This window comes from Schistocerca gregaria, chromosome 1 (assembly GCF_023897955.1).
Source record: "Schistocerca gregaria isolate iqSchGreg1 chromosome 1, iqSchGreg1.2, whole genome shotgun sequence".
NCBI lineage: Eukaryota > Metazoa > Arthropoda > Insecta > Orthoptera > Acrididae > Schistocerca > Schistocerca gregaria.
Genome location: NC_064920.1, coordinates 931,365,138 through 932,518,570, shown reverse-complemented (window position 1 = coordinate 932,518,570; position 1,153,433 = coordinate 931,365,138). Strand labels below are relative to the sequence as shown.

Below are 1,153,433 nucleotides of genomic sequence, written 5' to 3'. Positions count from 1 at the left end.
TGGCATCATCCAAGAGAGTGCACCCAATCTTCCATAAAAATAGACATGTGAATAAAATGTTAGATTCAATACAATAATTGATGTGAGAATGAAATATCATAATATGAGAAATTAAAAGTTTGTAACGCCTGAACATACCAAACACAAATATATTATATAATAAACATATGACACTAAATGTGAAATACAGTTACGATTTTACAATTATTATAGAGGACTTGTATCCCTTATTTGATAGGAAACATCGGTGTAAAAACCTTCTGCGGACATGGATAAGTAAATGAGAACAACAATAAAATGAAGTTAAATATATAATCGGATTTTGATGATGAGGCGCAAAATTAAGATTCCGCGACACTAAGCGTAGTGCCACCATTTCGTCCGACATGACAGTGCGGTAAAAGGCACATACAATACCTCGGAATGTCTGACCATCAGTTTCTCAGTAACGGCCGAGTATCTACTGATAAGCTTATTTTGGCTCCTCTTCCACTGAAAGAAGTTCCTGGGAAATCGGCACTTGCCGCGTTCTCCTCATCCTCGTAGGTGTTGACTGTTGAGCGTAAGGGTAGCTATCGTTTTCTATTGCCAAAATGAACGACCGTTGTTACAAAAAGTCACGACCGTCTTGCAATCTGATTCCGAGGGAGCTCTCCATATCTTCTACACTCTTCGCATCCCCGTTTCTAACGGTCACCACTCTCTTAGTAATCATCAATAATTAGAAGCAGAAGCGTTGTCAGAAACCACACGAAACGGCTAAAATGTTCAAAAACTTAGTTTCAGCCTGTAACCTAGCCTGTGCGGTGGGAAACGGGCAAGAATATCGTTAAAAGGCGTCCATGCACACGAATGCGTACCTATTCTTTGCATGTAAGAGCGGATAGAGCCGTAAAGCACATACATATTTTATCCTGTTTGTTACATAACGGGTGATATAATTCTGAGTAGTTATAACGATTGCGCAAGTCCTAGAGACGAGGACCATATTTGTTTTTTCGGCATCCATCGTATTCCATTCCTACTCCTTAATGTGGCTGATAAAAATAAACGAACAGACGTTGTACAAGCTTAGCCGGCATCAATGTTTTCAAATATGGTCCCTTAATGCAGAACACTATAAAATATAACGTTTCAAACTTTTAGTCTTCATTCGCTCCTGTCATTTTAGTTTATTCAATAAGATCATCATTTACTTCTGGTATTTTTCTATCCCTTTCAAAAATGCGGGAAACAGGAGTGATCTGATTCTTCCCTGTGACATATCGCTCACCTTCGCTACAAATCACTATTACCAGTGTTCCTCATTACCTTCAAACACTGTGGTCCGTCCAAGGGCAGTGACACTGTCAGTATCTTTAATATGCCCCATACTAAACTGAAATCCTGATACACACGTTCATGGATTAGACATATGAGCCACCTATGAGGCCCTAAACCCAACTGTACGTTTGATTATTGCTCTCCAATAGCACCAGCCTATACTCATTGTAAAATCTAAAATTTTTGTAGCAAACAGAACCGATCATGCCTCCAATTCAATACCGAAAACTGGTAGCCGCAGAGCGAATGTCTTAGAGAAACACAAGACCTCCATGCTGCAACACTGTATCGACAACTGCTATGATTGCATCAGTGTGCCCAATATTTTCCCGATCATAATAAGGGATGCCTGTATTTGGTGTCAGAACAAGAGACCCTCTTTAAGTCCTGCAAAGACTAACTGCATAGGTCGTATAATGATATTGCCTGATGAGTTGAGTCAAACCTTCACCTCAGCCATTTCAACAGTTGTCGAAGATGTGCAGGCATCGTCCAAGTAGTAACTGAAAACTACTGGTTATTCAGATAATAACACATATATTGCAACTTGATGTCACACAAAATGAAGTAGAATAACTGAGAACAGTCACTCCGACAGTCTCCCTGAATAGCATCCTATGAAACTGGTATCCGATTGAACTCAAACACGTTCAAGCCAGTTATGAAAGCTGTAAGAGATTTCAATTCTACCATGATCAGAATATGGCAATATGCTAAGTTCATATCCAAAGGACTGAAAATGTGTGCATCACCAAAAATTTTGGCCTCAGAAATGTAGTGCCAATACTTATTATACAGGTAGGAATTTGACCAACTTGCTTAGAGGAAATCCTCCAGTGAATCTTTCAATATTAAAATTGGTCACCACTATAAGAAGGAAATTTATTTGTGTTCGGATTCAACAAAGCTGGTTATTTGTATTTTGGTTCACAAAATATTTCTGCTTTGGAATACACCAAAGCAATGAAATAAGAACTTGCCCCCTGCCTTGACCATAGTCCCACATATCTTTCCTTATTACAAAACTTCCCTAAACTTCTGTGTAGCACAAGAACAACTTACCCAGATCAAAATTTCTACACACATCGTTCACAAAAGATAAATAATTCCTTTTACCAAGGCAACAGAGAGATATAACTGTGATTCATAGTTCTTGTAATTTCATTTACACAATAAATGCACTTACGAAGATTGATTTACATTTGTTTTTACATAAAAAATGGATAAGTTAAAAGATTACTTTTACATGATCACAGTGGTCAAAGTATTGCTAATGTATCTAACTGATCAATTTCCTCTTAAAAGGAACGATCTCCATCACCAAGCAAGAAAAAAGTAATGGATTATGAGGACAATAATTACAAATACTCTTATGCAAATGTATGAAGTACAGACACGGTCTTTTTAAGACATGAGGAATAAAATGAAAGAATGTTGAACCCTCTGTATTAAACTTAGAGGAAATATGATTCATCATGCAGTATTTTAATCTTAAATAGTATACTGCTTCAGTCAGAAGGCCACAGCATCTTAAAATGTTTGAAACAAAGCTGTCTCCCAAATCGACACATATCTGTCCTACTGTGTTAAATCTGACCTTCCTTCAACACTGTAAAGCAAGCTTACATATAACGTGTTGGCATCCATATTTTTCAAACATAGTATCTGTAGTTTAGAAGTAAATTTAGTTGAGATTTCAGTGCAACCATATTGAGCTAGTTGCCTTTGAAGACAGCTAGATAGTGAATTTCTATGGTCTTCAGGATCATCCGAAAAGCTAATTTCGAGTATTTGTTGATAAGGAATTCCTTGGTTAAGGTGTAGATTTCTTATAAACAATATGCAACTCTGGACACAGAACTTAGGGACATAATATATTGAAAGCAGTCTGGTCTTAGTACATTTTTGTTTTCACACAGTTTCAAGACACAGTCAACACACATCCACATAAATTTAGCATTCATACATAATCTCTAAAGGTTTCATTACATGTAGTGTGGTAGATTCATTTTTGTACCTGAAACTGAAATTCTTGAGATTTGTTTCCATTATGTTCAGATTAACTTCGTTAAACATTGATTTACTGCAGCCTTAATCGAGGGCATGGTGGTTCTTTTGACTTGGACATGTTTTTGCTCTCCTTTGGATTTCTCGTGACAGTATTCCCAAATCATGATGTCTAACATCGAGTGACAGCATAGTGTATATATACTCTTTATACACTCCTGGAAATTGAAATAAGAACACCGTGAATTCATTGTCCCAGGAAGGGGAAACTTTATTGACACATTCCTGGGGTCAGATACACCACATGATCACACTGACAGAACCACAGGCACATAGACACAGGCAACAGAGCATGCACAATGTTGGCACTAGTACAGTGTATATCCACCTTTCGCAGCAATGCAGGCTGCTATTCTCCCATGGAGACGATCGTAGAGATGCTGGATGTAGTCCTGTGGAACGGCTTGCCATGCCATTTCCACCTGGCGCCTCAGTTGGACCAGCGTTCGTGCTGGACGTGCAGACCACGTGAGACGACACTTCATCCAGTCCCAAACATGCTGATTTGGGGGACAGATCGGGAGATCTTGCTGGCCAGGGTAGTTGACTTACACCTTCTAGAGCACGTTGGGTGGCACGGGATACATGCGGACGTGCATTGTCCTGTTGGAACAGCAAGTTCCCTTGCCGGTCTAGGAATGGTAGAACGATGGGTTCGATGACGGTTTGGATGTACCGTGCACTATTCAGTGTCCCCTCGACGATCACCAGAGGTGTACGGCCAGTGTAGGAGATGGCTCCACACACCATGATGCCGGGTGTTGGCCCTGTGTGCCTCGGTCGTATGTAGTCCTGATTGTGGCGCTCATCTGCACGGCGCCAAACACGCATACGACCATCATTGGTACCAAGGCAGAAGCGACTCTCATGGCTGAAGACGACACGTCTCCATTCGTCCCTCCATTCACACGTGTCGCGACACCACTTGAGGCGGGCTGCACGATGTTGGGGCGTGAGCGGAAGATGGCCCAACGGTGTGCGGGACTGTAGCCCAGCTTCATGGAGACGGTTGCGAATGGTCCTCGCCGATACCCCAGGAGCAACAGTGTCCCTAATTTGCTGGGAAGTGGCGGTGCGGTCCCCTACGGCACTGCGTAGGATCCTACAGTCTTGGCCTGCATCTGTGCGTCACTGCAGTCCAGTCCCAGGTCGACGGGCACGTGCACCTTCCGCGGACCACTGGCGACAACATCGATGTACTGTGGAGACCTCACGCCCCACGTGTTCAGCATTTCGGCGGTACGTCCACCCGGCTTCCCGTATGCCCACTATACTCCCTCGCTCAAAGTCCGTTAACTGCACATACGGTTCACGTCCACGCTGTCGCGGCCTGCTACCAGTGTTAAAGACTGCGATGGAGCTCCGTATGCCACGGCAAACTGGCTGACACTGACGGCGGCGGTGCACAAATGCTGCGCAGCTAGCGCCATTCGACGGCCAACACCGCGGTTCCTGGTGTGTCCGCTGTGCCGTGCGTGTGATCATTGTTGTACAGCCCTCTTGCAGTGTCCGGAGCAAGTATGGTGGGTCTGATACACGGGTGTCAATGTGTTCTTTTTTCCATTTCCTGGAGTGTATTATTTTAATTCCCTTCAGTTATCTTATTATATATTTACTAACATCTAATTACGAATTGGTATTAAAATTTATGTTATTGTTTTCTATTGCAATGTACATTACAATATTCCTGTGTGTATTGTCTATATATTTGTTGAGGCTTAGAACTAGCAGAAAATGTAATGATATATGTGTAAAAGTTTCATGAATGCAACAGAGACAGTTGAAGGTAGCAATTTTCCCCAACAAGGTAGTCTCATTAGCTTGTATCAAAAAACAAATTCTCAATGTATCACATATAATTTTCAAATGTAGTAAATTTTATTCTTTATAGGTAAGAACCATCAAAACTCGTTAGACTATATCAAAAACTGCATATTACATTTCTTACTTAAAATATTCATTTCTAATAAATTTATTCTTTATAAATAAAAACCCTAAAATCTCATTTGCCTGTATCAAAAAAACTAACTCTCATTTCCTCATTGAAAAATTTTCAAATCAAAGAAATTTTATTCTTTATAAATAAGAATCATGAAAGCTAAAATCTCAAAAGTTAAATTTAACCGAAGACGATCAACCAAACATAAAAAATCAAATTCCATTCTGTATAAATACAATGAAAACAAAAATGATTGACAAACTCGAACTCTTTAAGAATATAGAATATTAATAAAAGTGAAGTATGGATTCAGTTTTAAAGATTTATAAATAATCAAGTTATTCAATTGTAACTAGAGAAGATCTGATGGAATTTATTGATTACTTTATTTGGAAAGAAATGAATATAGAAATAAGGAAGGTAGAACTAAAATATAAGAATATAGAAAATATAGTAAAGTGAAGTATGGATTGAGTTTTAAAGATTTAGAAAATAAAATAAAATTGTTATTCGATTGCAACTAGAGGAGATCTGCTGGAATTTATTTCTGACTATCAGGAAAGAATGAATAAAGAAATAAGGAAGGTTGAACTAAAATATAAAACTTTCAAGGAATCTTGATTAACTGTTACAACAGAAAATTTAAAGATTTATTCCAAATTTTGTAGAAATATTAATCAGTCTTATTGTAAACCCTGTTGACAGTATTATTAACAATTATACAGATAATGAATTGAATAAAAAGTCTTAAAAGACCTTCATGATCTGTAAAACTAAAAAAAGCAGTTATTCATAACTTAGAGTCTGTTCACTGAGAGTATTAAAAAAACTTCATTAAAATTAATCAATCTTATCAGTAGATCTGAGAACAAAATTAATAATAATGATAAAGAGAAAAATATTAATAATAACAATAATGAGAATAATATTAATAATAACAATAATGAGGATTATTTTCAAAAACTTCTAGTAGATGAGTATCAAGAAATTAAGCAAAATAAATATCAGAAAAATTGCCAGGTTCAGTTTTCTTTATGGTGAAGATTTTTCAAGTCATAAACGCTTTCAAATAATGAATAACATTTTATAGCATTAATAATAAAGATAATATTGTTGAACTGTTAAAAATATTAAACAAATTTAAACATTAACAACCACTAAATTAAGGAATATTTCAATTCAAAGAAGAACAATTAACTCTAACATGTACTTTTAATGTAATTTTAAAAATCAAGATGAGATAGAGGAATGTTATTTTGCAACAATGTAACAAGTTTTATTTAGAATGACTGATTCAGAAGAGCGTTATCAAAAATTAATGAATAAACTTTTAACTGAAATGTTAGAAAAGCAGATATGTATTTTTTATTGGTTTGTTCAGCTCTGCTCCCTCTTCCACTGATCTTCTTGGGAAATGAAATCGTTGTACTTTTACATTTTCAGGCCAGAATTCTGGCTGTTGTGTCATTTGTAGACCTTCAGATGGCTGCCTACTTAGAAAATTCTTTTGTAGCCCTGCATGCACAGTTCTGCCCATTCTAGTTGTCCAAGTATTCCATTCTTGTTGATGATTTTTACTACTGTATCACTTTTTGTGGTTCTCTTTAAGTTATTGATATATAGCCAAACTGTTTTTCTCCTGCCTGTATTTCTTCACCTTTTTTATGTCTGGTATGGTTATATTATTACTCTGGTTTCTTCTCCTGTAGCAGCTCCTCCTTACCACAGTACTCCAAGATGGTCCCTCTAGTTCATGAACCTCACTTCAGGTTTCATAATGTTACTCATGTGCTTTGATTTGGACTGCTGATTGATTGTGTTGCTGGAACAGAGGATTACTGTATATTGTCATTACCCTGATTCAAATTTTTTCTTATACTTAGTTTGTTTATTGTTTCCATCAGTTCTTGTTTTCTCTGGTTCTAAGTGAGTTCCCTTTTCGAACGCTTCCTTTATTTGCTGCTGTATTAATATCCGTAGTTGGTTCATCAGGAAATCGGCTATCTCCTCTATTTTGATGTCTCAATTGAGCATTTTCGTTTTATTTTCGTCTTCTTTTACTTGTTACAGCGAGCTACCTACTAGCAAGACATCTCTATTGAAAATCTTCTCAGTTCCTGTAGGTGTATCTTCCATCAGCCTCTGTCCGCTATACATTGTTTACTGCACTTCTCCAAAAGCTATCGATAGTTGTCCAGCAGTCCAATTTCTTCTATGTGCTCCATCTTCCATTTATCTGACAGATATCACTAGTTGTGTGGTAATGAAGCTGTCTTCCATCAATTAATGTTTATGCACATGAAAACAACGAAGGAAAAAAATTGTTTATCCTATTTATCATACACAAAATAAACAAGAAAACATGTCAAACTCATTTCAATTCAAAATGAAAATAATTCGAATTGTTGGTGGGTGAAAGGTCATTCTAGATCAATCAGTTCATAATTAAGCAAATTTATATTTGTGATGGATGCCTAAGACATTTCGATTCACAAGAAAAATTTGACATTCATAAAACGATTATAAAGATCATAAAGAAGTAAAAATATATATGGCTTTCAAAACTCGAAACTCTGAATTAAAAATTATAATAATTCATTATGAGTTCCTTTTGCAATGTATACAGATGTCGAATGTCTATTAAAAGATATTTACTCTTGTCAAATAAATCCTGAAAAATCTGGTATTAAGAAATATAAAAAAAACATTTATCAATTACTGCATCGGATATTCTAATGGTCATTACAAAAATTCAATAGACTATAATGGTAAAGATGCGCAAAAAAAATTGTGATGTTAAAAGAAGAATCAAGGGAAATCGCAAAATAATTGAAAGAAATTTTAAATAAAAGTCACTGAATAACATGTAAACACTTACAAAAATTCAGATTCTTTTCATATTTGTAAAATATAATTCACTTTTGGTGAGATAAAAGTAAGAGATCATGCCATGTAACAGGACAATATTCAGGTGTTGCATATGAAGGCTGAAATCTCTATTATAAAAATTCTACTTTTGTTCCAGTTTATATTCAAAACCCAACAGATCACAATGTTTATTTGTTTCTTAAGCAATTATCAATTAATAATAAGGATACTGATGAAATTCTAAAAATGAACAAAAATATTTTTCTTTTGGTAAAGTTGCTGAAAATAGATTAATTTTAATATTTTAACATAGATTTACATTTATGGATATAAGTATTAAGAAATTATCATCTAATTTTTTAAGACAACAGATAAGAGAGACAGCAATGTATTTTGAAGGTGAACAATTAGGCATAATAATTAAAAAGTATTTTATCTGTTCAAATTGATGGAGTTTGAAGAAAATTATGAGAAACTAAATTACAGAAAACCGGACTTGATAAAGATAATATTTCTGATGAAGATTATGAAACAGCAGAAACAGTTTTGAAAAAATACAAAATTTAAAAAAATTAGATAAATATACAAAAGTGCATACTAAATCAGAACTTTCATTTTAGTATGTATTTTCCAAAATATTAGACATACATATAGTAAATCTAATAAACTTTATGGATGTTAGTAGTTTTCACTTCGAAGATTATCTTGGAATTCAATGTTCAAAATCACTTGAAATTCAATTAGATTTATTACGTAATTAAGATATGATTCTAGTTCTTGGAAAAATGAAATTTAAAGGCAAATAATTGAATGCCTGGCCAATGACTCAATTTTTATTACCTAAAAAAGTCAGTTGGGTTGACTGAAAATGTTTTAATCCTGAAAAAGTATATAATATACCAGATTATTATAAATATGTTTTTAGATTAGAAGTTGGTTTAGAATATTTAAGAAAATTACACTATTTGCATAAAGATTTATCTTCGAAGACAAAATAAATTTTGAACAATTGTAAATAAAAAATTTTATTTATATTATACAAATCTTAAGTGACATTTAAGTCACGGATTAAAATTAAAACATTTTCATAGAATGTTTTCAATTGAACAATTACATTAATGAATGTGAAAAATATTTCTACAAGTTATTGAATAATTCAGTGTTAGGACAGACAATTGGATATATTACAAATGAAAAAACATTAAAAGAGGAACAGATTTTAAAAAATAAGAACTACGTTTCAAAGAGAAATTGTTAACATATTACTGTATCTTCAGAAAATGTGCAGTACATAAGTAATAAAAATAAAGTTCAATAAACATTTTTATATTGGAATGAGTATCCTAGGTACTTAAAAAATATGTATGTTTTCCATTGTAATGTAATCAGACTGTAATATGGTGAAAATATTGATTCATGTTATAAGGCTGCTCATCCTTAGATGTATCATATTAGAACTGAATATTTCTATTAAGACATGAAACCAATGATACAGAAATCTGATACAAGTGATTATGCAACAGATAATATTTATGTAACACGAGATATAAATAAGAAAGTTCAAGGAAAAATTAACAAGGAAAATTGTGAAAAAATTATGTTATGACTCATTAATTTACGACTGAAAATAAATGCTTATATGTTCATGCATTCTTCACTTACAAAATGTTTTTAATTGATCTACCCTTTTTAGTTTCAGTAATTGAACAAATACCTACAATTGTTTGTATTCCATTTTTAATTGTTATTCTATAAGGATGAAGGGTGTCAATAAATTTTTTTCACTTCAAACAGTAAATGTGAATATTGTTCTTCATTTACATAGAATAAAAAATAGTTAAATTATTTCACCAAATACACTTCTCTTTACATCAACTGGAACAGTTTTAATAGAATATTTTAATGTAACATTTGTGAATTTGGATATATGAAATAGTTTTATTTCTTAGATTTCAAATGTTATTTTGTAAAGTTTGAGAGCAACACTCGGCAAAGCATAAAAAACCTCAAATATTAAGTATTTGTTCCTATTTTCACCAACAATATGAACTTGTTTAAGAATATCATAATAGCTGGCTTATACATTCTTTGTTCACGTACATCCGTAAAATAAATTCAATCATATTGTTATCATATACATTATAATTAATTTTTTAAATTTATTTAAATAAGGAGGTAAGTATGGAACAAGGAGATACTCAATTTAAGAGTGGTAATAGAATGCCTTCTATGAAGTGGTGTGGCAGACAGGAAGTGTGAATGTTGACTACATGTAACACCATGGAAATGTTTGACACCAGAAATATTTATAGGAATATTGGAGAGAAAATAAATAAATCACAAAGCATTGTAGCTTATGACATGAGTATCTGAGGACTTAACCGTCCTGATATGCTGCTTAGCCTTGTACTGCATTGTGAGAATGATCTGCACTTCGCTTTCTCCTATAAGCAACGTAATATTACATTCTAAACAACAAAAACAATGTACAGTTATCTGTAACTTATTGCATATTTTATTTGAATTAAAACAGTGAGGAACCCATAGACTAGTGCAAATGTCACTTTCAGCATAAGCTGCAGAAACCACATAAGACGTCACAATGAAGATGTAATTCTTAGTAACATAAAATAGTATTAACGATTCAGTTTGATTCTATAGCAGTTCATCTGCATAGAAACTATGTAGTGGGAATAGTTATTCTATGCCAGCTGTGACAGAGCACAGTACTTTGTCTGAAGTCATAGTCACTCAAGACATATTCAGCACAGGGCAGCACGGGTGGCGCAGGCTGATTCCATCCCAGCAGCAGCTCGAGGAATGTGCACTTAGTACAAGTAGCTGGATTGTTCTGCAGGCCGCAGTGCCTCAGCACGCTAAGCAAACAGCACACCTGACAAAGGCATGGGGTTGATTGTTCATTATTCAGTTTAAGTTTAATTTACTTTGATTTAGTTTTGCCATTTAGTAACAAAGTCCGATCGACTGAAAAATTATTCAGTGATATAGATTAAAAAATAATAAGGAATTTTTATGTACCACATCCATTTTCACCAACATCTAAACTCATTCCTAATATCGTTTCCCATACATAATACCTCTCATAGGAGTTGCAGCAACTTATTCTCCTAATGAAGAATCACTTGAATGTATTCTTTCTTTTGCAAATTATAGAAGTTCTTTTATCATCTTCAGAACTTTTTTCTAATTCTTTCTTATCTCTATAAAGAAATATCATGTTATATAATTGCTTCATTTAATGAAGTGATTCCTTGATCTCTTTCTTCTAATTAGGTTCCTGGGAAACAAGATCGATAACCTGGAAGATGTATCTCAAATGGTAATATATAATCAAAGTGTTAACCAATCCTCTTTCATAATTTTCATTTTTCCGTATAGGTTGTGGTAAATTATTCAAAAGCCTAATAAAATGTGGAAGTCATATTGGACCATTAATAATAAAATCACTGAATTTATTTCTTAACATTTGTACTATTCCAACTGATTCAGTATAATAATTATTATTATTTTGACTAATTCTTCACCATGATTTGCTGTTAATCTGTGAATTAAATCTCTAACAACATTAATGAAAATATATTCGATTGATTATGCTGAATATTCCTTTTAAACCTTCACCAACCTTTTTAAATGAATCACTCATATTTCTGTGTGAATAACTGGGAAATTATTGTTGAGTAACTCTTTTTATCTATTTATTATATTTATTTCCTCTAATTGGTATTTTTTCATTTGAATTACTTTTGTTATATGTAGCACTTGAATTGAATTAAATTCTTGCTTTATTTTATAAGTCAAGAGAATCAAATTCTGTTCCTAAATCACAGATAGTTATTCATCTTCTACTTAAAAGTTTCATTAAGTTATCTCTTCCTTCATATTCCTTTTCAGCAAATTTATAACCATCGAATTCTACAGTTAATCCAAAAACTAAATAAACTGGCCAACAAGTCATATTACTCTATGATAAAATTCTTCTTATTAAAAAGACCAGAACAGTCATACAATGGGTAAGAAAATTAACTTGGAATTACAAAGATATTGGCTCTATATCCTCATTATATTTCAACGTGAGTCACAAAATCAATTTAACAACATACTGAGAGATTTGTACTAATACGCATTTGGTGCCCTAAAGAATGAGACTCATGGAAGTGTACCTGTCGCCTGTCTCACACCAACTAGATGCCAGACAGCCAGATACAAGGGATCGAAAAGGTTTCACTAACTATTAGTTTGGTTAGCAACTACTAATGACTGCCCACTGTGTTTCACAGAGGCAGTATGTGTAACAGGGTTGGCAGTTATCTCTTTTGCATGGTGACACTAAGCTTTGCTGTGCCCCTTTAGTTTATTATAGAGGAATATCGTATGTACTTGCACATAATTTCACCTTCTCCCTTTCCTTTTACCATTATTAACGTGACCAGGTCGTTGTGCTTCACACATACTTCTCATAGTCACTGACCTAAATGTCCTTGTCATCCTACCTGAAGTAGAGGAAATGATGTAGAACTGAGAAAGATATGATGGACATGAAAAGTAAAGTAATGTACCGCAAGGAGGTAAAATCTAATGGTTACATTAGCGAAATGTATTTCTTATGCACTTTGTAGTTTGAGTACATGGTGTGTAGAGTGTGGTATGGCAGACAGGAGAGGGTGGGGGCATGCATGCAAATTCTGTTGTTTTATGTCGTTAACCATCAAAAACAGAGCTATTACACGTGTCAAGATGCTAGTACCAAATTTGAAACAAATAAATTATTTTTCACTTGTGGTGAACAGATGTAAGAGTAAACAGATTAATTAACAATTTAAAATACAAGATATTCTCATGTATTATCTCTCGTAATTTATCACCATTTGAATTCAAAATTCTATCAGCAATTACATTTACAGTTAAACTTATGAATATTCAGGTTCATTAATTGCACCATAACAATTATTTCATTTTTAGTACCCTAACATATTTGCAAACTTTTGAGCCATGTATCCAGATATGTGTGCAATTTTATGCAAATATGTGAAAAGCTTAAACAATGATTATTGGAACTAATATTGAGGGGACATGCTGGGGAAAATAATGAAAAATTTGAAAAAAAAGTTTTGGTGTACAGAAAAGAACATTTAATCCTGATTTCATAAATGTATAATTAATGGGCATCGTCATTTTCCGTTTACTCTAAAATTGAGGTTGAATGTAGTGATGCTATGGAGCCAAACCCATCTGTCAATCTCAAGTGCATCGAAATACGTGATGCATTATTTTGTTATTCCATTCTTTCCATCGTTAGTTATGGATAGTTAAGAAAGGTGTATTCTAAAAGGCACTGGCTCCCAGAACCAAAGTACAATCATATCTAGAAGGCTGTAGTTCGATTGTAAACAAAGATCTGAGAACATATGATTTCAGAATTTCATATGAGTGTGGTTTTGTAGCTATTGTGTGATTTATTGTTTCATTTTATGTGTTTCCTGTGCCAAAAAATTCCGAGAGTATAAAAATTTAGGCCCAAACAAAAGTTACATAGTAACCAATTCCAATCACAACCGAATAATATACATCAGCTGCTTCAAAATTTCCCACTGAAACTGTGTCTACAGGCACTGCTTTAAGACGTAAACTTTCGCTTTCTGAATGTAATAAGAACAATACTAGTAGTATTGTGAGTAACAATAACGACAGAAATGTTACTATGCACCTGCATTTGCTGTCAAGACTTCTGAAGAGTGCTGTGAAATGTTGTTGTTGTTGTTGTTGTTGTCTTCAGTCCTGAGACTGGTTTGATGCAGCTCTCCATGCTACTCTACCCTGTGCAAGCTTCTTCATCTCCCAGTACCTACTGCAACCTACATCCTTCTGAATCTGCTTAGTGTATTCATCTGTTGGTCTCGCTCTACGATTTTTACCCTCCACACTGCCCTCCAATGCTAAATTTGTGATCCCTTGATGCCTCAAAACATGTCCTACCAACCGATCCCTTCTTCTAGTCAAGTTGTGCCACAAACTTCTCTTCTCCCCAATCCTATTCAATACCTCCTCATTAGTTACGTGATTTACCCATCTAATCTTCAGCATTCTTCTGTAGCACCACATTTCGAAAGCTTCTATTCTCTTCTTGTCCAAACTAGTTATCGTCCATGTTTCACTTCCATACATGGCTACACTCCAAACAAATACTTTCATAAACGACTTCCTGATACATAAATCTATATTCGATGTTAACAAATTTCTCTTCTTGAGAAACACTTTCCTTGCCATTGACAGTCTACATTTTTTATCCTCTCTACTTCGGCCATCATCAGTTATTTTACTTCCTAAATAGCAAAACTCCTTTACTACTTTAAGTGTCTCATTTCCTAATGTAATTCCCTCAGCATCACCCGGTTTAATTTGACTACATTCCATTATCCTCGTTTTGCTTTTGTTGATGTTCATCTTATATCCTCTTTTCAAGACACTTTCCATTCCGTTCAACTGCTCTTCCAAGTCCTTTGCCGTCTCTGACAGAATTACAATGTCATCAGCGAACCTGAAAGTTTTTACTTCTTCTTCATGAATTTTAATACCTACTCCAAATTTTTCTTTTGTTTCCTTTACTGCTTGCTCAATATACAGATTGAATAACATCGGGGAGAGGCTACAACCCTGTCTCACTCCTTTCCAAACCACTGCTTCCCTTTCATGCCCCTCGACTCTTATAACTGCCATCTGGTTTCTGTACAAATTGTAAATAGCCTTTCGCTCCCTGTATTTTACCCCTGCCACCTTTAGAATTGGAAAGAGAGTATTCCAGTCAACATTGTCAAAGTTTTCTCTAAGTCTACAAATGCTAGAAATGTAGGTATGCCTTTTCTCAATCTTTCTTCTAAGATAAGTCGTAAGGTCAGTATTGCCTCACGTGTTCCAACATTTCTACGGAATCCAAACTGATCCTCCCCGAGGTCCGCATCTACCAGTTTTTCCATTCGTCTGTAAAGAATTCGCGTTAGTATTTTGCAGCTGTGACTTATTAAACTGATAGTTCGGTAATTTTCACATCTGTCAGCGCCTGCTTTCTTTGGGATTGAAATTATTATATTCTTCTTGAAGTCTGAGGGTGTTTCACCTGTCTCATACATCTTGCTCACCAACTGGTAGAGTTTTGTCATGACTGGCTCTCCCAAGGCCGTCAGTAGTTCTAATGGAATGTTGTCTACTCTGGGGGCCTTGTTTCGATTCAGGTCTTTCAGTGCTCTGTCAAACTCTTCACGCAGTATCTTACCTCCCATTTCGTCTTCATCTACATCCTCTTCCATTTCCATAATATTGTCCTCAAGTACATCGCCCTTGTATAAACCTTCTATATACTCCTTCCACCTTTCTGCCTTCCCTTCTTTGCTTAGAACTGGGTTGCCATCTGAGCACTTGATATTCATACACGTGGTCCTCTTCTCTCCAAAGGTCTCTTTAATTTTCCTGTAGGCAGTATCTATCGTACTCCTAGTGAGATAAGCTTCTACATCCTTACATTTGTCCTCTAGCCATCCCTACTTAGCCATTTTGCACTTCCTGTCGATCTCATTTTTGTTACCCAAGGATTTCTAGCCGCCCTCGTCTTTTTACGTACTTTATCCTCTGCTGCTTTCACTACTTCATCCCTCAGAGCTACCCATTCTTCTTCTACTGTATTTCTTTCCCCCATTGCTGTCAATTGTTCCCTTATGTGAAATGTAAATACTGTGATTGTGAAGATAGTATTGACGTTTCTGATAACATTTCTGTAAGGAAGAGTGAAGTTGGTTACTGATTTCCTGTAACTCATGTAAGATGCACAGTGATACTATTACATCGTCAGTAACTGATAGTCGCAATTACAGTGTAAATATTATGTTTGCTTATGAAATGCAATGTACTGGAAAGGGAAGGAAAGCTCCCCAGACTTTTTGTGCAGTGATGGTTTTGCCTCCACGTTCACTGAGGTTTGACAGATAAATAAAGTAATACATAATGCTTTATGTGGTGTAAGTGAACAGTCAATTAAAAGAGCAGCAGAAGAAGAAGCAGACTTGTCTGAGAATACAGACATTGTAACATCATTTGGTGGATCTTGGTAGAAGAGAAGTCATACTTCACTGAATGAAAGTGTTGAGATACTAAATTATGAGTGTCTGACAAAGCGCTACCATGGTTGTTCAAGTACATTTATTGACACACAAGTTTGTGTAAAGAACTTTGATGGCCCAACTGGAAACATGTACATGGAACGAGTTCTAAACATTTTTAGAAGATAAAAGGTGAGTTGTGGTGTAAAGTATGCGAGCTACCTTGGAGACCATAAAGGACACACTACTGTTGTTTATGACCAGACATTCTGATCGAAAAGCTTGAATGTGTTGGACATGTACAAAAAAGAATCGGAGCTCGGCTGGGAAAATTATGTGAATACTTTTGTAGAAAAAATCTCTGAGATGGAAAACACATAGGTGGTCCAAGTCGTCTTGCATAAAGTGAAATTCATTCTTTACACAATATTATGGACTAGCTGTAAGGAGACATGGAGGAGATTTGGAGAACATGAGACGAGCTGTTTGGGCAATATGGTTTCACAGTGTCAACAGATGAAACTCCACAGCATGGTTTGTGTCCAATAGGGGAAGATTCTTGGGGCAAGTACTGGTTGAGCAATGCTACAGGCATACAATATACCCAAAAGCAATCTTTAGTACTAGCTGTAATGGAAGAAATTAGGCATGTACGTAGGGATCCGGCAAAAAAAGTCTACTTAGGAAACGTATGCATGGTCTACCTCAGAATACAAATGAAAGTTTCAACTAAGGCCTCAAGGATAAAGAAAAGAGTGAAGAGAATGAGTATGGAGGATAAGGAAACAGGAGGGCAATGGGAGTATGCAGCTGGAATGTTCTAAACGTGCTAAGTTAATAAATCTGTAAATCTTCCTTTGAGATTTACTGAAAACTTGAATTTTCGACATTTAGGTACACTTTTGTCCTAAATGACTGAAGTGAAACTGACAAAAATTGGTACAGATATTCATAATGAGCTCCTCTACCTCTCTTGACTATATTTTTACTGAAATAAATACAACATAATGATGTTGTCAGTGATATTTGACCTATATTTTTAAATATTTTGCTGCAGTAAAATAAATTACTGGTCTTTTTCACAGATCAGCATTAGGGAAGGAAACTGGAGGCATAAAACACTTGAAAGTTGTCTGTAGTCTGACTCTTTTTATAAGCTGTACAGTCAGTGGCTCCAAAGAAAATGGTACTGCAATGAAATAGTCTTCCGTTTTTATACTATTATAAATATTGTTACATAATAAATATCTCAATTATTTTTTATGATGACCATAATTGTGTGTAAGAATTTTGAGCTGTCTCTCTCATTTATAGATCAGTTGCACTGTGATGGTGAATATAATGCTAGAAATGCATACTGTTCAGGGGCGTGTCCCCTTAAGCATAAAATATTTAATGTATATTGCGACACTGTCGATTTCCCTAATACGTTACGTACTGTAGGGTCCTTTTCACATGATTAAATATCTTGTCATCTGCAGAGATATGATGTTATTGTGACGTCGGCTGGTATGTTGCAAAACACATGAAAACAAGTCACATGTTTTCAATGAACCACACTTCCAAGTTAAGACTTTGAATTTTATAAAACGCAACCTACATGTTATTGCTGTGTGCTTCGACCCTGTCGAAGTTCAATTGTTTTCATCCTCCGTCTTACGTCATTTGAGCTCTGTCCACTCTGTGTCTGTCACATGCCTGGTGTGTCTATCAAGGCGCGGGAGCGTGTGTGTGTGTGTGTGTGTGTGTGTGTGTGTGTGTGTGTGTATGTGTGTGTGTGTGTGTGTGTGTGTCTGTGTGTGCGTGTGTGTCTGTGTGAGCGTACCTGCTTTTTAAATATATCTGTCTATGTCGTGTTTCTGTATCGCTCCTTCAATGTGTCTAATAGTGTGCCTTTGCATATTACAGTGTAGTTGTTTATAAACTGTTTCCCTTCTGCTGTTGAGGTGGAAGTTGTATTCTAAGCTTTTTTTTAGTACGCCATATCAAGATTTTGGTATCTGCAAATCGGTGTCTAATTTTGGTGGATGGTGATCGAGTGATATGTGTTCAGCAAATGTGCTGTGCATGCTACAGAGATGTATTGCTCTGAGGTTTCCATAATCAATTGTTCTAAAATTTCTGTATGCCTGACTTATATGTCTATATATATCTGCTGACATGCGTTAAATATAAGTTCATATAAGCTAATTTGCTGAGTTTGCTGGTTTCTTGTCATATGTTCTATTCAGAACGGTGTCTGAAATTTATGTTTCTTTAAAATATTGCCTAATAAGATGAATATTTTATTATCATTAGCGGGTGTTTGCCATTTTCTTTTTTTCTGTCATATGTGGATTGCTGTTCAGTCCTGTGTCCTGTTCTGTCCTTGTGTGGTGAGAGGGGAATTCTGTTTTGACTGGAGGCTGTGCAAGCATGGACCCTTAACCAACTCTGATTTTATAGAGAGTTACAGTCACGCAGATTCCAGAGAGCAAGCGTAACATAAAACAACCCATAAGTTATGCCTTAGCTTTTAAACCTCAGAGCCCCTGACATAATAACATAAAAATACAGAAGAAACTTAAGCTCTTACTCCAAAATGATAATTATTGCCTTAAGGGAACACAAATGAATAAACAAACGAAAAATCGTAACCTAATCTACATAAAACATCTAATATAAATACATCGCCCAACTGAGATTCACTTTACTGAAGGAGCTCTGAGTGAAGTCTACAACCATACACACGAGTGAAGATGGCACCTCAGGGGCGCTCCTCAACGATCAACGCCTTAAACAAATACGGGCAGATAAAATAAACAATTTACATTAACGAATAACGAAACGAGAATGAATTATCATCGTATATATAAAGGTATCTCGAATCACTAAAATTCAGTTCCTCAATTAATTCACAACCTCGTAATATTTTTGCCCAACGGGGCCTAACCATTTTTCACCAAAATACATTACACTTACACAAGACACTGCTCATCATACTACAGGCACAATAGTAGCCCGCTGTATTTCGAGAACTCAGAAACTTCACAATGCACTAAACAGAGGCACAGACTTGAAAACATAGTAGGAGGTGAACGTGGCGTGGACAAGAATCATTACATGTGGTACTGCTTGTGACATATGGTTGTGTAATTACGGCCAGCGCTTTATTGATGACATGAATGCTGCCCACCAGAGAGCTACTTGCAAGCGGCGCCACCAAACTGTGCGTGATACGTGGTACTTACTGAAATTAAGGAAAACGTGGAAGGGAGGACCCACCAACATAACTTTATTTTCACACCACCTGTTTATTTAACAATACATAAACAGCGTTTTACAGATAATCGAAGCATTTAATCATAATATTTTCTGTAACAAAATGAACAAATTTGAAAATTCTTTTGACCTTAATCCTTTAGCTGCATAAGCTTTGAATCTTTGCAGAAGAAATCTGAAGTGCTGTATTGCATGACAGCAAACTATATGACAATGATTACAAGACGGCCAGACGTGCAGCCCGCCCGTTACCGGGTGAAACAGCGCTGTTTTCTACAGCGCTTGACACAGTCTGTTTTATTAAATGCCCTTCTGCAATATGTTGTTGTTGTTGTTGTTGTTGTTGTTGTTGTTTTGGTCTTCAGTCCTGAGACTGGTTTGATGCAGCTCTCCATGCTACTCTATCCTGGGCAAGCTTCTTCGTCTCCCAGTACCTACTGCAACCTACATCCTTCTGAATCTGCTTAGTGTATTCATCCCTTGATCTCCCTCTACGATTTTTACCCTCCACGCTGTCCTCCAATACTAAATTGGTGACCCCATGATGCCTCAGAACATGTCCGACCTAGTCAAGTTGTGCAACAAACGTCTCCTCTCCCCAATTCTGTTCAATACTTCTTCATTAGTTATGTGATCCACCCATCTAATCTTCAGCATTCTTCTGTAGCACCACATTTCGAAAGCTTCTATTCTCTTCTGGTCCAAACTATTTATTATCCATGTTTCACTTCCATACATGGCTACACTCCATACAAATACTTTCAGAAATGACTTCCTGACACTTAAATCTATACTCGATGTTAACAAATTTATCTTCTTCAGAAAAACTTTCCTGGCCATTGCCAGTCTACATTTTATATCCTCTCTACTTTGACGATCATTAGTTATTTTGCTCCCCAAATAGCAAAATTCCTTTACTACTTCAAGTGTCTCATTTCCTAATCTAATTCCCTCAGCATCACCCGACTTAATTCGACTACATTCCATTATCCTCGATTTGCTTTTGTTGATGTTCATCTTATATCCTCCTTTCAAGACACTGTCTATTCCATTCTACTGCTCTTCCAAGTCCTTTGCTGTCTCTGACAGAATTAATATGTCATCTGCGAACCTCAAAGTTTTTATTTCTTCTCCATGGATTTTAATACCTACTCCGATATTTCATTTGTTTCCTTTACGTTATGCAACATATGAAAACTATATAACCACCATTGATGACTACAGGATTCAATTACTGAAAACAGATGACTTAACTTTAAATTTAAAGCTGTAGGTCGAGAAGTTTCTGAGTTAAGATGAGCACCTGTGATTGATGGTTAAATAGATTAACAAATAATATGACAATGATAAGGCTTACGACAAAGGAAGCAACCTCTTAATTTCAATCGGCAGGTGCGATCAGAACCCAAATTGTCCCTTCAGACAATTTTATTTTGACTTAATCCCAGGTGACAGCTGGCTGTTAATATTTTTAAAATTAAATTGACGGTCAGTTATTAAGACCGCTCTCAAGGAACGTCTTAAAATATTACTTGTGAACATTTATTACATGAGAACTCACTTGGTGGAACCACTAGATCCAGCTAAAATACACCAAGTATGACCCAGTCTTTAAAACACACCAACGAACAGCTTAGTACAATAGGTTGTTCAGATTATAACTAATGACTGAGAAATGCAATTACAATCAACGAACTGAACACTTAACAGCTAAAAGTAACCACAAGGTCTCTCTTTTGTTTGACGGCAACTAGTACAAATGTTCCAGTTGTATTTACGACCAAGAGCTGATTAATTGGAACATTAATAATCGGGTACAAAACAGCAAAGAAAGGCAATATAGTAGAGGGACAAATTTTCAAACGAAAACTAGTGTCTTAGTACAATACAATGGGACGGACCGGTTCCGGCGGCGGGCTCTTTGTGACCCACGCGAACGCGCAGTCGCTAACGGCTCACTTCGACGAGTGACCTGTTCTGCCAATCGCTGTTCCACATTATCCTCGTCTCTGAAACTTGGTTGAAACCAAACATTTCTTCCGACGCTATCCGAATCGCTGCTTACTCTCTCCTAAGGGCAGATCGTGAAACACGACGCGGGGGTGGTGTGGGTGCCTATGTTCGCTCTGATCTGACACCTACTGTGCTATGCACATCGGATGCAAAGGCGAAGGAGAAGCAGAGTTCTTGTTTTTCGAAATAAATACATCAAATCAGAAACTGCTCATTGGAGTAATCTATAAACCTCCAAACGTCGGTGCCATGTCCTCCTTTCAGTCTGCCCTGTCCTCACTCGTGACACAGTATGAACACATAATCATTATGGGCGACACAAACATCGACTTACAGTTAAAATCTCCCTCTGCCGAAAAACTAAGGCGACTGTTCCACTCCAATGATATGAGTTTAACACCGCTGGACCCAACTCATCACACGCCACACAGCCACACAATCATAGATATAATAGCAACAAAGCGACCAGATAAAATAATCCGCGCCAATCAGACATCCGCTCCGGGACTCTCTGCTCATGACGTGATATTTTTAAATTACTCAATGCATACTACCAAAGAAAAATCTCACCTGGTAACCTACAGAAACTTAAAAAATGTTAACCATGACGCTCTTCAAAAGGATTTCTCAGACATCCCTTGGTATGATATAAGCGATGAACCGACTTTAGACGAAAAAATTCGGCAATTATGTCGCAAAATTATTGCACTGTATGATAAACATGCTCCTCAACGCACTGTTAAGGTAAAGAGAGCTCCCGCTCCGTGGCTCACCACTGCATTACGTCAGTTAATGAAAAAACGTGATGCTGCACATAGGGCCTTCAAGCGTAACCCAACTCCCGAGGCGTACGAAGCTTATAGGAAACTCCGAAACAGAACCAAGCAAAGCGTGAGGAATGCCAAAATCAGACATGCCCGCTCTGTCGTATGCGGCATATCAAAACCTGCTGCACTGTGGAAAAAGGTGCGCAGTTTCGGTATAGGGAAGCGAAGATCTGACGCTGTTTATCAAGCGTCTGCAGAAGAATTAAGCGATTTCTTCTCAACAGCTGCAAACTGCCACGCAGCGACAAATTACCAGCCCCAAGATATCAATCTCTCGAGAGACAAGTTTTTCCTAAAACATGTCACTACCGGCACAGTACACAAGGCAATTATGAGAATCTCTTCCGAGGCAGTAGGAAATGATGGAGTGAGCATTGGCATGATTAAGAACGTCGTAGACACTATTATTGCAGTTATCACAGACATCTTCAACCTGTCTCTTGTAAGTAGTACATATCCTACTGAGTGGAAGCAAAGTTTAATTAAGCCTATACCCAAGACTGACAACCCTAAGTCGCCAGGTGACTACAGGCCGATCAGCATACTACCTGCAATTTCTAAAGCCCTAGAGCACATCGTCCATGAACAACTGACGGATTATCTCAAAACTCATAACATCCATGACGAATATCAGTCAGGCTTTCGAAAGCACCATAGTACAGCAACCGCATTAATCAAAGTAACTGATGACATTAAACATGCTATGGACAGACGTGAAGCTACTATCCTAACACTGCTTGACTTTAGCAAGGCTTTTGACACAGTTGACTTCGATATATTACTAATTAAAATGAAACAGCTGAATTTCTCAAACAGCGCAATACAATGGTTCGACAGCTACCTCAAAAACAGAAGTCAACAAGTCATTTGTGGGTCGGAAAAGTCATCATGGAAAAGCGTGCGCTCTGGAGTTCCCCAAGGCTCCGTCCTTGGTCCACTACTCTTCTCACTGTACATTAATGATATTTCTTCAGTGATTCACTCCTGCAACTACCATCTTTATGCTGACGACATCCAACTGTACATAAGTGCAAGCCCCAAGAACATTGCTAGCGCAGTAGCGAGTATGAACGCAGATCTTTGCTCTGTTTCTCGATGGGCACAGGACCTAGGTCTGAAACTAAACCCCAAGAAATCCCAGGTCATACTTATATCTCATCCAAAGTTAATCAGCCGGTACTTTCGCCAAACAGTCCCTAAAATACTCCTCAATGGTACCCAACTACCATACCAAAAAACAGTAAAAGACCTTGGAATAATCTTGGATGAACACCTAAACTGGGAAGAAGAAACAGTCACAGCTTGCCGGAAATCGCTCTCCTCCCTACATGCAATTCAAAAATTTAGAAAAATATTTCCAACCCATGTTAAACAAAAATTAGTCCAAACACTAGTCTTGCCTAATCTTTACTACTGCGATGTAGTTCAACACGGCACAAATAGTGAAAATTCTAGATGCCTTGAGCTAGTGATGAATGCTTGCGTTAGATACGTGTGCAATATTCGGTTGTATGATCATATCAGTCCTTCATACTCCCAGCTAGGTTGGATACGCCCACATACGGCACGCGATCTCCACACGATGTGCTTACTTCATCGATTTCTTAGCCACTGGTACCCCCAATACTTATCTTCTCACATTAAACACCTATCATCATTCCACAATCGCAACACCAGATCGGATACGTCTATCATCTTGGCTGTACCTTTACATAACACAAAATCTTTCTCGGTGTCATTCTCCATCTCAGCCATACGACTATGGAACGTGCTCCCCTGTGATCTGCGTCTTATCCAGAACTACTCAACATTCAAGAGGGAGCTCAAAACATACATATTAGGGATGGTATAGCCACCATTCTTGTGCCCCTCCCATCTCTTTCTTTCTCCTCTCCATCACAGCTTCGAATTTTACCGTTCTATTTCTCTTCCTCTAACCTATCTACCTCTTATATATCTCTTTCACCCCATTCTATCTTCTTATGTCTCTGCTCGATGAGAATAACTCACAAGCTGCAAGAACATAACGAGAAAATTCCCAACTAACAATGTGACTGACATTCAGAAAAGAAAAGTATGTTTACTTTCATATACACAGTCATTATTATTATTATTATTATTAATATTACTATTACTATTATTATTATTATTACTACTATTATTGATTTGTTATAATTATTTTTTATTGTTATAATTATCATTGTACTACTGTTATAATATCTATTTTTTTCTTTAACATCAATACTGCATAATAGGCTAGTCCTTAATGTTAAGTAGAAACTGTAACTCGTTCAATCTGAGTATGCCTGGTTAGGTGTAAGAGAGGGCCTGAAGGCCCTAATCTTGCCAGGTAAAATAAATGCATAAATAAATAAATAAATAAATAAATAATACTACTGCCTATATTTACTTCCAAAGAGCCGACCGAGTAAAACTCGAAGGGTCGGGTACAAACCAGAATATAAGGAGGACAGGTAGACAATGACACCTATCACCACAAGTATTACAGAATGTTACTCCCCTTAATAGCAACCAGTTCCATGGATCCACGGTGCGTCACAGGTTTAGTGAGTGGTGCCGACGATAGCCAGGTAGAAGATGGCAGGCAGGCGACGAGCGGTCGTCCTACACGAATGTTACCAACCAACCGACGGGATGACGACCTGCTGCTTATACTCGACGCTGATCCCATTGAAGTACTCCGGTATCTTGGCTCTGTGCAGGCACTCCTTGCGCAGCTCGTGGGTTCGGCCGCTCGGACCGCGTGACCGTCTCTGGTCGTGGCGCTACCGCCAATCCCCAAACTTTGTGCCTCTCTCATGGGACAGCGAACCCCGTTTATATATCGGCAAGCAAATATCTTCGAAGGACGAAACCCACAGATACCAACTCTTCCTCATAAGTATTGGCAATGGGATAGTAGATACTGCACCTGAGGCAGTGGCGCTAGACAGAACAGTGTACTAACTCAGTGGCGCCACGGCTCACTGCTTGTTCACTCCGGCATATGACCTCTTCACATATGGCATCAAGGTCAGGTTTCGGAGATGCAGCAGCATGTAGATGATTCTCTCTGATTACAGACCGAAGGCGCATGTTCACCCTTGCAGACAAGGAAAGTATCGCTAATGGTCCAGTACGCTACCGGAATTGTCAGCACGATACTTAAGAATTTCACTAGTCCCAGTAGTAGGTCAAACAGATGTTTTTCCTTTGTATTATTGCAGATTCACTACTTTGGATAATTTCATGGAACGTGCTTTGGTGAAGAAGTAAGGATTCCCTTGTCTACATCTGATTCGCAGAAAGATAAATATAATCAGAATATTTGTTTTGATCAGAGAGAAACTGTTCGATTCGGTTTACTAACATAAATAACTGAGTGTCGAAGAGTGATGTCAAGAAACTAAAGGACTAATCCATAGTTTCTTAATAAAATGTTCTATATTTATCACACACTCAGGGATTGTATCTACAGCAAGTAGATGGAGTCATCGTGTTTCTTAGGGATTCTTTTTTTACAGGGTGATTTTCGGTAATCAACATCCACGAATTCACATTTTGATGTCTTTTCAGCCCAGATCGATTCAAAACTGTTTCTGATAAATTTGGTCGATGTTATACGGGTGAAAATCATGGTTTTGGTTTCATCTAAGTATAGGAACGTCTTCTGTAGTGCCATGTTTACCACATCAATATAATCAAAGGGTTTTACCAAAATTAATAATATGAAGAAGGAATCAAAGGCCTGCCTATTAAGAAAACATTCCCTTTCGCACCAGTATCTGAACTAGCACTTTTTGAAATTAGTAGGAAAGGTGCTTAAGTTCTGTATCGTTGGATAAAACTGAAGACATTGCCATGTGCCTTATGATCCACCTTGTAGGACAGAGTGGGTTTCGAATTTGTAGAGATAGTTGCCTTTAAGTGAACAAAAATATCTAAGCTTTCAGGTGAATCTCTAATGAAATATATTACATCCTTTTGTAACATTCAATGCATTTCGATATTCCTGGATGGCTTTCACAGGTTTTTAGGTTTAAAGAGTACTCAAGGCAGTGCATAACTGCAGTCTCCAAGCTCAGTTTCCGCAAGTTTTACATTGACACCGTTACATAATCCGCCATGGAAGCTGAACGTTGAAAGCACTGGCATGCAAGCAAACAAAACGTCTCAACATATCTGTAAAAGCATCAGAACATTATTTGGGGTTATCTGTGTAGCGTAAAACCCTAAACGTCATTCCGCTATCTCTCATAAAACATCAACAGGTCTTATAGATACTAAATTGCATATTGGTGGATATATATCTGTTGTTAATCTAGTATGATTGCAAAATATTCTGTTTTTATATTATCTAACAATTTACTAATAAGTATGTGACTTAGAGCAATAAATATTTTATTTTGGTCATCAGGTGATGCCCATTTACAAGTTTCTCGCAGCAGCCACTACAAAAGTTACTTGTTATACTCACATCGAAGGCATAATGAACTGCCAAAATTACTTGTTTCGTCAGTAATCCCTCTTATTGCAAGCTCCTGCGTTACTAAGTAATGAAGGAAATATATGATGTTTCTTAAATAAGCTCGATTTTACTTCATTTGTATCTGTTTTGCTTCTGAAATCTGACTAGATACATTGAAATTCAGTTTTCAAGGATTTGAATTTTAGTACAGGTTTCTGTGGCAGCCTGATGGCTCACACACTTTCAACTTTTCTGTCCTGTTTGGAAAACCCTTTTGCATGTAAAAGAATTTCATTAAATGAGGAAACTGAAAACTAATTTCTTCATATTGTTCTTAGCTAATTTTACTAAATATGACATCTTTTGGCTTACTATAATTGATCCATGCAAATTTCTGGATGCAAGACGGCTGATAACGGCGAAGTTTATTGCTGGAACAGTGTTTCTTATAACCGCCACACTTTCATCAATACATTTGTCTTTCGCACACGACATCACTAGCACTAGGTCTAGGGTCACTGTAATTAACACCTGTCACAGTACCACTTTCGTTGATAATTATAAACCTATACCATTTTGATAATAAAAAGGAAAACAATTCCTAATGTCCTAGAAAATTGTGTTTAGCATATTTATATATAGTCGAATTTCGTGTTCTCAGCACCGATAAGTCAAAATCTGGTTCGAGACCGAATAAATATAATTTTGCAGACCGTTAGAATGTGTTTTCCTTTTGGATGTTATTATGGTGTTCTGCCAAGTATCGATGGAAAATTCGGTTAAATGACCAACTTAAGTTGGCCAGTAAGGAAGGAAATATTGATTAATGATTAGATCGAGTCACAGTATGACCAACTGACGACTGGCACTGTCTACTGTGGGCGTATTAGTGCAGTGCCACATCAGTGCACACGCCTCAGACGATAACAGTTTTAATCATGCTAATCACATACTTTTATACTTGACTCCTCTCCAAGCAGTGAAAGTCGACTGATTCCTGGCCCCACCAGAGTGCTTACGGTCACTGTTAACATTTCCTACGTAAAAGTAGGGCGTCTATGCGCCATAGCAATAAGTGGCCATTGTGTGAATACTGTTGATACATGTACAGTGTTGTGCGTAGCCATTGCTAGTTTTATTCACAAAAGTGAGTGAAGAGGCTTTACCGTTACCCGGACCTGCTAGTTCCCAGACATCAACTTTCGTGTAAATGCTACACATTAGGCTTTCACATATATGTTTCCTTTAGAAGCTGTAAGTCGGCTGCTGTGAGAGAAGAAGGCGAGGCTAGTCCGACCAGCCAATGCGCTAATATCCGATCCTAAGCTTCAGCTCCCAGCACGCGCTCGTACAGGAGCCGAATGAAAGTGTGTGATTTAGTACAGATAGAAGGAAACCCTGTAAAGGCAGCTCTTCACGTGCAGAGGTTAGAGCAATAGCTCTTCACATCGGTACTTTTCTCGTACTTAATCATAACATAGGTACTCTTATGTAACAATGTACACTCAAGTTACACAGATTTCTCATAACAGGGGGAGCGATGAGAAAGGCATGTTTGTACACTGCGGAAGGGGGAAGTGGAGTGGAGGAGGGGGCCAGGCCTCTATTTCTACATATTGGGTTGCACTAAATAAGCCGGCCGCTGTGGCCGTGCGGTCCTAGGCGCTGCAGTTCGGAACCGCAGGACTGCTACGGTCGCAGGTTCGAATCCTGCCTCGGGCATGGATGTGGGTGGTGACCTTAGGTTAGTTAGGTTTAAGTAGTTCTAAGTTGTAGGGGACTGATACCCTAAGATGTCAAGTCCCATAGTGCTCAGAGCCATTTTTTTGCACTAAATACCCTGCACACCCTAAGTGAGCGCCTCTGATGCTAATGTCACCACAGACTCAAAGGTCAATACATCAAAATTGCAAATCATTCTTATGTCCTTATGCACAGACTTCCAGTAGTTGTTTTGGAATGTTTCTGTTGTGGACTCGGAGCGTCCACTTCCATGAAAATAGTACTGACAGTGAAAAAGACTAATAAAGGTATCCTCCAGGACGAATGCCTGGGTTCTAAGGCACCATACACACAATGAAAGTAACTCAGAATAGTGAACAGGAAAATATATTACTCAACGTGGGTCACTCTCGTTACAGCTATTGTAGAATACAGGTCCATCCTATCTGTCCCGCGTTGACTACAGCTCCCCGACTACAAAAAAATTATGTTCTCTGAACTAAAGTCGGAAGCAAACTAATCTTCTGCCTCGACGTAGTATTCGAAGAACAGTACTCGACGACTTGAACACTTGGAGACACGACGAACGTTCTGCAGCAACTCCCTAACAAGACTCGAACTGACTTGAAACTTTCAACTGACAACTTCTGATCGTGCACCGTTTCTTTAGCGCGCTCTCTTTTCCTGATGGCACTGCGGCTGCAGTGGGCGTCATTCTCGCGGGTAGCGTGATTGGTTAGCGCGCGACGATGTTCCTGCTCCAGACAGATGTCCACGTTACTTCTGGTACTAACTGCCACAAACTACTCTTCTGTGGTATCGCAGAACGCTACAGATTTCTTCCGTAATTGCTTCCTCGCTCACAGCTGTCATATATTGTGGACGTACGGAGGCAGACACGATCCGATGCTCCCGCCAAACGAAGCCTTTCGTTATCAGCCGGCCATACCCTTTGTTGAGCGTTTTTAACCCAACAGTTCTGGCTGCCTGCAATCTATAAACCACGACTACAGGCGGCACTGCTGACCTTCCTCAAGGATGTGGCCGCTTTTGGCAGCTGATTCCAACTACTGCCCGACTTCTTCACTTATAACGGAAAGCATTGCCACACCATCTCAGTGCCAGTGAAAAACGGATTTGGCTTGGTACGCCAAGCATGGCCCAACATGCCACACGGAAACCTTGTCAGCTGCTGTCCATGCTCTTGCGCGAACTCCCTTTTCAAGTCACCGCTCCGGTTTCGTACTTCGGACTGCCCATACTGCAACGCCAACTTGAGCATGGAGCTGCAGAAGGTGAATGGCTGTTGGGACGTAGCCCTTACCTATGATTCATACTGTTGCTGCTATTTGCACAAGAACTGCAGGACGGGAGAATCCTGTTTTTATCTGTAGTTTTGTTGTTCATGGGGTTGTAGTATTGCTGCCGTCGCTGCTGCTACAGTGAAAGTTGCAATCGTCAAAGTAGGAAATTTAGGCCCATGGCAGTGGCACTGCAAGTAGATGAGTTGCAGTTGGCACACCAGGAGAGGCTTTCACTTCCACTTCTCTGCCTAATTCCGATGCCGACGTGTGCACTTTAAACACAGCTAGAGTCGTCGTAAGCTGCATATTGAACATACTTGTATCCTATTAGCGAAAGCAAACATTCCCAAACTCAACCGGATTTATTGTACGTGTATCAATATGATGAGGTACTGAGTGCTTCACGCTGCCCAGAACAAGTGATTATTCGCTGCCCAGCTTGCCTATATCTGCACAAAAGGCATGACCCATGTGACATGCCCCTTTCGTCAGCATATTGTGGCCAGAGGCAGTGGCTGCCACTGTAGAAAGGTGCAGTGTCTCTGGAACACTATCAATACCCGTCGTAGGAGAGGATACTAGAACTGTGATTCCTGAAGACGATGTTAGTGTGTTTTTTTTAGAGCAGACGATGATGATAATGATGGCACATATGCTAATGAATTTGGTTCTCAGCCTGAAGGCATTATCACACACACACACACACACACACACGCACACACACACACACACACAGACACACACACACACACAAACACACACACACAGGCAACAACACAGCTGTTCCAGGTAATAGTTTACTTGGAACAATCGACGGAAGTAATGCTGGCGGAACGACTGCATGATAGTGCAGCACTTAAGTGAGGTGATATTTGCAGTGTTGCATAATGAGGAAAACGAGGTATAAGTTATTAGCTGGATACGAAACATGTCTTCTGGCCCTACCGGAAGAAAGAGAACACTGAGAATGGCTCCATCTTGCTACAAAAGTATCATGATGACAATGTACCTGCCGACAAAACGACAGTAGAAGTACCCTTACGTGATGGCTCAGATGGCTCTGTGGTCATCAGTCCCCAAGATCTTGGAACTAATTAGACCTAACTAACCTAAGGGCATCACACACATACACGCCCGAGGCAGGATTCGAACCTGCGACCATAGCGGTCACGCGGTTCCAGAGTGAAGCGCCTAGAACCGCACGGTCACACCGGCCGGCCCTAACGTGATGCATTATCATACGGAACATTGAGCATATTCGCCAATGCACGCAAGATATTTTTGACAATCATAGTTATTGTGGAGGAATCTTTCTTTGACTGACGTAAGCCGGCCGATGTGGCCGAGATGTTCTAGGCTCTTCAGTCTGGCACCATGCTACAGCTAAGGTCGCAGGTTCGAATCTTGCCTCGGGCTTGGATTTGTGTGATGTCCTTAGGTTACTTAGGTTTAAGTAGTTCTACGTTCTAGGAGACTGATGACCCAAGATGTTAAGTCCCATAGTGCTCAGGGCCATTTGAACCATTTGATTACCTTAAAGTGCTGTGTTTCTTGTTTATCCGTTCACGCTAGCTACAAATACTTGTGACATGCGTGTACTTCACTTTGGTTTTCATGATAAGGATGAAAGTACCTCATCAAATTATCCATTTGCATAGTCCCTGAACTTCTTAGCTATGTGACTGTCTATGAAGTGCTTCGTATCTGATGACAAGTCTGTTGGAACAACATTGCTCATTGATCGATAAATGATAAACCGCAAAGAGCTGTAGATGTAAGAGAGCATTCCACGTTGTTCTTACAAACCCATAAACAATAGAACTAGAGACACTAACCTTGAGCCGTGCTGACATCGCCTTATGCGTTGCCTTAAAACTTGGCTGTTACTCTTCGTCTGGTTTCCGGCCGTTATTGCGGTTATTCCGCGGTTCTTCCTCTTTCTACGTGGGCAGAGTGGTGTGTTTCGATATTTGCACCGTATACCATCTTCAGTATGGCATTTATGTTTCCGGCTTGGCAGTTAGCAGCCAGTCGGTCGGTTGGAGCGGATCAGCAAGCAATTATCCGTGCGGCTCATTCTGCCGGGCCTGTTGGCAGTCTCTATTCAGTGTCGGGGAGTGCGGGAGCTGTTCCAAGTGCTACGGGGTTCGTGGATTACCGACCCTGGACGTGAAAGTTGAGTGGTGATATAATTACCAAAGCAACGTCTGTTCACGTTGCGCTGTTGGTTGATGGTTGATTGTTAGCGGTTTTTCTGGGAGCAACAGCGAGTGTCCAAGATGGTGAAGTCTAGCCGCCATGCGGTGGAATTAACTGTATTTGTCGGTATGAAATTCAAGTGCACCAGAGCAATTTCTGGCTTGTGGTTTTTAGTGTTCCGGTTACCGGCCCTGGTCACTGACGTAAATTCAAGCAGTGTCTTTTCCTCACCTGTTGTCGCATTCCAGACAGCCTAATGTTCTTTTGGTTGACGGTGGCTATGTCTGTAACTTTCTGGCTTTGGAATTCTCGTATACTGGTCGCTGGTTAGCAAGTCGTCGTCTCAGTGGGTCCCTGAATGTCTTTTGGTTGTGTTGTTGGTGGATCGTGAACGTTTAGATTTCAAGGGCAGACCGAGCCCCCTGGAAACTTCTGAGTGTCATTGCCTATACCTCCTTTCTTGTTGGCGTTTAATTGTGTATTTTTAATGGCTCATGGCCGATGGTTGGAATTTGTATGCTTGTAATTGTGTTTTTAAAATCAAAAGCCTTCAGCCGTTTTAAAAATAAGTTTTTCTAAATCGGACTAATATCGTCTGAAGATAAAGCTTGGGTCTTCTGCCTGTTGAAAATTTATTGTATTGTTTTAAAGCATCAGCCATCAGCCGCTTTAAGTTTCAAGGATATTACTTATCAAGTATTACCTTTTCGAAGATAAAGCTGTGGCTTTCTGCCTGTCGAGAATTTATTGTAGTTGTATTTTTTTAAAGGTTCTTACGTATCAAGTATTACATTCTTTCAAGATAAATCTGTGGGCATTCCGCCCATTGAAAATTCATCGTAGATGTATTGTTCTTAAAATAATGGGCCTTCAGCTGCTTTAAAATTTTCGATACTTACTTATCAAGTCTTACATCACCTGGGCTTATATACTATTTAAGGTTAAAAACTTAGGGCCTTCTGCCTTGGAAAATTGGTTCCAGTTTTTTTTTAAAAAAAACAAAGGCCTCCAGCCGTTTTGGAGTAAGGTTTCTTGTTGGTCATAAAGCCTTGGCCTTCTGCCTATTCAAAGGTTATTTTTGTTGTTGCTTTAAATTTATCGGCCTTCAGCGTCTTTTAAAAAACTTAATCTAACTAGTCAAGTTTTACATCACTTGGCCTTAACTACTGTTTAAGTTTAAGGCCTAGAGCCTTCTGTGGCAAAAAGAAAAAAAAATAGCAATTGTAGTTAATTGATGGGCCTTCAGCCGTTTTAGAATTCATGACGCTTCCTGTCGATAGTCAAGCTTAGAAGTTGCGCTGAATGTTTGGACTACTAAATAACGTGTTATGTTTGGTGTGTAACTGACAGTCGCTCAGTCTGGCCCCATTCCACAATTCCTACTACTTGTCCTGTCCTCCAGGTTTAGCAGGGCGTTTCAAATCTGTCCAAGATTAGTGCCTCATTTCAATTAAAAGTGCAAAGAGCTTTAGAAATGTCATATCCGTATCATCCTGGCATTACCCAGTTTTGTAACAATTTTCTTCTGAGGTGTATAGGGTGCTTCACCTGAAACATGCACAGCAAATATTGCGGAAATAGGAAGTACTATTGCTGTGCGGTTCTCACAGAGTGGATTAGTAGTCAGGGGCTCGTATTGATTACCAGTAATCATAATGAAATAATACTTAGAAAGCGTACTTCTTGTGAAAACGTGCACTTTTACAAACGGAGTAATTCCTATTGATATTACTAAACTAAAAGCAGGGTAAAGTAGGACGTCAGTGGCGTTTGTTCCGGGATTCTAGTACTACTTGTTTACGAGCTGTCGAATTTTGAAAAGTTTCTACTCTTGTTTCTGACGTTCGAATTGTGCAGTTGATACGTACGATGTTAATAGGTTCCCTTACAGTGTACTTGTTTGTTCCTAGATTGCATTGCTACTTACTAGTCAGTGTGTACAGTCCAAGCAGTAGGTCGTCAGTTGAAGACAAGATCTGCAAATGCAGAAAAAGCTGACATGCTCATGCTGTGTGGAGAGTGTACGAAGAACGCAGTTCGTTCTTGTATGGTGCATGCGGGAAGATATTCTAATAGACTACAACCGACCCGGCAATTATTTATCAACGCCTTCAACGAGATACGTGAGAAAGATAGTGTAACGCATAGAAAACGTAACATAGGGAAAAGCTGACAACAAACGAGTGAGAAATGAATATTCTCGCAGCTCTTGTAGATGGTCCGCAAGTTGGCTCCCGTATAAACGCACGAATAAGTGGCATGTGTCAGGAAAGTGTCCTACACATTCTTCATCGACACAGGTTCCATCCCTATCACATCTCTCTCTCAAGATGTACATTGAAACAATTATGAGGATCGTGATAACTTTTGTAAAAAGGCACTCCGACGGGATGCTCCAGATCCATCATTTACCATGTTTAGTGATGCAGCCACATTTACCAATTATGGACAAATAAAAGATCGGAAGATGTACCATAGTTTTGTTCACAATCCCCGTTGGCTTCGTCAGGTGGAACGTCAGCGTCCATTGTGCATAAATGTGTGTTTTGAGATGTGAATCATCAAGTTACAGACCCGTTTCTCGCAGACGGGATACTGAGGGTGCGCAAGTATGGAAGCCGCGTAACAGACCATTTTCACGGATGTCATAAGACTTCCCTCTGCTCACTAGAAGTGTCTAGTGGAACCAACAAGATGGCTGTCCAGCCTATAGTTCACGAAATACTACAACATGTCTTCAGTAATTGTTTCCAAATCGTGGGATTGAATGCACTGGACGTCTTCCTTCGCCGCCGCGTTCCGTGGATTTAACACCTGTGGACTCTTTTCTGTGGAGAAAGGTGGAAGATGCTGTCTACGAGGACATACCAACTACAATCGATTATATGCAACGATGAATTACTGCAACCAGCTCGGACATCTCCGCTGAAATGCTAGCACACGTGCAGCAGTCCTCCCATACCAGACGACGCTGCCACTGCTGATTTTGAGCACAACCTCTATTGCTCAATTGTCTCTTTACTGGTCGGAATCTACGCAACTCGTGAATGCACATGTGTTGCTCTTTAGTGTGTGATACCAAAGGTATTTTACAAATGTCGGAGTGGGAACTTTTCAAAATAGATATCTCGTAAACGATTCGTACTAGAATCCTGCAACAAACACCACTGACATTCTAATTTACCCTACCTTTGGTTTGTTAATCTAAATAGGCATTCTTCCATTTCAAAAATGTATGTTTGAACAAAAATACACTTTGTTAGTATCATTACAATCTGTTGATCGGCTAACAACAAGAGCCCCTGGCTATCAGTCCATTCTATGGAAACCGTACACCAATAGCACTGCCAGCCGGAGTGGCCGAACGGTTCTAGGCGCTATAGTCGGGAACCGCGCGACCGCAACGGTTGCATGTTGGAATCATGCCTTGGGCATGGACGTGTGTGATGTCCTTAGGTTGGTTAGGTTTAAGTAGTTCTAAGTTCACTGAGGAATGAAATAAATAGGAAGTGCAGGGAAGCTAAGACGAAATGGCTGCAGGAAAAATATGAAGACATCGAAAAAGATATGATTGTCAGAAGGACAGACTCAGCATACAGGACAGTCAAAGCAACCTTTGGTGACATTAAAAGCAACGGTGGTAACATTAAGAGTACAACGGGAATTCCTCTGTTAAATGCAGAGGAGAGAGCAGATAGGTCGAGAGAGTACATTGAAAGCCTCTATAAGGGTGAAGATTTGTCTGATGTGATAGAAGAACAAACAGGAGTCGATTTTGAAGAGATAGCAGAACCAGTATTAGGATCGGAATTTAAAAGAGCTTTCGAGGACTTACGGCCAAATAAGGCAGAAGGGGTAGATAACATTACATCAGAATTTCTAAAATCAATAGGGGAAGTGGCAACAAAACGACTATTCACATAGGTGTGTAGAATATATGAGTCTGGCGACATACCATCTGACTTTCGGAAAAGCATCATCCACACAATACCGAAGACGGCAAGAGCAGACAAGTGCGAGAATTATCGCACAATCAGCTTAACAGCTCATGCATCGAAGCTGCTTACAAGAATAATATACAGAAGAATGGAAAAGAAAATTGAGAATGCGCTAGGTGACGATCAGTTTGGCTTTAGGTAAAGTAAAGGCACGAGAGACGCAATTCTGACATTACGGCAAATAATGGAGCAAGGCTAAAGAAAAATCAAGACACGTTAATAGGATTTGTCGACCTGGAAAAAGCGTTCGACAATATAACATGGTGCAAGCTGTTCGAGATACTGAAAAAAGTAGAGGTAAGCTATAGGGAGAGACGGGTCATATACAATATGTACAACAACCATGAGGTAATAATAAGAGTGGACGATCAAGAACGAAGTTCTCTTATTAAGAAGGGAGTAAGAAAAGGCTGTAGCCTTTCGCCCCGACTCTTCAATCTGTACATCGAGGAAGCAATGATGGAAATAAAAGAAAGGTTCAGGATTGGAATTAAAATACAAGGTGAAACGATATCAATGATACGATTCGTTGATGACATTGCTATCACGAGTGAATGTGAAGAAGAATTAAATGATCTGCTCTACGGAATGAACAGTCAAATGAGTACACAGTATGGTTTGAGAGTAAATCGGAGAAAGACGAAGGTAATGAGAAGTAGCAGAAATGAGAACAGCGAGAAACTTAACATCAGGATTGACGGTCACGAAGTCAATGAAGTTAAGGAATTCTGCTACCTAGGCAGTAAAATAACCAATGACGGACGGAGCAAGGAGGACATCAAAAGCAGACTCGCTATGGGAAAAAAGGCATTTCTGGACAAGAGAAGTCTACTAATATCAAATACCGGCTTTAATTTGAGGAAGAAATTTCTGAGGATGTACGTCTGGAGTACAGCATTGTATGGTAGTGAAACATGGACTGTGGGAAAACCAGAACAGAAGAGAATCGAAGCATTTGAGATGTGGTGCTATAGACGAATGTTGAAAGTTAGGTGGACTGATAAGGTAAGGAATGAGGAGGTTCTACGCAGAATCGCAGAGGAAAGGAATATGTGGAAAACACTGATAAGGAGAAGGGGCAGGATGATAGGACATCTGCTAAGACATGAGGGAATGACTTCCATGGTACTAGAGGGAACTGTAGAGGGCAAAAGCTGTAGAGGAAGACAGAGATTGGAATACGTCAAGCAAATAATTGAGGACGTAGGTTGCAAGTGCTACTCTGAGATGAAGAGGTTAGCAAAGGAAAGGAATTCGTGGCGGGCCGCATCAAACCAGTCAGTAGACTGATGACCCAAAAACAAAAAGTTCTAGGGGACTGATGACCTCAGAAGTTAAGTCCCATAGTGCTCAGAGCCATTTGAACCATTAGCACTTGCTTTTTCCACAGTATTTGCGGTGCATGTTTTAGGTAGTTCACCCTGTATACACTACTGTATGAAGACCTCTCGTAATTTCATTTTATTACCCTAAATTTAGAAATGTTCTTGACAGATTTACTTCAGATTTTTACATGATATTCCAATAAACGCTTGGGCTGACATAAGCAACAAATGGTTCAAATGGCTCTGAGTACTAAAGGACTTAACTGCTAAGGTCATCAGTCCCCTAGAACTTAGAATTACTTTAACCTAACTAACCTAAGGACCTCACACATATCCATGCCCGCGGCAGGATTCTAACCTGCGTCCGTAGCGGTCGCGCGGACATAAGCCGATGGGTTTTTAAATGTACGTGGTGTATAAATAAGCAATGTTGTTCATGAAAATCTTTAAAAATTCTTCAGTGATTTACTCCAAATTATGGAAAATACCCAAATAGACGTTCAGACGGAGATATGACTCATTATTCGGATACTCATGGTATTTAAAAGTATAAATACACTCCTGGAAGTGGAAAAAAGAACACATTGACACCGGTGTGTCAGACCCACCATACTTGCTCCGGACACTGCGAGAGGGCTGTACAAGCAATGATCACACGCACGGCACAGCGGACACACCAGGAACCGCGGTGTTGGCCGTCGAATGGCACTAGCTGCGCAGCGTTTGTGCACCGCCGCCGTCAGTGTCAGCCAGTTTGCCGTGGCATACGGAGCTCCATCGCAGTCTTACGCCGAATTGCTCAACACGTGGGGCGTGAGGTCTCCACAGTACATCGATGTTGTCGCCAGTGGTCGGCGGAAGGTGCACGTGCCCGTCGACCTGGGACCGGACCGCAGCGACGCACGGATGCACGCCAAGACCGTAGGATCCTATGCAGTGCCGTAGGGGACCGCACCGCCACTTCCCAGCAAATTAGGGACACTGTTGCTCCTGGGGTATCGGCGAGGACCATTCGCAACCGTCTCCATGAAGCTGTGCTACGGTCCCGCACACCGTTAGGCCCTCTTCCGCTCACGCCCCAATATCGTGCAGCCCACCTCCAGTGGTGTCGCGACAGGCGGGAATGGAGGGACGAATGGAGACGTGTCGTCTTCAGCGATGAGAGTCGCTTCTGCCTTGGTGCCAATGATGGTCGTATGCGTGTTTGGCGCCGTGGAGGTGAGCGCCACAATCAGGACTGCATACGACCGAGGCACACAGGGCCAACACCCGGCATCATGGTGTGGGGAGCGACCTCCTACACTGGACGTACACCTCTGGTGATCGTCGAGGGGACACTGAATAGTGCACGGTACATCCAAACCGTCATCGAACCCATCGTTCTACCATTCCTAGCCCAGCAAGGGAACTTGCTGTTCCAACAGGACAATGCACGTCCGCATGTATCCCGTGCCACCCAACGTGCTCCAGAACGTGTAAGTCAACTACCCTGCCAGCAAGATCTCCGGATCTGTCCTCCATTGAGCATGTTTGGGACTGGATGAAGCGTCGTCTCACGCCGTCTACACGTCCAGCACGAACGCTGGTCCAACTGAGGCGCCAGGTGGAAATGGCATGGCAAGCCATTCCACAGGACTACATCCAGCATCTCTACGATCGTCTCCATGGGAGAATAGCAGCCTGCATTGCTGCGAAAGGTGGATATACACTGTACTAGTGCCGACATTGTGCATGCTCTGTTGCCTGGGTGTATGTGCCTGTGGTTCTGTCAGTGTGATCATGTGATGCATCTGACCCCAGGAATGTGTCAATAAAGTTTCCCCTTCCTGGGATAATGAATTCACGGTGTTCTTATTTCAATTTCCAGGAGTGTACATTATATAAAAGAGTAACGTTGTTGGCAAAAATCTCCAAAATTCTTTAGCGATTGTCTGCAAATTTTTACGCAGTACACCAAAAATGTGCGCACAGACATAGTCTAAATATCTTTAAGAAAACGTTGCTTAACCCATTTACTTCAGATTTTCACATAACAGTCCGACAAACATTTTGATGCATATGGCTATGTCTTTTCCAAGATATTTAATATATAAATACATGTATCACTTAACAAAGGAACGTTCTTAGCAAAAATCTCGAAATGTTCTTCACTGAATTATTTCAGATTCTTACGTAATGCTCTAATAAACGTTTGGTCAGACATAGAATACATATTTTTAAATACATGTATTATATAAATATTTTTATAAAATAAATTAGGAGGAAAAAATGCTACCAAACATCTTGTAAGGTTGTTGACCGATGTACTCCAGATTTTTACTTAAACATTTGGTGGGGCATAGGCTCTACATCTTTCGTTTATGTTGTTATATCTGTAGTATATAAGGACAAAGTGTTATTTGATTTTCTTAAGAAAACTATGAACGATTTACTTCGAATTTTTATACCATGGTTTAGTAAACATATGGACATACAGATGATACATATTTTAAAGACATATTTTAAATTAATATATATATAATGTACAAAGAGAAACGTTGTTAGAAAAGTCTCAGTAGTTCTTTACCTATTTACTTCAAGTTTTCGCTCTATGGTCTTTTGATATTTTGATCGCTATATTTATGTAGTTTTAAATATATGTCGTGCATAAATACATATAAGACACATTAACAAATAATCATAACACAAAGATACACGTTTTCATTCAAAACCAATTTTGAGAAGGGAAATGGTGTTCTGTGCTGTGAAAAACAGTGGTTCAGTTTTCTTTCTTACACTCAATTTTAACTACGATATCAGCATAACTAAACCATTACAGGAATTATTTCATCAATATCCAACTTCTTTTTATTCGTCTCAGTCGGTTTTAACAGAAAACACGAATGTTGTATTTGTGGATTGTAGGCTTGTGATTAGAATTGTACTAAGGAATCTCAGTCGTCTGAAACTATGTAGCTCTACCCGTTCACAGATCGTACATCCAGTTCCCAAACATATTCAGCAACTGCGAAATATTTCTTTGTTCCCAAATATATACATAGTGGGACAGTGTTTTATACTCATAAAACAATGCGCCAGTTTTATACATTTCCAGGTTTATGGTCGTGAATGAAAATGTTTGTACCACAATTTTTTTTTTTTTTTTTTTTGTCAGCAGTCTACTGACTGGTTTGATGGGGCCCGCCACGAATTCCTTTCCTTTGCTAACCTCTTCATCTCAGAGTAGCACTTGCAACCTACGTCCTCAATTATTTGCTTGACGTATTCCAGTCTCTGTCTTCCTCTGCAGTTTTTGCCCTCTACAGTTCCCTCTAGTACCATGGAAGTCATTCCCTCATGTCTTAGTAGATGTCCTATCATCCGTCCCTTCTCCTTATCAGTGTTTTCCACATATTCCTTTCCTCTGCGCTTCTGCGTAGAACCTCCTCATTCCTTACCTTATCAGTCCACCTAACTTTCAACATTCGTCTATAGCACCACATCTCAAATGCTTCTATTCTCTTCTGTTCTGGTTTAACCACAACCCATGTTTCACAACCATACAATGCTGTACTCCAGACGTACATCCTCAGAAATTTCTTCCTCAAATTAAAGCCGGTATTTGATATTAGTAGACTTCTCTTGGCCAGAAATGCCTTTTTTCCCATAGCGAGTCTGCTTTTGTTCTCCTCCTTGCTCCGTCCGTCATTGGTTATTTTACTGCCTAGGTAGCATAATTCCTTAACTTTATTGACTTCGTGACCATCAATCCTGATGTTACGTTTCTCGCTGTTCTCATTTCTACTACTTCTCATTACCTTCGTCTTTCTCCGATTTGCTCTCAAACCATACTGTGCACTCATTAGACTGTTCATTCCGTTCAGAAGATCATTTAATTCTTCTTCACCTTCACTCAGAATAGCAATGTCATCAACGATTCGTATCATTGATATCCTTTCACCTTGTATGTTCCACTCCTCAACCTTCCTTTTATTTCCATCATTCCTTCCTCGATGTACAGATTGAAGAGTAGGGGCGAAAGGCTACAGCCTTGTCTTACACCCTTCTTAACACGAGCACTTCGTTCCTGATCGTCCACTCTTATTATTCCCTCTTGGTTGTTGTACATATTGTATACGACCCGTCTCTCCCTATAGCTTACACATACTTTTTTCAGTATATCGAACAGCTTGCACCATGTTATATTGTCGAAAGCTTTTTCCAGGTCGACAAATCCTATTAACGTGTCTTGATTTTTCTTTAGCCTTGTTTCCATTATTAGCCGTAACGACAGAATTGCGTCTCTCGTGTCTTTACTTTTCGTCAAGCCAAACTGAACGTCTCCTAGCGCATTCTCAATTTTCTTTTCCGTTCTTCTGTATATTATTCTTGTAAGCAGCTTCGATGCATGAGCTGTTAAGCTGATTGTGCGATAATTCTCGCACTTGCCAGCTCTTGCCGTCTTCGGAATTGTGTGGATGATGCTTTTCCGAAAGTCAGATGGTATGTCGCCTGACTCATATATTCTATATACCAACGTGAATAGTCGTTTTGTTGCCACTTCCCCTAAAGATTTTAGAAATTCTGATGGAATGTTATCTATCCCTTCTGCCTTATTTGGCCGTATGTCCTCGAAAGCTCTTTTAAATTCCGATCCTAATACTGGTTCTGCTATCTCTTCAAAATCGACTCCTGTTTGTTCTTCTATCACATCAGACAAATCTTCACCCTTATAGAGGCTTTCAATGTACTCTCTCGACCTATCTGCTCTCTCCTCTGCATTTAACAGAGGAATTCCCGTTGTACTCTTAATGTTACCACCGTTGCTTTTAATGTCACCAAAGGTTGCTTTGACTGTCCTGTATGCTGAGTCTGTCCTTCCGACAATCATATCTTTTTCGATGTTTTCACATTTTTCCTGCAGCCATTTCATCTTAGCTTCCCTGCACTTCCGATTTATTTCATTCCTCAGCGACTTGTATTTCTGTATTCATGATTTTCCCGGAACATGTTTGTACATCCTCCTTTCATCAATCAACTGAAGTATTTCTTCTGTTACCGATGGTTTCTTCGCAGCTACCTTCTTTGTACCTACGTTTTCCTTCCCAACATTTATGATGGCCCTTTTTAGAGATGTCCATACCTCTTCAACTGTACTGCCTACTGCGCTATTCCTTATTGCCGTATCTATATCGTTAGAGAACTTCAAACGTATCACGTAATTCCTTAGAACTTCCGTATCCCACTTCTTTGCGTATTGATTTTTCCTCACTAATGTCTTGAACGTCAGCCTCCTCTTCATCACTACTATATTGCGATCTGAGTCTATATCTGCTCCTGGGTACGCCTTACAATCAAGTATCTGATTTCGGAATCTCTGTCTGACCATGATGTAATCGAATAGAAATCTTCCCGTATCTCCCGGCCTTTTCCAAGTATACCTCCTCCTCTTGTGATTCTTGAACAGCATATTCGCTATTAATAGCTGAAACTTGTTACAGAACTCAATTAGTCTTTCTCCTCTTTCATTCCTTGTCCCAAGCCCATATTCTCCTGTAACCTTTTCTTCTACTCCTTCCCCTACAACTGCATTCCAGTCGCCCATGACTTTTAGATTTTTGTCCCCCTTTACATACTGCATTACCCTTTCAATATCCTATACACTTTCTCTATCTGTTCATCTTCAGCCTGCGACATCGGCATGTATACCTGAACTATCGTTGTCGGTGTTGGTCTGCTGTCGATTCTGATTAGAACAACCCGGTCGCTGAACTGTTCACAGTAACACACCCTCTGCCCTACCCTCCTATTCGTAACGAATCCTACACCTGTTATACCATTTTCTGCTGCTGTTGATATTAACCGATACTCATCTGACCAGAAATCCTTGTCTTCCTTCCACTTCACTTCACTGACCCCTACTATATCTAGATTGAGCCTTTGCATTTCCCTTTTCAGATATTCTAGTTTCCCTACCACGCTCAAGCTTCTGTCATTCCACGTCCCGACTAGTAGAACATCCTTTCGTTGATTATTCAATCTTTTTCTCATGGTAACCTCCCCCTTGGCAGTCCTCTCCCGGAGATCCCAATGGGGGACTATTCTGGAATCTTTTGCCAATGGAGAGATCATCATGACACCTCTTCAACTACAGGCCACATGTCCTGCGAATACACGTTACGTGTCCTTAATGCAGTGGTTTCCATTGCCTTCTGCATCCTCATGTCGTTGCTCATTGCTGATTCTTCCCCCTTTAGGGGCAATTTCCCACCCCTAGGACAAGAGAGTACCCTGAACCTCTATCCGCTACTCCGCTCTCTTTGACAAGGCCGTTGGCAGAATGAGGCTGACTTCTTATGTCGAAAGTCTTCGGCCGCCAATGCTGATTATTTATCAAATTTAGGCAGTGGCGGGGATCGAACCCGGGACCGAAGACGTTTCGATTATGAGTCAAAGACGCTACCCCCCTTTTTTTTTGACCTCATTTTGTTCGATATTGTTCGTTGAATTTGTTCGATGACAACCATTCAGGTTCTTCGTTGATCAATTCACTCAGTTTTTTTGTTACAGAGGGTAACTAACCCTCTGACCGTTCCACGCTGAGCTACCGTGCCGGGAACCCTTAGACCGCGGGTATCACTACAACCTTAAAATGAATAAATACGTCACATACTTTGACAAAGCCTGAAAGGACAGAATGAAGAAAAATGTTGTAGAGCAATAGTCAGGCTTCAAAGAAGAGAATTCTCTTGATTTGCTTGGAGATCTTGAGAAAGTGTTTTCATAATCACATTATTCATTTAAATTATCTCTCGTCTTCTGTCTCTCGTTTTACAGTGAACAGGGAAGTAATGGAGTTTATTCTTCTTAATTTTTTATTTTGTGGATGAAGGTTCCCTGTTTTCATTTTCGGCTGCGTTCCGTGCCCCGGAAGTCACGTAGTTCTCCTTCGTAAGCCAGGGGGCTAAGCCGCGGAGTATATCCTCCTTACTCCCGGGAATCTCGCTAGACCTGGCTGCTCGAGAGAGCGCCTGGTGGGGGCGCAGCACGGCATCGCAGGAGCACGCGGGATGCGGGACCGCATATTGCAGCACGAGACGAGGCAAAACAGCCGCCGGCCATAAAGGTAATGCCGGCGTTGTTTCGCCGAAAAGAAACTAATTTGCATGCTGCTCCATATTCATGGGGGACAAGCACAAGTGCCGGAATTAGTCATGGAGGCGGCATGCTGCAGACCTGGCTGGCTGGGAGCGGAAGAAGGTCGGGCGCAGACGGATGGGCGACGGTGCGCGCCCGCGCCGCCGTGCGCACAGGTGGCAGCTGCACAGTGGCCGTCTGCTACATTCACTGAACCAGCCGGGGTCGGAGAGCCGGACGCTCTGCCTCTCTTTCTGGGTGTGGGACGAGCTCTGCGTCGTTGACCCACCTACACACTGGTAACAGAATTCCCTCCTCTACTTCATCGAGCAAGGATTCCGAAAACATCGATTATGCGAAACCCAACTAGTGCTTTTCCCACGTGATCTGCTTCCGTAGATGTACCTAGAACAGCGGTCGTCAAACTGTGGCTTGAGGGCCGCACGTGACCCAAACGAGGTATTTGGTGCTGCCCGCAATTCCCAGCCCTATCCATACAAATGATAAAAACGAATGTAATCTACTTATGTATGTATGTACGTATGCAAGTATATCCACATCTCCTCTCAAGCCACTGCTCTGATCTCAACCAAATTTAGTATACGTGTTGAATACTGAGTGGAATTAAACACTGTAGGGACAAGTGAAGTATTGGTTGAAGCATATCCTGGAACATTTTTGATGTCAAATTGAAACGCTAATTAACTAACCAGTTAAACCATTCCTCCCCCTCAACCATACTTTTACCTATTGTTTTACTAAATGGTTTCTTATGTAAACCCTACACTTCCTCGCCCTAGGTGTCGCTTAACCTATTGTTCTGCCAAGTGGTTCCTCCCCACCAAACACTCCGTTCTCCCCTTCTTCTCCCCAACCCTCTGAGAAAAGGGACTTTTGTTCAGTTCTGAGACAGTTATTCTCCTCCTGGGAAATCCTCTGGCACTCCCCACCCTTCCGCCCCTTGCCCCCTCCGCACGGTATCTATGAACTGTCGGTAAAAAGACTCAATCTATGCTGAGTTACTGGAGAAGAAGAATCTCACGCAACAAAATTCAAGTCACTGTCAGTAGCTTTTTATTTTGTTGCATATACTTTATGCAATCAGTCTCTAAGGGACAGAGTTCCTCTTCAACCTCTCCCCCACTTGCGAATGGGTGGGAAAAAGTGTTGAGAGGAAGACGCTGTCTCCATTTTTGGCTGGAAATGTACTCTATTGACGATATCTTGGACATAGAAGAGTTCAATATGTGTATTACGTGTAACCATACCACTGAGGACTGCATCCATATTCTCCTTCCTGAAGAACGGAAGTAGGTGATAATGGGTGAATACTTATTAGCAAATAGTGGTGATGCAGTGGAATGGGTTGAATATGCGTAGAGTCTAATGTCTTTGCCAGAGCTTTTTCTGTTTCTTGAAACAGCCTTTCAGTCTACAGTGGAGGAGACAATGTTGCCTTGTTCCACTGCTCTAGACAGAATGAATCAGAGGGGCTTTATGGATCTCACTTGTGAACCGCTAATATTGTGGAAACGGAAAGTGCTATTGATGTCTGGTTATGAGAGAATGGACTGGTAGTAAGGGCCTAGTACTGTAAGCCAATCAACAGAATATAATAATACTTACAATGTGTATTTTGTGCAAACACACATTTTTTGATGGAAGAATGTCTATTGACAAACTGAAGATGGCTAAATTAGAATGTAAGTGCCGTTCGTTGCGGGATTCCAGTGCGAGTTGTTTACAAGATATCGTATTTTCGAAAGTTCCCACACCGACAATTGTGCAATACCTGTGGTAGCACACCTAACGAACAACAGTTACGTGGATTCCGACCAGTAACGAGAGAAATGGGCATCACAAGTTGTGTTCAAAACCACCACAGGCAGCATCCCCTGGTATGGAAGAACTGCTGCACATTTGCTAGCATTTCAGCGGAGATGTCCGATCTGGCTGCAATAATACGTCGTTCTATATCATAGAACTTAGGTGGTATGTTCGTGTAGACATTATCTTTCAGCTTTCTCCACAGAAAAATGTCTATAGGCGGTAAACGGAGAGCGCCGGCCAAGTAACACATCCTCTGCAACCAATCCAACGATTTGGAAACAATTCTTGATGATATGCAGCAGTATTTCGTGCACTGGGGTGAACAACCATCTGGGTGGTACCACAAGATTCCCTACTGAGCAGAAGAAAGTCTTATAGCATCAGTGAAAATGGTGTGTTAGGAGGCTGCTATACATGCGCGCGTTCAGTATTCCGTCTGTGGGAATCGGGCCTATGACCTAATGATTCAAATCCCACACCACTCGTTGATACTCCACGGACGCTGCCGTTCCACCTGACCAAGCCAACGGGGATTGTCGAATGAGAAAATGGTGCGTGCTTCGACGGTTTACCAGCCCATGATTGGTAAATGAAGACCTTCAGAGAGAGAGAGATGTGATAGCGGTGGAACCTACATCGATGGAGAATGTGCAGGACTCTTACCTGACACATGTCACCTCTTCGTGCGTTTGGGTGGTAGCTAACGTGTGGATCAAATGCAAGAGAAGCACGAATATTCATTTCTCCCTCTTCTGTTGTCAGCTTTTTCCTTTTGTTACGTTGTGTAGGTGTTACACTACCATTTTCACGTAACAAGCTGAAGAGGTTGATAAATAATTGCCAAGATGGTAGACGTCTATTGGGATATCTTGCCACATGAACCGTACAAGAACGAACTGCGTCCTTCCTACGCTCCCCATACACCAGGAGCATGTCGGCTTTCTCTGCAATTGTAAATTCTACCGTAAACTCAGGACCTACTTCTTGGACCGCACACACTAAGTAACTGGCAAGCCACAATGCACTCCGGGAACACGAAAATACACTGTAAGAAAAATTATCAACATCGTACCTCGTAACTACTCAGGTAGAATGTCACAAACAACTATCGATGTGGCAAACGTTTCAAAATACGACTTCTCGTAAACGAATCGCACTACAATCCCGCAAGAAACGTCACTGATAATCTAATTTGTCCTGCTTTTAGTTTGTTAATGTCAATAGGAATTATTCCACATAAAAATTGATATACACGAAGCAGTAGCAAGTTAATGGCGATTGAAGAAAGATTCCTGCACAATAATTACGATTGTCAAAATATATCATCTTCAGATTTGTGAATATTCACAGTGTTCGATGTAGTAAAGCATCACGTACGGGTATTTTCACTGTCGTTTTGTCGGTATGTACATGGTCATTATGATACCTCTTTAGCTAGTTGGAGCCTTTCTCAATGTTCTCTTTCTTCACGTTGGTACAGAAGACATGTTTGGTATTCTTCAAATAACTTCGTTTTCCCCACTACGCAGCACTGTAAATATCGCGTCAGTTAAGCGCTGCGTTGTCATGCAGGCGTTTCACCAAGATTACTCCCATCGGGTGTTCCAAGTAAACTATTATATGGAACACCTATTCGGTTGCTTTTGTGCGCTTGTGTGTGTGTGTGTGTGTGTGTGTGTGTGTGTATGCGTGCGTGAATGTGTAATGACGTCTTCAGGCAGCGAACCAAATTCATTAGCAAATGTGCGATCACTATCACCATTTCTGCTCACAAACAAAACGATGCTAAATCGTCATCAGAAATCACACTTTTAGAATCCTCGCCTATGGCGGGTACCGATAGTGTTTCAGAGGCGCTGCACCTTGCTACAGTGGGCAGCCGCTGCCTCTGGCCACAAGAGGAGATGGAAGAGGCATGTCACATGGGCCACGCCTCTTGCGCAAATATAGGCCGGCTAGGCAGAGAAAAATTACTTGTTCTGAGCAGCGCGAAGCCCTCGGTGCCTCATCATATTGATAAACTTACAACGAATCCGCTTTTGTTTGGGAATGTCTGATTTCGTTATTAGGATATGTTCATATTCGGCTTACGATGACTCTAGCTGTGTTTAAAGTGCACACATCGGCATCGGAAATGGACAGCGAAGTTGAAGTGAGAGCTTCCCCTAGTGTGCTAACTGCAACTCTTCTGCATACAATGCCACTATCATGAACCCAAATATTCAACTTGGACGACTACAACTGTCACTGTAGCAGCAGTGACAGCAACAACACCAAGAACAACAAAACTGCAGGTAAGAACAGCATTTGCTGTCCTGTTGTTCTTGTCCCAATAATAGCAACAATATCAGTCAGAGGTCATGGCTACGTCTCCACCGCCTGTCACCTTCTTTAATACGGCTTCAGAGAGCTCGAACCATTTTTTTAATAATTTTTTATGTCATCAGTATTCTTACTGATTTGTTGTGGCACGCCACGAATATCTGTCCTACACTAACCTTTTCATCTTTGAGTTTCCATTAAAAACAACGGCCTCACTTATTCGTTGAATGTATTCCAGTCACTGTCTTTCCCAACATTTCTTACCCTCTATTGCTCTCTCTAAAACTATGGAAGTTGTAACCTGATGTCTTAACACATTGCCTGTCATTTTGTCCGTTCTTCTTCTCAGTGTTTTCCACATATTCCTTTCCTCACAGACCGATTCTACGGAGACCCGCCTGCTGGAGTGGACGAGCGGTTCTAGGCACTACAGTCTGGAACCGCGCGACCGCTACTGTCGCAGGTTCGAATCCTGCCTCGGGCATGGATGTGTGTGATGTCCTTAGATTAGTTAGGTTTAAGTAGTTCTAAGTTCTCGGGGACTGATGACCTCAGAAGTTAAGTCCCATAGTGCTCAGAGCCATTTGCCCCATTTTACGTGACCCTCCTCATTCCTCACCTCATCAACCCACCTAGTTTTCAACGTTATTCTGTAGCACCAAATCTCACATACCTCGATTCCCTTCGGTTCCGGTTTTCCCACAGTCCTTGTTCCACTACCATACAATGCTATGCTCCAAACGAACCTTCTCAAAAACTTGTTCCTCTAATTAAAGGCTGTTCTTGAATCTAGGAGACTTCTGTTGGCCACGAATGCCCTTCTGCCTGTACAGTCTGCTTTTTATGTCATCCTCTCTCCGTCAATCATGAGTTACTCGTATTATGCTGAGAAGGAAGCAGAACTCTTTAACTTCACCTACTCCGTGATGGCCGTATTTGAGATTAAAGTTTTTCGTTGTTCTCATTTCCCCTACTTCTCATTACTTTCATCTTTCTTCAATTAACTGTCAATCTGCTTTCTGTAATCTTTAGGTCGTTCCTGCCATTCAACAGCTCTTGTAACTCTTCTTTGCTTTCACTGAGGATAGCAATGTCATCAGTGAATCATATTACTGATTTCTTTCGTCCTGCATTTTAAGGCTACTCTTCAGCCTTTATTTCCGTCACTTCTCCTCCAACATATAAAGTGAACAGCAAGAGCAAAGACTTCATTCCCGTCTTACGCCATTTTCATAAGAGCAATTCGTTCTTACTCTTCCAGTATTATTATTCCTTCTTGGTTCTTGTACACATTGTATGTTTGAATGTAACTTACCCATATTTTTCTGAAAATTACAACTATCTTGCACCACAGTCTAACGCCTTTTCCAAGCCGACAAATCCTACTACCTTGTCTTGAAGTTTCTTCAGCTTTCCTTCCATTATCAGCCGCAACGACAAAACTGCCCCACTGTGCCTTACCTTCCAACAGTCAAACAGATCGTCATCTAACACATCCTCAGGTTTCTTTTCCATTTTTATGTGTATTATTCTTGTCAGCAACTTGGATGCATGATTTGTTAATCAGACTGTGCGATGATTCTCGCATTTGTTATCTCTTGCAGTATTAGTAATTGTGTAAACATTTTTCAGAATGTCAGATGAAATGTCGAAAGGCTTACTCATTCTGCACAACAACGTGTATAGTCGATTTCAGAACGTCTGATGAAAGATTTTCTAGCTGCTCTGCCTTATTTCATGTCAAGTCTTTAAAGGTCTTTCAAATTCTGATTTTAATACTGAATTCCCTATCTCATCCCAATATACTCCTGTTTCTTCTTCAATCACGTCATCAGACAAGCCCTTTCCCTCACAGAGGCTTTCGTTGTACTCTCTCCGTCTTTCCACTCTGTCCTCCTGCGTTTAACAGCAGAATTCCCATTGCATTCTTAATGTTGGCGCACATACTTTTAGTTCCACCTATGATCAATTTAGGTTTTCTGCAAACTTCAGTTTTTCCGACAACTGTTTCTTTTCCGATTTCTTCACAGTTTTCTTGTAGCCGTTTCGTATTAATTTCCCACCACTTCCTCTATATTTCATTCCTAAATGACTTGTACTGCTTTGTTCCTGAATTTACCCGAACAATTTTGTACGTACGTCTTTCGTCGATCAGCTGAAGTATTTCTTCCGTTATCCATGACTGCGCAGTTGCCTTCCTAGTACTTGTGTTTGTCCTCCCAAATTCTCTGACTCCCGATTTTAGATAAGTCCATTCCCTTTCAGCTGTACTGCTACTTAGTTATTCCTTATCTGAATATCGATAGCCTAAGACTACATCAAATCTATCTCTCCATTCCTTAGTACTTCAGTATCCTACTTCATTGCGCATTTGTTCTCCCTAACTACTCTTCATCACTACTAAACTGTGTATGAGTATATATATCTGCTATTGAGTACGCTTTACCATCGAGCATCTGGTTTCGGAATCCCTGCCTGACCAGGGTGTAATCTAACTGGAATCTTACCGCATATCCTGGTCTTTTCCACGTACACCTCCTCCTTTTGTGTGTCTCGATAAGAGTATTCGGTATTACTGACTAATAATTAATGCAAAACTCAATCAGTCTTTCACTTCTCTCATTGTTATGATGTACTCCATATACACTTTCCTCTACTCCCTTCCATGAAATCGCATTCCAATCCCCAAAGGATACTAGATTTTCACCTCCTCTTACGTCTTCTGTTCAATATCCTTATATATTTTACCTCTTCAATCTGTGCTCACTACGTCGGCATGTATACCTGAACAACTGTTGTCGACGTTGGTTCACACTAATTCACTCTCTGTCCTATCATCCTATTCATAATTAACCCTACTCACTTTACATCATTTACTGCTGCTGTTTATACTCGTCTGACCAGAAATCCTTGTCTTCTGTCCATTTCACTTCAGTGAACTCCAATAGGTAGCCCCTTCATTTCCTTTTTCACAAATTGCAGTTCCCCTATCATGTTCCAACTTTTGACATTCCACGTCCCGACTCGGAGAATGTCACCCTTGAATGGTTATTCCGACCATCTGTCATGTTCACCATCCCCTCCTGAATACCCGAACGAGGGACTAGTCTCGTACCCTCTGTCAAGGAAGAGATCATCATAAAACTTTTAAATTGCAGGCCACTTGTCGTATGAATACATGCTGTGTGTCGTTAGTGGAGTGGTTTCCGTTGCCTTCTGCATCCTCATGCTGTCGATAACTGCTGATTCTTGATTAGTGGTCGTGTCCCATTTACTGGGCAAGCGAGAGCCCTGAATCTCCATCGTTTCCTCCGCCCTCTTTGACGAGGCTGCCGGCAGGACGAGGGTGGCATCTTATGGCATAAGTCTCCAACCGTCATTACTGATAGTTTTGATTCAAAATTTAATCAGTGGCAAGGTTTGTTCCCGGGAACGAAGGTATTTCGATTATTCGTGAAACACGCAACCTCTAGACCATGGCTGAACATGTAGAAATTATACCCAGGAGTTTTTGACTGAATTCCCTAACTTAAATCATTTTTGATAAACCACGGACTTCTTTACTCTTGTCTTCTCGTATTCCTTTGTACGAAGTGGTGGAAAAACAGCGACCCTTTTAGAACATAAGTGTGTTATCTTCCAATGAACTCCTGTGTTCTGTTAACCAAGTGGTGGAAAAAGAGGGACCCTTTTAGAACATAAGTGTGTTATCTTCCAAAGAACTCCTGTGTTCTGTTAACCGAATACTGCAGTCATCAGAAAAAAAAATTGCTGGACGTCTATAATGGCAAATTTTATTTGGTGACGATAGGTTAATGTAACATATCTTTGTGATTTCTCTCTCCACCGACATTATTTCAGGAACATTAGAACCCTATTTAACACTGAATGAATTTCTCAGAACACGTTTTACCCTCGACGTTACAACATTCACGACACAAGCCAAGGGAACTCCGTCATTACCTGAGTGCGGCAGGCGTCATTCAAGAAGCTGTTGTCCGCACTGTGCCGAGCACTGCTTGAGTGTCTCACCCAGCTCTGAGTGACTGCAACTGACGAGACGGTTCCACCAGCACTGCAGAAGCTGAGGTTGGCTCTTACTATTTCCGGCCAGTCCTGGAGTTCCAACTGGACGCTAACCCTCCCGTACCACTAATCAGTGAAACGAATCATCAGCTCAGCTCACCTCGCTGCAAAGGGCTCTTCTCAAAAACTGACTCTTACAGCCAGGCACAAAACTACAGAGCATCTATTAAGATTTCTAGTGGTAATGTCGCCTAACGCTGTTAATATTTTCAGGTTGGATGCCTTTACAGCATTTTGTTTCAAAGTAGTAGACAATGTAAATTTAACGTTAAAAAATTGCCGTTTTCTGGCCTTCACAAGATTATTTATATGTTTATGAGACACTAATCAGATACGAAACTTTTAGGGCTACCACGCTGTAGTTTGCTGTTCAGGCAGAGCACGTATCGTATCAGGAACTAGACACTTGCCATCTGTCTCAACCAACAAGTGAACCAAGATTTTGTGCGTCCATCCGTTTGGCAGGATGTCTCTGGGACGACGGCTGTTTACTATTGCTAGAAAATAAAACATCTACAGACGTCCTTATAATTTTATTTATTTTGTTGCAACCAGTTTCGGCTCTTCATTGCTCCACCTTCAGGGTGTAGTTGATGTGAAAGGTAATGATAGGATTCCTATATATCAGTGGCCAGCATAACTAGATGCGCAGGTTATTTGAAAATTTTGGTGTCACATCTCTAACCGTCAGCTGTCGAACAGTTGACAGAAGTTAGAGTGCGTACACTTAAGTTTTGAGATAATCTGCGTATACAATCATGCTGACCACTGATGCGATATATATAGCGATCGTGTCATTAGCTTCCGCATCAACGACAGCCTGAATATGGCGTATTGAAGCGCCACAAGAAAAGAAATAAAATCATCAACACAGCTTTAGGTCTTTTTATCTTCTCACAACAAATGAATCAGTGGGCGACGCCTATGGTCAGCATTGTTAACTTAACGGGCCTTTACACTTTTGTAGTGATTTCAAGGCAGCAGTCAACGCTCAGTCTTACATTAATCTCCATTCTTTTCCTGAAACAGGTGATTTGTTAACGACGCTAACCGGATCCCAGTATATCTTAAAATGAAGCAAACTGAGCTTGCACACAACTTCCACTTCATAGTGAATCAAAACTGTTCGTTAAACTTCCCGGCACATTACAACTGTATGCAGGACCGAGACACGAACTCCGGAACTTTGCCCTCGACAAGTTCTCATCTTTTGAGGTACACAAGCAAAACTCACCACCTGTCCCCAGTGCTAGTACGGCAAGTTTCGCAAGAGAGCTTCGGCAGTCTGTAAAGTAGGAGACGAGGTACTGACTGAAGTAAAGCTGTAATGACGGCTCATCAGTCGTGCGTGCATGTATCTCGAAGTAGAACATTTTTTCCACCAAAAGCAAACGTCCCAAGTTCGAGTCTCGTTCATGCATAAAGTTTTAATCTGCCAATAGGTTTCATATCAGCGCACACTCCTTCGCAGAATAAAAATTCCATTCTGAAAACAGGTATTAAACAAGCCATATGTCTTTTATCAGTATAATTATTTATCGTTTGTGGTTACAGTGACTCTGACGTATTCCAAAAATACTTAGAGCAGTTGGTTCAGGGTATTGGACACTGCATTAACTGTTCAAATGACACAAAGGTGACGAGAGTGACGACCGCGAAAGGCGGGAGGAACCTGGAATCCTCTTTTCAAGTTGTTCTTGGTAAGCGGCTAACTTTGTCAGACTTATAGAGATTATTCGCACATGTATCTTCATTCATGAAGCAAACCCTCAGTAGCATAGGTATGACGCCCTTACGTAACCTGTTGGACTACAGTGTCTTCATGGCGAGATCACTTTGGAAATTTTGTTCCCCAAGAAGCACAGATCGCTCTCAGACTCAATCAGTTGCATAAAAGTGTATCAGCTCAGAGTGTCTGACGTTATCGTCCAAGTGCTTTTCATTGTCTAAATGCCTAGTGCCATATGCACCGCTCGTGCGTTTGACACTCGCGATGAATTAGGACGGTTTTGTCTCATAAATTTTTGGACTGCTTTGAAATATCAATCGCCTAGGCATAACTCGAAAAGGAGGCTGTAGCTATGATATATAACATCAAATTCCAACTGTTAATCGACCGCAAAACTTTAATATCGCTATTTATGCACTGGACTATGCTCTCAGTGGCTCCTGCAGTGGGAGTTGTTTTTAAGTGGGTATAATTACGAAATCCATAATCGTGATACCGTCGAACATGACAACACGGAAGCCCTGTCCCACCTTCCCGTTGTTTCTGATGCTGAATTGAGCTCCAAAAATAAAGCGTTTGTCTTGCACTCGGTCTGCATCTGCAACAAACCATAGACAAATTGCTAATGACAGCACTAGAGGTAGCAACGATCTTTGCCAGCGACCCAGTTTTAGACAAAGATTTGTCACTGGTACAGCCGAGTAGCCGGAAACTTTCCAAAGCAAGCCGGCCGCGGTGGTATCGCGGTTCTAGGCGCTCAGTCCGGAGCTGCGCGACTGCTGGTGTCACAAGTTCGAATCTTGCCTCGGGGATGGATGTGTGTGATGTCCTTAGGTTAGTTAGGTTTAAGTAGTTCTAAGTTCTAGGGAACTGATGACCACAGATATTAAGTCCCATAGTGCTCAGAGCTATTTGAACCATTTTTCCAAAGCAAGTAAACTCAGTATTTGTGCCCACCCAGTTAGCCGTGCGGTCTAACGCCCTGCTTTCCGCAAAGGAAGGCGTGCCAGTCCCCGCCACGAATTCTCACGGCGGGTTAGTGTCGAGGTCCGATGTTTCGCCCAGTCTGTGGATTGCTTCTAAGGCGGTTTTCCATCTGCCTCGGCAAATGCGCGCTGATGCCCCTTATTCCGCCTCAAATACATTATGTCGGGGATTGCTGCGTAAACACGTTTGCCACATACGCGTACACCAAATTACTCTACTACGTAAACATTGGGATTACAGTCGTCTGGTGTGAGACGTTCCCAGTGGGTCCACTGGGTGTCGAACCGCCTATTAGCTCTAGGTTCGGTTTGGGTCGGCGGTGGGATGAGTAGACAGCTGTAGCATGATGTGGGCTTGTGTATTACTGAGGGTTACGGCGGGGATGGAGCCTCTCCGTCGTTTCTAGGTTCCAGGTACCATGCAATACAATACAAACTCGGCATTTAGTAGTTATTTTCTGGTGCGATAAAGACTTAGCGCCACCAACGTCGTTTTCTACGTTCACCGTTGACGAGTTGGAATACAGGGACGTAATTCCATCCTCTCCAGCCCCTCATTCTCCAGCACCTTCATGCCTTGCGTTGAGGAATGACGTGAAAACCGCGAGCTCAGAGCAAGATTCGCCTGGTATTGACACCGAAATTGTACGTGCTTGCTGCTTCTATCGAGCCTGCTACCTGAACCCGGTGACCCGGGCACAACGAACATATCACCCAAGGGGAAAAGTATACACTGATTTTGCGGGGCCATTTCTGGGAGCCATGTGGTTTCTCGTGGTCGATGCTCTCTCTCCAACTTTCAATTATGGTCACCCTCAATGCTACCACCAATGCCCTCTCTGCAAATTTTGTGATAAAGTAAGTGCCACATACACTAGTGTCTGACAAAGATTCTCAATTCAGATCTTTGCATTTAAAGACCTTCTGCACTGCTACAGTATCGGGCATCGGAGCACAGCTCCCTCCCACCCAGTCTGCAACGCAGAAGTGGGGGATTTCTTCAGAACGTTTACAGTTCAAATCCGTAAAGGTTTGATATCGACGTCGACTGAGCTTCCTTCACGTGGAAGTCCCTTCTTGTCAACGTGACTATACCTACACAATTCTTGCACATCCGTCGAGCCCTGCTAGTCATCATGCGCACCATGCAGCGACAAACAGATTCTCCTAAACTTAGTAAGGTTGTGCCTGAACGCCAACATTTGGCTTTTGTCCAGGGTGGACTTCAGGCATAGTCCTAGGTCACAGGCAGGGGGAGGGACAAATGTTTCACACTATAGCTGGTCACGGGCTCATGTGTCGCTGCCACCAAAACGAGCTCTGACAGCGGCTCCATCTGCAGTCTCCGACCCGGCTGCCTAGAACCTCACCGACTATCCACCACACCAGTGGCCATTAACCCACGTCACCTACGCACCAACGTTACCTGCGTACTAATCACCTAATTTGAAAGCGTGGAGTCGAGTGGAGCTCTCTGTGGAAGCCTATGGATGCAAAATCCCTACCACCACCCAAGCTTCTTCTAGCAATGTTGCATTAAATTTCGGTTGTACAGCAGCATAAATTCAACCTCCTCTTCTAATAGTACAGCTGTATATCATTGAGCCATCTTCAGAGTGAGCCAAATGGTTGACACTCCAGCATTTGCTCCGTCCTTTCAAACTCGTGGACCGCACCAACGCGAATGCGACCACAGATACACGCAGACATTGATCGGCGGAAAGGAAGTACAACATGGATGAATTATGTCTGTAGCTGCACAGTCGATGTAACATGTCTGTGCTGCACAGTCACTCCACTCTGAGATGTCGATGTATGACGCTGATTTGCACAGTCGGCACGTCTTTCACAATTTATTACAGAAAGTGTCTGCTTCCATGACATCTCTGTCAAATAAATTCGTCGCCAATCGAATTTCTATTGCTTCTTTCACCATCGAGTCCCTGAAAGATGGTTTAGTCGCTAAAATTTCGACGTTTTCATCGACATAGAGTCATAAATATCAATAGAGTGTTCTGTCACATCCAATTTAGTGGGCTGTAAGAGGCCGGTGTATCTGAAGTGTTCCGTACGTTTTTCGTCGACTACACGAATCGTCTCTCTGATGTACGAGAGGCCACATCCAGGGGGGGTCTTGTAAACCCCAGCAACCGATCCAAGACTGCCGCTGCCTTCGGTGGCGGACAAAAAATCACTTTTACTTCGTGATTGCTGAAGATCCGTCCTTTTTTGACAGTAGGCTTCCCACAAGTGGCAGGAAAGCCATGGATTCAAATCTCTGTTTCTTATTCTGCATTGCTTATGGCCACTTTCGGTTTCATCTGTAGCTCCTTACGTACCCGTTGGCTTGAAATCTCTCTTTTAGTTTAGGAGCTCGTTCTTCAGATTTCTCTCGTAAGCACTGATGTGTGTTCTGTGAATTGAAGCTCTGAGAACACTCACCGACTGCGAAGGGTGATCGCAGTTATCTGCCCCATATATAAATGTGAAATCGTCAGTTTCTGATATACTGTTGTCCTAAAGTGCCAACCGAGACTCCCAAGAATGGAAGGTATCCCTCGTTTTCAGTTTCCGTTGTAAACTGGTTATGTGCATGGATGGAATTCATATGGTTCAACAATTTTTGAAATCTATCTTCCCCGAGGCGCCACCCTTCAAATGCGTCGTCAACATACTTGAAACATTTTGTGTGCTGTAAGATAGTAAACTCCTGCACAGTGTCCTCGAAATCCTGCATGAATAAATTGACGACCAAGGGCAGCAAGGGACTACCCATGTCGACATCATCAGTCTCTTCAAAATATTCATTATTAAATAAAGTATGTCGAGATCATTGCAGGTTTGAACAAAGCTGAACTATTTATAACAAAATTTCTTTCTATAAGAGTTAAGTATTCTGAAAACGGAACGTTTGTGAATAAAGACAGCCGGCCGCGGTGGTCTCGCGGTTCTAGGCGCTCAGTCCGGAACCGCGTGACTGCTACGGTCGCAGGTTCGAATCCTGCCTTGGGCATGGATGTGTGTAAAGTCCTTAGGTTAGTTAGGTTTAAGCAGTTCTAAGTTCTAGGGGACTGATGACCACAGATGTTAAATCCCATAGTGATCAGAGCCATTTGAACCATTTGAAGAAAGACACCCAATAGATCAAAACTGTTCAGTAACAGTGACTTTAGCCTACCAATGAAGTCCGCAGACGTGCGTATGTGATGATCACATTTTCTATCAAGAGGCCTTAATAATAACACCAAGTGTTTAGCACAATCATAGTCTGGACACCCAATGTTAATATTGGACTTACGAGAACATCTTTCTTCGGATCTTTGGAAGTCTATAAAGCCTCGAAGGAACCACATCACTTAGTTCTAATATTTGCACAACTTTTGGTGGAAAAGGAGAGGCGTTCAGAAGCGAAACAGTCTTCCTTTGCAACTCTCCACTAATAGATCAAGAAAAGTGAGGCTGCAGCCGGACATGGATTACTTGAATAATGATGACGAAACCAGCAGCTGTATTGTAATCCATCGTCGTTAGAAAGAATAAACGACGTTGAATTCCAATACAACTGTCGATTTTGTTATCATTACTCAAATCCTTACCACCTGGTCAGCGAGGTCCTTACTGATCTTCCAGAGCAAGTGTTTTGTGGGATCCTCACTGATTCTCCACTATGTGCTAGCAGTAAGGTATACCTTTCATCATGATAGTCGTCACGAGACGTTAAAAAAGTGCCATTAGAAAATTGAAAGAACGACAGTCTGAGCAGCGCAGCCCTCTGCCACAGGTATAGTATTACTCCTTTGCGGGCCTTCACGTGAGCTTGTCGAATGTTAAGTCTTAGTCCATCAGCTGAATCCACGGAGAGTGGTCGAACAGCTTCTTCAACGGCTTTGAGGAACTCATGTATTGGCAAAACTTAAGGAGTGGGTGCAAAGTTTAATTCTTTACCTAAAACCATCACAGTAGATCTCTATCGATCATATCGATCATATTAATGACGGAGTGTTTTCTAGCCATTGCTGTGCCTCCGATACACTACCACATACAGTGTCCTCTTAGTATCAATGCGTGGTCGGTCAGTCCAGACGATACCATGCCAGTCGAACTTTTGGTGGGGAGTGCGGCCGTGGCTGCCAGCCTTCTACGCCGACAGTGGCACGAACCTGGCACATTTTTGGTCGTACCTGGAGATTTCAAGTCGTAGGACTTTGCTATCTCTCACCCCTCCTCCACCTCTCCCCCCTTCTCTCCCCCTCCCGTATAGAGGATACCGACAGCGACTAGGATAAGATGCACTTCGTTACTACAACAGCCGCTGCCTGCGGCGGCAACAGGCAGAACTCTCATAACAGGTGGGCCGCGACTCTGGCTGGGATATAGCTGGTCGAATGACCAGTAATCACTTGTTTCAGTGTCTCGTCATTTCACTTCGCGTGCACTAACACTGTTTTGTTTCCTGTTGTCTGGATTTCACTATTTGAATATATACAGTGCGCATCTTGCAACGACTCTTGATTCTGTTTACAGTTCACGTGTTTACATCACAGCCAGTCTTTTACATCACTGACATCTACGTTTGCGTCTTCGGAAACTATTGCAAGGGCTTCAACTAAGTCCGAAATTGCAACGTGAGAACTGTGTCAGTGGCGTCGTAAGGTGACACCCGTAGTTTTTTCCAGTCGGACATCGTTAAGGTTTCATCAAATTCATTATCTCTACAACTGTCATTCATACATTTTATAGAGGGATCTAACAATTTGCTAGCTGGAGCTACTATCTCCTTTGTCTTTGATGTCACTTTACTCTCTCAGCAAGCCACTCCGGCCGGCGCAACCGGAGAAATATAGTACTCGAATGGTAGGTCGCGGTAGAGACTCCAGTGAGATTATATGGGAGTATCTTTTAGGGATTTAATCTTATTTACATTTATTTTCACATTTTAGACGCATCTATGTATTTGAAGTGAGTCACGCAACGGTATAATCTCTATTACTACGCTCCAATGCTTGTCTGATAGTTAAAGTATTCCGGTACTCTTATTTTAGGCTCGGTTAACTGCAAATTTTGAAATTTAAGAAAAGATTTTCTTTGAAATTAGAAACAGCGAGTAGCGAAAAGAAAGTATAATATCTGAAAAAATGGTTTTGAAATTGAAGAACAAGATGCGAAAGGGTGGGAGCTATTCAGTTAATGTGCGTCTAAATCCTCGGAAGACTACTTGACGTCAATTACCAGCAGATAGGTAATTAACTGGAGTGGAGAGCGATGGCATCCAATTAAGCTCAGCCGGCATCAGCGCCGCGCGACGGACGGATTGGTGGTATCCGTGGCACCTGACGCACGGTGCTCAGCCAGTGCGACAGCACTCCGTGGGGTCACCGTGGGAGACGGAGTCGAAACCTGGGGAAAGGGTGGCCAGGGTCGCACCACGTAAAATAAGCACTTTACTTTGCAGGAGAGACAGACTGAGAGATGTGTGGCGAAGAAAATGAATGTTTGATAGCCTACAGAGACCTACGCCTGAGATGTATTCTACCTTGACTACACAAGGGATCTGCGAACTATCGATGCACTATGAAGTGCAATGGTTATTACTTATAGCATTATCACACCTCCCAAATTTACGGAAAGGTAACTTAAATCTAGTAATCCTGAGTTTCTACAATACTGAGGAAACTAGCTTATAGTTACATACTAACGTAAAGTGAAACAGAGGTTGTATTAACTATTCAAAGAAGGAATTTGTTATTAAGCAGTAATGCAGAACTTGGAATCACAATTACCGTATTCATAACAATCCGTTAGTTGACCACATTCACTTCTGACGAGAGAAAAATCTTAATATATATGATTGAACAGTTTACTGTGGTGTGGACAGTTAAGATTGTATGTAGAATGTCTGCTTTCAGATGGTTTGATCACTGCAATTGATATATAACACATCCGTTCATAATAAGCTAAACGTGAAGTTTTACCTACACTGAGGCGACGAATGATATGGGACGCATCCCAATATCGTGTCGAATCTCCCACTGCCGGATGTAATGCAAAAGTCGTTGGAAGACCCCTGGATAAATGTTAAGCCATACTGCTCTAAAGCCGTATATAACTGTGAAAGTGTTGACGCTGCTGGATTTCACGCACGAACTGACCTGACACTTATGTCCAAAAATGTTCGACTGGATTCATGTCGGGCGATTTAAGTGGCCAAATAATTCGCTCGGATCGTCCATAATGTTTCCAGGATGCTACTGCAGGCGGGTGTTAAATAACTGTGAGCAACGGAAAATAATAAACGCTAATATGAAGATTTGGCCTTGTTTGACTTACGATCTCTTAATGCTCTTTAACATATAAATTCCAACCTAAACAGAAAGGGAACTAATTATACTAAATGATAAGTGTTGTTGCTGCTTGTACATTTATTGTGTATTAAAAACAATCTTTATTACAAATGTTTATATTTATTAACTAAAATTACTGATCCATTGAACAACTGTGCTCATGTATTATGACTGCGCGATGTAATATAAATAACGTGAAATGACTGACATCATCTAAGTACCAAACACAAGAAGACACTATTTTTAAAGATTATCTACAATAGAGTGCAACGTCCGTGGAAATAAATCCTACGTGATGACAGCTGCTTGCGCTTTCAGCCCCTAATTAGCCAAAGCAATTAGCCATATCACCATATGTATTGCGTCCGGTGCATCGGAGCTATGGTTCTCGTACACGTCTGCGACGATGGAAGAACTCCAGCCACAAAATAAACCCTTTCTAAGAGTAGGACGGCTGAAGGCGGTCCTCCGACTGCTATACTCTAATATTGTCTTCTACTTTCTGTATTCTACAGACGAGATACGCCAACTCCCAGCCACAAGGACGGAGTTCAGATAATGTCTCAACGTAAGTATAGGCAGAAGAAGTGCTCTCAATCGCTGACTGCTGCGTATTCAATGACGACTGCCAACCCGGAGGCGAAGTACAGAATCGTATAAATTCACAACAGTACAGTGCCTAACCGTTCTAACTATAAAATCTCGTGAGAGCAAAGACACCGTGTGTGACGGTCGCTCAAAATGGAAGACCACGTCTCCTCACTGCTGTCTTCCCAGCGTGGCTCTGCTTCCCACCATCGTAATTCCGTAAACCAATCATATTCCCGAAGCCACGGAATATTCTCCCGCTCTACAGATTCTTCCGAACGCCGAACAACCATATTTTAGTCTTTTGTCGTCCAGCGCAGAAAGTTTGCGAGGAAAAACCTATACTCGTACAATGGTATGCTTCTGAGTAAAAATCCTTGGAAATAATGCATCCTGCGTGGTTTCCGAGATGCCGCTTCTTCGTTCCTCTCACGTGCGTCCAAGATTTTCGTAGTTTCCGAAGTATAATCCTTCGGGTTCAGCTAAGAACTGGCCGATCGCGACTCTATTGTGCTCCAGCGCTTACGTGCTACGACGTCCGTCTAGCTATTTGCTGTGTTTAAGCAGGACCAACAAACCTGTGTGGGCCTTCCACCCAGGGCTTGAGTTCAGTCTGCCATTTCAATTTCCACTGTCGTTCCAACCTCTACTAGTATGATAATAAAGACACACCGTCACCTTTCATGAAATAAGCATTAACAGTTATTTTCAAGGTGTATGTGACAATGTCAGTCTCCTTTAAATATTCATATATACGATGTACGACTTACCAAGCATACCTAATGTGGTTGTAGGTCACGGCAAAGTATGTAGATGAGTGCTTGTAAGGTGTGAAATAACAGCCACCTTACATGTTCTTCAAATTAATCGCGACAATTGTGGCCCAGTGACATGACGCGTTGTCATCCATAGAAATTCCAACGTTGTTTGAGAACATAAAGTCGATGAATGGCTGCAAAACATATCTAAGTAGCTGAACGTGGCCATACCCAGTCACTGATAGTACATTTAATGTAACACAGCCGTTGCCATTATGGAGACACACTAGCTTGCACAGTGCCTTGTTGACAACCTGTGTTCATGGCCCACGCCACATTCTAACCAAACCATTAGCTTTCACCAACTGTAATCTGACTACTGCACCGGGTAGCCACGAGGTCTTAGGCACCTCCTGTAGGAGGTTCGCGTCCTCCCGCAGGCATGTGTGTGTGTGTTGTCTTTAGCATAGGTTATGTTAGATTAAGTAGTGTGTAAGCCTAAGGACCGATGACCCCAGCGATTTGGTCCCATAGGACTTACCACAAATTTTTGTAACCTGACCGCGGTTTTCCAGTCATCGAAGCCAAGGGTCTCCAAACTAAGACCCCTGGGCCAACGCCGGCCCACGAACACCACCAATCCGGACCGCGTCACAATACCCCGCATGCCGTAATCTCTTTCATTGCAGTCAAACCTTGGTTACCGGGCACCTCCCATAACGAGCGATTCGTACAAAGAGTAGAAGAAAATGTAAGAAAATGACTGCCCTAAGGAACGATGTTTCGCATAAGGAGACTGTTTAGTGTAATTTTTTTCGCCGGCCGCGGTGGTCTCGCGGTTAAGGCGCTCAGTCCGGAACCGCGTGACTGCTACGGTCGCAGGTTCGAATCCTGCCTCGGGCATGGATGTGTGTGATGTCCTTAGGTTAGTTAGGTTTAAGTAGTTCTAAGTTCTAGGGGACTGATGACCTCAGATGTTAAGTCCCATAGTGCTCAGAGCCATTTTTTTTGTAATTTTTTTCAATATTGAATAAGCATTTCGAAAAACACTTTCTGGCCTGGATCGGACGCTTTCACCACCACAAATGAATACTGAATCACTTGTTGTCCTATAAATTGCTGCTCCGTAAAGTAGAAGCTCCTACAATTTTTTTATTCGATATACTGATCGCAATGGGCCTCGCGCCGCAGTTATTGTCACTCGACCTACGGCTAGGGCTTCCGCGACGATGTTGCAAATCCCATGCAACCAGTTGCACGATCTTTCCTTCGCCACTGCGTCTGTTCATGAAATTCAAATCTGATTTGCCGTGGTTAACTAACAGTAATTTATTAAAAGTACCCATAAAGCAGTAACTGAGCACGATACGTATACAATTAACGACAATACTAGGTCTTGTTTTAGACAAATTTTGAAGCAGAGGTATAAATATGTAATTTTAAGTGTTCCGTATTATAAATACAAAATTACAGTACTGTATTATGAGTCTGCTAGAGTGCTTGCTTTTTCGGAAATGAACGGATCGACCTATTCTCCATGGATTTCTACAGAGAAAAAGCGTTTCACTTAACAAGTGTTAATTACCACTAAGATCCAGTAGTGAATCATGCTCATTAAGTGAAGTGGCTCTGTACGGTGTAAAATTCACAGTGTAAATATATCATCTGAAATATGTACAGCTACCAGTTAATTTTATTTTATGACCAATTAAGATGCAAATAAACTGAGGCATATAATGCAATTGAATATTTTAACAGTAATTTACCGTGTGAGATTTACTAAAAATTTACCTATCGAAATAATATACATAAGTAATTCACATAACGAAATTAAGTGTTGTATATATGATTAATGACATTTATGTAGATGTAACGTTCCATGTACAATTGTTTACAGTTGTGGTTCAAGTTTACTTGCGGAAAATCATCGAGAGCGACTTTAAATGCTCATGAATAGTTTAAGTCTGTAAACAAAAGGGAACGTTATTTCTCAGAAATTTGTAGTCACGACAGTGCAACAAAATCCGCAATCTGACTTATGCAACTGACCTAACCGTGTGATTCGAAGACTCATAAAATTCCAGCAATGGTGAAATTCAATATATATGTGTATCTATAAAAATCTCTGCATATCAAGTCAATCGTTTCCATCTGAAGTTCTGTGCCAAGAGTTTATGTATCGGCATTAAAAAGATTTAGAAAAATGTTGACGTCGTTTGCAATAGCATGAAATCTGGCAACAAACTTTCAAAATTTATTTTTAAAACACTCAAAATTTTAATTGTGAAATCACCGCTAAAGGAGTATCTGATTTCTGCCTGAACGTTGGGCTTGTATGAAAATAGGTGAAACATTTTCTGTTCAGTTGAGACTGAAAAAAAAAAAAACATTATGGGGAAAGGATTTAATATTGAAGTACAAATACGGCAGTAGCTGGTTTTCTCCTCTTAATTTCAAATTAAGATTCTTCATATATTTAGTTGAAACCGTATAAAATGCTAATTTGCATAACCACTCAGTTTTTTGAGACAACCAGAGAACGATTTCCTTCATTCGAGAACATTTCTTACTGTTGTTTGGAGCTCAAAACTGGTGTCAAAGCTAAGCCAGCATATTGTTATATAATACGCTAAGTGATGTTCTTCAATCTCTTCAATGAACTCTATGAATTGACGATGACTGAGAACAAGAAGTCCTATCTAATTGACGGCTGACATGACCACCTTTAAAACTACTGACATATCCTGTACAGTTAATGATTTTGATCCACCGTCGTTTTCTACCGCTTTTGGCAGTAAGCCAATGACATCTTCATTTTTCCCATACGTGTTTTTGCTACCATCAGTAGCTATACACCTCAAGTTTTTCATTGAAGATTGTTTTCCTGAACATATTTTCTACTCATTTAAAAATTTCTCCTCCGTTGGCAGTGCCATGAATGCTATGAACTGAAAGAAGCTCTTCATAATTTTTGTTAAATTCTCGACTAACAATTAGCACCAGCGCTGTATCTGAACGATTTCTTGACTCATCCGGAGCCAAGTCTTCTCAGACAGTGAAGTCAACGTGTTTTCAGCAATATCATTTACTCCCCGAGCCATAGTCAAAGCTGACAAACTGACGTTTTTAAATAAATTACGTTTTATGGCTACATTTATTCAACAACAATCATCTGTTATTTTTCGGCAGCTAAACGGTTATCCAGGTTTTGCTGTTGAGTGAGCCACGCAGAAACTAGCAAGAGTTGTAGCTACTTGTTCAATCTTAACTTGTTTAAACAACGTTTGCTGAGTTTCCAAACTACGTTTGAAAGACGCATACATATATAAACTTTGGCTTCCGCTATATTTGGATTAACTGTGTCGATGTATAATGTCATATTAAAGATTTATATAGTATTCTTTGAGAACTGGTGTTGTTTCATTGCCTTATTGCGTAACTCCATCACGAAATAATTATGTCTCCATTGCTCTTTAAAATTTCGGCTCTCACTGTATTAGATCCGCTTGTTTTCCATACGTAAGTAATAATACGTAAAGCGTAGCACGCACATCGGCTACAAAAGTGGCAGTAAAGTGACATGGACACTTGCCAGTAAAGGCTAACAGATATTGCGGAATAGAGTCCATCCCCGCTTCCTTTGCAATTTACACTGAAGTGCGAGAGAAACTTGTATAGGCATGCATATTCAAACACAGAGATATGTAAACAAGTAGAATACGGCACTGAGGTCGGTAACGTCTATATAAGACGACAAGTATGTGACCCAGTTGTAAGATCGGTTATTTCTGCTAAAATGGCAGATTGTAAAGATTTAAATGGTGTTATAGATGGCACACGAGCGATGGGCCACAGCTCTCTGAGGTGGCGATGAAATGGGGATTTTCCCTACGATCATTTCACGAGTGTACCGTGAATATCAGGAATCTGGTAAAACATCAAATCTCCGTCATTGCTGCGGTCGGAAACAAATCCTGCAAGACGGAGATCAACGATGACTGAAGAGAATCGTTCAGTCTGAGACAAGTGCAACCCTTCCGCCACTCGCTGCAGATTTCAGTGCTGTACCATCAAAAATTGTCATTGTGTGAACCATTCAACGACACATCATCGATACGGGCATTCGGAGCCGAAGGCCCACTCGTGTACCCTTGACGACTGCACGACACGAAGTTTTACGCCTAGCCTGAGCCCGTCAGTACCAACATTACACTGTTGATGGCTGGTAGGACAAGTCTCTTTTCAAATTGTATCAAGAGGATTGACGTGTAAGGGTATGGAGACAACCTCATGAATCCATGGACCCTGCATGTCAGTAGCGAACTGTTGAAATTGCTGAAGGCTACGTAACGGTGTGGGGCGTCTGCAGTTGGAGTGATATCGGACCCCTCATACGTCTAAATACGACTCTGAGAGATGACACATACGTAAGCATACTGTCTGATTACGTGAATCCATTTATGTCCATTGTGCATCGCGACGGACTTGGGAAATTCCAGCAGGACATTGCGACACCCCATTTTCCTTTTTTTTTTTTTTTTGTCATCAGTCTTCTGACTGGTTTAACGCCGCCCGACATGAATCCCTCTCCTGTGCTGACCTCTACATCTCAGAGTAGCACTTGCAACCTACGTCCTCCATTATTTGCTGGATGTATTCCAATCTCTACCTTCTTCTACAGTTTCTGCCCTCTACAGCTCCCTCCATGACCATGGCAGTCAATCCATCATGTGTTAACAGATATCCTATCATCATGTCCCTTTTAACTACATCCTTTTCTTAAGCCCTTTTTAGTACGAGCACACTCTAATTATTGTACACACTGTACATCACCCATCTCTTCCAATAGTTTACCCCTACTTTTCTCCGAATTCCGAATATCTTGTACCATTTTACATTATCGAACGCTTTTTCCAGGTCTACAAATCCTATGAACGTTTCTTGATTTTTCTTTAATCTTGCTTACATTATCAACCGCAAAATCAGAATTGCCTCTCTCGTGCCTTTACCTTCCCTAAAGCCAGACTGATCGTCATCTAGCTCATCCTCTGTTATCTTTCCCATTTTTCTGTATATTATTCTTGTCGGTAACTTGGATGCATGACATGAGCAGTAAAGCTGATTATGAGGTAATGCTCGACCTTTTCAGGCCTAAAAGTCTTCGGAATTTTGTGGATGATGCTTTTTCCAAAAGGCATAGGGTGCGTCACTACACTAAGACATTCTACACACCAACATGAATAGTCGTTTTGCTGCCACTTCCCACAATGATTTTAGAAATTCTGATGGAATGTTATCTATCCCTTCAGCCTTACTTGATCTTAAGTCCTGTAAAGTTCTTTTATATTCTAATTCTAATACTGGGTATCCTATCCCTTCTAAGTCGAGTTCTGTTTCTTCTTCTATCACATTAGACAAATCTTCTCCACTCATAGAGGCTTTCAGTGTATTTTTTCCACCTATCCATACACTCAACATTTAATATGGAATTCCCATTGCACTCTTAATGTTGCCACCCTTGCTTCTAAGGTCACCGAAGGTTGTTTTGACTTTCCTGTATGCTGAGTCAGTCCCAGCGACCATCATTTCTTTTTCGATTTCTGCACATTTTTCATCCAGCCACTTCGTCATAGCTTCGCTGCACTTCCTACTTATTTCACTCCTCAGCGACTTGTATTTCTCTATTCGTGAGTTTCCTGGAACATTTTTGTACTTCCTCCTTTCATCGATCAGTTGAAGTATTTATTCTGTTACCCATGGTTTCTTCACGGTTTCCATCTTAGTACCTATGTTTTCCTTCCCAACTTCTGTGATGGCCCTTTTTAGAGATGTACATTCCTCTTTAACTGTACTCCCTACTGAGCCATTCCTTATTGTTGTATCTATAGCCTTAGCGAACTTCAGCCGTATCTCGTCATTCTCTAGTACTTCTGTGTCCCTCTTCTTTACATATTGATTCCTCCTGACTAATGTCTTCAACCTACTCTTCATCACTACTATAATGTCATCTGAGCGACACCCCATACTTCCAAAATTGCTACAGAGTGGCTCCAGGGACTCGCTTCTGAGCTTAAACACTTCTACTGGGAATGGTTTCAGTTCCCTCGACCACTACTTCAGACATTAGTCGAGTTTATGGCATCATGCTGCAGCACTTCAATGTGCTCGTGGGCACCCTGTACGAAATTAGGCAGGTATACCAGTCTTTTTGGCTCTTCAATGTATATCTCAATTACTGGCTAGTCCTGAAACGAGAATATACGCGTAATTCAACACTACCGAATATTGGTGTGATGAATCATAGTGTGTCCAACATTTACTGAGCCATGGCAGTGTTGATCTTACGGAACGAAGAGTTAGCCAGTATTGCAGCCGCATAAGGAGGAATGTTGCAGTGGGAAGATATCTCGCGCTACGTTGTGACCACTTGCTGCGATGTTAATGACGCACGGGAGTAACAAGGTTTCGTGAAAGATGGTTACAACGGCCTTCACGAGTGACATTTATTCTTAGCAATGTACATGAAATGAAATTAAGACCAGAAATCTAGTTCACAGGATAAGCAGTTCACTGTAGCACACCACGGTTTCAGCTCGTATAGACTGGCAGAATGGTAAGTGTCACAGATACTTCTGATTTATACCGAGGTGTTCCGAGCGGTACTGGTTATGAGGCCTCAGCAAAGAGACACGCTATAGCTAGGTCTAGGCCTTGGGTCGTAGTGGAAGAGTTAATGTGGCCCTTTAGTTAAAATGATTGGGGGCACCTGTCTAGGATCCAACCGATATTGACTCGAGCCCAGGAGAGGCTCTGCAGGCTTTTAGTAAAGGCACTCATGTCGGTCGTCGGCTGCCATAGCCCATTAATGCCAAATTTTGCCGCACTGAGTTAACGGATACGTTCGTCATAAATCCCACATTGATTTCTGCGGTTATTTAACGCAAATTGCTTGTCTGTTAGCACCAACAATTTTAGACAAACGCTGCTGCTCTCGCTCATTAAGTGATGGCCGTCGGGCATATCGTTGTCCTTGGTGAGAGGTAGTGCCTGAAGTTACGTATTGTCGTCATACTCTCGTCACTGTGGATCTCGGAAAAATGAATTCCCTAACGATTTCCAAAACAGAATGCCCCATGTGTCTTGTTGCAGCTACCATTCCACGTTCAAAGTCTGTTAATTCCCGTCGTCCGGTCATAAGTAGCAGCGGAATCCTTTTCACATGTATCACCTGAGTTGAAATGACAGCTCCTCCAATGAACTGCCCTTTCATACCTCGTGTACGCAATACTACAGCCATCTGTATACGTACATTTCGCTATCCTTTTGTCGCCTCAATGTTTTAAGCTAAAGCATGTAATTCATTGAACAGCTGCTTACCATAACGCTCCGTATAGTACACGCAACGACGAAAACATTATGATGAATGCCCACTGCGTGTTTGAATGGGGCCTGGTGGCAGTGTGTACGCGTGACGAAGTAACTGAAGTATATATGCGGGGCAGAAACGAACACTGAAACAATCTAGCGAAGATACGCGCTGCAAGTGATGTAAGCGCATTTCACAATGAGCACTTTGTTATGACACGGCGCCGGGAACGATCATCCTGGCAAGGTCGAAGTTGACTGGCTGTTCGTGTGCTGCCATCGTGAGCGTCTTCGACAAATCGTTGAAGAACGGTGAAACTACGAGTAGGTGGAAAGGTGGACGTCAGAGGCTTACCGCTCTGTGAGACGGCTTGTGACGAATCTGACGTCAGAGTACAGTGTTGGTGTTTGGCGGGATTATCACGTTTCTCGTTACTGCAGATCATGGTACAGCTGGGGAATAGCTACAAGAACCACTCACCACCTCACGGACGTAAGCTCATGGGGGCAGTATTATATTTTTTGGGGCATTCACCTGATCTTTCATGGGACCAGAGACAGTAATCAAAGGCATCATGAAAACTGTAGAACACATAAACATACAGGGTGACAGTTATGGAACTATATGGAAGAAACGTATATTAGTTACAAACTGCGGCGTGTACACTCTTTATTCAACATGTAAACGTCGCTACAGATATTCGGATTTAGATTATGACGCGTTCAGTATGTCTTCTATCATTGGCGATGATTTGGCGCAGACGAATTGCGAAATTCTGCATTACCCGCTTAAGTGTCGAAACATCGATGATGTCGATGACCATCTGTATGGCTGTTTTCAGCTCAGCAATGATTTTAGGTTTATTGCTATACACCTAGTCTTTAATGTAGCACCACAAGAAGGAAACGCATGAGTTCAGATTCGGAGAATATGTTGGCCAATTGAGGTTCGTGCCAGTGGACTCTGAGTACCCCAGAGCCAGAAAGCGGTCCCCAAAGTGCTCCCCCAGGACATCAATCTCCTTTGACAGGGGGAGCTCCGTCTTGCATGAACCACATCCTGTCCAAATGAGGTCCTTTCTTCGAAAACCTTCACCTATCGTTCGGTAGTAACAATGCCATGGAGGAATATCGTACCGTTCATTCCGTGACTGGACATTCCACACCACACAATCACTCGTTGAGGACGAAGAGACTTCTCAGTCGCGAAATGCGGATTCTCAATCCCCCACATACGGCAATTTTCCTTATTGACGAACCCGACCAAATGAAAGTAGACATCGTCGCTAAATCAGACCACACAGCGCATACTATTTCTCCTAATTCCTCGCTGCCAACCGTGCAGTTTGGACTTCCAAACGCCAAAAATTCAGAATTTATCACGATTTTACTTCATATAGCTCAGTAATTGTCACCATGTATTGACGGTTTCATCCGTTCATATCTTGCTCGAAGGTGATGGAAATCGGAGCAGGACAGCTTGTCGTATCCTAAGGCCAGAATTTGGCTGCAGTAGTATGAGTAGCATCACAGTGAGCTCGCATTTATGTCTTGACCATAAAATTCGCCCGATCTCGAGGCAGACGCTATCGGGCGAGAGCTCCGCTTCCACAAACTCATGGTACGCAATTAACTGGTACTGCGTATTTCTGCGGAGACATCTAGTGCCACTTACATTCGGATACCGAACAAGGACTCTTCGAATCCACACCGCTCAGAATGGCTAATAAATTGCGTTCAAAATGTGGACCAACCCGCTGTTAAGTAAGTGATCATGATGTTTTGTTTCTGAGTGAATGTCCTACAAAACTGTTGTTTTTCCAATAAAATTCTTGCTGAAGGAAACTGATAAAACCAAATAAAGTTATTCCTATGGTTAGAATGGTTAAATTAGTGCGTCTATCATGAATTTAATTGACTTGGGCTTTATTTAATGCATCGAGATGCGACCAGTACGTGGTTATGAATTTCAACTTGAAAGAGGATTCCGTTATGAAACAGATGAAATTTACAGTTCATACAGAAACAGCGCAAATGGTCAGTGACAAATTATGGATCCAGTATTACGTAAAGCGCAGCGTACTGCATCAAAAGATTAGAGTTCCTTATACACTGACCAATATAAAATAGCAGCACCAAAAGGAATTTTGCGACATAAACGATAGTTGGTAGTGGTGTTCCTACATCTGGAAGATGATGCCTGAGCCGTGGCGGCTCCAATTCATTTCATCTTTATGTTTTCGGTGCCTTATTTCATTGGCGCCCCGATAAACGACACGAATTTAGCTTGTAGTTTTATGGCTGTAGGCTACACCAAGAGTAACATTAAAAATGGTTCAAATGGCTCTGAGCACTATGGGACACAACTGCTGTGGTCATTAGTCCCCTAGAACTTAGAACTACTTAAACCTAACTAACCTAAGGACACCACACACATCCATGCCCGAGGCAGGATTCGAACCTGCGACCGTAGCAGTCCCACGGTTCCGGAATGCGCGTCTAGAACCGCGAGACCACCGCGGCCGGCAGAGTAACATTAGCAGAACTTAACCGGATAAATTATTGCATACGATTCCATCCATCAGATTCGATCTGTGACGTCATACCGGACCCAAAAATGCAACACACATAAGATTTCAAAATTGTGACCAACACCCATAAACATTTCCATGACACCGAACTGAAATCGTTAATAACAGAATATTTGGATTTTAAAATAATAAATAAAGGGACAACGGCAGGAATACGGGATTCTGGGTGGGGAGAAACTAACATGTAATGTAAGAGCTTGACTTGAGAATCACGACAATAGTAGGAATCGACAGTTGAATTGACCTACACACTGTGATTTCGTGATGATGGTGCAAATTTTCAGTGAAGCTGGAGAAGGATATACGTACCAATTTGAAGTAGGATACTCTTGTTCGGAAACGAAAGAGTCGAAAGTCTTAAAAAAAGTCATTCAGATACATCTGATCTACCCGAAGCTCTTTGCTTTCCAATTTTTGGGAGGAAGTAGTAATGGTCAGATGAAGGGAAAAATGTTCAGTAAACATGGGCACAGATAAGATCATTAAAGAGGGGGAAGACCTCTGGACCAGACGGCATTATATCGGAAGTGGTGCAGTACCTCGCTCCTCAACTAGTAACACCTCTAACAAGGATATGCAACGAAGCATTGCGCCTCGGGACATTTCCCTCCATTTGGAAGCAGGCGAATGTCGTGATTATTAAGAAATGCCAAGAAAAAGACCCTAAGGAAGTAAAGTCCTACAGACCAATCTGTCTGTTGGACTTGTTGGGCAAACTGCTAGGGCGGTTTCTGGCTGACGCACTGACGGCACCCCGAGTGCTGTTGTGGATGAGCTGCAGGCAATTCGGTTTCCGGCAGGGGCGGTCAGCGTCTGACGCAGCTGCCCTGGCGGCCGAGGTCTACGGGTCGTCCCCACACAAGTACATAGTTGGCATCGTAGTTGACATTAACGGCGCCTTTGACAACCTGTGGTGGTCAGCGCCCTTCTCCTGCTTGCGGGAGGAGGAGTGTCCAGGACCGCTATATGGCTGTCTGAGTAACTATTGTATGGATAGAGAGGTGTGGCTATCGTCCCATAGCGGGTGAATTGGCAAAAATATCACAAAAGGGTGTCCACAGGGCTCTTCCCTGGTGTCACTATTTTGGGAGAGTAGTGAAGGTGATAGCCTAGGAGGACGACTTCCTCCTGCTGGTGGGTGGCCGTAGCCACAAAGATCTTGATCATAAGACTTAAAGGGCTACAACAATACTAGCACAATGGTGTCGAAGGACTAATATGAAAATTGTTCCAAACAAATCACTGTACTTGTTACTAAAGGGCCAATTGGCCAGAAATCCGGCTGTGAGGATTGAGGGCTCACCAGTCATTCGGCGTCGTCAGGCCCGGTATCTGGGTGTTATCATACACGAGAAATGAAGCTTCGCTCAACATACGGAAGCGGTAACCCAGAGGTCGTTAGAGGCCCTGAATAACCTTATCATGACTGGGCACAGGATATTTCATCTCCACCCGATCTGATTAGACTTTATCACAACACCATTCTCGCCTCCATCGTGGGTTACGGGTCCAGGGTCTGGGCACACAGGCTCGCGGGGGCGTGCCTGCCGTGGCTATGAGGAGGGTGCAGCACAATTTGCTTTTAACCTCGATCGTGGTTTACAGAACATGTCCTGGGGGAGCACTATTAATTAACATGCGATTATGTGCCTTGGACCTGAAAAAATCGAACACATTCTGGGGGTGCTGGTGGGGGACAAACTCGCAATTAAAAGGAGGCTGGAAGAAGTGTGGCAGGAATTTTGGGACAGAGAAGAGACAGGAAGAAGGACATACCAGCTGCTGCCAAATATTAGGGAACGACTTCAACTCTCGCACTTCAAACGCAGCAAGGGTTGCTGCACTTCCTTACAGGTCGTGGGTCGTACCCTGCATATCTTTGCCGGTTCGGAAAGAGGGCTACTCCCTCCTGTGACTGTGGTGCTGAAATTGGCACTCCGGATCACGTGATATACGAGTGTACCATTTTCGACGACGGAGCTACCGATTTAAGACACCAATTACCCAATAATGACACATACTTTCTGATTAGTGGCCCAACCATATTCAGGATCATCGATGGCCTAGCCAGCGAATCAGCAAAGGTCCTGCCAGGATATCGTAGGGATCATTTATAAATCGTGATCAAAATACGACACACCCGTACCTATTCCATTCCTCCTGGGCGTGGACTGGCCGATCGCCGTGACGGTCAGAATCCGCCACGTCTTGGACTAGGGGGAAGACGCGAAAAATCCCGGATTTGACTTACGTACACCGATAATGAGTCATAGTAGGCAGGTAGTTTTTTAAGTAGACTCAAGATTTCGGACACCCATTAACAGTACCTACACCTATTTAAAGGTTAAGGCCAGCCCAATGCCAGGGGCACGCCCACTGGGGTTAGCTCTCGGTGGGCCAGGCCACAAGATGTAAGTTTATAGATCATCTATCACATAGTGCGAGACGAGTGGGACGAGCTGACGGGACAAGGCTGTAAGCTCTTGCTGTGAGCACCCGGGGGCCACGGCTGTGGTTCCCAGTCACTACTTGGTGGGAGCGGCAACGGATGTCTTTAAATTTTATGTCTGGAGGAGGGAATGATGGACTAGTAACTCGTCTAACCTGAGGAGTGGCATTTCGCCGCCGTGGGTGCAGAGAAGGCGAGGGCTCCGGTGACAGAGCGTGTGGCTGCGTGAGTGTGCCCCGTTGGGTACGCTGGCGATGTGTACACGGTCGGGTGTGAGGAAACTTTGCATCGGAGTTCACCTGCTATTTCTCTGAAAAACCGCAAGTTAAGATGGTTAATGGTTTAGATGTTAATTGAAGAATTTTGGTTTGTGCAACCAGCGTCTTTTCTGCCTTGTGGCCCCGTGCGTTCGGGTTTCCTATCCCTGTCGCCGGTGTATTTATAGACAGTGCTCTTTTCCGCTTCTTATTAGTAGTGTCCGGTAGGAAGTGTATTTTTGAGCATTGATTATTGTTTTAGACTACATTTTTTTTCGCCTTGTGGCCTCCTGCGTTCGTATTTCCTGTCCTTGTCGCCGGTGTAATTATAGACAGTGTTCTTTTGGCCTCTTGTTAATTTAATATCTTGTTGTGCAAAAGTTTAAAAGAAGTTGGCTTCCTACATGTTCGGTAGCGAAATTGTATGCAAATTGGTGGTTTTTCTTTTGATTCATTACTTGGAAAGCTTTTATTTTTTTATTAAATGCTTTATCAAAGTCTGTTTTAAGTAAAATGGCTTGGCTATTAATGGTAAAATAAAGTTTTTTTTTTAATTTCGTTACTTGCAAAAATTTTGATTTGTTATCAAATATTTTGTCAAAGTCGGTTTGAAGTAAACTGGCTTGGCCGTTAACTGTAAAGTAAATTGTTTTGAAAACGCACTCATGCCTACTAGCTTTTTGGATCTGTTCCTAGTCAAGTGATAAAGATATGACTTTTAATGGTTGAAGTAATCAATAAAGAAATTGTAAATTGTAACTGGACAGTAACCAACTGGTTTTGGCCCCGTTTCCCAACTGGGGGTTTTCCTTGATTAATCGTAACACCCGTCTAAGATATAAGAACTCATTTAGAAACAAAGGAGGTATAACTATCTAAAGAAGTGACATGGATGAAAAGAGAAAAGCTACTGAAGGTTGGCTTTCTCTCCGGTGATACAGTGGTGCCACCTGCTGCAGCGCCCATGGCTGCGGCGGACGTGTTCCCGCCTCATGCAGAGCTCCACTTGCAGTCGCACGTTCAGGTTGGCGCTACACGCGGCTCCTAATAGGCTGTTTGCGCCCGCGGCCGTCACGGGTGCTCGCGCACAATGGCGGCTGGCAGGCACGCCGCGGGCTGCCGCTGACAACGAAGCGGGGATCCGACGCCGTAACGAGCCATTAAATCACACGCGGCCCCCGCCACGCCACTCGGCACCTATTCACATGCAGCGCGGCGGCGGCCCTCGCGTCCCGCCGGCGTGCGCTGCCGACGTGCTCGCAGCACCGGAGGCGTGCGGAATGTCAGCAGCGAGGGAGGGACCGAGAGCGCTGACTGACGCCGGCCTGCTGCTGCTGCTGACACCGTCGCTCTCCGACGTGACGAGTGGACCAGGAGTTGACATACTTAACCTGCCGGTAACATAAAGTGGATTCCTTTGTGCGATAAGCGGTAGAAGGACCTTGTACTTTATATTGCCGAGTCACATCAGTGCGAGCACCTGCTATAGCCCACAGTAAAATAACTTTGCAACATTAGTACAAATACACGGGCTAGTCACATTAATGTAACCACCGCCTATGTTAGATATCAAAGTACAATGAACAGCCACAGACGGCAGGTGGCTGCACTAGCATACGAGGGTATACAGGGTGGAAAGTATTTAAACCGACAAACTCTGGGAGGTTGTAGGGGTCATAAAAACAAATATGTTCCCCTCATTTTTTCCTATGGGGATTATATTACGCTCTTCAGTTGTTAGAGGGCGTATTACGCTGTTCAGTTGTAAACAACTACTGTCCACCAGTGTAGTAGCGCATTGTCTCTGTTTACTAATGGAGGGATACAACTGGAGTACGAGGTGCATTCAAGTTCTAAGGCCTTTGATTTTTTTTTTTTTATAATTAACTACTCACCCGAAATCGATGAAACTGGCGTTACTTCTCGACGTAATCGCCCTGCAGACGTACACATTTTTCACAACGCTGACGACATGATTCCATGGCAGCGGCGAAGGCTTCTTTAGGAGTTGGTTTTGACCACTGGAAAATCGCTGAGGCAATAGCAGCACGGCTGGTGAATGTGCTGCCACGGAGAGGGTCTTTCATTGTTGGAGAAAGCCAAAAGTCACTAGGAGCCAGGTCAGGTGAGTAGGGAGCATGCGGAATCACTTCAAAGTGGTTATCACGAAGAAACTGTTGCGTAACGTTAGCTCGATGTGTGGGTGCGTTGTCTTGGTAGAAACAGCACACGTCCAGCCCTTCCCGGATGTTTTTGTTGCAGTGCAGGAAGGAATTTGTTCTTAATAACATTTTCGTAGGATGCACCTGTTACCGTAGTGCCCTTTGGAACGAAATGGGTAAGGATTACGCCATAGCTGTCCCACGACATGGACACCATCATTTTTACAGCACTGGTGGTTACCCGAAATTTTTTTGGTGGCCGTGAATCTGTGTGCTTTCATTGAGCTGACTGGCGCTTTGTCTCTGGATTGAAAAATGGCATCCACGTCTCATCCGTTGTCACAACCGACGAAAAGAAAGTACCATTCATGCTGTCGCTACGCGTCAACATTGCTTGGCAACATGCCACACGGGCAGCCATGTGGTCGTCCGTCAGCATTCGTGGCACCCACCTGGATGACACTTTTCGCATTTTCAGGTCGTCATGCAGGATTGTGCGCACAGAACTCACAGAAATGCCAACTATGGAGGCGACCTGTTCAACAGTCATTCGGCGATGCCCCAAAACAATTCTCTCCACTTTGTCGATCATGTCGTCAGACCGTCTTGTGCGAGCCCGAGGTTGTTTCGGTTTGTTGTCACACGATGTTCTGCCTTCATTAAACTGTCGCACCCACGAACGCACTTTCGACACATCCATAACTCCATCACCACATGTCTCCTTCAACTGTCGATGAATTCCAATTGGTTTCACACTACGCAAAATCAGAAAACGAATGATTGCTCGCTGTTCAAGTAAGGAAAACGTCGCTTTTTTAAGTATTTAAAACAGTTCTCATTGTCGCTGCTGGCGGTAAAATTCCATCTGCCGTACGGTGCTGCCATCTCTGAGACGTATTGACAATGAACGCGGCCTCATTTTAAAACAATGCGCGTGTTTCTATCTCTTTCCAGCCCGGAGAAAAAAAATCGGAGGCCTTAGAACTTGAATGCACCTCGTAAGTACACCGATATGGGTGGACAGGGACGCCGTTGCACGGTAAGAACGCTGCAACTTGAGGAAGCTGTCTTGCAGCATTTGGAGCGGGATCCTCCAATCAGCACTCGTGTCATTACACGTAACATGGGGACGAATCAGACGAATGTAAGAACAGTCCTTCCAGAGCCATTGTTACGTCCATTTCACTTACAGCGTGTCCACAACCTGGAACCAGTTGATTATCCACCCAGAGCACAGTTTTCGCAGTGGTAGTTGGAACAGTGTGAAATGCATCCTACATTTCCAGTCTCTGTGTTGTTTACCGATGAAGCGACGTTCGGGCGTGCTGGAGTCTTCAACATACACAATTCGCATGTTTGGAGTGAGGATGACCCACGTGCAGTTATTCGTTAATGTGTGGGTCGGTGTTGTTGGGGACCGTTTAATTGGGCCGCATCTGCTACCTAGGCCATTAAATGGCAAGCACTATTACAATTTCCTCGCCAGAGCATTGCCAGAAATGCTGGAAGACGTCCCACTCCCTACAAGACAAGGCATGTGGTTCCAACATGACGGGGCGCCGGCACATTTCAGCCGTCGTGTGCGTCGATTCCTGGCCCGACGGTTCCCAGAAACGTCGATTGGCAGAGGTAGTCATGTACCATTGCTGCTCGATCCCCAGATATGTCCCCTCTGAACTTGTTTGTGTGGGGAGACATGCGCAACCTTGTTTACGCAACTCCCGTTGCATTAGAAGAGGATCTGGTTGCCCGGAGTAGCAGAACAATACAGGATAGTCCTGGGGGTTTCGCCCGCGTCATACAGAGCATGATCCGACGGAGTAACCTCTGTTTAAGTGGCAATGGAGACGTTTTTGAAAAGCTACTCTAACTGAAATTGGGTTGTGTTAATGTGTTGTCTCTTGCATAAAAAATGGAAAAGTGTTTGTTGGTTTAATCAATTTGCGGCCAGAGAAATCTTCCTCTACCGGTTTAACACTCCACATAGGAAAGAATGACATTAGGAAAAAAAAAATTGTTTTGGTGTCCCCTACAACCTCCCAGAGTTTGTCGGTTTAAATACTTTTCACCCTGTATAAAGTAATGTGATTTATCTGAATTCCAAAAATTTGCGTGGTCACTGGCTGTCGAGTCAGGGATGGAAGCATTTCAGAAACGGCTACGTTTGTAAAATGTTCGCCCGCCGCCGTGGTAAAAGTACACTTAGCATGGGAAAATGACGCTATCCAAAACCGTCGCCGAAGCATCTGTGGTGCACCAGAGGCCATGGATGAAAGGGGTGAAAGATGGCTGTGGAGACGAGGACGGGCGAAGAAACGTGCAACAGCTGACCAACTGACCACCCAAATGAATAATGGGACTACGAATAGTGTGGCCTGAAAGAACGTTCAGCGACCTTTGCTCCGTATGAGCCTTCGTGACAGGAGCATGGTTCATGTACCCATTCTGCTGGAATTAGCACACTAGTACCGCAGCCGGACGTGTATTGAGAAGCGCCAGGTGGCCTTTTGAGATGGATCACGTTGTATGCACCTTGGAGTAGATGGTAGTTGCCGTGTGCGGCGTGAAACGTCTGGAAACAAACACCCTTGCAACCAGTAGGCAGCGTTTTGCTCTGAGTTGTATTTTCGTGATAAGCCTCGGTGATGTCGTGATTGTGGAAGGGAGGAGGTCAACACAATTAGAATATCATAGCAACCTAAGTTACATGGACTGTTAGCACTGCAACAGATTTGTGTTTCCTTTAGTCGTATCTTGACAGTATTACACATGTACCCAAATAAAGATTGTAAAAAAATTCATATTCTGTTTTTTCGACAGATGTTACTCTAATTTCTGCTACAAAGGTAGGTGTTTGGCCGTACGTGGGCAACCAATTCTTAAATGTTTTATATTTTGACATGCACTTTCTGCAAGGCGGCCACGAATATATGTGGCGCTGTTTGAATGTGCATCGAAACGTTTACGGCACCTGGCGTGACCGAGTATTCCTCCCAGCAAACCCGGTTACGCTGGTCGTTGCTCATATGAAACTTCAACAGTTATGATCGAACTGTACAATTAATTAGTGAGGATGTCAAATTAAACACTTTTCAGCCGTCCAGTTTCCAACATTATATTATTTGGTGCCCAGTTTTAGTGTTTTACTACGCAATCTTCAGGCTCCTGACAGACGTGTAGGGAGAATCAAGACAGTGTCAGCAGGTGATGGCTGAAGTGATCCCTATAGCAAAAATGTACTAACACCAGTATTGCGGGCCCCTGTTTTGATCACAATCGAGGTAGATTGTGCACGTAGGTCAGGTCCTGAAGATGGCAAAACCGGAAACTTGTTGCCTAAAGAAATAAGGTGGAAAAGTTGACGGCTGAATGGTATTAAATTTGATATCCTCTATCGAACAGCCGAGTCCCGCAACCATCTCTAAAAAGATGGACATACTGAACCTTGTACAATTAATGGCTGTACCTGTTTTTCTATATTTTGCTAATGACAGTTGTTGACGTCTACTTCAAACTTTTTTTGTATTTAATGGTACGTATTCCTTTTTGTTCTTAAATATTGTTCGTTTGCAAATGACTTTTGTAAGACTTCTGCGATACTGAAAAAAAATTTAGCTTACCATATGTTACTTTGTTTATTTGTAATAGGTTATCAGACGATGGATTAAACCTGAAATCCCATATGACTGTAAACAACCAAACAAACAAATTCAGAGAAACTGTCTTTTTCGGATGTCACCGGAGGTATGGTATTGAACTGCAATTTATTGCTGTCAGCCATGGTCGACATTCGGTGTCTGTATTCCCCAGCGTCATTTATTCCGAGTGGCTACACACACAGGTATTCCTCTGAGTCGCATGACAACTGTTGAATATTAAGTTTCCTTTTTTTGTCATCTCAAATGCGTAATTCATTTAATATAATTATTGTTTGTTCAAAGAAAAACTGTGGGTTGTAAATCTGTCATTTCTGTCTGTGTCCGTTATAGGAAAAGAAATATAACTGCCTATAATGGAATCTGGTGCAATACAGCAATGTTGCCTTTAACCCACAAGAACTGAGGAATTAGATTTCCCGTTGAAAACTATCACCCCATCTCGTAGTACTCTTTAGGTGCCACGTCCCTGCGGGCGATTACTGTGAGAATCGAATTATGTCCCTTAACGTCAATGAGGTTTGCGCTCTTCAGACTCAAGCAGTGTACGAAGGTGAAGCAGTCAAGCTGGTTTTAAATGTTGTAAATACACACGGGAAGCATTCGAAACGATGATGACGGCTCAGAGCGTTTACAGTTCGCCCCAGCAGTAACATATGGCTAATGAAACGGCTTGTTGTAGATACCCAAATACACAGCTCACGTAGGCTACTTCACCGAATAACGCGTTCAAGCAAGTGTTGAATGTACACGACTGTTTCATACAGTACCTAAATTCCACACGTTAAATAATACTGGAGAAATTCATATCAGCAAGAATGTGGTTTATGTCCTTTGCGTAATGAATCGACAGCTTAACACGACATTTCTAGAACGTTTCATTACTCAAGAATAAACTTAAATGCAGACCAATACGTATGGAAAATTAATTAAAATGGAATACGTTAATCCAAGTACCTTGACGATCAACTCCATAATTAGCACAACCGTTTCACAAGTATCCAACGAGTGGAAGACCCCCTCCCCCCCCCCCCCCCCCAAAAAAAAAAAACAGCGAGCAAACGAGAGCTGCAAACTTAATGTCGCGGACTATAACCACCGTGTTTCATCGACTGCGACGACATTATACAAGGGGAATCTGCATCTGAGAAGCAGATGTTAGTGGGAAGTTCTGCAAAGACTTGACGTTTCATTTCATTTAAGCAGTTATGTGTGAAAAGATCGTTATCTGATACAATGATAGTACCTAAATTACACTGTAAGAAATACTGCAACCAGCCAGAAGTTTTCTTAATATGCTTTTATATACCATTAGTAGGTTCGAGCCTGAGCCAATCGTGAGATGGTAGCATAAACTTCTTTTACCTTTATGTCCTGCAATATAATATTTCCTACAGTGTATTTAATGAAAACATCTGCGGTGTTCTCCAATAAAACGGATAAAGTAATAGTACTACTAACACTGAAAAGACACGACCGACGATCTGAAGTGTCCCCTAAGAGAAACCTTCTATAATACACTTCAGGGATTTCGTTAACGACTAAGAACGAGGAGATTATGTTTAAACTGGAATGATGAAGTATGTTCGTTGACCGCTGTGGATTCTTTATTTACTTATAACGTGAATCTTCTGGAACGATTACACTTCCAATTATTATGATTATCTAACGACTTCAGCTTAAAAATAGTAATCAAATAAAGGAAATGTGGAACCACCAACAAAGGATGCCACTGGCAATGTTACCTGCAAGAACTGTTCAGTGCTACCAGTGCTGAAGAGCAAAACTTAGCACATGTGGGAATTAAATATTCAGGCATACTTCCATTCAATAAAATCTTTTCTGGGTTTGTGACCGCATTGTCAATATATATAAGACTGCCGGCGTTTTAGTCCCTGTTGCAAGCGACTTTATTCAGGATCTTTTCGCTTACTGCTGAACGAGTTCTTTTTTCTTTATTGTATTTTAATGCCCCATATAGAGTGGGCTGTCAAGAGTTTAGGAACCACTCTTCAGCGGAGAGACAGACTGTAAGTACAGAACATGGAGACATTTAAAACAACATAAAGAAGGAAATACAGGGAAAGAGACATATGCCAGAAGAAACATAAGAGAAGATGGTGTAAGAAAGAGGGTGATTCTAAAAATGGTGATAAGAATCTAAAAAATGTACACAAAAAACCACACATTGTGATGATTAAAAGATACACAAGACGGCGTAGCACATAACAATCACTGACAGCAACACTATGTACAAGTCCAGCATACAATTAAAATCACAGCTCTTCACAGCATAGGACAACAGCACCAAACACAACACCAACGACGATGAACAAACTGAGAAAGCCAGCCGTTGTGGACGAGCGGTTCTAGGCCCTTCAGTCTGGATCTGAGCGACTGCTACGGTCGCAGGTTCAAATCCTGTCTCGTCCACGGATATGTGTGATGTCCTTAGATTAGTTAGGTTTGTGTAGTTCTTATTTCTAGGGGACTGATGACCTCAGACGTTGTCTCATAGCGTTTAGAGCCATTTGAACCAATTTTTGAACAAACTGAGAGGATCTGGCAATGGGATGGAGGCGAGGGAGAAGGGAAGAAAGAGGAGAGTGGTCGCGCTGGCGGGGGGGAGAGGGTGAGGGACGGGGGGGGGCATGCCAAAGGAGGGCAGGAATGGAAGGACATGGGAGGGAAACAGTCGAGGAGGAGGTGCAGAGACTCAGGGGGTGGGGGGAAGGAGGAAAACCCATTCTGAGAGAAGGGAGGGAGAAGAAAAGTGGCGGATTTGTCCAGCAGGGGGGGGGGGGGGGGGGAACAAGGCCAGGATACAGCTGGTAGGATGGGCAGATGTCACAGCAAAGTTCACCATCTAGGAGAGGGAGGTAGTGGAAATTGTCCTGATGAAGGAGGTGGAGGGTGTGGAGGTGGAGAGAGGGAGGGATACAGGGGTAGAGGCACAGCAATGGGCGCAGCGTAAAGAGGAAGGAGGACACCAAGAGTTGAGGGGGGAGGGGGATCAAGCCTACAGACAGCTGTTGGAAAAAGAGGACGTGGGGGAAGGGGATAGGGTCATACAGGAGTCATGTGGGAGAAGGAAGGTGGATACGGAAAGCAAGGTGGGGTGTGTTTTGTTCTAGGATTTGGAGGGCCTTATAAAAGTGGGAAGGGGGAGCGGGAGTGTGGAAATCCAGAGCCAATGCTGGAAAAACAGAGGATACGATGGATGAGGGATTTGTAAATGTGGACATTGGTGGAAGGGTGCAATCCCAATGTCTGGCCAGAAAGGAGTTTCAGGAGCTGAAGGGGGGAATGGGCTTTCTTCTGGAAAGTCAGGAGATGAGGGGTCTAGGTGAGGTGACTATCGAGGGTGGGGCCAAGGTATCTCAGGGTGGGGGTCAGCTGGATGGGACGACCATAAATGGTTAAGTAGAAATCATGGAGACAGAAGGAGTGGGCTGAAGAGTTGTTTTTCCTTTATTAAATTTTGATTCCCCCCGAGGGGGCAGGCTGGCAGCAGCTTAGTACGCTGCTCTTCAGCCTAGAGAATTTTTAAAACACAATAAGATGAGAAACAATAAAAGAAGGTGATAAAACGGCAAAAGGGTGGGCGATGCTAATAAAATACAAAGGAAGCAGACAGATAAAATAGTAGACCGACAATTAAAACACATGGTGACAGTCTAGTTCCTGTTCACGATTGATATAAAAATCACACCCAGCGAGAGTACAATGTCCGTTAGCAACAGTTTGATAAAGACACACAACACTTAACAAGCACTGGAAGCACTGCACTAAAATGTCAGCGCGAAGATGAGACATCACAGCCATGGGCAAGTTGGGAGGGGGACGGGACCTGGACAGATGAGGGACAAGAAGAGGGTAGGAGAGGAAAGGCAGAGAAAGGAAATGCAAAAGGAGTTTGGAGAGAGAAGGGATGCAGAGACAGGGTGGGCAGGGAAGAAACAGGATGGAATGGGGGGAAAGGAAGCACAGAAAAATGACAGAGGAAGGGAGGGAGAGGTGAGGATAAGAGTTGTTAGGAGGGAGAGAGGTCATCATCTGGGAGGGGGAGTTGATGGAAGCCACCTTGGGAAAGGAGATGAAGGGTGTTGAGATAGAGGGTAGGGGGGACACAACACTGAAGGCGCAGCAGAGGGTAGCGGTTGGAGAGGTGAGGAGCAACCAGGAGATGAGGGGGATCAAGGCGGTGGGAGGTGTACAGTATGCATATAAGTTTGAGGAATACGAGCAGATGGGGGAAAGGAATCAGGTCATAGAGGATCTGCGTGGGGGCAGCAGACATATATGGAAAGTGATTTGGAGTGCATGGCACTCAAGGAACAGTAGGGACTTGTAGAATTTGGGGGGGGGGGGAGAGGATATACAGGCAGGACTGGCATAACAGAGGATGGGATAGATTAAGGATTTGTAGGTGTGGAGGATGATAGAGGGTTTCAACCACCATGTCTGGCTGGAGATGAGTTTTAGGAGTTGGAGGCAGTTGTGGGCCTTGGATTGGATAGAGCAGAGATGAGGGATCCAGGTGAGGTGACGGTCAATGGTTAGGCCAAGGTAGGTGAGGGTGGGGGAGAGGTGGACAGGACTGGTACAGATGGTAAGGAAGAAATTAAGTAGCCGGGAGGAGCAAGTGGTATTACCTATAATGATTGCCTGGGTCTTGGAAGGATTGATTTTGAGGAGCCACTAGTTACACCATGTGGCGTTTGGACCGTTGGAGGGTAGGGGTGAGGGCAGCGATTGTGGTGTCATTGACATACTGCAGTAGGTGTGATGGAGGGGGTGGGGCTTGGGGCATATCTGTCATGTACAGGAGGTAAAGGAGATGGGAGAGGACAGAGCCCTGGGGCACACCTTCAGAGGGGTCGATGGTGTGGGAATTGGCGTTATGGATGGTAACATAGGAGGTTTGGCGGGAGAGAAAGGAGGCAATCAGATGGATGTAGTTGACAGGAAGGGTGAGGTCTAAACAGGAGACCAGGATGCCAGACACAGTCATAGGCCTTATCGAGGCCGAGGGAGGCAAAAATGGTGGAGTGACAGGAGTTAAGCTGGAGGGAGAGGAGATGAGTGAGGTGGGAGTTGGTGATTGGCAGAGAAGGAAGGTCAAAAGCCACATTGGGTGTTGGGTAGGAGGTGGTGTCGGTGGATATGGTGATGGTTGCGCTGGGTTAGGATGGATTCCATGAGCTTGCTGAATACCGAGGTGAGACATGTAGTGTATTAGGAAGAGACATCAGATGGAGGCTTTTTGGGATTGGAGAACATCAGGACATGGAAGGTTTTCCACAGGTCGGAGTAGAGGCTGGTGGCATGGATTACTTTGTAGAGGATGACAAAGACTGCAAGGAAGGAGGGAGAGCAGTGTTTGAGGTAGTGGTAGGTAACGCGATCGTGGCCGGGAGCAGTGTTGCGTGTAGTGCAGAGTGTGAGGCTGATGTCCTGTGTAGTGACGGCAGTGTTAAGTTCATATGGTGGTGTGTGGCCCAAGTACTGGAAGCTAGGAGCAAGAGGAGGAACAGTGGTATCTTTACGGTCAATGACGTCAGGGAAGAGGGTAATCAAATTGGGGATCATCCCAGATGGAAAAAAAAAGGTCAGATGAGAGGCAAAGTTGTTGCCCTTTGTTTCTTATGTACCTGCAGACATGGCTGTTATCAAATTCTGATAGGCTGTTAGGATGAAGGCGAGGGATGGTGGAAGTGTTTATTACTGTTTGTATTACTAGTTTTCATTGGTGGAATCAAGACGTTTTGATTGGTGTTTGTATTACTGCTTGTGATTGGTGAAATCGGCGAATGGAAAACCAGGTGGCAGCTGTGACGTGGCGTTGTTTTCCTGCTTTCTAGCGCCGGCCGAGGCGCGCCAATACTCCATGTGCTTGCGGCCGCTGCAGTCCTGAGTGCTCCTGTATGTGTTGCTTCACGTGAGATATAGTCCCGTAGCGCTGTTATTGCCGACAGACAAAATGTCGGAAGTCGGTAGCCATCTTCTCTGCTCATGTTGGCCGGTCGCTTCGCTATTTCTGCTGCCCCTCTAATCTTCCTCCTGAAAGTAAGAGGCTATTTCGCCATTACGCGAGCTTCCCCAAAATCAATTTGTTTGCCGCAATCATGCTGGTGTTCTGCCACCGCTGACTTTGTGTGCTGCCTCAGTGGGATATATCTTTTGTGTTCTGTTATCCGTCTGCTGTTTGGTCGCCCCGTCTCGCCTACATACACTACTCCACATTCGCAGCAGATTTCGTAAACTCCAGCGACATATAATTTGTCATTGTATCTTTCCTTGTGCAAAAACATCTTTTGTACTGTTGCTGCTCGGCGAAGAATTTTGCCCACCCGTTCAGTGACACCGTGAACATAGGGCTACAGAGATAGTTTTTTTGCTTCTATTTGCTCTCCTCTATTTCCTTCATTCTTTGTCACCATAGTTTTATCTATTACTTTCATTCGATAACCATTGGCACAAAAAATTGACTTGAGGTTTTGTACTTCACCGTTTAGATGTTCCTCATCACTTATCCTGTGAGCCCTCTTGGTTGGAGTGCACAGGGCAGATCTCTTCTACATAAGGTGACTGATGGGAGGGGGCATACAGGTACCCGTCAGTACGAGTTGGCTTCCTATATACTCTACGGCCAAGTTTGACATCAGGCTTTCTGTAAATTTCCACGTCGAGGAATGGCAGAACCCCATTCTATTATCGGCGTAGTGAATTGGGTTTTACCGTGCTGCTAGTTGGCCGGCCTGGGTGGCCGAGCGGTTCTAGGCGCTACAGTCTGGTCGCAGGTTCGAATCATGCCTCGGGCATGGATGTGTGTGATGTCCTTAGTTAGGTTTAAGAAATTCTAAGTTCTAGGTGACTGATGACCTCAGAAGTTAAGTCCCGTAGTGCTCAGATCCATTTGAACCATTTTTTGTGCTGCTATTGAGGTGTCGGTGGAAATTTCGTAGCTCTTCTCTCCATGTGGCCAGATAACGAAAGTATCGTCAACATATTGGAGCCCACATTCTGGACGTAATGATACGGACTGGAGAGCTGTTTCGTTAAAAGCTTCCGTGAAAATGTCTGCTGCAATAGGTGAGAGAGGGGAACTCATAGCTACACCATCTGTCTGTTCATACAATTCCTCTTTCCACCTGAAATAGGTGGTCGTTAAACAGCGGTGCAGTAGATCGCAGATATCGGGTGCCATGCGTTCCTCTAAGATGTGTCTTGTACCAGTACATTCGAGAATAAAGACTTCACATGGAAGCTAACCATCATGTCTGTGGCCGAGATACACTTTTAAAAGTTCCACGAATTTGTGTGGCCCACCAAATGTCGGAGCTTTGAGGCGCCATTTCCTTTGCTAGACTGTCCATCGGTGTATTAATAGTACTCACAATTGGTCGCAAAGGAAAAGCCTATTTATGGACCTTCGGTACACCATATGTTCTTGGTACCTGTGGAAGTTAAAGGATGAGTTTGTCATTCAGCAGTAAGCAACAACACCCTAAAGAAGGCCGTCTGCAACACACATATCAAATGAAGTACTGGAGAAAACCGAGATAATGACCTAAAATATGAGCTTTTATCTGACTGACAGTGTCGTTAAAATGGGGAGAGTGGCATGCCACCACTCAGTAAGTCCGACAGGGACTTATAGTGGTGATGCCCTACTGTAGCCTCAAACCAGTGTCTTCAGCTGGCAGGTCCATGTGGCTACCTCGTCCATCTCGGCTCTATCGTCCTTTAGAGCTGCGAGGCAGAATAATTTCGTTACAAGATGTCCAGCAGCAGCAGTCATCAGTGACGTGCTTGTGCGTAAGTGCCAATGCCAGTTCACGCATTCTAAAACATAACTGCCGCTGCCAGTGTCTTAAACTGCCTTGCCCCTTGCTGCATGAGTTTTTGTAGTACCGCTGAGTTTGCTCTTTCAGCAAGCTAACCTGCGTCGGCCCTGTTGGATATTACGGTAATGACATCCTGCTCTCGCCTGCCGTCCGCGCCACTGTTATACACTGCAAAGGCTCACACTATTACTCCCAAGTACGGTCGGTACGATACAGTTTGAATAATGTCTTTGAATGGCTGTTTTGTTTCTTCTTATAGCATATGAAACCAAATATTTCAGTATTAATTCGTATAAGACAACTAACATTTAGTGGGATTTAACGCTGTTTCTTCTAATCCCTCTGGAGGCCTATAGAGCCACTGCAGAGAGAACAAGGGGTATCGTGGTGGGCCTAAATACGGCACCATTCTGTGTCAGCTTTTAACACATATAAATAGGCTTTAAGTTACGCTTTGCCGTGTGCCGTAACACCGGGTATTAGTAACGTCATACCATCGGAAAATACCTAGACGTAACTCAGTGCTCTGACAGCACAAGGCAGAGGAACGTGCAGCAGTTTTCCGTTTTCCCCCAGTGGGACTCTCAACTCGGCCGCGCTGGGCGGCTGCTGGGAATGTGCGTTTTACGAGCGCCCAATTGCCGCTCGTAACGGTTACGACGCGGTGACTGCAGCAAAATTGGACGCCGTGGCGATGTTTTGCCGCTGTTTATCTTTCTGCTCCCGTGGCGAGGCTTAATTAACGTAATAAACCGAAAACAGGCTCCGTCTGTTCACGCATTTGTTAAGATCGTAGTCTCTGTCGTGTCGCAAACTCATTTAAAGGTACTGTTTTTTAGGTTACTTTGAAGTTAATTGCCTATTGCGAATGTTGCAGTAACCGGTCACACACACACACACACATACACACACACACACACACTGTTCATCGATACACTCTCGGAAAGATTTTTGACGCAATTTCGATCACAGAGGTAATACCGTGAACATCACATCTGGTACTCTCACTGGGGTGGTGGACATTTGTTGTGGTGAGCTGTTACACAACTGACGACTGGTCGGTTACGCTTCTTAGTTGTCTCAGATGCTCTCGTGGCGTTTCGAAGTTATTGCCATTAGAAGGGCCAGTTGCGAATGGGAACTCCACTGTGGCTTTCTCTATTCATCTGCTGCTTTGAGAAAGGTTTTTTATTGTGATGTAGAATCTAGTGATTATTTTAAACTAACGTGTCATGACGGTATATTAACGTGCAAGTTACTTCCTGTGCTGTATTTTTCTTCTTGTTTAACTAACAGGGTGTCCCCGTAAGAACGTGCGAAAATTGAACAGGACGTAATGGATGCTCCACTGAACAATCTGAGATAGGGAACCTGTGGTCGAAGAAGCCAGCTTAAGGGTCTAGTAGGATTAAATTCACATTCCTTTTTAATTTGTTATTTGCGTTACATACCGTTAACTTAAAATACCATCACTAACACAGTGGACGTAGGATTTGTACTGCATCTTGCAAAATGTGCTGATGCATCATGACAAATATCCCTTGTGTGTTTCAAACCATATAAATAGCAGCTACAATTCTGACAGCTAATTCCATCTCTGTACGTACTGGGGTCTCATACACAAGTGATTTTAGATCTGCCAATACGAAATAATCAGAGTAATTCAGGTCAAGTGGCCTCGCAGGCCGTGGAATATTACCTCCCCTACCAATCCAGCAACAAGGAAATACTTTACTGATACTGCTCAGTTGTATTGTACTCTACGTCTCTGAATAGCATTGACTCATAGCACCTTCTGTATTGGACAGTGTAAATACGGTACAGCAGAACCACCTTTATAGACAAGAAAAGTAAACAAAATCTGCATCATGACTTCCTGGTAATTGGGGTCGTCCTTGTTTCCTTGCAGGAAATAAGGAATGTACGTGTGAATAATCAGCACAGTACGTGTAAGCTTAAACGCATATTAGCGGCAAATAAGGCGCCAAACAGTAATGCTAGACAAAGTGGTAGGTATCTCCGTAAGCTGTCTTCTGCAACTCCATGTTGCCTACCTCAAACTGTTCAGTGGAGTATTCTCTGTTTCCAGTTACATTTTTAAACCTTCTTACGGAAACACCCTGTATATGTGCGTTTCTGATTCGTGTTGTTGTACCAAGCGTTGATGTGTCATCTACAGTCAATATCTGTCTCTTTTTCCGTCTCTTGCTAACGTCATTTCTTCAGCATTATTTCTGTTCTTTAGATATTTATTTTGATACAATCGTCTCAGTTGGACAATATTTCGCAATGTCAGTGTTAAGATAGTGTTGTAGGCTATCGTGACCGTTGTCATAGATGGCAAAAAACTTCTTGGTTATTATGTGACGTTACTTTTCTCTTCCCCATTCATTCTTCGAAATTCAGTGTTTCAGCTGCTGTCTTCTTTAAGAGTCTTCTGTGTCCACAGTTGCCTAAACACTGTCGAAAACAAGGTTTTTCTTTCTTTTCCTTATCGTTTTCCAATCTATCAATGTGGGTCGAGTTGGCGACTATATAACCGCTCTCCAGCCAAAGATTTGTGTTTCACAATCTTTCACAATGTTGGTCGAGTTGGCAGATATATAACCGCTCTCCAGCCAAAGATTTGTGTTTCACAATCTTTTCTAACTACATAAAATGCAGGATGTATTCGCACGATTCTCTCAACGAATTTGAGTTATTGTGAAAAATAATTCATGCTACTAAAAAAAATGGCTCTGAGCACTATGGGACTTAACATCTATGGTAATCAGTCCCCTAGAACTTAGAACTACTTAAACCTAACTAACCTAAGGACAAAACACAACACCCAGCTATCACGAGGCAGAGAAAATTCCTGACGCCACGGGAATCGAACCCGGGAAACTGGGCGCGGAAAGCGAGAACGCTACCGCACGACCACGAGATGCGGGCAATTCATGCTACTATTTGTGGATCACCGTCATTGGATAGATAGTGATAACAGTTAGTGAAAGATACGGGATATGTTTACCACGGTATTAATGTTGTGCTGCTGAGAGAAAGGGGTGGCGGGAGCTTCCTGATAGCCGCCTGCATTCCTCGCACAACGTGGTTGGGGCTATTGCTGTCATCTCCACTAAAACTGCTTTTACTCTTACAGATCTCAATTTACTCTCACACTTCCGACAGTAAATATTGCATTTTTTTCTAACACTCATACTTTATCACATCTACATCCTAGCTTCTGCCCTTCTGGTTGCGGGCGTTCAAATAAAACTGTGGTGGCCCTCAACTACTTACCCTCAAACTCAGAGTTGAAAGATTAAAGGTTTTGGCTGGTTTCGTTGTCTAGGGGCTGAGATACGAAGTTGCCGTATTACAAGCAAAATACTGCTGATGCTGCAGAATACAATATGAATATACACATGAATCGAATCGTCGAAGGCTTCTGTCACTCGGCAATTGGGAATTTTGAATGTAACATAGAAATTCATAAATGGGTGATTGCAATTAAATAAAATCTTCAGGTACTATTTTAACGACTTTAAATGATGTGAATGACAGAAGAAGTATCTTTAAAAATACCCTTTACTGCTGCAAAACACTTACTGGTGTCGAAGGACCCGCAATGAAATCATATATAAGTTGAATAACAGGGAAACAATAGATTCTTCCTTCACATAATTAATTACGAACAACAGCATAGTTCGCGCAATATTCACTTCTCAACGCATAGTACGTCTTCAATGCAGAAGCCACGAAGTCTCACAAGTGCACAGGTCGGCACTAAGAAATATTTCTATCTACCGCGACCACGCGCAAACTGCTCCTCTCTCCACGCAGTTCCTGTGACTCACCATCGCGCCTTCCCTTCCAGCTCGCCTCAGTGTCCTGCGCGACCCGATGCTCCTCCCCCTCTCCCATACAGTCTCTCCACTCTTCGGTAGTCGCCTACCATAGTAACGAGCGCTGTGATTGGCTAACGAGAGCTGTGATTGGCTAGGGCGCTCCCTTCATGTCTCCAAGTCAACGCACACTCACAAACATTTTGAAACACACACGAAATACTGGATTTACATTTAAATAACTTGAAATTGAATAAATATTCCTGCGGCTGGGCCTCAAGCACTGTCCAACACACATTATTAAATACAAAAACAAATTACATAATCATATATCAAATGGTTAGAAGCAAAGGTAGGCCAGTAGCCTAATGTCTGTGTGCTTTCTAAAACACAGTAAATATTTGACCAACTTCTTCATGAATAGTATGTATCGGATATTAAACAAAGACATAGACGAATAAATATGTTTACAAGCATGCTGCTACGTTTTTTTCGTGTAACTGTGGAGTACTTATGACCTGACGCTGTCACTAGTAATCGGCGACTTTAATCTCCAATAACTCATGTACTATTCAAGTTACGTGCCTATAACTCATACCAATTTTGGTTTACAGTAATAGCTTTCTAAAGACACGTCGATCGACAAAATCGGATGAATCGTTTAAATTTTGGAAATTCGTTGCTGGATGTTACTTGTATAATTTACAGTCTGATACTAAATTTTAAACTAATAGAAATATTGGAAATCTGATTACACCATCACAATCATCGTTCAAATAAGGGTAATTTACATGTTTCCTTTTGAGGTATCATGATTCCTCTGGCTACTATTAATTTCTTCATGAACTGTGAATGTCTGCCATTATAGTTTCACAATGTCCGCCATTTTTGGCACTCCTGGCATACAAATCTCCTTCATCGACACAAAGCCCACTCTTCGAGACAGGATCAACATGGAATTCCCAGGCACGCAGTCAGCGTGGACCACACGCTGGAGCTAACCCTCTTGCTCCAGCTAACATTCGGTACCAGGCGGTTTCTGACGGGCCCCTGCTTGCCAAGCGGCCCGTGCACCCACACCAACACTGAACTTAGACCATTTTCAGAGCGAGACAACTCACCCGTTGCCTCACACTAGCACCGTTCAGTTCATAGAAGTACACATAAAACAAATTACAAAGAACAGAATTAAATAGTGTTTACATATTTTTTGTAGTGGTGTGGGAGTAGCATGAATTTCGAAACAAGTTAAACTAACACGAATTATGAACGAAACGGCATATTAAATAAATGAATGCATTTCAGTTATGCATAAACAATATTTAGGTCAAGAAATAAAAATTTTTAGATGCAGTTTCATTTATGTGCCATATTGTAAGCAGTTCTTGTGCCACTCACTCAGTTCTAGTCGCCTTCTTGTACTGATTTTTCCGTCGATTTACACACGCTCACACAGATTTTAGCACGAAGAATTCATCAACTCACATCAGCCTTTTGTCCAAATCCCTCGCAGAAATCGTGTCAGCCTCTGAATTCCGAGCTCCACCGTTTTGCTTTACAAATCTGTCTACATTGAAAACCAAAAGTAGAATCCTGTCAACAAACCATTTTCCAAACCCAACCAGGATCCTAGCTAAAGATTCCCTCCAGCGGAAAATGATACTTTAGGAACCAAGTCACAAGGCAAACGACTGAATTACAGTAAGCTCTACTTCCCACACGTTCTATTTAATTGACTTTAATAAATCCTTCCTATATCCACATACCATAAAATGCGTGCACATACATTTACAATTTTAATATCTTTCAAATTGACCACTAAATTCTTTGCCACACTCTTATACAAAGCATAAAATCAATACATATGTTACTGAAATCCACATGGTCACTGAACTACATACACCTTCGGTGCCTATACTACCCTCTCTTGCACACGTACATTGCCACATTATACTAACAAATTACTAATGACTGCCGAAGTAAAACATATCAAATCATCCCTCTTAAATTACTACGACTAATTACAAATTAGAACAGCTTTTCATTTTCCCCTTTCTGTACGTAATCTTGATTGTATGAATCACTTCCTTCATTCCGTTATGCATATCGACGTCCTCACTCCAATCCTCAGTAACTATGGTATGAGCAATTTGATTTTCACCTGTTGAAAGTCTTTTAAATTTTACTTTCATTCTGAAATTCAATTTCTAGGCATTCCTCTACACAATTGAGTTAAGTTTTGTATTTGCACAGGAAGTCAGTACCTAAAACTGTCTCCTTTACCAGAACACTCACTACGAAACTTTCTACCTCGACTTAATTTTTTCCACATTAAAATTCTAAAAGCATTTGTTGTCTTGTTGGCTTACTCATACCACCAACTGCAATTTTAATCTGAACGCTAGTGACTGGGAAGAATATGGTTACATATTTTTTTATTAAGTCCTTAAAACTTTCGACACCGCTGACACATCTCAATCTAGAAATGTCTCTACCATTTCTTTGCCAACTTCAGTTTCAATAATTTGCTGTACATTTACCATTTGCTTGCCTTCTAAATATTTCTCCTTTAATATATCATTTTCTACATCTCGTACCTTCTCTTCCAATTCTAGCGTACACATATCGTGTTCTATCCATCCCTCAATCTCATTTTCATCCCAAAATAAGTCATTAAATATTTCCTTCAACGCAAATTCATTTCTTCCCTTTTCTAAACCTCTAGCAATTTTAAACTTCTTCGTTTCCACATATGTGGCAGTAACGCCGTAACGTTCTACCATATCAAAGCCAATCAGTCACACTAAAATCACACTCCTCATTCATATACCAATTCGTACGAACTTCATTACAAAAACTACCCCGACCCACACTATTTACTTCAGCCCTCTCTAAATTTTCTGTTAGTTCTTCCACACCTTTCCCCGATTCACTACACACATCATGCACAACTTTACTCTATCCCCTCCAAAATATCGACACCAGCAGCTTCAACAGAATTACGCATCAATTCACTGTAAAACACTTTTTCTTCTCGAAATAATACATCGATATCTAATCCATCATCACCATAAATATTCACCTCAGCAACCTTATCTGCTGATACAACATTTGCATCACTACATAAATTCACATCAGAAACCTTACATTCCTCCGCCGACATATTAACTTTACGTGAATCGTACACAACTTTATCCTCCGTCACTACATTGCACAAATTGCTGCTACCTTGTCATACAATTTTGGGACTACTAGACTTGCTACATACTGCTGTGATCGGACAAAAATCAGCACACACTGCCACTTCTACACACTTTTCATCCAAATGAATGCCGGCTCTACATTACATTCATTCTCACATTCGTACTCTGACAAACGGTTTAGATCCACACACTGTTCAAATGTTCAAATGTGTCTGAAAGCTTATGGGACTTAACTACTAAGGCCATCAGTCCCTAAGCTTACACAATACTTAACCTAAATTATTTTAAGGACAAACACACACACACACACACACACACACACACACAAACACACACACACACACACACCCATGCCCGAGGGAGGACTCGAACCTCCGCCGGGACCAGCCGGATACACACACTCTTCAATAAGTTTCGTTTCACCTTCATTCACGACTAGAAACGCGTAAATTCCTTCCTCCAAAGTATCAACACCAGTAGCTTTTACATCATGATATAAATTACCATTACTCCCTTTAAACAAAAATCATCTATGTCCGCAGATACATTTTTAACTTCAACCGCCAGCGAGACCAATGCTAAGCCTCTCTTAGTAATACTAACGCTTTTCGCCGAAACACAATCACCCTCACTTGCAGCTGGCGAGACCAAAGCTACGCAGCCTTCAACTAATATCGACGCTTTTCACCGACTCACAAGTACTTGCTACTACACCACCTTCCTTAGTGCAATTACTGCTATGTGCTAGTACCTTTTCAGAGCTCTCCACACAATTTGCTTTCACAAAATTCATCTCCTCTTTAACTTCTTTTTGAACCACTGAATCTTTCCATTCATCACCATTCAAACACTCATTCATCACACCTTCATAACTTACATGATTCCCCACAAATTTATTCCCTTTACTTCTACTTAAATCTCTCAAAAATCTATGATTCCGCTGTTCCCGCCTGCTTTTATTGAAAGAGCCACCTACATAGCATTCCTCTTTAACATACTCCATATTACATATCTGTTGCCTTTCTCCAAACCTATCATTTCTATCTTTACCATTCACTCCAGTCCTTCACATCTTTTGTTTAGATCGGCATCCCCAGACCTGAGATGTGGTGAACATCAGTTTCCCGTCCGTGTATTCGCAGTTGCACTTCACGCGAATTTCTCCCGTCAAATCTGCGTTCCTTACTTGGGTCCCGTTCACAGAAGTTATCACTCTCGTTGGTTCCCGACCATTCTGCTCATTCCAGCTACTGTCTCCCTGAGATTTAATTTGATTTCTCTCACGCTTGTTATTTTAGTAATGATTATTTGGATTCCCATTTTGATAACTACCACCCGGTTTGCTCTGAGTTTCGAAATTCAAATTTTTCTACAAATTCTAGAAATTCGTCCACGAAATCACATGGACTATGGACAAGATCCGACTGCAGATTTTCAGGGAATCGTCTTTTTAACGTGGCGATTTCCTTTGAATCCACTAACGGATGTTTCACATGCATAAGCTTGCCAAGTTCACGATTGCAAAAGTCTCTCATCGTCCCATTACCATACCTAAAACTCGGCCCGTTTAAATATTCATTTTGGATCCGCGTCTGTTTTGCCTCACTCCAAAATTTACTCAAAAAACACTTTTCGAACTTTTCGTACGATTCGCACGAACTACATTTAACATTTGCCCAAGACTGTAGGTCTCCCCCCAAATGCCATTTAACGTATTGCATTTTCGATTCGTCCGACATGCCGAATCTATCCAATGACGAAGTGTCCCTACACACATCCAATAAATTTACTGTGTGATATCTTCCGTCATCTGTGTAACACTTCACAGATCCGGTATTTGCCCAAGGGATATTTATAACCGGCGTGGCCTGCTGGGAGGCTAACGAATTTAAATCACATTTTATCTGTTGCATTTGTTTTTTAAATTAATTTTCACTAATGGTACTGACCCTATTTTATCTTTAATTCAGCCCATATCTTTCGCCCCTCACCTACACTATTGGCAGTGTCACTAACTACTAAATTTATATCGCTTTTATGAGCATCTTGCGCTTTTATGTAATCGCTTAATTTGCCCCCTAGCTCTGTCTGTATATTATCCATTTTTTCCTCAAGATCTTTTTTCGCTGATTTGATTTTAGATTTTACTATTACAATGTTGTCTGTAATTTTCCCCATATCCACTCGGACACATTTTAATTTATTTTCGGTTGCTATTTCGGGTTACCCATAATTTTTTAAACTTCCTCTTTCCAGCGGTACGTATTTCAATATGCATTGTACCTAGATCTGTTCGAATTGTACTGATATTATTTGCCATTGTATTCATCTTATTTCCCAATCCCTGGATCATTTGTATTAGCTGATACATCAAATATCCCCCACATTCATCCCCTTGTCTAAATTCCTACTAGTTAAATTTTTGCGCTCTGATTTCTGTCTAATAGGCTCACATCTGTTTTCAGAATTACACATAGTAGGTGACTGTTTTATATTCGCGATATCTACAAGTGGAGCTTCAACTTCAGAGTTAAACACTATATCTCTATTTGTGCAGGAACTTATCTGGTCTGAGATGGTTCCCTCTGCCATGGTGGTGCCGTCGGTTGTAGCGGAAGACGACATTGAAGACTGCCCTGGAGTAAGACGCTACCGTCGTACTGCTGTTGATCTGCGTCCGCCAGAGACATCTCATGATGTAACTGTATCTAATGACGGTTACTGTCTCCGATACTGCTGTCCGTTAAACGCGCTAACTGCTGCTGTTCCCTGCCCTCAACATATTTAGACTCTGAGCCTCAACGCAAATTGTCCTTAACTTGAGATATTAGGACCTCTATCGAAACATGTGTTAATTGTGTAAATTACTGCGTAATTTCACTACTTCCAGAAACAGCATAGTATGCTGAATAACATAGAGCAAAGGAATTACCACTTAGCAGGGCACAAATCCCTGACGATAAATCTCCAATTGCAGGCTTTCAAAAATAAAAATGGGATGGCCCTCAACTACCTACTTTCAGACTCAGAGTTGAAAGATTAAAAGTTTTGGCTGGTTTCATTGTCTATGGGGTGGGATTCGTAGTTAGCTCATTACATGCCAAATACTGCTGAGTCTACGGAGTACAATATGAATATACACGTGAATCTAATGGTTGAAGCCTCATATCACTTGGCATTTGAGAATTTTGAATGTAACATTCATTGGATGGCTATGCGAGAGGCGTTCAATGGATTCCACAGTAAAGTTCTATGTACTGACTTGGCAGGAAATCCTAAGAAATTTTCGTCCTATGTCAAAGAGGTAGTTGGATCAAAACAAATTGTCCAGACACTCTGTGACCAAAATGGTACTGAAACAGAGGATGACAGACTAAAGGCCGAAATACTAAATGCCTTCTTCTTCCAAAGCTGTTTCACAGAGGAAGACTGCACTGTGCTTCCTTCTCTAGATTGTCGCACAGTTGACAAAATGGTAGATGTCGAAATACACGACAGAGGGATAGAGAAACAATTAAAATCGCTCTAAAGAGGAAAGGCCGCTGGTCCTGATGGGATACCAGTTCGATTTTACACAGAGTACGCGAAGGAACTTGTCCCCCTTCTTGCAGCGGTGTGCCGTAGGTCTCTAGAAGAGCGAAGGGTTCCAATGGATTGGAAAAGGGCACAGGTCATCCCCGTTTTCAAGAAGGGACGTCGAACAGATGTCCAGAACTATAGACCTATCAGTTGTAGAATTTTGGAACACGTATTATGTTCGAGTATAATGTCTTTTCTGGAGACCAGAAATCTACTCTGTAGGAATCAGAATGGGTTTCGAAAAAGACGGTCGTGTGAAACCCAGCTCGCGCTGTTCGTCCACGAGACTCAGAGGGCCATAGACATGGGTTCACAGGTAGATGCCGTGTTTCTTGACTTCCGCAAGGCGTTCGATACAGTTCCCCACAGTCGTTTAATGAACAAAGTAAGAGCATACGGACTATCAGACCAATTGCGTGATTGGATTGAGGAGTTCCTAGATAACAGAATGCAGCATGTCATTCTCAATTGAAAGAAGTCTTCCGAAGTAAGAGTGATTTCGGGTATGCTGCAGGGGAGTGTCATAGGTCCGTTGCTATTCACAATATACATAAATGACCTAGTGGATGACATCGGAAGTTCAATGAGGCTTTTTGCGGATGATGCTGTGGTGTATCGAGATGTTGCAACAATGGAAAATTGTACTGAAATGCAGGAGGATCTGCAGCGAATTGACGCATGGTGCACGGAATGGCAATTGAATCTCAATGTAGACAAGTGTAATGTGCTGCGAATACATAGAAAGATAGATCCCGTATCATTTAGCTACAAAATAGCAGGTCAGCAACTGGAAGCAGTTAATTCCATAAGTTATCTGGGAGTACGCATTAGGAGTGATTTTAAATGGAATGATCATATAACGTTGATCGTTGGTAAAGCAGATGGCAGACTGAGATTCATTGCAAGAATCTTAAGGAAATGCAATCCGAAAACAAAGGAAGTAGGTTACAGTACGCTTGTTCGCCCACTGCTTGAATACTGCTCAGCAATGTGGGATCCGCACCAGATAGGATTGATAGAAGAAATAGAGAAGATCCAACGGAGAGCAACGCGCTTCGTTACAGGATCATCTAGTAATCGCGAAAGCGTTACGGAGATGATAAATAAACTCCAGTGGAAAACTCTGCAGGAGAGACGCTCAGTAGCTCGGTACCGGCTTTTGTTAAAGTTTCGACGACATACCTTCACCGAAGAGTCAAAAAGTATATTGCTCCCTCCTACGTATATCTCGCGAAGAGACCATGAGGATAAAATCAGAGAGATTAGAGCCCACACAGAATCATACCGACAATCCTTATTTCCGAGAACAATTCGACACTGGAATAGAAGGGAGAACCGATAGAGGCACTCAGGGTACCCTCCACCACACACCGTCAGGTGGCTTGCGGAGTATGGATGTAGATGTAGCTGTAGATGTAACATAGAAATTCGTAAATAAAAGATTGCAATTACATAAAATCTGCAGGTACTACTTTTAACGACTTTAAATGATGAGTACGATAGCAGAAGTAACTTTAAGAATGCCGTTTATGGCTGCAAAACACTGGTGTCGATGGTAGAGCAATTAAATCAAATATAAGTTGAATAACAGGGAAACAATAGATTACTACTTCACGTAATTAGTTATGAACAACATTATAGCTCGTGAGATATTCACTTCTATACGCATACTATGTCTTCACTGCAGATGCTACGGAAGTCTCACTAGTGCACCAGTCGGCACTACGAAATATTTCTATCTACCGCGACCACGCTCAAACTGTATCTCTATCCACGTAGTTCCTGTGACTGCCCATCGTGCCTTCCCGTCCAGCTCTCCTCCGTGTCCTGCGCGACCCGATGCCCCTCCCCCTCTCCCATACAGTCTCTCCATTCTTCGGTAGTCGCCTACCATTGGATCGAGCGCTGTGATTGGTTAGGGCGTTTCTTACACGTCTCCAAGACAACACACACTCTCAAACACATTGAAACACACACGAAATACTGGATTTACATTTAAATGACTTGAAGCCGAATAAATATTCCTGCTGCTGGACCACAAACACGCTCTAACACATATTAATAAACACATAAACAAATTAAATAAACATATATTAAAGGAATAAAAGCAAAGTTAGGTTTACCCATAATAGGTTTAACATCAGAAGAGGCACCAATGTTAGCTCTGAATAGGGGATCATGGAGGAATTTATAAGAGGGCTATGCTCCAGGCTGAACGCTGAAAGGCATAATCAGTCTTGATGATGATGATGATGATGATGATGATGATGATTCTGAACTCGCCATTTTAGCTGCTGCATACACTATTTGACGCAAAATCCCCAATATTGGCAAAGTTTTATAGAAGTTCGAAATAGGGTGCGTACTTCAATGCGAGATGCCTTTAATAATTTCCGTAACAAAATTCTGACTCGAAATCTACCAGAAAACCCAGATAGATTCTGGTCATACATAAAGCTCACCAGTGGCAAGACACAATCAATACCTTCACTGCGCGATAACAACGTTGGAGTCACTGATGGTGGTGCCACTAAAGCAGAGTTATTAAACACGGTATTCCGAAACTCCTTCACCAAAGAATACAAAGTAAATATTCCCGAATTCCAATCAAGAACAACTGCCAAGATGAGAAACAGAAGTAGATATCCTCGGTGAAACAAAGCAGCTTAAATCACTTAAGAGAGGCAAGGCCTCCGGTCCAGATTGTATAGCAGTCAGGTTCCTCTTAGAGTATGCTGATAAAATAGATCCATATTTAGCAATTGTATACAACCACTCACTCACAGAAATATACGTACCTAAAGACTGGAAAACTGCTCAAGTCATACCAAAACCCACAAAGGGAAGTAGGAGTAATTCGCTGAATTACAGGCCTATATCACTAACGTCGGTTTACAGAAGGGTTTTAGAACATATACTGTATTCGAACATTACGAAGTACCTCGAAGAAAACAATTTATTTACATATAGTCAGCATGGATTCAGGCAATATTGTTGTTGTGAAATACAACTCGCTCTTTACACTCATGAAGTATTAAGTGCTATCGACAGGAGATGTCAAATTGATTCCATATTTATAGATTTCCAGAAGGCTTTCGACACCTTTCCTCACAATCGTCTTCTAATCAAACTGTGTGCCTACGGAGTATCACCTCAGTTGAGCGACTGGATTCGTGAATTCCTGTCAGAAAGGGCACAGATCGTAGTAATAGACTGAAAGTCATGGACTAATACTGGAGTAATGTTCGGCGTTCCCCAAGGAAGTGTTATAGGCCCTCTATTGTTCCTGGCCTATGTTAACGACATAGGAGACAATCTGAGTAGGTGGCTTAGATTGTTTGCAGATGATGCTGTCATTTAACGTGTTGTAAAGTCATCAGATGATCAAAACGACTTGTAAAATGACTTAGATAAGATATCTGTATGGTGCCAAAAGTGTCAGTGGACACTGAATAAAAAAAGGTGCTGAGTTATTCACATGAGTACTAAAAAAAGTCAGATAAATACCGATTACGCAATAAGTCGCGCTAATCTGAGGGCTGTAAATTCAACTAAATACTTAGGGATTAAAATTACAAATAACGTAAATTGGGACGATCACATAGATAATATTGTGGGTAGAGCAAACCAAAGACTGCGATTCATTGGCAAAACACTTAGAAGGTGCAACAGGTCTACCAAAGAGACTGCGTACACTACGCTTGTCCGCCATATTCTGGAGTATTGCTGTACGGTGTGGGATCCGCATCAAGTGGGACTGACGCATGACATCGAAAAAGTACAAAGAAGGGCAGCCCGTTTTGTATTATCGCGAAATAGGGGAGATAGTTTCACAGACATGATACGTGAATTGGAGTGGCAATCATAAAAACAAAGGCGTTTTTCGTTGCGACGGGATCTTCTCATGAAATTTCAACCACCCGTTTTCTCCTCCGATTGCGAAAACATTCTATTGGCACCCAACTACATAGGGAGAAACGATCATCACGATAAAATAAGAGAAACCAGGGCTCGCACGGAAAAATTGAAGTGCTCGTTTTTCTCTCGTGCCGTTCGAGAGTGGAACGGTAGAGAGACAGCAGGAAGGTGGTTCATTGAACCCTCTGCCATGCACTTTATTGTGAATAGCAGAGTAATCACGTAGATGTAGATGTACAGATTATTATTTGCAGCGAATTAGCTGCGATGCATGAAAGTAAAAGTGGGCGGTTAGATCTTATGACTACATCGAGCTATTATTTTTAATCAGAGCCGTGCATATCCGAAGTACCTGAAGTATAAGTAACCGCAGGTAAAGACGCATATGGTTTTCTCGTACAGGATGTTGTTAGGAAGAGCAACTACTTTAGCAGTAACCATTACGTACCGTAGCATTTCCGTCGGAGATTACTTCCGTCCTCGCCGCTGCCTGATAGCGCAGCGTGTAGGAATCCAAACTGTGCTAATTTTGAACCCAGTATCGCTGCTGGTGAGACTGTCTGTCATGCAAATGTGTGTTGCCTCCTTTGCAATGAGCAATCAAAGGACGATACTAGAGGAGTAATTCTGATCTTGTCGTACATCATACAAGTTTCGTGTTAAGAGAAGCCGGCTGCAGTGGTCTTTCGGTTATAGGCGCTTCAGTCCGGAACCGCGCTGCTGCTACGGTCGCAGGTTCAGATCTTGCTCGGGCATGGATGTGTGTGATGCCCTTAAGTTAGTTAGGTTTAGGTAGTTCTAAGTTCTAGGGGACTGATGACCTCCGATGTTAAGTCCCATAGTCCTCAGAGTCATTTGAACCACTTTTTTGTTAAGACAATGCTCGCCCCTTGAAGGTTTTCAAGTTGGTCCAGTTGCTTATCTTGATGCTATTCATCGTAATTGTCTTGCATCGTGCAACACGTATGAGAAATATACGAGATTTATTGCAATCCCTGCAGTATAACCACTGAAGTATTTCAATGCGATGATTATAGTGAATCGTTCCATTCTTTCATATTTCTCCAAGGACTGGCTCGCTGTGGTTGAAGTACGCAGTGAATCTGTTCCTCTGAATAGCAAGTTTGTCAGGAGTATTCTGGTGACGGGAATATTAATTATAGATATATACAGACTACGTTTCTGTTCCACGATGGCACACCAAAAACCTCTCACCCAGCTATCTTCAAAAGCGTTAGGATTTCAAGGCTGAACTCTTTTGCACGCCTTCTCCATAACATAACATAAAAGAGTTGACTTATTTGGGAGACAGAGGGCTACCCATCGCAATCCAGTCTACTTGTTCAGACAACTGATATTTGAGTAATATTTAAGTAATCACATAATTCAGTACCGCCTGATATTGTTTTCGAACGTAAAGCTAAGGTGCTCCAAAGAACACTCTTGTAAAGAGAGTCACTATGTTGAAGTCAATTAGGCTATGCGATGCCCGTAGTCTGAGAGTTTTGAGGCAATCTATAGAGTTCAACAAACTTCGGGTATACAGGCTGCATTGGCCGGTAACGGTTCTCAACAATGGCGTAAGATGTATGATTAAAAAACTTGGATTGCGTAACATTGGTAGACCACTGTTTTTAGGACTCTTGATGATGGTGGTTGGAAGCTAGCTCTATTTGTTAGTCATAAAATTTTTCTGTGATTAATAAATAAATTCGTCTTCATTCTGCAACTTCAAATGGGGCGCAGTCCGTCCAGTGGACAGAAAAAGCTCTTCCGTGCGTATTTTCGTTAGATGTAACTTAGTACATGGCAAGTTAAATTATCGAGAACGAGCTTTTGTGGTTAACAGGCCACCCACACACACTGAATTAAACGTCTATGGTGTAAATTCTGTATAAGCCAATTAGTGTGTTTGGTTGTATGAACTCCTCTTGTGCTACACGAGTAAAGGCCAGGTACTGTACACTGGCTTGGTAATTTTACGCATCGCGAGCCTAAAGACGTACGCCTGCAGCCAGTGGCGGACGTGTGTTAATCTCGTGTTATTCGGCTCACGCACAACAAGTATGGACTACATAGCGGGAGTTACTAAGACAGTTATAAGAGTCGAGATGCATGAAAGGGGAGCGGTGATTGGGAAAGGAGTGAGACAGGGTTGTAGCCTATCCCCAATGTTATTCAATCTGTATACTGAGCAAGCAGTAAAGGAAATAAAACAAAAATTCGGAGTAGGAATTAAAATCCATGGGGAAGATATAAAAACGTTGAGGTTCACCAGTGACATTGTAATTCTGTCAGAGACAGCAAAAGACTTGCAGGACGAGTTGAACGGAATGGACAGTGCCTTGAAACGAGAATATAAGATGAACATCAACAAAAGCATGGAATGTAGTCGAATGAAATCGGGCGATGCTGAGGGAATTAGATTAGGAAATGAGACACTTAAAGTAGTAAATGAGTTTTTCTATTTGGGGAGCAAAATAACTGATGATGGTCGAAGTAGAGAGGATATACAATACAGACTGGCAATGGCAAGGAGAGCGTTTCTGAAGAAGAGAGGTTTGTTAACATGGAGTATAGATTTAAATGTCAGTAGGTCGTTTGTGAAGTGAAACATGGAGGATAAATACTGTAGATAAGAAGGGAATAGAAGCTTTTGAAATGTGGTGCTACAGAAGAATGTTGTAGATAGGTAGATCACATAGCTAATGAGGAGGTATTGAACAGAATTGGGGAGAAGGGAGATCTGAGGCACGACTAGAAGAGGGTGTCAGTTGGTAGGACATGTTCTGAGGCATCAAGGAATCACCAATTTAGTATTGGAGGGCAATGTGGAGGGTCAAAATCGTAGAGGGAGACCAAGAGATGAATACACTAAGCAGATTCAAAAGGATGTACGTTGCAGTAGAAACTGGGAAATGAAGAAGCTTGCACAGGATAGAGTAGCACAAAGAGCGGCATCAAACCTTTCTCGGGACTAAAGGCCACAACCACAACAACATGTTCTTAGGATAATGTAGTTTTACACACACATCTTCGTTCTACGCAATGACGTTGACCGCTGATTAACATTGGATACATTAGAGGCTGTTGCCTACTCCACTGGTAATTTGGTAATTGGGACTCTGTAAGAGAGTTCAGAAACTGACCGATTGCACCAACGTTCCATAATGTCAGCCAAGATTTTACTGCCATGTATCAAACTAATCGTTTAATTTGACAACGATTCACTCACCAACTGTCGAAATACTTTGTTTCCTATCAATCCTCTACACAACCAACACAAGTACAACTATTATCTCATTATACATGACAAAATAACCGATTCTATGGTAACAATGACCAAACCCGAGGGAACAGATTTCCAGCAGCACGCCGACACAACCGGCAGCCGCTCTTTGAGAGTAGTATCTCTGAGTTCGGCTCTGTCAACCTGAAGGGTAGAGGACGGACAGCTGGCACCAGGCGGTCCACTCACCTCCACTCTCTGGTAACAACGTCCACTAATGGACCACTCGCCGCAAATCTCCTGGAGTAAGGTTTGCACCTGCTCGTTGCACACCGTTTGTCTCGCATCTGATGTGCCTAGCTCTTTCAACGCCTAAAGTAGAGCAAACAATGACGATCTTACTCAATATTGACAAAACAGTTTTCATGAGCCGTACTGATGTTATCCGGTTAATTCACCTGTAAACACAAAACAAGGGTCGACTTGTTTGGCCATTAAGCATTAGACGACATGAATGTCTTATTGTGCTGTCGCGCTAGAGAGAAGTGATGCGTGGTCAACGTATGAAAAAAAAAAAAAAAAATAACTCTGAGCACTATGGGACCTAACATCTGAGGTCATCAGTACCCTAGACTTAGAAGCAATTAAACCTTACTAATCTAAGGACATGACTCATACCTATTCCCGAGTCAGGATTCGAACCTGCGGCCGTAGAAGCAGCGAGGTTCCGGAGCCAACGTGTGAAAAATACTTCTGAGTTTTCAAATATTCTTCTTTGCTTCACTTCCTAAACATGACTATCATATTTCTTAATGAAGAAACTCTGACACACTTCTTTAATCATAGAAACTGTTCGAAAGTTGTGGAAAAACGCCCAGTGTCTCCATAATATTTTCGCGAATGTTGTCGGTCTCGGTTGCTGAGATTGCACAAAGAAAGACGTGAAAGAGTCATTTTCAATCTATACTTCTTCACTGAAGTTGAATTTTCCTTTTAATTATATCCAGACTGTTGCGGGGTGAAATATTCCTCATCATCCATGGAAGGAAAAGATATGGCGTCAGCTGCACATCACGAGAGCGTGAATCATTTTCGTAGGTTATTTCTCGGAGCTTCCAGCATTATCTAGCGATGCGAGGATGTGCGGCATAGTCTTGTGATTTGTTTGTCAGGTAGGAAAGTTGATCTTGGTAACCCCCTTGCTCACTACATTGGACCTTTGTGACAGATTCATTGCCGTATCGGTACTCTGAGTCATAGCTTTTCCTGTCGCGATCATTACTGTTACCTACTTGGACAACCAGCAACGACTCTTTACCCACGTAAGCAACTTTAATTATGCCAGTAGCTCTGTACTGCATTCCCTACATCACAGTTCGTCCACAAGCCAGATGGACCTCTGTGCCATTATGTTTTTATATATTGCTTGTTATTGGTTGATAATCAAAAGGTAGCTTACCAAACAGGTATCAATAAATGTGCGTTTTCCCCTTATACTGTGCAGTTGATGAATAACGTGACGTCTATATTGTTTTGTAAATTCTGCTTTTGCAACACAGTCATAAACTCCTCCTCATAAACCCTTCGACAAGTTTCCTGTAAAATCTTCACCTGGTCTGATCTTAAGATACCTGTCCGTCCCACGAACTGAAATGGCTCTGAGCACTATGGGACTCAACTGCTGTGGTCATTTGTCCCCTAGAACGTAGAACTACTTAAACCTAACTAACCTAAGGACATCACACACAGCCATGCCCTTGGCAGGATTCGAACCTGAGACCGTAGCGCCTAGAACCGCGAGACCACCGCGGTCGGCCCACGAACTGAGACCAGCAACAGAGTTGCCGAGCTTGTCGTCATTCAGGTGCTTTCTACAGCATATAATAGTTCCGAATAGTGTGAAAAAATTAATATCTTTGGTCTGTAACAGAACGACTTGATGAGCTCAAATTCTCTTCAGTTTTGGATGGTATTTAACATATATTCAGCGTGTAAAGCACGTCGGACTGAAATATTACAGTAAAATCTCGGCAGGTAATGTAAAATGTTGGTGACTTCCGTCTACCTGAAAGTGCTTCGACGAAGAAAGTATCTGCGCTGAACGAAATGAGTCACAAACTTAAAGCAAACAGCTGAGGCACTCAGCCAAAAGTTCTTCCTGCATCTGTCCTGACACTGTGTTTCTTCCGAGCAGAGTATTCTCCACCAGCTGGCGAAAATCCTGTTCATTGAAAACAGTTTGATAACCGCTTTGAACGAGACTGGAGGAACTGTGACAGACTGACTGCGTCCGACTTCTGTCAGTAAACTCTACGGAATTATATGATAGCACTACCAGACATTCACATGAAAGCTGCTTTAGAAGTGGAGACTAAGAGACAGGAAACTGATGTCAAACATCTCTCAACATGCCTCAAAGAGAAAGATACACGAAGAAAAAGCCTCATGCAGGCCACTACGAAAATTTATTCATTGCCCAAAACCTGCCGAGTGGTACTTCGTCGAGATTCTTTTGCCTACAGTACACCTAACAAATGCCAAAGAAGAACCAGCTTCAGGTTCACATCTGCCTGATGAGATGTCGAAGACGCTGAGCAGATGAGAAATGAGCGTCAAGATCGAATGCCAAACTCAGGAAATGCGGCTTCAGCAGTGATGCTGTCACTTTCCAGTGTGGTGACCTACAAACCTGCAAGACCAACAACATCTGCTTTGACCATTCAGTTCTCCTTGAAAATTTTAAAGTCTGCAACACACTGCAATTTTGAATGAACTTGCAAAATACATTCGCTACTGGAGCTAATAAAATAGCAGTAAAAACCGCCGAAAAATGGACTCTCCATAGAAAATGAAGAGAATTATCTTACAGTTTATTTGATTTCTTTTCTGTATTCTTCTTGTAGATACTAATCCTTATATAATTATTTTTATTTCTTTTCATCTCTAGTTTACCGAATGTTCCGTGTAACTGTTCTTCGTGCTATTCATCTTTCTTAATGTTAATGTTGCTCTACCAGTATTTTAAATATTTCATTACTGTACCCGTGAAGTATCAAAGGAATGTGAAATAGCTCGGGGCTTGAATACGGGAATGGTAAGGTACTGAGCATGAAGAACATAATTATTTTCAACAACTGTTGTCCTCCATGGAGCCCAAGTTTAACATAAATGAGGACGGATAGTATTTATTTTACCCAGAGGCCAAATTTAACATAAACAGAGACGAACGATTAAGCTGAAGGGAACACCACACTAAGTTAGCAAAGCATGTTTCACACAATCCCCCTTTTTCATTTATAACAAAGCTAAAGCTTTGAACATGAGAAGCATTGTAATATCACCCCCAGATGCACTCAGTGGACTTAAGAATGATTTAGGCTATTTGAAAATCAATATTACAACAACCACAATACGAATAACACTTCAGACACTAAAAAAAGAACTTCTGTGTAGCATAATATGTAAATTCTTTTTGTCTCTAAAATAAGAAAGCAGCCATTGGCAAATCAACAAGTATTAGCAGGTATTCTCACAAACAACCAAGGACATATTCCAACGTGAATAAAGGGGCTGAAACACATAGGTCAGCCAATGTATGAAAACTGGTTTGAATTCGAGCCAAACTCCGAACGGATGCTCGACTGCGTATAGATTCTAAAACACACTCATAGAATATACATTAACTAACTAAACAGTAGATAGCACACGGGCCTCCAACCTTGGCAGGTAAAATCAGCTAAGACAACAGAGTCCCGTTTCACCTGCAAGTACCTAAGATCAACACAGTAAAGTTTACATAACAACATAAATAACAACGTGCATATGGTCCGTTTAATACTGACTGAGGAACCCAAAGGAAATAACTGAGCCTATTTCACCCGCAATTACTAACATTAAGTGATAACGAAACATATTAAAGATACCTAAACCGGTAAAATACATGCACCAGTAGACTAGATAAAACCAAGTCGTCCTAGATCAGGCAGCCCACCCCCCCTTCCCGCACAGAAAAACTCTAGGTAAAAATGAAAAATGCGAGCCCTCTTATAAATGAATAAATATTTAACTCATGCGCGTTTTCATTGCTAGGCAGGACGCTGATCGTCATTAATGGCAATGACCAAAGCGGCAGGTAGTAAAAGTCAGACTATCATACGGTAAGAACACAAAACAAAACTCATCAGCATAAGCACAGGGTTTTTCGCGTACCGTGGCGGCCACTTAGCCGCGAACGAGACATGACGCTCAGCATTTATTCCTGCTACAAGCTTGGGAGAATTAATAATAGTTTATGTGGCCACATGCACAAGCAAAGTCATCAACAAGCAGGCCTAGTCGAACTTCAAAGTGCAACCTGCTATCGCAAAGGCAGACGGAGTCGGTGACTCTCCAGCAGGCGTAGGCAAGGGCCCCAGTGTAAACACAAGGCATGCAAATGCGGCGATCGGACATTCATGGCTAGAAAATTCTGGTAGCTATGCTGACAGATTCCTTCTCTGACAGTCAACCACCAGCAGACCTCTAGCCTCTTAGCTGCGCATGCGCTAAAATCCTGTCAGAGGTGCGACGAAGCATTCACCTACCGAAACGCCAGAGAATCTTTAGCTAGGTAATAAACTCAAAGAGTTTCGGCGATCCAAAGATGTTCGGCGATCTCAAAATGATAGGAACAGGCACATGGCTCAAAATGTACTCTTTTACCTCGGGAATAAAAAAATGTCTCTAATAGGATGAATATTCCACCGCACATCTTTGTGATTTACATGCCTGTAGGATTATTTTGAGAAGGAATAATCTGTCACCATCTTGGTTAATTGTGGAAGATGAATGCACCGCCTCAAATTGATTTGCATACCTGCAACTACTGATACTTCGATGATGTTATGTAACTGAACCGAGCCTATTATCATGGTGGAAAGAGTGCAATATCAGGCTGTAATAAAAACCACAAATAATTTTGTATTATACCCGGTGTCATTCAAAGCTGCTCTGCAGATACTTCAGAGACGCCGTGTGGGAGGTAATCTACTCCCTACTACTCTTACTACATCAGGGTGAGACGAATTAGACAATCAATGTAACCTGTTGGCGGTGTGATGAGCTCTCGCTTTTGAACAGTGCGGGTCCACATTTAGCTGCCCAGCAACCAACTGTAAAGTTCAAGGGAGGTTTATGTCGTTATGTCCGTTACCAAAAGACATCAAGGCCCATATTAGATGGAAATGTGGAAGAAATGTAACCTGAATATTAATTTAAACGCCACAGTTTTAAGCTAAAATTTCTACATCTCAGCTCTGTACCTACAGTTTCTCATTAGTGAAATCTACTTACACACGCGCAGAAACAGGAAGAACAAAATCACATGCAGGATGCTTAAGATATAATGGACTTGAGGACATAGGGAGTATAGACAAGGAATGTTCTGAACCGAAGGCCTTTTGAAAACGTTAGTATTTTGCTTTGCCTAATTTATTTCGTTGTATAAGCCCAAAAAAATTTACAGAAAGGAATAATCAATATCCGATTAGATATAATAATAATACAATGAAGAGCGAAAGCAATTGATACACCTCGCTAATATCGTGTACAGCCTCCGCGAACACACAAAAGTGCGGCAACATGACGTGGGATGGACTCGGCTAATGTCTCAAGTCGTGCTGCAAATAATTGACACCATGAATCCTGCAGGGCTGTCCATTAATTCGTACGTAAGAGTACAAGGAGGTGGAGCTCTATAATATTCATGTCTGGGAAGTTTGGTGGCCATCGGAAGTGTTTAAAATAAGAAGAATCTTCCTGAACCCACTCTGTAGCAATTCTGGACATGTGGAGTGTCGCATTGTCCTGCTGGAATTGCCTAACTCCGTCGGTACGCACAACGCACATGAATGGATTCAGATGGTCAGACAGTATGCTTACGTACGTGTCACCTGTCAGAATCGTATTTAAATGAGTCAGGCGTCTCATATCACTCAAAATGCACACGTCCCACACCAGCTTGAACAGTCCCCAGCTGACATATAGAGTCCATGGATTCATGAGGTTGTCTCCTACACCGGTACACGCCCATGTACTCGATACATTTTGGAACGAGACTCGTCCGACCAGGCAACATGTTTCCAGTCATCAACAGTCCAATGTTGGTGTTGACGGGCCCAGGCGAGGTGTTTATCTTTGTGTCGTGCAATCATCAACGGTACAGGAGGGGCCATCGAATCAGAGAGCCCGTATCGATGATGTTTCGTTGATTGGCTCGCAAGCTGACAGTTTTTGATGGCCCAGCGTTGTAATCTGCTGCAATTGGCGGAAGGGTTGCACTTCTGTCACGTTAAACGATTCTCTTCAGTCGTCGTTGGTTCCCTTCTTGGAGGATCTTTTTCGGCCTGCAGCGATGTCTGCGATTTTATGTTTTATCGTATTACTGATGAAACTTCCTGGGAGATTAAAACTGTGTGCCCGACCGAGACTCGAACTCGGGACCTTTGCCTTTCGCGGGCAAGTTTCGCAGAAGAGCTTCTGTAAAGTTTGGAAGGTAGGAGACGGATACTGGCAGAAGTAAAGCTGTGAGTACCGGACGTGAGTCTTGATTCGGTAGCTCAGTTGGTAGAGCACTTTCCCGCGAAAGGCAAAGGTCTCGAGTTCCAGTCTCGGTCGGGCACACAGTTTTAATCTGCCAGGAAGTTTCATATCAGCGCACACTCCGCTGCAGAGTGAAAATCTCATTCTGGAAACATCCCCTAGGCTGTGGCTAAGCCATGTCTCCGCAGTATCCTTTCTTTCAGGAGTGCTAGTTCTGCAAGTTTCGCAGAAGAGCTTCTGTAAAGTTTGGAAGGTAGGAGACGGATACTGGCAAAAGTAAAGCTGTGAGTACCGCACGTGAGTCGTGCTTCGGTAGCTCAGTTGGTAGAGCACTTGTCCGCGAAAGGCAAAGGTCCCGAGTTCGAGTCTCGGTCGGGCACACAGTTTTAATCTGTCAGGAAGTTTCATATCAGCGCACACTCCGCTGCAGAGTGAAAATCTCATTCTGGCGTATTACTGATATCCACAGTACGGGAAGATCTCCACCCCCTCATCGCTACCACGGAGACGTTCTGTCCCATCGCTCCTGCGCCGACTATGCGTTCCAAGTCACTTAAATCCTGATAACCTGACAATGTAGCAGCAGTAACCTATCTAACAACTGCGACAGACATTTGCTGTGTTATGTAGGCGTTGCCGACCGCAGCGCCGTATTCTACCTGTTTCCATATCTCTGTACTGAATAAGCATTCCTGTACAAGTTTCGAAGGCACTTCAGTGTATAATGAGGTTAGCCACGTGAAGTGAAGGCAAAACCAACTAATCCATGAATTGTGCTACAGAATTCATATACACGGAAGAATATTAGTGAGTTAATTATTATGCTAAGCAATGCCCATAGCAACAACCGTATGCAGTCAGGAACACGCTTTATCAGAATGAATAAAATGGAAACCCATTTACCGTGACATTGGGTGACTTTGAAATCAAAAGAAACCGAAACCAATAAACGATAATAGGAGTTCATTAAGATTTACTTACAACCTTCTTATGTTAGTGTCACAGTATTTTGCCTAGCAACAAGTCGATTACCGGTATGAATCATCACGGGATACTATCAGCATGCTGCATTCTACGTTCGATTCTTACAACATCTCACCAACAAAACAAGTGGCTGCAAGCGTGTTGTATACCATTGTCCGTGGGCTACGAACTGAAATCCCATAACGTCTTGTCCCAAGAGCATTCCCCAACAGCCGTGTATACTATGAGTTTTGCATATACACTCCTGGAAATTGAAATAAGAACACCGTGAATTCATTGTCCCAGGAAGGGGAAACTTTATTGACACATTCCTGGGGTCAGATACATCACATGATCACACTGACAGAACCACAGGCACATAGACACAGGCAACAGAGCATGCACAATGTCGGCACTAGTACAGTGTATATCCACCTTTCGCAGAAATGCAGGCTGCTATTCTCCCATGGAGACGATCGTAGAGATGCTGGATGTAGTCCTGTGGAACGGCTTGCCATGCCATTTCCACCTGGCGCCTCAGTTGGACCAGCGTTCGTGCTGGACGTGCAGACCGCGTGAGACGACGCTTCATCCAGTCCCAAACATGCTCAATGGGGGACAGATCCGGAGATCTTGCTGGCCAGGGTAGTTGACTTACACCTTCTAGAGCACGTTGGGTGGCACGGGATACATGCGCACGTGCATTGTCCTGTTGGAACAGCAAGTTCACTTGCCGGTCTAGGAATGGTAGAACGATGGGTTCGATGACGGTTTGGATGTACCGTGCACTATTCAGTGTCCCCTCGACGATCACCAGAGGTGTATGGCCAGTGTAGGGGATCGCTCCCCACACCATGATGCCGGGTGTTGGCCCTGTGTGCCTCGGTCGTATGCAGTCCTCATTGTGGCGCTCACCTGCACGGCGCCAAACACGTATACGACCATCATTGGCACCAAGGCAGAAGCGACTCTCATCGCTGAAGACGACACGTCTCCATTCGTCCCTCCATTCACGCCTGTCGAGACACCACTGGAGGCGGGATGCACGATGTTGGAGCGTGAGCGGAAGATGGCCTAACGGTGGGCGGGACCGTAGCCCAGCTTCATGGAGACGGTTGCGAATGGTCCTCGCCGATACCCCAGGAGCAACAGTGTCCCTAATTTGCTGGGAAGTGGCGGTACGGTCCCCTACGGCACTGCGTAGGATCCTACGGTCTTGGCGTGCATTCGTGCGTCGCTGCGGTCCGGTCCCAGGTCGACGGGTACGTGCACCTTCCGCCGACCACTGGCGACAACATCGATGTACTGTGGAGACCTCACGCACCACGTGTTGAGCAATTCGGCGGTACGTCCACCCGGCCTCCCGCATGCCCACTATACGCCCTCGCTCAAAGTCCGTCAACTGCACATACGGTTCACGTCCACGCTGTCGCGACATGATACCAGTGTTAAAGACTGCGATGGAGCTCCATATGCCACGGCAAACTGGCTGACACTGACGGCGGCTGTGCACAAATGCTGCGCAGCTAGCGCCATTCGACGGCCAACACCGCGGTTCCTGGTGTGTCCGCTGTGCCGTGCGTGTGATCATTGCTTGTACAGCCCTCTCGCAGTGTCCGGAGCAAGTATGGTGGGTCTGACACACCGGTGTCAATGTGTTCTTTTTTCCATTTCCAGGAGTGTACATCTGTCTACGACGCGAGGAATAAACGACGAAAAATATAAAACACCGTGGGTAATTGTTATTAACACGATTTCTTGTTTAAAATCCTAATTAAATAATGCTTTTGTGGTTTCCTATCGCCTCCTTTTCCCCAATCCCACAAATTTTCTCATTTTGGGCTTTACCATCTCACACAACAGGAGGGCCATTAAATACTGTGTAAAAAACGTGTGGTCTGCCAAAATCAGACAGTTTACGAAGGCTATTCATAAAATAAAATCCGGTCTGTCACTAAATGGAAAGCACAGTGAAAATCAAAAATGTTTTATTTGCTATATTTAGGTACACCTTCCAGCTAGTTCACTATATAGCCGCCGTTACGACAGACATTTGTTGTACCAGCTTTCTAGTACCCTCCGCACTGTTTTTCTTTTCCTTTCTTCAAGGACGAAATGTTTCATTCTTTCATTACTTCGTAGCCACTCGTCATTCTTTTTTCATTTGTTTATATTGCTGTCTTCCCAAGGGGTTCTGTAACTGTATCATTACACAAATAGCATTTGATTTCTGTTTGAGAAACTATGGCGAGTCCTGAGAAACAGTACTCCGAGAATGGGACGGTAGCGAGGGGCAGTACCGCTGTCTGGTATCGCAAGTGGAGCCTCAGACTCTCCCTGGAGGGAGGAACGGAGTGGTTTCCTTAGAAGAAATATTTAGTGCCGCGCCATAGCGGTGGTAGCCCCGGCGAAATTGCGGCATCAAGTGGCGGGCCGTAAAAGGAGCACGAGGCACTTGCTCGCCTTCCAATAACTGCGGACACGCTGCGGTGCGGCCTGGTGCTGTGGTGCTGTTGCCCTGGGGATGCGGGGGCGGAGGCCGGAGTGGAGGCGCCCGAGCGCCGCGGCTACGACCCACCCTGCCGGTCGCCCATCTCCTAGACACTCCTGTCGAGTGTCCGCTGCCAGCCACCTACACACACCAAGGAAACACGTAACTTCGCTCTTTCTCGAAGTATCGAGCTCATATGCCGAGAAATAAAAACACGATACACGTTTTGATAACTTGTAAAACACAAGAATAAGAAGATTTCCGAAGTAAATAACATTAACTGGGGGATGGGGGAGTTGAAAAGGCAGTTTTGGGGCACAAATATTGCAACACTATCAAGCTGAAATGAAATAAACGTCAAATAAGTGTCAAGTGTACTCAAAGGACTACCAGTTCAACACAAAAACAAATAACTGATAGGAGTAACGTTATCTGTATTCAACAGCAGAGAAAGGGCCTTGTTTCCAGCAATGTACGTATGCAGACGGTTAGTTCTCTACGGATTGTCAGGTCGGCGACTTCGTAGCGGCTTCTCAAGACGCGGCTGCAGAGACTGCTTCGCCGCCAGTGGTTCTCCCAGCGACAACTCTCGACAGAGGACTCACACCTCATCGTCTATGCAGACGAGTTCTGATTCTACCTACTGCATCACGCTGGACATATACATGTGGGAAGCGTTCGAGGAGAACAAACGTTGCGAAATTGCGTTACACTAAGGTGAGAAAAGGAGTCATGGGATAGCAATTTGCTGGCCGGGGTGGCCGAGCGGTTCTAGGCGCTGCAGTCTGGAACAACCTGACCGCTACGGTACAGGTTTGAATCCTGCCTCGGACATGGATGTGTGTGATGTCCTTAGGTTAGTTAGGTTTTAGTAGTTCGAAGCTCTAGGGGACAGATGACCTTAGAAGTTAAGTCCCATAGTGCTCAGAACCATATGAACTATTTGAATTTTGATAGGAATTTGCACATACACCGATGGCGGTAGTATCACGTACGCAAGGTATAAATGGGCAGTGCACTGGTGAAGCTGTCATTTCTACTCAGGTGGTACATACGATAAGGTTTCCGACGTGATTAAGGCCGCACGACGGGTACTAACAGACACTGAACGTGGACTGATACTTGGAGCTGGACACACGGAACATTCCACCTTAGAAATAGTTAGGGAGTTCAATAGCCCGAGTATCAGAATGTACCGAGAATACCATATTTCAGGCAATGGCTCTCACCACGGACAAAGCAGTGGTCGGCGGCCATACTTCATGACCAAGAGGAGCGGCAGTGTTGTCAGTGCTAACAGACGAGCAACACTTGGTGAATTAACCTCAGAAATTAATGTGGCACATACGGCGAACGTACCCGTAAGAACGGTGCGTCAATATGTGGCGTTAATGGGCTACGGCAGCGGACAAGCGACGCGTGTGCGTTTGCTAAAAGCACGACATCGTCTGCTGGGCCTGTACCGAGCTCGTGACTATATCAGTTGGACCCTAGATGAATGGAAAATCGCGGCCTTGTCAGATCAGTGACTATTTCAGAGCTGATGGTAGGGTGCACATCTGGCGCCAAACAGCTCAGACAACTGTTCTATCAGGTTCAACTAAGGCTAATACTGCGATCGAAACATCAACTTGAGTTTACTTTCATGCTCGTAAAATCACTGCAACGTGTTTCTGTCCATGTGAAACCGAAGCATGAAGGGATGCACGAGATTCGAAGTAATGATCACAAATTCCACATATGCCATGATGCCTTCGATTATTACCATAGGTCCCAATGGAGTCCAATTTAAATCCCAAAAAACATAACACTGCCACCCAACGTTCTCTGCTCTCGGTGTTTGCGTGTTCCGAGCAGCTGATCACTTGTATCACAAATTTTTGAAATTTGTGGTAAGATCTAAGTTACCAAACTGCTGAGGTCATCGGTCCCTAAGCTTACACACTACTTAATCTAAGTTAAATTAACTTACGCTAAGGACAACATACACACCCATGCCCGAGGGGGGAATCGAACCTGTGACGGGCGGAGCAGTGCTAGCTGTGGCAAGACGCTCCAAATCGCGCGGCCACCCCGCGCTTCACATGTATCACAGACCTAGTGTTAAAAGAAATACGATTCACCCGACCAGGTGGAGTATCCATAAGTATCCATTCATCCACGGTCCAATCGCGATGATTTTCTCCTCACTGGAATCGTAATTTAATTTCGTTTAAAATTATCGATGTTTTTGGAAAGCCTGCAGCTATGACATTCATAGATGAGATGATGAAAAACTGCATCCGTTACTTATTTCTTCACTCTTAGCACAACGTCTTTCGAAATTTAATCTAATTTTCACATTCATTACTACAGTTACTTCGCATTCAGTGGTAAGAACCACTGGGCCAAGAACCAGATGAGCTAGCTATGGGTTCATACATACGACGTACAAAAGCAGACATATTCATAAAATACCTAGAACAGAAAATATTCAGCAGTCAGGAACCCTGCTTAAAAAACATAGTACAATACAAATAATAAGTAGGTAAATCTTAATTTTAATCATAGATGACACCAAGGACAGCAATAACATCATAAATTTGTATAATACAGCACACAAGAAAATACATTTCACAACTGGACACGAAAGAAATAATAGTGACAATAATTTTCAAGATCTGAGCTTATAAAATACACTTTCAAAATATATAGAAAATATATAGAAATATATATAAAATATATAGAAATATATAGAAATATATAGAATATATATAGAATATATATAGAAATATATAGAATATAGATAATATATAGAATATATATAGAAATATATAGAAATAAAATATATAGAAAATATATAGAAAATAGAAAATAGACAACTTTCAGCAAACAATCCCTGCCACATCTTGTCACACAGATGTACACTGCATAGAAAATGATTATGCACAGAGCAATCAAAATTCCAATGAACAAAGAGAACATGGAGAAAAAATTAGACATCAATGAGGAAATTACACTGATGGGCCAAACATTATGACCATCTACTTAATAGCTTGCTTTCCCGTCTTTCGAACGAAATAAGTCACTGATTCTGCGCATGATGTGTCTGACAGTTTGTTGGTAGGTTTGTGAAAGTATTTGGCATTAGGTGTCTACGCATGTAGTAGTATTAGTAGTAGGCTTCTAAGAGACTCGAAGCTCCCGTGCCGATCTCACATTATTCCTCCAGTTGCACCTCTCTTTTGCTGCCTCTTGTCAGTTATTTATTCCCATGCAATCAATTTTCTTGCACCAAGTACTGTTTGGTCTCCCCATTGATGTTTTGCCATATGGCTTCTCCCTGAATATTCTTAACACAATTTCTTCTTCTTTCATTCTCGTGAGATGTCCAGCCCATTGCAGTCTTCTAGCATTTATTATGTTTACTATCGGTTGTTGTGATAGCTCGTGTATCTCTATGTTGCGTCCTCTTTTCCAGTACTGTGATTCACTGTCATGAAACGGACCAAAGATTTTTCCATTAACTTTATTCTCAAACACTTGTAAATGGCGGTGTTCTGTTTTCACTAGACTCCATATTTCTGCCCCACAGATTATAAATGGTCTGGTGATTGTATTATGTAACTTTATTTTAATTTTCCTAGTCAGAAGTTTGGACCCTAAGAGAATTTGTATTGCATCATAGGATCGGTTAGCATTTTGCAGCCTCGCTTTTATTTCTACCTGTCGCTGATTCTGTTCATATATCACTGATCTCAGAAATTTTAACTGTTCATCACACTCGAATTTGTTTACATCAACTGTTAGATGTAATTGGTTATCCAATTGATCTCTACATCTTTGAACTATCATGTATTTCGTTTTCTCGTCATTTACTTTCAGGCCAAGTCTTGATGCTTCTGTTGCAAGCTGCACAAATAATTGCATAGTCTCTATTTCACTGTTTCAATTGGCACTGTGTCATCTGCGTATGCTAACATGTTAATTTTGCTTTGTTGGAGGATCCCAGCAGGTACCCGTTTGAGTTACCTTTCTAAAGCTATATTGAAGGGGGGACAAAGCATCTCCTTATCTCAATCCAGTATTATTTTCGGAATGATCAGATTTTAATCCATTTAGTAAAACCCTGCTTGTATTTTAATCCTTGTACATATTAATCAATGTAATTGGGGAACCAAATTTAGTCGTTCCATTCCAAAAGCTTTGTCTATGGATGGAGTCATAGCCTTTCATAAAATCAATGAGCAGATTATTTTTTTTGTTTATGTTGCCAAACTTTTCGTTAATTGATTTGATTGCAAATACGTTGTCAGTGGTGGATCTGTTTTTACGAAGGCCATTTTGATGACCTCCGATAATATTTTCTGCATGTGGTTTTAAGCAGCATAGCACTAAACAAGATAAGATCTTATAACCAGCATTCACTAATGATATTCCTCTGTAGTTTGTGAGATCTTCGCTGTCTCCTTTTCTATGTATATGGACTATTAATGATTCTCTCCACTCTGTTGGAATATTCTCTGTTTTCCAGATTATCTGTATAAGACGAAATAAACATCTGTGCAGTGCTTCTCCGCCATATTTTAGTATATCGGGTTGGAAAGTGTCTCTGCCAATTGCTTTACCATTTTTAGGCGTTTGATACACTCTACCACCTCCTCATCAGTGGGTTCTGGAATTTCCTCTCAGTTGTGACTGTTGCTGTAACTAGTAATTGGTGCATCTGGATCAGAATAATTCCGTAGGTTGTCAAAGTAGTCCTTGCTTGTCACTTTCATTTTTCTTGGTTCAATCATCATATTGGCACTTTAATCCTTCATCTCCTTGGTTATGTAAATAAAACCTTTTCTAATTTTGTTGATTGTACCATACATTTTCAGGATGTTGTTATTTTGACGATATTCATGAATAGGTTCAATCTGTTGTTTTAGGAATTGTTTCTTTTCCTTCCGGTTAATTTTGTTTGCCTGCGTTTGAGCCTGCCGATAAGCAAGTTCTATTCAAGAATTCTGATTTGTTTGCAACCATTTTTTCCGTAGTTTCATAACTTTGTCTACCGCTTCTTCACACTCTTCATGGAACCATGTCTACGCATGGGTCATGCAATTCTCGTAAATCGGACCGCTGATTTACGTAGGTGGTGATGGCACCCGATAGCGACCCAGATGAGTTCGACAGGATTTACATCAGGTCAGGCGAATTTCGTCACCGATACATCAGCGTCAGATCACTACAACGCTCGTCAAACCCAAACCACTGTAGCAAGGTTCTGGATACTAGACATGGACAGTAGCACTGCTGGAAGATTACATCATCGTTGATACGTCAGTCCTTAGTCGTACCATACTTACACACCACTTCTTAAATACCATAAAGAGTAAGCGGAATATAATCATCGTTGGTAGCCACACTTCATAATTAAGACACTTTATAGGCATTACGCCCTTAACAAAATAATTTGAGAATTTCAAATTGTGGCCGAGACACTAGTTAAAACTTTACAAATACACTCAGAAACCCAACGAACTTAGTACTCTAACAAACAATTTGATATTAAGAGAACAGGGTTAAAGGCGACTTGAGAACTTCAAACTCCCATACAGGACTTCCCTCAAAGTAGATATAATGAAACAATTACAGGTGAAGTGTGACTTAATAACAGTTGAACACTAGTACCAAGCTAAAATGCCATTACATAACATAATAGAACCACTTAAATAAAAATAAACGACCACAGAAACATCGATCTTCAGAAAAAATGAATGTTAAGGTGCTCAGACGTGTTAATGAAAATTGACTGGAAAAAACTGCCCAAGGAACTCAGCGTATGCTATGCACTTTAAGGTTTAGCCAGTTGCGAGTCCGTAATATTTAAGAAAAACATATTCAAACAAGTTACATGAAATGTATATATATCTACCAGCTTAACCCGCTTTGACGGAAGGAAGGTAAATACTAAATCTAGGAAGGCGATATTTGAACAACTCCGGTAGCTGCCAGGTTCTTAAACACTCTCAGGCCTAGACCTCGGATGACATTTCACTCCCCGCCAAGCGCTGGCACAATCAAAAGTTTCTGCCCGATTCACAAAGATATTTCAATAACTCTGAGACATAGAAACTCTCGGCAGAACCTTTGACTCACTTACACATGGACAACTATATTAATACAGCGCAGGGTTTAAAAACGGCAACATAAAATCATTTGATTTCGAGAGACACCAAGCACTAGGCTACCATTTAACTAGGCCAACTGAACTCTTCCACACCGTCTTAAGATTCGACTATGAAACTCTCACCACAACAATAAAGTTTAAAATCTCTGAGTGCGTCGGTGAACAAACAGTTACGACGACTTACTCCATATCACGTACACAATACGAGAGCATGGGCTTCACAGCTCACCGCTTCCCTTCAAATTTTGTTCCCAGACAAATCACAGAACTTGGATCTCCAAGCTGTCCATGTGGGCAAAACTTCCAACCAATTTCACAGCACAACGTGTAACAGTCATCACGCTCGTTCGGTAGCCGTTGACACTCGTCTCCACGCGAATGTCACGAGATCTCGAGGGTTACCCGTCGAAGGCTAACAACCAACTCGCTTCGCCTGCCAAGCCGCAAGATAAGACATGGGAAGAGCAAAGATAGCTTACCTCAACCACAACCGATCTCAACGATATATGAACAAAATGAGGCTGGCGCCATCTCGCAAATGCTCAATCTCTGAAGAGTAGTGGACGTCCAACAATTTAGCTCTTAGTGGTAGTTTCACTGTCCTTCTACGTTTATCCAAGGAAGCTCACAACAGTAGCACGTGAACATTCTACCAGCTTCGCCGCGTTTGAAATACTCCTTTAGAAGTTCTGGAAGTAATAATCTGTTGTTTGTCAAAGTTGCTTATCTCAATCGATTTTCCCACTTACAGCCAGTATCTGTGATAGGGTGATCCCCCTTCCGTGTCTGCACCGCTTACATACTTTTGTTACTCGATGGGCAGTAGCCATAATGTTTTGGCTGAACGGTATGCAATGGCCAATGACTTTCCCAGTTGAATGATAAACGATATGCAGAACTGAGTAAAACAACAGTAAGAAATTGCTGGCTCTTTAGAAGGAACCGTTAATACAATTAACACAATTAACTGTGTAACCAGCACATCTCACCAGCAAATCTTACGTAGGTAACATTTCTCAAAAAGTATCAAACCTACTTTGGCCAAATAAAGACAAATACAAGAGATGGAAAAAGTACCTTTCTTCACAAACAAGAAAGTACAGCAGAAATTAGTCCATATCTTAAGAAACAATGAACACAAATTCTCAGATCTAGGTACATATAAAATAACATGTAAGACTTGGTCAAGTTACTACATAGGTCAAAGTGACAGTAATATTAAAATTAGATACACTGCACACATCAACCGTCACACACTTAACCAATTTACATTGGACATCCATCGAAAACATAGGAGATCTTAAGATACTCCACCACGTCCAAAAATCAGGTAAACTAGATTAAATAGAGGAGCTTCAATTTTTTGTGCACTACGAAAAGCAAGGAGAAAAAATTCTCAGTCACAAACTGGGTAGTGAATTAGTTAACTTTTCCAAACGTTTCTTCTGTATATGATAGCTGTACTAATTTTCATAAATATGTTCCTTTCCTCCTATATAAAAATGAAATTGATAATTGAATACTAGAAATAAATTTTATGCTTGACAACTTAATCCATAAACAATCCACCACATCTGACTGTGTACGAACTCTTTGTGAGACCATAATGCCGTAATATCTTTATAGAATATTTTAATTAGAAAAACAGATAGTTTAAGTGATTATTTGCGTAAGTGTGTGATTCTTTACAAAGGAGGAGGCAACATACCTGTAAGCACACAAACTAAACTACCAATTCTAACATTAGCAGAACATAAAGATTAATTTTATCCGATTTTACGGTTGCAATATAACCTCAAAAGGAACATTCACAATCAAGAGAAGCAGAAAATCACACATGTTAACATCACCAAAAATATTCGTGTAAATAAATGCAATTAAAATAGGTATAAATTCTCTAATTATGTTCTGCTAAGAACGAAAAAGGTATATGTTTCAATTTTTCCTTTTTTTTTTCAACCAGGCTATCATATTTATTGACGATGTTGTTGGGTTAACATGTCAACAAGCACCGTTCGTGTGCTACGGATTCCGACGTTGAAGAATGTGTGCTCAGAAACACTTAAACCTCCACTACTATCTCAGTGTCTTGTAAACTGAAACAGTTCATAGCTTGTTCTGTTTCACAGAGCGAGAAGGCTTCAGACTTTTATACACTCCTGGAAATGGAAAAAAGAACACATTGACACCGGTGTGTCAGACCCACCATACCTGCTCCGGACACTGCGAGAGGGCTGTACAAGCAACGATCACACGCACGGCACAGCGGACACACCAGGAACCGCGGTGTTGGCCGTCGAATGGCGCTAGCTGCGCAGCATTTGTGCACCGCCGTCGTCAGTGTCAGCCAGTTTTCCGTGGCATACGGAGCTCCATCGCAGTCTTTAACACTGGTAGCATGCCGCGACAGCGTGGACGTGAACCGTATGTGCAGTTGACGGACTTTGAGCGAGGGCGTATAGTGGGCATGCGGGAGGCCGGATGGACGTACCGCCGAATTGCTCAAGGCGTGGGGCGTGAGGTCTCCACAGTACATCGATGTTGTCGCCAGTGGTCGGCGGAAGGTGCACGTGCCCGTCGACCTGGGACCGGACCGCAGCGACGCACGGATGCACGCCAAGACCGTAGGATCCTACGCAGTGCCGTAGGGGACCGCACCGCCACTTCCCAGCAAATTAGTGACACTTTTGCTCCTGGAGTATCGGCGAGGATCATTCGCAACCGTCTCCATGAAGCTGGACTGTGGTCCCGCACACCGTTAGGCCGTCTTCCGCTCACGCCCCAACATCGTGCAGCCCGCCTCCAGTGGTGTCGCGACAGGCGTGAATGGAGGGACGAATGGAGACGTGTCGTCTTCAGCGATGAGAGTCGCTTCTGCCTTGGTGCCAATGATGGTCGTATGCGTGTTTGGCGCCGTACAGGTGATCGCCACAATCAGGACTGCATACGACCAGGGCACACAGGGCCAACACCCGGTATCTTGGTGTGGGGAGCGATCTCCTACACTGGCCGTACACTTCTGGTGATCGTCGAGGGGACACTGAATAGTGCACGGTACATCCAAACCGTCATCGAACCCATCGTTCTACCATTCCTAGACCGGCAAGGGAACTTGCTGTTCCAACAGGACAATGCACGTCCGCATGTATCCCGTGCCACCCAACGTGCTCTAGAAGGTGTAAGTCAACTACCCTGACCATCAAGATCTCCGGATCTGTCCCCCATTGAGCATGTTTGGGACTCGATGAAGCGTCGTCTCAAGCGGTCTGCACGTCCAGCACGAACGCTGGTCCAACTGAGGCGCCAGGTGGAAATGGCATGGCAAGCCGTTCCACAGGACTACATCCAGCATCTCTACGATCGTCTCCATGGGAGAATAGCAGCCTGCATTGCTGCGAAAGGTGGATATACACTGTACTAGTGCCGACATTGTGCATGCTCTGTTGCCTATGTCTATGTGCCTGTGGTTCTGTCAGTGTGATCATGTGATGTATCTGACCTCAGGAATGCGTCAATAAAGTTTCCCCTTCCTGGGACAATGAATTCACGGTGTTCTTATTTCAATTTCCTCGAGTGTATCTGTTATGAGACACGAACGTCCGACACCTTGCTGTCTACTCGTGATTACACTGTCCTTCGTTCACCTTCCACTGCTATGCTCTCGACAGGAGCATGCGAGCAATGGCCCACTTCCGCCGTCTCCTAGATACTCGTCCTCGCTTGTAGTGAGCTGAACTACTGTTTCAGTTACTTCATTAGATAATTTTCTCCGCTCTGTGAAATATTTTCAGATTCTGATGAGGTATTCAGAATTGAAAGCTGCACATTGATAAGAATGATATACAATAGAAAGTTAATAATCGTTAAGCGCAGATGAAATAAGGAGAACCGTTCTTCGTAAATATCATTTAAAGGTAAGTAACTTCATTTGAATGTCCAATTATCCTACAGTGGTCCACACACATAGCATTTAGAAGATTAATGTAGATTTGTGCATTATAAACATATACACTGTCCAATGATATTAACGTGACCACCACCTATGTTTCGAAATGAACGTGCAATAACCACTTGCAGACGGAGGTGGCAATAGTAACAGTGAAGGGTACATGAAGTGTGTAGGTGGGGGGAGGGGCGCGGAAAAAACAGTGCAGTCATCGTCGTAATGTGGAAACGGAACGATATATCTGCTGTCCAAATCGGCTTTAACACTGGCTTTCGAACCAAATTTGAAAGCATTTCGAAAGCAGCTAAGTTTGTAAACTGCTCGGGTGCCACCGTGGTTGAAGTACAGAGTGCAAGTGAAAATAGTTCTATCCAAAATCGACTCCTAGGTTACTGGGGTGCACCTGGGCCGTAGATAAGAGGGGTGAATGTCGGCTAGGGAGTTGTTTATAAGACAATAGACGTGCAACTCTTGAGCAACAGATCATCCAGATCAACCAAAACTCTACCAATAGCGTTTCCTAGAGGAGTAGATTCACTGGACTTAGGAATGCCTTTTGCATCTACATTGCCAGAAACTTGTGTGATGTGACCCACATTAATGGCTTCCATTGTAAATTGCAACTAACGTGTGGATATCGAATATTGATGCATATGGGTGTCCGCAGAAGCAGGCTGGTTCAGGCACCCAAGTTGACTGCTGTCCATCGGTGACGAAGGCTGGAATTTCTATGCCCTTACCGCAACTGGACGTCCACTGATTGGTGACAGGTGGCCTTTTCAAATGAATCAAGTCTTATGGTCCATCGGTCAGATGGCTGACTCCTGGCGACACTCGTCTATAGATTCGAGGACGCAGGAGAGAATGACTTGGGCTGGGGAATGTTTTCATGATATTCCTTCGATGATCTCTTCATTCTGGAAGGCGCAATCGATCAATACAAGTATGCATGTATCCTTTGGAACTATGTCTACCCCTACAGCCGGCCGCGGTGGTCTCGCGGTTCTAGGCGCGCAGTCCGGAACCGTGCGACTGCTACGGTCGCAGGTTCGAATCCTGCGTCGGGCATGGATGTGTGTGCTGTCCTTAGGTTAGTTAGGTTTAAGTAGCTCTAAGTTCTAGGGGACTGATGACCACAGCAGTTGAGTCCCATAGTGCTCAGAGCCATTTGAACCATCTGAACCATTCTACCCCTACAAACAGTTAATTTTTCCTCGTTATGGAAGCATACATCAGCAGGACAATGGAGTGTGTCACATGGCTCTCAGTGTACATGCGTTGTTGGAGTAGCACCGTACTGGGTTTACCGCATTCCCCTGACCGCCAAACTCCCAGGATGTGAGCTTAGTCGAGAATCTGTGGTACCGACTCAGTCAGTCTGTAATCGCCACAGACCAGCATCCGAGAAACCTAGCGTAGTTGGACACGCCACTAGAGTCGCCGTGGCCCCGCATTCCTGTCACAACATTCCACAAACTCATTGACTCTTTTTGTGCAAGTCTCACAGTGAGCTGCAAAAGGTGGTCATTCGGACTTTTCAAATATTGCTGGGTGGAGTAGGTTCGTTGGAGTTTGGCATTCGTTTTGCATCTCCTTTGGCAGAAACTTATTTGATGTTACCATATTACTGGCTCCCATTGTAAACTGCTATTACCGTGTGGATATCGTTTTGTCAACTTTAATTTTTTTTAAAGAAATGGGGGTATTTTAGTAGTCCCTCTCTCATGTTTGTTTATCTAGACTCAACTAGAGGGAATGTAGAAATTCGTTTTTAAGATCCTCTAGCAATTCATGCAGGATAGAAGTGGTAAAGAAAACCGCTATAAACCGATTCCTGACTACTGCAGATCATCCCGTCACTCAGACAAGGTAGAGTTAACAGAACAGACAGAGACGATCATACAAAGAGCATTTGAATCTTTCAAATGCATGCAGCTTATAAACTACGTCACTGAATAACTAGATTTGCCATCTCCAAAAATCGGCACCTCCTGCTTGTTGACTCTTGTCTAAAAATAATGATAAGTGGTACAAGAGCTTCACCGTACTTCACACATGCAAATGAGAAATGAACGTTACTATCAGCGATTCGAATAAAGTCTCTAGAAGATATTCCGCTAGTGAAAAGTTTGATCTATTTAAGAGAGGTAATCCTCGCCCAAGCTCTGAAACTACGTTTGTCTCAGAAAAGTGTTAAGTATACATAAGTGGCAAAGCTTAGTTAACGTGTGCTATCGTATGAATGGTAACCACAGGCCCGCTCTAAGAAAACGCCATACGTAATTTACTGCACACAACGAGGGAGAACGAGATTATTTATTTGTTACTTCCTCTGCTCCGGGCCGCAATACAGAATGGAATCAATTGGACATTTCTCTCAGTTTTCCTGTTTAGTTTTCAAGTTCTCGGTGTGTGTGATACCGTTCTGCATTTCCTCATATCACGTGCTAGTATCTTAATCCCTCCATGTACAGCACCGTCGTTTAAGTATGTTACATATTGCACTTTTTATGTGCCTCTACTATTTTCCAGCTCTGTTGACATTTTTTACAGTCATTAAATCTTTTCGTCGAAAAAGCTAAGAAGATGTTCAGGGAAAAAAAATCTTTAATTAAGGCACACGAAATACTCATTCACTGTGTATGATTCAGAGCTGATATTACTTTTAACAGCTGACAGTGCAAAACATATAAGGAATGTTCTTTCTAAACTTTCAACAATTCTGATAATGTTTGTAATGAGAGTTAATATTATCGAAAACAAAATTTCTAAGCTGATAGTGGGTGAGAAGGATCCTTGATGCAAAAATGGAAAAAAATTGAACGAAAGGAAAGGTATGAAAGTAATATATATTTAAATTGAGGTATATTATTTCCAGAACACAACAAATCCTAAATAGAAATCAGAAAAACAATTGTAGTACTAAAAGACTTGCTTATGGGCGTATTTGTCTGTCTTCCACAGTGTTGTCCAGCTTTGGTATCCATACACGCCGTACATGTCAAACGACTAGTTCAGGAGCAATTGTTTTCTTCCACTGAAAGCATACTGAACGTACGCGAAGAAGACCGGTATGAATTGTCACGGTTTTTTCTCACTCATGGGACAGCGAAATGCTGAAAAACTTGAATTGACAGACGCTTGAGAATCAGATGACAAGTACACAGAAAACATAAATGCAGGGATTAAAGAAACGATATTAACCGAAGAATCTAAGATTATATAACTGGTGGTGACATGAAAACGATAGAGATGTGAATAACTAATAAAATGTTTACTATTTCAAAAGTAATCGCCGTTGTTATTAACACATGTATCCAAATGTGAGACGAGACGGTCGCCGTTTTCATGGAAAAAGGTCAGCAGTCGCCTACGGAACCGTGGCTCGTACCCAATGGGGCACCTTTCCGATCGAAGCGAATCAATATTCATGAAGTCGTTCTTGAGGGCTCCAAAACTATTGAAATCACATGGAGACGGATCGCGACTGAAGGATGTCTAAGGGCATACCACAGAAATCTCTGCAGCATAAACGAAACAACCTGCCTACAAAATCGCCTCGCAAATGTTGGCAAGTGTGTTTCCACTACGCTGCAGACTTTTCGCGGAGAACCCTTTACACATCCTTCATATGGTTCCGATGTCTCGCGATGGGATTTCTATATCTTTGGAGTTTTGAAGAAACACATTAGTGGGCGTCGAGTAGCTTCGGACGAAGAGGTGCAGGCCTGGGTACAAACAAAGTTTTATAGACAAACCCAAAAATCTTTCCAAGAAGGCACTGACTGTCTTATCTCGCAGTGGGATGAGAGTGTTATCAGTTATGACGTTTAATATTAAAATAATAAACAGTTTACTTAATTTTCTTTCAGCTTTCCATTTCCTGCCACTTACACGATACCTCCCTGCGTATCACGCACATAGGAGTCACAAAGGTGACAGTAGATTAATTACCACGTAGACAGACATAGTTAAGCGTTTATTCGTCCTGCGCATCACTTACAAGCGGTACGGGACGGAATCTTAGCATGATTACAATACTAAGTACCGTTTGCTACGAACGTTATAGTTATATGCAGTGTATGTACATTTGTTGATTTCATGTAGAAATATGAGACACTAGACATTCTGTGTGTTTGTGTTTATAGGTCCATGGATACTTCACCATCCATTTTCAGAACGAAGGATGAATACAAAGACAGTTGTTAATTCAATGGCGTATAAACCTGAATGTTAACGCAGTATACATAACATTGATCTGAGATAAAGCAGTCGAAATTAAGATACCAAAAGCAAATCACTTTAAAACTATTAAGTAGTAATGGATTTCATAACTATGTAGTAATTGAATCTCACGGTGAAGAGCAAAAACGGGAGAATGTCCTAGGTTATACCAACCTGTTTATATAGCGTCCCTTCAAGAAGCTAAGGAAAAGTATGAAGCAATTTTTTAACTCGACAGCTATAAGTCCTCCTTCGCAAATGTTAATATATAGCGCTGGCGTTGATGTATGTGTGTGTGTGTGTTTGTGCATGTGTGTGTGTGTGTGTGTGTGTGTGTGTGTGTGTGTGTGTGTGTGTGTGTGTGTGCGCACGCACCTGTGTGTGTGTGTGTGTGTGTGTGTGTGTGTGTGTGTATGTGTGTGTGAGAGAGAGAGAGAGAGGGTAGAGTGCGAGTGGGCTGGTTTGTTTGTATGTGAGAAAGGAGGAGGGAGAGTGTGACTAAATGTGAGTAAATGAGTGAGTTAGAGAGAGAATGTTGAGAGGCAGAGAGAGGTGTAGGAGAAAAGGACGAGAGAGAGGATGAGGTAGAGAATGAGGAGCGGAAGGGGTCCTAGTGCTTCGTGGTGTGGTGTGGTGGCACTATTTATCCTGTGGAAGCGGGACTACCCCGGGAATTAAATCCGGCGCATTAAGGCCCACAAATCTGTGGCGTCGGCGTTGCCGGCTCGTGAAATTGCTGCTATTAAATCGTGCTGCCGCAGCAGAGGCCCCACACCGAGGCACGCTCTACACTATGTATGGCGACATGTGTGTGTGTGTGTGTTTGTGTGTGTGTGTGTGTTTGAGTGCAGCACTAATCGGTCGCGGCTAGTCGACCACGGAGAATCTCACTCAATTTTCGCCCTTGTACCCGTACGCTTAGCGGCACTTACATATTCTCCTTTCCACTGTGAAAAAAGCAATGAATGTTAAGTACTTAGAGTGCAAGCGGTAAGTAACCAGAAGATAAGAAATTGCACATATTACGCACGAGTTTTGTACCAGCAGTAAGCAGTAATGGGACAAACGACTGATTTAAAAATTGTATAGACCATTGGACGGTATTCTGGTTCACTCTTTTTTTCTGTCGAATGAAACCTAAGTGGTCCTGTTGTAACCAATATTAGAGTCGGTGCTGAAATGTAGTCTTACAGTAAAAGCGTGTTCGACCCCCATAAGCTCCAAAGTTCAAAAACGGTTCAAATGACTCTGAGCACTATGGGACTTAACACCTGACGTCATCAGTCCCCTAGAACTTAGTACAGTTCGTACTAACTGCCGGAAAGTCATCGAGTACAATAGAAGTGATTACTGGCGTTCCCCAACTTAGTGTTGTAGGCACTTTGCTTATCCTTATCTATGCAAACGAGTTTGGAGATAATCTGAGCAGCTGTCTTAGGTTATTTGTAGATGACGCTGTCTTCTGTCCACTAGGAAAGTCATCAGAAGATACAAACCTAATTGTAAAACGATTTAAAAAAGATACCTGTATGGTGTGAAAATTGGCAGTTGACCCTAAATCACGAAAAGTGTGAGGTCATCCACATGAGTGCTAAAAGGAATCAGTTAAACTTCGGTTACACGATAACTCAATCAAATCTAAAGGCTGTAAATTCAGCTAAATACCTAGGAATTACAATTAGAAACAACTTAAACTGGAAGGAAAACATAGAAAATGTTGTGGGGAAAACTAACCAAAGACTGCGTTTCATAGGCAGGACACTTAGAAAATGTAACAGTTCTACTAAGGATATTGCCTCCACTACGCTTGTCCGTGCTATTTTTGGAATACTGCTGCCCGATATGGGATCCTTACCAAGCAGGATTGACGGTGTGCATCGAAAAAAGGTCAAAGAAGGGAATCACGTTTTGTATCATCCCGAAATATCAGAGAGAGTGTCACAGAATTCGGGATGGACATCGTTAAAACAAACGCGTCTTTCCTTGGGGAGCAATCTTCTCACGAAATTCTAATCATAAACTAACTCCTCTGAATGCGAAAACTTTTTGATGACACCGACTTCATAGGAAGAAACGATCAACACGATAAAATGCGAAAATATGTGGGTTTTCGTTCTTTCCACGCGCTATACGAGTTCGGAATAACAGAGAACTATGAAGGTGGCTCGATGAACGTTCTGCCAGTTATTTAAAAGTGATTTGCAGGGTATTCATGTAGATGTAGTGTAGATGTAGAAAAGTCGTGGCACAAAATAAAAATTGATAATAATTCTCTTCGGCAACTTAATTTGTAGAGCGCTGGAAGTTATGAGAGTTTGCTCGATAAAGTTCAGGTGATAAATCGACGTTGCACTGTAAAACGTATTGTTGTTCCTGCGTACGTTAAAAATTCAGACGATGACGGCACAAAAGCTGCAGGACATTTAGAAACCAGTTACACATTAGTGTGAGACGCCCTGCTAAACCCGAAGGACAGGACAGGTAGTAAGAATTGTGGAAGGGGGCCAGAGTGAGCGGCTGTCAGTTACACTCCAAAGATAACACTTTAATTAGTTATCCAAACATTACAGCCCAAGCTTGACTATCGACATAAAACGTCCTTAATTCTAAAACGGCTGAAGGCCCATGAAGAAGGCTCTAGGCTTTAACCCTAAATACTATTTAAGGCCAAGCGATGTAAGACTTGATTAGCCAGATAGATTAAGTTTTTTAAAAGAAGCGGAAGGCCAATACATTTAAAACAACATAACAACAATAACCATTTAATAGGGAGAACGCCCAAGCGTCATGACAAATAAGAAACCGCTCTCCAAAACGGCTGAAGTCTTTTGATTTTAAGAACACAGTTACAATCACACAAATTCCAACCATCAGTTATAAGCCATTAAAAATACACAATTAAACGCCAACAAGAAAGGCAGTATAGGCAATGGCGCTCAGAAGTTTCCAGGGGGCTCAGCCTGCCCTTGAAATCTTCACGTTCGCTTAGGTGGGCCGAAGTATACTCCACCTGCAGGCAACACAACTAAGAGACAGTCAGGGACCCACCGACAAGACAACTTGCTAACCACCGACCAGTATACGAGAATTACAAAGCCAGAACGTTACAGATATAGCCGCCCACAACCATAAATACATTAAGCTGTCGAAAACTACACACCATGTTGGACAGCGACAACAGGTGACACTTCCTGAATTTACGTCAGCGACCAGGCCAGGTAACCGGAACACACACGGCCACAGGGCAGAAAATTCCACTGGTGCACTTGAATTTCAAACCAACAAATATAATTAATTCCAACACATGGTAGCTAAATCCTCAACAAGTCGAACACTCGCTGTTGCCCCCAGCAATACCGCCAACAACGAACCACCAACCAAGGGGAAACCGTGAACAGACGTGGCTTCCGTAATTAAATCACCACCAAACTTCTATGTCCTGGGTCAGTGAGCCACGAACCTCGTAGCACTCGGGAAAGCCCCCAAATCCTCTGACACTGAGACTGCCAACGGGCCCAGTCATCTGATCCGCAAGGAGACTTGCTTGTTGATCCTTTCCAACTGACCAACTAGCAGCACAACACCAAGCTGGAACTATAACCACCAGACCAGAGATGGTATACAGTGCTAATATCGATACACACCGCTGCTACCATACACAGAAAGAGAAAGAGCCACGGCATAACTGCAATAACTGTGGGAAACCAAACACAGAGTAACACCCAATTATTAAAGCAATGTATGAGCCGTAGTCGGCACGGCTGAAAGTGGAAACAGCATCTCTATAAAGTTCTACCTCACATTACATTTGCTCAGTGTGTACACTGCTATTGACATGGAAACATGGCTAAAATTGATTGATATCCACACTAAAAGAAAAAGCTACACAATTCAGTCACATTTAAGTGGCCATCGCTTATATTTGGCGTCATTGTGCAATAACAAATGACGGAGGGCACATGGCAGCACTATCAGTGTGTGGTATGTAAAGCATTTCGGGGGAAGTGTAATAAACAGTGCTGTCGTTGTTGTAATGGGAATAGCTCTTATGGTTGATACAATAATAGTAAACTAACCACAAGCATTTTTGTGGCCACTCATCTCCATGACGTGTTTCGAACATATCATCATTAGACTCATTAAGGGAACAGACAGTACTGAGTCAACATAAGTGTGCCACAAATTATTACTCAGTACAGCACACTGAAGCTGACTTAGTACATTGTGTGATGTCTGTTCCCTTAATTCAATCTTGATACTTTCGAAACACCTCACTAAAAAGAGTGGTCCACATAATACCTATAGCTATTACTATTATCATGGCTTCCATAACAGCTATTCCCATATGCCGAATATTTATGGGAAGAATTTGGCCTGAGGGATTTGAGATCCTTCATTCAGTGGTTTAACACATAATTTATGACGCAATCGCCATTACAAATTACGTAAACTTCGTCATAATAGTTACCGTAATGAAAGAAATACGTGATAAGAAATGAAACCATTTCCCCAAGTAATAAGCTATGTTTTAAAAAAAAAATTATATGCCTTTATACTGCAAATGATTGACCATTATAACAGGAGCAAGAATTTAGAACTGATGGCTCACCAGTATGCAGATGCCCCCAGACAACATAAACACATAGCCCCCAGTAATACGCAGTACAAAATACTTTCAAATAAGAATGGACATGACACATCCTATAACAAAGCCTTTAAAACAGAAATTTCGGTTTTATTTAAATACATAATAATTTACATTGAAGTGTTAAATCAGCAAGGAATTACGTTAAATTGCACAGCTTTAGAGAAAAAACCCACATTTACTTTCGAAGAAATATTAATTTACTAAAAATGTTCTTAGCCCTGATAGAACAGCAATAAGAATGGCTGAGGTCCAACTTAATTAGATTAGTGTAAAAGAACAAAGGAAACCATCAAAGCTGACATTCATGGAGTGTCTAGAAAACCAGTATGTCAAAAACTATATAGCTTAACTTGTCCTAGTCTCGCCTAAGGCAGAATGCCACAGAGGTGTGGCAGCAAAAGAGCAGCCAATGCCAATGAGATTAAGCACCATGGTAACACACTAGTTGAACAGCTTGACGGTTGTCCTCAGGTTGAATAGGCTGCTTCCATACAAACCTATCACTGATGACTCCCTCAGAGAAATCACAATGACACATTCCTGCAGTATAGAGTACTTACCTTAGGGTATTGTACTATAGACACACTACCAAGTGAACACCTCCCAAATATGAATTCTAACACCTGGCACTCGAAGAGATCAAGAATGGTTTTGTGAGGGTCCTTTTTTGTACTTGTTTTTGTATGTTACGACAAGTTGTAGTTACTATTATTCTGCGTGGTTCACAAATGGAAAATTATATAGGTCAGTGACACATTTGTGGTACACGTACAGTTAATTTCCCTGATACGCTGTTTTTATATTAAAAGACACCATCAACTCACAGAATTCCTGATGTACAGCTGCATTTTTTATTGCAGATACTTTCGTTAATTATTTGTTTTACTTTAGTGTAATTGCAATGCTGATGAGATTTTTACAATTTTTGTGAGTGGGGATGAAAGAATTTTACTGAACTCACTTTACTTAAATACGATTCAATATTGGCAAAACTGTTTTCTTTCACTGTCTTGAAGTAAGTGCAGCTAATCAAGAGAATCCACCTACGAGTACATTTATATTTATTTTCGTTGATCAAGATCAACAAATATTATAGTATTTATTTATTATTTAGAACAACAGCATTGACCCTGGCACCAATGTTCCATTATAAAATTTGCATAAAGCATTTAACTCATTCACTTCATGAATATAGGATCTTTGACAATAAAACTTTAGTGACACTTTTAAGTAATATTTTATTACATGTAGACTACATATTACAAGAAACTTACACACTTTCGTGCCTCATAACAAAATGGCTTTTTACACTACTCAGAAACAAGAGGGAGGTGAGTAAGATCCTATTCTAAAGTGGACAGAGATTACAATAACATTCTCAGATCATAATAGTTGATTACGTTGTCTTTATGATTTTTCTGAATTAGTACTTGTTTTGTTATATTTCCGAAGTTCTTCAGTACTATTTTTTCACATTAGGTGGCGTACTGCCATTGTTTCCTTTAAATAAAAAACAACTTTCTAACAGCCTCATCAGACCCTGCAAACACCAAAGAACCTTTTTTTTTTTAAATTGCAGCCTGTAAACAAAATTGCAACTGAAATATTGAATTTTTATCTCACAATGTATATGGTAGTAGATACGCTTCTACAATCAGATTTGCACTTTATAATCAATCCAACACTGTTGAGAAACCTGAAGACACCAGTGTACAGTAAATGCTGAAACATACTGTATACTACATGAGCCACTGTATTACAATAAGCACACATCACCCATTGCACCAAAACAGAACCTATAACAATTTTAATTTTAGGATGGTAAATAGTAACTATCAGTAGATAGAAAATGGGGCTACAGGCACACATTTTGTGTGTGGCCCCATTTCCTATCGACAATTAACTAGACTGAAAATAATTTCTAGCATAACACTTATATTTTGAAAAAACTACAAAAATTGTATATCATGACTAAAAATAAGTAGAAGTATCTGAAAAATGTAAATTTTAACCAATTTAGAAATAAATAAAGAAACAGAAATTCATAAAATGTACACAAGATGAAAATGAATGAAAATCATTTAATGATAAATTTAAAACTGAAAATAAAATGGGTTTACATCTCTACTTTTTCTAATAAATGGTGAGATTAGATAACTTAAAAATAAAAGAATTACAGTCTAAGGCAAAAGAACTGACAACTAAAGAGGATTCGAAAGTTAAGAAATATATACTTAGTAAAATTGTTTATTAGTAATGATGACTTTTTATCAATCTTAATGGTCATATTATAAATAAAAATATGCACAAATTTGTAGTATTTAAGGAATTAGATAATTTATATCAACAAAAAATCCTATAGAACCTCGGTTGTCATTACATATAAAAAGAAAAAGACATTTAAATTAACTCTTTTTGTCATTGCCATCAATTATCTAAAATTGTTTTAATAAAATTTTAAATAAAGTAAACTGGATTTAAATTTCTCAATATTAAACTTTGTCAGAAGATGAAATTATTGGTTTTAAAGATAACATAGATAGGTTTTGTACTTCTCTGATAGACTACTTGCCAGAAGATTTTAATGACTGCAGTGAATTTGGGTTGTACATCAAAATGCTGACAATTATCAGAAAACATGGTAGGAGTATTTGAAGATTATATACATTAAACAAATATGTAAATTATAATTTTCTGAAGTTGAAGAGACTGATCCTGATTCAATATTTTCTGTTAATATTCTATATCGCAATTTCATAAGCTAAAAGATTTTTTGTAAATAAATTATTATTATTATTATTATTATTATTATTATTATTATTATTATCATTATTATTCTTGATTGTTATAGTTATTTTTATTGTTATAATTATCATTGTACTACTGTTATAATCTCTATTTTTTTTCTTTAACATCAATACTGTATAATATGTTATATTTCCTTAATGTTATGTAGAAACTGTAACTCGTTCAATCTGAGTATGCCTAGTTAGGTGTAAGACAGAGCCTGAAGGCCTAATCTTGCCAGGAAAAATAAATGCATAAATAAATAAATAAATAAATAAATTGTATAAGCTAAGCATTAGTAATTTTTTCAATTAAGTAACACATTATTTCATAGTGGTTTTTTATGTTGCTATAATATTTTTGCTTTGCTTAATATTTGTAACATAAGTAGAATAATCTGTAGTTAAATTATATACAATTATATTAATTGTATTACTCATTTAAAATCTTGAATTGAATCATACATTTTCATAATATTATTTGGTGTATCCTAATTACACATATCTAGAGAAAATATAATATATTTACCGATTTTTAAATAAAAATTCTGTAATTTAACATTATGAAACAAACTAGAAATATTTTTTATTTTCATGAAAAACCAGAAAAATACAATAGTTACAGCAAAAACTGCCACATTATAATTACTTGTTATATTTATCTCAAAATAAATTATGTTACTCAATTCACCGATTTCTATAGCTTGTAATTGGTAGAGATGTTTATTAATTTTTGGGTTTTAAACTTTTTTCTATACAAGTTTATAATTGAGATCATATTTGAAAATAGGTATCTAATTTCCATAGGTGAATAACGAATTTTCCTACTTTTTGTCATGGAACCTTTATTTCAATTCCACCATTATATTCCTCAGATGATTTAGGCAGTGTATCATTTGATCTTGAACTTAAAGTATATACAAATGTTAAACCCCCTTCATACAGTTTTTTTATTAATTTTTAAAAATAAATCTCCAAGTTTTTCTTATAGTTCAAGTACTTAATTTTCTTTGATTTTCATTTTACTATTCTGAAAACAATTTTTTCCAAATAAATTTTATCAGATAAAGATGCACTTATGTTTAATAAAACTGATAAAGAAATAAAGGTATGTTCTATTTTTGAAAAGTATAATTGCTATTATTAAATAGTATAGCATTATATAGTTTTGTAATGAAATTATGAATAATTTTTATTCATTATTCTGTCGTGTAAGGTATATTCTGACCCATCTGTTTGAATTTTTGACCTAATTTGTACATCTTTATCAAGAATCATTAAATTATGTTTACTTTTCGTGTTCACTGGATAACTTTATAATTCATAACTTTCAATTTCGTTCTTTTACAAATACTCAAATATTTTTATAAATAAATTGTAACATTATTTTTTTAATAATCAACCTACACTGAGAATTATGAAGACAAAGGTATTTAACGAAAAGTATATCTTTCTTCTTTATATCTCTTTTGAACAAATATACATCTTTATATCTTATTTCTTTCAGTTCTGGTTATTAATAGTTTGTTTTCACTTCTTCTCTATCTGAAGGTTTAATTTGTATCTCACTGGATGACAATAAATAACATTTCCAGTTTTAAAAATTTCTATCAATCAGTTAGTTGCGTATTCCCTTACGTTTCAATTACTTATTTTCATTTTATCACCTTTTCTATATTTATGCTTAGCATCTTCAAAATGTGTTGCATATATTGTTTGAAATATTTCTTTCATTTTCTTTGCTTACATTTATTCTTCATTTGTACAGTCGAACATTTTGTATTATTGTATTCTGTAATTAATTTAGAAACTAAATCATCCTACTTCATATTTTGTTATCACTTATTTTTTTACCACATTCTTTCTTTTAATTTTATATTATATCTACACATGCTTGAAACTCAATAAAGGTCTAATTGTGACTACTATATTTTTCACATATTTTTGTAATTCTGTTTTATAAAAAATTTTACCATTAAGTGTTTGTAATTTTCTTGGAGATCTTGACTTTAAAATTATTTCAAAAATATGTGAAGTATTTTCCTGGTTCATTGTTAACTGCACTGTCTCCAACAAACATTGAAAAAAGTTAATTCTAGTTTATATATATATTTATGTAGTATACCTAGTTTCCAATTTCCTTTTAATAATCTAGATCCCTTTCTTATAAATCTGCTTGTCATCAGTCATGTATAATAGAAGAAACAATATTTTTTTACTAAAACGTTTCTAATTGTATGATGTAATTAATTAAATATAACTTAACCAATGTTATTATGTATTAAAACATTACCTTCAAATTTAACAAATTTACATTTTTAGAGTCGAGAATTGAACAGATTCCTTCAACCTTTCAGTTAATTTTTTTGTTCTTTGTCTATTTGGATGGTGCATGTCAGTAAATTTGTTGAATTTCAATCTCCAAATATGGTTGTCTAAATGGTCCATCTATTTATGCATTTGAATTTCATAAAATAAAATTATTTTACCATCTACTGGAAGAGTTTTACCATATTTTTTAAATTTACAGTTAGTAAATTTTATTTGTTCAAAACCTCTGTGCAATGGATAGCAGTAGCAATTTCATAAAGATTGTCAGATGTAATTATTAAAATACCAGAATCAAAAATAATAAATTAATCTACATACTTGCGATTAACAAGAATGTTAAGGGTAAATACATACAAAAATATGGTTTTGCACATATCTTATTCTTTAATCCATTAAATTTATTTAGAGCACAGTTAGTGTTAAACTTATAGTATATTACTTTTTATGATTACCATCAATGGTATTACCATTAATTATATTTAATTCATTAAATCTAGTAAATTATAATTCTTTACCACTATATTGCTTGATAATGGCATAATAACCAGTAATTGGATCACTCACTCCCTCTAATCTTCTACTTCTAAAACTAACAAATTCTTCACTATCTGAAAAATTCTATTTAATTTAAAGTGTACCCATTTAACTAAATTTTATTTTAAAACTATTTGATACATTGTTTTTCTTCCATGTTTACAACTTTTGTATTCAGTTTTTACTTTATCTTTAATTCATATTTAAGTAAGTTTTCTAATTTTAAATCCACTTCATTTTTATTTTTTATAATTTTCATTAATATAAAATTAAGTGTTGCAAATTTAGATCTATTTGATTAATTATTATTCCCACATCATATTTATTAATGCTTGTGCCAATTTTTCATTGTGTTTTAAATACTTTGTGTCTATTAATTTGATTCTGTTTCTAATACACTTCAGTAATTATCCCCACTTTAGTATTTGCCTCCTTTTATTTTTTTTATTCACCTTTATGAACTTCAGATTATAGTTAGTTACTAATTTATGATACTATTTCATTTTGTTTATTAATTTTGTGACAACTATTTATTCTATTCCTAGTAACTCTTTAATTATCTATTCTGGATCTACCACATGCTTAATTATTTCTAGTTATTGTCTACTAAATGTTGTATGTAATTCTTTATTAATTACTGTATTCTTTCTATTCTAATTTCGGTTTATTTTTGTATTTACTTTTAATTTTTCGATTTTTTCTTATTCCAAATTTATTATTTTTATTTTACATCCAAAGATGCCCATTTATTAAATTTCAAACATCTTGAAATTTGTACTATATGTAATAATGTTCACACAAGTACATATAAATAACCGCAAATGCTTTCATCAACTTTTTGTGATCCTTGATATTAGTTACATTAATCATTTTTCGAATAGAATTATGTAACTGTTTGGTATATTGCTACTCAATGAATGAAAGACAGTTTTCGTATTATTTATTTCATAATAGCAAATCTAATGAGGACTAAAATTATCTGAAATGTCTATTTAACTATATGTCATTTAAATTTTTTAGAAATTGTGTATTTTATTAATCATCTATACACTTCTAAGTTCTTAATTTTTTAATTACCTAAAAACATTTTCTATATTAAATTAGACAAATGTTCATTAACTTGTAACAATTCTTGATAGTTTTTCTCCAGTCCCTCTCTTTTCATTTTTAAATTATGTCTATTCTGTTTCTCAGGTTCCTTGTCTTTTTGATTTTCAGTTATTACTGTGTCTGCTGTTGTACCACCCACCATACTATCAACACATAAACGTAGTAAAGCAGCCAGTAATAATGGTAAAAATCTACCTTCTTGTTTAGATATTCCAGTACCTATTTTCATGTTCAATATCTTTATCACAACTGGGATACTTAATATTATGAGTAAATTTCCACATTTTTTTCTTTCGTTTATCATATTCTGCAATTTGCATCCATTGGATTTATTCCTTTATCACCTTTATGTAATCTTTTTTTCCTAATTTTGTTCCAGGACCACAAGAATTATGTTAAGGATGATGCATTTGTAATGGTCATTTTATTAAATTATCGAGTACAGTGATACAGCAAAGTTCAGTATGTTTATATTTTGTGTGTTAGTACACCGTTTTCTGTGGATTACTATTGGCGTATGTTTTAAATATCAGCATTAGAGTTGATGTTCATATTATGAAATGGTGCTTTAGTTTACACTGAAGGTTTCATTGAGATTTGGCGGCCAAGTCTACAGTACTGTACTGTGTAAATGTGCTGTACATATTTACACATACTGAGTATACTAATATGTTATTTGTGTATGGGTTTTGGAATGGATACACAGCTGCTGCTTGTAGAGAAATCCGCATACGAATCTTAACTGCAGACTACCAGATTGAAGAGTGTTTACTCATGTGTTCAACACACTATTTGATGCTCATACAAACCCCAACAGTCATATTACAACTGAACATGTAAATGGAAAGACTATAGATGAGGTGGAATACATTATTCAGACATAAGTGAGTAGTCCTCCAACAAACACAGCACACGTATAATTTCTGCAAGTTCCAGTGTTCCAGATGTAAGAGTATGGCAGACATCATTTATTGAAGGATCCAATCCGTATCATTTATGGCCCGTTCAACATCTTTGAGTGGTAGCTGAAGATAGAGGATTGGAATTTAGTCATTGGATATTTGAAAACCACCAGGTATGCCCAGTTTAACTCAACACTGGTGAAGTCAATCTCACTCATCATGGCATCAACAACACTCGTAATTCACATCAGTGGTCTGAAGAAAACCCACATTTCATTGTGGAGACATATTTCTGTAAATGTGTGGTTGGTAGACAATCAGTTGATTGATCCTGCCTTGTTACCACATCGTCTTACTGGACACCATTATCTACACTTCTTGAAAATGAGCTGCTAGCACTACTGGAAGACATTCCTTGGGCTACAAGAATGTGTGTCTTCATTCAGCTTGATGGCACTCCTGTACATTGTAGCCACCAGGTGACACATCATTTTTGAAAATTCCCTGGAAGATAAGTAGGTAGATATGGACATTTTTCTTGGGCACCAAGGTCCCTAGACCTCACCCTTTTGAATTTTTGCCTGTGGGGATGGTTGAAAGGCCAAGTTTCTAAAGAAATAGTAATCACAAGATCCGATTTTAAATTATGGATTATTAGTAGTGCAACACTCATTACTTGGGCCCTTATAGAAGAATGCAAAGACGATCTCATAATAGCTACACATGGTGTTATCAAGAAAATTCAGGAGTGTCTTCAAGTGGGCTATGGAAGTTTTGAAAATCAAATGCAAACGTACTCATTGGCCTTTGCTTTAAGTTTCTTTGGTTCACATGCTAATAGCTGCATCGGTGTATTTAACAAAAAACGGGCATGTAACATAGCAAATTATTACAAGTTGTCATTTGCATAGAAAGTGTAGCTTGTGCATGGTTCGGGAGGAGATTACATTTTGGTTCTCACACTCGCTCAGCAAACACTGGCTACTGGCCAAGCGAAGCTTTGTACTTAACACTATATGCAGTACATTACACATACTCTTTATGAATCGGAAGACATACTGTAAAAATATTAATCGAACTTTTTCATAGTCTGTACACTAAATTATATTGATGATAAAATCTTACTGCTAGAATGACATAGCAATGACTTATCTACTTTTGAAGATATACATTTCTACCTAAAATACACAAAAACTCTGCTGGTATTGCGAAAACGGGAAGGGACTGTAAAGTATTCATTACAGTTACTGGACCAATTGAAACTAAACTAATCAAATTTAATGGAATTACCTTTATTTCCATTGCCACACTTTTTTGACATAATTACCAGTACATTGGAAAATTACTATTTCATTGTGTTTTAGTTGTGTGAGTGTTTTGGAGAGACAGGGAGTGAAAAGATGGTATATGTAAAATAATAATGTGATATTTCATTAAACTATGTAAATGTAAATATGAGAAAATTGTTGTGTAATAGGCGAATTTGTGACGTAAGTCCGAGTGAGCTTGATTTTGTAAAGGGCAGCCAGGAGGAACATCAACTACCAGTTTTTTTACAATTAATTTTGAAGAATGTCATCGAATTTTGTTTTCATTAAATTTCATATAGTTTCTGAATTAAGAGATTTCTACTCTAAATTAACTGTAGTAATTTGATTGCATGCCAATCGAAATACAGCGAGTATATAAGCCCCCATGAACCACTGACTCCCCCCCCCCCCCCCCTATGAACCGCACTAACCGAAACGGCCTTGCTGTGCTGGTACTGCGAACGGCTGAAACCGAGGGGAAGGTACAATGGTAATTTTTCCGAGGGCATTCAGCTGTAATCTATTGTTAATTGATGATGTCGTCCTCTTGGGTAAAATATTCCGGAAGTAAAATAGTCCCCCCTTCAAATCTCTACTCAAGAGGATGTCGTTATCAGGAGAAAGAAATTTGGCGTTCTACAGATCGGAGCGCGGAATGTCAGATCCCTTAATCGGGCAGGTAGGTTATAAAATTTAAAAAAAGGGAGATGGAGAGGATTAAAGTTATATATAGTGGAAATTAGTGAAGTTCGGTGGCAGGAGGAACAAGACTTCTGCTCAGGTGACTAAAGTTTTATAAACACAGAATCAAATAAGCGTAATGCAGTAGTAGGTTTAATAATGAATTAAAAAACAGGAGTTCAGGTAAGCTACTAAAAACAGCATAGCAAACACATTATTGTGGCCCAGGTAGACACGAAGCCCATTCCTACTACAGTAGTACAAGTTTATATACCAACTAGCTCTGCATCTGATGAAGAAATTGATGAAATGTATGATGAGATGAAAGAAATTATACAGGTAGTGAAGGGAGACGAAAATATAATAGTCATCGGAGAGTGGAATTCGAGGGTAGGAAAAGGGAGAGAAGGAAACATAGTAGTTGAATATGGATTGGGCGTAACAAATGAAAGAGAAAGCCGTCTGGTAGAATTTTGCACAGAGCATAACTTAAGAATAGCTACATCTACATCTACATCTACATGACTACTCTGCAATTCACATTTAATTGCTTGGCAGAGGGTTCATCGAACCACAATTATACTATCTCTCTACTATTCCACTCCCGAACAGCGTGCGGGAAAAATGAACACCTAAACTTTTCTGTTCGAGCTCCGATTTCTCTTATTTTATTTTGATGATCATTCCTACCTATGTAGGTTGGGCTCAACAAAATATTTTCGCATTCGGAAGAGAAAGTTGGTGATTGAAATTTCGTAAAAAGGTCTCGCCGCGACGAAAAACGTCTTTGCTGTAATGACTTCCATCCCAACTCGCGTATCATATCTCCCACACTCTCTTCCCTATTACTTGATAATACACAACGAGCTGCCATTTTTTGCACCTTTTCAATGTCCTCCATCAATCCCACCTGGTAAGGATCCCACACCGTGCAGCACTATTCTAACAGAGGACGAACGAGTGTAGTGTAAGGTGTCTCTTTAGTGGACTTGTTGCATCTTCTAAGTGTCCTGACAATGAAACGTAGCCTTTGGCTCGCCTTCCCCACATATATTACCTATGTGGTCCTTTCAACTGAAGTTGGTCGTAATTTTAACACCCAGGTAATTAATTGAATTAACAGCCTTGAGAATTTTACTATTTATCGAGTAATCGAATTCCAACGGATTTCTTTAGGAACTCATGTGGATCACCTCACACTTTTCGTTACTTAGCGTCAACTGCCACCTGCCACACCATACAGCAATCTTTTCTAAATCGCTTTGCAACGGATACTGGTCTTCGGCTGACCTTACTAGATGGTATATTACAGCATCATCTGCGAACAACCTAAGAGAACTGCTCAGATTGTCACCCAGGTCATTATATAGATCAGGAACAGCAGAGGTCCCAGGACGCTTGCCTGGGGAACACCTGATATCACTTCAGTTTTACTCCATGATTTGCCATCTATTACTACGAACTGCGACCTTCCTAACACGAAATCACGAATCCAGTCGCACAACTGAGACGATACCCCACAGGTCCGCAGCTTGATTAGAAGTCGCTTGTGAGGAACGCTCTCAAAAGCTTTCTGGAAATCTAAAAATACGGAATCAACTTTAGATCCCCTGTCGATAGCGGCCATTACTTCATGCGAAGAAAGAGCTAGCTGCGTTGCACAAGAGCGATGTTTTCTGAAGCCATGCTGATTGCGTGTCAATAGATCGTTCCCTTCAGGGTGATTCATGATTTTTGAATACAGTTTATGCTCCAAAACCCTGCTGCAATGATATAGGTCTGTAGTTAGATGGATTACTCCTACTACCCTTCTTAAACACTGGAGCGACCTGCGCAATTTTCCAATCTGTCGGTACAGATCTATCGGTGAGCGAGTGGTTGTATATCTGTGCTAAGTAGGGAGCTATTGTATCAGCGTAATCTGAAAGGAACCTAATCAGTATACAATCGGGATCTGAAGACTTGCCCGTATGAAGCGATATGAGTTGCTTCGCAACCCCTATGGTATCTACTTCTAAGAAACGCATGCTGGCAGATGTTCGTGTTTCAAATTCTGGAATATTCCATTAGTCTTCCTTGGTGAAGGAATTTCGGAAAACTGCGTTCAATTACTCCGCTTTAGCGGCACAGTCGTCTGTAACAGTACCATCGGCACTGCGCAGCGAAGGTATTGACTGCGTCTTGCCGCTTGTGTACTTTACATACTACCAGAATTTCTTCGGATTTTCTACCACATTTCGAGACAATGTTTCGTTGTGGAACCTATTAAAGGCATCTAGCATTGAAGTCCATGCAAAATTTCTTGCGTCTGTAAATTTTAGTCTATCTTCGGGATTTCGCGTTCTTCTGAACTTCGCATCGTTTTTCCGTTGCCTCTGCAACAGCGTTCGGACATTTTTTGTGTACCACGGGGGATCCGTTCCATCTCTTACCAATTTATGAGGTATGAATCTCTCAATTGCTGTTGCTACTATATCTTTGAATTTGAGCTACATCTCGTCTACATTTGCATAGTCTTTTCGGAAGGATTGGAGATTGTCTCTTAGGAAGTGACACTTTATCCGCTTTTTTTAAATAAAATTATTTTGCGTTTGTTTCTGGTGGATTTGGAAGAAACTGTATTGAACCTAGCTACAACGACCTTGTAATCACTAATCCCTGTATCAGTCATGATACTCTCTATCAGCTCTGGATTGTTTGTGGCTAAGAGGTCAAGTGTGTTTTCGCAACCATTTACAATTCGCGTGGGTTCGTGGACTAACTGCTCGAAATAATTTTCGGAGAAAGCGTTTAGGACAATCTCGGAAGATGTTTTCTGCCTACTACCGGTTTTGAAGAAGTATTTTTGGAAACATATCGACTGAAGTTTGAAGTCCTCACCAACCATAACTGTATGAGTGGGGTATATTTTTTTTTACGAAACTCAAACTTTCTCTGAACTGTTCCGCAACTGTATCATCGGAGTCTGGGGGTCGGTAGAAGGAGCCAATTATTAACTTAATTCGGCTGTTAAGTATAACCTCCACCCATACCAATTCGCACGGAGTATCTACTTCGACTTCACTACAAGATAAACCACTACTGACAGACACAAACACTCCATCATCAATTCTGCCTAATCTATCTTTCCTGAACACCGTCTGAGACTTCGTAAAAATGTGTGTAGAACTTATTTCTGGCTTTAGCCAGCTTTCTGTACCTATAACGATATCAGCTTCTGTGCTTTCTATTAGCGCTTGAAGCTCAGGGACTTTTCCAGCACAACTACAACAATTTACAACTGTAATTCGGACGGTTCCTTGATTCAAGCACGTCCTGTATTTGCCATGCACCCTTTGATATTGCAGCCCACCCCGCACTTTCCCGAGGGCCCTCTAACCTAAAAAAACGCCCAGTCCACACCACACAGCCTCAGCTACGCGTATAGCCGCCAGCTGAGTGTAGTGAACTCCTGACCTATTCAGCGGAACCCGAAACCGCACCACCCTATGGAGCAAGGAATCTGCAGCCAACATGGTCGCAAAACCGTCTGAGCCTCTGATTCAGACCCTCCACCCGGCTCTGCACCAAAGGTCCGCTGTCGGTTCTGTCGACGATGCTGCAGATGATGAGCTCTGCCTTCATCTCGTAAGCAAGACCGGTAGCCTTCACACCTAGTTCAAATCTTGAAAGAAGGTTGTATACATGGAAGAATCCTGGAGATACTTGAAGCTATCAGATAGATTATATAATAGTAAGACAGAGATTTAGGAACCAGGTTTTAAATTTTAAGACATTTAGAGGGGCAGATGTGGACCCTGACCACAATCTATTGCTTATGACCTGTAGATTAAAACTGAAGAAACAGCAAGAAGTTGGGAATTTAAGGAGGTGGGACCTGGGTAAACTGACTAAACTATAGGTTGTACAGACTTTCAGGGAGAGCATAAGGGAACAATTGACAGTAATGGGGGGAAGAAATACAGTAGAAGAAGAATGGGTTGCTTTGAGGGACGAAATAGTGAAGGCAGCAGAGGATCTAGTAGGTAAAAAGAAACCTTTGGAGAAAAGAGAACCACTTGTATGAACATCAAGAGCTCGGATGGAAACCCATTTCTAAACAAAGAAGGGAAAGCTGAAAGGTGGAAAGAGTATATAGAAGGTCTAGACAAGGGCTATGTACTTGAGGACAATATTATGGAAATGGAAGAGGATGTACATGAAGGTGAAATGGGAGATACGATACTGCGTGAAGAGTTTGACAGAGCACTGGAAGATATGAGTCGAAATAAGGCCATGGAAGTAGACAACATTCTATTAGAACTACTGACCTCCTTGGAAGAGCCAGTCCTGACTAAACTCTACCATCTGGTGAGCTAGATGTTTGAGACAGTCCATATACCCCCAGACTTCAATCCCAAAGAGAACAGGTGTTGACAGATGTGAAAATTACCGAACTATCAGTGTAATGAGTCACAGCTGCACAATACTAACACGAATTATTAACAGATGAATGGAAAATTAAGTATAATCCGACTTCAGGGAAGATCAGTTTGGATTCCATAGAAATGTTGCAACACGTGAGGCAATACTGACCTTACGATGTATCTTAGGAGAAAGATTAAGGAAAGGCAAAACTACGTTTCTAGCATTTGTAGGCTTAAAGAAAGCTTTTGACAATATTGACTTGAATACTCTCTTTCAAATTTTAAAGGTGGCATTGGTAAAATACAGGTTGCGAAAGGCTATTTACAATTTGTATAGAAAGCGGATGGCAGTTATGAGAGTCGAAGGACATGGAAGGGAAGCAGTGTTTGGGAAGGGAGTGAGACAGGGTTGTAACCTCTCCCCGATGTTAGTCCAGCCGTATATTGAGGAAGCAGTAAGGGAAACAAAAGAAAAATTCGGAGTAGGTATTAAAATCCATGTAGAAGAAATAAAAACTTTGAGGTTCGCATTTGACATTGTAATTCTGTCAGAGAGAGTAAAGGACTTGGAAGAGCAGTTGACAGAGGTCAATGTCTTGAAACGCAGATATAAGATGAACATCAACAAAAGCAAAACGAGGATAATGGAATGTAGTCGAATTCAATCGGGTGATGCTGAGGGTATTAGATTAGGAAATGAGACACTTAAAGTAGTAAATGCGTTTTGCTATTTGGGTTTGGTTTGTTTTGGGGAAGGAGACCAGACAGCGAGGTCATAGGTCTCATAGGACTAGGGAAGGATGAGGAAGGAAGCCGGCCATGCCCTTTCAAAGGAACCACTCCGGCATTTGCCTGGGGTGATTTAGGGCAATCACGGGAAACCTAAATCAGGATGGCCGGGCGCGGGATTGAACCATCGTCCTCCCGATTGCGAGTCCAGTCTCTAACCACTGCGCCACTTCGCTCGGCCTGCTATTTGGGGAGCAAAATAATTGATGATGATCTAAGTAGAGAGGATATAAAATGACTGGCAATGGCAAGGAAAGCGTTTCTGAAGAAGAAAAATTTATTAACATCGAGTACAGATTTAAGTGTCAAGAAGTCGTTTCTGAAAGTATTTGTATCTCGTGCATCCATGTATGGAAATGAAATATGGTCGATAAATAGTTTGGACAAGAAGAGAATAGAAGCTTTCGAAATGGAGTGATACAGAAGAATGCTGAAGATTAGATGGGTGGATCACATAACTAATGAAGAGGTATTTAACAGAACTGGGGAGAAGAGGAGTTTGTGGCACAACTTGACAAGAAAAAGAGACCGGTTGGTAGGACATCAGGGAATCACAAATTTAGCATTGGAGGGCAGAGTGGCGGGTAAAAATCGTATATTGAGACCAAGAAGTGATTACACTTAGCAGATTCAGAAGGATGCAGGTTAAGTAAGTACTGGGAGTTGAAGAAGCTTGCACAGGATAAGGTAGCATGGATAGCTGCTTCAAACCAGTGTAGGAACTGAAGACCACAACAACAACAACATTAACATACTATCCGACAGCAATTGGTATTCCAAGGCGTTTGAGTAGGGGTTGGTGCCTCAAATCTATGAGCCTTGAGAGTCGTTTGGGAGCCGTCTTCTGTTAAGTATCTGTGTTAAATAGCGCAGATCAGTTTCGTACCAAAATGAGGAAATCCAAGCCTCCGATGGGTTCACGTTAATGATGAAAAACGACTACAGTGTTGAGTATTTTGAGAAAGTTTCAGCTGTTTCATTTAGTTTAGGAGATTTCGCGTGAGAACATTTCGAGTCGAAACGGAAACCTCACCTTGCTTGTTTCCGGCAAATTACGAGACATTATGGCGAGCATCTCTATACAGGAAGATTACTGAACGATTAACTGTGCTAACTCCCAAACAGTCAAAATATTTTCTGGCTGCTCATTGGTGTGAACTTGTTTCGGAGACAGTCAGTAACATAGCATAATTGGTGTTGCGATATTTAATAATGGATTGAGAACCATTTTCTGTGCTTTAAAGACAATAAACCAGCTTACAGGAAATTTGAGAAATTTTTTAATCTAGTCATAAACGAATCCTTAACTAACTTTCAGAAAGTTCCCATGGACATGAGTAATGTTTTACTTTGCGTGGTAGGTCTTCAGCTGATTTTTCGTCAACGCTGTCTTTATCGGCTAAGCCAGTATCTATCATTGCAGAGTGAAGAGGCAGACAACCTGAAACTTACCTAGGAAGTGGACAGTTTATTTAAAAAGAAAGTGAGGAAGAACAACCTGCCCCGCCACAACACGTTAAATGGCATTTTTTATTGCAATTCGTCTACGATACCACTTATTAAAATATTTACTGTTCCTCCTGAAACATCCTGTGTATATTTTTTTGAAGTTTTTGTATATTTTTGTTTATGTAATTCAGTTCTTTATTTTAATACCGAGAAAATAAAAATGGTGCCCTTAAAACTGATTTGGAATTCAGTTGATTGTAGGTAGAAAATGGGACTGCACATAAAATGTATACTGGTAGCAATATTTTCTGTTTGCAACCATCCCATATATGAAAACTCATCCGACAAAAATAATTGGGGACGGGCTACAATTTATGACCTTCATTCGTGACTTATGCCATACACAAGGATCACGATTTGAAGTTTCTTTCAACACTACAGTGTCCTGCTCCTCTCAACAACACTTAATCAGTTATGGGTCACTAAATTTATACAACACCATAAAGTTTCATTCCACAATTTTAAAGTCTCACAGAAACAAAATTTATCAGAGCTTAATGTCAACTCGCTCTCTTAACCACGCGAAAGTTACTGCAGTCTACCCCCATCAAGACGAGAAACCCACGGAATGAACACAACAGAAAAACACACGTCCCTAATTGCGAGTACCTCTATCGTAACCAATTCCACGCTCCTTGAAGATGCCAAACGATGAATACAAGGTTCTTTCAGCTCGCGATGTTGAGAGGCCTTTCCCCCTATTGCACCGAAAGATTGGACGCCGTCAGAAAGCGATTTTGATTCTGCTTCACAGCCCATACTGCCACGACCAAAGATAACCAAGTTCCCAGTTCACCGTGGTCCCCCCCCAGTGGGAGACATATTCATTTCAGTCCTCTGCAGTTAAAGACAACAGATGGCTATCAATGTTGATATTGCCTGAAAATTCACCATGGATTACCTTTTACAAAGTAATATAAACTCTGTCATGTTTTCTACTATAGCTATTACTCTTCCCCCTATTTATATTAGAACTGGTTTTTCATATAAAAAGGAAAATTACTTACAGTATGTGTGCCATCATGAATGTGATACAAAATATCTAGAATGATTGATTACATTTAAGAGAGTTCATATGCCCCTAATCCTACAAGGATAACTATATCAAGTAATAAAATAGATTCTACCTTGTTAACGTATGAGCAATTTCTAAAACTCAATTATTTGAAGATTTTGTACTCAGAGAAATATTCAAACTGTCTATTGTACATCGAATTTTATAGTGTAGCGCAGAGAGTTGTGATAAATGATATTGGCATAAAATTGTCAATCTTTCCCCTGTATTCTGTGGCTGTCACACAACTAAATTTTGAAAGCTTTGCAGGAGAATATCTGCGAGAAAATACTTTTTCTATATAAATCGCTACATACGTTACTACACAGGGTGGTCCATTGATCATGACGAGGCCAAATATCTCACGAAATAAGGGTCAAACGAAAAAACTACAAAGAACGAAAATTGTCTAGCTTGAAGGGGAAAACCAGTTGGCGCTATGGTTTGCCCACTAGATGACACTTCCATAGGTCAAACGGATGTAAACTGTGTTTTTTAAAAATAGGAATCCCCATTTATTATTACATATTCGTGTAGTTGGGCCTACGTAAGGAAATATGATTGTTTTACTTGGACCACTTTTTTCGCTTTATGATAGATGGTGCTGCAATAGTCACAAACGTATAAGTACATGGTATCACGTAACATTCCTCCAGTGCGGACGGTATTTGCTTCGTGCTAGTTTGGGAAATATATCTCATCAGTAAAAGCGCGGCTCTCCCCTCGTCGGAGGTTCGAGTCCTCCCTCGGGCATGAGTGCCTGTGTCGTCTTTCGCGTGAGTTAGTTTACGTGAGATTAAATAGTGTGTAAGTTTAGGGACCGATGATCTGAGCAGTTTGGTCCCATTAGACTTAACCCCAAATTTCCAAAATTTCATCAGTTTAAGTCGATGGCGTTGCCTGTTCTAATAAGTTTGGAAACTGAACTCAACAGAATCGAGAGGTGCTTTAAGAATCCATCCAATGATTTGCTGTCGATTTAAGTTACTTTGCTAGCAGCGACAGGTGAATCAATCTAACCGAATCTTATCCGTATGAGGCAGCGTTTATGAACAGCGCTCCTCATCATGTAGAATGTGACACGCATTTAAAATGAAAGACTTCCGGTCGTTACCCCAGAAATTCTGTGGCAAAAAAAAAACCGAACAATCAAACGATACAATATTTAAGTTGAAATAGAGAGCTTAAGAAATATTAAGAAAGTTTTATACGTGCTGCAGTATATTCGATAAAACGAAGAAATCCAGGAAAGTAAGAGGGAAGTTTAAGATGTCAAGGTGAAACGTTTTCTTGTAAGAGGCCAAGGGAGTAATGTAATAGAATGCGATTATTTGCATCCAACTTCAACATGCCAGTGGGCCCTTTAATTTAGTTAGAAAAGTGACTGATACTTATCAATACAGTTTTTATTTGTAATCGTCAGACAGGTCGTAAAATTTCGGATATGACAGCCCATAAACGATAAAAGCCTTCGCCATCACTGTAGATATAATATTAACTGCGGAGGTAACTATTTTGTTTGGAGATGAGACTTCTCAAACATAGCTCTAAAGGAGAACTTTCACCAAATTTAGCTAATATTACTAACTAGCTAAAGATCAACAACGTATTTCACTCAAGACAAGAATACGATTGTTGGATGTAGATATAATTGAATAATTCGTGACCAAGTGCAGATGAAGTGTTGAAGTTCAAAAAATTTAATTTATGATTGACTTCAGAAATCGCAAATAGAAAATTAGACCGAAATTGCAATGTCTTCTGAAATAAAAGTAGGTGATAAATCACCACACAATCTTTAATCATGTAGTGAGTGATGGGAAATCCTCTTTCCGAAGTCAACTCTGAACGAAGGAAAGTTTGGTGTTTAACTTCTTGTTAACATTGTCGTAAATAAAGAAGGAATATCTTAGGAAATTTATGAATTTCCTACATAGGGATAATCTCAGTGAGATTTGAATAACTTTCGCCCCAAACATAATTTGCGTAAACTCACTGCTACCTTGGTTCTTTAAAATTACGAACGAAGTGTTACAATATCCATTTCAGAATATGTGAGCCGCCGCCGATTTATTACACTGATGCAGTCAGTCAGTGTTAAGGTTAACCAGTTCATCTATTAATTACCAACATATACCAGACTAGTGGTTTATTTTGCATTTTACCTAAAATCGTTTTGGTGGTGGATTTCAGCTTCGTGTCCCGTGTAGATTAAAGAAAATGTTTACTATGCTACTATGCTACTTCTCTTTTCTTCTATCTGCCCACAAAGAGTAATTTTTTGTTGCACTGGGAATATCACCAGGTGAACCACACCACTTCCAAACAACATAAAAAGTCAATTCAGAAGACAGATTGATTATGGTAAGACATAACCAATTTTGAAGCAATCATATTTTCTGAACGGGTGATCAAAGGCTTCTAATACATGTGATCATTGTCTGGTAAAATACTTGTTCAAATCTTGTAGATAATCCTGAGTTTGGTGTGATTCATTTATGGACATTAACATGTAATGCACTGTTGATCGTACAAAAACTACCCTCTTCATCCAATGATACTGCAATCTAACTAAGAGTAAGGACCATCCTTAAAGTAATAAATAAAAACAAAAACAATATGATGGTAAACATCACCGTCAGCAACATTTCGTCGTCGAACAGATGGATCTATCGTGAATATTTTTGCTGCTGAATATCGTAAACAAGTCAAACATTGGCAGTGAAAGATGGAAGTTGTGCATGTCTACCGAAAAACGCATAGGCTGCTATCATGGGTAAGCCCTCATATACAACATGCAGGATGCCTACTTCTCATGCACCAAAGAAATGGCATTAGTATCACGATCTGAGTAGTGGAACATATACCGGTAGTTTCACAATTCATTTTACACACTTCTAGAGTTGTGGAGAGGAATTAGTAAATCAAGTTTTAGATGGGAACCAATGTCCAGAAACATCATCCAACTGTGCTACAGAGCGTCAAGCTAATAGGTGCTGGGGATTGTAAACATATGTACAAACAGGGCGATTCCGTAATCATGTTACCGTCTTTGTAGGAATATGGATAAACGTATCAATTTGAGTTAAGATCCCTGTACCCAAAACGAACAAATGGAGCTTTAAGCTAAAACCTTTCTGATAACTCTGAAAGTGGAATACAAGGCTACTTTCACAGGTGGTAGAATGAACAAATACAAGGAAAAATGTTCAATCAATATGGTCTCTCAAACGCATACCTGAGGAACTTTGGGTATTAACAGATCTATACTACTGTTGAACAAGTGCTCATGGCTCTTTAGATGTGCATTTTAGAGCCTATGTTTACTTGTCATTTTTTCTTGTTTTGGTCTATACCACCACCACTGAAAGTTGTCTACTCTACAATCTTATCAACAACAGTACCATTACCTGTATTCCTCTATCAGAGGTATCGGAATGGTTTCCGCTGATAACTTTCGACTCGTTCATTTTCATTACTGAGACCATTACCTTATATTGATACATTTTCCTTCTCGATCATCCTACAAAATTTGTAGTATCATCACGGAATCACGCTGTATATACATTCGTTTACGGGTGCCGACGCCTGTAACACTGACTTTCTGTAGCATCTTTGGATGTCGTTTCCGGCCAAGGGTCACTTGTAAAACTTGATTAACTAAGTCAACTCTATAACATCTAGAAATGTGTAACATGAACTGTAAAACAACCTATAGAAAACAGTCACATAGCCCACACTTTCATAAATTCAGTGGCACGAAAAGAAGCAGTGGCATGCACATCTGATATATGTATGTAGGACATAAATGAGTAGGTCCATCGTAGTATCCAGCTGTGCAATTTGGTTGTCGCCCCGTTTGTGCACACATATGTTCAAAATGCAGAAAGCACTAAATAATCAGAGTGACCATTTAAATATCGTAGTCCTTTCGTATATAATATTGCTCTATAGTAAGTGAGGTGAAACTTAAAATGTCTCTGAGGAGTAGTCAGCACTCCAACATAGGGTAACTTACCTTTTATCAGCACCTGAAACCTAATTACCATGGAGATAAATTTTCCTTATTATTATTAATAATTCTAATATCCAGATCTGTAGCCACGAGGCCACTGATAAGAGTGATTGTTACTCGCCTAAATAACTTACGTAAAACAAAAGTATTCTGAAGACACAAATGGATGACAGACATTGACGGCGAGCGGGCATTGATTGAGATCAGTTGTCCAATTAAAGTTAAAAGTTGAAAACGCTGTAGAAATAACGCCACTGGTAAGAAAGACGTCAAATTTCAACAGAATCTTATTGAAGAATGGGGAATACGTATGACAGAAGAAAAACGAATAGTGTGAAAATAGGTCAATAGATGACGCTGTATATGTCGTAATACCTAGATGAAAACACCTGCCATGCGCACGACTCATTGAAGTTGGTATAAACACGCCATGACTGTCTCAATGCAGGATAGCGCTCTGCTTGTAAAGTTGTATTACAAGAATGATGACAGTGCACACATCGCTCTGCAGACGTTTCTGACATAGAATGATTTGAAAAACGGCGTTAGTCGATGACTGCCGTGGGTCTGGAAGAAATGATTCGGATATTCGAAAAGACGGGTTCGTTTGGTTTGCAACCTAGTAGAGGGAGGAAGCGAGTGGATTGGACCTCAGTGGAAGCAATGGACATAGCAATGCCGGAGGAAACGTGTGGGCCTGTGCACACGAATAGTGTACGGAGAATTGCCCGAACATTGGACATACCCGTGAACACGGTGCTTAAAATCCTACGAGACATCCTTCTTTGTATCCATTCAAAGTGACCCATGTGCACGAGTTGCTTCCTGTTGACCTGCTAGCAAGAGAGACCTTTCCTTTAGAATTTCTTGCTCGCATGGAAGTGAACAATGACTTACCGTGGAAGATTTTGTGGACAGACGAAGCCCATTTCCATGTGCCATGTCAATACACAGAATTGTCGAATATGGCCAACGGAAAAGCCATACGCCAATAAACCAGTACCACTTCATCCTGAAAAGGTCACTGTGTGGTGCGGGTTTACGAGATCATTTATCATAGGGCCATATTTTTTTGAAGATACAGGGGCTTCCGGTCTTGTTTCCTGTACCGTCACTGGTCAGAGCTATAAGTGTCTTGCGCAACCACATCATTCCAGCTCTCCAACAGCGTGGATTCATTTTTATGCGAAGTGGCGCACTTCCGCACATTGCAAATCAAGTTAAGCAGCTTCTGAGGCGCTATTTCGAAAATGCTAGAATTATCAGCCGCCGTTTTCCTATAGTCTGGCTGTCTCGATCACCTGATCTTAATCCGTGTGACTTCTGGCTCTGAGGCTATCTGACAATTATTGTGTTCAGTGTTCCGATTGCAAACTTAGCTGCATTGAAGGCACGCATTGCGCAAGACATTCTAAACGTGACCGCGGAAACACTTCGATCAACAGTGGAATATGCTGTTTCTCGATTTCAAATTGGTGCAGAAAACGGTGGACAACATACTGAACATGTTTTGCACCAATCACACGGAAACTAATAATCTGATTGGAGTCTTGATTGATGCTTTTTATGCGGTTTTTGAGCTCAGGGCAATTGGAAAACCGATATGAGTTATGCTTTTTATGCGGTTTTTGGCCTCAGGACAACCAAAAACCGATTTTTCCCATCCGATGTGATATCACCTTGTCTTGGTGGAAGGGCTTGCGTAACTAACAATATCACACTTGAGCACCCATGCACAGTCAGTAGCACAGTTTGTCTAACCTCAAACGTACACCTTGGACATTGCTGTATGATTCACGTGTCATTTGTAGTCGACCACTACTAAATTATGATGCGCCATCTACTGCAACATTTTGGAACTATTTAGTTTTCTTCCGCCATACGTTTTCCCACTTCTCCGATAACATTCCGTTGCAATTTGACGTCATTCCGACCAGTGATGTTATTTCTACAGTGGTTAGAAAGTTTAACTTTAATTATAATGAAATTGTTCAATTGGCTCTGATCACTATGGGACTTAACAACTGAGATCACCATTCCCCTAGAACTTAGGACTAAAACCTAACTAACCTAAGGACATCACACACATCCATGTTCGAGGCAGGACTTGATCCTGCGACCGTAGCAGCCACTCGGTTCCAGACTGAAGTGCTTAGAACCGCTCGGCCACTGCGGCATATATATATATATATATATATATATATATATATATATATATATATATATAGGGCGATTATAATTAAGCCAGCCACAGTGGCCGAGCGGTATATATATAGGGTGGTCGGAAAATGTGTGAAATGCTACGATTTGATACGTTGGTCCGTTTCCGAATTATTTAGCATTGAAGTTAGCCAATCGGGGTGTCGCGCGCTCGCATTCAAGCGGCCTGCCAGGGGCGGTGTTACCCAACGAGTGCTGTGTCTCGTTAGCTGAAAGTTGAATTTACGCGCGCGACGATCAGATTGGCTAACTTCAATGCTAAATAACTCGGAAACTGCGCAATGTATCGAATTTCTATCTTAACATTTATGCCTCAGTACAACCTGCCCTGTAACATCCCGTGTGTGTGTGTGTGTGTGTGTGTGTGTTTGTGTGTGTGATGCCTGTTCTTTCGGAAAAAGAGATCTCTTACGGGAATTGGGGAAACACCGCGAGTAATGAAGAAGAATAGGCATGGGTCATTACAATAGTACTTTGTGGATAAACTGACAATTTGGGTCTGACGGAGACGTGTTGAGTAGTCCATGACGAGTATTGACCACTGTATCCGGCTGGCTTAGTGGTCAGAGCAACTGCCTAGTAAGGAGGAGACAAATTTTGAACCTCCCCTTTCATTTCAATCAATGCTCACTCTCAACCAATGTATGTAATCCCTTTGTATCTTAGCTCATAATGGCTGCTGGATCAAAATGGTGTCTGTTGTTTCGGACATGTCCAAAAGAATTAACACCACATATGTGTAAAAAAATGATTGTCAGCCACTATGTCACTTCCAGATAGAATGAATACAAAGACTGATATCGCTTCCGATAAATTGAATGAATGAGAAGGGAGGGTAACAAGCAACAACGCCTGACTCACGTGGTTTTGTTCCTTTAAGAATTAATCGTATATATCAGGAGATATTAGTGTCTTTGAATTCACAGTAGCACGCAGTGATTAAAGCAGTATGAGAGGCAGTTACCAGGTTCTAAACAGTTCATGACAGCAACGTATAAGCACCTATCACATTGTTCGGATACATACGATCGGATACCCACACTGCGAATAATATAAGAAAACAATCCCAAACTAACATGGCCACGTAAAATTCACCCTCGTGACAGCAAATTTATTGAGTTGGTCTGACCCGATTCGCTACGCATTGTAATGTCTGCTCAACACCGTTGATCTCTGCCAGACGGTGGCAGCTTCCCTCTCAACATCAGAATACAGCACAAAGTCCACCTTCGACTTTGCCATACCAAGTTTGATGAAGAAGTCAACAGGAGTAATGAAGTACTACATTCAAACGAGAGTGGGCCTAAGTTCCACATTCGAGAACGAATACAGTTCGTAAAGTGTAAGTCGACTCGCCAAAGTCTTAAATCTGTCAAAGTGATCACGTAAAGATATCGCTAAGGAGCTTGTATCCATAGATCGAAACAGGTCACTGCAAGCTCTAGTACATTTTAACAAACATATTTATCGCTATTCAGAAAAAGGCAAAAGATACTATAAGGGAATGTGAGTCTTGAGTCAACAGGTCCCTTTCATTGTAGAGAGATAACAGAATATTTTGGCTGTTTGTGAAAGTCAGGTGACTGCAGCACCGCTTTATGGAGATGCTACTATCGAGTACAGTCTCTGGCTAGACATCATTTTAAGAATTTCTGAAAGTTTCTTCAGCTATAGGAAATGTCAAAGTGAAGCCTGATTAGCACTTTTGCACTTTTTGCAAAAATTTCAGAAACCATGGATATGTGGGGCAAATGAATATATGATTACCTAGCAGTACGCCCCGAATTTGTATTTAAAGCATTGTAGCGCAGCAAACGCCGCCAAAAGCCGGCGCACACTTTGTTAGCCTTCATTTGGAAGCATTCCGAATGAGCGTGTTCCACGAAAGTAAACAGACAAACAAAACGCATGAAAACTGCACTTTGAATTCGTGTGCTCTTTTGGTGCTTCTTTTCCGTTTGCACTTGTATACGTGCGGTGGAAGCTGCTCTCGTAGTGGAACCCACAAAGCCCGCTCGTTGCTAATAGAAGCTTTCACATAGTGCCACGCTAAGTTTACTTGTTTTTCCAACTCTGCAAAACTGCTCGTAATAATTGTTGTGTCTACACTGGCTGCGTTCTGTCGTCAAAAGAAACACCTATGGTGCTGCCGCTAAAGTACAGAGAATGAATATTCCGTTTTTAGGTTTTAAACCACAACAGAGAAGTAGTGCCAGACGCAATAAAAGTACTATATATAATGTTCACGTTTTTATGTGTTTCTCAGTTAGAGGTCAGTACAGACCATTGCTGGTTTAACCTGCAAGTAATCTGATGTTTTGAAATGGTATTTGCATGCTGGTGGGCTTAACACGTCATAAGAACAGAAAAAAACATCTAATAATATTAAATGAACAGTCTGTAAGTTATTGTTTTATATTACAAGTGTGATAATGCATAGCTCAGTTGCTTTTGAGACAAAAAAAATGGTCTGATGTTGGAGCGAAATTGATTGCGTATTTTATAAAGCAATTTTTAACGAAATTAAATTTACCTATTGAATTAAATCTAACAAAAGTACACAAGATAATTCTTTGCTGGACCAGATTGCTTGTTGTTTCCTCAAACGAAATGATCATATTGGATACCAATGTAAATCCTGTTTTAGACTTTTCCGTCTGCATGCTTTCAGCCCTCTTCGTGTATTGATGTTTCGCGCTTCTTGATTGCAGCTGTATTAAAGCTTACTTTTCTTTTACAATCTGTGTATGAATCCTGAAAAGTGAGGAGGAAGACACGTTAGTTATTAGAGTCTTATATGTTGATCAATAAGATCCGTCTCACGTTGCAGTACTTGTTTTCAATAATTTACTTCCTCTGAATTTTGTAATCACCTTAGAATGGGAACAGTGTTTTCCCCATCCATGTTCAAATTGGAAAACGAAAATCTACAACAGTCATAATATGGACACTGATAAGGTTCTTTAGTTCGTAACTGAGCTGAAAGAGTGACAAGGTTGCTGTGCAAAATATAGTATTAAGTGAGAGCCATGTTCCTTGGCGTAGCTACAGTGTTTGTCTTTCTCATATTGATAAGAGTAACTCAAATGAGATTAATGTCATCATTTAATTATCATAACATGTAATGTTGAGATGGGCTCAAAATTTTATGTATGTTTTCTACGATGTCTTCTGACCTCAGAAAATGTTACTGCGGTGTGCCCGCAAATGAATCTAATGCATCGTATTTAGCAAAATTTCAGGTCTTCTCGTGATCAACTTAGCAGCAAACGACATGCCAGGGTAACGCAAAAAGCCGCAGTGGCAAGTGAAAATTCTTCCCACCCTCTCCTTTGTTCTATGGGCTTATGGGGATACACTTTGGAGCAGGGGAAGCTAAGGCGCAATCCTTAAGTGCGAGGACTAGTCACTAACATGAAATTTATTGATAAAATCGTGCATCGACACTAGAGCGATGCACAGTGCTATTAAGGAAACTACATACAATTGGCATTAGCGACGTTACATAATAACACATTCTAGTTTTCAATTTAATTCGACAAGAGACGACCGATCATGGTTCTTATGTTTCAGTTGGCCCAATCCGCCATCAAAACAAATGACACAATCTAGCAAGTAATCCATATTCATCTGGCATTTCGCAGCTAAATAATTGCAAGACGATAAGACCTCAATATTCCCCACAGTTAACAGCAGTCTCACGCAAATGTATCATTTATGATTTTCGGTTCCAACTGGCACTAGCCGCTGTGGGAATAACCACATAAGCCATAAAATTATTCATATCAACAACAGATCTAACCGTCTACGTATGATTACACAACACTCAAAATACTAAAAGTTTAATCGGAGTAAAGCCGCCTTAGAAGAATAACTTGAATTTTCTACTGAATCAGAAGTAGCTACTTAAATTGCGAACTACGTACAATATAAAATAAGATAAATTTATTGTACCGGCGTAACGACAAGCGCCGACACGAAGATCAAGAACAAGATTAGAGAGGGCTGTGAGACGACGTCAGCCAATAGCACGCTGACTAGGACGTCACCACGACTGGTGCGCCGTCTACGCGAGGAGAATAAAAGTGACGCGCCGCCTAGCCGCTGCCGCACTAGAACATCCACAGTAGTAGGAGAGCAGTGATATCAACCACAGCAGTCACTCAGGAACTTGCGAGCTTAGGTTGCATGAATATTGCATATTTCAAAGGACATTGATTATTAGCATGTCGCCAATTGCTTGTGAGACCATCATTTATAAACGAAAGTTTAGTATTGTCAATTTCATTACTGTAATAAACTCATTAATACGTACCTAATGACAAGGAATCGGACTATAATTTAGTAACCGTAAAGTATGTGAAACAGTAACAACAGCAAAGCAAACGGGTTTTGAAATAACGTTATACAAATACGAAAGAAAACCCTAATGGTATATACCTGGGGTCCAACCTAATTAGGCCATGAGGTATCACGTTTTATGGCAACAGGGAAATATACTTCACCTATGAAACTAACCTCACTTGATACCCTAACTAATCCCTGCTGACACAGTAAATCGAAATATACACTAACTTGTCCTGGCAAACATGCAACAGCTATATAATGAAGAAATGCAGTAGGGGACATGAACCTACTAGTCTGACTGGCAGTAGCATGAACTGTTATCATTTGAATTATTACGGAAAAGATCAGGACTGAAACAGTACTGAATATTAAGGGCTTCAGAAAACTGACTTTAATTGACTTCATACACATGGGAAATACAGTTATTATTTATAAGGAAAGTTTTGGTATAGAATACATGGCTGTACTGATTGCCGCACTTGCTCAGAAGGAGCCTTTACTTCCATTTACCACACAATTTAAGTAACTTATGGGTCCCTTAAATTGGTATGGTTTGAGGAACCATAGTCAATTTAAATAGAAATATGCAACATTAAGAAAAAGCTAATACCTTTAGTAACAAATATAAGTTAATTGAATAATGCAAAATTATGTGCAACAATTAATATACTTTCTCATTGGACTCAAGATCGAACCAGCTTTCTTAATCAATACCCAAATTGGAAAACTTAGAAAACATACAGAAAAAAACACAAGTTTTCAGACCTGTTCAAAATGAAATGGTACTGCTGCCTTTTATAACTTTTCCTTACAGACAGCTTTAAGCATTCATATTTTCGTCATTGATTATTCTAATGGCAGCTTCTTATTTAATGGAAAGCTTTCCTTATGAACTCACTTTAGGAAAAATTAAGATGAAACATTATGTGGACTAAATCATTTACTACTGTACAGAAATGTAACCAAACTTCAAAATCCACGAAGTTAACGAAATTGCAAAATGTTTCACTGACAAAATTGTCAGTTTAATAAAACCAGGGCATTCGGAATTAATTCACTTGGAAAGGACACTGTCCAGGAATGTGACTGGTAATAATTACAGGTATGTAGGCATAAGTTAGAAGTTCCTCAAAAGTTGTCAATTCAGTGCATTACATCTGGTCCATTGGGTGTACATATTTAGATAACAGTCCTGCTGAAGGTGGTGGCGCTTATGGAAAATTATAGTGGCTATAAAACTGGCGATAAAGCAGCAATGGTTCTTGATGTTAGCCACTCTCTGATGCAACACTTCATAACGTTGTAAATTTAACCAAAGAGGGCTATTATAACCATGGTCCATAGACCACTTTACTTTTCATCCTCGGCTAATTTCCATGCTTGCATGCTCTTATTGCCGCAACTTACATATACATATACATCTACATGACTACTCTGCAATTCACATTTAAGTGCTTGGCAGAGGATTCGTCGAGCCACAATCATACTATCTCTCTACCATTCCACTCCCGAACAGCGCGTGGGAAAAACGAACACCTAAACATTTCTGTTCGAGCTCTGATTTCTCGTATTTTATTTTGATGATCGTTCCTACCTATGTAGGTTGGGCTCAACAAAATATTTTCGCATTTGGAAGAGAAAGTTGGTGACTGAAATTTCGTAAAAAGATCTCGCCGCGACGAAAAACGTCTTTGCTGTAATGACTGCATCCCAATTCGCGTGTCATATCTGCCACACTCTCTCCCCTATTACGTGATAATACAAAACGAGCTGCTCTTTTTTTGCACCTTTTCGATGTACTCCGTCAATCCCACCTGGTAAGGATCCCACACCGAGCAGCAATATTCTAACAGAGGATGAACGAGTGTAGTGTAAGCTGTCTCTTTAGTGGATTTGTTGCATCTTCTAAGTGTCCTGCCAATGAAACGCAACCTTTGACTCGCCTGCCCCACAATATTATCTGTGTGGACTTTCCAACTGAAGTTGTTCGTAATTTTAACACCCAGTTGACTTGACAGCCTTGATAATTGTACTATCTATCGAGTAATCGAATTCCAACGGATTTCTTTTGGAACTCATGTGGATCACCTCACACTTTCGTTATTTAGCGTAAACTGCCACCTGCCACACCATACAGCAATCTTTTCTAAATCGCTTTTCAACTGATATTGGTCTTCGGATGACCTTACTAGACGGTAAATTACAGCATCATCTGCGAACAACCTAAGAGAACTGCTCAGATAGTCACCCAGGTCATTATATAGATCAGGAACAGCAGAGGTCCCAGGACGCTTCCCTGGGGAACACCTGATATCACTTCAGTTTTACTCGATGATTTGCCGTCTATTACTACGAACTGCGACCTTCCCAACATGAAATCACGAAATCCAGTCGCACAACTGAGACGATACCCCATAGGCTCGCAGCTTGATTAGAAGTCGCTTGTGAGGATCGGTGTCAAAAGCTTTCCGGAAATCTAAAAATATGGAATCAAGTTGAGATCCCCTGTCGATAGCGGCCATTACTTCATGCGAATAAAGAGGTAGCTGCGTTGCACAAGAGTGATGTTTTCTGAAGCCATGCTGATTGCGTGTCAATAGATCGTTCCTTTCGAGGTGATTCATAATGTTTGAATACAGTATATGCTCCAAAACCCTACTGCAAACCGACGTCAATGATGTAGGTCTGTAGTTAGATGGATTACTCCTACTACCCTTCTTAAACACTGGAGCGACCTGCGCAATTTTCCAGTCTGTAGGTACAGATCCATCGGTGAGCGAACTGTTGTATATGAGTGTTAAGCAGGGAGCTACTGTATCAGCGTAATCTGAAAGGAACCTAATCGGTATACAATCTGGACCTGAAGACTTGCCCGTATCAAGCAATTTGAGTTGCTTCGCAACCCCTATGGTATCTACTTCTAAGAAACTCATGCTACCAGCTGATCGTGTTTCAAATTCTGTAATATTCCATTCGTCTTCCTTGGTGAAGCAATTTCGGAAAATTGCGTTCAATAACTCCGCTTTAGCGACACAGTCGTCGGTAACAGTACCATCAATACTGCGCAGCGAAGGTATTGACTGGGTCTTGTCGCTTGTGTTCTTTACATACGACCAGAATTTCTTCGGATTTTCTACCAAATTTCGAGACAATGTTTCGTTGTGGAACCTATTAAAGGCATCTCGCATTGAAGTCCGTGCCAAATTTCTTGCGTCTGTAAATATTTGCCAATCTTCCGGATTTCGCGTTCTTCTGAACTTCGCATGCTTTTTCCGTTGCCTCTGCAACAGCGTTCGGACATTTTTTGTGTACCACGGGGGATCCGTTCCATCTCTTACCAATTTATGAGGTATGAATCTCTCAATTGCTGTTGCTACTATATCTTTGAATTTGAGCTACATCTCGTCTACATTTGCATAGTCTTTTCGGAAGGATTGGAGATTGTCTCTTAGGAAGTGACACTTTATCCGCTTTTTTTAAATAAAATTATTTTGCGTTTGTTTTTGGTGGATTTGGAAGAAACGGTGTTGAGCGTAGCTACAACGACCTTGTGATTACTAATCTCTGTATCAGTCATGATACTCTCTATCAGCTCTGGATTGTTTGTGGCTAAGAGGTCAAGTGTGTTTTCGCAACCATTTACAATTCGCGTGGGTTCGTGGACTAACTGCTCGAAATAATTTTCGGAGAAAGCGTTTAGGACAATCTCGGAAGATGTTTTCTGCCTACCACCGATTTTGAAGAAGTATTTTTGCCAACATGTGGACTGAAGGTTGAAGTCCCCACCAACTATAACCGTATGAGTGGGGTACTTTTTTGTTACGAAACTCAAACTTTCTCTGAACTGTTCCGCAACTGTATCATCGGAGTCTGGGGGTCGGTAGAAGGAGCCAATTATTAACTTAATTAGGCTGTTAAGTATAACCTCCACCCATACCAATTCGCACGGAGTATCTACTTCGACTTCACTACAAGATAAACCACTACTGACAGACACAAACACTCCATCATCAATTCTGCCTAATCTATCTTTCCTGAACACCGTCTGAGACTTCGTAAAAATGTCTGTAGAACTTATTTCTGGCTTTAGCCAGCTTTCTGTACCTATAACGATATCAGCTTCTGTGCTTTCTATTAGCGCTTGAAGCTCAGGGACTTTTCCAGCACAACTACAACAATTTACAACTGTAATTCGGACGGTTCCTTGATTCAAGCACGTCCTGTATTTGCCATGCACCCTTTGATATTGCAGCCCACCCCGCACTTTCCCGAGGGCCCTCTAACCTAAAAAAACGCCCAGTCCACACCACACAGCCTCAGCTACGCGTATAGCCGCCAGCTGAGTGTAGTGAACTCCTGACCTATTCAGCGGAACCCGAAACCGCACCACCCTATGGAGCAAGGAATCTGCAGCCAACATGGTCGCAAAACCGTCTGAGCCTCTGATTCAGACCCTCCACCCGGCTATGCACCAAAGGTCCGCAGTCGGTTCTGTCGACGATGCTGCAGATGGTGAGCGTTGCCTTCATCTCGTAAGCAAGACCGGCAGCCTTCACCAAATCAGATAACCGCTGGAATCCAGAGAGAATTTCCTCAGGTCCTAAGCGACACACGTTATTAGTGCCGACATGTGCCACCACCTGCAGCTGGCTGCACTCTGTGCTCTTCATGGCATTCGGAAGGACCCTTTCCACATCAGGAATGACTCCTCCCGGAATGCACACAGAGTGCATTTCTTCCCCTCCTTAGCCACCATATCCCTAAGGGCCCCATTACGCGCCTAACATTGGAGCTCCCAACTACCAATAAGCCCACCCTCTGCGATTGCCCGGACCTTGAAGGCTGAGAATGATCCTCTGAAACAGGGCAGGCAGCTGCATCTGGCTCAGCCACAGACAGTGCCTGAAACCTGTTTATCAGACGCACCGGGGAAGCTTCCTGATCAGCCTCTGGGGACGTCTTTCGCAGCCTGCCAAACCTTGGAACGACCTCCCAATCAACCACAGGCGAGGGCTCAGCCCAATTGCGGGCAGCAACCGGGGCAACCACAGCGGCAGACCGGTCTGGGGACAGACGGGACGAGGTTGACATCCCCGTGATACTCAAGTCCGGCTCCCCACAGTGGTGCCAATTGGCAACAGCCTCCAGCTGCGCAACCGAAGTCAGCGCCGCTTGCAGCTGTGAGCGAAGGGATGCCAACTCAGCCTTCAACCGAACACAGCAATCGCAGTCTCTGTCCATTCTAATCGATGTTGAACAACTGTCACTGAAACACGAGTCTGTGCCTAGATAACGCAAGCGAAACACGCAAAGAATGTATTAACTAACCTGTACAAATGCCAAACGACTGCGCTACAATCTGCCTGAATTTACGATTGCAGTAACTAAAACTCGAAATTACACCTCCTATACGAAACTCACACGCAGTTTAAGTGAGAATCAACGAAGTAAACACTAAAGTACGATGCTACAACTCTCAAATACTGTAATACGCACGAAATTTATGAATTACACAATGCAAGTACCAAAAACTCGCAAAGAAATTAAGAATTAAACTATGTAACAAATAAGTAAGCTAGGGGTATATGACTTGCTGCTGCAGCTGCTTATCCAACGGCGGCAGGGAGCAAACTTATATATACGAATTAACCACAATAGCTAATCAGGGCTGCCGCTGATCATTCAGTCTTACAGTCAGAACTCGAATTGCCACTCGCCACAAAGGATTCAAGCGCCTAGCACGCCAAGTCCATCTTTTCCAGTACAGTCAAACTACTTCCTTATCTGTAGGGCTTTACTACAGCTTCCCTTTTTAAGGAACAGTAAAATATTTAGAGGTTTTCAAATTACTCCATTCACAGAGCATTAGATGTAAAATCAGAGGTACAGTTACAGTATAATTTCTTAAAACGCCAAAATAATTAACATAATTATGACATACTTACACAACCAAATATCTTGACCATGCAAATACACTAGTGTATAACGTCAGCATAGGACGTATACGGAATATACATAAATCTGTCGATTACTGGTGTTATAAGTTATCTTTATGAGTCGTCGATATATGTCTGTAGTGTAACCTTGCTTCACTTACACAGAGTTGACAAAAGTACGGAAACACCAAAACAGAACATATCACCATGCGTAATACGTTGTAGGAAACCGGTTAGCGCTCAAAACACCTCTCTGAGGCGTCTCGGAGTGGATAAATTAAGGTGCTGTACGATTTTAAAGAGAATCTTATACCACTCTTTCTGCAAAATAGTGGCAAGTTCAGATAGCAGTAATGGACAGCAACAACGCTCAAAGGCTCAATTATATTGAGATCTCTTGACAGTGGTGGCGTAGATCAGATGGACTATTCAACCACATGCTCAGAAGTCAGTCCTGCACAACGCAGGCTATGTGAACACATTCCTCGTCTTCGAAGACAGCCTCACCCTTGAAGAACAAACATGTGGACCTTTTCAGTCAAAATCACATAATCCTTCGCTCTATACTCTTGCGGCAATAACGTCAAGCGCGGGCACGACAGTGAAGAACGGAAGAGCAGAGAGGGCTGTCAGACGACGTAGGCCAATAGTACGGTGACAAGGACGGCACCAAGACAGGAGCGGCATCTACACGAGGAGAATGTAAGCGTCGCGCCCCGCACAGCCCAGGAATTACAATGAAATGAATAGCCCTAGATGCATACAGGCGTTTATATAAGACAACGGAGACAGTTGAAAACATGTGTCCCGGCTTAATGGCAGACGCTTTCTCCGCCTGAGCCACCGAGGGCACAGAGACGACTGCAGAGACTTACCTCTGGCGCGCCTCCCGTGAAACGCACATTCCCAGCTTATTGTCCCGCACTATATTCGTACTGCCCCTGCACATTATACTTATTACCCGCGGCTTTTTGACGATTCCCGTAAGAGTTTCGGGCTGTTTCTTGCATCCGCACAGAAGAAGAAGGCCGGCCGGGGTGGCTGAGCGGTTCTAGACGCTACTGTCTGGAACCGCGCGACCGCTACGTCGCAGGTTCACATGCTGTCTCGGTCATGGATGTGTGTGATGTCCTTAGGTCAGTTAGGTTTAAGTAGTTCTAAGTTCTAGGGGACTGATGGTCTCAGTAGTTAAGTCCCATAGTGCACAGAGCCATTTTGAACAGAAGAAGGAAGTCAAATGGGCGGTGAGCGTTATATACTACAGCAGTGACCTGAACTGTATTGTTTTGCTTGCACTAAAACTGTATATACCGAAGGACATTGATTAGTTGCTCGTCGCCATTTCCTTGCGACACACCTTCGTGAATATGCAAAGTATTGTCAGTTTAACTTACTGTAATAAACTACATTAATACGAGAATGAGATTTTCACTCTGCAGCGGAGTGTGCGCTGATATGAAACTTCCTGGCAGATTAAAACTGTGTGCCAGACCGAAACTCGAACTCGGGACTTTTGCGTTTCGCGGACAAGTGCTCTACCAACTGAGCTACCCAAGCACGACTCACGCCCCCTCCCCACAGCTTTACTTCCTCCAGTACCTCGCCTCCTACCTTCCAAACGTTGCAGAGGCTCTCCTGCTTGGGTAGCTCAGTTGGTAGAGCACTTGCCCCTGAAAAGCAAAGGTCCCGAGTTCGAGTCTCGGTCCGACAAACCGTTTTAATCTGCCAGGAAGTTACATTAATACGATTTGCTTGAATTGCAGCGATCCGAGAAAACAGCTTCTTAGCCACCCTCTATTAGAGGAGTGGACAGGATATTACAAATACGATGTCGCACAGTGTCCATCGGGCCAATGGAATACGATACGGTGGCGGAATCATTACTGAACTTCCGCCAAGTACCCTCACTTGGGACGTAAGCTCGGTCAGAAATTCGAAACAGCGTGAAACAAGGCTGATCCGAGACAATCATTTTCCTTAATTGGTCCAACAAGGAGGTTTCACGGCTTTGGTAACACGGTTTGCTGCTAAGGACGTTAGCATCGCTGACGAGTGATATTCCATCTCGCCTACAAAGTTTCTAAAATTGTTGGATTGTTTTGAGGGAAGAGACCTAACAGCGAGCTCATCGATTTCATCAAGTTGGGGAAGGACGGGGAAGGTAGTCGACCGTTCCCTTTCAAAGGAACCCCAGAATTTGCCTGGAGCGATTTAGGGGAATCACGGAAAACCTAAATCAGGATGACCGCAGGCGGGACAAAGTTTCTACTAATGGAGTTCCCTTCTTATCGTTTTGTTGCTGAAAGGGTCAGCAAATGCGTCATTTAGTTCTCTAGTGACTACTGCAGCTTTCTTTCTCTTTAATTTTCTTCACAGTGCTCTTCCATGACAGTACGTCACGATCACTTAGTACACAATTTCGTCCGCGTTGAGACTTAGCGGAAGAAGTTTTACCGATAACGCGTTATACATTTTCGACGCGGTGCCTCTTGAAACACCAAACGCTTTGGCTCCCTTGGTCGCGGAAGCAACCACCATACGAACAGCAACAATTTTCCAGGGTCAGATTTCAATAAGGTCCTACAAAATGCACTCACAATTGCACAGAACACTGTTGTGACAACGGCAGACACCTGCAGCGTACTGAGGACGCTACACAGATGCCATTCATGGCATAATACAAAAGCAGAACCAGCAGGCTTGGCTAGTGTCTGCATTTATTTTCAAGCACGCATTTCTCGCGGTATTTCCACGTTTCTGTCCGGTCCCTGTATAACAGACGTTGCGTCGAGCTAAATGGAGAAGAGGATAAACGTGGCAAGTTGAGTGGCTGCCCTTTCGCTTTCCCAGACACTCCGCTTCCACCGCCCGCTTCGCACCTTTTAAGAGACCACGTAAATGCGATGGGAGGGCAGCGTGCGCCGAATAACTGCGGGCGCGGCGCCGGCAGCAGCCGTCCCCTCCTATCACGGCCGCACTCCGAGGGGAGCGGCCGCATTATTTGTATTCAGGGACAGTTTTCTTAAACACAATTTAGAGCAACGAGTGCCGCTCGGCGAGGCGCGGCGCTGCGGGGCTGGCGGTGTGAGTTACATGTAAACGAGACGGCGCCGCCGCCGCCGGACCGAGGCGCGCCTCGCGCTGACGTGCAGCGGCTGACAATGCCAGCAGTCAGCAGCCGTCCGGCCCGGCCCGCTGCTGACGCAGTGTTAGCGCCACGCCGTCTCGTAGGCGCGCGGCAGAACATGTGGCTGAGAAGCAGTGCGACGTAGCGTGTGGGGTGAAGGAAGAACCAACGGGGTGTTTAGTAACGTTGCTCTCACCATTTACGAGTTTAAAACATTTTCGGACTTCTTACTACGTCACTTCAGGGTAAAACTTAGAGCTTTAGATCTACATCTACATTTATACTCCGCAAGCTACCCAACGGTGTGTGGCGGAGGGCATTTTACGTGCCACTGTCATTACCTCCCTTTCCTGTTCCAGTCGCGTATGGTTCTCGGGAAGAACGACTGCCGGAAAGTCTCCGTGCGTACTCGAATATCTCTAATTTTACATTAGTGATCTCCTCCGGAGGTATAACTAGGGGGAAGCAATATATTCGATACCTCATCCAGAATCGCACCCTCTCGAAACCTGGACAGCAAGCTTCACCGCGATGCAGTGCGCCTCTCTTGCAGAGTCTGCCACTTGAGTTTGCTAAACATCTCCGTAACGCTATCACGCTTACCAAATAACCCTGTGACGAAACGCGTCGCTCTTCTTTGGATCTTCTCTATCTCCTCTGTCAACCCGACCTGGTACAGGTCCCACACTGATGAGCAATACTCAAGTATAGGTCGTACGAGTTTTTTCTAAGTCACCTCTTTTGTTGATATACTACATTTTCTAAGGACTCTCACAATGAATCGCTACCTGGCACCCGCTTTACCAACAATTAGTTTTATATGCTAACTCCACTTCAAATCGTTCCGCACGCAAACTCCCAGATATTTTACAGAAGTAACTGCTACCAGTGTTTGTTACGCTATCATATAATCATACAATAAACGATCCTTCTTTCTTTGCATTCGCAATACATTACATATGTCTTTGTTAAGGGTCAGTTCCCACTCCCTGCACCAATTTCCTATCCGCTGCAGATCTTCCTGCATTTCACTACAATTTTCTAATGCTGCAACTTCTCTGTACACTACAGCCAACAGCACACAAATACCGTGTAACACGTGTCCAGCTTAGAAAATAATCTTAGTTCGGCGAAGAAGTGAGTCCACAGTTTGTACAGGCATCCATTTTCCAGCAGATGAGGTCGTCCCATGGAGCTAGCGTATTGCGATAATGCTGATGGCTATGCTACACCCATCACGAGATCATGAACTCCAGTGTCTTCATCAGGAGCAACTTACTATCCACACTACAGCTGTGGTGGTCTTTTACTCGTATAGCCGAAAGGCTGCTACTGACTGCTCGGTAATTACGTCATACTGTCGCAGATGGTCACAGTTTCAGCGGTGATGGCGCCACCGCACCCACTGTAGCGCAAGTATAAGACGAATTTCTCCGCCTCTCTCTGCATCTGCATCTCTCCTTGAAACCGCTAGGACTATATCCACTGTCCCGGTTGAAGTTCTTCTTGCACGTTCTTACTGTTACAGTCTCTTTAATTACAGAATCCAGGTATGTAGCAGCCTAGGATAAAGCAGTATTTCGAGTTTGTTTGTGAGGCTGTGCACAGCAACTGTAGACTTCTACAGTTTTTGAATTTTAATGTGTCGGGTTGATGTTATTTCCTGCAGTCGAGGACCATGTGGACTTGTAACCTCCCCCTCACTTATTGACCTTAATGACAGTGAAAAATTAAACCGCATGTACCTAATGGAAATTTGGGAAAATCAATTGTCACCGAAGTTAATGTGTCAGTAAAGAGGGAGGAAGGGTTACATCTAAATGAGAGGAAAAATGCAAATGAAATTGGTGGAAATTAATTTTGAAAAACGGTAAAGTTAATAAAGAAAGTAAATGACCCGTTATTATGTTAACAATTAACTGGCGTTAATTAGATATTTGAGATTTGAGAAAAATTACGGTCGCCAGTCCTATAGACAACTACTATAATAACTGAAAATGAAAGGTTAATGCACATATAATTAGCACTAAAAACGTAGCAACTGAAGGTTGACGCGAGTTGTGTGAAAAACTGAATGTTTGTCAGAAGTAATGCATTTCACTCCACTCTGACTTAATTTAGCAAAAGAATTAATAAAAGCGGAAAATTGAAAGTTAATTTAGTGACTGAAATTAATAGTGAACTCTATTCTGAAGCACTACGAAATTAAATAAAATAAGGATAGTCTCGGGATAGCTCAACAATTATCTCAAAAGCAATTTAGAAATAGGAGTTTTAACTTTGAATTTGAATTAAATGATTTTGAACAATTAACAGTAGTAGAATTTAGTACGTACCAAGCGGAGCTGCAGTCACAGATAAGTTAAAATATGTTAACAAAACACGCACTATTAATTTGTGCTTGTGTATTCTAAATACAGTTTTCTTTGGTTATTGTAGCCAGCTATGAATACTTTAGCTGAACTTTGAAATTAAAGCAGTGAAATGGAATGATATTACTTTAATGCTGGCGTTTGAATTTCTACGACACACGGGTTCATTTCGGAAAAGGAAGGGACCCTGCTTGGTAATGCAATTTGGACATTGAGCAACAAAGGTTGATGCTACGTTGATTTATTTTAGTGCTGCAAATGGAACAGTTTGAAAACCTGAGGTCTGCCATACAGTTCTAAAACTTTATGTGCTACCAGTCTTCCTTATTGGTTGATTGAAGGTTTGAAGTCGTCCATCGAGGAGGTGGCGACAGTCACTCATTGCCTGCCGTCGCTGTTGCAGGTGCTGGATGTTGGCGCGCCTTCTGCTCGACACGGTCACCAAACGAAACTGGCTCTTGATTTGCGCCAGCTAATGCTTCCCGTCCGCGACACCGTGCCTGGAAGTATCATAGCAAGTCGAGCGCAATTACATGCTGCCCAACCCCGAAAGCGGTGTAACTCGCAGGAGCGTCAGTCGACACACCTGCTCCCTCCTGTCCCCTCGACTCCCCCCCCCCCCCCCTGCCCGTGCTCCACGAGGCAGAGTTAACACCTCCAAGATCCTAAAAACCTTGGTTCTCCACACGACCTATCGATGTAACCGTTAGATGACACAGTTTTCCCTAGTCAAGACCCAGCGTAAAAAATACAAATAATATTTACGAAACAAACCAATTATACATCGACATAAATATGTATATACAAATTGTAAAACAATTACAATATATATAGACACAGAAATGTTATATCTTCTGGTAACAAAATAAGGAAAATAGTACAATAGATGGAAACAGGAGGATGTGCATTTCCGGCGTTACGGACTGACTGATGTAATGCTTCCACACTCACAAGAAACATTTTCTGGCACCGAGACGGCTCGTAACAGGGAGAAGCATCTCATTTCTTAGGACGTCAGAAAATAGGTCTTATACCTCGTCTTCCCAGAAGTCTACCTATTTTTCTGGTTGTAGAGCCGCAGGAAAGAACTAATACAGTTGGTGGATGCAGAGAAGATGAAGGAGACGCTACGCCCTGTCAAGAACAGACTTGACCTCAAGATAATTTAAATTTACAACATCGCTTGTGACTGTGGAAGCAATTACATCGGGCGGTCTATCCGTACCGTACCCTACCGCTGGGCAGAACGTCGGCGTGATGTTAAAAATCGAAAAGTGGAAAAATCTGCAGTTGCTGAGCATAGCCTCACAAACAAACGCAAAATAATATTTGCCTAAGCAAAACCCTTATCCCAAGTTCCTACTTACTTGGATGCGATAATTAAAGAGGCTGCATAGTCAAGTGTGTGCGGGAAGAACAGCGAGAGCGGATAAAACCTTAGCGGTGCAAGGAAGTGAGCGCTCTGTGCAGAGAAGAGGCAGAGATATTCGTCGCAATGTTTACTCTTCGATGGGACGTTGGCGCCACCAACGCAGACATTTACAAAATCACGTAATTACCGAACAATCAGTAGTCGTCCATGGGCTATATAAGGCCACCACAGTAGTAGTTGGGGCACTCAGTTGCTCCTGACGATGTCGGTGGAGGTAATTTTCGAAAGCTGGAGGTTTCATCCTCAACGGACGCGGTAAAACGTCCGAGAATGTTGTATACAAGACTGCCGAGGCGAAAGACTTTGTTCTCATATTATTTACGACGGGTATTTATTTCAACATCCAATCAGTGGCGATATTAAAAACCATAGTGAAAATCCGGTAAATCTCTGTGGAGATATGCTGAACAGTGTCTCTAGTACGCCCGTCTATCGTGTCACGTCATACTTTTCAATTCCGTGCGCACAGTGGCCAAGTAAAGAGCACTAGAAAATTGTGTCTACCGTCAAGTTTGAAGTCTTGATGAGGACTTTCTCTTCATTTCACGCAGACCACACAACGTAACTGTCATGCGATTCTTTCTTCGCGCAGTTTTCGGCACATGGAGGAGGTGCAACGAAGACGCTTGTGTAGCGTTTTCGATAGGAAGTATTTGGTCACCCATCATACAGTCCGGACTTGGCTCCGTTTAATTTTCATCTCTTCGCTCACGTGAACTGCTACATTTCGGCATTTCGGCACAGGCAAAAAGGTACAAACCAGTGCAAGTAATATGTGCAAATCACGGGCACGTGCCTTCTATGACGAGGGTATTGGAAATTTATACCACGCTAAGAGAAAGTCGGCACGCCGACTATATAGGAAAGTTGTTGAAAGGTATGGCTGAATGTTGCAAATTAAACGTTTCTGATTTTGACTGTGCTTTCCATTTAACAACCGGTCAGATTCCTCGTATTAATATAGACATCAGCATTCCTCAAATATGAGATTTGGGATAGGGTACTATAAATAAGAACACCGAAAAAGCACTGCAGCGAACATCACACAAATACCGTGTAACACCGTGTCCAGTCTAGAAAATAACCCTAGTTCGGTGAAGAAGTGAGCCCACAAGTTTGTACAGGCATGTATTTTCCAGTAGACGAGGACATCCGAGAGAGCCAGCGTATTGCGGTGATACTGATGTCTATGTTACACCAACAGTCCAAAATAGTCTCAGACATTGTCAGTGGGATCAGGATCGGGTGATTGAAGTTCTGAGCATTTATCAAACCAGGAATACACGTCTGCAGTCCTGTAAATGCAGCTGCTATCACCTTGGAAGGTGGGAGTGTTCCAGAATACTCATCATGAAGGTGTTGCAAAAACGCCGAAATTCGGTCACTAAAAATATTAGACTAAACGTTACGATTCAAGTTGAAGGTGCCCTAAGTAAATGGATCCGAATCACTGACCGAAAACCATCCCTGCAACATTACAGAACCACCTCCGCCTGAACAAAACTTCCAGTACAACGCCTATTATGGGCCTCATGGGTCGGTGCACTCGAAGCATTGTGGAATTAAAACCACGACTCGTCCCAGTCAGCTACCACCCAGTTTTTGTGTCCTTTGGGCCATGGAACACATGGAATATTATATGCCGCTATGAATTAATGTCTTTTGCGAGAAACTAGATTAAAAATCTCCATTGCATTCAGCTCATTTAAAATGTTTGCAAGTAAACTGCTGGAGACGGACCTGCCTTCACTGACAGCAAAAATTCATATCGGATTTGAAACCCATTGTCATGGGGTAACAGTGGTCTCCGATTCCTCTTGGTTGTCATCATTATGCGACCACCTTTCTTGCGTACAACAATCTTTGTTGTGACGACGGACAACCCGCACTGATACACCAACATACTGGACAAATCGGTCAGGGTGCGCTGGTCGTTACGCCGTTTTTGCTGTTCTGTCGCCTCCATGTCGTTCTGCCTTTACGCACAGGCTGTCTACTGTGATGTCGTCAGTTATACGACCACACCGCCGCCTGAGAAATTGATCCGCCGGATGCGATTCTCTCGATAAACGGAATAGAGGAGCGGCTGTGCTAGCCAAAGAGTACACTGCCAGTCACAGTACTTTTGCTCGCCGCGAGGCGCCGCTAGGCCCCTTCATGTGTAGCAAGAGTGTTGCGCAGTTGTGCCAGTCTACAGTACGTAGCCGCGGTCAGTGGTCAGCCAGCGCCGATGTTAGTCAGTCATCGTCTGCAGTTCAGTCATTGCTGGCATCAAGACTTTGTAGCCTAGTTGTAAAGTTCCGTAATAGTACTACTGTAAAGTCAACAGTACTAAGCTGGCAGTTATAAACAATTCTACGTTCTGTCATGTCGACAGCCAAGTTAGTCTTGAAATTCTCCGGGTTCAACAACCAAGATTGCGAGAAATTAATTCGTCACTGCGAGATTTGTAACTTGTAAATTACGTCATTCTGCAGACTCTTAGTCCAGTCGCGTCTTTTATAATTGTCAACCAATAAGATCATGGACTACAAAGAAGTTAAGTAATAAATACCTTCTTATTTCGTATTCCTGCTAGTTAATTGTGTTTTCCTGTTGTAGCTACCAAGCAGCCTTGGCATAGTAGAACCCACGTTTCCACCTACTTGGCTACCTCATATTTGCTACCTGATGTTGATTGACTCGATTGTGGTGGAAGATCAAGAGCCATCACTTACTGCCACCTGACACGTATTGAGTGCCATGATTTACGTCGGGATGGAGGTCGTTTGACAACACAGCAACAATTCTACACTACATACAACGCTAAGGCGACAAGGTGGTGTCTAATATTTTGTCCCGAATAACTTTTGAACCACCAGGAACAATTTCAACCAAACTTGATATACACAAGGCATAGTACCAGGAAACGAAAACCTTAGGCATACTATATCCCTAGCACCGCAGTCAGTGGTTGTGTTGATGGGGCAATGATAACATGTGCGCATAAATCTCGATCTCCGGAAGTGTTAACGGGAATTGTTAGGTATTTGACTTACACTAACTGTACATATTTCCTGGAGAGGAAGGATGTACAGTTATTGTAAGACGCAGGTGCTGGGATCACACGTAATATTAGTCGAAAAGGAATAAAACCACAGTTTTCGGGGTTCTTGGGGTGACTGGTGAGAATGACGATGACCTTCCGTCACTGGCGGTATGTGAAGGTGACAAATAGAACGTGGAGCTTACAACAGTTTCAGTGAAACAAGGTACATATATAACTTGCTATGGGGAAAGAAATACTGTGGGGCTAGAACACCTTAGCACCACTAAGGAAGGAGGAGGGATAGGGAAAGAATGAAGAGACGTTTAAAACCACGGAGAATTATTCACTAAATTCAATACATGATATTGATCTAAATATTGTCATAATTGGGTACGAGTTTGTAACTGTAGCAAGCGGAAAGGTTTTCTGAGTTTGACTATAACATTGGAACTGGAGCATGTGACCCAGACTGAATTACGTTGTGTATTAAGTAAGCTGCTGGTATAATACTATGATTTCTGTAGCGTCTTCTATCATTTCATGCCTTGGATACCAAACCTGGAATTGACCACAACAACAGACAAAGATTAAGCTTTTGGAGAGAGTTATGCAGAAAATTTTATTACAGCTGTATAAGAGACAACATTTATTCAGGAGATAAATTTAAACTTTCAATTCCAATACAGTAAGAATTCACCGCCGCTTTAACTGGGTCGAAAGTGGGAGAGGGCATTAGGTAACTTCCACACATTAGGAATGCTACTGTGATGGCAGTCGAGCGAATACTTTGTGAGGCTGTGTGTCTCAATGAGCCGTCATTAGACAAAAATTGTAGCTGCACACGGCTGGGTCGCCCCCTAGTATTCTCAGCCCGCTATGAAGACTGCATTACCGTTGTCAGCTGCCCCCTTCCCCCTGTCCCCCCCCCCCCCCCCCCAAACACACACTCACACACAGTTCCGAAGTGTCTCACTTATCCTCACATGTAAGACTTCCTCACACGACTTATCGTCGATTTCCTCCATAATATCTGCACCCTTACAAAACCTGTATTTGGGATTTCTATTATTCACATAGGGTAAGGGCTTTGGTTAGAATCGTCACGATTTGCTTAGTTCATGATTTCCGCTCACCAATCACCACAACTGTAACAAGAACATCTCTCCTTCACTCGACGTTTTCCTTTGCTGTATCACTTATGTCCTTGGTTTTTGTTCTTCGTTCCTGCCAACGATCATGCGTTGTTTAATTCACCGGTTCGGGTTAGCTCAACGAAGTTAAGCAATGCCGAGAGTGACCTGATCACAAGTCTTTTCACCAATGTTCTGGATCAGACACCAAATCTCTTCGCAATGTCTCACGGAAAGAGCGCATTTGACACTGTTGATGATGATCTGTCCGTCAGACGGAGACCTTAAGCGGGGCTGACCATTTGATGTCTTTCAAGAGGAGAAGGCTACGTGGTGCCACAGGGTTTCAGCCTCTCCCTTCTCTCATCATCATCGTCACCATCATATAACGCTAACATTACACCGCACTACACATACAGCCACTACAGTCATCTAAGCGTATCATATGCACTTAACACACAACTGTAGCACATCGTGCAGGAAAGGTGCCGTGTGCGCAAAGTACAGAAGAAACATTTCCAATTAGGCATCTGAGCCTGCTCGTCGTGTTCTCCCAGCGTATCACGCCGTACTACTTTACTTTTCACCACTTGATTGCGTCTCATGAGCCGGCAACTTCAGTAACTCTATCCCTTCCGATATTTTTCTTTAAGTCATCGGCAATGCGTATAGTATAGCCGCCAGTTCGTCGCTCTCTGAGTATCACAAATGTTCGTACTTGAAAGTAAGATCAAGATAAAAAAAACGAAGTATCCATCCGAAATATGTTTCTGTGTGTGTATGAATCACTACAGAGTGAATGTCTTCCGGCCGCTTTATAGGAACAGTACATTCCAAACTGGTCGGCGTTGTCATGGCTTGGCGGTGGAGGCTGGCAGAACAACTCTCTATCCCTACGCGTAACTTGCATTATTGCCCATACATTGCACTAGAAAAATATATTGCGTAGGTAAGGCACTCTTAGGACAGCTATGATTAAGGGTGGAGTTGGTAATCATGTGAGATCTAACAAGAATGGAAGCCACGCATATGTATAGAATTCGTAGTTGCCATATGTTGCAACGATGGTGGGTGACAGTGCTGACGGAATTTCTGCGATACGAGTGTCAACAGGGTTCGAAAGGGTTTATGTAGGAAAAAATTATCAAAGAAGCATTCTGTTACATAATGTAGACTGCATTAAAGATTCCCGTGTTATTCCAACAGCCATATGCTGCTTGCTCAGTTGTCGGTTCACCCATTGATTTATTTAATATTTTTGCAAAAACAGACAATGTCTTATGGGATAACAGCAATCAGTGATTTTATAATGTTACTTAAAACCCGTCTTGATTGAAAATTTTTTATTCATATGACTGGTTTCGGTTACTCCTGTAACTGAAATATCAGATCTGAAGATGGTTCTGAATGAACCAAAACCGGTCATATAAATAAAAAATTTGCCATCAAGTCGGTTTTTAAGTAACATTATTTAATATTTCACCATGAGGAGTGACTAAAAATATTGTATATACGTGGAATGTATTCGAAATTGCAAATATGGGCAACCATCAGCTGTATAGTGGAATGAAAACAGTATAATTTTTTGCCGAATCATGATCCGAACCCGGGTTTCCCACTTATCACAAGCTGCCACCTCACCGTCTTGTAATTTCTTTCGCGACTCAGAGCTACATCCAAGCTTCCATTTGTCGTCAGCCATGTATCTACAACTTGTACCGAACATTCATTCAGTTTATTTCCGTACAGAAGAGAAATTTCAATTGAAAGTCACTTGGGTGGTGTCGGCGGATAAATTCTGTCGTATAGAAGTACCAGGAGATGTTCCTTCGGGCATGCGTGCCTGCATGTCAGAAGGAATACTCTCTGATGCGACTACAGCCGTAAGGAAGTACATGAGATGTGCCCGTTGTTGGGAATACGGGCAACCATCAGCTGTTTAATGGATTGACAACAATGAAAATGTATGCATGCATGTCTGAAGGAACACTGCATTGTAATTGTGAACAATACAGGCTTTCAATTAAAATGTCTCCCTGCACCTGATTATAGATAATGAATATCCTAGTTCAGGTTTCATGCACATATTTGACGACATATGGAAGTTTTGGTCTGGCCTTGAGTCCTGCTACGGTTGTCTAATATAAGGCGATCGCTCGCTATGTAAACTGGAAATTCTGGTTCGGATCCCGATCAGGCACAAATATTCATTGTTACCATTCCAATTAAACAGCTGATGGTTGATCACATTCGCAACAGCAACTACATTTCACGTGTTTCAGAAAGGCTGTAGTCTCCGAATTGCATGTTCCCTCGAAAATGGATGCATGCATCCATTCCCTAAGGAAAATTGCACTGTACTTGTGAACAACACACAGACACTGCAGTGTCGTAGTATTTTATAAAGCCTCGCATTAGAATAAATTTATCAAATACCTTACTTGGTAACATATATACACTATATGTTTTGTTTTCAAGCAACGATTGAATTAGGTTTGATCTCAAGCTATATATAGTTTTTTTCTAAACCCTGTCTAATATGAAACCGTGATGAATAAGTAGCTGGTTAATTAGATAGTGTGAAACGAACAGTGGCAAACGGTAACCAGACAGAAGCGTTTCTGCTCCAGTAACTGGCCACTTCCTCTACATTGTGGTGAAGTGTTCCCAGCAGTGCTGCGCAAAGCACCGACAATGGGAGTACACAGGCCTAACTGTCTTTCCCCACATGCACATAGTCGTCTTCTATGTAGCAACGGCAGTTCCAAGTTAATTCCGTCATTTTAATTCGCCGTAAGTCTCTCCGTATCCAGATTTGAGATTTGTCGATAGTAAGATACTGACAATATATAGGTTCTATCCATCTTGCTGTTCAGCTAAATGGTAAAGTGGTCTGAAATTCTCTTAACCGAGTCTCGATTTTTTGAAGGTGCCTTGCTGTCTTTCATGAGTAGTTCCAGTCTGCACAGTCATCTCACAACGATGTGGTTTAACGTCATACACAGAGTTGAGGTGACTGCTCAAGTGCTTTACCGACTTCCAGAAGTAGCATAGGCCGCTGAAGCATAGGCATCCCATCACACAATTCTCCATTGCAGACTGTTAACAAATATCCAAGCATGTGGAACAGATTTTCAGATATGTGAGTACCTCGAAGACTTGTTAAGAAGTTGAATACAGTAAGTTGTCATGGACGCCCTGTGTTAATCATACACAAAGGTATCGTCAGGAGAGTGATAGGACTGCACTCGTTTTCTATAAACACGGGTAGCCTGACGGGTAGGTGAGCAGCAATCTGGGATTTTTGGCTGATGACACTGCAGTAGGATACTGGTTGACTTAGAATTTCTGTTTAGTGTGGATAAATGGCAGGTTTCTATAACGTAGAAATATGTAATTTAAAGAAGACAAATAAAAAAAACAGTGCTGTAATATGCAAACCCAGTATTAGTGGTGTTTTGCTTGACAAAGTCACGACGGTAACTATCTTGGCATAACATTGCCAAACGATATGAAACTTAACGAGCACGTAAAGTCGGTAAATGTAGGAAAGTGTATCTCATCTGCAAAGGAGATCAAATAGAGAACTCAGTCTTCAATAGTGCTCGAGTGTTTGGGATCCTTACCAGAGCGAATTAAAGGAATATATTAAAGTAATTCAAAGGGCTACAGCTAGATTTCTGAACGGCAGATACTGTAAACAGGTGAGTATTACAGAGATGCTTCGCGAACTCAAAAGGGAATTTGTGGAGGAAGGACGACGTTCTTTTCGCGAAACACAACTGAGAAAAACACAATTGAGAACAGTTAGAGAATGGCATTTGCGTTTGACTGCAGAACGATTAATTTACCGCCATCTACATTTCGCGTAAGGACCTCTAATTCAAAGAAGGCATGTAGACAGTTTTCTCTCGCTCCATTTACGAGTGGATCAGGAAAGGGCATTGTTAGTAGTGGTACAATGTACCCTCCACCACGCAAAGTTGGTAGATGACGGAGAGTGGAAGTAACGCAGATACAGATGTAGAAACGGCCCTTTGTGGATACCTCAGCGGGAAACTTCTTGATCATAGGGCGGGCGGTCGATTGCATCCGTGCTTTCCCTTCAGCACATCGTGTCCTTTTGTAGTTAAATGTAACAGGCAGTTCGTCAATAAGTTTTTTTTTCCGCTTGAAATTCGACTTACCCCAAGATATGAGAAGAATACGTTTAAGGTGGCGAGATATTCTCACTGGAACACAGTCAGAGATTGTTGCTTATGAGTTTAGGAGACAACGTAACTAACAAAAGTGATATATGTGGGAGGAAAGGGTTATGATATTCTCTTTGACGTGCAATATTGTCATTCCAGATCCTAAGGTCACGAGGATTCGTTGTTGTATGCTGAGGCAATCTATTCTGTGTTTTACTGCAAAGGTTTTAGATCTATTTCTGTTACATTTAACAATCTGAACCGAAATTCAGGATTTTGTAAATCGTAAATAAGGGAACAGCTTTTGTAAGAAAAACGTTTTTTATGTAAAGATAATACCCAACTTGCGGAAAGACCAAACTCTCCACTACATTTTTCACGAAAGGACTAGTGTGACCGCAACATACCGGTATCTCTGCAGACATTATGAAGAAATGTAGATGAGCAAATATCGCATTGAGACAATAAGGAAATATATTTTTCGTTGCCTGGATAAGGTCATTGTGAAAGCTCTTTGCGTTATCATTGTGAAATGTCAGGTGCGTAACTGTATATAGTGAATAATGGTAGCATTTTCTTGTGAACTTTACAGGGTTTGTCCAACACAGCATCCTTCATTATTCTGTACACCTATCTTTCCTACTAATAATTAAAGCCAATGTGGTTGATAAATGGACCAAATGGATGTATGCGACTGGGAGTGATTCTACTGAAACATTTATTTTTCAGTCTCCATTTCTTCATTTTTTCCTTAGGTCGAATCAAAATTGACTGAAGTCCGGGGATCCGATGTTAATCTCAACCAATAGACGTAGTTGTGAGCCATGCGCCAGTTGAGACCAACGACGGAGTGCATCTACAAGAGCCGAGAGTGTAGAGAACCGGGAAGCGCATGCGCAGGAACAGACTTCCAAGTAACTATCGTTGTTGCAGTACATCAGTTAACACCACTGACTGAAAACCTTTAAAAACTAGAAATAAAAACATCTGCTCGACCAAACGATTTTGAACAAAAGCACTGTGTTATTTAATTACAACCTAAGATTTTCCTCCTCATAAAATATACAGCAGGAAAAGCATTACCTTTATTAAGCCACACTGATCACAGTATTGCTACACATATAGCAGAGAGCTCACATACACCGACAATGCCAATACTGACCGAACATTAATAGACAGAAAGCCAAACACAAGGTGATTTAAAAAAATGGTTCAAGTGGCTCTGAGCACTATGCGACTTAACTTCTGAGGTCATCAGTCGCCTAGAACTTATAACTAATTACACCTAACTAACCTAAGGACATCACATACATCCATGCCCGAGGCAGGATTCGAACCTGCGACCGTAGAGGTCGCTCGGCTCCACACTGTAGCGCCTAGAACCGCAAGGCCACTCCGGCGGCCAAGGTCATTAACTAGAGCGCTCATCGGTAACTTCCTTAACAAAATGCCAGTAGGCGACTATCACAAACTATACGGTGTAATCCTGTCTTACACTAAAAGGCATTAGCCATAGATCAATCTAAAAATCCATGTCTAAAGATTGTGTCTTTGTTTAGTGATCAAAATCTCATTGTTCCTAGGTTCAAACCATGCCATAATTTAAATACTGAAGAAAAATCATCAACATTGCATCCAAAGACTTTACGCATAAGAAGCCATCTTCATTCTGCCAACGCCCTTGTCAAAGGTGGTGAAGCGGACGGAGGTTCACGGCACTTTCTTGTCATTGAGGTGGGAAACTGTCCCTAAAGGAAGAGGAATCAGCAATGATCAACGGCATAAAGAGGCAGAAGGCGCTGGAAACCACAGCATTAAAGGCACAGAACGTGTATCCACAGGACATGTGACCTGTAACTGAAAAGTAATAGTGATGATCTCTCCATTTGCAAAAGATTCCTCAATAGTCACCCATTCGTATAGCCGGGAGCGGACTGTCAAGGGGGATGTGACTTTGAGAGAATGATTGAGTAACGAACGAAACGGTAACGTTCTCGAATCTGAACGTGAATTTATACCTACAATATCTGATATCCAGTATCTGATTACGGAATCTCTGTCTGATGGTGATTAAATCTGTTGTTCAATGAAAGAGTTGTTCAGAATCGACAGCAGTCCAACAGCGCCTACCTTCAGAACCTAAAGGGACATAAAAATCCGCTAGTCATTGGGGACTGGAGCAAAAGAAAAATTGTTGGGATAACTGAAACAACCATCTGTGAAATTAAAGCAAAAGTGGTAACATTAAGAGTGTAGTGGGAATTCCAGTGTTAAATGCAGAGGAGATGGAGAGAATAGATAGCTGGAAAGAGTTCACTGAAGGCCTCTATGAGAGGCAAGATTTCTCTGATGTTATAATAGAAGAATCAAGAGACAATGTAGAAGAGATAGCGGCCCCTGTATTAGGATCAGAATTTAAAAGAACTTTGGAAGTATTAAGATCAAATGAGGCAGAAGGAATGGATAACATTTCTCCAGAATTACTAAAATCGTTGGGAGAAGTGCCAACAAAACAAATATTCACTTTGGAGTGTAGAATTTATGAGCCGTCGACGTACCATCTAACTTCCGGGAAAATATCATCGACACAATTCCGAAGACTGCATGAGCTGATAAGTGAGAGAAATATCGCACAATCAATGCATGCAATGATGTTTCTGGAAAGAATAATATACAGAAAAAAGGAAAAGAAAATTGAGGATGTGTTATATGACGATCAGTTCGGCTTTAGGAAAGTTGAATCCACCAGAGAGGCAATTCTGACGTAGCGGTAGATAACGGAAGCAAGGCTAAAGAACAATCAAGACACGTTCTTAGGATTTGTCAACCTCAAAAAAGCGCTAGACCATGTAAAATGATGCAAGATGTCCGAAATTTCTAGAAAAACAGGGAAACCTATCGGGAGAGACGCGTAATGTACAATATGTATAAGAGCCAAGAGTGAATAATAAGGGTGGACGACCAAGAACCAAGTGCTCGGATTGAAAAGGGTGTAAGACAGGGTCGTGGTCTTTCACCCCCTGCTGTTCCATCTGTACATCGAAGAAGCAATGATGGGAATTAAAGAAAGGTTCAAGAGTGGAATTAAAATTCATGGTGGATGAATACCAATTATACGATTCGCTAATGACATTGCTATCCTGAGTGAAAATGAAGAAGAATGACATGATCTGGACTGAACAGTCTAATAAGTACAGAATATGGAATGAAACAAAATCGAAGAAAGACAAAGGTAATGGGAAATAGAAGAAATGAGGACAGCGAGAAACTTAACATCAGGGTTAATGGTCACGAAGTAGATGAAGTTGAGTAATACTACTACCTCGGCAGCAAAATAGCCAGCAACGGATGGAGCAAAGAGGACCTAAAAAGCATATTAGCACCGGGAAAGAGGGCATTCCTGGCCAACAAAAGTATACTAGTATAAAATGTAGGCCTTTATATGAGTAATAAATTTCCGAGAATGTACGTTTGCAGCACAGCATTGTATGGTATTGAAACATGGACTGTGGGGAAACCACAACAGAAGAGACTCGGAGAATTTGAGACGTGTTGCTACAAACGAATGTTGAAAATTGTGTGGACTGACAAGATAAGGAATGAGGAGGTTCTGCGCAGAAGCGGAGAGGTAATGATACATGGAAAACACTGACAAGTAGATGGGACAGGATGATAGGACACCTGTTACGACATTAGGAAATATCTTCCGTGATACTATAGTGAGCTACAGACTCGTCAAACTGTCGAGGAATATATTGATGGGAATACGTCCAGCATATAACTGAGAACGTAGGTTGCAAGTGCTACTCTGAGATGAAGAGGTTGGCGTTGCGATAGGAGAAGAATTCGTGGCGAGCCGCTTCAAACCAATCAGGACTCTAGTGGATAGAAAACTAAATCGGACGCAAGCGACCTTATCATTTAGCAGGGACCATCCTGACCACTGGTATTGTATCATAACCATAGGGCATTAACCTAAGTCATCACCTCCGTAAGCTACCCCATCACTAACAGAATTAATCCCGTAACACTGTATGATTTTGATGTGAGCTTAGAATCGCCGTTGACAGCAACACCCAGCGTCGACAACGATCGCACATCCACTGTTCCATACACGCCACAAGGGAACATCACAATAAAGTAACGGTACTTGGGGCACAATAAGAGAACCTTAACGTTTGCAGGAGTCCATGAAACCACCCAACATCTAACACAATCTAAACTCATCAACACACGCCGCTGACTTGAAATAATTGCTGTATTTTCAGTACACATGCTGAACGAAAATACTAATACTAAACCGACAGGGTAACACTTAATTACTTGGTTAGTTATCTACATGTTCCATAGACCATCTGAACGATTCTTTTATTGAAATTATCTGGAAGGAGTCTGTTTGTATGGTAGTTATATATAGGATTAGTGTTAAAATTAACGAACATATTATCATTGTATTCCCACTCATTCAACTAATCTTCAATTTTTTCCTTAATGGCTACCGGTTATAAATAGAAATTCTTCAATGACATAGCAGGAGTTGTCCCTTAGAAATGATTTTAAATTAATTTTATTGAGCAAATATTCAAAATTTCCTAATGTTGCATACTGAACTCCTCTCTGAGCCAGTGAGAGATTTAACAATGGGTAATAAAGGTCTTTCTTCAATCATGTTATAGATATGTGCATCACTGTTCTCAAACTCTGAGGAACTATTCAGGACGAATTTCAGTAGCAAAATGTGTACTGTGACAGCGCAGTAAAATACCTAAGTCTTGAAAAGATGCCTACATGACGTCCGTTGATGAACACCTCATGTTATTATGATTGCTTACTTTTTTCAATCAATACTTTCTTTCTAAATGAGTATTTAACCCAGAAAGTTTTTCTATATGACATTATTGAGTGAAAATATTTAGAATTAAGAGCAAAAGTAGCTGAATTTTACTGTTTGAGATATCATTAATATTCTTCTTTCAGTTCAAGTTTTTATAAATATGTACATCTAAAAATTTGGAGCATTCTTTCCTACTTACTAACTTTTGTTCATGTGCTGCATCAGTTGTTGGGATGACTATTTTTGTACAGAACTGAACGTAGCGCGTATTTTTCATAATTTTGGGAGAGTTAGTTTTCAGAGAACCACTTAATACTTCTTTAGAAGATATCATTTATTATCTCTTTTGTTGCTTTCTATCTGATGGGATATACACTCCTGGAAATGGAAAAAAGAACACATTGACACTGGTGTGTCAGACCCACCATACTTGCTCCGGACACTGCGAGAGGGCTGTACAAGCAATGATCACACACACGGCACAGCGGACACACCAGGAACAGCGGTGTTGGCCGTCAAATGGCGCTAGCTGCGCAGCATTTGTGCACCGCCGCCGTCAGTGTCAGCCAGTTTGCCGTGGCATACGGAGCTCCATCGCAGTCTTTAACACTGGTAGCATGCCACGACAGCGTGGACGTGAACCGTATGTGCAGTTGACGGACTTTGAGCGAGGGCGTATAGTGGGCATGCGGGAGGCCGGGTGGACGTACCGCCGAATTGCTCAACACGTGGGGCGCGAGGTCTCCACAGTACATCGATGTTGACGCCAGTGGTCGGCGGAAGGTGCACGCGCCCGTCGACCTGGGACCGGACTGCAGCGACGCACAGATGCACGCCAAGACCGTAGGATCCTACGCAGTGCCGTAGGGGACCGCACCGCCACTTCCCAGCAAATTAGGGACACTGTTGCTCCTGGGGTATCGGCGAGGACCATTCGCAACCGTCTCCATGAAGCTGGACTACGGTCCCGCACACCGTTAGGCCGTCTTCCGCTCAAGCCCCAACATCGTGCAGCACGCCTCCAGTGGTGTCTCGACAGGCGTGAATGGAGGGACGAATGGAGACGTGTCGTCTTCAGCGATGAGAGTTGCTTCTGCCTTGGTGCAAATGATGGTCGTATGCGTGTTTGGCGCCGTGCAGGTGAGCGCCACAATCAGGACTGCATACGACCGAGGGACACAGGGCCAATCATGGTGTGGGGAGCTATCTCCTACACTGGCCGTACATCTCTGGTGATCGTCGAGGGGACACTGAATAGTGCACGGTACATCCAAACCGTCATTGAACCCATCGTTCTACCATTCCTAGACCGGCAAGGGAACTTGCTGTTCCAACAGGACAATGCACGTCCGCATGTATCCCGTGCCACCCAACGTGCTCTAGAAGGTGTAAGTCAACTACCCTGGTCAGCAAGATCTCCGGATCTGTCCCCCATTGAGCATGTTTGGGACTGGATGAAGCGTCGTCTCACGCGGTCTGCACGTCCAGCACGAACGCTGGCCCAACTGAGGCGCCATGTGGAAATGGCATGGCAAGCCGTTCCACAGGACTACATCCAGCATCTCTACGATCGTCTCCATGGGAGAATAGCAGCCTGCATTGCTACGAAAGGTGGATATACACTGTACTAGTGCCGACATTGTGCATGCTCTGTTGCCTGTGTCTATGTGCCTGTGGTTCTGTCAGTGTGATCATGTGATGTATCTGACCCCAGGAATGTGTCAATAAAGTTTCCCCTTCCTGGGACAATGAATTCACGGTGTCATTCTTTCAATTTCCAGGAGTGTATTATAACACTAGTACCGTCTGAAAAAATACCAATTTTGCTTGTTGGATGTTAAGTGGAAGGTCATTCACATATATGATGAAAAGAAATGGAGTCAAAATTGAGCCCTATGGGACTCCCTTTCACTAGGTTTTTCTACATTTTCCTAATGATATTGAATTATTCACTAGAAGCTTTTGCATAATGTTTGTCAAATATGATTCAAACCAGCTATGTATATGACCATTATTTCCACAAATCATGACTTTTCCTAAGAGAGTGCCATGATCTATGTAATCCAAGACCTTGGAGGAAGCAGAAATAATGCCAACGGTTGATATTATTTAAAGTTAGTACTACTTGATGAGTGAACATATAAGTAGTGCTCTCAGTCGCAACACCTTTCTGGAATCTAATCTATGATATGCAAAGTGGACTTTTTCCGCTTAAGAGTGCGAGAAATTTTAAGTCCATCACTTTTTCAAATATTTAGGAAAAATATGTCAGTAAAGATATTTAATGATAACTATTTAAGTCTGTCTTGTCACCTATCTTGAGAAGTTTTTTTAATAATAGCATTAGTGTAATCGGAAAAATTCTCTGTCCGATTGATGCATTGTATATATCACTAAGGACATAACTATTAAGTTTCAACAACTATTAAGGATTCTGCTTGAAATACCATCAAACCGCCCATGATCCTAGGTTTTTTATAAGTTTTGTAACTGTATTAATTTCAGTGAAGGATGTAGGCTGCTTAAAGTTATATGGAATCACATTTTAATATATTCTCTGGCTTCTTCAACTGAACTATTTAATCCTATATTTGCTCCCATGTTTGGAAAGAGGTTGTTAGAATTACTTGAAACTTGTGAGATGTCAGTCAAAATATTGTAATTTAGTTTAATTGATACGGAATTTTCTTCACTGTCTTACTGTCCTGTTTCCCTTTGATAATGTCTCATATAGTGTTAATCTCATTATCTCCAATATTTCTGTCAGGACATGTACAGTTCTGGGCATTTTAACTACTTACTTAAAATACTACAATTTTTTTGTAGTTCGCGAGTAATGTCGTATCTTTACTTACTCTAGCCTTTTTCTCTTCTTTTTACACGGGATTTTAATTCCCTTATTTATACAAGGCATACTTGTCTCTCTTTTATGGGTCTTTTGGATAATTTTTTAGTAAACGACAACGTAACTAGGTGCACGTACATTTGCCGAATAAACCGACAATGAACAAGACAGACACCTTAATGCCCCACGGCCAGCGGAATTTAGCTCTGTGTGGGATGCAGCCTACTCTAAGTACCTGTACAAACATTATCAAGCCCAGTGACAGCCGAGGAAAAACAGTTCAAAGTACTTGCACATTCGTCTCCAGTAACACGCAGCGTAATAGGTAGCTAGGTGTAGATTTCATTGCACATCACTAAGCTGGCTAAATCAACGCTCAATCACTGCTACAGAAAACTGTACTCCTTTACCCTTAGACTGTGCGACCAAGCAAGTACGATTGATCGTACGAAAAAGTGGCAAATAAATATCGACTTACAAACCTCGAGAGTTTCATACATGCAGCGAACGACACTGTTCCAGTGCCAACCACACGTTAGTATGGAAACCTCGCAAGCAACAGTTGCCCTAGATGTGAATCCTAAACCTACGAGGAACAAACACTTTGACTGGTGCATAACGACCAACCGACATCGTGTAATCTGCATACGAAACGAAACATGTACCCTATCCACAACTACAGAAAATTACGGAAACACTCGAAGAGGAGCCAACGCTAATTTCCGAACGCGTGACCATAACTGACTAGGAACAGAACAAAAACACTAAACCAGCTGCGAAACGACGCAGGATTCTTCCTGGCGGGGACTACAACAAGAAACAATTTCTGTAGTTGGTAGTACGAACTCGAACAGATGTCCAATAACTTCGACGCTCGTGACTGAAAACATGTCACAACAACTGCTACGTGCGTGGCTGCACACTTCTGTGACACAACGAGGAAAAAACTGTCACACAACGACTAGAGGCCCGTACTGCCGGCTGCTTCCGAACTGCACTTCGCGGTGTCAGGAGAGGGAAGACGTTGTCTCAGGTCGCTGAAACAACAGCCAGAGAGTGTCACTTTGACACAGCGCACCGACAGGGTATGTGACGGGGACACAAACTCGTCGGAGGGCAGGACCACTTGGCACAGCCGATTTAACTACAGGGGCAGATCCGTCTTTTTCAAGGCGCAAATGCAACGAGAGAGAGAGTGCCATTCAAGGAAATTTAAATCCTCGGCAGGCGAGGCTATGCCAACCATGAACCGTCATACGGCTTATGCAGAGAGGCAAGATAGCCGAGGTAAATAGCTAGTGTCGCAATGTGAGCAAAGATGAGTAACGCCACAAGCTATCAAAACCGATTAACAATTCCAACAGGTGGGCATTAACATTGACTCTGTCCGTCAACTATTCGACCAGGGAGAGAAGAGGATTCCGCGCAGAAATTATGCAAAAAACGTCATCTCGATTTTCACTAAGGTGACCAAAATTGTGGGATGCCACCTAACGCGAATCGGACATCCTTTTGCCCGGCATTGTGCAGCAACTCGACTTGGTACGGACTCAACAAAATCGTTCCTGCAGAAATATTGATTCATGCAATGTCTATAGCCGTCCTTAATTGTGAGAGTGTTGCATGTGAAGGAATTTGTGCACTAATTGACCCCTCGATTAAGTCCCATAAATGTTCTATAGGACTCATGTCGTGTGATCGGGTTGGCCAAATCATTCTCTCAGATTGTCCAGAAAGTTCTTCAAAGTAATCGCGAACGACTGTGGCCGGATGACGTGGCATGGCGCATTGTAATCCATAAAAATTCCATCGTTGTTTTGGAACACGAAATCGATGAGTGCGCAAATCGTCTCCCAGTAGCCATGATGGGTTCAGTGGACCAGAGGACCCAACCAATTCGATGTAAACACAACCCACACTATTATGGAGATACCACCAGCTTGCTCAGTGCCTCGTTGACAACTTGGGTTATGGTTCCTTTGAAAGAGCACGGTCGACTTCCTTCCCCATTCTTCCCTAATCCGACAGGACCGATGATCTCGTTGTTTGGTCTCCTTCCCAAAATCAACCAACCTACAACTTGGCTCCACGGCTTCGTGGGGTCTGCGGCACACTCAGACCCTAGGATCAGCTCTTACCAGCTGAAATCGGGAACCATCTGTTCAGGCCACTGTTTTCCTGTCGTCTAGAGTCCAACCGATATGGTCACGAGCCCAAAATAGGCGTTGCAGGCGTCATGCTGTTAGCAAAGGCACTAGCTTCGGCCGTCTGCTGCCGTAGCGACCGGCCACTGGGGCCGAGCGGTTCTAGGCGCTTCAGTCCGGAACCGCGCTGCTGCTACGGTCGCAGTTTCGAATTCTGCGTCGGGCATAGTTGTATGTGATGTCCTTAGATTAGTTAGGTTTAAGTAGTTCTAAGGGACTGATAACGTCAGAAGTAGGTTAGTGCTTACAAGCCATTTGAACCATTTTGCTGCCGTAGCCCACTGACGCCAATTTTTACCGCATGGTCCTAACGCATACGTTTGTTACACGTCCCACATTGATTTCCACAGTTATTTCGCGCACTATTCCTTGTCTTCTAGCACTGATAAATCTACGCAAAAGCCGCTGCTGTCGATCGTTAGGTGAAAGCCATCGGACATTGCGCTGTCCGTGGTGAAATGTAATACTTGAAATTTGATATTCTCGACAGACTCAGTACACTGTTGATGTCGCAATACTGAATTCCCTAACGATCTCTGAAATGCAACGTCCTATGCGTCTATCTCCTGTTATTAAACCGCTTTCAAAGTCTGTTAATTCACTCTGTGCTGGAACTTTTTCACATGAATCACCTGAGTACAAATGACAGCTCCGCCAGTGCACTGCCCTTTTGTGCCTTGTGTACGCGGTATTGCCGCCATCTGTACGTGTGCATATTGCCATCCCATAACTTTCGTCACGGCAGTGGAGAAGGACGCTTGCTACTGTAACATCAACTGCTTTCTTAAAATAACTTTGCCAGTACCGGGAAATGCTCGCCATGTTCCACAGGATGAGCGATGCCAAGAAAATATTGCGCATTAACTAATTTGATCGACTGTCGTAGGCACTCAGTACACTCATCCTCCACAGTCGAGATGTCCTGATCAATATATACATGTCACAACTGCAATCAACAGGATAGAACACCGCCCTCCCCCCCCCCCCCCCTCTAAGCAAACAAAGATCGTCGTTTAAGGATCACAAAAGGAGCCTAATCTTAGATCGTGGTCGAAAAACACATTCAACGTCATATTTCCGAAAAATGCAACCAATGCTGTTGGAAACGTTTCCTGCGTAGGAAAAAATGTCCTTAGTCTTCAATGTCAACACGTTGCTCCAACATTCACCTAGTTTACGGGCGATCGGTAGTGCTATGAGAGTCTGTATTTCACTATAGCCATTCTGATGAAAGGTGACTTCGAGATGCGCTAACGCAGCTGGCGTCTGTGATGATGTGGGCCGTGCGAACCAAGGTACGAGACGAATCGTGACAACTTTCAACCTGTAGAAGAAAATCAGTGTGATTTGGCTCCCTATGATCCGCGAGTGCAAGCGAAGGCAGCCATTTTTTTCACTTCCATGGTAAGCCAAATAATTGGGTGGATTGAATTCAGATGTTCCAAAACGACGTGTTGAATTACCACCCACAAATAACAAGACTGTCGTTACGTATCTTAAAAAACACGCTGGCTTCGATGACGAGACTTCAGGGAAAGTTCCTCGAAATCTTTCATAACAAGATTTGCAATAATTGGTGATAAAGGGCTCCCCATCGAACCTTCATCTCCTTTTTCTTAGCACTCGTCATTCCACTTACATTTTCTTCAATGATCAGTTCTATGAAGAGACAGATCGAGTTACGATAGGAATCCCTTTCTCCTCTTTATTGCCAATTTTTTTACGGAAGATTAAGAGGGACTTTCAAAAATGGTTCAAATGCCTCTGAGCACTATGGGCCTTAAATTCTGAGGTCATCAGTCCCCCAGAATTTAGAACTACTTAAACCTAACTAACCTAATGATATCACACACATCCATACCAGAGGAGGGATTCGAACATGCGACCGTAGCGGTCGCGCGGTTCCAGACTGTAGCGCCTAGAACCGCTCGGCCAACCTGGTCGGCAGAGGGACTTTCCCTGGATTCGGCGGAACTGAAATTGAGGTTCTTCTTTAGAAGTGCTGAAGATACTTTTGGTTTTTAGACCTCACTGAAGCGAAATTTATGCAGCACTTCATAATATCTTAAATCAGTCCTTCCGAATAACATTCACAAGAAGCTACTTTCAGAGGCGTACCTGTTTTAAGTCAAAGTATTAAGTACCGTAGGTTCAAAGGCAAAAATTAACTTAATAAGCTGATGAAACTCATGCATTTGTTGATATATGAATTTTCAAGGGTTAGTGTGGAATCCCGTAGAACATAGCTTTTTATAGAAGTTGTTGAGTCCAGCATTAACCTCATTCTATTATTGTCGCACCTGCCATGGAGTGAGTAGCTTGATTTCTTTCTCCAACGAATTTGTACCACGTAATACATCGTAACATTCAAATAGCAGCAGTAAATTACCTACTTCTTGTTATGGATGATTCGGAAAAGCATAGTTTATTACACATGAATATTATTTTAAGCAATTATTGAGAGCGACTTGAATATGTGTCATTGTTAGAAGCTGGTGTCACACAATGTGATAAAAGCTGTATTAAGATCGTTTCAGAAGAACATAGATGTTGATCATTTTCACTAGTTACCGGTCCCAAATCCATCAATGATTCTCCATTCAAATTTTAAGAATAAGTCGATAGTCCATAGGTGTGACATGCTTTAAAAATCGGTTTCTGACTAAGTCGAATGTTACGTGATAGTTTCTTTCATTTCCTCTGCACTACTGTTGGTTTTATATATTTATTTTCTTTCGTAAGGTTTTTCAAATAAAACACATGTATAAAATACTTATATTTTCTACATTTGAAAGAATTAAGACGCCTTGTGATTACAAATTTTCATTCGTCAGAGAGCTTAATATTCCTGCAACTAATGACTAATATAGTAACTACAAGTCTTGCACGTTGTATACATATGTAATGCACGCTGTTAAATGATTGATGTATCCATCAGAATTACTGATTGCGTTTCTTGTGCACGCGACCGAAGCACACACGCGCCGCATGCCTCTTCCTGCGCATGCGCGCCGTTGTATCGGACAGCACGTGATTGATGATAATGAGAATTTTTTGTGGCACTGATTTCGCAGGCAGCAGCGCCATCGCCGGCCACCTAACGATCTTGCATATTAGACCTCCATAGGCCGCTGTCTGTTTTCAAATTATGAACTTAAATGTAATGGTGCCGGAGGGCCGGCAGTTAAATGTATGTACTTACTACTTGGAATTTTGAAACAGTAACGTATTAAATACATACAGTAATTATACGTTGCTTAATGTTACAAGTGAAAAAGTTACCGTAAACCCTCACCATCTGCGGCCAAAATACGAGCATTAATTAGACTATTTTTAGATTTTGAAGAGTGCTTAAGTTTATATCGTTAAATTCAGGTTGCTATGGATTCTGGTTATAGTAGTTACGTGGAGATGAAGACTGTTGCAAAGGATACACTGGCATGCAGAACTGCATCAAATTAGCTATCGGATTAAAGACAGAATAAAATCAAAGAAACATGTCCATCTTCGAGTCTTGTTTGTCACAATTGTCCAAGGTGGTCACGGCTCTGACTGCTTCATGGATAATGACGATTTCAGTAAGTATATTGTATATGCATTGAACATCCTTCCCATAAGTTTATTGTAATTCTCAACGAATATCACAATTGATCACTTTACCTTAAGTATTAGCGAAAAATATTTTCGACCAGTAATCGTCATTACATTTCAATACCATGCACGTCATCACTTCACATACAAGAACCACACTTGAACCGATCTAGTGACGGGGTACATACTACTCTGCTTTTCAAGACTAGTTTCATCATATGTAGTATTAATTCTTCAACAGCATCGTAGTGAAAATGTTTGTGTCCGACATCGAAAAACTACTTTCATCTGTCAGTAAGTAGACGTGTATGTCTTCGCACTTGCAAGTATTTTCGAATCGATGCAATGTTTCCTTGCTTTCAGCTTAACATCGAACAAGTTCTTTCTCTGTTATTAAACGCGTTCTGCGTTGAATAAGGCATCCGCCGTGCTCTTTTAATTTATTAGGCTTTCCACTGCATTGTTTTTTCATGGAAACTGACCCATCTCATTGTTTTTCGGTGCCTCTTCTCCCACACAATTTACGATTTCATGATTTTAGAGGTCTTTCATTGTCTCTCTTCTGTATACGTTCATACCAATCGTTGTTGTTTACCTCCTCCCAAACTGCCAGCAACAATCTTACCGTATACTTACAATTGTTGTTCGTTTTGTTTTACAGTAACCTCCTACTTACATGAGAAATTTCATATCCGCTCTCAGCGTCACCTTTAGTTGACTTGTAAGAGAAGAGGAAGCGCCATGGTTTTATACAAATGTTTCCTCGTTTGTAGCCGTGTAATGTTTTTGAATATGTCATAGACAATCCTACGTGGACATTCCAATCAGGCCTCTTTGTTTCTAGGTATTTATTTGTATCAAATCCAGTTCGTCAACCGAAATAGGTAATACTATCTTCTCATCTGGAACAATATTCGCTCAGAATGGACCTTTCCCGCTGAAATTCATCACTTTGCTTCAGGTTTACCATTTCCCACATCATATTCCCTACTTAAGTTTCTGAAGCAGCAAACCGTCTCCGGAGTCATGAAGAGTTATGGAATCTTCGGCTTACAACAAAAAATTTAAAACCTTTTTTTATACATGTATTGCATATCGATACCTATCTGATAACACTTTCCTCGGTTGTGTATAATGTCGTTTAAAGAAGAGTTGTTGATCAAAATGCTGATAAATGTAACTGGAATGATTGTTCTCTCATTTTATACTGTTTTATCAAATAAACGGAAACAGCCTTCAACTCTTTACTACCTCTGCGCAATATCACATTGAATCGAATATCAAGTACCCTTTGCTACTTGTCTGTCACTTACACAAAGCTGGTTATTGCTTTCTTTACGACTGCTCAATTGACCACTTGCACTAATACGCAAAACATTTCTTTCTCACGTCTTGTTTTTGACAAGCGGTAGAAGTACTCACGTACGTATACCAACATCCGTAATATTCAACAAAATCATAAATAAACAATAAAAATGATAATAGTACTTATGAAATAAAGAAAACGAACCACCATATACTTATCATCAATAGAATGTATTTCAAACGACCAGTTTTGACGCAGCACTGGTCCTGATAACCGAAGAACAATTTATATAAATATAAAGCTTAAGTCCGATGGCTGAACTAATATAAAACAATGTACTACAAAAGTACTAAAACCATAAATGAACTAACAACAATTACATTGTGGGTAAATATGTCAAATAAATAACTTTTTTTAAACGTAACTATAATCATAAAATGGCTGAAAATAAAATGGGTGAAAATATGTGAACTTAAAAGCACATAATAGAAGCTGTATCATAGTGATCATATATGTGGTTATTGCCGTACAACACAGTCAGAAGAATTTTATTGGTACAATTTTAATGTGAGCCAGATGTTATCTTTTGAACATTCCACCTTTTTTATGTATGGCAATTGGTGACTATGATAACATTTCTATTGTGTGTTTTGACGTTCATATACTCGTACCCATTTTATGATTCTAGCTACGGTTAGAAAAGTTATATATTTACACCCATTTAATCCTTGCACTTCTTTCTTCCAGTCTTACTGTTCCCTCCTGGTTCTTGTGAACATTGTACAGTGACCGTCTTTCCCCTATTTTCTTCAGAATTTCAAATATGCCGCACCATTTTACCCTATCGAATGGAGGTTCCAGACGTTCCAGGCACAAAGTCCGAATTACCTCTCTCATATATTCACCTTACCTAAAGCCAAGCTGATCGTCATCGAACAGATTCTCAATTTTTTCCCATTCTGCTGTATGTTATTGCTGTCAGCAGCTAGGACGCATGAGATATTAAAAGCGATAGTTTTCGCACCTATCTGCCCTTCAAAAGTTGTAAGGTTCGTACCTTTTTTTGTGGTATTCAATGAAAATTATGTGAGCACTCTTTTTATTCTACTTGCTGTACTCCATATCTTTGCAATAGATACTTTTCAAACAGAAGTCTTCAGTACACGCTATGCTACTGCACAGACATTCTGAGTACAAGCAATGTGATCTCTGTCAGTAGCATTATCGCTGCCAGTCTAGGATTCAGTGAGAAGTAAGAGGGAGAGTCGGATGTTGGTCATGGAGCTGAGCGGTCTGGAAGTAACTAAGTAAAACATAGAGATTTAAATGCAGATGATGTTGCTTTTTTAAATATGATTTTGTAAAGATTCATTTTATGAGGGTAAAGATTTTCCGGTAGTACTGCCGCTGAATTTCTTGCTCGTGCCCAGTTTAAGATGAGCCTGGAATAGGTAAATTTTTAGCATGATTTTACGTCATTGTTTCGGGTCAGTTTGTCGAGACGACATTAAACAAAATTAGCACCCAGTGTTATAGATTCACCACTTCTTTAATGTTGCAGTAACTTATTACATGGTAGAATTATATTTTTATAAGGAATTATTTTTGTAAAGATTGTTGTAATTATCAATATATCAGAGTATCATAATATAGTCTTTGAATGCTACTTCTTCTACGTCATTCAGCAAGTTCAATTACTTTCACCGTCTCCTAATGATAATTTGTTATGTAATCACGTATCGCCGCATTGGACATAGACATAGATGAACATTCAAAGTGAAGCGTCATGGGCCCCATTGCGCTTGGGCAAAGTTTATTCACAGTTAAGCATTGCTTTATAAAATTATTATCACGTTCAGGTCAGGTAAACTTCACTTTAGATTTCATTTCTTTCAGATGTTTTTATTCGTACAGTACTGTTTACGTGTACATGTGTGTGCCACTGAGAGTCTGGAATTCTGTTTAGTCAGTTTCGGTACGTAAATTTGCGAGGCAACTTTTACAGAAGCGTTTTACACAGTTATTATTTATAAATTCGGTTTGTAGTTTTACTTTATTGGTTTTTTCCCTGTTTGATTTGCTAGACACATACTGTGACCCACACTTTGTGGCACTGTTCACTGCATTGCGTAATGCAGACAGCCCCTTTCGGATATAGTATTACGTTCTCTAAATATTTTTGGCAAATGTTAATTCCTTCACGTTACACAGGTTTCAGGTGGATTTGGCGACTTATTTCATCATATAGTCTTTACGTAAGCGCACAGTGTTGAGTGCTCAGGTTGACATTAAATGCAGCAGACACATACGACAGTTCAAGAATGGGAAGCTACACTCCTGGAAATGGAAAAAAGAACACATTGACACCGGTGTGTCAGACCCACCATACTTGCTCCGGACACTGCGAGAGGGCTGTACAAGCAATGATCACACGCACGGCACAGCGGACACACCAGGAACCGCGGTGTTGGCCGTCGAATGGCGCTAGCTGCGCAGCATTTGTGCACCGCCGCCGTCAGTGTCAGCCATTTTGCCGTGGCATACGGAGCTCCATCGCAGTCTTTAACACTGGTAGGATGCCGCGACAGCGTGGACGTGAACCGTATGTGCAGTTGACGGACTTTGAGCGAGGGCGTATAGTGGGCATGCGGGAGGCCAGGTGGACGTACCGCCGAATTGCTCAACACGTGGGGGGTGAGGTCTCCACGGTACATCGATGTTGTTGCCAGTGGTCGGCGGAAGGTGCACGTGCCCGTCGACATGGGACCGGACCGCAGCGACGCACGGATGCACGCCAAGACTGTAGGATCCTACGCAGTGCCGTAGGGGACCGCACCGCCACTTCCAAGCAAATTAGGGACACTGTTGCTCCTGGGGTATCGGCGAGGACCATTCGCAACCGTCTCCACGAAGCTGGGCTACGGTCCCGCACACTGTTAGGCCGTCTTCCGCTCACGCCCCAACATCGTGCAGCCCGCCTCCAGTGGTGTCACGACAGGCGTGAATGGAGGGACGAATGGAGACGTGTCGTCTTCAGCGATGAGAGTCGCTTCTGCCTTGGTGCCAATAATGGTCGTATGCGTGTTTGGTGCCGTGCAGGTGAGCGCCACAATCAGGACTGCATACGACCGAGGCACACAGGGCCAACACCCGGCATCATGGTGTGGGGAGCGATCTCCTACACTGGCCGTACACCTCTAGTGATCGTCGAAGGGACACTGAATATTGCACAGTACATCCAAACCGTCATCGAACCCATCGTTCTGCCATTCCTAGACCGGCAAGGGACCTTGCTGTTCCAACAGGACAATGCACGTCCGCATGTATCCCGATCGACCCAACGTACTCTAGAAGGTGTAAGTGAACTACCCTGGCCAGCAAGATCTCCGGATCTGTTCCCCATTGAGCATGTTTGGGACTGGATTAAGCGTCGTCTCACGCGGTCTGCACGTCCAGCACGAACGCTGGTCCAACTGAGGCGCCAGGTGGAAATGGCATGGCAAGCCGTTCCACAGGACTACATCCAGCATCTCTACGATCGTCTCCATGGGAGAATAGCAGCCTGCATTGCTGCGAAAGTTGGATATACACTGTACTGGTGCCGACATTGTGCATGCTCTGTTGCCTATGTCGATGTGCCTGTGGTTCTGTCAGTGTGATCATGTGATGTATCTGAGCCCAGGAATGTGTCAATAAAGTTTCCCCTTCCTGGGACAATGAATTCACGGTGTTCTTATTTCAATTTCCAGGAGTGTAGATTACATACATAACACAAACAACAAAAATGAATTAAACAATCAGTTACAAGGTCTGATATTACCATGCTAGTCTCACAGATTCTTCATACCAAATTGAATAGTCCTTTGTGGCATTTCCCCCCAACGATTTTAGAAGCCCCGTTGGAATGTTATCTAAATGAATGTTATCCTACTGCCATTTCGCCTTGGCTACCCTAAACTCTCTATTAATTTCATTCCAAAGTGAATTATATTGTTGTATTCCTATCTTTTCCTGGACATTCGTATACTTCCTTCTTTCGTCGAACAACTGAAATACTCGTATTTCTTCCGTTATCCAAACTTGCTTTTCTTGTGGTATGCCTGAGTGTCCAATACATCGATTACTAACTAATTTTGGTTGTAGAATGGAATTACGTTGCTTTACGTAAGCCGTACGCAATGGCTGCCGCTGAGGCTTCCAACAAAGTCAACTATGTGTGCTTTACTGAAGTGCAAAATAACGTACCTCTAAATTTTGCATTACTGGTATGAATCACTGTCGAAATAAATTAGATTTATGAAGCCCTGGGGATACTCTTCAAAGTAGTAGAATTTTCACAACTCTTTTTCTTCCTTATTTCACACCGATAGGAAAGCATACCAGTTAGCCAGTATGAATTCTTATGTTTCTTCCATTACCTGACCTTTAAGAACGCACTGTTTAAAACTGCCTGATTCTTCTGAGTAAGAGACTCTTAGGTATCCTAATTTGTATGTTACGATAACTCCTGTAGTTACATTAAATTTCAGATTGCCTACGGCGTGTAAAACGTCCCAGATAAACTTTACCTGTGACAGACAGATCAAATAAATGTAGAGATGGCAAGGACTATAATAGTTTCTTTTCCACTCTATTTCTTCCACTGATTCGCCATCGTTTCGTACTGCTCGAGAAAGAGTCAATGCTTAAGGAAAATATACAGATATGGAAAAACTTTATGGCTTTTCCCACTGTGGAAGTACTTACCATCGATGTGCGCATCTTCCATTTGTAGACTTTCAAGAATGTCTAGTCATTAAGTTTTGTAGCTGGTGAAGAAAGTTTTCTCATACCTTTCTCCCACCTTCCATCCGCAGATAGTCTGTGTCCACACAACATAAGTAGCTGCCCAGACAGTCAAACAGCTTTCTTCGGCCGAGATGTTCAGCAAGCTGTGACTATCAGAAACTGTATTGTCCAGTTCGCTATTTACACTTATGAGCCGAAGAAACTGGTACACATGCCTAATATTATGTAGGGCCCCGCAGAACTGCCGCAACACTGCTTGGCATCGACTCGACTAATGACTGACGTAATGCTGAAGGGATCTCACAACGTGAATCCTGCAGGACTGTCCATAAATCCGTACGATTACGAGGGGTGGAGATGTCTTCTGAACAACATGTTGCAGGGTATCGCAGATATGCTCAATAATGTTCACGTCTGTGGAGTTTGGTGGCCACCGGAAGTGTTTAAGCTCAGAAGAGTGTTCCTAGAGCCACTCTGTAGCAGCTCTGGATCTGTAGAGTGTCACTTTGTTCTACTGGAATTGTCCTAGTCCATCGGGATGCACAATGGAAATTAACGAATGTAGGTTGTAAGGTGTCAGGCAAGTCCAACACCTTCCATGAAAACCCTGACACGATAAGCAAATCCAGTAGTATGTCACATAGCTCCGAATAAATCGGGACATTAAATTAACCAAAGTAATACGAGTAACGAGTGAGCAAATGGAATACCACAGACTAACACAAGAATGCCTAAATGCATGTCGTACCTTCCCACCGTGAGACCGACGCAGTTTTGAGGGGAGAAACGAGAACAGAAGCGAAGAGCAGAACTGTGTTTAGCTAGAAGGACCTACGATAAGGGACAGACTGGACACCCACGTCGCCAGCTAACCACTAGAGCCTCACCACCCGCACGTTTTAGCGTGAGACTTTTTCGCGTGTCTGTTACGTCAAGGACCACTCCCCAGCCCATGTTAAAAGATAGAGCCCTCCAGAAAAACAGTATAGATCTTACGATAACGCTAAAAGGACTACACCAGCTGCAACTTTTAGCGTGAGACTTTTTAGCGTCTCTGTTACGTTGCAAACTTTAAAAACATTGCCCCACCACGAAAAGTATAACGTTTCTCATTGGATAGACAGAATATTTCTAGGCGGAGCTTAGGGTTAACAATGAGACCCTGATTGGTCAGATGAAAACACTGCCAGATAGTTTTTTTAAACCAACTTCGGTAAATTGTAGTAAGGAGAAGTTAGTGGGGAGTTGCTTCCGAGATGGCGAGGTGAGCGGAGCTGTGCTGCCCGCCGCTGCCCTGACGCTGCCTAAACACCGACAAGGTAATGAACGCATGCGATGCCGCATTTTTGAGCGCATAAGGCTTCACTCAGGACTGCAGAAGTCTCATCTGCTACACCCCTTTTTTGCGTAATACTAGTGTCGATCGTTAACTAAAACTCATGGTGTTCACATTTGCCACTTGAAGAGCAGATCTGAAATACGATGATTTTTCTTTTATATAGTTATTGAGAAGCCAAATCAGCCACTGTAACTTACGACAAGTTAAATAAGTAATTAAAGATAATTGAGGGTCACTATAGACCATTTTGATAGTTTACTCTTTTGTGAAACTTAATCAAACCTAGATTATAGATGTGATATGGCATAGGTCATCTTTCGATCGATTGTAGAACTTGGAAACCCATTCTGGGAATATTTGTTGACATTTTGTTGAACGCAGTTGGTTTTTACCATCCTGTATTAAAACATTTCCTTTTATCAATAGTGCAATTTATAAACGATGTTTTGAGAGTAGAATAAAATTTCGAATTATAAACTTAACTGCTTTTTCGACGTTATTTTACCAGCTAACTAAAAATAGGAAAGCCTTGAACCCTTTCCACTAAATTTAGTTAGTATTAAGATTCTTTTACAGGGAGTGCAATGGAGCTGACGCTGAGAACATTTAGTATTTGGTTATATCATCGCTAGTCTCACCGAAATCTTCTGAATTCCACATGTCATGTGTGGTCTGGCGTCTCCTTACCAGCAACAGGTCCCAGGTTCAATCTAGTTAATTCCCTAAAAAAACACGCTCAGAGCGTCGTTGCGCGAAAGTGGTAGGGAGACACGATATAGGACAAACAGGCACCACCTTGAATCCAGAATGAGATTTTCACTCTGCAGGGGAGTGTGCGCTGATATGAAACTTCCTGGCGGATTAAAACTGTGTGCCCGACCGAGACTCGAACTCGGGACCTTTGCCTTTCGCGGGCAAGTGCTCAACCAACTGAGCTACCGAAGCACGACTCATGCCCGGTACTCACAGCTTTACTTCTGCCAGTATCCATCTCCTACCTTCCAAACTTTACAGAAGCTCTTCTGCGAAACATGCAGAACTAGCACTCCTGAAAGAAAGGATACTGTGGAGACATGGCTTAGCCACAGCCCGGGGGATGTTTCCAGAATGAGATTTTTACTCTGCAGCGGAGTGTGCGCTGATATGAGACTTCCTGGCAGATTAAAATTGTGTGCCCGACCGAGACTCGAACTCGGAACCTTTGCCTTTCACGGGCAAGTGCTCTACCAACTGAGCTACCGAAGCGCGACTCACGCCCGGTACTCAGAGTGAAAATCTCATTCTGGAAACATCCCCCAGGCTGTGGCTAAGCCATGTCTCCACAGTATCCTTTCTTTCAGGAGTGCTAGTTCTGCATGTTTCGCAGAAGAGCTTCTGTAAAGTTTGGAAGGTAGAAGACGGATACTGGCAGAAGTAAAGCTGTGAATACCGGGCGTGAGTCGTGCTTCGGTAGCTCAGTTGGTAGAGCACTTGCCCGCGAAAGGCAAAGGTCCCGAGTTCGAATCTCGGTCGGGCACACAGTTTTAATCTGCCAGGAAGTTTCACCACCTTGCATGTTTAGAAGGTGATCAGGCAGGATGCTCACTTACATGTCCCTGTGAGAGTCGTATCTACACGTATCAGGGGGCCCATAGCACTCCAACTGCATACTTCCCACACCATTACACAGCCTCCACCAGGTGTAACAGTACCCTGCTGACATGCAGAGTCATTGGATCTGAGGTTGTCTCCATAACCGTACAAGTCCATCTGCTCGATACAATTTGAAACGAGTCTCGTCCGACCAGGCAAGATCCTTCCAGTCATCAATAGTTCGATGTCAGTGTCGACAGGCCCAAGCAAGGAGTAAACCTTTGTGTCGTGCAATCATAAAGCGTGCAAGAGTGGGCCTTCGGCTTCCAAAGCCCATATCGATGATGTTTTGTTGAATGGTTCGCACGCTGACACTTGTTGATAGCCCAACACTGAAATCTGCGTCAATTTACGGAAGGGTTGCACTTCTGTCGTTACTCCCGTTCTTGCTCGATCCGCCGGAGCGATATCGGAGATTTGATGTTGTACCGGATTCCTGACATTTACGGAACACTCGCTACCTCGGAGAAGATCTGTCCTGTAGCTCGTGCGCCGACTATAACACGACGTTCAAACTCACTGAAATCTTGATTACCTGCCATCGCAGCAGCACTAACCGATCTAACAACTGCGCCAGACACTTGTCTTATACAAGCGATGCCGACCGCAGCGCCGTATTCTGCATGTTTACATATCTCTGTATTTGAATACGTATGCGTGTACCAATTTTTTGGAGCTTCAGCGTAACATGTAGGTAAATGTGCCGCAGTTTCATTTTAATTTATTAAAACCTCTTTTCGTTAAAAGAAAAACTTTCTCCCATTTTCAACATGCAATACTGTACATGCAGCATATAATTACTATAATTAAAATGCCCTTTTGTTTTATAAAGCACGCAGTTTCCATACATTTTGATTATGTTAATGGGTCTGGTCCCAGTTAATTCGGGTGATTGGAGATCTATGGTAGTTTTAATTTTCTGATGTGTTCAAACAGAGGTGTACTCAGAGAAGAGCATTGGGTGTCTGTTGTCATCTCCACCCCTCACGCCACTTAGAATAAAAACACGATTTGGACAAATAAATCTTGTCTACTGCCCTACCTGACCGACAGACGTATCAGATCATGATCACTTTTCGAGAAAGCTGTCAAGTTCAGTGGACTTACTGGCAAGTGTACGTAAAATAAGTTGTCATGGATTTTCAATCTACTTCGCCTTTCACCGCTATGCTCCATACAACTGAAATACCATACCTACAAGTGAAATACCAGATGGGCCATGTACTAAACGCTTTTAGAAATTTCGTGCCTCATTTAGTGATGTTCTTTTTTGTTGTTAGCCAATGTAACTGCTTTAAATGCGAGAGTAGGAAGTACGTATGTTTGAAGGTTACCTGACAATAAATCAATATCTAAAATAAGCATCATAGCTGCCCCAACCTGAGTAGATAGCTTACTGCATTCAATTTAACATGCGTTGAATTTCTTATAGCATTTGGAGATTTAGCGAAGGCTTTTGACAATGTTCACTATCACATTCTCTTTGAAACTCCGAAAGTAGAAAGAAGAGTGTGCTCCCTGCCGCCGTTGGATAAGCAGCTGCCAGCGGAAAGTCGTATACTACTAGCTCACTCATTTGTTACAGAATTTAATTCTTAATTTATTTGCGTGTTTTTGGTACTTGCATTGTTTAATTCCTAAATGTCGGGCGTATTATAGTATTTTATAGTTCTAGCATCACGATTTAGAACCTAAATAGTGTAAAATCGCGTAGTCTCCTTCCGCCGCCAAGCAGTGTGTCAGCAGTGCTCAAGTATCAGCATTACTGCATTTACTAGGCAATCTTGTATTTTAATAACTGTTTAAATTTTGTGTCGATTTGTTTGTGCTCTCTGTAGATTAATTCAGACGTTTTTTGCACAACAGTTTTAGCATGGATAGGGACTGCAACTGCTGTGTTCGGATGCAGGCTGAGTTGGCATCCCTTCGCCCCCAGCTTCAGGCAGTGTTGGCTTCGGTCACACAGCTTGAGGCTGTTGCCAATGGGCATCACTGTGGGGGTCCGGGTGGGGGTGTGTCGCGGGCGGCCAGCTCGTCCCACGCGTCCCGCAATCGGACTACGACTGTGGCTACCCGGGATACTGCCCAAATTGAGGCTGATCCCTCACCTGTTGTAGAGTGGGAGGTCGTCTCAAGGAGTGGCAGGGGCGAAAGACATTCCGGAGAGCTGAACGGAAGGCCTCTCCAGATTGTCTGACGAAGCGGTTCCAGGCTCTGTCTCCGGCTGATACTGATGTTCGGCCGGAGATGTGTGCTTGTCCTCTTCCAAAGGTTGTCACTCAGTCTGCAAGATCCGAACAGTCGCAGAGGGTGGGCTTACTGGTAGTTGGGAGCTCTAACGTCAGGCGCGTAATAGGGCCCCTTAGGGATATGGCAGCAAGATAGAGTTAGACAACCAATGTGCACTCTGTGTGCATACCGGGGAAAGTCATTCCAGATGTGGAAAGGGTCCTTCTGGATGCCATAAAGTGTACAGGGTGCACCCATCTGCAGGTGGTCGCTCATGTCGGCAACAATGATGTGTGTCGCTATGGATCGGAGGAAATCCTCTTTGGATTCCAACGGCTATCTAATTTGGTGAAGACTGCCAGTCTCGCTAGCCGCATGAAAGCAGAGCTCACCATCTGCAGCATCTTCGACAGGACTGACTGCGGACCTTTGGTACAGAGCCGAGTGGAGGGTCTGAATCAGAGGCTGAGACTGTTCTGCGACCGTGTCGGCTGCAGATTTCTCGACTTGCGCCATAGGGTGGTGGGGTTTCGGGTTCCGCTGGATAGGTCAGGAGTCCACTACACGCAGCAAGCGGCTACAAGGGTAGCAGGGTTATGGGCCGTGGACTGGGCGGTTTTTTAGGTTAGATGGCCTCGGGCAAGTACAGAAAGGGCAACAGCCTCAAAGGGTGTGGGGTAAAGCCAGGACATGCGGGGACCAAGCAGCAATCGGTATTGTAATTGTAAACTGTCGAAGCTGTATTGGTAAAGTACTGGAACTTCAAGCGCTGATAGAAAGCACCGAAGCTGAAATCGTTGTAGGTACAGAAAGCTGGCTGAAGCCAGAGATAAGTTCAGCCGAAATTTTTACAAAGGCACAGACAGTGTTTAGAAACGGTAGATTGCATGCAACCGGTGGTGTCGTGTTTGTCGCTGTTAGTAGTAGTTTATCCTGTAGTGAAGTTGAAGTGGATAGGTCCTGTGAAATATTATAGGTGGAGGTTACACTCAACAACCAAGCTAGGTTAATAATTGACTCATTTTACCGACCTACCGACTCAGCAACATTAGTGGCTGAAAAACTGAGAGAAAATTTGGAATACATTACACATAAATTTTCTCAGCATATTATAGGTAGGGACAGGGCATCGAGTGACATTATACTGACTGCACTATCCGAAAATTACCTCGAGCAATTAAACAGAGAACCGACTCGTGGAGATAACATCTTGGACCTACTGATAACAAACAGACCCAAACTTTTCGACTCTTTAAGTGCAGAACAGGGAATCAGTGATCATAAGGCCGTTGCAGCATCCCTGAATATGGAAGTTAAAAGGAATATAAAAAAAGGGAGGAAGGTTTATCTGTTTAGCAAGAGTAATAGAAGGCAGATTTTAGACTACCTAACAGATCTAAACGAAAATTTCTGTTCCGTCACTGACAATGTTGAGCGTTTATGGAAAAAGTTTAAGGCAATTGTAAAAGGCGTTTTAGACAGGTACGTGCCGAGTAAAACTGTTAGGGACGGGCGAAACCCACCGTGGTTCAACAACAAAGTTAGAAAACTACTGCGAAAGCAAAGGTAGCTTCACTACAAGTTTAAACGCAGCCACTACCTCTCAGACAAACAGAAGCCAAACGATGTCAAAGTTAGCGTAAGGGGGGGTATGCACGAAGCCTTCAGTGAATTCGAAAGTAAAGCTCTATGTACCGACTTGACAGAAAATCCTAGGAGGTTCTGGTCTTACGTTAAATCAGTAAGTGGCTCGAAACAGCATATCCAGACACTCCGGGATGATGATGGCATTGAAACAGAGGATGACACGCCTAAAGCTGAAATACTAAACACCTTTTTCCAAAGCTGTTTCACAGAGGAAGACCGCACTGAAGTTCTTTCTCTAAATCCTCGCACGAACGAAAAAATGGCTGACATCGAAATAAGTGTCAAAGGAATAGAAAAGCAACTGGAATCACTCAACAGAGGAAAGTATACTGGACCTGACGGAATACCAATTCGTTTCTACACAGAGTACGCGAAAGAACTTGCCTCCCTTCTAACAGCCGTGTACCGCAAGTCTCTAGACGAACGGAAGGTTCCAAATGATTGGAAAAGAGCACAGGTGCCCCAGTCTTCAAGAAATGTCGCCGAGCAGATGCGCAAAACTATAGACCTATATCTCTGACGCCGATCTGTTGTAGAACTTAAGAACACGTTTTTTGCTCGCGTATCATGTCGTTTTTGGAAACCCAGAATCTAATCTGTAGGAATCAACATGGATTCCGGAAACAGCGATCGTGTGAGATCCAACTCAATTTATTTGTTAATGAGACCCAGAAAATATTAGATACAGGCTCCCAGGTAGATGCTATTTTCCTTGACATCCGGAAGGCGTTCGATACAGTTCCTCACTGTCGCCTGATACACAACGTAAGAGCCTACGGAATATCAGACCAGCTGTGTGGCTGGATAGAAGAGTTTTTAGCAAACAGAACACAGCATGTTGTTCTCAATGGAGAGACATCTCCAGACGTTAAAGTAACCTCTGGCGTGCCTCAGGGGAGTTTTGTGGAACCATTGCTTTTCACAACATATATAAGTGACCAAGTAGATAGTGTCGGAAGTTCCACGCGGCTTTTTGCGGATAATGATGTAGTATACAGAGAAGTTGCAGCATTAGAAAATTGTAGCGAAATGCAGGAAGATCTGCAGCGGATAGGCACTTGGTGCAGGGAGTGGCAACTGACCCTTAACATAGACAAATGTAATGTATTGTGAATACATAGAAAGAAGTATCCTTTACTGTATGATTATATGATAGCAGAACGAACACTGGTAGCAGTTACTTCTGTAAAATATCTGGGAGTATGCGTGCGGAACGATTTGAAGTGGAATGATCATATAAAATTAATTGTTTGTAAGACGAGTACCTGGTTGAGATTCATTGGGAGAGTCCCTAGAAAATGTAGTCCATCAACAAAGGAGGTGGCTTACAAAACACTCGTTCGACCTGTACTTGAGTATTGCTCATCAGTGTGGGATCCATACCAGATCGGGTTGACGGAGGAGATAGAGAAGATCGAAAGAAGAGCGGCGCGTTTCGTCACAGGGTTATTTGGTAACCATGATAGCGTTACGAAGATGTTTAGCAAACTCAAGTAGCAGACTCTGCAAGAGAGGCGCTCTGCATCGCGGTGTAGCTTGCTCGCCAGGTTTCGAGAGGGTGCGTTTCTGGATGAGGTATCGAATATATTGCTTCCCCCTACTTATACCTACCGAGGAGATCACGAATGTAATATTAGAGAGACTTGACCGCGCACGGAGGCTTTCCGACAGTCGTTCTTCCCGCGAACCATATGGGACTGGAACAGAAAAGGGAGGTAATGACAGTGGCACCTAAAGTGCCCGCCGCCACACACCGTTGGGTGGCTTGCAGACTATAAATGTAGATGTAGATGTAGATGAATGAAATACAGTAAGAGAAATATTATATACACCTTGTGCAGAAACCAGACTGCTGTTACAAGAGTTGAAACACAAGAAGTGGAGAACGGAATGATATAGGTTTGTAGCCTGTGGTGATCAAGCAGTAAGAAAAACTAAGGAGAAGTTTAAAAAGAAAATTAAAGTTTAGAGAAAAGAAATGAGAACGTTGACGTTTGCCGCTGACACTGCAATTCCGTCAGAGATGGAGAAAGACTTGTAAGGTCAGCTGAATGGAATGGATAGTGTCTTGAAAAGTGGTTATAAGATGAATGTCAACAAAACAGATACAGTGGTAACAAAGTGTACTCACAATTCATGACGTCATATTGAGTGAATTAGATTAGTACATGAGGCACTGAAAGTAGCCGAAGAGTGTTGCTGTTTGGGCATTAGAAAAACTGACAATGGCTGAAGTAGAAAGCGTAAAACACAAACAGACAACAACAAGAAAAGCAGTGGCCAAAAACAGAAATTTCTTAACATCAGTATGAATTGAAGTTTTAGGTATTCTTTTCTGAAGGTTATTGTCTGAAGTTAAGTCTTGTACAGAAGTGAAACGTGGACGATAAACGAATTAGACAAGATGGGACTAGGACCTTCTGATATCTGCTATAGATTAATTCTGGAATTTTGATGGCTAGATTTGTTAACTAATGAAAACGTAATAGATGTAACTGAGGAGAAATAACACTTATAACACAACTAGAATAAAAGAAGCGAAGTAGCTGACAGGACATATTCTGAGACATCAGGGAATTAGCAGTTTGCTATTGGAGGAGAGGGAGTATTAAAATTTGGCTACAGTAAGCATCTTCAAATGGGTGTAGGTTGTATTAATTATGCAGAGATGAAGGATCTTGTGCTGCCAGGAGCTTTGCGAGCTGCATGAAAACATTCTTCGGAATGAAGACCACAATAACCAGAAGACCAAACATTTAACCATGATGAAAAAGACCGCTTCAGTGTACTATAAAACCTCATTTATCATCTAAGTAGTATCTCGGCGTTGGAGCCACATCTTCCGGGATACATATTTATTTCAAAATTTCTTTCAAATGGTAACCAGTAGATGACGCAATAGTCTTTGTCCAATTGTGACAAAAATGTTCAACCGGCAAGGAAATGCAGGAAACATCATCCCGATAGGGGAAATAAGGTGTTACACCGCCATCACATGAGGTCCACAGTGACCATCCGTACGAACTGAGGTTCCTGTATTTGGATGACCTGCAAGATGTTCTCTACTTTCTGCCGTATTTTAAACTGAACTAACGATCACTTACAACAATTCGACGAAGAATGCTGGGTCATCTACTGGTTATCGTTTGAGATTGACTGGCGGGGTAGGAATGAAAGAGGAAACCGCCTGGTAGAATTTTACACAGAGAATAATTCAATTATAGCTAACACTTGGTTTAAGAGTCATAAAAGAAGATTGTATACATGCCAGAGACCTGGAGACACCGGAAGATTTCGGATTGATTAATTGATTACACATCGATTAGACAGACATTTGGGAACGAGATTTTAAATTTTACGACATTTCCAGGGTCAGATGTAGACACTTGCCACAACATACTGTTTATGAACTGTAGAGTAAAACGTACGCAAGTGAGGAAACATAGAAAATTAAGGGGTTGGGACCTGGATAAGATGAAAGAACCAGAGGGTGAGAGTTTCAGAAGGAGCATTACGCAATGGTTGACAAGAACAGGGGAAAGGAATACCGTAGAAGATAAATAGGTAGCTTTAAGAGATGATATAGTAAAGGCAGCAGAGTATCAAATAGATAAAAAGACAAAACCTAATAGAAATCTTTGGATAACATAGGAGATATGAAATTTAACCGATGAGTGGAGGAAATTTAAAAACTGCAGCAAATGAGGGAAGCCAAAGGGAATACACATTTCTAAAAATTATATTTCACCGGAAGCGCAAAATTACTAAGCAGGACAAATGTAACGATTTAGAACCGTATTTCACTTAGCGGAAGGTAGATACCGCCTACAGAAAAAACTCAAGAGACGTTTGGGGAAAAGAGAAGAAGGTGTATGAAAGGCAAGTGCTCTTATGGCAAATCAGTCCTAAGCAAAGAAGGGAAAGCGTAAAGGCAAAAGGAGCATATAGAGTATCCATGCGAGGGAAATCGAACTGATACCAATATTGCAGAAAGGGAAGTGGACGTAGATGAAAATGAGGTGGGAGATGTGTTACTGCGAGTAGATCTAAGTCTAAATAAAGACCCGGTGGTAGACGATATTCGGTCAGAACAACTAGTGAGTTCGGGAGAGGGGACAGCCAGTCATGATAAAAATCTTCCATCTATTGTTCAAGATGAATGGGGCAGGCGAAATACTATCAGACTTCATGAACAATGTAGTCATTCCAAAGGAAGCAGTTACTGACAGGTGTGAAAATTACCGAACTATTAGTTCCCTAATTCATGTTTATAAAATACTAACACGAACTGTTTACAGAACATTGGAGAAAATAGTAGAAGTCGACTTCGGGAAGGATCAGTTTGGGTTCCGGAGAAGTGTAGGAAAATGCAATGCTGACCCTACGACGTATCTTAGAAGACAGACTAAGAAAAGGCAAACCTACATTTATGGTATTGGCAGACTTACAGAAAGCTTTTGAAAACGTTGACTGAAACACTCTCTTTGAAATTCTGAAGGTTTCATGGGTAAAGTACACAGAGCGAAAGGCTGTTTATAACTTGTAAAGAAACCGGACGGCTGTTATAAGAGTTGAGGTGCATTAAAGCGAAGCAGGGTTTGAGAAGGGAGTGAGACAGTATTGTAGCATAACCCCGATGCTACTCAATATGTACACTGAACAAGCAGTACACAAAACAAACAAAAATTTTAGTAGGAATTAAAGATCAAAGAGCAGAAATAAAAAAATGTTTGCCTATGACATTGTAATTCCGTCAGAGACAGCAAAGGACTCGAAAGAGTAGTTGAACGGAATGGTCAGTTTCTTGAAAGAAGAGAATAAGATGAACATCAACAAAACCAAAACAAGGATAATGGAATATAGTCGAATTAAATCAGGTGATGCTAAAGGAATCAGATTGGGAAACGAGACACTTAAAGTAGCAGACGAGATTTGCTGTTTGGATAGAAAAATAACTGATGACTGAAGTACAGACGGATAGGACACATTCTGAGCCATTAAGGAATCACTAATTTAGTATTGGCGCAGTGGGTGGTAAAAATTAGAGAGCGACCAAGAGATGTATACGGTAGTTATTCGCAGATGAAGCAGGTTGCACAGAATAGAGCATCATGGAGAGCTGCATCTTCGGACTGAAGACCACAACAAATAACATCGTTTGAAATAATTGTGAAATAAATATGTGTACCTGAAGATGTGGCTCTAATCCCGCGAAACTTGTAGGATAATAAATATGCATTTATCATATCGCTGAAGCGGTGTTTTTCATCATGGTACAATTATACAGCTGTGTATACCCACAGTACAAAATTTGCTCCGAAACATTTAAACAAAACGTTAATGAGAAAATGTGACTGAGTTACTGTCAGTAGTATATTTGTACCCCGCATTTTAACGTAAATAAATAAATGAAAATAAAAACTAAAGCGTTATTAAATGTACACGTGTACCTGCTTATTTTACGGATTCGAATTCTGAGATAAGGAATGACAACCTAATTAAAAACGATCTGAAATTCTTATTTGTCTCGTAAGCTATGATGAGGCTGACAGAGTGCTCCAAAAACATGTGATTTTCTTATGTCTGCAGAAATTTCATCTGATGACCGCGTGAAGAAATGACCTGAAAACGCCCCAACAGAGACTTTCGATATCGGGCAAAGGGCGAGAATTTGTGACGCCGTCGGAGTCAACGGGAGATGTAACGCCGTAAGGCGGTCGGAGCGAGGAGGAGGGTGAGGGCAAGGCGACGGCTGACTGGCGATGGGCGCCTACCAAGTTTATCGCGACGAACGTAATTCAATAAGGGAGCGCGCGCGCGACCTGCTGGCAGGCCGACGAACTGCTGGCGACGGCAGCGACGTCAAGCGGAATTTGGCGGAGATAGCTGCCGCTGCGGCGTCTTCGGGATAAGCAGCGGCGCGACGCGGCGGAAGGCGGGGCAGCGTGCCAAGGGAATGGGATTCCCCGTCACGGCTCAACTGCGCGAGGTGGCGCCCTGATCCGCGCGCCCTCATGCGTCTCCATTACCCAGCCAGGCGGCGGAAAGAAAGCGCCGCGACGCCTCTGCAGCGCCTCACCGTTGACCCGTTAGCACCGTGTCTTTCCCCGACAAGTAGTTGCCCGCTGTAAATCTGGGGGACGATTGTCTGATGCAGAATCCAGAAACGGACTACTTCTCGGTTAACAACGATACGTATGAAGTACAGTTACGACGATCTAGGTCTCTTTCCTCCTCAAATTAGCGGGTTCACTGAACAAAGAAGGAGCAGCTTCCAAATCCCAACAGAATATAGCAAGGGGTAATACATTGGACCCATAGTTGTGCCTACACTAACGTAGAATGTTCGGCACGAATACGTCACTCCGCGTGTACCTCTTTTCTGGAAGAATCTTTCAGAATCAGTCTTACTTTCGATGATGAGGTCCAGAGAACTGCTGCTCCACAGAAATATCCTGCCGGCAGTCACCGTCTATGCCACTCCACAGCAAGTCTTCGTGGATTCTGTCTTTCAGCTCTCCTTTCGTCTATTTATCTGCTTCTTCCACTGAGAGTAAAATCCACAAATTACAAAGGCCGTCAACGTTTCTCTATCGGGTTAAAATAAGTGTCGTGTGAGTAGGGCCTCCCGTCGGGTAGACCGATCGTTGGGTTCAAGTCTTTCTATCTGACGCCACTTCGGCTGCTTCCGCGTCGATAGGGATGAAATGATGATGATTAGGACAACACAACACCCAGTCCCTGAACGAATACAATCTCCAAGCCAGCCGGAAATCGGACCCGGGCCCTTAGGATTGACTTTCTGTCGCACTACAGGGGGCGGTCCCTCTCCCATTGAAGTCGTTTGTTAGCCTACAATGTTATACCGGTCCTTCCACTGCCCAGTGATTTCACTTGTACCGAACCATAGATGTCCCGCAAAACTTTCCACTCGAAAATGAGAAAGTTATTCGTTCTTTTTCCAGATCCCGTTCAACCCTACTAGTCGCAGGGATATAACAATGACATTGTTCTGTGCCCTGTTTTCGTTTGTCGATGCACATACACTCCTGGAAATTGAAATAAGAACACCGTGAATTCATTGTCCAAGGAAGGGGAAACTTTATTCACACATTCCTGGGGTCAGATACATCACATGATCACACTGACAGAACCACAGGCACATAGACACAGGCAACAGAGCATGCACAATGTCGGCACTAATACAGTGTATATCCACCTTTCGCAGCAATGCGGGCTGCTATTCTCCCATGGAGACGATCGTATAGATGCTGGATGTAGTCCTGTGGAACGGCTTGCCATGCCATTTCCACCTGGCGCCTCAGCTGGACCAGCGTTCGTGCTGGACGTGCAGACCGCGTGAGACGATGCTTCATCCAGTCACAGACGTGCTCAATGGGGGACAGATCCGGAGATCTTGCTGGCCAGGGTAGTTGACTTACACCTTCTAGAGCACGTTGGGTGGCACGGGATACATGCGGACGTGCATTGTCCTGTTGGTACAGCAAGTTCCCTTGCCGGTCTAGGAATGGTAGAACGATGGGTTCGATTACGGTTTGGATGTACCGTGCACTATTCAGTGTCCCCTCTACGATCATCAGAGGTGTACGGCCAGTGTAGGAGATCGCTCCCCACACCATGATGCCGGGTGTTGGCCCTGTGTGCCTCGATCGTATTCAGTCCTGATTGTGGCGCTCACCTGCACGGCGCCAAACACGCATACGACCATCATTGGCACCAAGGCAGAAGCGACTCTCATCGCTGAAGACGACACGTCTCCATTCGTCCCCCCATTCACGCCTGTCGCGACACCACTGGAGGCGGGCTGCACGATGTTGGGGCGTGAGCGGAAGACGGCCTAACGGTGTGCGGGACCGTAGCCCAGATTCATGGAGACGGTTGCGAATGGTTCTCGCCAATACCCCAGGAGCAACAGTGTCCCTAATTTGCTGGGAAGTGGCGGTGCGGTCCCCTACGGCACTGCGTAGGATCCTACGATCTTGGCGTGCATCCGTGCGTCGCTGCGGTCCGGTCCCAGGTCGACGGGCACGTGCACCTTCCGCCGACCACTGGCGACAACATCGATGTACTGTGGAGACATCACGCCCCACGTGTTGAGCAATTCGGCGGTACGTCCACCCGGCCTCCCGCATGCCCACTATACGCCCTCGCTCAAAGTCCGTCAACTGCACATACGGTTCACGTCCACGCTGTCGCGGCATGCTACCAGTGTTAAAGACTGCGATGGAGCTCCGTATGCCACGGCAAACTGGCTGACACTGACGGCGGCGGTGCACAAATGCTGCGCAGCTAGCGCCATTCGACGGACAACACCGCGGTTCCTGGTGTGTCCGCTGTGCCGTGCGTGTGATCATTGCTTGTACAGCCCTCTCGCAGTGTCCGGAGCAAGTATGGTGGGTCTGACACACCGGTGTCAATGTGTTCTTTTTTCCATTTCCAGGAGTGTATATTTTTCTCACGGTGGAGATGCAATAAACAAGAACACACAATTCTTTTTGCATTTGGTGGAGTTTGTATGTTTTTCGCCTGAAGACAGGAGTAAAGTGTTGATCTTATTTCGGTTACCAGTCCTCATGTAATGTAACACATTTTCGATTGTGTACTTTGCATCGATTAATTCTCATCTTACATCCTCCTGTCTCAAAAAGCAGAGCTCCGTTAAAGGCCATATGAACCCAACAGTCTGTCATTCTGTCTTGTCAGTGCTATTTTACAGCAGCCAGGTCGTGAAGAGATCTTCTGTACAAACAATAATTCACGACTAGCCTTACACTCCTGTATGCTTCAGTAAGAGAGAATGAGTCGACGAGTGTCAAGGGACTGCAGCGCCATAACTTTCAGACTCGTCATACTCCTAGAACAACAGTGAGCACGAAGAAAGCTCATTAGCTTTGATGTTATAGCGATCCCTTGATGTGTGAAGTATGCACCTCGAACATAAGAATCCTTCTCATTCCGTCACTGATCTCGACTGTGCATTGAATCAACATTTCATAGCATACAGTTACATTTAGTTTTCATTTACGCTCCAAACATCTCCAATGTGCCCTCTGATAGACAGAAGACAAACACCAACACGATACCAGACTGAATTTTCGCCGTGTAGCGAGGTGTGGATTGATCTGAAACTTCCTGACAGACGAGAAGTGTGTGACAGGCTGGGACTCTAACCCTGGGGTTCTTTCCCACTGAAAAATGCTCTACCGACTTAGCTCTCCAAGCACGACTCACGATTCGTCCTTGAAGCTGCACTTCCTCCAGTACGTCTCCTACTTCACAGAGGTTCTCCTGCATACCTTACGACATAAGCCATGTCTCCACAATATCCCATTTTTCAGAAGGATATTCATGGAACGTGGCTTATTCAAGGTCTGGGATATTGTTCCCGGAATAAATTTTCTGTCTGCAGCAGCGTGTAAGCATATCGGCAACTTTCTCGCCGATCAAAACTGTCTTCCACACTGGAACTCAGTTTTCAACTGCCACGAATTTTCATCCAGGCAAGAGTGACCAACTGTCTTGGCTCGGAAGAGGTTAGCGGGAGACTGCACTCGCTAAAACGACTGCATTCACTGGTTAACTTTGCACTTCAGAAAAACTATAAACTGTACAATAAAATCAATACAGATAAATACAAAGAATTAATGGAAGTTTTACTAAAATATTGTGCGAATTTGTTATTATTTACAGCTGCAAGTACATTCAGTTTTGGAATTAGTTTAAATCTGTCCTATCATCCATTTCTACAATGTTTTTTCGTGTCAAGAGTGAGGTCACTTGTTGAGATTTTCATCACATCCTGCAGTTCTACATCTAAATCTACATTTATACTCCGCAAGCCACCCAACGGTGTGAGGGGGAGGGCACTTTACGTGCCACTCTCATCACCTTCTTTACCTGTTCCAGTCGCGTATGGTTCGCGGGAAGAACGACTGCCGGAAAGCCTCCATGCGCGCTTGAATCTCTCTAATTCCTCCGTGGGAGGTATAAGTAGGGGGAAGCAATATAGTCAATACCTCATCCAGAAACGCACCCTCTCGAAGCCTGGACAGCAAGCTACACCGCGATGCCGAGCGCTTCTCTTGCAGAGTCTGCTACTTGAGTTTGTTAAACATCTCCGTAACGCTATCACGCTTACCAAATAACCCTGTGACGGAACGCGCCGCTCTTCTTTGCATCTTCTCTATCTCCTCCGTCAACCCGACCTGGTACGGATCCCACACTGATGAGCAATACTCAAATATAGGTCGAACGAGTGTTTTGTAAGCCACCTCCTTTGTTGATGGACTACATTTCCTAAGGACTCTTCCAATGAATCTCAACCTGGTGGCTGCCTTACCAACAATTAATTTTATATGATCATACCACTTCAAATCTTTTCGCACGTACACTCCCAGATATTTTACAGAAGTAACTGCTACCAGTGTTTGATCCGCTATCATATAATCATACAATAAAGGATCCTTGTTTCTATGTATTCGCAATACATTACATTTGTCCATGTTAAGGGTTAGTTGCCACTCCCTGCACCAAGTGCCTATCCGCTGCAGATCTTCCTGCGTTTCGCTGCAATTTTCTAGTGCTGTAACTTCTCTGTATACTACAGCATCATCCGCGAAATGGCGCATGGAACTTCCGACACTATCTACTGGGTCACTTATATATATTGTGAAAAGCAATGGTCCCATAACACTCCCCTGTGGCCCGCCAGATGTTACTTAACGCCTGTAGACGTCTCTCCATTGAGAACAACATGCTGTGTTCTCTTTGCTAAAAACTCTTCTATCCAGCCACACAGCTGGGCTGATGTTTCGTAGTATCTTACTTTTTTTATCAGGCGACAGTGCGGAACTGTATCGATCGCCTTCCGGAAGTCAAGGAAAATGACATCTACCTGGAAGCCTGTATCTAATATTTTCTGCGTCTCATGAGCGAATAAAGCGAGTTGGGTCTCACACGATCGCTGTTTCTGGAATCCATGTTGATTCCTACAGAGTAGATTCTGGGTTTCCAGAAACGACATGATACGCGAGCAAAAAACATGTTCTAAAGTTCTACAACAGATCGGCGTCAGATGTATAGGTCTATAGTTTTGCTCATTTGCTCGACAACCCTTCTAGAAGACTGCGACTCCCTGTGCTCTTTTCCAATCATTTGGAACCTTCCGTTCGTCTAGAGACTTGCGGTTCACGGCTGTTAGAAGGGTGCAAGTTCTTTCAGTTCTGCCAGCGTGCATCTGCATTAATAGTGTTGATCTTCAAGCAAGAAAAACTTTTCTCACAAATATGTTTACATCCAAACATGTAAAATATTTTCCCAACGAACTTCTTCACGTATGGAAATTTTGCAGAAATTTAAGAGTTGTAAAAGTCAACTAGTGTCACATCTTTAAATATTTTCACAACACTGAGCATTTCTTTCACGATATGATACCACTGCTTGTCAGTAAGTTGAAGCTACAGCTCCTCAAGTGCTGCGTCAATGTCACCAGTGAGGTCAAACTACACTGACGCTCATTTTTCTTAAAGATAAATACAATAGTGGCAGATTTATTAATATAGTGGGCGAATTTGTGTCATCTATAGCCGTAAGCACTTTCAGTTTCAGCATCAGTTTAATGAGACAAATGTATCCTATCATCCTTTTCTCCAACTTTTTGGCATTAAAAGTGAGATCGCTTGTTGAAATTTTTATCACACCCTGCCAGTTAACGCCTTCATTATTGAAAAAAACAAAATTACGAGAGGCAAGATTATGTAATAAATTACAGAACACTGAACGTACTATTACTTTGGTTTAAGTCTAATAACTCACTACACTTTGCCATTATTTTGAAGTTATTCTTAATGCCCTTTAAATTTCTTCTGAAATAATTATAGGACGCATTTGACATACTGCAATGAAAAATTAACTTCATTTACTTATCATTGCTCATGATTCATCGAAATTTAAGCCTCAGTGGCGTTTAATTTGTTTATCTCAAATAATATATATTTCAGTAATGTTTCACTACGTAAAGATTATGACAAGAAAGGATTAGACTGAAGGCTGATGAACTAAGAAAATCATTAACTGTAGCTCACAAGGAATCACTAGAGTGTTAGAAAATACATAATGTACAACACAGGGAAGCCGTTTACAATACTGCACTGTTACATGTCATCGTCTTACTTTGTGATGGGTTGTAAGTCATGTGACGTAGTAATGCATTCCTTGGCATCAGTAACTGGCAACAGGCTCTTCCATCAGCAAAGAACAATTAGTATTAACTTTGGTCAAACAGTACTCTTCTTCTGATAATCCGATTTTCTAGCTATCTTTGATTAAGCCTTGTACTGCGACCTAGATACATGGTTACTCGTTGAACATTTAAAGTGCCTTGCCGCACTTTTGGTACTACATCGACATTTCACTTTATTACGGACGCCAGGATATTCACATTGCATCCGTTCTCAACCTCTGTATAATTTGAGCCACTCTGCCGTCTCCGCATGCTCGTGGCTTAACGACATGAGTGACGTACTGTCATGATGTCTTTGCATTCTACATAATCAAACGTCCCTGACTCTGCCAGCGTTCCTGCTGCACTATATTACAATACTGGTTTTAAGTAGTATGTCATAAGTTTTACTGTCCTGCAGTTAATGATCATTGCCGATAAAATAATGGAATAAGTACATTTATGCTCAGAAAAAAATATCATGATTCCGAAGTAAATGAAGTGACAATTATGAGGTATATATTGTAGTCTTATAAAGTACATACTTTTTCAGTGGTATTAAAAAGGGCTTTAGGAGAGAGTACTCGCTACAAAACATCTGTGGAACCTGATAGAATAGTAACAAGATAACAGCACCACAAACACCTGTCCGTTGTCAAGAGAAGAGGTTCCAAGAACTTCCGCGCTGTTGTAACAAACGCAAGCAAATAATTTATGTAGCTCAGATGTGGTTGGTACTTTGTTGGAGAACTCCTCTGGATGATCCCACCCACATGTCCAAGGCTCCTCGTAACGATACGTGGATTTCATGTTAGCTGTTGCTAAAATATTGCCGGCCGCAGTGGCCGAGCGGTTCTAGGCGCTACAGACTGGAACCGCGTGACCACTAAGGTCACACGTTCGAAACCTGCCTCGGGCATGGATGTGTGTGTTGTCCTTAGGTTAGTTAGTTTTAAGTAGTTCTAAGTTCTAGAGGACTTATGACCATAGCAGTTGAGTCCTATTGTGCTCAGAGACTTATTTTTTATCTAAAATATTGGTTACCTTTCTTTCAATACATCTTTCGTATTTCCAGTTTCTTAAAATTTTTCGTACTGTTTACAAAGGCAGATCGTGAGGGCTCAGCACGATAAGGGGGCGTTTCACTCTTAACAGCGGTGCCGCGCTAACAGTTTTGGACCATTCACCACAAATGATAACCATGTAAGCTTTATCGAGTATCTTATGCTTTTAGAAAATCTGAATAGCTCCATGAACAGTTGCAGGTCTCCACAAGAGCAGAACAGAGGCAAATGTGTTTCGAGCGAAGGGTAAACACAGGAACTGTATGTGAGCTATATTTTCTTCTTTATTTGGTACGGTAGTGGAGACAAAAAAAGATACATTCTTTCTCAAAACTCTAAGCTTTTGTTAACAACATTTGTGAAGCAATGGAAAGATGCCTATCTGCCTTTGCTCATTTACAATTAAATGCGGAAACATTCAACATTAGGCCACACTGTACTATAGAGAGCGACTATTACCTTCTAGAGAGTTCCCGTCTCCATACTCAATGGATTTGAGATCTATTGCAAGGACAACCCAGGAAAAATATGTGACTTCTCTCTCTTGCTATTGAAATGGAAACTTGTCTGTAGTTAGTGTACCGGTAGTCCCGTAATAGCGAATCGTGTGGAATAAACAAATGTACGCAAAGGAAATGCATGTACTACAGTACGGCCGTATGGTGACGAACAGATATATTGGTATTCATTAGATAAATCTAAAGCCGGCTGCGGCGGTCGAGAGGTTCTAGGCACTTCTGTCCGGAACCTCGCGACTGCTACGGTCGCAGGTTCGAATCCTGCCTCGGGGATGTATGTGTGTGATGTCCTTAGGTTAGTTAGGTTTAAGTAGTTCTAAGTTCTAGGGGACTGATGACCTCAGATGTTTAAGTCCCATAGTGCTCAGAGCCATTTGAACTATTTTGAACAAATTTAAATTTACTCGATATTTCGGATACTTCTACTATGGGGCTGGTATATCAGGCGCTGTTCTCATAGAAATGAGTTATTTATTACATAAAACTCAGTTCTACAAAAAAGAACGATTATAACATCGCGGATAGATCTTAGATCGCTATGGTCCCTTATACACACGGAAAAGACAGTGTAAATTAATTAAATGGACCAGCAAGAACAGCTCCCAATAGGACTTGAGTTAAGACGCAATTCACACAGCGGGAAAGAAAGACGGAGTCCAGCATGCACATAAAGGTAACTATCTTCAGGAATAAGCTCCTTTGTCCGTGTTTGCTTGCAAATAGTTGTTATTGGACGGGGTCCGCCTTGAGCTATACACAATTTAATTCTTTTTCTATTTTCCAGACATGTTTCGCAGAAGTTTCAGCATCATCATTGGGCTTTTATTTTGTATTTTTTAACACATGCTGTGGTTTTCCAGCTTTATGTTTTTATTGTACTTGTTTTATTCCACAGTTTGCCATTTTTCTTGTTTCCCCATTACCTTGAATGTGAAAAACTGAAATTATCCCCACTTTATTAAAATGCAAATAGGACATCTAAGTTAACATCGTTTTTCAATGTAGTTCCTTTTCTTTTCAACACACTTGGTCCATAGTTTCACCAGCTTCCTATGCACTCAAAAAAGTTTTGGGCTGAGCAGCGTGCTACGCATGCACCGCATTCTTAGTCCGAGGTGAATCAATGGCCCCTAGATATCTATTCGAGTAGACCAAACAATGGTAGCCGGGTGGGGCAAGATCAAAACTATACAGAGGATGAGCCATTACTTCAAAATCGAGTGTCAGGAGTGTTTCAACAATGTGTAGCGGTATGTGGGCAGGCATCGTCATACAGCATCACATCTGTCTTTGGGGGCTGTACAGAAAATGATTGAGAATGTATGCAAAATCTAGTTTACTGACAACATTTATTTTCCCAAAAACAAACACAGACATAAATTTATGCTAAACACGTCATGACAGAATACTGTAAACAACTAACAGGTGGTTTAAGACCACAATGAACAAGGATCCTGGGAGGCAGAAGTAAGTCAAGCACTCTGACCCTAAAAATGTGGATAATACAATCTGAATTGATCTGACGCTGAGCATACTTTGATTGATAATCTACAGAAGCCTATATAGAGGCAGCTGAGAGCAAGTGGCGGTTGCGGTTTGTATGACCCGACAAGGCTGGAGCAGCAGTAGGTTACCCTGTTTGTTTCGTGCAGCGATGTAACTTCCAGCTGGCTAGATGTGTGCAGCGGAGGCGAGGCGTAAGGCATCACCTGTAAATCGATAGCGGCCATGAAATACATGCAAAGTCTCATGGTCTAGAGGTGAGGCAGACGGGTCGCAATTTAATTTTTACCAGAGCCCCGAAATCATGGTAGATTTCAGCATGGTCGTACCAAGGACGAATTTGGCTCAGTTATACGACAGAGCTCACAAGGACACCTAGCGTCAAGACTGGTAAACCAAAAACGAATAAGTGTGCTATCGGCAAATGAGTAGTCTGAGACGTTTGAAGTCACATTCGGCACAGTAAGAACTTCACCACAGGGTCCCCTGTCTAATTACTTGCAATTGAAATGAGTCTTAGGTCAAGTCCCATATATAAATCACACATGCCAGAGCTTCGACCAGAAGATGCTTCCAGACTGAAGTCCAGAACCTGAGTGCCTCACCCCTCTCCAGATAAAAAAAAAAAAAATCCCGTTTTCTTGCAAAGTGCACAAACGACACCTTCTTCACCCTGTCTTGAGGCAATCACACGGATTTAAAAGCGCTAAATCTCCCCTCATACATGACAGCACAAACTCATATGGAACAGCACAAGAGTTAAGAAACCTGCACCTCTGGAAAAGAAAGAAACCGCCAATTACTGGCATCTTTAAGTTTTCACGGAGGGAGATGTTTTTCTCCTAAGTTGCGTCAATTCCTGCAGCAACAAGCGAACAGATACAATCTTAAAGATCATTACCTAAATTGCCTGTGCCTTGGAGCATGCTAGTCCTAGCTACAAAGCTAGGACTATGAAGGTGTCATGAAGGTTCTATCTCTAAACGTTCCTCAGGTGTTAGAGCTTCTTATACGACCGAGGTGGCCGATGGACGTGGGTCACAGGCCAATTTTCAGCATAGGCGAAGACGAAAACTTGTGAATTTTTACTAGGCATGGGACTGCACACAATGCCCAGTCATGACTCCACTGTGCAGATGTGTCCCTTCAGTTCATCACCCCCAACCCAGCCTTTGGCTGACATCAATGCCCGTATAACAACGTTGTCCTGCTGGAGACCTGCCTCAATAAGCGCTTTCTCTGTCTGCCCTGCATGGTGGTGGGCCTGACCGGCAAGTGTTACTGGGGAATGGGCTCGTCGCCACCTTGCTTTCAATTTCCAACATGCCGTTTCTATGAACTAAGAACCATAAAAATACCTCTTGCTTTTAACGCCCCACCAGGCTCAATCAGTGTCTGCTCAGGTCATTAACTTTATAGAGACACGATCAAGGTGCGTAGGTTGAAATAAAACTCTTTACTAAATTTTTGTATACAAAAAATAGGTGAGAGAGTAACTTGTTCTCTCCTGCGGATGGTCCGGTTTTGAACTTTTCCCCGTTGGACGATTGCTCTTGTTTTCATTCCATACTCCGCTGTTTACTCTCTGGCTCGTAGTGCAGATTCTTGTTTCATCGCCAGCGATGATACTGTCTAAGAATCCGTCAACTTTGTTACCATAGCGATCCAAATGTTTTTGGCAGACGTCCAAGAACGTTTATTTATGCAGCTCTGTGAGTTATTTCATGCTGTATCATGCACAGACTTTATGGAACCCAAGTCTGCAGTAGGTGATTTCGTAGGCAGAACCATGACAAAGATGCAGATGGTGTACCACTTCATCAGTTGCACTCCTCAGTCCACCAGAACCATGTCAAGTGGCCGCTTGCAGTTGTCATGATTTGTGGCTGCGGATGGTCGTCCGGACTCTTCCTCATGCGCAACACTTGTGCGACCATTTCCTAATTTTGTAATCCATAACAGGACACTCCCTTGCAGCAAGACACTATTCTACATCTACATCTACATCCATACTCCGCAAGCCACCTGACGGTGTGTGGCGGAGGGTACCTTCAGTATCTCTATCGGTTCTCCCTTCTATTCCTGTCTTGTATTGTTCGTGGAAAGAAAGATTGTCGGTATGGCTCTGTGTGGGCTCTAATCTCTCTGATTTTATCCTCATGGTCCCTTCGAGACATATACGTACGGGGGAGCAATATACTACTTGACTCTTCGGTGAAGGTATGTTCTCGAAACTTAAACAAAAGCCCGTACCGAGTTCCTGAGCGTCTCTCCTGCAGAGCCTTCCACTGGAGTTTATCTATCATCTCCGTAACACTTTCACGATTACTAAATTATCCTGTAACGAAGCGCGCTGCTCTCCGTTGGATCTTCTCTATCTCTTCTATCAACCCTATCTGGTACGGATCCCACACTGCTGAGCAGTGTTCTAGCAGTGGGCGAACAAGCGTACTGTAAACTACTTGCTTTGTTTTCGGATTGCATTTCCTTAGGATCTTTCCAATGAACCTCAGTCTGGCATCTGCCTTACCGACGATCAACTTTATGTAATCATCCCATTTTAAATCACTCTTAATGCGTACTCACAGATAATTTATGCAATTAACTGCTTCCACCCCCCCATGAACCATGGACCTTGCCGTTGGTGGGGAGGCTTGCGTGCCTCAGCGATACAGATGGCCGTACCGTAGGTGCAACCACAACGGAGGGGTATCTGTTGAGAGGCCAGACAAACATGTGGTTCCTGAAGGGGGGCAGCAGCCTTTTCAGTAGTTGCAGGGGCAACAGTCTGGATGATTGACTAATCTGGCCTTGCAACATTAACCAAAACGGCCTTGCTCTGCTGGTACTGCGAACGGCTGAAAGCAAGGGGAAACTACAGCCGTAATTTATCCCGAGGACATGCAGCTTTACTGTGTGATTAAATGATGATGACGCCCTCTTGGGTAAAATATTCCCGAGGTAAAATAGTCCCCCATTCGGATCTCCGGGCGGGGACTACTCAGGAGGACGTCGTTATCAGGAGAAAGAAAACTGGCATTCTACGGATCGGAGCGTGGAATGTTAGATCCCTTAATCGGGCAGGTAGGTTAGAAAATTTAAAAATGGAAATGGATAGGTTAAAGTTAGATATAGTGGGAATTAGTGAAATTCGGTGGCAGGAGGAACAAGACTTCTGGTCAGGTGACTACAGGGCTATAAACACAAAATCAAATAGGGGTAATGGAGGAGTAGGTTTAATAATGAATAGGAAAATAGGAATGCGGGTAAGCTACTACAAACAGCATAGTGAACGCATTATTGTGGCCAAGATAGACACAAAGCCCAATGCCTACTACAGTAGTACAAGTTTATATGCCAACTAGCTCTGCAGATAATGAAGAAATTGATGATATGTATGATGAGATAAAAGAAATTATTCAGGTAGTGAAGGGAGACGAAAATTTAATAGTCATGGCTGACTGGAATTCGTCAGTAGGACAAGGGAGAGAAGGAAACATAGTAGGTGATTATGGATTGGGGCTAAGAAATGAAAGAGGAAGCCGTCTGGTAGAATTTTGCACAGAGCATAACTTAATCATAGCTAACACTTGGTTCAAGAATCATAAAAGAAGGTTGTATACATGGATGAATCCTGGAGATACTAAAAGGTATCAGATAGATTATATAATGGTAAGACAGAGATTTAGTAATCAGGTTTTAAATTGTAGGACATTTCCAGGGGCAGATGTGGACTCTGACCACAATCTATTGGTTATGACCTGTAGGTTAAAACTGAAGAAACTGCAAAAAGGTGGGAATTTAAGGACATGGGATCTGGATAAGCTGAAAGAACCAGAGGTTGTACAGAGTTTCAAGGAGAGCATAAGGGAACAATTGGCAGCAATGGTGGAAAGAAACACAGTTGAAGAAGAATGGGTAGCTCTGAGGGATGAAGTAGTGAAGGCAGCAGAGGATAAAGTAGGTAAAAAGACGAGGGCTGCTAGAAATCCTTGGGCAACAGAAGAAATATTGAATTTAATTGATGAAAGGAGAAAATATAAAAATACTGTAAATGAAGCAGGCAAAAAGGAATACAAACGTCTGAAAAATGAGATCGACAGGAAGTGCAAAATGGCTAAGCAGGGATGGCTAGAGGACAAATGTAAGGATGTAGAAGATTATCTCTCTAGGGGTAAGATAGATACTGCCTACAGGAAAATTAGAGAGACCTTTGGAGAGAAGAGAACCACGTGTATGAATATCAAGAGCTCAGATGGCAACCCAGTTCTATGCAAAGATGGGAAGGCAGAAAGGTGGAAGGAGTATATAGAAGGTTTATACAAGGGCGATGTACTTGAGGACAATATTATGGAAATGGAAGAGGATGTAGATGAAGACGAAATGGGAGGTAAGATACTGCGTGAAGAGTTTGACAGAGCACTGAAAGACCTGAGTCGAAACAAGGCCCCCGGAGTAGACAACATTCCATTAGAACTACTGACGGCCTTGGGAGAGCCAGTCATGACAAAACTCTACCAGCTGGTGAGTAAGATGTATGAGACAGGTGAAATTCCTTCAGACTTCAAGAAGAATATAATAATTCCAATCCCAAAGAAAGCAGGTGCTGACAGATGTGAAAATTACTGAACTATCAGTTGAATAAGTCACAGCTGCAGAATACTAACGCGAATTCTTTACAGACGAATGGAAAAACTGGTAGGTGCGGACCTCGGGGAGGATCAGTTAGGATTCCGTAGGAATGTTGGAACACGTGAGGCAATACTGACCTTACGACTTATCTTAGAAGAAAGATTAAGAAAAGGCAAACCTACGTTTCTAGCATTTGTAGACTTAGAGAAAGCTTTTGACAATGTTGACTGGAATACTCTCTTTCAAATTCTGAAGGTGGCAGGGGTAAAATACAGGGAGCGAAAGGCTATTTACAATTTGTACAGAAACCAGATGGCAGTCATAAGAGTCGAGCGGCATGAAAGGGAAGCAGTGGTTGGGAAAGGAGTGAGACAGGGTTGTAGCCTCTCCCCGATGTTATTCAATCTGTATATTGAGCAAGCAGTAAAGGAAACAAAAGAAAAATTAGGAGTAGGTATTAAAATTCATGGAGAAGAAATAAAAACTTTGAGGTTCGCCGATGACATTGTAATTCTGTCAGAGACGGCAAAGGACTTGGAAGAGCAGTTGAACGGAATGGACAGTGTCTTGAAAAGAGGATATAAGGTAAACATCAACAAAAGCAAAACGAGGATAATGGAATGTAGTCAAATTAAATCGGGTGATGCTGAGGGAATTAGATTAGGAAATGAGACACTTAAAGTAGTAAAAGAGTTTTGCTATTTAGGAAGTAAAATAACTGATGATGGTCGAAGTAGAGAGGATATAAAATGTAGACTGGCAATGGCAAGGAAAGCGTTTCTCAAGAAGAGAAATTTGTTAACATCGAATATAGATTTATGTATCAGGATGTCGTTTATGAAAGTATTTGTTTGGAGTGTAGCCATGTATGGAAGTGAAACATGGACGATAACTAGTTTGGACAAGAAGAGAATAGAAGCTTTCGAAATGTGGTGCTACAGAAGAATGCTGAAGATTAGTTAGGTAGATCACGTAACTAATGAGGAGGTATTGAATAGGATTGGGGAGAAGAGAAGTTTGTGGCACAACTTGACTAGAGGAAGGGATCGGTTGGTAGGACATGTTTTGAGGCATCAAGGGATCACCAATTTAGCATTGGAGGGCAGTGTGGAGGGTAAAAATCGTAGAGGGAGACCGAGAGATGAGTACACTAAGCAGATTCAGAAGGATGTAGGTTGCAGTAGGTACTGGGAGATGAAGCAGTTTGCACAGGATAGAGTAGCATGGAGAGCTGCATCAAACCAGTCTCAGGACTGAAGACAACAACAACAACTGCTTCCAGTTGCTGACCTGCTATTTTGTAGCTAAATGATATGAGATCTTTCTTTCCCGAATTGGGCCGAAAGTCTTTGTTGGATTGCGGTACCCTATATATCTTCCGACCACAGAAACCGGATAACCACTCGTTGTTCCTCTTTGGTGTAAACTTGTAATGGAGTGGCCGTAGTCTACCTACGATAGTAGTTATACAATTGGAGGTATTAGGATCAGACTTTCATAGCATGACCACAATAGCGTAAAAATAAAAATAAACGAGGACAGAGATAATAACGAACAAAGTATAAAGAGTTATGTCAACATTGCCGATAACTTCTAGGTTATCCACGTACGTTTCTTCATGGTCACAGTGACAGTGAAAGTTACATAGTGCCGTTTATCACAGTGAAGATAATGGGACCAGTGACGGTGAAAGATACATAGTTAAGTTTCTCACAGTATAGATAATGGAGAAACTAGAAGAAATTACAAACTGGGGAAGAAAACAAGTGAAAATGCAGGAAAAAATACACTCCTGGAAATGGAAAAAAGAACACATTGACACCGGTGTGTCAGACCTACCATACTTGCTCCGGACACTGCGAGAGGTCTGTACAAGCAATGATCACACGCATGGCACAGCGGACACACCAGGAACCGCGGTGTTGGCCGTCGAATGGCGTTAGCTACGCAGCATTTGTGCACCGCCGCCGTCAGTGTCAGCCAGTTTTCCGTGGCATACGGAGCTCCATCGCAGTCTTTAACACTGGTAGCATGCCGCGACAGCGTGGACGTGAACCGTATGTGCAGTTGACGGACTTTGGGCGAGGGCGTATAGTGGGCATGTGGGAGGCCGGGTGGACGTACCGCCGAGCAAATTAGGGACACTGTTGCTCCTAGGGTATCGACGAGGACCATTCGCAACCGTCTCCATGAAGCTGGGCTACGGTCCCGCACACCGTTAGGTCGTCTTCCGCTCACGCCCCAACATCGTGCAGCCCGCCTCCAGTGGTGTCACGACATGGGTGAATGGAGGGACGAATGGAGACGTGTCGTCTTCAGCGATGAGAGTCGCTTCTGCCTTGGTGCCAATGATGGTCGTGTGCGTGTTGGTCGCCGTGCAGGTGAGCGCCACAATCAGGACTGCATACGACCGAGGCACACAGGGCCAACACCCGGCATCATGGTGTCGGGAGCGATCTCCTACACTGGCCGTACACCTCTGGTGATCGTCGAGGGGACACTGAATAGTGCACGGTACATCCAAACCGTAATCGAACCCATCGTTCTACCATTCCTAGACCGGCAGAGGAACTTGCTGTTCCAACAGGACAATGCACGTCCGCATGTATCCCGTGCTACCCAACGTGCTCTAGAAGGTGTAAGTCAACTACCCTGGCCAGCAAGATCTCCGGATCTGTCCCCCATTGAGCATGTTTGGGACTGGATGAAGCGTCGTCTCACGCGGTCTGCACGTCCAGCACGAACGCTGGTCCAACTGAGGCGCCAGGTGGAAATGGCATGGCAAGCCGTTCCACAGGACTACATCCAGCATCTCTACGATCGTCTCCATGGGAGAATAGCAGCCTGCATTGTTGCGAAAGGTGGATATACACTGTACTAGTGCCGACATTGTGCATGCTCTGTTGCCTGTGTCTATGTGTCTGTGGTTCTGTCAGTGATGTCATGTGATGTATCTGACTCCAGGGATGTGTCAATAAAGTTTCCCATTCCTGGGACAATGAATTCACGGTGTTCTTATTTCATTTTCCAGGAGTGTAGCATATGGAGGATAAGACCATACTGCACTCAGACATGTGGCTGTCGATCATGAAAGACATCAAGTCCGCTTCATTACGATAATTTCGTTAGCGTTAAGAATTTCGCTGAGTTAGCACTTCGATAAACCAACAGCACTGGATAGTTAAAGTAAGATGCTGAATGTCTAACTTATCACCTGATACCGCGCTATGGTTACTTAGATAGCTACTGTGGAAGAACAAATCGTGAACACAAGGTCTCGAGCTGCACACATTCTATGGGTTTACACAAGCAACTAATCGTTGAAAAAGCTTAACTGCTCAGTCAGTGATCATGAAAGGGCTGATATGTTCAAACCTAGCACACAGCAACACACACAGTGCACCCCGGCCTCTACTAACGTCATATTCCAAGTGAACAAAGATACGTTCTCTTTGGTGCCTGCTGGATGAGTGTCGCCACGAAGCCAGCCTCCGCTCCTCCATTGAGGAGGGGATGGTGCCGTTCGACTAGCCAATCGAATGAAGCATAAAAATCTGTGAAGCTCACAGCACGCAGCATGCTGTTTCACTGGGCAAACAGGAAGACCGGCTAGGCTCAAGTTTCGCTACATGTTGCTTTACTGCACATCCATATAGCTCAAATTCAGTGGAAAGCAGCGTAGATCCAAATGTTGGTGTGGACACTTACGAGCGCAAGGAACGTATCTGACCTAGTCCGAACGTTTTAAAATAGGTACACACGCTTCCATATTATGCAAAAAAAGAAATCAAGGCCTTGTGAAGGAAAAGGAAGAAGCTGCTGGTCTCAAGCGAAGATTAAAACAAACCATTTCATTGTAATCATCTCCAAAGTATCGGCATGTGTTGAAGGTAGAATTGTACTGAGAGCAACAAAACTGTGCCATTAAAAGTCGTGGAAAGATCTACATATGATGATGCATAAGACGTATCTTTTTCAACACCTTTGTTGGTCTTTCCCTTACTACGGTACAGAAGTTCGCAGTGCTGTTATATCTTACTACTGCATCAAGTTACATAAAGGCTTTGCCAATGAAGAGGCATTCTGAGGGTCTTTCCAGTGTCACCGAAGATAGCGTATGGATCATTAAAAAAAAAAAAAAAAGCACCTACCTGCCTGCTATATCGTTAAAATTTACTTGCATGTATCAGAAAAATCACCATATTACCAGCTATATCTTAGATGCAGAAGCACTTCCATATATTTACTCGATTGCTGATTGTTCGTTTCAGTAGCACCTGTTTCTCTCGTAGAAGCAAAGTGCTACAGTGAAATGAGAAAAGTTCTGAAGCAAAAGATATGGGTTATAAAAACTCGCGTAAGTATCCAATTTCTTGTGTGCATTACAAGGGTACATATTTGTTCAATAGGTAGTGACATATAGGAGTATGATAAAAATATCGAAACACAAAAAACACAACAGTTTACCATGCGTAATACGGTGTAGGAAACCCGTTGACATTAACAACAATTTCCAGTCGTCAGGGACTGGTTTTTAAGGTAATCATATACCATACTTCCTCCAAAACAGTGACAAGTACATGTAACGATGATGAAGTTGGATAGCGATCACGGACAAATGCAGACCACAAAGGCTCAATAGTACTGAGATTTGATGAGTTTGGTGGGCAAAGGAGATGCGACATTTCATCCTCGTGCTCATCGAACCAGTCGTGGTCCACCCGACCTGTGTGGACGGGATCCTGTCGTCTTGGGGCGCAGTATCACTGTTGGCAACATACATTGTACCGCCGGCCGGTGTGGCCGTTCGGTTCTAGGTGCTACAGTCTGCAACCGTGCGACCGCTACGGTCGCAGGTTCGAATCCTGCCTCGGGCATGGATGTGTGTGATGTCCTTAGGCTAGCTAGCTTTAATTAGTTCTACGTTCAAGGCGACTGATAACCTCAGACGTTAAGTGGCATAGTGCTCAGAGCCATTTGAACCAAACATTGTACACTGGGATGGATCGTATCAGCCGAGGTATTCACACAATCCTAGACAGCAATCAGACCTTGCAGAGTGACCATGCTGTCAACTGAATACGATAAGGCTGCTCGAATCCTCCCCGTACCCGCACTATGTTCCAGTCTTGGGATGTAAATTCTGCCAGAAGATGCAAACTATGGAAAATACTCATCCTACGAAATAACTCTCTTCCATTGCTCAATAGTCCTGGTGTTATTGCTTCGGCACAACGCTTTTGCGTTACAGGTATTTTCAGCAGCGATGAATGGTCCTACAATTCCAACTCGCCCTGTAATTGCCTCCTTTATGTTATTTAGGTGCTGACAGTGTTGACAAGTGAGAAATGTAGTTCAGTAGTAACTTTGGGACCTGTGTGTTCTTTCTTTTCGTCACAGTTGTCTTCACTGTCTGTCTATAACAATCACTCAACACACGCATCGGTCCACATTGTGACTTAGCAACCTACAGGCTTCGCTATCATCTGTATTTACGTATGCATTTCTCGTGGTCCAGAATGAGGGTTGTCACTCGGCAGCAGGGCGTGCGCTGATGTGTCATTTACTTACATAATAAAACTGTGTGGTGGACCGAGACTCGAAATCGGGACCTTTACCTATCATGGACGAGTGCTCTACCAACTGAACTACCTCAGGTCTCGAGCTCGAGTCTCGGTCCAACACACAGCTTTAGCCTGCTCGAAGTTTCATTTCACTTGATGTTTATACATTTTTATATTCCAAACCCGACGCAGCAAGAAAGGGGGAAGCGGTGACGGAAGTTGGAAGGCATTACTCACTCTGATTCGCGTTCCTGCACGAGAAAGACAGCTTTCAACAAAACTCTGCCCATTTATCTTTCTTGAACAGAAAAGTTTCGGAGGCAGAGTCGTACACTGAGCAGATTATTGTAAGTTACACGCAGTATCACAAACTGCAATGACTTTTCAATTCCTTCAGAGGCAATAGCGTTTACCTCTGCCGTTATAATAAGACAGTGAGGTACTATTCGACTCCAAAATATTTTAAATTGCTTTCTGTTTTATTTCTAATTAGATCCGTGGTGTCCGTTTCACTAAGAATAAAGTGCGAGTTTCTAATCTAAAACGCGCTACATCTAGCTGTTTGTGTCTGTCCCTTACATTATGTCGGAAATGGGAACTTTTTATAAATTGTACCAAAAGTTGATCGATGGAAATTTCCAAACGCCTTAAATTAATGAATCTAGAAGTAGCGGCACTCCACTCTCACACTTTTCACGGATTAACAGCGCGGGATGCGCATCGCTAGCACCGATGAAATTGCCTCCGTTTAATCGATAGCTACGCGGACCTTAAAGTTGATACCGAGACAAATTTGAGAATAAATCGCCGCAGTTCCAGCGGGCTTCAGCAAGTTTTAAGCTCGGTATAATATTCGCGAATATTCATGAACCGTACAAAAACCTTGTGCCAACAGACAGTGTTGGGCGGAAGTTGGGCGCCATCGCAGGATAATGTCGACCGCGCTCTTTGGCGGGCCGGGCGCGAGGCCGCTGGCGCTGACGTAGGCGGCGCGGCACGGGGGCGGCGCGGCCACTCTGAGCAGGCGGCGGGCCGAGCCCCACGTCAGCACTCTCCATCGCCGCGGCTGTACTGCGCTGGCGGCATGTGCTGCGCCTAACGGCCGCTGCGCACGGCTACCCGCCACACCAGCTGTGCTCCGAGTAATCAGCTTCACCTGCACTTTCCGTTATTGGTTGCGAAAGTTGATATCCCCATGCCACGGTTTCTCACCGTGTCAGTACGGAGATGAACAGGCAGAAGCTGACCTGATGAGGATTCTATGTAATTTAAACAAGAAAACCAGAAAAAAAGAGAAACGCATTTCGAAAAGACACGATCCCAGCAGTGAAGTTGTATAAACAAGGAAATCACGAATCATTACGTCGCCTTATTTCACATTTAACATACACTGAAGAGCCGAGCAAACTGGTACACCTGCGGGAAACCCCGCAAGCACACAGAAGTGTCGCAAGATGACGCGGGATCGACTTGACTAATGTCTGAAGTAGTGCTAGAGGGAACAGACACCATGAATCCTGCAGTGCTATCCATAAATCCGTAAGAGTACGACGGAGTGGAGATCTCTTCTGAACAGCACTTTGCAAGGTATCCAAGATATTCTCAGTAATGTTCATGTCTGGGGAGTTTGGTGGCCAGTGGAATTGTTTAAACTCAGAAGTGTGTTTCTGGAGCCACTCTGTAGCAAATCTGGAAGCGTGGGGAGTCCATTGTCCTGTTAGAATTGCCCAAGTCAATCGGAATGCACAATGTACATGAATGGATGAGGAGATCAGACAGGATGCTTACGTACGTGTCACCTGTCAGAGTGATAACTAGACCTCTCAGGGGTCCTTTATCACTGCAACTGCACACGTCCCACACCATTACAGAGCATTCACCAGCTTGAACGGTCCCCTGCTGACATGCAAGGTCCATGGATTCATGGGGTTGTCTCCATACCCGTACACGTCCATCAGCTCCATACAATTTGAAACGAGACTCGTCTCACCAGGCAACATGTTTCCAGTCACCAACAGTCCAATATCGGAGTTGAAGGATCCAGGGGAGGCTTAAAACTTTGTGTCGTGCGCTCGTCATGGGTACACGGGTGTATATCCGGCTCCGAAAGCTCATATCGATGAAGCTTCGTTGAATGGTTCCCATGCTTAAGCCTGTTGATGGCCCAGCATTGAAATCTGCAATTTGCCGAAGGTTTGAACGATTCTCTTCAGACATCTCTGTTCAGTTTCTTGCAGGACACTGCAAAGATCTTTTTCCTGCTGAAGCGATGTCATAGATATCATATTTTACCCTATTCCTGATATTCACGGTACACTCGTGAAATGGTCATACGGGAAAATCCGCACTTCATTGCTACCCCGGAGATGCTGTGCCCCGGTGCCAGTTTACGTATCTCTGCTTTTCAATATGCATGCCTATACGAGTATCTTTAGTACTACAGTGTGTAACTGACGTCCGTCTACGCATTACATGCATTACGTTCCTTAAAATAATGTTGTGATAAGACACAGTAAAAAACATGCAAGGTGCAGTAACGTATTATGAAACAAGAGTCTTCGGTTTACATGTAACACGGTAAACGTTCATAATTACTCTTGGCCCTTAACACTGTCAGAGAACTCTGTTCCCTTACTGAGGGAAATCCAATGCCATTTACGTACCAGATATTGTACCACCCTTTTACCTATATAGCAAAGTAAACGACGATGCAGCTGTCGACACAAAAACCTTTGAAAAGCAGTATGGCTATGTTGTAGCAATAAAAACATTCTTACAACTATGATACAATGCTTTACAGCTATTAGATTTGACAGAGTGTTATAATGTTCACTGGTAGAGCATCCTACGTGATTAACTCTTGACCCAAGTTCCAAATAGTGCTCACTGCGTACATTTTCAAGCAATAAACTAGACACTTACAAAAATTTACGACTAATGAAGAATATTAGTTATGATAGCTTCTTTCTCCAAGATCATCGATAATCCTAGAAATGCCATTGGGACACTTACCACTTTTCGTTTAGCATTTTGACTCGTTCGGCCTTGAAAGCGCAAAGTAGTTTTACTTCGTCTAAATACGGCAGTGGTCAACCTTTGTCTTCAAAATGCTATGTACTTAAGCTTCGTAACGAGTGTTGCTCATTTTATAGCGTATGAAACGGGCGCTCTTGAAGATTTCTTCGGTTTGTGTATTTGTCTTGCTGATACTTCTTGTAGGATTTGACTAATAGTATTATTGCTAACGACAGATTTAACATCAGTGCTACTCCACAGATAGGAGTGGGAAGTATATAAGAAAATTAAATGGAGAAAGATCGAAAGTATTATGACAATAAGATATATTGAAGATTTTTAAAGAGGAATGTGGTATAAAATACAGATAATAATGCTGAAATAATACAATAATTAATGATCGGATAGTTAGAATCAGTCTAATTAATTATCAGTAGTTTCATAAACAGTTAGATCTGAATTAGGTAAATGAAACAAAAGTTTACTGAGTGCAGTCGGGACCCATTTTGATGGTTAGTCTCAACTTGCCCGCATTAGTAAAGACTTGTCTGTTTATTAAATGTTACACCCAAAGTTTCGCATGTCTTGAGTGCGTGCCCTAGCTTGTTCTCATGTCCTGCACCGCAGCATATTGTGCAGTCTGTATGTTGTTTCATAGTTGATATGGTTTCATGGCTGAACAGGGCAAGCCCGCTGTCAGACAGCTCTCTTAGCCACGTGTAATAGTCTCCTTCTAAGCATGCTATTTAACACCACCGCATCACCCCGTGTCCCAGCAAGTACATCACTGCATCGAGAGGGTAAGAAAATTGTGGTAGCATATGGATAATAAGGCTACTGCCGTTGCTGCATATGTCATTTCGTTTCCAGAATTACTTTTGGTCCAAATTTCAACATAATAACACAAGTTTCATTTTATTTTGTAGACGTAGGAGGTAGTCTTATGTTGTTTTAATTAGTTCCATACTCTGAAAGTACTAACGACAGCCTAAGGGATCGAAGGAAACTCCGATCAGATAAATAACTCTACTGTTAATACATGAATTCTCCCACATCCGTTTGGAACGAGTATCAGTACACAGAAAAGGGCACGGCAGAAATTCTGTGGGTGTTTTTAAACCGAAAATGGACTCCGTTGGTAACGTTAACCACCTCGTTGAACTTAGCACCCCTTGACTTCAGGAATGAAGTAATAACCCGGAAGGAACAACTTCCAGTTTCCTATTAAGAAGCACACCCACTGTATGGACACCAACACGACAGCGAACGTCACAAAAAAAAAGTTTCATGCACTCATGTGATTACTCCAGCACAGCAGACTAGAACTGCGTCGAGCACGCGTCGTCACCTACAGTTGTTGGCACGTTCCGATAAACTTACTGTCGGACGCGAAGAGACAAGGTTTACTTATATATCGCTGAATAGACTTCGCACAGGACTACCTAGATCTAAAGTTAAAAGAATACAAAGAGTATATGTGAATGTGGAGAAGAACAATCATGAAATGTTCGTTATGTTCGCCAACATGTTGCTATGAGAACTTGTTGCTAGATACGCATAATATGATTGATGAAGCCCACTTCTCATCGTTCTGATCGGTTATCCGAACTAAGTGGAATCGTAGAAGGTACGGATTATCGAAAATCCAGATAATCTGGAAATTCTCATAAATATAGAGACATTTGTTAAATGCCATAAACCGAATTGTTATTTTTTCTCTTTACCAGAAAAATTATACATCACTCTATCGTAAATTTTGATAAAATACTGAAAAAAAAGAGAACAGAGACTGAAGTAATCAATAAGAATCGATTGAACCCTTTTCGTATGTTGTTTATGTGTAGTACGAGTACGCAGACGTTTCACCAGCAGTAGCTCGGCGAAGGTGTTTCTACCTTGTTTTCAAAGAAACCGTAGTTATTCCCAAGAGCGTCGGTCCTTTTTTATGTGTGATAATGTCTTTCGATTGAGTTCCAACTTCATCAGTCATTGACGGTTACGTATTTCATGACGAACTTTTTCACGACAAAGTTTCAATCTTTCTTACGTGTCTTGACTGGTTGTGAAATTAAGATCACTATTAGACCTTAATTTTTTTTCCTGAAACACTTGAGCTGAAACGCCGTACTCCCCCTGAGCACTACACCACATGAATTCTGCTTAATCTAGGGTTGCTTTATTTGCTGTCTTGGTTGCCCCGCGAGTCTCTAAACTGTGCTTAGTCATCGCTTTGAAACAAAACTCCTCAGTTGCTTCCCTGTTATTTTCCCAGTATGACACTGCTGAAGTTTCTACAGCAAGCTCAGGAGTGAGGTTTCTCAACTATTCACTTTTATCCGGCATGTGCAGTGCGTCAAACACGCTTGTCCACCGACGTAACTTTCATACCGTTCTACACTCTCAAGGAACAGGGTCAAACTATTAATGTACAGTTCATTTTTGGTTGTTAACTGACAGCGTATCACGATCTCTACAAACGGGTCATTAAATTTAAAATTAATGATTGTCATGGTCGATTTTTGACAGTATTACTTCCATAATATGAAATAATGCACCGTTGGTGCAACAAGTGATTCCACCTTTGCAAGAACGCAGCTGTGTCAACATCAATACTTTCATGGGCGACTCCGCAAATCGCTTGCCAGTTGAGAGATTTGCTTCGAGAAACCTTTGGTAACGGCTAATCATCTCTAGGCAATTGTGTGGCCTTGCACATCCCCCGACCTAAATCCGTGTGACTTACGGTAGTGGGGGTATGAGAAATACCGTGTCTGTCTGGGACGTATCCGGACTCTTCATGATATGAGGGATAGCACAAGATTACATATCAGTCTCATTACGGCGGATATGGTTCAAATGGCTCTGAGCACTATGGGACTGAGGTCATCAGTCCCTTAGAACATAGAACTACTTAAATCTAACTAACCTAAGGACATCACACACATCCATGCCCGCGGCAGGATTCGAACCTGCGACCGTCGCGGTCGCGCGGTTCCAGACTGTAGCGCCTAGAACCGCTTGGCCACCGCGCCAAACCATAGTTATTCCTGAAGTCATCACGCCGTAATGTGGCTCCTCCTCCTGATTATGACACTCTCTGTTCAAGTTTTTCACTGAGAGTGGCTTGCCCACTGTTAACGACTATTAGTTTCTATATAATTTCTTCTTGCCATGTACCAACTGATTCGAGATTCTTTTGTGCATGTGTGATTTCATTCTTAAATTCTTCTACAGTCCCTCCGGTTTCTTGCGCACACTTGTCTCTAACTTGTTACTGAATACTCGTTCCCCCTCATCAGTTTTCTTAGTTAACCTAATCATCAAATCAATTTTCTTATTGGTGTTCACCACCAGTTCATCATTGGTCATATCACACTCTTAATTATTTTTATCTTGCTCTTAATTTTTTTGTATCACTCATCATTTATTGTACTTCATTTTGGGACTTACGTCTCATTACTTTTGAATTTTGGGACCAAACATGCTTGTTAGTCAAGTGCAGTGGATACAGGAGGGACAGCACACAACTGACAACACTGGGTGCCTTTCCTTTATGCCCTGTAGCAGTGGATTCGGTCGTCGCCTGTGGAGCTACCTCAACTTCATCATTAATTGTTAAATCTGGCCCAAAACGTTCCCTGTGTTCTTGTGTATCTGACAGGCCAGTTTCTACATGATGAACTCTTCCTAAATTACCACAATGTTCACTAAGGCGGGTCTGATGATTAATTTCTTGCAGATTCTCCAACGTTAAAACTACTATCTGTGCTCTCCAGATTTTCAGAATTCCCTTCCTCTACACTCACCTTAACTAAACTACTTCGTCATATCCATGTCAACTTAGCAGTACTATAAAGTTATAGCATTGTGAACACACGAACAATCAAACAAGAAAAAATATAAGACTGCCAACTAAATTCATTACTCCACATACAAAGTCACATTGGATATCTCTACAATTTCCTCACCAGCAATGCAACACTGATTTCAACACTATTACGAAAAAAAGGTTATCCAGTACAAATCGCCACTGCATCAAAACTGCTGCAAGACGAACATATTTACCAGTTACTCCAACAAGCAACTTAATTATAATCATTCACAAGTCTCTACTGATTATTAACGTCACAATTCGAATACATTAATAATGTTTTCTGCATGATCCTAAAGCTGCTGCAAATCAAAATTTTCCATTAATAAATGTGCACAGGATTATTTATTTTATTCTACACATTCTAATTATCAATCAGAATGTCCATAATAGTCGAAATCCTTGGAGGGTCGACAATTGTTGAAGTTTGATTATGCCTGAGCCTTCGATATACCCTGTGGAATGCAGAATGATGTACATTAGTTGACCTTGCCTGCAGTCAGGTCGTTCAACACACACTCAGATGTGTTTACTTAAAAGGTATTGTGCAACACATAATTATTAATGACACCGTGGTCACCCCACCAAATGTGAGATCACAGTACTCTTAGTAACACAACAAACAATAAACCTATAAAATGAAAGAGTTGTGTACATATAACTCCGTTTATTAAATTACACTCTGCTTACCAGCTTGAATAATAAATTATTAATGTAATAGTTCGATTGCAAGGAATGGAGATGTGAACACAGAGGCAAAGATTCAGTAATTCAGGTGGATGGGATGAACCTGTAATCTACCCATGATTTATCGACAGTTAAAACCACAGTGATCACTCAGTTATTGGCAGTGTCCAGCAAAAGTAGCAAATAATTACACATGCAAGGTATGTTTAGGATTGATTCTTGATGAGCCTACATATGCTTCAGAATGTTTTGGATTCTCTAATGTGGCTGCCTTGCAAATAAATGCAACTGAATTCTCACAACGTGTTTACCACTGCTGTTATCTGTAACAATAATCAGCTTCCTAATGTATGAAGCAAGTAGCTGGTGGGTTCGTCAGCAGATGCAACACTTCAGTTGTTGTTTATAAGTTAAACTTTCTCCTTTGAGAACTTCAGTGAAGTTTCCTTCCGTCGAGAACAACGACGAAGAGTGTGTTCTCTCTTAAAGGTTTCACATAAGTCCATCCTCTCCAGAGAGGTGATGTGAAGTATCGTCTCCTCTCTATCTATCGCCGAGTTATTTCTCTATTTCACAAGTTCACACAATTCTAGAATCTTCATCTGTTGGTGCACGGCAGCTGATTGAATAATATTTTTTCTTGCATTTAATTGTTAACATTTCACTATAAGATTCAAAATCAACGATATTTCTGATATACTTTTGTCAACTGCGAATGCTGTTCCAGAAATTCTGAGATTTGAGGTCGTAACTCTAACTGCTGGCTTATCTTTAACATCATCATCATTTAAGACTGATTCTGCCCCGACTCCTCCTACCCTCTACTGCTGAACCCATGAGTCTCTTGGGTAACCTTGTTTCTCCCATGCGTGTAACATGACTCCACCATCTAAGCCTGTTCGCCCTGACTGCTACATCTATAGAGTTCATTCCCAGTTTTTCTTTGATTTCCTCATTGTGGACACCCTCCTGTCATTGTTCCCATCTACTAGTATCTGCAATCATCCTAGCTACTTTCATATCCGTAACCTCAACCTTGTTGATAAGGTAATGTGAATCCAACCAACTTTCGCTCCCATACAACAAAGTTGGTCGAAAGATTGAACGGTGCACAGATAACTTAGTCTTGGTACTGACTTCCTTCTTGCAGAAGAGAGTAGATCGTAGCTGAGCGCTCAGTGCATTAGCTTTGCTACACCTCGCTTCCAGTTCTTTCACTATGTTGCCATCCTGTGAGAATATGCATCCTAAGTGCTTGAAACCGTCCATCTGTTCTAACTGTTTTGCTCCTATTGGGCACTCAATCCGTTTATATTTCTTTCCCACTGACATTACTTTTGTTTTGGAGATGTTAATCTTCATACCATAGTCCTTACATTTCTGATATAGCTCTGAAATATTACTTTGCAAACTTCCAATCGAAACTGCCATCACAGCTAGCTCATCTGCATATGGACGACTGCTTATTTTGTGTTCACATATCTTAATCTCACCCAGCCAGTCTATTGTTTTCAACAACTGAAACTACTCTGAACCATGAACTCAATTTACTGTCAACTCTAACTGCTGCCTGACTATCCATGTAAAGACCTTTAATTGCTTGCAAAAGTTTGCTTCCTATTCCATAATCTCGTAGAATAGACAATCACTTCCTCCTAGGAATCCGGTCATATGCCTTTTCTAGATCTATAAAGCATAGATACAATTCCCTGTTCCACTCATAACACTTCTCCATTATTTGCAGTAAGCTAAAGATCTGGTCCTGACAACCTCTAAGAGGCCTAAACCCACACTGATCTTCATCCAATTGGTCCTCACGTAATACTCGCACTTTCCTTTCAACAATGCCTGAGAAGATTTTGCCCGCAACGCTGATTAAAGAGATACCTCGGTAGTTGTTACAATCTTTTCTGTTTCCATGTTTAAAGATTGGTGTGATTACTGCTTTTGTCCAGTCTGATGGTACCTGTCCCGACTGCCTGGCCATTTCAGTTATCCTGTGTAGCCATTTAAGACCTGACATTCCACTGTATTTGATGAGTTCCGACTTAATTTCATCCACCCCAGCTGCTTTATTGCACTCCAATCTGTTGACCATTTTCTCCACTTCCTCAAATAAGACCCTATTTGCATCATCATTCCTATCCCATTCTACGTCGAAATCTGAAACATTACTGATCGTCTTTTCACCTACATTGAGAAACTGTTCAAAATATTCCCTCCATCTGCCCAAGGCATCCACAGGATTCACCAGTAATTTTCCTGACCGGTCCAAAATAATTGTCATTTCCTTCTTACCTCCCTTTCGAAGACTGCTAATTAAACTCCAGAATGGTTTTCCAGCAGCTTCACCAATAGTCTCCAACCTGTTCCCAAAAGTCTTCACCAGATTTCTTCTTGGATGGTGAAATTATCTGTCTGGCTTTGTTTCTTTATTCAACATAACTTTCTCTACCAGAGTTCTTGTATGTAGCCATTTTTGATACGCCTTCTTTTTCCTTTTACAGGCTGCCTTGACTGTGACATTCCACCAAGTTGTTTGCTTCATCCTACTTTTACACACTACTGTTCCAAGACATTCTATAGCCACTTCAAGTACTGTGTCCCTGTACCTTGTCCATTCATTTTCCAATGACTGTAATTGACTACATTCAACTAACTGGTACCTTTCTTGTGCCTGATTTCCTTATCCTGAAGTTTCTCCACTCTTATCCTTCTACATATGGACCTGATCTCCTGCATTTTCGGCCTCACAATCCCAATTTCACTGCAGATTAAATAATGATCAGTGTCATCAAAGAATCCCCTCAAAGCACGTGTGTCCCTCACAGCCTTCTTGAATTCCTGATGTGTTATTATATAGTCAATAACAGATCTGGTCCCCCTGCTTTCCCAAGTATACCAGTGGTTGTTCTTTTGTTTAAAAAAGGAGTTTGTTATTACTAGCCCATACTGGCACAAAAAATCCAAGAGTTGTTCCCCATTCCTGTTGGCCTGCATATCCTCTCCAAATCTACCTATAACCTTTTCATACCCTTCTGTTCTATGTCCAATCCTGGCGTTATAATCACCCATGAGCAGAACACTGTCCTTGTCCTTTACTCTAACAACTACATCACTGAGGGCCTCATAAAAACTATCCAGCTTATCTTGATCTGTTCCTTCACAATGCGAATATACTGACACAATCCTAATTTTCTTACTAGACACTGTCAAATCTATCCACATCAGTCGTTCGTTTACATACCTTATTGAAACTACGCTGGGTTCCATTTCTTTCCTGATGTAAAGCCCCACACCTCATTGTGCTATTCCTGCTTTGACTCCTCTTCTTTCTCACCCCTTACCCGAATGTCACTAACAGCTAAAACGTCCAGCCCCATCTTACTTGCAGCCTCTGCCAGCTCTACCTTCTTCGCAGCGTAGCCCCCATTGATATTGATAGTTCCCCATCTCACTACCATTTGTTTGCCAAGGAGTCAGTGGTTTGTCAGTTAGAGGTTGGACTCCGTCACCTCCAAAGGTCCGAGGCATTTAGCTCTGATTGTTGCCAGCATCATATTTAAAGTACCAGGGAAGCAGGTTGCTAGCCTTACTTGCCCCGAGTCCCATTGGGTTTTACCCCTAACGGTTGAGCGACTAACCGGTGGATTTGATAGTCTTTGCCGTATGAGGTCAAAGGTGGCCACAACTCAGAATATGTCCGAGATGCCCAGCCTTATTCCAAAGTAACTGGTATCCCGACTGTCGGGACCACTTACTTGGGCACTCATACGTTGCCCATGGTTCATGAACTAGGACATGACTACAGGAACCCACACCATTAACCACAGCAATCTTTAACAATTCTATTGTTTTCAATTTCCATTATTAGGTGAACGGCGTACCACGTTTCTTGGATGGCTGCCAGCAAGATGTGTTGCTGTTTTAGAAGATTATCATTTGCTTGAGTTTCCAAACTCTGCAGAGGGAGATAACATTAATCGTTGCAAATTTATATTTCCTGTCAGACCCCAATGAATCTTAACTTGGCTTGAATAACACAAAATTTCATCTAGATGTAGTAACAGCAATTAAAGCAAACAGTCCTGTAACTGAATTGTTTTAAATATTGTTATCATTTTAAGAAGATGTTTAGTGTTATTCAGGCCACGTTCAGAACTATTCTTACACCGAAAAATGTAGTGATTATAATAGTGTTTTTTATTTTGTTTAATTGGCTTTTACTTCAGATTTAACTCATCCAAAAAGGAATTTCTGGGTCTACGATATTATTATAGCCGCCTAGCCTCAAATGGGATGAGGTACTCTAGAGTCGTTCATTTGTGCGGCACCCAGATTCCTGTACTGACAATCCATATTGATGGTTTCCTTTTAAGAACATTTTTTATGAATACCTAGATGTGATAGTAGTCAGCGGATTGTTACAAATTGTCTTTTCTGGACTGCGTAGTGTCTGCAAGGACTACAAAGAATGGGAAGACGTCGACTTTGCAGGCTGATACCCAGGTTTCACTTGTTTTTCGAAATACTAATATGGCAGGAGCGTTCACGACGTTAGCTAGACTTGCTCTAGGTTTCCACCACAGTGTGACATAATAAATCCTATTAGAGGGAAAGCCACAGAAAAACTTGTTAATGGTGTTTTTCAAAAATCTGTTGGGTAGGTCTCTGAAAACTGGTCTGTCACTTAATTTTGATAAAACACGTTCTTCAGTTCTTTTCAAAAATAGAAAGAGTCGTACGAACAATTGATGTAGTACACGAACTGGAGTCAGTAAACTGGGTAAAATGCCCTAAAGTTAAATTGGAAGAAGCTTATCACTGAGCTGCCCAAATAATTGAGTAGAGCTACAAATTGGAAATGCGGTAGAGGGCTGGTGTTGAGTGGAAAGGTACTGATCCATGATGAATTTACTAACGTTTCTAAAAATACTAATGAATTAATTTTTATAAAGCTAAAATCCAAGATTAACATTAACAAAAGGCCTCCAGAACTGATATCAAACACCTCCAAACGGAAAAAGTATAAAAGCACTTAATTTTACTAAATAATATTAAATGAAGTAAAAATAAATTTACATGACAAACAGCAAAATAAATGAAAATTCCGGGCAGATTAAAACTGTGTGCCTTACCGAGATTCGAAATCGGAACCTTTGCTTTTCACGGGCAAGTGCTCTACCAACTGAGCTACGCAAGCACGACTCACGCCCTCTCCTCACAGCTTCACTTCCGCCAGTACCTCGTCTCCTACTTTCCAAACTTTACAGAAGCTCTACTTTCAGGAGTGCTAGTTCTGCAAGGTTAGCAGGAGAGCTTCTGTGAAGTTTGGAAGGTAGGAGACGTGGTACTGGTAGAAGTGAAGCTGTGAGGATGGGGCGTGAGTCGTGCTTGGGTAGCTCAGTTGGTAGAGCACTTGCCCGCGAAAGGCGAAGGTCCCGAGTTCGTCTCTCGGTCCGGCACACAGTTTTAATCTGCCAGGAAGTTTCATATCAGCGCACACTCCGCTGCAGAGTGAAAATCTCATTCTAGAAGCAAAATATATGATCATATGAATATGTCACAAATATCAACCATCGGCTATTGCCAGTAATTATCAAATCGCGATTACCTTCACAGTAGGAAAATGACTGACAGATGTGGTTCCAATTTATGATGATAGAGGCGATGTCAGAGGCAACGCCAGCATCAATAATCCATCCTTGCCTACTAACATAGGACCGCGGTTTCCGCTACCACAGTACCATATTGTATGCGTAGATACGTAAAACGTGCAAGAGGGAAACAATTATATGCTTACGAGAGTTGATGACAGCAGACCGTATTATTCGTTTCGGACCTCTTGATAAGTATGGAAGTGTGATTACGCATGTCATTCACAACGCGATTACGGGCAGCATGGGTTTCACGCCTGAGCCTCAGGACATGCGCTAGCAGCGCATGTCGGGTGTTTCAAGCGCCAATTTCTCGTCTCAATATCTCGGCATGTAATGGGAATATTGCGATGCAATCAACGCCATTGTGTATATGCTTTGTCGTGCTATTGGATTGCTCAAGTAAAAATATAGGAGGTCCATTTAAAAATAAACATAAGTTTGTGTTAAAAAACACATATGCTTTCGTTTTAGAATGTTTCCAAATATGTAAATTCATGGGCTCCAGCCCTACATTGATACTGGTGAAGGTACGCTTACTTTCCATGTTAGAGCTCATTTTATTACTTCTCTTCATATTAATCATGGAATGGAAACACACATCAACAGAACGTACCAGCCTCACCTAAAACACTTTGTTATAGGAAATGTTCAAAATGTCCACCGTTAGCGTGGATACATGCATCCACTCTCCGTCGCATGGAATCCCTGATGCGCTGATGCAGCCCTAGAGAATGGCGTATTGCATCGAAGCCGTCCACAATACGAGCACGAAGAGTCTCTACGTTTGGTACCGGGATTGCGTAGAGAAGAGCTTTCAAATGCCCCCATAAATGAAAGTCAAGAGGGTTGAGCTCAGAGTGACCGCGGAGGCCATGGAATTGGTCCGCCTCTACCAATCCATAGGTCACCGAATCTGTTGTTGAGAAGCGTACGAACACTTCGACTGAAATGTGCAGGAGCTCCATCGTGCATGAACCACATGTTGTGTCGTACTTGTAAAGGCACATGTTCTAGCAGCACAGGTAGAGTATCCCGTATGAAATCATGATAACATACTCCATTGAGCGTAGGTGGAAGAACATACTGACGAAACTAAAATGAGCTTTAACATGGAAATTAAGCGTTTCCGCACACATACCCACATAACAGCTTTTCTTTATTTGTGTGTATATATATATACTCCTGGAAATTGAAATAAGAACACCGTGAATTCATTGTCCCAGTAATGGGAAACTTTATTGACACATTCCTGGGGTCAGATACATCACATGATCACACTGACAGAACCACAGGCACATAGACACAGGCAACAGAGCATGCACAATGTCGGCACTAGCACAGTGTATATCCACCTTTCGCAGCAATGCAGGCTGTATTCTCCCACGGAGACGATCGTAGAGATGCTGGATGTAGTCCTGTGGAACGGCTTGCCATGCCATTTCCACCTGGCGCCTCAGTTGGACCAGCGTTCGTGCTGGACGTGCAGACCGCGTGAGACGACGCTTCATCCAGTCCCAAACATGCTCAATGGGGGACAGATCCGGAGATCTTGCTGGCCAGGGTACTTGACTTACACCTTCTAGAGCACGTTGGGTGGCACGGGATACATGTGGACGTGCATTGTCCTGTTGGAACAGCAAGTTCCCTTGCCGGTCTAGGAATGGTAGAACGATGGGTTCGATGACGGTTTGGATGTACCGTGCACTATTCAGTGTCCCCTCGACGATCACCAGAGGTGTACGGCCACTGTAGGAAATCGCTCCCCACACCATGATGCCGGGTGTTAGCCCTGTGTGCCTCGGTCGTATGCAGTCCTGATTGTGGCGCTCACCTGCACGGCGCCAAACACGCATACGACCATCATTGGCACCAAGGCAGAAGCGACTCTCATCGCTGAAGACGACACGTCTCGATTCGTCCCTCCATTCACGCCTGTCGCGACACCACTGGAGGCGGGCTGCACGATGATGGGGCGTGAGCGGAAGACGGCCTAACGGTGTGCGGGACCGTAGCCCAGCTTCATGCAGACGGTTGCGAATGGTCCTCGCCGATACCCCAGGAGCAACAGTGTCCCTAGTTTGCTGGGAAGTGGCGGTGCAGTCCCCTACGGCAGTGCGTAGAATCGTACGGTCTTGCCGTGCATCCGTGCGTCGCTGCGGTCCGGTCCCAGGTCGACGGGCACGTGCACGTTTCGCCGACCACTGGCGACAACATCGATGTACTGTGGAGACATCACGCCCCACGTGTTGAGCAATTCGGCGGTACGTCCACCCGGCCTCCCGCATGCCCACTATACGCCCTCGCTCAAAGTCCGTCAACTGCACATACGGTTCACGTCCACGCTGTCGCGGCATGCTACCAGTGTTAAAGACTGCGATGGAGCTCCGTATGCCACGGCAAACTGGCTGACACTGACGGCGGCGGTGCTCAAATGCTGCGCAGCTAGCGCCATTCGACGGCCAACACCGCGGTTCCTGGTGTGTCCGCTGTGCCGTGCGTGTGATCATTGCTTGTACAGCCCTCTCGCAGTGTCCGGAGCAAGTATGGTGGGTCTGACACACCGGTGTCAATGTGTTCTTTTTTCCATTTCCAGGAGTGTATGTAGTGTGTCTGTCTTTCGGCTTATGACAACCTCAACGCATTTGGAGATATCATCAGGTGTCTCAATATATGAGGAGTAAGAGGAAGACTTCCACACCATGGAGTCAAAAGGATTCAGACACCTTTCAGGGGGCATTAATATGTAGTATGTTTATCCTTCGGCTTATGACAACTTGAACACAGCTGGAGAAATCATTAGGTGTCTCAATATCTGAGGAGTAATGGCAACCCTTTCTATCTCAAGACCCGATCTGGTTGCACTGAATACTGGGTTCTGTAGTGGAATCATAACTCTGACTCATCCCAAAATTATTCCAACGTGTTCACATTGTTAATCTGGACAATTTTGGGACTGGGGTCAAAACAGTTTTTCCAAGTGTCATCATCGTCAGCTGGATGGTACAATATGTGAAGATGATTTACTACTATAGGCCACAACCTATTATCTTTTTAATAAATGAGTGGGCAATCAAGACTGTTATTTGCCAATTTCATTTCTGGAACGCTATTTCCAAAAGCCACTGGCCTCGCGGATGCTGCTGTGTGACTAGGTGCATTGTCATGTTAATACAATCATGCTATTCGCACTTTACACTGTACACAATTCTGTGAAATTTTTTCATATCTTTAGGCGTTTACTGTAGTTCTAAACCCAATAAGGGGACCCCATCCTAACCATGAGAAACACGCCCATACCCTAATACCACTTTTTATGTTATTCACTGTTAGCGCTGCACTTGATGGTAGGTAACGTTTTCCAGGTATTCGCCAGCCCCTATCGCTCATTTGATTACCACAGGATATAGCACAATTCAGCCCTACAAATCGCTCGTTTCCAGTCATGCAGCCCAGAGCCGTCGCCCTTAATACCATCTAAGCGTTGATTAGCATTTACTGCAGAAATGCATGTCTAAAAGGGAACTGTTGAACTGTTTTGCTCCATTCTTTATAACTCCCTACCTCAGTCACAGTGATACTGGACTGCTGGTAGCACTCGGGAGCTCAGTGGGCCGATCATTCAGCTAGTCTCAAGTAGTGTTTTACAACAACGCCTCACATAGGTGCCCGATAGTTCCTGCCCGTCGGCAAATGACATCTGCGTGGTCTTTGTGTAGCTGTCGTTGTTGCTTCCCGTTTCCACTTCACAGACAGATCACCAGTAGTTGACGTGGGCAACTTTAATAAGGACTGAATAGCCCCAGATGGATTTGTTACTCAAGTGGCATTCAGTGACTAGTCCACGTTCTACTGACCGACCTATTCTGATACAACTGTTTTATGCTAATGACCCAGCATTCTCGCCTTAATTTATGCCTCTCTCGTGACATCTAGCTGTCAATTCCGCATTACAGAGCGGTGTACGGATACTTTTGATCAGCTACAGTGCACAGACTAGCTAAAAAGTGAAGCACTTGGAAGAGAAGGCCCTATACCAATATAACTTCGTGTATGTATCCAGTTTCGGCGCGTTTGTAAATGATTAGCACAGCAAATCTTTGTGAGGAGTAGAACGACCACAAAGGAGAATTATTGTTGCTCGTAATTAGTGTTTTTACCATTCCTGATAACGCGTAACTCATGAGGGATGTAAACAGAGTCATTTGTTGAGTAATCATTGTGAAGGAAATGAAGATGGTGCGTATTAGTACTATACAGCGTTATGAGCTTCACTGTGTTTCCATTTGACCGGCTGGTCGAATGGTACCATTTCCACATTTAAAGGGAATTCAGATCAGTTAATGGCCAGATACTGGACTGCATAGGAACATAAGGGCAGGCATACAAGTTGTCAAGATTTCGGTCGACCGCATCTGACCACCACAATGGTTCTACGCCTGTCATCGGAGGATATGTGATGGACGCACTGCAACATCCTGTGTCATCTCACTACCAGCAGCCACTGTGGGGAACAACAATCATTGTTGTTTTTTAACACTAGAGCACAAATGACTACGTTTGGAGTGGTGTTGCGACCCCGATGATGGGCATCGCATCGCATACAATGATGAACTGAGGTTCTGCCCTACCACCAATGACCACCGCCAACTAGTCTGGCAGCGACCTGAGGAGAGACCAGATTATTTTAACGTTTTGGAGATGTACAGCGATCATTGTGTTGGCAGCCGTTAGACGCGACTTTAGGTCGCTACTTATAGTGACTGAGGCAGGTCTAACAACACAGGGTTACGTCAGAGACATCCTGCATCCTCATGTGCTGCCTCTACCACGACAGTATCGTGGTGGCATTTTTCAACAGGACATTTCTCGTCCATTCACTGCACATGTCTCTATGGTCTACAAGATACAGTGTTCAACAGAATGCCCGATCTATCCGATATGTCCCTGAAAGTACATATTTGGAATCAACTAAAGCATCGGCTCTCTCCCTATGTCACTATACAAGGTACCAAGATCAGTTTGTGTTAGGCCAATTTGTGTCAGGAGAGGACAACACCTTTATGTTAACCTTCCCAACCGAATCGATGCATGCATCCATGCTAAAGCGGATGCGAGGTCATACTGATAGATCGGCTCATACTGCCAGTTTTGTAATCACTGAAATAATCTGCCATATACTATCAAACCGTGAAGTGTCATTTCGTTGCTTCACCCCTTCCGAGTGATTCACTTTTATGGAGGCAGTATATATCCGCCATCGAAATATCACACAAATAAAGCTTCACATCTTTTGTACAAATATCGATGTCCTTTGTTACCTATTATTAAAGATGTCAATGGCTCAGAAAGACGTTCACTATCAACCAACCAAAATATTGTATCATTTTCCGAATAACGTAAAATATCATATAGATATTTCAGCAAATTTAAAGATATATAGAAGTTCTGGAGATAAGGTAAAATGATTTCCTCTGGGAATTTCTGCTACCTCACACTCAAATTTGAAAAGAGGTGACCTGTAAAAAACTGCTAGATTTACTTATAATTGTATGAGTAGAACTGAAAAATAATATTTCATTAATATTAAATTGAGGCCTGTGGGCCAGTTGGGTACTTGTGAATAGCCGTACTGTAGCTATCCATTAAAACTAATTATGAACAGAGGTTGAAGTACTGCTTCAGTTGTAAATTTCTCTATTTTCAAACGGCCGGTTTCGGACTGTTGTAAGCCCATTCCCAGGTGTTTGTGTTCATAGGCAGGACACTGCGCATGGTACACGCAGCCCTCGGGGACCACAACAGAGCTACGACACCTGCGGATGGGCTTATAACAGTCTGAAACAGGTCGTGTGAAAATACAGAAATATACAACTGAAAGTGTATTTTAAACCTCTGCTTTAATGATCAGTTGCGATTGTTCTTCCAGTAGGAACGTTTGTAATTATGAAAACATATAGATCAAACAATATCGTTTCACAGTATTTGGAGTAAAAGCTCGTTCAAATTTTATACGGAACATGTAACTGTCTAACAAAATTAATTAAAACGACTTCACAATAAAATGGCTCTTAGGTACAAAGCGGATGTCATGAGACTGTTTTCTGTCGCAAGGATACATTCATAAATTATCAATAAGGTGAATCAGTAGTTCAGTTAGTTTGTGATCGGGATTAGCACACCCTTAACAATTTAGCTTGGACGTTTCTGAGAAATTTCTCTTGGGGAAGATGGAACTGTGCTAAGAGTGAACCCATGTAAGGTGGAACCCATATTAGGATTTTACACACATCAAAAAAAGTTTTGCGTCACCTCGGTTGCCAGGATTTTTGAACCTGTACAGAAAATTGGAAAAGCGGTCAACATAAAAATCGATTCCGTCGTGTTTATTGCTCATGAAAACCACACATCGCATGTTGTACCGCCACACAGCGAGACCTTCAGAGTTGGTGGTCCAGATAGCTGTACACAGCGGTACCTATTTTACCCAGTACCACGTCCTCTTTCATTGATGCATGCCTGTATTCGTCGTGGCATATAATCCACAAGTTTATCAAGGCACTGAAACTTCACGGCAGATTAAAACCGTGTGCCGGACCGACACTCGAACTTGGCACCTTTGCCTTTCGCGGGCAAGTGCTCTACCATCTGAGCTACCCAAGAACGATCACGCCCCGTCCTTACAGTTTTACTTCCGCCAGTACCCCGTCTCCTACATTCAAGACACTGTTGGTTCAGATTGTCCCATTCCTCAACGGCGATTCGGCGTAGATCCCTCATATTGATAGGTGGTTCAGGTCGTCCATAAACAGCCCTTTTCCATCTATCCCAGGCATGTTCGATCCGGTTCATGTTTAAAGAACATACTGGCCACTCTAGTCGAGCGATGTTATTACCCTGAAGGGGTAAGACACAAGATGCGCACAATTGGTGGGGGGGGCGAATTGCCGCCATGAAGGCGAGTACCTCGCCAATATGCACCCGATATGGTTGGACTATCGGACGGATGGTGGTATATTCACATCATAAAGCCGTTACGGCGCCTTCCATGACAACCGGCGGGGTACGTCGGCCCCTCATAATGCCACCCCCAAAAACAGCAGGGACCGTCCACCTTGAGCACTATCTGGACAGTGTGTCTAAGGCGTTCAGGCACATCCGACTCTCATCGGTAAAGAGAACGTGATGCCAGTCCTGAGCAGTCCATTTGGCATGTTGTTTTGCCTATCGGTACCGCACTGCATGGTGTCGTGGTTGCAAAGATATACCTCGCCATGGACGTCGGAACTGAAGTTGCGCATTATTGGGCACAATTTGAGTCGTAACACGACGTCCTGTGGCTGAATGAAAAGCATTATTCAACATGGTGGTCTTATTGTCAGGGTTCTTCAGAGCTATAATCCGTAGGTAGTGGATATCCACTGCAGTAGTAGCACTTGGGCGGCCTGAGCGAGGCATACCGTCGACAGTCCCTCTGTATCTCCTGCATGTCCGAACAACATCGCTTTGGTTCACTCCAAGACATCTATACACTTCCTTTGTTGAGAGCCGTTCCTGGAACAAAGTAACAACGCAGACGCGATCGAACCGCGTTATTGACTGTCGAAGCAAGGTTGAACTACAGACAACACGAGCCGTGTTACTCCTTCCTGGTGGAATGACTGGAACGGATCGGCTGTCGAATCCCTCCGTCTAATAGGCACTGCTCATGCATGGTTGTTTACATCTCTGGGCGGGTTTAGTGACATCTCTAAACTGTCAAAGGAACTGTGTCTGTGATTTAATATCCACAGTCAACGTCTGTCTTCAGAAGTTCTGGGAACTGGGGTGGTGCCAAACTTTTTTCGTGTGTGTATTTTCTGTCCTTCTCAATTTTGCCATCGTTTTGAGAAATTTATTTTCACGAGAATCTGATTAATACCTGATACTCGTTTTCTAATAAACAACTTAAATAAATTGGAAGATAGACTACAGGAACATTTTCTTTTATTTTCCTTTCATCACTTCACTTCCCATCCCTTACAGTGTAAGTATCTAAAGTATTTACTCAACTTCCTAGTGAAGATAGATAAGAGGCAGCCTCATAGGCAGCCTTCGCGTGTTGCTCATGTGTTTCTTTTCACATGCGTTGCCCCGCTGTTACCAAACTTTAAAAATAGCAAAGTTCACTCCACTTGACAACAGATAATATGGAAATGAGTAATGTAAGTTAGTCTGTACCTTGTTGAAGTCAAGGACGCATAATGTCTTTTTAAAATATTACCTTTATTATTGATACAGCAACATTAAATGTATTCTGTAGACTCCAGCAGCATTTCTCAAATGTTCCCGATGATGCTCCAAAAGACTGGAACAAGTTGCAAATAAAGAATTTTTAATTCATCGCTCATGCTGCTTTACAGAAATAACTTTCTTCAAAAAGGTCGATAATTTGGTTAACAATGTATTACATTCCGTGGTATGTACTACGCTTGTAAATACGTAGGAAGTATGAACTGAAACATAAAACATCTCTAAAGTCTTGTGTTGGTTTTCGTCGATGGTCATCATCTTGTTTTTAATTTGTCACTCCTTTGAAACTCACACGTGTCATTACGCTGTGCATGCCACAGAGCATTTTAGCCATAATCATTTATGTACCCTCCGATGGTGCATATGTATTCGACGTTACACTGGCATAGCCCATGTCTTCTGCGTGCTTTACTTTTTTTGACAGCAATTGTATCATCAGGGATATAATCCAGTGAAAGAAGTTCCTTTATGATCCAGTATCTACTAGCGAAGCATTTCTCGGTCAGTCTTAAAAGTAAGTGGCCGTACAATAAGCAATGCAACACTTTTTTCTGGGCCAGTTTCATTTGAAAAAAATGCGGAATTTGTTGTGAGACACAGTGGAATACTCTCGCGTCAGTCCCTATAGTTTGAAGAAGTTCCGACAGGTAGCGGCGCTATACGTAGCCTTCAAAATGGCGTCTGTTAGGGACATGCTTTCCCTGCAGAGAGCTGTCACTGAGTTTGTATTGATGAAGCATCGTAAATATTCATAGACTCTTGAAGAATGTCTTAGACAAGGCTGTGAACAAAAGCACAGTGAGCAGTCGGGCGAGGAGTCTGTCATTATCGCAACACGGTCGCGTAAACCGATCCACCATGTGTCGGCCACTTGCTCATAGATGTGACTCCTGCACTATTGGAACGTGTGGACACACTTATTCGCGGCTATCGACGAATCAGAATCAAACATCTTGCTGCTCAAATGGTTATCTCTATCGGTAGTGTTTGTAAATGACGACCCTGCCAGGATGGTAAAATACCATGATTGAATGTCGACCACATGCCTAACTAGGTCAGAAAAATATCCTGCTGAAAAATTTTTGTAGTAAAAAATTTTCCCTAAAATGATACATAGTCGAAAACAGTAGCTGCAGCGATAGATAGTAAGAAAGTATTCTAAAAAAGTGAGACATTCTATCAGAGACAACACATAATTAAGTTATGAATTTTAATATTCTTAGAATTAAGTTTTCTCTCCAATGCAAGCGCACAGGTGGCGGACACATCGTTGACAAGTTGGTTCTGACCCGACAAGTAAGTGAATGATTTGTCAAGTCGTGTGATCAAAAAGTTTATGAAATGTGTGAGATCGTATGAGTGCATGCGAAGTAGGGCGCGTGGATAGCTTTTAAAACAGAAAATAAGGGATTCGGAAAGATTAGCAATGGCAGATGGAGACCTTGACCGAATTCAGGTAGAGACCCAGAATGAAAATGGACAGAGAATAGAGGACAGTACAACAGACGAAGCAGTATCGCGAGAAATAGGACATATAACCATAACGAGGATAATTTATGCCAAGGCACAGCAAACCTAGGTCAGCATACGACAGAGGAGCAGGAAAGTAGAGAGACAGTCGGTGAGAATTCTAACTTGCGTCTTGAATACGTAGAACCCATAGGACAAGTAATCAGAGGTCCCTCACCACAGAGTAAAAGGAATGCGAGCAGAAACGTGTCACAGCACAGTTCAATGCAATCGGTTGCGAACCAACACTTGGGCGAAAACACAGAGCGTAGGACGGCGGAACAAAACGTAATAGGACCCACCAATCTGGCAGAATTATTACAACAAATTACGGAAACTATGACAAGGCAAAATAAAGACATAGCGAACCAAATTCAAATTCAAAATGCAGAAACCACGAGACAAATGCGTGAGATTAAAGAACAAAACAAAAAAAATCAGTTACATCCATTTCATATTGAAGACGAGGCAAAAGAATCTCGAGAAGGGATACGACACATAATAGCAGGTCACAATCAACTGAGAACAGACATTGACAAGGTACAAGCGGACATACAAACATTGCTTAATGACATTCAGGACGAGATCAAAACATTACGTAACAACACCCAGAGAGAAGTCAAGAACTAGAGAAACAGATAAACGTAATTACTAGACAAGCAACAGGTAAAGCGCGTGAAATGGTTGAAAATAGTGTGTTACACAAACGTATCACAAAAGCAGCGCTGAAAAGATATAATAACCGCATAGTCAAAATAGATGCGAAAACGAAGCGACAGTTTCAGAAATAGCGAATAGACTTGTTGCAAACCATTGAAGAGCGTAATGAACAGGATCGAACAAGCACAGAGTCTTCAACGACATCCGTATCTGTGACAGCACCGGAAAGACAAGCAATTAACGAAGATAATACGCATTTGCGATTCCAATCACAGGCGGAAAGTAACATAGGAGAAATCAGACAGCCGTCACCGCAACAAACACGTTTCGAAATTCTTGATGAACAAACGTCATCACAAACACATGTGGAACGACAAATGTATGTTTCAAGACAGTTTGGATCGTGCAATGAAGCAGCAAGGTTAGCCAGACAAGAGACCCAACCAATACGTGACAATGGAAAGCCAGGTCGCGAAGAGTACAGTGCAATGCATTCAGCTACACGTTCACAAGCGATGGAAGAAAATTATTGCGTACCACCCCAACGATACTACGCAAGGGTAGGCGAAAGTTACTGTGAACAATAACCAATGGATCTACCACAACCGGAAAGAACGACGGGAGAAATGATCAGAAACAAAAGTGGCGAAGCATCGCGAATTTCATGTGGAACTATGACGAAGAACGACAACGACCATTTCCTCACAGTCAGAAAATTTCAACACTTTCGAGAAGGAAACTCATTACATCTACGAACTTTTATTGATCAATTCCGAGTAGGATTACCAGAACACTGAACGCTAGCACACAAATTAGACTTTATATGTGCACAGAACAGAGTGAAGTACGAATAATTGCAGAACCCATATTTTGAAAATTCAGGAGAGAAGAGTCCCGTGAAATTTTTCGAATTAATGGCAAAGAAAAATCAATGCTTGGATGTACCATACAGTGACGGAAAGTTGATTAAATTATGCGCGATGAAGCTACCATTCCAATACCAGAAATCGTTAGTAGGTCGCGGAGACAATGACGTCGAAGCATTTGAAGGTATTCTAAGGGAACTAGAGTTCATATTTTCGGAAGATGACGCAACAAAAAGACGAAGCGCACTTGAAAACGAAAGCAAAAAGCAGTGGAATCCACAAGACACAGTACGAAGAAACAATAATTACGAACCACGTGATAACTTCGCACCAAGAAACAACAATAGATTTCAACAAATAACCGTTTATAGATTTAGAAGAGAATATGGCAATAACTATAATTCACCCAAGAACGGCAACAAATATTACAGAGGGAATAACGACAACCGGAACGGGTACTGGAGAACCAATAGACCGACAAATTATGAACAAAGAAACCAATATCAACAAGCTGAACAAGAAAAGCGAATACACATAGAAGACGTGGAGGTAAGACCACCAAACCCCATTAAACGTTCGAGTTCACAGCTAAGCGCCCATGCCAAAGAGAATGACGCACCGACATAGGACAATTGCAGCACCTTGAACAGAGAAGTAAAAATGTTATCACGAGAAGAGAAGAAGGAAGAAACAAATCCGCAGGGACCAGATGAAAACGAAGACAGAAAAATAACAATATCGTGTTGGGATGAAATTAATTGGGAGAATACTGACGACAAAGATGAGTTACCAGAGGCATGCACAAGGAATGTAGGAGGAAAAGACGAAGTAATGAGTATTGCAGAGCTATTTGAGATGGAAACCAAGGAAAGCGAATTCAATGAGGTTCATGCACAGTCGACAGAAGTTGTAAATAAATTACGAGTGGACACACAACCCAACGTATATAATGAAGGAAGTTATGAAGCGGTAATTAGAGCACTTAGATGCGATTATGTGGAATTAGCGACTAAGAAGGAGAAGATAGACGAGGATGAGGAAAAAGTAGAGGATGTAGAAGAAAGCGTAAATGAAGGAAGAAACAGAGAAGAGGAAATAAAAGAGAGAGAAGTAGAAGTCGGAGCTTATCCTACAGAAAGTTCGAATTCACAAGGGAAATTCCTAAAAAGATTCGTGTATGATTCAGTGGAGGATTCGTTGATGCAAGAAGAAGAAGAGAACCAACCCTTTCAAGGCCATAGTAAAGCATATCCCAGTCAATATTGTAATTGATAGCGGAAGTGAACTGACTGCGATCTCAGAAAATTTATTCATGCAGTGTAATGCCATTGAGGAATTGCCAGTTCTGAAAACACGTAAGATTAAAGTAAGAGGTCCTATTAGAAGCAATGCTGCGGAAGTTACGAGACCAACAAGGTTAACTCTCGTGCCAAGGACAAAAGATCGAAGCCAACTTCGTGATTACACCTAAACTAACTGTAGATTTGATTATAGGTGCAGATTTTTTAAATGAGAGACGAGCGATAATAGATATGGGGAAAGGTAGCGTAACATTCGGGAATGTCACATTTCTCTTTGAGCAAAAGCTAAAATTAGAAGAAATACCAGTTATAAACAAACAATTAAGAATGACACTAGATAAAGAAGATGAAGAATTAGAATGGTATGCACAAAAGAAGGAATCGCCTCAACTCATGTTAGAAGTCCATAAAGAAATCGACGAAAAATTGCAAGAAGTTCAAGGTATTTCGGAACACAGTAAAAGTGAATTAGAGGGTATTTTACGAGATAAAGCAGAGGTACATTTACCTAAGGCCGGCAGTATTAAACACTTTCAGTACAAGTTTGAAGATTAATTTTATTACTGGTAAATAATCAGAACAATATTGCAAGATTATGTTGCAGATCAGATCGTGGTGCACGGACAGACAAGCAGACATCCGACTTTCGCCACTCGTGAACCTCGGGGCGCCCCCGACACAGCGGAGCGAGCAATAAACGGCCCGACGAGAAGACCGCTTGGGCAAGCCACCACAGGCAAAAAATATGGGTAAAAGTCACACTACTGCTATTAAACAGCACGCTGATGCACGAAACTGAAGAAGAACTTCCACAAATTAAAAATGACACACTCAAACAATTTATCAAACTGTTACTAGGAGGAGAACTTCAAAGCGACTAGTTATCAATGAATATTTCCATATACTGCCCAGAGAAGAACCAAGAAACAAGTAAGAAGCAGAGAAAAAGGAGGAAGAACAGAAGTTGAAGATTCGCAAGATTGAGACCAAGAAAGAAGGTGGGTGAGGAATAGACGACATACCTTCCCAAATCCCTATCCTATTGTAAACTAGTCGTCTGCGAAGTATTACAACGAAAAACGACCGCTTTCAGCGACACATAACGATGACTTTCACGCATACAAAGCCAGTAAACCACGAGATTCTGCACTCACGGTTCCATTACATTATGGGACCTCCACAACAGCAACACACACTTGCAAAGCCAACAAGGAACGACGAACGAAACTGTAAATCAAATACTTGCCCACATCCATCTCGCTCAAGTCCATCACCTTCGTGCAAAAACATTCGCCAACCTCATGCTTAAACATTCATAGGATTGTGTGAACGTGTGAAATCAAATTATGTGATGTAGGAATTGTGCAAAAGAAACGTGTGAAAAACTAAACAAGCCAAGCACACCAGACAGCTAATAAACTACAAAAATAAGTCATTGACTATGGACTTAAGTAAACAATAGACTATCGATAAAAATAAGTCATTAGTTCTGAAATGGACAGTATATAAAGAAACAATATGCCACTTATTTTCTCCTCATAAAAATATAAGAATAACTATATTTTACTTATTTTCTCCTTAAAATAACAAAGAATAGAAAAGTATCTTGTTGGATGTTTTCCCTTTTTCTTAACATTTGTACCATTTGTTAGGATAATATCTCAATACTTGTGTATGTATATTTCTTTGTCAAAGCAACTCTTGGAAATATTCTTATTTGTTAGTGTAACAATGTTGAAATGAGTGGCTAGAAACAAAAACATTTTACTTGTATATGATACTTAGAAAATGTGTTAGGAATAGATTTTACTTTATTACTGCATTTAGAAAAACAATATTTCTAAGAAAATCGATGTGAAAGACTCCTCACTTTCGTATAACAAACTTCTTAAAAAAAAACTTCACACTTGAATAAGGAAAGAAAATAATTAAAAATTATAATAGCACAACAACATTCTTCTCTTGTAATTTTTGATTATAATGTGGAAGAATATAAAAATATAAATTAGTAATATAAACTAGCATAGAACAGAATAACGTGGCTGAACAGTATGCAACAAAACTGAGATGAATTAGAAAATTTTTGACTGTCTTAGACAACGATTCAATCATTGCCTAAATTCAGTGAAAAATTAAGTTCGAAGGGTTGTGATATGTAAGGTGTTAGGCAAATCCAACACCTTAAATGAAAACCATGACATAATAAGCAAATCTAGTACTATGTCACATAGCTCCGAATAAATCGTGACATTAAATTAACCAAAGCAATACGAGTAACAAGTGAGCAAATGGAATACCACAGACTAACACAAGAATGCCTAAATGCATGTCATTCCTTCCCACCGTGAGACCGACGCAGTTCCGAGGGGAGAAACGAGAACAGAAGCCGAGAGCAGAGCCATGTTAAGCTAGAGGGCCCTACGATAAGGGACGGACTGGACACCCATGTCGCCAGTCTACCTCTAAGAATACCACTCACACGTTTTAGCTTGAGACTTTTTCGCCTCTCTGTTATGTCAAGGACCACCCTCCAGCCCATGTTAAAAGCTAGAGCCCACCAGAAGAACAGTATAGATCTTACGATATCGCTAAAAGGACCACACCAGCTGCACGTTTTAGCGTGAGACTTTTTCGCGTCTCTGTTATGTAGCAAACTTTAAAAACATTGCCCCACCACGAAAAGTATAACATTTCTCATTGGATAGACAGAATTTTTGTAGGCGGAGCTTAAGGTTAACATTGAGACCCTGATTGGTCAGATGAAAACACAGTCAGATAGTTTTTTTCAACCAACTTCGGTAAATTGTAACAAGGAGAAGTTAGGAAAGAGTTAGTTCCGAGACGGCGAGCTGGATGGCTGCTGCGCTGGCCGCCGCCCCCCTGACGAACACCGACAAGGTAGTGAATGCACGCGATGCTGCATTTTTGAGCGCATAAGTCTCATCTGTTACACCCCCTTTTTGCGTAATACTAGTGTCGATCGTAAATTAAAGCTCATGGTGATCATATTTGCCACTGGAAGTAAAAATCTAATGTAAATATGGAGAAGCCACATCAGCCACTGTAATTTACGACAAGTTAGAGAAGTAATTAAAGATAATTGAGGGTCACTGTAGACCATTTTGATAGTTTTCTCTTTTGTGAAACTTACTTTAAACCTAGATTATAGATGTGACATGGCATACGTCCATTCTAGAACTTGGAAACCCACTCAGGGAATATTCGTTCACATTTCTGTTGAACCCAGTTAGTTTTTACCATTCTGTATTAAAACATTTCCTTTTATCAATAGTGCAATTTATCAACGATGTTTTGTGAGTAGAATAAAATTTCCAATGGTAAACTTAACTGCTTTTTCGACGTTATTTTACCAGCTAACTAAAAATAGGATAGCCTTGAACCCCTTCCACTAAATTTTGTTAGTATTAAGATTCTTTTACAGGGAGTGCAGTGGAGATGACGCTGAGATCATTTATTATTTAGTTATATCATCGCTAGTCTCACTGAACTCTTCTGAATTCTATATGTCATGTGTGGCCTGGTGTCTCCTTACCAGCAACAGGTTCCAGGTTCAAACTAGTCAATTCCCTAAAAAACACGCTCAGAGCGTCGTTGCGCGAAAGTGGTAGGGAGACACAATACAGAGCAAACAGACACCACCATGAATGTTTAGATGTTGACACACTACCGCCAGCCTACTATCAGAATAAAAGTGTTTTGCAGTACTTATGAAACACTCTCGTATTTATTTGAAATCGCAGTGCAAATCGATATTAGTGACATTGGGCTATAATTAAGTGGTTTACTGAAAAAAGTAAATTACACATTTTATTGGCAGATCAAGTAACTTTTATTGAAAACTGCATTACATTTGAGACCTACACAGATACATGAAATTTGAACATAACCACCAAGTCGCTGTATACAATGATCTGAACGTTCTACCAATCCTTCTGTTACTCAACGATAGATATCCGGTTCTTGGTTACGGAGCCGTTCGCGAACCGCTGTGTGAAAGTCTTCACCGCAGGAAAATCCCTTTTCCCCGACATTTTGTTTCAGCTTTCGCATGGTGCAAGGTCAGGAGTTTCCATTCAGCGTCAGCCATGTGAATAAGGCCATGGTACAATTTCACTACGAATGAATGAGACATTGTACTCAGTTCATGTACCCCGAGAATTTCAATTTCGACATATTGAACACAAGTACCTACTGTCACACGTATTTCTACTTCGGAGCACGTTTCCAGATACCGCGCTATTTCACTGGCACCACGTGATGCACCTGTGGTAGCCCATACTTGTCTACAGAAAAGAGGGAGAATACGGCACTCCGGTTACTTAATAGTCGTATCGTGACACGACACGCGGAAGTTAATTTCTGAAGTATCTGCATAGATGTAAGATTCTTTGTTTTCGAAGCACGTTTCCTGATGCTGATTAACGCCTGGATCCAGAAATAAGACACCTCTACTCGGACGTGCCCAGGGGGAGCGCAGAGCAGCACACGCGCCCTTGCGCCTGCTACGGCGTTATCGGATCAGGCCGACAACGGCGGGCGAACATTAGCCTGCGGTCGCCGGGGCGCACGGTTTGTTTGTGAGCGCGGCGGCGACCGCGTAATGAGGCGGCGGTTCCTTGGCGCTAATTGGCGATGCTTATCAGCTGCTGGCGCTGCCGCTGCCTGAAGAGCCGTCCCGGTTATCGCACTGAAGAACCCGCTGGTCCGATTTCCAAAGAGCTCTCCCACTTGTCGCTAACGAGTTAGTCTCGCTCCAGGGAGGACACGCGGCGTTGGCCTCCGTCACGTGTTGCTGATTTAGCTACGGCGGATTTCTCAGACTCGCTGAATTAGCGTTAGCTATCGTGTCTGTGCAGAACCTCTGCTGCGCTAATTACCTGGGATACTTGCTATCCTGTAGAAACATAAAATGGTCGATTCTTAAAATTCTCTATCGCAGACCGATACGGAAGGAGGCCTCAAACGAGATCCACTTAAAAGGATCGCGAACATTGTGGCATGGAGATACGCATTGACGATTAGGACTCCTGGATGCTTCTTGCTGCTCTCAGTGGTCCCTGGAGAACGTCTTTCCAATCAGCAAAGCTGCCACATGTAGTTTTTTATACTTACTTGATGAGGTTCAGTGAGATCCTACAAATTAGATACCAACCTGCTAATGACGACTCATTTCCTGTGTACCCCAACCGTTCTGAAATTTTATGTCACTTTTGAGGACACAGGTAACTGTTGCGTGTGACAGTCTTATGTCCAAAATTATTTTGAGATACTCAGAAACTCTAAAATTTATATGTTATATTTTTCTGTCACAGGCAACTTCCTGGCACGTTGACATGTCTTAGTGAATACATCAGAGGATGACAAACTAAACACTTAATTACTGAATAGTTTAATTAGCAATATTTTTTCATAAAAGTACATGGTACACGAAGCCTTCAGTTTGAGGCAATAATCCCTATTTTTCGGTTTGGGGCTTTATTTTTATCAATAATTATGGTGCCAAAATTATTAAGGATGTAAATGCTATACGAATATGACACATGAATCCAACATTATGTTAAAATCCAAGATGTGTTAATAATTGTTGATGAATGACCGTGGAAATCGGATTGTGTAATCGTCAATTACGTACACGGCACGAAATGCTTATTGTACTGAATCCATTTTTGGTATTCAATAACAAAATCTTTACTTCTGTTCGTGAGACAAATAAAGAGGGGGCGTTACGAGTTTATTCGTATTTAGAAAATGCAGTTTTTGATATGTGATTAAATTAAATTCGTAGTTGAGGTGAATGGAAGTAATTACAGGACTTTCTGCGAAACGTTATGAAGTTGATTGAACATACTATTTTCCAGCGTTGTAGAAAGGAGATAAATTAACGCACACTCATTTCGAAGAGACGAGATTAAGCTTCAGGAATGTGAGAGCTTAATGTCGTGGACTTTTATTTTTATGAATAGGTTATAATTTACGTTTGCTGGGAAGCTGAATAGATCGAAATGTAATAAGATCTTTCGGAGAGGAATTTCGTCCAGTGCAATGAAACATTAAATGTGTCGTACTACACGGGAGTAGTTCAGAATCTTCAGAGTAATGGTGAACTATGCAGAGGTTTCGGAAATTCCCTTTACAAACAACATATAGGCCTTGTACAGTGGATGAGCAGATAATATTCTGAATTTGAACTCTTGTCAGGAGCAGATAATATTCTGAATAGGAATTCTTGTCTGGAAAGGTACCGTGTCCGTTCTACGACGGACCCAATTAACCTGCTCATTTCTAGTTGACGAACTTAATTAGAAGTGACGCAGTAGTCAATAATCCGGAAGGGACCATTACGAAACATTCATTTATCACTTAAGCACATTTTCTGTATTAACACTTGTAAACAATACATTCTGTACGTGCAGGGCGCTGGGTTCTTTTTTGTTTTGTAACAATGTAAATACGTCGGGCATCGGTTCCTCTTCAAAATGTAATCTACTTCTTGCCCTCTAGAAGTTTGTAAGGAGAATTTCCTAACACCATGTGTAGTATCGAACGAGTATACTGAATTAACATCGTGTAAACTTCCCAGATGGTTATTCACTGGTTAAAGTTAGTTAAAGTTACAATTATTTTGACAGTAGGTCACCAGTTGTAACTCTGGCTAATAGTGTGAGCATGTACTATGTAAGTTCAAATGGTTCAAAAGGCTCTGAGCACTATGGGACTTAACAGCTGAGGTCATCAGTCCCCTAGAACTTAAAACTATTTGAACCTAACTAACCTAAGGACATCACACACATCCATGCCCGAGGCAGTATTCGAACCTGCGACCGTAGCAGTCTTGCGGTTCCGGACTGCGCGCCTAGAACCGCGAGACCACCGCGGCCGGCTACTATGTAAGTGAACGGAATAATGCAAACTAGTGCAGCTGGTATATACTTTGAGGTCTCAGCTAGGCACTTAAATGTGACCCACACAGTAGCCACGTAGATGTAGATACAGAATTGTTGAGTGCCGTAGCAGTCGGTGGCTTCATCGATGGTGGTGAACGGCTGGAGCGTCCAGTGCAGTCATTGCTGACAGTAAAGAACGCTTTATTCAACTTCGATGAAAGCTTTACCGTAGTTCAGTAATGCGTTGTAGTAAGGGTGGCGGTTTCCAACCTGGTGGGGGGGATGCTGCATGAGCACCCTGCGTTGCTGGCGGCAGGCCTTTGTGTGGCTGTTTGCCTGTATAGGCCACAGACGTGTAAATACGAGTCGCACTACTTCTCCATTGGCGATAGCTCCTGGGGCATCTCCTCGGTTCCGCAAGCGTTCAGCGCAGTAGAGTGTGAAGACTTCTGTGACTGGGTTTCGATCCGCTGCTCTCTGGCAGGAGTCAGACGGTGTCTGCAGTTTAGGCACCCTCTTGGGGAATTCGGCGCACGTGGCAGCTTGAGATGTCAGGTTGACGGTACTACGTCACTAAGTTCTGTGAGGTACTCATGCAGGCTGCGAAAGGCACGGCCCGGTCTCGAACCGAAGGCTGCTGTTGGCAGTACCAGTTATGCCGCCGTGCGACGCGGCTCTGGCGTCGTTGTGATGGTGGTGGTGGTCGTCGTCTTCCTCGTCGCCTCCGACGAAAGGAATGTTTCTGCTTCAAAATTCAGATGTATTTATGTCTTTCCGAGACGCTTCTATTTCACTGAATCCCAGCACCTAGACACGTGACCCATAATAAGAGACTTTCCCTAGTGGGATGACATTGGTCCGCCTACTAAGGTTACTATCCCTGCACTGAGCGTCGCTAACCTCGACTTGTAATCCCCCTTGCGTTCATGTTATACTGATCCGACGTAACGGCACGCTGCATCTACCAGTGAGCGGATGCTGATGCAGTATTTCACAGCGGGTTTCTCACTACTTCCTATTACTTTTGCTAAAATACAGGGCACTGAAGCTGCAGAACGAACTTTCTTCTTAGTAGGAAGTAGAATGTTTTATAAATCCGGTTAAGACATAAAGCGCAATCAGTCTTTAAAACAGCTTTTCCAAGTTGGACCACATTGTAAGTCGCTTCTGGGCAGGGCTTGGTGCTAAGGCACTGTCTGGCATATTTGAGTGCATTGAAATAAATGAAAGACATCGTGCCACCAAAGCGTCAAGTTTCCCTGGTTTTATGGTTTGGCGGAACTAAATAAAGAACTGAGTTTCATCTAACACCTCTTGTCCATGACGGACATATTCTATCACAGAAACCACAGAACATGAGGGCGCTTCGAGAGGCTCTTCCGGTTTCTCAAGTCTATATCTACTATATGAACGGAGCACATTATAACTCAAGTGTCGAAACTACGTATCTACCTAGCCGTCAGATGTAGATTGCTAGCTCATGTGGATTTGAAGCTATTTCTCGGGCTCACTCTTTCACTTGTTCATTAGCCAATAAACTACGAGCCAAAATGCCAAAAACGCAACAAAAGTAATTTTGTGCTGTCCTTTTCAGTTATAGATGAGTGGCAAAATTTCCGCTAAAGTTTGAGGCTGCAACATAGTTCTAAGAATGACTGCACCTTTGACGTCCTGAAACTGGTCCTTTAAAACGGTGAAATCCACACTCCCAAAAGGTCACACAACATTTGTTTTTATCTCATATATATAAATGACAAATTGGAAATAGCGACATTGGCCACAAGCGGGCATTAAAATAAATTCACTCGTAACAGGCTCAAGGTCGTACCAGACCGGGGCTCGAACTCCGATTATTCGCTTTCCGCAACCGGCTTTTCAACTGCTTGAGCTATCTGCGCTGTGGTAACGGGCTGGTGTTGAGTGGAAGGATACAGGACCACTAATTTATTAATATATTTATTGTTGTTGTTGTGGTCTTCAGTCCTGAGACTGGTTTGATGCAGCTCTCCATGCTACTCTATCCTGTGCAAGCTTCTTCATCTCCCAGTACCTACTGCAACCTACATCCTTCTGAATCTGCTTAGTGTACTCATCTCTCGGTCTCCCTCTACGATTTTTACCCTCCACACTGCCCTCCAATGCTAAATTGGTGATCCCTTGATGCCTCAAAACATGTCCTACCAACCGATCCCTTCCTCTAGTCAAGTTGTGCCACAAACTTCTTTTCTCCCCAATCCTATTCAATACCTCCTCATTAGTTACGTGATCTATCCACCTTATCTTCAGTATTCTTCTGTAGCACCACATTTCGGAAGCTTCTATTCTCTTCTTGTCCAAACTAGTTATCGTCCATGTTTCACTTCCATACATGGCTACACTCCAAACAAATATTTTCAGAAATGACTTCCTGACACTTAAATCTATATTCGATGTTAACAAATTTCTCTTCTTCAGAAACGCTTTCCTTGCCATTGCCAGTCTACATTTTATATCCTCTCTACTTCGACCATCATCAGTTATTTTACTTCCTAAATAGCAAAACTCCTTTACTACTTTAAGTGTCTCATTTCCTAATCTAATTCCCTCAGCATCACCCGATTTAATTTGACTACATTCCATTATCCTCGTTTTGCTTTTGTTGATGTTCATCTTATATCCTCCTTTCAAGACACTGTCCATTCCGTTCAACTGCTCTTCCAAGTCCTTTGCCGTCTCTGACAGAATTACAATGTCATCGGCGAACCTCAAAGTTTTTACTTCATCTCCATGAATTTTAATACCTACTCCAAATTTTTCTTTTGTTTCCTTTACTGCTTGCTCAATATACAGATTGAGTAACATCGGGGAGAGGCTACAACCCTGTCTCACTCCTTTCCCAACCACTGCTTCCCTTTCATGCCCCTCGACTCTTATGACTGCCATCTGGTTTCTGTACAAATTGTAAATAGCCTTTCGCTCCCTGTATTTTACCCCTGCCACCTTTAGAATTTGAAAAAGAGTATTCCAGTCAACATTGTCAAAAGCTTTCTCTAAGTCTACAAATGCTAGAAACGTAGGTTTGCCTTTTCTTAATCTTTCTTCTAAGATAAGTCGTAAGGTCAGTATTGCCTCACGTGTTCCAACATTTCTACGGAATCCAAACTGATCCTCCCCGTGGTCCGCATCTACCAGTTTTTCCATTCGTCTGTAAAGAATTCGCGTTAGTATTTTGCAGCTGTGACTTATTAAACTGATAGTTCGGTAATATTCACATCTGTCAGCACCTGCTTTCTTTGGGATTGGAATTATTATATTCTTCTTGAAGTCTGAGGGTATTTGGCCTGTCTCATACATCTTGCTCACCAGCTGGTAGAGTTTTGTCATGACTGGCTCTCCCAAGGCCGTCAGTAGTTCTAATGGAATGTTGTCTACTCCGGGGGCCTTGTTCCGAAACACTTATTAGAGACACGAAACCAATTTAATGGGACACAGAAAATGGTGCAAACATAATCTGAGCAGCTGCCGCTGAAATTAATTAAATTAATTTCCAACAACAAAGCTGTTGGCAGAAATTAAATAAGATTCATGCATGACTGGATGAAATTTAAAAATATATTTTTTTAAAGAAGAATGAGCCATGCTGCGGTTCGCGTTGGTGCTGTCTGTAGGCTTCCGCCGTCTCTTGGAGGCAAGACGGTATCATTTAGTTGGCATTGTTGCGGTTGTTTGTCTTCTTCTCGTGTTGACTGGCGCCACTCGGTTTTGATAGCGTGTCCTGTCCACTAGCGGCAGCAGCGGCGTTTATCGGTATGTAGTAACCGTTGCGCTATCTTTGGGATCTTTGGGAGGACGTCGTTGTTTTTCCGGGTCGTGTGAGTGCGTGAGCTAGGTTGGGCACTCAGGAGGATCCAGGTTGCGCAGTGCCACAACACTGCGGGACCGCTGGCGGCACACATGGACTGCCGGATGGAAGGGCGGTGGTCCCGAGGGTGAACGACCTCGTCGTAAACCGGATTCAGGAAGCTTTAAGATGAGTGCATTTCCATCCAACTAGAGAAACCTCCACTATTGTAATATTTCGCGATTGTACAGTGACTTGGGTTCGTGTTGCTGCTCACCCTGTCGCCGAGGCGAGGAGCAGCGAGTGGAGTGCTTGGGGAAGGCGGATCTGGCTAGCTTTCCTCACCTTCTTATAACTGTTTACTGCGTTCAAGTTGTTTCAATTTGTTAAGTTCCACAGGCGGTAATTTTTCTTGCGTGGTGGCCTCTAAAGCCCCAGTTTCCTGCCCTGCGGGCTGGTTGGTGATTCTTCTGCTCTGGTGTTAGTGATTCCTTTCCCGTTCAGGCGCTCTAAGCACAGTATTCTGGAAACGTAGAAAACCGTGTCTTGCTTTGGCGTATTGTTCCATCATTCCGTTTGGTTTATCGAACATCAGGTAGCTTCAGCAAGATTATCATTAGTCATTCATTAGACTGCCACTAGTCTGAGTTCCCAACTTCAGAAGTGAATGCAACCCTTGGCTGAAAGTGTTTGGTGCCGGACCTTCTCACAGCTCGATTCCTGGAGCATTATCGTCAGTCGCCCCTTGGTTCTTGTAAGGAATGTGTGTTCTGAAAAGAGATCTGATGGCCAGTAGTTCAGTGTAATTCTCCTTCAGCCCACGCCTTCTGCGGGTATAATCTGCCTCAGTACCCTTAGAGAACTGATGTAATGGTCCTTGTGTTTTATTATTGTATTTATTATTACAATACCTTTTAGTGCCAACATTAAAGGTTGTATATATCTAGTTAATAGTTCTGGTCGCCTTCTGGAATAAATCTAGCAGTCTAGTGTTCAATTGATGTTAAGGGTTGTGTTACAAAGTTTACCAACATCTTATTTCACCCGCGTGGTGATCAGTTGCTTGCTATTTTATTTGCTGTTTTACAGCAGGTTTCTAAACTTCTTGTATTATTGCCGTTACTGGAATGTAAGGCCTTCAGCCGTGATTGTGATCATTTGCTCAAAATTATAATTTGGTATTTGTATTTTAGCAGTAAGCCTTTCAAAACTTTATTTACTGCCTTTCCTGGCGTCTGATGCCTTCTGCTGTGTTTGTGGCGACTTGCTTTTAATATTTTAATACCTTTATTTGTAAGTTGCTGCGAGGTTTAAATAATACTTGATTTATTGCCATTGCCCAGATCACAGTGGCTTGCTTTTAAAACATTATCTGCTGTGATGGTGATTTGATAAATTGTAACTCACTGAAAATACTATTATTCTTACAGTTGTTTATCCTTCATAAATAATTTGTGGTATTTTTATTTATTGTTGAGTCTGGAATTACTGGTTTCATACAAATTGCGTGTAACTGTAAAAGGCAACCAGTAATAACAGATTACGGCCCCGTCCACAATCGTAACCGAATCCTGCCTCCCCTTGACCACCGGGTTTCAAACAATATTAGGTTAAAATATTAATAAGTGCTTAGTACAGAGGTCTAATCATATCACAAGTCTATAAAATTTACATTAAAAGTATGAGAAACATATTGAAAATATTTAACAAGTCATTAACATCAGCCATTCAAGCGAAATAACCTGACAACATGAAATTCAAAGCATGATACAACTGGGAGTGCCAAGCAGTTTCTCTTTCTTCCCTCAAGTGTGGATGGCGATCGCCTCTAGAGAGGTAGACACTGCCGGCTGCTGTGGCCGAGCGGTTCTAGTTGCTCTAGTCCGGAACCACGCTGCTGCTACGGTCGCAGGTTCCAATCCTACCTCGCGCGTGGATGTGTGTGATGCCCTTAGGTTAGTTAGGTTTAACTAGTTCTAAGTCTAGAGGACTGATGACCTCATATGTTATCATAGTGCTTAGAGACATTTGAAGCATTTGAAGGTACACACTCCCAGTAAAGACATTTATCGTACGCGACCTCTTCAGCTGAGCCCACAATATAAACAACAGCTACATCAAGCTGTCCTGTAACGTACTAACAACTCATTAACAATTTGGTTTTACAACACAAACTGGCACTGTAAATACGCTTGACAGGCGAACGTTGCACATAAAGCATTTGATTCCAAAATAAACAACAAATTTTAATTGTAGGTGCCGCAGAACTTAGTTAAACAGCTCTAGCACCACTAAGTTCCTCACAAACATTCACACAAACGTAACGTGAGTGATCATTTAAAGTATTCAAGAATGAAGACGTCTCACCAGGAGTGTGAGTTAGAATGGCCACTGCGTGACAGAACATACTCATGCACACCTTAATCGGAGGCTCGTCGTAATTTCTTCGCAGTCGAAGAGTAAGTTCAGAAACTCTCGATCAAGGAGTACCATCAAGTACGTGTTGCGACGAGTTTGCTAAGAATCAGGAACCAAAGAATTCACCAGCTTGTCCTTTACCCGCTTCTTAAGACTGGCAGATATGAACGCAACCCAGCACAACAGCGGCCAAGGCCTTCTTGCAAACTCAAATGCCGAGAACGAGGCTGGTTCCGTGCATCGCGCCGAGATTTCTTTTCCAAAGAGCAGTCTTCACGGCCCCAACTGACACTCAGTCCAACCGGATCCTCTGCGAAAAAAAAATTACTAGCAACGGTCCAAGGATACTATCGGCCATGGAGTCACTTCACTTACTCCAGTCGCTGTCAAGCATACTGCTCAACTGTCACTTCCAGAGCGCATCCTTTCCGCGACAGCGCTTGAATGCTGGCTCGGAGCCCGGCCTTCGCTGGCGACAAACCGCTCGAGAAGCTATTGCGGCCAGGGAGGCTAATAACGAGCGCGAACTATGTCAAAACGTGCCCGCAAAGCACAATACGGCACAATCTCCCACGGTGTTTGAACAGGTGGAGGCGGGGCGAGCGAACGGTTTTACTGTCCCGGAACCCTGGTTATGCATGACCACTTTGAGTTGGCTTTTTGCGGAGGTGAATCTTGGATCAGGAAACCCACGGGGGCGATAGCCCAACATATCTTTTAATGCCCCACGATGCTTGGAATCGTCGGCCGGAGTGGCCGTGGGGTTCTAGGCGCTACAGTCTGGAGCCGAGCGACCGCTACGGTCGCAGGTTCGAATCCTGCTTCGGGCATGGATGTGTGTGATGTTCTTAGGTTAGTTAGGTTTAATTAGTTCTAAGTTCTAGGCAACTGATTACATCAGAAGCTAAGTCGCATAGTGCTCAGAGCCCTTTGAACCATTTTCCTTGGAATCATCTTAGTGGTGGCCTGACCTCTTTTACTAAGAGCCTAGAAATTTTCAAAAATACCGTGCTACCCACCGGACGCCCGATGACATCTAGCGACCTCTCTTCTATTGGCCATCTGAATGCTCTTCTTTGTGGTCTCCCAATTTTTCTATATGCTAACGGGATTACTGTCTGCGGAAACAAAATCATTGACCCCCCAAGTTCGAAAGGAGAGAATGTACTGTGTAGGCAAACATCAATCTGGCAGAAGTCGTCTTGTGAGCTTCACGCTCAACGGTGTTGAATGCAAAATTTAACCAACTGATTTACTGATCCCACTTGGTCTGTGACTGAGTGGAAGATAGTAAATACTGACATTGCACTTCGGTTCACTTGATCGGCAAAAAATGTTTGGAAATAACAGGAGGTGATGGTTACATGAGATATTCCATTACCAAAACAGAATATTTAAATTCTTTAGATTCAGATGCCAGTGCGTTAGCGGTCACTAATACTCTGAACGGGCCTAACACAGCAAATACCCGAAACAAAAGCTCAGTCATAGTTCCAGAGGTTTCGGAGTAGCTCGGAATTTGTAACACAAAAATAGAAAAGGTGTTAATTATTACGAAGAAGTATTTACTCTCCTGGAAATGGAAAAAAGAACACATTGACACCGGTGTCTCAGACCCACCATACTTGCTCCGGACACTGCAAGAGGGCTGTACAAGCAATGATCACACGCATGGCACAGCCGACACACCAGGAACCGCGGTGTTGGCCGTCGAATGGCGCTAGCTGCGCAGCATTTATGCACCGCCGCCGTCAGTGTCAGCCAATTTGCCGTGGCATGCGGAGCTCCATCGCAGTCTTTAACACTGGTAGCATGCCGCGACAGCGTGGACGTGAACCGTATGTGCAGTTGACGGACTTTGAGCGAGGGCGTATAGTGGGCATGCGGGAGGCCGAGCGGACGTACCGCCGACTTGCTCAATACGTGGGGCGTGAGGTCTCCACAGTACATCGATGTTGTCGCCAGTGGTCGGCGGAAGGTGTACGTGCCCGTCGACCTGGGACCGGACCGCAGCGACGCACGGATGCACGCCATGACCGTAGGATCCTACGCAGTGCCCTAGGGGACCGCACCGCAACTTCCCAGCAAATTAGGGACACTGTTGCTCCTGGGGTATCGGCGAGGACCATTCGCAACGGTCTCCGTGAAGCTGGGCTACGGTCCCGCACACCGTTAGGCCGTCTTCCGCTCACGCCCCAACATCGTGCAGCCCGCCTCCAGTGGTGTCGCGACAGCCGTGAATGGAGGGACGAATGGAGTCGTGTCGTCTTCAGCGATGAGAGTCGCTTCTGCCTTGGTGCCAATGATGGTCGTATGCGTGTTTGGCGCCGTGCAGATGAGCGCCACAAGCAGGACTGAATACGACCGAGGCCCACACGGCCAACACCCGGTATCATGGTGTGGGGAGCGATCTCCTACACTGGCCGTACACCTCTGGTGATCTTCGAGCGGACACTGAATAGTGCACGGTACATCCAAACCGTCATCGAACCCATCGTTCTTCCATTGCTAGACCGGCAAGGGAACTTGCCGTTCCAACAGGACAATGCACGTCCGCATGTACCTGTGCTACCCAACGTGCTCTAGAAGGTGTAAGTCAACTACCCTGGCCAGCAAGATCTCCGGATCTGTCCCCCATTGAGCATGTTTGGGACTGGATGAAGCGTCGTCTCACGCGGTCTGCACGTCCAGCACGAACGCTGATCCAACTGAGGCGCCAGGTGGAAATGGCGTGGCAAGCCGTTCCACAGGACTACATCCAGCATCTCTACGATCGTCTTCATGGGAGAATAGCAGCCTACATTGCTGCGAAAGGTGGATATACACTGTACTAGTGCCGACATTGTGCATGCTCTATTGCCTGTGTCTATGTGCCTGTGGTTCTGTCAGTGTGATCATGTGATGTATCTGACCCCAGGAATGTGTCAATAAAGTTTCCCCTTCCTGGGACAATGAATTCACGGTGTTCTTATTTCAATTTCCAGGAGTGTACTTCCTTGCCTATTGCGTGACCATGATAATCGACAAAAGTTTCATCCATAGGCTTATCCTATCGGCTTGAATCTAGTTCCCCTATACGCAGTGTTCTGATTGAGTTTAACCTCACAACATTTTTGGCTGTGGCCAACTCACTTTTAGACGTCTCCGTTTATGTCGGGATAGGCTAGGTGTTGCTTTCACTTCGTGATGGCCTTATATACACTCAAAAGATCGTCACCCAAGGACTTAAACGTACTGGAATATGGCAAGAACAAACTCTTTGGGAAGACACAACTTGTCTTTACTGTCGTAAGGAGTACGAAAACGAAGAATTCACTTCTGAATGGAATATCCCGGAACCTCTCCACCTTCACACCGCTGGCTGCTCTATCGGAGCTACCTGAACGTCATCCTGTTGCTTACCCATGTTTCCAAACAACACCGGATCTCCTCTAACACTGCTCCAACTCTAACATATCCCTCGTTAAACTTCCTAGATTAGCCCGAATCATCTTCAGAAAACATCCGACTTATGGTATCGTCCACTACCTGATCCGTCCTGTTAATATGCCGCACCTGAAAACAGAACCCCGAAATTTTTACCGCCCAATTGCCTAGACATCCAGTCTTACTAGGTCGGGCCAGAAATCCAAAATTTCTTGTTATCGAGCTTGAGTTGAAACTTAATTGTTGTTATAACGGCTTTGGGCTCAAATTTTGCACTATTGTATCATCGGCATTTTACCCTTGATGTTGGATCAGTATAAATGTTATTAATTACGAGTAACTCTTGTAATGGGTACCCTTCAACAAAGTACATTTAAAAGCTTCGGACAATATGTTTTCTCAAAACTGTTTAGTAAGAACTGTTTGCTAACAAATTTATTTCAAAGGATGTTTTAATTCATGTTGGCCCTGTACCTTACCACTGCTTAATACTCTTTGTCCAGAAATCGTGTATGTCGCACGGCTTCGTAGGAACTGTTAAGGAGTCGTAAGGTGCCGGGCTAACGTGACTTCAGACATCCTTTGAAATTATTTTTTTTAACAAGCAATTATTACTCAACTGTTACTGGAAAGCGTATTGTCCGCCCCCTTTATTTTGTTAAAGGTTATCCATTACAAGGCCTAGACTCAATAATATTTACACTGATCCAACATCAAGGGTAAAAAACCGGTTTTACAGCAGTGCCAAATTTGAGCCCAAAGTTAAGTTTCAACTCGAGCTCGATAGCTGATTGTGATAATGCCCAAGGCTATTTCAAAATGCATGCAGTAACCTTTAAATTACAATTAGGCCGCGCTATCACTCTAGGTGCGGCCTAATCGTTTTCCAGCACATCTCTGTGCCCCGCTCGCTATCTTCCTCGCACTGTTGCTAACTCAAGACTCTTCGTTTCCCGAGCCACGCCGCGTTGCAGACCACCTTGCACCACAAGCCTCTCTGGCAACGAGGTTCTATACAACCACCGATTACAACAGAGACGCAGTAACGCGAAAAGATATTAAACTTTGTGGAAGATTTTGACGCCCGGCACACAGGAATTTGAAGCGTCCGTTTGGAGAATGAAGTCTTCCTCAAAAATTTATATGGCCAAAACCGGCGCACTGCCTAACGCCACCTTAGGGGCGTCGAAGGATGCCTGCTGAGATTCGTCACAAACAAGTTTCCATCCCTTCCATCACAGTTGATTAAGGAGAGCCGCAAGCTGTGCGAAACAGTGCAAGAATTTTCGGAGAATGCTGGTCATCCCGACGAATCTAGCCAAGTGTTTCTTATTCTTGGGCACCGGAAACTGATGTATGGCGCTGGTGCGCTCTTGGCAGAGACAGTGTGACGGACGAAGTAAATTTCCTTCTTCGCTAGGTTAACCATCGATGGCTTACTGTTAATTCCGGATCCCGCAGTCGCCGTAACACCTGGTCTTCAAAAGTCTCACTACAAGAAACGACATCATCTAGATAGTTGTATACGCTCTTGAACTTTAAGTCGCACCAAACAGAATCTAAAAGACGTTACGACACTGCAGCTCCCAAGATCAAACCTAAAGGGACACGGTTCTATTTAAACAAATTCTAATCTGCGCAGAACGCTGTCAAATTCTTGGACTCGTCTTCTAACGATATCTCATGTACGCCCGATACAGATCCACGACTGAAAAACGCTGTGCACACGAAAACCAGATAAAGCAATCACGTAAAGGAGGAAGTGATTCTAAAATACAGTTTTCATTCAGCTGATGGTAGTCAACCACCAGACGGTGCTCCTGACATCTGGCCTCTGCCAATAAAAATTGCCTCGCGGGGTAACCTCGCAGTCTGAGGCGTCCATTCAGGGTCCGCGCGGCTTCCCCCGTCTGAGGTTCGAGTCCTTCCTCGGGCACGCGCGCGCGGGTGTGTGTGTGTGTGTGTGTGTGTGTGTGTGTGTGTGTGTGTGTCATCCATAGCGCAGGTTAGTTTAAGTTAGATTAAATAGTTTGTAAGTTTAGGGACCGATAGTTTCAGCAGTTTAGTCCCACAAGACCTTACCACAAATTTCCAATTTCTAATTTCCACTAAAAATTTCAGAGGAACATTGGGAGGGACAAAGATGGACGAATTACAACGTCGGTCAGTTGCTGATCTATTATCTTGCGAACTTCTTTCATTTTAGGAGGTGTTAATTGATAAGGCTACATGTCATCTGAAAGGAGCATTACATTTTATTCGTGGCAAGTAGCCATCCGTCAACAACTCCGGATACTGATCTCAAACCTGTGGCAGAGCCCCAGTCGGCTCCGTCTAAATGTTAAAGTTCAAAAGGAGCCCAATTTTCTTCAACTGCACACATTCCTCGGCGATGCTTTAGATCACGTAAAGGGAATTTCTTCCCAGGACAGAGTTTTTAACATAATTCCACACACATCCGAAGCGCCTAAAAAAATTACAACCTTACAATACATTGATACTGATACCATTTACTATAATAAATTCAATTGCCCACGGCCATTGTTGAACATTTAAATACTGAACCACTTTCCCTGAACCTGAGATTACGCAGCCGTTGACACTCCGACATTTAGCCTGAGACTTCTGAAGCTTAGGAAACTCGCAAATTTGAGCAAATCTACGATGTCAGGATTCACTGATCATCTCCAACGCAATTGACAAGATGCTTTAGCTGCACTTGAAAGTGAAATACTTGCGCGCGTGTGGGAACACTCACCTGCATGTTGGCCTGCGAGCTGTCCAGGGACAGCCACAAACAGAGAAATTGCCCCGTACCGCGCCTACGACGTCTTCATTGACAACAATAATCCACCCACTAGGCACATATTTCTGCACGGCGCGATTTACAGTGCGTTTAAGCTTCGTGCACAATTTCTTCACGTGTGTCATATTGTAAGTAAAAGCTCCGCATTCATTGTTTAAACAAGATGCTCATCTGACAAAATGAAGTCAGACATGCTCTTAAATGTAGAGGATGAGTTCAGTATCCGCTTAATGTTCGACATGCGATTATTAGAGGGCACTTTATTGCCTATAATACAACATACAGTCACCATGATCTTTGTTTTACAATTGCCATTTCCATCTTTGGCCTAAATAAAAAGGTACTCATCAGCATTCACCTTCTTCTTTCTTCTGGTTGACAAAACAAATGGCATATTCGGAACAAGAGTACCATATGGGACATTTGCTAGTATTCCTGCTGTGTTAGCTATACTCCACGTCTTCTAGGCCAAAATATTAGCATCTGGAAATGATTCAAGGCCACCATAGTCTGCATGATTGCCCCAAACAACAACCAAGGTAAGCCATGTTGAGCCTCCAAACACAGCTTGTTCATCACAAGTGAAATTGAGACGGAATCCACGAAAAACTCTTGGTCCTTGGTCATTTGTCAAAGGAAAAAGGAATTCTGATTCGAATCATAATTCTAAAAAGTAACAACAGGAGTAAGTGCACACACATAAAAGATATGCCCTTTCAAAATCCAGTGATTTCGTCTAAAATAATAGATTTGTATGCTGTATATTAGATAGAATTCATCGCAATTTTCGGTCATCATTCAGGTAGAAACTGCGTTCCGCTGAAGTGAAATGAACCTTCTGGAAACCTGCTGTGTACTGAAAATTCTTGATATTGTACAGTAGGTCCGGCCACGGCGTGCCAAATTTCATGCGAGCCAGGTGTTCTGGCTGCACACGGGGTGAGGCTCCGCCGGTCTCCGCTTTGCTCGGTCGTTCTCGGAAATATCCACTACAGAACGATATTTCATTTGGAATTTCGATGGGGCATTGTAAAGTCGGAACGAGTCTCTTCAGTTTGCAGAATCGTGGCGACCGCGCTGTTATCCCTTCGCTATTTGTTCCTAGTACGCACAACATTCACAGGTCCAGTGGCCGTTTACACAAAAAGAGGCAGTGAAACAATCTCTCGTTGAAAGCCTTTAAAATGAATGCAGTTGGTCAAGCAATGAGTACTGCAAATGTACTCCGAAACGACATTACACTGGCATACAGAAAGAATTTAGACATTTAACACAGAAAGGAAGAGTGAAAAATTAGAGTGTCGACAGACAGGTTTCATTGTTCTGTTTATCAAGCAGCCGTTTGTGCTAACTTTGCAGGTATGTAGCAAGTGAAGAAATTGGTGATACAAATAGTAACATTTCCAGCAAGTCTCACAAATTATTCCACTTTCAGATGTAACAGTTTTCGATAGAACTGAATGAAGAATATGGAGACTTGTGTTGCACTGCAAAATATGTTGGTTAAGTCAAGGGGCTTGCCTGGAGCGATTATTCGATTTAAAAGCCACTATTGTTGAATTGATGAGGGAAGAAAGAAAAATATAGCACCCTAAGTGGATTGCAGACTTCGTATTCTAAGTGGACTTGACGGCGCACTGGACATGGCCCCCTGCAGGGTAGTAAATGACTTCTTTCTTCTTTAATGAGGTGTGCTTAAAAGGCAAATCACGTTGGAGAATTGTACATCCTGAAAAGCACGGTCCACTTGCCTAAGCTCACCGGCGTTAAATGAAACACGATTTTTGAAGATTTCATAATGGCCTTGAAAGAATTACAAGGTTTGTTTCGTAATTGTCCTGAGGGTACAGCCAGTCTTACATCTTGTTTCTAGGCCGTTTGAGTTGAAGTGCCGCTGTGCGTGTGTGGTTGTAACTCACTGACCTGCAATGTAATTCTTGTTTTAGTGACAAATACATTATGTTAAAACTGTCCACGATGTTTGCATTGTTTTCCACAGGTGCAGTTTCTGCGTCTCCATATGAGGATGCAAGAATGTTACAATATTTCGATCAACATATGTCTATAGAAGACCATTTCTGAATTATGAAAATACGTGAGCCATGATTACGTGGTATCTTGAGTGCGAAAATTTGTGAAATTGTCTGTGTCTTTCTGTGGCCCTTGTGCCAGATAATATACAATGAAGGGCCAACGAAACTAATATAGGCATGCGTATTCAAATACAGAGATATGTAAACAGGCAGAATACGGCGATGCGGTCGGCATCACCTATATAATACAACAAGTGTCCGTCGCAGTTATTAGATCAGTTACTGCTGCTACGATGGCAGTGAGTTTGAAGTTGTTATTGTCAGCGCACGAGCGATGGGACACAGCATTTCCGAGGTAGAGATGAAGTGGTGAATTTCCCATACGACCATTTCACTAGTCTACCATGAATATCAGGAATCCGGTAAAACATCAAATCCCCGACATCGCTGTGACCAGAAAAAGATCCTGAATGAATGGGGCCAACGATGAATGAAGAGAACGTTCACAGCTTCTCCTGTATGCTTTTTCTTTAATCTGCAACCCTTCATCTGTTATATACTTCTCTTCCTCTGGCCACTCAAATTTTTGTCCATATTAATTGCTTCTGTACCGTTGTTACATGATTCTGTTAGAGTTGATTACTCACAGTGAAGTAATGAGGAATTTGATAAATTTCGATAAGACTGGAATTTCTTAGATTCCATATATTCATTAGTAGACATGTTACGAGGGTTTTAGAAAGTATTGCACCGCAGTTTTGTTTTCTCAGCCGAAAACTATACTACGAATACGAAACGTTACGTATGTATTATTTGAAGTCTGCTGACTGCACGCCACGTTTCTGTCACTTCCGACAGATAGCGTAGCTGCAGGACAGTTTGAAAATGGCGTCCATAGGTGATGTACATTACAAGCAACATGCCGTCATTGACTTTCTCAATGCAGAGAAAGAAACTGTGAGGAATATTCACAAACGATTGCGCAAAGTCTATGGGGAATCTGCTGTCGACAGGAGTACAGTTAGTATCTGGACACGAAGAGTGAGGTCATCAGAAGGCGGTTCGGCGGAGCTCCACGATTTGCCGTGGTAGGGGAGACCATCCTCGCTTGTCACACCTGACAACCCTGACCTCGATCCCTCGGACTTCATCTTTTTTACGCCATTAAAGTATGCCATTCGTGGAAGACGTTTTGAGGGCAAGAACTGGTACCGACAGGGCATACACGCCCTTGATTCGCGCAAAAGAAACACCATAACAAGGGTTAGGGATTCCGCGAGGAAACAGGGTGTGTAGATAAAACCCCATTCTTTCGTGTATGTAGTTTTCATTATGTTCAAGAAAGCATTGTTGAAGAAAAAAATTACGTGCTTTTGTTTCTGGGCAATCCTCGTATTATTATTATTATAATTATTATTAGTGTTAATAATTATTGTTATTATCATTATTATGTGTAGTCTATGTACAGTTGTCAGTAACCTGTTTGTATGTTGGCAGCGCTATAGACAGTGTTAATACCGCTGGCAGCGCTCTGCACTCTTGGCAAGAGATTCTGTGGTTGGAGGGACTTGCAGTTAGCGAGTGGATAGGGAAGTCTATGGACATATTATTCTTAGTGGAAACTCTGTGCTGGTACGACATGCATTGTAAAGTGAGATGAAATAATATGTTAATAAGAAAACTCACAAGGAAATGTATGAGGTTGGATGCATGGTTGATATTGTTTGGGCAAGGGAATTATTGACAACTATATAATTTTAGGAATTGGATGTCAGACGAATAAGGCAACATTTTTTAAAAATATTGCTTGCTCTTCAATAAAATATTTCTTTTTGCTAACCATATGCTTCATAGTAGTTAGAGTTTATAGTAGTTAGAATCTTTTTATTTAGCTGATTGTTGTTGCTATTTGCTGTAATTGCTATAGTTAGTGTTATGAACATTTTCTCTGAGGTAAGTAACTTACGAAAAAGAATGGGGTTTCCACTATCGGGATTCGTGACTGAAATGAGTTGGAAGTAGTTTCATATTTCTTTAATTACATACTTTTTGGGATTGTAGAATTGTTAGCATATCTTGTAATTGAGGACCATTCTTTTGTCTTAATTACTGGAAGTCATGTTGCCAATGCATAACAATCGGGCTGCATTAGGCTTGAATATTGTGGTTAATAAATAAATAGATTAAGTTTGAGTTGTCTTTGTCAGGAAAAATTCTTTAGATCAGTGTTTAATAAAAATAATTAAGGAGCTGGTTCCACTGTACAAATAGTAATTTTTACTCACTGAGGAAATCTGGACAGGTATAAGTCCTGACGTTTCCAGGCAAAGTAAACCCATGAAATAATTTGGTTTTTTGTTGTGGTCCTCAGTCCAGAAATGGGTTTTATGCAGCTCTCTATGCTACTCCATCCTGTACAAACTTCTTCATCTCCGAGTAACTACAGCAACCTACATTCTTCTGAATCTGCTCAGGGTATTCATCTCTTGGTCTCGGTCTACAATTTTTACCCTCTATACTTCCCTCCAGTACTAAATCGCTTGATGCCACAGAACATTTCCTACCAAATAATGGTTTTTTGCCACAAATTCCTCTATTCCCCAATTCTATTCAGTACCTCGTCATTAGTTACATGATCCACCCATCTAAACTTTAGCGTTCTTGTGTAACACCACATTTCGAAAGCTTCCATTCTATTTTTAACTAAACTATTTGTTGTCCATGTTTCACTTCCACACATGGCTACACTCCACACAAATTCTTTCAGAAAAGACATCCTGACACTTAAATGAATTAGGGTATAAGAAACAGATAAGAACAGACATAGAGGACAATACTCGCTAAACACACCTGTTAGATTCCAAAATTATCTTTCATTTCAAGAAGAAATTTTTGAGAATGCAGCTCTGGAACACAGCATTGCATGGAAGTGAATCATGCGTTGCAGGAAACCTGTAAATGTGTGAATTAAAGTGCCTGAGATGTGAGGCTACAAACGGATGCTGGAAACATTGTGGTTCAAAAACATCATAAGGTTCTCAGGATAATCAACGAAAGAAGGAACGTATGCAAAGCAATGACTAAAAAAAGAGACTGGATGATAAGATTTGTGTTAAGGTGACAAGGAGTAACTTTCTTGGTAATGAGGGAGCCGCCGAATGCATAAATTGTAGAGGATGGCAGGGACGAGGTAGTCTAGTGTTAGCCTAACATGAAGACGTTGGTACAAGAGTAGTCGCCTAAAGCAAGTCTGAAGATCTGCGACCCGTTAAAAAACATCGACCTCGCTAAATCAGGAAATTATACACGGTAGACGATTCCTATGTTATCTGGAGAACGGAGGTCATTGGTCAGTTGGATGTTACGGACATTACTGGTTTTGAAAATATGAGATGTTCAGGATTTTCAAGGAAAGTAAAATATATAAACAGAGGTTTATGTATCTTTTATCTTTAGCGTAATACAAACTGCGATGAGTGTTTGTGACATGTGAGAATTGTGTACCGGACTGGTACTTGAACCCTGATATTCCCCATTTGCGGGGATTCCACGGTCAGCAAGCTCATGGACAAATTGAAAGCTGGAACATATGACTGATTTATCCGCGTGCACTCCAAACTTAAATGTTCAAGAAGTAAGCGCATGCTCTGGGCTCATTATGTGTTTATAAATACAATAACACAGATATCAAATCCTTTCTCTACACACTATTTTCTTATTTCACTGCCTCTTTACGAGCAGAAAATTATTTTCAAACAGACACATTTAAAAGTTTTCTTCTGCATTCCGTGAGTAAAATAGAATCATAGGAAATCAAGAGTCTACATTCCGTCGTTCTGATACAGTTGGAAATAGTTTAACTCGTATTATGTAGGCCTACTTCCCGAAGCCTCCACATCGCTTTCGACTATTTGCAGTATCAATACGAAAAGAGTAAAATTTATGGAAGCAAACGTTTCATATGACAGGTAATACAAAATGCGAAAGAGGCATATGGGACGACGCTGAACACAGTGAGTTTGTAGCTGTCCATAACATACATAAACTATAGAAGTCAACAGCGTCACAGAATTTAAAGCAATATGGATCACAATAACTGTAGCACTTGTTCTATAAACTGCTTCTGTATGCTCTTAATTGCTCCTGACGTGAACACTCAGGCCTGTTTGTCGCAGTAAATAAATTTAGTTGACATAAAAGTTTTCTATCTTACCGCGACATAATACAAAAAACTTTACTGGAGAAACCAACGATTTGGGCAAGTTTACGGTGGCCTTCTTCTGAGTGTACTGATGTGCTTTAGCTGTGAAATGTCGCTCATATTTTGTCACTGCGCTCACTGAGTATGACGATACGTTATAATTTTGAAAGGTCGTAGTTGTGATGCAAAATAACAAAGCCCCATATCTTTCACCGTAGAAACCTGTTATAATTAAGTTCACGCTCCTTTCACCTCAAGTGACCAAGCACAACTATGACCTTTAAAAATTATAAAGTAGCTTCATGCTCAGTGAGTGACAGTTATAAAATAAAAGCGAAATTTCGTAGATAAAGCACATCAATAGTCCCAGAAGAAGGCCATTGTAACTCAGGCCGAATCGTTGGTTTCTCCAGTCAAGTTTTTTACATTATGACGTGGTACGACACTCAGAAATTTTTTTGTCAACTGACGCTGCCCCCGGAAGCCCACGCAATTGTAAATAAATTCAATTAAATATTATCTTCAACTAATTGTTTTGAGGTACTAATAGAAAGTTATTCCAGGTTTGCTACTTATAGTGAGAAAATTTACTCTTCACTGGAGGTATAAATAAATGAATGAAAGTTAGAAACGTACTGTGAACATAATGACCGTTAGAAATAATACGCTAGGTATGTTACAAGCAATAACAAGCATTGGGAAGACGTACGGTCATCTGCAATTACAATGGCGTTAAAGCTTTATACAACAACTTCCGGCAAGTCATTATAGCACAGCAAGAAACAGAAACGCCTATTTGCGATCTTTGAGGGACATCCAAGTTCAGTGCCACAGATCTCCTTTCGGCTGATCGATCGACTTTGTCTTTCCACTTCTGAGAAGCTTACACACTAATTCCATTATTATTTAATTTATTTATCAATATGTCATGATTCATATAATCAAGCTCCCTTAAATCTTAGGAGAAACGTCATGGTCACAGTTTTGTTTTTTTATGCTTTGCACCATCCCGTAAAGTAAGAATCTGTTGATTGGTTAGCAAGCACTATTACAAATGCTAAATAAAGAATCTGTCCTTACGTTGTATTCAGAAAAATAGCAACTCATTTGTAGCAGATCAGTAATTTCTGTAAGCACAGATAATAATCATAGTAAAGCATAGTTTTAAATTCAGAGGTTCTTCTCAATTTTTGTGTGGAGGCACTAAATTTCTGTTTGTATTGTGTTACCTGTAACCCAAGTAACAACGAACAGAATAAATGTACATTGCTCGAATATTAACTGTCTTGCTTGGAATCGTATCACACCTATATGAATCTGTATCATTCAGAGACTAATTCAGAACTAAAACTTACTTTCCGGTTATCTCTAGCTGCCATATCCATATGCTTCCTCGAACCCCTTTCTTTAGAAAATCTGTGTGCTTGATGTTTTGAAGAAATTTTTTATTCAGTTCACCCACACTAAACGGGAAGAGATTACAGAACATTTTGCTAATTTCAGTAACGTCAGTAACACTTTTGTTCTCGAGCTATGTGTTACAACTACATCCCACATTCCTTTCATTTTATTTGAAGATTTACTTACTTTACCTTTAAAAATCATTAATAACTTTACTTTAAATCTTATGTTATGGATAATGTGCTACTACAGACTTTCTTTTAAGTGAGATTCTGATGCCACTCAGATGGCCTACTGACATTAACATGGAGATTGCGAGCATAATTTTGAGTACATCATTTTTAGTATTCTAGGGAATCGCTCATGAAATTCAAATACAACAGCTATATTTTGAGCACAACAGAACTATCGCAAACAAAATAATAGATTTGAAAACATTTTTGTGTAAGAACTGAAATGTTTTCAATACTCCGAAAACTCACATTCATAGAATCAAATCTACTGTCGACGGATAATAGCAGCATGTTCCCACTTGTCAAAACCACCACTATTTTTCCAGAGAACAGTGTTCAGTTTAAGCCCTCTCTTTCAACATGAGTCTCGCTTTCTCAGTACGTGAGTGCGTAAGGAAGCAATAAGTTCAGTTTGGTGTAGTGTAGTTCTCTAATTGATATAGGGCTATGATGGTGATCCTCATTACACAAGCAACAGTATAAAAAACACACACACACACACACACAGAGAGAGAGAGAGAGAGAGAGAGAGAGAGAGAGAGAGAGAGAGAGAGAGGAAGAGAGGATGAGAGGCGGAGATGTGACCGTTTAACCCTGTCAGTTCATACATTTTCAGGCTAGGTTAACATAAAAACTGAGAAAAGTTTATAGGTGGATTTAATGTTTCACTCAATGCTTAGACCTTTCGTAAAACTGTTAGAAAACTATTTTTAGCGATGTTTTTCAACTCACACATCATATCTGCTTGAATGTCGGTTATGTAGTCAAAGCACTGACGCTTCATGTGAATTACTATGTCGTTTATTTGTAGGTTGATATTGATAACACCAAATCTCGTCACACCTGGTGATTTTTCCCGTAAGAGGGGGATCCCCATTTTGCTCTTTAACCAAGTCGCCTTAGATGTCCGCGAATCTTTGTTTTTTGTTCGGAAGAGAATTTGTGCATGACAAATTTTTCTCACCTCCAAAACATTCCGGGAAATATCTTGAAGACGTGATGGAGAAATTGCTCCATTTCAGTTGCTGATACAGCTACTTTTTATGACTGTTTTCTCAAGCTGCTATCGGAATTACTGTGCTGACATCGCTTATAAGCGAAGAATACAATCAGTCACGGGATTTTTTTTTGACATATCGTGTAAGTACTGTCTCTTTTTTATTTGGTTTGTTCAACATTTAGTATATTCTACAGCATTTATTGTTCAGTGCTGTAGGTCCTAGTTGATAATCAGCACAGTTCCATTACGAATTGTTCTACAGCCCTGTAACTGCAAGTTAATATCTTTCGCACTGCAGCCAACGAAAAGTAGTGTGCTACTATAGACGGATAATTAACTGAAACTGTTCACCTCCTTAGCTTAGTGGTCAGCGCATCTGGCTACCACACTGTGGGCCTGGTTTCGATTCCCGAACGGCTCGGAGATTGTCTCCGCTTGGGGCTGGGTGTTTTCGTCATCATCATCTCATTATCGTCGCCTCGCAGATCCACCAATGTGGCGTCGTATGAAAAAACTTGCAACTGCAGCCGAACTTCTCAAGGAGGGAAATACTGGCTATCAACAAATGTCATGCGATCACTTCATTTTTTCTAACTGAAACTGCGAAAGAAATGATAGGAAAGTGAATCTGTTCGAGAAAGTGTGATTCTGACCTGCTATTGAAAAATTTGTAACCTGTGTAAAAACAGATTTAATTTTAGTGAAGCATAACCTTGGAAATATGGTGAGATATCAAGTACTAGATCCGTGGTGAAAATTACTAGAGTAAGAAATGGTCAAATAGGTGGATGCTACAGATGCAATGCATACAGGAATTCACCATTAGTTCTAGCCTCCTGAGTTATCACTTCTCGTCTACTTATCAAAACTTTTAGGGGGTGTGGAGCCGACTGGTAATGTGAGCCACTCAAAGCAAAGGTAAGTTACAGGTGTTATTTATTTCATGAGAGCATGCATCTCTGCTGTATAGGTTCATATTATAGATGTAAAATAGACACATTCTAATTTTCTGGGATGGGCTGCTGAGGAAGATGTCGTCATCAGGAACAACAGAACTGTCGTTCTACTTCCCTTATTCTTGTGCGCAGGTTACAGCATTTAAACAGGGAAAAAGGTAGGTCGAAGTTAGATACAATGTGAAATAGTGAACTGTAGTAGCAGTAAGAATAGAACTTTTGGTGAAGTGACTGCAGCAACTCAAATAAGTATAAAGTAGAGTAATCTAGATAATAATTTCTGAAACAGGAATGGAAGGTTAGTTGCTACGAAAAGCCACATTTTTACAGTTTTATATAACATCTAGCTCGGTAGATGATGAAGAGATTGAAAGAATACATGGTTGGACAAAGGAAATCAGTCAAATATACAAGGTATTCGGAAGTAGGAAGAAGAAGAAAAGTCAAAAGATTAGCAGATCATGAACGGGCGGGGGAGGGGGGGGGGTACGAATAAAAGAGGAAGCTGTCTTGCATAATTTAATCATCGCTAACTCTTGATTTAATAATCATGGAAAAAGGCTGTATACTTGGAAGTGATCTGGGAACGCTGCACGGTTTCAGACTGATAATACACTCCTGGAAATTGAAATAAGAACACCGTGAATTCATTGTCACAGGAAGGGGAAACTTTATTCACACATTCCTGGGGTCAGATAAATCACATGATCACACTGATAGAACCACAGGCACATAGACACAGGCAATAGAGCATGCACAATGTCGGCACTAGTACAGTGTATATCCACCTTTCGCAGCAATGCAGGCTGCTATTCTCCCATGGAGACGATCGTAGAGATGCTGGATGTAGTCCTGTGGAACGGCTTGCCATGCCATTTCCACCTGGCACCTCAGTTGGACCAGCGTTCGTGCTGGACCTACAGACCGCGTAAGACGACGCTTCATCCAGTCCCAAACATGCTCAATGGGGGACAGATCCGGAGATCTTGCTGGCCAGGGTAGTTGACTTACACCTTCAAGAGCACGTTGGGTGGCAGGGGATACATGCGGACGTGCATTGTCCTGTTGGAACAGCAAGTTCCCTTGCCGGTCTAGGAATGGTAGAACGATGGGTTCGATGACGGTTTGGATGTACCGTGCACTATTCAGTGTCCGCTCGACGATCAACAGAGGTGTACGGCCAGTGTAGGAGATCGCTCCCCACACCATGATGCCGGGTGTCGGCCCTGTGTGCCTCGGTCGTATGCAGTCCTGATTGTGGCGCTCACCTGCACGGCGCCAAACACGCATACGACCATCATTGGCACCAAGGCAGAAGCGACTCTCAACGCTGAAGCCGACACGTCTCCATTCGTCCCTCCATTCACGCCTGTCGGGACACCACTGGAGGCGGGCTGCACGATGTTGGGGCGTGAGCGGAAGACGGCCTAACGGTGTGCGGGACCGTATCCCAGCTTCATGGAGACGGTAGCGAATGGTCCTCGCCGATACCCCAGGAGCAACAGTGTCCCTAATTTGCTGGGAAGTGGCGGTGCGGTCCACTACGGCACTGCGTAGGATCCTACGGTCTTGGCGTGCATCCGTGCGTCGCTGCGGTCTGGTCCCAGGTCGACGGGCACGTGCACCTTCCGCCGACCACTGGCGACATCATCGATGTACTGTGGAGACCTCACGCCCCACGTGTTGAGCAATTCGGCGGTACGTCCATCCGGCCTCCCGCATGCCCACTATACGCCCTCGCTTAAAGTCCGTCAACTGCACTTACGGTTCACGTCCACGCTGTCGCGGCATGCTACCAGTGTTAAAGACTGCGATGGAGCTCCATATGCCACGGCAAACTGGCTGACACTGACGGCGGCGGTGCACAAATACTGCGCAGCTAGCGCCATTCGACGGCCAACACCGCGGTTCCTGGTGTGTCCGCTGTGCCGTGCGTGTGATCATTGCTTGTACAGCCCTCTCGCAGTGTCCGGAGCAAGTATGGTGGGTCTGACACACCGGTGTCAATGTGTTCTTTTTTCCATTTCCAGGAGTGTATACTCGTAATGGTAAAACAAAGATTTTGAAATCGTTATTTTAACTAAAACTTGTTTCCAGGGTTATATGTGGCCTCTGACCGCGATTTCTTTGTTATGAATTACAGAGAGAAACTGAAGAAATTGCGAAAATGTAAGAACCCGGTAAGATGGGGCCTGGATAAACTGAAGGTATTAGATATTGTTGAGAGATTCAGAAGAGGAATAGGGCAACATTATACCGAAATGGGTGGAAGAAATAAAGTAGAAGACGAACATATAGCTTTGAAATTGAAATGGGACAGGCAGCAGAAAATGACCTAGCTAAAAAGGCAAGTATTTGTAAAAATTCCTGAATAATACAGAAGATATTAAATTTTACTGACGAGGGAGAAAACATAAAAGTACAACACATAAAGCAGGCAAAATTAAGTACACACGCATAAGACAAACGAGATCGAGAGAAAGTGCAAGAAATCTATACTAGATTGGCTAACAAAAATTCAAAGGTGTAGAAGCATGTGAAACAAGGGGAAAAAGGATTATAACTTCAGAATGATCACTGAGATCTCTGGAGGAAAGAGATGCAACTATATGAAAGTCATCAACTCAGACGAGAAGCCAGTACGAAGCAAGCAAGGGAAACCTAAAAGGTGGATGGAATATTAATTCTACCTCAGAAAACAAACTATACGAAGAGAAGAGGACGTAGGTGAAGGAGAAGTGGGAAATACGATATATCGAGAAGAATTCGGCAGAGCACTGAAGGACCCAGGACCCTGGAAGAGACATTATTAGAATTAGTGAGATCCTTGGTAGAGCCATCCATGGTAAAACTCCACTGTGTGTGCTAGGTATATAAAACAGTCTAAATTCCCTCAGACTTCAGGAAAAATGTAATTTAAATTCTCTACCTGATCAGTGGTACATACGTGTAGGATCTGGGTGTGGAAAGCCACAGGACAGGACTCATAAAATAACAAAAATGGCTCTGAGCACTATGGGACTCAACTGCTGTGCTCATCAGTACCCTAGAACTTAGAACTACTTAAACCTAACCAACCTAAGGACATCACACACATCCATGCCCGAGGCAGGATTCGAACCTGCGATCGTAACAGTCGCAAGGTTCCGGACTGCGCGCCTAGAACCGCGAGACCACCGCGCCCGGCATAAAAAATAACACTAAACAATTTTATTTGCTATGAACAAATCCAGTACAACAGACGTTGGTATTTAGAGCATAAAAATTTCAACTGATATTTTATAATTAATATAGTCAGCACAGCGACGGCCCCTAGCCTGGCCTTTGTAGAAAGGCATATGTTAAACAACTGACAGGTAGCACTCATTAAATGAGTTACAAAGCATAGTCTTTGTAATTATAGCCGAAGACCCTTAAAATGTTATTTATCCAAAGGAAAGAAAAACAGTAGTTACTTAAGCAACCTGGACGCAGGTGGTGGCCAAAAATGTTCACAATGAAGTATATCTCGTTTAATTACACAACTTGAATACGGCAAAATGCCATTAAATATTTGTGGCAAACAAAACATATCGGCACGTGTTACTGGATTACTTGAATTTACTTGAGCAACTGTCGTTGTGCCACAGTGCTTAATATTCAAGAACTCTATTGTTCTGGTAAGTTACTTTAACATGGCCTGGTCAGGGCTTACGAAACTCTGCACCACCTGACGATTTAAATACAACCACGGAATTAAAAAAAAGGTCTCACAGCAGACTGGTACTGGAATTCTGCAATCACAAGATCACTTGAAAATAAAGCTTTTAGTTTAAAATCAATCCTTATAGTAGCTAATTCTTATCGCCTGGCAGAGACAAATTATTTCACGGCAAACTGTTGGCAATATCAGTGCCTAAGCAGTGGCCCTGACGGATACAACATATTCAGGAATAGTAACTGGTACAAAATCCACTGGTTCACGTAGGTCTCTTGTTAGCTTATCTCAGTACATATAAATAACAGCTCAGATCTCTGCAACAAAACTAAGTAGTATAAAGACATACAACGCCGAATGGAGAAGCAGTCATGAATGTATCAAAAGGCGCATCGTTGTGCCACTTTACTGCACATAATCTTGCAGGTAACTGACTCGTTAATAAATTCCGCACAACTTACTGCGGAATGATAAGCCCTTAACAAGAAACGTCGCCGTAGGTCGTGTTTGCACTGAAGCCCAAACGTGGCAGGACACATGCCAACGTTTGATATTCACAGTACATATATTTTAACCTACAGATTGGAACATTAGCAGGGCGGACAGTAACATATAATTTGGTAAGACAATACCAAGGCTGAAACGGTACGATTAGGTATATCAGTTAAAGGCTAAGCTACAACGAACAGTCGCTATTAAGCTGGTGCAGGATCAATAAATCCCCTTCGAGCTTAGCGTAACATACCTCCGTTTAAAATAGTTATAAAAGGAAACTCACCATCTTCCTGAACAGACTGAGAGGATGAAGACAGCCACAACAGATTCGCAGCACAGTGTGTCACTTCCTCCCACTTACGATCATTTTCCACGCCAGCAACATCACGCCGCGTCTTCCTAAGTAGCCGGTGCCCACCTCGCACCAGCTTCAGACTGTTAACCTCGCTGTCTATCCGCACCCGTCAATGTCATCGCAGGTGTGGCAGCGCTCATATGACCACGGTTGCTCTCCGACATCCTTACTCGAGGTCCTCGAGAAGCCCACTGCCTCCATTCGCACTAGAGCATAGCCTTCGAAGTGTCTCTTGCCGTGGCTCTCCATCTCGACGTACCAACAGGAAGCGCAACTGCACCCAAGCACCATATCGATACGAGCTTATCAGTAATAATTCCAGTTCCAAAGAAGACAGGTGGTGATACGTGTGAGTACTACCGACGCATTACTTTAGTAAGTGATGATTACAAAATGCTAACACGAATTATTTACTGAACAATCGAAAAACTGACAGAAGCAGACCGCAGGAAGATCAGTTTGGATCCCAGAGATAAATAAGAAGACGCGAGGCAATACTTACGATACAACTTATCCTATACGATAGATTGGACGAACTGTAAACCTAAGTTTATGGCATTTGTAGAGCTAGAGAAAGCATTTGACAATGTTAACGGGAATTCACTCTTTGAAATTCTGAAGGGATCAGGGGTAAAATGTAGAGAGCGAAACGTTAGGTTCAACTTGTACAGAAACCAGATCGTAGTTATAAGTGTGATGTCACCGCCAGACACCACACTTGCTAGGTGGTAAATCGGCCGCGGTCCGTTAGTATACGTCGGACACGCATGTCGCCACTATTAGTGATTGCAGACCGAGCGCCGCCACACAGCAGGTGTAGTCTAGAGAGACTCCCTAGCGCCCCAGTTGTATAGCCGATTTTGATAACGATGGTTCACTGTGTACATACGCTTTCATTTGCCGAGACGACAGTTTAGCATAGCCTTCTGCTACGTCATTTGGTACGACCTAGCTAGGCGCCATATTCAGTTACTATTCTGAACAGATAATATTGTGAATCATGTACCATCAAGAGCGACGTTCGTCATTAATGGATTAAAGTTAAGTATCAAACTAATTACCTCCGCTTTCTCAATTCCAATTCCTTGCCATGTTCCAGACCTCAAGTCAATAGAGTCCTTCCCTCCTCACGCCAGCCTGGGTGAGCTAAAACGCGTGCATTTAGGCCTCCTTTCATAACACGGTGTTGGATCTTCTGCCAACACAACAATAAGAGTGCCAGCCGGTGTGGCCGTGCGGTTATAGGCGCTTCAGTCTGGAAATGCGTGACCGCTATGGTCGCAGGTTCGAATCCTGCCTGGGGCATGGATGTATGTGATGTCCTTAGGTTAGTTAGGTTTAAGTAGTTCTAAGTTCTAGGGGACTAGTGACCGGAGATCTTAAGTCCCATAGTTCTCAGAGCCATTTGAACCATTTGAACAACAATAAGAGCCAAAGGAAGTGAAAGAGAAGCCGTAGCTGAGAATAGAGTGAGACGGAGTTAAAAGCTATCCTCGGTGTTATTAAATCTGTACATTGAACAAGCAGTAGGAAAAACCAAGGAGATTTCTGGAAAGAGAATTAAAGTTCTGGAAGAAAAAATGAAAACTTGAAGGTTTGCCACTAACATCATAATTCTGTAAAAGGCGATAAAAGCTTTGCAAAATCAGCTGAGTAGGATGGATACTGTCTTGAAAAGAAACTATAAGATTAACTTCGCCGAGAATAAAATAAGAGTATTGAAGTGCAATTGTACTAACCCTGATGACGGTGACGGAATTAGTTTAAGAAGTGAGAAACTAAGAGGAGATATGCTATTTGAACATTAAAGTAGCGGATGAAGAAGTAAAGAGGATGTAAAATGTAGTCCGACAATAGCAAAAAATGAATTTATGAATAGTAGGAATTTATTAATAAAAGGGGCGATCAGAAATTTCCGTCTGAGTGTGGTGTATCGGCGATGGCAACTCCTATACTTGTATATAAGCACCGTCATGTTGGGAAGGGATAAGTGTGCTTGCGATCAAATGCGGCAACGTGAACTATGACGATATTATTACGAAATGCATCTGAAGAGGATCAACGTGCTGTTATTTTTCTCTTGGATGTCAAAGGACTATCACAGGCAGACATCCATCGAAGAATAAAGGATTTGTATGGACAGCATGTCCCTGGAAAACCACCATTGTGGAATGCTATACGACAAGACATGCTGCTGCTTCGTGATGTCGCTCGTCCCTATATCGTAAATGTAACGCTTAGTTACAGCAACTCAAAATTGCGAGACAATCAAGCACCCGCGCTACTGTCCCGAGCTCTCCCAATGTTATGATCACGCCTTCAGTCCCTTAAGGCCTTGAAGGACTGACGGTTCCTGTGGCCGAGGATGTGCAGCCGACATACGAGCAGATCTTCAAGCAGCAGGACGCGGTGTTTTACCAAACTGGTATCTTCAACCCGGTTCGTCGGTGGAATGATTGCCTCCTTGCTCAAGGCGATTTGGTTTAAGATATTTGTCTAGAGTGTAGCCTTGTACGGAACTGAAACATGTACAATAAGCAGTCCAGACTACAATAGTAGCTTTGGTAACGAGGTACCATAGAAAAATACTGAAGATGAAATAGGTGGACCACATAACTAATAAGGAGCTACTCAAGTGAATTTGGAAAAAAGACATTTATGGAACAACCCGACTAATTTAAGGGTGGGTCGGTAGTACACATTCTGAGAAATCAAGGAATCGTCAGTTGAGTGTTGTGGGAGATAAAATTGTAGACCGAGTCCAAAGCTTCAATACAGTATGCAGATTAAAATGATTTCGATTATAGCAGTTATGCAGAGATGAAGACGCTTACATAGACTAGCCTGGAGGGTTGCATGTAAACAGTCTATGGAGAGAAGATTACAACAAAAAAAAAACAACAGAGGCCGGTAGACGACTTCCTACACGTGACGAAAGTGTTTTGCACCCAGCTGAGGCACTCACGTAGAGTTCTACCCAACTCCATTGCTATTTTCTGCTATGGGATTCTAACACCACCAAGGAGAATAGAATGAAGTTTCTTTTAAAACAAAAGGCGCGAAGGGAATAAATAAAAATACTGAGGCACGTAGATGGCCTAGATGATTTGGCGTAAATGAAGATAGACCTAGGAACTTGTTGAAAGTGATGGACGTCATACTTCGCAGCAGTGACAACGTTACCTGTCTTCATTCATCAGTAAGTGCAGATGACTCGTACAAGCTGAAGATTCATTCAATTGTATACCGTACAATGCATAGCCTGGGGTCATACAAGGTACTATAAGTGGTCACCATCATACCAACCTTTATAATGTTTGTAAACACAACCTTAACGGCTGCTAACTTCGTTTGAGGATATTGGCAGTGCTTCCCGTAGGAGGACGTTTGAAAACCGTTCCGTTCACTTTTCTTTCGTTCGACACTTAAGCTACTCGTTCATTTCTACACATTTTTTTCTGCATAGCAACAAAATAAAATGTTTCATAATATTTTCTTAGTGTTAACCCTAATAAGGTTACGTGTTAACACAATTTTCCTTATGTGCATTACTGTAGGGCTACATAACTTCTTCTACCGCGTGGAAATGATTCTAAAATTATTTTAGGCGTAATATTTCCTAATCATTTTCTCTACAGCCGCAATATACAGTTTTCTGTAACTGAAACACAACGTATATTTTTTTTTATTTCCAGAGATATGAGTCAGCAGATAGTGTTGGCATTTTAGTGTTGTCCTTGACTTCCAGGGTATGAAAATTTTTCAGTATTTAATTTGACCTGATACACCACTGTGATATCATATCGTCGACACAATGCCATGCTATAATATGCACATTGTTTTCCCAAACAAAATCAACATTAAAGTGATCATGGCCTTTTATCTCATTTGAATTATAAATTCTGATCTTCTTTGGAACGTAAGTGCTTCAAAAGTGTGCGTACAAGTCTTAGAGGCAAGTAACAACAAAACTAAGAAGGTGGCATTGCTCACACTACTGAATAACTGTTCCACACTCAACTATTTATAACAATTGTATCTTATATTACGTAGTTAACAGTTAATATCGTCCCAATATTTTACATAAGAATAGTGTTCCTAATCGAGTTTTAAGAACTCTCCCTTTTAAACTGTGAGACCTGTAGGCGTAGTGCGGAAACGAGGAAACTAATGTGCTATTAACCGGTGTAATCGAGCAAAAGCTTAAAGGATATGGCGCAAATATGTTTTTGGTAAACTGCGTTGTAGTATTAAATGAACAAGAATATATAATGCGCCTTTAAAAATGTGTTTTAAATGTAAGTTTAAGAGTGGTACCACTGCGATATAGGGTGTATGCTGATTTATAGTACACATATGTAGCCAATACGCTAATACACGTCCTCCCTGACAAAAGCAAGAACGGTTTTTCTGAGAGAAAGAAATCTGTTGAATCAGGAGATAAACATGTTACAAATTCATTTGTGTGGAGTTTTAATTTCCATGGAGGTAAGACGCGGAAGATATACAGCTTTTGAAACGGGGTGCACAAATGAATGCAGAAGAAGGTGAGACGATCGGATAACTTATGAAGAGATATTTAATCTAATTGGAGGGAAAAGGAACGTAGGGCACAAATTGACTAAAATAAGGGGTTAGCTGATGGGACACATTCTCTGACACCACGGAATCCGGAATTTGGCATTGGAAGGGCGACAAAGGTTTGAATAAGTAAGCATGTTGCGAGAGTTATGCAGAGATGAAGAAATTTGTACCGAACAATAGTGTCAAGAGCTACATTAAACCTGCCTTTGGACTGCTTACTACATAAACAAAGGAAACCCATACCGATGTATATCTCCTTATAAATACATTTATATTTGGCAACACGGTGCCATAAAGCCCCACACATAAGCTTGTATTTGCATGTCTCTGGGCAGTCGAAGATACTAATAACTGTTCCGAAATTTCAGATCAATAGTTCAAAACCTCTGGATGAAATGAATTTCTACTCAAGAATAACTTTTTCACGCCCTTGTTTACGCGCCAACTTCTTTCTTTCGGTCGACCCGTTCTGTCTTCGGCAAACAGATGATCCGCTCAAGAAATCGTAAGACATTAAATTTAAACGTAAATTGTTATCGCAGGCGAGGATAAATGAAAATATAACAGAAACGTAACTCGAATTCTTATCCTGGGATCTTTAATTTCCGCTAGGAAAGCATTAAGGGAGACTTGGCAGGATTCGGGATTTCTTGATAAGAGTGGGAGGGCTGTAGCAGCAACAGAAGGCGTCCCTGCAGCAGAGATCGATAGGCAACCCGCGCGACAGCCAGTAGCACTCCACGCCTTCTGTCGCCTCAGCCGACTGACAGAAGACGTCTCGATCCGCGAAGCTACGAAACGGACGTGCCAACTGTTTTCGGCAACATGAAAACGCTATTTTGCTTGCATGCCTACATAATCATTCTCAAAGTGCTTCCGCAGTAAACCGTCGTTTTAGCTACAAAATCAGACATTAACTACTTGAAAGTTCCTTACAGATTAAAATAGTGTGTCGATTTCGTGCTAGAACCCGGTACCTTTGAGTTCTGCGGACAAATTCTCTACTGACAGAGCTATCCAGGGACGACAAATGATCCGTCCACACAGCCCATAGATTTTATGCCAGCAGTACCAATCTTGTGCTTATGCTTATGCTTAAAGATCTCATGAAAATACCTTCTCCGAATAGTGAGAAGTATCCGCAACGTATCAGAAGTGCCTTCACTATTCACTTCGTACATAACACGAACTAATTTTCGTCAAAGGTAGCAGTAACTATATAAGGCTGCTACATTAATGTTGGGCCAATATATATTTATTATTGTTATTTTTACAATTATTATTAGTGGCAGTGGCCAGTTTGAAGTCTACCAATTTCTGCCAGTCTAGAAGTAAGGAGTCAAGCATTCAAGTGACTGACTAAGTGTACTGCACCCATTTTAACTCTGTTCTGATTGGGGATTCTTGATTGGGTGCAGCAAGTGTCGCTTGGGAGAGGAATGATGGAAAGGAACTATGTTTTGTAGCAAGTATCTAAGCTCAATGTGGACACCTAGTTTAGCCGGCCGGCGAGGCCAAGCGGTTCTAAGCGCTTCAGTCATGAACGGCGCTACCGCTACGGTCGAAAGTTCGAATCCTGCCTCGGGCATGGATGTGTGTGATGTCCTTAGGTTAGGTGGGTTTAAGTATTCTATGTTCTAGGGGACTGATGACCGCAGATGACCCATAGTGCCCAGTGCCATTTGAACCATTATGATAGCTAGTTTTCCTTTCAGAGAATGAGTCGTCGTTAGCATTCTTTGTCCACAGAGAATTGTTTCATCATTCTGTATAACAGTAGTTGTTAGAAGTAGCCAGTGCACTTTTTCTCCTTGACTCACTGACTCAGTAGGTCGTGGTTTAATAAAATATCCAGAAAAACTGGATTTCATTTATGTTTCGTCGTTCTATATATAAAACTGTGCAAAGAAAATTTTTGTTTAGCCTAATGTTTAGTTAATGTTCGTAACAGGGCTGGGATCTTTCAATCTTTTTGCACTCTAGGAGCAATGGCCTCGCAAAAGTTGGGAGCCACTGTTCTACATCATCGTGAAGAGTATCCTGTGATCACTCCCGTCTTCCAGAATGACTACAGCCTTATTTCTGGTGTTACGCGTATACATTACTGGTTTGAGGAACACTCAGGCACCCAATGGGAGCCGCATTGGCCTGTTAAATTACCTGACGTTAATCCCGTAGAAAATACCTGGGACTATTCGGAGCAGTTTTTTAAGTGTGCCAGTCAATTTGGTGTACGTATACTGGATCTAACAGACAATGAGTAAGTTGTGGGCTCTGTTCCTCGGCCAATCGAGACCATGAACAAAGTTTGAAGGTGGTGTTACACCGTATTACCGTTATGTGTCATGGGGGTGACAAACGTCTTGTCCGATGTGCTTATTAGTGCCTTAGCGCCTGAATAAATTTTTAGATAAATGGTAAAAATCATGGATCTTTATAGGTAGCGGAAACTCTCAGAAGGATGAAGCGCTTGTCGGAAGCGTTGGTAGCTTCAAGTTGAATCAGCACCTGCCGGCACTGGCGCTCAAAAACATGTAGTCTTCCGGTTATTAGCACAGCATTGATGAGATACGAATTCACTGCACTCGGAATTTAGGGGCATGTTGATTTCTTTTAATAAGAAGACTTTCAGCAACACAACTTTAGTAAATATGATTATGGTCCACATTATATTTTATCTAGGTTAACTGCTATACTGTAATGGTTCTGGAGTTCTATATTCAGAACAGTGTGTACGCTGTTTCGCTTAGGACGATACCTACGTCACATATTGTGGCCCTCTTATGGTGGACACACTTCTCAATTTCTAGAACTTTGAGTACCCAGTACTTGTTAACTGGCCTATTAGTTCATAAAATGAAAATGTTTTTACTTGTGAGATGTACAGAGTAAAAATTAATAAAAGACTGTCGTAAATGATAAACATTCATTTCTTACAAGAACGAAGGCTTGATAAATATTTAAATTTTTATTTGGCATTATGTATTGTAACTAATTCGGAGCTATGCCTCTGCTTCCTGTGTGTAATGCTTACAACTTAGATTATCAGTCTTGTCCGATTACTTGTTCGACCTATGATAATAACATTACTATTTCATACAAGTCAGTGTTAGAAACTTATTTGCATTGTGTTCTGTTGCATTTAAGTTGCGAGTTCATGTTAGCCTCTACCCTACATGGTAAATCGTTCCATCACATTCGAAAAGCTTGTTTTTGAAGGTTATCGTGTTTATTGGCAGATCATTGAGTAAACCCTGAAAAGAAATGGCCCTAGAACAAACGCTTACGGGTCACTCCTCCCCTCAAGTTTTGCATCAGTCCATCCTCATACCAGGTGAAGTAGGTCTTGAATTATAGCCAAAAAGAAATGGCCCTAGAACAAACGCTTACGGGTCACTCCTCCCCTCAACTTTTGCATCAGTGCATCCTCATACCAGGTGAAGTAGGTCTTGAATTATAGCCAAATAGTTATGAGTCTAGCCTTTGGGTGACGATTCCTACAACTAATTAAAGCTCCTTATTTATTACGAAAATATTCATTTAGATGTGCCTTTAGTGTAACAATTTTGAACCACATCGAAGCACAATAAACTATATTTCTATGTAATATGTTTTATTATCTTATTTGCCTTCAGTTTCGTTGTACCACTGAGTACGTAATTCAGTTTCGAACTGCTATTACGTAGAATTACGCAGTATGTTGTACCTAATTTTCTACACTTCTTCACGAAGCTAAACATCATTACCTTACTTTTCAACGCACTTATAACGAAAATGCCTTCCTAGTCACATTCAGGCGTGTGGCTAGTAATAGCTTCATACGCGCTGCTGACAGTAAATTACTTTGGTACCAAATATGACAAATTTCAATATTAGCACTGGCGATTTAATTGCAGTTTATTAGAGTGGAAATTTCCAATCGAATAGTTCCCCTTATTACTAGCTGGTAATTATATATTTTCCGTTTCACGCGTTTGATATTCGACAGAAAGATGGATATAAAACTTGTCTCTCCAAAACGCCGCCAGTTCGCTATCGCCGGACAGGTGTCACTGTACGCTGTCAATGTGACAAAAACACATCAGCTGCGACAGACATCGTAAACTGTGCGCAATTTTCTGAATGAAAAGTAGCCTTCAATCTATTGTAAGCAGAAGAATTTGATTTTTACTCATAAAAAACGGTGTCATGAGTTTTTATCCCAGAGACTCCACCATTCCGCACAAGCTCCGTTTGTAGAAAGGGTTCTGCCCTGTAATGCTCTTCAGTACAAACAAACTAAAATACCTGACGTACCACCTCCCTTAAGCTTTTCACATTTTCATACTTCTGTCTAAATTTCATCAAAACCAGTATTTGGTTTTTGCACATGTTATATACAAAGAATTATCATGGTTAGTCGACAACTATTTATTCCGATTATGTGGTCGAAAAATTTTCGTCCCCTCGTACTTAAATTGTTAGAGGTTTTTCACAATTCCGTGCAAGATAGACCAAATTGTTTCTTTGACTCTCTCTATCTTACATGTCAGTAACTTTCGTTAAAAGCTTCAGGCAAAGTTTTATGTTTTCGTGTATCAGTTTTTCAATGAAGTAAATTGTCTCTTATTGTTTGTAACATCCACGAGATAAATTTTAGCCACAGTGCGACTAGAGGAAATTATGCCTCCAACAGTTATAAACATTATCTATCCGACATATGCGAAAACTGTGAAATAAATGTTATTTATTTATATAATATTCTATGATGTGATTGGACATATTGATGTGTATCATACAATGAGAATGATAATTGTAATTTCCTTTTATGGTCTGCGTTTGTCTTCCTTTGTTTTTACCTTTTGTTGCTTGGCTTTTCTAGGCTGCGGACGCAGGACGTATATGAAACTGAGGTCTGTTAAGGAATTGTAATTATTTATTAATCATTACTTGAGAATAGAGTTCATTATTATTATAAATATGAGTGAATAATTATTTGTCACTTAAATTCCTCTCTCAATAAGCATTATCTGTGTTAATTATATTTTTCCGCTGCAAGGAGTGCAGCTATTGATGATAGCGATTTGTATCACGTTTTTATCTGTGTTTACCTTAGAAAAAAAAATCAAATGTTTGCTTGATGAAGTCTAAATGCTGCACAATACGAAAGTAAAGTTTAATAAGCGTTTCAAATACTTATCCTATTTGCTCTAACAATATAAAGTCTCTATCAATTGTCTGCCGCCATCTTAAGAATTATCTCAGCGGTAAATTCAAATTACGCAACTCTGCAGACATAAATCCCGAAGGTAATAAAAATGTGTAAAAATAAATGTGCACCGGTGGTTTCGAACTCATTTTAATGAAAATAATTCGAATCAGATTGGTTCTTTAAAAACAGCGCTCATAGCACGATCCCTGTAACAAACTTTTCTAGCTGATGTATGGAGCCGAAATTAATTGCGCACGAGTTGCGAAGAATATTGTTTCAGGTAACAAACGTCAGTGTTGTGCGTGGCTGATATTCAGTGGTTTTAATGATCATTTTACTAATGATAACTGTTTCCATCATAATCAATGGTTGAATAAAATATGTTGTATCAACTGTGATTTAGTGACACACAACTTACAGACAACACTTTAACACAACGTTAACTTTGAGTTCTTTAGCAACTTGACCAAATCTTTAGCTGGGAGAAAAACTATTTTGTGATTAGTCTCTGTAATGAAATAACCTTATTACTTTCATTTACAGATTAGTTAAATACCAAACCATTGAATAACACTGCAACCGCAACATGTTCCAGATCTATGACATTCTACAGACTTCTGTATTTTACAGGTTCTGTACTTATTAATGCCACTTTTTAATTCAGGGTGACCCAAAAGTCAGTTAACATTTGAAGAATGCACTAATTCAACTGTTAATGCCGGTAGAGAGGTAAAACGTGACGCACATGCCTAGAATGTCAAGGGGATTTACTGAAAGAAAACTAAAAAAAAAAGAAAAAAGTGCCAGAACTGCCCAACAGTTGACGCTGGACAGCAACACGTCTGTGACATCGCAGGAGAATCGTGTACAAGATGAGCTGTAGTGAGAGAGGGAGTCTGATGCGCCAGTAATCGGGGCATGTTGATTTTACAAGAAAAACGCACTAAAACTCCAATGCTATCCGTAAAACATCCAGTGTCATCATGAACTATTTGCCACCGATTTTGTGACGCAGAGAGCATTTGCGGTGTGGGAACTTCAAAAAATTGGGAAAGATGGCGGCTGGTTGTCTAACATGTTACGGACTAGCGAAACCAATTTCACACTTCGAGGGTCTGTCAGTACTCTCAGCTGCAGTATTAGGGCCACTAAAAATCCTAGACCTGCGGTGGAAACCACACTGCACGATAAAGTCGAAGTTAGATCCTTTGCCTTCAAAGAAACGAGGGGTGCTGTTTTTCAAACCGTCAGCATGACGGGTGCGAATTACATCTATTAGTTATATTATCATATGTTCCCTAGCTTGGCTGGGAACCTTAGTCCATGTGATAACTGGTTGTGGGGTTACCTCAAGTCGCATGTCTACTGTGAACATACGACATCATTACGGATGCTGGACTACATCCTAATGAAATTTCTCACCTTACTTAAGGATATGCTGTTCACAACAGCGTCCATCGACTACAGATATTGTTGATGAAGGACGACTGATATGTTGAGCATTTGTTATAAAACACAGTTGCTATGCTAATTATTATTACCCTTTAATGCGCCATCATGTTATTTCAAGTACAAGTGTCAATTTTTAACTCAACATCTACATTATTCCGTGAAGTATTGTATTTTGAGAACTTAATGGACTTTTGGGTCCCCTATAGCAAATACTAAGCGAGGTCTCTCGCATGTCTGAATTTAAGTAGCAGACATTGCCTAGTTGCGTTACTTGATACTAGACATGAACATATCCTCGACAGACATCAATGTATTGTTCCTCTTGTACTATTATTAATTTTAGTTTTTTTTGTAAAAAAATGTTTTTCGGCTGTTGTAAATATTTTTATTTATTTTATTTATTTATTTATTGTTCCGTGGTACCAAATGAAGAAGAAGTCTCCATGGTCATGGAACGAGTCAATACATGGAATCATAACACGGTAGTAGAAACAAATAAAATTACATGTAAAATACATATTCAGGCGATAAGACTTAAGTTTAAATAAAGTAAGTCAACAATGTAACATTGGAACCGGCTTAACGTTTTAGCTCTTCCAGGAGCTGTTCGACAGAATACAAGGAGTGCGCCATGAGGAAACTCTTCAGTTTAGACATGAAAGAGTTTGGGCTACTGCTAAGATTTTTTAGTTCTTGTGGTAGCTTATTGGAAATGGGTGCAGCAGAATACAGCACTCCTTTCTGCACAAGAGTCAAGGAAATGCATTCCACATTCAGATTTGCTTTCTGCCTAGTATTAACTGAGTGAAAGCTGCTAACTCTTGGGAATAGGCTAATATTGCTAACAGCAAACGACATTAAAGAAAATATATACTGTGAGGGCAATATAAGAATTCAAAGACTATTCAACAGGGGTTGACAAGACGTTCTCGAACTTACACCACATATAGCTCGACCAGCCCGTTTTTAAGCCAAAAATACCCTTTTTGAATCAGAAGAGTTACGCCAAAAAATAATACCATACGACATAAGTGTATGAAAATATGCGAAGTAGCTACTTTTCGTGTTGAACTGTCACTTATTTCTGATACTGTTGTAAGAGGTCAATGATTAAAGTATTTGTTACTAGCGCACTCGAGCAGATGTAATTTCGATGGATTGCTCACGCGCTGCCCGCGATATGTAAGCTATAAGAGAATCTTAGACCAGTGAGCAGTGTTGTGTGCAGTAAGAGCAGTAGGAACTGTATAGTTGCTAGCGAGCTATCCGCTGTATCGTGTTGTCTGGGCCGGTCGTGTGGAGTGATGGCGGAGTCTGTGCGTTGTAGTATAAGGTAAAAGCAGCCTCGCGCATATGTAGTATTGTTATGTCAAGTCCAACGTAAATATTAAAAAAAATCTCTTAATAATAATCTTTCTCATAAAAAGTAACTTTTGACACTCATTCATTTTAATTTAAAGAATTTACTAATTTCTCCAGTCCATGGTCATCCCGATTATAGTAAAGAAAAATTCAGTTGTTATTTTTATACATGACAAATCTATTGGCCAGCATTGCACTGGGCTGTGCCAGAAAAAATTCATATAGGAGCAGATATATATGCGTTATCCGGTTCATTGAGGTAAGATATTTCAATTTATTCAGAATGATCTTTCAGGGATATGATGCAGCGCTGCTGACGTCCTAAATTTAAATTCACACAGTCAATTATTGAAAGGTTATAAGTGAGGCACAGTTTTATTGAGAGATTAGTTGCATTTTATTATTGATAGGTTACGCAATTTATCTGTTAGTAGGTTACGCTAAATGTCAATGCTATACATACACTCCTGGAAATGGAAAGAAGAACACATTGACACCGGTGTGTCAGACCCACCATACTTGCTCCGGACACTACGAGAGGGCTGTACAAGCAATGATCACACGCAAGGCGCAGCGGACACACCAGGAACCGTGGTGTTGGCCGTCGAATGGGGCTAGCTGCGCAGCATTTGTGCACCGCCGCCGTCAGTGTCAGCCAGTTTGCCGTGGCATACGTAGCTCCATCGCAGTCTTTAACACTGGTAGCATGCCGCGACAGCGTGGACGTGAACCGTATGTGCAGTTGATGGACTTTGAGCGAGGGCGTATAGTGGGCATGCGGGAGGCCGGGTGGACGTACCGCCGAATTGCTCAACACGTGGGGCGTGAGGTCTCCACAGTACATCGATGTTGTCGCCAGTGGTCGGCGGAAGGTGCACGTGCCCGTCGACCTGGGACCGGACCGCAGCGACGCACCGATGCACGCCAAGACCGTAGGATCCTACGCAGTGCCGTAGGGGACCGCACCGCCACTTCCCAGCAAATTAGGGACACTGTTGCTCCTGGGGTATCGGCGAGGACCATTCGCAACCGTCTCCATGAGGCTGGGCTACGGTCCCGCACACCGTTAGGCCGTCTTCCGCCCACGCCCCAACATCGTGTAGCCCGCCTCCAGTGGTGTCGCGACAGGTGTGAATGGAGGGACGAATGGAGACGTGTCGTCTTCAGCGATGAGAGTCGCTTCTGCCTTGGTGCCAATGATGGTCGTATGCGTGTTTGGTGCCGTGCAGGTGAGCGCCAGAACCAGGACTGCATACGAACGAGGCACACAGGGCCAACACCCGGCATCATGGTGTGGGGAGTGATCTCCTACACTGGCCGTACACCTCTAGTGATCGTCGAGGGTACACTGAATAGTGCCCAGTACATCCAAACCGTCATCGAACCCATCGTTCTACCATTCCTAGACCGGCAAGGGAACTTGCTGTTCCAACAGGACAATGCACGTCCACATGTATCCCGTGCCACCCAACGTGCTCTAGAAGGTGTAAGTCAACTACCCTGGCCAGCAAGATCTCCGGATCTGTCCCCCATTGAGCATGTTTGGGATTGGATGAAGCGTCGTCTTACGCGGTCTGTAGGTCCAGCACGAACGCTGGTCCAACTGAGGCGCCAGGTGGAAATGGCATGGCAAGCCGTTCCACAGGACTACATCCAGCATCTCTACGATCGTCTCCATGGGAGAAGAGCTGCCTGCATTGCTGCGAAAGGTGGATATATACTGTACTAGTGCCGACATTGTGCATGCTCTGTTGCCTGTGTCTATGTGCCTGTGGTTCTGTCAGTGTGATTATGTGACGTATCTGACCCCAGGAATGTGTCAATAAAGTTTCCCCTTCCTGGGACAATGAATTCACGGTGTTCTTATTTCAATTTCCAGGAGTGTATTTTCACTGTTGGGTAGTTACGCTAAATGAGAATATGATGTATATTACTTTTTGCTGTTGGGAGGTTACGGAATATATTTTGCGGGGAGGTTACACTGTTATAATGGTAAATTAAGCAGCATTTAGTTTCTGAACAAGATCCTGCACGTGGGCTTTCCACAATTGCTTACTATCTATCCGAACGCCTATGAACTTAAACTGTTCCGTCTCGCTTATATTATTCCTATTCTCTCTGATCAAAATATCGGTTCTTGTTCAATTGTGAGTTAGAAACTAGAAAAACTGAGTCTTACTGTGTTTTAGCATCAGATTATTTTCCATAAGCCATGAAGTTATTTCATGAACTATGTTATTTGATACTGTTTCAATATTTCACTCAAATTCCTTCTCTACCAAACTTGTGTCATCAGCAAACCGAAATATTTTTGAATCACCTGTAATACCAGAAGGCATATCATTTATATAAATAAGAAACTGCAGTGGCCCTAGCACCGACCCTTGGGGAACGCCCCACTTAACGGTGCCCCATTGGGACTGAACATTACTACCACTCTCAAAATTGCAGAGAATTACCTTCTGTTTTCTGTTCTTAAAGTAAGAGGCGAACCAATTATAAGCTACTCTCCTTATTCAATAATGGTCCTACTTCTGCAGTAATATTTTGTGGTCAACACAGTCAAAAGCCATTGGTAAATCAAAGAAAACACCTAGGGTTCGGAAACTTTTCCAAAACCACACAGAGAAAAGAGAATATAGCATTTTCCGTTGTTAAACCGTTTCTAAAACCAAACTGTACATTTGACAGCAAATTATGTGAATTTAAATGCCCCATTAACCTTGTACATACAACCTTCTCGATAACTTTAGCAAACACCGATGGCATGGAAATAGGTCTAAGATTGTCAACATTATCCCTCTCTACCTTTTTATAAAGTGGCTTCACTACCAAGTACTTTAATTGGTCAGGAAACCGACCACTGTTAAAGGAAAAGTTACAGATATGGCTAAGTACTGGGCTAACATACATAGAACAATACTTCAGTATTCTGCTAGATATCCCGTCATATCCATGAGAGTTCTTGGTCTTTAGTGATTTAATTATTAACTCAATCTCCCTCTCGTCAGTATCAAGGAGGAGCATTTCAGGTAACAGTCTCAGAACACTTTTTTTCTAAGAGCGCTATGTGATTCTCTGTTGGGACTAGGTTTCTATTTAGTTCACCTGCTGTATTAAGAAAGTGATTATTAAATATTGTACACATATGCGACTTATCAGTAACACAGACATTCCCACTACGTACTGATTCTATATTCTCGACCTGTCTCTGCAGACCAGCCACTTCCTTTACGACTGACCATATGATTTTAATTTTATCCTGAGACTTAGCTATTCTATCTGCATACCAGATACTTTTTGGCTTCCTAATAACATTTTTAAGCCCCTCTCAATACTGTTTGTAATGGGCTCTTGCATTTAGATTTTGCCTGTTTCTAACGTTTTGATATAATTGCCACTTTGTTCTACAAGATATTCTTATCCCTCTAGTCAGCCACCCAGGCTGCCTTTTTGTGCTAGTACCCTGTTTTGAACGTTCTAACAGAAAGCAACTTTCAAAGAGCACAAGAAAAGTCTTGAGAAAAGCATTATATTTATCATCTACTGTATCAGCGCTATAGACATCTTGCCAATCTTGTTCCTTGATAAGGTTTACAAAGGTCTCTACAGCAACTGGATCAGCTTTACTAAACCGTTGATAATAGTATTTAACATGTGTTGCAGCACAAAAATCTTTTAGAGTTAAAATTGGTGCATTATGATCTGAAAGGCCATTCACCTTTTTGCTAACAGAATGCTCTTCTAGTAATGAGGAATGAACAAAATGTTGTCTATAGTTGTCCTACTGTTCCCTTGCACTCTCGTTGGAAAGAATACGGTTTGCATAAGATTATATGAATTAAAGAGGTCTACCAGCATCCTAATCCTTGCAAAATCACTTATACAAGTAATGTTTAAGTCACCACATATAACTAACTTTTTGTATTTCCTATAAAGTGAACGAAGAACCTCCTCAAGCTTTAGCAAAAATGTTGTGAAGTCAGAGTGTGGGGATCTATAAATAACAACACTTAGAAGTTTATCTCCATTAAATTTAATCAAACCTGCACAACATTCAAAGACCTTTCAGTGCAGTACTTTGAAACATCAATTGACTCAAATGGGATGCCGTTTTTCACATACATGGCTACACCCCCACACCGCAAAGAGCTCCTGGAAAAGCTGCCAGCCAACCTGTATCCCAGTAAAGGAAGCCTCTGAATTATCTCCTTATTTAAGAAGTGTTCAGATATACCAATAATTTCAGAGTCAACATCTATAAGCAGTTCACTAACCTTATCCCTAATACCGTCTATATTTTGATGAAATATACTAATTCCCTCATTACTCAGATACCTAAGCTTTGTTAAAAGTGGTTCCTTTGTTAGAGAGTCTTCCCTTAAGCAGGAATACCTATCAGCTGACTTCAATAAAAAAAAGGTGCAGCTCTAACACCCACTACTGCAGAAATTTTCCCATGAGTGATCCCACCACCTCCACCTATTCTGTCACCTATAAGCTTTGCCAACCTCCCATTCCCATACCTGCTGAGGTGCAGTCCATGTCTAGTGAACCCCGTCCAGCTGATAGACTCCACCGACACCACTGAAATTTGACTCATGCTTTCTGTCATCAGCGCATCCTCAAGTGTCATGCTACTACGCCTGACAACTGTATTAAGATGAGGCCGATCGTGACGCTGAAACTGTTCCACGAAATGCACATTCGTGTTGCCAGTCTGAGTGGCTATCTTTTCCAGGTCACCATCTATGTCATACTCCCCATCCCTATTAATATTATTACCAGCCCCAACCACAATCACTACCTCATCCTCTTTAATAAAATTCCTACATAACCCACTATGTTAACAGTCACCTGAGCCAATGCTACATTAGGCTTCACAATGCTGGTGACCTGGTACTCACTCCCCAATACTTCCTGCAGCTGCTGGCCTACACCTCTACCACGAGAACTACCTAACAGCAAAACCTTCTTCTTTCTCTTCGACTTTGCAACTGTCCTAGCCACTGTAACTGCTGAGGTCTGCTGCACACTTCCTACATCTACAGCTACTAGAGATTCCTCTCCACTAGACTCTAAGAGTTGGTCATATCTATTGCAAACACCAATAGTAAAACTATCTAAAAATCTTCTTCGCCTAGCAGATCTCTTGCCAACAGCCAGCTCCCATTCCCCAACCCCCTTCTCCTCCTCATACTTTCTAGCTCCTCCTGTGCGTTTTTCAACTGCACCGAAGGGCACAGATCTTACGCTCCTGCTCCTCTATCAACATACTCTTGCTACATAATCTGCAGTTTCCGGAGAGGATCTCACCAGAGTGCCCACTGGCTTCCCCACTGCATTCCCCCCAGTGAAAATACTTCGAACAAGTCTCACATCGCAATCCACTACTCACGAACCCGCGGCAAAGCCCACACTTCTTACTCATGGTAAAATTCACACTTACAGAAACAAGAAAACTAGTTATCTAAGTTCCGCTACTACAATAAGAATATGTTACAAACCTGACTACAATAATCACAGAATTACTCTACAAGAGAAGTAACTACCATTATTACCAGTATTAATCAACAACAAATGAGAATATAACAGAAGCCTAATACAGTAAGAGAATCAAACGTCTAATGACACAGTAACTGAACTAAAAACAGTTCCCAAAAGGTTCTTCTGAAATTATTTCACCAGAAAACACCAACAACACCGGTTGAAGACTACTAAAGTTCCTAAATAAAACCACTGTACACACACAATTAACTAGTACTTAGCTTTCGATGCGCCGCTTTAGCTGCTACTAGTCAGCGCGGAATTTAAACACAGGTAAGAGATTAAGTTGCTGGATACGAAACACTCAGAAATATCAGGTCACAACACAAGAAAGGCAGAGGTGAATGAAGCAGCCACTAATAAATGACTTACATAGTAAATAATATCACAAAAACACTTAAAATATGTATCTGAAACCTAAAAATATATAAAAACTTAGAGAGCGATGTCACAGGCAGTCACTCGCTTATGACGTCACACCAAAGACTATAATCAAAGGTTAATTACGTTTATTACGTTTCGATCTAAAGGCGTCACCAAGTCGTGCTCTTGTGATTAGCGTTGCCTACTTTTGATCACGGACCCCCAGGTGCGGTTCATAGCCTCATCCTTTCATCATCGCCGAAGAGACGTCAAATAAAAACACTTTCACCAGCCGGCCGAACGCCAAACATGTCACACACGTATTTCATTTCAGTGTAACCGTGCTTTAAGAACGTTCACTAATGCAACATATCGAATGTTTCAAAAGGAATAAACTGATTTGAAAACTACAAATTTATGAATGAAAAACATACTACAAACATACGATGAATTGCAAAATACTCACAAAATCTTAAGATTATACACTACATCATCAAAAGTATCCGGACACTCCAAAAAACTTACGTTTTTCGTATTAGGTACATTGTGCTGCCATTTACTATCAGGGACTCCGTATCAGCGACCTCAGTAGTCATTCGACATAGAGAGAGAGCAGAATGGAGAGCTCCACGGAACTCAAGGACTGGTCAGATGATTGTTACTTGTGCCATACGTCTGTAAGCGAGTTTTCTACACACCTAAACATCCCTAGATTCACTGTTTCCGATGTGATGGTGAAGTGGAAACGTGAAGGGACAAGTACAGCATAAAAGCGTACAGACCGACCTATTCAGTTGACTGACAGAAACCACCAACAGTTGAAATGCGTAGTAATGTGTAATAGACAGACATCTATCCAGACAATCACACAGGAATTCCTAACTGCTTCAGTATCCATATCAAGTACTATGATAGTTAGGCGGGAGGTGAGAAAACTTGGATTTCATGGTCGAGCGACTGCTCAAAGGTACCCATCGCGCCGGTAAATGCCGAACGACGCCTCGCTTGGTGTAAGGAGCGTAAACGTTGGACGATTGGACAGTGGAAAAAGGATGTGTGGATTGACGAATCACGGTACACGATGTGGTGATACGATGGCAGGGTGTGGGTATGGATAATGCCCAATGAACGTCATTTGCCAGCATGTGTAGTGCCAACAGTAACATTCAGAGGTGATGGTGTTATGGTGCGGTCATGTATTTTATGGAGCGGGCTTGCACCGGTTGTGGCTTTGTCTGGCACTGTCACCGCAGGGGCTACATTGATGTGCTTCCGCTGTTGAAGAGAAATTCGGAGATGGCGATTGCATCTTTCAACACGATCGAGCACCGGTTCATAATGCCATAGTGCAGGACACATCTTGGATGTTTTGGAACACCGACTTTGCGCCGGGCCTCACCGATTGACATCGATACCTCTCCTCAATGCAACACGCCTTGAAGGATGGGCGCCGTTCCTCAAGAAACCTTCCAGCACCTAATTGAACGTATTCCTGCGAGAGTGGAAGCTGTAATCAAAGCTAAGGGTGGGCCAACAGCATTTTTAGTTCCAGATTTACCGGTGGAGAGTGCCACCGACTTGTAAGTCATTTCCAGCCAGGTGACCAGATACTTCCCATACTATCAAGAAAGCTCTATGTGTCTACCAGCAGCAGCAGGAATATATAGGCGGCAGCTAAACTCGTCATAAACTATACACATTGTATCTGCTTTTATAGAAGTTGTGGTGACTGTTATTCTATTCTTCAGTTCTCCTACGTCACGAAGTAAATACGAGATGAACACTTTTTCCTTATGAGGGTTCATGCCTGTATATGTTGGAGGCTAAGAATGCAGACCATTGACCTGGGGTTCCGCGCGCCATATCCAGCTTTGAGACAAAGTATCATTGAGAAACTAACATACGTTGTTGTGCCAATGTGGAGCAGCTCTTTTCAGTTTCAAAATGAAGTCATTGGAGTCTTTCTGAAGTTGTCGAAAAAACCTGTTCTGCAGCATTTTTTTCATCAAAAAAGAAGTGGTCGTACACTTTCTCACTAAAAATGTCACAAAAAAGGTCACTTTAGGTGAGTCTCTTTTTTCATGAGGTTTCTGTAGTCGCCATAGGTGCACGTTACGTCGGTTTACTTCACTTCTAGGTGGAAATGTTGCTTCATATCTAAAAATTAACCACGGCAAAAATTTGTTGCCTTCATGTTGTCCAGTAGAGCATTGCTGAGGTTAACCAGTTTCCTGTTACCGTCAACTCAAAGAGCTTGCACTGATTATAGTCTTAAAACTGGCCAGACTGGCGAATGAGACAGTGCCAGTTCTCAGCTTGCACTGCGAGTCGACTTCTGTGGACTCCGCTCAAACGTTTGCCGATTCGTTTCCACCAAATCATCAGTAGTGCGAGGTGGATTCTGGACTTTTACCTTTGCATAGGCATCCCGCTCTTCAAACTAGCGATACCAAAGACGAATGTTTTCGGGTGCTGTACCGAAGTCACTGAGTCGCTCTTTGTCAACCGCAGCACATAAAACGCCTTCTTTCGAGGGGAGGCCAGCTTTCCTCTGACTGACTGCAAACTGAGACGTAGACTGACATCTAACGGCGGTTTTATGAAAATTTAGGCCACGTTCACTCAAGCAAATCATATTTCCTCGCTGGCACGTTCTACGTTTCGTAATTGTTTCCGTCCACAAACAGATAATTCTTTTCGAAACACAATATGCCATTACTAATTTACATGTCTTTGGCTGACAGGAAACTGGAGATGAAATTGCAAAATGAGAGTACTGTCGGATTTTCATTCGGGTTTATTGGGTTTCCAGGCAATATAAGAAATTTGTGCTGGGAAAACAACTTATAAAGACATGAATTTAAGAAAATTATAAATCGTAAAATAATTCGGAGCGAGAGATTGTCTTAGCGGAAAATGCTCCTTACAAGGGAACCTCCCAATCGCACCTCCCTCAGATTTAGTTATAAGCTGGCACAGTGGATAGGCCTAGAAAATCCGAACACAGATCAATGGAGAAAACAGGAAGAAGTTGTGTGGAACTATGAAAAAAATAAGCAAAATATGCATACTGAGTAGTCTATACACAAGATATATAACACAAGGATAATTTCAGCTCAGGTGCGCCGTGATCCCGCGGTTAGCGTGAGTAGCTGCGGAGCGCGAGTTGCTTGGTTCAATTCTTCCCTCGCACGAAATAATTATTTTTTTAATTTTCAGTTTAAGTTACAAACTCCTATGATTTCATCACTTTTTTGGGAGTAATTATCACATCGACAAGGAAACCTAAATCGGGCAAGGTAGAAGAATCTTTTTCCCACTCGCCAAGTATACAAGTTAGGTTGGTCGACAGCATATTCCTGTCATGTGACGCACATGCCGTCACCAGTGGCGAATAGAATTTATCAGACGCGTTTTCCTGTGGAGGAATCGGTTGACCTATGACCTTGCGATGAAATGTTTTCGGTTCCCATTGGGGAGGCACGCCCTTTTCTCTATTAATCGCACGGTTTTGCGTTGCGGTCGCAAAACACAGACACTAAACTTATCACAGTGAACAGAGATGTCAATAAACGAACGGACTGATCATAACTTTGAAAAAATAAAAAAAGCAAACTTTTTACTCGAGGGAAGACAGGAACCAAGAACCTCTTGCTCATCAGCTGCTCACGCTAACCACGGGACCACGGTGCTACTGAGAGCACACTCTCCTTAATGTTGTTTACCTTGTGCATGGACTACTCAGTGTGTATATTTTGCTGACTTTTTTCATAGTTCCACACAACTTCTTCCTGTTTTCTCGATTGATCTGTATTCAGTTTATCAAGATCTATCCACTGTGCCAACTTATAACTAAATCTGAGGGGGGTGCGATGGGGAGGTTCCCTTATTAGAACAATATTATAACATGCCATCCCTGATAGCGGCGATAGCAGACTCATGAACTACACAAGCATCAAAGAAACTGGTACAGGCATGCACCTTAAAACACATAGTTATGCAAACATGCACAATACGTCGTGGGGCCGGTAACGCCTACACAAAACAACAAGTGCCTGGCGCAGTTGTTATATCGGTTGCTGCAGCTAGAATCGCAGGTTATCAAGATTTAAGTAAGTTTGAAAGTGGTGTTATAGTCGAGGTAGCGATGAAGTTGGGATTTTCCCGTACGACTGTTTCACTAGTGTGCCGTGAACACCAGAAATTCGGTAAAACATCAAATCTCTGACATCACTGTGGATGAAAAAAGATCCTGCAAGAACGGGACTAACGATGACTGATGAGAACCGTTCAACGTGAGAGAAATGTAAACCTTTCGCCATTTGCTGTAGTTTTCAGTATTCTGCCATCAACAAGTGTCAGCGTGCGAATCATTCAACGAAACATCATCAAAATGGCCTTTCAGAGCCAAAGGCCCACAAGTGTTCCCATTATGACTGCATGACACAAAACGTTACGCTTCGCCTAGGCCCGTCAACACCGACATTGGACTGTTGATGACTGGAAACATGTTGCCTGGTCGGACGAGTTTCATTTCAAATTGTATCGAACGGATGGACATGTATGGGTATGGAGAGAAACTCATAATTCCATGGACCCTGCATGTCTGTTGAAGGCTCGGTAATGGTCTGGGGAGTGTGCAGTTGGGGTGATATGGGATCCCTGATAGGGAGTGTGCAGTTGGGGTGATATGGGATCCCTGATGTGTCTCAATAGGACTCTGACTGGTGACACTTACGTAAGTATCCTGTCTGATCACCTATATCAATATTGGGCAATTCCAGCAGGATTATGTGCCGCCCCACACGTCCAGAATTGGTACAGATTGGCTCCAGGAACACTCGTCTGAGTTTAAACACCTCCGCTGACTACCAAACTCCCTAGAAATGAACGTACTGAGCATATCTGGGAGGCCTTGCAACGTGCTGTCCAGAAGAGATCTCCGACCCCTTGTACTATTACGGATTTGTTGACAGCCCTCCAGGATTCATGGTCTCAATTCTCTCCAGCACTACTTCAGACATTAGTCGAGTCCATGCCACGTCATGTTGCGGCAATTCTGCGTGCTCATGGGGGCCGTACACGATACTAGGCAGGTGTACCAGTTTCTTTGTCTCTTCACTTTGTATGAATACAACGAATTTGACCGGAGCAAGTGAGTAACTGCTCAAATACTATTTGTGAGGGCCTTACGTAAACTTACTGAAATTGCTCTTTTTAAAATTTCGCCAGCCGGTGTGGCCGTGCGGTTATAGGCGCTTCAGTCTGGAACCGCGAGACCGCTGCGGTCGCAGGTTCGAATCCTGCCTCGGGCATGGATGTGTGTGATGCCCTTAGGTTAGTTAGGTTGAAGTAGTTCTAATTTCGAGGGGACTGATGACCACAGATGTTAAGATTCAAATTGCTCAGAGCTATTACAACCATTTTTAGAATTTCGGAACAATAATGGCGAAAATACAACATGGTAGGCCCAGTTGTTACCACACTAATTCTTTTCTAGTGTCGCCCAGAGAAGAGCCGGCAGAAACAACTGACGTCGCAGAGAAAAATTACACTTTGCCTCCCACAACGCCAGACCTCTCCATTGCTTTGTGAAAAGCGAAGTACAAAAAAATACTAGTGATGTTCTTGTGAAAGTGCAGTGTTAGAAGAGGAATACATAACAGATTATCTGTTTAACAAATATTGAATTATCACGCTCATTGTAACTAATAATGAGTTGTGCAACAATTCTCGCAGCTGTATATGTAAGAGTTTCATTACTTATTAACAACTATAAATTTGCATTGTGTGTTGGGGATAAGTTTAGCAATGATGATCGACTATAATCAGAGTCAATGCATCTAGTTTTATCCAAAACGAGTTACAGAATTCTAAAGGGTGTGATTTACATTATGACACATTGCCACGTCTAACCGTAATTTGTTTGCAGAAGAAAGCTTTTTTTTTACATATTTAAAGAAAGTAACATTTAGTTGATTTCTAATTTCATTTGTTTCTCAAAAATGAGATCGACATGAAGTGCAAAATGGCTAAGCAGAGATGGCTAGAGAACAAATGTAAGGATGCAGAGGCTTATCTCACTAGGGGTAGAATAGATACTGCCTACAGGAAAATTAAAGAGACCTTTGGAGAAAGGAGAACCACTTGTCCCATATCAAGAGCTCAGATGGAAACCCAGTTATAACCAAAGAAGGGAAAGCAGAAAGGTGGAAGGAGTATGTAGAGGGTCTATACGGGGCAATGTTCTTGAGGACAATATTATGGAAATGGAATGGATGTAGATGAAGATGAAATGGGAGATACGATACTGTGTGAAGAGTTTGACAGAGCACTGAAATACTTGAGTCGAAATAAGGCCCTGGGAGTAGACAACATTCCATTAGAACCACTGACGGCCTTGGGAGAACCAGTCCTGACAAAACTCTACCATCTGGTGAGCAAGATGTATGAGACAGGCGAAATACCATCAGACTTCAAGAAGAATATAATCATTCCAATCCCAAAGAAAGCAGGTGTTGACAGATATGAGAATTACCGAACAATCAGTTTAATAAGCCACAGCTGCAAAATACTAACACGAATTCTTTACAGACGAATGGAAAAACTAGTAGAAGCCGACCTCGGGGAAGATCAGTTTGGATACTGGAACACGTGAGGCAATACTGACCTTACGACTTATCTTACAAGAAAGATTAAGGAAAGGCAAACCTACGTTTCTAGCATTTGTAGACTTAGAGAAAGCTTATGACAATGTTGACTGGAATACTCTCTTTCAAATTCTTAAGGTGGCAGGGGTAAAATACAGGGAGCGAAAGGCTATTTACAATTTGTACAGAAACCAGATGGCAGTTATTAGAGTCGAGGGACATAAAGGGAGGCAGTGGTTGGGAAGGGTGTCAGACAGGGTTGTAGCCTCTCTCCGATGTTATTCAATCTGTATATTGAGCAAGCAGTAAAGGAAACAAAAGAAAAATTCGGGGTAGGTATTAAAATCCAATGAGAAGAAATAAAAACTTTGAGGTTCGCCGATGACATTGTAATTCTGTCAGAGACAGCAAAGGACTTGGAAGAGCAGTTGAATGGAATGGGCAGTGTCTTGAAAGGAGGATATAAGATGAACATCAACAAAAGCAAAACGAGGATAATGGAATGTAGTCGAATTAAGTCGGATGATGCTGAGGGAATTAGATTAGGAAATGAGACCCTTAAAGTAGTAAATGAGTTTTGCTATTTGGGGAGCAAACTAACTGAAGATGGTCGAAGTAGATAGGATATAAAATGTAGACTGGCAATGGCAAGGTAAGCGTTTCTGAAGAAGAGAAATTTGTTAGATTTAAGTGTCAAGAAGTCATTTCTGGAAGTATTTGTATGGAGTGTAGCCATGTATGGAAGTGAAACATGGACGATAAATAGTTTGGACAAGAAGAGAATAGAAGCTTTCGAAATGTGGTGCTACAGAAGAATGCTGAAGGTTAGATGGGTAGATCACATAACTAATGAGGAAGTATTGAATAGGATTGGGGAGAAGAGAAGTTCGTGGCACAACTTGACCATAAGAAGGGATCGGTTGGTAGAACATGTTCTGAGGCATCAAAGGATCGCCAATTTAGTATTGGAGGGCAGTGTGGAGGGTAAAATTCGTAGAGGGTGACCAAGAGATGAATACACTAAGCAGATTCAGAAGGATGTAGGTTGCAGTAGGTACTGGGAGATGAAGAAGCTTGCACAGGATAGAGTAGCATGGAGAGCTGCATCAAACCAGTCTCAGGACTGAAGACCACAAAAATAACTTCACGTGATTCTTATGATATGGTTCAGATGGCTCTGAGCACTATGGGACTTAACGTCTAAGGTGATCAGTTCCCTAGAACTTAGAACTAGTTAAACATAACTAACCTAAGGACATCACACACATCCATGCGCGAGGCAGGATTCGAACCTGCGACCGAAGCGGCCAGTCCGGCCGGCTCTTATGTTATGGAATGTACACTGGTTACAGCACATGCCTTACAGTTATATTTAAACATACTGCTGGGGTGGCCGAGCGGTTCTAGGCGCTTCAGTCTGAAACCGTGCGACAGCTACGGGCGCAGGTTCGAATCCTGCCTTGGGCATGGATGTGTGTGATGCCCTTAGCTTGGTTTAAGTCGCTCTAGGTCTAGTGGACTGATGACCTCAGATGTTAAGTCCCATAGTGCTCAGAGCCATTTGAACCATTTTAATAATAATCGACAGTGTAGGTGGATAGATCAAAAATGGTTCAAATGGCTCTGAGCACTCTGGGACTCAACTGCTGTGGGCATCAGTCCCCTAGAACTTAGAACTACTTAAACCTAACAGGATTCTAACCGGCGACCGTAGCAGTCGCACGGTTCCGGACTGCGCATCTAGAACCGCGAGACCACCGCGGCCGGCTGGATAGATTAGTTAGTTAATCAATTGGTATTTTGCAAGAGGGTTTCAAGGCTGTATGGGAGGGTCTGCTGAGTTGTGGACCTTGGTTCGACAACATATTAGAAACAGACGTTACACTTTGAGGGTTCTTGTTAATGTTTAATATTGTACTAACGCGCTGCATAAACTGTCGGTTTGCATTTGATCAGTATTCTTGACTTCCTGATAATTAAACGTATTTGTTAGTGATTTATTCTGTTCCTGATCAACGGTACGGAGGGAACTGAAGTAATGATTGCGACTGGATTTGTAACGGGATATGATAGGCTTAAGTCACTAGCCGTTATGTTTCTTAATGTTTTTCGATTGTTTTGTGAAATATATTCTGATGTCAGCTTGGCCGGAGGGATACTTCGTCGCGTCTCCATGCTGTTTCTAAATCAATACGCTGTGAGTGCAGCAGTCGCTAATAGCTAGGTACCACTCACCATGGTATCGACCTTCTATCGTTATGGAAATACCTGTAACGTCCTTTTATTCAACATACACACGTGAATGTAGATAGTATACCGATCGATTACCCACGTCGTTATGATCAACTGGCTGCAATGTAGAGTGTAAACTACAATCATCGTCTGACTACTTTTATGAAATTTCTTTGAAAGATTCATCCATTCTGTGTCTCCGAATCAAATGGTTCACTGTCCACTCGAGACTGGAGTTTGTTTCAGCATTACATTTCCCATCCCTGTGACATCGGAGTCTCCTTCCGGTCTTTTACAACCGTGATTTCTCTTACAGTTACAAACATGAGATCGAATCTAGGCTTCAACTTTGAAAATTCAAAGTGCATTAGACTATGCACGAAACAAGTTCTTTTGCTTTCTACTCTTCAGGCAACGTTTCGCCATATGCAATTAACCTACTCCTGAAATTCTTCAGGTACAGTCCCTATAATTTTGTTCAACTTACACGGTCGAGTGACATTAATGTGACCCTCGCCTATGTGCGACGTCAACGTGGAATAACCACTCAAATACGGCAATTTGCAGTGGAGGGTACTTAAAGAGCTTCGCGAGCAATAGTTGTCGTAATTCGGAAACGAAACTATTTGTCCGAAGTCCAAAAGTTCATAAGCACTCGCTTTAGGGCCAAGAGTGGGAGCATTTTCGAAACAGCTAAGTTTGTAAACCGTTCGTGTGCCGCCGTGATTAAGGTACATTTAAGAGACAGAATTCATAGGATATCTCCTCATAATGTGTTGGACCACCTTTTGCCCGCCTTAGTGTTGCAACTCAACGCGTCATGGACGCAACAAATTGTAAAAGTCCCCTGCAGTAATATAGGGATTTGCTACATTTGTAGCCGTCCTTAACTGCGCTAGTGTAGCCGGTGTCGGATTTTGTGCTCGAACTGATCTCTAGATTATATCCCACGTCGGGTGTTCACACCGGGCTTCCTCAAACCCAAGCCATCCTTAACAGAGCCAACGAGCGCTCTAATCTTGGCTGGCGGACGAAAAACACTTTTGATATGATATCTTTTCAGAATCCTTCCTATCTTCGAGGAAATGCTCCCAGCAAAAGGCAGAAAAGCCACCGATCTGCAAGTATCTTTTGGTGGGTCATGCGAAGGTCCTAACTGGAAAGCACGACGGATCTGTTTATCTGTATAGCCATTCTGCTTGAACACAATCTTAAGATGGTCCAATTGTAGTGTCAAGCTTTTTCCATCTGAAATGGCATAAGCTCTTCTCGCCAACGACCGCTGGACTCCCGTCCGCTGGAACGATGGATGACAGCTAGAAGCATGTAGGTCTCGGTCCGTGTGCGTAGGCTTTCGATAAACACTGTGTCAAAGTGTCCCATTATCCTTTCTGTACACCAGGACAACCAGATAAGAAAGCTTTCCATCACCTTCCACCTCCATGGTAAACTTGATGCTAGGATGCAGGGAATTGAAATGATCTAGGTGGCGGTTAAGAGCTTCTCTCCCATGAGGCCACACCATAAACGTATCGTCAACGTACCTCCAAAAACAGGTTGATTTTAAGGACACCGTCTTCAGCGCCATTTCTTCCTAATCTTCCATAAAAAGATTGGCTTCTATTGGGGACAATGGGGTCCCCATAACCACTCCGTCAGTCTGTTCAAAATATTTGTCATTGAATAAAAAGTACGTCGACGTCAACGCGTGGCGACAAAGCCTGGTTGTTTCCTCAACCAGTTTCTCACCAATTAACTGCAAGAATTCTTCCAAAGGAACCCGGGTAAAAAGCGACACGACATCAAATCTCACAAGCAAATCCCAGGGATTAAGAGACAAGGACTTCAATCTCTGAATAAACACCATAGAATTGGTAATGTGATGTTCGCATTTACGGACGTGAGGACCAAGAACAGATGCTAAATATATGGCTACATTGTAGGTAGAAGCATCCAAATTACTCACGATCGGACGAAGCGGGACCCGGGACCCCTTTCTTATGAATCTTGGGTTGACCGTATAATCTCGGTGCCGCTGCAGCACCAGGGCGAAGTTTTTTGAGAATGTCCTCAGGCAAAGAACTCTTCTTCATCAGTGAAAGCCTCTTCCGTTTTATCCGGTCAGTTGGATCAAGCTGAAGAGATTAGGCAAGACGTCTCATATACATTGCGGCGGGCGCCGCCTCCATGGAATAACATCTCCTCTCTCGAAAGGGCAGCCGTCCGATCCATTATAGAAGACGAAGATCTGATAGTTCTACCAGCGGACAAAGGCAACGCAACGGTTCTTCTGTCACGAGATGACTCTCTGGGAAAGATGGATCCCTTACTTGAAGACTCAGCATACATAACATTGCAGGACGCTTTTTACCCGGGTTCCTCTAGAAGAATTCTTGCAATTAATTGGTGAGAAACTGGATGAGGAAACAACCAGGCTTTGTCGCCACGTGTTGTCGTCGATGTACTTTTTATTCAATGACAAATATTTTGAACAGACTGACGGAGTGGCTATGGGGAGCCCATTGTCCCCAATAATCGCCAATCTTTTTATGGAGAGAAGCTCTTAACCGCCTCCTAGATCATTTTAACTCCCTGTATCCTAGCATCAAGTTTACCATGGAGGTGGAAAGTGATGGAAAGCTTCCGCATCTGGAGGTTCTGGTGTACAGAAAGGATAATGGGACACTTTGACACAGTGTTTATCGAAAGCCTACGCACACGGACCGAGACCTACATGCTTCTAGCTGTCGTCCGTCGTTCCAGCGGACGGGAGTCCAGCGGACGTTGGCGAGGAGAGCTTATGCCATTTCAGATGGAGAAAGCTTGACACAACAATTGGACCATCTTAAGATTGTGTTCAAGCAGAATGGCTATACAGATCCGTCGTGCTTTCCAGTTTGGACCTTCGCCTGACCCACTAAAAGATACTTGCAGTTCGGTGGCTTTTCTGCCTTTTGCTGGGAGCATTTCCTCGAAGATAGGAAGGATTCTGCAAAGATATCATATCAAAAGTGTTTTTCGTCCGCCAGCCAAGATTAGAGCGCTCCTTGGCTCTGTTAAGGATGACTTGGGTTTGAGGAAGCCCGGTGTGTACAAGATCCCTTGCCTCTGTTGGAAGGCTTATATTGGTCAGACAATCCGGAACATTCAGGACCGATGTGTTGAGCATCAGCGGCAGACACGGCTGCATCAACCTGAGAAATCTGCAGTGGCGGAACACTGTCTCACCGAGGGACACAGAATGCTATATGACGAGACACAAATGGTTGCCACTGCATCTCGCTATTGCGACTGTGTTTTAAAAGAATCCATAGAGATTCGTTTATCTGACAATCTTATTAATAGAGACAAGGGTTATCTTTTAATTAAGACTTGGGTCCCGATGTTATCTGACATTAAAAAACAGCGGTCTGTGGTTCGATCGTCGGAATAAATTTTTTTAATTTTTGACAGCGATATCTCGATTTCGCCTGTTTCCACCACTGGCGGCGGGCTATGTCTACTGCGCTAGAGGGCAGTTACGGCACCTTCTCGTGCACGCGTTGTGGGTCTTCTGCGGACTATATAGGGGCCGCCGCTTGCGCTGGGAAGTCAGTTCCGGCGAGATCGTGCACCAGCACTCTCACCTGAAGATGGCGGCCAGTTGGCCCGCGGAAATAATTTGTCATGAGGACATTATGATCCGGCTGCATACCCAAAAAGAATATTATCAAGTTCCAATAAAATCAGAAGATAATAATAAATGATAGACGAGAATTCATGAAGACGACACCAAAGGCTTAAATTCAAACACTCAGACACAGCAACTACCAAGAATGAAATAAGAGAAAAGTATTTCTCGAATATAGTCAGGCATGCGTATGAGTGTAATTATAATTCTAGCATAATATGCAAATACTCTCTAAACGTCACTAGAAAACGAAAAAGAGATTCTATTCTGTAATAACAACATATTCGCTTACACACGATTACTTGCACTTCACTTAAGAATCAACACATTAAGACAGGCGAATTCATGAGCAGATTTTCTTACTATAATCAGTATGAATTTGAAAAGTACGACATAAAAAAGCAACTTCACCACTGCTGATGCTTAGGAAATGTTGAACTTCAACTAGTTCTCAAGTCTAAGTTCCAAATGACTCGCTAAATTTCGTAAGTACCAGTGGGTGTTAAAGTATTCGTGTGGCCACTTGACTCCTAGAAACTAACACTTTACCGCACAATGAGATCCCCGATGCGATTCCTGAAGACTGCTCAGCACCAAGCTTGAGTTTAGAATTCTCTGGCGGTTCGACACAAAATTTCTCCAAACTCAGTTTCCCTCCAAATTTTCCGTTGCTTCCAAGAGCCAGTTCACTAATCACAATAACCCGAACGCCTCCACTAAAATAGCATAATATACTTAAACTTGTCCACCATTTGCATAATAGTAGTGTTACAATCCCGTTATATAGAGGCCAAACACAATCGTATACATTTAAAAGACGTAAATAATTAAACACGGATCTGTTTGCAATCCTTGCTAGCTGCGTGGTGTAATTGAGCTGCAACGTCACACATTCATTCATCAGCAGCCAATTCTACATTCACTGACTACACCAATATGAATAAAAAAATATTTTTGAGTGTATATGGCGATATATGAGACCTGTCATACCGTGTTTGAAGAATCTGATAGTCTATTAAAAATTTATAATAACATAATAACTCAATAAATGGTATTTGCAGAAGTGTTGGGCTCTCAGGATAACAAATAGAGTGCTAAGCTATCAGCCAATACCTTGTTTATTAAGATCGTATGAAGCGTTCAGCAATTATAGATTATCAATTATTATTGCAAGAATATTTCTTTACTGTAATCACCTAACTTATTTAGTTCATGATTTTTACAGTGTTATAGTTTCAATAAATGCATCTCGATGACATGTACGTAGGATCCACAATGAATTTCTCGTCCCACATGTAAATAAAGGGTGGCCACGGTGGCAGAGCGGTTCTAGGCGCTTCAGTCCGGAACAGCGCGACTGCTAACGTCGCAGGTTCGCATCCTGCCTCGGGTATGGATTGTGTGATGTCCTTAGGTTAGTTAGGTTTAATTAGTTCTAAGTTCTAGGGGACTGTTGACCTCCGATGTTAAGTTCCACTGTGCTCAAGCCATTTAAACCAGTTTTTTCTAAATAAAGGGAAATAAAAAATGTAGATGCTCCATTTGCGTATAATGTTCGAATAATTCAACCACTGTTTACGTCTTGGCTGGTGAGTACATTGATATGGCTGGATTTGCATTACGATGAAACATCGAAATATTGCAAAATTAAGAGGTTCTTAAAAATTTCTATCTTCCATCACACAGCAAAAACTACCACTGTGCCTGTAACATACACATCAGATCATGCTGGATACCGACCAGCCACTTCCTGTTACCAGGAAGAACCCGCCTATTATACGCCGAACACCGCTTCCCTGTTAGCGAGCGCCGATGACCGTGAAAACGTCCAGCCATGGCCTTGCACAGCCATGACTAGTCTTGTATAGAGATGGGCAAAGTCGTTCACCCTTGGGAAGTAGTTCACTGGTGATCTTTATTTTTTGGGAAACGTTCACTTTTATTCGTTCAGCGTTCATTGTGCTTGGTATATGGTTCTTATGAAAAATTGAAATTTAGTAGCATAGGTGATTGAAAATGGAAGGCGCCAAGAGGGGCATTTGCGTCCCCCGTGGAGTACAAAGTTTTTATTCATAACAGAATTCTCTAACACTTGTATTTTTCGTGATTCTACAAAACATCTCGTTTAACTAACTGCAACGTTGTGTTGCTGATCGCTGTGAAATAATCGACCCCGAGTACAGACTGCTTGAGAATTACGCACGATATGTTGACCGCTACGAGCAGAACCGATAAACATGTAAAAATTAGGCAGGGAATAAATAACAAATAAGATAATGCAAAAAACTTCGAAACAACAGATAACGATTGGTAAGCAACAATGAGCAGTCTAGTACTCGAAGCCGATTTTTCGTGCGACAACCAGTACCACTGAAATAATCTTGTAGGAGTTACCATATTCTCTTTTTGCAAAATGTGACACCATACACTCGATTACGAATCGCGAGCTTCATTCGGTTCTAAGTCGGTCTGGCTTCCATAACAATGAACGTGCTCTTTTACCTTGGATCAAAAAAAGACAGAAAATGGCCATTCGTGTGTGCCGTGCCGACGTCCTTTGCACGTGTACTAACAAAAAATCTTGCAGTGTTAGTTGAAAAGAGACTCGGTTGCCATTTTAGTTTCTTTATTTATCAGCTATGCGTTTCACATTATGTAAATATCTTCAGGCTAATCTACATAGGAAACAGACAACAAATACATCTATTGCGTTGTGCAAACATGGATAACCTAAAAGTAACAATAAACAGATTAAATACTGAAAGAGCAAATACCTTAACTTGGTATTTCTTAGGACTATCCTTTAGGCAGTGTAGCTAAAGGGCATCGTCGAGTACATCAGGCGAACATCGCCTTCATTAAATATCACCAGTGAACTAGAAATATAAAATAGTAAAAGCGGACAAGAGAATTGACCAGTGATTGGACACTCAGAAATACAGTCATATTGCCGAGGCCTTATGACAGATGGACGTGGGTGACTCCAAGAGCTGCATAACTCGTACACGTTCACAGGAGCAAATTATAGGATAATATGGGGCTTTAGTAGTTATCATAGTGCACCGCAGCGTCGTGTGCAAGTACTGACGCCTAATACAGAAGCACCTCATTAGATGGCGAAGCTGCTGGTAAGAATGAAAGATCGTAACCCGATATACATTGCCACTAAAACGTTATACAGGCAGTGTAGCTAAAGGGCATCGTCGAGTACATCAGGCGAACATCGCCTTCATTAAATATCACCAGTGAACTAGAAATATAAAATAGTAAAAGCGGACAAGAGAAGTGACCAGTGATTGGACACTCAGAAATGCAGTCATATTGCCGAGGCCTTATGACAGATGGACGTGGGTGACTCCAAGAGCCGCATAACTCGTACACGTTCACAGGAGCAAATTATAGGATAAGATGGGGCTTTAGTAGTTATAATAGTGCACCGCAGCGTCGTGTGCAAGTACTGACGCCTAATACAGAAGCACCTCATTAGATGGCGAAGCTGCTGGTAAGAATGAAAGATCGTAACCCGATATACATTGCCACTCAAACGTTATACACTCCTGGAAATGAAAAAAAGAACACATTGACACCGGTGTGTCGGACCCACCATACTTGCTCCGGACACTGCGAGAGGGCTGTACAAGCAATGGTCACACGTACGGCACAGCGGACACACCAGGAACCGCGGTGTTGGCCGTCGAATGGCGCTGGCTGCGCAGCATTTGTGCACCGCCGCCGTCAGTGTCAGCCAGTTTGCCGTGGCACACGGAGCTCCATCGCAGTCTTTAACACTGGTAGCATGCCGCGACAGCGTGGACGTGAACCGTATGTGCAGTTGACGGACTTTGAGCGAGGGCGTATAGTGGGCATGCGGGAGGCCGGGTGGACGTACCGCCGAATTGCTCAACACGTGGGGCGTGAGGTCTCCACAGTACATCGATGATGTCGCCAGTGGTCGGCGGAAGGTGCACATGCCCGTCGACCTGGGACCGGACCGCAACGACGCACGGTTGCACGCCAAGACCGTAGGATCCTACGCAGTGCCGTAGGGGACCGCACCGCCACTTCCCAGCAAATTAGGGACACTGTTGCTCCCGGGGTATCGGCGAGGACCATTCGCAACCGTCTCCATGAAGCTGGGCTACGGTCCCGCATCCCGTTAGGCCGTCTTCCGCTCACGCCCCAACATCGTGCAGCCCGCCTCCAGTGGTGTCGCGACAGGCTTGAATGGAGGGACGAATGGAGACGTGTCGTCTTCAGCGATGAGAGTCGCTTCTGTCTTGGGTGCCAATGATGGTCGTATGCGTGTTTGGCGCCGTGCAGGTGAGCGCCACAATCAGGACTGCATACGACCGAGGCACACACGGCCAACACCCGGCATCATGGTGTGGGGAGCGATCTCCTACACTGGCCGTACACCACTGGTGATCGTCGAGGGGACACTGAATAGTGCACGGTACATCCAAACCGTCATCGAACCCATCGTTCTACCATTCCTATACCGTCAAGGGAACTTGCTGTTCCAACAGGACAATGCACGTCCGCATGTATCCCGTGCCACCCAACGTGCTCTAGAAGGTGTAAGTCAACTACCCTGGCCAGCAAGATCTCCGGATCTGTCCCCCATTGAGCATGTTTGGGACAGGATGAAGCGTTGTCTCACGCGGTCTGCACGTCCAGCACGAACGCTCGTCCAACTGAGGCGCCAGGTGGAAATGGCATGGCAAGCCGTTCCACAGGACTACATCCACCATCTCTACGATCGTCTCCATGGGAAAATAGCAGCCTGCATTGCTGCGAAAGGTGGATATACACTGTATTAGTGCCGACATTGTACATGCTCTGTTGCCTGTGTCTATGTGCGTGTGGTTCTGTCAGTGTGATCATGTGATGTATCTGACCCCAGGAATGTGTCAATAAAGTTTCCCCTTCCTGGGACAATGAATTCACGGTGTTCTTATTTCAATTTCCAGGAGTGTTCATACATTGCACATAAAACATTAATAAGATAGATTTACTGGGAGCAACACCTGTGCATTAATTTATCCAAAAATTATGACGGAGTAAAAATACAAAAGAAGGCGGTAAATTTAAAATATAATACTAGGATGTATAATACAACACACAGATGCAGTGCCTAAACAGGTAGTTCGTATCATATATCACTAGAGCAAGATCATTACTAACACAGAACAATAATTTCTGATGAACAGGCGCACCTATAACACGCCATAATGCGTCATACAGATCAAGAACTTCTAACTAACAATAAAATTCTTTTTATAAAAATAGCATAGTAAAATTATTACGCTTGAAAGATACACACCAACGTGAAGGTAAGACGTAATGCGGGTGAACTTCTTTCCCATTTCCATTTCATACTTACATTAAAATGTGTAAGATACGTCGACATTTGTAGCGACGAACTCGCAATACCATTTTCTAGTCAAAAATTACCTATCGTGGACACTGAATAGAATACGAAAAGAACCAGAAGTTTAGAGTTCAAAAAAGTTTTGAAACGGATCTAGAATTGGCTTGCGAAGCGAACGGAACAAACAGCAACAACTCGATACTGAACTAACTATGAGCAGTGGGCAGTCGAACTGCGACGAATGGCCACGTGAAGAAAGACGACTCCGGCCGACCGGGAGCGAGACCGAAACTCACAGGAACGAGACCGAGGCTGGAACTAGACTCGTCAACGTGCCGTTCGTGAACTAGAGCGACCGTTTTCCATTCTCGGGAACTATAAGTAGAAAGCCGCGACCGAGTCCGAGACAGACGGGAACGGGACTGAGGCTGGAACGAGATCGGTCGACGTGCCGTTGCGTGAACGAGACAGACTGTTTCCCGTTCCCGTGAACTATAAGTAGAAAGTCGCGACCGAAATAAACTATGAACGACCGTTCCCTCGAATTCGTTCCTCGCTCGTTCCGTTCATCTTGGTGGTTCCTCTGGACCCGTTAGTTCGCGAACGACCCCTCTCTACTCGTGTATTCCAAATCTCGCCACCATGTGGGTGTGTTGCATAGTTTGAAGCAGGGGTGTCCAAGCTTTCACGGTTCTTCGGCGACACAGGAAGTAGACGATTTTTTGTGGGGCACAAATAAAATACTTATCACTGACAACAGAGAGAGGGAGAGAGAGAGAGAGAGAGAGAGAGGTACAGAGACAGAGACAGAGACAGAGACGGGATGGAGAAATGGGAGAAGAGCATCACGTGTTGGTAGTTTCTAATTGAAACCTTTGCATGAATGATGTATTGTGGATTTCTTTTTTTACCAATAGTGTGATACAAGCTCACGTCCTGGGACGCGCTGAAATTTGATTTAGGCGGCATGCGGCACGCGGGCCGCGTGGCAGACATACCTGGTCTCTAGTACATTCACCGAGCGGGGTAGTAGAGGGGTTAGCACACTGGACTTGCGTCCAGCCATCCTGATTAGGGTTTTCCGTGATTTCCCTAAATTTCTTAAGGAAAGTGACGGGATGATTTCTTCAAAAGAGCATGGTCGCCCTCCTTCTCCGTCCTTCCCTAATCCAAGCTTGTGCTCCAATGACCTCGTTGTCGACGGGACGTTAAGCACTAATGTCCTCCTGCTCCTCCTCCTCCTTCTCGTTCTTCTCCCATAGCATATTGTTTAATGCTCTTGAACTTCGTTCATTAATCCCCAACACCGTTAGTGCTACAGCTGAAATTTTCATGCTTACTGTTCGGGTAGTCAGATTTCTGCGTCATGGCGCACTTGCCAAGCAGAAAGATTTTACTGACTTTCTTTTAATACCTATTTATGGCTGACTTTTGAGGTACTGTAGCGGATTTATAATCACTGATTCCCTGTCCTCCGCTAACTGAGCCTGTTGGTCAGACTGTTTCGCACGATTTTCTGTCGCTACTAACCGCTCTAATGAATTGAATCTCCCGTCCATAGCTGCTAGGTTGAAATCTCCACATAATACTATAACAAGAGCAGGAAATTTACCCTACATAAATATTCTCCAAATTTCCCGTTACACGTTCAGCATCTCCTGCTCCTGAAGCAGGCGTTGATCTAACATTTATCTGAACGCAAATTACTTCTCTTGCGGAATCTGTACTGATCTCATTGGATGTTTGATTTCTATTGATATAAAAATACTTCCACCATCAGAGTTCAACTTATTTTTGCGATAAACAATGTTATCGTAGCTAAGGATTTCGTTGCTATTAACATTTGGTTTCAGACAGGTTTCTGTCCAAAGTACAAATTGGGCCTTGGTACCATTTCCAAAAGCTACTATTGCCAAGAGATTTCAACAGGAACTCCTGCAGTTCACTGTTACTGTATTAAAATTTTCTTCTACTGATTGTCCATGACGAACGCTTCCCAGCCTAGAATCAGAAGTGGCTTCTGGAGGGAATTTACTGCCCTAAGAAAACCCACTTGCACATGGCACACCTACTTTCCTTTCGTATTACCTGATTCCTGCGCGCAGAAAATCCCTGCCGTATTTATGACGGGAGTCCTAGAATTCTCCTCCAAACAGTGGAGATCGAGAAATCCGCGTCCAGCATCATTTCGGAATCATCTGAGTCTCGGCTCCAAATTGGAGGATCGCAATCCATTCTAGGAACAATACTGGGAAACGATATAGCTGTACTTCCACTGCCTAAACGAGGCTAGCTGTCTTCAACAAACCATTCAGTAGTCCATAGGAACCGCTGATATCCTCTGAATCCAGACAACACGCGTTTCACGTTTTGCAGCCGGACGCGCCAACTGCAGCCAATCACGGCTGCCAGAGCCTGCTTCACATCTCGTACGAGACTCCTGAAAAGCAAAAAGAGTAATCTCTAACCCTGTTTCCCGATATGCCCGCTGTTCCCCTGAGGGGCTCCATCACCCGTCTATCACTGGATCTCAGAGACCAGCAGTCCCACCCTACTTGCCTGGGCAGAACTTCCGCCTAGAAACTAGCGACTCCCACCATTGTAAGCCAGTCACCGTCAGGTAAGTGTCCATCTGCTGGGGCCTACGATACCGAAGGCACAACAGCATCAGAGATCGCGGTGAGGCTACAGACCCAGTGGTGCCACGACATTTGTTTCAGGAGCTCCAACGCCACCGCAGCTCAGGAAAACCACCTGATACCTGTCAATCGTGGCTGGCATGGCTTCCGCCAGTTTACAGACAGTAACCTTTTAATCATGTATCTGTACACCACGCACTTAGTCCCTACCCATCTCTAACCAGTTTTTGTCTGAATCACAAGTAACGTAACACTAGACCTGCGGCTATCCGCGACGTCTAACGCTCTTCCTCCCGAGGGGAAAGGCTTGCCAGTCACCGGAAAGAATCTTCCTGGAGGATAAAGTGTCGAGGTCAGGTGTGCCGGCCAGCCTGTGGATGGTTTTTAAGGTGGTTTTCGATCTACCTCGGCGAATGCGGGCTGTTTCCCCTTACTCCACCTCAGTTACACTATGTCGACGATTGCTGCCCAAACTGTCTCCACGTACGTGTACACCGTCATTACTCTACCACGCAAACATTTGGGGTTACACTCTTTTGGTATGCAACGTTCCTGGGGGTTCGGTGTGGGGCGGCGGTGGGGTGGGTGGACTGCTATTGCCTGTTGTGGTGTTCTGATCTACTGAGGGCTACGGCGGGACGAAGCCTCTCTATCGTTTTCAGGTCTTCGATTTAATATACAATGCACACACAATCTAACACTAGCCGAAGAAGTCACTCGATGCAATCTAAATAGTGCTGCTACGAAAGTACTAGTGTGTACCACGCTCCAGAATCACCTCACCCAAAGTTAACACACACAAAAAACTAAGAGTAAGTTTATTAAGACTAGTCTACTCAGTAAAATACACATTTACAATTCATTTCATCGCAGAAGCATGTGGAAACCTAAGCTAAATACTGTCTAGAAAACGCCAGGGTCGTTCGCTCGGCCCCATGAGAGCAAGTATCACCCTAGGACTACGTGGAACATCAGGTGATGAGACGCTTCTTCGGCGCGGGCTACGGCTCACACCGTCTCACGAAAGCTAGAATGTTCCGCAGGAGCTATACGCAGAAGTAAAATTCCGTGTGGCATATTGTGATGGTGATATCACTACTTAATCGACATTTTAAATGAATGAAATTCTTGTCAGGTTTGAGATTGACTGCATACATTAGAATGAATTTCGATAAATATCAAATAAGTTTGAAATACAATTAAAAACAGGTAAATTAAACTAAACATTTCTTAATCCGGTAACCTGGATGTCGTTCGTGTCAGTGAAGTGAATTTGGAAGACGACAAGGATTTCTGGTCAGATGAGTATAGGGTAATATGAACAGAAGCAGGAAATGGTATAACGGAAGCAGGATTCGTTATGAGAAGGAAGCTAGGGCAGCGAGTGTCACTGTGAACATTTCGGTAATATGGTTGTTCTCATTAGAATCTACAGCAAACCAACACCAACAACGATGTTTCACGTATACATGCCAACGTTGCAAGCTGAAGATGAAGGGAGAGATAAAATATATTAGAATATTGAAACGGTAGAACAGTACGTAAAGTGAGAGGAAAATGTTGTAATAGGTGTGGTGATCGTATGTGTAAATATTAGTTATAAAATTAAGTAAAGACTTGGTGAAGGAAGTTACAGGGACTCAAGCACGCTAGCAGATACATGGAAGTGGAGCAGGAGCGCGGAGAGGTAATCGGCGATCGAGTATGCGAACCAAGCAGTCAGCAGTCTACTGGGGGCATCGTCCGGAGGACATTGCCCGCCCCGCTGGAAAGCAGGGCAGACGGATCAGGAGCCAGCATAAGTCACGTGTACGATACACGAGGGAACCTCCTAGCATCGAACCACAGAGGTCAGTCACTGTGCTACAAACGTCACGCCGTCAGCAGGAACACGAAATAAATACCCCGGAAAGAGGCAGCTCCCTCTCGAAGTTTGCAGCTTCTTCTGAAGTCTGCTGGGAGTCTGCTCGAAGTCTGCTGGAAGTGCTGGTCAACTTATGGAGTACGCTTGTCATGTTCCGGAAGCCTCGTGATGGTTGCTGGGCGTGCTGATGTACTCCCGACGGTACGCATGAAGAAGAAGCGGCAGCTATGGAGGTCATAGGACAGCATCGAACCTGATAGCAGCGTCTTGTTACCATGACTTACGAAGAAAGAAGAAGATGTCGTCCCTTCGCCAGTAAGTCACAGAAGTCGAGTCTTCGTTCCGAGTCAAGTCATTAAAGTCCTATAGCAACTGAGGGAGAAGTATAGTGAATAACCCGGGTGACTGGTTCGGACGAAGAGATGTGGACGAACCAGTGAAGTCACTTGTGAATTGGGAAGAACTCCAGTTCAATGGACGCCGCCCAGAGCCGCCGAATCTGAGAACAAGGATTCGCTCCTAGCACGGGGCAACTTTCGTCATAGCAGTGGCCGGCCAGCCGCCGGAATTGCCAGCCAGTACACTCGCCGGCACACAGTCTTGCCACGTAAGCAGCGCTCGCCACGTGCGGCTGTCGTCAGCTGCTGTTTCTGGGGCATTCCTTGCAGTCTACTTTAGCATCTCCCGCCGCCGCCAGCACCGAGGCCACTACGCCGTGTTGCTACGGAAGCACTGAACCAAGCGAGTAAAGTAAACCGGTTGATGTCCGCTGAATGCACTGTTGTCAAGGAAATGTTTGTCAATAAATAACTCTTGGAGTAAGGAAGGTTTTATTGTACCTCATCCTCTGAGCCAATGTAAGAACCCATGTAGCCCAGCTCTCCATGCCTGACAAATAATAAGAATAACAAGAAAGAAATAAAAAGAGACTCGACATTTTTGGTGTCAGAATACCTTGGCTCTCACGGGTGTAGGACATAAATATATTGGCAGAAAGAACTTGGATCTATCCGGTAACTAAACGTCGGTAGTGGCTATATTTATTCGAGGACCACGGCGCAAGAAGTCATCAACACCAGTATCAGCCACTGGCACAAGATAGCTAGCAACCATCTACAATCAACAGACGTTAATTCAATTTTTGGTGAGTGCAAAATGGCTAACGATGGTTCTTTTGCTCTTTCATTCTTTTTGTTTGTAGCGAAAGTCATGTGAGTCACTATTATTCTTTTCAAGTAGTAATTGATATTGTATTTTGTTTTTCCCTCTTGGTAATGACATAGACAAGTATTATTTCTTGCATTAAATCAAATACTTGGTAGTGATTTCTGTAGTAAAGTTAAATATTGGTTTGTATTGTACTTGTGTAAACAGGAAAATAGTACAATGGCAAACAGTCAGGTACAAGAAGTGTTCGCAACCGAAGCTATACAAAGCTTAGTTAATCAAGCTGCTCAGTTAAAACAAGATAACAATGACTTGCTAAACAGATTATCCCAGAGTAGTTCATCTTGTAAAGCAATCCCAACTATGTTAGACCCATCAGCAGCAACCTTAGTGACCCCATTTCTGGCAAGGCGGGTGAGGACATAGAAGCATTTTTTGCAGATTTATTAGCAGCAGCTAAACTTGGGTTTTGGACGGATGAACAGCTACAACAAATGACAAAATTACGATTAATTGAGAAGCAAAGACACACGTCTTATACCAAGAGGAATTGCGGAATGCATTAATATTTGAGGAATTGAGGCAAGGCTTGTTAAAAAGATATAAAAACAGAACAGTTGCCGTTTTTACAGAGAACAACTAAACACCATGTCTCAGAGACATAATAAAACACTTGAAAGTTTTGTGGATAGGATACGGAAAGTCAATAGTCACACATACCAGTTGACCGTGAGCGACGAAGCGAATAAGTACATTTTGATGGAAGCTGAAAATAGAGCTTTAGATACTTTTTTACGTGGTTTGCCACCCGAATCTCTACGCCGTGTCCGTGCAGAATTTCCGAAAAACTTAAACGAAGCACTTAGCATTGCTACCGCTTTCGAGGAAAACGATGTCGTGAGAAAATACAAAGAAAAGAAAAATGTATTCCCACAGGAGTTCGCTGTTCTCGATGCGACAGACAGGGACACATTGCAAAAAGTTGCACGCAGAAACAGTGCACAATTTGCCACAGAATACGTCACACATTTCGGGAATGTAGAAGTGTAAGGAGATCAGAGAACAGGGGACAGTTAAACGAATCAGGGAACCCTAGCACCGCCGCCCGGCGTTCCCAGTAAAATTCCATGCTATCAAAGCGCATGCAAATACGGAATGCTGGTTATCTGGCATTATTAATGGTAAAGAAAGTAGGCTATTGGTGGACACCGGAGCTTTTGTGTCAGTTGTTAGTAAGAAATGTACAGTAAATAAGAAATACGACCCTCCAAGGTATAAGTTGAGTAGTATTGGCGGAAGCGACATACGTTCAGCAGGCTGTACGTCACTGTCCTTTCACATAAATGGAGTAAAATTCCAAGAAGTTATGGAGGTAGTATCGAGGGTGAGCGACGAGTACGATGCTATCCGAGGGTTAGATTTCCAGCACAAACATCACGCCATAATCAACCTCGGGCAACAAACCGTGGAAGTTAGTGTAACCGTGTTTCGACAAAGTGAAACCGTTGCCAAGGAAATTCAGCTGCAAGATCCCCTACCCCGGAATTAGGAATCACCAAAACTGCACGCTATTTCCTTGAAGGTAGATTCGCGGGATACAATACCGCTCGGTACGGGAAAAATACTTTGGGTAGACATTCATACTGCCGCACCCACAAACGCACTATGCATAGTGGAACCTTCGGAAGAAAATGACGAATTAGACGCAGCACATTGTTTTGTGCTCAGGAGTGTAGTTCATGTTACAGAAATTGACGGAGTACAGAAGGTACCGATACATGTAGATAATTTTGTGTCTGAGGATAAAGGATTAAGGAAGGGAATGCTAATAGCTAATATAAGTACACTGGAAGCGGATGATTTTGATTGGTCAGATTCAAGTACTGAGCCAGCCGCCTACAGCAATGCATTGCGCCAACAGATTTCTCATTTGAAAGGAATCGAACGAGAGGCAACAGAAACAGTGTTAAACGAATTTCAAGATCTTTTTAATTCACAAGGACCACTACCAGCTACAAATATAACCCAACACCGAATTCCTACAGGAAATAGTGCTCCAGTTTACAGAAAACCGTACAGAGTTCCACATAAATTACAGCCATTACTCGATGACTTCATAGATCAACAGCTAAGAGACGGTATCATAGAATATTCGTACTCCCCGTATAACACGAACGTTGTTATTGTTCCGAAAAAATCGGCTGACGGCACGAAGCGATACAGATTCTGCAGCGATTACTGGCACCTAAATAGCAAAACCATTTCAGACGTTTACCCATTACCAAACATTACTGACACCATTGACCATCTCGATAACAGTAGGTATTTTTCCTCCATCGATCTACGCTGTGATTACCATTAAATAGAAGTAGCCCCAGAGGACAGACACAAAACCGCGTTCTCTACCCCTAGTGGACATTGGCAATTTAAAAGAATGCCTTTTGGCCTCAAAAACGCCCCTGCAACAATTCAAAGATTGTTAGATGGTATGGTACGTGGATTAAAACCTCGACACTGTCACGTGTATCTAGATGTAATTATTTTCTCGAAGGATATCAACGAGCATGCGATTTGTTTGCGAGAACTTTTCCAACGCCTGAAGGATGCCAAGCTCACGGTAAATTTAGAAAAATATCAATTCTCTCTGAAAGAAGTTACATATTTAGGCCACGTTATAAGTGAAGAAGGAGTAAAAACAGAGTCTCGATTAATATCAGCAGTCAGAGATTTCCCAAATCCCCAATCATTTAGAGAAGTACAACAATTCCTGGGACTCTCGAATTATTATCGTAGATATGTAAAGGATTATGCAGAAATAGCACGACCACTCACACAGTCACTAAAGAAAGGTAGTAAATTTCAATGGACTACGGAATACGAGGAATCTTTTCACACATTAAAGAACAAATTAATACACAGCCCAGTATTGATCTATCCGGACTTCAGTAAAGAGTTCATTCTATCGTGCGATGCATCTAGTCACGCGATTGGTGTGGTGCTGAATCAAAACATTAATGGTGCAGAACATCCAGTAGCGTATGCGTCAATACAGTTGAATACAGCAGAAAAGAATTATTCAACCACAGAAAAGGAATTACTAAGTGTCATTTACGGTATTAAATATTTCAGGTGTTACTTATATGGTAATAAATTCAAAGTAATAACAGATCACGCAGCCCTTAAATGGCTACTTGGATTAAAAGACCCTTCGAGTCGGTTAACGCGCTGGTCCCTGTGCTTATCAGAAATGGACTTTGAAGTCATTCCCGTGAGCTTGGCATCCATCAGGCAAAAATCATTTAAATGCTGACTGTCTTAGTCGAAAGATTGCAGTAATAGAAGCCGTAGGTCGGACTGCAGAAGAATGGCAAAGAGCTCAGTCATCAGACGCTGAATGCAAAAAAATATGCTAAACAAAGACAATTTTGCGTAGAGGATGGAGTCCTTTGTCGAATGACGAGACTCGGACCGAGAATAGCAGTGCCCGAACACCTTAGACAGGAAGTCATGCGGGAGGCGCATGAACACATTCTATCAGGACATGGAGGTCAGAGAACTACGGAACGACGAGATGCCGAACGTTTTTGGTGGCAGACGAGAAAGTTGGACGTCGCGCACTACGTTCGTAGTTGCATACCTTGTGCACAACGACCGGATGTTTGCCGTCAGCGAATACCTCTACAAAGACTCCCTGAAGCTTCAAAACCCTTCCAAATCGTCGGCACAGACGTCGATGGCCCTTTTAACAAAACAGCAGCAGGAAATAAATACGTATTAACTATTTTGGACCATTTTTCAAAATATCTCACGATGGTCGATCTACATGATCAGCAGGCGAACACTAATGCACAGGCTCTAATACATTGTTGGATTTAGGAGTTCGGTGTGCCGGAAACTATCATAACTGACCAGGGGCGAAACTTCATGTCTGATATCATGCAGCAACTTTGTCACCTCTTAAGAGTACGGAAGTTACGAACCACTCCTTTACACCCAAAGGCTAACGGACGAACGGAGAGAGTACACCGCACTATAGGTAAAATGCTTAGTCCCTATATAAATAAGGAACACACAAACTGTGATGTCTATTTACCCTACTGCACTTCCGCGTACAACACCAAAATTCACGAAGGAACAGGTATGTCTCCTTATTAAGTAGTCTTCGGCAGAAAGATGCCATCACCTTTCAACGTCATTAAGCCCAAAGAAGGAAAGAATAGAGAAGCAATTAGGAAGTTTGCTAGAATAATTAAAGATGTATGGAGAACGGTGTGAAAATCGAACACAAAAGCTTTTGAACGACAGGAAAAGGCAACCAACGTACACGCCAAGTATCTGAATTTTAAAATTGGACAATGGGTTTTCCTATCAACACCTTACGTTCCGAAAGGAAAAACTAAGAAGTTCGTTACAAATTACCAGGGTCCGTACCAAGTAGTAGAAATAACATCACCAGTGAATGTTAAGTTGCAATTACCAACTAAAACAACTGTAGTACATGCCAGCAGAGTAAAACCCTGCAAAGGAGATATGACACCTCCACCAATACAACATAAACGTGCAGCACCAAGGCGACAACAAACAACAGACACATCTGCACAACAAATACATACAGCACCATATCGTCTTCGACCAGGCACAGTGAAATAAGCATCCACTGCACATACCATCCGACTATTGATGAAACTGTATATAGGTTTTGTAGCGATCAGGGTCTTGTAGCAAGAAAGGAAGAGTGTAAATACAATACTAAACACTAATTAATTGTTATGGATTATTGGTATAGCAATAGATAATATGTATTAGCCTGGAAGTAGGTAAGCCTGAAGGTTACTCACGGATACGAAGGTTTTACAACATTGAGAACCATTAATTTATTTATTTTTTCTTTCTTTCTCCTTTCTTCTCATGGTCTCCACATACATTAATTACTTACTTACAGCATTTTACTTAGTAATCATATTTTTACAGGTATCGCCTTCCACTACAATGGAATACTACCATGCAGCAGTACTACTATTACTCGTAACATGCATGACCGATGGGTTGCAGGTTCATCAGTTGACAGGTGGCGTCATTTTTGTTCACCAAGATCCGGTACTATTAACCAATCACCAGTGGACGATAGTGTTAGAATATAATCTATGGCAAATACGCAATAAATTAAGGAAGCTAGACATAGAGTTCAGTACATTAAACACAACGTCACGAAAAGCAGAGATATTTAACGAGACAGAAATTGAGTATAAAACTCTACAAAACTTCTACAACCAACTACGAGATCAATTAATTCAACTGGAAGAATTAGTACCTCATGCAGTTAGACGGGTCAAGCGAGGAGGATGGATAAACGCTGGAGGGAAAGTGCTAAAAACTCTTTTTGGTACAGCCGACGATGATGACATTATTCAATTAAACAATACTTTGCAAGATATTACGGAAACAGTAAGTCACAATAGAGCTAGCATGGCGTGGCATACCACAAGGCTGAACGATTTAGAACGAACAATACTTAATAACTCAAAGATCATTCGAAATGTCACGCAAGAATTAAATAAATACTTAGAAACTACGTCAGCGTTACTAAATACGGATTTACGGATCGTCGAAACCAGGCTAGATTGGGCGGATCGGAAAATTTTAGTAGCAAAGTTACTTCGGTTACTCACAGATAAGTTAATAGATGCGCGGTTAGCAATAGGAGATCTCAAAGAAGCTGTACAACATGCAATACAAAGACATTTATCACCAACTTTAATATCACCAAGAAAATTCATAGTAACCTTGATCCAGATCAGTAAACAACTACCAGATTCACTCCAATTAATTTTTCCTCCAGCCAAGAAATATTTACCGCAATATTACCACTTAGCAAAAATCTTTGTCGATACAGAAGATGTAAAATTAAGAATCCATATTTCCTTCCCAGTAACTGGTAAAACTGATATATTTGATTGTTACACAATACACCAATTTCCAGTTAAGTGAAGTAAAATCAATAAATTTGTTCAATTCCGCACAAACCAGGTATTGTTAGTTTCGAAAGCATCGAACTCAACCGCAGTAATGACTACTGCAGAATTGAATAAGTGCATACATGAGGAATTCATCATATGCCCATCACGTGCCACAGAAGTGAACTCGAGAATTGTGAATCTCAGTTATTCTTCCAACGAAATAACGCCTCAAATTTCGCACGCGATGTACTAACTGATACACCGTTCTTTTTCGAACAAATAGGAAATCATTGGCTTTATGTAGTACACCATCCAACCAGCGTGGTTACGCAATGTTACAGTAACGGAGTAGTTACTGTAAGTCAGCACATTGAACTTCGAAATAGCGGATTGTTAGTAAATGGTACCTTTTGTTCCTTCTCCAGCTCAAAATTTCGTTTACCAGAAACTGTAACCGGTTCAACCATTGTTTCCTCAAACTTCTCACTAATCTATAGGACAGAAACAACAATGCAACTATTGCCTCCTCAAAACCTGTATATCTAAATAATTCCCTAGATACTTCTATCTTACAATCCCTAGACGTTTTCATTAATGCACAACAAGGCAAAAGTAACACCAATGCTATAATGCAGCATATGTTAGAGTTACAGCAGCAACATAAAATACGACTTATCACTGTGAGCACAGGTATTTCTGGAAGCTTCTTGGTTATAGTTATACTTTGTATTATTTTCCTGTACGTCAAATGTAAAATTAAAACAAACCCTAATGTAGTCCTACATCAAATACCAGCAGAATGGCTGAAACCTACACAATGCCCACAATTGTAATTTTTCCTACCCTTTTACTTACATTCCGTTAGAACAAAAATGTTTTACATGACATTATTATATTATAGCATTATAGTAAGGTTATCATTATGTACTTCTATTTGTAATTTCCTCTTTTGTTGTGCTAGCTAAGGGCAAAAATTCGGGACGAATTTCGTGGAGAGGGAGGAATGTCATAGGTACAGTAGTGACAGTATTGTGAAAATGTATTGCGGAAATAATAACCAAGAACAAAGTGTTGTGAGTAAATAGATGTGTTGTGGAGGATGAATTTCCCAAATAGGGGACATAGTGTAAATTCGAAGACGAATTTTTACGAACGGTGGAGGAGTGTAATAGGTGTAGTGATCGTATGTGTAAATATTAGTAATAAAATTAAGTAATGACTTGGTGAAGGAAGTTACAGGGACTCAAGCACTCTAGCAGATACACGGAAGTGGAGCAGGACCGCGGAGAGGTAATCGGCCGATCGAGTATGCGAACCAAGCAGTCAGCAGTCTACTTGGGGCGTCGTCCGGAGGACATTGCCCGCCCCGCTGGAAAGCAGGGCAGACGGATCAGGAGCTAGCATAAGTCACGTGTACGATACACGAGGGAACCTCCTAGCATCGAACCACAGAGGTCAGTCACTGGGCTACAAACGTCACGCCGTCAGCAGGAACACGAAATAAATACCCCGGAAAGAGGCAGCTCCCTCTCGAAGTTTGCAGCTTCTTCTGAAGTCTGCTGGGAGTCTGCTCGAAGTCTGCTGGAAGTGCTGGTCAACTTATGGAGTACGCTTGCCATGTTCCGGAAGCCTCGTGACGGTTGCTGGGCGTGCTGATGTACTCCAGACGGTACGCATGAAGAAGAAGCGGCAGCTATGGAGGTCATAGGACAGCATCGAACCTGATAGAAGCGTCTAGGTACCACGACTTACGAAGAAAGAAGAAAATGTCGTCCCTTCACCAGTAAGTCACAGAAGTCGAGTCTTCGTTCCGAGTCAAGTCATTAAAGTGGGAGTCTCACCTATAGCAACGGAGGGAGACGTATAGTGAATAACCCGGGTGACTGGTTCGGACGAAGGGATGCGGACGAACCAGTGAAGTCACCCGTGAATTGGGAAGAACTCCAGTTCAATGGACGCCGCCCAGAGCCGCCGAATCTGAGAACACGGGTTCGCTCCTAGCACGGGGCAACTTCGTCATCGCAGTGGCCGGCCAGCAGCCCGGAATTGCAAGCCAGTACACTCGCCGGCACACAGTCTTGCCGCATAAGCAGCGCTCGCCACGTGCGGCCGTCGTCAGCTGCTGTTTCTGGGGCATTCCTTGCAGTCTACTTTAACATCTCCCGCCGCCGCCAGCACCGAGGCCACTACGCCGTGTTGCTACGGAAGCACTGAACCAAGCGAGTAAAGTAAACCAGTTGAAGTCCGATGAATGCACTGTTGTCAAGGAAATGTTTTTCAATTAATAACTCTTGCAGTAAGGGATGTTTTACTGTACCTCATTCTCTGAGCCAAGGGAAGAACCCATGTAGGCCAGCTCTCCATGCCTGACAAATAATAAGAATAACAAGAAATAAATAAAAAGAGACTCTACAATGTAAATGTTATGGGAGACTGGAATGCAGTTGTAGTGGATGGAGTAGAAGAAAAGATTACAGGAGAGTATTGGCTTGGGACAAGAAACAAGAGAAGAGAAAGAGTAATTGAGTTCTGTAACAAATTTCACCTAGTAATAGCGAATACACTGTACGAGAATCACAAAATGAGGAAGAATATTTGTAAAGTGCCGGGTGGTATGGAACGATTTAAGTTAGATTACATCATTGTCAGGCAGAGATTACGAAATTAGATATTTGATTGTAAGGCGTACCTAAGAGCAAATATAAAGTCATATCACAATGCAGTAAAAACGCAAAGAAGTGGGATACGGAAGTACTAAGGAATGACGATATGCGCTTGAAGATCTCTAAGGCTATAGACACAGCAACAATGAATTACGCAGTAGGCAGTACAGTTGAAGAGGAATGGATACCTCTAATAAGGGCAATCACACAAGTTGGAAAGAAAAGCAGAGGGACAAAGAAGGTAACTACGAAGAAACCTTGGGCAACAGAAGAAATACCTCAGTTGATCTATGAAAGAAGGATGCGCAAAAATTATTCAGGGAAATTCAGACATACAGATAAAGAAGTCGCAGAGGAATGAAATAAAGGTGAAGTGCTGGTTAGTCGAAAGGACTGACTCAGAGTGTAGAAAAGTGAAAACGACCTTCGGTTAAATTAAAACAAGGTTAATAACATTAAGAGTGCAACGGAAATCCCACGTTAAATGCAGAGAAGGGAGAGAATACGTGTAAAGATTACACTGAGGGTTCTGTGAGGGGAAAGATTTGTCTGATGTGATAAAAGAAGAAACAGGAGTCGATTTAGGTTAGGGGATCCAATATTTGAATCAGAAATTAAGCGAATATTGAGGTTGGTGTGTAGCACGTGTAGGTATGGCTACGTACACTATGACTTTTGGAAAATATCATCCACAGAATTCCGAAGACTGCAGGAGTGAGAATTATTGCGCAGTCACTTTAATAGCTCATGCATCCAAGTTGCTGACAAGAATAATATAAAGAAAAATGAAAAACAAAATTAAGGATATCTTAGATGACTATCAGTTTGGCTTTTGGAAAGATGAATGCGCCAGAGACGCAATTTTGACGTTGCGGTTGATGATGGAAGCAAGACTAAAGAGAAATCATGACAGTTTCGTAGGACTTGTCATCCTGGAACATGCGCTCGACAATGTCCAATGGCAGAAGATGTTCCAAATTCTGAGAAAAATAGGGGTAAGCTGTAGGGAGAGACGAGTTATACGCAACATGTACAAGACCCAAGACGGAATCATAAGAGTGGACAACAAAAAACGAAGGACTCTGATGTATAGGGCGTAAGACAGGGATGTTCAATCTGTACATTGAGGAAACAACGAGAGAAATAAAATTAAGTTTCATTAGCGGGAGTAAAATTCAAGGTGAAAGGATATCAATGATCCGATTCCCTGAAGACATTGCTATCCTGACTAAACGTGAGGTTAAATTACGTGATCTGCTGAATCGACTGAAAAGGCTAATTATTACAGAATATGGATGGAGAGTATCAAAGAAAGATGAAAGTAGCGCGAAGTAGCAGAAATGAAAACCGCGAGAAATTTAACATTAGAACTGATGGTCACGAAGTAGGTGAAGTTACGGAATCCTACAACGTAGGCAACAAAATAACTTATCACGGACGGCACAAAGAAAACATCAAAAGTAGTCTAGTACTTGCAAAACGAGCATTTCTGGCCAAGAAAAATCTACTAGTATCAAACATAGGCCATTATTTGACAAAGTAATTTCTGAGAATGTACGTATAGTATATAGAATATCACAGACAAGGAGAAGAGGCAGGAAAGTAGGACACCTGTTAAGATGTCAGGAAATGACTTCCATTGTACTTATGGACCTGTAGAAGGCAAAAACTGTAGAGGAAGACAGAGACTGGAAAGTATCCTGCAAATAATTGGGGACGAAGGTTGCAAGTGCTACTCTGAGATGAAGAGCTCGGCACAGGAAAGTTATTCGTGACGGGCCACTTCAAACCGTCCAGAAGATTGCAGACTCAAAAAAAAAAAATCCCGGTTATATCTGTAGAGAAATATTGGATTAGAAATCGTTGCAGGAGATCATTTAATATGCTATGTTGCGGTGAAATGCTAAAGATAAGATAAATCGAGAGATGGAAAGGAAATCAGTTTATTAGTGGTAAAGCAAGAAGTAGACTTCAAAGAAGAGCATAGTTAGCAGAAAATATTATAAAACATCATGACTTAACGTTTGTACAATGGAGTTAGTGATGGACGGTTAAATATCCGAGGGAAGATAAAGAAACGAATGCCATGTCTTTCATGATGTAGGCGCCAGACTAATAGGACGTACGAGTCATGCATGATCTATTTTAGGACTGTCGAGCTTCTGTAAATCTGATCCATAGTTTAAAAAAATCAACAGTGCATGAAGGGCTTGGTCATTTTGTAGGTGATATGCTCTGCTCAATGGAAATCACTGTGTTATAGACAAATGTTATGTATTCAATGGCATGTGACTTTAACTGAAAATGTGTAAAGATGGTTTCTTCACCGGCAAAAGATTCCACATCAGTCTCCCACTCAAATCACTGGGAATTGACTGCCATGAAGAAGGGGTTACGTGGTATGAGCCGGATCGCGGAATATGGTAGGGAATCTAGAAGAAGTGATATGAAACGGAATGAAGATAAGGATTTATGATGATATGAATATACTTTAATATCAAGAACAGCAGAAAATGGTGTAACGGTAGTGGGATCTGTCATGAATAGTGAGGTAGTGCAGAGAGAGAGAGAGAGAGAGAGAGAGAGAGACAGACCGAGAGACAGAGACAGAGTCACTGTGCACTGTTTAGTGGCAGGATTCTTCTCATCAGGTTAGAGTGAATCAACTGCATTAAAAAATGTTGAGGTACACATGCCGAAGTCACCGGCAGGAGATGAATAGTTAGAAGGAAAGTGAGGATACTGTGTGTGTAATTCAGGTATTAGCTACGAATGAAAATTTACTAATCACCAGAGACCCGACCAGGGTTCAATCCTGCACACTCGCCGTTTTCAAAAAAGTGCTTTAGGTTTTTTTCTCCTCTGGTTCTTCGTCATCTTTTGTCAGGAGTTGTGTGCGGGTGTTCATTGTCACCTCTCAAGTTCTATTGACCTTAAAAGTTACGAGCACTTGTTCATTAGAAGAGATGTGTTTAAAAGTAGCAAAAATGAACAAGTGTTCATAGCTCTTAAGGAATGCATTTGAGAGCACATATTTACTGGACCTTATTTCCTTGTCTTGGTCCACACTATCACTTTCCAAAATATGGAAAGCAATTCAGCAATGAAGAGAATTGTTTCACAGTATCGAAGATAAGAAATTGCTCGTAGGTCTTACGTATACATTTTCGATCCTATGTTTACTGAGACTTTTTGATGTTATTATCGTGTACTTTCATCTGTAAGCGTTTACGCCATTAATTATGATACACCCTGTATACGGTTATAGTCAGAGATGGAACTACATTTGATAAGCTTCGCATGACACTGCGCGAAGCCAAATTTCTGAAGACTGAGATTCATCATTGCAACAGGGTCACCAGAGTTATAAATACAACGATCTTTCCCCGTATGGTGGCATGGCACTGGGGACGTCGGTACAAGTGGTCAGGCTATTCGGGCAGAGGGCTGACCAGCCTGTGCAATAAAAAAGCGGTGGGTGAAGTATTCAGCGATGAACTTCTAGGGTAGTCCTATGACCTACGCCGAGACATAATGATAAGAACAATGACTAAGGAACAGGGGACAAAAAAGGGGCTTGCGCTTCTATTTCTGTTATTTTGGAGATCTGGGGTTCGAATCTCGTCAAATTCCGTGAAGTTTTTTATTTCTGAATCTAATCAAAAGACTTATTATTAGTTTTATTCATTCAGTTGACTTTTTTTTCAATTCAAATACTTCGACGCGTCATTTTCGTCATCGCATTGACGTGTATTCGCTCTTATTTTTCTTCCTACCATTCTTTTTTCCGTTTGGAAATTGTATGTGTCCCATGTAAACTGCAGACAAGTGTCAATGAGTACTGTTCATCGGTTGGTGATGCGGCAGCTTGTGTAGCCAATGTGAGGATACCTTCAGGTAACAAACGATAGCGAGAAATTACAGTTTGCTTTGAATGTAGAAAGTGAACTTTATTTTTTTCTTGTGTTTGCTTGCAGAGGTTAGCTTTGATCACAGTGAACAAAGCAATCGGGAGTGCAGTTCTGCCGCCAATTGTTGACCGATTTTTTTTTCCGTATACATTGCATATCACGAGGTTCTGGTTAGATTAGGGCATGGATTTAAATTCGGGGCTACAAAATGCTGTAGTTCAGCCATTGGTCATTTAAAATCATCTTTCGACGGAGCAACTCCCATTCCCAACAGTTGTATATCATGGCGGCCGATTTCAACATTTCTCCGCGTTATACATGAACAGCATTTGTGAAGCGACACCTCGTGCTTGTGTGTTTCCTATAACCGGTTGCTGCAACACTATAGGCGCAAGTGTCAGACGTCAACTGTGAAGTAATTTTAATCGAGCTAAAGTCATCTGCAGCTCCCGTTTAAAAAAAACTCGTATATCAGTGAAGCAAAGTTTATTCAAACGAGTAGGTCCTTTGGATTAATGCACTAAGTAGGTACATTTTGTGTTCGGTCCTCAGTCATAGCAGTTATTTTCCCCTAGCGCTGGATGGCTCTGATGCTCTATGTTCCTTGCTCACTCATTAAAGACTCTATTGTTGGTTTTAGTTTACGTATCAAAAATAAAGTGGTTGAGGATAGAAAGTAAAGTATTAGGGAAGAGAATGAAATTTTATTTTCACATTGTTAATATTTGAAAACATGGTGCTGTGCAGAGAGGACGTTCACATTCTCTACAAGAATGAAATGTCGTCTTCTGGTGGCCTCTTCTTGTGGATACTTAAACTTCCTTGTAGGTCTCTCCTGCAGTGTGCTAAAGATGTTGAAATTGCCTGGTTATAAGGAGAGGTACTTTTGGTGTTGGAGTTAGGGGTTCGAGCCTACTGTACCTCGAGACTAATCATGAACTCCACCCTTGTTCTTATTTTTATTTTTTACTGCCACGGCTTTTTAAACAAATAACATATTGTTGAAGCATGTAACGGTCAAGAAATCCGAAAAATCCACTGTTAATATTTTTTCAATCTGTTTCTGGTCATTTGTTGGCTTTGCAACTGGAAATCGCTCCTATACGCGCCTTCATTATTCTTGTTCCAATCCATGCCCCTTGGTTTTTGCACGATGCCATTCTTTGAATTTGCTTCTTGAAATGCGTAGTCACTGAACGTACTTTCCATCACGGCATCCTCCGTTATTTCTGTTTCATCATCGTCCGATTGTTACTGTACGCTCACTTCGGTTGGCCTTCATTAAGTTTTTCATTTACCTTGAAAGTCAGGGAACTCCTTTGTGATCTACTGAATTGTGCGACGACATCGGCATTCTTGCTCGTTAGTTTGTCAAACACCAACGGCCTTGCAGCATTGGAAACTCAGGTTCTCGGCCGATCATCGAAGTTACGTGACGTCGGGCCGTGTCTGCACATGGATGGGTCACTGTCTGGATACGCCAGGTGTCGTTCGCTCAGGGACACAGAAGTTGCCAAAGTTACGCCCGTGTGAAATATCTGCACGAGGCCGATAGGCCATATGGCATTTACTACTGGCAGTTAACCAAATAGGGACTAGCGTAAATATAGTAAATACAATTACCCTCTCCGAGTAAGATCCAACAGTTGGAGAAGTTACCTCCTCTTCAGTACAGACTGTCGTAATTTGTGTCCGTAGTGGCATAAACAATGAAAAACGTTATAACTGCCCAAGAATACATAGTCTTAAAAGACGAGAGGTATCAACTTGAGGAAGGAATATTAATGACAAACATTTTACACTTGCCGGGCTGAAGCTCCACTAATTAGCTGCAAAAAACAGTAAACAACGGACAGACACATCCGTCGAGCCCTATGACAACAGTCAAACCACAGACTGATATATCAGTTATCCACACTTCAAGCCTTAACTGATCAATGTTATAATTTGTGCGTTAAAATAGATCTACGACTCTTCAACAGAAGGACTTTCAGATGAAGTAGATAATAGGAGCATTCTCCATTCCGGTGAGACTATTCGTTGCGTAAGAGATTCGCGATGAATATAACCTAGGACAGGTGACAACCGTGTAGTGAATAATGGAATATGGATTCCGTGAAGCCAGTCCTTTGAGCTCTTTGAGTAGCGTTCATTTTTTCTGATTCTTGGGGTTCCACCTTCAATGTCTACGCTGTGCAAGTGTTGGCGGTGGTTGATCTATGGTATGGTGGTATTCTCAGATGAGAATGTATTTATAAGTTAGGTTTTTAATGCTTAGGTTTTCAGCCTGGCATCTGTTTCTGTAACACAACACATCCAAGTAAATTATTGCATATCTGGAATCACGTACCCAAGTATTTGTGCCACATCTTGAGCAGTTAGTCGCATCTATTTCCACTGCACCACAGAGCTGAGTCACTGTTGTTTTCGCCACTCTAAGCGACATCAGAGACTCATTCATGTGATCGATACTTTCGGGCCAACATCGAAATCTCGATAACAGCTCTATCAAATGTTACTTATTATTTCTGTCTCTAACCTCGGTAACTTGCACTGCAATGCAAGTCTTCTGTAAGAGGTAGCAAAGATGTGTGGAACAAAGCACTTCTTCCTGTATAGTTCCTCGATCAAAACGATATCCCAAATTATCCCAACAGGAAATCCACCTATCCTACTCTCAGCTCATAGGGATATTTGTTACTTGCCTGAAGACAAGTCTTTGTTCTATAGCAGACCACCCTGTCGTAGGCAGTGGGGAATGGAAGATGTTAAAAAGCCACATAATTTAAATTTGGCCGAGGATTAGTGGAATAGTTCAGTCACCCAGTCCAATCAAGGTTTTCGGATGTTATTTGAAGAATGTTGGAACTAAAACTCCCCTCTAAAATATTCCCAATTACCTCGCTCATAACGTTCCACAACAGCCCGTCCTGCTCTCAGGAGTTAGAAATGAAAGATGTAAAACAAACAACAAAACCAGTGACATAGACGAAATATGTCGGACTATTTATATTTTCCAGCACGTATTGTGATCTCACACCACGTTAAAGAAGGTATGTGGAGACTCTGAGCCATATAATATAAATGTACTGGGAATTGGAGTGTTTTGTATGAGACAGGACAGCATTATTATAGTACTAGTGTCATGATGTAAACAGTACGCATAATCAGAACCTTGTTACAAACATACTGTTTACTTCCATTTTACTGCAGGTTTCAGTACCACCCAAGTCACACCTTTAACACCACTGGTAGCCTCATTGTTACACTACCACTGAATATACATAGATATTTTCATTATTATTTTGGCACACAATTTTTGGCTTTGTGATAATCGTCACGTCTTGGATTATTTACATCAATTTCTTTGTATTGTTGTGGGTTAAGAAATGAAGTTTCATGACATTAACCTACTTACCCCTTGTATCTGTTATCATTGTATTTCACTGTAGGAGGTCCGCCGGGTTAACTTCTAAGCCCATTTGTTTCGCTCGATGTCATTTCCTCAGATATCTAAAGTAAAAACTAAAATAAATAAAGGCGACTATGCTGTCCTTTCTGTTGCTCTCATAGTAATAGCTCCACAGACTTAAACTTTAATATCATTTCCTTGGTTATCTGAAGATACATAACTAGTTTTTCTCATGACGCTGTTAAAATTTCAGTGCAGGATGATGTACTATTTTTGTACTATGTGACAACATGTTTGGCTAAAAGTAAATAACAACTATTTTTAGTTGTTTTGTACACTGCGATATTTTATGGACAAAAAAAGTACGTTGCGTGTCCTCTAATAGTTCTGCAGAGAAGTTAACTTGTTATCAGTTTTATCGAAATACAGCAGTTATTTGTAACTATTCTAGAAGTTTTTGGCTCAAATGACTCATAGCACTATGCGACTTAACTTCTGAGGTCATCAGTCGCCTAGAACTTAGAACTAATTAAACCTAACTAACCTAAAGACATCACACACATCCATGCCCGAGGCAGGATTCGAACCTGCGACCGTAGCGGTCGCTCGGTTCCAGACTGTAGCGCCTAGACGTTTTTCCTCTGTAAACATGGCATCAAAATATTTTGCATACAATTTATGCATTTTTTGTGACGTATTAGTAAGTATAATGCTCTCTTACTTTCTTTACCTTAGTTTCATTAGAAAGAACTGCTGTTTTCTTACGCCACAGTCAGGACTGCTTGCCGTATCCAGTGGCACCACAAACCTTAACGCTTGAATATCGGTTGCTATGACGCTTGATAATGCTAGCTAAAGCATTGGTCACAATGATAGCTTCTGAGGTGATCGTGATTTCCGCACTCCGGAGGCACGCACGCCACCAGTCCAATCCAACGAAGACATCGTCCAGACGCAGCTGATCCGCATTTGTTGAAGCTTTCAGTCGCTGAACCTACACTGAGGACGAAAGTACGCCCACAATGTCGACGGGACGTTAAATGTAAATCTTATCATCAACCCATACCTCGATCACACTGCATGAAGGACTACCTCCTTGTTGCGGGGTGCTACCTCCTTCCATTCACTGTCTCCACTGAATCAATACTGCTATCCATATGAGCTGAAATGTCAAGTGCAACTAAACCTGTGGTACCCAAACTGGGGATGCTTAACTCCAGCGGCACAGGGTACAGACTGTTATTTATTGACAATTGTAAGCTATATTAAAAAAAATAATCTTTACTATCACTATTTCGGCAGACTATATAATTAAATACAGCGGAAATTTAAATAAAATTACTTTGGGCAGTAGAACGCGTCATTTTGAAACAATATCGACAATTTAAACGGACTTTTCGACCGTCTTTGCGGCGATCTCATTCAGAGTAACGAAACTGCTGATACATGGGGACATATTTCCGTACGTACCGTAATACCTCAGTTATCACATGACAAACGAAGTCACTTTCCTGAGTGTCCTTGGACTATTCAAAATAAAGACGACTAAGGAGAGGTGACCATGCAGAAAACTGCTTCTTGTGATACTTTAACTAACTGCCAGTAGTAAAACAGCATTTCCAACTCAAGGACAGTATTTTCCTGAAGGAAGATTTCAGTAACGCACGTCGGATCTCTTATAGCCGTTTGTTTAGATTGACATATCCTGGTCTTGATGAGCTACAGGCCGAAGAGTACACGCCTGTTGAACTGGCTGGCAGCCAGGCGGTCGCCAGCTTTTACCCATCCATTCTTCTCGTGCTGTTGAGGAGTTTATTCTAAAGACTTCCCTTACATTCGGTTGCTGGTTCCAAGGATCCCGGGAAAGCAGGCGGTTATGTTGAAAACATATGTGTCAGCCACAGCCTAGATAGTGTTCGGTTATTGCCGCCTACGTGGCGTTCAGTCTCCGACACGAATGCTTATCGGTCTCGGTTTCGCATACACAGACGTCTCCATAGTCACACTGGTGTTCTTAAACGCATTATGGAATCTTTGGAGAACCAATACAGATCTTTGATCGTACGCCCGCTCTTTGCCTGCAAAAGCTTCTGACAGCTTTCGCCTAAGGTAAGCGAATAACACAGGATTCGCCAATCAGCAGCTCCACGGCACCGGCATACATCAACGTAAACACGCCGCCTTGCGCTGTCGACATCTTGCTGCAGGAAATCGCTGCCCTTAGGCATTAGACGTCGATTTGCTACGGCATTCAAGCTGTCCGGTAAAGTAGCTCAGGCATTAACTGCCTACGACACAGTCACCCCTCCAGAGGCATGTTGACTCTGAACGGCCCAGTGACGGCCAGGAAACTGTCTTCGGTTGTCACGTGACGATAGAAATAGGAGGGTATATGGACATGGCGATCCTTTGAAACAAGTTCAAAAGACCCGCTGCAATGAAGGTCGAAACATCAGTTTCATTTGTGGTTTTACTTTGAAAATGACGTTGCCTAATAACCAAAAAGATTTTATTCATGTGAGGATTATGGACGAACGCATAGTTCCGCGGAAATATACACTCCTGGAAATTGAAATAAGAACACCGTGAATTCATTGTCCCAGGAAGGGGAAACTTTATTGACACATTCCTGGGGTCAGATACATCACATGATCACACTGACAGAACCACAGGCACATAGACACAGGCAACAGATCATGTACAGTGTCGGCACTAGTACAGTGTATATCCACCTTTCGCAGAAATGCAGGCTGCTATTCTCCCATGGAGACGATCGTAGAGATGCTGGATGTAGTCCTGTGGAACGGCTTGCCATGCCATTTCCACGTGGCGCCTCAGTTGGACCAGCGTTCGTCCCAAACATGCTCAATGGGGGACAGATCCGAGATCTTGCTGGCCAGGGTAGTTGACTTACACCTTCTAGAGCACGTTGGGTGGCACAGGATACATGCGGACGTGCATTGTCCTGTTGGAACAGCAAGTTCCGTTGCCGGTCTAGGAATGGTAGAACGATGGGTTCGATGACGCTTTGGATGTACCGTGCACTATTCAGTGTCCCCTCGACGATCACCAGAGGTGTACGGCCAGTGTAGGAGATCGCTCCCCATACCATGATGCTGGGTGTTGGCCGTGTGTGCCTCGGTCGTATGCAGTCCTGATTGTGGCGCTCACCTGCACAGCGCCAAACACCCATACGACAATCATTGGCACCAAGGCAGAAGCGACTCTCATCGCTGAAGACGACACGTCTCCATTCGTCCCTCCATTCACGCCTGTCGCGACACCACTGGAGGCGGGCTGCACGATGTCGGGGCGTGAGCGGAAGACGGCCTAACGGTGTGCGGGACCGTAGACCAGCTTCATGGAGACGGTTGCGAATGGTCCTCGCCGATACCCCAGGAGCAACAGTGTCCCTAATTTGCTGGGAAGTGGCGGTGCAGTCCCCTACGGCACTGCGTACGATCCTACGGTCTTGGCGTGCATCTGTGCGTCGCTGCGGTCCGGTCCCATGTCGACGGGCACGTGCACCTTTCGCCGACCACTGGCGACAACATCGATGTACTGTAGAGACCTCGCGCCCCACGTGTTGAGCAATTCGGCGGTACATCCACCCGGCCTCCCGCATGCCCACTATACGCCCTCGCTCAAAGTCCGTCAACTGCACATACGGTTCACGTCCACGCTGTCGCGGCATGCTACCAGTGTTAAAGACTGCGATGGAGCTCCGTATGCCATGGCAAACTGGCTGACACTGACGGCGGTGGTGCACAAACGCTGCGCAGCTAGCGCCATTCGACGGCCAACACCGCGGTTCCTGGTGTGATCGCTGTGCCGTGCGTGTGATCATTGCTTGTACAGCCCTCTCGCAGTGTCCGGAGCAAGTATGGTGGGTCTGACACACCGGTGTCAATGTGTTCTTTTTTCCATTTCCAGGAGTGTATACAGATAAAATTCTATCGATTTGCCCGAGAGATTTTGGCCGAGTGCTCTTCGGCTACTGTCAAGTTGTGACTGTTGTAGTTTTTTGTTTGTTTTAGTTGTTTTTTCAGTTAAACATGAAGCGCCAGATTGTCATCGGATAGAGCCGCTTTTGATCCCAAAGTTACACATGTATAAAAAATGTTTAAATAAATAAGAAACATATGACAGAAATATATTTTTAAAGAAAACACGTCGGTGAACAATACTTACGAAACTCGACGTTTTATTGATTTTATATTGCGGTTAAAATATATTGACTCAAATAATGCTAACCACGATGAGGTGTCATGTTGATCCTGGTCGTACATAAAATATTCATATTCATAATAATACAGAATGACGAGTGTGACCATGGTACACTGTGGAATAGCGGGTAGCGACTACACGTCATGGATGTGGTGATAGGGTGAGAGACGAAAATGCAAGGATGATGGAACGTTGCGACTAGGGTTGCGAAGAGGGGTATATAATGGGACGGATTTCATTGTTGCACGTTTGAAGTTGGTTGAAATTCAGGAGGCTGGGGATGGATAAGCTAGAGGGTGCAGAGAAGGTGGAATATGGATGTAGCGATGCAGCATGATAAGTGGGCTGGTGATTAATGTGTGGGAGGCTGGGTGCTGGACTGTATTTTGCGATTAATATATTTGATCCGAACGTGGCCTAGAAGGTGTGGGAAGTGCATCCATTTGGCGTGTCTGCTTCCGACCTCAGTTTTAGGTAGGTAAATAAAAATAATTCCTTTTTTTCTAGTGAGAAATAATTAATCATGGATAAACTGTGTAAAACCCAGAAGCTTTAGGAAGAGTGCACATTGGAAATTTCTAATGATGACTGTCGAACAGTGGCTGCTGCAAACCTTATGTAGCCGTGTTTCCTCCTTTTCTATCGCTGGTTCTCAGTCCTGCGCCATGTAAGACAATATTGTGGCTGCAAGACCGGCCCGTCCGTTTCAGGCTTCTGATGCCAGGGTACCAAACCCTACTTAACTGCAGACCGCCGTCCTTATTGAGGAGGTTGTCACAAATTTTTATCTCAGTCACTTTTTTTACGCTATACAGAAAAACCATTTATCCATTTAATGACAGATGTCTCGTCGGTTGCAATTCGTTGTCCGCCTTCCACAGCAATTTCCCTCCCCGCTAAATTCTGAGGATACCGAAGTCGGAACTACCACTCGTATTCCGCGCGACACTGTTCAATAGCTGGCACAGTCAGTCCGAAATAATACACGGTATTTTCTATGTTCCTCTGTTTCTGAGATTTATATCATCTTTAACAAGCCTCATGAGTTGTCAATTTTTTGCTCGATGTCTGGAGATTCAGTCGGTTTTATAACTCTTGTAACAACCGGATAATCGTTCCTGTTGCTGTGCTACAAATGGCAAAAGCTCAGGCTTGCTTGCGTTGTTCCCGCAGGGCTTCTGCATACGAGTTGTCAGTGAAATGGTTTACGAAATTTGTCGGTTATTGTAGCCGTTTTCTTGGAATACCTTTCGTAAATGGATGGGTTCTTTCGGCTCCTAAAACGGATTTTGTGCGATGCATTTAAGGTCCGCAGAACAGTGCGTTCCCGAGAAGAAAACATTTTTATTGGTCTGTGGTTCAGGAACAGAAGACGTTAGATGGCTCCCAAGAAAGCATAAAATTGATTCAGTCTCCAGGACTCCAGCAAAATTTTTGAGACCTGAGAAAGATGATGTCGTTCTAAGAAGACCAGGAACATACAAAATACCGCGTGGGTGAGAACAGTTTTATGTCGGACATACTTTGGGCGCAATTGACAGCGCCGCATGGAACACGAGTGGTGGGTCCACTTACGGTATCCCGAAAATTCAGCGGTAACGGAACATGCTATGGAAAACGGCAACGAGTTGCGAGCAGTGGGACATTTATTGTTATATGAGCCAATGCTTTTTTTTTTGGGCAGCGTGGGGTATCCGCACGGTCTGAGGCGTCTTGTCACAGTTCGCGCGGCTCCCCCAGGTGGAGGCTCGAGTCCTCTCTCGGGCATGGATGTGTGTGTTGTCCCAAGAGTAAGCTAGGTTAAGTTAGATTAATATGTGTGTGAGCCTAGGTATCGATGGCCTAAGCAGTTTGGTCCCGTAGTCCTTACCACAAATTTCCAAATTTTTCGGGATGCGGCAGTAAGAGAAGCGATTGAGATAAAAATTTCTGACAACACCCCCAATACACAGGATGTCTGCAGCAAAGCACAGGTTGGTACCAGGGCTACGGAAGGTTAAACGGGGTGTAGGCTCTTGTAATCTTAACATCGCCTTTAAGCTGGAGAGAGCACCAGTGACGTCCAGCTGGTATACATTTAACTGTGTATTTTGTTTTCATATGAACATTACTCATAGCCTTTCCAACAACAGGTACAAAACATATAACGAACAAAAGTTATGCAAACATGATAAGATATGGGTAAAAAGAGAAATTTAAAATAGGAATACAAATGTATCTCAAACACTGGTTCTCGGCCAATCCAATGATGTAGGCATAAGATCGGGATTACTTGCTGCGATCCTTCAACCGAGTATTTGGGCATTCAAAGTCTATGTGTAAGATTGTTTGTTCTTTAGCTTTATACTTTATACTGGAAAGATTTTGGTCCATTCTCCACTGAAACAGCAATTTACTGCATATTCCCCGTCCAGAGGACAGGATTCTGCACTGGGTGAACAGGATTCGGTACAGGGTGAAACATATTCTTCTACTCTGGTGGAAACCAGCGACCTTCATTGTACGACCTTTCATGTGGTTAGAAATTCTGAACTCCTATCTCCGTTGTGATCGCCAATGGTAATCTGTAGTTTACAAGGCTGCATTGCTGTTCTCAGTGGGGGATTTGTTAACAATTTTGATTCCATTTTTTTGGTAAGTTGGACAGATCCGGCGTCAATATGTAATGCTGGGTTATGAGAACATTTTTGAAGCTGAGATTTACGTCTACTCTGGGAAGGTGCCAAGTTGCTCCGAACGCGTACCCAGTGTGTGGGAGTTGTTCTGATCGTTCCCGAGACTTGTCTCACTGCTTGATTGAACAGGACCGCAGCAAGATTAGTGTGGTCGCCACTGATCGATACAGAGACACTTTGTAGGTGTTGTTTGTAGGACAAAATTCGAACGAAAGTTACTTCTGTATATTTATGGTACGGATGTCAGAGGAGGTAGCACGGCTCTATAAAGACGGCAGCAGCAACCACACACAATTTGACAATGATCGAAGGGTACTCGGTTGAAAGCTCGTGAGTTTTTAACCACTTCACCGGTCATTAATATTCGTCACTTTAAAAACAATAATGTTATTTTTAATTTTATATCTAACGTTTACTTAAGTGGCAACCTTTTTTGGGGGTATTGATTTAATTTTGATTTCGATCTCGCTTTATGCTCTTAGAAGGTTTGGGAGCCACTGAACTAAACCAGTTGCCCCAGATGGATTTTACAATCGATTTCGACGCATTCATTCGTTTAGGTTGAACCCTTTGCCGTTATTGAGGTGTACTGGAATTTGCTATAATGAGACACCGTCAGTTTTTCACACACCAAAGATGAAGCTTAACATAACTTTGAACCCTAACGTCACATTAGATGCACTGTTGCTGTGCCTGTTACGCCGTATCTTTGTAATTATAATCTGTAATTGCTGATACGTGTACACTGTTATGAAGTGTCTGCTGTGCAAAGTTTCTTTGACTACTGATGGTCTGGCATTCCAACAAATGCTCATACCACTTTCTTGTTTTTCTTTCAGTTCCATCTGTCATCCTCTCTTTTTCCCTCATTCTATCTCTTACTTCATGATTAGCTTTTTATATATTCTCGACATATTCTGATGATCCTTTGTGAATAACCTATTTCCACAGCTATTGGTCGTCTTTTTGAGGTCAGCGTACTCAACTCCAAATAAAACTTCTGTTTTCGTATTGAGTTACTTACCAAATGATAATGAATGTCACCTCTGTACTCACTGTACTCACATTTATGGCACTAGACATGTAATAGAGTTGTTTTCTCCTGTTTACGTCACTATTTAATGGCAGACGTCTTTTTGCCATTTCAAAAATAATTTTGTTAGCCTATTTTACCAGTGTTGTAAATCTGTCAATGATACGTTTTGTTTTCCTCCAAAATGCCATATTCATTCTAAAATAGCAGTCTGAATCTAATTCGTCAGTAATATGTGCCTCCTCTCCTTCGAATACCTTACGTTTGTGCCTTATATGTAAGGCATAGCATCTCTGACATTCATTTACTTTATAACTTTATTTTATGTGTTTTCACCCAAGATAAGTGAGTCGAAACCGATGGTACGTGTCACTAAAATGGCGATTCTGCCTAAAAAAAATGTTTATCCTACGGCAACACACCTCCAAATTAACTTACCATGACTTGTTCTAAAAGCATACAAGCCGTCTGTTGATGAATTTATAACTTTGGAGCCGGCAACGGTGCTTTCTTAAATAAAATGAGCCAAATCCAAAGTGTAGCTGGTTGCTGTTGTATGCCGTAAACATTCTTTAACATTAAAATTTACTAAATTTTACCTGATATGTAATAATGTTTGTCAGTGCTCTTTCATATACGATTGATACTTTCATTAAGTCTGCTACGTTTGTTTCATACAGTTCGTCATTGCTTCACACGTATAATATTGTTTACCTTCACTGATTTCTTAAAAATTTTGGTCACTATCAGTTTCATAAAATAATTTGCATTATTTCAATCTAGCTATTTCCTGTGGTGCTGCATCTAAATACTGTAGTTCGTTCCTCCTCCACCTAACCATAACTGGGTATCAATCTGATTTACGAAATGTTATCTGGTATTTAATACTGCTAGTTTCATTGTTGCTTCTTGAATTTTATGAAATATTAATACTGTTTCGTCCGTTCAGTTTCTTTTATCCTACCTTCTATGCGTTTTTAGCTGTAATGTCTTTTGACGTTTATAGATTTCTCACAATAGTGCTATTTTGTTTATCCATAGCCACTTTCACCAAACAATACTTACAAAATAATCTGCTTTATAATAGCAGCATTATGTACGTCGGGTTAGTCTGAAAAATCTGAATGGCCTGCCCTAAGGTAAGCATGCTGAACAGCCAGTTACATATTTCCATAGAATTTTTTTTCGCCATGTATAATTACATATTGAGTTCCTTGTTTGAATTGTTTTCATTATTCTAGTCGGCAAACTACGAAAAAATGAATTCGTTGATAAATTATAGTCTAAGTACAGTTCACTGTTAGCCAGGAACTTTTCTAAAAGGTGCATGATTTGCATGAAGCTGTAAAAGTAACACAGTACATAAAGCGGTTGTTTGCGATCTCAAAGCAGTAAGATATGGTTCCTTATCACGCAGACCAACATTTCAACATATCATTTAATGATTTATGCCGTCAATACTAGGCTCAGCAAACGGAATTTGACTCAGATTCACTGAAAGGCAGTAGAAGACTGGAGGAATGCCAGGCGTAAGCTTCTTTCAACATGGTTCAAAGTTTACTGTTCCAAAATTATCAAAATGAATTACATCGACTTTTTACACCAGTAGATACGTTTGCTGTACAATTAGAAATAACAAACGTTCCAGACATACAAAAATAACATGGGCTAGGAAATATATAATCAAGTGAATATTCAACAGACTATACACTGGAGTTAAAACCCATTATTCAAGCACTGTTACAAACCATGCAAAATCCGTATTGTCACATTCTAAGACGGAAGGCACAAAGATTGTTACGAATAGTATGAGGGAATAAGGAAGAGACAGTAGCAAGTGGAAACATAAGAACGATTTACATTTTATATCAGTCATAGTCTTCTTAGGACTCTCACTTAAACAAAACTGCAAAAACAAGAAGTGATATGAAATTCTTGTGCTTAAAGATGATTTCGTACAAAATTAGCTTGTTATAAAATATCGCTAGCTAAAACTTAAAAAATCATTACTAATTTTACTGATGCTAAATATCTGCCAGAGAAAAAATGAAGACGTGTATCACTCCATCACAAGTATTGTCTAAGTGTTTAAGGAAACTTGGCATTTTCCCCCATTAATGGAGGCATCCAGTATTATTTACTAGCGCCACTGCGAAAATTCTGACACTCATTGTCATCCACAAAATCCAAAAATACCATTTCTAAACTTCTGCAATATTCCAACTCGAAAGTAGTCTACGTAGTACTCTCAACCATCACTTCTCTGTTATAACAGCTGCACCTGAAAACTATTTCTCTTATAAACGTCTGATATGTGAGATTGTTCTGTTTCATGGATAGAATATCTTTTAAGCCCTGAACTGACAATTATGTTTTTAATGATAAAGTGTTGACACACCATTTGAAACGAAAGAAAATGGATGATATGGTATGACTATCTCTGTCTATCGACTTATTCTTCCACCAGTGCTTTATCACATATTGTTTGAGCAGAATCTTCACAGTTCTTCCAGTAAAACATCAAGCTTAATCTGTCAAAAAGAGGGTATATGCAGTAAATTACACTACCCTCCCTTCTAGGCACGTACTGATAATTTCATTAGCTCCAGCTCTAAAATTGGTCTGTGATGCTAACAATTCAATTCATTTCCGGTTCGTAACCAAGGTTTTTCCGTTGTAGAAACAGATGAATCTCTCGGAAGTTTGGTCTGTTGGATTCATTCCTCTGCCAGCACTCGCACATCAGGTCATATATTTCTTTAGGGCAATTCTTTGGCGGAGGTAGGAACATCTGAAACAATATATCAGTTTAACGAAGGCATATCCTTGAGTTACTTGCTACAATTAATAGCTATATCTATGACATATATAGATATACGGTAGGAATACTATGAACATTACCTGCTGTCCATCGTCTTGGTAGATGTGCGACACATTTTCTATTACTTTGTCGTCACACAGCTCTTCAAAAGGCTGCTCCCTAGCAAATGTTAGTATTTCCCATAGCGTAACAGCAAAGGACCAAACGTCGCTCTTTGTAGTAAACTTTCCCTGAAAAATCATTACACTTATTACAATTCCTTTTTTAATGTTTATTATTACTCTATATCACCAAGAGACAACCAATACTTCTAGAACTATGATTTTTGAAGGACATTTTTCATTCTCCATTCGGCAGCGAAAATTCATAGACAAATATTCTTTCTACGACGTTGTGAGAGGTACATGAAAGAGAGTCACGTGTTGCCTGAGAGCACTTTAATAAATCTATTTTTCCCCTCCTGGAAAGTTTCTGAGTAGTTTGTTACACCAGTATTCTCTTCAACTGTCAAAATTTTAGGTCTACCGCTGCAGTCTTCCTCCGAGCCAAGTCTTCTTCAAATCACTGGTTATAGATTTCAGGCTGGAACAATGAGATCTGGAGGCAGAGACCTGACGTCACCAACTAACCTACAATCATTTACTTCAATCAAAATGATCGTGAAAACTTTCTGTTACATATACCACCACTCTTGTAAGCATTTATTTACGTTGAAGTAGCACTGCTCCTTTCCTATATAATAAAGTGAAAATACTCATAGTAATATAGGGACTTGTTATGTATGCTGATGCTTTCGTGTTTGGCTTTCCCAACAGATTTGTAATTCTAGAAGTTAATACATCACTTGCTGTAATTAGTTTTCAGTATATTTACTTAGAATTACTTTTCCCTAATTAGGCTACAGACCGTATTTAATTGTAGGACCACGAATCATACTCCTGCTGGTTCCTATAACTCTGCTCGTTCGACTCCTGCTGCATTAACTGTTGAACTCTTTTCTAAACGTAACCTTAAAGGAGACGAAATATTGCCCGGTTAATTTCCATTAGTATACACGAATACAGTCAACTAAATTTTCTGCAAAGGAGTAACGTTATAGGTGATATGCTCAAACACTAATAACTTATAGGGTTAAACTTTGCTGTTAATGTATCCAGTAAACTCCATATCAGAATCTGTTCTTCATAATTATTAATATGCAGTACAGTAATTTATTTTCCTTGGGTTTTAATGACCTCATAACATTACATGTCCGCAAACCTGTTGTATTTCTGTCTCGATGAAGTAAACTTAAAGATAAATTTCTCCATTTACAAATAGAAAGCACAAAATTATGGATGTTTTACAGTATTTCTCCAGTTCACTGTCAGTAACCTATAATTATACACACGCAGAATAAACATCACAGATTTCTCCCACTGTTCTCTGAGTTTTTGACTCATATATGCGACTGTGGAGTTTGTTATTGACTAGAATAATGAGGTTTACCGATCACTGAATTTGAAAATGGCGTCCGAAAGCTCAATGTATATGGTCGACAGTAAGAGTATTTGATTGGTTGGTTAAAATATAGAAAAAATCCTATTCAATACGTTCATGTGAGAGCTAGAAACATTTTTTTTGTGGGTAAGATTCGAATGCAGTTGATCTACCCTTACCATTAGAATACTTTCCCAGGCCATCCATCTTATGGGCAGTAGCGCCCATTCATCTACCTTGTAGTAATCGCCGGCGTAGATATTTCTACACATCGCTGTGTCAGAAATTTTTATTTGATAGGACAGACCGACGAGGCAGTTTCTGAAATTAAGGGAACAGAATATGCAGTGAGGAGTAACTTAATAGCAAATGTATTCGCTGTCATTCAGTTTCCACATGCGAATTTTGCTCAAATGTTGATCACAGTAGTCTACGAACCTTGCTGCCAGGTCTCTGTGAACAAAATTGTGAGATTCTAGATACTTCATCCCAGCTGCGATTTGAGTAGCCATGTATATCAGGCATCCGTAACTGCAACAGAAAAAGACCATGTAAAAAGTTTTATTTAACTTTTCTAGTGATACATGCAGCTTAACTAGCATGCTTGGGTGAGTTAGAGGATGCCGTTCTGTATGTGTAAATCTGCATAAATCTACATGTAGAAAACATGATACCAATTGAAATGTTAGTGAATATAGTGAGTTTACTGCAATAGTAACTGCTTCTAACAGCTATCCATACGTATAAAAGCCATTAATTATATTTAAGGAAGGTGTCACCAGTCATAAAGATTTATGCTAATAGTCGCTAGAATATAAACTGTTATTCCTCTTGGTTACTCAGTAAATTTTACTTTTCCGCAAAAAGTCGTCAAGGCCTGAATGTGCTGTCAACAGGTGCATTGTAGAGGAGAAGGTATAGCTCATCTGTTGTTAACTGCGAAGTTATTTACTTCGTGTAACTTCCCACTAACTTTGTATGCAACATTTCTACAATTGTTGTACACATTATGGTGTCCCACTTTGCGTTGTATACTGTGATATTACACTAAATTTCCCTTTTATGGCCGTCAGTTAGCAGACAAATAGGTAGCAATATTTCAAATCCCACATCCCAGACGTCTTCCGGATTTTTTATGCCAGCCAGCGTTCATTTATTTCTGTTTCTCTTTCTCCTTGCCCCCCCCCTCTCGCTTTCTCTCTGTCTCTGTCTCTCTCTCTCCCTCCCTCTCTCTCTCTCTCTCTCTCTCTCTCTCTCTCTCTCTCTCTCTCTCTGTCTCTCCCTCTGATCTAGACATTCCGTTGATGGAAATATTAACCAAAAGTTTGTGTGTTAATCTTCCCAACTTCTGCCCTATGCACGATACTTGTAAAAAAAGCCGTAATGTACATTTGTTAAACCTTTGCCTGCTTTTAACGAGAATATTCTTCCGAAGAAAACTACATCGTGGGCGAAGTAATTCATAGACGCGCTTTTCCAATTGACCACTGGAGTTGTCAGTTGACGAATGGTGATGCTTAGCTTTTTACATAGTACCAGTACCACTCCAGTGAGGTCTTTCCATTAGCGTACCTGTGTGTTTCAGTAGCCGTATTTAGAACGCGTTCTGACATTCTAATTACGTTTTTTAATTTTTAATAATTTTTTTCACGTTTTATTACAATGTAGTAGAGATTTTTCTTATGTCAGAGAGAATTAATGACCACGACAGACTACAAGTATTGAAAATTTAATGAATTTAGGTTGAGAGGTAATGAAGACAGAAAACGATAACAAAATTAGAAAAACTTAAATAGATGAACCTACGTGTCCCTCAACCGCCCGGCTGTCCATTAGTTCAATTCTTTTCCATCAGGAAGTAAAGGAACGGACAGCTTACTACACTCGCATCTGGTATACCTACCCTAAGATTGTAATACGAACTTAACATTTAGTATGTAGGGCATCCACAGTCGAAGTATTCTATGATGTACGAGAAGGAGCGCTGCGACTATTAATATTTTTTATTCAACGACATGACTGGTTTCAAAAAACTATATTTGCGTCATCTGGTGTCTATGGTCCGTCGATAGAAGCGATCTGTTTAAAGTTGGAAAAAGCGCATTCTCCAACATTCAAATAAAGGTGTTTGAAATTTCTAACCCGCACATATGCGAAGGTCTACAAATGGAAAAAGAGAGCTAAGGCCGTTCGAAAACTCCAAAGTAGACAGCATGGGGAGAAACCGCTGCAGCTGTCCGTATTATTAAGAGTTATAGATACACTTGTGGGAGTATTCCAACATTTAATATGTGCTATTCGTCTTCCTGTCTTACGGGAAAGTAAACAAAACTAAATGAATACGGTTATAGAGATCCACTTTCTTGAATACATTTCTGTTAGCCGGCCGCGGTGGTCTCGCGGTTCTAGGCGCGCTGTCCGGAACCGTGCGACTCCTACGGTCGCAGGTTCGAATCCTGCCTCGGGCATGAATGTGTGTGATGTCCTTAGGTTAGTTAGGTTTAAGTAGTTCTAAGTTCTAGGGGACTAATGACCACAGCAGTTGAGTCCCATAGTGCTCAGAGCCATTTGAATTTGATTTCTGTTATAATGTAATGTCTCGATAATGCTTCAGACAATGGTGCATTGTTTCGCAAAAAACGGATTGCCCAAGGTAAGCCTTGCTGTTTATCCTTTACGACGTTCTGCATGCAGAGCAGATTCACATTGTTAACAAACGTGAAAGTTCTTATAAACAATTTACTTGGCTTACAGTTAATCATAACCACGTCATACAACTACAAAATAACATTTCAACTGGTAGGAACGCTGCCTTCCACAAACAGCCACATAGGCTGCTGGTTAGCAATTACAGTGCATACCAAATAAATTCCAATATTAGTAGCGGTAGTGAATAAGGACATTTTATTTGTTGTGTACATTGTCTTTTCCCTGAAGCTTTGCTGCAAACGAATTTGACACATTCATTGAACAGTCCTCCCCCTGTGTGTCCTCCTCTCCCTTCCTCTTTCTGCCCACCTCATTCTCCCACCCCTATCCTCTTGTGTCCTCCTCCTTACTCTCGCTATCTCTCTCTTCGTCTCCTTCTCCGCCCCCTCTCTGCCCATAAGCAGCCTATACTCATCCAGCACAACGCAACTGCCATGCAGAGCAGCCTACATGTTGCGGTCCAGATGACTATTTGTTGCACCTAACATGTATTCTGCTATGTGAAAGAAGTCCATTTGGCACGCCGGTATTGTTTCTAAAAAATATGCCTGTCATGTAGGACACCCTTACGCCCACCACTCTGCTCCTATCTGAATTAAGAAGTTATAAACCCTACAGTGTTGATACTTGTGATGCCTGTTTTCTGTCTGCAAATTTTGGGTGAAACTGTCCAGGGTTTGGGAGGAGATCCCAGACATACACACATATAACGTGTAACATATAAACTACAGCAGGAAGAAGTCATCATTAAACATGTACTTGGTTTGAGGCTATAAGGGACGTAAAATCTCATACCAGACCTCTCACCTATGGCAAAAATCGCTCTATCCCAGACAGGTATCGATCTGAACTGAGCCTGGGTGATAAATGCAAGTGCATCACTACATCATGCTTCCATGTCAGGCCAGAGTTCACCAATTACAGTGGTTGGTGAGTGGTTGTATGTCAGTTCTCCCCATAATCCAAGACCAGATCTCTCCAGTGGGTGAGGGAGCTGGATAACAAGCTAGCAAGGACAACAACCGAACATCCTCTGTGCCGAATAAGGTCTGGATTGCACGACCTAGATACAGTCTTGCATTTTATTCGTGAGAGACAACGTCGCAGAGACGTTGAAGACTGGACAAAGCCACTAACCTGAAATGGAACGGCTGTTGTCGAGATTATCGACCTTGCAAACCAGACGTGATTGTGTTGTGTAGTCACTAGCATTCCATACCATTACTGTACGTGGTAGACCCCTACGAGAATGACAAATAGAATCTGTCACTCTTCGGGGAGCCTCCACACAAGGATACATCCTTCGTGGTACTGCGCACACAACCAGAGCTCATCAGAAAGGATGACGAGTGGTCAGCCCTCTTTCCAATGTTGTCGTTAGGCGTACCTTTGTCGGTGCACCTCCGTACCTGCCGCGTCAAGGTAAGCTGTGGGAACAGCAGACGCCCTGACAGTCCGTGGCACTAGAAGAGGTCGTCGCACTGTCCATGAGCATATATTTCTTGCAGAAAGCAATCCCATTTCCTGTATGGAGGTACGGAACGTGCCTCACAAATCCTATACGGTCGCTTGTGGGGTCTTTGGGATCATTCATGGTTTTGAACACGCCCTCCTTGTAGCATCGATTCCTTATCTGCGTGCCAGTCATGGGATCCCGACAAAAGCGAGCAGCACTCTCGCGAAACGATAAATCGCAGTCTTGATGGACCACGATCTGCATTTGTCACATTTCAGCCTGTCGTGGTTTACTTTCCTCCTTCTTGTGGAGGATCTAATATGAATATCTCTAGGAGCCAATATTTAAATGCGGTATTTAAATCAGGAACATAATGTGTAATCTCTCATTGTACACTGTAAGTAGTGTTACTCCTAGCTGCTTAGTGGGATTTTAGGGAAATGCTAATCACTTGTTTATCGCACATGCCAATATGACGTTTGTTTTATGCCGCCTTCTTGATATAGCAATTATGAAAACTGCTTTATAATGACAACTCATATTACAAACGTCAAATTGGCATGGGGTTTATATCGACTTGTTAACCACTCTGGGCAGGTCGTAGTGGTATGGCTGGTATAGGCAGTACATGAGTGGTAAAGTTGACTATGCCTACATAGGTTTCTATGAAAGTATGCATTTCATGCGCTGCAAGAATTCTAATATGCCTTGGTATTTGTTGAGAAGAGACCTGTCAAGTGTATTTCAAGCAGAATAGAAGGATAGCTGTAGGAAGAAAGACTAAATAAAAATTAGCCTTCGAGTGTATTTAACAACTCCAGGTAAACTGTTACTAAAATCAAACGAGGTTTCATAATCATTACGAATGGCAAAGATGATTCGCGAGTTAAGTGCCATGTTCGATGGCAGTAAAGACAGCGCTTGAGATATCATTAAGGATGGACATTGACCGCCTCCGTAGATGAGTGCTCAGCGCGGCCGACTGCCATGCGAAGAACCCAGGTACAATTTCCGGTAACGCTAGCAATTTTTGATTTGTGGTAAGTCTTGAATGGGGTGCACTCAGCCAATACAGTTGCTACCTGACGGAGCAGTAGCGGCTCCAGACAACGAAAACACAATGGCTGGGAAAATGGTGTGCTGGCTCCATAACGTGTCCAATGACGCCATTCAGAGATGCTGACACGGCATTCCATTGGTACTGATGCCCCCGCCAGGGCCTGTAGACGGGGAGTATCTTTGCAAACACGAAAATAGCCATATATTTGTCTTAGAGACTATGCTTGCATTCACCAACACCAAAATTTTGATTGTAGTTCCTACAAGGAGTCAGTATTCTGCAACTAGGAACGGCGTCTTTCCCACTGGGATCCAGTTTTCCCTCTGTATGGCAAATGCTCTCAAGTTGTACCTGTTATCTTCCGTTCTCTTTATACTATTCAACCAATCACGTCACTGTCTTTTCTAGTTTCTTAATTGCTTGTGTTCTGATTCACTTCTCTTCCAATATCAGTAGTTCTCGCACCTCATTTGCTAGTAGTGTGCTCAGTTCAAACACACCTTGAATTTCAAATTCACTTCTTGTAAACTGTGTTTCTCTTCCCACTATAAGTACTACAGCTTTCAGCTATTTATTTTACCTTTATTTTGTTGTTTCGCAATGTTAACATCAGTTGCACTGGCTGTTCCGTGTTTGTAGTGTCACGGACTGTGTGGCCGGTCCCGGTGGAGGTTAGAGTCCTCCTTCGGGCATGGATGTGTGTGTTTGTCCTTAGGATAGTTTAGATTAAGTAGTGTGTAAGCTTAGGGACTGATGAACTTAGCAGTTAAGTCCCATAAGATTTCACACACCTTTGAGTATTTTTTGGTTTACAGTTTCTCTCATTCACATTTTCTCTTGTCACATTTACTACCGCTTTCGTGCTGTCTGGTTCATTTATATCCCTCTTATTTGTTTAAAGTGTACTATTTTCTCATCAATCTCTCGCTGACATGTTACATGACCCAAAGATACTGGCCTTGCATCTATAAACGGAATCCGTTCTCTCATATAACATCGTGAATGAAATTCTTCTCCCTTCAAAACACAGTCACTAACTTGACACACAAAAAATACCTTCCACAATCACTGCTAATACACACAAATATGTATGTATTCACTCAGAAATAACCAAAATATAAAACAACATGATCTTATAGATTTGCACTGAAGTCATCGAATACAGCTGGGATTTTCTTTAAACAAATCTACCTTCCCTAGCGATAACAATAAACGCTGTTAAACGTTTCCTGGTGTAGGGTTTCCTTTAACCTTACATCCTCCTCTATATGCCACATGAAAATGAACCCCGAAAAAAAATTTGCACTCAACACGAAGGAATTATTTAAATGCAACGGGCAGTGGTAGGTGTGATGCACATGTACAGACAAATAAATGATTACAACTTCAGAAAAACTGGGCGATTTATTTAAGAGAAAGAACTTCGCAAATTAACCAAGTCGATAATGTGTTGGTCCAGCTCTGTCCCATATGCAAGTAGTTATTCGGCTTCGCATTTATTGATAGAATCGTTGGATGTACTCCTGAGTAATATCGTGCCAAATTCTGACCAATCTGGGTGTTAGATTGCCAGAACCTGAGTATTGCTAGAGAGACGTGCTAATAACGCTCCAAACATTCTCAATTGAGGAGAGATCCAGCGACCTTGCCTTCCAAGGTATGGATTGGCAACAACGATGACAAGCAGTGGAAACTCTCCCCGTGTGCAGGCGGGCGTAATCTGGTTGAAAAGTAAGCCTAGGATTGATCTCCATTAAGGACAACGAAACGGGGCGACGTAGTCGACATACCGTTGTACTGTAACCGTGTCGCGGATGACGACCAATGGGATCCTGCTGTGAAACAAAATGGCACCCCGGTTCATCACTCCTGGCTGTCGGGCCATATGGCGGGTGACAGACATATTGGTGTTCTTCTGGCGTCTGGGATACTCGAGTCATGTGCTCGGTGGTCATCGTGGTAAAATTAGTAGCAAGGCTCATCAGTTAAGGCAGTTCTACACCCGTCGATAAGATTCAAGGTCGATGACATATCTGGAGAGTCTCCAGACAGTGGTAGGATATCAAGCTGACTGTTGCCCACCATACGGCCAGACAACTAGGAGTGATGATCTGGCGTGCCATTTTTTTCACACCAGGATCTCTTCCGTTACGATCCGCAGCACTCATACAGCACAGCCGTATGACACCGATATTCTTCGCGCCGTTTAGCTATCCTTCATCGCAAGCCATCCTGGGCTTATATTGCAGTAAGATGACGAGAGATTTAACTGATGTCTTCGTGCTTGCCAAGTCAAACCTACACCTACATCGACATCTACATTTGTACTCAGCAAGCGACCCAACAGTATGAGGTGGAGGGCACTTTACGTGCCATGTCATTACCTCCCTTTCCTGTTCCAGTTGCGTATGGTTATCGGGGAGAACGACTGCCAGAAAACCTCCGTGCGCGCTCGAATCTCTCTAATCTTACATTCGTGATCTCCTCGGGAGGTATAAGTAGGGGAAAGCAATATATTCAACACCACATCCAGAAACGCACCCTCTCGAAACCTGGACAGCAAGCTACACCGCGATGCAGGGCGCCTCTCTTGCAGAGTCTGCCACTTGATTTGCTAAACATCTCCGTAACCCTGTGACGAAACGCGCTGCTCTTCTTTGGATCTTCTGTATCTCTTCTCTCAACCCGACCTGGTACGGATCCCACATTGATGAGCAATATTCAAGTATAGGTCGAACGAGTGTTTTTGTAAACCACCTCCTTTGTTGATGGACACTACCAATGTGTCTCAACCTTGCACCCGCAATATTCAAGTATAGGTCGAACGAGTGTTTTTGTAAACCACCTCCTTTGTTGATGGACACTACCAATGTGTCTTAACCTTGCACCCGCCTTACCAACAATTAATTTTTATGATCATTCCACGTCAAATCGTTCCGCACTCATACTCCCAGATATTTAACAGAAGTAACTGCTACCAGTGTTTGATCCGCTATCATATAATCATACAATAAATGATCCTTGTTTCAATGTATTCGCAATACATTAAATTTGTCCATGTTAAGGGTCAGTTGGCACTCCCTGAACCAAGTGCCTATCCGCTGCAGATCTTCCTGCGTTTCGCTGCAATTTTCTAGTGCTGTAACTTCTATGTATACTAAATCATCATCCGCGAAAAGCCGCATGGAACTTCCGAGACTATCTACTAGGTCATTTATATATACTGTGAAAAGCAACGGTCCAATAACACTCCCCTGTGGCACGTCAGAGGTCACTTTAACATCTGTAGACGTCTCTCCACTGAGAAAAACATGCTGTGTTCTGTTTTCTAAAAACTCTTCAATCCAGCCACACGGCTGGTCTGATATTCCGTAGGCACTTACTTTGTTTATCAGGCGACAGTGCAGAACTGTCTCGAACGACTTCCGGAAGTCAAGGAAAATGGCACCTACCTGGCGGCCTTTATGTAATATTTGCTAGGTCTCATGAGCAAATAAAGCGAGTTGGGTCTCACACGATCGCTGTTTCCGGAATCCTTATTGATTCCTACAGAATAGTTTTTGGGTTTCCAGAAATGACATGATACGCGAGCAAGCTCGCCGGATCTCTCCCCAAATTAAAAGTTTCTTAGCATTATGGCAAGGCCCTTCAACCACCTCGGAATTATGACCATCCAACTCGTCGGTTGGACTGAATATTGCACGGCATCCGTCAGGAGGAAATCCAGCAACCCGGTCAATCAGTGCTAACCGAATAACTGCATGCTTAAGGGCCAGACCTCTAACAATGCTTTATTGACTGGGCCAATGTATGAAGCACTTTCTCTTGAATAAATCATGCGATATTTTTTTGGAAATTATAATCATTTGTCTGTCTGTAGATGTACATCACATCTACCGATTTCCGCCCCAGTCGGTTAATTCCTTCATGGCACGTCGTTTTTCTTGGAATTTATGCAGAATGGCTGGCTAGATCAGGGTTTCCCTAACTGTGTTCCGTGGAATATTGTGGTTCTGTTGCGATTGAATAGGTGCTCCACGAAAGAATATTAGTGACACGGCGTATCTGTTCGAACAGTTTTCTTATTTTTAAAAATTTTACAATGATTTGTTTGTTATTACTTATGATCTGAAACTGAAGTAACCAGTGATTAAAATAAATTTCTCTCATTTCAAAAATTTTGTTAATTTCATTAACCTTCAAATTAAACAACATGTTCAATCAAAATACCAGGATTCTCAAAGCGTTCCGTTAGAGGAAAACTTTGAGAACCTATGCATTAAACATAATAGAGGGACTGATATCCCTAATCTAGCCATGTTAAATAAATAAATAAACAAGCTCTGCCTTAAGAAAACAGCGAAACGTGTGGGCTTCGTGTCGTTGCTGACGGTACCTGAGGGTGCGGCCGCGGCAGGAGGGTGGCGGCGAGGTGACGGTGTCGGCCAGGTGCTCCTGCAGGAACTGGTTGAGGTCTCCGAGCTGCGAGTACTGCACCACGAGGAAGGCGGGCGAGTCCTGCGGCGCGCTGGCGCCCAGCAGCTGGCACAGGTTGGGGTGCCGCAGCCGCCACAGCGCGCAAGCCTCCTCCTGCAGCCGCAGTCTGCCGAACGCCAAAGCACACGCCAGTCACTCTCATCTGTCCCACCACACCACTAGAAAATGCAGCGAACCATAACACTAAATTATGTAATGCCTGGAACTAAATCTCGTCATGTGGCTTCAACACTTGTGGTTATACAAGGGCGTTCAGTAAGTAGTGCAACTCATGTCGATATACGTCTTTAACGGAGTGGCGTTCCAAGCAGATAGCGGCAATAGAGTTTCTTCTGGTGCAGAGTATCGAAGATATTCACAGGCGCTTCCAGAATGTCTACGCGGACTTGTCAGAGTAGATAAGCTCGATGAGTCGTTGGAAAAAGCGACTGTCATCGTTGCATCAAGGTCGTGCAAACTGTCCCATCTCCCCTGTGCTGGCCGGCCGCACACAGCTGTGACTCCTGCAATGTTGGAACTTGCGGACACTCTCATTTTAGGCCATCGACGGATCAGCATCAAACACCTTGCTGTAAAACTGGAAGTCTCAGTTGGTACTGCTCACTCACTTATCCCCCAATTGGCGTACTGAAAGGTGTGTCCCACTGGGTTCCTCGCCGCCTAACAGAAAGACCATAAAGAGCGTCGAAGGACCACCTGCGCGAAACTGGTTGCACATTTCGAGGTTCATCGTCACAAATTGTTGTTGAATATCGTCACTGGCGACGAAAGGTGGGTTCATCACTTCCAACAAGAAATAAAACAGCAATCCATGGAGTGACACCACACCACGTCCCCTCCGAAGAGAGTTCATGCACAACACTCCTCCGAAGAAAAGGTTCAAAGCCGCACCCTAAGACGGTAAAATCATGGCGACTCTGAAGGGCTCATTCTGTGTTATGTCCTACACCACGGAACAACGATTAAGTCTGAAGCATCTTGTGCTACGCTCAGTAAATCGAAAAAACTTCAGCGTGTTCAGCGTCACAAAAAAGAAAGAAAGCCAGCTTCCCATTTTCCATGATAACACAAGTCCACTAACCAGTCTACGCATCACGGGGGAGGTGAAGAAACTTCATTGGAGTGTTTCTCATGATCCAATCTACATCCTGTATCTCGCAGACTTCCTTCTCTTTGTCCCAATGAAAGGTGTAGTCCGCAGGAATACGTACAGCGATACATCAAGGTGGCGTAAGGTCTTCTTGTGCGGAACAGTACCGTCTATTGTAATCCTGACTATAAAAAGCCAGCTTTCATGAAAGAAAGTGTTGCCTTACTTACTGAACGCCCCTATTACGTAAGAAGCACCATCCTTCTAAGCCACCCGTATCGCACGTTTTCGGGAGGGTCACAATAACAGAGGAGTGCTTCAACATTACTCCTGTTGTCATCGATGTTCTGATAAACTCCAGACCTCATATACAAGCTGACTGCCATCTCTACACTGCCTTGATTCCAGCGCTCTTTCTTATTGGAAAAGAACTGAAAGTACCACCTAACTGTCCGTACGCTATGACGACACAGGCCCGAGGAAGCAGCACCGTTACCGACAGAAACTTACAGATGACTGCTACAAGTGATTGTAGATGAAAATCCTTCCATCGCTGCCATTTCCAAGAAGTTCACAAGAACAAAGGAACCACAGTGCCAGGATTAGCGGAAATCACTCTATAGCCCCGGGATATCCATTCCAATCATATGTGGAAATGAGTCCTTGTTGAGTAAATGCTGAAAGGACCAGATGGAAAAATATGTATCCAGTTGTGTATGGTTCTTACGGCAACGAAGTTACACCCTCCATTCAGCTCGTAATCTTCTGAGAGAATGGGGAGGTTGTGGTGTATGTGATCTCTGTGTTTAGTTTGTATTTCCCTAACATTTTATTACGCTCTTGTATGCCCGCTCTAAGAAGTTAATAGAACGTAGTACTCAACGGATTTTCTTAATGGTCACTTAATTGTTTTACATACGCGATTCCAATACAGAACTCTTCGTTTATGTAACCGGTTGCCATTGTTTATAAATGTAAATACATATATTGATATGTGAGATTGTCCGAGAGCATCAGGTTGTAAATAAATTGCGTGGTAGCGTATGATTGATAGTAGGATACAGAAGGTAATCAACCCTTCACCAACCCTTTTATAAACAGAGGAACCAGTGAGTAAGTATTCCTGTAAAATAGCGCGGTCTCTGGCCAAAAATCTCTTCCGATATCAACCTCTTAACACCGTGAGTGTTTCAAGATCATCTCTTTTGAGAAACCACAACTGTGTATGATCCTTTTTATAAACTGAAAACCATAATAATAATAATTAGCTTAAATTATTTATTCTTTTAAATGTTTTATGTTATCACTGAAGAGTGGAATGTAGAATGGCTTTCAAACGACTTCATCCCGCTAGGGAATGAGACCACAATAAATAAAATTAACATTCTAGTTGGTGCAGTTTTAGTGTCACAAATAAACTAGGGTAGTCAAAGTTGTTCAGTCGTTTCGAGGTGTCACTTAGGAGCCCAACTTTACTGGGGACAGTAAAGACAGATCGTCAGAGGTGGTCAAGTAGTTCAATAATCCGTATTGTGTTATTCAGAGACGTAGCTATAGCCACATAGGTTTTTGAAATTCCTCATGTGTTCTACAATAGAAATTAGATCATACACAAATACCACAAAGCTCTCTAGAAATCTTTTTCTACTCTTCAAATCGTCTTAAAAAAGATGAATGGTTCCAATGGGTCCTCCATGTAAGTTGTTACTAATATCTGTATTTTCCCCGACTTAATGATATCTTACAAATAAATTTACAAAGTAGGCTGTTGAAATAATATCTTCAGACCAATAGTTGTGTTTCATTAATCAAAAATATTGTAACGAAGACCGATGCTGGTTGGTTCCCTATAAGTGTCATATTCAAAACTTGGTGAGCTAAGAAAGATATACCAAGTTTCCTCAACTTTCGACAACGCCATCAATTTATCAATTATATTAATTTCTGTGAAATATTGAAAATAATGTTTATTTATATATTTCATGTAAAGAAAGTCATATTCAAATAATTTCATTATTTACGGTTTATATAGCTGTAGTTAATACTACGAAGTTAATATGCCTGCTATAAACGCTGCCTGACAAGAAAGTAGAACAACCAGATGGGAGAAGGAAATGAAATGAAATACCACGATCGGGGAGGACATATGATATAATTTCAGTGATCACAAAATCGAGTCAAATTTACAAGCGATTTGGCAGTATAAGCCCTTTTAACAATATGACCTTGCACCACCTCTGACGTGCATGCTCCAACTGAAACGGTTGGGGATGGTGTAAAACCAGTTGCATCATCTCCTGACGAAGTCTACGCTCGAACTGTCTCTCACACGATCTATCGAAAACAGATGTGGAGATCTTGCTGGCCACGTGAGTAGGCCAAGGCGACAGTTCATAGCATTACGTGCCATGTGCTGGCGAGCGCTGTCCTGAGAAAAAGTAGCATGAGAGGTATTAGACGAGGACGCTGTATGTCTGTGACGTACTATTCAGCCGTCCGAGCTCCCTCGGTCACTACCAACCGTTAACTAAAGTCACATTCGACAGCTCCTCTAACCAAGACGACAGGTGTAACGCTGCTCTTCGTTTCCAAAACATGAAAAGCGTTAGGCCTCTCTCCAGAAAGACACCACATTTACTGATGTTAGTTGTCCGGCGTAGTGCAGTTCCATATTTAAATCTGAACAGAATGCGACGCCATCCATTAGGAGTCCTCTGTGTTGCGCACGACTCCAAACGCAGTCGTTTCGTGTAGTGATGTTAACGGGAGCCAACGAACTAGACGGTAATTCCCTATTACGGCTGCTGCTAGCTTGCTATCAATAGCGTGGGATGACATAAAATGTTTTTCTGCGAACCTTTTCCTTGTTTTCGCATGGAAGGAGCAGACGTGAAAGATGTGAAGGGGTCGCGATGTGCTTGGTACATAATGTGGCCATTCTCCCTCCAGGTGGTCAGATACTGTTCGATTAGAACCTTGACGAACATGCCTGCCCCGACTTTCTAATTAGTCCAACGTAGGATAATTGTCACATCCAAATGTAGCACATAGCTGGAAGCCGCATAATTCCATTATCCGTCCCGAATAAAGATCTACAATGAGCTCCATTTTAAACTCTATCAGGTGCCGATAACGCAGTCTCACATTAGAACGCGACTTCTCCATGTCCTTCACAGTGTTCATGCACGTCGTGACGTTATTCTCGCCCCTTACATACCCTGGTGACAACAACAAACTTGAATAACAGTAATGATCTCTAGTGGCCATTCTATCTGTCATACAGAATTGCTGCACTTACTATTCACGTACCAGAGGTTGGTTTCTACGTGTCAGAAGCTACACTCACATCCAACATTTCTTGTAGTTACTTTTCCGTTTTTGTCTGGCGGTGTATTTATAAATAAAATAGTCTAAATAGCGCTGCTTAATAGCTGGTTTGTAGTACCTCACAGCTTCCGAAGCATTCGGACGAAGGAATTTCACAGCCACAAGTTTGCACGTGCAGAGATTCTTGTCGAGAACTTCTGGAAACTGCTTCACTTCACATAAGTGCACCTGCAAGAGACAAAACGTTTCAATGAACCATTAATCCTTAATTCACACAATTCACTACAGATTGCATTAATCTGAATACTGAAGGGTCATTCTCATATAGACTTCGTAAACGAAGCTACAATGCTATTCTTTTTGTTGCACTCATTCTTTCACAAACAAAACTGTTAAGAATTACCGAACAGGAAATCCAGTCATTACTTTAGAACAAAAGTTTCAAACTATGTATGTGTTGATAAACTTAGAAAATTTAATCTTGAAATATTTTGGTAACAGATTTACAGGCTAACCAGGACGTTACTTTAGTTTCCTGTTGACAGGTAATTTGAATACGAACAAGGTAGGAGTTCAGCACATCATTGATCTTAAAGACCAGAACATGTACCATGATAAGATGTGCCCGTAGAAGAACATCACCAAGAAGTAAAAGATTTTACAGTAGCTCTTCAAACTTACATCTGTGATACAATTATTGTGAATTTCTCTGCCGTTGTGCCTCCGTATGCATGAATTATCTAGCAATGTAGGTAATACGAGGTATCATATGAACCTCAGAAGATGTTGTTTTACTGAAGAACTCGTAATATAATTCTTCCGCTCATTTCATGCGATTTGTTACAACCACCGTCCGCCATTCTCAACTATGCCTAACTGTCGGTACAGGTGGTCTTCCTGGAATTGGTTTAGCTGTGGTCGATGAAACTCCTCATCCCACCCCTCTCAGATTTAGTGGTACGATGGCCCAATGGATTGACAGTCAAAAACTGATCACAGACCAAGCATGAAAACAGGAAGAAGGTGCACTCAGCGTGAAAAAAAAGGAAAACGGAAACTGAGAAAGATCAAAGAACAACAAATACATTAAAGAGCAGCATGCAATAGCATCAGCGTCTTGGGAGAGGAGTCACGATGTTGTATGGCTCTGCGGGCAAACCGTTTTCGAAACTCACTTGTGCCATTTACATTTTTTTTCACAGTATTTTGAGGTGCCCGTTTGGTCACTGAAATGTTTGTTCTCTTTCTGTGGTTTTGTTAATTGTCATACTATACATTGATGAGTCATGTGGTAAGAATTCGTTACCACCACAAGACGTCTATGACACACCAGACGTGTTTCCCGATGGAGGAGTGTGTTGGCTTGTCTCCTTGTCATCAAACGTTTGCGGTTCCCACGAGAAAGCCACTTTCTTTCGGCTGCTAGTAGGGTAGTTGTGCAGAATCAAGCGTCATTTAGGTCCCTACCTTACACATCGCTGTTGCAAATGGACGTTGCACCAGTACACAGGTACAAATTTGAATAAAGCAAACAGAGAAAAAAAATTCGCGAGGGAGGTTTGACCACGGCTCGTCAGTGTGGTAGTACTACACTGCATCCAAGTAACCACGACATCATTTCTTTTTCGTGGTGCTCTATATTGTACTTCTTGTCGTTGTACCGTTCACTGTTTCTATTTTGATTTTTTTCCACGGTCCAGTACAATTGTTTCCTGTTTTCATGTTTGATCTGTGTTTAGTTTTTGACGACCTGCGCCCTGGGCCCTCTTACTGCTATATCTGAGTGGGTGTGCGGTGGGTAGTTTCTCCTGTCAAGTGGCATCCTCTGATTAAAGCACAGTCGACGTCACTGAGTTTTGCTGACCACCACATTCGCTGTTGTTGTTTGTCTGCTGACAACAAAGCACTACGCGCATCCTTTTATAGTGGCAGGTGCGTCTCTCGTTGCATCTAGTAGTCAGTTCCGCAATTCAAAGTAGTAAGCGGACACTTTGTATCAAATAGTGTAAGTCGAAACATCTCGACTGAGATTATATAAATGAGGCCAGATGGAGGGGTATCTTGTTTGTTTGTCACTAACTCTTTTCGTTAACGAATTCGGCAAGTATTTACTCAGTGTTCATCAGTGATACTACTGTAGTTAATATTTTTCTGTGTATTCTCCCAAACAGAGATACAGTTAGCTCCTTAGTAGCTTTGAAACAGGAAAAGAATCTAGATTAATGTTTAATTTCCTTACCTATTGTCATCTCGGGTTAGGCATAGCAACAAACGATTCACGTTGCTTTGAGAGTCCTCGCAATAGATAAACTTCATTATTATCGTAACACTGCTGTAAAAACAAGCACGAGGTATAAGAGAAAAGAGCAGAGATGAGTCTCAGGGTTCAAATTGAGAGAGAGCCAATAAAACTGGTCAGGAATTTTGAATGAATGTATATATTTCGACTATAAATGCATAAAAGGTTCTTAATGTACTCGTAAATATACAAAGTTACAGCCCGAATTACCTACCAACCAAGGAACACTGTGCAACGTTATGCTTCAGAGAAAATTACACTTGTAGTAAGGCCAAACTAACTTTGCAGCTCCTAAATACCGATACGAGTAGTCATTTTATGGACTACTCTTCTATTTTGGGAAAAGACACCATAGAATATGGTCAAATACATTTAGGGAAAACTGACACTCAGTTCAGAAATCGTCCGTTGGTCTTCTGAGAAAACTCTTCACTTCGTTGTGAGTAGTCAGCGTTCCAAATCAGGTTAAATACAGCTATGCGGTAATGAAACACTGAAAGTGCTAGAACATGAGAATCCCTTGCTTCTAACATTATTTACATTGAAGGCAAGGTTTCTTTGATTTCTAATGATCTCAGACTCCATCACTATATCTAAAATCTCTTCAGCCTCATCCTCTCTGCGTCACATATCAAATAAGTCAACCACCTTTATGTATTGCTTGTCGGTTTCTCAAGCCATCACCTCCACTAAGATTTCTAGTACTTCACCTGAAATCTTATACATCCACGAAACCTGTGCAGCGGAATTCTATCGATCATTTCTCTACACCGGCAGTGGACCACTAATGCCTCTGCCATTTTAATAAAATTTCTATTGCCTCCTCCACAATTAACATCCTGTCTCAATTTCCGTTGGAAAACTCCTGCTCAATGCAGGAAACTATTCTTCCTACAGGATACGAGTAAAAGTTCTACCTCCTTACTCCTCTTGTCAACGCTCCGTTACCAAAATACCTATAATCCACTTCACAAATTCCACGGCCCATATTTCTGGGTGTGTTGCTTGAAGGGTGCTGATCTTGTTGCAAACAGGCTATCTCGAAGGAATAAGAGTCAAATGACCAACACGATTCACGGTTTCATTAAATTAAACCCTCAGAAACTATTCCTTAAATATCTGTGAAAGTGTGGTCTTATATCGGAAACGTCACCTAAATAGATAAGCAAGCTGAACGAACAGAAGATTTCTGGAAGTAACCCTACCCGAAATTACCGTAAAGAGTGTTACTGAAATGTTAGTGAACCTGAATCGACTCAGCGGCATGCGTTCGTTGTTTAGGAAGGCACTTCCTATATTATTGTGTGTGTTTACTTGGTAATAATTCCTTCAATAGCAGGGCCTAGAAGAAAACTGCCGTTGAACATGCTTTTTACTCGTTTATTGATAATGTTCCTAAATTTTTGCATTCGTTGAAAGGCTTTGAAAGGCGTTGCTGCTTGGTAGGCTTCAAGCCTTTTACAATATTCTACGTGAAAGCTACTACTTCATACTTCATTTAAAATAATTTTATTACGATTTTTAGCATTACAGGTAGCCTGTTTTGTGCATCTGACGAATTCGCTTGAGCTGTCAAAATGTGGTGCATGTTCGACGAAGATATTCCACGCACAATGGTTTCAACCACGCTCCGTCGACTTATGTACCCTGTAGGCTATCGTAACTGCAATATTAAGGAGACATAATGCAGGAATCTTCAAACTGGTACAAATGGAACTGAAAATTCTAGTGAGTATAATTTCAGTGCAAGCACACTACTTTGACAGAACGTCTTCTATAGTTAATACATAAGGAAGGATTACGCAGCCAAAAATCATTTCTGAATATTGTGCCTCAGGTAAGGAGAAGGAACATATACTATCATGTGTCACGAGTTTTGCCGCAGGACCGCGCTTTATCGTTCCGTGATGTTGGTCGGGATCCCGTGACGGTCATGTGGTTATCTAATCTATCGGTTCAGGAGTCTCATACGCAACGCCATGCAGGATTTCAATGGTCCCACTCCACTAGCTCCTAATAGGAGAGACATATTGTCCACTAAGCCGTGCAGGAGATGAACGAATGTTCCGATAGTCCATTCGCCATCTTCACAGGGGCCAGTCGCATGGTGTCTTATTATGGGCTACTGAGTACACAACGCAAGGTAATAGCACAGTAGCTAATTTTGACAGCACACGTTATACAATGCTGGATAAAAAAATCCAACTGTCTCAAGGATAGTGTTCAGTGGCATCAAGGCAGAATATGTGCATAATGAGGGGTCGGATTGTTAGCGTTTCAAGTGTGACGGTTATCGGCGATCAGATTGACGCTCAGACGAGGTGTATGTGCGCCCTCTGTTTTGATGCTGCAGGCAGTAACTGTGCTAAGGGGTGAGGAGTTTTGCAACATTCATTCTAGGCTACAGCCATGCACCACCGACGAGAATGCATTCGTGTTGAATAGCTTAAGCCATTTGAATGGGGTAGACTGTGGAGCAGCGGGAAGCTGGATGGACCTATCGACGAATTGCTGTACATGTTGTGTAACAGGCATCGGTGGTGTGTTGGAGCATTCAGCTGTGGTCTGTGGAACTTTTTCGCACGAATAGACGAGGTTCTGGACATTCGATTAGTACAGGAGCACGTTATGATCGAAGCATTGGGCGAGCAGCGGTGGCCGACCGAATACCATCAAGGGCCCATATGTTGCACCTTCGGTGTCATCAGGGACCATTAGGAAGCGTCTTGTTGCAGCAGGACTAAAAACACACACGAATCAGATCAGGTTACCCATGACAGCTCAACACTGACAATCATGGCTACTCAGGTATCGCCGGCCAGGGTGGCCGAGTGGTTCTAGGCGCTACAGTCTGGAACCGCCTGACCGCTATGGTGCAGGCTCGAATCCTGCCTCGCGCATGGACGTATGTGATGTCCTTACGTTAGTTAGGTTTAATTAGATCTAAGTTCTAGGGGACTGATGACCTTAGCAGTAAAGTCCCATAGTACTCAGAGCCATTTGAGCCATACTCTGGTATCATGAAACAGTTGACTGGAGAATGAAGCGGTGCTCTGTTGATTTCAGTTGCTATAGTAGGTTCTGTTCGTTATGAGAGTGATGAGTCTTACACTAGTATGGTGTATACCCTGTGACCCACCTTTTCCAGAGTGCAATCACCCATAACACACAAGTCTCAACCCATTCTTCATTGAGCGGGGAAGGGGGGATGAAGATCGCTGTCACGGTGTTTCTGCAGGGTAAAGTAACCAGTGGTCACTACTTTGATAGACCATCACCGTGTCACAGCAGTTTCTTAGACAGAAAGATGATGTGGTTTATCAGCTGGAAAATGGACGTCCACATACGTTTCTGCGAGTCAGCGAGCACTTTGTGGTGCACACAGCACCGGTTCCAGAACTTTGCGTCCTCCTCCTGTCCCTTTCCCCTCGTACATTTTTACCCGTGTTACTTTTCGCTACTTATTGTAACACGAAAGGCTCACTAATCTTGCACTTTTACGGCCGCTACTAAATTGTGGTATGCTCTGTATAGAAAAGTTAACAATTGTCGCGGCTCCGCTGCCCTACTCAGCTCGTGCCGCTTGGGCATTAAACGAGCCCTCGCGGTCTATCATGGGCCCCGACCAGCGACGTCAGCAAATCTTTAGCCAGCTGAACAGACGTGGAGCAAACTGAAGCGGGTACTCGTCCTCCAGGGCTGCAAAAACCATTTCCAAAATGCTAGGACACCTAACGGCTGCCATACGAGAATACACGCCTGAGTTGCTGACACAGGGCTTACTCTGTATGATGGTGCTAATATTTGCACAACGTTTACTATTACAGGTGGGTCTCCTATGGTCTGAATGCATTGTCATATACTCTTATAATGATAAACTACACTACTGGCCATTAAAATTGCTACACGACGAAGAAGACGTGCTACAGACGCGAAATTTAACCAACAGGAAGAAGATACTGTGATACCCAAATGAGTAGCTTTTCAGAGCATTCACACATGGTTGGCGCCGGTGGCGACACTTACTACGTGCTGACATGAGAAAAGTTTCCAACCGATTTCTCATACACAAACAGCAGTTGATCGTCGTTTCCTGGCGAAACGTTGTTGTGATGCCTCGTGTAAGGAGGAGAAATACGTACCATCACGTTTCCGAATTTGATAAAGGTCGGATTATAGCCGATTGCGATTGCGGTTTATCGTATCGCGACATTGCTGCTCGCGTTGGTCGAGGTCCAAGACTGTTAGCAGAGAATGGAATCGGTGGGTTCAGGAGGGTAATACGGAGCGCCGCGCTGGATCATAACGGCATCGTATCACTAGCAGTCGAGATGACAGGCATCTTATGCGCATGGCTGTAACGGATAGTGCAGCCATGTCTCGATCCCTGAGTCAACAGATGGGGACGTTTGCAAGACAACAACCATTTGCATGAACAGTTCGACGACGTTTGCAGCAGCATGGACTATCAGCTCTGAAACCATGGCTGCGGTTACCCTTGATACTGCATCACAGACAGAAGCGCCTGCGATAGTGTACTCAACGACGAACCTGGGTGCACGAATGTCGAAACGTCACTTTTTCGGATGAATCCAGGTTCTGTTTACAGCATCATGTTGGTCGCATCAGTGTTTGGCGATATCGCGGTGAACGCACATTGGAAGCGTTTATTTCTCGTCTTCATACTAGCGTATCACCCGGCGTGATGGTATGAGGTGCCATTGGTTAGACGTCTCGTTAACCTCTTGTTCGCACTGACGGCACTTTGAACAGTGGACCTTACATTTCAGATGGCTCTACCCATGGCTCTACCCTTCATTCGATCCCTGCGAATCACTACATTTCAGCAGGATAATGCAGAACCGCATGTTGCAGGTCCTGCACGGGCCTTTCTGGATACAGAAAATGTTTGACTGCTGTCCTCACCAGCACATTCTCCAGATCCCTCACCAACTGAAAGCGTCTGGTCAATGGTGGCCGAGCAACTGGCTTGTCACAATACGCCAGTCACTGCTCTTGATGAATTGTGGTATCATGTTGAAGTTGCAAGGGCAGCTGTACCTGTACACGCCATCCAAGCTCTGTTTGAATCAATGCCCAGGCGTATCCAGCCCGTTATTACAGCTGGAGATGGTTGTTCTGGGCACTGATTTCCCAGGATCTATGCACCCAAATTGTTGTCAGTTCTAGTATAATATATTTGTCCAATGAATACCCGTTTATCATCTGCATTTCTTACTGGGTGTAGCAATTTTAATGGGCGGTAGTGTACCTGTGAGCACATCTGTCAATAAAATGACGTTGTTCTTGAGGGTTTTGCAGTTTTTTGGCAGTGTATTCTTTACTTATTTGAACCGGTGATATGACCTATCTTCGACCTATCTGTGGAGCGTTCAGCGAGATAATGTAATAGACCATGTTTCCTGTGGAGTCCTGACCCACCTCGTTACAAAAGCTTTTCGACTGCTGTCCTGGCCAGCAAGTCCACCAAAATTTTCAAGCGCTGAAAACATCTGGCCACGTGTTACCGAGAGGCTGACACACCACCACAAGCCTTCCACTTCGATTAAATATCTCTCGCATAAAGCGGAAGCGGGATGGAATGATGCATCTGTATGAGCCATTCACTCTCACTTCGACTCGATGTACTACATTTCGCTCTCTGTTTATCTAGTAACCACCATCAAATTAAACCGTGTCTACTTCCTCCTATCCTGTATACATACAATAAATAACTTCATAAGTAAAATCTGTCATTCGTTGCCTTACCCGCTGTGGCAGGTTTAATGCCCAAGAGCATAGGAAACAGGAGAGAGATGCAGCTAACGAGCGCCCTTGCATAGGGAATCGCAGTGACGTTGTTGTCACACTGCACGCTACTCACGTCCCCGAAGTGGCCGACGCCGAGCATCTCGACAACGCGCAGGTGTTCCCTGGGGAAGAGTGGCAGCGGCTGCGCGCCCGCCGCAGCGTCACCCTGCTCCTCTTCGTCGCCGTCTGCGGCCTCGTCCTCGGTGGCCGTCGTCAGCTCGTCTAGGCCCGCCGAGTCGCTGCCCGTCGCGGCGCCGTCGTACGGCGAGCCGGGCGCCAGCGGCGGCAGGGGCGGCAGCGGGGGCGGCACCGGCGGCGGCGACGACTCCCCGCCCTGCAACCGCCGACTCTCACCGTCTCTTGTTGTCTCTCGCAGCCCGCGAGCCGAGACGACCGAGGAACATCGGAGGGCAGAAGCTAAGTACCTGTGCACTTTACTGCAGTAATGGTATTAACCCCTAACTACATTTGTTGGGTGATTTATTACCACCTTCCCCTCCCACGTCACTCTTTTTCTTACAATTCCGTTCTTATTGCAACGTTGCCACTGTAAGTGCATTGTCATATCGCTGGCATAGTTGTGGAGTATCTTTGTGGGCAGCCGCGCTTGTAGTGTCGAGCGCGGGACACGGAACTGTTATGTTGTGTTGTTTGTAGCTCTGCATGTGTGAGGCATTGTTAGTATGGAAATTGAAGTGTTGCTACAAGTGCTATTACAGGAAAGTGATAAAATAAGCTTATGATTCAGAGGAAAGTGCGTCAAGAAGTAATTTAAAAATGAGCACTGCTGCTGATAACGTATTTGTGTATCCTCTCGTTGCGTGTCGTACCGTACAGTATCGATCATCTGCGCCGTGTTCGGTCTCCAAGAATGAACTAATGTGAATCAGTAATACGATTTACCACAAGAAAGAGCATTTAAGTGCCAGTGTCTTGTAGCGAGCGTGAGGACGTGCGACCGATCATCGCGTTTCCGCATTATCAATAATCAACCGCGCCGGGTCGTTACGCGCACGCTCGTAGAACTGAGAACTATTGACTGTAACTTTAACTTTGTGAACAGTGTTAAAATTTAATACTAGTGTCAAGGGGGACTGGTACCAAATACCTGTGTATGCGTGAAGAGCGTAAGAACTTTCGTGCGATCATTCCTCTTCCGCATCATCAACAATCGTGTCGGTTACGTGTACGCTAGTCAGATTGATATTGTGGACTGTTAATCAACCATTAATTGGGATAATAATTCTGAATTAGAATGTAAACAGTGCAACCTGCGACTTTCTTTTATCGTCTCAGAATATAGTCGTACATACCAGACGTCGGACAGTGTTGTGGTTTAACGTTGAGTGGCTCCCCTAAACCCGCTTCCATATTTCGATAGATAATTTCAGGCAAGCCAGCAACACTGTGGAGCAGAATAGTACGACCGCCGCGGGATTATCAGGTACGTGGTGTTGACAGGGTGCACGGTTAAGAAAAGCTGAAACGACAACCAGCTTAAAGGTACCCCACCCATTTGTACCGCCAGGCGTGTTACACCACTGCTCTTCTAAGTAATCTTAGTGCCGGTTGTGCTTCTGCATTGTACATACTTGTGCTAAGCAGTGACCATGACTTTGTTGGCTTTCACCAGTTTGGGTCAAAATGTATCCCACGAACTTATAAACATTACTTTTCTTATTTGTTACCAAAAATGTCTTTTTATTGCTTCAGACAGAATGGAGTGACGTTTGAAAGCTGATCAAAGTTTGAAGTTATTTGTAGCTGGTGAAGACTCTAACTCATTGGATACACTAGCCACTTTTCACTGCAGCCGATTTTAATGGCAATGAGACAGAAATTTCTTATCATGAAACTGACAGTGAAATAGAAGACTATGAAGAGACAGAATAAGAGAAAGTTATTGAAGAAAACCAAGATTGACTAAGAGAATCGGGCTATTTTTATGGAAAAACACGTTGTAAATAAGCATGGCAAGATGGTGCATTGAGATTTTATAAAACAAATTTGCATGGCATTGATGAAAGAGAGGAAAATAGAGATTTATCTAAGGACTTATATACTGCAATGAACGTTGAAAATGATGTCAAAGACACTGCGTTGTAAATTCTAGCAGGACTGACGCAGCCAAAAAAGGCAACGGTGTCCACGTCTTAAACACACCAAAGCTACCAAAACATGTTTTATATGTCAAAAACACGTGCGCAAATGAATTCCATTGAGTAAAAGCTGTGTCTGGAATGTGGTGAATTAAAATAAGTGCTTACTTGATTCGTTCCTGTACTTACTGTCATTCTTTTGTTGAAAGCCATTGTCTAATTTTTCTTTATACTCGACGTAATTTATCATTACGTTATTTAAAAACGTCTTTTGCTGAAGCAGACTATCGTAGTTTCTTAAGTTAATTCCGAACATTATGTTTACGAGGCCATTGTTAATCTATGAGCCTTAATCGTTGGTAAGATCACATTTTCATTTTTAGTAAAGATTCATTTTTCATGAACAGAAGCCTTCATTTTATTGTTTCCTTAATAAGTTTAGAAAAATAGGGAAGTAAGTCAGTCTAAATAGCGAGTCTACTAAGGGTTGGTGGAGGACAATGGTTGTCATGTGATACTGAATGTTTATAGTGCAGGGCAGCAACCAACCAAAACATGGCTTTGGATTACTTTACTATAAAAGCAGCGTTAGCAGTTTCGAATTCACACATTGCCAGCAGTAGACTTTTATCAAAATACATGTTACATTGGTTTACACGTGAGTTGCCCAACCTGAATCAGATGTTTATAATTTCAGAAGTGTGACAGTGGTGGTTTCACTACGAACCCGTATTAGAATGCCCGAAACAATTGTTTTCCCCGTCTTTCTGTAATCAATAATTTTCATGTTTTCCTGAAGTTTTCACAGACTATCACAATGGTCTTCATTACTACTCAAGTCGATGCGCAACGCACAAATTATCCACACGCAGCACGTTCTCCGACTCATTTTGTCAGGCGAAAACATGTACAGAGTAGTACAAGACACACGAGCGTGTACGTTTCTGCGATACAGAGCTACAGCAGTTCAAGTGATGATCCGTTAAATTTATGTAGGTGTTTCATATCAAAAATAAGATTTCAGAGAGAAGAGGTAGGGGGGGGGGGGGGGAGGGTGAAGCGGAGGAGGAGGATAAAATAGCATTTACAGATTTACACATTTAATAAGTTACTTTATCAAACTGCGTAGAAACAAATGTAAATCCACATGTACCTTTTCTACAGACCTCTCACGGTGCATTTATTATATATTTAGTGCCATGAAAGTTACTGATTAAAACAAAGACATATAACATTTTAAGATAAGTCATGAGATTTACAATTAATCGGAGAAATTTTATTTCGGGTGCAGCATTTCCCCACCTGTGTGTTGAAGTATTGATAAAAATGTGCCAAGACTCGCGCAGCGCTCAGATAATTTGCATTGTTGCCAATTAACTTGAATAGTAATGAATACCATGCGTGCGTAGAAAAACGTTAAGAATAAAATTTCTAGTCGCTAATTTCACTAAATTGCAGTTAAATACAAGTTTTAAGACCAAAAATCGTTTTCACACTTTCGAAATTTCTTTTTATCGTAAGCTACTCACCTGTAAACCAACGTACCACATATTTTGATAAAAGTACGCTGATGGTGAGAATCGTGTAAATTCAAATCCACTAATGATGCTTTGTCAATAAAATGAATCACAATTAAAATTTTATAATTTATAAACACCTTGCATTTTCTTTGAGATTGAAGACATCCGCTTGGTAAAACACAGTGTGCTGCTGCGTGAAGTCCAAAACAGCTTGGTGCATATCCTAGTCTGACAGGAATTGTCAAATCTTTAACGTCTTTTTTTAAGGGACCGAAGGCGTGATAATCGCATGGGGAGAGACTGGTACCATAAGGCAGGTGCTCGAGTGTCTTCCACTTCAGCTGGCGTAACTTCTGTGTTAAGACATTTGCAATATGGAGACGTGCGTTAGCACGAAGCAGTGGCATCCAGCACGGAACTTGGTGCACCATTCCACAACGGTGGTTGTCAATAGACATACTGTCCCACCCACATTCTTCATTCTCCGATGGTTGTCTACCATTATTTGGTCTTCGGCGTCCAAGAGAAAGAAAAACAGCATGTTAGTCCTGTTTGGACGCATTTGGAAATAACGTCACCTTAGTTCACATTTACCGACACGAATGCTACACTAAGACCGGGTGCATATTGGAACACAACCGACGAAGGACATGGAAGGGCACAGGCAGCGCAGCGAAAGCTTTTGTTACTCAAATGTGTATATACAAAAGCACAAATTGAGGCACAGGGCAAAACAGGGCACGGCAGCAAATTGCCTGCTTCCGCCTTCACCACATAGTGTGTGGGACACAGTTCGAGCGCCACGCAGCTGACGTACCCTCTTCGGGTGGGTGCGACTATGGAAACTGACCCCCAGTATTCGCAGCATCTGTGTTGCGAAATACTCCCTGTGCTGAATCGCCCTGCCCTGCCCTTTCGTCGGCTGCGTCCCCATATGCGCCTGGCCTAATCCCTTGCCTACATGCCGGTACTTACATAACCGCATCGGAGTCACACTACGTTGCGTATACGCTGCAGCAACGCCGTTAAACCAAAACTTTAGATCATATCTTATATTTCAGCTCACGTTAGTCTAATGAAGACTACGGTTGTCTTATCCAGTTTGGTAAAGATTTTCGCCCTCAATCTGTATTGCACATACGCAACTGCAGTTATGTAACATGAAATCGACCCAATTCATTTAAATAGAAAGTCTATAACACAGCACTGTTTCATTATACTCTAATGCCTTAAAATTTACGATCGCCAGCATCAGACCGTGTCAGTTCACCTTAAGAACGCAGTGAAGCAGCAGTTCAGGTGGCATGGATTCAGCCAGTACTTAGGCACTACGCCTTCGATTACCACCACTGATGCCAGAAGCATACTGCCCACCTGGAATGCGTCTGTGGCACTATGCAAGTTTCGAGCATCTGCTCTCCTGGATGAAAGACGCGACCGTCGATTTCTCGTAACAAGAAACTTGATTCTCACGAACAGGCGACACTTTTCTATTGACCCACTGTCCAATCTCGATTATAATGAGGCCACTGCCGCCGTAAATGACGACGTCGTGGGTCAACATGAGAAAAGGTAGGGATTGTAGGTTGTAGAGCTCAATGTTGTATCGTCTGATCTGTCACAGATCGCCACACATCCTGCTTTACAGGACAGACAACCGTCAGACAACCACTTGTCACTTACTCACGGTTTCACCGACCTTCAACCACTTTCAATAGATGCTCACGACAGAAGCAAACAAATAGGCTACCAGCTTTTCAGGTTATAGGCCTAACACAAGAGACCGGTGTGCGAGACGCATCGTAGGTGACTCCAGAATCTAGTATCATCATGTTAAGTCGGAATTACAGCTTATGTACTATTCGCATCAATAACAGGCCGCTCATTTGATTTTACGGTGATGCCAACAGATAGTGATTCAGATGTGTTCCATAGGATTTACATCATGCGAATATGGTTGCCGAGACACCAACGTGAGTTTTATGCGATTGCAGTCGTTCTCGGCTTAATCCACTGATGAATTCTTCTCGTGTTATCAGCCGAGTGGTGGCGTCAACTTGTAGCAACATTTGAATGAGTTTCGTACCCATCATTTTCTGGCGAAGTGTCGGGATGCTGTGTTCTGCATATCTATATAGCTGCTTGGCTGTCGTCCGCTTCTATAGACCGTCTAATCACGTTCCACCGGAAGGGGATACCGCGTCGATAGTGGAACATAGCATTATCTAAGGACACACCATCCGATTCGAAAAAACGAAGAAGCTGATCAGCGCCAACGGTTTCTGGGACTCGATCTTTAAAGAGACAGTGGAGATACGTCTGCTGAACATTTTAGTAAACCGGGATAGCGGTGCAGCGTGGAATCCCACATTTGACAAAATACGTCAGGAACGATCCGATCTGAAGGCAATGGCGTCCGCAGACAGATAGAATAGCCACCGGGTCTCGACGCAGGCACGCCCTTCGCCCCTGAACTACCGACGCGGTATCCCCTTCCGGAGAAACGTGAACGGCCGGTCTACAGTAGTGGACGACGGCCAAGCCACTTCGCAAGAAGATGATGGGTACGAAACTTATTGAAACGTTGCGACAAGACGACGCCACCACGTGGCTGATAACCCGAGAACAATTCACCAACGTGAGTTCACTATAATGCTTCTCAAACCACAGTGACACTGTTCCGGCTTCGAGATATGGACATTTATTTTGCTGAAAGATGACATCGCCGTCGGGGGAGACATCAAGCATGAAGGTGTGCTACCACAGGACCTATGCAAACGCAGAGGACTGTCTCCTGTAGCATAACACTGCCTCCCACTAGCCTGTGCCAGTAGCGGGCACGTTTCGAGCCGCCTGTCACCTCGATGACGACCATGGACTTACTGTAGTAAAAATATGATTCGCTGAAGAAGTGAGCCGGCCAGTGTGGCGCAGAGGTTCTAGGCGCTTCAACTGGAAACGCAATACCGCTACGGTCGCAGGTTCGACTCCTGCCTCGGGCATGGATGTGTGTTATGTCCTTAGGTTGGTTAGGTTTAAGTAGTTCGAAGTTCTAGGGGGATGATAACCTCCGATGTTAAGTCCCATAGTGCTCAGAGCCATTAGAACCATTTTGAAGGACCGATACACTTTCATTGATTAACGGTCGAATCTCGATAGTCCCGTGAATGCTGCAATCGTAACTACCTATGTTGTTGGGTCAACATGTCAACATGTCAACACGTAGGGGTTGTCTGCTGCAGATTTCCATATTCTACAATGTACAGTGAACGGTGTGCTCCGAAACAGTTGTGCGCACATCAGATTTATGCTCTTTCAGCAGAGATGCCACAGGTTAACATCTGTCCTACTTTACAGAGCAGGCAAGCCTACGGACCCCATGTTCTGTGAAGTATCGTGGTCGTCACAATTATTTATCTTCTGGTGGTAGTTTCTCTGCTCTTCTAACTCTCTCCGTAGATACTCACGACACAACATTCGACCAGCTTCGCCGTTTTCCAGATACCGTACACGTTCAGAGGCTCTACATAATAATAATCTGCCGTTTGTGAAAGTCGCTTATCTCAATGCATTTCCCCATTTTCAGCCTCAATCTTCGCTAGGGTGATTCCCTGTCTGTGTCTGGTCCGCTTACATATTTTGTTACGGCGTAACGTGCCTGCAACGCCACCAATCGGCATTCAACGTCACGGAGAGCAGGGGTCACAATGTTTCGGCTATCAGTATATGAGTCCTATGCGTTTATATACTTCATTTCGGCATGTTTCTAGCCGATTAATTTCCAGTATGTGTATAGCTTTGTGTAAATTAATCATTGTAGTTACTCACAGAAAATAGGTGTTTTTAAATTGGATTGTTCTTGAATAGCTCTGCTGGTAGATGCTTATCTCTGTTACTTAGACGTGGAGGTAGTATACATACACGTATACATTTTCCCAACAAATACTTACTTGTAAATGCCGTATGTAAGAAATCACATGGGCGATACATATAGGCTCTCCCAACAGCAAGTCTAAATTCTAGAGCAGGAAGTAAAGTTGTGTGAGTGAAGAGTAGGCGAGATACCACTTCAATATGTATACATAAGGAGAGCAAGCAAAGACGTTTTTCTCAAAGAAAACGCAGTGTGTTTATAAATTAGTTATGGAAAAGTAATCTTTATTTGTGAGAAAGGTAAATAGCTTCAGAAATGTCTGATACAGCACTGAATACAGTATATCTTCAAGTTTTATTTACAAATATTCAGTGTGGCTGCCTTTCGTTACAAGACAAATGTTCCAGCTCTAACCAGTCTCCTGCCAAACATTATGAAGCAAGTCTTCAGTATGGTGGCAACTACTTGTGTTATCTGTTGTTGCGGATCGTCTACTTTTCCCGGAAGAGTCGGAACAAACGCTTTGTCTTTAATGTGAACCCATACACGCAAGTCCACTGGGGTTAAATTAGGTGACCGTGGTAACGAGGATATGGTTCCACCACGTCCAATCCAAGGTGGCCCGTTCCTTCGGAAACAGGAGGCAAATTCACGATCATAATAAATTCTGTGCCCACATACTGTTGTAACTAAGGCATTAGATAATATCAAAGTACGTGGAGGTACTGTGGGCTACGAGTGTGAGACTACTGAACTTGTTCAGTTATTGCTCCGTAAAAAACTGCAGGCGGACCCTGGATGACACATAGCCATAGTTTGCCTTTGAGGTGATGGCTGCCGATATTTAATCCCGAACCGTCTCTGAACTGGTTTCATGAAATCTTAGACAACGCTGCATACACACTGCACCGTTACTTACTCCTGGCGATCTGGGTGAGAATGAAGAGAAAGTAGGAGAATACAGGGTCTACCTCTCAGGAGTCAAAGCAGGAACAGTACAACGGGGTGTAGGGCTTTACATCAGGAAAGAAATGGAACCCAGCGTAGTTGCAATAAGGTACGTAAACGAACGACTGATGTGGAGAGATTTGACAGTGTCTAGGAAGAAAATTAGGATTGTGTCAGTATATTCGCATTGTGAAGGGACAGATCAAGATAAGATGGATAGTTTTTATGAGGCACTCAGTGATGTAGTTGTTAGAGTAAAGGACAAGGACAGTGTTCTGCTCATGGGTGATTTTAATGCCAGGATTGAAAATTGAACAGAGGGCTATGAAAAGGTTATGGGTAAATTTGGAGAGGATATGGAGGCAAACAGGAACGGGTAACAACTGTTGGATTTCTGTTCGAGTATGGACTTAGTAATCACAAACTCCTTTTTTAAACATAAGAATATTCACCGGTATACTTGGGAAGGCAGGGGAACCAGATCTGTATAATAACAGATCAGGAATTCAAGAAGGCTGTGAGGGACACACGTGTATTCAGGGGATTCTTTGATGACACTGATTATTTAATCTGCAATGAAATTGGGATTGTGAGGCCGAAAGTGCAGGAGGTCAGGTCTATATGTAGGCGGATAAGAGTGGAGAAACCTCAGGATAGGGAATCAGGCACAAGTACATAACAGTGATCTCAGAAAGGTACCAGTTAGTTGAATGTAGTCAATTACAGTCATTGGAAAAGGAATGGACAAGGTACAGGGAAATAGTACTAGAAGTGGCTAAAGAATATCTTGGGACAGTGTTGTGTAAAGGTAGGATGAAGCAAATATCTTGGTGGAATGATACAGTCAAGACAGCCTGTAAAAGGAAAAAGAAGGCGTATCAAAAATGGCTACATACTAGAACTCAGGTAGAGAGAGAAAGTTATGTTGAAGAAAGAAATAAAGAGTAACAGATAATGGCAGCATCCAAGAAGAAATCTTGGGAAGACTTTGGAAACAGGTTGGAGACTTTGGGTCAAGCTGCTGCAAAACCGTTCTGGAGTGTAATTAGTAGTATTCGAAAGGGAGGTAACGTGGAAATGACAAGTATTTTGGATAGGTCAGGGAAACTGCTGGTGAATCCTGTGGATTCCTTAGGCAGATGGAGGGAATATTTTGAAGAGTTGCTCAATGTGGGTGAAAATACGATCACTAATGTTTCAGATTTCGAGGTACAATGGGATAGGAATGATGATGGGATAATATTTGAGGAAGTGGAGAAAATAGTCAATAGACTGCAGTGCAATAAAGCAGCTGGGGTGGATGAAATTAAGTCGGAACTTATCAAATACAGTGGAATGTCAGGTCTTAAATGGCTACACAGGATAATTGAAATGGCCAGGCAGTCGGGACAGGTTCCATCAGACTGGACAAAAGCAGTAATCACACCAATCTTTAAACATGGAAACAGAAAAGGTTGTAACAACTACAGAGGTATCTCTTTAATCAGCGTTGTAGGTAAAATCTTCTCAGGTATTGTTGAGAGGAAAGTGCGAGTATTAGTTGAGGACCAATTGGATGAAAATCAGTGTGGGTTAGGCCTCTTAGAGGTTGTCAGGACCAGATCTTTAGCTTTAGGCAAATAACGGAGAAGTGTTATGAGTGGAACAGGGAATTGTATCTATGCTTTATAGATCTAGAAAAGGCGTATGGCTGGGTTCCTAGGCGGAAGTTATTGTCTGTTCTACGAGAATATGGAATAGGAGGCAAGCTTTTGCAAGCAATTAAAGGTCTTTACATGGATAGTCAGGCATCAGTTAGTTGACGGCAAATTGAGTTCATGGTTCAGAGTAGTTTCAGGGGTAAGACAAGGCTACAACCTGTCTCCACTGTTGTTCATATTATTTATGGATCATATGTTGAAAACAATAGACTGGCTGGGTGAGATTAAGATATGTGAACACTAAATAAGCAGCATTGCACGTGCCGATGACTTAGTTGTGATGGCAAATTCGATTGAAAATTTGCAAAGTAATATTTCAGAGCAGGATCAGAAATGTAAGGACTATGGTATGAAGATTAGCATCTCCAAAACGAAAGTAATGCCAGTGGGAAAGAGATATAAACGGATTGAGTGTCAAATAGGAGGAACAAAGTTAGAACAGGTGGACGGTTTCAAGTACTTAAGATGCATATTCTCACACGATGGCAACATAGTGAAAGAATTGGAAGCGAGGTGTAGCAAAGCTAATGCAGTGAGCTTCTGCAAGAAAGAAGTCAGTACCAAGAATAAGTTATCTATGCACCGTTCAATCTTTCGACCAACTTTGTTGTATGGGAGCGAAAGCTGGGTGGATTCAGGTTACCTTATCAACAAGGTTGAGGTTACAGATTTGAAAGAAGCTAGGATGATTTGCAGGTACTAGTAGATGGGAACAATGGCAGGAGGGTGTCCACAATGAGGAAATCAAAGAAAGACTGGGAATGAACTCTATAGATGTAACAGTCAGAGTGAACAGGCTTAGATGGTGGGGTCATGTTACACGCATGGGAGAAACAAGGTTACCCAAGAGACTCATGGGTTCAGCAGTAGAGGGTTGGAAGAGTCGGGACAGACCAAGGAGAAGGTATCTGGATTCGGTTAGGAATGATTTTGAAGTAATAGGCTTAACATCAGAAGAGGCACCGATGTTAGCACTGAATAGGGGATCATGGAGGAATTTTATAAGGGGTACTATGCTCCAGACTGAACGCTGAAAGGCATAATCAGTCTTAAATGATGATGATGATGATGATGATGATGATGATCATGATCATGTTCAGAAAGAAACATAACACCTTGAATGACTAGAGATAGGACGTTCGTCTTCACGGGGCATGTATTGCAGAAATGATTATCATGTCAGTCGCCTCGATTCAGGATGTAACCTGTTGCCTAGCAGGCACAAAGTCCACCATGGACCTTGATAACTTACTCCACGCGTGATGGCATCGACGCGTATAAAGCGCGAATGGCATCCTGTGGTATTGCTATCCTCGCTGCATTCATTCGGTTCCAAAGTTTTCCTGCTGCGGTTGGCTTTGAATCACAGTGCTACACGCGTCGTTTCACCATATCCCATAGAGTTTCGGTTGGTGAGAGGCCAGAGCAAAAGGCCGACATAAAAGGCCGACATCCTGTGACAACAAGAAGCACGTTTTCGTGCAGCAACACTTGGTTGTGCATTGTCTTGCTAAAAATTGTGCCTGGGATGTTGTGCAGGAAGGGTATGGTAACTGGTCAAAGGATGTAATTCGCATAGGTCACACTGGTCCCAGAGCCCTGGACACGTACCAACTGTGACTTGTGGTTGTAACAGTCCATAAGGCCTTGAGTTGGCACTGTATGTCTAGTGCGAACTCAGTCACTGTGATGTCGCTCCTCCTGTCTGCAGCGAACCAAAACGCTGCCACCATTTACAAACAAACAGAGCCTGGATTCGTCCTAAAACACTATCTGATGCCATTCCTGCCACCAGTGACGTTCTTCCATACACAATTGTCATTCTGTACGTTTCTGCACATTCGTCAGAGGTAGGTAGAGGACAGGACAATGTACACATAACCCATGCCTTAATAAATAGCGTCGACTGTCAACCATTAAAATGTACAATGTGTTACACTGTTTGACTGTTCTTGGTGAGTGGTCTGTTTGATGCGTCCTTACACATCTCATCGTGTTCGAGGGCCTTCCGTGAGTCATTCTGCACACACCCGTTGCACTGCCGAAACACTTCGCACACACGAGCAGCAGTTTCTTGTAAGCGTCACATTTTCTCATGCCAAGTATGCGCCCCGGATTTCAACGTCACTGATTTAACAATACGGTTCGTGCGTATGTCTGCGAGGCATCCTGCGCGTCTGCCCACGTTACTGTGATTCATTACCTTCGGTCTATAGCGATAACGAGAGTCTCAGGCAAATTATACCGGTAGGTGGTGTTGAGTCGCGATATCGATGTTGACCTTGATCTCGCAGGCCGACATGATTCAAATTCTAATAATTTCTGCAGAACATATTAATGGGTATGCCCTGTGAATATGAACGTCCTGTCTCTAGTCGTTCAGTGTGTTATGTTTCTCCCGAACATAAGTGTATAAACGCCCTGTATTGTCAAAGTCTAATCCGGTTTCGCATGAACTTCAGTTTGTTATCAAGCTTCCCCATAACAACCGTTAAAACTGATGTTTCGTGTTTTGTCCCTATGGTGTCCAGTGTTTGGTAACAGACGATGTTTAATAGACAAATGGAAAGGACGTATGGCATCGGAGACCGGGAGTTCCCTGGCGGGAAGTTGGGCCGCCAAGTGCAAGTCTTATTGTGTGCGACGCCACATTGGGCGACTTGCGCGTCCACAATGGGATGAGATGATGATGATGACGACAGCACAACACCCAGTCCCTGAGAGGAGAAAATCTCCCACCCCAGCTGGGAATCGAAGCCAGGCGCCCATGTGTGGCATTCCAACGCGCTGACCATTCAGCTATTGGGGCGGACGTTTAATACAAGATCACAAACGAGGAAAAGCTTGTAATTCTCTGAAATGTGGGAAAATGAATGACTGGTAATGTCGGTAGGGAAGTTATTTTCAGTAACTATGAGCTAATGGTGATGAATGTATTGTCGGTAACTACGCCTTCACTAGACGTCAGAAGTCCGCGACAACAGAGCTGCGGATTTGCCAGCACTATAAGAGCGAGGGTGCTGCTAGCGCAGCAACACCACGGCAGCGTGGTCCGGAGCCAATGTGGGAGGCTGCTGTGTACATCAGGCAGAATGTCGAGTATTACAGACAGAAGGATGGTGACCAACAGAAGCGAGAGAGGAAGTCAAACAGTAAGCGTTGGGTAGCCGTTGACTGTCGGGTGGTCGCGAAGGAGCAGGCGCACTTTGACAGAACCAAGTGTGGTACGTCTGGAGTGGTTTCAATAAGGTAGAATGTGCAGCGCGCCGGCTGGAATGTGAGGACTGGAGTTGGACTTGAGCTGTGTATTCTTGTGTGTGTGTGTTTTGGAAGTAGCTCTCTCCAGTCTCCGTTCCTTGTTGCGAATGTTGTCAACCTGCCTGTGGCACAAACGGTGAGGTATTTACATATAGTAGAGGGCAGAACTGTATAGTGGGCGTATACAATCGCTCCGGATTGGATGTCACTGATAATATTAATTAACACTGCTCTTAAATACTTATGAGGCGGATGCTAAGCAGAAGCTTTAAGTTGAATCGTAAATTTATGTGACGCTGATCAGTGAATGAAACTGGCCGCGCTCTGATAACCTCGTCAGGGCCGCGGGCTCTGTTAACTGATATTGATCTTCTTGTGTATTCTAACGGCTAATTTTATGACTGTTTTCATTTTCATTCACTGTAATAATATATTTTCTGGTTCTAATATTTCAAGTGTTGCTGAATATTACATAATTTGTAGAGTGGGTTCTTTTTTTTTAATAATGTAAATTCATTACCTGACTTTAATATTCTTATTTATTGTTGCTTTTACTCTTTGGAATTGCGCAATCAGCGTGAGTTTGAATTATTCTTTAATGCCTTGGGCATTTGGAATTTTTCAGGATGCGTTATCTTGTAAATAAATTGTTGTGGTTGTTTTGCTTATCAAGGTGACTGCACCACAATGAAAAACATTTAATGAACTTTTGTAAACTGAAATTTTATGTGATTAGCAAATAAATGCCAGAGATTGAAAATATCAGTTCAGTTGTAAAGTTCTTTTACTATCACACGAGCAGTTTCGGGCTCTTATAACCCCATCGCCAAGTGGCGCAACTTGGTGCTGTGGCCCCGAACTTCGCAGTGGATGTGTACTAGGCGTGGTGTGCTACCTATGAGAGCAGAACGGGGACTCCCACAGCACAAAGTTACGACACCTGAGGATGGGCTTATAAGAGCCCGAAACCGCTCGTGTAATAATAAAAGAACTTTACCACTAAAGTGGTATTTTCAACCTCTCCTATAATGCTCAGTTACGGATATTCCTCCAACAGGATTGTTTGTAGCAAATAAATGGTCAAATTCATAGGTTCGCACACTGCTCAGCCCAGTGTTATCACTCTCACTACCACCATCACTGTGGGTATTATTATGACTATAACGATATGGTAAAGGCGATGGTAGTGTGATGCTAGGTTGCTCAGTACTGAATTGCAGCAATATGACCACTAAGCTATTAAAATCAGAAGAACTTTTTACACAGTAGAATCCTTTAAGGCGTATCCCACCTTCCATCAATTAACTTGCAGGTAACAATTATGACAACTTCTTGTTCTCTCTACAATAGGGTAGCTTGATTAGGGTCAGAGAAAAGCAGTTTCGAGGAGACTGGTCTTGACTATATCGTGCACTCCTGTGGCGGGCCCAGTGCGAAACGCAGATTTCCGGGAATTCTACAGTGCAAGTTGAGAACTTTTAGCATACACGTTGCAGATGTCCTGTGGGTAACAGTGCACATACTACAACTTACGTAATGACTAAGTGAAAGTCACGTAGGTAGGAGACCCGAAGAGGAAATAAAGGTGTATCATACGACGCGATAGCCAAGTAGAATTAAACACAGAACACATCCGGTGCAGCATGTTTCGGAATGAAATTTCCAAGAGAACATCTGAAAGAGAAACTCAGAACGTCACACCAAATATGGTCTATCTTTCCTAACTGGGAAGGGAAAGTAGTCGTATTGTGCTGCCACATAGCAACGTATTCTCTGTTTATCAGCGCGGTACATGCCGCTCATGTGGCCTAATACACTGACGGAAAAAATATCGCAACACCAAGAAGGTATTATGCGACACAAACTAAAGTTGGTAGGCGTGTTTTCAGATCTGAAACATGATTTCTATTCAAATTTCGGCCAGTGGCGTAGTTAAGGCAACAAAACGCCATAATCAACACCTCTCTGAGTTTGGACGAGGTCATGTAATAGGGCTACGAGGAACTGGATGTTCCTTCTGCGGTACTGCAGGAGGACTTGGCAGGAATAGATCCACGGTACATAACTGCTGGCAGCGATGGACACAGGAATGTATGGTCGCGAGAAGTCCGTGTTCCGGACGGCCACGTGGCACTATCGACACGGAAGACCGTCGTGAGCGGAGTATGGCTCTGGCCTAATCGCACTGCATCTGCAGGAACAATGTGTGCAGCTGTTGGCACTGTAGTGACACAAAGAACTGTTTCAAATCGGTTAATTCAAGGACAGCTTCGAATCAGACGCACTATAGCGTACATTCAACTGAATCCAATCCGCCGCCGTGTGTGGCTTCAGTGGTGTGAAGCGAGAAGGTATTGGAATACCGGGGAGAGGGAGGTCTGTTGTGTTTACTGACGAAAACTGGACTGCCTCAGTGCCAATGATGGCCGAGTGTTGGTTAGAAGGAGGCCAATTGAGCGCCTCCCACCAACGTGTCTGCGTGCTGGACACACCGGACCTACACCTGGTCCGGGGTGCAATTTCGTATGACATCAGGAACACTCTCAGTTATTCAACGCGCCCTGACTGCAAATGTTTACTTCCGTCCAGTAATTGAACCTGTTGTACTGCCATTCATGAATAACCCTCCAGGGGATAGTTTCCAATAGGGTAGCGCTCGCCCATATACCGCTGTTGTAAACTACCATTCTCCACAGAGTGTCCAAACGTTACCTTGGCCTGCTCGATAGCCAGATCTCTCTGAAATCGAGCACATGTGGGGCATCATCGGACAACAACTCCAGCGTCATCCACAATCAGCATTAACTGCTGCTGTATTGTCCGACAAAGTACAACACGCATGGAACTCCATTCCAAAAGCTGACATGCAGTACCAGTAGTGGACAATGCATGCACGTCTGTATTCTAGCACTCAACACTCTGGCGGTTTCACTGGTTACTAATGTACCAGCATTCCGTATTGAAACTAGCTTATTTCACGCTCACATTTCTCTGTGATGTTGGAAAATCAATCACTTAAATACACGACCTAGACACATGTTGTCCCGAAATTTCATTACTCTGCATTAATTATTTTGCGATTTTTCCGCCAGTGCACATACAAGCTGATGTAGCTACTGTTACGATTTCTACATAATTGTCAGAAGGGTTACTTGAACCTCGAAAAACAGTTGCCTTCGATGGCAGCATGTACGTTACCTTGCATATTTCGGTGGCGGCGTAGTACTGCTCCGGTGGCGGAGGCACGGGCGGCGGCTCTGAGCCGGCGAAGGGCGGCGGGCGTCGCGCCGGCGGCGGCGTCTGCCTCACCAGCGGCACTGCGTACTCGCGCGACACCACGTCCGGAACACCTGTGCAACACAGCGACACCCCCACCGTCACGCGCGCTCGCTGCTGGACACCACTTGCAGGAAACGCGTGCTGCACGTGGGCACAGAGAGCGAGAGTGACGCCTCGAACGATCTCGCTCGTCATTAACCTGATGACGTGAACTGACGTCACATGTAAACATTTCACTGTACCATAAGGCGCTACCTCAATTCGAACTTGAGTTGCTTCTAACAGCATGTCCCTTTATTGTTACAGGCTTTGAAAGTAGCGAGAATATCAAATACTCTATGCTACTTTTCGAGACACGAGACCTAAACGAAAGTCGTTTTCCAATTCGTTACTTTCTGTCTTGTTGTTTACCACATTTCATGCTGAAGATGGGCATACAAGGCAAGTAACATACTACAAGGGGTGTCCAGTAAGTAATACAACACTTTTTTTTTTCGAAAGCAGACCCGTTTTAGTCAGGGCCCGTTACACCGTAGTATTCCTCACCCTTGCAGCTACAAACCGCTATTGTTTTACATCTCCTTTCAAGGCTACGGTTTTACGCCGCCTTATTGTGAGTGTTTATATGCCTGAAAAGAACACTACACTGATCGACACCACAGCTGACGTCTTCCTGCATCAATGACGTCGTCATCCACGCAATGCTTCCCTCAGAGTGCATCCTCCATGGTGTCAAATAGGTTGTCCGTCGTTACTCTTTATCGTCGCTATTTGGTGGCGAAGAACCCACATGTTTGCATGTGACGTCAGTTATGTATCATCAGGTTTGTAGCGGGCATACACTTTTGAAGACCCCAAGTGCTAGACGAGTGTGTCAGCAGATCCAAAAGAGAAGTCGAGTTGAGCGTCGATTACATCGAATGAGAGTGTCCGCAAGTTCCTATATTACAGGAGTCACATCTATATGCGGCCGGCCGGCATGCAACCAGTCGGACAGGTTTGCGTAACCTTGTTGCGATGACGACTCACCGTGATCTTTTTTCAATGGCAGCTCTCCGTAGACACTCTGCACGTGTCTATGAGTATCTGCGATGCTCTGGTTTCCGCCAAAAGAAGCTGCTTGAATCACACTTCCGTTACAAAAGCCATTTCGAAGCCTACTTGTAGCGCCGCCACGAATGAAAAGTTCATGAAACTATACGGATGGAAGTTCCACGACTGAAATTTGGCGAAAATATGTATTACATTACTTACTAACATCCCATTGTATAAGAGATCGTGTACTGGGAAGGCAGAAAGATTGTATTCCATTTTTGTCTAGAGTCTAGAATGGCGAAAGCAATACTAAAAATTTAGAATAGACTGCAGCCTTAGCAAGGATCCGTTAATCGTGCGCATATGGACACTGAACCGAGTACACTTTGCTTATTTGGTGTTGGAGAAGACAGACCATCATAAGTGTCAACTCTCACCATTTCACCACCAATCGCTATCCATACGTATCCTCTTAATGAACCTGTCATCAAGCCATATGATATCAGCAAGGTACAGAGCTGCTGAAGTGCGTTGTGATGCAGAAAAAGGCAATGCACATGAGTCTCAAGCAGAAGTTTTCAGTTCAACTTCCCTTAATTTCAGTTATTAATTTCACACTTAGAAAATAAAGGTGTAAGACAGCACTGGTGAATGTATTACATCGTGCACCAAATGGAGACCAGCTGATGTTTGTAATCTGTTAGCAATAGCCTGGCAGCAGCAGTTTTCAGTTCAACTTTCCTTAATTTCAGTTATGAATTTCACACTTAGAAAAGAAAGGTGTAAAACAGCACTGGTGAATGTTTTACATCGTGCACCAAATGGAGACCAGCTGATGTTTGTAATCTGTTAGTAATAGCCTGGCACTCCTGCAGAGAATCACCTCATTCCTTACTTTATCAGTCCACCTAATTTTCAACACTCTTCTATACCACTACATCTCAAATGCTCCAGTTATCTTCTGTTTCGGTTTTCCCACAGTCCATGTTTCACTACGATACAACGTTCGGCTCCAGACGTTCAATCTCAAGTAATTTCTTCCTCAAATTAGAGCCTATGTTTGATACTACTAGACTTCTCTTGGCCAGAAATGCCTTTTTTCCCAGTTTAATTTGATGTCGTCCTTGCTCCGTCCGTCATGGATTATTTTGCTGCCTAGGTAGAAGAATAACTTAACTTCGTCTATTTCGTGATGATCAATACTGATGTTACGTTCTCGCTGTTCTCATTTCTGCTAATTCTCATTTCTTCCGTTTTCCTTCGATTTACTCTTAATCCATATTCTGTACTCATAATACTCTACATTACATTCCGCAAATCCAATAATTCCTGTCATCTGCGAATCTTATCATTAATATGCTTTCGCCTTGAATTTTGATTCCACTCTTGAACCTTCCTTTTACTTCCATCATTGCTTTTTCGATTCATCCAGCGTGTCAATTATTTAACTATATGGAAAAAAATGTAAATTAGTTACAAACTACAGAGGGCACACGCTGTATTCAACATGTAAACGTCACTACATATATTCGGATTTAGGTTCTGACATCTTCTATATGCCTGCCATCATTGGCGTTGATATGGCGCAGACGAATAGCGAAATTCTACATGACTCGGTGAAGTGTCCTAACATCGATGCTGTCGATGACCTCCTGAATTGCTGTTTTCACCTCAGCAGTGGTTTTGGGACTATTGATGTACACCTTGTTTTTAGATATAGCCCCACAAAAAGGAGTAGATTGTGTTCAGATCTGGAGAATATGGCGGCCAATGAAGGCTCATGGCAGTGGACTGTGGGTACCCCAGACCCAGAACGTGGTTCCCAAAGTTCTGCTCCAGGACATCAAATACTCTGCAGCTTCGATGGGGTCGAGCTCCGTCTTGCATGAACCACATTTTGCCGAAGCTACCGTACGATAGTCACCGTGACATCACGGAATACCGGTGACAGGACATTGCACACCACGTAGTAATTCGTAGAGGGTGACGAGATTTCTCTATTTCAAAAAGTGGATTACCAGTCCCCAAAATGCGCTAATTTTGCTTATAGACAAACCCATCAAAATGAAAATGGTCGACAACAACAAAGCACTTGGGCATGCGCATACTAATTCCCGTTATGTTCTGATGCAAACCGATCAGAAATCAAGACAATTTTATTTCATACAGTCGACTGAACAGTATGGGCGAAAGACTGCGCCCTTATCTTACTACGTTTTTAATCCTAGACCTTCGTTCTCGGTCTTCAACTATTATTGTTCCCTCTTGGCTTTTGCACATATTGTATGTTGCGCTTCTCTCCCTATAGCTTACGGCTATTTGCCTCACAATTTCGAACACATTGCATCATTTAACTTTGTGGAACGCTTTTTCCAAGTCGACAAATCCTAATAACTTGTGTTTATTTTTCTTTGGACTTGCTTCTGTTATGATCCAAACCGTCAGAACTGATTCTGTGATGTCGTTACCTTTCCTAAAGCCTAACTGACATTCATATATCAGATCCTCTATTTTCTTTCCCATTCTTTTATGAATTATTCTTGTCAGAAGCTTGGATGCAAGAGCTGTTAAGTTGATCGTACGATTATTCTCGCTATTTTCACCCCTGTCGGCTCCCGCAATCTCTGAAATAGTGTGGATGATGTTTTTCAGAAAGTCAGATTGTATATCGCCAGAATCATACTTTCTACATACCAATTTGAATAGTCGTTGTCTTGCTCCTTCTCCCAACGATTTTACAAAATTTGATGGAATGTTATCGATCCCTTCCACCTTGTTTTGACTTAAATCTTCCAAAGCTCTTTTAAATTCTGATATTAGTACTGGATCCCCTGTGTCTTCCATAGAGACTCCTTTTCTTTCTTTCAAAAAATCACCAGACTAGTCTTCTTCCTCATTGAATCCATCAATGTACTTCTTCCATCTATCCGCTCTGTCTTCTGCATTTAACACTGGAACTCACTTTACATCCTTAATATCATCGCTCTTGCTTTTAATTCCACTAAACGTTATTTTGACCTTTCTATATGCTGAGTCATTCCTTCCGACAAATCATTTCTTTTTATAATTCTTCAAATTTCTCATGCAACCGTTTCGTCTTAGCTTTTCTTCACTTCCTGTATGTTTCATTCCTGCCGGCCGGAGTGCCCGAGCGGTTATAGGCGCTACAGTCTGGAGCCGCGCGACCGCTACGGTCGCAGGTTCGAATCCTGCCTCGGGCATGGATGTGTGTGATGCCCTTAGGTTAGTTAGGTTTAAGTAGTTCTAAGTTCTAGGGGATTGATGACCACTGCTGTTAAGTCCCATAGTGCTCACAGCCATTTTTTTGTTTCATTCCTAAGTGTCTTACAAAAAATTCGGGAATTTCTCTGAACATTTTTGGAATTCCTTTCATCGATCAACGGTTTTTTTTCGCAGATACCTTCTTTGTACCGACTGTTTTCTTTCCAACTTCTGTGACTGCACTTTCCAGAGATGTCCATTGTTATTCAGATCGACTGCCTACTGAGATGTTCCTTGTCGCGTTATCTACCGGGTAACTTTTCGTTCCTTAATACTCACGCATCATACTCCTTTGCGCATTGATTCTTAAACATCAGCCTATTATTCATCACTCATTTCGGAATCTCTGCCCGACCATTATGTAATCTAACTGAAAACTTACTTTATAGCCGGGCCTTTTCCAAATGTATCTCCTCCTCTTGCAATTTTTGAACAGAGTATTCGCTATTACCACCCATTTATTGCGTAACACAGTTAGTCATTCTCTTCTCCTGTTCCTAATAACAAACACGTACTTTTCCGTTACCCTTTCTTCTTCTCCTTCTTATACAACCTCATTGCAATTCCTCGTGACTATTAGATTTTCATTTCCTTTTACGTACTGAATTACTCGTTCAACACCCTCAAAACTTTCCCTATCTCATCATCTTCAAGTGGAGACGTTGGCACGTATACCTAAAGTATTGCTGTCGATGTTGGTTTGTTGTCGATTCTGATGAGAATGACCCTTTTCGTGAACTGTTCTCAATAACTCACTATCTGCCCTGCGTTCCTATTCACAACGAATCCCACTCTTGTTACACATTTTTTTGCTGCTGTTGATATTACCTCATATTCATCTGACCAGAAAACCTTGCCTTCCTTCAATTTCTTTTTATTTACACCCATTATATGCAGGTTGGGTCTTAGCATTTAGCTTTTCAGATTTTTGAACTTCCGTACCGTGTTCAAGCTTCTGACAATCCGTGCGTCGACTCGTAGAACGTTATCGTATAGTCGGTTATCCAGTCTTTTTCTCATGGACACCAATCCTTTGGCAGTCTTCTCCCGGAGATCCGAATGGGGAAGTAGTCCTGAATCTTTTGCCAACGGAGAAATCACTATGATACTTTTTCACTTGCGTGCTACCACCAAGAAATTAAAGTCACGACTCTTCCACAAGCTCATCGCCATAAAAATGCAGACGAACTTCTCTTTCATGACAAAGAAAGGCGTCAAAATGTCTGCGCACTCCAGAGGAACTCAAAAAATTCTTTTGAGTGTCCTTCCTCATCCATCCTACAGCCCACAGCCCGGATCTTGCACCTTCCACCTTGCATCGATTTGGTCCACTGAAGGGTACATTTCGCGGGAAGCAGTACGTGGATGATGATATAGCTATAAATATAGCAAGACCTTGGCTCTGACTTCCACTAATATATTGATACCATGCGGGCGTACGGACCTTCCCAGTGAGGTAGCGTAAGGCCGCTGCACAGAAAGGTGACTATGTTATGTAGCCAAAACCGTGAGGAATAATATGGTGTACTGGAAACTTGTATAAAACCAAACTGCTTTCAGAAAATGTATGTGTTGCAGTACTTATTGAACACACCTCGCATTATCTGCAAAGAGATCGCGTTTGATTCCTCTTGACAGATAATTAATAAATAATATCTCAAAGGTTGCAACAGAGAGCTTAGATGTGGTGTACTGCATTTGAGTGCTAAGCCCCATTCAGATTGTGCAAATACAACGTTTTAGGCGCCCAACAGGATCAAATACACATCCAGTTAGTACAATATGTTGTGTTAGCCTGACTTTGAAGACAGTGCCGAAAGTAGAAACTGACTGTAAGCATAAACATAAGTGCTTTACTTACTGAACGTCCATTGTAGCTCATACCTGGTGGGATGCTATTTCAGTACCTTAGCAGATTGCGGCACTGAAGGGTAATGTATCGAGAAACTCACTAGGTGCTCTTCGCTCACTGGATGTCAACACCGTATCTCTAGTCCTGGTCCAATGAAGTTGAAAGCTCATGAGAGCAGATTACTGATGCTAGACTTAACTAGTTTGGTGAAACAGTAGGTAGTGATGTTGATAAATTCTTACTTAAATGGATACAAGGTATTTGTATGAGATACGCTAGAATAGTGGAAGTGAGGCACGGCAGTAGCAGCATGTTTCTAACGTATTTAAAGCTAAGTGTTTACGCTCACGTTATTTATAAAGACTTCTCCTTCTGATCCCAGGAATACCCACTCCAAGCCCGATTCGTTATTAATGTGCCAACTTCTACAGGCTGCGGACGTAAAAGTATAATGAGCACACACTGTTGCAAGGCAACCATGTTGCCGGACGAGGTACGCACCCGTGTTGTAGGGCGCGCCGTTGAGCGGCAACGGCTGGCCGTACAGTGGCTGCTGGTAGTGCGTCGGCGCTGGCGGCTCGGGGTCGTCCAGGGACAGCTGCCCGTACACCCTCCCGTTGGCCGCAACGTTGACGCGCATTTGCAGCTCCTGTGAACAACAACAGCTTACGAAATAATGATTTCAGGCTCTCCAAGCGTATGACACTTTTGAAATTTTCTAGGGTATTCGTTCGGCCCCGCTGTTGAAGCGGCTGGGGACCCCAGTTGTGGTGGTCAGCCCCTGTACCGTCACAACGGGAGCAGGGACTCTGCTGATACAGCGGTGGTGGCTCACTAAGGACCACAACTCGCATTGCGGTCGCGCCCTTTACCTACCATATCGCCAGCGGAGCCGCGATAGTGTAGAGGGCACCCAGGCTCGACAGCGAGAGTGAGGAGATGCACATTATCCGATAAAAAAATATCCGGACACCTATTCTTTGAGATCAGTGTGGGTTGTTTCCACTCTTCGCCCTTCGACGGTTTGAACTCTGCTACGGAAACTTTCAACGAAGTGTCTGTCTTTGGATGAATGTGAGACCATTCTTCCTCAAGAATCGGAACCAGTAGTGATGTCAGCGTTCCAACCAACCACAAAGGTATTTTAGTGGGTCAGGTTACGACTCGGGGCGGGCCAGTCCATTTCACGAATTTTCTGTCCACAAACCTGGAAAATTAACAAAATAAATAAACGAAGACTTCTTGCATTGGAAATGGATCACTGGAGGAGGAGCAGTGGAAGGAAAATGGAAGTTGTTAAAGCTATAATTGACACAGTTCATACAAAAACGGCTTTTTTATATTGAGATCTTGAAAAGATGGTTAGCACACTCTGGCCCAAACGAGTATGGCACTGGATAGCATCTGGATGATGAAGAAGAGACCATCACGAAAGTGGAAACGGGAAGTAGATGAAGCAATGAAAATTAAACATCTACAATGAAATGCAATGATCGTATGGCATTGTTGGCCGGGAGGTCCCGATTCGGGGAAGTTCGGCCGCCAAGTGCTAGTCTTATTTCAGTCGGTGCCACTTTGGGCGACTTGCGGCCCATGATGAGGGTGAAATGATGATAAGGACAACGTAACACCCAGTCCAAGAGGGGAGAAAATCTCCAACCCTGCCGGAAGTCGAACCCGCGCTCGCAGCATAGAGGGCAAGCGTCTTACCACCCGGTTAAGCAGGCGGACGTATCCACAATAGGTAGATTAGACGGAGAAAAAGCAATGGAAAACGGCAAGCGAGAAACAGTGACATCTGTATTAATCACGTATCTATTTTTGTTGTCCACAAACAATTGTCTCTCAAATGTTATTTTATGGCAGTGCACATTGTCATGATGAATCAAACAGCGTCTTCCAATTGTTCCTCTTCCTTACTCAATGCACAATACTGTAAAACTTAGAATTTCCTAACCACTAAAAAGTCTCCATACTGCAACAACGCCTCCTCCGTACTTAACTGTTGACAGGTAACATTCTGCAGCAAGTCGCCATATCCAAACCCTTTTCATCCCAGTGTCACAAGATACAGCGTGATTCATTACGCGAAATCATCCGTTTCCACTGATTCACTGTCTCGTGGCGTCACTCTTTACTACGTCTAAAGCTTTTCTCAGCAACGAGTAAAGAAATGTGTGACTTAGAAAGAGCTGCTCGACAAGTGTGTACCATTCTTTTTATTTCCGTACGTAAGGCCCCCGTACTAACTCAGCTACTGGAAGCACTCTGGAACTCACAGGTGATTCCTTCTGCTAATTTCGTGCGTTTTTCACAACCAATCGTGACGGTCCCTGTCCATTAGTAGATGAGGTCATCCTGGTCTTTTTTAACCATAGTTGTTACTTCGCGTTTCCCCTTCACAATCACATCAACAGACGACTTGGTCAGCTTTAGGAGTGTTAAAATGTCCCTGGTGGCTTTGTTACTCAGTTGACATCCAATGAATAGACCACATTCGAGGTCACTGAGCTCTACTGACTTGACCATTTTGCTGTCACCCCTTCTCTACTGTTAAAGACATTTCCCACATCTTTATGCATTGAGGGTCCGTCTCTGATGACATCTACTGGTTAATTCCGCATTACCTAGGTGTGTCCGAATACCTGATAAGATAGTGTGTGAGACTGCGGCCAGTGGAATGTAGTTATCAAGAACGACAAGCAGCTTGTCAAAATTTGCCAGTTCAGACTAAACACACACTTTTCTCGAAGTATAGAAAATCTTTTCCAGTGAGGCGGATGAACAACCCTACGGGGATATCTGAGCCACCAATGCCATAAACTTTACTGTAGCGTAGACACCGAGAGTGAAAGTTTCGTCTTTTTCAGTGAGACAGTTTGGTGTTATGAGAGGTTTGGAGCCCAGAAAATGTTGGAAACCTGCAGTTAATGACTTTTTTTCTCCAAAACGATCGTAACTGATTTTGATAATGAAATAAATAATTGCACTAATAAAAATGATACATCAGATCACACATTAATACACATCGCTGTTACTTAATTATTAGTTTTGGACGAGGAACAAAGGCCAATGACCAAGAGAAATGTAAACTTGAAAGACCTTTTGAGTGGAATAGAAGGGATAACCAATATCAAGGCCAAAGTAGTCTCAAACAATAAAAGGAGAATGTTTACTGTAACAGTTTAATTCAGTTAATGTAACAACTGTGACTGACGCAATGGTAGATAAAGTGAACAACTTCTGGAGACGAGGGAAGATTACATTAGATGACAGAAGCTAAATGCTGACATAAATCGGAACGGGAGGCAACACTTTCTTCAAAGAAACAATCTACTGCTGTCAAATTTTGTCTCTTACGAAGAGTTTCTTAATGGAAACGTCTCCCTAGAAAAATGGTAAAGTTATATGGACGGAGTACGATGCAAATATGTGCTTACAAAATAAGCTAAAATTGAAATGTTCGGTCAGCCATCACTAAAAGAAAGCATAGAAAGATTCATCCTCTATTATAGGAAAGTTAACTTGGCATCGAAAAAGCAGGAGAGTGGAGAAACCAGAAGGGCCAAATAATGACTAGAACAATGAAAGAGTTAACACATGAAACGAAGATATGATAAAAATTTCGCTGGATATCCTTGAATATCCATCCAGTGTATTGGAACGCTTTCGATCAATCAACTATTCATACAACATCATCAAAAATCTTTAAGATACTGATCTTCATTGTCCTTTTAGCCCATTTCTTCGTCATGTGCTACGAAATCATTTTTCCACTTTCCCAGTGAAAAGAAAGGGTAAAATACATGCACAAGTAATTGAAGACAGGAGTCACGCAAGTATAAAACGTTAATTACCTGTCAATGCAACATATAATATAGCGACTGTTACTAGCTTCTGAAGTTTGACAAGGCAGTCGTAATATTACGTATATACACTGTTTGCACCTACAGAGGTCAACAAAGAAGCTCTTATGGTGTACACTGTATGAGATAAAAACGGAATCTATCAAATGAAAGCAGCATCCAGCAACAGTAGATGAGGTGAAAATTAGAATGGCGTGAAATATTGGGGATAACATACAAAGCGCGACAGCAGCATGTACACTGCCTGTTAAATAAGCGAAGCACGCAACAAAAAAATGGTCGGGTGTCAATGAAACGTCCTACAAGAATGCACCATCAACGGGTGTATAAATGACTAGCGAACCCAGAAATGCTTTGCAATTGCTAAAAATATATGGAAATTGGGTATACGTTCTAATCTCCTCCTCCCCCCCCCCCCCTCCCACCCACCTGCTCCCAGTCTCTCTGTCTATCACTTTCTCTCACACTCTCTTCGTCCATCTCTTCCTCCCCCTCCTCTCTTTGTCTGTCTACTACTACATCCCACTTTCTATGTTGTTCGCCCAACCCTCTTCGTCTATTTTTTCCTCTCCATTCTCTGACCTTCAACCTCGTTCATTTTTGTTGCCAACGAGACCTTGATGGGAACTGGAGTCGCTTAAACTGAATGCGTAAATCAGTTAGGATCACTAGTAGACTAGTGTACGGGATATAAGAGACATCTCCTGTTGCTGGATCTGTGAAGAAAATAGTTCCTGTGACAATAATTGCGATAAAACAATTCTCTCCCGTTAGCTGAGTGCTCAGCGCGGTGGAATGCCACGCAAAGGGGCCCGGGTTCCATTTACCAGCTTGGGCAGGAGAATATTTCCGCTCAGGGACTGGGTGTCGTGTTGTTCTCATCAGCATTTCATATCCATCTGCGACGCGCAAGTCGAGTGCGATAAGTACTTGCTCTCAGCGGCCGAACTTCCCCGAATGGGGGACTCTCGGCCCACATTGCCGCACGCTCATTTCCATTTTCCATTTGGATAAAACAAAATGCCACAATGTTGTGTACCAACTTCTGTTTGAAACTGTTTACAAGGAGAAGGAATATAATCGGAGAAATATTTTGTCGATTAATTTAAAGATACTGCTATCGTAGTTACAACTGACTTCGAAAAAGAAAATGAAACCATACGTTAACGAATCTCAGTATTTACGTTCTCACAGGCGGTTGTAATTGAAACTCTGTATATTAAAGTTTTGAAAAACAGACTGCCCACGCATGTGCTGTTGGTGAAGTTTGTAATATCGGTTCCATGGGAGCGTGCAAGAGATAAATCCCTGCAGCCGCTTTATCCTCTGTGCCCTCGGTGACTCAGATGGACAGAGCGTCTGCCATGTAAGCAGGAGATCCCGGGATCGAGCCGTGGTCGGGGCACAGATTTTCACTGTCCCCGTTGAAGTATATCAACGCCTGTCGACAGCTTAGGGTCCTGATTTCATTATCATTTCATTCTAAGAGATTTGCATGGCCACCGATGGTATCTGTTCTTTCTGACATGTCCGAAAGAACAGATACCATCTTCACATTACTTTCCTTGTCGTTCCGCATCATAGCTCCGTGACTTGCAGCAGCCGGACTATGGAATTACCGCCCAATCATAGATTGCCGTCAACACAATGCATATGGCTACGTATAGAGTTGTGTCGTAATTGGAAAGTCGGGACTAGTAAGGAACAGCATCGCACAGTATTCGACGTAAAATCGTAATTCTGCACTACTGCGGACATCCATCGTCAGCGAGTACGGCGACAACATGGGGAGGAGTCCCAAAGCGTCATTGTTTTTGAGAGGGATAACGATGTTACTCCCAGCGCCATGGAGTGGGAAGTTATTAGGTGTGTAAATGATTACGGCTGGTAGTAACTGCGGGAACTCGGACGAACGGTACGTCAAGAATATCCTGCGTCCTCATCCCACCTCTTATGCGACAGTATCGTTCTGCCGTTTTCCACCTACGTCCTCATGTGTTACGTCCCTCGTGACAGTATCGCGGTGCCGTTTTCCAAAAGGACGGTGCTCGTTCACACACGGCACTTATCTCTATGAAGTGACTGCGCCATATTGTGCTAGTCCTGTGGCCAGTAAGATCCCAAGATGTCTTACCGATAGAACGTGAGTAGGACCAGCTGTGATCCCAATGTAGTCCAAGTGCCAATATTCGGGATATAATTGACCAGTTATAACAACTGTGGCCATCTTAACTCAGGAGACGATGCTAAGGCTTTATGACACCCTTTCCAACTCAATCAGTGTCTGCATCCAGTCCAGAGTGGCTGAAACGTCTTATCGAGAAATGGACTCGGACAGCCCAATTTCTTGTAAATTTTATTGGGTGTGTTAATCGCTGAACCAGCATTCTTTCAACTTATGAAATTTAATTTCGTTTCCTGCTCCCTCCACTGTGTTTCCTTTTCTTTCAGGCAGTGTAAGATTAATTCTATTTCTCTATGATGATGATCACTATGACTACAACAATGCTGAGTGAGGTAGTAAAGATGATGTTAGTTGTTACTTTCCCCGACCTTTTCCTCAATGATTAATTATAATCGAAACATTGCTTTAAACACCCAGAGCCGTTGTAACATTCATTTCCGTCTTATGGCTCATTATTTTACATCGTCAGATACTAAAGACAATTCTTAAATCGGTCGCTGATTACTGTCAGTGAAACAATGTTCACTTACAACGGATGCCTTCCTGGCATCGAAACACCAAGAAGGATATGTGTGACACAAAAGAAAGTAGATGTGTTTCTACATCTGAAAGATGATGTCTATTCAAATATCGCATAAGAGTGGTGCCAGGAGCACCACAATGAGGATACAAATCTGGTTCGCTTTAAATACGCGCCGTAACAGTCGTGAGAGTTAGTTACTTTGGAGACTGGCCGTGGTGAGTTGATGTTAGCCAAAAATGCCTTTGAGGCGACAAAGATGCTATTATCACCACAACGCCGAGTGAACGAGGTCGTGTAATAGGGCAACGAGGAACTGTATATTCGTTCTGCGGTACGGCAGGAAGCCAAAATGTAGACACTGCCGGCAGCGGTTGTCACGAGAATGCTGGGTCGCAAGAAGACTAACGACAGGAAGGCCATCAAGTTCAGAGTATGGCCCTTGTGCATCGTACTGCATCCGCAGCAGTAGTTTGAAAGGCAGTTATCATCGCAGTGACACAACGAACTGCTACGAATCGTTTACTTCAATGACAGCTACAAGCCAGATGTCTTGCACCGTGCAATCCATTGATCCCAAATCACCGCCTTTTTCGACATCAGGGGCGTCAAATGAGTGCTCATTGGAGGGCAGGAGGGACGGCTCTTGTGTTTTCTAGGAGAAGCTGGTTCTGTCTCGGTGTCATTGATGTTCGTCTGTTGGTCAGACGGAGGCCAGCTGAGGGCCTGCAACCAACCTACGTTTGTGCTACACACACTGGACCCATACCTGGACTTGTCGCCTAGGGCGCAGGTTCTTATGGCAGCGGGAACTCTCTCGTGGTTATCGGATGCGCCCTGACTGTAACATTGTACGTCAATCTGGCGATTGTGCTGCCATTCATGAACAGCAGCCCAGAGAAATGTTTCCAACAAGATAACGCTCACATACATACCGCAGTCCAGGGATTGTTTTCCAACAAGATAACACTCCCATACATACCGGTGTTGCAACCTAACATCCTCTACAGAGAATCAGCTTTTGGTCTTGGCCTGCGCGATCACTAGATCTGTCTCCAATCGAGCACACTGGGGAAATTATCGGACTATGACTCCAGCGCCATCAAGAAACAGCATTAACAGTCCCTGTATTGTCCGACCAAATGCCACAAGCATGTAATTCCATCCCAGAAACTGACATCCTGCTCCTGGTCAACCAATGTAAGCACGTGTGCACGCTGTAAATTCAACATTCCTGTGCTTACATTGGTTACTAGTGTACCAGCACTGGTAATGGCTTACGTTAACCTGTGAACTTGCAAGATTAATCACTTAAAAGTGATAAACAGGCAAATGTAATCCAGAAATTTCGTTACTCTATACTAATTTGTTTTTGATGTAGCAATTTTTTCTGTCAGAGTGATATCAAGGTACAAGTTTCCAGATTTTGCAGCATAGTATTGCATCGATGTCATATTGCTTGGATCGAGAACAGATAATGAAGAAGTTGGTGCGTTTTAGATGTGGTGCTACAGAAAGAAATTTAAAAGTCACTGTGATGGCTCTGAGCACTATGGGACTTACGTGCTGAGGTCATCAGTCCCCTAGAACTTAGAACTACTTAAACTTAACTAACCTAAGAACATCACACACATCCATGCCCGAGGCAGGATTCAAACCTGCAACCGTAGAGGTCGCGCGGTTCCAGACTGTAGTGCCTAAAACCACTCGGCCACTCCTGCCGGCAAAAGTCAATGTGAATATACGGCGTAAATCAGAGGGCTACAAGTAGTGAAAATGAAAATCTAATCAAAATAAACGAAATTGACGTGAAATAGTTCATTTTTCCATTTAAGGGCAATAAGGGGCTTAAATTCATAAGGGCAGACAAGCAATACAAGGTATCAAGAAACATGATTGTGTTAATTTGTCGGGTATGGAAGTATCACGCGAAGACGAGACTAGGATTTGGACGGTATTTAATCAGTTCCAGGAGGGAGACATGTGCAAATATGTTTTACCCGTTCACGAAGAGTTCATTTGTCCTCATTTCGTCTATGAATAGTGAAAAAGTTCTGCAGAATGGTATGAATTCTATGTACTATATAATGTGGGGAAATATGGAAAGTGATAAAAGCACATAACCACAACTACTTCATTCACAATACGAATAATGTTTAGTGTACTGTATGCTTATAAAGGTTAACAAGAATTTAATATATGACATTATGAATACACAACACATTGGCAATAATATTTTAATCAAGTTAACCTTTGAAACCAAACTTCACATGAACATCAAAACGAAACATAATGTCGGGGCAAATATCAAGGCAAATTTTGTACATAGTTCACAATCCTGTATGAGAAGTATTTTCATAACATCGCCGTTTGTAACTGAAGCTGCTGTGGTGCGTCTAAATTAGTCCGCAGCTTTTCTAAGAAGGGGAACTGAAAGCAAGAGATGCCATTGTGGTTAATCTCGCAGAATCGTACTCGATCCCATTCACAGGCGTCAGTAACGCAGTCACATGGTACGCTGATTAACCAGTGCTAATAATGAGGATGTAGATGAACAAGAAGGGTCATAACACTGTCACAAAAATGGAGAAACACCAAATTTCACTGGAAAGAAATATTTTGCCCAACCAAGATTAATACAAAAGAATGTTGTCTTAATATCAGGAGAAAACGGTGTACTAAAACAATTACCACGTGTCACGAAAATATCATTCCGAAATAAGTTACAAAAAATACTTTCTGATATTCTGCTTCAAAACTGCTAAGGAACAGAAACATAATCACAATCAATGGTGGACGACACGAAACTCATTAAATACATAACAGAAGTTGAGTGGTATATTTAAACCAAAATTGGTACAGATTTTAGCGCTTGGGGAAGAAATATAACAGAGACAAGTAACAATAATGTTTGACCCAAGTCAGACTCCCAACAAGAAAGCCGATATCAGACTATAATCCCTCCTTGGTCAGTAATGCGGATTTTGCAACTTTATTCAGGGTGACTACCAAACTGTTGAGGAGGCTTTGGGGGATATTGTCCCACTCCTTTCTGAAGTCGATTTTTAATTCTTATTCTATTCGGGGAGAGGTTGCTCGTTGAGAAACACATCTACCAAGTGCATCACAGGCATGTTCCACAGGGTTTAGGTGCTGGGAGCACGCAGACCATTCCATACGTTTAATATCTTCACTCTTCAGTGCGTCTATCATCTCAGAGGTCCTGTGTGAGCGGACATTGTCGTCTGCAAACGGAAAGTCGGGCTGCACTGTATTCCTAAACAGACGGACATCAAGCAGAATAATCTTTTTGCACTACCAATGTGCTGCATCGGTAGTTCGCGCAAAGATATGCAGCGGTGTCGGCCACTGTGAGTAACTCCTTCCCACACCATAATGTCTAGACCATACCAATGACCTTCATAAACATTCTGTGGTTGTAACGAGTCCCCTTCTCTCTCCACGCTAACTGATGGCTAGAAACACTTGGCCACGGTGATACGGTATTCGTCGCAAAACGTCACTCTGGATCATAGTTGCTGACCCCACAAAACATTCTTCTTGTACCAACGAACCTTTTCTTGGTGGTGGCGTCGATGAATTGGGATGCATATGACAGGCTTCCGAGCACACAAAACAGCCTGATCTAACAGCTGCGAAATTGTTCTGTCAGAGATACGTTTACCGGTAACTGTTGCAAGGTCTGCAGCGATCTGCTAGGAATGTGACGTCTATTCGTTTTCGCCACTGTGGATATATATCGATCCTCTTGCGGTATGGTGGTGCGTCTAAGATCACTCTCATATTCAGCGGAATATTTTAATCGTGAGATGTTACTTTTCAACAACCCCATTTCAATGGCCACATTAGTAACACTTTGACCGCCCTCGCGGCGTCCAGCTGTTCGTCCACGATCCTAAGCGCTGAAATGATGTCTTGCCCACATAATAACGCAATACTTTCAATGTCGCACTAAACAGTTCCACTACAACCTTCGTCAAACATCATACTATATGAACTGTAGAATGCATGCAAAGCGATTGTGCACAGGCTAAGTTGCAGTTAACTCGTCCAGTCCTCTAAATTTCCTTACATTGTAATTGGTCAGCTGTTCCGTAGCAATTGTCGGTTTTTCATTAGCAATTGGCAGTTGTTTCTTAGCAGGTGTCAGCTGTCCCTTAAAAATTTTCAAGTAATGTATGTTGAAACGTGTTTCAGGGTTCGGCAGAGCGAGAAAATGACTTTTTAGGTTGCAGCGTATAGAAATTGTGTCTCTTATGCACGGTACTAGATGTCCTCAACTGAAGAGTCTTTTTGTGTAATATCAGTGTTCGGGATGGTAAGTGGCATTTTTTCAAGAAGATATACTATAATAACCAACAGGCGAACACCATTATATACTTTTTCAGCGGATATGGATAGAAACAAAATGAAGTGTACCTACTGGTAATTGAGACCCGCCATTCCAAAGTTATATCTAGGCTGCGATGCTTTATATATAAAAAAGCAATTTCAGCTTTAAACTAGAATGTAGCAGGACGAAAGGACAGGCTTCGAGACTGCTAGCTTGTTTTCCAGGAAAACAGCAGGCAGCGAGAGCAGCAGCTGTGGCCTCAGCAGTCACTGCGAAACTATTGGCAGGTGGGTTTGATATACGCCATAAGGCAAGCAGCAACGCAATCACTGCAAGTACCCGCAGGTGGCTTTGATAGTCGCTGCAACAAGAGCTGTTAAGCCGAGCCGCCGCTCACATTCGACTTCGGAACTCCGAAAGTGCCTGGCTAACTTTCCTTTCCACTACACATGAAACTAAAGTTACCTTCCTATGTCCTTCAGGAGTACAGTAGTAAAACAACGATGAGTTATAAGGTTCTTTGTGAGCTTTTACTAATGTTATTAAGTCATGTAGTTTACTAATCTTTTCAGTTATTCACGTAATGATTGTTATACCAAACATCATGAACAGCCTTGTGACGAGAAACCCGCTCATGGAACAGGAGGCCGTTTTTTTTTTTTTTTCTTTTTTTTGTCATCCATCTTGTCACTGGTTTGATGCGGTCCGCCACGAATTCCTCTTCCGTGCCAACCTCTTCATCTCAGAGTAACCCTCGAAACCAACGTCCTCAATTATTTGCTGCATGTATTCCAATCTGTCTTCCCATACAGTTTTTCTCTCTACTCCTCTCTTTAGTACAATGGAAGTCATTCCCTGACGTTTTAACAGGGGTCCTATCATCCTTCCCGCTGTCAGTGTTTTCCACATATTCCTGTCCTCGCCGACTCTATGCATAACCGCCTTATCAGTCCACTTAATTTTCAACATTCGCCTGTAGCACTACATCTCACTGCTTTGATTCTCTTCTGTTGCGGTTTTGCCACAGTCCATGTTCCACTACCATAAGATGGTATGGTCAAAACGTACACTGTCAGAAATTTTTTCCTCAAATTAAGAACTATGTTTGATACTAGTAGACCTCATGGCCAGGAATTCCCTTTTTGCCAGCACTAGTCTGCTTCTGATGTCCTCCTTGCTCCGTCCATCATCGTTAAAATTTGCTGCCTAGGTAGCAGAATTGCTCAGCTTTACATAGTTCGTAACCATTAATCCTCATTTCTGCTACTTCTAATTAATTTCGTCTTTTCTTCGATTTATTCTCTATCCGTATTCTGTACTCATTAGACCATTCCAGTCTGCAGAGCATTTAATTTTTCTTCACTTTCACTCATTGATGTCCTTTCACCTAAAGTTTTAATTCCACACTGGAAGCTTTTTTTTATGTTAGAATTACAGATTGAAGAGGCTGGTGAAAAACTACATCCTTGTCTTACGCCCTTTTTAATCTTAACACTTCGTTCTTGGTCGTCCATTCGTGTTATTCCGTCTTGGTTCTTGTTCGTATTGTGTGTTACCCCTCTTTCCCTGTAGCTTATACCTAATTTTCTCATAATTTAGAACATCTTGCATCATTTTACATAGTCGAACGCTTTTTCCAGGTGACAAATCCTATGAATATGTCTTGAATTATCTTTAGTCTTTCTTCCATTATCAGCTACAGAGTGAGAATTGCCTCTCTGGTGGCTTTACCATTCCTATTGTCATCCACTCTGCACTGTGGTCTTGGGCTAGCGTCTTTAATTAGTAATGAAAACGTCCTCGGCCCCAGGTTCGAAACCTGCCAACGCTTCAATTATGATTAATAAACTATTTTAGCGGCCAAATAGTTCCCGGATAAGAAGTCACACTCGTTCTGCCAATGGCCTTGTCAAAGAGGGCGGAGGGCATTCTCTTGTCTTTGGGGTGGGAAACTGCCCCTAAAGGCGGAAGAATCAGCAAATATCAACGGCATCTGGAATCAAAAGGCAACGGAAGCCACTGCATTAATAATACATAACGTGTACCCTCAGGGCATGTGCACTGTAAATGAAAAAGGTTAATGATGATCTCTCCATTTGCAAAAGATTCCGAAATAGTCCCCATACAGATCTCCGGGAGAGGAGTGCCAAAGAGGAGGTAACCACAAGAAAAACATTGAATAAGCAACAAAAGGACAACGTTCTGTAGGTCGGGGGTTGGAATGTGAGAAGTTTATACGTGGTAGGGAAGGTGGAAAATCTGAAAATGAAATTGCAAACGGTCAATGTAGATATAATAGGGGTCAGTAGAGTGAAATGGAAAGAAAACGACGATTTGTGGTCAGATGAGTATAGGGTAATACCAACAGTAGCAGAAAATGGTATAACTGGAGTAGGACTCGTTATGAACAGGAATGAAAAACAGGGAGTATGTTGCTGTGAACAGATCAGTAACAAGGTTATTTTATCAGAATAGACTGCAAACCAACACCGGCAACGATAGTCCAGGACATGCCGAAGTCGCAAGCTGAAGATGAAGAGGTAAAGTGTATAAGGATACTAACAGGGTAATACAGTATGTTAAGGGAGATGAGAATCTAACGGTCGTGGGTATCTGAAATGCAGTTGTAAGGAAATGAGTAGAAGAAAAGCTTACAAGACATTATTAGCTTGGCTGCCGGAGTGGCCGAGCGGTTCTAGGCGCTACAGTCTAGAACCGCGTGACCGCTACGGACGCAGGTTCGAATCCTGCCTCGGGCATGGATGTGTATGATGTCCTTAGGTTAGTTAGGTTTAAGTAGTTCTAAGTTCTAGAGGACTGATTACCTCAGAAGTTTAGTCCCATAGTGATCAGAGCCATTTGAACCATTATTGGCTTGGGACAAGGAATGCGAGGGAAGAAAGACTTATTGAGTTCTGTAATAATTTTCAGCTAGTAATAGTGAATACTCTGTTCAAGAACCGAAGGCGAAGGAGGTATACTTGAAAAAGGCCGAGTGATACGTGAAGATTTCAGCTAGATTACATTATTGTCTAACAGAGATTCCGATATCAGATACCAGATTGTAAGGCCTACATTGGTTCAGATATACAGGATGGTCCATTGATCGTGATCGGGCCAAACATCTCACAAGATAAGCGTCAAACGAAAAAACTATAAAGAACGAAACTTGTATAGCTTCAAGGGGGGAGCCACATGGCGCTATGGTTGGTCCGTTAGATGGTGCTGCCGTAGGTCAAACGGATATCAACTGTGTTTTTTTATAAATAGGAACCCTCATTTTTTATTGCATATTCGTGTAGTACGTAAAGAAATATGTATGTTTTAGTTGCAACACTTTTTTCGCTTTTTGTTAGATGGCGCTGTATAAGTCACAAACATATGGCTCACAATTTTAGACTGACAGTTGGTAACAGGTAGTTTTTTTTTAAAATTAAAATGCAGAACGTAGGTACATATTTTATTTTAGTTATTCCAATGTGATACATGTACCTTTGTGAACTTATCAATTCTAAGAACGCATGCTGTTACAACGTGATTACCTGTAAATACCAAATTAATAAAATAAATGCTCAAAATGATGTCCGTCAACCTCAATGCATTTGGCAATAAGTGTAACGACATTTCTCTCAACAGCAAGTAGTTCGCCTTCCGTACTGTTCGCACATGCATTGACAACGCCCTGACGCATGTTGTCAGGCGTTGTCGGTGGATCACGATAGCAAATATCCTTCAACTTTCCCCACAGAAAGAAATCCGGGGACGTCAGATCTGGTGAACCTGCTGGCCATGGTATGGTGCTTCTGCGACCAATCCACCTGTCATGAAATATGCTATTCCATACCGCTTCAACCGCACGCGAGCTATGTGCCGGACATCCGTCATGTTGGAAGTACATTGTCATTCTGTTATGCAGTGAAACATCTTGTAGTAACATCGGCAGAACATTACGTAGGAGATCAGCGTACATTGCAGAATTTAGATTGTCATAAATAAAATAGGTCAACTATCTTTGCTACCATAATGCCGCACCATACATTAACCCACCAAGGTCGCTGATGTTCCACTTGTCCCAGCCATCGTGGATTTTCCGTTGCCCAATAGTGCATTCGTGCCGGTTTACGTTACCGCTGCTGGTGAATGACGCTTCGTCGCCAAATAGAACGCGTGCAAAAAATCTGTTCTCTTCCCGTAATTTGTCTTCTGCCCAGTGACAGAACTGTACACGACGTTCAAAATCGTCGCCATGCAATTCCTGGTGGATAGAATTATGATACGGGTGCAATCGATGTTGAAGTATCATTCTCAACACCGACGTTTTTGAGATGCCCGATTGTCGCGCAATTTGTCTGCTACTGATTAGTCGCGACAGCAGCTAAAACACCAACTTCGGCATCATCATTTGTTTACTGGTCGTGGTTGACGGATCACATGTGGCTTAACACTTCCTGTTTCCTTAGATAGCCTAACTATCCGGCGAACGGTCTGGACACTTAGATGATGTCGTCCAGCATACATAGCACACGCCCGTTGGGCATTTTGATCACAATAGCCAAAAACCAACAAGATATCGACCTTTTCAGCAATTGGTAAACGGTCCATTTTAACACGGGTAATGTATCACAAAGCAAATACCGTTCGCACTGGCGGAATGTTATGTGATACCATGTACTTACACGTTTGTGACTATTACAGTGCCATCTATCACAAAGCGAAAAAAGTGGTCAAACTAAAACATTCATATTTCTTTACGTACTACACGAATATGTAATTAAAAATGCGGGTTCCTATTTTAAAAAACGCAGTTCATATCCGTTTGATCTATGGCAGCGCCATCTAGCGGGGCAACCATAGTGCCATCTCGATTCCCACTTCAAGCTAGACGAGTTTCGTTCTTTGTAGTTTTTTCGTTTGATGCTTATTTCGTGAGATATTTGGCCCGGTCACTATCAATGGACCACCCTGTAGACTAAGATTACCATTTAAGAGTGATGAAGAGCAGGCTGAAGTTTAAGAGATTAGTCAGGAAGATTCAATACGCAAAGAAGTGTAATACGGAAGTATTAAAGATTGGGGAGATACACCTGACGTTCTCTAAGGCTACAGGTACAGCAACAGCGAATATTGCAGTAGGCAGTACAGCTGAAAGAGAACAGACATCACTAAAAATGGTAATTACGGAAGTACGAAAGAAAAACATAGGTAACTGAGAAGAAACAGTGAGTAAAATGGTTCAAATGGCTCTGATCACTATGGGACTTCACTTCTGAGGTCATCAGTCCCGTAGAACTTAGATCTACTTAAACGTAACTAACCTAAGAACATCGCACATATCCATGCCCGAGGCAGGATTCGAACCTGCGACCGCACCGATCACGCGGTTCCAGACTGAAGCGCCTAGAACAGCTCGGCCACTCCGGTCGGCAAACTGTGGTTAACAAAAGAAATACATGAGTTAATCGATGAAGGAAAGTAATACAAAAATATTCACGGCGATTCAGGAGTACAGAAATACAAGTCGGTCAGGAGTGAAATAAGTAAGAAGTGCAGGGAAGCTATGACAAATTGGGTGCATGAAAAATGTGAAGAAATAGAGAAAGCATTTTTTGTCGGAAAAACTGACTCAGCATATATGTACGTCCAAGTAACCTTCGGTGAAATGAAATGTAAGGGTGGAACATTTATAGTTCAGTGGGAATTCCACTGTTAAATGGAGAGGAGAGAGTGGGTAGATGGAAAGAGTACATTGACTGTATGAGGAGGAAGATTTGTCTGATGTGATAGCAGAAGAATTGATTTAGAAGAGATGGGGGATCCAGTATCAGAATCGGAATTTAAGAGACCTTTAGATGACTTAAGATCAAATAAGTCACAAGGGAGAGCCAATGTTCCATCAGAATTTCTAAAATTATTGTGGGAAGAGGCAACAAAACAACTATTCACGTAGGCGTGTAGAATGTATGAGTCTGGCGACATTCCATCTATCTTTTGGAGAAATATCATCCCCGCAATTCCATAGACGGCAAGAGCTGATAAGTGCAAGAATTATCGCACAATTAGGTTAACAGCTCATGCATCCAAATTGCAGACAAGAATAATATGCAAGAGGCAATAGTTTGTGTTCTGACGACTCGAAGTGGGTAGCAGACTGGACAAGGAATGGAGGTTTTCTTTTCCAAGGCCTCAGAAGGCGCTTTGCTGAAGTGTGAAGAAGACGCAAAGGTGGCTATGATAGTTAAATATTAATATTATGTTTTTAATGAATTTACATGAAAGACCCTAAAACATAATACAAGAATACCAAGAACACGAAAAAAGTTGCGGTGGTGAGATGTGTTCATTGCAACTTCAAACGCAATTCTAAAGTAAATATTAAGAAGTCTAAAATTGGTTTTAATTGGACATATCAAATAAAATAAATAAAAACAATGCCCTGGAAAGTGTAGTGTAGATGTAGCATCGAAAACGTTCCTTTATAGTAGCAGACTTTATCGATAGATTTTGACGTGGTGCCTAAAGCATTGTAAATCGTAATCTGTGTAACAGTACAATTAATCATAGATAAACGAATTGTCTCTAGGCAAAATATCTGTGGCACCAGAGTGACTCCTTATGAATATAACACAGCACTGATTCATTCTCTCTACAAAAAAAAGTATGCCTTGTTATATGCTGGTGACTAATTTCATTCTATGAATAGAGCATGAAGAACCCTCCACTACAGTTCAGACCAGGCTAGCGGAATAAATAGATCTTCATATTGTTGAACACGAAAGGGGATTTGGAAAAGTAGTTCACCGTGTAGCTCCGTAAGGAAATTTAAATAACTTGGAAATAGAAGGGCGAACAGTCTCCCTTCCGCTCACCTGTATTTCAGGGAAGGTAAGTAGAGAACGGCAACTTTTCAGGGATGTGAGCAAGGAGTGACAGGGAGGGACTGAGGGTTTAGTGGACTAAGTCCTTGCAGAAGGTGCCTAAACAGTGTTTCTATATCAGTTACCTTCCGTTCCCTTATGGCTTGGCAAACGTATCTGTAAAATGGAAAATAAAGCAGAAAACGTAAAGCTGCTGAATTTTACGATACAAGCCATCGGATTTCGTCAGTGACGGAAAGGTAATGGTTACTGTGTTTTTCGTTCTCGGAGTACATTAGGGTTTTTTTCTCTGCGGAGTTATCGTTGTTACATTTACCCCGTTACCGTATATCGTTGGCTCCACTCAAGCTGAAGAGTTTTTCCTACGACACTCGATTCTCTTTCTTTCCGATACATAGTTATTTCTGCAATAACCGCTTCGGTTCATACATTTGTATGTCGTAGGATCTTGCTGAAATGTGTAACTTGAGGGATTGTTTGCAGTACTAGCTTCCATTTCTGTTTGTTCTATTCTTGATTCGCATTCTCTTTCGTCCTCTAACGCCAACTGTAGAGCCTGATCTAAGATAGAGCTTTGTTTACACAAATATCTACTATAATTCTACCTGCTTGAGTACCGGTTCAAAATATGTCCTGAGATATAACGTTATAGTCACCAGGCTAGTTCCGCAGTCTGACCCCTTGTTCATTATTATTTATTATTTGTCTCGAAAGCTGGCAGAAAATCCGAAGAGATTCGGGTCGTATGTGAAGTATGTTAGCGGCAAGAAACAATCAATGCCTTCTCTGCGCGATAGCAATGGAGATACCATCGAAGACAGTGCTGCCTAAGCAGAGATATTAAACACAGCCTTCCAAAATGCCTTCACAAAAGAAAACGAAGTAAATATTCCAGAATTCGAATCGAGAACAGCTGCCAACATGAGTAACGCAGAAGTAAATATCCTCGGAGTAGTGAAGCAACTTAAATCACTTAATAAAAGCAAGTCTTCAGGTCCAGACTGTATACCAATTAGGTTCCTTTCGGAGTGGGATGATGCATTAGCTCCATACTTAACAATCATATACAACCATTCGCTCGACGAAAGATCCGTAACCAAAAACTGGAAATTCACATGTCACACCAATATATGAGAAAGGAGGTAGTAATCCACTAAATTAGAGGCCCATATGGTTAATACCGATATGCAGTAGGGTTTTAGAACATATATTGTGTTCGAACATAAAGCATTACCTCAAAGAAAACGGTCTATTGACACACAGACAACATAGGTTTAGAAGACATCGTTCCTGTGAAAAACAACTAGCTCTTTATTCACATGAAGTGTTGAGTGATATTGACAAGGGATTTCAGATCGATTCCGTATTTCTGGATTTCGGGAAGGCTGCGTTTTATTGGCAGGACACTTAGAAAACGTAACAGACCTACTAAGGAGACTCCCTATACTACCCTTGTCCGTTCTCTTTTAGAATATTATTGCGCGGTGTGGGATCCTACCAGCTAAGACTGACGGAATACATCGAAAAAGTTCAAAGAAAGGTAGAAAGTTTTGTATTATCAAAAATATGGGAGAGAGTGTCACAAAAATGATACAGGAGTTGCGCTGTAAATCACTAAAAGAAAGGCGTTTTTTCTTTGCGACGGAATTGTCACACGAGCTTCCAATCACCAACATTCTCCTCCGAAAGCGAAAATATTTTGTTGACACCGACGTACATATGAAGAAATGATCACCACGATAAAATAAGGGAAACTAGAGCTCGTACGGAAAGACATAGGTGTTCATTCTTTCCGCGCGCTATACTAGATTGGAATAATAGAGAATTGTAAAGGTGGTTCGATGAAACTTCTGTCAGGCACTTACATGTGATTTGCAGAGTATCCATGTAGATGTAGATGTAGATTATTATTTATTATTAATTGAAAAAATTATAGATCGTTTACGTGACGTTGTAAAACGGGTCGTGTATACCGCACTTTTCTTTTTTAATTTTTTTTTTTGCAGTTTTCTTTTCTTTTGTATTTATCTACGACATTTTACAGAGAATAATACTTTTGAAAATAACATTGATTTATGGTTAAAATATAAATAAACATTTGTTGTTTTAAAAATAATATAAAATGATGATAGGACAGAGGTTAGTTTTGTTAATGCCATCACCGACTGTGATGATTTCTTCGAGCTGTTGACCGCCAGTCACGACAAAAAAGTTTGGTTCATGGTAGAGAAATAGTATTGCTAACCCTATATATTAACTTTAGGTTCTCATCCTTCTACAGCATTTAGTGCTTTCTCGGCTAGATAGTCAGATTTAATTTTTATTTAATGTTACGTCTTAGCTTTCTCGTCCTGTTCCTCTTCACTGTCATTGTTTTTGCTGACACTGGGAGTGTTGGAGTCTTGCTGCCCGCCCTCTGGAGATTGTTGTAACGTTGCATGTATACATTTCTGTCACGTTGTGTGTACTGTTTCTGAAATACTGTTTGTCAATACGTTTAATTGTACCCATTGTTCTTCGTGTCTTATTGCTGTGTATATACGTATGTCTGTATCTGTGTAGTCTAAGTTAGTGTATGTCTGCTGCTCGCATACTGATCGCAGAAGAAGACAGTGTGTTTTGTGGATCATTCCTCCCTGTATGTGCTTGTAGGTGTCCGTCTCAGACTCACGCGGTTTAAGTGCTTGGGATAAGGTCAGTGTCGGGTTAAGACATGGACCACACCTGCGGCTGGGGTCGATAAGTCTCATTCTCAACCGCTCCCTTGCGTCAGGGAGAAAGTCGTCAAATCTACGTTCCTTATCACCTACATCACATTCACCTGACCACATATCCAAACGCCAACTTTTGAGGTAACGTCTCGTCTGTATCGGTACAACAATTATTGTGTGTGTACCTTATCAAATCTCTCTAGATGTAAACTGTAGCTTGCAGTTCATTGTTTGATATTGATATCCATGGAGCATATTCCGAGCACCACACACTGTGCACCCATTGAGTTGGCGTCGAAGGCTCCAGATAGCCGAAGCTAGGACACTTCCCCGCCTTCGTCTGACTGACGCTTTGTTGGTGACCATGTTCAGTCTGTGTGCCCACGTGCTAGATGCGAAGCTGAGTATTACTTCGAAGAGCACACAGTGGCATGTCCGTGTGACTGGTAGAAGTAGTCTGTAGTGTTTTGAAGTTAACCTCACCGGTTTATGTTGTATTTCTTCTGCTTTGTCAGTTGTTAGCATTATGTATTTGTAGCAATTCAATATCTCGTCTATGTGTACCCCAAGATGGCGCGTAATATGTGCTTGTTTTAATGTTTGTGTCCCGAATGTTAACTTACGGGCTCTTTTGGAGTGATCCTTTCAGTAATATGTATGTTGTTTTGTTTTCGGCTATCCTGAGTTTGTTGTTGTGACACCATTGTGTAACTGTCTGTAGTATACCACTGGCTTTCTCTTCTAGCTGGTGACAACAACTAGTAGTTTATTTTGTGCGTAGGAGACAATTCCGTCTGACCTGTCGTCCGCATCTGGAAGTTGTAGGAGGGGTTCGATTGTTGCGTCCCAGAAGATGGGGCTGCTGATCGACCCTTGAGGACAGCGTTTCGCAGTTCTTTTAATTACTTTTTGGCTGTCCATCTGCCATTCGATAACTCGATCCTTACAGTAATTGCAGTACCTCCAGATGACTTAACCTTTGAAACATTGTGGGTCACTAGTGATTATCAAATGCCCCCGCAATGTCATTCATTACTGCGATGTTGTACTTCTGTGTTGTAGTGTTAACTATTGTTGGGCATGGTTGATGGCATCATCTATTGATTTGCCGGCTCTTACGTTACTTTTCGTCTCTGGTGAAACTAAACACGTAGTAATGCGGCGCCCATTTCATTTGAAAGGATAATTTGAAAAATTAGACTCCGTACACTGCTACATTAATTCATCCCAGAAACAGAACTTTTTGGTTTAATAGCTAGCAGGTGGAGTGGTGTTTGTAATTTGTTTTTCAATTTGCCTATAACACTGTGCGCCCCGCTTCCAGGCGGGAAGAGTTCAGAGACAAGTAAATGAGACTTTTACGAACGGAGATCGATGGTGGTGAGCGGCCCTGGAGGAGTGCGTTTACTGGTAATCCCAGAGCCATTATACAGTGGCTTGGCGTGCCAGGCGGCTGCAGCGGACGGACGCATCACGGCAGATCGCGTGCGGCGGCGCCGGCGCCCGAAGAACAGCCGAGTCGCCGATTGAGCCATCTGCCGCGGTCGCCGTTCAGCGGCTGTCAGACACCGCCCACCGCCTGGCCCTATTGTTACGTCATACAGCCGCCAGTACTCCACAACAAGTCATTCGCGACAACATACTTAACCCTAAATTCAGAGCACGGTAAATTATGAACAACTAAATAGAAGATTCGGAAGCAGTTACATTTACCCGGTCCGGTCACATTAATGTCGCCACCACTTATGTTCGACGTCAACGTGCAATAACCAATCACAGCACTGGCTGTGGAGGGTATATAAAGCGTGTCAGGTGGACTCGGAAATCACTGCAGTCATCATCGTAATTAGGAAAAGAGAGATTTATCTGGTATCCAAAACGGCATGGTTATCGGCTTCCGGGCCAAGAGTGGGAGCCTTTGAGAAACGGCTAAGTTTGTAAACTGTTCTCGTGCCGCCGTGGTTAAAGCATACCGTACATGGCAAAGTGATGCCATCCAAAATCAGCGCCGAGAAACTGTGGTGCTCAATGGGAGGTATAACGACAGCTGCAGAGACGTGTCCGCAGCTCATGGTCGTGCGGTAGCGTTCTCGTTTCCCACGCCCGGGTTCGATTCCCGGCGGGGTCAGGGATTTTCTCTGCCTCGTGATGACTGGGTGTTGTGTGCTGTCCTTAGGTTAGTTAGGTTTAAGTAGTTCTAAGTTCTAGGGGACAGATGACCATAGATGTTAAGTCCCATAGTGCTCAGAGCCATTTGAACCTTCTTTTTTTTTTCTTTTTTTTTTTGCAGAGACGTGTACGGCCAAATAGACGTGCAACTGTTGAACAAGTGACTATCCAGACGAACTACGGGGTTACCAACAGTGTCCCTCAACGAACGCCAGGCTGGAATTTGCACGCCATTGCCGCACCTGGACGCCCACCGATTAGTCACTGCTGGTCTATTCAGTTAAATCACGTTTTGTGCTTTGTCGGACTGAAAGCAGACACCTGGAACAATCGTCGAAATGTTGCAGACCACAGGTGCGGTCGTTATGGAGTGGTAATGTTTTGGCGTAATTCCCTGGGTGATCTCGTCATTCTTGAGGGCGAAAAGCATCAACGCGTGTATGTACCTATCCTTGGAGATCACATCCCCCTCTACATGCACTTTGTTTTTCCTCAGCCATGTGCACCTGCTAGGCAGGACAAAGCGGCGCGGGACACAGCTCGCTGTGAACGTGGTCGGTTTGAAAAGCACAGGATAAGATTACCGTACTCTTCTGCCACCAAAATCCGCCACATTTAAACGCAATCGAGAATTCTCGATCGGGCTGTTCGGGTCATGGATCCTCAGTCGAGAAACTTACTGCACCTGGCCACGGCACTGCAGTCGGTGTACCTCCACATGCCTGTCGGTACCTTCCAGAACTCGCTGACTTTCTTCCTGCACGTGTCGCGGTGGTACGCGCCGCAAATGGTTATTATTCAGGTGTCTGACAGGTGGACCCATAAATGTTACTGAAGAGTCAACTTATGGCATTGTTTTATAGCTGAATAAGAGAACAACATAGTAGCATAGTTCTCATTCATCTTCTTTGCCTGTTTCAGTTATTTCTTGGCGTTCCATGGGTCTTACGTCACTTACTGACTGAGTCGTGTGTCGGCTCTCAACATATATCGCGCTGTAAAGATTGTTCTGAGTCCTTCCATTCCATCGTTAATTGATTCTTTCATATTTATCGTTATGCTGCGTACGATTCTGTTGAGATTCCCCTCTGGCGGCGTGTCTGGTCTTATCGATCTTCGAGTCGTCGCTTCCTGTTAGGCTTGTGTAAGGGAATAAGATCTCCGCTAGGATGGACGGTTGTTGCCTAGGGGTGAAGAGTCGGTCGGTCGGTTTTTAAAATCGGGAACTAGAGAACGCCGTACGAGGAGACCGCGGCGTGGCGTGGCGGTGGAGAGGTGGCTGTTGTTCCGAGAAGCCGCGTGGTCTATCCTGGCGGTGCGAGACGAGTGGGACGAGCTGACGGGACAAGGCTGTAAGCTCTTGCTGTGAGCACCCGGGGGCCACGGCTCTGGTTCCCAGTCACTACTTGGTGGGAGCGGCAACGGATGTCTTTAAATTTTATGTCTGGAGGAGGGAATGATGGACTAGTAACTCGCCTAACCTGAGGAGTGGCATTTCGCCGCCGTGGGTGCAGAGAAGACGAGGGTTCCGGTGACAGAGCGCGTGGCTGCGAGACTGTGCCCAGTTGGGTACGCTGGCGATGTGTGAGGAACCTTTGCATCGGAGTTCACCTGCTGTTTCTCTGATAAACTGCAAGTTAAAGTGGTTAAAGGTTTAGATGTTAATTGAAGAATTTTGGTTTGTGCAACTACGTCTTATCTGCCTTGTGCCCTCCTGCGTTCGGGTTTCCTGCCCCTGTCGCCGGTGTATTTATAGACAGTGATCTTTTCCGCTTCTTACTAGTACTGATCGGTAGGAAGTGTATTTAGGGCAGTGATTATTGTTTTAGATTACTTTTTTTTTTGGCTTTGTGGTCTCCTGCGTTCGGATTTCCTGTCCCAGTCGCCGGTGTAATTACAGACAATGATCTTTTGACTTCTTATTAGTACTGTCTGGGAGGAAGTGTATTTTTGGGCAGGGATTATGGTTCCTGATTTGATTCCTCCTCCCCCTCCTGCCCTCGCGTGTGGTCGATGTGATTGCTGAATGTGAGGCGTATGGGTCTATTAGTCCACTTCTAGCCTGAGCACCCTTCGGGAGAAAATTGTGGCCGTCCTTACACCCGGTCGGTTAATTATTTCTATCCCAGGACATTTTTGTGGCAGGACATGGTAGAAAAGTTGTTAGTTATTGTAAAATGTTAAATGGTTGTAATTTACTGGCCACTGTTTAAAAAAGTTAAGTTTGCCTTTCATTGGTGGGTTTTTAAAATTACGTGGCTTTAAAATTGTTTGTTATTGAAAAAGGTGAATGACTATCTTTACTTTGATTGTTTTAATCTACTTGGCATACCTTGAAAATGCTAGTCCTTTCTTTCTGTTAGCGAGCCCTTGTAATTTAATATTTTGCTGTGCCAAAGTTCAAAAGAAGTTGGCTCCCTACATGTTCGGTAGCGAAATTGTATGCAAATTGGTGGTTTTTGTTTCATTACTTGGAAAGTTTTAATTTTGTTATTAAATGCTTTATCAAAGTCTGTTTTAAGTAAAATGGCTTGGCTATTAATGGTAAAGTAAAGTTTTTAATTTAATTGCTTGGAGAATTTTGATTTGTTATCAAATGTTTTATCAAAGTCGGTTTTAAGTAAAATGGCTTAGCCGTTAACTGTAAAGTAATTATTTTAAAAAGACACTCATGCCTACTAGCTTTTCCGATCTGTTCCTGGACAAGTGATAAAGAAATGACTTTTAATGGTTGAAGTAATCAATAAAGGAATTGCAAATTGCAACTCGACAGTAATCAACTAATATTGGCCCCGTTTCCCAACTGGGGGAGGGGAGGGGGTTCCTTGATTAATCCTAACACCCGTTTCACTGACTTCGAACTGGGCGAAGATAAACTTCCCAACGTGTTTATGGTGAACATAAATGGACATATACGCTGATACCGATTGGCGGGAACTGAATCGGCATGGAAGATAATAAAGGAGACAGCGAGTTGCGAGGCAACTTAGCGGATCCTAGAAAACATCGCCACCCCCCCCCCCCCCCCCTTCCCACCTTCCGAAGCTCTCCCTGTATGATGCGCTGCGGGATGCTGCGACAGAAGATCGAGGTGCAACCAGTGAAGACAGCTGTGATCAACAGTTGCGGCACACGCACTGGGTAGTAACATCAGAGTGGAAGTCCAACCGTGGGACGAGACACGCCACCCAAAGAATTAGAAATGCGTGCCTCAGCGACAACAATTATGTTCTCTACCAACAGATTAGTTGTCCTTGGGAACGAGGAAACTAACAAACAATGTAAGAGGTAGATTCCACATCATCGCCCTCTGCAGTGCCCAAGGAATTGCCAGGGTGCGATGGACTGCGTTTTGAATTGTAGGAGACAAAAAGCCGGTCTGGTTCAAAAACCAAATGGCTCTGAGCACTATGGGACTCAACAGCTGTGGTCATCAGTCCCCTAGAACTTAGAACTACTTAAACCTAACTAACCTAAGGACATCACACACAGCCATGCCCGAGGCAGGATTCGAACCTGCGACCGTAGCAGTCTCACGGTTCCTGACTGCGCGCCTAGAACCGCGAGACCACCGCGGCTGGCAAAGCCGGTTTCATTACTGTTTATAATCTGTTTCGCCGCCGTAGGAGCTACAGTACTGTATGGTAAGTAATGATGTGACGTGGTATCATCTTAGCTGTAATAGTGTATTTTATATTATTTATTAGTAAGGAAAAGGGAAAAAGGAGATAATTACTCCTGTCAGAAATAATTTGAGCAAATATTAACACATCCTGAGTTTAAATTGCAGGCAACAAGCCACTGCTGTTGTTATTGTTGCTCCTGCCGTCTTCATTGTGTTATACGTATGGGCTATTTGAAGGAGATCTGCGGTTCACTGTTGGGAGGCAATGACAGGTGCCTAGTCTTTTGTCTTTTTTGAGTCATCAGTCTTCTGACTGGTTAGGTGCGGCCTCCCATGTATGCCTCCGCTCCGCTAACTTCTTCATTTCAAAGTAAACACATTCACTGTGTGTCCTCAATTTTTTCTGCATGAATTACAATCTATGTCCCCCCCCCTTTTAACCACCCACTTTAGTGTTTACCCTCTACAGTTCCCTCTAGTACCAAGGATATTATTTATTCCGTGATGCTTTCACGCATGCCCTGTCATCCTGGTCTTTTTCTTGTCAGTGGTTTCAATCTATTCATATCTTCTCCAGAGTACTTCCTGCTTCCTTGCCTCAGAAGTCGACCTGATCTTCAACAATCTGGTGTAGCAACTCTCCTTAGAATCTTCAATTCTTCTCTGTTCCCTACCAAAAAATGCTGTGCTAGAAAACGTACATTCTCATAAATCATTTCCTCACATTAAGGTCAGCAACTTTGACGTTTACTTTCTCGATATTCTTATTTGTGCTACTTGTCATTGCTTTGTCTTATTCACGGTCTACTTTCAACCAGTATTCTGTACTCATTAGGATGTTCATTCTGCTCAACAGATCCTGTAACTCTATTCTAGTTCCCCAAAGGACAGCAACGTCATCACCGAAACTTATCATTGATATCCTCGTCAACAAGAGTAAGGGCATCTGAATGAAACATCTCCAGCTTAGTAAAAACATCCGTTTTCAGATGTGGGAAGGTTCATATATTGCCAAGATTGTTTCGAATACACTGCAGAGAATTTCTCAGGAAAGCTCTTTACGTTCATACAGCCATGATCTTTCCCCGTGCGATCCCATACTTCTGAAGCACTCGAGGAAGGCCTGGGACGAAGAAGTTCATGCCTGGGTACAGTCATGGTTCCGTAGGCAACCACAAACATTTTTCCATGAAAGTATTAACCATATGGTCTAACAGTCGAGTAAATTTATTAACAGTTATGGTGATTACATTTAAAATATTAAGCAGTTTACTTTCCACATCTATGTCGTTTTGACTGCCCCTACATTAACCTACTTCAACATTTACACTTTTGATATAAAGAGTAAGATAGCAGCATGAGTCCAGAGTGTCTGTAGAACAAATGAAAGATCATTAAACAAAAAGACAACTAGAGAAACGCAACTGATGTTTTACAGAGGGCTAGCAGTTCCATTGCTCGTACTTTACAGATCAGGGGTTTGGATAGCAAATAAGGAAGATATAAATCGAATACCAATGTCAGAAACGAAATTCCTAAGGTCAGTTAAAGGATGTAAACTACAAGGTAAAGAAACGAAGATATTAGACATGAATGTAAACTATTTGTAAGATTGCACATGTAAAGATAAATGGAAGAAACACCTAAGCAGGGTGCCACAAAGACGATATCACAAAAAGCTTTGTAATATGTACCCAAAGGAGAACATAAACCCCAAGAGGCAAGGGGCGTAAGATGGCTCAGGAAACGATAGAGCTTAGAATCTGAAGCCAGAACAGGGTCATCGGACCTAATCCATGATGATGATTGTGTTCATGAAGACACAACCTCTTCCTTGGCAGATGAAAATCAGTTGTGACACTTTTCATATTTCATATGTAACTTAAAATGTTATTGTAATCATGTAAAAGCAAGCTCAAATTAATGCCTCCAAGTCACTGATCAACATCTACTACCTCAAGCAACTGAATAATTCGGCGATGCACACGAAGAGAACACATACAACCTCCAACACTTATAGCGCATCTAAGTCTGACCGCTGATCTACATCTACATCTACATCCATACTCCGCAAGCCACCTGACGGTGTGTGGCGGAGGGTACCCTGAGTACCTCTATCGGTTCTCCCTTCTATTCCAGTCTCGTATTGTACGTGGAAAGAAGGATTGTCGGTATGCTTCTGTGTGGGCTCTAATCTCTCTGATTTTATCCTCATGGTCTCTTCGCGAGCAATATACTGCTTGACTCTTCGGTGAAGGTATGTTCTCGGAGCTTTAACAAAAGCCCGTACCGAGCTACTGAGCGTCTCTCTTGCAGAGTCTTCCACTGGAGTTTATCTATCATCTCCGCAACGCTTTCGCGATTACTAAATGATCCTCTAACGAAGCGCGCTGCTCTCCGTTGGATCTTCTCTATCTCTTCTATCAACCCTATCTGGTGCGGATCCCACACTGCTGAGCAGTATTCAAGCAGTGGGCGAACAAGCGTACTGTAACCTACTTCCTTTGTTGTCGGATTGCATTTCCTTAGGATTCTTCCAATGAATCTCAGTCTGGCATCTGCTTTACCGACGATCAACTTTATATGATCATTCCATTTTAAATGACCCCTAATGCGTACTCCCAGATAATTTATGGAATTAACTGCTTCCAGTTGCTGACCTCCTATTTTGTAGGTAAATGATAAGGGACCTATCTTTCTATGTATTCGCAGCATATTACACTTGTCTACATTGAGATTCAATTTACATTCCCTGCACCATGCGTCAATTCGCTGCAGATCCTCCTGCATTTCAGTACAATTTTCCATTGTTGCAACCTCTCGATACACCACAGCATCATCTGCAAAAAGCCTCAGTGAACTTCCGATGTCATCCACCAGGTCATTTATGTATATTGTGAATAGCAACGGTCCTATGACACTCCCCTGCGGCACACCTGAAATCACTCTTACTTCGGAAGACTTCTCTCCATTGAGAATAACATGCTGCGTTCTGTTATCTAGGAACTCATCAATCCAATCACACAATTGATCTGATAGTTCGTATGCTCTTACTTTGTTCATTAAACGACTGTGGGGAACTGTGTCAAACGCCTTTCGGAAGTCAAGAAACACGGCAACTACCTGTGAACCCGTGTCTAAGGCCCTCTGAGTCTCTTGATTCTTCACATCTCAGGAGAGTGCAACAAGAAATGAACTAACATATGTTCTTATCGTTCCCTTGTTTCTCCAAATGCCTCAGATATTTCAACAAACAACAGCAGATTACATCGCTCGTTCCCCAGCAGCCTACGGCTACTGTATTACTGCGAAGGACACACTATACAATCTGGCTGACACAACGGCTTAGGTGAGTGCTTGTTGTAGTGTTGGACATGCCAGAAAGCAGTGGTGCTGGTCTGCTACCCACCTTGATGCCTCCCGCCTTATCTCCGGGAGAGAAGGCAGCCACGGTTGAGCCGTGCGGGGGCGGCAGCGGGGAGGCGTTGGCGGCGGCGGCCTTGAGGCGGCGGTGGCGCAGCACGATGAGCAGGATGGAGGCGGCCAGCAGCACGATCACGGTGGACAGCGAGCTGATGACGGGCCCGATGTAGCCGGGGGACGCCACCTCCGGCTGTGGCTGCGGCTGCGGTTGGCCGGCGGGGGCGGGGGGCGGCTGGGGCGGCCGCGGGGGCGGCGAAGGCTGGCCCGGCGCCGGGGGCGGGGCTGGCGGCGGCGGCGCGGGCTGCTGCACCTCGTCCCTCTGCGGAGGGTCCTCCGACGGCGCCTCTACTAGCGACGAGTTGCCTACCACCACGGCTGCGGGGCGTCGGCAAAGCACACAGCGGTGTAACCACATACAGGGCACATCACAATTAATAGCGACTAACGACGTGAGCTTTCATGAATTAAGCTCCGACTGATTATTAAAAACAAATACTTGGAGCCTTATGGCGCTTGAGGGGTTGGAAAAATGAACTTCGAAAGTTAAGGTGCATCAGTCACATCTCTATTGCGTTCATCAGTGTGTTACCAGCGAGCGATTGAAATGCAAAATGTTATTGCGTTTTCCTCCACTTGTGAGACATGTTGTGCATTTGACTTTCTACAAGCAGGAGAAATTAATGTCGACGTGTCGTGCGTATGGCGATGGAGTTGTGAACGAATGGCGCTGAAAATTCATGACTACCTGCACAAATGACAAATGTTCGTGATGAAAGTGGTAACGAAGACATTCAGATGTGACCGATGAACATGTATGTGCGAGACATCTGTTTACATTTCTCAAGTTTCTGAAGATGTGCCTCTGATCTGAAGGACATTCCTCGTTAACTCTGTCTTAGGGAGGTTAGGTGACAATAATTTTTTTGCAGTGGGGGGTGCCAAAATATCTAACTGATGTTCACAACAAGTGTACGCTGACACCTTCAGCGGTACCAAAGAGAGGAAGAGTAACTTCTGTACATAACCATACTGCGGGCGATACATGAGTACAGTTTGTGAATTCTGTAACTAAAGAACAGTCCGGCCAGTGGCCACAGACTCATTCTGTCAATAAGTTCCCAAAACTCAATCAGATTCTGTTAAAATTGTAGTTACAGTTTTTTGGATCACAAAGAAATTCTTCCAACATCTTCGTGAGAGTAAACTGTGAGAGAATTTTAAGATGAAAGATTTACCGTGAGAAACGCACGGGATAATTACTGAAGCGTTCATTCTTTTTCACGACAGTGTGCGGCCCTATACTGCGAAGGATTAACTTTCGACATTCTTATTATAATCGGACTTGTCACCGAGCAACTTTCATTTCTTCCGGCTCATGGATGCTGTCAGCGACTGGCTGACACAGAAGGTGGAACCATTCTTCGATCAAGGGATAAAAAGGCTGGTATTACACAAGTTTGAATTGGGTTGTGACCATGTGGAGAAATAATGTAAGTACAGGCTCTATGAAATTTTTATCTATTTTTTCCTTTTTTAATAGAAAATCTAATATAATATACAATAGAAGCAAAAACATGGGCAAATATGGATACCTAACGAGCCCTTTGCAAAACAATTTCAGACGTATCATTCGACCCGCCACCTGGTTCAGTACAAAGTAGTTTCCAAGTTAGTACAAATGTTACTGTTTTCTCGAGCTTTATGAGATGTTCCGGGCATTATTGGGTTCGTACCTCAATGCCAAGGCGAGAACAGTATTGATAGGTGTACAATAAGTTGTAAAATATAAGTTTCTGAAGTATTATTGTACTTCTAGCTAAAGCATACCACTTGGGAATGTCTAGTCAAATCGTATGAAGACTTAATTGAGAAGTTTACATCTCACATACATTTGTACTGTCTTTCAAAATGTTTCACAATGACATCAATGACCGTTCACAACTACACATACGCAATTATCTCCCAATCCGCTTTTTTGTAGACCCTTGATAATGCAACGTCTTTGTTTTATTACGGCATACTTGTCGCGTCAGTCTTCGGTGTTAATTATGATACTCCCTGTGCAATTCAAATATACATCTCCCTTAAAACGCCATTTTCAAGACCATGCACTACACTCTAAGATAAAGGAAAACGACGTACCAAAAATGTTCAAATGTGTGTGAAATCTTATGGGACTTAACTGCTAAGGTCATCAGTCCCTAAGCTTACACACTACTTAACCTAAATTATCGTAAGGACAGACACACACATCCATGCCCGAGGGAAGACTCGAACCTCCGCCGGGACGAGCCGCACAGTCCACGATTGCAGCGCCTGAGACCGCTCGGTTAATCTCGCGGCTACGACACACCAATGAGGATTTATCCGAACGGGACGGATATTGGTAGATGTGACGTACATTTAGAGACAAACAAATGATTATAATATCCGGAAAAATGGATAACATATTCAAGAGACAAAGCTTTACAAACTGTGCAAGTCAACAACACGTTGCTCCACCTCTGGCCCTTATGGAATAGTTATTCGGCATAGCACTGATTGACAAAGTTATAGGATGTCCTCTTGAAATTCTGTCCAATTGGCGCTCTTGATCGTCAGAATCCCAATGTGGTGGCACGACGCTGCCCATAATGCCTCAAATGCTCTCAATTACAGAGAGATATGGTGACCTTGCCGGACAAAGTAGGGTTTGGAAACTTTGAAGACAAACAGTAGACACGCTCAACGTGTGTGGGCGGGCATTGTGTTGCTGAAATACGTGCCCAGAGTGGCTTGCCGTGAAGGGCAAATAAAAGGAGTGTAGAATATTGTCGACATACCACTGTTCTGTATGGGTGCCGCGAATGACACCCTGCTATAAGAAGAAATGGCATCTCAGATCGTCGCTCATAGCTGTCGGGCGGTATGGCGGGCGACAGTCGGTTTGGCATGCCACCGCTATCCGGGGCTTCTCCAGACACGTCTCCGCTTGTCATCGGGACTCAGTTCAGAGCGTGACTCATAACTGAAGACAGCTGGACTGTAGGTAATGATATTGCAGGTCAAAGACGTGTCTGGAGACGCCCGGAACAGCAGTGGGACACCAACCAGGAGTGGGGGTCTGGTGTGCCATTTCTTTTCGTAGCAGGACCCCTTTGAATGTCGTTCCCGGCACCTTCACGCTAATCTACGCCCCGTTTTATTGCCCTTTGTGACCAGCCATCCTGGGCTTGCAGTTAAGCAAGGTAATATCTGCCTGCACATGGAGACAGTTTCAGCTATTTGACCTCCTGCTTGCCAAACTCTACCTTCGCCAGCGTGGCGCAGAATCTCTCCGATATTGAAAACGTTTGGAGCAGTATCCGCATGGCCATCTTGTGATTTTTACAACGTAACGTATCAATTGGACAGAATTTGGCACGATATCTCTCAGGAGGACGTCCGACAACACTGTCAGTCAATGCTACGCCGAATAACCTCTTGCACAAGGACCGGAGGTTTCTCGACGCGTTGTGGCCTAGCTCAGTTTGTGAAGCTGTTTCTCTTGAAGAAATCATCCAATTTTCTGAAATTGTAATCATTCGTTTTGTTGTACATGTACATCCCACCTATTGATTTCCCTTGCTTTCCTTTCTTTTTAAGAGCGTTTGAAAGGCTGATTGAGGTTGCACAATTGTCAGACTACGGACTCACGTTTATAAAACGGTCAGATGGTGGCTTTGGAAATGACACATCCTATTTCCTTCACGTGCCGAACATTTCTTCTCGGCAGGATTACAAACTTTAATCTTCTTATGTTTGTAAGCAGCATTTCGAAATGCCAATTTATGTTAGTTGCTTGTCGTAAAAGCGTAGAAGGCAACTTTTCTTTTTCTGTAGATGAAGGCGTTTCGTGAGTAAAAGTAACACGCCAATAACTGATTACTATTTATTAGACAGATGATTGTTTTGCATGAAGTAAGCAGTCCATACGTTGTACCGTCTGGCATTGCTCACTGACATTACGAACTCGTGGAACGAATTTGCAATGTTCCACTATCTGACAGTTATTAGACAGTAAGCCATGAAAACTGTTGAATTACACGGAAGAGCTATTACTATTTATGAGACAGGAGGATTTCGTTATCAGGAGAAAGAAAACTGGCGTTCTACGGATCGGAGCGTGGAATATCAGATCCCATAATCGGGCAGGTAGGTTAGAAAATTTAAAAAGGGAATTGGATATGTTAAAGTTAGATATAGTGGGAATTAGTGACGTGCGGTGGCAGGAGGAACAAGACTTCTGGTCAGGTGACTACAGAGTTATAGACACAAAATAAAATAGGGGTAATGTAGGAGTAGGTTTATTAATGAATAGGGAAATAGGAATGCGGGTAAGCTTCTACAAACAGCATAGTGAACGCATTATTGTGGCCAAGATAGATACGAAGCCCACGCCTACCACAATAGTATAAGTTTATATGCCAACTAGCTCTGCAGATGATGAAGAAATTGAAGAAATGCAAGACGAAATAAAGGAAATTATTCACATTGTGAAGGGAGACGAAATTTTAAGAGTCATGTGTGACTGGAATTCGGCAGTAGGAAAATGGAGAGGAAGCCACCTGGTGGAATTTTGCACACAACAGAACTTAATCATAGCTAACACTTGGTTCAAGATTGTAAAAGAAGGTTGTATACATGGAAGAAGGCTAGGGATACTGACAGGTTTCAGATAGATTATGTAATGGTACGACAGAGATTTAAATTGTAAGAGATTTCCAGATTTAAATTGTAAGACATTTCTAGGGGCAGATCATAACCTGTTGGTTATGAAATGTAGATTAAAACTGAAGAAGCTACGAAAAGGTGGGAATTTTAGGAGATGGGACCTGGATAAACTGACTAAACCAGAGGATGTACAGAGTTTCAGGGAGAGCATAAGAGAATAATTGACAGGAATGGGGGAAAGAAATACAATAGTAGAAGAATGGGTAGCTTTGAGAGATGAAGAAGTGAATGCAGCACAGGATCAAGTAGGGCTAGTAAAAATCCTTGGGTAACAGAAGAAATATTGAATTTAAATGAAAACATAAAAATATGAAAATGCAGTAAATGAAGCACGCAAAAAGGAATACAAACCTCTCAAAAATGAGATCGACAGGAATTGCAAAATGGCTAAGCAGGCATGGCTAGAGGACAAATGTAAGGATTTACAGGCTTATCTCACCAGGGGTATGATATATACTGCCTACAGTAAAATTAAAGGGACCTTTGGAGAAAAGAGTACCACTTGTACGAATATCAAGAGCACAGATGCAAACCCAGTTCTAAACATAGAAGGGAAAGCAGAAAGGTGGAAGGCATGTATGGAGAGTCTATACGAGGGTGATGTACTTGAGGACAGATTTATGGATATGGAAGAAGATGTAGATGATGATGAAATGGGAGATATAGTACTGCGTGAAGAGTTTGACAGTGCACTGAAAGACCTGAGTCGAAACAAGGCCCCAGGAGCAGACAACATTCCATTACAAGTACTGACAGCCTTGGGAGAGCCAGGCCTAACAAAACTGTACCATCCGGTGCGCAAGATCTATGAAACAGGCGAAATACCCTCAGACTTCAAGAAGAATATAATAATTCCAATCCCTAAGAAAGCAGGTGTTGACAGATGTGAAAATTGCCGAACTGTCAATTTAGTAAGTCACAGCTGCAAAATACTAACGCGAATTCATTACAGACGAATGGAAAAACTGGTAGAAGCCGACCTCGGGGAAGATCAGTTTCGATTCCGTAGAAATGTTACAATACGTGAGGCAATACTGGCCTTCCGACTTATCTTAGAAGAAAGATTAAGGAAAGGCAAACCTACGTTTCTAGCATTTGTAGACTTAGAGAAAGCTTATGACGACAATGGTGAGTGGAATACTCTATTTCAAATTCTGAAGGTGGCAGGGGTAAAATACAGGGAGCGAAAGCCTGTTTACAGTTTGTACAGAAACCAGATGACAGTTAAAAGAGTCGAGGGGAATGGAAGGGAAACAGTGGTTGGGAAGGGAGTGAGACATGTTTGTAGCCTCTCCCCGATGATATTCAATCTGTATATTGAGCAAGCAGTAAAGGAAACAAAAGAAAAATTCCGAGTTGGTACTAAATCCATGGAGGAGAAATAAAAACTTTGAGGTTCTCCGATGACATTGTAATTCTGTCAGAGACAGCAAAGGACCTGGAAGAGCAATTGAACGAAATGGATTGTGTCTTGAAAGGAGGGTATAAGATGAACATCAACAAAAGCAAAACGAGAATAATGAAATGTAGTCTAATTAAGTCGGGTGATGCTGAGGGAATTAGATTAGGAAATGAGACACTTAAAGTAGTAAAGGAGTTTTCCTATTTGGGGAGCGAAATAATTGATGATGGTCAAAGTAGAGAGGATATATAGTATAGACTGGCAATGGCAAGGAAGGCATATCTGAAGAAGAGAAATTTGTTAACATCGAGTATAGATTTAAGTGTCCGGAAGTCGTTTCTGAAAGTATTTGTATGGAGTGTAGCCATGTATGGAAGTGAAACATGGATAATAACTAGTTTGGACAAGAAGAGAATAGAAGCTTTCGAAATGTGGTGCTACAGAAGAATGCTGAAGATTAGATGGGTAGATCACGTAACTAATGAGTAGGTATTGAATAGGATTGGGGACAAGAGAAGTTTGTGGCACAACGTGACTAGAAGAAGGGATCGGTTGGTAGGACGTGTTCTCAGGCATCATGGAATCACCTAATCAGTATTGGAGTGCAGCGTGGAGGGTAAAAATTGTAGAGGGAGACCAAGAGATGAATACACTAAGCAGAGTCAGAAGGATGTACGTTGCAGTATGTACTGGGAGATGAAGAAGCTTGCACAGAATAGAGTAGCATGGAAGGCTGCATCAAACTAGTCTCAGGACTGAAGACCACAACAACAACAACAACAACATATGATTGTTTTCCATGAAGTAAGTGGTCCATACGTATTACCGACCGGCATTGCTCACTTACACTACGAGCTCGTGGAACGAATTTGCAGTGTTGCAGTATCTCACAGTTATTAGCCGGTAGCCATGAAAACTGTTGAATTGCACTGAAGAGCTAAAGAAACTGGTACACCTGCCTAATATCGTCAGGGTCCCCGCTGGAGCGCAGAAGTGCCGCAACACGCATGGACTCGACCAGCGTCTGAAGTACTGCTGGAAGGAACTGAATCATGAATCCTACAGGGCTGCCCATAAATTCCTACGAGTACGAGGGGATGGAGACTCTCCTGAACAACACGTTGCAAGCGTCCTAGACATGCTCAATAATGTTCATGTCAGGGGAGTGTTCCTGGAGCCACTCTGTAGCAATCCTGGATGTGTGGGATGTCGCATTTTTCAGCTTGAATTGCCCAAGTGCGTCAGGATGCACAATGGACATGAATGGATGCTGGTGATCAAACAAGATGCTTAGGTACTTGTCACCTGTCAAAGTCTAAACGTATCAGGGGTACCATATCAATTCAACTACACACGCCCAACACCAATAAAGAGCCTCCACCCGATTGAACGGTACCCTGCTGACATGCAGGGTCCATGGATTCACGAGGTTGTCTCCATATCCGTATAAGTGCGTCCGGTTAGTAAAATTTGAAACGAGACTCGACCGACCAGGCAACATGTTTTCAGTCATCAACAGTCCAATGGAGGTGTTGACGGGCTTACCCGAGGCGTAAAGCTTTGTGTCTTGCTGTCATCAAGGGTACAGAAGGGGGCCTTCGGCTGCGAAAGCTCATATCGATGATCTTTCGTTGAATAGTTGGCACGCTGACACTTGTTAAGGCCCTGTATTTAAATCTGCAGAAATTTGCGGAAGGGTTGCGCTCCCCTAACATTGAACGATTCTCTTCAGTCGTCGTCGGTCCCGTTCTAGCACGATCATTTTCCGGCCGCTACGATGTCGGATATTTGATGTTTTACTGGATTCCTGACATTCACGGTACACCCATGAAATGGCTGTATTTTAAAAAGCACATTTCATCGCTACCTCGGAGATGCTATGTCCCACCGCTCGTTCGCCGACTATAATACCACTTTGAAATTAACTTAAATCTTGATAACCTGCCACTGTAGCAGCAGTTACCGATCTAACAACTGCGCCAGACACTTGTTGTCTTATATAGACGTTGCCGACCGCAGCGCCGTACCCTGCGTGTTCACGTATCTCTCTATTTGAATACGCGTGCCTAGAAGAGTTACTTTGGCGCTTCAGTGCATCTTGTCCGTGTTTTACGTTATTATATATAACATAATACTCACCATATCATTGCCACTGTGGAATTTATAAAGCTGAGGTATCAGATTTGATGTTCCCGACGATGTTCCGGAAGTGCAGCCGGTCGTCGTTTCCTATCAAATACGTTATTTCATCCGTGCACCGGTCAAACATCTTCAGCGGAGTCGCCGAAGACTGACATCAGCTATCTACCTAGCAGACGCTGTTAGGGCACTGTGTGCGTTTCCGCGCATTCGTCAGGGCCGTAAATGCGAAGCGGTCACCTTGCAAATACAATTACGAGATATGCTTGAAACGTACATGCCGCGATACTAAATATTGCGAGGTGGTAAGCCGATTTTAATCTTCGACTAGTCACCTGATTATGTCTTGCAGGTGTGAAAACGTAACGTAGTGAGTGGTAGTAAACGGCTCACGACTGCATTCCCAAAATATTACTAAGCATTCAGCACCCTGCGAAAATTTCAAGATTGAGCGCCTCGTAAATATAGAGCACATCGCCTCTGTGTTACATTTCATTACATAAGACACTGGTTTAAGAGAGTATCTTACTTTAATCATTGATGTCTAGGAATGGATTTTAAACCTAATCTGAAATACTTATTTTTCATCGTACTAAAGCGTACGATTTTCGTAGAAAGATGTCTGTCAGTGAGTTGGGTGATAGGTGCGCCTCTTATGTTTCCGCAAATCGACGAAATGCGGAAAGAAACGGTGCAGCTTAAACAGAAAAGAGGGATAAGGAAGAGTAAAAACAGTTGATGGAAAATTTGTGGTTAGTCCTGTGGGGCCAAATTGCTGAGGTCATCGGTCCCTAAGCTTACACACTACTTAATCTAACTTAAACTAACTTACGCTGAACACAACACGGACACACCCATGCGAGAGGAGACTCGAACCTCCGACGGGAGCAAAACAGTTGATAGTTTTTTTCTGGGTTCTGGCTGGGTTGCCGTTTCCACTTAAGAGTTGTCAGTGCATGTTTTAGGAGTGCAGCTAGGTTTCGTTTAGTTTCGCACACGATGCTTAATGTATCGTGTTACACTATGGCTTATTATAAGGGCCAGAGATAGAAGAAGGTCCTACCATGTTATAAGAGAGGTAATTATTCATAAATTAACTTACCCGAATCGAAAGAGATCTCGCTGAGGAGAATCCACGAGGCGGCAAAGTAGAGCTGCAGACGCAGGAAGCGACCGACGCGATGGTGCAGCTTGACCGTGACGTCACGCGGGTGCTCCATGAGCAGGTCAGCCACGTACGAGAAGGCCACCGGTTCCGTGGACACATGCTGTTGTTCGGACACGCTCACGAACGCCTTCGCGTGCGAGAATACCTGAAAAGATCGTAAACATGGAGTCGTATGCTCCACGAACTAACAGGAAACATACTATTCTCATTTTATTTCTAATGTTTTCGTACACATCTACGTCCCTATTTTGTAAGCCACGGGACGGTGTATGATCGAGGGTACTTCTTCGCTCCTTATTTCATTCACGGATAGTACGCCGAAAGGTTGACAGTCGGTCCTCTTCCATACAGTCCCGAATGTCTCAAATTTTAACGTCGTGGTCATTTTTACATAATTTTTGCTTTCTGAAAACCTCTCCTCGTGCTAAACTGAAGCAGGTCACAAAATTCAAAATTTTGATAAGTTCCTATGGGACCAAACTGCTGAGTTCATTGGTCCCTTGGCTTACACACTACTTAATATAACTTAAACTAACTTACGCTAAGGACAGTACACACATCCATGCCCGAGGGAGGTATCGAACTTCCGACATGAAACGTGACAAGGCGCCTCAGACTGAGCGGCTACCGCTCACATTTATTATCATTATTTTTTCCTTATTTTTCGTAACGCAATAGTAAAGATATGAATTTGCACAATATAACTCAACAGTACCTGTACATAAAAAACGAATTAATCAAGATCAATTTGGAAAGAAAATGATGTACAAAACACAAAACAAAAATGAGTGTATTAACTTGCTTCCGTCGTTTTAAATTGTAACGGTGCAGCAAGCCGTGGGTCAATGGGCTGCCCAACTGAGGCGTGTGACGGGGGATGTCAAGGCACTACGATTCCGGTTGCATGTACCTGGCATTTTGCCAAAATGTAGCTGATGGCAGGCATGTTTCATGTTTGGCGCCAAAATATAGCGAATCACATGCATGCTTCATGTTTGGCGCCAAAATGTAGCGGATCACATGAATGCTTCATGTATGGCGCCAAAATGAAACGAGTTGGGGACCAATGGCTGCTAAAGAGAGGAGAAAGAGCCGGTTCTTCTAGTAGGCAGGAAAGCTATAGCTCTTCCATATCGGCTTTATGGGCTCGATGGAGTGGTAAGGTCAGGGGTCAGGATGACTGCAGTAAAACAGCTCGCATGATGACTCTTTACCACTCCAAGCAGCAATAGGAGTCACATATGCTCGGTTTTCACTGGTGGTGCAGCATAGCATCGGTCCACGGCGTCCGTGTCCAACGGGCGACGTCAGGTATCGACGTCGCGGTCCACGATGGCGAGAGGGGGGATCATAAAGTCGGCGGTACCTGCTACCCTTGTAATGCAAAGGCCTTGCATTTTGCGAGCAACTTGGTGGTATTGCAGCAAATGCGGCTGCTGTATGTTACTGTTAGGGAGCTGGTAAGGTGACCGTGTCCCGTCCAGCCGAGGCGACTGACAGGGGTTGTCAAGCGCTTGCAGCTCAGTGACAAGGAGGGCATCGGTTGGAGCCTTGGCAGCGGCAGCCTGCAGCAGGAAGAACACTAGCGGGTCCGCGATGCCAGCCAACACACAGCGGACGGCGATTCAAAGCACGGCTTTCTCGACATGTTCAGCCTGTCCGGGCGCGCAGGTTTTATACACGTGTGGGCACGTCTCTCCCAGTTGAAGTCACATACGCGGCCCCCGGAACCCCGGCAAAATGGCTTGAAAAGGCAGTTACTCACCGGGTGCGAAATTGTAGTTGCAGAGCTGGTGGTATGGCTCAATTTCTCAGCCAGAGGATGTTGGCGAGTTTACGGACTGTGGCATCAACCTCCTGGCAGTGAACCCCATGACGGGAACCTGGCATAGGCGCTCCGGTATCTGCGTTTCTATTTCATGTGAGTGTGCTGCGGCCTTGCTAGCAGCTGTCGCACATTAGAGACAGTCTGCGTTGCATCATCTCCAGTGGCTGAGGTCTACGTGGCTGGAGAGCGTCGCCTGGCGAAGGTAGATCCCAATGGCTCATGTCTGGAGAGCCCTCAGTTCGTACCCAGGACTAGGAGGAGATGGTGAAACCTCTGCCACAGGGTCACGTGGAAATAGCAGTGGAGTAAAAGTGGCGAGATGACGAAAATTGTCTGACAACATTTAGTGGTTAGTAAGCCCACTGCAGTGATTACACTTCCAACGTAAGTGCGTCTATGATTCCCATGACGGAGATTGACACATGGTGAAGGCTGCTCTGTAGGCTGGCCAAACCGATGACCTGCTCTAATGGCCCTCTCTCTTTCACTCTCTCATTCTCTATCTCCTTTTCAGTCACCAGTCTTCAGACTGGTTTGATGTGGCCCGCCACGGATTCCTCCCCTGCAGTAGCATCTTCATTCACGCAAAGCCTTTTCACCCAACGGCCTCAACTATTTGATGTATGTATTCCAACGTTTGACTTCCTACATCTTTTACCCTCTAGAGCTCCCTCTAGTAACATGGAAGCTAATCACTCATGTCCTAAAATCCAGTCCCTTCTTCTTGTCGGTGTTTACCACATGCACCGTCCTTCGCATATTCTGTGGAGAACCTCATCAGTTCAACTGATATTCGACTTTCCTGTGTAGCATCCCACCTCACACGCTTCGATTCTCTTCTCTTCTAGTTTCCATTCTGAAATTCAGAATCTGTTAGATGATGATCAGTTTGACGTCAGGAAAGGTAAAGGCACTCTACAGTGGAGTGTGCATTGATACAAAACTTCCTGTGAGATTAAAACTGTGTACTGGTCTCAGACTCAAGCCAGGGACCGTTGCCCTTAGCAGGCAAGTGATCTAGCGATTGAACTACCAAAGCACGGCTTACAAGCCATCCTCACTGCTCTATTTCCGCAGTACCTCGTCTCGTACCTTTCAGAGTTCCGCCTATTGTAATACGTTGATTGTAGCAATGTTCAGTAATTAAAATGTATCGATTTTTGCTTTAAGGTTTCTCGGGCATGCAGCCGGGTTGACTGGTCGTTTTAGAACGAATTTTAGAGGGATGTGCAGGCCGCGGTGGTGTGGGTAGCTTGCGCTAACGAGATGACTGATAGGCGTCAGCCATACGCAGAGTCAGTGGAGGGGAGAGGCGACAGGTATATATACCACACCACCCGCCTGTCTAGGAGGTCAAAAAGGTTCAAATGGCTCTGAGCACTATGCGACTTAACTTGTGAGGTCATCAGTCGCCTGGAACTTAGAACTAATTAAACCTAACTAACCTAAGGACATCACACATATCTATGCCCGAGGCAGGATTCGAACCTGCGACCGTAGCGGTCGCTCGGTTCCAGACTGCAGCGCCTAGAACCGCACGGCCACTCCGGCCGGCTGGACGTCAGTCAACAGGAGTAACCTGATGATGGTGGCAAGTTACGCCGTCCAAAATTCGTTCTACAACGACCAGTCAACCCGGCTGCATTCCCGAGAGACCTTCAAGCATCTCACTCGCCGGGAAAGTCTACGAACACACGTATCGATTTTCGATAATTAACGACTGCCTTTACCCTGAGGTCGTTCAAGTCTCCTAGCTTAGACTTGGCGAAGGCAAGTGAAGAGAACATGCAGAGTCACACAATTTTGATGGTCTGTTTCCTACTGCATGTGTGTGTGATCTCGTGTCAATCAGACATGCAGATTTAGAGTCAAAATTAAGACATTAATATTTATTATATGGCTTAATGTGTAATGATTTTTAACTTCTTTCGTTTGAAATGGAAAACAAATCTTAAAGCACCCAAATTTAGAGTCTCTGTTCTTGTTAGTTCTGTGCTTTGTCTCCTGGAGAAGCTTCAGAGCAGAAATATGTAGCAGCAAAAATATCTTTCACATTCTTCGTTTTTAACTACATATGCCATTAGCGTAAATAACGCTAGGGAGGTGCATAACTGGTGCAGTACGCATAGAATACTTCTAAACAGGCCTACTAGAATATATTCCCCAATTATTTCTTATGTTTTTGCTTCAATGCAGAATTAGCACTCGGCTCTCGTCCGTCTCGTCCGTTCGTACGTGCAGCCGCAGTTGGGCAGAAACATCAATGGCGCACATTAGCGGCGTTGACCATTCACTGAAGATGACTCAATGAGTGTGACTGCAAAAGAATTTCCACGAAGGAACTCTAAGATTTACATGGAAACTTCGTATATAAAATTAGATAGTTTTATTATTTTACAACTGCTGGTTTACATGTTTTGGGGTGACATTCTTTGTAATAACAGCAAAAGTGATAATTGTATCGGCCTCTTACGCATGTTATGAACAACACATTTTTAAAATTATACGGTTCTTTTCAAGTTTCTATGCGAAAATAAATTTGGTCTACTTTCGTAAATGATTCTCTCTCGTCGCACAGATTGGCTGCAAAGCACGCGCAACGCGTAATTTTTCCAAATATGGGGAGGATAGCTGGTGATTACAACGGTTTTTTACGTAGTCTTCACGGAATGTGATTTCTTTTTTCTCTGAGAAATAAGAGTAGTTTTTGAACCTTTTTTGTCTAGCTCTTTATCTGACGATAAGAACGGACATCACAGGTTGCAGCAGTGGATTGTATCTTTTTTTTTTTGGGGGGGGGGGGGGGGGGGGCGGGGAGACTGGGTTTAAAACTGCACGATGGCAATCCCTCTTCATCTTGAAAAATCCTGTCGTAGAACCGTGAGTTTGTTTGTCGTACATTATGCCGCGTACTCATCCACTGTTTTTTTAATTCTACGTCCAAAATTTATCTTGCCTTTTCCTTTAATGCCTTTCATGAAATTATTAATGAATACAATATATTGAGCATTACTTCCGTTTATCCAGGAATAAGTAATGTAAAAATTGAAAATAAATTTAAAACTTCCATGTACGAATTCAACTCCAAAACTATGGATTTCCGTTCTGTTCTGTTTACATTTCACCGTCCGCTGCCGGGAAACAAATGATAAACTGGTACTGCCTCTACCGCCACTTGCCAAAAACACTATTCTCCCCCAGACGTTGCGCCGCCTGCACTTCCATCACTTTCGTGTCTGGCCAGGTCCTATATATACCGTAAATTTGCTGGAAATCGATGACAATTGGGCGCGATCCGCTGGTGAGTGGCCTCGCATCCTGCTCACCTGCACGTCCTTGCTGAACTGGTTGCTGGCGTGTAGGTGCACCGCCGAGAAGTTCCTCACGTGGTCGAACTCGAACAGCATCTCCACGGGACTGCCCTCCATGCCGGGCGTGTCGTTGCGCCAGCCCACCCACTCGTGTTCTGCAGCAGAAAGAAAATAACAATAATTTTGAAGGAGCTGTAGGGTCACTCGGGGTTAAGTGACTTATTTCTATTTTTAAGACGCATTTAGATAGAAACAGCGCATAATATGTTTTTCGAAAACTATATTGTACATCAACGATTTCATCTGTATGCAAAATGAAATAAAATAATTATAGATATGCAGAAAATACACATAAAAATAAAATCTGTGAGCTTAGTGTTTCACTCACGTCACATCCAATTTATAGGGTAAAGAGGTCAAGAAGACATCCTGCTTGCGGAGAATTAGGTGCCAAGCACACTGGCCAGAAACGATTTCTTTGTTTCGGACACTGCGCTCAGGGTAATATGTGCTACATATTGCTAACTGAATCCCGTCACAAAATCAACTGCAAATTCGTTCGTTCAGTGCTGTCTTTGTCTTGAAATTGCCTAGGAGAAACAGTCATTTCCTGAAGTTGACGTATGGTATTTTTGAAAAGCTGACAGTGTTTCTTCCACCTGCCTTTTAATGCCACCCCAGTGCTCAGTCCTCAGATCAGGTTAGTCGACAATACGCTTGTTGTTGCCACTTTCACCATCCATAACCGGTTGCTTATGTGCGCCATTTAATGTTCCCTATGCTGTTTCAGAAATTAACATTTCTTCGATGAAATTTCCGTAAGCACCAATACCTCCCGCTGTATTTGCGACTGTAGCTCATTTTCCTCTGGTTTCTTTCAAGACAGAAACAAAAAGCTTTGTCGTTAACATGTGGTGTGAGTTGTTAAAGACCGATTGTCTGCACGCTTGCAAACGGAAGATGTGCAGAGGCTTGAAAAATTCCTAGTCCAAATGGTGGAATGCATGTATTGTATGAGAAGGGAGGCGTAAAGCTACAGTGTCATCTTCCACGCAGTATTCTAGAAGACTGACCGCTGTTGTGTGGTTAATGAAAGCGTCCATCAAGAGCACTACAGGTATCGCTAGCTTGACTATCGAAAAATGATTTACCCATGCACAAAAAGATTCCTCTCTGAGGTAGCCTGATTCTGTTGACTGAACAGTGGATGTTGTTAACATTCGATTGCAAATGACAGTTTTAGTCCTGACTCCTTTCAGTACAATGAATGGACGACTGAGCATCAGTTCAGCATTGCAGCAGGCGAGATTAGTCCTTTGGTGCAATGACTCGACGATGGTTATTGAGAACAACACTACTCTCATCAAAGATAAATATTCTCTCGTCTTTCTTCAACAAGCCGAGCAATACAGATTCCAACACTTCTTTGTCAACAAAGATAAGTAAGCAGGCATTGCTAAAGACAACTCCATCTGTCACCCCATAAATTCCTGGGACTAGTCGGACACAGATACGTTATCGTCCTTGTTAAAATAATGTTGCAAAATCAGATTTTCAGTATAACTGAAGGTTGCCTTACGAATACCTATTGTGAAGCAGGCAGCATCGTAGTGGTCCATAAGGCACTGTGAACTGAAAGCTTTCAGCACTTACGGTTACGCCGTTCCTTACATTTCCATATAAATAGAGCGCTGCAGCACTTCTTCATTCATGCATGACCGAACTAGAAAAAATAGTTCACAAATAAGCAGACACAGTTAAAGTTGCTTACAGTCTGCATTATTGTGCTTGTTGCTTATATAGTACTATTACCTCTACTCAAAGAATTCCATTTTATAAAGGCTTACAAAATGTGCGGTTCGTATATGCATATCTATATTTATCAATTAAATCCCTTTACAAAAGAAATTTCATTTCATGTGATGTAACTAAAATATACGTAATGAAAGTACTGGTTATCTCAGCTTACTCACCTTGAGGTAACACACTCTTTCCTTCAAATACGGGGACGAGGCAGCTTGCCACTACGGTCGTTTGTATTGTCTGGTATCATACAGCGACTGGTATCTCCGAGGGCAAGTTCCTACTGTCATTTCTGATTATCTGAACAGCAATTTACTCATATTCCTCCATTCCTCTATCAGCCCCGCGTTACTCTCTACGACTCTCCATCCCGATGAGAGCTGTAAGTAATAAGTGCTAGAAACTGACATACACAGTTCCCACCAAGATTTCAGATATTACTGACGTGTCTAGAATGAAATTTTCACTCTGCAGCGGAGTGTGCGCTGATGTGAAACTTCCTGTCAGATTAAAACTGTGTGCCGGACCGAGACTCGAACTCGGACCTTTGCGTTTCGCGGGCAAGTGCTCGTGAAAGGCAAAGGTCCCGAGTTCGAGAGCACTTGCCCGTGATAGGCAAAGGTCCCGAGTTCGAGTCTCGGTCCGGCACACATTTTTAATCTGCCAGGAAGTTTCATTACTGAGGTGCTTTCGAAGAAACATGATTTTCTATCTCTGCCTCAAACTACAATAGCCACTAAAAGCCGTTTCCTGGCGGTCCATCAGTGATTACGACAAACAAGTATTACCGGTAGACGGCTACAAATGCTTTTTATTTTGCCCGGTTTTCGACAGAACGTAGCGAACGACTCATCCCCACTGAGAGTGAGCCGACTGGTCCGGGCTTGTCAACACCGGATCGATGGGGGCGGACAGGTAGATAAACAAAGAGGAAACGGACAGGTGGAGGCTGTACTATAAACAAACAAATCCAACGAGTCACCTTGAAACAGCAAAAACGAGACGCAGTGAAATATGAGACCAAGAACCAAAGGTGTGTTATAACAACGATACGACAGCTGCGTGAATACACCAGTGAGTGCTCTTTCGATGCATGATGGGAATTACAGGGTGGCCACGCACTGTAATTCACCTGCGAGATGGGCGTGCTGCTGCGGCATGACGACGGCGATGCTACATAGCTGTCGTGGAAGTAACTGCCTCACTACTACAGAAACCATCACTGAGATATTTTAGCCTAATCAAGGTAAATTCAAAATAAAATCAATAAGGACAACAGCGAACGTTTCAATAATTGAAAGAAAATCGCAAGTAGACAAAAAGGATAATAAAAAACAGCACAAGTTAAGCATGCTAGATGTGCAGAACCGAAGAAGTTTAAATCCTTTCTGGCAGTGCACTGCCCAGTCGCCAAGACATCGATATTGGTTAAGGGCAGAAGGTGCTCTCGCCCCTTGGAACTTCCGCAGGCTAGGACTATCGAGGCTGCTGGTGTAGAAAGAAATCAAAATTGGTCAAAACCTTTGGCAGATTACTTCGGCCAACCTCCTCTCCACTTCACGTAACAGTGCATAAGACCTTCAGGCACTGCTTAAGGTTGGCAGTCGTGTATTGGTGGGACGGGACCTAACTTCAAAACATAGAGCCTGGGGCTGCCGTGCCGAGAACGTAAGTGGTAGGACACTGTGGGGATGCATCGAGGGGGACACCACCCTTAGTGTCATCGCCCCAGATGTGCCCTCACATATTCCTGGCAAAGCGGACCGAAATTCTGATGTATTAGATAATTTTGTCGCGAAAAACGTGGATCTCAATGAGGCGCCGATTAGGCACTACGAGATGGACTCCAACCACAGTTCTGTCGTGCTGGATATCGCCAGTGTCGAAGACGATGCCGGGAGAATGGCAAACACACATGTAATCACAAACTGGGACAGATATACCTACCTGGTGGGAGAGCACATGGAGGAAATTCCCGCGCTGCAGATGGAATGAGACTTGGACGAAGCCTTCGAGATATTCACTGGCATCCTCCACGCCTGTGCTCGTGCAACTAGCATCAGGATAACGACTAATCCTGCCGCCAGAGACTTGCCCCCTGAAACCTGGGACCTAACAGTCGCCAAACGCAGGAGGCGTAGGCTGTGGCAACGCTGCCGTGATCCAGCCGTTCGCCGCCTGCTGCAGGGACTCGAGGACCAGATGTGACAAAGATTGCAAGAGCACAGGAGCCGCTACCGGGAAGAGAAACTAACATCCGCCGAAGCAGACAAAACCAGACGCAAAATCTGGAAAATAAGCCTACAGCGGAAATATCACACCAGAGAAAACAAGCCACTCCACGGCGAGAACGGTCTTGCATACGGCGAGCAAGAAAAGGCGGAAATAATGCCAAAATCATTGGAGTGATAATTCCGAACTCACGTCATCCCCGATTATGTGGGCGATAGGTAGAAGAGAATAGTTATCGGACGAGTGACTCATATAAGAAATACGCGCCCAATGACAGAATCCGTACCTGTTAACGAGCTGACAATATGTGTACTCATCAAGCGGCAGGGTAACCGCAAAGCTCCTAGCCCCGACCGCGTCCGCACCCCAGTCCTAAAACACCTTCCCCCTCCAGCAACATCCTACCCAGCAAACATTTATAATGCCTTCTTGAAACTCACATACTTCCCTCCAGTGTGGAAAACTGTATAGGTCATCACCCTACCCTAAGCCAATAAAAAACTGCTCCTTCCCGAAAGCTACAGGCCCGTTTTCCTCCTAACTGGACCGTTTAAAATCCTGGAATTGATAATGCTTTCACCCCTCCATCAGATCCTGACAGAAAACAATATCCTTTTGCCCGAACAATTTGGATTCCGCGCTAAGCATTCCACTATCCAACAATCCCTTCGCTTGGTAGAACACATTTGTCTGACCAGGGCAAGGAGAGAAGCAACAGGAGCAGTGTTCCTAGACATAGGAAAAGCATTTGACAGCGTCGGGCACGATGACCTAATCTACAAACTAGATCAGAAAGGGTGCCCAGTTCATATAACCTGGATCATTGACTCCTTCCTTATAGACGTCAGTTGTTCGTATGGAACGCAGACAAATCCAGCCAGACAAGGCGGATTGCGGCAGGAGTCCGCATGGTTCGGTTTTACTTTCTGTCCTCTATACCATATATACGAATGACATCTCTAGGTAGATTGGCACCAGATTGCTCTCTATGCGGATGACACCGCCATATACAGAAGCAGTCGCAGCCTTCTTCTAATACACCGCCACTTCCAGCATCATCTCGATAAAATAACGCAGTTGGTGCAACCGCTGGAAAACAGAGATCAACCGTACAAAGTTTCAGGTGATCTATTCCACCCTTAAATCAAACTCCCCAATCGTCAGCTCACCACTGACGGCCGTGAGCTAACTTCGATAAATGCATTCATTTACCTGGGGGTTGAAATAGATCGGTGCCTAATATGGAAACTCACTATCGCAGCAAAGAAGGGCTGCGCCCTCTTCTGTAGGCAATATCCACTGTTGAAAGGCCATAGTATAACCATCCAATGCAAATTCCTCTTCTGGCGCCAGCTCATATTTCCGGTCATCCTGTATGGCTCGGAGGCATGGTCTATGGCGTCAGACACAGCACCATCCCGACTGCAACGTCTCCAGGACAAAGTATTCCGTGTCATCTCAAGCGCTGGCAGATACGTCCCTAACACACACATTACAGATTTTCTAGGCCAGCCCACCATTTACACACTTATTCAAGAAAAATCCAGAAAATTTTGCGAAACAACACAAACTTCGCCCCACTTTTTCATACAAAATTTAGGAAACGAAACTCCAGACGCTTCCCACAAACGCCCAAAATTAACGCTTACACGCCTCCTTAGAAACCAATAACACATACATAAATCGTCGAACTCAAGCTTCCACACAGAAAACACGCACACAACCCCAATCCCTCATCTTCATATAAACCACTAGCGAACTCTGAAGCCAGACGGGCATAGTACTTCGTACACAACCAGAACACTCATAGCCTGGTCGCCGTCTGGCAGTGTTCCATGGCTTAACATATTTAACAGACCAGGAATTCTTAGAAGAGCTGTACGAAATAAGTCCGAGTGAACACATTATCACAGTGAACAAATTACCGAGGAAAGATTCGATAACGACATTAAAATAAAATTCATAACAGGACCAAAGAGCAAAAGTACATTAAACAACATATTAGAAGCGTCGCAAAGATTACGACTACCAACGGATTAAAAGGAAAGAGTTTTTACTCTGTTTAAATCTTTGTGTATCAACGACTTTGTTGCTGTACAGAAATATTTTAAGTCTTGGGGCCTCAGTCATCCATCGAACCGTTGAGACAAAGACCCGATATGCGGGAGATCTGCAAAAACGATACAAAGAGTCTGAATGCAGGGAGGAGAATCCTGTAGATTGTATACCATAGAAACACAGAAACAGAAAATGCGATAAGGCAGGGGGACCGACTGCCCTACAACACGCGATCTAGTGTAAAAATAAATAGAGCGTACTGAGTTAGATGTACTCGACAATGTCCATCAATAAGGACTGCTACCATAACTATAAGAAACCGACCCTCCTTACACACACACACACAGAATAGACGTAACTAATAACGCGAACAGGTAAAGGTAAAAATCACCGTCGACTTGGATGAGAGGTTGGTGGCAAGCCGTTGCCTGGCGGCCACTTATGGGCTTATTACAACCCCCAAATGCAGATACAATTTGCCTCAGTTCTTGGAGAAAATAGAATATAGACACTTCAGCATTACCGGCTATATAGATTATATGAGCAGGGAGCAATTGAATACGTAGTGGCCCAGCACCTAAAACATCACATGTTTGATTGGGCCATCTTCAAGGCTGGTCTCCTTTTACGAGTTGACGAACTAGAAGACAAAATACAACGAAATAGTATAGAGAAACGTAACGACATCCTTGCACATTCTGAGGAAGAAGATGTCACAGAGCTATACAGAAATGCGACACCGCAGCCAAACACAAACAATGACAATTTCACGCTACCTGCACAACAAGTACAATAAGATACATCCAGATGTAGATTCTACATTACCTATATTATCGGTTCGTTTTGTCTACGAAAAAGTAGCACATACAGTCACTATGAAAATCAAATTAGTAGGGTAGCTGAATAGAAAGACAGGTCCTCCACCAGCGCAACACCAAACACAACTACCCAAGAAATGAATGTACAACAGTAAGTTTCCATGAACACCAGATCCCCAATGGAGATCAAAAACAGCAAGTCAATAAAAGGAAAATCTCAGCGGAAACACATCAAACTCCACACTACCAGAAAAAATAAAGCTGGGAAGAACATGACACACTACAAAATCACTACACTGCCAGTCAAGAACACAAACCAGACGCAACCGATGATTCCCAATCGAAATACCGTGAATCACGTCAACTATGAAAACTTAGAAGCTAACCTGCGACTTTGCAGACTAGAAATGAAGCATATATTTTACACAGTTCTTCCCTGTGTAATACAAACTAAGCTTCCCAACTAAAGAGTAAAGTGATGGGATGATCCTAAGGGTTGTGAATCTCCAATGACCCAAAGTGATAGGGAAGTTAGAAAATCACAACAGGAAATTTCAAACGATCTATCTGGACATAGTCGCGGTTAGTGAAGCGAGGGAAGAAGACAAGGATTTCTGATGAGACCCATACCGGGTAATAGCAAGGGCACCACAATCTGATATGACTAGAGCAAGGTTCGCCGGGCGTTGTGGACGAGCGATTCTAAGCGCTTCAGTCTGGAACCGCGTGACCGCTACGGTCGCAGGTTCGAATCCTGCCTCCAGCATGGATGTGTGTGATATCCTTAGGTTAGTTAGGTTTAAGTAGTTCTAAGTTCTAGGGGCCTGATGACGTCATATGTTAAGTCCCTTTCTGTTCAGAGCCATTTGAAGTAAGGTGAATAGTAACTAGGGCAGAGTGTGAGTTACCGTGAACAGATGAGTGACTGAAAGAAGGCTGAACTACAGGAAACATGTCAGGGAGAAGCAATGCGCAAAGAAGTGGGATACGGAAGTACTAATAGGTGTAGAGATAAGTTTAAACTTTCTTAGGCTATAGATACAGCAATAATAAATTGCTCAGTAGCTCAGTAGACACTTGGTTGAAGAGGGACAGACATCTCTGAATGGGGAATCAAGAAATTGGAAAGGATAACTTATGTGAAAGTAAGGTAACTTCAAGAAACCATGGATAACAAAAGAAATGCTTCATTTGATCGACGATAGTAGGAAGATCAAAAATGTTTAGGGAAATTCATAAATACAGAAATAAGACTTCTTTAGAAACGAAATAAATACAAATTCAGTGAAGCTAAGGCGAAACGTTTTCATTAAAAAAGTGAAGAAATCGAAACAGAAATTACTGTCGGAAGGACAACTAAACATACAGAAAGTAAAAAAAAACATTCTGTGAAATTAAAAACGATGTTAACATTAAGAGTGCAGTGGGAATTCCCCTGTTAAATATAGACTGGAGATCGGGTAGGCGGAAAGACTACACTAAAGTCCTCTATGATGGGAGGACTTGTCTTATGACGTGATGGAAGAATAAACAGGAGTCTACAGCGAAGAGATAGGAGATTCAGTATTAGAATCAGGAATTCAGAGAGCTTTGAACAACTTAAATGTAAACGAGACAGGAGGGGTGGATAACGTTCTATCGGTATTTCTAACATAATTCGAGTAAATGGCAACAAAACGACTATCCATTGAAACGGTACAGTAGTTTCCGCTCTATAAGCAGTAGGTATCGCTGCTCGCTGGCACCGGGAAATAGAAACAGAGGCGGCTCCGCAGCCAATTTTATTACGCGACGCGGCCGGCCGCGGGTGCAACAGAACCCATGTGGACGGGTGGAAAGAAATGTGTCAGGCTTCATAATACGTATTTATATGTGTCTTGTATTATGCATTTCTTGTACGTGAATGTGAATCTGCACATGAACTTTCCTAATCCTCCTCACACCTTTCCGTAAAGCGTGGCCAAATCTTTGTTGGGAAGTAGTTCTGTAGTGTGGTAGTGCCAACCTTACTCCTGGCTAGGGGATCAGACAGACAGCACAGGCAGGTAAAAGTCAAAGACTTTCCAGTGTAACAAGATTTTGGGTGGAGAGGTTGATCACGGCCAAGTGGTTCGACCAACCCCTCCACCGAGGCCCAGGAAGACCTCCGAGTGCCCGCCATATTCGTGGAGTGTTACAGAAGACGGGTAAGTGAGCAGACGTGCCCTCAGTGCGTCTGTCTCAATGTTCACGCATGGAAGAGAGGTATTTGAATATTTGTACTAATTCTTTTATTTCCAGCTTCGGATTGTGCAAGGAAATGAATGATATCGTTAATTTAGGAAATTTGACCCCCTGTGTTAATGTATCTGGTCCACAGTTTGCCTGGTATCCTCCTCACGTAGTGGATGTCCTATGTAAAATATTGGGAGGCTTGCGTGGTATACATTTGGCCAAGGCAATTCCGTCTTGCCCGTAGAAAAGTGCGTGCTGATTCCTATATAATATACCCGAGCTATGAGTTGTAAAATTGAAATATCTGCTAACTGACACAATTGCTGCTATCGCTGTAAAGTCGAGTGACACTGTTTAAAATAAATAGGTAATCAACTATCATCAATCTTTAACATACCTTAAAAATCACAAAAAAGTCAAGTTAAAGGAATTTATTTAAAATAAAAGCTATAGAATGCAGGGACCCACACATCAGCGTGTGAGCCCTTCAGCCCCTTGCCTAGTATCGAACAGAAAGGACACGCTCTCTAGGTAGCGCTCTCAAGCTCCTCTCCCCAGTTATCCGTTGCGCAACTTTGATTCAGGGCTTGACGACATTAACTTTCATCTGGCGTCTCTAGGCAAGGAGGCAAGACGGTAAACTTTCACCATGTTGGTGCGTAGAATGTATGTGAGGGGCAAAATACCATTTCTTTTGGAACAATATCATCAACACAATTGCGAAGATAGTAAGAGCTGACAAGTGCGAGAATTATCACACAATCAGCTTAACAGCTCATGCATACAGTGTGCTGACAGAAATAATATACAGAGGGATGGAAAAGAAAATCTTTGATCTGTTAGATAATGATTAGTTTGGGTTTAGGAGAGGTAAAAGCTCCTGAGAGGCAGTTCTGACGTTGCTGTTGATAATGTAAGCAAGGCTGAAGAGAAAGAAAAATAGGGGTAAGCTATAGGGAAATACAGGTGACATGTGTAGTACGTACGAGAACCAAGAAGGATAAAGAAGAGTGGGAGATGAAGTGCGAAGTGCTTGGATCAAAAAGGGTGCAATACAGGCATGTTGTCTTTCGCCCCTACTATTCAATCTATACGTCCAAGTCGCAGTGATGGAAATAAAAGAAAGGGTTAAGAGTAGGATGAAAATTCAACGTGAAATGATAAGATCCACTGATGACATTGCTATCTCGGTGAATGTGAAGAAGAATTACAGGGTCTGTTCAATAGAATGGAAGGCCTGGTGAGTACAGCATCTGGACTGACAGTAAATCGAAGAAAGACTTTGGTAACGAGAAGTAGCACAAAAAAGGACAGCGAGAAACTTAAAATAAGAATGAGGGATCACGAAGTAGACGAAGTTAAGGAATTCTGCTATCTGGGACTCAAAAAGAAAAAGAAGAAACCATGATGGCCCGGACAATGAGGACATAAAAAGCGGACTAGCACTGGAAGAAACGGATCCCTGGTCAGGAGAAATCTGCTAGTACCACTCATAGAACTTAATTTGACAAAGAAATTTCTGATACTGTACATTTGTACCACAGTATTGTATAATTACGAAGAATGGGCTGTAGGAAAACTGGAACACAACAGAGTCGAAGCATTTCAGATATGGTGCTACAGAAGAATGAGAAGGTCCCCTGCAGAATTGGCACGTGAAGGACATTTGGAAAAAAACTAACAAGAAAATGGGACAAGTAGATTGGACATCTGTTGAGACATCAGGGAATAATTCTCATGGTACTAGAGGGAGCTGCAGAGAGTAAGAAGTGTAGGTGAAGACAGCGATTTGAATACATTCAACACATGTTTGAGGACGTAGGTTTCAAGTTATACTTTCAGGTGACCAACCACCACTTACCAGTTATTTCACCAAATGATGTAGGAGGGAACTTCACATGCAATAACTGTAGCGCCGAAATTTCAATTATGACACCACACACACAGGTTTCTGTAACAAACGTAAGTGTGAACACGCCGATCACGAAGAATTATCTTACAGAAGTTATCAGACAATTCGTCTACGTGATGTTAATGACAATAATGATGACATTGAACAGTCAAAAGCATACAACTTTAGTGTAAGACTGTCAAAATAATATTGGTATTTACGGAAGCTGCCATTTGTAGACTGCAGAAATGATAGGCTACAAAACGACGAGGTCACTGGACCATAACCTCGGAATTGATGAAAATAAGAAATTTCCATATACTCTTCAAAATCCACCATGGCACCCGATGCCATTTATTTCCCTGTGCCTTGTCTGCTAGGTTTTATCAGTCAAACATTCTTCAAGTCAATCACGTAATTATGACGATATGTTGCACGACTGTAATTTACTGTCAGTCAATGGGTAAACCTGCCTCATGCAGTCCACCTTATAGCTCGTGGTGTAATCGGTATGGTTGCTGACTCTACATACCTAGGCCACGTGTTCGAGTCCCGACCGGGTCAGAGATTTTCTTAGCTTGGGGACTTTGGGCTTGTGTTTCCCTCATCATTTCATCTCATCCCACAGATGCTTAAGTCACCGTAATGGCGTCAAACAGTGTAGCTGACACCAGGCTGCCAAACAACTCCACACAGGATCTACTGACCTATTATTTCATTTTTATATTTCAAAGGCCACTCTTTGTCATTAAGGTATAGTATGGTGAAAAGTAACTAATTCTATCACATTTCTCACCAAATAGCGACCATATAAAGTATTATCTTCCCCAGAATTATAACGAAGAGCGTCAAATAAGCGACGCAGCACAGTTTCTTTCTCAGCCAGTTTCGGTTGAAAAAAATGCGGATTGTATTTTGGGGCTTCGTGGAATATTTCTGTGTCAGACCCTATAGTTTCATGAAGTTCCGGCAAGTGACGGGGCTATGGTAGTCCTCAAAATGGTGTCTGTATCGATGGTGCGTTCATGGCAGAGAGCTGTCATTGAGTTTGTTCTGGCGGATAACCAGAGTATCGCAGATATTCACAGGCGCTTGCTGAATGTAATCGCAGATCTGAAAGAGAACAAAAGCACAGCAAGTCGTAGGTGAAGGCGTCTGTCATCGCCGCAACAAGGTCGCGCAAACGTGCCCGATCTCTGGGGTGGAGGCCGGCCACAGCTGTGACTCCTGCAATGTTGGGAAGTGCAGACACATTCGAGGTGATCGAGAAATCGGAATCAAACACCTTTCTGCAAAACTGTACATCTCTGTTGGTGGTCCTGACACACTCGTCAACCAGTGCAACCGTCAGCTTTGAAATGTAATGTGGTATTCTCAGGAAATTGAAGAAATGACTTCAGAGCCTGCTTCACCACCAAAATGGAAACGAACTTGCCCTTCTCCACGACCTCACACAAGTCTGTGCACTCGAGAGGAGCTCACAAAACTTCATTTGACTCCTGTACCTCATCCACACCACAGCCCAGATCTCGCACCTTCTGACTTCCATCTGTTTGACCAACGAACGGAGCACTCCTCAGGATGCAGTACATGGATGATGAGGAGGTTATCGACGCAGCAAGACTTTAGCTCTGATGTCGAAGTGTAGAGTGGTACCATGTGGGCATAAGGGTCCTCCCAATAAGGTGGCGTGAGCCCATCGCACTTAAAGGATATTTTGTTGAAAAAGAAAAGGCTTTGTAGGCTAAAGAATGGGGAATAATATGGTGTATTGGAATCCTACATAAAAATGAACTACTTTCAGAAAAAATGTGTTGCATTATTTATTGAAGGCCCCTCATGAATCAGAATTCTGAGATCTATTACCTTGTTGTACAACTTCAAAACACCTGATTTCAACAGGATAGTTTGTATGGTAGTCTACAAGGCAGTCACAGACGCAGCTTCAGGTTCAATGACTTAATTGGCCAAAAGATTGTCTTATTTATTGTAAGATAGCAAGAACTAAGCCCAGTACATGAAGTCATTAAAGATCACCTAACTCACGTTGAGCAAACAGTAGGGCTGAACATAAATGACTGACAAGGCACAATCCATCTTGTAGAGGTTAAAGTATGGACGTATTGGAATAATTAATGTCGGGTGATCACACGACATGAAAACTTTGTGAAAAGGTGTTGATTTACTGGAGGCTAGTTTATCCCAGGGAAGTACTCGAGTTGACCTTGGCCAGCTGGGGAGCGGCGAAGGGAAGTGACAATAGGCAGCTTAGGGCGACTCAATCTCTGAGACAGTGGTAACATCTTCCAGCTGCCTTAACGTCCCGTTTTCAGTGAAACATGCGAGAAAGCCGCGCAAAGCTATGGTGGAGCGCTCAACAGAGGCCAAAATATGCGTGTTAGTGACTATAGCAACTCCACGCTGAATTCACGGTCCACAGAGTCTGAAGTAAATCAGGTGAAGTGCAACAGAATGAAATACGCCGGCCTCCGATGGGAAAGTAGGACCAAGGAATTTGAAGTCCTCTCCTGGGAGTCAGAATTCCAGAAAAAATTGGTGTTTTGTACAGACGCTAACCTTGATGGGTGGTCTGGGAGGAGCTAAATAGCAGAAGTTGAGAGGAAGAGAAATTTTGTGGGAATTTATTCACTTCCCTGGGCAGGCATTGGTCGGAGCTGGGAAGCGATGCATAATTAACGGGACTTGCGCTGCAATTGGCGTAAGTGATTTTGCTGGAGGGGAAACAGAGGCAAAGAGCGCAATGGGAGGAGTCTGTGTTGTGGTCTTCCGTTCGCTGTTTGCCTAGAGTGCGGACATGGCGTTCTTTACTCAGCTTGCCTAAGAGAGAGTGAGCATCTCTGCAGCTTAGGACGCAGCAAACGGAACGATTGAGCTTGGAGATAGAAAGTTTTTGTTCAGCTGTGTACTGAGCAAGATAGCTAGAAGTGAATAGACGAGTGCAGCCTTGCACCACCACGAGGTCGGCCGGGGTCCCCAAAACGACGCCGCCCCGCCCCGCTTGCGCCCGCTCCGGCCACTGATTAATTTGTTGGATCACATCGGTAAAGTTTCCACGAGGGTTTCATGGGCTGTGTATTGTAGAATTCATCTCGCACTTCGCATTACGCCTGGGTCAGTCAATAGGAATTGCTCTTGATTTATCGCACTTTACTCCAGGCAAACGCAATTTATTACCACTGCCTGTTAGGAGAGTCATGTAATGTGATGATTGAAGGTTGTGAGTTAAAATAAATCTTTGCTAATCGACTGCATCTGCTTTCAATCAAGTAGATTAAATCCCAAGTCACTATCTTAATTAATTTTATGTTCAACATTTGCATCTGGTGTTCAATAGCTGAATCCAACATCAATGTGCAGCCCTTTTTAATTAAAAGGGATCAATTCTTTATCAATCAATATCAACACTGCCACCGCAGTTCAATCAGGAGTCACAGGGCCTTATTACTTTCTTTGCGTTATCCGACATCGCGGCAGTTTTGCACTCTCGATTGATCTGTTAGTCAATTACCTGGAGTGAACACACACCAAAACCAGATAAGTGATGGGTGGGTTGTTACATTATGCAGGTGTCTCATTTGAGTTAGTAAAAGACTTGATATACAAAAATAAATATTCGAATAATGATATGAGGGGGTCTCAAGCTGTGAAGAAAACCGTAATTGATGCGCTGTCAGAGAGAATGTGGGCTTCGTACTTCATCTTTCCCCTACTTCGCATGCTGGTTTACTTGGCACCCTTGCAGGCGCACGCTTACCTTGCCCCGCTTCCAGCGACGGCAGCAGGTCCTGCGCCTTCCTGCCGTCAGAGAGCGTCCCCAGGCCGGCCGACAGGTGTCCCGCCGCCTCCCTGCCGTCGTACAGGCGGTCCGTGAAGCCGCGCGCACCCTGCGCCACGCTGTAGCTCAGCAGGCCCTCTGCAACACAGCAGCCTCCACTCTCGAACGCTCCAGTTGATGCAAAAACCACTACACAATAAATCTCAACACATTACACACACTCGGCAGTTCAGAATGTTACCGACTGAAGCTACGAGTTTACTGTCACCAGTCCCAATTTACACTGAGGTGACATAGGTAGTGCGGCATCTCTGATCTCCTTTTGCCCAACGTAGTACATCAGGAACTCGACGTGGCATGAACACAGCAAGTCGATGGAAGTCCCTTGCAGAAATATTGAGGAATGCTGTCTCTATACCCGGAGATAATTTCGGAAATGTAGCTAGTGTAAGATTTTGTACACGAACTGACCTATCGGTTGTGTCCCATAAATATTCGATGGGATATAATGTCGGGCGATTCGGAAATCATTGCCTCAAATACACTACTCTCAATTAAAATTGCTACACCACGAAGATGACGTGCTACAGACGCGAAATTTAACCGACAGGAAGAAGGTGCTGTGATAAGAAAAATGATTAGCTTTTCAGAGCATTCACACAGGTTTGGCGCCGGTGGCGACACCTACAACGTGCTGACATGAGGGAAGCGTCCAACTGATTTCTCAAACACAAACAGCAGTCGACCGGCACAGCCTGGTGAAACGTTGTTGTGATGCCTCGTGTAAAGAAGAGAAATACGTACCATCATGTTTCCGAATTTGATAGGTCGGATTATAGCAGATCGCGATTGCGGTTTATCGTATCGCGACATTGCTGCTCGCGTTGGTCGAGATCCAATGACTGTTAGCAGAATATGGAATCGCTGGGTTCAGGAGGGTAATACGAAACGCCGTGGTGGATCCCAACAGCCTCGTTTCACTAGCAGTCGAGATAACAGGCATCTTAACGTTTGGCTGCAACGGATCGTGCAGCCATGTCTCCATCCCTGAGTCAACACATGGGGACGTTTGCAACACAACAACCATCTGCATGAAAAGTTCGACAACGTTTGCAGCAGCGTGGGCTATCAGCTCGGAGATCATGGCTGCGGCTACTCTTGACGCTGCATCACAGACAGGAGCGCCTGCGATGATGGACTGAACGACGAACCTGGGTGCACGAATGGCAAAACGTAATTTTTTCGGATGAATCCAGGTTGTGTTTATAGCATCATGATGGTCGCATCCGTGTTTGGCGACATCGCGCTGATCGCACAGTGGAAGCGTGTATTCGTCATCGCCATACTGGCGTATCACCCGGCGTTATAGTATGAGGGGGCCAATGGTTACACGTCTCGGTCACCTCTTGTTCGCATTGACGGCACTTCGAACTGTGTACGTTACATTTCAGATGTGTTACGACCTACGACTCTACCCTTCATTCGAGTCCTGCGAAACCCTACATTTCAGCAGGATAATGCACGACCGCATGTTGCAGATCCTGTACGGGCCTTTCTGGATACCGAAAATGTTCGACTGCTGCTCTGGCCAGAACGTTCAACAGATCTCTCACCAATTGAAATCGTCTGGTCAATGGTGGCCGAGCAACTGTATCATCACATTACGCCAGTCAATACTCCTGATTACCGGTGGTATCGTGTTGAAGCTCCATGGGCAGCTGTACGTGTATACGCCATCCAAGCTCAGTTTCACTTAAAGCCCAGACTTATCATGGCCGTTATTAAGGCCAGAGGTGGTTGTTCTCAGTACTGATTTCTCAGGATCTATGCACCCAAATTGCGTGAACATGTAATCACATGTCAGTTCTAGTATAATATATTTGTCCAATGTATACCTGTTTATCATCTGCATTTATTCTTAGTGTAGCAAGTTTAATGGCCAGAAGTGTAGCTCAGGAAGCACTTCAAACGAGTCGCAAAGAACTCGGATACGTTCGTTGTATACCCCACATTGATTTCTGCGGTTATGCAGCTCGTCTGTTAGCACTGACAACTCTACGCAAACGGCATTGCACTCGGTCGTTAAGTGAAGACCATCGGCCACTGCCTTGTCCGTGATGAAAGGTAATGCCTGAAATTTTGTCCTCTCGGCATACTCTCAACCCTGTGGCTCCTGTAATTCAGAATTCCCTAACAATTTCCGAGAAGGAATGTGCCACGCGTCTACCTCCAATTACCATTCCGTATTCAGAATCATTTCGGAAACCTTTTCATTTGAATCACCTGAGTACAAATGACAGCTCCACTCCGTACAACCCTTTTATACCTTGTGTAGATGATAGTAGCGCCATTCATATGTGTCGATATCGCTATTCCACGACTTCCGTCACCACACTTTTCACAGGTTTAAACTTGCATCGTCGGGCAGAATTGTGCGTGTTAACACGACATCTGCGTGTTGTTTCTACGACTTTGAGATAAACTGTGCGGCTTCAGAAGCACAAGACAAAACAAAGCATTATTTTAGTACAGCCCTGAGAGAAGCTCAAGATGTTCTTTACTGCAAAGATTTTTTCATTCATGTAAAGTCACTGTAACGGCGCGATTAGTGTTGTTCAAATGGCTTTGAGCATCTGAGGTCGTCAGTCCCCTAGAATTTATAACTACTTAAACTAACCTAAGGACAGCACACACAAATCCCCACTCTTCTTCTGCTATGCGGGGCTACAGCCCTGAGTTCTTAGAAAACGAATAAAGAATTATGTTTTTCGGCTAGTGAAAGATGTAGCGGAAACTAAGCAAACTACACGCCTCTACATGTCGTATCAAATGATTTCTGCTATCGGGTTAACAGAGCAGTTAAACGATGGACAGTTTGTAAGTGAAACCTTCTACATATTGTTGCTAGTTTGCTTCAAAAAAACATCGCCATGCACTTGCTAATCTTTAGTTAAAGTTTCGACAGTCACAAGCAATCACAGAAACTCTTCGTAGCTTACGTTATTCAGCCGAATAAGTTACTAAGAAGGTCACCAAACGGTTTGTCTGTGGTACAACGCTCACACAAACATTACACAACCGATCGCTTTGAACGTTCTCAACTTGCACAATACACCACACGGAATGTAGTTAGTTCAAAAGGAGAAGTTTACACATAAAATTGGAGACTCGCTTTATCTTTCTTAAACGTTCTCGTTCACTTTGTGGCACTCCACGATCAAATTTAAATCATCATTCCTTAGAATTTTCACATGGTGAAAAGCCTCCCAATTCGGTGAAGGTTGCGCTCCATACTTCATTTAGACTTTAGAAAGCAACTACCGTGGCCCACAAAATACGCGCGAAGATATTGTCCACAGACTGCCTGTCGGCAAACCGAAATTAGTACTAAACCGCACAATGCAGTGTCTTTTTCGCTGGACTAGGTACAACCTAACAGCTTTCATGGACGGTGCATTAAATGGACAAATTTATAAAATCTACCATTATCAAACTAGCTCCCTATCTGACTCACAGAATTAGTCCAAGTCCAGTAAACTGTCCAGGTGCACTTTACAGATTTCCACTGAGAGTACGATTCACTCTCTTCATACTGATACAATTATCACGATAACATTTACTCCGTTAATAGGAATAACAATATTCATTTATTATATTACTTCACATTTACACCTTCATTCAAACAACTAACTAGACTTACCAAGAATATTCACAAAAGATAAAGTTTTCTTTACAAAATATAATGTTTTAAATACGTATGATTTAACTCCATAAGATGCTGACACATTTCATTCATGACCAAAACTACTTAGAACTGATTTTGGATCAGAGCACACATCTGTCTTGCCAGAACCATGACATGCGGACTTCCACATAGAAAGGTTGATGAGTGGCCTTCAGCTACATACCATCTGATTCAGAGTTGAAATAAAGAACGTTTTGGCTGGTTTCGTTGTCTAGGAGCTGGGATACGTAGTTGCCGATTTACAAGCCAAATACTGCTAAGTGTACAGTATACAATATGAATATACAAGTGAATCGAATGGTCGAAAGTTCCTATCACTTGGCAATTGCGAATTTTGAATGTTACATAGCAATTTATAAATGAAAGATTGCAGTTAAATAAAACCAGCAGGTACTATTTTCAACGACTTTAAATAAGAAGAACGATAGCAGAGGTACCTTTAAGAATGCCGTTAGTTACTGCAAAACACTTATTGATGACGATAATCCAGCAATTAAATAAAATACGAGTTGAATAACACGGAAACAATAGATTCCTACTTCACGTAATTAGTTATGAACAACAACATAAGGTCCAAATGGCTCTGAGCACTATGCGACTTAACTTCTGAGGTCATCAGTCACCTACAACGTAGAACTAATTAAACCTAACTAACTTAAGGACATCACAAACATCTTTGCCCGAGGCAGGATTCGAACCTGCGATCGTAGCGACAACAACGTAGCTTGCGCGATATTCACTTCTACACGCATACTACGCCTTCACCGCAGAAGCCACGGAAATCTCACCAGTGCACAAGTCGGTACTATGAAACATTTCTACCTCCCGCGATCACGCACAAACTGCCCCACTCTCCAACGTAGTTCCTGCGACGGCCTGTCCAGCACCCCAAATCCCTTCCAGCACTCCTCCCCCACTTCCAACCAGTCTCCTTATTAACGAGCGCTGTGACTGGCTAGAACACTCCCGACATTTCTTCAAGCCAACGCACACTCACATACATATTGAAACACACACAAAATACTGGATTTACATTTAAATAACTTGAAATTAAATAAATATTCCTATGGCTGGACCATAAATACTCTCAAACACACATAATTAAATACATAAACAAATCAAATAAAAATATAGCAAAGGAATAGAAACGAAAGGTAGGCCAGTAGTCTTATTTCTCTGTGCTTACAAAAACACGGTAAATATTTAACCAATTTCTTCATTAATAGTATATGTCGGATATAAACAAAGACATCGACGAATAAATATATTGATAAGCAAGCTGCTACCGTGTTTTCTTGTAACTGAGGAGTACTTATGGCCTGACATGATCAATAGTAATCGTCACTTCGACCTTCAATAACTTATGTACTATTCAAGTTATTTGTCTGTAATTTAGGTTTACACTATAGCTTTCTAAAAACACAACGATCGACAAAATCGGATGAACCGTTTAGATTTTGGATAGTCGTTGCTTGGTGTTACTTGTATAATTTACAGTCCGACACTAAACTTTAAAGTAATAAAGATATTGGAAATATGACTACGCCATCAGAATCGTCGTGCAAATAATGGTAATGTACATGTTTTTTTTTAAGGTATCATGATTCCCCTGGCTATTATTAATTTCAGCATGAACTGTGAAATGTCTGCCATTATGGTTTCACAAAGTCCGCCATCTGTGGCACTCCCGCCATATAAATCTCCTTCATCGACACAAAGCACAGTCGTCGACACCGCGTCAACATGGAATTCCCAGGCACGCGCTCTGCCTGGACTACGCGCTGGGGCTGCCCTTCTCTCTCCGGCCTATTCTCGGCAGCATACGGCCGACCGACGAGGAGCCGCGGTGCGCCGAGAGGCCGCCGCAGAGCGACGCCAACTCCGAACTTAGAATATTTTCAGGGCACCACAACTCGCCCGTTACCTTACAGACTCGTGTATAAAGCTGTATGCTTGCTTGTGTCTTACATACAAGGGGCAATGCAACTCACCACGTGCTACAACAGTGATTTTGTTTTGTCTGTCTGCTGCGGAACAGTAACAGAGGTTACCCCTATGTGATACGCAAAACACATAAATGTCGAATTATTTCACAGAAGTTCGTCTGATGATGGGGGCTTAAATCTCTGAAAAGCGGAGTGGACCGGTTACAGAAATTCCCAGTATCAAACTATATCTGTAACAGTGTTGTTAAAGAACAACCTAAAGCACTTAGAGCCCAGCTAATTGCTTAATGGTAGTCGAACAGTAGTTACACCTCTCCAGACTCACGCTATTTCCATCCCTTCCACCCCACCTCCTCCCCAAATCCTACACACATCGGTCTCCGTCTGGGGGGAAGCTAATAGCCGGTAACTCTTTGATTACTTCTGTCAACTATGTGTCCATATATACGGCACTCAGATGAAAACGAGGCAGACGGAATAAACGTTCGTAAACTGTGTCTTATTTGAAATACGTTTCCCACTCCATTTTCGGCCTTATTCAGCAACGGTAATCCAATTTTCTAACAAAAAGGTGGTATCTGTCGCAGGTGTTTATTTTAAAACTTTCGCGCTAGTGGTGCATAATCAGAAGAAAAAAAAACTGTACGCTTTGCAACATCTGGTCCCAAGAAAGCAGTTGTGTAAGAAACAGAAGTCTGCACTGAGAGTTTGTTTCTTGAATTTCATATTTTTTTTAATCTCTCCCAAAATAAATGGGGTTGTTGTTAAAATATTACTGCCGTATTTCTGAACATGAATCACGCAATTAAACTTATTACCTATAGCAGCATTTGAGACAGAAACTTTCTTATTGGCGCTTACCACGTTATTAATAAATTATTTATTTTATAATTTGTGTTAATGTTTTTTTCTTTTAAGTGATAAGGTCGGCACCATAATTTTGTGGTATCAGAATACCTTGCAAATTTGTTGGACACAACTAACTTTCGTACAAAGTGAGACACACTGTATTCTAATTCTCCTGATGCATTTGACATTTGTCATTTTAATCCTTCTCTATTTCCACTTTTGGTATGTACGAGGAGGAAATGGGTAGCTTTTTCATTCCTGGAACGTTCGCATGAGGACTTTCGTTAGTTAACTTCTTCCTTCTGTACAAAGTCTCTCTTGTAGACAGTTGGGAATCTTCACGACACGTACATGCCTACTGAAAGAGTCTGCTACGAAATGCGTTGCTCTTTGTCTATCTACTCGAAACTCTATTAATTTTATTTGTTAATTGTAACCATATGACGAAAAATACAATCCAGTCCGAAGTACGACGATTTCTTAAACTAGCTACTTCATGGAATGGCTCTAAGCACTATGGGACTTAACGTCTGAGGTCATCAGTCCCCTAGAACTACTCAAACCCAACTAACCTAAGGACATCACACACATCGATGCCCGAAGCAGGATTCGAACCTGCGACTCTTCCTGCCGCGTGGTTCCGGACTAAAGCGCCTAGAACGGCTTGATCACAGCGGCCGGCCTACTTCATGGATGAATTACGTTTTCTAGCAATTTATTGCAATCAATCTCATTGTCATGGTTTGTTTCAAATCGTCTTCCATCAGACACACACTTCTAGGTATTTAAAAGTGGCGTATATTTCCACTGATTGATTATTATCCGTCTTATCGAACAACAGTGCATTTTAAACTTATTTCTCCGCTGTATTTACTCAGATGTTTAATTTTTCAATACACGTTCTTTTTATCTTATCAGGCCTTTGTGGCGAAGCGTTCCCTTTCTTTTACCTGGATTATACACTGACCAGTCACAACATTATGACATACGCGTACAGAATGTCATTGATTAGAGTTTACTTGTCTTCAGTGATAAGAACCGCTTCGAACTAAGCCCCGATTAACAGCGATGACGCTTCTGGAGACGCCCCGGACAGCAGTGGGGTACTGATCCCACTGTTGCCTGCCAAACGGCCCAAGAAACAGGTCTGATGATGTAGGGTGCCATACCATTTCATGGCAGGACCCCTTCGGTTGTCATCCGCGGCACCCTTACAGCACTGCGTCCAGGCGTTAGCAGTGACACTTGGCGAGGAATGACTGCTAATCAGACACAATCACGGTGCTTGCAGTAGGAGTGAGCGTGCTGTCCATGAGTAGAATAGGAAAGAAGCGTGAACTATCTGAGTCTGACCGACTGCACATTGTGATGATACGTAGGCTCGGAGCGAATATTTTGGAAACTGCTCTACTTGTCGGGTGTTCGAGGAATGCTGTGGTGAGTGTTTCAACACGTGGCTAAACCATGATGTCAACACTGGACAGAGGACATTTAGTTGGGTTCAGAGATGCCTGTTGTAGTAATCAGCAAATGGCTGACATATGAACAGGCGATGCTAGTATTGACTATGTTGGCAGGAGTGGATGAACCATGGACGAACGCTGCGTCAAGAAGGAAGTGGTCGGTCGACCTATGGTGACGACAGAAGGTGAGGACCGAACAGTCGTCAGAGAAGGACTCAGAGTACAAGACTGATCATTATCATCAATCAGACGTGCAACCTGTGCAGTAGTGACTACAAGGACAACAAATAGCCGGTTCACACAACGAGGGCTGAGCTCACAATGACCCTTCCGCCGGCTACCATTGACCTCTGTACATCCCCAAGCACATTTGCAGTGATGTTGGGCATATTAGGTGTGGAATATCATTGGTTAGAGTATAACTATCTTCAGTGGTTAGTCCCACTTCTAACTAAGCCCCGATAAATAGCGGTGACGTCTCTGGAGAAGCCACTGGCAGCAGTGGGTTGCCGCCCTGATTGTGCCCACCATACGGCCAGAGTCACGTTAATGATGGTTTGGAGTGCCATTTCATTTCATGAAAGGACCCCTTCATTTGTCATCCGCGGCACCCTTGCAGCGCAGCGGTGCGTCGACGAAATTCTGCGCCTTGTTTTGTTGCCCTTCATGTCAAGCCATACTAGTCTTACATTCTGCAAGAATTAACCCGCCCGCCCACAATACTCTACAGTTTCTACTGCTTTCCTTCGTGTTTGCCTAACACTACCTTGGCCAGCAAGGCCGGCGCATCTCAATTGTTCAATTGTGTATGAAATCTTATGGGACTTAACTGCTAAGGTCATCACTCCCTAAGATTACACACTACTTAACTTAAATTAACCGAAGGACCAACACACACACCCATGCCCGAGGGAGGACTCGAACCTCCGCCGGGACCAGCCACACAGTCCACGACTGCAGCGCCTTAGACCGCTCTGCTAATCCCACGAGGCCGGCACATCTCTCCATAGCTGAGAATATTTGGGGCATTATGGACAGAGCCCTCAAACCATCTCGGGATTTCGACAACCTAGCGTGCCATTTGGACTGAATTTTGCAAGGTATCCCTCAGGGACACGTAAAACGACTCTGTCAATCATTCCCAATCCGACTAACTGCTTCCATATTTGATTTGTTCAATTTCTGAACCTCTTTCTCTTGAATAAATCATGCCATTTTTCTGGAACTGTACGAATGTGTTAGTCTGTACATGTAAATTACATTTGCCGATCTCTATCTTATTCGGAAAATTCCTTCGCTGTGTGTAGTTTTTTTCCCTCGAATTTACAGTTGCAAGATACGCAGACGCTGCACAAGCCATTGTACAGTTCTTGACGGTAGATCGTAAAATTATCAGAGATTTTTTACTCATGTATGTTCCAATATGGAACGACGGTAAAGTTACGTTTTGGATGCCCTAGTATGTGTGTCGTACCTAAGTGGGATGTTCACTTATGAGCAGATAAATTAGAGAAATGTACCTAGCAGTGTTTGTAGCCTCCCCTTGAGTCCCAGAATGCTAAAGACAAATATGAAACAGTATGGAACGAGACAATGAAAGCGCTGGCCTGCCATTCTGATCCATTATCGCTCAGTTATCGCCCTTAACTATGGGGCGTTGGTTGTAGCAGTGTCCCACCCACGCACATTTAATAGCGTCCTAAATGCGCTGAGCAGAGTTAAGGTTCGGTGATTTGTCGGTCCACACATGTAACCATCTGTACTAAAGGTAAAGCTTTAATTATTCTGACATAGCTCCGCTGTGAGAGTGGTACATTTTCTAGGTGAAGGAATAGACCGTCTCACGAAACCTGCGGACAATCATTCTGATGTACGTGGTCTTACAGTAAATGATGCCGATAGGTAACTTGCCAGTGGCCCTCTTTCATCCCATGCAAACATCTCCCATACGACACTGTTGAAAGCCTTCGAGTGGCATCCACTTCCATGTCCATTATATTCAAGATGCGCACATCTCCACCGATAGCATCCAATGTGTGGTCAGCAGGAATGAGATCAGCTGCTCTAGAGATGCGTAGGTACCCTCCTCCACGCACCGTAGGGTGGATTGCGGAGTATGTATGTAGATGTAGATGCTCCAGTTTCAGTGGAGTGTTTCTCAAATAACTGACACACAATTTGGCAACTCTAAAGTGGTTCCTTGCCACATGGAATGTGCTGGTGGCTGCAGGGAGTCATGGATGAGCAAACGTACACACTCGATGTGCAGTATGTTTGGCAGGACCAAAGTATACGTCTAGGACAGCAACGATTTTCTTCGATTTAACAAAAGCATTCGATTGTGTGGACCTTGTATAAGTTGAGGCATTGTGGAGTTTATGGGAAGAGGCAAGGAACGATTCGCTTCATATCTGGAAAGCAGGAAGCAGAAGATCATTCTGTAGCGCGAATAAAAATGGTCTACTCTTGAATCTGGTATCGTGTGAGGTGGGGTGTGCCACAGGGATCTGTTCTGGGTTCTCTGCTTTACGATGCACATAACTCGGAACTGCAGCAGACCACAGTGCGCATAGTTTCTACACGGAACCACTGTAAAAGCTAAATTATGGTCTGAAGGTGGCCACACAGTCAGTGTAGTCGACTGTGTTTACTCCATTGAACTGAGGTACATAGAAGGCTTTCGAAGTATTAAATTCTAAAACTTAGTGCTATCTTTGCTATAAGAATGGTCCCCACTCTTTCTGAGACTCAAACGCGACGTTTTGTTTACTTCCCTTGCTCAAACTCATGAAGAATATTCTTAGCCCAGAAAAGGGCGATCAGAAACTTTTTCGGTTGTAGAAATCTGGTTACGCAGGACAGAGCGGATCAGATTGTGGAAAGGGGCAAAGATCAATTACTGTTAGTTACACAAGAACACACAACTTTATTCCTCGGAAACCATTACACAGTTTTCTCTTTAAAACAACAAGGATCAATTCTCGGCTGAGGGCCCAAGTATTTTCTCAATAAAAAAAAAACTTAAATAATTCCTTTTAAAACGCAAGGATTTAAAGAAACGGCTGAGGCCTTACTTAAGAAAATTAAAATATCTTCTCGGGTAAAGGCCCAAATAATACTTCAGATCAGCAAAGGAGATGCTCTAAAAGGCAAGCATTTACATATTTCGGCTAGGTGCTTCAGTCCAGAACCACGCGGCTGCTACTGTAGCAGGTTCGAATTCTGCCTCGGGTATGGATATGTGTGATGTCCTTAGGTTATTTAGGTTTAGTTAGTTCTAAGTCTGGGGGACTGTTGACCTCATATGTTAAGTCCCATAGTTCTTAAGGCCATTGGAACCTTTGAAAAAAAAAATTCGGCTAAAAGCCACATTTGGGAAATTTTTGATTAATTGCTCAGCTGAAAACCCAATAATGTTTCAACATAATAAACGGGAACATTTAATGACAAGCACTTACATAGTAAAGGACAACAGTAAACCATCTTAAGAAAACTTGAAATATCTTGACGGCTGAATGCCCAAACAATTATTTAAGATAATTAAAGACAAACCTTGAGATAAGAATTTACACACTACGGCTGAAGACCATTTTAAGAATTCAGAATAATGAAAGAGAAGCCTTGCTACAAGAATTTAAACCTTCCGGCTCAAAGCCCCAGATTTTAAAACAAACGCGGCTGAAGGCCTAAATACAGAGCAAACAAGAATAAAAAAAACACGGCTGAAGGCCTAAAATGAAAGTACTTCATGTAAGGTTCGGCTGAAGGCCATATGCTGAATATGCTGAACATTAACACACGGCTGAAGGCCTGGCACAGTACTTGCGACAAAAGAAAATCACAATCACAAACCGCAGGACAGTGGCGCTCAGAAGTGTTCTAAGTGTGGGGCTGGGGAGGAAACTCCAACAACAGTTTAGGTGAGACAGGCAACCAAGTGTAACACTAAAAAATCGGGTGGCAGCACGACCTAGGCACGGATGAAAAACCAACCAACCAACCAACAACCTAATCAACTCCCTTCCGCCCGACCAACGGACAACCACCAAAAACATTAGGAAGGACGAGGATATCAGCAGGACTGTGTCTTAATAGTTGGCTTCCAAACACAGTCAACGCACAATAACCACTCAAAGAAAAAGGAAGAACAACATCAAATCTCTTGAACTACACGCCGTGCCGGACAGCACCGCCGGCCAGTATGGAACCGCGCGACCGCTAGAGGCGAATCTCGGCTGTCCGAAGCTCACTGCAGCTCCAACCCGATTCAACTTGATGTCCGTTCGGAACTCGGAGACGGCGACCCAGACATACTAGCTCGGACCCAACCATGCAGGAGTAACTCTTGCCCATCGGCGACGACATCTCTGCACAAGGAAGGAACCAACCCACGTCCGGCAAGATGACCAACTGACGAGCCTCAGAAACTGTCAAAAGACTAAATACACGTCGCCCAAAGAGAGACCAACTGAACCACGATCCGGGGGTCGTTCCCGCTCCAATCTCCTTCCGACGAGCAGTTCATGTGTGTGGCCAGCGATCGGCAAGTACTGGCTGTCCGCGCCTCACTGGCGCTCCGTCCCTCGCTGAACTCCCCACACACGACGAGCCGGAAATACTACGGGTTACTTCAAGCATAATACGAAAGTGCTCTTTTCGATAAGCGCTGATTCTGTCACTCACGGGCAGGCAAGACACGAACTTAGTAACGCCAGTAAGTCGAATAAGAAAACGAGGCGGCAGTGCCGTAAAGAGAAGATGACAAACAATAAACAGCTGGAACACGAGCCGTGCACGGCTCGGTTGTCAGTTCGCGAACTTCATGTAGGCCGTTATTCAAACTCTGTCATTTCTGTACATACATTCCGCATCATGGGATTTTTACGTATCAATATCAACTCGTCAAGAAGAAACTATAACGCTAGACGGAAAACCGATATGCGCTTGGAGAACGCTTGCTCAACCACTGTAAAAAAAGGTGCACACTAGTATTTTGACTGGTAAGCCCAAAGTATTTCTGCCCAAGCTGAAAGGTTTCCTAGAGGCACACCCCTTCTAGTCAGTACAGGAGTTCCTCGAAGTATCTGAGAACTCATCTCAGTAACGTGCTGTCTATCAAGGCCTATTAATTCTGTAATGCTTTTTGTTAGCAAATTTTCTATCAGCATTCTCTAACTATGTATTACCAAGTTCTATGAAATATGTACTTTACCTCGTCTGCTCCTACGGAACCTAATAAACAAATAAATAAAATTAGATAAAAACAGGAGCCATTTTTTCCAACGGAATCCTGAATTCTACTTGACTGAACGGCGTCTTGATGTAGCACATGATGTAATTTTCGGCATATCCTGCCATTAGCATATAGCACGATGTACTGTTCCTCAACAATCCTACTAACCAGCTTCCAAGCTTCGTACGTTCAATGGCGGTGCTGGAGCGTACATGCTAATCTCTGTGCCCCACACATAACGTGCTTCGTGGAGCTATGGAGTCAGCACCTGACAGGGAAGATTTTGTTGGTATCAATTACTGAATTAACGACTGAGTTGCTGTACTGTGGCGGGTCTATTTTCTAATACGATTAGCATTAGTCGGCAGCAACCTCTATGGTAAACATGCTGTAATCCAAGGCAGCTCATTTTTTATTCGACAGTTCTCGCCAAATCGTTTCACGGTACGGTATGTCATCATGAGCTAGTTCTATGTTAACATTTGCCTATGTCATACATGTAAGGCCAAGTCACATACTTGTGATTATAATCCCTGAAATTGTATTTGGATTTTCCATCGATTACGTGACTCAATGTTACACGCCTTTCGGATATCTAAGGAGTGCCATTTCATCCACCCACCTGCATGTACTAGTATTTGGAATGTTATATGAAAGAGGCAAACTTTGTTTCTCGCCATGATCACCATATATGAATAGAAAAATCTGTGTCTCCGACGTCGCCCTCGGTACCCAAAAACACGCAGTCACGCAGCAAACACAAAACAGCATTTTTTTACTGGAATGTTGTAGCTGCGTGCCGTGCGGATTCACAATTCGTCACAGGCTTGGCTTCCGTCCTCCGGTGGCGGATAAATAGCATGCGACTGTTGAACACGGCACGAGAACGGTTGCGTGTCACGGAGGTATTCGCCATTAAATTTATATTCATAATAAACGGTAACGAATGACAATCCTTTAGATCCATCTAGGCTATTTGTACTGGAAAAATTATCAACCAAAGTTGAACTTGATTTAAACACCAGAAAAATTTATGTCTCTTCACTGGCATGGTGATTAGTTATGTTGTCCTTGCACTTTTCCCGATAACGTGACTTCACGAAGACGCACACACTACGTAGACCTGAACGTTCCTTTCCTTTCGCTATCCTCAACGAATCGAATGATATTCGCAGTGACTTATTTTGTTATACATTTGTTCACTGTACAAAGACGGTAAATGAAAAGCGCTCTCTATAACAGGTAGGATTAGCCGTAATTCCAGCAACATTGGTACCGAGTGCACTATTAGCGATAATAAATAACTGGGTAAATATCAGTGAAGGTATTCGAGCCCCAGCTGCGTTGCAATAAAATTCTTCTGGGTGTGTGACAGGGTCACATTTTGATGAAATTAATAACGTTTTCGCTGCTGTTGTGGGTAGCTCTTTTCATCTACACTATTTATACGGAAATCACTGAAAAGTGGTTCAGTGAAGCAGTGAGGCATACAGTAACAGTATATCTGATATAAAGTTAAATATCAAACGTTGCTGCAAATGCCACAAGAAAGTCGGGGGATATCATCTCAAGCATGGAACTTTCGATGTACAGAAACTTCCTGGCAGATTAAAACTGTGTGCCCGACCGAGACTCGAACTCGGGACCTTTGCCTTTCGCGGGCAAGTGCTCTACCAACTGAGCTACCGAAGCACGACTCACGTCCGGTACTCACAGCTTTACTTCTGCCAGTATCCGTCTCCTACCTTCCAAACTTTACAGATTTGGAAGGTAGGAGACGGATACTGGCAGAAGTAAAGCTGTGAGTACCGGACGTGAGTCGTGCTTCGGTAGCTCAGTTGGTAGAGCACTTGCCCGCGAAAGGCAAAGGTCCCGAGTTCGAGTCTCGGTCGGGCACACAGTTTTAATCTGCCAGGAAGTTTCATATCAGCGCACACTCCGCTCCAGAGTGAAAATCTCATTCTGGGTTTCGATGTACACTTTGCAACCATATGATACCTCCAAGGAAACTCTTCTTACAAGTGACCAAAAGTACCAGAGTTTGTGACAATTTCTTTTAAAATTCGTTCACAATATGAAAGTAAAGCTCCATATTCTGCGGAAAATTTATATTTATTTTTAACAATGACAGCAGCAACTCTGTAAGTGACGAGCAGAAATATTTCCGATACAATGGGTCATAGACATCGCTGTTGCAGCCTCTCAGTTCCTAACCAGGTAAAAATTATGAAAATGCTTCAGGATTTACATCTCGCTGTTGCTTCATATGGAATAACATGTACGGTGCGCAGATAGGATTCTTCTTAGTGCCCTATGAAGCGAGAATTGTGTAGAACCAAGCTAATTTACAACTTCACTCTGCAACTTGATTTTACATCCACTGATCTTTGACCATAGTGAGTGAAATTAAAGGCATTATTCGTTATGAAGTACGCAGTAGGTAAGGATGACACTGACTAAAGAACCAGCTTGTAACAGACCCCTACGAACTTGCTACGCTTCAGACAACTTGTGAAACCGCAGTAGCTACATATGACACACATTAATTTAAAATAAAATAATTTTATGTTATATAAAATAATGATGAATGTTCATTGAAATGGCCGCCAAATATACATGTATTGCGGCTGGAAAACATAATATATTATGTAAGGGATCGCGCCTCTGACTGATGACTATAAAATGTAGAAATATTGGAGAAAATTTACAAATGGGTAGCCTTTGGCAACTGGGATACATTTTAGAACTTTCAATGAGTCTGGGTTAAGGGAATGACTGGAATGAAGAACGACGTCACTGACTAAGCGTCAATGTGTAACTGTGTATATAAAACATGCTCTTTATAGCCACATTAGAGTAAGGCACATGTTCATAGGACATCTGATATTCAGGGTGTCCCAGCTATCTAGTCCACCCAAAATATCACTAGAACAATAACAGCTAATGGAAAACGACTTTCACCGGTATCAATGTAGCGCTGGGGCCCATGAATGCACGTACTTGGAAACATTCTAAAACGAAAGCATATGTGTTTTTTAACACAAACTTATGTTTTTCGAAATGGACCTCCTATATTTTTTCTTCAGCAATCCATAGCATGACAAAGCACATACACAATGGCGTTGGTTGCATCGCAATACTCCCATTACATTCCGAGATATTGAGACGCGAAGTTGACGCTTGAAACACCCGACATGCGCTGCTAGCGCACGTCCTGAGGCTCAGGCGTGAACCCCAACCTGCCCGTAATCGCGATGTGATTGACATGCGTAATCACACTTCCATACTTATCAAGAGGTCCGAAACGAATAATACGGGCTGCTGCCATGAACTCTCATAAGCACATCATGGTTTCCTTCTTGCACGTTTTACGTATCTACGTACACCATATGAACCAGTAGCGATCGGTGTATGCCCGTCAGGTTGTCTTATTTATCCTGCACACCCAAAATAATGTTTATCTAATGCGTTATATGACCCATTGTGCCTGTCGAGCAGGGCCTGGCTCTACGTAGTCAAGTGTCCAACGTAATTCCCACTACTGCCACAGTTACCACTTCACCTTTTTATGATTTGCGACCCATGCAAACTCCTGTACTCCACCACCCTCCGAGCATCCCATGTGTTGTTGCTTTGGCGTGCAGTACACCGCTTGCCAGTGTGGTCGCGCATGAGAGTAATGTAGTGAAGGCACTGAGGTAGTACACATTGTGAATAAACATTGTGTTGTGGAACTTATACTGTACAGTATAATGTACACACATGAAGATATGGTAGAAACGCTGCTGATCTATGGAGAATGTACGTTGACGGGAAATACTTTATGAGATTGTTGTTTGTTGATAGTACTGTTAGTGAACATTATGATTATTAAGTTAATATGTCTGTTTTCTACCCTACTCTACATACCTGTACTGAAACCTGTTGTAGGTGGACGAAATGCTGTTCAGGCAGAACGACTGTACAGAAGACGATTCCCTGACAAGCCATCGCCTTCGCGCCGTATGTTTGGTCGTCTCACAACTCGTCTACACGAAACGGGAAGCTTAAATCCAAGACCTCTACATCGTCCTAGAACACGCACAGATGAACGTGCTAAAGTTGCTGTGCTCGCTACCATAGCTGTGAATCCTCAAATCAGCACACGTCAAATTGAACGTGAAGTTGGTGTGTCGAAATCAAGTGCACAGCGTATTCTTAAACGTCACAAATTTCATCCTTACCATGTTCATTTTAACACCAGGATCTTCATGGAAATGATTTCCGCAATAGGGTAACATTTTGTCGGTGGGATCAGCAAAAACTTATGACTAATCCAAATTTTTTTGCAGATGCTCTCTTTACCGACGAGGCATCATTCTCCAACAAAGGAATTGTCAATATGAGGAATATGCATTATTGGTCCGCAGACAATCCAAAATGGCTCCTTCAGGTAGATCATCAACGTCCGTGGAAAGTTAATGTTCGATGTGAGATTATTGGAGATACCATTATCGGATCTTTCTTTATAAATGGCATCCGAAATGGCAGACAATACTCCAGATTTATACGACACAATCTTCCTGTTCTCTTGGACACCGTACCTCTGAACCGGAGAATGGTCATGAGGTATCAGCATGACGGATGCCCTGCACATAACGACTTACGAGCACGACGACTTCTGAACCGTAAGTTCCCTGGTAGGTGGATTGGGCGAGGTGGCCCAGTTAGGTGCCTGGATTATTTTCTTTGGGGAGCAGTGAAGGATGCTGTTTACCAGCATGAACCAACAACACCAGAGGACATGAAGCAACGCATTATTGATGCTTGTACAGCCATCAAAGAGGAAACAGTAGCACGAAGTAGGGCATCCTTCATCCGCAGAGTGACGCTATGTATGCAAGCCAATGGGCATCACTTTGAGCATGAAATGTGAACGCTATGTTTAGTATGTAGTGCTGTGTATCACAGTGGAAGTTTCTACAAAGGGCCATGTTACCCAGTGATGTTAAGAAACATATGTTTGCAACAATTTGTCATTTAACGCATTAGATAAACATAACGTTGATAATTATGTGATAATAAAACTAATTGGTTAAACATGTTTACATTCATCTTCTATGTCCTACCTGAACTTCCCAAATAAAAACATTTTTACCTAAACAACGGTAAAACTTTTAGTCCACTTGCTCGTTTCACTAAAACCATCAACATGAATTTTACAATTACGAGTGAATGATTAACTGTCACTTGCGCTAGATCTACAGTAGAGTAAAGTTTTAACGTTGAACGTCATTACCTTCTTAGTGACGGATTAACGGTAAGAGAAGTTAACTTTGTGACTAACGTTGCGGTACACAGATATGTTACAGAACCGCATAACCCCTAGCCTATGAGATAAATACCTGCTGGAATGTACGGCGTTAATGCTGGATGGCAGCAGACCGTATTATTCGTGTCAGACCTCTTGATAAGTATGGAAGTGTGATTACGCATGTCAATCACATCGCGATTACGGGCAGCATGGGGTTCACACCTGAGCCTCAGGACGTTCGCTAGCAGCGCATGTCGGGTGTTTCAAGCGTCAACTTCGAGTCTTAATATCTCGGGACGTAATGGGAATATTGCTATGCAATCAACGCGATTGTGTATGTGCTTTGTCATGCTATGGATTGCTGAAGAAAAAATATAGGAGGTCCATTTAAAAAACAAAAGTTTGTGTTAAAAAACACAAATGATTTTGTTTTAGAATGTTTCCAAATATGTACATTCATGGACCCCAGCCCTACATTGATACCGGTGAAAGTAGTTTTCCAATAGCTGTTACTGTTCCAGAGATATTTTGGGTGGACTAGATAGATGGGACACCCTGCATACTAGAGGCTATACTTGTTAGATAATGTTTAGGAATTGGATAGCCAATTTTTTAAAATAACGTTCTACTTGATTTATTTATCGGTTATAATGTAGTGCTTAAAGTACTCGCCAGGGTAGCCGAGAGCGCTAACGCGCTGCTTCCTGGACTCGGATAGGCGCGCTGGCCCATGATCGAATCCGTCCGGCGGATTAACGACGAGGGCCGATGTGCCGGCCAGCCTGGATTTGGTTTTTAGGCAGTTTTCCACATCCGACTGGGTGAAAACCAGGCGGGTCCCCATGTTCCGCCTCAATTACACGGCTCCAAGACATGTGCACACATTCGCACTATTCCATGGATTACACTCGACACAGGCAGTTGGGGCACACTAATTTCGTCCCGGGGGGTCCGGGGCGGCGACAGGAAAGGCATCCAGCCACCCCTTAAACATTAACATGCCAAATTCTATTAACGATGGCTGACCCTGCGTAATGCGGGACAAGGCTCAAGCGATATAGCAGTACAGTACTTAAAGTGGCAAAGTTACTGACTCCCGGAAGCGGTATTTTCACGGTGCGTATTATCAGACTTTGATGTCCATATTGTATGTTATCATTAATTGTAAGGTAACACTGAGACGTCGTAGAATAGAGGACGGTGACTTTCGATGCTTGCTGATAATTGGCAACTCACTGCAAGCCTGCGGAAAATTTCCGACAGTCGTATCCAATTTTCGTTAGTCGCTGAAATACGACGCCGCTTCTTCTTGCTCTGTTCCATCAGAGGATGGCGGCAGTGCCCGGACAGGCTCAACGAAATCTCTTATTTTACTACAGTGCTTCTGCAGCTGCTCCCAAGCAAGGGAACTTTAAGCCCGCAGTTACGCTGTCGTTACACTATGAACGATTTACTTAACTGTAGCAACTGCATATACAGTTCGTGCATTGCTGGCATTGCTTTTGCGGGTTCTAACTAGGGCCGGTCGCTGTGGCGGAGCGGTTCTAGGCGCTTCAGTCCGGAATCGCTCTGCTGCTACGGTCGCAGGTTCGAATCCTGCTTCGGGTGTGGATGTGTGTGATGTCCTTAGATTTAAGTAGTTCTATGTCTAGCGGACTGATGACCCCAGATATTAAGTCCCATAGTGCTTAGAGCCACTTGAACCATTTTGCTAACTAGGTTCCACCATCCCCCGCCCGGAATGTCCCTCGAATGCGCATCCTTTGAGACTCCTAATTAATAAGAAGTTCTGCGTACAGTCTGTCAGGTTAGTTTGTAGCCTCCTGGCAACTGAGAAGCTGACTCTTTTAACAAAACTTAAGTGAAACTGCTAGCCGTCGCCCCACTCCGGCTCAAGAGGTAATCACGTTCCCTATCCTCTGGATCGCTCATGAACCTAGCGGTCACACGTTTACACTATGTGATCAAAAGTATCCGGACACCTGGCTGAAAATAACTTACAAAACGTGGCGCCCTCCATCAGTAATGCTGAAATTCTATATGGTGTTCACCCACTCTTTGCCTTGATGACAGGCATACATTCAATCAGATGCTGGAAGATTTCCTGGGGAATGGCAGCCCATTCTTCACGGAGTGCTGCACTGAAGAGACATATCGATGTCGTTCGGTGAGGCCAGGCACGAAGTCGGCGTTCCAAAATATCCCGAAAGTGTCCTATAGGATTCAGGTCAGGACTGTGTGTAGGCCAGACCATTACGGGGATGTTTTTGTCGTGTAACTAATCCGTCACAGTTCGTGCTACATGAACATGTTCTCGATCGCGTGGAAAGTTGCTATCGCCATCCCCGAATTGCTCTTCAACAGTGGGAAGGAAGAAGGGGCTTAAAACATCTGTGTAGGCCTGTGCTGTGATAGTGCCACGCAAAACAACAAGAGTTGCAAGCCTGTTGGCACTACACACGCTGGCAGATGACCACGGGGCCTACACCATACCCACTCCCTGCCATAGGATCGCCACATTGTGTACTGCGTCGCGTCACGCTACATAACGTTTTTCCACTGTTCAATCCTCCAATGTTTACATTCCAGTCGTTTGGCATTTACCGGCGCAATGTGTATGGGTTATGAGCAGCCGCTCGAGCATGAAATCCTAGTTTTCTTAGCTCCCGCCTAACTATTGTAGTACTTTCAGTGGATCGTGATGCTGTCTACAATTCCTGTGTGATGGTCTGGATAGATGTCTGCCTATTATACATTGCGACCCTCTTCAACTGTCGGCGGTCTCTGTCAGTCAACAGACGATTTCAGCCTGTACCCTTCAATGCTGTACGTGTCCCTTCACGTGTCCACTTCACTGTAACATAGGAAACAGTTGACAAGAGACCTTTAGGAATGTGGAAATCTCGCGTGCACACGTATGACACAAGTGACGCCTAATCACCTGACCACGTTCGAAGTCCGTGAGTTCCGCGGAACGTCCCATTCTGCTTTCTCACAACGTCTAAAGACTACTGAGGTCGCTGATGTGGAGTACCTGGCAGCAGGTGGCAGCTCATTGCATCTGATATGAAAAACGTATGTTTCAGGATGTGTCTGGATACATTTGATCACATAGTGTATTACGCATGTGGATACGCTATCAAGGGAATGATGTGCAACTTAACTACCAATTCATAATGTTCCACATGCTGCAACATAGTCATGAATACAAACAGTGATCCAGATACTGTCAAACGTTTTTATTCCAGACATGACTGAAACCGGTCATCGTCGAAGGACATTATATTGTGATCATAGACTGGAACAAAAACATTTAAAATTGATAATTACCATAAAACTAGACTATACTGGATGGTAACGGACCTTCAGCAACATAGATGAAATAAAAAGTATGAGAAATCATGAACCCGATTATTATTTTACTCAGTCAAACGATGTGCTAGAATGAAAGAGTGCCAGGTTCCATAAGACAGTGAAAATAGAAACTTAATAATGAAGAGGCACACCTGCAACTTTACACTGTCTCAAAACTAGTAGCGCAAAGACTGCTGTTTTTTGTGAGTTGAGTAAATGAACCAGATCAGTTTCGTGAATTTTAACGTCACAACACACGATCCCGCAAGTCTTCATTCATTAAATGAGTGGCCACTTAGCTCTGAGAGGATAGTAAATGAAAGAAAGAAGATTAACACCACTTGACTAGGCACGGTTGTCCATTACCCCACATTGTTGTTATATCGACCCACATTATCTAATCGAAACCTATATTCCTTCCCATGTGCAGTTCTTGCCGTGGCTGACTAGTTGTCTACGGCAGCAGATGTAGGTGCACGATTGCAACTCTCACCCTAGCCTCTCTTAACGGTGGCGGCTGCAAATGGCATGCTCCGTCATCCACCGAAAGTCACCAAACCGAGTCAGTTGAGGTTTTAACATAGAGCCCATCTTCTACCATATCTACAAACCGAACAGATCTTAGTCAGAATAGCTAAGTAGAATGGAAAGTGTCGAGTTCGGGGTTCTTTATCATGATGACAAAATCAAAATGAGAAACAGCCGAGTTCGGGGTCTAACAACAGAATGACCGAGATTCGTTCTCTCTGGCTCTCCACCTGAGCTCGGAGCAGTGTATCCGTGGCTCTGCCATGACCAACTGCCGGGCAGATGCGAGCCGTAGCTCCCAATTAAAATAATTTAGAATAACATTTAAGCCAAAACCCTCATGTTCAAGAGCAACGAGACAATCAGGTTCGACCTTGCATAACTCAGAAAACGTCTCAAAAACGTGTGCCAAGATTTCGACACCACAATAAATTTATTTAGAAACCAAAAAGGTTAATCTGTGTTGCATGTCAGTTCTCCCGAATCTGCAGATGATACTATGAAGCCTGAAAGCTCTGAGGCCAGCGTTCTTCCAACTGCGAATAGACTAAAAAACAGTATTAACTGGCTTCATTTGAATCTTCTGGGCTGGCAGGTCGTGGTCGATGCATAAAACTCTCACCTGATGTTTCGTCTCCAACTGAGGGAGACAGGACAGAACGCAGGGCCATAAGGTGTACAGAAAGGCCACACATACTGATCATTACCTGCATAAAGATTCTAACCACCACCACAGACAAAAAAGAGGTGTAATTAGAACCTAGGTAGACAGGGCGTACAAAATTTGTAAACCTGTTTATGTAAAGGATGTGATTGAACATCTATGGTCAGCTTTCATGAAGAATGGCTATTCCAGTAAGGCAGAAAAACAGGAGCAACGACGAATAACAGCCCCCCAACGGCAAAGCTTTTCTTCCGTTTATTAGTAAGGTCGCAGATAGCATTGGGAACGTGTTATGCAAGTATGGTGTGGAAACTATTTTCAGACCCACCAGGAATATAAAAGAATATTTAAGATCCGCAAAATATACAAGACATCCTTTGGCTACACGGAAGGTATAAAAAATTCCTTGTACTGTGGACAGGTTTATGTCGCTACCACCAAGAGGAGTGTTTACACCCGTCTTGTTGAACATAAGAGGAATTATCGCCTGGGTCACACGGATAAATCGGCCTTAGCAGAATATGTTTACTTGGAAGGTAGCCATGAAATAAAATTCAGCGACACGAGCATAATATCTAAAACCTCGCATTATTGTGCACGCATGTATAGACAGGCCATTGAGATTGATGAACACCGTAATACTTTTTACAGGAAGGAGGAAGGTGTTAAACTGGATAGGTTTTGGATGTCAGCGTTACATCGGAAGCGTGACGATCGATTACTTTCATTCGAGAATGTTGGAATTACCAGTCTCTTGGCCGATGCCACGTGATGGACAATGGCGCCCTCTGCACTGCCCATACTGTAAAATCAGCTCTTCCTCTAGGTCTCCTTGTAGTTCGTCGCTTTACGTCGGAGGATGTCTCCCGCAGTTGGAGACGAAAGGTCAGGAGAGGGTTTTATACATCGGCTAGGAAGGTTTAAGTGAAGTTCATTGTTTCATTCTGCCTATCGATTCGGGAGCCTCAGCATAGCCTTATCTGTTCGTATTTGGTACTTTCTGCGCCTTATAAACTGACATAGACTTCGTCAGTCACGCTGAAGAAAGGAAGAGGGCCGATCAAGGTAGACAACAGGGCTATCATAAACAAAGTACGATTTCAGATTGAGGAAGCATGGACAAAAAAAACTGGTGATGTCCATTTCAAGGGATAACACCGGAATTTCCCTTAACAGATTTAGGGAACCCAGGAAAAAATGTGGAGGGCCAGACTGGTAAACGAACAGCATTCCTCGCAAAACGAGAGTTCATTGTGTCACCAATGTGTCATATTATCTGGTTATGGAGGTTTGAGTGCACAAGGCAGAGTACGTCTGAGTTTCCAGAGCAGGTAAGTATGTGTTTGAATCGCAGACATTGTTTCCCGGGTGCAACAGACGTTCTGCTGACATCTATGTCAAAATAAGGAATCGCTCTATTACTTCGTTGTTCTTAGGAAACTGCTAGCAGGACCTTGTCTGCATGTCTTCAGATAGGGATTCAGTTCCGGTAGACCAGTAAATAACGTAGCGGTGCGCCATTTTATGGGATTTACTCAAATCCTCGCCTAAATATGTCCTCTGTTTTAATGCAGTGGGTGTCACTGCATCTGTTTCTACACATCATGTACTGCACATGGCGAAGTACGTAGACGAGAAACAGCACTGCACACCGTGGTATCCTGGTGGAACATCTGCATGCTATGTATTATTCACATTTTAAAATTATGTTATGTCCAACAAATAATTGAGGACGTAGGAGGTAAGTGCTACCACGAGTTAAAGACGATGGCACAAGACATATATTAGTGGTGAGCCACATCGGACGTTTCAGATGACTGAAGTCTCGAAACTCTAATCTGTAGACCACCAATAGCCTTTCATTTTCCCTTCTCCCTCTATCCTACACAAATACCAACAAAACCGCAACCAATTATCTCAGAATGTTGAGATTTTTGTATGAAATATGGCAGTGCCTCTAGAGAAAATCTAACGAATTGGTCACTGGCTGAAATTTTAAGTGCTTGGTGTTCATACTCGACTATTAGCCACATTTTTTCCACATTAGGCATGGCAGTGAAAAGTAGACTCTAATGAAAATAATAAAGAAACAGGGTTGCCTTACAGGTAAGTAGAACACTGAGAAGTTATGAGGCCATTTTGAAATTATGAGACAATGAGCACAAGATATAACGGCGCAACTCAGAAGATTTTGGAATACACTGTAGAATGGAAGTGTTAGTAGCTTCCTGGTTCATTCACACTGTTTGCCGGAGCAGGACTCGACCCTGGGACCATTGCCATTCAGGGTAAGTGATCTGTTGACTGAGTTATCCAAGTATGAATCATGAAAGGCCCTCACAGCTTCCTTCCTTTGTTCCAGGAGTACTAATCCTGTAAGATGTGCAGGAGAATGTGAAGGAAAAAGAAGAAGTATTTGGGAAGGTAAACCTGTGATGGCGGAACGTGGTTTATGCTTCGACAGCTCTGGTAGAGGAGAAAGTCTAAGGTTCCAGGGTCCGTTACCAGTCAGGTAGGAAGTTTGATCTGCCAAAAAGTTTCAAATAACAAATTTGAACGTGCGCTTCATTACAGAGCGAAACCTCATTCGTGGAAGAACTGGTAATTTAGATAGAACTCAGTACGTTAGTTGGTGAATGGACTCAACAAACTCTACCAGCAATACTTTTCTTTCTTATTACTATGAAAGTACTACGGAAAAAAGCATTTACGCTACGGATCGGTGGCGTAAGCCAAAACTCACATTGCTGTATTGTTAAGGTGCGGACAACCAATTACGCTTTCTCTTAGCTACAACGCGGAACCATTATGCACCATTCGTTTACAGGATACTCAATTGCTAATTCAAACAGAAAAAGAATTTCCTGGTTTATTTCTGTACAACAGAGAAATTAGGAAAATAAGGAGAGGCTTTTTTTTTCTTTTTCACATCTCATCAGTTTTCTAAATTATGCATCACACTCCTAATGTCTTCCTGCGCCAAGCAGCCCCAGCATCAAACATCCTTAACTTTTTGCTGAACGTATTCCAGTCTTTATCTCCTTCTGACGTTTTTTTTCCCTTTACAGCTCCCTCAAGTAACGAAGAAGTTATTGTGTGAAGTCTTGTTACATGTCTTGTCATCTTCTCCTTTTGAATTTTCAATATCTCCTCTTAGTTTCTTCAGAGAACCTCCTTACTTTCTATGCACGGTGATTCAGCTGCCCCCTACACATGGGTTTTATGCAAACCGCAACGCCTTCAAAAACAACACACAAGATTATTGTATTCCCTAACCGGCTACGCCCCGTTCATTTTTTTGTCTAGGACTAATAGTCTGCACGTAGCGAGCCAAAGAATATGAAAATCGTGAATGCACTTTTCTGTTTTTTACACTTCGTTCTTGGTCTTCCGTTCTTACTTTTACCTCTTGGTTCTTGTACATATTGTACATCATTGGACTTCCCCTGTGTTTCCCTTGGAATTTGGAAAATCTTACGCCCATCACGCTGTCACCTAAATTCTCCTGGGTACGTGACAGCATTGTCAGTGCGTAAGATTCTCCAAAGTTTCGTTCACTACTGCAAATGAATATCCTGAGGGTGTTTTAGCAAAAACAAATAATGCAATAACATTCTTCAGGGTAAGTTATCGCATTGTCAATGTGCACAATTCTCCGACGATTTAACCAATACTGCAAATTGCCTTCCTCAGGATCTTTCAGAAAAAACACCCTGAGGGAGGCCATTGGCCGTAGAATCCGAAACACCGCAGAATTTTACACATTGACAACACGGTTACATACATGGACGAATTTCATTGACTGTGACAACGGCCGCGGAATCCTGCGCTTAAACATTACTTTGTTGAAGACACTTTTCCAGATCGATATATCCTATTTACGTTCCTTGATTTTTCTTAAGTTCTGTATCAACTATCATGCGCTACGTCATGGCTGCCCCTTTTTCTTGCCTTTAGTTTTTATAAAGCCCCGCTGATCATCTAGCAGACCATAAATTTTCTTTGCCTCTCTTCAAGGCTATGTACAGCGCTGCCGGGTAATCACTTGCCTTTGTTCCTGCAGCCGATGAGCTCGAGCCTCATGCAGACCGTCCTCATGTGCTCGCTGAAGGGCACCACGCGCACCCTGGTGGCCACCACGGGCGGCTGCAGCCGCTGCTCCACCACCGTGTTCGTGTCCGTGTTGCCGGACAGCATCTGCAATTCAACAGAAAATGCTTTTAACTAAAAAAAATTCATTGTATACGTTTAATTACCGCAGTAAGAGCATCTGTCATACAGATAATTAGAAATACATACATCAAAAAATGTTTTGCACCACCTCGGTTCCGAGAGTTCCGGAACCTATACAGAAAATTGGAGTAGAGATCAATATAAACATAATTACCGCCCTTTTTATTGCTCATGAAAATCACACATTGCATCTTCAACCACCACACAGTGAGACCTTCAGAGGTGGTGGTCCAGATTACTGTATAACCCGATACTTCTAATACCCAGTAGAACGTCCTCTTGCATTGATGGATACCTGTATTCGTGGTGGCATTCTATCCACAAGTTCATCAAGGCGTTGTTGATCCTGATTGTCCCACTCCTCAACGGCGATTCGGTGTATACCCCTGAGAGTGGTTGGCGAATCACGTCGTTCATAAACAGCCCTTTTCAATCTATCTTAGGCATGTTCGATAGGGTTCATGTCTGGAGAACATGCTGGCCACTCTAGTCGAGGGATGTCGTTATCCTGAAGGAAGTTATTCACAATATGTGAATGATGGGGACGCGAATTGTCGTCCATGAAGACGAATGCCTCGCCAATATTCTCCCGATATGGTTGCACAATCGGTCGGAGGATGATATTCACATATCGTACAGCCGTTGCGGCGCCTTTCATGACCATCAGCGGCGTACGTCGGACCCACATAATGCGACCCCAAAACAGCTGGGAACCTCCACCTTTCTGTACTCGCTGGACAGTGTGTCTACGGCGTTTAGCCTGACCGGGTTGCATTCAAAGACCTCTGCGACGACTGTCTGGTTGAAGGCCTGTGCGACACTCTTCGGTGAAGATAACGTGATGCCAATCCTGAGCCGTTCATTCGGCATGTTGTTGGGCCCATGTGTACCGCGCTGCATGGATCAAAAAATGGTTCAAATGGCTCTGAGCACCATGGGACTCAACGTCTGAGGTCATCAGTCGCCTAGAACTACTTAAACCTAACTAACCTAAGGACAGCACATACATCCATGCCCGAGGCAGGATTCGAACCTGCGACCGCAGCAGTCACGCAGTCACGCGTTTCCGGACTGAAGTGCCTAGAACCGCACGGTCACCGTGGCTGGCTCGCTGCATGGTGTTGTGGTTTCTAAGATGGACCTCACCATCAGCGTCGGGAGCGAAGTTGTGCATATGCAGCCTATTGCGCACAGTTTTAGTCGTAACTCGACGTCCTGTGGCTGCACGGAAAGCTTTATTCAACATGGCGGCGTTGCTGTCAGTGTTCCTCCGAGCCATAATCTGTAGATAGCGGTCATCCATTGCAGTAGTAGCCCTTGAGCAGCCTGAGCGAGGCATGTCATCGATAGTTCCTGTCTCTCCGTATCTCCTGCATGTCCGAACAACATAGCTTTGGTTCACTCCGAGACCCCAGGACCCTTGGCTTGTTGAGAGCCCTTCCTGGCACAAATTAATGATACGGACTCGATCGAACGCGGTATCGACCATCTAGGCATGGTTGAACTACTTACGAGCCGTGTACCTCCTTCGTGGTGGAATGACTGAAACTGCCAGCCGACAGTTTCCCGTGGAGTCATTTGTGGGTCGCACGTCTCAGTTTGGTTAGCGTTCCACAGTCCACATCAGCTGTAATTGTTGACCCACGATCAATGGGATCAATCTAAATGATGCCCTTTTCATCCTAGCCATCGTTTTTCGATCGAGAACAGAGGCTGCCTAAGATTTTTTTTTGCTAGAATGGCGCAACTGCATTGGCTGTTGCTTCGATTCCGCGTTGGTATACAATATCCACATCTCTTCATCATTAACAACGCGGGAAAAGAAATCATCTCCGTCTTGTCCATAGCGCTCCATAAACTGTCGTGATCTACGCCTTCTTTGCTCTTTATGTTGATCAGTGAGCATTTTTAGAACATATCTCGCACACAGTATGTGATATGGAAGGCGTTAAGTGACAATCCCGTGACCTGAGGTTCTAGCAACAGTTTGGAATTTATTAGACAGTAGGCAATTGCCAACTACTTCGAGGTTTTTGGTTCACTTGATGATCGATGTTCATCGTGAACACGTGAGCAGCCATTTTGAAATTCTCGATACTTGTTTGCCACTTATTTCTTCAGGTCCACACACTAGGCATAACTCACTATGGATTTCAGAAGCTGAGGATCCTTTTACCAGTAGATATCTAATCACACCGCGCACTTTACAACTGGCGTGATCTACGATTGCCTCGTACCTTGTGACCTGCTCTCACCGAATGGCAAATGACCACTGAATGACATTAGCACTGAGTAGTTTCTTGAAGAATCGATAGATCGTTCTCCATGCGCTAAACTTTATTCGGGCCTAACATCGCTTAAATACTGTTCCCGGACCTTAGTTTTGCAATGCGCCTCATGCGTATAGTCCTTTATTCAAACGAAGAACTGATTTACTATCTGGTACTATAAATATGTTACACATGGTATTTGAAAAGAGTATTGAGTTAATCCTATTAGTGTACGACTGGACACGCACAGAGCAAGGAAAGAGTACATAACGCACATAAACGCTTTCGTAAGTAAGGATGAGAAGATCAGTTCCAGGTGTACGGAGGAAAGCTTTTGCTTCAGGTGATCTGGATGCACGCAAATCTGGAACCATATTTTTCGTACACAACATGACAAAAAGTCGAAGATCTATGCATTTTACTGTCCGCTATCGAACTGAAGTGTACATATGACGAGGAAATATCGTTAGCTGATTGAGGTAATTTATTTCCTGGAGAAAGCTACAGTGCCTCAGGTACGTCTTCGCATGAAGATACTGAAACCGCAGCCCTATATCAGAGGGTCTTGAAGAACTAACGTTGTACTTTATCACAACCACGGGTGGAAACACAAGCGGCCAAAGACACTGCTAGCTAGGGCATAGCCACCTGTGGTAAACCAACATACGCAAATAGCGACAAACGTCGGTAAGCCCCTGCACATCAGCAACACTGACTGGCAACTACCAGCTGCTACTAGAGCCGATCAACAGGCCACATCAGGGACACCGACCGAGCTCGCCCACAGGCGCAGAAACAATCTGCCAACATTTCCTCACACTGTGCTTCCGGTATAAGACCTATCGGACACAAGATCGATAACAAGCCTAACTGCTGCAGGTTGCTGACGCTGAACGAGGACTCCGTACCAGCACCCAGCGCCAGCCGCCGAGCAGCACAACGCACAACGCCAAGGTATCGACAAGCATGATACCCACTACTAACAAAGCCTATCCTTGCACAACCTATCGCAGGCAGCAAGAAAACCGCTACTGCTCTTACCACCCGACCTAACTATCGCAGAGGTTTTTTTCCCTTGGCTCTTGCCATGGCACTTTTTTTTCCTCTGCCCTTAAAACCGCTACCCTTCGTAAGATTTCGACCATCTATCTCCAGATGAGCGCGTATTAATGGTTAATCCTAACCAGACGTACGCAAACATCGTAGTACCCACATCCTGCGACACCTCACTTTAGTGAATACTAACCCTTATGCAGAGATCGCAGTAGACCTTTCGTAAACGGCAAACGATTAATTATGAATCAGGGTAAACACATATATCCTGTAAAATGACACTTCTACTGCATGAAATGGAAGTTTGTCTTAGGTTGCGACAACTTTTTACACCGTTAGACGGGTGTCGTAGGTCAGTGGTTTCAGTAGTATACTAGTAAGGCAGTAGGGACCAATTCTCAAGACTTGAAAGTAAGCTAACTTATCTCGGCTCTCATACACTAGCAGGTCGGAGCTTATAAATCACTTTCGTTGAACTGCAAGAGCCGACTGACTTCACGTCTACCTCTGTAACAATGGATTTGTCAGCGCCTGTGTCAGTTCAAAGGAAGATGTTTTGCCATTTCGAGGCTCACGCTCCAGTGTGGTGATGGTGAAGTGTCGCGTTTCAGAGTTACGGCAACGCTGTCTGCGTCATTTCGTACTGTGCAGATTTTGGTGATATCGGTATTTTGTTTACAGCACTTGGGGACAGAGGAGAATTAAATTCCTATTTCAGGTTTCTCTGTTATCTACTATCACGTAAGTACGTGTAGTAACGATTGTTATCACATTTATGGAAAGTGATGATAAGAATCTATTGCCTTTGTGGGACTTTTGCTGCCCATCAGCCAGGTTACTTATTTCACATGCACTGGCTCGTTCTTTGTGTTAACTCTTTACACTGATGACTGACTTTTAAGGTAATTTCAGGGAAGACTATACATATATGAAGCACTGGAGTTTTATTTGCTTGTTTGTGTAATTACATGTGGTGATACGGATGGTGCATCACTCTCTTGCGTAGCGTAACTACCTGCGTAATCATTTACCTGAGATATTACATATACTTGAGCTGTTGCGAAAAGCAGACTGTTTCTACAATTTGTAACAATGAGCACGACATAAACATTAATGAGCGTTGTAAAGAATCCGTCGTCTCCTCAGTTTATCTGTAACGACGCCTAGAGAAGTGCAGTTTCAACGGAGAAAGGATGCTCCTGCTGAATGAGCAGCAAGCTTTCGTCGTATTCAAGTCAGTCTTCTAATAATTTTACTAATCAATTGCGACCGTCCATCACCCTCTTATATAGCTAGCATCTGCATCTGGGGAGAGTGATGTACATTTTTATTATCTGTTTATCTATTAAATGTTTCTATGGTAACTATGAAGTATATTAAAAACATGCGCTGTTAGTGTAAATCCGCGAAATATAAAATCAGGAGAAGTATCTCATCAGTATTTATGACCTGAGTTGTAATTTGTTTTGTGGTGAAGTCTTATGGGACCAAACGGTTAAGGTCATTAGTCTCTAAGCTCACGCGCTACTTAATCTAACTTAAACTAACTTACACTAAGGACAACACACACACCCATGACCAAGGGAGGACTCGAACCTCCGACGGGAGGAGCCGCACTATGACCTGAGTGTAATAATAGTCATCCCACATGTATTTCAATTACATTGTTTCTGTGGTAAACCAAGTCTCTGAATATAGACTCATTAACTACAGGTACGTTCACGAGCTCACTTGGACTATGACAATTCCCTTTGAACCTATATGACTGTGTTCCGACCGGGACGGAGCGGGCTCACAGCATGACCACTGCCTTATTAGAAAGTATTGTACGCTACTGCTTTCCTTTCAGTATACGGTTCCAGCGTGACAAGACTACAAATAAGTCAAATTTTTTTTTCTTATTGCACACAGATTTTATAACACTTCATTTGTTGTTAGTTACGGGACAATTAGGTTAATAACAGAGGAGAGTTTCACACAATCAGAACCATTTCACACAACTGGAAACATTATATGGTATTGGTTTTTTGTTGAAGAATGGTGAAATAAATGAATTGCAGTTCGTATTGTTATCCCTTGTGTTTCTGATGGGCATTGATTGTTAGCCATACATTTAATGACGGATGATCAACTGTTTGTTCAATAACTAGTATCGTGCCTTCCACAGCACTTAGCCGCTGGTGCATAGTATTATAAGTTCTGTCTTGTTGGCGGAAACCACTTGCGTTCAATATTCGACAATATACAGTCATGTTTTAACAGATACATATCACGGTAAATTGCTCACATACCTACCAAATGTTGCGGTTTGGAGTCAAAACAACGACCCAATAATTTGGGTAGCATTAATTGTGCACCACATTCTTGCTTTCATTCGACGCTGGGGCCTTCATGTAACAGGCACTAAGAAACACTGCCTCATTGATAGTTCAATTAGTTCTAGTAACGCGATAAATGCAGCCACGCTTCAATATGAAAATGAGCCATTAAGGATCAACCTACCTATCAAGCACAGCCTGAAATAGAAAGTTGCAATAGTCATTTTTTTCTTACATAGATTGAAGCGGTGAGTGAAAATTTGTACCAAGGCCGATAATCTAACCTGAGTCTCCTGTGAAATCGTATCATTTTCTTTCCAGTTTCCATCTCACCATCTGAATTGCGCCGTCTATGCACTGCTGTTACTTTTTAATGTTTAGGTTCGAGCAAATACATCACCAACCTGTGATGATAAATGGTACTAAGATATCCCGGAAATCTTCCCAAAGACCCGCCTAGTTCACCTAGAGCCATGAATCACCACCTATCAGTCCGAAGACAAGGCCGCAGCGTTTGCGACGACCGGAAATTACCTTTCTCGTGATAGTCGCCTCGCAACGCGAATCATAGTTTCTGCGTCATAGATGAAACGGATAGTATTCTCTCCACTTAAAATTCCTTGATCCGTCTGTATATTTTATAGTCGCTTTTGAGTTTAATGAAACCCGTCGAGTATTGAAGGATTTTACAGATCCTAAGAAAAAACATAAAGCACGGTTACAATCTGTGAATTTGCGAGACACAATGATACGGATACAAGAATACCATTAATTAGGATATAGGGCATCAATACGGTAAATTCTGTGAAAGGACGGCGTAGTACCACAAATCGAGTGAACCTGCCTTAAGCAAATTCCGACACCGATTGTCACTAATGGAAAAGAACTCTCCGCAGGCGAGGAACGAACTGTGATTGACATTTGTGAGCGGTACTAACTCGCGCAGCAACCTGTATTCAATAATTTAACTTCGCTAAAATACCTGTGAGTTCACCGAGCTGGGAGGTGCAGTGATAAGCACACTGGACTCGTATACGGAAGGACGAAGGTTCAAAGCCGGGTTCGGCCATCCTGATTTAGGTTTTCCATGATTTCCTTCATTCGCTTGAGTCAAATACCGGGATGGTCCCTTTGAAAGGCTACGGTCGTTTTCCTTCCCCATCTTACCCTAATCCGAAATTTGCTCCATCTCCAATGACCATGTTATCGGCGGGATGTTAAACACTAATCTCCTCCTCCTCCTCCTCCTATGATTTCACTATTTCCGGATATAACAAGTACCAGCCCATTAATCCGCCTTTTGAGGCAAGTTATCATTACTAACGGGAAGAAAGAACCAGATCCACTACGAACACGATGCACATATTGCTGCATGGTGCCATCCCTTCACAACTCCACCAAATTAGTACACAAAATCAACATATGAAGGAGTTGACGTACACGTAACAAGATTCACCCACAGTTGAGAACACTGTGACCGCTGTACGTACCCTTTCCACAACGCTGGCAAGGTTGTAAGGCGAAGCACGTATCAAATACAGGCGGCATCACTACTGATCCGTGAACAGGACCATGTGCTTATGTGGCCTTTATGACATATCACTGACCACGTTTATTACATTTTTTTGCTATGTTTTAATGATCAGTATAGAAGATTTTGCTACGAATGCTAGTAAGTAGCTAGGATCAAAATGCACACACATCGATGACGCGCCAGATGGTCGCACAGCGTGAGAACGGCCGGGTCAGCAAGACCCATATCGTACCGGAGCTGAGAGAGTGAGGGGAGGTTTACCTACCACGCTGCACTAAAAGACGTGAATCTGTTATTTACTGTTTGAATACATATATAAAAAAAGTTTTGCATCACCTCCGTTCTGAGAGTTTCGGAACCTGTACAGGAATTTTGAAGACATCATTTCCGCACTTTTTGTTGCTCATGAAACCACATATTGCATCTTTTACTACCATTCAACGAGATTTGCACAGGTGGTGGTACAGATTGCTGTACACACTCTTACCTCTAATACACAGTAGCACGTCTTCTTACATCAATACATGCCCGTATTCGTCGTGACATACTGTCCAACAGTTGGCGGTTCATGTCGTCCTTAAACAGCCCTTTTAAATCTATCCTAGGCAGGTTCGAAAGAGTTCATGTCTGGAGAACATGTTGGCCGCTCTAGTCGAGCGATGTCGTAATCCTGAAGGAAGTCTTTCACAAGATGTGCACCATGAGGGCGCGATATGTTGTCCACGAAGACCAATGCCTCGCTAATATGCTACCGATATGGTTGCACTATCGATCGAAGGGTGGCACTCACGTATCGTACAGCCGTTACGGCTCCTTCCATTACCACAAGCAGCGTACGTCGGCGCCACATAATGCTGCCCCAAAACAGCAGGAAACCTCCACCTTGCAGGACAATGTGTCTATGGCGTTCAGCCTGAACGTGTTGCCTCCAAACACGTCTCCGACGATTGTCTGGTTGATGGCATATGCGACACTCATCGATAAAGATAATGTGATGCCAATCCTGAGCGGTCCATTCGGCATGTCACTGGGCCCATGTGTACAGCGCTGCATGGTGTCGTGGTTCCAAAGATGGACCTCACCATGGGTGTCGGGAGCGAAGTTGTGCATATGCAGCCTATTGGGCACAGTTTGAGTCGTAACACGGCGTCCTGTGGCTGCACGAAAAGCATTGTTCAACATGGCGGCGTTGCCGTCAGGATTCCTCCGAGCCATAATCTGTAGGTAGCGGTCATCCACTGCAGTAGTAGCCCTTGGGCGGCCTGATCGAGGCATGTCATCGACAGCTCCTGTCTCTCCGGGTCTCCATGTCCGAACATCAACGCTTTGGTTCACTCCGAGGCGCCTGGACACTTCCCTTGTTTGGAGACTTTCTGGCAGAAAGTGCCAATGAGGATAGGACCGAACCGCTGTATTGACGGTCTGGGTATGGTTGAACTACAGACAACACGAGCAACGTACCTCCTTCCTTGTGGAATGACTGGAACTGATCGGCTGTCGGACCCCCTCCGTCTAATAGGCGCATGCATGGCTGTTCACATCCTTTTGGAGGGTTTAGTGACATCTTTGAACAGCCAAAGGGACTGTGTCTGTGATAGAATATCCACAGTCAACATCTATGTTTCGGAGTTCTCGGAACCAAGCTGATACAATACTTCTTTTGATGTGTGTATTAATCCACAGCTCCAAACGTGCTGATCACTTGCACTGAGAACTTGTTAATAATAATTTCAAAATCTCTCAATTCATGTGAAAATGCTGATTACAAAGTGTAGTTACTCTCAGTGCTTATTGATGGAAAGGATGGACCAATCACAAGTGCGCCCTGTAAGAGCAAGCGTCAAACTGGTAAGGTAGCTCATCAGAAAGTCTACGATTGGTTTTCGAGGTGGTGACACGTGAACTTGTATGCTGAGAGTAATTCTGTGTAAAGCCATTTTGTACAATCTCATGTTGATTCTCGTATGCAGTATTGAAGTATTGTAGCTCTGGAATTAAGGATTGGGAATTTTGTTATGAATATTTACGACAGACTGTCTCTCAGAACCTTTTTCTTAATTTTTTTGCTTCTATTTACAGAAATAAATAAACATTACCTCAGTAATTTGTGAATTCAGTTTTAAGGGAACTAAATTCTTTTCAATTCTCCATTTCTTTATACACTGTTTACTGCATGTACAGAAGACCATAAGGCCAACGGAGAAGAAACCAATTGAGACGACAGTTGTATCCTAACAAGACGAGAGGTAAGAAATTAATCTCGAGTTATATTCCCTACTATGCGTATCGAGAGAACACATTGTTCACTGAAATCCATAATTGTTCATCCTGGCACATCTTTTCCGGGGGAAGTGTTAGATCTAGGTACCCACTGTGTAGTATTTGAGGGTAAGAATTTGCACTTTTTAGTAATTAAACCAGACGTATCCTCATGAATAGTTTGCACTTGGAATCCCTCATTGCATAAAACAACCTGGAGATGTTCAGAAATCGATATATCAGGATCGTTTGAGGGACAATAAACTTGAGGAGTAGGAATCATTAGTGAACTTTTAAAGACAGATTAATTGAAGACCGAGGAATTTCGAACAGTGCATATTTGAACTGAACTCTGAATTTAGTTTATGCTGTGGATTATGAAATTGTTAACAGTGGAGGTAGATTCCCATGTGATTGTTGAAAAGGTTTGATACTTTTTGTTACTAACGACGGATGTTTAGAGGAGAACATTGCTTTTGAACTGTGGATCTAAAACGGATTTTATGTACTAGGAATGGATGGCTATCGCTGCCATCTGATTTTGATGTCTATACTGAGAGTGGAGCTGGACAAGCGAAGATGACGTCATCGTCGGACGGCGTACGAGGCTTCGAATGTAGCGGCGTAGGCTGTGACGCCGGCCGCGGTGGTCTCGCGGTTCTAGGCGAGCAGTCCGGAACCGTGCGACTGCTACGGTCGCAGGTTCGAATCCTGTCTCGGGCATGGATGTGTGTGATGTCCTTAGGTTAGTTAGGTTTACGTAGTTCTAAGTTCTAGGGGACTGATGACCACAGCAGTTGAGTCCCATAGTGCTCAGAACCATTTGAAACATTTGCGGATGTGACGCAGTAACCGCGACTGGAGGCGGTGCGGTCGGCAAAATATGGTCCTCGGGAACGTCTGCTAGTTGGCGGCTTCGGAGGCGCGTGACGGCCCACAAGCGGCACTTCACACGCAGGTACACGAAATGTATTCTCAGTTGTGAACATAGGCATATGGACAACCATCAGCTATATTATGGAATGACGACAATGAAGGGTTGTGCCGGACCGGGACTCGAACCAGGATCTTCCGCTTTTCATGAGCGGTCGCCTTAGCTTCAGGCTATCCGTGCACGACTCACAGCCAGACCCATACTTCCATATGTCGTCAACCGTGTGTCTACAACTTGTAGTCGTGCATCCATTACATAAATATTCCCGTACAGGGGAAATATTAAACTTGAAAGTCGCTTGCTCTGTGTCGGCGGATAAATACGTGATTGCAGCACCTGTGTTGCTCCGAATTACGATGCGATGTTACTTTTTGACATGCATCCCGGCCCGGCACAAATTTTCATTGTCGTCTTTCCATTACACAGCTGATGGTTGTCCATTATCGCAAATACCAATGCATTTCATTTATTTCATAACGGCTGTTGTCGCCGCAGTGCCTGTTCTTTCGGACATGCATGTAAGTCCGAAGAAACATTGCATCGTAATTAGGAGTAACACAGGCACTGCAGTATTGCATTCACCTGCGGAGGTTGTAAGTAGACTGTTTAGGCATGGGGGCTATGTAAGTATGCTGTTTAGGTTTTTATGTTGGTAACGCCACGTAGCGCTCCACATGAAAATCACTGACTGTGCTGTGTGAAGTCTGTGGCCGGTTTGCATTGTTTGAATTTGCTATTGTAGTGTTGGGCAGTTGGCTGGTAACAGCGCGTAGCGTTGCGGAGATGGAGGTGAGCCGCCAGTAGTGGTGGATGTGTGGAGAGAGATGTCGGAGTTTTGAGAGCGGACGATCTGGACGTGTGTCCATCAGAAAGTGTAAATTTGTACTACTGGATATCATGAACTGATATATATGCCTTTTGAACACTATTAAGGTAAATACATTGTTTGTTCTCTATCAAAATCTTTCAATTGCTAACTATGCCTATCAGTAGTCAGTGCCTTCAGTAGTTAGAATCTTTTATTCAGCTGGCAATATTGGCGCACGCTGTGTTGCAGTAGCTTGAGTAACGAAGATTTTTGTGAGGTAAGTGATTCATGAAAGGTATAGGTTATTGTTAGTCAGCGCCATTGTTTTGTAGGGATTATTAAAAGTCAGATTGCGTTGCGCTAAATATTTATATGTCTGAGGACGTTCAGTTTTGCTCAGCTGTTTGAAAATCAAATGACGTAAGAGGTTTATCGGCACATTCATTAATTTTTCTAAGGGAAGGTTTCAAGGTCAGAGCAGTACGTGCGACTGGCGGTGGGACCTGGTCGAGTTCGCAGCTCGATGCGAGCGGCTGGTTTCGTGACAGCGTGTAGGCGGCGCCTGACTTCGTTGTAATTAGCGTAAGTTGTACTTACAGAGTAATTAAAGAGGGGGACATTTGTTGTAATTCCATGGAATAAAGTTCAGCAGTTTTAGGATTTGTAAGTTTTGTGTTTGTGAATTACTGGTAACGCAATATAGATCCTAGTGTTAACAGTATGGTTGAAGGGATTGCTACTCAAGCAAAGGTTGTCAACATTATCAGTATTAATGAATTAATTAATAGTGACAATAATAATTTATTCCCTTCGAGTGAGTCTCATAATGTAGTATATGACGAAACTGCTGAGAGACATGGGCAACAAGACGTTAGCGACAGTGTAAATCACATTGATAATGTATTCGAAGACGACAATATTGAAGTAAATGGGGAAAAAGAAGTTGATATTAATGAAAATCTTATTGAGTCGACAGCAGTGTCAGATAGTGGTGATGAAATTAGTATCGGGACCACGACAGAATATGATTTTAGATTATTGTTAAGTGAAATGAGACAGATGTCAAAGAATTTTCACAAGATTAAAAATCATTAGTCAAAAGAATTTCGTAAGGATGTGAAAGTAACCAGTAAACAAACCAGTGATGAGGTAAAGCAAACTAGGAACGTTGTCTCAAATAAAACTGATGAGCGATTGAATCAGGTGACCAAATCATGTAATGAATTAAGAAAGAATTTTAAAACTGAAATGCTCGAAATGTACTCTAAAAACTGGTGAATTAAATACTGAGCAGGAAACGTTAGGAAAGGTTATTTGTCATGATTTGAAGTTCAAGTATATGGCAATAAAATGGAAAAGAGTGAAGATAAGAGTTATGATTTCTCACACAGAGTTGTCGTAAATGAAAATATGAGAACAGAATATTTAACGGAGAATCAAGAGCTAAGTATGTGGAAATGAAATGAGCGTATGGCATCGTCGGCCGGGGTGCCTCTCTGTGGGGAAATTCATGCAAGGCTTATTTCAGTCGGCGATAAATTGGGCGACTTGCGCGCGTGCGATGAGGATGAAATGATGATACGGACAACCTAACACTCAGTCCTCGAGCGGAGAAAATCTCCAACCCGGTCGGCAATTGAACCCGGCCCGCTTGCTTGGGAGGCGAGCACGTTACCACTCAGCTAAGTAGGCGCACAAATATGAGGAAAATAGATCGACTTGTGAGAAAGATAATGCTGTTTTTGACATCTTAAACCAGAACAATGACTTTAAAATGTGCAATATAAAGTGTAACTTTATTTGGTCGAAGAATGATATTTTAAAACTATTGCCAAGGCATCAGAAAATATTTTCTCAAATTTGTGTTATTTGGAAATGACGTGTTAACTGGTCTGAGGCGCCAAACCATGGCACAAGGCAATGTCGTAGTTGCGTTAAAAGCTGTGGATGATAACAGTATTAGTTTTTTAAGTTGTTAGAAGAATACCTATTAATTTATGGTTTTCTTGTGAGGTCATTTCAGTGTTTTACTCATATAGTGTGGCACTGGCCAGGGATTGTGTATGTAACGCGCGTTTAAATTAAGAGTGCTTTTTTTTTAAGTACAACGTATGAACTTTTAATCAGATGAGCATGCAATAGCGGTGCTGGAGTCAGGGCTAATGCGTCAAAGGCGACAAATCAGCATCACCAGCTGCTGAAACGAGATCGTTGACACAGCTCTTGACACAGCAGTAGGTGAATGGCGGACTAGTTGGTCACTTAACGTTTACAAACTTGGGACCACATTGCTTATGAGACGATGAAGAATATTTTATAATGAATAATTACGTAATTTTGGTTTTCCAGGAAGATGAAATGGGCATCATGGTGTCGTAAATGTTAACAAGATATATAAATTTACAGATGAAACGTATTATCAAAAGAATGTAAATGTTGAAACAAATTTTTAATCATCACAAATTTGAAGGAGCCATATTTTATGCGAATAATTATACAGACATTATTGTATTCAGACCACCTTAAAGGTAAAATGAACTTAGAGATACGAAAGAGACAAAACAGTACGGACATTTGATGTAAGAAGCTCCCAGTGGCATCGGAATCCTTCTTTATTTTGTAAATCTTAAAAAGAGCGCATGTTGGAGGATACTTGGCGTTTATGCTATATCACCGGCAACTTTTATTACGCTTTTACTGCTATGTTTGAAAAATTGCTCTGAGCACTACGCGACTTAACTTCTGAGGTCATTAGTCGCCTAGAACTTAGAACTAATTAAACCTAACTAACCTAAGGACATCACACACATCCATGCCCGAGGCAGGATTCGAACCTACGACCGTAGCGCCTAGAACCGCACGGCCACTCCGGCCGGCTGCTATGTTTTAATGCACAGTATAGGATGATTTTTTTAAAGGAGGCTAGCGAGTAGGTAGGGTCACAAGGCGGATTAATTCGATGTCGCGACAACCTGGGTGCCAAAAGCGATAATTTTATTATATATATTTAATATTTAAATATAAAAAAATCTGTAAACGTGTTGATGAGATTAATTGCACTAAGAACTTGTTAATAATAAATATATCACTCAATTCACAAGGAAATGCTAATTACAAATTTTAGTTACCGTCAGAGTTTATCACGGAAAGGGTGGACCAATCACCAGTGCGCCCTAAGGTATAGGCACCAAACTGTTGGGCAGTCTACGATTGGTTTTCGACGTGGCAACACGCGAGCTAGTGTTTGAAGTAGTTGTGCAATTTATTTTAACATCGTATGAAGTATTGCGGCGTTCGGGAAATAATGATTAATGTTCGTGAATCTTATTATGAATATTAATGGTAGACTGGCTGTCAGAATATTTTCCTTGATCTTTTGACTGCTATAAATAGAAGTTAAGTCCAGTGGCATCCCAATACTACGTGATTCCATTTTTAATAGCATTGAATTCTGTCTTATTTTCCACTTCGTTAGGCACTGTTTAATGCATCCACGTCAGAGCCTGCAGCCGACAGAGACGCAATTAACTGGGACGACGAGAGTTAAGCAAGATTCCTAGAGTTGTGCTGGGGATAGTGAGCATAAATCCACCGTGTTTATTAATCTTGGCACATCTGTCTCGTAGGAAGTGTTATTTATTTATTTATTTTTTGCATATTTTCGGAATCATACCTGTTGTACTATCACGAATACTTTACACGAACTGTTCCTATCTAAGCACACAGTTTTGAGACTGTTTGAGGGAAATACACTACCAGCCATTCAAACTGTTACACCACGAAGGTGACCCGCTACAGACGCGAAATTCAACCGACAGCAATAACATGCTGCGACATGCAAATTATTAGCTTTTCAGAGCGTTCACTCAAGGTTGGCGCAGGTGGCGACACCTACAACGTGCTGACATGAGGAAAGTTTCCAACCGATTTCGTATACACAAACAGTAGTTGACCGACGTTGCCTGGTGAAACGTTGTTGTTATGCCTCGTGAAAGGAGGACAAATACGTACCATCACGTTTACGACTTTGATAAAGGTCGGATTGTAGCCTATCGGGATTGTGGTTTATCGTATCGCGACATTGCTGCTCGCGTTGGTCGAGATCCAATGACTGTTAGCAGAATATGGAATCAGTGGTTTCATGAGGATAATACGAAACGCCGTGCTGGATCCAAACGGACTCGTATTACTATCAGTCGAGATGACAGGCATCTCATCCGCATGACTGTAACGGATCGTGCAGCCTCGTCTCGACCCCTGAGTCAACAGATGGGGACGTTTGCAAGACAATAACCATCTGCACGAACAGTTTGACGACGTTTCCAGTAGCATGGACTATCAGCTCTGAGACCATGACTGCGGTTATTCCTGACGCTGCATCACTGACAGGAGCGACTGCGATGGTGTACTCAACGACGAACCTGGGTGCACGAATGGCAAAAAGTCATTTTTCGGATGAATCCGGGTTCTGTTTACAGCATCATGATGGTCGCATCCACGTTTGGCGACATCGCGTATTTTCGTCATCGCCATACAGGCGTATCACCCGGCGTGCCATTGGTTACACGTCTTGGTCACCTTTTGTAAGTACTGACGGCACTTTGAACAGTGGACGCTACATTTCAGATGTGTTACGAGCCGTGGTTCTGTCCTTCATTCGATCCCCGCGAAACCCTACATTTCAGCAGGATAATGCAGAACTGCATGTTGCAGGTCCTGTACGGGCCTTTCTGGATACAGCAAATGTTCGACTGTTGCCCTGGCCAGCACATTCTCCAGATCTATTGTAAGTAGGCTGTTTAGGTTTTCTTATTGGTAACGCCACGTAGCGCTCTGTATGAAAATCAGTGGCTGTGCTGTGTGCAGTCTGAGGCTAGTTTGCATTGTTGTCTGTCATTGTAGTGTTGGGCAGCTGGATGTTAACAGTGCGTAGCGTTGCGCAGTTGGAGGTGAGACGCCAGCAGTGCTGGATGTGGGGAGAGAGATGGCAGAGTTTAGAAATTTGTAAGACTGGATGTCATGAACTGCTATATATATTATGACTTTTGAACACTATTAAGGTAAATACATTGTTTGTTCTTTATTAAAATATTTCATTTGCTAACTATACCTATCAGTAGTTAGTGCCCTCCGTAGTTTTAATCTTTTATTTAGCTGGCAGTAGTGGTGTTCGCTGTATTGCAGTAGTTCGAGTAACCAAGATTTTTGTGAGGTAAGTGATTTGTGAAACGTACCGGTTAATGTTAGTCAGCGCGATTCTTTTGTAGGAATTTTTGAAAGTCAAATTGCGTTGCGCCAATAATATTGTGTGTCAGTTTAAGCACAGTCACGTATAATTTTTCTAAGGGGACGTTTCACTATCACCAATTGAAAGCGTCTGGTCAATGGCAGCCGAGAAACTGGCTCGTCACAGTACGCCAGTCACTACTTTTGATGAACTGTGGTATCTTGCTGAAGCTGCATGGGCTGCTGTGCCTGTATACGCCATCCAAGCTCTGTATACGCCATCAATGCCCAGGCTTATCAAGGCCGTTATTACGGCCAGAGATGGTTGTTCTGGGTACGGATTTCTCAGGATCTATGCACCCAAATTGTGCGAAAATGTAATCACATGTCAGTTCCAGCATAACATATTTGTCCAATGAATACCCGTATATCATCAGCATTTCTTCTTGGTGTAGCAATTTTAATGGACAGTAGTGTACATCTAGCGGGGCGTTGAGCATATAGAGTAGTTCAAATGATTCAAATGGATCTGTGCACTATGGGACTTAACTTCTGAGGTCATCAGTCCCCTAGAACTTAGAACTACTTAGACCTAACTAACCTAAGGACGTCACACACATTCATGCACGAGACAGGATTCGAACGTGCGATATAGAGCAGTCATTCCGAGCTAATGGTTCAGTCTGATGGCGAATATAAGACGCTGTGGTCCCTTGCCATGGCTCTAACTGTGCTTGTTGGTCACATATCTGAACTTAAAAGTGGGATATTGTTCCTTGGAAGACCAAGAGAGAAGTGATGGCTTTAATGTTGCTAGGAGGCTGGGATCCCGTCCCTTCATTTACTTTCCAACCTGTACATCGAGAAAGCAATGAATAAACGGATGCTCAGAAATGGACGATAAGTATCGCTGAAGACGTAGCTATTCTGCTTGGACTGAATGGAGTGAACTGTCTGTTGAGCACACAGTATGGAGTGAGAATAACCCAAAGATCGAGAAAGTATTAAGTGGCATCAAAATTATATTTGCAACAGACTTAAAATACAAAGTGGGCAACGTTTATTAGACTAAGTGAATGTGTTTTGTTATTAGGTGGTGGTGGTTAGTGTTTAACGTCCCGTCGACAACGAGGTCATTAGAGACGGAGCGCAAGCTCGGGTTAGGGAAGGATTGGGAAGGAAATCGGCCGTGCCCTTTCAAAGAAACAATCCCGGCATTTGCCTGAAACGATTTAGGGAAATCACGGAAAACCTAAATCAGGATGGCCGGAGACGGGATTGAACCGTCGTCCTCCCGAATGCGAGCCCAGTGTGCTAACCACTGCGCCACCTCGCTCGGTTTTGTTATTAGAAGCAAAAGAAAGCATGTTAGGGGGACTTAAGTAGACATATAGAGGGACAGAGGCAGCGTAGTTCGCCAAATTGTGCACAGGTACTAAAGATACCGCTTACTTTCAGAAATAAATTTCTGAGAATTACCTTTGGATCATCGCACTATATGGAAATGAATCACAGACCAAAGCAAACCTAATCTGTAGATATTCGAAGTCTTGTAGATATACTGTTAAAAAAGGATTTTGAAAAATTAGATAAGACATAATAATAATAATAATAATAATAATAATCTCTGCAGAATTGGCGAGGTAAATAATGAAAGGAAAGACTGTCGTGAGGCATGGATCCATATCAGATAGGAATGATAGGAGAAATAGTGAAGTATATATGCCCAGTGAAGCAACGTGTGAAAATTTGTTCCAACGCTTGAATTCAAAACTGGCTCTCCTGCTCATCAGGGAGATGCACGAACCACTGCATCAACCCCGGGATAGTAGCTTTGCATAAGTGCACGGACTGCCCTGGTACGCATGCCTACCTCTTTAGTCCACACTTCCATTCGCGCCTCAGCCAACCTGGTATTCCTCCTATACTCGAAAAGCGTTGCAGAGGCTCCCTGAATTTATTGGAATAACATCTCAATATCAAACGAAACGGGGACTGCTACCTGAACCCCAGTCATAGTGCTTTAATCAGATGAAGCTATATTCATACAGAGACTGGTTTCATTTGATACTGACATGATGTTCCAGTATAGAGAGCTTCTGCAGTGGTTGTTCGAGCTTATCGGAAATACCATGTGGGCTGAGGCGTAAATGGGAATTTGAAATGAGCAGGGAGGCACGCTAGGTTAGTCCGTGCAGTTACAGAAAGTCACTCTGCCTGGGTGGTGTAGTGGTTAGCCCATTTGCCTAATGAGCAGGAGACCCAGGTTCGAATCCTGATCTTGGTACAAATTTTCTTTCGTCAGCATTTACACATCATAGATGTTCGAGACTTGAAGAGGTCTCTGGAAGGATAGAATTTCATTTGAAATAAATAAGAGCCGCACATTTAGTACAGCTTCATTTAGTACACTCGAAAGCATCACAGAGATGCTCACCCAACTGCAGTGCCAGATGCTGCAAGAGAGGTCTTCTTTATCACACCGTGGTTTACCCCTATAATTGTGAGAGATAATGTTCCTAGAAGAGTCAGCCAATATATTGCTCCCTCCTACGTATAACTCGTGAAAAGAATATGAAGACAAAGTCAGAAAGGTTCAAGCCCACACCGAGGTTCTATCCTTACTGCCTTCCCACTTTCAATTTTTGTATCAGCCTCTTCTTCGATTTCAGGAAACCAACCGAAGACCATGTCTGAGGACTCCGTCTCTGAAGGGCTACTTCTTTGCGGGTGCAATTCGATGACTGGCTAATTTCAGTTCTAATTAACTCGGAAATGGTGCAAAGTATCTGTATTCTTAACCATTATTTCTCAGCACAACCTACCCTGGAACACCCTTACGAGCTTTTCGGATTGCTTCTGACTACTCTGTAATATATGTGGACAACGAATTGGTACTGTTCGTTATCTAGATGCATTATCAAGACCAGCTTCTCATAAGAAGACGGCCTTATGAATGAATAAAATAATATAGTAACGTTGCAGCTTCAGTGTCAGGAAACGAGCAGTCATCATCTGTTTCGTGTGTGATGGGGCTGTTTCCGCACTGAATCGACTAAATTAATCATTATTTAATATGTCGCGTTAATCCGTACATCATTTACTGTCCTACTATTACAATGCAAAAATGATGTGTAGGCAGGGTACAAAGTATTACAACGCATCAGTGAGCCTCTATCATAGCTACGTACAAGAAGCTGCTTCCCACCACTGTAAGTCTGTAGTTCAGAACGCGTGGAAGTTTTTGGTACTAAAACATTATGAGAGTGGAAGTGAACTGCGAAGACAATATTATCACACAACGCAACTGTAGCATTTTTAGGTACTAGCATCACACAGTATGTATTGCGAAACCGTACAAAAAATTTCAATTTATCTGTAACATTGCAGTCGCTGCAGTACAACAAGTGCTACAAACTAAAAAGTACTTCCTGGGGCACAGCTTCAGTAACCTCTCCTGGCGTGAAAAATGATCAACAAAATGTCGACTCAGATTCGTACGAAATATGATTAGCGCTCACCTGTTTTTTGCACTCCGATACACAGAAAAGTAAAGTGAAGATGTCAACCGTTCGCCAAATTTATTACCATAGAATCTAACCAGAAAAAATAAAATACCTCCCGACGTCGGCCACAAACTCTTGCTTTATGTAATTTCGCTTCGGAAACAAATTTGAACAGAACTTTTCGCATTCCGTTCGAAAGTCATCAATATTCCACGAAAACACCGTGCTCCGTTGCCGGCGGCGTCCACGTTCACTCGCACATTGTTGAGTGCCAGAAAGTACAGCGGAACTCGCAGAGAGCCACAATTTCTGCTCCGCGTTCGACGTAACGCGCCGCTAACGGGCACCTGCACCTGCGTCGCATTGTACAGCCTGTTCCGTCGTCCCTTTTATGCCGATTCGATGTCATTGTTTGGTGCCCTACTTTTTTTGCCGTGTTCTGCTGCATACTGGTTCGTGAAAGAGCGTAGGCGGAGAGCCTAGCTTTATCCGCGGCCCACATTGTAGTCGCAGTTGTGTTTCCTCGAGCGCAGGATACCTGTGAAACGTGTTCCTGCCGTAGGGAACTTTTGTTTAATCTCCCTGTCGGCTATTGGAAAGGGCGGATGACTTAAAGTATTGTTCTCTGGATTAACCGGGTTTACGTCGCTGAACACAGCGCTCGGTCTTAAAGCGGATACCTCTATACTGTTACAAGCGGCGCTCATTTACAGCCCTTGGCGCCGCCCACACTTCAAATCAGCCTGTAAGAATATATTATTCTTTATTAAATTTAGCTCTGCAGCCAGAGAGCAATATTTTATGTTAATGAGATTTACAATAAACAGCTATGAAAAATACGAAAAAACTCGTAGCGTTTCTGTGAATGAAACAACACTGACATGCTACTCTGGACTATATCACATTGTACGTACTTGGTAAAAGGCCTTTTATACAACGTTGATTAAGCAAATGGCGGCATCGTAAACAACAACACTGTAGTATTGCTTACATCATATACGACATATCTCGTAAAATGTCTTGAATGCAATGCTGATTAAGGAAATGGCCACATAAAAAAATGATCGTATGAGGGACAGATTTGCCACACAGTCTTTCGAAGACCTTGGCTCGCACATATTTCGATGTTCTATGGCAATGGCCGACGAGATCCTGCCAACCTGTATTTTCCTAAGACAGCTGCAATTGACAATTGGTAACACATTCTTTTCTGTATCTGAAACAGTCCTACTGTGATCAGTTGTCTTACTCTTGCTGTGCTTAGAACCTACTTGTCTCATTAAAACGACGGTACAAACTTTTTAACAATGAAAGTAGCTTACAGACTTGCATTCTTAGAGTTCCTTGAAACTTACGAAATTTGAAGCTGCGATGTCAGGAGATAAATTTCCTAAAGAAGTACGATGCAATTCTCAAGGAAATAGGCGAAAATCGTCTTTCAAGACTACAAGTTTTCCCACCACCGTTAGTATAATATATTTCTACTAATTAATACCGTCGCCGGTAGCTGACTTACATGAAGTGTAAAACAGGTACAGATTCAATTAAGGTTTACATATCTTACATAGAAACTGATTTCTGTAAAGAGTTTACTGGACGAGATGACAATATAGAACTTGGTAAAATGCTGAAAATGATATTTTATAGTCAAAGAGCAGGACTGAATTTAATGCAGTTGAAACGGCACACGCGCCCTGGTTCCCGGGTTCGATTCCCGGCGGGATCAGCGATTTTCTCTGCCTCGTGGTGACTGGGTGTTGTGTGATGTCCTTAGGTTAGTTAGGTTTAATTAGTTTTAAGTTCTGGGGGACTGATGACCATAGATGTTAAGTCACATAGTACTCAGAGCCATTGAAACCGAACTACTGTTTGATACAGAAACGATTGAATGTTCGTTACACGAGACGTAACTTTATTTCTGTTATGTTCGATAAATATCATCTGTAATTACGTACTTGCTTTGAACAGGTGACTAAAAATGTGAACGACAGTTAAAAATGAAGCTTAAATAATATTTTATACACAGGTACTCAGAGGGGTATAATATGATTTATCAGAATTAGAATTCTTTCTGTTTCGTTGCACTATGATCAGTGTGTGATGTGTAACTGAAATTTTATATAAAACAGTTTTATAAACAAAATGAATATTCAGTAAAGTGACTCTTAACAAATTAAGGAAATGAAATTGTCGATAGCGGGAACATCGCTAGAGCAACTACATTTTTTTTTTATTTTTCTTTAAATTGTTTATTTGTTAACAAACGAGAATATAAATTGAATAAATATGTAATCTTTTATTAATAAACTCTAATTGTATGGAAGTGTGAGAATTCATAGAAAAAAGAAAATTGGGTTTAAAAAATAAGCACATCAAATAGAAAATTATATATTTATTTATTATACTTCTTGAGACTGAGCAGTGTTATTGATGTAATTTTTATCATTTAATAACAAACCAATCTGACATGTCACTAGAAAATTTCATTTATTCTCATACGACTAGTTGTTCAAAATAGAAACATATAATTTTTATTGAAAGAAATATAATTCGATAACTGTTGTTTAACTTCTGTATTTATTTAAATATAGAATTCCAGTGAAAGTAAATCAACATCACCAGATAGTGAGTTGATAATAACAATGCTTCTACGCTACGCACCAAGCTATCGACCACTGTGTTAGTTAACTGATAATACTGACGCTCTCAAATCTTGAAAGACGAGTTTTTTGAGAGTTGTGTCGTGCTGCCGGGCATTCATTTGCCACAAATTTGAAAGAAATCTGAGAGGGCAGAACAGTTCGTAATGTCTCGTTAGACGCAACGGGCCGACCTCGGTGGTCTAGCGGTTCTAGGCGCTCAGACCGGAACCGCGCGACTGCTACGGTCGCAGGTTCGAATCCTGCCTCGGGCATGGATGTGTGTGATGTCCTTAGGTTAGCTAGGTTTAAGTAGTTCTAAGTTCTAGGGGACTGATGACCACAGATGTTAAGTCCCATAGTGCTCAGAGCCATTTGTACCATTACGGAACCTCAACGAATGAATGTAGCTCCATCTTCTGGCTGGAGTGTGAGGCTACGGCCAGCCAATATCCAATAAAACAATACCAATCATCGTTATTTGGGTTTTATTTTTAGGCCTAAAAATAAAACCTAAATATGCGCGATTGATATTGTTTTACTGGAGGTTGCTCAACGAATGGCGCTTATAGGCTGAAATATTAAAATCCTTCCTGGAGTCGACAGTGTCTCATACAGCAAAAACATGCGGTGGGGGTACATATTCTTAACTTACTCGAGCTATCATCTGAATGAAAGAGCTACCCAGAACCCACTCACCGCTTTCTGAAAGAGCTGTATACACCTGTGGTGTCCGGATTGCTCGCCACAAAGTTTTAAACACAGAAACTTGCTATTCATTGAGAAATACCGAAAATGTATACAACAAACAGGAAAGCCAGTATTGGGAGCGTCTTTAACGATGCTAAAATATGTCCAAAGAATATGCAGAAGAAGATAATTGGTAAATGCCGAACTCGTCAACAGAAACACAGTACGTTAAGCACCCAATCTAAATCCTAGGAGGCAGTAAAACAATAACCATTTGATCCAACAGGGTTGGGTCCGATACAGACGTGGACTGCAAAGTGACTTGCCTTGCAGATTTGGCCCGGGGCTGTGCCCACAACAGGCGATAACTGGTGGAACTGGTACGCTCTTGCATTCAGAGGAGTTCGTTTGGGACGCTACACAAAGCAAACGTCCAGGATCGAACCATATTCTAGTACACATTATCCTGTTAGGAACTTTACAGCTGTTGTCACTATTCTTTCCTGGCATTAAGTCTGCTTTATAACGTTTCGTATGAAGAGCTGTGCCAAGCCTAGATGTAAAAGATTTTCAGTGGTATTTTCTGTTTTGTGTCAGGTACCTGCAGTTTATGTTCTCTCATTGCGCAGTAGTAATGTAATTAAGATTCCCTCGGTTTGTTAACCTAGTTGTTTCTGTGAATACGTATTCAAAACGGTAAAACATCTAAAATGTGTAATCAACAAAAAAGAAAACAGAAAACCCGGAGGAAAGCACCAACCTTTAAGTGGGTAGGACGTCAAACGGGCCGACTTGGAGCAGGAGAGGCACCACAGGCGATTTTAATTTACACTGTCTACTTTTACAGGTGAATTCATAAACTTTGGTCAGAAAGACCAGGAAGGATTCAGGATTCACACTTATTGCAATGAAAGTTCAAAAGCATAACAAAATATTTTTTTTAGATGTGAAATTTGATCATTTTTTTCACTTACTGTTGGCTGCATTTGTTGCTATAGGTGCACTTCTCTTCATAAGTAAGAGAGATTCTAAGAACAATTTTGCACAGCATACAAACCATACCTACAGGTGTATGAAACTCTAGAATTTTCCACATCAAATCTGTTAAAAACTGTGGTAAAATTGAGATAATTGACTATAAAAATTGAGTTTCTCCTAATCATGGAATCTAAAATGAAACAGCACATTCATTTTTTCATAAATTAAGTAAATTCTAGTATTTCACACACGGGTAAGTATGGTTTACATGCTGAGCAAAATTCATCGAAGGATCTCTCTTACTTATGAAGAAAAGTGTACCTATAGCAAAAAAATGCAGCCAATAGTAAGTGAAAAAATGATGAAATTTCACAAGTAAAAAAAATTTGTTATGTTTTTGAACTTCCACTGCTATGAATGTGTATCCTGCATCCTTCCTGGTCATACTGGCCAAGTCTTATGAATTCTTTTGTAAAAGTATGGACAGTGGAAATTAAAATGCCCTGTTCTGCCTCTCCTGCTCCAAGTCGGCCCGTTTGACGTCCTATTCCCAAGAACCAAAGGACTATGAAATGCGGTTGCCGTCGCTGTGGTAGCTCTCCATCAGTAAGTATTCATCCACGTTCACCACAGTAAATGTACAGTTAACACTGCTGGAAAAGCAAATATGGAACAGAACCTAGCAGCTTGATGACGAAAATGGAAATCGGTGTAACTTCTGTCAACAGCCAGCACAGTCAGTCAATGTAAATATTTCTTTCTGTGCAAGTTATGTACAAGCTCATACAATCGATGTTCCTTATAGAAAATAGTGTCACTGCAATACAGATCAAAAGGAAGGTGAGGCTTCAAACGAAACGTACTCATTCTGTAACGAGCCTCTGTTTGGTCCCTTATACGGAAATATACCTGAACTATCGCGGAAATTTTTGGAAGTGTTGTCGATGTCTATCCTGTATGTCATTGCAACGGCTTGAGTGGCCATGTCTGCCGGACAATTGGGTCGCCCGTTATAAAATCCCAGTGATAGGCACTGGAATCCTGATACCCTCTGCAAGCTGCACCACAACAGGATGGGATGCTCCACACCAGTGCCTCGAGCAGTGCTTTTCAGTCGTGTTTGACAGTGAGTGTGGCCCTCTGGTCACAACGACGCCGATCGCAGGAGTATATCTTGGCCTCGAGAGGAATGGATGATCATTTGCAGTGGGTGCTTGTCTCTCTTCACACGATGTCAACACTTTCCTGACGTGAGATCGGGCTTCTGTAGAGTCTACCGCTGCCTCCTTACTGCTCTTCGATTTCTGTCCTGCCTTCGAGTTGAACTTCACTCCAGTTGGCGTCCTCCACGGTCCTGTAGGTGCAGTCACGGATTGCTAGCGCCTGCAGCTCTCGGGCGACGAACTGGGATCAACGCCATGGGGTTGTTCAGAACGCACCAACGCATAGCACTCCATTTTCTCCGGAAATCCTGGGTACGACTTGGGCCACGACGGGCCCGTCTTGCCGCCTCGAGGGCAGCTGACAACACTTGCTGCTGACCGCCCCTCTGCCGCACGGCTGTGGTGACACAGTCTACCTCAGTAAGGCCACCCAGCCAGCATTGCAATAGATGCATACCGCCGCCTCAGTGGCTCATGATTTTTTGTATAGGATGCGCTGCCAAGGAGAGCTGTTTATCTTCTGGGAGCTATTTCTGGTTACGCCATCTCCTAGGACCTGGCATTTACTATTGTCTGAGGTCACCCATAGCTGACATCCTGGTTATCCTCGGGTAACTACATAGCAGCCTTAACTTCTGCATCTATGTGTCCCTTTACTAACTTACTTATTATTCACGAGGCCGCCCTGTGTCCAGAAATACTCGTTCTACTGCCTCTTTAGCGTCTTACAAATCCAAGGGCTGCATGGTCTGTGAAAAGATTGCCTAGACATTGGAAAGTGTTCGGATGTATTATTAAGTGCTGGAAATAAACCACAGAGCTAAATGTAAACTCAACAAAGGCCAAAGGAGGCTATAAAAGGTCGTCAGTAACGCAAAAGGTGGAAAGAAGGAAGGTCAAGGTCGAGAAAGGCAGTTGCCCGTCTCATGTCAGCCTGCTCCGCTGTCGCTATCCTAGTTCTCTACCTTCTTATTGGTTGAGAGTTGAACAAAGATGGACACTGTCCTGTGTGGTGATTTCGCTGCCACATTTGGACTACCCCAACTCGCTTTCCCACAGCCTTATAGATCATGCTTTTCACAGTATTTTGATACGCGATGGGGAAGAGTCAAGTGTGTAAGTAGAAACGCTGCCGTAAAAAAAAAAAAAAAAACTGTTCTTTCGACTTTTCTGAAAGTACATCCAGCTTACTGTCCTTGACAGGGAATGCTACTGACACTCTCTATCTATCTGTCTTTATATCTACCTCTATCTCTCTTTTTTTTAGAACTACTACGGGAAAGCGTGAACAGAAGAGAATCGAAGCATTTGGTATGTGGTGGTACACCAGAATTTTGTAAATTTGGTGAATTGATAAGGTAGGGAATGAAGAGGTTCTCCGTAGGAAAAAAGGTTGCCGAAATGTTAGCGATGTAGGATTCTGTTGCCATAGTGCCATCTTGATTAGGTCATACAAATGTACGAAGGGATTCATGTCGGGAAATCCGGGTGAGCAAATCATTCGCTCGAATTGTCCAGAATATTCTTCAGATCAGTCGCGAACAGTTGTGGGCCACTCAGTGGCATATTATCATCCATAAAATGGTCGCATTCATAAAACAGTCTACAAGCAGTCGAATGTAAGCATTTCCCGTCAGTGATCGGTTCAGCTGGCCCAGAGGACCCATTCAGTTGCATGTAAAAACTGCTTACAGCACTATTGAATCACCATCAGATTGTACTTTGCATTGTTGACAACTTAAGTCCATGACTTCGTGGGGTCTGTGCAACGCTAGAAACCTACCATCAGCTCTAACCGACTGAAATCGGGATTCATCTTATCGAGCCACCGTTTTCCAGTCATCTATGGTCCAGCCGAAATGGTCACGATCCCAGGAAAAGCACTGCATACGATAACCCCCGCTGTTAGCAAAGGCAAGTTCGTCGGCCTTCTGCTGCAATTGCCCATCCACTCCAAATTTTGTTGCACTGTCCTAACTGATACCTTCGTTGTATTCCCGTATTGGTTTCTGTGGTTATTTCACGCGGTGTTGCTTGTTTGTTAGCACTGAATTCGCAAAAACCGCTGCTCTCGGTTTTAAGTGAAGGCCGTTGGCCACTACGCTGTCCATGGTGACAGGTATCGCCTGAAATTTCGTATTCTCGCCTCATTCCTTACAGTGTGGATCTTAGAATACAGAATTGCCTAACCATTTCAGAAATGGTATGTCCCATGAGTCAAGCGCCAACTACGATTCCCCGTTCAGAGTCAATTAATTCGCGACGTGCGGCCATAATCACATCGGAAACCTTTTTATATGAACAGCCTGAGTACCAATGACAGCTGCGCCAATGCACCGCCCTTTTATATCGCTATCTCACGACTTTTGTCGTTTCAGTATGTACCCATAGTATTAAAAAATCTGAAGTGGTAATATCTCTATTCCGAAGGAAACCACGTCGGCTAGGGTAGTTGCTAATTCCATAATTTATGTTTCACAGAATGTTGAGGACTTTGGTGGTCGTGATTTGCGTCAAGAGGCGCCAGTGCTATCGTGGGAGAAACCGCGTTGCAAAACCAGATTTGCGAACTGATACCAATCAATAGAAACGCAAACACACTATCAGTGGGTGCCACCGAGTACAATTTCGCTCCGAGAACTGGCTTGTCCGGCCCAAGCCGCTGTAGACAGGTATTACTTTAAATGATGCCACTCTGATGGTCACGTCGACGTTTTCGGTTGACCTACCTACATCTGGCCTGCTGTAAGCAGTTGGTCGCTGGCCTCTGCTCTTGCAAAGTCGTAACGTAGCAATCTTATAGCTCTGGGAAAGCTGAGTCCAGGCAGTGAAGCATTCTGGCAAAGGAGAAGTAACAACGGTCACCCCCTCCACCGCCAAACACCGTACAGGCTATTTACACCTTAAAAGGCAAGGAATCCGCCGTCATGGCATGCTTCGGATAGTCTAGGAAATCAGTCATACGATTGGGTTGTTTGGGGGAAGAGACCAAACAGCGCGGTCTTCAGTCTCAGAGGATTAGGGAAGGACAGGGAAGGAAGTTGGCCGTGCCCTTTCAAAGGAATCTGTCACACGAGTCTGGCCGAATGTCTCCAACTCAGAGGAAGGTGCAGAACATAGCCAATAAACGTCCCACTTTTTTAAAACAGTTCTCTAAGCAACAATCATAGGCAGGTCCACACGTAGGGCAGAGGAAAGGAAGGGGGGAGGGGGGAGGGGGGAGGGGGGAGGGGGGTAGCGTGTCTAGTGGTCCCTTAGTGTTCCCGTGCAGTCCCCCCCCCCCCCTTCCCCCGAAATGTTTGGGCTTATACTAGATACAATGGAAATTTTCTAGTCCCAAAATGCTTCCTTAATATTATTCAATCTGGTTTACGACTGAAAGTCAAGTGAAATGAGGTTTAGTTATAAAGGAGTTGCTGAAAAACGGTGGTGAAAAGCTTCAACTCTTGTACGGGCAGAGTTTATGATTAACAGTTTCAGAGCATTACCCAATCTGTATTTTCCTATGGATTACCGTGCAGTTGAAAACAGATCCATTAAACGACGCTATAATTGACTTTTTCACTCTATGCCCTCGACGACTTGACTTTACTTCGTAACTTGACTTTCCTTCGTAACGCTCTGTTAGTTTGTTTGAATTTTCGAGGAATTTACTTCTCTACTGTGCACTATTTGAGACACTTTAGGATATTAAAGACATATTTGTCTAGTAGTGCCTGTGCGCCTCTCTGATCTACTTAAACGTTGAATCAAATATTTATTTACATTATAATATAAAAAGTCACACCATATGAAAATACCTTTCCAGTCTACCCTCCACCCCCCTTCCCCGAGAAATAATCCAGTGTGCGAGCCTAAGTACTGGTAAACCGAACCTATGACTGTCGGCGATTAATACGTAATTATGAACTTCAGTATTAATGTCCTGTAACTTCCACTTTCCCAAGCTTTCCTCTAGTAGAGGAGTCCCTTCATTAGGACACTGGTTCCTGGGTCATCAGCCTTCTGACTTGTTTGATGCGACTCGCCACGTAATCCAATCTTCTCCTGCGCCAGTCGCTTCAGTTCAGAGTGTGGGATATTCAACCCAACAAAGAAAGTTGAGGGATTCCAACTACCTGGTCGAAGCTGAACCGCACTAGGACGGGCTAAGAGAGGAGTGGGTACACCGTGAGGAACTGGACTAAGTATACTAACTTCGACTGAGAAGCTTACAGTAAACTGCACATTTAAGGCGCGCCCACGTTGAAAATTTGACGGCGATTTGAGCACTCTATAGTAACTAACTCTGAAAGCTCCTTGTCAAATTTTGACGTTTCCGTTTGATTAGACACTTTTGTTGATTTGTAAAACGATACGATACACATATACATAAATTCCTGAAAGGGACGCGAAGACCTTCCAATAGAGGCAACAAATGCAAATGATGGACGTTTAAATATGTTAATTTCATATACTATAACTCGTCTTTCTCTTTCAAAATGTTGTTACAACACAGCCATCGCCAGACAGAGTTATATCTTCGGTTTGCAAAGCCTTGAATTATAGTTAAAGACATTTTCCACACTCCATAGAAAACTAAAAACTGTATTTTCCTGGGATATCCTCTGTCACCGTCGTTACAGTGTTATTGAAAATCTATGTTAAAATATTTATTTACTGTTAGACACAGTGATATAGTTTAATTACTAGGAAGGCTCGCGTTTCTCCCTACAGTGTTATTGAAAATCCCTGTTAAAAGCCGGCCTGGGTGTCCGAGCGGTTCCAGGCGCTACAGTCTGGAACCGCGCGACCACTAGGGTCGCAGGTTCGAATTCTGCCTCGCGCATAGATGTGTGTGATCACCTTAGGTTAGTTAGGTTTAAGTAGTTCTAAGTTGTAGGGGACTGATGACCTCAGACGTTAAGTCCCATAGTGCTCAGAGCCATTTGAACCATTTCAACCATGTTAAAATATTTATTTACTGTTACACACAGTGATATAGTTTAATTACTAGGAAGGCTCTCGTTTAACACGTGCAGGCCGAGATGACGACAGATTTTCCTTCGGTCGATACAACAGCCATGACCGTAACGTAATGAGGAACTCTGAAGACCAAGGGAGGTGGTGCAGTGGTTTGCACACTGGACTCGTATTCGAGAGGACGACTGTTCAATCTCGCGTCCGTCCATCCTGATTTAGGTTCTCCGTGATTCCCCTAAATCGCTTCAGGCAACTGCCGGGATGATCCCTTCGAAAGGGCACTGCCGACTTCCTTCCCATCCTTCGCGAGACCGATGACCTCGCTGTCGGTTGTGCTCCCCCCAAAAACTACCCAACCAACCAGCTCTCAAGTGATTCTCTTTGCACAAGTTTACTCTAAGTGATTAATCACTAGTATTTGTTCGTCTCTCATGTTTTAGATACATCTCATTATAGTCTCATCATGCTATAACATTCAGTGAAAGTACGTATTTTTATGTCTACTGCTTCAGCTACGATTTTGGTATCACTATGAAAATAGATGTAACACTTTGAAAAACCAATAGACTTAAGGGTTTGACCATACAGAACAACAAAACAATGATTCAAATGACTCTGAGCACTATGGGACTTAACTTCTGAGGTCATCAGTCCCCTAGAACTTAGAACTACTTAAACCTAACTAACCTAAGGACATCACACATACCCATGCCATACGCAACAACAGTTTCCAAATGTTATACAGATTATGACGTCTGAAGGAAGACATCTTTTGTAATGGGAAAGTAGAGTACAGAACAAAGGATCAAGCAGAGGTGGTAGTTATCTGTTACCCACCACCGACAAAAGGGAAAATGAACGTGAATTATGTTTCGTTCTAACATTACTCAGGGTCTGCACTATTTACGATCGTAATCATGTCGTAAATCTACGGGCAATCTGTTCAGATCACAAGTTTAGCATCCTGCCCTGACATCCTAAAATGGTGACTTGAGCTCTCGGACATCATTCTACAAGACAGGCTGCATATGGACAGGTTGCACATAGTTCTCATGTATTGTCACTATCGCAAATCGCATGATGTCATCGTTCTCGTCATGGAATATGATGTTTATTTTATTTTCATTTATTTTGGTCATTGGTACCATAGTTTTCTGATTGATGTGATGCGATCCACAAAGACTTCCGCTCATGTGACCATCTTCTCATTTCAGAGTAGTAGTTACAATGAACTTCCTCAATTATTTATTGGATATAGTCGACTACAGTTTTTTCCTCTACAGTTTTGACTCATTTCAACTTCCTGAAGTGTGACAGATTGGTGTGGCCAAGATTTCGCCTCGTTCGCATTCCCCCCCCCCCCCCCCCCCCCTATTCCGCTCTCTGAGCGCTAGGGACGGCAATGGGGGAAAAGAGCGAACGCGTTGCAATAATGGCAGTACAGTCGTACTGCGTCTTCGTCTTATATTTCACATTTATCAACAACAATGATCACAAATAAAACAAGTCTTCAGTGATTATTAATTACTTTTTGGCACGCTAAGGGCATAATTTTTATCCAGCACATACTGCCGGCATACGGTCAGACGCAGACAATTTTACAGACTTATGTACAAAGTTGCCACGTAATAGTGACTTTTATTTAGTCTCACAATCTAAAAAAGTCTTTCACACAAATATCTCGACCGAAATATTGCAGCACTTCCGGAACTTCATAATGGCGACCTGGAAATTCTATGTAAGAAAAGCAATGTCTCATAATCAAAAAAATTCTTTCACACCCATATGCCGATCGAAACATTGTAGCACTTCCTCATTATGGAGACCTGAAAATTCTACCAGAGAAAATCAATGCAGACGACCTGGATGGCTGTAATGTAAAAAGATTTGTCATTAAAACTGCAATTATCTTGCAAGTTAGTCTATTACATCTGCGCATTTACCATGGCGCTTTCATCTGAAATGGCAGACGGTCTCGAAAACAGGTGTAAAATTGATCGCGTTCTCAAAACCTATATAGAACTGTCGTTGTAATTCTTGCAATCCACAATGATGGCTTCAAACGTCGCGCTTTCTTTAACACCAGTGACTTTAGGGAAACGGACGACGTTTTCTGTTAGAATTTGTCCCTTCCCAAACGCGATATTCTTTTCGAATCGGAAAGGATTGCCTTACTTTGGGCACTGTGCAATCAGGCCCACTGGAAGAGCTAAGTCTGCAATGCTTTCTGGATGCTCTAATTTTCGTTCCTGCACTCCTTTTTCCTTCATAAATTCAAAAATGGCGAGATTTAAATTGTTCCAGGCATGCCCCCTGGGCCACGATGTGGCACAGTGGTTGGCACACTGGACTCGCATTCGGGAGGACGACAGCTCAAACAGAACTCCGGCCATCCTGATTTCGGTTTTCAGTGTTTTCCCAAAATCGCCGGGGTAGTTCCTTTAAAAAGGCACGGCCTACTTTCTTACCCATTATACCTTAATCCTATGGGATCGATGACTTTGTTGTTTTGGCCCCTTCTATAAATCAACCAACCAGCCTACCATGCCCCTTCACTTATCCTACGCACTTTGCAGTAATGTAAGAGGCCTCCATACGCTTCATTCATATCCACTGAAAACTGTTGCAACTGAAAATAGAATAATGAATTCTCCATTCCTGCAAATTTAGCATAAGATACTTCTTTATGTACAGAACGATAACCCTGTCTGTCGACCATTGCAAGTTTTTGGTCTTTTATTGTCATCTAAAAGTTTAAATTCCTTCTGCATGGTACTATAATGTTCTTTATGTAGAAAATGAGCAGTACTCGTAGCTTATGCGAATTGACAATTCTCATTCGTCTCGTCTGCCATTCCCACTCATTTTAAAGGATGGTGAGGATAGATGCTGACACCACGATTTTTCCGAACTCAGAGTTTTGTGCTGACCGCAAAATGCCGCACCGCACTGTTCCGGGTACTTCCGAGAAGAACCGAGAAATGATGAGTGAAAGGCACGCCCAGAGCGCGGACGCCCTGCACGAGTGAATTTTGGTACTCCATGGCTGACCGTGTCATAAAACATGTTCTTTGATGCCATAATATATTACGCCTACAGATTTAGATGCACCTTTTTTGTGAAAAAACCTTAAAAAATCACGATTTAAGGTATTGGCCATCGCTGGAGATCCATGAGTCGATTCAGTTTTGCACTTGTTCATCTACCGGAGGTGCTGGTCAGCCAGATCGTGTGCCATTGATCAAAAGAGTTGGTAGTCAGAGGGAGCAATGTCCGGAGAACACGGTAGGAGGAGTTTCCAAATACGTTTTGACGGCTTTTGCGACTTGGGGTAGAGCATTGTTATAATGTAAAGCTATCTTTTGTTGTCTGTCACTGTGTTGTGGCTGTTCGTCTTTCAGTGATCGGCTTAAACGCATCAATCGCTTTCGAGAACAGTCTCGTTCGATTTGTTTCAGTAGGTTTCAGTAACTTCTAAAATCTCCTCTCTTCCACCCCCATACCATTCTTCGACACCAGGATAACAGGTTTTCAAGCGTTGAAGCGATTCTTTCATTAAAATGTAGGTCACCATGGCGCTCACCCAGCATTTTATGAGCTTCGGCCTTATATTTATTCAGGCTACTGTATAAAATTTAAATTTCTCGAAAAAAATGAGAATTGGTCTCGTAAGTTCACATATTCAAAAGAGAATAACTTTATGACGCAGTCACAAATCGACTAGTATTTTGATGGCGTTATGTTTACAAATGCCTAGGCTTATTGTTTAACACGACCTATCACTTGCACCACCACGTGTCAATCCTGCCACGTATTGCAAAAAGGCGGAAGCAAAGCAAACAGAATCTATGGCGCCAATGTAAATCAACCAGCCTTGAGCAACACTTCATGGCGTCAGAAGAGTGTACGGGCTTCCAAGACTTCTCGGTAAACGTCGTCAACATAAGAGTCATTTCCAAGCAGTAGTATGTGTTTCAGTGTAAAATTTCTGAAGCACTCTGCTGAACGTATGAAAGAGTCTGTTTTTCCCCCCTTTTTACGGAAAGCGATACGGTTCTGTGCAAAGGAGGGTATCCACAACATTGACTTTCAATTACAACTCATAGCATAGCGCTACAGCATTCCGTCGGAAAGTGACATCACAGTCGTCTCTTTGGATGATACATCGAGAGTAGAATTCCGCTTCAAAAAAACGATTTCCGGGAACCGGAAGTCAATACGGTCAGCGGATCCGGCGCACCGGCACTGCTGACGCGATGCCTTGCCTCGCGCTGCAGGTCGATCGCAATCAGCGTGGAGTCGATCTGGGCCGAGATCGACCGCGCACTGGCGGCGGCGGCGTGGTTGCGATTTAAGCGGCCGGGCGTTGACACCCGGCAGTGATGCATCGGATCGCATCTGTTCGGATGATTGATAGAGTCATTAGCGTCCCGACAGACGTGATGCATTTCGCAGTTCATATTCCGCTCTGGAGCAGAGTAATAGGAGGGGGCGATGGCCGGTGGCGGAGCGCACTGAATCGGCGAGTGGGTTAGTGGGACGCGCAGGGTTTGTCGGGATGGGGAGAACTGGACGATGGGCGTTGTGGGCGGGTTTTCGATGGAAGGGGCAACCAATAGCACACCTCGCTCCAACAAAACGGGGTCCGTTTTGTTTCACGCCGTGACACATGGCGAGTGAAACGAGCGACGGGAGCGGAAGGTGCTTTGCGAACGAGCCATTCGGAACACTGCAAATGAGAAATGTAGCAAGCAGACCACCACAACAAGGTATTTCTGTGTACAGCGCTTTAATGGTGTCCAGCGCTCAGTCGACAATGGATAACGCTAGGAAAATTGTTTCCCCGTGCAGCTCTCACCCGTGTACATCTTACATTGCAGTATCGACCAACCCTGAAACTTTTACTTCTGCTAGTGTCCATTCACCCACTTCCCCAACTTCACAGACGTCCTCCTGAATACCTACGGGTGTAGTACTTGTTGAGGACAGGATATTGCAAAGAAATGGTTACCCACAGCCTAGCTGTCTGTTTCCAGAATCAATTTTCACTCCGTAGCAGAGTGGACTCTGACCTGAAATTTCTCGACAGTTTTAAACGATGTGCTCAAATGTCACTCGTCCCGCCAAGTTTCCACTATTGGCTGTAGTGGAGTTTCGAGGAAGGTTCCTGATTCGTGCCTGAGTAACTCAGCCTGTATAGAATTGACCACGAAATGCGAACGTTCCTTGTTCGACTCTTAGTCTGGCTAGCAGTGTTACGTATGCGAGTCGATAACAGTTAGGTTCCGAGGACCCAAAAATTACGTACTCGCTGACAAATAGGTGGAAGGTTACCAAGAGATGCAGCGTAGTAGGAATCTGCACTGGCAAGAAAAAGATAACTTGACACAAGTACACTTTAAGAAAATACATTGAAGTGACAACAGTTATGGGACAGACACACTCACATACACAGTTGGCGGTAATATCACGTACACAAGGGGTAAAAGAGCAGTGCAATGACGGAGTTGCCACTTGCACTCAGGTCTTTCATACGAAAACGTTTCCTATGTGGTTAGGTCTCACGACTGGAATTAACAGAGTTTGAACGCGGAATGATAGTTGTAACTAGAAACTGGGATATTCCATTTCGAAAGTCGTTAGGGAATTCAATATTCCAGATCCACAGCCTCAAGAGTGTGCCTAGAATACCAAATTTCAGGCATTACGTCTCACAAGTAAAGGCAGTGGCCAACGGCCTTCAGTTAACGACCAAGAGCAGCGACGTGTGTGTAGACTTTTCAGTGCTAACAGGCAATAAACACTTGAAATAACAAGCTTGAAATAACGACAGATGTCAATGTGGGATGTACGACGAACGTATGCGTTAGGCCATCTGGCAAAATTTGGTGACAGTTGGCTGTGGCAGGAAGTATCTATGGCGAGTGACTCTACTAACAGTCAGACGTCGCCTAGAAGACAGGAAAAACGTGGCCTGGTCAGATGAGACCCGATTTCACTTGGTAAGAACTGAAGGTAGGGTTCGAGTTTGGCTCTCACCACACCAACCCATAGACCCAAGTTATCAACTGAAGCACTGTGGAAGCTGTTGGTGCCTCCATAATGAAGTAGGCTGTATTTAGAGCTAATGGATTGGGTATTCTAGTGCAAATGAACCTATCATTGAGTGAAAACAGTTACGTTCGTATATTTGAAGACCATTTGCAACCATTCATCGGCCTCATATTCACAAACAACAACGGAATTTTTATGGATGACAATGCGCAATGTCACCGGGAAGTAGTTGCTCGCGATTGATTGAACAATGTTCTGAGCAGTTCGAACGCATGATTTGGCCCCGTAGATCACACGGAATGAATCTCATCGAACATTTCTGGGACATAATGGTCAGGTCAGTTCGTGTACAAAATGCTGCACACAGAACACTTTCGCTGTTACGGACGCTATAGAGTTATGACGAATCAGCGTTTCTGCAGGGGACTGCCAACGATTTGTTGAATACAAGCCTAGTCGATCTCCTGCGCTAAGTCGGGTAAGAGGAAGTTCGACACAATATTATGAGGTATCCCACGGAATTCTTCATCTCAGCGTATATTGCACTAAACATGTGGGTGAGGAAATGCTACAACTTGTAGCACATGCCGCTAACGATGAGCAGAGGCCTGACACCGGCGTACGTGTATGTACAGGTAATCTTTACTGGTAGAGCTAACTATCAACAACTTGGTGTAACGTTTGGCAGCAACTAGCGACACAGAACTAATGTCGACGAAACGACTGGTGTCCAGCTACCCGATACTCATAGCACCGTCCTGGCAGTCATCAACGGTCGTCGGCCTGGGAGTTCTTCATTGGATTCTCTATTCTAAGTGCCCCTGTTGGCACCCGCACGAATTTTCGAGGCACCGGCTCCGGTACAATAGATAAGGTATGGAACTAAAATTCAAGGTGTAAGGATATCAGTGATACAATTCGCTGATGACATTGCTGTCCTGAGTGAAAGTGAAGAAGAATTACATTACCTGCTAAATGAAATGAAGTCTAATGAGTACATAATATGGACTGAGAGTAAATCGAAAGTAATGGGAAGTAGCAGAAATAGAGCGAGAAATTTAAGTTTTCGGGTCATGAGGTAGATGTCGTTAAGGAATTCTACTACCTAGGTAGCAAAATAAACAATGACGGACGGAGCAAGGAGGACACCAAAAGCAGACTAGCACTGGCAAAAAGGACATTTCTGGCCAAGAGACGTCCACAAGCATTAGATATAGTCCTTCATTTGAGGAATAAATATCGGAGAAAGTACGTTTTGAGTGCAGCATTGTATGATAACGAAACGTGGATTGTGGGAAAATCGGAAGACATGAGAATCGAAGCATTTGATAAGTGACGCTAAAGACGAATATTGAAGATTAGATGCACTGACAAGGCAGGGAACGAGGAGGTCCTGCACGGAATCGGAGAGAAAATCAATAGGTGGAAAATACTGACAAGATGGAGGGACTGGATTATAGGACATCTTTTAAAGCACCAAGGGGTAAATTGCATGGTACTAGAGGGAGCTGTAGAGGGTAAAACCTGTAGAAGACGGAAGAGACGGGAATGCGTTCATCAAACAACTGAGGATGTAGGTTGCAAGTGTTAGTCGGAGGTTAAGAGGTTGTCACAGGGGAGGAATTCTTGCCGGGGTACATGAAACCAGGGGTAAGCCTGATGACGAGGATATCAATAATACGATTCGCTGATGACATTTCTATCTTCAGTGAAAGTGAAAATGAATTAAATTATCTGCTAAACGGAATGAACATTCTAATGAGTATGTATTGACAGTAAATCAAAAAAAGACGAAACTAGTGAGAAGTTGGAGAAACGAGAACAGCGGGAAACTTATCAGGATTGATGGTCACGAAGTAGATGAAGTAAAGGAATTCTACTACCTAGACAGCAAAGTACCCAATGGCGGACGGAGCAAGGTGGTCACCACAAGCGGACTAGCACCGGCAAAAAGGGCATTTCTATCCGCGATAAGTATGCTACTATCAAACATAGCCCTTAATGTGAGGAAGAAATATCTGAGAATGTACGTTTGTAGGACAAATGGTTCAAATGGTTTTGAGCACTATGCTACTTCTGAGGTCATCAGTGGCCTAGAACTTAGAACTAATTAAACCTAACTAACCTAAGGACATCACACACATCCATGCCCGAGGCGACCGTAGCGGTCGCTCGGCTCCAAACCGTAGCGCCTAGAACCGCATCGCCACTCCGGCCGGCGTTTGGAGGACAGCTATCTATGGAGGTGACACGTGAACTCTGGGAAAACAGGAACAGAAGGGAAATGAAGCATTTGAAATGGGTTACAAACGAAAGTTGAAAATTAGGAGGACTGATAAGGTAAGGAATGAGTAGGTTCTGCGCAGAATTGGAGAGGAAAGAAATATGTTAAAGACACTGACCATAAGGAAAAACAGGATTATAGGACATCTGTTAAGACGGGAGGAAATGACTTCCATAGTACTAGAGGCAGCTGTAGAAGGCAAAAGCCGTAGAGGAAGACAGGGACTGCAATACATCCAGCGAATAACAGGAGACGTAGGTTGTAAGTGCTGCTCAGAGATGAAAAGGTTTGTACAGGAGACGAATTCGTGGCGAGACGCATCAAACCAATCAGAAGACTGATGAGTCAAAATAAATAAATAAATAAATAAATAAATAAAAGGAAAGAAAAACGATACTACATGGAGCTTTAATGTGCAGGTAATTTTGAAATCAGTACACTCTCCGCTGTAGAGAGAAAAATATTCTGGAAGCTCTACAAAGGTTCAGTCACATATTAATAACATTTTAAAGTGATCCTGATTTTAACAACATGCTTTAAATGACCCTCGAAAAGTTAAACTGTGCAGTCGAGACAGCGCAGAAACGAAGTATCCAATGTCTGTAATGTCAATGACAGACAATCGGAAACAGTGAATACATACGAGTGCATAGTCGGATAAAAATATTCGCATACTTCAATGTAGCGCGAAACTGGCAATAAGGTGTCACTAGAGGGTGGCGCGCCAGTACAAAAAGAGGCAGTGCGTATTGTGTTGTCATTAGAGAAATAGTGGTAGCACAATGGGTCTGTCAGTAGAGCTCAGTGACTTCGAACGTGGTCTAGTCATTGGACGTCTTCTAAGAAACAAATCCATCAGAGACACCACCAATCCTTCTGTAATTGTTCAAGTTTGACTGTTACCGATATGATTGCAAAATGGAAACAAGCTCAAGTAAATCAAGAACAGAACGATCTTTTGTACTGGTGGGCAGGGACCATCGACCAAGCGGATGATTGCTGGAAAAAAGATAACGAAAACAGCGCAAGGAATCACTGTTGAGATCCATAGTATAACCAAACCAGCAAGCCATCGAGCACAACGGCTGCGCCTAGGAAGTCAAAAAGCATGGAGTACAATGGTCGGACAGCGTGTTATGAGCGACAGTCACGCATTGCTGCACTCAGTGCTAAGCGACACATGATTTGGTGTAAAATGCGACGCCACTGGGTAGGGGATGACAGGAAATGACTGATTTGGAATGATAAATTACGCTATGTCACGTCGAAATCCCATTAAAATGTTTGGCGTGGCGAATTCCTTGCGCATCTTAGTTGCCATCATGTGTAGTTCAAGAAAAGCTTCTCGGCTTACAAGCCACATCATTTCAAATAAAACACTCGAGCTTTCGATGGCTGGTTCCAACATCGTCATCAGGACTGCTGGATTTGAAATTACTGACTGTCGGGGTTGGCGCGGCGTTCTGCTTCTATAGATATAATGTCAGTGTCTAGAATATTGCAGAGAGGGCCAGAGTGGCGTATCCGTGGAAGGCAACTTTGGCAGCTGCTAGCGGCTCCGTTCCGCCGCTGGACCGAGCGACGACACTTTGCACTAGAGGCAGGCGCCATGTCTGAAACTGCCGCTCCTGCGTCCCTACAAGCGTTAAGACTACGTTTTGGGCTCGCTCAATGTCCAAAGCCCTACTAAGTGTGTACCCTGGTCTCTGTTAAAACCGTTGTTGTTTATTCTAATTTCGGCCACTACTTTGATAACAGAATCGTAGTATTATGATGTCTGAGCCTAAAATTTCGTTACCGACCGTTGTGGAGAGCATTCACAATATATCGCACAAACGGAACTTGAGAAATCGGTCGTGGCTGAACATTGCCTAGAAAACGGGCATAAAATACAATTTGAAAGAATGAGGGTTTTCAGAATGAGATTTTCACTCTGCAGCGGAGTGTGCACTGATACGAAACTTCTGGCAGATTAATACTGTGTGCCGGCCCGACACTCGAACTCGGGACCTTTGCCTTTCGCGGGCAAGTGCTCTACCATCTGAGCCGAGTCCTCGCAGATTTACTCCTGTCAGTACCTCGTCTCCTACCTTACAAACTTTACAGAAGCTATCCTGCCAACCATGCGGAAGTAGCGCTCGTGCAAGATAGGATATTGCGGAGACATGGCTTATCCACAGACTGGGGGATGTTTCCAGAATGAGATTTTCACTCTGCAGCGGAGTGGGCGCTGATACGAAACTCCCTGGCAGATTAAAACTGTGTGCTGGATCGAAACTCGAACTCTGGACCTTTGCCTTTGGTGAACAAGTGCTCTACCTACAGAGCTACCCAAGCACGGTTCACGCCCCGTCCTCACAGCTGTACTTCTGCCAGTACCTCATCTATCTTCCAAATTTCACAGAAGCCTTACTGGCAGAAGTAAAGCTTTGAGGAAGGCGCGCGAGTCGTGCTTGGGTAGTTCAGATGGTAGAGCACTTTCCTGCGAAAGGTAAATGTCCCGAGTTCGAGTCTGAGTCCGGCACACAGCTTTAATCTGCCAGGAAGTTTCAATGAGAGTTTTGGCTCAGACAACATCATACTGCTATCCTGTTATCAAAGAAGCGTCCGAAATTAAAATAAACATCAACAATTTTTACAGCGAGCAGGGGTACACATAGTAGAGCAAGGAGCTGGCTTTGGACACTGAACGAAAGCAAAAACGTAGCCTTGACGCTTGTAGGGGCGCGGGATCGGCAGTTTCAGACGTAGCGCCAGCTGTGTTCGCCATGTGACACGACTACGTCCCACGGCGTGACGGAGCTGCTGGAAGCTACAGAATTTGCCTTCCGTGCATGCGCCACATTGGCTCTCCCTGGAGGGTTGCACACATTGACTTTATACCTACATAAGAACGCCGTGTGAGTCCGGAAGCCCTGATGTCGGAGAAAGCTGTCGAGAGCACGATTGTTTTATTCGAAAAGACGTGGCTTGTAAACAGAAAAGAGTTCATTGGTAAATGCCATATCGAAAGACTCCGAGGACACACATAATGTTTAGTGCTTACAGTGAAGCACTGAGGCTCTGAAGTCACGTTATGTCTGCGTATTTCTTGTTTAGGGTGTCGTCCCCTTATTGCACCAAAGAAAACGCTAAGTACGGAAGGATATAAACAACTTTTACACTACTGTGCACTACTCACAGCTCAGCAATAGCACGGAGACAATGTGTGTATCAGCGTGACATTGCACCTGTCATAATGTGACATCTGCGAAGCAATATTTTGTGAACAGTAATAGTCCTGAAGTGCGTTGGCCTGCCGAGTCCCGATCTGAAGCCAATGGAACACTTTTGTGATGAATTAGAATGTCGACTTCGCTCCAGAGCTGAGGGTGGAACATTACTACCATCTTTGGTTACGGATTTTGAGAAAGAACAGACTGCCAATCCTCCACAGACATGCACACAGATCACTGAAAGTGACTGCAGCGGCGTTCAAGTCGTCATAAAGGCAATGGGTTGGTGCAACGTATATTAATATCTACCAGTAAGTGCCCACATATTCGGACAGTGTTTTGGGTATAATGCGTGTAAGGGTATGAAGTGGAATGATATCACAAGCTCATTCGATGGTCTAGCGAGTGGCGGACTTAGGTTCATTGGTGGAAAACTAGGAAAAAGGGAATAGTTTGCAGAGGAGGCTGCTTACAAAATGCGAGGGTGCTGCATATGGTATCAGGTTCGTTCGTGTCACAGGAAACTATCAAGGAAATCGAAACGACATCACCTGGCAGGCGCTCGAACACACTCATCTTCTGCTCCACGAAAACCTAGTTATAGATCATCGACCACCAACATTAAGTGAAAAATCTAGGAATGTTCTATAACTACTACGTATCACTGCTTAGGACTCGAAGACACGTTACTGAATACTGCAGGAGCACACTGGCACTGAAGTAATTCTTCCTGCCCTCCATCAGCGAATGGTACTGAAAGTAAGCCTCATAATTGATAACGTGGGAAGTACCCTCTGCCACGCGCTTCGTAGAGGTTTGCAGAGTACGGATGTAGATCTACCACAGAAGGAAGGTTTACATTCGTGCAACGTGCGGCTGAATTTCATTATAAATTTTGTGAGATAACTGACGACGAACGATAGAGTGCGCTGCTGTTGTAACTGTATTGTTTCTTCCTGTATGCTGTTGTTTGCTGTTAAACATTTCACTTCGCTTTACGCTACACACTCTATAGTCTGCTTTCCACACAAATGCTGTTTTACCTTTGACTTTAATAGTGCTAGTCTCTCGCATAAAGTATAATATGCTATCCACCTTTGCAAAAAACTACAGCGTTCCATGACACGGCTCCTTTCACAAAACAAGTGTGCCGTAATTTTAATGAATGAATATGTACATCTTCGATACCTCACAGAAATTCTAAATATGGTCAAAACAGCATGTGCCTGAACATTGTAAGCACTGAAAGTAGCTTCAAAAATACACCACGAAAACCCTTTACCTTTAGGAAAACATTTGAGTCTCATCCAGTGTAGACGATTCGAATATTTTAATAAAGAAGCAGCATACTGGCTGATTATAATTAAAGTGGACTCGTAGAGGTCTAGTGCGAGCTGTAATTATGATATGGCAGTGAAACCTGCAAATATATTAATGCGTTGATGTGGAACCGATTTAACTGAAAATATTAGTTTCCCACCTGGGGAAAATGTGGCATTTTGAATAGAAGAAAGAAGTATAGAAATGTTTCCATATGTAATGGATTAGGAATGGGACGCGGCCAGGGAAAGCAAGCAATAGAGAAAGGCATAATATTGATTTTATTGTTAACAGCCTCTTACATAGTTTGTTCAGCATGAGTACCCGACACGTCGACGAGTTGCTGTACCACGCCAGATGTGTACCAAGTTTCGTTACCATACCCCCACTGGACCTTCGTGAAGAGTAGTACTTTAATTAGAAACACCTGGTATTTGAACTACTTGTGGAAGGATTTGTTTCTGACAGTGAGTAATGATGTCCCATGGTACACAGACGAAAGTACTACTTTTGGTTCAGTCTGTTCATTAACCGTGATTGCTGGACTCATCGCAGTTGCATAAAAATCTCTAGTTCTTCTCGAATATACAACGTCCCTCCGTTATTGTGAATTATTGAGTAATTTTCAAAAAGTAGTCGAAATTTTCTGATGTCATGACTGAAGAATGGCTAATCGCCCTCCATAACGCCGAGAGAATGTGCTTCTCGCTTTATACAGGGGTTTTAAACATTTTTGAGTCATGTCACCGATACATTTATTAGACTGTTGGTGAACTTTGGGTGTCACCTGAAGATAAACATTTGGAAGGAAAATGTTTGCGGTATAATGAACGGATCTCAGCTACGGCTATACATTTGATGTTGAATGCTTAAGCTTTTTCTCCTCACTATCGTAGCTAACCTGTCAGTTCGAATCCATCACAAATATCCACTGTGAACATAGCCGTGAGCTCATAAGGATCTCTTGCAGCTAGGAACGGAGTGAGTCGCCGATGGGTATGTTCGCTCCCCAAGTTAGCTTTACCAAACATGCGGCTCCACTCGTCCGCCCTGGCTGCCTTGTAAGTAAAATGTCTTGCCGGCGGGACACGCCGGAGCGAACGGCAGCGGCGAAATTCAAATAAGCGGGAGGGGTTGGGAGTAGGGTTGGGGGGAGGAGTTCGGCTTGGGTCCTCGCGGCGCCACTTTACTCCCCGCGCGCAGACCGCGGCGTCGTGGCGTCGCGCCGCGCCACACGTTATGAAGTCGGGAATCCAATAAAGCGAGCGGGCCCGCCGTGGAGGTGAGCTGCGCCTGGTAGGCAGGCAGCCTCCATGCCACGTACGTGCGGCGTGACGCGCTCTGCAGGCGGTGGCTGCGCTCCGACTTCAACGTCGCCAGATGGTCTGGGGGAGGGCGGGGGGGGGGGGGGGGGTGACCTCGGTGACGCTGCTTGCTAATTATATCATGTCAGTCCTACCCGTCCTCTGCCCCTCCCCCTTTTCGCTATCTACCCCTTGCCACTGCAAAACCGACTGTAACATTTCGGGAGGAATGGATCTGACACGAAACAAGCGAAATATTTTCGGATGCTGTAATTAACAGCAAACAACTTCTTTCGACTTACAAGGGGACCTTCCAGACAGGCCTTTTTGATTTTCTTCATACTTACAGAATTTTAGGGACAGTTCCAGGACATCAACTTTCGTAAAGCAGTAAATCACAAATGTCAGAGATACTAAGAAAACATCACATTTAAAGATAAGAAGACCTGTGAGCACCGTTATGTACATTTCCAACAATTTTAAAGAGTCGCCGTAGCTGAATACGTAGTTCGTAAGTCTTCTAATTGCGTAGTCTCGCGTTCGAATCTCGCCAGTAGCAACTTTTTGTCCTTTCATTTACATTGCATATTTACTGTCAAATGCAAATTGTAAGTAATAAATATTGAATCATTACTTTTAACGCTTTTAATTTTATTAGAATATTATTCAATTTTTGTTAATTAACGTTTTCTGTAATGTAGGCATGTCATATTTAACGCTGCAGTGAAATCAACGCACATCTAAAGCGCGAGTTACCTAAAACTGTCTCCAAATATTTCTGAAATAGGAGCTAATGTGCTGTTTTCACAGAAATGAGGTGTAATCAAGAGCCCACACTTGAAACACACACATTGGATTTAATAATCACAATAATGTGTAACTAAAAAAAGACACGTTTTTTTAAATGTATCTATGCCCATAGACATTAACAAAAAGAAAGTAGGATGTAAATGGTGCTTTTCTCTCTCACATACTTACTGCAGGTAGGCCTACAGCAACAGCAGTTTGAACGTTACAAATGCTGTTAGTTGTCTATAACATGTGTCAACACTAATTTTAGTAACAAGATTAATTAACATATGTTGCCAATGCTGAAGAAGAAAAGATCAACCTGTAGTGGTAGTGGTGAATATGCCGACCAGCGGCATCAATAAGAGCTTCTCGTATTCCATACTGATGCTGAGGTTTCAGTGCTTCATCATATTTTTAAAGATATTCAGGTGTAGAATGTCGTTCCATACAATCTGGTGTTGTCGATGTGTCCTTGTAAACAGTGTGCAAATAGTGTTCCCCAGAGAAAAATATTTAATATAGTTAAACCTGGGACAGATCCCCTTCTTTGAATCCGGCAGCTTGTACCCAATGCTTGAAGACAAGCTTAATACGTTGTACACCATACACTGGACACTTACCGTGCCGCTACAGCACGTTCAACGCTGCAGTGGGATGTGGTATAAATATGGACAGTAGCCTGTTCCATTTAATTGCTTAGTTTCAAGTCTGTGCTTCCTTAACATTATGGTGAATATACTGCCACATTCTCGTCATTTAGACTGTGACAGTTCCCGAATTACGGCATGGGTGTAGATGGTATTTGTACCAATACGGAAAAATCTTACACGTTAATGATGTATGAAGAATGTAGAGGGAATTATGTACGCTCTTGTGCTCTGTAAGTTGAACGACACTCGTCTAGAGTTCACTCATATCAAAAATTATTTGTGAATTTCTTCAACCAATTATGGTAACAAGGAAGTCTAAGGAGCGAATTCACCATATAAATTGAATGTAATGGCATTGTAGTCCTCAGAAAGTTCATACTACAAGCATAAAAGAAACATCCCGTTATGAAAGTTTGATCGGGTGGTACGCGTGAGCAAAAGCGTCCTACAGCTAATTTCCTATGTCACTGTTGGATTAAATGGGTATACGTGCCAGTTGACAAATATTCTTTTCATAAGTTTCTGTGTCAAGGTATGTTTGTTGAGTGTAGGTGACTCTAATGAATGCTTACAGAATTTTAGTGGCATGCTTGTGATGTTCACGACACTGCTACAGAAATCTGGAGCCGTCACGTAGTCTCAAACAGCTCCAATGAAGTCGCCGAGCTTATTTGTTCGCTTAGAAGAACAGACCACTTGAATTAAGGTTACATGCTCTCACTCCATTAGAAAGTTGGAGCATAATTTGGGACATTTCGGCAGAGTCTGGAGCTGTATGTAATCACTTACGTTTTCCTGCCAATTTACAGGAGTGAAAATATTTTCTGTACCTCATTTCGAACCTGCTGCTTCAAAGTCGAGAGCCATCTTACAAGCGTACCACGGCTACGGAGTGTGTTCTTAAGATTACAGAATGACAGATGACAAACAGAGATTCTGTCTTTTTTAAGGAGAAACACAATTACTGCTTACATTACTAGTTAACTACATTCCATTTTACTGAGTATTAAGGCTTGAAAACAGTGTCAGATAAGAATCAGTAGTTCGGCATTCAGGATGCCTGGCAAAATGGTAAAATTTAAACTTCAGGCAAGGAGTGACCTTATTGATCATATGAAGCGTTTCGAAATTTATGCATTATACGGTATCCAGGAGCGATCTCTGCACTTAGATACAGACTTTCCAATGTATGTGCAGGAATTGCTCCTGGATACCAGATGAGGGGTACATCCCAAAAAGGAGTCTTATGAACAATAAATTCATTCCTTGGTTGATGTTTGACTTTTACCATAGCAACCCAATCAGCCTGAATGCAGAACTACTGATTATTATAATAACGGTGGTCTGTCTCCTGCATCGCTTTATATCACATTTGTATCACTGCGTATAAGTTAAGCCCTTTTTCTTGAATGCTGTTTTCAAGCACTTGCTAAACTTCCAGTTATAAGCGTTCCAAAATCAAACGCTGAATTACGATCGGTTTTTGACTCTTCATTTTTTACTGGGCTCTCCGGTTCGACTAAGATGCAGGGTTTGCGAGTGTGGACATGTGATTTGACATATCCCCACAAAAGAAGTTTCAAGTGATCTTTGTATGCACAAGAATATCACTAAGACCTGAAATGACCTACCTCATAAGTTACTACTATATCTGTAGACTTCGTGCCACTAATAATGTGTTGAGTACCCTCCCACACTTATAAAATGATAATAAGAGGAGAATGGATGTAGGTACATACATGCGATGCTCTACTGTACACTGCCCCATTCTCTGTCGAAATGCTACTGTAGCTAGGGCAATGAGCATTGGTGTTCTCACAATACCGACTTAGGTGCCGCACACTGACCGCATTCGACAGCATGAAAATAATACCCTGTGACACAGACGCGCAGTCACTTACCTTGTTACCTGCTTTGTCCCTCCAGCGGGCCCAGGTGGCGAGACCGGGCCGCCAGTAGTCGAGCAGGTAGTTCTCGGCGTACTCCTGGCCCAGGCCGTGACCGAAGCGACCCTGCGTGCGCACCGCCGTGACGGCGTGCAGGGAGTGCAGCTCCACCTGCAGCCACTCCTCGGCGGCCCGCGTCACCATGTTGCGGGGGCACCAGGCACCGCCGCCCTTGTCCTCTCGCAACCTGCAAAGGACCACGTCACACGCTAGTGTCAGTCTCACGCACTTTTATTGTAATATTGTGCATGATAATCGCTGCACGGTGGAGGTCATAGCCCATTCAGTGTGTGGTGCGAAAAGCTGCAGGCAGTTTCCTCGTTGTAAGCGAGAGAGCGTCGCAGACATGACAAGCGTTCCAGCCAGCGCCTCCGCTGTCCGCGAAGTAGTGACCGGACCGACCTATTGGATTTTGCAGAGAGCAGAGGAACGAGCTGGACACCGGGGCAGCGTTTCGATAGAGACAATCGGCGGCTAGTGCGTATTTTGAGGACGAGCGAGCAACGGGCAGTCCGGTGATCACCAGTTTGGGAGGATAACACAACAGAGTCCCTGTGCGAGTGTTTGAGTGTCGTTCCTCGTCAGGGAAGAGTTATTGTATTATGCAAATTGGAGGTGGAACGGGAGGAAAGGAAAAGAAAGGAGGGAAATTAATGATATCAGCTGCATCTTGAATCTATTGCTTATTAAGCAGTTGGGTTAAGCTTTGCCTCACCCAGACACGATGTCTACCGCAAATGCGCGGAATTATCTCTGCCCGCTCTCCGATCGACTCACATTCCCACCTAGCTCCACCTATCTGCAGTTCCTGTCTATGTCCTCCTTTTTTTTTCCTTTATTGAATTTCGATTTCCCCCCCCCCCCCCCCAAGGGGGCGGGCTGGCAGCAGCCTACAAACTTTTTTTTGAAAATGGAGAAGATAATATATAATAAAAAAACAGGCGACAAAATCGAAGACCAAGGGTAAAATGGCGAAAAAATCGTGGAACTTAAAACAGAGAACAAAGGGATGATGATGCTAATAAAATACATATGAAGCCCACATGGAAAATAATAGTCAGACAGTTAAGAAACACAGCGACAGTCTGGTTTCTGTTCGCAAAAGACAATAAAATTAACACCCAGCGACAGCATGGTTTCTGTTCGCAACACGGGAAACAATACTGAGCAGTCACTGGAACACTGCACTAAAATATGACACACCACAACCGAAAGAAGGTGGGGGGAAACTGGTCAGACGATGGGAAAATAAAAAAGGGGGGAAGGTGAGGAAAAGCAAAGGGGCGGAAGAGGGAAAGGAGACAATAGAAGAAGAGGACCCCTAAAAGGGCTGGGGGGGGGGGGGTGCTGGGAAGACGCGACAGGGAGTGGGGAAGGCAGAGGACAGGAAGAAAAAAGGACTCAGGTGGGGGGGGGGGGAGAAGGGAGGTAGGGAGAGGTTAGGTGGGGAGAAACACAAGATGGAAGGGGGGAAGAGGGAGCCCAGGGAACTGATGGAGGAAAGGAGAGGGGGGGGGGGTGAGGATCAGAGTTGGTAGGAGTGATAAATGGAGGGAGAGAGGGTATCATCCGGGAGGGGGAGTTGATGGAAGCCACCTTGGGAAAGGAGATGAAGAGTGTAGCGATGGAGGGTAGGGGAGACACAACAGTGAAGGCGTGGCAGGGGACAGGAACGGGAGAGGAGAGGAGCAACCAAGGGGTGAGGGGGATCAAGGCGGCGGGAGGTGTAGAATATGCGGGTATGTTTGAGGAATAGGAGCAGATGGGGGAAAGGAATTAGGTCATAGAGGATCCGTGTGGGGGACGGGAGGAATACATGGAAGGCCAGGCGGAGTGCATGACGCTCAAGGATCTGGAGGGACTTACAGAATTTGGGAGGGGGGGCAGATATCCAGGTAGAACTGGCACAACAGAGGATAGGACGGATTAAGGATTTGTAGGTGTGGAGGATGGTACAGGGGTGCAACCCCCATGTCCGGCCAGAGAGGAGTTTGATGAGTCGGAGATGGTTGTGGCCTTTGAATTGGATATGTCCTCCACTCTCGCTAACTTTAGATTCCCACTGGAGGCCGATCGTAAATGTGCAACAACAATGAAGGTTGTGGATTCATTACCCAACGAGGCAAATCGATTAAACGAATGCATAATGACTCTTATTTCGGACGCATTCATGTTATAGATTCGCCTAAATGGGCACTATATTCACAACATTAATGGTGATTGCGCACTTACATTCGACGTTCAACGGGTATCCTAAGTTAGAGGACGTGGAGGATATTGACAGGGAACGCAGGTAGGTGGCGCTGTGTAAGAATGTTAGTCGCCCTGGGAGTGTGCCGAGATATTCCGTACATTTTCTATAAGCACTGTGTCCGGATGGTGCACAGGTTAACGCACCTGTCTAGTAAGAATTAGATCCAAGGTTCAAGTCTCGATCTGGCACACATATTCACTCGTCGCTGCTGAATCCTCTTGAAGTCCAGATGCAGCTGATACCATAAGTTCCTACACTTTCCTTTCTTCTCCCTCCACCTCCAATGTACACAATATGTATCATAACTGCGGATTTCGCTAGGTGTCTGAAAGACACTCATATAAAAAATTCTTATGGTTGGTGTGCATGGACAGTGCCTATGCCTTTGTACTGTGTGCCCTGTACTTAAGATTCTGCATGAGAAATGCTAGTGCTTAATTAACGCTAGTCTGCCATATCGAAAGTTACATTTAGCTGAATATCATATCCGGTAGTGCTTAATGTTAAGTGTTGGTGTGACTTAGTTCACTTCTTGTTTTATAGCAATTTTGGGTCAGATTTCCTGTTTAACTAAGTTAGATAATGTATTGCTTTCATTTCTTCAGTTAGTTCATTGGTTGAAGTTTTCACTTCGAGTGAATTTCATTTGTAGTATTTTCGTTAATGTTATATCTGAAAGCCAGGAGCTTTTTCTATAGATACGGAAATTGGGGATACAATTCAGTTTTTGTTTTATAATAAACTTGTGTTACCACAGCGCTCAGCCCTTCCACCTTACAACACCAGTGCTGCTCCATACTAATCTCTCTGTAGACAAGGATTTGTTATAAGGGAAATGAACGCTACGTTAAGGAGTCAACTCACTCCGGTATTTCCAGCGTCACTAGAGGACTTGTTCATTACTGTATGACAGAATAAATAAATAAATACTAACAGAACACTCGTCGCTCTTCTGATCAAACAGCTATTTTGAAGCAACTTAAGAGGCAATTACCATTAAATACAGGATTTCATACATGTGGTCTACTGACCCATCTGTATCCGTTTCTAATTATACTGATGCGAATAATAGTGAGATTCTTCTGGCTTTTTGACCGCGTCATGTGTTATGAAAGTACCAATATTTAGACAGCTACTACAGCCAGCTTTCATCGGGCGACTGACGAAGGCTGCATGCAGTAAATGCCAAAATGTCGGTTTTACTACATATGACGTGATCATACACCCAGAAGGATTTTACTGAAGTGGACTACGGCTATGAACACCTACCTTTCTTTCTAGTATGATAACTGAAATTAGGACATTGACACTTGACTGTGAAAAGTAGCATTAGCATCTTTGGGGAATTTCGATTTGCATCTGTGGCAGCAAGAATTATTCCGCATCACTCTTCCTATTAAATAAGTGTCTAAGGCCAGAAAAATTAGTTTAATTATGGAATTAAGTCTCAGTGAAAGACTTAAATTTCCTCATACGCATGTCAGGTGGCCGTCATTATCGACAAAGTAATACTGCACCACTATGCTTCGGTTTAGAGACTAGCGTGAAAAGGAGTTTTTTGTAGTGGTGTCCCTCTTTTACTAATACTCGTAGGAAATAATTATATAAAATTACGTCTTAAGTAGCCCACGATATGCCTACAAATGAAACGGTAGTAAACACAGAAAGAGGGACAACATCAAGAAAGAAAACTTGTTTCTTCATTTTTATGCTTATCATATACATCCATCATCTCAATCGATTTTATTCCTTCATTCACAGTAAATAGATGCATCATATTAGTGCGTTAGAATGCCTAGTTCATAAGCAATACGCAATAAGAAGAATAAACTTGCTAAATCAGATTTCATTAACACGAAGTACAGGATAAATGTCATTTAACTTAATATTAGTGACTCTATACAGAGAATATGTTATTTCTGCGATAATGAATGTAATTTAGATCCATATGTATATTTACCATCATTCAATATCAATGAAAACTTTCGAAAATATAAGTGTTGGCCAACGAACATCACTGCAATGGAAGCTTCCGAAAATGCAAATGTTGTCCAATGAACATCATCGCTCCAGCACATAATCTTTAAACATTACTTTAAGATACACTGTTTGGTTTGATGACATCTTACACAGCATGTGGAAATCGCTGTGTGACACAGTTTGTGTAATGCGTTAGTCATAACACGTAAACATAAACTATGTTTTCCAAAATATTTTCGCAACAAACTTAATGCAATATTTGCAACTAACTGTAAGCAATACTATCAAGTCAACGTTATGTCACTAGTTATGTACTTGCTTACTTGTTTTCTTTTTCTATTTTGCGACACACAACGACCCCTTAGCCGTAAAAACAAACATTAAGAACTGTCTCCCTTACGATCACACGCCGCAGGTTATCTTGTAACCGGTAATGAAAACATAAAAAAATCAATAATCACAAAAGACTACTAGCTGCAATCATTTCTGATAATCATCATTATTATTTTGAGGAGTGAATGGGTGGAGGAAGCATAATTTTAGAGCTCTGTTCAGTGGAATTGATAAATTTTGTAAACAAGTTTCTGTCACAGAAATGAGTCTTGGAGACTACAGCAATTTTATACTTATATAAAAACGTCTTCTTGTCCTGCATGGGAAAAAATACTGATAGTTGAAATTTGTACACACTAGGTGGCTGTCTTCCTGTACACTGCAAAATTCACCATCGCAGTATGCACATATTTATAAGTTACACAATGACAGAAGGTACTTTTTGTGCTGTACGGAGCAAATAAGAGAGGAAAAATTTCAATATCTGCTGGTGGAAGAACGATAAGCTATGGCAAGGTTTCAGTAATTGCTGTGCATGTGCTGAGAATCTCTCTGTAAAACTAAAAGCTGAGGTTTATATCGAATTGTTTAGCACGAGAGATGATATGGAAGTTTTTCGTAGAGGTAAAGCTATAGCATGTTGCGGTGTAGCAGATTGCTTGAACACTTAGGTGCAGATACTCAGTTGCATTAATTATAACGTTCGCGAATTGCGGTAATAACTGGCGTCCAGACTAAGCTGAAACCCATTAACACTGCTGATCAGGTTAGCTGCCAAGCGGAATGCGAGTGAATAATTTATGACCGGTTCTCAGAAGCAGAATGGGTAGTTGAGGATGTCGCTATTGGTACAATTCTACAGAGAAATACAATTGTTCTTTCATCACGAAATTTTCTCTTTCAATCCCTTCTACATCTCGGACCTCTTGTATTTTACCTCGTCTTTCATTTTCGCTATTTTCTCCTGTGTATGTTTCCCATTTTTCTAGTGTTCTCTTATCTTGTCGATTTTTCCAGCCACCAGTGTTAACTCTATCAATAAAACTGAGTGACATTTGATAACAGACTTCTACTTTTTTGTCGACGCAAACACTGTGCTTTGGTAAATGGAATTTTGGTCATGTTTTTAGGTTTTTTGCTATCTTTTGACTATTATTATTATTATTATTATTATTACTATCATCATTACATTGGAAACGTCAAAGAAGAAAACAAATTTTGGGGTTCAACTGCTCTCAACACCGCCATAGGAAAAAAGCAGAATCTATGATAGGTCAGATAGGAATGTGATGGGAATTAGCTCTGGCGGTTTTTAGGGGACAACCCTTAAATATAGTAGAGAAATCATGGAAAGGCTTCCTATATCTGGTTATTTCGATATGATTCTGAGTTCACTGCTTGTGTCATGTTGGTCTCTATGCATGATGGAGTACTTATACATTTTGTTCAGTTCAGTGTCATATACAGAGCTTAAGAGGACTGCCAAATTGTTCTAAGAGTTTATACAATCTGCGTTACTGAATAACTCGCACCACGGCATTGTAGAACGACGGCAGAGCTAAATCGTCTTGTGGGACGAAAAGTTTTCTTGAACATCGCAAGATTTTTCATTTAATGTGTTTCCTTCCTAATATAACAAAAGTTAAAATTACTGTTATGTCTACTTACAAAAATCCCTTGTGAAGAGAATCTAGGTTCTCACTGGTGGCCGTAAGAGACGCCTGCCTGCAGATATGACCCAGTTGACTTGAGAAACTTGTCTGTTTACATATCCAATCCTGTATCGCTTCTACCACATACGAATCTTAGTTTGGACATTTCTGTTGTGTCCTGCCTACTGGTCAAACATGGGGTGCCTAGGAAACTTGTTTCCTCAGATCGCTAGACAACAATTCAAGCAAATTTTATTTACAGAAAATAAATGACAATACTTTGAGAATTTTCAATGATGCGTCGCAGCAAATGGCAGCAGAAAAAATAAAACTTCTTATCAGTATAGACAATTCCTAATACACATCACAAAAATTTTTGCATCACCTCGGTTCCGAGATTTCTTGAACCTGTAGAGAAAATTTGAATGGAGAGCTACAGAAGCATCATTTCCGCCCTTTTTATTGCTCATGAAATCCACACATTACATGTTGTACCACCATACAGCAAGACCTTCAGAGGTTGTGGTCCAGACTGCTGTACAGACCGGTACCTCTAATACACAGTAGAATGTCGTCTTCCATTAATGCATCCCCGTATTTGCCGTGGTATACTATCCAAAAGTTCATGAAGGCATTGTTGGTCCAGATTGTCCCACTCCTGAACGCCGATTCGGCGTAGATCCTTCAGAGTGGTCACGTCGTCCATAAACAGCCATTTTAAATGTATCCAATGCATATCCGATGGTGTTCATGTCTGTAGAACATGCTGGCCACTCTATCCGAGCGCTGTCGTTACCCTGAAGGAAGTAATTCGCAAGGTGTGCACGATGGAGGTGCGAAATGTCGTCCATGAATATGAATGACTCGGCAATAAGCTGCCGATATGGTTGCACTATCGGTCGGAGGACGGCTTTCACGTATCGTACAGTCGTTATGAAGCCTTCGATTACCACCAGTGACGTACGTCGGCCCCATATAATGGCATCTCATAACAGCACGGTACCTGCACCCGGCGGCACACGCTGGACATTGTGTCTAAGGCGCGCAGCCTGAACGGGTTGCCTCTAAACAAGTCTCCGACGATTGTTTTATTGAAGGCATATGTGACACTCATTGGTGAAGAGAACGTGATGCAAACAATGCTGAGCGGCCCATTCGGCAAGTTGTTGGGCCCATCTGTACCGCGCTGCATGGTGTCGTGGTCAAAGATGGACCTCGCCATGGTCGTCTGGAGTGAAGTTGGGCATCATGCAGCCTATTGCGCAGAGTTTGAGTCGTAACACAAGGTCCTGTGGCTGTAATGAAAGCAGTATTCAACATGGTGGCGTTGGTGTCAGGGTTCCTTCGAGCCATAACACATAGTTAGCGGTCATCCACTGCAGTAGTGGCCCTCGGGCGGCCTGACCGAGACATGTCATTGACAGTTCCTGTCTCTCTGTATCTTCTCCATGTCCGAACAACATCGGTTTGGTTCACTCCGAGATGCCTGGACGCTTCCCTTGTTGAGGGCCCTTCCTGGCACAATGTAACGATGCGGACGCGATCGAACTGCGGTATTCACCGTCTAGGCGTGGTTGAACTACAGACAACACGAGCCGTGTACCTCCTTCCTGGTGGAATGACTGGAAATGATCGGCTGTCGGACCCCCGCCGTCTAATAGGCGGTGCTCATGCATGGTTATATATATCTTTGTGCGGGTTTAGTGACATCTCTGAACAGTCAAAGGCACTGTGTCTGTGATACAATATCCCCAGTAAACGACTACCTTCTGGAGTTCTGGGAACCGGGGTGATGGAAAACTTTTTTTGATGGCGTATAAGTGAAATTATACAATTCCTATCTCGCTGCTGGAAAGCTCGTAGAATGGCTACTCTTCAACTCGGCTGTGGCCAGACGGTGCGGCGCTGCTGTCTTCGTGTCGTTCTAGAGAGGGATTGGGCAGCGTACTATCGGCTGACATCTTCTTCGCAGCCCTCTCTGCTATAACGTTCCTGATCGGCCTGCTTGAGCTTGACTTCACACCAGAACAATTTCAATGAGTAACGCCTTCATCACCTATACATGAAATGTTGTGGTAGTCTACTGCCTCGATATCACAGAGTTCCCAACGATATTTCTGATTTTGGCAATTACTGTCTAGCAGATTTCATGTATTCATTACTTGCAATCTGGAAATCAGCAGCATGAGAGAGTGGGGGAGGAGGAGGAGGGGAGTAGAACTGCTTATCTCCCGGAGCCTATCTCCCACAGGACTGGAGATATAGTAATATGCGTTTCCCAGCCCCTTACACTTAGGCTGCCTCGCACAATGTCGATGTTGCCTTGGTAGTATTGGCAAGCACTGTGGGGGCTACATGTTCTGATGGGTGAGGTGGAGGATGATATGGATATTGATAAAGGAGACGATGAGTTGCACAGAGAAATGGAGGAGGATGAGATGGGCAGAGGTACAAGAGAGGTATGAAAAGGACGACATGACGGGACAGAGAGAGTGGGAAGGAGGAAATGAGCAGATAGACTGCAGGGAGATGGATAGGGAAGTAGAAATGCAGAATTGGACTGAGGGAGGAAGACTTGTCTGAGACACTGAGGAGCAGGAAATTTGCAGGGCAGAGACGGGGGGTCGGGGGGGGGGAGAGGGGGGGGGGGTATTCTGAAAGTTCTGAGAGGAGCAGAATGCCATACAGTCGAGAGGAGAAGCACACAGAGGGAGAAGGAGAGGATGGCCAGAGAGAGAGGTAGGAAATCTCTGACTTATACCCTATTATGGAGTACTAGAATTCTTAGCGACTGTGAATGAAAAGATACACGTATATAATTAACAAACGCACTCCTGGATTCGTAGAAAGCCAGTATAGGCCATACTTATGTGTAACAAAAGTATTGAGGAAAGAAGAAAGACCAGAATTTCCTATCGACAGTGTGGCCATAAGAGAAGGAGCACAAGATGGGGTACGAATGTATGGGGAAGAGAACGAGCAATACCCATAACAATGGAACCATCCCGGCATTTACCAGGAGTGATTTAGAGTAATCACTGAAAATCTAAACCCGGATGACCGCACGCGGATTTGAACCGTCGTCCTCCCGAATGCCTCACCTCGGTCAGTAGGAGGCCGCGGAACTAGCATACGAATCTACGGATCAAAGGTAGAATTGTTATCGCAAAAAACTGTTTACTAAATTCCGAGAACTGATATTTGAAGAAGACTGTACAACAATTTGAAAGCCTCCGTCATACATTTACAGCGCCGGAAACAAGGCAGGTGGGCCCATAAAGTCACCGAATAAAAACACACACACACACACACACACACACACACACACACACACACACACACACACACACACACACACACAAACATACACACACACATACATACACTTGTAGATCTCACGTAAATATCGTAAGAATAAGAAAAAGAGTAACGAGGCATCCAGTCATTTTTTTTTTTCCTTGGTCCAAATGCAAGTGTATAGCAGAACGAGGCTAACATGGGTAGCCTCTAATGCGCCGATTTAATATGGGCCAAACCTAATCAACTAAGCGTAAGCAAAAAGAAAAAAATTGTCAGAGACTGGTTCATTACTTCCATTTCTTTCTCCTCGCCGCATATTATCGGGTAAAGACCACGCGCAGAAGCTGCAACAGATCCAGGTATACGCTATTCGTTAGCCATATAACCTAAGGTCACTAAGTATTTCATAAAACCGTCTTACACTGCTCCAAAATCTAATACCTGTTTTATTTTTGTCGCATTAAACAAGATCGAGCTCCAGTTCTTGCGGTTAGTGGCCTCTACAAAGAACCTCTAGTATGTGAACCATGTCGGATTCGCTACTGACAATTGGTCTGTTACTGACTCCCGTGCCATACTTGCAGCGGAAATCACCAATACAGATGGAAATGATAATTTCAAATCGATTAAATGAGCATTGCGGATTGTTTCGGTCAATATAATATGCAGCCACACTGGAATGTTGAGCCGATTTATGGTTTTTCTGCCGTCTCCGTTCCTAACACTGCACCTAGCTTGCGAACACCCAACTTGTCGGTTGCAGAAATATTGCCCCCATTCCATATTTATCAACTTTAGTAGTTCTATTGTGACCGAAAACGGCTCTGTACCCTTCGAAACACAGTCAGACTTCATAAACAGGATATTAGGAGAACCTACAGAGAAGTTGGGTGTGTAATGGATAGCGAAGCAAAGTGTGGCGGATGCTATGCAGAGAAAATATTCCAGAGAAGGAAACATTCACAATAAAGGCAGAAAGCATACAGATAGTAAAAATTATTAATGTTCTTTATTTAAATGAGCAAGAAATTCATCTGAAATGTAAGTACGTTTAAGCGAAAACCTGTCTGTCGTTTTAAATTACACTCTGGTTGTTAGCGATACGTCATTTGAACAGTTCTGACGACTTTCGACGACATCAGGCGCTTACGAGGTTTCCTTGAACGCTCAGATGCACTGTCAGTAAACTTCTGTGTTTGTTCTAACACTTTCCTCCTGTCCTATTTGTAGGATCTCCCGTATTGATAACTGCATGACCAATAATACTACAGGCCACAGCTGTGCTGTAATAAAATTCTCATATTACTCAAGTGAAGCAACAAACTTAACTGCGAGCTATTATCCCATCAACTCGAAATATGTCTCTTATACGTTTATCTACATTAAACGCACGTGATTGATGTTTGGATGTCAGAGGATAGAGTTCCGTAATATCTTAACGCTGACCAGACACGTCCACCGCTCACAGACATTTATGGCTATTCCTCCCTAACACCTACGTAGCTCAGATTAAAAGAATGATAGTGTGATTAGCAACAGTGAATACTGAAGCGCAAACATCTGCATACTGCAGGTCATAGCAGCTTCACTCGCTTCTGCAACGACATCTCATCACAAAAATCGTGATCTATGAGGAAGAGCAGAGAAGTTTCGGTGCTTATTGTAAAGAACATTGCCTCCTCGGAACTTTTGCACATTAAACAAAATGTTATGCCCGTGTATATTATGGCCAGACTTGGGTTAATTTTCTTACTTGAATTATATACTACACATCTGAAGATATTTCTGAACTCATATGATTGCCAGAAAACTGTTTTACGATAGTATAGTTTTATTAATCATATTAATCAAATTCTTAATATCGACCATGTATTATGAAAATTAATTATCGAAGTTGTCAACTTAAATGATCAAAAAACAAATTTACGGTGAATATAATACTGCTGTGCTTCGCTTTTAATGTAAACAAAATTCCTATCCTCAGTTATAATTTTTCTAATTTTACTACTGATAATGGAATTGCAGCATATACACTCCTGGAAATTCAAATAAGAACACCGTGAATTCATTGTCCCACGAAGGGGAAACTTTATTGACACATTCCTGGGGTCAGATACATCACATGATCACACTGACAGAACCACAGGCACATAGACACAGGCAACAGAGCATGCACCATGTCGGCACTAGTACAGTGTATATCCACCTTTCGCAGCAATGCAGGCTGCTATTCTCCCATGGAGACGATCGTAGAGATGCTGGATGTAGTCCTGTGGAACGGCTTGCCATGCCATTTCCACCTGGCGCCTCAGTTGGACCAGTGTTCGTGCTGGACGTGCAGACCGCGTGAGACGACGCTTCATCCACTCCCAAACATGCTCAATGGGGGACAGATCCGGAGATCTTGCTGGCCAGGGTAGTTGACTTACACCTTCTAGAGCACTTTGGGTGGCACGGGATACATGCGGACGTGCATTGTCCTGTTGGAACAGCAAGTGCCCTTGCCGGTCTAGGAATGGTAGAACGATGGGTTCGATGACGGTTTGGATGTACCGTGCACTATTCAGTGTCCCCTCGACGATCACCAGCGGTGTACGGCCAGTGTAGGAGATCGCTCCCAACACCATGACGCCGGGTGTTGGCCCTGTGTGCCTCGGTCGTATGCAGTCCTGATTGTGGCGCTCACCTGCACGGCGCCAAACACGCATACGACCATCATTGGCACCAAGGCAGAAGCGACTCTCATCGCTGAAGACGACACGTCTCCATTCGTCCCTCCATTCACGCCTGTCGCGACACCACTGGAGGCGGGCTGCACGATGTTGGGGCGTGAGCGGAAGACGGCCTAACGGTGTGCGGGACCGTAGCCCAGCTTCATGGAGACGGTTTCGAATGGTCCTCGCCGATACCCCAGGAGCAACAGTGTCCCTAATTTGCTGGGAAGTGGCGGTGCGGTCCCCTACGGCACTGCGTAGTATCCTACGGTCTTGGCGTGCATCCGTGCGTCGCTGCGGTCCGGTCCCAGGTCGACGGGCACGTGCACATTCCGCCGACCACTAGCGACAACATCGATGTACTGTGGAGGCCTCACGCCCCACGTGTTGAGCAATTCGGCGGTACGTCCACCCGGCCTCCCACATGCCCACTATACGCCCTCGCTCAAAGTCCGTCAACTGCACATACGGTTCACGTCCACGCTGTCGCGGTATGCTACCAGTGTTAAAGACTGCGAGGGAGCTCCGTATGCCACGGCAAACTGGCTGACACTGACGGCGGCGTTGCACAAATGCTGCGCAGCTAGCGCCATTCGACGGCCAACACCGCGGTTCCAGATGTGTCCGCTGTGCCGTGCGTGTGATCATTACTTGTACAGCCCTCTCGCAGTGTCCGGAACAAGTATGATGGGTCTGACACACCGGTGTCAATGTGTTCTTTTTTCGATTTCCAGGAGTGTAAACGAGAAGCTATTCTTTTTCATACTGCCAAAATCTGCAATCTTGCTATTAACCATAAGGCTATAAACCATAAATTAAATAACTATTTTCAGAAAATAATATATAAATTAAATCTGAAAAACCTTTTAAGGCAGCCATATCCTTTCCTAGAAGGTACTGGAAGCTAGACTCACATTATACAACGTATTTCTGGCGCCAAGCGTGTCGGAATTGGGTCAGAGCGTCGGAGTGGATTTAGCATCTATCGACTTTGGTACGTGTTGTTCTATTACCGATTGTGTTCTTTATACGACTCAATCCAGCTGCAAAATGTATATTTGAAAAAGTCAATATGAGATACTAAGTTATGTTTCAGTCCTACGCAAATAAAAGAAGAAAATGGTTTAAAACGCACTAATGTTCCAGTGAATCGCCATTGGAAGACGACGCTGGACAAAATCTTTCACTAAGTTATACAGGACCACATGAACCAGCCCTGACGCCGAGACCCACTATGCAAAAGAAGTACTAACTATCGGCAAACGCAATGCACTTGCTCTTACTATGTACACTACTGGCCATTAAAATTGCTACACCAAGAAGAAATGCAGATGATAAACGGGTATTCATTGGTCTAATATATTATACTGGAACTGACATGTGATTACATTTTGACGCAATCTTAGGGCATAGATCCTGATAAATTAGTACCCAAAACAATCACCTCTGGCCGTAATAACGGCCTTGAACACCTAGGCATTGAAACAAACAGAGCTTGGATGGCGTGTACAGGTACAGCTGCCCATGCAGCTTCCACACCACAGTTCATCATCAGTAGTGGCTGGCGTATTGTGACGAGCGAGTTGCTCGGCCACCATTGACCAGACGTGATCAATTGGTGAGCGATCTGGAGAATGTGCTGGCCAGAGCGGTAGTCGAACATTTTCTGTATAAAGAAAGACCCGTACAGAACCAGCTACATGTAGTCATGCATTATCCTGCTGAAATTTAGGGTTTCGCAGGGATCGAATGAAGGATAGAGCCACGGGTCGTAACACATATGAAATGTAACGGGCTGTTCAAAGTGCCGTCAATGCGAACAAGAGGTGACCGAGACGTGTAACCAATGGCACCTCATACCATCACGCCGGGTGATACGCCAGTATGGCGATGACAAAAACACGCTTCCAACGTGCGTTCACCGCCATGTCGCCAAACACGGATGCGACTATCACGATGCTGTAAACAGAACCTGCATTCATCCGAAAAAGTGATGTTCTGCCATTTGTGCACCCAGGTTCGTCGTTGAGTATACCATCGCAGGCGCTCCTGTCTGTGATGCTGCGTCAAGGGTAACCGCAGCCATGGTCTCCGAGCTGATCTAGACGTGGCTGCACGATCCGTTACGGCCTTGTGGATAAGATGCCTGTCATCTTGACTGCTAGTGGTACCAAGCCGTTGGGATCCAGCACGGCGTTCCGTATTACCATCCTGAACCCAGCGATTCCATATTCTGCTAACAGTCATTCGATCTCGACCAACGCGAGCAGCAATGTCGCGATACGATAAGCCGCAATCGCGATAGGTTGCAATGCTACCTTTATCAAAGTCGGAAACGTGATGGTAAGCATTTCTCTTCCTTACACGAGGCATTACAACAACGTTTCGCCAGGAAACGCCGGTCAACTGCTGTTTGTGTATGAGAAATCGGTTGGAAACTTTTCTCATGCCAGCACGTTGTAGGTGTCGCCACCGGCGCCAACCTTGTGTGAATGCTCTGAAAAGCTAATCATTTGCACATAACAGCATCTTCTTCCTGTCGGTTAAATTTCGCGTCTGTAGCACGTCATCTTCGTGGTGTAGCAATTTTAATGGCCAGTAGTGTATTTTAACGTTGTTCAAACTGTTAGATAATTGTTACTATGCAATAATTGTGTTTCGAAATATATGGACTATTTTAAAGGGAGTGCCCTGTATGACACTGCGGGAAAATTATAGTACTGTTACTACCAGTGCTCCTACTTTAGCACTGTTAGTAATAAAAATAGTAGCAATACTTTTAATTTGTATCTCCTGATGGCAGCACATTATTAGCTGTTACTTACATACGTGTGCACATTCCAAAACAACGTAATCAGCTCCACGAATGCTATTACAGGTCACTGTATATTTGAAAGACCTGACTGATTAGCCCTTTGCAATTTGCAATTTTTTTGATGAGTGCTGCTTAAAGCATGTATGTGAAACCTGTTTGTCTAATAAAGTAACGTGACATCTAAAAGTACAGCGAAAAGTTTTACGAATCTACAAACAATAGCATATATTTTGGCACTACGTGAAGCAGCGTCCATATTCGTCTGCTCAGCGACTGGCGGTTAACCAGTCGTGAGGACATTTAATTTTCAATTGATTTAGTGCATCTAACACTTTTAAAATTTTGTGTGTAAACGGAAATTAGAAATTCTTTAGTGGATTTGGCTCTATTTTCGATTTTCCTCTCGCTGTTTGGGCTCACAAGCATTCCGTTGAGTGCGAGGTCACAAGAGGCCAGTGATGTTTACAGCGTTCGACGTCCCACATATTGTATGCCACGCAACCACAATATTTTATGCCAATGGTAAGAGGGGGCTGGACTGGAAGACTCCAATGATGAACACAGCATGGGAGTACGGAGCGTGGTTGAACTGCTTAGTCGACGAGTAACTCACATCACTGCCAGTGTCAGTGATGTTCGTACACAGCAGAAACATTGCATTATATCTACAACAGTTACCGGAGTTGTCATGTCGACAGAAAGGAACGTAAGGCATTTCGCAAAGTGAGAAAGAAGTGGCAGATGAAATATTTGCGTTTCTGGAAGATGAGTCAGTGGAATGTGTGGTGTTCTATAAGATGGGCAGTACGGACAATGTACATGATGAGTACAATGATGACGATACGTGCTTAAAAAGTGGAAGTAATATTGAAACAGTTGTCGAACCATGTAGTTCATCATCCTTGTCAGACAGGGGGACAGTGAGCCAAAGGTCATGTCTCCTTTGGAATTTAGTAAGGGACAATTGCTTTCCAAGGGGTGGGAACTAAACATAGTTACGTAGATGGAAGATCATCTACAGCATAGTAAGAAACCAACTATGAACACATTTCGAATAAGACCGCAGTAATATGACCGCGTAGCGTATAAGAAAAACTACGGGATTGGAGGGAGGAAATGGCGTGTCTTCGTGTTTGAACGATGCTCGATAGAATTTTCAGGACGTTCTCGATCGAGACCTACAACGTTATACACATGAAACTGAACGCGACATAGCTTGCGGTGATTTTAGGGAAAGCAGTGGATGGCAGCATAACTTCCAACAGTGCTACAGAACTGAAAGACGTAAGATAACGAAATTTCGAACAAAGCGTCAACTTGACGATGCACAGCAAACTGAGAAATCGGCACGAAAATTTATGGAGGAGATAAAGAACCTTACCCCATCCTTCAGTAAGGAATCTGTTTTTAACTGCGACCACTGGAAATTGGAGTTACCAAGAAAGTTGTATAAGTATCAACAAATATCAATGCCTTAACGCATTCCTATACAATTATGCCGATTGTTAATCTGGATGATAAATTCGATGCAAAGTTATTGTGCTGCGAGAAGCTGGAGGTGCTCTGCCCCCTACGTTTCTTCCTCGTGTCCGGGATCTGGCAAAAGCAGTAGAGGATGCATACGTCACAGCAAGCAAGAAGGAAAAAATGGGCATTAGAGAACTATATCTGTGGTATGAGTACTAATGTTGGCCAATAGTTGGTAAAAATAACTTGCTTTTTCATGATTCCTGCTCTGCGTGTAAAAATTATACTCCTTTAGAGCAAAAAAGTGTGTGACATACTGCGCCATGTTTCATTCGGTGTTCATGATGCAAGCTGATGGTTTGTTTTGAACATTTGTTGAATGTCGAAGATGTCCTTTTCGTGAAGTGTAATGTAAACATCCCATAGAAAGTTGATGTCTGCATCTCCCGGACACTGCCTGACTGAAATCAAGGAACACGGCATCAACCTGAGTGCCGTTATCCACTGCACTGTGGATCTCATGGAGGAACAGAGCGAGCTGAGTTTCGCAGGCTCTCTGTTTGCGGAATCCATGTCGATTTTTATAGAGGTGATGTTCATTTTCCAAACTCATCATAATTCTTGAGCATGAAACATGTTCCATAATGATCTGTCTGACGGCCTTTCTTAAAAACGGGAATGACCTGCACTTTTTTCCAGTCGTTAGGTACCTCTCGTCGCTCAAGCGATCTACGATAAATTAGTGCTAGAAGGTGAGCAAGTTCTTTCGCATAATCTTTATAGAACCTCATTCGTATCTCATCTGGCCCTGAAACATTTTAGCTAATAAACGATTGTAGCTGCTTTACAGTTCCTCGATCGGTTATCTCAATATCTACCATTTCGATGTTAGTAAAACGATTGGAAGAAAGGACAGTGTGACGATCTTCCGTAGTGAATCAACTTCGGAAGACCGGCTTCAATATATCGGCCTTCTCTCTGTTTTCTTCCGTTACGGTGCCAGCGTGATTGAGGAGAGAATGAACAGATCGGTGCGAATTGGTCTCAGCGTTTCAAACATCCACGGAAGCAAATTAGGAGAAGGTGGCAGATCAAAATTTTATCTTTTACAAAATTACTTAATATAAAATTTAGTTATTCATGTTGGAACACGAGAATCAACGTTGTAAACGTGGATTTCTATGTGAAAACTCTAGAATATTATGTATAACCCTCGCCTGTGTCGAAACAGCCAGTATGAAGTCAGATTTTACGAAAGAGTAGGAATGTGTAGACAAATATATTGCAGAAACTCTTGTTACCTCCAAGATAACCAAAACCGTGAAATTTCAGAGGTAGCCGCTTAAGAAATGCCACAGCTAATTTCCATGGTCGGTTGCATGCCGATTATCCAGCGTCACGCGACAGGGAAAACACCGCCCCGATGGCAGCAGTGTACGACAACAGCAGCCGAGCCAACTGTTTCCGGAGGGAGACACGGCAACCAGCGGCTCCCGAAATAACGGCACCTGAACGCAAATAGGTAATTAAGCGCCGTGGCAGACACTCGCCCTCCCGATAAGGATCGATCTCAAGCGACTTCTTGGCTGAGTGCGGAGAACATTAAGGGATGATTTAGCGCTGCGGAACTCGGGGGTCGGGGGAGGCGTGATACAAGCATCGCCGATTTAGCGGTGCCACCCTAGCAGGAGAGAGAGAGGCATCGCTTGATTGAGCCATTCGGTGATTCGCAGGAGGGACCGAGGGATGTGGGGTGCTGGCAATGAACGACGGCTGAGTGATTCTGGCCGGGGAGAACACGGTGGTAATTTAGCTGATAGCAGTCGGGCGTGCAACGAACTAAAAAAAAGGCTACCAGCGAGAGATTTATTTTTACACTGATTGCGTATTTGTTTCCCCAAAAGTTTCAGGCGCTAAAGGATTCGCAAAATATTTTTTATTTGAAACAACGGCCTGCGCTAAGGGCAGAATGTCAGGTTGATACGATTGTTTGTTATGATTAATGGAGGACGATTCCTTATCTATGGTGCACCAGTTGCTACAGCTCATGTCGCTGACACATGCCCGTATGCTAACGCGCTGTTCGGATCAATAACGTGCCTAGGGTATGGCATTTGTGGGTTCAAATGACTCTGAGCACTATGCGACTCAACTTCTGAGGTCATCAGTCGCCTAGAACTTAGAACTAAGTAAACCTAACTAACCTAGGGACATCACACACATCCATGCCCGAGGCAGGATTCGAACCTGCATCCGTAGCGGTCACTCGGTTCCAGACTGTAGCGCCTAGAACCGCACGGCCACTCCGACCGGCGGCATTTGTGGGAAGAGGGAGAAAACTTATAGCATAGGTTTTGTTAGCGACAAGAAAAATGAGAACGTACCACGGAAATGCCCCCTCCCCGTGAACCGTGGACCTTGCCGTTGGTGGGGAGGCTTGCGTGCCTCAGCGATACAGATGGCCGTACCGTAGGTGCAACCACAACGCAGTGGTATCTGTTGAGAGGCCAGACAAGCATGTGGTTCCTGAAGAGGGGCAGCAGCCTTTTCAGTAGTTGCAGGGGCAACAGTCTGGATGATTGACTAATCTGCCCTTGCAACATTAACCAAAACGGCCTTGCTGTGCTGGTACTGCGAACGGCTGAAAGCAAGGGGAAACTACAGCCGTAATTTTTCCCAAGGTCATGCAGCTTCACTGTATGATTAAATGATGATGGCGTCCTCTTGGGTAAAATATTCCAGAGGTAAAATAGTCCCCCATTCGGATCTCCGGGCTGGGACTACTCAGGAGGACGTCGTTATCAGGAGAAAGAAAACTGTCGTTCTACGGATCGGAGCGTGGAATGTCAGATCCCTTAATCGGGCGGGTAGGCTAGAAAATTTAAAAAGGGAAATGGATAGGTTAAAGTTAGATATAGTGGGAATTAGTGAAGTTCGGTGGCAGGAGGAACAAGCCTTTTGCTCAGGTGAATACAGGGTTACAAATACAAAATCAAATATGGGTAATGCAGGAGCAGGTTTAATAATGAATAAAAAAATAGGAGTGCGCGTAAGCTACTACAAACAGCATAGTGAACGCATTATTGTGGCCAAGATAGACATAAAGCCAATGCCTCCTACAGTAGTACAAGTTTATATGCAAACTAGCACTGCATATGATGAAGAAATTGTTGAAATATATGATGTGTTAAAAGAAATTATTCAGGTAATGAAGGGAGATGAAAATTTAATAGTCATGGGTGACTGGAATTCAAGTGTAGGAAAAGGGAGATAAGGAAACATAATGGGTGAATAAGGATTAGGTCTAAGAAATGAAAGAGGAAGCAGTCTGGTAGAACTTTGCACAGAGCATAACATAATCGGAGCAAACACTTGGTTCAAGAATAATAAAAGAAGTTTGTATACATGGAAGAATCCTAGAGATACTAAAAGGTATCAGATAGATTATATAATGGTAAGAGAGAGATTTAGGAATCAGGTTTTAAATTGTAGGACATTTGCAGGGGCATATGTGGACTCTGACCATAATCTATTGGTTATGACCTGTACATTAAAACTGAAGAAACTGCAAAAAGTTGGGAATTTAAGGACATGGGATCTGGATAAGCTGAAAGAACCAGAGATTGTACAGAGTTTCAAGGAGAGCCTAAGGGAACAACTGACAGGATTGGGGGAAAGAAACACAGTAGAAGAAGAATGGGTAGCTCTGAGGGATGAAGTAGTGAAGGCAGCAGAGTATAAAATAGGTAAAAAGACGAGGGCTGCTAGTAATCCTTGGGTAACAGAAGAAATATTGAATTTAATTGATGAAAGGAGAAAATATAAAAATACAGTAAATGAAGCAGGCAAAAAGGAATACACACGTCTCAAATATGAGATCGACAGGAAGTGCAAAATGGCTAAACAGGGATGGCTAGAGGACAAATGTAAGGATGTAGAAGCTTATCTCACTAGGGGTAAGATAGATACTGCCTACAGGAATAATAAAGAGACCTTTGGAGAGAAGGGAGCCACTTGTATGAATATCAAGAGCTCAGATGGCAACCCCGTTCTAAGCAAGGAAGGGAAGGCAGAAAGGTGGAAGGAGTATATAGAGGGTTTATACAAGGGCGATGTACTTGAGGACAATATTATTGAAATGGAAGAGGATGTAGATGAAGACGAAATGGGAGATAAGATACTGCGTGAAGAGTTTGACAGAGCACTGAAAGACCTGAGTCGAAACAAGGCCCCGGAAGCAGACAACATTCCATTAGAACTACTGACGACCTTAGGAGAGCCAGTCATGACAAAACTCTACCAGTTGGTGAGCAAGATGTATGAGACAGGTGAAACACCCTCAGACTTCAAGAAGAATATAATAATTCCAATCCCAAAGAAAGCAGGTGCTGACAGATGTGAAAATTACCGAACTATCAGTTTAATAAGTCACGGCTGCAAAATACTAACGCGAATTCTTTACTGACCTTACGACTTATCTTAGAAGAAAGATTAAGAAAAGGCAAACCTACGTTTCTAGCACTTGTAGACTTAGAGAAAGCTTTTGACAATGTTGACTGGAATACTCTCTTTCAAATTCTGAAGGTGGCAGGGGTAAAATACAGGAAGCGAAAGGCTATTTACAATTTGTACAGAAACCAGATGGCAGTCATAAGAGTCGATGGGCATGAAAGGGAAGCAGTGGTTGGGAAAGGAGTGAGACAGGGTTGTAGCCTCTCCCCGATGTTATTCAATCTGTATATTGAGGAAGCAGTAAAGGAAACAAAAGAAAAATTCGGAGTAGGTATTACAATCCATGGAGAAGAAATAAAAACTTTAAGGTTCGCCGATGACATTGTAATTCTGTAAGAGACAGCAAAGGACTTCGAAGAGCAGTTGAACGGAATGGACAGTGTCTTGAAAGGAGGATATAAGATGAACATCAACAAAAGCAAAACGAGAATAATGGAATGTAGTCGAATTAAGTCGGGTGATGCTGAGGGAATTAGATTAGGAAATGAGATACTTAAAGTAGTAAAGGAGCTTTGCTATTTGGGGAGAAAAATAACTGATGATGGTCGAGGTAGAGAGGATATAAAATGTAGACTGGCAATGGCAATTAAAGCGTTCCTGAAGAAGAGAAATTTGTTAACATCGAGTATAGATTTAATTGTCAGGAAGTCATTTCTGAAAGTATTTGTATGGAGTGTAGCCATGTATGGAAGTGAAACATGGGCGATAACTAGTTTGGACAAGAAGAGAATAGAAGCTTTCGAAATGTGGTGCTACAGAAGAATGCTGAAGCTAAGGTGGATAGATCATGTAACTAATGAGGAGGTATTGAATAGGATTGGGGAGAAGAGAAGTTTGTGGCACAACTTGACTAGAAGAAGGGATCGGTTGGTAGGACATGTCCTGAGGCATCAAGGCATCACAAATTTAGCATTGGAGGGTAGCGTGGAGGGTAAAAATCGTAGGGGGAGACCAAGAGATGAATACACTAAGCAGATTCAGAAGGATGTAGGTTGCAGTAGGTACTGGGAGATGAAGAAGCTTGCACAGGACAGAGTAGCATGGAGAGCTGCATCAAACCAGTCTCAGGACTGAAGACAACAACAACAACCAAAGAAATGGCAAAGGCTGGAGCAGTAGCAAGGGAAAGAAGAAGAAGAAGGTGATGAGAAGGGAGTGGATTGTAGAGCATAAGAATGTGAAGGTGGGAGTTGTATGAAGAGATTCGGACTGCACGGTATGTAGTATCCTTTTGAAAGACTTACCAACTTTCTCTGGAACATATTACAGACCACCTTACCGATTTGAACCAAATTTGGTACACATATACCTTACTGTCAGGCAACAGTTGCTGCGTGGGTAAGAACCACATACTTATCAAAGTGGTAGGGGTGGACATGAAAAATAGCGTAGCGCGCGACGACTGAATTCTCAGATTTTATCTATCCAATACATGTGAATAAAAGCACTTAATTACTTATCAAACTCTGCACATAATTTCAGATATTTTGAACTATTTTCTTGCTGACAGCCCATACGAAATGATGTAAGGAGAAATGTTTCTCGCTTACTATTTTTGCGGTGTTCAGACAGTATGTCCGCATGGGGTACGACGTTGTAATTTATTACTTTTTTAAGGCTAACAGTATTCGTAACACATTTTATTGACGACATGTACACCTACGACTAAATGTAAGTGCAAAAACTGTATCATTGTACGAACATAATTCAGGAGATATGGCGTCATAAACAGGGGGTTGCGTGAAAAACTGCAGTATCATGTATGACGTTTAAATTTTTACTTTGTTGCTACTAACTCCACTTGCAATACGTTTTGTAGACAGTATCTATGTATGCTGCTGAATGGTCCTACAAAATTATATTATTGTACGAGACAAAGTTCAGGACAAATGACGTCATAAACATTAAGCACAAGGCCAGACGGTGCATGGAACTGACGTGGACGCATAAATGCAAATACATACTGGTCAACGCCGGGTTTCTCCGTTAGTTAAGCTATAAATTTCAATAACGATAATCATGTTACGCGATATTCTATTTGTATGTGAGACAATAGTGAGACAGAAATTACCTAACATTATTACAGCTGTACCGGAGTAATTTTGGGCCACTTACATTTGAAGGCAACGCCTGTCACATTGTAATTACTGATGGTCACCAAAATGTCGGTGATCCTTAGGGAAGAGCCTTAGTTTGAACAAGGACTCCAGAAGCACAGATATACATTCCTGGGTAGCTGGGAACAACCAGGTTAAGAAACTCCAACAGATCTGGATAGTTCCCTCAAAACTCGGTGGTAAGACAGACGTATTTTTTCAATGAACATGAACTACCATCAGCGGCTGTCGGGGCAGCACGGCGAGAAGTTACGGTCTACAGGGCAGGCTGGGTAACGAGCCATCACGCTTCACTGCTGCTCCTCATTGACAACATCTCTCTCTCTCGCTCGTCTCAACCTTATTAGGGCTCCACTGACAACGTTTTTACCACTTTTATTTTGACCGATGATTGGTGACATGTAAACTTAATGATATTGAACATTACTGCACTCATTTCTCCAGTTTTCCATTCTTAATATTGGTTTTCTAATTCTTTGTAAATCTTGATCCATAATACGTCACCGAGTTAGGTGGTGCAGCGGTTAGCACACTGGACTCGCATTCGGGAGGACGACGGTTCAATCACGCATCCGGCCACCCTGATTTAGGTTTTCCGTGATTTCCCTAAATCGCTCCAGGCAAATGCCGGGATGGTTCCTTTGAAAGGGCACAGCCGACTTCCTTCCCCATCCTTCCCCAATCCGATGAGACCGATGACTTCGCTGCTTGGTCTCTTCCCCCAAACAACTCAACTCACAATACGTCAAATTTGAGAAGTGAAATTTGTTTTTGTTACTGCCCTTCATGTTGACCTACATCGCTTTAGTTAGTTCGATACTCAATTATCCTTCTTCATTCACCTACCAGAAGGATTGAGACAGATGCTTCCACGACACCATTGTGTAGGAAAGACCATCATGGGGTTCCATTTGTCAGTGTACCCAGAGGGCAAACGAGTTGTAGCACTCTAGTAACTTGTTTTCGAGCACTAGATGGGCAAACTCTCGTTATGCCAAGTCATCTAACCCAACGTACAAATTGAATTGTTTCAGAACAGTTGGCCGTATGGATGTTATATGCCCTTTCCTCTCTCTCTCACCATTATCATTACAGACAACGTTACACATCTACTCATAACAGTGACTCAGTGAAGACAGACCATACAAAATCAGTTTTACAATCATTGATTGCGGACTTTCTCAAAGGACATTATGTAAATTTTTGCAAAGTTACCGACACTACACACTCATAATACATGTCAGTTGCTGCAATGCGTGAAGCTAACAGGTATCTTCTAAACCAACGTTTGGAAAACGTAGTCAACAGTGGCAAATATCGACAGTGCACCGACTGAAATTTCTTTTGAATGATAATTTTTTAAAAACTTGAACTGAATATGCAGGTAGATTGCTACTGTTTTATTTAGGGTACTCATATGCTGGTCATTGCTAAAAACGTTTGTGTTACATTGTGATAGACCTCTTCCAACTACCATATCAACACTCGTCTTGTATACTTGTTTCGTCTATCTCGTTTCGTTCAGCCTCTTTATATGTACAAACTATCTCATTGTACCTTTCTCAGTGTTGGTCACTACAATCCCTGCTTTCACTCCACAATGTTCTGTAAAATTAGGTTAGTAAAGATTATTTAAACTCTAAAATCTAAGCTGAGCTACAGTTAAGTCGAGTGAAACTTTATCTCATACTTAACAATGATATTATTTATTGATAAAAGAAAATTGTATGATATCCACAAAATTAAATCAATGAACAGCAATGTGAACAAGGCCTTTCGTCTGTCTGTCTTTGTCAGTTTTTAACACGATGCCAGTTAGCATCAGTAAGACGACATCTCAGTTAAGTATTGATAAAGTCCAGGCTTTAAAATGATTTTCTGCATGAATATGTAGATCCGAATAATGAAATAACAACAAACGGTAACTTTTATAGATGATTTCATAAATCGGGGTTAGTATTTCAGGTGTTAGAAACCAACATATCTTCCTTCTCCAGGTCTTTCAAAACAGTGTTTTTCTCCAGTACTCCTACACTAATAAAAAGACGTTCAAATCTCTAACTACACAACTCCAGCAACTGCATTATTGATAATGTCCACTGCATAAATAGAAAACCAAAATCCTATTCCAGTAGCATTAAGAGTTTTTCTTTAGCAAAGCTTAATGTCGCTCTGCTCTTTCCGAATTTCTAAAAGATGACGAGGAAAGCTTCCCTCACATTTAAGAGTATTGTTTTCGAACGGCTAATGCCATTGTCAAAATTGTTTTCTTGGTGCTGTTTCAATATGCTTCAGTGATGTGAATCAAAGTTTTTCTTATGATATCTTAAGCAACTTAAAAACTATCTCACGCATCCAACTTTGAAGCATTCCCCATCCACCACTTTCGAAGACAGCAAGGACCAACGGTTCGGGTGGTAGCGAATGCACGCTGTCAGAGTCCCGAGAGAGAATGGCAGTTTCACCTACACTCCCGTCTGACGCCATTTCCTCAGAATAGTTTCGTCCAGGCCGACTTCTGAGCCTAGTACGTGCGCGCCGGCACCTAGTATTTTGTGGAAGAGCCACAAGCGCGGAGACAAGCAGCCGCCTGTGGCTCGCGAGACACAGTTTACCGACCACTGGTCGAGACGATGAGCCGCATAGAAGTTAACTTCTGTACCTGAGACCGTTTGCCAGCCATTTCCTGTACCTGGTTTGTTTTAGCTACAGTGTTCACTGTAGCTGCTAATAAGGAATAGCGACAGTAAGGTGCGTATTAATAGTTGGGAATATTTTTGAAAGCACTGTACATAAATCTTGTGCTCCAGTAAGTGAAAATGAGCATATAAATTGTAAGGACCTCACGTGAACGTAAACGAGTTGTGCAGATTACAGTGCAGCAGTGAGTGTTGAGACGTAATGTCTCGAATTTTTAACGTGAAAACTCTCCAACCTTATTAAATAAAACAAACTTTATTAACATTCTTCGTGTTTGAAACTTCGTGGCAGATTAAAACTAAGTACCGAACCGCAACTCGAACTTGGGACCTTTGCTTTTCGCGGAGAAGCAAGGCACAGGATAGCTCCTCACAGCTGTACTTTCCCAAGTACCTCAAATCCTACCTTTCCAACCTCACACAAGCTCTTCTGCGAAACTTGCAGGAAGTTTGGTAGATAAGAAATGCCGAAGGTGGCTGAAATACAGCCTTGAGGACGGATCGTGAGTCGTTCTTGAGTAGCTCAGTCCATTAGGCCACTTTCTGAGCGCAGGGCTGCTTTTTAAAGTCAGACGTGAAAGCTTCACCCTCCCTACCACGCGTGAAGGCCTTGGGCTAGTGCAAGTCCGCGACCGAGCCGTGGCGATTTATGTAAACATGATGATCAACATATGGATACGACACAAGACAGGTCTCACGAGCACTTTGATAGAAGAAATGGCACCATCTTCTCGTTTGGCGCCGGTTGTGGCATGTCACATGTCACCATCGCTTGCCCCAAACGAATCATTTTTGTGGAACACAGTTACGTACATATGGAACTACCGCCTATCAGGACGGCAGCGGTAAATGCTATAATTGCATCTTGACTAAAGGCTGCCAAATAACAGAGCCAAGGTCGGCGGAATGGCGTACAGTGCACCAAGTACACCTTAATACTGGAACGCGCGCACTATGGTACCAGGTTACAAATAGGAAATATGTTACACAATCCATACAGTTCACATGACGGATGTGCCACTGTGCCCACGCTACAATGTTATAGACATTGATGAACATCGCCTGACATGGGGGCCTTCGGCGGTAGAGTGGTGTTTGGTTCATAAAATGATCGCGTTCCTCCCTCGGGAGGTGCCGCAATCAGTTGAACCACAGATGCTACTTTTTCCGGATATGACTTACTTTGTGTGAATGAAGACCAACGCACAGACTTGCATTCGGGGTCTGTCTGTACTTTATCTTTTCCGAGAGGGCAGTAAGAATGTGCTAGACTTCTGGGCATTACTACAAGAACGGCTCTCACTGACTTTGCAAAATCCGAAATATCGAACGTAATACGCAAATTTTTAGGTAGCGCCTTGCTTGATCTCTCTCCCCACGTATGATTATTCTGAACAAGAAAGGAGCAGGACAGTGGAAAGAATCCACCACTTTACGTGCAGACTTGCACGGCACCAACACTAGGTACTGCGGGATAGGTGAGGAACGAGCCCACGGAGAGGGACGTGTTCCGTTGTCTTTTGTTTTGTACTTAAAGAAGCAGTTCATGTCTAGTTATCTATTTCATAATTAATGTAAGAAAAGATTGATGTTGAAAGATATATTTATTTACGTTCTCCAGAAACATTTTATTTTATGAAGAACATAGCATTTTATTTTCAAACAATATAGATTATAATATGCTGTATTATTTTGCTGCAACATTTTACTCATGCAGTAGACATTTATTCTTTATTTATTTATTTTGATCTACAGGGAATACTACAAGCGTTATTTCAAGATGATATCATTAAAAAAAGCGGTTAAGGCAACAGCTCATTAAAAACAAGGAAAAGAAAGAAAAGAGAAAAGCGAATGTTCAAAATGTTCAAATGTGTGTGAAATCTTATGGGACTTAACTGCTAAGGTCATTAGTCCCTAGGCTTACACACTACTTAACCTAAATTATCCTAAGGACAAATACACACACCCATGCCCGAGGGAGGACTCGAAGCTCCGCCGGGACTAGCCGCACAGTCCATGACTGCAGCGCCTTAGACTGCTCGCCTAATCCAAAGCGAATGTTAAGATGGCCCCTGTGTTTTTACAGCTTCCATCGGTTTGGCAGGAGCACGTGGGGAGCCAGTTCACAATTTTCTCTTCTCTACAAATAACGTTTCTCTTTGGCTATCATTAGTTTTTCAGGATTTTAGGAGAAAAATGTAAAAATGGCGGTAGAGTACTTGTCCACGAATGGCAAAGTTCCCGAGTTCGTGTCTCGCTTTGACACAAAGTTCTTCTGTCCCAGAATATATCAGTGCACACTCCACTGTAGAGTGAAAATTTCTTTCTGCGCTTTGCATCTTTATTCTTCATGTCTACATATCTGCAGCTCTCTGCTGCTAGTTGGCTCCAAATTGTAGTAACATGCCGGTGTTTAACATAATTATGTCGGTGCGTCAGAAACAGTGTGCTGTTATCGAGTTTCTATTTCGAAGAGTTCGTCCACACATGGAGCACCCTCTCCTTCACAATGATAATGCCAGGCCATACAAGAGCGCCTGCGACATTTGCAACAACTCCACGCCTTGGGTCCACAATCATCGATGATCCTCCATACAGTCCCTATATGACCCATCCGATATTTACCTTTTTCCAGGAACAGAACACCATTTGAGGACTTCACTTGATAGTGATGTTGAAGTAGCGGCTTCGTCAACAAAGTCGTTCTCTAGTGCCCGTAGCAACATACTGAACTCTCTTTCGGACGAATACGTTCGCCGCCAGGGTGACTATACTGAGAAATAAATATATAGAAATGTTTTTACATAAACATTTGAAGGCATTACTTTTCCGTGTGCGCCCATATGTTCTCTGAACCAAATTAACCTTTCCCTGTCCATTAACCTATGATGTTGTAAAGCAATGAATGAATCTCAGGCCCGATTTACTTCAGTGTCAGTCCATCGAAAGTGTCCTGCGAGTATTGCGATTTTCGAGTGATTTCTTTATTTCTGTAGTGACAAATAGAGTTTCTAAAGGGCACTACGTTCTGATATCAAGTGTATTTCTTTCTCATATTAGGTCATAATTTTGATACTTGTTTATTTATAGATATTACAAGATCAGTTATACATTAATTAACATTACTGATTTTATTGAACTTCGCGGATATATAAGTAATCTATAATCACCAAAATTGGCGAAAACAGAATGTAATCTTTTCTATTTATTTATTGAGGCCTTAATCATTTTCGGAAACGTCAGATAGTCTACAGGTAGCATCCCTGTAATATATTACACAGTCCAATGAGTTAGCGACGGATCTTCTGCTGGTATATAACGTAACCCTTATTCCACCGTTGGTCCCGTTTTTTTTAAACTAAGATTGAATAAAATCGATGAGAAAACGAACTTTTTGGTGTAACATACACGTATTGTTCATGTGACACTTTTCTTCAATGTATTAAAAAAATTCGACATTTCGCATCCCTAATTACATAAACGTCATAAAAAAAGCAAACAAGGACATTCTTGCACACATACATAAGAACAGCAAAAGACACGTCACTAATTCCCGAAGATTATTCCTTGAACACAGAAAAATTTGTTCCACAACTAGTAAGCTTTGGCACTTTATCGCTCTGTTGGCCGGTTTGATGTGGCCCGTGACGACTTCATCTCCTCTGCCAACCTCTTCAGAGAATCACTTGTAACCTACTTATCAGCTATTTACTGGATGTATTCCAGGAGTTTATACCTTCTACAGCTCCCTCCAATACCATGGAAGTTACTCACTCCTTACCTTATCAGTCCCCCTAATTCTGAACATTCTTCTGTACCACAACGTCTTTCTTCGATTACTCTAAATCTATATTCCGTACCCATCAGAATGCTCATTCCATTCAGCATACCCTGTAATACTTCTTCACTTTCACTGAGGATAGCAATATCATCAGCGAATCTTATCATTGATACCCTTTCACTTTAAATTTTAATTCCACTCTAAAACTTTTCTTTTACATTCGTCATTGCTTCTTCGATGTACAGAACGAACAGCAAGGGTGAAACACAACTTCCCTATCTTACATCCTTTTTAATCCGAGCACTTCGTACTTGGTCTTCCACTCTTACTATTCCAACTTGGTTCTTGTACATATAACATATTACCCGTCTTTCTCTATAGTTTTTTTGTCAGAATTTAGAACATCTTGCCCTATTATACATTGTTGAACGCTTTTTACAGATCGATAAATCCTGTGAACGTGTATGACTTTCATTATCAAACTCAACGTCAGACCTACCTTCATGGTGCCTTTCCCTTTCCTAAAGCCAAATTTATCTTCGTCAAAGACAATCTCAGTTTTCTTTTCCATTCGTCTGTATAATATTCTAGTCAGGAACTTGGATGCATGAGCTATTAAGCTTATAGTGCCACAATCCTCGCTGTTTTGGCTCTTGCAATTTTCGGAATTCTATAGGTAATAATTTTCCGAAACTCTGATAATACATCACCAGAGTCATAGGTTCTCCACACCAACGTGAGTAGTCCGTTTGTTGCCATCGGTTCCCACCTGGCCCCAGGTATTGCCAACTTGTACATGGAGCACTTTGAAGATGTGGCACTGAATACCGCCCGCCATAAACCAAAGGTGTTCTACAGATACGCAGACGACACTGTTTTAGTGTGGCCCCATGGCAAGGAAAAACTACAGGATTTCCTACGCCATCTCAATGGCATGTATGACAGCATCAGATTCACGATGGAGGTAGAAGAGAATGATTGCCTTCCCTTCTCGGATATTTTGATCAAGAAAAATCCAGACGGTACTTTGGGACACTCTGTCTACAGGAGGAAGACGCACACGGACTTATATCTCAATGCTCGGAGCTGCCACCATGCGCAACAACGTAACTCAGTACTGAACACCTTAGTGCAAAGAGCCAGGGCGATCTGTGACAGCGAGAGTTTGCCGCATGAGCTAGCACATCTGCGGTAAACCTTCCGAAAGAACGGCTATACCGAGACACAAATAAGACGCCCCTTGCGTGCAGACAAGAGGCGGGAGGAGAAACTAGAAGAAGACGAAGCAAAACTTGTGGCATTTCTGCCGTTTGCTGGACCACCAACAGCCAAGATGGCCTGAATATTAAAGAAGCACGAAATAACGACCATCTTTCGGGCTCCAAAAAAAGTCAATGATACACTTGGCTCAACCAAAGACCAGCTGGGGTGTCAGACGCCGGGCATTTACAGTATTGAGTGTGAATGTGGGATGAAATATATCGGGCAGACAAAGCGATGTATCTCCCAGCGCTGTACCAAACACATCAGGAACGTGCGACTAGGACAGACAAACAAGTCCGCGGTAGCAGAATATAGCATCATCGAGGGACACACCTTCAAATTCGAAAAAACGAAGATTCTGTGCAGCGCCATCTGTTTCTGGATTCGATATTAAAAGAGACAGTGGAGATACGTCTGCGCAACAATTTAGTAAACAGGATTAGCGGTTTTCAGATCAGTGCAGCGTGGAATCTCGCAATTGACAAAATACGTGAGGAACGCTCCGATCGGAAGGCAGCGGCGTACGGAGACAGATTGGATAGCCACCGGGTCTCGATGCCCTTCCACGCCGCCCTTTCCCCCCTCCCCACCACCGCCGCAGACGCGGTACTCCCTTCCGGAGGAACGTGATTGGCCTGCCCTACAGTAGCGGACGACGGCCAAGCAGGTATACAGATATGCAGAACATAGCATCCCGACCCTTCGCCAGAAGATGATGGGTGCGAAACTCATTGAAACATTGCGACAAGACGACGCCACCACTAGGCTGATAACCCGAGAAGTATTCATCAGTCATTAGCCGTACTTATGTCGCATGTTGACTGACGGACGGAACCGATTTCTGGTTGGTTGGTTGCTTGGGGAAGGAGACCAGACAGCGTGATCATCGGTCTCATCGGATTAGGGGAGGATGGGGAATGAAGTCGGCCGTGCCCTTTCAGAGGAATCATCCCGGCATTTGCCTGGAGTGATTTAGGGAAATCACAGAAAACCTAAATCAGGATGGCCGGACGCGGGATTGAACCGTCGTCCTCCCGAATGCGAGTCCAGTGTCTAACCACTGCGCCACCTCGCTCACCGATTTTTGGCCCCTTCTGTTTGTCGATTAAGGTCATATGTGTGCAAACGAAGCTGATGTTCTGAAAGCGAAGGTCTGCCTCCCATTCTAACTGTTAACGTACTTGCCCTCTTGGGGCTACGTTGCTTGAGTTAATCGTCCACGATTGGGTCGCTGAGAACGTCGCGTTTGCCATCCTGAACTTCTGTTTTCCGGAAGGAACACCTACACATCGGGCGACATATCTTGTTTTTGTGTTCCGTTCAAATTTGGCGTCATTCTGCGCTATTCTTTATTACAGCGTTTTGAATCCATAACTTTAATTATAATCACTCTACATATTTTTTAATATCAAAGCAATTGCTGAATTCTCTCACGACAAGTTTGTTGGCTGTACTGAAGAAGAGTTTACTTTTGGTGCAGGTTGATTCTGACCAAAAATAAGACAGCATCCAGTGTCAGTTTAAACAAAATTGCGATATTTTTGGTAATTTTAATTTTATTTGAGGAATTAATTGAATTACAGTAATTTTTTGGAACTAGAAGATTTCGTCCGTTTGTCATTCGAGTAAATTGTTTTAACCTATAACGAAATGTCAACCATAAATCATACGAAATTACTGCTAAATGGGGAAAGAAGTAGGAGAACTGCACAGAATCGTATTATGGCCGGAAATTTATCGAATATGTCAATTTTCAATTTATTTTTAATTTATTAGGAGAACTCGCATAGAATAACTTCCCAAAGTTTCAGTGATGGCGTGCATCTAAAATAATTAAATGTGTGACGCGAGTTTCCTGGCACGCCCACTTTGCAAAGCAAGACTTCAATACTAGCTCCGTGAACAACGATTCCGCAGATTACTTTCAAGCCAACATGGACGGGATACATCTAGAAGGCCATGAAATGTACTCTTCGGTTTATAGATCATCTGTGACACTGTTCCGGATATTAGTAACAATAAAACCAGGTACTTTATTTGTGAAGAACCATCTCTCGTTTTTCCGTGTGCTACTGGCAGAGGTTGACGCACGTTTTCGATTCCTTCATGATTCAGTAATGGCATTGTCACAAAGAGTGTATAGAGAACTGGATGATGGTATTGGAATGGGTATTAAGATAAGAAATTTTGCTTATGCCAGCATGAGAGCCGACCGTGTGACCGAGCGGTTCTAGTCCGGAACCACGCGACTGCTACGGTCGCAGGTTCGAATCCTGCCTCGGGCATGGGTGTGTGTGATGTCCATAGGTTAGTTATGTTTAAGTAGTTCTAAGTTATACGGGACTGATGACCTCAGATGTTCAGTCCCATAGTGCTCAGAGCCATTTGAACCATTTTTTTGAAGAGCATGAGAAAGATCGATTTACAGCGCCTCTTTGTAGATGAAAAGTCAGCCGAGTACCTGCTAAAGGAAAGAAGGCAGAAAACAAAAAACCATAAGAGAATCCTTGTAGGGAAAGAATACCCCGAGTGCAAATCTTGGACCTTCTAAAGAAGCGACATAAGAAATAATGTTGGATTGACCATTAAATGGCATTTCCTGTAAGTTTGTATTTTTAAGTTTGTGCACATTTTTCTCAGAATCTATGAAGGCTACAATTATGAAATTTTGACACTTATTTCCGTAAACATATAAATGTTCTCTCAAAAGTAAATTTTGAAGTTGTGAGTTTAAGCTGAGGTACAAGGCAAAGCGCTTGGAATTTTGCATGAATCTTAAGTTATACCTACGGAATTAGCATTAAAGACAATAAAATTCTTCTATGCGATGTATTCAAGAATACGCTTGAGGGAAATATACTACATGTGAAGAGATTAACCAGAGAAAATATTGTGTAACGGTCTTGAATAGCTTATGAGAAGACATACATACTTTTTTAAAAAAAGTTAAACTTGAAAATTTATAAAAGAAAAGAAGTTAAATATACATAATCCAAGGAATATAAGGTAAAAATGTTGATTTCATGTAAAGCATGGGACAAAATTTCATCGCCGTATCTTCATAATTGTGCATTTTGTGCAACTTTTTAAACGTACGTCCCCCTTATATCTTAAAATATCCTGGTATTATTATGAGAGCGACTGTTGCGCATGCCATCTTGGCACAGAAACGGCGCTTTGCTCAACTAAATGGGCTATAAGTAGCGGCCGCTTACAGGAACAGCTGGAGCAGAACGCGATTTATCTGGTTAGAGCGTATTTCGCACATTACATGCCAGGGGACCGGGGCGAGGACGCGCTCCCACGCACGAGGCTATTAATAACCCGCCGTGGGCACCGGCCAGGCGTCCGTGGTTGCAGCAACCTGGAGGCTGTGGCACGGGTGACGTAACACGTCGCTTTATTTTGTATGAAGACATGGTCAGCAGCATCATTGGTGACACTGTTGTCTCTCAGGGCTTGTTTTCAGCGGCCTATAGTTCTGAGTTCGGTTCAAGAGGGTTGAAGGACGGAAAGTAGGTTATATTACAAACGTCCAGCAGAGTCTAAAATCGTCAGAGACAGGTCACCATCTCATGTGGTCAAAGGGTGACGACTACACCGAGTTATGTGGCGGAGCGATCAACACATTTTATTCGGGTGGATGCCGGTTCGCTTCATGTCCGATCATCCAGTATTATATTTTATGTGGTTTCCACAAATTGCCCAAAGAAAAAAAATCTGAAATTTTTGCTTGGAGAACACGATTAGTTTCCCTCGCAATCTCCTCGTCAAGGTGTTGTGTTCAGAGAGGACTATCAGCTCCAATTTTTCCTCCTTACTCCCGTCCTTACTCCCATGAAGATTGTCTGATTTGCAAGGGCCACAACAGAGATCTATGAAACTTGAACTGGCATCTCTACTATGGAACGACCCTGTTAGTTATCGAGTTCATGGTGGTTTACGAGTACCTGTTGACGACAGTGAAATGTTAACTGCAATTTATTTCAAACCAAAAACTATGGTGAAAGAAAATATGGCATCCTGCATTTATTCCTTACTTCTGTTAGGTTAAGAACGATAACTTACACCCAATATGTGTACAGAGAAAACACATTTATTTCTAATACTTCATAATACTGTGATCACGTTAGTTATTAGGTGTCGAACATTACTCGCTATCATCAAAGACGTCGTGGATTGTATTCCTGGTGACATCTGGAACATTTCCTGCTATGCGAAGTTTGGGAATCAGATCTCGTAAGCATCCAAATAGGCACACAATCCATCGAGGTAACGTAAGGGTAATTGTTTTTATTAAAAAATGTAACAAGCGGTCAGCACATGGAGCGCCGTCTCTGACGGGAAAGGACAGGGTAACGAAAGGACCATCGTCCTACTGAGTTTCCCATCATTCCTATAAGATTCTCTATGAAAACAAAAAAGGAAAAAAACTAGGTTAGTACTATTGTAGGACGATGAACAGCGCGTAGTAGTGAATCGTGAATACACCAACTTTACCTTGGAGTACTGTGTATGGTTTCACATTTTTCAGCAACACTGGAAATTTGACTCACTGACTGCCTTCTCTATTACGATTTAATACACAAAAGCTTCCAGATGACCTTGAAAAGAAAAGTGTAGTGAGCGTGGGTACGGCAAACCGGGATATTGCGTATCCGATCAACCTCGGCTCATCAAGAGGTCATGGAATCTATGTAGAAGACGAATAGCATCAATACTGAAAGAAGGAGGAAAGTCATCATGCAATGAGCACATATTTCTTCGCACTGGTAGTGGAACATCATCCAGCAGAGAACGAGACTGTCATTAATCTAACTGAGAGTAGGAGACCGCACAAATCTTTAGGTTTACATTAACGAACCCAGCAAGTAATGCGAAGGAGGGTTGATACATGTGTCAATACTAAATTAGGGCATATTGAGCATTAAGGCATTTTTAACATTTGACCCAAGAAAGGATTTCATATTTCTAGTATATTCTGCTCCTGCGCACGCTTCCAGTAGTTAATATACTATGTATAGTCGTTGTTCTAAAACGGTGTTACAGCATTTCTGGACCCAACACCATAAAAATAATTTCTTGCTCACGGATTACAGTACTTCCTTGAAAGTTTGGGCTTTTCTCTCTCTCTCTCTCTCTCTCTCTCTCTCTCTCTCTCTCTCTCTCACACACACACACACACACACACACAGAGAGATACACAGCAGATAAATTTCTGACATATCCCCGCTAAACGTGGTTTTACGTTTACGATGGTAAAACAAATTCATCTGTTGCGTTAATCACTTCTAATTTTCCGGAAATTAGCATACTTTCCTCTATTATGCAATTCGTGATGTGAGAAAGAGATTGTGCCGAATCAAACCTTCTTAGACGAGAGACTTGTTGCGTGCGACCCAGTTGTGAAAACAAATAAATTAAACCAATTATTTCATAAAAATAGGGATTTTGTGGAGACATTGCTTAGCCACGCCCTGGGGGATGTTTCCAGAACGAAATTTTCACTCTGCAACAGAGTGTGCGCTGATATGAAACTTCCTGGCAGATTAAAACTGTGTGCCGGACCGAGACTCGGGCTCGGGACCTTTGTCTTTCTCGGGAAAGTGCTCTACATCCTCCAGGCTGTGGTTAAGCCATGTCTCTGCAATATTCTATCTTCCGGGAGTGCTATTTCTGCAAGTTCTGCAGGAGAACTTCTGTGAAGTTTGGAAGGTAGGAGGCGAAATACTGGGGGAATTAGAGCTGTGAAGAGGAGTCACGAGTCGTGCTTGGGTAGATCAAATGGTAGAGCATTTGCCCGCGAAAGGCAAAGATCAGGAGTTTTAGTCTCGGTCCGGCACGCAGGTTGTATCTGCCAGGAAGTTTCATATCAGCGCACACTCCGCTGCACAGGGAAAATTTCATTCGTAAAACAACCATTACTTGCGCGTGGATGCTTTAACTGGAAAATTCCTTATCGTAGTAGTAGTAAGGTACACAATGAACTGTTGGCGCAGTAATCCCAGCTTTTACTCGAATTAACGACACTACAGAACAGACAGCGAATTGTACTTTAATACCTTCCAGAAAGGTATCTTAAGATGGTTGATGCGGCCATTTTCCGAAGCAAACATATAAATATCCGTTTTGTAACTTCAACGCCTTTATACTGCTGCAATATGACATTTATGTAGCGTGAAATGTTTCGAATCCAGAAACATCGCTTGTTAAAGCCAGACGTTACTGAAAATTAAATATACAGAAAATGCCTAATACAAAAGGTGTAAGGAATCTAGGACGTAATTAGATTGCAGCAAGGATACGGTATTTGCATTTTATATGCTTAAAATATTATGTTAGACTGTCTTTCGAAGAAATACAATTGCATGAATATAGAGGCATGAACAGTGTGTTTAAATTATTTTTACACTTGCAACATGTAATTAATTTTGCTGCTGGTGAGCTACGTCAAGGCAGACGAGATCTCTAAAACAGTTTTTCGTCAGGCGTAACAGTATATTACTTGAAATTTCAACTTTTTGCGCCTTTGAACCATAATTAAATGAAATATTTCTTCCGTAACGAAGAAGTAAATTTGAACGATAATTCTTGGGTTTTTTTTTTTTTTTTTTTTTTTTTTTTTTTTTTTTTTTTTTTTTTTTTTTTAGCACAGCGCTGCTTCTACTGTTGATGATATAATGTGAGCGAGAAACTTAAAAGAAGCTCGAGCAGCAAATTACAATGGAAAAATAAGTGCCAGGGTGGTGCAGTGGTATTCACAGGTTTCCCGTCAACTGTCATCAAAAACGTCGTGCAATACAATAAATAGAACAAAAACAATACTCAAGAGCTCGGATAAGAGGGATAGAGTTGAACCTAAATCCACTATTAAGGTACACCGTTAAGGGACCACTCAGCCCAAAACAATTTTCTCCTCAAAAATAAAATGAGCAACAGCTACAATCACCAGAATAACAGAAATTATTGAACTGTACGAAATTGTTCTTTTGGAACAATTTTATTTTTCTTCGTAGTACTGTATGAGTTGGCGTGTGCAATCTGTGCATTACCTGGGTAACAATTAGCTGCATCAGCATCCTCGGAAGTTTCTACCCTCTGAAAACACGCAGAGGACTGTCACAACGAAGAGGGGAAATGTATATTTGAAGCTGCAAATGTGCAGGTGCTCCCACGAGGAGACGGCCTTAACGCCACAGTGATCGATCGAGGAATGGAACTGCCAACGATACACTTGGCAGTAGGCAACACAGATGTTCGGTCATATAGTTATTTGCTGTATGGACAAGAACTTTATCTTCCTTCGAGGATAGTAGCCATTCAAGATGTATATTCATTCTGTATTAAATATCTCTGATATCTGATTATGTTTTAACAATTCTTCTTTTAAGACGCTTGGTAATGATAAAGCCTGTAAGAGAAATTTTTCTGTTTACCAGTTTATAATCGGGTCACTTGAAGATCAGCAGCCAGCTGGTGTGGCCGAGTGGTTCTAGGCGCTTCAGTCCGGAACCGCGTGACTGTACGGTCGCAGGTTCGAATCCTGCCTCGGACATGCATGTGTGTGATGTCCTTAGGTTAGTTAGGCTTAAGTAGTTCTAAGTTCTAGGGGACTGATGACCTCAGAAGTTACGTCCCACAGTGCTCAGATCTATTTGAATTTGAAGATCACCAGAGACCGAAACACATAATGAATAACAAAGGGATCTAGAAACATCCCGTGACTATTATTTTACGACCAATCAGGTATTTTAAAGGCATTTTTATCATTGTGAATGAGCAGGACAGGAATCAATCGAGTCTCTTTGAGTATTTCAAAAACCAGTGTCTCAAAGACGGCAACGTCGAAACTGCACAAAGAATCTTGCACATAATATCAAAATGAATCACCATGAACGTAGTGTAAGAACTGGAAATTTATATGCATCTAATAAATCATCCGCACGACATATTAAACGAACATTAAGTATGTTCTCAGTTGTGGGTCACCAACTGCTGTATACTGAAATGACGACATTGTAAACCTGAGCCCGACCGGGACTCGACCCCGGATTTTCCGCTTTTCCTGAGCAATCGCCTTAGCTTTGGCTACCCGAGCATACGTCGTTAACCATGGTAAGCCGACCGCTCGCGAAAATTGGGAAACCCGTGTTCGAGTCCCGGACCGGCACAACTTTTCATTGTAGTCATACGATTATACAGTTGATGGTAATCCATACTCACAGCTGCAAATACATTTAATGTATTTTATAATAGGTGTAGGAGCAGCAGCGCCTGTCCATTAGGACATGCGCGAATGTCAGAAGAAACATTAACAGTACTTCCGAACAACATGAGCGCTGCAGTATCGTATTGAACGAAGAGACCGAATTCAAACATAAGTATTTCATGGAAACTTTCATTGACATTCTGGGATATCAGAACGGATAAAAGAAACCAAGTATCACACAAAGAAATATTTTGCCTGTAACTCAAACAATACCACGGACGATATATAAGGGCTTTGTAACACTACAGCATCATTGAAAACTGTCAACTAACGGTCAAATAACAATGTGATTTTATTTTACCTTCATAAAACCAGTGATAGCTGACAATAGGATTCATCAATTGTGCAATATGTACGTCCCATGTAGAAGCAAGTATACATGTACAGTCAACTCCATATAAAAATAACGCAAAAGTTAATTAAATTAACCACCGGTAATATTCGAAGGTCTATTTGACTACATCACTAAAACCGAAATAGGCCTACTGTGGGAAATATAATAAAGCTACTAGCAGCTAATTTAAACATATCGTTTTCTTAGTTAAAAATATTGTGAAGCGTCTTCGTTAGACAAATTCATTTACTGGGTGGAAATCAACATCTGCCATCTAATTTGTGGTTAACGTCTTCACCAATGCACCTATTAATGTGATTACACGTGTTGGGCATTTCTTTTGTGACTCGTCAGCAAGGTTCTAGTGTGAAGGTGGTCTCCTTGTATAGAACGATACTAAATTCTACGCAACCTCTACATAGCTTCTGAAGTGTCATCTTGTGCAAAATTTGGGTGATAGCCTCTTAAGCAGGTGATACGCGAAGGCTCCAACACGACGACTTATTCCGTAATTTCGTGGTCATCATGGGTAGTACAGCACTTATCTCTTCGTCATCCGGTTCAATCCCGCGTCCGGCCATCCTGATTTAGATTTTCCGTGATTTCCCTAAATCACTCCAGGCAAATGCCGGGATGGTTCCTCTGAAAGGGCAAAGCCGACTTCCTTCCCTAATCCGATGAGACCGCTGACCTCGCTGTCTGGTCTCCTTCCCGAAACAACCCCACTCTTCGTCATCCTGACACGTTACAAGCTACTCTCTAAAGAGTGCTGCAATTACAACACTCAGGCGCCGTATGGAAACGGCGGTTCTTCGGCCAACCTTCAATCAAGTTGTTGACCACATGCCAACATCTCAATTTCAGTTGCTACATAATTTATGGCAAGAGAGTGTATGTGACTTACAGTGCATTTGAAAGAATAAAAGCTGTCTCTCACCCATGTCCAAAACTTCCAAAATCGGTCATAAACGAATGGTTAGTACGGAAGTGATACACCTGTGAATCTATATCTAAAACTATGCCATGTCTAGCAGACAGAAACAAATTGACATTACCTCTGTTTAGCTCTGCAATACTAAAGCCTCATTTTTTTATTAACGTCGAAATGCAAAAAAAATGGCTCTGAGCTCTATGGGACTCGACTGCTGTGGTCATCAGTCCCCTATAACTTAGAACTACTTAAACCTAACTGACCTAAGGACATCACACACATCCATGTCCGAGGCAGGATTCGAACCTGCGACCGTAGCAGTCGCACGGTTCTCGAAATGCAGTGCTCATCCTTGTTTCCCCTAGCTATCTTTTAGAGACACAAGATTAATTACGATTGACGAATGTCACAGCATTAAATGGGGCTATTTTCGAGGAACGAAACTGGAGAGTAGTATTGTCACGTCCTGAGACTCAGAAGCTGGCACTAATCCGTTTTTGCATGGTTCCTCGTCCATTTAACAATGCAAGATGACGGAGGGAATATAAATGTATATGCACAGTTATGAAGTACGGAACGTGCGTGTCTACAGCAAATCCTTAACTGTGACCGATTACTTAGCGCATATTCCCGTCTACAAGGCATTAGAAAGATTGACTCATATGGAGATAAAACTTCAGAAAAGTTCACCAGTGAAACATTGCGACTATATTCACTGAAAAGCTTGGAATACTCGTGCATTCCCTCCAAACCACATTGTACACCATCCTTTGCGATAAACATACTAGTCGAAGACAGTGGTTCCACATCCACGAAGATGTGTCTGACACGGAATTCCTGTTAAAAAAAGTTTACGATGGAGACCTCTTAAGCGAGCAGACTTTTTAAGCGTGATAGGGTATATAAACTCTTCCCCACCTCTTTCTCACAAGAAAAACTGTATAAAGTTAAAAACAAAACTGACATGACTAGAAACAGCCAAAGTATTTGGAGATTATTAAGACGGAGAGATAGTAATCATAATCAAGCAGGTACGTATTAAGATGGTCTGTAAATCGGATTTGTCACTAATTTTTGTTAAACAGGGGATCAGTTTGTCCAGCAATGCATAAAAGAAAATTATCACCAGACAGTGTGGTCAAGAAAACAGATTTTCGCGAAGCTTACAAGCTAGATGAATTAGCACTAGCTCTGAGGAAACCTAGGATGGTTAAGGTAGCTCTTTATGTGTTTCAAGCTATTCAATTTAAACACTTTAGTTATATGAATGCATGGTGTGTGTTCTTTCGGACGTGTCAAAAAATAAAAATAAAAAAAAACAGCATAATCGGCAGCTGTGAAGTATTATGTGTTATAGATCCTGGGCTGGGTTTGAATCCCGTTCCGGTACGCATCTTCGCTCACCGCCGCGTAATGTCTCTCTGCAGCGGACAGTAGTGATCCTCTTCCATTCACATATACATTTTAGTACCGTCCATCCTACTGTTGGACGTTTGAGGGACTTCGGACGCTGACTTATGTAATAAAATGGAACACCTCCAGCTGTCCTTATGATGCTACTTCTTATATAGCCGCCAGTTTCGGTTCTCCAGCACACCAGCTTCAGGCCATATCTGACGCTGAGGGCGTTAATTCATATCGGATGTTAGAAATACTGTCTCCCATTTTCAGATCTAAATTAACGTGAAAAATTATGTAAGTGCTATCTCGTTTCAGGGAATGCGCAATGCCACAATCTCTCCTCTACAGGACTCTTTAGTTGTCTGCGATATCCCCTGCCATCAGAGAAGACATCTGTAGAGATGTCCAGTGGGGTTAAACCTAAAAATTAGACAAATCGGAAATAATTTGCTACAAAAGATGTTATTGTTTTAATGGCTTCATTTGTAGCCCAATATGACTTTCCTAGGTTTTCCCCCTCGGCGTCGTTGTGGAAACGTGGTTGGGGGGGGGGGGGGGGGGGGTGGCAATGATGTATCCGAAAAAGGGGTATTTTTTCGGTTTTGTGATTATATCTCATAAATGACTTGCAATATCGAAAACATAGTGCAATTGAAAATCGTAGGTCATGAAATTCTGCATTGAATGAGACCATCCGCATATTTTTTGGACCACCCGTTTCGATACTAGTGCTCTTCAAAGTTGGACCAATGTTACATGTTCATGAAAAGTTTTCGTTTTAACCTCCAGTTTTTGGTAATATCGTTGAAACTAACCCATGTATCAATGAAGTGGTTCATACAAACTATATAGAGGAATAAATTCTCAGTTTGATGAGACCAAAAGTGAAATGGACCACCCGTATCTGTACGGTTAAGTGTCTACTTTCACTGCAATGCATTTACAAATCTAGGTCCCTAGATCAGTTTTAAGCAGAGAACTAAAAAATAACATTGAGTGAAGATTGAAAAGACAATTAAAAACTGTTCAAAGTCAGATTCTGATCATACCAACTGTTACTATAGTGACTCAGCAGGTTGAAGAGTTTTGTGGGGTATCACTCACTATCTCAGAGCAACATGTTGATGCGAGGGGTGCTAGAGTTCAGCGTGACAATGCAGACCTTCAGCAATTTATTGAGTGGTTTCAGTCCCATGATCCGTTTTCTGTTACTAAATTTGTTATGTCCATCAGCCGCAGTTGACCCAAACAACTGTCACAGAACCTTTGAAATGGGGAAATCCTCAATGCTCGCCCTAGTTTGTCAAACCTTTGACAACATCAAGTTTGTCCAAACGAAAAGAGTGACAATTATACAGGGATTTAAATCTAAGTTGACCATTCATGGGGAGGATGTACCTGTGATTCCCGAAACCATATTCCACCGAATAGCACCTCTCAAGAAATCTGACGAACAGCTTAAAGAATTCTTCCGATATGAGCTGGCACCCTATACTCTCTCTCTGCATCTGGAATGAGGAAGACTCCCAAGTCAGTATTATGTGACTTGTTCACACAACTGAATGATGTAAACCTGGAAGAAGCAGAATTTGCCATCAATGGTGGATTTCTTCTCCACCGGGTTGTATGGAAGAGTGGTGAAACATTCCAGTTAATGCTAACCAAATACATTGAATATTTAAGAAGGCACTACAGCGGAGGTACGACAAGTGTGGTGTATGGTGTTCGATGGCAACCCAGAAGACCTGCCCACCAAGAGCATCGAATATGCTGAGCGCCTCCGCCGAAGCAAAGGACACACTACTGCTGAGGTCATCTTCACCGAGTTAATGATAGTGACTATGACTCAGGAGCAACACCTTTCCAATGATAGAACGAAAGCACGTCTCATTAGCTTGCTTATTTCGAGGCTTGAAGATGAAGGCTTCTCAGTAATGCAAGCTACTGAACACGCAGACCACCTAATTGTTGCCACAGTGCTTAATGTATCACAGGAACATGAGAAGGTTGTGGTTGTTGGTGAGGAAACGGACCTTCTCATCATGCTCAATGCCCTAGCCACATCATCAAAAGATACATATTTCTTGAAACCTGGAAGAGAAGAGATCTCATCAAAACTATTTTGTTGCAGTAGTTTCAAACTGACAAACAACGTCAGGAGGCCACTCACATTTCTCCACGTCACAAGTGGATGTGACACAACTTCAGCACTCTTTGGTCAGGGAAGAAGAAGGTGGTCAATCTACTAGTCAAAAATCAATGTCTTTTGGAAGACATCAAACCTTTCTTAGAGGATGACACTCAAGCTAAAGCTATTGTCGAAGCCGGCCTTCGATTTTTAACAACCCTCTATGGAGGTACTGCAGGAGACACTTGAGTAATGTTGTAATTCCACCTGTTTTCCAAAGCGATTGTGAAATCCAGATTCATCCTAGCATCCCTACCACCAAAGTCGGAAGCAGCTCGCCAGCTTTACTTGACGACCTGCATAAGAGTACAAATGTGGAGAGGACACAAGATGGATCCGCTCCTCTGGGGATGGCAGGCTTCAGAGTTTGGTCTTGTCCCCGTTCCTACCTCCAAAGAACCATCTCCATAGTATCTTCTCTCAACAATTTCCTGCAAATGCAACAAGGGCTGTGCAGGTAGTTGTGGGTGTCGTAAGTGCTCATTAATTTGTGTCAAGTGCAAGGGGAACTCATGCACTAACTCCCTCGAACCATATGAAACTTACGAACCGGATGTTGACGAAGACCTGGACTGTATATATGAGGTGACGAGCCGAGTAACGGGGCGCCGGACTCGGAAATAACAGGCTTTGAGGAGCCGAGTAGTGCAATGACAGTCAAATGTCGACGTATGTGAAATCTGTGTACATACCTAATTTTACCCTTTTCATCTTATACATTTATGTAAAATTTTATAATTACGAAATATAACAACCACTACCTAATTTCAAGGACTGTCTCTCTCTTCCGGCCTCCTTCGTATCAGTTGAATGGGTATCACTATATTATATCGAGGGTTAAGAAGAGAGACCACAGTCTGACAAAAGACAAATTTTACAGTGGAGCTAAAAAAATAACTTTTTATTAAAAATTTTGATTGCTTTGAATTTTTTTAGCGCTTAACCATTTATTGCTCTCAGGTTGTGCATTGTCTTTTTTGCATCATCTTGTTATAACATATTTTTTTTCACTTACAAGTTTTTTGAGCCAGGATTTTTTCTGACATTTGTCAGATACTAGGTCGCAGTTCTTAATCCTCGTTGTATGAAAAACTTTTTTATTATTATTTTTCAAATGTTACAAAATTATAATATTTCATTCTATTCCTATATTAAATAAGTACAAGACAATGGATTGCTACAGTTCTGTATTTAAAAGAATTTACATAAGAATTACTGAAGAACTACATTTGAAATTGTCTTCATTGATGATGAGAAATGGTCTAAATTTAATAAGGAGCTGTACACAAATGGGTGGCCCAATGAATTCACTTTTGGTTTCAGCGAATGCGGAATTTATCCCTCCATATCTTTTTTATGAACGACATCATTGCTAGGTGGGTTAGTTTCAACGATATTACCAAAAAACGTAGGTTAAAACTGAAAAGTTTTATGAACATGTAAAATTAGTCAAATTTTGAAGATCACTGGTATGGAAACCGGTGGTCCAAAAAATATGCGGATGGTCCCATTCAATGCAGAACCTCATGCCCAACGATTTTTAATTCCACTATGTTTTCTATATTGTGAGTCATTTACGAGATATAATCGCAAAACCGAAAAAATACCCCTTAGGGGTACATTTTTGGCCCCCACCACTTCCGCCGAGGGGGAAAATCCTGGATACTTATACTGGGACACAAACGAAGCCATTAAAACATCAAAACCTTTTGTAGCAATTATTTCGATATGAATGCTAATTCTACTGGACTAAGAAGGCTGTTCGCTCATCTATGATGCGATTAATTGCGATTTTATTATGAAATGCACACTTGCTGAAACACAAAAGTCATTTAGAAGATACGCCCACAGATAAGTTGCTGATCTAATGTCGTTAAAATTACTTTCTATAACGGTTGGTGTTTAATGATGGAAAATCAAGAAGAATCAGCTATGAGACTAAGATTTGTTGCGGGTTGCTTAACTGAAAACGTATTGAAGAAGATTGATCTGTGCACAATGCTAGTCCCGAAATGTCAGTGAATGTTATTGCCAAAAGGGCACGTCAGGAAGATAAGACTAGAAGAAAAGAGCTACATTAAGACCCAAAAGGCCAAATGTATGATTATCGCCTACATTATGGTCTTGTTTCTTTCATAACACATTTGTAAAATCTTTCAGTTTTCAATGTATCAGGAGCATTTCTGCTGAACAATTGCAGATAAAAAGGTGAAATTTGCTGATTCCTTGCATACTGCAACACAACTTACGTGCTCTTTTCAAAGTTTATTACTGTCAAAATTTAATTAAACTTTTGTGAAATAAAAATGGCTGTATTCATGCGCATAATTTTAAAAGTTTGTGGCAGGATTTCTAAGACTGATATTAAAAACTGTTTCTAAGAACAACCCAGCATATTTTAAAAGTAACAAGTAAACTAAAGTTCGAAAAAATGTTCCACGTGTGATAGTATGTGTTCTAAAAGTATCCGTCAACTTCTTGATCAAATTAATTGACAAAAAGTTCAAAACATTCATATTAAAGTCAGTGACGTGATGACACCATGCGCACCAGAGAGTTCGGAGCCTAATTTGAATTTTGTTTTGCATTATATCTTTGCGTGTGTGTGTGTGTGTGTGTGTGTGTGTGTGTGTGTGTGTGTGTGTGTGTGTGTGTGTGTTTCTGAGTGCTTCTTAGCTGGGTGTGTTGTCTTTTATATGGTATTCCAGTGTTTGCGTGTGTGTGTACCCTTTATCTGTTTGTGCTGTTCTATTTGCAAAGTTTCTTTAATGTGTTAAATAGTGTGCCCCTGCAGGGTGTAGCGAATTCGTTTAAGACCTGTTTTCTTTCTGTATATGGACGTTTTCTTCAATGGTCAGTTTGTCGTATAGGCTGGGGCTGGGTTTTAGTATTCTTAAGGGGCACACTGTTAAACGCATTAAAGTAACTATAAAATAGAAACAGCACAAACAGATAAAGTCTAAACACACACACACCCACACACACACACACAAGATAAAATGCAAACAAAATTCAAATTTGGTGCCGAACTCTCTGGCGAACAAAGGAGCAATGACTGGGGTGGGACACATAACAAACCACAATCACACTGTGTTCTGGTGTAGTGAAAAGTATTTTACTACGTTATTTGTTAAAAACATCTGTTATAGTTACGTTTGCATCACAACAGCTCAGTATGATGTGGAGAGTGGAAGTGCTTACCACACGAAAAAGTAAGTAAATACGAAAATAAGCCCAAAAACAGTGCGAAAAACTAAGTTACACTCGAGAAGATAGGTTAACTCCCAACAAAAACTTTATCATCAACATCGTTTTGTTGCAGATAACAGGCTACCTGTAGTAATTAACATAAAAGTGATCCAGAAAATTGATGCCCACCAAATGTATAGGTATTTACAAAAGGGAAACGATCTTTTGCTTGAACTAAGAATGCACATAATTTTATAATCATTTAACAAAAATGTTTACATTGCAGAATAAATAACAGCGAAAATCCACTGATGATGGCACAGTGGTGACGAAACATGTTTGGATACTAAGAAAAACGGTGTTTTGCATAACAGGTGGACCTCACATTCAAAACTGTTAACTGCAAACAAGGCCAATACAAGGAGCTGCAAAGTCAAAAAGATGGACGTAAAATATATATTTAAAGTTTTAACCCTTTTCTGAAGGTATTTGTATGGAGTATTGCCCTGTACGGAAGTGAAGCGTGTGCGACAACTAGTTCAAACAAGAAGAGAATGATAGATTCTGAAATGAGAAAAATGTTGAAAACTAGATGGGTGGTATTCGATCGAATGTGGGAGAAAACAAAGTTGAGACACAACGTGATTAAAAGAAAAGATCGGTTAATAGAATACATCCTGAGGCATCAAGGAAGTTTGCTAATGGGAGGTTGGAGGAGAAGGAGAGGGGATGTAGGTTGCAGCCATCCAGCAGAGATGTAGAGACTTACACGTAGTAGACTACCATCAAACCTTTTTTCGAAGTGAAGACCATTAGTACGGCAATATATCTCGTTCCAGTTAGGCTATTTATATATTTTTTATGTTGTGGCTTTGGAGACGATAGATCGAAAAATTACAACTTTTGGATGATTTGAATCGGGATCGAAGTAATCTCGTTTCTTTTTCATTAACTGGTTTGTAGAACGCTGTAATGTTTCTTATTGTCCCGTTTTGTATCACTCACAGCACTTGTTGGATTTACAAATCATATTTTGTGACTCTTGCTCTAATATTCAGCGACGCGCATTTGAGTTGAACGTGACATACCTAGAACTGAAGTGCCGGTCGAGATTATTTTGTCTGGTTTCTATGCCACATACTGATGCAGTAGCCGGCCGCGGTTGCCGAGCGGTTCTATGCGTTCCAGTCTGGAACCGTGCCACCGCTACGGTCGCAGGTTCGAATCCTGCCTCCAGCATGGATGTGTGTGATGTCCTTAGGTTAGTTAGGTTTAAGTAGTTCTAAGTTCTAGGGGACTGATGACCTCAGATGTTAAGTCCCATAGTGCTTAGAGCCATTTCAACTGATACAGCAAATTTATCACAAACATCATACCTCTTTAGGTTCATTAACCAGATTTGTGAGGAAGTCGTGACGGTTCTAATCTCATATTAGGATTTTGTCCTGATTTTTTCCGTGTGATTTAACTGAGAGAGTAAATTTATTCACAAAAGGTGTTCAAGAAGTAATAGCGGTATGCGCTTAGTGTCGCTATAACATTGTCTTTCTAATGCAAGCGCGTACATTTGTGGGCGTTGAGAGTAACATCTGGCGGGGTAAATGAGTATTAGAAGACGATGTTGTAAAATCTGCCCTAGAGATGACTGAAAACCTGTCTTGTCTGAGAGAGACGCAGTCATTATCTTCCGCTCGTGCCTGCAAGCATCTCGTTATCACGTTCATTAAGATCAAACGACTGATTGATATTTAGGACAGGAGGCGTTATTCCAAATCTATTTACTTGACATATGTTTAGTAAAACCCACACATATACTAACAAAACGCGCACTTCATCAATTTTAATGATTGCGCTGACATGAGTGGTAAACTACTCTGAAACTATTCAAATTGTATACGTTATAGAACAGGCAGTCACTACATGGACCAAAGAAGAAAATCACGATATATGCTAAAATGCGCGAAAATCTGAACACAGGCGAAAGTTAGAGAGTCTGTAAAATGATGCTACCGTGGCAGTCGAACATTTAGCGTTATTGGAACAGCAAACTAATGACTCAAAGGTCGTTATGTCGAACTATCATCTTATACGTTATTAAGCTATATAATCAGCAGAGGACATCATGACGGTTCCATGGCTGAAGTATAAGATATATGCAGCTACCAACCACTAACTTGATGACTTTTTCTTTAACAAATTTTATTGATTCTTGTTATTATTACTATACAGCATGAAACAATAAAATATCTTAAATGAATGAGAACAAGTGAGTACGGCACACTAGTTTGGGTGCTGTTTAAAATCTCGGCCGCCAAAGAAAACCGTCAGCCTCTACTTTTGGTAGCCCGTCTGAGCCTTTCTCAGAATTACTGGAAGGACCGCTGTGGGACGATCAGCTTCCGCTTGTAGGCGTAGTTCTTGTTGTGATAGTTTTGAAATTCCTACAAAGGTTTTTATATGGTAAAGTTTCAACACTAGATATCGTCGTGCAAAAATCAGAGAAGAAAGAACTTTTTCTCTGTCCTTCTATTGCCTACTTATTCTCTCTCAGTCTCGCATCATGCGTATTTGATGGTTTTGAACTGATTTTTAGTCAAAGGTGCTTCATTTTCGCTAATTAATTCTAAAGTTTAATATTCTTTCCATTGAGGTGATGTCTTCACACGGTATCAATATAGCCGTGAAAATAGTAAGCTACTACGTAGATACATTGTAAAGAGTTGTTAAAGTTTTGCTGTCATATTAAGAAATTGTTTTCTTCAAATAGTAACTAAAACGGTAACAGTGTATATTGAGGAACGAAAATAATGTATTCAGCCAATACTAAAATTAATTGTCATGTGCAGCAATGTTTTCGTATTTAGAAACAAATGGATATGTTATTGACCTCTCAGAAACTGTCCCCAAAATTGCATTTATATACCTCTCCATAACAAGGAATAGGAAACTTCAATAACTAATTCGTATTCAGAGCAAATAATATCTATCGTTTATCGCTGCAAATAATGCCCCGTAACGGATTTGTGGTAAATGAAGGACTTACTCAAAAGGAACTGGCACAGTCACTCAGTGAACTCTAGGCGGAAGAAACGATTTATACTCGTACTTCGCTAACACTTCTTTAAGCATTGAACAGAGAGATACACACTTTGGCGTTCCAGTGGATTTCCAGTGGAAGTGAAAAATTTGAGAGGTACCTGAATGGTTTTCAACTACAAGGTGAAAGGCTTCATTATCAAATGCGCCTTTTAATCTGTACAGGAGTTGCTTAGAGCCTAACACTGTAATGCCTCATAAATGTATGTGTGTGTTTTAATTTCAGTATTCTTTTGTTTTTTGTTATAATTTTTTCTGTGAATACTAAACTTGTGATATCCGTGAAGAAAACGAGTTCTCTATAATCCGAAAACGCTTTTTATTTGCAGATAAATAAACCACTAATTAGATCCAGAATGTCCGACTTTGGTACAATTACCCAACAGTAGTTCACTATTAACTCTTTCAACCGTTAACATGTGTCAAGAACGGATCAAAACTTGTAGTAACAAATGAGAACCATACTACTTGTTTAGTAGTATATGTAGTCTGTTTAGCTATACATACCAATCAACGTCACAGATTATCAATCATGGTTTCTTCACCACAGAATGATGACATATTTTTGGTAGAGTATTTTCTTTGTGAATTTCACAAATTTCTGCCACAGTCATCATTTGACAATAATATTACGATGCAAAATTTTGTAGCGCCTGAAGCGAGTTACATATTGAACTCCTTCTTTTGGGAGTCGCGTCATTAGGTGCAATGGAGAGTATAAATTTAGTAACATGGAGAGATTTAAGATTGGCAGCTGTAGACAGAAACGATTGCAGCAAATGACAGCAACCAACACTGCTGCGACGTATCAAACCTCCTATCAGATTATTGTCTTCAACGTTTACTAAGACATGCTACTCGAGAGGCTCAAATGGTTCAAATGGCTCTGAGCACTATGGGACTTAACATCTGTGGTCATCAGTCCCCTGGAACTTAGAACTACGTAAACGTAACTAACCTAAGGACATCACACACATCCTTACCCGAGGTAGGATTCGAACCCGCGACCGTAGCGGTCACGAAGTTCCAGACTGAAGCGCCTAGAACCGCACAGCCACACCGGCCGGCTACTCGAGAGGCAGTATTATATTTGTTGATAGCAAATAGACACGTACTTATCCAGAAGATAAGACATCTGGAGCTCAGTACCACCAGATATCACTTGCTATCAGCCAAAATGACGGAAGAATATCTACCTATGACACAAGTGAAGCTAAAGTGACGTAAGAAGGCACGTCTGCGAAACATTACAACTGGAAAATAATTACAGATTCCTCTTGCAAAATAAACCGGGAGCAGCTGTTGTATAATCCTTTAAAACCGTTATTATAACGTTAGAATTACATCTCCAGGTACAGGCAAAAGTTGAATTCATTGGACGTCCCACCATTCCCAGTCAACCTGTATAATTGGTAGTGACGTATATAAAAAGTCACTATTTATACGTATTATTACACCAGTGGGCGTGATGTAACGTCTTATTTTTCGTTTAGGCTGTCTGACTATATATATACCTGAAGATGTGGAACAGGTAGTACATTTACAGAATCACACAACAGCAGTTTGCGGTTTATTTTTGAGTAATGCCTACCGATAACTATGCTTTAAATCGGCTATGACAGTGTATTTTAGCAGCCTGAAACAAACTTTCAGTTCAGAGGAGCAGAATGTGTAGGATATTCGTCATATTAGTTTATACGAGGGTTGTCCAGAAAGTAATTTCCGGTCGGTCGCGATATGGAAACCACTGGAAAAATCCGATAACGTTTTGCACAGATCTGTTGGGCAGTGTATCTAGTATGCTTGTCGATTGTGTCACGTCGATCTTTCCAGTTTCGAGCTAAGGGTGAGCACGTAAAGATGCGTAGGGAATGGCGTCTTCCGCCAAGTATGAGGGCCTGTATCATGCAGGCCACAACACAGCTGTGGAACTGTTCCTTTTTCAGGCAAATTCTCGGCCGCACACTGCAAGGGCAACGAAGACGCTCCCGCAGTGTTTCCGTTGAGAAGTGTTTGATCACCCACAATATAGTCCGTAATTAGCTTCGCCTGAGTCTCATCTCTGCTCACAAGAAACGCTGGCTATGAAGACAAAGCTTTTCCACAGACAACGAGCTGCACACCAGTGCAGGTAACTGGTCGAAAGCACAGGCGGCTGGCCTCTATGACGAGGATATTGGAAAGACGATACAACACTTCGACAACACTCGAAGCTGGAGCGGCTACTATGTAGAGAAGTTGCAAATAAGTTGCAAATAAAACGTTTCTGGTTTCCTCTGTGGTTTACATTTCGTGACCGATCGGAACGTACTTTCAGAACAACCCTCGTACGTATCATGGTCAAACAGCAATTTAGAAAAGTTACGTCAGAATCAGAAGGACACTTTTTATACAGCTATCAACGAAGTGGAATTCAAGACGATAAAGAGAATCCTTATCTAGCTAGAAAGGTCGTTCAGTGACTATGTGCGTTGCATTCAATGAAAGAGTAAAGAAAGTGTTACCTGGTCCTCCAAAGGAATTTCATCGTTTTTCGATCTTCAAAAAATTTTTATTTTTATTTTTGTTTCTTAGATCATCTGTTGATTGACATTTACAGACTATTATGATGTAATATCACTTATCTAAAATAAATGTTTAACCCTGCAGTAATAAAATTTAGGACCTAATAGGCAGTTATACAGAGTATGTTTACCTGATTAGTTCTGAATAGAGAAAGATCTCGGGCTAACAGTTCCTTGACAAGAAAGCTATATAATCACAATTTGTTTAGTTTACAGATTACGATACATTGTACCAACGTTAGACTGAAGTGCGGGGGGACAATGTTAAAGCAACAGAGTAATTATTGTTTTCGCTTACCTGCTGTTGCGAGCACCAACAATACTGGAATCGTAAGCGGAGCTCGCAGAGATGTCTTCGTCTGGGATGGCGCCAGACTCCATGCCCAATGGCGCCGTACAGTGATCTGTGGAAACAACAAGGCAGCTCGTCAGTTTTCTATTATGTCTCCAACTAATGTCGTACAGAGGGTAGGGCAGAAAAAGTGCATGTTTTTCAAATGGTTAATACATTAGAAAAGCAGGCCTGAAAGTCATCCCCCCTCCATCACTTCGGCAGAGACTGTACTGTTAAATTAGCCACTGAGCCTTTAGGTGAATGTTTAGTACATTTCTGCCCAATCGGAGAATCTGTAGTGATTAAACCACTTCTTTTCAAGCAAGCCGAGCGCTGTGACGAGCGGTTCTAGGCGCTTCAGTCCGGAACCGCGCTGCTGCTACGGTCACAGGTTCGAATCCTGCCTCGGACATGGGTCTGTGTGATGTCTTTAGGTTAGTTAGGTTTAAGTAGTTCTATGTCTATGGGACTGATGACCTCAGATGTTAAGTCGCATAGTGCTTAGAGACATTAGAATTTTTTTTTTAATTTTCAAACAACTGGCCAACGATTCATACGAAATTAATATTAATACAGGGGGAGGTGGTACATTGGTTCACAGTCAGAACAGAGTAAGAATATCTACTGGGTGAGCAAGGAGATAAATAGAACAGAATATCTGTAGTCAAAATACACTGCATCCAAAGTCATGTGATAATGGTATGGAGTGATGTGACCCTGCAAACTTTGAATGTCAGGTAGTTCCCGATCAAAAATATATTGAATTTTGCAGATGCTATGATCAGAGCATTTTTCTTCCTTGCGACATGTCTTAGACTTCGATATAATTCTTTATGGGAGAAAAAGTTTTACTTCGTAAATACTTTAAAGATTTAAACTGTACTTTATCGTACAATATCACAGCGGTATTATCAAATGGCTTAGTAGTACACAAAAGTGAAAGTGGCTGAACAGAAATCGAATTTAGAGCCATCACACACCAGAAGGTAGAGATTTACCGAATACTGAAAAATTTTTAGGGATGGAACAGTTCCGTTTTTATTTTCTGCTTTTGTCTTTGCAATCTTGTTCATCATTAGGGAAACTGAAACACGAATCGCACATATTCTCCACGTCAGAGGTACTAGTGGTATGATTTTCTGTTGTGACTACTTTCAGATAAGAATATGAAAGCTGATACCACACTGAGGAATTTTTTGGTTAATGTTTAAGACATGTTATTTGACGGAAAATAAATTGACGTTCTGGCAATGGTGAAACTTTAGCGAAATGTATTTCGTCGTAAAAGAATAATAATTATTATTTACTCAATGAGAAACGTTCTTCCATAATTACAGATTGCAGCATCGGTTATGAATAATAAACAGTCGACAGCTGTCGGTGATTGCTGTTCCGGTTTGTGTAAACTTTTCCGTGAAAAGAAGTCAAATGGTTAAAATTTCTCAGAGATGGTCCGTCACGCAGTAAGACACCTCAACAAGCATTTTATGTTGACACTGGATGCGTAAATTTTACATATACCGTTGTCATCACAATTTTTATTCTTTCTACTTTCTTTTACACTCTTTAAATTTGTTTTTTTATGATTTTAGTACTTTATGTTCATGAAATACGAATATTTTCTCCTAGAATAGCCATTTATACTTTTATCAATATCTTCTCAACATTGTTGAGTAGCGTCTCTTCTACTTCTTCGCACAATTATGTTTGGTTTTGTGGTCTCTGTGATGCTTGACTGTAAAGCCTCGAATACACTCTCCCTGTCGATATAATCAGACGTTTCTAAAAGGGGACCTTTCTATTAAATGAAGACTGATCAAATGATACATGCTCCCGAAGAAAAAGTAAATTATGTTTACTTTAAATACACACTATAACCGTCATGAGCGTTACTTACCTTAGAGATAAGTCACAGTCAGTTCTTGTCAATCAAGAATGACTTTAAAATGAAAATGACGCCATTATAAACACACCACTGAATTTGAACGAGGTAGTATAATAAGGCAACGAGGTGCTTCATTTTCCTTCTGTAATACTGGAGAAAGTCTTGGTCTGAATCTCGGAAACTGTACATGATTTCTGCCAATAGTGGTCATAAAAATATACGCTCGCAAGAAGGCTGGGTGCAGGACAGCCATGTGCCATGTGGCACTGCCGAGAGGGAAAACCATTGTGTTCGGCGTACGACTCTGGCTCATCGTGCCACATCTGCAGCAACAGTCTGAGAAATAGGTGATACAATAAACTTTTACAAATCGGTAGCTACAAAGAGAGCTCCACCCAGTTAGTTGTTGATTGGTTAGTCATGAAAAGCGAGGACTAACACGGGAGAATAACGTTTTTCTATTGGTCTTAAAGAAAATTGACCAATCAGGACGGAGTATTTATTGCGCGTCTTTTCTCTTGGAGATATAGAATGCTTACAGCAGTCTAAAGAAGTGGGAGCCCAGTGTACGGATTTTTAAATCATTTTGTGTATGAGGAAAGACAGTAATTCCGCGTGGCATATTGGGCAGATCGGTGACTAAAAGCTTGAGTCAATTAGACACCGATAAACTTAATACCATGGCGAGCATTTTCATTTTTAAAATAAGCAGTGCATTGTAGCTGTTCAGACTTCGGGAAATACGTTATCATAAACTTGTTAGCCTGAGTAAAAGGGTTTATGCATGACTGCGTTAAGATTAGCAGTGAACGTGTACATTATCAAGGTACAGAATATACCGAGCTTTGCCCGTATTTCCACCATTCATTCAAAATTAATACGTTTTCCCTATAGTTATGTTGTATGCAGCCTGGTTCGAAATGCAGTACTCGCCTTTCCTACCGGCGATCTACATCTAGATCTACATCTACATCTACGTGATTACTCTGCTATTCACAATAAAGTGCCTGGCAGAGGGTTCAATGAACCACCTTCATGCTGTCTCTCTATCGTTCCACTCTCGAACGGGACGTGGGAAAAAACGAGCACTTACATTTTTCCATGCGAGCCCTGATTTCTCTTACTTTATCGTGATGATCATTTTTCCCTATGTAGGTGCGTGCCAACAGAATGTTTAGCAATCGAAGGAGAAAACTGGTGATTGAAATTTCATGAGAAGATCCCGTCGCAACGAAAAAGTCTTTGTTTTCATGATTGCCACTCCAATTCACGTATCATGCCTGTGACACTATCTCCCCTATTTCGCGATAATGCAAAACGAGCTGCCCTTCTTTGTACTTTTTCGATGTCATCCGTCAGTGCCACCTGATGAGGATACTACACCGCACAGCAGTACTCCGGAATAGGAAGGACAAGCGTAGTGTAAGCAGTCTCTTTGGCAGACCTGTTGCGCCTTCTAAGTGTTCTGACAATGAATCGCAGTCTTTGATTTGCTCTACCCACAATATTATCTATGTGATCGTTCCAATTTATGTTACTTGTAATTGTAATCCCTGAGTATTTAGTTGAATTTACAGCCCTCAGATTTGTGTGACTTATCGCGTAATAGAAATTTAGCTGGTCTCTTTTAGTACTCATGTGAATAACTTCGCACTTTTCTCTATTCAGGGTCAATTGCCACTTTTCGCACCATACAGATATCATATCTAAATCATTTTGCAAGTCTTTTTGATCATCTGATGACTTAACAAGACGGTAAATGACAGCATCATGTGCAAACAATCTAAGACGGCTACTCAAATTGTCTCCTATGTCGTCAATATAAATCAGGAGCAATAGAGGGCCTATAACACTTCCTTGGGGGACGCCGAATATTGCTACTGTTTTACTCGATGACTTTCCGTCTATTGCTACTAACTGTGACCTTTCTGACTGGAAATCACGAATCCTGTCGCACAACTGAGGGGATACTCCGTAGTCACGTAGTTTCATTAAAAGACGCTTGTGAGGAACGGTGTCGAAAGCCTTCTGGAAATTTAAAAATATGAATCTATTTGACAGCCCCTGTCGATAACACTTAATACTTCATGAGCATAAGGAGTTAGTTATGTTTCAGGAGAACGATATTTTCTGAATCCGTGCTGACTATATGTCAATAAATCGTTTTCTTCGAGGTGCTTCATAATGTTCGAATACAGTATATGTTCTAAAAACCTACTGAAATTCGACGTTAGTGATATAGGCCTATAATCCAGTGGATTACTCCTATTTCTCTTTTTTTGGGTATTGGTGTAGCTTGAGCAATTTTCCACTCTTGAGGTACGGATCTTTCTGTGAGCGGGTGGTTGTATATAATTGCTAAATGGAGCTATTTTAACAGCATACTCTGAGAGAAACCTGACTGGTATACAATCTGGACCGGAGGCCTTGCTTTTATTAAGTGATTTAAGCTGCAACAAGTTCACTGGTAGTGTGCAGGTAATGGACGAAAGGAACCGCGCCGCCGCACTCTCTCAATCATTGCTATTACGTGTCACACACACCATCCAGTGATTGCTCATCTTTTGTCTATTCTATTTGATAGGTAGTTAAACCATTCCACCATGTATACTGACTCACACTCGAACACAGGCGCTATTGACGTACATCAGTAGCAGACCGTAAGCCATTCGTCTACCCGTATGCGACACCTCTTGACACACATCTGGCAGCGACGGCTCCGCAGCGCATTTCGCTAGTCGCGGACAACGGTGGCAGCGTCACGTGCAAGCAGCGGCCCCTCTGGCAGGCGACGCACGTGTCCTGTCCACGTGGGGCGGCTGGCCTTAGCAGCAGCACATGCCTCGCCTCATGCTCACTTTGCATTAAAGGTGCAGCACGTTGGTCTTATTTGTACAGAAAGCTAGCGTGTTGTTACACATGTTGGGTGTGGGTGCTGTGTCATTCTAAAGTACAGTAGTTTTTAACCATGACGTAATGACCACTTACTGCCGTGTTGAAGGCAGAGCTCAAGATTTAATGCGAATAGGAGAGACAGCGTTACGTTATTTACAAGAAGCGGCAATGATTGGACCACTATTTTGAACTTAGCATTGAGTCCGACTTTCGCTCCATTATCTACGTTCCAGTCTTAAACTTATTATTTTATATTAATATTGAGACATCAGCACTTCCGTTAACACTTGGAGGATGCTCAGTTCCTTGTGATGACTCGATTTAGACTTAATTTAAGTGTCGAGTTTAGTACATAGTCGAAGAAAAGTGATTTCGTTCTCCCAGCAAGCGAGGAATCGTATTGCTCAGAACGTTGGACTCACTCTCAGGAGTTCGGCGGTTCAGAAACCTATACGGTAGACCATAATTAGCTTTTCCTTGGATGCTTTTGGTGAACACCGGTTTCGTTCCTTCCAAAAGCACGCGGTCAGACTACATGGCTTATACTTCCCTGAGTCCATGCTTTTACCCCTGTCTTATGTCTTCAACATCTACCGGACATTAAACTCTAAACTTCTATTTCTTCCCTTCGTCTTTTATCAACCATCCACAGCTTCATTGCTGAGATCACCGAAAGAATTGCAGTAAAATAGAGTGCTTTTTTGTTAGTTTTCGAACTAGGACTTTCATTTCGTTAGGCGAGGCAAGTTACGACTTAAGTACTCTTCTTTACCGTGTTATTTCAGTGCTTCAGTGCATAAGTCATTTACCTCTTAGTTGCCTTGATTGTAAAACAGTGAATAGCGTGCTGCACATTGTGAGAGTTTCCTTGCAGTTGTTGTATACATATACAGGACAGTTCAGCTAAATTTTCACTTCAAATGTTTCTGTAGTCGTTTAAGGTACCCTAATACGGATCTAATTCACATGAATTTTAATTTTTTTTATTTTTTTTTTACACGTTTAGTTCCGTAGTACTAAACTGAGGAGTGAATCTCCATGGTAATGGAACGTGTCAGTACATGAAGTTAGGTACAATAGAAAAATATGAGTAGATGAAGTAACATATATGTGAATCCTAAAAGGACGACAAGCTTTAAGTCTGTATAAACGCTAAACATAAGAATCAGCTTAATTTTTCAAGGAACTCCTCGACAGAATATAACGAGTGACTCACGAAGGAACTCTCTGCTTAAGATTTGAAAACAGGTGGGATACTGCTAAGATTTCCGGATTCCTATGGCAGCTTACTGAAAAAGGATGCAGTAGAATACTGAAAGTCTTTCTGCACAAGAGTCATGGAGGCGCGATCGAAATACAAACTGCATTTCCGCCTACTATTACCTGATCAAAAGCTTCTATGTCTTGGGAAGAAGCTGATATTGGTAACACGAAATGACGTTAAAGAACATATAAACTGACAGGCTGCAGAGGGGCGGGTTGGTTGCTCAGTATCCATTAAGCAATCAGTCCAACTACTTGCTAGGCTTCAGGTTGGCTGCCCCTTCACTCTGCGACAGTAGGTTCTGCTTTAGCCGACAGAAGCACCGTTGACGAAAATTCGACTAAATACCTACCACGAAAAGGCAGCATAACTCCAGTCCATAGGCAATAGCTAAAAGTTAGTTAAACTAATGAGCGTTCGGGATTCTTGACTGAGTCTTTTGAAAAAATATTAAAACATTTCTTTTTTGTTGGTTTATCTTCTATAAACCAAGGAAAATGGTTATCAAGTCCGTATTTAATAGAGCGACAATTTTGTGATGTTACTGACTGTCTCTGCAACAAATTTACATCCAAAAGCAGCCAGAAGTTATTTAGTCCGACCCGATACTTCGAATGTCCTAAACAGTCACAGACCCACGACTACTTGCGAGTTACCACATTCCGTCGTTCAGTAGGCTCCTTGTAAAGAATTGCTCACCATAATGTCTCGTAATCTGATAGAAACACGCCGCTGGAATTTATGTACGACTTGAAATGTTCACAGGCAAATATCTCCTAAAATAAAGTATACGCAAAGTTCAAATTCCACAAAATACTCCACACTGTAGTCGCTTTTCGTCAGCGATAAGAGATCCGATCAAACGGGCGAATTTCCTCGTTATAGTACAAAACTGAACAACGTGATTTAACATGGGCTTTTACCAGAAGACAGCTCCCGAGCGATTATATCGAGTCACAGATCTGAGGTAGAAGGCGGTACTCGAACTCACGGGAAATGCTCAATTCATATTGGCTAGCATGTTAAGCAGCCAGTCAAATCATCTCCAGCTCCTTTATACTGGCAGTATTTCTATCGTCAGCCAGTCACATTACCACAACTAATTTACACTAGAAATTTCGTAATTCCGAAACTACATAAAATTTAATGAAAAAATATGATTCCTTTACACAAAAGAAATTCCTAATAAATCTTATACTCAACTCCTCTTCTGGTAGCTTTTTACATAATCAAGCTCACTCGGACATACGTCACAAATTCCCCTATTGCACAACAATTTTTTCACCCATACATTTACGTAGTTTTAATATAATATCACATTCTAACTTTACGTATATCCTCCGTTCACTCTGTCATTCTCTTCAGAACACTTTAACCCTTTCACGCCGGCGCCGTGACAGTTGCGTCGTGCGCTGTGGATGAGCGACAGTCCCGCCTGGCAGTCCCCGCTGCACGGCGTATTTTTCGCGCTACCCGCGCCGCTACCCTGCCCTGCTTTCAAACTCGTAGTGTTATCGCAATTACTGGACTTTATACTATATATTTATTCGGGAAAATATTTATACAAATCTCACATGTTTTTGATACTGTGTGTCATGTCTGTGCACAAAACCCAGTCTCGGGATGTCAATCGAACAGCTCGAGTAGCACGGGCACCTAATGTAGAAGCAGCTGCAATAGATGTCTAATTTTGTCAGATTCGGGCGGTGATACGCTTTCATCTTCAAAGTCACTACACAGTATGAGAGAAAGAGCTTCTTCCACAGTTTATCGCTTATCTGCCATATCACTTCTACACTACTGGTCATTAAAATTGCTACAGCAAAAAGAAATGCAGATGATAAACGGGTATTCATTAAACAAATATATTATACTAGAAAACAGATGATCAAAATGGTTCAAATGGCTCTGAGCACTACGGGACTTAATATACAAGGTCATCAGTCCCCTATTTAATCCTAACTAACCTGAGGACATCACACACATCCATTCCCGAGGCGGGATTCGATCCGGCGACCGTAGCGGTCGCTCGGTTCCAGACTGAAGTGCCTAGAACCGCTCGGCCACACTGGCCGGCAACTGAGATGTGATTAGATTTTCACACAATTTGGGTCCATAGATCCTGAGATACCAGTATCCAGAGCAACCACCTCTGACTGTAATAACGGTCTTGATACATCTGGGCATTGAGTCAAACAGAGCTTGGATGCCGTCTACAGGTACAGCTGCCCATGCAGCTTCAACACGATATCACAGTTCATCGAGAGTAGTGACTAGCGTATTGTGACGAGCCAGTTCCTCGGCCAGCATTGATCAGACGTTTTCAATTGGTGAGAGATCTGGAGAATGTGCTGGCCAGGGCAGCAGTCGAACATTTTCTGTATCCAGAAAGGCCCGTACAGGACCTGCAACGTGTGGTCGTGCATTATCCTGCTAAAATTTATGGTTTCGCAGGGATCGAATTAAGGGTAGAGCAATGGCACCCCATACCATTATGCCGGGTGATACGCCAGTATGGCGATGACGAATACACGCTTCCAATATGCGTGCACCGCGATGTAGCCAAATACGGATGCGACCATCGAGATGCTGTAAACAGAACCTGGATTCATACGAAAAAATGACGTTTTGCCATTCGTGCACCCACGTTCGTCGTTGACAACACCATCGCAGGCGCTCCTATCTGTGATGCAGCGTAAAGGGTAACCGTAGCCACGGTCTCCGAACTGATAGTCCGTGCTGCTGCAAACGTCGTCGAACTGTTCTTGCAGATGGTTGTTGTCTAGCAAACGTCCCCATCTGTTGACTCAGGGATCGAGACGTGGCTGCACGAACAGTTACAGCCGTGCGGATAAGATGCATGTCATCTCGACTGCTAGTGATATGAGGCCGTTAGGATCCAGCACGGCGTTCCGTATTACCCTCCTGAACCCACCGATTCCATATTCTGCTAACAGTCATTGGATCTCGACCAACGCGACCAGCAATGTTGCGATACGATAATCCGAAATCTCGATAGCTTACAATCCGACCTTTATCAAAGTCAGAAACGTGATGGTACGAATTTCTCCTCCTTACACGAGTCATGACAGCAAGTTTTCACCAGGCAACGCCGGTCAACTGCTTTTTGTGTATGAGAAATCGGATGCAAACTTTCCTCATATCAGCAGGTTGTAGGTGTCGCCACCGGCACCAACCTCGTGCGAATGCTTTGGAAAGCTAATCACTTGCAAATCTCCTTCGTGTAGGTTAAATTACGCGTCTGTAGCACGTCATCTATGTGGTGTAGCAATTTTAAAGGCCAGTAGTGTAGTAGAAACTGAGGTTAACAACACGTCACTCCAGATTAGAAACAAGGCGGGAAATGGGCTGTGCAACTGAAGCGAAACCAAGGCTTTGAAACTGAATGCAACTGCCATCCAGTGACTCTGTTGTTAACTACAGACTTTGAACAAAGCCGCTCTATGGTGCATAGGTCAAACGTCAATACAAGTTGAGCGTAGTGAAGCGGAGAAATACGACACGAGGCGGAATTGCCACAGCAGTCCACCGGCTGGACGGCACAGTCCGCACTCTACTGCTGCAGCAGTCCACCGGCTGAGCACCACATTCACTCCCGGCTGCTACAGAAGTTCTCGTTAGCGATAGGGTTAATCACGTCAGAAATCCGTGGTAATGAAACTGAAGAAAATTTCAGATAATTACGTTATGTGAACCTAACCATTTTGCTACAATTTCAGCTGACACTATCGATGAACACATTGTAGTCTCTAACTCGATGTTCCACAATGCCAGCATGGCTATTATGTGTTTTACGTAAAAAATTATATCTCCAAAAGAACTGACGTTTTTTATTAGAAATTTTAGCAGTGTGATTGGGTTATCCATAGAATTTGGTACACTAAGTGTGAAAAGATCGATTAATATTTAACAGCTCTTCTTTAGATTCATGGAGAATATGTGTAACTTATTGCAAGCAGCATTCGTTACACCGCTCGCCCGGCCCAGTAGCCAGCGTCAGCTGTGTAGGAGTGAGAACCAAAATCTGCTCTCTTCCCAGCTCCACGGCGAGCTACGCTCGTGATAATTCGCTGCGTTACACACCCACTATGAACCGAGAATTACTTTGAAGAACATTTGAGATTCATGTAACGGCCAAATTCTTACCACAACGTAATTTCAATTAAAAAACGAAACCTATCACTCACGGATTCTTCACAAAATTTAGAATGCTGAAAAGCTTACTGAAAGATAAATATTGCGAAACGCTTAACTCTGTTACCGTAATTCAATGAACCGAAACATTAAAACAAAGGCTTTTTTCGTTGCGGCGAAATCTTCTCACCAAACTTCAACCGCCAACTTTCTCCTCCTAATGCGAAAATATTTTGTTGGCGCTGACCTAAATGGGGGGAAACAATTATCATAATAAAATAAAGGAAATCAGGGCTCTCACGGGAAGACGTAGGTGTTGGCTTTTTCCACGCGATCTTCGAGATTGGAATAATAGTGTGTTGGCTTTTTCCGTGCGTTATTCGAGATTGGAATAATAGCGAATTATTGTGAAGCTGGTTCGATGAACTCTCTGCCAGGTGCTGATTTCCAGAGTATCCATGTAGATGTACATGTACGGCTTCCAGCCGAATAGCGACTGGAACGCAATACAGCCGCTATTCTGCGTGGCATGTATTCGACAGGGCCTTGGCGGGTTCACGCCATATGTCGCACGATGTAATCACACAATATATACAGGGTGGTCCATTGATAGCGATCGGGCCAAATATCTCACGAAATAAGCACCAAACGAAAAAACTACAAAGAACGAAACTTGTCTAGCTTGAAGGGGGAAACCAGATGGCGCTATGGTCGGGCACCTAGATGCAGCTGGCATAGGTCAAACGGAAATCAACTGCGTTTTTTTAAAAAATAGGAACCCCCATTTTTTATTACATATTCGTGTAGTGCGAAAAGAAATAGCGCTGTTTTACTTGGACCACATTTTTCGCTTTGTGATAAATGGCGCTTTAATAGTCACAAACGGATAAGTACGTGGTATCATGTAACATTCCGCCAGTACGGGCGGTATTTGCTTCCTGATACTTTACCTGTCTTAAAATGTGCCTTTTACCGAATGCAGAGAAGGTCGATATCGTGTTGATGTATGGATATTGTGATCAAAATGCCCAATAGGTGTTTGCTATGTACGCTGCTGGGTATCCTGGACGACATCATCCAAGCATCCGAGTTTCGTTCTTTGTAGTTTTCTAGTTTGCCGCTTATTTCGTGAGATATCTGGCCCGGTCACTATCAATGAATCACCCTGTATACAGGGCCTTTCACAATTGAAGTTACGCACTTATAGAGGCCGTAGAGGGGACTTAGCACATCAAATTTTATACTGGAATAGTGATCTGGAAACGTAATCCAACGACGCTACACTGTGTCGAAGTCACAGTCACCGGTGCCTTTAAATGTATGTACATACAGGGTGATTCAGTGGTGATGTTGCTAACTATCAAGGATGATGGAGACAGATAAATGTATCACTAATTCAGTGTTAGTCAGTAGTTATAGGTGGAAACCTTTCAGACGCCTCTGACAGTGGAATAAATGTACTATTGTTGTTGTTGCTAAGATTGTACGGAAGGCACTTTCAGAGGTGGTAGCATAGACCAAACCAAAGAAAAATTATCCACTGAACAAAGGCTCTAAAATGCATACCTGAGGAGCTATGAGCACTAGTTCGTCTTCCTATTGTGAAACACATCCTCGCATCTCCTCTATTTAACCAGTGCTCGCCGGCCGCGGTGGCCGTGCGGTTCTAAGCGCTTCAGTCCGGAACCGCGGGACTGTTACGGTCGCAGGTTCGAATCCTGCCTCGGGCATGGATGTGTGTGATGTCCTTAGGTTAGTTAGATTTAAGTATTTCTAAGTTATAGGGGACTAATGACCTAAGATGTTAAGTCCCATAGTGCTCAGAGCCATTTGAACCAGTGCTCATTGCTTTTAGGGGATGCATTTTAGGTTAAATGCTTACTAGAAATTTTTTCTAGATTTGATCCACACTAAAACCTCTGAAAGTTGCCTAACCTACAGTCTTAGCCACAACGTACCAGTACACGTATCGCACTGTCAAAGGTATCTGAAAGACTTTCGCTTATAATTTTCGAATGCTGCTGATGTTTGTTTGGTTAGTGGGGGTGCTCAACTACATGGTTATCAGCGCCTGTACAAATTCCCAACCTTCTCAGTCCAATCTCGCCACTGTCATGAATGATGATGAAATGATGAGGACAACACAAACACCCAGTCATCTTGAGGCAGGTGAAAATCCCTAACCCCGCCGGGAATCGAATCCGGGACCCTGTACTCTGGAAGCGAGAACGCAACCGCGAGACCACGAGCTGCAGGCTGTAATTTGCGACTCGTTCGTTTCCGGCACATGGACCCAGACCTTAGGCTGAATGCAAAACTCTCGAATAAAGATTCAAAATAATACTATCTAAGTATGAATTCGCGTAAATTACAGGCCGGTGGTAGTGTGCACGAAGCAGTTACCCGAGAGTGTCTCACACGGGTGTCATAGAGTAGGTAAATTTAATGATCAAGCCTTCAACGTGAGTCCTCATCGGGCTCTACAAACCACTATAGCACGATTATGGCCTTATGACGTGAACTGTTACGCTGTTGGAAGATAAATTTACCAACGAAAAAGGTCACAGAAGGGGAGCTCGTTTAGTATTATCGCTAAAAAGGAGAGAGGGTGTTACGGGTGTGATACACGATGTTCTACATCTACACGATAACTCTGAAATCCATAATTAAGTGCGTTACAGAGGGTGGATCGAACCATCCTTAAACTACTTCCTCACCGTTCCACTGGCGAGTAGCGCTCGGATTTCTCCTATTACATTATGCTAATCAATTCATTCTCTATACGTAGGTGGGCGCCTACAAAGTATTTTCACACTCTGAGGAGAAAGCTGGTGGTTAAAAAACGTTTATGTTTTAGTGAGTGCCAGCCATATTCGTGTATCAGATCCGTAGGACTCTCCCCCCTATTGCGCGATAATACAAAACGAGCAGCCCTTCTTTGAACTTTTTCGTTGTCCTCTATCAATCGTATCTGATGCGGATCCCTCACCGCACTGCAGTATTCCAGAAGAGGGCGGAGAAGCGTGGCGTAAACAGTCTCTTTGGAAGACTGTTAGTGTCGTTGATTTGCTTTCCCCACAACACTACCTATGTGATTCTTCCAATTTAAGTAATGCGTAATTGTAAGCCCTAAGTATTTAACGGATTTTACAACCTTTAGACTTGTGTCATTTACCGTGTAACTAAAATTTAGCTCATTCATTTCAGTGCTCACGTGGATGACTTCACACTTTTATTTCTTCAGAGTCAAGTTCTGCTCTATGCACCTCACATATATGTTGTTTTAATCATTTTGGCAATAGTTTTCATCTTCTGATGACTTTTCATGACAGTAAATTACAACATTCCCTGCAAACCATTTAAGAGGGCTGCTGAGATTGCCTTCTAAATCGCTTATGTCGATCAGGAACAACAGAGGGCCTATAACACTTCCTTGGAAACGTCAGATATTTCTTCTGTTTTACTCGATGTCTTTCCGCCAATTATTATGGACTACGATTTTTTTAACAGGAAATCACGAGTGCAGTCACACAACTGAGACGACACGCCGTAGTAACGCAATTTAATGAGAAGTCGATTAAGCGGAACGGTGTCAAAAGTTTACTGGAAGTCCAAATATATGGAATCACTTCGACGTCCCATGTAGATAGCACTCATTACCTACGGAGAATAAAGAGCTGGTTGTGCTTCAGAAGAACGACATTTTCTGTATCCGTGCCCGTTATTTGCCAATAAATCGTTTTCTTCGAGGTGGTTGATAATGTTCGACCACAGTATATGTTCCAGAATTTTACTGCAAATCGACGTTAGTGAAATGGGTCTGTAATTTATCGGACTGCTCCTATTTCCTTTACTGGGTATTTGTGTGACTTGTGCAAATTTTCAGTTTTTTCCTACGAATCTTCCTACGAGAGAGTGGTTGCATATAATTGCTAAGTACACTGAAAGGAATTTGACTGGTATCCAATCTGCCACCCCCCCCCTCCCATGAACCATGGACCTTGCCGTTGGTGGGGACACAACGGAGGGGTATCTGTTGAGAGGCGAGACAAACATGTGGTTCCTGAAGAGGGGCAGCAGCCTTTTCAGTAGTTGCAGGGGCAACAGTCTGGATGATTGACTGATCTGGCCTTGTAACAATAACCAAAACAGCCTTGCTGTGCTGGTACTGCGAACGGCTGAAAGCAAGGGGAAACTACAGCCGTAATTTTTCCCGAGGGCATGCAGCTTTACTGTATGAGTAAATAATGATGGCATCCTCTTGGGTAAAATATTCCGGAGGTAAAATAGTCCCCCATTCGGATCTCCGGGCGGGGACTACTGAAGAGGATGTCGTTATCAGGAGAAAGGAAACTGGCGTTCTACGGGTCGGAGCGTGGAATGTCAGATCCCTTATACGGGCAGGTCGGTTAGAAAATTTAAAAAGGGAAATGGATAGGTTAAAGTTAGATATAGTGGGAATTAGTGAAGTTCGGTGGCAGGAGGAGCAAGACTTCTGGTCAGGTGACTACAGGGTTATAAACGCAAAATCAAATAGGGGTAATGCAGGAGTAGGTTTAATAATGAATAGGAAAATAGGAATGCGGGTAAGCCACTCCAAACAACATAGTGAACGCATTATTGTGGCCAAGATAGATACGAAGCCCACACCTACTACAGTAGTACCAGTGTATATACCAACTAGCTCTGCAGATGACGAAGAAATGGAAGAAATGTATGATCAAATAAAAGAAATTATTCAGATAGTGAAGGGCGACGAAAATTTAATAGTCATGGGTGACTGGAATTCGGTAGTAGGAAAATGGAAAGAAGGAAACGTAGTAGGTGAATATGGACTGGGGCAAAGAAATGAAAGAGGAAGCCGCCTGGTAGAATTTTGCACACAGCACAACTTAATCATAGGTAACACTTGGTTCAAGAATCATAAAAGAAGGCTGTATACATGGAAGAAGCCTGGAGATACTGACAAGTTTCAGATAGATTATATAATGGTACGACAGAGATTTAGAAACCAGGTTTTAAATTGTAAGATATTTCCAGGGGCAGATGTGGACTCTGACCACAATCTGTTGGTTATGACCTGTAGATTAAAACTGAAGAAACTGCAAAAAAGGTGGGAATTTAAGGAGATGGGACCTGGATAGACTAAAAGAACCGGAGGTTGTACGGAGTTTCAAGGAGAGCATAAGGGAGCAATTGACAGGAATGTGGGAAAGAAATACAGTAGAAGAAGAATGGGTAGCTTTGAGGGATGAAGTAGTGAAGGCAGCAGAGGATCAAGTAGGTAAAAAGAAGAGGGCTATTAGAATTCCTTGGGTAACAGAATACATACTGAATTGAATTGATGTATGGAGAAAATACAAAAACGCAGTAAATGAAGCAGACAAAAAGGAATACAAAATCTCAAAAATGAGATCGCCAGGAAGTGCAAAATGACTAATCAGGGATGGCTACAGGACAAATGTAAGGGTATAGAGGCGTATATTGCTAGGGGTAAGATACTGCCTACAGGAAAATTAATGAGACCTTTGGAGAAAAGATAAACAATTGCATGAATAACAAGAGCTCAGATAGAACCCAGTTCTATACAAAGAAGGGAACGCAGAAAGGTGGAAGGAGTATACAGAGGGTCTATACAAAGGCGATGTTCTTGAGAACAATATTATGGAAATGGAAGAGGCTGAGGATGAATATGAAATGGGAGATACGATACTGCGTGAAGAGTTTGACAGAGCACTAAAAGACCTAAGTCAAAATAAGGCCCCGGGAGTAGACAACAGTCCATTAGAACTACTGACGGCCTTGGGAGAGCCATCCCTGACAAAACTCTACCATCTGGTGACAAAATGTATGGGACAGGCGAAATACGCTCAGACTTCAAGAAGAATATAATAATTCCAATCCCAAAGAAAGCAGGTGTTGACAGATGTGAAAATTACCGAACTATCAGTTTAATAAGCTCCGACTGCCAAATACTAACACGAATTCTTTACAGACGAATGGAAAAACTGGTAGAAGCCGACCTCGGGGAAGATCAGTTTGGATTCCGTAGAAATGTTGGAACACGTGAGGCAATACTGACCCACGACTTATCTTAGAAGCTAGATTAAGGAAGGGCAAACCTACGTTTCTAGCATTTGTAGACTTAGAGAAAGCTTTTGACAATGTTGAGTGGGATACTCTCTTTCAAATTCAGAAGGTGGCAGGGGTAAAATACAGGGAGCGAAAGGCTCTTTACAATTTATACAGAAACCAGATGACGGTTATAAGAGTCGAGGGACATGAAAGGGAAGCAGTGGTTGGGAAGGGAGTGAGACAGGGCTGTAGTCTATCACCGATGTTATTCAATCTGTATATTGAGCAAGCAGTCAAGGAAACAAAAGAAAAATTCGGAGTAGGCATTAAAGTCCATGGAGAAGACATAAAAACTTTGAGGTTCGACGATGACATCGTAATTCAGTCAGAGACAGCAAAAGACTTGGAAGAGCAGTTGAACGGAATGGATATTGTCTTTAAAGGAGGATATAAGATGACCATCAACAAAAGCAAAACGAGGATAATGGAATGTAGTCGAATGAAGTTGGGTGATGCTGAGGGAATTAGATTAGGAAGTGAGACACTTAAAGTAGTAAAGGAGTTTTGCTATTTGGGGAGCAAAATAACTGATGATGGTCGAAGTAGAGAGGATATAAACTGTAGACTGGAAATGGCAAGGAAAGCGTTTCTGAAGAAGAGAAGTTTGTTAACACCGAGTATAGATTTAGGTGTCAGGAAGTCATTTCTGAAAGTATTTGTATGGAGTGTAGCCATGTATGGAAGTGAATCATGGACGATAAATAGTTTGGACAAGAAGAGAATAGAAGCTTTCGAAATGTGGTGCTACAGAAGAATGCTGAAGATTAGATGGGTAGATCACATAACTAATGAGGAAGTATTGAATCGGATTGGGGAGAAGAGGAGTTTGTGGCACAACTTGACCCGAAGAAGGGATCGGTTGGTAGGACATGCTCGGAGGCATCAAGGGATCACCAATTTAGTATTGGAGGGCAGCGTGGAGGGTAAAAATCGTAGAGGGAGAACAAGAGATGACTACACTAAGCAGATTCAGAAGGATGTAGGCTGCAGTAGGTACTGGGAGATGAAGAAGCTTGCACAGGATAGAGTAGCGTGGAGAGCTGCATCAAACCAGTTTCAGGACTGCAGACCACAACAACAACAACAACAACCAATCTGGCCCGGAAACTTTGCCTTTCATAAGAGGTTTGAGTTGATTTGTTACACAGAGGATATCTACTTCTAAATTACTCAAGCTGGCAGTTGTTCTTGAATCTAATTCTAGAGTATTTACTTCATCGTGTAAAGGAATTTCGGAAAAGAGTGTTTAGTAAATCTGTTCTAGTAGCACTGTCATCGGTAACACCATCATTGTTATCGTGAAAAGAAGTTGTTGCTTCTGTCACTGTCGTGAGAGATATCAAGCATGAAGGGATGCAGGTAGTCCACAGCTGCCGTGAAAGTCCAAGTGAATGTGCCACGTATCATAATACTGCCGGTCCTGCGTCGGTGGTGTTGTGCTTGGTTTAGGTAGGCGATTGCCTCTGCGATGGCGTACTGGACGTGTAATGTTACAAGAGACGTGATTCATCCGACTGGGAGAGAAATTTCCATTAATCCACGGTCTACTGTCCTCTGACAACTGCACTGATAATAAGTGATGCCTCTGGGTTAACGTCAGTACACCGAGGGTTCGTCTGCTACAGCTTCGTATTGAACATAGTGCGCTGAAAGGTATGCTCCGAAAGTACTCCTCCTGCACCACCAATGTACTATCTTCAGATCATCCACAGATCACCTCCAGTCCTGTTTAACGGAGCTAGCGACTACACTTCAATGTGGATCTCGTCCTCATGTGGAACCACTCCGATTCGAAAAGTGGATCGTAATTTTGTATTTTTGTTTTACGTTAACAATTTCAGTTTGTACGTACAACTTCCATTCATGTTCTACTCCGAAATTCGCAGTTAGGTTCACGTGGGACTGTTGTATCTACTGTTCGTTGTATGGTCATTGCATCTCAAATCCATAATAAATAAATAAATAGCAACAGGAAAAGCCTTTTCAACTTCCACATTTTTTTAATGAGGCATGGACGTCCAATACTTACTCGTCCTTCTGCCACTTTACAAAGATGATCACGACATTGGCATGCGAGCAGCCTATAGCCTTCGACGTTTCCGAGAGACTCGTTCCCAAGCACCAGGCGACAAAAATCAGCCCTTTGCCAAAGTCTGTTATGTAAATGGGTTTCCACATTCGCGGCCCGTAACGTCGCTCGATTGATTACCGACAAGTTTGGAATCTTTTCGTTTACACGTAACGTTATTGTGCAGGATTTACCGGAAGGCATTCTCTGATAGCATCGATGTTAGGATAAAGGTAAGTTTATCTTCGCATTTTTGTCGCGCCATTTGGGTTTAGGTAGATACACTGGTGGAAAAAAAAATCGTACCACCAAAAAATAACTAACATTCCAGAGATTGAAGACCTCTTACGCGGAAGCTCCCTCCCTTGTGGCCCTCGCACCAGGGGTGACCTTGTCCACCGCAAGAGCAATTCTGCTCGGTCTTCTGTTTTGATTCTGCATTCACAACATTCATGTATTTCTCCAGACATAACAAATTTTGATGACTTCGTGCATTAGCGTGCAACATTTCACGGTTCACGAGTTGCTTGTGCTGAAATAACTATTGAAGAGAATAGTTTCAGTTCATACATCGTCTGTTGTTTTTCAGTCAATCCTCAGTGCTGTTGCCATCTGTGTTCGTGGCAGCCATGGTATGATTTTCAGGATGCCACTTAATATTTGTCAGATTAGTTCTGTTCTAGCTTTGGGGAAACTGAAGCATGGTATCCCTTCTTTTTCGTCCACATACGTTTCGGTTACATAATCACTTGTAGACACGAAGAGCAACATCAGTCTTTTCCCACCCGCCTGCTTAGCTGTGAACGGATGTGTGTCATTTTCTTTCAGATAGACCTTATTGCATATCTTCGGGTATGGCAGAATAATTGGAGGCAGCTGTCTTGTTCGTTGTTGGTGCTGTTGAGTTCTGACTTTAGTAGTTTTTGCGTCTGGTTCGGTGTCAGCTACGATGCTGAATTGATTAGACGATGTACACTCATGCTCATAAATTAAGGACAATGGTGATACATGGTGAAACAACGCTCTAGTGGGCGGTTTTCGGATTTAAATCACCTAGGGGTATGACCAAATATTGATGACGAATAATAGGGCGACTGGAGGCTGGTCAAACACAGAATGTCCTAGCTCGATCCCTCCGTTTACCACAAAGTGTGACCTCGAGATTATGGCAACGATTCCAGCAAACAGGAAATTTGTCTAGGCGCTACAGTACGGGACGTCCACAGTGTACAACACTACAAGAAGGCCGATATCTCGCCATCAGTGCCCGCAGACGGCCCCTGGGTACTGCAGGTAGCCTTGCTCGGGACCTTACCGCAGCCACTGGAACAACTGTCTCCAGACACACAGACTACAGACGTCTGAACAGACATGGTTAATTCGCCCGGAGACCTGGCGTTTAGTCTCGTTATAGGGAATGGCAGTTACCTTTCGGCTCTTCACTGTGTATTTGAATAGCCGTACTCTGATAGGAACTCTGTTGATACTGAATGCGAAACCAGTGTACTAATGATTCTCCTAGCATGGAAAATGAAGGACAGTATAATTAAATTAAAAAAAGAATGTGAACTTTAGGTAGAAGCAAAGTCATAATGGTTTCATTTCCAGTAATTTTATAAAGTACACAATCACAGCGAAATTGTGGTTTTAGAATTAGTACACCACCTGAATGTCGTTTCTACAAATACTTCCAATGGAAACACAAACAGGTTAGACCACGGGCAAACTGGAAGTTGCTTTACTGAAAAACCAAGTTAACTCCATTTACATATTTTATTGACTTAATAAGAAAACTTTTAACAAAAAGCGAGAGATATTTGGTTTTTGGTCTAATAAAACTTAGAATGCAAATATTATCAAATTTTTCTGAATTAAAAAAGTAACAAAATCTTTCAAAATGAAAATCTAATTATGGGAATAGCAGCAACAACAAACCACTGAATCCCTTCGTGACCTACGAACAGAAGCTGATGTGACGACCACACACACACACACACACACACACACACACACACACACACACACATATATATACAGACACACACACACACACAGCAAGTACATTATGCACTTTGTAAAAGTTCTTAGGTAACTTCCATATACGAGGTGCATTCAAGTTCTAAGGCCTTCGATTTTTCTTCTCCGGACTGGAAAGAGATACAAACATGCGCATTGTTTTAAAATGAGGCCGCGTTCATTGTCAATACGTCCCAGAGATGTCAGCACCGTACGGCAGATGGAATTTTACCACCAGCGGCGAGAATGAGAACTGTTTTAAATACTTAACATGGCGACGTTTTCCTTACTTGAACAGCGTGCAATCATTCGTTTTCTGAATTTGCGTGGTGTGAAACCAATTGAAATTCATCGAGAGTTGAAGGAGACATGTGGTGATGGAGTTATGGATACGTCGAAAGTGCGTTCGTGGGTGCGACAGTTTAATGAAGGCAGAACATGGTGTGACAACAAACCGAAACAACCTCGGGCTCGTACAAGCCGGTCTCACGACATGATCGAGAAAGTGGAGAGAATTGTTTTGGGATGTTGAACAGAACGCCTCCAGAGTTGGCATTTCTGTGGATTCTGTGCACACAATCCTGCATGACGACCTGAAAATGCAAAAAGTGTCATCCAGGTGGGTGCCACGAATGCTGACGGGCGACCACATGGCTGCCCGTGTGGCGTGTTGCCAAGCAATGTTGACGCGCAACGACAGCATGAATGGGACTTTCTTTTCGTCGGTTGTGACAATGGATGAGACGTGGATGCCATTTTGCAATCCAGAAACAAAGCGCCAGTCAGCTTAATGCAAGCACACAGATTCAACGCCACCAAAAAATTTCGGGTAACCGCCAGTGCTGAAAAAATGATGGTGTCCATGGTCTGGGACAGCGAGGGCGTAATCCTTACCCATTGTGTTCCAAAGGGCACTACGGTAACAGGTGCATCCTACGAAAATGTTTTGAAGAACAAATTCCTTCCAGCACTGCCACAAAAACGTCCGGAAAGGGCTGCGCGTGTGCTGTTTCACCAAGACAACGCACCCGCACATCGAGCTAATGTTGCGCAACAGTTTCTTCGTGATAATAACTTTGAAGTCATTCTTCATGCTCCCTACTCACCTGACCTGGCTCCTAGTGACTTTTGGCTTTTTCCGACAATGAAAGACACTCTCCGTCGCCGCACATTCACCAGCAGTGCTGCTATTGCCTCAGCGATTTTTCAGTGGTCAAAACAGACTCCTAAAGAAGCCTTCGCCGCTGCCATGGAATCATGGCGTCAGCGTTGTGAAAAATGTGTACGTCTGCAGGGCGATTAGGTCGAGAAGTAACGCTAGTTTTATCGATTTCGGGTGAGTAGTTAATTAGAAAAAAATCGGAGGCCATAACGTCGCTGCCATCCTTTTAAGGAACACCTGAAAGACGTTCTCATCACTCACGAAAACGAAATTGAACGTCGACACAGACTCACGAAACACTTAATTGTTTCCTCGTTCCATAGGCAATCTCCAAATTGTGTACCTGTCCTGGAAACAAATCATTGGAAGAATCTCGCGGCCGAGCGGTTCTAGGCACTTCAGTCTGGAACCGCGCGACCGCTACGGTCGCAGGTTCGAATCCTGCCTCGGGCATGGAAGTGTGTGATGTCCATAGGTTAGTTAGGTTTAAATACACTCCTGGAAATGGAAAAAAGAACACATTGACACTGGTGTGTCAGACCCACCATACTTGCTCCGGACACTGCGAGAGGGCTGTACAAGCAATGATCACACGCACGGCACAGCGGACACACCAGGAACCGTGGTGTTGGCCGTCAAATGGCGCTAGCTGCGCAGCATTTGTGCACCGCCGCCGCCAGTGTCAGCCAGTTTGCCGTGGTATACGGAGCTCCATCGCAGTCTTTAACACTGGTAGCATGCTGCGAAAGCGTGGACGTGAACCGTATGTGCAGTTGACGGACTTTGAGCGAGGGCGTATAGTGGGCATGCGGGAGGCCGGGTGGACGTACCGCCGAATCGCTCAACACGTGGGGTGTGAGGTCTCCACAGTACATTGATGTTGTCGCCAGTGGTCGGCGGAAGGTGCACGTGCCCGTCGACCTGGGACCGGACCGCAGCGACGCACGGATGCACGCTAAGACCTTAGGATCCTACGCAGTGCCGTAGGGGACCGCAACGCCACTTCCCAGCAAATTAGGGACACTGTTGCTCCTGGGGTATCGGCGAGGACCATTCGCAACCGTCTCCATGAAGCTGGGCTACGGTCCCGCACACCGTTAGGCGGTCTTCCGCTCGCGCCCCAACATCGTGCAGCCCGCCTCCAGTGGTGTCGCGACAGGCGTGAATGGAGGGACGAATGGAGACGTGTCATCTTCAGCGATGAGAGTCGCTTCTGCCTTGGTGCCAATGATGGTCGTATGCGTGTTTGGCGCCTTGCAGGCGAGCGCCACAATCAGGATTGCATACGACCGAGGCACACAGGGCCAACACCCGGCATCATGGTGTGGGGAGCGATCTCCTACACTGGCCGTACACCTCTGGTGATCGTCGAGGGGACACTGAATAGTGCACGGTACATCCAAACCGTCATCGAACCCATCGTTTTACCATTCCTAGACCGGCAAGGGAACTTGCTGTTCCAACAGGACAATGCACGTCCGCATGTATCCCGTGCCACCCAACGTTCTCTAGATGGTGTAAGTCAACTACCCTGGCCAGCAGGATCTCCGGATCTGTCTCCCATTGAGCATGTGTGGAACTGGATGAAGCGTCGTCTCACGCGGTCTGCACGTCCAGCACGAACGCTGGTCCAACTGAGGCGCCAGGTGGAAATGGCATGGCAAGCCGTTCCACAGGACTACATCCAGCATCTCTACGATCGTCTCCATGGGAGAATAGCAGCCTGCATTGCTGCGAAAGGTGGATATACACTGTACTAGTGCCGACATTGTGCATGCTCTGTTGCCTGTGTCTATGTGCCTGTGGTTTTGTCAGTGTGATCATGTGATGTATCTGACCCCAGGAATGTGTCAATAAAGTTTCCCCTTCGTGGGACAATGAATTCACGGTGTTCTTATTTCAATTTCCAGGAGTGTAGTTCTAAGTTCTAGTTGGCTGATGACCTCCGAAGTTAAGTCCCATAGTGCTTTGAGCCATTTTTGAACCTTAAATCATTGTGAGGATCCTCGTGGACAATCATTTAATATGTTCCCTGTTTAAAAAATATCTGCAAGCACCCTGGACCGAGCGAGGACGGCAGTTCGAACCCGTCTCCGGCAATACTGATTTACGTTTTCCGTTGTTTCCCTAAATCGTTTCAAGCAAATACTGGGATAGTTCCTTTAAAAGGGCACGCCCGATTTCCTTCCAAATCCTTTGCTAATCCGAGCTTGTGCTCCGTCTCTAATGACCTCGTTGTCGACGGGACGTTAAACACCAATCTCCAAGTACCCTGTGTCATGAGGCCACTCAAAGGGAACAGAGCCGGAACGAAGAAACGACTCGCCTGGAGCATGGACGCCTGTTACTCAACACGTCAGAAGACAAATGGAATACAGTTGAATGAAAACATCGCTGACAGCTGGTGAAACTTGGTTTTAATTGATAACACTACCGGTTTCACGGCGTAGAACGGCGTCATCACCTCCAAGTACCCTGTTTGCTCTACCAGGGTAAAGCACACAGCACATGCTTTTATCAGACAGAACATTGTGACCACCGACCTGCATTCGCTGTAGACCAGTTCAGCCGATAGCAGCGTGACTCCTAGTCAGACACACACGCAGTGCATGTAGTTTTAGTAATGTGCTGTAGAGTCGGGAAGGCGCTCGATCTATCTGAGTTCGACCGAGGGCAGATTGTGACGGCCCGAAGGCTCGGCACGGGCATTTCGGAAACTGCACCACTGGTCGTCGTAGGTGGAGCAGAAAGGCGGCGACCTGTGGCGGAACTAACATTAGAGTTTAAGGCTGGGCAGGGTACAAGTGTACCCGAACACACGTTGCAACGAACACTCCTAACTAAGGGCCTCCGCAGCTGACGACTCGTGCATATACCAATGTTAACACCACGACATTGGAATCTACGACTGAAATGGGGAAGTGATAATCAGCATTGGACTTTGGCGAAGTGGTAGAGAGTTGCACGGTCTGATGAATCCAGATACCATCATGCCGACAGGAAGGTGCGAATTCGTCGTCTACCACGTGAACAGCTCATTGACACCTGTACTGTGGGACGGAGACAAGCTGGTAGCGGCTCACTTATTCTATGGGGAACATTCACGTGGGCATCCATGGGTCTATTGCAGCTCGTGTAAGGCACTGTGACCACCAAGGAGTATCGTAAAATGGTTGTTGGCTACGTACCAGTGGTACTTTTCAACAAGATAAATGCAACATGTCACGAGTCCAGGAGTGTGGTGCAGTGGTTCGCGGAACGAAGTGGCGAGTTTCAGTTGATGTGCTCACCCACCCAGCTAGCCACTTTTGAACCCGATCAAACACATCTGGGAGTTGGCTGAACGTGGCGTCAGCGACAGAGCTCGTCCACTCAATCCCCGAAATTAACGGGAATTGGGTAACTTGGGTGTGTAGATGTGGTGACAGCCCCTTCCAGGGACCTTCCAAGGACTCATTGCTTCGACGCCACGACGCGTCGGCACAGTTATCCGTGACAAGATGGATACGCCGACTACGAGGTAGGTGTTATAATGTCCTTCCTGGACAGTGTATTAGAGCGAGAGTAACTACATTTACGTAATGGCTGTACAGTATTGGAACAATACTGATTTGTTATTGACGTCATTCATGCAAAGTACTTAGCGAATGTAGTTGTAGAGAAGGCATGAGTCATATAGTATTAGGATGTCCCGAAAAGAGAAGTCGGACACTAATTGAGTGGCGTAGGGTAAGGTGTACGAAAGCTTTTGTACTGGAGGGGCCGACAACACGAAATCATATGCCGAAGCGGCCACTCCGAGGGAACAGAGCCAGAATGAAGAAACGAATCGCCTGGAGTATGGACGCCTGTTACTCAACACGCCAGAAGACAAATGCAATACAGATGAATGAAAACATCGCTGACAGCTTCTAAAGCTTGATTTTAATTGATAACGCAGCCGATGTCGCTGGTGTACAGAGGCGTCATCAGGTGCAATCCACATACTTAAGAACTGATATATAATTATAAACTGTATTGCGATTTTGTGCTATTATAGATGATTATTTCAAGACATATACTTACAAAAGTTATTACATTAATCCTTCAAAGGTAAACCCAAGGTTCTTATTCGAGATATTACCATTCTGCGAATACTGTAATTATTTAAAAACTATGTGAAAGAAGGATAATTGTGAAGCTGGTCCGTGTAATATCCTCTAAGGATGGATCGAATCGATCTGCTGGCCATTCACTGCATGTGCAAGTATCTATAGGAAAAGGAAACACTGCTGAAGGCTAAAACCAATTTGTAAGTTACGTCTCATAACATATTCAACAGTGGAAAGAGTGCAAGACCGTTGGTTCAAAGTCAAATAAACTAGTTCCGCCACGTTCTTACCTGTGGCAACCAGATACAGAAGATGCAACTTACTAATGTAGGCCCTGCCTTCTCTGGTCACCCGGAAACACTGACTGCCAGGTAAATACTGGTGTCACGTGGACGTTGTGTTGTAATGAACACTTGACTAGGACCGGCGGATTGCTCTCTTACACTAAAAATACAACAATGAATATTCTTTCTTGTATACATTTCACACTACAAGCAATCAAAGTAAAAAAAAATATTATTATGCCGTAAGTCTGATTGTTCAACTCGATGTGTATTCTATCTTCCTTCTGTCCAAAACGTTCCACTTCATTGAGTAAATTCAAAATCTGGCGTTTTTCTTTTCAATAGATGAACAGGATTTTCAGCAAGGTTTGCAGTACTGTGCCCCTCTTCCCGTAAGTTCGAGATTTGCAATTTGGGATTTGATAAATTGAGATGTTCCTGCAACCGTTTACTGAAGGACCCTCCAGTTGTCCTAAGAATTTATGGACCAGTCGAATTTGATACAGTAAACCGCAGCTGAAAGTGCTTTCTGTAACAAATACAACACACCGTCCCGAGTTCGTGTTAAATGAAACTGTCACGTCAGGATGAGGGGGCGCTGCAAGTACACGCAGCTAGGGGAGTCGACTTACCAAAGCGGAGTAGTGGAGCAAAATTTAATGTAGAACTGATACTAACCACACTTGTCTACAAGTAGTTGAACTGACACACCAAGGTCCGCAGCTCGTGGTCGTGCAGTAGCGTTCTCGCTTCCCGCGCCCGGGTTCCCTGGTTCGATTCCCGGCGGGGTCAGGGATTTTCTCTGCCTCGTGATGACTGGGTGTTGTGTGATGTCCTTAGGTTAGTTAGGTTTAAGTAGTTCTAAGTTCTAGGGGACTGATGACCATAGATGTTAAGTCCCATAGTGCTCTGAGGCATTTGAAACATTTTTTGACACACCAAACGAAAGAATCCGCGGAGATAGCCGAGGGCGTTAACGCACAGTAACTATGAATCGGGGAGGACAGCATGACGGGGTCGAAGCCGCTTCGTGGATTGACGATAGTTGGTGACTGAAGTTAAAATCATCTGGGTTGTTAGGCCGCGTCATGTTTCTTCTAAAATGTTCGACGTTTCGACCCCTGTGCTGGGATCTTCCTCAGGATCTTTTGGTGTCCACTATTGCTAGAACGTTTGATGAGTCGAACAAGCTGGATGTTATTCCTAAGACGGCTTCCCAAATCTCATTAGAAAAATACGGGGTTCGTACCAACGTTCTGCCTCACATACATGCTACGCAAACATTTAGAAAACGTTCTTACACTTGCAGACAGGGTTAACAGATACTGACAGAAGGGATATACAGAATCCGTCCTGATGACGTTAACTGCTGAGTCCCTTGAAACTATTAATCTGCTGCAGCAACAAGAAACGGAAAGACTAATTATGTGGGATTTTAGGATAATTCACCAGTTAATTATTATACCAGTTCTGCTATTGTTTCCGCACGCCAAAAATTGAATGGTACTTCGCACCATGAGCTTGTCAACGTGTATACTTACATTGAAAATTTACGTCGGCAATTAAAAAAAAGGGCAATCGTTCCAAAGAATGTGGCCATCAACACTTTCTTAAAATTCCATCCATGTCATCAAGTGTTCGAAATGAAACCGTCTACTGCACTACACCTTTGCTGTCGCTCGTGCAAGGACTTCCGGACAGACTGAAGAGATTCCCTCGATGTCATTGCACATGCTGCAACTTCACGTCTGTGTTAACACCAGAGAAAAAAAAAGTCCGTCGACTTGAAATCAGGAGACGTGCGTACCAGTTGATAAAGCTATTACGTTAGATCCAGCAATTAGAAAAAAGGCACGAATGAGTAGTGGGCCTGGGACACATTATGCTGGTACCAACTACATCTGAGTATTTGAAGTGATAGTTCCTCGAGTAGGGCCGTAACTTTTGTCCGTTAAAGTTCCTTCTGTGAAGTAAGTACCAAACTCGTAGTCATCAATAATGCCGCACCAAACGTACACCCTCCACTGCCTTTCATGTTCAATCTGCATCAGCCAATGCTGTTTCCAGGCTGTCCAATAATGTAAACATCTTTCACTGATATCTCTGTAGTTTGTAAATGTACCTCCGTCAGGAAAGAGAATTCTTGAAGAAAGAGTCGTGATGCTCCAGTAGAACCACGTAACATGACATTGCTATTCTCACTGAAAGTGGAGTGGAAGTACAGGAACTGTTGAACAGAGTAATGAGTACGGAATGCGGACTGAGAGTAAACCGAAGAAAGACGAAAGTAATAGGAAGTGGCAGAAATTACTGCAACCAGAAACTTAACATCACAACTGGTGTTCACTAAGTAGACGATGTTAGGGCATTATAGCACCTAGGCAGCAAAATGACCCCTGATGGATGAAGCATTTAGGACATAAAAAGCAGAGAAGCACCAGAAAAAAGAGCATTCCTGGTCAAAAGAAGTCTACTAGTATCAAACATAGGTTTCAGTATGAGGAAGAAAGTTCTGAGAACGTACGTTTGGTTCACAGCACTTTATCGTAGTGAAACATGGGCACTGGGAAAACTAGAAGAGAATAGAGATATTTGCGATATGGTACTACATGTTGAAAACTACGTGGATTGACAACTTTAGGAATGAGGAGGTTCTCCACAGTATGGGGTAGGAAAGGAATAACTGGAAAACACTGATAAAAAGAAGGATGATAGGACATCTGTTAAGACTTCAGGGAATAACTTCCACGCTACTAGAGAGATCTCTAGATGGTACAACTTTAGAGAAAGACAAATACTGGAATACGTCCAGCAAATAACAGAATACGTAGGTTGCAAGTGCTACTGAGAGATGAAAAGTTTTGCTCAGGAGAGGACTTCGTGGCGAGCCACATAAAACCAGTCAGAAGGCCTAAAAAGGTGTGGAGTTGTGACGTTAGTGATTCACGGTCATCGACGATGATGTAGCACTAACGAAGCCTGTCTTTGCACCCGCTGTTTTGACACATTAAGCGGTAACTTTGCTGACTTTAGAGTTGAACTGTATATACAACATTCATTCTAGGGTATAACCATGCCCATCCGACAAGTATGTACTCTTGTTGAACAGTTTCAGTCGTTTAAATGCGGTCGCATTGTGAACCTGCTGGAAAATTGACGGACGTATCGACTGACAGCTGCACACTTTGCACAATGCATCGGTGGTGTGTCACTGCTTTCAACACCGGGCTGGTGAATACTTCCGCATCTATAGACCATGCGCTGGACGTTTGCCTAATGCAGCCGTATGTCAAGATCGACGTATTTTGGAAGCCACGGGCACATGTTGCATCTGCTATGTTATTCGGAAACACTGGAAACCGTCCGATTTCAGCATATTATAATCACGTGTCCATCTGGCCAGGCTACCATTGACACCAAGACTCCGCCAACCATCATGTCTGAAAAAGCAACCAACACGCCACCGCCAACTGTGTTTAGCCCATCCTTTCGGAACACCCTTAGTTTCTTGGCAAACATTTCGGTTGAACATGTCTCCGTCCTTAGCCAGCTTTCAGTACCTATAACGATTTGAGTATCAGCCCTTGGAGCTCTGGTTCTTTTCCAACAGAGCTACGACAATTTACAACAGTTAGACCGATGGTTCCAGTATCTAGGTTCTTCCTGTGCTCGGCCTGCATCCTATGAGACTTTTTCGTGTTTTTCCCTACACCTTGTAACCTAAAACTCCACGCAACGAAGTCCCTTTACCCATGTAGCTGCCTCCTGCGTATAGTTGGCTCCTGACCTGTTCAGCGAAACCCGAAACACAACCGCCCTAGGGTGCAAGTCGAGGAATCGCAGCATACGCAGTCGCAGAACCATTTGGCCTGTGATTCAGTCCCTCCACTCGCCTCTGTACCACAGGTCCGCAATCGACCCTGTCGACTGCGCTGCAAATTGTGAGTTCGGCTTTCATCCCGCAAGCAGGACTGGCAGCCCTCACCACTTCTGTCGGCTGCACGACACGAAACTAGAGGGCGTATCGCCGGATCCAAAGCGACACACATCATTGGTACTGACGTGAGCCACCACCTGCAGTTGGCCGCACCCTGTGGTCTAAGGCATCCGGAAGGACCCGTTCCAAGCCTGGAATGACTCCACCCATACGTACACGAAATGCACATTGGCCTCCTTCCCCTCCTTGGCAGCCAATGTTTTGCTTGATCAGCGTAGGATTTTATGGCTCCTATTAATGTATTAAGACGATTGTCTGGATGATTCTATAGGAAACATAGCTCGTGCTTCTGCAGCATCCTGCATTCTACTCGCTTTTGTTAGTGTAAACAGCGATTGCGCACAGATATATGCTTCAAGTGGCAACATAGTGATTGCTTGCATAATGTGAAATTCATCAGAGAGCCTAATTATTTTACCCGACAACAACACAGAAACAACTTTCAGTAGATTATTTACCACTTAGGACAAGTAATCAACGAACCTCATTTGAGACAATTACTACATTGTGTTGGACTGGTGGATATTTCCCATCAATTCTAAAATATAAGTTACGAATTTAAGTCCTAAAGCACGTTGACATAAAAATTTGTGTAACTCTTTTTTTTTAAAAAAAAAAGGCGTACTATTATAGAATTCAGATATCATGAACTACAAATACATGGAATATTTCGGACATATTGATAAATAAAAATATCGTCAAAGTACAGACTAGATCTGTCAACGTTTTGGGTCACGTAATTTCGAATACAGTATAGACTGAGAATATACGGGTTAGGAAAGCTGTTTAGCGACCTAAAGGGACTAATAGAGTGGGCAATATAAAGCAAATGGCCTAATACTACAAACAAAGCGCCCTCCAGTGCCGTTAAATTTGTAGCATTAAAGTTGTTAAGCGACTGCAGTTACGTTGCGAACGGAACAAATGAGTATTTACCTGCTAGTGGCATTGCCAGTAATTATTCCAAATGTCTATGTCTCCCACATTTGCATTATAATTATTGAGCGCAGTGCCACCGCTACTGTTGTTATACGTATATTACGAAAATGTTTTCTCTCCGTGGAGATAGCAAGTGTACCGCAGCCATGGTGGGGTAAGTATTTTTATGTGCTGCAAGCACGCAACATACCACACCCACTGTTGTGACAAAAACCCTCGGCATTATGCCATCGTGGCACGAAGAACACTGGGAAGAATTTTCTTTGTTACTATAACTCATCAGTCAACGAGAAAACCTCAGCGGTGTGAAGCAAGGTGTCAATGTACTAACATATCTACTTTCGTTCAGAACAAGAAGTTTATAAGGATTCTAAAATTTATAAGCAACATTAAATAAAGTGTTCAAGCCATAATACATATATTTGTAGAAGGATTCCTATGTATCTTCCGGCGTAAATAAATATCCCGAACTCGATAGGGTTTCTCATAGTTTTATTCGTAATCTCGAAAATAATGATATGTAATTAATTTTTATTCATTTGCAGGTACGTGGCTGCAGCTCTTGTACACATCCTCGTGCCACAGCACCGTAGCACGCCTCTAGAGGAACCAGAAAGAAGTTGGGGCCGTTTATCCCGACTAAAGAAGTTGGAGCAGTCCATCTCAACTAAAGAAGATGTAGCAGTTCATCCCGACACTGCAAACTTATTGCACCATTTTGCTTTTGGTTCTGCAGACATTTACCTGCCAACAGACAAAAATTAAATATTTAACTTAATATTTTGGAAGTAACAATTAAAACCTTACCCCTTGTATTTGAAGAGAGAGATTTTTCCCTCCATCGTGGCCTACATCGCTAACACGCGCTTCTAATGTTCGGTTTCAAGATACCAGTCGAATGATAGCCTGTCAAATCACCGTGTCAAAGGATAACGTCGTCATTGGGATATGTCTGGAAAGTGGAGAAAAGAATGTTACAGACAATTCCTGGTTAACACAATGTTAAGGCACAGTCCATAGAGTTTCAGATAGAGACCAGATCTCATTGTTAATAGAAGTTTGTAAGTCAGACATGGCCTCAAATTTCAGAGACCCTGAAAAGCTTGCATTCATTCTCATTCATTATACACACCTTTCCCATTTCTAAACTTCTTAATTTTCTAATGAAAGTATATATTCTTTCACTAATATTTAATTTGCAGTAGCATGCCTGTGGAAGAGAGCAAGATTTTTTCCTTATTTTTTTACATTCAGTTCAGATTGTCTTCTTGGTGTGGCGGTGATGGCTTCCTTTTCCCTCCATGGCTGTTCTCGAAATCTTGCACCTGCAGTTTTAGTACTCTGTAGAGGCTAAAGTAGTGCCTTTTCTTATTCTCGCAAGTTGTAGTACGAACTTTGAAGCTTCACTTCTCTCTCTCTCTCTCTCTCTCTCTCTCTCTCTCTCTCTCTCTCTCTCTCTCACACACACACACACACACACACACACACACACACACACACACACACCTTTGGCACTGTAAAGGTGTTACCCTGACGAAACTCTGGCGAATCACGAGCCACACCTCTAAGTTCGAGCTGCCAGCTAGAACGGAATCTAGTTCGTGGCAAAAACTGTGCCCTCTGATTGGCCGGTTTAGGAGTGCGACAATTCTCTCCCCCAACGGAGCCAGCTCTACTCTGGAAACAAGAGAACGGGGACAGTTGCTGCTAGCGGCTGAAAGCGAGATTTTGCGGCTCTCTCGGTAGCTGTATGTGCTAGTTAGCTGTGCTGTATTTAGAGCGTTAGGGGATCGATTCGTCAGTAGGCATTGGTATTTCCGTTATCTTTGGAATTCTCCACCGCTAATTCAGTGTTTCTGGACTTGGCGTCAGACCTTCGTCCGCTAAGTAATAGAAGCGCGCGATGCCAGTCGTTGATCACATTAGAGTAGAAATTTCTGTTCTTAAAATTATTGCCTCCTGCGCCATTGCGTATGCTTTTTAATAATATGCGTTGCAACTAATAATTTATAAATGATAGTTTTTGTGGAACAGGCCCATGTCCCTTTGTGTCAGGGCATGCGACCACGTGGCGAGTGACTTTATACAGTATTAGGTTAATCTAATAGTAACTTCTTGCACTCGCGGTGGTGTAGTCTATATTTCTCAGACCAAAAACCGTGCTCTAGATTTTACAGAAATTTCCCTAATTTGTGGTTGGGAGGGTGCTTTAAAACTTTACTGTTCTTGTACCAATCATTTCTTCTGTTTATTCTTCACTAGATATAGTTGCATTATGATAATTTCTTTCTCTTGTTGATCAATAACGTAATTGTTTAGTCACAACGATCATGTTCTATGATTCATTTACCCGTTACTTTTCCATCGCCATGTGGAGAGGCTAGCCTGTTTCTTTCCACCACGCCGGTCGGAGTGGCCGAACGGTTCTATGCGCTTCAGTCTGGAATCGCGCTGCTGCTACGGTCGCAGGCTTGAATCCTGCCTCGGGTATGGATGTGTGTTATGTCCTTAGGTTAGTTAGGTTTAAGTAGTTCTAAGTTCTGATTACGTCAGACTTAAAGTCCCATAGTGCTCAGAGCTATTTCAAACAACTGATTTTCTCTCCACCACACCCCTCCACTCCAAATATCGTGTCAAACAGTAGCATAATAGGCCTAGGTACCGAGATAATTCTGAGTTTCTAAAAGATCAAGCTTTCGTTGTAGTAGAATGGATCGGAGTATCAAGATAATTCTGTGTCTGTACAAGAGCAAGTTTCGTTTGTAATAAAACGTAATGTTGAGTTGTGTTCCTCGTGTTACTGAAATCTACTCCCAAATAAAAACAGATGTGAAAGACACCCTGTGTATGTTTTTGGCTAAGAAATGAAATTAGTATTACAATGAATTACATAGTCGGCTTTCGTATGGTCGCACGGATCTCAATAAAAACAGATGTGAAAGACCCCCTGTGTATGTTTTTGGCTAAGAAATGAAATTAGTATTACAATGAATTACATAGTCGGCTTTCGTATGGTCGCACAGATCTCACGTTTTTCGTTGTTGTGGCTCAATTAATTTTCTCAGATCCGTTTCGACCACTGCATTTACGGAACCGCTGGCAGTCATATCAAATGCTTCTATTCTGAATAATGGAAATGTCGTTGATTACTGTTAGTCACAAGTAAAAATTCCATTCGATTTGGTGAAAGTTTCCTTTTTTTGTTTTCAGTGCGCTGTAATGAGTGTTCAAATGATAGAATTATGAGCTTTTATGGAGGCAGCTTTCTTAAGTCAGATGAGTAAAACCATTAATTGTAATAAAGATTCTCTCCCAAAATAGCAACAGACTGTCCACTTGTCCTATTTGCTAGGAAAACTATACAAAATTTCCTTTTACCACAGAAATTAAACCACAAACATCTGCTTTTAACATTTTTGCTACTATGCGAGAAAAGTGGGTTTTGCACTGATATTTGATTTCGACCTCTGTGCCACCAACAAAGAAAATCAAAATACACTACTGGCCATTAAAATTTCTACACCAAGAAGAAACGCAGATGATAGACGGGTATTCATTGGACAAATATATTTTACTAGAACTGACATGTGATTAAATTTTTACGCAATTTGGGTGCATAGATCCAGAGAAATCAGTACCCAGAACAACCATCTCTGGCCGTAATAACGGCCTTCATACGCCTGGCCATTGAGTCAAACAGAGCTTGGATGGCGTGTACAGATACAGCTGGCCATGCAGCTTCAATACGGTACCACAGTTCAGCAAGAATAGTGACTGGCGTATTGTGACGAACCAGTTGCTCGGCCACCATTGACCACACTGTTTCAATTGGTGAGAGATCTGGAATATGTGCTGGTCAGGACAGCAGTCGGACATTTTATGTACCCAGAAAGGCCCGTACAGGACCTGCAACATGCGATCGTGCATTATCCTGCTGAAATGTAGGGTTTCGCAGGGATAGAATGAAGGGTAGAGCCACTGAATGTAACACATCTGAAATGTAACGTCCACTGTTCCAAGTGCCGTCAATCAGAACAAGAATTCTGTAAGGTTTCGATGTTTGGAACTGAGTATTTTTGTACCACACAAGCAATAATAACCAGATTCGCTAAGTATGCCTACTTATCTCCAAAACGTTATAGTCTTATAGTTTTCAGCTTCATTCCTTTTCAGTTAGTAACACAAATGGCATATGATTTCACCCACACACCACAGTTACCAAAACGTGTTCTTATAAAGAACGCAATCCAAGCAGGTGTTCAGGTTTAACCAGCTGATGGAGCCATTCGGCATTAAGCGATCGGTTTACACCTCTTCGAGGCTTCTACATGTATTCCTGATGCTCTTGTACGTTGTAAACTTTCAAGCCAGGAAATGTCACATTTAATGAAATGTTCCGGGCTGTTAGGACGTGGTGGGATGGGTTTCATTTTAAAACCCAACGTTTCGTCCCCATCTGCGAAGGACATTTTTAAGGGGGATCGTAGCTTCTCTGAATGTCCGATAACAGTAAAATTCCGCTTCTGCGTGCTTTGCGGACTGGAGGTATTTTAAGATCTCTATGGCTTTTCTGTATAGACTTTCAAGGTATCCGCTTGTGACTACCAGTACTTGCGTCGTACTAAAACGAATATGGCGGTCTCCGGGCTGCAATGCATGTTCCGCAACAGTAAATCTCTCAATCTCCCCTCCTCTGCATTTTCCGTTGTGCTATTCTAGTTGTGTTCTGAGCGTTCTTAGTGTATTATCCACGTACACCTTCCAACAACTACAAGGAATCCAATAAATTTCTCGTTTCTCCAGTGGCTGGAGAACATCCTTGATCGATGTTAAGTGATCTTATATCTTCCAGGTGGGTTTTTAGATTCTCGCGATGTTCTGTTTCTTCAAGATTTTTTATTATGTGGTCAGTAACGTCCGTAATGAAAGGCAGGGAAACTTTTATATGTCACCGGCGCTTGGGCATCGCTATGGTTTCTACGCGGTGGTCTTCTTGCTCTTTTTACCTCAGCGAACGAGTAACCATTCTTGATCAATGAATTGATAAGATGTTTTATTTCTGCGTCAAGCAGCTGTGGTTCGCGGATATTCCTTGGTCTGGCCGCCAATGTTTTTATGATGTCTCGCTTTTGTTGGGGGTGGTGGTTCTAACACTGCTGTGAAATACCGTCTGTGTGCGTGAGTTTCTTTCTTGAAAACTAGCACATCAAGAATATTTAATCTTCCGTCTTCCTTCTACATGGTAAACTGAATCTTCGGATTGATTCCGTTGGTATGTTTGTGAGAACGACCCAGTTCCTCCCTGCCATACCACCACAAAATGAACGTGTCATCCACGTACCGGAACCAAGTACTCTGTTTCTTTTTCGCAGTTCCCAATGTGTGCTCCACCAATTTTTCTGTAAAGAAGTTCGCTATAACTGAGCTTAAGGGGCTTCCCATAGCGACACAATCCGTCTGTTCATAGAACTCAACTTTCCCTTTGTAATACGTGGTTGTGAGGCAATATTTAAACGGCTCTGCAACGGCAGGAGGAGAAATCCGATTCAGCTGTTGCAATACATCAATGAGTGGAACCACAGTAAATAACAATATGACATCAAAACTAAATAGCATGTCCTCGGGCTGTACCACTATACCGTTTAATTTACTGATAAAATGTGCCGATCGCCCACACACGGTCGTAATAATGTTGTCAAGAACTAGGCGCCTTAGAGGGACATGTTTTATGTACACCTTCGGCAATCCGTAAAGTCTTGGTCGTAGCGCAGCTAAATTGAACAGACTTTTCTCAACGCTCTGTTTTATAGACGGCTTATTTATCAAACGCGTACAGTTCTAAGAACTTTGTTAGTCTTTACTCAGTATCCCATATGTCTGCGGATCTAATAAGTCGCTAAGCTTACTATAATAGTGTTGTGGTTGGCAGGAGAGCCAACCGTGTTCCTAAAGGAGGCCGAAATGCACGCGTCTCAGCTCACGCAGGCTGGCGTGAGGTCTGGAACATGACAAGGGAATTAGAATTGGAAAAAACGGACGTAGCTGGTGGAATACTTAACTTTAATCCATTAATGGAGAACGTCGCTCTTTATGGTACATGATTCACAATATCAATAGTACGGACACTGGGTCGTAGCAAATAACGTAGCTGAAGGCTATGCTAACTATCGTCTCGGCAAATGAGAGCGTTGAAGTCAGTAAATCATCGCTAACAAAGTCGGCTGTACAACTGGGGTGAGTGCTAGGAAGTCTCTCTAGACCTGCCGTGTGGCGGCGCTCGGTCTGCAATCACTGATAGAGGCGACAAGCGGGTCCCACGTATACTACCGGACCGCGGCCGATTTAAAGGCTACCACCTAGCAAGTGTGGTGTCTGGCGGTGACACCAAAAATAGTCGGTGATATTCAAAAAAAATTTTCCGTTTCCCTCGTCAGTGGGGAGAATGGTAGCACTATCGTCCTCATTGAGACGTTTTGGGGCATTCCTCTCAGCAACAGTTAAATTACTTTTTGGAGGCTTTGCGCGAGACAATAATTATACGGATTCTCGGCTTCTATGCGAATTTTCCTCAGCTGTAGCCATGTCCACACTATGAATGCATGCCTCTACACTATTTCCTCCGTGGAAAAAAATAGGGAGGTAATGGCAAAATTTCCACCCTTGGCAAGCACAGATTTCTGATCGTCCGGTAACGAATGTCCGGGTAAATTGATAACCATGTGGGTAGCGTCTAAATGGTGGATCGCTCGATTAGGTCGCAAATTAGCAAATTTGTTCTTCAGTCTATTAGACGTTGTTGGCATGCGCTTTCAAATAGTAACGTACAATAGTCTGTCAATTCTATCCAAGTCATCATTACACAATGTACGAGTATTTCCGATAGTAATATGGAGAGAAATTATCTGAATGTTAGAAAATGAAACACCTACAGCCGACCTAATGTTCTCATTTATTGCGTAGCTACAAGTTTCAGGGCTTCAGTGGACCATCTTCAGCTCTTAGTTCATGTTGAAGGGGTTATCACGGTCCATGTAAACGATACATCAGTGGCAAACAACTGGTTTACTTAGGCAACCTGTAACTGAGATGTCGTCTCTTCAACCATGAACTGCTGACAATTGATGGTTGGAGAGACGACATCTCAGTTACAGGTAGTCTGCGTGTTGGCCACAGATGTATCGTGTATATGGATCGTGATGACCCCTTTAACATCAACTAAGGCCTGAAGCGATGAAACTGGTAGTTATACAATAAATGACAACATAACGACGGCTGTAGGTGTTTCACTTTCTTGCAACAGTGAACGGCAGTAGTTCCCAGACCTGCTGGCACAAGGATAAACATAAAAAGCATTAACTTAAGGTTTGTGCTTGCAGATCCCGGTGGGTCTGTTGAATCCGCTTTCGCAGTAAAGCCTTTTCCATCCGTTTGAAAATCCGCTGTGCCTTGGCCGTGCTTCATAATCGCTTAATCCTCAAAAACTTCGGAATAACACTGACCGCCCTGCAACGAAACAGAAAAGTGAAGAGACACAAAAACTGCACTCTCTTCTTCTGGAGACCTTACATGCGTTTGACATTTCTTGACATATTCTCCACGTAGAGGTATCTAACTGTAAAATGTAACTCTCCACGGCCGGAAATGTCACAATGAATAAAATTTCGCGGGCTATACAGAGAGGCCATGGAGATTGTTAAACACCCCAGGAATTTCAGTAGGAAGGAGGAGGGCGTGAAATTGAATGACATCTGGATTCGTTTGCTGAAGACGATGTATTCTAGTCTTCCCCCATCGGGTGATAGCAACAGCCGGCGATAGAAATCGACAACGGGCAACTGTACTCGCTTATTCAAAACATGTTGCGTCACTCCACTCCGTGGAAGCATGCGGAAGCGGGCTTTTGCTGTAGTCAGTAGCGAGACAGGGTGTGAATCGAATATTCAAAGAAGCTACGATCCCCCTTGAAAATATTCTCCGCAGACGGGAACGAAAAGTTCGATCTTTAGGTGAAATTCATTCGACCACTGCGTAACAGCCCAGGACGTTTTTTTTAAATTGTGCTCTTGTAGTTTGCCTAATATCATCTCATGTGAACATGTTCAATGTTCGTTAATATACTCACCAAAATCGCTGTTTATTCCCTCAACTCATGTGTCACATAGTTCTGCGTAGGTGGTCATGATATAATCAACATTATCACTAATCATCTCACACACTTTGTTCCACTAGTTGAAATTCGAAGAAGTATTGGTGACCCGACACGAATAAATGTAACAGGAAGCTTAGAAAGTGTGAGTTAATTTAAGACATCGGTAGCACTTTATCAAGACATAATCGTACTGTCACCTTTTAACCTGTCCTAGTCCTTGGTCTGTGCAGCAAATCAGTCCATCAATGCAATATACTTTCCAAAGAATAATATAGACACAAAACAAATATTGCCAGTGTTCTGTTCTTATTCTGTTTGCACACGTATAATGTCACACGCCACTACATCATTACGTCATGATTCAGTGCAGAGACGCGGTGTGGGTGAGTTCATGGGTTCATTTAGAGTGTAGAAAGAAGTTGAAAATGTTCTCTGTTCATTCGCCGTATTACCATTTAGCGTAACACTTCTTTAATAAGTTCTGTTAATGTTTATTTGTGATATATCACTAGCCTAACATAAACAATCAGTGGAAAGAAGGAATGTTAGTGTTTAACGTCCTATCCACAACGAGTTCATCAGAAATGGAGCACAAGCTCGGACTGTGGTCAAGGAACCAGCACGGCATTTACGTGGAGCGAATTAAGGAAATCGCAGGGAACATAAATCTGGGTGGCCGGCCGGGGATGTGAAACGTCCTCCTCCGTCTCGGGTATATGGATGTTATATCATACAGGACCGACTGGGGATTTTAAATGTATACAAACAGAGGCAGTTCGAACGCTCACAGGATTGTTTAGAGCCTGAGAGAGTGGCACAGAGATACTGAAAAACTGGATTGGCTAACGCTACAAGACAACTCGCGAACGTATATTACAAAGTTTTAAGAACCCAAATTAATAATGATTGTGGGAACAAACAACAGCCTCCTACAATTGCTCCCATGGGGACCATGAATACAGGATTAAAATAATTATTGCGCCCACATATACATTTAAGCAACATTCTTCACGCACTCAATATGCAAATGGAACAGGAAGAAGCCTTAGTAAGTGGTACATCTGAATGGTCCCTCAGCCATTATGTTCAAAAGGGTTTTGCACAGAGTATGTGCTGATTTAGTGATATCTTCTATGGTTAATGAGGGACAGTACCGAACCAGTGCCTCGAGCTAATACAGATCCAGTCACGTTAATGTGACCACCACCCATGTTCTACATCAACGTGCATTAACCGACTGACAGCAGGTGGCAGCACTAGCAGTGAAGCGTACGTAAAGTGTGTTATGTGGGGTGCGGGAGGCAAGAATCAGTGTAGTCACTGTCGCAATGCGGAAACGAAGCGTTTTGTCTGTCCGAAAGTGCATAGCCATTGGTTATGGGACACAGGTGAAAATATTTCTCGACCAGCTAAGTTTGTAAACTGTTCACATGCCGCCATGGTAAAAGTACACAGTGAAAGGCAAAATGACGCTATACAGAACCGACGCTGATGCAACTGTGCTGCGCCATGCCCCATAGATGACATGTGCGAACGACAGCTGTGAAGCCGTGTGTGGGTGTATAGGAGTGCAACTGTTGAGCAACTGACCTCCCAGATGAACTAAGATGCTACCAGCAGCGTCTTCTCAATGAGCGTTCAGCCAACGATGATGTGTATGGGCCTTCAGAGCAGGTGCCTGTTTCACCCTGCTGATCATCAGGGTCAAAGACTGGACTTTGCACGTTAGTATCACTGTTACACACCTACTGAGCAGCGACAGGTGGCTTTTCCCGATGAATCCCGATTTTTGCTCCGTCGGACAGATGACTGTTGGCGTGTACGGCGTGGAACAGCTGAAAGTGAACATGCAACGATCTTCGAAAGGGTCCAGACCAGAGGGCATTCCCTGGATGATTTCGTCATTCTGGAAGGCACAATGGTACAGTGTACGTATGCAGCACTCTTACAGGACATGTCTACCCCTCCAGACTGTGTGTTTTTTCCCAGACATACTGGCATCTACAGCAGGATAATGGTTCGACGAGCACCAGGATAAGTTTATCATACTTCCCAGGCCACCGACCTCCCTCTTCGCCCTCGTCCCCCCTCCCCGGATTTAAGGCCTATCAGGAATCTGTGGGACTGCGTCGATAGTCGTTCGCTCCATGATGGACCCTCAACCGAGATAGCAAGTGCAGCCTTCCCTGCACTGCAGGCGGCATGACTTCACATCGCCGTCGGTACCTTCGATTCCCTGCATGTCTCGGAACGGTCCGCTCTGCCAAATGTAGTTATTCAGGCTTTTGAAAATTGGTAATATTAATGTGACTGGACAGCGTACTTTGAGCTGAACAAAAGTGATGATGGGCTACAGACAGCTAGAAACACGATAAGCCATCAAGACTGGAAAGAAACAGGTCCAGAAACCAGAAAGCAATTACACTCACAATTCAAAAGAGCAGGCTGATAAAGATCTTAAAAAAGCTCTCTAGCAATCGTAATACCACGAAATTTCCAGGCCAATGTACCTGAATGAAGTAAATACCGTCTTCCAAACAACGTCCTGTGTTCAAGCGTTTTCACTGCGGCTTTATGTGTGGCTCCCTGGCATGGTATAGTACACCAAGTTCCGCTGTTGGACAGAGAACCCCATACGACTTGTTGTCGAAACTCTGCTTGCAGTTTTGCAGAGGATTACTATGGGGATATGCTGTGGAATTTTGTCAGCAAGAGTATGTTACGTGCATGATAAAATACAATATAATGCTTTACAAATCCACTCGTGGTGACGATACACCCCGCTGAAAGCAATGGCAGCGTTTTGTGACTCAGTTTAGTGCGGTAGCTTTCTCAGACACCCATGGAAAACAAGATGTAAATGATTATTATCGCATTGTCTGCATCAATAACTGGATTTTTGTGTCCAGTAGAATTGGAATCTAAATGTGGGCTCATTAGAGTCAACGAAAAGCGTTGTAATACTATAACATACACCGCTGTCTAATCGGCTATGCAAATGACCTTGATCGGATAGGAAAATTGATGGAATAATTTGCAAAATAATATAAGCTGGTTGGGTGGGAAAGTGCTGTAACGCCAATCACAATTAACAAAAACACAGAAGAGTATCGCGAAATTATTAGTAAACTACAACTTAGCAGTGAAGTTATTCGTATGTGATTGTTCAATTTCTCCCAGCGTAAGTCATGATGGGATAGTTCATGTGTAAATGACCATGCTGCACTGTCCAAAAGGCACAATATTTCGGTAAACGCCCACGTTGCCAGCATTAGGTGTGCTGAAGGACTGAATGTCTAGGAGTTGTTACCGAACATAAATCACTTCTGACTCTTCCTGCCACATGGCCCCTTCCCTCCACCCCCCCCCCCCCCCCCCCCACCCAGCACTACTCCTCCACTCCTCCACAACAAGTCGTTCCTTCCGAGGCCCGCGCCCACGGACGCGTACTGGCAGCGTCTCTGCTCTTGCTCTGCCTGCACCCAAAATCAGGTCGTAGTAGGATATCTCTCTCCTATTCTTAATCAGATTCAGTGTTAGCTCCCATGTCTTACTAAGAAGTAGTCATTACCACCATTCATTGGCGCCTCTGTTACCCGTATCTCGATAGATTCTATAATTACGCAGTCGCAGAAGTTGGAGACGTTTGCGTCAGAACCTCGAGACGGTCATAACCCATTCCGCGTAATTATGATAGGCAGTGTTCCACGACTATAAACTTGTTAGGCTGCTTAAATCTGGTGTGCCGTTGTGTTCTCGGCAGCTATCTTAGACGATTTGCCCGGTTTGGTCATGTAAGTCATGTCAAGTAAACAGCGATCCCATATATAGCGGAATTCCGTAGTCTGAGGTCATCTTTTACACTACCAAACAGTGGTTGTATTTTACCTGGTGGCTAAAAAGCGGTTTTAAATGGATGTTTCGGAAGAATTCGTTCAATATTTCCACAAAATGCAATGGCCGCACCGCCCCATCACCTGAGGTTCCTTTTGTGTTTCTGCCTGTTATATAGGCGGTGTAGGCCATAGAAATCTACTGATTTTCCTTTCTGCGAACCCGTTTTTCGGGAATACCGTCCTCTAATGTTCATGTTGGCTGTAGCTCTCAATGACAGATAGGGTGAGAGCCCTATGCACCAACATTAGGAGTACGCCGCTTGTCTACACCTGGTGGTGACAGGTGCCCACGGATAAGTACAGACAGAAGTGCGTCTTCCTACCGTAAATACTGTGTCCCAACGTGCCGGTCGCTCTTATTTTTACCAGGACGTCCAAAAGAGTGGAACACTATATCCAGTTATACTTCTATGTCAAAACTGATGTTCTGACGCATGGAAATGAAATGTCTGACGAAATCTAGATCGTCTCTTCTATACGGCAATATGATGAATGTGTCTTCGACATACCGCAAGATATACGTAGATTTTACAGAATGTGAGAAAGGACAGCATAGGTCATACATTTTTAATCTTCTTATTGTAGGTCGATTTCAGCTGCTGTGTAGCTATTTTCAGTGAATTTACATCCAGGCACATGGTACTACATTGACATTACAGGTAAGTTAAACTATAACACTATGTGCATTTTATTTACGATGGGTTATCATGACATGGATATTATAGCTATGAAGTAGCTGAAATCGATCTGCAAGAAAGGATTAAATTTTATGACCGATGTCATCCTTTCTCCCATCTTGAATCGCATTAATATGGTCGTGAAGAACGCTGTATGTTTCCACTGAGCTGATTCCTGGGTTTCCTCCTCCAAATGTTCCATACACATGTTGGTGAAAATTGTTGAAAATGAATTCCCCATGGTTCTTCCTTCCGTCTGCTCGTAGCAACCACCATCGAAAGCATTGTATTCGACGTCAGGAAATGCCTAAAACTGTTGTTTGTCTCTATTTCACATTTCTGGTCATTATGTTCTAAAGAGTTTTCAGAGATACTTTAGTGAAAAGAGAGGCAACATGAGACTCACCAGGATGTCAGAATCACTAAGCCTAAAGTTGTTAAGGTGACCAATAAAACCCATGCGATTTAGACATTTTTCAGACGTAAGCGCTAAGCGTATCCTCCAGCTATTTTGCGAGTGTGTACGTTAGGAAAACAATGTTGTTAACATTGGGGCGTATAGGCACCTGTGAACCTTCTAAAATCCATAAAGTCTTGATGGAGCCGGTGCCCTGTGTTGTAGCTTCCTAACAACTTCGTTTGGCAAGAAGAATTCATTGAAAAGCGCTTTGGTCTTCGTCTCAACGCTGTTGGTAGGATCGGTGTTGATCTTGCAATAAACTCTTCTTATTATAATTCCGTTGATATAAAAACACAACTTTGTTGCCTATATCGATCAGCAAAACCACGATATTTGTATCTTCTCTCAATTCCCTTAATGGCAGTCCTCTTCCTGTTAGAGATATTTGGTTTCATTGGTTTATTTCACAAGAGAGCACGGCAGGTTTCGCGACGTACTTATCCCGTTGCGCTGACGACGTCAGCGGTCAGTGTGGCTTTAAGGGTTGGCGCAAAATTGGGTTCTTAGAAATTTAAACAGCGTCCTCGTCCAGTTGTTTGTCCGTGTGATTGATGAAGGTCTTTAACGGAGTATCAGAATGTATTCTCTCTTATATACTCTCCAATTTTGATGTTTGACTTCCGGTAGCCTTCGTTTGTTTGGAGTCTGCTGGCCCAAAAGACAACATCAATCCGTTTCCAAGTCAAGTAAAAGAACTGGTTTGGCAGATGTAGATGTAAGATACCTATTCCACGGTGGTTACCACGAGCCGACGAAAGGGGTAGACATGGCGAGTCCACTTTCACCACTGGTCGCCAAAATGTGTGTGGAGGTCTTCGAGGAGGCAGCCCTGCAGTCAACTCAAAGAAAGCCTACCACGACCTTCCGGTATGACGAAGGTATCTTCGTCGTATGGCCTCATGGAAGAGGAAATCTGAATGATTTCCTCAGCAATTTCAGTTCCATACACCAATTGTACCATAGAAGTTGAAGTGGATGGAGTGCTCTGCTTTCTGGATATCCTGGTAAAAAGAAGAGCAACCGGAGTGTTGGGCCACACAGTGTACCGCACGAAGGTGCATACGGACACGGAAGAGGAACCTAATGGGGATACGGCCAGTGAATTATTCCATTGTATGGCGTATTATACAGTAATACTGGACGAATTTTTGTTAAACATCAAGTGCAAACTGCCTTTCGCCCAGCAGCTAAAACACTAGCACTACTTGGTAGTATAAAGGACGACATCGGCCAATGAAATCCAGCATCTATCAGGTCCCCTGCGAATGTGACGTGTACATACGTAGGTCAAACCGTACGCACTCTCGAAGACAGTAACCTAGAACACTGGCGGCTCCCCAGAATGCAGCAGCCTACCAAGTCAGCAGTCATGGGATGGATTACGACCTTAGTGACGTTCTGACACAGACGCCTGACATAGACACCTAACTTCTTGGACTGTGTAATCAAACAATCTATCTATATTCGAGTAAGTGTGGCAGTATGCTGGTGGTTACACTCTTAATGAGGCCTGAGATCTAGGACTGAGTCTGACTGATAAGTGGAGGGTAATATCCCATGACGAACTGATATAAGGTGTAGGCAGAGCAACAGCAGAGACACCGCGACGATGCATCTACGGATGGGAAACTAGGATGGAACGACTTGGTGGCGGGAGGAGGGGGAAGGACTTACTTATGTGAAATGATCGTTTTTCTGGAAACAGTCAGAATTTTTAATTGCCACCAAGGAAAATGATAAACAGCAGTACTGGGGATTGTCAGTAAGTGACTAACGTAACCTTGCTCTTTATTTACTCTTGATTCGGATATGCATGCCTTATAAATGTGAGGTAACATAGAAAGCATTCTGTATGGTGCAGAGGCAGTAAGTGCTGGCCGCCACTCTTAGAAACATCTTGCAGAAAGTCCTCCGAGGGTCAATAGCACACGGTTTGGCAGTTCTTTGTGAAACCACCCTGGGGTGCCTAAGACTTCGTGGACACACAGATAGGGCCTCTTGTGGCGCGAGCTCATACTGACAATACTTTACAACTTACAAAACGAGAAAAGTTTTATGATAAAGCACTAACGTGCACAGTTTTTCTCTGGACAGCAGTAAATGCCACAGATAAAAATCTCGAAAATGAAATGAGGATCCACAGTTTTACGTCTTTGAAGACGTTAAACACCACAAAAAGGTATACACAATACATGAATCACAGGGATTGGTTCAATTAAATAAACTACAGATGAGACGCAGGAGTTCAGCAGTGCCGACGAAGACTGCCTCATATATCGCAGAAAGAGGTAGAGAGAGAGAGAGAGAGAGAGAGAGAGAGAGAGAGAGAGAGAGAGAGAGAGAGAGAGAGGGTGAGTAAGTGAAGCCAATTTTTTCTTCTGTGTTTCAAGGTAGGAAGAACATTATATGTCAACCAAATAGAGGAGATCCTAGGGAAAATGAGTACCGTTTCTAAGGAGTGTTTTTATCGGTCGGCTCTCGGAAGCTGCTGAGCACACCCAATATGAATTTAGTAAGAGAACCAAAATGCGACGGTTCCATGTAGTAAACAATTGAGCAAAACTCTCTCGAAGTTTCCTGGTAGTAAACATTCGAGAAGGAATCTCTTCATTTTCACTGTCAACTTCATCTTGAACTGCTACTTCATCTTGGGCTTCATTTTCTCCTTCATTGTTAACTTCGTTTGAGCTTTCATCTTCCACTTGGTCGCCGCCAAGTGCTGCCACTAGGGTTGATTTGTACATTATTATTTTAGTTTGATAGTATTACGGCATTTAAGTTACATTATCATTACTTTAACTGCACTTCTACATTGAAAAGCCAAAGAAATTGTACACCTGCCTAATATCGTGCAGGGGCCCCGCGGGCTCGCAGAAGTGCGGCAACACGACGTGGCATGGACTCGACTAATGTCTGAAGAAGTCCTGCAGGGAACTGACACCATGAATACTGCAGGACTGTCCATAAATCCGTATGAGTACGACGGGGTGGAGATCTCTTCTGAACAGCACGCTGCAGGGAATCCCAGATATGCTCCATAATGTACATGCCTGAGGAGTATGGTGGCCTGGAAGTGTTTCAACTCAGAGGAGCGTTTTAGGAGTCACTCTGTAGCAGTTCTGGACGTATAGGGTGTCACATTATTCTTCTGAAATTGCCCAAGTCCATCGCAATGCACCATGGACATGAATGAAGAAGTGGTTCAAATGGCTCTGAGCACTATGGGACTTAACATCTTAGGTCATTAGTTCCCTAGAACTACTTAAACCTAACTAACCTAAGGATATCACACACATCCATGCCCGAGGCAGGATTCGAACCAGCGACCGTAGCAGTCCCGCGGTTCCGGACTGTAGCGCCTAGAACCGCACGGCCACCGCGGCCTGCTGGACATGAATGAAGGCAGGTCATCAGACAGGATGATTACGTAGTTATCACCTCTCAAAGTCATAGCTAAATGTATCAGGGGTTCCACCTCACACGCCCCACGCCGTTACAGGGCCTCCACTAGCTTGAACAGTCCCCTGTTTACATGCAGGATCCATGGATTCATGAGGTTGTCTCCATAGCCCTGCACGTCCATCAGTAAATACAATTTGAAACGATACTCGTCCGACCATGTAACATGTTTCTAGTCATCAACAAACTAATGTCGCTGTTGACAGGCCCAAGCAATGCGTAAAGTTTTCTGTCTTGCAGTTATCAGGGGTACACGAGTCGAGCTTCAGCTCCGAAAGCCCATATCGATGATATTTCGTCGAATGGTTCGCACGCTGATTCTTGTTCATGGCCCAGCATTGAAATCTGCAGCAGTCTGCGGAAGGGTTGCACTTCTGTAATATTGAAAGAGTCTCCTTAGTCGTCTTTGGTGCCTTTCTTGCAGGATCTTTTTCCAGCAGAGTTTTGATGATTTACTTGATTCCTGTTATTCATGGTTCACTCGTGAAATGGTCGCACTGGAAAAACCCCACTTCATCGCTACCTCGAAGATTCTGTGTCCCATCGCAAGTCACCGACTATAACGCAACGTTGAAACTAACTTAAATCTTCATAACCTGCCTTTGTAACAGTAGTAACCGATCTAACAATTATACCAGACACGTGTTGTCTTATATATGGTTGCCGACCGCAGCGTCATATTCTGCCTGTTTACATGTTTCTGTATTTAAATACGCATGCCTATACCAGTTTTTTTGGCGCTTCATTGTATATTGATTAAATACTGTACTTGCAACTGTAATGAAAATTATTATTATTAAGACATTACAATTGCAAAAGACGGTACTTAACCTGTAAAACTTTTACATCTGCAATTGCGGGAAAAAGAGGCCTAGAAACAAAGAAGATAACGTGGATTTTTTTACTATTACCTTAACATCACTACGATTCAAATCGTAATCATTATTTTATTATTACTTCACCATCAATTTCATTCAAATTATGATGATTACCCTTGTCTCTACTGAAGAAACTAACTGATTGCAACGTTGTTACTAAACTATTCAGATCGTTCTCTAATAAAACATGAATTAGCGTAATCTGTATTATCTTACTGGCTTTAACAGATTAGGTTTCCAACGACACGTGGTTCTCTTACACTAGGAAAGGAACAGGATCCTTGCCCGGTTAAGAATGTCTGAGTTCACTGACAAGATCAAGGCGTTGAAATTTTAGATGTAAGTAAAATTGAGTGGGTACGTCTTACAAGAGTTCTGAACAGCAGTAAATTTTGAAATCTCTATTACGCTAATTGTTTCGATTTACATTACATCGTTATAAGGCTCCCTGACAAAAGTAGACTGGATGAAATCCAATTGCGTGTAGACATTGTAGCGGCCACAAAAAGCTAAAAGGTTCTGCAGATCTCTGATACAAACGACGTGGTCACTCCGTATATGCACCGAGACATGTTGTCGATGCTGCTGAGCTGACAGCCAACCAATGATCCGTTTACTCCAGCCATTTCAGAACACTCAAGTCAATCGCAAACCACTTCGGGAGAAGCCAGCTGTGTTATTTACATGTGTCCTTGTACCACCGTCTTGTCTTGAATGATATTTACACACCCGCCCTACTTCGTGTCTGGTACTGTAATGCTGGTTGCGCACACACTGGCGTAACGAAGCAACTCCCAGAGACGTTGCTGCTAAGACCACACGTGATTTGTTTTACGGTTAACGAAAAGACGACAGCATGGTGGTAGTCTAGCTAGTAGGGTATATTCCAGGTAGTTATTAGTGTCGCTACAGTCACTGAAAGTGAGCAAATGTCTGCTCAGGATACCACAACTGCTCATAAGATTGCTCGATACCGCTCGTCACACAAACGAGCAATCTTTGTCTCTTGCAGCTGTAGTGTCACTGAGATCTGTGATGAAATAAGACCCACCTCAGACACATTAGAGACATTTTCAACTATCCTTGCTGGTAGGTCTACTGTAAAAGACCCTTAAGCGATTTTACTGAAGTGCCAAGGGAAGATAGGTAGGAGATCACCAGTTAAACAAATATTCTACTTCTACCGCTACACTAGCCAATATAATTTTTCTTGGGACAGTGTTCACGAGGAAAGAAGGAAAAATTATTTGAATCTCCCAAAACCGACCAAGGTTTAGGAACCGAAATTACCTTGCTAATTAGAGCCAACTGAGAAGCTTGATACTCCATTTTTGTTAGAGTTGATTTGGCTGAAGGAATTCGCACACAACAATGATCTGTGATCTGGAACATTCCGCTTTGCCCACTGCCCATTAGGACAAAAATAAAAAACAAATAAATTATTGTCGGAACTCGTAATCCCGAATAATAGCTCCAACGGTGAGCCGCTCTGCCCCACTCTCCACTCACGGGAGATTACGTAAGGAGCTTAACTACTAAACAAGTCCCAAAATCACGTAAAGGTAACGTAGCGTCATGACTTTGCTGTACTCAGTGTGACTGTTACTTAAATATTTACCCCTAACAGTGACTATCTGTATAACTGACACAAATACCATATTACTAGGTTGTTTATCACCAATAATTGTCTATTTAAGGCTGTACATTAAACACTAAAACTACAACTTCACAATAAAACACACTATTGGAAAACGAAAAATTAATTCTTTAGAAGAAATGACGTAGGACAACTACATCTAATGAAGCCCAACTGGAGGGATATTTAAGGGTATAATAGCCCCCAAGTAATACGTGAGTAGAACAAAATTACTGTGTATGACGCTGTATCCTTAACATAATTATGTGAATGGCTGAATGAAAGGTTTGCTTTCCCTATCATTTTCATTGTAAATATTCCAAGGCATCATTTTTAAGCATACGTCAGGCAATTAAGTGGACTCCAGTAGGTTTCATTGTTGACCTGCAGGAGGCTGGGTTATTTTTCCGACGAAACGGTTATCACGTGTCAGCAATGTATCAGTTTTGGGGCCTGTGTTCCAAAAAGTAGGGTTAGCTGCAAGTTGGACAGTAGCATCAGAAGAATATATTATGAAAACGGCATGACGACCGCGTCTTAGTACAACCGCCGCGTCAGCCTCAACCATTAGCCGCAGTTTTCTGGTTTATGGTTTAGCAGCAGGAATTTCGTTGCCCACGCTTTCTCCTACTATGCTACACCGTTAGGTTACTCTTCGATAAAGATTCGAAACTTTGATTTCAGGCCCAAAAATATGAATTTTAATATTTATGAGAGTAGGTTAATACTAGGTTTCAGTTACTTTTATTTGTGAACACGGCGTCGATAATGAGGGTGGCTTCTATGGGGAGGGTGTAGCATGCAGACTTTATACGAGATGTGTTCAGAAAGTGTAAAGATTTTTCGTTTTTTTGGAAATAATTTCATTTATTTGTCTAAGTTAGTATTATCTCCTTCATAGTAGTCCCCTTTGGATATAAAACCGTTGCGCCAACGCTACTTCCAATTAGCGAAACACTTCTCGAACGCAATCTTTGAGATAACTCTTGGCTCTCTCATCTACGCGCTTTTAAAATCATCTAAGCTAATAAAATGACTGACCTTTAAGGTTGTCTTTTCCTTGGAAACAGAAAAAGTTACACGGGGCCATATCTGGTGGATATGGAGGCTGAGGCATCACTACGCTGTTGTTTTTCGCCAAGAATTCACGAAAAAGTAATTAAATGTGTGTGCTTTACTGTGGTCCGTGGTGCCAAAGTCGTAATTGCTTCGTCACAGATCCGGGCGTTTTTACGGATTGCTTCCAGGAAAAGGCATCTATATAAGAATCAGGAGCGACAATAAGAGTGGAAGACCGAGAACGAAGTGCTTGGATTAAAACAGGTGTAAGACAGGGATGTAGTCTTTCGACGCTACTGTTCAATCTTCACATCGAAGAAGCGGTGACGAAAGTAAAATAATGCAGTAGTTCTTACTGACCGTTTTGAACTTTGAGCAAGAACACATTATGCACTACGCCGTTAAAATCAACGAAAACAGTGTTCGTAACCTTCACAGTCGATCGCACTTGCCGAACATTTTTCGGTCGCAGTCGTCTAGAATTCCTCCACTGGGACGAATCGGTTTTAGTTTCGACGTCATATACGTACATTCATGTTTCATCATCTTTTGTGACACATTTCAGTAGTTCTGCATCGTTGTCGACTTTATTTAGCGACTCCTGATAATTTTCCATCCGTCACTGGTTATGCTCGAAATTCAACACCTTTGGCACACATTTTGCTGGCACGCTTTTCACACCCAAAACATCCTAAACGATTTCATGGCATGAACCAGTTGAAGATAAAACATCACCAGCAACTTCTCTGATTGTGATTCTGTGATCGTTCATATACATTTCTTTCACTTTTTCCACGTCTACATCTGTTGTTGGTGGGCTGGGCAGTCCAGAACATTCGTCATCTTCAACTTCTTCACCACCACCATATAAACGCTCGTAAACCCTTGTTTTACTCATAGAAGATTCACCAAAAGCAAAATTAAAGATTTTAAAAACTTTTTTACATTTCCTCCACTTTATGATGACATTTAATGGAAATACACTGATCCATTTTTAAAACACACCAATAATCTCCACTCATAAGCAAAGACAAGTTAAGTTCCTGACAACCGATGACAGACCAAACATGCAAAATGGCTACCAAATTACAGATACATTTCAGACATATTTACTAACACAAAAACGGAAAATCTCGCGAATCGGACAACACCTCGTATGTATGGCGTAGGATGACACAACGTTTAACAGTGGAGCATGGGTTCCGAACATTGTGCTACTCATCTGTTCCCATTCCCACACGGTACAAATATATGCTGGTCTAGTTGGCTACTCTTTTCAAGTTACCCACTGTGCTCCCAAGAACGTTCAGTAAGTCCTCTAGCTAACATTCACATCTACATCTACACTCTGCAAACCACCGTGAGTTGCATGGCAGAGCTGCGTCCCATTGTACCATTTATTAGGATTGCTTCCTGTTTCACTCACGTATGGAAAGCGAGAAGAATGATTGTTTGAATGCTCTGTGTGTGCACTAATTATTCTAATCTTATCATAACGATCCTTATGTGAGTGATACGCAAGGGGTGTTAGTATATTCCTAGAGGAATCATTTAAAGCCGGTTCTTGAATCTTTTTAAGAGACTTTCTCGGAATAGTTTACGTCTACCTTCAAGAGTCATCCAGTTTAGTATCTCTGTGACACTCTCCCATGGATTGAAAAAAACTCTGACCATTCGTGCTGCCCTTCTCTGTATACTTTCTATATCCCCTGTTAGTACTATCTGGAATGTGTCCCACACACTTCAGAAATGTTCTAGTACGGTTCACACGAGTGATATGCAAGTACTTTCCTTTGTAGACTGATTTCACTTCTCGAATATTCTGTCAATAAACCGAAGTCTACCATCTGCTTTACCCACTACTGAACCTATGTGATCATTCCATTTCATATCGGTACGAAGTGCTACACTCAGGTTTTTGTATGAGTTGGCTGATACAAACAGTGACTCATTTATATTACAGTCATAAGATACGACTGTTTTTCGTTTGTAAAGCGCAGAATTTTACTTTTCTGAAAATTTAGAGAAAGTTATCAATCGCTACACCACGTTGAAATTTTATCATGATCGGCAAAAAGCCTGATTTTACTACTAATATCGTCTCCACGGTCATTAACATACACCATTAACAACAAGGGACCCAACACACTTCCCTTGGGCACACCCGAAGTTACGTCTACACCAGACGATGACTCTCCATACAAAATATCATACTTTGTTCTCCCTACCTAGAGGTCCTCAATCCAGTCACAAATTTCACTTGATAACTCATGTAATCGTACTTTTGACAATAGGCGTAGGTTCAGTACTGAGTTATCTGGTCTGTGCAAATCAAGAAATACTGCGTTTACCTGCTTGTCTTGATCCAAGGCTTTCGTATGTCATGTGAGAAAAGTGCGAGTTGGGTTTCACGTGACTGACGTTTTTGAAAACTGTTCTGGTTGCCACTGAGGAGGTCGTTCTATTCAGGTTATTTTTTTACGTTTGAGCTCAGAATATGTTCCAAAATTCTACAATACATCGATGTCAAGGGTACTGGACGGTAGTTTCGTGGATCACTTCTAGTATCCTTCTTGCAGTCGGCTGTGACCCATGTCTTTTTCCAAGAACTGGGCACGACTTTTTGCTCAAGTGATCTATCACAGATTACAGTTAGAAGAGGTGCTAACTCAGCCGCCAACTTCAGTACAGAATCCGACAGAGATAAAATCGGGCCTGTAGCTTTGTTCATTTTTAAAGATTTCAGCTGTTTCTGAACAACACTGACAGTAATACTTGTTTCATTCAATTTTTCACTGGTACAAGTATTAAACTGGGGCAGTTCTCATGGATTTCCTTCCAGCTATTCCCTTGCTAACCTCAATTTCAGTTCCTGTCTCATTCGCCGGGGACTGGACAGTAACAATGGTGCCACTAATAAATGTCACCAGGTCTGTCATCCACAGAGTTGGTGTAGACTGACATCTAGTCCTGTGGGCATTACTAACAGTATTCCTTGCTTACCTGTGGCAAAGGTGATGGAGCATGGAGCACTGCCTCAGCCTCCCACGGAAGAACGCAGATTCAGCGTCCCGTTGGCGACGAGGTCATTAGCGCGAGCACAAGCTCGGACTGGGGATCGACGGGGAAGGAAATCTCCGTTCCGAATGGGCACCAAGACTCCCTTCCCCGTCGATTCCCAGGTAACCGCCCCGATATTCGCCGTAAGTGTTTTACGGAAATAGCAGAAAACTGAAGCCTTGAAGGCATAAATTCCTCTCCAGTTCGTGTCCACCTCTGCGCTCGGTCATAAGTCCTCCCTGTAACTTCATCTACGATGGGAGCTGCAGTTTTGGTAAATTACTTGCTTGAATTAAATCTCAACCTAGCATCGGTAACATACATACCACACATAATGTTACTATTTGACTATTTGTCTCTGACAAATGTTGCACTTACAAGCCGAAAATAACTTTCTTTTAACTGTTGTAGACAATCTAACTTGTGGGTAATGGTACAATCGTCTTAAACGATAAAATGGGATCCCACCACTTGTTATTTATTTGCAGCAGCCAATAGTATTTTCCACCGGACCAAACATTTGTAAGTAAACAGAACCTCTTATTCCCTCGTCTATGTGGATCCAACTGACAATATCATACAAAAATCATTCTGATGTTGCACTAATCCGAAATGTCTACTTTTAATTAAAATGCCGCCTGACCCCTACCACGCGTGGACTAGGGGTAGTGCCTTCGATTACTAATCAAAACGACCCTTGTCCCAAATACGAACCGCGCCACAGCTCAAATTTTGAATAAAAACCCTCTGCAATGGCCACCCAAGACTTGCGGCATAAGAAGTCACTCTCTTTCCGCCAACGGCCTTTTCAAAGAGGGCGGAGGAACAAAAAAGTGCTCGGGCCACTCACCTGGCCTTGGGGTCAGAAAGTGACTCTAAAATGCAAATGAATCAACAATGATCAACGGCATGCGGATGCAGTAAAGACACATAATATGTGTCCACTGGAGACGGACCGGTAACTGAAAAAAAGTCTCATAATGAGGTATCACTGGCAAAAGATTCCGGGAGAGGACTACCAAGGAGAAAGTGCCCATGGGGAAAAGACTGAATAAACAACGAAAGGACAACATTCTAATTGTCGGTGTGTGGTATGTAAGAGGTTTGAACGTCGTAAGGAAGGCAGAAAATCAGAAAAGGAATGAAAAGGCTCTATCCAGATATACTGGGGTCAGTGAAGTGGAAAGACGACAAGGAATCTGGTCAGATGAGTATGGGGTAATATATAACAGCAGCAAAAAAATGGTAAAATGGGAGTAGGATCCCTTATGAATACGAAGATAGGGCAGACTGTGAGCTACTGGAAACAGTTCAGTTATAGGATTGTTATCATCATAATCGACAGAAAACAAACACCTACAATAGCACTTGAAGTATATAAGCCGACATAGCAAGAAGAAGATGAAAAGATACAGAAAGCATAAGAGGATAACTCAGTACGCGAAGAAAATCTAATAGTCAGGTGGTTTAGAAAGCGGTTGTAGGGGAGAGTGTAGAAGAAAGGGTTACATGCCAGTAGGTATGAGATGAGAGAGAGACTAAGTGAGTTCTGCAGTAAATTTCAGCTAATAACAGGGAATAGTCCATTCAATAATCACAAGGCGAGGAGGTATAGCTGGAAAAGGTTGGGAGATACAAGAATATTTCAGTTAGACTACATCATCATCAGGCAGAGATATCAAAATCAGACACTGGATTGTAAGTCCTCCAGGAGCAAATACAAACACAATCACAATAATAATGATGAATAGTTGGATGAAGTTTAAGGGACTTGTCAGGAAGAATCATTGTGCAACGAAATGGGACAAAGCAGCACTAAGGGATGAAGAAAATGGTTCAAATGGCTCTAAGCACTATGGGACTTAACATCTGTGGTCATCAGTCCCCTAGAACTTAGAACTACTTAAACCTAACTAACCCAAGGAGATCACACACATCCATGCCCGAGGCAGGATTCGAACCTGCGACCGTAGCGGTTACGTGGTTCCAGACTGAAGCGCCTAGAACCGCACGGCCACACCGGCGAAGGGATGAAGACATATGTTTGAAGTTATCTGGGGCTGTAGGTACTGCGATAAGGAATAGTTCACGAGACAGTTCAGTTGAAGAGCAATGGACTACCCTGAATAGGGCAACCACAGAAAGAAAAACATAAGTGCTAGGACGGTAACCGTGAAGAAACAATGGATAATAGCAGAAATCCTACAGTTGATAGACGGAAGAGGAGAGTGCAAGAACGTTCATGAAAAATCAGCAGTACAAAAATACAAGTCACTTACGAATTAAATAAATAGAAAGTGCAAGGGAATCTCTGGCGTAATGGCTCCATGAAAAACATGAAGATATTGTTTAAAGGACTGACTCAGCATACAGAACAGTGAAAACAACCTTCGATGAGATTAAAAGCACAGGGGGATGGAGGGGGGGGGGGGTAACATTATGAGTGCAATTTCTTTTTCTCATAGTTAAATTCAGAGGAGAGGGCTAATAATGGAAGGAGTACGTTGAACGTCTCTGTGATCGGGAGCGCTCGTCTGATATCGCAATAGAAGAAGAAGTAGGAGTCAAAAGGGAAGAGACTGGGATTCAGTGTTAGAATCAAAATTTAAAAGATTTTTTGAAGACTTAAGATTAAATAAAGCAGAATGGATAGATAACATTCTATCTGAGTTTCTAAAATCGTTGAGGGAAGTGGCAACAAAACGACTTTTCAAGTTGGTGTGTAGAATGTACGAGACTGGCGATGTCACCAGACTTTCAAGAGAAATATCGTCCACAAATTTCCGATGACTGCAAGAGCCGACGAACGCGAGAATTATCGCATAATCAGCTTAGCAGCTCATTCATCCAAATTGCTGTCAAAATAATATACTGAAGGATGGAAAAGGAAGCTGACAATTTGTTAGATGACGATCATCTTGGCGTGAGGAAAGGTAAAGGTACCAGAAGGGCTATTCTAATGTTGCAGCTGATAATAGAAGGAAGACTGAAGAAAACTCAAGACACTTCCATAGGATCTGTCAACTTGGAAAAAGCGTTCGACTGAATAAAATGGTTCAAGATAATCGAAATTCTGAGAAAAATAGGGGTAAGCTATAGGGAAGGCTGACATACAATATCTACACAAGCACAAGAACAAGAACAAGAGTGGAAGACCGAGAACGAAGAGCTTGGATTAAAACCGGTGTATGACAGGGATGTAGTCTTTCGACCCTTCTGTTCAATCTACACATCGAAGAAGCGATGAAGAAAATAAAATAAACATTCAAGAGTGGGATTAAAATTCAAGGTGAAAGGATATCAATGATAAAGAGTTGCTGATGACATCGCCATTCTCAATGAAAGTGAACAACTCAACATGTGTAGATTGGAATGAACAGGCTAATGAGTACCGAATATGGACTGAAAGTAAATCGAAGGAAGACAAAGGTAATGAGAATGGCAGAAACGAGAAAGGCGGTACACTTAGCATCAAAACTGGAGATCACGAAGTAGGTGAAATTAAGGAACTCTCCTAGCTAGGCAGCAAAAAAACCATAATGGAGGGAGTAAGAAGGCTGTAAAGAAAAGACCAGTAAAGGCAAGAAAACTATCCTGGCCAAGAAAAGTCTGCTGTTATCAAACATAGGCCTTAATTTGAATAAGAAATTTCTGAGAATGTAGGTTTGAAGAACACCATTGCATGGTAGTGATACATGATTTGCTGGACAACAGGAAAGGAAGAGAATCAAAGCATCTACGATGTAATGCTACAAATAATGTTGAAAATTAGGTGGAGTGATGAGGTAAAGAATAGGGGATTCTTTGCAGGATAGATGAGAAGAAGAGACAGGATAATAGGACATCAGTTAAGACATCAGAGAATAATTTCCTTGATAGTAGAGGGAGCTATAGATGGTAGAAACTGTAGAAGAAAAAAAGGGTTAAAATGGCTCTGAGCACTATGGGACTTAACATCTGAGGTCATCAGTCCCGTACAACTTAGAACTACTTAAACCTAACTAACCTAAGGACTTCACATACATCCATGCCCGAGGCAGGATTCGAACCTGCGACCGTAGCGGTGTTGTGGTTACAGACTGAAGCGCCTAGAACCGCTCGGCCACACTTGGCCTGCCCACATATGTTCGATGGGATTAATGTCGAGCGATGAAATTGTCCTGATTGTTCTTCAAACCAATCGATAACATCTGTGACCTGGAGACATGGCTCACTGTCATCCATAAAAATTCCGTCGTTGTCTGGGTTGACGAAGTCAATGAATGGCCGCAAGTTGTCTCCAAGTACCCGAACATAAACATTTCCAGTCAGTGGTCGTCGAGTTTGTCCAGAGGACCCAGTCTATTCCATCTAAACACAACCCTCACCACTATGGAGCCACGACTACCTTACTAGTTTGCACAGTGCTTTGCTGACAGCTTGGGTCAATGGCTTCGCGGGGCCAGCGCCACAATCGAGCCTTATCCGCAGTTCTAACCAACTGAAATAGGGACTCATCTGACCAGGCCACGGTTTTCCAGGCGACTAGGCAATGGGACTTGCGTCAGTCATCTGCTTCGATAGCCATTAACGACAGATTTTTCCGTACTGTCGTAACTTAGGCCGAGCGCCTCTAGGCGCTTCAGTCTGGAACCGCGCTGCTGCTATGGTTGTAGGTTCAAATCCTGCCTCGGGCATGGACGTGTGTGCTGTCGTTAGGTTAGCTAGGTTTAAGTAGTTCTAAGTCTAGGGAACTGGTGACTTCAGATTATAAGTCCCACAGTGCTTAGAGCCATTTGAACCATTTTTTCCTAACTTATATGTTCGTCGTACGTCTGACATTGACTTCCGCGGTTATTTCAGGCAGTGTTACTTGTCTATTAGCACTAACAACTCCACGCAAACGCTGCTGCTCTCGGTTCCTGAGTGAAGGCGTTGTCTGTGGTGGGAGATCCTGCCTCATATTTAGTATTCTGGGCGCACTCATCACACTGTAAATCTCAGAATTCTGACTTTCTTGGCGATTTCCGAAATGGAATGGCCCATGCGTTTAGCTCCAGCTACCTTTGGCCTTCAGAGTCTACTATTTCCCGCCATGCTGCCATTATCATGTCGGAAACCTTTCGACATGATAGACTTAAGTACAAACTACAGCACTATCTTTTATTACTTTGCGTACGCTTTACTATCGCCATCTGTATCTGTGCTTTACGCTCTCCCATGACTTCCGCCACCTCCCTATTTCGTTTAATATTTCATTACTGGGCTGAAACTGCAAGCCGATTCCCTACTCCTTACTTGCTCTAACAACTCTTCCTCTGTAGATGAGAAGTCCTCTCTCCACCATTCCCTCCAGAGGTCGATCTGTTGCAACAGATGACACCTGCGTATTAACTCAGATCGCGTAAAAAAGTCTATGGAACTGGCCACTTACTGTCCTTTTTTAAGTGTAACTCACATTCAATACTATTACGTCTTTATAACCCCTGTCTGAATTTAATACCAGTCTCAATAGAGAGATAAAAATATTCACGTCACACAGAATCATACTACAGCGCAATCCATATCAGTGCCACCGGAGATAATGCCCACAACATTTACGAGGGCGTTCGAAAAGTCCATGCAATGTCCGAGAGATGACACCACCGGCGCACATGGAGGTCATGTTTGGTTAGCAGCATCTTTGGAGAGAATGCACACATCATTTCAGCCATATTGGTCTATTTCCTTGTGTCTGGCACTCGTGTAAATCACGGACGTCGAGTGATTGCCAAAAAATGGACGAAAAATAATTTATTGTGGTGATTAAACATTACTTTATGAAAGGCAAAACGCCTCAGAAGACTAAAGAGAAGCTTAACAAAAAATTACGGTGACTCTTTACCTTCGATTATAACAGTTTATAAGTGGTTTCAAAATTTTCGGAGTGGTCATATGGGCAAAGGTGATGCTGAACCTTCTGGACGCCCTGTGAAGGTTACGACTCGAGGAATCATTGATAAAATCCATGATATGGTGATGGATGACAGAAGAGTTAAGGTACGTGAGATTGATAGTATTGTGGGCATCACGAATAAACGGGTACATAATATTTGCATAAACATTTGGACTGCTTACGATTGACCAAAAACGGAATCGTGTGATGTTTTGCAAGAATTGTTTGCCGGTGCTCAGGAAGAATCCGCAAGACTTTCAGCGTCGTTTCGTCACTGTTATGAAACATGGATTCATTACTATATTCCTGAGACCAAACAACAATCTAAACAATGGGTAACCAAGGGAGAATCTGCACCAAAAGAGGTGAAGACCATTCCTTCAATCGGAAATATTATGGCGACTGTCTTTTGGGATTCGCAAGGGATAATCCTCATCGACTATTTGGAAAAGCTTAAAGCTATTAGAGTTGCATATTATTCATCGTTATTGGACCGTTTGAAAACCGAGCTATAAGAAAAATGCCGGCGATTAGAACGCAACAAAGTCCTTTTCCATTACGACAATGCACCAGCGCACATCTCAGCAGTTGTGGTCGCAAAATTATTGGAAAAAGATTAGAACTCGTTTTACATCCCCCCTGTTCTGCAGACTTGGCTCCCTTTCCTACTATTTGTTCCCCAATTTGAAGAAATGGCTGGCGGGGCAAAGCTTTTATTCAAACGAGGAGGTGATTGCAGCAACTAATAGCTATTTTGCAACTTGGAAAATTCCTATTATTTGCAAGGGCTCAACAAATTACAACAGCATTGAACGAAGTGCAGAAGTCTAAAAGGAGACTATGTCGAAAAATAATAAAGGTTTACCCCAAACACGTAAGTATTTTTTTTATTTTTGCACGGACTTTTCAAATGTTCAAATGTGGGTGAAATGTTATAGGACTTAACTGCTAAGGTTATCAGTCCCTAAGCTTACACACTACTTGACGTAAATTAACCTAAGGACAAACACACACACCTATCCCCGAGGGAGGACTCGAACTTCTGCAGGGACCAGCCTCATAGCCCATGGCGTCCATGACTGCAGCACCTAAGACCGCTCGGCTAGCCCCGAGCGGCACGAACTTTTCAAATGCTTCTCGTATAATCATTAAAAACAAGCACGCTTGTGTATTAACTTGTAAGTGCGATAACAAAAAGCGTACAGTGTGCGTAATATTTGAATACACATTTCACTGGGTAACTACCGGTAAAGCGTTAATTTCTCACTTCTTTTTTTTTTACTAGTGTATTCTGTCTACGTGTAGATGAAGGGACAGGTTGTGAATGTAACGGTGCGGAGCGCACGCTGGTGCTGCTGAGCGCTGGACGGTGGGCTACTGACCGAGGCGCAGTCCGTGGGCGGCGAGCTGCAGCGCCAGTAGGAGCCAGGCGGCCGCCCGCGTCATCTGCCGCCGCGTCACGCTGTCTGCAACACACAGGAGGAGCGGCGCGTCAGGCGCAGGCAGAGGCGAGCGGGCGGCGGGCCGTGCGCGCGACGTACTGACACGACGTCAAGGGTTTCAGTCTAAAACGTCATAGCAAACTACACTGGAAAAAGTACAGTGGAAAGTGTCGAACGACAAACTTTGTTAATGTCAAGCAACACTGAATGTAATTTCTCTGTGCCACAGATTAACTTCGGGTGTTACCCATAACATGACAGCTGAGCATACCTTTATTAGTGAATAATAATAATAATAAAGGAATAGCTTTCCGACTATTAAGTGCCCCTCGATAAAAATTTCGATCTTCGAGCCACACATCCTGCGAAAAGGTGCAATCATTGTTGTTTATGACTCGTACATAACATGCCTATATACGTGAAATTCTCTGTACGCCAGCACGGACTACAGTATACCGGCTGAGCAGTAAGTTCCATTTCATCCAAATACACGATAGAAGAGCTTATACTAGGAACTGCGTTTGTTACAGATTTTCGAGAAGCATGAGTAGATACTTTTTAAAATCTGGTTAATTCGGTGTAGCGCTATCAGAAAATAGTCTACAGTATTCCTCATAAACAACATCAGTGTTCCTCTTACAACACCTGTTAACCAGCACCTCTTCCAATGTTCAGTACTGTAAAAATGTAAAATGCTTTTTTATTCCAGTCTCTGGTCACAATATGAATTCTTTAGACGATGACCGGTTTCAGTCTGTAATGACCGTCCTCAGATGTAAAATATATAAATATATACATCTAGTGAGCAGTGTGTCTTTTAACATAAAACAGCAATATGTATCACAATATACTGTCATACAACCAGGGAAATGTACAGATAAAATATGGTACAACGTACCTTTTTATGCCATGTCCTAAAGTGATACGGCCATAACGGCATCGTCAAAATATATAAATATAATCAGCGTAGCGTCGTCACATAGATTTATCGTCCACATAGTGGTTATTGTAAAATGTAAACTTTCACGGCAGGAACTGTCATGATTAATAAAATTCTTTTCCGGGCTATTATGCCGTGGTCTGATGGATTTCGCATTGTAACCCAACGTTTCGTCCCCATCTGCGGAGGACATCTTCAAGGGGGTTCGTGGCTTCTGTTAACTTCCGAAACACACACTGTCTCACTACTGCCTGCAGAAAATTTTTGTTTTCGCGTGCTCCCGCGCATAGGCGTGACGTCACATGTTTTGAATACGCGAGCGCAATTGGCCGTTGTCGGTTGCCGCCGTCCGCTGTTGCTATCATCCCATGGCGGAAGACTGGTACACATCTTCTTCAGCACCGGCATCCAGATATCATTCAATTTCATGCCCTCCTCCTTCCTATTAAAATTCCTGGGGTATTTCATAATCTCTATAGCCTCTCTGTAAAGCCTTTCATGATATCCGCTTGTGGCTGCCAGTACTTGAGTTCTATCAAAATAAATGTGGTGGTCTCCTGACTGCAAAGCGTGTTCCGCAACAACTGATCTATCAATCTCTCCCCTTCTACAATTGCCCTTGTGCTCTTCTAGTCGTTTTTTGACCGTTCTTTTTGTGGTACCCACATATACCTCCCCACAACTACACGGGATCCTGTAAATTCCTGCTTTTTCCAGCGGTTTACGAGCATCGTTAGCCAATCTCAGGTGTTCTTGTATCTTCCGTGTAGGTTTGTAAATCACCGCGATATTCCGTTTTTTCAATATTTTCCCTATGCGGTCAGTGACGTCCTTAATAAAAGGCAGGAAAACTTTCGATTTTGCAAGCGCTTGTGCATTGCTATGATGTTCACGTGGCGGACTTAACGCTCTTTTTATCTCAGCAGCCGAGTAACCATTCCTGAATAATGCATCACTGAGGTGTTCCAGTTCCGTATCCAGTAGCCCAGGTTCACAGATGTTCCTCGCTCTATCCGCCAACGTTTTTATTATGCCTCGCTTTTGTTGTGGGTGGTGGTTCGAATCCCGGTGTAGATAACGATCCGTGTGCGTGGGTTTCCGGTAAACTGTATGGCCTAAGCTACCATCCTGTTTCTTGTAAACTAGCACATCCAGAAAATTTAGTCTCCCTTCTGCCTCCTCCTCCATGGTAAACTGAATCTTCGGATTAATACCGTTTAGATGTTTGTGAAAACGGCCTAGTTCCTCTCTGCCATGCCTCCACAAACATCTAAACGGTATTAATCCGAAGATTCAGTTTACCATGGAGGAGGAGGCAGAAGGGAGACTAAATTTTCTGGATGTGCTAGTTTGCAAGAAACAGGATGGTAGCTTAGGCCATACAGTTTACCGGAAACCCACGCACACGGATCGTTATCTACACCGGGATTCGAACCACCACCCACAACAAAAGCGAGGCATAATAAAAACGTTGGCGGATAGAGCGAGGAACATCTGTGAACCTGGGCTACTGGATACGGAACTGGAACACCTAAGTGATGCATTACTCAGGAATGGTTACTCGGCTGCTGAGATAAAAAGAGCGTTAAGTCCGCCGCGTGAAAATCATAGCAATGCACAAGCGCTTGCAAAATCGAAAGTTTTCCTGCCTTTTATTAAGGACGTCACTGACCGCATAGGGAAAATATTGAAAAAACGGAATATCGCGATGATTTACAAACCTACCCGGAAGATACAAGAACACCTCCCGTGTAGTTGTGGGGAGGTATATGTGGGTACCACAAAAAGAACGGTCAAAAAACGACTAGAAGAGCACAAGGGCAATTGTAGAAGGGGAGAGATTGATAGATCAGCTGTTGCGGAACACGCTTTGCAGTCAGGAGACCACCACATTTATTTTGATAGAACTCAAGTACTGGCAGCCACAAGCGGATATCATGAAAGGCTTTACAGAGAGGCTATAGAGATTATGAAATACCCCAGGAATTTTAATAGGAAGGAGGACGGCGTGAAATTGAATGACATCTAGATGCCGGTGCTGAAGAAGATGTGTACCAGTCTTCCGCCATGGGATGATAGCAACAGCGGACGGCGGCAACCGACAACGGCCAATTGCGCTCGCGTATTCAAAACATGTGACGTCACGCCTATGCGCGGGAGCACGCGAAAACAAAAATTTTCTGCAGGCAGTAGTGAGACAGTGTGTGTTTCGGAAGTTAACAGAAGCCACGAACCCCCTTGAAGATGTCCTCCGCAGATGGGGACGAAACGTTGGGTTACAATGCGAAATCCATCAGACCACGGCATAATAGCCCGGAAAAGAATTTTATTAATCATGATAGTAGTTATTGCCAACTAGCTACTGAAGTACAGTAGCATCCAGAAACCTTTTGCCGGCACCCTCCCTAGATGTCGCTACTGTGGGCTTGCTTACATGTAGTCATCATTTACACAAAAACATAATCTGATTAAAGCACATTAGATAAAATGCATGTAGCAGACTTATACTCTTCACATATTTCTTTTTAATAATTGTACATGAGTAACTGCATTCATCTTTTAATGTATTGGTATTGGTTTCTATGATAGTCATAAATTTTAATAAGTTTGCTACATGCATTTTATCTAATGTGCTTTTATCAGCTTACGTTTTTGTGTAAATGATGACTACATATAAGCAAGCCCACAGTAGCGACATCTACGCAGTGTGTAGGCAAAAGGTTTCTGGATGCTACTGTACTTCAGTAGCTAGTTGGCAATAATCACTATGTGGACGATAAATCAATGTGACGATACTACGCTGATTATATTTATATATTTTGACGATGCCGTTATGGCCGTATCACTTTAGGACATGGCGTAAAAAAGGTACGTTATACCACATTTTATCTGTACATTTCCCTGGTTGTATGACAGTATATTGTGATACATATTGCTGTTTTATGTTAAAAGACGCACAGCTCACTAGATGTAAATATTTATATATTTTAAATCTGAGGATGGTCATTACAGACTGAAACCGGTCATCGTCTAAAGAATTGAAATTGTGATCAAAGATTGGAATAAAAAAGCATTGCAGTATAGGATCGCTATTTGTACACGCGATTATGTCGCAGTCCGTAAAAATGTGCTGCGATAACCTGATTAGATTATCGCAGACTGTCACGTTGACAGAAGATACAGATTTTTTTTAGCTGCGGGTATCTAAAGTGTCAATTATTTTATTCTCATTTACCCTCGTTAGTGGTCGCATTCATGCTACTGAATATCAGCATCTAGTTTACAATTATAACCACGGAAACAAGACACATGTCGTATTAAAAACTGTCCACACAATGGTCAGTTTTTGATTTATCCTTGTCTGGGAGCGTCCGAATATGTTGCAGGGACGTTACAGTTCGAAATATACATTGTATTGCAAAGTCTTTGTATCACACGTGTAGGGATGATAGCTCACATCACTAAGAACACTATTGTAGGAGGCAAAATGTTTACTGACGGTTTAAGGTTTTGTATTTATGAAAGGCGGCAGGGCGTAGGCACTCTGTGGTGCGCGTATCTTGTATGTCTCCTATAATACAGTCATCTGCACCATACGAAAGGTGGTAGACCCAGCGAAACCAAAATACCTAATTCGCTCCTAAAAGATTTCATTCTCGTTGGAGACATTCATTCTTAGGGTTCTCTTCTTAAATGTAGACGCAGCTTTTTCGGTGACATCTCGTCATCCATTGTCGGCGAATGCAAAAGAACTCGTAGACTTGCCGGGAAGCGTTATCAAATACTTAATGTTTGAAATGTCCCCTTAGAAAAATTATACAAGACTGTGCTTAAACTGACACACAATATTTTTAGCGCAACGCAGTCTGACTTTCAAAAATCCCTACAAAAAAATGGCCCTGGCTGACATTAACCTATACGTTTCACAAATCGCTTACCTCAGAAAAATCGTGGTTACTCGAACGACTGCAATACAGCGAGCGCCACTACTGCCAGCTAAATAAAACATTCAAACTACTGAAGGCACTAACTACTGATAGGCATAGTTAGCAAATGAAAGATTTTGATAGACAACGAACAATGTATTTACCTTGCTAGTGTTCAAAAGTCATAATGTGTATAGCAGTTCATGACATCCAGTCTTACAAATTTCAAAACTCCGCTATCTCTCTCCTCACATCCACCACTGCTGGCGGCTCATCTCCAACTGCGCAATTCTACGCGCTGTTAACATCCATCTGCCCAACACTACAACGGCAGACAACAATGCAAAGTAGCCACAGACTGCGCACAGCACAGCCAGTGATTTTTCATACAGAGCGATATGTGGCGTTACCTATAAGAAAACGTAAAGAGCCTACTTACATGTTTCACAAAAGTTATTCCCCATGACTTGATATGTCGTACTAGACGTTTGGTACAAAGACCGCGAAACACCCTGTATATATAACGAAGCTTCACACTACGCAGGACAAATCACCTAAAACTTGCACCGCAAATATTGTGCAAATGTATGGTTGATGTGCGGTTTTCCCGGAATGGTTTGGCAGTCAGGGACTCGTATTGTTAGCCAAGAATCAATAATAATGCTAAGAAAATATATTATTTGTTCAAATAGACGCATTTTTTAAATGTAACAGCGCCTATCCACATTAAAAAACTAAAAGTATCGTAAATTTTAAAGTCAGTGGTGTTGTTGTGCACGATTCTAGTGCGAGTCGCTTACGAGATATCGTATTTTGAAAAGTTCCCACCACAACACTTCTGCATTACCTGCGGTAGCACACACTGACGAAAGACCCAAGTGTATGGACTAGTTATGTGGAGACAACTGACCATCAAAGGCTGTATTCAAAATGATCACCAGCAGCGGCAATTACACGCTTCCTGCCTGGTAGGGAACGACTGTTGCACACGTGGTATCATTTCAGAGGAGAAATCCGAGCATGCTGTAGTAATAAGTCGTTGTATATCATCGGGTGTACTTGGTACGTGCTTGTAGACAGCGTCTTACAGTTTTTCCAACAGAAAAAATCCTACAGGTGTCAAATCCAGGAACGGGCTGCCCAAGGTACAGATGCTCTGTGTCCAATTCTACGGTTTACAAACAATTCGTGAAGACATGCTCTAGCACTTCGTGCACTATGGGCTAGACGGCCATCATAATGATACGATAGGTTCCTCAAAGTCTGCAGAGGAACGTCTTCTAATACCCGTGAAAGATTGTCTGTAAGGAGGATGCAATATTTGTGTGCGTTCGGTTTTATATCAATGAAAAATAGGTCTATCAGCTGATGATTCACTATCCCAGACCATATATTTACACTCCATTTACGCTCACACTCCACCTGACAAAGCCAACGGGGATTGTCAGCAGACCATTAGTGCATGTTTCGGCGGTTTACCAGACCACGATTGATAAATGTGGCATCATCACTATGTAAGATATATCACACATCTGGAGTACCTTCTCTTAATAGCCTTGTATATAAGTTAAAACCATTTTCATAATCGTTTCCACACATCTCCTGATGCAGAGAGATGTGATGGTAATGGAACCTATGTCAATAGAGAAGGCATAAGACACATGACTGATTCGTGCCACTTCCTCGTACGACTGCGCCGGAGGTAACGTGAGGATCATCTGAAACAGCAGCAAGAACATAATTTCCCCCTCTTGTGCCGTACTTGTTTCCATCTGTTACACCGTCTAGATGTTAGACTACAACCTTCACGTAACTGTTTGAGGGCACTGATAAATATTTGATGAGATAGTTGACGTCTATTGGGATATCTTGCCGCATACAACATACAACAACGAATTGCATTCTTCCTACACTCTCCATACACCATACGTATGTCAGCTTTTTCTGCGTTGGTAAATCACATCGTCTACTTGAACTGTTAAACACTAACTCACTAGCAAGTCATAATGCACTCAGAGGACTCACAAGCATTGTGTAAACAAACATAACACCACTCCTAGCAACTACGGAGACTGAATAGCACAAACATCTATCGCTGTGGAAATTTTTCAAAATACGAGATCTCGGAAACGACTCGTACTAAAATCCTCCAACAAACGCCAATGACATTCTGATTTACCCTACTTTTAGTCTGTTAACATCAATACGCATTATTCCATTTAAAGGAGTGTATGTTTGCACAAAAAGTACACTTTTCAAGTACTAGTACAATCTGTTGGTTGGCTAACAACATGAGCCTCTGGCCTTCAATCCATTTAGCGAAAACCACAGATCAATGACACTTTGGTTTTCAGCAACATTTGTGTTGCAAGTTCTAGGTGATTAACCCTGGATACTATTTGAAAAACAGTGGTATGTTGCACAATATTTCGCCAGGTCTGTGAATTCACTATCGTGGCACTCATGCAAAAGGTTGACGTAATGTACATTCACGATGAGTCAGTCAAAGAAAATTTAACAGTGATTTGAAACTGCGTACGGAACGTACATAACGAAGCCCTGATTGTAAAAGACGTCATACGAACTTGGATATACGCAACAACTACGTCTAACTAGTCTGTGACCAAAGGCATTATACGGAGGATAATATTATCCCCAGGAGAATCATTAACTAAGAAAGAGGATGTACACGTGGCAATCTGATGACTGATGGAAATACAATAATTACGCTGTCAGAATCAACGAACCGCCGCTGATGTAACAACGCAATGGCCAGAGATACAGATAAGCTGCACGCCAAACGGTGGTCCTGTAAAGAGTTAAAACATTTCACATTGATTCAATTGCACATTTTATTCTATCTTGTGACAAACGTTCCTCGGTATTTGCTTTCCTTTGAAATAAATGTAATTTCGGTGAAGCGTGTTTGCTGGTCATGTTGACATTATTGACCCACCGTTAATAATAGTTATTGCTATTTACTTTCTCTATCTTATTCATTAATTTTATTGTGGCTGGTACTGAATGTGTTTTTACATTTTCTTTAGGGGTGTGTGAATTCTTCTATGCGAACAGTGTTGTAACAGGCGTATTTACGTGTTTTGGTGTGGTATTCCCCAATCCGTGTAAGTTGCGGTGTCCGATATTAAATTCCGGGTGCCGACCAATCATAGTAAAGATAGGGAGCGGCGCTCGCTTCTGGAGCAAGGCACGGTACCGGCGAAAAGTTTGATTTTGACTGCTGTCAGCTACGTAAGCTGTGTTTACATTGAATAAGACGTCATATTACGGCATTTTCATTTTCAGATGGGAGTTTATTTTATCCCTTTCAGTTAAAACCCAGCAAAATTACTGCCATTTCCTTAATTATTTACGAATTGATTTACAGTAGTTTTCGTGTTATATGTCTTTGGTGTTTGTTGCCAAACTCTAACGTGACTTACTTTCTCACTGGTCACACCGGACTCGAGAGTCCATTACCGCATCTACGTATTTTCGCCATCTGTCCCTGTCTTGGGCTATTTCCTTCCATTCACCTTCAACACCTAGGCTGCTCAAATCAGCCTTCACATTGTACTCCCATCTACGCCTCGGTCTCCCCACAGGACGTTTTCCTTCTAGGTGCCCTACCAGTACTGTGCGCGCTGCCCTGTCCTCATCCATTCGAGCTATGTGACCCGCCCATCGGAGCCTACATGTTTTAATAATACTGATTATGTCAGGGCTTGAACAGAGTTCATGAACCTCTTCGTTACGCAGTTTTCGCCACTGTCCGCTAATGGCATCTCTTTTTGCTCCGAAAATTTTCCTCAAAATTTTGTTTTCAAGTACTCCAAACGGCTTTTCATTTTGTACAGTGAGAGACCAGGTCTCACACCCATTCAGCATAGCCGGCAGAATAATAGTTTTGTATATTCTAATCTATAAATTCCATGTCTCCAACTCTTAACGTTTCCTGTTCTACTGCTGTTGGCATTCTAGTAGTAACCAGGTATTTAGTTTTGTCTTCACTTATCCTTAGACCTACATCTTCACTAGCCTTCATTATCGCATTAATATTTGCTGTTACAGATTCTTTCCCATCGCTAATGATGTTTAGATCATCTGCATACCCTAATATCTTAATATTTCCATTTAACTCTGCATCCTCTGAATTATCTGCTGCCATTCGTACAATATATTCTAGGACTAAATTAAAAAGTAGCGGAGACAGGGCATCTCTCTGCTTAAGTCCGTTCTTTATTACAAATTCTTCTGACTCCAATTTCCCCACGCGCACTCTACCTTTTGTGTTTTTGAAACTCGCTTCTATAAGTCTAACACACTTCTTTGGTATTCCAAGTTCCAAAAGAAATCTGTACAATTTTAACTGCAATAATGAATCATAGTCTTTTGTAAAATCTGTGAAAAGATTATGAACTGCTTTATTTTATTCTCATTTCTTTTCCAATATTTGACGCAAGGTGAATATTTGGTCCATAGTTGGTCCTGTTCCTCCGATAGCCGGCTTGGTAATCCCCTACAATTTCATCTGGATATGGTGTAAACCTGCTTAGCACAATATTCGAGAACATTTTGGAACGTGACGCGAAGAAGGTCTCTGAGAAACGTTTTCTTCACAAACGGCAGAGAGGAAAGACGATGTTCGCACAAAAAGTACCCTCCAACACACTTGTAGCGTATGAAAGTAAACGTAGCTTTAAATGTATTTTACAAAATATGTATTGATTCGATGAACAAAAATAATCTCTTTCTTTGGGCGGGAGGAGCCGCTGGATCTTCGTCAAATGTTCCATTCAATTTAATAGGACCGCCAACTCTCTCTAAAAGTTGACCTCGACGTAACGGAAAATCCACTTGTTTCCTCCAGTCCGGGGGCTCTTCTCAGACGGGTTCCCTGGGAAAGGGGCTGAGCGCTCGTGGGATCTGACGTGCGTCAAGTTAGCCAGCGCTCCTTTCATCTTTTATCTGGGCGCCCGCAGGCGGGCAGGTGGTAGCGGAGCGGGGTTAACTTGTCATTCGTCCCGTTGTACCTACCGACGCGGGGGTGGAGGCGAGGGCGGAGGCGCGTATCTACGGCGGCCTTCAAATATTCATAAGCTGCACGGCTGCCGAACTGCCGCGGGCACAAAGAAATGCGCTGCCTGGCGACGTTATGGAAATGAGGCGGGCGAGGACAGGAAGGGGGTGCGCGGTTTAAAACGGGGCGCCGCGCGGTGCGGCACGTGAATAACAAGGCCGTGTGAGGACTGGGAATGACCTCCGGCGAGTGAAAAGGGGTGCCGGCACCCTCCAGTGGCAGTCCGTGGCATCTGTCTCTTCCTGCGGACCGAGTGTTTTGCATGAATGTTGAAACGCGTGGCAGCTTGTTCCGTTTTGTTTTTTTTCCCCGTTCCTTTTTACCGCTGTGTTGGCTTCATTCTCCCACACGTGATTCAGAGGAAAGTCCAGTTGTGGTTGCTTATTTACAAGCAGGACGGCAGCGAGAATCCAACAAGTTTCATCACCGGGACTCAGTAACTACTGCTGTAACTTTGAAATTAGGTAGCATAATCAGATAGCGTATCAGTCTTGCAGGGAGAGGGTATAAGTCGGTACGGAAATGTTTCGCTGGCAAATGAGTATCGTTTGCATTTGTATGGGATATCAGTGAAAAAGCCAACACTTCATGTCACCATCCTAAATATTTCTTAATTTATAGGGCCGGCCGATGTGGCCGAGCGGTTCTAGGCGCTTCAGTCTGGAACCGGGCGCCCTCTAAGGTCGCAGGTTCGAATCCTGCCTCGGGCATGGATGTGTGTGATGTCCCTAGGTTAGTTAGGTTTCAGTAGTTCTAAGTTGTAGGGGACTGATAAGCTCAGATGCTAAGTCCCATAGTGCTCAGAGCCATTTGAACAATTTAATTTATAGCCAGCATATAAAACAGTTTCAAACAAGTGACTTTACACGAAAGAGTGGCTATTCACAGTGGTAATTACGACTGTAATTTTAAGTGCAACCGTGTATTGAAGAATCTACGTTCGCTGCTCTCTCTCTCTCTCTCTCTCTCTCTCTCTCTCTCTCTCTCTCTCTCTCTCTCTCTCTCTCTCTCACACACACACACACACACACACACGCACACACACACACGCACGCACACACGCACGCACGCACGCATGCACTTACAAACAAAAGCGCACCACTTCATGCGATCTTCACCTTTCCTATCTCACAAGAGTTTTGCTATTTTTCATATTGATGGTACTTGATTTTAGAACTCAAATATCAATCCAGAAACCGAGTTGATGCAAATCTCAAAAATTCTAGAGAAAATCGAGCTCGGAGTTTTCCGAGCGCATTTAATATCCTAAAGTAAGGCTGATTTTGCTGAGGCCATGTGGCTCTGTGGTTGAATGCTTTTCTGCCAAGTGGCAGTCTGGATTCGACTCCCGGCTATGGCAGATTTTTAAACAAAGGTGCATGTTCTTCGATCTTTTCCGTGAAGGAAAAAATACATTGAAAGACATCCGTCTACTTGAGTACTTCTTACATTAGGGTCTAGCCTATCAACTACATATGGTATATTATCTTTTTCATGTGCCATCTTTATCATTTTCTACTTGGACCGATGCTTATAGGAAGTGATCTGTTGTGTATGCTTTTTATTTAATCCTGAGTTTTCTTCATTATCAGCAGCCTCTATTTCATGAAAACTTTCTACCTTGAACGAAATCAATTCTCTTAGTAGGGCTCTAGCATAAGACGAATTTTCTGCTCAGTCCAAGCTTATAAACGGGGTCTGACTCGTTTGAATGCTCGGGACAAGAGCAGGGACGTGGGAGGGGGTGGGGTGGGATAGAAGAATAAGCAGAGGAATCATAGAAATAGTAGCAGAGGGCACCAGCACTCTCTTTCTTCAGGCATGCAGGTAGAACGATCTTCCCAGCTGAATTCGTGGTGTGTGTTTCCACTGGCTGCTGAAAGTTCGCTGTAGAGGTTTCCAGATCTTTCAAGAGAGTCTTCCCGTCACAACTAGCGGATAAGGAATCCATAGCGCGCTTTGGACGCGATCCGATTGGACCATTGTGTTGCACCCAGAACCTAGAGTTGCGAGTGGTCGGAAGGTGTGCCAAAACGGATATAGGGAGCTAACGGGCAACTGAAGACTGGATGTGCTATAGGCTGGAAGCATTGGAGATGCTATTGGTCAATGGGAACACACTAGGCAGCTGTACTACGAGACAAAATTGGGCGATGCAATGAAACTACTTTCTGTCGTATAGTTAGTTATGTTGTGAACAGAAATTGTAGTAACCGTAGTTCATTGTATCAAACTCTTTCTGAATTGCTAAAGTCTTTGTATCGTAAGCTACATACTTTTAACCACCCTGTTTTACGTCGACGAGTATGTTCGTTATCTTGTTTCAATGGCTGTAATATGGGTAAATTTTTCTCTCGCCCTGCCCCTGTCCCATGCAAATAGCTTCACAAAGTTTTAAGTTTATCAGCATCGCAAATTTATGTGAATGAGTAATGAAATCTTTCTGTCTTGATACTTGCCCTCAGCAAAGCTTAAGCATGCTGTAACAGTTACAAGCTTAAACAATCGTTTCCTTTGTTCCCATAAAGGCCCCCCCTAGCCCTGCACCCTCACCCACATGCTGATTACTTTTTCAAATCCACTGTGCTTCATAAGAGACAGCAGCAAGAAAGAACACTGTTTATTACGTAGGTGAACGTCATTCAAGTATAAGTGTAATAAATCCTAACGATTAAATTTAATCTCTTACTTCATACGTGATAGATTATTTTCTGGTGCATCAGACAAGAAATTAAAGACTATGTGAGGGGCTACTCAACTTGGTTTCGTCCCCAGAAGATGATACTGTGCTGTTTGGTTCCGTTGCGTCGGGCTAAGGAAATACTTTTACATGCATTCATGGCAGAAATGCCACCTACTTCAATTAACCACAGGGTGGCTATTGTACTTATGTGGCGCAATGCCAACATCAGTGGGTGTTATTAATAAAATAGGGATCAGTGTTAATGTATTCAAGTCCCATTTTAGCATATTGTTATCCAGACTCATAGATGAAGATCACTGTCGTTTACCGTCCGGTCCCTCCATACTACGAAGTATAAAAACATAACCATCACATAAATCCATAAACACAAAAAAAAATTGTAATTTCTTTCCATTTAAACTATCTTTATTTACAATATTTTATGTAAGACTAGTAAATAAAAATGTATATTTCCAATTTAGAGTGGATTTCTGTTTGTAATATGTAATTAGAAAAGAAGAACTGCGTTTTCCTTAAATTGACAATTAGATGTCTGTTGATTACAATATATTTCATGAATTTTGCATTTAGACGATTGACATATTCGAACTGAAGTGGAAAAGAAATCCGTAGAAACTCATCGAAACGAGAGTTGTACAAGCAAGCCAGCGATTACCAGTTTCGACCATTACCGACTTTTTCCCATCTTTATGTATTTTATGCTACCCAGAAATGCTCATATCTACGGTTCGTTTAAAAATTTTCATCGGCTGGGTCGAGACCAGGCCACCACCTTGACAACGAGGCCTCTACCAAAGAACCAAGTTCCTTGTGGAAGAATCGACCTTGCTGGTGCTAAGGACACTCGGGAAACTTCAAAGCCGATTTTATCGAAAACTTTCGAGAGACGGATCGAACTGCTTTGTGTGATTCATATCTGAGTTCTGCATTTTATATATATAATACGAAAATCCTATTGCCTTGTAGTCTCCTTGTCACTTGTCAGTATGGTTTTAGTAAGAATACAGATATCGTATTAGGATGTTTAAGGGCCACAATCTCAGTGTAGGGAGAGTACTGTACCTCTGTCTACTTTTCTGACATTCGCCACTAGCCAGCCCCATAATAGAAGTTTAATATGTATTGTTAGTTCATTTTTAAATGGTGGCACTCTTCTTATGTGCTACACTCTTTCCCTCAATTTACACAAATTACTCCGGGAAATTAAGGTATTCACACTTAAGGTATTTCCAAATCTAAAAATCATGTTATTTGATACAACGAGGTAAGGTACCTCTAGGAATTAGTATTCTGTTGAGATTTGAAAGTGTTGCAGTTGAGAAAAACTTGTCAATATATATTTAATTAACTATCTGCTACATTATTACTCTAACACACCAACAATAATCAGTAAGTAAAATCATATCGAACAGAAGTATTATCAAAAGTCGGTTCGCCTTTTTTAAAAGTAGAAACTGCTGGAAACTAACGCTAATTGGCATTTTCAAGAGGGATAAATTTGTTCAGACATAAAGAAATATCGGTTTGTTTGCAAGTATGAGGTATTCCATGGTAAATGATAAGACTTTGTTCAGTTTCAAAGTACAAAATGGTGCACGAAGTATGACTTAACTGTTCACGCGTTATATGAATGGTTGTAAAAACATCTAGAATATTATTCATCAGAGAATTCTGTTCCTGAAGAGCTGTCAGTATATTTAAAGTGTCTCAACATACTGTATCGTACAGCACTTAAATAAGTAAAATGCTAAATATTTACAAATGACGCACAAAACACATCGAGATTAACAACAACTATAAAAACTGTAGAAAATTAAGGAAACTGCTTATGGTGGTCCTACATGCGCATTTCTGCATGTGATTTTAAAATCAGTTACTAGACACAAGTACTGACAAGAAAAAGTCGTGTTTTCCTAGGTACACTATCCTCTAGGTACAACTCTCTCCTCTACTGCTGAGCCGGCCGGAGTGGCCTGCGGTTCTAGGCGCCGAGCGACCGCTACGGTCGCAGGTTCGAATCCTGTCCTTAGGTTAGTTAGGTTTAATTAGTTCTAAGTTCTAGGCGACTGATGACCTCAGATGTTAAGTCGCATAGTGCTCCGAGCCATTTGAACCAGTCTACTGCTGAATGTACTGAATTGTAGATGGACCACCACAACCATCATGTTAGGTCCTACTGCAATGTTGAACATTGACTGTGTTGCACCAGTGATGATAATCAAAGCGAGAAAAATGTGCTGCAACAGAGAACAGACTCCTCAACATACCTTATAACGACAGGTCTCGCAGGCTATTACCGTCACTGGCGGAGACGTAAGTCTACCCAGTGTTCTCGCTCTCGCTCTCTCTCTCTCTCACTTCTCCTCCCCATCTCTCCATTAATCGAAATCGCATCCTACTTCGGCACAGATATCAATTCCGTATCACTCTGAAGAATAGTTAAACGAGTAATAATGAGCCTAACATTATAACCACTGCCTCTTGGCGGTATTGCGCGCACGTGAGGCAGTAAGATAATAATGTAAGCAGCGTAAGAGAGACGAATAGTCAATCATTGTAGCAGAGATCCTGGCCGCAAGGGCTGAAATCCACTGACATAAGCGGTTCTGACAAAGGGCACATTGTAATGACCTTGCTGCTGGATACGAGAATCTCTGAAACAGCGAAACTGGTCAGCTATTGGCGTATTATGGAGATTGCTTGAATGATGGTGACATAACAAGTAGACCGCATGTTGTTTGACGACCATGCCTCATCACAAAACGTAGACGTCGGAGGATCCCCGACGTGTAATCAAGGATTTGCAGCGACATGTGGCAAATTTGACGACAGTGTTCCGGAGAACACCGTTCAGAGCCCATTTTTGAACGTGGAGCTCTATGTCACATGACCCCTACGTGTTCCTGTGTGGACCCAACGACATCGTCAGTTATGACTGCAATGGGCACAACACCACTGAGATTTCACCGTGGATCAGTAGAATGGTTTCTCCTGCCCAATGAATCGCATTTCTTGTTACACGAGATCGATGAATGTGTTCTTACACGCCGGCATCCGGTCGAATGGCTGCATTAAACATGCACCGCGCCACAGATGCATGCCAGTGATGGCAGAATTATGCCATGGAGTGCATTGAATTGGGCTTACATGGCATCTGTGGTGCTAACCAAAGCCATCGTGCGAGCAGTCAACTTCGTGAACATTACTGCGGACCACTAGCATCGCTTCATGCTTCAATTCTCCCCCTACGGCAATGACATCTTCAAGCAGGATAACTGTTAACTTTCCAAGGCGAGAATCGTCCTACAATGGTTTGAGGGTCATAATAGTGAACTGACAGTGATGTTTTTGCCAGAAAATGTGCCTGATCTGTACCCGTTGGAACACATACTGGGCGCCAGCTGGGTGCTAGTAATCCTCCATCCCGTAATTGGCGGGAATTGCCTGAACTGTGCGCAGACATTCGGTGTCATATACTTTTGGAATCCTGTCGAGGACTTGCGAACCCAAAGCCAAACAGCATCTCTGTTGTTTTGCATTTGAAAGTGGAAAAACACTGTTAAACAGGTGGTCATAATGTTTTGGCTCATCAGTGTGTAATGGGTACTGAGTAGTAGCAAACGCACCAACAACCATTTTCGTGACATCCCGAGACTATTTCGTCACTCATAGCGAACTCAATATGATAGCATTTTCCCTGTCCCGTTTCTTGTGTACGCTCTCATACTTGTCAAAGTCGTAAAATGATGTGGATAAGTGGCACATGTCATTAAGAGTAGACTCGGCTCCGGGAAACGAGAATACAGGCTACACATAAGATGATATAACAAACAATGCACTCCATTCTGCATAGCAGAATATGTATCTAGAATGAAACTAGGCATGGGACAAGACGTTGAGTAAGTCAGTAAGTTCAACTTCAGGATGGCCGAGAGGCTACCGTCAATTGACGAGTGGCCTCTGTGGTGGTACGTCACATAAATGGAAATTTGGAGAAAGGGGAAAGAAGTTTTTGCTATGAGACGTGTGAAACATAAATTATCTAAAGACTAAGTACGTCTGCGCGATGTATAACAAATAGTAAAGAAAGTAAATTATTATTATCGAAACACAAATATCGATCTAATTAAAAAAGAATAGTTTTTGTATAATCTCTGTGTAACATAGGGCATGAAGATCAGAGACAATGCTTTGATTGAACAAACTCTCCTATTTTTGTTTCTTCTAGCTGTAGGCCGCGATTGTAGTGCTGTCTGATAATTCACGTAAGAAATTTTTGAAAAATATAATAGAAATTGTTATTAGAGAGTGTGTACTATTGACTTAGGTGTCACGTCGCATGGTCGCAACCATTAATTATAATTAACAAAATTTTTGCAGAACTTCGTAGTGCAGGGAGCTCATCTCCCCTAGCAGGATTTAGTCGGTCATTACGGTGACTGTATTATTTAATTGAAATTTCATGTCATAATATTAAATGTAAATGTGAGAGGTTTCTCTACCTTGATCTTACAATAGTCTCAGAGTTAACAGAGTAAAAACAGATTTAGTTTATTAATATTAAGAATACTGAATGAGTTCAGTAATTTCGAGCTTGACCGCCTAACGGCAGATGAGATTCTCTCCAGTTTTGCCTTGCAAATAATGAACAAGAAATATTAAAAATATTTTCGTTCAATAGGCTCCGCAATACCTCAGTTAATCTTTAAGTAGTTTGGTACATAAATAAGCAGTAACCCTTGAGACCCATATTAATTATTATAGTTTGCGTAAGAATACGCATATTTTCTTTTCTAAATAGCAGCGCTCACGCAAACACTTTATTGGATGGCGGCGAGTCGCGCGTTGTGTTAAAAAAAATTATATCGCACGTACTTCGGGACAGCTGATGTCCGTACGATTGTTATCGTGGTATAAGTTAATTAAAAGTCTCATTCTAGCCCACAATATTTAAACCCACCATAAAACAAAATCATAAAATACACTCCTGGAAATGGAAAAAAGAACACATTGACACCGGTGTGTCAGACCCACCATACTTGCTCCGGACACTGCGAGAGGGCTGTACAAGCAATGATCGCACGCAATGATCACTCGTAGCATACCGCGACAGCGTGGACGTGAACCGTATGTGCAGTTGACGGACTTTGAGCGAGGGCGTATAGTGGGCATGCGGGAGGCCGGGTGGACGTACCGCCGAATTGCTCAACACGTGGGGCGTGAGGTCTCCACAGTACATCGATGTTGTCGGCAGTGGTCGGCGGAAGGTGCACGTGCCCGTCGACCTGGGACCGGACCGCAGCGACGCACGGATGCACGCCAAGACCGTAGGATCCTACGCAGTGCCGTAGGGGACCGCACCGCCACTTCCCAGCAAATTAGGGACACTGTTACTCCTGGGGTATCGGCGAGGACCATTCGCAACCGTCTCCATGAAGCTGGACTACGGTCCCGCACACCGTTAGGCCGTCTTCCTCATCGTGCAGCCCGCCTCCAGTGGTGTCGCGACACGCGTGAATGGAGGGACGAATGGAGACGTGTCGTCTTCAGCGATGAGAGTCGCTTCTGCCTTGGTGCCAATGATGGTCGTATGCGTGTTTGGCGCCGTGCAGGTGAGCGCCACAATCAGAACTGCATACGACCGAGGCACACAGGGCCAACACCCGGCATCATGGTGTGGGGAGCGATCTCCTACACTGGCCGTACACCTCTGGTGATCGTCGAGGGGACACTGAATAGTGCACGGTACATCCAAACCGTCATCGAACCCATCGTCCTACCATTCCTAGACCGGCAAGGGAACTTGCTGTTCCAACAGGACAATGCACCTCCGCATGTATCCCGTGCCACCCAACGTGCTCTAGAAGGTGTAAGTTAACTACCCTGGCCAGTAAGATCTCCGGATCTGTCCCCCATTGAGCATGTTTGGGACTGGATGAAGCGTCGTCTCACGCGGTCTGCACGTCCAGCACGAACGCTCGTCAAACTGAGGCGCCAGTTGGAAATGGCATGGCAAGCCGTTCCACAGGACTACGTCCAGCATCTCTACGATCGTCTCCATGGCAGAATAGCAGCCTGCATTGCTGCGAAAGGTGGATATACACTGTACTAGTGCCGACATTGTGCATGCTCTGTTGCCTGTGTCTATGTGCCTGTAGTTCTGTCAGTGTGATCATGTGATGTATCTGACCCCAGGAATGTGTCAATAAAGTTTCCCCTTCCTGGGACAATGAATTCACGGTGTTCTTATTCTAATTTCCAGGAGTGTATAATTATAATAATAAAAATATATAACTATCCCGTGATAACTGGCCACACACACATACAAACACATATACACTTTTACCGTAATACCTCATGTAACAAAACACTGCAAGGGAATTCAGCAGACGAAACTAAGGACTTCGATATTTCATCAGACGATTCTCAGCATACACAAAGTCTGGCGACCGGATGCATGGTCACACCCCAAGCAGTTTTCATAGGCGAGGGATTTACATCATATCGAGACTCCCTCTGGCTCCAATAAGGCGTGTGTAGGCTGGTAGTAGTGAAATTTTGACGCCGCAGGCGGATATCAAATTTACGTCTAGCATGCATTACATCACTATTGCTAAGTACACCAAGGCACTAATACAAATTGATAAACCATTTCTTTCTAGCTGAGAACGTAATTTTATTCCACAGTCTAGCTAAAAATTCTGTAGCGGCTTAAATCTGTTAAATCACGCACTATTTCTCTGTGGTGCTATGAAATGTATTCAGTTTCTATTGCACTTCTGTTTGGTCCTTGCTGATTACATTTCCTGTTTGATTCCTTCTCAATGGAATGTGAACATGGAGCATAGCTTTAAACTATTTCCATGTAATTCCTTCTGGTTATTTTGAAACAGTTCTTGCTGTCTTCTCTAAGTTTCTTTAAATATGTGTCATACTGATTTTAATTTTCTTATACTGCCATATTACGGTATGGTATATTCAGATATTTTTTATGGTCGTCAATCTTTCATCACGATTTAAGACATCCACAAATCCATCTACCCTTCCCAGATCCGTTCACTTCACATTTGTGTAACACGCTCGTCATTATTTGGAGGTACTAGAAGTCGAATCTTACAGCTTACTGCACTAGCTTATTTCCTACCATGATTTATTCTTGTTGTGGTGAAAGTGCTCCGTAGATACCTCTCATTATCCACCCCAAGATATTATTCTTTCCTATTTTGTGTAGTCTTTTAGATTTTAAATACTTTCCGAAAAATTCTTACTTGCCGCTGATGTCGGTTTAAAGTGCGAAACTACCGAACTAACATAGTGTCCATCTACGGAAGGAGATTTCGAGCGCAATGAAACTCAACATTTTATTTAAAGTGACACATAGTGTGACGTACATCTAACATAGAAACAGAAAAAAATTATCTTCAACTACACACAACCGGTATTACTATACTGTCTCCATCAACAACCCAGGAAAACAGTAAGAAATAAAGAAAGGTTCACTCCACCGAAAGTCCGCTCCGCAGCAAAGAGCAATCAGTTGCTAGCGCTCAATGCGGCCGGCGCACGAACTCAGCTTACGATTGCAATTAGCTGAGCGCTAGCTGTCAGGCGCGGACCGATCGCAACTTCCTACTGTCTTTACATACTAACTGATATTCTTCTGGCCATCAGCTGTGGTCTGTCTAGCGAGGGACGGTTCGTAACAATTACTATGCCCTTGGCGCGGCTGTTTCACGCCTCTACCACGACAAATAACGTGATGCGATTTTGTGTACGTTTCTATAGTAACGCATGAGTGTTATTTCAGTTCCAATTGACTATGGATTTCAGTGAGTGTTGCAGTGCATTGTATTTGAAAATTCTGTGTTGTGTACTCCACGGATGTGTATACAACAATTTACTGACGTTCACCATTATCGTGAATTCTTGAAGCACAGGGAAGAAGTGGTTTGGAAAAGGTAACAGGCTGAAAGTTCAAGCACACAGCCCATTTACTGGTTATTTTTCATTGAAAGGGACACTGGTGATCCCTTGACAACAGTCTCGAAAGTAGTCAATAGAGTAAGAGAGGGAATTTCAAGAGGATTTTGAGACACTAACGGTACGCTTTGACTCATTCCGTAATAGTCATCAGTGATGTAACGACACTTCATGGTGTGCATTTTGATTTGCGATTCCTTATAGCGCTATTTGTCGTCACATTTTCGTTCGTTTCAAGAAATATTATATTTTTAATATGTTGTATGTTCTAGATGCAAAATACTGTCATTTGTTTGGGAGAGAATAGCCATATTTAGTCAATTATCTACCAGACTACTTTATAATTTTTTTTAAAAATTTCATACTATTAATCGTACCCACTACAGGTGCAGTGGTTTCTTATAATACTTGGTTCTCTTTGATTTCGATAAGCAGTTGACGTTCTTTTGTCGTAAACATTCGATTTACTACTCACACAGACAAATACTCGTACTTGGGACTGCTTATCGGATTCTCCACCTGACTTACAGAGATGAAAGGCGAAAGGCATTATAGAGGCTAGCGTCGATTTAGTCTATATATATAGTGGTTGGAAATTCCCGTTACAGACTTTAAGGGACCGGTAACGTCATCCAACGAGACTACAGAGCATCAGAGTTATAGGCGCGGGCGTCTGTAAGTGTACGTATGCACGGGGTGATTCCGTGATTACGTTACAGACTTTCTAGGATAATGGAAAACGATAAATGTATTAACATGAAGTAACGATCCCTGTACTGAAAACGAACGTGTCGAAAGTTTTAAACGAAAACCGTTCTGATACCTCTGACAGTTGAATATATGTACCGGTTCCTGTGTTGCGAAGAGTATAGGGTTGGTAACTTTCAGAGATGGTAGTGTGGACAAAAACGAGAAAAAAATGTCCAGTAAACCTGGGCTCTTAAGTGCGTAACTTAACAGATGGGAACACTTGCTCATTAGAGGAGATGTGTTTCACATTAGCGAAGATGAACGAATGGTCACAGCTCCTCAGGTGTGCAATTTAGAGCCCACCTTTATTGGACATTTTCTCTCGTTTTTGTGCACACTACTACCACTGAAAGTTACCAGCCCTACACACTTCGCAACACAAGAACCGGTACATGTATTCAACTGTCAGAGGTATCAGAACGGCTTTCGTTTATAACTTTCGACTCGTTCGTTTCCGGTAAAGGGACCCTTACTTCAAATTAATAAATTTATCGTCCTCCATCATCCTAGAAAGTCTCGAACATCATCACGGAATCACCCCATGTATACGTACATTTACAGACGCCCATGCGTATAACTTTGACGCTCTGTAGTCTCGTTGGATGACGTTTCTGGACATGGGTTCCTATTCAAAACACGATGTACTCACTCCCCTCTACAAGTCCTAGAAATCTGTAACGGGAATTTCAAATCACCCAATATATATATATATATATATATATATATATATATATATATTTATTCCAGAAAATTGAAATAAGAACACCGTGAATTCATTGTCCCAGGAAGGGGAAACTTTATTGACACATTCCTGGGGTCAGATACATCACATGAGCACACTGACAGAACCACAGCCACATAGACACAGGCAACAGAGCATGCACAACGTCGGCACTAGTACAATGTATATCCACCTTTCGCAGCAATGCAGGCTGCTATTCTCCCATGGAGACGATCGTAGAGATGCTGGATGTAGTCCTGTGGAACGGCTTGCCATGCCATTTCAGCCTGGCGCCCCAGTTGGACCAGCGTTCGTGCTGGACGTGCAGACCGCGTGAGACGACGCTTCATCCAGTCCCAAACATGCTCAATGGGGGACAGATCCTGAGATCTTGCTGGCCAGGGTAGTTGACTTACACCTTCTAGAGCACGTTGGGTGGCACGGGATACATGCGGATGTGCATTGTCCTGTTGGAACAGCAAGTTTCCTGGCCGGTCTAGGAATGGTAGAACGATGGGTTCGATGACGGTTTGGATGTACCGTGCACTATTCAGTGTCCCCTCTACGATCTCCAGAGGTGTACGGCCAGTGTAGGAGATCGCTCCCCTCACCATGATGCCGTGTGTTGGCCCTGTGTGCCTCGGTCGTAAGCAGTCCTGATTGTGGCGCTCACCTGCACGGCGCCAAACACGCATACGACCATCATTGGCACCAAGGCAGAAGCGACTCTCATCGCTGAAGACGATACGTCTCCATTCGTACCTCCATTCACGCCTGTCGCGACACCACTGGAGGCGGGCTGCACGATGTTGGGGCGTGAGCGGAAGACGGCCTAACGGTGTGCGGGACCGCAGCCCAGCTTCATGGAGACGGTTGCGAATGGTCCTCGCCGATACCCCAGGAGCAACAGTGTCCCTAATTTGCTGGGAAGTGGTGATGCTGTCCCCTACGGCACTGCGTAGGATCCTACGGTCTTGGCGTGCGTCCGTGCGTCGCTGCGGTCCGGTCCCAGGTGGACGGGCACGTGCACCTTCCGCCGACCACTGGCGACAACATCGATGTTCTGTGGAGACCTCACGCCCCACGTGTTGAGCAATTCGGCGGTACGTCCACCCGGCCTCCCGCATGCCCACTATACGCCCTCGCTCAAAGTCCGTCAACTGCACATACGGTTCACGTCCACGCTGTCGCGACATGCTACCAGTGTTAAAGACTGCGATGGATCTCCGTATGCCACGGCAAACTGGCTGACACTGACGGCAGCGGTGCACAAATGCTGCGCAGCTAGCGCCATTCGACGGCCAACACCGCGGTTCCTGGTGTGTCCGCTGTGCCGTGCGTGTGATCATTGCTTGTACAGCCCTCTCGCAGTGTCCGGAGCAAGTATGGTGGGTCTGACACACCGGTGTCAATGTGTTCTTTTTTCCATTTCCAGGAGTATATATATATATATATATATATATATATATATATATATATATATATATTTCGATACCGGTTACGATTTATTTACTAATACTTCTGTTTTCTTCTCATATTCTGTGTCGTGAAGTTCAGTAAAGTTCATTGTACGCCAATCCATTTAATTTCTTTCTGAGTTAAAAGGTCATCTTGTCAGAAGTGTTTCAATTTACGTCTGCTACATACATTAATTCGTTACGGCGTATTGTAATCTCCTCTTGACCTATAGAGCTGAAGTGTATTTTCAGATGCTGTCTTCGATTTCTTAACAATAAATAATTGACGTTCAGTTAGGCTCTAGAGCTCTTTTTACGACAATCGACTCAATTTCTTTCAGACAAACAGTTAAAATATTTCGTGTCACTAATGTTTCAATTTACTTCCGAAAGATAACTACGTACATAATTGCGTACTGCGACTACCTCTTGAGCTATATAGTTAACGAGTATTTTCTTAACTTTGTACTGTACGTTGTGACGTCCATTATAGTTGTAGAACCTTATTTTCAGGATATTACATTTCATTTATTTCCCACGCAATGTTTCCCTTATTTATATGTGACCGATCGTAATTCGTAATTCCGAGTATTTGGCTCTCATTGTAGCAAACGTTTGTTTTTAAAACAGTCTGCCCATGACTGGATGTTTAAAATTTGAAAACAATGTTATATAATTACCTGGAAGAGGGTTTTGAATTAGTTAGTAAACCGTTCATTGATCAAACAGACCGTATTGTTTTGTACTGCATAGAACTGGGGACCCAGAAGCAACGGAGAGGCTTCGTCCCCGCCGTAGGCCACAGTGGTACACAACCCCACAACAGGCTACAACAGTCCATTCACCCCACCGCCGCCCCACACCGACACCGAGCCCAGGGTTATTGTGCGGTTCGGCCCCCAGTGGACGCCCCCACCCCCACCTCCCACAGGAAATATTGGGTTCTATCACAAGGAAAACGCACAATGGAAATTTAAATATGGACTTCGGTTCGACCTATCAAGGACCGAAATGTACTAAATGCTTCCTGCTATCTTTCACTTACGTGGTACTGAATATCAGTAATCAAGGAACGGCGCTGGTACGCTCGGAACCTTTGTTTATCATTTATAAAGCAGAGATCACCTCCGTTATAAAGTAGACCTGAGAACCTGCCACCTTGGGTAACCAATGTCCAAAAGACAAGTATATCCCTGGAATTGTGAATTTGTTCCAAGTCATTAGTAGGCGCTCGTATTAATACGATTTCAAACAAAAAAGGTTTATGTAACGCAGGCATACACCACTTTGGACGACTTTTGCGAGTTTCGCAGGTAAGCGAAATTAAAAACTAGCCGATACCTGCAGGTGCTCTCACACGTGAGTAGTGTTGTTATGATACCTGATGGTGAATGAGTAAGCTGTTGTATGTGCAATAGTGTCAGCTACCCTCACATGCCTCCTTGTTCGAATAAGCATAGCCCGTGATGTTTGCTGCCTCCTCTCGACCCACTCCCCCCTAGTCTCCCCAGCTCACGATGACACTCGCAGGGTCGCTGATGAATGGTGCGTGTGAAGAGGCATGGGCAGGTCTCATCTATGCACTGTGTATCCACTATTTCTGTTTGTATCAGGTTTCATGGGCACTTGCATTGTACCCTATGGATAACGATTTTCATGATTTTTTGGTATGTGGATTACTATTTATTCTGACTAGTTGGGTAATATGAGAAGAGGCTGTGAATAAAAATACGGAAGTATCATCATCAAGTATCAGAAAAAAACTGTTTTACAACTTTCGCTGATTTTCATATTGAAATACACTATCAAAATTTTCTAACTCCTCAACATCCTAGCAGGCTGGAAAACCGTATCTGTGCCTTGTGTTACTGAAGTATTTACATTATACTTTGTGAACACAATATAACAAATTTACTGCATTACAAAAAGGATGTTCCATTCCCTACTTCACACTCTCACGAGCCGATTTCTTTCTTTGTTTTTTCTTTTCTTCAGTTACCTGTGTGCTTCCTTGGGGTTCAAGGTATCTCCATACTAAATAAAAAGTTTAGTAGTGAAAACGTAGCAGATAGGTTTACTTTGGTGTTTATAATATAGCACGGCGTTCCATATTAACCTCCTGAACACTCCGATTCCATATTCTGCTAACAGTCATTGTATCTTGACCAACGCGAGCAGCAATGTCGCGATACGATACACCGCTATCGCGTTAGGCTACAATCCGACCTTTATCAAAGTCGGAAGCTTGATGGTACGGCTCTGAGCACTATGGGACATAACATCTGTGGTCATCAGTCCCCTAGAACTTAGAACTACTTAAACCTAACTAACCTAAGGACGTCACACACATCCGTGCCCGAGGCAGGATTCGAACCTGCGACCGTAAGGGTCATGCGGTTCCAGACTGAAGCGCCTAGAACCGCACGGGCTCACTGGCCGGCTCGTGATGGTACGCATTTCTCCCCCTACACGAGTCATCACAACAACGTTTCAGCAGGCAACGACGGTCAACTGCTGTTTGTGTATGAGAAATCGGTTGGAAACATTCCTCATGTCAGCACGCTGTAGGTGTCGCCACTGGCGCCAACCTTGTATGAGTGCTCCGAAAAGCTAATCATTTGCATATCGCCGGCCGAGGTGGTCTAGCGGTTCTAGGCGCTCAGTCCGGAACCGCGCGACTGCTACGGTCGCAGGTTTGAATCCTGCCCGGGCATGGATTTGTGTGATGTCCTTAGGTTAGTTAGGTTTAAGTAGTTCTAAGTTCTAGGGGACTGATGACCACAGATGTTAAGTCCCATAGTGCTCAGAACCATTTGAACCAGTTGAACCATTTGCATTTCACAGCATTTTCTTCCATTCGGCTAAATTTCGCGTGTGTAACACGTCATCTTCTTGGTGTAGCAATTATAATGGCCAATAGTGCAAAGCCTCGGGGCTACTTACGAATAACACTGTGCGTATACTTGGAGTTACATTTCCTTCAGCAGACGAAGGAATGATTTGATAATTTTTCTTTTGCCTTTAGAGATTTCAAGACCATAATTTCCGCTTCAGATTGTCACATTTGCCCTCTTCATTCAGCTCCGATCGTATGTGTCGTCATCTCGGGAACAGCCCAGCCCATACACACACGGTACCGGTAGTGTGACTGGAAGATATGCGCAGAGATTGAGCAGGAGTGTGCGGCTCGGAGGCTGGCACGGGCTCGGAATTATGCGGACAGGCGACGGCGGCTGCGCCCGCGCCAGCACTCTTAATGGGACAAAGGGCCGTGGCAGGCCGGGCGGGGCGTGAATGCCGCCGCCGCCTGGCCATTGTTCTGCAGGCCCTGTCTGGAGCGCGACGGCGGCCGGCCCAGCACTCCCAATTAGGCGCTGCGGCGCCTGCAAACTGTCCGCCGCGCTGCGCCCCTGTCTTAACTGTTATCTGACGGGCCTGCCGTTCCAGCCGGCCCACCTCATCGGGACGTTAATGGATCGCATTAGTAGGTACCAAATCTGTGGTCGTCCGTTCCGCCATACGCAATTCGAATTTGGTTCCAGTTTCGGCAGGATTAATACACTGCGATTCCACCCTCCACGTTCCTCCCGCGAGATATGCTCGTCCTACTCGAGTCTCGTTGAATGCAAAACCCTTTTATGCCCACTCTTTCTCAAAATTGTTAAGGCTTTCGTGGTCACTAGTTGACAAACTGCCTATTGTCATCTGTCTCGGGTTCTTCGGCCGTCGTTCATCTAATGATTTTACTGACGTTTCACCAGCACGAGTGGCTGGCACTGTCAAAGCTTCTCCCTCCATTGCCAGTGGTGAACTGGAGCTGAGCTCGCGGCGGTAGACTATATGTACCTGGCGCGCCAACGTCCGAGGGCTACTCCACGGTCATTTCCGGTGCGATTCTCCTCTTGCTACCTGCGACAGTCGTTCGCTGCAGTACGGGAAGCCAGGATCCGTTTACCTTAAGGCTTTCCAATTTCTTGTTGAAACTGTTCGCGTGTTTTGTGTTTCTACAGCTTCTCTGAACAAGCGCGTGTGATAGAGCTTCTCTACAGCCAGAACTCCCGCGTCAGCGAATTTGATTACGTGTCGGCGTCTGGGTGTAGAGAAGCACTATCACAAATGGTTCAAATGGCTCTGAGCACTATGGGACTCAACATCTTAGGTCATAAGTCCCCTAGAACTTAGAACTACTTAAACCTAACTAACCTAAGGACATCACACACACCCATGCCCGAGGCAGGATTCGAACCTGCGACCGTAGCAGCCCCGCGGTTCCGGACTGCAGTGCCAGAACCGCACGGCCACCGCGGCCGGAAGCACTATCACACGCGCTTGTTCAGAGAAGCTGCAGAAATACAAAAACACGCGGAACAGTTTCAACAAGAAAGAGGAAAGCCTTAAGGTAAACGGATCCTGGCTTCCTGAACTGCAGCGAACGACCGTCGCAGGTAGCAAGAGGAGAACACCACCGGAATGACCGAGGAGAAGCCTTCGGACGTTGGTGCTGCCGCGATCTCGGCTCCAGTGACACCGGCAATGGAGAGTGAAGCTTTGACAATGCCAGCCACTCGTGCTGGCGAAACGTCAGTAAAATCATTAGATGAACGTCGGCCGAAGAACCCGAGTCAGAATTCAATAGGCAGTTTGTCACACTCTTTTTCCTTGCTATTTTTTCTATGTGAATATGGTATACATTTCATCTTAGGTCCCTCATGAGGTAAGGTCACGTTTTTTCGTTGAAATCTCTTCCAAAACCGCAACACTAAAGTGAATCAATTCTCACGTATCAACCAAATATGACCGATATATATATAAGTAGGACCAGACTGGAGATCAAAATGGTTCAAATGGCTCGCAGCATTGTGGGACTTAACATCTGAGGTCATCAGTCCCCTAGACTTACAACTACCTAAACCTAACTAACCTAAGGACAGCACACACATCTATACCTGAAGGAGGATTCGAACCTGCGACCGTAGCAGCAGCGCTGTTCTTCACTGAAGCGCCTACAGCCGCTCGACCACAAGCTCCAACAGCAACTGGAAAGAAATTTACAAACGATAAAAGAAAGTATCTCCTGCTGCTGCCTGCGTGGACTTCACATTTGTTTGGGACAGTCCTCTTCAAAGCCAGTGGTTGATAACTTAAATTTCTTCCATACAGTTACATTTCTCATGGTTTCATCAAAGTTACGCTGCTGTAACTACAATAGTTCATCGCAAGGCTGAGCTTTTAGACGCTGTTAGACCGGAAATTCTTAACGTAACTTGGATCCCACTCAGGGTAGGATGCTGGAAGGCTCATATTTGACTTCCACTTCCAGCGTATCGTAAATACCGTCAAATATAGGTAAATAAAGTGCTTTTAGCAATTACAGACAATTCAGAGCAATTATTTCATACCTCTGTAGATACAGGATGACCCGATGCAAATGAAAGCGTGTAGATACATGTAAGTTAGCAAGGGTGTGGTGGTGGAGGTCGTCGTTGGGATGTGTAAGGGGGACTAAACAGCTAAGGTCATCAGTCCCCCTAGCAAGGGTGATTGTCTGATTTCAAAGCAGAACGTGTCATGTTGCACTTCCCACAAACAAACCTATTATTTGAGAAGGAAAAACAAATAAATATCACTGCAGTGTTTATGCAGAGAAATGAAAACTGTATTGACATTTCACACACGTCATGAAAGGAAGGCAGCGAAATGTATGCATAAAAACACATACATTACATTTGGAGAAACTATATTACAAGTTCAAACACATTCTTTAACTTCATGATGAAGTTCTTTAACTGCCTTTTAAACTCTGTATTTTATTCGTCAATGCACATTTAGAATCACAGCTACATATTCAGACCTTTAGACAGATACTGGAGTCTCTTCACTAAGATGTCACCATTACAAGCTCGTTTACTTGAAAATGTTTAAAGTGCATTTGCAGTTGAAGTATGTACATTTTTGGAACGGAAGTAACATAGGAAATAATTTTCTTGAGATGTCATCTACAACACAAACAGAAAAAAATGGTAAGTACCATACAAATTCAGCAAAATGTACATGTAGGCACCCATAATTTGGCCAACTTCAATCAAAATAACTCGCAGATACGAGTTTCATTCAGACATTATAGTGGCCGGCTGGAGTGGTCGTGCGGTCCTAGGCGCTACAGTCTGGAGACGAGCGACCGCTACGGTCGCAGGTTCGAATCCTGCCTCGGGCATGGATGTGTGTGATGTCCTTAGGTTAGTTAGGTTTAATTAGTTCTAAATTCTAGGCGACTGATGACCTCAGAAGTTAAGTCGCATAGTGCTCAGAGCCATTTGAACCATTTGACATTACAGTGAAGGTTCTCTGTTAGACAGGCTTAGCCGTAAATATGATTCGGTGATTTAAATTCCAAATTAATATACAACACACTGTTTATAAGACAATAAAACACTTTTACTATTTTTATTTCCATTTATATCATGCGCTATATGTTTCCAGTAACATCTGTTACTGCAACCATTAAATACGTTTTGCTGAATGTTACTAGACGTGTAATAAGCACTAAACATTCCATAAGAATTGTACCTCACGAAATTAGCGGTAATGAGAGCTAAATAATAATAAAACTTTCGTTCATCGGTGTAGAGCCAGTAAATACGGTATTACTTATGGAAAGGTTGCGACGATTGTTGTAGGAATTTGCAACTGACTATGAACGTAACTAAACGTAACGTACGAAAGGTAAATACGTAAAATAATGCACTATACTATTAGCGAAGATGGTCGAGCGGCTCTAGGCTCTACAGTCTGGAACCGCGCGACCTCTGCGGACTCAGGTTCGAGTCCTGCCTTGGGCATGGATGTGTGTGATGTACTTAGGTTAGTTACGTTTAAGTAGTTCAAAGTTCTAGGGGACTGGTGACCTCAGGAGTTAAGTCCCATAGTGCGCAGAGTCATTTCAACTATTTTAGATTCCCAGTTATCTCCCGAATTTTTCTGAAGCGAGGAGGTCTGTAACTGGAACCATTCAGCCCTGTGAGGCCAAACGTGGAGCTGCTTCAATAAAGAAGCAGCGTCACCACCAGGATTAAAATCTATTGGCAATAACGGAGAATTGGTGGCACGATAATCGCAAGTTCTACTATCATAGATCATTCTTCGCACTGCCTTGTAGTTACCAGTCATGCGGTCAGAACAGGCGTTAGTTCTAATCCGTGAGTGACGGTATCGCTTCCGTTACGGAGGTTTCACGACTGTCACTGCTGAGTGGTCAGTGTGGCTGAATGCCATGCGAGGGGGCAAGACTATATTCTCGACCGGATCGGAGATTTTGTGCGTTAGAGGACTTGGTTCAAAAATGGTTCAAATGGCTCTGAGCACAATGGGACTTAACAGGTGTGGTCATCAGTCCCCTAGAACTTAGAACTACTTAAACCTAACTAACCTAAGGAAATCACACACATCCATGCCCGAAGCAGGATTCGAACCTGCTACCGTAGCAGTCGCACGGTTCCGGACTGCGCGCCTAGAACCGCGAGACCACCGCGGCCGGCAGAGGACTTGGTATGGTGTTGTCATCGTCATCGGGTATCGTGTTGTCACCATCATCCTCGACACGCATCTCGCTAAAGCGACGTGAAATAAAATGACTTGCTCTATGCGGCCGAACTCCCCAAAAGAGGACTCTCGGTCAAAATATGCCACTCGCACAGCACATTTTTTTCCCACCCACCGAATGGAAACAGGGATGTTGGTGAAATGATAGCGATTACAGAAGTACTCTCCACCACACCCTGTTGAGTCACTGGCGGACGTAAGATGCAGGTACGAAGTAACACGTGTCCTCATAATGTCGCCCACGCAAGACCAGAGAAACCCGGAACGCGACCCAGACGTAGTCACCTGTTCACAGCGGAGTGCTGGGCTGAGTCTCCAGAACAGCGCACGGAGAGCGCGGCGCGGCGGCGTCATTGACACGGCGCAGGCAATTTGAATGCGGGAGCGCGGAATGGGGCGTGGGCGGCGCCAATCAAAACAAAGGGCGGCTTTGTTTCTGGAGTGGCAGCCCTGGCAGCCAGGGGAGCCACCCATTAAGCTGTCACGTCCCCTTCAAGGAGCGCGAGGCGCCGCGGCCCCCGCGCTCCAAAACTTTCCATTTTACACGAGAATACACGCGGCGCCGGACTGTCACGGCACGGACGCGAGCCAGAAAGAAATGGAAGCAATCTGCCGGCCTATTGTTCGTTAAAAGGTTCCCTTTCTTGGCGCTGCAGCTTATGCTGACGAGTGACTCAGCGGTTGCCGTCTGGACATCGTTGCTGTAGAACCGGGCGGTCTCAAACGTGCGCGCAAGTTGACTTGCAGGTGGCTACTCTTACGGCTGGAACGGGGTTGTAATCGGCTTGTTTCTTTTCTTTTCTATTTTATTGGTTAAAAACAGTCTCGGTTGCAATTTTAGTTTTTTATTTTTCACCTACGCGTTTCGCCTTATTTAGGCATCTTCATGTTATCTTAACTTTGGTATTTCTTAGAGAGATCCTTTAGTCAGTGTAGCCAAAGGCATCGTCGAATATATCAGGCCAAAATCGCCTTCGTTAAACCCGCACCTGTGAACGGGAACGCGCTATGCAGTTCTTGGTGCCACTCGCGTCCATCTAGAAACGTTTTTACCGAGTTTAACGAAGGCGATGTTGGCTTGATATATTCAACGATGCCCTTTGGCTACACTGACTAAACGATCCTTCTAAGAAATACCAAAGTTAAGATAACCTGAAGATGCCTATATAAGGCGAAACGCGTAGGTGAAAAATAAAAAACTAAAATAGCAACCAAGACTGTTTCTAACCAATACTGTTAAGCACTGGTTTTGTTGTATGCCACATAGGGATTGGAAGAATTTCTTTTCTATTTTTTACGCCTTTCTTTCCCCACTCACGAGAGCCTGGTGGGCTGTTCTAGAACGTAGTTCTTTGCAAACTAAATATACGAGTAGGAGCAGAGAAGCCCCCAGTTAGGAGTATACGAGAGAGTACTTCCAGTTTGTGACATTACATTAATAAGAATATCAGCACCATTCAGCATATCATATCGTAAACACTAATAGTGGATTTCATCAGTGTAAAGTGGTGAAATTACTAGCTGTAATCGATCCTAAAGCCTCTGGTATCGATATTCACTTATTCTTATAATTACGTCCAGCGAAAACATTGATAGGGCAAAAAATTTTCTCACAGTCCAGTATTTATTTTGCAAGCGATTCACACAACATGCTCACCACTGACAGAGGACGTGTTTACTCACTGTTGCCAGACATTTAGTTGGAATACGAAACAACTGTAAGTACTGCAGGTATACGTGACCTACCGCACTATCTATCCACTCCCAAGGTACGGTTCCGTCTGTCTAAAACGTGTTTGAAAATATTCTCTACCCACCACTTTAAGGAATGTGATATCACCAAACGAAGTACAAACATGTACATACAAGGAACCTCCCCATCGCACCCCCCTCAGATTTAGTTATAAGTTGGCACAGTGGATAGGCCTTGAAAAACTGAACACAGATCAATCGAGAAAACAGGAAGAAGTTGTGGGGAACTGTGAAAAAAATAAGCAATATATACAAACTGAATAGTCCATGTGCAAGACAGGCAACATCAAGGGTAGTGTGAGCTTAGGACCGCCGAGGTCCTGTGGTTAGCGTGAGCAGCTGCGGAACGAGAGGTCGTTGGTTCAAGTCTTCCGTGGAGCGTAAAGTTTACTTTCTTTATTTTCGCAAATTTATGATCTGTCCGTTCGTTCATTGACGTCTCTGTTCACTGTAATAAGTTTAGTGTCTGTATTTTGCGACTGCACCGCAAAACCATGTGATTAGTAGATGAAAGGACGTGCCTCTCCAATGGAAACCGAAAACATTTGGTCCCAAGGTCATAGGTCCACCGATTCCTCCACAGGAAAACACGTCTGATATATTCTATACGACACTGGTGACGGCATGTGCATCACATAACAGGAATATGTTGTCGACCCACCTAACTTGTACACTTGGTGATTGGGTAAAAAGATTCTTCTACCTTCTTCGATTTAGGTTTTCTTGTGGATGTGACAATCACTCCAAAAAAGTGATGAAAACATAAGAGTTTGTCACATAACCTGCAACAAATGAATGCGACAGTTTCACAGTCGCACATTTTTACCTGTGCTCTGTCGAAGGCGGCCGGTGTGGCTGTGCGGTTCTAGGCGCTTCAGTCTGGAACCGCGCGACCGCTACGGCCGCAGGTTCGAATCCTGCCTCGGGCATGGATGTGTGTGATGTCCTTAGGTTAGTTAGGTTTAAGTAGTTCTAAGTTCTAGGGGACTGATGACCACAGATGTTAAGTCCCATTGTGCTCAGAGCCATTTGAACCATTTTTTGCTCTGTCAAAACATTTGTTTTTAACGTTTTCTAATTGTTCCGTGTGTAGACCGTCAAATCCTGCATATATCCAAGCAAATCTGAACATAAACTTTTCGCTCGAGGGAAGACTTGAACCAAGGATCTCTCGTTCCGCCGCTGCTCACGCTAACCACGGGGCCACGGCGCTCCTGAGCGCAGTCTATACTTAATGTTGCCTATCTTACGCATAGACTACTCAGTTTGAATATTTTCCTTATTTTTTTATAGTTCCACACAACTTCTTCCTGTTTTCTCGATTGATCTGTGTTCAGTGTTTCAAGGCCTATCCACTGTCCCAACTTATAACTAAATCTGAGGGGTATGAATGGGGAGGTTCCCTCGTTAGTAATAGAATAATACTCTCTGAAGGCTTTTTGAATTATTATTAACTTAAAGTTAATGCAGTTAAATTTATTTGAATGTATAGTAATGTGGTACCAGCCATGTTTGAGTCCACTATTATATGCACAGAGACAGCTGCAATTTGAACAAAATCAAAGGATTTAGATTCGTAGGAAATTTAGAACAAATCATAGATTAAGTATAAAATATATATTACTTTAAAGAAAGTTTTGCACTGATTCAAAATCTGGCCTTCGATTTTGCGAGTCCGTAATAATTCAGAAGTTATGAGACAATTTTATATTGCGATATACACTGAAGAACCAAAGAAACCGATATGGGCATGCGTATTCAAATACAAGATATGTAAACAGGCAGAATAAGGTGGTGCTGTCGGCAACGCCAGTATATGACAACAAATGTCCGTCGCAGTTCTTAGATCGGTTACTGCAGCTACAATGGCAGTTTATTAAGATTTAACTGAGTTTCAACGAGGTGTTATGGTCGATCCATGAGCAATGGCACACAGCGTCTCCGAGGTAGCGATGAAGTGCGGATTTTCCCGTTCGGCCATTTCACGAGTGTACGGTGAATATAAGAAATCTGCTAAAACATCAAATCTCCGACGTCTCTGCAGCAGGAAAAACACCCTGCAAGAACAACATGACAGAAGTGCAACCCTTCCACAAACTGCTGTAGATTTCAATTTTGAGCCATCAACAAGTGTCAGCGTGCTAACCACTCAACGAAACATCGATATGGGCTTTCGGAGGCGAAGATCCACTCATGTACCCTTGATGACTGCACGACGCAAAGCTTTACGCCTCGCCTGGGCCCTTCAACACCGACATTGGACTGTTGATGACTGGTTGCACGAGTCTCGTTTCAAATTATATCGAGCGGATGGACGTCTACTGGTATGGGAGCCTGCATGACAGCGGTGGACTGTTGAAGCTGCTGGGGGCTCTGTAATGGTGTGGGGTGAGTGCAGTTCGAATGATATGGTATCCTGATACGTCTAAATACGACTCTGACGGGTGACAAGCATGCAGGCATCCTGTCTGATCACCTGCATTCATTCATGTCCATTGCGCATTCTGACGGACTGAGGCAATTCCAGCAAGACAATGCGACACCCCACACGTTCAGAATTACTATATAGTGGCTCCAGGAACTCTCTTCTGAGTTTAAACACTTCCGATGCCTACCAAACTCCGCAGACATGATCATTATTGAGCTTATCTGGGCTGCCTTGCAACGAGCTGTTCAGGAGAGACCTCCACACCCTTGTGCTCTTACGGATTTATGGACAGCCCTGCAGGATTCACGGTGTCAGTTCCTTCCAGAACTACTTGAGAAATTAGTCGAAACCATGCGGCACTTCTGCGTCATCGCGTGGGTCCTACACGATATTAGGCAGGTGTACCAGTTTCTTTGACTCTTCAGTGTATGTTTTAGTAACATCAATTCAGCACATGAGTCTCGATTACAGTTCTGTACATAAAACATGATGTTCTTCCCTGCAGTATCTGTTGCATAAATGTTGCTTTATAAACCAGTACTTTAATCGATATATGAATATTACACCAGTTTCCTATTTTCATGTGAGAGTAAGTTTTGGAATTAGTCAAACGAGTTGGTAGCCCACGAAACCTATTATCTATTATGGCAGTAAAATGCTGAACTCGGAGGTGACAGAAGTCATGTGACAACTATTAATATCGTGTCGAACCACCTTCTGATCGGCATAATGCAGCATCCCCAACTCACATGGAAGTCCCCTCCAGAAACATTGAGCCATACTACCTCTGTAGCTATCCACAAATGTTCGATGGTATCTACGTCGGGCCATCTGAGTGGGCAAATCATTCGCTCGAAGTGTCCAGAATGTTTTTCAGAGCAATCGCGAACAATTGTGGCCTGATAACGTGACGCCATTGTCACTCATACAAATTCGATCTTAGTTTGGCAACACGTAGTCCATGATTGGTGTCCCACAAGATGCAACTGATGGACAGAATTTTCATGAGTTCTTTGAATGCCTATTACTCTGAGCAGGTACGCGTAAATATGGGCGGAAATGCATTTCCAGTAACAAACATCGACATAGACGAAATTATTGTGTCGGCCAACGCCAAGAGCCAGTCAGAGGAGATAGCATAAATGGGTTTAGGGTGACAAGAATATATCCGTTAAAGCCTCATATTTTCACGGGTGCAGTTTTCAGTGGCGGAAATGGAGGAATAATTTAGGTTTACACAATGATCCAATCACTGAACCATCTGCAGAAGTTGTGGCCTCTGAAAACGAAAAGGTTAATGTTGAAGTCCAGCCAGGAACATCTTCCGCCACATATTAAATTAGACACCTTGACAAATCTGACCCGTTGCACAAATAGAGAACAGGCCAGGCACCCGATGAAGAAAAGCAGGGTCTTCAGCAGTCCTAACTTCGTCTCCGTACGAGAGTTCTGTTTAAATGTCGACGACGAAAACAAATAAACCGGAGACATAGAAGCAGAGGCCACCAAAGATAAGCAATCAAAAATCACCTGATTCTGAGAGTGATTTTTTAAGCCTGGGACATAATTCATCAGCTCTCTGTAGCGTTCTGGACAACAGTGTACCCACTAATGGAGAAGCCGGTTGTCTCTTTTTCCTAGGTAAATTTTCGCAGGATAAAGAAGGGGAAGAATGGGTAATCTTTCTAATGCGTGAAATGTGGGTGCACACTGAATGTGCAGGTTACGATAAAAAACGATGTGTGTGTGACTTCTGCAAGTGAAATTACTTAGAGTAAGTAATTTAATAACTGAAAATGATAGATTGTTTTTATTCTGTTGTGTTTTATATAGCATTTTTTTACAATGAATTTCCTGTATTTGTTTTAAGTTTAACAAATTTGAAATGTATCGATATTGCATATTTGTACCCCAAAATCTCAGGAGCTAAAAAGCTAAGAAATTTATGAGCGTAAAAGAAAGTGTTATTCCACATTTTTCGCATTACCGCTATGTGTAACTCTTCTTCCCTTCCTGCCAACACGATGGTACCATCTGCATATTTAAGGTTCTTTGTATTTATCCCAGCTTCTATAATTTTTCCAGAATGAGGTTTTCACTCTGTAGCGGAGAGTGCGCTGATATGAAACTCCCTTGTAAATTAAAACCGTGTGCTGGACCGAGATTCGAACTCGGGACTTTTGCCTTTCGCGGCCAAGTGCTCTACCAACTTTTTTTTTTCGCCTCAGACCGCTTTTTTTTCTTTTTTTCTTTTAGAATGGTGTAACAATAACAAACATAAGCTGCTTCTAGCATTTTTTTTTTAATACATAAGACGATGACTGTATAAAATAAAATTTTTCTGGCAAACACAAATAAGTGGACTTTTTTTTGCATAAAAATGAAAAAAATATCCTGCTCTGTCAGGACAAAACAATAACGGTCTACGTTCCTCTTTCAGGCTCGTACCTCGCTAATCCCGTCGTACCTCGCGTTGGTGTCGGGTACGTCTTCACGTGTGTTTGTGGATCCTCTCCACTGTCCTGGTAATTTCTTGTTCTGATAGTTATAGACAATAATTACATTCCCCTACCCGGGACACCCCAACTGGGTGGAGGATCAAGCAAGGCAGTCCCTAAAATATTGCGTAATATGTACGATATCTCGGATGTGTTATAAGCTGTGAGTGATGTTCCTATAGTAAGGCCTAGAAGTCAAGCGCATTCTTACTGCCGTCTCGGAAAAGATAACGCACAGTCAAACCTCGAATCCAAGTCACTACGTTTGTCTTTGTTTGGGGATAATATATCCAATCTGGGAGAAGTAGTGTGCGTGGTTCTATTGTTTGCGGCCCCACCCGAAGGAGGAAGGCGATCATTTTTTTGACCAAACACCATACGTCCGCCGAAGGACCGCATATCAGGCGATGCTCCTCTGTGTCTATAACATTGCACTGCAGACACAGTGGCTCGTCCGCCATATGAATTGTATGTAACCTGGAACGAGTCACGTATTTGCCATTTACCACCTGATACCACAGTGCGTGCGTTCCCGTATCAGGGTGTTGATGGTGCACTGTACGCCATACCACTGACCACGTAACTGTTGGTTGGCGGCGCTCTACGGCATTATTAGGCCGTCGTCGAGTCAAAATGTGATATATATCACGTGCCGTTGCCGTCCTGGTAGTCGGTAGTTCCATATGTACATAATTGTGTTCCACAAAAAAAGTTCGCATATGGGCAAGCGATGGTGAGATGTGAGCCACAGCTACCGGAGCCGAGCGAGAAGGTGGAGCGAGTTCGTGTATCAAGGTGCCCGTCAGACTTGTCTGGTGTCGTGTTCACATCTTTATCACTGTAATTACTTAAATAGCCACTGCTCGGTCACGCACGTGGACTAGTCCAAGACATCCACGACTACGAGGAAGGGTGAGGGTTTCGTATCCTACCTTAAATAGCAGACCTGTGCTCACAAAATATCCTAGTGCCGCCAGGATTCGGCGGGCCAACACCACTGGTATAGGAAGAACTTGTGCCAGGTGGAGGATGCGAGAGGCTAGATAAGTATTGGCAAAAGTGACCCGTTGTATCATATCCAGTGCCTTTAACCTGTGACTTCGGACACCCGCACGAATTGTTTGCAGAAGACGTCTGTAACTCAGTGCCGCCGTGCGTCGAACGTCTGTAGTGAAGATAATTCCTAGGCATTTAATCTTGTTGATCGGCTGTAATGGTGCTACACTTCCTGTCGGGAGTCCTCTCCCGATGTTCATCGCTCCCGGCTTTGCCATGTTCAGGCGACTTCCCGTAGCCATACAATACAAATTAATCCAATGCAAGGCCGCTCTTGCCTCGTCGCCTGACCGTCCTAAAAACACTAGGTCATCTGCGAATTTTCGGCATATAAACTTGTTGTGCCTTATCGTCATTCCTTGGAGTCGATTCCGGAGCCCGCAGAGCAGCGGGTAGACAGCGATGGCATACAATATCGTTGACAGTGTGACAGCGGGCACCCTTGTCTGACCGATCGTGAGATGGTGATGGGCCCCACCAAGCGTCCATTGATGAGCACTTTGGATGCGGCTCCGTGGAGTAGTCTCATGACGACGGTGACAAAACTTTCTGGAAACTTCATTTTCGTCATTACGTCCGTAAGATAAGCATGACTCAGCCTGTCAAATGCGTGATCGAAGTTTATCGATACCAATACACGACGGAGACGAGATGTTGATGCCAATGCGATAACATCGCGGCAGTCGCTGAGTGCCGTTTGTATATTGCTATCTCCTCCTAGCTGGGTTTAGTCGAGTGAAATCACTTGGCGTATTACGCGTTTAAAGCGTGCTGCAAGTATCCTGGCGTACATCTTGTAGTCGCAATTAAGAAGGGTCAGTGGCCGGTAGGCCTGTATCCCTGTGCCGCCAGATGGTTTGTGAATGGGGATGATTATTCCTTCCACGAAGGAGGGTGGAAGAGGCACGTTGAGAGACATCAATTCGCAGTACGTGGCAGTCCATCGTGGAATCATGAGATCTTTAAATGTACGATAGAACTCTAACGGAAACCCGTCGGGCCCCGGCGATTTGTGCGACGCTCCCTTATCAATCGCTTCCATTACGTCGTCAACTGTGATTTCACATGTTAACTCCAGGTTGGCCGACTCGTCGAGACACGCGGTGAGCGTTCGTCGGACCTCATGAAAAGCTGCCGGATCGTGTTCCGCTTCTTCATAGAGATGACCGTAGCGCTGTCATGCGGCGACCATCTGGTAGTACGACCGTCTGTATTAAGGTTCTGCGGCGACGTTGTTTTTCTCTGATAACGTGATACATCGACGGTGATTCTCCACGGACTCTTTCAAAGGCCCTTGCACGGATTGCGACACTCTCCAGACAGAGGCGCGTTATGGATATTATTTGGGCCTGTGCTCGTTTTATACCGGCACGGTGCTCCTGTGAAGGTGCTTGTACAGAAAGCTCACGGAGCATCGTGAAATAAAATTCCGTCGTGTGTCGCCTCCACATCATCTGCTCTCTTCCGTATGCAATTAACGCTCGGCTCAATGCAGGCTTAACGCATTCCAGCCACCATTGCAACGTAGTCCGATATGTCGGGAGGCGTCGTTCACACACGTACCAAGTGTCTTCGACTATACTTCTGCACTCAGGTTCCCTGAGGTGTGCTGTATTCAGTTTCCAAACACTGCGACTCCTCCACACTTGTTGTCGACTCAGGGTGACCGTGCATATATATGCTATGTGATCTGAAAAGGCGACAGGCCACAATTCCGCATCGCGGATCGCAGGCTCGAGACGACGTGTTACGTAAATGCGATCGAGAAGACTTGCAGAGTGACTCGTGGCGTAGGTGTATCCACGTCGGTCGCCATGTATCTTCTCCCATGTATCAATGAGATTCATGTCCTGTACGAGTTGCCGCAGCTCCGGGCATGAAGTATAACGTGGGTGTTGATCATTTGGTGCGAACACGCAGTTGAAGTCGCCTCCAAATAAGACATGTTCATACCGACCTAAGAATAGTGTCGCAATCTCCTCTGCGTAAAATCGGGATCGGTCGCGTCGTCTGTCGGACCCCGACGGTGCGTAAATGTTAACTACCCGTACTCCCAGCACTGTGAGCGCCAGTCCTCAGCTGAGTTACCAAAGCACGACTCAAGCCCCAATCTTACAGCCTTATTTCTGCCATCTTCCGGACTTGACAGAAGCTCTCCTGCGAACCTTGCAAAACTAGCATGCCTGAAAGAAAGGATATTGCGGAGACATGGCATAGCCACAGCCTGAGGGATGTTTCCAGAATGAGATTTTCACTCTGCAGCGGAGTGTGCGCTGATATGAAACTTCCTGGCAGATTAAAACTGTGTGCCGGACCGAGTTCGAATCTCGGTTCTGCACACAGTTTTAATCTGCCAAAAAGTTTCTTTAATTTTTGTTCTTCATCTAACCCCGCATTCTCATAATATTCCCTGCGGACAGATCCAATAAATAAGCTGAAAATGTAATTTTACATTACCTTAAGACTTAAGGCTATAACGAATCCTTCAGAAGACACATTCAGGGTCTGGTCCAACCTGTAACAGGTGCCAAGAATGATGGCAATCGTAACCCGCTGCTTACTGCTGCACCCACGCAGCACGGTACGCCCGCCCACGAACTCTAACGACCCACAGCGTATCGGCCGCAGCACACGGCTCGCCTCAGTGGTGTCGGCCGAGTGCGGTGCTAGAGCGACGCCCGCCCCCGGAAATCCATACGGCTGCGTGCGGCGCCGGCGGCGGCTCCGGCGTTGCGTGAAGGTCGGTGCTCGCTGGTACGCGGGGGAAGGGGGTGGTGGGGCTACGAGGGGCGGCTGAAAGGGGCAGGGAGGGAAGGGGGAGGCGCAGGCGTCGGCGTCGGCGTCGCCGGATGCCGGCTGCCGGCTTGCGTGTCGCGTCGCGACGTGACGTGACTGACGCGACGGCGGGGAGCTGCAGCCTGAGCCCTGCCTCCTGGGCTGCGGTCACACCCTGGCTGTCTCGCCGGTGTGGCGGCTCTGCTGAGAGGTATCGAACATTCATGCAACAGTCTAGACTGCCACAAAAGGCAGTTCACCACCACTAATTTAGCAGTGCTCAAAATTTCCTTAATTTTCTTTTCTGGATGGGTTATATTATTTTTTCTGAAATGCTGTTTGTAACAAGCGTAAAAAAATGGAGATTCTTCGAGTATTTATTTATTTCTTGAGTCTTGTGACTGGTTTGATGCGACCTGCCTCAAATTCCTCTCCTGTGCCAACCTCTTCATCTCAGAGTAGCATGCGCAACCTAAGTCCTCAATTATTTGTTGAATGCATTCCAATCTCTGTCTTTCTCTACAGTTTTTACCCTCTACACCTCCATCTAGTAGCATGGACGCTATTCCTTGATATCTTAACAGACGTCCTATCATCCCGTTCCTTCTTATTGTCAGTGTTTTCCATACATTCCTTTCCTCTCCGATTCTGCGCAGAATCCTTACCTCATCACTACACCTAATTATCAACGTTCGTTTGTAGCACCACGTCTTAACTGCATAGATTCTCTTCTTTTCTGGTTTTCCCACAGTCCATGTTTCACTTCCATACAATGCTCTGTTGCAAACTTAAATTCTCAGAAATTTCTTATTCAAATTAAGGTCTATATTTGATACTACTAGACATCTTTTCGCCATGAAGGCACTTTCTGCCAGTGCTAGTCTGCTTTTGATGTCCTCCTTCCTCCGTCCATCATTGGTTATTTTGCTGCCTAGGTAGTAGAATTCCCTGACTTCATCTACTTTGGGACCATCAGACCTTATGTTAAGTTTCTCGCTGTTCTCTTTCTGCTACTTCTCATTACTTTCGTCTTTCTTTGATTTACTCTCAATCCATATTTTGTACCCATTAAAGCGTACATTCCATTCAACAGATACTGTACTTCTTCTTAACATTCGCTGAGGATAGTAATGTCATCAGCGAATCTTATCACTGATATCCTATAAATTTAATTTTAATTCTACTCCTGAACATTTCTTTTATTCCCCACCTTGCTTCTTTAGTGTATACATTGAAAAACAGGAACGAAAGACTACACCTCTGTCTTACACTCTTTGTAATCAGAGAAATTCATTCTTCGTCTTCCATTCTTATTATACCCTCTTGGCTCTTGTACGCGACGTATACTACCTGTCTCTCCCTTTGGTATATCCCTGCATTCCTCAAAATTTCATCTAGCAGCATTTGATAATGCGGAATGCTTTTTCCAGGCCGACGTATCCTGTGAACGTGTCTTGATTTTTTTTTTTTTTTATTCTTGCTTCTATTATAAACGACAATGTCAGAACTGCCTCTCTGGGGCCTTTACCTTTCCTAAAGTCAAACTAATCGTCATGTAACACATCCTCAGTTTTACTATATTGCATTGCCTGTATTATTTTGAATTACTGCAAAGTTCCTTTGGACATGCATGAATAGTAATCGAAAATAAAATAGGCACCGCAATATCGTATTTACACCCCAAAACCTGGCAAGCGAATATCAAGTAAAATAATGGATGTATGTATGCATCTCCAAAGGAACTTTGCACCGTATTTCAGAATGATATACAGGACATAAAATCCCGTCTGAGGCCTGTGATCATGTTTATGTTAATAACTGTCAACCAATTATTTAAAAAATCCTTTAGTGTAAACGTATACGGAAGTACTATTCCGATTTCTAGTCGTAATTACATCCTGTCAGATGTTATATGCTGAGTGTATTATTATTAAATTACATGTGAACGCATGGAGCACATGACCTTGCATCGCCCCCTGCCGAAGGCGTTTCGCTGCTAATTGACTTGTTTAGCGTCAGTATACACTCTGATTCAAGCCTGCTTGTGTCACAGTCATATATTATTCGACAATTACTTTGAGTTGTCAAGGCTGTACGCATGGTTGGTTAGGAAGGTCCTGAAGTTTGTGGTATGTACCTCATATGGCCACATCTCATTTTCTGTAACGTTGAGATGTGTTGAGTGTGTTGTTCACTTATGTATTGTACTTTATTGTTACAGATGTCTGAAGGTAGGCGTAATCCCGAAACGCGCAACATGACTAATAAAATAGTCAATTGAACATCTCATTGCTTTATTGAGATTGTACTGCATTGGTTGCTAATTATTATTTATAGTAATTCGGAATATCACAGGCACTACAATACCGTATATATCCGCCGACACCGATCAAGTGACTTTCAAACTACAGTGTCTCACATTTAGGGGAATATACATAACGGCTATACGAGTACCGGTTGTAAACGCCTGGTGAACGACGTATGAAAGTTTGTGTTGGTCGTGAGTCGTGCACGGATAGGCAAATGGTAAGGCGACCGCTCGCGATAAGCGGGAAAATCGTGTTTGAGTCCCGGTATGGCACAAATTTTCATTGTCGTCATTCCATTCTGCAGCTGATGATTTTCAATATTCGCAATTGCGAATACATTTAATGTATCCTCAATTTTATTTTCTGTTCTTATGTACATTATTCTTATCAGCAACTTGGATGCATGAGCCGTTAAACTGATTGTGTGATAATTTTCGCACTTGTGAGCTCTTGCAGTCTTCGTAATTGTGTCGATGATACTCTTTCGAAAGAATCGTGAGACTTGTATATCCTACATAGCAATGTGAATAGTCGTTTTATTGCTATCCCCCCAATTATTTCAGAAACTCTGATTGGGTGTTATCTATCCTTCTTGCCTTTTTTGATCATAAATCTTTCTAAGCTCTTTTAAATTCTGGTTCTAATTCTGGAATTCCTGTTTCTTGTTTGTCGACTCATGTTCCTTCTTCTATCAAATCAGTGAAGTCTTCCCCCTCGCAAAATGTAGAATCGTTTTTCAGATGTGTGGCTTGGAAACTAACACTCATCACTCTTCTCGCTGCCCTGTTCAAGCCCAAGGTATCGAATTAATTTCCCGCTAAAGAAATTATTCGACCTTGTGCACGCAATGGCAGGGAATAAATCCTGAGTGATTAAAGATTAGGGACAGAAAGAGGGTAGTACGACAAGAGACAACTTTAAACACATATTATCTGAAAAGTAAAGACCACAATTATATCAATAATAAAACTCAAACAAGGTAAAAAGGCAATGAAATCTGCGGGAAATGCGCCTGGATATCGGATTCTGGTTATAGGACTCGGATACAGTGTTTGGTCACTCAAGAAAAGCTGCACACTTAAATTGCTAGATAAAAGAAGAAATAAAACACGTAACTCAGGGCAGACGAGAGAGATGCGGTTTAATTTTGGTAGATGGCATTAGATATCCTGTTCTCGCAAAATTTCGCCAACTATCAGATCATGTCGCCGAGGAAGAAGAGGGTGTGTCATATATATTAAGAAAGCTTAAAGAAGAATATGAGCAGTAGGACACGAAATTTACTTTACAATGACTGATTACTTGGTTGTCAGAGGTATATGAAGGGATGGATCTTGTGATTGTTGATGAGTTTATAGCAAAGTATAGTCTACCATATAAATATTTTGGCACAATCATTTCAGATAAAGGTGAAACCAATGTGGAAACAAGGCAGAGAATAGGAAAAACATAGATGGCAATTAAGTAGTTACACTCCATGATTTGCAATACAATAACATCAAAAAAGTTGGAAAGGGAAACACTCCATGATTTGCAATACAATAACATCAAAAAAGTTGGAAAGGAAAATATACGAAACCGTATTTGACAGCATTGTTCTATATCGTGCTGAAATGTAGGAAGTCTCCAGGGTCAATCAACAGAAATTAAAGGCAATGGGAACTGAGTTTAGGAGACCAAGTTGTGAAATAACAAGAAGTTACAAAATAAGATACGTGCTACGAGAACCATTGGGAGCTACCAAGGATATTGTCGATACAACTGAAAATAAAAGGATGAAATTGTATGGTCATCTTGGAAGAATGCCGGAGGAAATGCGGCCTTCAAAAATATGGCACTAAGGACCTCCACGACACAGAAACAGAGGAAGACCCCGGCTACATTGTAACGATGGAGTGAGGCGTGCATAACAAAAACACGTAAGAATGGGACCGGCAAGATAAAAGAAAATGGAAAATTGAATATGACAGACCGCACACAGTGCAGAAAGCTCACAGACAGAAGGAGAGAAGATGGCAGTAGATGAGACTGGTAGCCTGAGCAACGTCATGAAGGACGCTGTGGTGTCATTTCGATCGTAATTACGAGTGGCCATCACTTCGAATGGTCTGATAGTCGCAACTAGGAGATCCTCTAACTAACCGGTCTATTTGATACGTCGGATTCCGTATAAGGTTGTGTGTGAGATTATGCTCTTCATACCCATCCTAACTGTGTTCATTTTCACAGTTTTGGATAGACCAAGAAGTTAAGTTAGTATGGCAAGCATTGCCTTCCTCTAACGCTCCGGACCGCTTTTCTGGCGCCTGATAGGTCTATCCATATGGGAAGGACTGTTTAAACTTGGCCACAAAGGGATCTCTTACAACTAAAAACGCCATCTTCGAGAAAATAACCATATCCAGATTTATTAGTACTATTTAGGACAATAGCTTTATACCGTGGCTTCTGCACTGCCTATTAAATGTCTCTCATCCGACCAGGAAACAGATGTAAAATTACCAATAAATTATAGTTAATATGAATTACCTTATATAGAAAAATCTCTGATTAAGTGGGTTGTTAAGCCCGTATCACCCAAATTCAGTTGCGGCGATAGTAGTTTGCCGCCACTCGTGAGTGCTGCGTGACAAATAGTACAGAGTAATTACATTTGACTCGATTTTTTACCCACATTTATCATTGTACCTGTTCTGCACTACAAATACCTGCACAACCTCTTTGTGCATTTTAGGTCTTGTTTCAAATTCCTACCCATCTCTTCCCGTTCTTTCCCCTGTTCCCATTCCATATAAATGCGTGCAGCATCAACGCCGTCACGAATGGTATCTGTCCTGACAGACATGCCTAGCAGAATAGACAACTCTCGAATGTACACATTTCTGCTTGAAGTGTTCCGCAAGCCGTGCAGGTGGTGAACGGACCAGACACACGTTTTTTATTGTTTGTTTTCTAATGGGACCGTGCTGGAGTGGACGAAAGTGAGGTACGAGGCCTGTTCAAAAAAATTTCGGAATATTCATAATTTCGCTCCAGTTGCGTGTTGGAACGAAATGCGGTTAGCGTACCAGTACACGCCTGGGTTTAATGTGTAACTGCCGGAAGTTTCATCGTTTTATGTCTAGTAATTATTGTTCAGTGCTGTATTGTGTCGCACGGTTGGCAAATTTCGAGATTATAGAGCTAGAGGAATAATACGTTTGCATTACATTTTTCGTGAAACTCGAAAAAAGCTTTACAATTTAAATCCTATGGGGCCAAACCGCTTAGGTCATCGGTCCCTAAGCTTAGAGACAACTCAATTGAACTGAAATTAACTTACGCTATGGACAACACACACACGCATGCCCCAGTGAGGACTCGAACCTCCGGCGGTAGGCGCCGCGCGGATCATGGCGTTAGTAATATTCACACGGTTCAAAAATTGCCGGGCGGAAGTTAATGAGCATCGTTCAAGACGGCGCCCATCGACGTCTACCGACGACGATCAATCACGAACCTCAATATACACTACTGGTCATTACAATTGCTACACCACGGAGATGACGTGCTACAGACGTGAAATTTAACCGACAGGAAGAGGATGCTGTGATGTGGAACTGATAAGCTTTTCAGAGCATTCACACAAGGTTGGCACCGGTGGCGACACCTACAACGTGCTGACATGAGGAAAGTTTCCAACCGCTTTGTCATACACAAACAGCAGACGACCGGCATTGCATCGTGAAACGTTGTTGTGTTGCCTTGTGTGAGGAGGATAAATGCGTACCATCACGTTATCGACATTGATAAAGGTCGGATTGTAGCCTATCGCGATTGCGTTTTATCGTATCGCGGAATTGCTGCCCGTGTTGGTCGAGATCCAATGACTGTAAGCAGAATATGGAATCGGTGGGTTCAGGAGGGTAATACGGAACGCCGTGCTGGATCCCAACGGTCTCCTATCAATAGCAGTCGAGATGGCAGGCATCTTATTGGCATGGCTGTAACGGATAGTGCGCCCACGTCTCGATCCCTGAGTCAACAGATGGGGACGTTTGCAAGACAACAACCATCTGCACGAACAATTCGACGACGTTTGCTGCAGCATGGAGTATCAGCTCGGTGACCGTGGCTGCGGTTACCCCTGACGCTGCATCCCAGGCAGGAGCGCCTGTGATGGCGTACTCAACCGCGAACCTGGTTGCACGAATGGCAAAACGTCATTTTATCGGATGAATCCAGGTCTTGTTTACAGCATCATGATGGTAGCAATCGTGTTTGGCATCATCGCGGTGAACGCACATTGGAAGCGCGTATTGGTCATTGCCATACTGGCGTATCACCCGGCGTGATGGTACGGGGTGCCATTGGTTACCCGTCTCGGTCACCTCTTATTCGCAGTGACAGCACTCTGAACAGTGGACGTTACATTTAAGATGTGTTACGATCCATGGCTCTGCCCTTCGTTCGATCCCTACATTTGAGCAGGATAATGCACGACCGCATATTTCAGGTCCTGTACGGGCCTTTCTGTGTACAGAAAATGTTCGACTGCTTCCCGGGCCAGCACATTCTCCAGATCTCTCACCAACTGAAAACGTCTAGTCAATGGTGGCCGAGCAACTGGCTCGTCACAGTACGCCAGTCACTACTCTTGATGAACTGTGGTATCGTGTTGATGCTGAATGGGCAGTTGTACCAATACACGCCATCGAAGCTCTGTTTGACTCAACGCCCAGGCGTATCAAGGCCGCTATTACGGCCAGAGGTGATTGTTCTGGGTACTGATTTATCAGGATCTAAGCACCCAAATTGCGTGAAAATGTAATCACAAATCAGTTCTAGTATGATATATTTATCCAATGTATACCCGTCTAGCATCTGCATTTCTTCTTGGTGTAGCAATTTTAATGGCCAGTAGTGTAATTATGCGCACCAATCGAAGACTGACTGTTAGACTGTATAAGAAGGTAACATTTGAGTTGGATCCTTTAATGAAATCTTAACGCAGCATCTAGGAATGCATAATGTTGCCAAGTTCGTCCCATGGCTCATGAGTCAAGACGATAAAGACCTTCGCCTCGCTACCGAGCGAGGTGGCGCCGTGGTTAGCACACTGGACTCGCATTCGGGAGGACGACGGTTCAATCCCGTCTCCAGCCATCCTGATTTAGGTTTTCCGTGATTTCCCTAAATCATTTCAGACAAATGCCGGGATGGTTCCTCTGAAAGGGCACCGCCGATTTCCTTCCCAATCCTTCCCTAACCCGAGCTTGCGCTCCGTCTCTAATGACCTCGTTGTCGACGGGACGTTAAAACACTAACCACCACCACCACCACCATCCTTCCCCCTTTCTCTGCCGGCCGGTGTGGCCGTGCGGTTCTAGGCGCTTCAGTCTGGAACCGCGTGACTGCTACGGTCGCTGGTTCGAATTCCGCCTCGGGCATCGATGTGTGTGATGTCCTTAGGTTAGTTAGGTTTAAGTAGTTCTAAGTTCTAGGGGACTGATGACCATAGATGTTAAGTCCCATAGTGCTCAGAGCCAACCAACCTTCGCCTCGAATTCTGTGAAAAGGTTTTGGATCACTCAAATGAGAACGAGATGTTCCTTAAGAGAATCAAAGCTGGTGAGTAGAAGTGGGTCTACTGTTATGATGTTTGAGACCAACGTTCAATATTCACAATCAGTCCGGAAATGTTCTCCAAAATCGAAAAAAGTTGTCGGCGCCCATCAAATGTCAAAGGCATGCTGATAGTGTTCTCCGACTTTGAAGGTTTTGTTCATCATGAATTCGTGCCACAGGGATAAAATGTTAATCGATGGTATTATCGGGACGTGTTGTGACGCCTGCGAGAATATATGAGAAGGAAACGGCCTGAAGTTCAAATGGTTCAAATTGCTCTGGGCACTATGGGACTTAACAACTAAGGTCATTAGTCCTCTAGAAATTAGAACAACTTAGACCTAACTAACCTAAGGACATCACACACATCCACTCCCGAGGCACGAATCGAACCTGCGCCGTAGCGGTCGCGCGGTTCCAGACTGAAGCGCCTAGAACCGCTCATGCACACCGGCCAGCCGGCCTGAAGTGCAGGGACGCAATTCATGGGTCTTACTTTTATATCCGAAGTTGAAAACCGTACTGAAAGGGCAAAGATTTGCAGAGGTAGATGATATAAAAGAAAATTAGCAGACGGCGCTTCGAATGATACAGTAAGAGGCATGCGAAGACTGCTTCCAGATGGAAACTGCGTTGGGATTGGTATGTTAATTCCAGAGGGTATTTCAAAGGAAACCATGTACAATAAGTAAAAGGTAAGCGCAGAATCATTTTGTGGACGAAGTTCTGGAATTTTTTTAACAGACCTCGTACATCCCTAAAACTGGGGTTGTTATTGGTCCAACTACCGTCATCTATTTCACAAAGCGCAATTTAACGCAAAAGCTAGCAAAGAGCTAAACCGTTGGATCACCCCATAAGGAAGCAAAAGTTTGCAGTTAGGTTTTATGACAAGATTTCCAAACCAAGCAATGTTGGTTAGCATTTTGCTATCGCCTCATGTACATTTCAACGTACTCGTACCCTGCTATCTGTGAATACGAATGTATACTGACACTAATAAATCCAAGAAACCTATTTCCATGTTTCGAGCGTCTAACGGCGTGGCTCCAGCGCCCATACAAGTCTATAATCGGTTAATTGGTACACTGGTGGTACACAACGGGAGCAATGTTTTCTGTACCCCGTAGTGAAGCGACCGATTTACATCGTTTAACCGCGCATCAGTGCTAGTCGCCCAGCCGCACTGCCGCCCTCCCCGTCTTTACAGTATGCTACAAATTTCGGCGTCACCTGGTATCTACACGTTGTGGCCTGCTGTTTAGGTCTGTGATGTTGGCTGATTTTACGTGAAACCATATCAGGGACTTACAAAATGTACTGACCTTTGTTGGACCCATGATCCGATAGCGATAAAATCCGATGATACCTTACGTGTTATTCACACTGCTTTTCATTGTTCCATTTACGAAATGTACAGTTCCTGCCGACGTCGCAGTCAAATGACATACAGTTCGTGTTTTCCCTCCATGATGATCGATACCTCAGTAATAGAGAAGCAATCTCAAACAGATCACGAGTGTGGCTTATGTGCCTGTCCTTATTTTGTTAAAATGTGCAATGATTTTTCCTCTTTTTACACCGCTGTTGTGGTTGTTGTGGTCTTTAGTCCAGAGACTGGTTTGATGAAGTTCTCCATGCTACTCTATCTAGTGCAAGCCTCTTCATCTCCCAGCACCTACTGCAACACGCATCCTTCTAAATCCGCTTACTGTATTCATCTGTTGGTCTCCCACTAAAATTTTTACCCTCCACGTTGCCCTCCAATACAAAATTGGTGATCTTTGATGCCTCAGAATACGTTGTACCAACGGATCTATTCTTCTAGTCAAGTTGTGCCACAAATTTCTCTTCTCCCCAATTCTATTCATTAACTCGTCATTAGTTACGTGATCTACCCATCTAACCTTCAGCATTCTTCTGTAGCACCACATTTCGAAAGATTCTATTTTCTTTTTGTCTAAACTATTTATCGTCCATGTTTCACTTCCATACATGGCCACACTCCATACTAATACATTCAGAAACGACTTCCTGACTCTTAAATCTATACCCAATGTTAACAAATTTCACTTCTTCAGAAAGGCTTTCCTTGCCATGGCCAGTCTACCTTTTATATCCTCTCTACTTCGACAATCATCAGTTATTTTGCTACCCAAATATCAAAACTCCTTTACCACTTTAAGCGTCACATTTCCTAATCTAACTCACTCAGCATCACCCGATTTACTTCCAATACATTCCATTATTCTCGTTACGCTTTTGTTGATGTTTATCTTATATCATCGTTACACAGCTAACAAGCAATAAAACAACACCAAGAATTATGGGAAATAGCGATATTTTACTTATTGTGCATATGCAGTATAGGAAGTGATTTGCTAGTATACCTACTGCCAAACGTATATCTACATCTACGTAGGTACTTCGCAACCCACCGTACGATGCGTAGCGAAGGGTACCTTGTTTCATTACTAATCATTTTCTTTCCTGTTCCACTCTCAAACAGAGCGAGGGAAAAACAACTATCTATATGCCTCCGTATGAGCTCTAATTTTCGTACCTTATCGTCGTGGTCCTTTAGCACAAAGTATGTTGGCGGCAGTAGAATCGTTTGGCAGTCAGCTTCAAATGGCGGTTCTCTAAATTTTCTCAACACTGTTTCTCGAAAACCCCTCCAAGGGTTCCTACTGGAGTCCCCAAAGGAACTTTATAAAACATATGTGTTGTTCGAATGTACCGGTAAAAATCTAGCAGCCCACCTCTTAATTACTTCGATGTCTTCCTTCAGTAAGATCGTGTACGGATCCCAATCACTCGAGCAGTACTCAAGAAAAGGCCGCTCTCGTTTACAGGTGAACTTGTTTCATTTCATATGACTTTGCAACGTTACGCCCACATATATAAATGACTTGAATGTGTCAAGCATGACACTAGTGACACTGTATCCGAACACTACAGGTTTGCTATTTGTACTCATCCGACTTAACCTAAATTTTTCCACATTCGGAACTAGCTGCCGTTCAACGCACCAACTAGAAATGTTATCTAAGTCGTCTTCCTACAGTCAGTTATCTTCGACACCTTACCGTACACCATAGCATCATCAACAAACTGTCTCAGATTGCTACCCACCCTGTTTGCCAAATCATTTACGTATACAGGGCGCTACAAAAAGGTACGGCCGAACTTTCAGGAAACATTCCTCACACACAAAGGAAGAAAATATGTTATGTGGACATGTGTCCGGAAACGCTTACTTTCCATGTTAGAGCTAATTTTATTACTTCTCTTCAAATCACTTTAATCATGGAATGGAAACACTCAGCAACAGAACGTACCAGCGTGACTTCGAACACTTTGTTACAGGAAATGTTCAAACTGTCCTCCGTTAGCGAGGATACATGCATCCATCCTCCATCGCATGGAATCCTTGATGCGCTGACGCAGCCCTGGAGAATGGCGTATTGTATCACAGCCGTCCACAATACGAGCACAAAGACTCTCTACATTTGGTACCGGGGTTGCGTAGACAAGAACTTTCAAATGCCCCCATAAATGAAAGTCAAGAACCCTCAGAAGAGCGTGGAGGCCATGGAATTGTTCCGCCTCTACCAATCCATCGGTCACCGAATCTGTCGTTGAGAAGCGTACGAATACTTCGACTGAAATGTGCAGGAGCTCCATCGTGCATGAACCACATGTTGTGTCGTACTTGTAAAGGCACATGTTCTAGCAGCACAGGTAGAGTATCCCGCATGAAATCATGATAACGTGCTCCATTGACCGTAGGTGGATGGATATGGGGCCAAATCAAGACACCACCAACAATGCCTGCCCAATCGTTCACAGAAAATCTGTGTTGATGAAGTGATTGTACAATTGGGTGCTGATTCTCGTCAGCCCACACATGTTGATTGTGAAAATTTACAATTTGATCATCAGCATCGAGGAAGTACAGTACATACTGACGAAACTACAATGAGCTCAAACATGGAAATTGAGAGTTTCCGGACACACGTCCACATAACATCTTTTCTTTTTTTTTTGTGTGTGAGGAATGTTTCCTGAAAGTTTGACCGTACCTTTTTGTAATACCCTGTATAGAGAACAACAGCGGTCCTATCACTCTTCGTTGTGGCGCTCTGACGATACTCGTGTCTCTGACGGACTCTCTCCGTCGAGGACAACATACTGGGTTCTACATCTTAAGAAGTCTTCGAGCCACTCGCATATCTGTAAACTTATTCCATATGCTCGTAACTTAGTTAACAGCCTGGAATAGGGCACCTGTCAAATACTTTTGGAAATCTAAAAGTATGGAACCTGCCTGTGGCCCTTCATCCATAGTTCTCAGTAAATCATGTGAGAAAAGGATGAGTTTCGCAAGAGCGATGCTTTTTAAAATCATGTTGATTCGTGGACATAAGCATCTCATTCTCAATAAAGTTCAATATATTCGAAGGAAGAATATGTTAAAGGATTCTGTAGCAAACCGAAGTTAGAGATATTGGCCTACAATTTTGCGGGTTTTTTTTTTTACTCTACTTATATACAGGAGTCACACTTTTTGCAATCACTTGGGAGATTGTGCTGGGCGAGAAATTCATGATAAATGCAGGCTAGGTAAGGGGCCAATGCCATAGAGAACTCTATATAAAACCGAAATGGGACTCCATCCGGACCTGATAATATATTTGCTTCCAAATCTTTCTGTTGTTTCTCTACGCCATGGATAAAAATTACTATGTCGCCCATACGAGAGCCTGTCCAACGGTCAAATGACGATTAGTCTGCACGGTTATACATAATTTCATGCAGTTGGAACTCCATAGCAGGGTTCATGAAGTGTAAGCTTCACGAGTGGTGGAGTTTCAGTCTCAGCAAACCACGTCTAGATGTTTTCCATGGAAGACAGTGCTGGAAAACTTGCTGGCCATGACAACCGCCGAGCTACACCAGGTCAGCACAAGCTGTGGTGTCACCGCCAGACACCATACTTGTTAGGTGGTAGCCCTAAAATCGGCCACGGCCCGGTAGTATACGTCTGACCCACGTGTCGCCACTATCAGTGATTGCAGTCCGAGCGCCGCCACACGGCAGGTCTAGAGAGACTTCCTGGCACTCGCCCCTGTTGTACAGCCGACTTTGCTTGCGATGATTCACTGACTAAATACGCTATCATTTGTCGAGACGATAGTTAGCATAGCCATCAGCTACGCTGCTACGACCTGGCAAGGCGCCATTATCAGTTACTATTGATACTGTGAACTATGTACCGTGAAAACCGACGTTCGTCATTAATGGATTAAAGTTAAGTATTCCACCAGCTACGTCCGTTGTTTCTAAATTCTAATTTCCTTGTCCTGTTCCAGACTTTACGCCAGCCTGCGTGAGCTAAAACGCGTGCCTTTCGGCCTCCTCTAGTAACACGGTTTTGGCCCTCCTGCCAACCACAAAGTTGGCGACGAGGCACAACCGCGTTCTTATCAATATTGCCATGATTTACTTGTGAAATGACATCGCCACAGTCTCCAGATGTATTGTCCGAATTTTATCGCTTACAGAATCAGCAGACGCAGGCCTTACTGGATGCCCTTGGACAGCTCGTCCAGGGTCAACGTGCGATGAAAAACAATGCGGCACCAGCCGCTTTATCGCTAACGCAGCCACAACACGCTGTTGCACCAACTTTTCGACCTTCTGATGCTGCACTGGAAAGCTGGACGGAGTGGTCACGCCAATTTGGATTCCATCTCGCAGCCTACAGAATTCAAGGTAACGAGCGGCAGCCTTTTCTCCTTTCCTCCGTTGGGGTACAAACGTACCGTGTGATAGTCAAATTATTTCCCCGCCGTGACGTAACAACTCTGTCCTACGAAGAAATTTTGTCTGCATTAGATGCATATTTCAAAGAATCAGTCAATGTAGTTGCGAAAAGGTATAGCTTCTTTCGTACAAAACCTACGGCAGGTCAGACTAATCGGGAAAGCGGTTGCAACCTTGCAAGGCCTTACTAGGGATTGTGCTTTTGGGTGTCAATGTGGATTCCCTTAATCAGATACTATGGTACGTGATGCAATTGCACAGAACGTTTCTGATGTTCGTATTAGGGAACAGATTTTGAAACTAGTAAATCCCTCCCTTCAACAAGTGATGGACATATTGGATCGGCAGGACACACTTGACTTTACTGAGGAATCATTTGAAACTTCGCCAGCAGTGTGTCAGGTTAACCGGCCCGCCGGGCGAGCTGCACGGAGCAGTAAACAGCCCTCGCGCCCGGCCGCGCCGCTGCCGCCAGGCTCTCAGACACGTGTGCCGCTCCGGCACGCAAATGCAGTGATCAAATCATGCTTGCGGTGTGCTACTAAACATTCGCGTGAGAATTGCCCGTCACGCCAAGCTATTTGCTTTTATTGTGATAAAACAAGGACATGTTCAGAGTGTTTGCCAGAAAAAGCTCAGATCGGAAGCACCAATCCGTTCCAGGCCATTTGCTTCGCGCCGGAATCGGAATCGAACCAAGGATACTGAGGCTCGCGAAACTTCGCCCATGGAAATTCATGTAGTTCATTCCACTTCACGCAGTGCCACTCTCTCTAACAGTGACTGTGTTCGTCCCAAAAATAGTGTGCGTCGACATCGCCGGAACTCCCGTCAAGTCGCAAGTGATTATGTACCAGTGTCAGTTCACGTTGCACGAGACAGTCGCTCTTGTCGTCAGCAGGACAATAAACTTTTTGTAGACTTGGACATTAACGGCAAAGTGATACCATTCCAGCACGAAACCGGAGATGCAGTTTCACTGATCAATCAAGACACTTACAAACTGCTGAGCACACCTCCGTTGCGTGCCGCAAATGTTAAGTTAACTAGCTATTCGGGTCAAAAGATCCCTGTGTTAGGACAGTGCAGCCTTCTCGCAACATACAATGGACAAACAAAACTTGTGTCCTTTTACGTCCTTCGTTCTTCTTCTGCAGTGAACTTGTTTGGTTTCGATTTATTTCAGTTGTGTAACTTGTCTATAGTAAATCAGGTCCTCTCAGTGAACCAGACTGTGCCTTCAGTCAGTGTTTCTCGTGTATGTGAAGAATTTGAAGACATTTTTGCACCGGGCCTCGGTTGTGCTAAGAACTATAAAGCAAATTTGGAACTGAAAGTAAACGCGCAACCGAAAGTTTTCAGAGCGCGCAATGTTCCCCACGCGTTGCGTAATGAGGTCGCCAAAACATTACACGGTTTGGAATCACAGGGTGTAATTTAGCGTGTGCAGGCTTCTCTCTGGGCATCACCCGTAGTAATTTTGCCAAAACCTTCCGGAAAATTGAGACTTTGTGTGGACTTCAAGGCAACAGTGAATCCACAACTAGTGATTGCAACTTTTCCTTTACCCCGTCCGGAAGATGTTTTTGACAAACTGTGCCCGGGTAAATATTTTTCGAAGTTGGACCTAGCAGGTGCGTACTTGCAAATACCAGTGGACGAAGAATCCAAGCGCGTTTTGGTGGTTAACACGCATCTTGGTTTGTATCGATTCAAACGACTGCCATTCGGGTGTGCATACGCCCCTGTATTGTTTCAGCAATATCTACAAACTGATTGTGCGTCGGTCCCTACTGCAGCAAATTATCTGGACGATATTGTGATCTGCAGAAAGACGGAAGAAGAACATTTGGCCAATCTCAGAACACTATTTCAAGTCTTGCGACAAAATGGTCTTCGCTTGCGGAAGGACAAATGAGTGTTTTTTGCTCGTGACTTGCCATACTTGGGACATGTACTCAATGCCGAAGGCATACATCCCAGTCCAACGCACCTCCGTGCCATACAAGACTTGCCTTCGCCGCAGAATTTCAAGCACCTACAGAATGTGCTGGGAAAAATAAATTACTACCACCGCTATGTGCCGCATGCCTCTCCCATTTCAGAACCACTTCATCGCTTACGCCGTAAGGGTGTTCCGTTCGTCTGGACGACGGAATGCAACCGCGCCTCTCGCCGGTTAAAATCGTAGTTGCTTTCCAATACTTGCCTTACGCCATTCGATCCCCAGAAGCCGCTCTTGTTGATGGTGGATGCATCGGATTTCGGGATCGGTGCTGTGCTTAGGCACAAAGATGGGTCGCACGATCGCCCTATTGCCTTTGCGTCCAAATTGCTCTCGTCAGCTCAAAGGAATTATTCACAGATCGAGAAAGAAGCATTGGCTCTCGTATTTGGTGTTACAAAGTTTCATGATTTCTTGTATGGTCGTCACATTACCATAATCACAGACCACAAACCTTTGACATCGCTTTTTTATCCGACGAAGCCTGTACATCCACGTACAGCGCAGAAATTCATTCCCTGGTCTATTTTCCTCTTGCAGTACCGTTACGATATCTTGTATCGGTCCACTGCTAAGCACGGAAACGCCGATGCGTTGTCCCACTTGCCTGTTGCTGACGATAGGGCATTCGATTCCTCCGAACATGCTTGCATGTTCATTGATGCGGAAACTGATGACGTGGTCGAATCGTTTCCGATAGATTTTCGTCGTGTAGCTACAGCCACAACTGCCGACCCTGTCCTAGCTCCCGTTCTGCGTATTGTTGCCACGCAATGGCCCTTGTCAATGTCTCGGATCGGGGACCGTTGTTTCGCCGATTTTTTTCTCACAAGGAGAGACTTTTTGTACGACATGGTGTTTTGCTGTTGCGTTCTGATAATGATCAGTCCAGGGTCTTGGTACCACGTTCGTTACAGTCCTCTGCCTTACTGCTTCTCCACCAAGGACATTGGGGTAAGTGAGAACGAAGCAACTTGCTCGTCAGCACTGTACTAGGTTCGGAATCGATGGCGCGATTACGAATATGTGCTCTTCTTGCATGGTGTGTGCCGAACAAAAATCAGCACCACCGCGGAAATTCTTTGCATGGCCAAAAGCCACTTCCCCTTGGCAACGCATACACATCGAGTTTGCTGGCCCATTCTGGGATGCTCGATGGTTGGTTGTAGTAGATTCATTCAGTAATTTTCCTTTTGTCCGGATGTCCGGATGTCTTCCACGACGTCATCTACCACCATCCAAGCGTTATCCGATATCTTTTGCACTGAAGGTCTTCCACAGACTATTGTTTCCGACAATGGCCCACAATTCATGTCCACAGAATTTCAGTCATTCTCAAGGCCAATGGTATTCAACATCTGACGTCCGCGCCGTTTTCGCCACAGTCCAACGGTGCCGTTGAACGATTTGTCAGGACTTTCAAGTCACAGTTGTTGAAGTTGAAAGAGTTGCATTCTCGGGAGGACGCGTTATTGCTGTTTTGTCCTCGTATCGCTCTCAGCTCCGAGATGGTCGTTCGCCGGGTGACTTGCACCACGGTCGTCATCATCGAACCTTGATGTCTATTCTACATCCGTCGCATCAGGTTCCTGTGCAGCGGCAGACACCTGCTTTTGCTCCAGGCGACGTTGTCTACTATCGCCACTGTCGAGGTTCACGGCGTTGGCTCGAAGGGCGCATTCTTCGCTGCCTCGGCAGCGCTATGTACCTGGTATTGGGGGCCTCTGGTGAGGTGCGTCGGCATCTCAATGAACTGAGCCTCTGTCGTCGCACGGGATCTGCCGCTCGCCGTCTGCTTTCAGTAACAGTGCCGTCCGGTCAGCGCCCCGGGGACCCATCTACTGGCTCGCCTCAACCCCAGGTGTTACCGACGCTGCTTCCATTTTGCCCTATGGCCGCCTGTCCTCCCGCCGGCAACGCCCACAGTGGACGCGTCGCTGCAATCGCCGGGCGCCTCCCTGGGTCACGCGCCGCCGATCGCTTCCCGTGACCAGTTGTCCTTCCACATGGAACTCTGGCCCGCTCCGGACCATATGTCGTCTTCGCCCGTCGGGTACCCCGTCCCGATGGAGGTCGACCCTTCAGCCCCTCCTGTCTCTCTACGGGCACATACTCCGCATGATGTCGTGCAGACAGGAGCAGGTTTTCAGGCGTTTACTAGCTCCCCGCGGTCTGAATGGCAGGGTGAGGGTGGCACAGCCTCGCCTGTTGTTAGGCTCCCCACCTCGTCGCATACGTCAACATGGGGTCCTCTCCACGGCGGGTGGAAGCCTTATGCCACAACCGTACGCCGATTTGCGGGGAAGGAATGTGGTGTCACCACCAGACACCACACTTGCTAGGTGGTAGCCTTTAAATCGGCCGCGGTCCTGTAGTATACGTCGGAGCCGCGTGTCGCCACTATCAGTGATTGCAGACCGAGCGCAGCCACACGGCAGGTCTAGAGAGACTTCCTAGCACTCGCCCCTGTTGTACAGCCGACTTTGCTAGCGATGATTCACTGACAAATTACGCTCTCATTTGCCGAGACGATAGTTAGCATAGCCTTCAGCTACGTCATTTGCTATGACCTAGCAAGGCGCCATTGTCAGTACTATTGATATTGTAAAATAAGTATCGTCAAGAGCGACGTTCGTCATTAATGGATGAAAGTTAAGTATTCCACCAGCTACGTCCGTTTTTCTATATTCTAATTTACTTGTCCTGTTCCAGACCTCACGCCAGCCTGCGTGAGCTTAAACGCGTGCCTTTCGGTCTCCTCTAGTAACACGATGTTGGCCCTCCTGCGAATCACAAAACAAGCAATATGCGGTTTTGGGTTATCTTGTTGAAAGATGTCATGGAGACTTCGAAAATAGGGCCCAGCCACCAGCCTCAAGAAGTCTGTCATTTAATGCCTGCTGACCACGTTACCTATGGTAACATGGGTGATTTAGGAATGCTGCCAGTCACCACATACCATGACGCTATCTCACTGGGCCCATATGACAATGATGAATGGAATATGGAAAAGATCGGTCCTTCTGTGCTTCCACCCACGGATTAGTTCATCGAGAGATATTGTACGCAAAACTGAAACTCGTTTGTATAGATGACTAGATGCCACTCCTTTGTCCAGTCTTGTCGTTGGGCGCATAACTGTTTGCATAGCTCCTTTTGTTGCCGAGTGACGGTAGTGGTGCTGAGTATTCGTGGTGCTGCAAATGTCACACTGTTCTTGTCAATACTGGAAACAGGCACATACCTTGTCTCAACGTACGTGACTGTATGACTCTGCATGGCCGAGCGAACAGTACAGGCCTATTTGTCCTGCTGCACGTTATTTGCAAGCGACCGCTGAGATCCAGTCTGACGTTGAGCATAGCCCTCCTGAAACCATCGAAGAAAATTTCGATCATCGCCAGCAGCATTACCTTATAACAGTAAACATCGTTTAACTGCGTATCAGTCCTCGTCACCCAGCAGCACTGGGGCCCTATCAGTCGTTACATAATGCTACAAATTCCGGCGTCATCTGGTATCTAAACATTGCTGCCTGCGGCTTAGGTATTTTATGTTGGCTGATTTTACGTGGAACCATAACAGAGACTTACAAAACGTAGTGTCCTTTGTTGGACACATGATCAGCCTCAACAGGCCGCGCTCTCGCCGTTGTTGTATTCTGAGAAGAGCTTTAAACTTGCTTCTTCTTGCACAATGCACACATACAATCAGTATTCAGATGTCATTTGTGAGCGATAACCTACTGAGTAATCTTCACTTGCAAACAGAATGTACACTGCTTGACAATTGCTAAGGAACAACTGTTACAGATTAAGGAACAACTGCCAGTTTCTACGCAACAACCGACAATTGCTACGGAACACACGACTAATGACACTAAAAGGAAATACGGAGGTCGGGAGGTGTTAACTGTAGTTAAGCCTGTGTGCAACCGATCTGTATGCATTCGACAGTTCATGCAGTACAATGTTTGACGAAAGTAGTTGTGGAAGCGATTGGTGCGACATTACACGTACTACGGAAACGTGCCTCCATGACGTCATTTGAGCGTTTACAATCGTAGGTGAGCAGTTGGACTGCTAGAAGGGGTCAAAGTGTCACATTTACTGGGTGCTTCCAAAACTGTCATCTCGCGACTAGATAGGTCATGAAGGTGAAAAGGCTATTGGAAAGAAAGACAGTGGTCGTATATGGATACCCACAACCTAAGGGGATTGATACGAAGCCCCAGTGGCGGAAACGAACAGATCTCACACTCCTGGGCAGATCGCTGCAGACATTTCATCCGCCACCGGTAAATGTGACGCTGCGAGAACCACTTCACGGTGATTAAATCAGGATGGTTTGTATGCTCGGAAATCTGTTAAATGCATCCTGCTCCAGCGACACTATTATCGACATAGAGTTCGTTGATGTAGGGAGCATGTTGGCTGGGATCAACAACAATGGTCCAGAGTGATGATTTCCGACGAATCCCGCTTCAATGTGGCAAGTGATTCTAGCCGTCAGTTCAAATGTCTGTGTGTTGACGACAATGCCCACCCATACAGGACCACTGAGGTGTCGGACACATTGGGAAGTGGAAATACCGAATGTGTGGAATGGCCGGCGTACTCCCCACACCTAAACCCCACAGAGCAAGTCCAGAATGTTATTGGTCATGGGTGCCTATAGAGACCAAGGGAGCCGCGGTCACCGCTAGCCCTCAGGGAAATTAAAAAAGATATATTGTAGTCAGTATTTTGTTGGTTTTTAATAGGGTCGAAAATGGAATATTTTGTAGCTACTTACAGGTCGCCATCCGTTTTCCAAAATATTAAAAGGACTCCATACCTCCAGGTTTTCGGCCAACGCCACAAACTGCTGTATGGGCGGCATTGCTATTGGCAGACGGGTTTCTCAAGAAACACCCGCTCCCTGAACCGTGCAAGAATTGAAGACCGCCTACAGAGAGAGGATTGGGGACAATTTCCCCGAAAGGCTCCACAACAGCCTGCCAGTTAGCATGAATAACAGGTGCAAAATGTGCATTAGATCCGAGGGTTCTGAAAGTCCGATATCAACCTTTATTTTTGGAGTCTGACCTGAGTCATACATGTGAGTTATTTAAGTCCCTTATCGCGCTTTACCAAGTGGGGAAATCTGTATCATTTTTCGTTATAAATATATCATTCCATCTCAATTACGTATGTACAATGTTTCATGTAGTTCATAATCGACCAGATTATTCCTGTCCAACTATGTCTCTAATTCTTAGCAAGTGTCAAGCAGTGATAGATGCCTCGTTACTCGGTCGTATTTTGTGTCACTGCTCTGAAACGTTACACAACCGCATATCCATGCTTCAAAGCTTCACACCAGTTTGACATTTTTGCACGTCGTCTTCAAAAATGTTCAGATGTGCGTGAAATCTTACGGGGCTAACTGCTGAGGTCTTCAGTCCCTAAGCTTACACACTACTTAGCCTAAATTATCCTAAGAACAAACACGAACACCCATGCCCGAGGGAGGACTCGAACCTCCGCCGGGACCAGCCGCACAGTCCATGACTGCAGTGCCCTAGACCTCTCGGATAATCCCGCGCGGAGCACGTCGTCTTCATGGTATTGCTATTTCAATGGCTAGCAGTGCAATAACGTTTTATGAAGTCGATAAATACAGACCCAACGTCAAATGAGAATAGTGCAAAAATTCAGTACAGTTCCATAAATTTATGCGGCGATGTTAATGCCATTCTGTTTGCTGTACAAAGGAACTGTATTTTACTTAATCCGAAATTACAAACGGGAGTCAGACAGACTCCACACTGATAGACACTCGATGGTCTCTCAATGTTGTAATTTCGTTAAAAATCAGTACCGTCAAATCAGTTTTTACTAAGTCTGCATTTGCAGCGACAAGATCCAAAAACTGCTCCTTAATAAGTTATATGTTACTGAATTTAGCGATGCGTTTTACCGAGTCAGTCTGATTGCGTGAGAAAAAATTGTGATGCTTCATGTCTTTTAATATATGCAATTGGGAAAAAATTTATTTATTTAATCACAACAAAGTCTGTTTAAAACGTTTAACCCTTTGTTCACCGTCAAGTGAGAACATCAACCACGAATTTTCTGGGCAAAGATGAGGGACAAACAGTTTCGGGTGGAGATACATCGGCGACGATAAAATAGTGCTCTATAGGTCCCCAAAAACTGTAAATGAAAACTTCTAGAATATGCAAACTCAACAAATGATCTGTGGACACTACTCGTCAGCTGTCTGTCACATTTGTTTCTGAGATAACATTTTTTTCTAAAAGAGAGACTGTTTTAAATTAATTATATCTGACATAGTAAATAACAATGTTTATTGCTTTTTAAAGAATGAGTGAGTCAGTAATTTAAATTTCTCGCTGAAAACTGCATAATTTATAAGTCAAGAAACAGTTTCTGTGTTTTATAAATACTCTGATATGATTTTGATTTACTGAATGTAATTTCTTTTCCTATTTCTTCTAATCTCCCCTAGCTATACATAAAATAACAAAACGATGTGATAATAAAGAGTAAAAGACAAAAGGAATGTACGGAGGCAATTTGATTCCATGTCTGTAGTTATGTAATACGATTCCACCTCTGTACTTACCGGTTAACTATACATCTTTTGCTTCAAAATAAGAAGTATCTCAAAACTTTCGGCAGCGGAATATAACATTGCTTTTCCGTTGGCTTGGAGAGAAGTTGGCTTTGAAATTATTATAAATTAATTGTACATTACACGTATCTTCTATATATGAAAGCCTTAAAATTCGAGCGTGTTACGTTTTTTATGCGAGTGAGAAATATTTTTATCTTATCGGTCATGCGCGAAGACAAGTCATTTGTCCCTTCTTTCACCTTCGCTTCTAGACTCTAGGCTTATTTCCTATTCTCCTTCTTGTTATCTCGGTTGAGGAATCTGATCTCATTTTCCTTGGTGCATTATCGACATCCTTTAATGATATTGCCAAATTGTGAAAAACTTTTGTTTGCACATCTGAAGGCTTCTTATCGCTGGTTTGTAAGAAGTGTCTTCTTGTTAGCGTTTCCCTCACAAACTATGGCGCTAAGTTTTCAGGTACATAAGCAGTTTGAAAATGATTTTAGGCTAGATACGATGCATTATGTGGAAAGATTTGCAGCTCCTCTTCTGCTACTTCACGAGAAACTTCACTGTTACATGGGATCATGATATAACTGTCTTCATAGCTGAACACATCGTTATTGCAGAGGCTGCAGGGCCATTTTTTTTTCTTTTTGGTCGTCAGTTTACTGACTGGTTTGATGCGGCCCGCCACGAATTCCTTTCCTGTGGTAACCTCTTCATCTCAGAGTAGCATTTGCAACCTACGTCCTCAATTATTTGCTTGACGTATTCCATTCTCTGTCTTCCTCTACAGTTTTGCCCTCTACAGCTCCCTCTAGTACCATGGAAGTCATTCCCTCATGTCTTAGCAGATGTCCTATCATCCTGTCCCTTCTCTTTAACAGTGTTTTCTACATATTCCTTTCCTCTCCGATTCTGGGTAGAACCTCCTCATTCCTTACCTTATCAGTCCACCTAATTTTCAACATTCGTCTATAGCACCACATCTCAAATGCTTCTATTCTCTTCTGTTCCGGTTTTCCCACAGTCCATGTTTCACTACCATAGAATCCTGTTCTCCAGACGTACATCACCAGAAATTTCTTCCTCAAATTAAGGCCGGTATTTGATATTAGTAGACTTCTCTTGACCAGAAATGCCTTTTTTGCCATAGCGAGTCTGCTATTGATGTCCTCCTTGCTCCGTCCGTCATTGGTTATTTTACTGCCTACGTAGTAGAATTCCTTAACTTCATTGACTTCGTGACCATCAATCCTGATGTTAAGTTGGTCGCTGTTCTCATTACTACTACCTCTCATTACCTTCGTCTTTTTCCGATTTACTCTCAAAATACTGTGTACTCATTAGACTGTTCATTCCGTTCATCAGATCATTTAATTCTTCTTCACTTTCACTCAGGATAGCAATGTCATCAGCGAATCGTATCATTGATATCCTTTCACCTTGTATTTTAATTCCACTCCTGAACCTTTCTTTTATTTCCATCATTGCTTCCTCGATGTACAGATTGAAGAGTAGGGGCGAAAGGCTACAGTTTTGTCTTACACCCTTCTTAATACGAGCACTTCGTTCTTGATCGTCCACTCTTATTATTCCCTCTGGGTTGTTGTACATATTGTATATGACCCGTCTCTCCCTATAGCTTACCCCTACTTTTTTCAGAATCTCGAACAGCTTGCACCATTTTATATTGTCGAACGCTTTTTCCAGGTCAGCAAATCCTATGAACGTGTCTTGATTTTTCTTTAGCCTTACTTCCATTATTAGCCGTAACGTCAGAATTGCCTCTCTCGTGCCTTTACTTTTTCTAAAGCCAAACTGATCGTCACCTAGCGCATTCTCAATTTTCTTTTCCATTTTTCTGTATCTTATTCTTGTAAGCAGCTTCGATGCATGAGCTGTTAAGCTGATTGTGCGATAATTCTCGCACTTGTCAGCTCTTGCCGTCTTCGGAATTGTGTGGATGATGCTTTTCCGAAAGTCAGATGGTATGTCGCCAGACTCATATATTCTAAACACCAACGTGAATAGTCGTTTTGTTGCCACTTCCCCTAATGATTTTAGAAATTCTGATGGAATGTTATCTATCCCTTCTGCCTTATTTGACATTAAGTCGTCCAAAGCTCTTTTAAATTCCGATTTTAATACTGGATCCCCCATCTCTTCTAAATCGACTCCTGTTTGTTCTTCTATCACATCAGACAAATCTTCACCCTCATAGAGACTTTCAATGTATTCTTTCCTCCTATCTGCTCTCTCCTCTACATATAACAGTGGAATTACCGTTGCACTCTTAATGTTACCACCGTTGCTTTTAATGTCACCAAAGGTTGTTTTGACTTTCCAGTATGCTGAGTCTGTCCTTCCGACAATCATATCTTTTTCGATGTCTTCACATTTTTCCTGCAGCCATTTCGTCTTAGCTTCCCTGCACTTCCTATTTATTTCATTCCTCAGCGACTTGTATTTCTGTATTCCTGATTTTACCGGAACATGTTTGTACTTCCTCCTTTCATCAATCAGCTGAAGTATTTCTTCTGTTACCCATGGTTTCTTCGCAGCTACCTTCTTTGTACCTATGTTTTCCTTCCCAACTTCTGTGATGGCCCTTTTTAGAGACGTCCATTCCTCTTCAACTGTGTTGCCTACTGCGCTATTCCTTATTGCTGTATCTATAGCGTTAGAGAACTTCAAACGTATCTCGTCATTCCTTAGAACTTCCTTATCCCACTTCTTTGCGTATTAATTCTTCCTGACTAATGTCTTGAACTTCAGCCTACTCTTCATCACTACTATATTGTCATCTGAGTCTATATTTGCTCCTGGGTATGCCTTACAATCCAGTATCTGATTTTTGATTTCGGAACCTCTGTCTGACATGATGTAATCTAATTGAAATCTTCCCGTATCTCCCGGCCTTTTCCAAGTATACCTCCTTCTCTTGTGATTCTTGAACACGGTATTCGCTATTACTAGCTGAAACTTGTTACAGAACTCAATTAGTCTTTCTCCTCTTTCATTCCTTGTCCCAAGCCCATATTCTCCTGTAACCTTTTCTTCTACTCCTTCCCCTACAACGGCATTCCAGTCGCCGATGACTATTAGATTTTCGTCCCCCTTTACATACTGCATTACCCTTTCAATATCCTTATACACTTTCTCTATCTGTTCATCTTTAGCTTGCGACGTCGGCATGTATACCTGAACTATCGTTGTCGGTGTTGGTCTGCTGTCGATTCTGGTTAGAACAACCCGGTCACTGAACTGTTCACAGTAACACACCCTCTGCCATACCTTCCTATTCATAACGAATAAAAACACACAAATCACACTATGGACATGGAATACCATATTAAATTGTCTAAAGACTGTTCTTAAAAACGAGTACCAAACAGTAAAAGCCAGAACCAAATTGTGTTAAATCAAATCAACATCATCGTCATTAACGTTTCTCTTTTAAGATATTGCTTGTCATGTTAGTATATTATTACTACTTCCCGCTAAAAGATAATTCAGAGCCATAGTCAAATCCTCCTACGACATACAGAAAGCGCGTATTTGTGAATCATTTTTGAGGAAAGTAATCATTAAGACGTTGAATGATATCCTGGAGCTTCAAAGTCCAAACTTAAAATCACTACAACATTACAGATTGTCAGAAAATCCAAGAAAAAGTCTGAAATGTTATAAAAGGGCGATAGGAAAAGGGAGTAACAGAGTACCAAGTTGCGTTAGGAACTCCACTATTCCAATGTCTTTAAAGTAGTGAATAAAATTTTTATGTGAGTATTTTATTAGTTTCCAGTCTCCTTTTGCCAGGACTACAGCACGTGACCTTTTTTCTCCTACTATCCGTATGGAGTTGGGTCTTTGTTCTGCTTGACTACAGCGTTTATGCCTGTGCGGTGTTCTTCTTCTGGTCCGCAGGTAAAGCAAGAGGTTAAATTAGAAAATGTGAAAGTATTGTCAGCAGCGCGCTGCAGAAGTATGCAAAAAGGTATGACGATTCCGAAACACTGCGAATTATTACTAATACAACGTAAACTTTATAACTATCACATGTAACTTCATCTAATTTTGTAATTTCGAAAAAGATCGCAGATAGTTCAATATAACCTCTCCTCAGTTAAAAATGTTCTTAACCTCGTCAATGGATTTTTAGCGAAGTGTCGCCATTATTTTTCATTTGTACCAGCCAGCTAATTTAAAAAAAAAGTAACGGCGGAAAGCGTCTGCACGGCTGCTAAAGTGTCACGACACAATGAAAAATGTGACTGCTCTGGAAATGAATGTTTTTATAGGCAAAAAGAATTATTTGACATTCCGTGCATTTTTGTGAACACAGAACCGTGGTACGGCAATACGTCGAGTATTACGGAGTATTTACTTTCTGTATTACTTTTGGTTCCGCTGGTAGTTTCACGACAAAATGTATAAAATGAAAGTGAAAATATTTTTTACGACGTATGCAGCGTGATTTTTTCTCATCAGTAATACTTAAACTCTACTCGCATAGAATCTTTAAGGAGATTCTTAATGTGATCAACAACTGAATCCGAGTTAAGGATGTTATTTTAATTATTATAAAATATGCAGAAGATTTGGCAAGTGACTGAGATAACAATCAAGCACAGCAGGGGCTATAGGACAAGATTAGTACAAGCCGAATAGAACTAGAACTTTCTAAAAGACTATGCATATTTGAGTTGTGATACTTTCGACGGACAGTTGCTCAGACTCGCAGACGTACTCCGATGGAACACTTGGAAAGATTTGAGTACTAACAGAGTTGTGATTATGAACAATTAGGTATGAAACACGAAAACTAAAATCGGATTAAGGCTGCCAGTGCTGAGCTTAGTTGTGTAAAAATAACTAAGCACAAGGTACGGGTATGTTCTGGCCAATTTTCTGTACTCTGTGTAATTTCTTGAAACACCCAAGACCGATTGATTCGTGCATCGGCCGCAGAGTGCAAGGTATTCCCTGGCATTATCGTTCCTGTAATGAAGTAAAGCTCCGTCGCGCTAGAATAGAGAGATAAGAAGTCCAGTTATAAATTGCTGTGATATCATTTCCATTTTTTACACACAACGTGGAGACAAAAGCCGCTGAAGACTCCAAACAGATAACTATGTTATGAGTGATATGTAATCAAAAGGTAACAATACCATTGAGACAAAGGTTGATTGTTATAGATCAGATACAGATCTAAATATTTAAAATCGATCTAAAAGTACAATATTTACATAAAGTATGCTCAGAGATGCGGCATACGGTTTTCCTCAGTTAATTGACTAAGTACTACACCATAACTACTATCACACGAAATTTGTCTACTATGATCTCGCTGCTTATTTTGTTTACATCTCTTTCATTCTTAGATGTTCACAAGTACATGTGTGATAATATATTTCCTTCCTACAGAAATTTAAACATATAAATCTAATATTTACAAGACAACGGCCCATCTGCTTCAACTCTCTGAAGCATAAGACTCATCTTCATATCAACTATTCATTTAACACGTATTCCGCAGAAAAAGTTCAGAGTTTCCGTTATTATTACGTTAATGTGACCAAAATTTGCACTATTCTTTACATTTCCTTAATTTTTTTTAAATTTCTGCCACAGCTCCTCGTTCTCATACTTTCACTTCGATCTAATACGAGTACATAGAGACCTGTGGCACTGAAGACAGGATCTCAAATCCGTAAAGGACTATACTAATCGCATATCGTGAAGATATCCTCTTAGAAGTTTGTGACTCCGGTAATTTCTTACGCCCTTCACCCCGTTACGTGAAGCTTCAGTACATGATTACACTCTCACATTCACTTGAGTTATCGTGTGAATCCACTGTGACGATGAAAAGTCATCTCATGGATGTGGCGCACAGTTCTTTGACAGTTTCTGCATCGATACTAAGAATGCCACTTTCTGTATCAGTGTGACTATTCTCCTTATCTGTTTCAGTTGCGAAAGGTGTGGGGGAAGAGCGAATGTTGGAAAGCCACCATGTCAGCTTGAATCTTTCAGCTTTTCCCGTTACAGAAATCTTATGGGACGTAACTGCTAAGGTCATCAGTCCCTAAGCTTACACACTACTTAACCTAAATTATCCTAAGGACAAACACACACACACACACGCCAGAGGGAAGACTCGAACTTCCGTCAGGACTAGCCGCACCGTCCATAACTGCAGCGGTGTAGACCGCTCGGCTAATACCGCGCGGGCGCCGTTCTTTACATCACCTCAAGCCTCACTTGGCATGGAGTACAAAGATATGTTGCTTATGAGAAAATTCTCGTCATTTGCACCGCATTCTTTTTAATTCCCTACGCACTGTCATTGTGCTTGCTGAACTGCTCCTGTCAGTCTGGAACTCATGAGTGATTAGCTCCGCTGCTTTCACGCGATTTTTTAAAACCACGTCCGCAATGTTCGACGGTCCCTTCTGGTCAGTATATGAGGTGTGCCTGGTCTTGGTTCAGCTATGGTTTTTCCTTCGTGTTTCCCCTTCACATCCACGTCACCAACAAGCGACTTTGGTAGCTTTAGAAGGGTTGAAATTTTCCTGACGAATTTGTTACTCAGGTGTCACCTAATGCCTAGACTACGTTCGAAGAACCCTGACCAACCTATTCTGCTCTTAATGCTTCTATACTGCCCGCGCCTTAATTTATACTGGTGGGTCTGCTTCTTATAGATTGAAGCGCCAAAGAAACTGGTATAGGCATGGGTATTGAAATAAAGAGACACGTAAACAGACAGAATGGATCGTTGCAGTCGGCAATGGCTATAAATACAAAGAGTGTCTGTTGTAGTTGTTAGATCTGTTACTGCTGCGACAATGGCTGGTTATCAAGATTTAAGTGAGTTTGAACGTGGAGTTAGTCTGCTCACGAGCAATGGGCCACAGCATCTCCGAGGTAACGATGAAGTGTGGATTTTCCCGTATGGCCATTTCACGAGTGCACCGTGAAAATCAGCAATCCGGTACAACATCAAATCTCCGACATCGCTGCGGCCGGAAAAAAGATCCTGCAAGAACGGGACCAACGACGACTAAAGAGAATCGTTCAACGTGACGGAAGTTCAACTCTTCCGCAAACTGCTGCAGATTTCAATGCTGAACCATCAACAAGCGTCGGCGTGTGAACCATTCAATGAAACAACATTGACATGGGCTTCCGGAACGAAGGCCAACTCGTGGACCCTTGTTGATTGCACGACATAAAGCGTTACGCCTCGCCTGTGTTGATGACTGGAAACGTGTTGCCTGGTCGGCCGTGTCTGTTTTCAAATTGACTCGAGCGGATGGACGTGTACGGGTATGGAGACAACCTCAAGAATCCATGGATTCTGCATGTGAACGGGGGATTGTTCAAGCTGCTGGAGGTTCTGTAATGGTGTGTGGCGTGTGCAGTTGGAGTGATATGGAATCCCTATTACGTCTAGATAAGCCTCTGACAGGTGCCACGTACGTAAGCATCCTGTTTAATCACCTACATCCATTCATGCCCATTGTGCATTCCGACGGACTTGGGTAATTCCAGCCGGACAATGTGACACCTCACACGCCTAGAATATTGCTAGAGAGTGGCTCCAGGAACACTCTTCTGGGTTTAAAAACTGCCGCTGGCCACCAAACTCCCCAGACGTGAACACTATTGAGCATATCTGAGATGTCTTGCAACGTGCTGTTCAGAAGAGATGTTCACCCTCCTACCTATTTATGGACAGCCCTTCCAGGATTCATGGTGTCAGTTCCCTCCAGAACTACTTCAGACATTAGTCGAGTCCATGCCCCGTAGTGTTGCGATGCTTCTGCGTGCTTGCAGGGCTCCTACACGACATTAGACAGGTGTACCAATTTCTTTGGCCTTTTAGTGAATCTCCTAGAAATCAGTTCCCGATGCTTTTGATAAAACACAGTATACTGGTTGACTCTTAGGTAACGTATCCTCTCGGTATCTTAACAGTACAGTACAGCACACCATAATTCGGGTTTCCTCTCTTCTATCGCCTGCCACTGGAGTTGATGTGCATCTGTGGCAAACTTCGGCGGTTACTAGACGTGCCCGTGAGAAATGCGTTCCTCCTCCTTTCATATTCACTGTTTTCTTCGTTAATCCTATCTGGTAAGGGTCTGATATTGACTAGCAGTACTCACGTATCGGTCGAACGAGGGTTTTGTAAGCTACAAGGATCGTTCGCGGACTACATTACGGATTCCACCTGTGAATCTCAGTCTGACATCTACAATTAGGTGTGCGTGATTTACTTTATATCGCTCCACACATATGCTCCCACGTACCGGTATTTTCTTGCTGTGGCTGCTTCCAGTGACTCTTCGGCAGTCGGGTCTTTCTTTCTTTTAGTTGTGACATTTTTCCCGTGGATACGCAGGGTCGGAATGGTTAATCGGATGTGGAAATGTTAGTTGAAGGGGTGCCCAGATGCCCTTCCTGCTGCCACCCCGTACGTTCCAGGAAGGAATTAGTGTACCCCAACTGTCTGCGACTAGTGTAATCCACGGAATAGTGCGAAGGTGTTGAGATGTCGGCGGGAAGTGTCACTGAGGCGGAACATGGGGACCAATCCGGTATTCATCTAGGGGGATGTGGAAAACCGCCTAAAAACCACATCCAGGCTGGCCGGCACACCGGCCCTCGTCCTTAATCCGCCGGGCGGATTCGATCCGGGGCCGGTGCGCCTACCCGAGTACAGTAAGCAGAGCGTTGACGCGCTCGGCTAACCTGGCGGGTACTCTTCGGCAGTTGGGTAATTATACAATTATGGGTCTTCCTGTCAATTTAGGTGCAATACATCACGATTGCTTATTTTAGGTTCAACAACCAATCTTTGCACCAAGCGTGGATCCTCAGCAGGTCTGTTTACCGCTGAGACTTCTCTGTATACAAAAACATCAGAGAACAGCAACATGGCGTTATCCACTAGCTCATTATATAAGAGTAACTTCAGCGGTATAGGAGTATAGTTACGTGTGTCTGCTCACGACCCTTCTTGAGATATGGAATTATTCCAGTCACCTGGCGACTTACAGTTATCTGCTGCTGGCAGGGGAGATATTTCTTTCGGATTATCGTAGAATTTGACAAGTATCCCATTTCAACCAGCATCCTTCCTCTGTTCGTCATTTTCAGCTCGTTATGCCATGCTTACAGCCATTCTGATATTCGTATAATAATTGAAAAAAGAAACAGTTTATTGCCTCCTTTATCTATATCAGTCCTTTTCTGCCTTGAAAGAAATCCTAAAGTTCCTCTTTCAAACGTTGTCACAACTGGGACTGTGTGTTTTTCATGTACGATGTTATAGCCCGTTCTGTTCACCATCGCAACTTGAAGTATGTGGTGACGTTTCGGTAACGAGTAGTGTAGCCTAACACGGTTCGGCGTTCCATGCTCGCCAGAACCAGTTACTGTCAAGAGAAGTATTCAAGATAAATGCTAGTTGTCTAGATAAATGCTAGACCTGCTAGTTGTCTTCGACCTGGAGTCCCTGTCACATTAAAGGCGCCTCTGGGACAGCGAGGAGGGAAAGGCTGCAGCCCGTTTTGCTTTGAGCCGCCCGGCGAGGCCCGCAGCGGCTGCCAGATAACTACTGCCCCCATAACAAGGCGCGCCGCCGCCAGCTCGCGTCTCGAGAGCAGCGCAAACACTGTGCCGCGCGACCAGTCACCCCCTCCGCTGCCACCCTCCTCTCCCCCCACCCGTCAGCTATGGTGGGGCGGCGGCCACCGACGTCGCCTGCAGCTACCGGCAGCGCGGCGGCGTCCGAAGGCAGACACTTGTCAACAGAGGGCGAAACCACGCTGAATGGTGAGCGCTTGTGTCGTAAGAACGGGCTTACTAAGAAACCATCCTAGCGTTGGCTTAAAGGTATTCAGGGTAACCAGACAGGAATATGAACCGTTCGTTATTCTGAATACTTAGTATGAAGTCAGTCTCTTTAAAGCTGAACCTCTTATCGTAATGCTAACGCTCAAAATCGAATAAGGTAATTTCGATTTATGACAATTTTTCTTGAAATTTTTGCTGTAGAATTAAAGAAACACACATGGGGTGCAGACAGGTATATCAGCTCTACTTACAAAGACTATACGGAAATATTCGCCTGATATTAGGAAAAGGGTCACAAGAAAAAATGCTTATAATGTTTCACGCTCTGCAGACGACTAGGAATTCCTGACAACAAATGATTTCGGTAGGTTTCCTGCCTAAATGTGATGTTCATATGCTGGCTATTGAAATCAATATTGTTGTTATTGTTTACAAAAATGATGATCCCGCTCAGAGAGAAGGCATTTTTATTGCTCAATTAAGCTTGAACAGCGGCGGATGTAACGACGCAGAGAGACTTTCGAACACAATTTGAAGCGCCCACCGTCGAGGAACAAGCGATTAGGTGCAACATTTCAAATACAAACTAAGTTTGCCGTTCCCCTTCAGACGTCGACAGGGACGGTGGAAACTATTCGAACTGTGTATATAAGGAGTGTACAGAAAGCGACAAAACAAATACGGCAAATCCATCGGTGAGGCACGTACATTAAAAATATCTTTCCTATAAGTAACGAACAAGAACCAGAAATGTAGGCCAGAAGGCAAGGTAAAACGCACTACAATCTGCGTTGAAATAAGGAAAACGTTACAGAAATGTAGATTCGCTGACGGTTCGATCTTGCGTGATAGCTTGATTCCCACGTAATGGAGAGACGAAACCCCACAACTATAGGACCTAATTCACGGATACCAGTATAACACTGGAGGCATGAGAGAGATCCACATACAGTGATGATGTTTGAGAGGATGAGCAGGAGTAGTAATTGCACAATTATATATATATATATATATATATATATATATATATATATATATATATATATATATATATATATGTGTGTGTGTGTGTGTGTGTTCTTGTTCCCCTGTATATAAACAGGGGCAGCATCTATGGTCCAAGCGAGGTGCAAGAATGATTAATACACTGATCATGCATTTTGTTGGAAGCGATGGGTTCAATCACTTGTGAATGTATCGGGCCTTAGGTTGTCAGCCGTTTTTCCAAATGTCTATGGTCAAAAGTTAAGAAGCATTTTCCTGTTTTTGTGGTCCTCATTCTAAAGGCTGATCTATTCTGCTCTTTTTGTTTTTTTTAACTGCTAAATATTTTATTTCTTACAGGGGAATATTGGAGGCAAAAAACTTCATAACAGATTTCATAACACTTACATTTATATCAAATGCTAAAAAAATTACCTTCCTCAGAAACGCTTTACTTGCCGTTGCCAGTCTGTATTTTAAGTCCTCTTTAAACTGGCCCTCATCATTGATGTGGCTGTCTAAATAGTAAAACTCGTCTAGTACATTTAGTGTATCATTTGATAAGCTAATGCCTTCAGCATCGCCGATTTAATTAGACTGCAACTAATAACCTTGTTTCGCCTTTGTTTATGTTCATCTTAAACCTCTTTCCTAGACGCCATCTATTCCGTTCAACAGCTCCTCCTTGCCCCTTGCCCTTTCTTGACAGAATATCCATGTCATCAACAAAACCTTAATGTTTGCACTAATCAAATGTAAACTTTACATTCATAGAATCTAGGCTCAGAACTCAGGAGGGCCGGCCAGTGTGGCAGAGCGGTTCTAGGAGCTTCAGTCTGGAGTCGCGCGACCGCTACGTCGCAGGTTCGAATCCTGCCTCGCTCGTGGATGTGTGTGATGCTCTTAGGTTAGTTAGGTTTAAGTAGTTCTAAGTTATAGGGGACTGATGACCTCAGAAGTTCAGTCCCATAGTGCTCAGAACCATTCGAACTTAGGAGGACATTGTTGCTTTCCATTCTCCACCTGGCAGTATTTATGAAATGACACAGCAAATGTTTCAGACATGGCAATTCCTCAAGATGTTATTTGCAGGCTGTTTGCTGCCATTCAACAAGAAATATATGGGTTTCTAAGTGCCCTTAGGGATCAAACCTCATGATGATGTATATCAGTTCCGAATGTGACGAAAATGCAATCAAATAATGTTGTGTATGCGATGAAAATCTGCACAAGGTTTGACAAATATCGGACTGGTCGTTTATGGTGTAACTCTTTCCGTTTCCATCAATGTAACCTTTCCGTTTTAGACGGATGGAACGCTATCAATGATACCATCAATGTTTGCGTTAACCCACTTGTGCTGTTCGCAAAGCTCTTCTGTCACACAATGAACAGTACTTGACGAGTCGCAGATAAAAATGGTGCTGCGAAACTAAAGAATTGCTTTAATGCCGGCAGTAAAATACAATTATGTAAGGAGATTTGAAATGAAACATACGGACGCTGAATGCAGCAGGTGGAGTGAGAGAATCTACGTCTCTTAGCCTTTCCTTCGTGTAGTGCCTATATTGTGTTGCTGACTGTTGTACTGGTGACGCATTTTAATCATCTTACTCGCCCTGTGCTCGCGTATTAGGTTCTGAAATATTCGCGTAAAGCGCCTTCAACAAACAAACAAAGTAATTTAATGAGATTTTGCAGAACACTACACAAAGAACATCCAGTTTTGTGCAGGTATGGCAACTGAAATGGAAGACGCACTTTGGGGTATGAATTTGCTAATGAAGACAGACGAACATCAATGCTTGGGAATTGTAAGAGTTTCACATTTAGTTGTTGTTTCACCGTTTACAAGAAACCAACATCATCAGTAAACAAAAATGTAACACAGGTCTTTCCTCAGTTACACAAAGCATTACCCAGAATGTCGGCGTAGAGCTTCGCCATTGTGGAGAAAGCGACATGAGCAGCGGTGTAATTCCTTTTCAGCTTTACCAATGGGACACAATGTTTATCCTCTGCGACGAGAGCCCACACAGCGGTTTATGCAACAGACTACACCGCAGCCATTCTTTAGTCCTGTGTACTTTACACTGCTGAGAGTTGCTGAAACTAGACACCGAGCGAGGTCGCGCACGACTAAGGTACTTTAGACACTTTCGAAAAGGTCTGAGTTCAAATCCCTGTCTGTCAACCAAATTTAAGTTTTCTTCGTTTTCTCATGTGTTTATTGTAGAAACACATCGGGTGAAGACTACAAGAATATATTAAAAGTAATGAATAAGTGACAGACTTGAACATGTGAACTGGCGTCCTCTCATGATAATTGACTATATTCCCATATGAACTAATGAGACTAAATTGCTAAAGGAAAGAAAAGGAGAAGTCCTTAATCTGAATATTGGTTTCAGAGCTCTACTAGGCATGATCTTAATAAAAGTTGTATTCCATTGCCTTCCTCTGATCTTAACTGATTTACTCAGGCAGCTACTGGAGGACACAATTTAAAGTGTGAGCAAAACCACTGTGAAACTGTGCAGTCAACCCCGTTTCGTAAGCTCTTGTCATTTAGTTTCTCTGGGCGTGTTATTCAACATGTAACTGAACGGTACTTCTTTCTGTGGTGACGGCCCTTTGGAAGAAGGAGAGTGGAAAAATGCGTTTATTTATTATGAAATTATGCTTACTTAATCCACATCCCTTTCTGTGTACCCTTCTCAGTGACTTCTTCCGAGTTTACTGGTATAGTTTGGACTCAGATCAGGATTTTAATAATATCTACTTGTAGCGAGTTTCAATCTCATTCAGTTAGAAGTGTAATTCAATAGATTACCCTGTGACTACATTTCTTGGTTACTTTTATTCAAATTTTAAGTGTAGAGTGTGGTTTGGTGTGGAAGCCTGGTCTGTGAAGGGATTTAACGAAGTGCGTCTATAGATCAGTGAATTTAGTCTACCATGAATTTCTTCCTTCCTAAAAAGAGCGCCTATTTGTTCACAAAATATTTTGGTAATCTTCCGTTAAGAATTTGCGTTACCTTTAGCAGTATTTTTGATCCTGGTCCTTTGTCTTCATCACGCCACTTGGCACAACAGTCACCTTAAGATCATAGCGAGGTGATTTAATGAAAAGACTATTTCGCAAGCCCCTCTCTTCAAATATTTTGTACGAATTTAAGTGTTTCCGTATTTCGAACGTATTCACAACATGCCACGTGTCCGTAATCTTGTATCCGACAAGCATGTCTGTGTTCAAAATTATAACATTTAAAACAATGAGCAAGACGACTATCGATATGCGTGAAACATTATTTCTCATTTTACATTCATGGACTTTAATCATTTTTTGCCACTACTGTATCTGACTGGTAACATGCCTGTGGGTTTGGTTTCTACAGTTCAGCACCCATAGTATCCTAGCATGTTAATTTTGAGAATTTGTGGGAGATATTCCTGTTATCCCCGTTCTGTACAATCCCTAATCTCCGTCATCTACATAAGGCTAACCATATCTGTAGTACCATGGTCATGTACACACTTTTGCTTTAGTAACTGCGTGAAAGAAGGAGCATTTAATAACCACTGCATTATTACCCTTGCTAAGACTTTTCGTATGTTGAAGACGATCCTTTTGTAATCCCTCGTCTTCAGTTTTGTAGAGGCCTCTCTACTAGTGATGTGGAGGCCGAGTTGCCACTGTTGTTACGCTAGTCCGAGTTCAAGAGCTCCTGAAACGGCTTCTGGTGCAGTACACCACTAAGACAATTTCTCTCTGTCAGTATTACACAGTTATGTCCCAGCATCAGGTGACAGGATAGGAGAACGATGGTTCTACAACACTCCAACAAATTAGAAACAAAGTACACAAATGAGCTAAAAGGTGTGACTAGTTGAATACTGATGTCTGCAACACTGCTTGTAACATAATACAAAAAAGGCCATCACTGGCGAAGTGCAAATAATCGTACGGTAGCTCCACAGAACACAGCAAAGGCAATTACAACTACTGTCTGTTCAATTCTAAGAGTTCCCTAATTGACATTCCCTGTATAAGTTAGCCCTGGACGACGATCTACAACCACGTAGGCGAGAGCTGATCTTGTATTTTCCGGGTAGGCTTCTGTCCGCTGACGTCCAGTCATTGGCGGATTGTACTCGGCCGGCAATTGCCCGAGGTGAAATCGGTATCTTCAGCCTCGGCTCCTCTCATGGCGCTGGTGAACTAGCGCAAGTGAAAGACTCTACGGCACTAACACCAGCTCGCATCTTTTCGCCTTTGTACTTTTGTCCTGGCTGTGTCTTGTTCGAGCAACGCAGCAGATTCCGTCTTTCCTTCGTGAATGGTCACGGCAAGCTAATGTTTTGAGAGTAAAAAAATGCTTTTGGTTGAAACTACTGACCATTCTATTTCCCATAGGTCTTTTCTTGATAGCACGTATGAAGCCAAGCTTAACGCTTTGCCGAATGTTTAACCTGCTCCAACGAATGTTTTAAAAACGGAATAAAGTCAACATATCGTGAAACATTTTAGGCCACTCCAGGCGATTCCACGTACCAATGAGATCGTGTGCTAACAGCGTTAAGCTATCAGCCCTTCCACCCCTCCTCCCCCCCCCTCTCACCCATTACACTGCTGGAGTTTCATATTTTTCACAAGTATTGTGAGGTACGATGCATACTAAGACTTGCCCAGTGAAACAAATAAATGTAGGGTCATTGGGGAAGGGGAAGGGCATCTCAAGATAAAATTCCACTTGGGAAGCGCCTGCTAAGCCTTATAACATCTGTACCAAGCGATGTACGGGCTAATACTGGAAAAAGATTCGTCACTTACCAAATGTATCTGCAGAGAGATTTTATCATGTCTTGTGGCTCAAAAAATTATATATGCAAAGGTATACATGGATGGTGATAATGAAATAGGAGCAGTAATGTATAAGCACAGGAAGGGAGAACCTCCAGTAGTACTCACATGCGGCTGGCGTCAGGTAGCGTGATGATGGTTCAAAGTATTCGGATTTATAATTTCCTCAACGCGGTTTTCTCAAGCGGAATCGAAAATCTGTACCTGAAAATAGTTTACTTCGTCTATTCGTAACTGTTAGGGCTCCTGATATACAAATTAGTAAATTGGAGTGCACCAAATCGGCGTAACGTCGTGAGAAGTTGTTGAGTGAAAAATGGTTCAAATGGTTCTGAGCACTTTGGGACTTAACTTCTGAGGTCATCAGTCCTCTATAACTTAGAACTACTTAAACCTAACTAACCTAAGGACATCACACACATCCATACCCGAGGCAGGATTCGCACCTGCGACCGTAGCGGTTGCGCGGTTCCAGACTGTAGCGCCCAGAACCGCTCGGCCACTTCTTGAGCAACAACAGCGCCTTAACAATGGAGATACGCATCTCCACGTATGAACACTGAGACCTAGGAATCTTAATACATCCTTTGACCAGACAATGGTGACGCTTATCATCCTTGCAACTCCTAAAACTGTAATTTTGAAACAGAAAGTGTATTTTAGTCCTTGACATACCAATTAAAAGTACTCCGAAATTAAATTTTCTTCCTTTTAAAATGTTTATACGACATCTTGTTGTACCTGATCCACCGCAGCACTTAATTTTAGTACCCCTACCTTAATAGGGAGATTGACTCTCTAGAAGCAACATTCTTGAACCTATGAATAGACCATGGTGGTCTTGTGGCTGGCAAAGGACATCTTCACACACCAAAAGTCATAATTTTTATCTTCTGGGGCGTATCAACCAGCTCTACTGTTTATGAATATCCGCAACCGCAGCGTCACTGCTGATGCCATACGTTACGTGCCGGTAGATTAATGTATAGAGCTGCGGGGAGTGGCCGCGCGGTTTGCGGCGCCATGTCTTGTATTGCGCAGCCCCTTTCGAGTCCTCCATCGGGCATGGGTGTGTGTGCTGTTTATAGCATAATTTAGTTTAAGTAGTGTGTAAGTCTAGGGACAAATGACCTCAGCACATTGGTCCCTTAGGAATTCACACACATTTGAATGGATACGACTACCGATGACACACTGTGGTAAACACAGTAAGAGACTGCACGTTCGACCAGGACTTAGGAACAAAAACACTTTTTGAAAAGCGTATTGTTGAATAAACATCTCTCCAGGAACGTAGAATCTGAATGATCTGTATACAGGGTGGCCCAGTGATCGTGACCGGACCAAATATCTCACGAAGTAAGCGTCAAGTGGAAAAACTACAAAGAACGAAACTTGTCTAGCTTGAAGGAGGAAACCAGATGGCGCTATGGTTGGCCCGCTAGATGGCGCTTCCATAGGTCAAAAAGATATCAACAACGTTTTTTTTTAATAGGAACCCCCATTTCTTATTATATATTCGTGTAGCACGTAAAGAAATATGAATGTTTTATTTGGACCACTTTCTTCGCTTTGTGATAGATGGGGCTGTAATAGTCACAAACATATGGCTCACAATTTTAGACGAACAGCTGGTAATAGGTAGGTTTTTAAATTAAAATACAGAACGTAGGTGCGTTTGAACATTTTATTTCGGTTGTTCCAATGTGATACATGTACTTTTGTGAACTTATCATTTCTGAGAACACATGCTGTTACAGCGTGATTACCTGTAAATACCAGATTAATGCAATAAATGCTCAAAACGACGTCCGTCAACCCCAATGCATTTGGGAATACGTATAACGACATTTCTCTCAACAGCGAATAGTGTGCCTTCCGTAGTGTTCACACATGCATTGACAATGCGCTGACGCATGTTGTCAGACGTTGTCGGTGGAACACGATAGCAAATATCCTTCAACTTTCCGCACAGAAAGAAATCCGGGGACGTCAGATCCGGTGCACTTGCGAGCCATAGTATGGCGCTTCGACGACTAATCCACCTGTCATGAAATATGCTATTCTATACCGCTTGAACCGCACGCGAGCTATGCGTCGAACATCCATCATGTAGGAAGTACTTTGCCATTCTGTCATGCAGTGAAACATCCTGTAGTAACATCGGTAGAACAATACCTAGGAAATCAGCATACATTGCACCATTTAGATTGGCAGAGAGAAAATGGGGGTCAATTATCCTTCCTCACATAATGCCGCACCATACATCAACCGGCCAAAGTGGCTGATGTTCCACTTGTCGAAGCCATCGTGGATTTTCCGTTGCCCAATAGTGCATATTATGCCGGTTTACGTTACCGCTGTTGGTGAATGGCGCTTCGTTGCAACAAATATGTCATCGTCCCGTAATTTCTCTTGTGTCCAGTGGCAGAACTGTACAAGATGTTCAAAGTCGTCGCCATGCAACTGCTGGTGCATATAAATATGGTACGCGTGCAGTCGATATTGGTATAGCATTCTAACACCGACGTTTTTGAGATTCCCGATTCTCGCGCTATTTCTCTGCTACTGAGGTGCGGATTAGCCGCGACAGCAGTTGAAACACCTACTTGGGCATCATCATTTATTGCAGGTCGTGGTTGACGTTTCGCATGTGGCTGAACATTTCCTGTTTCCTTAAATAACGTAACTATCCGACGAACGGTCCGGACACTTGGATGATGTCGTCCAGGATACCGAGCAGCATACATAGCACACGCCTCTTGGGCATTTTGATTACAACAGCCATACATCAACAGGATATCGACCTTTTCCGCAATTGGTAAACGGTCTATTTTAACACGGGTAATGTATCACGAAGCAAATTTAGTCCGCACTGGCGGAATGTTACTTGATACCACGTACTTGTACCTTTGTAACTATTACAGAGCCATCTATCACAAAGCGAAAAAAGTGGTGCAAGTAAAACATTCATATTTCTTTAAATACTACACGGCTATGTAATATAAATTGTGGTTCCTATTTAAAAGACGCCGTTGATAACCGTTTGACCTACGACCATCTAGAGGGCCACCCATAGCGCCATCTGCTTCCCCCTTCAAGCTAGACAAGTTTCGTTCTTGGTAGTTTTTTAGTTTGATGCTTATTTCGTGAGATATTTGGCCCGATCACTATCAGTGAACCACCCTGTATATTGTCAATGAAAATTTTAGTGCCAGAATGAAATAACGAGACACTTCAGGCAATTTTTTGAGTTTTTCAGTAGTGTAACGGCTAGGTATAAATAAGTAAAATCGCTTCATCTGCCTTAAAAAGACCGTGAGACTCGGAAATCATGTGGTAATACACATAATGTACATATTCTTAGAATCAGGAACAATAACAATATTTTATTAAACAAAGACAAGATTTCTAAGTTTTGAGCCCTTGAACGTCTAACCCCGTATTAATGATACAGTACTGCCGTCATTTCCCATTATTACTGATCATCATGTGACCAAGCAGTATTTTCGATGAAAGATCCTTTATCATTTAGCTACAATACTACAGGTCAGCAACTTGTAGCAGTTATTTCCATAAATTATCTGATAGTAGGCATTAGGAGTCATTTAAAAAGGAATGACCATATAAAATTAATCGCCAGTAAAGCAGATGCCAGACTGAGATTCATTGGAAGAATGCTAAGGAAATGCAGTCCGGAAACAAAGGAAGTAGGTTACAGTCACGTGTTCGCGCACTGCTTCAATACTGCGCACCGGTGTGGGATGCGTATCAGATAGGGTTGATAGAAGAGATAGAGAAAATAAAACGGAGAGCAGCGTGCTTTGTTACAGGATCATTTAGTAATCGTGAAAGCGTTACGGAGATGATAGATAAACTCCAGTGGAAGACTCTGCAAGAGAGACGTTCAATACCTCGGTACGGGCTTTTGTTGAAGTTTTGAGAAGATACTTTCACCGAGGAGTCTCTGACAGAATTACAATGTCATCGGCGAACCTCAAAGTTTTTATTTCTTCTCCATGGACTTTAATACCCACTCCAAATTATTCTTTTGTTCCCTTTACTGCTTGCCCAATGTACAGATTGAATAGCATCGGGGAGATTGTTCAGAGTATTCAATGTATCGATAAATAATATTTGAGACTTTCCAAACCGCGTCCCAGTTAGACGTCTGAAGCACGACCGATGGATTTGTCAGTGGTCTGTGAATGCTGGCAAAGATTTTCGTACAAGAGGCTCAGTGTGCGAGCGTCTAACCGCAGCTTCTGAATGGAGGCGGTGCTCTTGGCGCTCTGCCGCCGCCGGTTGGCAGGTGTCTGCCGGCCAGCCAACGCTGGCGGCGGCGTGCAGCTGCAGCGGCGGCGGCGGCGGCGACCGCAGCGGTGGACACAGCTACAGTGAGTGCGCGTCACGCGCGTCGTTCCGCACAATTACACCGGCCCGCACAGTGCTGCTGCGGTCGGCGCTGGGGCGGCGTGCCGCCCCGAAACTTGTTTAAATTAAACGGATACGTAATTCACGTGCTGCAGCCGCCAAATGGAACGCGACAATTATGTTGCGTTTATATTTCGTTCGTGGTAGCTCACAGTGGCCACGACCGAAACGGACTGGTCTACATATTCGCGTGTGTGAAATACTTACGGGGGGAAACATTTAATCCGGGAACAATAGCTCGCTTGTTCAACTCTGCGTAGCATAGCCTCCGTTTGTTGGAGCACTGTGGAAATCACGATGCTGTTACCACATTTGTCACAATCTCGTGTGATGATGATGATGAAGTCCCATACTCCTTGACAGAGCGCAGGGGACGATGCAGGAGATCACAACCGCTTTACTAGGCATGATCTGAAGGTAACACGTGCATTCCGCTGTTATTTTAGATATTTCATCTGGTGCTACATGAGTTTTGTGTTGTGTTTCTCTGAATCATTCACATGCTAGTGCTCTGCTTCCATTAAACAGACCTAGACAATGTGGGGCGCTACCTTGTAATACGTTGGTACACATACGCCAGCACACGCTATCCAAAATTCTCCAAAAGGCGTGCAAAAGTCAGGATTCTTCCAGTGTTCATACCTCAGGTTCTATTGGTGAGTCAAGTGTTTTGGATGGCACTTCAGCAGGGACTATTAGTACACCAAAGGGAAGAGTCATTTCAGTGTCAGTATCCTACGTTTAACATCAAAGTATGAATATTGCGCACTCCCTCCTGCTTAAGCAAATGGAGTAAATTGGTTCGTTCCTTTTGCACCTAATCTGGGTTACGTTGGATCTTAAGGGGCATGCGGAGCGCAATTTTTGGCGGCTGCATAGTGTTACATAGTGCTCCATCATTAGTTCATAGCCCTTTCCTTGGAAAACCCTGAAAAAGTTTTTTTTACCACATTCTCATAGCAAAACCGAGCCGCAGATTCCAACACTGCTACGCTCAATGAAGTGTCTGAAATTCTTACGATGTATTTCTGAGATCCAGATCTCGAACAAGGTTGAAACTTTTCGATATGTTTATCCGATTCAGAGATAGAAAACTTCAAAGTTACCCTACCAGTACACGTAAAAGATGCATGTAAAATCCGGTGTGAGCCGAAAGCGTAGTTTATTAAGTGGCATTGCACGAAGAAATATGCTGTAAAGGGTCTCCCTTATCCTCCGAAGGGGTATGGGAGCCCCATATTATAGTGCTAAATCAGATGTAAAATTTTTGTGCCTGGATCAATGGTCTGGGAGAAGGGATCGTATGGAATGGGAAATAGTTTTGAGTCATTTGTTAGCAGATTTGGTCATACTGGAAGGAACAATGGAGCAAACCAAGTATTCATCTATGACTAGAGACCATCTCCATTTCTACATGCAGTTTGTTTTTACTCGGCAGGATGTTGTAGACCACCAGGACAATGCAACGTGTCACACATCTCACAGTGTACGGGAGTGGTTAGAACAGCCCACGGTGAGTTTATCGTTCTCCTCAGGCCACTAAACACCTTGTATTTAGACCCAATCGGGAATCTGTGGGACCACATGGATAGGGCTGTTTGCGCCATGGATACTCAACCGAGAAATTTATCGCCGCTCGCCATGGCACTGGCTCCACGTCACTGTCAGTACCATAGAGAACCTCATTAATTTACTGCACGTCCGCAATGAAAAGCTGATTATTCAGGCCATTGACAGATGGCCACATTAATGTGACTGGACCTTGTACCTTCTTCTGCTTCTGGTTGTCTGCTTTCCCCATGGCTATATTCAAGAGACCGCTCTCTCTAAATCGACCCTGACGGGCGTACTCATACGTTTAACGATTATGAGTGAATCCACGCATTAGCTGCCGATAGTGCAGTTGAACGATACTGGATATTAGCGTGTATTTACGCGCAGTACATTACGTTTATTAATGGCGACTATCAGCTTGCAGTCCTTGCATGAAACTCAGATACTCGTGTATATGACAATCGTTTTCTAACGACGTGGTTCTTCTTACACAGCAGTTTTCTCCGTGAACAGACTCGGAGACCTAAAATGCAACAACGTACGTAATTTATGTACGTCACGACTTAAAAATGGCCTTTGCACACTTCCTCTACGTACACTGAATGCTAATTGCACTTCTGAGGCTGTCCTAATTATGAAAGACTTACTGAGTTTATTTGTCTAGAAAGGCTTCAGTGAATTTGCGAACCTGTTTCGACTCTTCATAAGCAAATATTCTGTTTAAAAGACGACGGTACGAATCAGAACCTGATGCGTTCTGGCTCTCGTGAATGGTTTTGGGAGGTATGTCACACAAGATGTCTACGCAAGATCACGTAAATCCCTAAAATTAAGGACCATCCAAGGTGCATTGCATCGGGTTTGGGTAAGTCTAAATTGGTGACTTTCAAATCGAGTTTACTATCAAGCCACTGACAGTAAAATAGTATGATTCTGGACTTGTGACATGGACAGTTATTATGCTGGAGGATGCGTTCGTCGTCACGAAAGACATAAAACGGGAGTGCATGCAGGTGTTCCGCAATAACGTCCACCTAGTTCATAGATGACATGGGGGTCTTCGACTATCTGCACAGGTCCCGTGGAATCACGGATGAATTTCCCCCCCGTAGCCTAATACTACCGCTACCAACCACCTTCCGTCGCAGGGTGCATATTTGGAACAGCTGGTCGTCTGTACCACGACGTATCTGGATGTGACGATAGACCTAGTAAAACAAGAGATAAATTCGTCCTCAGATCGGGCACGGGGTTCTCCGCCTGTTCTGCTTTACTAGTGGGGCCAATTAGTCTCAGGCAAAAACGCGCTGTTTTGAGGCATAGGCGACAAATACCTTGTCGCCTACTCGTTGTTTCACCATCCTGTAACTACTTTCCATTCATGCTCACGAGAGTACAAATAGAACGCTAACTGATGCTTCTCCGCAGGCACCGGGCTATGATGGTCTGACCTTCGTCAAAGTCACTTATGTCAGTAGATAGCCACTTCTCTGGGATTTACCTCGTCCCCGTCTCTGCTCCTCCGCTTATATACTTTTCCTCACCACGTTAAGTTCCCCCAACGCCACAAGGCAAAATTCGATCTCACGATGGACAGTGGTCATAACGTCTGAAGTCAACAGTGTATTAACAATAATGCTAAGCAATATGATACCTCTGAAATTAGTTTTTAACTACAAGTATCTGTGCTAAGAGTTTTTAATGATTGGAGCTATCAGAGATTTTTCCAGATATGCAAAATGCTCCAGAGAGACCTTCGATTGATTATTGCGAGACTGGCGACTGTTATTCCACATATTCTGTATGGAGGAACTAGGTGCAGGGAGTGGCAACTGACCCTTAACAGAGACAAATGTAATGTATTGCGAATACATAGAAAGAAGGATCCTTTATTGTTTGATTATATGATAGCGGAACAAACACTGGCAGCAGTTACTTCTGTAAAATAACTGGGAGTATGCGTACGGAACTATTTGAAGTGGAATGATCATATAAAATTAATTGTTGGTAAGGCGTGTACCAGGTTGAGATTCATTGGGAGAGTCCTTAGAAAATGTAGTCTATCAACAAATGAGGTGGCTTACAAAACACTCGTTCGACCTATACTTGAGTATTGCTCATCAGTGTGGGATCCTTACCAGATCGGGTTGACGGAGGAAATAGAGAAGATCCAAAGAAGAGCGGCATGTTTCTTCATAAGGCTATTTGGTAAGCGTGATAGCGTTAGGGAGATGTTTAGCAAACTCAAGTGGCAGACTCTGCAAGAGAGGCGCTCTGCATCGCGGTGTAGCTTGCTCGCCAGGTTTCGAGAGGGTGCGTTTCTGGATGAGGTATCGAATATATTGCTTCCCCCTACTTATACCTACGGAGGAGATCACGAATGTACAATTAGAGAGATTCAAGCGCGCACGGAGGCTTTCCGACAGTCGTTCTTCCCGCGTAAAGTGCCCTCCGCCACACACCGTTGGGTGGCTTGCGGAGTATGAATGTAGATGTAGATGTAGAGTCTAACGAGTTTCCTGTGTGGTGCAGTGGACTTAACTTTATCGAGGATCTGCTGCTACTTGTTTTCAATCACGCGTTCGGCTTACGCAAAATATGAGGTCGTTACGAAAACGATCGTAGTATATGAAAGCAGACTGAAGGATAAAGTGTAATTTGATATCCTTGTAAGCAGAGATATAGTTCACGTTGAACAAGGACGTCGATAGGTATCAGATGTAGTAGTACTGAAAGAACCAGCTCAGCATTTCTCTACAATGATTTATCGAAATTCGATTTTAACCATTACAAGACTGACAGTAATAAGAATAGTTTCGTTTTTAATATAAAAAACATCTGGCTCTGACCAGTTACGTTTGGTACATTTACGGGGCAGTGAAATGAAAACGAGGCAAATGATATAGTGTGAGTAGGACTCGACTACTCCAGGTTCTGTAGAAACTTAATTATGTGCGCAGGAAGTTCATCCATCCTCTTAAATCTAGAATCTACACCAATTTTGCCTGTTATATTTTTTCACGGGATATAATTACAGATTGTCAATTGTTGGATTTCTTATATTTACTTGTAATGAGGCGCCTTGCTTCTTTCCATATTTCATGATTCTGTGTCAACGGGAGGCACCTCACAGATTTTGATGAGTGATTTTGTATCAAAATATGTGACATAAAGGGACGTGTCTTTTGACTGCTTTGACTTATAAGCTTGAGTTATTTTTCACATCGCCAAGGTACCTTAGACTATTTGCATCATAAATTTAAACTTGACAAGTCTTCACACTCTGGAGAAAAAGCGGTCTTTGCAGGTGGAGGGTCAAACAGACAGACAGTCGTATAACAAAAGAAATATTTCTTTCGTGTGATTTAGTTTCAAACTGGATTTTTTTTCCTTTGCTTCTAATGTGAGACCTTGGTCCTTGTCGAATTTCATGATTCTATGTCAACTGGAGGTGCTACATAGGATTTGAAGAGTCACTTGGCGTGTATCAAAAAACGTAACATAAAAGGCACTGATTTAGAAGAGTACATGTATTACACAGCCAAAGGAACGTAAACCGTACTACGTGACAAAAATTTGAACTTGATGCGTTCACCCCTTCGTAGGGAAAAGCATTTTCAACAATCAGAGGGACAGACAGACAGTCGGACAGACAACCAAGTGATACTGTAAGGATTCCTCTTTTATCGACTGAAGTAAGGGAGCCGGAAAAGTAAGTAAACTGTTTATTAATTCAAAAGTAATGGCCGTAGCTCTTAATACATTATCCAGCTGTCAAACAGGACGGTCAGTACCTTCATGGAAAAATGTTGGCAGTTGCCTACGGTACCAGGATTGTACATGAAAAAAATTCCCGCAGTCGAGTCTCCACTCTTGCTACAGTACTGCAGTTTAAAAATGCGATTTGCAAAGTCACATGTCCTGTATTGTCCTGATAACTACAAGAAAATACACTCCTGGAAATTGAAAAAAGAACACATTGACACTGGTGTGTCAGACCCACCATACTTGCTCCGGACACTGCGAGAGGGCTGTACAAGCAATGATCACACGCACGGCACAGCGGACACACCAGGAACCGCGGTGTTGGCCGTCGAATGGCGCTAGCTGCGCAGCATTTGTGCACCGCCGCCGTCAGTGTCAGCCAGTTTGCCGTGGCATACGGAGCTCCATCGCAGTCTTTAACACTGGTAGCATGCCGCGACAGCGTGGACGTGAACCGAATGTGCAGTTGACGGACTTTGAGCGAGGGCGTATAGTGGGCATGTGGGAGGCCGGGTGGACGTACCGCCGAATTGCTCAACACGTGGGGCGTGAGGTCTCCACAGTACATCGATGCTGTTGCCAGTGGTCGGCGGAAGGTGCACGTGCCCGTCGACCTGGGACCGGACCGCAGCGACGCACGGATGCACGCCAAGACCGTAGGATCCTACGCATTGCCGTAGGGGACCGCACCGCCACTTCCCAGCAAATTAGGGACACTGTTGCTCCTGGGGTATCGGCGAAGACCATTCGCAACCGTCTCCATGAAGCTGGGCTGCGGTCCCGCACACCGTTAGGCCGTCTTCCGCTCACGGCCCAACATCGTGCAGCCCGCCTCCAGTGGTGTCGCGACAGGCGTGAATGGAGGGACGAATGGAGACGTGTCGTTTTCAGCGATGAGAGTCGCTTCTGCCTTGGTGCCAATGATGGTCGTATGCGTGTTTGGCGCCGTGCAGGTGAGCGCCACAATCAGGACTGCTTACGACCGAGGCACACAGGGCCAACGCACGGCATCATGGTGTGGGGAGCGATCTCCTACACTGGCCGTACACATCTGGTGATCGTCGAGGGGACACTGAATAGTGCACGGTACATCCAAACCGTCATCGAACCCATCGTTCTATCATTCCTAGACCGGCAAGGAAACTTGCTGTTCCAACACGAAAATGCACGTCCGCATGTATCCCGTGCCACCCAACGTGCTCTAGAAGGTGTAAGTCAACTACCCTGGCCAGCAAGATCTTAGGATCTGTCCCCCATTGAGCATGTTTGGGACTGGATGAAGCGTCGTCTCACGCGGTCTGCACGTCCAGCACAAACGCTGGTCCAACTTAGGTGCCAGGTGGAAATGGCATGCCAAGCCGTTCCACAGGACTACATCCAGCATCTCTATGATCGTCTCCATGGGAGAATAGGAGCCTGCATTGCTGCGAAAAGTGGATATACACTGTACTAGTGCCGACATTGTGCATGCTCTGTTGCCTGTGTCTATGTGCCTGTGGTTCTGTCAGTGTGATCATGTGATGTATCTGACCCCAGGAATGTGTCAATAAAGATTCCCATTTCTGGGACAATGAATTCACGGTGTTCTTATTTCAATTTCCATGAGTGTATTTACGTCTTGACTGATTGATTGACCTTTACAGCGGTTATGAATGAATGCCGACGATGCATTAACCTTTGCAAAAGGAGACGTTCACCATTCTTGAGGTTTCCAGAGCGACGCACAAATGGGAACCTTGTATACTTCTGGCAAATTCAAACTGCGTGCCACACCGGAATTCGACGCACAGCCTTGCATTTCGCTGCTGCTGTTCATACCGACTGAGCAACCCAGGTAGGAGTCATGACCCGCAACCGTATTTTTACATATGCTAATATATCCTTGTACATAGTGAGGTTCTCTCGCCGTGTCTGGGCTGGTCAGTCCGTGGCCGCGAAAGTTCCGGGATCGAGTCCCGAACCAGCATACAGTTTTAATCTGCCAGGAAGGTTTAAAAAAATGCACACCCCGCAGCAGTGACTAAGGTCAATTCAAGGAACAAGTTACTTAACGAATCGCGTACTGGACCGGTATTTGAAACCTGCACCTCCTGAACACGACCCAATGCCTTAATCACTAGGCCATCTTAACTGGTGTAAAACTAATGACACCCCCAGTACCTAGGATGGTCCCACAAACAAACACCTAAAGAAAACTCAAGTGACTACACGTTTGGATTAAACATTTTTTACTTTTTACCGTGTCAGTTATCTGGGACAACGAGAATTGACTGTGTCTCGAGTTTTGCAGCGGCAGTTTCTGTTGAGCTCTGAAAGATCACGTCCGGCAAGAGGAGGGTAGGGAAGTGATGTCAGCTTGCGATGTTGAGCGGCGTGCGCCTGTTTCGCGGCGCCTCCAGGCCGGGACATGGCGGGAGGCGGAGCCGGCACGTAATCTCATTGGAATTTAATTACGCGCCCCAGAGGGCGGTAGGGCCTGTGTAAATCATAACCGCAGCCAAACAGGAGCACCAGAGATGGACTCGCCGCTGCGCGGAGTTCGGCCGGCCGTGGGCCTGCACGTGCTGCCGCTATTCACTTCGTGCTCCGCCGTCTCCCATTTACCTGAGGGCGTTGCCTCTGGGTAGGCTCGATCTGTTCTTGCTGTGAGAGCCATCAGGGGTATGCCGTTATGTATTACAGAGACTCACACATGCGAACAAGCTATGTTGTTAATCAATATTTTCTATAACAGGTAGATAGAAACACCGTCCGACCAGCCCTTAAAGGCGACCGGCCTCCATGTTATCCTCCTCCCTTAGGTGTCACCGTATGTGGATACTGAGGGGGAACGTGGTCAGCACACCGCCCTCCTCGCCTCTGCCAGTCTTCGTGGCCGGTGCCGCTACTCCACAGTCAGGTAGTTCCTCAGTTGGTCTCACAACGACTGAGTGCAGACCGCTCGCCAACAGCACTTGGCTGACCCGAATGGTGACCCACCCAAGTACTAGCCAAGCCCTACAGCGCTTAACTGACAGGTACCACTGTTACCTCTGCGGCAAAGCCGTTGGCAAGTGAGTTTATAAGCAAAAGAAAAATAGTATCCTTGGTGTATCATAACTAGAAGCAAACCTGACAAGGGTAAAAGTATACGACAATAAATGCGAAAACGTTACACAAAAACTTTGCTATAGATATGGGACAACCAACGAATGACTTCAGTATGACACCCAGTTATAGAAAAGAAATTTAAACTTAAGGTTTTCTATTAAGTACCCGTAAAATTGGGCTAAAATTTCGACAGCGCTACAATTCAAAGACGCTCTTCAACGATCGGTTGGAGATCTCACGACTGTTATGCTAATACGGTACCGGTGTATGCCGTTGAACAACACTCTACGTCTCGTAGAATCTTAACATCGTCTCAACAACCTTATGCGTCTGGCGCCCTGGAGGACGGATATATTGTCCGCTCTGCTGCTTAGGATCATCCTTGGATCAGGAAGACAAGTATTCAAATGGTTCAAAGGCTCTGAGCACTATGGGACTTAACATATGAGGTTATCAGTCCCCTAGAACTCAGAACTACTTAAACCTAACCAACCTAAAGCTGTCACACACATCCACGCCCGAGGCAGGATTCAAACCTGCGACATTAGCGGTCGGGCGGTTCCAGACTGAAGCGCCTAGAACCATTCGTCCACACCAGTCGGCGAAAACAAATATTCATACTAAAAGTGCGACCATGTCAAGAGGAACAACGAAAGTCAAATATTCACACGGGCAGTGCGACCCCGTCTAGGGAAACAAGGAAAGACAAGTATTCACACAGACAGTGCGATCACCTCTAGAGAAACGTGGACTGTTACCAAGATGACCATTGTTACCACTTCGATTGAAGCGGTAACAATGTGAGGAGCCCAATAATCTCACCGGACACGTAAGCGGCTCAGCGTTATCAATTCAATCGGGTACTGTTTCTGTGTAAGCAACGCTAAGGACTTGTCAGTATGCGGAGTCTTCGAGGGGGACGCTGAAAGATTTCATTTCTCTTTGTCACACAAGTACAACATCTGACAGGGTGATACGGAATGCCATTGGGTCCACAACTCGATCGTATTTCGTTCATGTAGTCGGTAATATCGCTAGCCGGCGTTACATTTCAGATGTGTTAATCGTGGTGGCTGCACACTATTTTCCAGATATTTGTGTCATTAACTTTCAGAAAAATAACGGAGGACTGCTTGCTGCCAGCCCAATCCTGCGTTGATATAGGTGGTGTTCGACAGTAGCTCTGGACACACGTTCACCAGATTTAATAGCTATAGACAGTACTCGCGAGCCACGACCATTGATGGACTCGGTCATGGCGTTTTGGAGTGGCATACCGTTATCTGATATTCAAGTTTAGTTCGGCCTCCAGTCAGGAATGAGCTAATTTTCCAATTTTGCTCACAGAAGTCGCTTCTCTATATAATTAAACTGCTCGCCCTTCACATCTCAAATCACCTATAAGTATAATTACGCATTCTTCCTACAATCCTGTGTACACATAATAAGTAATATCGTGTTATTTTAAATCCTTCCCAGTGTTGCAGCACTACTGGCTAGTAGTAAGTTATCGATTTCGTCCTTTGACGCCATGCAGACACGCAGCTTTTGATGGTACACGGCACAAAGTGTCACACAGTGGATCCCTAATCTAGGCATAATCTGTGGGCGAACAGTTATTATACTGTGTTGGAATGGAGAACAAATCTGATGAAGACCATATGGCCGAATCGTAACAGCTGGAAAATCACATGCAGTTGTGACTATGAGTAAAGTTTCTACGCAGAAACTGACAGTTGATATTGCTCAATCAACGTTTGTAATGAAAGTAGTTCTAGTAAGCCAGAGACTTATTATGATTCACTTTTTTATGCCAGAATGTTTACTTCAAAACTTTAACGATATGTTGAACATTTAAAAGCAAGAAATATGGTGAATAAATAAAGTTTTTGAAGCAATTGGTACAGAATTGGAACATTACTTGAAGGCGATTCAATTATTTTAAATGCTTTGAACAAATTACTTTGTTTAGGTTAATCGTCATATTTTAACCTTCTACTTTCATGATCTCTGTAATTTTAGCCTTCCTTAACCCATATTTCCGTTTGTGACGTTCCGTCCCTTACTGGGGTAGAAATCGTCAGAGGTTGTGGAGAGAGAGCTGGTTGTATTCATCGACGTTTATTGCTCCTAAAAGCGACATTTCATAAAGATTTACTGGTAAAGTAGCGCAAACACCCAAAGTATTGCTGTTAACGTTCCTCAGTATTTATATTTGTGAAAATATGAAAACAAACGAGGTACACGCAGTCACATTATGGAACAGCTATAACTCATTTATGATTGACCTACTATCCTTTAACCAAAACGTATTAGGCTATCGCAGGAATCGTGCGAAGTCTGTTTCTTCCTCATACGGAACAAGATTTCCAATAAGGATGACACTGTGCTCGTTTTAGAGAGAATGAGGATTCACCCACTGTTCGGTCATTCCTGTGGACAGTTTCCTTCGCTTTCCGAAATTACTTCATCTGGGTGCCACAACTGATATACGTACATCCTGCATCTGCAAGATTCGATGAATTATCTCATAATGCACACAAACAGAAAGAAAGAGATAGAATACTTTTACTATCATTCAAAGTAATCTCGTTACACCACTTAACGGATTAGGTTTATGAAGTTTAGCAAAGGAGACTTTCTGCTTTGTGCAAAGCGGTGGTGTTATACATCTTTAGTTTTTGGTAAAAATGCGACTCTCTCGTTCACGAACACATGTCGAGGTGTCTGCCTTCTTACCTGCACCGTATCTGGTGGCACCTGTTCACGTAACCTGTGACGATGGTTTCCAGAATATATTGGCTGTGGGGTGTATGTATGGAATTTCCTGATATATTTACACACTCGTAAGTCAATATATGCAGCAAAATACTGGAGCAGATCCTACGGAAACTTTAATAATTGCTAATGATGTTAGCGCTGCATTCACAAACATGTGATTTCTTCAGTACCTGACAGTTGCTGAATTTTTCTACGGCATTTAATGCAGTACCTTAATGTCGTCAATTGTCGTGGTTGGTATGAGATGAACCGAAGGCGAAGAGCCATAAATATCTAAAACTGTTGAAACAAGTTTTCTGCTCAGAGATCTGTTCCAATGGCGCTAAAATCGCTTAAGGCTGTATCGCACACTTTCCCAGTTCTGATAAAACTGATGTTTTCCTGCTGTCACAATGCAGTAACAAACGCTCTGGGAGACTCAGTTGTAGGTTCCTACTATGTTTCAGAAGATTCATAAGTTATAACTTCATACAGAGTAGTCAATCTAGTCACGTGATTAGAAGTAATTTGACACTTTATTGGCAGAGAAGGGAAAGCGCCACCGCGTCAAAAGTGTTCCGTCACTACCACCATCAAGGTAAATCATCGCCGACCGAGTGAAATTCCGCGAGCATCAACTTGTCGACAAGTGTCGCTGTCGACGATCGTAGATTGAGAGAAAGGGTAGACGAGCCACAGTGCAGCAAATACAAAGCCCCATATGAGGTGAACGATCAGTTAGCAACAGACCATCCAGATCCTCCTCTTAATTGTACGGCACATAAGCAATCGTCCCACACCTGTACCTCTGTTCATCCCAACCTCACAAAGGAAATAAATTAGCATAGGAATAGTAGCACAGTTATTCTATGCTCGGAGCGTGGTATAAAGTCTTCCGGACTGATAGAGTAACAGTAGACGTTAGTACACACCAATGAAATGGTATGAGTACCTCGAAAATCACACCTGGCTATGCATCCCACTTCCTAAGAGGTCACCGTGTGACGAGGGGCAATGGTTAGCACACTGGACTCGCATTCTAGAGATTAAGGTTCAAATCCGCCTCTGACCATCCTCATTTAGTTTTCCGGTGATTTCCCGGAATCCCTCCAGACAAGGCCTATTGGCTTAACAAAGCAATCCGAGCTTATTCCTCGTCTCACATGAGGATATTTTTGACGGACGTTAAACCCTATTTCTTCTTCCTTCCTTCAAAGGGTTGAACATCCAGGAAGGCAGTAAAGGTTTTATTATGTAAGATGTAATGAGACTCCTGATAAATCTACATTCGTCTCTCGCCAACGAATAGTACACGAAACTTCTGCCCTGCCATGTGAACCCGTTTGCAACCTACAAATTTTGTAAGGGTAATGACGGGAAAAGAACGAAGCAACAAGCAAATTTACTTTAAAAAATGACAAAAGTAAAGTCAGTTTGTTCGAAAGCACTCATTTTCCCATCTATAAAATCGGAATCTGCTGCTGGGCAGCATTCAATACCGTGTTGATACACGTCGTGCACTGTGGCATGTTCGCAGTCTTCTTAGCATGGTTTTCATAAGGTTGTCGGATATCGATAAGTCATCCAGTTTGTGAGGTGGTTTCCTGCGACCATCCACTGTAAGTTTCATTTGGTACAATGCATCCTCAGTGTGGTTCATGTCAACAACACCAGTGGCCATTCGATTCAGTTCTACCACGAAATCGGAACAGACGACAGACGGATACAGAAACAATTAAAATGACTCAAAAGAGGAAAGGACGCTGGACCTGATGGGATACCAGTTCGATTTCACACAGAGTACGCGAAGGAACTGGCCCCCCTTCTTGCAGCGGTGTACCGTAGGTCTCTAGAAGAGCGTAGCGTTCCAAAGGATTGGTAAAGGGCACAGGTCATCCCCGTTTTCAAGAAAGGACGTCGAACAGATGTGCGGAACTATAGACCTATATCTCTAACGTCGATCATTTGTAGAATTTTGGAACACGTATTATGTTCGAGTGTAATGACTTTTCTGGAGACTAGAAATCTATTCCGTAGGAATCAGCATGGGTTTCGAAAAGCACGATCGTGTGAAACCCAGCTACCGCTATTCGTCCACGTGACTCAGACGGCCAAAGACACTGGTTCCCAGGTAGATGCCGTGTTTCTTGACTTCCGCAAGGCATTTGATACAGTTACCCACAGTCGTTTAATGAAGAAAGTAATAGTGTATGGGCTATCAGACCAATTGTGTGATTGGATTGAAGAGTTCCTAGGTAACAGAACGCAGCCTGTCATTCTCAATGGAGAGAAATCTTCCGAAGAAAGAATGATTTCAGGTGTGCCGCAGGGGAGTGTAGCAGGACCGTTGCTATTCTCATTATACATAAATGATATTGTGAATAACATCGGAAGCTCACTTAGGATTTTTGCGGATGATGCTGTAGTGTATCGAGAGATCGCAACAATGAAAAATTGTACTGAAATGCAGGAGGATCTGCAGCGAATTAACGCAAGGTGCAGGGAATGGCAATTGAATCTCTTGTAGACAAGTGTAATGTGCTGCGAATACATAGAAAGATAGATCCTTTATCATTTAGTTACAATATAGCAGGTCAGCAATTGGAAGCAGTTAATTCCATAAATTATCTGGGAGTAGGCATTTGGAGTGATTTAAAATGGAATGATCATATAAAGTTGATCGTCGGTAAAACGGATGCCAGACTGAGATTCATTGGAAGAATCCTAAGGGAATGCAATCCGAAAACAAAGGGAATAGGTTACAGTACACCTGTTCGCCCACTGCTTGAATATTGCTCACCAGTGTGGGGTCCGTACCAGATAGGTTTGATAGAAGAGATAGAGAAGATGCAATGGAGAGCAGCGCGCTTCGCTACAGGATCAGTTAGTTATCACGAAAGCGTTACGGAGATGATGATAATAAACTCCGGTGGAAGACTTTCCGGGACAAACATTCAGTAGCTCGGTACGGGCTTTTGTTGAAGTTTCGAGAACATTCCTTCACCGAGGAGTCAAGCAGTATATTGCTCCCTCCTACGTATATCTCGCGAACAGACCATGAAGATAGAATGAGAGAGATTAGAGCCTACACAGAGGCGTAACGACAATCTTTCTTTCCACGAACAATACGAGACTGGAATAGAAGGGACAACTGACAGAGGTACTCAAAGTACCCTCCGCCACACACCGTCAGGTGGCTTGCGGAGTATGGATGTGGATGTAGATGTAGATGTAGAAGTAGAGGCACGATGTGATCGCACGTTATCATCTTGAAAGACGAACTACTGCCGACAAGCTTCATGCAGGCCAGCCCATGATGTGCCCCAGTGTGCTTCAAGACAAAATTTCTCTGTCCTCTATAAACGACAAATAACCTGGACCACGATATCACTTGTTACTACTTCAGAAAAGATATCAGACCGATTGGTGTGGTTGCTGGAACTACTGGTACGCCGTTGTCATTCTCTATGCCTGTGCCTCTTCCAAAGGCTGATTTGGCTGAATGTGCAAGTCGGTGAAGCAAAAATGGTTTGGAAGCCGAAGAGAAATAGAGAATAGAAAGAAGAAAAGATAAACGCAAATCGAAAACTTTTGATGCGGAAGAACAAAAAGAAGCAAGCGGTAAAGAGGGCGAAGAAGCAGAAAATGACATTAGGAAAGATTAGACAGACTTAGAAAAATTGAGAAAATAAGGTTCTTCGCCGACATTAGGCGAACAAAACACAGACTACGCATGTATATTTTGTAACAGGCTATATTCGGACTTGTTACCGAAGGAGACATGGATCCAGTGTCCATCTTGTCTTGTCAGTGCTGAGAAACACGAGAACTATTTCGTCTGCTGCGATTTCTGTTCTTAATAATGTGTTTTTCTTTTTTTTTTTGGATCAATTAGTGACAATATTGTCTGTATTACTGGAGTATTATAAAAACTTAAGTTCTTCGTCAAAAGCCATTTTTGGTTTGCAAACGTCTTCATACATTCAGCCACGCGGGATTAGCCGAGCAGTCTAGAGGCTGCAGTCATGGACTGTGCGGCTGGTCCCGGCGGAGGTTAGAGTCCTCCCCCGGGCATGGGTGTGTGTGTTTGTCCTTAGGATAATTTAGGTTAAGCAGTGTGTAAGCTTAGGGACTGATGACCTTAGTAGTTAAGTCTCATAATATTTCACAGACATCTGAAAATCATCATATATTCCTTTTTTAAGAATAATATTTTTTTCAAGGTTTTCCCATTCATTTAAATGGGTAACCCCATTTACTCTACAAATTGTGTTAAACAGGGTATCTTGCAATATTTTTATGAGGGAGATGGTTCATTTTCAGTTGAAACCGGACTATTATGTAGTTAAATGTATAAGACATCTGACCGCTACAGTCGCAGGTTCACATCCTGCCTCGGGCATGGATGTGTGTGATGTCCTTAGGTTAGTTAGGTTTAAGTAGCTTTAAGTTCTAGGGGACTGATAACGTCAGATGTTAAGTCCCACAGTGCTCAGAGCCATTTGAACCATTTTTGAATAATCTTAATTTGGAAACTTATTGACCACTAAAAAACTTGTATATGATTTAAAAATTACTGAACCAGGTTTTTTTGCCACTTTCTTGAGGGTGATGCAAAACTTAGTTCTTTGGCGTCGTTGTGAATGCGAGCTAGTTAAAACTTCCATACGACGCTCATACCGTTAAACCATTTACCCTGCTTGCTCTTATTTAGTTTTTATTTTCTTGTTTTTCCTTTTTTATTTACTTTTTGTGCAGCTGAACCGTCGCTGAGTCTCTAATGATCTAGGAATCGACGAGTCGTTGTCACTGTTTCCTCCGAGACTGCCTAGGGCAGGTTCATCCACGACGACAGCAGAACCTAGAAGTAGCTGACAAGCAGTGCGTGCGGAGCCGCTGCTCGGCACTGTGCATAGCTGGCGGCGAACAGTTGACAAGCGGGTAGCCCGCTGCTCGCTTGGCAGGCGCAGTGCAGCGGCAGCCCTCGCCTACCCACCGGCACGCGACCTATGTAAGCGTGGCTCTGGCTCCCCTAGCCCCCCCCCCCCCCCCGCCTCTTCCTTTCCCTTCCCTTCCACACCTTTATTGATCACCTGCGGGCAGCAGCGCACCTTCGCCTCCGTCCGACTTGTGGTGGCCTTTCCAAGTTGTACCCCAAATGCCGCAGCGCAGTAGGACACGTCGAGTCCAGATTTCCGCCTTCCGGACGGAGACGTTTACGTGGCCATACACGCACGGAGCTGTTCACTGTCATTATAATCTACATCATGCCAAAAATGGAGCCGTTTCTGGTTATTTCCGCCCTCAGAAGTCTTCCTCATATAATCTCTTTCTTGCTAGTCCAGTTTAACTTTACCCGTTTCGCCTCGTGGTTTCACAATTTGTCCTCACACCTTCCATGCTTTCGTTCCGTTTAGCCTTATATGACATTGCATTACCATATTTGTTAACTATCGTTTCGTTTCCCGTTTGCTGTGTAACTCGCCACCCAGCTAAGAAATCTCTAAGTCACATAACGGGTTAGCGCAATGAATAACTTACTCGATCTGCATTTAGCAAGAACCGAACTCATATACCCATCCACATACCCCAATTTTGGTTTTCCTAAATCAATACTTAATAATGCCACAATGCTTCCTTTGTGAAGACCATCAATGAAGTCTTGCTGCATCATAACGAAGACAAGCTTCAGACCTACATCTACATCTACATCTACACTCCGCAACCCATCTTTAAGATTGCTGTCGAAGTACTTGTCTACCAATGTCACTTACTGCCTTTCCTGTTCCAGCGCACGAGCAGAAAGGTTGTTGGGAGCTTCCGTGGTCTCTTCACAGGATATACCTTTGAGGACGGAATATATAGGTTGTCTTTTCTAGGAACGTATGCATGACATGTCTGTTACATATCCGTTACACTATTACCACCGGAGTCAGATGAGTACATCCTTGATCAAACCAGACTTGCTACTCTGCTCTGGTTCTTCTCTATTCTCAGTCATTATGTGTGAGTCGCGTACGGGACATGTCTGTTACATATCCGTCTCACGATTATCACCGGAGTCAGATCAGTACATCCTTGATCAAACCTGACTTGCTACTCTGCTCTGGTTCTTCTCTATTCTCAGTCATTAGGTGTGAGTCCCGTACTGGACTTAAATATCTGTCGAAAGAGGGTTTTGTGGGCGGCATTCTTAGTGGATGGACTGTAATTCCAGACAGCTCTGCCTATGAACCTCTATCTGATATCAGCCTACGATTAGCTGCTTTGTGTAGGTCGTTCCACTTTACATCGCTCCGTTCGCATACTCCGAGATGCTTAATGAAAGTCACTGGTTCCAGTGATTGTTCAACAATTGCTTAGTAATACAGTACCAGGGTTTTTGGCCTATTTATGCAGAATTCATTACGTTTGTTTTAGCTGAGTGGCAACTTTTAATCCTATAAATAAGCGGAAAAAATCTGGAGCTGTTACTGCATTTCCCTATAATTTTACAGCGTTGGTACTTCTCTGGATATGTTACCATCCGGGAACGAATTCACAGAGCATTCTATCTTATCTTTTATTCAAGATTGAACGCGGAAGTTTAATTAACGGACATCTACAGCTAAAGCGTTCACGTTCGGAAAAAAACACCGCTGCTGTTGTATCCTTACCTTATTTAAAAGAGAGTCCGGTTTCGTAATGTCAGTTACATCATCAGATGAAGTCAATTACAACATGATTCTACAGTGCATTTGATGTTAAACTTCTTCCTCTATTCGCGGAATTTTATCCATTCTAAACATCACGTCGCACCTCATGATTAATATGGAAGAGGGCCAATTGCCGGAACCATTTGATAGTGGATACGACGAGCCGAGTAGAGACCAGCCTCACAATTAACGGTGAACCGGTCGTGCTTTAAGTAAAGTAACCATACAAATGCAGCGGTCTAATCAGTCAACACTATTCGCTGTCTTATTTAGGAAGAGCGGAGCTCATATCCCTCGACGACCTACCAAATTTTGGTCTCCCGTGAATTTACAATTCAGTTTCTCTGTTTCCTTAGAAATAAGAGACTTTAATTTTTGTCAAATCATCATCATCATCATCATCATCATCATCATCATATTCTTATTCTTCTTCTTCTTCTTCTTCTTCTTCTTCTTCTTCTTCTCCTTCTTCCTAGAATGCAGCATTTTTCCCTTAGTACTTCTCAGCCTGTCCTGAGATTGTCACTCCATTTCTTCTTGGGCGGCCAACATTTCTTTTACCAGCTTTAGATTTAATTCTTATGACTTTCACAGTCTTCCGTTCACTCATCTTGTCTATGTTTCGCTCTATTCATTCTTTCTGTTATGTACCCTCTCATTAATGGAGTCCACTTTATATCCTTTTCTAATGCTTTTACTTCTCTTTCTGTCTCTCGGTATCTTCCCTGTAATCGTTTGCAGAATTTTCATTTCCGTGGTTTCCAAAAGTCCCCTAGTTTTTTATGTATCAGGTCTTGTCTCAGCTGTGTATGTCATAACTGGCATGGCGTATTCTTTGCTTTGGATCTTTTCCTGTGCGTTCGTCTTTCCAAACAGTGCCATTTAAATACCCGGCCATTTTGATTGGTTTTGCTACTTGTCCTCTAACTTCTTTTTCTACAAATCCATTGCTGGACAGTCCAATTACAAGATATTTAATTGTCATTACCTAGTAAATGACTTGTTCAATCACTTACAGTTTGCATCTAATTGGTTCCACAAATGTGGTCTACATTCGGTCTTATGAGTGGATATGACCATGTAAAAGTTTCTGCAGGTTATCTTCACAGATTGCTAACTGAACTGCATCGTCAGCATAAGGAAATGATTTTTATTTCTTTAACCCCTACTCTATAACGACTACAATCCAATACCTTCTTTATCCACCCTCGTCCATGACTGTATCAAAAAGTAGAGGGCTCGAAGAGTCACCTTCTCTAAAACCACTATTAGCTGCTATGCAGCAAGTTACCCTCGAAACAATTACCAGCCGGCCGTTGTGGCCGAGCTGTTCTAGGCGCTGCTGCTACTGTCGCTGGCTCGGGCATGGATGTGTGTGCTGTCCTTAGGTTAGTTAGGTTTAAATAGTTCTAAGTCTAGGGGACTGATGACCACATATGTTAAGTTCCATAGTGCTCAGAGACGTTTGAACCATTTTCCGCATGCATAAAAATGCTGGAATAAACGGCTCAGTTGGTTTTATTAAGTTGGAAGAATTCCCCGATTGCAGAGAAGTTTGAAGACAATTTTTCATTTAATCCTATCGAAAGCCTTCTGTAAATCAAGAAAACAAAGGTAAGCTGGTCTGTTGTATTCACTGGACTTCTTTACAACCTGTCTAAGGCTGCATACTGCATTTTTGCATGGCCTATAGGATGTAAAACCATACTGTTCCTCTGTAAGGATTGTAAAACTTGTTTTATTTCGTATCATTTTTGTTAAGAGTGTAAGAACTGAGCTCTGTAGGTTTATCCTTCTGTATTTGGATGGGTCTTTCTTATCCCCTTTTTTATACATGAGAAATGTAATACTAGTTCCACATTCATCTGGAATTTTATTGTCAATTATATCATTGTTAATCAACTGTGAACTGTTCAGTAAGTGGATAGCCTCCATATATCAATAATTCGTTCTGAATCCCTTGTTTCCCTGGAGACTTCGTATTTGTTAACGGACCTACAGCATCTTCTAACTTTTCATGCGATCAAGCAAAAACTGTGCTGCATGGAATAGAACTTTCTTCAGCTGAACATGAAACCCTAATTTTACTTCCTTTTTTCAGACTATAATGCTCAGTTAATTGGATGACAAGTCTAGTGAGAGACCTGAAAATTGCCTATAATTACGTATTGGACACTACAGTTCAGAGCAGTGACGCAACTAGAAAGCAGAGAATAGAGCACAGCAATTAAACTTCTTAAACTAGGGGAGATCCATCAAACTCGGAATCTGATCTTTTGGAGTCAGTGCTGTTACCGAGTGAGATAGTGAAAAACGCCACATGGGCACCCTAAAAGCGTTTTTGTATTCTGTTGATATTTTTATATCTCTTTAGGAAAAATATTTTTCTTGTTGAGACATTTCTGAAAACATGGCAATTTCCCCTGGATGGTAAGCTCGTTAAACCCAACCTACTGTCTTCGATATTTCTTCTTTACGTCCACACGGGTTTACAATTAATGTAGGTACAAGAATACCTGTGGTATAGTGTTCGTAATTTCACATACACTCCTGGAAATTGAAATAAGAACACCGTGAATTCATTGTCCCAGGAAGGGGTAACTTTATTGACGCATTCCTGGGGTCAGATACATCACATGATCACACTGACAGAACCACAGGCACATAGACACAGGCAACAGAGCATGCACAATGTCGGCATTAGTACAGTGTATATCCACCGTTCGCAGCAATACAGGCTGCTATTCTCCCATGGAGACGATCGTAGAGATACTGGATGTAGTCCTGTGGAACGGCTTGCCATGCCATTTCCACTTGTCGCCCCAGTTGGACCAGCTCACCTGCACGGCGCCAAACACGCATACGAAAATTATTGGTACCAAGGCAGAAGCGACTCTCATCGCTGAAGACGACATGTCTCCATTCGTCCCTCCATTCACGCCTGTCGCGACACCACTGGAGGCGGGCTGCACGATGTTGGGGCGTGAGCGGAAGACGGCCTAACGGTGTGCGGGACCGTAGCCCAGCTTCATGGGGACGGTTGCGAATGGTCCTCGCCGATACCCCAGGAGCAACAGTGTCCCTAATTTGCTGGGAAGTGGCGGTGCGGTCCCCTACAGCACTGCGTAGGATCCTACGGTCTTGGCGTGCATCCGTGCGTCGCTGCGGTCCGGTCCCAGGTCGACGGGCACGTGCACCTTCCACTGGCGACAACATCGATGTACTGTGGAGACCTCACGCCCCACGTGTTGAGCAATTCGGCGGTACGTCCACCCGGCCTCCCGCATGCCCACTATACGCCACGGCAAACTGGCTGACACTGACGGCGGCGGTGCACAAATGCTGCGCAGCTAGCGCCATTCGACGGCCAACACCGCGGTTCCTGGTGTGTCCGCTGTGTCGTGCGTGTGATCATTGCTTGTACAGCCCTCTCGCAGTGTTCGGAGCAAGTATGGTGGGTCTGACACACCGGTGTCAATGTGTTCTTTTTTCCATTTCCAGGAGTGTATTTTCTCATTATTAACATCGAACTACTTATGATGGTAATTACTGTCATTACAGGTTCATAACTTATTCATCTTGCTTATTCAGACAGATAAAAGAAGTATAAAATAAGTTGAAGTCAGTTTTCATAGTATATGACACACAATCGCATTAGCTTGTTACTCCTTAATTCATTTTCTATTTTCGGATATAGCTGGAAAGCTCCAAAGAGTTAACGATAAACAAACGCAGTCTTGAATGAGATTTTCACTCTGCAGCCGAGTGTGCGCTGATATGAAACTTCCTGGCAGATTAAAATTGTGTGCCGGACCGAGACTCAAACTCGGGACCTTTGCCTTTCGCGGTCAAGTTTCAAACCCAGTCTTAAGCAGTGTCACCTTCTCCACGTACACTGAACCAAAGTCCCGCGACGCTTTTACCTGTTTGTGTATGAAGGCCAATCTCAGGAACTGCTGTAGGAATATCGATACGGTTTCTACTACTCGATCGACTGTTTCACGAGAAAGGTTTGGGTTTATAATTTATTACTGTTACTCCAGGCGGCCGTCCGGCCGGTGGAATCCGGAGCAAGTCGATAGTTACAGTAGAAAGCAATTAACTGTGACCATTGACGCAATTATTGCTACTTAAGTCACGTGAGAACATATCCTGCTTATGTCTTTTCATTCATACACACTAATATCATCCAAGCTGACTTCAGAATGGTTTCAGTGAAATAAAAAAAGAAAGACTTCTGCAGTAGCTTTCGCTAGGTTAAGATATTGTCATGTAGATGACAGGAATTAGGTCCCGTATGACACGGAAGATGTCAGCTGTTACATACTGACTGGGCAATTTATTCAAGTTAATAATTACATGCATTTGGTGCTCCAAATTCCATTGGTTAAGTGGATCATTCCAGAAAGCAAGCTACCTAATGAAGAAAGAAAGACACCCTTTATCCTGAGTTACCTGCGGAAATAATTGCAGGTAGAAATTTAGTTGACTCCGTTTGGTGGTAGACCAATAACGAGTGCAGTTACGGGTAATAAAGTTGACAGTTACCATGATATTTTAAATACTCGAAGCATCAGTGAGTTCCAGATGTAACATGTGACCGCAAAGCGTTGTATGTTTCTGCAGTAAGGTAAACTGATGGGAAATGGATGAAAGTAGTTAAAGGAGGACTGATGGTAATGATTGTATCCATTCTCGATTTTACATGTGAATCGTATTACTGTACGTATGACACTATGAATCTGCAGACAGTTCAAAGAGAATCCGGTTTCATGATAAATAGTCGTGGTTTTGCCGTTGCCCCATTTCTTATTCCCTCCCTCCCTCCCACGCTCTCTCTCTCTCTCTCTCTCTCTCTCTCTCTCTCTCTCTCTCTCTCTCTGGGAACACATTCCTGCAACTATTTTTAAGAAGTCAGCGTAACTGCTAGCGGCCTCCAAAATTATTCTTGAAAGACTCAAGTATGATACTAACCAGCAGAATTATCACAACGAAATGTAAATATAATGTTATGTGCACAATACTCTAGGGCTAATTTTGACCGAAATGTAATAATGAGAAGCAGTGACTGATACATGTTGTTTAGGTGAAGAATTTCGACACCGAGTAAAAAGGGTCACCCATAGAATTTTTAACTGGTCGAGTTCCTTACCAGTTGCTGTAACTTAACATTGTTATGAGTTGTTATGGCATACAATAAAAAAAATGAAACACCGTCTAGATACAGGGAAACAGCAATCAGAAGGTTGCTTATCTTACATGAAGAATTTTAGCATCTGAAAAGGTGCCAGTTTGGTTTGCAGCTCGTCATCTTGAAAGTCCGTAAAATCTCGGAACTGCTCTGTTCCATAAAAAATATGAGAGGTGCTCTGCAAACTGTGGGTATGGAGAAGTATGCACCATTTAATTTGACTTCATTTATTCCGTATTTAGAGACCTGTTACCTAGTATATTGACATTTTCCAAATAATGACAGTATTTTTTCCATATTAAATTCAAATATACACTCATGGAAATAGAAATAAGAACACCGTGAATTCATTGTCCCAGGAAGGGGAAAATTTATTGACACATTCCTGGGGTCAGATACATCACATGATCACACTGACAGAACCACAGGCACATAGACACAGGCAACAGAGCATGCACAATGTCGGCACTAGTACAGTGTATATCCACCTTTCGCAGCAATGCAGGCTGCTATTCTCCCATGGAGACGATCGTAGAGATGCTGGATGTAGTCCTGTGGACGGCTTGCCATGCCATTTCCACCTGGCGCCTCAGTTGGACCAGCGTTCGTGCTGGACGTGCAGACCGCGTGAGACGACGCTTCATCCAGTCCCAAACATGCTCAATGGGGGACAGATCCGGAGATCTTGCTGGCCAGGGTAGTTGACTTACACCTTCTAGAGCACGTTGGATGGCACGGGATACATGCGGACGTGCATTGTCCTGTTGGAACAGCAAGTTCCCTTGCCGGTCTAGGAATGGTAGAACGATGGGTTCGATGACGGTTTGGATGTACAGTGCACTATTCAGTGTCCCCTCGACGATCACCAGGGGTGTACGGCCAGTGTAGGAGATCGCTCCCCACACCATGGTGCCGTGTGTTGGCCCTGTGTGCCTCGGTCGTATGCAGTCCTGATTGTGGCGCTCAGCTGCACGGCGCCAAACACGCATACGACCATCATTGGCACCAAGGCAGAAGCGACTCTCATCGCTGAAGATGACACGTCTCCAATCGTCCTTCCATTCACGCCTGTCGCGACACCACTGGAGGCGGGCTGCACGATGTTGGGGCGTGAGCGGAAGACTGCCTAACGGTGTGCGGGACCGTAGCCCAGATTCATGGAGACGGTTGCGAATGGTCCTCGCCGATACCCCAGAAGCAACAGTGTCCCTAACTTGCTGGGAAGTGGCGGTGCGGTCCCCTACGGCACTGCGTAGCATCCTACGGTCTTGGCGTGCATCCGTGCGTCGCTGCGGTCCGGTCCCAGGTCGACGGGCATGTGCACCTTCCGCCGACCACTGGCGACAACATCGATGTACTGTGGAGACCTCACGCCCCACGTGTTGAGCAATTCGGCGGTACGTCCACGCGGCCTCCCGCATGCCCAGTATACGCCCTCGCTCAAAGTCCGTCAACTGCACATACGGTTCACGTCCACGTTGTCGCGGCATGCTACCAGTGTTAAAGACTGCGATGGAGCTCCGTATGCCACGGCAAACTGGCTGACACTGACGGTGGCGGTGCACAAATGCTGCGCAGCTAGCGCCATTAGACGGCCAACACCGCGTTTCCTGGTGTGTCCGCTGTGCCGTGCGTGTGATCATTGCTTGTACAGCCCTCTCGCAGTGTCAGGAGCAAGTATGGTGGGTCTGACACACCGGTGTCAATGTGTTCTTTTTTCCATTTCCAGGAGTGTATTTTTAAGTAATGAAAAGTCAATGTAATAATACTGAGATAAAAAGAAGTATTAAATAGTTTCACGAAAACTAAAGATGTTAAGTAAGAATGTTAAACATTTGTTGAAAGTGAAGGAAGTTTAAAGATTATAGGAAGGATGAGATATTAGTTGTAGGTACCTGCCACTTGGAGAAATGAGGACATGAATCGCTGCTTTGTGCTGTTTCTAAGCTATGTATCCACTTCTACTAAACAGGTATTACGACGTGACAGTAGGTACAATAACACTTCATGAATTATGCAGTAGGCGATTTGGGCAAGTAAACTGCCATGATCATCGTCTATACCGTTTCTTGATTCAGGTTCGCCATTTTTCCATGATGTGTCGGTCATGTTGATTGCAAGGCGTCGACTCGAGTTAATCAACCTTTTGGTCTTTTTAATAATCTGTCCTGTCTTGATCGACTGAGAGACAGATTTCTGCCCCTGAATTCAGTATTACTAACGGGAGTGGGTCAAACATCCACTGAATTGAAAGTCTTAGTCCAAAACATCCCCAATTCTATTTTTCGCTCTTCACAAGCATACGCATCAAATACGGGAAAGAGTACACATTAACAAGAATATCACGGATACAAACCAAACCAAAACAATAATAGGCATTGAACCTAGGCACGACTCAACTGAATATTAGTTCGGCTTGGCAAATGCCGCCGGAGATAGATAGGATGCGATCATTCCAAAAAGTCGTTTTTAAAATTCATAATCGTGGCTGGAAGTGCAATGATTGTTTTGATAGAACCAGGAAGCGTTGTAGACCCCACATCCAATAGCCTAAAACTGTTTTGTCTGAGTCCATGGCTGTGAGACTGGATTGAAACGTGCTGCCTAACAGTATTTACTGCAAAATGAATCGTGATCCTCCCATGACAACCAACGCTGCAAGCTACTCTCCTAGAATTGACGGCTCAATGAGACCAGACCTGCACTTTCAGTGGCATTCTGGCGGCAGCAACTCATCAGTGATGGTAGGGATAGAAATTATCAAGGTATCAGGCTGCGGCTCTCAAAGCAGCTCTCAGCCAAGTCAGTTTTCTTCCGCGTCCGTGACACAGGTCTCAGTACCTCAGGCCAGACCGTCCTCTTCCGTATCCCTATCCAGAACGTCCAAAACTCTACAGTTGAGTTCGGCTACACACAAAATCTGCGCAAATGAGCTTCCGCCAATGGGAATGGCTGGTTTAATGATTAGCCAATAAGCTTTTCCTCAAATGCATCCCAAAACTCCACCTAGCAAGTATCTTTTTCCTTACCCAGTGTTCTCCTTTCCCACACATTACATTTTAGGAACGAGAATTCCAAACTCGCTCCAAGCTGATATGTTCTACCTTTAACCAATGAGCTACCTTGCCACATTGCGAAAGAGAGAATTTTTCAGTCCACGTGGAGTGGCATTTGGATGCCGGCAAGCGTCTCACACGAGTAGGAGAAGAAAACGTTTATCAATGAGTGCTGCATAGCCTCCCATGTGGAGGCAACGACACGGCTCTCTCGGCCAGCCGGCCTTCCCTCAGTTTTCTCCGAAGGTCAGTAGGCGAAATACATGGCACTGGAACATCCTGTGAGCAGACATTCCGACTCGTAAGATAATCTATTTTGCATCAACGTGGATGCCTTGCCAACGTCCTCGAGACTGAGCTATTTAGAAGAAGTCTCTGACCACACAACACAGAGGCTGCAGTTTTGAGGAGATTTGCATGGACGCATCTGGTTTTCACAGTGGCCGACAGTACTGTGCTCCTGATTCACCTTACCAGCTGCCGAGCCGTAGGGCCAGAGCCTACTGCCTGTAATGAGTAGCCTTCCCTTGAGGAGCCTCCTTAACCCTCAGTGTCTCGGCTACTGCCCAAGACCAGCTTTTCCCTGCTGCCTGATGCATCTCACCCACCACTCCTATGAGTCATGGAGTTAATTAAATAGAGGACATATTGTTACTTTTGGGGCCTTTCCTTTGGATGATAGGTGCAACTTTTCTTGGCAATGTTTATCTACCTCTGCATTATTTAAGCCCTCGCGTACTTCACCAATATGCTTCCAAAAATATACAATTCTTCTCCTATATTTTGTTGTCTAAGATTCTAAGCATGAATATAATTTCTCTACCTCACTATAACGCACTGATTCTTTACCTGAAGCTTACTATACGTTACCTTCATATGAATTCGTACATCTTGTTTGCCACAACTCTATGTATCCACGTTACAGCAGTCTACTCCTATGGTAGGCAGCACTTGATTATTAGTGACCTAGTTTTTAATTTATTGGTATCTTTTACGTTACTTTTATACTTAGAACTATGAAGCATTGAATGCTTCCTTATAATGCCAGTTGCTTTTTTGACCCAATCAGTCACTTTCCCCAATTCACATGTGGGAATTCGGTGTGTCTTAACTACACCTGATGAGTATGATAAGGACCCGGTTAGTTTAGCAGCGTGTCAGTGTTGTCCTTACTTCTTCATACAGTTTATGGAATATGTTATGATGTTCTTACTAGAGATGAGTTTTGGTACTGATGCAGATAGATGATGATACTCACTTTATGGGCTTCAACTTCTATAATATGGTGGTATTCGCACACTCATTTACCTTTAATTTTTTCCGCACCCACGTTCACCATCGCGACACAACTTGCTATGTCTTACTATTTAGATTGTTTGGCAACTATAGTCGTGTTACGTATTGCCTTATACTCCCAGTGAAATCGTATGAAGCTATCGGCTGTGCACTTAGAGAACTCGCCTTGCTTAAGTAGGAGTTGATTTGTTTAATTTAGGTAAGGCCGACGTGTTAAGTGATATAAAGAAAACCAATCATACCTTTTATTCTGATTTACTGCACAACTTAGGCCACAAGACAGTTGTGAATATTCTTAGTGTTCTCTATGCCAGAGATTTTCTCTTAACACGTCGACTGCTGCTGGGTGTTGTGCCAAGTTATTTTTAATGCTGTGACATCTACTTGTCTTATCATCCGTGGTATTGCGTAAGCCGTAAATATGAATACTATAGTAAATCATAGCTTACTGTGTGACATTTTACTTTAAATGAATATTGGTACTCATATACACTAGGCAGTTCCTCATCTAAAAGCATTTAATAGGATTCTATTGATTAGAAAAAAAAATCAGTGACGAGCTTTGCTTCCACGGTGCTCTAGACTGTACGCTGTCTAGTGCTGATTTTTTAAATGAATTTACATGTTCCCTAGTAAATCTATGATATTGAATACTTTTGTGGATAGAAAACATGTACACATGTTTTAGTCTATTGTGCTGGATATACACTCCTGGAAATGGAAAAAAAAACACATTGACACCGGTGTGTCAGACCCACCATACTTGCTCCGGACACTGCGAGAGGGCTGTACAAGCAATGATCACACGCACGGCACAGCGGACACACCAGGAACCGCGGTGTTGGCCGTCGAATGGCGCTAGCTGCGCAGCATTTGTGCACCGCCGCCGTCAGTGTCAGCCAGTTTGCCGTGGCATACGGAGCTCCATCGCAGTCTTTAACACTGGTAGCATGCCGAGACAGCGTGGACGTGAACCGTATGTGCAGCTGACGGACTTTGAGCGAGGGCGTATACTGGGCATGCGGGAGACCGGGTGGACGTACCGCCGAATTGCTCAACACGTGGGGCGTGAGGTCTCCACAGTACATCGATGTTGTCGCCAGTGGTCGGCGGAAGGTGCACGTGCCCGTCGACCTGGGACCGGACCGCAGCGACGCACGGATGCACGCCAAGACCGTAGGCTCCTACACAGTGCCGTAGGGGACCGCACCGCCACTTCCCAGCAAATTGGGGATACTGTTGCTCCTGGAGTATCTGCGAGAACCATTCGCAACCGTCTTCGTGAAGCTAGGCTACGGTCCCGCATACCGTTAGGCCGTCTTCCGCTCACGCCCCAACATAGTGCAGCCCGCCCCCAGTGGTGTCGCGACAGGAGTGAATGGAGGGACGAATGGAGACGTGTCGTCTTCAGCGATGAGAGTCGCTTCCGCCTTGGTGCCAATGATGGTCGTATGCGTGTTTGGCGCCGTGCAGGTGAGCGCCACAATCAGGACTGCATACGACCGAGGCACACAGGGCCAACACACGGCATCATGGTGTGGGGAGCGATCTCCTACACTGGCCGTACACCTCTGGTGATCGTCGAGGGGACACTGAATAGTGCACGGTACATCCAAACCGTCATCGAACCCATCATTCTACCATTACTAGACCGGCAAGGGAACTTGCTGTTCCAACACGACAATGCACGTCCGCATGTATCCCGTGCCACCCAACGTGCTCTAGAAGGTGTAAGTCAACTACCCTGGCCAGCAAGATCTCCGGATCTGTCCCCCATTGAGCATGTTTGGGACTGGATGAAGCGTCGTCTCACGCGGTCTGCACGTCCAGCACGAACGCTGGTCCAACTGAGGCGCCAGGTGTAAATGGCATGGCAAGCCGTCCACAGGACTACATCCAGCATCTCTACGATCGTCTCCATGGGAGAATAGCAGCCTGCATTGCTGCGAAAGGTGGATATACACTGTACTAGTGCCGACATTGTGCATGCTCTGTTGCCTGTGTCTATGTGCCTGTGGTTCTGTCAGTGTGATCATGTGATGTATCTGACCCCAGGAATGTGTCAATAAAGTTTCCCCTTCCTGGGACAATGAATTCACGGTGTTCTTATTTCAATTTACAGGAGTGTACATAGAGATTCGGCTCAATGCTACTAACAAACACGTACACTTGTTTTAGTCTATTGTGCTGGATGTACGCACAGATTTAATACTAATACTTTCATCATTTATTAAGTTGAAGCGGTATTATGATTACCTGTCCCTTATAAACTTAATTTTTACACTCTTATATTACTAAATGTAGACTCTTATTATGTAGGGGCTTGAAGATGGAAAAATTAACTGTGTTAACTGGTTGCGTCCGAAATAAAATAAAGAATCTTAAAGCGTACGGCTGTTGGTAGAGTTTTTTGTATTGAAAAGTGAGAAGATGGCTGTGGACATGTACCATCCTGAGTGCCAGCCATCAATGACCGACAGGCAACACTGAGAATTTGAGACTAGAACGTTACAACCGAGAAACAAACTGCGTATCCGGGGTCTTGGGAACACATCCCTTTCATTGAAAACTGCCGCGGGTCATTATTCATACTGAATGGAGCAACACTCGACAGCACATGCAGATCGCGTCAGTTGAAGAACATCTCTCCTTTTAGCTTAGGAAAACAATCGTTCTTAAATTTGTTATTTGGATACTCAATTTGGGCTTGCTATGGGTGACGTAAATATTTTCTGTTCAATTTCCATTTTTTCCAAGTATGTTGATACCATCAGAGTGCTGTAGTTTTCAAATTTCCCGGCCGGGAATCGAACCCGGGACCCAACGCTCCAGAGCAACAACGCTAACCACATTTTTTTTTTTTTTTTTTTTTTGTTCGTAGCTGATTGCTGAATTTGTTCGGGGCGAACGTCCTATAACACTTGTTCTAGTTCATCGTTGATCTATTAACTCAGTTTCTTTTATTACAGATGGCAGCTCACCCTCTGACCGAACACGCTGAGCTACCGAGCTGGCATACTGGCCCACTGCAATACAGATGTCCACTAGACCACGACCTGCGGACAGACGAAGTCAAGGAATTCTGCTACCTTGGAAGCAAAATAACCCACGACGAACGAAGGAATGTTGACATGAGAAGCAGAAAGGTACACGCAAAGCGGGCATTCCTGGCCAAAGAAGCTTGCTAGTATCTAAAATAGGCCTTAATGCAAGAAAGCCATTTCTGGTATGTGAAACCGAAACGGGAGAGAATCGAAGTGTTTGAGACCTGGTGCTACTGAAAAACGTTGATGATCAGGTGGACTGATAACGAATGAAGAAGTTCTCCGCGTAATCGGCGACAAGAGTAATTGTGGGAAACACTGACAAGTAGATGGGAACAGGGTGATAGGACATCTATTAAGACATTAGGGAATAACTTACATGGCCTTAGAGGGCAAAATCTGTAGGGGAAGAGAGAGATGGAAGTAAATCCAGTAAACAGACGCCGCATCAAATCAGTCTGAAGACAGCAATACCTTCGTGGTACTTGTCAAGTACAGCAATCACAAAGTGATGTCAGCCGTATGTACACGGTCGCGAGCTGTCTCTTCGGACCACAGAACACCTCTGACGGTGGCTCAAAGCGGCCAAGCGCGGTGTGGCCGCTGCCGCGAAGCCGTACGCACGACAGCCACACACGCTACCTGCTGACGACGGGGGACGGCTGCCGGCAAATGGGAAGGCTGCGCGATCGATAAGTAATTGGAGCAAAGTGTCGGCCGTGTTCCCGCCTGGGCAGCGTAGCGCGACGCCTCGCGCGCCGTCTGGTTAACGAGCGACGGCGGGACGGGGAGGCATCGGCGCCGGCGCCGGCTCTGTCGTCCCGCCTCGTCCTGCCCCGCTGGCGGATCGGAAGTGTCAGCAGCGTAGAGAGCCGCGTGCCACGACGCCATTGTGTCCGCACGGACAGTCTGGAACTCCTCTCTGGTCCCAGTTACGTCCTACAACTGTTGAGCCGTCTACGGTATCTTACACCACCAGTATTTTCACCAGAACTTGATGTAATTGCACTAGCGACACGGCTAGGCTTCGCACTGTCTGTGTGTCTACAGCCAGACAACCTGTGTGGTGTAGCGTATTGTACTTGCTGGCCACAGCGTAGAATGGCTCTGAGCACTAAGGGACTTAACTGCTGAGGTCATTAGTCCCCCAGAACTTAGAACTACTTAACCCTAACTAACCTAAGGACATCACACACATCCATGCCCGAGGCAGGATTCGAACCTGCGACCGTAGCGGTCGCGTGGTTCCAGACTGTAGCGCCTAGAACCGCTCGGGCACCTCGGCCGGCTAATACGTTTAGAGCCTTTGCAAGTACTGTACGCGTATCGTGGGTGTATGTATGGGCGTGACTGATTCAGTGTGTATTGAACGATGACTGAAGATGAAAGACTGAAAGAAAAAGAAATAGGAAAAAAAATACGCATGGTAATTGGAGATCGACTAGTGGGACATTTCAATTCGGAAATCCTTAGGGAACTGAAGATTATGAGATCCATAGTGCCGAGAGTCTGCCGAAACCACCAAATTTGAGGCATTACCTCTCACCGCCTACAATGCAGTGATCAACGGCCTTCACTTAAAAATAGAGAGCAGGGGCGTTTAAGTAGGCTTGTCTGTGCTAACTGACAAGCGACACTGCCTGAAATAACAGTAGAAATCAGTGTCGCACGTAAGACGCACATATTGGTTAGGATAGTGAGGCGAAATCTGGCGTTAAAGGGCAATGGTGACAGACAACCGATGCGTGTACCTTTGCTAACAACACGACATCGCCAGCAGCGCGTCTCCTGCGCTCGTGACCATATCGGTTGGACCATAGGCGACTGGAGAACCGGGGCCTGATCAGATGATTCCCGATCATGGTAGGAGCTGAAGGTACAGTTCGAATGAGGCGCAGGCCGCATGAATGCATGAGAGCAAGTTGCGCCAGTTCTTAACGAGGGAAGGTGAAAGCTGGTTGTGGATCCATAAATATGTGGGCTTTGTTTACATGAAATGGACGGGGCCCTCGGTTATGATCGGCTACTTCGAGACTATTTTCAGCCATTCATGGACCCCAACGATGGAATGTTTATGGATTACAAAATGAGACAATTGTTCGCGATTGGTTTGAAGAACGTTATTGATTCGTGACACCCTTCGATGTTCTTGCCTCCCCTTGTGTTTATCTGCCAGCTGCCCGGGAACTGAGATTTCGCAAGGGCCGCCGGAAATGGTTGGCCATGGCTTGACGAGAATGCGTTACAGGCCGCTAGGCGGGGGGGGGGGATTGGGTTGGGATGGAGCATTTCTGCAGGCATAGTGGAAGAGCAGTAGCGGCGCAGCTGTATTCGACGGCTCTGTGCAGTGTCTTCCTTGTAGCAGAACTGGAGTTTCACAGTGGACACGAAGCAGATGCAGTCGCTATTCGTGTGCTGTTTGTGCCTGCCTGCGCCCGCCGAGGCCTGTCCTGGGGATGGCGCAGTGCTTGCTACCTTCCTGTGCCTCTGCTGTAGCCGACGGGAGACTCTGATAAATCATGAGTCGCCTTGTTACCGCAGATCTGACCTTCAAGCAGGTTCATGCTCCATGCTGTTTATGGGATTGAAATCGTTTTGTCCGGTACTAGTTGTGTTCCTTAGTGCCTCGTCCGGGATTTTGAATTGCTCTGGCAGTGCCTTAGTTGTTATGTGAACGTTCTGATTCTGTTGTTGTTGTGGTCTTCAGTCCTGAAACTGGTTTGATGCAGCTCTCCATGCTACTCTATCCTGTGCAAGCTTCTTCATCTCCCAGTACCTACTGCAACCTACATCCTTCTGAATCTGCTTAGTGTAGTCATCTCTTGGTCTCCCTCTACGATTTTTACCCTCCACGCCGCCCTCCAATACTAAATTGGTGATTCCTTGATGCCTCAGAACATGTCCTACTAACCGATCCCTTCTTCTGGTCAAGTTGTGCCACAAACTTCTCTTCTCCCCAATCCGATTCAATACTTCCTCATCAGTTATGTGATCTACCCATCCAATCTTCAGCATTCTTTTGTAGCACCAAATTTCGAAAGCTTCTATTCTCTTCTTGTCCAAACTATTTATCGTCCATGATTCACTTCCATACATGGCTACACTCCATACAAATACTTTCAGAAATGACTTACTGACACTTAAATCTATACTCGATGTTAACAAATTTTTCTTCTTCAGAAACGCTTTCCTTGCCATTGCCAGTCTACATTTTATATCCTCTCTATTTCGACCATCATCAGTTATTTTTCTCCCCAAATAGCAAAACTCCTTTACTACTTTAAGTGTCTCATTTCCTAATCTAATTCCCTCAGCATCACCCGACGTAATTCTACTACATTCCATTATCCCCGTTCTGCTTTTGTTGATGGTCATCTTATATCCTCCTTTCAAGACACTGTCCATTCCGTTCAACTGCTCTTCCAAGTCCTTTGCTGTCTCTGACAGAATTACAATGTCATCGGCGAACCTCAAAGGTTTTATTTCTTCTCCATGGACTTTAATACCTACTCCGAATTTTTCTTTTGTTTCCTTCACTGCTTGCTCAATATACAGATTGAATAACATCGGGGATAGACTACAGCCCTGTCTCACTCCCTTACCAACCAATACTTCCCTTTCATGTCCCTCGACTCTAATAACTGCCATCTGGTTTCTGTACAAATTGTAAATAGCCTTTCGCACCCTGTATTTTACCCCTGCCACCTCCTGAATTTGAAAGAGAGTATTCCAGTCAACATTGTCAAAAGCTTTCTTTAAGTCTACAAATGCTAGAAACGTAGGTTTGCCCTTCCTTAATCTAGCTTCTAGGATAAGTCGTAGGGTCAGTATTGCCTCACGTGTTCCAACATTTCTACGGAATCCAAACTGATCTTCCCCGAGGTCGGCTTCTACTAGTTTTTCCATTCGTCTGTAAAGAACTTGCGTTAGTATTTTGCAGCTGTGACTTATTAAACTGATAGTTTGGTAATTTTCACATCTGGCAACACCTGCTTTCTTTGGGATTGGAATTATTATATTCTTCTTGAAGTCTAAGGGTATTTCGCCTGTATCATACATCTTGCTCACCAGATGGTAGAGTTTTGTCAGAACTGGCTCTCCCAAGGCCGTCAGTAGTTCCAATGGAATGTTGTCTACTCCAAAGGGCCTTGTTTCGACTCAGGTCTTTCAGTGCTCTATCAAACTCTTCATGCAGTATCGTATCTCCCATTTCATCTTCATCTACATCCTCTTCCATTTCCATAATTTTGTCCTCAAGTCCATCGCCCTTGTATAGACCCTCAGTATACTCCTTCCACCTTTCTGCTTTCCCTTCTTTGGTTAGAACTGGGTTTCCATCTGAGCTCTTAAAATTCATACAAGTGGTCCTCTTTTCTCCAAAGGTCTCTTTATTGTTCCTGTAGGCAGTATCTATCTTACCCCTAGTGAGATAAGCCTATACATCCTTACATTTGTGCTCTAGCCATCCCTGCTTAGCCAGTTTGCACTTCCTGTCGATGTCATTTTTGAGACGTTTGTATTCCTTTTTGCCTGCTTCATTTACTGCATTTTTATATTTTCTCCTTTCTTCAAATAAATTCAATATTTCTTCTGTTATCCAAGGATTTCTACTAGCCCACGTATTTTTACCTACTTGATCCTCTGCTGCCTTCACTACTTCATGCCTCAAAGCTACCCATTCTTCTTCTATTGTATTTCTTTCCCCCATTCCTGTCAATTGCTCCCTTATGCTCTCATTGAAACTCCGTGCAACCTCTGGTTCTTTTAGTTTATCCAGGTCCCATCTCTTTAAATTCCCACCTTTTTACCGTTTCTTCAGTTTTAATCTACAGGTCATAACCAACAGATTGTGGTCAGAGTCCACATCTGCCCCTGGAAATGTCTTACAATTTAAAACCTGGTTCCTAAATCTCTGTCGTACCATTATATAACCTATCTGAAACCTGTCAGTATCTCCAGGCTTCTTCCATGTATACAGCCTTCTTTTATGATTCTTGAACCAAGTGTTACCTATGATTAAGTAGTGCTCTGTGCAAAATACTACCAGGCGGCTTCCGCTTTCATTTCTTTGCCCCATTCCATATTTACCTACTACGTTTCCTTCTCTCCCTTTTCCTACTACCGAATTCCAGTCACCCATGACTATTAAATTTTCGTCACCCTTCACTATCTGAATAATTTCTTTTATTTGATCATACATTTCTTCAATTTCTTCGTCATCTGCAGAGATAGTTGGCATATAAACTTGTACTACTGTAGTAGGCGACGGCTTCGTATCTATCTTGGCCACAATAATGCGTTCACTATGCTGTTTGTAGTAGCTTACCCGCATTCCTATTTTCCTATTCATTATTAAACCTACTCTTGCATTACCCCTATTTGATTTTGTGTTTATAACCCTGTAGTCACCTGACCAGAAGTCTTGTTCCTCCTACCACCGAACTTCACTAATTCCCGCTGTATCTAACTTTAACCTATCCATTTCCCTTTCTAAATTTTCTAACCTACCTGCACGATTATGGGATCTGACATTCCACGCTCCGACCCGTAGAACGCCAGTTTTCTTTCTCCTGATAACGACATCCTCTTGAGCAGTCCCCGCCCGGAGATCCGAATGGGGGACTATTTTACCTCTGGAATATTTCACCCAAGAGGATGCCATCATCATTTAATCATACAGTAAAGCTGCATGCCCTCAGTAAAAATTACGGCAGTAGTTTCCCCTTGCTTTCAGCCGTTCGCAGTACCAGCACAGCAAGGCTGTTTTGTTATTGTTACAAAGCCAGGTCAATTAATCATTTAGACTGTTGCCCCTGCAACTACTGAAGGGGCTGCTGCCCCTCTTGAGGAACCACTCGTTTGTCTGGCCTCTCAACAGATACCCCTCCGTTGTGGTTGCACCTACGGTAAGGCTATTTGTATCGCTGAGGCACGCAAGCCTCCCCACCAACGGCAAGGTCCATGGTTCATTGGGGGGGGGGGGGGGTTCTGCTTCTATGGTTTAAAATTTACAATGTGCTAAAGTCACGTACTCGTTTGGTTGTGATATCCCCATGAAGTTAGCTGTGTCGATTACTTACACACCGTTGTAGCATAATCATCTACCTTCAATATTTTAAAATAAAAAGGGTTTTGATATTAAATCAAGGTTCGTAGCTGTTTTTGAACGTTAATATTAATAGTTATGATTTAAAGTGTTGTGAAAAGAACGGTCGCGACAATACAATATTACAAAATAAAGCTTGTAATTTTATGTGTGGTTAGCAATTAGAATTTTGAAATCATGTCTAAAGTTGGGGCTTCTCTGTTCACTTAAGGAGGAGTATGAAAGGTAAACTGCTAATAATAACTATGTGAGTAAGTTAGCCAGTGGAATTTGTTCAAAAATGGTTCAAATGGCTCTGAGCACTATGGGACTTAACATCTGTGGTCATCAGTCCCCTAGAACTTAGAACTAATTAAACCTAACTAACCTAAGGACATCACACACATCCATGCCCGAGGCAGGATTCGAATCTGCGACCGTAGCGGTCATCCGGTTCCAGACTGAAGCGCCTTTAACCGCACGGCCACACTGGCCGGCGGAATTTGTTCATGGACACTCCGTTTATGGGTCTTTGTGAAGCTTGTGTCCAAACGTCAGTTACTTGTCTTACACGGTAAAGCATGGTTGCCGTGGTAGCCTTTGAAAGTGCCCCCCTGCCATCATCGTTTCCCTCTGTTTCAGATCAAGCTGCTGTTTGTTTAGTCGTTCTGCCTATGGCTATGCGTCGGGTCGCGTGACCGAGTTAACTAAACGGCTTATGTTTTTTGTGGCCTGCCCATCTCAGCAACTCCGTAGTCCATTTTGATTGACTCTGCATTTATTAACTCAGATGTTGTCAGTAAGTCTTGGTGATTGCAGTAAATCTGAAGGAAGATCTATATGTTTTTATTTAACTTGTTACTATTGTAGTTTGATTCCTGTCACATTTTAACGGGTTTTGGTACCAAATTTAAATTACACTTACCGCTTTTATCGCAAGCTTAATTATTTTACCGCTCTATGGTAGTATCTTCACTTTAACGTTCAAAGGTAGTGAGGCCAGAACATCTTATAAAGGTATTCCTTTATAAAACTGGAGCTGGAATCATTGTGACTGCGCCGCTACGAATGGTGGATTGTTTCATGTGTTTCTATTAATAAATATTTATTTATTCTCTGTATCCTCAAAATTGACTCGGTGTTTCTACCCCAGCAACCGTGTCCCTTGCAATCCTTCTTTCAATTCTGGACACTTCTAGAGAATGATATGGCAGCCCAGTTAGCCCGAAATGGATTCAATCGAACATTTAATGGGACACAATCGAGAGGTCAATTTATGCAAGAAATTCTGCACCGGCAACACCTTCGTTACTATGGACAGCTGTAGTGGCAGCATTGCTCATTATTTCTGCAGACGACTTCCAAAGACTCGTTGAGTCCGTGCCATGTCGAGCTGCTCTACTATGCTGGGCAGGGGAAGGACCGAAACATTATTAGAAAGTATCCAGTGACTTTTGTCCATTATAATTATCCGGGCTGTTATGCAGTGGTGGTTGATGAATTCTGTGTCTGTGTTAATTCCCGGATACTTATAATGGACATAACATTTCCGGCCGTGAAAGTCTACGTTTTAGTACCAGTGACTTTTGCCATCACAGGGTACGTCTCGCTTCCTGTGTTCTCTAGGCACTGCTGCCCTCTCAAATTATGGCGGCTGTTCGCTAGGTGGTAACAGCATCATTCTCAAACCTAACTCTAATTTATCACTATTAGTAAGGCTTTGTTAAAATTATATACAAAAACCTTCCTCGAGAAACAGTTTATATGTTAGTCAATACAGGATCAAAAACCGTACAACATTTTCTGTGATTATCCAGCGTATTCAGACGGACGAGAGCAAGCCACTTTAAATTAAATCTGCGTATAGAGAAGAGAAGATGCAAGGAAGTGCCGTTCAAAATTTAAGGGAATATGAATACTGCGTCCATACAATAAGCAGTACAAATTACGCCGCTATGCACTTCTAGTTGTGTCTTTCAATTTCCAGATTACCACTTGTCGTCATGCTGAGCGCTCATGGTGATGTGCTCAGTTGCAACTGGTACTTTAAATCCAGCTGGGGATTTAGGGCTAAGTGTTTGTTAATTTCAAGTGCTTCTAGTAGGTTGAGTTTTCTGCCTTTGTTGGCTTTATATAGCACTTCTGTGTATGTTAGATATTTGTGTCCTTCTTTGAGCACATGTTCAGCAAAGTGGAGTCTGGTTTATTTAATCTCCAGTTGCGATCATGTTCAGTCAGCCTTGTTGAAGTACTACATATAGGCAACAAAGGCAGAAAACTCAGCTTTCTAGAAGTACTTGAAGTTAACAATCACTTAGCCCTAAATCCCCAGCTGGTTCCAAAGTACTAGTTGCAACTGAGCACATCACCACTCTTAAACTTTACATAATTCAGTAAACCTGCTACTATCGACAAAGTGTCCCAATTGTAAATAAATTCAAACCCTAATATAATGTAATACCTCTTATGTGTTTACATTTCTGACTGTAACTCAACTGTAACAATGTAATATTTGATATTTATTAATGAACAACCTTTCTAATAACAAAATGTAACCCCCAAAGAAAACATCGCTGTTGTACAACCAACAATTTGTGGTCCAATGGTCCAAATGGCTCTGAGCACTATGGGTCTTAACATCTGTGGTCATCAGTCCCCTAGAACTTAGAACTACTTAAACCTAACTAACCTAAGAACATCAAACACATCCATGCCCGAGGCAGGATTCGAACCTGAGGCCGTAGCAGTCGCGCGGTTGCGGACTGAGCGCCTAGAACCGTTAGACCACCGCGGCCAGCAACAATTTGTGTCCAATGCAACTGTTCACAACAAATACCAAAACAATGTAATTTTGTAATAAAGTGTATTCTAAATAATTCTAATTCTTGTTACACATAGTACTGACAAACCATAAAATGTGATTTGTTATGTTAAAGAACACTTTTACAGAGCAAAAAGTCAAAAGAGCCGTTTGACAATTCCAAAGACAATACCACAACTAAAGATCGTAAGTAAGTGCGTCGTATCTTAGTCCAGAATGTTTAGTTCGTAAAAACACAAGCTCTTTGTAAACAATAGCCTGCAATTACCTGAGATGGCCTCATAAACCGAGAAGTAGATCATACAAATCAAAATCAGTAGAACAAAAAACCGCCTAAGTTTTATTCAACGCTCAATATGGAATTGTTCTGTCAAGAAGCGACGGAAAAATCCATAAATAAGAAATCAACGTTTTAATTAAAAGACGTCAAATGTTTAGTCCTTGAGGCATCATTAGGTATTCACGACCTCGTAGACAACTGTTGAATAAATCTGCACAAATATTCAGCTGTATCATGATAAGACTTCAAAGCGATGAGAAGATTAGTTAAATTCTTTGAACAAATAGTGCAGTTCACAGAAAGAAACAAAATGTAGGACACTAACTACAAAATCAACAGAGTTTTAATATCCCAACTTATACAAATACCTCAGTGTAACCATTAGTAGGAACATGGAACGGAACAATCACACTGGCCTAGTCGTAGGCAGTGCAGGTGCCAGACTTCTGTGCATAGAAAGACTAATAGGACAAAGCAAATAGTCTACTGAGGAGATTGCTTACAAAAACTCATGCGACCAAGCATACAATACTGCTGATGTGTGTGGAATCCGTACCAAACAGGAATAGCAGGTGATATTTGACCGTGACTCGTGGAAGAGATTCACGAAGATGTTGAAGAAACTGAACTGGCAGACGCATGAAGATACACGAAAAATTCCCCCATGAAAGCTTATTTATAAGTTCGTAGAAACACATGCAAGTGATGTACGGAGCAACGGTGTCCCAGGTATCGTACCAATAGTAACCGCGGTTACAAGATCAGTCTAATTATAATGTTCACAGAGGCCGTGCTCCGTACGTGTGTGGAACGGGAAGAAGCCCTAGTACGTGATACAATTGGAAGTGCCTCCCGCCAACCACATTACAGCAGTTTACAAAGTGTGAATATAAGTATAGTAGTAGCAGCATAAATAGTGTTTAAGCCCTTTTTACATCTTTAAGCCTGATGACGAGCGCTGGCAGATCAAAACGAGTCGCTAATAAATTTATGTCGTAAGGTTAATTATTTTAAACACTTTGATTGCTTGCTGTCCAATACAACTGGGTGGAAACAGCCAGGTATCTACAGTTGGTGCTTCATTACATCACAGACAAAAATTCTTCTTACTCGTATCTGAGGCGTCAAACATCATTAAGAGTCCCAAAGAAGTTGGCAGAAACAGCCAGATAGTCGCTGTCAGTGTTTCTTTATGTCATCGATGAAAACTCTTGCTCCTCGTGACCGTGGCTATCCGACTTTTGCCTCCCTGTTCTACGGGACTTCCAAGTACGTTCCACGCCTCGGGCACGATTACCAAGAGTTTTTATCGATTGTCTGGTGATGCTTAGAACAGGCGAAAAGCGCAACACGTAAAGAGTAAATCGACCTATCTTGTGCCACCAAGACTGTTTTTTTCCGTATTTCAATATCTTAAAGCTGTTGGACCAGTGATACAGTGGTATTATGGAGTGGAGTGATTTTAAAAATATTTAAGTCTGTTGGGATAGAAGGTTTCAAGGCGTACTTTAACCCACCGTCATGTAAGCAAGGGATTAGCTAGTACTCGCGTCTTCCGATGGGCGTGCGGTAAATGCGGAAACGTGCATTATGTCAGCGTTATTACCAAATGCGTCCAAACAGGATCAACGTTCTGTTTCTTTTTCGTGGCTGCCGGCAAACAAACACCAGTAGATAATCCATTGGGGAAAGAAGAATGTGTATGGGCAGCATGTTTGACGAAAACCACTATTGAGGAATGGTGCGCGACAAGGGGTGCCGTTACATTTTGACAGCGCACGTCCCCATATCGGAAATGTCGTAGCGAAGACGTTCCGCCAACTCAAGGCGGACACTCGAGCACCCTTTTCTTGGCTGCCGAAGAACAAACACCAGTAGAAAATCCATTGGGGAATGAAGAATGTATACGGGGCAGCTTGCTTGTCAAAAACGACAATTGAGGAATGGTGCGCGACAAGGGGTGCCATTACATTTTGACAGCGCACGTCCCCATATCGAAAACGTCGTAACGCAGAAGTTACGCCTACTCAAGGGGGGCACTCGAGCACCCACCCTATTGTGCTGGTCTCCCCTCATCCGTTTATCACGCCTTCGGTCGGTTTAAAATGTCCTGGAAAGGTCGACGAGTCCTATCGGAGGAGCATGCGTAGCAGGCAGTTACGGACTACTTTACGCAGCAGGACATGATGTTTTACCAAATGGGTATCTTCATCCCAAAGCGCCTGTGTGACGAATGCCTCAATGCCCAAGGAAATTTTGCGTGATTGGCATACCGATTCTAGAATGTGCGGCCTTCTAACAGTAATTTTTTGATTGCTCCTTATATTTACAAACCGCTACCCCATAATCTGTACTTTGACGTATAGTCCCTTCCAGACTTTTAAGCCTCGGGGTAGCCGTGCGGTCTCAGGCGTCTTGTCGCGACCCGCGCGGCTCCCCCCGTCGGAGGCTCGAGTCCTCCCTCGGGAATGGCTGTGTGTGCTGTCCATAGCGTAAGTTAGGTTAAGTTAGATTAAGTGCGTAAGCTTAGGGACCAATGATGGTTCTATTGGCTCTAAGGACTATGGGACTTAATATCTGAGGTCATCAGTCCCCCTGACTAAGAATTACTTAAACCTAACTAACCTAACGACATCACACACATCCATGCCCATGGCAGGACTCTATCCTCCGACCGCAGCAGCAGCGCGATTCCAGATTGAAGCGCCTAGAACCGCAGCGGTCGGCAAGCTGATGACCTCAGCAGTTTGGTCCCATAAGACCTTAACACAAAAACCACTAACCAGAGTTTTGAAGCATTTCTTGATGGTGTTAATTTACCTTAGATGCCTTAAATAGAGAACTTAAATAAATGTTTCTTATCTGTGGTTTTTCTTCCGTTGGATAGCGACTTTTTCAAATACAATCACATCTCAAACACTCTTCCAATATCACGACATCTTTCACAGTGGTATATCTCTTCCAGAAACCGAGCAGGAACATCACCTCGACAGCCATTAACAGAGCCACTCTACCATCAAGCTCTTGGCCGTATTGAAACTAAGAGCTCAATACGGCAAGCATCAAAATCTATCGGGTTTTAAGGGGTTGCCGTAAGGACACGGCTGGAAAGTTACATCTACATATGTACTCCGTTAGTCACCGTATGGTGTCTGGCGGAGGGTACCCTGCACCACCGGTAGTAATTTCCTTCCCTGTCCCATTTGCTAATGGAGCGATGGAAAAAGGAACAAATTCTTCCATATGAGTCTTAATTTCTCGTATCTTATCTTCGTGGTCCGTATGCGAAATGTATGGTCGCGGCAGTAGAGTCGTTCTGTGGTCAGCTTCAAATGTCGACTCTCTAAATTTTCAATAGTGTTCCCGGAGGATCTCCGTAACACTTGAATGTTGTTCGGAGCTACCAGTCCGCTTCTGAATTGCCTGATGTCTTCCTTCAATAAGACCTAGTACGGATTCTAAGAAATCGAGCATTATTGAAGAATAGAGCGCTCTAGCGGTCTCCTGTACATATGAACCACAGATTCCCCAAATTCCCTCAATAAGTCGAGGTCCACCATTCGCCTTTCCTACCAGAATCCCCAAATGTTCATTTCATTTCATTCGCTTTGCAATGTTACGTCTAGATAGTTAAAAGACCTGACTGTATCAAGCAGGAGACTGTATCAAAACTTTTGTTTTCCTACTCATCCCCATTAACTTACATTTTTTTCTACATTTAGAGCTAACTACCATTCACCACACCAAGTAGATATTTTGTCAAAGTCATATTGTATTCTCCTACAGTCACTCTACTACGACACGTTTCCGTGCACCACAGCATCATCAACAAAGAACTACAGATTCTTTCCCACGCCGTCCGCCAAACGTTTACGTATATAGAAATTAATAGCAGTCCTACGCACTTCCCTGGGGCACTCTTGACAATACCCTTTGCCTCTAATGAAACATTTGTCTACGAAGAATACACGCTGGATTCTGTTATTTAATAAGTCATCGAGCCACTCACAGATCTGGGAACATATTCCATATGCTCGTATCTTCATTACAATCGGCAGTGGGAACCGTGTCAAACACTTTCCGAAATCTAGAAATATGGAATCTGCTTGTTCCTCCCTAGTTCGCAGTACAGCAAGTGAGATTTGTGGTAAGGTCTTATGGGACCAAACTGCTGAGGTCATCGGTCCCTAAGCTTACGCACTACTTAAGCTAACTTTAACTAACGATAAGGACAGCACTCACACCTATGCCCGAGGGAGGACTCGAACCTCCGACGGGGTGAGCCGCGTGGACTGTGACAAGACGCCCAAGACCACGCTGCTACCCCGCGCGGCTTACAGCAAGTGAGAAAAGGGCAAATTGAGTTTCGCGGAAGCGATGCTTTCTAAAACCGCACTGATTTGTTGCTTTCTAACTGATAATATATTCAAGGATTCTGCAGCAAACCGATGTTAGGGGTATTGGTCTGTAGTTTTGCCTGTCCGTAGCTTTTCTCTTCTTGTATAAATGAGTTACCTGAGCTCCTTTTCCAGTCCTTCGGATTTTGTGCTGGACAAGGTATTCGCGATAAGTGCAAGGCAAAGAAGGGGTCAGTGTCGCAGAGTACTTCGGACGATTCACGAAAACTTTTTCACTAGAGGGAGAGCGAGAATACTGCAGCACTGCATTCCCCTCGATAATTTTCGGCCTTACCCTAAGATCATTATGATATTTAATTCTTGAATACGCCAAATACAAAGGGTTCGTAATTTTTTTCCATGAATTTATTCGTCTTTCTTTTTATTTCCTTCAATTGGGAGTAAAAGTACGCACTGCGTAGTCTTGCTCCACAGCAATGAATAACAGTACGCTAGATTATTTGTAAAGAAACTGTTATTACTCCTCTAATAATACCTGAGTAACAATGAAACTTTTACACAATATTACTAAGATGCCAAACTAACCGTTTCATGCGTAACTGACATAACAAAGCTGCAAGTGGTTTTTTAAGTATTTAGTAGAACAAAAAGTGCTTACTTTTAGTCTCATCTAACATACGAAGGCTACTCAAAAAGTAAAGTCCGATTGGTCGCAAAATGTAAACCACAATGAAAGTCAAAAATGTTTTATTTGCAAGTGTTAGATTACACTTTCCAGCTACTTCTCCACATAGACACAGCCACGGCTGAGCGTTTTGTCGTAGCATTGTACCAACTTTCCAATACCCTCGTCATAGAAGGCGGCCGCCTGTGCTTTCTGCCAATTGTCTACGCTGATCTTCAGCTTTTAGTCTGTGCCAAAACGATGTCTTCAAAGCGAGCGTAGATGACAATCAGAGACACCAAAGTCCGGCCTGTATGGTGGGTGAAAACGCTGCAGGAATGTCATTGCCGCTGGAATTTGTGACCTGGAATTGTCATAAAAAAGGATGGATTACGCGTACATCAGATTTGGAGGCCTGTGTTCTACAGGATAATTAGACGAACTCTAGTACCAGCTACAGGCAACTGGGCCATCAACACGCTGCGTATTCTGCATGACAACCACTACGACTCTTGTCACCTGCAACGACTGGGACGATTATTACCAGTGGATTTCCCTGTTGCAGGAGGGATTTTATAGATGGTTTCTGCAGCACAGCTTCACATTTATAGCATTTCTGTCTCAGTCCTCTTTACCTACGAAGCATCCTTCACGAGAATTGGCATCATCAATTAGCATAACCGCCATCTGCGGGATACAGACAATCCTAGGGTAATGGTTGAGGCGTCTCTGCTTGAGAATGTACCTTTCGCAGCAAGAAAGTTATGTGGTTTCTGCATGACGGAGTACGACCCCAGTTCCGCATTACAGCTTGCCGACTCTTCAACACCACCTTCCGCGGACGTTGCATAGGACGCGGAGACGCTGTAGCATGGGTTGCTAGACCATAGGAGTTAACCCCCTGTATTTTTACACTTGGAGCATCTGAAAGCGTTGTGTGTGCTTACCCGGTCCCTGATGTCCAAACCCATCAAAAGGAGTGTTCACCAAGCAGCTAACGCTCTTCAGAGATAGGCCGGAACGTGCGAAAAAGTGCGGCATTTCATGATGTGACATGTGAACGCTTGCACTGCATCCCACGGAGGTCACTTTATAAAGCGGACGGCATGCAGCTCTGTACTGTGTTCTGGGACGAACTGTTGCCATTCCACGGACACCGTCCGTTTGCGGACATAAGTTCGTAGGACCTATTTATTAATGTTCATTCTGCATTATAATGCTGCACCTTTTTCAAAACATATTTAGTATAACAGAAATGCGTACTTTTACTCCAATCTAATCTTCATACGCCACTTAATAAACAACTTCAATTATATTCCCAAATGAGAAGTGGAATCTGCATTCTATGCGACGCTGTCATTAGGTTCGTTGGGAACAGAAACGAGATCTAGTGCGGCACATTACGCTACAGGGCTTCGGAGCTGTGGCTCCTCCGCACGCAGACACACCTGTCCTGTCCCGCCTCTTATCGTCTTCAGTAAACAGCGCACACAAATGCCTTCGGTCGCCGCCGGCGTGGGTGCCCGCGCTGCGCGTTGCCAGAGTGCGGAACGCGCCAAGTTTTAACGGCCGTGCTGTGCCGCCTCGCTGCCGAGACTGCAGTGCGCCAGGAAGTTAGAGGCTCCGCGGCGACGGCCGCTGTCTGCGACGGCCTGCAGCCGCCGCCGCGCGAAGGCGGCCGCGAGGCGCCGCGCCAGCTGCGGACAGGCCAGCTCTCCAGCACCAACACCATTACCCCAGTTCCCTATTTCAATTTGCATCTCATAAGCATCGTTGCTAGCACTTACACACTTCTAACCGCGCCTTCTGGTGCGATTACAGCCACGACGCCACGTATCCTGTAACGACGACGTTCACACTCATTTGCAAATGAAGTTACATATTAGATGCTCACTACATGCAAAAACTCTTGAGCTTCATATGCAAAATTTTAGCTACGTAAGTTCTGCACCTCCATACTTGTTATTCCTCGATTATGTGAACCAGAGGTGGAGGGGAGAGAGAGGAAAGCGGAGGGAAGCATCTATCGATGTCAGATGCAATGGGACATGTCCATAAGGTCAGACACCACGCATTCGTATAACTGATTCTCCTCCATGAGCAATGAATTCACCACCTTCAGTACGGATGCACACTTAAGTTCGGCGTTCTGGAGTTATCTGAAAGTAACGAGCATGGAGGACATGGACTGCGGATAGGTGGCGTGACAAAATAGTCAGCGCAAATGCGATAAACACTGCGCTGCGTCCGGGTGGCGAAGTAGTTAACGTAACTGCCTACTGGGCACGGGATCCTGGGTTCGAATCCCACTCCGGCACCGATTTTGACTCGTCGCTACTGATTCTGCATAAAACACAGACGCAGCTGATATCATCTCTTCCTTTCTCTCTCCTCAACTTTCAATTTTCGTAGTAATTATCACAGCTGTGGATCCAGGCCATTGTCTGTTCTTTCGGACACGTCTGAAAAACAGACATCACGCAATTACATAATTTCACCTCATTACTGACTGATACGCAGCTGTTCACTACAATCACTAAATGAACAATATGGCGGAACTGAAACACGTCAATATAAATCTTCTTCTCAAAGTATGTGGTGCGAACCGGCTTCAAAACAAGTATTTACGAAAGTTCGGAATGGGCAGATACACATTTTGAAGTAAAGTATTAAACAATACAATATATGACACTTCACGGAATCACGTAAAACAAGAACACTGAGTCTGTACACTGAGCAAGCGATAAATGAAACCAAAGAGAAAGTTTCAAACTGAATTAAAGCACAGAGATAGTGAGCCGTGCTGTGACGTCGATAGCTCGAGGCCGGCGAGTTGAGCACTTACTTTGCTGGTTTGAGGGTCTGGTCTCTCTCTCTCTCTCTCTCTCTCTCTCTCTCTCTCTCTCTCTCTCTCTCTCTCTCTCTCTCTCTGTGTGTGTGTGTGTGTGTGTGTGTGTGTGTGTGTGTGTGTGTGTGTGTGTGTGTGTGTGTGTGGTGCGAAGGAAAGAGTGGAGTGAGCATGGATGATGTGGAAGCAGCTAGCGGCGGGTCGGTAGTGGTGTCAGCCGAAGCGTACGACCGTCTTGGGGAGCAACTGGCCAGTACCGATGGCGCACGGATTTTTGGTGCTACTGCGGTGATCCAATGTTTACTGCATCGGACGGTGCGGTTGTTGATGTGACGTGCCTGTCTAGGGTACCACTCTACTGGCGGCTCTAATTCGTGTGGTTTCGGGGTCCCTCCTGCAGAAATCAGTGCGATTCGGCACATCCGGTGGATCGTGCTCCACGCTGCCCTAACCGCTCGGAACACTTTTATCCTAGGATTATGCCGGACGCCGAGTCAATGCTTCCTAAGGTTTTCCGGTCGAGGATAGAGCTACATCCTGCCTCCTTCTGCTTATGGTCGAGCGTCATTTGTAATGTTCACCAGACATTTGTCTAGGTTGTCTGCAGTATGTCTGAAGGAGCTTGGCGCTTGCCTTCTGCTTGGTTTTCAACTTCAGTTGTGCTGTGTTCCCACAAGGGGTCGCTTGCATCTGATCAACTCACTCCCAAATGGAAATTGGCTTATCTGTTCAGAGAGTTTTTTAAAATAAATTCTAATGCCCGATTTTTAGTAAACTGTTGTTTACATTTTAATTTTGATTTTAATGCCTTGCCGCCTGTGCTCAATATTAAATTTAGATTTAATCTTGCCACTGTGTTGAGCTTAAAAAGGCGGATCCACCTGCAGGCCTCAGTGTATCTCCCACCTTACTCTTTAGCGGACTACTTGGAATATTTTATGTGTTGCTCAACATTTAAAATATAAGTAACCTTAGATTCTTGATTACTCTCGTGATTATACCCGCTCTAAGTGTGACATCCTTGAGAAATGAGCCGAAAGATTTATTTTTGACCCTTTCACTGCTTAAGAGCGTTATTGCTGTACATATTGTAGTGGTAGACTTACGCTTGTCTTGTTGTCGCCACGTGCTCGGGCCCGAGGTCACCGCCTGGAGTCTGTTGTGCTGTCAACGGGATTCCGTCTCGTTGTGACGTCCGACGGGTCAATTGTAATTCATTAATACTGAATGTGTGTGATCTTTCGTAATCCTTTTACAATTGTGAAGCATGTCTAAGTTGTGTAACAATTTTTCTCAAACTGATCTTCAGTTTCCTGTTTTTCTTTTTAAATAGAAGACAATCGTATCCTTTGAAAATAATGATGATTTATCGGTTTCACAAATGTTAATTAATTTCTTGTTGGTCCATAAAATTTTGGAGAAGAACTTAATAACAATCAATGTTCAATGGCTTTTCCCCAGACCTTCACTACTTTCTTAACATCTCTTACAACACAAGTCATAGGATAAATTCTGCCTCGGTGTTCCTACATTTTCTCTTAATCCAAACTGATATCTCCCGAGAACGGCTTCTACCACTTTTCCCTTACTTCTGTAAATCGTTCATGTTAGTATTTGACAACCGGGAGTTATTAAACTGATAGTGTGGTAATATTCACACCGGTCAGCGGCTCCTTACTTTCGAACTGAGATTGTTAAATTCCCCCATGAACCATGGACCTTGCCGTTGGTGGGGATGCTTGCGTGCCTAAGCGATGCACATGGAATAACCGTAGGCACAACCACAACGGAGAAGTATCTGTTGAGAGGCCGACAAATGCGTGGTTCCTGAAGAGGGACAGCAGCCTTTTCAGTAGTTGCAGGGGCAACAGTCTGGATGATTGACTGATCTGGTCTTGCAACACTAGCCAAAACGGCCTTGCTGTGCTGGTACTGCGAACGGTTGAAAGCATGGGGAAACTACAGCGGCAATTTATCCCGAGGACATGCAGCTTTACTGTATGGTTAATGATGATGGCTTTCTCTTGGGTAAACTATTCCGGAGATAAAATAATCCCCAATTCGGATCTCCGGGCGGGGACCACTCAAGAAGACGTCGTTATGAGGAGAAAGAAAACTGGCGTTCTACGAATCGGAGCGTGGAATGTCAGGTCCCTTAATCGGCAGGTAGGTTAGAAAATTTAAAAAAGGGAAATGGATAGGTTAAAGTTAGATATATTGGGAATTAGTGAAGTTCGGTGGCCGGAGGAACAAGACTTTAGGTCAGTCGAATACAGGGTTATAAATACAAAGTGAAATAGGGGTAATGCAGGAGTAGGTTTAATAATGAATAAAAGAAATAGGAATGCGGGTAAGCTACTACAAACAGCATACTGAACGCATTATTGTGGCCAAGATAGACACGAAGCCCACGCCTACTACAGTAGTACAAGTTTATATGCCAACTAGCTCTGCAGATGACGAAGATATTGAAGAAATGTACGATGAAATAAACGAAATTATTCAGATAGTGAAGGGTGAAGAAAATTTAATAGTCATGGGTGACAGGAATTCGGTAGTAGGAAAAGGGAGAGAAGGAAACGTAGTAGGTGAATATGGATTTGGAGTAAGAAATGAAAGAGGAAGCCGCCTGGTAGAATTTTGCACAGAGCGTAACGTAATAATAGCTAACACTTGGTTCAAGAATCATGGAAGAAGGTTGTATACATGGAAGAAGCCTGAAGATACTAAAAGGTATCAGATAGATTATATAATGGTAAGACAGAGATTTAGGAACCAGTTTTCAAATTGTAAGACATTTCCAGGGGTAGATGTGGACTCTGACCACAATCTATTGGTTATGAAGTGTAGATTAAAACTGAAGAAACTACAAAAAGGTGGGAATTTAAGGAGATGGGACTTGGATAAAATGACTAAACCAGAGGTTGTACAGAGTTTCAGAGAGAGCATAAGGGAACAAATGGCAGGAATGGGGGAAAGAAATACAGTAGAAGATGAATGGGTAGCTTTAAGGGATGAAGTACTCAAGGCAGTATAGGATCAAGTAGGTAAAAAGAAGAGGGCTAATAGAAATCCTTGGGTAACAGAAGAAATATTTAATTTAATTGATGAAAGGAGAAAATATAAAAATGCAGTAAATGAAGCAGGCAAAAAGGAATACAAACGTCTCAAAAATGACATCGACAGGAAGTGCAAAATGGCTAAGCAGGGATGGCTAGAGGACAAATGTAAGGATGTAGAGGCTTATCTCACTAGGGGTAAGATAGATACTGCCTACAGGAATAATAAAGAGACTTTTGGAGAAAAGAGGACCACTTGTATGAATATTAAGAGCCCAGATGGAAACCCAGTTCTAACCAAAGAAGGGAAAGCAGAAAGGTGGAAGGAGTATATAGAGGGTCTATACAAGGGCGATGTACTTGAGGACAATATTATGGAAATGGAAGAGTATGTAGATGAAGATAAAATGGGAGATACGATACTGCGTGAAGAATTTGACAGAGCACTTAAAGACCTGAGTCGAAACAAGGCCCCCGGATTAGACAACATTCCATTGGAACTACTGACGGCCTTGGGAGAGCTAGTCCTGACAAAACTCTACCATGTATGAGACAGGGGAAATACCCTCAGACTTCAAGAAGGATATAATAATTCCAATCCCAAAGAAAGTAGGTGTTGACAGATGAGCAAATTACCGAACTATCAGTTTAATAAGTCACAGCTGCAAAATACTAACGCGAATTCTTTACAGACGGATGGAAAAACTAGTAGAAGCCAACCTTGGGGAAGATCAGTTTTGATTCCTTAGAAATATTGGAACACGCGAGGCAATACTGACCCTACGGCGTATCTTAGAAGGTAGATTAAGGAAAGGCAAACCTACGTTTCTAGCATTTTTAAACTTAGTGAAAGCTTTTGACAATGTTGACTGGAATACACTCTTTTAAATACTGAAGGTGGCAGGGATAAAATACAGGGAGCTAAAGACTATTAGAATATGTACAAAAACCAGATGGCAGTTATAAGAGTCGAGGGTCATGAAAGGGAAGCAGTGGTTGGGAAAGGAGTGAGACAGGGTTGTAGCCTCTACCCGATGTTATTCAATCTTTTTATTGAGCAAGCAGTGAAGGAAACAAAAGAAAAATTCGGTGTACGTATTAAAATCCATGGAGAAGAAATAAAAACTTTGAGGTTCGCCGATGACATTCTAATTCTGTCAGAGACAGCAAAGGACTTGGAAGAGCAGTTGAACGGAATGGATGGTGTCTTGAACGGAGGATATAAGATGAACATCAACAATAGCAAAACGAGGATAACGGAATGTAGTCGAATTAAGACGGATGATGTTGAGAGTATTAGATTAGGAAATGAGACACTTAAAGTAGTAAATGAGTTTTGCTATTTGGGGAGCAAAATAACTGATGATGGTCAAAGTAGAAAGGATATAAAATGTAGACTGGCAATGGCAAGGAAAGCGTTTCTGAAGAAGAGAAATTTGTTAACATCGAGTATTGATTTAAGTGTTAGGAAGTCGTTTCTGAAAGTATTTGTATGGAGTGTAGCCATGTATGGAAGTGACACATGGACGATAAATGGTTTAGACAATAAGAGAATAGAAGCTTTCAAAATGTGATGCTGTAGAAGAATGCGGAAGATTACATGGGTAGATCACATAACTAATGAGGAGGTATTGAATAGGATAGGGGAGAAGAGAAGTTTGTGGCACAGCTTGACTATAAGAAGGGATCGGTTGATAAGACATGTTCTGAGGCATCAAGGGATCACCAATTTAGTAATGGAGGGCAGCGTGGAGTTAAAGATCGTAGAGGGAGACCACGAGATGAATACACCAAGTAGATTCAGAAGGATGTAGGTTGCAATAGGTACTGGGAGATGAAGATGCTTGCACACGGTAGAGTAGGATGGAGAGCTGCATCAAACCAGTCTCAGGATTGAAGACCACAGCAGCAGCAATTGTTAAATTATTCTTTAAGTCTCAGACTTTCTCGCCTGTGTCTTGCACACGAGGTGGAATAGTTTTATAACGGCTGTCTTCCCCCAAGGCTACAAGTAGTTGTGACGGATCGTGGCCCATTCCAGGTCCTTTGTGTAGGATTAAGTTCATCTCCCCTTCATCTACATTATCTTACAATTCTTTAGTTTTGCCTTCGTCTCCCTTGTACAGCCGCTCCATATACTCTTTCCGACTCTGACCGTTCCCTTCTTTGCTTAGTACTGGTTTTCCATCTGAATTCTTGATATTCGTACACCTGCTTCTTTCTTCTGCGAAGACATTTCTAATTTTTCGGTAGGAGGTGTCTTTCTTTCCCACAGTGATATACGCTGCTACATTCTCAGATTTATCCTCTAGCCATTTCTGCTTTCCAATTTTGCACTACCTTTAAATCATCTTTGGAAGTCTGTGTTCCATTTTGTCTGCTTCATTTCCGGTATTTTTAGAGTTTTTCCTTACATCAGTTTAATACAGTGTCTTCTGTGATATCCTAGGATTTCTACTAGGCCTCATCATTTTTACTTGTTTGATCCATTGTTATCTTTACTATTTCATCTCTCAAAGCTATCCATTCGTCTTCTACTGCATTCCTCTCGCCTGTTTCAGTCAATTGTTACCTAATGCTTCATTTGAAACTCTCAACAACTTCTGTATCTTTCAACTAAGCCAGCACCTTTATCCTTCATTTCCTGTCTTTTTGCACTTTCTTCAGTTTTAATCTGAATCTCATAACCAATAAGTTGTTGTCAAACCAACATCATCCGCAGGGAACGCCTTGCAGTTTAAAGTCTAGTTCCGAAATCTTATTACCATTACATGGGGCGTAACATCTATAAGTGCAAATACTTCTGTTGGTGACTGAGGACAGTATACTAACAACAGTATATCAGTATTCACGTCATTTGCAGACTCATAAATATAGATTTTATAAGCATGTTTTCAGATTGGGTAGTACCTCCAAGCACAAGTGGGAAGACCAAGCCATTGATGCTTATTTTCCCTTGAGCAACAGGGTCAGATACTGAAGTGTGGATATGTAGGCGCAAAACTGTTAGTCTATTCTGAGGAGTGTAGTCCACTTATTGGTGCAGTTACGGCCTCGCAGAAAATATAATATAGTAAATTATGTGATGTGTTTGTGGCAATATTGTTCAACGCAGGCCAAAAAGCAGCCAACCCATTGATGTATGTACATATTAAGATATGACATATATATAAATACCTGCACTTATTCCCGTTACACACTATGAAAGTTTCTGGCGTCTCCAGATCCCTTTCACTTGTACACCATTTTTTCATGATTCTTAAAAGAAGTGTTACTGATTTTTAAATTATGCTCTTTGAAAAATTCTACCAAGAGGTTTCCTCTTTCATTCCTCCCCCCCCCCCCCCCCCAGTCTATTTTCTCCTACTATTTTTCTTCCTTTCCTATTCGTACTACCAAATTCCAGTTCCCCATTACAATTATATTTTCCTCCTCTTTAACTACCTGAATAATTTCTTTTGTCTCATCAAACATTCTTTCAATCTCTTTATTATCTGTTGAGCTAGATGACATATAAACTTGTACTAATGTGTTTGGTGTTGGATTTGTGGTCATCATGGATATGATAATGTATTCACTGAGTTGTTCGTAGCAGATTATCGAAATTCCTGTTTTCTTATTCATTAGACCTATTTTCTTTTTCCATTTTATTACTGTTCATTCTAAGTTTCTTATTCATTATTATAAAGGGAGTTAGGAGACGAACATCAACCAAAATAATACACGGATATGGAATGTAGGCGAATTATTCGAGGTGATGCGGAAGGAATAACGTTAAGAAAATAAGTGGATGAGTTTTATATTTGGGCACGGAGCCAAGTGAAAACGGTTGAAGTGGAGTCGATATAAGACGCAAACAGATAACAGCACGAAAACCATATCTGATAAGAATAAATATTTTAAAAGATTCAAAAATGTTATGCGTAGTCTTTACTGAACGCATTTATATGGATATAGCTTTGTAAGGTGACAAGGCATGGACGATAAACAACATATACAAGAAGCAGTTAGAAGCGCTTGAAAGTTAATGCTACTGAACAGTGATGGAGATTGGACGGTTAATGAGGAAGCATTGAATTGAGTATGGAAGAGTGCTTTGTGGTGCAACCTGAATAAAAGAAGGGGTCCGTTGGTATGGCAGATCCTCAATTTGTCTGTGGAGTGAAATTTCGGGTGTAAGAAGTGCAGGGGTAGACTAAGGCTTGACTACGAAAATAATACTGACGTGGATGTATTTTACAACTTTCACACAGAGATGAAGAGTCTTGCACAATACAGACCAAGATGAGGAACTGCGTGATATTAGTCTTTGGACAGGAGACTGCAACAACTTTTGGCAGCGACTTGGCAGGCATTCCATATGGCTTTATTTACTGAAAGACTCCAAGCGGTTTGTTCTGACGCCTATTCGGAAAAGCATGACATCTTCCACCAAAGAAGTGTTAGATTTGCATCTTAACTAAAACGGTTCAGTTTAGGTAACTGTGAAGAGAACCGGTCGAGCTATGGATACGTGTTTTTGTGATCTTCAATAAAATTTGAACGGACCTGCGACCACATTACACGTTGTTACACAGATCCAAGCGTTGTAAGTGACGCTCATCCGACTGGTGTGTTGTTGCTGCAGAGGCAAAATGAGAAGGTAGACGTGGAAAATAGTACCGGTGCTTCTTCCGAATAACGGAAAGTGGCCAACCATCTGAATGTTTAGACGGAAAGATCATCACCAACTGTGTCACATACCGTCACACCTCGAGAGACTGGGGAGAGGTTTGGAATTTATTCCTGGACAAATCCGAATAATAAACTTTATGCCGTGAGATGATCTCCTCTTGCACGTCGTATACTGGCGGAAAATAGTTTCCTCATGCACCGCGATTCGGAACGGCTGCCTACAAATCTAGTGTCACCCTACCGCCATGCATTACCGTCCGTGGAAACGAAGATGGGTTTTTGGTGCCCATGAGACAGATAATGAGCGACAAGGCGCTTTGCTTACGACAATGAAATCGTACTTGCGAAGACCCGGCCAAATGGTCGTAGATGAATCATGATTTAGGCGAATTACGAGACAATTTACTTCCTTAAACACATTCATGCGATATCTCTGTCTCCGTTTTGGGCGCATCCTACAGCGTGACATTTATTATCATATGGCTAACGGCAGATGTTAAACATTCACCTAGCTATTGAACTTCGCACAAAGTTCAAATTCAACTTATTTTCCTGTCCATTTTACAGAGTCCTGAGTAACTTCAAGGCCCGTGAGATTAAAACAAGCCCGATCTCCTGATTTATAGTAAAGACGTATTTCATTCTCAAGTAATTGATACTTAGTTTAATAATAACTTTACGGTTGACAAACCACAAATGAATATTCTAAACCCATTTGGTATAAGTCTGCCCAAGTTAAACAAGTGGATGTTGCACTTGATAAGTTGTGTAGACTAATTACCGGATGTCTGAAACCTACACTGTAGGAAAAATCCTACCGTTTATCTGTAACTGCCCTTCGTTGAGATAACTGCTTGCAGAGAAAAGTGTAAGGTATCACCTCCGATAAACATCCATTATATGGTCACCATCCTCCATCTTCACAACTGACATCCAGCAAAAGTTTCATAAGAACAGATGTGTTCCAAACCATCTACATGCAAAGAAGAGGTCTGAACATTACCATCGGCAAATCTGTGTGCTGAAGAATGGACCGTCTGGGAAATTATGAACAGGCTCAGAACAGGTGTCGGGTCACAAGGTCAAAAAATCTGCCGGAATGGGATTGTACAGTATCCTCAGATCATTTTTACTGTGGAGTTCAACGAACTATGGAGCACTTATATCAATGCAGGATGTACCACTGATCACATGAAGCTCTGAAGTCGTTCTGATTACCAAATTCTGCGTTAAATTTGCTTAGATAATCATCGTTATGTTTATTTCTTTTGTTTGAGTTTTTTTAGTGTATACCAATATAGACTAAGATCTGTAAGGTCTAATATGGTCTTAAGTTTTTAAAATTAGCACTTAGGTTACAAACGTAATTATCTACAGATATATATGTAAGTACGTACGTACGTATTTAAGGGTAATGCTTTGACACTAATAAATAAATGAACAACACTTGAACAATTAACTTTAAAGAATACTGCCGAACCGCAGTTCCACGGAATGACTTTGTTGATAACTGGTAGTGACCCAGTGTTACAAGGAATATCTTCTGTGTGTGGATGATCGTACTAACGACACACCACAATGCTTGCATTGATACTAGATTTCCAGATAAGTAACTTCCGCCTATCATATTTTCCTTCTCGGATTAACGTTCTACTTCATCATCCAGATATTTTAATGAAGTGCTTAAAGTAGGCGCAGAAGGCCTCTGTGTATTATTCCGTCAGATGGATAATGTCTATGACTTATCTGAACTCGCTGCTTACGTGTTACTGGCGCAGTGAACATTTAAATGTATTACGTAAACTCACGACACAATGTCGTTACTTTTGCTTCACTCACTGCCGTAGGCTCGCTTGGTTAACAAAATAGAAGATGAATTTCAACGATATTATGCCCTCGTCGTGTTAGAAATAAAACCAGTCTTCTAGCTCTACAACTAGCCACATCTGCTATTACCGCTGCCTCTTCAGCACCCTGTTTTAAAAACTTAGAAAATAATGAATCGACAGTAAGGTGGAGACTAGACAAGTTAATGGTGACATGCGTGCACAAAAGAATTACTACTATCAATCACTTTTCATGGATGATCAGATCTTAAATTTGAATATTATTTCTTATGATTCTTTTTCGAGTAATTACTCTGAATATATATTTAGTTTTGGAACTAATATTGGGTGCCGCATATGGTTACTTACTCTTGCTGTCGAAACAGAGAACCCACACATCGATATGAAACAATCATTCACCGTTATAAGCACATTACTGGATTTACGACAAAATACTGAACATCCGCAAAAGACTACATATAGGATACTAAACACGTAGTCGTATATAAATGACGTGACTGAAGCAACAATAATATTTTTCTGTTACTATTCTTCCGCTCTTGCACTAGAACAGCAAAAGTGTGAGAGAACTTATTTCCCTCGGCACTTTATGTAAATATAACTGTATTTAAAAAAATGGAAAATTATCTCCAATACAATGAAAGCAGAGCCACCATGTCTTTGGTCGTACAGTGAAGCATCCTCCTGTGGCAATATTTTGGCAGAATCTCATTTTATTCTGTGTTTTTTGTTTGTCTGTGTGTTTGTGTGTGTGTGTATGAGAGAGAGAGAGAGAGAGAGAGAGAGAGAGAGAGAGAGAGAGAGAGAGAGAGAGAGGAGAGGGAGGGAGGGAGGGAGGGAGGTCGGAAGGGAGGGAGGGGGGAGTGAGCGAGAAAGAGAGAGTTTGTATTCATCTCTACGTTTGTTGTTTCTTGCAGGTTAATTTCAGACTTATGAAGTTTTGTCTCGAAAAAAGGCTGGTTCATCTGAAATGAGAATTCGCGTTTAAATACGCGCTGTCTGGAAGGAGCTGGTTTTAATAACTTGTTGACAAGCTACAGCCTGGGAACGCACTGATATCTGACTTCAAGGAATGCGGTCTCTCAAAGACGTCGCCTAATACATTTCTCGTCACGTACTGTGACAAATTGTTGCATAATTTACTTTCGCTTCTAGTCTAATGTTAGTAATTATTTAATTCATAATTACTCTCGCATCTAGTCCGATGCTACTGCTTATTTTATGAAGTTATCCTTTTTGTCAAACGCTGGTCAACAACAAATCTAAAACAAGTGTTATCTTAAGAAAAAAGAATTTAAATGCTCGAATACATCTCTGCCGTGGTGTGTGGACTGTAGTGAAACAACATCTTGAGCCTTACTCAAGAAAAGTGTGTTTCAAATCGACCCATGACAGTAACTTGTGTTGTCCGTGGATGCCACTAAAGACTGCACATGCAAGGATAGTACCACTGATTAGTTTACGCCTGATTCTTTTGACGACATAACTTGTCCAGCTCGCACATCTTCTCAACGTCTACTTAGCTTAGTCGAAACATTACCGCATACACTGACGCGACAGAAAGTCACGAGAGAACGGTATACACATATGCAGATGACGGTTGCATCGCTTACACCAGGTATAAGATGACAGAGCATTGGCCGAGCTGGCATTTTCACTCAGGTGGTTCATGTAAAAAGCTTTCTAAGGTGACTGTGGCCTCACGACGAGAATTAACAGAATCTGAATGTAGAATTGTAGTTCGAGCTACATTTGAGGAACGTTCTGTCATGGAAATCGTTAGGGAATGCAAATCTAGAGATCCACAGTGTCAAAAGCAAGTCGAGGATACCAGAGTCACGCATTACCTCTCATTACGAATAACGCAGTGGCCGACATCTTCACTTGACGACCGAGAGCAACGACGTTTTGCGCAGAATGGTCAGTGCTAACAGCGAAGCAACACAGGGTGAAGTAATTGCAGAAATCAATGTGGGACGTACTGTAAGTAAGCTGTTTAGGTTTTTTTATAGGTAACGCCACATAGCGCTCTGTATGAAAAATCACTGGCTGTGCTGTGTGCAGTCAGTGGCTGGTTGGCATTGTTGTAATACTCGCCATTGTAGTGTTGGGCAGCTGGATGTTAGTTAACAGCGCGTAGCATTGCTCAGTTGGAGGTGAGCCGCCAGCAGTGGTGGATGTGGGGAGAGAGATGGCGGAGTTTTGAAATTTGTAAGACTGGATGTCATGAACTGCTATATACATTATGACTTTTGAACACTAGTAAGGAAAATACATTGTTTGTTCTCTATTAAAATCTTTCATTTGCTAACTATGCCTATCAGTAGTTAGTGCCCTCCGTAGTTTGAATCTTTTATTTAGCTGGCAGTAGTGGCGCTCGCTGTATTGCAGTAGTTCGAGTAACCAAGATTTTTGTGAGGTAAGTGATTTGTGAAACGTATAGGTTAATGTTAGTCAGGACCATTGTTTTGTAGGGTTTTTGAAAGACAGATTGCGTTGCGCTAAAATTATTGTTTGTCAGTTTAAGCACAGTCATGTATAATTATTAAAGGGGACGTTACATAAGTACGTTTTGTGGCTGCCAGCGGTATGAGTCATTGCCTATTGTGTCTTTGTTGGCGAGCGTCATTATTGGGATTTGGAGACCTAACTTCTACAAATTCACCTTGTCGAGAGGGCCCTGCTCTGTTTGAATCCCGCAAGTTCTGCTGCAATTCAGGTCTGTCGTTACGATAATATAGTCTGTCGTCATGTCGGTAGATTCCATAGTTTCTTTCTTGTCGGTCAGGTGGTGGCGAATTTCTCCCTGAATCGTAACTGTGCGCTGGACCGTTGCGTCTTAAGTTATTCTGTCTCCCTTGATAATAATTATTTTGGTTTCCATATTGTCTGTTTCTCTGATTGTCTCTGTGATAGTCATTACCGCGGAGAGGTGATCTTTCCCTGTAATTATTACTACTCTGCCAACGGTTGTCATACGGTTGGTGTCTGTTTTGGTCACGATTTACGTTGTACCAATAGCCTTGTCGTGTATTATATCTGTCATCGCGGAATTGTGACAGGTGTGATCTGTAATTGTTGTGCTCCTGTTTTCGCGTTCCGCGATTGTCAGTGTCAATTTCCAGTTCTTGTAACAGTCCCTAAAAAGCTTCAATGTCGTCTTTGCATCGTCCTGCTAAAATAATGTCGTAAATGTTCAAGTAATTTGATTAAGCAAATTCGGATGAGTTCTGAGGAGCTCTATGGGTTTGAAAGATACTGATTCTTATGTAACATGTCTTCGAAATATTTGACAAGACTGGAAAATTCAGATTGTTCGAAATGTTTCATCATTATGATGCTATGTTTTACTCGGTCTTGTGTAGCTTGAGACCAATATACTGAGAGGAAGGCATGATAAAATTCTCCTTCACTGTGACAATCGTGAATGACCAATCGCATTCTTACAGCCGGTTCATTCTCCAAGCAGCCACACATAAATTCTAACCTGTGCTCTAATGACCAGTTGGGAGGAAAACAATGAGAGAATTGATTAAGCCATGCTTGTCGATGAATGTCGTTGTCAGAATTCTTAAATGTTTGGAATTTGCGTGTAGTAATGAACAGCTTATAGTGAAAAACATCGTGTCGGCGGGTCGCACATCGCTCATTGTTACTTCGTTTCGGCGGTTCCATCTCAAAATCCAATGCGCCTTGCCAATTTCTTTCGTTATTTCCGAAGTGTTCTGTGTTGTTATTTTGTGGTTGTTCCGTATTTCTATGTCCCTCTTCCCATACTGGAGCGCGAGTGTCCTGTGAAATATGTAATTGTTGTATTACTTGTGCCAACTGATCTTGTACTTACCGGATTTCTCTTTTGTACTGTGTATTGATACGATTTTGATTTTGTTTGAATTTTCTAATTTGTTCATACTCCTCAGTGTCAGTGAAGGCTACAGGTCTTGGGTCATTCAGATCATCATCTACCTTTGTAGATAAGTTAGTGAACTAATCCGAAAGTTCGGCTACTTTCTCCGATAGTGAACTTACTTCCTCAGTGTGTTTTTCTGAACCAAGTTTCAGAGTGCCCATTTGTGTGGAAATCGTGCGTACTGTGTCCTTTAAATTTTCCTTAGTTTTTGCAAGTTGCGTAACTGAATCAGTAGATGCAACTGAGTCAATTTTAGCTTGCAAGGTCTCATGATTTTCATGAACAACAGTTTGCAGTTCTTTTATTGCTGCTTCATGATTCTGTAATGCATTTTCATTCCGAAAAAAAATAGGATGAAAATGCTCACAAATTTGTGTTTTTACGTAATTGCAGACTTTTTGACATTTCGATTCAATGTTATGTAACTCAGTAGTTAAATCTTCACGTGTTTATTCGAGCGTTTTGTCTAACTTCCGAATATTTTGTTCCATTGTGTCTAACGTTTGAAGCTTTTGCTGTGTTTGTCTCTGATTTTGTTCCATGGTGTCTAACTTTTGAAGATTTTGTCCCATTTGTTGCATTAACTGTAACAACAGTGCACTGGTGTCTGAAACGTGTTCCTCAATGCTATTCGGCAGTGCATTTGAACAGGCAATATTCGCATTTTGAAAAGCAGAAAATATGTCTTGATTTATTTGAGAAAACGGTGAGGGCGCAAAATCTGAATCTACAGTATTTGCAAGATTGTGTCCTGTCATTTCGGAATCCCTTTGGCGAGCTGTTGCCGACCGATCGATCGGTAATGCTTCCCTGTTCACTAATTGTGTCACTGCCTACGCCATTATTAGCAGCCCGCTCCATTTCCGTGTGCACAATTACCAAATTACTACTTTGAACATTAGTTAATTCATTACATGGTGGCGATAACACACTGCTTTCGTCTTCACTGTCATTTCTGAGTTTACTTTGGAGCCTAGTATTACGTTTTTCACACGCCATTATTGTCACAATATTTCACACTACAACACAGAAAAACACAATTTGAAGAGGAAAAATAAGAGAACACATTAACATAGCACTGAAAATAATATCTAGTTAATTGCAAGCGCAGCTGCGAAATACTTGGTGCAAATTTATATGCGTGCCACACCTGTTTTACTGTATAACAATGAAAGACTGCAACTACAAAGGAGATTCTCTCTACAATTACGCCCTAGCAATAAACAAACGAAACCATCTACTGTCTCGCATCGTGCTTAATTGTGTCCTATCATTCCTTCTAAACTAAAAGAATTTACTGCTGTTGATCTCTTGGGACCACTTGTGAGAACATCTAATGGATTTTCGTACGTTCTAGTCGCTGTTGAACTTACTTCAAAATTTGTTTCTTTCACTCCGTTTAGTAAAGCCACTGGACGGTCTGTATCTAACGCCTTTGTTAAAAATTTCTTACGTGAAGTCGGACACGTTAGTAAAGTCATTTCAGATAACGGACCACAATTCAGATCTGCTGTTAGGTCACGCATGCTTCGTAACCATAAAATCAAATCTGTTTTTATTTCATTGTACTCACCACATTGTAACCCGTCTTAACGGATTATGAAAGAAATCAATAAGCTTTTTAGACTTTATTGTTATAGAAAGCATCAGAATTGGGACAGATATTTACACTTATTTCAAAACGTGCTGACTGAAATGCCTCATGACTCCACTGCTTTACCACCTGTTCTTGTACTGAAGAATAAAGAACCACCGAACAGAATCAGAGAGCTTGTACCTTTTCCGAATACACGTAAACTTCGACACAAATACATAATTGATTTGGCTATTAAAAATATAAATTCTGCTGCAGACAAAAGGAGAAAATTACATGGTAAAGCAAATGCAAAGAAATTATATATTGGTCAGAAAGTTCTCATTAAAGCTCATCCATTGTCAGAAAAGAAGAAACACTTGAGTCACATATTCTTTCTAGTTCACAGTGGACCTTACAGAATCTGACATATACCACATGATAATTGCGTTGAAGTTGAAACTCTGCGTACTAGGAAGAGTAGAGGTTTGCACCACACTCCACATGTAAAATCGTTAATTGAAATATAATCTGCTTTTTAACTTTGTCTTTGCCATAAAATATTTCACTTCACATTTCTAGTATGCTTTGTCACACTGAGAAACTGTTAACATGCAACAATGTTTTGAAGTTAACTATCCAGTGTAGAACCTAGGGAACATTTTTAAACACAAATTACGAATGCATTGTTATAGTGAACAGACGACACAGTGCTGTTATTTGTACTTTCTTGCTTGTTAGTTGCACGATTACGTAACGACTATAAGGCTTACATACTTAGAACATATACTGTTAATCAGATTTTAATGCAACATTTTAGTTTAGTTGAAAAGACATTCTTTTTTTGGAGTACTTTCTGTGAGATTAAAGATGACTTAGCATTTGGTTTCTTTCATAGCTACACGATTATATCACGACGCTACTAATGTGTGACACAATTTACATCGTGCTTTTGCGGTGTATCTGTTTTATATCTGCACAGTTTTTCTGAATTCTTCTTGAAAGGAAAAGATGTTTTCGTAGTAACTTTGTGGTATAGCTACAATGAGACAGCTTTTTCTGTAGCACAACAATACGTTACAGTACAGAACTTACTTCATCACGGCAATAAGCGTAGTAACTACGATATCTATACGCAAAGCATTTCTCTTTTGTTTATCATGAGGTAAGTGCATTGACTTCTGCAGAACTTAGCTTTCGGAGGATGATAACTACGACACTTCCACAGAGATTATCTTACAAGAAGACGCACAGTTTAGCGCTACAGTACACGTATTTGAGTGATTAATTTTGTACTTAAAACATTTACTTTCAAAGATATTTGAAGTACAATGATACAAAGGTTTTCCATAATACATTTTATTCCATTGCTGTAATCTGTAACACCTGAGGATATAATACATTAATCCTCAGGGGGGTACACGCTTACTTTGTGTACCATGTGTATGGGTAGCACAAGGAGCCCTAGCTAATATGGTATTTGCTTATACAACTTTACACATCGGTACCATATTTCTCTAACACAGAATTACACAGCCATCTGATCATTTAACTGAGAGAGACATATATTTATTTTACTACATCAGTGACAGATGTTTACGTAATTACATGGTTGGGTAACTTCACCCTTATGAAATTGTATTTGTCTGTACTTTGTGAAATGTTCATATTTTTTCGGAACCATTGTTATACTATTAGAGCTTTGAATGATGTATTTGGTATGGGATCACGATTTTTTAAGTACATTTGAGGCAGATGACACTTTTGACATGAGCAGAGAATTTTTTTTAGGTTTTGAAATTATTGGAGGAAGCTACGACGATTTTGAGAGTTGCCTGACGTGTTATGATGTTATTATTACGATGACTATGTGTACTATGCTGCTGCGGTATGTTTATGATCAATAAGTTGATGCTATATGAGTTATTTCATTATGCTACGTATCTGTTAGGATGAAATATTGAAGAAGTGTCGACGAATAAGGCAAGGAATAATGAGTAGTGGTTAGGGACTCTGGTTTGTGAAAAAGGTTGTTGGAAACCAAGAATCGTACTTTAAAGAGTTATGAAATGTATGTAAATGCGTGAATGTATTACCATGCCGACGAAAATTTTTTGGACACTGTTATATCAATAGGATTTTGTTTCTACAGACGTGTAATGCAAATTATTGATCTGTGAAATTTTTTATATGAGACTACCACTGTAGCGGAAACTGTGTCGTAAATATTTCGGTTAAGCAGTTAAGTGACCACCTGCACGTAATGCATCGTGGGCATTCAGCTGCGCGACAGACGCCTTGAAAAAAGCCATTAGTGTGTGCCTTTCAGAGGCACAAGAAAAAAAAGAGGCCATTATCTTCGCTATTGACATTCTTTTGTAGAAAGCATCGCAAAAACGACACGCTCATTACTTGGAAAGATACTTATTTACATCTGCACACCTGATAATGACAAACGTCTTTCTACGAGAGTTGAGAGAATTTGACCAACTTATGAAATGTCACATGACTATTGAATGATATTTTTATGCTTTGCCTTTAATAGTTACTTATTTCATTTGATATCTGGTTTCCAGCTGTGTTGCCGCACTGGTTTTATAAAATAAAATTAAATGCATTTGCTAATGTGAACACTTTCTGTCAACAGATCTATAAATAATCATTTTATGATCCACGTTCTTCGAAAAAGGAGCGCTTGGAAAGGAAATAACAATAAGAAGGGATTAATAACAGTTACTGCATACTTAATTTTCTTTTCAACTATTTGGTAATATCTTTTGTAGAATTTGTTTTGTGGTGCACCAATTTCATGACATAGATATTAATATGTCAATAGAATTTTCCCTTTCCTACACTGTTGGATTAATGTAATATTTTTTCTGCTTCAGCTTTGTAATGTTTAGATATAAGTTATTGCATTTGCTGCTGCTGTTTTCCAGGCATAGTGTTACTGAATTTCACTTTGTATTACTCTGTTAAGCCAGTTTTAATACTGATTTATTTTTCTTGTTGCTGTTCATTGCTTCATATTAGTTGTAATGTTGCATTTGCTTTGCTAAGTCCTATATTGCTGCCTTTTTTTGCCAATTTGCATTTTTTTTTCATTACTGTTTGTGTTAATTGTTTTGTGCTGCTGCATTGCGTCGTCCCTTAGATTAGTATCTGAGCTCAGTAGGTTTAAGTTAGCTTAAGAGGGGGTAGACTATATAAGAAACTAACTATGATGAATTGGAAGAAATGCATTGAGAAGCTATAAGAAAATGATTTGGCCACAAAAGTAGTGTACAGTGGACAAAAACTATTTTTGAAAGAGGATGTAAAGAGAATACAGAAAGCATGCTTGGATAAGATTTTTTTTTTTTGGCTGGAGCAAATGTTGAAAGAAGAGGGACGATCTATGGAATGAAGTTTTGGGTTGGACTGCAGTACCAAATGTTACCCTGAAAACAAACCCTGGCCTTGCCTTTTGTGTTATCCCACTATGTGTTTGGGTACCCTTGTGTATTTATTTTCTTCCTGTCTCTGTGTACTGTTTCATAGAATTTTTTTCTCTTCTAATAATAAGCTACGTTCACTATGATGAGGAATACTCTTATCCTCAAATAGAATTTGCATTAATAACATGTTGTTTACTTCATAAAGATGTTTACACATTATTTATTCTGTTTTCTTCTAATGCTCATGTGTGCAGTTGATGTTTCAAAAGTTATTCTGATGTTTTCTGTATGTACTTTTGTCTAAATTTTTGTAACAGTGATGTATTTGTTATTTCCATTCTTTTGTAAAGCCCCTATTACTACAAATGTTATCTGTATTGTTATGTTCTTTAATGATATATTTTGTACCTTTGTTATTGTATTCTCATGTTATAAAATTGTATTTGACACCAGTTCATCAAATTAAGTAACTTGTAAATGACATTTCGCTGCACACGTTTCTGTTGGTCATGGTATATGGACAATATGTGAGAAGTAGGGACTGATAGTGTTTGCACATGTGTTAATAATTCAGCAAGGGACTGGATAAAAAATGGTTCAAATGGCTCTGAGCACTATGGGACTCAACTGCTGTAGTCATTAGTCCCCTAGAACTTAGAACTACTTAAACCTAACTAACCTAAGGACATCACACACACATCCATGCCCGAGGCAGGATTCGAACCTGCGACCGTAGCAGTCGCACGGTTCCAGACTGTGCGCGTAGACCCACGAGGCCACCGTGGCTGGCGGACTGGATAACAGCATTGCTGGTTCTAAAGACATTTCAAACAAATTCTTTGTGAGTGGACAAGTGGTGGTTTATAGACTTGCTATATTGTCCACAAGAGTCTTCGATGGTGATTGTGCACCTGCACAGTCGCAACAGTTGGCTGCTAGCCATCCCTACAACGACTACAGTGGGTCTACACCTTTGATGCTCACCAATACCATTATTTCTACAAGGACTGCAGTGGATCTGCACCTCTGGTGGCCCACCAATACCATACTCTCTACTAGGACTACAGTGGGTCTGCTCTTTGATGACCAACCTACCAATATTCATCAAAACTTCGACTGACTCTGCTGTGGGTTTGCTCTGTTGTGGCCCATTACCCGTCAGCATGTCAAGAGTCAGCACTGTCTTTCCGTTGGAAGGACAACACTACTTCTTCAAGACTGCATGGAAATCCACTACTTCCGTGTGCATTTTCTTTTACTGCTCAGGCATTGAGCAAAAACACTGCTATTATACTGCGATGAACGCTCAGGACTGTCTTTATGGACTGTGGGAAAATTTTAGCTTTTGACCAGCATTGTGTGCATTTCATTTCTTTGTTATTGTAATTAAGAAAAATATTTTCAAAGCTGTATTGGCCACTGCCCAAAACAATTTGTAAATTTTTTTGTGGGGTGCATGGGGCTATGTAAGCAGGCTGTTTAGGTTTTTTTATTGGTAACGCCACATAGCGCTCTGTATGAAAAATCACTGGCTGTGCTGTGTGCAGTCAGTGGCTGGTTGGCATTGTTGTAATACTCGCCATTGTAGTGTTGGGCAGCTGGATGTTAACAGCGCGTAGCATTGCTCAGTTGGAGGTGAGCCGCCAGCAGTGGTGGATGTGGGGAGAGAGATGGCGGAGTTTTGAAATTTGTAAGACTGGATGTCATGAACTGCTATATACATTATGACTTTTGAACACTAGTAAGGAAAATACATGGTTTGTTCTCTGTTAAAATCTTTAATTTGCTAACTATGCCTATCAGTAGTTATTGCCCTCCGTAGTTTGAATCTTTTATTTAGCTGGCAGTAGTGGCGCTCACTGTATTGCAGTAGTTCGAGTAACCAAGATTTTTGTGAGGTAAGTGATTTGTGAAACGTATAGGTTAATGTTAGTCAGGACCGTTGTTCTGTAGGGATTTTTGAAAGTCAGACTGTGTTGCGCTAAAAATATTGTGTGTCAGTTTAAGCACAGTCATATATAATTATTAAAGGGGACGTTTCAGTACAAGGAATGTATGCGGCGAAATATGGCGTTAATCGGTTATTGCAGCTGACGACGGACGCCAGTGCCTTGCTAACTGCACGATAGTAACAGCAGCTCCTCTCCTGGGCTCGTTCCAGTGTCGGTTTCACCCTAGACGACTGGAAGAAAGCAACCCAGATTAGGTGAGTCCCTATTTAGTTGGCAAGAGCTGATGCTAGCGTTCGAGTGAGGAGCAGATCCCACGAATTCATGGGCCCAAGTTGTCCACAGACACTCTGCAAGTTGCTGGTGGCTCCATAATGGTGTGGGCTGTGTTTACATGAGACGGACAGGGTCCTCTGGTCCAAGTAACCGATCATTGACTGGAAATGGTTCTGTTAATATACTTGGAGAAGATTTGCAGCTCTTCAATGAATTCACGTTCGCAAACAACGTTGTCATGTCACTGGGCCACAACTGTTTGCAACTTGTTTGAGGAACATTCTGGATAGTTCGAGCGAATTATTTGGCCACCCAGATTGCCCAAATGAATCAAATGGAACATTTATGGGACATAACTGAGTAATCAATTCGTGTACAAACTACTGCGTCTGCAACAGTTCCACATTTACGAGCACCTGTAGATGCAGCATGGCTCAGTATCTCTGCAAGGAACTTCCAGCATCTTGTCGAATCCATGTCACGTCGTGTTGCTGTACTACGCCGAAGAAAATGTGGTCCAACAAGATATTAAGAGGTATCTCACAATATTCTTCACCGCCGTGTATGATAACAAGCACGTCAAGTTTTAATTTAGGCTCACAGACATGAGCTACTGCTGACGATGAGCAATAGCAGCATACTCACTGTGGTAAATACTAAAGGTAATTGCGTGTCGAAATGCGCACATCGTTGATTCCGGTAATACTTTATTACAGAAGCCAACGGTTGGCACAGCTCAATTCACAGTCTCCCAAGGGCCATCATATATTTCTTTCTATTTTGTAGTAGATTAAAATAGCGCACTTTTCCTTACGGGTGGCACCCAGCTGCCCTCTCACTTGTTCAAACCCAACGGTCATAGATTAACTGTGTCTTAGTAATAATTACAATGGTGTATGTGAAAATACGATTCTCACATCTCTCAATCATAGTTATAACATGACAGCCTATATTTCATTAAATTACAGTTTGTTTATGACATAAATGGAGGAGAAGATCAGGAACGGGAACAATGTCCATTCATATGACGACTCTGCTGTGGAAAGAGAAGTTTTGAATTCGTTGTATTTGATATCTGCCCCTTGAGTAATGGATGGTAAAGTCAGTCTGAGAATTCGATGGGTTGCTCGTTACTTAGCTGTAGTATTTTCCTAGCGGATCTCATGACTAATGATTAATCCTTAGCACCATTTTGACGTGGAGATGTCATCAATTCGTAAGTACATTTAGGGGAACCTTAATCGGAATGTCTACCTCCATACCCACTAATTTCTTTGAGTGATTCTAATGGAGGAACATGCAATGGACAGCGACCGCAATACGGCCACACCTCGGCTGCAAGGAAAATAATATTTCTCTGGCTAATGACTGTAATGACTGCCTCTGACAGGGACGTCCAGGAATATTGTGCAGCGACATGGTTAAGCCAGAAGGATGGTTTACCGATGCGCTCAGATACAACACCCTAGGGAACACTGGACACTTCGAAGTAAACACGTTAAGGCAAAGTCCACTACAAACCTTGTGAGTTCTCTAGAGTAGTAATCACATTATAGCGCCTCCGTGAAGTCCAAGACTACTAGCGAACAGAGATGGATATAAGTCCCTAACTATAAAGTCTTTCTTTGCTTTTGCCTGAAAAAATTAGTACACCGTTTTAGAGATGACCATTGGATGACCAAGAACGAAGTGCTCAGATTAAAAATGCGTAAGACAGGAATATAGTCTTTTGCCCCTACTGTTCACACTATACATAGAAGGTTTACGGAATTAAAACAAACGGTCAAGAGTGAGATTAAAATTCTGTCTGAAGATAAGATTTGCTGATGACATTTCTTTCCTAAGTGAAAGTGAAGTAGAATTACAGAATCTGTTGAATGGAATGAACACACTACTGGATACAAAAATCCATTGAGATTAATCGAAGAAAGACGACAGCAACTAGAAGTACCAGACATGGCAACAACTTAACATCAAAACTGAAGATCCCAAACTAGTCTAAGTTCAGGAATTCTACCGCATTGGAAGCAACGTAATCGATGATGGGTGAAGCAGATAGGACAAGGAAGACAGACCAGCATGGAGGAAAGGTCATTCCTGGGCAAGTGAATTCTACTAGAATTAAACGTAGGCCTTCATTTGAGGAAGACGTTTCTGAGTATGTACGTTTAGAGTATAGTGTTGTGTGGTACTGAAACATGACTGTGGAAAAACAGGAACAGAAGAGAATCACAGCATGTGAGAAATAGGATTTCAGATGATGCGGACTGATACGGTCAGATATGAGCTTTTTCCGTAATAGGAGTGAAGAAAGCAACGTTTGGAAAACACTGACCCGAAGGAGCTGGATGACAGGACGTATATTAAGACATCAAGAAATAACTTCCTCGTATTACAGAGAACTGTGGAGGATAAAAATGGTAGATGCAGACAGAGATATATCAAGCAAATAATTGAAGACATAAGTTGCAATTGATACTCTGAAATGAAAATGTTGGCATAAGAGAAGGAATCGTGGTGGGCTGCATCAAACGAGTCGGAAGACTGATGACTCCAAAAAACATCCTAATATGATAATTAATGCAAATCAAACACCAAATATTATGAAGAATATGGATAACATGGATCAGTGTAAATACATTACTGTAATAGAGAAGAAATTTCATTACCATCAATTGGATGTAATGCCAGAGAATTGGCCTAAGACTGAGTTTACTGTTCCATAGGATTACTACCAATAGTTGACGATTCTGTTGCCTTTAAATAAATGAACCATCTGTATTTCAACAATTGCTAGATGGAGAGTTAAGAGCTTTAAAGGCATATCAGGGCATGATATACTTCAATGAAATAACTGTGTTTTCGAAGGATATGAATAAACGTAGACAATGATTGAACAAGGTTTTATGAGCTTATGTTCTGCATGTCTGATGTGTAGTATCAAGAATACCCATTTTGCATTAACAGAAGTAGAATACCTTGGACATGTTATTAATCAGGACAGTTTAAAAAGAAATCCGAGACTGATACATACAGCACGTACACTCCTGGAAATGGAAAAAAGAACACATTGACACCGGTGTGTCAGACCCACCATACTTGCTCCGGACACTGCGAGAGGGCTGTACAAGCAATGATCACACCCACGGCACAGCGGACACACCAGGAACCGCGGTGTTGGCCGTCGAATGGCGCTAGCTGCGCAGCATTTGTGCACCGCCGCCGTCAGTGTCAGCCAGTTTGCCGTGGCATACGGAGCTCCATCGCAGTCTTTAACACTGGTAGCATGCCGCGACAGCGTGGACGTGAACCGTATGTGCAGTTGACGGACTTTGAGCGAGGGCGTATAGTGGGCATGCGGGAGGCCGGGTGGGCGTACCGCCGAATTGCTCAACACGTGGGGCGTGAGATCTCCACAGTACATCGATGTTGTCGCCAGTGGTCGGCGGAAGGTGCACATGCCCGTCGACCTGGGACCGGACCGCAGCGACGCATGGATGCACGCCAAGACCGTAGGATCCTACGCAGTGCCGTAGGGGACCGCACCGCCACTTCCCAGCAAATTAGGGACACTGTTGCTCCTGGGGTATCGGCGAGGACCATTCGCAACCGTCTCCATGAAGCTGGGCTACGGTCCCGCACACCGTTAGGCCGTCTTCCGCTCACGCCCCAACATCGTGCAGCCCGCCTCCAGTGGTGTCGCGACAGGCGTGAATGGAGACGTGTCGTCTTCAGCGATGAGAGTCGCTTCTGCCTTGGTGCCAATGATGGTCGTATGCGTGTTTGGCGCCGTGCAGGTGAGCGCCACAATCAGGACTGCATACGACCGAGGCACACAGGGCCAACACCCGGCATCATGGTGTGGGGAGCGATCTCCTACACTGGCCGTACACCTCTGGTGATCGTCGAGGGGACACTGAATAGTGCACGGTACATCCAAACCGTCATCGAACCCATCGTTCTACCATTCCTAGACCGGCAAGGGAACTTGCTGTTCCAACAGGGCAATGCACGTCCGCATGTATCCCGTGCCACCCAACGTGCTCTAGAAGGTGTAAGTCAACTACCCTGGCCAGCAAGATCTCCGGATCTGTCCCCCATTGAGCATGTTTGGGACTGGATGAAGCGTCGTCTCACGCGGTCTGCACGTCCAGCACGAACGCTGGTCCAACTTAGAAGCCAGGTGGAAATGGCATGGCAAACCGTTCCACAGGACTACATCCAGCATCTCTACGATCGTCTCCATGGGAGAATAGCAGCCTGCATTGCTGCGAAAGGTGGATATACACTGTACTAGTGCCGACGTTGTGCATGCTCTGTTGCCTGTGTCTATGTGCCTGTGGTTCTGTCAGTGTGCTCATGTGATGTATCTGACCCCAGGAATGAGTCAATAAAGTTTCCCCTTCCTGGGACAATGAATTCACGGTGTTCTTATTTCAATTTCCAGGAGTGTAGTTTCCCACCACCGACTACGACTAAAGATCTACTGTCATTTTCAGAGTTTGCTAATTGCTATGGAAAACTGTTATAATATGCGGTTATTGGAAAACCACTAACAGAGTTGTGAAGAAGGGTGTGGGACAGCAAAATGTTAAGTTCCATTAGCGAAGTTGAATGAGACACTGAAAATAAGGCCTGTGTTGGTATTCCTAAATGATGGAAAGGAATTTATTTTGTTTTCTGATGCTTCAACCTAAGCCATAGCATATATTCTTAGCCAAGAGGCTCATGCCAAGGACCATCCATTGCCTCACGCATAAACTCAGTTACATAAGCCTGAAAGGAATTACTCGACCGCAAGGAAGAAACTTCTGAGTTTAATATGTTACGCCATGTTTTTTAGGTTTTATCTGTATGGAAAGAGAGTCAAGATATTATTAGACCACGCAGTGTTAATACAGCTGTTAAGTTTAAATGGTCCTTCCCAGGGTCACTTGATGGAAAAAGAAATTAAACGAATTTCACCTTGAAAAGTTTCACACTTAGGGTTCAAAGCCAATGCAGATGGACCGAGCAGGAAGACTGGCGTCATACAAGCACTTTGTTATACCCTTCCAGAGTGAAGGTACAATATGCTGAGGTAGACAGTGAGCTGTTCAAAATGCAGCCATATTCACCATTATATGTAGGACAACAAATCTTGTGCCTCATATTGCAGTGCCTACTGCGCTGGGACATGAGGTGTTATAAGAAGGATATGATCATGTATTGTCTATACATGGAGGACACAGACAAATAGGTCGTATAGTAGCCAGTGGAGCAAAAACAGAAGTGGGGCGTCAATGAGTGAGAGGAACTATGTGCCACGTGCGCAGTGTGAACACTTGAATCGTAACCGAGTACTACATAAGAGGTTATTGTAGGTAACCAATTCACTCAAGGTTTATTGGAAATATTTGGAAATTTGTGGTAAGGTCTTATGGGACCAGAATGCTGAGGTCATCGGTCCCTAACCTTACACACTACTTAATCTAACTTGAACTAACTTACGCTAAGAACAGCACACACACCCATGCCCGAGGGAGGACTCGAACCTACGACGAGGGGGAACCGCGCAACCGTGACGAGGCGCGGCTACCCCGCGCTGCCTAGATTTATTGATGCAACAGTGCATAGGGAGTACCTGAAATAATTACATTTGCAGATCAATAGCACAAGCGGTTTTAATGTACAATGAATCGACCCATGCTGACGTCGTGTTGCCTCCACAGGCAGCAATTGACTGTGCGACCCAGTCAATCGTACAGATGGTGAATACTGTCCTGGGATACATTACGCCACGCTTTTTCAGCCTTTTCACGTAATTCTCTAGGAGCTGTTGGTAGGCGAGTCGCAAGAGTCTCTTATGGTTTCATCGAATCTCACACTTGCCCGATTGGAGACGTGTCCTAAGATTGCGCTGGGGACGGAAGTAGCTGCACGCCTTACAAAGCACGTTGAATTACACGGGCAGTTGGTGGGCGAGAATTATCCTGTCGCAAGAATGGCAAACTAACTGGTCTATTTATTCTGCAGGAACCGAGTGCTGGTTAGTGTCCAATCCAAGGCGAACGGGAGTTGTGCTTACCGCACCTCAGACGATATGGCCTATGGTGAGACCAGTGTGTACTCTACGAGACAGCGCTCACCAGGTCTATGTCGTACGAGCCATCATTTGGGTGCAGGCAGACTCGGCTTTCGTCACTGAACACCATAGCGCGCCATTTCATCTTTCAAATGTTCCTCTGATAGCACCAGTTGACCGGTGCACTTAGATGCTGTTACGTGAGTGGAAGACGAACTAGAGGTGTGCGTGTTCGTAATCTCACTGCTAACAACCGGTTCGCAGCAGTTCATGTAACCACATCTGGGCTCATAATCCCTCTTACTTGTGCTGCTACCCTGACAGTTACACGATCCTGGCTGGTAACTGTGCGGCGTGGACGTCCAGAACATCGTTTACAGGTCTGAGAATATTCTCGTAACCACTGATACCAGTATCGGTGCACAACAGACGGAGTACGTCCAACGTGTGTGCCATTTCTCCAAAACGCCTATCCCACCACTCGAAGGGACACACTTGATCCCTTTCAAACTCATGAAGTTGATTGAAGAACCATGAGTGCGTCTCCGTGGTATGGTTGCTTGCTTCACACGTATGCATCACGCTGAGCCTTCTAGCCGAGAGTATTCTCTATTAAAGGGCAGACATAGATGTAGCTCTGATAGCTATTCCACTACGCTGTTTGTTTGTGAACGGCGTTCTAACTGTTATCAGCACATCTACTATCCACCAGGTGGCAAATGCTGTCATCGGATCAAAATCGACATCATCTTTCCAGGTGTACTATTTTTTTTCCGGCAGTGTATTTGTTATTTCTAGACGACGGGTAAATGTAAGTTCACCAGAGGGCCTTAGCACGGCAAGGGGAAGCGCGATGGGAGCGGTGTGACCAATGGGGACACTCTTTCACAGACAACCAGCGTAAAGAATAAAAAGGCAAAATATGTGACGGGGAATGGGAGGATAGGGGAGCGCCAGCTATCTGATTTTAGTCTGGTGTGAACTGCAGCAAGTATGGGTGGCAAGTGAGGACTGCAGCGAGAGGAAATGGAGAGCACTCAGCATGAAGGAGGAGATTGAGAGTTCTAGCTGACACTGCGGAAAGAGAAGAGATGCTGTGGTAAGATCAAGTACTGAAGGCAATTGGATTTAGTTTATTTACCACTGACGTTGTGCCATTTTCTAAACCGATAGTTCTTTCCTAACGCATTGTGCTTATATGCTTTTGTGTCTGATCTACCCAAGGTTTTAGCAGATGCAGCAGCATGCTGAATTCGTCCTCCTATTTACTCGCCATATAAACTTGGCAGAGAAAAATTAATTTATTATCAGGGACACCGGTAGTATTAGAAAAACTCTGTGAACGTCGTGTTGAAAAAGGAAGTCGTATAATGGTTCGTTCTATCTTTCGACCTTGTCTGTAGTCTTATAACGCAAGATCCAGGTTCAATGCCATTATTCAATACAGTTTTACCCACCTGCTTGTGCCGCTCAAGCTTCTACGTGTTGAATATCTTCAAGGACCAAGAAGTACTTTCCCTAGAAAATTATCCACCTGAATGGGCGCTTATTACTGGTGTGTAACCTGAAGAAAAAATTATAATTGTCTAAGGATGGGAGAAACAAATTCTGTACTTTAGAAGATTCGAAGACACATAGTTTTCTGTTAGGTAAACTAGATTTCAGGAGGAACTCGGAATGCCTAACGGTGCTTCTAAAGCGGAGATAAACGTTATAGTACAGAGATGGTAATTAAAGGACATTAATAAATTTATATAGGCGAGTCCTCTTTAAGTTCCAGCCTTTTGCCCTGCAAGTGTTTCAGGTACTTTGTGTCGTCACTGTTTTCCAGTTTGTGTCGTAATCTCTATGTGTAATAGATTTAAGAAACGGGAGACGTGTTTGTCTAATTTTATTTGTCGTCGTCAAACTTCAAGTGTTGACACCTGCGCAGTTCGTGAACAGATGATGGGCCTTTGAAACAGAGGGACCGAACCATCTAAATTAAAAAAATTAATCGTGTCTCACGGGATAAGCTTTTACTCATAATGAACTTCACTGCCAAATTAATTGAGGTTTGATGTACTGGTGGCTGTGCCTGGACGCAGCTGAACGCGAATATCTTTGCTTTATTATAATTCCAGTCTGGGATCACAGTGGTCATTTGCAATCAGGTTATTATTTCGGTCAGTAACGATCATCTTCAGACCTGAATAAAAACGTGTTCATTACATATATCACGCCATTATACGTGCTGGTTCAGTCAAAATTATTAGCCATTTCGGCTTCCACAAACAAAATTGCGGTGCCCAAAGAGCACCATTGAAGTGTTCATACTGCACATGGAGAGAGACTCATGTAATCAATATTAAGATGGGAAATAAAGGGACGATACGTTACAGTAAAAAGTGACTCAGAATGTATGCATAATCTTTGTGTGGCGATTTATAGTACTGAGATCTGTCGCAGTTTTGGGTTTCACCTGCAGATGGTTTAACTATGGTGTTAAACAAACGATTCGTCTTTGAACTGTAAACAATCATCTTATCGTTGATAAATATAGGTCCTCAAATGCTTAGTTACGCAGTTACGGCTAATAAAAGATTTTCCTGAAATTTAGCAACTTCGCTAATATGAAGCCATGACAAAACTGTACGAGGTTAAAGTAAAGCACGATTTTCATTTACTTTGTTGTTACTGACCTGATGAATCTAAGAAAACATTTCCCGGACGTGTATCTGCAGTAGCTTGCTTTTTCCGGTTTGACATCAATACACATGTGCAATGGTATTAACAAAACCAAATTATCTGACACATTCATTGTTTCAGTTAACGTTATTACCATCATTTTTCCATAATTAAATTCTCCACAACTTCTGCTGAAAACTTCGTGCAATTCTCTGGAATTTAAAAAACTAACTGGGAGAAACATTGACTAAATTAAAATTTTTACGACATTACTTCTTTGCTTCTCTGGATGTGCTGGAAAACTACTACAGCTACAGGTCTGGAACATGTCTTATTAGATTCACTAGATCAATAACAACAAAATAAAAGGAAATCGTGCTTTGCTTTAACCTCGTACAGTTTTGCGATGGCTATATATAAAGCGAAGTTGCTAAATTTGAGCTAAAATCTCTTAGTAGCCGCACCTCCGTAAGTAAAAATTTGCGGACCTATGTTTATACGAATTTTTTTCATTAGTTTCATTTGTAGAATAACATATTAAAATATTTTCATATCTTTACGAATCACCCTGTATAATCAACAATAATTAATAATAATAATAATAATAAAAATTCTTAAAATCGTAATTGGATGTCTAATGACGCAACATATCAGTCTGCTCATCTTCACAACTAATTGTTCTGGCATTCCTCTTGTTGTTTCATGGTCACCGAAGTCCAGTACAGTTGCTCTAAACTGTGCTTGCGTTAATAATTTCCTCTGAAACCTCCTTTGAATAACCGACTATGCGCATACAATTTTGAGGCGTTTGCAAAAGAAAATTTTTCCAACATGGACCAAGAGCTGACGATGTTAGGTTCTGACATACTAGAAACAAAGAAATGAAAAGTATGGAAGACTGCTGTCAGAAGAACGGACACCGCTACGTAATTAATTTGGCACTGGAATAAACAGTAAGGGTCTAAAATTAAAGGACAACAATACGAGTATAAATGCAAAACACATCGTGGACAATGGTGTTAGTGATAAAACTTCGATACGAAAAGAATATCGCAAGACAGAACGAAGGGGTTAAAGCCGTACGTTAGGAAACGCCTCCCAAATCATGTACCTTTCCACGAGTTGTTTGTTGCTCGCGAGTTGCAGAGAAACATTACACACAGGTTTGGCTTGCTACGAGCCCCACTATATTTAGCAGCACAGCGAAGGTACTCCTATACACTATACTTAGGAAGGATAGTTGTCAGACTAATCCGGTGTCAGAGCGGCAGAGTTATGTGCAGCGTGCCCGTGTAGATTAACGGAAAAGCACACTTGCGTTTCCGGCATCGTTGGAACTAGACGCATTTCGAGGGCACTGACTTTTCCTGCTGTTTCAGTTCGATGGCCATTTGTGTGCTGCAAAATACAGCAATTTATAGTGAGATAGTTTCCCACAAGCACGCATTGGCGTTATATTTCATTCACAGTGTTTTTGGCATTATACGTGTACCAACTTTGTGATCAAAGTTAAATCTGTTGTTAAAAGCGAGGGGCTTTGTTTCATGTTCTAGTATTAATACGAGTATTTCATTTACTCATCCGTAACTCTGACAATGGCACACGTTATTATACAACTTCTTGAATATTACTACGTGAATTAAAAATGATATAGGGTTCCTTTTTGTGCTGATTCATTTACTTAATAAAATTGCACTCCACGTGCTCCGTTAGAGGACCAATGTAACCTTTCTTCTGCAACGCCTCAAAGTTTTATTTAATAACAGTAAAATGCTACTGGAAATTTCTCATTCATTACATTGATCCCGATATCTTTACTTATTTTTCCTGGGCTGTTGCCATGTGCTCATGTATTCTTACTTAAATCAGTATTTGCTAGTAGTTTTTGTGTTGCTGAAAACTCCGAGAATTCCTGCTGATACTGAATATGCTAGGAGTGGACTATTATGATTTATATTCATTGTGAATAGGATTCACATTAATTGTGAATAGGTTTTTTATCCTCGTTGAAAGTAAGGAAGGATGCAGGTTTCTTTTTGGAGGTTAGTGTATGTTCATCGATGCTGCATTTACTTAAAAGAACAGTTCAAGCTCCCCTTAAATTGATCGTCGCACTGTGAAAGTCTTTTCTACTTCTGAAGTAAGGATATCAATAAAGTCGCATGAACTTCGCATTAAGTTTCTTTCATTGGTAAAAATTTTAGTTGATTGGTCCATTCGTAGGAGGGGACCAAACGGTGATGTTATCGGTCGAATCGGATTAGGGACGAATGGGGAAGGAAGTCGGCCGCGCAGTTTCACAGGAACCATCCCGGCATTTACCTTAAGCGATTTAAAGAAATCACGGAAGACCTAAATGAGGATGGCTGGACGTGGGTTTGAACATTCGTCCTCCCGAATGCGGCTCCAGTGTGCTAAACAGTGCGCCGCCTCGCTCGGTCAAAATTTTGTATAAAGGCGCAATCATTTTTACGGAATTTTCACTGAAGTGACATTAGTAATTCACTCAGCTTAGCTCAGAAAAGGAGTAGGATGCTTTCATGAGGATACCATGAAGACTAGCATCGTGGGAGTGCTGCGAAAAGGAAAAGAAATCGTTTGGTCGAACTCAAGAACTGTGTCACATGTTACATTGGCACAAATGAGCCAGGGACAAAAGAAGAAATGACCGTTAGTTTTTGTTATGCTCAACACCTCTCCCAAGTGTTTTAAGCAAACTGAATGGCCTGGCATTAATCTGAATTTTTACCACAACTCGCTTCTTTGTGACAAACAGTACGTTCTCATCCACCTGATGGCTAATCTAAACAACGCGAAAGCAAGTAATGGACTATAGAAAAAAAATTGTTCGAGGATAAGAATATTAATTAGATAGTTTTCTAAAAGTGCTATTTCTTGTATGAAGAAGTGTAATCCTGATCAAATTACAACAGTTTTGTTGTTAGGGATATTTGCGCAGATGATAATTCTTTTCATCTCTTTTCATTTTTTTATTTTTTTCCTTTTTTTGCACAATTGTCTGCTGAATCAGTGACTTATTTACTCCAAGTGTTTACAGTGATTACAAAGGATTTATCTGACAAGTTCGTTTCGGCGTTTTGCGTTATCAAGCAAATTGTGTGAATGGTCTGTGTTATATTCTATGTCTACATATGGCACCTTATACTAACGTCTTGGCTGGTATGACTCGATCAGTATTGCATCTTTAAGCGTAAGTGTCAGCAGTATTTCTGTTATGTTACTGATCACTTTTATTTGTGTGATCTCGGTAAAACTATTTCTGACGTCCTTTGACAACTCCGGCTCGAGGGATTCTGCATGTTTACAATGGGTGTTAAATTTCGCGGAAAGTCTGTGATTATGTTTACCTTTCATGGATAGTATTTTGTGGTTATTCTTTTGCATTGTCAATAAAATTTGTCTGTTAACTTTTTATAAATCCGTTCATTAACGATAACATCTGGCTATTTTTCTGTAGCTAAATTTCCGTTTCCTCTAAAATGTTCATTGTATGTCTTTTACGTTCTTCGTGCAGAATTTTTAGGACATTTTCAATATTTTCTGCATTATGTTTCCGGCTTTTTAAATGTAAGTAAAATGCGGATTTGTTGCTGTTGCAGTTTCCTGTATCTCGTCTAAATCTACTTGCAACATTCCTACCTGTTTTTTCGTTATAAGACAGGTTACAATTGTCACGAAAATGTACGAAGATGTCTTTATCTGAAAAAGCGGAGATATTTCATGCGAATATTAATTTGAAGGCTAAAATATACCCTTAAAAATTAATACTGACAAAACACAAAACAACACAACATTTATTATTTACGTATAACCATAAAATAATATCTCTGAAAATTAAACGTAATCACTGATATTCCGTGAAGTATAATTTCCATTACAAACATCCAGCATCGCTTGAGACGAAATTGTTAAAATGCTCTTCCAAATAATTCTACCGAGACCACACCAACAAAAGTGATCATAACATAAAGGAAATACAACTGATACTTAACGCCAAAAGATGCAAAACTGATCGCATTATATCAGCTATGACATTCTGTAACCACGATGTGTCATACGTAGATACAGAAAGTAATGTGAACGTATAGAACAAAATTACACCTATTATGCCGTCTGTACAGCTACGTTTACAATAAAAAAACGTCGAAATGGGTTCGTCGTGTAACTTTGTTATCACTGCGAGTAAATAAATCAATAGTGCAACAGAAACCTGTGCCTGAAATAAAACATGTCGTTCGCGAACCTCAAGCATGCTGCGGCCCCTCCAGAAATAAAATATTTTGGGTTATTTTTCACAGATATATCAAAACCGGGTCTCAGACACTCTTTTTTCACCAGGAAAATAAAGTACTCTGTCACAGTTCCATAAGCCAGACAGAAAAAAGAGAATAATGTGGTTTCTGGTTGTGTGATAAATTGTTTAAATGATAAAGAAAATTCATGTAAAATATATATTGCCTTCATAGAAATTTCTGTACTTTTGTTAACCTACTAACCCTAGGAAAAGTGCGAGGGTACCATTTATGGCTCCATCAGGTGTGATGAAGTGTCCTTCCGATGCTCAGCGAAAGGAAACCGTTTCATAAAAAAGTGTAAGCAGAGTGAAAGAGCCTTTATTCAGGAGGCTCAAGTCACTTCCCGACCCTTATGGTACTACTTGTAGTTAGGTATAAAAATTTCACACTTTAAAAAAGAAACTGTTTGAGTAGAGCGTGCGCCAAGTAACTGTACAGACTGAAAATCTGTCACCACAGGAAGATTCTCCTCCTCCTGACACCGAACTGGTTGTAATGAAAGTTCTTAAAAGCGAAATAACTTACTACAACAAGATAAAAGTATTTAGCTTACAATAAAATATTCGTCTTTTAGCTGTAAGCTCAAATTGAGTTATCTTTGTGGACGCACATGTCTGGGAGCTTCAGTAAAGTGATAATTTAAATTTATAACCAGAAATAAAAGTAGAGGAGCATGCTTATGTTTCAAGATAGTAATATAAATCTTTATTGGTTCAAATGGTTCAAATGCCTCTGAGCACTATGGGACTCAACTTCTGAGGTCATTAGTCCCCTAGAACTAAGAACTAGTTAAACCTAACCTAACCTAAGGACATCACACACATCCATGCCCGAGGTAGAATTCGAACCTGTGACTGGATAAATCTTTATTGGAAAAGCGTTCGAGTACACATAGATGCAGAACATTACGGTATGTTAGAACTAAATCGACATGTGGAATGCAATATGTCTCTGAAGTACGTATGACTGACTAACATTTGAAGAAGTGGGTGCCTTCTATACTGGCATATTACTTGGGGTATTTTTTGAGGCAAGAGATGCACTATAAACAAAGTAAGATATGGTACTGCATGGAGGGTCAAATTTTTATCATTTTACAGCAAATGTTCATTTAGAATTATAACAAATTTGAATACTACGAGGATTCTGTGTCTTATGTTAGTTTGCATCTACTCTCTATGTGTTACACTGTAAAGTGTCATAAAGAACTGATTTCTTTCTTTACTGCCACTAACTGTGTACTCAATTAAAAAAAAGATTAAGAGAAAAATGAAATGGTGAAAAATTAAAAAGTGATCAGAATTCAACCATCAGAGTAATGCCAGGAACAGTACATATTGAAACTGAAATATAATTTTTGTTGATGATCTTCGTTACCACTATGAACGCTAAGAGACCATTCATCTATATAATAACGCGTGTAAGTGGTATACGGGCGCTGGACGCCTGGCTTATCAGCCACCTTTACATTATTGTTGACATTTTAGCTCCTAAATAGGAAGCAGCGATGCTCTGTTAAGAATCTAAACATAAAACAAAATGAATCAGGATAAAATAATAGGAAATCAATGAAGCAATTGTTTCTTTGCAACAATATCTGTCTGCATTTTCTCGCTGTAGAAGATTAAATTGAAACAGGAACATGCGATCATTGTAATTAACTGGAGTACACTATCACTGCTCCGGTAACGGACCACAAATGCGCAGAATTATGCGAAATAACCACTGTCAGAACCCGCATTTATGTCGTGCTGAGGAAACCAAATGAAGCGTACACGCGGAACAAAAATGTCTTTCATTTGTGCTAACGTCTAAAAACAAATGAAAGGGGGATGACGATCCGTCGTTCCGTGAATGGCGAAGTCATTACCTTAAACGCTTGTCGCCTCTACTCTTTCCAACTCTTCACATCACGAAAGCGAGCAGTTGCATTTCGTCGCCATCTGGATTACGCTAATCCATCTGCAGCTAATCGACTGCCACAATTAGGCTAAAATCTGCTGCGACGGGACAAGCAGCTGTGCAGTACTGTGCATCTGTGGCTCTGCCTAATGGATTTAATGGATATAGAGCTAGCTGCGATACAGTGATAGCAACTAATTCTGCGAAAGCTGTTAAGTTAATCGATGGGTAATTAATTTCACTTCCTAGTTTCATCAGCTGCACACTAATGGCTGCATATAAAATCGAATTTTCTCTTAAATGGCATCTAAAAATTTAGAACTAAAAGTGACGTGTGAATTTTCACTGCGTGAAGCTATTTATATTAACTTTTCTAAGCTTTTCAGGAGAAACGATTTCTTTAACAGCAAAACCATCAACTGTTTCTTCACGGACAGGTACAGTGATGTCACGTTTGAAGATATACTGAATGTGTTTATGAAACATGAAAACACTGACACTAATGAGCCATACCATTATGCCAACAGCTTAACGGAGTGTTGGTCCATTTTTGGAATACAGTACAGCAGCGGTTCTGGGCGACATTGATTCTATAACACGTTGTTAAGTTTCCGGACGTATGTCGTACCAGATTTCCATGTACGTAAATTGCAGTTTGCGGACGCTGATCTGGCGCCCAATAGCAGGGCGGATTCACACAATGCGAACACGACTTTCTGTAAGGCACTACGAACTGTGATGTTTCTTACAGGAAATCACGAATCCCGGATTCACACAAGGCGAACACAAATTTCTGTCAGGTACTACGAACTGTGATGTTTCTTACAGGAAATCATGAATGCAGTTGCACAACTGAGACGATACTCCACAGGGAAGCAATTTGATCAGAAGTCACGAGTCTCAAAAGCCTTCTGCGTATCTAAGAATATGGAATCAATTTGACATCTCTTGTCGATTACAATCATTGATTAGGGACAATAAAGCACTAGTTGAGTTTCATAAGAACGATATTTTCTGAACCTGTGTTGGCTTTTTACCCCTCAAAAATGACAGTGTTTTCATTATTAAGATTTTAAAGTAAGACACATTTTACAGATATTAAATTTTTCATGTGACATTTGTCTGTGACTCAAATAACTTAGAAAAGCGCTATATTTTGTGACACGTAGCCAACACGGTTCCAAGATACGAATATGTGATATTATGATACGAACGTTCAGAGGTGCTCGATCTCTTGGAGTCTCTGCCAGGGCTGACGATGCAATTAAAGATTTTTTTAATATCTGGGTCTTGCGTTCGGATGTACGGTATGAACAAAATGGTTCAAATGGCTCTGAGCACTATATGACTTAACATCTGAGGTCATCAGCCCCCTAGAACTTAGAACTACTTAAACCTAACCAACCTAAGCACATCACACACATCCATGCCCAAGGCAGGATTCGAACCAGCGACCGCAGCGGTCGCACGGTTCCAGACTGAAGCGCCTAGAACCACTCGGCCACAGCGGCGGGCTGCCGTATCAACAATTTAGCATTATGTGTTGAAGTATCCACAAGTTATCATCGCTGGTTAATTACGTATTCCACATATCATTTTAAGTATACCGTTATACTGTGTTACGAATCACTTAAAAGTTAGTAACGTGATTTATTTTAAAATACTAGAAATAAACTGGATTAGACATAGGGGCTGAGTAGGAGCAACAAGGACGCATCGAGTGAGGGGCAGGGCAGAGCAGGTGCCTCTTTCGTCATCTCCCTCCCCCTTTCGTCTTCTCCAGACCCATTCCTAGGTATGCTCTTGTGGAGTGTGCCTGCCGATACTGCCCCATTATACATAACCGACTGTTCGACAACCCCACCCTGTAGACAACACCTACCTACAGCAAGACACGGCGCCGTCCCAACGCTGTCAGACTAAATTTGAGGGACAATTTTCTCGCACGAAATTGCTTATGTGAGGCCATCACTGCCTACTTGGTTACCAACCCATGAACCTAGCGAATAGATCTGGGAACCTATTGAGTGACATGTGTGTCCTGGAAACACTTCCTACCTGTATTTGCGAGTTTCGCCTGGCGCTTGGGTTACGTGTCATTAGGTAGATTCCCAAAAGCTGCTAGTGTCTAGTGAGGTCCATGCTATAAAGCATCGCCACTATGATCAGATGATCAGAGTGAATCTGGCAGTTAATAATATACTGGGAAGATGTCTAATCGAAATGTGCCTATGATTGGGTAGGTATATTCTACTGAAGTTTAGCAGGATATTGAAGTTTGCTGTTCTGTTATGTGATGTACGACTGTACAATAAGTTAGTAAGGAAGAATTCAGTTTTCATAATTTTTTGAAATGCGGTATAGTACATAATTTTTTCATTATAGTATAACGTATTATAACATCATCATCATCACCATCATCATCATTTAAGACTGATTATGCCTTTCAGCGTTCAGTCTGGAGCATAGACCCCTTATGAAATTCCTCCATGATCCCCTATTCAGTGCTAACATTGGTGCCTCTTCTGATGTTAAACCTATTACTTCAAAATCATTCTTAACAGAATCCAGGTACCTTCTCCTTGGTCTGCCCCGACTCCTCCTACCCTCTACTGCTAAACCCATGAGTCTCTTGGGTAACCCTGCTTCTCCGATGCGTGTAACGTGACCCCACCTTATAAGCATGTTCATCCTGACTGCTACATCTATCGAGTTCATTCCCAGTTTTTCTTTGATTTCCTCATTGTGGACACCCTCCTGACATTGTTCCAATCCACTAGTACCTGCAATCATCCTAGCTACTTTCATATCCGTAACCTCAACATTGTTGATAAGGTAACCTGAATCCACCCAGCTTTCGCTCCCATACAACAAAGTCGGTCGAAAGATTGAACGGTGCACAGATAACTTAGGCTTGGTACTGACTTCCTTCTTGCAGAAGAGAGTAGATCGCAGCTGAGCGCTCACTGCATTAGCTTTGCTACACCTCGCTTCCAGTTCTTTCACTATGTTGCCATCCTGTGATAATATGCATCCTAAGTACTTGAAACCGTCCACCTGTTCTAACTTTGTTCCTCCTATTTGGCACTCAATGCGTTCATATCTCTTTCCCACTGGCATTACTTTCATTTTGGAGATGCTAATCTTCATACCATAGTCCTTACATTTCTGATCTAGCACTGAAATATTACTTTGCAAACTTTCAATCGAATCTGCCATCACAACTAAGTCGTCCGCATATGCAAGACTGCTTATTTTGTGTTCACATATCTTGATTTCACCCAGCCAGTCTATTGTTTTCAACATATGATCCATAAATAATATGAACAACAGTGGAGACAGGTTGCAGCCTTGTCTTACCCCTGAAACTAATCTGAATCATGAACTCAATTTACCGTCAACTCTAACTGCTGCCTGACTATCCATGTAAAGACCTTTAATTGCTTGCAAAAGTTTGCCTCCTATTCCATAATCTCTTAGAACAGACAATAACTTCCTCCTATGAATCCGGTCATATGCCTTTTCTAGATCTATAAAGCATAGATACAATTCCCTGTTCCACTCATAACACATATACATCTACATCTACATGACTACTCTGCAATTCACATTTAAGTGCTTAGCAGAGGGTTCATCGAACCACAATCATACTATCTCTCTACCATTCCACTCCCTAACAGCGCGCGGGAAAAACGAACACCTAAACCTGATTTCTCGTATTTTATTTTGATGATCATTCCTACCTATGTAGGTTGGGCTCACCAAAATATTTTCGCATTCGGAAGAGAAAGTTGGTGACTGAAATTTCGTAAAAAGATCTCGTCGCGACGAAAAACGTCCTTGCTGTAATGACTTCCATCCCAATTCGCGTATCATATCTGCCACATTCTCTCCCCTATTACGTGATAATACAAAACGAGCTGCCATTTTTTGCACCCTTTCGGTGTCCTCCGTCAATCCCACCTGGTAAGGATCCCACACCGCGCAGCAATATTCTAACAGAGGACGAACGAGTGTAGTGTAAGCTGTCTCTTTAGTGGACTTGTTACATCTTCTAAGTGTCCTGCCAATGAAACGCAACCTTTGGCTCACCTTCCCCACGATATGATCTATGTGGTCTTTCCAACTGAAGTTGTTCTTAATTTTAACACCCAGGTACTTAGTTGAATTGACAGCCTTGTGAATTGTACTATTTATCGAGTAATCGAATTCCAACGGATTTCTTTTGGAACTCATGTGGATCACCTCACACTTTTCGTTATTTAGCGTCAACTGCCACCTGCCACACCGTACATCAATCTTTTCTAAATCGCTTTGCAACTGATACTGGTCTTCGGATGACCTTACTAGACGGTAAATTACAGCATCATCTGCGGACAACCTAAGAGAACTGCTCAGATTGTCACTCAGGTCATTTATATAGATCAGGAACAGCAGAGGTCCCAGGCCGCTTCCCTGGGGAACACCTGATATCACTTCAGTTTTACTCGATGATTTGCCGTCTATTACTACGAACTGCGACCTTCCCGACAGGAAATCACGAATCCAGTCGCACAACTGGGACGATACCCCATAGGCCCGCAGCTTGATTAGAAGTCGCTTGTGAGGAACGGTGTCAGAAGCTTTCCGGAAATCTAGAAATATGGAATTAACTTGAGATCCCCTGTCGATAGCGGCCATTACTTCATGCGAATAAAGAGCTAGCAACGTTGCACAAGAGCAATGTTTTCTGAAACCATGCTGATTACGTATCAATAGATCGTTTCCTTTGAGGTGATTCATAATGTTTGAATACAGTATATGCTCCAAAACCCTACTGCAAACCGACGTCAATGATATAGGTCTGTAGTTAGATGGATTACTCCTACAACCCTTCTTAAACACTGGTGCGACCTGCGCAATTTTCCAATCTGTAGTTACAGATCTATCGGTGAGCGAGCGGTTGTATGTGAGTGCTAAGTAGGGAGCTATTGTATCAGCGTAATCTGAAAGGAACCTAATCGGTATACAATCTGGACCTGAAGACTTGCCCGTATCAAGCGATTTGAGTTGCTTCGCAACCCCTAAGGTATCTACTTCTAAGAAACTCATGCTAGCAGCTGTTCGTGTTTCAAATTCTGGAATATTCCATTCGTCTTCCCTGGTGAAGGAATTTCGGAAAACTGCGTTAAATAACTCCGCTTTAGCGGCACAGTCGTCGGTAACAGTACCATCGGCACTGCGCAGCGAAGGTATTGACTGCGTCTTGCCGCTTGTGTACTTTACATACGACTAGAATTTCTTCGGATTTTCTACCAAATTTCGATACAATGTTTCGTTTTGGAACCTATTAAAGGCATCTCGCATTGAAGTCCGTGCCAAATTTCGCGAGTCTGTAAATTTTAGCCAATATTCGGGATTTCGCGTTCTTCTGAACTTCGCACGCTTTTTCCGTTGCCTCTGCAACAACGTTCGGATCTGTTTTGTGTACCACGGGGGATCCGTTCCATTTCTTACCAATTTATGAGGTATGAATCTCTCAATTTTTGTTGCTACTATATCTTTCAATTTGAGCCACATCTCGTCTACATTTGCATAGTCAGTTCGGAAGGAATGGAGATGGTCTCTTAGGAAGGCTTCTAGTGACACTTCTCCATTATTTGCCGTAAGCTGAAGACCTGGTCCTGACAACCACTAAGAGGCCTAAACCCACACTGATTTTCATCCAATCGGTCCTCAACTAATACTCGCACTTTCCTTTCAACAATACCTGAGAAGATTTTACCCACAACGATGATTAAAGAGATACCTCTGTAGTTGTTACAATCTTTTCTGTTTCCATGTTTAAAGATTGGTGTGATTACTGCTTTTGTCCAGTCTGATGGAACCTGTCCCGACTCCCAGGCCATTTCAATTATCCTGTGTAGCCATTTACGACCTGACATTCCACTGTATTTGATGAGTTCCGACTTAATTTCATCCACCCCAGCTGCTTTATTGCACTGCAATCTATTGCCCATTTTCTCCTCTTCCTCAAATGTGATCCTATTTCCATTATCATTCCTATCCAATTCTCCCTCGAAATCTGAAACATTGCTGATCGTATTTTCACCTACATTGAGCAACTCTTCAAAATATTCCCTCCATCTGCCCAAGGCATCCACATGATTCACAAGCAGTTTTCCTGACCTGTCGAAAATACTTGTCATTTCCTTCTTACCTCCCTTTCTAAGACTGATAATTACACTCCAGTCCCATAGTCTCCAACCTGTTTCCAAAGTCTTCCCAAGATTTCTTCTTGGATGTTGCAATTATCTGTTTGGCTTTGTTTCTTTCTTCAACATAACTTTCTCTGTCTACCTGAGTTCTAGTATGTAGCCATTTTTGATACGCCTTCTTTTTCCTTTTACAGGCTGCCTTGACTGTGTCATTCCACCAAGCTGTTTGCTTCATCCTACTTTTACACACAACTGTTCCAAGACATTCTTTAGCCACTTCTAGTACTGTGTCCCTGTACCTTGTCCATTCCTTTTCCAATGACTGTAATTGACTATATTCAACTAACTGGTGCCTTTCTGAGATCGCTGTTATGTACTTGTGCCTGATTTCCTTATCCTGAAGTTTCTCCACTCTTACCTTCCCACATATAGAACTGACCTCCTGCACTTTCGGCCTCACAATCCCAATTTCACTGCAGATTAAACAATGATCAGTGTCATCAAAGAATCCCCTGAATACACGTGTGTCCCTCACAGCCTTCCTGAATTCCTGATCTGTTATTATATAGTCAATGACAGATCTGGTTCCCCTGCCTTCCCAAGTATACCGGTCAATGTTCTTATGTTTAAAAAAAGGAGTTTGTGATCAGTAAGCCCATATTGGTATAGAAATCCAAGAATTGTTTCCCGTTCCTGTTGGCCTCCATATCCTCTCCAAATTTACCCACAACCTTTTCATACCCTTATGTTCGATTTCCCATGAGCAGAACACTGTCCTTGTCCTTTACTCTAACAATTACATCACTGAGTGCCTCATAAAAACTATCCATCTTATCTTGATCTGTCCCTTCACAATGCGAATATACTGACATAATCCTAATTTTCTTGCTAGACACTGTCAAATCTATACACATCAGTCGTTCGTTTACATACATTACTGCAACTACGCTGGGTTCCCTTTCTTTCCTGATGTAAAGCCCTACACCCCATTGTGCTATTCCTGCTTTGATTCCTGACAGGTAGACCTTGTATTCTCCCACTTCCTCTTCCTCTCACCCCTTACCCGAATGTCACTAACAGCTAAAACGTCCAGCCCCATCTTACTTGCAGCCTCTGCCAGCTCTACCTTCTTCACAGAGTAGTCCCCATTGATATTGATACTTCCCCATCTCATTACTATTTGTTTGCCAAGTCGTATCTTAGGAGTCCCTGGTTTGTCAGTTAGAAGTGGGACTCCGTCACCTCCCAAGGTCCGAGGCATTTTGCTCTCATTGTTGCCAGCATCATATTTAAAGTATGGGGGAAGCAGGTTGCTAGCCTTACTTGCCCCGAGTCCCATTGAGTTTTACCCCACACGGTTGAAGGACTAACCGGTGGATTTGGTAGTCTTTGCCGTATGAGCACAAAGGTGACCACGACTCAGAATATGACCGAAATGCGGAGCCTTATTCCAAAGTAACTGGTATCCCGACTGTCGGGACCATAAAATTTGCATTGACAGCACGATCTCGAATGATTTGGCACGTTTCTGAGAAATTAAATTTTCTCCCTAATAAAATGCTTACGCAGGAGTTACAGTCTATTCAAATGCAGTGTATTAAAAATGTGTAAACATACTGTTTATTTTGTCTTCAGACTTTGAAATGTGCAAAAATGCAAACAATGCATGGTGAATCTATTTCAAAAGCGCCAGATATTGTTTATTATGATTCCAATTCTTATACATACATAAGCCAATAAAGATGTTTCTGCTCCACTTATAAGCGACGGTTCAAATACCACCTCTGCAATAGCATTGTACGTATCGATATGTATTGGGAAGTTAAAGGTCTGTGTTTTGCGAGTGTAAGGGAAGACCTTTTTCATAATGACCGCACTGTCGTTATTTGAAACATACAGTTAGTCATTCCGTCTGTTGCTGTATGTCTCATATATAATGTGCGAAATGAATGATTTTGGTATTCTACATTGTATCAAAGATTATTAACATGTATGAAGAACCACTTTGTACTTAAATGAGCCTTGTGGATCTTCATTCCTGACACCTCCCACTATGTGACATATCTTTCTCTTCTGTTCTTTTAGGTGTTATTCCGCACAGCGACTTCAGCTTACTTTTGTTGCACTTGATATGAATCAGTCAACTGCTATGGACTACATTCCATAAAAAATTATCAGTTTCTAACAAATTATCACAGTCATATTGTAAGACGTCATGGTCTCCTGATCTTCATTGCTTGCATAATCCGCCCTCACAACCATATTCCACCCATCAAGACGCTTCATTCGAATCCAAACTCGATAAGATAAAGTCAGTACTGTATGAATTCACATAAACGATATTCAAATAACTAATAAATCGCAAGTGCGCACCGTGGTTAAAATACTCGAGGATGGCGTACAAACATACATTCCAGACACGACGGTCATAGGAGCTTGTAGTTCGAGAGAGGCAACCGCACGCCAGGAGGCTGGCCCCAACACATGTATGTCAGCCAGTGACCGCCCGTAGAGCAGACAGCGTTTCCCCGAGTGAAAGGACGATCCCGTGTTCGGCTTAAAAGCAAATTCCGCTACATTGTGTGGGAGCAGCCAGCCTACGCATTCTTTATACATAGCACGCAGTTTCAGAGATTTTCACAGGGAGACAGCAAACGCCAAACGCCGATACTACAGATATCCGGATTGGTCGCCTTAAACGAAACGCCGTTCTCCCATTTTAGAAGAGCAATACTGATTGGCAGACGATATTTCTGACGCCTTGAGCTGAAGGAGTAGTGGAAGTGACCGGAAGATATACCCCTTCACGTCTGGAGTGGAGAGGGGCCCTTCCATTGTCACTCTTGGAGCGAGAACACGTAACGAGAGCGTGTATGCTTGTACGTGTACTCGAAGACCGAGGAATAAGTCTCTCCTCAGTACTTCACTGGGAAAGCACCTCTGTCGAGAGGGAATAAAAGTGCGACTCTATATTGAATCCTTGCGATTAAGCGTTGTTCACTGTGTTGGCCGCCATGCTTATTGTGCAGTGTAAACGAACAGAGTTATAGTTAAACGCCTGCGAGCGAATTTTTGAGTGACATCGCGGTGGACTGGTTATCTGACCGGAGTACTACTCCAATAGTTGGACTAGGGTCGAATAGGAGTCCTTGACTTCAAGTCTTAGGGAGAGTTTGATTGGCGAAGGTCAATCCAGATAGAACGAGAGTTATCTTATTTGTCAGCAGCGAGCGGCGCAGACAGCAGTCATCACAGCTTACGGTGTTGTGCACTACAGCTCTTGTGAGCCCTATATTTCCTCCTCAACAGTACACTTCACTGCATTTCTCACGCGGCAGCCTCGAACGTACCTAGCAACATTCTAACGGATGATTATTCAAGTGGAGCAGGTGCGGCTCTCAGCCATTCTGCCAAGTCAATAACAATCTTAAACTTTGTACAGAAATTTCATTAGCGAATCCTATCCTTGAGAGGTAGCTTCACATTCCGAAAAGAACCAGGAAATAACGTGTTCAATTCATAACTAGAAGTGCTATTGAGATTTCTCGGAATGTTTGCTAAATAAATAATAATTTTCGTTAGTTTCATGTTTTTCTTACACTAACTAGCACTTCTCCAGTACCCAAGTATCCCACTAGTTACGTATGAAATTTTGTGAATTTTTGTGTCATTTCCTTACAGCGGACAACTCTAGAAGATATTTATCGCTGAAAGTTTTTCAGGCATTTCTCTTTATAAAGTTAGGAGCGTCTGTCTGACTTCTGTAGTAGTGTGGGGGTGGAAATTGCATCTTGCAGGAGCCACAGGGTAAAGGGTACATCTCAGATTAATCCGTTGCGCAGAATGACAGAATAGCAACCCCACACACACACAATATTACACCGGGCGGCTTTAAAAATGCATCTGAAATTTGCTTGTTACTTAATCTTTGTCATCTTTCGTACGTGGCTGTATTAATGGTATTAAAATTTTCATTGTTCTTCCCAAATCTAAAGAGATTTGTTTATTATTTTCATTACTATAATAATAATTATTGTTACTATTAGTATCAGTAGCAGCAGCAGCAGCAGTAGTAGTAGTAGTAGTAGTACAGAAAATCTCATTTAAGATGTTACGTTCTCAAAAACTTTAGAATGAGGTTTCTGCAAAGGAGAATTCAGAAAGAAGTGGTACTGTGTAGAGATTTAAAATTAGCACTTTTAATGTAGCTGGGAATATATCCTGATCTAGTGACACCTAGTTTTAGTTGCGGGTGGGAACAATCTGTAAAGTTATATTTTATGTTCCACCTCAAACATATGTTACTTTTTTAAAGAAATATAAAAGTTCCTTAGTCTATGATGATGCATGCAGAAGACTCTCGTTGATTCATTTTTCGGAAACGTAATACTGGGCTAAAGTTCGTAGGCTTCCATGGAAAGTGCGAATTTGAGTAAAATCATTTTGGGTATTAGGTCACGTCGTTATGGAGTCATCTAAAATACCGACGTTTCGGCCGATTTTATATCGGTCCTCTTCAGGGCCCTGAAGAGCACCGCTGCAATGTCGGCCGAAACGCCGCTATTTTAGTCGGTTCAGTGTTTACAATGACGCAGCCTAATATCCAAACGGCTTGTATTCAATCAGTCTTATTGGATGTTTTTCATCTTTTAGGTTCCGTTTCCTGCCTTATAAAAAACTATCAACTTATATTCCTTCTTGTCTCGTGTGACCAACCGTGGAGCAATAGTGAAACGCTGTACGCATCACCACATCGTAAGATTCTCTTGGGAAGTGTCCACGTTACTTACGATCTTAACACTTGCTCACCAAGTTACGCGGACCTGCGATACGGTTTAAGAGCTCCATTACAGGCGACCGCAATCAAAAGACTAGAAGTAGGCACTCGTCCGTGGCACGGCAAGGCAGAGATTTCGTTAACTCCGGAGGGCACCACGTATATCTCTGCGGGATCCCGTACACGGCCGGCGTTACGAGCGGTGCTAACAAGAGCGCCCTGTGATTACCCGTAATGGAGCAAGTGCCCGAAGAGAGGAACTCGCGCCCCGGCTTATCGGGAGGTAAGTGTAAATTGTACGCCGAGGGAGGCAGAGGAGAGAGGCAAGCTAGTGTGCAGGGCGGCGGCTTAGCGGCTCCGCACTTCTAATTGCAGATGCCTATCTCCCCGAGCTGGCGGGACGGCAGCTGGGCCCCGCCTAAACACACGCCGTTGTGACGGCACTCTGCTGACGTGTAGCGTCCCTGAAGATGATGGTCAACCATGTGTCGAAACAGCCACCACTACTGCCCACCAGTAGCCTCACTGTGATCTTATGGTTTTCCCTAGTCACGCAATCCCTAAACAAGTGTTACTATAAACACTTGTGTTTGTGATAATTTTTTTCTCTTTGCTTAAGAAATACTAACAGAAACGGAGATTTATTTCGATAGTTGTATAAGAAACTCTACCGAGCTATGAAGAAAGTTTATATACACGTTTTTCCGAGAGTGACAGCAACGAACTATGATTTTATAATTTTTAATACAACATTATTTTTTCAATAGTTTCCTCTTGTATTGGTACACGGTCTCGACGTAATTACTGACAGATAAAACATTTTTGAAAATCCATCGTAGGCTGTCAAATTCTTCACACAATATGACTTTTATTGCATCATGTATCATCTGTGTCAGTGAAGAGTTTTGCCCTGTGACCAGTTTCAAATTCCTTTGATAACAATACCAACCACTAAAAAGGTAAATCGATTATCTGCGTGTAGTGTTGCACGTCACACACTGCATACAAAATCACGTACTGTGACGCCTCAAGTAATTGAACTGATGCTAACAAATGGCTTTTTGGTCATTATTATTCATTATCAAGTCCCTGTTATTAGGTATTTAACAGCACATCGCGTCCTGTCACCTCAGCAGACATAAAGACAGCCGGCCGCGATGGCCTAGCGGTCCTAGGCGCTGCAGTCTCGAACCGCGAGACCGCTACGGTCGCAAGTTCGAATCCTGCCTCGGGCATGGTTGTGTGTGATGTCCTTAGTTTAGTTAGGTTTAAGTAGTTCTAAGTTCTAGGGGACTGATGACCTCAGATGTTCAGTCCCATAGTGCTCAGAGCCGTATGAACCCTTTGAATTTGAACCATTTGAACATAAAGACAGTCGTTATAAAAACACAGGAAGAAGAAATGTTCAAAGAATATGTTTACAGAGTGGCATTCTGCGGAGAATCAGTGTAAAATCGTACCAGCAGAGAAAGCTACAGTCGTCGCTCCACAGTATTGGGTGCTTCCTTGCTTCTCGCCGATGCAGCTGTCAATAATCTCATAGCAATTAGAATTAGATTAATTGTAATTTATCATTTTACCTCGTTAGTATTGTTACTACAATCATTTAAAATGGTCACAGGCTGGAACTGGCCAAAAAGGTACCGTATTTCCTGTGTGCATACAGCTTTGGTAGAGAGATGATAGAAAAATGATGTATTGTTATGGAGTATCAGGTAATGACAACCTTGCCTTGGAAATGGGTATTAAAAAAAACATGTTTAAATCCTTACCACGAATGACTCGATAATAAGACAGCACAAACCTCCTAGGGCGTTTTAACTGCTTGCTCAATAGCTGGATGAATCTTAAGGTTGAGGATTACCTCCAGCAACCAGACCACTCTGTGGCTCGTTGGTGGAGGCTCGAAGAAACGCGTTTTCCATAGGAAAAAGTGGTCCGCGACGTCAAGAGCGCCGTAGAGTTGGCAAGGTGTCAGTGGAGGTCATCTCACAACAGTATCGGCTAGTAAGGCGATCTGAGTCTTCGATGACTACAACAAAGTAGAAGTCCTGCTCCAGTGTTGGACTATAGTGCTTCAACTAAACAGTACTCTCTCTGTGTTCCCCCCTCCTAAGCGTTCCTCAGAAAAACGCTTAACGAGCTCTCTGTAACAATATTTTCACTCCCATGCTCTTCATTTTCCCACGCTCTGGTATCAGTGGTTCGCCCGCTGTACGTCCTCCAGCTGTGATGTCACAAATTAGTCGTTTGCAGTGGGTCTTCTTCTATCCATTTGTTTAACCCATTAAAACAGTTCTCCGCTATGATTGAAATTACCATATTTGGCTCCAACCTGTATCTGGCCATGTGAAAGGTCCTACGATTATCGTGTTTTTTCGAGTCACTATTTTCTCGCAGCGTTTATGGCGCACTGTCTCAGTAGGTCTCCAAATGCTCCTGTGTCCAAATGGACAGTTTAGAGGTTAGAGGGATATGCGGAATCGTTTGCGACAAACAGCTAACGAGTAGTACACACGAAGCTCTGTCTTGCCCGACTTGTAGTACAGGTTTGCCTTCCTTTCCCAAAAACATGCTATTTTGATCTGAATCATACACAGTGCTCGTAAAAGCCGAAAGCCAATTACTTTTTTTTTTTTTTTTTTGACGTGGGATGAATACATAACTGGAGTGACTTCATATATCTTTGAGCCATAACAGCAAAGTAACGCTATACTTAGTAATGTACTGATCTACTGAGAAGTAGGAAAGATCTCTGTAGAGCCAAGAATAATTTAACAAGAGTTTGAACATATAATCAAGTGAATTTAACCTAGTCACAACCTACTTACATCGAAGTAAATACTTCGGACGTATTCAGTGTCAGCAGGAATTCTTGAAGTTTTTGGCAACAGCTTCCTACTTTATACTTGTGGTAAAATGCCACTAGGAACACTTTCGGATCACTTTTTATGAAATCCAAGCCAATTTTCAACAAAAAATTTAACTCCAAAATTAAAAAACTACATAAAATTAACACAAAATTTATTTCAGACAGCAGGAGCGAATTCATTAAGAGGCGTCACACTCAGAAGATGGGAAATCGAGGTAAGATCGATGTAGCAATGATAGAAACTATGAAAAAACTGGGACAATCACGAAGTAGAAAGAAACGTAGATGGTGGAATAAGTGATGTGACGAAGCGATAAAGAGTAGACTAACATCATATGAAAAATGGAAGTCCTGCAAAAAGGAAAGAGAATGGAACACATTCATTAGATCAGAAAAGAAACATCAAATGTTATTTGAACTGAGAAATGGAAATATGGCAAAGACTCGTTAAAGGAAACAAATTTCTGGCATAACAATACTATTCACTTCTACACAATTTTCAGAGAAGAGATGACAGGGTACAAACCGACGAATCTTCGTTTCGAAAATTCAACAGTTCAACTGATTACCTGACACAAAGACAACTGTGTGTTACTAAAACAATATTCTAAAATTGTAAATTTTGAGGAACCAACACAAAGACTAATTTTCAAATACCCTCAAAAAAGAAACCCACCTTCAGAACCATTGTCACTGCATTAAATTCAATAATACATGGGCCAGCTAGAAAACAACAGAGCGCCAGGTGAAGAACGGATGTAAGCTGTGATATGGAACCTGAGAGGGAAGCTGCCAAATGAACCCATTTAAGACGTTATTAATGATTGCTGGAGATTAGGAAGAATACCAGACGTCAGGAAATAAGCCATAATCCATACGCTACATATGAAGGTAGACAAGAAAAACATAAAAAATTACCGAGGCATACCTCTGCTTCCAGTCATCCACAAAATTATAGCCCAAGTTCTATTGAATAGCATAAAAGACGAAGCCGAAGACACAGTTGGCGAGTACCAATAGGGTTTTACAAAAAACAGATCGTATCAAGAGCAAATTTTTACTTGAAAACAATCCTCAGAATAAGAACAATACTTAACAATAATACAGTCGTTAAATTCGTTGATTTTAAAAAACTCAACGATTCTGTAAACAGACCGTATTTCTAACACTGGAAGAAGCAGTTGTTCAAAAGATAAGGCCTCACAAGGATTCTCTTCACTACGGTGTTAGAGAATGTCATGACACAATGTTACAAGGAACTACAAGAGAAACATCGAAGGAACCCATCTAGTACAACGAAGTAGAAGATCTGAGATGAAATATCTCACTTTCACTGACGATATTGCAATAACTTCTAAGAACAAAACAGATGCAAAGATGACGATAGAAACACTTCACAGAATTGCAGCTCAAATCTAATTAGAAATATCTTCTTAGAAAACGGAATACATTGAATATAAACATGACGGAGAAAAATATATGCAAAAACTACAAAGAAAAATCTACATCTATGTAGATACTCCGCAATCCAACTTACTGCGCCTAGCGGATGGTACCCCGTATCACAACTAACAATTTCCTTTCCTGTTCCACTTGCAAATAGAACGAGGGAAAAACGACTATCTACATGCCTACTTATGTTTCCTAATTTTTCGTTTCTTATCTTCGTGGTCCTTACGCACAATGTATGTTTGAGGCAACAGAGTCGTTCTGCAGTCAGCTTCAAATACAGATTTTCTAAATTTTCTCAATAGTGTTCCTCGAAAAGAACGTTGCTTTTCCTCCAGGGATCCCCATTTGAATTCCGGAAGCATCTCCGTAACATCTACGTGCTGTCGAACCTACAACTAACAAATGTAGCAGCCTGCCTTTAGATTCATTCGATATCTTTCTTTAATTTGACCTGGTCGAATCCCAAACACCCAAGCATTTTTGAAGAATAGGTCGCATTAGCGTCCTGTATGTGGTCTCTTTTGCAGATGAACTACACTTTCATAGTATTCTTCCAACAGACCGCAGTCGACCATTCACCTTTCCTACCACAGTCCTACATGTTCGTTCCATTTCACATCGTTTTGCAGAGTTACGCCCAGATATTGAGACGACGTACTGTGAAAAGTAGGGCACTGCTAACGCTGTATCCCAACATCACGGGTTTCTCCTACTCATCCGCATTAACTAACATTCCTCTACATTTAGAGTTAGCTGCCAATTATTACACCAACTACCTCGTAAGTACACCTAAATTTCTAAACTCAAGGAAACACTTTACGGCATTTGCTTCACAACTGCTACAAATTCGTCGGGCATAGATAGCGCCGCTCGAACTGTCAACACAACTGACAGGCCAAGAGTATCCTACGACTTCCACATCGCTCGAAACGGGTTATACACAATGCTGGTGACTACTTTGAAGGTCAATAAAACTTTGAAACACGTATCTATTTTGTACGATCTGTACCTAAATAGTTGCCACTATTAAAGTTCCAAGCCTTGTATATGCAGAATGAGACTTCCCTGGGGCACTCCTAACGATACGCTTGCCTTCGACGAACATTCGCCGACGACGACCACATACTGGGTTATATAACATACGAAGTCTTCAAGCCACTCATATATCTGTAAACGTATCCATATGCTTGTATCTGCTTTAAAAGCCAGCGATAGGGCACTGGTTCAAACGCTTTTTGGAAATCTAGAAACATGGAATCTGTCTGTTACCCTTCATCCATAGTTGGCAGTATATCGTCTGAGAACATTGCAAAGTGAGTTTTGCACGATCGATGTTTTCTAAAACCATGCTGACTCGTAGGCATAAGGATATCGGTCTCCAGAAAATTTATTATATTCGAACTGAGAATACGTCCAAAGATTCGGCAGCAAACCGCTGTCAGGGATATTGGTGTGTAATTTTGGGGTTCCGTTCTTTCGCCCTTCTTATACACAGAGTCACCTGTGCTCTGTTCCAATCGCTTGGGACATTGTGCTGAGATAAAGATTCACAATAAATGCAAGCTAAGTAAGGAGACAATGGCGTAGAGTACTCTCTAAGAAACGGGAGTGGGATTCTATCCGGACCTGGTGACTTATTTTTTATCAACTCCTTCATTGTTCCTGTACGCCAGGGTACTTATTACTATGTCGTCCACACGGGAGTATGTTCGACAGTCAAACGACAGCCGTTTGTACGATTTTTCTCCGTGAACGATTACTTGAACGTGAAATTTAAATTTTCCGTTTTGTTTTGCTGTCTTCAACAGCCGCAACAGACTGGTCGACAAGTGACTGGATGGAAGCCTTTGACCCACTCATCGATTTTACATAGGACCAAAACTTTCTCCGATTGACAGCCAGATCTTTTGTTGAGGTATGACGGTGGTAGTAGTTGTATGCCTCACGCATACATCGTGTCACAGACGCCAGAATCTCTACTAACCTTGGTTGAAACCCTCCACACGACTTCAGACCTAACTGACCACGATCAACTCTGGGAATAATACTACAAATGGTGACCTCAGCTTGCACACCACGCGTGAGGCCACTAGCCCTCACGATTTCCGCCAGCTGTATGTGTGAACTGAAGATGGCCTCAAAACCTATGTAGCAGTTGTCGTTGGTACCGACGTGAGCCAAAACTTGCATACGACTGCACCTGCACGCTCTATAGCCACAGGGAAGACGGCCTCCACATCTCGGATGTTGTGTCCCGGCAGACATACCGAACGCGCACTGGCTTTCTTTCCAGCCATGAACGCTATCTGTCTGAAGCCGTCGGCACACGGACCGTGCATCCGAACGTTGAGCGTAGCGTGCCGAGTTTCTGACGTCATAGGGTGGAATAGCACGTTCGGGAGTCTTTCCGAACGTGCAGAGCAATATCTGGCATGTCAGATATTCTGAGTGTGCGTCTGAGCGTTGACCAATGAGATGGCACAACGCCACCTACGTCACACGCTCGCCGTCTCCTTCAGTAGAGAGTTGTGAGGCGCCATATTGGCATTAATTTCAAGCCTATATGTATATATGCCGTTTCTGAGCACCACCAAATTGAGAATCAATGCAAAACCCGTTGTTAACCGTGTGATTCGTTCCAATAAAATAATGAGCAACATCATATTCGTGGCAAAAGAATTACTGTAACTTGAGTATAATGAGAGTAGGCTATTTGAAGGCAACTATACACTGAAGATCCACCCAAAACGCATTGTTCGTGGTATAATGTGTTATAGTTAAATTTCAATTAGTAACATAACTACGATTAAGGTTTTTAGCAAAAGGTAAGATACTATGACAAGATACGAAAGCTGTGATGTTGGTTTAGCGTAATAAATAGCGCCAGTATCAAATAATGAGTTTTTTGTTGGGATGGTGGTTCGCGTCCTGACATAACCAATTTTTTCCTAACATTCACGTTTTTATTAGGTTCTGATACTTAATTATTTGTTTAATATAAGTATTGACTATAATATTTGATGTTATTTAAATACAAGTTACCTTTTTTGAGGGCTGACTTTGTTCTATTGGTTTAATCTACAGGACAGCTTGCGCTACTTGTATAAAGATATTTTGCTCGTTTTTATTTTACGCTTCGTAATTCACATGTTACAATGATTCTGCTACTGGGTAGGAACGGTGATCAAGTAAGACTGACCTTGGGGTTTTACTAAAATGTGTGAGTGATGAAATAATGTTGATCTTCTGTGGAGAAGTATTCCAAATTTTTACCGCACTGTTTGTAATGGAACTTTTATAAGCCTGTGTCCTTATTGATTGGACATGGTACTTTCCTTTTCGTAGACGATGGAGGAAGTGTGCGTGTTAACAGAGCCAACGTGGGAACTTTACGCGCGCCCATTGAGTAAACAGACTGGTCTACGAACTAGAAACATTCCTCAACTGCCGCTGGAGTGCGTTGCGATCGCGTCTACGACGTTGGGGCCCACGTACCGTATGCACAAGTCGCTTCGTTCCTGAGCGTTCAGCAGCATGTTGAACTTGGCACGCTCAACGTTAACGTTTGACAGCACGGTCCGTGTGCCGACGGCTTAAGAAGTTCCTAACGCTGGAGCTTCCGATAACTAGCGAAATCTATTTCCCCGTGTACAAACTCGGACTCTGCTCAAGAATCGGTCACCTGTCCACTGGCAGGGTGAATCAGCAAGGCCAGAAGACCATTATTAATACTTGCCCATCCGCCTCGAACGACACGTTACCAGCCGTCGCTCATTCTGTTGTGCTGGTGGATCCACTGGGTATGATACACTACGAGGTGCCTTGGAAGCAGAGCCCTTGGGCGAAACCAGACACATCAGTGGTGTCCCATTCGACGTGCCAGATTCTTCGCCACCGTTACACACCGGGGCTGCAGCCTCAAGGTGACCGACCGTAGCCGAAAGCACATTCAGCTGTTCGCGAATTGTAGCTGGCTCTTCCTGCGTCCTAATACAGCAAGCACACATCCTACTCATCCTAACAAGACTAACTGAAGAAGTAAAGCAGATAGAATCCTACATAAGCAGCTTGCTTCCCTCTTGAGGTGTCACCAATGGACGAAGATGGCACAGTGAGATAGGTAGCTGGCTGTTCCAAAGAACTGAAAACTGCGCAACAGACTGCTGGAGTTTACCCTTAAAATATGTGAGCTTACACATCTTAGAAGGAAAAATGCAAGAAATTGAATAAATGTACTACAAATAAAAGCCAGTAAAAGATAAACATTTAATTTGCTGCTCAGTAGATCTGCATCAGTCGAGAGCTGGAGCCTCACTGACTGGATTATTAAATGAACGGACGCTTGTCTTCAAAACAAAACAAATGAGCAACTACTGCGCTGCAAACTCAATGAACTTACAATTACAAAAATGCGAGATTAAACTTCTTAATACAACGAGGTAAAGACAAGAAAAGATAAACAGTTAACGTACTTCTCTGTAGACCTGTATCCGGCAATAGCTGGAGCCTCACTCAAAAAGGGGTGGTAAGTTTATTTGGGAGAACTGATACCATCAAATGGATTAGATAATACCACAAGTAAAGAAAGACTAATATACGGATGTGAATGTCTAACACTGAATATAGGAGGTGGACAAGAAAAACAGGGAGACAATTAAAGAAAAATATTCACAAAATTTTTGTTGTTGTTGTTATTGTCGTTGTCTTCAGTCCAGAGACTGGTTTTGATGCGGTTCTCCATGCTACTTAACCTGTGCAGGCTTCTTCACCTCCATGTAACTGCTGCAGCCTAAATCCTTCTAAATCTGCTTACTGTATTCAACTCTTGGTCTCCCTCTACAATTTTAACCCTACACACTGACCTCCAATACTAAATTGCCTCAGAACATGTCCTACCAACCTATCCCCTCATCTAGTTAAGTTGTGCCACAAATTCCTATTCTCCCCAATTCTATTCAGTACGTCCTCATTAGTTACGTGATCTACCCATCTAATCTTCAGCAGTCTTCTGTAGCAATACATTTCGAAAGCTTCTATTCTCTTTTTGTCTAAACTATTTATCATCTATGTTTCATTTCCATACATGGCTACACTCCATACAAATACGTTCAGAAAAGACTTCCTGATACTTAAATCTATACTCAGCATTAACAAATTTCTCGTCTTCATAAACGCTTTCCTTGACACTGCCAGTCTACATTTTATATCCTCTCTACTTCGACCATCATCAGTTATTTTGCTCCCCAAATAGCAAAACACATCTATTACTTTAAGTCTCTCATTTCCTAATCTAAACCCCTCAGCATCATCCGATGTAATTGGAGTACATTCCATTATCCTCGTTTTGATCTTGTTTATGTTCATCTTATATCCTCCTTTCAAGGCACTGTCCATTCCGTTCTACTGCTCCTCCAGATCCTTTCCTGTCTCTGACAGAATTTCAATGTCATAAGCAAACCTCAAGGTTTTTATTTCTTCTCCATGGATTTTAATTCCTGTCCCAGTTTTTCTCTTGTTTCCTTTACTGCTTTCTCAGTATACAGATTGAACAACATCGGGGGTTGCCCATAACCCTGTCTCACTCCCTTCTCAACCACTGCTTCCCTTTCATGCCCTTCAACTCTTGTAACTGCCATCTGGTTTCTGTACAAATTGTAAACAGCCTTTCGCTCCCTGTTTTGGACCCATGCCACCTTCAGAATTTGAAAGATAGTATTCCAGTCAACATTATCAAAAGTCTTCTCTTAGTTTATAAATGCTAGAGACGTAAGTTTATCTTTCCGTAATCCATTTTCTTAGATACGCCGTAGAGTCAGTATTGCATCAGGTGTTCTTACATTCCTACGGAATCCAAACTGATCTTGCCCGAGGTCGGCTTCTACCAGTTTTTCCATTCGTCTGTAAAGAATTTATGATAGTATTTTACAGCTGTGACTAATTAAAGTGATAGTTCGGTAATTTTCATACCTGTCAACACCTGCTTTCTTTTGGATTGGAATTATTATATTCCTCTTGAAGTCAGAGGGTATTTCGTCTGTCTCATACGTGTTGCTCACCAGGTGGTAGAGTTTTGACAGGGCTGGCTCTTTCAAAGCTGTTAGCAGTTCTGATGCAATGTTGTATACTTCCGTGACGTTGTTTCGACTTAGGTCTTTCAGTGCCCTGTCGAATTCTTCACGCAGTATCATAACTCCCATTTCATCTTCATATATGTCCTGTTCCATTTTCATAATTATGCCCTTAAATATATCATCCATGTACAGACCCACTATATACTCCTTTCACCTTTCTGCTTTCCCTTCTTCTGTTAGGACTGGGTTTCCATCTGAGCTCATAATATTCATGCAAGTGGTTCTCCTTTCTCCAAATTTTTGGACCACAAAGTAACATATATAACAATTGGACGAAGAAGAGGAAAGAAAATCTATACAGAAACATATGAACACTTACTGAGACCGAACAGAAAAAAGGGTTTATAAAGTTTTACGGTCATATTTAAGGAATTGATGAAAATAGGCCAATAAAAAAGGTTTTAATTTAATTTCCAAAAGTAAAAAAAAAACGCTTTGAGATGGTTGGATTTTAGAAAACGTAACGACGCTTAAGGCACCATACAGCACAGGCAAAATTTCAGGCTACTGATCGTTAATGAAATATTTCTATCCAACAAAAACCTACAAAAGAAAGAAGGAAGATTTGGTTTATCATCCCGTCGACATCGTGGTCATTTGAGACGAAGCACAAGCACGAACTGTCTGAAGGATAGGGAAGGAAACCGGCCAGGCCCTTTTAAAAGATCAATCCCAGAATTTACTTGAAGCGATTTGGGGAAATCATGGAAAACCTAAATTGTATCGCCGGACGCGGAATGCAACCGCTGAACTCCCGAATGCGAGTCCAGTGAGCTAACAACTACGACACTTCGATCGATCGCAACCTTGGTGCGTGATGTCAAATGAATTGAATGTATGCCATTGTCTACGTTCGTTGATGAATAAATGAAATATCGATACTGATACTTGTACATGGAACCAAACCACTCACTCTGAACTATGGATTTAACCTTGGTTTTAAAGACCGTACATATATAGAACAGAAATCTCTACTATTTCGCCATTGTGCACATGTAAGGTATGATCTCATCATCAATTCCTAGATACTCTAATAAAGAAAATAGCCATCGAAATGGACGTCATACAAAGTCATCAATAAAGTTCTAGCAGCGTCTTCATAATGCATCTAGTTCCAATGCTCCCGGAAACGTAAGTGTGACAAGTGTGCTTTGTGTGACTATGTACCAGTCACGCTGCTCAAACTCTGCTGTCCTGACACCGGATTGGTCAGATAGCTCCTCCTCCGAAGTATAAAATATGGATGTAGCTCCTCTATGCAGTGGCAGATTGTGGCGTTCGCAACGGATGAAACCCATACTATAAACCCATACATAGTATGTCATCACACATAGCGACTAATATCTCGTGAAGGATCAATGATTTGATTTTTTTTTTTTTTTTTTGTATGGCTGTCTTTCAAAGTGCATGGAGTAATATCACAAGAAAACAGAAACACCAACATATTAAATCACTTTATTTCTTTGTTCACTACCACATATGAACATTAGCTACTGTAGGAGCACAGCCTCTACAAACTCTTCTTAATGACTTCAAATGCCATACTCAGAATGGTCGAAGTAGAGTCCAAGACACATACATAACATTCGATGGCATTACTTGTGGACTACATTGAATTCTGTGGTATTGCCCAAAGATAGCGGCAAAACGCACTGTCGGCAACACACACCGATACCACAGACATTAACGATGTCTGAGTGCAATCCGCAGTGGGGAGTGGATGATCCTGATGAAGACACTCCCTCTTTCTCGGCATATTAGTGTCCTCCCCCAGAGGTCAATATGGAGCTCAACAGGGAACTGCTCTCCCCACTCCTAGCCTGTGACCTCAGCTGAAGCCGTCAGCACCATCACGTAAGACTGAAGATTTATTCAAGTCTCAGGTGGAAATGTACTTTTGTAAATGCGAATGTTGCACTTCAGGAGAACAGTTCATTAATTAATGAATGAAGCGATGCTTTAATCGCGCATGACAGTTGTAACTTATCAAGCTCACCTGTGGCAAATGATTGTATCAAGTAGATCTTTTTTTCATTCATCTAATAGAGAAACTAATATTTCGTATTGTAGTCCTATGAACCCTCTGCCTGAACAATGAAAGAACCGTTATGGCCTGACAACTGTAGTTGCCTCTGGTTATTAGAGATTCAGATCAGCTGACATGGCTGTTGAAGAGGAAGGGTTGATAGAATGGCACTATCACGTTTTTACACGGTTCCTCATACCGTTATTTCACCATCAGTGAGTGGAGACGATGGTTGCTTACAAACAAATGGATACACGTCACGGATCATTCGTTCATGGATCTTTTACGCGTCAAGGAGTTGGCTGGAGGTGGTTCTGTGGTGATTTTTGGGATGTCCTCCTTCAAATGACTTGGCACCAACGAATTAGATTACTATGAACATGGATCACAGTGTCTCAAAATCTTTCTCTGTGAGCCGATGTAGTCGTTTCTTCTACTTCACGAACAGTATGCTGTGGAATACTCCCGACTTCAAGTTGACAACATCCGTCATCACCGAGCTGCAAGCAAACGCTCCTTGTTTGATGAACAGTGAGGCAGCTTATAGATTTCTACTGGTTCCGCTAAATTACCCGATCTTAAGGCGGTAACACGGAGAAATTCAGCAATCAGCATCTCAACTCTGCCTTCAACTGGATATGGCATATGTGAAACCATCTGACGACTTACGATCTCACTGAATTGAGACTGTTATGAAAATTTCGAAGTGCAAAATGGCTAAGCAGGGATGGCTAGAGGACAAATGTAAGGATGTAGAAGCTTATCTCACTAGGGATAAGATAGATACTGCCTACAGGAAAATTAAAGAGACCTTTGGAGAGAAGAGAACCACGTGTATGAATATCAAGAGCTCAGATGGCAGCCCAGTTCTAAGCAAAGAAGGGAAGGCAGAAAGGTGGAAGGAGTATATAGAAGGTTTATACAAGGGCGATGTACTTGAGGACAATATTATGGAAATGGAGGAGGATGTAGATGAGGACGAAATGGGAGATAAGATACTGCGTGAAGAGTTTGACAGAGCACTGAAAGACCTGAGTCGAAACAAGGCCCCCGGAGTAGACAACATTCCATTAGAACTACTGACGGCCTTGGGAGAGCCAGTCATGACAAAACTCTACCAGCTGGTGAGCAAGATGTATGAGACAGGCGAAATACCCTCAGACTTCAAGAAAAATATAATAATTCCAATCCCAAAGAAAGCAGGTGCTGACAGATGTGAAAATTACCGAACTATCAGTTTAATAAGCCACGGCTGCAAAATACTAACGCGAATTCTTTACAGACGAATGGAAAAACTGGTAGATGCAGACCTCGGGGAGGATCAGTTTGGATTCCGTCGAAATGTTGGAACACGTGAGGCAATACTGACCTTACGACTTATCTTAGAAGAAAGATTAAGAAAAGGCAAACCTACGTTTCTAGCATTTGTAGACTTAGAGAAAGCTTTCGACAATGTTGACTGGAATACTCTTTTTCAAATTCTAAAGGTGGCAGGGGTAAAATACAGGGAGCGAAAGGCTATTTATAATTTGTACAGAAACCAGATGGCAGTAATAAGAGTCGAGGGGCATGAAAGGGAAGCAGTGGTTGGGAAAGGAGTGAGACAGGGTTGTAGCCTCTCCCCGATGTTATTCAATCTGTATATTGAGCAAGCAGTAAAGGAAACAAAAGAAAAATTTGGAGTAGGTATTAAAATTCATGGAGACGAAGTAAAAACTTTGAGGTTCGCCGATGACATTGTAATTCTGTCAGAGACGGCAAAGGACCTGGAAGAGCAGTTGAACGGAATGGACAGTGTCTTGAAAGGAGGATATAAGATGAACATTAACAAAAGCAAAACGAGGATAATGGAATGTAGTCAAATTAAATCGGGTGATGCTGAGGGAATTAGATTAGGAAATGAGACACTTAAAGTAGTAAAGGAGTTTTGCTATTTAGGAAGTAAAATAACTGATGATGGTCGAAGTAGAGAGGATATAAAATGTAGACTGGCTATGGCAAGGAAAGCGTTTCTGAAGAAGAGAAATTTGTTAACATCGAATATAGATTTATGTATCAGGAAGTCGTTTCTGAAAGTATTTGTTTGGAGTGTAGCCATGTATGGAAGTGAAACATGGACGATTACTAGTTTGGACAAGAAGAGAATAGAAGCTTTCGAAATGTGGTGCTACAGAAGAATACTGAAGATAAGGTGGATAGATCACGTAACTAATGAGGAGGTATTGAATAGGATTGGGGAGAAGAGAAGTTTGTGGCACAACTTGACTAGAAGAAGGGATCGGTTGGTAGGACATGTTTTGAGGCATCAAGGGATCACAAATTTAGCATTGGCGGGCAGCGTGGAGGGTAAAAATCGTAGAGGGAGACCGAGAGATGAGTACACTAAGCAGATTCAGAAGGATGTAGGTTGCAGTAGGTACTGGGAGATGAAGCAGCTTGCACAGGATAGAGTAGCATGGAGAGCTGCATCAAACCATTCTCAGGACTGAAGACAACAACAACATGAAAATTTCTGTTGGTACTACATGGTATCACTGTGATGTTTCCTGGGAATGAGTAGTTTTTAATCAGGTGAGCTATTATAGGAGCACTAAACGTGTTACTTAAAGTGCACTGCAGGTCTCCCATTTCGGGAAAGATTGAACGTCTCTATAACAAAGCAAAACGACACTCCACGAAGGAATTCAAATGGTTGAAATGGCTCAGAGCACTATGGTCATCAGTCCCATAGAACTTAGAACTACTTAAACCTAACCAACCTAAGGACATCACACACACCCATGCCCGAGCATCATTAGAACCTGAGACCGTAGCAGTCGCGCGGTTCCAGACTGACGCTCCTAGAACCACTCGGCAACAGCAGCCTGCGAAGGAATTATCTGAATGAGACTGAAATCGGTAGAAGTGATGTACGTGTTCAGACAAATAAATGATCACAATTTCAAAGAAAATGGAACGATCTATTTAAAATAAAAGGCTTCATAAATTGAGCAAGTTAATAACGCACTGGTCCACCTCTGGCCCTTACGAAAGCAGTTATTCGGCTAGGCACTGATTGGTAATTCTTATGTCCTCCTGAGAGATATCTTCCCAAATACTGTCCAATAGGTGCATTAGACCGTCAGAATCCAGAGATGCTTGGAGAGCCCTTCCCAAAATGCTCCAAACGTTCTCAAATTGGGTGAGTTCCAGAGACCTAGGTAGGGTCTGGCAAGCACGAAGACAAGCTGTAGAAACTCTCGTCGATTATGCGCGAGCACTATCTTGCTAGACTGTAAGCCCAGGATGGCTAGCCATGAAAAGCAAGAAAAGGGAGTGTAGAGCATCATCAACGTGCCTCTCTGCTGTGAGCGTGTTGCAGGTGGTAACCAAATGGATCCTGCTATGAAATAAAGCGGCACCCCAGACCATCACTCCTGCTTTTTGGCCGTATGGCAGGCGACATTCAGGGTCGTGTCCCACACTCGTCCAAGGTATCTTCTGACAAGTCTTCACTGGTCATCGGGGTTCACTCCGAAGTAGCACTCATCGCTGAAAATTATACTCCAGTCAATGAGGTTCCAGGCCAGGAACGCGTCTGGAGGCGCCCCAGACAGCGGTGAGAGACTAATCTGACTATCGCCCTCCACACGCGACAAGGAGGGGCGGTGGTCTGGGGTGTCATTTCTTTTCATAGCAGACCACTTTGATTGTCATCCGCGGCATGCCTGCAGCACATCGGTACGTCGCCGACATTCTAGGCATCGCTTTTTGTCCTTAATCGGAAGCCATTCTGGTGTTACATTTACACAAGAAAATGCCCGGCTGCACATGGCGGGCGCCTCTGCTGCATGTCTTCGTGCTTAAACTGTACCTTCACCAGCAAGGTCACTGGATTTCTCCCCACTCGAGAACGTCTGGAGCATTATGGGCATGGCCCTCCAAGCAGCTCAGGATTTCGAAGACGTAAAGAATCATTTGGAAAGATTCTGGCATCATATCCCTCAGGAGGACATCCAACACCTCTGTCAATCAATGCCAAGCCGAATAACTGGTTGCATAGAGCTCAGAAGAGGTTCAACATGTTACTGATTTGGTCAGTTGGTCAGTTTGTGAAGCTCTTTCACTTACATAAACCATCCACTTTTTCTGAAAGAATAATCAGTTGTTTGTACTGTGCGTCACGTCTAACGATTTCCGTCGCATTCAGATAATTCCACGTGGAGTGTCGCCTTGTCTTTTTTTTTGTTTTGTTTTAGAGTTATTCTACACGAAGCTCATATAATGGCCAAATCTTTCGCTTCAGACATGTCAACAAGACGTAGGAAGTAGCGTGCACATTCAGGAGGCCTGGCAGGTGCCCCTTTTGACGTATTTCTTGTCGCTGGAAGCGAACAATGGCGGGAGGCGGGGTGTCGCGTCGCTCCTCGCTGCGCAGCAGCCAGACAATGAGAGCAGCGGGCTGCAACGCTCTGTGCGGTACCCACCGGCGGGAGCGTGACGTTGACGCCAGGGGTGGTGCTGGGTCTGGTTGTGAGGCTGGAGGGCAGGCCGCAGTCGCGGCCACGGCTCCGCATTCCGCCCGAGCGCCTAGTCTGCAACAGGAAGTGACGCACAAATCAATGGAGTGCACCTGTTACTCAGCACCGTTTACAAAGAATAAACCTAACCAGAAACAACGTCGTCGATGAGTGACGGCTAGCTAAGAAGGCTTGCCTTGCGTTTTGTTGTGAAGTCAGTATTCATACGTCTTTCTCACACAAAGATTTCGAAGGAAAATCAAAACAGAAGTGTAGCCAAGAACTCCCTCAATGCGACTGAAGGATATGGAAAGGGGAAGCAAAGTGATTAATAATTCGAAAGCAATGCACGCTGGCAAAGCTGTGGGACTTTATCTTCATTTCTTGTGTTATATACAGATATAGACATTTCACTGTTCCATGCTATGTACCTGAATCTTGAAACTGACAGTGTTGACTGCTTCTGTAGGGGATTATTGGGCTTGTATTGTTACTATTGGTGGGAAATGAAAGTACGAAATGGAATTAAGTCGGGTTCTACGTATGTTTTTCCCCCTCAAATGTCGCCAAGGTGTCCGTCGAGCTTAATTACCGCATTAGACCAAAGGATCGCCGGAATGTCAGATAGTGTTGCTCCGTCACACTCTGCAGAGAAGTTTTCCATTTGACCCATGATAAATACAGAGTAAATTTCGTGAAATAAATCCTAGTCACTTACATAATCCATCATTAGCAAACTGCTGTTTCGATTTAAACAGTCTCTCTACTGCGACAGGTATACATTCTCTAAGTACATGACAAAACCTTTAAAAGACAAAATTACACCAGGTGAGATCTTCTATGACATACCGAAGGCATCTGATTGTGTCAATCATGATAGTCTAAGTTACTGGTAAATATTTGGGGTTGTATGGCCGTGGCACATGAAAACGTAACACATATTCCGAGGTAAAACAGTTGGCATTCGGATCTCCGGGTTGGGCTTATCGAGGAGGATGTCGTCATCTGAAAAAACCAGGATGGTATTCAATATGTCGGAGCATGGAAATTTAGTTCCCTTAATTGGCTAAGTAGGCTACAAAATTTGAAATGAGAGCGGAACAGGTTGATGTTAGATACAATGGAGACAAGTCCGCAGAGAATGAACAGTACTTCTCATCAGATGAAAGGCATTGTCATAGCCAAGATTGATATGAAACCAATATCCACCACAGTAGTACAACTTTGTATGCCTAGTAGATAAGTAGGTTATAATGCTTTTGAAACAATGTATGACGAGATAAAAGATATTATTCAAGCATTTGAGGGGGAGGAAAACATAATTGTGATGACGGACTGGAATTAGGAAGTAGGAAAAGAAAGAGAACGAAAAACAATAGGAGAAAATGAACTGGAGCTAAGGAATGAAAGAGAAAGCTGCCTGGTTGAACTGCACAGAGCAAGATTAAATCATCGCTAACACTTGGTATGCGAATCACGAAAATCGGTTGTACACGTGGAAGGGACCTGGAGGCACTGGAAAGTTTCCGATTGATTATGTAACGGTAAGACACAGATTTCGTAACAATATTTTAAACCGTACGACAATTACAGGACAGATGCGTATCTGGCCATAATTTGTTGATTGTGAACTCTAGATTGGAAGAGATGAAATTGTAAGAATGTAGGAAATTTAATAAAAGCGATCTGGATCATTTGAAACCACAAGAGATTTTTCAGAGATTCAGAGGGAGCATTAGGCAACGATTGACTGAAACAGGGGAAAGAAATACATAAGGGGAGAGAGAGGAAATAGTGAAGGCAGTAAAAAATCAAATAGGTTAAAAGATACGGTCATCATTTGATATCACAGTGTATACTGAAATTAATTGATGGAAGGAGAATATGTAAAAATGCAGCTAATCAAGCAAGCGAAAGGGAATACAGATAACAAATTCACGGAAACTATAAAAGTTCGAATGTCTAGAATACAAATACAAGTACGGTACAGAGAAGCATATACAATTAGGGGAAAGATAGATATCACCTTTAGCTAAATTAAAGTAGCTTTAGAAGTAAAGAAGTATCAGGGGTCCCATATCACTCCAAAATGCACACGCCCCACACCATTACAGAGCCTCCATCAGCTTGAAGTCCCCTGCTTACATGCAAGGTCCATGCAGTCATGAGTTTGTCTCCATACCCGTACACGTCCATCCGCTCGGTACAATTTGAAACGTCACTCGTCCGACTAGGCAACATGTTTCTAGTCACCAACAGTCCAATGTTAGTGTTGACGGGCCCTGGTGAGGCGTAAGGATTTGTGTCGTTCCGTCATCAAGGGTACATGAGTGGGCTTTCGGCTCCGACAGGTCATATCGATTATGTTACGGTGAATGTCTCGCACGCTGACACTTAATTGAAATCGGCAGCAATTTGCGGAAGGGCAGCACTTCTGTAAATTGATTGTTTCTTTTTGCACTTGTGTAACGTAGAATGTTTCTCTTCAGTCATCGTGGCTCCCATTCTTGCTGGACCTTTTTCCAGCCGCAGCAATGTCGGAGACTTGATGTTTTATCGGATTCCTGGTATGCACAGGCACACTCGTGAAATGGTCGTACGGAAAATCCCTACTTTACCGCTACCTCGAAGAAGCGGCGTCCCATCGCTCGTGTGCTGACTATAACACTCCGATCAAACTCCCTTAAATCTTGATAACCTGCCATTCTAGGAGCAGTAACCGATCTAAGAAATGTGCCCGCCATTTGTTGTCTTATATAAGTGTTGCCGACCGCAGCGCCGTTATCTGTCTGTTTACATATCTCTTTATTTGAATACTCATGCCTATACCAGTTTCTTTGGCGCTTCAGTGTATTACCGAATTATCAGTTCTAAGTCATGGTTGCAAATTACTAACACAAATCATTTCCGGAAGAGTGGGGAAAACACTGGTAGAAGCAGACCACGGAGAAGATCACTTTGTTTTCCGGAGATCTGTAGCAACACACGAGACAATACTGACCATACGACTTGTCTTAAGAGATGCCTTAATGACATGCTAACCTACGTTTACAGCTTTTGTAGACTTAGTAAAAGCTTTTGCTAATATTCACTGGAATACACTCTTTGAAGTTCAGAAGGTAGCAGGGTAAAATACACATGCACTTGCCGTTGATGGGGAGGCTTACGTGCTTCAGCGATACAGATAGCCGTGCCGTCGGTGAAACCACAACGGAGGGGTATCTGTTGACAGGTCAGACAAACGTGTAGCTCCTGAAGATGGCCAGCAACCTTTTCAATAGTTGCAGATGCTACAGTCTAGATGATTTACTGATCTGAACTTAAACGTCAACCAAATCGGCCTTATTGTTCTCGTATTGCGAGCAACTGAAAGTAAGGGGAGACTGCAGTTCTACTGTAATGTTTAATGATGAAGGCATTCTCTGGGGTAAAATATTCTAGAAGTAAAATAGTAACCCACTCATATCTGCGGACGGGAATTACTCAAGAGGACGTGCTGTCACAGTAAGCAGATTCAGAGTGATGCAGGTTGCAGTAGTTTCTCGGAGATGGCTTGCATAGGCTAGAGTAGCATGGAGAGCTGCATCAAACCAGTCTTTGAGCTGAAGATCACAACAACAACAACGGAAACGGGAGGACAGGTATAAGAGTTGAAGCAGTGGTGTACAAGAAAGTGAGACACAGGTGTGCCTTATCCCTGGTGTTATTCAATCACTAAACTCAACAAGCGGTAAAGGAAATCAAAGAAAAATTTTGGAAATAGAATTAAAACTTAGGAAGAAGATACAATAACTTGGAGGTTTGCCCATGATGCTGAAACTCTGTTACAGACAGCAAAAGATTTGGAAGACCAGCTGAACGCAATGGACAATGTCTTAAACGGAAAGTATAAAATGCCTGTTAACAAAAGCAAGATAAGCGTAATGGACTCTGTAGCCGCATTAAATCATGCGATGGCGAAGGAATTAGATTAAAGAAATGTGACACTAAAAGTAATAGATGAATTTTGTAATTTGGCAGTAAAATAGCTGATGATGCCCAAAGTAAAAGGGATGTAATACGTAGTCTTGAAAAGAAAAGTGTTTCTCAAGAAGGGCAAGTAGTCAATATTTAATATAAATTTAAGTGTTATGAGTTCTTTTCTGAATTTATTTGTATGAAATGTAGCCTTGTACGGAAGTGAAACGAGTGCGAATAAAAGCTGAGACAAGAAGAGAATAGAACATTTTAAAATCTGGTGCCACAGAAGAATGCTGCAGATTATATGGGTAGATCGCATAACTAATAAGGAAGTACTGAATAAAGGAGAAATTATTGGAAATATAAATTTGTATCACAGTTTGACTAATGAATGGGTCTATTGATGTTGTTCACTCTCAGACATCAATGTATCTTCAATTTAATAGTGGAGGGAGGTATGGGGGGCAAAAATGTTAGACAGAGACCAAGAGACGAATACATTAAACATGTTTAAACGTATGTAGGTTCTTCAGAGATGAAGCCGCCTGCACCGGATAGTGTTGAGAGCTGCAACAAGCCAGTTGAGGATCACAACAACAGTAACTACAACAAAAAGCACACAAACAAAAAACAACAACACCGCTTACAAAAAGATGATGATAATACAATAACAATAAAGGGTAGAAAGTTCTAAGTTCTTTGCTGTGGATACTGATTCAAACTTAAATAGGAAAACCCTTGCAGTAGACGTGCTAAAATGTTTGGGTTTAGATACTTTTGTAGAACGAATAACGGCCAACTCTACGGGTACAGTAGTCGGTAAGTTATAACATCTTCTATAACTTCATTCGTTAAGTCCTGTGTGATAACATTCTGGGGTAATTCATCACTTAGACAACAACAAGTAATTACACAACATAAAGCACTTGTATTCTGTGTGGAGTTCAAATAGGTACTTCTTGCAGTCATTTGATGAAGCATATGGAAATATTAACGAATATTAGCCAGTCTCACAGTTCATTTATTGAGATTCTTGGGAGTCATCTGTCTTGAAAGTTGTGTGAGCGGTCATCCACGTATTCATAACCTGCGCTAACCTCTTCATCTCAGAGTAACACTTGCAACCTACGTCCTCAAATATTTGTTAGATGTATTCAAGTTTCTGTCTTCCACTGAAGTTTTACCCTACGCAGCTCCATCTAGTTACATGGAAGTTATTCCCCGATGTTGTAACATACGTGGTGCCATCGTGTCGCTTGTTCTCGTCAGTTTTCCTTATATTCCTTTCCTCACCGATTTTGCAGAAATCCTCGTAGTTCTTTATTTTATCAGTCCACCCACATCTCAACATCATTCTATAGCACAACATCTCAAAGGCTTCGATTATCTTTCGTTCCAGTTTTCCCGCTGTCCATGGGCCTAATTTCATAACAGCAGACTTCTCTCGGCCAGGAATACCATCTTTGACTGTCCTGGTCTGATTTTTATGTATTTCGTGGATCATGCGTCATGGACAGTGTGGCTTGCAAGATATCAGAATTCTTTACCTTTTTCTCTTTCGTGATCACGAATATTGATCTTAGGTTTCTCGCTATTCTCATTTCTGCTACATCTCAGTGCCTTTATCTTTTTCCGGTTTATTCACAATCCATATTGTTTAATCATTAGACGTTCATTCCATTCAAAACATCCAGTAATCCTTCTTCATTTTCACCTAGGATAGCAATGCCAACAGCGAAACTTATCATTGATACCGTTTCAACCTAACTTTTAATCGCATACCTTGTAAGAGGTCCATGATTAAAGAATTTGTTGCTAGCGCACTCGAGCTGATGTAATTTCGATGGATTGCGCACGCGCTGCCTGCGATATCTAAGCTAGAAGAGAATCTAAGACCAAAGAGCAGTATTGACTGCAGAAGCCGACTACGACGTCATGCAAATGATTTCTGAGAAAGTAAAACAAAGTAGTGCAAATACAGACGTTGAACGTACTCAATTATGCAATATCCTTTTACAGCAAGCTCCAGTTTTTGACAACATCCCAGGTACTATGTCCGGTTTCATGTATGAATTTCAAGTTAAACAGCACGACACATTTAAAGCCAAACATTATCCCATTCCGTATATTCACAGAGAACAAGTTAAGAAAGAATTGCAATTTATGCTTGACCAAGGTATTATTGAACCGGTAGTTAGTCCGTACATAAACCCGCTCCATATTGTTAAGAAAAGGTATGGATCACTTCGACTCGTACTTGATTCGCGTCACATCAACGACATTATTATTAATGAAACAGATCGCCCACAGACACTAGAAGAACTTCTACAGAAATTTCATGGTACTGCTGTTTATTCCACATTAGATTTGAGATCGGGATTTTTGGCAAATTCAGCTCCATCCGAACTGTAGAAATTTTGTAAATTACCGTTCGGTTTAACAATTTCTTCAGCAGCGTTTATTCGCGGTTTGAATACTATACTTCCGACAGAACTTAAAGACAGAATCACAACGTACGTAGACGACATTCTTATTGCAGAAGTTAACTGGTCTGAACATAATCTGATTCTGGAACAACTGTTGCAAACTTTTCGTGCACAAGGACTCACAGTTAATCTTAACAAATCGCACTTTGGCAGAACTTCCATAAAATTTCTTGGACATGTAATTTCAGCAGAAGGCATTGCGCCTGACCCGGAAAAAACTTCAAGCTTTACGTGACATTACTGTTCCAACGACGAAGAAACAACTACGCAGCTTTTTGGGTTTAATTAACTTTTTCCTTAAATTTATTCATTACTCTGCTTTAGACACCCCTAGATTATGCTAACTGACGGGTAAAAACACTATTTGGTCCTGGGATAGCCAAGCGCAGTCTGAATTTGTCAATCTGAAACAAGCTTTGTTGAACGCACCACTTTTATCACACCCAGATCTCACTAGACATTTTTCCATTGCCACCGACAGTTCTAACACAGCTTTAGGCGTACACATTTTTCAGTAAATTGAAGAAGACGGTAATACAGTAATTAAAAACATCGCTTTTGCAAGTCGCATTCTGTCACCTGCTGAACGCCATTATTCTGTTACAGAAATTGAAACATTATGTGTTTTATGGGCATTTACCCGACTTAGGCATTTTCTTTATGGAAGACATACTACCGTTTACACAGACCACAGAGCTATCCAGTTTTTACTTTTCGCTAAATTTACACATGACAGATTAAGCAGATGGAAACTGTATTTACAGGATTTTAATTTTACAATTGTTCACATTACCGGTACACAAAATATTGTAGCAGACGCACTATCCCGTTCTCTCTGCAACAATCAGCAAGACATCGCAACTAACTTCTGCCAAGCAAATTTAGCGTCATGTATATTCAACATGTCGCATTTGAAAATTTCATTTCATCGTCATTACGAGATATAGCACAAGAGCAGAGTAAAGACAACGTATGGAAAGAAATTAAACACCTTTGGCAAGATAAGAATAACGTTACCATTAGAAACCATTACACGGTACGGAATAACATTCTGTTTCGCTGCTCTCACCCTGACAATAACAACTGGTTATTATGTATTCCTGACGAGCTTGTTAAGAAATTAATTTAGTATACTCATTTAAGTTACGCACATTATCGATCCAGAAAATGTTTTCTTATACTGAGACAGAACTGTTATTTTGCCAACACGGAGAAACGTATTCGACGAGTTTTAGCGTCATGTAAAATCTGCCAGAAAGCTAAATCAGACACGACTTCACATATTCCTCCGTTACATCCCATTGTACCTGTTAAATTGAGATACATGGCCGCTGTAGACATTTTTGGTCCGATTCCCAGAATTAATAGAGGTTTTTGCTACATCTTTGTCGCTGTTGAACTCACTTCGAAATTTGTTACCTTCACTCCGTTGCGCAAAGCTACTGCTAAATCTATTTCGAATGCATTTGTAAAACATTTTTTACTTCATGTAGGGCATGTATTGAAAGTAATTTCCGACAATGGACCACAATATAGATCTGCGATATGGACACGTACGTTACGAGCTAGAAACGTTTCTCCGATCTATATATCCAAGTATCACGCTTCTTTGAAGCCTTGTGAACGACTGATGAAAGAAATTGGTAAATTATGTAGAATATACTGCCATAAAAGACATATTGATTGGGATACACACATACTCTCATTCCAGGATGTAATTAACTCCATACCAAATGAATCTACTATGCTATCTCCGACTGTTATATTGAAAAATATTGAACCACCTAACAAAATCAAAGAATTAGTATTCTTTCCTTCATCTCGTCGACTACGCCACCATAAAATAATTGAGATTGCGCTCAACAACATCAAACGTGCCGCAGAGCGCCGGAGAAGACAGCAAAAACAGGTTTGTACACGCCGTGACTTTCACATAGGACAGAAGATATTAGTACGCACACACTATTTATCCAACAGAGGAAAGAGTAGATGCAGTAAATTTGAACTTCTATACGCAGGTCCATACAGAATTCGGAGCATTCCTCATCCTAATGTGATACACGTTGAAACTTTGAGAACCAGAAAAAGCAAAGGCAATCACCAAGTCTCCAATATTAAACCATTTATTGAATAAACATACTTTCTGATTTATCACATTGTAATGCCATTTCCGGTTATTGATATGAACACTTACTGATGATTAATGTCTATGTATTATTGGACTACCGACTTTGAGTAATAGTTCTGATGTCTTACATTTTAAATATATCTTATGTCACTTACATGATATCATATATAAACACTAGTAGCTTGATGCTACACTCAATAGCTCCTGTTTTAAATGATGACTTGTGAATAACACTGAATAATGTTTTGTAACACTATATGAATACTTTGTAACTGGCCAATGAATGCCACTGATTCAATCAGATGAGTTATGAATAGTGTTTTGTAATACTCAATACTTACTACATCTTTAGTAACTAGCCAATGACTGCCAATAATTGTTCATATCGGTTGATACACTAGTGTAATTCTATGGTGACTAGCATAAGACTTAATGTGTCCTTCACCTTCTGACCTAATTACCAGCAATTACTGCAATATCCGTTTATCCTGTCCATCCTCATATTCATGGAGCACTATATTGGTTTTTGCACTAATTCTACGTTGCTGTAACAGTATGGATTCTACAAGAATATGGTGTTGACATATCAAGCTGTCCACCACCTTGAACGATGGAGATGTTATTATGGTCCCACTGTTTGGTGTACCTAATGTACTACCAAAATGATAACATTGAATATTAATACAACATTTCAGTGTCTTGGCTTCACTGATAAATACGTCAGGGAAGAGAACTGCAGATTGTCTCATTTGGTGTTGTGCTTCTGTAGAAAGATATGGACTTTCAGTGCAGCTACGTGCAACCTACTGTGCTACAACCATGATGCAATCCTTCCCATTCCATTCCTAGTTTTTATAAAATGGTGAAGACTTATACAGTGCGTTTAAATTTTTGTAAAACGATAGAGACTTATACAGTGCGTGTGCACTTTATTTAATTTCTTAATGTTTTCAGTTCATGTAAAGAAAATGGTAAAGACTTATACATCGCATTTAAATTCTTGTAAAATGATAAAGACATATACAGTGAGTGCGTGGGCACTTTATTTCATTTGTTGATGTGATCAGTTCATGTAAAAATGCTAAACACGTATACAGTGCGTGTGCACTTTATATCAATTGTTAATATATTTTGTACTCATGGCGTATATACTTTGTCATTTCTGAATATGTTTTGCACTCAGTGCGTGTGCACTCTATTTAATTTCTTAATATTTTCTGCACTTATCAATGATGTATATACTCTGTGACTGTAGACAAAGTAACTAAATAGATTATAGAAAAATTTGTTGCTCATGGCAAGTCCAATTGACTCACCATCGCTGCCAAATTTTTGCCACCCAATGGAACGTTATGTAAGAGGTCCATGATTAAAGAATTTGTTGTTAACGCACTCGAGCTGATGTAATTTCGATGGATTGCTCACGCGCTGTTTGCGATATGTAAGCCAGAAGATAATCTGAGACCAAAGAGCAGTATTAACTGCAGTAGGAACTTGTGTAGCAGTAGGAGTAAGTTGTTACTAGCGAGCAGTCGTGTCTCGGTGTCTGGTGTGTCGTGTTGGCTGGGCCGGTCGTGTGCAGCGAAGGCGGAGCCTGTGCGTTGTAGGATAAGGTAAAAGCAGCCTCGCGCATATGCAGTATTGTTATATCAAGTCCCATGTAAATGTTCTTAAAAAATCTGTTAATAATAATCTTTCTCATAAAAAGTAACTTTTGACATTAATCTCAATTTAAAGAATTCATTAATTTCTCCAATCCTTGGCCATCCCGATTATTGAAAAGAAAAATCAGTTATTTCCTTTTATATAAGACGAATCTATCGGCCAGCATTGTTCTTAGCTGCGCCAGGAAAATTTCTTATACGAGCAGATATATACGCGTTATCCGGCGATCTAATTAAGGTAAGATTTTTCAGTTTATTCAGAATGATGTATCAGTGCCATGACGCAGCATTGCTGACGTCCAAAATTTACCAGGTTAAATTGACTGTCGATTATTGAAAGGTTATAAGTGACCCACATTTTTTTTATTGAGAGATTAGTCACATTTTATTATTGATACGTTACGCAATTTTCCTGTTGGTAGGTTATACTGAATGTGAACGGCATAATTATATTTTTTTACTGTTGAGAGGTTTAAAAATTTTTCTGTTTTGAGGTTACACTAAATAGAATATTATTGATATTATTTTATTTTGTGGGGAGGTTACAACCTAAAAGTTGTTTTTACTTCCGTCATTGTTTTTTTTATGTAAGGGTGAAAGATTACAATGGTTCCAAATCTGCGCACTTCGTTCCTGAACTACCAGACTTGCTGTGCTCTTTGTTTCTTGTACGTGCCGATCGCGGTGGCCGTGCGGTTCTGGCGCTGCAGTCCGGACCCGCGGGGCTGCTATGGTCACACGTTCCAATCCTGCCTTGGGCATGGGTGTGTGTGATGTCCTTAGGTTAGTTAGGTTTAAGTAGCTCTGAGTTCTAGGGGACTTATGACCTAAGATGTTGCGTCCCATACTACTCAGAGCCATTTATTTTCTTGTACGTGTTGTAAATTACCTGCCTTTCCCTAGAGCCACCTCCTTTTTTTTCGGAATTTCGAACATCTTGCTCAATAATACATTGTCGAAAACTTATTCGAGGTCGACAATTCCTATGAGTGTATCTAGATTGTTATTCAGCCTTGCTTCCATTAACAGGTGCAACTTCAGAACTGCCTTCATGCTGTCTTTGCCGTTCCTATATGCAAACTGATCGTCAGGCAACAGTTCTCCAAATTTCTTTCCCATTCTTATGTATAGTGTTCTTCTCACAAACTTGGATGCATGACCTCTTGAAAGTGACTGTGCGATGGTTTTCGCGCTTACCGACCACTGGTATCTTTGGAATTATGTGGGTACTTCGACAGTCCCATAGATTCTGCACATAGAGTTGAATGGTCGTTTTGTCGCCAATTCCTCTAACGACTTTGGAAATTCCGAAGGAAAGTTATCTGTCCCTTCTGTGTTATTTGATATCAGGTCTTCGATAGCTCTTTCAAACTGTTGTTATGGATCCTCTATCTCTTCCATGTCGTCTTCAATTTCTTCTTGTAGCACATCATCAGGTAAGTCCTCCCCTCTAAGAGGCCTTCAATACGTTCTTGCCACCAAGCCTCTCTTTCCTCTGCATTTAACAATGGAATTTTTCTGTTTTGACTTTTCTTCCGACAAGTCCTTTTCCGATTTCTTCACATCTTTTCTTCACATCTTTCCCTCAGTAATTTTTCCTTGGCTGCCGTGTACTTTTTATTTATTTCATTCCGAAGTGATTTGTTGTTGTTGTGGTCTTCAGTCCGGAGACTGGTTTGATGCAGCTCTCCATGCTACTCTATCCTATGCAAGCTTCTTCATCTCAAAGTACCTACTGCAACCTACATCCGCCTTAATTTGCTTAATGTATTCGATACTTGGTCTCCCTCTACGATTTTTAACCCCCGTTCTTCCTTCCAATACTAAATTGGTGATTCCTTGATGCCTAACAGCATTTTTTACCAACCGACCCCTTCTTCTAGCCAAGTTGTGCCACAAATACCTCTTCTCCCCAATTCTATTCAGTACCTTCTCATAGTTACGCGATCTACCCACCTAATCTTCAGCGATCTTCTGTAGCAAAACATTTCGAAAGCTTCTATTAACTTCTTGTCTAAATTATTTACCGTCCATATTTCACTTCCGTAATTGGCTCTTCTCCATACAAAAACTCCCAGAAAAGTCTTCCTGACACTTAAATCTATACTCGATGTTAACAAACTTCTGTTCTTCAGAAACGCTTTCTTTTCCATTCCCAGTCTACATTTTCTATCTTCATTAGTTATTTTGCTTTTAAACAGCAAAACTCATCCACTACTTTAAGTATTTCATTTCCTAACGTACTTCCCTCAGCATCACCTGATCTAAATATACTACATTACATTATCCTCGTTTTGCGTTTGTTGACGCCTATGTGATTTGCATTGCTGTAATCCTGTCTTTCCTTGAACAATTTTGTAATTCTAATTTTCGTAGATCAATTGAAGTATTTCATGCGCTACGCAAGATTTCATCGCAGTTTCTTTCCTTCTACAAAGTTTCTCTATACAACCTCTGTTAATGCCCGTTTCTGTGAATGTCCGCTCCTCTTCACGTATACGTTATCGACATCCGTACCGAACTTCAAACGTGTATCATCATTCCTCAGTACTTCACATCCACTTTCTTTCACAGTTTTCTTAAATTTCAGTCTATTCTTCATCATTACTAAATTGTGATCTGCATCTATATCTGCAGACGCCTGTATATGTTTCTGGGTACGCTTTACAATCCACTATCTAATGTCAGTACCTCATTTTTTTCAGTTATGAATTTTAGTAACAAGAATGCAGCTGAGTTTCAGAGTAACAGAGATATCCACAAGCACAATAGGATAAGGAAAAAATATCTGCACTACCCTTTAACGAATCCAACTTGGGCACAGAAAGCGGAGTATGCAGCTATAAACTCTTTGACTATTTACCTATGCCATTAAAATATCTAAGAAACCGCTCAACTGTTTTAAATGTAAATTACAGATTTTACGTCATAGCAACTTCTTCTACACCAATTTATTATCTATGGAACACGCAACTAACTAATGCACACTGTACAAGATATAGTACACAGAAAGAAAATGTCGTTATCTCCTTTCTGGGGAAATCTTATTCATGGCCAGAACTCGAATTTTTTGCAGGATATTTCACTGACGACGCAAGCGCTGCCTTCAGCGTTGTGCGGAAACCAATACCAGGGAGGCCCCTTCTCTGGATTTTGACTGGTGCCGTAACGGTTTTAGCCGAACGAGAAGAATTGGGAGCTTCGTTGCAAGTGTATCAGAGACCACAGTGACACCATAGAGCGCTACACAACTGTTTGTCGCTAGCACTTTTCCACAGTCGCTGTGCACAACATCCAACTCAGACCTCAAAAATAGCGATTGCGCACCGAATGAAGAATAGAGACACTATTCCTCGACATCAGTACTGCATTCATCGGGCTATCTGCAGAATAATCAACAGCAGACTACTAAATATACAGGCCAGTTACTTGTGATCCTGTGTCTGATGGGAAAACAGTAATGTGATGTTCTGTTAGTATGAAAGGAATTAGTGGACATATCTCTTTCCACCAAACCATGACTTCAGTAGATATGTGAACAATACACAACATTTTCCAGAGGGCTAACAACTATCGAAAAGACATACCGTTATTTCATGCAGGACAGTGCAGGAGCCCACACCACCAACGGGTCAAGAGTATTGTATTGTGACTATCATCTAACACACGGCGACAGATACATATCACTTGAAGTGCAGGAAACTCATTTTTATTTTAAAATGTATGACAGTTTCTAACGCCTATTTTTATCTTATTTTGGACCTGTATTGATTTTTATTTTGTAGTGTTGCTTATATAAAATATTGTATCCGTCATGGAAATTCTTTGACTATGTTTACATGTTTCAGTTTTGTGAACTTTTTAACGATGTTGTTTAAAATGTCCTTGTGAACTTAAATAACTACTTAAATGATTGTTATGTAATGTACTGTAAATGACTTGGTCCATAGTTAGGAAACGTAGTGGTGAATGTAAAAAATGTGGGGGAGCCCCGCTTCTACAGAAGTAGCCTGGCGGAGTGGAAAAAGTGTGGTTGGCGCGCAAGTAACAACTCGACCTTTGTGACGGGTTAGGAGTTTGGGCTGGCCAGTGCTGTGGTTAACATCTCGTTAGCAGTAGCGGATAATTGTGGCATTCCTGGAGTTTTGAGGCCAGAAGAACTTCAGGACAGTATTTATGAACCTCGGTTGCTACATTTAGTTATACCATTATCATGGCATAGTTTTTGTCCCTTTAAAAATATAATTTCGACGCCAAGAAAATATGTAACAGGGAGAGGCCAATAGTACTGCTATGACTGCATCGCCGCCAGGTTAATAGTCACTGCAAATTACTCCACCAGTGCCACCAGCCTTCCACTAAATTCTTTATATTTGGCATTCTGTAAATGGACCAGGTATTTGTGAAATTTGGTTGATTTCATTATTAATCGTGGTGTTGCTAAAAACGTTATCTTACATCCGTGATTATCCCAAATCACACACCTGGAGAGGAACCCTAACCTAGTAAATTTATTTCTGTGTAGCCTACTGTATTATGAGAAAGTGGTGGGCCTTGAATGTAATGCTGTGTTACCATTTGCACAGCCAATTGTAACGTTTGACTAGGTCAAAAGACTTCTTATGAAATCGCATTTGTTATTTACAGAGTTGTAGTTTGTTGTGCTTTATTTAATTAATAATCAGTGATAATAATCACTATTTCTCACACATACTGGTGTAGTTTTGGTAATGAGTATGGTTCTTCAAGCCATGAAAGTTTAAAGGTCCTCATGCACTAGGCTAGTCAGTTAATAAAGTAATGCAAAGCTCCTTCAGAGCCAGTGTAGTCAGATTTGCATTCTGTTTAGTTGCATTAAATTGAGTTTAAAAAATAAACTATTTACTGTGTTATCTGTTCTAGTAAAAGCTAGGTAATGCACAGGCATGGAGACCCTGTACTAAGCAATAGTATTGCTACTAGTTTCATGTGTGTCAGTAACTGGTTTTATAAGCTGTTCCACCTAGTTCATTTAAGGTACGTGTTGTTGGCTGGCATATGTTACTTTCTACTATCTCATTGGTCATTTGTTTTTAGTAGCACATTTATCTGCAAGATTAGGCTACTCTCTTGTAGTATGAACAGATATAACGTAATAGTTTTGTGTGTGTGTGTATGTGCTTGTGTGCTTGTGTGTGTGTGTGTGTGTGTGTGTGTGTGTGTGTGTGTGTGTGTGTGTGTGTGAACGAAGGTTAGGTTAGCCTTATCACTGCCTTCTGCTTTATCATTTTTCTTGACACAGGAATACCTAATTAGGCTCGCGACCGGTTTTAATATGTAATGTTACAAATTTCTTTTTTGCTGGGAGAGCATCTCTTCCAGATCCATCGCTTACTACTGCTTATACTCTGCTGGAGTGTTTCGGAAACGATTCCGAGTTTGATTGTTCTGTTTCCATGAGGTTATCTCATGGCCACAGCTTTCAAAAATTCCTCGCAGACGTATAATGTCAGCATCGATTGCCGTTTAATGTGATCGGTGGTACCGTTACAGGCTGTTATACAAACAAGGTTCTGACGCTCCACTCCTTTTCACGTTCTTCAGACAACAGCAAAAGCATCCTGTGAGTGTGTTTGTGTCACTAGAATACATTTTTGGGGTTAGGAGTTAACACCTATTATGTGTCAGAGCACATCGGTGTTTAGCTGTACTAAATTTGTTTTATTTCTATATTGTTGTTAAAGAAGCAAATGGGTTTACATAGATTGTGACATGACAATTTCAGGTCAGCTGTCAAGATAACACATTACGTCCTGTTTAGCAGAAATAACACGGAGTACAACAATATCAAATTTAAATAGAAGGATCTCTACAAGGCTTTTCTTACTTCTAGACAGTGAAGTTGCCAATATTACGACAAATCATCCGATTCCGGTTCCGGTTCGTATTTAGGATTACAATCAAGTCTACAGAGGATGGTTAATTTTGTGAGAAGATGAGCAAAAGATTACTCAAGGCAGCTCAGGTTCACAGTGATCCAACAATTTTACGCCTCTGCCAGCGGCATTTACTATTAGCTGCGACGTGCTGTCTGCTGTATGGCTGCTCTCACCCTCTGAAAATCCTACATAAAGCTAATCAAACTCTTTACTGATTTTATCAGTTGAAACTGTCCTGTGTTTCTCGTTAAGCGAGAAAATATGCACTCATCCCTAGTCTGAAAAATATGGTGATATACACGTCCATAGATGGAGCTGCGTGTATACTTCAATTCCATCTCAGTTCTCACTAAAACAATTAACTACGTGGCTGTTTCTTTTCTCCGCTATCAGAGCTCAATGACGTTTTAGATAATTTCTAGCTGACTGTCAGCCAAAGTGAACACAGTGTTCACGCAAAAATTCTTCTTTTGGCGTCGTACAGATCGTGATGTGCCCTGTTTTATACTTGACGCTGGTTCAGAGGAGAGTCCCCAAAGTTTTCAGTAATGTGTCTTTCGTAGCAAACTGTCCTCCACGTGTGTCCTTTCATGCTTCATTTCGTATTTTTTTCAGACCAATGGGAGAGTTCCTTTCATATTGTGGAAACTACCCCTGCCAATCGCAAATGGCCTACCTTTAAACGGCGTCGAAACGTCGTCCCTTTTTCTCCTTGCGAGTTTATTTCAGCCAATCGGACATTTTGTGCCCTCTCATGACGCCTAAAACTTACAGGTGTCAATCACAAGTGTACCATAGTCATTTCAAATGATCAACTGCGTTACTGGTCTGTTTGTATCTATCTAGAAATTACCCAATGCAGTTTTCTGAAGGAGGCATTGCTGGGCCACTATCTGCTCCCCTCATTGTACCGCCTGGCGCGTTCGTTGTCTCTCTCTTCCTGCAGGTCACCATCCCCTGTTAGAAACCTTCCGTTGTATGCAAGCCGTCATGGTGCAACTTGCATCTGAACTCACGTCTACCCTCAAACTAAAATGTTTCTTCCAGCAGCTTTTTTCACCTTTCGCTCATTGACATGCAGGTTCTGGGTTCGATGTGTTAATACCGTCGAATCGAGTGCCCTCGCTTTTGGCATTACCTACTGTACGTTTTGATAGGTAAATCTGCTCACTACCACCGAAGTACTTGTATGTAAGGTAACTTCATCATCTATATGTTATGACGTGTAAATCTCATGTAAGATGCGAAATTACTATTAATTCAAGCTGCCACCTTACAAGATCACAAAAACATTTTGAACAACCATTTTCGGAATTTGCCATAGATCTAAGCAACATGTGGATTCTTATATAGTTGCAAAGAAACTAACCTATGTACTATAACGATTGTAAAAGTAAGTAAATTAAAATTTGTTATTTTACTACAGAAAATAAAGTAGTAAATAACGTTTTCTAAAACCAATAAATATTTATTTATCAACATGTTAATATCAGCAACCTTCATAATTTCGCAAATGTTAATTCGATCTTCTAATAAAACACCAAGCTTTTTAGAGACGTTTCTAAAAACGAAACCTCATTAGGGCCTTAGAAAATGACCACTGTGCCATAATAAATGGCTTCGAGTGATGAATGTAGTGCTCATACAAACTCTTCACGATCCATTTTGCATCCCGACCGCCTGGGGACATCTGATTTTACTGATATGATTCAGAATCGATATCTTTATTTCGATACTAGTGGTAAGGGTACTGATACCAGGTATTTGATGACATCAGAGTGTCGTAAGTAGTATCGGAGTATCGCTGCCGGAAATATCAAATGGAGTGTGGATACAAAATAACCTTTCATTGTTAAATGTATACCACAGAAATGCAGTATACAGGGAACAGAAATACTGTAGTAAAAACTACTGATGATCACATTACCTTATTAAACTTCAGTTGTATGTACAAAAAATATTTAGTACCTACCCATCATCTGTTGAACTTTTTCGAGTAATTAAGTGTATAGGCACTAATTTTAGATAAGGGAACATGTTACTAACTTAATAGAGATGTATATTTCAGAATCCTTTCAGGCTCTTAGATACTATAGATCAAGACTCAGAGAACCCCATCTCTGCGGGCAGTGGCTATAGGGAAATGTATTCATAAATTCTTTATCGTAATTATTCCAGGTTCATTTTCGAGGTAGGGCTATTGAAGTTGCACTAAAAATACTTAGTTACACGATGATCAGTTCACACATAGGTAACATACACATGAAAACACAGTGACATCGAATGTCAGACTGCTTTCAGTATGTAGATGGATTATTAAAATGCAGTTGAACTAGAATTTATTAGTGCAGCTTCAATAGTCTTGGTTTGAAAATGAACTTGGTAATTCGAAGCTAGTCGCCAGCACAATAAAACGCAACCATGAAGGAATTACAATAGTGAATTAATGTAATCAAAGTTGCTGCTCCTGTGCTGAGGTCATGTTGGAACTACATGGAAATATATTCATTACTGGTCATACAGCAGCTGAACTCAAGGAGAATCCCAGAATTTGGCATTTCTCACGGGTTTCAGTCACATTCTATTTTCATACTAACTTTCCACTCACCTGTGTTTGTTATTTAAATTATTTTCCATCTGTAATGAAGCCTTTTATGATTTTGTCTTGAGGTTCTTAGGCATTGTTACAGAAAGGAAATACACAAGCATGTGGCTCTTATAGCTGTGTCACAGCATCCAGTAATGTGGAAATATAAGGCAGTGTCTATGGGCCTGAATATGGAGCCATATGAAAGTATCGTATGTAGAAACACGCACTCTTGGTTGTTATTTCAACACGACGAGTTTCATTTCATGTAGACATTTTCGATTGTCTGCTATTTGGTAGCTTTAAAAATGTTGCATGCTGTCCTTATTAGGGTGCGTGGCGTAGTATAATGTAAATCAAACGGAATCAGCGAGAAATCGATTTCAGGTAAAGTAAACATGATAATAATCTGGGAGAAACTGCGTACGAAAGTAGTCAGTTCGAAAGTAATTTCCGGCTGGGGAACTCTTTATCTAGTGCCAGGGAAGCAAGAAGACTAGGCTAGGCTAGGCATTTCAACTTATGCGTTAAAGTAAATATTAAAAATATTTTAAAAAGCAAGGAATATCTTGCAATTCCCTTAGGTTCGGTACTTTTGGTACGGTATTGAGGAAGCATCGATGCAACTGTAGGTATCAGCTGAATATTGTTATTGGAAGGATGTAAATTGAAGTAGCTATTTGGAGTTGAAGAGGCTGAAGTCATTATTGCCTATCATCGATTTTTTTAGTCTTTACATCGAGCAACGAGTAAAGGAAGAGAAAGAAGAATTGGAGTACGATTTAAAATTCATGGAGACGGAATAAAAACTTTGAGGTTTTGCCGATGGAATTGTAATTCTATCAGGGACAGCAAGGGACATTGCAAAGCAGCAAAGCAGCTGAACGGAATAGACAGTGTCTTGAATGGAGGATGTAAGATGAACATCAACAAATTCAAAGCAAGGATAATGGAATGTAGTCGCATTGCCATGTATGGAGTGGAAATAGGGACGATAAGCAGTTTACACAAAAAGAGAATAAAAACTTTTGAATTGTGGTGCTACAGGCGAATTCTGAAGGTTATGTTGGTAGATCACGTAACTAATGAGGAGCTACTGAATAGAATTGAGGAGAAAAGAAATTTGACTATAAGGAGGATGGTTGATAGGACATATTCTGAGACTTCAAGGGATTGTCAATTTAATAATGGAGGAAAGTGTGTCTGTGTGTACGTGAGAGTGGAGGGAGGATGGGAGTGGGTAGAAACTGTAGTGGGAGACCAAGAGATGAACACAGTAAACAAATTCAGAAGGATGTAAATTGAAGTAGCTATTTGGAGTTGAAGAGGCTTCCACAGATGGACTAAATGGACAGCTGCATCAAACGAGTCTTCGGACCGAAAGCCACAACGAGTGTTGTCGTAACTGCCGTCTGCTTCACATCTGCTGTACAACGAGTTACGTAAATTTGAGTATTAACTGTGTTTTTCTTCCTCTTCACTTCTTTTTCCGTGTATTTTTGCATTTAGGAAGCTTTAATTTTCGATTACTAGTAATAGTTTTCCATAGATTTCGTGTTTCTTTTGAATACAGTCCAGAGACAGATAGCATTTATGTTCATTGTTTCCAGCAAGAAGTGTCTAGTAACCACAGTTTAGTCAGCTATAAACCGCCTTTTGTGAATTAGCAGTACAGTTAAAAGTTGATGAACTCTGTACAGTAAATTGTTGATTTCTTAGAATGGATAGAATGTGAGACTTCTGTGTACGGACGCAGAAGGAGCTACCACTGCCGGCCGGTGTGGCCGAGCGGTTCATGGCGTTTCAGTCTGGAACCGCGCGACCGCTACGGTCGCAGTTTCGAATCCTGCCTCGGGCATGGATGTGTGTGATGTCCTTAGGTTAGTTAGGTTAAGTAGTTCTAAGTTCTATGGGACTGATGACCTCAGATGTTAAGTCCCATAGTGCTCAGAGCCATTTGTACCTTGTTTTGGAGCTGCAACTGTTTTTGCGGACAGCTGAGCGTGTTGATGGCCTCGGTCAGCCGTCTTCAGGCTGCTGCCTCGGAGTGTAGGGGCAGTGGGGAGTCTGGTGCGTCGCATGGTACACCCCAGGTGTTACATGCTTCACCCTCGGTCGCTGCTGTCGAGACATCTTCGCGGGTACTGGAAGCGGGTGGGCCACCATCTCCGCAAGGGGAGCGGCGGGTTCAGCGGCGTTCGCGTCGCACGACTCGGAGGGTCAATGTGGAGGGAGGCCATGTGCCATCACCCGCTATGCCGGTGCGTGGACATGTAGCCACTCCTTAGGCAAGGTTCGAGCAGGCACACGGGGGGAAGGGTTTATTAGTCATTGGGAGCTCCTATGTTAGGCGTGTGATGGAGCCCCTTAGGGAAATAGCGGAAAGGCCAGGGAAAAAGGCCATTGTGCACTCTGTCTGCTTGCTGGGGGGCGGTCTCATCCGAGATGTGGAGGAGGCCCAGCCGACGGCGATAGAGAGCACTGGGTGCACCCTGCTGCAAATCGTTGCTCATGTCGGCACCACTGATTCTTGCCGTCTGGGTTCAGAGGTCATTTTCAGTCCATACAGCCGGTTGGTGGAGTTCGTGAAGGCAGAAAGTCTCGCTCGTGGGTGGAAACTGAGCCAATTACTTATAGAATCGTTCCCAGTACCGATAGCGGTCCTCCGGTTTGAAGCCGAGTGGAAGGCTTAAACCAGAGGCTCAGACGATTCTGCGGAGATCTGAGGTGCAAATTTCTCGACCTCCGCTATCGGGTGGAGCAGTGTAGGGTTCCCCTGAATAGGTCAGGTTTTGCACTACACGCAGGAAGCGACTACAAGGATAGCGGAGTACGTGTGGTGTGCACTTGTAGGTTTTTGAGGTTAGAGAATTCCCTCCCTAGGCCCGACAAGACGCCTCCTGAGACGTGACAAGGTACTAGTAGGCAAAACGCAACAGGGAATAACACTATTAATGTGGTAATAGTAAACTGCAGGAACGTCTATATAAAGGTCCCAGAACTGCGCTCATTAATAAACAGTCATACTGCCCACATAGTAATAGGGACAGAAAGTTGACTGTAAACAGTAATGAAATTCTAAACTCAGATTGGAATGTATACCGCAGAGACAGGTTGGACAGTGAAGGGAGAGGCGTGATTACATCGATAAAAAGTAAATAGTATCGAAGAAAGTTGACAGAGATCCTAAATGTGAAATAATTTGGGTGAAGGTCACGGCTAAAGCAGGCTCAAACATGTTAATTGGATGTCTCTGTAGGCCTCTTGGCTCAGCACCTGTTGTGGCATAGCACCTGAAGGAAAATCTGGAAAATATTTCGAGTAGATTTCCCGACCATGTTATGGTTCTGGGTGGGGTTTTAATTTGCCAGATACAGACTAGACGACAAACGTTTATAACGGGTGGCAGGGACTAAGAATCCAGTGAATTTTTGTAAAGTGCATTGTCTTAAAACTATCTTGAGCAATTAAACAAAGAACCGACTCGTGGCGATAACAAATTGGACCTTCTGGTGACAAACAGACCCGAGCTATTTGAAACAGTTAACACAGAACAGGAAATCAGCGATCATAAAGCGGTTACTGAATCGATGGTTTCAGCCGTAAATAGAAACATTAAAAAAAAAAGGTAGAAAGATTTTTCTGTTTAGTAAAAGTGACAAAAAGCTGATTACAGAGTACCAGACGGCTCAACACAAAAGTTTTGTTTCAAGTACAGATGGTGTTGAGGATCAGTGGACAATGTTCAAAACCATCGTACAATATGCATTAGATGAGTATGTGCCAAGCAAAAGCGCAAGAGATGGAAAAGAGCCACCGTGGTACAACAAACGAGTTAGAAAACTGCTACGGAAGCAAAGGGCACTTCACAGAAAACATAAACATAGCCAAAGCCTTGCAGAGAAACAAAAATTACACGAAGCGAAATGTAGTGTGAGGAGGGCTAAGCGAGAAGCGTTCAATGAATTCGAAAGTAGAGTTCTATGTACTGACTTGGCAGAAAATAGAAAGAGATTTTAGTCTGATGTCAAAGCGATAGGTGGATCAAAACAAAATTTCAACACACTCTGTGTCGAAAATGTCACTGAAACAGAGGCTGACAGACTAAAGGCCGAAATACTTAATGTCTTTTTCCAAAGTTGTTTCACAGAGGAAGACTGCACTGTAGATCCTTTTCTAGATTGTCTCACAGATGACAAAATTGTAACTATCGAAATAGATAACAGAGGGGTAGAAAAACAATTAAAATCGTTCAAAAGTGGAAAGGCCGCTGGACCTGATGGGATACCAGTTCGATTTTACACAGAGTACGCGAAGGAACTTGCCCCCCTTCTTGCTGCGGTGTACCGTAGGTCTCTAGAAAAGTGAAGCGTTCCAAAGGATTGGAAAAGGGCACAGGTCATCCCCGTTTTCAAGAAGGGAAGTCGAACAGATGTGCAGAACTATAGACCTATATCTCTAACATCGAACAGTTGTAGAATTTTGGAACACGTATTATGTTAGAGTATAATGACTTTTCTGGAGACTAGAAATCTACTCTGTAGGAATCAGCATGGGTTTCGAAAAAGACGATCGTGTGAAACCCAGCTCGCGCTATTCGTCCACGAGACTCAGAGGGCCATAGACACGGGTTGCCAGGTAGATGCCCTGTTTCTTGATTTCCGCAAGGCGTTTGATATAGTTCCCCACAGTCGTTTAACGAACAAAGTAAGAGCATATGGACTATCAAACCTAATGTGTGATTGGATTGAAGAGTTCCTAGATAACAAATCGCAGCATGTCATTCTCAATGGAGAGGTGTCTTCCGAAGTAAGAGCGATTTCAGGTGTGCCGCAGGGAAGTGTAGTAGCACCGTTGCTATTCACAATATATATAAAGAACCTTGAGGATAACATCGGAAGTTCACTGAGGCTTTTTTCTGTAGTACATCGTGAGGTTGTAACAATGGAAAATTGTACTGGAATGCAAGAGGATCTGCAGCGAATTGACGCATGGTGCAGGGAATGTCAATTGAATCTCAATGTAGACAAGTGTAATGTGATGCGAATACATAGAAAGAAATATCCCCTATCATTTAGCTACAATATAGCAGGTCAGCAACTGAAAGCAGTTAATTCCATAAATTATCTGGAAGTACGCATTAGGAGTGATTTAAAGTGGAATGATCATATAAAGTTGATCGTCGGTAAAGCAGATGCCAGACTGAGATTCATTGGAAGAATCCTAAGGAAATGCAATCCGAAAACAAAGGAAGTAGGTTACAGCACATTTGTTCCCCCACTGCTTGGATACTGCTCAGCAGTGTGGGATCCGTACCAGATAGGGTTGATAGAAGAGATAGAGAAGATCCAACGGAGAGCTGCGTTACAGAATCACTTAGTAATCGCGAAAGCGTTGCGAAGATGATAGATGAACTCCAGTGGAAGACTCTGCAATAGAGACGCTCAGTAGCTAGGTACGGGCTTTTGTTGATGTTTCCAGAACATACCTTCACCGACGAGTCAAGAAGTATATTGCTCCCTCCTACGTATATCTCGCAAAGAGACCATAATGATAAAATCACAGAGATTAGAACCCACACAGAAGCATACCGACAACCTTTCTTTCCACGAACAATTCGAGACTGGAGTAGAAGGGAGGACCGATAGAGGGACTCAAAGTAGCCTCCACCACACACCGTCAGGTGGCTTGCGGAGTATGGATGTAGATGCAGATGCAGATGTAGAAAAACTACACATCGAATTTGGTATTGTAATCTCCGTAGGCACTTACAGCAGATATATACGGTATCAGACTTCCGTCTGTCTCAAAAATATTACAGAGATTTACTGATGCAGCGCCGTGAAGCTTCACACATGAGCGAGCAGCGGGAGGCGTGGCTACCTGCTGCGGCGCGGCGCAGCGCCGGACGGCAGGTAGTCCGAGCAGAGAGTGCGCAGCCATTCTCACGCGCGCCGCAGGAGGTGGCGGTGGATAAAACTCGCGGAGTAGTGAGTGCGCGCAACTTGGCCGAGTGGCGCGCTGGTTTATGTGCCAGACGTGACGCGAATTAGGAGGGCCAATGCGAAGCCGCCGCCACCGGAGCCGCGATTGGCCGCCGCAGCCGGCGCTCCGCACCGCGACGGTCAACTTTTTTAACTTCCCTCCCCCTCACTGGAGAGAGCCCATCTCCGCTCTCAAGGTGGAACGGCCATCTGCGCACCAGCGCCCGTTTCCACACCGTTCATTTCCCTAGCTGTAGTTGGAGGAGCCGCCCAAATCCCCTCACTGTTTTTGCCACCTGCGAATTTTTTGGGCATCCCACGAAACCGCAGTCGGGGCCTAGGTGCTGGTCGGAGTGACGTTCGTGCCAAACGTGTTTGGACCATTCTAATGGACTAGTAATTAACACAATTTAAACTACTTAGCTTGGTACATAAGTTTGCAGCTTGTCTCTATAAGTTAAATAAACACAACAGACACATATAATAGCGACTTCACTCATCAACAATACACTGCTGGCCATTAAAATTGCAAACACCAAGTTGAAATGCAGATGGTAAACGGGTATTCATTGGACAAATATAATATACTACAACTGACATGTGATTACCTTTTCATGCACTTTGCCGGCCGCGGTGGTCTCGCGGTTCTAGGCGCGCGGTCCGGAACCGTGCGACTGCTACGGTCGCAGGTTCGAATCCTGCCTCGGGCATGGATGTGTGTGATGTCCTTAGGTTAGTTAGGTATAAGCTGTTCTAAGTTCTAGGGGATTAATGACCACAGCAGTTGAGTCACATAGTGCTCAGAGCCATTTGAACCATTTTTTAATGCATTTTGGGTGCATAGATCCTGAGAAATCAGTACCCAGAACAACCACCTCTGGCCGTAATAACGGCGTTGATACACCAGGAGATTGAGTCACACAGAGCTTGGAATGGCGTGTACAGGTACAGCGGCCCACGCAGCTTCAAAACGGTAACACAGTTGATCAAGAGTAGTGACTGGCGCATTTTGACGAGCCAATTTCTCGGCCACTCTTGACTAGACGTTTTCAATTGGTGAGATATCTGGAGAATGTGCTGGACAGGGCAGCAGTCGTACATTTTCTGTATGCAGACAGGCCCGTAGAGGACCTGCAACATGCGGTCGTGCATTATTCTGCTGAAATTTAGGGTTTCGCAGGGATCGAATGAAGGGTAGAGCCACGGGTCGTAACACATCTGAAATGTAACGTCCATTGTTCAAAGTGCCGTCAGTGTGAACAAGAGGTGACCGAGATGTGTAACCAATGTCAGCCCATCCCATCACGCCGGGTGATACGCCAGTATGGCGATCACGAATACACGCTTGAAATGAGAGTTTACAGCGATGTCACCAACCACGGAAGCGAACATCATGATGCTGTAAACAGAACCTGGATTCATCCGAAAAAATTACGTTTTGCCATTCGTGCACCCAGGTTCGTCGTTGAGTACACCATCCCAGGCGCTCGTGTCTGTGATGCAGCGTCAAGGGTAACCGCAGCCATGGGCTCCGAGGTGATAGTCCATGCTGCTGCAAAACGTCGTCGAATTGTTCGTGCAGATGGTTGTTGTCTTGCAAACGTCCCCGTTTGTTGACTCATGGATCGAGACGTGGCTGCACGATCCGTTACACCATGCGTATAAGATGCCAGTCATCTCGACTGCTAGTGATACGAGGCCGTTGGGATCCAGCATGGCGTTCCGTATTACCATCCTCAACCCACCGATTCCATATTCTGCTAACAGTCATTGGATCTCGACCAACGCGAGCAGCAATGTCGCGATACGATAAACCGCAATCGCGATAGGCTGCAATCCGATCTTTATCAAAGTCGTAAACGTGATGGTACACATTTCTCCTCCTTACACGAGGCATCACAACAACGTTTCACCAGGCAATGGCGGTCAATTGCTGTTTGTGTATGAGAAATCGGTTGGAAACTTTCCTCATGTCAGCACGTTGTAGGTGTCGCCACCGGCGCCAACCTTGTGTCAATGCTCTGAAAAGCTAAACACTTGCATATCACAGCATCTTATTCCTGTCTGTTAAATTTCGCGTCTGTAGTACGTCATGTTTGTGGTGTAGCAGTTTTAATGGCCAGTAGTGTATATTCTCCGGCACTTTACAACAGTCTGCAAAAGGTGGGGTAACTTTTTCATCCAGCGGCTGTAGAAGTCACGTGGTTCGGAGGCGAAGAACTCCGCGAGCCATGTTCAGAGAGCGTTTTCATCCAGGAAGGAAGTTCCTTGAAAGGTGTGCTATAAAGTGCGGAAAACGTGAAAATATGAGAGCGCATGATCAGGTGAATAAGGTGGGTGCGGAATGACATCTCAATCCGAATCCTTTGAGAATAAATGCCAGGGAAGCAATTCTTAGTACATTACACCGCCGCCGTTCCAAATGCATAATATTTTCTTTTGTGGACGCGCGCAGGTCTTTGTACCGGGAGTTGCTGTTTTGTTTCGTCTCAGTCATTCTATTCTTATCCTTATGTTAGCGTGACGATACCATTTCTCGTCACCAGTAACGATACAGGATATGACTGGCCGGTGTTGTTCACGAGCCAACTGATGACCAGGAAACAGAGGCGCATATAAACGACATGGTATCCATACACGTGATTTTTTATCCTTCTCCATTGCATGCAAATGTCGCACAATGATGGAATGATCACAGTTAATCACATTCGCTAGTTCTCGAGCACACTGACATGGATCATTGTGGATTAGTGCGTTTAAACACTTCATCAAATCCTGAAGGTCTTACTGAAGGGGGAGAATCGCCAGTGTTAACTGACCCTCCTTGAAACGGGAAAAAGGTGTTATTACCGCGATCTTTCATATGGCATTATCCCTGGCGTTTAAACACTTCATCAAATCCTGAAGGTCTTCCTGAAGGGGGAGAATCGCCAGTGTTAATTGATCCTCCTTGAAACGGGAAAACCATGTTACTACCGCGCTCTTTCCAATGGCATTATCCCTGAATATTGCGCAAGTTTTTTTGGCTGCCTCCACTACTGTCAGCCCACTACTGAACTCAAACAGAAGAACTTTGGGCCCGTAACATTTGACAAACTAGAGTCTGATATTCTTCAGTATCACGCTGCACCTGATATTCAAAAAGTTAAGGAGAATCCCAGAATTTTGCATTTCTCACGGGTTTAAGTCACAACCTATTTTCATACTAACTTTCCACTCACCTGTGTTTGTTATTTAAATTATTTTCCATCTGTAACTCATAGATCCTGTGAGCAAGTACAGTACACCACATGTTTATGCTACAGCAGAGTTTTCTGCTTCTTCAGTCAGTGGCAGTTTACTTCGTCGTATCGTCACGTTGCTAAAATGCTTAATTGTGCTGCAAACTACGTAGAACAAAAACCTGGCGAAACCGAATGACGTATCACGGTAAGTCGGTGATAACTGCTACGCATTTACTATCTGATGAGCCGTTTCCTAGTCGGAGGAGGTCATCACCTACCCTTACCTACCCTTTTACTGTTGATCATTCAAAACTCAAAATTCTGCTATCATATAATAAAGGAATGAGTTCACGGATACAAGCACTAGACAGTAATAATAAAAAGGGAAGAACACGAAATACATGTTTGTGTTATTCAGGATCAAGGAAGATTTTCCTTGTTAATAAGGTTCTGTATCGATTAAACGATGAAGTACGCTAGTATAGGAAAAAACAAGAGTTGGCGGACGATGTAGGTATTCTGCTGCAAAGTGAGAAAGTTAGAATATATAAGTACTCTTGAATATAAAAGTCAGCCTGTTTAGCACAGAATTTTGGTCAATGAAAATTAAAAGAAAGTATTGAGGACGTCCCTCCTCCCCCCCCCCCCCCCCCATGAACCATGGACCTTGCCGTTGGTGGGGAGGCTTGCGTGTCTCATCTGTTGAGAGGCCAGACAAACGTGTGGTTCCTTAAGAGGGGCAGCAGCCTTTTCAGTAGTTGCAGGGGCAACAGTCTGGATGATTGACTGATCTGGCCTTGTAACAATAACCAAAACAGCCTTGCTGTGCTGGTACTGCGAACGGCTGAAAGCAAGGGGAAACTACAGCCGTAATTTTTCCCGAGGGCATGCAGCTTTACTGTATGATTAAATGATGATGGCATCCTCTTGGGTAAAATATTCCGGAGGTAAAATAGTCCCCCATTCGGATCTCCGGGCGGGGACTACTCAAGAGGATGTCGTTATCAGGAGAAAGAAAACTGGCGTTCTACGGGTCGGAGTGTGGAATGTCAGATCCCTTAATCGGGCAGGTAGGTTGGAAAATTTAAATAGGGAAATGGATAGGTTAAAGTTAGATATAGTGGGAATTAGTGAAGTTCGGTGGCAGGAGGAAAAAGACTTCTGGTCAGGTGACTACAGGGTTATAAACACTAAATCAAATAGGGGTAATGCAGGAGTAGGTTTAATAATGAATAGGAAAATTGGATTGCGGGTAAGCTACTACAAACAACATAGTGAACGCATTACTGTGGCCAAGATAGATACGAAGCCGTCGCCTACTACAGTAGTACAAGTTTATATGCCAACTATCTCTGCAGATGACGAAGAAATTGAAGAAATGTATGATCAAATAAAAGAAATTATTCAGATAGTGAAGGGTGACGAAAATTTAGTAGTCATGGGTGACTGGTATTCGGTAGTAGGAAAAGGGAGAGAAGGAAACGTAGTAGGTGAATATGGAATGGGGCAAAGAAATGAAAGAGGAAGGCTACTGGTAGAATTTTGCACAGAGCACTACTTAATCATAGGTAACACTTGGTTTAAGAATCATGAAAGAAGGTTGTATACATGGAAGAAGCCTGGAGATACGGACAGGTTTCAGATAGGTTATATAATGGTACGACAGAGATTTAGGAACCAGGTTTTAAATTGTAAGACATTTCCAGGGGCAGATGTGGACTCTGACCACAATCTGTTGGTTATGACCTGTAGATTAAAACTGAAGAAACTGCAAAAAGGTGGGAATTTAAAGAGATGGGACCTGGATAAACTAAAAGAACCAGAGGTTGTACGGAGTTCCAAGGATAACATAAGGGAGAAATTGACAGTAATGGGGGAAAGAAATACAATAGAAGAAGAATGGGTAGCTTTGAGGCATGAAGTAGTGAAGGCAGCAGAGCATAAGGTAGGTAAAAAGACGAGGGCTAGTAGAAATCCTTGGGTAACAGAAGAAATATTGAATTTAATTGATAAAAGGAGAAAATATAAAAATGCAGGAAATGAATAAGGCAAAAAGGAATACAATCGTCTCAAAAATGACATCGACAGGAAGTGCAAAATGGCTAAGCAGGGATGGCTAGAGGACAAATGTAAGGATGTAGAGGCTTATCTCACTAGGGGTAAGACAGATACTGCCTACAGGAAAATTAAAGAGACCTTTGGACATAGGAGAACCACTTGTATGAATATTAAGAGCTCAGATGGAGACCCAGTTCTAACAAAAGAAGGGAAAGCAGAAAGGTGAAAGGAGTATGTAGAGGGTCTATACAAGGGCGATGTACTTGAGGACAATATTCTGGAATTGGAACAGGATGTAGATGAAGATAAAATAGGAGATACGATACTGCGTGAAGAGTTTCACAGAGCACATAAAGACCTGAGTCGAAACAATGCCCCTGGAGTAGACTACATTCCATTGGAAATAGTGACGGCCTTGGGAAATCCAGTCCTGACAAAACTCTACCATCTGGTGAGCAAGATGTATGAGACAGGTGACATACCCTCAGACTTCAAGAAGAATATAATAATTCCAATCCCAAAGAAAGCAGGTGTTGACAGATGTGAAAATTACCCAACTATCAGTTTAATAAGTCACAGCAGCAAAATACTAACGCGAGTTCTTTACAGACGAATGGAAAAACTGGTAGATGCGGACCTCGGGGAGGATCAGTTTGGATTCCGTAGAAATGTTGGAACACGTGAGGCAATACTGACCCTACGGCTTATCTTAGAAGCTAGATTAAGGAAGGGCAAAACTACGTTTCTAACATTTGTAGACTAAGAGAAAGCTTTTGACAATGTTGACTGGAATACTCTCTTTCAAATTCTGAAGGTGGCAGGGGTAAACTACAGGGAGCGAAAGGCTATTTACAAATTGTACAGAAACCAGATGGCAGTTATAAGATTCGAGGGACATGAAAGGGAAGCAGTGGTTGGGAAGGGAGTGAGACAGGGCTGTAGTCTATCACCGATGTTATTCAATCTGTATATTGAGCAAGCAGTCAAGGAAACAAAAGAAAAATTCGGAGTAGGTATTAAAGTCCATGGAGAAGAAATAAAAACTTTGAGGTTCGCCGATGACATCGTAATTCTGTCAGAGACAGCAAAGGACTTGGAAGAGAAGTTGAACGGAATGGATAGTGTCTTGAAAGGAGGATATAAGATGACCATCAACAAAAGCAAAACTAGGATAATGGAATGTTGTCGAATAAAGTCGGATGATGCTGAGGGAATTAGATTAGGAAATGAGACACTTAAAGTAGTAAAGGAGTTATGCTATCTGTGGAGCAAAATAACTGATGATGCTCGAAGTAGAGAGGATATAAACTGTAGACTGGAAATGGGAAGGAAAGCGTTACTGAAGAAGAGAAGTTTGTTAACATCGAGTATAGATTTAAGTGTCAGGAAGTCATTTCTGAACATATTTGTATTGAGTGTAGCCATGTATGGAAGTGAAACATGGACGATAAATAGTTTGGACAAGAAGAGAATAGAAGCTTTCGAAATGTGGTGCTACAAAAGAATGCTGAAGATTAGATGGGTAGATCACATAACTAATGAGGAAGTATTGAATCGGATTGGGGAGAAGAGAAGTTTGTGGCACAACTTGACCAGAAGAAGGAATCGGTTGGTAGGACATGTTCTGAGGCATCAATGGATCACCAATTTAGTATTGGAGGGCAGCGTGGAGGGTAAAAATCGTAGAGGGAGACCAAGAGATGACTACACTAAGCAGATTCAGAAGGATGTAGGTTGCAGTAGGTACTGGGAGATGAAGAAGCTTGCACAGGATAGAGTAGCATGGAGAGCTGCATCAAACCAGTTTCAGGACTGAAGACCACAACAACAACAACAACAACAACAACATGAGGAGGTAACGTATGACGAACCCCTGTGAAGATCACAATGACACGGCTATGCGAAGGGAATTGATGAGGATACTTTGGAAGCTGTAAAAGATGAAGATGGGAGAGGGAAAAGAGACACAGGAGAAATAGGTGAGATAAGTTGCTAAGAGTGGAGAAAAACAGTCGTATATGAGGAGAATTCTTGGCCGGAGTAACAACTTAGATGTGGTGAGAAAACTGGAGAAGATGGCCTGGTTGTTTTCCAAGCAGACCCTGTCAGCCGCGGGAAAGTGTAGAAGATGAAAATGATGAAAATATAAAACAAACACAACAGCAGCGAACACGTATTCGGAGCGGGGCCAACGAGATACATGGGCCCTGCGACGAACTTGTGACGTCACATTACTAGGCTTGTCCGTCAAACTTCCTGAACGCTCGGCTCCATGCAGGGACCGTGGGAAATCAATATTTAATTGTTAAGGTGCCCATTAAAATTCGTAATTTTGTCGAGTGCTATCGAGAACTTCCACGCATTGAAACACTCAGTCAAGAATTACTAAATTCGTCTGAAATACTTAATCGCTTCCCGCTAGAGGCACCTGCTGGCACTCGTAAGACATGCCGGGTTGAAACGTCCCCTTAGAAAAATTTATGAATTACTGTGCTGATAAAACTCTTGCGTTATTTGACTTTCAAACAGCTGAGCAGAACTGAACGAACTCGGACATTTCTCTCTTTACTTATTCTGATCAACACTAAACTGACACGCAATATCTTTAACGCAACGCAATCTGACTTTAAATAATCCCTACAAAAGAATGGCCCTGACTAACAAGAACCTATACCTTTAATGAATCACTTACCTCACAAAAGTCTTCCTTACTCGAACTACTGCAATACAGCGAGAGTCATTACTGCCAGCTAAATAAAAGATTTTAACAACTGAAGGCACTAACTACTGATAGGCATGCTTAGCAAATGAAAGATTTTGATGGAGAACAAACAATGTATTTACCTTAATAGTGTTCAAAAGTCACTAATATATATATATATATATATATATATATATATATATATATATATATATATATATATATATATATATCAACCGATGACATCCAATCTTACAAATTTACTCTTTCTGATGGACACACGTCCAGATCGTCCGCTCTCAAAATTCTGCCATCTCTTTCCCCACATCCACCACTGCTGGCCGCTCACCTCCAACTACGCAACGCTACGCGCTGTTCACATATAACTGCCCAACACTACAATAGCAAATATTCAAACAATGCAAACCAGCCACAGACTTCACACTGCACATTCGGTGATTTTCATATAGAGCGCTGCGTGGCGTTACTAACATAAAAACCTTAACAGCCTACTTACAGGGTCACGTGTTGTGAAGCACTCCCCGCGGCCTGTCTTTCTAGTGGGCCTCGATGAGGAGAAAGTACATCCCACATTTAATTTGTTAAATACAAATGAGTTAAGTCTATGCATCTAACATGAAATAACTGACTAGTAGCCCAGATTTTGAACAGAAGGTAACAGGGGACAATAACTCAAATGTCTGATCAATTTGATTACTTGCCTAATTTGGGTACACCCGACTTGTGGTCATTACTGTGTAGTTCAGGTGACCATAGCAGCTACTCAGTTTTGCCACTCTCTGTGAACAGCGATTGTGACGCAATGTGGGGATGATGAAGTTAGGCATTCTCCTGCACAGTGATCTCCAGCGAGGTGCTGTAGCGAAACAGTGTCGCATTTTTACAATTAGCCTCTATTTTCCCACACCTAATCACTTTTCCTATAAAACTGGAAGAATCATAATCACATTCTGTATAAAATTGATCCATAATCACAATGCCGTTTAATGTATCCAAGTATTAATAGATTCGATGGTCTTTTCAAATAATCTGGCTCTGCAAATCTAGCAAAACATAACACATCCATAGACGTACCACAGACCGACGTGCAGATGCTGGTCATCTTCGTGCTACAATATTGCATAAATTGATAAAGTTCACTCGCAGTAGTGGGCCACATGTTGATTCATTATTTCAAAAAAATTACGCGATCTACTACATTTTACATTCACTTGAATGCCATGCATATATCTTTCTTTCAGTGAAATTAAAGTTTATTTCTTAAAACCCTAATTTCTCAGCAGTGCTTCTTAGGCATTATACAGTGCAAATTTACGTCCCGTAATTCACAGTACCCCCTCGAGAAATCAGTGCGAGAATCATACAACGCACCAGTAGCTGCTAGTGGCTCTTAGTTTCAAATGTAGTTCCCACACGGAATACGTTATGCGAAAGTGACGAAAAAGGAGGGATGAAACACAAAACTTGTTACATTTGATCAAAGCTAGTAAGCGTAATTTATTAACAGCAGACACGGAAAGAGAAAAAATGTAACGGTGGATCTTTTGTATTCCATACTCTCAGGGGTTTAAGTAGCAGTGAATCATCTTGCTCGGTTGGAAGCTCACCTTGAGCTCATTCCGTGTTTGCGATTTAAAATTTTTTATCTAACTCCGCTTTATGCAAAAACACTGTTTCTTTTTATTCGCAGAGTACTGTTTTGACACATATGTGTCACCTTCTGTGTGTCAAATTTATTTCTGTATAAGAAAAACTGCGAATTTTTTAAACACTTTTTCGTGGTTAGCGGTTATGTAGGTTTCTGTGATTACATTTTCCATGGTGTTGTGTATCTGCGGTGATATCCCTTTCTACTGCTGGTTTCAGACCTTCTTTTAACTGTATTCTCACTCTCACCCTGTTCGCACCCGGTAGCTGAATGGTCAGCGCGACAGAATGTCAATCCTAAGCGCCCGGGTTCAATTCCCGGCTGTGTCGAACATTTTCTCCACTCAGGGACTGGGTATTGTGTTGTCCTAATCGTCATCATTTCTTCCCCATCGCCGCACAAGTCGCCGAAGTGGCGTCAAATCGGAAGACTTGCACCCGGCTAATGGTCTACCCGACGGGAGGCAGTAGTCACACGACATTTAATTATTTAGTCTCACCGTTACTTCACACACATTCTCCACAAAAAGTGATTTGAGCACACACGTATGTCTCCATACTCATTGAGAGGCTGTTGACTTGTTCATCGTTTGACTTATAATTAGTTTGGCGCTAGCTTCGAATGTTTCGTGAGAACTATTGTTGTGTCTCTGGTGGGGAGAAGTCAGGTGATACTAAGTAAGAGTGTGTCTAAAATGAGAGACAGAGTTAGAGTGGGGGAGAGAGAAGCTGAAAAGAAGGAAGACGGTCGGGGAGGAGGTTGAGAAGCAGATGTTTCTCGATGTTTTAGAGTGTTTGATTAAATTGTTGTATGTGGGGAAATGGCTCTGTATAGTTTATTGAGTGGTTCAAACAGTGCTTTTTTTGCACAGTGTTGTATATTCCTCAGTGCTGTTCAGCTGGTGGTTTTCTTGAATGAGATAGTCAGCATATTCCACTTTTTCATATCGTACGTGTCTCTTCAGATCACGTTTTGTGAAAAATACGAATGATGTAAAAGTGAGAGTGAAGTCGTGTTTACAAAATGATGCGAAACCATTGTACAAAATAGCAGTAGAACGGGATATCCACTAGAAAGACACAATAGAACGGAAAATGGAAGTACAGTAAAATACATATCCACTGCCCATGAGACAGTACTTACAAAACGCACAAATTTATGTCATGAATACTTTGCATGTAAAATGCTGTCAAAAATACAAAAAAGGGACACAAAAAACCGATCTTTAAAAATGCTTTTCGAGTACCAAAAATTTTCAAGTCAGCTACCGCAACAAACCAAACAAAATTAGTATGTTACAGTTTTTAGGCCTGAAATATGCAAACGACCACAAAATTTGTATTATACTATACTGAAAAATATTTGACGCACAGAAGATGACACACACCTGACGAAACACGTCTCTGTGAATAAAAAGAATTGAATAGTGTTTTTTACAAGGCGGAATTCAGAAAAAACTATAAATTACAGTGTACTATGGAGGATCTGAAGAACGGTTTGCCGTCCCCGTGCATCTCCGTACTGAAATCGAATGATGCAATTGGCAGAGAATGAGACAGCTGTTAATAGGTAGTTCAAAATGGTTCCAATGGCTCTGAGGACTATGGGACTTAACTTCTGAGGTCATCAGTCCCCTAGAATTTAGAAGTACTTAAACGTATCTAACCTAAAGACATCACACACATCCATGCCCTAGGCAGGATTCGAACCTGCGATCGTAGCGGTCGCGCAGTTCCATAGTGTAGCGCCTACTACCGCCCGACCACACCGGCAGTAGGTAGTGAATGGGCTGTCAGAGTCAGTACGTGGAGCTGGTAGAAGTTAGTCTTACATGTTGTACAGAAGCACATAGTAATATTTACAAAACTTAAGTGATAACATCTGCTCGATACTTCCTGCTACTAAATAATAAGGCAAAGAGGAAAAAACAAAAGAAAGAGTACAGCGGCATGAAAATAAGCTCCGACGATATTGATCACGAAAATAAATACGTATTGCTTCTGTCGTTTGTCCTTCCTGATTGCAGTAAACAATGTCGCGTGAGTGGTGGTAATTTACGTGACTTTAGATCTTTTAACGGCGGACGATACTCAGCTGACGCAACACAGAAATACTCATTACCAATGGGAAGTCCGAAAGTGTCTTAAAGTACCGCCATTACGTAAGTGATGTAACGATTTCAGTAAAAAAATGTTGGGCAACGGCCGCCAGCTGCAACTTGCTACAGACTGTGGTATTACAGCTGAAGATAAAACAACTATTTAAAAAGTGTCCAAATATCTATACAAAAGAAGGTTCTCCGGATGTCAGTGCAATAAAACCTCCTCGATTTTCTTGTCGAATTATCAACGAGCTCCTCAGCCACCTAAAATACATGCACAGAAATCATAAAAACATTTATAGAGACTGAGAAGTGCAGAAGCATCCTGATGGTAATGTGAGCTATGCGATATATAGAAAACACACTCATACGGATATATACCTGCCACCCATTAGCTGCCACCGCCCAGTACAGTGGGTTTCTTAGATGATACGCAGGGCGAAGGATATGAAACTATTCGACGACGACAAATGGATGGTCTGGAAAATACCTTTGCTTCCAAATAGTAGCCTTCCTACCTCATGCTGGTGGAGCCTCCGTAAGAATCGATCGAGCTCTAAACTAGGAAGAAATACGAAAACCTTCAGACCATCTGCAAAATGAGAAATCCTTAGGGCAGAAAGAAAGAGAACCCCCGAAAACCTCGAGTATTGTGATATATCTGGTTCTTGCAGGCATGGTAGCTTTAGTGACATTCAAACAGCCTTACGTATTGTAGCAGGGAGCTGAAATCACATATGTATTGATCGGTGTTAACGACCCTGCCATTTGCGGAGTTGCACACACCATTACAGTTCGTTGAACCAGTGCATCATGTAACGACCTCACTGGTTAGCGGTGTATGGCTTGAGCGCGAAAGTCTTTTTCTTCACTACTATTTACTAATTAGACAAGACTTTTACTCGGAAATTGCGAAAGAGTAAGAAGTCTTCATTAATGTACTCAATAGGATGTACTTTTTTAAAATAATCTCACTATAACATTTGTTAAATATCAAAAAGTATTAACAGCCTGAATGACTATGTGCGTTGTGGCGTTCATCTACCTCTACATGGATACTCTGCAAATCACATTTAAGTGCTTGGCAGAGGGTTCATCGAACCACCTTAATCATTCTCTATTATTCATCGTGTAACAATGGGACAAATGGCTCTGAGCACTATGGGACTCAACTTCCGAGGCCATTATTCCCCTAGAACTTAGAACTAGTTAAACCTAACTAACCTAAGGACATCACAAACATCCATGCCGGAGGCAGGATTTGAACCTGCGACCGGATCGGCCTCGCGATTCCAGACTCCAGCACCTAGAACCGCTATACCACTTCGGCCAGCGTCTCGTGTAGCGCGCGGAAAGAACGAACACCTACATCTTTACGCACGAGCTCTGATTTCCCTTATTTTATTGTGGTGATCGTTTCTCCCTAAGCAGGTCGGTGTCAACAAAATGTTTTCACATTCGTAGGAGAAAGTTGGTTATTGGAATTTCTCGAGAAGATTCTGTCGCGACGAAAAACGACTTTCTTTTAATGATATCTAACACAAATCCTGTATCATTTCAGTGACACTCTCTCCCATTTTTCGCGAAACTACAAAAATTGCTGCCCTTCTTTGAACTTTATCGATGTACTCCGTCAGTCCTATCTGGTAAGGATCCCACACCGCGCTGCAATATTCTAAAATATGACGGACAAGTGTAGGGTAGCCAGTCTCCTTAGTAGATCTATTACATTTTCTAAGTGTTTTGTCAATAAAACTCAGTCTTCGTTAGCCTTCCCCGCAACATTATCTATGTGTTCCTTCGAATTTAAGTTGTTCACAATTGTAATTTCTAGATATTTAGTTGAATTTATGGCCTTTAGATTTTACTGATTTATCGTGTTACCGAAGTTTAACGAATTCCTTTCAGCACTCATGCGGATGACATCACACTTTTTGTTATCTATAGTCAACTGTCAATTTTCGCTCCATTCATATTTGTGTTGATCTTCTGATTACTTTATTAGTCGATAAAGGACAGCGTTACCTCCAAACAACCTAAGATGGCTGCTCAGATTGTCTCCCGGCTCGTTTAGTCAGATGAGGAGCAGCATAGGGCATATAACACTACTTTGGGAAACGCCAGAAATCACTTCTGTTTTACTCGATGACTTCTCGCCATTTACTACGATCTGTCACCTCTCTGACAAGAAGTCACAAATTCAGTCACATAACTAAGACGATATTCCATAAGTATGCAATTTCACTACAAGCAGCTTGAGAGGTACAGTGTCAAAAGCCTTCCGGAAATCCAGAAGTACGTAATCGATCTGATATCCCTTGTCAAAATCGCTCAACACTTCATGCGAATAAAGAGCTAGTTGTGTTTATCAGGAACTACGTTTCCTAAAACCATGTTGACTGTGTGTCAATAGACCGTTCTCTTCGAGTTAATTCATAATGTTTGAACACAATATATGTTCCATAATTCTGCTCTATAACGACGTTAATGATATGGGCATGTAATTTAGTGGATTATTCCAACTACCTTTCTTGAATATTGGTGTGACCTGTGCAACTTTCCAGTCTTTGGGTACGGATTTTTCGTCGTGCCAACGGTCGTACATGTTTGATAAGTATGGAGCTAATGCATCAGCAGGAACCTAATTGATATACAGTCTGGACCAGAAGACTTGCTACTATTAAATGATTTAGGTTGCTTCACTACTCCGAGGATACATATTTCTACGTTACTCATGTTAGCAGCTGTTCTTTATTCGAATTCTGGAATATTTACTTCTGTATTTTTTTGTGAATGCATTTCGGAAGGCTGTGTGTAGTCACTCTGCTTTGGCAGCATTATCTTCGATAGTATCGCCATTGCTGTAGCGCAGAGAGGGCATTGATTGTTTCTTGACGCTAACATACTTCATATACGACCAGAGTCTATTTCGATTTTCTTGCAGGTTTCGAGTCAAAGTTTCGTTGTGGAAACTCTTATACGCATCTCGCATTGAAGTCCGCTCTAAATTTCAAGCTTCTGTAAAAGATAGTTAATCTTGGGGATTTTGCGTTAGCTTAAATTTGGCATCTATTTTTCTTTGTTTCTGCAAGAGTGCTTTAACCCGTTTTGTGTACCAAGGAGGATCAGCTCCGTCGTTTGTAAATTTATTTCGCATATTTTTTTCAATATCTGCCGTTACTGTTTCTTTGAATTCAAGCCGCATCTGGTCTACACTTACGTTATTAACTTGGAAGGAGTGGAAATTGACTAGGTGTCAAGTGAATTTTTATCTGCTTTTTCGGATAGGTATAATTTTCGTTTACTTTTGCAGGACAACCCTGTGTTCACTAATCCCTGTATCCGTTTTGATGCTCGTATTTAACTCAGGATTATTTGTTGCCAAGAGGTCAAGTGGGTTTTCACAACCGTTTACTATTGACCTGGGCTCATGAACTAACAGCTAGAAATAATTTTCAGAGAATGTGTTTAGCACAATTTCGGATGATGTTTTATGTGTACCTCTGGAATTAAACATGTATTTTCAACAACATATCGAGAGTATTGGGACAACAGGGGAACTGCCCCAAAGTACCGTTATCCAAGACGGCGGCGATGACGTCACCCAAGATGGCGGAGATGACCAGGTGAGGCGTCAATAACTGGGCTGGCCACCGGTGAGGACCGATCTGAGGACTCTGACATGCTGGACGTCCGTTGGATCCCTACGGCCGGCACACAACAGTGGTGGCCATTCATTGCACCCTCAAGCTGTGTAACCTAAGCCATCACAGCCTGAAGCTGAGAGTGAAGTGTCACCCACTCGACTCCCATCAGCACACAACAATCGCAGTCGCTGTCCATACTAAAGACCACGCACAACTAAACTATGCAGACAAACGGACTACCGGCACGTGATGCGCAACTCTACTGTAGACCCTTACGAAATCGCTGGAACTGTGTCTAATAAATTCGATTAGTATGCGAAGATTCGAAAACCTAGCTAACGAAGCACTCAGGTGAAACCAAATAACTCGCCCCTGATTAGGAACTTGTAATATGTCACAAAATCGGTTTTCTTTCTGACTTTCCGAAGAAACGCGGGTATTGTGGTTATTAGATAAATAAACACGCACGAACGCAGGAAACTAAACTATTAAAGTACATAAAATTCAAATGGATCTAAGCACTACGGGACTTAACATTTGAGGTCATCAGTCCCCTAGACATAGAACTACTTAAACCTAAGGACGTCACACACATCCATGCCCGAGGCAGGATTCTAACCTGCGACTGTAGCAGCAGTGCGGTTCCGGACTGAAACGCCTAGAACCCCTCGGCCACAGTGGCCGGCTAAAGCACATAAGTGATATTATAAAATTCGCTCCTGGTTAGGAACTCGTAAAAGTCGCAAAAACGGTTACTTCTGTGTCGCTGCTTGTGTCACAGCCGGCTGCTACTGCGTTGTTACTAACAACGCCCCAAGAAGTGATCCACACTGGCAGCTGTGAATTTGCTTACTGGAGGGAGTCTGTGATCAAGAAGACGAATGCCTTTTGGTAAGTTATTTATTGTCTACTGTGCATGAAAAGTACTTTTGTAACTTATCTTCCTTAAGGATTGCAACTTGGTGGCCTTTGTATGTGCACATGACTTCGTGGCAAATGTGGTTATGTTATTTTGACCAACACCAGTGTCGTCAATAAATTAATTGGTATCCCTTTTGCAATTTCGACCTCACCACTTAATACCCTACGTAAGGCTGAAATGTAAATCACGTATAGTAGCATTCAGTTTTCACTGACAGTACCTGTTCAAGATTCGACTACTCCCAAGTTATTGTGCTGAAGAGGCCAGGTCAGTACAATATAGATATCTTTGGGATCTTCTACTATGCGTTTTGATCCTACTGCTACCCACACAGATTACATACTCAGTAGAAATGAAGGCATTGCCCCTGAAGAGAGGTAACTTTAGCAGGGAGAGGATTTCTTATTAGACGTTATAAATTACTGTCATAGCACATTGCCGATCACCCCAGCAGAGCGCCACTCAGGTGAAAGGGTGTCTACGTCTCTGTCCAGATACATTGTTAAACTGCACAACTATGGTGGAGGGGGGGGGGGGGGGGTCACCAAGCATATTGACGAACTGGGGAAGCGTTAGCGTGACCCTCTGCCATTTTAGTCACCCATACATCAATTTTGCGTAACTCTCCTCCTCCCCCCCCCCCCCCCATCCGATTTCCTGCTCACGCCGAAGGATGGTGCGAAAAAGGAGGTCTGCTTCAGATCACCTTCAAATTTCGTCGAATGGTTTTCAGCTTTTACTCTGAGCACTATAGGACTTAATATCTGTGGTCATCAGTTCCCTAGAACTTAGAACTACTTAAACCTAACTAACCTAAGGACATCACACACATCCATGCCCGAGGCAGGATTCGAACCTGCGACCGTAGCAGTCGCGCGGGGTTTTAAGCTGTCCCCCTGTGTAGTAGCGCAAGAATTGCGCTCGCCCTAGTCTCCAATATTGTTAGATTACATTCAGTGCCGTTGCAGGCCCACTGTGTGCTTAGAGAAGACTTAAATTGTCCGGAGGGTGTCAGCAGTGTCGAACGTTGTCAATAACGTCGTCCTGTTACTTATCGCACTCTGAATTGTCCTTTTCGAAAGTGAAATATGAGTGAATCAGCTAACCAAGGGAAGAGATGGTATCTTTGACGCTCTTCATACAACCTCTTGAAGCCTTTCTGTGTTGTTTCGGACCGGCGGTGTTTCAGAAATGTTTTCCTCAGAAGCCCATGAGGAAACCGCGTGACTTCAATGCTGGGCGTCGCTTTTCGGAACTTCATTGCGGAGGCGTCTAATGAGGGCTGAAATGTGGGTAAAGGAGTGACTACGTTCCCATCGTATGACATGCCCACGATGGCTTTGGGCAGAGTTGTGGTGAAATTTTGTGGCAATGTGACATCAATAACTCATCTTACACCTACATGAACTTCTAAGCTCTGGCCTTCTTTAGTAAGGTGTCGAGTCCTTACTGTCTGATGCGTCATAGAGGCCTAGGGTAATGGTAGGTAGCCAAGCTTTTGCACCGTTACAGAGGAAGCTTGGAGGCACCTTTGAGCCCGATTTCAAAAGTACAAGTCGTAGCTGCTCAGTGTATATTCAGTATCTAGCAATGCTTCACTTGCTTCACTGAATACATACGCGTAGTAAGAATGGGCCAAGCAGAAAAACAAGCACAGGTTAAGCACAGCTTAATCGAAAAACTCACTTTCGATTTTGTCGAAATCTGTTATCTCCCCATCGAGCGGTTTCTGGAACTCTAAGTCGCACCCTAGCAAAGGACAAAAGTCTCACCGTTCAGGTTGAGACCTGCAGTTCTTTACTAGCGAAGTGTCAGTACAAGAGACTTGTACAAGAGTGCCAATCTCCCTTTCTCCCTGTTTCCTCGTCAGTTCGTGTCCAAAAGCATATTTCTCCTTTTTTACTTAGCCCATTTTCTCACAAGCCAATCACGAGCTGGAACCCGGCATTCTAAGCTCGGTGAATGGTCCTTGCACAGCAAACCTATTTGACCAATCAGAGACTTAAACTTAATAGGAAGAAAATGGGAAAAAAATCAGTTTCTAATCCTCTTTCCCACACGTTCGTTGTGTCTTTTGCTAACACAATACAGGGTGGAAGCACAGCCCTCCATAAAAAGATTTTTATCTACCCTGTTGCGTCCATTTCAAAGTTTAGAAAGAACAACCATAAACTCGCATTGACACAACATGTTTTGAAACAGAGTCTGGACGACTGGGCGCCGGTTTCCCTGTCCGATGGACATTTGCAGAACGTTTACATTAATTTTGGAAGCTTGCTCGCTAACAAGGCCTACAATGCGCTGTCGGCGACTTTTCGGCGCTAGGCCATATACCTGGACGTCTGGCGCCAAAGCTAATGTGTTTTGCACAATGCGATTGCTGCACGCAGCCATCTGGAAATGTCTCTTCATCGTTCCCCAGAAAAGAAACGCCCTTTGTCGCCCCCACCAACACCGTGCTTTTACTGCAGTCGTTTAAGTCGCACCCTGTTCCTTTGAATGCAGGTAAACCTTTCCGTATTTCTTTCCCTAGAGTACTCAAACAAGACCATAAACTGCTGCCCACCATTTCATCACAATGTATGAAGTCAAATCGCCGTTGATCGTATTCCCTACACCAAATCAGGAGTGGCCTGCAATCTCTCAAGTTCATTCGACGAAATGATCGCTGGTTGTATAGTTTTTCTCACAGCTTCAAAACACTTCTAATCACTTAGCTTGCACTGTTTGTGTATGTTCATTGACATCCACCCCTCGATACATACTGATGTGGATGACTTCACACATTTCATTCTTTACAATCAGCTGACACTTTTTGCAACATACAGATAACTTGTCTAAATCATTTTGCAATACGTTTTGAACATTAGATGAGTTTACATTACGGCAAACAGCATCATCTGCAAACAATATAAGAGGGCTATTCAGATTGCCTCCTAAATCGTTTATGCAGATCAGGAACAACTGAAAGCCTATAATACTTCTTTGGGGAATGCCAGATATTCCTTGTTTTACTCGATGACTTTCCAGTAATTACTACGAACTGTGATCTTTCCTACAGGAAATCATGAATCCAGTCGCACCACTCAGACGATGCTCCATAGGCACGCAGTCTGGTTAGAAGTCGCTTGTGAGATGCAGTGCACAAAACCTTATGGAAATCTGAAAGTGTCGAATCAGTTTAACGTCCCCTGTCGATAGCACTCGTTACTTCGCGAGAATAAAGTAGTTGTTGTGGTTTTCAGTCTTGAGTCTGGTTTGATGCAGCTCTCCATGCTACTCTATCCTGTGCAAGCTTCTTCATCTCCCATTACTTACTGCAACCTACATCCTTCTGAATCTGCTTACTGTATTCATCTCTTGGTCTCCCTCTACGATTTTTACCCTCCACGCTGCCCTCCAATATTAAATTGGTGATCCCTTGATGCCTCAGAACATGTCCTACCAACCGATCCCTTCTTCTGGTCAAGTTGTGCCACAAACTTCTCTTCTCCCCAATCATATTCAATACTTCCTCATTAGTTATGTGATCTACCCATTTAATCTTCAGCATTCTTCTGTAGCATCACATTTCGAAAGCTTCTATTCTCTTCTTGTCCAAACTATTTATCGTCCATGTTTCACTTCCATACATGGCTACACTCCATAGAAATACTTTCAGACATGACTTCCTGACACTTAAATAAAGAAGTAGTCTAATTTCACAAGAACGATATTTTGGGAATCCGTATTGGCTATTTGTCAATAAATCGTTTTCTTCGAGGTGATACATAATGTTCGAGCTAAGTATACTTTTCAAAATTATACTGCAGACTGACGTTAGTGATATGGGCCTGTAAGCCAGCGGATTATTCCTTTTTTCCTTTCTTGGGTATTGGTGTGACTTGTGCAATTTTCCAGTCTTTGAGTACGGATTTTCTACGAGTGTGCATTTGTACGATTACTAAGCATGGGGCTATTGTTTCAGCACACCCTGAAATCCACCTGTCTGGTGTATAACCTGGACCTGGACCCTTCCCTTTCTTAAGTATTTTAAACTGCTTCACTCCACCAAGGATATCTCTTCTAAGTTACTCATATGAGCAATTTTTCTTCCTTTTAATTCTAGAATATTCAGTTCGTCTTCTTTTGTGAAGGGATTTGGAAAACTGTGATTAGCAATTCTCCTTTAGTGGTCCTGTCATCAATATGGTCACCACTGTTATCGGCTTTCTGTAAAACTTCACCTATCTGTGGAATTTTGCGTTGTTTTAAGTTTTGAACGCTCTTTTCGTGGCTTGTCCAATAGTCTTATGACATGTTTTGTGTACTATGCAGAATCAGTTCCATCCTTTATAAATTTCATATCGCTTTGCAACGTTAATCCTAGACATTTAATCTCCCTTATTGTGTCAAACAGCACCCTAATAATACTGTATTCGAACATTGTGGTACCGATTTTTCTACTCAGCTGCATCAACGTAAATTTTTCTATACTTACAGCAAGCTGCCATTCATCGCACCAACTAGAAATTTTGTCTGTCATCTGGGGTCCACCCTCACACTGGAATCCGTCGGGGTTTCAGAGGCTATTAGGGAAGTACCTGCGTTCTGCATTAACTGGAGGCGAGACCGTATACTTGCATTTTTCGGGAACGCGCATTTAATAACAGTTTTCCGCCGTCCATGACTTCAGTCGCCAAACCCGTCGTAGTGTGCCGCCTTGACCAGTAGAATGGTAAAGTATTCGCTGCTGCTACGTAGGGCTATAAGATCTATTTCTCAGCACCATGTTCTTTCGACCCGTATTTTTCCTGTTTTTTTTATGGTAGAGTATACGAGGTTCATTCAAGTTCTAAGGCCTCCGATTTTTTTTCTCCGGGCTGGAAAGAGATAGAAACATGCGCATTGTTTTAAAATGAGGCCGCGTTCATTGTCAATACGTCCCAGAGATGGCAGCACCGTACGGCAGATGGAATTTTACCGCCAGCGACGAGAATGAGAACTGTTTTAAATACTTAAAATGGCGACGTTTTCTTTACTTGAACAGCATGCAATCATTCGTTTTCTGAATTTGCGTGGTGTGAAACCAATTGAAATTCATCGACAGTTGAAGGAGACTAGTGGTGAGGAAGTTATGGATGTGTCGAAAGTGCGTTCGTGGGTGCGACAGTTTAATGAAGGCAGAACATCGTGTGACAACAAACTGAAACAACCTCGAGCTCGCACAAGCCGGTCCGACGACATGATCGAGAAAGTGGAGAGAATTGTTTTGGGGGTACGCCGAATGACTGTTGAACTGATCGCCTCCAGAATTGGCATTTCTGTGGGTTGTGTGCACACAATCCTGCATGACGACACGAAAATGGGAAAAGTGTCATCTAGGTGGGTGCCACGAATGCTGACGGACGACCACATTTCTGCCCATGTGGCATGTTGCCAAGCAATGTTGACACGCAACGACAGCATGAATGGCACTTTCTTTTCGTCGGTTGTGACAATGAATGAGACGTGGATGCCATTTTTCAATCCAGAAACAAAGCGCCAGTCAGCTCAGTGGAAGCACACAGATTCACCGCCACCAAAAAAATTTCGGGTAACCGCCAGTGCTGAAAAAATGGTGTCCATGTCCTGGGACAGCGAGGGCGTAATCCTTACCCATTGCGTTCGAAAGGGCACTACAGTAACAGGTGCATCCGACGAAAATGTTTTGAAGAACAAATTCATTCCTGCACTGCAACAAAAACGTCCGGAAGGGCTGCGTGTGTGCTGTTTCACCAAGACAAGGCACCCGCACATCGAGCTAACGTTACGCAACAGTTTCTTCGTGATAACAACTTTGAATTGATTCCTCATGCTCCCTACTCACCTGACCTGGCTCCTAGTGACTTTTGGGTTTTTCCAACAATGAAAGACACTCTCCGTAGCGGCACATTCACCAGCCGTGCTGCTATTGCTTCAACGATTTTCCAGTGGTCAAAACAGACTCCTGAAGAAGCCTTCGTCGCTGCCATGGAATCATGGCGTCAGCGTTGTGAAAAATGTGTACGTCTGCACGGCGATTACGTCGAGAAGTAACGCCAGTGTCATCTATTTCGGGTGAGTAGTTAATTAGAAAAAAAATCGGAGGCCTTAGAAATTGAATGCACCTCGTAGATGCTTGATGGTGGCGTAGTTTGATGCCATAACATGGATTCACGTGTATGAAGTGAGATAAAGTGACTAGTGTCATGTGTCGATCCCTAACAGATCACTTTGTACATCATAGATCCCATTTTAGTAAGGCTTTTGTTAAATAAATATTTTTGTATGATTATTCCTTAATAATTTTGTTGTCTTGTCTAGTTTAAGATCAATAAATCGATTGTGAATTAGACTACAACTTCGCCCTCAGTTCTGATTAACAGTAATCCTTCGCATTTTTATGGCAGTCTAGATCAGAAACATAAGAAGTAGTTTTTTCATTTAGTGGATCTTTAACTTCATTAACAATAATCTTCTTTCAAACTACTTATTAATTCCCACTATACGGCACAATCTGAATCTGTACATTGGTCAGCTACTAATTACTAATAACTAAATCAGTTTATGAAGGAGCTGTGAATGATTGCAGTATTTTACTCTAATGTAATTCTTGAAACCTTCAGTTATTTGAGCTTGTACATATACCTCTTACTCCTCACTGGCTTATCCTACCCCATCAGACACCAAGTAAACAGTGAAAGCAGCCATGCCGTACACCAGCTCTGCTGCAAACACAGTACAACCTTTTATGTTGGTACAACTTCCGATCAGCTGTCCATCAGGATGAATGTCCACCGACAAACTCTTGTCATCAACAAAGGTGACCAACAGATGGAACAACATGCATCTCTGTAAAACATGCTCAATTTCAATAGCTGCTTCCCTATACCGCCAGCTTCTCTGAAACAGCTCCCGTAATCGACCCAGCCTTAGTCTCGCACAACTCGCTGTCCCCACCCTCCAAATAGCAGTCTGGCACCCCCTCACAATTCACGTCCTCACGTGGCCTTCAGAGTGTGCCGCTCCTTACTGGCCATTACAATCATGCCAACCCACATTGTTGCCAATTGTCCGTCCCAGTCGGTTGAAGCTGACACCCAACTTTCGAGAAATATACCGGGTGATCAAAAAGTCAGTCTAATTTGAAAACTGAATAAATCTCGGAATAATGTAGATAAAGAGGTACAAATTGACACACATGTTTGGAATGACATGGGGTTTTATGAGATCCAAAGAAATACAAAAGTTCGAAAAATGTCAGACAGATGGCGCTTCATCAGACCAGAATAGCAATAATTAGCATAACGAAGTAAGACAAAGCAAAGATGAAGTTCTTTACAGGAAATGCTCAATATGTCCACCACCATTCCTCAATAATAGCTGTAGTCGGGGAATAATGTTGCGAACAGCACTGTAAAGCGTGTCCGGAATAATGGTGAGGCATTGGCATCGGATGTTGTCTTCAGCATCCCTAGAGGTGTCGGTCGGTCACGATACACTTGCGACTTCAAGTAACCTCAAAGCCAATAATCGCACGGACTGAGGTCTGGGGACGTGTGGGGGCCAAGCATGACGAAAGTGCCGGTTGAGCACACGATCATTACCAAACAACCCGCGCAAGAGGTAGTTCTAATAAACCCCATGTCATTCCAAGCATGTGTGTCAATTTTTACCTTTCTATGTACATATTCCTTGGTTTATTAAGTTTTCAAATTTATACTGACTTTTCGATCACCCGGTACATTTCTTTCAGAGTTCTTGATACGTTTGCCATAGTTCTACAGTTCTCTGTGCAAAATTTTAATAGTTCTGCAGAGTTTCGCGAAGAAAACACTATGCATCAGGAAAATTATAATTCCGTACAAAAAATTGACTGCCATATTTACGAAAAAATAATAATCACAATTTTGAATTGCTCCTCAAGAGTTCTACAGGAAACCTATACACATTTTTTTTCGTGCAGATAATAGATTACGAGCCAGCCGATGTGGCCGAGCGGTTCTAGGCGCTTCAGTCTGGAACCGCGGGACCGCTACCGTGGCAGGTTAGAATCCTGCCTAGGGCATGGATGTGTGTGATGTCCTTAGGTTAGTTAAGTTTAAGTAGTTCTGAGTTCTAGGGGACTGATGACCTCAGATGTTAAGTCCCATAGTGCTCAGGGCCATTTAAACCAATAGATTACGAGATAACTGCAATAATGAGAGGTCAACTTTCACTACAGAAAATATACGAATTCGCACAACAATTCTGATGGCAGTTCCGATCACAGTCCCGGATATCAACCCAAGGGTTTTATCAAAAAACTTAACTTAATTACTTATGAAGATAATTTTATACTTTCAATAATGTCGGACCCATTTTATGAACATCTAGCTTTTCGGTTGGAGGCTGAGCTGCCGTAATTGTGATCCATGCACTTAGATACAAGTAGGTACAACCTCGTGTCGACTGGCGTTATCTATCCGACTGTTATGTATCCGACTGCTGACAATCTAAGCAATCTAGGTAGCTGCCACTTTTTCGTCTACTTATTGCGTTGTATTACAACAACTTCAATTTAATTTTATATTCTTTGCTAGAATTATGTACCGGATTTGAGGACAGCTATCTCTATAACGTGCTTTGACGACTTCCTCTTACGTCATGGTTCTGTACATATTGGAATTTCCCAACATTTAACCAGAAATGCGCTTTTTTTTCCCACAGCTGTGCTCAGATGCAAAATATTGATACGGGTAGGACATCATTCGTGTAGGTTCAAGCAATTATATCAAATAAATTACGTCAGTTCAAACCACCCCCCCCCCTTACTGGAGCACCATTTAACAATAGTCGGAAATCATCTCCTCGGTAACAGGACGAGTGCACTGTTGTGGATCCCGCTTATGGTGGTACAGCTGCCGGAATGTGTCATTTAGTGAAGATAGCCCTGGGCCAGATTTCTGGATGCGAAGAGTGAGAGAAAGTGATAGAAAGGTAAATAGAGATAGATAGATTGCGAGAGAGAGAGAGCACAAATGTGGACAATAGGTGGAACAACATGCAGCTCTGTACAACATGCTCAGTTTCAATAGCTGCTTCACAACGAGTGCACACTGGATCCTTCCCTACACCGCCTGCTGCTCTGAAAGGTGACGATGGGAGTTATACTTGCAACACATTTAAAATTTGAATATTCCCGCCAAATTTCGGTAAGAAAAGAGCATCTGACCATTTAAAACCATATCTAAACTGACATTTGTCTCCATACCTGAAATTGACTCAAATCCTTATTTTAAAACTGGGAGATGACCAGTTTTATAATCTCATATCAAAATAATTCTGCCGTAATTAATTTCTAGTATCCATTACGCAGTGAACATTTCCTAGACCTACGAACATTCGCATATAGTTATAGAGGGCTGCGTCTCTTTTAAGACAACACACAGATGAATACATGGCTTTTCATCCACAACAATTATTAAAGGCAAAACAATACCATCAATATAAAATCACACTAATGGTATGTAAGGTCTCTGTCCTGCAACAGATGTTTAAATATCTTAATTGATACAATGCCAGGTTATCAAGATTTAAGTGAGTCTGTATGTGATGTCATAGTCGGCTCACGAACTGTGGGACACAGCATTTCCGAGGTAGCGATGAAGTGGGACTTCTCCCGTATGACCATTTCACGAGTCTACCTTGAATATCATGAATCCGGTAAATCATTGAATCTCCGACATTGGTGCCGCCCGAAAAAGATCCTGCAAGAACGGGACCAGCAACGACTGGAGAGGTTCGTTCAACGTGACAGAACTGCAAGCCTTCCGCAAATTGCTGCAGATTTCAGTGTTGGGCCGTCAACAAGGTCAGCATGCGAACCATTCGACGAAACATCTATATGGGCTTTTGGAGCCGAAGGCCCACTCCTGTACCGTTGATGACTGCACTACACAAAGCTTTACACCTCGCCTGGTCCCATCAACATCGACTCTGGACTGTTCATGACTGGAAACATGTTGCCTGGTAGACGAGTCTCGTTTCAGTTTTGTACCGAGTGGATGTACGTGTACGGGTATGGAGACAACCTCTTGAATCTATGGATCCTGCGTGTCAGCAGGGGACTGTTCAAGCTGGTGAAGGCTCTGTAACGGTGTGGGACGTCTGCAGCTGGAGTGATATGGAAACTCTGATACGTCTCGATACGACTCTGACAGGTGACACGTACGTAAGCCTCCTGTCTTATCACCTGCATTCATTCATGTCCATTGTGCATTCCGAGGAACTTAGGCGATTCTAAGAGGAAGATGTGACACCTTCCACTTCCAGAACTGCTACAGAGTGGTTACAGGAAGACTCTTCTGAGTTTATACATTTCCCCTGGCCACCGAACTCTCCAGTAATGAACATTATGGAGCATATGTGGTATTGCCTTGCAAGGTGCTGTTCAGAAGAGATCTCCAATCACTCGCACTCTTGCGAATTTATAGACAGCCATACAGCATTCATGGTTCAATTCCCTCCAGCACTACTTCAGAAATTAGTCAAGACCATGCCATGTCGTGTTGCGATACTTCTGCGTGCTCGCGGGTTCCCTACACGACATCAGGCGGGCGTGCCAGTTTCTATGGCTTTTCATATGTATCACACTTCGCATCCGAGAATCTGGCCCGGAATTTTCACCAGACGACACTTTGCGGCAACTGTAGCACCATAAGCGGGGTCCACGACAGCACTCAATCTCTCATCGGAGAGATGATTACCGACTATCGTTGAACGATGCTCCAATAAGGATGTGTGTTTAGAACTGCCGAAAATTAATTTATTTAAATGTATGAGTCTAAGCGAACCCTGTTTTGCAACCCAGACACTGAAGGTATGAATGTATGAAAGGTGCTTGAATCGTAGGAAACATCGGAATCTCCCTGTGCGAAAAAAATTCTAGAAAGCACACTATACGGATATCTATCTACAAATCCTGTACATAGTTGTAGCAAAGAAACTATCAAATTAAACTGATGTTGTTGTAATAAAACACAATATGTAGACGAAAAGACAGCAATTACCTCGGCTGCTGAAACTGTCAACAGACGGATACATAACGACAGCAAACACAATGCTGACTTGTACCTACATGCACCCATCACAACTACGGCAGCTCAGCTCAGCGTCCAATCGAAAAGCTAGATGTTCATGAAGTGAGTCCCACATTATTACAATTACCAGTGACTAAATTAAGTAAGGTTTCCGATAAAACTCTTGGGGCACTATCGAGAACTATGATCGGAACTATCATCGGAACTCTTGTGCGATTTCGTATATTTTCTGTAGTCAAAATGGGTCTCTCATTATTGCAGTTATCTCCTAAAGTACCACCTGCACAAGATGATGTCGTGATGGTTTTCTGTAGGTCTGTTTTGGAGCTATTCATAATTGTGAACACAACTTTATTTTCTCAAATTGGGAAATAATTTTTTTTACAACTTTACAATTTTCTCATTTATTACAGAGCACTCTAGAAATATAGCATGTCCAACAAGAACTCTGAAAAAATTGCGTATTTCTGGAAAGACAGGTGTGAACTTCACTCCCAGTCAGCTATTCGGAAATGTGATAATAATTTTTTTCGCGAAGTTCTAGAGAACAATTCAAAATTTTTACGGAGAACGCTAGAATTGTTGCATATCTACAGCGAACTCTGAAAAAAAGTATATTTCTCGGAAATTTTGTGTCAGCTTCACACGAATTTGAAACTGGTCCCATCATTGATACAGTTATCTGATATACTATTACCTTCACAAAAAATGTCACTAGGGGTGTCTATTTAACTCTTGAGTGACTATTAAGAGTTGTGATTATTAGATTTTTCGCAAATTTAGCAGCTAATTCTTTGTGCAAGATGAAAATTTTTTGTATTGCTGTGTTTTCTTCGCGAAATTTTGTCGAAATAATCAAACTCTGTATGGTGAACTTCGTAAATATGGGATACCTATCAAGACTCTGAAAAAATATATATATATATCGAAAGTCGGGTGCCAACTTCACATCACTCTCCGCCCGCATTACTAGCCAGTAAACTGGTCGCCTTCATGCGAGCTGCTGCCCAACGAATCCTGTTCCTCTACCCATCCCACCACAACTATGCCGCCTGTTAAAAAATAACAGATGCACTGTGAATCTAGACGGCAACGTGTAGGGTCACAGGTGTGTGTGTGTGTGTGTGTGTGTGTGTGTGTGTGTGTGTGTGTGTGAGAGAGAGAGAGAGAGAGAGAGAGAGAGAGAGAGAGAGAGAGAGAGTATGGAAGAGACAGACAGAGAGAGAGGTAAACAGAATTTTAATTTACTTTACTTTATTTTACTCTAGCTCGTCAAAGGATAACTTCGAAAGCTATTAATATTTCTTACCTTTGTGTGTGCCTATCGACAATTCAAAGCTTCTGCTTTTCGGCGAATGCTTTCCTTTAATCCTGAAATATTTACATTCTACAACAGCTTTCCTACAAAGCATATACATGTACATCTAGGTGACTACATTGCAATTCACATGTAAGTACTTGTCAGACATATCTACTTTCAGACTATTTCCCTTATCATTCCACTCTCGAATAGCACGTGGAAAAAATGAACACTTCTCTCTTTCCATCGAGCTCTGATTCCTCTTATATTTTACGTGGTCAGTTATCGTTGTATGGATCCCGTCACCAAAAAACGTTTTCGTTTTAATGATTGAGTATGAAATCCATTGAGACCCTTTCTCATTGTCTCGCGATAATGCAAAACGAGATGCTATTTTCTGAACTATATCGATGCCCTTCATAACGGATCATCGAGTTTCAGAGTTTCATTGTTTCACGTCCTTGGCATCCCCCGCGTACGTCCACGATACGGAGCGACCCACAGCGCCGCGTCACACTGGCATCGTTTCTGAGACCCCCGTTGCGGCGCTGGCGGCAGGCGCTGCCACCATGTGACGTCACTCCCAGCTGGCGCACGCCGCGCCTGTGGATTTATAATGCCTTCTCGCCCGCCTTGCTAGCTGGCTGGCGCGACGTGGCGACCTCGCAGCCATGTGCTACGCCGCACTGTGCCCGGAGCCTATCTTCCCCGACTCCTGGAGACAAACTTTGCAACTTGACTAATTCCGCGTCATGCGCCGAACCCGCGCCGCCCGCAAATTTATCGACGCATTAAACCCGCGAAGGCGTCGCCTGCTTCGAGGCGGGACTGGCGAGGAGGCAAAGCGCCAAGGGGGCAGCTGGCGCTGCGTGTGTACCACGCCACGTCACGGCTGTCTGCAGTGTTCAGGGGTAATGTATAGCGGGGACATTCTGCGTCAAAAAGATGCCCAGAGACAGTGTACGATCTGTGGATATAAAATAACTGGTCTATTGTTGTCAAATATTTTATTTAAAAAACTGAGAGAAGGGTGCTCTTTAGCCCCTCACTTCAAAATAGTTTTGAACGAAGCACAGAAAAACTGGAAAAGGGAGTGTGAAAGCATGGGAATAAGAGTGGGTGATGATATCCTGGGCTTCCTAAATTTCGCCAACAATCAGGTCACCTTCGCCGAGGAATAAGAGGATGTGTCTTACAAATTAAGAAACCTTATGGAAGAATAGGAACAGCTGGGCATGAGAGTCAATTTTACAAAGACTGACAGTATAGGAAGCGATTTTGTTGTGGTTGATGGATTCATAGTAAAGTGTAGCCGTTCGTTTAAACATTTAGGGAAAATCATTTCCGATAAAGGTGGAAGAAACGAAGAAATAAAGCACAGAATGGGACAGGACAAGATGGCAGTTAAGCAGTCACATACCATTGCTTGGATTAAAATGACGTCAAAAATGAGAAAGGGAGTATATACGAAACTGTGGTTGATAGCATTGCTCTGTGGAAAGCCACTAGGATGAATGAGAAGTAATAAAGACAATGGGAATGGAGTTTTGGATACGAAGTTGTGAAGTAACAAGAAAAGAGGAAATAAGGAATGAAGTGTTACGGGAACAGATGGGAGTTAAACAAGATATTTTAGACACAACAGAATATCAACAGTTTACATGGTACAGATATCTTAGAGGAATGCCACAGAAAAGATAACAACAATGGGGACTCCCACGACCCATAAAAAGAGGAGGGCTCTGGCTACATAGAAAGGATGAGGTGTGCGATGCAGCACAGAGCCGTGCAAGAAGGAGTCTCTGGATAGAAAGAGATGGAAACTTGGATTCAAAGGGGCCGCATGATATAGAAAAATCACAGAAAGTCAAAGACATATTCAGTTATTTTCACTCTCAATTTACTTCCCTCCTCTATCCCTACAACGCTCCATGGGAATATTCCATTGGTGGAAACAGTGCTGGAAGTCTTTCTCTGTGAGCTCCTTGCGATGTGTGCCGCAGCTTTCTTTCTTTCTTTTTTTTTTTTTTTTTTTTTTACGGACTGAAATCTTGTTCCTTTTAATGCGGATTTGACCTTGGGAAATAGACAGTAGTCGCATGGTGCTAAGTCAGGTGAATAAGGTGGGTGATCTAATAATGGGATGCTACACAGCGCTAGAAACATATTAATAGATAATGTGGTATGAGTTCTCTTGATGCACCACTCATGACTTGTTCTCCCAAAATTCTGATCGGTATTTTTTCTCATATTCTCATCGAGCTGAGCAAGAACCTCAAGGTCGTAGTGCTGATTGATACTCTGACCTTGAGGGACCATTAATATACACAATGGCATATGTATCGCAAAAAAAGTCATCCACGCTTTTAAAATTGATTTGTTCATTTGAAATGTTATTGCATTCGGTGAAGTTGGACACTTCCAGTGCATCGATTGCAGTGATTAGTTTCTGCATCATAAGTCAAAAACCAAGATACATCTCGTTTTATCATTCTTCCCAAGAAATTAGGATCATTTACACTGGTATTCAGAGTGCCAATACAAACATTTTCACGCGTGCATGTTTCGAGAAGCCGTTCACCTCGATGACGGCGTCCATTGACATGGTGTAACAGGCAATGCGATTCATCTGCTCAGATGACTCATTTCCAGTTGGCCACTGTATAACCTCGATAATCCAGTACCCACTGCAATCATAACTGAATGTGTGTGAATTCCTAGAGGGACCAAACTCCATAGGTCATCGGTCCCTAGACTTACACACTACTTAAACTAACTTATGCTAAGAACAACATAGACACCCATGCCAGAGGGAGGACTCGAACCTCCGGCGTGAGGGGCCGGCAATCGTAACCACAGGTAATATTGCTGGATGAACAAAGGAACACGTAGGTTAGTCTGCTGTGGAGCTTCATGTACACTAATGTGTCATGAATCGTGTGATTCGAACTACTTGTAACTGTACCGCCACTGTACTCTGTCGTCATATCTGCCACAGATCACCATCTATCCTATTTTACGGAGCTAACAGGCCCACCACGTCCATGTTCTGCTATGAAGCGTGGACGTCCAACACCGTGCCTCCTAATCGCAGATCTATCGGGTTTCGACCGTTTTCCTTAAATGTTCATGATGGACAGTAAGACAGCCCGGCCGTTTCCAAGATGTTCCCTCCCACGCGCTAGGATATAACACGCCGCTTTTTGTCAAAGTCGTATTTGTCTTTAGCGAAGGTCCGAGCCAGCGGCTTAGGCTCCCAGAAATATGAGTGGCTCGAAGAGCCCAGTACGTTATCTTGGACAGCGAGTGTTCATAGGAAACATGAGTATCGCCATGACAGCCACAGCGAAGTGTGATCGCACCGTTGTTATCTCTCTCTATATATGTGTAAACTGAATACGCTTCCACAACGACAAAGGTATCAACCTGCGTGATACCCACTACTAACAAAGACTACCGTTGCATGACCTGTTGCAGGCAGCAAGAAAACCGCTACTGCTCTTACAACCTTTCCCAAGTATCGCAGAGATTTTTTTCCCCTCGGCTCTTCCCTTGGCACTTTATTTCCTCTGCCCTTCATAGCGCTCCCCTTCGTTCAACTGTCGACTCAATCTATCTCGAGATGAGGGCGTATTAACGGTTAACATCCTGAGAAACCTCACTTTAGTGGAAACCAGTCTTTATGCAGAGATGACAGTAGACCTTCCGCGTTGGTCATCATGCCGGCGTACGCACAGAGGGCCTACACATAAATATAAATAAATAAATATATAAAAGCCTCGGGTCCACCTGTATGTTCAGGATAATCTCAAGAATTGCTGAAGGGATTTTCATGCACGTTGCACTATTAGTTATACTGTTACACAAGTAAGGTTTGTGTATATAATTTATAAATATTTCGTACAAAGTGTCTGCAGTACGATGAATTAAAGTTTTGAAAACGATGACACTGGCACCTAGCGCACAGCCGCCGTAACTCAAGAGAGCGGCAGTGCCATGAGGTAGCAGTAAACGTAAATAAATCCTTAGCTAATGTTAAGATGCAATGATAGTGTGTTTGGCTAAAACTCGCAAGTTGAAGGATCAAATCCTGGGTGGGACAAGTTAATTCACTCTGCCTTTTAACCTAGCATTCACCTCTCAATGATGTGGATATTCGCCAGAAAGGAAATGTGGCTCAGATTCTTCGGCATACTATAGCTCCCCTTACCCCGGCTAGATCATGCCCAGTCGATTGCAGTGGTTTCGGAATTACTCCTTAGCGAAAATAACAAGCGAATGCCAAATCTGTGGTTTTCAGTCCATTTAGGACAAAGTGAAACGCAGTATGGAATTCTCCTTGGCTTGGTTTATATAAAGAACGTCTTACAGCAGCGCAGCGTATGACTCATCGTTCAGCTTTCTGCTTCCCTTGAATCAAACATGGAGGCGAACACTATTTTCTGCTTCGTCTTACTTTCAAATTATGCAGAGGATGTAAATAATTCTTCATTGGCGACGCATTTCGAAATATGACGACAATTTCAGCCAGCCAAATTCTGCTTCCCTGACATTAGCATTCGGACTGTTAATTCATTGCCGCGCGGGATTAGCCGAGCGGTCTAGGCCGCTGAAGTCATGGACTGTGCGGCTGGTCCCGGCGGAGGTTCGAGTCCTCCCTCGGACATGGGTGTGGGTGTGTTGGTCTAATTTAGGTTAAGTAGTGCGTAAGCTTAGGGACTGATGACCTTAGCAGTTAAGTCCCATACGATTTCATACACATTTGAACATTTTTGTTAATTCACTGCAAATCCTTCGATCTACGGACAGTTAGTTAATCTTCAAGTATTCTAATAAATTACCAATAACAATAAAATAACGACCTCTTTATGTGATGTGAGGCTTTTAATTTGAAATAATCCAATATTTTTATGCAATAGATTCTCTGCAATCGTATTAGAACCATTGGAAAGCGAAAACCATGCGAATCCAAAATATGTGGTGTCATTATTTTTTATGCTTCAAGTAAAGTGTTTTCCGAAAATCTATATCAGCAACTTTGCTTCGTTAAAGAATCCACGAGAAAGAGCTGCAGCAGCGAGTATCAAGAATGCATCAGAGTGAGCAGAAAGCTTCAAAAGAAGTATGCTGTAACACGACCTGAGATGTAAGTCGGGTGTGTGTGGTTTCCATTTTCCATCTTCAGCCTGTCTCTGATATATAGTGAATCACTCACAAACACCTACATTCAGAAGTCTTCGACTGTATTCACACTGGTTGCAAACATGTTTCTTGCATCACGATGTTCTCCCATCACTGACATGAGATGCTACTCCGAACGCCAATTATGTATAGGGAACATAGCTTAGTATTTTATCCAACCTCAGCAACTGTAGTCGTGTACAACCAAATAATAAGCAGCCAGTTGCATAAAGGAAATTCAATTTCTTTACCAGTTTCGGACATAAAGGGTCCTTCAGAAGGCTATACAGGAAAATACGCCACAAATAAGTAGAAGCTAAATAAGAACATTAAAATTAGGGCAAAAAGTTCAAAAATGTTTAAAATTTAAAAATACTTATGCCTACCACATTACTTGCAAGTATCAGCAGTAGGATGCATATAACAAAATTCCATGGTCCTAAATTACATACAGGAACAATAAGTAATACAATACTGAATCCATTAACACAATAAGAGGTCGTAGATGCTTACATGTAGTTCATAATGTCTGCGCAAAATTAAACCTCATGGGAGGACAGGAGCAAATCAACTAATGACACGCATATGTGAAAACTGGTTTCAGGTTGGGACTAAAAGTATGATAAAATAATAAAACAAAACAACTGTGCTTGACAGAAGACATAAGCAAAATGTAACTGGATGCAACCAGCGTAGTAAGTAATATAAAAACCTGCAGATTATGTAAATAAGTTAATGTCGACGACATATGGCGCTATGGATGGGAAATATGGGAACTGATCTCCGAACAGCTGTAGCGAGGTCAGTAGCATACTTGTAGGGAACCTGTCAACAAAAACAAAGTGCGAAGCGCTTCATGGCGCTGGAGCATGTGACGATTAAGTGGGGAGACTATTCTCAGTCATTAACTAATATTAAGTATCGGAATCGGACTGTAGAGGGAAAGAAGGGTGGCACACTTATACAGGGTGTTACAAAAAGGTACGGCCAAACCTTCAGGAAACAATACTCACACACAAATAAAGAAAAGATGTTATGTGTCCGGAAACGCTTAATTTACATGTAAGAGCTCATTTTAGTTTCGTCAGTATGTACTGTACTTCCTCGATTCACCGCCAGTTGGCCCAATTGAAGGAAGTTAATGTTGACTTTGTTGCTTGAGTTGACATGCGACTCATTGCTCTACTGTACTAGCATCAAGCACATCAGTACGTAGCATCAACAGGTTAGTGTTCATCACGAGCGTGGTTTTTCAGTCAGTGCTATATTTACAAATGCGGAGTTGGCAGATGCCCATTTGATGTATGGATTAGCACGGGGCAATAGCCGTGGCGCGGTACGTTTGTATCGAGACAGATTCCCAGAACGAAAGTTTCCCGACAGGAAGACGTTCGAAGGAATTGATGGGCGTCTTAGGGAGCACGGAACATTGCAGCTTATGACTGGCGACTGGGGAAGACCTAGAGCGACGAGGACACCTGCAACGGATGAGGCAATTCTTCGTGCAGTTGACGATAACCCTAATGTCAGCGTCAGAGAAGTTGCTGCTGTACAAGGTAACGTTGACTAAGTCACTGTATGGAGAGTGCTGCGGGAGAACCAGTTGTTTCCGTACCATGTACAGCGTGTGCAGGCACTATCAGCAGCTGATTGGCCTCCACAGGTACACTTCTGCGAATGGTTCATCCAACAGTGTGTCAATCCTCATTTCTGTGCAAATGTTCTCTTTACGGATAAGGCTTCACCCTGTATAATAATGGAATATATGCAGGAAGCAAGTATGTTTCGTGAAAGAATTATTTCAACGCGCACACTGCGCGCGAGACGCATCAAGGGGCGAGATGTAGTAATTGGAGTACATGGAGAAATAAGTCCTAGCCAGTAGCTAAAAGGAAAACCCCAAAATTAGCTACTGGAGAAAGAAAACACGGGAGTCGTTGCATAGTTTTGATGCGATGGAATAAGTAGTTCAGAAATGTATACAAAGTTCTAAATACCCTTCGTGAAGTTAACATAACCAGCGACCTTCATATCAGATGTATGATATAAGCACAGTATGTTTGACTACCTGACGGTGAATGAATAAAAGTGCTTTTTAGCTGTAAACGTTACTTGTCATCACTGAGTAATGCATCTGAAACTTTCAGAATAGTTTGTCTGTAAGACATTGTTTACACAGAGCTAACTATCTGCACCAAATAAATCATCACCTGTACGTTGTAGATGGTTTAGTATCTGCAATAATAAATGGTTAACTACCTGGCAATGTAAGTCGTATACGCACATGTTCTGTGTCATGAATACCACGTACGTGAACCTCTGCCTGACGAGCCGTTGGGTGTAGTGTGGAGGTGCAGTGGAGTTTATATAACAAGGCCACGTGCAGCACCTTTCAGTTCCCCCATCAAAGAAGAATTCTTAGTAGTTCCCAAAAACAAACCCATGACTTCCATGTGTCAATCAGACAAGATGATGTCAGACAATATGATGCCTCAACTTTGAAAACTTAATTAAGTACAGGGGTGGGACAAAATACGGAAATACCAAAAAAAAACATTAATGTGCCTAATAAGATGTAGGAAAACCGTTGGCTTTCAAAACGGCTTCCAGTCGTCTCGGAACCGATAATTAAGAGTTCAGCTCATGTATGGTTTTCAAGTAATCTTATACTATTCTTCCTGCAAAGTAGTGGTAAGTTCACGTAACAATGAAGGAAGCGGACGGAGTTAACGCGACCCGCTCTCCAAAGCTGAAAGCAAACGGTCAAATACCATTGAGAATCAGTGACTGTGGTGGCCAGGGAAATCCAACTCATTCTTGTGCTCGCAAAACCTGTTCTCTAAATTGCTGGGGATCATGCAGTCCAAGGAATACCCCGATGTGGCTGCCCAAAGCGTCACCGAACCCCCGCCACATTTCACTCTTGGATCCTTAACTCTACCGGAAGTTGCAAACCGTGTGAAACGAGATTTCACTTTCGCTGCACCATTACGGCTTTTGCGCCATGTTTTCCTGTTACGAAAACTTATATCACTGTTGAGTGGTCTTGGAATTGCAGCTCGCCTTATGTGGAGCTCCGTGCGCGCTTGCTGATGCTGACGGGGATCGCGAGTGCAATATTCTCTTCTACAATGACTTTTGCAAGTGTCTTCCTCCTTTTTTCTTCACAATTCTCTTCAACGCCTGGCCTTCACGGTCACACAACTCACACACGCGCGTCCACCTTGTGACTTACCGGATGATGTTTTTCTGCTTTCTCTCTTGAAACGCCAAACGAAACGGTTCCCTTGATTGCGTAAGCACTCTCCATACGAGGACCAACAAATTGCTACGTCTGAAATAATTTAACTGTGACATAAGGAACGCACAACGCTGTTTTGACGTCGAATGACACTTTCAGTATGTTGAGGACATTTCACAGCTACCGTTCTTAATCAAATACAACAGGGCAACTTGCAAACTTCGCTAGCATCAGCATATACGTATGTTCACGCATGCATTGTTCGCAGTGTCTATATTATTGTCCATCCCCTCTTAGCCTTACTTTACATGGAGCCGTTAAGAGGGTGCGTATGTAATGTGAGTTTTCGTAACTTGACAGTATGGTAACAAGGCAATGAAATGAAAGTATGTGGGAACGTAGTATTCTGGGTCAGGCGGAGAGTCTATCCCAGAGTTAGTGACAAGGTGAAACTTTCAGTTCGTCCAGGAGGCGTGCGCATCTAGTCCTCAGATAATCTGACATCAAGATAACTGTAATTAGTGCTTTTATAAAACTTGGCCTCAGAAATTTTAAACATCGCAGCGCTTCAGCAGCGGTACGCGTAGATACTTGATAGAACTAGAAAATAACAGCAGACTTTCAGAATGAAAGACTTATTATACCTTTGCCTTGGTTTCGATAAATTTAATTTGTCCTCTTCAGAAGGAGAATGGACTCTTAGGATCACATACTGATAATGTCACTATACGAGACAAGCCTCATTCTGAAGATAAGAAATTTGTATTTGTCGGTATCATGTTAAATGGTTGATAATCCATTATTTCTGCAACTGGTCTGCTGTTATTATCCAGTATTATAAATTTGCATTATGGTTACTGGAAATTAAAATAAAACGGGCATATAGTTATGCATAAGTTAAGATTGTAGTACAAATAACGAAAAAGTCGTAATGACTATCGAAATTAGACAAAGCTCTTTTAAGTTCTGAATCTAATAAGGGACGCCTATCTCTTCTATATCGACTCCTTTTCCTTCTTCTGTCACATCAGACAAATCTTCAATCTCATTGACGTCTTCAATGTACTCTTTCCTACTGTCATCTCTCTCTCCTCTGCATTTACAGGTGGAATTCCCATTGCATTCTCAATATTACCACCCTTCCTTTTAATATCACCGAATGTTGTTTTGAATTTTCTATGCGCTGAGTAAATATTTCCGACAATTTCTTTTTCTATTTCTTCACATTTTTCATTCAGCCATTTAGTCTTAGCCTTACTACTCTTCCGATTTGTTCATTTCTAAGTGACTTATATGTTTGCACTCCTGAATCTAGATGAACATTTTTCTACTTCCTTCTTTCATAGATCACCTGCTATTACCCATGGTTTCTTCGCAGTTACCTTCTTTGTACCTATGGTTTTCTTTCCAGCTTCTGTACCTGCAGATTTCAGAGATGCCATTCCTCTTTAATTGAACTGCCTATTGAGTTGTTCCTTACCGCAGTATCTACAGCATTACAGAACTTCATCTCATCATTCCTTAGTACTTTCGTATCCCACTTCCTTGCGTATTAATTCTTCCTGACTAACCTCTTAGATTTCAGCCTACTCTTCAACGCCGCTAAATTTGGAACTGAGTTTATATTTGCTCCTGGGTAGGCCTTACAATCCAGCATCTGATTTCGGAATCTCTGCCTGACTACGATGTAATCTAACTGAAATCTTCCTGTATCTCCCAGCCTTTTCCAAGTATACTCCTCTTCTTGTGATTCTTGAACATAGTATTTGATATTATTAGTTGAAGTTTATTGCACAAAACAAAGTTACTTACCACAGACTCCTATTTCTCTTTATTCGAACGAGTCTATCGAAATACAGGTGTTAGAAAATCTAATAAACAGTGATGGTTGTTTGAATTTTAGTAACGCCGGGGTCTGGCACTCATTTTTGTAGGTTCTCGTCTGCCATCACATCCACCAGACTTGGCAAACAATGAGAGAATCAGCGTTCACAGAATATCAGTGCGAAATATGAAAAATAATAGAGTATCAGAAGACGTAACAGGCATCGGGAATCGAACTCTGGAGAAAGTAATGGCATGGTACGAACAAAAGCTCGCTGGATGGAGTCCAGACAGTGAGTACACATGACAGAAAAACTCACTGCACTTGAAGAAGACGAATGGGTCAGTCGCCAAAATATTGTGCAGAAAATGGAAACAACAACTCCGTGGAACACCTGGAAGCATATTATTGAGCAGAAACTTTTTCTGTTCGTTTTCTGACTTGTATTCAGTGTCCTAGTTCCAACGGGTGTTTCTCCAATCCTTAGTTCTGTTTGCTAGTGTAAATGGAAGTCATATATTGCTGACTACTGCAGAATAACGCATTTAGTTCTCTGAAGCTACAATTGAACTTAAGTGCAAGAACATTCATTATTTCTCAGGTATGTTCACAGAAGAAATCTGCTGAACCCATCAGCCGAAAATTCATAATGGAAAGATTGCTCCACAATGCTTCGTTGGCTCCTAAAACATATCATCCCAGTCGTAATATACACTGAGGTGACAGATATCATGGAATAGCGATGTACGCACACTGATGGTAGTAGTATTACATACATAACGTATAAAAGGTAGGTGCAGAGCTGTCATCTGTACTCGGGTGATTCATATTAAGAGGTCGCTGACGTGTTTATGGCTGCACGACGTGAACTGAAAGCTCTGAGTGCGGACATTCCATTTCGGAAGTTGTCAGGGAATTCAATATTCTCGAGTCCACAGTATCAAGAGAGTAATGAGATTACCAAATTTTAGGCATTACCTCTCACCACGGACAATGCGCTGACAGACGGTCCTGAGTTAACGAACGAAAACGGTAGCGTTTGCGTAGAGTTGTGTTTGCTAACAGACACGCAAAAATGTCTTAGATAAACACCGAAATCAATGTGGGACATACGACGAACGTATCCGTTAGGTCAGTGTGACACAATTAGGCGTTATTGCGCTGTGGCAGCAGACGACCGACAGCAGTGCCTTTCCTAACAGCACAGCATCACCTCCAGTGCCTCTCCTGGGCAGGTGATCATATTGGTTGGACCCTAGACATCTGGAAATCCATGACCTGGTCAAATGACTTCCGACTTTAGTTAGCAAGAGCTAATGACAGGTTTCGAGAGTGGCGCAGACCCCACGAAGCCATGGACCAAAGTTCTCGACAAGGTACAGAGAAAAACTGGTGATGGATCCGTAATAGTGTGGACTGCGCGTACATGGAGTGGACTCGGTTCTCTGGTCCAACTGAACTGATCTCTGAGTAGAGATCTGCTACTTGGAGACTATTTGCAGGCATTCAGACTTCATGTTCCCAAGGACCGGTAGAATTTTTATGGGTGACAGTATGCCATGTCATCGGACCACAATTATTCGCGATTGGTTTGAAGAACATTCTTGACGATTGGAGCAATTGATTTCGTCCCCCTGGTCACCAGAGAAGAATCCCATCTAATATTCATGGAAAATAATTGAGAGGTCAGTTCATACACCAAATTTTGCACTGGCTACACCTTCACAATAATGGACAGCCTTAGAGGTTACATGAGTGAGTATTTATGCAGGGGACTTCGAACGACTTGTTGAATCCATGCCACGTCGAAATGGTGGACCAAGCAGGGCACAAGATGGTCCGACACGGTATCTCATACCTTTTCTCACCTCAGTATACAAGTAGTGACGGTGTAAAAGAACACTTTATCTTATTTTGTACAGTAAAGTCATATTTTGCGTTTATCTATGATCTGTTGTCACTACGAAAGAACTGTGTCTCTACATATACACACATCAAAAATGTTTTGCATCACCTCGGTTCCGAGAGCTGCACAACCTGTACAGAAAACTAGAATAAAGTTCAACATAAACTTCACTTCCGTCCTTTTTATTGCTAATGAAAACCATACATTGCATGTTGTACCACCATACAGCGGAAAACTTCAGACCTCTAATACCCAGTAGCACGTCCTCTTGCAATGAACCATGCCTGTATTCGTCGTGGCATACCACCCACAAGTGCATCAAGGCACTGTTGGTCCAAATTGTCCCAGTCCTCAACAACAATTCGGCGTAGATCCCTCAGAGTAGTTGGTGGGTCACGTCTTCCATTAACAGCCCTTTTCAATCTATCCTAGGCATGTTCGACAGTGTTCATGTCTCGAGAACATGCTGGCCACTCTAGTCGAGCGATGTCGTTATCCTGAAAGAAGTCATTCACAAGATGTGCACGATCGGGGTGCAAATTGTCGTCTATGAAGACGAATGCCTCGCCAATATGCTGCCGATATGGTTGCACTATCCGTCGGAAGAAGGCATTCACGTTTTGTACAGCCGTTACGACGCTTTCCATGACCGTCAGCGGCGTACGTCGGCCCCACGTAATGCCACCCGAAAACATCAGCGAACCTCCACCTCGCTGCACTCGCTGGACAGTGTGTCTAAGGCGTTCAACGTGACCAGGTTGCGTCCAAACACGTCTCCGACTATTGTCTGGTTGATGGCATATGCGACACTCATCGGTGAAGAGAACGTGATGTCAATCCTAAGCGGTCCATTCGGCATGTTGTTGGGCCTATCTGTACCGCGCTTCATGGTGTCGTCGATGCAAAGATGGACCTCCCCATGCACGTCGGGTGTGAAGTTGCGCATCATGCAGCCTATTGCGCACAGTTTGAGTCGTGACACGCCGACCTGCGGCTGCACGAAAAGCATTGTTCGCATTATTCAACATGGTGGCGTTGCTGTCAGGGTTCCTCCGAGCCACAATCCGTAGGTAGCGGTCATCAGCTGCGGTGGTAGCCCTTGCGCGGCCTGAACGAGGCATCTCGTCGACACTTCCTGTCTCTCTGTATCTTCTCCATGTCCGAATAACACCGCTTTGGTTCACTCCGAGACGCCTGGACACTTCCCTTGTTGAGAACCCTTCCTGGCACAAAGTAATAATATAGATGCGATCGAACCGCGGTATTGACCCTCTAAGCATGGTTGAACTACAGACAACACGACCTGCGTACCTCCTTCCAGGTGGAATGACGAACTGATTGGCTGTCGGACACCCTCCGTCTAATAGGCGCTGCTGATGCATGGTTGTTTACATCTATGGGCGGGTTTAGTGACATCTCTGAACAGTCAAGGGGACTGTGTCTATAATACAATACCCACAGTCAACGTCTGCCTTCAGGAGTGAGTTCTGGGAACCGAGGAGATGCAAAACTTGTTTGATGTGTGCATTTGAAAATTACGATTTAGCAGAGAAAATAAGGAGCATTGGTGTTAAATGGATGTCTTGACTTTTTTAATGATACAATGCTGTTTTTGCGATCTTACCCAAGGCCTGGCCTCCCTTTAGGGTATTCACAAACTTCACTTCCATCCATTGCCAAATTAATTGATTCTCGGTACCACATAACGTGTTCCACCAAGCTGTCTCTTCTTCCAGTCAAGTTATGTCTTAAAGCTCGTTTCTGTTCAATCACATTTCATATTTCTAAATTAGTTACTCGATCTACCCAGTAAATTATTAGCACTCGTTAACAAGACCACATTTCAAAAACCTACATTCCACTTTGTCCATACTGGTTATTCGTCTGCATGTAAGGCTACACTCGAAATACTTCCAGAAATTTATTCCTAACACTTTATCTTATTCTGAATTCCAAAAATCTATTTTTAAGCATACGATTTTATTACCATCGCTTCTGCTTTTAACTTCTCTTTGCATAAGCAATCTTCAGTTATTTTATTGTTAAAGGTGCAATACTCGTCTATTAAATTTAACTTAACTTTAACACGGTTCTTGGTAACATCACCAATAGACTGTCTGCTCTCCAGTTTAATTTACCTTATGTAAGACAAAGGAATAGTGGAAATACCGCACTATACACCAGAAAAGTCTCACAGCTGACTGTTGCAAAGACCGTCAAATGGCCACACGCTATGGATGGAAGATCTGACTTACAATCCCCAGAAATGGACATTGAATAAACGTAAATGACAATACAAATTATTATAAAAAAATCGTTCATCTCTAACAGGTATCGACTAATCATTTCCCCTTGACATATTTTGATGAAATCATTATTTTAAATTAGTTTTTTTTGTTATATTTTAACTTTATTTCATGTGGAACACTGGCATCCACTGTTTTGTGATTAACTAGAGATAATTAATTTTAGTCAATGTGATACAATTTCGTTTTTTAGAGTGTAAATCAATACATATTTGACCCAATTCCGTTATTATTTAAGCTGTGACAAATCTTTCAAAAGCGAATGATAAATTAATACATGGCTGACAACTGGTGAAACTTGGTTTTGATTGTATACACAAACGGCTTCACGGGCCTACGGCCACATCTTCAGGTGTAACAAGAAAATATTGTAGTAATCCACCTTAGGTGAACCCAACGTTCTTCGTCAGGACATTACCATTCACTGGCTAAGATCGTTGGGTTCACCTGCGATGTACTAATGTAATTTTGTTTGTTGCACCTGAAGACGAGGCTGTAAGCGCGAATCCAGAAGTGTGATCAGTTAGGTCAATTAAAACCAATTTTTAACAGGTGTCAGAGGTGTTTTCATCCAATATGTCATTCAACAGCTGCGGATGCCCTCCATTTAAAATGGTTTGGTTTAAAAATGAAACTAATAGGTCCTCCTTCTTATCTGAATTCCACAATTCAGATAAGAAATAGAATTACGTGGTTTGAAGCTCTATCTGTGATACACTTGGGCACTCCACCTGATTCGTCAAATACAGGCTACATCGCTCACAACACAATACGTTTGTAGGAAGCTATGGCGTTGCACAGAATGCTCGACAGTGTTAGTCTAATGAGTTTGAAGATTCAGTTTGAACAACCATGACCTTCCGTGCCTTGAGGCGTTTTGTCGCCACTCCGCCATCTTGAGAGAAGCGTACAACGACGTCGATATGCGAACGCGGAATTGTTTGCCATCCGCCGCAGCCGCTGCATTTCCCGGTTCCCAGCGGATGACCCCAAATGCAAAACAGACAGACGTTCGGTGTCACAGCTGCCACGAACAGTTCATGAATTTAGATTATATATGTGATTTAGTATCAGCGGCGCAGTGGCGTTGCGCTGTTCGGGGAAGGGGCGCGGGGCGCCAGCTGACTATGTTGTTGCATCGAATTCATGCCGCGCTCCCTCCAGGGCCTGCTGACAGCTGTGGCACAGGCACCGTTTGCAGTTGCAGACACACGAGGCAACGTAATCCCATAAAATAATGAACCAGAAGTAATTGTACACGTGTTTCACTGCATGTATGCGAAGTTAACTTGCGCATCAGCATATGTGCCAAACAGAATAGTGTTCATCAGTATGAATGCGTTACGTCTGTTCTTTTGGATGTTTATATAACCCATTAGCGTCGATGGCCTACGAACTCCGTCTCCTCAAGCTCTCTTCCGGCCGTACATGGGGTGTGGACCCTTACACCATACTCCACACCTCTAAATACCTCATCCGCCCTATCCCTTGTTACGCCCATCTGGCCTAAATCTCGGCCACCCCTACCTTTCATAAATCCCTTCAGATCCTTGAACGCCATGCTCTACGCCTCGCCTATCGCATCCGTCTCCCCTCCCCCATGCGGATCCTGTACGACCTCATTCCATTCCCCCACCTCTTCCTTGAAAGGATACGGATCCTGTACACCTCCCGTAAACTCGATCCTCCTCACCCGCTTGTCTCACCCATCCTCTCCCACCTCCGCCCGCTGCCACACCTGTATTCCCACGTCCCACCCGGTCTCCATCTCTCCACCCTCCTTACCCTCTCCGAAGATGGCTTCCGCTAGCTCCCCCTCCCTGACGATGTCCTCCCCTCCATCTACCCTTCCTATCAACTTTAATCCTCACCTCCCACTTGCTGCGTCTTTTTCTCTGGGCACCCCCCCTCCCTTCTCTCTCCTTTTCCCCCAATCCCCCATTTCTCCACCCCTCTTCCCCCAGGCTTCCCCTCCCCCTTCCTCCTTTTCTCCCTTCCCCCTATCTCTCCTGCCTGTGGCATCTCTGCTCTCCCCTCTCCCTCTCCCATCCCCCCCCCCCTTCTCTTTTGGCAGGTCCCCGGACTCGTACATGCTCAGTGGACACTCGCGCTCCAGAGATCGTCGCCATCAGTGTCTAGTGTGTGTGCCTTGGTTTTGTGTTTAGTGTTCTTTCGCCATCACGTCACCACTGTTCACCTGTGCCGTCGCAGTCGTCCATGTTTTGTGCGCCATGTCCAGAGGTTTTAGTGGTTTTTCTTGTCTAACGTGAACGGCTTCGTGTATATTGTTTTTCAGTGTCTACAGTTTTTACCCGCCACTTGTCTTGTATTATCTGTACCTCCATTATGTTTTTATATTGTATTACTATCGGCTGAAGAGCAGTGTATTATGCTGCTTACAGCCCACCTTTGTACAAGGTGTTGAAAATCACAATTAATAAAAAAAAATGGCCCACAAAGACAGCACCTTCAGTGCGATTGGACAGTTACTCTCGACCTCCTGAGAGAGTCTTAAAGCAGCAAACATGGAGGACAGGGCCAGGGACATCTGATAGGAACCGCTCGGTGGGAGTGGGGGTCGTCTGGGAGGCGGGCCGAGACAGTGCACGCAACTGCGATAAATACTGTGTCCATATGGCACGGTAGTTAATGCAACTGCCTAATAAGCAGAAGATCCCGGGATCGAGTCCCGGTCCAGAACACATTTTCATTCATGGTTGCTGTTTCCGCAGAAAGTCCCACCGATGCTGACATCAATAATTCCCTTGTAGTCTTTTCCTTTCTCCTCCATCCATCTTCAATTTACATGATAAGTATTCATTTGGTATTAGAAAAAGAAACTGCGTCACTTATCAAAGGGCCATAGACACGAGTTCCCAGGCAGATGCCGTCTTCCTTGACTTCTGCAAGGCGTTCGATACAGTTCCCCACAGTCGTTTAATGAACAAAGTAAGATCATATGGACTATCAGACCAACTGTGTGATTGTATTGTGGAGTTCCTAGATGGCAGAACGCAGCATGTCATTCTCAATGGAGAGAAGTCTTCCGAAGTAAGAGTGATTTCAGGTGTGTCGCAGGGGAGTGTCGTAGGACCGTTGCTATTCACAATATACATAAATGACCTAGTGGATAGCATCAGAAGTTCACTGAGGCTTTTTGCGGATGATGCTGTAGTATATTGAGAGGTTGTAACATTGGAAAATTGTACTGAAATGCTGGAGGATCTGCAACGAATTGACGCATGGTGTAGTGAATGGCAATTGAATCTCAATGTAGACAAGTGTAAAGTGCTGCGTATACATAGAAAGAAAGATCCTTTATCATTTAGCTACAATATAACAGGCCACCAACTGGAAGCTTAAAATGGAATGATCGTATATAGTTAAGACTGAGATTCATTGGAAGAATATTAAGGAAATGCAATCCGAAAACAAAGGAAGTAAGTTACAGTACACTTGTTCGCCCACTGCTTGAATATTGCTCACCTGTGTGGGATCCGTACCAGATAGGGTCGATAGAAGAGAGCGCACTTCGTTACAGGATCCTAGTAATCGTGAAAGCGTTGTGGAGATGATAGATAAACTCCAGTGGAAGACTCTGCAGGAGAGACGCTCAGTAGCTCGGTATGGGCTTTTGTTGAAGTTTCGAGAACATACCTTCACCGAGGAGTCAAGCATTATATTGCTCCCTCCTACGTATATCTCGCGAAGATACCATGAGGATAAAATCAGAGAGATTAGAGCCCACACAGAGGCATACCGACTCTCTTCCTTTCCACAAACAAAACGAGACTCGAATAGAAGGGAGAACCGATAGATATACTCAAAGTACCCTCCGCCACACATCATTAGGTTGCTTGCGGAGTATGGATGTATATGTAGATGTAGATGTAGAATTACATTCCGAACATTGGACAGTAGCTGACCCTTGTATAAACTTCGTGCCCTGGATGTTTCTGCCCAAGGTACGACGATAAAATTTACCATTACTCAAATAATCGTTTCATGGGGATGTAATGTTGCCGCAGAATGGAAAAAAAGGTACAAGTCGAGCACGAGGAATACTGACATCAGTTCGAGAGAAGTGTAAGAAAACGCGAGCCCATACTGACCCTCTGACTTCGCTCAGAATATAACTGTAGAAAGGCGCACCTACGTTAATTTCATTTGTCGATTTAGTGAAAACATTTTTCATTCAAATTGGTTCAAATGGCTCTGGGTACTATGGGACTTAACATCAGAGGTCACCAGTCCCCTAGAACTTAGAACTACCGGGTGATCAAAAAGTCAGTATAAATTTGAAAACTTATTAAACCACGGAATAATACAGATAGAGAGGTAAAAATTGACACACATGCTTGGAATGACATGGGGTTTATTAGAACAAAAAAAAAGTCCATAAAGTGCCTGACAAATGGCGCTGGGCTGTAAAACGTCAGTAACTTTTACCGTGACGGGCGAGAGGTACGCTGATGTGTTACAGAATCACATCATCCCCAGCCTGGCTGATAAACACCTGCTGGAACGTACGATGTTTATGCAGGATGGCGCTCCACCCCATATTGTTAGACGCGTGAAAGATCTCTTGTACGCGTCGTTTGGTGATGATCGCGTGCTCAGCCGCCACTTTCGTCATGCTTGGCCTCCCAAGTCCCCAGACCTCAGTCTGTGCGATTATTGGCTTTGGTGTTACCTGAAGTCGCAAGTGTATCGTGATCTCTAGGGATGTTGAAAGACAATATCCGACGCCAATGCCTCACCTTAACTCCGGGCATGCTTTACAGTGCTGTTCACAACATTATTCCTCGACTAAAGTTATTGTTAAGAAATAATGGTGGACATATTGAGCATTTCCTGTAAAGAACATCATCTTTGCTTTATCTTACTTTGTTATGCTAACTATTGCTATTCTGATCAGATGAAGCGCCATCTGTTGAAAATTTTTTTAACTTTTGTATTTTTTCGCCTCTAATAAAACCCCATGTCATTCCAAGCATGTGTGTCAATTTGTACCTCTCTATCTACATTATTCCGAGATTTATTCAGTTTTCAAATTTATATTGACGTTCTGATCACCCAGTACTTAAACCTAACTAACCTAAGGACATCACACACATCCATGCCCGAGGTAGGATTCGAACTTGCGACCGTAGTGGTAGCGCGGTTCCAGACTGAAGCGCCTAGAACCACTCGGCCACACTTGCCGGCTATTTGTCACTGTCGACTGGAATAGATTCTCTGAAATTTTGAACTTATGTGTGGTAAAATAAAGCCAATGAAAAAGTTATCTATAGCTTGTATAGAACATCGATTTACAATTCTCCTTCAGCTTTCCTGCCCCTTCCTCGGCCGCAACCATTAAAGGAGCTCAACTTGCGGCTATAGAGACACAAGAATACAAGTGTACTGAAGCACAGTGACTAAAACAGGCCAGCTGGGGTTTCCTCAAAGTCTGACAAGCTTCACGGGACCCGTACGCTCTGTTGCACCTCACAACACATTGCGCTATCAATTAAACGTGACTAGCTACGTGTATGCTTGCGTAGGAGGTTTCACTGCAACTTAAATGGGATTGAGGAGAATTTATGATTTGGGGAATATATACCAGTCACAAAGCTGAGCCCTAGTGCAGTACGGGAGAAGTTGTCGTGTGTTTATGACGCGCTTCAAATAAATATGCAGGAGTCTCGAAATGCAAATTGTGAAAAAAGTCAGTAAACATTCATTCGGGAACCGTGAATATGTTACAACATGTTTGTGCATTTGGCCGGCAGTTTCGTCACTCCACAATTTTTTTGAAACTGGACGAAGACTTGGTGGTTGGAAACTGTGTGCAAATGTTTGCTAAGGACTTGAGGCCATTTAGCAGCGTATATGCTTTCTAGATGTAGGGCAGACATTCTCGAAATAGGAAAAAAATAGGACCGTCTATCAAATTGTTGTCGGGATTCCAGCCGAATCCAACTGTCATCACCTGATAATGACGACCAGGTGGACCGCTGAAATATTGTGTTCAGGTGACAGTTTGATCCGGCTGGAAACCCGACAAGAATCTGATATACTATTACGCCAGGAAAGTCTACATAGTCACATGACTCCGTCTAATTAAAAACCACAATCTGCACGTACTTTTTAGATGAATATAATATAAAAAACGAACTTCAGGTTTCCTAAATTGCATTTGGCCACTTATGAATTCAGCGAACCCACCATACGCATTGTTATAAATAGGGTCAAATTTCTCTGGAACATTAAGGTTACCGAAACTAGACTTCCTAAACTTTACTTTAGTAGGCTTTAAAGTATAACCAACATCCGCAAGTTCCCGGGCACAAAGTATCTCGACTTTCAGAGATGGTTCTGATTATTACAGAAAACATGTATCAGATGTGATCTGGTGATGGTTAGAATTGAGAATAGTCAGCACTAGTTAAAAAAAGGGTGAAGCTTCAGAGGAAATCGTTCACATGAAATAAATAAATAATCCCTAGATACTCCAAAAAGGAAAAGAGGCTAAATAAAATCCACCATTTTCTGTTCTCCAATGACCTAAAATAAATATATATTTAATTGAGCCTCATCTTGTGATACTCAGTTAAACAAAAGACTGATGTTTTACCTAGCAAGACATACGTGACAAAGGCTGGAAGGTGTCTAATTTTAATTTTTGACTTGATGATACGCCTATATGCTCTAAACTTTGGTCATTGCCTTCTTTCAAAGAAACTTTACAGTTTCTCACAATTTCATTCTGATGAAGACATCCTTAGAAGTGTCGAGACCTTGGTCATGGTAACAAACAGTGTTTTGCAACCGGTTGGCTGTGTTGAAACTTCCGTGTCGCCTAATTTTATTGTGTAGTGATTCATGCTTCTCTGTGCATTCCGTCGCTGTGCACGATATCACAGTGTTCCTAGCTCCTCGTTTTCATACATGCGTTTTTCAAATCCACCAGATCTGATTTTGCCACATAAACTTTTCCCTCGAATCTGGATGAGGACTAACATGCAGACTTCCAAGTGCGGCATTGTTTCTTCATCCCATATATTATCCGGCCTTTCCCAAGTTTGAATGAAGCATGGAGGCCAACTACTTCGCTAGTTTACACGTCGGTGAACCAGGAGCGCTTACAGTCAGTCATAGTGGAACACTATCTATGTGGTTCCATACAGCCGAGGTGGTAGGCGATCTGTACGTCTGCCTAAGACACCAATATTAACTCATTCGTATTACGTGTGGTTTACTACGTCGGATCTGCGTTTAGTTTTCAGTACATTGTCATATCTAACATGTTCCGAAAGTTCTGCTCATAATCTTTGGTCTTCATTATAACGCTCACATTTCCCTTGCCGGCAGGCAGTACCAATGCACTCTTGTTGGCGTTAAAGTTCTTGATAGCTTGTAACTCCGTTTTCCAGGTTACAGGCAGGGGGATATGCTTAGCGTAGTATCCTGGCGGTTTCAGTAAGTGTTTGCTCAAGTGTTTCACAAGGAAGGGTACGAATGGCCACTTCGGTGTTTGGAACGATATTCTCCACACCTACAGGTCTTGGGATGATAGCGAAATGCCGCGCAGGATTAGCCGAGCGGTCTAAGGCGCTGCAGTCATGGACTGTGCGGCTGATCCCGGCGGAGGTTCAAGTCCTCCCTCTGGCATGGGTGTGTGTGTGTTTGTCCTTAGGATAATTTAGATTAATAAGTGTGTAAACTTAGCAGTTAAATCCTATAATATTTCACACACATTTGAACATTTTTATTGATGGCAAAATTCCTTCCCTTTCTAAAGGACCACAGTGAGTAGTATGTCAGAAATCGAATTGTCGATCTGCTTCCCGCATCTTGCAAGGTTTTTGTTTTGTCGCTCAGTACAGCGGTATAGTTCATTCTGCTTACTCATGTGAGTGTTGTTGCCGATCTTTTACCAGTCGCCTCGATGCAGTTAGTTGATATAAAATGTCCAAAAGTTACTCATTCGTTCTTTTTAAGACGCTCGGTGTTCCATGGATTCGCTGAAGAACAAAAACTCATGTCATGTGACAGAGAGCTGGTGATTAAGCGCTCACATTTCGAGAACTTTAGTGCGGCCCCTTTATCCCAGCACCGCAACAGAAAGGCGAGAGAGGTCAGCAAACATGCTTTCTACCACTGCCGTCCGTCAAGGCGACGATTCAACCTACAAATAATCTTCCAGTAGAGTTGAAAAATTTCCTGTTGGCTTCAGTTTCGGGATCTTCGGCCGACTATTGTTTTATGTTTTTTCTCACAACAAAGAAAAGTCTCAGATCACTTAAGGAGAAAAGGGACCCACCTGCAATTTTGGGGATATACTGCACATCATGCACATTTGGAAACGTCTATGTCGGAATGGCTAGGCGATCAATCAACGCCAGGATCACCAGACATAATCAGCATTGGAGGTTGGGCCAGGCGGAGAAATCGGCCTTGCTGGAAGACGCGGTTGCTTGAGACCGTACACATAACAAAATTTACAGATCCGCATGTTCTTGCTGTGGAGGAGAACTAAGACGGGCGCTACTTCAGCAAAGCTATAGAAATTCTCCAAAAAATGAGAGCAGCTTCAACAAGAAAAAGGATGCCTTAAGATGAACAGATCCCGGATACGTGTGATGCAGTGAACGAACGTTGTAGGTAATGAGGGCAGTACGCCAGCAATAATGACCACGGAAAATTTCTGGAACGCTGACGCGCCAGGTACGTATAATCAATGTCCACGATATCGATTCCTGTCCGACAACGGCAATGTAGGGTCTGGCTTTGATAATGCCATTCACTCGTACTGGTGAAACGTTAGAGAAATCATGAAAGGAACATCGGCCGAATAATCCGAGAGAGAAGCGAACAGGCTTTTTGTCAGAAAAAGCCGGCCGCGGTGGTCTAGCAGTTCAGGCGCTCAGTCTGGAACCGCGCGACTGCTACCGTCGCAGGTTCGAATCCTGCCTCGGGCATTGATGTGTGTGATGTGATCATAATTAATATACATTTTTAATACTTTAAAAATTATTATGTTCAGTAATGACCGGCTATAGTGAGATGTAAAATTCTTCATTTTCCAGAGAATGAAAGGCGACTACAATTCAAATATCGCCTGCTGAACGCAGGGGAACTCATTCCCTTTCACAGAATTTTAGCTGAAACGTCCAGCTTTTACAGTAACTGGCGGAATCGCAATTACTAACAATTGATTACAAACAGGAATGTGAAGAAGTGGGAACAGTGCAGTTCATGTCAGAATAGCGAAGAATTACATCAGTTCCTTTTCCCAGTTCAATATCCGTGTAGTCTAAATTTGAATTGTTTTCAATGTTCATAGCAATACTTTCGACTGGTATATTTCTGTTTACGCAGTGCCTTGATACTGAGATGTTTCAAATAGCTATTTATTTTTCAGGTTGTCACGGCCGGTGTCATGTTGTCATTGAAAGAAGAATCAATACAGACCGAGCGACAGCAGATCCTGGTAAAATTGTGTCGTATGCCGTGATGCGATATTGTGCAGAATTAAAATCGTGTCCAAGTTTTATCCGGATTGTCAGCAGTAAGTTCCACGGGGAGTACCGACGGTAGGCGGTGACGGACTGTGAGGTGAGGAGAGGAGAGGCCATCAGCAGGAGTCCGCGGAGGCCCGGCGGTGGACGGCCGTCGGGCTGACGGATGCCTCGCTGCCGCTGCTGGGACGTCGTCCATTATTGACGCGCTGCGCTGCCTGTGCTGACAGCCGCCTTCCCATACCTTTCTGCCGGCCGCGGGGGTGGACGCCCTCGTAACATGCCTGCAGTGTGCACGAGCGCACACACACAAACACACACACACACACACACACACACACACACACACACAAACAATCACGTGCGTGCGGCTGCGCTTACGTACTCGCATCTGTCACGGGGCACGTGCAAGGTGTCCACTACTTTTGAAGTGAGAAGGTTTATTCATAAGTACTCCGTGGTTCTGAGCATTTATCTTGTTATGGCTGAAACGTCGGTAGAATAATGGACAGTTAGGCCTCTTCAGTTTACCAGCAAATACTGGGTGCGAACAGAGAATACGTTACTACTGTATAAGATTTTATTGTGGTTTTTTGGGGGGAAGGAGACCAGACAGCGAGGTTATCCGTCTCATCGGATTAGGGAAGGATGGGGAAGAAAGTCGGCCGTGCCCTTCGAAAGGAATCATCCCGGCATTGGCCTGGAGCGATTTAGGGAAATCACGGAAAACCTAAATCAGGATGGCCGGACGCGGGATTAGATTTTATTTACAACCCGTTATTAGGAAAGCCAAAAATCCGAAATTAGGAATAATATTTTCTTGGGGTACAAATTACATTCTTTGTTCTGCTATCGCAGATTGAGAAAGTATTCGGAAGAGTTTGCGCAAGGTAGTATTTAAATATTCCCTAGTACTATTATAGCACACTCCCTAGTACTACACTACTGGCCATTAAAATTGCTACACTACGATGATGACATGCTACCCGACAGGAAGAAGTTGCTTTGATATGGAAATGATTAGCTCTGCACAGCATGCACACAAAGTTGGCGTCCGTGGCGAAACCTACAACGTGCTGACATGAGGAAAGTTTCCAACCGATTTCTCATACACAAACAGCAGTTGACCGGCGTTGCCTGGTGAAACGTTGTTGTGATGCGTCGTGTAAGGAGGATAAATGCGTACCATCACATCTCCGACTTTGATAAAGATTGCCGAAGCGTGGCGACAAAGGCACGCCCGTGACAATCCCACGTCACATGGCCACAACCAGTCGCGTAACTATGTAAATAATGCGACCGGGGCTCTCCACTCACCACTCTGTAAAAAAAAACAAGTAAATTTTTTATTTCTCTTATGATTTGTTTCCATGAAATTAAATTTTGTTACTTATATCTTCAATATGATCATGTATATGGCTTGTGCACCGCACCTAACGTCTCAGGACTTATTCCAATTAACTTTATTATTTTTTACTCTCTTTTGGTTAGTTAGAATCCGTTAGTGCAATTAGTTTACCTAGAAACAGTACCAATTGCACACACCAGTAATTTTAGTGTTCAATGTCATTGTTCATATGTAAATATATACCCAATCGCTAACTTCCTGATAAAGTAGATCAAAAAGATACGCGAATAAGTAAAGTATCCCTGGAACCAATGTTGAAAGTTTGTTAGCATGACTTGCATCTATTTAGATGCACAGTGGTTAGCTCCTTTAGTTAAAACACTGTTACTGAAACAGAATCCCATGTTTAGTCAAACTAGCCTTTGTAATTCAATAGAAATTATTTCTGAATCTAAAAGTTCTCATCCAAACAAATGTTATTCTACTATTCAGTTATTCGCACACGTAAATCTTTTATTTTAATTTGTGAAGACCTAACTCACAAAAATAACTGAAACTAGAGATACTTATTGTAAATCTATAAAAGAAACATTTGGTTGCCATTTTAAGCCAGTCTGCGAAAGGCTACGGAATGTCTAAGATCGTTGTCCGCTGATACGGCGATATGTACCAGTCCAGTTAGCACCAAATACAAGTCGTAAAATACACCGCGTTTTACTTAAAGTTCGTATCCAGCAGCTTACTCCACGATTTAGTTACTGTTGGAATGATTAATCCGACAGCGAAGGTAGAATTACTGTGACTGACTCTTTAGAACTTCAATAATGCTCACTGTCACCATAGTATCTGACTGTAAACTATGTTATTTCCAAATTACATTTACTGTGGACATCGTCTTCTAACTGATTTTTCTGATGTGTAAGTCAGTGTCAACAGAACTGCAATCAGTGACTGAGATGTTTATATGTTTGCCACTCGTAAACTTTTGTTTCACTCCACTTTATGTTACTGCGAACAAACAATAACGTTACAGGACATCAATCTAATATAGAATGTGGTTAAATCTTTACCTGTGCGTAAGTTATAACAGATGAGACTCAGCCTGGCTGTAATCAGTAGGATAGTCAACTTCTAAGTATAGTTAAGGTGCGTGAGTAGAAACTCAGATATCGAAGGCATAAATAGCAGTAAATAGACCTACTGCTAATCTTTTAACTAGATTCGACGGAAGCGCCGCTACCGAGGGCGTACAGGCACAGGTAAATACAGCTTCGCTGCAACTCGTTTATTGATTTGTACGACACGATCGTCACTTAGCACACTGCAAAACGTTGGTTTAGTTGCAAATCGATCTTCATTTTGGCTGTGTGCTGGGCATTATTGACTTAACGTGTGGGTCACTTTGGTAAGCTCACCAAACAAAATACACTATGTGATCAAAAGTATCCGGACACACCCAAAAACATATGGTTTTCATTTTAGGCGCATTGTGATGCTACCTACTGCCAGGTACGCCATATCAACGACCTCAGTAGTCATTAGACATCGTTAAAGAGCAGAATGGGGCGCTCCACGGAGTTCTAGCGTGGTCAGGTGATTTGGTGTCACATGTGTCATATGTCTGTACGTGAGATTCCCACACTCCTAAACATCCCTATGTCAACTGTTTCTGAAGTTATAGTGAAGTGAAACAGTGAAGGGACACGTACACCACAAAAGCCTAAAAGTCGACCTCGTGTGTTGAGTGACAGAGACCACCGACAGTTGAAGAGTGTAACAAGCAGATATCTATCGAGACCATCACACAGGAATTCCAAACTGCACCAGGAAGTACTGCAAGTACTATGACTGTTAAGTGGGAGGTGAGAAAACGTGGATTTCATGGTCGATCGGGAGCTCATAAGCCACACATCACCCCGGTAAATGCCAAACGAAGCCTCTCTTGGTGTGAGGATCGTAAACATTGGACGATTGAGCAGTGCAAAAACGTTGTATGGAGTGACGAATCGCGGTACGCAATTTGGCTATCCGATGGCAGGGTGTGGGTATGGCGAAGTTCGGTGAACGTCATGTGCTAGCAATGGTAGTGCCAACAGTGGAATTCGGAAGCGGTGGTGTTATGGTGTGGTAGTGTTTTTCATGAAGGGGGTTTGCATCCCTTGTCGTTTTGCATGACACTATCAAAGCACAGGCCTTTAAAGATGTTTTAAGCACCTTGTGGCTTCCACTGTTGAAGAGCATTTTGGTGATGACGACTGCATCTTTCAACTCGATCGAGCACCTGTTCATAATGCACGGCCTCTGCCGTAGTGGTTACACGACGATAACATACCTGTAGTGGACTGACCTGCACAGAGTCCTGACGCGAATCCTATAAAACACCTTTGGAATGTCTTGGAACGCCAACGTTACGCCAGGTCTCACCGACTGACATTGATACCTCTTGTTAGCGAAGCACTCCGTGAAGAATGGGCTGCCATTTCCCAAGAAGCCTTCCAGCACCTGATTGAACGTTGCCTGCGAGAGTGGAAGCTGTCATCGAGGCTAAGGGTGGTCCAACGCCGTACTTAATTCCAGCATTACCGATGTAAGGCTCCTAGAACTTGTAGTTCATTTTCAGCCAGGAGTCAGAATACTTTTTATTAAATATTGCATTAATGAACACGTTAAAAGGTTTCACTCGTTGCTTTGGAGAGTAGCAGATAGCGTAGAACTACCATCAGTCACTGATTTTCCCATCGATTGCTGTCGTAAATCATATCAGTGTGTCGGTGTATCCAGCATAGTCGATTGCATTGAAACAATGCAATTACATGCAGACGAGCGAAAAGGAGATCTTATGATTGGACGTACCATTGACTACGCCGTGAATGAGGTTACCCCATTCCTTAGTCAATCCAGTGGTGATATTGATTTGTAACTGGTATACCACTTGTAACCCTGTAGTACGGCGTAAGAACAGACGTCTTTTCAAATAATGAAATCCATCGAGCTATCGACGGCCCAATGAGGCGTTAAACCCGCAATGTGTGGAGGACAGGTTCCTTCGAAGGTCGATGTGTGATCTTCTGGGAGTTACTCGAAACATGATTTACACCCACTGAATTAGGTTACCGTTAACGTAAAGCAGCATATTCATTTCTACAAAATCGGTGACGCAAGTTTTGCACATCTTTCTATATCTTCATGCTGAGTATACTCCGACCACTGCAGGTTTCCAAGATGACCACAGTCATGCAGGCATACTCATGGTTTGACATACAAACAGGACCGTAAGCAGCCAATGGAATTAAACTGAGGTGGCTAAATCAACTGATCTTAATACCACAGAAAGTGTCTGGGACTAATATTGAATGTGGTTGACACATACCAGTAAAAAACCCCGGAATTTAGTAGCTACACGAGATCTAATTGTCACTAACTGGTTGTAACTGGATATAGTGTTGAAACGTCCTCTTTGAAAAATTTATACACTATTGTGCTTAAACTGACACACAATATTTTTGGCGCAACGCAATCTGACTTTCAATAATCCCTACAAGAGAATGGCCCTAACTAAATTAACCTATACGTTTCACAAATAACTTACCTCACAAAAATCTTCGTTACGCAAACTACTGCAATACAGCCAGCGCCACTACTGCCAGCTAAATAAAATATTCAAACTACTGAAGGAACTGACTACTGATAGGCATAGTTAGCAAATAAAAGATTTTAATACAGAAAAAACAATGTATTTACCTTAAAAGTCATAATATATATATCAGTTCATGACACCAATTCTTACAGTGTAACTTAAGAGCAGACCACATTATTTAGGCTGGTGGTGGTGTTTGACGGTATAAAATGACGTCAACTATACGTGGCTAATCTTTAGGTGGTTGTGCTTATTATCGCTCACACTACACCACCAGCGTTAGCCAAAATGATTACACGGAATGAAACAGAGTTATATATTGGAAGTGCCGGCCAGATTGGATTTGGACTACGGATTTTGTCTTTTGTTTACGTTGCTCTTACAAACTTACAAGCCAATGCCACGACTTTCGGACCACGGATTTACTTCGAACTTTGTTCACTTACAGCAGCTCATTACGACAATTTAATGTCCGAGTAGTAAAGTATACTAGATGGGTAAATTCGAGAAAATCGCAAGAGATCTTTTACCCTTCAGTGACATACCGGAGTGCTGCGGCCCTGTGCGCGAGCTGGTGGCCATCACGTAGTTCAAGCTCTGTAATCGGCGGACCGCTGGATCGAGTACCACATATCTTTCTTTAAATTTATATTTCTTTCAAAACGACTCATACACACATAAAAAAGTGTTGCGCCACCACAGTTCCGAGAGTTCCAAAACCTGTACAGAAAATTGGAGTAGAGATCCCATTATCATTTCGCCCTTTTTATTGCTCATAAAACCACACACTGCATGTTGTATCACCATACAGCGGAAGCCTTCAGAGGTGGTGTTTCAGATAGCTGTACATCTAATGCTCAGTAGCATGTCCTCATGAACTGATACATGCCTGTATTCGTCGTGACATACTATCCACAAGTACATCAATGTACTGTTGGTCCAAATTGTCCCCCTCCTTAACGGCGTAGATCCCTCAGAGAGGTTGGTGGGTCACGTCATCCATAAACAGCCCTTTTCAATCTATCCTAGGCATTTTCGATAGCGTTCATGTCTGGACAACATTCTGGCCACTCTAGTCGATCGATGTCGTCATCCTGATGGAAATCATTCACAAGATGTGCACGATGGTGTCGCGAATTGTCGTCCATGAAGACGAATGCCCCGCCAATATGCTGCCAATATGGTTCCACTATCAGTAGAAGGATGGCATTCACGTTTCGTACAGCAGTTACGGCGCCTCCCATGACCACCAGTGGCGTACGTCGGCCCCACAGCACTAGCTGGACAGTGTGTCTAAGGCCTTCAGCCAGACGGGTTGCCTCCAAACACGTCTCCGACGATTGTCGACACTCATCTATGAAGAGAACGCGATGCCAATCCTGAGGGGTCCATTCGGCATGTTGCTGGGCCCATCTGTACCGCGCTGCTTCGTGTCGTGGTTACAAAGATGGATCTCGCCTTGGACGTTGGCAATGAGGTTGCGCATCATGTAGAATGTTGCGCACAGTATGAGTCGTAACACGACATCCTGTGGCTGCACGAACAGCATTATTCAACATGGTGGCATTGCTTTCAGGGTTCCTCCGAGCCATAATCCGTAGGTAGCGATCATCCACTGCAGTACCAGCCCTAAGGCGGCCTCAGCGAGGTATGTTATCGACAGTTCCCGTTTCTCTGTATCTCCTTCATGTCAGAATAACATCGCTTTGATTCTTTCCGAGACGTCTTCTAGCGAACCCTTCCTGGCAAAAAATAACAATGCGCCCGATCGAACCGCGATATATACAGTCTAGGCATGGTTGAGCTACTGACAACACGAGCCGTGCACCTCCATCCTGGTGGAATGGCTAAAACTGATCGGCTTGGACCCCCTCCATGTAATAGGTGCTGCTCATACATGGTTGTTTATGTCTTCGGGCGGTTTTAGTGACATCTCTGAACAGTCAAAGGGACTGTGTCTGTGATACTATATCCACAGTCAACGTCTATATGCAGGTGTTCTGGGTACCGGGGTGATGCAAAACTTTTTTTGGTGTGTGTATTATATTGAGTTTGAGTTTGACCTTGATACTGATAATGAAATAGACCGATTCCAAGCTGACAGTTGTACCATAAGCAGGACATATGGCCATAAAGCTCAAAAAGGAACTATCATGAAATTCTATAAAGTAATGCCAGCGAAAGCTGGATTGCCACAATAAATAAATAAATAAACAAAATAGTTTTAAAAATTAAAATTGAAGGAACATCAGAGATGAGATTTCTTAGAAGGCCGAAGGACTGCACAATAAGTGCTTTATTTGAAACAAAGATACTACAACAAAACTGAATATTTTTAGCATGAATGAAAAAATTAAGAAACATTGTGAAAACTGTAGACAACATCTCATGAGAATGCCACGTCATAGAATTCCTCAGAACTAAATGCCGAATGAAAAAAGAGATGTTGGAACCTAAAAAAAGAAGGGGAATGATTTTTTTTGTAAGTTCGGAACAGCCTAATTCTTAAAAAGTGGATGGTGATGATGATAATGATGACTAGCCGTATTATTTCATACATATTACATTTGGAAGGTAATACGATGGAGAGATACGTGTATTTGCTTGAGGTTTTGTTGAATATCCATTGTCATCTTGTTATATGCAAATTTTTATTATTACAAGAAATATAGTTTGGTTATAATTAAATTTTCCCTATTTAACAAGTTATAACTCAAAAAGTAATTACCGTACGAGTATCAAACCTGGTAGCATTAATGTCAAAGGCACGGGGAAGAGAAGTAATACAGAATCAGTTCAGTGGAAACACTTTTAATGTGCTGCTGCGGTAAATCATACTATTAAATACCTCTATCATTACTGCTACAAAGTGGGCTCAATATGGTGACCTTCAGAGTCCGGAAGAGTCTGAATGCGCAGGATTGGATTTTGCACAGCGGAAAGAAACACGTCCTTAGTTATGTTATCTAGCTCTCTTGATATGCTGCGCTTGTGTTCAGCACGTGTGTGAAAGTTCCCCTGGTAAACGCTGTCCATCAGCTATCTCTGCAACTAGAAATCACTGGGACTATGATCAGGTGATCGTGCCGGCCAAGCATTTGGAAACGACGGGCTGATAATACGATCGTTTCCAAATGTGTTTCTGGAGAAGCAGTTGAACTTCACAAGCGATGTGCGGTGGATCCCCATCTTGCATGAAAAGTGTTGGAGTTCAATGCATCTGTCTCCTGTAGGGCGTGTATGACATGCTAGCGAAGCACATCGCATTAACGCTGGCCAGTCACACTGCACGTCCTTGGTCCTTGAGCGCCAATCTGTTCAATCTGTTAAGTGGGCCGTTCCCCAACGGTCGGTGCTGGGGCCACTGCTGTTTCTTATTTATATAAATCATATGCCTTCTCAGGATAAAATTAAAACCATATGGTCAGTCGTAAAGGAAGTGGCTGGTCTGCAGAGATAGGTCGAGGATATAGAATCAGTGCGTAGTGGGAATGTCCGTGTTACTGATAAGTCGCATATATGTACAGTATTTAATAATCACTTTCTGAATATAGCAGGTGAACTAAATAGAAACCTAGTCCCAACAGGGAATCATATAGCGCCCCTTAGAAATAAGTGTTCCGAGACTGTTACCTGAAATGCTCCTCCATGATACTGACAAGAGGGAGATTGATTTAATAATTAAATCACTAAAGACCAAGAACTCTCATGGATATGACGGGGAATCTAGCAGAATACTGAAGTATTGTTCTATGTATGTTAGCCCGGTACTTAGCAATATCTGTAACTTTTCCCTTAGAAGTGGTCCGCTTCCTGACCGATTAAAGTACTCGGTAGTGAAGCCACTTTATAAAAATGGAGACAGGGATAATGTTGACAATTATAGACCTATTTCTATGCCATCGGTGTTTGCTAAAGTTATCGAGAAGGTTGTATATACAAGGTTACTGGAGCATTTAAATTCATATAAATTGCTGTCAAATGTTCAGTTTGGTTTTAGAAATGGTTTGGATGGATTAAATAAAATGTTGAGAACGTTAGGTGTTTTCTTTAATTTAACAAAGGCTGTTGACTGTGTTCACCACAAAATATTACTACAGAAGTCGGACCATTATGGAGTAAGTGGAGTAGATTACAACTGGTTCGCCTCTTACTTTACGAACAGAAAGAAGGTAATTCTCCGCAATATTGAGAGTGGTAGTGATGTTCAGTCCGAATGGGGCACTATTAAGTGGGGCGTTCCCCAAGGGTCGGTGCTGGGGCCACTGCTGTTTCTTATTTATACAAATGATATGCCTTCTAGTCTTACCGGTGATTCAAAAATATTTGTGTTTGCTGATGACACCAGCTTGATAGTGAAGGATCTTGTGTGTAATATTGAAACAGTATAAAATAATGTAATTCATGAAATAAGTTCGTGGCTTGTGGAAAATAATTTGATGCTAAATCACAGTAAGACATTGTTTTTACAGTTTCTAACTCACAATTCAACAAGAAACAATATTTTGATCAGACAGAATTGGCATATTATAAGCGAGATGGAACAGTTCAAGTTCCTAGGTGTTCGTATAGATAGTAAGCTGTTGTGGAAAGCCGATGTCCAGGATCTTGTTCAGAAACTAAATGCTGCTTTATTTACCATTAGAACAGTATCTGAAATAAGTGACACTTCAACACGAAAAGTAGTCTACTTCACATATTTTCGTACGCTTATATCGTATGGTATTATTTTTTGGGGTAAATCTTCTGATTAAAAAAGGGTATTTTTGGCTCAAAAACGGGCTGGTCGAGCTATATGTGGTGTAAGTTCGAGAACCTCTTGTCGACTCCTATTCAATAGTCCGGGAATTCTGACATTGCCCTCACAGTATATATTTTCTTTAATGTCGTTTATTGTTAGCAATATCAGCCAATTCCAAAGAGTTAGCAGCTTTCACTCAGTTAATACTAGGCAGAAATCCAATCTGCATGTGGAATGCACTTCCTTGACTCTCGTGCAGAAAGGAATGCACTATTCTGCTGCATCCATTTTCAATAAGCTACCACAAGAACTCAAAAATCTTAGCAGTAGCCCAAACTCTTTTAAGTCCAAAAAAGAGTTTCCTCATGGCTCACTGCTTCTATTCTGTCGAGGAGCTCCTGGAAGAGCTAAAAAATGAAGCAAATTCCAGTGTTACATTCTTAATTTTCTTTATTTAAATTTACGACTTGTCACTTGAATATTTTTTTTTATATTTCATTTTATCTGTTTCTAATATCGTGTTATAATTTCATGTATTGACTCGTTCCATGACCAAGGAGACTTCTCCTTAATTTGGTCCCACGGAACAATAAATAAATAAATAAACGTAGCCGTGAAGCCACACCATACGGTGACACGTTCACCTTACAAAGGAATTTTACACACACTAACTGGTGGTGAAGATCCCGACATTCGGCAGTTCTGTCTGTTAACCTTATCTGTCAGAGAAAAATGAGCTTCGTCTGTCCATAGGATGGTCCAGGGCCAGCCTTCGTCATCTTCAACCCTCGTGAGAAACTGGAGAACGAAGTCAACACGGCGTTGTGCGTCCTGTGGTGCAAGCTGCTGTATGTTACGGATCTTGTAAGTATACCACATGATAATGGTTCGAAGCACAATGGACCACGAGATGTGCAACGGTCGTGACACAGCACGCGCACAGCCTGAAGATCGGGAATTGCACACAGGGTTGTCTGCCATAGCAACAGTGATTTCATCAACCACCTGTGGTGCAACCGGTCTTCGGCTTCTTCCCGGAGTAATGCTGCCCAGTCCATCAGTTGATTCTAATATCTTCATCATGTTCCGCATAGAAGGTGGAGAAATCCGTAATCCTTTCAGCTGGCGATTTACTCGACGTGCAGCTGCAGCATTACTGTTGTTTTGATAATAGAGCTCCACCAACAATACCCTGCTCCTTTTGTGCAAGCTCATGTTGACAACAATTGCACTGCGACTGGTCAGATATGTGAGACTATGAATCAAGATGACTGATCACGACATCTGGTGGCCATAGCTGGAAATGGACGGTGGCGCTGAGAGGCATGGAAATCATGCACCCATACTCTGTGCATTAATGCTACCAAGTTTGGTACTTGTACGGTGATTGGTTTCCGTGTCATGACGTGTTAAATAGGAAAATATTAATTATAACCGCTCAGTATTACATTTCTAACTGTCGACAAGTAAACGACCAGGCGCATGAAGATTTATTGAAACTGTATGCCTGTCGTGATTTGGGAAATCCCTCATATCTGCAATCGGGTGACATACCGAAAACTGCTTTGCCCCTGGACCCTTCTATTTTCAGGCGCAAGTTTTCAAGTACGAGTGATAGTCTTGAAAAGCGCAAGTGAAACGACAGTAAATAGACGTGTATATAACTTTATTCAATAATACATTGAGTTACAACATGCAACAATATGAAATAATGTACGATTAATAATCATTACAAGTTGTAGGATGATATTCTTAATACAGACACGGATAACGTGAATTAAAACGGTGTATCATCGAATGAATGCAATTTTCTGCACGCACAAGAAATCTTCAGAGTTTGTAAGACTTTCTTCTCACAATTTAGATTCATGCTTTGCGTAACGCAACATTTTCGTAAATATCGGTGCCAAAAATTGATAATGTACGATTGAATAAATTTTAATAGCAACCACACGAGAAGCAATGTCTCGTTTGTTAATAATCAAATACGAACAAGTCTGAAGTTAATTCGTCATGCTCTCCCGGCGATCTGTTGACACCTTGTGGTCTGGGGTGTGTCAAATCTGGTCTCTAATGTCCGACACCTTGTCTCACTGGTGTTCTCTCAGTCTCCACTTCTATACCTTGTGGAACCCCGGAGTGTTCTGCTTTGAGTTTTGAGAAGCTCAAGCTCTGGATTCCAGGCAGTGCTGGTTTGGTACCCCAAGTCACGGTTGATTAGATTATCTGTGACCTTATTCTCAATGGGTTCTTTAACGACGCTGTCCCAAAATCTTGAGGTCTGTGTCAAAATCTTGATATCATTGTAATCTATTGAATCACCAAGTTCCATACAGTGCTCTTCTATGGCTGATTTAGTTGCCTGTCTGAGTCTGGTATGTCTCTGGTGTTATTTACACCTGATGTCCACAGTTCTGGTGGTCTGGCCAATGTATGACATCCCACACTGGCATGGTAAGTTGTAATACCTGGCTTGCGTAGCCCCAGGTCGTCTTTTACATTCCCTAGCATAGCACCTATTTTGGTGGGTGGGCAGAATCCTGCTAATTTTGGCACCCTTTAGCTTCCCTATAGAAACAAAAATCACGCAATAATTGTTATAATAATATAAATTAGTGAACAGCAAAATAACGTTGGAAATTCAAAAAGCCTTCATGCAAATACAGGTGTCTTTTCATCATAATACCTTTATTCAAATACAATACGTACGAACAACGTAACTAGTGTAGAAAAAAATATAAATTTAAAAAATAGAAAAAAAATTTCGATCGAGTGATCCACCTATCATGGAGCCTGACCGCTAACTACGTGACTGCCGCAATATCGTGCTCACGTCCGCAACGCACCGGTACATTGGAGACGCGTAAAACTTCTCTTGCTATTTTCTCAAAATTGCTTAAGTAGTTATCCTTGCTAGTTGCACATTATGATGTCCTAATGAATTACGAACGATTTTTTTTTTTTGCGTCATCAGTCCTCTGGTTTGATGTGGCACACCATGTATTCCTTTCCTGTGCTCCAACCTCATCTCAGAGCAGCGCTTGCATCCTACGCTCTATACTACTTACTGGATGTATTGCTATCTCTATAATTCTCTACGGTTTTTACCTTCTATACCTACCTCTAGTACCATGGAAGTCGATGTCTCAAGTGTAACAGATGTCCTACCATCCTGTACCTTCTCCCTGGCAGTGTTTTACATATAGTCTTTTCCTTTAAGATTCTGCGCAGGACTTCCTTATTGCTTCCCCTAACAGTCCACTTAATTTTCAACGTTCGTCTGTAGCACCAGATCTCAAATGCTTCGAGTCTCTGCTGCTCCGGTTTTCCCAGAGTCCATATTTCACTGCCATACAAACGTAGATTCTCAGAAATTTCTTCGTCAAACTAAGGCCTATGTTTTATAGCAGTAGATTTCTCTAGGCCAGGAATGCCCTTTTTGCTAGTGCTAGTCTGCTTTTGATGTCCTCCTTGCTCCATCCGTCATTGGTTATTTTGCTGCCTAGGTATCAGAATTCCTTAACTTTATATACTTCGTGACCATCACTCCTGATATTACGTCTCTCGCTGTACTCGTTTCTGCTGCTGTTCATTACTTTCGTCTTTCTTCGATTTACTCCCTATTCATTTCTGTTCTCATGAAATTGTTCATTCCATTCAGTAGATCATGTAATTCTTCTGCTCTTTCACACAATATAGTAATGTCATTAGCGAATCGTATCACTGATATCATTTCACCTTGAATTGTAATTCCATTCCTTAACCTTTCTTTTATTTCCATCATTGCTTATTGGATGTGCAGATTGAAAAGTACGGATTGAAAGACTACACCCTGCTCCTACATTCTTTTTAATCGAAGCAGTTCCTTCTTGGTCGTCCACTCTTATTATTCCCTTTGGCTCTTGTATATATTGTATATTACCTGTCTCTACCTATATATTACCCCTAATTTTCTCAGAATTTCGAATATCTTGCACCGTTTTATATTGTCGTAAGCTTTCTCCAGGTCGACAAATCATATGAACGTGTCTTGATTTTTTTTCTTTTTTTTTTTAGTCTTGCTTTCATTATCAACCGAAACGTCAGAATTGCCTATCTCGTGCCTTTACCTTTTCTAATGCCAAACTGATTCTCATGTAGCACATCTTCCATTTCCTTTCCCATGCTTCTATATGTCAATCTTCTCAGCATCTTAGATGCATGAGCTGTTAAGCTGACTGAACGAAGATTCTCGCACTTGTCAGATCTTCCAGGCTTCGAATTGTGTGGATAATGTTTTTCCGAAAGTCAGGTGGTATGTCACCAGACTCATACATTCGACACCCCAACATGAATAGTCGTTATATTGCCACTTCTCCCAATGGCCTTAAAAAATCTGATGTAATGTTACTTGTTCCATCTGCCTTATTTGTTCGTAAGACCTCCAAAGCTCTATTAAATTCTGATTTTAGTACTGGACCTCCCATGTCCTCTAAATCGAATCCTGTTCCTTCTTCTATCATATTAGAGAGATCTTCCTCTTCATAGCGGCCTTCAATATACTCATTCAACCTATCTGCTCTCTCTGCTGCCTTTAATAGCGGTACTCCCGTTGCACTCTTCATGTTACCACACTTACTTTTAATGTCACCCAAGGTTGATTTGACTTTCCAATCTGCTGAATTAGTTCTTCCGACAATCATTTGTTTTCCGATTTCTTTTCGTTTTTCAGCCATTTCGTCTTAGCTCCTTGCACTTCCTCAGCGACTTGTAATTCATTATTCCTAAATTTCTGTTAACAATTTTGTGCTTCCTTTTTTCATCGATCAACCGAAGTATTTCTACTGTTACCCATGGTTTCTTCGCAGTTACGTTCTTGGTACCTATGGCTTTCTTCAACTTTTGTGATTGGCCTTTTTAGAGATGTATTCGCCTACAACTCTACTGGCCACCGAGCTACTCCTTATTGCTGTTTCCTAATGATGATTATTAATTAAAATTGAAGCGGTAGCAGGTTTCGAACCAGGGACTGAGGGAGTTTGCATTAAGATTTAAAGTTTCTGTCACTAGACCTATTACAAGTACCCGCTGTTATTATGAGTGAGTGGTTCTTCCTGTAAACAAACTGTTACTTTCTAAGCTTGTCTTCCCTTTGTTTCTCAGCAAGGATGGTACTGTATATGACAGTCGAAGGTCGGCCGCCAGTAGCTGCTTGAAAATGCAGTAGGTAAGATTCAGTAGTCATATCTGGCATTAAAATAACGCTGAATACAGTCAAACGGGATATGAGAATCATTTGATGTTTCTAGGAAGCGTAATTGAAAGCAGTAGGCTCTGCAGCACATGCTAAATTCGGAAAAGGTGTGGCAAAAAAGTGATCATTCTATGGAGCTATGGAAATGGGATTACGAAAAATGTTGATGAAGCGTTTTGTCTGGAGTGGTCTACTGTACGTACCCAAAAAATGGATCGTGAATAAGGACAGGATGTGGTTGGAACTTTTAAAATGTGGATACAGAAGAGAAAGGAAGGGAAAAGTGGGTAGATTGCGTGACTAGCGAAGTTGTGATGAGAATGTAAATGGAAGGTAATTACTGGATGTAAGCAAATGTGGGTAATATGATTAGACTCGGTATATATTGAGAAAGTATGATTGATTTTTAATAACCGTTTAAACAATGTGTGGAGTGGAAGAGAAAAGAAAGACGGAACAGCTATCATATCCTGGAAGATCTGAACCATAGATGTAAATAGAACGACCTGCGGAAATACTTAATCAAAAGCAAAAAATGTTGACAGCAACAGTAAAAACTCATGTTGATAATGATGTTCATAGTGATGGAAGTAGTACTGGTAGTGATGGTGGTGATGAAGTTTCATATTCGGAAGAAGCGAAGTTAAATTTCCTCTTTGAGGCCGTCATGATTAACTTGTCTCCTGATTTTTCTAAACTGTTTCTACATCTAATTCTACATCTACATGTATATTACTCAATCCACTATATGATACATGGTGAAGTGTGTATCTGTAATAACAATTTTGTTCTGTTCTATTTCATCCGGGTTTTCAGCGACGGATAAAGGACTCTCTATATTTCTACATACGTGTTTTACTATATCTGACCTTTCTTTTGTTATCTGTACCTACATTACATACGATGGTGGCGGGGATCGGTACACTGTGTTTTTCGAATACAGGGTGTCACTAGAACTACGTCGTCCTTAATCCCTAGATTCTTATTTTACGTTCCCCCTGTCACTTTTGTTACTCTTGCATATTAAGTACACTGACCTGTTAAGCACCTAACAGCCTGTTTCAGAATTCGTTCGCTGTGGAAAGAACTGGACACAATAGCATTCTTTTAAGTAATTTTCTTTAAAGATTCATTTCAGCACTACCCTTGCAAGAAATCTAAGTCCCCCTTTGGATACCCCAATACTTATTTTGTGAGATAGACCTTTTTCATATCGCTTCATAGCATCATGCGGATATTTGGATGGTTCCATTTAAAATTTCATGACATATTATGTTACATTCCTTGTGTTCAGTGTAATGTGCAGGTATTTTGTGTAAAGTGCTGATGGGTAAAGGTATTTTGTGATCACGCACAAGTGGATAACATATCTTACTATCTTATCAAGGCCAGGGTGGTAAACAGACATTCTACATAGCTATTACTTTGGCCCTGTAATACCGATAATGTTAGGTGCGTATTGTCTCAAATTATTTAGAAATTCTACTGTGACGTAACAAGAATGTACAAATTGATATGAATGAGTGTTTGGGATTTTTTCTAAAATGACAACACAGCCTCTTCCTTTTTCCTTCTACATTCAATTTATCACTGCTTTCATGGAGAACAGTGATACATAATAAGAAAGTTCATTACTTTCGACTCTTAACCAAATAATTAACACTCAGACATTGAATATGTGATTATTAAATATTTATCTCTATATATTAAAATTTCATAACTAGTAAAACAAATCTGTATCAGTGAAATTTACATCTATGTTGTCATAGCTGTTCAACGGACTAAGTTGGTGGAGAATGAAATTTTATCTTTTAAACTAATCGAAATCTCATGTACTCAATGAAGTGTATGTTAATATTCAACCCTTGAAGTTCTACCTTCACAGCATACAAAACTTGGAGTGAGCAAACTCTCGACTCAGCTTTTAATGTCGCCTACGTGTTGGTACATTACCAATTAGGAACTGTGGCGTTGTTGTCTCTGTGCTGCATCTGAAACGCTAATTCCCTACTCTTGCCTTGACTGAATCACTCAGTCTCTACATTCCTGCGTTCCGTAGAACGTGAAATTTTCCCTAATCGAAATTGTGGCTATTGCACACTCGCTAAGGGATGGAGACATGTGTACAATGATCTGCCCACAAAAATTCCCGCAGGAATATGAACTAATGCATTACATCTTTCGCCATGACATGTGAAGCGTACCATCCTCACTTCGCTGACGTAAAGGTCTCAACGTTATCACTATTTTTCCACACATAGGTGTGCCCCGCTGCAAGACGAGAGAGCTCTGTTAATTTTGTTCTCAAAAATGCTTTTATGTGACGTGACTCTCTCCACCGTCTCTCTTCTATGTCACACAGTATGGCTTCAGCCAACCGCTTCCTCTTTATAGGCGAATTTTTATTTCTCGTTCCGGGTAGCCACTAGCCTTGTTAATGCTGTCCAGCCACTTAACCACGGTCCGGGCTATGTTTATTTAAAAGTTATTATACTGTTCTCGCCTTACTTCTTTCTGCACTGCAGCTGGGCCTTCTTTTGTTAATGTTAATTAGGGTTTCCCAATGCCTTTAGCAATGTGCACAGTCCACCTCCAAACTGCGTTCATTTTACCTCATTTACGCATGCCCTGTCACTACAAGGGTAGATATCGTTTTGTTATTTGGTACATGAGATTATTACAATTGCTTCCTGTTAACAATATAGAGTTTTTCCGGGCATTTTATTCGGTATGGTAATTATGAAGCTCATGTAAGGTCCGAAGAATGCTGATGGGTTACAACAGCTGATCAATTACTCAGGCTCTAATCATTGCGACACTGAGCGGATGTTAACCGTCTGGATTTTGTTCCTTCCGGATACCACGTGTAGCAACATGACACAAATGGACGCTGAGCCCAGAGGTTCAAAGTAGCTGAAATACCTGCGTGAAAATAACAGAACAGGAGCACTATAAACGACATTTCCTTCTTGGAATAACATCACAATCAGTTAACTGTTATTGGCATCCATTTGCAGACAATTTCCCTAATACTGCTAAATTTATTTGCCTATTAACTGCGGTATATTCAGAAAAGTTTTGTATTACAATGGTGATATCTTGTGGAGCATTTGGTTGTATAGAAAGATATTTGAAAGGATAATATTTCATTCATTTTAAAAATACGAAAGAACGTGCAAGCATATGTTTCGAGTTTCAGTCAGTGGAACTACCGGGTGAAATTAAGGAATGATATTGTTACCATGCAGTTACTAATGGCCTTCCATTAAAGAGTACTTTTTGTGCCTAGGTAATACAAATTGAATGAATAGGTCGTTATATTTCTATTTTGTATGAATTACGTGGGGACGTTAATGAAATATTAGTTGCGAGGTCTTCCTTTTTAATAATTTTCTGTTCATCTTCGTAGGTTGTTTCTATGTAATGTTAAAACTGATACCAGTTTTACTAGTGACAAATATGAAGGAACGTTTGGACTCTTGCTTTGAAATGGGAGAATTTTAAGCCAAACGACTAAATAAATCTATGCTGTATACATACTTCTAAATCCTCGTGGAGCCATTTGACGAGTTTAAGGATGCATGTTAGTCCTCAGATTAAAACCTTGATGAATGACGAAGATCTTCAGACAACAGGATATTAACATCTCACTCACAATTGGACTTTTTGTAGCCACAGATTTCTAATAGTATGCTTAACTTGATATTGTTTCAGTATCTGCATTAGATAATGCAAAAGTCATAGAACTTAAGCGTTTATTTAGTGCAGAACCTGGACAATATAGATAGAAATGAATGTCATCTATTACAAAAGCATAAGCCAACATTTCACACTTGTTGTTGTGGAATGATTAGGAAATAAATTACTTCCTGTGAAAACAATACTTCTCATTTCCTGTGAAAGGGGTGAAGTGAATGACTCACAGTGCAACATAAACAAAAATTCATTGATGAAGTGTCGTTCTCTCATTTGTATGGGAAAATAACTCTCAATACGTTTGAAACTTCCTGGCAGATTAAAACTGTGTGCCCGACCGAGACTCGAACTCGGGACCTTTGCCTTTCGCGGGCAAGTGCTCTACCAACTGAGCTACCGAAGCACGACTCACGCCCGGTACTCACAGCTTTACTTCTGCCAGTATCCGTCTCCTACCTTCCAAACTTTACAGAAGCTCTTCTGCGAAACATGCAGAACTAGCACTCCTGAAAGAAAGGATACTGTGGAGACATGGCTTAGCCACAGCCTGGGGGATGTTTCCAGAATGAGATTTTCACTCTGCAGCGAAGTGTGCGCTGATATGAAACTTCCTGGCAGATTAAAACTGTGTGCCCGACCGAGACTCGAACTCGGTCCCGAGTTCGAGTCTCGGTCGGGCACACAGTTTTAATCTGCCAGGAAGTTTCATATCAGCGCACACTCCGCTGCAGAGTGAAAATCTCATTCTGGCCTCAATACGTTTGTTACCCTTTCACTTGCCAAATGTCAAAACGATAAACGTCATATTCATGCTAGTGTATGTGTGACTATGTGTAACATTAATACAAGTGCTTCAGTTTTTACGACCAGTGCATAATTTCAGCTGCAGATGAGATGAAGTATAACTTTCAGCTCCAGTTCGCATAGTCTGTACCCAAAGAAACTCGGCCCTGTGCCCTCCGTCAGGTGGCTCACTTACCTCGACCTCGAACGCCCGTAACTGCACGAGGCCACGCTTAGAACAATACTCGGGCATATCCATGTGTCATATGGATGCTAAAAGTGTGATTCTACCACAAGTGACATTTTAATAGAGAGGAAAAAAGAAACAAGGTGTCAATAATATAGGAGGGAAATGATACGTAATACAGTTATAGCAGTGTATCATTACATTTTCGGTAAACAGTGCCAATAACCCGCTGCTTGAAGTAATTATAACAGCGCAAAACACATATATTCTACACATCTGATAGCGCTAACATTAGTGCTCATAGTGTAGATGGCGGGTTTCGAGGAAGTGGTTAAAACAAATGGGGAGAGGACGATGTGCACATATCACTAAAGCCATGTTTTTACATTCAAAATCACTTTCGCATATCGAAATCCACACTAATAACATTTTAAAATGATTATATGGATATGTCAGTGTCCTAACCTGCCTTCCGTGAAGCATATGCAACATGGCCGTATACTTTTGTGGGGAAAATTAACTCTAAATCTCAGAATGAAGTTAGAGGATGAGATAACCATCATGCATCTTCACTTGTTGTATGGCATATTGTAGTCTTACAGAATCAGCAATCCTTCTAATATACGGCTTGTATTGCCGAAAGAATTTAACGTCAAAGGGTTGGCAATATTATATTCTTTTCGGAGGCAATATGTTCAGTATAATGTCTTAGCATCTAGAAGGGTACGATTTGTATGATGTGACCAGGAATCACATAGCTATAGCCTCTTTTCAGTTGTTAGTTAGAAAACGTACATGCGTTCTTTAGTCTTTTTTCCGCTTTTGCTTGCCTCCATGTGACTGTTTCGTAGGCAGGTTACGTTTCTTTGAAATATTTGGACCGAAAGTGCCTTGTCTCGTGAAAACATATGTAAATTTTTCTTAGTACTTTTGTCACTGAAGAAACCACATAAATTGTATAGCAGTGGGCAGAGTTACGTACAGACCACAACACACTACTTGTGAGACATTGTCGATGATGAAGACATTTGACACTGGAATTAAAGTAGGTCACTGTTACAAACATTTACATTCTCCACACCCATGATCTGTCATAAACATCTTCGTTTCCTCCACAAACGATTGCGCCTTCTGACGAATTCTGCTATCATCTTCTATGTCCTTACGTGTGACAAAGGTAGTAAACTGCCTGGTTGAATGCCGTATTCAGCCTTAAGATCGTCGATAAAGGAAATGAAAGTTACCCTAGCCAACCATTTTAGCCGCTTCTAGTGCGCACATTTGCATGTGCCAATAGTGAACTGTAGATCCATACGACCTTCGTCTACCTAAATGCGATTTTACGAGTTCTTTTACAGTTTGTAATTGCGACAGTCTGTATCCTCTGACACGATCTGCTGCTCGCCTTGTGCAGGACACATAACTTAGAATTAATCTGCGATTTGATTAACTTTTAATTGACTTTTAGCGCCTCATTAATTTTCTACAGGAATTGAAACCACGAATGTAATAGTCTTCCTAAATGTTCTCTGTAAAGCTGTGATCAATATCTTCTAATACCCTGGGACCCAACTGTTTGGGTGGAGATATTTCGTACCCACTTTGACTGGACTCCCCGTTGGGCTGAAGAAACACGTCGTGTGCTGCCTGAACAGCCACCTCCAGGTTTTTCTCAGCAAAGAAAACCGAGCAAATATTCCACAATTCGAGTCAACAACAATTACCACGCTCAGCGGCTTAGAAGTAGGTGTCATCAGTGAAGCGAAGCAGCTTAAATCCGTCAACAAAGGCAAGTCTTGCAGTCGAGACAGCACGTCAGTTAAGTTAGTTTCGAGAGTGCGCTGACTTAATAGCTCCGTACTGAACAGTCATGTACAACCACTCGTTCGACGAATGATCTCTCCTTGTCGTCCTTCAAAATCAGTAAATCTATGTAGCGTAACGTTATGTATTTCTGTGTCATTACCATTCCGTTTCTGAATTATATTGTTCTACAGGGTAGTCCATTGATCGTGACCGGGCCTAATGTCTCACGAATTAAGCGTCAAATGAGAAAACTACAAAGAACGAAACCTGTCTAGCTTGAAGGGGGACACCAGATGGGGCCATGATTGGACAGCTAGATGACGCTGCCACAGGTCAAATTGATATCAACTGCGTTTTTTAAATTAGGAACCCCCATTGTTTATTACATTTTCGTGTAGTACGTAAAGAAATATTATTGTTTTATTTGGACCACTTTCTTCGCTTTGTGATATATGGCATTGTAATAGCCACTAACGTATGACTCACAATTTTAGACGAACAGTTGGTAATAGGTACGTTTCTTAAAATTAAAATACACAATTGGAACATTATATTTCGGTAGTTCTAATGTGATTCATGTACTCTTGTGAACTTATCATTTCTGAAAACGAATGCTGTTAAAGCATGATTACCAGTAAATACCACATTAATGCAATTAAAGCTCAAAATGATGTCCGTCTACCTCAATGTATTTGGCAATACGTGTAACGACATTCCTCTCAACAGCGAGTAGTTCGCCTTCCGTAATGTTCGCACATGCATTGACAATGCGCTGACGCATCGGGGACGTCAGATCCGGTGAACGTGCGGGCCATGGTATGATGCTTCGACTACCAATCCACCTGTCATGAAATATGTTATTCAATACCGCTTCAACCGCATGCGAGCTATGTCGGACATCCATCATGTCGGAAGTACATCCCCATTCTGTCATGCAGTGAACATCTTGTAGTGAAATCGGTAGAACATTACGTAGAAAATCAGCATACATTGCACCGTTTAGATTGCCATCGATCAAATGCGGGCCAGTTATCCTTCCTCCCATAATGCCGCACCATACATTAACCCGCCAGGGTCGCTGATGTTCCACTTGTCGCAAAAATCGTGGATTTTCCGTTGCTCAATAGTGCATATTATGTAGGTTTACATTACCGCTGTTGGTGAATGACTCTTCGTCGCTAAATAGAACGAGTGCAAAAAATCTGTCATCGTCCAGTAATTTGTCCTGTACCCACTGGCAGAACTGTACACGACGTTCAAAGTCGTCGCCATCCAATTCCTGGTGCATAGGAATATGGTACGGGTGCAATCGATGTTGATGTAGCATTCTCAATACCGACGTTTGTGAGACTCCCGATTCTCGAGCAGTTTGTCTACTATAGATGTGCGGATTAGCCGCGACAGCAGCTAAAACAACAACTTGGGCATTATCATTTGTTGCAGGTCGTGGATGACGTTTCAACATGTTGCTGAACACTTCCTGTTTCTTTAAATAACCTAACTATCCGGTGAATGGTCCGGACACTTGGATGATGTCGTCCAGGATACCGAGCAGCATACACAGCACACGCCCGTTGGGCATTTTGATCACAATAGCCATACATCAACACGATATCGACCTTTTCCGCATTTGGTAAACACCATGCATGTACCTAAGGTCGGCGACTCGAGACACCTGTCGCACTCACTTGTTTCACGGCAAGCTGCCTGTTTCCAAGTGGCACAGTGGCACGCGGCAGCTGCACACAACAGGTTCCTTTGGCGTGCATCACCGTCGGCACAGCACACACACCGCAGCTCGCAGGCGGCCATCGGAACGCTGCGCCGCGGACCCCGGTCCGCCTGGCGCGGTCGCAGCCGGCGCGCGCGCCTCGGCCAGTGACGGCCGGTCCTCGCGGCCAGCCAATAATTCATGGGACACCGCACGGCACTCCGGCGCTGTCCGCGCGGCCTCAATGTTTAAACAGCGCGCCGCCCGTCGCAGCTACTCGCGCCCATTGTTCCGATTGCCGCTCTTCCTGCCGCTGGGAGTGTGCGTGTCAGCGTCCTGGATAATACAGTAGCGCTCGCCAGGTGGCAGTTCCGCTAAACGAGATGCAACCTCGTGCAGCAAGGGCCCAAATTTAACTCAGTTTTCGTTTCAGATGCTTAAACTTCACCAACTGTTGCACATAGTTTTTCACAGGAGCTGGAAGTTAATGTTGATGATACGCAATTACTATATCAGGACAGTTCTCACTAGGAATACCAAATCATTCAGTTTATCCGGTCTCACGCGCTTTTTAACGATCTATTTAAGCCCCTGGATGAAAATTTATAGAGACGTAAAAAAAAGATTTTTCGACTTCCGTGTCAAGCTGTTGTTGTGTGATATCAAGTGTCATCTGGGGGACTGGAATCGAAATTTTTAAAGCAGGTTGGCAAAACGTCAGGCCGATTTTTGATCATAATAGATATCTCTAGGAAAGGAATGCTGCCTTTGCCTGTGCTAGGCCATTTTTGTGTCCCTCTTGCTCTGTTTATTATGTGGTTTTTGCTTCCAAGGTAGCAGAATTCCTTCATTTCGTCTATGTTATAGTCTGAGTTTTGACAAGTTACTATAATGGGACGATCTGGACGTGTGTCTGCCAGAAAAAGGAAATTAGTAAAGATGGATGTCATGAATTGATTGTATATATGAAGACTTTTTAACATTATTAAGGCAAATACGTTGTTTGTTCTTTATCAAAATCTTTCATCTGCTAACTATGCCTATCAGTAGTTAGTGAATTCAGTATTTAGAAACTTTTGTTTATCTGACAGTATTGGCGCTCGTTATTTTGCAGTGGTTGGAGTAACGAAGATTTTTGTGAGGTAAGTGATTCATGAAAGGTATACGTTATTGCTAGTCAGAGCGATTCATTTGTAGGGATTGTGGAAACTCAGATTGCGTAGCGCTAAAAATATTGTGTGTCGGATTAGTGATGATCAGAATAAGTAAAGAGAAAACTGAGTACGTTGAATTTTGCTCAGCTGTTTGAAAGTCAAAAACGTAGAAGTTTCCAGCACAGTAATTATAATTTTCCAAAGGGACGTTTCATACTACCTTAATAGTAAGGACAAGGGTTACGATGTTTGCAAGGTAAAAAACTTGTAGGTATTAAAAACAATCTATGTGAACCACATTTCTTTTTCAAAAGGATATTTCTCACATCCTCGACATTCTTAAGTAACTGTTTCTTGGATTTTATGTTACCGTAGTACTGAGAGCAAGTGAAATATTCAACAAATTCTGTACACATTGTACTGAAAGTCTGTTTCTTTGCATTTCGCGGGCAAGTGCTCTACCAACTGAGCTACCGAAGCACGGCTCACGCCCGGTACTCACAGCTTTACTTCTGTCAGTACCTCGTCTCCTACCTTCCAAGCTTCACAGAAGCTCTCCTGCGAACCTTTATGTACGTTTCCATTTCCAGCTTCGTTCTGAGAAACCGCTCCAGAGTACCTGACGGCTCAACACAAAAGTTTTCCTTAAGTACAGATAGTGTTGAGGATCAGTGGACAATGTAGCACCTCTCAAACATGTTGTCCCATCAGTGATCCAAGGTTCTTATCCCGTAGGCATTTAAAAAAGGAAAGTTGAACAAAGGATCGCAACCTGTTAAGAGCAAAAGCACTTGAAAGATACCATAAAAGACACTTCTAGAGACCGGAGACGGTGTGTGGTATATGTGCGTGAGCACACGCGACTGCGCGCATTAGTGTGAAACACGATCAGAATCACCAAAGTTCCTAATATGAGAGGTGTGGCTACGAGAAATAAACAAAGCTGGATGTTAAGGAATAGCTTCCATACTACTGATCAAATTTTCGAATCACTAGGGGAAAACCGGCCGTAACTGTCAAAGTGACGGGTGACATTTGATAACAGAAACGTTTGAGTCTCCTTCTTGAGATTTGTGTCTTTTTTCTTATCTAGGAAATATTACGAATAGTGGAACAAAACGTCCTGTTAGACTCGCACACGTCATAAGTCAAGAGGTGCCTGTTCGGCGAAAGATATTTTTGAGACAATTTTTTTCCCCCTTTCAAACTAATGATTCCACCGCTTTTGCTGTTGTGAGGAATACAAAGTCTCAAAACAACATTCGTCAAAATGCACCACAGCAGGATATGTACAATAACATACCTAATTAAAACTAAGAAAAGCTTCTCAAATTTTATACCTCCCTCCTCACACGTGAATGAAATGGCAATGTATTTGGTAATGGTCATATTCATGAAACTAATAACTACTCTAAGAGAAAAATAATCCTTGAATTTTAAAATATCATACAGTGAAATTTTTCTCGGACCCTTATATTTTTCACATACTCGTAATACATGTACAGTTTCCTCTTGAATGAGGAAGGAATGACTGAAAAACCACGATTCCTGTCTCATCGTAAGTGAAAATCCTACGTAGAGGAAAATCCATGACTTTTGTCTGGTATTTAAGGGGACAAAACTGAATTCATTTCCTCCAAATTGAAACCTTTGGTTGCAGTTATTAAAGGCTTTCCTGGAGTCTGGGACTAGATCCGGGTGTCGTTTTAGAAAGCCGTTCTACCTATATTTCCCTTTAAAACGTCATGTTTACTGATGGTCTTGCATTTTGTAACATAATCTGAGGTTGACTGGTATACACCAGAAGATTTAGCAGACTTAAAACAGGCCATCTCTCCTCCCTGGACAGCATTAACCGCTTTGCGCATGGAATCCTGTTCCCAGGAAAGAAATTTTTGCCAGCCGTCTGCAGTCAGTCAGTTTGTGATTATATACGATGGTGACAAATTTCGGGTACCTGAAATAGAGCAACCAGGCGTGTGGTGCCTGAACAAAACAATGGTCTATAGGAGTATAAAAGATGGATCTTTCAGCTATAATGTAAAATATCTGGGCCGGCCGAAGTGGCCGAGCGGTTCTAGGCGCGACCGCGACGGTCGCAGGTTTGAATCCTGCCTCGGGCATGGGTGTGTGTGATTTCCGTAGGTTAGTTAGGTTTAAGTAGTTCTAAGTTCTAGGGGACTGATGACCTCAGGAGTTAAGTCCCATAGTGCTCAGAGCCATTTGAACCATGTAAAATATCTGGTTTAAAACTACTTCTCAACGTACAGGCTTAAGTCTTTGCAACGAACACAAATCTTCGCTACAGAGTACAAGTTATTTGAGTTTCACCGGATAAAAAATGGCAGGTTCCTGAATCTTGAAAAACTAGTCGACGGAAGTGGCTGCAGAATATAGTAAGAACCTGTCGAAATACCCAAAAACAGGCATCCTCTTAGGGTAATGGCACTTCGACATAATATAATCAATGAAGCCAAGCGAAGCTATTAGGTACTGAGATCATGCAGCTTAATTATCGCGAAACGCAGTAGTTAGTGCAGTATTTGAAATAGTAATAGATCATGGAGGAATCTGCTGAATTAGGCATTATCAATTTGAGCAGTTTGCTTCAGTAGTAAACACTTTCAGTACAGCATTTTTTGTTTTTCAACTTACATTTTTACTTACGACCATGACAATTGATATTTAGAGATAGAACTACGAAAACTGCAAATTATTCGGTGCCTTCGTTTCGTTCTGGTGGTAGTGAACCCGAGTTTGCTCCTCAGTGATGATTCTTACAATGTAGGTATATCTGTTTTAGTTCAGTAGACAGTTGCTGGGAAACCCATCCTAAAGGCACATTGTAAAATTCTGCATTCTGTAATCCACCGTATGGATGGGTCTCTGAGAGTATTTCTGCTTCCACAGTTTTTTTTCTCCTTCCTTCCTTTCTTATTCTTGAACGGTGCACTGGAAGAACAAACCTCTGTAGGCCTATGTATGAGATCTAATTTCTTTAGTTTCCTATGGTCATCTCGCGAAAGGATTGTGGTAGGAAATATCTGTTATTTGACTCTTATGGAAGGTATACTCTCAGATTTTTAATAGTAAACCTCAGCGTAATGAATAGGGTTTTCTTGCAGCCTTTGCCTTATGAGTCTAATAAACATCTCCACAGCGCTCTCACGGTTATTAGATTAACCCGCAGAGAAATGCGCAATTCGTGTTTGGACCACACAGTGCAAAATGTCTACATTATCCATGAACAATTTTTAAGGTTTCCGTAGTTCCATTCATTGCCACACAGGTATTTTCCTTCACGGCGACTTCAGACGACCTTGTGTTCCTGAATCACAACTGAATATGTTGGACCCAACGAGGAGTACCGGCCACAGATGTCATACCATTCGCGAACTTACGACTCTACTGCTAAATGTCGTGCTATCACAAATCTTCAGCATATCGGACCCTCATTCCTATACGTTCCACACCTACTGTAACTGAAACTGAGTAAAAGAGCCTCCTCCCTTCCTTGTGGAAGTTGCCGTCTTTGCACTGATATGTGGTGATGATTGTGCATCGATTCTACTAGCTCGAAACATAACATATGTAAGGTGTGAGGCAAATCCAACACCTTCCATGAAAACCCTGACATGATAAGCTAATCCAGTAGTATGTCGCATATCTCCGAATAAATCGTGACATTAAATCAACCAAAGTAATACGAGTAACGAGTGAGCAAATGGAATACCACAGACTAACACAAGAATGCCTAAATGCATGCCGTACCTTCCCACTGTGAGACGGACGCAGTTCCGAGGGGAAAAACGAGGACAGAAGCCGAGAGCAGAACCGTGTTAAGCTAGAAGGCCCTACGATAAGGGACGGACAGGACACCCACGTCGCCAACCTACCTCTAAGACTACCACCCGCATGTTTTAGCGTGAGACTTTTTTGCGTCTCTGTTACGTCAAGGACCACCCCCCAGCCCATGTTAAAAGCTAGAGCCCTCCAGAAAAACAGAACAGATCTTACGATAACACAAAGGGCCACTACCACAAGCAAGTTTTAGTGTGAGACTAGTTCGTGTGTCTGTTACATTAGGACCACCCACTAGCCCATGTTAAAAGATAGATCCCTCCAGAAGAACAGTATAGATCTTACGATAATGCTAAAAGGACCACACCAGCTGCAGGTTTTAGCGTGAGACTTTTTCGCGTCTCTGTTACGTTGCAAACTTTAAAAACATTGCCCCACCCCGAAAAGTATAACGTTTCCTATTGGATAGACAGAATTTTTGTAGGCGGAGCTTAAGGTGAACATTGAGACCCTGATTGGTCAGATGAAAACACAGCCAGATAGCTTTTTGAAATCTACTTCGGCAAATTGTAGTAAGGAGAGAGTTGCTTCCGAGATGGCGAGGTGAGCTTAGCTGTGCTGCCCGCCGCTGCCCTGACGCTGCCTAAACACCGACGAGGTAATGAACGCACGCGATGCCGCATTTTTGAGCGCGTAAGGCTTCACTCAGAACTGCAAAAGTCTCATCTGTTACACACCCTTTTTGCGTAATACTAGGGTTGATCGTTAATTAAATCTCATTGTGTTCACATTTGCCACTTGAAGTAAAGATCTGAAACGCGATGATTTTTCTGTTATATAGTTATTGAGAAGCCGCATCAGCCACTGTAATTTACGACAAGTTATATGAGTAATTAAAGATAATTGAGGGTCACTGTAGACCATTTTGACAGTTTGCTCTTTTTAAAATGGCTCTGAGCACTATGGGACTTAACTACTGTGGTCATCAGTCCCCTAGAACTTAGAACTACTTAAACCTAACTAACCTAAGGACATCACACACATCCATGCCCGAGGCAGGATTCGAACCTGCGACCGTAGAAATCGCGCGGTTCCAGACTGCGCGCCTAGAACCGCTAGACCACCGCGGTCGGCGTTTGCTCTTTTGTGAAACTTAATTTAAACCTATATTATACATGTGATATGGCATAGGTCACCCTTCGATCCATTGTAGAACTTGGAAACCCATTCAGGGAATATTCGTTCACATTTTTGTTGAACGCAGTTGGTTTTTATCATTCTGTATTAAAATACTTTCTTTTATCAATAGTGCAATTTATAAACAATGTTTTGTGAGTAGAATAAAATTTCCAACGGTAAACGTAACTGCTTCTTCGACGTTATTTTACCAGCTAACTAAAAATAGGAAAACCTTGAACCCCTTCCACTAAATTTATTTAGTGTTAAGACTCTTTTACAGGGAGTGCAGTGGAGCTGACGCTTAGATCATTTAGTATTTGGTTATATCATCGCTAGTCTCACTGAACTCTTCTGAATTCTACATGTCATAAGTGGTCTTGCGTCTCCTTACAAGCAACAGGTCTCAGGTTCAAACTAGTCAATTCCCTAAAAAACACTCTCAGAGCGTCGTTGCGTGGAAGTGGTAGGGAGACACGATATAGAACAAACAGACACAACCATGAATGTTTAGACATATCGCCAACATAAAGCCTATGAGCGTCATGCTTCTCTTTCTAATTACACATTAATGTATGTATAATTACGACACGAGAATAAGGCCGACTTACTAGTAACAAATTATGAATTCAGTCATATATAAGCTAACTGAAATAGAAAAGGAAACTAGTTTTAATAGTGAAGGCACTAAAAAAAAGAGCTTCATTGAAGCTCTACATACCACAGTATGACATCCAAATATGCGGTCTCGAAATGTTCTTTTTGTGTACACGTAACGAGCAGCAGAGCAACTGGAATGTCTCTCTTTCGACATCCTTTCAGTGTAAATTGCGCAGAGGACCTACGAAAACGTTAATTAATTAACACAGCAGCAGTTAATTCATCAACTGACCGCTGTCTCAGAACACAATGGCGTGACATAAAATAACAGCTGGAAATAATTGGTTTTCGTAACTTGAGGTACTTGTGTAAGATATCACCCCAAGGCTGACATATTTAAAACTCCCACAGAACAAAAAGAAACACATGAAAGGCTTCTCACCATCACACCCATAAAATACAGTGAATTATATAGGAAGATTGTCAACCAAACAAAAACAAAAAAAGAAAGTTACTGGACGCGGCAGATGCAACTGGGAGATTCAGCTACAGATGCCACTCCATCCTTGGTTCGTCAGCTCAGAGTTCAAACAAAACACGTTGTTATTATTAACAGCGCTGGTCACGTGAAAGCTAATAGAAAAAGACATTGGTTAAACTTAATACCCACTCTAAACTGTCATTCCAGCCTCATTCAAGAGGAAACTGTATAATGTATAACAAGAATGCGAAAAATATAAGGGTCCATAAAAAATGGCATTGTAGGATATTTTAAAATTCAAGGAATATTTTTCTCAGAGTAGGTCTTAGTTCCATGAATATGACAATTAGCAAATACATTGCCATTTCATATATGTATGAATTTTAGAAACTTTTACTATTTTTCATTAGGTGTATTACTGTAATAATCCTTTGTTACGATGGTGCATTTTGACAAATGTACTTTTGAGATTCTGTATCCCTTACGACTGTTCGTTTATCTTTGTATGGTTTTTTAATGTAATGTAATGCGTTTTATGTTTTTTTAAGTCTAGCAAATATCCTGTTTCTATCATAACGTCATACTATTGAATGTTGTGAAATGTTCTCTTACTTAAACCATTAAAAGAGAGCACATGGAAGTAGTTATATGACTGATTGTCACATAGCAGTGCTTGCGACTAATAAACGCGCAGTGCTAAGGTTGCTCCTGGAAGTTAGCCGCGTTTGTTAAGAATTTCTCACGTGCCACGAAAGTGGATATTGGCACGCGCGTCTTGCTGTTGACTGGATAGACGTAGTGGCAGGGTCGCCATATGAAACGTTCCCTTTGAAAATTTATACAAGACTGTGCTTAAACTGACACACAATATTTTTAGCGCAACGCAATCTGACTTCCAAAAAACCCTACGAAAGAATGGCGCTGATTAACATAAACCTATACGTTTCACAAATCACTTACCTCACAAAAATCTTCGTTACTCAAGCTACTGCAATACAGCGAGCGCCACTACTGCCAGCTAAATAAAAGATTCAAACTACTGAAGGCACTAACTACTGATAGGTATAGTTAGCGAATGAAAGATTTTAATAGAGTACAAACAATGAATTTACCTTAATCGTCATAATATATATATATATATATATATATATATCAGTTCATGACACCAATTCTTACAAATTTCAAAACTCCGCCATCTCTCTCCCCACGTCCACCACTGCTGGCGGCTCACCTCCAACTGCGCAACGCTACGCGCTGTTAGCATCCAGCTGTCGCTGCCCGACACTACAATGGCAGACAACAATGCAAACTAAACACAGACTGCGCACATCACAGCCAGTGATTTATCATACCGAGCGCTAAGCGGCGTTACCAATAAGAAAACCTAAACAGCCTACTTACAGGGAGACACCTTCAATATGCAGCTCGGTCTAAATAACGAGTTAGAGTGGAGGGGAGACGGAAACCTTGTTAAAGGAACCGTTCTGGTAAACAGCAGGAAGTGCTTTGGCAAAAGCACAGAAAATCTATGTAGCTAGCAGGAAACTGAATCCGATCCTGACCGATAAGACTGTAATACGTTAATCAGAGCTTACATCGCGCCATCAATATTTGTAGAATACGAGAAATATTTAGCAGTAAAGGAGGCTACATACGCACTGGTCAGTGTAATTTTGACGAAGCGTAACTAAGAATCACAGTAGGCTACAATTGAATATCGTATCAATGTACAGCGACTGGAAGTGGATTTTTCTGCAACACCGGCCTGGTAATACTAGTGCCCGTGTTGCCCGGCAGCCTCGTCCTGCGGCTAAGTCCCGTTCAAGGTCACCCGCCTAGCGTGCAACCAAGAGCGGTACGGCCACCAAAACAAAAAGTGAATACTTTTTTAAATAAAATAAGGGAGGAAGATAAGGAAAGGACAGAACACACTTTATTGTCTATATTGTCTATAATAAATACGTTGTGGTTGCGATAAGCGCTACTGGGGTCCAGCTGCGCCACAGCACGGAGCGTCATTCGCTCTGCGAACGTCGAGGAGTGCGGACGCATAGCTCTGGGTTTCTGGCTTGGCGTTGGCTTACTACGTTCACTTGTGTTAACGTCCCACAACAGTGCCTCTGCGACGTGGTTACCGACGTCGCTCGCGGCGCAGTGTACCTGTGTATCGCAGTGTGAAGGCGATTGATATTGACTTGGCTGGGCAGTTTAATAAACGGCAATTGATTGGAGGTCCAAATGTTTTTCGTGGACTCCATCTGAACTTTAATGAACAGCAATTGATTGGAGGTCCAAATGTTTTTCGTGGACCCCATCTGGACTTCACCTGTGATGTACAAGCAATGTTTGGAGGTAGTATCTGGCTGATACTTGCTGTTGTATGGCCAAGGAAGCAGATTATGGTGGCCTTGAAGCATTTCCAGATGCTAACATTTTGGCTTGCAAGAGATGGAGTATTGCATTGACTACAAGACCGTTGGCTAAACAGCCTTACGGTACTCTTGTTCCAAGCATGCTATTTGTTTTGACAAAGAGAAGGAAGAAGTTAAATGCTGATGAGTACCTATTTTTATTGGCGAAAGTCGGCAATGGGAATTGTAAAATAAAGATCAATGGTGATTGTATGATTTATTATAGACAATAATTTATGTCGAAGAAGAGAAGAAATATAAAGATTTAACATCCCGTTAACTGCGAAGTCATTAGAGATGGAGCACAATTTCGAATAGTTTCAAGGGTGGGGAAGGAAAACGACCGGGGTTTTCAAAGGAAACATCCCGGCATTTGCTTGGAGAGATTTAGAGAAATCAGGGAAAATCCAAACTAGGACTGTCGGACACAGGTTGGAATCGTCGTCCTCCCGAATACTAGTAGAGTGTGCTAACCACTGCGCCGTCTCGCTCAGTGTTTATGTGGACGCGGCCAACAGCCAAGAGCCCACTGCAATGATAGGCCATGGCTACATTGTGGCCTAGACAACATCCGACCGCTCAGTGGTAGAACTTGTTGCGTAGCACATGCCGAAATTTTGTGGCAGATTATAAAGTTATGCCATTCGGGTCCTCCCACACCCACAAGTACAAGATTCTCTGAATGAAGTAGGTGGAAAGTCTCTTGTAACATATGTTTTGCTCCCGCAGTTCTCTTGACCTATTTTCTCCGGGGTGCTAGAGGTTCCAGAGCCTACCCATACGCCATCGATATCACCCCGTTAATCTAATTTCACACCTTCCTCTCTGCAGTCTACTCCCCGTTCTACCACCTACTTCCCTGCTTGCGCCACATCACCTTGTCTCACACCTAACTACCCATGATATCTGGTGACGCAACACTTTCTCACTCCCTTATTGTCTAGTTCTTTTCTACTGAGGCAGAAAGCTTCTACAGTCTCATTGAAAGAATAAGCCCTGACTTCCACTTACAGTACGGGGTGCCTCAAAAGGTGCGTTACAATTTCAGTATCATCTAACTCGACATATAATTAACTTGGAGAGAAAAAGAGTATAGTTTTTCCTACGCACCAACTAAAAACGAACCTTTACGTAAAGGAAAGAACAAATATTTTGCCTTTCCACGTGACAAGAGGCACACAACTGAAAAAAATTATTTCATTATTGTTGCAGGATCTTTGGAGCACGATAAATGAATCGAAGAGTGGAATCTACGGGGAAAGGGAGAGCGTGTGGCTGGTTTCTTGAAACGAAGTTAGGCACCCAAGTTGAGAGAAATTTCAGAAAGCTGTACGCGAAACCATCATTTTCTCAGCCATCGGCAAGAACATGGCACAGGAACATCACGTAAACAGGGAGTGTGGATTTGAAGAACTATGCAAGCAGGCCAAGGAGAAATGACGAAGATATGCAGAGAATTTCCCAGTCAACAACGTTTTTTTGGGTATGTGACCACTTTGTCACTGTGTAAAATTCAACGGCGTTTCAGCCACAATTGCAAATGGCCGTCAACAGAGTGTTTTTGCTAACAATTAGCGAAAACACCCTGAGGAAAGTCATTTGCAACAATGGCATAGACATCGCATACTTTTAGATTTTGACATTTCGGTCACATACCCAGAAGAATTTTACTGACTGTGAAAACTGCCGCGAAAGCCCACGCTTGCAGAATTCCACATGTTTGCAAGTTTTCACCATAAATGTCTGTTCGTAAGGCGTCAAAAGAACCACATATGACAGTGCACATGCTACTCCGGAAACATCATCTGTTTCTGACGGTGATTCGAACTAGGACATTTCCACGTCAGACGAAGACACGGATTTAATTCTGATCACGTGTAATCAAATAATACGATGATTCTGAAGACCTGTTATTTTAGATACATTCCAAAACCTTTCGAATGCTCATTGTACGCTCAGGGGAAGTTTCTCTATTAGCTGTTTCTGGTTTCAAGTTAACAAGTTTTGTGAAAAACGATTGCCAAATGCCATGCTTCCATACAGTCACTCGAATGTGCTTAATCGACATCGTACATCAGCCTCGAAAATATAGTAATACCCATCCTAGGACTTTTTGTTCAATTGAAACATGCCATAAATTAGAAGCAGTGCTGAGTATGCATCGAATAGAGACACAAAGCGTATGCTCCAGCATGGTATTAGTGGCACTGAACGCATGTCTTTACAAAGCTTACGAACAGTGATTTCTGGAAACGCCAGAACAGCAGTATAACGACATCAGGACGCTTACGAAAAACAGACAGGCTAATTGAATACAAATAAACGTCTCCCGGGTAATGGCGCTTTTCGTTCTACGACCATTACGCTGCTGGGGGAGAATAGTATCAGGTTCCTGGAAACAAATTACAGTACCTTTGTGTGAAAAGTATTGAGAACTTTATAGTTGGTGCCCCGTAAGTTGCTGCATGTGTATGAATTGGAGAATTAGGAACGTTGGATGAGTCAATAGGTGGACGACATCGTGCAGAGTGATCCAAAGATATGGACCCACCCGTCCAAAACAAAACAAAAAAATGAGAGAAAGAAAGAAACAGGTGTAAAAACTGAAATTCCCAACATATGGCCATTTTAGAAGCACCCATCTTGGATGCTAAACGATCCCGTGACGAAACGCGCCGCTCTTCGTTGGATCTCCTCTATTGCTTCTATCAGTTCCACCTGGTACGGTTCCCAGATATATGAAGTCACGGAGGATAAGGAAGCCGCGGCCTTTACACCGGCGTAGTATCGAAAAATTTTCTAAAAGTCGTGTGCGTACTAAAAAAGCACCAAGAAAAAAATGTATTTCTCAAACTCAGTGAAATATAGGATTTATAGAGGCCCGACGAAGATGACCTCCCGTAGTAAAATGAAACAACTGCAGCCGTTGTTTTGTCATCTGAACTCCGATCGTGCACAAGATCCGATCAATGATCAACATCTATGAGCCGGCTCCCAAACAATAGTGTAACAGCTATGTTGTGTCAGCAACCATGTTGATGATTGCAGGCAAAACACCCCTCTTACTGTAGTCTACGGAAGCCTGTTCAGAGTTGGCCACTGACGGGATCGTGTATAAGATCGTTCACCCCCTCAACGTCAGCTAAGTCCTGAAGAAGGTGTATTGAGTCACCAGAACTGGTTGCAATTTCATAAAATTGCATCAGGACGACGTTTGAAGATATTTCATTTTATTACGGGCCATCAGTCACAAGGATGAAATACAAAAAATTATCTTGGTTTGCGCAAGGCAGGGGTTTATCAGATTACGTGTCAATGTGGCAAGACAATAGTGGACAAATAGTGCACATAATCGAAGATCGGTGACGAGAACACAAGCTGCACACTAGACTAATGTATTCCATTAAGTCAGTGGACGCAGAGCACCGTTTGTAGGAGAATTATGAGTTGGAATATGAAGGAACCAGGAGTTAGGTACAGATTTCGAAATACTGAGACAATGTTATTAGAGAAGCCACCGAAATTGGTACTAAGGACAAGGCTTATGTCCTGGAACTGTGACTGTAGACTCAGTAATGCCTGGGAACTTGCCCTGCGTCTAATTAAGAAGACACTCAGCAAACACAACGATCTGGCGGCCATGAAGGACAGATCAACTGAAACGATGCTGTCACAGACGCCGATGCAATCGCCTCCGCGGCCGCCGATGCACGCCTTCGGGCGCAGACCGTGAAGCAAACGACTCGCTGAAGTGAAGTTGTGGGGGCAGGGGGAGGGGGGGATGGGAGAAGGTAGGTTGGTTGATTTGGGAGAGGGCATCAAAGAAGAAGGTCATCGGCTCCATCGGATTACCGAAGGATGGGGAAGGAAGTCAGCTGTGTCCTTTCAAAGGAACCATCCCGGCATTTACCTGAAGAGACTTAGGGAAATCACAGAAAAACTAAATCAGGATGGCCGGCCGCGCGTTTGAACCGTCGTCCTCTCGAATCCGAGTCCATTGTGTGTGTTTGGGAGGAGGGGGGTTGTATCCCATAGGACACTAAGGACAAGCAGTACATCCGTCCCGTGCACTGTTCGATCAACGAAACTTAAGAATCACAGTTCTCTGCCTGTCTGCTACGTCACATGAGCATCCTTCCATCTGAAAATTACGAGTTGGTGGTTTCCAATATAGTCGCTATGTTCTCCACACCGATTCCCTAGTTTTCCTCTCACTTATCACACACTATTTCTTTTAAATTTCTAATTATGTATCTGATTGTTTTATAATAGTTGTTACACACCTATGGTTCATTCTGTATGTTTGAGTAGAAGAATATGATTCCTGCTCTCAGTTCTATTCTGCGATAAATTGAAATTCTGAGAGATTTCGTTTAAGGCTACGTATACAGTGTGCCACACAGACTTCACTTGCTGTACATCTATAGCAGCATATATTTGCTAAGGAACTGAATTATTACATTTCTGTAGCCAGATAGGACAAACAGAAAATCCAAGACTATCCTAACATTTTTCATTTTGCTATCTCGAAAGGGGAACAGATCAGTTTTGCAAAGACGCGAAATATCAAATAAACGAGGTCGTGCTAAAAAGTAATGTCTCTGAATGCCTTACGTGAAAATTCTTGACGCTTTTTAAATAAAACAAGTGTCATTAACTTTCTGCGACTACATATTTTCGGTCATCTGCCGCTGGAGGCACTGAATTTTAGATATGTGTAATTTATTTACAATGAGGTGACAAAAGCTATAGAATCTCTCTTAATATCCTGTCAGACATCCCTTTACCATGTGTAGTGCAACAACTCGACGTGAAATGCACTCAACAAATCGTTGTAAGTCCCCTGCAGAAATACTGAGCCATGCTGCCTCTATAGCGGTTCATAATTACCAAAGTGTCTGCCGCTGCAGGATTTTGCGCCAGAACTAACCTCTCGATTATACCCCGCAAATGTTCGGTGTGATTCATGTCGGGCAATCTGGTGGACTGAATCATTCTCTCGATTTGTCCAGAGAGTTGTGGAAACCAATTGCGGAACAATTTTGGCGGGATGCCATGACCATACAAATTACATAGTTGTTTGGAAACATGAAGTGCATGAATGGTTGAAAATGGTTTCCAAGTTGTCTAAAATACACATTTCCAGTGAATGATCGGTTCAGCGGGACCAGAGGACCTAGTCCACTCAGACACAGCCAACAACATCATGGATTCACCATCAGCTTGCACATTGCCTTGTTGACAACTTTTGCCCGTGTTTTCGTGGGGTCATTGCCACACTCGACCCTTACCATTAGCTCTTCCCAACTAAAATCGGAACTCATCTGACCAGGACACTGTCTTCCAGTCGTCGGGTCCAAGCGATGTGGTCAGGAGTCTAGGAGAGGCGCTGGAGGCGATGTGCTGTTAGCAAAGTCGCATCGGACGTCTGCGTTCATACACCATTAACGCCAAACTTCGCGCACGTTCCTAGTACGCACTACATTGATTTCTGCTGGTATATCACGCAGTGTTCTTTGTATGATAGCACTGACAACACTATTCAAACGCCACTGCTCTCGGTCGTTAAGTGAAGGCCGTTGGCCGCTACGTTGCCCTTGGCGCGAAGTCGTACCTGAAATTTGGTGCTATCGGCACACTCTTGGAGCGGTAGATTTCGGAATATTGAATTCCATAACGATTTCCGAAATGGAATGTCCCATGCGTCTAGCTCCAACTACCATTCTGCGTTGAATGTGTGTACCTATCGCCGTGAGGCCACAAGCATGTCAGAAACCTTTCCACATGAATCACCTGAGTACAAATGACAGCCCCGCCAATGTTTGTCTTTTTATACCACTTGCACGCGATACTACTGCCATGACTTGTGTAATTCGCAGTGTATGTCGGTGCGTGATAAACTGCATGCTGTAATTGAGTTTCCAATTCGTCCACACATGGTGCACTCTCTCTTTCAGCATGACAATGCCGGAACACACACGGACGCTGCGACATCTTCAGCTATCCGACGTCTTGGCTTCATTGTCACTGATCATCCTCAATGTAATACCGACTTGGCGCTATCCGATTTTCATTCGTCTCCAAAACTTAAAAAAAACACACTTTCGAGGACTTCACTTTGATAGTATCGAAGCAGTGCGAGGAGAGGCGAGGTTGTGGCTCCGTCGAGAGTCACTGCACACAGACGGTGTCAAGAGACTCGTCTCTCGTTGGGAGAAATGTATTCGTCGCCAGGGTGATTATGTTGAGATGTACATGTGGATACATGAAGAATAAAGATGTAGAATGTTAAAAACCATTATTTTATTTTAAATACTTTATTAGTTTCCCATGTAAAATATTGAATTATTAGTTTTCAGTACGCCCATGTATTTACAAATGTCGTATTGTTTTAACTAGGAAACAGGAAATAAAAGCAGCTCTCTTTATGCAAGAGATCTGCATTTAAAGCCCACAGTTTAAAAACAAGGTCAATCTAGGAAAACAGTTAGCGAACGTTGATAAAAAATACATTTACATATATCGGTTCTAAGAATCTAGAAAGTCACATTCTTCTGAAACACATACAATAAACTCCGGTTTCCACTGAAGCCTCTTTCACAGCTACATAGGTACTTGAATATCTTATGTAATCAAATGTGGAAAATGATTTGCCCAGTTGTCTGGAAGTACATGAGAAATTGACTAAAGATCCACTGTCCAAGAAGTCTATAGATATAATGAAACTGATTGACAAACGAATTAGAGAGAAAAACAATGATAACACCGTCTTGTGTGTCTGTATCTATTTACTGAAATCCGACCGCTTTTAGTGGTCCCTGTTTGCAAACAGTGGTCCTATAACCAACAAGAGAATAACAAATTGGCGTCAGTAGACTTGCACGTGCGTCATGTGTCATACACAACGTCAATGAGCTGCAGCGGAATTATTAGTTTATGTACCGAACTAGTGCCATGAAAGAAACGAAAAACGCAATAGAACCACAGTTAAGAAGTCTTTATTCTCGACAGTGTGTAGTCCGTCCCACTACAGACGACATCAGAGACCTCCACATGGTACACGAAACCGGTCAGATCGTTGTTGCAGAAGCTACGGAAAAAGCATGCCAAATTTAAAAGAACGCAAAATCCCCAAGATTGGCAACGTTTCACAGAAGTTCGAAATATGGCACGTAGTTCAATGAAAGATGCATTTAATAAATTCCACAACGAAATTCTGTCTCGAAATATGGCAGAAAACCCAAAGAGATTCTGGTCACACATAAAGCACACCAGTGGCAAGACGCAGTTAATACCCTCACTGCGCGATAACAACGGTGAAGTCACTGATGACAGTGCCACTAAAGCAGAGTTATTAAACACGGTTTTCCGAAACTCCTTCACCGAATAAGACGAAGTTAATATTCCTGAATTCCAATAAAGAACAACTGCCAAGATGAGAAACATAGAAGTAGATATCCTCGGAGTAGCGAAGCAGCTTAATTCACTTAATAAAGGCACGGCCTCCGGTCCAGATTGTATACCAGTCAGGTTCCTCAGAGAGTATGCTGATAAAACAGCTCCATATTTAGCAATTATATAAAACCACTCATTCACACAAAGATTCGTACCTAAAGACTGGAAAATTGTTCATGTCACACCGGTACCCAAAAAGGGAAGTAGGAGTAATCCGCTGAATTACAGGCCTGTATCACTAACGTCGATTTGCAGCAAGGTTTTAGAACATATACTGTATTCGAACATTATGAAATACCTCGAAGAAAACGATTTATTGACACACAGTCAACACGGTTTCAGAGAATATCGTTCTTGTGAAACAAAACTAGATCTTTATACTCATGAAGTAATGAGTGTTATCGACAGGGGATGTCAAATTGATTCCATCTTTTTAGATTTCCAGAAGGCTTTCGACACCGTTCCTCACAAGCGTCTTCTAACCAAACTGAGTGCCTACGGAGTATCGCCTCAGTTGTGTGACTGGATTCGTGATTTCCTGCCAGAAAGGTCACAGTTCGTAGTAATAGACGGAAAGTCATTGAGTAAAACAGAAGTAATAACCGGCGTTACCCAAGGAAGTGTGACAGGCCCTCTATTGTTCCTGATCTATATTAACAACATAAGAGACAATCAGAGCAGCCGTCTTAGATTGTTTGCAGATGATGCTGTCATTTACTGTCTTGTAAAGTCATCAGACGATCAAAACGACTTGCAAAATGATTTGGATAAGATATCTGTATGGTGTGAAAAGTGGCAATTGACCCTGAATAATGAAAAGTGTGAAGTTATTCACGTGAGTACTAAAAGAAATCAGCTAAATTTCGATTACGCGATAAGTCACACAAATCTGAAGGCTGTAAATTCACCTAAATACAATTATAAATAACCTATACTGGAACCATCACATAGATAATATTGTGGGTACAGCAAACCAAAGACTGCGATTCATTGGCAGGACACTTAAAAGGTCTACCAAAGAGACTGCTTACACCATGCTCGTCCGCCCTATTGTGGAGTATTGATGTGCGGTGTGGGATCCGCATCAGGTGGGACTGACGGATGACATCGAAAAAGTACAAAGAAGGGCAGCTCGTTTTGTATTATCTCGATATAGGGGAGATAGTGTCTCAGACACAATACGTGAATTGGAGTGGCAATCATTAAAACAAAGGCGTTTTTCGTTGCGACGGGATCTTCTCATGAAATTTCAATCACCAGTTTTCTCCTCCGATTGCGGAAACAATCTGTTGGTACCCACCTACCTAGGGAGAAATGATCATCACGATAAAATTAAAGAAATCACGGCTCGCACATAAAAATTTAAATTGCTCTCATTTCCCGCGCGCTGTTCGAGAGTGTAACGGTAGGGAGAGAGCTTCAGTGAGGTTCACCGAACCCTCTGCCAGGCACTTTATTGTGAAAAGTAGAGTAATCACGTAGATGTAGATGTAGATATGAACTGCAAATTTTGGATACTGGCAGACGACCGTGTATCGTACAGCGACAGCCGTGGCCTTACTCTTCAATATTTCAAAGCCCGCTCTACGAACCGCCCGCGTTCAGCCGTTGCGGCAACAGGTGAATCAGGACGCCACCTTTGTCTCTTCCCAGCATTACAGCTGTCCTTCTGCTTCAGTGAAACGGGTATGCGATGGTTTATGTGACAGACCTGTCATATGCGAAGCTATACCCTGTTTTTCATGATCTCGGTGTCTATGAATTGACATGGTGCTGCAGAACACTGAATAAATGTCATAATGTAACTACCATTGGAAATTTGAAATTAGTGTCTTAGGAAGCGCTGATAAGAATCGTATCTGTGGCCATGATACCACACATTTGCAAAAATTTGACAGCGTGCATCTAGAGAAACATCAGACAAAAGGGCAGAATGCTACAAACTAAGCACGATTTGCTAAGACGTAACACATAAATTTCGTCATGGATGGTTCAGGACATCGAAACTCAGTTTGAGTCAAATGACAGTACACCGAGTGGCACATACTGCTACGTTTAATCCTTTTAACCCTTGTATCAATAGAGATACTGTGGCATGTATGATTTTCTTAATGGACTGGTGTACTTTCTCACCTTACGAAAAATCTTTTGAAAAGACGAGTACATAGATACATGTTGATTTTGTCGCTGAAACTTCCCACAAAAGTAGGCGAAGAAAAATTCTTGTATTCCAAGTCAAGGCAACCGCCACTTAGACCTCTTACAGCAGGCTCATTAAGGTTGTGCAGCAAGAAGACAGGCTGTGGCTACTAGGATTTCTTCTAGGCCCCACCTTGAACGGTATCAGCATAAGGTCAGATGCAATACTTGCTACTGTACTACAGCAAGCCACCATTAGCAAGCAACGTATCACTGTTCCCGTACATTCAAAAGTGTTTGGATGCTATTCAGCCTAGTAAAAAGAAATAATGGCTACAAAATTTCGACTGACAAGACAGATAAGAGGAATAAACTTTTGTTTTTGAGTCTTCGGTCATCTGACTGCTTAAAGGCGGCCTTTCACAAATTCCTTTCCTTGGCTAACCTCTACCTCTTCAGCTCCGATTAGACTTGCGCCTACGTCATTAATTATTTGTTGGATGTATTTGAATCTCAAGTTTCGTACCATCTACACCTCCCTCTAGTGCTGTGGAATTTACTCCCTGATGTCGTAACGTATGTACTATCATCCTGTCACTTCTTATTACCAGTATTTTACATCTCTTCGCTGATTCTGCGGGGAGTCTTCTCATTCTTTATTTTCAGTCCACTTCATTCACACCATTCTTTTGTGGCACCACATCACGAAGGCTTCGATGCTCTTCTATTTCGGCTTTTCGGCTGTCCATGGTTCACTACCACATAATTCCGTGCTCAAGACATACATGTTCAGAAATTTCTTCCTGAAATTAAGGCCTAAGTTCGGTACCAGAAGACTTCTCTTCGCCAGAAATTTTCCGTTTGCCTGAGCTAGTCTGATTTCTATGTCCTCTTTGCTTCGTCCGTCGTGGAAAGTATTGCTTCCAAAGTAGCAAAACTTAACTTATCTTTGACTTTTTTCGGTTTACTATCAAACGATATTTTTTATTCATTGTACTGCTCATTCCTTTCAACAGAGCCCTTAATCCTCCTCACATACATTGAGGATAGAAACGTCATCAGCGAATCTTATCACTGATCTCTTGGCACCTTGAATTATAATCGCACTATTCAACCTTTCTTTTATTTCCATCACTGCATCTTCGATGGATAGATTCAGTAGGAGGGGGGGGGGGGGGGAAGTCTGCATCCCTCTCTTACACCCTTTCCAATCCTCTTTCCTAGAATTTAGGACTTCTTGCACCATTTTACACTGTCCAACGCCTTTTTTTATGAGCGGGTTTTAATGTTTCCTCATCCTTGCATCCATTATTAAGGGCCACGTCAGGACTGCCTCTCTGATACCTTTACGCCATGTAATAGAGGTCAATTTTCTTTTCCATTCTTCTGTTTAAGATTCTTTTCAGCAGCTTAGATGCATGATCAGCTAAACTCAATGAACGATAGTTTTCGCACTTATCTGCTCTTGCTATCTTAAAAATTGCGTGGCTGATATCTTTCCCGAATTCTGACGGTAAGTCGTCCGTCTCTATCTTTTCTACAGACCAACCTGAATGGTCATTTGGTTGCCGCTTCCCTCCCTTTCTTTAGAAATTCCGATGGAATGTTATCTGTCCACTGAGCCTTAGTTCAACTCAGCTCTTCCAAAGCTCTTTTAAATTCTAATTCTGGATCCCCTGACTCTGCCATATCGACGACAAATTTTCTGCCAGTTCATTAGACGAGTCCTCCTCAAAGAGACCATTCAATATAATCATGTAATCTTTCCACGTTTTCCCTCTCCTCTGCGTTAAACAATGGAATTCCGATTGCACTCTCATTATTACCACCCGTGCTTTAATTTCACTGAAGATTGTTTCGTTTTTTATACGTATTTGTTGTTGTGTCTTCGGTCCAGAGACTGGTTTGATGCAGCTCTCCATGCTACTCTATCCTGTGCAAGCGTCTTCGTCTCCAAGTACCTACTGCAACGAACATCCTTCTCAATCTGCTTAGTGTATTCATCTCTCGGTCTCCCTCTACTATTTTTACCCTTCACGCTGCCCTCCAATACTAAATTTGTGATCCCCGTCCTTCAATACTAAATTGGTGATCCCTTGATGCTGCAGAATATGTCTTACCAACTGATCCCTTTTACCACTCAAGTCGCGCCACAAATTCCTCTTCTCTCCAATTCTGTTCAGTACCTCCTCATTAGTTACGTGATCTACCCAACTAATCTTCAGTATTCTTTTGTAGCACCACATTTCGAGAGCCTCTGCTCTCTTTTTGTCTAAACTATTTGTCGTCCATATTTCATTCCATACATGGCTACACACCATACAAATCCTTAATTCTTCTCTTCTTCGACCATCATTAGTTATTTTGCTTCCTAAATAGCAAAACACATTTACTATTTAAGTGTTTCATTTCCAAACACAATTCTCTCAGCAGCACCAAATTTAATTTGACTGCATTCCATTATCTTTCTTTTGGTTCTGTTGTTGTGTATCTTCTATCCTCCTTTCAAGACACTGTCCATTCCGTTGAACTGCTCTTCCAGGTCTTCTGCTGTCTCCTACAGAATTACAACCGAGCGAGGTGGCGCAGTGGTTAGCACACTGGACTCGCATTCGGGAGGACGACGGTTCAATCCCGCGACCGGCCGTCCCGATTTAGGTTTTCCGTGATTACCCTAAATCGCTCCAGGCAAATGCCGGGATGGTTTCTTTGAAAGAGCACGGGCGACTTCCTTCCCTAATCCTACGAAACTGATGACCTCGCTGTCTGGTCTCTTGCCCAAAGCAAATCAAACCAAACCAAACAGAATTTCAATATCATCGGCAAACCTCGAAGTTTTTATTTCTTCTCCGTGGATTTAAATTCCTACTCCAAATTTTTCTTTTGTTTACTTTACTGCTTGCTCAGTATACAGACTGAATAAAATCGGGGATAGGCTACAACCCTGTCTCACACCGTCCCCAACCACTGCTTCCCATTCATGCGCCTCGACTCTTATAAATGTCATCAGGTTTCTATACAAATTGTAAATAGCCTTTTGCGCCCTGTATTATAAATATTTCATTTTACTCACACCTTTCCTGCAGCCATTAAGTCCTGGCTACTGATTTCGTTCCTGTGGGATTTAGATTGCTGTATTCCTTTCTTCTTCCTCTTTCATCGATCAACTGAAGTATTTTCGCTGTTACCCAGGGTTTCTTCGCAGATATTTCCTTGAACTAATGTTTTTCTTTCCAACTTCTGTGACTGCCCTCTTTACAAACGTCCATTCCTCTTCAACTGAACTGCCTACTCTGTTGTTCCTTCTCACAGTATCTACGTCTTTAGAGAGAATCAAACGCGTCTCGACAATCCTCAGCACTTCAGTATCCAACTTCCTACCACAATGATTGTTTCTGGCCATTCTCTTAGACTTCAGCCTACTTTTCATCACAACTACAATGTGATGTGATTCTGTAACCGCTCCTGGGTGAGCCTTACAAATCTAACACTGATTTCAGAATCTCTGTCTCCCATGATGTAATCCAGCTCTACCGCTCTTGTGTCTCTGGGTCTTGTGATTTTTTGACAGGTTATTCACTATTACCATGTTAAATTTATTGTAGAACTCAATTAGTCTCTCTCCTCTCTCCTTCCAACCGTCAAGTTCTTATTCTTCCGTAACCCTTTCTTATATTCCTTCTCCTGCAGCATCGTTGAAAACCCCAATACTTATGTTTTCATGTCCTTTTACATACTGAATTACTCGTTCAACATCCTAAAGTACTTTCTCTGTCTCTTCATCTGGTGTTAGCAACATGTGCATGTATACCTGAACTATCGTCTGCAGCTCGTGGCCGTGCGGTAGCGTTCTCGCTTCCCGCGCCCGGGTTCCCAGGTTCGATTCCCGGCGGGGTCAGGGATTTTCTCTTGATGACTGCGTGTTGTGTGATGTCCTTAGGTTAGTTAGGTTTAAGTAGTTCTAAGTTCTTGGGGACTGATGACCATAGATGTTAAGTCCCATAGTGCTCAGAGCCATTTGAACCATACCTGAACTATCGCTATGGAATCTTAGAAGGACAAACCTATCACGGAAATGTTCACAGTAGTTCACTCGCTGCCCGACGTTACTATTCATAACGAATCCTACTCCAGTTATACAACATTTTACTGCAATTTGTTTTAACGTGTATCTCTCTGGCCGAAAATCCTTGTCCTCTTTCCATTTCATTTCACTGAGCCCTCCACTATATCTGGAATGAGTCTTTGCATTTCCCTTTTCAAAATTCCTACCTTTCCTACCACATTCAAGCTTCTAACGTCTCATCCTCTTACTCTCAGAATGTTATCCCCTCGCCGGCCGTGGTGGCCGAGCGGTTCTAGACGCTTCAGTCTGGAACCGCGCGACCGTTACGGTCGCAGGTTCGAATCCTGACGCGGGCATGGATGTGTGTGATGTCCTTAGGTTAGTTAGGTTTAAGTAGTTCTAAGTTCTAGGCGACTGATAACGTCAGAAGTTAAATCCAATAGTGATAAGAGCCATTTAATCAATTTGTCATCCCGTCGTTGGCCATTCTTTCATTCTTTTTTTTCGGTGTAACCTCCCCTTTGGCATTCCCTCCCCGCGATCGGAATGGGGACTATTTCAGAATCTTCTGCTAAAAGAGAGATCATCATGACACTTTTTCAATTACAGGCCATCCGTCCTGTGAATACACATTACAAGGTTTTAATACAGTGGTTTCCACCGCTTTCTGCATGCTCATGCCGTTGATTACTGCTTATTCTTCCGCCTTTTAAGGACGGTTTCCCACCCAAGGGCAAGCGAGTGCCCTGAACCTCTATCTGCTCCTGCTCCCTCTTTGAGAAGCACGTTGGCAGAATGAGGGTAACGTCTTACGCCGCAAGTCTACAGCTGACATTGCTGATCATTAAACGACTCTCTGCGTGTTATCATTTGCCCAAAACCTTGTTTCGATAGCTTGAACTTACCACGAAATAAAACTTACGCCATTCTCGACTCACCCTTCATATTTGACTCTGTGTGTCAGATATTTGTCGCAAATTTAACAGTCAATCCTCTTACAACCTACAGTGCTGTTTTCGGGGCTTTAAGTAGTGGTCGCTCTTCTTGAGCGCCATTCTTTTTGAGACGTACGGCAACCCTAAGCTCATCTATTCTGTACTCCTGAGAATAAAGTAATTTTCGTTATAAAACTTCACTTAACCGAAATGAATTTCTATTTGAGATTAGTCGTCTAATACAAAGAATTTTGTGACGTTACCGAATTCCAGTTTTTTCCGCTTGAACAAAATACACAATACAGGACTACTTCAACAGAAGGTATGACACAGATGAATGAAGTAATCAGTAAACTTTGCCTGAATTCAGAGCAGAGAAAATTGGAAAATTTTTCATTCCAAGTAACTTGATAAAATGAGACGGCAGTTATCATGTGATGTTCATCCACTGCCGTCATTGGCGCCTGTGGATTGCATTGCATGTGAAAGCACAATTTTTTGGAGCACACATTGACACATTTTTAATCGCTTATGTCGATGATCTTAAAATGTCATTCTGTCCCAGGAGAGCGCCTGCTCAGATTAGTTGCCCTGGGATTCAAAGAAGCTGGCGTTGGCTGTAGCGTTGTTACAGGAAGTTGCTTGATATCAATTAAGAAGGTTCGTCTTATTGTCGTCCAGTACAGCTTAAGACGGCACCATTATCCATCTGCTCCGTAGGCAAACTGAGTATAATAGAAGCTGTGTTATTGTTTTAGGAGTGTGTAGATAAGGTACGTTTTATGCTGTTGTACCAAATTTCACCATGTATCGTCCGTGTTACACGCAGCCGTACAGTCAAGCCTGAGTTAGTTAGCGAGTATCTTGTGAGAATCTACACGGACTGCTTAACGTGCGCATGGGTATCTAATGTAAGCTATTTAGTGTTATGTTCGTGGACTGTTCTTGGTGAACCAACAAAATATTTGTCTCGTTACCGTATACAGAAGAACAGTAGAACGTAAATGGAAGAAATTTACTACAGTCATTTACTCCGTTACCTACATGTACGTTTCTCATGTAGAATCCACTGTACAGTGCATAGCCAAGTCTCCTTGCTGCCAGCTTTATACTTTTCTGTGGTTGAGTGAGACAAAAATGTTTGCAGGACACTCTACGCACAATGATATCTCTTCTTTTTTTCCCATCGTTCCTCACAGTGTTACACACTGGTGTCAATTCTGGGGTCGAAGCTTTTCAATAGATCGAGTTCCTGAAGACACTCATTACACATAATGGCACTTGGAAACCACAGTCCGTAAGTTACCTCCGAGTTTTCCACGTGTCAGGAACTCACGACCCAGTGCATTGATGTCAAACTGCTGGCAGTCTTACGCTCGTCTACCACACCAACAGCGAGCATTTTGCCGACAACCCAATAACGAGACTCGCCCTTCGGTGTTCCAACCGATAAAACAGCCGTCTGAAATTCAGTTGCTTGTCAAAACTGCCACACCATGACGAAGAAAGTATCTTTTATGTTGTTTTTGTCACAGATGGAGCGCACGATAATGTCATAATAATTAAAGTTACAAATTGGACATTATCTCTGATAACGGGAATTCAGTATGTACTGCTGTCTTCTTATGAAAACTTTTATTTGCCAAGATCGCTATGTTAAAACATTAATTGATTATGAGCTTCTTCAGATCTATAAAAGAAAATGTGCCGTAGTTACAAGCTTAAAGTAATACAAAAGCACAGTAGAGTGTACACAAAAACTGAATGACAGAAAATTGCTTGCCCATAAAACAGGGTACTGCCAGTTTCATCATGTATTGATTTAATCCACTCTGTCACACAACGTGTTGTAAGATAAGTCTCAAATTCAGCTGATATGGACGGATGTAATCCAAAGATTGTCATGTTATTGTCACAGAGTTGTTTAAATTACTGAGAGATGTAAATACCACTACCCGAGTTTATTGCTACGTAATTTTTTGTCTCTGAGGTTTGTGTGTGCCCCACTGTGTTTTCCCATTGCTTTAAGCCTGTAACTTTGGCATACTTTCCTTCATAGACCTGAAGATGGCAATTTATATTGTAGAAACTAGTAATCCACTTATGTGTTAACATAGCAATCTTGCCAAGTAAATAAATGCTTTCATCTGAAGACGACAGTGCAAATTTATAGATCGTCTCCTGTACCGACTGATTTTGTCAGGTAAACACAGTATTCAATATAGTTTAAAGCACCTTTGTGTTGGAACCAAATTTCGTAACACAGATTGGGGATGTCCATAAAAAGGGATTCCCGGATGTCAGAGACGATTAAGTTACTAGACAAGTGTATCCAAAACATTGTGAAGAACGTGCAGGTCAAGGAGCAGAGGAAACCGTCTGTTTCCTATGATGACATTCCCAGATACTGGTGGCCTGCGTACTCCCGCCTAAATATAGGATGTGAAGTTACGTAAGAGAGTACTTACTTGAGAAACCTGATGGTAAAGTGAATAACATTCACGTTGTCGTGAATGCATAGCAGACGATATCATATACTGCGTCCAGTGGCGCTTCAAATTATCACTCTACACTTTTGTTCGCTATACCGCTGTAGAATGTAGTTCATCAGGCTGAGGTCATTGCTAGCTTCTAAAATGATGATTCCCAATCCGAGAGAAAAATAAATGTTTCTGAGGGTTGGAAATCTATTTGATCTTCACCAACAGCGAACTGATATTCACTGCTTAACGTAAATTTTTCCAATGTATTGCAAATTTCAGCCATATCAATCGTTTTAGATGTCACGTACCCACCTTCCGTAGGTTGTCGTCGCTGTCTCTTCTTACCTCTTGGAATCCAGTAAAGAACTTTCTTGGTCCAGCTATCATACATTATCCTGACTACATGTCACACACACCTCTATCTCATTTTCATTACCGACATAATTATGTCTTCCACTTCATCTTCTTCCTGATCCATTTATTGGTTTTCCTGTCTCACCTAGTAACTAACACACATCTTTTATCTCTTTACTAAGCCGCTTTTAGTATCAGAGTAGGGTTCGCAAAAAACTCCAGTCTCACCGCAATAAATTAAAGCTAGAAATACACACTGATACAAAAATTTCGAAGTTAACTTTGCCAAAAGCACTTGGGGCCATTATTCCTCTAGTGTGTATTTATTTCCCTCTCCATCCAGTTGGTATTAATCAGTACTTGTCTCCAGTATTAACTACATTTGCAACAATTTTATTTACTTCCAAAAATATGTAAGTAAATGCTTGTGTTCTAAGATTATTTGCAGTGAATGAAGAATTTTTCAGATAGTGGAATAAGAGCCAATCAATATAAATTATGTTGGCTTGTGTGAATACAACACACTTATAATATTGTTGGTAAAAAGGAAGTTCCATGACAGGTTTGTGGTGAGTATCCATTATTATCGGTGAAGCACTAAGAACACAGATTTCACTGCCGAAAACGTTCATGTGTGGAAGAATCAAATTGAAATGCAGCATTTCTTCCGACATTCCTCGGCCCTGTGATATTATATGCTCTCAGATTTATTTTATGGGACTGCAGTTGGCGACTGTGATGGTCTCGTGTCTGCTGACAGAAGGAGAGGTTTCAGATGCCTATCTGCACGCAGAACACTTCAAATATAATGTCAATCTTAACAGCATCTAAATCTCCTTTTAGAGATTAGTTCCATGTCTGTCATTTCGATTAGTTTTTAAATCAATTCAAATAAAATCAGATTCGATGAAGTGATGGACCGCTAAGAAGATAAACCTGAATGTTAATAACGCTTCAGATCACATTACGCAACTTCATTGTATCAAGCTTATTATCCATGACAGGTCCCACTCTAATCACTAATCTCCTGAAGGCGTAACTGAGACGGAAGTATTCTGATAATGTGGCGTAAATTTTAACCAAATAATGATTAATAAGGAAAGCAAAAACTGCACGTAAATGAACGTCCTTATGAAAGATGCAGGATGTGTAACTGCAGTTAATGAATTCAGTATAGTGTAAAGTCGAAGATGTTCACTACAGTTGAGAAACAAGTATCTGCTGAGAAAGCATTGGAAAAGCGGAAAGATTTCGACATTACGAATATGTTACACGGTGTTGGTCATTCTAGTCAAAACTTCATGGATATGCGTTTATTGCGAGAGTTAATGAATGATGTTGTAGACAGTAAACACGCAACCAACACAAGCATTTTTTTTAAAAAAAGAGAGAAATATTCGAAAGTTATGTTTTTAGGTAAAATGTGCTTCCAATCCCCGCAAATCGAGCACCCTGATGTTCGAAGGCAACGGGACAGCATTCTGTGGCAACTCATGTATAATACCAAGATCTCAAAAAATTACCGCGAAATAAAAGAAAGGGAAATCCGTGTGGTATAAAACAAACAGCCTTTAAATTAATTGTATAGACTATACAAACAATAATAATAATCATCCCATGTAGGCTTTCATGGCCGGCGTCTTCGTCAGTAAACACTTCTGGGCTAACTTTCTGGGCTAACTTGCCGTGGTCGATCTGTAGAACTTCTTCTCCCTGACGTTTCGTTCTCGACTACGGAGAACATCTTCCGAGGTGAGTCGACGACTGGCTGCTAGGCTCGCTCGCTCTAAAACTCTCGCTACATATGCCAGGTGTGGGGGCAGTTTACGCAGCGGAGCTGCTGTTCCTGCGGAGACCTCTTTGGGGTGCAGTGGGACCTAACGTGTTGACTGGCTGCTAGGAGATGGGGTCGCCGCTCATATGGATATAGTAGAGGGCGCCACCGCACGTCACGTGGAGTCGATGTGTAGCTATCTCTGGCTATCATCTGTTCTCTCGATTGAAGGCAATCGATTGTCATGTGATTGATGCAACGTCGACCGCCATATCTTGTCCAATTTTAATCCTTCTTCTTTACGATTAAAATCGTATTGATGTTTGGGGATTTCAATTGCCTCTCTATACATACGTGTATAATAATGCGACGTCCTGGCTAGCACGCTTGTCTCACCAAAGTTTATTTCGTGATCTCCATCCTTAAAAACATGTTCCGCTACTGCTGATTTGTCGATAGGTCCCAAGCGACAGTTTCTTTTGTGCTCCGTCAAACGTGTATTGATGCTTCTTTTTCTAGTTCCTATGTAAACCCTGCCACAAGTACACGGAATTTTATATACTCCTAGGGTGGCTAGGGGGTGACGAGGATCTTTTGTTGATCTTAGTCATTCACTAATTTTCTTAGTAGGTCTGATGAATAATAATAATAATAAAGCAACTACGGGACGGCAGAAAACATAAATCCTGACAGGAACAGAACTTCCATAATATATGATTCATGTGGAAGGAGCTGCATCGTATTGAATAGTCACGTCACATGTCGATTCAAAATTTCTACAATGACTTTAACAAAGAGAAAAAAAATATTTATTGCGTTTTACTTATCATCTGCGACGAAGAAAGGTGCAGTTTCGCGACTAGATCGCTCTCAAGACATATTTCGGAATACCTACACCCTCCGAAATTAGGTTCATTACATTTTTCTGAAAATTAGCCGTTGCTGCAGTAGCTTTCAGTCTGAACATTGTTCTGTACAGACCTCACTGTCACTGCGTAACTAATGCAGATTACATCATTTCCAACCTGCTTACTGTAAATAAGTTTTGGTCTCTTTGTAGAGTTTTTATCCCAACAAATCCCCACATTACTGTACAGACAATTCTTTAATCTCGTTGCATGTGTCGTATCAACCGATTTTAGTTATGCCACGAATTTCTTTTTCACCCACCTGTATTCAATACCTCATCATTAGTTCTTCAATCTGCTCTCCTAGTCTTTAGCTATATTTTGTAGCACATATCAAAATCTTCAAATTATTCACATGTGAATTACTTGTTGCCCACGTTTCACTTTCGTGTAAGTATATACACGAGGCAAATACCTTCAGAAAATACCTCCCGGAACTTAAATTTGTATTCATTGATAATGAATCTCTCTTTTTTGGAAATGCATTCCTTGTTATTGCGAGTATGCACTTTACATCCTCTTTACTTCTGACGCCATCAGTCATTTTGGTACCCAAATAGCCAAACTCGTCTTCTGCTTTTCGTATCATGAAAACTCATTAGATTCACAAGAGTGAACAGAGAGACAATGAAGCCATGAAACTACGGTCTTATGTCTAGCAAGAACTGCCGCAGAAAATTCAAGCCCTTTGGTTACCAGTGTAGTGCGAATGTCTAAGGTGCTCTCCCTATAAAAGTTAGGTTGTATAGGCCGCTTGTCGTTTTTACAGAATCCCCACGTTTATGAAGGGGGAAATCCTTATAAGAATAGCTGCTGTAAAGGAAGGAAGAAGGAAAGAAAGAAAGAGATAAATAAAGTACGGTAGACAGAAGAAGCACAATATACGATAGTTGCTACAGGAAGCCCTTGTTTTGAGGAACAGCATAGCTGAAGTCTGTGATAAGGGTCAGTGCAGTTCCTGCGAAGCCCGTAATACTAGGTCTTCGCTGTGGCGTTTTCTCTTTGAGGAGGCAGCGAGCGTTAACCCCCCGAGTGCTGCAGCTGGCCCGCTCGGACCTAAATCAAGTGTTTTGTCGGAACAGCGCGGAGAGGAGCCCGGGCCAAGTTCACCACGGACAAAGTAAATCTGGCGCCCGGCGAACGTGAACGTGTCGCCCGGGGCAGGCCGGGAAGAGTAGAGGGGAGACGAGGGAAGGAGTAGGGCTTCTCCAAAGACGAACCGAGAACGATCCTCCGGCTCTTATTGATGGAAGTGGCGGTGATCAAGTCTGCCCTTGTGGCCTGTCGAGATGAGAAAACACCGTTCCCTCAGGGGACTGCCAGTTTCGGCACTGACTGAAGTTTTTTTTGTACCCTGCCTGCCACCTCCCCTTTATTACCGTCGATCTGCGCATTAATGCTAAATAAATAGGCAAACACTGGGAGGCTATTCCAAATGAATATAGTGATTAGAAACAGTTATAACTGTTAAATGCGTAGCGGTACATCGATTAAAAGAACACGAAATGTTGAAAGAAAACCGACAACAAGTGCGTGTAAGTCTAGCACTTGGTGTGTTCCACAGAAACTTAATTATGTATACAGATAACAATAATATTTCATGTTACTAAATGGCCAGTTGCAAGTCTTTATATTGGATGCCTTTTCTGCGACGTGTGTGTTTCAAAGCTACCCCAGTCATCTGAATAGGGAAAGGGACCTACTGTTTAAGGTGAAACCAAAGCCAGGTGTTGATTCTGGTGATTCCTCATGTTGTTGAACGATGAAGGCTAAATTAAAACGAAGACTTGGTAATCCGTGTTCTGACTAAGATCGATAGTGCGACCTCCCGGTTTCCGGAGTGCGTTTCATCACTAGACCACCAGGCCGCACGTATATAGACAGCACATCTATAAGTTTTGATAAGCGAGACCACTACCTGTCCCCGAGAAAAAGGGCCCTTAACTGTCAGACAGACAGCAGATAGACAGGCAGTGAAATAATACCCTAAGACCGCAGGGTTGTAATATTCCCAATGCTCTCGGTTCGAATGTTCTGTTTTTCTCAGTGGATGAGTTACCAAATGAACATCAATGAATAATGGCATTCATCAAGCATCAGCCTTGGCTCCCACACTGTTTCCAAGAAAACCCAGAATTCAGATGAACTTGCATTAGAATCTCAGAACAAAAACGTCAACCATCGTCAAAGTACAGTCTAAAGTAACCGAACCAATATGGAGGAATAAATTTACAAATGGAGACTCCATCTTAGCCCAAGTAAACCAAAGGGAACAGTGTTCAATCTTCCGAACTAAGAGACGCACAGGAAGTTAAACATGTTATTTCATTATGTCCCTAAACATCTATGTCTCACCCTCGATCGGGTAGTCATTTAAGAAACACTGCACGAAACTATTAATGATGCTTGATGGAGTACAGCTACTCCACAGGATAGCCATAAACAGTCAAGGAGAAATTGAAAACACGTTACGCAGTTCTGTAATTCCATTTGTGCTCTCAGCTGCGAATAGTGTGCCGCTGTGTAGGAAAACACCACACATACAACTAAGATATACGTCTGAATGGTGCAATTAGGGCCTTGTCAGATATTCTTCAGTTCCTGGGTTGGCATTTCTATCTTTTCCCTTTCTGATATCAAAATAATCCACCAGCTACACGTCTCAAGTCATGCAAGCGACATTGGCACGATCTTCGAGCAACAGACATTTTCTATAATACCAACAAATGGAAAGAGCGATGAAATGAACATTCATCGCAGAAATCCCACCTAATCTAAAACCAACGATGAAGTTGCATGGTTTGATCCTCCCCGTTACGAGTGGTCGAGACGCAGCTTCATTGAAATGGGGCAAGGACGATATGGACACATCTCGAAGAAGTGAGATTATTGTGCAAGTGACCATTGTGACTCTGGTGCAGAGGAACAAAAAACAGGACAAAGAACTACGCGCCACATGGTTACAGAAGTGATGTGGAAGATACGCATGAAGTGACACCGGGTGTCACTGTGTCTCTGTCAAATATATACAACAACCGGTAAATCATTGGGTATGTTCTGTTACGTCATAAGATGACAAGGGAAATAATTATCTCAAATATAAAGAGGGTAAGTGGTGAAAGTTGCGAATGTTACAGTATTAGCAATTTCATACGTCATGGTTGCAAACTAGTGACAAATATTATTTACTGAAAAACGGAAATAGTGATATAAACCAAAGAAATAAAAGACAATGGGAGGCAATAATAGCCCTGAAACATATCTTACATGATAGTTCATCTACGTTTATAATGTTTGTAAACCTAGAGAATGTTTTTGACAAAGCTGAATGGAATGCACTGTTTGAAATTCTGAAGGTACCGCGGATACAATGAAGGGAATTCATGGTTATCCACTAGTTGAGGGGAGACAAACTGCAGTCACGAGTGTCGAAGGAAATAAAACGGAGGCATTATTTGAGATGGACGGTAAGACTCCAGCCTACGTCTGATGTTTTTCAGTCTGCACATTGAGCAGAAAAGCGAGATTCTGAAACAGAATCAACGTTCTCAGAGCAGAAATATAATGTCTGAGGTTGCCGACGACATTTTAGTTGTGTCACAGGGTGTATGGAACTTGGAAGAGCAGTTGAACGGAACAGATAGTGTTCTGAAACAAGTTTATAAGACACAAACATAAGAGAAACAAAGGTATTAGTGTGCAATCGAATTAAAATATACGGTAATGAAGGAATTAGACTAAAAGCAGCAGTTACGTTTTGCTGTTTGGGCACCAAAATGACCGTTAATGGTTGAAGCACAGAACAAATAAAATGCGGGCTATCATTAGGAAGCAAAGTGTTTCACAAAAGGAACAATAATCTGGCATCGAACACTTATGTCAGGAATTATTTTCGAATGTAGCGTACGCAAAAGTGAAACCCGGACGACCCATAGTTCAGGTAAGAAAAAAAGAAAAGCTTTTGAAATGTGGTGCTATACAAATTCGCTGTAGATTAAATAGGTTTATCAAATACCTTGTGACGATGCACTGAAACGCAAATTTGAGAAATAAGAAGGGATCGTTTGATGTGACCCATTGTGAGACATCAAGAAAACTTTAATATGCTAATGGAGGGAAGTGTTGGGGGGGGGGGGGGGTAAAATTGTAGAGGAATACCAAAGCTTGAACACAGTAAGCAGGCTCAATGTGACGTAGTTTGCAGCAGTTATGCAGAGATGAAAAGGTTTGTATTAGACTGGCTTGACTCAGCTCTCATTCCTAATCTGTCTTCAGACTGAACTCCACTACATTAACAACAACCTATGTCACCCGTTGGTCACAAGGACAGCAACTAAACGACAATCCATTTAATGCGACACATATCAAAGCCTATGTGGTCACCAAGGCAAGCGCTTGGGAATTGCATGTTTTGAGTTCTGGATTTGGTTTCTGCTAAGGAGGCTCTTAAGCTTGGTCTTTGGTATATCCACATGAAAGTCATAGGAGTCATAGGAGCCTAAAACAGCACACAGCAACCAGTACGACCCATCCCACGGTTTTGAAGATGTTTTAAAAACGTGCAAACCCCATCTTGCTGGAAGATCTAATCCGTTCAATCCGTATCAAGCTGCGGCATCGGCCATTATTCAAGCATGACCAGCGAACTGCTTGTTGTGTCCTTTAAGTGGATGGATGCCTAATCACTAAAACTGATATGTGAGACAAATGCTTCCCCTTTATGAATTTGAGCATTAGCATAGCGTAATTAGTACGTTTGACGTAATCAACCTGTTTTAATTCCCGTATTTAAACTATGTGCGTTTCCATTTTTAGCTTCGTTTTGCGAAAGCGTTCTGTACTAGCTACCAACGTGGAATCCCTACACTAAGTTCAAAGGAAAGGTGAATTCCTTCAGTATTTTGTGTTCAAATCCTGATGTCTCAGCGGTGGTGGGATTGCTGGCGCCGACTTTCGGAGTCCTGGCGCCAATAGCTCGGTCTGCCATGTGATGTCTGTCTGGTAAGTGGCCATTAAGATATTCTCTCGAGATTATTGATGGGGGACGGGGCTTGTTGTGGGTGGAGACTGATAACGAAGCGAGGATGCCAGTGGGGAGGTTCCTCCCCCCCCAGCGAGTAAGGCAGCACTTGCGCAGACCTTCTGAGCGCTGAGTCCGACGAGTGGTTGCTGGATATATTTGTGGGCCGATTTGAAGCCGTGGCTGAATTCGAGTGCTGTCTTCGAGTGCAGAAATTTTGTTGCTCGCAAAGGAGCTGGCCCCTAATTCTAAGTTAGATGTAGGATAGTGTACTGATTATTCACCTAGCACAAATGGTGTCTATGCAGATTTAGCGCTGTTAAGCTGGCTTGCTTCAGAATGTATCTATCTTAAGTTGTGCTGAGCTGTTTAAGCTCTGCTGTGAGAATAATAATTAGATTGGGCTGATGAATTGGCATCTAGAGATCATAGCACGTAATGGTGTACCGCTGGAGCTGTTGCATTGGGCACTAGTAGTTATGTCTTGTGTTTTCCTTTAGTGATTGGTGACCAGAGGTTCATTAACTATTAGAAGTGTTGTAAAATGTTATAGTGGTGTAGTTTTCGTAGACGAGAATGAATTGATTAAAATTGCAATTAACGTCTCCATGAATGTTTTAAGGTGAAAACCTGTGAAGAAAAGCCAAATTTGGATATTATTTTTTAAATTCCATATGTATTACCACATGATTAATCTTCCGAGTAAAGAAGGCCTGCCTTTTTGTATTTGGTAATTTAGCATAATTGAAGCTGTTATCATTGACGGCCTGTCTGTTTTCTACACTCCTGGAAATGGAAAAAAGAACACATTGACACCGGTGTGTCAGACCCACCATACTTGCTCCGGACACTGTGAGAGGGCTGTACAAGCAGTGATCACACGCACGGCACAGCGGACACACCAGGAACCGCGGTGTTGGCCGTCGAATGGCGCTAGCTGCGCAGCATTTGTGCACCGCCGCCGTCAGTATCAGCCAGTTTGCCGTGGCATACGGAGCTCCATCGCAGTCTTTAACACTGGTAGCATGCCGCGACAGCGTGGACGTGAACCGTATGTGCAGTTGACGGACTTTGAGCGAGGGCGTATAGTGGGCATGCGGGAGGCCGGGTGGACGTACCGCCGAATTGCTCAACACGTGGGGCGTGAGGTCTCCACAGTACATCGATGTTGTCGCCAGTGGTCGGCGGAAGGCGCACGTGCCCGTCGACCTGGGACCGGACCGCAGCGACGCACGGATGCACGCCAAGACCGTAGGATCCTACGCAGTGCCGTAGGGGACCGCACCGCCACTTCCCAGCAAATTAGGGACACTGTTGCTCCTGGAGTATCGGCGAGGACCATTCGCAACCGTCTCCATGCAGCTGGGCTACGGTCCCGCACACCGTTAGGCCGTCTTCCGCTCACGCCCCAACATCGTGCAGCCCGCCTCCAGTGGTGTCGCGACAGGCGTGAATGGAGGGACGAATGGAGACGTGTCGTCTTCAGCGATGAGAGTCGCTTCTGCCTTGGTGCCAATGATGGTCGTATGCGTGTTTGGCGCCGTGCAGGTGAGCGCCATAATCAGGACTGCATACGACCGAGGCACACAGGGCCAACACCCGGCATCATGGTGTGGGGAGCGATCTCCTACACTGGCCGTACACCTCTGGTGATCGTCGAGGGGACATTGAATAGTGCACGGTACATCCAAACCGTCATCGAACCCATCGTTCTACCATTCCTAGACCGGCAAGGGAACTTGCTGTTCCAACAGGACAATGCACGTCCGCATGTATCCCGTGCCACCCAACGTGCTCTAGAAGGTGTAAGTCAACTACCCTGGCCAGCAAGATCTCCGGATCTGTCCCCCATTGAGCATGTTTGGGACTGGATGAAGCGTCGTCTCACGCGGTCTGCACGTCCAGCACGAACGCTGGTCCAACTGAGGCGCCAGGTGGAAATGGCATGGCAAGCCGTTCCACAGGACTACATCCAGCATCTCTACGATCGTCTCCATGGGAGAATAGCAGCCTGCATTGCTGCGAAAGGTGGATATACACTGTACTAGTGCCGACATTGTGCATGCTCTGTTGCCTGTGTCTATGTGCCTGTGGTTCTGTCAGTGTGATCATGTGATGTATTTGACCCCAGGAATGTGTCAATAAAGTTTCCCCTTCCTGGGACAATTAATTCACGGTGTTATTATTTCAATTTCCAGGAGTGTATTTGGTAATTTTCCTTAACTGCAGCTATTATTAAAGAACGCCTGGCCTTTTTCGGTTTGGTAATTTTACGTAACTGAAGCTATTATCAAAGAAGGCCTGTCTGTTTTCTATTTGATAGTTTTACTTAAGTGAAGCTCTTATTATTGCAGGCCTGCCTGTTTCCCCTTACATCCCTTTATCCATAACTTCAGGATTCAATGTCATCTGCAAATTTTGTTGACATTTGCAGTTGCTTGATTTCATCACCAATGACATCTGTTGTTTTAGAGTTATTTATTTCAATAAGATGCTAACAGGAAATGACACATCCCTTTATCCATAATTGTAGGTTTTAATTTCATTTTTGTTAACATTGCAGTTGCTTCCTTTTATCACCGAAGAAATCTCAGTACGATGAGGATAGAACGACATTTTTTTAAATGTGTATATTATCCACCTTGCAAACACCAACTTTAGATTCACTGTGCCTCTGCGACGATCGAAATGCTGAAATTTCTTTTGAATTTTCTTTATTCTTATCGATGTATCGCTAGGCACTAAATACTGACGGCCATCTGTAGCGGTTGGTCAACAGCTTCTGACTGTAATAGTACGATTTCCTTTCCTGTGACAAATTCTTCATCTCAGGGTAGCAGTTACACCCAGAGTAATTAATTCTTAATTGGATATATTGTAATTATCCTTTTTTGTACCATTCTTGACCCTCTGTGGATCTCTTCAGTACCACGGACGATATTCTATGATGTCTCCAGGATCTCCCTTCTCGTCATGCTCTCCTCACGGTCGCAGGAGATAGTACGTTTGATCCATATACTATATTCCTACTCTGAAAGAAACCTTGTCCTCTGGTTAGATGATGGGCATCAAACATAATAGAACACAGTTCACTTTTAATGGTCGACATGCTAATTCATAAGTTTTTCAATTCATTCTTTTTTGTCATCAGTCTACTGACTGGTTTGATGCGGCCCGCCACGAATTCCTTTCCTGTACTAACCTCTTCATCTCAGAGTACCACTTGCAACCTACGTCCTCAATTATTTCTCTCTGTCTTCCTCTACAGTTTTTGCCCTCTACAGCTCCCTCTAGTACCATGGAAGTCATTCCCTCATGTCTTAGCAGATCTCTTATCATCCTGTCCCTTCTCCTTTTCAGTGTTTTCCACATATTCCTTTCGTCTCCGATTCTGCGTAGAATCTCCTCATTCCTTAACTTATCAGTCCACCTAATTTTCAACATTCCTCTATAGCACCACATCTCAAATGCTTCGATTCTCTACTGTTCCGGTTTTCCCACAGTCCCTGTTTCACTACCACACAATGCTGTACTCCAGACGTACATCCTCAGAAATTTCTTCCTCAAATTAAGGCCGGTATTTGATATTAGTAGACTCCTCTTGGCCAGAAATGCCTTTTTTGCCATAGCGAGTCTGCTTTTGATGTCCTCCTTGCTCCGTCCGTCATTGGTTATTTTACTGCCTAGGTAGCAGAATTCCTTAACTTCATTGACTTCGTGACCATCAATCCTGATATTAAGTTTCTCGCTGTTCTCATTTCTACTACTTCTCATCACCTTCGTCTTTCTCCGATTTACTCTCAAACCATACGGTGTACTCATTAGACTGTTCATTCCGTTCAGCAGATCATTTAATTCTTCTTCACTTTCACTCAGGATAGCAATGTCATCAGCGAATCGTATCATTGATTTCCTTTCACCTTGTATTTTAATTCCACCCCTGAACCTTTCTTTTATTTCCATCATTGCTTCCTCGATGTACAGATTGAAGAGTAGGGGTGAAAGGCTCCAGCCTTGTCTTACATCCTTCTTAATACGAGAACTGCGTTCTTGATCGTCCACTCTCATTATTCCCTCTTGGTTGTTGTACATATTGTATATGACCCGTCTCTCCCTATAGCTTACCCCTACTTTTTCCAGAATCTCGAACAGCTTGCACTATTTTACACTGTCGAACGCTTTTTCCAGGTCGACAAATCCTATGAACGTGTCTTGATTTTTCTTTAGCCTTGCTTCCATTATTAACCGTAACGTCAGAATTGCCTCTCTCGTGCCGTTACTTTTCCTAAAGCCAAACTGATCGTCACCTAGCGCATTCTCAATTTTCTTTTCCATTCTTCTGTATATTATTCTTGTAAGCAGCTTCGATGCATGAGCTGTTAAGCTGATTGTGCGATAATTCTCGCACTTGTCAGCTCTTGCCGTCTTCGGAATTGTGTGGATGATGCTTTTCCGAAAGTCAGATGGTATGTCGCCAGACTCATATATTCTACACACCAACGTGAATAGTCGTTTTATTGCCAATTGCCCTAATGATTTTAGAAATTCTGATGGTATGTTATCTATCCCTTCTGTCTTATTTAACCGTAAGTCCTCCAAAGCTCTTTTAAATTCCGATTCTAATACTGGATCCCCTATCTCTTCTAAATCGACTCCTGTTTCTTCTTCTATCACATCAGATCAATCTTCACCCTCATAGAGGTTTTCAATGTATTCTTTCCACCTATCTGCTCTCTCCTCTGCATTTAACAGTGGAATTCCCGTTGCACTCTTAATGTTACCACCGTTGCTTTTAATGTCACCAAAGGGTGTTTTGACTTTCCTGTATGCTGAGTCTGTCCTTCCGACAATCATATCTTTTTCGATGTCTCCACATTTTTCCTGCAGCCATTTCGTCTTAGCTTCCCTGCACTTCCTATTTATTTCATTCCTCAGCGACTTGTATCTCTGTATTCCTGATTTTCCCGGAACATGTTTGTACATCCTCCTTTCATCAATCAACTGAAGTATTTCTTCTGTTACCCATGGTTTCTTCGCAGCTACCATCTTTGTACCTATGTTTTCCTTCCCAACTTTTGTGATGGCCCTTTTTAGAGATGCCCATTCCTCTTCAACTGTGCTGCCTACTGCGCTATTCCTTATTGCTGTATCTATAGCGTTAGAGAACTTCAAACGTATCTCGTCATTCTTTAGAACTTCCGTATCCCACTTCATTGCGTATTGATTCTGCCTGACTAATGTCTTGAACTTCAGTCTACTCTTCATCACTACTATATTGTGAACTGAGTCTATATCTGCTCCTGGGTATGCCTTTCAATCTATCTGATTTCGGAATCTCTGTCTGACCACGATGTAATCTAATTGAAATCTTCCCGTATCTCCCGGCCTTTTCCAAGTATACCTCCTCCTCTTGTGATTCTTGAACAGGGTATTCGCTATTACTAGCTGAAACTTGTTACAAAACTCAATGAGTTTTTCTCCTCTTTCATTCCTTGTCTCCTGTAACATTTTCTTGTACTCCTTCCCCTACAACTGCATTCCAGTCGCCCACGACTATTAGATTTTCGTCCCCCTTTACATACTGCATTACCCTTTCTATATCCTCATACATTCTATCTGTTCATCTTCAGCTGGCGACGTCGGCATGTATACCTGAACTATTGTTGTCGGTGTTGGTCTGCTGTCGATTCTGATTAGAATAACCCGGTCACTGAACTGTTCACAGTAACACACCCTCTGCCCCACCTTCCTATTCATAACGAATCCTACACCTGTTATACCATTCTCTGCTGCTGCTGTTGATGTTACCCGATACTCATCTGACCAGAAATCCTTGTCTTCCTTCCACTTCACTTCACGGACCCCTACTGTATCTAGATTTAGCCTTTGCATTTCCCTTTTCAGATTTTCTAGTTTCCCTACCACATTCAAGCTTCGTTCTCATGAAGCAGTTAGAGTATTTCCGCAGATTAATCAAATTTTTAAAACAAAATACACCATTCGCTACTAACGCGACCGCATTAATATTGTGGCCTTTGTCATTTTAGAGTAACATTACCGATATACGTAATGATCGCACAGACGCGCATATGTATTAACGACGCGGATGCGAGAGCTAGATTATATGTGCAACCGCTAGAGTATTGTGCATTATAACGTAACAGATACGGTGCAAATGAATGTAATAATATACAGGAAACTGAAAAACTAAATGATACTGAACTTTACACGTTTAGTTAAAACACTGAGGAACATGACACCAATCACCGTGCCCGTTCATTTATGCTTCGATCAAAATAACGATGTGATTGACAGTCGAGCACTGGAGGGGGTAATGCTATCGGTTTGACTTGGGCAGTGCGCAAAGTACGTGTATAGCTGCAGCAGCCACAGCTCTGAGCTTCCCTTCTGTGTAAGTTCACACACTCTCTGTTAACTTGCTATATTTTCTTTCGCTTAGCATGATGATTATGGTAGTCTTATTACTTTCTTCTGCACTTCCATAACTATTTGAGACATTCTGCCATGTAAAATAAACACGCCTCGCAAAGAAACAAGCAAACCGACGACGACAAACCACAACTGTTACGCTCCTGGCCGCAAGCGTCGTTTTCATTTGACGTTGGTAAGTAGCACTTAGGTAGTGGAGCGATATGACACTGTAACACATAATGGAAGGCGTGAGGTAGTTCATTCGCTGGTTGGTTGTCGCTGTGGTAGCCGTCTTGAAAAGAAACATCCTTTAGTCACCCTGTTATACTTATCCAGATTTAGTTATACATTTTCCACATGTTCCCTTCCTTACCGATTCTGCGAAGTGACTCCTCATTTTATATCTGTACGTTTCATCATCCTTGAGTTATGCTGCATCCCACATACTTCAGCTCTGATTTGCCCTAGTGACACGATCAGCTTTAGAGCAGTGATGTGCTAGGGGCTACCAGCTTCAATGTGGAAAATTTGCGTTCCCTCATTTTTTCTCCTTTCCTATGACCTCACCATCGAATCAGGTCTCATTAGATGAACATATATCGTATTCCACTACTCGATGAAGAGGCATTCCCTTTCCAGAGTTAATATTTTCACGTAATACTAACGCTCCACAAGTAACGTACATTTGAGGACGAAAGTAACTTCCGCATATGTGTCACTACAAAATAATATAGCTCGATGAAACTGGAACCTTATATGGAATCAACTCTTAAGTACAGTACAGAAAGTGACTGAAAGAAATTCGTTTTGAGACAAACAGAAGTGACACCTTTAATAAAAGACATTAACTACACTGATTCATGATGATACCCTGGACATTACAAAAGGCGTGACATGATTTTTAATAAGGCGCGTGATCACCAACAGTGGCAGTGCATACTGTGCAACATGCTCCCTTGCTGGTAGTGTGTTCCATCCCCTCACAAACGTGGTTGACAAGTGCTGGGTGGTCTTTCGTGCATGTGTAGGTGCTGCAGTGAATCTCCCCAAAGCATCTCACACGCGTTCGATAGGATTTTAGACGGGAAAACGGGAAAACCTGTCCATTCGTCAAATCTCCTCTCGTTCTAAGAGCTGCTCCACTTGCGTCGTCAGGGATTAATGTAACGCTGAAGAAAAAACGCATGTGGGGAAAGAGTACATTGTCACAATAACACTGACAGGGGGATTTGCCGGGGTCAAGTTTTAGATATCACAAAACATTATGCCGCCCCTCACCATAATACCTGGACCACAAAAACGATAAAGTTCGGTGAATTACATGTTCTCTCCTCTCGTCATACTAGCATTATCAAACAAATATTACTGCACAGTGTATAATGTTGCAAAAGAGGCATTAAAGTGATTTGGTCCGACTGAAGCAGTCTAGTATTGCATAACCTTGTCGAAAATCTGGTAAGTGAATAAAATTGGACACCACATCCCTAAAACAGTCACGTGAAAAGGTTGCAAGCGGAGGCAACCAAAGTGAAAACCTTCAATAGGTCTGTTGCAGAACTAACAATTGGCCCAAACGTTTCTCATTTGAAGACTGTGATTTAGGTAAGGAGCCCTTTGTTCGTGGTCTGGTGATTTTTGATAAATGGCAGAACTATTATCAAGGGAGGCTGAACATGCTGGTCGATGTAGCACGTAGCAGAAGCGTATAATCACAAAATATCGACATGAAAATTTGAAAAGGGGGCGAGTAAGAGGTACGAGATTAACGAGACATAAACGTAGTAGATCCACATATTTTTATTTAAGGTTTGTGAACTCCAATAATGACATCAATGCAAAATTTTAAACAGTGGAAATATCCATTGGGCATAATTAAGAGAAGCATTAGGAACAGATTGCTAGAAATAGGGTTAATTTCTGCAATGTAACAGCATAGCAGCACCGACCAAACTGCTTTACGCATTTGAATGCTAGACAGCAATAATAAAACCAAGAAGAACAGAGTCCACAAGAATAGGAGTGCAGAAGTGTCATGCCTTGGTAGAGTGACGAAAAGTAAGATACTGGATAGTAAAAGGAGGGGAAAATCGGACAAGAGCGAATGAGTAATGACGTTGAATGGCAATGAAATAAAGCTTAAGAACTAATTGAAGGAAAAAGAAGGAAGAATCTATAGGCATTTTTAATGCCATAGAGTTTTAGCTAAATGCAGGAAACCTTGTGGAGTATCGATGGCTTGTACAGGGACTGGCAGTTGAAACTCAATGCAAATAATGTTAATATAGAATGCATTGTTTGTCGGCCTCCGTCCCCGAGTCGTCAGTGCGCCTCGCTGTCATTGTCAGGCACAGGGCACGCGCTCAATTCCCGGAATTGCCAGGTATTTTTCCTTTGCGGCACGAGTATAAAGTGGTTCACTCAGTCTCATGATGCCAACTGAGTAGCTAGGTACTTGAATGAGAAGTGGCGACTCCGAGGTCTGCAAAGTTGGCAGAAAACGGTAGAGAGGTGTGCTGACCCAATGCCCCTTTGTACCGCCCCACGACGACGCAACATCGCAGATGACATGGCAATGACTTGACATCGTGTAGGCTACACCGCTTGCTCGGAGAGTTCACTTTAGTTTTTATTGCGCGTAGTAGAGAAACAATTAAAATCGCTCAAAAGAGGAAAGGACGCTGGACCTGATGGGATACCAGTTTGATTTTACACAGAGTACGCGAAGGAACTTGCCCCCCTTCTTGCAGCGGTGTACCGTAGGTCTCTAGAAAAGTGAAGCGTTCCAAAGGATTGGAAAAGGGCACAGGTCATCCCCGTTTTCAAGAAGGGATGTCGAACAGATGTGCAGTACTATAGACCTATATCTCTAACATCGAAAAGTTGTAGAATTTTGGAACACGTATTATGTTCGAGTATAATGACTTTTCTGGAGACTAGAAATCTACTCTGTATGAATCAGCATGGGTTTCGAAAAAGACGGTCGTGTGGAGCCCAGCTCGCGCTATTCGACCACGAGACTCAGAGGGCCATTGACACGGGTTCACAGGTAGATGCCGTGTTTCTTGACTTCCGCAAGTCGTTCGATACAGTTCCCCACAGTCGTTTAATGAACAAAGTAAGAGCATACGGACTATCAGACCAATTGTGTGATTGGTTTCAAGAGTTCCTAGATAACAGAAAGCAGCATGTCATTCTCAATGGAGAGAAGTCTTCCGAAGTATGAGTGATTTAAGGTGTGCCACAGGGGAGTGTCATAGGACCGTTGCTATTCACAATATACATAAATGACCTGCTGGATGACATCGGAAGTTCACTGAGGCTTTTTGCAGATGATGCTGTGGTGTATCGAGAGGTTGCAACAATGAAAAATTGTACTGAAATGCAGGAGGATCTGCAGCGAATTGACGCATGGTGCAGGGAATGGCAACTGAATCTCAATGTAGAAAGTGTAATGTGCTGCGAATACATCGAAAGATAGATCCCTTATCATTTACCTACAAAATAGCAGGTCAGCAACTGGAAGCAGTTAATTCCATAAATTATCTGGAAGTACGCATTAGGAGTGATTTAAAGTGGAATGATCATATAAAGTTGATCGTCGGTAAAGCAGATGCCAGACTGAGATTCATTGGAAGAATCCTAAGGAAATGCAATCCGAAAAGAAAGGAAGTAGGTTACACTACGCTTGTTCGCCCACTGTTTGAATACTGCTCAACAGTGTGGGATCTGTACCAGATAGGGTTGATAGAAGAGATAGAGATGATCCAACGGAGAGCATCACGCTTCGTTACAGGATCATTTAGTAATCGCGAAAGCGTTACGGAGATGATAGATAAACTCCAGTGGAAGACTCTGCAGGAGAGACGCTCAGTAGCTCGGTACGGGCTTTTGTTGAAGTTTCGAGAACATACCTTCACCGACGAGTCAAGCAGTATATTGGTCCCTCCTACGTATATCTCGGGAAGGGACCATGAGGATAAAATCAGAGAGATTAGAACCCACACAGAAGCATACCGACAATCCTTCTTTCCACGAACAATACGAGACTGGAATAGAAGGGAGAACCGATAGAGGTACTCAGGGTATCCTCAGGCACACACCAAGAGGTGGCTTGCGGAGTGTAGATGTAGATGTAGTTAGGTTAAAATTACTGTTATATTACGTTATATGCGAAACATCACTGTAAACAGTAAGAACAGTAAAATAGCTAGCAGTACCCGTCCACAGCGATCTAAAGTGGAGGGACGACAAAGATAATTGTAGGAGAATTAGACGAAGTGGATGTCATAGCAGGGTTCATCGGAAGAATCGTAAGGAAATGCATTGTTTGCACGAAAAAAGGGGCTTAAAACATTACAGACCGATTCTTCCGTATTATACATCATTCTGAAATTCTTATAATAGTAGCGATATGGAAGATGAAACGGTCTGCGGCCCATGTCGTCGCGGGACCGTTTAGGAGGAGCGAAACCTTACAAGGATGTTCTGGAAATAACTATGTCGGACGCCTCAAGAGAGGCACTGCACATAACATACAGGTTTACTCTTGAAATAACAGTAATGTACGCTCGAGTAAGAGTCACAAAATTGCCATCGTAAGCTAATCATCTAAATTAGAAATTTTATCGATAGTCGTTCTTCGGAATCACTATTTGCGAATGGAACAGGGAAGTAGGTAATTACAGTGGTACCTGAGGAACCCTACGCCACATACAGTAAGGTCGTTTGCGTACTGCATATATAAATGTAGTGGACAGGACCAGATAACTTGTAACACAGCAAGTTATTACGAGATAGCATTCCATGCAGTAAAGCACGCAACAGTGTAGCACGGTGGCTTCAGGATGGCTACGTTTTTTCTTTGCTCTGACTGTCAGTGCAGCTTATTTTTTGTGTCAATACATGGGAATGAATGAAAGAGTGTATGCGGGACATACGTTAAAACATAACGCCATTTTATGTAAGACCTTATTAAATTGAACTGTGGGAAAAGTATGTTGCAATGACGATGCTGATGACGTATGTCGATGTGTGCCTGCTTTTGTAAGAGAGCAGCCAGAATAAAAGTCTTATGCAGAAATAGTTTCTGTATTAATTCAAAGAATATTTTGCATTTCGTTCTATTTTATTAAACAATATATTAGGAATTGAAATTGTAATGGCGTAAATGACCATCTGATTGGTGGCTGGCTGAGGCAAGTTTTGCCGCGTGAAAGATCTGGAAGGATCATTCTGATTGGTCGTTCAGAGCAATAGCGAATCAGAAATAAGCGGTTGCCGCGTGCAGATAGATAGGCAGAGAGTAGAGGAGCGTCGAGAGAGTCGCTCGCTAACCTGCTTCTGAGTAACACCATGCTAGATGTCTCCGCGACAATAGTACGTAAAATGACTAGGTAGTGAGATCATTTCAGATACAACATGTCGTGACTAAATTGGTTTAAGTTACGAACATTTTGAGGAAAGTGTGATGTTTCAGAATTAATTAGTTGAAGTTCTATGAGCGTGTGAAATTTTCGGTCATAGTGACTGTTCCGCGTGGCATATTCCGTGTTCTTGATGGAATATTTTGGATAAACAGTGAACTTTGGAATGAAAGAGCATTTGCGTTATTAAACACGGACTTGTTAGCCATTTCATGTGCTTTCTTATGAATAAAAAGGCGTTAATAGAATTTTCAAATGCTTACTGCAGTCAAACTGCATTCTCCTACCGCCCGAAATTTGTGAAAGTGAACGTACGGGAACTGATTTGCAACTTGGTTACGCGACGTCTGTGTGTTAGGTATTAGGTAGTGGTTTCATCAATGCTGCTTTACACTGTCTAGCATGTATCTACTACTGCAGAGTGAAAGGACGTCGGAAAGAAGAGGTATTGAGGTAAGTGAACTGTTCGATGAAAATCACAGTGAGAGAGTAAGGAGACGAAAAGAACGGCAGAATGACCCCGACCCCCCGCATACTGAAGACCGTTGAACGTTATACGAAAATAATGGAGGAAGAACCATGATTACCGACAAGAAAGATGGCTGCACCGCGACTTTTGAGGTCTGATCAAACCCTTAGCATCCTCGACACTTCTGATCACTATTAATTTACCGTGATCACAGTGCCGTAACTTCATTAACAGCTGACATTATCGATACCATGCATACATGTTGCACGATTTTCTGTTTAATAACATGCTACATATGCCTAGAAATATACTGATGACCCAAAAGATTGTGAACACTGCCCACGACGAAATTGTACGCTGCCTGGTGGCGCTGAGGGCAGGTGACGCGGTAAAAGAAGTATATGAAAGGAGAAGGGTCGAATGGGGGATCATTCAAGGAAGTGGCGCAAATGCGAAAATCCGCCGACTCATGCGACTTCGACAAAATATAGATAGTTGTGGCCCAGTGTCTGGAAGAGAGCATCTCGGAAACGGTGAAGCTGGTCGGTTGTTCGCGTAATACTGTCTTAAGCCTCTATGGAACGTGGTTGAAGAATTCTGAAACTACGAGTAGGTGACAAGAAGTTGAACGTCCATACCTCGTCGCTCAATATAGGAACCGGAGCTTGCCCGCTCTCTAAAGCAGAGCTGACGAAAGAGTACAGTGATGGCACAGGCATAAGTATTTTGGAGCCCAACGTTGAGCGCACAGTTTTGAACTAATGTTATGAGACAGAGAACCTCCCATGCTGACCCAACAATATCGTCGATTAAGATTAAAGTGGGCACGAGACCATCTCTAACCCCTTGAGCTTGATGTCTTCCCTTCAGCGCTGGCATAATCCAACAGAGTAACTGTCCCTGTCACAAGACGAGAATCGTGCTCCAGTGGTTTGAGCAGCGTGATAGTAAACTCATGTTAATGTCTTGACCATCAAATTTGGCTTACCTGAATCCGATGAAACCCATCAGGGACGCTATCGGGCGCCGGTTCACCTCCCACAAACCAGCTACCTGTGTGTAGTCATCTGGTGCCACAGACTTCCGTAATACTATCGAGCTATTGTCGAATCCATGGCACGTAGAATCACTGCTGAACTGCATTCCATAAGTGCACCAAGACGCTTTTATTAACGTGGTCATAATGTTTTGACTCATCAGTGTAAATGTATAGTGTGAACAGGGTCTTTCTCTGATTATGTCCGAAGTTTGTACACAAAAAACATTATGGCCACCTGCTTAAAAGCGTGTTGGAACGCAATAAAGCAACGAGTCTACATGGCATGGAGTCGGCTAATACTTTTTGGGTTTCTGGAGGTATGTGCCACTGTAGTATTATTGGATTAAAATGGCTCTGAGCACTACAGGACTTAGCTTCTAAGGTCATCAGTCCCCTAGAACTTAGAACCACTTAAACCTAAGTAACCTAAGAACATCACACACATCCATGCCCGAGGCAGGATTGGAACCTGCGACCGTACTGGTCACGCGGTTCCAGACTGTGGCGCCTAGAACTGCTCGGCCATCCCGGCCGGCCGTAGTATTATTATGGTCTTGCGTCACGAACATTATCCCTCTTCTGCGTCGGGTTAGACATTAGAAGTCTAGGATATACAAGTGGCCCGCAATACTGTTCACCAAAACGGCAGTTGGCATGTGCCCGCTCAGTCGTAATTCACCATGTCGTTGGGTTTTCCGTGGAAATACGCAAGGTTCATTGTCTGCGGTCCCCAGTATTCGTTACTGCGCGCTGTGCGCGCTGAGCGGAGGACTTCAGAAACACGGTGCCTGCACCAGCGTTGTAGTCCGTCGTCAGGTCTGCCAGAGAGTGAAGTCCATCCTACTTCACAGAGCGGTCAAGTCATGGACCTCTATGTTCTGTAAGAAGGTGTGGACGACCAACAACTTATCGCCTACTCGTGGTTTCAGCGTCTTTCAACCACTAGCTCTAGATGCTCAGTATCACGCAAGCAGTAGAACATCTTCCTATTTACGTTTCCAGGTGTCGGGCCACAGTAATCTGTCCTCTGTCAAATTACGTGGAGTCTATTTCCCATATGTGTCCCGTAACGTCGCTGGATGCATTACCAGTAAATATTCGTCTCTAATCTGCTTCTGTCTGTACTATCCTTACCGCGTCGCGCGCCCACACCACCACCCGCTACCATTTACAGTCACGGTGAGCAACGGTCGTTATGTTTTGGCTCATCAGAGCATAATACAGCAACAGTATCACTGTCATTTTATACTGTTAGCTCTACTTTCGATATCAGTTTACAGCGATCACGTGTTTATACTCGAAACAGTTTGAAATAAGAGCCAGCGCATTTGATATAATGGAACAAATTTAAATGAAAATCTGTGATACAAAATGCTTTTTCCGGCGACTGTAAGCGACGCTACAGGGCACATCATTAACTCTCTGTCGCCCAAACGTCGACGCGGAAAGAGGCGGCGTTTTGTGCCGTTATCGGAGAAAAGTCTGGCGCCTGAGGGCAGTGGCGGAACGCGAGGTGAGGCGGCAGGGCGTAAAACTCGCACGAGCGGCTGCGCGCCCCTTTAACCCTCTTTAGCGGCCTCCCTCGCCGATTTGAGGGCCTCGAACTGAAGATGCCGCTGGCGCAGGCTGGCTGAGCACTGCGCTCGCTGGCGGCAGCAAAGAGAATACTCGATTTTTCAAAGATAATGGACGCAGCTTTTTCGTGTGTGATACCGCCACTGCATATTTAATAAAACTGTTTACATTCCCGTGTCCGTTGCGGATATGTATTATAATGATAACCAGCTTCGACTACTCAGTTATGGTCTTCAGAGCTGAGCCGTTACAAATCATATACAACCTTTCTCTTTTTTTTAAGTAAGTGATTGCAACTTCGCCGCGCGGGATTAACCGAGCGGTCTCAGGGGCTGCAGTCATGGACTGTGCGGCTGGTCCCGGCGGAGGTTCGAGTCCTCCCTCGGGCATGGGTGTGTATGTGTTTGTCATTAGGATAATTAATGTTAAGTAGTGGGTTAGCTTACGGACTTATGACCTTAGCAGTTAAGTGCCATACGATTTCACACAGATTTGAACATTTTTGATTGCAACTTGTGAGAACTTATGGTTGAGGATGATTAGTGAAAGACCGAAACTAGTAACCATTTGTAATAGGTGACCTATGTGGCACACATGTCGCTATCTTTGATCTGTTGACTCACTAGTTTCTTACGCTGTATTTTAAATCTAGACTGCCATTTTTTCTCACGACTCAGGGCCGATCCGTAGCAGAAAGCTTGTTGACGTGTGAGTCGCACCATGGTACATAATTATACTACACTTCTGATTGCCTATCTCATGATGGAGAATTTTCCAGGCAGTGATGGCGATCTTGTTCACCACATACTAACAAAGCGTATATTCCTTGATAAACAATACATGTAATGATGATTTTATATAACCTGTACATCTTTCTCTATTGTAAATTTTAATCAATTCAGGGAATTCTGTAAATATGTTGTTATGTTCTATGAAATTTTGCCTGTGCGGGACGGAGGCAAAGAATGACAGCGACTAAGCTCAAGCTGAGCCGTGGCTATATAAAGACAGACGGGAGGTATGTGTCGCCTTATTATTGAAGAAAAGTAATAACTCCTGGAAAAAGAAATCGGTTCTTTATAGTAATACACGGAAGGTATATGGTAGAGAAGTGAACTTTAGTACGGAGACATCGGATGCAGTCTGAGCGTACAGACCCGTGCGAAACGAAGAAGTAGCAGTGCTGTCGCAGTAAAATACGAAAATTTACGATGATACTACAACTTTCTCTAAATTATCTACAGATAATGAAAGACTGAAGAGAAAGGCTACTTAAGGAACAATATTGTAGAGCTTAAAATACATCAGAAGAGCAACGCAGAAGAACAGAAGATTATCAAGATGAGGAATCAAGACACCAATGTACGAGAAGGGTCAGGCGTCTTTACAACGCGCAAGTGTATGCTGCAGTAACAGAGACTGTGTGCTAAGTAGATAAACGCGTTATTTTACCTAGAAAAGACAGGAGTCTCTCAACTGCAGCGGTAGAGCGAACTGTGTTGCGAAAAGTGATAATGAATCGATTTTCCTGTTTCGTTAGGCGGACAGTGAATTGATCGAACACTCTTAAAAGGTATTTAATGTGAAGACCAATGCACTTTCTAAGTTCGACAGTGAAGTATTAATAAAGGGTCGCAACGATCCTTAAATACATCGTTACATTGCCGTCCATTGTTGTGCTTAAAAAACTGTGTCCGTTCACCTTCCCAGAACATCTCATTCCAATTCACCATCTAAATTTTTATAAAATTTCATCTCTTAAGTCTGCAAAGCAAGACTGTGTGCAGAGTAACTGTTTTAATACATAGTATTTTCCTAAGTTAGTTTACTTATTTAAAAAGATAGCTTGCCGCCATCTTATCGTCTTCCTGTAGACTGCCGAATATTTGACGTACAGTAATATGCCTTGTGCCATTGTCAGCTGCCGCACGAGGTACATCACATCTGAACAAGTAAGTATATCTTTTGGTGGCAGACATTGTTTCGAGACGTCAGTAACCGTTTACTTCAGAACATAACATTGCGCAGTGCACTTAATAGAAGGGTGACAGAAACTGAACAACTTATTGAGGGTTGAATAACACTTAGGCGGGTTTTTGTTCTACTGATTTTTATTTGTATGAACTTGTTTTCGGCTTATTAGGCCAATTTACTTGATAATTTACTTGACAAGACTAAATCCGAATGTATTACATTTTACTTTCAAATTAACAATTCACTCCCAGTAAAAAGTTTTGCGTTATTTAGTAGTGAGCAGTGAGTGTTTAAGGGCACATACGCTGGTTAAATGTTACCAGATGCTCTGTTGATACTTACTTTAACAGATCATTCGAATTATGTCGTAGATTTAAAGATAGTAGAATGATGCCGCGAGATGTTACTGCCGGCAATAGCAAGCTATGCAGAAACTTCGCGGCGACAAAGAGCATTCTACCAGAACGAAACCGACACGTGCACATTTCGCCATCGTGCACGAAATATAATTAACTCTCTGGATAGAGGTACTTGCGTCGCTGCTCGTCTGTCGAGTTTGGTTTTAATGGCAGTTGCATGATGGTAGCTGCACGGGCCTGTTTCATGAGAGGAACTGCATAACAGTGTTGCTTGAGGGTAATTATCTTAGGGACTCTTGCGAGAACAATTAATCGTAGAGTTGGGTACCTAAGTCAACTTTAGAGAATTGTTGAAAGTCGTAAGTTAAAGATCATATCAGGTTAAAGCATTTTTCGCCGGCCGCGGTGGTCTAGCGGTTCTAGGCGCTCAGTCCGGAACCGCGCGACTGCTACGGTCGTAGGTTCGAATCCTGCATCGGCCATGGATGTGTGTGATGTCTTTAGGTTAGTTAGGTTTAAGTAGTTCTACGTGACTCATGCCCTCAGATGTTAAGTCCCATAGTGCTCAGAGCCATTTGAGCCATTTTAAGGCATTTTTCCTCTACTGCTGTCGTAATCGCGTTATGTTCCGATTACATTTCTGAGGCGATGTAGTGGGCTGTATAAAGGGTTTCTTTTTTTTTTCTTAAAATATGTAATTGCAGATTTGTCTTGTGTGCTTATGGTAGCCGGTCAAGGTGGCCGAGCGGTTCTAGGCGCTACAGTCTGGAACCATGCGACCACTACGTTGGCAGGTTCGAATCCTGCCTCGGGCACGGATGTGTGTGATGTCCTTAGGTTTAAGTAGTTCTAAGTTCTAGGGGACTGATGATCTTAGAGGTTAAGTCCCATAGTGCTCAGAGACAATTGAACCATTTTTTTTTTTTGCTCGTGGTAGACCCGATAGGAAGTTTATTGTTGTAGCAGGGACTACTGTCGAAACCGGGAGATTTAGCTGTTAGCTGAACTAAAACTGTACTTGATCACATTCTCTATCAATTAAAAGTAAATAGCGTATTGCATTTGGAGTCACTTACTAATAAGTTGAATCGAGTTTCTGTCTTAGTTGGAACAACTCCTGGGAAGAGTATTTAGCTAGAGCCAACGCTTGAATTGGTGGATATTACTTCAGTTGTTTAGTAGATATGGATCAAGCTGTGGACACACTACCTTCATTTTTTTCACGTGTAACGAATTGATGTGATCACAAAATCAGTCTACCTAACAACACTAAATATAAAATCCTGATCTGTCTGTTCAGTAGTTATTTGGTCTAGTATATATACCCATCTCTGCTACGGAAAGGAGCTTAGAAACAATACAGAATAATTTTACGTTAACCACAACAAGGCACAAAAGAACAGAAGGGAAGAACAAATCACATTTTACGTACAAAGATGCTATAATTCCGAACTAGGTTTTTAGTTAAAAAAGGCAAAGAAATGCATTCAGATTTCAGATTCTTAAATGAGTAGTTATCCGGAAAAGAGAGAATTAATGTAAGTGTACTTAAAGAAAATGATGAGTCACGTAAATTAAAATCATACATTTACGATACATCAGTTATATATGTTAAAAGGAATTATGATATTCGTAGGGTCTCTGACCTATTCCATGTCTCTGATCAGAGGGTTGGCAAATCTTTGTTTGCTATCTTAATTTCCACGCTAACAAAAGAAAGGACAAATATCAATATTTCGAAAGTGTCAATTTTAAATGTGAGGAATTTTACAATCAAATTAAGATACGGTATATTAGAGGATGTTAAATGGGCAAAACTAAAAAATAATCCAAAATAGGTGTAATTTATAATAACTTAACCAGTGGTATTAGCTGCTCAGATGTCATTTGAAACAGGATCCTCATCTCCACGCTTGGGTAAGTAACTTCTTTTGGCTTTTTATGCAGACCTATTAAGGTCATAATTGATTAAAGTTGGAGATATGTATGTTATAATTTATATTCCTACAAGCATTCTTAGCATAGCTAACCGATTGTGCCAGACCAGTTGCTGCTACGCATAGAATGATTATATCTCAAATGCGAAAACTGTTTACCGTTATGTGGGGAAATCTAACTAAATTGTTAGGACTTACTAAGGACCAGTACATACTGCAGTTAGTAAATTTGCAATTTTTTTTCAAAAATACATCAACTCCACTATTTGAAGTCAGCATAAAATATAAATAAAACTGAACTTGATATATATGAGTCCTTACACTGCAGTTATAATCCTACAACAGAAAATTACGTTGATGTTTCCATCCGAACTTCACTTTTACATACAGATGCTCAGTAGAACTAATAATTCAGAACAGTTTTTAGTTCCGTAATTTTACACAAGAGAATCCATACTAGTTACACTGATGCACAACCATACAGCTAAAACTGAGAAGTAGGTTATTGGTCTAAATAACTGTATAAATATTGCTATAATTTTATTTTTGTACCTGTTTCACGTAACTGCCGATGTGTGAATGTGTGTGGAACAAGGCTACATCTCATAGGCAAGCGCGGACGTGAGACTAGCCACGTGTAGATGTGGCGAAAGCATCACTTGCTTGGCACTGAACTACTTTGGCGAAACTGTAGCAGATTTCATGGTACCATTCAGTGTCGTCTTTGAAAATCGGGTTTTCTGCCGGTAATCCGCGTCGCAACATCACGATAGTTCGATCGCGTAACTCTCAGTGTTCATTAGATGCTGCCAGAGGCTTGGGGAGCATATTATGAAGTTACGCCATCGAAATTTCGCGCGAGTATGACGCGGATTACTGGCAGAAAACCCGATTTGCCAAAACGACAACTCGTTAGTCCATACCTCAGTGGTATTCAAATGTACGAAAGAGGTACTCCAGGGTTGTTTAGGCGCTCTGTTTGTATATTAATTTATTATAAACCATTTTAAAGTATCCCAGCATATGCTAGAAGAGGGGATAGAAGGTAAGACATGTGTTAAACAAATCAGGGAATAATCTCCATTCTACTAGACCTACAGCTTTGGTAGTAAAATAAAGTTGAAATATCTGCCTTGTTACAACGACCGACCGCCGTCCACTAGCCCACTGCTGCTGAAATTGTTGACAGTTCAGAAATAAACTGGTATGCGCAATCTCCTTGTCGTAATTGACAGTGGTGTACTAGCCTTTCTAAAAAGTAAGTTTCCCTGACTGAGACTGTGAAAAACCTATATCTAAGACTCATCTCGTATGAAATAAATGATCTGTGCAACACACGTACATATTTTTAACATTTACTGATGCAGTAAGGCCAAATGAGTTTCTATAAGAATGTGATATAATAATCGACAAATGTCACTGTAAGTGAATCGTTCAAAATGTGTTTTATCTAGAATTGAATCAGAAAGTTCCGGAAACGTTTGTCCGAGAACTTGATTGGGAGTAAGCGGTAACAATAGTTCCTAGTATTAATATTACGCATCAATTCGTATAAATTAGGTGTACAGGGGTCAGAAATATTTTATGTTTAGCGACTAATATTTTGCTTCGGCAACCTTGCAGCCGATACTAGAGAAACAAGAAAGTAGAAAATCAGCTATAACAAATGAATGAAAGAGGTTTCTTTTTTTTTTTTTGCGGAATATTGCATTATGCTATTCATGTGTTGTTCTCTAAATTTGAGTTCACAGTGTCCGCGTCTTCTCAAAATCCTACCACGAGTGGTATCCTACTTTGTCTGTGCGAGACATTTTCCGAGTGCATTGTGACAGACAATAAAAAAGATGTGGTGGTGGTGTGTTGGGGCTTATGGGCGCTCAACATCGAGGTCATCAGCGAAAAAAAAAAAAACACACACACAACGAAGATGAAAAGAATTCAGGCTTTCAATGTCTCGACGAAAGATCGTACGGCTTATTTTTTAAGACATCAAACTACACTCCTCGTAAAACGTTCTCCCTGACTACACATGGCCGGTGGTCAGGTAAATAGCAACTTGCATAATACAGCGTCACCGAGGGCTACGCATTGTCGTTAACACTTAAATGCATTTCAATATACTGTGGCTATTTGCGACAGTCATCACCATAGATGCCGGGCCTGGTGCTCTATTGATAAAGCGCATGCCTAGAAGCAGAGGGATCGCGGGACAGAATTCCAGTCGGACCGCATAACATTTCGGTCTGCCGTTACTCTGACCTTCAAGTCTCTAAGATGTGAAGAGTTGCCAGGAACTACATTTGGTTCGGATTCTACATTAAACTGTAAGTCCCCTTTCTCCAGGTAGACAACTAGGGCTCTTTAGGGACTCGCATGTCACTGAATTGACGTCCCAAGTTAGACCGGCACTCGGCTACTGATCTGTACGCAAAATCATTATTATTATTATTATTATTATTATTATTCTCTCCTTCTCCGATGGTGAACAAATGACCTCGTACCAATTTAAGTTCCTTTTTTGTTGTTCTTTCCTTCCGGCACTCTATCTTCTCTTCATTATATTTTACCTTCTCCTCTTTGCCCACTTCAGACTATTTTTTTAACTCTCCTACCTTGGAATACTTCCATACTCAACACTTCCTCCCTAAACACTTTTGTCAGATGTTTCTTCGGCTTTTATGCTTTTCTTTCTAAATAGATTCAAGTTGCTATTCTCTTCTTATTCCACAAATATTTGAAGATAGTATTGGTCTTGCATTTGATAGATATGCCGAAAAGATATCAGTGTTCTTATAATTACATCTGATACGTTTTCTGTTTTGCGGTAAATTTCATCGGTAACTTCCGCCCTTCGATAATTTTTCCTAGGCCAAGTATTTTCCTAATGATTCATCTGTCTAGAATTTTCAGTGTATCCAAAGTACAGTTTAATGACGGACATTCGCTTGCAAATTCACTTTCTGTCTTCACTGATGTTTTGTAGTGCCTTATTTTTACAATTTCTACCGGCATATTTTCTTATAAAAGTATTTAATTATACCACGTGCCCTTCGTATTTTAAGTATCCTTCCTGTAAAGTAGCTTTTTCTTATCCATTTTGTTGCATTGTGTCCCGAAGATACTTTTTTTTTAACATTATCTATTTGGCCAACATTTGTTTTTAGAAATATCGGTGCTTATTTCATGTTTGTAGAAAATTTTTTTTTCCGAAAATTCATAAGATAGACCCACTGGCTATTTCTTGTACGAGATTAATTTATGATTTCAGGTAGTATAGCAAAGTCATCTGCAAAAGTGAGACATTTCATTCCAACAATTTTGTTTCCATTTCTATCGAATTCTTGTAAGCTTCCGTACTAGCAGAATGGCTTTTTCGATCATTGATATCACTCGCTTTCCTACTTCACAAATGCACCATTTAAAATATCACCTCTATCCTATGGACCAAACAACTTAATTCCTACGCTCGCAAGAGCTGCTAACGTCTCGATCTTGCAAAACTCCAAACAGCTTGACGAAATTGTTTAACGTTCATGATTTTAACCAATCAACCACAGGGACAGAATTTCTTTAAGCACTACCTACAGCTTCCAATAACAAAGTGCTGCTTCCTGCCAGAATTTTTTCAAAAGTTTATGTATAACAGATGCTTGAAAACACGAACAACTACCCCTCAAGCCACTAACACAACGCATTTAGAAGGCTTGCAGAATGACCAATTCATCTCCTCCAGGCTGAACGAAACCACTTTTCACTAGCGCCAGACGAGGATTACGGTGTCCGCTATAGCATGGGCGCGGAATGAAGTTGTATGGCTAATCTGTGTTTCTCAGCGTTTACTTTCTTTTATTACTTTCTTTTATTTTTATTTTCAATTTACATGTGTAGCACCGCAGGACCAAACTCAGGAGCACATGTCGATGGTCTAACGAGTCAATACACGAAACTAACTATATGAATAATAACACATTGTTATGATGGTTGGTGATAAGTAAGCTACTGTACATACAATAATATCACAAGTCGTCACGTTGTTGCCTGTTCGAGTATGCATAATTGTTGACGTGTGCGTCGCTCTCCCTGCTCCTGCTCCTAAGCTGACCCAGCGCACGTCGCGTTGGCATGTGCAGCATCGCTGCCGCGCAGCGCGTACAGATGGCCGAGCAGGATTGCGCGTTTATGCATCACGCTATCATAGTAGCTATACATTATACAACGTGTACCTCATGCAACAAATAGTGTTGAGATACGGATTAAACCCACTGAATTTTGTATAAGCACTGAATTCATTACTTTCAATCGTATCACGTAGCATACACCGACCGATAAAAGCCTTTTCACAATTATGTTAGAGTTCAACAGACAAAGAGTAAATAGCTTTACCCAAGAGTAAATATTTTCCCTAATTTGCGTCATATTTTCAAATCAAAAAGAATTTTGTACTCCACACGTTCTAAAGCAACTTAGGTTCTTCCTTGAGGTTCAAGCTACCCCCATACCAAATTTTATCGAAAACGGTTCGGCGGGTTAGTCCTGAAAGCATAGCAGACAGCATCTCTCTGGTATTTATAATGTTAGTATGGATAAAATTATTAATTACGATATCTTTTTTGTCCGTGATCCGATTTTGATGAATGACACTGTGGTGACAAAAGTGAATGATATGAACATACACAGATGGCGGTAGTCGTACACAATGCATAAAGGGGCTGTTCATTGGTGGAGCTTTCATGTTTACTCAGGTGGTTCTCTTGGAAAGGTTTCCGACTTGATTATGGCCGCAAGACGGGAATTAACAGTCTTTGAACGTGAAATAGTAGTTGGAGCTAGACACATCTACATTTACATTTATACACCGCAAGCTACCCAACGGCGTGTGGCGGAGGGCATTTTACGTGCCACTGTCATTACCTCCCTTTTCTGTTCCAGTCGCGTATGGTTCGCGGGAAGATCGACTGTCTGAAAGCCTCCGTGAGCACTCGAATCTCTCTAATTTTACATTCGTGATCTCCTCGGGAGGTATAAATAGGGGGAAGTAATATATTCGATACCTGATCCAGAAACGCACCCTCTAGAAACCTGGACAGCAAGCTACACCGCGATGCAGAACGCCTCTCATGCAAAGTGTGCCACTTGAGTTTGCTAAACATCTCCGTAACGCTATCACGCTTACCAAATAACCCTGTGACGAAACGCGCCGCTCTTCTTTGGATCTTCTCTATCTCCTCCGTCAACCCGATCTGTTACGGATCCCACACTGATAAGCAATACTCAAATATAGGTCGAACTAGTGTTTTATAAGCCACATCCTTTGTTGATGTACTACAGTTTCTAAGGACTTTCCATGGATCTCAACCTGGTACACGCCTTACCAACAATTAATTTTATATGATCATTCTACTTCAAATCGTTCCGCACTCATACTCCCAGATATTTTACAGAAGTAACTGCTACAAGTGTTTGTTCCACTATCATATAATCATACAATAATGGAACCTTCTTTCTATGTATTCGCAATACATTACATTTGTGTATGTTAAGGGTCAGTTGCCACTCCCTGCACCAAGTACCTATCCGCTTCAGATCTTCCTGCATTTCGCTACAATTTTCTAATGCTGCAACTTGTCTGTATACTACAGCATCATCCGCTAAAAGCCGCATGGAAATTCCGACACTATCTACTAGGTCATTTATATATATTGTGAAAAGCAAGGATCCCTTAACACTCCCCTGTGGTACGCCAGAGGTTACTTTAACGTCTGTAGACGTCTCTCCGTTGATAACAACATGCTGTGTTCTGTTTGCTAAAAACTCTTCAATCCAGCCACACAGCTGGCCTGATATTCCGTAGGCTCTTACTTTGTTTATGAGGCGACAGTGCGGAACTGTATCGAACGCCTTCCGGAAGTCGAGGAAAATAGCGTCTACCTGTGAGCCTGAATCTAATATCTATGGGACATTCCAGTCAGGGAATTCCGTATTCCGAGATCCACAGCGTCAAGAGTCTGCCGAGAATACCAAATTTCAGGCATTACCTCTCACCACGGACAATGAAGTGGCCGACGCCTTCATTTAACGACCGAGAGCAGCCGCGTCTGGTTAGAGTTGCCGGTGATAAGAGACGAACAACACTGCGTGAAATAACTGCAGAAATGAATGTGGGACGTACGACGAACGTATCCGTTAGGACAATGTTACGAAATTTGGCGTTAATGGACCATGGCAGCAGACGACTAATACGCCCTTTGCAGCAGCACGACATTGCCTGCAATGTCTCTCCTGCATATCGGTTGGATCACTGCAAAATCGTGGCCCGGTCAGATGAGTTCCTGGTTTTAGTTGGTAAGAGCAGATGGTAGGGTTCGAGTGTAACGCAGACCTCACGAATCCATGGGGCACAGTTGACATAATCGAGAGGCCAGTTCGTGCACAACATCCTGCAATTTCGCAATTATGGACGGTTATAGAGGCAACATGGTTCAATATTCTTGCAGGGGTCTTGTTATGACTTTTTGAGTCCATGCCACGTCGAGTTGCTGTACTTTGTCCGGCAAAAGAAGTTGCGACACGATATCAGTAGGTATCCCGTGACTTTTATCACCTCAGACGTCCACCCCGATAATTTAAGGGTCAGCGTGATGGACTGCCGTCCTAAGCGGCCCGGGTTCGATTCCCAGCTGCGTCGGGGATTTTCTTCGCTCAGGGACTGGATGTTGTGTTGTCTTCATTATCACTTCATCCCCATCCGGCGCGTAGATTGCCCAATGTGGCGTCGAATGTAATAAGACCTGCACAATGATGCCAAACGGTCATTTCATTTCATTATCACCTCAGAATAACGGTTGCACGGTGCCCCAAGTTATGTCAAATTTACCTGTGGAAAGACTAGAAAACGAGTCTAGTAGTTTTCGAGAAACGTATTGAAACAGACACCACAATTTTACAGTTGTATTATTATCATAGATGGAGAAATCAGGATTCTAAAATCCTCAGTATTAATTCCATCTAGGTCTGTAGCTATTCTATATTTCTTTTTTGCGATTACGGCAACTTTTAATTCTTTTGTATCTATTTGATTTACAGAGTTATTATCAATTTTTTGATGGTACCTTTTTCGCTACCTTCATCAAACAAAAAATATTAGAAACTGTATAGTGAGAGGGTAATCTCAGAACTTCCAGAGCATCGGAAAGGTGTCGACAAGAGGCTATAGAAATTACGCCACATAGTGCTCTAACTCCTTTTGCAGAGTCTTCGAATTACATACGATAGCGCAATGTATTACGCAAAGTAGGGGACATTAGTTATTTTTGAAAACACTGTTGGAGAAAGTAGAGATTACAATGTGACATTTGAAATTAATTATAAATTAGTCTACGTGTATTAAAAGGTGACCGGTTTAGATCACGACGTGATCACATTTAGACAACTGGTACGGAACCGAAATTTAAAAAAAAAAATACACTTTATACTCAAACTTTTAAGAGTCATATCATGTTTTAAGACTGGAAAGCCGGCCGCGGTGGTCTCGCGGTTCTAGGCGCGCAGTCCGGAACCGTGCGACTGCTACGGTCGCAGGTTCGAATCCTGCCTCGGGCATGGATGTGTGTGATATCCTTAGGTTAGTTAGGTTTAAGTAGCTCTAAGTTCTAGGGGACTGATGACCACAGCAGTTGAGTCCCATAGTGCTCAGAGCCATTTTTGAAGACTGGAAACCTTATCTATGCTGTGTTAAACAAGAGAACCTTCCAAGTTCTAATGCGTAATAAAATGAGCCTTCTAATGAAGCTTAATAGTGGACTCACACAAGGAGCAGTGTTAGTCCCTCTTCTGTTTTCCCTGTATATAGCACACATGCTGGCCCAGGGGTTCTAGGCGCTACAGTCTGGAACCGCGCCACCACTACGGTCGCAGGTTCGAATCCTGCCTCGGGCATAGATGTGTGTGATGTCCTTAGGTTAGTTAGGTTTAAGTAGTTCTAAGTTCTATGGGACTGATGACCTCAGCAGCTAAGTCCCATAGTGCTCAGAGCCATTTGCACCATAGCAGACATGGCTTAGACAGTTTCACCGTAATTTTGAATATACTGACGATTGGACTCTTTCTGCGACCCACTAAGACCTGAGCGTTACTGAGTGTACCTTGACTGAAGACCTACTAATTGTCGGCCAACTGGAGGTGAAACCAAGTGGTGGCCTAAGCAGACGTTAACAGCTTACATCATAACAACAAGCTCTCAAGCAAGGAAATAATGGTATATCTTGAAGAGTTATTTTGCTGCCTAAGTAGCAGAATTCCTTAACTTCATCTGCATCGTGACCATCAATCCTGATTTTAAGTTTCTCGCTCATCTCAATTCTGCTACGTCTCATTTCTTCGATTTACTCTCAGTCGATACTCTGTATTCATTTGACTGTCCATTCCATTCAGCAATTTCATCAGCGAATCGTATCATTGATACCCTTTTACCTTCAATTTTAATCCACTTCTGAACCATTCTTTTATTTCCATCATTGTTTCTTCGATCCCCCGGCCCGACAAGGTGGAAAATCTCTGGCGGACAACATAACAACAGTAGCAGACTCACGGATAGAAATATGGCAGAACGACAATACTCGAGAACAGCTGATCATGCATCTCGACCAGGTTTGAAGAGCATCGCAAGATGTGGTCTGCACTCAAAAGAATAAAGGCAAGTAGTAGAAGATGTGCTCACTCGATGTACAAATGGTGATTAACAACATGGCCTAGTTGTGACTGGTGCAAAACGACAAACTGTCCAGCACACCGTACGTTCGTGGCTTCGTGTCTAAATCGATCCTTTTCTGGCAATCCGGAGGAGTTCCTGTTAGCACCTTAGGAATCAATTGTCTATGTTCAGCAGTTTGACCGAAGCCCGTGACTTTCTGTGCTTCGTAAATATTTTAAATTTAATCAACTTATAATTTGTATACAGGGTTAACATTAATAAAACCGAAAAGCTGTAGGAACGGATCCTTGACTGGAAATGGAGGAGAAAAGAACCTATGTACAAGTGTCCGAAAATGGATGGCGTGAGTGTAAGGACAACAAAAAAAACAGTGCAAAGCTGCATCGGTTCCACCTTACATCAGAGGTTCAATGTGGTCTCCATGGGATTCCAGGTGATAGTAATAGGAACGGTTGTCATGCAGACACACATTAATCGTACATTGGCTTACACCATGTTGGTGGGACACTTACCCGCAGCTTCTACTAGGGTTAGTCTCAATATCCTGTGGAATCCGGTCCTCGAAGTATGATCTACGCAAAGTCCACCGCCTCCCTGCAAGGTAGTATGTATGAAAGGACACTTGATCGCCCAAACGCCCAAAAAGAGATTTGAAATATTGTGTGAAGTGATTCGTGTCTGTGAGGGTACGTGGTTTGGTATAACCATGCTGGATCTCGACCCTTTTCATCTGCTTGGCCGTAGACAAACACCATCTCGGCTTGTTCCCGACATCAATACTGAACCATTCTGCTGCTTACACAGCACATGGTCAGAGGAACAGTCATTCGTCACCGCCGTCTACAGTGGCAAGGATGCATTTCCAGACACGTATTCATAGGACCTTTTCTCCTCAGTTACCAGTCAGGTATCTGACCCAGAAGTTCGTCGGTTTTATTAATGTTCACCCTGAATGTATTGTTAAAGATAAAATGTTTCCTAGTGTGACGTAATTCCAACCATACTCTAAATAAATAAACGACCTTCAGACATTCATCAGAAATATAATATAGGATATAAATCAGAAGGACACATAAAAACAACTTAAAATTACCTATGAAATTAGACAACATGGTTGTATTGATGGACGATGGCTGTAAGCGGGGCAGAAACCACTGAATGGCTATAGCCAACTGCTGGCGCGAGCAGTAAAGCTATTTCTAAAGTAGTGGGGCTCCCTTCACACCTGAAAGGATGTCGGCGTTAAAAAATCTGGTTTAAGTCAAGAGATCTATGTACAAAAAGATGTTCTAATTAGTAAATACAGCGTCAAAATTATGAAGAATAATTTTATGATTAACAAGAAACAACTTGTTAATACAGCTATTGTCAAACGAAAGACTGAAGATGTGATGATTGAAACTGGTCACCTTTAAGTAAACGTATCTTGCGATCAAAACCGTTTTCGAAATTCCACCAATCTACACTCCTGGAAATTGAAATAAGAACACCGTGAATTCATTGTCCCAGGAAGGGGAAACTTTATTGAGACATTCCTGGGGTCAGATACATCACATGATCACACTGACAGAACCACAGGCACATAGACACAGGCAACAGAGCATGCACAATGTCGGCACTAGTACAGTGTATATCCACCTTTTGCAGCAATGCAGGCTGCTATTCTCCCATGGAGACGATCGTAGAGATGCTGGATGTAGTCCTGTGGAACGGCTTGCCATGCCATTTCCACCTGGCGCCTCAGTTGGACCAGCGTTCGTGCTGGACGTGCAGACCGCGTGAGACGACGCTTCATCCAGTCCCAAACATGCTCAATGGGGGACAGATCCGGAGATCTTGCTGGCCAGGGTAGTTGACTTACACCTTCTAGAGCACGTTGGGTGGTACGGGATACATGCGGACGTGCATTGTCCTGTTGGAACAGCAAGTTCCCTTGCCGGTCTAGGAATGGTAGAACGATGGGTTCGATGACAGTTTGGATGTACGGTGCACTATTCAGTGTCCCCTCGACGATCACCAGAGGTGTACGGCCAGTGTAGGAGATCGCTCCCCACACCATGATGCCTGGTGTTGGCCCTGTGTGCCTCGGTCGTATGCAGTCCTGATTGTGGCGCTCACCTGCACGGCACCAAACACGCATACGACCATCATTGGCACCAAGGCAGAAGCGACTCTAATCGCTGAAGACGACACGTCTCCATTCGTCCCTCCATTCACGCCTGTCGCGACACCACTGGAGGCGGGCTGCACGATGTTGGGGCGTGAGCGGAAGACGGCCTAACGGTGTGCGGGACCGTAGCCCAGCTTCATGGAGACGGTTGCGAATGGTCCTCGCCGATACCCCAGGAGCAACAGTGTCAATAATTTTCTGGGAAGTGGCGGTGCGGTCCCCTACGGCACTGCGTAGGATCCTACGGTCTTGGCGTACATCCGTACGTCGCTGCGGTCCGGTCCCAGGTCGACGGGCACGTGCACCTTCCGCCGAACACTGGCGACAACATCGATGTACTGTGGAGACCTCACGCCCCACGTGTTGAGCAATTCGGCGGTACGTCCACCCGGCCTCCAGCATGCCCACTATACGCCATCGCTCAAAGTCCGTCAACTGCACATACGGTTCACATCCACGCTGTCGCGGCATGCTACCAGTGTTAAAGACTGTGATGGAGCTCCGTATGCCACGGCAAACTGGCTGACACTGACGGCGGGGGTGCACAAATGCTGCGCAGCTAGCGCCATTCGACGGCCAACACCGCGGTTCCTGGTGTGTCCGCTGTGCCGTGCGTGTGATCATTGCTTGTACAGCCCTCTCGCAGTGTCCGGAGCAAGTATGGTGGGTCTGACACACCGGTGTCAATGTGTTCTTTTTTCCATTTCCAGGAGTGTATATGTGACATACAGCAAACCACTGTTTAACAGTATTGGTTAAACACAGTCTTGGTTGCAATTTTAGTTCTTTATTTTTCAACGACGCGTTTCGTCTTGTTTAGGCATCTTCAGGTTATCTTAATTTGGTATTTCTTAGAAGAATCCTTTAGTCAGTGAAGCCAAAGAGCATCGTCGAATATATCAGGCCAACATCGCCATCGTTAAAGTGAGTAAAAACTGGAAATATAAAATAGTAAAATCATTACCTCTTGTAAGAAATACCAAATTAAGATAACCCGAAGATGCCTAAATAAGGCGAAACGCGTCCTTGAAAAATAAAGAACTAAAAGTGCGACCAAGATCGTTTTTAACAAAAACTATTTTATAATTAACTTCAAATGAGGAAATTATGATGGTAGAGTGTTGAAATAAAAGGTTATTCAGTCTATTGCAAAAAAAAAAAAAAAAGTTCTCAAACGCGTCAAGTAGCCGTGTGCTTGAGATTGTACTAGCTGACAAACGCAGGCAATTCTGGAGGGTCTGCGGCTTCCAGGAGGCCGCGCCCAGAGCCCTTGAGGGCAGCAGGAGGCCGGTCGCCGGTCCGGCCCGCGGCGCAGTTGGGCGCTGCAGAGTGTACCTCTCGGCAGAGGGGCCGCTCCCAAGTTCTGACAGGGTTTGCCGCTCCACACCGTCTTAGTTTCTCCTCGGCCGCCTCCGCCCCCGCTCCGGCCTCCAGACCGCCTCCCGGCCCAGAAAGCGGCCGGCCTGCCCCTGTAATTGGTCGTGTTCCGGGATGGAGTGGCGCCGGCTCAATAGTTTGGCTATCCTCCACAGGAGATGACCTCTCGGCCGCTTCCTTAACCGGCTTACCAAGTTTTGCAACCCACCAGACCTACAATCGACTTTAGCAGTTTCCCCACTACGAATGGGGTTCAAGAGCTTCAGAGACTCAAATATCGTATTCATACGCTTTCCTCTGTTGTCGCAGTGTGCATAAATACATGTCAGCATGGTCACAGAAATCGTAATAGAATTTACCAAGCTCCAAAGGTAATAGTGCATAGTAATTAACAATCTGACCCACTATTTTCAGTTTTCTTGAAGTTTTTAACTTTTATTTGTTTTCTCAAATTTACCGGATGCAGAAAGGGAGCTGCGTGAGGTAGCCGCGTGGTCTAAGGCGTCTTGTCACGGTCCGCGCGGCTCCCACCAAAAAATGGCTCTGAGCACTATGGGACTTAACATCGATGGTCATCAGTCCCCTAGAACTTAGAAGTACTTAAACCTAATTAACCTAAGGACATCACACAACACCCAGTCATCACGAGCCAGAGAAAATCCCTGACCCTGCCGGGAATCGAACCCGGGAACCCGGGCGCGGGAAGCGGGAACGCTACCGCACGACCACGAGCTGCGGACGCGGCTCTCCCGTCAGAGGTTCGAGTCCTACCTCGGGCATGAATGTGTGTGTGTGTCGTCCTTAGCTGTAGTTAGCTTAAATAGTGTGTATATTGAACAGTTCTCGGGTATCCGACCGGGTAGCGTCGAAATTTCTCCACAATATTTCGGCAGACGTACTCGCTGTCATCTTGAGGTGGTTCCTGACGAATGCTGTGATGTTCCCCTCGCCGCCCTATATATACTAGCCGTTACCCCCTCCACCATTCCTCTCCTGGTGTCTTTGGTGCGACCGGCGTGGTGGCTACTGGAGGTGATGGGGATCTATGGAACGAAAAACTAATCTAATCTAATCTAATCTAAGAAGCGGTGCCTGGGTCTGAACTGGAGTCTGAAGTCTCCCTGCTGCCGCCATCGGGAGCGGTTCTCGATTTCTGGGACCGCATCTTTCTCTCCAGTCTGAGTGCAGGGTTCCAAGCCTGACTAAGTTGAAGGCCGCTGTCTTTATTAATTAGATCGTCCGGTAGTCGGATTTCGATGGCCTCTTTAGTAACACAGTCCCAGAAGTAGGAGGAGTGACAGAGTGTTTTTGTTTTTTCGTATTCCATAGTATGGCCAGCCTTTATAAAATGGTCAGCCACGACTGATTTAGTGCCCTGCCGTAATTCGGTATGGCACTTGTGTTCGCGGCACCTCTCTTCTACAGTGCGCACAGTCTCTTCAACGTGTGATTTTCCGCAATGACAGGGAATTTGATAAACGACTGGTTTTCGAAGGCCTAGGTCATCTTCCACTGAACCCACTAGAGTCAAGGTTTTTGCAGGAGGTCGGAATACACATTTCACATTGTTTCCCCACGATTCAATCGATTTTTCTTGAGGTGTTTCCGACAAACGGAATGCACACCAAGACTTGTGTTGTTCTGTTTTTTTCTTCTTATTCTCTTGGCGCAGTTTGCCTGAGTGCGTGTCTTATTTGCCGGGAAAACTTCAGATCGCATATCAAATAGTGAGTAAGCTTAGGGACCGATGACCTCAGCAGTTTGGTCCCATAAGACCTTACCACAAATTTCCAATTTGGAGAAAGGGATATGTGTTAGAAGTAATGAGTGGGCAGTCCGATGTTGCACTCAGACTGTATTTGATCATTCGTAAAATTTATGACTAAATTTTCAACCCGATAGAGCAGCAAAAATGTGATAGTTCTAAGGTTTCACTGCAATTATCATACAAGTAGTTACAGGAAGTACCCCAACATCCTAACCTTCGTTAGGTTCAAGTGGTGGAGAATAAAGCTATTGCCCATCTAAGGAAGATTTGGCATGTTAATGATATATAAATGACTGGTAAATTTGTGTAACAAATTTTGGATATTTGTCTATTAAAGCCGTGCGGGTGTCAAAGAGACACTGGAAATAAATGTAATTCGTACTCGATTTACCACGTACAGGACTTTACTGTGCTGTATCCATCCATGTAGTAATTTCTACGTGTGTTTGTAAAGTGCATATTACGGTTATGTGAACTTTTACCACGTAGTCAAGAGAGGCCAGCGATGATATACAAGTGGCTGCATCGTTGTGAACTCTGGAAATTTCGGAAATATATAACTATCTACATAAATCAAAATGAATCCCTTGATAATTATTGGGTCCTATTTCAGGGACCAGGAACTATTTCGACGTAAGATACCGGAAGGATTGAAGCCTGCCCGGTTGGTCAAATCCTGCAACGCGGTTCTTGCGATTAACGTAGAAGTCTTAAGGAAGGGTATTGCCTATCAATGTACAACTTAGAAGACCTGATCGTTCTACAAGCTGAGTTTCGTCATAGCACACTAGACGAATTCCCTGAGTCTTAAACTACATGCGGCATTTCGTTGCAGAGACAGTCATCCGCCGATAAATGATTTCAGCGTAGGTTTTAGGGCTTCTTTGGGAAATATATTATTCCGTGTTGGTGTCTGCTGGATTACAAGAGCTTTAGACAATCACAATTCAGATTCAACACCAGGTGGACGACGAAGACATTGAATTCCTTTCTGCAAAAAAGGAATCTAGCCACAGTTAACAAACATTATTAATTCAGTTTAATCTGCTTAACGTCTGATAAACCATAAACATAAAATCCAACTATGACAGCAACCTTTATAGACTTTCAATTAATTTTTAACTTGTCAGTCAGCATTCACGTGTATAGATATCGTTTAAATATTCTGGATAGATATAGTATAGTACGCAACGTTCAAGAAGTAATTATTGTTCCAGCGTTTGGAAACGTCGTTCGGCATGAATCAGACAAGCGTTGCTAAGTCCACAATAGGTCCAGAATGAGATTTTCACTCTGCAGCGGAGTGTGCGCTGATACGAAACTTCCTGGCAGATTAAAACTGTGTGCCCGACCGAGACTCGAACTCGGGACCTTTGCCTTTCGCGGGCAAGTGCTCTACCAACTGAGCTACCGAAGCACGACTCACGCCCGGTACTCACAGCTTTACTTCTGCCAGTATCTCGTCTCCTACCTTCCAAACTTTACAGAAGCTCTTCTGCGAACCTTGCAGAACTAGCACTCCTGAAAGAAAGGATATAGCGGAGACATGGCTTAGCCACAGCCTGGGGGATGTTTCCAGAATGAGATTTTCACTCTGCAGCGGAGTGTGCGCTGATACCACAATAGGTCGTTACAGCCCATATGAAGCTGGAACGAAAATGTCCTAAAACCTGGAAGCATACAGCCTCCGAATGTCGTCTTCATGAACGTCTTGCCATTCTTGGAACACATGCTATGGTAGTTCATGTAGGTTCCTTCCAATCATATCCCAAACATACTCTGGGGGTGACAAAGTAGGCAGCAGGGCAGGTCAGCCTACGATTTGTGCCTTCCTCAATGCTTTTATTACGTGAACTGCATGCCGTCTTACTATATGCTACAGGAATAAGGCACCTAGTATCCTGGTACTGAAGTGTGTGTGACGACCGGTTACGCCACTCATGCTACATGCTAGCGGGCATTCTCCATCACCGCAACGATTACGAAGCCAATTGTTATTGTTACTGCTCTTCCCCTTCTTGTTCTTCTTCTACTGTTGACTGTGGTTTCCCCCGTTTGTACCTCATTCCGTGGCTACACTGGACCAACTGCTGTCCTCTCTCTTGGATGGTCGTCTTAGTAGTTGTTTCCTGTGTCGCCGTCAACGTTTACAAATTTTAATTAGCTTTGTGGGGTCCAGCTTTTCAATATGATCCAGGTTTGTTTCTTGTCTTCGTCCATTTATTTATAACAAGTATTCCACACGGTTCCGTTATCGATACATTTGTTCTCTTGTCCCACACGGTTACTCCTTGGAATTGGCTTAGTAGCTTCATTTCCATTGCCGTTAATTTTTGTTTTAGCTCATTCGTATCCGCTCTAGTTTTTAGTACATATGTGATACCAGGAGGCACCATTGCTTTATATATTTTTCTTTTCGCCTCAGTTACTGCAAATTGGTTTCTCCATACAGTATTTTGGAGGCATCCGGCTGCCCTTATTGCCTTTATCACTCGATTTCCCTCTTCCATGCTCAAGTCTCTATAGTTAGTGACAGAAAACCCTAGATAATTAAAATTAAGGCTCGTCATTTGTTCAACTGACACACCATCTATTTCCAATTTACATCTTAGATGCGTTTTTGTCATTACCACATTGCTTGTATATTTACGTATACAAAATTTGCATAATACATTGCTTTGGCGTTTTAGTAAAATGTTGTAGTAACTCTTGTATTTTGTCTCCATTGTTTGTTATCAGTAACGCAACTTTAGCATAATATATATAATATCTATTACCTCATTTCTCATTTTATATCCAGGTTTACTTCTTACAGCATCCATGATGCGGTCCTTTACTAACCTGAACAGGACAGGTTTGAATAAGTCTCCTTATCTAATTCATTGATCTACTACAATTTCATCTATGAATCACTCGTGTTTTGCAATTCTCATTTTATTACCTTTATATATGTACCTTTGATAATTTTCAGTAAGCGGAGTCAGTTCTGCTGTAACGTTCAACTGTTCTGCACGCCATATTCCATGAGTAGACGGCCAGGTATGGGTGTCTCAAATTGCTGCTTCCGTGGCATTTCAGTAGGTCATTTAAGGACAGGTTGCTGCCTATCTGACCACCACAAAGACAGACTCGTCGTTGGACATCGCAGGGGGCTACTCAGTATGCCAGTTGATACTGATTCTACACCATTCAAATGTGTGATGTGTAGAATCTGCCCATGGCAACTCGACATGCCAACCTAGTTCCCACTAATCGTAAACAGCTCACTGTTGCACTCTACCTGTAACCTCTGCGAGAATTTCAGCTATTATCATCCGGCTATACATCACAGCAATCTGAAGCGTCTTTCGATCCTCTCGTGGTGTACTCTGTCTGGAGAGCCCACGCCTAATTTTCTTGATATATAGTTGTCCTGAGTCCATCTCGTCACCATTCATTCTGCGGTCATTGGATTACAGATGATGTCTGTGTGACCTTTTGGTATGATGCTGCCATGTTCCTCGTGCAAGTCAATCAGCCTTTCTCAAACGCCATAAGTTTGCAACACCTGCTGTTAAGCTACCATTTTTTCCAGACTGTCCTGTAACTGATGCAAACCCGAACAGAAAAAAATCAAATCGGAATAAATTCATCTTGACAAGGAGATGATAAAAGAATAAGTAAAAGTGTCTGCAAGTATTTAACTAACACAGATAACAATTTCGGAAGAAGAAAGGAAGATTGGTTTTAACATCCCGTTGACATTGAGGTCACTTGAGACGGAGCACAAGCTCGGATTGTGTCAGGGATGGGGAAGGAAACAGACAGTGCCTGGAGATATTTATGGAAATCACGGAAAACCCAGATCTGCATGACCGGACATGAGCTTGAGTCTTCGTCCCGTTGAATGCGAATTATAGTTTCGGATAATACAGGTGTGACATGAAGTCACATAGAAGGCTGGCGACTATTCAGGTAAATAGACGAAGATCTGTAGTTAAACCGGCTACGCCTCGTAAGAAGTCATGCATCAGATGAAGAATGAGTTTACTGAGTGCAAAGTATGCATGAGGAATTTCAGAATTACTTCAGTCTTCAGAAATCCAAGTGCAAAGTTAGCACAAGGAAAACAGCATTACCCGTTTTGCTACCCTTCTATAGACATCAAAAAAGTTTTGTATAGCCTCGGTTCCGAGAGTTCCGGAACTCGTGCAGAATATTGGAAGAGAGATCAACATAAACATCGTTGCCGCCCTTTTTATTGCTCATGAATACCGCACAGTCCTAGTTGTAGCATCATACAGCGAGACCTTCAGAGGTGGTTGTCAAGATTTCTGTACACACCGGTACCCCTTAATACCCAGTAACACGTCCTCTTGCATTGATGCATGCCTTTATTCGTCGTGATATACTCTCCACAAGTTCATCAAGTCGGTTTTGGTCCAGATTGTCCCACACCTCTACGGCGATTCGGCGTAGATCCGTGAGAGTAGTTGGTGGGTCACGTCGTCCATAAACAGCCCTATTCAATCTATCTCAGGCATATTCGATGGAGATCATGTCTGGAGAAGATGCTAGCCACTTTAATCGAGCGATGTCATTATGCCTCGCCAACATGCTGCCGATATGGTTGCACAATCGGTCGGAGGATGGTATTCACGTATAGTACAGACGCTACGGCGCCTTCAATGACCACCAGCGGCGTACGTCGGCCACACATAAAGCCACCCCAAAACAGCAGGGAACCTCTATATTGCTGCACTCGCTGGACATTGTGTCTAAGGCGTTGAGCCTGCACGGGTTACCTCCAAACACATCTCCGACGATAGTCTGTTTGAAGGTATATGCGACACTCATTGGTGAAGAGAACGTGATACCAATCCTGTGCAACCCATTGGGCATGTTGCTGGGCCCATCTGTACCGCGCTGCATGGTGTCGTGGCTGCAAAGGTGGACCTCGCCATGGACGTCGGGAGTGAAGTTGCGCATCATGTAGAATGTTGCGCACAGTATGAGTCGTAACACGATTTCCTGGGGCTCCACGAAAACTTTATTCGCATTATTAACATGGTTGCGTTACTTCACGGCACCTACAACCCATCAATCATTAAAACAAAGGCGTTTTTCGTTGCGACGGGATCTTCTTATGCAATTTCAATCACCAGCTTTCTCTTCCGATTGCGAAAACATTCGTTTGACACCCACCTACATAGGGAGAAATTATCATCACGATAAAATAAGAGAAATCAGGGATCGAACGGAAAAATTTAAGTACTCGTTTTTCCCGCGTGCCGTTCGAGAGTGGAACGGTAGACAGACAGCATGAAGTTGGTTCATTGAACCCTCTGCCAGGCACTTTATTGTGAATAGCGGAGTAATAACGTAGATGTAGATGTCAGCACAAGAATGTAATAGTGATAACCGGTTAACCACCTGAAATCAGATTAAGGGAGGGAGGCCAGAGTCTTCTGAGCCAATTTATTACTGGTGGCCACTCGCAGTATTTATCATTCAATCAATCAAAATTACTTCATAACAGAAAACCGCAGAGAATGAGTGTTCCTTGTTGAAAGTATACTGCAGAACGTTACCTCCTCTTCTCTGGCAGACTTCGCGGGAATACTTCCCTTTAGTGAGTTTCAACAGACAGATTGTGGACATACAGAAGTAGTGACTTTACTTCAGAGTTGAAGGCTCTCATTTAGCTGAGAAGAACTTACACTTGAAACCAATTTGTGAATATAGAGCCAGTGACGGATTGTATAGCCATTTCAACAGCCACCAACAGGTTAGGAGTTTGCTAGACGAACTGTAGGGAAACTCGAGTATGTTTAACAACATTAATTGACTTCTATCTTAATTCTCATTACTTGCTTGCAATTAGAGATTTAATATGCTTCTAATTATAGCCGTAGATGGAAACCCATGTCCTTCAAAAGTGTCTTCTATTTTCATGCCCTAACCTTCATCAATTACTTCTGGAAATGTAACTGTTTTATCCTGATAAGCATTCGTTTGAATCACATTGTCCCGGTTTGCCAAGGAATCCGTTAAATTTCGGTTACACGAGAAATCACACAAATCTAATGGCTTAAAGAAAAATAGCTGCTTACTACTACTCCGTTCGAACACGCCTCGGAAGGCCTAACGGTACCCACCGACCTCCATTTCATCCTCAGACGACAGCGCCACTCGATGCGGGTACCTCACAACCCGATGAGTGTATTCCGCTCTCCAACAGCGCTCGGTAAACCCGGACAGTCCCCCACTCGAGTGGCAGCCAAACCCAACAGCGGTGATCTCACGGGAACCCGTGTTACCACGGCGACAAAGCCGTTGGCCAACTAAATACTCAGGAATTACAACTACGACTAACTTAAACTGGAAAGATTGTTGTGGGGAAAGCAAACTAAAGACTGTGATTTATTGGCAGAGTTCTTATGAAACGCAACATGTGTACTAAAGAGATTGCTTACACTATGCATGTCCGCTTCTTTTTGGAGTACTGCTGTGCGGCGTGGGATACACATCAGAAAGGACTGACGGAGGGTACGGAGAACTTCAAAGAAGGGCAGCTCGTTTTGTACTATCGTGAAACAGGGAGAAGGTGCCACAAGTATGATACGCTAATTGAGATGACAGTCCTCAAAACAAAGGCGTTTATCGTTGCGGTGGGACTTTCTCAAGAAATTTCAGTCACGAACAACGACTGCGAAAATATTTTCTTGGCGCTTACCTATATTAGGAGAAATGATCATCGTAATAAAATAACAGAAATCAGGCTCGCACTAAAAGATTTACGTGTTGGTGTTTCCCGCTCGCTGTTCCAGAGTGGAACGGTAGAGAAATAGCTTGCAGGTGGTTCGATGATCCCTCTGCCAGGCACTTGATTGTGCATTGCAAGTAACCATGTAGATGCGGATGTAGATGGCTTGTGAGGCTGACAGCCTACAGAGATGAAGACTGGAGAGAGACAGATTCGTATTTCGCCAAGAATCTAATAAGTGACAGTTTAGTTTTTTTAAGATGGTGAACTGAACAATTACTGATTTATGTGTAGTATTTATGTGTAGCTTTTATGTTTGGAGGAGCTAATTTTGATCTTTTACTATTAACTGGTGCCACTTTTTATCATGTTAATGTCAACACAGGTTTGATAAAACTTATTACTTGGAGATTTTGATCCAGTACAAACAGCTACCTGTCAAGTGCTTATTTCCATCGGCAAAATGTATCTTCTTGAAAATAGAATTCCGACTTCCTCGACTTATTTAATCAGTATTGTTAGTGGTGATTGGTTCTTTTCAAGTTTCTAAAGAAGGCTTTCTTCGTACACAAGCAGAGTTGACAGCACAGATAGAAGAAGAGCCAATATTAACATGTTTTTATTACCAAGAAAACTTCCTGAGTTGCCTGGTGCAGAGGAATCCTTAAGGGTCAGCAAGAGTCACTGTAGACACGAATGATGAACGGACGTAAATATTATCGGACCTGCGGGCACTTAACACGATAAACATTACAAAGAACCCGTGATCCCACCATAGAGATTCAAATTCCGAGCTAACTGCTTCGCATTTTCCCCAAATCAGTCTTTGTTTTAAATATTTCTGCAACTCACGAAAACCAGTGCCGTATATTATGCAAGAGTCATGTATTATACAGCCCGAGCAAGAGAAGTGTGTTGTAGTAGTTCGCAGAGCGAGAGCACTTCAGGCGGAATCACGTGATCCAGAAACGAACTCGTACCTATTGTTTCAGGAGCAGTGCTCTGGCGATGAAAATTTCTTTCATCTATGAGATACAAGGTTGCAACCCACGAGTTCTGCAAGCCACTGCATTACCGCAGTTTAATATCCTCGTCCACGAAGGTGTGCAGAGCAGCTCCACCTGCCCTCTAATTAGCGCCTAAATGAGATCCTGTGTGACGTCAGTGACACTGGACGCGTTACGCACCTCGCGTCCCCAATTAAGAACCTTCATTCTAGCAACGAGCTATGGATACCTCATCCTTTTGTCCTGTACATTTCAGAGGATAGTGGAAAACTCATTACAGACTTTTGAAACGTATTTTTAAGGTTCTGTACCTCAATCGATAAAAGCGAAACCCTCTGCTTGTCCGACTGATAAAAACCCTTTTTCTCAAGAATGGAATGAAGTATCGAGTTGAAATTTTTTTCACATATCAAGGCGTACGTTCCGTGGGCAGAAAAAAAAGATTATAATCAGAAGACACTTATTTTGATACAAGCAAAGTCACTCATCAAAATCTGTAGGGTACTTACCGTTGACCTAGATTCACTAAACTTGGCAAGAAGCAACTTTCCACTGTACAACTAACGGAAAAACCGAAAACTATTAATCTGTAACTAATACACGCGGGAAAATATTGTCATTGGTTATCCGACTGTCTGTCCGTCTATTAAGAGACCTTTTGCTCGTGAACGGGCTGACATCAATTTCAAATTTTATGTTGCACATTAAGATCGATGGTCTCTTGGCGGTGTAAAACACGTAAGCTTCTATGTCACTGTAATTAAAAGAGACGGCTATTTATGTCACACTTTTTCGATTCCCGAGATGGATTTATACACATAATTAAGTTTGTACGGAACACTCAGAGAGAGAGAGAGAGAGAGAGAGAGAGAGAGAGAGAGAGAGAGAGTCCTACTCGCACCTGACGAATTTTTTTTTATGAACATCTCATCAGAAAGACTTCTCGAAGGAACAATCCTCTCCGTTAATTTTTCAATTCCTTGATTTTATCTTTGTCGAGCATACTACTCGCTAAACAGTATTTAAATGACGGCTATGTAATCTAACAACTCAACCTTCTGGTGGGTCAACTTGTTACTGCGGAAGGAAAAGACGTTACGAATTATTTTCTAAGGCATAACGATGATATTTGACGACTTCATCCTTCACATTTATTATAGTATCCCGTGCTCTTAAGCGGTGGTGAAATTAATTTCTTTGAGAAACACCGTTTGTGAAGGACATCTTCAAGTGGGACAGTAATTTCCATGAATGTCTGTCTCACATCCTGCATTCCCACAGACTGCAGTAAAAGGTATAACGTTTCATGTCTTAAAAACTCGAGCGCGGTTGTCAGATGCCGTCGTAAGCCCACGGATGTAGACTGATACACATGTGCCAGATACCATTTAGTTTCACACCTTCCTTCTCCTCTGTACAGCCTACATAATACACGTTCGCTGCAGCCAGAAGAGAGTTATCGAATTGAATCTGATGGTTTTGTGCTGATAAGCTGATCTCCACGGTTTCTTTTCTTTTCCGGAACTGCCTTTACGTTCTTCCAGTCGTTTTCCCAACGTACCCGTGTGCATGACTCAGAAACTACATGGTATTCTGTAACTTCTTTTAGCAGCGCTTAGAGAGATCGTTGGTCGACTGAGAGATGTTTCAGTACATTTCTGGTGGGCTTGTAAACTACGGTCGACTTCCGCTTCTTCAAGGTCTTCCTTCATATGGTCAGTGATGTTTTCACGTAGAGGCAGGAAAATTTTGAATCTCACAGAATGCTGTACATCAATTTGAGCTTCAAATGGAGGTCTCTAACGCTATTTTTATTTCTTCGCAGTCTCGCCATAGAAGTTAGCCGCTTTCGAGCTTCACAACCCTCTTTCGTTCCACTCACATACATAGACCCACCGTTCGGTCTTTCACTGCTTTCCATATAGTCTTCCTCTCCTTACGAGTGGCACAAGTTCAAAATTTTCCTTCGTCACTTCTGTTTACTCATTACCTATACATACCTATTTCTATGAAGCGCTCCGTTCTCCAAAATTTGGGTTATGGTGATAACGTGCTCCATAACAAAAATTTTGGGGAGTATCACCATTAGCCTTCATACCTCCTCGTTTCGTACCCTTTAGCGCCTCGTCAACTGCAGACATGTTCACATATTGGCCATTTCCACTGTCTTAATTTTCTTCCTAACTTTCCTTGCTTGAAGCCACATCTCAGCTCCATATGTAAATATGTTCTCAAACAAACTGTGAAACATTCTTCTGACTGTGTCCTGACGAACATTATTGAAGCATATTACCCTATGCAAAGCTTTAGTACCACTTCCTCACTGGTATAGCGGCAGTAATGTCCTCGTTACAAGAAGCGGAGTTATGTATTATTATTCCCACGCTTTTATTTCCCCCTCCTTCGTGTCAGTTTTAAACAACTCTTGTTATATCCCCATACACATACACTAAGTTTTGTCCAGATTTACTGTCAAACCCATGTGCTGTATACCTCTTTAAGCTTTCTCAGTATGTATTCCAGAACCCATGACCTCGCTATTTGGTACCCTCCCCCATATTAACCAACATACCATGTATTCCACATCATATTCATCTTGAGAGAATATTGCCTGGCCGCCGATTAGTAAAAGAGTGTGAAGAGTATCCTTGCCAACCTTTATTCCCATGCCTGAGCACTTCCTGTATCAGCCTGTCAGTGCCTGTTCCAAAGATATCAAATACCTAAATAACCAAAATCTTGAAATTTCGCAACCTGACGCGTAGTTAAATATAATATAAGTCATTCTTCGCACACACTGAGTAGTAGAAATCTCTCTAGAACAGCATACATAGTATATTTTAAAGGTCATACCTCCGTATGAGGATGCCCACTTGTTGATCGCGACCGCGCTTTGGCGTACTTAATGCTTACATTCTTCACCTCCGCCCCCACTTTTTCTGTCAGTGAGGTCACAGTTCATAGCAAATGACGGAATGTCATCGAGTAAATCAGAAGTGACTTCCGGCGTTGCCCAAGGTAGTCTTATAGGCCCTCTGCTGTTCCTTATCTATGTAAACGATGTAGGAGACAATCTGAGTAGCCATCTTCGGTTGTTTCTTAATGATGCTGCTGTTTATCATCTAATAAAGTCATCAAAAGATAAAAACAAACTACAAAACAACGAGTAAAGATATCTGCATGGTGCGAAAATTGGAAATTGGCGCAAATGATGAAAAGTGTGAGGTCATGCACATGGATGCTAAAAGGAATCCATTAAGTTTCAATTACAAGATAAATCAATCAATTATAAACGCCCCAAATTCAGTTAAATGCCAAGGAATTACAATTACGGACAATTCAGATCGGAAATAACACATAGAAAATGTTGTGGGAAGGTAAACCAAAGACTACGATTTATTGACAGAACACTTAAAACATGCAACAGTCTAGTAAAGAGACTCCCTACAATACGCTTGTCCGTCCTCCTTTGGAGTAGTACTGCAGAGTGTGGAATCCTTACCAGATAGGATTAACGGAGTAAACCGAGAAAGTTCCGGTAAGAGCAGCACGTTTTGCACTATCGAGAAATAGGAAAGAGAATGTCACAAACATGAAATAGTATTTGGAATGGACATCATTAAATCAATGGCGTTTCTTGTTGTGGCGGGATTTTCTCACGGAATTTCAATCACCAATTTTCTGCTTTCACCGCGAAAGTACTTTGTTGATGTCGACCAAACTATAGCGAGAAACGGTCATTGTAAAAAAATAAGGGGAATCAGAGCTCGCTCACAAAGATATAAATGTTCCTTTTTTCTGTGCACTGTTCGGGATTGGAATAATAGCGAATTATTGTGAAGGTGATTCGATAAACCCTCTGACAGGCACTGAATTGTGATTTTCAGAGTATCCACGTAGACATAGATGTAGATGTAGACAGCCTGAAGGCACTGATCGAAACAAATGAGCTTACATGTGTGCCTCTTCTGTTTACGTGCTCTTGTTTCACGCATTTTGCTTTTTTCTTCTTTAACATCTCATTCTGGCTGTTGTGTTTGTATTACAGTTTTCTTTGTATATCTAGACTAAACCGCAATTCTAATTTACTTCTTACTTGGTTGATTTTCACCGCTCTTGGAACTCAGGTTGTGTCCATATACTGTCCGGAGAGCATGCACCGATAGCCGACGCGGCTAAGGCGACCGCTCGCGGTAAGCCGGAAATCCAGAGTCTCACTCCGGTACAAAATTTTCACATGCCACAACTGGCTATTAAATCTGCTGATATTAAGAAATTCAGAGTCAGCGAATTAATGTCGAAATATTGCGTACAGCTGTGTGCCGTCAATAGTATCTGTTCTTTCAGACATGCGTGTAAATATAGTGGTTTTGTAGTTACACAGTTCACTGTTAACACAAAACAGTTCGACATACAGCACATCAAGCGAGGTGGCGTATAGCGCAGTTATAGGACCATCTACTCATTTCAAACACCCATAGGTAATTCTGAACTAATTCACCTGAACTTACTAATACACTATTTGATCTATAGTATCCGGACAAGTATTGAACAACGATACTGGATGTGTCCAACCTTCGCCATTACGATGACTTGAACTCTACAGGGCACATTTTTAGCAAAGTGTCTCCGAAAGAATGCCAGCGCATTCTTCCTCAAGAGCCGAAACCATACAATGTAGTGATGTTGGACGCTTAGTGTCTGGAGCGAATGCGTTCCATTGAGTTTAGGTCGGAGCACTGAGCAGGACAATCCATTTCAGGAGCGTTATTGTCCACAGATTTTCGCATCACAGTTGCTGCTTTATGACAAGGCTTTTACAAACAATCATCGTCTCCGAGCTCATCCTGTACCGTATGCAGTAACATGTGTTCATATCATTCCGCATTTGGCATTGCCTCATGCTCACTAACGGACCGCACCCTAACCGTACTTCAGTGATGGTGGTATACACAACAGTATGTAACATTCTCCATATATTTTCCAAAGGGAAATACTTCCATCGGATTGCGGCAGTTTACTGCGTGTTTCATCACTCAAAAACACTTGGTTCCAATCATCGGTTGGCTAGTGGTGCCGTGTAGCTCTTTACACATCCTCGAGCGTCACCTAGCACTGACTACAGAAATATGTGACTCATGAGGAGCTGCTCGACCACTGAACCCATTCTTTTGAACTTCTAGCTCACAGTCATTGTGCTAGCTGGACCGTCATCCCTTTGAAACTCACGAGTGATCCCTTCCAGTGATTTCATATGATTTTTTATGGCCACCCTTCAGAATACAGTAACAATTGCAGTGCGTCAGTACAAGAGGTCCATCTGATCTTGGTTCGGCTGTGATTGTTCCTTAGCGTTTCCACTTCACGAACAGTCGACTTGGATAGCTTTAGAAGGTTTGTCAAGTCCCTAATAGATCTGTTACTTCGGTGACATCCAGTGAATCAGTGAGCTCTCCTGAACGATCAGTTCTGCCACTACAGCTTCTTCACTGACAGCAAAATACTACCCGTCTCCTTTTATTCTGGCAGTTCCGCATTACGTGACATCTGATGGTCAATTCGGATTTACGTAGGGATAGCCGGATACTTTTCGTCACATAGTGTACGTGGCTCAATCGACATCAGTTTATTTCTTATATAAAATGACATGAAGGAAGTCATGAAGGTATAAGCACAAGCTTTAATTGGCAGTCTTTGAAACAAAACGGGTTTTCAAGGGATCCATGCCGGCTTTCACGATTTCGGGAAGAGCAAATTCTGCTCCTTAGAAATCTAATCCTACTCGTTGCTTCACATCGCTCGTTTTATTGTGTTCCAGGGAGACATACCAGAGCAGTTTACGTGCGAAGCCAAGGGATTTCCAAGCGTTGCTCGAAATACTATTTCTCATCCGCAATTCATCAGAAAATCAAAATGCGACAGCGATAAGGAACTTTTCTTCTAACAGATAGTGAAATTCTTCATATCGTAACACCACCAGGTGCGTTCATCACTGCTGGCACTACAAAAGGTCGCAGATAAGATTTTCCACGCACTCGCAAAGCCAAATCTTTCCATCGTTTCCAATCTTCCGCTATCTAGTGGTGTCGCTCTTTTGACCAACTCAAGCGTAGCTTTGAAATGATTAAAGAAATGTCTGTCTTATTATACTGTATTAAAATATTTTTTGTCATATCAAATCTATTGTTTTATTTAATCACTCTCTTTTATTAACTGAAAAAGGAAGATTAAATAACGAAAGACAATCATATAATACATTTATTGGAATACAAGTTCGATCACTTTACGCCAAAATTTTAACTGCCTATCAACAGTCATTGTGCGAGCTGGACTGCTGGTAGCACTTCGGTAGTCAACGAATAATATCTTCCGCTTATTTCTTACGATTTTTTGCAGTTACTTTCCACAATGCTCGAAGGTTCTTGTCCATCAGCACATGAAGTCCGCCTGGTCTTGGTTTAGCTCTGGTTGTTCCTTAGCGTTTTCACATCACAATCAATAACAAACTGTCGACTTGAGCACTTTAGAAGGGTTGAAATGTCCCTGGTGGATTTGTTAGGTGCACTCAACTTCATGGAGCCAAATAAGAAGCTACGTGAACGCCTACCATCAGCACTAGGTGTTCTAGCCTGACAACGACCGAGAGTGCGGTGTTCTAATCCCCGCACCTCCATACATCGCCTTGATAACCCCACTGGTTGATGGATGACACGGCGGTAGGCAGGACCCTTTCGGCCCTGAAACGTGGTATTTACTTTTAAAAATGCTCTCCCGAACCGTCCGCTGCCATCTGCTTCAACGGGCGCAAGAAGGCGCGGCGATCTCGCGTCTCATGCTGTGGCAGCTCGCACCGGGCAGACCGATGTCGTAGGTTGCCTCCCGCAGCTCTCGCGTCGGCTGCGAAGACACTACCCCTCGCTATACGGCGCGGCCCACTAGACTGACGTGGCGACCCCACATGCGCCGACACTCAAGACGGACAAGTCCCAGTGCGCGACCGACCAACCGATCGATCGAACCGCCAATGACCACTGCCTAAACAAACTGAAGCAGACTGGCGGCTTAACACATAATAGCACTCCGGACGACAAACTGACACTGAATGCCGCACAAATGCAAACGAGAGTCAGACCAGCAACTGGTGACGCGAGACCTACCTAGCCTCACTGCGACTGACCGACCTACTAGAATCGGCGACACTGACAGACTCCCCTGGCGAGCTTATAGCGCCCCTTAAATGCACGTGAACAGGCAACCTTTTCCCTTTTCCACCAGAGGGAGACACCAAAGCTGCGATTGCCACAGCGGCGCCACTGCAAGAAACGGCGGGCGACTGCTTCACACTACGCGCTGCGGCGCGCTCTTCAAAACAGCAAATTTTACCACGGCTCAGGCCCGAGACCGACGGTATGCTCTCGCTCTCACCCTCTACATTTTTTCTTTTTTTTTTTGCACTTCAGTTAAACAACTTGTATAACAACGTACGTCTCTAGACTTAAAAGCTGCAGGTGTTTAATATTGGAATGTCGACGAAAGTATCCCCCATAGGTCGTCCCCAACTTTAATTTTAGATTCAACACTACAACGCGCTACTAGCTGTGTTCCCATTGAGAGTGATATACCGTAGCATTCCTCAAAACACTGAATTGTGTTGCCCACCCAACTACACAACCATTTTTCAGGTTGACGTGGACTATCAATCATGATGGAGCTACACTGTTAATTCATTAACAAATAACTAACCTGAATCCACCCAACTTTCGCTCCCATACAACAAAGTTGGTCGAAAGATTGAACGGTGCACAGATAACTTAGTCTTCGTACTGACTTCCTTCTTGCAGAAGAGAGTACATCGTAGCTGAGCTCTCACTGCATTAGCTTTGCTACACCTCGCTTCCAGTTCTTTCACTATGTTGCCATCCTGTGAGAATATGCATCCTAAGTACTAGAAACCGTCCACCTGTTCTAACTTTGTTCCTACTATTTGGCACTCAATCCGTTTATATTTCTTTCCCACTGACATTACTTTCGTTTTGGAGATGCTAATCTTCATACCATAGTTCTTACATTTCTGATCTAGCTCTGAAATATTACTTTGCAAACGTTCAATCGAATCTGCCATCACAACTAAGTCATACGCATATGCAAGACCTCTATATTGTGTTCATATATCTTAATCTCACCCAGCCAGTCTATTGTTTTCAACATATGATCCATAAATAATATGAACAACAGTGGAGACAGGTTGCAGCCTTGTCTTACCCCTGAAACTACTCTCAACCATGAACTCAATTTACCGTCAAACTCTAACTGCTGCCTGACTATCCATGTAAAGACCTCTAATTGATTGCAAAATTTTGCCTCCTATTCCATAATCTTGTAGAACAGACAGTACCTTCCTCCTAGGAACCCGGTCATATGCCTTTTCTAGATCTATAGAGTATAGATACAATTCCCTGTTCCACTAATAACACTTCTCCATTATTTGCCGTAAGCTAAAGATCTGGTCCTGACAACCTCTAAGAGGCCTAAACCCACACTGATTTTCATGTAACTGGTCCTCAAGTAATACTCGCACTTACCTTCCTACAGAACCTGAGAAGATTTTACCCACAAAGCTGATTAAAGAGATACCTCTGTAGTTGTTACAATCTCTTCTGTTTCCATGTTTAAAGATTGGTGTGGTTACTGCTTTTGTCCAGTCTGATGGAACCTGTTCCGACTCCCAGACCATTTCAATTATCCTGTGTAGCCATTTAAGACCTGACATTCCACTGTATTTGATGAGTTCAGACTTAATTTCTTCCACCCCAGCTGCATTGTTGCACTGACCATTTTCTCTACTTCCTCAAATGTGATTCTATTTCCATCAGTATTCCTATCCCATTCTACCTCGAAATCTGAAACATCGTAATTTCACCTACATTGAGCAACTCTTCAAAATATTCCCTCCATCTGCCCAAGGCATCAACAGGATTCACCAGCAGTTTTCCAGACCTGTCCAAAATACTTGTCATTTCCATCTTATCTCCCTTTCGAAGACTGCTAATTACACTCCAGAATGGTTTTCCAGCAGCTTGACCCACAGTCTCTAACCTGTTTCCAAAGACTTCCCGAGATTTCTTGTTGGAAGCTGCAATTATCTGTTTGGCTTTGTTTCTTTCTTCAGTATAACTTTCTCTGTCTACCTGACTTCTAGTATGTAACCATTTTTGATACGCCTTCTTTTTCCTTTTACAGGCTGTCTTGACTGTGTCATTCCACCAAGCTGTTTGCTTCATCCTACTTTTACACACTACTGTTCCAAGAAATTCTTTAGCCACAGATCTGGTTCCCCTGCCTTCCCAAGTATACGATAATGATAGAAGAGAGAAATAATATAACGGTGACAGTAAGCATCCTCGGTTTAGCGAAGCAGCTCAAATCACTTAGCAACGACAAGTCTTCTGGTCCAGTTCCTATACCATTACGTTTCTTTCAGGGGGTGCTGATGCCCCCAACAGCTTCTTATTAGCATTCATGTACAACTGCTTCTTTGATGGAAGTGAGCACCTAAAGACTGGTAAGTTGCACGGGACACACAAGTACACACGAAAGGCTACAGACATAATACACTCAATTACATACCGGTATTACTGTCGTCGATTTGCTGGAGGGTTTTGGATCACATACTGTGTTCGGACATTATGCAACAGCCCGAAGAATATAAATTATTGATACATCTTCAGCGTGGTTTCAGAAAACACTGTTCTCGTGAAACACAACTAGTGTTTCGGTCACGCGGAGTAATGAGTGCCATCGACAGGAAAACTTAGTTTTCAGAAAGCTTTTGACACCGTTCCTCGCAAGCGGCTTCTGATCAAATTCTGTGTCTATGGAATACCGTCCCAGTTATACTACTGCATTCGTCATTTCCTGTCGAAAGGTTTCAGTTTGTAGTAACCAACAGAAAATCATAGAGTAAAGCAGAATTTATATCTGGCGGTTCCAGGGAAGTGTTATATGCCATATGATGTCCCTAATTTTTATATAAACGACTTAGGAGACGATCTGAGAGGCTCTCTTAGATCGTTAGCAGATGGTGTCATTTACGGTCTCGTAAAGCCAGAAGATCAAAACCTGTTTCAAAGTTATTTAGAGAATACATTCGTATGGTGCTAAAAGTAGCAATTTATTGCGAACAATAAAAAGTGTGACACGAGTTCTTAATCCATTAAAATTCACTCACTTGATAAATAAATTTAAAGGTTGTTAATTCAACTAAACATCTAGGGTCAATAATTACGAACAGCTGGAAGTGCAACTATTACATAGGGAAAGTTTTTGAAAGGTTAACTAACGACAGCGTTTTATTAGCAGAACATTTGGAAGATACAACAGGTCTAATGCACTACGTTTATCTATTCTCTTCTGAAGTATTGCTGTGCCGTATGGGATCGTTACCAGATAGGACTGGCGGAGAATATAGTAAAAGGCCAAAGAAGGCAGTTTGTTTTGTATTACGGCGAAATAGGGGAGAGAAAGACACAGATATGATAACAAAATTGGTATGGCAATCATTAAAACAAAGTCATAGAGATGTTTTCAAGAAATTTCAATCACCAACTTTCTGCTCCGAATGTGAAATTATTTTGTTGACTTCCAAATACATGGAGAGAAGTGGCCGTCATTACACAATAACAAAAAACAGAGCTGACACGGAAAGATTGAAATGTTTGGTTTTGCCGCTCGATTTTCGAGAGAGGATTCCCATACTGTTGTAACATATTAGACCAATAGTTAGGCTACTTCTCACCTAAAATCTGGGGACCTACACAAAATAACAATCAAAAGGAAAAATATTGCCTTGTCGTAAGATACCAGAATTCCACAGCATGTGACAAATTGAATAAAATTATTTTGGTAGTAGGAGGCAATATTATGAAACACTAAATCAACAAAAATACCGAATTTTGGTCCGACTTTGCAGCGGTACTCTTCAGTGCGACTAATTGCCGGATTCTGTTCCCTATATAATGCCTAATTTCAATAGTCAGGTGGCTATTGACGTCACAGCCTAGCATATATAAGACAGTATATAGGTGAATAGGTCACCAGAAGCCAGTGGTTAATCAGCATGAAGAGGACCGCTGCAAACTTGATAGAAACATTGGCATTAAACTTGTTTTAGTGTTTCAAAATGACGTGACCTAATGGCCAAAATGGTATTATTTAAATATCGCGACTGGATATGGATCTAGTCTTGGGTTGGATGACGGACTGATTTGGGAAAGAAGGCTAAACAGCGAGGTCCTTGGCCCCATCGGATTATGGAAGGACGGAGAAGGAAGTCTGCCGCGCCCTTTTGAAGGAACCATCCAAGCATTTTCCTGAAGTGATATAGAGAAATCACGGAAAACCTAAACCAGGATGACCTGACGCGCGTTTGAACCGTTGTCCCCCCGAATGGGAGTCTATTGTGCTAAACACTTGCTCACCTCGCTCGGTCTCTAGTCGTGGACCGTAATAGTGAGTCACAATTAGTCAGTTCTTAATTATGTGAATGATAAGGTGCCCGCCCGGCTGGATGGTGGCTATAGGGGACGGGCGAAATGCAAACTTCTAAGATTTTCCAAGGACATAAACTGTACATTGTACTTACAGTTTCTGACGAACTCCCTTTAAATGGCTGGTGCAATAAACTGAGAATGTGATCAGATGTAAGTTAGTTTCACAGGATCATATGATGGAACATACTGTAGGAGATGTTTTTAAACATCATGCAAAGGAAAAAACCTTAAGGGGAATTGGAACACCCTATCCCGACAGTGACTTGGCTTCCAGGAACAACTCTAGCCATTGGCATGAAACTTTTACAGGAAATTAAAATTATGTTTTGAGTCTACTGGACTATAATAATTGTATTATAGCCACTGCTTTCGGAAATACAGTTTTTTTAATTAAACTGTTAAAATTTTGTGTCCTTTTTTGTACGTTATCCTACATAATTTTACTATACATACTCTGCTATACATACTCTGCTATACATACTCTGCTACACATACTCTGCTTTATCAATGCGAACCTTGTCCATCCGTTCAAGTTCTCTGTTGCAGTTTGCTCCAGGATTAATTCCCAAATGCTATAGCACTTTCATCCTACCAATGTTGCCATCAATAATAGCAACAACAGCATCAGTGACCCCCCACTTTGGTAAGCGAGTCTATATAAGATTACTGAACGACTCAATGCGATTTTGAGCCTGACCATGCAGATACGTCTCCAGTAATTCAGATTTGCCAGGTCCCTGTAAACAGGTTTCATGATACGCCTGACTGCTGCTGGGATGGAATGTTTTGGCTGTGTGAACTGTTTGAGTACTTGGCATTGCGGTAATTGCACCTTGAATCAGGTCAAGGAGGGCAAAGGTGGTGTACTACACTGGTTTTTCATCAGTTTACAGTCTGTGGAAGAAAGTAGCCCATACTGCCTGCTTCATTTTCAACAAATTCTCAGTATTATTTCTAATGGCCGTCCCATAATACTGCTGTAGTTCCTCAGTCATTCTGACTGTCAGCCAACCTCTTATGGTTTTACCATCAGAAAGTTTATTGCTTCTCAGACTTTGTTACAGCTTCCCCAACCTGGTGCCCATCCTCTTCTGGACATGACCAGCACTGTTAACCTTTATAACACAGCAATCCATAGCCTTCGATGTAAAAAATTACCCATTTTATTAGACCTTGAAGTGAAGCACGTAAAAATTTTTACATTTTCCACCGGTGTAGATTATATTAAAAACGTATATTAAATACTTTTATTCGGAAAACTGCAAATTATATAATGAGATAAAAACCATAAAAAGTGAAATAAAAATTTCGTTCCAATTTCCCTTGAGTAGTTCTCTATGTTTATAGTCCAGATTTATGAGCAGTTTGGCTAGTGAAAAGTTAAAAATTGGTTGTAGAAGGTCATTAGAAGACACTGTGGCTTCAATCACAAATGCTAAGGTACAAAATAGATGAATAAAAGCAATAAATGCTTGGTCACTGAAGAATTATGGGTTTCAAATTGAAGACGCGACGGTAAATTTGTCGTGAAATTCTCTCTAATGTTTCGGAAGTATGAAGTGATTTCTTAACACGGTTGGAAAACTAATTTTTCTTTCACCCACGGGTCTCCGATATGAGCTCAAGGCACTGAAATGATATATTTGAACGTTATCCAAGATCAGACTGCTTTAGAATGTGGTCCAAGACGCGCGTAATATATGATACGGCTCTTTATTCTTAAATTTTTTTCCTTCTTAAATGCTGCCAGTATTATTAAGATCTAGGTACCCATTTTGTACTCAAACAGCACCGAAATCTAATACTGTTGCATTTGATAACCTCATCTTCGCAGAATTAAACGAAGCAATTATCTTTTTACGTTTCTAGCTTTGATAAATATTAAGAAATATAATATTGTGTTCCTATTTTACCACTGGAGCAGAAATGAACGAGATTATGTCTTAAGAATACGGTAAAAAACAAACAACTTTGAGACCGTGAAACAGAAAGGAGAAACAGACAAAAAATTATTTAAGTTAGCAGATCCCATCAACATGTAAAGCAAGAAAATTAAAGAATTTCCAAATAAAACACTGTGTTCTTAAATATGCACCAAGTTTCGTTGCTCCAAAGATTTTCATCAGTCCAGGTGGTCAAATGAAAAGCCCCTAAAGTTGCATTCGAGAGGACGGCTCTTCAATCCCCGTCCGGCCATATAGGTTAAGGTTTCCTGTGGTTTCTCTAAGCCGCTTAAAGAAAATATAGGGACGATTCATTTGTGAAAATCACAGTCAAACTCCTTTCCCGTCCTTTTCTCTCCCGAGCTTCGTCTCTGAAGACCTCGTAATTGACAGGATCTTAAACCATAATCTTTCTTCATTCCGTACAAGGAATATCTTCGATAAAGTATCTACTACTGCAGACCAAAATGAGAACACCTTGTCTGATATCACGTACTCTAAAACGCGCACCTTAAGAGCAACGAGCACTTACTGGAGGAGATGTGTTTCACAGTAGCGTAGATGAACAAGGGGCCATAGCGCTGAAGGAATGAACGTTTGAGTCCACGTTTGCTAGACTTTTGTCCTTGTTTCGGCCACACTACAACCTCTGAAAATATGGAAAGTAAAGAGCTTGCAGGAGAAGAGATTTGCTTCACAGTATCGGAGATGAAGAGCTGCTCATAGCTCTTAAGGTATCATTAATACAATGAATCCACTTCAGTTTTAATAATGATTTACTCAGTCCATTACCTGTTTAGGGATGTTAAATGCCATTTCAGGTTTACGAAAAATTACTCTGTTTTTTCATGCATAACATGCGGTCGGGCCCAACAACAAGTACAATATTTTTTCATACACTTTAAGGTGGGAGCCGAGCGTGCCAAAATCGGTCGTGAACTGAATACATCACTATTGAAACTATAGTAACTATTTAAAATACACTGATAGGGAAAACAATAGTAACACCAAGAAGGAGCTGTGGGACATAAATGAAAGTTGGTAGGTGCGTTTTTACATCTACAAGATGATGAATTTTCCAATCTCCCATTCGACTAAAATGCAAGTAGCGCTACTATGTCCTCCTCATTCTACCAACAGCGTCGTCAAAGAGGGCGGAGGAGCGGTCAGAGGTTTCAGGCCACTCTCTTGTCCTAGGAGTGGGAAGTGCCGGTAAAGGAGGAAGAATCAGCAATGATCAACGGCATGAGGATTCAGAAGGCAATGGAAACCACTGCATTAAAGACACGTAACGTGTATCTACAGGACATGTGGTCTATACGGTAATATCAATAGCAGCAGGAAATGGTATAACGTGAGTAGGATTCGTTATGAATAGGAACGTAGTGCTGAGACTTTGTTACTGTGAATAGTGATGGGGTTATTCTTATCAGAATCGACAACAAACTAACTCCGACAACGATAGTTCAGGCATACATGCCGACGTCGCAAGGTGAAAATGAAGAGGTAGAGAAAGTGTATGAGGATATTGAAAGGGAAATACAGTACGTAAGGGAAATGAAACCCTAATAGTGATAGGACACTAGAATCCAGTTATAGGGGAAGGAGTAGATGAAAAGGTTACAGCAGAATATGGGCTTGGGACAAGTAATGAGAGAGGAGAAACACTAATTGAGTTCTATAACAAATTTCAGCTAGTAATAGCGAATACTCTGTATACCAGGAAAAGACAGAATACGACAAGGTTACAGTCAGATTACATCATGGTCAGAATGAGATTCCGAAATCAGATACTGGACTGTGAGGCGTACCTAGGGGCAGATATAGACTCAGATTACAATATAGTAGTGATGAAGAGTAGGCTTAAGTTTAAGACATTAGTCAGGAAGAATCAATACTCAAGCAAATGGTAAACAGAAGTACTAAGCAATGGCGAGATACGATTGAAGTTCTCTATGAATATAGATACAGAAATAAGGAGTAGCTCAGTAGGCAGTACAGTTGAAGAAGAATGGACATCTCTAAAAAGGGACATCACAGAAGTTGGGAAAGAAAGCATAGGTACAAACAAGGTAACTGCGAAGAAGCCATGGGTAACAGAAGAAATACTTCAACTGATCGATGAAAGGAGGAAGTACAAAAATGTTCCGGGAAACTCAGGAATACAGAAATACAAGTCGCTGAAGAATGAAATAAATAGGAAGAGCAATGAAGCTAAGACGAAATGGCTGCAGAAAAAATGTGAAGACAAATTATTGTCGGAAGGACAGACTCAGCAAACAGGAAAGTAAAAACAACGTTCGGTGACATTAAAAGCATGGGTGATAACATTTATAGTATAACGGGAATTCCACTGTTAAATGCAGAGGAGAGAGCGGATATGTGGAAAGAATACACTGAAAGCCACTACGAAGGGGAAGAAGAAACAGGAGCCGATTTAGAAGAGACAGGGGATCCAGTATTAGCATCAGAATTTCAGAGAGTTTTGGAGGACTTAAGATCAGATAAGGCCGAAGGGATGGATTCCATCAGAATTTCTAAAATCATTGGAGAAAGTAGCCACAAAACGACTATTCACGTTGGTGTGTAAAATGTATTAGTCTGGCTGCATACCATCTGATTTACGGAAAAGCATCGTCCACACAATTCTGAAGACTGCAAGAGCTGAGAGGTGCGAGAATTATCGCACAATCAGCTTAACAGCTCATGTATCCAAGTTTCTTACAAGAATAATATACAGAAGAATAGAAAATGAAATTGAGGATGCGCAAGAAGACGATTAGTTTGTCTTTAGGAAAGGTAAAGGCACGAGAGAGGCAATTCTGACGTTGCGGTTAATAATGGAAGCAAGACTAAAGAAAAATCAAACAAACTGTAGAGGAAGACAGAGATTGCAATGCATACAGCATATAATTGAAGACGTAGGTTGTAAGTGCTTCTCTGAGATGAAGAGGTTAGCACAGGAGAGGAATTCGTGGCGGGCTGCATCAAACCAGTCAGAAGACTAATGACATACCCCCCCCCCCCCCCAAAAAAAAAAAAACTTGCATTCTTCTGAACCCGCTTTCTTTGTTCATCTCCTGTGTTCATCTCTTGGATTCCCTCTACGATTTTTACTCATCCCCTTAACTCTAGTACTACACTGGTGATCCATTGATATCACACACTGAGCATCCTACAAACCGACCCCTTCTTCTAGTCATGCTGCGCAACAAATTTCTTTCCTCATCAGTTCTGTTCAGCACCTCCTCATTAGTTACGCATTTTTCTGTAGCACGACATTTCCAAAGCTTTTATTCTCTTCTTGTCTAAACTGTTCATATCTTGTTTCACTTCCATACAGGGATACATTCCATACCAATTCTTTCAGGAAACACTTCCTGACACTTAATTCTATACACGATGTTACCAAGTTCCTCTTCTTCAGAAGCGCTTTCCTTGTAATTGTCAGTCTACATTCTACATCCTCACTACTGCGGCCATCGTCATTTCTTTTGCTGACCAAATAGCAAACCTCATCTACTACTTTAATTGTCTCATTTCCTAATCTAATTCCCTCAGCATCATCTGATTTAATTCGACAACAGTGCATTATCCTCATTTTGCTTTTGTTGATGTTAATCTTATATCTCCTTTCAAGATACTGTCTACTGCGTTCAACTGCTCTTTCAAATTCTTTTCTTTGACTGAATTAAAATGTCATCGGCAAAACTCAAAGTTATTATCACTACTCCAAATGGTTCAAATGTCTCTGAGCATTATGGGACTTAACTTCTGAGGTCGTCAGACCCCTAGAACACAGAACTACTTAAACCTAACTAACCTAAGGACATCACACACATCAATGCCCGAGGCAGGATTCGAACCTGGGACCGTAGCGGTCGCGCGGTTCCAGACTGTAGCGCCTAGAAGCGCTCGGACACTACGGCCGGCATTTATCCTCCCTGCACTTTAATTCTATCTACAAAATTTTCTTTTCCCTCCTTTAGTGCTTGCTCAATGTACAGACTGAGTAACAGTGAGGATAGGCTACTAACCTGTCTCTCTCCCTTCTCAACTGCTGCTTCCCTTTCGTGCTCCTCGAGTCTTGTAACCGCTGTCCGGTTTCTGTACAAGTTGCAAATAGCCTTCCGCTCCATGTATTTTAGCCTTGGTACCCTCCGAATTTTAAAATGGGTATTCCAGTAAACACTGTCAAAAGCTTCCTCAAAGTTTACAAATGCTATGATCGTAGGTTTCTCTTTCCTTAACCCAACTTCAAATGAGAACAGTACTGCCTCGCGTGTTTCCCATACTTTTCTGTGATCTAAACTGATCTTCCCTGTGGTCGGGTTCTACCAATTCTTCCATTCTTGTGTACGGAACCCTTGATAGTATTTTGTAACCATGACTTATTAAACCGATAGTTCGGCAATTCTCTCACCTGGCAGCACGTGATTTCTTTGGAATGGAAATTATTATATTCTTCTTTAAGTCTGACGGTATTTCGCCTGTCCCTTATACAATGAAACGCCAAAGAAACATGTACACCTGCCTAATATCGTGTATGGCACCCGCGACCACGCGTAAGTGTCGCAACATGACGTGGCATTGAGACGACTAATGTCTGAAGTAGTGCTGGAAGGGAACTGACTACATCCTGCAGGGCTGTACATAAATCCATAAGAGTACGAGGTGGTGGAGATCTCTTCAGAACAGCATGTTACAAGGCATCCCAGATATGCTCAATAAGGTTCATGTCTGGCGAGTTTGGTGGCCATCGGAAGTGTTTAAACTTAGAAGTGGGTTCCTGGGGCCACTCTGAAGCAATTTTGTACGTATGTGACGTCGCATCGTCGTGCTGGAATTGCCTCAGTCCGTCGGAATGCACAATCGACATGAATGGAGGCAGATGATCAGACAGAATGCTTACGTGCGTGTCTATCACCCGTCAGAGCCATATCTAGATGTCTCACTCCAACTGCACGTGCCCCACACCTTCATGGAGCCTCCACCAGCTTGAGCAGTCCCCTGCTCCTGCTGACATGCTGAGTCCATGGATTCATAAGGTGGTCTCCATACCCGTACACGTCGAACAGCTCGATACAATTTGAAACGCGACTCGTCCGACCAAGCATCATGGTTCCAGTCGTCAACAGTCCCATGTAGGTGTTCATGAGCCCAGGCATGGCGTAAAGCTTTGTTTCGTGCAGCCATCATGGGTATACGAGTGGGTCTTCGTCTCCGATAGCCCACATTGGTGATGTTTCTTCGAATGGTTCGCACGCTGATACTTGTTGATGGCCCAGCATTGAAATCTGCGGCAGTTTGTGAAGGATTGAACTTCTGTCACGTGAACTCTTCTATTCAGTCGTCGTTGGTCCCGTTTTTGCAGGATCGTTTTCCGACCGCGGCGATGTCGGAGATCAGATGTTTTAACGGATTCCTAATATTCACAGTACACTCGTGAAATGGTAGTACGGAAAAATTCCCACTCCACCGCTACCTCGGTGTTTCTGTGTCCCATCGCTCGTGCGCTGACTATAACAACACGTCCCAGCTCACTTAAATCTTGATAACTTACCACTGGCGGCCGCGGTGGTCTCGCGGTTCTAGGCGCGCAGTCCGGAACCGTGCGACTGCTACGGTCGCAGGTTCGAATCCTGCCTCGGGCATGGATGTGTGTGATGTCCTTAGGTTAGTAAGGTTTAAGTAGTTCTAAGTTCTAGGGGACTAATGACCACAGCAGTTGAGTCCCATAGTGCTCAGAGCCATTTGAACCATTTAACTTACCACTGTAGCAGCAGTAACCGATCTAACAGCTGCACCAGACACTTGCCAACCGCAGCGCCGTATTCTGCGCCTGTTTATATATCCTTGTATTTGAATACGCAAGCCTATCCAGTTCCTTTTGCACTTCAGTATATCTTTCTCATCAGATGGAAGAGTTTTGTCTTGATTGGCTCTCCAAAGGCTATCTGTAGTTTTAAATAAATGGTGTATTCTCCCGGGGCCATCTTCCGACTTAAGTCTTTCAGTGCTGTCTCAAATTCTTCACGCAGTATCATACCTCCCATCTCATCTTCATCTATATCCTCTTCCATTTCTATCATATTGCCCCCAAGTACATCTCCCTTGTACAGACCCTCTATTTACTCCTTCCATCCTTCAGCTTTCCGTTCTTTTCAGAGGACAATTTTCCTTCTGAGCTCTTGATATTCCTGCCAGTGGTTGCCTTTTCTCCAAAGGTATCCTTAATTCTCCTGTAGGCGGTATCTATCTTTCCGCAAGTGTTATACGCTGCTAAATCCTTACATTTGTTCTCTAGCCATTCCTGCTAAGCCATTTTGCACTGCTTTCCAATCTCATTTTATGGATGTTTGTATTCCCTTTCGACTGCTTCCTTTACTGCATTTTTACATTCTCTCTTTTCGTCCATTAAACTCAATACCTCTTGTGTTACCCAGGGATTTCTATTATCAGTCGTCTTTTTACCTATTTGATCCTAAGCTGCCTTCACTATTTCATCTGTCAAAACTATCCATTCTCCTACTGTACACGTTCCCTCTGTTCTTGTCAATCGTTCCCCAACGCTTCCTCTGAAACTGGCAACGCCTCTGGTTCTTTCGGAATATCCAGCTCCTATTTTCTTAAATTTCTGAAGTATTAAACTACAGTTCACACCAATAAATTGTTGTCAGAGCTCACATCTGCCCTTGAAAACGCCTTAAATTCAAAATCTCGTTCCGAAATCCCAGTCTTACCATTACATTACCAATCTGAAACCTTCCAGTGATTCCAGGTCCCTTTCACGTATACAGCTTTCTTTCATGATTCTTAAAGCAAGTGCTAGCCGTGATTAAATTGTGCTTTGTGCAAATTCTACCTGGTGGCCTCCTCTTTCATTACTCTACCCCAGTCCGTATCCACCTACTATTTTTCCTTCTCTTTCTTTTCCTACTATTGAATTCTAGTCACGCATGACTACTAAATTTTTGTCTACTTTAACTGTATCTCAATAATTTCTTTTATCTCATCATACATGTTCTTCAGTCTCTTCTACTTCTGCGGAACTAATTGGCATATAAACCTGTACTATTGTTGTGGGTGTGGGCTTCTTGTCTGTTTTGGCTACAATAATGTTTTCATTATGCTGTTCGTAGTAGCTTATACGCGTTCCTATTTTCTTATCCATTATTAAACCTACGCCCGCATTACATCTACTTCATTTGTATGTATAACTCTATATTTAGCTGACCACAGGTCCTGTTCCTCCTGCTACGTAACTTCACCAACTCCCACTAATCTAACTTTGACCTACCCCTTTCCACTTTTAAATTTTCTAACCTACCTGCCCGATTACGTTACATCATATTCCAGCTCCGACCCGTAAAACGCCAGTTTTGTTTCTCCTGATAACAGTATTCTCTTAAGTAATCCCATCATTGCGATCCGGATGGGGAACCATTTTATTTCCGGAGTATTTTATCCAAGAGGATGGCACCATCATTTAACCATACAGTAGAGCTGTAATGCCTCGCGAGAAGTTATAGCTGTAGTTTTCCCTTGTTTTCAGCGGCTTGTCGTACCACCACAGCAACGCCGTTTCGATTGATCTTACAAGGCCAGATCAGTCAATCATCCAGACTATTGTCCCTACTGCAATGGTTGCTGACCCTTTTCAGGAACCACACGTTTGCACGTTTGTCTAGCATCGCAACAGATACCTTTCCGTTGTGGTTGCACCTACGGTACTGCAAGCCTCCCCACCCCCCACCCCCCAACCCCCCACACCACCCCCCACCCCCCCTCCCACCCTCAACATCTCAGCAATCGTTTTAAAATTATAGTGGAATAAATTATTTCCAACTAGTACGATTACCGGATTTACAATTGAATGTGTACTCCATGGATATTTCATTACTCTACATCAATTATTTTTCTGTGTTACAATTTTTTCCGTCAGCGTAAATCTCATGTTCTGTGCACACATGCGCATCCTACATTGGGGGATAATTATAACTATAGAGGAAGCAGACTTCCTGGGATATCAAAGAGTTTTACTATCAATCTGTCGTTTGGTTCTAGTTGTTAACCGTTGTTAACCTTCTTATTGGTATTCTTAATAGCACATACACAGTGTCTCATATAATTAAGACGGCTGGCGCCTCCAGGATATTATTCAATAATTATCAGTATTCCGTATGAAATACTGGTAATATTTTCAACAAGGTGCTGTGAATACAAACTAAAGTTGAACTAAAGCAGAGTATGGACTCATATAGAGAATCTGGTGAGAGCATTGGGAAATCTTACACAGCGCTGAATCAATACAAATTTTTCTTATGAATTGGTCCCCAAAGAAACTTAGTTTTCAACTATCTTATCTGTTGCAGTCTGTTAGAGTGCCAACAGTCGGTGAATAAGAATGCTCTGAGAATCTGGCGAATTAAAATAGTTTGGAGTCATCAGGCATTTCTGTCAAAGAAAGCAACCACTGCCAGCTGAATAGAAGGGACGAATTGTCGAAAGTGAAGACACACGTGCCCGTTGCACGGTAGTCCACAATACTTAACCGTTGCGTCTAAATATTGTGATTGTGTACACCGTTGCACACATTCCTCATTTTTTTACGAAAATTACTTTTTTGTTAGAGGCAGAATTTATAGAGACATTTTGAACTCAGTGTAATTTACGGATATCTTCTTAGCTATCTCAGACGCATTTGGACTGGCATAAACCTTATATTGAGAATAGCTCACTGCTGAATATTGAGGGCAATAAGTTAAGACGGTGCCTTGTTAAAATACCCGTTGGACTCTGTGTGTATGTTCATCACATACAATCTGTCTACATAACTTTAAAAAAGTATCGACAGGTTTCGACGATGAGAGACATTTATCACCTATTTCTCCGTTCGTTATACATATCAGCTACTGTTTGATATAAGTAGTTTGTTTTATGGTTTTAAAATTCTAGAGGAAGAAATTATGTCCCGCTAGTGCGACTACGTGATTTAAAACTGAATGTGTATTTCAATTCTTCATTTAATTTCTCTGTTAATTATTTATTGACAGCAATGTCTGCTGTCATAGCCTGTTATCTTCTGTATTACATTCTTCATTCTCAAGCTTAATTTCCAGTCGCTGACCGAAATTTGCTGCCTCTTTTGTGATGTAAGTCTTTCTGTGGCTTTTGTGAGGGTACCCCGATTCATTATTCGCTCATTAATGCTGAAATGGTTGAAGACGTGTCGAAAGAAGAGGCAGAGATTTGCTTTAAACAACTCTGTATAATGTGTAATAGTAGCTTGTTGAATAGATCAATTATACAGCGTGACCCGAATTCCACCGACTAAAATTTCGAAATTGTTCTTGGCTTTTTCTGATTATACTCGTATGAGGGACAAATGACCCCGGAAATCGTAAGTCCCTTACACTAATATACTTCAAGTTTACATCTAATTTCTCTGGTAACCATATATTGACAACCGCAGGCTCAATATCTTGTCTCTATGCGCAATTTGCCAAACAGGGGGCCGCCGCCATAGTTTCAGAGCAATAATGCAATTATGATTAATTCGATTTGTAACGAAAAGCTTCTAATATGCAATCATGAAATGTACAATGCAAAACACAAAATAGCTCAGCAGACTCTAAACGAAATACGTACACTTGTATCACAGTCTATGAGATCTGTTGAAGGTGTAAAGTAAACCCACAAGCAATGTGAACAGCGGCCAACCCTTTGCCAGCAAAAGAGAGACAGAGAGACGCTGGAAGGACTCAATACAGGGCGAAGATTAAAGTAGACATTACTATTGTCAACAACAACGACCGTGAGTGAATGGAACACGTTTCTTTCCAAACTAGATACAGAGACATACCGTTGGTGTTTGTACTGTGGTGGAAATATTTTTGCTGTTGCGAGTCACGTAGTCCACCAGCAAAACAGACGATTTCCTCGCTTTACCTAATCGCAGGCCTCTCGGCGCCATGCTGTCAAGGAACGAACAAAAAAATTCCGGATGGCAACAGTGCAAACCAAACGCAGCAGTCCTAGACAATAACAACCGAACCAAGTTGACGTCATAGAAAACAACAGCCACCACTGCGATAAGTGGCTCCGACGTCGCCAACAGGTGGTGTTTTCATCGCCAGTAAGATGTGCAACAATCACAGTACTCCCTTCTTCCGACCCCAAGTAGGACACGCCATGTTCCACCGTCTCCACAACATTTAAGTAATGCTCGGTCACAGCTAGCTCGTTGGGTTTTCGTAACCGAACCAGTCACCGCAGCAGCATTATCTTCTTTGCCAGCGGACCAGTAACTGTAGCGGCGAGTTCTGTCTCAGCGACCAAACGTGTCGGAGTCAGCAGGCGATCCAGGTTCACTTCGCCTGTGTCGTCGTCCATAGCAGCCAGCTGGTCAGTCGCGAGGCGTCGTTTAATTGACATTTGCCCCTTGAGGACTCTGTCCTCGGATTTCTTTTCGTCTTCGCCTGCACCGTTTTCCTGAGATACCAGGTGGTCTACCCTCCGCCTTATCGACCGTGATCTCTGGGGATTCGAGACTTCGGACTTGGTATCAAACCATCACAGACTTTATTATGGTGAACGCTGGACAGCAGTCAAGCTTGCGGCCCGTCCGCACGTAAACACGATTCACCGTGATTGAGGTTCATCATGGACACCTAATTAAGACGTGTCATCGCTTCACAAAACTATCAGACTGCAGCAGTACATATTATATTCAGAAGATTATTTTCGTCTCTTTCAATGACAAATTCAACGACAGCCCAAATGAATAAGACAGTGTCTTTATTTACGCTGCTAACAAACTTTGACTTAACCTGTCAAATTGGGAGCTAGTTCTTTCTATGTGCGCTGTGCCTCGATCGCAACAATGTTCAGTGCAGACAAATGAAGGTAAGAAATCAAACAAAATGAAAATACATGAAACGTACTCGCAGTTACGAATAGGAAGACCCATCAAAGGTGTAATGGAATGACAATGGATATTTGTGCCGGTCTCAAACCTGAATTTAGCGCTTTACGCGAGCGTTCCCCTTAACCCTTTTGCCTATGGGTCTGGCCGTGAGTCGTCCACGGATAGCCGAAACTGTTAAGGCTCATCGCTCGCGATCAGCGGAAAATCCGGAATCGAGTCACTGTCCAGTACAAATTTTCATTGGCGTCATTCCACTATACAGCTTAAGGTTGACCGTATTCGTAACTGCGAATACATTTTACGTATTTTATGTTGGATGTAGTCACTGCAGTGCCTGTTCCCTGGGACATGCATGCATGTCAAAAAGGAATATTGCATCATACTTCTTAAAAACACAGGCGCTGCACACTCATATAATGAAACTACTCTACACGAGCCTCCGGAGACCACAGGTTACTCAGAAAGTAATCCTGTACGATCTCCAAAATTTAGTCAGTGGTGTTCTATTTCATAGTGTACAACAACGTCTCAGTTGCCTGTTCTGGACTGTACATATTTTACAATTTTTTTAACCGACTGCCCACAGAAGCGCAGTACTTGAAATAATGTGTGGTTATATCGGTAAAATGGACTTCATTACGAAGTGTCTGTTTCTGTTTTGGCTCGCATAATATTTGCCAATAACTGCAATAAATTTTGTCAGAAAATTATTTAAATATGTGTATGTGAATAATGAGTATGTGATAGAGATCTTATGACATAAGTTGTAATGATTAGCAAATACTGTGTCAGCCAAGACGAAGGTAAATTCATAGTGAAATGCTACTGTACCAATTTGTATGTGTATATCACAAACATCCAGCTTTCCCTCCCGTGATGGTTTTATGACCCGAAACCGGTAGTGGAGTAAAGTTTTGTTGGCACGCTGATGATATGCTATAGGTTATTTATGGTATATACTTTATTATCAAATGCAGTGTTATTTTAAGGTACATCTATGACTTTCATTTAGTTTTTTTCCCATCTATGTTTTAGTTGCGTTTATTCCAAAAGGGCTAAGACTACAGAAAAGTACAGAAAATGCCACCTAACACTGAGGATACAATTGTGCATTACATGTGGGATGTTCTGAATACCTGCAGCAGTGGAGTGCTTTAGGTCACATACTTTCCAACCGGAAGGGAAAATTCAGATGAGTGGCATTGGTTCATTAACAATGCCTGTACACCAGATAACGCGGGTTTGTTTTTGACACAGCCTGCCACAGTGATTTGCATAATTGTTGGACTGGTTTCTCATTTCCATACAGATGCGCTCTGTGACAATACGAAAAGCGCAAAGAGTGAAAGTTAAAGGGATGTGTGCTTTATTGTTCGTAGATTAACCAATAGTAACCCACAATTGTCGCTCTCAAAGAACCACACGGTAACTTTGTTACATGTATGTAGTCAGGTTTCATTTAGTTAGCAAAACAAGCACTTTTGGGCAAGAGAGGCGAAATAAATTTGACTGAAGAGCAATAAAACCGGTGCAGAATAATGTAATTCCTTAATATGTTTTTTTTTTTCAGAATGTTTCATGAATCGGAATTCCCTGCGTCAGCTGCAAATATAGGCGCTCAGCTGAATAATTCAGTTACAACAGAATATCATTTTAAACACCGCCCAAAACTTTAATCACAAAGAAAAAGAAGCTGAAGAAATCATTCTTTTTCCTTTCCTCTAACAAGGAATGTAAACGTGTATAATACCGGAAAGTCAGTTATGCCTTCTAGCTCTAGTGGTTTATGCCATCGACTTCTGCGCGATGCAGAAAGTGACACTTTCGGAGAAAGTGACACTAGACATAACATGAAGGAATATTAGTTAGGTGAAATATGGAGACTTTGTATAAAGTGGTTTACATTGTTACGTATCGATAAATTTTGCAACAGTTTTGAAAATCGTACCGGAGTGTTTCATAAAAAACACACACATGAACTATAATCTGACAGACGTGCAAAGAATTAGATGTTGTTGTTGCTGTTGTGGTCTTCAGTTCTGAGACTGGTTTGATGCACCTCTCCATCCTACTCTATCCTGTGCAAGCTTCCTCATCTCCCAGTACCTGCTGCAGCCTACATCCTTCTGAATATGCTTAGTGTAGTCATCTCTTGGTCTCCCTCTACGATTTTTTCCCTTCGTGCTGCCCTCCAGTACTAAATTGGTGATGCCTTGATGACTCAGAACATGTCCTACCAACTGATCCCTTCTTCTAGTCAAGTTGTGCCACAAACTCCTCTTCTCCCTAATTCTATTCAATACCTCTTCATTAGTTATGTGATCTACCCATCTAATCTTCAGCATTCTTCTGTAGCACCACATTTCAAAAGCTTGTATTCTCTTCTTGTCTAAAGTATTTATCGTCCACGTTTCACTTCCATGCGTGGCTACACTCCATACAAAAACTTTAAGAAACGACTTCCTAACACTTAAATCTACACTCGATGTTAACAAATGTTTGTTCTTTAGTAACGCGTTCCTTGCCATTGCCAGTCTTCATTTAATATCCTCTCTACTTCGACCATCATCAGTTATTTTGCTCCCCAAATAGCAAAAATCCTTTACTACTTTAAGTGTCTGGTTTCCTAATCTAATTCCCTCAGCATCACCCGATTTATTTCGACTACATTCCATTATCCTTGTTTTGCATTTGTTGATGTTCATCTTACACCCTCCTTTGAAGACACTGTCCATTCCGTTCAACTGCTCCTCCAAGTTCCTTGCTGACTCTGACAGAATTACAATGTCATCAGCAAATCTCAAAGTTTTAATTTCTTCTCCATGGATTTTCTTTTGATTCCTTTATGGTTTGCCCAATATACAGATTGACTAACATCGGGGATAGGCTACAACCCTGTCTCACTCCCTTCCCAACCACTGCTTTCCTTTCATACCCCTAGACTCTTATAACTGACATCTGCTTTATATACAAATTGTAAATAGCCTTTGGCTCCCTGTATTTTACCCCAGTCACCTTCAAACTTTGAAAGAGAGTATTCCATTGAACATTGTCAAAAGCTTTCTCTAAGTCTACAAATGCCAGAGACATAGTTTTGCCTTTCTTTAATCTTTCTTCTAAGATAAGTCGTAGGGTCAGTACTGCCTCACGTGTTCCAACATTTCTACGGAATCCAAACTGATCTTCCCCGAGGTCGACTTCTACCAGTTTTTCCATTCGTCTGTGAAGAATTCGCGTTAGTATTTTGCAGCTTTTTAAATTTTCTAACCTACCTGCCCGATTTAGGGATCTGACATTCCACGCTCCGATCCATAGAACGCCTGTTTTCTTTCTCCTGATAACAACGTCCTCTTGAGTAGCCCCGCCCGGAGATTCGAATGGGGGACTATTTTATCTCCGCAATATTTTACACAAGAGGACGCCATCATCATTTAATCATACAGCAAAGCTGCATGCCATCGGGAAAAATTACGGCTGTAGCTTCCCCTTGCTTTCAGCCGTTCGCAGTACCATAACAGCAAGGCCATTTTGGTTAGTGTTACAAGACCAGATCAGTCAATCATCCGGACTGTTGCCCCTGCAACTACTGAAAAGGCTGCGCCCCCTCTTTAGGAACCACATGTTTGTCTGGCCGTTCAACAAGTACCCCTCCGTTGTGGTTGCACCTACGGTACAGCTATCTGTATCGTTGAGGCACGCAAGCCTCCCCTCCATCGGCAAGGTGCATGGTTCATGGGGGGAAGAATTAGGTATTGATTCCAAAATAGTCACATAGATTAATGGCGGTCGATCTGGAATTAGAAACACACGTTTTCCATGATTACAACAAATACAGTTAATTTGCAAATACCTTCTTTGCCGCAGTACTGGATGACAACGAAGCTGCCATTGCTGAGTGACGAAAGGTGATAAGTGTTATATACTGATTAAATAATTAAGTCTAATTAGGACCGAAAGAAATTTACGGAAAAAACGAAGCTACATGTTGAAACTTCCTGGAAGATTAGAACTATATGCCGCATCTGGAAGAAAGAGCGGTTAGTTCCCCAAGGCGTGTGGAAGAAATGACAAGTTAGGATGCTACTGCCGGTACTAAAGCTGTGAGTGAGGGTGGTGAACCTTACTTGGATAGCTCTGTTGGCAGAACATTAGCCTGCGGAAGGCAAAAGTCCCACAGTATTAATCCACCAGGAAGTTTAAAATCCGCGCACACTCCGCTACAGAGTGAAAATCCGGTCTGGAACTTAAAAGTTTCTACTGTGCAGAAAAACCACGCGACCGTCTGAAAGGCGTAGATGAGCTCGGAACACCGATACGTGGGTAATTTCCGCTTCAGTGACTCTGCCGGATGCAGTGAGATCGAACCCCTAGGCAGCCAATAATGACACCCTTCCCCACACACAACACTGCCACCTTGCGGAACTGCAGCTCGATGGACGATATGGTAACAGCTCTAGAAGGTTATCTTATGTTACTCTGTCTGTAGCTATGTGAACAAGCGTGGTTTTCGTCGTATGTATACAGTATCTTCGATGTCCACCAATAAATCTTCATCCGTGCCTAACGTTTGTATAACGGCGAAACAAGTTAAAAAAACCTCATAAACATGGGACTCCAATACGACAAATCTTAGTGCAACAGCACGTATGTGGAAGATTCTTCGATGAAATGTTCTATCTGTATGTTGTACATATTTGGTACACATTTTTCGAACTATAGGGTAGCAGAACGGCACGCTGAATACTCAGGGTTAAGAAAAAATACCGCACTTGGAAGTCGGAATGTGATTTCTCATACAGATTTAAGACAGAAGTTTGTTTAGTAAAGTTAGTTCGGATGCATTTTCACTACACATGTATAAAAACAAGGAGCTGGTAACACTATTATATCGTGCAGCGCATCGGAATGTACGTAGGAACGTACATCAAGGTAACGTAAGGGTAACGTTCACCAAGGAGCTGTGGTCCGAATCCTCGTCAGGTTCCTTTTTTTATTTGTAGACATCCGATCACTACTTCTTGTCGTTTATAAGCAGGACATCATTTTGTCACAAGACAATAGCTTAACACATGACAATGGCATCCAATAAACTGGTGCATGCGTCTACTAACCTAGCAGTGTCCAGGTATAAACGGTCCTGTCAGATTCATGTAAGGAGAATTCCCGATTGAGTTCGGGAACGATAGATACGTCGGTATGGTTTTGATGCTGGGTGGATCCTACAATCAAGCTGCTGCTGCTGCTGATAGTGGTGGTGCGTATGGTTCAAATGGCTCTGAGCACTATGGGACTTAACATCCATGGTCATCAGTCCCCTAAACTTAGAACTACTTAAACCTAACTAACCTAAGGACATCACACACATCCATTCCCGAGAACCGCTCGGTCACCGCGGCCGGCAATGTAGCCTTCCTATTGTGTTTCTGTACCTCACTGGATAGAGACGATGTTACTATATTCACCATTATCATCTGCTGGCTTCATTTGTACCATCGGCAAAAAAATGTGGTCCTTCACGTCTGTAAGAATTTCATGTAATGTTTTAATGTTTAAATAAAGGTGACGATAACAGAAAGAAATACACCAGATATCGCATCGTGGAGGTGTAAATTGGCTTCAGTTCGATGTTTTAACTGAAACAGAAATGTTTGGCGCGAACGCGAATCAAACATTGGCGAGTCTGCACACACGTTCCCTCCAGTTTTCTCGTCTCATTGAGCTATTGGGACAGCTCAGGCACAGCGCAGAGTGCATGACAGCTGTTCTAGGACACGCTACACGCCGTTAAAGCGGTGCCACACCCTCGGTTTCTAAATCGCATTTCTGTTAAACCTATTGGTGGGATTGGGTTTCGCTAGATACTCCGTCGTCTTGCACTGGAATTAGGAGTCGCAGATAGACAACGAAGTGCGACATTTTTTCTTCGCCCTGTATATGATTGTCATTATATTCTTTCAGTTACTGGAAAAAAATTATTCTTCGTCAAATATCGCCCACACCCTTATAGAAACGTTCAACAACACCACGACCAAGGTCGACGGGGTGCCACGAGTTCGAAGACCACTTCCAGTACAGCACGTAAAGTTCTGAAAGCAGCCACCGAGCCATGCAGATTCCCGCAGATGACGTGTCCTCGACTTCAAGAGCCACCTTATATCCTCACCAATTTGGTAGACACAAACCAGTTACCTAAAATCACTGGGTAGTGTGAAATAAATGGTCTCTTAGGTACCGTGAGTGATCTAGTACAGAGGGTTTCCCGAATGAGATACCCATTTGTACATGTTACAACGTTACAGAAAGGACCGATACGGCTTCTTTACTGAAAAGCATGTGGGTCGGTAGTTCAATTTTCAGCCAATGAAATTTGCCCACCGTTATCCAGTAAGTAGGCTCTATTCTAGAAGTAAGGTTCAGTAATGGCTCTAAGCATTATGGGAATTAACATCTGAGGTCTCAGTCCCCTAAAAAAAATGGTTCAAGTGGCACTGAGAATTATGGGACTTAACATCTTAGGTCATCAGTCCGTTAGAACTTAGAACTACTTAAACCTAACTAACGTAAGGACATCACACACAACCATGCATGAGGCAGGATCCGAACCTGCGACAGCAGCCGCAGCAGCAGCAGCAGCGTGGTTCCGGACTGAAGCGCCTAGAACCGCTCGGCCACAGCGACTGGCTAAGTTTGAGGAATATTTGAAGTCTTCCATCTACGGCTGGCGTAGCCTGTTCATCAGAATCTAAAGGTTTCCTATCAGTGAAAACAGGAAACATAGAGCGAAAACGTATGACAAGGTACCTGAAAAATTACGACTGACGAAGGAAAATCCTGCCTGGAAACTACAAAAGACAGGGCCAAGAAACGACGACAAACATTAGCAAGAATAAACACTACAGATCATATTTTTCCGCTAACGCTCATCAGAACATACCATTGTAATCTTTGAACCGATTACATGCTTTCCGACAAGTACATGAATGAGCATGTACACTCCATGTGGAGACAAACAGAGATAGCGTGAGGAGCGGGCAGAGGGATATTCTTGTATGGTTATCAAGCGCTTTAGAAGCACATCTCCTAAACCCATATCTGTACTCCTGGTCAACTTTCCAATCGACGTTACTATGAGGTACCTTGCTGCAACATACTGGATGAATATGAGCTTGTGGACGAGACAAGAGCACTTATAGAAGAAATCATCACCGATAAACGTCATCTTAAAAGACACATGTGGTAAGGGCCGGAGAGTATATGATTTCTTCCCAAGCATAAGATACGTATCAGGAATAAAACAAGGCATTACACCGCGATTAGGACATTGTCCTAATCCAACGTTTTTCATAGAAATTAATACAGAAAAACTTAGCTGCGTAGAAACTGAAGGAATAAAAAAATTGTGGTCGGAAAAGGATAACTAGAGGACTCCAACCCGAGCTCTCCCTTCATAACGAACCCCATGAACAGTTGACAGCAATAACTATTATAATAACTGTTTTTAATGTATGACCTATTTTTTCCAAAGTTCACTTTCAAATTTAACCATTTAAAGTAATTACCATACGTTATATACAACTTGTAGGAAGTGACTGGCATTTATTACTCAATGGTCACTCAAAATATGTAACTGATTTAAGAACCGAAAAATACAATTAATCAACACAACGTAGAACTAATAGTGGCAAATAAATACCCTTAATATTATATATATTACATATAAAAATTGTAAGTTCTAATCGAAGGGTGAAGGCTAGATTCAATTCCGAAGGTTTCCCTTCCGATCACTGATGGTGGCGTGCAACAGTTTATACTTTTTATTCTCTCTTTATTTTCTTGTAAATTTTTGACATTATTTACCATCACCTTCCATTAGCTAAATTGCAGCTTCTGTTTTGCTTAATTCTCTTTCTATCTCGTTATTAATACCTTTATTTTTCTTTGCTGAACACAATAATGCTTGTAATACGGAATAGTGTCTGCTACTACATGAAGAAAATCGTAAAAAAGCGACTTGTTTTAACATACTAGGTAACACGTCTTAAAATATCAATAATAAAATGGAAATGTACTTTTTTCGGTTAATGAACTTTTTCTAGGGCTTTGTTATAATACACGTTGCTTTCCTGGAATTCTCAAACTACCCATCTACAGCTCCCATAGATCCATCGTGAGAATCGCAGTGTATTACAATCACAAATTTCTTTAAAAAAGAAAATACTTGGAGTTAAGAAGAAGCCATACCTGATGAGTGTTACTTGTTTCAACAACTTATACTCTCTATCCCTCAGTGTTATCATCAAAGTATATTCCTCACTAGGTTCATTGTCCTCAAGAATTATTTTTCACGTGTCCAATCCGTACTTTTTCTACTGTAATCTTCCTCTCCGCTACAAGAAAATTCACTTTAACATTTCCAAAAACACAGCTACAACCCTAATGGCAGATGAAATCGGCTTATTCTGTTTTGATGGTGCATGCGTTTTGGTTGCTGTTTCGTTTATACGTGAAGTTGTATATTTATGATTCAGCCACAGTAACAAATGGGGACACAATTTTGTAGAATTTGTCATCCATTAAGCACAGTTTGCTCAGTGTCCAAAGGTGAGCAACTAAATCTGAGATTCACTTGCTTTCAAGGCTCAAATGGCTCCGAGCACTATGTGACTTAACATCCGAGGTCATCAGTGCCCTAGAACGTAGAACTACTTAAAACTAACTAACCTAAGGACATCACACACATCCATGCCCGAGGCAGGATTCGAACCTGCGACCGTAGCAGTCGCGCGGTGCCGGACTGAAGCGCCTAGAACCGCTTGACCACCGCGTGTGCGTAAGGCTAAAGGGGGTTATTGCGTATAGATATGATGACTATTTCGCTGCTAACACATACACCTGTAAACTGCCTTTTTTCATATTTAAACACAGCAATAAAAATTTATTCTTGTCACTTTTCGTCAGGATTTAACAAATTAACATCCACCTTGCAACAAACCTTCTCTTTGTCAATTCTTCACGTGAAACTTTTCGTACACCTTCTGATGCGGATATGGTATGAGAACCACGCTATGCATTTTCTTGGTGTCTTCATCTGTAATTGCAGTTTAGGATAATGTCGTTCAATAGAAATAAGGCCACATAATAATTCAACCAAACAAAATATATACTCATAGAAGCAGAAACGTTCTTATAACCATGAGTCATCAGACAGGCCGTTTGCAGGCTAATTGAGAATCCTTTGATTAGGATTTTCCACTGACTTCAGTATTAAGTAATGTGAATTGTAAAAAAATTCGATGAAGTCCCCATCTAACTAGACTCAGATTTCAGTATCAAAACATCAGCGGCTTCTGCTACAAAAGTGGATATAGGAACCAGTGAGGATACACACGTTAAGCGAAATCCAATATTGCTCACATATATTGTGAAAGATAAGTCTTTTATCTGATTGTAACTTCTTCAGCAATACAATGTACTTCGAACATAATAAAAGTTGTTACAGTTAGTTCTGAGAAACGTGCACGTAACATAATCACCATCCGCGACAAGAAACAGTGTTCCAGAGGCAGTTAGTTCTATCCTTATAGTGAAGAATAGGAGAACTAATTACGACGACGTCACAAAGACAAAAGAATTCAATGTGTCGATAAACGTCTTGAGTATGAAACGTAGTACTTCCAATTTGCATATATTGACTGTATTCGGAAGCAAATATTGACACACTTTAGCTGAGTGATTATTATGGTCATAGGCATTTTTCAGGCCCTTCCACGATCACACAACAGCGTCCTCACCAAATTTTATCCTCCATTGGTAGACCTATGTATTGTAACATTATATACATATTTATTCTTTCTTTCTATTTAGTCTATTCATGACTTTGCATATGTGGACCTATATAAAGAAAAATTTTAATTGAGGTTAAATAATGTTTTCGTGTAATCATATACATCTTCTCTGCATTTCTGGAATCTTCGGCCCGGTGGGAAACATTTTATTTGAGTAGCAAAATATTGCGAGCAAGAAAGTGACTGCTGATGAGCTACACAGTTTAAACGGTAGACTTGGAAGCGTTATACACTGGTGTGCAAAACTTAAGGATGAAAGTATCTTCCGCATGATGTGTTACTGCCAAGCAACAAGCTCGACGAAACTTGCACATTATAATACAGAAGGTAAGTGAAACAAAATCGTAAGGAGACGAACAGAAACTACACTTTCATTCTAAGACAATAATTACACTGAAATCGCCGCGATACATGATGGTTCCTTAAACACTACGAAAAACAGGACATGGTTCTAAATAGGATGTGTGATCACCACAGGTGGCGACAAATGCAGTGCATCGTGCTCCCAGGCAGGTCACAAAGTTATTAAAGGGTTGTTGCGGTAGGCATTCTGCTCACCTACGAGCGTGGTTGGCAACTGATGCAAGGTCGTTGGTGCATGAGACGGTGCTGCTATGTATCTCCCAAATGTATCCCAGATTTGCTCGATGTGATTTAAGTCGGGTGAAAGAACAAGCCTTTCCAAAAGCTCTTCCACCCGCACTGCGTGATGCGGTTGCGCACTGTCGTCCATAAAAAAACGAAGTGAGGGCCGAATGCCATCGCACTGTCGGAGGACTGGAACGCCCTACCACAAGATCGCCTTACCATCCTTGGGTCCAGCGTGGGAGCACACTGCAGAGCATCCACTGGCGCTCTTTTGATCACACACTCTATTAAGAACCATGTCTCACCTTTTGTGATGTTTTGGGGGCCAACTTGAATTGCGGTGACAGAGTAATTATACTCTATGAATAAAGGCGTCATTTCTGTTCGCTTTATTGGCCGCGAGGGATTAGCCGAGCGGTCAGAGGCGCTGCAGTCATGGACTGTGCGGCCGATCCCGGCGGAGTTTCAAGTCCTCCCTCAAGCATGGGTGTGCGTGTTTGGCCTTAGGATAATTTAGGTTAAGTAGCGTGTAAGCTTAGGGACTGATGACCTTAGCAGTTAAGTCCCATACAATTTCACACATATTTGAACTTTTTTTGTTCGCATTATTGCTTAAAAATGGTTCAAATGGCTCGGATCACTATGAGACTTAACTTCTGAGGTCATCAGTCGCCTAGAACTTAGAACTAATTAAATCTAACTAACCGAAGGACATCACACACATCCATGCCCGAGGCAGGATTCGAACCTGCGACCGTAGCGGTCACGCGGTTCCAGACTGAAGCGCCTAGAACCGCACGGCCACCCCGGCCGGCTTTATTGCTTATTTCTTTCAGCTACCTTCTGTACCATACTGAAACAGTACTTTCTGTATACGGTCCAAAGTTTTATCGAGCTGCGTTACTTCGCAGTGGCACATCACAAGAAAGTTACTTAAAATAAAAAATGCGATGTAGTTCACAGGAGGACCAAAATGTAAGACAGTCGGGTGCGAGTGCGGAATAAATTTGTGAGAAATTAATTGGTTTTGCGGAAAGAAGCCAGTTTCAGTTTTGCTAAAAAGAGGAGAAGCTTGGACGATATCAGGTATAGTGTTTTCAGAATGAAATAGCTGTAACTTTGCATGGAGAGGACAGAAGATGCCAGAAATTTCTGGAAAACGATTGATTTGCTATTCAGCTGTAATTTACTAATATTTCCGCCAAACCATTTCACAGATAAAAGCAGAAGTGGAAAGCACAAGTGGTAAAGATCTTGGAGAGGCACCAAGAACCACCAGAGAGAAGGTATTGTATGATCATCACCGAAGACGACGGATACAAAAAGAAGCCGAAATTCATGTAACAGTCAATAAACTGAAGCAATACAATAAAAGAGCGCTGTTACACCGTGACTTTTTCGAGCAGTAAACCGAATTACTTTCCGTGATATTCAAGACAAAACAGAAAAATTGAATTTTATTGTTCTACAGACTTACACGTGGAAATGGCTTTCAATGATTAGACTAAGAATTGTGAAGCCATAACCTCCCAATGACTTCGTTTTGAGAAAAGTAATAAAAGTACAACCTGCCTTTTAAAATAAAGTCACGCAAACAGAACTGTCGAAAGTGTAAGTACATATCCGCTAACTTTGCTAACCCAACATATGTTTACAGTAAGTTCAGCCATGAGCCATGAAACAATAAGCTTTGGAGAAGACATGGAAACTTTATTTAAATTTTGGTGATTAATTTCCTAATTAACGAGAATAGCTACCACACTTTACAGTTTTTCAGTGGTCTTCAAAGAAAAACAGCACCACGCCGACAACAAAGAGTCTACCACGCTGCAGATCATCACAAGATGAGCAATATCAGCGATTCAGAAATTATAACACAACCGCTCTTTGTTGCTGCATTGTGCGAAAACAGACTTTCGTCAAACTACTAAATTAAAGAGAATAAACACGGAGTAGCAGTGTTAACGTTGCTTTAAGATCCAATTAACTATATTGCACGCCATTTCAATTACATTAAAAGCGGCAGCATTCCCTTTCTTTCACTGAAAGGTTTGCAGTCATGTGGTGTAACGGAACTGTGCTAACATTACAGTTTGTGCATGTGGTAGCATTTTTACAGCATCAGCCCTGTAATTCGTTGTTATAGGAATAGGTTGTTAAATACGTTTCGAGGGAGCTGTAAACGAGATTAAGGACGTTGTTAATTTCGCTTAAACGCACAGAATAAAAGTTAGGGTTTGTTGTGAAACGTAATAGCAGCTTACATTCAGGTGACAGCAACTTCAATTTAAATTTCATACAGGAATCAACGTTCACTGCAGTTAAGTGCTAATCTGTATTACAATTAATTAAATGTGGTTAGGATTCACATCGTCAGAGCAACCAGCATTTACAGTAGTCAATATTTTGTAATTATGTTCAATCTAAATGCCTTACTCTATACAAAAAAGGTAACAAACGTTAGTAAAGCATTTTTGTTCACTTGCTCTTTGCACATCAGCGCTAAACATAACGCAGATACTTGTCTACATAATTGAAAATTGGTAAGAGCATCTGAGTAATTATCACAGCAGTAGACCCGTTTAGCCTTTGTAGATTTGTATCTGTGTAGGTATTCCATTGTATTCATTCTTTTGTAAGAGTGAATGCGAGTGCATTAGTCGTTTGCCTTATTCATCTAAGTCAGGCATAAAAGGAAAGGTAGACTTAAGCCTATATCATAGATTTTTTAAGACATATTTTAAGCATACTTGGAGTTTATATCACTCTAAGGTGTTGTGGACACGTTGTGCGCTAAAGTATTAAGTATCTGCGAAAGTGTAGTAAACAATTGTTATCAGAGCAATTCAGGTAGTGAAGCGAAGACATTAAATGCACTCACATTTGTCAGTCACAATTGGAGGTATCTTAGAATACGTCAGTGACCTACAAGGTAAATTCTTTTTGTAGAAGTGTCTTAACTAGTTAAGTAGTCGTAGTTAAAGGCTCAGCCACTCGCAGAAGGCAGTAGCTGTTAGGATAGTTTTACTACTTATCATTCGTTACGAATAACGAGTCAGTTATCATTCTACGAGATCGCGTAGGCTCAATACACGCCACCATCTGAGAGACAAAATTTTCATTTACGTAACACTGACTGCAACGAATATGAGCAACGAATATTAACCATTAGTCCTGAATGAACATCACATACTCTGCAGATCTGAAACATTACATCCCGGTGATATGACCCTTGAAACTGATTTCTGTTTACATGCCGTGACATCGATTGACAACAACGACCGTGGAAGTATTTACCGCTCGGCAAATTAGTAACATTCTGCGTGTTTTATCTGGCAGTTCGTCGACATTCACAACAGCCAGGAAGAGTACAGAAAGTGCATGAACGAGCAGCCTCACCGAAAAAGACTTTCAGCGACATACTGCAGCCAGCGTTATTTTCTCTGCTCTGCAAGAACCGTAACGCTACGTTTTTATAGACGTTAGTGATTAAACCAACCAGTTATCGTATGATAAATCTATAACCGTTCAAAATATTACGAAGCTGGTTACATCATTAAAAAAACTCCTTATATGTAACGTGTTGCTCATGTCGTTCATAGAAACTGAAGAAAATTAATAGTTGAAAGACTACTCCACTTTTTGGATAATATAAGTCCTAATTTTCAACGTAAGTCGCTGGAAATCAATAAACTTCCTTTTTCTTGTTTTACACCCTGGGAGTGGAAATTAGATACAATGGACAGAAGGTCACAATTTAACTTACTGTCGACAGAAATGTCGTTAGGGACGCAGCATTGGCTCCCACGAAGAGAAAGAGGACAAGAAAAGTAAGCGTAGACTTTCGGAAGAACTTGAGAGAAGGTATGGAATTGGAGAAATTATGTTATGTTAAACTCTGAACTGTCTGGCAGAAATTTAGAGGTTGCTTCTTCCAAGACTCTAAGCATTTATTTTTGGTGTCAATTTCTACTTTCCCTTTCCGGGAGCATATCTCAAATCTCGAACCAACAGTAACGTGATACCACTATGAGAACAACTTACTACACAATACGTACCATGCACCAGCTACGATTGAGATGATATGATACACAAGCCACCTTTCATCTTTCTTGCAACAAAATGGCATATATTCTAGTGTCGAAAACGTAAAGAAGATAACGCATTTATCTTACCGTTAAATACTGATATAGCACATGATGTACGAAATAGTATAGTGCAACAACTTACTTTTATTCTCCAAGCAGAAACTGGGACCAATGACACATTTTATACCATAAAGTCTATGGCGGACAACTTAAAATTAGCGAAATTATTTCTGTGGACTAAAACGCTGTACTGGCGGGTTCTCCTCCTTGTTGCCTCTTTTACACACTGCTTTCAATTACTTAACAACCGTAATCCCTACGGAGGTGTCAGTTATGTCATAATGAGTATTTTCGTAAACCATGTAAACTGTCCCCAGAATGAGATTTTCTCTCTGCAGCGGAGTGTGCGCTGAGATTAAACTTCCTGGCAGATTAAAACTGTGTGCCGGACCGAGACTCGAACTAGTGACCTTTGGCTTTCGCGGGCAAGTACTTTATCACCTGAGCTTCCCAAGCACAACTCACGACCCGTCCTCACAGCATCAATTCTGCCAGTACCTCGTCTCCTAACTTCCAAACTTCACAGAAGCTCTTCTGCGAACCTTGAGGAACTAGCACTCCTGGAAGAAAGGATATTGCGCAGAAATGGCTTAGCCACAGCCTGGGGTATGTTTCCATATTGAGATTTTCACTCTGCAGTGGAGAGTGCGATGATACTTGCTGGCATATTAAAACAGTGTTCATAAACCGTGTTAGTAACAAAGTGTTAACATGAAGAGTCTGTCGTAATCATGGCTTTATGGGCGTGATCCCGAACTGAACTGAAGCTCGATTCACTAAGAGATTGCTTCTTTGGGACGGGTTTAAAGTACGTCAGTTAAATGGAATTTTTGCCGTTTGGTTATCAAAAGATCGTTTATTTTACCATGACAACGCTCCTTGTCTGAAAGTACAGGAAGTACGAAAGTTTTTGCCCACCAACGAAACAGCAGATCCGCAATTAACATATTCACTGAACTTGCAGGCCCCACCCCACCTCTCCACCCTGTGACCTGTTCTGACCGACAATAACAACTAGCTTTAATCACTCTGAAAACAGTTTAATTTCCAACAAATATTTGCTATTCAAACAGATTGGATCGTTCCATTCCTATAATAAGATTATTAATGTACGGAGGCGTTTCAGAGTTTGTGTACTGCAGTATTGCAAGATAAGCAAAGGGGCCTAAAATGGCAATGTTTCCAGAATCTAGCAGATATGAAATAATATTCCGTGTAGATACTACGCTGCTTAAATTCGAACGACTTTAAATTTTGTTTCCATCACTGTTTGAAGCAGCTGAATAGATTTCCCGCAGACTCACTCCTTAGTATTAATGTCAGCAGGCAGTCAACAGTGAGTGGATTTGCATTCGGTGAAAACCTAAGTTAGTTGCGTGTGTGTGTGTCTGTGTGTGTGTGTGTGTGTGTGTGTGTGTGTGTGTGTGTGTGTGTGTGTGTGTGTGTTCACTGTTCAAAGAATGGCGTTATACAGCGATGATATTCTATGATAAACAGTGCTGTATATGGCACTTCTGTTGCTTTCGTTCTTTTGGTGAATGCTCTTTAAAGCCACTCGGACGCGTAAAACAAATAATGGGTACGTCCAGCCTTATTGTACGGTTGTTGTTTAATTGCAGCACATTCGCACTAAATGTTAATTTCTGAATGATGATAAATATTCGCTTCATTAATCGTTCAATTGATAGCATGACGACAAAAGCTTTTGATATGCTTTTTGCATTTTGTTCGGTATGGTCTCCATCATACCATGCAGTCGTTTTAAATTTTCCCACTTGTTCACAGTAAAACGTAAAAGATACGAAATTAATTCTGTCGGAAAAACGTGCGGACTTAATAACGTAACATCCTTTTCTGTGGGTAACATAAAGCTGCCACTGTTTTAACACAGACATCGATTGTTTACGGAAACGGCACACACACACACACACACACACACACACACACACTTCCTTTTTTCGTACTAACAAGTTTTCCAACAAATTTGATCCGCGCTTTGTCAAGAACAATCCTACGTTTATATTGAATGGTTGTCCAAGATAAAAACAAATGCATATTATCAAGTGAAGAATTAGAAAATATGATCGACTGCCAATTTTAATAATTTTTTATTGTTGTACGTAGGTTCACTTCATACTCCATGAACTGTTTCTTCTGCCTTTAAGTACATTGATAATCTTGTATTTCATTTTCGATAGAGAAATTTATGCAACTGACCAAAATTCCAACTACCTCAATAGAAATTTTACATCATTCATTTTACGCTTCAGCGATTTTAAAATGCCTCCATTGGATTCTTTACTATAAATTAAAGACACCCGATTCAAGGTCGGCTATGGTCCAATTGTATCCTCGTGGAGTAGGTAATTCTCTGCTGGCAACCACTGAAATGAACGTAAAAAATTAAGCCTTTTCGCAACCGTAATTAGTTCTTGACGTGTTGCTTGTTTAATAATGCAGCACCTGCTCTAAAGCTCTAAATACGAAAAGAGTACTGAAAATCAAAGCAGCTCTCTTGGCTCAACATTTATATGGCGTTCCTGCAACAATGGGATAGAGGCCTGGCAGTTATATGTAATCTCATTGACTTCATTCTGTTCGTGATACTTAAGTTCTGTAATCATGTTATGTTAATTGATTAAGGTAAGCAAGGAGGTTGGTTCATAACATATGTGTGTTCTGTCTTTGCTATTAGATCGACTTGTGCAAATTGCATCATGACTCGAGCTATAGTTAACAAGATATTTCAATTTTGATTAAGCTTCGGCACAGTTTGCAATGGCAGGCAATGCTCAACAAGTCATGTGATCCAGTCTCGGATCTTGAAGACCGGGAAAGGAAAAATAGTCAATTCAAAAATTACTATTTTTAAGTGTTAGTTAGAAGAAAAATTTATTTTAACCAGTGTTCTGAAAGAATCCCACTGGATTAACCAATGTAGGACACTATCTTATTAAAAGGGTAAAAATTAGTTAAGTGGCTTGTATGGCGTACAAGGAGGCCGGAAAGTAGTAATTTGGGGTGACAGAAAGCATCGGTTGTTGTCGGAGGCTGGACCTTCCTCAGAAGGCAGTTCCACCTCAGCTGCTCAATAATCTTCGTGTCTGTTTATTTTATGTAGAAGAACTCTGAATACATACAGAAACGTACTCTGTGCTTTTTCAATGGTTTCGTAAGGCATATTTTAATGGCGACAGTACACTCTTAGTCAATGTTCGTGTAATGAACATAGCTTTTGTCGTGTATTGTGTCGACATCAATCTATCTTCAGTAAATTCGACGATGCTGATCTACACTCCTGGAAATTGAAATAAGAACACCGTGAATTCATTGTCCCAGGAACGGGGAAACTTTATTGACACATTCCTGGGGTCGGATACATCACATGATCACACTGACAGAACCACAGGCACATAGACACAGGCAACAGAGCATGCACAATGTCGGCACTAGTACAGTGTATATCCACCTTTCGCAGCAATGCAGGCTGCTATTCTCCCATGGAGACGATCGTAGAAATGCTGGATGTAGTACTGTGGAACGGCTTGCCATGCCATTTCCACCTGGCGCCTCAGTTGGACCAGCGTTCGTGCTGGACGTGCAGACCGCGTGAGACGACGCTTCATCCAGTCCCAAACATGCTCAATGGTGGACAGATCCGGAGATCTTGCTGGCCAGGGTAGTTGACTTACACCTTCTAGAGCACGTTGGCTGGCACGGGATACATGCGGACGTGCATTGTCCTGTTGGAACAGCAAGTTCCCTTGCCGGTCTAGGAATGGTAGAACGATGGGTTTGGATGTACCGTGCACTATTCAGTGTCCCCTCGACGATCACCAGAGGTGTACGGCCAGTGTAGGAGATCGCTCCCCACACCATGATGCCTGGTGTTGGCCCTGTGTGCCTCGGTCGTATGCAGTCCTGATTGTGGCGCTCACCTACACGGCGCCAAACACGCATACGACCATCATTGGCACCAAGGCAGAAGCGACTCTCATCGCTGAAAACGACACGTCTCCATTCGTCCCTCCAGTCACGCCTGTCGCGACACCACTGGAGGCGGGCTGCACGATGTTGGGGCGTGAGCGGAAAAGGGCCTAACGGTGTGCGGGACCGTAGCCCAGCTTCATGGAGACGGTTGCGAATGGTCCTCGCCGATACCCCAGGAGCAACAGTGTCCCTAATTTGCTGGGACGTGGCGGTGCGGTCCCTTACGGCACTGTGTAGAATCCTACGGTCATGGCGTGCATCCGTGCATCGCTGCGGTCCGGTCCCAGGTCGACGAGCACGTGCACCTTAAGCCGACCACTGGCGACAACATCGATGTACTGTGGAGACCTCACGCCCCACGTGTTGAGCAATTCGTCGGTACGTCCACCCGGCCTCCCGTATGCCCACTATACGCCCTCGCTCAAAGTCCGTCAACTGCACAAACGGTTCACGTCCACGCTGGTGCGGCATGCCACCAGTGATAAAGACTGCGATGCAGCTCCGTATGCCACGGCAAACTGGCTGACACTGACGGCGGCGGTGCACAAATGCTGCGCAGCTAGCGCCATTCGACGGCCAACACCGCGGTTCCTGGTGTGTCCGCTGTGCCGTGCGTATGATCATTGCTTGTACAGCCCGCTCGCAGTGTCCGGAGCAAGTATGGTGGGTCTGACACACCGGTGTCAATGTGTACTTTTTTCCATTTCCAGGAGTGTAGTTGTATACCACCCCAGTGTAGCGAATGCACTGTCCGACAGACTTGAAGGATGTGTTTTTCGAAAGTTCTTAATTGCCTCTCATTACAACGCGTAAGTTTGAAATTAGGCTCAGAAAAGCCTACAAAATTCCTCTGTAATAGTGCAAAAGTGTGGCTCCCTGCGACGTCAACCTCCCGTTCGACGACGCTTCAAACACTAAGAAATCGACACATGCGAAAAAGAGACCAGAGCTCGGAAATTCACGAGAGTAGTAAAGTGGGTTAATGATGTCGCACTGGCACCAAACTTCAGCACAATTCTGCCAACGCCACAGTGTACGTGTCACATGATGAGAAGGTCGTCAGAGCCCCTCTTACACACATTTCACACTGTCTTTCGACGTCTCTGCGATGGAAATCACAACAGCGACACCCAGCCTTTAAATTACGCGATTTTCTTATGGGTGGCTGAGGAAAAGATGTCAGAGAAACTGCTGCTCAGAATCGACACAAAAAAGCCTCATTGGGTTGCACAATAGCGTTATTGAAATCACCCCTATCCGTGGGGCATTGATTCCCACATATTTCGCGGTCATAAACTATAGTTAGCAGTGCGATGAGAAACAGGAAGATCTTCTTGACGATCTTTGTCACTGCTGACACATTTGGAAGTTTCAACCCTTTGAATGCGATGCCACCTCTTTGGAGTGCACTACGACCTGCTTTCATGTATAGGTTGGAACCATTAGGAACCGTTCAAAACATTCGACGAAATGTGAACGTGATCGGAAGTAGAAAAGGGTACTTATGCTTTTTCAACCCTCCTGTTTTACACCCTCCTGTATCGTGATCACATTGGAATGCAACATTAACATGTGTGTGAATAAAACGGCAATGTGTTCCTCTAACACTCCCTGATTTGGTAACACCCTCGGTGCCACAAACGCAGGTTTGTTAGGTACATTAAAAATGTACCTTCAGAAACTTCCATGGCTGTGGGATACGTGATCCCATCGACAGCCCTTGGGGGGGGGGGGGGGGGGGGGTAGCCCATCTTGCAACAGAGCTGCTTCAACAACGTCTTAAGATTATACCTGATTTGCTTATCGCTTTTATGGTGCATCAAACCATCCTAGAGTGTTGTGTTTAATGGAGAGCTAAGTCACGTTTCACATAAGGGAGCGCAGTCTATGAACAACAGCATTACTGGTAAGAGCAGGTAGGGTTAACAGGTCCAGTACGTGCGGCTGGACTTCGAGAGCGCAGCGGAAGTAGGTAGGTCTATGTTGTAACTCAGCGAAACATCCCGTTTAGTCCTCCACTTGTTGTGCCAAGTAGTTTGTTGTATATTACTTTGAAGGATGGAGTTTTTTGGCTTTTATTTTCTCTCGAGGTAAACCAATAAATGAATAATTCAGGGATAATCAATCTGAGAATTGTCGATTATAACTGGTCTATGCTGGTTAGCATCTAAAACGCCAAATAAAATAAAATTCGTAATACGGAATAAATGAAATGCTCCAAGACGCATGTGGGTAATAGTCAAACTGAGGCACAAGAAATAACTAAAGTAAGATAAATCGGATCGGGATACATGCAAAAAATCTATAAGCCAAAATAAAGGTTGATGGCTATCAAAAGGATTATTTTATCAAGGTTTGAATGTTCCCAATTTTTCCCTCTCCATTTATGACTTGCGGTCCGAATGTTGACGTGATGCATCGTAAGGGGACTAGCAGAAAGTATATATAGCTTTTCTGGAGGAGGAAGACCAACATTAGTACATTTGACATAGATTTTAGAATACTGTACAAACTATTTTATACCGCATAACGGCAACTGAAAAACCGAAGAGATTCTGTGTCGTATAAGATACCATTGTCAGGTAAAACATTTTTGTAGGTGGAAGCTACAAGACAGTGCGACAATTTCAGAAACATCTGTTACGCTTTATTGTATTATCAGCACTACCAGTTGTTTATGTACCTGATGGGACTGTCAAACAGAACTACACATGATTTTAGCGGTACCATGACGTTACTAATACTATTTTAGCGTTCACCTGACGTGTAATGTACAAAGAGAAAAAAGGTAACAAGAAGAGTGCGCCAGACATATACTCGACTCAGCTGACAGAACTCTGTGACAGATATCTCCCATAAAAAAGTCTCTAACACGAAATTAGTTACAACACTATCAGAACAGCTGAAAATGTACGCGAGCAACTTGCAACAAAGTTTGTGACCTGAAAAAGGCTCAAAAACTAATAACCCGTTATTGTGGTTGTGGTGATTTGTTTCGGCGTTCCACGTTATCCTATCCCGTGGTTGTCCCTTCATCTTTGAATTTACTACTATAATCTAGCTACTTTTAAATCTACTTACTGCAGTCATGCCTATCTTACTCCATCCAATTTTTGTCCCTTTCCTACCACTTACCGACCTAATCAAATTAATGTTGGCACCTCACGACGGGTCCTATTAATGGGATCTTCTGTTAGTCGCGACATAATTTTTTTTCTTGCCAACTCGATTCAGCATCCCTCCATTTGTCATACCACAAACCCTTCTGATTTTCAGTATTACTTTGTAGCACCCCATTTCTAAAGCTTCTGTTCTCTTTTTGTCTCATCTGTTTGTCTTCCACTTTACCCTTTCGTACAGGGCTACACTTGGCAGATACCTTCAGAAAAGGTTAACATTAAATTTATATTCGATGTTTGTAAAGTTCTCTTTTTCTGAGATACTCTTCTGCTATTGGTAGTCTGCATTTTATGTCCTCTCTGCTACGGCCATTCTCACTTACTTCGGACCCGGGAGCATCGTCAGACTGTAGTGAAGATTTCTCCTTGAAATTTCTTTTTTTCAGCGTCTAATATAAAACAATACTCTTGATTTACTTGTTTACAAAGACTTTTACATTATGTTCAAGGTCTTTATATTTTACTTATCTAAGGAAGGATTTTCCTTTTTACAGAACAGCATAGGAGCCTCCGTCACTGCGCCACATGCATTCTCACCACTTAATACACTAAAGACAAGACTGAGGACACATGCGTTTGCATCAGACGTCATAACAGCTAGTGATTTCATTTAATGCATCAAACAACAAGATGGTACAGTAATGGAGCTCTAAAAGTTGGTCATTATAAAATTTAGGACACATACTGTATTTCAGTTTATATATATAAAAGCTTTGTTGTGTGGATTACTTTAAAAAATTAGTTACGATTTAATTTAACTTTCAATCTCAGATAATGAGTCCTTTCATGTAACGAATCAAATCAGTTGCTGACGTGACATCAGATGTGAGCGCATATGTATCCCATCTTGACTTAAATCTAGCTATGTATGAATAATTCAAACCTGTGTGCTGCAACTTCTCAGGAGACGCCTTTCCAAACAGTTTATTATATACATACTGTGGTGTCACCGCCAGACACCACACTTGCTAGGTGGTAGCCTTTAAATCGGCCGCGGTCCGGTAGTATACGTCGGACCCGCGTGTCTCCACTATCAGTGATTGCAGACCGAGCGCCGCCACACGGTAGGACCAGAGAGACTTCCTAGCACTAGCCCCAGTTGTACAGCCGACTTTGCTAGCGATGGTTCACTGACTAACTACGCTCTCATTTGCCGGGACGATAGTTAGCATAGCCTTCAGTTACGTTACTTGCTACGACCTAGCAAGGCGCCATTATCAGTTACTATTGATATTGTGATCATGTACCGTCAAGAGCGACGTTCGTCATTAATGGATTAAAGTTAAGTATTCCACCAGCTACGTAAGTTGTTTCTAAATTCTAACTTCCTTGTCCTGTTCCAGACCTCACGCCAGCCTGCGTGAGCTAAATCGTGTGCCTTTCGGCCTCCTCTAGTAACACGGTGTTGGCTCTCCTGCCAACCACAACACATACGTCAAAAAAAATTTTTACATCACCCCGGTTCCCAGAACTCCTGAAGACAGCCGCTGACTGTGGATATTGTATCACAGACACAGTCCCTTAGACTGTTCAGAGATGTCACTAAACCTGCCCAAAGATGTAAACAACTATGCATGAGCAGCGCCTATGAGACGGACCAAGTACTGCAGCCGATCAGTTCCGGTCATTCCACCAGGAAAGAGGTACACGGATCTTGTTGTCTGTAGTTCAACCATACCTGGACGGCCAATACCGCGGTTCAATTTCGTACGCATTGTTACTTTGTGTCATGAAGGACTCTCAACAAGGGAAGTGTCCACGCGAATCAGAGTGCACCGAAGTCATGTTGTCTGAACATGTAAGAGATACGGAGCACAGGGACTGTCGATGACATGCCTCGCTTAGGCCACCCAAGAATAACTACTGCAGTGGATGACCGCTACCTAAGGATCATGGCTCGGAGGAACTCTGACAGCAACGCCACCATGTTGAACGGTGCTTTTCGTGCAGCCACAGAATGTCGTGTTACGACTCAAACTGTGCGCAATAGGCTACATGGTGTGCAACTTCATACCATACGTCAACGGTGAGGGCCATCTTCGCATCCACGACACCATGCAGCGCGATACACATGGGCCCAACAACATGCCGAACGGACCACTCAGGATTGTCATCACGTTCTCTTCACCGATAGGTGTCGTATATGCCTTCAACCAAACGCCGGACACGTGTATGGAGGCAATCCGGTCAGGCTCAACGCCTTAGACACACTGTCCAGCGAGTGAAGCAGGGTGAAAGTTCCCCGATGTTTTGGATTTGCACTACGTGGGGCCGCCGTATTTCGCTAGTGATGAAGCAAGGCACCGTAATGGCTGTACGATACGCGAATGCCATCCTCCGACCGATAGCGCAACCAAAAATGGTTCAAATGGCTCTGCGCACTATGGGACTCAACTGCTGTGGTCATCAGTCCCCGAGAACTTAGAACTACTTAAACCTAACTAACCTAAGGACATCACGCACATCCATGCCCGAGGCAGGATTCGAACCTGCGACCGTAGCAGTCGCACGGTTCCGGACTGCGCGCCGAGAACCGCGAGACCACCGCGGCCGGCTAGCGCAACCATATTGCATATTGCCTAGGCATTCGTCTTCATGGACAATTCGCGCCCCCGTTGTGCACATCTTGTGGACGATTCAGTATAACGACATCGCTCGACTAGAGTCACCAACATGTTTTCCAGACATGAACCCTATCGAACCTGCCTGGGATGGACTGAAAAGGGCTGTTTATCGACGACGTGACCCACCAACCACTGTGAGGGATTTACGCCGAATCGTCGTTGAGCAGTGGGACAATCTGCACCAACAGTGCCTTGATGAACTTGTGGATAGTATGCCACGACGAGTGCAGGCATGCATGAATGCAAGAGGACGTGCTACTGGATATCAGAGGTACCGGCGGTACAGCAGTCTGGACCACGACCTCTGAAGGTCTCGCTGTATGGTGTTACAACATGTAATTTGTGGTTTTTATGAGCAGTAAAAAGGGCGGAAATGAGGTTTATGTTGAAATCTGTTCCAGTTTTCTATACAGGTTCCGCAACTCTCGGAACGGAGGTGATGCAAAACTTTTTTGATGTGTGTAATATAAAAGATATTGCAAACCCGAAAATCTTGAACATGATTCCATTCATCAGCATTCTAAGCTTCTTTTTAACGACACCACACCAAACACAACCCCATTCCAATGGTGCGGGATGACAAGGAATATTACAGGCAGTCCATTTAGGTGTTCATGGACAGCAGGCGCAAATGTCAAGGGTTACGACGCGCCTGGTGCTCAGTACAACGATCCTCAATTATGGTTATCAGACATGGTCGACCGTAAGCTCGACGACAGATGTTGATGATGTTTGGTTTATGGGTCTCCCAACTGGGTGATCATCAGCGCCCGTACACAGTCCCAACTTTTACACAGTCCAATCTAGCTACTGTCACGAATGATGATGATGATTATGATGAAATTATAACAGAAAGATACAGTCCCCGAGCAGATAAAATCCCCAACCCGGCTGGGAATCGAACCCGGGACCCCGGGATCCAGCGGCAGCAACACTAGCCACTAGACCATGAGCTGCAGACGACGAAAAATGTGCCTGCCCGTGCAGTCCAACGTCAGGTCACTGTCTCACCCGAATCCCCCACAAATGTGGATACTGCATTACTCGATCCGACCTATACGGGGGTCCTGTGAAACTCTGTGAAATGCTGATAACGCTGTCTTACATTCGTATTCGGCGTCTCCCTGTTGTTCACAGTGACCATTTAACATCTGGCTTCGTTCACGCTCCTTATACACTCTACCAGGACCGATAACACCACTACATATGATCGACATTAATACGCACTAGCGGTCATTCTACCTGTCACGAAGAATTTCATCTCTAACCAATTCCATTCCCTGTCGATGGTGTGCACTTGTATGAAATTACACTGATCGGACTGTGTTCTCTGTGCTTCACTTTCTTGTCAGGCATGTTAGTCCGCAGCTCGTGGGTTTGATTCCTTACCGGGTTGCGGATTTTCTCTGCCTTGGAACTGGGTGTTTGTGTTGTCCTAATCATTTCATCATCATCGTTCGTGACAGTTGCTAGATTGGACTGAGTTAAACATTGGACTGTCTAAAAACTGGGACTTTGTTCTGATGACCGCGCAGTTGAGCGCCCCACACACTAATCATTATCATCATAAGTGAAAAAGTGTGACTGGTTGTAAGTTTTCACCACTGATATTTCTCAAAACAGCCGAGGAGTACTCAATCCACCAAAATACACTGACTGAAAAAATCGCAACATAAAAAAAAATAATTTATAGAAATGAAATTGCGGGAATATATTTGTCTAGGTAACGTATTTAAGGATTGACATTATTAGATCGCAGGTTAATGTAAGCGTGAGATAAGTTATTGTAAATGTGAAATGTTGGTACATTAATAACACGCGTAACGGCCAATATGTTGAATGCAAGCATTCAAACGCACGTGCGTTCTACTGACGCTAGCGTTATCGTCCGATGATGTCTCATGTGTGTTCGATTGGAGATAGATCTGGAGATCGGGCAGACCAAGGCAAAATGTTCACACTCTGCGTAAGATGTTAGGTTACAACAATGGTAAGTGGGCGAGCGTTATCCTATTGGAAAACACTTCCTACAGTGCTGTTAATGGATGGCAGCACAACAGGTCGAATCGCCAGTTTACGTACAAATCTGCAGCCAGGGTGTGGGGGATAACCACGAGAGTGCTTCTGCTGTCATACGAAATCGCACCTCATGTTATAACTCCAGGGGCGCCCAAGTGTGTCTAGCACGCCACGCCCTAAACTGGATTTCTCCTAACCACACACGGCCGTCAGTGGCACCGACGCGGAACTGGCTTGCATCAAAAAACACAAGAGATCTCTATCCTACCGTCGAAAGAGCTCTCGCTTCACACTATTGACGAAGCAAAAGGCATTGGTTTGGGGTCAATGAAATGCACATTACAGAGTTCTGGCTTGAAGGTGTCCTTGAAGTATCCGACTTGTAACAATTGCTTGTGTTACTGTGGTGCCATCTGTTGCTCAAATTGCTGCTAGACATACAGAACGATGCACCAGAGACATACGCCGAATACGACGGTCTCCCCTCTCGGTAGTGCTACATGGTGATCGCCGAGCGAGATGGTGCAGTGGTTAGCACACAGGACTCACATTCGGGAGGACGACTGTTCAAGCCAACTTCCGGTCGTCCTACTTTAGGTTTTTCGTGGCGGTATGGTTTCTCTGAAAATGCACGGCCGACTTTCTTCCACATCCTTCCCTAATCCAATGGGACTGATGATCTCGCTGTTTGGTCCCCTCCATATCAACCAACCAACCACAATCCAGATCTCGCGTCTCCTGCGACCGTATATTCTCGTGAGCACCGCCGCCAGCTATAATGTACGTTGGCTTCAGTCCTGCCAAGTCATTTTGTAATATGGTGGATGGAACATCCAGCTTCTTGTAGCTCTATTACATGACCTCATTCAAACTCAGTGAGATGTTGACAAGGGCATCTTTGTTATCTTAAAGGTATTCTAGACAAAGTTCAACTCCCCACAAATTAATCACTCGCGACCGTTACAGTGTGTGTTTAAAGTAACCTTGCTTTGCATCCTCATAATGGCTCTACTCTCGTCACTCTTATGCAATTGGCACGAAATTTGAATAAATATTTTGTATCAGAAACGCGCCTACCAACTTCGGTTTATGTTGCACAACTCCTTCTTGCTGCTGCGATTTTTTTCCGTCAGTGTAATACATTGGCGTGGCACTTGTAAGAGGATGTGAAAACGTAAGCAATTCCGAGGACTGAATAGTGTCTGCATTTCTTTGACATAAAGTTGTCTGTAAATGTGGGGCTGCTAGGTCCCGCCGGCCACACGAGGCACTTTGCGGAATAAGCGCATAACGGCGATGCGGCGGAGCGCCTGCAGAGGCGGCCCGCGGCAGCGGCAGCGGCGCCCCCAGCGTGGCCGGCGCCCGCATGCGGCCTCTGGGACCGCAGAGGCTCGTATTTTGGTTTTGGGGTGGGCGGAGGGCGCCCCGTGGTGTGTAAATCAGAGCGCTGTGGTCGCCGCCGCAGCGCCGGAGGAGAGGGTCAAGGGCGGCAGCGCGGCCCTAATGTGTCTTCAGGGCCGCCGCTATGCCAGCCCGTAAATTTCAATTACACCGGCGCTACTTTATCTCATCGGGTGCGACCTCCGGTGAAAATAAAGTTCCGCGGAGGAGTTTTCTGAAATTCTTCAAGTATTGTTTGCCGAAGAGAACATTCACGCAACATGGCAACGAAGTCTTTCGGAATGGGATACTCGAATAAAAAGTACTACATCCACTATCCCCATCAAATTCGGATAAAAACCGAAATTTTAAATGACTGCCTCCGTCATCGTTATCAGGAGCTGTAACCCTGACTGTCGTGAACCTAGCGATGCTCCTACTTTAATGCCCCCAGGAAGGTATCTGAGTGCTGGATTGCACTAGAATTCTACATCTACATAAGACTCAACAAGCCACCATTCGGTGCATGGCGGTGGGTAACATGTACAACTACCAGTCATTTCCTTTTCTATTCCACTTGCAAACAGAGCCAGGGAAGAAAAACTGTCTAAGAACTGCGTACAAGCCCTAGCTTCACCTATCTTCTCTTCGTGGTCCTTATGCGATATGCACATTGGCGGCAGTAGAATCGGTCTACAGTCGGCTTCAGTCTCAAGTTCGATAAATTTCCACAGTAGTGGCTCTCAAAAAGAGTGTCTTCTTTCCTTCACAGGGATTCCCATTTGACTTCGCGAACCATCTCCGTAATACCTACGTGCCGGTTGAAGGGGGACGACCGTTCACCGCCGAACAAGGCTGTCGCTACGGAGGAAAGGCTGAAAACCACTGCTGCAGCTTACTTTCGTGGAGGACGCCGTCAACGCATGATTGTCACGTGCGCCATTCCATTGCCGCGAAAGTGTCCATAATTACCGCGGCTCCGCACTTGTCCAACAGCTCTCGCTTTTCTCTAAACCCTTCGATATGCGCCACTGCTAACGGACCGATCGAACGTATGTGTGTTTATATTTATCGATTCGGATCGCTCCCAGGGCTGTTTGCTCAGCTTACAACGACTTTCACTGTGCCTTGGGCATTGCTTCTGTCTAGTCGTTCGTTTCGTGAACTCCGTAATCTTTAGCCACAGGAAACGCCTGTTTTTTCTAAAGTTGGGCGTTCGTATCGTTTTTTGGAAAGTTCTTTACTGATTCTGCTGCTGCGTGCATACACAAACTCTGAGTCTCAGATATTATTATCGCAAGTGGTAGCGAGCGAACTGTTGTTGAAAGCAAACTGGTGTGTAGAGAAGCCGCGTCAGGACAGGTCGCAGCCTGCCCTGAAAGCGCTAGTAGCCCGAGTCGAGATTTTTGTATTAATCGAGGATTTTTGGTAATTTGCCTTTCTTGCTGCGTGTAGTTGATACTTGCTTGCGCACTGGAGAGATTTGGCAGATTTGTGTACGCACACACTGAAGGTGTATGTAACCAGATATGTAATTATTGATTAAAGACATTATGGATTAATTAAAAATTTTGCTACTCAAATTATAGAAGAAAAGAAAGGTCCGAATAAAGTTTGTCGGTGTTGGAATTGTCGATTATCAAAATACAATTAATTAATAGTTTTTATTAGTTCGTTTTATTTTTTACACGGCATAAGGCTTGTTGATCCAACCAGTCCCGATCATTTAATTTCTTTGAAAAAAGAGCAATTATTGCATCTGTAGTTGACTCCATGCATTGCATTCTGCATGGATCTCTCTGCATGTATCTAGTATTTCTTTTGAATTATTTTATCACGTTTCTGGATGGAGAATATTCACGCAATTGGAGCTGCAAGACGAGGTAAGTTGTCTGTTGCGTGAATGAATACTAAAGTATATTTCTTAGGAGACGTTAGAGGTTATTTTAAAAATCGCAGTCAGGTACAGGAGCATTGATTTTTTATGATTTATAGGAAGAGTAGTTCATTGTAGTTTTTTAGTTCTCTGTCAGAATCTACACGTCCGATAGTAGGAAGTTCCAGAAAATGTTTGGGTACTGAAATCTCGGAATACGGGTTTTCGTAATACAAGTTGTACGGTTACATATCAGATTTTATGATAACGATAATGAAATTTCACTAGGTAGCCTAGCAGTTTTTAGAGAAACGTTGTAGACATTGATAATATCGGCAGAGTTTTACGCATTTAGGTGCGTCCGTTGCAATAATAATAATAATTTCTGATAATTAAACTTATAGGTCCACCGGTCATTGTGTCACCGCCAGTGAGGCTGATCGCGAACTGTGCTCTGAAGGATGTAGAGGAATGGACAGAAATGGTGGGAATTTAAATGGGAAAGGATTGCAGTAGCTATCAGATTCGAATTGGAATGCTCTGGTAAGTAGATGTTTACTTATTTTGAGCCGCTGGTCGATGCCTCTGTAGTTTTGCCAAGTGAGCCTAAACAAAGAAAATGGAATTTATTTTACGTTTTATGTTTCCTTTGTCACAGCGTTGAATTGATAGAGCGTGGAACAATAATCATGCGATTACATATGTGTTACAAGCAATATGTCTTTCGACGATGTCTTGTACCAAGCCATTGGCTGCATATTTTGTTTCATTGTAAAGTCGTGTCGCTCTCAATAAAAGAATTAGTAACCTAATTAGTGATGAAGATTAAACAAAGAAATGGGGTGATGTAGATAGAGAACACGCGGGGGGGGGGGGGGGAGGTATGGGGGGGGGGGGGGGGGGAGCGGAGCACTCCAAGCCGATGTTCGTGCTGGTCACCAGTTTACACCACTGACAGTTATCAGGAATCATCACCTGTTAAAATGTAAGCGATTCCTGCTAGGTTTAGCAAAAGACGCCCATCAAATGAACACAACTGTAGTCCTTAACGGTACTGGGTCCCCACCAAATCACGATTTCAGTTATAATGTATGAAACAGGCGTACTTATAAACATAGTAAGCTGGCGTTCGTGGTAAGTGATGCTATGTCCTACACATATGGTGTGCACATTCAGGATGTTTTCAAACGACTGGGTGACTGGTGTGGCGTGTGTGGGTGGGTGGAGGAGTGCGGGGAGGGGGGTGAAGGCGGCGGCCCTTGCCCTGTTGCCTGGCCGGTCGTGCAGCCGCAGCCCCTGAACTTGTTGCCGAGTTAGCATGTGTTCCGCAGCCTTTACCATCAGGAGCAGCTGCACTTCGTATGGCTTCGCATACAGTCACTTCCACAACAAGCACCGTTGTTTCACAGGTCGCGTGGCCCATCAACAAGATTTTTTCGATTGAAAATTAAATCAGCTTTCACACTTTCGTCTGCCTCGAATGAAGCGTACTAACGCAGTCATGTAGACTACTCTTTAGACAACCCTCTGTTTCTATTCCTTTTATTTCATCCTGCAACGCGCTAATTAGGCAACAGGCTTATTCAGAGCCTGACTTACCGGTCGAATGTGCTAAATTGAGCTGCACACTGCTGACTATAGCGTTTCCTCCAAGTTTTTCCCATCACGTTGTTGGAGTTGTGGAACCCTGAATTCGATCGTAATTTAGCAGACGCATAAAGTACTTACGGGGGAATCAAAATCATTTCCTTCGAGTTATGAGACACAGAAATTTAGGTGAAGTGCACCAGTTGTGAGCATGAGAAAATGAGGGAGATCTAGTTCGAAAGAGAGATGTAATGGGGTAACGGGTGCGTAGTGGGACAAAGGTATGACGTCCAAATAATTTCCGATAATTCAGTCAGGTAACACTTTCAGCGACCGCCGATATTCCGGCAGTTGCCTTGAAAAGGCTGAATTCCCGGAAGTTATTTGAAAGTTGTATACCGCAGGAGAAACTTAGGTCTCACAAAGGTATGACGCTATTGTTGCTTCAGAAGATTTGTCGTAAACCGTCTTTTGAAGGTGGGGGCGTTATTAAGGTACCTAATATTACAAGGGAGCTCATTCCAGTCAGGTTCTCGCCAACGACTGGCTGAGTGATGCATTGGGACAGAGAGAATATTGCTGTGATGGGAACGAGTATTCCAGCTATGATGTGCAAGGAGTGTTAAGGCCGAGAAGAGATACGAGACACAATTTATATTGATAATACTGTAGAGAACGCAGAGTGCAAGGAAGTATCTACACTTGTCTGCATTAGCCAATAGTGGTGAAATATCATCAAAGTGACGAACGACACAGATACATGGAAAGCAGGTGTTCATCACCAATTCGGACACAGCATTACTGAGGAAGATCTTTCAAGATAACACCGACGTATAAGCCTTTGTAGTGCTTTCTTTCTCTGGTCGAAAGGGAAGAGCTCTTAATAATTTAGTAGGGTATGGAGGGATGCTGATGCCTTCTTGTACAATGCAGCATTGTGCTCAGTCCCAATCCAGCTTTTCCTCTGTTAGTTCCCACAGATTCTTCGCTAAGGGGGAAAAGAGAGATCAGTACCGTTTAAGATTAAAAATGATAGGGATTCTCGATACTCTGTGCTAATTAACCTAATATGGCCTACCAGGGCCACTTGGCTTTTGTTTGCGTTGAGGTTTGAGCCTACGATCTTTGCCCATTTCGATACCTATCTTCCAGTTGATTGGTTTTGTCTTGGATGCAATTTCAGGTCATCAGCATAAATGTGTGTTTTTTTGTTTTTTTTTTTTTTCAAGTAGGACGAAACTAATGACACGCGCCTAGTACGACTAATAGTTCTTCCACCGTTCTTGTCCCGAAAGCTGCCGCGAGACTGTGCAACACGCGGTTCTCAGTACCCCTTAGCATTGAACTGTGTCTGTTGCATTGCAGTCTGTATGCCCAGAAACCGGCTGCAAATGATACGACAGCAGTGAGTGCCCCAATGCGAAAGTTTAAACAGTTGAATAGGAATCTTAAATCCAATTGTGCCAAGTCTTACTAATTTGTGCAAAACTTTGTCAGCTTTTTGGCACATCTGAGAGACATGTGAGTTTAAGTAACGGTTCTCATTCAAGTGCATGTCGAAATACGAGGGTTGGAAACTTAATAACTATTATATACATCTCCTAAAAAATGGATAGGTGTTTCAAAGTTTTACTGACCTGCAAAGCAGCATTGTGTATAACCAGCCGGCCGGTGTGGCCATGCGGTTCTAGGCGCTTCAGTCTGGAACCGCGTGACAGCTACGGTCGCAGGTTCGAATCCTGCCTCGAGCATGGATGTGTGTGATGTCCTTAGGTTAGTTAGGTTTAAGTAGTTCTACGTTCTAGCGGACTGATGACCACAGATGTTAAGTAACATAGTGCTCAGACCCATTTGTGTATAAACCGTTGCCAGTGATGTGGAAGTCGTAGGACAGTCTTAGCAATGCCAGATGAGTTGACAGGTCGACGAATTTGTAACAGTTCTGAAGCGAATGCCGTGAAGTGTTTCCTTCAGTTTAGAAATGGAGGTGAACTTACCCCCGAGGGATTATGTCAGGGGATTGCAGTAGGTGGTATAGCACTTACCAGCCCTATCAGTCAAACAAATCAGTAACAGCTTGCGCTGCACGTGCTTGAGCACTGTCCTGCAAAATGATGGTCAGGTTCCGCAGAAAGATTCATCCTTGTCTCTAAGTCGTAAGCTGGTCGTAGGTAGCGTTCCAAAAATGAACATCATAGTGACAGGGATTTTCAGCCGCCTGACACAAGTTCGGCAACTTACGTCTTCGAAGATGGGATGAAATGATTAGAACAACAAGGAAACCCAGTCCAAGAGCGAAGAAAATCTCCGACTCAGCCGGGAATGGAACACGGATCCCCGCGATTTAAGCCCAGCGACGGTAAGCAGTGGACCACAAGATGCTGACGCAAGTTGTCGTGAGATCCTATAATTCCTTTGTTTCATTAGTCCTGTAGGTTTAGTTACAACCGCGAACCCAACACCGCCTCACGGGTGAAATATAGCGAGACTAAGTTATTTAACATACCTCTATTAAAATCCATCAGCCACCTTCGTTAAAGAGACTGAATCCTGTGGGTGGGAGAAATATCTGAGCCACAGTTACAGTGATTATTGATTACCGGGTAATCCCCCAATGTCTTGAGATTGATCTGCTACGTTTATTTTGTGTGTGAAATAACGGCAATCAAACGCGCAGAGACTTCTTTCGATACGGTGTTGTAATAAGCTATCAATACCAATGTGTAGCAGTGAGCTCCGAGAGCTCGCCCACATACATTATCCAGCTACCCAGCTGAGGAAGCTAAATGAGGCGACTCCAAGCACAGGGTGAACACCAACTTCATCAACAAAATGTCGGAAATTTTTCACAGTTAGTTTCTGAGTGTTTTGGTATAAGCGATCCGTCGTCTCCGGTGGCTCGTTACAGAGTAGCAATTTAATTGTGGTATACTCTGTTTGTGACACTTAATACCCGCGTTTCTATGTTAAAACTATAATGACGGTGAGAAATCCTGTAATATGCAATCATAAAAACGTAGCGCACAAAATACGGAGTAATTTTGGTGATCATGCTGTTGTAATAGGGAGTTACTTCAACTTTCCAGGTATAGACTGGGAGTGTCATGATGTCAAAACTGCTGCCAGAAGCAGGGATTAGTGCGACGTTGTTCTGGATGTCTTGTCCGAAAATTACTTTCAGCGGATAGTTAGAGAACCAGCTATTCAGGGCAGCATCTTACCGAGTATCGGAGCAGATTTGCGACTGGATTCAAGGCTTCCTTGCAGACAGAATTCAACACGTCGCCTTTAACGAACAGAATCGACAGATGTAAAGGTAATTTCGGCAGTACCCCAAGGAAGTGTGTGATCTACTAGAAAGCGTCGGATCATCTCTAAGGCAGTTTGTAGATGATGCAGTTGTCTATAAAAAAGTAGCATCGCCAGATGTGGTAATTAATTTGCAGAATGAGCTGAAGAGAACTGATGAATGGTGCAGGCTCTGGAAGTTGACCCTGAACATAATTAAATGTTATATATAGCGCATACATAGGACAAGATATCCAGTACTGCATAGCTACACTAGTGGTGACAAACTGCTGGAACTACTATCAGTCGCAAAATATCTGGGAGTAACTATTCAGAGCGACTTTAGGTAGAATAACCACATAAAACAAATGGTGGGAAAATCAGATGCCACACCCAGATTCATAGCAAGAATCTTAAGGAAATGTGACCCATCCACGAAGGAAGTAGCTTATAAGGAACTTGTTCGACTGACTCTTGAGCATTCTTCATCCAACCTATATGTCAGATAGGACTGACGGGAGAGATAGAGAAGATTCAAAGAAGAGCGGAACGTTTCGTCACGGGATTGTTCACTCGGCACGTGTGGGTTATGGACATGCTCAACACACTCCATTGCAGACATTATATGTGAAGCGTAGTGCATCACGTAGAGATTTGATATTGAAATTTCGAGAGAGCACTTTCCGGGAAGAATAGGACAATATATTACTTACTTCCCCCCCCCCCCCCCCCAAATACGTCTCCCGTAATGACAACGTGGAGCAAATTCTGGAAATTAGAGCCAATACAAAGGCTTATTCACCATCATTCTTCCCACGTGCTATTCGCGAGTGGAACAAGGATGAAGGGCTCAGTTAGTGGTACAAAAAGAACCCTCCACGACAGACCATTAGGTGGCTGACGGAGTATGATGTAGGTGATTTAGACGAATGAAACATCCCTCAGACCAAACATGTACAGTTTTCTCACAGTACATTCAGTCACTTCTGTTAGTGAGCAATAGAGCGCGTAACAGATGCATAATTGTCGCCCTCACGTACTTTTCGCAAATATCAACCGTGATTATCGCCATAGACTGTACAGCGATGCACCATCGATTTTCTTACTCGCTAAATAATTGCAAGAATTTTTTAATTCTGGCAACCGAGACCATGTGACAGCTGCTGTCTCGTAAACTTTTCTTTCAACATACTCCAAGAAGAAGTCATTCAATCTATTGACGAAGCTGGTCTAGGAACAGAGCCAAGATGACTAATCCTTTGTTGTTCACCGAGTGAAAAGTGTGCTGGTGCCACTTCATGGTTCAAATGGTTCTGAGCATTATGGGACCTAACACCTGATGTCATCAGTCCCCTAGAACTTAGAACTACTTAAACCTAACTAACCTAAGGACATCACACACAGCCATGTCCGAGGCAGGATTCGAACCTGCGATCGTAGCAGTCGCGCGGTTCCAGACTGAATCGCTTAGAACCGCTCGACCACTACGGCCAGCTGCCACTTCATGTTGAAACCACATAAGGTAACATACTGTATTGAACAGGATCGTGGAACTGTATAGGCAGTAGTATTAGATCAGTTCTTATTACATCTATGTATGTATCCTGCTACGATCGTGTGTAGGATGTGTCAAATCAGAGGCAAGTTGAACGTAGGCAGCTTCTTCTACCCTAAGTACCTTCTGGATAGTAGAAGTCAACGTAGTATGTTGCGTGACACCAGAGTAGCCTTCAGCTCAGTGCGCCAGGCCGTAGACACAGCAATGCCATCAGTCGTTGTAGTGATACAGCGTGTATCCAACACTGCCTACGAATTAATCATCTTCAGGTTGAAGCTCTATTGTCTGTGTTTTCAGTAACAATACAATTGTTTTTGGGCGGGTTCCGCCTCTAGCAAAACACAATTTTTTTTTCGTCCCAAACAAAATTGTGTTTTGTAAAGGCGGACCCCACCCAAAAACATTCGTATTACCGACGAAGTTGTACAGTGTGTTAAGTGCATTGCTGCGAACGAACCTTTCCTGTCCGCTAGTTACACATACACAAATCATTATCCCAGTAGCATGGCCAGTACTAGCCGATAAGTCACAGTGTGATGAAAACAGTTCGCGTAGGCTGCCCACGATGTTCGGTTCGAATTCATATTGTACGTTGCTCCCTGCAAAGTCAATGAGGCATACTGGCTGTACTTCCATCTCCACGATTGCTTTCGTCTGAGTGGCTAATACTTATTTGAAACTGACCATTCCCGACAGTTATGAGCGTCTTCTCCTGTCCTCTGTACCACTCATCACTAAATGCTGGTACGGTTCTGCTCGATGTGCAGACGTGGAAATCGTTCTCGACATTCGTTCTGGATTCCGCAATTTTTGAAATCATTCCTGAAAGCAGTCAAAGAAAATAACATGTTAATTGGCTTGAATTCTGTTCTAGAGTATCAGAGGAGTCTATAATGTATTTCACAATGTAAACCGTGCGACTAGGTACAGAGGTTGCCACAACAGGCTCTTATTCCGAAGGAGTAAGGTTGAAACCCCTGTCATACCATCCAAATTAAAATTTTCTGTTCTCCTTAGTCCAACAGAGGTGAATGTCGGGATGGTTTCACTGGAAAACGCACCACCGATATGCATTACCAACATTCTGAAACTGAACTGGAGCTCTGTTGTTAAGAACCACGTCGTCCGACAGGACACTAAATCAAAATCTTCCTTCATTCTTTCCGACGTTTTCCACCTAAGCTTTTCTTTCATAGCGTTTATCCTGTCACACGAGGTCCGATGTTTTCATGATTTGGCAAATGTATGTTATTGCAACTTCTTGGCAGAGTGACACTGTCGGCGCAGTCGTCAGGTCACCTGAGAAGGGGAATTCAACTAATGAATTCTTTGTTCTGTGTGTTATCGTATTCTTATTCTTCTGTATCGTACTTTCAATGTCAGATACTGGTGACCACCCCAGTGAGAGCGCTGGAAACCGTCTGTAAACCACATTCAACCTGGCAGATGTACCAAGCCAAGTATCGTTATTCTGCCGCAAGGATTCAATCCAGAACTGGCTCACCGCCTGGTCCCAGAAGCTAGAGTGCTGCGCGATACACTATACGCCCACGCCCTACTCCTTGAAGGCCGATGAAACAAAATGGAACACTAAATTAAAATAATGAGAGACAATTCTTGAAATACACTACTGGCCATTAAAATTGCTACAGCACGAAGATGACGTGCTACAGACGCGAAATTTAACCTAGGGGTAGACGATGCTGTGATATGCAAATGATTAGCTTTTCAGAGCATTCACACAAGGTTGGCGCCTGTGGCGACATCTACAACGTGCTGACATGAGGGAAGTTTCCAACCGATTTCTCACACACGAATAGCAGTTGACCGGCTTTGCCCCGTAAAAAGTTGTTGTTATACCTCGTGTAAGGAGGAGAAATTCGAACCACCACGTTTCCGACTTTGATAAAGGTCGGATTGTAGCCTATCGCGATTGCGGTTTATCGTATCACGAGATTGCTGCTCGGGTTGGTCGAGATGCAATGACTGTTAGCAGAATATGGAGTCGGTGGGTTCTGGAGGGTAATATGGAACGCCGTGCTGGATCCCAACGGCCTCGTATCAGTAGCAGTCGAGATGACAGGCATCATACTGGCATGGCTGTAAGGGATCGTGCAGCCACGTCTCGATCCCTGAGTCAACAGATGGAGACTTTTGAAAGACAACAACCATCTGCACGAACAGTTCGACGACGTTTGCAGCAGCATGGACTATCTGCTCGGAGACCTTGGCTGTGGTTAGCCTTGACGCTGCATCACAGACAGGAGCGCCTGCGATGGTGTACCCTACACACCGCTGAACCTAGGTGCACGAATGGCAAAACGTCATTTTTTTGGATGAATCCAGGTTCTGTTTACAGCATGATTATGGTCGCATCCGTGTTTCATTTCAGCAGGATAATGTAGGACAGCATGTTTCAGGTCCTGTACGGACCTTTCTGGATACAGAAAATGTTCGACTGCTGCCCTGACCAGCACATTCTCCAGATTTCTCACCAATTGAAAACGTCTGGTCAATGGTGGCCGAGCAACTGGCTCGTCACAATACGCCAGTCACTACTCTTGCTGAACTGTGGTATCGTGTAGAAGCTGCATGGGTAGCTGTACCTGTAAACGCTATCCAAGCTCTGACTCAATGCCCAGGCTTATCAAGGCTGTTATTACGGCCAGAGGTGGTCGTTCTGGGTACTGATTTCTCAGGATCTATGCACCCAAATTGCTTGAAAATGTAATCACACGTCAGTTCTAATATAATATACTTGTCGTATGAATACCCTTTTATCATCTGCATTTCTTCTTGGTGTAGCAATTTTAATGGCCAGTAGTGTACAATCAGAGTTCTGTCAACGAGACGTTACTTGTATAAAAACCAAAATATCTTGACAGGACTAGACAGCGAGTTCGCACAGTGGTAAAAGACTGTACTCTCTTTGGGAAAACGACGTTACAAACCTCAGCCTGCTCTTCCAGATGTAGAATTTTGCTGTTTCCTTAAATCAAGTAAGGAAATAACAGGAAAGGCTTTAACCAAATTTTTCCCAGGATTCCTGAGTCAGAAACTCTGATCCATCTCTAATGACTAGTTCATCGACGGACCGTTTAGCTTTAATATTTCTTCCTTTCTTCCATATGGACAGAACTATTTATTAGCTCAAATAGTCTGTCAATTTCGCTGGTCTTTGAGCTTGAGGAACGGACTAAAGGTGGATCGGTAGCCAAAGAGCCGCTCACCTAAGTGGAAGGACTGAGGAACGACGTTTCGTTCATCAGTCCCCTAAGTTCGGTCTCGTTCGCCCCTCGGACTCATTGGATTAGTCTTGTTCTTTGGCCGGCCACTGTGGCCGAGCGGTTCTATGCACTTCAGTCCGGAACCTCTCTGCTGCTACGGTCGCATTGATGTGTGTGATGTCCTTAGGTTACTTAGGTTCAAGTAGTTCTAAGTGTAGGGGACTGATGACATCATATGTTACGTCCTATAGTGCTTAGAGCCATTTGAACCATCTTGTTCTCTGCCAGGTCTTCCCTCGTTCCTGGTTCAGGTTCCACCAGTTTCGTACATTACCGAGATAGTGTTCCTTTCGTTCACTGAATTCGCCGTTTCTTGCTCAGTTTCCAATAGTTCTAGAAATCTCGCCTTCTTGGCATGAGCCGTTTTGCATCTATGGTGAATAATTTATAACTTTACTATAATTATAAATTAAACTTAACATAAGATGACCCGATTGGCGGGAACTCACTTTTCGACATGCTTGCCCATAACTGCGACTTTAGCTTCCATTAAAACTATTTATCAATGGCAAGGTTCAAGTTTCGATGTTCATATTCTATGAGCTGTTAAAAATAAAATTTGAAAACGAAATTAGATGTTTTTCTTAAAGCAGTGTCCTATTCTATATTGACTTTTCGGCCTCCATAACATAAGAGATAATCATCTGAAGGTTAGAGAGCAGTCGGACTAAGTGGAGTCCATTCGTTTCCTCAAGTCGAGAACTACGTAGTTCTACAGTACATGGAACACTTGCGTTGAACATGATCGCCACACGAGCCTTTTAGAGTCCAGTAAGTCAGCCATGGTCAAGCAGTTTATTCTGCCATGGAGATCGTCGCCTCTAGCAAATCAATTTGAGATTCAGTTACCAGGCAGTCTGTGGAAATATATTTGGTGGAGGGTCTTATTAATCATGATTGCAGCTTCAACTGGATCCAGGTGATATCTTTCATACATCGAGAAGAAAGAATCTCTCGACTACAGGCACGTGTAGCGACAAATGATTTTATTATGTTGACACCTGAACTTTAAGTACGTGGGTCCCAATCCTGACAGGGAGCACGTATGTAGTATTACCATTACGCATGCGCCTGCCCGTCTCAGATGGTGCAGTATTCTAAGAGGGCGTTAAGACGCTCATGAAGTGGTAATGTGTGGAGCTACGCCTGTGCTCTTGGTTTTGGTAAAACGTAGCAATGTGCACCAGTAAGGCCTCTACACCTATTTTTGGTAAAACTTAGCAACCTGCACCAGCAATCTTCCGTATAACACACACAAACATATACATACACGCACTTCCAGATGGCTGAATGGTTGTCAACCGAAATATTGTGGCAAGACGTCGACATAATTCGGGTCTTATACCGAAGCTTAAGTTCGACGGGTAAACGACATTTATCCAAATATTTCAAAAATTTTTAATGGTGTCTTTTTTATTACCTATCGCGTATGTCCCAGGAGAAATGATCGATTTTCAGATATCTGACAGGAACGATCATTCGAAGCAAAAAGTCTAGTAAACACGAGCTCCAAAATGAATATCTTAAGAGCAATAAACACGTCATCATTTTCGGTACTGTGAAACAAATCTCTTATACAGCAAGCTCTTTGCTTTCTGTGTTTTGACATGTGGCAGTGTGGATGAAAACAAGAAATACATGAGCAGTAATGGGTTCTAAACTGCATACCTTAACAGATATGAGCATTTTTTCATCTTTGATACTGTGAATTAATGTCAACGAGTGATAATTTGTCTTATATCTGAATATTCATCATGTCTGCCGGGATATCCGCTATATAGTTCTTCTTTCTTAATGAAATACGTGTCACGAGAGGATTTAAACATTTCATTAGAAATATATAATGAATTTTCGTTTAAAAATTAATGCACGGACATGCGTAGAGGAGGGATCGGCCGTCACCCCATAAAAAACGCGGAATTAGCATCTTATCCTGTGACGCAGAAGATGTGCAGAATCTGTTTCAAGTAAGTCGGAACATCCAACGGTTACTGACCTGGAACATGTTTATCCAGAACAGTTTGTTGTTATATCTCAAAATTGTTTCTCTCTTCCCACGAAGCTAATCAATTTTTGTACGACTCTGTTATTGGGCGCACTACTTCTAGTTTCCGCTTTTGATTTTTCTGCAAAACCTACATGGCATAAAAATTAGATGACACAGATATGGTGTGAGAAAAAATGTTAAAGGATCCAAAAAATAAGCGGTCATCAATGAACTAGTTCCGTAATTTACCCGCCTCTATACCGGACGTATATTACAAAGTAAATAAAAATATATTTAGAAGACTTCTGTTCGATGTCTGCCACAGTCTCGCATTCTTTTTTCTAACAAACTGTTATAGGTACTCCCGTTGGAGACAGGGAGAAAGGACAGATCTGATAACGAGAAAAAATAGTGGCACCGAGGAGAATGTCAACAAACCCTACAATAAGATACGCGGAGCCCAGCTCACGAGATATTTCTGTAAACGGCATTTCTGAATGTCGCGCATGCTATCGACGCTCGAAAAACTGAGTTCCGTGCCAGGAAGCCGTAACACTCCCAGTCAATAAACTGCATGCTGCCGATGGCACGCCAGCTCGCTGCCGCCGCGCCGAGGGCCGAGCCGAACCGTATCATGCAGACCGACCACCTCACCCTTTGTCGCCAAACGTACCGACTGCATTCCACGGTTACGCTCCCAAATCAGAATTTATTGCAGTGACTAGTTTCTGATAAAGCTACAGAGAGTGTATATGAACAGGAATATTCTCTCGTTACTTCTTTCGTTTTTCGTTTCCGTTTTACAGTGTCGCTTCCCCAAAAGTTCTCGCCCTACTTTGGAGACCACGGTATGCACTGACAAAGCAACATCTACAAGTATACATGCAACATAGGCTTCCGAGGCCACCGTCACAGTCAGAATTCGTTTCTGTCTGTGATCGCATTGTCAATATGTAAGACTTCCAACGTTTCGGTCACTACCACAAGTGGCTGAAGAAGTTTTACACATTGACAATGCAATCGCTTGCAGTAGTGGCCGAAACGTCGGACGTCTTACACACCGACAATGCGATCACAGGCACAAAAAACTTTATTGACAGTCTCCAAGTGTACGAGTAATAATGTGGTCGCCAGTACAAGTAACTACAGCTGAAGTATGGCTAGGGAAATAATGAAGATCAATGACATAGCCGTGTAGAATTTAAAGGCTTTCCTACTTTGGGACGCGAACCAACAAATCTTTGATAGCCAAAATTTGCGTTATTGAGATATGTTACCATACCTGGGGTTGGCAGATAGTGACGTACCTGTTCACATCTATAAAATACTTTATGCTTTACAAAAGCTACTTGCTTATGAATTCTTTGAGGATTCCCTTGTATCATAAAGAACTTAATCTAGTCTTCTCCAGTAAATAGTACAGACATAAGTCCCGATTTTTTTTTGCATTACCATGTTATTACAGAATATTTATCACTATCGTTCATTACTATCATACAACGCTTGATTATTATTGAGTATTATTATTATTATTATTAGTAGTAGTAGTAGTAGTAGTAGTAGCAGCAGCAGTAATAGAGGAGGTTGTTTTTATGGTCCCTATGGTGTATTAATAATCTTTCCGCTTAAGCACCTCTCTCATGCCTCACTGCTTCGTCAATATACGACATGATGCAAACTTTTCTTCTAACTCGAGTTATCCCTATATTATTGTATTCTGTATTAATTGTCCTGGCTACCTTAGAAAATGGTCTCCCTACCCCATTCATTCTTCAGGCAACTACTTCCCATAAATGTAAAACGTCTCACATCCTAATACTTCTAAAATTTATATTTAATTCCTCCCTTAATCTCGAACAACCGAATACGAACGTTCTTCACTTTTCCCACGCAATGCGTCCTCTGACAAGTTGTTGTTTTGTAAAATGTAAACATTTCATAAAATCTATATTTACACACACACTCTGCAAACTACTGTGAAGTGCATGGCAGAGACCATGTTCTTTTGTTGAAGAATGTTCTATTTGTCTGTGTCTATTCCCTCCTGTTGTCTTCCTTGCTGTGATCACCGCCTACAACGCTGGTCCCCCCCTACAATGGTCCTACGGTATCTTTAAATTTTACTAATCCGGTATTCCATGTACAAGTTCAACAACGCAGACCCCAGGTCCAGTTCCGTTACACGTGTAAGTAGGCTCTGTCCGTTTTCTTATTGGTAACGCCACGTAGCGCTCTGTATGAAAAATCACTGGCTGTGCCATGTGCAGTCTGTGGCTGGTTTGCATTGTTGTCTGCCATTGTAGTGTCGGGCAGCGGCAGCTGGATGCTAACAGCGCGTAGCGTTGCGCAGTTGGAGGAGAGCCGCCAGCAGTGGTGGACGTGGGGAGAGAGATGGCGGAGTTTTGAAATTTGTAAGAATTGGTGTCATGAACTGATATATATATTATGACTAAAGGTAAATACATTGTTTGTTCTCTATTAAAATCTTTCATTTGCTAACTGTGCCTATCAGTAGTTAGTGACTTCCGTAGTTGGAATCTTTTATTTAGCTGGCAGTAGTGGCGCTCGCTGTACTGCACTAGTTCGAGTAACGAAGGTTTTTGGTGAGGTAAGTGATTTGTGAAAGGTATAGATTAATGTTAGTCCGGGCCATTCGTTTGTAGGGATTTTTAAAAGTCAGATTGCGTTGCGCTAAAAACTATTGTGTGTCAGTTTCAGCACAGTCGTGTACAATTGTTCAAAGAGGACGTTTCACATATACCAGTCGTGTATAATTTTTCTAAGGGGACGTTTCACACGTATCTTCCTTGATTTCCCGCATTCACATAACTTTCTAAACCACTTTGTAATCCATTCCTTCAGCTAAAAGTTATTCTGACTTTTTTCCCCAAGAAACACGCACACCTGTAGCGTTTTATATAATTTATTTGCGTATCTGTTGTTGCACTATTACCATCTGCTTTATTATTTCCACTAAACCAACTGTGACTGAATACTGTAAGCGTTAGAGGGTAAAGGATTTATCAGGCCGTTTCATTAAACTGTGAAACAGGTGTGAGATTCCGATTACTAGCACCGGAACACTGCTGATTGTGAATTCATCAGTTTATTAATTTCGAGCATGGTTTAAAAGTTAGCAATGCACTATTCAAAATTTATCATTGGGCTTCACCGTCTAAATAAATATGGTTTACGTTATTTCAAACCACGACTCTCAGCGTAGGTGTAAAATCTTGCCGTAGTTTTGAATTAACTTAAATATTTATCGTAAGCTGCTCTTAGCCACTTTTATTTCTGTGCTAGCACAGACAGTGTTTACGACGCTAACTTAGTATGTTGTATAGCTATACGCAAATGGGGGAACCAAGTTTTCCAAAAGTCATATTCGAATATTTTAAATTAAATATACAATCGCATCCTACTAAACAGATACAGAAAACGTAAAGGAGACCAATATTATTTTGGATATGTGTAACTTTAGTATTGCTGTAATTCTTCATGGAGATGACTAATTTCGTGGCTTTTACGCCATTGGTAATGCTACCACTTGTCTTAGTGATGACTAATTTGATGCCATATATACATATGCAGTAAACACTAGATGAAATCAAAGGTAGTGTGATTACTAAAACTGTCACATTTTCTGTTTAGAATATTAAACATTTTATATTTCCCAGTACAGTAGCAGAAATGCTTGACTTAAATGATACCTTTATTACATTCGAATTTGAAAATCTTACAAGCTTTTGCCTGGGGTAGCTCCCATAGCCTCAAGGCGGGTATTTTGTGTGATATAGACCCGATAACTATCGTACGGGTAACAGAAAATCAGGATAATTCGTTTAAATTCGTTGAGGTAGTATAATGTAACCTGTAAGCATTCGCGACTTGCCAAAAATGAAAGGAAATTGTTCGCATTGATCTTGAACTATTTATTGTACCACTTTACATTTGAGTCGTTCTCATACAATAAGACATGTTTAGGCTAATAGTTCGTTAGTAATTCAGCAAGTTTCTCTTTTTAGGTAGATTTGTATTGTTTTTCAAGTATAAATTATAGCTTTAACTATCCAAGAAAGCCAATCATACGAAAAACTTCTGCTGATTATTATACATCTCACTAAAAATTATTTGTGTAGCGCAGTCCGTAGAACTAAATTTCTTTTGTGTGCAGCATTTTAGAACAAATGGCACGCCACCGATATCGGATTTTATGTTTTCAGCTGTCAGATAACCCAACATTCCTGTATCAGTTACGCAGTTCCTTCTAAATATACTACCACTATTATGTCTCTCACTTACGTTCGGCTCTACCGAGCTTAATCCACCTTTATGCCCAAGTCGCTAGGTCGTGGAGAGCAGTAACTCTCGAAGCAACCCCAGGCTGTTGATGAGAACTATGGTAATGTCTCTACGCACGAGGCATCGACGACCTACATTCATCTGACGGAGATAATAAACTCTACGTTTCCCTTGCTTTCTAGAGGAGAATTAGGTGATGAACCGGCTCTGTCACCCACCTTCCCGATTCGTTTCATGTCAATGTGCAACAACACGGAAGAAAAACACAACATACGAAGCACCCTTTTCGCAGTTAAGTACACCTGTTACACATACAACTAACACACAGAGATCGAAATTACTAGTCAACAGAGACCGGAATTACTAATACCTATTGTTCACAAGGAGCTTAGGAGATCAGCCGTACCTTGAGTTAATGAACTTAACGCTGTCGTAAGGGACAAATATTCTCAAACAATTGTCATTCTCCTCAGCCTTGCGAATCAATCCCGCGATACGTACTGGTAAGCAATGGTCTCTTCCATGTCCATGACATAACACATACTGCATGTCAATGTGGCAGAGAGTGGCGTTACATTTCGGCACAGCTAAGGACGTCTGGCTACTTTTAGAGACACGTAAGCCCCTGTCACAGCAATAGCAGATGGTTCTAGCGATCTTCGACGAGAGAATCTAAGCTTTATACGAAAGTGTAAATGACCTACTTTTGTTCTCCATTTGGCACAAAGGGCTACACACACCTGCCTATCCCCTTATAAGTTACTCAAACAGGAAAAAATAGTACCATAAATAACAAAACGAGGCTCTGGCAAACATTTTTTTAAAGGCACGTTCACGGAGATATTACTTAAGACGTTTGTCATCTGCGAAGTACTATATTCCATTGCTTTCTATAATCGAATCTGGAGCCAAGAACAAAAATACAATGACAACGAAGTAATTATTGTAGCTGAAATAAAAAGTGTAGCTAATGTGAAACATGATGATAGCGGAACACTAAATTCACAGCAAATAATAAATTTCTAACTTGGTTTACTTATATACAAATATCATTTTAAATGATGAACTTAATCATATACAGCGAATAGCGTCCCACCAAAAGCAAATGGAGAAATCGCCACACATGCGAAGCCACGTTACAATTAGCTCTTTAGAAAGCAAGTATCAGTTGCACCAAGCTTAGTTGTTAAATTGAAACAATAACGAACTATGGGTACATGACATTCAAGCTGCCCTGCCTCAATACCTGATGGTTTTGACAGGTTTGATGTGATTATAGAGGTAGAACCGAAATGTATTTTGTGTTCACTCTGTTTAACAGTACTGAGGTACACTCTTTCCAATTAAATGGAGCCTACTGGCGCCATTACTACAAACACTCGTCCTAACAGTTCCAGCCAAAGTTCACCTTATCATCTCATTAACAGTACCCTTGTGGAAATGATGTGAGCTTATGCTCTCCTACATCATCCTACTTTTTCTCTCCATTCTGCCATAATGTGTCAACGGTGTTATACTGCTAGATATTTCTGTCCATTTTTTGTGAATGATTAATGTTATTAAATGTGCTATTGCCACAGAGTCACAGTGATATATATGTTTGAACATGTAGTACTTGTACCTGTCTTCAATGGCAACTGTTCTTCATTTTATTTATTCCTTGGTATCTTAAAACATGCTGTATGGTCTTGCCCCTTTATTCTTGTCCATGTCTCCCACGTGTTCCTCTCCTCGTTGAGTCCGCAAGGAACCTCTTCATTTCTTGTAATTCCACGTAATTTACGTAAACATAACAGATGAAAAAGCCCCACTTGATGAATAGAATAATATCGTCTTATGACATAAAAATACCTATCTTTCTTGTTCTTTGACACAAACGCATTTGTCAAGTCAGCAAGTAGCGGGCGACACACAGAGGCAAAGATCCTTAGATATCTTGTGCCTTAGTTTTGACAGATTTTTATAATGTTTTATATACAGTTAGTTCTATTGACACAAGCATGTTGTCCTACGACTGTATCACTTTAACGCTGATGTACTTTTCCTAGTATAAGTACATGTTATGAACATTTATTGTATTCACACACACATGCAGACACTATTGAGTCTTCCAGACTGATGTGAAGGTGACCATTATTGGTTAAAACTGGTTATAAAACAAAAGTAAAAATCTCTTTCGATCAAATTTTGTTACAATCGCCAGAATTTCAGTTTGCTGCGTTCGTCCTATATTATTGACTGCTCACTGTCCTGACAAAAACATACGATGACCAGTGTCCTGACCATTATCTCTAAGCTGCTTACACATGGAACAGGAAAAGAAAAGAGAAAAAAATAACAAAACTAAAACAGATGGTGTTGTGCCGCGGATGAAGGACTTGCGACGTACTCGTCACAGAAGGAGGCGCAAGTGTGCTGGCAAACGCGCTTACCCTTGAGCAGCGGCTCAGCTGAGCACGGGGGACGGCGACGTCTGCGCAGCCCGTGGCATGTCACTCGGCGACCCGCACCGCACAGTAGGGGCGCACGCTACGCTGCGCTACGGAGCGCCGCTCGCACAGCCACCACAACAGACCGGACAGGACGCGCGCCCGCGCCACACTGCGACGGCGAGGCCGCCGCCAGCGCCGTCTGCCGGCCGGCCGCCACAACTAGCGCCGCCGCCGTGCGTGACCAGCGGCGTGGACGTGGAGGGCTTCCCCACGGCGGACGTCCTCAATAGGCAAGCGTAATTGCGGCAGCTCCTGCCTTCGCGAAGCCAACCCCAGCTCACATGTCTGAACGCTACAGTGAAGAGCTGGGTTTAATGCCTATTAGATCTCCTCAACGGATAAGTTCAAACTTCCCACGTGACACTGTAATGTAGCCTGGTCATCGTGATACCGTGGTCTAAAGCCGTCGGTACACGGGCCGTGCTGTCGAACGTCAACGTTGATCGTGCTAAGTTCAGCGTGCTGCTGAACGCTCAGAAACGATGCGACTTGTGCATATGGTACGTGGGCCCCAACGTGGTACACGCGATCACAACGCACTCCAGCGGCAGTTGCGGAATGTTTCTAGTTCGTAAATAACACTGCTTACTAACCAGGAGCACGTAAAATTACCACGTTAGCTCAATTAAAACGTACATTTCCTCCATCGTCCACGAAAAGGGAAGTACCATGTCCAATCTATAAGGACACAGGCTTACAAAAGTTCCATTACCAACAGTGCGATACAAATTTGCAATACTTCTCCACATAAGACAAACATTATTTCATCATTCCAACATTTTAGTAAAACCCCAAGGTAAGCCGTACTTAATCACTGCGCCTACACAGTAGCAGAGTCTTTGCAGCAACCGTAAATAAAATGGAGTAAAATATCTTTATACACGAAGCGCAAGCTGTCGTATAGATTGCCGGCCGGGGTGGCCGAGCGGTTCTAGGCGCTACAGTCTGGAACCGCGTGACCGCTACGGTCGCAGGTTCGAATCATGCCTTGGGCATAGATGTGTGTGATGTCCTTATGTTAGTTAGGTTTAAGTGATTCTAAGTTCTAGGGGACTGATGACCTCAGAATTTAAGTCCCATAGTGCTCAGAGCCATTTGAATTTGTCGCATAGATTAAGCCAATCGAACAAAGTCACTACTCAAAAAAAGGTGAACTTATAGTTACATAACATCAGATATTATAGTATATGCTTATATTATTATAATAATGAAGTGTTTTTGTTATGGTCTTCAGTCCTGAAACTGGTTTGATGCAGCTCTCCATGCTACTCTATACTGTGCAAGCTGCTTCATCTCCCAGTACCTACTGCAACCTACATCCTTCTGAATCAGCTTAGTGTACTCATCTCTTGTTCTCCCTCTACGATTTTTACCCTCCACGCTGTCCTACCAACCGATCCCTTCTTCTGGTCAAGTTGTGCCACAAACTTCTCTTCTCCCCAATCCTATTCAATACTACCTCATTAGTTACGTGATCTACCCATCTAATCTTCAGCATTCTTCTGTAGCACCACATTTCGAAAGCTTCTATTCTCTTCTTGTCCAAACTATTTATCGTCCATGATTCACTTCCATACATGGCTACACTCCTACAAATACTTTCAGAAATGACTTCCTGACACTTAAATCTATACTCGATATTACAAATTTCTCTTCTTCACAAACGCTTTTCTTGCCATTACCAGTCTACATTCTATATCCTCTCTACTTCGACCATCATCAGTTATTTTGCTCCCCAAATAGCAAAACTCCTTTACTACTTTAAGTGTCTCATTTCCTAATCTAATTCCCTCAGCATCACCCGACTTAATTCGACTACATTCCATTATCCTCGTTTTGCTTTTGTTGATGGTCATCTTATATCCTCCTTTCAAGACACTATCCATTCCGTTCAACTGCTCTTCCAAGTCCTTTGCTGTCTCTGACAGAATTGCGATGTCATCGGCGAACCTCAAAGTTTTTATTTCTTCTCCATGGACTTTAATACCAACTCCGAATTTTTCTTTTGTTTCCTTCACTGCTTGCCCAATATACACATTGAATAACATCGGGGATAGACTACAGGCCTGTCTCACTCCCTTCCCCACCACTGCTTCCCTTTCATGTCCCTCGACTCTTATAACTGCCATCTGGTTTCTGTACAAATTGTAAATAGCCTTTCGCTCCCTGTATTTTACCCCTGCCACCTTCAGAATTTGAAAGAGAGTATTCCAGTCAACATTGTCAAAAGCTTTCTCTAAGTCTACAAATGCTAGAAACGTAGGTTTGCCCTTCCTTAATCTAGCTTCTAAGATAAGTCGTAGGGTCAGTATTGCCTCACGTGTTCCAACATTTCTACGGAATCCAAACTGATCTTCCCCGAGGTCGGCTTCTACTAGTTTTTCCATTCGTCTGTAAAGAACTCGCGTTAGTATTTTGCAGCTGTGACTTATTAAACTGATAGTTCGGTAATTTTCACATCTGTCAACACCTGCTTTCTTTGGGATTGGAATTATTATATTCTTTTTGAAGTCTGAGGGTATTTCGCCTGTCTCATACATCTTGCTCACCGGATGGTACAGTTTTGTCAGGACTGGCTCTCCCAAGGCCGTCAGTATTTCCATTGGAATGTTGTCGACTCCGGTGGCCTTGTTTCGACTCAGGTCTTTCAGTGCTCTGTCAAACTCTTCACGCAGTATAGTATCTCCCATTTCATCTTCATCTACGTCCACTTCCATTTCCATAATATTGTCCTCAAGTACATCGCCCTTGTATAGACCCACTATATACTCCTTCCACCTTTCTGCTTTCCCTTCTTTGGTTAGAACTGGGTTTCCATCTGAGCTCTTAATATTCATACAAGTGGTTCTCTTCTCTCCAAAGGTCTCTTTAATTTTCCTGTAGGCAGTATCTATCTTACCCCCAGTGAGATAAGCTTCTACATCCTTACATTTGTCCTCTAGCCATCCCTGCTTAGCCATTTTGCACTTCCTGTCGATGTCATTTTTGAGACCTTTGTATTCCTTTTTGCCTGCTTCATTTAGTGAATTTTTATATTTTCTCCTTTCATCAGTTAAATTCAATATTTCTTCTGTTACCCAAGGATTTCTACTAGCCCTCGTCTTTTTACCTACTTGATCCTCTGCTGCCTTCACTACTTCATCCCTCAAAGCTACCCATTCTTCTTCTATTGTATTTCTTTCCCCCATTCCTGTCAATTGCTCCCTTATGCTCTCCTTGAAACTGCGTAAAATCTCTGGTTCTTTTAGTTTATCCTGGTCCCATCTCCTTAAATTCCCACCTTTTTCCAGTTTCTTCAGTTTTAATCTACAGGTCATAACCAATAGATTGTGGTCAGAGTCCACATCTGCCCCTGGAAATGTCTTACAATCTAAAACCTGGTTCCTAAATCTCTGTCGTACCATTATATAATCTATCTGAAACCTGTCACTATCTCCAGGCTTCTTCCATGTATACAGCCTTCTTTTATGATTCTTGAACCAAGTGTTACCTATGATTAAGTTGTGCTCTGTGCAAAATTCTACCAGGCGGCTTCCTCTTTCATTGCTTTGCCACAGTCCATATTCACCTACTACGTTTCCTTCTCTCCCTTTTCCTACTACCGAATTCCAGTCACCCATGACTATTAAATTTTCGTCACCCTTCACTATCTGAATAATTTCTTTTATTTGATCATACATTTCTTCAATTTCTTCGTCATCTGCAGAGCTAGTTGGCATATAAACTTGTACTACTGTAGTATATGTGGGCTTTGTACCTATCTTGGCTACAATAATGCGTTCACTATGTTGTTTGTAGTAGCTTACCCGCATTCCTATTTTCCTATTCATTATTAAACCTACTCCTGCATTACCCCTATTTGATTTTGTGTTTATAACCCTGTAGTCACCTGACCAGAAGTCTTGTTCCTCCTGCCACCGAACTTCACTAATTCCCACTATATCTAACTTTAACCTATCCATTTCCCTTTTTGTATTTTCTAACCTACCTGCCCGATTAAGGGATCCGACATTCCACGCTCCGACCCGTAGAACGCCAGTTTTCTTTCTCTTGATAACGACATCCTCTTGAGTAGTCCCCGCCCGGAGATCCGAATGGGGGACTATTTTACCTCCGGAATATTTTACCCAAGAGGATGCCATCATCATTTAATCATACATTAAAGTTGCATGCCCTCGGGAAAAATTACGGCTGTAGTTTCCCCTTGCTTTCAGCCGTTCGCAGTACCAGCACAGCAAGGCTGTTTTGGTTATTGTTACAAGGCCAGATCAGTCAATCATCCAGACTGTTGCCCCTGCAACTACTGAAAAGGCTGCTGCCCCTCTTCAGGAACCACACGTTTGTCTGGCCTCTCAACAGATACCCCTCCGTTGTGGTTGCACCTACGGTACGGCTATCTGTATCGCTGAAGCACGCAAGCCTCCCCACCAGCGGCAAGGTCCATGATTCAAGGGGGGAATAATGAAGTATCAGAACATAAAAAACTCAAACCTTAGGAAAAAAAAAATTGAAGTGTCCAGTCGCGAACCACTGCGCAAAGATACTATGTCATACGTTTCAGTAACGATACTCACTACCTTAACCCAACAACACGCCAGTGTCATTCTCTCATAGCAACCTTAATAGTAGATATGTTACTAATTGAAATTTAATTATAACAAATTGTAACAAGAACAATACGTTTTGGGTGGAATGCCATCAAATAGCATACTCTCAGAATACGCTTGTTTGCCACGTATATGATGTGTCTCATTATTGTATTGGAACAAATCACACAGTTTACAACGGGTTCTCCAGTGATTCTCACTTTGACGTATAGGCTTGGAATGAATGCCAAAAGGGAGCCTCACAACTCTGTACTGAAGGGAGACGGCTTGCGTGTGACGTAGGTGGCGTTGTGCCATCTCATTGGTCAACGCTCAGACACGCACTCAGAATATCTGGCATGCTAGATGTTGCTCTGCAATTTCGGAAAGAATCCCGATTAGACACCGGACTCGCATTCCGGAGGACGACGGTTCAATCCCGCGTCCGGCCATCCTGATTTATATTTTTTGTGATTTCCCTAAATAGCTACAGGCAAATGCCGGGATGGTTCCTTTCAAAGGGCACGGCCGACTTCCTTCCCTGTCCTTCCCTAATCCGATGAGATCGATGAACTCGCTGTCGTGTCTTCTTGCCCGAAACAACCAACCAACCAAAGACTCCCGAACGTCATATTACACGCTATGACGTCAGAAACTCGGCACGCTGAACGCTCAAAGTTCGGCTGCATGGTCCGTGTGCCGACGGCTTATGGCTCCCCACATAAGGAGCGACTCTTATGAAACCCGTTGTCGGCATAAGTTGGTAAACGGTTTACTGCGAATCCCTTCCTATGTTGATAAAAAGGGCTCCGCAAACTGCGTGACTGCTGAGTGACTCGCCAGTAAATCGATTACGACGTGCTGCCAACAAATTGGCGTCCGCGTTTCCAGGCGATCTGAGTAACTTCGTGTCCTCCAACACAGCTATGTATTGGTTTAATACGAAAATGGATGAGCAGTTTGTGAACATCAGTTTTGTACGGGAGATGCAAAAAGTCCGATTTTGCACAACTACAAATTCCTATTTTACTTCACGGTAGGTTTAACAGAAAACGCGTGTTGTGAGGTGCGAAAAATATACCATACGACGAACGTCTAGTGTAACGTACAACTACTAAAAATGGTTCAAATGGCTCTGAGCACTATGGGACTTAACTTCTTTGGTCATCAGTCCCCTAGAACATAGAACTACTTAAACCTAACAAACCTAAGGACGTCACACACATCCATGCCCGAGGCAGGATTCGAACCTGCGACCGTAGCGGTCGCGCGGCTCCAGACTCAAGCGACTAGAACCGCTCGGTCATTCATGTCGTACAACTACGGCTGAAAATATAACTACAGGTGCATCAATGGAAGTACATGTACAAAAATGTGAATCATACCGAAAGTACACTTCTGGGTGACTAACAACCGGTGTCGTTATGTAAAATTACATTGACAAGGGGAAACAAACAGTGAAAAAGGAGGGAAAACGAAATACGAATGTCGTTTCTGGAAACCCAGACTCAACTCTGTAGGAATCAACATGGATTCCTGAAACAGCAATCGAGTAAGACTCAACTCGCTTTGTTTGTTCATGAGACCCAGAAAATATTAGATACAGGCCCCCAGGTAGATGCTATTTTCCTTTACTTCCAGAAGGCGTTCGATACGGTACCGCACTGTTGCCTGATATACAAAGTAAGAGCCTGTTTTAGCAAACAGAACACAGCATGTTGCTATCAACGGAGAGACGTCTACAGACGTTGAAGTAACCTCTGGCGTGTCACATGGAAGTGTTATGGGACCATTGCTTTTCACAATATGTATATATGATCTAGTAGATAGTGTCGGAAGTTCCATGCGGCTTTTCGCGGATGATGCTGTAGTATACACAGAAGTTGCAGCATTAGAAAATTGTAGCGAAATGCAGGAAGATCTGCAGGGGATAGGCACTTGGTGCAGGGAGTGGCAACTGACCTTTAACATAGACAAATCTAATGTATTGCGTATACATAGAAAGAAGGTTCCTTTATTTTATGATTATAGGATAGCGGTACAAACACTGGTAGCAGTTACTTCTGTAAAATATCTGGGAGTATGCGTGCGGAATATTTTGAAGTGGAATGATCATATAAAATTAATTGTTGGTAAGGCGTGTACCAGGTTGAGATCCATTGGGAAAGTCCTTAGAAAATGTATTACATCAACAAAGGAGGTGGCTTATAAAACACTAGTTCGACCTATATTTGAGTATTGCTCATCAGAGTGGGATCCCTAACAGATCGGGTTGACGGAGGAGATAGAGAAGATCCAAAGAAGAGCGGCGCGTTTCGTCACAGGGTTATTTGGTAAGCGTGATAGCGTTACGGAGATGTTTAGCAAACTCAAGTGGCACACTTTGCAAGAGAGGCGTTCTGCATCGCGGTGTAGCTTGCTGTCCTGGTTTCTAGAGGGTGCGTTTCTGGATCAGGTATCGAATATATTACTTCCCCCTATTTAAACCTCCCGTTGAGATCACAAATGTACAATTAGAGAGATTCGAGCACGCACGGAGGCTTTCCGGCAGTCGTTCTTCCCGCGAACCATACGCGATTGGAACAGGAAAGGGAGGTAATGACAGTGGCACGTAAAGTGCCCTCCGCCACACACAGTAGGGTGGATTGCGGAGTATAAATGTAGATTTAGATGTAGATGTAGATTTGAAGAGCACAAACAACCATAACCACATTTCCACGTACATGATTTTAAAAAATCGGTTTTTAAAATTAAAATAAAGCTGTATTTTGGTGCAAGAAATCATTGCACTATTGTTCAGTCTTTGTATAAAAATAACACTGCGGGAATTATTGTAAGAAGCCACAAGGCATTTTAGAAACGATTTTATTGTACGTTTACTATATTGGGACTGAGCCCATCGTCAGTCACAAATGTAAAACTTGTCAAGAAATCAACGCTACCGTCTGGGGTTGGGCTCACTCTCATAACTAAAAACCTTACTAAAAATGGCTGGTGGTTCGAGTGCTTCCTGCCGTGTAATTTACAAAAACAGCTGCGGCGTTCTCAGCATATAATGTACGGAATAATATTAAATAAAGTGCCATGAGTTTCGAATCTGTCTGTTGCAGCTCTCTGGCTGCTAAACAGTTAGCAGTATATGTTTATTGGGATGTACAAATATTTCTTCTTTTTCTTCCCCGTGTGTAATCATAACAGAGAACCACAACTTCCCCTGAGCTCGAATCTGTACTCAACATCGGGTGTAGTCAAAAGATGTTCGAATGTGTCAAAGAACATTTCCTCTCATCCACGCATGCACACTGCAACTGCAGTTTCTCATTTCACAGTTGCGCCGTATGCGGAACTGGGTTGCCAAGTAGTCGGCAAAGAGTTTCATCACCTACACATTGCGATTCTTTTCAGTCGCTCATGTGTGAGCGGTGATATTGACTTGTAAAAAAGGTTGTACAAATAGGACAGTACGTTGCTTAAGGATTGTAGTAGTTTTATAGATTAATTACTGTCTTCTGCAATTGTAATGAAAATTTTATTTAAAGACTACCAAATTTCTCATTGTATAGGTTTCCTAAGAACCATCAGTAGTATGAACCATAGCTTTCCAGCAATTAAAGTCCCGAATTTCTTATAATTTACAGATGTTTACTGAAAAATACGAAATATTTTTAAGAATAAGACGTAGACTGTAAACCACTAAAGATACGATGACTTGCAGAAAACTTTGTAAATCCACGCCATAATGTAAATTTTTGTTTGTTGTACTTCCAGATAAACCCGTTTATCAATGCACAAAGGAACAGAAAACTGCTCTGGAATACGGCATCTACATTATTTAATGCACCATTCAAGCCATCGTTACTGCATCAAAGGTGTGCCATAAAGGCAACCAGGAGGGAAGTGACCATGGCGAATTATTTGCATAGTCTGCAATCTGGTGAACTGCTCGCAGATGAAGGAACTATAATGCGGAAAAAAACTAGAAACCAATATTTCTTCATTTACTCATCCATTGCTACGAGCTTCGCCACTAGCCATCATTAGAATTTCTATAATTATAAAGAAATGGATACATATGTAATACAAATGAATGAAAGTACTGAGAGCTAGCATGTAGAAAATAGGACGTACGTCAAATAATTACAGGTAATACACACGTAGCAAATGGAACTTTACTATACATGTAAACTAGAAATATATAAAATTTTACAAAAGATTACCTATCCTGGTTTAGATAAAAACCAGAGAATTTCAGGGTAACATGACTATATAGATAAAGTGAAACTAGTGTAAATGGCCGAAAGGTTAAATTATTTTTAACATGTGATACGTAGTTGACCAACGTTCAAAACATTCGTGTAAAGAGAAACAATGAAGCTTCCTTATTACTGAATGGTATATGTACAGTGAATGATTACAGACATATCGACTGTCAGGTTATTATGATAACGAAAATTTATTAAAAAGGGAGAGAAAATATAAATATGATAGAGGGCATATTACGGAAAACATAGGTACCTTGTATACAATGTACCTATAATGCCATTTAAAATCCAAATAGATAGCAGCATTAAAACATTTCAAAAATTTATGAAACATTTAAAGAAAATAACAAGAAAGTCAGAGGTAACAGTTCAACTTTAAAATGTGCGTGAGTGCTTTGGTTACCTTTGTTTTTTTGCTAGAAATGCCCTACGGGGAAGGGCAGACTCTCCCATTAAAAATAAAAACAGAAATAAAATTAAAATATACAACCGATGAACTCATGTCAGATGCCATCTGGCGTATATATATCACTAGTTTTACACAAGTTACAAGACGTAGAAGCTATTCCGATACTATCGATGATTTGCTACGTATAAAATTGTTATGGTTTATGATGCCACGTTTCGTCGGCATTCTACCAGCGATATGTTGTTGTGTAACTTTGTTTTCTATTACCTATCCAACCATTCCCTTCCCTTGTTGAACTGAGCAGACGGGTGAAGTGCAATGATGACAAAAGAAGAAAGTGCCAGACACAGGAACAGTCAGCAAAAGAAATCCATGATTCTTACGAACGAAGTACCATGTTCATATTTTCATGCCTTCAGTCGAATAAGTTGAAATTATATGCAGTTTAGAGAATATTTTTTCACGAAGAAATTGTACCTCTTGTCATTTCAGTCGTGAACTCTAGCTCTGTTTACAGTTGTTTTATGATTATTCGGGTCTCCTGATATGTTTATAACGTCTGGGATGCAAAAACGTAATAACTAATTCGTAAATTAATTACAAAAAGGATTATAGATAAACGTAAATCTTATAGTACATATGAGGTTAAGTGCCGAATGGCTTTCTTGCTCCTGGGGCGCTAGTATGTTACTGTCAGATCGTAACAACTTTCACAACATTGAGTGCCATGATTGTACATGTTGGACGGTTTTGGTATTGCCGGGATATGCGATGTTCATGTATTATTGGCGCTGATTTCTGTTTCATGATGGTGGTGTGAACATCGACGGCCGACATCGATGTATAAACATCGAGGATCGACAGACTCAACGTCTATATTGAATAATGAATTTATAGAATGACATTAAGAGCAACGTATAAATACATGAAATACCATACTGATTAATCAACAAATACACTAATAAAACTGTATATCCCACAATTTGATGAGCCGAACGGGGTAGCCACGCTGTCTGGAGCGCCTTGCTACGGTTCGCACAGCTCCGCCCGTTAGGGGTTCGAGTCCTCCCTGGCTGTGTGTGTTTTCCTTAGCGTAATTTAGTTTAGGTTAGATTAAGTAGTGCGTAAGCCTAGAGACCGATGACCCGACCAGTTTGGTCCCATTGGAACTTACCACAAATTTCAAAAAAAATTATGTCTACAGACGATAACAAAAACATTTCTGAGAGACGTTTCTCCTTCAGGCAGTACTTTCAGAATCTAACGAAGTGGCTGTACAGCTTAAATAATAGAGTCCAGGTGCCGATAGGAAGTGATGTGAGTGCACGCTTCTAACAGATTGTGTTTAAAATCTGTAAGGTGAATTTTCGATTATAATAACTTAATTGTTATGGCACGTTCCTGTTCCTGTGTCCAAATTGTTTTCTTCTATCACTACTTTGTAATCCATAAAAAAAATATTTCCTCTGTTTTCCTGTATCGTAGCAATGTGTTGCCCATCCATAATGTGAGTCGTTTCATGAACACCAAGTCAATTAATGTTGGTTTTGATGGCCTTCGAACATGTTGAGCAACTTGAAAATTTGTGTTCTAGATATAGCTAAAATGTCAACATGTTAAGCCCACTGATATCTGTTGTGATGTTACTTTTCATTTTATCTCCTATAATCCGTACTGATTGCGCAATTGATATTCACCATACTAGTTACTGACATCACTTTATAGCCTGCAACGTACAAAATTGTCTCCCATCAACACATGACAGTTTACATTGTTTTCCTTAAAAATGCACAGCAATTTTTAGCTACGCTATAGGTGTAACAAAAATAGAACGTTTTAATTGCAGTTGCTATGAATTTCGAATGACAAAATAAATTTTACGTGAGCTGGTTAAGCCGCCAGGTTGCGCTATCGAATAATCCTCAGGTCAAGGAGGCCTGTACGGACGTAAAATTTTTTTGATGAAAATATGGTGACTAAACCATAATTTTGTGACCTTAGAACCCTTGTGAGAACCCCATAATCCTTACCACTTAAGTTAAAACTACATTTACGTCTCAGGCGAATATGAAGTGCATATATTAAGTGAATAAGTACGGTAAATTTTAACGTCTGGATCTCGGTAAAGGATAGTCACATCGAAAAAAGCTTGAAGTTTCCGCGAGAACCTCATCTTAAGAACGTATGGTAAAAATGTTGACGATTTGCCACGAGTAGAAATTATAGACGTGGTCATGCCCAGAACTGATGCTTTCGATACCAAAAAAATCATGGTTTTTCGGGTCTATTTTGGTTACGGATAAAAATATTGAAAAACGGGAAAATCGTTATTCTAGATAAATGTTTAAACAATGTACCTAAATAATTTGAGCTGTGTTCTATCGTTAGTTATTTAGATACACGGTTCAGGAAACGGTTAAGAACCGGTTTCTGTGGTACAGAACATTTGAACTTTAACATAAGGTAAAAATTGCGAAGGTTTATTTTGAACAGAAATGAAAGATTTGGACATCAACGGAAGTGGTAGTTTTGGTACCAAAAAGTGTGGTTTTTTTTGCGGGGTGGGGTTTCTCACGATAACCCATGAACAAATGGTGCTTTTATAAGCCGTATAAGACCAACCCTGTACCATACTTAGTGCAAAAGGTCCAACCGATTAGCTCATTGCCGGCCGGTGTGGCCGAGCGGTTCTAGGCGCTTCAGTCTGGAACCGTGCGACCGCTACTGTCGCAGGTTCGAATCCTGCCTCGGGAATGGAAGTTTGTGATGTCCTTAGGTTAGTTAGGTTTAAGTAGTTCTAAGTTCTAGGGGACTGATGACCACAGATGTTAAGTCCCATAGTACTCAGAGACATTTGAATTTTTTGATTAGCTCATTTTTACTGATCTTCAGTAAGTGTATAATATTTAAATTTTGGTTCCGTACAATACGATAGCTACAGTGTCCTTTCCTTCGGTAGGTATAAAAATGGTTGCTAGGCCAAGGGCAATCCAAAACGCTTGACAAACTATCTCTATGACCAACTACTGGAGATATGAATACCTGAAATTTTGAATTTTTGTGTGTGGCATTTTTTAATGTATTGATATCGCGCACTATCGTGCACGGACTGGTAATTTAAAAATGATTTTCCAACATCATCTTGAATATGCATTGATATGAAAATCTTAAGGACGAAAGCCACTTTTGTATTTTGAGTCACTGCCAAGTAACAAAGCTAGATGAACTCTACAAAGAAATAAATGCAACAACGTAGTACAGAAGGTAGCTGAGAAAATTCGCAAAAAGTCAAATAGCAGTGACGGACATTTATATTTAGAGACATTTACACTGAAGGCCCCTTGCATATTGCAGACTGCGCAAAATGGTTCTCAATAGGGTGTATAATCACCAAAGACGGCAGTACATGCTCTGATAAGTGCTTCCATGCTGGCCACAAGGTTGGTGAGCAGTGCTTGCTGTAGGCATTCCAATCCTCCTTCAGCGCATCTGACAACAGCTAAATAGTAGTGACGTGCTGCAGTAAGTTTCCTCAATGCATCCTACAGGTTCGCGATGGGGTTAAAGTTGGGATAATGGACAGACCAGTCCATTCGCCGAATATAGTCTCATTGCAAGAGCTCCTACATCTGCACTCTTCGATGCGGGGCACACCGTAATCCGAAACATGAAATATGGGCCCATTGCACCCCTCAAAAGATGCATATGGTGAACATGTAAAGTACACCAGAACATTCTCAAACATGTAAGATTTGGTGATTGATATTGATGGTTTGGGAAGGTATGACGTTGCACTTCTTAATCTTTGAGAATGGTGCACTCCTTAGTGAACCTCTTTGTGACACGGTAACCCTCCCCCTGTATTTCTTGACAGGGGAGAATTCCAACATGCCATCATGTTAGTGGATTTGTTTAGCTTAGCGAGTGACTTCTGCTGTCTCGGTATCTATCTCACTGTTCTTACGTTAAAAGTAAATCGGTTGCTCATTCGCTTAAAGTAAATTCAATATGATCTTTCAATAATTAAAAGCAAATTGCTTGCCTTTTTCCAAATTTTGCATTGAATTACGCTGAGGTTACTGAAAGATAATTATTACTTAACAAAGTTTCAGTTACAGTCAGTCATTTATTTATCCAGGAACTTCATTTAACTTTGATTTCAAACTTTAATATTTCAGAGTGAGTAACTGCTAAATCAGTGCTTTCTGATTAATTTATTTTGTCATGAACTGTTGTGTTATAGAAAAGCATGACAATCTTCTGTTACCACGCCAGTGGTTATTTGATTAACTTTCTTTGCCATAACTTTCTTAAGATTTTGGATATTCATTGCCCTAGTGGCAATGTTAAAAATATCAGATGTGTTAAAATATCACGTGGTACCATTTTCCCCCTCTGTAGTTGGTTTTTCATTGCACTATATTCCACCAATTTCGAAATTATTATCCTTCAGAAGGGTCTGTTGTACACTTTCCTCCTACTAAACGGTATTATTTTCCGTCAACAACGGTAGCCTTACACATTGTAAAATTTCACTGGGCATACGCGATCACAGTTCTTTATATCGCAATCCAACAGGCCGGTTAGGATGGGGGAGGTTACAAATTTTTATCGATATATGTTACTTGACAGTGACACATCATGCGAAAGTTATTTTAGTCCTGTAGCAGTCACCCACAGGTCAGGATTTTTTGTGGGTGTGGATGCTGCATAGATGAGGTGGTGGCGTTGCTGGTGGAGGAGGCTGAGCTCAGAAACTGGTGACGGTGGTTGTCATTTACCTTAAAGAGTTAAAGAAAGAGCTCTGTCTGGAAGAGTATTTATTACTTGTGATTGCCAGTGTGGACTAACGTCTCCTGCGTGGCTGAAGTCTTGTTGATTCCCAAACTTTGAGTGCGACAAGACATACATACACAGTGCCACGCTGGCTGCGGCTGTGGTGTATGTCACGACAACGCGGCGATGTCGCACAGGTAGTCGGAACAGGAGTTTGTAGGCGCCAGCCTGCCGGGGCTCGCCCATAGATCGCGCACTTCGTCCCAGCTCTTGAAGACGGAGAGCGTTGAAGTAGGTGCCGACAGCATATCGCAGACTGCGGTTGTCGTCAAGGTACAAGTCCAGCACCAAAATCAGCAACACAGCGTATTTTCAAATATCATAACTTTTTTTTAAAGGCCATCCTGTATTTTTTGTTCCGCAATTTACTTTCTCTCCTCCTGTACCACTCACAAAAACTTGACATTATTAGAAAGTAACACGTATCTGACTGCACTAATAGTTGTACCCATGAATTTGATGAAGCTGAATGTAAATAAATGGAAACAGAACGAAAATGAACTTTGATCATTCGGTCAAGCGCCTTCAGTTGAAGGTTTGTGTGTGTACTATCGGAGACTACCTTTACAGCATACAACATATCGTTTAAAAGTACTACAGTACTGTAGGGCGTATATCTGTGTTGGAAGTACGAAATAAGTATTGCAATTGGAGCTGTACTTACTTACATCTTCAATTGGCATCATTTTCATCTTCTCTTAGCTGGTGTACATTGTACCCACACAAACCGTTAGGGACGAGTGAATTTTTCTTGTGTTCCTATTTCTTTATGGCCTCAGCAACTCCACCGTACCTTATACCCACTACTGCACAATGTGCTAGAAACAAAGTAAATTCTGTGTTACATTTTTAATTACGTTTATGAAATGGGACCTTGCGATACGTTCTAAAACAGGCCTTGACGGGACGAAGTGGATTATGTAGGGTGCTATTTAGCCCTCCAGCGGACAGCTGCAGGTAATGTCTACGAGTTGTATATTGGGTCAGGACAGACAGTTGTTCCTTCATCATTACTTCAGTTACCCTCCTGATAGACTTTTTTATGTTGTCGAAGACCAGTAGTGCGTCTGTGGTACGTTTAAATGGGTTTGTCACGTTTGGTGCACAAAATACACCGCGGTAAATTTTCTATCACCATCTCGTTTGAGATCGGGTGTTCTGCTGATGGTCCGCATCTTCCCAGCATGATATTTTCAGACTGTAGCTCGACGTCTCCATCAGGTATTCCCCGTAGCAGAACACCTCATGAACAGGTCGAGTTAGACGTCGAAATAAGTTTTGGGAAGACGCGGATCAACTACACAACACCCGATCTCATCAAGATCACAACGAATCGCCAGGTGGCCAAAGAGATTACAAAATTTCTTCTCTTTAGATTTTCTATTGTCCCTAATACAGGGAGTATTCTGCGTCTGGTTTTGGATGCAAGGGGTCTATAGAGTACAAAAGACTTTTTGTTGTTCAGGTGGCGTAAAAACGTCACAACTGACAAACTTCATAAGCTATCGAATAAGATCCGATGCTGCAAGAGAGTATTAAGGTGTGTATGATGACAGCTCTGATGAAGACGACGAAGCCATTAACTGTAACGAGCGTGATTCACAAACTGAGTGGGAGTACAGTTCTGAAGATGATTGTAGTGCACTTTATAGTAGTCTTGCAATTATATATTTTCGTAGGAATAGAGAAACGAAGTAAATGGAAGAAAATCTGCGGCGTTAGTAAAAGCAAGACAAAGCAAAAACCACCGTGAGAAAGTTCTTATCTACTACAATTAAGTATAATTGTGGATCTTAAGAGAAGAAACCATTTAACCCTGGCAGTAAAAAAGGTGAAGGGGAGGGCGGGGGGGGGAGTGAGTTACTTTATGCCCACCTCTTGAAAATATCGTAATTTAGGCTTGTACGTAATATCTTCAAAATATTTAAAGAATAGTTACTGTTTTTAATTATGCCTTACACCAGATTCTGTAATTCCTTTAAATTTTTCAGTAAAATTTAACCCAAAAAGTCTTAGTAGTGGTTGTGACTTTTCACAACATATTTAGCATTGTATGTTTCAGGTTCAGAACCTTCTTACACATCTACATATCTCTGAAACGTATGTTGTGAACAAAAGTCATCGACAATTAACAAAATACGTACTTTTTAATATTTTGTGTTGTTTATAAATTACCTCTCTTCACGGTGTAGACGTTGTGGGAAATGAGTCGGTGTTGCGAAGATTGTGCTAAAATTTCAAGTTCTGGAGCCTTCTTACACATCACTACCTATTTCAAGCCGGCAGGAGTGGCCGAGCGTTTCTAGGCACTACAGTCTGGAACTGCACGACCGCTACGGTTGCAGATTCGAATCCTGCCTCGGGCATGGATGTGTGTGATGTCCTTAGGTTAGTTAGGTTTAAGTAGTTCTAAGTTCTAGGGGACTGATGACCTCAGAAGTTAAGTCCCATAGTGCTCAGAGCCATTAGAACCATCTGAACCTATTTCAACAGTAGTTTGTAAATTAAATTAAGCAACAACTAGCGATATTTATTTCTTTAACTTTATTTTTTGGTAGTTAAAAAGAACCACCCCCCCCACCCGATTTCGTAGTACGCGTTATGGAAAATGCGTTGGTGTTGCTAGTGTTAATGTAAGCAATAAAAGAAAAATGTTTTATATCGTAAAGTTAGCACACTCCTGTATAGCATGGAGCCCTATACACGATTCACTTGAAGGATCTCACCTGCAGCATAGGTTGTCAGCTACCTTACCTTATCAGTATACATAATTTTCAGAGTTATTCTATAATACAACATCTCAAAACCTTAGATCTATTCTATTCCAGTTTTCCCGCAGTCCTTGTTTCACACCATATAATGCTGTACTCAAAACGTATTTTCTTAGAAATTTCTTCCTCAAATTCAGGCACATGTTTGATGCTAATATATTTCTCTTGGCCAAGAATGCCTTTTTGGATGTGCCAGCCTCCTTTTTATGTCCTCCTTGCTTCTTCCGTCACGGGTTACTTTGCTGCCTAGGAAGCAAATTGCTTTAATTTCATCTAGTTCATCCTGACGTCAAGTTTCCCGCTGTAATTGTTTCTGCTACTTCTCACTGCTTTCGTCTTCCTTCGATTTACTCTCAATCCACATTCTGTAACCATTAGACTGTTCATCCCATTTTGTAATCACTCTTCACTTTCACTGATGATAGCAGTGTCTCTAGCGAATCATATCACCTTTTATTTCCGTCATTGCTTCTTCGATGTACAGACTGAATAGTAGGAGCGAAAGACTGCATCCTGCCTTAGAAATGTTTTAATCTGAGCACTTCCTTATTGGTCTTCAGCTGTTATTATTCCCTCTTGGCTGTTGTACATGTTGTATATTACCAATCTTTTCCTATTACTTTCCCCTATTTTTCTAAGAATTTCAAATATCTTGCTCCATTTGACATTATCAGACCATTTTTATAGGTCGGCAATTCCTATGAACATGTCCTGATTTTTCTGTACACTTGCTTCCATTATCAACCGCAACGTCAGAGCTGCCTCTCTGGTGTCTTTATCCTTCCTAAATGCAAACTTATCGTCCTAACAGATCTCAATGATCTTTTCCATTCATATGCATATTAATCTTGTCAATAGCTTGGATGCATGATCTATTAGGCTGAATATGTTATAATTTTCGCACTTGTCGACCATTGCAATCATTGGAATTTTGTGGATAATATTTTTCGGACAGTCAGATGCTACTTCGGCAGACTCATAGCTTCCATTCGTCAACGTGAATAGGTGTCTCTTTTTTTTGTCTCTAAACCCAATGATTTTAGAAATTCTGATTGAATGCTACCTATTCCTATTGTCTTTTCGATCTTAAATCTTTCTAATATATTTTAAATTCTGATTCTAATACTTGGTCCCCTATCTCTGCTACGTCGACTACTTCTTCTTCTTCTATCACGTCATCAGACAACACTTCCCCCTTCATAGAGGACTCCAGTTTACTCTTTCCACCTGTCTGCTCTTTCCATGCATTTCATAGTGGAATTCCCGTTGCACTCTTAAAGTTACCCACGTCGCATTCAGCACCACCGAAGATTGGTTTGAATCTTCTGTATGCTGAGTCAATCCTTCCGACGACCATATTTTTATAGATTTCTTAACATATTTCGTGTAATCGTTTCGCCTTAGCACTTAGTATTTGTTTCACTCCTAAGAAAATTGTATTTCTATATTCCTGCATTTCCAGGAACATTTTTGTACTTCCTTCTTTCGTCGACCAACTGAAGTATTTTTTTGTGTTATGTAAGATTTCTTTGTCGTTACCTCTTTGTGTCTATATTTTTTCGCAATTTCTATGATTGATCTTTTAAGAGATGTCCATTCCTTTTCAACTGAACTGCCTACTGAGCTTTCCCTTGTCGCTGTATCTACAGCCTAGGAGAACTTCAACCATATCTCTTCATTACTTAGTACTTCCATATCCGACTTCATTACGTACTTTTGCCTCCTGACTAGACTCTTAAACTTCAGCCTAGTCTTATGAATTGAGTTTGCCCTTGGATGTGTCTTAAATCCAGTATATGATTTTGGATCCTCTGCCTGACCTTGATGTAATATAACTGAAACCTTTCTGTATCCCCGGGCCTTTTCCAAGCATACCTCCTCCTATTGTGATTCTTGAGCAGAGTATTCATTATTATTACCTGAAATTTACTGCAAAGCTCAATTAATCTTTCTCCACTCTCATCCCTAGTGCCAAGCCCTTATTCTCCCGAAACCCTTTTTTCTACTCTTCTCCTACACCCGTCCGATATTCTCTTATACTTTCTCTGTCTCTTCATCTTCGGCTTGCGATGTCGGCATGTATACCTGAACTATCGTCGTCGATCATGGTTCGCTATCCGTTCTGATGAGAATAACCCTATCGCTGAATTGTTCACAGTAACACATTCTGTACCGTACCTTGCTATTCATAACGCATCCTACACTCTTGATACCACTGTCTGCTGCTTTTGATTTTACCATACATTCATCTGACCTGATATCTTTGTCTTCTTTCTATTTTACTTCCCTGGCGCCCACTATATCCTGATTGAGCCTTAGCATTTTCTTTTTCATGTTTTCTAGCTTCCCTGCTACATTCAAACTTCTTACATTCCACCACCCAATTCGTAGCACGCTATCCTTTCGTTAGTTATTCAGCCTGTTTCTCATGGATACCTTCCTCTTGGTAGCGCTCTTCTGGAGGTGTAAGTGGGGGACTACTCCGAAATCTTTTGCTAATGGAGAAATCATGATGACCCCTTTTCAGTTACAGCGCATATGTCCTGTAGATACGTATTAAGTGTCTTTAACACAGTGGTTTCCACTTCGTTCTGTATCCTAAACCGTTGATCATTGTTGATTCTTCCGCCTTCAAAGCAGTTTCCAACCCCAAGGGCAAAATGGTGCTGTCCGCTCTTCCGCCCCTTTCGACTAGGCCGGAAGGTGACTTCTAATGTTATATGTCTTCGGCATCCATTGCTAATGGTTTTGATTCCAAATTGCAGTGGTGACGGGGTTCAGACTGGGAACTGAGGAGACATTTTTATTACTAATCAAAGGCGTTAAGAACTTTGAAAATTTTATATGAAAGGGAACATTTTGGCGCCCTACTATAGGGATGGGGCCTGGCCACCATTTCCCTTTCCTTCTACTCAGGAACCAACGAAACCTTGGAAATGTGACGTAGAGGTAAAAAGAACATTAATGATATATTTGTTTATTTTTCCTTTTTGTTGTATTTTTAAATTAATAATATGGAGTCTAGCAGGAAATCAACGTCGAGAGAAGGAGGGAGCGGCAAGTCTCCGGATTCGGTAGGACTACCGAGGCATAGTTTTTTGGAGAAGAAATTCCGATGACAAGAGAATAACCGGTTTGAAGAGTGGGTATCCTCACTGCAGTGACACTCCAACTCCAGGGTGTATTAAGGACGACACTACAAAGGAAACTGGAGGAAAATTGTCTGCATTTGGTATTACGGACAACTGCACAATGGCGTTCATTATGGAGGTGTCAGAAATCAAGGACATTTTTCTCGCCGTCAGCAAACATGTAGTGAACTGTTTGTCCACACCTCCACTGCATGGGGTTCGTCTTCGTTTTGGGAAGTATACTGAGACCAGAAAGAGAAGCAGATGAGGAGATGTTTGATGAGGAATCGTACGGGTGATTAGGACCAACATCTCTCTCACCAAGAACCAGATAGCTGTCGCCGATCCGCACACCAGACGATGCTCGTCTGTGTCGAGAATATCACAGGCGATAACTAACGGGGCATCTGCAAGGTGATCTCATGAAGACGTGACCGGCAGTTTGCTTCCAATTGACAGTACGATACCATGCAAAGGAGCACACACCGACTGCTAGACGGCATGCTTGTCGACATGGAAATGCTTCCTCTCACATTCAGTGAGCTGTGCTGGTGAAGGAAGCCATAGACCGCTGCCGTGGATGGCAGGCGCGCTGGCAGTATAGCAGTACGGACACAGCTCAGTTCGAGAGAAAAATGGCGGAAGAAAAAGAAGGGCAGTGGGACTTCTGAAAGCTGGATAGAAGATGAGAGAGTGTGGTGGAAGGGTTACCAGCAAAAGGGTGTAAGGCTGGTAGGATAACGGATGAGAGCTGACGAAAAGGGTTATTGCTGTGTCATGGACATGACACAGGCCTAAATCGCCCCTGCATCTTGAAGGGTGAAGGTCTCAAACCTTATATTGAAACAGCGAGCTGTGGCAAACACACGAAACTAATGCCGCTGGCATGCGGTGGGCCCTGAGTTGCGAAATAGGATGTCTCTGTGACACGTGAGGGAAATATGACGCCAAATATACATTTATATATTATGTCCTTTGCAGAAGGTCGAGGTCTGGTAAACGAGCTCAGTTCGTAGTTGGGACAGTAGGGGCCGGTAGTTGTGGGCAGTCTTGCGGTGTTGATCACTTGCGATATCGAGTCCAAAGCATCGGACTGTAGTACTGTCCGCAGGAAGCCTCCACCTACAACCATGGAGTTCGATCTGCATACTTTAAGGCCGCTGCCAGAAGCTTCGGCGTAGGTCGTAAACCATTCCAGTGACTCCATGACCTCGGCGCCGCTACGAATAATGATTAAGAGGTCGTTCACATAATACGTGGCCACTGAGAGACATTCCAAACAGGCGTTGACGGTGGCCGCAGACAACGGTTCCAAGGAAAAAGTATACAGCAGCGCAGAGAGCGGGCAGCTTTGATCCGCCGAATGACGGATCAAGATTGGAGGAGTGAGATAGCCATTGTAAAGTACACGGGATATAGCTCCACGGAGGAGATGCACTACGACGTCGACGGTAGTATCAGGGTATCCCATATTGAGCAGGACACCTTCCAGGTAGTCGTGATCAGCCCTGGCTGGGTCAAGAGCTGCCAAAAGTCTAGGCACATGACGAGCGTAGTAAGAGCGATCATGTCCCGATAGCGACAGAGGGCACTGTGAATGTTGTTGGCACCTCCCAAAGAAGTTAGGTCAGGGGAACCCACGTACCAGTCCGTTCAGTTACGCAGCGCAGCCAATAGCCGGATAAAGATTATCGTGTCGCTGTTGAGCAACGTCGGGGGGGTTGTAATCGCATATCCTTTACGTACCCCGAGGCTTGTGGAGAGGAATGAGGAAACCATCGAGGAAACTGTCTGGGATCTACACGAGAGGCGTCATAAGTTCTCGACAAAGTTCCGTCCATAGTGGAGCCATTAGGGGACTCTAGTGGGAGACCGTCAGGACCGAACGACTTTTTCATTGAACTCTGTCTAGATAGCATCATAGATTTCGTCCTCTGCAGATCCACCGTAGTATTCCCGGGAACCGAGCCAAAGGAGAATCGGGAGACTGCCGTAACGCTGGCAGCGTGGCGACGTCTTTCAGAGTGCGGCATAATAGAATGTGCTTGACGGGCAGACCCTATAACGCTATGGGTATCTAAGCACCACGCGTCATCAGTCGTTAGAACATTAATGTAATTTTTTGGATTGTGACGCCATTCCGCTATCATATGTTACACGACGGACGCTTTTGTTCTAACCTGTCGTGTGTGTGCGCAATGGACATAGTCCATTCACGGTGACGTTGAGAAATGGATGTGGGCTGTGCTTTGGCACTATTCGCTACCGCCTTAAGTTGTGATTAACACGACATCGTAGTACATTCCTGGAGAATTGGGATGTAGAAATCAAGGGTTCGTCGTCACCACGTCGCGACCTCCCTTCCATTACAAATGAAGGCCTTGTGGAGGGGAGGCTTTGGGCAGCGAACCCACCATGCCAGGGCAGACATATGAAACATGGAGTCGACGACGAACTATCCACGGCGTCTTGATGAGATTCGGCAGTCGGGTTTCCATGGTCCCCGGCAGCGTCACACCCTCCGCCGGCAGTGATTGATGACACAGATACATCCATCATGGTCGGAGAAAAACGTAAATCGGGGACAGTCATCATGAACATTCCCCCAAGAGTCCACAAAGTTGAGGTGCTGCAGAATTCCCGGTAGTGCTGCGCACAGAGTGTGACGCGGAAGTTGGTCTTTCGGCGCCTGGGTGGAGTCGAAGTCAAACCCCATGCTCAATATATCCCATGAAGAAGTAAATGGAACGTTTGTGGTGGCGACCCCAACCACATGGCGCATAGACGTTGATGATCGTGTCCCCTCTAAACGAGAGAGGCATAACTCTCGCACTAGAGAGACAGGCAACTATCTCATCGAGGATATCGTAACGTTGGAGGAGCGTCTGCCCACTATTAATAGGGAAATCATGGAAGACATGTGCTGTAAAGCCAAAGGGAGCACAAAAGTTTGCCATATGAACCTCCTGTCAAAGTCAATGTGCACAGCATACAGCGCGGGCGAAGCAAACCTTGAGAAGTACAGGAAGCTCCCTCTTGGGCCACTGCGGAAGAGCACATCAGTATGAAGAGAAGGGACCCGACCCCATCAAGGAGGTTTCATTGCTCTATACACCTCCACAATGTCCACCCTCAGCATCGACGACGTCCGCCCAGGAGAACGTCATCCACCTGGAACGTTCAGTGTAGCAGTATCAGAGGTGCGCCCACAGGTAGAGTCATACACAGGAAGGGAGGAAACCGCAACAGACACATGCAGCAAAAGGTCGGTGTCCAGAGATGGATGCTGACTGGAGATGGAGGCGGGGAAGGAAGTCGCGTTGTCAGATGTCAGGGCATCTGAGGACAGTGCACTATCCAGTGCACCATCCTGTGTACAAATCACCCGATGCAGGCAGCCATCATAAGAGGTGCGGCGTTGTCTCTTCGGTTTCCTCAGCGATTGTTGTTTCCTAACATGATGTTCCGTGTCGTGTGGCGGGCGGCTTCCGTCCGACATGTGGCCAGACGGCAGAAAATCGGAGAGCGACACAGCTCCAATGACCATGCTGCCGAGACAGACAGTTTGCGTTACCTGACGGCCGTCGTTCGTTGGGGCTACCTCCAACGTCAGTGTAGGATATAGAGGCAAAACTTCCATCGCGTCGTCGAGAGGAGTCGGCGCTGGTACCGGTGGATGCAGCGGGGGCGCAGCAGGTGGCCCTGCCGCCGACGCGTATGATGAACACAGTGGGCGCCTCAGGGAGAGCAACGTCTCCGGTCAGCGACTGAATCAGTCTACATTGGAAATATTCACACCGGACATGGTCTTTCTGGCCACAACCTGGCCAAGTGCGCTGCTGTCCATCATACGACAGTTCTGCAGCCGGCAATTGCCAACTAGGAAGGCATTTGCTTCCTCCGTTCAATTTTTTATCTTACGGACATCACTGACGACACGGTAGGTTTCAAATGTCATCCATATTTCAGTAACGTGACTGATGACGTTACCGTAAAGTTTAAAGGCGCCACGAAAATGCCTACCGGCAACTCTAACGGGAGTTGGAAAACCTGCAACGTTTGGAAGCCGAAGTAAGCATGATCAACCTCGACCGTCGCTATATAGATGTCAGAGTATCATGACTTGAGATCATTATTATGGCACCGCACAACGTCGGTGAACAGCTCTCCATTCGGTAACTTATTATACACAGTAGTACTGAGGTAAAATGTATTCGGAGAACATCTTGCAGCGGGAGATACATTTCCTGCCGTATAAACAGTTATACTTCGTACTCGTTTGGTCGTTCATGATCCAGAGGAGATGTTTATTTAATCGGGGCTTGGCGGTAGGAAAACGCCTTGATCGTCTTTGAAGTCCAACTCTAACACAAGCCGCTACTCGAAAGTAAACACATGTGCACTCACTCGTAAACAGCACAACAGACGTTCTCGTCCCATCAGAAACGAAGACAAAACGACCACTCGACCACAGGCACACATAAAAATAAAGACATACAGCTGTTCAAATATACAAGGAAGTCATGATGGTTAATGCCCCCTGGTAGCCAAATAACATTTGTATAATGCGTTTCTTATTTTTCTTTTGGGTTGGTCGCGATATACTGAACGGTCTGTATACATTCTGAAGAAACTCTCCAGTTACGTACAGAGTGGGCGAAATAAGTTACTATCACATCTCTGAGCACGCACATCTCTCGAACGGCCAGTCCAGAATACTTCGCTGTGTCATTAAGTTTGAGTGAGAGAAAGGAGCAAATTTGTTTCGTAACCAGTCCAATGCTATACAAAATAATACGCATGATAAAACCACGTGATCTGAAAATTCCCAACAGTTTAAAACTATTTTTCGGATCGATATTCGTATCTGGAACGTTTGCCTTTCGCGGACAAGTGCGCCACCGATTGAAGTATTCAAGAATTACTCAAGACTTCTCCCAGTAACTCATCACCTACCTTCCATACATCACAGAAACAAAGGTCGCAAAGGTCTCAACAGACCACCAATCTCGAAAGTCCTCAGCGCTAGAAATCTGAAGCTATTCGAGAACCTCTGTGTGATCGTCCTACTCCTTCAGAAGATCTTTTTTCCTCCGATGTTCTTACAGCTTGGTCGATAGAGGGGAATCACATAGTGATAGATACGTACATCCTGATCACACACATCTGTGTGGGTTGGTTAAATTGTTGGTAAGATTTCACTACGCCTCACACCAACATTGCATTTCTTACACATATCTCCAGAATTTCAAGGTGAATCTCAGTGCAATTTGGACGATCTACCCACATGAATTCTACTTCTCCGGGAACTTCAGCTTTGGAACACGTTTCCGATCATACCGCCATTTCACTCCCTCGTTGTGATGCACCTGCTATACCCAAATAGAACTGTGTCAGCAGGAAATCCGTAACATGAACTCTCTCCTAACAACAAGTTACTCTTATTGAGTAATGTTCTTAGCGTGTAACGACATGGCGGCGACCTGGGGAGGGCTTCCATTCATGCAACATTTTGGTGAGGCACTGCAATGTTACTTCTAGAGTCAGGATACTGGTAACGGCTAGTGGTGATTGAGGGAACAGTGCCAGTACAATGGTACATTACGGACATTATTCGTTGTGTGTTTCATACAGTAGTATTGGGGAGCAAATTTTCAACATAACGATACTCGTCTACATATGACATTGTCTCTATGAAACGTGTGCTTGATGATGAAGTACTCCCTTGGCAAGCAAGATCCCCAGATCTGTTCCCGATGGAATGTTTGTGGGAAGCGCTCCTTTCAAGTTCCTTTCCAGTGCCAGTACCCCGTGTATCAAAGACCTTTTACAACAGTTGTGGTTCAGCTTACCTGAGGAGGGTATACAACGGCCTTATGACACCCGTCCCAACCCAATAAGTGCAGATCAGGGGTAGTGCAACATGATACTAATAAGTGAAGGCACACTGCTAAGTTCTTTGTAAATTTGACTCAATTTTGTAATCACGGAAGCAATTGAAGTTTCATTTCGCTTCCACTGGCCCTTCTGGGTGCTTGACCTGCTTTTTTAGGCAATATATATTATGGGTTTTCTCCGTCATTTTTGAATAGAACAATTTTACATTCAAGGTTATTTTGAATCGATGTTCGGTTTATTGGAGCATAGTCGGGAAACATTTACCTAGCGTTCATAAGAGACAGTAGTGTGTAGACAATGAAAAATTAGAAACAAAGGTAATAGCAACAAAAGCAGTATCATGATATTAGATGGAAAATGTCATACCTAGCTCTCATCAGTCGTCTCATGTACCAAGCACTTAAATTACAGTGTTAAATTAGTGTTTACAAGATGGATAGTACCAAACGCAGTACAAAAAGGAAACATGCAGTACCATATAACTTAATTTTGTATAAATGTAATACTAAAATCTGCAAGGTAAAACAAAATTAGCAATAGTGAAAAATGTATTGCGGCACAAGTCTGTGGAGATGAATGTGATTTATGGGCTTGCTTGGATAATGCGAAGCTTAAAATTAGGGATATGCTCAGCTGTAACCAGGCGGTGTTTTTTTGGTAAATGTTCGTTTAGCTCAAATACTTCCAATAGTCCAAACGTTTTTGTCCATGTCTCTGCAATTACTAACACTTCTGTGTAGAATTTGTGTTTACGACATTTTCTCAGCAAATCTTCGGCAAAAGTGCAGTGCCGCTTGAGTTATTTCCAGCTACCTACACACTCATCTCTCTAGCTGCTATAGCCCAGTATGTTTAACCTATAGCGACCTAGGTACGCAGGTCAGTCCACGACCAACGCCGGCAACGCTGCAGGCAGTACGTCGCCACCTGCCGTGACGCAAGAGTCGGACCGTGTGGCTTTTTTTGGACGTAAGTTATGCAAAATAACTAGCGCCACCCAGCTACTATACTCTGTAATAGCAGTTGTCTGTCTTGTTGCTGAACAGAACAATGCAGTGTATTGTACTCAAACACTTTTATAGGTCTTGATCACAGTATTTATTCAGTTACTATGGCTCAGGCGTTTCAGCTTCGCCGTTTTCAAAGACTATTTAAAGACGAAGCCAAACTTTTCATTTCAGAGCTTCTTCTTGTACGCGATTACCGTATATTAATTTCTTCGCCTATTCTACAGAGACCCTCCTCATTCCATATCAGACGACCTGATTTTCAACACCCTTCTGTAACACCACATCACAAACGCTTCGATTCTCTTCAGTTCCGGATTTCCCAACCGCCTATGGTTGACTACCACACAATTCTAGCTCCAAACGTGCATTCTCAGACACTTCTTCTACAAATTGAGGCCTATGTTAGACACTGGTAGTTTTCTCTTGGCTCTGAATGCCCTCTTTATCTGTGCTAGTCTGCTTTATATCTCCCCCTTACATTGTCGGTCATGGTTTATTTTACTTCTATCTGCTTCATCTGCTTGTAACCACCACTTCCCATACTGACTTTCCTACTATTCTCATTTTTGCCACTTCTTATTAATTTTCTCTTTTTCCGGTTTACTCTTAACCCATATTTTTGTTCGTTAGGCTGTTCAGTGCCTTCGAAAGTTTCTATATTTCTTCTTCATTTTCACAGAGGATAGATATGTCATCGGTGAATCTTATCATTGATATGCTTTCACCCTTAACTTTAATGTCACTTTTGAAACTTACTTTTATTTCCCTCACTGGATGCTTACATTGAACAGTAGGAGTGAGAGCCTGCGTACCTGTCTTTCACCAATTTTAATCCGAGCACTTACTTCTTGGTCCTCCAGTTTTAATGTTCCCACTTTGTTCTTGTACATACTGCACATTACCCGTCTTTCCGTATAGCCTAATCTTATTTTTCTCAGAATTCAGAACATCACATTGTCGAACGCTTTTACTAGGTCCATAAATCATATTAGGGTGTCTTGATTCATCTTCAGCCTGGATTACATTGAACAGTATGAGTGAGAGCCTGCGTACCTATCTTTCACCAATTCTAATCCGAGCACTTACTTCTTGGTCCTCCAGTTTTAATGTTCCCACTTTGTTCTTGTACATACTGCACATTACCCGTCTTTCCCTATAGCCTATCTTATTTTTCTCAGAATTCAGAACATCACATTGTCGAACGCTTTTACTAGGTCCATAAATCCTATTAGGGTGTCTGGATTACATTATTAAGTCGAAAGTCAGAACTGCCTCTCTGGTGCCTTTACTTTCCATAAAGCCAAACGGATTGTCATCTAACAGAACTTCAGTTATCTTTTCCATTCGTAAGGGTGTTATTCTTTTCAGCAGCTTCGAGAATGAGATGTTATGCTGATTGTGAGATAGTTTTCACATAGTACACAGGAATGTGTAAATTGGCTTTAATCATTTCTTTTACATTTCTATTTTATTATTAGTTTTAATTTTTACATTTTTCCTTTTTATAACAGTTCTGCAGCAAATGACTCAACCAAGTCGTTGTTGTTGTTGTTGTTGTCTTCAGTCCTGAGACTGGTTTGATGCAGCTCTCCATGCAACTCTATCCTGTGCAAGCTGCTTCATCTCCCAGTACTTACTGCAACCTACATCCTTCTGAATCTGTTTAGTGTATTCATCTCTTGGTCTCCCTCTACGATTTCTACCCTCCACGCTGCCCTCCAATACTAAATTGGTGACCCCTTGATGCCTGAGAACATGTCCTACCAACCGATCCCTTCTTCCAGTCAAGCTGTGCCACAAACTTCTCGTCTCCCCAATCCTATTCAATACCTCCTCATTAGTTACGTGATCTACGCATCTAATCTTCAGCATTCTTCTGTATCACCACATTTCGAATGCTTCTATTCTCTTCTTGTCCAAACTAGTTATCGTCCATGTTTCACTTCCATACATGGCTACACTCCAAACAAATACTTTCAGAAACGACTTCCTGATACATAAATCTGTATTCGATGTTAACAAATTTCTCTACTTCAGAAACGCTTTCCTTGCCATTGCCAGTCTACATTTTATATCCTCTCTACTTCGACTATCATCAGTTATTTTACTTCCTAAATAGCAAAACTCCTCTACTACTTTAAGTGTCTCATTTCCTAATCTAATTCCCTCAGCATCACCCGATTTAATTTGACTACATTCCATTATCCTCGTTTTGCTTTTGCTGATGTTCATCTTATATCCTCTTTTCAAGACACTGTCCATTCCGTTCAACTGCTCTTCCAAGTCCTTTGCCGTCTCTGACAGAATTACAATGTCATCGGCGAACCTCAAAGTTTTTACTTCTTCTCCATGAATTTTAATACCTACTCCAAATTTTTCTTTTGTTTCCTTTACTGCTTGCTCAATATACACATTGAATAACATCGGGGAGAGGCTACAACCCTGTCTCACTCCTTTCCCAAACACTGCTTCCCTTTCATGCCCCTCGACTCTAATAACTGCCATCTGGTTTCAGTACAAATTGTAAATAGCCTTTCGCTCCCTGTATTTTACCCCTGCCACCTTCAGAATTTGAAAGAGAGTATTCCAGTCAACATTGTCAAAAGCTTTCTCTAAGTCTACAAATGCTAGAAACGTTGGTTTGCCTTTTATGAATCTTTCTTCTAAGATAAGTCTTAAGGTCAGTATTGCCTCACGTGTTCCTACATTTCTACGGAATCCAAACTGATCCTCCCCGAGGTCCGCATCTACAAGTTTTTCCATTCGTCTGTAAAGAATTCGCGTTACTATTTTGCAACTGTGACTTATTAAACTGATAGTTCGGTAATTTTCACATCTGTCAGCACCTGCTTTCTTTGGAATTGGAATTATTATATTCTTCTTGAAGTCTGAGGGTATTTCACCTGTCTCATACATCTTGCTCACCAGCTGGTAGAGTTTTGTCATGACTGGCTGTCCCAAGGCCGTCAGTAGTTCTAATGGAATGTTGTCTACTCCGGGGGCCTTGTTTCGACTCAGGTCTTTCAGTGCTCTGTCAAACTCTTCATGCAGTATCTTACCTCCCATTTCGTCTTCGTCTACATCCTCTTCCATTTCCATAATATTGTCCTCAAGTACATCGCCCTTGTATAAAACTACTATATACTCATTCCACCTTTCTGCCGTCCCTTCTTTGCTTAGAACTGGGTTGCCATCTGAGCTCTTGATATTCATACACGTGGTTCTCTTCTCTCCAAAGGTCTCTTTAATTTTCCTGTAGGCAGTATCTATCTTACCCCCAGTGAGATAAGCTTCTACATCCTTACATTTGTCCTCTAGGCATCCCTGCTTAGCCATTTTGCAATTTCTGTCAATCTCTTTTTTGAGACATTTGTATTCCTTTTTGCCTGCTTCATTTACTGCATTTGTATATTTTCTCCTTTCATCAATTAAATTCAATATTTCTTCTGTTACCCAAGGACTTCTAGCAGCCCTCGTCTTTTTACCTACTTTATCCTCTGCTGCCTTCACTACTTCATCACTCAGAGCTACCCATTCTTCTTCTACTGTGTTTCTTTCCCCCATTGCTGTCAATTGTTCCCTTATGCTCTCCTTGAAACTCTGTGCAACCTCTGGTTCTTTCAGCTTATCCAGATACCATGTCCTTAAATTCCCACCTTTTTGCAGTTTCTTCAGTTCTAACCTACAGGTCATAACCAATAGATTGTGGTCAGAGTCCACATCTGCCCCTGGAAATGTCCTACAATTTAAAACCTGATTCCTAAATCTCTGCCTTACCATTATATAATTTATCTGATACCTTTTAGTATCTCCAGGATTCTTCCATGTATACAACCTTCTTTCACTCTTATAATGTCTTTCAACCTTATGTCATTATCTATGCTTTCTGAAGGCACAGGCCAAAGGAATCTTTTTCAATTTCTGTTCTCTCCTTCAGCTTATTTATGAGAAAACATACATTCTGGAGTTTTTGATTTCTGTTTGGTGTCCTAAGCAGAAATTCGACATCATTCGTGGCCCTGAGCCGCGGGTAGAAGCGTTCCACATGTCAAATGATGCACAAGAATCCTCCATCCACTGATTCAGAAAGTAGTAAGTGAATTTTAGTACGTTTTCTCCACTGGGAAAATTCTCCATTACTACTGTTCACACTCAAAATGTTTTAGTGGAAGATGTGTCACTGCAGCCCACATGATACAAAAACAATCGATCTTCCTCTCTGTCTCTGTATTCCTTCTTTAATCCGTCTTTTTGTATTTTCTTCCAAAGGCATTGATTGAATTGAAAACTGCAGAGAGGATGTTTCGGAGAAAAATATTTTCATAGCTTTAATCGTGGCCATTTTGAAGTCTATCTCAGTGGTTTCCGGTAACCCCCTGCGCATCTTGTGTTTCAACCAAGGAAAAAAGTTTTCATATGTGTTTTGACTTAAGTCTGGGAGCAAAGCAAATAAAACAGGAAATACGTTCATCTCTTCCTATGTGCTTCCTATCTCATGGAATACAGTTGTTTGAACTGTTTAGAACAACTATCAAACGTTCCATCCATAAGAACAGTTCCATTTTCACACAGGATGTTCTCCACTTTTTCACAAACAAACATAAAGATTCTTTTGTCAGGTACAGACCGACCGCGAGTTTTCAAAAAACCTGTTACCTCCGCTTAATTTCAAGATGTCTTCGCTTAGATGAATTTCTGAATAGGTGCAAGCGTTCTGGGTCGTCCATGTAGCTTCTCTTCTACTTTAAATCAGTGCAGTCTTAGAGTTCCCAAGCTTTGAAATTTTTACGGAAAAATCTAAACTTTTATGTTTCAGAAATTCCTCTTTAAAAGTTTAGAAAACAAGCACTGTCATTCCTTCGCGGTCTCTTTTTCAGCAGTTTCGCATTGGAATTTTAAACTGCGCAATGTTATCACAAATCTGCCTGGCTACGGAACGTAAGACTTACCACAAGTTGACCTCATCCTGCGGCTATCCTCTCTAACACGTAACGCTTAGGGCATGGGCGACAGGAGCTAATGACAGTTCCTGGAACACCTCCATATGTTACTTTGATAATCGCTCTGGACTCACTCATTTGCTCCATAAGGAAACCACGCATAACGGGAATGCATTCGCTCGGTAGGGCAAGTTGGTTCAAATGGATCTAAGCACTATGAGACTTAACACTGAGCTCATCAGTCCCCTAGACTTAGAACTAATTAAACCTAACTAACGTAAGGACATCACACACATCTATGCCCGAGGCATGATTCGAACCTGCGACCGTAGCAGCAGCGCAGTTACAGACTGAAGCGCATAGAACCGCTCGGCCACAGCGGCCAGCGGTGGGGCAAGAGATGAATTTCAGCACACTGGCAGAGAACACAGACAGGTTATTACTACGACGCGAGCTAGGGACAGGTTGGACGACATAACCTCTCGTCCCGATGGTTAGACACGGCAGGTGGGAGTCGTCTGTATACACAAACGGCGAGACAACAGGCCATCTTACGGACGACACAATGTGTGCTCCATGCTCTCGCGAGACCAGAGCGATTGTTTTTACCACTACCATTATTTGCGTAAATACAGACACTATGTTCCTGCACGAAAACTCTGAGCAGCAGCCTCCCTTCCCAGAGGGACAAGTCTGCCGACAGCACCAGCCAGGAAAACTACCACAATGTTTATTGGTAACAGAGAGAACTACTTTATCCGGTCGATATCAGCTCTGACGTGAGTGTGATTCCCAAGCGACTCTTGTCGTAGCCGCGACCGTCTGCAAATTACGACTTAGCAGTTTAAATTGATTCTATCATAGCTACGTATGGGTTTGTGATATTAGATTTGAGCACTGGTGTACGACGGTGATTCAAGTGGCGATTGGCCTTGACTACGTTAGTATTTCTGGAGAAGGACCCAGATGGAAGGACTGTATCCCAGGAGTTTTCTCTTCAACGATATTCATCGTTTGATAAAAATACAAACGTAGATATATTACATAAATAACAAGTGCCAGCAATTAACAAGAGCAATTGATTAATAAGAAAACTTAAAGGACCTATTACAATTGATAACTGAGCTACATCTGACACCAAGAAAAAAATTTAAAGACACCCAATATTTTTCAATAAAACTAACAACAAACAAGACAAATACTCTTCCAATTAAGATACAACATGTCTCCAAACAGGTTAAGCCCACTAAATAGTATTATACTCATGAAATTATTGCCTTTATCGGGGCACTAACATGAAAAGCGTTTACTTACACAATTTCTTAAAAATTCAAATAATTGTTCTTCCCAAAAACAAACAAATAATTAATTGTAGAAAATCCAAGGACGCCCAAAGAATAATAAACTGGCACTAGTTTGCCGGCAAGAAATTTTTTTAAAAAAGTTTCAGTTTAAAATCTTACTTTTAAGTAAATTGGAAATGTGAACAACTTCTTTCGCTGATACCCTATAACAGGGAGCACATCAGAATCTGGCAATATTGCAAACGCCAAGATCAAATATCAAAACCAAGAAGCCAAAAGCGTAAGCGATAATTTTTTACAATAAACGTAACTTACCTACGGTGTCCGCGTACTGATAGAGACAGGTTCTATGTACAAACGGAAAACCCCTTGCCACCGTTGCAAACACTGACTAGTATTTCCGATGTGTATGTTGCCTTCGCCGAAACCAGGAAGCCGATGGAACCGACCAAATGCTCCGAAGGGACCCGAGCTTGCTCTCGCGGCTGGAAGGGCCCCGCCGAACGTAATAACTATGGCGCTCCTGATATACAGAAAATATTGTTACTTAGGATGTAAATACCAAATCTTCACATGAACCTCACAGGTACAGAGCTACAGCGTGGGTGTAGTTATATTACGCAAGTTTTCGTGCTCAATTTTTCATTTAAGGCGTTAAGGCGTAAATTATTGGCCGAAATACAAGGATGTCTCCAATCGAGTCAGTTTAGTAGCAAGTGCCGAAGAAGAAATATGAAGCAAGAGCATCCGTTAAATAATTTTCACACAAGTCGACATAACAAGTATGAATAATACAAAGTCTATTGTGTTACTACAAATATTTTGTCACCTTCAGTAAACTGAATACTGCAAACAACTCAGGGTCCCGTAGGGCGTCAGTCACTGAGTAGCATTCAGTAAAATTATAGAAAGCAGGAGAAGTGAATAACTCTATTAGCTGGCAGTTTGCGCCCCTCCCGGTAGCAGCCGACAGGAAAATAACACGGCCTGAACATGTACCGGCACAACCGCAAGGTGACGTAGGCCACACTTGAATCTTAGTGGGCTCCGTGGACAACACTAAAATATACGTCTTGTGCAAGGAAAGCGCTCTAAGGACTAACCTAAAACTGTGGGCTCAAGAATAATACCACATCATACACATAAATATTACAGTTTCGGCGAGACGGAAGGGCTCTAATCGTAACTGTGAGGCTATCTTTTTCTCACACCACCAAGACATGAAAGATCAGGACAAGGTGTCACAAAGCATAGATTGAGAGAGCAAAGAAATGTAATACCTCAGCTTCCAAAATAATAACCTTCATTTCTTTCGAGTTCGGCCCGAGACACGAAGAGGAAAGGCCGAAGAAAATAAAATCTTTCATACAGGACGACATGAGACAAATCCATGGGTCCTATTCAGGGATGATAACAATAGCATCGCACTGCCAAGCCGAGAACAACACGGGATGCAACCACCGAGCTGGACGCAGCAGCATAGGACTTCACAAAATCTTTCGCCGGACCCTGTCTATTATTCCACCGACTGCGCCTAACTAGCTTCTCTCGAGCCACTCCACCACGCTTCCTGCCAAGGCTCAATCGTGTTGGAGTTCCTGTTCTCCTGTGAGCTCACATTCCGGATATGAGGAACAATTCGTTTTGGACTGTGTCACGTCATTGAGGTTTCATGTAAACTTATGTTGCGCGGAGACCCATCGATACACTTCCTCGTCGCACAGCTGCCACAGCCACTCCTAATACGGGAGTTCCTGTCAGTCATGTGACCCTGTCTGGAGTGCCATAGCGTCACACACTCAACTATGGATATCAGGACTGCGCCCCGTTCTCTCGTGGCCCAGGCGGCTGGCACCCAGCAGTCTCCGAGCCGGGAAAGCAGAAACCGACGCAATGATCTGAGCAGACATGACACAACCATTAGAAAGCAACTTGACTTCTCCGTTCATCTGGCACGAAAGAAACCATACAGCTGGGTGCTCCTGGGCCGACTATAGCGGACTCAAATCCTGAGCAATTGTTGTTGTTGTTGTGGTCTGGTTTGATGCAGCTCTCCATGCTACTCTACCCTGTGCTAGCTTCTTCATCTCCCAGTACCTACTGCAGCCTACATCCTTCTGTATCTGTTTAGTGTATTCATCTCTTGGTCTCCCACTACGATTTTTACCCTCCACGCTGCCCTCCAATACTAAATTGGTGATCCCTTGATGCCTCAGAACATGTCCTACCACTCGATCCCTTCTTCTACTCAAGATGTGCCACAAATTCCTCTTCTCCCCAATTCTATTCAATAACTCCCAATTAGTTATGTGATCTATCCATCTAATCTTCAGCATTATTCTGTAGCACCACATTTCGAAAGCTTCTATTCTCTTCTTGTCTAAACTATATATCGTCCACGTTTCACTTCCATACATGGCTACACTCCATACAAATACTTTCAGAAACGACTTCCTAACACTTAAATCTACACTCGATGTTAACAAATTTCTCTTCTTCAGAAACGCTTTCCTTGCCATTGCCAGTCTACTTTTTATATCCTCTTTACTGCGATCATCACCAGTTATTTTGCAATAGCAAAACTCCTTTACTACTTTAAGTGTCTCATTTCCTAATCTAATTCCCTCATCATCACCCGACTTAATTCGACTACATTCCATTATCTTTGTTTTACTTTTGCTGGTGTTCATCTTATATCCTCCTTTCAAGACACTGTCCATTCCGTTCAACTGATCTTCCGAACCCTTTGCTGTTTCTGACAGAATTACAATGTCATCGGCGAACCTCAAAATTTTTATTTCTTGTCCATGGATTTTAATACCTACTTAGAACGTTCCTTTTGTCTTCTTTACTGCTTGCTCAATATACGGGGGGAGGCTACAACCCTGTCTCACTCCTTTCATAATCACTGCTTCCCTTTCATGTCCCTCGACTCTTATAAGGCCATCTGGTTTATGAACAAATTGTAAATAGCCTTCCGCTCCTTGTATTTTACCCCTGCAACCGTTAAAATTTGAAGGAAAATATTCCAGTCAACAGTGTCAAAAGCTTTTTTTTAGTCTAAAAATGCTAGAAACGTAGGTTTGCCTTTCCCTAATCTTTCTTCTAAGATACGTCATAGGGTCAGTATTGTCTCACGTGTTCCAACACTTCTACGGAATTCAAACTGATCTTCCCCGAAGTCGGTTTCTATCAGTTTTTCCATTCGTCTGTAAAGAATTCGCGTTGGTACTTTGGAGCTGTGACTTATTAAGCTGATAGTTCGGTAATTTTCACATCTGTCAATACCAGTTTTCTTTGGGATTGGAATTGTTATATTCTTTTTGAAGTCTGAGGGAATTTCGCCTGTCTCGTACATCTTGCTCGCCAGATGGTAGACTTTTGTCAGGATTGGCCCTCCCAAGTCTGTCAGTAGTTCTAATGGAATGTTGTCTACTCCGGGGGCCTTGTTTTGACTCAGATCTTTCAATGCTCTGTCAAACTCTTCAAGCAGTATCATATCTCCCAATTCATCTTCATCTGCATCCTCTTCCATTTCCATAATATTGTCCTCAAGAACATCGCCCCTGTATAGACCCTCTATATACTCCTTCCACCTTTCTTCTTTCCCTTCTTTGCTTAGAACAGGGTTTCCATCTGAGCTCTTGATATTCATAAAAATGGTTCTCTTTTCTCTTAAGGTCTCTTTAATTTTCCTGTAGGCAGTCCCTATCTTACCCCTCATGAGATAAGCCTCTACACCCTTACATTTGTCCTTTAGCCATCCCTGCTTAGCAATATTGCACTTTCTGTCGATCTCATTTTTGGGACATTTGTATTCATTTTTGTGTGCTTCACTTACAGCATTATTGTATTTTCTACTTCATCAAATAAATTCAGTATCTCTTCTGTTACCCAAGGGTTTCTACTAGCCTTCGTCTTTTACCTACTTGATCCTCTGCTGCCTTCACTATTTCATTCCTCAAAGCTACCTATTCTTCTTCTACTGTATTTCTTTCTTCCATTCCTGTCAATTGTTGTCTTATGCTCTCCCTGAAACTTTGTACAACATCTGGTTCTTTCAGCTGATCCAGGTCCCATCTTCTTAAATTCCCACCTTTTAGCAGTTTCTTCAGTTTTAATCTACAGTTCATAACCAATAGATTATGGTCAGAGTCCACATCTGCCCCTGGAAATGTCTTACAATTTAAAACCTCGTTCCTAAATCTCTGTCTTACCATTATATAATCTATCTGAAACCTTTTAGTGTCTCAACGGCTCTTCCATGTATACAACCTTCTTTCATGATTCTTGAGCCAAGTGTTAGCTATGATTAATTTATGCTCTATGCAAAATTCTACCAGGCTGCTTCCTCTTTCATTTCTTAGCCCCAATCCATATTCACCTACTACGTTTGCATCTCTTCCTTTTCCTACTGTCGAATTCCAGTCAGCCATGGCTATTAAATTGTCGTCTGCCTTCACTACCTTAATAATTTCTTTTATCTCATCATACATTTCAGCAATTTCTTCATCATCTGCAGAACTAGTTGGCGTATGAACTTGTACTACTGTAGTAGGCGTGGGCTTCGTGTCTATCTTGGCCACAATAATGCGTTCACTATGTTGTTTGTAGTAGCTTACCAGCACTCCTACTTTTTTTTATTCATTATTAAACTTACTCCTGCATTACCCCTATTTGATTTTGTATTTATAACCCTGTATTCACCTGACCAAAAATCTTGTTCCTCCTGACACCGGACTTCACTAATTGACACTATATACAACTTTAACCTATCCATTTCTCTTTTCAAATTTTCTAACCTACCTCCCCGATTAAGGGATCTGACATTCCACGCTCCGATCCGTAGAACGCCAGTTTTCTTTCTCCTGATAACGACGTCCTCCTGAGTAGTCCCCGCCCGGAGTTCCGAATGGGGTACTAGTTTACCTCCGGAATATTTTACCCTAGAGGACGCCATCATCATTTAATGATACAGTAAAGCTGCATGCTCTTGGGAAAAATTGCGGCTGTAGTTTCGCCCTTTCTTTCAGCCGTTCGTAGTACCAGCACAGCAAGGCCGTTTTGGTTAGTGTCACAAAGCCAGATCAGTGAATCATCCAGACTGTTGCCCCTGCAACTACTGAAAAGGCTGCTGCCCCATTCCAGGATCCACACGTTTGTCTTGCCTCTCAACAGATACCCCTCCGTTGTGGTTGCACCTGCGGTACGGCTATCTGTGTCGTTGAGGAACGCAGGCCTGCCCTCCAACGGCAAGGTCCATGGTTCATGTGGGGCTTGAGCAATTATGGACCGGAAACTATTTTGCCATTTCACAGATTTTTACATGACAAATGGCAGGACGCGCCGTTTTCTCTACGCTTGACCAAGTAAAGGCCTATAAAGATGTAACAAGAGACGACATTTACAAAAGTCTACTGACTACGCTCTTTTGCACTATTTGGATTCGCATACATTTCATATATCCAATGGAACATGGAACAGACTTTTCAGCGCTTTATTGATGAATTTTTGCGAGGACTTGTATTTCATATACACGGATGGTGTGTTAGGTGGCATCGACATCTCCTGAAGGACATGAAAGACATCTACGCACAGTTTTCCGAAATCTTCATGACACTGGGATCCTCATAAAGGCGTCATCGTTGGTAGCAAAGTGTCATTTTTGGGATTTCGGGTTACCATGACGTAAGTATCCGCTAGCTGGCGGCATCTGCACTTACATCCTACCTAGTCCGCGAAGTCCTTTGCTACCTAGGAATGATAAACGTTCACCTTTGCTTTTTACCCCGGGCTGATGAGGCCCATGGCGGTTCCATGCCATCCTCATTCACTGCAAGGTGCGTGGTTCCACGCTTGTCAGTTGGACTGACGAACGACAGGAAGCACCTCAGACCTGTCAGACGGGCCTCACACAACATCCGAATCCCGACGCCCCACTAGCGATATTCTCGGACGCCTCATCCTATACTTGCGTGTGGTGCTGCAACCTAATGTAAACGGGCATTAGCAGCCTTCCATATTCGTCTCCAGAAATATCATTCAAGGTACCATAGAACTTTTTGGTAGCATTTTTTTGAGTGAACAGTGTTCTGACTTGTTTCGCATTGCCCGCCACTAAATCCTCTCCTGTGTCAAACTCTTCACACCAGAGTAACACTTGCAACCTACCTTCTCAGTTATTTGATGGATATTCCAGTCTCTGTTTTCCTCTACAGTTTTTGTTCTCTACAGTTCCCTCTAGTACCATGGAAGTTATAACGGACTTCTTGACAGGTGTCCTACCATCCTGTCTCTTGATCCAGACAGCGTTTTCTATATTTTCCTTTCCTCGTCGATTCTGCGTGTAGCCTCCTCATCCTTTAATTTACTAGTCCGCCTTATCTGCAACATTCTTCTCTAGTACTACATATCAAACGATTATCTTCTGTTTCTGCTTTCGCACAGTTCATGTTTAACTACGTAATAATGTTGTGCTCAAAATGTATTTTTCAGAATTTTCTTCTTCAAAGTAAGGCCTACGTTTGATCCTAGTAGAGTTTTCTTGGCCAGAAATTTCCTTTTGGCCAGTGGTAGTCTGATTTTCATGTCCTTTCTCCAACCGTCATAGGTTATTTTGCTGTCCAGTAAGCACAATTCCTTGACGTCATCTACTTCGCGTTCACAAATTATGATAGAAATAATTTTCTGGCTGTTCTCATTTTTGCTACTTGCCACTACTTCCTCTTTCTTCACTTTACTCTGTAAGAACTACACTGCTCATTCCATTCTACATACCCTGTAATTCGTCTTTGCTTTAAATGTTTATAGGAATGACATCAGATAATCTTATCGCTGATATCTTTTCGATTTGAATTTTAATTCCACTCTTGAGAAATTCTTTTATTTCCGTCATTGCTTCTTCGATGTGTAGCTGCGAAAGAACTACATCCCCGCCAATTAAGGTTTAGGAAAAATAAAAAACAACGTTCAAATGGCTCTGAGCACTATGAGACTTAACATCTGAGGTCATCAGTCCCCTAGAACTTAGAAACACTTAAACCTAACTAACCTAAGGGCATCACACACATCGATGTCCGAGGCAGGATTCGAACCTGAGACCGTAGCGGCCCCCCGATTCCAGACTGAAACTCCTACGTAGACCCGCTCGGCCACTCCTGCCGGCACAGTTTTAAACAAACACATCGTTCACGGTCTTCCACCCTGACTTTACCGCCTTGTTTCCTATACATTTTATATATTACTTGTCTTTCCATATAGCTTACTCCACTTTTTTTAGAATTTTTTCCATTGTCCCATTCTGCAATGTAATACGATTTTTCCAGATCCACGGAGCCCATGAACGTGTCTTGATTTTTCTTTAGACTTCCTTCCATTAACCACTGCAACACTAGATTTGTCTCTCTGATACATTCCCCTTGCCTGAAGGCAAACTGAACTTCATCTAACACATCCTCAATTTTCTTTTCCCTCTTCTATATATTGTCCTTGTCAGCAACTTGAATATATGAGCTGTCAAGGTGATAACTGCAGCGCCTAAGACCACTCGGCTAATCCCTCGTGGCCGAGAATACTCAATTCGTTCTGACTTCCCCCAGTGAGTTTAGAAATTCTGATGGAATCTTGTATATCAGCCAAGTATCCCTCCCCCCCCCCCCCCTCAATACAGGCCTTCAGTGTAGTCATTCCAGTTATCGGCCCACTTCTCTGCATTCATCAGATTAATTCTCATTGCACACTTAATGTTACTAACCATGATTGTAATTTAATTTCACCGGAGGTTGTTTTGACTTTTCTACATGCTGAGGAAGTCCTTCCAACAATCATTTCTTTTTCGATTTCTTCATATTGTAAGTAGGCTGTTCAGGTTTCTATGTTGGTAACGCCACGTTGCGCTCTGTATGAAAATCACTGACTGTGCTGTGTGCAGTCTGAGGCTGGTCGGAATTGTTGTAATATATGCTAATGTAGTATTGGGCAGTGGGCTGTTAACAGCGCGTATCCTTGCGCAGTTGGAGGTGAGCCGCCAGCAGTGGTGGATGTGGGGAGAGAGATGGCGTAGTTTTGAGAGCGGATGATCTGGACGTGTGTCCATCAGAGACAGTAAATTTGTTAGACAGGATGTCATGAACTGATAACTTTTGGACACTATTAAGGTAAATATATTGTCTGTTTTCATCAAAATCTTTCATTTGCTAACTATGCCTATCAGTAGTAGTGCCTTCAGTACTTAGAATCTTTTATTTAGCTGGAAGTAGTGGCGCTCGCTGTGTTGCAGTAGTTCGAGTAACGAAGATTTTTGTGAGGTAAGTAATTTGTGAAAGGTATAGGTTGTAAGTAGGCTGTTTAGGTTTTTTTATTGGTAACGCCGCCGCCACGTAGCGCTCTGTATGAAAATCATGGCTGTGCCGTGTGCAGTCTGTGGCTAGTTTGCATTGTAGTCTGCCATTGTAGTGTTGGGCAGCGGCAGCTGGATGCTAACAGCGCGTAGCGTTGCGCAGTTGGAGGTGAGGCGCCAGCAGTGGTGGACGTGGAGAGATATGGCGGAGTTTTGAAATTTGTAAGAATTGGTGTCATCAACTGATATATATATATTATGACTATTAAGGTAAATACATTGTTTGTTCTCTATTAAAATCTTTCATTTGCTAACTGTGCCTATCAGTAGTTAGTGACTTCCATAGTTTGAATCTTTTAGTTAGCTGTCAGTAGTGGCGCTTGCTGTATTGCAGTAGTTCGAGTAACCAAGATATTTGTGAGGTAAGTGATTTGTGAAACATATAGGTTAATGTTAGTCTCTTGCAGGGATTACTGAAAGTCAGATTGTGTTGCGCTTAAAGAATATTGTGTGTCAGTTTAAGCACAGTCTTATATAACTGTTCAAAGAGGACGTTTCATATGGCGACCCTTAGCCGAGGATACCGCACTGGAATCTTCTGATTTTTTCTTGTAAATTGTGTAATTAGTGTAGCTTTTGTTTATTGATAGCCCGTAATTGTAGAGAGAATCTCCTTTGTAGTTGTAGTCTTTCATTGTTGTACAGTAAAACAGTTGTGGCATGCATGTGGATTTGCACCAAGTTTTTCGCAGCTGCGCTTGCAATTAACTAGATATTATTTGCTATGGCAATGTGTTCTCTTATTTTTGCTCTTCAAATTGTGTTTTTCTGTGTTGTCGTGTGAAATATTGTGACAATAATGGCGTGTGAAAAACGTAATACTAGGCTACAAAGTAAACTGAGAAATGACAGTGAAGACGAAAGCAGTGTGTAATGAATTAACTAATGTTCAAAGTAGTAATTTGGTAATTGTGCATAGGGAAATGGAGCCGGCTGCAAATAATGGTGTAGGCAGTGAAACAATTAGTGAACAGGGAAGCATTATCGATCGATCGGTCGGCAACAGCTCGCGTCAGGAATCCGAAATGACAGGACACTATCTTCCAGATACTGTACATTCAGGTTTTGCGTCCTCACCATTTTCTCAGATAAGTCAAGACACATTTTCTGCTTGTCAAAATGTGAATGTTGCCGGTGCAAATGCACTGCCGAAAAGCATAGAGGAACAGATTTCAGACACTATTACATTATTATTGCAATTAATGCAACAAATTAAACAAAATCAGAGACAAACACAGCAACAGTTAGACACAATGGAAAAAACTCAGAGACAAACACAGCAGATGCTTCAAAAGTTTGACACAATGGAACAAAAGCTTCAAAAGTTACACTCAGTGGAACATACGCTTGAACAAACACGTGAAGATTTAACTACTGAGTTTCACAAAATCGAATCGAAATGTCAAAAAGTCTATAATGACGTAAAAACACAAATTTGTAAGCATTTCCAACCTATTTTTTCGCGGTATGAAAATACATTACAGAATCACGAATCAGCCATAAAAGAACTGCAAACTATTGTTCATGAAAATCATGAGACGTTGCAAGCTAAAATTGACTCAGTTGCATCTACCGACTCGGTTACGTAACTTGCAAAAACTCAGCAAAACTTAAAGGACACAGTAGATACGATTTCAACACAAATGGACACTCTGAAATTTGGTTCAGAAAAACACACTGAAGAAATAAGTACACTATTGGAGAAAGTAGCCGAACTTTCGGATCAGTTCATTAACTTATCTGCAAAGGTAGATGATGAAGTGAATGATACAGAAGAGTGCGAACAAATTAGGAAATTCAAACAAAATCAGAATCAAGGTTAATGTTAGTCAGGGCCATTCTTTTGTAGGGATTATTGAATGTCCGGTTGTGTTGCGCTAAAAATATTGTGTGTCAGTTTAAGCACAGTCACTTATAATTTTTCTAAGTGGACGTTTCAATATCTTCCATGCAGCCATTTCGCCTTAGCTTCTCTGCACTTCCTGTTTATTTCATTCCTTAGTGACTAGTATTTCTGTATTCCTAAATGTCCCTGGACATTTTTGTACTTCCGCTTTCATGGATCAACTGAAACATTTCTATAAACTTCCAGCACGCTGTAGTAGCTTAGGTCAGTAACTTATGTTAATCAACAGAACGAAAAGCCAGTCCTATTAACAAATATTATACTTTTCATCAAAAGAAAAATAAAATATTTTCAACTCGGATTGCTTTTTCATTCTTTTGGAACATTTCGTCTGTTAGTCATGGGTTCTTCGCAGTTATCTTCAAAGTGCCTATATTTTTCTTTCCAACTTCTATGGTAAGATAGAGTGCAGGGCACAAGAGTACTGGAGTGGAATGGTGAACCGCAATTTGACGCTACAGGAAAAAAAAAAAAAAACATTAATTTGACAAAACCAAAATGCCAACACTGTTAACAACACAGTTACAGAATAATGCTATAATAAGCAACTGGTGGAATAGTCATGATTAGATAATGAATTGAAACAAAATTAATAAATTAGCACCAATATAAGCAAACAATTGTTGGCGTACAAGTTAAACAGCATTATGGCCTAAAACCTAAATAAAAACCGTATTACTGCTACATAGAATTAGCTTCACGATTAAAATTTAAAAAAAAGGCTTAATTACGGATGTAAGCTGATTGAACGAATTTTGAACCAGGTAAAACGATAGCTCATCAATTATGTCTTTCTTCTCACGAGTATGAACACACTTATTTAAGAGCGATTTCCGAAAAATCCGTGATACTCTAATGGTTCTGCAACTATCCTCCCTAAACATCTCATGGCCACTGGTTAAATAAGTTGCAGTACTACACTGTGAGTGACGCACGACACGTTGGCCTGCTCGTGCAACCTAACTAACAACAACAACAGTTCCAGAAACTTTTCAGTACTTTCCATCGACAACTTTGATACCCAATTTAGAACTGCCGTTATTGGGTTAGGTAATCTCGCGAACGCACTAAGATTGTTTAATGCATGCCTTTCTTGACTAACATTAACAACAACAGCTAGCTCTTTCTCACGCCTGTTCAAGCATAACTTTTGCTGCTGTGTGGCTAAAACTTTGTACTGGAAGTTTTGAATCTCGGTTAACACCAGATGATCTTTACTAAGAGCGAGTATAGCGTGCATTCTACTGACTAAATGATCAAGTGGGGCCTGCAAATTTGCCTTTGTGACATGGAGGCTAACTGAAAACCTATCACCTCATCCCTAGATCTTCTAACAAATTTTTATAGAAGATAATGCCTTAACTCTTCCACTAATTCCTGAGAAGTATTCAATGGCGAGGTCAAGGCTGCCAACAAACACTAAGCAAGTTCCGCAAGCTCCCTTCCTCATTCTGCTTATGAATCCTGAGCATGTGGCAACCATCGTCTTGCTGAATCAGTAACCTCCCTATCACCCAAGCTCTGCTCTCACAGAGATGGAAATGTGAGACCTAGGATGTAGGGCGGGAACCCCAACTGTTGGACGAGTGTTTCAGCTCTACTAACGGAGACGTCTACTTGAGCAGAGATATGATTAATAGTGATCCTCCGATTATCTCGAATATGAGCATACGCACTTTCCAACGTTGCGGGACTCACAGTTATGTGAAGCCGGCCAGCGCGCCGGAGACCGGGCATGTTTACGCAGCCTCGTTTCGATTATGACAGACGCCTCGCCCGACGACTCGCCGTGCTTTTGTTCTCTGTCAGGTTTCCTTAAAAGTTCAGCAAGCGCCTATTAATATCTGCGACGCCCTGCTTTTCCACCCAAAGAAACTGAGTGACAGTTGAAGGCTGCGGCAAAGCACCTCTACCTATCGGTACGTCATGAAAATATAGGGGCTGCAACTGGAATATTTCGCTATGTCCCAAACGAAATTCCACATTTTTTCAACCGAAATGGGCCAAGAAAATAAATTTCTTGCATTACTTATTGAACGCTCTCATATATAATATATGAATGTGTTTTGGAATAAGTTGTATTATATTTTATTGTTGCTGGTTTGAGTTAAGGCTCTGTCTGGGTGGGATATTGTTTTATTTCTGGCAACAGCATCTTTCTGAATTCTTCATTTCTGTTACTCAGTGTCAAGATTTTAATCTTCTCCTACTCTCATATATTGTGATGTAGTATTCAATAAAGAACGGGTTTGCTGTAACCCTACGCTCACAAAAGCCCCAGCCAGACTTCATCCCATGCAAATAATGCCCCTCGTCTTTGTAATAGAGCAAGTCTTTCCTGTTGTGCTGGTATTATGGTCATATACTGTAATAAGAGTGTCTGGCATTCTTTCGTCGCGAAGCAGTTACGGTCGTTAGGAACAACCATGTATCATGTTGAAGTGAATGGATAATTTGCTAATGAGTGTAAAAATACTGTGACCGAGATAACCAAGCAGCTGTGCCAGGTGATAAAAAATATGGTCAAATGGCTCTCAGCACTATGGGACTTAACATCTGAGGTCATCAGTCCCCTAGAACTTAGAACTACTTAAACCTCACTAACCAAAGGAGATCACACATATCCATGCCCGAGGCAGGATTCAAACCTGAGACCGTAGCGGTCGCGCGGTTTTAGACTGAAGCGCCTAGAACCGCTCGGCCACAGTGGCTGGCGCTCCTGAGCTGTGGTGACAGCAGCCAGACTTCGGAAAGAAAAATCTTTAGCACAAACCGACTCACATAAAGACCAGCGACCTGTTGGAGATGTAACTGCATTTCTAAGTGTATCAGTTCAGTGCCAAGGAACTGAAGGATTACAAATATGAGGGTCAAGGGCAGGAACGGGTCTGAAACTTGGGAAAATAAGGATATTCTGAGAAACGGAACACGGAGTATAAAATCGTTTAATGACAAGGACCAAGATTCCTCTAAACCTCTCGCGGCAGCATGCCTGAATAAAATCTTCTCGAGTTTCAAGCTGTGTCATCTTGGACAAAATCCTGGAACTTTCGATGGATGTCTCCACCATCGTCGTAAGAAGTTATAAACTACTGACTGCTGGCGCGGTTACAGACGATGGAAATGCACGCGCAGAAGGAGTCCGCTGCGGGACGAGGCCTACGAGAAAGACAGGCAGCGGAGCGTACGTCACGAAGGCAGGCCTGAGTTAGCTCGCTCTCTCACTTAATTCAGCGGACAAAATGTGTTTCTACCTGTTATCTCACCGGTGGATGTGTACGTTTTAACGAGAATCACATCTTCTGCAAGAATATACTATCGTGATGTCTTACTGATAAGTAGTCGTTGCCGGCCGGAGTGGTCGTGCGGTTCTAGGCGCTAGAGTCTGGAGCCGAGCGACCGCTACGGTCATGGATGTGTGTGATGTCCTTAGGTTAGTTAGGTTTAATTATTTCTAAGTTCTAGGCGACTGATGACCTCAGAAGTTAAGTCGCATAGTGCTCAGAATCACTAGTCGTTCAACAAAATTTAAAATCAATTCTCGACATTAAATGGTATAACGGCTTATTTATAGCTTTTCGTTTCTTCCGCGTAACAGTCCTCATGTCATAGAAGAAGTGGTACCTAGTGCAACTGATAATCATTTTGGCTTGATTTTAATTCTATTGTACCCCAGTACAGCCGTAAGGAATTATTTGTAGGCATATCGAATTTCTATCATTGTAGGACTAATTACAATAAGATCCCGTAATAGTGGATTACAGCAAAAGATACAATTCCCCTCAGTACACACTCACCTAGTTGCGCCTTAACAGGTGTAGAAACTGAGTTTAGCTGCTGAGTTAAGTGAGCTTGGCCTACCTTCGTGATGCACGAGCCGCGGCCTGTCTTTCTCGTAGGCCTTGGTTGCAAGACCAGTGACGTCATGTGGCCACAGGGCCCTCTCCATGATTCAAACTACACCTCCCGGTTTCCTACAGGCGACAGACATTCGTCTTTGCCTTCTTCCAGTATCCAAAGTCCACCTCCACGCCTTTTAAGGGTGTACTCCTGGGGCTCTGTTAAATTTCTTGCTAGCTATTCTAATCTCGGACGCATAGGTTAAGACACTCGTCTTTTCATATTGTATTTTGTGTCCATTTTCCAGGCAGTGCTCGATCGATTTGTTAAGCTCTCTTTGTTTAATATGTCGCTTGTCCTCGGTGCAACGCTCTGCATCCGCGTGAATTGTTTGACATATATAGCTGCTGACACATACGCAAGGCGCACCTTGGACATGGATGACATGAAAGCTATGTCGCCTTTATCAGGGCATTGCGTATCTTCCATCTCGTGGA

General features: G+C 42.5%; 1 protein-coding gene and 2 non-coding genes across 4 annotated transcripts; 2 read left to right on the top strand and 1 right to left on the bottom strand.

Annotated features, from left to right (window-relative positions):
* The first annotated feature begins 171,838 nt into the window (after positions 1-171,838).
* Positions 171,839-171,913, top strand: Trnaq-cug (transfer RNA glutamine (anticodon CUG)). The gene has a single exon. It is a non-coding gene; the product is annotated as a tRNA-Gln (tRNA).
* Positions 171,914-207,833: 35,920 nt separating this feature from the next.
* Positions 207,834-207,908, top strand: Trnas-cga (transfer RNA serine (anticodon CGA)). The gene has a single exon. It is a non-coding gene; the product is annotated as a tRNA-Ser (tRNA).
* A 156,622-nt stretch (positions 207,909-364,530) lies between these two features.
* Positions 364,531-1,105,737, bottom strand: LOC126275269 (discoidin domain-containing receptor 2-like). 2 transcript variants are annotated; one of them, XM_049977182.1, is made up of 19 exons: positions 1,105,586-1,105,737; positions 856,762-856,869; positions 661,402-661,485; positions 599,905-600,010; positions 546,700-546,931; positions 498,656-498,803; positions 471,511-471,669; positions 456,735-456,874; positions 451,515-451,725; positions 442,106-442,494; positions 412,893-413,040; positions 406,142-406,293; positions 389,618-389,878; positions 381,553-381,662; positions 376,917-377,123; positions 367,734-367,826; positions 367,475-367,616; positions 365,897-366,046; positions 364,531-365,786 (listed from the first exon to the last, which is right to left on the bottom strand). In XM_049977182.1, the coding sequence occupies exons 3-19, from the start codon at positions 661,463-661,465 to the stop codon at positions 365,634-365,636; spliced, it is 2,865 nt and encodes a 954-aa protein (XP_049833139.1). In that variant the 5' UTR covers positions 661,466-661,485; positions 856,762-856,869; positions 1,105,586-1,105,737; the 3' UTR covers positions 364,531-365,633. The 2 variants fall into 2 exon arrangements, with proteins under 2 accessions (XP_049833139.1, XP_049833140.1); XM_049977183.1 differs by lacking the exon at positions 1,105,586-1,105,737 and adding an exon at positions 964,184-964,271.
* Between the last annotated feature and the right edge of the window lie 47,696 nt (positions 1,105,738-1,153,433).

Excerpts from the sequence above, each read along its gene's own strand:
- LOC126275269 (XM_049977182.1), bottom strand. The coding sequence starts at position 661,465 with ATGACGCGGGCGGCCGCCTGGCTCCTACTGGCGCTGCAGCTCGCCGCC. Across the intron at positions 456,875-471,510 it reads GTCGCTGGAAGCGGGGCAAG|AACACGAGTGGGTGGGCTGG; the intron begins GTAAGCGTGCGC and ends TTTCTGCTGCAG. Across the intron at positions 367,827-376,916 it reads TGCCGCGGCCGCACCCTCAG|TTACGGATGCCTGATATACA; the intron begins GTACCGTCAGCA and ends TTTCTGTTGCAG.